At 39.9% G+C, this 1,153,433-nt stretch overlaps 7 protein-coding genes, 1 non-coding gene and 2 pseudogenes across 29 annotated transcripts; 7 read left to right on the top strand and 3 right to left on the bottom strand.

The window, feature by feature from the left end:
• Positions 1–68,445: 68,445 nt before the first annotated feature.
• On the top strand, positions 68,446–96,695 carry GOT1 (glutamic-oxaloacetic transaminase 1). 2 transcript variants are annotated; one of them, XM_055300333.1, is made up of 9 exons: positions 68,446–68,662; positions 80,790–80,971; positions 88,811–88,934; positions 89,409–89,521; positions 89,757–89,861; positions 91,735–91,885; positions 91,974–92,139; positions 92,943–93,028; positions 96,129–96,695. In XM_055300333.1, the coding sequence occupies exons 1-9, from the start codon at positions 68,545–68,547 to the stop codon at positions 96,266–96,268; spliced, it is 1,185 nt and encodes a 394-aa protein (XP_055156308.1). In that variant the 5' UTR covers positions 68,446–68,544; the 3' UTR covers positions 96,269–96,695. The 2 variants fall into 2 exon arrangements, with proteins under 2 accessions (XP_055156308.1, XP_055156307.1); XM_055300332.1 differs by having other exon boundaries at positions 68,449–68,662; positions 92,886–93,028.
• A 3,604-nt stretch (positions 96,696–100,299) lies between these two features.
• Positions 100,300–159,588, bottom strand: CNNM1 (cyclin and CBS domain divalent metal cation transport mediator 1). Of its 4 annotated transcripts, XM_055345885.1 has the most exons (12): positions 157,933–159,588; positions 134,403–134,546; positions 131,282–131,422; positions 128,837–129,006; positions 128,043–128,142; positions 127,611–127,658; positions 124,434–124,496; positions 115,974–116,137; positions 105,524–105,707; positions 105,223–105,372; positions 103,725–103,826; positions 100,300–102,714 (listed from the first exon to the last, which is right to left on the bottom strand). In XM_055345885.1, exons 1-12 carry the CDS (start codon positions 159,494–159,496, stop codon positions 102,635–102,637), a joined length of 2,910 nt encoding a protein of 969 aa, XP_055201860.1. In that variant the 5' UTR covers positions 159,497–159,588; the 3' UTR covers positions 100,300–102,634. The 4 variants fall into 4 exon arrangements, with proteins under 4 accessions (XP_055201860.1, XP_055201862.1, XP_055201861.1 ...); XM_055345887.1 differs by lacking the exon at positions 105,223–105,372; XM_055345886.1 differs by lacking the exon at positions 124,434–124,496.
• A 78,250-nt stretch (positions 159,589–237,838) lies between these two features.
• On the top strand, positions 237,839–870,771 carry HPSE2 (heparanase 2 (inactive)). Of its 3 annotated transcripts, XM_055300068.1 has the most exons (12): positions 237,839–238,128; positions 241,124–241,281; positions 301,691–301,852; positions 625,971–626,144; positions 634,858–635,029; positions 652,259–652,306; positions 720,929–721,022; positions 738,171–738,277; positions 743,729–743,843; positions 843,206–843,351; positions 850,496–850,642; positions 870,606–870,771. In XM_055300068.1, the coding sequence occupies exons 1-12, from the start codon at positions 237,839–237,841 to the stop codon at positions 870,769–870,771; spliced, it is 1,779 nt and encodes a 592-aa protein (XP_055156043.1). The 3 variants fall into 3 exon arrangements, with proteins under 3 accessions (XP_055156043.1, XP_055156044.1, XP_055156045.1); XM_055300069.1 differs by lacking the exon at positions 625,971–626,144; XM_055300070.1 differs by lacking the exons at positions 301,691–301,852; positions 625,971–626,144.
• LOC129493536 (60S ribosomal protein L6-like) lies at positions 356,014–356,863 on the top strand (annotated as a pseudogene).
• LOC129493535 (ATP synthase subunit O, mitochondrial-like) lies at positions 607,540–608,320 on the top strand (annotated as a pseudogene).
• Positions 725,104–725,205, bottom strand: LOC129494016 (U6 spliceosomal RNA). The gene has a single exon (XR_008661275.1). It is a non-coding gene; the product is annotated as a U6 spliceosomal RNA (small nuclear RNA).
• A 13,484-nt stretch (positions 870,772–884,255) lies between the features above and the next one.
• Positions 884,256–908,753, top strand: HPS1 (HPS1 biogenesis of lysosomal organelles complex 3 subunit 1). Of its 7 annotated transcripts, none has more exons than XM_055299998.1 (20): positions 884,256–884,505; positions 885,627–885,738; positions 887,511–887,627; positions 892,113–892,250; positions 892,465–892,607; positions 892,957–893,065; positions 895,407–895,567; positions 896,009–896,111; positions 896,673–896,771; positions 896,879–896,948; positions 899,035–899,090; positions 900,270–900,437; positions 900,533–900,712; positions 901,740–901,801; positions 902,274–902,408; positions 902,500–902,565; positions 903,611–903,755; positions 905,843–905,956; positions 907,529–907,611; positions 908,051–908,753. In XM_055299998.1, the coding sequence occupies exons 3-20, from the start codon at positions 887,511–887,513 to the stop codon at positions 908,211–908,213; spliced, it is 2,112 nt and encodes a 703-aa protein (XP_055155973.1). In that variant the 5' UTR covers positions 884,256–884,505; positions 885,627–885,738; the 3' UTR covers positions 908,214–908,753. The 7 variants fall into 7 exon arrangements, with proteins under 7 accessions (XP_055155973.1, XP_055155972.1, XP_055155970.1 ...); XM_055299997.1 differs by having other exon boundaries at positions 884,256–884,519; XM_055299995.1 differs by lacking the exon at positions 884,256–884,505 and adding an exon at positions 884,582–884,728.
• Positions 908,754–908,869: 116 nt separating this feature from the next.
• On the top strand, positions 908,870–938,245 carry PYROXD2 (pyridine nucleotide-disulphide oxidoreductase domain 2). Of its 7 annotated transcripts, none has more exons than XM_055300000.1 (16): positions 908,870–911,015; positions 915,164–915,183; positions 917,768–917,861; positions 917,946–918,019; positions 923,340–923,495; positions 925,736–925,889; positions 927,675–927,736; positions 927,835–927,932; positions 929,973–930,114; positions 930,546–930,680; positions 931,966–932,038; positions 932,287–932,443; positions 934,593–934,747; positions 935,436–935,542; positions 937,073–937,193; positions 937,960–938,245. In XM_055300000.1, the coding sequence occupies exons 1-16, from the start codon at positions 910,889–910,891 to the stop codon at positions 938,028–938,030; spliced, it is 1,746 nt and encodes a 581-aa protein (XP_055155975.1). In that variant the 5' UTR covers positions 908,870–910,888; the 3' UTR covers positions 938,031–938,245. The 7 variants fall into 7 exon arrangements, with proteins under 7 accessions (XP_055155975.1, XP_055155981.1, XP_055155980.1 ...); XM_055300003.1 differs by having other exon boundaries at positions 910,889–911,015; positions 915,164–916,237; XM_055300001.1 differs by having other exon boundaries at positions 910,894–911,015; positions 912,086–916,237.
• Positions 938,246–1,036,783: 98,538 nt separating this feature from the next.
• On the top strand, positions 1,036,784–1,056,568 carry LOXL4 (lysyl oxidase like 4). Of its 3 annotated transcripts, none has more exons than XM_055299821.1 (15): positions 1,036,784–1,036,896; positions 1,041,330–1,041,644; positions 1,042,179–1,042,357; positions 1,043,210–1,043,415; positions 1,044,706–1,044,744; positions 1,044,872–1,045,091; positions 1,045,934–1,046,117; positions 1,046,284–1,046,438; positions 1,047,169–1,047,336; positions 1,048,299–1,048,461; positions 1,050,724–1,050,967; positions 1,052,051–1,052,166; positions 1,052,855–1,052,991; positions 1,053,315–1,053,426; positions 1,055,510–1,056,568. In XM_055299821.1, the coding sequence occupies exons 2-15, from the start codon at positions 1,041,365–1,041,367 to the stop codon at positions 1,055,578–1,055,580; spliced, it is 2,274 nt and encodes a 757-aa protein (XP_055155796.1). In that variant the 5' UTR covers positions 1,036,784–1,036,896; positions 1,041,330–1,041,364; the 3' UTR covers positions 1,055,581–1,056,568. The 3 variants fall into 3 exon arrangements, with proteins under 3 accessions (XP_055155796.1, XP_055155797.1, XP_055155798.1); XM_055299822.1 differs by lacking the exon at positions 1,036,784–1,036,896 and adding an exon at positions 1,037,082–1,037,205; XM_055299823.1 differs by lacking the exon at positions 1,036,784–1,036,896 and adding an exon at positions 1,037,871–1,037,913.
• A 2,986-nt stretch (positions 1,056,569–1,059,554) lies between these two features.
• On the bottom strand, positions 1,059,555–1,145,422 carry R3HCC1L (R3H domain and coiled-coil containing 1 like). Of its 2 annotated transcripts, none has more exons than XM_055299820.1 (7): positions 1,145,349–1,145,422; positions 1,089,412–1,091,225; positions 1,076,419–1,076,594; positions 1,070,693–1,070,763; positions 1,069,706–1,069,801; positions 1,069,074–1,069,214; positions 1,059,555–1,060,342 (listed from the first exon to the last, which is right to left on the bottom strand). In XM_055299820.1, the coding sequence occupies exons 2-7, from the start codon at positions 1,091,209–1,091,211 to the stop codon at positions 1,060,275–1,060,277; spliced, it is 2,352 nt and encodes a 783-aa protein (XP_055155795.1). In that variant the 5' UTR covers positions 1,091,212–1,091,225; positions 1,145,349–1,145,422; the 3' UTR covers positions 1,059,555–1,060,274. The 2 variants fall into 2 exon arrangements, with proteins under 2 accessions (XP_055155795.1, XP_055155794.1); XM_055299819.1 differs by lacking the exon at positions 1,145,349–1,145,422 and adding an exon at positions 1,145,028–1,145,163.
• Between the last annotated feature and the right edge of the window lie 8,011 nt (positions 1,145,423–1,153,433).

The raw sequence follows: 1,153,433 nt of genomic DNA, 5'->3' as shown, positions 1-1,153,433 counted from the left end.
GGTAAACAGAATGTGTTTCCATCTGAGAACCTTCAATTTGGGTGAAAGCCCATAAGTGACTTAATTATATAGACAAACACTATTGGTAATGCAGGATATTAAAGAATAAAAAAGTAGTCTTTCAAATTTATTCACTTGTTATTTATGGAGTACTCAGTATTTTCCAGGCCCTCTGGAGACAGGTCTCTGTCCCAAGAATTTATAGTGTATAAGGGGAGAAAAGAAATGAACACAAATGGCTATTAAAAAGGGGCAGAAGAGATAACAAGTAGCCTGGAAGGCTAAAGAAGGTGATTTCCTCAGAGAGTTGTGAGGCTTCCTGGAGGCAGAGAGATTTGAGTGGGGAACTATAGAAGGATATGTTTTGATAAGGTGATCGGGTGGTGGGAAGACAGTCTGGATTATCCTGCGAGCATTTTCAGGGTACAAGCTTTCAGGGAACAAGCTTCCACTAGCACAAAGATTCAGAGCATGTGATTCTCGAGAGCTATGGTTTCTGAAACAAGGAAGAGTTTCAATATACAATCGATTACAATGATCCCTAAAATGATAAATATGCAAAGCATTTAAAAATATAAGATGCTTATGTTATACAGCCTCTCAGAAAAGGTATGTTTAAAAAATGTATGCACAATAGGAGCTCAATGAAATGCACAGAAAAATGATGATAGGAAATACATATAAAGGTTAATATCATTTGTTGAATCTAGGTGTTGGGATTATGAATTTTCCCCCTTTTATACAGTTATTTGTATGTGTATGTATGTGTGTGTGTGTGTGTGTGTGTGTACTAAGTACCTAGAAAGGACAGTGTAAAACACGTATGTTGTTTAATAACCACAATAGTATAAACACTTATGAGCTTACCATCTTGTTACAAACAAACAAACAAACAATTATTGGTACTTAAAAATCTCCTATATTCTCTTGCCTAATTGCTTGCCATCCTTTTCCTCTAGATAGTGTTAACTATTTCCTTAGGCTTTTTCAACCTATGTATGTGTCCCTCAACATGATATTACTTAATCTGGAGAAAAAACTGAGTGTCAAACAAATTCGGCTGTGTGAGAAAAAAAAAATGCTGCCACTATTATAAAGTCTCCAAGAGGGAGGGCGAACAGTGTCTGGGTCATAATCCTATAGCTTTCTTAAGAGTTTACCTGAACCACCTGGGAGAACTCAATGGACAAAATCATCAACAAGTCCTGAAGTCCAAGGGCTCTGGAACCAGGGAATCTAAAGGCTGTGTATGGGATGGAGAGAGGATGTCCAGTAGATAAACATGCTCTATATGTTTTGCTTCTAAGAACCTACAGTCTCTCCCTAATGCTCTGGATTATAGAAAACTTCCACGGGGTGAAACGAATGTCTTCAGTTGGCCCTTATAACTAGCATGAAAGGGAGAAGTGGAATTTGATCCACATATGGCCAGTGCACAATCTGGACCATGCTTACCTGGGCACTCTGTCCTCAGATTAAAAAGATGATATAATGGCAGAGAAAATCTGGTAATGACAGTGCTAAGAATGCCTGGTCCTTTTTTTTTTTTAAAGACTTTATTTATTTATTCATGAGAGAGACAGAGAGACAGAGAAAGAGAGAGGCAGAGACATAGGCAGAGGAAGAAGCAGACTCCCTGCAGGGAGCCTAATGTGGGACTCTATCCCAGGACTTCAGGATCATGACCTGAGCCAAAAGCAGACACTCAACCACTGAGCTACCCTAGGTATCCCTGGTCCTTGGATTTTTTTTTAAAGATTTTATTTATTTATTCATGATAGACACAGAGAGGGAGAGAGGCAGAGACACAAGCAGAGGGAGAAGCAGGCTCCATGCAGGGAGCTCGACGTGGGACTCGATCCCGGGTCTCCAGGATCATGCCCTGGGCGGAAGGTGGCACTAAACTGCTGAGCCACCGGGGCTGCCCTGGTCCTTGGATCTTAATGCTCCAGCCTGAGCTGGCTGTCTCCTTCAATGGGAGAAAGCTGTTCTCTTGGGACCTCCATCACTGTCTTAGGAATCCTATTCACCACTCTCCTAGGTTGGTTTAGTGGTTTCCTGTATCCCATGTTCTCTTCATGGTTTGTAGGAGTACTATAGTACTATTTCCAAGAGTTTTTTGAAAGAAGAAGGGTACAGGGAAGGAAGTTAACAAGTTCAGACCTTGAATATCTAAAAATGACTTTTACATTTATATTTGATTGATTGTTCATCTGAATCTAGAATTCTTCTTGGGAGATAAGGTGTTTTTTTTTTTTTTTCCAGAATTTGGAAAACAATCCTTCATTGTCTTCCAGCTTTCTTGTTAGTGTTGAGAAGTTCTATTCCTCCCTAATTACTTGGATTTTCTCTCTGGAACCTTGTAGAAACACTTCTGTTCACCCAATCTTATAAAATTTCACAACAACCACAATAACGTGGCTAATGTGGGTCTATCTTCACCCATCGAGCTAAGCAGTTGGTAGATCCTTCGAGTATATCGATTCATGTCCTTTGGTTTTGGAAATTTTCTTGGATTGTTTTAGTGATTATTATCCTCTCCAGGGTTTCTTTGTTTTTGTTTTTGTTTTGTTTTTTGGTTGTTTGTTTGTTTTTGCTATTTTTTATTATTTCTATATTGGATCTTTCAGACTGATCCTCTATTTAATTTTTCTTTTCATTCGTCTTTTTAATCTCTGACTTTTTCTCAACTTTTAAAGAGATTTTCTTTATGGTATTCTCCAGCTTAATAGCTTGGCTTTTCAGAGTTTTTATGTTTTTTGAATTTTTATGTTTTTAATTCTCAAGAGCTCCTTTTAAGTTTGTCCTCTAAATATTCTTTGTTGAAACACACATTCATTCATGTTTCGTGTTTGCAATCTCTTCTCATTTCTCTGAAATTAATATTGATAACTTTGTTTTGTTGTGTTTCCTTCTGTCTGAATAACTGCTGTTTCTACAAAGTTACATATTTGATGCTTTGGGGTTTTTGTTTGTTTGGTTTATTTACTTATTTATTTTTGTCTTTGCATTATACAACAATGACTTTCCTCAGATGTCTGGTCATACTTGAGTGGTGATGATTAAGAATGGGCACCTAAAATGCTGATTGGAGCTTTTGAGAGCAGGAGTGTAATTTTGGACATTGAGCTTCATTGTATGGTGATTGGGGTGAACTATTTGTTGCAGAGCCCCCATATCAGAATCTTGAGGTAGTTCCTCTTGGTCTTGTCAATTTCTCACAGAAGAATTTTCCAGTCTCCTGCCTGATGCTTCCCATTCTGAGATTTTGAAGATTCTGTGGTATAAATTGAATTGGTTCTCAGCTTCTTCCACTGCTAGCTTGGGATTCAGTTTTCTTGACTCTGTCATCTGTCCCTACTCTCCCAATGGGGAGGTGAAATACTAAAAGACAAACAAACAAAGGTAGTACTATAGTGTGAGGTTAAATTCTGGATCCTCACATCCAATTTTTATTTCAGGAAGGGGTCAGATGTGTATAAGAAGATGCAAAAAAAATCAAATAAAATTGTCTATGTCCTAGATGTTCAGCTAACTCTTTAATCACCTAAGGGTAATGAAGGGAATCTTGGCTTCTCACAACAGCAGAATGTCAAAAATGGAAGTCACTTTGGAACTGATTCAAGCCTGACATGTGACAAGCCAGTCACCTATATTTGCTCCAGAAAGCATTCTCTAAGCTGTGTTTGCCTGACCTAATGAACAGCTAGCTAAGATCCTTGAGCATACATCTCCGGGGGGAAAAGAGGGTTCCCAGAAGTCTGGATCTTGAGGGATTCTGAGGTTATCAGTGCACCAAACAAACTGTACACAAGTTGCCTCATTAGGTTTTGCCCCTTGTGATAAAGTTCTGAACATTTGGGAAGGGCTTGGTCTTGGAGTTGCAGATGACAGCATGATTACAAGAAAAAATGATGGAGGAACACCTCACTTCCCATTGCCTCACAGGGGCTATTAAAAGCTAGAATCCCAATTTTCAAACCCATCATTAAAACCCAAGCTGTGGTTCAGTGAAACGCTGGGATACCTGCACCCCAATGTTTATAGCAGCAATGTCCACAATAGCCAAACTGTGGAAGGAGCCTCGGTGTCCATCAAAAGATGAATGGATAAAGAAGATGTGGTTTATGTATACAATGGAATATTACTCAGCCATTAGAAACGACAAATACCCACCATTTGCTTCAACGTGGATGGAACTGGAGGGTATTATGCTGAGTGAAGTAAGTCAATCGGAGAAGGACAAACAGTGTATGTTCTCATTCATTTGGGGAATATGAATAATAGTGAAAGGGAATATAAGGGAAGGGAGAAGAAATGTGTGGGAAATATCAGAAAGGGAGACAGAACATAAAGACTCCTAACTCTGGGGAACGAACTAGGGGTGGTGGAAGGGGAGGAGGGCAGGGGGTGGGGGTGAATGGGTGACGGGCACTGAGGGGGACACTTGACGGGATGAGCACTGGGTGTTATTCTGTATGTTGGTAAATTGAACACCAATAAAAATTAATTTATTAAAAAAAAAGAAACGACAAATGCCCACCATTTGTTTCGACGTGGATGGAACTGGAGGGTATTGTGCCGAGTGAAATAAGTCAATCAGAGAAGGACAAACATTATATGGTCTCATTCATTTGGGAAATATAAAAAATAGTGAAAGGGAATAAAGGGGAAAGGAGAGAAAATGAGTGGAAAATATCAGTGAGGGAGACAGAACATGAGAGACTCCTAACTCTGGGAAATGAACAAGGGGTGGTGGAAAGGGAGGTGGGGGGGTTGGGATGACTGGGTGAGGGGTACTGAAGGGGGCACTTGATGGGATGAGCACTGGGTGTTATGCTATATGTTGGCAAACTGAACTCCAATAAAAAGAAATTAAAAAAATAAAAATAAATAAAAAAACAGAAAAAAAAACAAGCTGTGCTGTGTAAGTCAGAACAGAGTACTGTTATTCTAAGTAGCCTCAATTTGTAGAGTCATAGTAAAAAATAGGAATCGGAGGCTTTTAAAATTATCTTTGATGTCATTCTGGTTGTTCTTTCTTTTATAATTTCCCTCACCTGGTAATGTGCTGACTTGGTGCCACATCCTCTCTTTTTTTGTTTCATTGCATTTTGTGTTTAACTGTATTTACTAATTTAAGTGGGTATTAAATTCATGTTTTTCAAATTTCAAGATGTAGGAGTCTCTCTCTTATTTATATGTATAAATTTATATACATATATACACACATATACAAAAAACACAGATACACACACATATATAAATAATTATGTGATGTTATACTATCTACCTACATGATTGAATTATAGGGCTTTGCTAAGGCAAAATGTAAACCCAAGTAAGCTCTTTGTCCAGCACCTTTGTCCTTCGAGGGACCCAACAAAACCATTCACACAAAGTTGATACAAACTTAAAAAAAAAAGTATTGTAGAGCATGTAAGTTTTTAATTTTTTTCTTTTTCAAGCTATTACAAAGCTGTATTCATCAAGATAGTATGGTCTTGGCACAAAAACAGACACATAGATCAATGGAACAGAAAGAGAATCCAGAAATGGACCCACAACTAAATGGTCAATTAATCTCTGACAAAGCAAGAAAGAATATCCAGTAGAAAAAAAGACAGTCTCTTCAACAAATGATGTTGGGAAAACTGGACAGCAACATGCAGAAGAATGAAACTGGACCAATTCCTTACACCATACACAAAAATAAATTCAAAATGGATGAAAGACCTAAATGTGAGACAGGAAACCATCAGAATCCTAGAGAAGAACACAGGCAGAAATCTTGTTGACCTCGGCTGTAGCAACTTTTTACTAGACATGTCATTGGAAGCAAGGGAAACAAAAGCAAAAATGAACTATTGGGACTCCATCAAGATAAAAAGCTCCTGCAGTGAAGCAAACAATCACCAAAAGTAAATGACAGCCTACAGAATGGGAGAAGATTCTTGTAAATGACATATCTGATGAAGGCTTACTATCCAAAATCTATAAAGAACTTATCAAACTCAACACCCAAAAAACAAATAACCCAGTTAAGAAATGGGCAGAAAATATGAATAGACATTTTTTCCAAAGAGGACATCCAGATGGCTAACAGACACATGAAAATATTCTCAGCACCTCATCATCAGAGAAATAAAAATCAAAACCATGATGAGATTACCACCTCACTTGTCGGAATGGCTAAAATTAACAACATAAGAAACAACAGGTGTTGGCAAGAATACAGAGAAAGGGGAACCCTTTTACGCTGTTGGTGGGAATGCAAACTGGTGTAGCCACTCTGGAGAACAGTTTGGAGGTTCCTCAAAAAGTTAAAAATAGAACTACCTGACAATCTAGCAATTGCACTACTAGGTATTTACCCAAAGGATACAAAAATACAGATTTGAAGGAGTACATGCACCCCCATGTTTATAGAAGCATTATCAACAGTAGCCAAACTATGGAGAGAGCCCAAATGTCCTCAACTGATGAATGGATAAAGAAGACATGATATATTATTCGTATTACTCAGCCATAAAAAAACCCAAAATCTTGCCATTTGCAATAATGTGGATGGAGCTAGAGTATATTATGCTAAGTGAAATAAGTCAGTCAGAGAAAGACAAATACCATATGATCTCACTCGTATATGGAATTTAAGAAAGAAAACAGATAGACATTTGAGAAGTGGGAAAAGAAAAAAAGGAGAGGGAAACAAGCCATTAGAGAGTCTTAATGATAGAGAACAAACTGAGGGTTGATGGTGGGAGGTGGGTGGGGGATGTGCTAGGTAGGTGATGGGTATTAAAGAGGGCACTTGATGTGATGAGCACTGGGTGTTATATGTAAGTGAGAAATCACTGGATTCTACTCCAGAAACCAATTTGTACTGTATGTTAACTAAAATTTAAATTAGAAAAATTTTTTCTTACAGCAACATTAGCTGTAAGGTAGCTAGGGAAGACATTAATATCTTCATTTCACAGACCAGAAAACCCAGGTTCCATGAAGTAAGAACTTGCTATAGGCTACACACTAATGAGCAGGAATTCTAACTAATCTTCTTACTTCAAAACCAAAAGACCTTCCTCCCAGGAGTTTTGTATCTAAAAAAGGACCACAGGAGGGAGTGATGCTTTATGTACAGCGATGGGTTGGTGGTGTGGGATTCTAGGCTTTGGAAGAAGATATTTTGGAAAGAGCCCCCTTTCCAAAGACTATCTCTGCCTGCTCCATCTGGAGTGGGAGGCAAATGCATGAGGGTCTTTCTTAGGGGAAGAAGCAGTTTGGGGAGATTTTGTGAAGGGAGAACTAAATGAATTTGGAAATTTGCTGGATGCTGGGGAAGAAGAAGAGGAATCAGAGAAGATGGTAAGGCTTGAGCTTGGATGAAAGGAAGAACTTGTGCTTGGAGCTGGTTTTGGAGAAAGGATGACAGTACCCATTGACTCTGACACATTGCATTTGAAAACATCTAGATAAAGGTGTTGAGCGATCGTTTGGAGATTCGGGGTTGCATCTCAGAAAAGGAAACTTTAAGCTGTAGAGTTAGGAGTCACTGAAGTAGAGGAAACAGCAGGTAGAGGCCTTGGCAGGAGATGGATGGAGACAATGGAGAGTGGAGTGGGTCAAGAATGAAGTCATATATAGTACAGAGGAGAAGGAAGGAAAGAGAAAACCAAGAATGAATGAAGAAGACAGAGAAAAAGCATCCGAGAAGAGAATAGGAGGATGGTGTAATGTCATCAAAGTCTGATGGAGTCCCATTAAGGAAGGCAGGGCTTATCAACAGACGAAAGGTCACAAGACAGTCAAGGAGGATGAGAACTGAGAAAGAGCCATTGGATGTGTTGAGAGCTAAGAGTGTGTTATTGAATTGAGTAGTTTAGGAAAAGGAAACAGCAGTTTGAAGGGTTGTGAATGGGATGAAGTATGGATAAAATAAACATATATCGTTCTATCACCTTATGCTCCTTTGAGAGTGTAAGGGGTCACTGACTCCAAACAGGACAAAGTAACGGATCACTCCTTTCTGAATCCCTGCACCTCCAAGTCCTAGCTTCTGTTCTCCTGCAAGTACATATTATATTCAAATCTGCTGTTGTTCATTTTAACCCACCTTCTTCCTAAACAAAAATACTGGCAAGAGGTTATAAAACGAGGCTCCCCTCCACCACCATGTGTCCTACCTACATAGCTAGTGTGCTTCAAAATATTCATATTGCCATAGTTCTGGTAATAATGAGAGAGAGAGAGAGAGAGAGAGAGAGAGAGAGAGAGAGAAGGGGAGAGGAAAGGACAGGGAGAGGGGAGGGAGAGAGGATAAAGAAAAGAGATGAGAGAGGAGAGAGAATGTCTGTATGTTTACATTAGGTATAACATGCATACAGGAAAGGCACAAATCTGAAGTGGGCAGCTTAATGAATTTTTATGCCCTACGTGCCTGGGTAGCCACTATCTGCATGCTAATACAGAACATTTTCAGAACTCTAGAAGATGGCCGGGATGCCCTTGGCTGTGAATGAGGAGAACTGGTCCAAAGCCAGAGGGGAAACCATGGTAAGGAGAAGTCCTGACTTCAATGTTTAACTGCCCTGAAAAGCAGGATAGCATAATGTCGGAAATGTGGACATTGTGCTACTACCTGGTTTGAATCTCAGCTCCATGACTTAGCTCTGTGAGCTTTGGCAACTTACTCAACATTTCTGAGCCCTAATTTTCTCATCTGTAAAATGAGACAATAATGGCACCTATTTGCCAGGATGGTGGTGATAACTGAATGAGGTACTAAGTGTCTGGCACTTGGTAATCACTCAATAAATGTGAGCTCTTTTGAAGCCATTGGTGGGAATTCCAGGTGCACCGCCAGAGCCAATGGAGCAAATATTTGGGGGTGGTGGTGGTCATGTTGACCCTTCAAATCCCCCACTTAGCCATTTCTACCTTGCTTACAAGCAGTAGTTCTTTTCCCTAGATCTCCCCAGCCTCTCCATAAAGTCTCTGTTCTATCCTATCCCTGGGCACTGCACACTCAGCTGAGGGAGTAGAGACGCCAAGCCTAGCTCTGGTGGTGACTTTATCAAGAATTTTCCATCAGACCCGCTGGGTCATCGGAAAGGCTTGCTCCCTGTGTGCCGGCTAGTCAGCTTCCAGAGAATTCATCAGCAGGCTGGAACTGGGGTGTGTGTGACCCTCAGCTGCTCCCAGGGCTTTCCCCTTCCTTCTCCCCACCCTGGTTTCACCTCTGGAATTAGACCAGTTCTCTACAATCGCGGCCAGGGTGACAGCAAAGTGTGATGGATGAACAAGGAGCTGTGGAGTGGCAGGGTGCTTGGTCAGGAACCCAAGGCTGTGTTTATGAGAAGGAAGAGGCTGTTTCCTGGAGCAAGCATAATGCAGCTCTAAAAAAGGCAGGGGAAATACATCATGCGAGGGAGCGTAACCCTGGGAGGGCCGCTGGGAATGCGAGTACCAGAGAAGCCCTGGCAGGTCAAGGTGCCTCTGACAAGGCCTTTTTTATAGGCCATTTGCGTGAGGGTTTGCTGCTGTTCCCTACAGAGCTGACAGCCACTCAAGGTCTCAGTGGGGAGGTTGGAAGCTAATCTTAGCTGTCATTTTCCAGACCTTCTCCACTGGCCCTGCTGATACATTTAAAAAAGAAATAACAAACTCTATTGTTTTTTTTTTAACTCCAAAAATGACAATTTTGACCGTTGGCTCTCACAGCGCTACAAATAGATTAGGAGTATCAGCTCCTTTCCCTCTTTCCAAACCCAGGGCAAAAGAAAGTTTGGCTGGATACCTCTGATGGTCAAGAGTGGTATGAGAATAAGTTTTCTCCTAAGAGTGCTAATATCTCTGTTTATCTCTATGGATTCATATCCCTCTGATTTCCCTGAAGATCCTGCTAGGCTATAAAAGAGACTCAGGATAAAATGAGCACTCTGTATTAATTTCTGTAGCTATGGTAACAAACTACACATTTAGTGGTTTTAAATAACAGAAATTTAGTCTCTTACATTTCTGGAAACCAGAAGTCTGACCTGAGTTTTATGGGGCTAAGACCAAGATTCTGGTAGGACTGGTGCCTTCTGGAAGCTTCCATGGGGGTGGTAATCCAGGCCTCATCTCTTCCAGCTCTGGTGCTTGCAGGCAATCCTTGGCTTGCAGCCCCGTCCTTCATCCTCAAAGCCAGCAGTGTAGCATCTTCTCTCTCTGCATCTGCTTGCCTCTGCTTCTGTGGTCAGATCTCCCTCTGCCTCCTTTCTTTTTTCCCTTCATTTTTTTTTTATTGTGGTAAGATATACATAATATAATTTGCCATCTTAACCATTTTAAGCCATACAGTTCAGTGGTATGAAATACATTTATAATGTTGTGCACCTATCACCACCATCCATCTCTGTATCTCTTTTCATTTCATAAAACTGAAACTCTATACTGATTAAACACTGACTCCTCATTCCCCACTTCTCCCAGCCCCTGGCAACCACCATTCTTTCTCTCTGTATGCATTTGACTACTTTAAGTATCTTATATAAGTGGAATCATACAGTATTTATCTTTCTGTGCCTGGCTCATTTCACTTAGCATAACGTCCTCAAGGTTTATCCATGTTATACTGTGTGTCAAAACTTCCTTCCTTTTGGGGCACCTGGGTGGCTCAGTCAGTTAAGCATTTGCCTTCAGCTCAGGTCATGATCCCAGGGTCCTGGAATCGAGCCCCACATGGGGCTCCTTGCTCAGCAGAGAGTCTAATTCTCCCTCTGCCTCTGCGCCTCCCCCTGCTCATGTTCTCTCTCTCAAATAAATAAACAAAATATTAAAAAAACATACCCAATATTTCCTTCCTTTTAAGGCTGAATGATATTCCATTGTATGTATAGACCACATTTTGTTTATCCATTCGTCTGTTGATGGACACTTGGGTAGCTTCCATGTTTTAGCTATTGTGAATAATGCTGCTATGAATATGGGTATACAGATATCTTTTTGAGACTCTGCTTTCAATTCTTTTGAGTATATACCCAGAAGTGGAACTGCCAGATCATATGGTAATTCTATTTTTATTTGTTTAAGGAAAAATCATGCTGTTTTCCGCAGTAGCTATACCATTTTACATTCTCACCAGAAGTGTACAAGAGATTCAAATTTTCCCACATCCTTTACCAACAGTTGATTCTTTCCATTGTTTCGATAGTAGTCATGCTAATGGGTGTGAGTGTGGTGGTATCTCACTGTAGGAGTTTTGATTTGATTTCCCTAATGATGAATCTTATTGAGCAAGGTGCTTATGGGCCATTCAAGTATCTTCTTTGGAAAAATGTCTATTCGGGTCATTTCTTCATTTTTGATTGGGTTCTTTTTTTAAAAAAAGATTTTATTTATTTATTCATAGAGACAGAGAGAGAGGCAGAGACACAGGCAGAGGGAGAAGCAGGCACCATACAGAGAGCCTGATGTGGGACTCGATCCAGGGTCTCCAGGATCACGCCCTGGGCTGCAGGTGGCACTAAACCGCTGCACCACCGGGGCTGCCCTTGAATTGGGTTCTTATGGGACACTTGTGATTACACTGAGGACCCACCTTTGATAATCCAGAATAATCTCCACATTTCAAGATCCTGCAAAGTCTCTTTTGCCATATAAGGTAACATTCACAGGTTTCAGAGATTAGGACCTGGATATTTTTGATGGCCATAATTCAGCCTATCACAACTTGTAATAGCCATAGGAATTTATTGAGCATTTACTGTATGCTAAGTACTCTGTTAGCTGTCTTAATGGAGGTACCCTTCTAATTCTTCAACTCTATAAAGTAGGCACTGCTCCCAGTTTGCAGATGATAATAGCTAAGGCTCATTGAATTCTTAGTATATGCCAAGCTTTCTTGGCTTTGGCTATACTAACTCTTTGAACTCTCACAGCAACACATGAAGTAGGTACTGCTATTATCTCCATCTTAGAGATGGGGAAACTGAGGGATATATAGGTTAAGTAATTTGCCCAAGATCTTCTAGTAAGAAGCAAAACTGGAATGTGAACCTAAGTAAATAGATGCTAAACCTTCTGCCAATTCACTTTTGTTCTTTATACTTCCTAGCACAGTTTCTTTGACTATCACTGTCTTTATTCCATTGACAAGGTGAAAGTGGTACTGTGATCTGAGAGTCATTTTGGAAGTCAACTGGCCAAATATCAGGTTTTTTTCATTGCTTGAGTATATTCCCTTGCATTCAGTATTGCCCTTATACCTCCTTTGAAACTAAACATTCTTACAGGAGTAACATATTGAGTCATTAAAATCTTTGTGTGACTGGTCTAATGGGTAGTTTTTATAGTAGAAAGAGAAGCATGAACTTAGAATGCAGAAGAGAAAGTTAGGATACCAGGGTTAAAAATCACGGAGTGGATGAAGGAGTGGGGAATAAAATAATCCAGTTTCTGCTCTCAGAGAAAGAGGTCCTGGTGAGGAGGGAAGGAGGGAGAGAGAGAGGCATGACAGGTGAGAACTGGAGTGTTTTAAAGTTCACTTACAAGGCAACTAGGCTTTAAGTGTGGAGATGAGTAAACAGCCAGCACTGGAACAGGTGCTTTCCTGGGAAGCAAGGTGGAGAGAAGAGGTGTTAAAAGGAACTCAGTCGATCATATTGTTCAGCCTAATAAAGCCCCAACCCCAATCTATCACTGCAACTTAGTGCTTCCAAAAAGTGTTCATTCCATTCCTACTATATACAGAGCTTTTCAAAGAGCTGCCATTGAGAGGCTCCTGCCATCATAAGTATAGTCATGAAGTGACACTTGGTTTGCAAACTGACAACCCAGAAGCCTAATTCTGGAAACAATATTTTTGACATCAAAACATTTAAAAAGTGAATTAGAATTTTTTTTAAGTTTGAGCATGACCCTGTCCAGGTCACCACACTTACTTCTTTCATTCTGTGTTGGCATAGTCATAGTCCCCACCCACTTCAGCCTGTATGAATCCAGCCTCTGAAGGCATTTGAGTTTGCAGCCTTTGGGATGAGGCCTTTTGCCATGTGACACAGGCTACCAAACTTTTAGAATGAAGGCTGTGAAGCCAAGGAAAACTATGCTTACAACCATCTTAACTCTGGAAAGTCTCACACTTGACCTTTCAGCCTCATTTGTCCACTAAGTGTACCCCATTAGAAGATCTGTATCTCATGAGTTTTACTACTACAAATTATAGGGTCAGATCTTTCCCCACTTTGTCCTCTACTTTTGGCTCTCCTGGGAGACTGGAGGCCACTTCTCCCTTTGAGTATGTGGGAAGTATTTGTCTCAATGGCTTTTGATGGGTGGGCAAGATTAATCTTTAGTCTACATGTATCTGAATTTTGTGGCAAAGAGGTAGTTTGGGCCAAGACTGGGGTTCAATTGCTATTGGGGGCTGGCAGGAGTTAAGGCACCAACACTGTATCAGATGATTCTGTCCGAAGTGGTAGGATATCAGAGCTAGAAAAGACCTTAGATTTTTCATTCATTCAATAAATATTTATCAAGTGCTAGTATTTTGCTTGTGCTGGGGTCACCACAATAAAAGACAAAGTCCCTGCCTTCACGAAACTTACATCTAATAATAGCTGTTCAGAAATCATGTCTATAGTCTGATGCCTTAATTATACAGATGAGGAAATCAGGATTAGAGTAGACACATGAATTGCCTAAAGTTATGTTGCTCCCCTTTTTTTTATTGTACTGATTTCATTACTTTTACTAAGCCATTTTATCTTTCTCACACTCAGTGCAAAGAAATAGAACAATATAAAGAAAAATATGTCCTCATTATTATTTATAATATAAAGTGGCTGCTTCATTCTCTAGGTCTGGCACATTATATAAGAGGGAGGACTTCATGGTGTAAGTGGACCAAAGTACCATTTTGATTCTGACTCACTGAATAGAAACCTCAAGCATATTTGGTGACTGGACTAAGTCCGTGGGAGCTGTGATGTACCGAGCCATTTCTCTGGTATTCTCAGATCTCACTAAATTAAGAAAAGACTCTATACGAGAAAAGATAACAATCAAACTGTCTATAAATTATACTTACTTAGAGCTCTATCTTAAGCATAAGGTGGGAAAAGGGGACCATTCTTGAGTACATGGATACAAGTATCGTTGTGGTCTAAATATTGCTGTATTGATATTGTGCTTGGTATAATGAAAATAAGTGTACATCAAAACCACTGCCAAATGAAGAAACGTCCACAACTCCCAGCTATGAAACTCACCACCAAAAGTAAAGATTGAATTGAACCACCTGGTGGGTGTTACCATAACAGATGATATTTTTATTTATTTTTTTAAGGTTTTATTTATTCATGAGAGACAGAGAGAGAGAGAGAGAGAGAGAGAGAGAGAGAGAGAGAGAGAGAGAGGCAGAGATATAGGAAGGAGAAGCAGGTTCCATGCAGGGAGCCTGACGCGGATCTCCAATCTGGGTCTCCAGGATCACGCCCTGGGCTGAAGGTGGCGCTAAACCACTGAGCCACCAGGGCTGCCCTACTTTGATTTTTTGAAAGCCCAAGTTTGCTTCCTTGGTCTGTTGCAAGGTCAAAAGTAGATAAGAAACCAAGTCTCAAAGCATGCTCGGGGGCATTATCATCAGCCACTCCAATAGCAGGCACTCCATCTCTATCTGACACAACGACAGATGGAGCCCTTCAACACTTGGTAATTTTTTATACAGGAATCACTTTAGGTCATTCACCATAATGAACTTTCTCCTGCAGGATAAATCTCCACTCCGGGCTTTCTGGGCTGCCATGAAACAGAGCTGTAAACTCAGGGATGGCTTCAAATTCAGTCTTCAGTTATGTGGCTTGTTAGTGACAAAATCAGGACTGAATATAAGGTTTGACACTGATTACCAGGTATTTTCTACTTCACCTCCTTCCTCCTTCTACATCCTTCTAAATGGATTTCATCTGCCTTCATGTTCCAGAAAGCTGCATCTCAAACCATCCTTCTCTTGATTGGTCTTATTGAGGTCCCCTGAGCTTATCAGTTGATTCTCCTATCTTAAAAGACCAGCAATTTGTCCCATATTTATAGAACAGCTTTTCCCTCCTTTATTGCCAGATTATGTTCCTTTTCCCTTTAGGTTACATTCAAAGACTTTACCATCTACAACAATCATTGTGTTTTTATGAGAACCAACAGAAAGGACCTGAGCTGCTGGGATCCGTTCCCAATGAATTCATGGAATAATGGTATTAAAAACAAAACAAAATAAACAAATTTTAACTATCTCATGGAAAAATCAACTTCATTTTTTTGTTTTCCCCATGTTTGTAGAGAACAGAAATTGAATTCTATTGTCTATCACAGTCTAATCCTCCTGTCCCCTGGGATATTTGACAGAATATTTCCCTGGGGTCTTGAATAGGTTTTTCAACCTGATGTGTCTCTGAATATGAATGTTTATGTGCTTATAACTGGTAGCCTTGTCTTTTATATCAACTTGGAATCCCTTCCAGACTCCTAGAAGTGAGAGGTTATATTCATTTTTACAATAGTATGAGTATTTACAATGGTCTCTGTGTTGCATGATAAATACCTGTGAACTATTTGTTTCCTTCTGTTTTTCTAACTTCAAGTTGTAACTGCAGTTTAATTTGATTTAAAAGGATTGTTAAACATGCTTCGTGCCCAAAGCTCCCCCGTGAAACCACAACAGGACTGGTAAAACCATCCCAGAGGGGTCTGTGCAATAATTAGTTCACTAAAGTTACTCAGTCTTCTCTAGCCTTACCTCAGCTGCCTCTGGGTGATGAACATACTCTTTGGGGGAGTGATACAAATAGGGCTTAATCCTAATACCTTATATTTGCTGGGCACTTGATGCATTTCATGGAACTTTCACAAGTACTATCCTCCTAACCAGCCTGGGGGACAGACATCATGACATCATCCTCATTTTATTGCTCAGAGAGAACATGAGATTTGCCTAAGGTCATATGGTGAATGAACAAAGTTGGAACAAGGACCAATAGGTATGGACAATTAACAAGACAAAGACAGAAAAGAAAACCTGTAGAGTCATGATAAAAGCATTCATCAGATAAATGGATGAGGAAAGCAGCTACAATTTATTGAACACCTACTATGTGCCAGGCATTACAAGACATGTTTTATGTATATTACCACATCCAAGGTCATAGAAAATGTGGGGTCATAGATTGTGTGGGGGAATGAAGAGTATGTTTATTATCCCAGGATGAGTGATATGCTCAATGTACTCAAGTACTAAAGGAAATCCATTCACCATCCCTTTTTTATAAAAATATCCCAGAAGGTAGGGGCGACCCAGCCCCAGTCATTCCTCAGCCTCAGCCTCAGCCTCTACTTCCTTCTTAGCCTCCACCCCTTGTTTTTCTTCCTTTTCACTTCAACTTCATTTATTTTCAGTCACAAACTCATTTTCAGTCTTAACTTCATCTTCTCCTCATGGTCAGGGAGAATCAGTCTCAATGAATAGAAGTTGATGAGAAGGAATTTCATGTTTCCTGAGTAACCCCACCTAATCTCCAACTTGCCAGCATGATTTCTGACAAACCACCTTTCTCACGCTAGTCTGTAGGTAACTGTTCTCAAATATTTCTATTGAGTAAGCTTGTGTATTGTTTTCTCCATTAATTTGTAAGCTCCCTCAGGATAGGAATTATGGCTACTCTTTGCTCTCTAGACTAAAAGGATAGCATAGTTATTTTTCCATTGTGGGAAGTTAATAAATGTATGCTCCTGGTGATGATGTGATTGTACTTACATTGGGTACACAGAGTTTCTTCATGGATTGTTTTCATTTGCTTTTTGTATTGGACCCAAAAGTTCATCACTCTTTCTTATTTTCTTTATACGTTATCACTATTACCATTAGATTTTACTAAATGTCTTCATTTATTCATCCAACAAATACTTATTTGCTAGGTAACAGGAATAAAAAAAAAGGCAAGACAATCTCAGACTTCAAGTCCTGAGGCATCAACTAATAAACAATATGGCCAAATTTAGTTTTATAGTTGGCATCTCTGCATTTCTCCAGCATTCAACCAGGCTCCTCTAGCTATTTCCTTTCATGAGGAAAAAGCTTAGGTTAAAGCTTAGGATAAAAGGGGCTCCCCAAAAATAGTAAATAGTAAGATGCCAAAGAAACATTAGGAACAATTGTACCAAATGAGAGAGAGAGAGATCTTTTTATAATTAATTATCTTTAGTCTGTAAGGAGATTTATTTACTACCCTGAGATACCCCATTTACAAATAGTTGCAAGATGCCCATGGTCAGGGAATATGATAGACTGGAATTCTGGGATTCTAGCCAGATTGAATGTTGGTGAAGGACAGTGTAAGATCACGTGCTGATGTAATACTGGAGTAGGTCAGCATATGAGAGAGAAGTACAGGTTTCCCTTTTCTAGAACTTTCTAATTAGGAAGATACATTGTTGTATCTTTTAGAAGATGTCCAACTTGATAAACATTATTCTGTTTCTGAGAGCATAAAAAATTTCCCTACATATAGCATCCATTAATGTAACTGTTTGGTTATATTATCATTGTCACAGTTTTAACTATCCAACATAGTTCACTATGGTGGTTTTGCAGTATAGACCAGAGCAATAAATATTTCAGAATATTGGAATATTGGATATATTCTGGGGGATATGCAGGTAAGAAGTTGGTGAGCATCCTTCACCTTGTTTCTTTCCTCTCTCTTATCTCTTTGTTTTTCTAGATCCTTCATAATCAGAGGCTCCCTTATCTCCGTTAACTTATTTTCCATATGGTTCCTCAATCAAAACCCCTCTCACAGGTTAAGTCAAGTTTCCTTACTTTCATCCCTCCCCCACAGGATACAAATCCCTCCCTCAGTTCCCCTAGGGAGGAATGCCTTTTCTGCTTCCCAATCCTTTCCTTCCTCCAAGGTCCACTTTAGACCAATGTCCTCCATCAAAGTCCTCCCTGACAGCTCCTGCCCAGTTCCCTCTTCCTTCTCTGACCTCCTCATACACAATGGCAAGGGATAATAATAGCCCAGTAGTTGACAAAGTACTGTACTCACTTGTGATTTTCACAAGCCCCTGAGGTTGGTAAGGAGAATTCTCTTGACCCCTTAGAAGAATGAACGATCCCAAGACCATGTTGCAAGTGGCAAAACTGGGATGTCAGCTCAGGTTCTGGAAGTCCAAGTTTTTTTCCACTAAATCTTTTGTCTTTCTCTTACAGTGTTAAGCCTCAACGGTACCTATTCAGAGCTAAGAAAAATTAGGCACTCTATAACTATTTGTAGATTGTTCTATTGATCTTGTCAAATCTTCATCTTTCTTCCTATAGTCCACCTGCCCCTGACCCAAAGTGACTGTTTCCATTTTTCATGAACCACCAGTCTACAAAGAACCAAAGGTGGAAGTTCTCTTCCCACACTTCATCTGTGATGGAAGCTATATCTGGGTAGTGGGGCTGGGGTTTCTTCCTCAGAGATGCCATTTGGGAGGGGCCTGGTGTCTCTGAAGAGCTACAGGTGGGGGGATATCTCTAAAGCATGGCAGAGTAAGGACATGATTTCACTTGTTTGTATGAGATTTTTTTTTTTGAACCTAAGAAAAGAGGTCTTTAAAAAATACTAGCAGAGAAAATCTCTCTCCTTTGGCTGAGTGACATTTCATGCCTGTTCATATCATTATGTCAGTCTTTGAAAAATGAAGAGCTAAAGCAGTCTCTTTCCTCACTAGACAAAAGGAAGAGCTGGGTGTTACCCTGGTGGGAGAGCCAAATGTGTTGAGTGAGGCATTAGGATTGAGGCTGAGTCACTGGCATCAGGAGGGTGGGGGTGGTGGACAGAGCCTTCTCCTGAGCTTTTAAAGCCAGCAATTGTGCTTAGGGGATAGTTACACACACCAATTTGTTGCAGCCAGTGCTAACATTGTCAGCATTTGGGACATGGCTCAGGAAAAACCTTCAGCTGTCTTTAGTTCTTTCAAAATGGACTTTTTCCAGATCATGTGGGCTAGAGTTTTAGTTTTTAATAGCTTAAAAAATAGCAATATAGGGGGTGCCTGGGTGGTGAAGTCACTTGAACATCTGACTCTTGGTTTTAGCTCAGGTAGTGATCGCAGGGTTGTGAGACTGAGCCCTGCTTTGGGCCCTGTGTTCAGCATGGAATCTGCTTGAGATGCTCTCTCCCTCTCCTTCTGCCCCTCCTACTCATGCTCTCTCTCTCTCTCAAACACAAATAAACAAACAAATAAATAAATCTTAAAAAAATAGTACTACAGGACTCACAATTTGTTGCAAAATGGTACTAAGTATTCCTGTGTACCCTTCACCCAGCTTCTGCCAATGGTAATATCTTACTTAACCATAGTTGTTTTTTTTTAAAGATTTTATTTATTTATTCATGAGAGACCCAGAGAGCGAGAGAGGCAGAGACACAGGCAGAGGGAGGAACAGGCTCCATGCAGGGAGCCCGACGTGGGTCTCTATCCCGGGACTCTAGGATTATGCCCTAGGCCGAAGGCAAGCGCTAAACCGCTGAGCCACCCAGGCATCCCAGCCATAGTTGTTTTTGATGTAGCATCTAAGAACAAATGATTTATTATTATTGATTAAATATATATATAATAATATATATATATTTATTATATATTGATTATTTATTATTATTATTGATTGACTGGTAGCTGGGGTTCTTTCAGTTGCTATCAGCTGGCAGCTGAGGCTAGAGCCATGTGAAAATTTCTTATGTGAAGCTGGTAAGGCATCTCTTTCTACACATGGCTACTCCAAGTGAGTGGGTATTTCCAGCTTTTTAGCAATCTCAGGTAATCGGATTTTTATAGGGTATCTGGCTAGCTCCAGAACAACTGTTCCAAGAGGTCTGGGTGGAAGTTGCAAGGCTTCTCAAGATGTGGTCTTGAAAGTCCCAGAACATCACTTCCCAGAATATCATTCTATTCGTCAAGCAAATCACTCAGGCCAGCCAGATTCAAGGAAAGAGGGATTAAATTCCACATTACATGAGAAATACCAAAAATCAACAGCTATCTTTAGTCTTTAACTGCAGAGCAGTTGTGGTCCTCAAGTGGACAAGCATGCTAAGGAAGAACTTATTAGAAGTGTTATTTATGTCACTGGATAAATCCTTATGTCTGAGAGTATTCATCCTGTCATAGTATCTACAGCACCGGTAGGTAGTATACGCTCAACAAATGTTGTCTGATGAAGCAATCGAATCACCTTCTAAACCCATATATAGGAAGTAGAAAAAAATAGAGAAGTGGTGAATTTCTCTGTGGACTTCTGGGTAAACCTTGGAATTGACCTTGTCCTGGTATAGCTTCCATTCTCCAAATAAACTGGAATCCATCAGACATTTTTTGCTATATTTGTGTCTGTTACAAAGTGATCTGCCTGGACTAGTTAAGGCACTTTGCTAGGTCTGTGTGTGATGACTTAGGCTTGGCTCCTGCTCTCAGGAATGTTGATAACAAGTCCTCCCTACCTTTCTGTCGAGGGTCTTATTTTCCAGCCTAGGTGTTAAACACCACTGGAAAAATGGAAAGGCCCTGGTTGGCAAGGGGAAATGTTTAGGGGGTAGAACTGCCACAATTGTTGTGATGGTTCAACAGGTTATGGTGGTTATTTTGTGAAGGAGTTGTTAGCAGGTTGCATCTGGGTGGCAGCCCTTATGTGACCCTTCTGGTTCTCTCTTAGAGAATAAGAATGGGGATTGGCAAATTGGATCTTGACTTTTTCCCTAAAATATTTACCCTCTTCTATACCTGGATGTCAAATTATCAGGAGGACAACTCTTTGAGTATGCATAGTCTGGGTGGAAAGAAATCTTCACCAAGGGGTGGGGAACACTCAGCTAACGGTGGGGAAGTCCTTTAGATAGGAGCACAATGGGCTTTAAACGGAAGCTGGTGAAGGAGGTGAGAGCTAAGAATGAACCCATGGATTGCTTGAATTGAGGAAAAGGCGCAAACTGAGCAGCTCAACTGGTTTGTGTTTTGAACATGCTTCCTGTGATCATCTTCCTCAGATTAAAGATGATTATAGTTCCAGTGAAGGAAATTCAGTGAAAAGGAAATTAGTTGGGAACCTAAAATGGGTGTGTCTGACAACAGCAGAAGACGTGAATGAAAGAGCTCCACCTGGTGGTAGCAGAAAAGAAAAACGGAGGTGTATCTGGGCAGTGGTCTTGGGGTCTTGAAGAAGAGAGGAGGGTTCTTCTCCAGAGACTCTCTCATAAAGGGTGGCAGAATGGTGGATCTTGGGGTTGATACAATGGGCTGGTAGAGAATTGTATATGTCTGATTGAATGACGAATTATTGTTATTAAGTTATTAAGTGCAAGGGGAAGGCTGCCCTCATGATGGGGGTGGAGGGAGAAGCCCTTAGACAAATGCCAAGGGTTGGACTATGAGAAGCCCCTCAGCGTGGTGTTGCCAGTTATCTGAGTGTTCCATGCTCTTTGAGACCTCCATACCTTTGCCCATGCTGCTCTTTCTGCCTGGAGTATCTCCCTTCTTCTTTGGCCTGCATTGATACGAGGTTTTAAGATTCAGTGGATGCTTCAAGCCCTTAGAAGGACCTCTTATGATCATTCATAATTTGGATTAGGGACCCCATTTCTGTGTCCTACATGGTTTGGGGTTGCCATTGGACATGAGCACCATGAAATTGAGATTGTGTCTGTCTTACTTATTGTAACATTCCTGGTGCCTAAGATTTATAAACTCTCAATGAATATCTATTTACTTAATGAAATATCTCTGTTGTAGCAGTTATCATATGTATGGAAAATGTATGTAGGCTTGTCTGACTCTCTTGCCAGAATGTGAGCTTTCTGAGGGCAGGGACCTGGCTTACTCATCTTTGTTTCCCAAGCTCATCAGCACAGAGTATGGGAAATAGATGATGGCTTATCAAAAAAAAATTGGAAGATGACTTATCAATATTTGTTGAATGAATATTAGAGGGGGAGGGGGCAATCTGAGAGTTCACATGAGGCTAGCCTGTGATTCTAAACTCTGGTGCACATAAGATCACCAGAACTTTAAAAATACTGATGCCTACACCCCACACCAGACTAATTAAAGCAGTCTCTTGGAGTGGAGCCCAGGCATTGGTATCTTTTTTTGACAGATTTTATTTCTTTATTTGAGATTGAGATTGCACAAGGAGGGTGAGTGGCAAAGAAGGGGGAAAATAGGCTCCCCTTAGGAACAGGGAGCCCAAGGCGGGACTCAAACCCAGGACCCTGGGATCATGACCTGAGCCAAAGACAGATGCTTAACCAACTGAGCTACCCAGGCACCCATGTATTTTTTTTTAAATCTCCATAGGTGAATTTAATGTTGGAAACTTCTGGGCTAGGCTCTAAAGGAGTGTAGGAATCTAGGGCAATCAAGAGACATTCCAGAACAGAGTCCCTTTCTGCTGGAGAGGGAAGGGCTTCAGTTTCCTTGCAAAACTGTTTAAGTACTAGAGCAGAGGATTCCATATTAATACTCAATGGATTTACTTTGGGAGAAGAACCGAGGTATCCAAGTGTGCTCTGCTTTTAAGAAGTTAGGATGTTTCTAAGAATGATCACTATAATTCCCAGTACCAGCAGAATCAGTACCACCTGGAAGCTTATTAGAACTGCAGAATCTCAAGCCCCAACACTCCAGAACCTACCAAATGAGAATCTGGTAGTTCCCCAGGTGATTCATATATTCATTGAAGTTTCAAAAAACATTGTTCTAAAGTAGTTTTTCTCAACGTGGGTATACTAGCATTATCTGGGATGAGAGGTTGTGGTTCTCAAACATCAGTTTGCATCAGAATTACCTGTCTGGTTTCTGATCACAGACTGTTGGGACAATTCACAGTCCAAAGGAAAACTGGTGAACGCATTAACCACCTCATTCAGTAGGTCTGGGGTGGGGTAGGAGAACTTGCATTTCTTTTTTTTTTAATTTATGATAGTCACAGAGAGAGAGAGAGAGAGAGAGAGAGAGAGAGAGAGAGAGAGAGAGGCAGAGAGGCAGAGACATAGGCAGAGGGAGAAGCAGGCTCCATGCACTGGGAGCCCGATGTGGGATTCGATCCCGGGTCTCCAGGATCGCGCCCTGGGCCAAAGGCAGGCGCCAAACCGCTGCGCCACCCAGGGATCCCAGAACTTGCATTTCTAACAAGTTCCCCACTGATGCTGATGCTGCTGGTTCAGAGACCATACTTTTTGGTAATTCACCAAATAAGACCATTATAACCATTATTGTAAAAATCTCTGCAGATGTATGTTTTCATTTCTTTTAGGTAAATACTTCGGAGTGGAATTGCTACATCATGTGAATTCTATGTGCCATTTTTAAGAATCTGCCAAACTGTTTTCTGTTGTGGTTGGGCCATTTCACATTCCCACCAACAGTGGATGAGAGTTCTAGTTCCTTCACATCTTCACCAACCCTTGGTATGGTCTATATTTTCAAAAGTTTATTTATTTATTTATTTATTTATTTATTTATTTATTTATTTATTCATTCATTCATTCATTCATTCATTCATTCATAAGATACACACAGAGAGAGGCAGAGACAGAGGCAGAGGGAGAAGCAGACTCCCCATGGGGAGCCTGATGTAGGATTCGATCCCAGGACCCCAGGATCATGCCCTAAGCTGAAGGCAGATGCTCAACCACTGAGCCACCCAGGCATCCAGGTCTGTACTTTTTAGCCATTCTAACAGGTACACGGTGCTATTTTGTGATTTTAATTTGTATTTCCTTATTAGACATGAAGTTTGGCATCTTTTCATGAGCTTATTTGCCATCCATATGAACTCTTTGGTGAAGTATTCAAATCTTTTGCCATTTTCTTATTGGGTGGCTTAATTGCTTATTAATGAGGTTTTTTCTTATTAAATTTGAGAGTTCTTTATTCTGGATATAAGTCCTTTATCACATATGTAATTAATAAATATTTCATTTCAATCATCCATAGTTTGCCTTTTCATTTTCTTAGCAGAGTTTTTAAAAGAGCAGTTTTAAATTCTGATGAAATCCTATCTATCTATCTATCTATCTATCTATCTATCTATCTATCTATTTAGAGGGAAGGGGGGAGAGAAGGAGGAAGAGGGAGAGAGAGACAATCTTAATCAGGCTCCACACTCAGCATGGGGCTTGATCTCTTGACCCTCATATCATGACCTGAATCAAAATAAAGAGTCAGACTACTGACTGAGCCTCCCAGGTGACCTATTATCTCTCTCTCTATTATCTATAAAATATTTTATTTATTTATTTGAGAGAGAGAGTGCACAAGTGGGCAGAGAAGCAGAGTGGGAAGGAGAGGAACAGGTAAAGAACCTCAAGGAGACTCTGTGCTGAGTGTCTAGCTGACCCTGAGATTGCAACCTGAGCTGAAACCAAGAGTTGGACACTTAACCAACTGAGCCATCCAGGTGCCTCTATCAATTTATTTTATTTATTTATTTTTTAAAGATTTCATTTATTTATTCATGAGATACACACACAGAGAGGCAGAGTCATAGGCAGAGGGAGAAGCAGACTCCTCACAGGGAGCCCAATGTGGGACTCGATCATGGACCTGGGATCACACCCTGAGCCAAAGGCAGGCGCTCAACTGCTGAGCCACCCAGGTGTCCCTCAATTTATTTTTTAATGGCATGTGCTTTTGGGGTTGTGTCTAAGAACTCTTCACCTAACCCAGGGTCACAAATACTTTCTCCTATGTTTTCTTCTAGAAATGTTATGATTTTAGGTCTTGAGTTTAAATCTATAATTCATTTTAAAAAATATTTTATTTATTTATTTGTGAGAGAAAGAACATGAGCAGGGTGAGGGGCAGAGGCAGCTCCTTGCTGAGCAGGGAGCCATACAGGGTTCGATTCCAGCCTGACCTGAGATGAGCTAAAGGCAGATCCTAAACCAACTAAGCCACTCAGGTGCCCCTATAATTCATTTTTTTAATATATGGATATCTAATTTTTTCATGATCATATGTTGAAAAGACAATCTACTGAATTGCCTTCCACCTTTGTTGAAAATCAGTTATCTAAATGTGTGGTCTTTTCTGGACTCTATTCTGTTTCATTGATCTAATTGTTTTACTCTCGTTGTCTAATTACTGTAGCTTTATATCAAATAATGTTAGTCCTCCTACTTTTGTTCTTTTTAAATTTTTTTTGACAATGGTAGGTCCTTTGTATTGCCACATGAATTTTCTTAAAAAGATTTTATTTTTTTATTCATGAGAGACACAGAGAGAGAGGCAGAGACACAGGTAGAGGGAGAAGCAGGCTCCTCGTAGGGAGCCCGATGTGGGACTTGATCCCAGGACTCGGGATCATGCCCTGAGCTGAAGGCAGATGCTCAACCGCTGAGCCACCCAGAGTCCCTGCCACATGAATTTTAGAAGCAACTTTTCAAATTCAGTTTTCATTTTCTGTCAGTTAAAAATATTTTCTAATATCCATTTTGATTCCTCCTTTGATTCATGAGTTATTTAGAAGTTGTCATTTAATTTCCAAATACTTGGGGATTTTCCAGAGATCTTTTGGGTTTTATTTATATCATAATTCATGTGGTCAGAGAATATACTTTGTATAATTTGAGTTCTTTTAAATTTATTTAGACTGGTTTGTGGCTAAGTGTATGATTTATTTTGGTGAATGCTCTATTTACACATGACAAGAATGTGGATTCTGCTGCTGTTGGATGGAATGTTCTACAAATGTCAATTAGGTCAAGTTGATTGATAATGTTTAACTCTTCTCATCCTGATCTTCTACTTTTGATAGAATTGATAAAATCAATTGTGAGAAAAGGGTACTTAAATATCAAACTGGAATTATGGATTTGTTCATTTCTTCCTACAGTTCTATCAGTTTTTGCTTCATATGTTTTAAAGCTCTGTTATTAGGTATATTGATGTTTAGGATTATTATATTTTGATGACTTGATGCTTTTATCCCTGGTAATGTTCTTTACTCTGAAATCTATCCTATCTTAAATTAACATAACGACCCCAGGTTTCTTTTGCTAAGTGTAGTGTGCTGTAACTTTCCCTATCTTTTTATTTTTAACCTATTTGTGGTTTTAGATTTGAAGTGCACTTCTTTTTTTTTTGAAGTGCACTTCTTATAAAGCATCTAATTGAATCTTGCTTTTTAAAAATGTAATCCAATCCAATCAATACTCTTAATTGAGGTATTTAGACCATGTACATTTTTTTAGACCATGTACATTTAATGTTATTATTTATGTGATTAGGTTTAAGTCTGCCATCTTTCTATGTGTTTTCTACTTATTCCAGCTATTCTTATACCCCTGTCTCTTTTTCCACCTTCTTTGGGATTAAGCAAATTTTTAAATGACTCCATTTTGCCTTTGTTCTCTCATTCCTTATAACTCTGTTTTATTTTAGCATTTGCTTTAGGGTTTATATTATACATCTCTACTATATCACAGTGTACCTTTAAATGATATTATACCACTTGATGAATAGTATAAGATCCTTACAGGAGTATACTTTTATTTCTTACCACCTAACCTTTGTACTATTGTTGCCACACATTTTACTGTTATTTACTGTCATTATTTTTGTTTAGACATTCAGTTAGCTTTCAAAAAACTTAAAAAATAGAGAATTCATGTATTTAACCATGTAGTTACCATTTTCAGCTTTCTTTATTACATTATTTAGATCTGTATTTCCATCTGTTCTCATTTTTCTTTTTTTTCCCTCACTTTTCCTGTCTGAAGGACTTTCTTTAATAATTCACTTGTATTGATCTACTAATGATGAATTCTTTCAGTCTTTATTTTGGAAGAATATTTTCAACAGATATAAAATTCTTGGTTGACAGTATTTTTTAATACTTTAATGATGTTGCCCCATTGTCCCCTCATTTATATTATTTCTAAAAAGAAATCTTCTGTCAGTTTATCTTTTTTTTTAATTTTTATTTATTTATGATAGTCACACACACACACAGAGAGAGAGAGAGAGAGAGAGAGAGAGAGGCAGAGACACAGGCAGAGGGAGAAGCAGGCTCCATGCACCGGGAGACCGACGTGGGATTCGATCCCGGGTCTCCAGGATCGCGCCCTGGGCCAAAGGCAGGCGCTAAACCGCTGCGCCACCCAGGGATCCCCTGTCAGCTTATCTTTGTTCCTCTGCACAGCAGTGTCTTTTTTTTTTTCTCTTTCTCTAGCTTCTTTTAATATATTCTCTTCATCATTGCTTTTGAGCAATTTGTTTATTTTGTGCCTTGGTATAATTTTTCATGTGTCTTGTGCTAAGAGTTCACTGATCTTCTTCAATCTATGGGGTTTCCTAATGTTCAGAAAAATTTGTTGTCATTATTTACTAAACATATTTTCATTCCTCTTCTCCCTCCTTTCCTTAGATAATTCTGATGACATATATTTTAAACTGCTTGAAATTGTGCCAGAGGTCACTGATACTCCATTTTTTAAATTGCCATATTTTTTCTTTTTTAAAAAAAAATTTAAATTTAAATTCAATTTAGGGAGTGTCTGGCTGGCTCAGTCAGTTGAACGTCTCCTTTGGCTTGGGCCATGATCCCAGGGTCCTGGTATTGAGGCCTGCATCAGGCTCCCTGTTCAGTGGAGAGCCTGGTTCTCCCTCTCCCTCTGCCTTTACCACCCCCATCATGCTCTCTCTCTCTCTCTCTCTCTCTCTCTCCCCCTCTTCTGCTCTATCTCAAATAAATAAATACAACTTTTAAAAAATTGGATTTAGGGATCCCTGGGTGGCGCAGCGGTTTGGCGCCTGCCTTTGGCCCAGGGCGCGATCCTGGAGACCCGGGATCGAATCCCACGTCGGGCTCCCGGTGCATGGAGCCTGCTTCTCCCTCTGCCTGTGTCTCTGCCTCTCTCTCTCTCTGTATGACTATTGTAAATAAATAAATAAAATTTAAAAAAAATAAAAAATTGGATTTAGTTAACATACAGTGTATTATTAGTTTCAGGTGCTATATGCAACTGATGAATTTAGTAATTTAGAATTACTAATTTCTAAATTAGTAATTTTAGTAATTAGTTAATCTTAGTAATTTAGTAAATTTTAGTAATTTAGAATTTAGAATTTAGTGATTCATCAGTTGCATGTAACACCCATTGCTCATTACATCAAGTGCCCTCCTTAATGCCCATCACCCAATTACCCCATCTCTCTACCCACCATCCCTCCAGTTTGTTTCCTATAGTTAAGTCATTTATAGTTTGTCTCCCTCTCTGTTTTTATCTATTTTTCCTTCCCTTCCCCTATGTTCATCTGTTTTGTTCCTTAAATTCCACATATGAATGAAATCATATAGTATTTGTCTTTCTCTGACTGAATTATTTCACTTAGCATAATACTCTCTAGTTCCATCCATGTCATTGCAAATGGCAAGATTTCATTATTTTTGATGAATAATATATCTATATCTATATGTATCACATCTTCTTTATTCATTCATCTGTCAGTGACATCTGGGCTCTTTCCATATTTTGGCTCTTGTGGACATTGCTGCTATAAACATTGGGATGCATGTGCCCATTCAAATCATTATGTTTGTATCCTTTGGATAAATGCCTAGTAGTGCAATTGCTGGATGATAAGGTAGTTCTATTTTTAACTCTTTGAGGAATCTCTGTACTGTTTTCCATATTACCATATTTTCTTTCTTTTTTATTTTGGATAGTTCTATTGCTCTATTTTTGTGGTCCCTAATCTTTACCCCATGTCTAACATGCCATTAATCTGATTGAATGTCTTTTTTCATCTCACACATTGCCATTTTCATGTCTAAAATGTGATTTGAATCTTTTACTTTTCTTTTCAAAATGTATGTTCCTCCTACAACTCAACAACAACAAAAAAAACAAACAAACAACCCAATCAAAAAGTGGTCAAAGGACTTACATAAACATTTCTCCAGAGATGATGATATACATCATATCTCCAGATGATGATGATATCTCCAATAAGCATATGAAAATGCCCAACATCACTAATCATTGTGAGTTAAAACCACAATGAGACATCACCTCACATTCATTAGGTTAGTTATTATAAAAAAGCAACAACAGAAAATAGTTGTTGGTAAAGATCTGTTGAAATTGGAACCCTCATGCACTGTTGGTGGGGATGTAAAATGATGTAGCTGCTATGGAAAATAGTGAGGCAGTTCTTTAAAAAATTAAAAATAGAATTAGCATAGGATACAGCAATTGCATTTCTGGGTATATATTTAAAAGAATTGAAAGCAGGATCTCAAAGAGATATTTGCACACTCATGTTCATGGCAGCACTATTCATAATAGCCATGAGGGGGGAAGAAACCCAAATGTCTATCTATGGATGAATGGATAAACAAAATGTAGTATATATGTAAGTGGAATATTATTCAACTTTAAAAAGGAAGGAAATTCTGACACATGCTACAACATGGATGAAACTTTTAGACATTATGCTCAGTAAAATAAATCACAAAAAGACAAATACTGTCTGATTCCACTTTTATGAGGTATCTTGAGTAGCCAGGTTTAAAGAAACATAAAGTAGAATGGTGGCTGCCAGGAACAGGAGGGAGGAAGAAGTGGGGAATTGTTCTTTAATCAGCATAGATTGTTAGTTTTGCAAGACAAAGGGGTTCTGGATATTGATTCTAAAACAATGTGAATGTGTTTAACACTACTGAACTGGATCCTTAGAAATCGTTAACATGGTAAATTTTATGTTATGCATTTTTGCCACAATAAAAAAATCCACAGCAAAACACAAAATAGATTATAGAGCAAAAAGATAATACACGGAGTCTATTAACATAATGTCAAAATATTTTTGGGAAAAGTAAAATATTGTTCATCCCTGTAGTCTATTTTGAAAACACGTTCTTTTTAAGCATATTAGAAATAAAACAAATGGTATTTGTTTCCTTAAAGAAATAGATCTTTCATGTCTTAATTTTTGAAATGTGTGTAACACAGCTCCAGCTGTTTTAATGTCCTTCTCTGCTCAATCTAACATCTGTATCTGTCTTGTATCAGTTCCAATTGGCTGTCTCATCTCCTCACTGTGAATTGTACTTTCTTTTGCTCTTTTGCTCTTTTGCATGGCTAGGAATTTTTTTATTGGGTTCTAGGCATTTGGATTTTATTTTGTTGAGAGCTGAATATTTCTGTATACCTATAAATATTCTGGAGCTTTGTTCTAGGATTTGGTTAAATCATCTGTAATAGTTTAATCCTTTGGGTATTGTTTTTAAGATTTGTTAGTCAGGACTGGAGTAGTGTTTAGGCTAGGACTAATTAGTCCTTACTACTGAGGCAATACCCTTCTGGATACTCTATGCCTCCCACCCTCAACTTTCCATCCCACCCCCCATGAATCTTGAGGTTTTCAAGTACAGTTGATGACGAAAGACACAGTTCCCAGCCCTATGGGAGCACCAGTCAATTACCCCTAATCTTTTTTGGATGGTTCTTCTCTGACCTCAAATAATTTCCTTCATGTATGTGCTGATTGGTCCTCAGCTGAATACCCAAGTGGGAACCCTCTGTAAACCTCCAGAACTTCCTCTCTCCGTGTCGTTCTCTCCTTTCTTATACTCTGTGCTAGCTGCCTTGGTCTCCTCAGGCTCTCAGCTTTGTATTCTCAAGTCACTGAGTTTGCCTGGCTCTGCCTGGGCTCTCCCTCTCTGCACCATGACCTGGAAACTCAAGGCAGTAAGCTGGGGCAATTGTAGTGCTTACTTCCTTTGTTTCACATCTGGCAGGGATCACTATCTTTTGCTTAATACCTGGTACCTTTCAAACTGTATTTCAGATGTTTTGTCAACTTTTTGGGTTCAGATGGGAGAAACCAGTTCTGATTATCTTGGCCAGAATTTGAAGTCCGCATTTAAGGTTTTTTTTTTTTTTTTTTAAGATTTTATTTATTTATTTATTTATTTATTTATTTATTTATTTATTTATTTATGAGAGACACAGAGAGAGGCAGAGGCATAGGCAGAGGGAGAAGCAGGCTTCCCACAGGGAGCCCAATGCGGGACTAGATCCCTGGACTGGGACCATGCCCTGAGCCAAAGGCAGACGTTCAATTGCTGAGCCACCCAGGCATCCTTGCATTTGAGTTTTAAAGCATGCTTCTCTCCTAAAATTTCTTTATATGTTTAAAAGAATTAAAAAGAATTGATTTATGTATTTCTCAACCAAAACTACAGTTTTCTTCACCTGAAAACTATTCCTGACCAAGTGAATTGCCCTTTACTTTTATTGCAACCCCACTGCTCACTCCAAGATGTTAGACTAGAGCTGCCTCTGAATATAAACCAAGCTGCATTAAATCACTGTGTGTGTACTTCACGATGACTGGCAAAACACAACTGTAGTTCTAGGTACAGCCACTTGAACTAGAGCAGCAGCATTAAATCTTTGCCTCACTCAAGTCTGGCCATTCTGTGGTTTGCTTTACAGCTGACACGTCAAAGACATTATGAAGAAGAAGATGAAACTTAAAGGTAAGATTTATAAACACACGCTCCCTGCTCTTAGATTAAGTGTCCCTAAAGACTTCAACCTAAAGTGGATCTCTGTAAGTCAGACTCCTGCACATGCACACGCTGATGTCTTCTATTTGGATACCAGTGGGAATTGCTAAGTAACTATGTAAATCTGACGATAGTGAAGCACAAGCACTTATTTGACAGTGTTGAATGGGGGGAGGTGCAAAATTTGGAGGAGCAAATGAAAACTGCCTGTAGACATAGAGGAATAACAAGGACATTTCAGGCATGTACTGAAGTATGAAAGTGTAAGTGCACTATAGAAGTAAGGCAGATACTCTGGGGCCTGGATTCAAGTCCTAGCTGAGACAATGATAGTTGCATAAACTTGGGAAAGTCACTATCCTTCCTGTGTTAACTCACGCAGTACTGCTTTGCAGGGTTGTTATAAGAATTAAAATTATCTGTGCAAAGGACTTAGAAGAGTGTCTGCACATAATGAGCTCTATATAACATTAGTTGTTGATATCATTATTGTTATTATTATTGTTTTGAGAATTGCATATGCCAGAGCAGGAAGGATTGTGGACTACAGAGCGTTAAGAGGCAAGGTCTCCTTGAGACAGTAGAAGATGAGCTGGGCTTTGAAGCAAAGAAAGAACTTAAAACAATGGAAAATGGGCAATGATTCTGGGTGTAGGAAAGAGAAGGTGCTGAAACCAAAGTCAAAAAAAAGTTTGCGATACGAGGAAGTCAGGTTGGTGTGTACAGTGTTGCTGGCGGTAGAGAGTGGTAAGCCTGGAAGGGAGAAGATCACCAGGTTTGGCAACTGTTTAGATGTGGCAAATGAGGAGGAAGGGGTGTTGTGTTGAACCCAGATAGAAGCTGAACATCCCGTGACCCAGTCTCAGAGCAACAATGAACTGAAGAAATTCTAGCAAACAGATCTATTTTAAAACTAATTAAGAGTTTTGCTTGCCTTTCTCCCAGAAAGTTAAGAGGCATACAATTCATAAGCTTTAGGAACAATTCTGAAGCATTGCTTTCTTCTTCTCAAAAATTCCTACATTTCATTAGCCCTGGAGCGTCTCATTCTCTCACCCCTCACCTTCCATTTCTCCTGACCTGAAACTCTCAGCAGAGTCAGCCCCAGAGCCCCTGTGCTTTGTTCTCCTTTCCTCCTGGCTTGTCTCTGTGTATCCACTCTCCCAATTTTGAATCATGAGGCCTATGGGCCATCCTGAGAAAGGCAGGACCCCCCTTCCAGGGCCAGCTTCGCAAAGCCATCAAAGAATACTCTGGCACATCAGACCACAGGGGCAGAGGAGAAGCCTTAGGGGGCTCTCTCATAGCCTTGTGAGCCCAGAGGGAAGGTAAACCTCTAGAAGAAAATTGAAGTGGGGGCCATCCTGTTTTCTGGTGCCGGAGGTGGAGAGGCCTGACTTTTAGCACAGCCCCCTCCTCAGAGCTTCCAGCAGCACCCTCAGTGCTGTTTATGAACTGGCGTCGACGTCTGGGGCTGTGGTGGTGAGCCTGCCAGAGCTGATGAGGACATAGCATTTGTGGGAATTCTGTGACTCCAGAAGGCAAAAGGTCAGTTTCTTTTCATTGACAGTGTTCTCGCTGCCCGAGGGTTTATCTCCGGGAATCTTGACTGGTTTCCAGGGTCAGGCTTCACCTCCATTGTTATCTGGAAACACAGGAACAGCGCTTTTGTCTGGCCAGACTGGGTTACACATTGGACCCCATTCCACACGGCTCCGTAACCATACCCTCCCCCCCATGAGGACAGTTCTATACTCTTCCAAAACAGCTGCAAGAGGATTTTTAAAAATACTCAAATGTGCTCGTGTTCCTCTCAGGCACATACATTTGTACTCGGTTTATACTGCCCTCTGTATCTCCTTTTGTCTCTAGGCACCACAGAATTACCCACGAATGTGATCCAACATTGGAATCCAACTCTGGAGCTCGAGGACATGCCTGAAATCCCCTGCAAACACTTGTCTCTCACCCCTCCTCACACATAGAAAGGATGTACACATATGACCCCTGAACGCACACATGACTCCACCAGCCCACAGCCACACTAAAAGTGGGTTCGAGTTACATGGATACTTGCTTACACCTCAGCTTGCACACTCCCATGTGGAGGTCTGTGTACACAGGGCCCGTTCATTCCCAGCAAGAGTCAGCATCTATGCTCACGGCCACATCAAAAACACATCTGTGGGTTCCTAGAAAAAAATGGCAAACAGAGAAGGAAAACAGGGCAACTAAGAGAATGACCCTGCTCCTTCCTCTTCTGTCCTGAAGCAGAGCAACCAGGATCTTCTGGGCTAATGTGGTGTGCTGGGCTGCAGTGTAGACTCTTACAACAGGCCCTGATCTGACTCCAAGGCTAAAAGCAGCAATCTCCTTCCCAGCCATGTCTGCTGGGTGCCTCCAGCTGTCCCAGGCAATTCTCCCTAAATGCAAACTATTAGCATTTCCTGTTAAAACATTTCTAATAAATAAATGAATACATCATCTTCCCAACGCAAGGCAGGTCTGAAAGCTAGTAGGAGCTCCTCTGAGCTAAGGACGGACATGGACCACCCAGCACCAGCCCACTGGCTCAGGGCCAATGCTGCTTTTGTTTGAATTCCTGTATGAGTAACTGCTCTAGCTGACGCCAGCCAAACTCAGTGAAATATTATTTTTAATATTAAATAAATAGATGGTGGGATGTGTTGATCTTTTTTTTTTCCCAGTAAATTGCAGCATCACCACATAGAAGCCTGCTCTTGTATCCAGATCTCCTCAGATAGCAGAGGGAAGGTTGACATTGTCTTAGACCTTCCTTATGGAGCACTTTACCCCCAGGAGACAGAAAAGGCCCAGTTGGTGTTGACAGGACCCTATTTGGAGTCAGCTGGGATTTCAAATCGTAGCAAAGCGTGTATAGGATCACCAACTAGTTTCATTCATTTTTCTAACTTACTGTTTCCATCTAATAAACAAAAAGCATATGCTTTTTTATATAAAAATCAGAAAGCACAGATCAACAAGAAGCTGCTGAAATCCCACTATCCATTAAGAGATAATTACTGCTAAATTTTGGTGAATATTCTTTCCAGCTTTTACATATTTATATGTACATATCCCACTCATGAATGCTGATTTTACAAAAATGGGTTCACACTGCATATATATGTGTGTGTATCTATATTTTTTATGTGGAATTAATTTGGGGCATCTATTTTATACTCCCCTACAACTCTACTTGTAAAGGATACATCATGCCCACCATTTGAATATGCCACAGTATGCTCAAGCAGACTCCTGCTGTCAGATGTTAGGCTTACTTCCAAGTTTGTAAGATTACAAACAACACTCCAATAAACAAATCCGTGTAGCTAAATCTTTGCTTACATCCTTAATTATTTTCTTAGGATAGAGTCCCTAAAGTAGCATTTTGAGACTTTGGCTACATATTATCAAATTGCCCTCTGAAATGATTATACCAACTTACAGTGCCACCAGCAGGAAATCAAAACCTTATCTTGCTTGTTACTGCTGCCTATTATCCTTTAAAAACCATTTCTGACAATTGTTAGGCAAAAACCAAAAATGAATCAACCTCAACATTTAACATGAGAGGTGAGCTGTATGGAACTTCTTCACGTCTAGGTGGTGGGTGGTGGTGAGTGACAGCAACATTGGGCAGTGAGGGAGACAGACAGGAAAGGACACCCTGGTTGTGATGGCCTTAAGGCTCTGACGGGTGAGAGGACTCTTTGACATCAGGCAAGGCTGGATGAGCTCAGTTCTCTGAAGCCTCAGGGTGAGTCAAGAAAAGAGGCTTGGGCAGCCGGGTGGCTCAGCAGTTTAGCACCTGCCTTCAGCCCAGGTGTGATCCTGGAGTCCCAGGATCGAGTCCCACATCAGGCTCCCTGCGTGGAGCCTGCTTCTCCCTCTGCCTGTGTCTCTGCCTCTCTCTCTCTCTCTCTCTCTCTCTCTCTCTCTCTCTCTCTCTGTGTGTGTGTGTGTCTCTCATGAATAAATAAAATCTTAAAAAAAAAAGAAAGAAAAGAGGCTCAATACCATGGGAAGATTCCCAAATTGTATTCTCAGTGAAATTCATTTATTTGGAGGAAAAAGAGACCAGGGTCAAGGAAGTTTGGGGAAGAGCGGTATGAACCTGGTTAGACCAGTTTCTTCACAGCAGGATTTCTCCTTCAAAATGCTACTGAGGGATGCTGAAGCTCCAAGGTATAGTGGTATGCAGTGGTTTCTGAGCTTTCTTAAGCACAGATCCAGCCCCACTTCTCATCTTTCTTATTTTCCCCAGTACATCTCATGGATCTAGCTAGCCTTTGGTGGAAAACATTCTTTAGGAGCCACAGTCTGATGCCATAAGTGGAAAAGAGTTTCCACAGAAAGGGCAGAGAATGGGCGATAGGACAGTAAAGAAGGGATGGGGGAAGAGGAAAAGAAGAGGACAAGAGAGCAGGAGAATGGAAGGAAAATTCGAAAAAAGAGACAGAATAGAAACACAAAGGGGAAAGGAAATGAGAACAGAATGCAAAGTGAAAAGGGAAAAATTTAAGAGAACGAGGAAAAGAGAGTGGAGCAGGGAAATACTAATAGAGAGGCCCCTTATTACTGGAACCACCTTACTCCTGCTTTTAGGAGACACCCAGGAGCCTGTAATCTCCTCCATGCTCAAGTCCCCTAAAGGCCACCCCAGCCCCACTTGTGTCACTCTCTATGGCAGATTTTCTCTGACATTGTTACCTGTCTTGTAGGCCCTTGCTCAATGTTTAGTACTTAAAATGTCAGAATTCAGTAGCAAGGGAAACTCAAAATATAGAAATAAATGGTGGGCCCTAAGGAAACCTAGGAAAAATAAAACATAGAATAAGAAAATCCAAAAATACTTAATGACTACATCTTTTATTGATGTCATGTAGCTTCTTGTAGCACAATAGGACATGACCAAAACTAAACAAACATCCTCTACTCAGCCAGGAAGTCTAGTTGCCTAAAGAAATTGACAGCTTTTAAATGCCATCTGGGCCTTTCACCCAAGAGGGCCTGCTTTCAAGGAAACTGAAAGGACCAAAGTGGTAAAATAAATTCCTAAAAGCTTAAATGCAGTGCATGTACACAGTGTTGAACCCTTTAGAATTTCCCAACAAAAAGACATTTAATCATTTGAAAGCTATTTGCTATTAAAAAACAAACAAACAAAAAAAAACTCAAGGGGATCCCTGGGTGGCGCAGCGGTTTGGCACCTGCCTTTGGCCCAGGGCGCGATCCTGGAGACCCGGGATCGAGTCCCACATCGGGCTTCCAGTGCATGGAGCCTGCTTCTCCCTCTGCCTGTGTCTCTGCCTCTCTCTCTCTCTCTCTGTGACTATCATAAATAAATAAAAAATTTTTTAAAAAATTTATTTTTTATTTATTTTTTTTTAATTTTTTTAAAAAAAACTCAAGTAACACCTACTAAGATAGAAGTAGGTATTTTGAAATAAACTCATGGAGTCATCTAAATCTGAAACCCCTAGAATTCTCAGCAATATGGGGTAGAATTTGAAGCAGTTACATTAAGATTGATGTCAGATTTCATTAAGACAGTGATTCCTAACCTCTTAATCACTAAGACCTTTTTTTTTTTTTTTAAGCATTACTCCCTGCAATCACTCATCTTAGGCCTTTGCTGTCTTCATGTCCACAATTACTCATGGGTTCAATGCTGGATTGTCATATTGACCAATGATATTCCCAAAATTTCTGTGATTTTTATAAATTTAAGTCACAGTGACTAGTGTGATACACCTTGGGTCCATGAATTTGGGTACTATTCTATCCAAAAGAAAAGAAACTTGACATTTAGTTAAGCTAGTCAGCCCCCTCAGAGATGAGGAGTTAGCCCTCCATACTATTAAAAAATAAGATGTAAGTCATTTTTACTGATTTTATCAATGCCCCAGGGATCCAAGACCCCCAGGATGAGATGTGAGATTTTTCTGGGAATCTTCCAACTTTAATATTTGCTGTCTATTTAAGAATTGACTCATCTTAAACCTGTAAACCAAGGGTGGCCAGTGACAGCACATGTGCTGCTGTCCTCACTTTCTATACTTGTGACAGGCATCCCTAATCAATCACTACAATGTTTCCCATTGAGTGATTTTTTTGTTTTTTACTTCTTAATACAGTTTTTTAAGCAACCAATGAATCAGAGCTGGTGTTGAAGGTAACAGACCCAATTCAAGGGGCTTAAACAATAAAATGTATTTGTTGGCCCAGATAACTGGAAGGAAATTAGGGTAAACCTCAGGATTAGGTGAGCCAGAGCCTGAGCCATGTCATCAAGGACTTTGATGTACATAGTGTCGCCTTCATACTAAGGCTCCTTATTCTCTCAATGTGGGATGTTTGAGATTTTGTGCTTCCAGGTTCACCTATGTGAGCATGTCTCATTAGCTGGAATTGTGGCACGTACCAATCACTGTGGCTAGTGTGAAGGACTTTACTGATTCACTTAAACCAAAATTCATTCCAAGAGCTAAGGTAGATTCAGCCCTTCCAAATTCCACAGCTGCTTCATAATCTGAGAAGGAAAGAAGAAAAGATGGGAGATGACTATGGGTGCCCACTATCATTTCCTCTTTAAAATTATCCACTTTAGGGAAGCCTGGGTGGCTTAGTGGTTGAGCATCTGCCTTCGGTTCAGGTCATGATCCCAGAATCCTGGGATCAAGTCCTGCATCAGGCTCCCCCCAGACTCCCCTGCTTCTCCCTCTGCTTATGTTTCTGCCTCTCTCTGTATATCTCTCATGAATAAATAAATAAAATCTTTTAAAATTCCCCACAACTATACACTTTAAACTGTTGGCTATGGCTGGTACATGGCAAGTTCTAAATATGATCTATTTAACTGACCATCTACCTGTTAATTACGAGCTAGAATGTACATGCTGGGAAGGGGTAATAATGAGACAGATCCTACAGGAAGCACAAAGGGAAATGTTATGAATATAAGGTCAACACCCCTCTGGACTCTTTTGTTGTGGCGACACACAGGAATTCAAGAAAGGGACAGACGTCTCTGGTTCCCAGAACTGCATTTGGGGTTTCACTGGGTCCATACTTCATCTGCATCCATTCCTTCCTCCAGTTCTGGGAAGAGCCATCTTCATTTTTCTTCCATACTCAAATTGGCATTGTATCTTGCCAGCCTGGTAGGATCTGAGTTTTTAGTTTATTTATATCACTTTACAAATGATTTTTAGAATATATATAAACTATATATATATACTATATAAGTTTATATATATATATAGTTTAAGAGTTGGGAGCCCATTATACTAAGTGAAATAAGCCAGTCACAAAAGTACACATACTGTATGATTCCACCTATGAGGTAGCTGGTATGGTCAAATTCACAGAGTTGGAGAATAGTGAGGTGGGTGCCAGTGGCTGGGGGAGGACATAAGGGGAATTAGTGTTTAATGGAGACAGAGTTTTAGTTTGGCAAGATGAAGAGTTTGGGAGATGGGCAGTGGCAACAGTTACACGACAATGGGAAGGTACTTACCCACAATTGAACTGTATGCTTAAAAATGGTTAAGATGGAAAGTGTTATATGTATTTGACCACAGTTTAATAAAAAAGGAGTCACACATGGGCTTTCCTTTCTTTAACCTTATTTTCACCATCATTCTTTAAAAGCCTTTCTATTTCCATTATCAACATCTTACTTGAATGGCCAGCAAGATGTTTTCCCACCTCAGGCATCTGGACTGTTCTTTTATGGTTAAATTTAGAGTTTCTATTGAGGTACTCTAGATTTTTTTCTAGATTTACAATTTTTTTTTTCCTAAAATGTGCCTTTCCATTTTTCTCCTCTCCAACAACAGAGTTCTTTTGCAACTTTTTTTGTAGCTGTTAATTTTTGCCTAACCACATTTTGCATAGGATTCAGCAAAAGCCAAATTCTACCACTTATTGGGGCTGTAGCCTGAATGTTGCATTTTCCCCTAGTCTCTCGCTCAAGGGTCACTTCCTCTGCTAGGCCCATTATGAACATAATTTCACAGGGTTCTCCAGCTCCCCTGAGAGGTGATACATCAACACCATTATACACAGGGGCACTCAGAGAGCTTAGGTGACCTAATCAAATCTTACAGGTGGTGTCTTTGGCTCCAAAGCTTTGGAACACCTTTCTTTCTTCTTCTTCTTTTCTTTTTTTTTTTTTTAATATTTTACTTATTTATTACAAGAAATACAGAGAGGAAGAGCCTGATGCAGGACTCAGTCCCAGGACCCCAGGATCATGACTTGAGCCAAAGACAGACGCTCAACCACTGAGGTATCCAGGTGCCCCTGGAATGTCTTTTTTTTCTATACTATACTTCCTGCAACCTGTCTTTTCCTTCTACTCCAAGACATTAGATATCTCTATTTCTCACCCTTGGAATACTGTCTTCTGTGGGGGATTGAAAAAGCCTGCTAGTGAGAGCTGGCAGTAGAATCCCCTGCAATAGGAGATGAGCCATCACAGCTTTCTGACTCATAGCCTTGGTCTCCCCTCTCTAGCTGTCCAGTTCCTGGCATCCCCTCTCACCCCAGTTCTCCAGCAGCCACCACCACACCTAACCCAAAAGATACTTCGATCCCCTCCTTGAGCCAGCCTGGGTAGACACACAAATCCCCTTCTTCCTTGTTTTGAGCAGAAACAAGGAGAGCACATTTCCTGTGAATGTAAGATGAAACCAAACCAAATTGCAAGCAGGAAAGACAAAAGCATCAGCATAGATGTACTGACAAAAGGGGGACCTTTCTCATAATGTAACTGAGTCCTTCCAGAGTGGCTGGGGGTGGATCTGACCATAGTTCCATTTCCCATCTGCACTCCCAGATCTCCTCAAGGGGAAGGAAGTCGAATTCCCACTCCTTCATCCCTCCTGGGCCAATCGTGGGTCTGGGGGCCAAACGGACCATTGCTGCTACAGCCAGAACCTTCACATCTGTTTAACATTAAAGTGACATGATACCTGGAACCCACTGCCTTCTTCTAGGGGGGGCGGTGGTGGCAAAGGAAACCAACATATTGAGTGCTGGTGTGAGAGGAGCATGTAGTATGAGGGCATGCCCACAGACAGGGAGTTGTAAGGAAGAGTTAAGAGTGTGTTCAGATTCCCGTGGTGTCCACCACTAGTGGTGAGACCTCAGGTTGGGCAAATCATTCCACCCCTTCATGTCCCATTTTCCTCTCACATTGGGTTTTGGGGAAGATTGAAGAAGTAAATGCACACAGCCCTCAATCACATCCCCAAATGTTCACTATTACCAATGACCCTGTGCACCAGGTGTCAGGGCTCCAGCTATACTGATGAAGCAGTTTAAAACACAGGTCTGCTGTGGTCAAGATCCACATTCTTTCCATTTCCCTATTGCAGTGGCCCTCATATGAGTACCTGTCCTTGTACTGTCTTGTACCATTACCAAGCTGCACATTTGTGGAGGCCATAACAGCCCTAAGTAAACAACTGTTTGAATTGAATGCATGAATGCCCATGTTAGTGAAAGGAGAGGAAATGATCTGAATTTGAGAGACAGAAAAAGCATTTATACCAAAAGCTAATAGATTAATTCATTTAGACAGTCAGTTGGTTAATATTTACTGAGTATTTATAGGATGCCTGGCCCTATTCATATAGGTTGTACCATTTTGGATGCCCGGAGGAAGTGCGGAAGGCAGGGAGGGGGGAATAGGAGGAATGAGGAGGTTGATCTAAAAAAATAAAAGTCTGAATTATAATACTTAATATTACTTTATTGTTTTCAGACGAGTGTAATCCTCAAACTGGGCTAAAAAAGTATTGGTTGAGAAGTAAAAACTAATAATGTGACTTATAATAACCATATTAATAGCTTTTATATGAAAACATTTCTGTCCTCTTCTATTCCCAAATCCTGGTTGCACGAATGCTTTGCAGATAATCTCTCAACTGGTGATTTCAAATTCAAAATTAGCATACAGCCCAGGAGAAGGTTTTTATTGGACTGTTGCTCTGGGCAGAAATGACTTGTAAAGAAGATACCATGCCTTGGACTGGGGAACAAGATTCTCTAGAGCAGGACTTCATGTCTTGAAGGAGCTTTACACATCTTGATTCAGTCATTCATTTAATTTATGAAAAGGACAAGCAACAAGTAGAAGCCGCAAAGGTCAGAGGCATGTGCAGTGTTAAGGATAATACCACCACTCCTGGGAAGGCTTGATGTAGTTAGGATTGTGAATGGATCGGTAGAGGGGGGGAAGAGAGAAGGGGAGCCTGGGCCAAGGATCCCTCAGTGTGGGCATCTGCAAGTTCAGACAAGTAAGAGAACAGACAGGTTAAAGCAGGTTGGATCACAGGTGACACAGTAAGAAAGGGCTCCCGGGAGTGGCTCTCAAGCATGAATCCTCGAAATGAGTGTTGAAATAGGCGTGAGATGAATCCGAGGACCTCACTCCTCTTGCAGTCAATCTTGAGTCACTAAATGGATTCTGGTTGGTGCAGAAAGGGGACTCTCCAAAACAGTCTAGTAAAGTGCCTCCAAGTATATTCGAATCACAGGTTGAATGATCTTGGCGAGTCATTTGATCTTTAGGTTTCCACTTCCTCATCCATAGAGTGGGGATAACAGCAGCACCTGCCTCACTGGGATGTTCTGAGGATTAAATACCGTGATGGCTGTCACATGCTCAGTCTTGTACCCAGCACCTTGGTGCTCAATACTAGGTGGTGATGATCACTATTGGGCTACCACTTCTAGTTTGTGAGCCCCTCAAAGGCAGGGTCTATGGTTTTACCTTAAAGTACTCCATTAAATTACTTAGTTCATCATTGTTATTGTTGTTAATAAAATAACAGCAGTTTGGAAACATGGCTTCTGCCTCTAGGGGTGACTAATACCTGATAACAAGCAACCTCTCTGGAATAAACTCTTCCAGGTTTTTCCACCAGAGAAAAAGAGCTGAGCAACAGCTATACAGCTAAGCTGTCATGTGAGTTGTCACTGCCCCCAGGCTTATCATCACTTTATTCCCTGAGCCCCAGATGCCAATAAAGAAGACAGCATTGATAGAAAGAAGAAAGAAATACAAGAACAAAAATGGAGAATTTTGGAAGGCATTAAAGGTTCTCCAGATCAACCACCCTACAGTCAGCAAGGAGTGGTAACTGATGTCAAGAAGGGAACAGGAGTGGAGCACCTGGGTGGCTCAGCAGTTGAGCATCTGCCTTTGGCTCAGGTCATGATCCCAGGATCCCAGGATCGAGTCCCACATCAAGTTCCCTGTGAGGAGTCTGCTCCTCCCTCTGCCTACGTCTCTACCTCTCTCTGTGTGTCTCTCATGAATGAATAAAATTAAAAAAAAAAAAAAAAGAAGGGAACAGGAGAGAGGTGAAATGAGGGAGGAAGAGAGCCCTCCAGAGAGAGGTGGAGTAAAGGCACTAAGGTGGTTCCACAGAAGCTTTGCCTCTTGGTACCATATCGACAATGGATTGATGTTGTGTTGGGTAGGCTGAGATCCCTGGGGAGTAGACAGGCCATCTCTTCTTCCAATCCTAAGGTTTCTGGCTGAGAATCTCTTGCAAAGACAGTGATCATCTCCTTTGGATATTCTCACCAGTAACCTAGGTTAAATTATAATAGACTTCTTTATTTCTTTTTACTCTAATCACTTTCTCCTGCTTGGATTTCTTAGTACTTGATGCATATTACCATCTTTCTTTGCAATCCTTTTCCTTTTGAAATGTCTCTCTCTCCATCTCTTTTATTTTGAGCACAAACTTAAAAAAAAAAAGTCCCTTCACTTCCTTACTTTCTCTCCCTCTGCCTCTCCAACTCTCTATCTCCTGCCCTTTTGCCCTTCTGTTCTGGTTATTTATTTCCTTTTATGTCTTACTAGCCATTCATCTTGCTCTAATGCCACATAGGAGTTTCCATTCATCTTCAGCCCAGGACAACTCCATCTCTTCATAGAGAGGAAGAGCTATGAAAAATCCAGAGCTCTGGGTTCTGGCCCTTCTCTTACTGTGTGGCTCTGTTATTCCCTTAGTGCTTTCAGTTTTCAGTCTCAGCATTGACAAGAGAGAACACACTAGGATTTTGTTCAGTACTGTGTTCCACGAATCACATTTCAGCTAAGGGTTTAGAAGATGCAGCTTCACTGTTTAAGATGCAAGATGTGCCAGGCCAATGTTATACCACTGATATTATGCTCTTATGGGATGAGGTGTTGTGGTTGAAACTCAGCCTCAGCTACTTTATAGCCCACAGGCATTGGGACACTTTGTAATTCTTGGTCGACTTTACTTTGGAATTATGGGGGCTTCTGCAGAAAGTTCTTCAAAGTCAATGTGGTCCACCCTGTTGCCTAATATCTGCATCCCTGAATCCACGGAAGGGGTCCCTCACTACTTTCCAAGATAGCCTGATTTCCTTTCATGGCCAAGTAAGAAAGCTGAATTTTCAAAGAAAACGTTCTCATGTTTGGTCGTGGTGGTGGTTTGCTTAGTAAACTATCCCTCCATGAGTGACAGTTATTCTTAATTTTCAGTAGCCACAGGTCATTCCCTTTCCATCGAGTTCTTTGCAAGAGAAAGGGCTTTCCAGTGTTATCAGAACACTGGATTATTTGTCTCTGTTATTTGAAATTTACCGATGTAGAGATAAAAATGTATTTGTAGTGGGTGGATTCACCCTCATTAGCCTCATCACTGGGCATAATAATAATAAGAGCAAACACTTCTATAGACTTGCTACATGCCAGGCATTATTCTAAGCATTTTGTATACATTAAATCAAGAAAATATGATTTCTCTAAATAACTTTTCCATTTGCTTTCCTAAAGGGGCCTAGAATATAATGCCACATCAACGAGAGAAGGAATCTACATGCCATCCTGTCTAAGCCCCAACTTTGCAGATAAATACCAGAGAGGGTAGGTGCCTTGCCTTAGGTCACACAGGTACGAGTAGTAGACGAGGATCTCAAATGTCTTAATAACAACAAGCTCACCATTCAGATCCAGGATCAAGTAAGGTATTTTAGGAACCTGAGATGCTTTTGTTGAAAGACTCTGCCTCATTTTGCTCTCCATGTGGCTAGCACTCTGCCATAAGGTGCCAAAATTGCCTTTTTATTTTTCCTGCCTTCTTATCTTTTAAAATAAGCCTTACTTTGAATTCCCTTCCAGCACTTGTATCATCTCGTTTCCCAGTCTACTTAAAAACTTTTCTAAAAAAAAAAAAAACAAAAAACAAAACTTTTCTAATGTAGCCAAGTGAGTTTCTCCCCAAGTGAGAGTGAGATTTCTGGCTTGGGAACAAAACGGTCGTTTCAACCTCACTTCCATTGACTCTTACCAGAACAACTGACAAACAGAGTTCACTTGACCTGTTCAAGATCTGCTGGATCTTTTTCCTTTTGTGGCTTGTGCTGAAGGATACAAGAAGCAGTGGGAGAGTGGGTGTTAGGGAGAGGAGGCCTTTGGGTAGAAAAGGAAATGGATAGTGTCTCAGCTTGCTGCATGTTGAACAGAACACCTCTCAGGCAGGAGAGAAGTAAGAGGATCCCTGGCTGTTTGCTTCCAGGGAAATCCATCTAGATTTTGCTTCTGGGATAGCTGAGGAGCACAATATGGAAACTCCTGCCCAGTTCTGGTTGTGAACATTTCTTCCCAAGAACCTCTGTCTATGTCCAATCCACATTTGGAACCAGGTCTGGCAGCATTAATTGAGAGGAAAGATCTTGTCCTCTCAGAACACAGGAATATTCTATGTCAGCAGCTGCTTTTTTTTTTTTTTCAGTGTGTTTGGTGCATCAGTGTGTGGGCTACATAGAATATTTTAAGATAATATTTGCCTTCAAATAATGACAGCATGGGCATGGGCAGATGACCCAAATTTAACTTATAACTCCTGCTAAGGCTATTCCAAAATTATTTCATTGTACAGAATTATTGTTCAGAATGTTTATTGGGTTTGAGCTTCTTTTGTTTTTAATATAGATATAGTTGTATTTGTTGGGAAAATATACTGAAGAGAGACTGGTTGATCTTTTGTTAGGTTTTGGGCAAAAGTGTGTTTTCCTTAATTATCTGAACTTTTCTTCACTTCCTAACTAGAAATATGGGGTTTGTATTGATATGTGGGTCACATATGCCTGGGGCTGAATCTTCATTGTGCCACTTCCAATTGTGGAAGCTTGTGTATGTGATTTAACTCTCTAGGTTTCCACTTCCTTCCATGCAATAGCACTTCTCTCACAAGCCAATGTGAATTTCAAATAAGATATTTGAAAAGCACATGGAATAGTTTTCATAGTGCTGAGTATATAGACATCCAGGAAATGTTAGTTTCCTTCTATCTATGTGTAGTGTGTGTGTGTGTGTGTGTGAAGAGGAGGAACTAAGTTAATGAATATAAATTGGAGGGCCATTCTAGAAATAAATGATCTGTTAATAATCAAACTAACAAAAGAATAAAACACAAAACAGAAAAGAACAGAGGTGAGAAATGGAAAAACATTTAGAAAAATGCCATCAGCAGGTATTGACTGAGCAGCTGCTATTTATATGTTCAGGTCCTCTACCAGGTGACCAACATGTGGCTCAAGGATACTTATTGTCTTCAAAGAGCATACACTAGTTTGAGGAGACAAGATTTATTCATTTGTAAAATAGATAATGAAAATGCAAAAAATAAAAATAAAAATAAAAGAAAATGCAAAGGAGTTGTTCTTCTTGGGAGTTGAGAGGAGAGAGGAATCTCTGTGTTTATGGTATCTTTGGACGCCAGAGAGTTCAGTGGTGCTGAGGGTGGGAGATGAGGGCAGTTGAGAAAGCCTTGATATGAACAGCCATTTGAGTCTGATGACAAAGGCTTGGGAATGGCTTTACTAGGCGAGACTGTTGAGTGGTTGTTGCTGTTTTGTTTTGTTTTTTTTTTAAATAGAAGTGATGAAAAATGATCTTGATATTCTTTGTAACAACAGAAAATCCCAAAACAAGCCTAAATGGGCCTGAGTAGTCTCTCTCCATTTACGCTAAGGGGGAGGGGGTGGGTGGACAAGCTGAAGCCATCCAGTGCATACTCCTGGTTTCCTTATTCGGCCTCAGAGACACCCATATCCTTTGTTGAGTTACTTATCCGGATCCTCCTTAAGCTCCCTTTCTTTCTTTTCCCAGCAGATCCCCGGAGAGATGCCCTTTCAACCCTGCATCTCTGCTAAATGCCTTTTGGATCCCAGCAGTGGAGCCCATTGGATGGTTGGACTATCTCAGAGACTTACTGAGGCCTATTAGGGTTGGCAAAAAGAATTCTAGCCAAATCTTCCAGGTTAGAAGAGAAATGACAGCTGCCCCCAATGGGATTCCCATGCTGGAGCACAGCAACCATCCTACAAAGGGTTAATACTCCCCCTCCCTCCCCTGCCCCCCAACTTGCTGCCAGAGATCAGCTAATCTGATAATTACAGCAACAAACACAGTTTAGACAAACAAGACCTGACCCTGAGGGTTTGGAATGAAAACATTTACTCTCTCCCTCCCCAGAGAGACAGTGCCTGGAGCATACACATAGAGACACTGGGAAAATACCCGTGTGCTGGAGCAGCAGGGTGAAAACATCTGTGTTCCTGAGCTGCTTGAGGAGATAGCGTTAATGGGGAGGGCGGGTAGGGTGGGGGAGGCAGAGGAGTGGGCAATGGTGCGGTCGAAGGGTGTGCATGCCGGCAGCAGATGGAACATGTACCCATAACTGGAGATGTGAGCCAGGGGTAATTGATTTTACAGCAGAGGCGGAGTATGGGAGGGGTACATAAGAGACTCAGTCTGCAGAATTCCAGGGAAAAACCTGACAGTGGCTAAGTGGGGAGAAACATCCTACAACACAAAGTGGGGCAGTCCTGAGAACTAGAGGGGAAAGGGATTCAAAGTAGCCCGTGATTCTAAGGGAAGTTGACATCAGCCCATCAGGGAGTGAGGGGCTCACCCTCTCACCCCCTCCCAGTTTGGCTTCCAAAGGGAACAACATGCCCCTTCCCCTTCCTGCCTGCCTCAAAACTCATCAAGCTACTTTCCCCCCTTTTACTTCTAAAATGCTGATTCTTAGAAAAAACCTTTCTGGGATGTTTAAGCTGGAGAGTCTGACTTGGCTTGCTTTAATCTGGAGCTCCAGCAGTTACTCCTTTCCCAAATCCACCCTCACCCTCCACCCTTCTGTGCCATGTACCTTCAGTCCTTGGGCCACACATCATTTCTTTCTTGGCTGATGGCCTGTCAGCTGGTGAACAACAGTCCCTGCCCCTTAGAGCTCTTGAAATTATCTCTAGGCCTCCAGATCCTTGGGGGATTGCAGATCACATATATGGATTACATCCAGCTAAAAGGAATAACTGTGATTGATGATAGGATCAAGGTTTAAAATGAATTCCATAAGGTGAAAGATAGCCTAAAATCAATAAGATAGGATATGTCAGGAATGTGAAGCACTGCATTTAGGTCCAATAATCAATTGTGCAAGTATGAGATGGAGAGACCTACAAAACAACAGCTTATGTAAAAAAGAACAATAAAAACCTATATTTTGGTCAGCAAGTGGTTCAATATGAGGTGATGAACCTATCTGCTTAAAAGGTGAATATAATCATTGTAGGTATTTTTTTCTTTTCTTTTTTTAATCATTGTAGGTATTAATAGAAGTATTGTAATCACATTAACATTTTACTGTATTCTTAACAAGGACTGAACAAATCTTTTTGTTTTTAAGTATAACTATTGGCTGATTAAGCACAGTGCAAAACAATCTTGGTTTGTGCTTTATTTATTTTTTTAGAAGATTTTATTTATTTATTCATGAGAGACACAGAGAGAGAGAGAGTGAGAGAGAGGCAGAGACACGGGCAGAGGGAGAAGCAGGCTCCATGCAGGGAACCTGATGTGGGACTCGATCCCCGGTCTCCAGGATCACTCCCTGGGCTGAAGGTGGCGCGAAACCGCTGAGCCACCTGGGCTACCCTTTGTGCTGTAATTTGATTTCAGGTTCATGTCCCCTATTGCAATCTATACAGTCTTCGTTGGTGGTTGTCAATGGCTCCCATACCCTGTTCAGCTACCCTGTTCACTCGCCCCGTGGTTTGAATCTCACACAGACTCACTCAGTTGCCCCTCTGTTGGTCTGTTGGAGAGTCCCTCACTCCTCAAGGAGACACATTTCTTTCCAAATAGGCCAGTCTTCTCAGAGTTCCTCACTACACCCCATGGTCATTTTTGCTCATTCATTCATTTGTTCTTGTTATCCATCAGCCATCCATGATGTGCCAGGCACTGTTGCAGGAAGCGGGGACTCAACAGTGAATAAGGCATGATCCTTGCCATCATCAAGCTAATGTTCTCATGTGGGTCGGCAAATCCTAAACAAAAGAGAAAAAAAGGTCAGATTAAACAAAAAGGATAAACCAAGGACTTGAAAAGCCTTCCACCTTCTGCCTAGACTTCTCTGAATGTCACCTGCTGCCTCCTAGCCCAAGAGAGCTCAAGCACTCTCCCCTTGAAGGCAGAGAACTCTTCCCTGAACTTCTGGTACCCAGAGGTACCCATAATTGACACTCAACTGCTCTCTAATTATTTCCCCAGCTAATTTGGCCTCCCAACAGACTGTAGGAGACATGAGCTCTTTGAAGTTATCGGATATACTTCCACTTTAGATGTATTCAGTCTATCTCTGTCCAGGGTGCGCTTTGAAAGGAAATGAAAAACGCAGTTCAAACATACGGAGGTTTAAGTCGATTCCCAGATAACAAGAGAACTCCTTCTGGTGGCTACAAAATCCTCTAGAACAAGAATGTAAAGTTAGGACAATAGTTTGTTTATTTGCTAAGCCTACCTCCTCCAAAGAGTCCTAGGCCCTGTAAGGAGATCTTTAAAGCAACAAACAAACATAGCTTACATGGAGTTGTAGTCTGATTAGAGGGAGCAGCAGAGGAGAGCATCCAGCAAGCCCAGAAAGCGAGAAAACACAATGACAAACAATGCCAAACTCAGAAAGGTGTTCAGTCCAAAGTTGAGGCCGAACAATATTCTTCTGGGGCCCTCACGCTCTATAGAATAAAAGCAAGGCCCACAAACTGCCAAGAAACAATACAGATGGCCACTAATGGAGGATTGGTTAAAGAACTACTGGAACCTTCATGTGGTGGGTGGGTCTGCGGAGAGAGTCAAGTCTGTACAGCTACATACCTTCACATGAGGAGATGGCCACTACTACTTGTTTTAAGGAGCAGGTCTCAGAACAATGCAGATAATAATGTGATCCCTTTCGTATATTGATATGTGTGTAGAAGAATGCACATAGAGATATATAAAATAAATTAACAATGGTATTTCTGGGAATGTGGTTATAGGCAATGGGGTGGAAGAGACAGGCAGGCAGGAGAATTTAAGAATCTATTTTCTTTCTTTTTTTTTAAAGATTTTATTTATGAGAGAGAGAGAGAGAGAGAGAGAGAGAGAGAAGAGGCAGAGACACAGGCAGAGAGAGAAGCAGGCTCCATGCAGGAAGCCTAACGCAGGACTTGATCCTGGGACTCTAGGATCACACCTGAGCTGAGGGCAGGTGCCCAACCGCTGAACCACCCAGGCACCCCTAAGAATTTATTTTCACTTCATGTCTTCTGAAAGCAATGTCTATTGTATATTCTGCACTTAATTATATGTATATTTTTATTATGAGCATTTATTGCTTTAATAAAGTAATAAACAGTTAATTAACAGCCAGAGTTTTCTTTAATCTGTCTTTTGGAGAAGACACACATGTGGTAGGGAAAGAGATTATTGGTAATGTTTGGTTTGTGCCTTGGAGAATTATGGATGCTTGAGTGGTTCCTGGATTTGTACAGGTGCCACGTGGGAGGGCCTCTGAGGAGAAATCCTAAGCATTTCCCCAGGGGCCATACATGGCTACCCCCTAGGAAACACTCTAAGGTAGAAGAACGCATATCCAAGCCAAAGATATGGTGGGGCACACAAGAGAATAGGAGGCAGCTAGAAGCCACTTCATGAATTTGCTTCCTTAATGCAATTCAAGGATCCAGTGAACCAATTTCTTGACAAGTTTTTTTGGGGGGAGGGGTTTGTATAAATAAGCTACTGGAAAAATATGTATAAATAAGTCTTTTATATCAACTATAATTTTAGGTAGTAAGGAGAAACAATATTTAGGAGATGGAGAGGTCAAGAATGTGGCTTTAGAAAGATAGAGACTGGGGATCCCTGGGTGGCGCAGCGGTTTAGCGCCTGCCTTTGGCCCAGGGCGCGATCCTGGAGACCCGGGATCGAATCCCACATCAGGCTCCCGGTGCATGGAGCCTGCTTCTCCCTCTGCCTATGTCTCTGCCTCTCTCTCTCTCTCACTGTGTGCCTATCATAAATAAATAAAGTAAAAATTTAAAAAAAAGATAGAGACTTTTTAAAAATTTTTTTTAAAGATTTTTATTTATTTACTCATAGAGACAGAGAGAGAGAGAGGCAGAGACACAGGCAGAGGGAGAAGCAGGCTCCACGCAGGGAGCCCGATGTGGGACTGGATCCAGGGTCTCCAGGATCACGTCCCGGGCTGCAGGCGGTGCCAAACCGCTGCCACCGGGGCTGCCCAGATAGAGACATTTTGAATTCTGAGTTTGCCACTTAATTAGCTTTGAGATTTTGGGTAAATTGAGTCACCTCTCATTGTTTTCCTCTTACATCTCCTAAGTCTCTTCTGGGGGCTCCGCCTCCCCTTTCCAGCCCTAGAATGTTGGTGGTCCAAAGGCCACTGTCTTCTCCCTTCCTTGGGTGATATTATCTCCCTGTGAGATGCAAGTCAATGGATGAAGCCAAATCTTTCCCCTCAGCTACATGCTCTCACTGGTACTTTTTCATGGATCCCCATTTCCCACATACTAACATCCTTTAACATGCTTTGTGTGGCACTACAAAATCTGGCTCTAGTTTCTCTCTCCAATCTCACTGTTCACACATTGCTCACATCCCTCCCTGCTCCAATTGTACCAAGCATTTTTACTTCCTTGACTCACTGTATTATGTGCTTTCTTAACACTGGGCTTTTACAAATACTCTCCTCAGTCCTGACTCTCTCCTTCTCTTTTCTTGGCCAATTCATACTTATCCTTTAGATTTTCACTCACAACTCACTTTTTGTGAGAAACTTTGCTTACTCCTCCAGGTCTAGGCTGTGTGTCTTCTCACCCAATCCAGTGATTTCCTAGTACCCTGATGCTTACACTGCACTGAATAACTTGTTTACACATTTGGATTGTTCAACAGATCATGAGTACCACAAAAACAAGAGCCATATTTGCCTTATTTGTCACTGTCTACTTAGAACATAATCCCCGATAGTGGCACTTAATAGCCTTGTGATAGATATCTGTTGACTAAAGCACTATTACGATTAACATGAGCAAGCTGATAAAATGGTTAAGAATTGGCCTCTGGATTTAAATATAGCTCTACTGCTTCACAGCTGTGCCAGTAAATTACTTTGGTTGTGCCTCAGTTTCCTTATCTGTTACTCCATCTAAAATGCTTAGGTGAAATGATAGACTAAATGGAATAATCTTTTTCGTTACAAAGCAAATGCTCAATAAATGTTCGTCATTTTAACATTTCAGTTTTTATTTACTCATTTAAGTAATCTCTACACCTAACATGGGGCTTGAACTAATGACCTTGAGATCAAGAGTTGCAGGTTCTTCTGACTGAGCCAGCTAGGCACCCTGTTATTTTAACATTTAAAAAAATGCTTAGAGCGGTACCTGGCACATAATAAGAACTTAATAACTATTAGCATTATCACTATATTTTTGTAATGATAAAAATAATCTCTAATTAGTTGTACAAGTTTAGATTTTTAAGTATAGATTTTCTTAAAGCCACAACTTGTTGGTACTTAGCAAGTCTGATAGTCTAGTAGCTATTTTCCTCTAGGAAAGTATTTGAACACTTGAGTGGAAAATTATTAGGGACATTAAGAGAGCAAGGAAGGAGAACCAATTGTGTTCAGTGTTAATAATGTTTTAGATTTCCGGGCACATGGGTGACTTAGTTGGTTAGGTGGCCAACTCTTGGGTTGGTTCAGGTCATGTTCTCAGGTTCCTGGGACCAAGCCCTGCATTGGGCTCTGCACTCAACAGGGAGTCTGCTTTGGGATTCTTTCTTCCTCCACCCCAGATCCCCTTTCTCTCTAAAATGAATAAGTATGGGCAGCCCAGCCCAGGTGGCTCAGCGATTTAGCGTCGCCTTCGGCCCAGGGTGTAATCCTGGAGACCCAGGATTGAGTCTCACGTCAGGCTCCCTGCATGGAGCCTGCTTCTCCCTCTGCCTGTGTCTCTGCCTCTCTCTATGTGTTTCTCATGAATAAATAAAATCTTTTTTTTAATAAAATGAATAAATACATCTTGAAAAATGTTTTAAATTTCAATTTTTGTAGTATAGTGGTTATTTTATGATGCTTTTGTTCTAGATGATGGTTCTAGAAACTTTGATGTAAATCTGTATCAACTGGTAGCTTGTTAAACTACCAATCAACCAGCTATATCCCAGGGGTGGTTGGGATGGGGTCTGGGTCCATAGACTTTAACCAAGCTGCTCTGGTAATTCTGATGCATACTGAAGTTTAAGAGCCTGTGATCTAATAAAAATCAATTGGTTAAAATCAACCACTATGATCATGTGGCAGCAAGGGGCCGAACAAGTCTTTGTTGGGAGTTGCTTTCTACTGGGGGCTCTGAATGATGGGGCTCTGGGAGATGCTTCTCTGCTGGGAGTGGCCTCTGGGGACTATGGTTACCTGAAGGAAAATCCTAGAGACAGCTGGCTCCACTTCCAATGGAAACAGCTGCTGAGAAGCTGCTCCAGGCTTTTTGGCCAAGGGGGAGAGGAGCTCCCGCCAAGAGGTGTGCCAGAAGCACCATTAAGAGGTCTGGCTGGGGGGATCCCTGGATGGCTCTGGGGTTTGGTGCCTGCCGTGGGCCCAGGGTGTGGCCCTGGAGTCTCAGGATCGAATCCCACGTTGGGCTCCCTGCATGGAGCCTGCTTCTGTCTCTGCCTCTCTCTCTCTCTCTCTCTCTCTCTCTCTCTCAATCTGTGTGTGTCTCATGAATAATAAAATAATTTTTTTTTTTTTTAAAAAAAGAGCTCTGGCTGGAGGTGGCTGGTGCAGGTAGTAGCAGGTAGCAGCAGTGCTTCTTCAAGGGAGGCTCCAGGATTACCTGCTTCCAGAATTAAATTAGAGAGTTTGTAAAACGCAGATTCCTTAGACCTATTCCAGACCTTTTGTGTTAGGATCTGCATTTTAAATATACTTCACAGATTTTTCTGAAGCATGTTAGAGTCAGCCACTGACAGAAGGTTGGAGAGACTTTGAGATACCAGTGTGTTCACTCTCCGCCGTCTGGAGCAGAGCAGCATTTCATTTCATCATACATCCCTTCCTGGTAATTTGGCAAAGTTGGAGGCCCAGACATTCTGCTGGGAATTCCAGATGGACTTCTTAGATTTCAGATGGTCACCAGCCATCAAAGACCAAGTGGAGGGTATAACCTGGAAAAAACTTTTGTAAATCAAAGCATAACTTCCTTGGAGTCATGAGGTGTTACACACTTTTCTGAGGACTAGAGTGGACATTTGGTTTCCAGGAACTGTCTGGTCATAACAATTGTCTTTCGAGAGAAATCTCAGTTGTGGTGGGTGGGTCTTGTCCGGATCCCTCCTGTAAGTCCCCTACAAGGGCAGCAGGGCTGTCTTGGCACACTTGGCTCAGGTGAGGGAAATGTTTTGCAGGTGACATCTGCTCTCCTTATTTGTCCAACACAGACAGATGAGCAGGGACTTGGTTGCCACAGGGGATGTTACTGTCTTACTTTTCCCATCAAACTCTGTCAGGCTTTGTAACTTGAAGAAATTAAAGGGGGCTTGGGAGAGAGACAGTTTCTAACAAGCTGTCAGCAGGGCCCCACGATGGGCTGGAAGCCTTGTTCTTTGTCAGTCTGCTTCTTGGTTGACTTTATTCCAATGCTATTAGGGTAAAAATCCTTCAGTTTCTTTCAGAGAAAGAGAAGTGGCCTGGGGCTGAGAGAGACAGATTCGTAAGTAATTTCTCTCATTATACACTTCTAGTGCTTACTCACCATTTCAAAGAGAAAGAGCTATCACAGCTGACTTGGAGAATTTTTCCCCAGACAGGATGCACTCCCTTATCCTACAGCTTAATCAGCCTGCTTTCCCCAATTATCTAAAATGGAAGAGACCTGACCCTCAGCAAGGCTGAGCTGTAGGTGGCCTTCTGTCCTTAGTGATTTGTAGGGCTGGACAAGGGGGAATTTACAAAGTGCTAATATAGAGATCCTTCTAGAAGTAGGATCTGCTTGCATGGGTGAGTTATCCAAGGAACCAGAGCAGTTGTTTGAGTCAGTGCCAAGTATAACATTGGATGGGATGGTGTCTAGAGAAGTCAGAACACCATAATTCCAGTAATCCCAGAGTTGAGAAGTGACAGGTTGAATAACAAAAATGCTTGTTACCCCAGCGGTTTTTGTGTTGTGTTGGTATTATAGATTTATTTTGTTTTTGTCAGCCATATTTATTATAAAATTATGCATTCAAGATTATAATATTAGAATAATAATTAGCTTAAATAGTCTATTATCCAAAATTACAGATGGTATGACAGCTCCTGGAATGTATTTTGACTACTTACACAAGTAGTGCATGGATACATTCTTGTGTAAAATATTTAGAAGTTTATACAGTGAAAAGTCCCTTACTCACCCATTCTTCTTTCCAGAGGTAACCACTGTCAACAGTTTGGTCACTATCCTTCAGTGATCTTTCTAAACATTTACATACCAATGTATGTATATATGCACACTTGTCTTTTCAAATGAATGAGATCATTTGTCACATATTGTTAGGTAACTTTTAAAAATTTAATAATATATATCTTGGAGATATTCTCATGGCAGTAGATATGTCTTCCTCATTCACTTTAACATTAGCACAGTATAGCATTATATGGACATGGCCTGCTTATGTGATCATTCACTAACTGGAGGACATTAACATTGGTTCCCATGTTTGCTTTTACACATAATGCTGCAAGGAGCTTCTGCACATACATCTTTGTACACATACTCTTGTAGAATGAATTCCTAGAAATAGAATTGCAGTTGCAATTTCTGTATTTGCTTATTACACCATAGGTCTAACTCTCCTCATTTCTTATTTATTTCCATCAATTATTTTTAACCCTAGCGGTACATTAGATTTACCTGGGGAATTTTTAAAAAGTGCATATGCCCAAGCTGTGCCACAGACCCACTGAATCAGAATAGTTTTTGGGAGTAGGGCTCAGGCTTTGGATTTTCAGAAAAAAAAACCTGAAAATTCTCATGTGCAGCAAGGATTGAAACAATCATTGATCTATACATTAAACAAAATAAAACAGAACTCTAGGGTATTTTAAGATAGTACAACCAATTATTATAGGAACAGAGTCGGTCAAATGGTCAGGAGTAATCTTTGTTTCCTCTGAAAACAGGCTTAGTAAATCAAGTTGTTTAGGTGAAAATAAAGGATGTTAAATTTTTTTAAATATTTTATTTATTTATTCATGAGAGACACAGAGGCAGAGACATAGGCAGAGGGAGAAGCAGGCTCCCCGTGAGGAGCCTGATATGGGACTCATCCCAGGATCCCAGGATCATGACCTGAGCCAAAGGCAGCTGGTAAACCGCTGAGCCACCCAAGTGCCCCAATAATGTTAAATCTGATGTTTAATAGTTACATAGCATTTTTGTTTCTTGAAAATACCTTTTGTTGTTGTTTTGAAATCACAGGGCATCTTTAATTCAAAGCTATGAGCAAGATGGGCTGAGCAGGAATGACCTTGTCCATTTTACATTCCTGGAAGCTGATAGAAGTAAAATGATGCTTCTCAATTTTAATGTGCTTAGAAAAAATCTAGGGACCTTCTTGATATGCAGATTCTGACTAAGTAGGCCTGGGATGGGGCCAGAGATTTTGCATTTCTAACAAGCACTTACATGACGTTGATGCCACTGGTCTGAGGACCACACTCTGATCAATAAACACCTAGTAAAGGGTAATGAGCTACATACAATGGAGAATCCAATCCAATAACAGACATAGGGTGTCATCAAAATGATGAACACTTGGGGCGCCTGGGTGGCTTAGTCAGTAAAGTGCCTTCAGCTCAGGTCATGATCTCAGGGCCCTGGGATAGAGCCCTGGATCAGGCTTCCTGCTCAATAGGTAGTCTGCTTCTCCCTCTCCCTCTCCTACCACTTGTACTCACTCTCTGTCTGTCTCTCAAATAAATAAATACATAAATAAAATATCTAAATGATAAATACTTGGGTTAGGACGCTTGGGTGGCTCAGCGGTTGAGCATCTGCCTTTGGCTCAGGGCATGATCCCCGTGTCCCCGGATGGAGTCCCACATTGGGCACCCTGTGAGGAGCCTGCTTCTCTCTCTGCCTATGTTTCTGCCTCTCTCTGTGTTTCTCATGAATAAATAAATAAAATCTTAAAAAAAAAAAGACAAAGAAAAGAATGAAAGGAGAAGGGAATACAGGGTGGAGAAGGATGGAAGGCAACGAAGCCTGTCTTCTACATCAGCTAAACCAGGATGCCCTCATCCTAGAACCCCATGCTCTAAACAGGGGCACATTCATGAGTCATTTAATAAAAACAATTCAGGGATCCCTGGGTGGCGCAGCGGTTTGGCGCCTGCCTTTGGCCCAGGGCGCGATCCTGGAGACCCGGGATCGAATCCCACGTCAAGCTCCCGGTGCATGGAGCCTGCTTCTCCCTCTGCCTATGTCTCTGCCTCTCTCTCTCTCTTTCTCTCTCTGTGTGTGACTATCATAAATAAATAAATAAATAAAACAATTCAGTCTTTAAGTAAAAAAAAAAAAGTGCATCTTACTAATGGAAATTAGATTTTTTAAAATGATGTTTTGGTGTTTTTATCTTTTGGAACAAAAGAGTTAGAAGCAATAATAAAATAATAAAGGTATTATTATTTTTAAAATATTTTATTTATTCATGAGAGACACAGAGAGGGAGAGGCAGAGACACAGGCAGAGGGAAAAGCAGGCTCCCCGCAGGGAGCCCAAGGTGGGACTCAAACCCAGGACTCCAGGATCATGTCCTGAGCCTAAGGCAGATGCTCAACCACTGAGCCACCCAGAGGTCCCAATAAAAGTATTATTTTTAATGGGCTGTTTTCTCTTTAATATATTGGCTGCCAAAATGGATTCCAGAAATTGAAGATTAATATGTACAAGCTGTAGGATCTAAGAGGTGCGGCTCGGGCAGGAATTAGAAGAGGAATGCTATCCATGCTAGAGGGAACATTCTGAGAGAGAAAGAACTGGCTTCAGTTAGATTCATTCCCCCTCTTATATATTCAGGTGCCTTTTCCATGAAGGTATGTAGCACTAACCATGGCTACAATGTTCATAATTTCATTTATGCGGCATTTTTGTTATCTGTCTTTCCCATCAGATTAGAGTAGCCATGAGGATGAGGACTTTTTTTGTTCACCATGTTAGCCTTAATACCTAGTGCAGTGCCTGGTAGATAGTAAATGGTCAATAAATATTAATTGAATGAATTGAATAAATGAATTAATAAATCACAAAAAAAGAAACAGTGGTATGATGGTATGAGATGAAATTAAATTATGTTAAAACTAAAACAAAGGAACAAAAAGCCCTCAAAGTCTACAAAGCCTAGCTCCAGAAGAAGGATTCCAAATTGGAAAAATTGGAGATCTATAGAGTTAATTATGTGGACGATTAAAACTCACACCACCTGGGGCACCTGGGTGGCTCAGTTGGTTAAGTGTCTGACTCTTGGTTTCAGCTCAGGTCATGATCTCAGGGTTGTGAGATCAAGCCCCATGTCGGGGTCAGTACTCAGCATGGAGTCTGCCTGAGTTTCTCACTCTCTAAAATAAATAAATAAAATCTTAAAAAAAACCCCAAACTTACACTACCTTACCCCTTCCAGCAATTTTAATCTTATTATGTAATTTTCTCTGTAAACTCTTATGCCTCTTCCATTTATATGAAAATTCTATGACATCAGAAAGCAAATATAGTGACTTCATCACAGGAACAAGGATAAACCATGGTCTTTTCAAACACAATTCATGAACTAGTAATACGTTGTAAATGTTATAAAAATATGCTCTACTTCAAAGGGAAGTTGTAGGATTAACTTTCATGTATGATTTAATATAAAATCCAAGCTCTCTAGATTATTTTTTTAAAACAATCTTATTTATTTATTTATTCATGAGAGAGACACACACAGAGAGGCAGAGACACAGGCAGAGGGAGAAGCAGGCTCCATGCAGGGAGCCCAATGCAGGACTCTATCCTGGACACGGGGATCACGCCCTGAGCCGAGAGCAGATGCTCAACCACTGAGCCACCCAGGCATCCCTAAGCTTTCTAGATTCAAAGCACAATATAGTTTCCAAAAACAGTAATGTCTCATTCATTCTCTCATTGGATAAATTTTTACCACATGACTGGCAATGTGGCACAGTGGAGCAGGGATCCTGAAGAAAGACTGGCTATGTTCATGTCCCCACCATTGTCCAGCCATGCTCAGTTACTTTCTGCTTCAATTGCCTCATCTGTTAAATGGGATAAGGTTAGCTACTTCAGCTTATCGTAATTTGAATGAGTTAGTGTTTATAAAGCACTTAGAACAGTATCTGGCATATAGTAAGCACTATAGACATGATTTTAAATAAACAAATTCCTTTTATGTGCCAGGCAGGTATTAAGCACCAACAGGCCTCCAGGAGAGTGGTGAACTAATATCTACTAACCACTTGTTATGTATCAAGCACTAATCTTTAGGTAGTTTTGCTTCAAGGCTTAGGACAACCCTGATAGAAGTATCATTCTCATTCATTCAGCCAATATTTATTGTCTACTAGATGTCAGAAACTGTTTTATTTAGGTCCTGGGATACAGAATCTGGGATTTATATTTAAAAAAAATCACTATTTTGTTAACAAGTGATTTTTAATAGCTCTCTCAATTTCCAGATTAATTCTAAACCATAGCATACCACTTTATTAAAGGTAGTTTCTCCTAACTTCTGAAGTTTTAGTGGCTATTATCTGTAATGCTTTGGAGAACTATTTTTCTTCCTCTTCTACTTAATTATCATTGTTAGAAACTATCTTAATTTTGTATTCTTGCGAAATCTCTTTCAAATGTGTTATTTTTCAATAAAACTTGATTTTTTTCATTATAAAATGACACATTTGTTGGAAAGTATGTCATTCTTTACTATTTTTTATATGAAAGCTATGCTGCAATGCACAGCCATATACTTCTGTCCCTACCGGTCTTGTCAAACTTGTATAAACTTCATTAGGATAGATTCCTAGAGGAGAAATTGCTTGGTAAAATGATATGTCCATTTTAATTTTGACTGATAGTGCCAAAATGCACTCTAAAAAACATTTCCTCATTCAACACTCTCACCTAAAGTGCACGAAAGTGCCTTTTCTTCTGCACTCTCAACACCATTTACCAATATTTTTAATTTTTATCAGTCTGATGGACAAAAATGGATGGATTGGTGTGGTTTAAATTTAATAATGATGATTCTGGCAATGTTTATTCACCATTTGTATTTATTCTTTCTTCACTGAATTTTTTATATCATTAATTCATTTTTTATATCAATACAATGAAGCTCTGAGCTTCATTCACATATAACAGATGTGATATGCATTATAAGCATGCCCCAAATACTTTCCAAGTCATCATATTTCTGTTTATGCTGTCTATAACCATACAAAGTCAATTTTTTTTCTTTATGGCTACTAAGATGGTGTCATGACTGGGATAGTCTCTTCTATTATTTTGCTTGTAGTTTAAAATGTTTAAATCTTAAATCCACCTAGAGTTTGTTTTTGTTTTTACTTGGTGTAAAAGAGAAAAGCAACTTTTTTTTATCTTAAATGAATTCAACATGATAATTGACAGTCACTTTAGATGAAGCTCTATGCTTGAAAAGATGAAGTTTCTAAAACCGTATATTGAGAGTTCAACTATCATGTTGTCCTGAGAGAGTCCCAGAAGCACATCGATCTATTGGCTAAGCAGGATGTTTTTGAAGGACAGTTCCCCTCTATACCCTAGTCCTCTTCATACCAGCTAAATAAAAGTGCTACTGTGATACTATGAACAATTTAAAATAATACTTTATTTTCAGTAGTTAACAAAAGTCAGATACTCTGAAAATCAAATAATTGGCAAGTATTTTAATTTTAATGTAATAGTTTCATTCATATAAATGTTTAATTATATGTCGGATATAAATGACTCGTGAACACATTTTATAGAGGCACTCCCTTTCTGGCATATGTTCCCAAGTTTATTGAAAATGACTAATCTGTGGGTTAGAGAGATGAGGGCAGAACCTCCATGAAGGCAAGAAGGATTTAAAAGAGTGGAAGTCTTTTGATAACCGTGTTCCACACATCCCTAGCCACAGAGGGACTGTCTTATATATTTTCCCAATTAGTAATGAAGCACTTTGGATACCATGGGATGTGGAAGATAGTTATTAAGAATAACTAAGTTGAAATAGAAATAACTAAGATGAAAAAGTTCAAGAGATCTGTGGCTCGACAGTGTGCATATCATTAACACTACTATGTATACACTTTAAAATGTTAAGATTTAACATAAATTTTATGTTATGTGGGTTTTTTTAACATGATTAAATAAAAAGAGTTAATTCTGCATTGTAGTTTTTGTTTTAATCAAGCAACACGTATTGGAGTCCCTATTATGTATCAAATATATTCTCATAGAGATTACAAGGAAGTATAGCTGATGGTTTTAGTTCTCAAGGAACTAACGAGCCATCGAGTTAGAGGACAAAGCTAAGTAGCCATGAAAAGGAACCATCTCTGGTAATATAATGATACCATATGAGGAGAAAAGACAGTTATTTTTAGAAAATGCAGGAATCCCTTTGGGCCACAGTGATAGAAATATTTGTTAGTTACTTAAATGGCTTTCAATGCACTTTAATATATAGTTTCTAAATTGACCCTTTTACTAGATCTAGGAGGCATTATCTCTGTTTAACAGATGAGGAAACAGGCTCAGAGGTTGTAATTTTTCCAAGTTCACACAGAGAGCTGGGAACTAGACACTGTCTTCCAGCTCTTACTCCTGGTAGAATTTATTTAAATTGGCATTGAAGATTTGCTGCCAAAAAGGTTTTGAGGGTTAGAGCAGAACCCAAATGTGCTAGGGATACGATGGTTATGTATTTGCTAAAATTAAAATTATTCTCTCCTGTCATCCTGCCAAGGAGCATCAAGTAGCTTTTAGCACAAAATAACATTATTTTTTTCTTGCTACTTACTGGATAGAGAAACTCAAATCATAGTACAATAAAATGAGGACTAGCATACAAGCCTTCAGTCTCACTGCTATACATACATAGTCCTTTAGCCAATGACAGTCTCATGAAATACTCCTTACCATCATGTCTGACATCATTCTTTAAGGTCATAATACAAGGGGTATAATTGAGATAGGTCTGATCTGATCCAGGTCTGACAGAGAGGAAAGCTAACACAGGAGAATAAAGTCAGTGAATTAGGATTTAAAACTAGTTATCAGGGCTAAGACCATATGAGTTACACACATTTTTAAAACCACATCCTGCTAGTTCAGTAGATTGACTTCTCTCCAGAAAGTGCAGAATTAGGTCTGTTCTTACAGTAACACTATCTGATTGCCCAGGGTCAAGCTACTGTTTATCTTTGCTAGACAGAACCCATATCCTGAGCATATTCTGTGTTTTTCACCATTTACTTCAAGGCAATACAGGCTCTGACGTTCTTTCTACCTAATCACCTAAACAATAAGAAAAAGACTCTAATTTTTTCCCCCCTAAAGCATTAGGTAAGAGTAAACACACAGACACTGCAGTCATGAGTATCTTTTATTTTCCTTCTTATGAGCGCTATTTTGTAAAAGAAGGGCAGTACTGCCCTCTACTGCTGGATGTTGAAATTTAGCAATGCACTTCTATATCCTCACTAGCCGTGTGAAATGGATTAGGACAATGTATTGCGTTGCTTCAGACTATCCCTGTAGGAGCTGTTTAAAAGAAATTTGCTCTTGGCAAACCCATTGAATTTGCTTCCTTCAGTATATCTTCATCTATCTTCATCTTCCATCAAAGCATGGGGCGTTAGGACACGACCCCACAAGATAAGGACATCCCAGCTTGTGGGTGGTGGTGGAGAAAAGCTTAAGACCATGCTTGAGAAGTAAGAGGCTGTATTTGTGATGCGTTTGGGAGAAACGGGGCAAGGAGAGCAACTTTTCTTATGACTTAAGGGCTGCAGCCTTCCCATTCTTCTGTTATTTGTAGTGTTTTCATTTCCTTTTCGCTAAAGCTATTCATTTCGTGTTTTTTTTTTTTTTTTTTTTTTTTTTGACAGGAGACAGCAGTGTCACCTTGAAATGTTGAGAGGAGTGGAATCACTCCCGTGTTTCTAAATAGTCTCTACTCTTCAGTAAGAGATAATATAGAAAGACAAGGAGTTATTATTAACATTGTTATATTTTAATTAAATATTTTTTAAAAGATTTATTTATTTATTTATTCATAGAGACAGAGAGAGAGAGGCAGAGACACAGGCAGAGGGAGAAGCAGGCTCCATGCAGAGAGCCCCAAGTGGGACTCAATCCACCATCTCCAGGATCACGCCTTGGGCTGCAGGCGGCGCTAAACCACTGCGCCACCGGGGCTGCCCTTAATTAAATATTAAATATGTTGTCTTGTTACCTCTAAATTGCTTTGAGATTTTACACATCTCTACAAGGACTTTTTGGAGGACTCTAAACATTTAAGAACTTGTGTTCTCTGCTTTCTTTTCCATCTTTAAAAAATTTCAGAATAGGGACACCTGGTGGCTCCGTGGTTGAGCATCTGCCTTCAGCTCAGGTTGTGATCCCGGGTCCTGGGATCGAGTCCTGTACCAGGCTCCCCTCAAGGAGCCTGCTTCTTCCTCTGCCTATATCTCTGCTTCTCTGTGTGTCTCTCATGAATAAATATATAAAATCTTTAAAAAATTTCAGAGTACATGCCTGTAAGAGGCCAGGGCAGAGAGATTTCAAAGCTAACCTATTACCCTATAGCTACCCAGGGACCAAAGTGTAATCTTAATAATAATAATAATAATAACAAATAGCAATACTTTCTACAACTGTGTTAAAGGTGTGTGTGTGTGTGAACACTAAGCAAAAATCTTTTTGTCCAATTTACACTCAGCCATGTTGAAGTAGCTTACTCCAAGTTTCAAGATTAGTAAGAGGCAAAACTAGAATTTTATTGTAGGTGCAAAGCCTATGTATTGTTTTATTAGGCAGCTCCTCATTCAATGAGTAAATAAATCTAAAGGTCAGGTGCTAGTAAACAACATCTGTGATGATGATGATGAGGATGGTGACTGCGAACATATTGAGTACTTACTAAGCGTCTTGTACAATTCAAAGTGTTTTACATTAAAGCATTTAATCCTGGGGCCACTAGGTGGCTCAGTAGGTTGAGTGTCCTACTCTTGATTTTGTCTCAGGTCGTGATCTCAGGGTTGTGAGATTGGGCTCTGCACTTGGTGGGGAGGCTGCTTCTCTTCTCTCTCCCCACTCTCCTGCTCACATGCTCTGTCTCTCAAGTAAATAAATAAATATTAAAAAAATAAATACATCATTTAATCCTCACAGCAACTCCATAAGGTAAAACTATATTATCCTCACATTACAGATGAGGTAAAGAAACTGAGGCATACAGAGGAAACTAGTTCCAGGGGCCATCCTTTTAATCATAAGCTATATTGTTTCTGAAGTACAAAAACTATAAAGCACAACAATTTCTTTTTTAAGATTTTATTTATTTTTAATTATTATTTTTAATAATAATGTGGGGCTTGAGATCAAGACCTTAAGCTCAAGACCTGAGCTGAGACCAAGAGTCAGATGCTTAACCTACTGAGCCACACAAGGTACCTCTTTAAAGATTCTATTTTTATGTAATCTCTGCATCTAATGTGGGGCTTGAACTCAAAACCCCAAATCAAGAGTCACATGCTCCACTAACTAAGCCAGCCAGGTGCACCAGTACAACAATTTCTTTTTTTTAACTGTTTTTTTTTAAAGATTTTATTTATTTATTCATGAGAGACACACACACACAGAGAGGCAGAGACACAGGCAGAGGGAGAAGCAGGCTCCATGCAGGGAGCCCGACGTGGGACTCGATCCTGGGTCTCCAGAATCACGCCCGGAGCTGAAGGCGGCATCAAACCATTGAGCCACTGGAACTGCCCAGTACAACAATTTCTAATGGTGCCCTGGAACTTAATTATGTTAATCAAGGAGACAAGACAATCAGTAGTTGTCATCCTATTGCTATCTCTGTTATAAGAAGGTCTCAGCAGCTTAAAAAAAAGTTCTGCTCATGTGGGTACCTGGCTCCTGTTTGCTTCAGGCCTCATTGGACATACCCTTCTATGAATTAGTAAACAATAGACCCTCACTTGGTCCAATCCATGCGTGCAGGTGGAGAAAGGAAGGAAAGAAGGGACAGAAGAGAAGTAAACGGAGATGATAGTTCCACTAAGGCATGCCCAGGAAACAAGCCAGTTAATTGGAAGAAAGAGGTTGATAAGCAATTATTTTCCTCAGCAAGAGTAAACTCAATACAGCAAGAGAACAGCACTGCCTTAGGGGCTCTATGCTTATGTTACTGCCCACTATTTAGCCACACAGTGATTCTTGAACAGGTCTCCTCTTGCAGCTTTGGTTTTTAAAGAAATACTTGATTAGCACTCAAGTCAGCTTTTGAATAATATTCTACCCTTAGTGACAACATACACCTAAATGTAACTCTTCTAAAGCACTTTGCACATGACTTTGTACTTGAGGGCAAAGTGTGAAAAACTCCTCCCTCCCCTGACTTGTTCCTAAGTTTAGACCTGCTAAACTTAGGGGTGTCAGAGGGCAAAATTGAGTACAATCAGCAGGTTTGGATTTGCTTAGAGGTCCCTACAGTGTCTGTGGCTGACCTGGCCTGCCTCTTATGCTACGTGGCAGTGCCACTGAGCCCTGAAGGCTTCAGATTCCCAGCAGAGTATATTCTAGAGGCATTCATTCCAGATGAAGCTGTAGCTGTGTAGGTTCCCAGTTTCTCCTTCCCAATTCTTTTGAAGAAAAAAGGAAAGAAAAAAGCCAAAAGGGAGATGGCGAGTAAGATGCTATGACAGTCACAGCAAAGTCATGCAGCAAGGAGAATACTAGTCCTTCTTTCTTTTGACTCTATTGCCCTCTCCCCGCACACTCACTTTACCTGGCTGCCTATTTGTCTGGGCAATGCTAGCCTCTAAAGAGTCTTTTGCTTGTTCTATCCATTCAACAGGGAGTCAGTGTTGCTCAATTCTAAGTCAAAGTGTTAAAATTAGCAATGGCCTGGGAAGCATTTTGTTTATTTCAAGACTGGCATTTTGTGTAGAGGAGTAGCCTACAGGTCTCAAGACAGAAGGAACAAGAACCGAATATTACCAAGGAAAAAGTCTGAGACTTGGATCCCATGTCATATGTAGTTAGTTCCCTTCTCCACTACACCCAGTTAACTGTTTGCCCTTTCTTTCTTTCTTTCTTTCTTTCTTTCTTTCTTTCTTTCTTTCTTTCTTTCTTTCTAAGATTTTATTTATTTATTTATGAAAGACAGAGAGGCAGAGACATAGGCGAGGGAGAAGCAGGATCCCAATGGGGAGCCCCATGCAGGACTCTATCCAGGCCCCCGGGGATCACAACCTGAGCCGAAGGCAGATGCTCAACCACTGAGCCACCCAGGAGTCCCTGTTTGCCCCTTTCTAAAATTTAGAATGGATATTGTGAAGTTATGAAGGAAAACTGCATATGTCACTTTCTTTGCCACTGTCAGCTTGACTTGGTTATGGAGCTGCTTAGATTGTCATTAAATATTTATTTGGACTTAGCTAAGTTGATAATGTTTAGGTAACCATGGGTTGTTTTTCCCCAAGGCAATGACGTAAGAAATGACCATGATATTGTTGGCCAATGCTGCGAAGATCATCCTTTTCAAACTCTGGAAAGGCTGGGCGGTAGAACAACCCTCTCAGCAGTTGCCCTTTGCCTCTGCTTTTGGAATCATGAAAAGTTCATTGTCATTTCACCTTCAGTGTTGAACTTGCAATCTTAGAGGAAAGCGTTGTTAATGAGACACTGTGGGCAATTAGCTATAAAAGCAGAGACAAAACTTCTGGAAAAAAAAAAGCAGGCAATACAAAGATTGGCAGGTATTGCACAAAGTTTCTTTGGCTTGTGTTCATTACTTTGAGTGGAAAATACGTTTTGAGATTTGTCATATTATCCAATGAACAGAGGCTGAGGTACTGTTTTTTCCTGAAACACCAAGAGAATGGATTGGTCCTTCCAGCATTTAATGAATACTTACTTACCAAGTGCAAAAAACTGGGGGATACTTATGTAGGGTAAGGTATCTGGCCAAAAGAAGGTTACCATCTACAAGGGGTGTGCAGATGTGCAGTGACAACAACGGCTAACATTTAGGGACTGCTTACTATACGCGGCTAAACACTTTATATGTATTCACTCATATAATCCCCACAACAGCCCTAAGGAAACACTATTATCTCCACTTTACGGAGCAGGAACAGAGAGGTTAAGTCACTTGCCTAAACCTGCCTAAGCGAGTAAATGACAGAGCCAGAATCTAAACCTAGGTGGTCTGGCTGCAGAGCTAGGTTCTTAATCAGGGCATTTTCTGAGATGCTAATATTGCCCACAAGGTACAGAAGCACAGGACGGATTTTGACCCACTCCGGCCAAAAGCGGGCATTTATTTACTGTGCGTCTTGAAGGTCACCAGGTGGGCAGGAGGGCTGGGGAGGAGGCAGTGTGGGTACCAGCCAGCTGACGACCGCACGATCGGGTGCAGTGCCCGCGAGGGAGCAAAGCTGGAGGGGGACGCGGTGCCCGGGTCCTGGAGGTCCTGGAGGACGCGGCTGCTTCGTAAGGAAAGGGGAGCGAGAATGTCAGTCTAAGGGCGGCAGAAGGGAATTCCAGGCCACTCCCCCGCTTTCAGCGGGATGCCCCCGCCTGGAAGGCAGGCAGGCAGGCGGCAGGCGGGCAGGCAGGCGGGCAGGCGGCAGGCGGCAGGCAGGCGGGCAGGCGGCAGGGAGGCAGGCGGCAGGCAGGCGGCAGGCAGGCAGGCAGGCGGCCCACCCACGCTGCCTCCGGCGGAGCAGCCGGCCGGGCCGGTCCAGGTCTCCCGCCGGGCCCGGGCCGCAGCCCCGCAGCCCCGCAGCCGACCTTCAGGCCGAGGACGCCGGGGCTCTGGCCTCCAGCCCGGGGCAGGACTGCGCCCCCGCTCGCCGGGCCGCTGAAGGTCGAGGGGGCCGGCCCCCGCGCCGCGCCGCGCCGCGCCGCTCGGCTCCGGCCTCGGCCATAGGAGGCCGCTCTGCCACTCAGCCTGGCCCGGGCCGCGCCTCGGCCGGCCGACCCGGCATTGGTTGCATCACACTGGCCTCCGATAAGATCCTCCGCTTGGATTGGCCAGCGGCCCCGCCCCGGCCCCCTGCGTCAGAAGCTCGCGATTGGTGGGCCGCGTTGCCAAGGCCGGACGCAGCGAGGCCATTGGAGGCCGCGGGCCCGCCCCCCGGCGCGGTGAAGGTGAGAGTCTCCTCCAGCGCCGCGGCCGCGGGGACCGAGCGGCTCCAGACGCCGAGGGGGCCGGCTGCCCGAGCGCTCCGGCCATGGCGCCTCCGTCCGTGTTCGCCGAGGTGCCGCAGGCCCAGCCGGTGCTGGTCTTCAAGCTCACTGCCGACTTCCGGGAGGATCCGGACCCGCGCAAGGTCAACCTGGGAGTGGGAGGTAAAGATGCCGCGAGCAGGAGCAGCCGGGGGCGTGGGCGGACCCCACCCGGGCCGCGGGGACGGGAGGCGAGGCCGAGGCCCGGCTTGGCGCCGGCTGGAGAGGGGAGCTCGGGGAGGAGGCGACATTCACGAGCCTTTTTTCTGCTTGCCCATTTTACAGATGGGCACGTGGAGTCTCTGGATAAAAGGAGGCAAGGTGTGGTGTCCAGGGTCCACAGTACAGGGTTAACAGCCAGGACATAAACGCAGTTTTTCCAGTTCCCCATCCCGTGTTCTTTATACTACACCCTTTCGCCTGTTAATAAATGGGGAGGCCAGGAATGCTGGGAGGCTTGGTGTCCAGGTTGCTGGGGAGTGGGTGAAGGAGAACTCTAAGCTCAGGGAGCTCTGGTCTGGGTTAGTAAATATTTGATTGACTACCAGGTATCAATCAGTCCTTTACTAAGCCTTGTGGGGTAAAGACCGAGGCTTGTTTAGTCTCAAGGATTTTAAGATCAAGGTGTAATATAATAGAAATCTAAAATGCTCCTGAGACAGGCTAATACTGCCTGGGAGGATCTGGGAATCATATTCTGGCCCTCACAGCTGTGGCAGGAATGGGTAGAGATGGTTGGTGGGAAAGAGTGGAAAGGAAGTAAAGTTCACTTTTCACACATTCTTGTCTTCAGTTCTTGCTTGTATTTCTTGGACCTTGGACAGCTCAGAACATGGGCCTCAGTTTTCCCTTTTAGACTGGAGTGCCTCCACAAAGGTTCTAACCTTTGGTGAATTTGTTATTTCTGTCACCGTCATGTGAACGTTTGAAGCCCCACAGACAGTCAACCACAAAGACGTTGAAGAAAATGAGTACAATGATGGTCTGTGCTAAGGAACAGATTTAGAGTAAAAGGATTAGAAATTTTGGAAAGAGACAATCGAACTATTTTGTAGTAGAGGGTGGTGAGAGAGATTCAGAATCAGGCATCTAACAGTGGCTGTACATAGGACCTGTTGAAAATAAGTCTTCAGGGGCGCCTGGGTGACTCAATGGGTTGGGTGTCTGCCTTCGGCTCAGGTCATAATTGCGTGGCACTGGGACAGAGCGCCACTTCCACATCTGGCTCCCTGCTCAGTGGGGAACCTGCTTCTCCCTCTCCCTCTGCTCACTCCCCACCCCATGCTCTCTTTTTCTCAAATAAATAAATCTAAAAAAAAAAAAAAAAAAAAAAGAAGAAGCCTTCCCTAGGGAAGGAGTATGGGAGAGGGGTGAGAAAAAAAAAAAGCCATTAAAAAGTATGTTTTGGTGAAACTAGGTAATGGCTAGGTGGGCATCCATTATATTATTCTTGTGACTTTTGTATATATTTGAAATTTTCCATAATAAAGCATTTTTTAAAAAGTAAATACTACAAGTTTCACCCATGGAGAGTAAGTGATGTTTTTAACAGGCACATGAGGTGGGGAAGTATTGAAAGGTTGCCTTGAGTTGAATTGGAATTGGGCACCATTCAACCTCTTAATTTAAATCCAATTTAAATTTAAAATCCAATTTAAAACCTCCAAGTATTTATTTAGGGCCAGATATATATGTGTTGATGTTGACTTAACTACATCTTTTAAAAATGTTCAATTTTTTTGGACTCAATTACCATAAAGTTATCTTACAGGGTTTTTGTGAGAATCAAACACATTTAAAGTACTCAGAATATTATCTGGCAAATAAGTAGGGTTTATGTAAGAGTTGTTTTGGCATTTCTGTTACTATTATTGTTGCTTTTGGCATTTCTTTGGGTAGGTTGCTTAGAAGATGTTGAGTAAAACTTTTCAGCCTAAGAGCTGCAGAATGAAATCATTTCTGACATTGGTTCAGAAATAAACTGTCCGTGCAGAGAAAATGCCAGAAGTGTAGTTTGCAGTTTGGGTGGTCAAACTGCCAGCCCAGGCAGAAGTGTAGTTTGCAGTTTGGGTGGTCACCTCACCTGAGACGGTGCCTTTTCCCAGGAACCTGTTTCCCAGGAACCCAGGAACTTCACCTCCTTCTTATGAACAAATGATTTATGCATTTAATCTTATTTGATGCTTACAACAATTCTGGAGGGTTGTTTTCGACAGAAGGAAGGCTGAAGCCCAGATAGATGAAGCAGATTGTCCCAGATCACATGGCTATTGGTGATGGAACTGTCCTCTATTTTGGGTCCTTCAGGTGGTCCAGAGGCTGCCAGTGCACCCTGGTGGGAAGGACTAGGAGATCTGGGTACAGGCCAGCCCTGCAGCCCAGCAGCCCAGCAGCATGACCTTGGGAGGGCTATTTAACATCCTGGAACTCTGTTAAATGAGGAGCAGGGATGGGATGATGTCTCTCTAAAATTCTACTTGGAGGTTCTCTAGCACATTACATGTAGGATAATGTAATCAACATCAGTTGGCTGAGGATTAAATGAATAATTATGTGTGAAATGTGAGATATAAGTGAAAAGTGTGGTATGAATATTTTTCTTTTTGTGATCTCTTTTGTGGATGGCAGGTGCTCGGATAAGCGTCTGATTAGAGTAGAATAAGAGGTCTCCTTCCAGCTTCTGTATGGCGTAGCTCTAGTCGTACACATCCCCACATTCCTTTGTGAAGGAAATGTAATTAATCATCGACTTTGAGGAAGATACTTTTTTTCTCCCTATGTTAAGATAAAGCCCGGTGGAGATTATCCAGCTCAAGTTCTAGTGATGTTGGACATGTTTAAAATAAGCTGCAACTATTTATAATCTCACTACCTCATTCCTTCTTGTTGTTAGTTTCTCCCAAGATATTCTTGCTGTGACCATTTCCATAATTTCTTATAGTTAAGCAAAGCAGAGCATCACATTTAAGTATGACGTGCTCTGAGCTGACCATTTTAGTGCTTCTCAGAGTTTGAGACAAGTCGCTTCAAGGGGGGGCGGGGGGAGACATGGGGCCAGCCTCAGTACAGCATGAAGCAAGACATTTCTTCATAGACTCCAGTCTGTTCACATAAACTGAGCTTTCTTTTGTTCCAGATAAACTGCTCTTGTTTTAATATTTGTTGCGGTTTTAATGTGGATTTCTAGCATTTTCCCATAAAATTGTTGGATGTATGGGCTGTATCGGGTGTTGCTGAATACTCCCAGCCCCTCTTCCCAGGACTCTAGTTAGAAAAGGGTCTTTTATTTTTTATTTTTTATTTTATTTTTATTTATTTATGATAGTCACAGAGAGAGAGAGAGGCAGAGACACAGGCAGAGGGAGAAGCAGGCTCCATGCACTGGGAGCCCGATGTGGGATTCGATCCCGGGTCTCCAGGATCGCGCCCCGGGTCAAAGGCAGGCGCCAAACCGCTGCGCCACCCAGGGATCCCAGAAAAGGGTCTTAAGAGCATGCCTGGGGCAACCTGGGTGGCTCAGCGGTTTAGCACCGCCTTTGGGCCCACAGCCTGATCCAGGAGACCCAGGATCCAGTGCCACGTCGGGCTCCCTGCATGGGGCCTGCTTCTCCCTCTGCCTTTGTCTCTGCCTCACTCTCTCTCTGTGTCTCTCATGAATAAAAAAATAAAATATTAAAAAAAAAAAGTCATGCCTGTGTGCAGGGGCTCTTGGGTGGCGTGGATGAGGGAAGTGATGTTCTTTATCCTTGCTGCCACTACCTTAATCAAGACTTCATTCCACCTCTGTTCCCCTTTCCAGTTTATGTTTCATCATGTCACTCAGATGATCCTGTTAAAACGTACAGCTGTCCACATCGCCCTCTTGTTTAAATGCTTTCAGTGGTTTCCCCATTGAAACTACATCCTTTATTTTTATTTTTTTTTGAAACTACATCCTTTAAAAAGGATATCCTCCAAGACTCTTTGAGTCACTCCTTGCTATTGCTCCACAGATCCTATGTCTGAGCCATGAAAATGCAGATCCTCAAAAATTTACTTTCTCCAAGCCTCATGGGCCTTGCACAGGTGTTCCCTCAGTCTGGTGAAGGGAAGCAAAAGATACCACCCCAAAATATGCCCTAAGCTTGTTATTTTTAAGAAACTGCAAATACAGAGGCACCTGGATGGCTCAGTCAGTTGAGCATCTGCCTTCGGCTCAGGTCATGGTCCTGGGGTCCTGGGATTGAGTCCCACAGAGGGGTCCCTGCTCAGTGGGGAGGCTGCTTCTCTCTCTCCTGCTCCCTCTGCTTGTGCTTGGCTTTCTCTGTCAGATAAAAAAATAAAATATTTAAAAAAACCCAAACTTCAAATACAGTTGAAGCTCTGAAAACCAAGTTGAGGTTACCGTTTTGTAAGAAATATTTACATTTATAGGGGAAATACCCATTAGTAGGAGTGTCTCTCACATATGACTCTTAAGTCTCTAGGAACTTATCATTGGAGAGGCTGGGCTTAGGTCTGCAGAAGGTCACCTCCCAGAACTGACTCCCCACCCCCAACATCTTTTATCTTTAGCTGAAGGTGACAGTTAAGGTGATGGCTTTGGCCATTTTGGGGAGTTACTCAGTTTTTCTGGGTCTCTCCCATGTATGCAGGCAGTACAGGTTGTTAAATTTTTGTTTTTCTCATTTTAACCTGTCAATTTAATTATTAGACTGGCCAAACAACCTAGAAGGAGAACTCCCTTCTATGCTGGAATGCCCTTTCCTTGACTACCTTTAAAACTCTTACTCATTGTTCATCCTTCATTCTCTGTAAAATCTTCCCTGACTCGTTACAAGAGAATTAAGGGCTCTATATTCTATGTTTCCTCCAGGGCAGACAGTATCTTATTTTATCTTACCCATTTCTGTGTAGCTACTTGTAGCCAGTGTCTGGTTCTTGGTTCAGTAAGTCCTTGTTAAATGAATGAGTGAATAAAAGCATGAATGAGAAACTCCTGAGTCTGACAAACAGGAATAAAAATCCCCTGCCAGAGCAGGAATCATAGTTGTTACTGCTGTTTGACCTCATTTCTCTAATCACCCAACAGCCATCTGCTGTTCTGCTTCATTAGGGCAGTTAAACCAGGCATCAGGAATAACTCTGGAACTGAACCTGGGAGAAACTGGACGGTGAAGGAGGGTGGGGAAGCATAAGTTGGCCAATTTCTCTTTTGTCACAGTATGTACACAATGCTTCCTTGAGTCTAGTCATATTCCAGGATTTTTTTAGAGTAGTACAGAACATACAGTATAGGTAAAGAACAGTGGTACTGTGGCTTTATCTTTCCTATTTTATTTATAATACATGGTTTACCAATGACATCTTATTATAAATATAATACATATGGCATGATTATGTAATATACATAACCTCCAAATACAGATGTAAAGCATAATAGAACTGGCTTTTCTATGAACATCGACATTGTACATCTAAATAGGATCTTTTCTGTGTGGTATAGTCAAAGATGTGTTTGCTCTTGCTGCAAGTACCATTTCTGAAAATCAAATTTACTTTCAAAGGATAAAGATTTAGCACCATTAAGGTTATTCAAAATAATGAGACATCATGTCTAAAAATAATTCCAAAAGAAGAATTCCAAGAATATTATGAACAATGGTAGCATTGTGATCATAGATTTCATTCAGAGATAACTCTTAAAAATGGTTATGTTGCTATCTCTTTAAAAAAAACCAGACCGGGGTCCCCTGGTGGCTCAGTTAATTAAACATTTACCTTTGGCTCAGGTCATGATCCAGGGGTCCTGGGGTCCTGGGATGGAGCCTCACATCGGGCTCCCTGCTCAGTGGTATGTCTGCCTCTCCCTGTCCCACTGCCCATCCTCCTGCTCGTGCACTTTCTTTCTTTTGCTAGCTCAAGTAAATAAGTAAAATCTTAAAAAACAAACAAAAACGGACCAAATCCCACCTGATAAAATAGGCTTTTGACTTGTTTATAGGGAATCTGGTAGGCCAAGGTGTAGCATGTCAGTGTTGTAACAGTATTGTGAGTTATAGCCACCTACTCAGACTATGGTTGGTTAGTGGCTGTGTCAGTCTGGAGCTCTGTCCTCATTCTTATTACTAGTTTGATAATGCTTATCAGATTTGCAGATGACACATTCCTAGAGGGCAGAGTTAGTTGACAGAAGAAAGACCGCAAATCAAAATGATCTTATAAAATTTGATTGGGGGATCCCTGGGTGGTGCAGCGGTTTGGCGCCTGCCTTTGGCCCAGGGCGCGATCCTGGAGACCCGGGATCGAATCCCACATCGGGCTCCCGGTGCATGGAGCCCGCTTTTCCCTCTGCCTATGTCTCTGCCTCTCTCTCTCTCTCTCTCTCTCTCTCTCTCTCTCTGACTATCATAAATAAATAAAAATTAAAAAAAATTTGATTGGTTGTATACTTTTGACTGTAATTTTACACCTAGAAACTTTTTTTTTATAAATTAATTTTTATTGGTGTTCAATTTGCCAACATACAGAATAACACCCAGTGCTCATCCCGTCAAGTGTACCCCTCAGTGCCCGTCACCCATTCACCCCCACCCCCCGCCCTCCTCCCCCTCCACCACCCCTAGTTCATTTCCCAGAGTTAGAAGTCTTTATGTTCTGTCTCCCTTTCTGATATTTCTCACACATTTCTTCTCCCTTCCCTTATATTCCCTTTCACTATTATTCATATTCCCCAAATGAATGAGAACATACACTGTTTGTCCTTCTCCGGTTACTGTGGCCAAGTTCAAAAAGGGTGTTGCCTGAGTTCTCCTCTGGGATTTTGATGGAATCTTGTCTCACATTTAGATCTTTCATCTATTTTGAGTTTATCTTTGTGTATGGTGCAAGAGAGTGGTCCGGTTTCATTCTTCTGCATGTGGATGTCCAATTTTCCCAGCACCATTTATTGAAGAGACTGTCTTTCTTCCAGTGGATCGTCTTTCCTCCTTTATCGTATATTAGTTGAGCATAAAGTTCAGGGTCCACTTCTGGGTTCTCTGTTCTGTTCCATTGATCTATGTGTCTGTTTTTGTGCCAGTACCACACTGTCTTGATGACCACAGCTTTGTAGTACAACCTGAAATCTGGCATTGTGATGCCCCCAGATATGGTTTTCTTTTTTAAAATTCCCCTGGCTGTTCGGGGTCTTTTCTGATTCCACACAAATCTTAAAATAATTTGTTCAAGTCTCTGAAGAAAGTCCATGGTATTTTGATAGGGATTGCATTATACGTGTAAATTGCCCTGGGTAACATTGACATTTTCACAATATTAATTCTGCCAATCCATGAGCATGGAATATTTTTCCATCGCTTTGTGTCTTCCTCAATTTCTTTCAGAAGTGTTCTATAGTTTTTAGGGTATATTTTGAGAACCATTTGAATGGTAAATGGTTCTCCAACCTTTTATGTTCAGGTTGTAGGTGTCCTTCTGTCTAAAATGAGTCTCTTGTAGACAGCAAATAGATGGGTCCTGCTTTTTTATCCAGTCACATATTCTTTCAGTTCCTGCCTGTCTTGGAAGCTCTTTATCTCTCCTTCCATTTTGAATGAGAGCCTTGCTGGATAAAGTATTCTTGGTTGCATGTTCTTCTCATTTAGGACCCTGAATATATCCTGCCAGCCCTTTCTGGCCTGCCAGGTCTCTGTGGAGAGGTCTGCTGTTACCCTAATATTCCTCCCCATGAAAGTCAGGGACTTCTTGTCTCTTGCTGCTTTAAGGATCTTCTCTTTATCTTTGGAATTTGCAAGCTTCACTATTAAATGTCGAGGTGTTGAACGGTTTTTATTGATTTTAGGGGGGGATCTCTCTATTTCCTGGATCTGAATGCCTGTTTCCCTTCCCAGATTGGGAAAGTTTTCAGCTAGGATTTGTTCAAATACATATTCTGGCCCTCTGGCCCTTTCGGCGCCCTCAGGAACCCCAATTAAACGTAGGTTTTTCTTCCTTAGGCTGTCATTTATTTGCCTTAATCTGTCTTCATGGTCCCTTAATTGTTTGTCTCTTTTTTCCTCAGTTTCCCTCTTTGCCATTAACTTGTCTTCTATGTCACTCACTCGTTCTTCCACCTCGTTAACCCTCGTCGTTAGGACTTCTAGTTTGGATTGCATCTCATTCAATTGATTTTTAATTTCTGCCTGATTGGATCTAAATTCTGCAGTCATGAAGTCTCGTGAGTCCTTAATGCTTTTTTCTAGAGCCACCAGTAGCTGTAGAATAGTGCTTCTGAATTGGCTTTCTGACATTGAAGTGTAATCCAGATTTTGTAACTCTGTGGGAGAGAGGGCTGTTTCTGATTCTTTCTTTTGAGGTGAGGTTTTCCTTCTAGTCATTTTGCTCAGTGCAGAGTGGCCAAAAACAAGTTGTATTGGAACACGGGGGAGTATCACTGGTCCGTCCAGCTGGTCTTCTGGGGGAGGGGCCTGCTGTGCTGATTTTCAGGTGTTAGCACTTGGGGGAGCTGCTCTGCCCCTGCCTGCTGCAGGGCTCAGCGGGGGTTGTTTACCCCGTGAGGCCCCAGGAGGAACAGCCGCAGTTGCTATGGCAACTCTGGAAGCCTGGATTCAGCCTCCGCAGGAACTATGGGGCTCGGGGCTCTCGGTTCTCCGTCTGCAGGGCCTGGAGGCTCCGGGGCGGGGCCGCTGATCTGCTCAGCTCGGGGCAGGAGCGTCCTCGCTGTCCGGGCCCTCCCGGCCTCTGCCTGTCCCGGGGAGGCCGGATCCTGGGCTGTGTCCCGGCGCCCTGTGCTCCGGGCCTGCGCTGTTGGATTCGCGCTCCCGCCCTGCAGCTCCCTCCCTGGAGCCGCTCCCGAGCCCCTCCGAGCTGCTCCGGTCCGCGTGCGCGCTGCAGCCCTTAGGGAGCTCGGCGCACTCTCCTGCGCTCGCAGGTGTCTGTTAGTGTCCCCGGGAGCCCGAGGGCATCCCCGCCCTCCTGGGTCCTGCTCCAACTCCCTGCGAGCCCCTTTCCGCCCGCCCGGGAAGGTTGGTGCAGCTCCTGCTCCTCCGGGACGGGGCTCTCCTGTCCTGGGGACACTCGCCCCGGCCTCAGCCCGGCTCCTCGCGGGGCCCCTCCCCCTCGGAGGCCTTTTGTTTCTTTATTTCTTTTTCCCCCGTCTTCCTACCTTGATAGAAGCGCGGACTCTTCTCACTGTAGCATTCCAGCTGGTCTCTCTTTACATCTCAGGCCGAATTCGTAAATTTTCAGGATGATTTGAAGGTTATCTAGGTAATTTGGTGGGGACAGGTGATTTGGGGACCCTGCTCTTCCGCCATCTTGCCCCTCCCTCCTAGAAACTTTTTTCTAAGGGAACACTCATGAATATGTGTAAAGGTATAAGAATATTTATCATAGTGTTTATGTAATCAAATAATTGAAAGCAACACGAATAGTTAATAAGTTATGCCTGGAAAGGAATGTTGTCTAGTCACTAAAATTGTATTGTAAATGGATCATGAGCCTGAGTGGCTCAGTCATGTAGCTTCCAACTCTTGATCTCAGCTCAGCACTTGATCTTAGGGTCATGAGTTCAAATTCTGTGTTGGGCTCCACACTGGGCATGGAGCCTACTTAAATAAACAAACAAGTATGTAAGTAAATAAGAAAAATGCCCATTGCATTCATAATAAGAGAAATGTGAATTAAAACTACCCTGAGGTACCATTTGCATCCTCATACTGACAAAAATTTATTCTGGATGAGGCTGTGGGAAGCAGACACTTGTATGTGGATGGTAGGAATGTTAACTGATAAAATCCCTATGGAGGCCAATTTGGATATATCTGTCAAAACTACAAATACACATACTTCTTAGCCAACTCTTCATTTTCAACCCTGCATCTTCTGGATATAGTTACCTGTAAGATGACATGAATTAGGTTGTTCATTGAAATATTTTTTTGTACTAGCTAAAGACTGGAAACAACTCAAATGTCCATTAACAAGGGACTGGCAAAACAATTACAATTTGTGGTACATTCATCAGTTATGCAGCTGTTAAAAAAAAAAAAAAAGAATGAAAAAGGGCACCCGGGTGGCCCAGTTGGTTAAGCATGCAACTCTTGATTTCAGCTTAGGTCATGATCTCAGGGTTGAGGGCTCCCTGCTCAGGCTATCATCTGCTTGAGATTCTCTCTCCCTCTGCATCTGCCTCTGCCTCTGCTCCTCCCCAACTTGTACTCACGCATGCTCTCTCTCTCAAAATCTTAAAAAAAAAGAAAGTTACTCCATGCACAGATAAAAAAAAAAAAGATCTTTAAATAGAAAAGCAAGGAACAAAACATCGTATAGTATGCTACATGTTACCTTTTATGTAAAAAAGAGGACATAGGGCCTATATTTGCTTGTATGCATACGGAAATTCTGGAAGGTTACAAAAGAAAATAAGAACAGCTGTTATTTATTGGAGGGTGGGATTTGGAAAGAGGTAGTTGGAGGATTAGGATGGGGGCGGACATGTGAATATATCACCTAGTAGAAGAATAATTAATGACAACGAAAAATGCTCATTTTAAAAAAAAGATTTATTTATTTATTTATTCGTGAGAGACACAGAGAAAGGCAGAGACATAGGCAGAGGGAGAAGCAGGCTCCTCCTCGCAGGGAGCCCAATGCGGGACTCGATCCCTGATCCCGGAATCATTCCCTGAGGTAAAGGCAGATGCTCAACCACTGAGCCACCCAGGTGTCCCAAATGCTCATATTTAAGAGGAAAAAAAATGTTGAAAATTTTATATACAATATGATGCATATTTTATAGAAGAACATACTCATGTAAAATAAAGCTTAGAAGGTTGTACACCAAAATGTTGATACTCTATCTCTGAGGCCTGGGATTATAATGTTTATGACATTATAATTTATTAAATAAATAATAATAATAATAATTAAATAATTTATTATTTGTTCATAATGTTTATCATTTGCTTTCTGGGCTTTTAAAATTTTTCTACTGGGGATCCCTGGGTGGCGCAGCGGTTTGGCGCCTGCCTTTGGCCCAGGGCGCGATCCCGGAGACCCGGGATCGAATCCCACATCGGGCTCCCGGTGCATGCAGCCTGCTTCTCCCTCTGCCTGTGTCTCTGCCTCTCTCTCTCTCTGTGACTATCATAAATAAAAAAAAAAAAAATCTCTTTAAAAAAAAAAAATTTTTCTACAGTCAACATTTATTGTTCAGTAAACAATTTCAATCATCCTAAAAAGTGGTTTTTTTTTTTTTTAAGTCAAGGATTAATGTTGGGTTGAAATCAACAAGATAAAACAATCAGAATTACTCTTAAATTTTCAGTTTCAAAATCACTTGCAAAAGTGCGGGCCTGTTGGAGACCTAAACATTTCAGCAGAGTCAGATGACCCCTGTCAGGAATCTGCTCAAATGGTGCAAGCCACAGCAGCTGCACTCTAAAGCTATAATCCTAAGATAATCATATAGTATTAGAGGGAGAAAATATCAGTGATAGGATAACTGGACTAAAAATACTTTAAGCATATAGGTGGCTTAGAAATTTGCTGTAGGCAAGACTAAATATGAAATGGATTACATTTAGATCAATAAAAGTGTGAAATATGAGGTAGGAGGAACAGTCAAGATGGTCAGCAGTGGTAGAGAGGAGACAAAGATGTGTGCAGATATCGGATAGTTGTTGGGTGATTGTGTAACCATTTGCTGGAACTTTCAGCCATGGAGCCTTTGCTCGCCATTTGTCCCATTTCTGTTCTTATAGGAAAGGGGAGGAGGTCATCCTCCTCTCCACATTTTATGTTTGAAGGTCCTTAGCACTGTGAAGTAGCCCCTAGCACTCTTCTGGAAATTCCTTGGGGAGATGCAGAAGGAGGAAAACGAGGGCCCATGGCAAAACAGACCTCAGTGTGCCCCTACTATCAACATAGCAACTGGAAGGGGTTTCTCAGTGTGCAGAGCACTTTGACGTGCACTCTTTTCGCCAGTCAGGCTCCATGATGTCCCAGTTTTACTTCAGTGTTCTGTCTTATAGAGGTCACATACGTCAAAGCTCCAGTATCCATAAGGGTCGGAATGGCATCTGTCCTGCCTGTGCCACACTTAGCTTGGTGCCTGGTTCCAAAGCAGGCAGGCAGTCTTCAAAGGAGCTTTGCTTTCACTTCCCTTGCTCTTCTGTCCGATTGGAGGTGGAATGCGCCCCAGCCCCAGTGCCAACTCTTCCTCCAGTGAAGCCTGTCTCCTCCTCTTACATGACTCTCTGCTGTGTTCCAGCTTATCGCACAGACGATTGCCAGCCCTGGGTTTTGCCAGTTGTGAGGAAGGTGGAGCAGAAGATTGCCAATGACAATAGCCTAAACCACGAGTACCTGCCTATCCTTGGCCTAGTGGAGTTCCGGACCTGTGCTTCCCGCCTTGCCCTTGGGGATGACAGCCCAGCTCTCCAGGAGAAGCGGGTGAGTTTTGGGTAAGGATGCACAGTTGACCCTTGAACAATGTGGTGATTAGGGGTGTTGACCCCATGCTCAGCCGAAAATCCTTGTACCACTTTTGACTCCCGGAAAACTTAACTGCTGGTAATCTACTGGAAGCCTCATGGATAACATAGACAGTCAGTTAACACATACTTTGTATGTTGCGTGTAGTCTATTTGTATTCCTACAATAAAGTAAGAGAAAAGAAAATGTTACTAAGAAAATCATAAGGAAGAGAAAATACATTTACAGTACTATACTGTATTAAAAAAAATTCAGGTATATGTGGACCTGTGCACTTCAAACCTGTGTCATTCAAGGGTTGGCTGTATTTTATTTAGAAACTGCAAAGGTAAAAAAAGATTTAAATCTTAATTTGGTTTAAAGTATTAGGTGTTACGTCTGTTGAACTGTCCACAAATAGGGGTTTTAAGTAGTGTGATCTTAGGATCTGATAGTGTACATGATGTGGCCATACACCAAGCATGGCTTCTTTGATTGTTCTGTTTTATGCAGTAGGTAATCAGGTTGTGGCTGCTGGGTCTGAAGTAGTCAGTGGAAATGCCAAGCCAAGGGAATTTTATGGAATGATCAAGAGATCAGGGTCTGGACCCAGATCTGCTCCTTCTTTGACCAGGGGCAAGTCATTTACCCTGACATCTCATCTACATGTTAGGAAAGGACCAGTTTGTGGTTCATGATCCCACAGGGAACAGTTGCATAGGGGAACATTTAAGGGGCCTCTGAAACTCCTGAAAAAAAAGAAGTTTGGTTTTTCTTTCTTTCTTTCTTTCTTTCTTTCTTTCTTTCTTCTTTCTTTCTTTCTTTCTTCTTCCTTCCTTCCTTCCTTCCTTCCTTCCTTCCTTCCTTCCTTCTTTCTTTCTTCTTTCTTTCTTTCTTTCTTTCTTTCTTTCTTTCTTTCGAGAGAGTGTGCACATAAGCAGGGTAGAGAGGGGCAGAGGGAGAGAGAGAATCCCAGGCAAGCTTCATGCCCAGCACAGAGCCTGACCTGGGGCTTAATCTCACAACGCTGTGATCATGACCTGAGCCAAAATCAAGAGTCGGATGCTTAACTGACTGAGCCACTTAGGCACCCCCATCCCTGAAATTTTATGCTGAATTCTGTGTGTATGTGTATTTCTGGGGAGAAAGTTTATAGCTTTTATTTTTTATTTTATTTTATTTTATTTTTTTATATTTTATTTTATTTTATTTTATTTTATTTTATTATTTTATGATTTTTAAGTAATCTCTACACTCATTGTGGGGCTGAAACTCAGAACCCTGAGGTCAGGAATGGCATCCTCCCCTGACTGAGCCAGCCAGGGGCCCTGCTCTTACAGGATTTTCGGGAGTCTGTGGCCCCAAAAGCTCAGGAGCCACTAGTCTAGGTGCTCTGCGAAGTCCTGCCAGTTCTAGCATTCTTTAATTCTCCTAGCCTTGATCTTAGTTTCTCCCATTTAAGTGCTTCTTAAGTGTATATATTCTATGTAAACGAGAGACATGTGGAAGAACACATCTGGAAGCACATACAGCGAGATGAAGGGCATATGTGGCAGGAATGGTTTTGTAGACCTTTTCAGTGTTGTAAGGATTCAGAGGACAGGGGTGGTGGTAGGGGTAGAATTGGGACATGAGCTGAACCTTGGGGAACGAGGCCAGGACTCTGTTCCCAATTCTGGCTATATATTAGTACCACCTGGGGGTTCTACACACATACAGATGGGTGGACCCCAGTCTAGACCAGTTCAGTCAGAATCTTGGAGGTACCACCCTTACCTGCCCCTTCACTCCCAGTGCTCCCCTCTTCCCCTGTAGGTCCCTTCCCTGCGAGGGCATGATTTTAAAAGCTCAGTTGCCTGGGTGGCTCAGTTGGTTAAGCACCTGCCTTCTGCTCAGGTCATGTTCTTGGGGCCAGGACCGAACCCTGCATCATGGAGAGTCTGCTTCTCCTCCCTCTGCTCTCCCCATTGCTCATGCTCTCACTCTCTCTCTCTCTCGCATATTCTCTTGTCTCTCTCAAATAAATAAATAAAATCTTAAAAAAAAAATAAAAGCTCCCCTGTTGACTCCAAAGTCCTGCCAGCATTGGGAACCACAAAGTACAGTGGAAGGAAAAAGGAGAGGCATTTGTTTGGAGTAGTGGGAATGCAGGGACAGGAGGCAGGTGGGTCTAGGTTGAAGAGACATCTACCTGACTGGAGCTGGGAGCATGTCCAGCCTGATTTTGGCACCCTGACTAGGGGAAACCACCTGACGGCTTGAGCAGGAGAGTTACCCAGTTCAAGTGTTTGAAGAAGATAAAGCTGGCTGCAGGAGCAGGATGGAGATGGGCTTATTAAGCTTTTGCGATAGTCCCGTTAGGTGTTGTTCAATTGAAGCCAGCTGCCCTTGCTGCTCTTTTGGGCTTGTGCTGTAGTGCAAGCCTCATGCGTGGAAGGGACCGCATCTTGGAGCTATCTGGTTTATTCCCCACAGGCTGTTTCCCAGATGCCTCGATAAGCAGGCATTTGGCAGGGAGTGAAATGAGGGGCACATACGCACCATCTTTTATATCAGGAGGCAGGGAGGCTCTGGGTGAAGGTTCTGGAACTTGGGTCAGTGATTAGGCAAGTCATGAACCAGTTTTGCTGGCTGGCATCGGGACACTGAGGAGAGTCCCGATGAGTTTGAGCGTGGAGGACTTTGGCAGCTAGGGTTCTCTTGTGGGATGCCATGGATAGATTAGATGGAATTCTGTTGTTGAGAAAGAAAAACCATTTCTGTGTTGGGGACCTTCTTCCTCTGAAACTGTGCGTGTGCCCGTCCTGGGCAGGTACTTGTCCCTTTTCCTGGTGCTCCCATTTGGATCATTTCATTCTGAAGGCTTGTGGGACCTGACCTTCCCTCCTAGCCTACTTTGTCCTCTGTTGTATTTTTGGTCAGAGAACAGGTTTAGATGGCAGTCTGTAAATATTTGAAGGGTGTTTTTTTTTTTTTTTTTTTTTCTTTCCAGGATGGCAGGGGATGGTTTAGGATGCTCTCTTGGCATCTGTATCTCCCTAGGTCCTGGCTGGTTCTGAGCTCAGAGTCTTTTCTTTTTCCCTGAATGTCCTCACCATCCCCAAGCTGCTTAGTTCAGCCCACCATCCTCTTATTTGGATTCTTGTGATAACCTCCTGTCTCTAGTCTCCTCCCCATTCTATTAGATTCTCATAGTGCAGGGGCACCTGGGTGCTCAGTCAGGTTGTTTGCCTTTGGCTCAGGTCATGATCTCAAGGTCTTGGGATCGAGCCCCCCATTGAGCTCTCTGCTCAGGAAGGAATGGGCTTCTCCCTCTCCCTCTGCTCCTTCCTACTGTTTTTGTTCTCTCCCTCTCTCCTTCTCTTGCTCTCAAGTTAAAAAAAAAAAAAAAAGATTCTGCACAGTGCAGGTAGGATGATCTTCTGTAGAAAAAAAAAAAATTGCTGATAATCATGTCACCTGCTCCCAACCTCACACACAAACACAGTAGCCCCTCCATAATCTACAGGGCAAATCTAGACTTTGAACTGGACATGTGGTATATTTTGTAGCCAGCCTTCATCCTGTTCTAGTGACTCACAGCCCACACTACCATTCCAGGAGCCTCTAAGTCCTGCAGGGCCTGACCAAGGGTCACTTCCATGATGAATCCTTAAGAGCCGAGTTTTCACAGGACTTAGTTCATAGTTTAGGAATAACAATACTACTGTGCTTACTATGTTGTATAATTTTCTAAGTCTGTGTCTCACACTTCCCTCAGGGCAGAGGTGATGGCTTACTTATTTATCTTGTACATAATTAGTACATACTAGGTCCTAGCCTGGCATTTCAGAGATTCTCAGATGTTTGAATTCACTCATTCAGTCAACAGGTGAGTGCTTAACCTCAGTAAGCACTGTTTTGGAGAAGCTAGAGCACAGTGCTGACCAAAAGACCCAAAATCTGCCCTGGCTTACAGATTTGTGTGGAGAAGCCAATTGCAAATGTCATAGATAAGAATATGATAGAGTATGTTAAAATAATATAAATGTTGTTAGAAGAGGTGCATTAAGGGTGCTGAGGGTGGGAGTTGGGGTAGATGTGGTTTTCACAAGAGTGGTCATGATAGAAATAGAAATGACATTTCAACCAAAACTTTTTTTAAAAAAACATTTATTTATTTGAGAGAGAGAGCACAAGGGCAGGGGCAAAGGGAGAAGGGGGGGGAGAGTCTGAAGCAGACTCTGTGCTGAGTGTGGAGCCCAATGTGGGGCTTGATCTCATGACCCTGAGATCATGACCTAAGCCGAACCACGTCAGATGCTTAACCAACTGTGTCACCCAGGCGCCCCTCAGCCAAAACTTGAAGGAGATGAGGCATCAATGAATGAATGGACCAGAAACCAATTAGTAATCTTGTCTTCCCTTAGATTTTTCTTCTCAAGATTTAACATTACCAGGTCCATCAACCATTTTGAGGAGCCCTGTTTTCTATACTTACCAGTGCTGCTTACTGCTTTCTATTTTTAGACCTTAGGATCCAGACCATATGTCCAGGTTTCATCTCCTGCATTGTAATGCAGCTTTGGAAATTCCTGAGCTGCCTTTGGTAGGAGGACTTGTGGGTCATGTGATGCCATCCCAGTTCCTCACTTTGACTCTTGCCTCTGAGAGGCTCAGGGCTTTTGCTGTGGCTCATCCTTTCAACACCATCATCTTCTTCATCTGGTTTGCCCATGTTAGCACCCTGTGCCAGACACTGAACTGGTAGGGGTGCCCAGGTTTATGTGCCATGGCCTTGGCTATAAGCAGCTTCTGATCAACTCTCCTGCTTCTTACCGTGAAGTCATCACATCAGTAAACTCTGATCTCAGACAAGTGTTCTTGAGTCCGGCAGGGATTTCTTCAGGCCATGTGGCTAAATTGAGAATATAGATTCCCAACTGGCATCATTCACTCCATATGTTACTGGATTTTTCTTGTCCTGGACACTCCCAGTTTAGCCACCCAGGGCCAGTTGCCTGGCTCCTTTTGAACTTTACACTTGTTTTCTTCATTCCAAATGCAGGGCTTCCTTGGGCTTTAGAGCAGTTTGCCAAAATTCAATTCACAGAATGACCAAATTGATACATTACTGATTCACCCCAAATTTTTCTCTTTTTTTTAATTGCTGATACAGTTGTGTTTCGCTGAAGCCATCCAGTGTTCAATATATTTTTAGGTAATGATAATTTCTTGAGAATTCGATGTTAAGTGTCATATATCATATATATACATCATGAATGTTAAGGATCAGTTAATGTTACTGAAGTAGGTTTATTTCTTCTAAACATGTTTGCAATCCAATCTAGTCTACTGACCTTCTGACTCCTTTTAGTTAATGAATTTGTGTTTTAAAGTGGGAGAGAAATAAAAGATTATACCTGGGAATGTTTGCACTGATGTCCACATACACCTATACATACCCATGATAATTTAAAACCAGATTCAAGGAGAGTCTTGCTCATTTATATAGAAGCATCAACATTCCAGACTTGCTTAGGTGTTTGAAATGTGAAATAATGGATAAAGTTGACGTTCAACTTCGCTGGTGACAAATCTATGAAAAATAAATGTGCATTTAACATCACCTTGGTAGTGATTTGTATGAGGAATCCAGATAGATGACATGTGAAGGCAAGACCTTGAAAGTAATGAGAGGGGCCTGGTGCTCAGTGGGGGTCACTGTGAAGGACAGAGATGGTCAGCCTACCACGCGCTGACCGTTCTCAGCCAGTCCACTGTCCTGGCTCTCCTACAGTGCATGACTGTGCACAGCTCCTTCCCCTGAATGTCCACTTTGCTTCTGTTTCACATTTCAGACAGTATTCCTTTACAGATGCTCAGACCTCTGAATACAAACAGAACGCTGGGGAGAAATAACAAGTGGTGACAATTGGTATCACTGCCTTGTTCCTGGCTTAAGGAGGATGTCAATGATTCACAGTTCATCATGAAGCTGATTTATTTGTCATGGCTGAATGAATTTTTCCTGTTATTTTCAAGAAGTATCCATTATCTCCTGTTGTACTGAGCATCAAAATCAGGAATAGCTCTGCTTTTAATCTGTTATGAAGATCATTTGGGTTTTCTCTACCTAGCAGCATGACATACTTTATTTTTTTTTAAGTTGGTTCCACGCGTAGTATGGATCCCAGTGTAGGGCTTGAACTCATGACCCTGAGATCAAGGCCTGAACGGAAATCTAGAGTCAGATGCTTAAATGACTGAGCCACCCAGGCGACCCAGCAGTATACACTTTATGATACATTTCTTTACAATCTTGAATTCGTGGGCTGTCACTTGAGCAATGGGGTGTGCTTTTTTTAGTGTGCTGTTGGATTCATGCTGTTCATAAATGTTTGTTTAGAAAGTATCAATATTCATGAATGAGCTCAGTCTCCCTTTTCTCCATTTTTTTCCTCTTTGTTATCTTTTAACATCTGTGTTTTGTTAGTTTTAAAAAAAAATTTAGAAGCTTTTCTTCTTTGTCTAGGAAGGGTTTTTTTTTTTAACCTTTTTTATTGTGGACAAATTTCAAATATTTACAAAAATAGATAATGCAGTGTGATGAACAGATCCATGTGTCTATCACCTAGCTTCAACAATCACCCTCTGCCCTCATGCCAAAGGTGAATTATTTTACAGCAAATCCCAGACATCTAAATATATTTTAAAAATTATTTTAAAATTTTGCAAATAATGCATGAATACATTCGCCTTATTTTAAAAAAAAAATAGCTTCTAGAGTAGGACCACTATTCCCCCATCCTAGGCCTCTCTTGGAGGTTGTCCCTGTTGTCAGATTGGTGTGCCCTTCCTTTTATAAAGAAAAGCCTATCTAAAGATAGACTTTCTCAGATGATCTTTTTCTTTCTTCCTCCTTTAGAGGTACTGAGCAGTGTTTGACATTTCTCTATGGAAAGGGTCATACCAAAGCCTACCTAAGAATTATGAGAGGGCAGACTTGAAGGTGTGTAGGCAGAACAGCGTAACAGGGCAGGTGACTAGATCTCAAGCAAGAAAGCCTCCTGGATTCATTTCCAGCTCTGCTGCCCACAGCTTTTCTGCCACTCGTAGCCTTTAACTTTTCTCAGACCACTTCTCTGAATTGATTTCCTTGTGTGTGAGTTGGGGATCTAGGACTTACTTTATAGAGTTGTGTAAGGATCAAATGTGTATGAAGGTCTTTTGTAAATGGGAAGACCAAGAATCTGTCTTTGCCCACGTGAGGTCATTTTGAGATGCAAGGAAGTTACGGAAAGTAATCCTCACATGTCACCTTTGTTGGAACATATTTCTCCGGGTTAATAAGCCAGCTTTGTAGCGATGGGGTATGGCATTGCAGATTGAGGTCACTGGCAAGTTAGAGACTTTATTTCATAGGCTTCTGCTGGGAGGAATTTTGATCTTGGGATGGGTGCTGAAGGGGCGAGTTTGCCTTCCAGGTGGGCAAAGTCTAATGTGGCCTGGGTATGTCCTCAACCTGTGTTCAGTAGGGAAACTCCCCTCAAGAGTCAGACTCTCAGACTTCCCAGGTGGAAGACCTGGCCTTCGTGCTCAGAGGCTGGTTACTGAGCAAAGTGCTTCACTTCTTATAGGCTCAGTTTCCTCATTCGTAAGCATGGACGAATAATAGTATCTCTGTCATGTGGTTGTGAGCTTTTGATAAGATAATACGTTTAAAGGGCATAGCACAGAGCAGGCACAGAGTAAGTGCTTGTTGTTACCATAGTTTTCCTAATAATCATCTGACTTCACCATTATCGACCAGTGACCCTGCTGCTGCTTCTCTTCCAGGTTGGAGGTGTGCAGTCTTTGGGGGGAACAGGTGCACTTCGAATCGGAGCCGAGTTCTTAGCACGATGGTACAATGGAACAAACAACAAAGACACGCCTGTCTATGTGTCCTCACCAACCTGGGGTGAGTCCTTCAGCTGTGGCAAGAGAAGAAACAGAGGAGCTGCAGGAATTAACCTCACCACTGTCACTGCTAATGCAGAAAATGTAACTCAGCGCTGGATCAACTGATACTTGGGGATGGTTTGAGCAGTGGGTGATGGCAGTACATGAGTAACCTGATGCTCCAGTTCAGATTAGGAATACTTGTTTTTAAGACTCCTGCTGGACTTGGGTTTTAGCGTATGTTGAAACTTCCCCGAGGAGGCATAAAATGTAGATACAGAGAGCCTCACCGGGGTAGAATGTAAGTGTAGCGTGACTGACTGGTTGAACTTGTTCTTGGGCATTGCAATCTTTTTTCTAAGTTTTCACCCCTTGCCTTGATGTTGTCCATTGAATGCTGAGCCTGTGAGGGCCCTGGAGGCTGATGTGTGTCCTTTCCAGTTATGCCTCTGTGTTTGTCAAAGCGTTTAACTTTTTACTCTTCTGCTTACAGAGAATCATAATGGTGTGTTTTCCGCCGCTGGGTTTAAAGACATCCGGTCCTATCGCTATTGGGATGAAGCGAAAAGAGGACTTGATCTCCAGGGTTTCCTGAATGATCTGGAGGTGGGCGATTAGATAAAAAGTAAACAGAGCCCCATGATGTCAGGAGGAGCAGGGGCAGGTCTCTGGATCAGTTGATCAGGGAGAGAGTCTGAAACATTCCTACTCAAACCAAAATAGTGGTTTCTGAGTTAGCATGTAAGGAAGAAACACACTGCCCCTTGCCCAGTGTGTCACTGACTCTGACCCCCCAATATTCCTGCACACGTTGGGGCTGACATCACTTCCTTCTCTTCAGAATGCCCCCGAGTTCTCCATCTTTGTCCTCCATGCTTGTGCACACAACCCAACTGGGACTGACCCAACTCCGGAGCAGTGGAAGCAGATCGCCTCTGTCATGAAGGTAACTGCCCTTTCAGAGTATCTCTTGAAACATTAGCATGTATTACTGTTTTGTGTATTCAAATGCAATACCTGTTTATGGAAGAGTTTGGAAAATGGAGAAAAGCCCAAAGAAGAAGATAAGTATGAGCCAAGAGCTACTGTTAATATTTTGGTAGATAGAGTACTGGGCCTTTCTTTTCTTTTGCTTTATTTTTATTTTTATTTATTTATTTATTTTTGGAGTTACACATGTAAATATATTTCTTTCACAAAGATGGCATCATTTTATCTATACCATTTTATAAGATCCTTTGTCTTTCATTTGAACTTTACACGCCATTGAAAGCTCCGTAGCACAGTTCTCATGCATGGCTATGTCACATTAGCTATTGATTAAATCAGTTGATGGACATTTAGACCTCAGGTTTCTTGTTCTTCTAAACAAATAGGTATAAGACTCCTTTTTATTATTTCTTGGGGATAACTTTCTAGATTGGAATTTCTAGCTCACATTTTATATTCCTCATTAATGTGTTTGAAGAATACTCATTGAGAAACTGTTACGTGCCAGGCACTGGGTGGGGGGTGGGTATAAGAGTAAACACAGTAGAGATGGTCCCTGCCCTCGGAGAGCATATGGCCTGTCTGGGGAGACAGCCAAGTACTGTGGCTGTGCTGATGGGGTTATGTAAAGGCACGTGCCCAGACTTTGGGGGAGAGAGAGAGAGAGAGAGAGAGAGTGTGTGCGTGTGCACGTGCGTGTGGGTGTGCATGCAAGCATGTTGGGAGGGCAGTGATGGCAGAAGAAGCCATGTTGAAACTTGAAGGATGAGGACAGGTGGGGGCTGGCAGGGAAGGAATGTTCCCTACAGAGGAAAGTGTGAGATCAAAGCCCAGGACAGAAGTCATGGCCCATTTAAGGAATTGGAAGTAATTCTCGGTACAGACTAGAGTTCTAACGGGTTGTGAGTGACTTAGAGGTAAATGGGGGCCAGATCCTGTACTGAGGCATTGGACTTTATTTGGAGGCAGTGGGGGGAGCCACTGAAAGACTTTGATGTCATGCCATGTCATGATCACAGGTATGCTGTCTTCAGACTAAATAAACAGGGAGTGGATCAAAGGGAGGCAAGATTAGACAGCCAAGAGAACAGTTAGGACTGTGACATAGCCATGCATGGGAACTGTTGCCACAATCCGAGTGGGAGCTGACGGGAATCTGAATGCAGTCCGTGGCAGGGGCAGACCTGAAAGGACTCTCAAGCTCCCAGGACATGGGGTGATAGGAACTGGGATGTGGTTGGATGTAGTTGGATGTGAGGGAGGAGCTGCCAGGGTAGGAGTAGAGGATGCACCCTGGCCTCTGGCTTGGACAGTCGGGGGCTCAGAAGTGGTGTCTTCTGGGAGGACGAGCCCAGTAGAAGGGGCAAGCTCCATTGTGGGAAGTTCTTTGAGTTGGTCAGAGGGGTGAGAATAGGGACTTGGCAGTCTCCTTTGTCTCGAGTGCTCAGTAGATGAGGCCGAAGGCTGTTGGGGAGCCCTGAGTGGACCAAGCTGATCAAGCTTATCACGAATTCAGAGGAAAGAATCCACCGACCTAGGATGCTACCTCCACGCCTCACAAATAAGTCTGGTTGGCAAAATGACATCGTGACACTCTAGGACAATAAACTTAAAAAAAATAAAGTTTACTGAAATTATTAGATTTGTTGGTTGGCATTTAGTTGAACAGAAAGAAACAGATATAAAGCAGTGGTTGAATGCAAAAAGGGAGAGCTGGGAGAAATGGGTAGTTAGAAATCCTGTGCAGGCACCAGCTGGGGAAGGAAGGCTGGTGTCTGAGGTTGGTGTCAGAAGGATTTCCTGCCCTGACTCGCTTTCCTTCCTTGCAGCGCCGGTTTCTGTTCCCCTTCTTTGACTCAGCCTATCAGGGCTTTGCATCTGGAGACCTAGAGAAGGACGCCTGGGCTGTTCGCTATTTTGTGTCTGAAGGATTTGAGCTCTTCTGTGCTCAGTCCTTCTCCAAGAACTTTGGACTCTACAGTGAGTGCCTTCCCAGGTTCCAGCCCTGCCTCCCCGCCCGCCCCATGCCCCGTCAGCACCCTGACCGGACTCTCATCCCTTCCTTTAGATGAGCGTGTGGGCAATCTGACCGTGGTTGCCAAAGATCCCGATAGCATCCTGCGGGTCCTTTCCCAGATGGAGAAGATTGTTCGAATTACTTGGTCCAACCCCCCTGCTCAGGGAGCGCGGATTGTGGCCTCTACCCTCTCTAACCCTGAGCTCTTTAAGGAATGGTAAGGGGCTCAAAGCCTGATGGGTGAGGTGTGGGGATGTAGAACAGTAGTTGTCCCATTACATTTAACTGCCTGTTCCTTTTATTTTGGCAGAGGCAGGACAAAATGACTTTAAACTGTTTGAGTCTCAGGTACTTCTGTAAAATGAAGCCAGCACCTACTCACATGAGTGTAACACAACACATGTGAGTAACATAGCACTGGGCACAGAGGAGGAAGTGCTCAACGAACGGGCAGTTCTCCCCAACTCACCTACCACCTAGGCTTCCTCCCCTAAAAGTTGGAAAACAGGAAGGAATTCGTGATAGAATACAATATCCAAATGCAAGTCAGTGCGACAGTCTGGGGACTTCATTCTTATTCAATTTGCATATATTTTGCCCTATTTTGAAACAATAATTTTTATTTAGTAGCTAAATCTACAGGCTACTTAATTAGGGCTGATAAAATACATGATCCTGTCTGGGTCAGTACCTAGGTGAATTATGGGTTAAAATCTGAGTGGTGTTACAGCCAGGAGATCCAAGACAAGTATTAAACTCCATCAGAAGCTCACTTACTTCCTTGGGCCTGGTAAGTGCCTCTCCGGTCTGCTCATCCACCCCATCCAGGCATCCACACATACCATGGCAGTGTGTGGTCTCGTTTTCAGCATGTAGATTAAATTCCATTTTTTAAACCTACATGCTTCTGTGAGTCATCTATCTGCCCTATCTGGATTGACATTTATATTGCTGTCCACTTAGGACAGGTAATGTGAAGACAATGGCTGACCGGATTCTGACCATGAGATCTAAACTTAGGGAACGCTTAGAAGCCCTCAAGACTCCTGGAACCTGGAACCACATCACGGAGCAAATTGGAATGTTCAGCTTCACCGGGTTGAACCGTAAGTGTCTCCCAACCACCTTGAATGCTGTTGGACACAGTCCTTCTCTCTGTGTTCTTGGGTTCCTTTAGCTGTCACCTCTTTGGTCAGCCATAACTTTGGGCCAGAACAAGTTAGGTTTTCTTACTGAAAACCTACGGATCTATCACTAGGATATTTTCATTTTAATGGGTCAGGAAATAATAGGATTTATAGCTTGGAGCCTTGCTTTAGGCAAGGTCTCTCATCAATACTCAGGTACCTTTTGGCTTTTCCTTAATCCTAAGTATAATTATTATACCTGATTATTTAGGGACCTAATTTCTTAAGAGGTCTTTCCTAGTCTCCAAGCATTGCCCTCAAAAAAGGAGGTGATGAAATTATCTCTCCATTTCATAAATGGGAACTTAGATTGATAGTTGGAGTTGAGAGCCAATTCAAAGTCTAGTGGGCAGTGTGTGATCTTGGTCAGCTGTCAGTAGGGCATATCAGTGACCCGTTGTCCTTCTGATTGAAGATTCATTTATTTGATAAGTAGTTCCCGAGTACCTACTGGCCAAACCATAGGTCACATGGTGCAGATGTGACCACTTGCCTGTGTTTGGAGCTTGTGTCTGAATGGCTCTGAGGACAGTTTTGTGCCTGACTTGGGTGAGTAAATGGAACACCAGAGGTGCTGGGAAGCATTGTAAACCAGGGTCATTAGGGTACCAGTGTGAAATGAGCTCAGAAAAAGCAGAAGGAAATATAAACAAGATAAGTGGTAGAGACTGTATATGGTAGACCCCTAGAAATACTTTGGGTTAAAATGCGGCTTCCCAAAAAGTGAAGGGATAGGATAGTTCAGTTGGCCATAGGTGTCCTCATGATTCTGAAATAGGGCATTAGTTCACTTAAGTAAAATCATACTTTGCAATTTTTAAAATATTAAGTGTAATAGAAATGATATTTAGTAGTAATATTCTGAAAATTCACAAGATGGGGATTGTCATCCCACAAAATATCCATATTATCCCACTCTCCAGAATAGGAAATTAGTTTTACTATGAATTAAAAAATGGTGAGAACACACCTGTGCTTATAACATGTAAGTTCTATTTTTAGCACCTGGCACTATTTACCCTTTTTAAAAACGTTTTTTTTTTTTTTTCCCCTCCCAACATTATAGGAAAAAATTTTAAAACAGAACAGGTGGAGGAATTGTACAGTGAGGCCCATATACTCACCACCCACCACCTTGGTTCTGCAGTGCTCCCTTTATGACATTTTATCCATCAGAACAGGGATTTGCAGCCTGTTGTCCATGTCATATTCTAGATCTGTGAAGCCCCTGAAATGATATTTGAAAAATTGTGTATGTGTGTATTGGCCTTTTCTAGGGAAAGAATCCATAGGTTTAGCTTCTCAGCCGTGATGCTCCCCTTACAAAGTAGTTAAGTTTCATTTTTATTAAAACAAAAAACAAAAAACAAGGTTGGGGTGCCTGGCTAGCTTAGTGGTGGAGCATGCAACTCTGGATCTCAAGGTTGTGAGTTCAAGCCCCACACTGGGTGTAGAGATTCCTTAATAATAAAATCTTAAAAATAAACAAAAACAGGGTTTGGAGCCCTGGAACCACAGCACCTGCCAGGGAGGCATAGGCTTTACAAACAGTGGTGTGCCTGTGGCTCTGATGGTGTCTCCTTGCAGGACTGTAATTCACACAGTTCCAGCTGGTCAAGGTAACTTCCGAAGGTTGCTTTGTTTTGTTTGGAGGGATCCCTGGTAGCACTGAGTATGGGGTCCAGATTGCATACTTGCATACATAGACTTGGGAGTTACATGCCTGCCTTAAAATCCCAGACCCACCACTGACTAGCTATATGATGTTGGGAAGGTCTTTTAGCTTCCCTCTACACCCTCTGTGCAATGGGAAAGATAAGGTTATTATCAAGATAAACTGAGTTAATATAAAGTACTTAGAACACAGCCTGGCACACAGTGTTTGCTCCTCTAGTTATTATGATTTTATTACCTTCTGAGTTTGGGCTGCTGTAACAAGGTACCATGGGTGAGGTGACTTAAACAACAATCATTTCCTTCTCACGGTTCTGAAGACTGGGCAGTCTGAGATCAGGGTGCCAGCATGGTCACTTCTAGGGCAGGGGCTCTCTTGTAGCTTGCAGTTGGCTGCTTTCTTGCTGTGTCCTCAGATATTGGTTGTAAGAGAAAGAGAGAAGAGGAACCACATGCACACACATACCAGCTCTCTAGTCACTTATAAGGGCACTCTTGCCAACACAGGGGCTCTACTCTCAGGGTGTCCTCCAGACGTCATCACCTGCCAGAGGCCCCAGTTCCTCCTACCATCACGTTAGAGGTTAGGGTTTCAACATAGGAATTTTGGAGGGACACAAACATTTAGTGACAATTCATGATAATTACCCATTCCTGCTAATCAAGGGTGCTAATTATTCAGGCAGAAATCAAATAAAATTTTCTCATGGCTTTGTAATACACCAAAGATCTCTAGAGATGGTGGCATGAGGGAAGTATAGGCAGTCCCTTCCTATTCATGCCAAGCCCAGCTGCATGTGTGTAAGTGAGGGACCTGAGAAGTGCTGGGTCACAGGAACCTTGGCAGTTTTTCAGCCTTTGGTTCAGGCACACAGCATTTACTTTTAGCCCGGGGCCTTCTACAATGAGCGGAGAAGAGGAAGCGTCAGTGGGAGTTTGCTGCTGTGTGCTCAGGGATAAGCAAATACAGGTTAAGGGGGCGAGATAAAGGAAGCACTTCAAACCAGTTTTTCATGTCAGTAGAATGTTCGTAAGTTTGAGGGTTGTTTTAATAGGGTGTCCTGGTGAATGTAACATGCAAGCTTCAGTTGAGAGGTAGTCCCAATTCAAATTCCCTTTAGGAGGAGTCATGTTAAACTTCCTGGGGATTAGAAAGTTAGCTAAGTGGTTTCCAGAATCATTTGAGCATACTTCCCTATATTTTCTAATTGGACAAAATAGCTCCTTTTATTTTGCTTCTCTGTTGGGGGAAAGAAGGAACATGGCAATTGTCATGGAATCTCTGAACCTCCATCGCTGAGAGGATTCCTGCTACTCTCATTATATCGCTTTTGGTTTTCAACAGCCAAGCAGGTTGAATATCTGGTCAACGAAAAGCACATCTATTTGCTGCCAAGCGGTCGGATCAACATGTGTGGCTTGACCACTAAAAATCTAGAGTATGTGGCCACCTCCATCCATGAGGCTGTCACCAAGATCCAGTGAAGAAATACCACCCGAACCAGCACCACCAAAGCGGCCCTCTGTCATGTGTGTTCCCTGCCTGCACAAGCCTCGCTGTGTGTATCACGGAAAGAGACTACGGAGGACTAGAACGCTGCTCTGGCGAGGTGGCCTCTGTTCAAGCTGGCCCCCTACAAGAAGAACATCCCTCGTAAAGAAACGGGCCTGGGATCAGAGCCCCTTAGGAGGCCAGAGCAAATGAAGGTTTTTATTTAAGAATAAAAAGGACTTTGATCATGAGACCTAGATATCTCGCTCCCTCACTAGAAGCCGGAATGCTGCCTCTCTTGCTCATATGCTTTTGTGTATCGCTTGACTCTGCACAAAATCTTGCCTCAAAGATCAAGTTGTCTGAAGAGCCAACTGTGATTGTGAGTGTTGGCTGTGTCATTAAAACTTGTCATCTCTACCCAGACTGTCTCCTGTTCTTTCTACGTGGTTGTGTCCCTAGCCCTATGCTTTAGTTCTCTAGGGCAGCCAAGGTAAGAAATAGATTTACATCTCTCTCTCTCTCTCTCTCTCTCTCTCTCTCTCTCACACACACACACACACACACAAACACACACACATAACTGAAACACAAGTTTAACACAACATTAAACTTGCTGTGAGCAGTGTGTTCTGATATTTTCTATCCTTTTGTGTTCTGTTTCACTAAAGAAATGAAAGTTGATTGAGACCCATGGAATTGATTTTGAGATCCACTAATGGGTTGTAACCCATAGTTTAAAATGGATGCTCTAGGGCAACCTGGGTGACGGTTTAGCGCTGCCTTCAGTCCAGGGCATGATCCTGGAGACCTGGGATCGAGTCCCGCGTCAGGCTCCCTCCATGGAGCCTGCTTCTCCCTCTGCCTGTGTCTCTGCCTCTCTCTCTGTGTCTCTCATGAGTAAATAAAATTTAAAAAAATAAAAAAATAAAATGGATGCTCTAGAGGGATTTGCTAGTTGCTAAAGAAAAAGCTGAACTGTCTTCTTGAAATATGCCTCCCTTCAGAGAACTCACTCACTCAACTCTGTTAGTTTTGTGGGCTTGTCCTTCAGTGGCCAGCTATCTTCTTCAGTACTTGAGAAACTGGACTTCATGGATTCATGGAAGGGTTGGCATCACTTGGAGTGATTCTAGAACATAGCCCCTCCCATTGCAGGCAGAGGACCTCCTGGTCTCTTGAAACAAGGAGAGCCACTTAAATACAGATCACCTTTTCCAGAGAGTCTGACTCTCCAAATGATAGTTTTGCAGTCTTTGAGTCTTACTTAAAACAAGAAGGCTACTACTTGGAGAGTTTTTAAATAATGAAAGATAACTCTTATTATAACAGGATCTGCTCCTTTCTGGGATGCCTTTGAGTGATTCTAAAATCCTGCAGTCCTGGGGGATGTTTGGGTCTTATCAGCCCTACTTTGTCTCCCCCAGTACAATAGTATTTTGTACTGTCCTTGACTCCTGCTTTTCTTTCTTTTTTCTTTCTCTTTTCTTTCTTTCAAGATTTTATTTATTTATTCATGGTAGACAGAGAGAGGTGCAGAGACACAGGCAGAGGGAGGAGCAGGCTCTCTGTGGGGAGCTCAATACAGGACTCAGTTCTAGGACCCCAGGATCACGACCTGAGCCAAAGGAAGATGCTCAACCACTGAGCCATCCAGGCACCCCTGACTCCAGCTTTTCAATGGGGTGGGGTGGGAAATCGATTCTTCCAGTACATTGTGAAGCCTCTCATTCCACTGGAGGAGCACCTTAATTATTATTCTTTTTTAAATATTTTTTTTACTTATTCATGAGAGAGAGAGAGAGGCAGGCTCCATGAAGGGAGCCTGACGTGGGACTCGATCCTGGGTCTCCAGGATCAGGTCTTGGGCTGAAGGCGGCGCTCAACCGCTGAGCCACCTGGGCTGCCCCAGGTGCACCTTAATGTAAAGGTCTTAAAAGACCTTTACGTTACCCAGAATTTGATCTCCACCTGTCCTGCTCCCTGGTCTCCTCCTCCCGTCTTTGAAACCATGGGCATCAAATCCAGTGGCACTCAGGATTGACCTTTCAAATAGTTGGAAGTAGCAGTTTTCCTTATTTTTGCTTTTTCATGAAACTCCTACCCCCATTCTTTATTGTTTCTGCGTAGAGTCCGGTTTCCAGATGTCCTTAGGATCTGCATGGATCGCGGGTAGTCATTCAGAGAACACAGTGTATGATTGGATCTAGCAGGTGTCAACAGATTTGAAAAGATGACCTGACACTCATCTCATGACCTCCCGTCCTATTTTCCTTTTCATCAGTATTTGTTCTTCATGTTGAAAGATGCTGGCTATTAATGAAGACCAGGGTCAGTGATCCTACCTGCAGTCACTCTAATGTCATCTTCTCTAAACACAGCTTTAAGCCAGGAATTCTCAATGAGGGGACAGTACCTCTCAGTGGGTGAAAGAAGCTTAAGATAGTAAAATGATGTGTGGCCCTCCAAAGTGCACGCCTACTCTATAAATTCTCAGTTCTCAGTATTTCATTTTTCTCATTAGGGAAAATTTAATTTTTCTCTTGCGGGAAGAAGACATGATTAAAAACCAAAAAAGGTTAAAAACAGATCTTTAAGCCAGAATGCCCCCACCGAAGTCCTAAAATAATTTTTTCGTGTTTAAAACAAAAAAGCCCTGCGATGCCTGGGTGGCGCAGTGGTTGAACGTCTGCCTTTGGCTCAGGTTGTGATCCTGGGGCACTGGGTTCGAGTGTCACATGAGGCTCCCTGCAGGGAGCCTACTCCCTCTGCCTATGTTTCTGCCTCTCTCTCATGAGTAAATAAAATCTTTAAAAAAAAAAAAAGTCCCAATCACTGGGAATTGGGCCCTCCTCTCCTGACATAGGCTGGCGTTCCCCACACTGTTCTGGTTTCCCCCGTGTGAAGAAAGGGTTTTGTGTTAGGTTTGGTAAAAGCTGGGCTTAGGGAATCCCATAGATTTCTTGACTGTAGCTGGACTTCTTGGGGCCTCAGGCATGTGCACACTATGTGAATTTCAGAGGTAGGACTGTTTTCTACACGTTTTGTCTCAGGAGCAGGGGTGCTGCCATCTGCCACTTCCTGGCTGTGACCTTGAGCAAGCCACTTAATGACGCAGAGCCTGTTTCATAAACTAAAACCTTCATAGGGTGGTTTGGGACAGAAATGAGCAAATGTATACTTAGTACAACACTTGGCACATAAAGCCTTCACCAAAACAGCTGTTCCTGTCATTTATAGTCATTGCTAGGAAGGGTAACAGACTCTGGAGGCTCCTGGGAAGAATCTTTAGTTATCCATAGGCCACTAATGGACCTTGATCTTGGTGCTGGTTTGAGACATTTATAGTAGGTGTCAAATACCAACCTTCCTTCCACAAAGACGTCAAATGCCCAAACACACCTTACCTCCTCCCTCCCTCCGACACCGGTTGGCTTAAAATTGACCAATATATCTGGCCCACTCCCCTATGACTTTTTCCAGCCTTTGGTTGGAAACCACCAGAGTTGTACCACTTTGGTTCCTCTCCAAAGGGTCTGCAGAAGTGAGCCAGTGCGTCCAGCACATCATCTCGGGGGCTGGTCTGGAGCTGTCCCCCCAGACTCTGAACTTGGAAGGTGCCCAGCCCAGTGCCTTGCCCGGGCCTTGCCCAGGGCTCAACGAATGCCAGAACTTCTCATCACCGACGGAGTACTTGTCCTCATTCACATTCTGGCTTCTCATTTTGGTTTTAGTTTTCCTTGCTGGCATCCACTGCTGCAAAACCTTACCCATCTGGTGCCCAGAGGAGAACACTAGTGCTCCCCTGTAACCTGAACTGTGGACTCACACCTGGCATCAAGAGCCTCGCCTCCTCAGGGAGGTGGGCCTCCGCTGAGACAATTCTGCATGTGCTCCACTCAATCTGTGTCTCTAATGTGAAGCCACTTTAGAACTGAGCTATTCAAGGGGCAAGAAAAACATTCCAGGAAAAGCATTTTCATTTTATTTAAAAATTATTTACAATTTATTAATCCTTCATAAATGCTTTATTTCAAAATCTTTGTTTTTAATTTTTTTTTTTAACCTGAAGAAAATCTTAAGAGAACAGAGCAGGGACTAGTGAGGAGAGTGGTGACAGGCTCCTTTGGGATTTGGCAAAGGGATGGATGTAATGCAATAGCAGTAGCCTGAGCCCCGTGGCCTGAGGGTAATGAAAGGAAGACTAGCCAGGCTGGCCCCCTTGGGCCAGTGGCCAGCTGGGCAAGAAGACTGATATGACAGTGCTTGCTTGAAACTTACTGTTGGCTGATTTTGGTCTCAGGTGCCCAGCACGGAGGGCTGACACTTTGCCTCTTCCTATTAGGCAGGATAGGTGTTGTGGGTGAGTGGCAGCTGTGGGGTCACCTAGGGGGTCATGCACCGCTGAGCCTCAGGCAGAGCCAGGCAAGGGGATAACTGATAATCATACACCGCTGGAAAGGGCATCTCCAGCTGGAAAGTCTTTCCTTCCACCTGCTGTGGCCCTCCAGTCAGCAACACCTGCTCTGGTTTGGTGGTGAAGAGAGGACAAAGTTACTGGGGGTATGGCAACAATACCCTGGGGTGTGCCAAGGATTTCTGAAGACTTCCACTTCTTGGCGTGTGCCAACTTTCTCCATTTAATAAACATGAGAGAAGACGGCTTGTCTCTAAAAGTCTGTCTTGAATGGCCCCTTACTTCACTCTGCATTGCAGAACCTTTGGGCTGACAGTTCCACTAGTTTAAATTTGTGGTTTTTAACCCTTTGTGGATCTGAGACCTTTGAGAATCTCATGAAAGCTTTAGCCCTCTGGACAACACTCATTAGAACACACACACTAAGTTCTGACGGTATTAGGGGTTTCACAGACCCTCTGAAGTCCAATAATGGACCTTCTGGGGTGACTGACCCCCAAATTAAGAACCCCTGAGTTAAAGGTTCCTTTGGGTAAGCATTTTCTTTTGAGATGCAAATAACCCAGAGGAATTATCAGTCTTCCCTTCTTCCCTTGTGATTACGGACTGAATGCGCGTGAGGGTGTGAGAGTAATGGTTTTGGGGGAAGGCGAGGTAAGCCTGGATAGTAAATCCCATGGGAAGGTTTGGGAATGGTTTGGAGATTAAGTAGCAGAATGAGATCACTGGATCCCTGATAGAGGGAACTCAAAATATGGGAGATGGAAAGGGAGACAGGTGTCTCAAAGACAACCTTCACTTACTCCCACATTTACCCAAAGGTTGGTTGGTTGTATGGTTAGTGATCTCGATTTTATTCTCCAAGGACGTATGTGGAGTCATTCTGCCATCTGGTGGTCATACTTTGAATTGCATCTGTTACAGCAGTTCCCGGTGAAAAAACATCTAGTTAAATTCTTGGAATCAACTACACCTAGCTGACCTGCTGGAGGAAGAAGGAGTAAGGAATGGGGTGGAGTGGAGGAAAGGGATGAAAAAGAAGAACAGCTCTTCAATGTTCCTGTGTAATGCACACTGAAGTCCCACGAAAGCTTGCATCGTTCTTGGCTGACCTGGGCACTCTTTGGTTTGTCATGGCTATACTTGCTTTAACAGCTTAGAATTTCTCTACCTAAGTTTTTGTTTGTTTGCTTTGATTTCAACTTAAAACCTGAAGTTCCATCTCTAGCTCCCAATTGGGTCTCTGCTCTCTGCTTCTCCTCTTCCAGAGCAGATATACTGATGGATCGAGAATTGCTGATCGGGAGCCAAAAAAGATGTGTCCCTGGGAAAAAACGGTGACTTGGAGGTTCCATCTTGTGGTCTTTCCATTCCAGCCGAGACACACTTCCCTGGCTGCTAGAACCCTTATCTAACAGGAAACCGGTCACCAACAGTTTTCTGTTCTGTAACATCACATGCCAACACAGCTGAGTCCCACTGCTTTCAAGTCCTGGAGGAATTCTCAGTGCATCTCCTGACCTAACCTTCATACCTGCTCCAGCTGCCTATGTGCCTGTCTGCCAGTAGCACCTTCTGAGCTAAGCTAAGCATGAAATATGGCATCAGGGGATCCCAAAGAACAAAAAGGGAGTCAGGGGTCCCAGAGTGGCATTGCCATCTTGGGGTCATTTCTTCTCCAGTCCTAGACTGTACTGTGGAAAAGACCATTCTAGCATGTTCCACTGGAAGCACCTCTATCCATGGTGGCCACAGCAGGGATCTGAGTCAAACTGGAGGCAAAAAGGGAAAATCTGCCAAACTGACAGCTAGGGGTGAAGAGGTGGTAAGGAAAGCAGAATGCTCTGTCACCTGTGGGAGGCCTCGGGAGACGCAGAAGATGGGAGGGTGGGTTCTCCCTCGAAGCTGAATCTCACATACCCAGCAAACACTGTCTGCCCTGTCATGTGATCAGAGGCATTAGATTGGAGTTCTCCTCAGAGGCTCTCTCTCCATCGGATGACCTCTTCCTTTTTCGACCACCTGGAAAACAATTTGTAAGGATCAATCTCTGGCCGGGTGGACATTCCTTGATCCATTTTCTTAGTGGCCCAACTTCTCTTCAAAATAGAAGCAGAAATGCAAACAAAGCCCCTGATAGTTTGGCAGGACTGCATCACATTCTGGCGCAGATATCAGCATATTTACATCTTGAAGGATTAGGATAACACCTTCTACCTGAGATGACATCTCTAAAGACCTAGACCAGTGTCAGTGGAATGGAGATTTCCCCAAATGATTGGGTAAAGCCCATGTAATACCTCAGGATCATGTCTGTCCATCCCCTGAAGGCCCTGGCCCACCTCACTGCCAGACACCTGAGAGAGGACTGATCTCACAGCCTCTGATGATCTGTGAGTCAGGGTTTCAGTGGGTGTAGCTGGGAGGCATGCTCACGGGTCTACACTCTTAGCTTGGAAATGACCTTCCTTCTGCATTAGGGCAGGTGGGGGTAATCACATAATTGTCTTTAAGGATGGAAGGGCAATCTGTTCCCAGCTCTGCTGATTTTAGGAAGGAGTATTTTTTACCTTGTTCTTTTTGCTATCAACTTCCTTCCATGAACGGTATTACTTTCTTTTCTACTAGGCCTCCTGGACACAAATTCTTTTTTTTAAAGGACCAGACAGTAAATCTTACAGGTTTTGCAGGCCATCTGGTCCCTGTTGCAACTGCTCACTGCTGCCATTGTGGCTATAAATCACAATGGGTCTAGGATCCAGTAAGTCTTTCTTTATACAAACAGAAGAGAGAGGTCAGGATTTGGCCATGGCCGTGGTTTGCAGACTCCTGTCCTAGACAACCACCAACCAAACGGGACACATCCCCCCATTATCAAGGGCACAGTACTGGCCTGAGCCCTGTTACGGATTTTCACAGTTGTACCTCATTAGGGTCCCACAAGGAGTCAACGGTTCTCCTTCCAGGAGTAATATCCTAACATGCTTTTTCTAGGTGGTGGGAGGCTTTCATCTGGGTGAAGAGCTACTTACTTAAAGTTCTCAGCAGCTTCTTGCCCACAGTTTCCTCAAAGTCGCTACTGCAGGGGCTGGTCTCTGTGTCGAGGTTGATATTACAACATTCGCTATCTGATGCTGAGAGAAAGGACAGAAGAAAGAACTCAAGAGCTCTTCCCACCCTACAGACCTAGGGGTCTAGAAAGGGTGATTCTGACTGATATTCCTCAGTAGGTGAAAGTTCAAAGCCAGAGCCAAGTTATGGCCACAGTGGCAGCCATAACAGGGATGGGTGCCTAGGGAACTGTGGGCTCTCATTAGTTGGCAAGGGGCATCTTAGTGTCACAAAAAGAACGAAGAGGTCAGGAGTGAGAATCCAACTATCCAAACATTACTTGGCAGGAGAGAGATGAAGAGGTCAAGATGTTCTCTGATCAGTATCTTTGCCAGACAAAAAGCACCTTTGAGGACACTGACATGGGGATGTCTCCTTCCAGTACTTGCTAGATCAATACTAGATCAGACAACTCCCTTCTCTGGGCTTCAGAGTCCTCATGCAAGGTACCCTGTGTTACACAAGGAGGATGGACTAGATGAACTCCAAAGACTATCTTCACCATTCTTATTCCTTTGATACAATTTCTTGCTTCATGCTTTAGCTACCAAACTCAGTGTGTGAGGGAGAAAAAAACACCAGTTCTAAATTCAGGTCCTGGAAAGCTGTCTATGTATGCCTCAGATATTGAGTTAGCCACAAGTTCAAATGTTGTCTTACTGACCACAAAAATTGATAAACACCTATTAGGTCATTGCTCTGGACTTGAGGTGTGTCAGACCATGGACTGGAGCAGGTCTAGGATGTCAGGTGGGGTAACTGCTGCCTTGTGGGGTGCATAAGCACGGCTGAAGGCTCGGAGAAGTATATCTTAGTGAGGAAAGTACAGGAGGATCTCAGGATTGGTGGGACACGGGGAGCTTAGAGCAACACCACTGCCAGGATGGAAGTGTTGAAAGTCTCAGAGGGAGGTGATACGACCTCGGGGCTCAGGACAAGTCCTACAGATCACCTCTAGCCCAAAAGAAGGGAAGAGCCCTGCCAGTAAGAATGATGGCTGACTTCAGTGTTCTAATCTGTAAGGTAGGTCTAATGACAACTACCTCATATTCACAGAGCTGTGATGTGCCCTCTATATGTGCTATCTCATTTATGCCCAAAGCTTCTTTATGACCTAGCCAACGGGATTTGTATCTCTTAACCTATTAAGGAAACAGAATCTTAGATGAATGTAACTTGCTAAAAATTGCATAGCTCCTAAATGAAGGAGCCAGGACCCGAATTCAGGTGGAAACTGGCTCCTAACACCTCCTGACACATTGTCCTCCTGGGAGAGTGGATTGTCGGGCCTGATGAGGGGCTGGTGCTCAGTAAGTGTGAGGAAGTGGTAAATACTACAGGGAGGTTGGGGTCCCTCGTCCTGCTTTCCCTGGGCCATGCCAGTGCCTGATGGTGAGGACCCCGATTTCCCTCCCTGACCTGCTGTGGTGGGAACGGCTGCAGAAGACAGCGAGAGCTGCTGTGTGCTCTGCTCCTCGAGGTCCGTCATTTCCTCCTGGGTGAAGGCCATCTCCTCCATCCTCAGGTACACCACCTCGCTGGGGCTTCTCAGCCCATCTGAGCGGCTGCCTGGGGAGGACGGCAGGTGTGTGACTGATCTGCTCTGGAGAAACCCTGAGACTCTGGCTGGCATAGGATGGCAGCTCTGGGCAGGGGTGAGGGAGGAAGGTGGGGCTGCCTTCACCCCGTGGCAGCCAGCCCACCCACCCAACTGACTTACACGGCAGGCTGTTCCTGTTGCTGAGGAGGGCGATGGCAGGGTCATCCTTGGGGGTCTGGGGTGTACCCCGGGTCGTGGGGGCTTTGGTGGAGTCTCCATCAGCGAAGGCCTCCATGTCAGGGGACTGGGGTGAGCTGTCCATGTGGCAGGCAGTGAGTGCATTCTGGTACTGCTGCCGTGTGATCTAGAAAGAAGAGGCAGAGGCAGGAGGAAGCTCAGGAGGGCTGGGCAGAGCTCTCTCTGGATGCGGTCAGCTTCTCTGAGCTCAGAAGCAGCTCTACTAGGGTGTGCTGGAACCCCCGACCTCTGTGGTCTAGGATCCATGAGCTGGGTGCTTTCCCAAGCTGTACCAGCCTAGCAGGTGAGGGACAACGAGTCCCCATTCTCATTTTTATTGGCTCTGGATTCCTCAGTGCACTTGGAGGAGCCAGACTCGAGAGAGGATGGAGGGTACCTTCAGTTAGCAGGGTAGCTGGCCACAGAGAAGTTCTAAACGCATGCTGCTACTATTGCCAAGGGCCCTCTTCCCAAGGGTGAGTTGGTGGGGACTGTGGGGAGGGAAGTTCTGCTCCTGGTCCTTCTGTCAGGAAGCTGGAGGCTGAGGCCTGAGAACATTGCTGATTTGACTTGGCCCATGGCTGGATGTGGGCTCCTGCTCCTATGTGGGAAAATTCTAGAGCAGAGGTCTCCCAGTCGTCTCCTCAGATCATGGGAGTCTTACTCATGATTTTCCTGATATCTCAAGCCTCACTCACAAGGAAAAATATCTGGAGAGTCAGGCTTAGCAGACCAGATGGGAGCTTCTAGAACTCCAGGTAGGAAAAGTAGGGATCAAGTATCTTTTCTGGAATATAGAAAGGTTTATCTGTCATCCCTGTTCTCTGTCTGCCTGATACCCTTGTTTTCAGTAAAAGTGGGCTGGTTTTTGCACTACCCAGTATAGAAACATGATACAATTAATCATTAAAAGGCATTGGGTGAAAAGTTACAATGGCACACAGTGCTACATCTTTCCCAAGGACCATGGCCCCTACAATGTTTTCCTTCCTTCTTTGTTGCATTTAGTTAGACAAATAGCAAAACTACAAACTGCTCATATTCCTTCTTTCTTTAGGGCAGGTATCACATGTGGGAACAGGAAGGCTGTGTGGCTGGAAAAGAGGGGATGGTTACATGTTTCACGTTGGAACAGAGGCAGCTTGAAGCTGATCTGGTATCTGGCAAGAGCTCTTTTGACAGTGGCCCCTCGTCAACTGAGGATTCCTCAGCGTCTGCTCTCCAGACCCTCCTTTCCTGGATGGCTGGGATGTGCCCCATGCCTGGCCTCCCTGGGAGCTGTCGATGATGGCTGAACCCAAGGCCTGGAGTCAAGCCTAGTCTGCTCAGTACTCACACTGGGTTGACTCACCATCACCTGTGGCTCATCCCACTCTGCATTCCTCACACACCAGTGTTCCTCCTTTCAGTATGGACTGTTGCTCTGGACATTTTTTATTGAGTAGATGAGTTAATTTTTCCTGCTTTATTATCCTCTGATGTTCTTCCTACATTTTCTAGACCATATGGTCCTCCGTTTACTCCAAAATGTTTTACAATTATTTAGTACTCACCCCGAATGTTAGGTCACAATCTTCACCAAAATACCTAACCTCAACAACCATTCAGGCAATGAATGTTTCCTCTTCATAAACAGAAATCTTCTATCTTCCCTCAAGATGGGAACTCATTATTTTGTTGGACATTATCAATCCTTTCTTTTCTGACAGACTTCGGGATATCTTGCATGAGGATCAAGCAAATTCTAAGCACAACTAACCTAATCACAAACACCTGTTAAGAATGCATGTCATTTTGCAATCCTTATGGGACACATGCATGCAGAGATCCCAAGCTTCTTCTTGATAGTTTAAAACCGTGATTCTCAAACTCAGCATCAGAATCACCTGGAGGGCTTGTTAAGACAAGATTTCTATGCCCCACTCTCAAGTTTCTAATTCATTAGATCTGAAGTGGGCCCTGGAAGTTTGCATTTCTAACAAGTTCCCAGGTGATGCTGATGCTGCTGGTTTGGAGACCACACTCTGAGAATCACTGACTTAAGACGTAGTTAAAAATCAAACACAGTTAGGGGCACCCAGGTGGCTCAGTGGTTGAACATCTGCCTTGGGCTCAGGTCATGATCCCGGGGTCCTGGGATTGAGTCCTGCATCAGGCTCCCCGCAGGGAGACTGCTTCTCCTTCTGCTTATGTCTGCCTCTCTCTCTTTTCTGTGTCTCTCATGAATAAATAAATAAAATCTTTAAAAAGAAAAATCAAACACAGTTCTCAGGTTTTTGTTTTTCCCCCCCTTTTTAAATTCAAATGGATAAAGCAGCAAAGCATTAACTGGCATGGATACTTTTCAGGTCAAAATGATATGTTCTGTGCTTTATGGCGTGCAGCAATGGGGGTCTCCACTTAGCATCCGTCTAAAGTCTTCAATAGATTCAATGTTACTGTCGACCTTTGCAGCCCCTTTTTTGGGAAGTGAGAAGTCAGGTTCAGAAATTTCCCCAGGAGATCTCAACTCTAGAGCCCACCCTCAGTCTTAAGTCTTATCTTGAGTCAGTCACACAAAACACCAGGCATGTATTAGAGATCTCACAACCAGCCGTCTGTGATGCAGCCCAAGCTGATGGTTCAGGGACTTGAGTGCTTCAGAGAAAGGATCAAAGTGACATGCTAATTATTCATGCCTCCTGGGATGGTGCTTCTCAACCTTGGCAGCACATTAGAATCACTTGGGAAGCTTTAAAATATCCTGAGACTCAGGCAACACCCTTAAGCAATTATATCCAAATCTCTGAAAGTGGGGCACAGACATCAGGATTATTTGAAGCTCCCTAGGTGATCCAGTGTACACCACGGGTGAGAGGCACAGCTCTGGATTCTTGGAAGTGCCCCTGTAATCAATTAGTATTTTCGCTCCCCCTTGATAATTGCCTTCACTGATGTTCAACTTTCATACTGGACCCCCAGCCTGGGGAGAGGGCTGAAATAAGAAACCTCCATATGAAGAACAGAAACTCTGGCAAAACTACAGATGAAACCAATATTATTATTTTTTTCTGAATGCCTTCCATAGTCCCACAGAAATCTGTTTGATAAATCCTTCAAGAAATTACTGCCAGGAAAAAGCTCCTTTCTCTAGATAAATGATGTACTTCCTCACACCGGATGAGAATACAAATATCCCACTATATTTGCCCTCTTTGCTTTTATGTCCAGAAAGCTCACAGATAAATTTATTATTTACTTACGGTAACAAACTCATGCCTGTTAACGTTTTCACTGCATTTGTTTACAATTTCTTTTTAGTTTCTTATTTAAAATATCATTGGGTTAATTTTGGGAGGGAAATCATATATATTACTGGAAGTGCTATAACTATCCTAAAGAGATAGGACTGATATTAGGATTTCAGATGTTGGTGGAAGCCCTAGTGCTAGTGTCATCTGTAAGAGCTTGCTTTTGCAGGTAGAGGTTAGGAGATGATGATGGAACCTTCCATCCATAGAGCGGATGATGGCTTACAGAGCACTGGGATATGTGTTATCTCCTTTGCTGTTCATAATGACTGTGTAGGGTACATATGAGAGCCCTTGCGATCCTCACCTTACAGATTAGAAAACAAGGTCCTGAAATGTTGAGGGATTATCTAAAGTTTGACAGTAAGCTTTCAGAATCTTAGCCAGTGCACTGTCTCCTAAGGTGTGCCCGGGAAAGTGCTATTCACTCTTTGGAGCCTGGAAGATGGAAGGGAAAGTGAGATGGTGGAACTCCGAGTTCCCAGAGGAGAAACTCCAGAGTCTAATAATGGTACCCCTGCAGCCTGGATATTTTGGTTTAAAGGCCTTTATCTTGCTCTGCAGGGACAACTGATCTTAGCCTGGGCTCTGTACACTGTGAATGGATGTACCTGGTTGCACTGGGCTGTATTTCACAATCCTTTAGGGGAGGTGCCCCAATAACTGCTTTGTATCTTGGGGTCTATAGGCATCTGATGATTGAAAAAGAGCTGGCACATGGCCTGAACTAGTGTTACCATCAAACCCAATTATCTAACATACCCACAGTGTTCCAGAAGGCAAAGGTTTCTTTGGAGTCTTGCAGGTTCTCCTGGCTTAAAGGATGGAGAATTTTCCTAAATGATACTTGATAAGCTCAACAAAGCACTTGACATTACTCTTTTTGGGTTAACTACTTAGTTTAGATTTGGCTTGTAGATTAGTGTCAGTTTTGCCACTTTCAAGCTGGGCAACCTTGGCCAAATCATTAACCTCTCTGAGATAATGAGAGAACATGAATTAACTTGTCATCCAACTGTTAGAAATGACTGTTTAAAACACATTCACACCCCATCTCTCACAAGTTAACTTTATAATGGGCATATACTTCAAAGAAAGGGGTCAAACCTACCATCTCATTATGTCTAAACTGTGGATGGCACATCATGAGGTGGGGCAGGAGAAGAGGTCCCTCTCCCCGGGAGTAAGAGTAGAGGTGCTGCCAAAGAACTAGGTCTTAGGAAAGTAAATCCTTAACTAGGAAAATAAAGCAAAAGTAGGGGAAGGAAGGAGAATCCAAGTGGGGACAATGAGAAAAGGAAGCTGAAGAGAGGAGACATGGTGAGTGAGAGAAGACATGAGGGAGGGGGAAGGAAAGGGGTGTGTGCTGGTTTGTGAAACGGCTTCAGGGGTTCAGGGCTCTGATCACTGGTACATTAACTATGGTCCCCAAACCAGAAGCCTCTTGGGAGTGTTGCAAAGTGCTGTTAATTTATTTTTGGAAAGGTTCTGTCCAGGCGGCATGCACAGTGAACTGTGCCATTCTCGCTTTGTTCTTAAGAAAAAGTGATATCATTCTCCAGTAAGCTGGAATGAAGGATAGAGGAATTCCAAGACTCTTTAAGCATTGTTCTAGAGTAAGACAACGAGTGGGGAATAAAGTATTCTTCCTGATATTCCTTCCTTATGAGGTACTGAGTTCCCTATTATGGAGGCATTCATACAGACACTAGGCAACCACTAGTCAATGGTGTTGGAGGGAAGATTCAGATGGCCACAGCCAGGACCCAACAGAAGTGGGCAAAAGGGGATCCCTGGGTGGCGCAGCGGGTTGGCGCCTGCCTTTGGCCCAGGGCGCGATCCTGGAGACCCGGGATCGAATCCCACGTCGGGCTCCCGGTACATGGAGCCTGCTTCTCCCTCTGCCTATGTCTCTGCCTCTCTCTCTCTCTCTCTCTGTGACTATCATAAATAAAAATTAAAAAAAAATAAGTGGGAAAAAGCATGGCTTTGTGTGTGGGGGGGTGGGGAGTGGTTACCCCATTCAGGGGTGAGGGCAGAGGTTGGGGAAGAACCTATACTGTCGGGTGGATGGTTGTGTAAAAGGAAAGGTACCATCCGCTGGTTGCTCTCTCTCTGTGTTTCACAGTCTTGCTTTCATAATGCTTCTTCTTTTTAAATTTAAAAAAGAAAAACAATCAACTACCGCTATGTCACTGTGTCACCTTCAAAGAAATTGTTGACAATGCACCACTCTAGAAAATGTGTTCAGGAAACAACCTCTCCCCAGCTGCATTTCTAGATTTACATGTTACTTTTTTTCTCTTTCCGTTTTTTTTTTAAGTTTTTATTGTGATTCAAGCATTAATTTTTGTCAGTTTGCTCCCCAAGTTCAACTGTCCAAGAACTTCTTCCTATCTACCACAGTACTGTCCAATAGAAATATAATGAGTCCCATATGTAATTGAAAATTTTCTAGTCACATTAAAAATAAGTAAAAACAAATAGGTGAAACTAATTTTAATAATATGTTTCATCTAACCCAACATATCAAAAAAAATTCACTTCAACATGGAATCAACATAAAATTATTAATGGGGAATTGTACATTCTTTTTTTTATTAAGTCCTTGAAACCCAACATGTGTTTTACATGTATAGTGCATCAATTTGGATCAGCCACATCTGGTGTGCTCGGGGGCCACTGGTGGCTACTGGTTACCATGTGGACGGCAAAGGTCTAGCAGACAAACCTGAAGCTCCCTGCCCAGTTTTGGTAATGTGGCCTTGCATGGCCAGTGGTACTCCTACTGCCTGCACAGAAGCATGGGGCCAGTTCAGCTTCTTCACTTCCACTTGAATGCACTGTGCCTACTTGCCTTCCACATGCCTGTTCATCGATGTCTCTCCTCCTAGTCTTGCCTAATTCTTAAAGGTCTCGTACATTCACCAGCAATATCATCCTTAAAGTAAGTGCCACACAGATTCATCATCAATTAGATACTACCCCGCATAGGTCACTACAGCTTCACCTACATTTCTTCTCCCTAACTAGCTTTTACTCTCCTCATATGGCAGAAGTTATGTTTTACATTTCTTTAGAGTAGACCGTGAGGTCTAGAACCATTATTAATGCTTAATAAATGTTTGCCGACTGCTTCACTGAGGGAATAAAACCACTGCTCCAAAGGCAACATGTTTTTATTCTCTCTTTATTACCATAGATACAACCATTTCTTAGCAATAGCTTGAGCTCAAGCTGTCTTACACGGTGACCAGTTAGGAACTCAAGCATCCTCTAAATTATGAAGAAAATGGAGATCTGTTTATCTTGAACCAGAAGTAAGTGTACTGTTCTGGACATTTTGCTTTAGTGGCCAACACGTCCAGCAGCTAGCCTTTGGCCAGTGTGCTGTCTCCTATCTTATGATGTTCTTCCCTCAAAGCACCACCCTACAATTTAGGGCTTCTGCCACCAGATGGTGATGGGGCATCTTGGTCACGGTTACACAATCCAGACTCTAAGACATCTGCTGAATGGTCTGAGTTTAATAAAGACATTTACAAAATAGATTCTTAAAAAATTCATAAGGATGCTTTGATACCTTCACTCATAATTCACTATGATTAATCACAGCTTTAATATCTCTCCCAGATAATCACTAGACATACCTTTCTATCTAATTTTGTAGCTTATCTTGGAGTCAGATTACTCCTGAACTTAATAAACACTGGAACTTCAGTCTGTTAGGCATGAAAAACCCTTGCAAAAATCTTCCTGCAGCTGGTCACAGGGGCTTGGGCTGTGAGAACACCGCCCTTGCACAGTTTTCTCTTTAGCTCCTCAAAAGCTCTCCCTCTGTTAAAAAGGCAATGGGGGGTGGGTGGGCAGGTGGACCAGAGGAGTAAAAGGGCAGCCCAAACAATGGCCCTCACAAGTCTGTTACATCAGCAGAAAGGGATTTTTTTTTCCAGAAAGGGATTTTTAACTTTTGTCTAAGGCATCATCTTAATGTATATTAAAAAACAAACGGAAGAGAAAACCAGCACCAAAATGAAACACATGCTTGCATTCAAGCAAGAGCGTGAACCCCTAAAGTTTCCTTCTACAGAACTGTTAGAATTGAAGTTTTTAAGAGACAGGGTCACAATTTGAAGGAGTTTCTGAATAATACTTTAATTGGTTTCTAGCCTCCCCTCGACTTCTAACATTTAGTCTTCTCAATGTCAAAATGTCAAGGTGGGTAAAAGGACCATGTTCTGTAACGCTCAGCTGCCCGGGTCACGCAAGGTCCTCTGTCTTGACCAAAGGATGATCCCTGTGGCTGAGCTGACCCCGGGTTTGGGGTTCTTAACTCGCCTTCCATCTCACATCGGGAAAGACACTTCCCTTTTACATTCCTCATTAGCTGTGAATGTCCCTTCATTAGGTTCTGGCATGGATGTCTAGGAGCTCATCTGTGAGTTTTAAGAAGATCCTTATAAACTTCATGCTAGGTGTTCATCTTAACACATTCCTCTTTGAGAAGCTGCCCAGTCCATCCCCCGAAAGTGCTCTCTAATGTATGCACACCTAAAGATGATCCAGAAAACTCTGGACTCACTGTGGTTGCTCATTAAATAGGATGCCACCCCAAAATCTCATTCACTTTCCTCCCCACCAGCAAGCCAAATCCTCATATTGATTTTCTAAATTTATTATATAAATAATGTTAGAGACTGAACGTTTGTGTCCTCCTAAGATTCATATGCCGAAATCCTACTCCTCAATGTACTGATGTGTGGAGGTGGGGCCTTTGGAAGTAGTTGGGCTGTGAGGGTGGAGCCCTCACAGATGGAATTAGTGTCCTGATAAGAAGAGAGCTTGCATCCACCTCTTCCCACCACATGAAAATACAAGAAGATGGTTATTTGCAAACTAGAACGAGGGCTCTCACTGGATCTGCTGGTTCCTGGGACTTAGACTTCCAGCCTCCAGAACTGTTGAGAAATAAGTGTTTGCTGCTTAAGTCGCCCCGACTGCTTAGTTCAGCAGCCTGAACTAAGACAAATAAGAAAATCTGAGAAAGAAACTTAACAAGAATTCCCAGTGCACGTACAGTAGAGTCCAAGTGGCTTCCGTCAGCCCGCATATGGCAGGCAACACTGCTGCTGACCCTCCACTGTCACTTCGCACCAGCCTTTGTCTTTGCACACCGTGTGCCAGCACTCAGGTCTGTGAACCACTAAGCTCTTTCTCACCTTTGCGCTCTCAAATGTTCTCTCCACCTCCTCTTTCAGGTCCCAGCAAAAATGTCCTTTTCTTAGCCTTCTCTGATAACCATTTCTAAAGCAAGCAGCCCCCTTGCCAAGTCTGCCCAATCACTGTCTATCCCACCACCCAGTTTGTTTCCTTGGTAGCCTTTACCACTACCAGAAATTAAGTTCTTTACGATGTGGTTACTTGTTTATCCTCTCTGTCCCCCTCCTAGCATGGAAGCTCTAGAAAGACAGGAGCTTATGGTCTTGTTCATCAGAGTATCTTGTCAATGTCCTGGCAATGCCAAGCACAGTGTAGGCATTCAGTCAATATTTGTCGAACCCTGTGCTCATACTGTGACTTTCGAGTTCTTTTCCCACAATCACAAGACTAGTACTACAAACCCAATAACAGCTGTCAGAGTAGATCTTCTCTGATCCCATTTTTTCCTACCCCCACTTCTGGGGAAGGCCTGCAACAAGAGGGCTTCAGGGCTGGAAGCAGGGAGGGGAATTATGGGCTTCAGTTTTCCTTAGGCTCTACTTGATTGTCACATAGGATTTGTGAAGTGTTTCCAGTCATATATACCCATGACTATTTGAGGGTTCATTCCCAAAGTCACTTCCCCCTGGGGCTCCTTCAACTCGGATTTCCTACAACTCTCCCTAGAGCCCAGGGATTTGAGGGCTTGGGCTCTGGTGACAGAGAGACCCAACTCCGAAGCTTGGCTCTGCCACTCACCAGCCCTGTGACCTTAGATGTAAGCTCCAATGTCTTCAACTCTAAAATGGGGATGGAAGTAGAACCTACCTCACTGGGTGGTGGTAGACTTAGTGGATCATTCAGGCAAAGGAGCTATAAAGCACATGCACAGAGTACCCCACAAACAGTACCTCACCTCACAGTCCAGGCTCAGCCCCTCCCTCTGGTAACTTTCCATCTTTACAGTTTCAGCTCAGAGTGTCTGCAGAGTTCTGGAACACAGAAAGCCAGCCAGCACACACTGCTCTCCAATTATCAGAGCTTGTGTTCTGGACAGAAGGAGATGACCTCCTCCCACCTTTGTGATTAATATAGCTCTCATAATTCAGCCCACAAGTGGGACAAGATTTATCAAGTGAATTCATTGGGTGGTTTGTTGGACTTGGATAAATGGGGGCTCACTCCTGATCTTTGGCCCAAGCATGTAACAGTTTGCAGAATGCTAGCAAACAAAACAAATAAAATAAAACCTATCAAAGCAAGAGAAAGGAGGCCATTCTAGAAGGTTTCTATGCAATCCCTATCCCAATTCCAATGAGGAATATGAAGAAACAGCTCCCCTCCTAACTACAAGGGAATGAGCATTGCTGCTTCTCTCTGCTGCATGTGCGAAGTGACGCTCCCCTGAGCTCCACACAGCCCAGGGACGGCTAAGGGTAGAACTGTTACATAAAGGGTTTTCAGTTAACATGCAAGCCAAATTGCATTTTAGACTTGAAACAGTAAGGTGTAAAAATATACTATCATACTTAAAATCATAGCATGGTTTCTTCTATACACTTGGTTTATTAATCACCTGCAAATTAATCTTGAAAAGACAAGCAACTTGGTGCCAATGGCAGGGGATCCAAAGCAAACAGTTCTGCTGGCAACTTGTCTCAGGCAAACTAATTCCCTATTGCTTTGTGCCTCAGTTTCCTCACACAAGAAACAGGGATCAGGAGATCCTAAAAGAATGACAAATAATGAGCAGGAATCAAGCTAACTGAAAATAGGGCCCTTCTAAAGCCAGGGAACAGTGACCACGCAGCATTATCTTGGAGCACTGGGCATGGGGAGGCACACCCTGTCTTGCTTCCCCAGCTGGCTGGCCGGCGAGGGGATGGCCCTCCTGGGGGAGTTACCTTCACAAACTGCACATCACTGAGGATGTGCACCGAGTAGTCAGGAGTGTAGAGGTTGTTGCTGCTGCTGCACAGCTGGGTGTTGCTTCCCCCAAAGTCATTGCGCTCGCGGTTTGGAGACTCGGAGCGGTTCAGCCCGCTGCAGCGAGAAGGGGACCGGTTTACTGCAGATGGTGGGGGAGAGGCAAGGGAGAAAAGGCAGGGAAAGGTGGATAGGGAGAACAAAAAGGGGAATGGAAAGAGAGATGGGGGAGGGGGAGAGAAAGGTGTCGTTTACTGAGGGCCTGCAGGACTTCTGGGCAGCAGTAGAACCGGGCCCTCACCCTTCCTGTCAGAAGGTGCCCAGCTGCCCAGCTGCTCAGTTGGGGACAGGAACTCAAGGCTCTGCTGTGCTCAGGCTCCTCCTGCTCCCCACAACCTCTCCCAGGGAGGAGCTGGGCAGAGGTGGTCCACAGCCTTTCTCACTTCTGGTCTTTGGGTCAAGTGCAGAAGATGAGGACCATGCTGTGAGTGCGGTTAGCTACTCCAGAGCATGAGATCCTTTACCAGGATATAAACTCCCTTCACAAGCCTTATTTTGGAAAGGTGAAGGCCTTAGGTTTGACAGCACATATATCAGTCCTTGCCATGGTGAGGCATTTTAGTGGGAGTAGCTCAGGTCTGCCCTAAGTTTGGCAGTACCCTGGATAGGCAGTAGCCCACAAACATATGGGTACATATTTGGAATAACCCACATGCCTTCTGTCAAAGGCATACTACATGTTCAAAGTCAGTGGTTTTTTTTTTGTTTTGTTTTGTTTTGTTTTGTTTTGGTTTTCAAGAACCACTTCTAGGGAAAGCTCAATTAAGACCATGTCACTTGGTTTCAAAACAGATATGTGAACTACCTTCCTTGAATCAATACAACAGAGGTTCTTTTTTTTTTTTGTATATATATATATTTTTATTGGAGTTTGACCTGTCAACATATAGTATAACACCCAGTGCTCATCAAGTGTCCCCTTCAGTGCCTGTCACCCAGTCACCCATCCCCCCGCCCACTTCCCCTTCAATTACCCCTTGCTCATTTACAAGAAAGGTTCTTTCTTTTTTTTTTTTTTGTATATTTTTTTTATTGGAGTTCGATTTGCAAGAAAGGCTCTTAAAGTGACTCTAACATCATCTCAACCACAGAATAAACCTGAGGGAGAGACCATCAAGCTCTTTCCACCCCTCTGCTTCCCAACTAATGTCACTCCGCATTTCTTCCCCAAAACGGGAAGGGGGTGTGCTGTCAGCCTCTCATAACACAGACTTAGTTTGGGGGCTTGAATACAGAGTCTGGTTCCTCAGAGATTCTGCTCCTTGTTCTTTAGAGGTAGAACCTCGGGAATTTAGTCTTGTCTCCTGAGATAATGGTGCCATCAATCAAGATAACTGATTAGCATGTATTTGGAGCAAATCCTGGAGGTTGATGGTCTGTTTAGCTGCAAGCTGTTATTGGAAACCAGGCAGTGGAAAGGGTAAAATAACAATAGGCTGAATCATTTTTCTCATTAGAACCATAACAATCGCTGCCTTGATAGGATTATAGAATTTAGGATTCTATTTCCAGTGTGCCCTTCTCAGTAAGTGCCCCCCGCATATGCTCCATTACTTAAGCCAGAAACCTGGCGGGCGCACCCCTAACTCCAGCTGCTCCCCCAGCCCACATCAGACCCTCTCACCTCCACTTCCCACCTAATAAGCCGTTCGTCTCTATCTCTGACCCCACTCAAGTCCCAATTACCTGGACCCCGGTCCTGTCTCCCCTCTGATAATCCTATGATCTGTTCTCACCTCAGCTGCCAGAATCACATTTTTAAAAGCACAAATCAGCTTCCTTTTATTTAGTCTGAATAAAATTGCAACTCCTTGTTTTTGTCCCTGAAAACCCCCCCAAGACTTGACTCCTGCTTTCCTGTCTGGTCTCTTCCTGGGGACTCTCTTCCCCTCCCTTTTTCGCTCTGCTGCCCTCAATCATGCAAGTGTTCCCCAACTAACTCAGAAATAGTATTTCTCTTGCCCACACTTAGCCCCACCCCCACTGCTTGGGTCTCAGTCATTAGGTCTCAGCTGAAATCCACCTCCTCTGAAGACTATGGCTGTCCTAAGATTTCCCTGTGTTCTTCTATCACTGTCCCTTGTTCATTCCTTCCAAGTATTTTTCACAAGTTTTAATTCATTATGTGTTTGAACTTATGTCTATTCAACTCAATGCTAAATTCCATGAGGGCAGAGGCCTTATCTTTCCTGGTCATTGTGGTACACCCAGTACCTAGCATTGTGCCTGGCCTAGAGTAGGTGCTCAGGAAAACTGTATAGAATGATTGGATCAACACCTAAGGGATTCTTAAAGAGTTTTAATTTAAAATCTAAACTTTATGGGGTGCCTGGGTGGCTTAGTCAGTGAAGTATCTGCCTTAAGCTTGGGTCATGGTCTCAGGGTTCTGGAATCGGGCCCCACGTTAGGCTCTCTGCTCAGTGGAAAGTCCGCTTTCCCCTCTCCCTCTGATATCCCCTTCCCCACCACTGCTCATGCTCTCTCTCTCACTCTCAAGTAAATAAAATCTTAAAAAAAAAAAAAAAAGAATCTAAATTTTGTTTAAAAAAAAGATTTCAGAGCTCTCAAAACATCCTGGATAGGAAATCCTTTCCTTTGCAATTTAAAATCATTCTGGGGGGGATCCCTGGGTGGCGCAATGGTTTAGTGCCTGCCTTTGGCCCAGGGCGCGATCCTGGAGACCCGGGATTGAATGTCGGGCTCCCGGTGCATGGAGCCTGCTTCTCCCTCTGCCTGTGTCTCTGCCTCTCTCTCTCTCTCTGTGTGTGTGACTATCATAAATAAATAAAAATTTAAAAAAAATAAAAAAAAATAAAAAAATAAAATCATTCTGGGGAAGTTGACTTCTCCAAGAAGCTAGGGACAGGTAAAAGGACACTTCAGAACTGCAGCTGGAAAGAGTGAGAGAGTGTACAATGAGAATCAAGGGCACCAGGAGGCCTCAGGCTTTGGGCCAGTAACCAGCAGGACACCAGCACTTTAATAAAAGCATGTGAAACGGGATCCTGGGGGTCAGGTCTCCTCGGCCCTACTTATGCCCTGGGTGATAGAGGGCCAGAACCTCTTCCACAGTGACCAGGGGCCAAGGAGGACAGTGATGGCACCGTGGACAAGAGTGAAGCACCCAGGTAATTGTAAATGGCAGTAGTACCGGGTAGGAAAATAAACATTTCATTTCTGGTTCTGGTCCCTTGAAAATAAACTGATGAGTTCTGGTTTGGCTGGATCCTTTGTGGTCTTCTGCAGGTGGTGACTGCTAAGTTAGTCAATGGTGCTTCCTTGGGGTAATTGCTGTGAAAAAGAAGGCAGGTAGTCCTGGAGGAGGGTGACTTCTTTGTTGTGTGAGTGGAGTCTGGAAAATCAGATCGTAACCTGGTGGGTCTTAGCCTCTACTCAGTTTGGAACAAGAGGAGAGAGTGTGAGCAGGGCCTGAGAAATAACCATATCTCCTTGACAACCCTCCACTTTGCCTGGTGGGACACATGCTTCACACACCTGATATGTGCTGTTCCATATCATTATCCCTTATGTCACAATTCTAGGCACATTTCAGGAGAATGGCAGGGAAACAGGCCTATCTTACCTACTAGACCACTTCCATCCATAGAAGGCTCTGCCTGAATCACTTCCACACTCTGTTGAAAATGAGGCCACAAATGCACCCCTGTTCCTCCCAGAGCTCTCATCCTCAGTGGCACTCAGGACAGGCATGCCACTCTGCTGTCACTCACAGGGACCACATGTCAAATGCAAGCGACATCACTGTTGTGCTAGGAGGAGAAGCATGTTTTGTTTCGTTTTGTAAAGTAAGAAGAATCCCAAAGGATTTTCAACACCAAAAGATACAACTGTCTTATTAAGGTCGGGCTTATAAAAGCAATTTTTAAAAGGAAAAAAACCCTCACTTCATGACAAAGAAATCCCAGCTCATCTGAGTGTTGTGTAAGATCAATGTTTTCATGTCCCAGAGCCTGACATTCCTCAATAGGTAGGATGCTGATGACTTGGCATTTTGGTAATTGTGCACATACACTCAGAGGTTTCTGAGCAAGGGAAATGGAAATGCTTTTAATAAAAAAAAAAAGAGAAGAAATCAGTAACAGACGAGTGTCCCAGCAGCATGGCAAACTAGTTCAAGTTGCATAATTCCCCTTGGCATTTCCTAAGAGCAGAGGCCCAGACTGGGGAAGTAAAGTGAAGAGGAAAATCCTAAACTATAGTCAAAGAGGTCTAAGAGGGACAGATCAAACAGTGATCAAACTGACCACAGAATCCCTCAGCAGGAGGTAGGCCAAGCAGCCAACATATCCCTTGCCTACTCTTGCTTACATCACACCCTCAAGCTGGCCCTGGATGTTGGCTGGTGGGGAGCAGGGTTTTCTGCTCCAGACTCCCAAGCTCTGTGGAGAAGCATGATAGACTCCATTCCTGCAGCCTTTGCATGGTCATTCTGCAAGAGATATCTGTCCTATGGCAAGTTGGAGTTACTGAGATTGGGTGGAGAAGACCCTGGGGTAAAATTGGACATGGGATGGAGGAGGAGGTTGAAGAGGATTTTATACTGTAACTGGGGCTGAATGGAATATCCTCTGCCCTGATAGGTGGAGCCCCATGAACCTATACACAGCTCTGGGATACTTGCCTCACTCATGACACCTATGTCTAGAGCAGAACCCATGATATAGAAGAATGCCCCACTTCCCTTTTTAGTCTGGGGATGTAAAGGGAAAGAAGGGGTCAGTGGCTGTCTGTTTCTATCTTTTGGAACATCAGTGAGAGACAAGGAGGAATAGCCCTTTTTGGTCTTGGTCTCTAAGCCATCTGTGTTCTCCAAACTAGATGGGGAGCTTAACTGGATAGGCCTACAAGAGTACAGACTAGGATTATTAAAATTCATCATTCTGGGGTAATATTCAACATCAGACAACCAAATGCCAAAAGTTCTCTGTCAAAGCTACAATGTGAACTCTGCAAATCAGCCCAAGTGAGGAGCCCAGATGAACTCGCTCACATTACATGGAACTTTAATGGTTCCCAAATGTTTACAACACAAAAACCAACCCAAAGGAATATTGCCACTTACCACATTTTACAAAGTAAAAGGATTATTTTTAGAGACTCCCTGTATATTCTGAGAGGAAACGGTCCCCATCGATCTCAAAGCACATTACGGATGTCAACTGAACACTGAAAAAGAATCACTGCTCCTGACCCCTCTCCTGCCTCTGTGCTTTTGTGGATTTGGAAAGGTTATCACGGAGAACTCGGAAATCATCTCCACTGGGAAAAGAAAAAAGGAATGAATCTGGGGAGGAGAAATAACTGCAATGGAGCTGTGTACTCTCAGTGGTTTGATCAGAAGTCTATTTTTTAAACGAAAGCAACTGCAAAGCTGGCTAATTACATCATTCTCTGCTCTGGAATCAATGCACAAAACCACTCGGCTCTCCTTATTTCAAACTAAAGCTTCATATAGAAGGAAACTGCCTATGGATAATGGTGGCAATATTTGGTGCAAGGACCGCTGGCTTCAATCCACTGTTAAGCACCAGAATTCATTAGCAGGACAGCTTTCAAAATGCTAGTAAGTCACAGTCCTCTAGGGGGCACAAAAGGCCCATGTTCAGAGGGATAGCCAGGTCCAAGACAATAGAAGCAGGACCTGAGTCTTAGATCCAATACATCACCCAGTGCTCACCAAGACAAGTGCACTCCTTAATCCCCATCACCTATTTTACCAATCCCCCCTCCCCTCCCCTCTGCTAACCATCAGTTTGAGTCTGTTTCTTGGTTTGTCTTTCCTTTTCTTTTGCTCATTTGTTTTGTTTCTAAAGTGCCACATATCACTATATTGTATACCTGAAACTAATATAACACTGTATGTCAACTCTAGTGGAATTTAAAACAACAAAAAAGAATTTTCCAGTAGATACGATATATACGTATCAATTTATCCCATACATACAAACTTACATGATGTTATATGTCAATTATGTCTCAATAAAGCTGGAAACTTTTTTTTTTTTTTTTGAGGATGGTTGACTCACAGTGTTACACTGGTTTCAGGTATACAGCTTAGTGATTTGACAAGTTTACACATTATGCTGTGTCCACCACAAGTATAGCTCCCATCTGTCCTATTATATCCCTATCACAGTATCACTGACTGTATTCTCTGCTTTTATCACTGACTTATGCTCTGCTTTGTATTCCTGTGACTTATTCATTTTAATTGGAAACTTTTTGTTAAAAATAAAAAAGAATTAAAAAATTAAAAAAATAAATGTGACATTAAAAAGAGAGAGAGAGAGAGAGAGAGATTAGGATTCCAATCCTCATCCTTCTACTTCTCCCTGTGATACTAATGGATGGCTCGATGTTTTCGGAGCATGTTTCCTTTACCTATTGTTTTCAAATGATAATTCTTTGGAGGGTTGTGGGGATCAAATAAAATGACTGGGCTCTTTTTAAACTTAAAGGCTCTATTAATTTCCAGGATTTCTTTTTTCCTCTGTGTAAGGTAGGGGCAAGACATAATATATGCAAATAATTGTATTTGGATCATAAATTAAGTATGGGGCCAGACAAAAGGAGAGCAGATGAAAGAAGGAGGGAGGAAAGAGTCAAAGGAGAAGCAAGGCATTCACACCTTTTCTTTTTTTCTGCTGTGCTCCTCACTGCTCTACTCTGTAGAGGTAAACCAAGGGTCAGAAGAAGCTGGCCTTGCTCTCAGCTTTGTGGTTCACCTATTGGGTTGGACACCCACTCATGGAAAATGGGGGGAAGGTGAAAAGAGCTCTCAGGAGCAGCTGCCACCAATCAGGGTAGGATCAGAAGGGGCAGCACCTCCTGAGGGGGCGTGGAGTGCGTCACACAGCAGGAACAAGTCTCCTTCATCCTGGTATCATAAGGGGTTACTATCAAGTTTTTCATGATAAATATCAATGAACTAAAATTAACCTTCCTTTAATTGGAAAGTTACAAAGAACTGGCTTGTCTGGTTAACTGAGGGTAATTTAAAAGGAAAATATACCCCTTCTTTGATCCTTTTGGTTGAATATCTTTTTAAAAATGTAAACCTTCTCTTTTGGCTGAAGCTTTGTAGCATACTCTTCATTCACCAAGACTCCCTGTGTGTGAAGGATCCTGAAGGTCCATGATGTGGTCATTTCTCATTTTGCCCACAGGCAGGAGTAGACCAGTTAGCTGATAGAAGGCACCAGGTTGGCATCCCACATTGACCATGCTGGTCTGTCGACATCATGAAGGCGTGAGCTCTCACAAAGCGAGAAAAATGTTATTTCTTGGTAGAAAATCATCATTAAATAAGAGAAAACTTTGGTGAAATTTGAGATGATAACTTGTCTTTTACAGATAAACATGGGATCCAGATGGTTTTTGATGGGAAAAATGTGATTTGGGAGAAAGCAGGAGTCAATATAAATACTGCTCAAGTTGCAAACTTGGGGGTTTGAGGTCTCAGGACATAGCCTTTATGAAAGTTGACGGTCTACTGTAGAGATAGCAAAATGTAACTGGATTTTTGATGGCTGAGGTTGTGGTGGGGCCTCAGAGTCCTACACTGGGACAAGGAGACAGATGTGGTGGGTGCAGGAAATTGGACTGTGTTTTCACATTCTGACTTCAAGGCAATTTAACAAATAAATTCCTGGTTCGGTCATTACTTGTTTCATGAGCCTAAGAGAGCAAACTCTAGAGATGAAAACAATACAAACACTTCATTGATTATTTAGATTTATTACATTGTCCTCCATCCTCGAGTTACCATGTAGTTCTATGAAGAGCTGCCTGAACCAGTTAAAAAGAAACCCAGCAACTTTTATTTAATTAACAACAGAAGTTAAACCTAATGGAACGCTGTCTTGAAATTTTTACACATCTTCTTTGTATGAGTAAAGCCAGAGAGAATATGGTCCCCAGGGAGTAACATTATGAAGAAGATGAGGATGGTCAGCTAAAGGTAGAGGCCACATAGAATGAATGGTGGAGAGAAAATAGGTAGCAATAAAGAATAGTAGTCCATTGTTTCTATTTCTCTCCTGCTGCACTCCTCAGCCCTCCATTCTGCAGGGAGACAAATGATGAGGAAGAACCACACCATCCTTCACCCCATCATTTCTCCCTGTACATCCACAGAGACATCCCCAGGAGCTAAATTCCCAAGTGACACCATTGAACCAGCAATACCTGGGCTGTTTGCGCAAATGAGTGTTTTCCATGTGGTGTGCTATATACCTCCATCCTGGAGCACCTGCTGGAGGAGGCTAGTTCTTTCATAGGACAGTGACAGAAACCAAAGGCCTCTTGCAAACCCCGTTGGATCTACAGAGACCCGAGAGACACCCACGCATGTTTACCTGGGGAGCCTGCCAGGGAGTCCCCTCTGCTGAAGGCGAAGGTACGAGACACAGAGACGGGCACTAGAGAAGAGTCAAGGGCCAGGGATTTGTGAGTTGCAAAAGGTAAGATAAACATAAAAGGAGAAAGACAAAGAGCAAAGTGTGTGAGTCAGTCTGTTCTTGAATCTTCACAATGTTACATTTCTCCGCAAAAAGGGAATCTTGCCTCTGAAAACAGGGAAACTGCCTACCCTCTCACAGAATCGCTCTCCAGAAACAGGAACATAAAATAGTCTTTGCTCAAAGTCTTCTGAAAAGATGCACAGTAATCTTAGAGGGCATTAGACCTGCCGATGACAAGAACAGGCAGGCTCCCTGGGAGGTAGGGGGTCGCGTGGACGCGGCATTCTCTCTGAGCCAGCAAAGATGCTGGGAGTCCAGCAAGGCCTCCCCTCGCCACCCACCGGGCTCTCCCAACCTCCACACACATCTGACTGCCTGCGGGATGGCTGGAAGCAGAGTGCGTGCTCCTGCGGTGGCGGGGGGTGGGGGGGGCGCCCTGAGGAAGCTGGACCCTGCTTCAGACTCCTCAGAGCTCCTCGTGGTCAGTGCTCCGGAGGAACGGTGCATTGCTAGATCAAAGGCTGTTTCTGTCTGGGAATCTGTCTTCCTCTCTCTCATCTAATTATCCTGGGAGCCCCTTCCTTGGGGACTAAATGAAGTCGGTCTGCAGGGGACAGCACACTGAAACTGGCGACTTCTGTAGTCTTAGCCGCTGCACCAGGTGATTTTACTGAAATCACCCATACACTCAGGGGATTTGCAGAGCTTTGTTCCTACCTGATAATCATTTGGTCTGACACCAGATGTCAAAGAATATTGGAATGGACTCCTAATGTTGTGAGACATACCGGAATAAGAAACCCCAGTCTCAAGAAGCATCCTAGAGCTTCCTGGGCTGCAAATTAAATGTACACTCCAAACAGGTAGGAGATGGTCTCTCCCTGCCTGCCTAGTCCTGTGCACATCTGTTTTTCCTACCCTGAGCTCAAGCCTGGTTCCTTCAGAGTTCCGGGCTCATCGTAATCTGCTTGGGTTCCCTGGCAACCAGATGCAAGAGAGAGAAGACTGATAACCTCAAATTTGACTCTGAGGCTAGGCTGCAGGGCCAGTGTTCTGGCAAACCTGCCATCCCATTTATCTCCCTCAAAGGCTAATAAAGCTACAGGCTGGCTTCGAGGACAGTGGTAGTTTGCTAGATCAAGACTCTACAAAAATGTACTGCCTTAAGCTCTCCTTTGACTGCAGGCTGACTTTCTCAGCCAGTGAGTTATGCTGGGTGGCTGGACCCTGGGCTGAGGGCACACCTGGCACAAGTGCAGGGTGTGGCAGCCTTGGCAGATATTTCACCCTGTCCTCCACTAAGTGGGGGGGGGGAGCTTATAGGGTACAATGGAAAATGTCTCCATACCCTACTACTGGCTAATTCGACTTCTTTCTCCTTCTGAAGATTTATAGAGATGTTCAAAAGTGAGGGGGCAGGGAAGAGCTTAATGCTCCTTTTTAGTTAACCAGTTTTGAAGGAGAGATCAGTATTGCAAATTTACTCCTGTCTCACTGATAAGATTAAAGGAGAAATGGATAGAAAGAATGAGAGACAGGAAGGAAGCAAGGACAGAAACCAGGTAACGTGTTCCACAACTCTTAAAATAATTTTTTTTTTAAAGAAAAAAGGTCATCCATATCAGGTGGGCTGGGGAACCTCACTTGGCTCCTTGTTCCCACATCTTTTGGGCTTCTGAAAGAGCCAGAACAGGGCCCCATGTCTAGGTAACATTTAGAATCCTAGGAATTACTTCACTTTGAGTAATCCCTAATGTGATGGATGGAAATCTCATTTAGAGAACCAAGATTTCCTTGGTCCTGTAGCCCATCCCTCACCCATTCCACAGTTCTTGTTCTAAGATGGTGATGCTTTCTTCATCAACCTTGTTTGAGATTTGTTGGCTTATGTTAGTGTAATAATGTACCAGGGCTTTTCTTTTCCATTTCTTCAGCTCATGCTGGGCCATGCCTTGGGTGGGACAGGTACTTCAACTTCATTTCAGCCTTCTGCTGGGCTAGGATATGAATTACACTGCAAACTCTTCCAATATTTCCACAGAGAAATTGCATTCCAGAACGTGATGGGTCTCAAATCTGTATTTGAGATTGTGTGAACCAGCCAGGACACTGGAATGCATCTGGGTAGTCATCAACTTGCTTGGTAATTTGGAGCAAGTCAATTCTTTAGTTTCTCTCTGTTAAAATGGTATCTACCTTTCATGTGCCAGGGATCATGATATCACAGCTTTGGGATCCTCTGATAAATCCCAATATAAAGCACTATGTAAAATCCTTTTTATGATGAGAGAAAACACCCCATTTGGCATTAAAATAGCCACCATTGTAAACACTAACAGCTGAAAGCAATGCAAAATTCAGACTCATGAATCAAAAAGAAATCTAGAGAAATCATTCTTTCTGGATCACACTTATATTCCAATAAATGCCATGCCTTCTAAACACAAGTATAATAACTCCACACAGGAAACAGCGAGAAGGTAGAGCACAGAAGGGACAGAACAAACCAGCCATCAGCCCTGTGACAGCCCTCACCATCAGCATGCACAGCCACCTGGCAGCCGCTCTCCACTAGTTAAGATGTGGTGACGAGGAAAGAGAAGCAGGTAAGCACTATATTGCACCAGCCTGGGACTTGTGTCCTAAGACCTTGCAGTCATTCCCTCCTGATACCGTAATGACATGCCAGGGTTTTCAAGTAAAGGCCAGTGAGTGAATTATATCATAGCAGAGAAGGAACGGCTGAACCAGAGCACACCAATCACCTGCCTGCATTCCCCAGCAGGTGACAATTTTAAATGGTGACCCTCCCCTCACAACTTCCCTCCCTGTCATTCATCACCTGCCCATGAGCAGAGAAGCAGGAGAAAACATTCCAAACACAGAAACTAAGCACCTGTGGTCTGTGGGTACCTGGCAGGAGGCAGTGTTCCAGGCAGAGCATTACAAAGAGGCTGCCAACATTTGTGTTAGCCCCAGCCCAGGCTCAAAGTGCTCGGTCCAGGTCCCCAGAGTGGGCTGAGGCAGGACCACGATGGGGGCAGATGAGGGAGGGGTTTGAGAGATACATACGAAAGACAGAGGATCCAGCCAGACTTCCAACCTTCCGCACATCGTTATCTAAGGAAAGAAGGATATGATGCGTTTCAGAGGCAGTTCAGAAAACACACCTTCTTAGGGGAATGCCCTTCATCCACCCCACCTCCTGCACCAACCCTGCAAAAACCAGGCAATCAATGTAAGTGTAAAAAGCAAAATAAACTTGTCTTTTCATATGGAAAAGTACCACCACCCACTCCTGACAGTTGATAATGTTATAGTCTACCATGTACTTCTGTAAACAAACTCTCTGTATATGAAATGACTCTTACACTCATTTTACAGAGGAGGAAACTAAAGTCTAGGAAGTTAAATGGCTTGTACAGAGTCCCTAAGAGGAGTCAGGACTTGAACCCATGTATCCCATTGCTTCCCCAAAAAGCTCTGGCTTGGGAACTGGAGTACCTGAGCAAGCAGTGGTCATGATGGCTGGGACCCCATAGTAGGTGAAGGCTCCATTCTCGAAGCGAAGGCCTTCCTTCCCAACCTCCACTTCCACTTTACCCTGGAGAAAGAAGGAAGTGTATTAAGGGTGTGCATGAATCCTTCCAGTTCTCCTATTGACTACAACCCTAAAGTCTTCTGTCTGGATAACAGGTGGGCTGATGTTCTTATCACAGGGAAATGTGAAGTCTGTCTAGATCCATTTCAAAAATAGCACCTCCAACTTCAGTAGCCCTTTGTAGTAAATTAATTGCTTAGTTCATCAAAGAGCATTCAGTCCTGACTAACCAATTTGCTTCTTGATGGCCCTTCCATAACGAATGTCCCAGCACCAGCTAGTGTCAGGCTCCTTGCATGGGACCTGCTTCTCCTGCCTGTGTCTCTGCTTCTCTGTGTGTGTGTGTCTCTCATGAATAAATAAATAAAATCTTAATGAAAAAAAAACCAGTGGGGCAGTGCACAAGGCTGGGGGCTAGCTAAACCTCTCTACTGGAGAAGTGCCCACCCTACTCCATCATCAACACTGCTGACTGGCCAGACTAACTGCCATCAAGATTCCACCACTCTTGGGACACTAGCCAGTCACAACAGACCCCTATGGTGAGTCATGGACAAATGCCCACCCCAACTGGCCTTGCCACAAGGTAGCAGGCTGAGTCTTAGAACCTGGCACCAAGAGGCACAGCCGTTCCTCTCCAACCAGCCTGGATATGCCCTCATCTTGCCCTCAGAGGGTCCCTAACTTTCCCACTCACCTGCAGAAGCAGCACAAAGTAGTCCACAGGGCGGTTACGCTGGTAGAGGTAGTGTTCTGGGGCTTTCTTGTTCTTCTCATCAAACTTTAGTTCCTGGATCACATTCGGATGTTTCAGGAGCCGGAGCAGGATCTTCTCTGAGAGGTACAGAGATTTAAAGGGCTCCACTTCTAGGGGAGATAGGGAGGCAGGAAGAATCAGCAGCTGGAGGAATCAGGATAGGCACGACCAGGCTATGTGTCTAGAGCCACCTCCATTCATGCTCCTGGGCACCAAGCTGGCAGGGCTCTTGTGATTCTCTTAGGGAGAGAGAGGGGGGGTCTTATACCCAAGTGTGCATCTCAGCTTTTCCCCATGGCCTCTGGGGATGTATGTCCCTATGCTGGCACACTGGAGAAAACAGATCACCGTTTTGGAAATGTCAGTTTTGCTATTCATTTTCTTCTTGATTTTATTTAAAGTTGTGCATAAACTTAAATAAAAAGGCAATTTTGCTAGTTGCAATAATATGGATGAACCTGGAGGACATTATGCTAAATGAAATAAGCCAGTCACATAAGGACAAATATGTCTGATGCCACTTTTTTTTAAAAAAAGATTTTATTTATTTATTCATGAGAGACAGAGAGAGAGAGGCAGAGACACAGGCAGAGGAGAAGCAGGCTCCATGGAGGAAGCACTGATGTGGAACTTGTTCTTGGGACTCCAGGATCATGCCCTGAGCCAAAGGCAGAGGTTCAACCGCTGAGCCACCCAGGCATCCCTCTGACACCATTTATATGATGAATCTAAAATAGTCAAATGTGGGGCACCTGGGTGGCTCAGAGTTGGTGGGCATCCAACTCTTGATTTTGGCTCAGATGGTGAGATCAAGCTCACCTTTGGGCTCTGTGCTGGGCCTGGAGCCTACTTAAGATTCTCTCTCTCTCTCTCTCCCCCTGCTCCTCCCCTCCCCTTATGCATATGCATGCTCTCTCAAAAAAAATTTTTTTTAAAGTAATAAAACAAAATAAAATAGTCAAACTCATAGAAGCAGAAAGTAGCACCCTGGTTGGCCAGGGTGAGTGGGAGGGGTGCATGGGAAAGATACTGGTCACAGGGTGCAAAGTTTCGGTTATGTAGGATGAATAAATAAATCCTAGAGATCTTCTAGCTTAGTGCTTGTAATTAGGAATACTGTATTGTATACTTAAAATTTTGCTGAGAGAGATTTTATGTTAACATAGAAAAAATAATAATAAATAATAAATAAATAAGGTGGGAGGAAACTCTTGGAGGTGATGGATATGTTCATGACACAGACTGCGGTAGTAGTTTCACAGGTGTATACTTAGCTCCAAACTCCTCAAGTTGTATACATTAATAACGTACCGCTTTGTGTATGTCAATCTTACCTCAATAAAGAGGTTTAAGGAGAAAAAGAGTAATGGTAAAAAGAGCACAGATAAGTAAGCCATATGAATAACAAAAGCTTTAATACTATAATCAAATGAAATATGGAGAATTTAATCTGATTTGTTAGTATGACATGTATCTGTTAAATGAAAAGAAATTCCGAGTTAATACAGAGTTAATTACTTAAGGGATACGTTCTCAAAAATGTGAAGCCTTGCTGCATCACATTTTTATATTAACAGATATTATTTTATGTTATGTTATGAACAGATGCAGCTGTTTTGCTGTGACAGGCAGCCAGTAGTTAAAAGAAATCTGTAATTAGGACTAGAAAACATGTTGAAAACTACTTTCATGAAGCTCCAATTTAAAATTTTCTGTTTTTTAGCACCTGGAACAGTACTAGGACTCATAACACACCCAAGAAACCCATGTTGGATTAACTGATAATTGAACTTAGTCATGGGTGTGATTATCCTAAGTCAGCACCTTCATTAGGCCTAGATGAGAAGGATGGAAAGTTCAAAGACAAATACTATCTTCTTTATAAGAAGAAGTTTGTATTTGGAGCCTCATTTGTTTTTCTTCTAAAGATCATAAGTTTCACAATCGACTTCTGTATTTTAAGAACTTGTAGGTCATAAGCCTATGTGGTCCTGGGAAGGTCCTGGGCCTCGGGCCTCGTCGCCCTCCTCAGCAAATCCTCAGGGGCACCTCAGCTCCAACAGGATGGAGCTCGGCCTCAGGCTCCTGCCAGGAAGCAAGGGGAGGAAGGGAAAAGAGCAGCAGTGGTTTCTTTAGCTCCCTTCTTGAGAAGAAGAGAGAAAAGCAGAGTTGAGGTGTACTTCCACCCTAGAAGATCAGGGCTGGGGCTGAAAATGATGATATGTGGCATTCTGCGGCCCAACCTACGGCACTCCCTCCCCTGGAACAGAGGTTCTGTGTCTGCTGTGTATGGGAACTAGGTTGTGAGGTGCTATAGATGTAATTGGTGCACGGGTTTCACCCTCTAGATCCTAAGGAGGGGATGTGGGGGTGGGGCGGTCATACCTGTGGCCATGAAGCGGTGTGTGGCCAGCAGGAGCTGCGGGGAGATCTTCACCCTCATCTCTGAGTCGGAGAGCTTAAACAGGGAGAAGTCGTGCCGCTTCCTCTCCCGGTGCGGGACCCTCTGCTTTTTCCGGTTGTCTGCTGTAGGGGCACAGGGGACAGATGGGGGCCATCTCAGAATCAGTTTTCCCACAGTCACATGGGACAGACAGATCCTTTGGGATCTCGTGAGTGTCTGCAATGTATCAACTGTAGGTGACCTCACAGCTTCTCTTTCCCGGGGAGGAGAAGGGTGCTGATAAGGGACAGACAGCAGGACATGCCTCCAGGTCTCAGTATCACGTACACGGAGGTGGTGTGGACTGGAATAGGGGAAAGGCTGGTCTGGTGCCTCCAAGGCTGGGGTTCCAGTGCCGGCTCCCCTCCTTACCAGCTGTGCAAAGTCTCTAAGCCTCGGTGTGTCTGTTTTCATCTACACAGTGAGGTTCCTAAGCAGCGATAACGCTTCTCCTCATCCTGTACAGTTAGTATGAGACTCTGAGCAGGTTTGGCAGAGCCCAGCAAGTTTCTGCCTCTTGTCCTGTCCCCAGAGCTGGGCTCACCAGGTCTCTCTCTTCCTGCTGATTTAAACTCCGTGCTGAGCAGTACCCGGGGCATGTCACCCAAGGGATGTAGGTGGTCATCTCCTCTTCCCACTCACAATTCTCCTGCTTCAACCCTAGCCTCTCCCCAGGTAGAGAACTGGGAAAAATCAAGGGAAGAAGAAAGGGGAAGGAATGGGAACAGCCCTACAACTTACAAATTTGGGTTCTCAGGCAAAGCCTTAGAGGGACTTTAGATGGCCTGTGATACTGATGGGGAAAATCTGCTTTTTCCAATTAAATTTTTTCTCTCTTCTTTTTTTAAGCTTATCTTCAAGAAATATTTTCTTAGGAGTAGGGGGAATGTTTTCTTTGGTCACATATTTTTTTGCTTTCCCTTAGTTTTGAGTGAAATTTTGAAGTGTTTCGCCTATTTCACAGTGCTAAGGAGAGCAGGGAGAGCGATTTGGGTTTTCTCCAGACTTGGCCTGGAGACAGCCAGGGCTGCAGGAAACTTGTAGTGCAAGCCGAGCAGATGGAGTGGACATTAAATGGAATGAAGCCTAGGGACAAGGAACCAGGGCCCTAGAATCTGGCTCCCCGGTATTCTCCTCCTTTTGGAGCTCACTTCAGCCCCATTTTCTAGAAGTTTGGATTTCCTTCTAGAAGACAGAAAGTGCCCTTCTACTGTGCTGTCCTTTGGGCCTATCTTGGACTCACGGCTGCTGCTTTAACTTTCCTTTTGCTCCGATAACAACAATGGCAAGATGTAGACCTGGCTGTCCCGTGGGTCAGGGTCAAATGAGAAGAAACACAGTATTCCTGGTTCCGTGGCCTTCTCACAGCTCTTAAAGAATCCTGCCAGAAGCTTATTTATAAGGGCAGGGAAATCCTAACCTTCTCTAACTTTAGAAAGAGGATTGCTCAGCAAGAAAGCAGCAAATAGATGTATCAGATCAATTCTTCTACTCTCACTGGTGAGCAATCTTCTGCTTTAATAGGACATGTTTGCTTAAATATCTCCTCTCCCTCTTCCAACAGAATGCCACTTAACATTTCACCTTTGGAGAATCATTCCTCATCTCCCTCTTCATTTCTATTATTTTAATAGTAAGTATTTGGAACATCAAGGTTGTTAAAACAAATGCTGGAGGAAGAGCATACTCATTTAGATTACCATCACTACTATCAGCCACTAACACGTTAGTGTGAATGCCTTCCCTAATAGATCTACTGAGATCTTGGGAATTCTAAATCAAGAGTGGTGGGCAGAGGAGCACCTGGGTGGCTCAGTCGGTTAAGCATCTGCCTTCAGCTCAGGTTGTGATCTCAGGGTCCTGGGACTGAGGCCCACATTAGGTTCCCTGCTGAGCAGGGAGTCTGCTTCTCACTCTCCCTCTGCCCCTTCCCACCACTCATGCTCTCTCTCTCTCTAATAAATAAATAAAATCTTTAAAAAAAAAAAAGAGTGGTGAGTAGAGGTGAAGGGAGAAGGGAATGGGGGAGGTAGAGGTTAACCCCTATTTGAAGAAGTTGGGTCTGGCTAGGGTATCACAGCAAAATCACTCTGACACTGTGACACTCTTACTTGTGTTTTGTCTGGGCCTGACCCATCTTTTGGGTTTGGTCTCTAAGAATAAAGGGAAGGCAGTCTTTATGCACCACTCACTGCCTTACAGCATTAAAGCTCTTTCTACAGGGAGCTGGTTTCAGAATGGCTGCTCCTAGCAAACTAAGGACAGGATTCTGGATGGAATGAGTTATCTGAGGTAGGGAAAAGAGACTGCTGTCTCATGAAGTAAAATTCAGAGGAGGAAACACTTCCTGGCCTAGGGACTCCAGTAGATTTAGATAACACTCTCCTCCCACAGACAAAGCAAGCCTTTGTAATGTTTGCAAGCAGAGCTTTGATAAGGCTCAGTAACCAAAAGCCCTCACCCTCTGCTTGGAGTCCCGATTGTTCCCAAGGAGAGGGCTGTGGGTGGAGGGCAGAGGTTGAAAGGGAGAATGAGACACCAGGCTGCAGGGCTGAAAAGGCATGAGGGAGAAGAGCGGTGTGGAAGAAGGGGTATTTACGGTTTGGGCTTAGGTTGCATGTGGGCAATCTCCTGACAGTCTTGACTGTGCGCTGTTGCAGTTTTGTGGGCCAACTGTGAGTGCAACCCCAGGGAGTGCTAGATGGAGGAAGAGACAAAACCAAAACAATGCAGGGGAGGGACAAAAACGAGGGCAGAGAGGCCACCCGAGGCACACTTAGTTTCCGTTAGTTCCTTTTCCATCCAAAGGCCAGGAGGTCTTTTTAGTGTTGGCTTAGTTCCCGAAGGTTCCCTCCTGATAAACATTTAGCTAGCATTTTCTCAGTGACTCAGGGTGACTCAAGCCAGGGTATCCTACCGTGCCAGCACCTAACATTTGGGGGCTGACAGCAATGCATGGGCTTGTCCCAACACTCTTTCACACAGTATATCAACCTAGGCCAGCCCTGAGAGTCTCACAAGAAATGGGATGACCCTGGAAAAAAGCCAAGGCCATGCACTTACTGTAGAGGTCAGTTTCATCCAGGATCTCCGACTTAATGATCTCCTCTATGATGTCCTCCAGTGTGACAATGCCCATCACCTCATAGAAGGGGTCCCCTTCACCCTCATTGTTCACCCGCTGGACAATGGCCAGGTGAGATTTTCCTAGAGAACAAATGAAGTCAGAGTTAAGCATCTGGAACATTTTTAAAGAAATCTTTCCTTATGAGAAAATTATACAAAGTTGTTCTGTGACCAATTGTGGACTGAACTCATCATAGGACCTCCTTAAAATATGAAGCTTGTGTATAAGCTCTTACAAATGCAAACATTATACTTTTTTGAAAAATATTTTATTTATTTATTTGACAGAGAATAGCATGAGTGGTGGGAAGAGGTGGGTGGGGGGAGAAGCAGACTTCCCACTGAGCAGGAAGCCTGATGCAGCTCCATCCCAGGACCCTGGGATCATGACCTGAGCCAAATCAAATGCTTAATCAACTGAGCCGCCCAGGCACCCCGAAACCTTTTACTTTTATATCTATCTCTTTTCTAGGAAAGTTACCTAGTATACACAAAGCCAGTTACCTTTTTTTCTTTTAAATTTCACATATTAGCAAGTATATCTAAGCTGAAGGAGGATAAATAACCTAATTAAAAGAATGAGAATTTGGAATCAAAAGATTTAGGTTAGAAGTCTTTTTTCCTCCAAACTTCCCCCATAACTACCCCAAATACTCTCTGTGCAACTGCCCCTGGGCACATCATTTAACTTCTACTGAGTCTCTATTTTCTCATTTAGAATTAGGAAATAATACCAGTATGGTGATTTTAAAATATGGCCTCCGGGGGCACCCAGGTGGTTCAGTGGGTTAAGCGTCTGCCTACAGCTCAGGTTATGATCCCAGGGTCCTGGGATCGAGTCCCATATTAGGCTCCCTATTCGGCTGTGAGCCTGCTTCTCCCTCTCCCTCTGCAGCTCCTCCTGCTTGTGCTCTCTCTCTCTCTCTGTGTGTCTCAAATAAATAAATATTTTAAAAATAAAATAAATAAATAAAAAATAAAACATGGACTCAAATTCTTTGATACACCTCCTATTGAAAGATGTGGTCTATATCTCTTTCTCTGGAATCTGGACAGGCCTGTGACTACTTTAAGCCACAGAGGACAGAAAAGTGGGATACTACGAGGATACTTCTGAGGCTAGGTCACAAAAGGCATGTGGCTTCTTCTGGAAAAATGCTCTAAGAAGTTTGAGGCTACCATGGTGGAGAGGGCACATAGAAGTCTAAGTGCTCAGGTGACATATTCAGATGAGCCTTGCCTTCCAGCCATCCCACCACAGTGCCAGGGAGGTTAGTGGAGAAGCTGTATTGGCTGTGGATCTGCAATTTTCATGATCCAGCCCCACTTGCTAGAGTCCTCACCAGCCAATCTGGTCTTCTCTAGCTGCAGGCATAGACACTGTGAAGCAGAGATAAGTAAGTCCTGTTGCACCTCATCCAAATTCCCAACTCATAGAATCTGAGCATCATAAAATGGTGGTGTTTTATGCTCCTAAGTTTTGGAATGGTTTGTTAGCAGTAATGACAGCTAGGATAGCCAATAGCCATATGGTCATTGGGGGCTCAGAGGACCTAGTGGGTAAGAGTGCTTTGTAAACTATAATGTGTCATAGGCAGGCAGTTAATTTTTATTGTCCAACAAGTGAATGATAATAGTTAATGTATAGTGAACTCTCATCATATGTCAGGCACTATTTGGAGCACTTTTTATGTATTAACTCATGTAATCCTTCTAACAACTCCTGAGACAAGTACTAGTCTTATCCCCATTATAGATGAAAGGACTGAGGCACAGATGGGTTAAGTAACATGCCTAAGGTTACATAGCCTGGATGTGGGGCAGCTGGATTGCAAACTCAGGTAACTAGAGTCAGCCCTAAAGTAGAGACCGAGTCTTACCTAACAGTCCTACAATCCTGCTTTACCTTGATTTGTTTTTATCTGCTGATAAATACATTTCCTGGTCCTATTTCTAAAATGCAGATCCGGGTGTTTTTTTTTCCTTGGCAAAGAGACATTTAAGGAGAAAATCTAGGGTTGTGACTTAGATGTTATTCTTGCCCCTTCCCCCCCAATAAATTAATAAAAGGAAGGTCATGCTTTATCAGTATTACCCTTTCTAAGCTTGGCCCTTGCTAAAAATATCAGATAAATGGAGTAGTCAGTTTGCTGGAGGCATAATTAACCATTAAAATTATACATGTGAACTTCTGTATTGGATACCTCAAATCACAAGATCACTACCTATTGGTAATTTTAATTGGAAAGATGGGATTTGTATCACTCAAGAATGGTCTCTGGGGGATCCCTGGGTGGCTCAGTGGTTTAGCACCTGCCTTGGGCCTGGGACGTGATCCTGGAGTCCTGGGATCAAGTCCCACGTCAGGCTCCCTGCATGGAGCCTGCTTCTCCCTCTGCCTGTGTCTCTGTGTCTCTGCCTCTCTCTCTCTCTCCCTGTGTGTGTCTCTAATGAATAAATAAATAAAATCTTAAAAAAAAAAAGAATTGTCTCTGATTTCTTCTCCAACTCTAACCTGTCCTTCAACTAACCCCAAACTGGTCTGATCATCCCACTGCCTTGCTCAAAAACCTTATAAGACTCCCTAGTATGCACAGAATCAAATCCAGATTCGTTGGTTTGGTAGTATCAAGACAGCAAAATGCCCTGCTATATCCCCTACCATTCTATACTCCAGATGCGCCTTGTTACCTTCACTTCCTCAACTTGGTCCATATGTACTTTCTAAGGCTTCGTGCACACTGTCTCCTCCCACTGCATTTGCACTCTTCAAGTTCCAGCGTAGGCGCTAGTTCCTCAAGAAAGTCCTTGAGGAGAGCAACCAGATCTGCTCCATTCTGAATCTGAACCAATCTCTCCTTGCTTGTGTTTTGAAATCCTTGACAACTCCACTAGAGCATCTGTCACAACTTCCTGCTTCTCGTAACTAGCAATGAGTGTGCCCTCTATTGGATCATGTTTCTTTCTCAGGCCATAAGCTCCTCCAGGATATAGACTAAGATAGGATACACTCCATATAACAGGAACCCAAATAAATGCCTGATGAACTGAACTAAATGGAATGAAAATCCATAGTTGACACAATAGATGATATTAAAACCAGACACCAAAACCTTTGTTTTTAAATAAAATATAATGTGTTTAAATTAAAATTTAAACTCTACATCAGTGGTTCTAAAATTATCCTTCTTTGAAACAACTGCTTAAATTAGATTATGTTAATTGTTAGAATGCGCTCAATTTAAAGGCCTTTTCCTCAACACATTGTTCTTAAACTTATGGCACCTGTTCTCACTTTCCTGCTAACATGTGCTAACAGATGACAAAACAAATGACTACTGTAACAGAAAACTTGGAAAAATGATTTCTTAAAATTATTTTCTATAATTGGATAATTTTTGTAATGTGGAGCTCAGAATATATATAAAAGAGCCATTTTCTGCCACTAAGAGATTAGTTCATATAATGGGATTAGTAAATTAACATTTTGGGACACCTGGGTGGCTCAGTGGTTGAGCATCTGCCTTCGGCTCAGGGTGATCCCGGGGTCCTAGGATCGAGTCCTGGATTGGGCTCCTTGTGGGGAGCCTGCTTCTTCCTCTGCCTATGTCTCTGCTTCTCATGAATAAATAAATAAAATCTTTTAAAATAATAAATTGATTAAGATTTTATGATGTTTCATGGAGTGCCATAACTTCCATGTGAAAATCAACCACTGGTATACACTTCATAAGGTCAATTTGAGGACATACTATGTGATCACCAGGGAATAGAGATTTTAAGTCCTAATTTTATAATATTCAAGACAATACACTTATGTAATCTATTAGAAATATTTTGTAATTCACAATCAGCCTCTCTGATCACATCAAATGCCTATAGAGATCTACAGACAAATGAACGAAGTCATTTTCTTGGGTACAGACTGAAATGGGAATCAGAAATCACATAGCCCTGTTCACATAACCTTTGTTCAGAAATCAGCTGTGCTCATGACACACATACCTGAGGTCCATCTTCTCTCAAAAAAGGTTGCCCTTTAAGAGACCTATCTCCCTGTACCCCTCTGCTTCCTAGGCCTCAGAAGGGTTGGGGGTGGCTCCCAGTGAAGCCAACCTTGATACATGGAAAATGTAGTCACTCCTTCCCACCACAGCACTTTGTACAAACCTCTCTTTGGCACTTATAACAACAATATAGCTATCATTATTATTGTTATTATTATTATAGCAGCTACCATTTGCTATAACCACTCCAGGAGCTAGGCATAATTTCACCATGCTGTTGTTCTAAGTGATTTCCCCTATTATGATGATATGTTTTCTGAGGGGCAACAGCTATGTTCCACTTAATCTCCATTTCCCCAGAATCTAAGAATAGCACCTGGCACAGAATAGCTCCATAACTAGTGGGTGACAAATGGATATCTGTATGCAAAAGAACGAAGCTGGATGCCTACCTAACACTGTACACAACAGTTAATTCAAAATGGATCAAATGCCTAAGTGTAAGAGTGAATAAAACTCTTAGAAGAAAATATAGGAGTAAATCTTTGTGACCTTGGAGTAGAAAAATATATTTTTAGATAAGACATCACAAAAACAAGCAACCAAGAAAAAATAGGTCAACTGGACTTGAGAATGCTTTTAGAATGTATTTAACGGACTACCAGCAAATCCTATATCTAATAGGGAGATTATACCCAGAATATATAAAGAAAATTTACAACTCATAAAAACATAACTCAGTTAAAAAGTGGGCAAAGGGGATGCCTGGGTGGCTCAGCAGTTGAGCATCTGCCTTTGGCTCAGGGCGTGATCCTGGGTCTGGGGATAGAGTCCCACAATGGGCTCCCAGCAGGGAGCCTGCTTCTCCCTCTGCCTATGTCTCTGCCTCTCTCTGTGTGTCTCTCATGAATAAATAAACAAAATCTTAAAAAAAAAGTTGGCAAAGGATGGAAAAATACAGTTATCTGAGGAAGATAAACAACTAGCCAATAAGCACATGATAAGTTGCTTAGCATCTTCATCATTTGAGAAAGGCAAATCCCTAATGAGATACCACGTCACACCCACTAGAATGGCTCTAATAAAAATGATGTTGGTATGGATGTGGATAAATTAGAACCCTTAGACATTGTTGGTGGAATTGTAAAATGAGTCACCTGCTTCGGAAAAGTCTGGTGGTTTCTCAAATTATTAAACATAAATTATGATTCAGCAATTCCACTAAATCCATATATGTTTACCCAAGTATGGATATACACCCAAGCAAACTGAAAACACAGGTCCTCACAAAAATGTGTTCCCAAAAGTTCATATTATTCTTGATAGCTAAACAGTAAAAACAATCCAAATGTGTATCAACTGATGAAAGGATGAATAATATGTGGTATACCCAGACAATGGAATATTATCTGGCCATTAAAAGGGAATGGATTACTGGCACATGCTACAGCATGGACAAACTTTCAAAACATTATGCTGAATGAAAGAAGCTAGACCCAAGAGGCCACAGCTTGTATGATTCTAAATCTATGAAATGTCCAGAATAGGCTAACCTATACAGAAAGAAAGTAGTTTAGCGATTGCCAGGAGCTAGGGGAAGAAAGGGATGGGGAAAAACTCTGGGGTTTCTTTTGGAGTGATGAAATGTTCTAGAATTAGGTAGTCATGGTTGCACAATTGATGGTCCACTGAATTGTATACCTTAAAAGGGTGAATTTTATCTCAATAAAGCTGTTATTAAAGCCAATTGGAAAAAAAAAGAATCAGTATTTAAATGAACTGGAAGTCAGTGGGTGAGTAAAAATAGCAACTGTTTCACAAAAAGAGAATAGAATGAAATATAAAAGCAATGCTGGTTTGGACAGAGGTGGCAATGCTGGTAACATGCTAGTTTAGAGTACTTGTCTTTTTGTGCTCTAGGATGTGGCAGAGACAAAAGTGGACACAGGCAAGGCCATTAGGAGAACAGGAATGGAGGAGAGGGCACCATCTTATAAATATCTGTGGCGATGGAGAAGGCAGGCAGGAATGAGAATTTGTCACAGCTGGGAGGAAAGAATCTAAGAACAAAATCTCATTAAGATATGAGGCAAAAGGTAATGCTTTACCTCAAAAACTAGTGAATGCTACTGCTTTATGAGGTATTATGTCCCTAGACCAAACCATTGCGGCACTGAACACCAAAGGATGGGAAATCTGTGAGCTGAGTTGAAAGATACAGACACAGTGGATTTTATGGCAATGCACTTTCTAAAAATCAAGGCTACATTTGTCTCTGTTGTAAGGAGTATATTTTATTCCAGTTTACTGGTATTCTACTTCTGAACTGGTAACTACAGACACTCTGGAATGTTTTACTCTGCCATGTTCCTAGTGTCCAGTTTCTGCAGAAGCTCCAGCTCTGTCCCGAGGGCATGGCTTGCCAACATGTCTTTCCTGGCTTCTAGCAGCTGGGAGCTCCTTAAGCCTCTTAAGTTTGCATCCCTCCAGCATGGGTTACTTTCTCTCAGCCTCTGATGTACAGTCTCTAGCTTCAATGTTGTCCACACCCAGATGAGACACAAAGTAGAGAATATATACCTATCGCCTGAGTCTTGCTTGGACCACAGTGTTAGGATGGATTTGGCTGGAACTCAATCCTCACTGGAGCATAAGGGGTCAGTCACACCTTTCTGAGACTGTCATAGCCCTCCATTAAACATGAGACCCTCCAAGCCCAATGCTTTGGAATGCATTTTACTGGTTCAATAGTTTCTAACACTGGCTGTGTGTTAGAATCATCTGAGAAGCTTTGATGGTCTAAAGATTGGATTCCAGGGGATCCCTGGGTGGCGCAGTGGTTTGGCGCCTGCCTTTGGCCCAGGGCGCGATCCTGGAGACCCGGGATCGAATCCCACGTCGGGCTCCCGGTGCATGGAGCCTGCTTATCCCTCTGCCTGTGTCTCTGCCTCTCTCTCTCTCTCTCTCTCTGTGTGTGTGACTATCATAAAAAAAAAAAAAGATTGGATTCCACACCCAGGGATTCTGATTTCAACAGCTTGCGGTGGGGCCATGGCATCAATAGTTTAAAATATTCCCCAGGTGATGCAAATTCTCAGCCAAGGCTGAGAACTACTCTAGTTATTTATAGTCATGGTTCTCAAAGTGTGCTTCCTCAGCAGCATCAGCATCACTAGAGAATGTAGTTAGAAATGTAAATTCTCAGGACCAACCCCACACTTAGTAAATCAGAATTTCAGGGGTTGTGCCGAGTGACCTGTGATTTTAGTAAGTTCTACAACTAGTTCTGATGCAGTCTAAAGTTTGAGAAACTTTATGGGTAGGCTCTGGCACTCTGGTTATTTATCTGATGACTTACTAATAAGGAAGAAAAACAAGCACTGAGATTTCTAATAAAATCCTGGTCCCTTTGGTGCACCTGGTTTAAGTTGCCAGATGCTAAGTACTTACTAAAAGAGAAGAACCTCCTGGAACAAAGGGTAGTTGTAGTAGCAAACTGATGAGTGCTCTTGTATGATATGGTGGTTATGGCATTTGGTTCACACCGAGCATACAGTGAGCACTGACTATTTAATGCTGAGCTTGAAAAGGAGTTTCTTAGAGTGCCTGGGTGGCTCAGTCGGTTAAGTGTCTGCCTTCAGCTCAGGTCATGATCCCAGGATCCTGGGATGGAGCCCTATGTCTGGGTCCCTGCTCAGCAGGGTACCTGCTTCTCCCTCTACCCCCTTCCCCATGCTCTCCCTCTCTCTCTCGCAAATAAATAAGTAAAATCTTGAAAAAAAATAAAAGAAAAGGGGTTTCTTATAGCTTTTGTACCAATCACCTCTGAGACAAGCTTGAGGTACTTGCACTATCTATTAAATTCTTGGTGTGTCTCAGGTCAATAAAATTTCCCACTATTGAAAGTCAAACTAGTCATTTCTCTTGTCCCTCAAATCCAAAGGGTTGTCCTAGTACTAGTTTCTAGAAGTAGCTTATCTCATCACCCCGGGCATTGACACACCCAAACTACATGTCAAATCTCTTAGAACGGCAACTAGGTTTTCAGGCATTGCTTTTAAAGCAATGGTTCTCAACGGGGCTGATTTGATGCCCCACCCCACCCCACCCCAAGGGGACATTTGGCCATGTCTGGAGACAAATTTGGGTTGTCACACTTGGGGCAGGGAATGCTACTGGAATGTAGTGAGTAGAGGCCAGTGATGCAGCGAAACATCCTCCGATGCCCAGGATAGCCCCATAACAAGGAATGTCAATAGTGCTGAGCTTGGAAACCTTACTTTAAAGAGACAGAATGTCAGTAAGCAGGCAACACCGTGACTATATTTCAGTGTTTGAAGAAGTAGAAATATTCTCCAAGGGTTTTTAATAAATATAGCCTCTAATTGTTTAGGCACATCACAGAGAAGACCTCCTAAGGTCTCTGTTAGCATATGCCTTGAAAAAAAATAGCAAATAATTGATTTGCTTTCTTTCTCTTTCAAAAATAGCTACGGCATTTTGCTAAGGTAACTGATCCCAAGATAAAATTTAGAAGCTAAGGCAAAAGCATAATTGCTTAGAAATAGAGAATTAAGGAAAGCAGAAATCATTTTATGGCTTCTGCCTTACTTATGACCTTCACCTTGTAAAATACATTGATATTTGCTACCTTTTTATTCTCCCTGGTGTCCCTACCGCATCTTTTACTTATTGAGTGGACAGTATTGAGTGCCTCTTCTTCCATACCTTGGTCTCAGTAACACTTCCCCTTGGAGTGTGCACTGAACTCCAAGTGTGTTCCTGGGCACATCATCCGGGCACTTGTTCAAAACGCAGGTTCATAGGTGCCACCTCTGTGCCACATACAGAATCAAGATTTGGGTGGTGAGGTGCACCCCAGACAGCTGTTTCAATGGTATCCCAGGTGGTCCTCATGCACATTGAAGTCTGAGAAGCACTGCTTCTGACACCTGCTACTCAAAGTGTGGCCCTGGGACCAGAAAACTTGGCATTACTGGAAGGCTTGTGAGAGCCATGGCAGCTCAGCCCCATCCCCGCAGTCTGAGTCAGAATCTGCATGGCTTCAGGATTTCCCAGTGGTACGTATGTACATTTGAGTATGTACATTTGAGTATGAGAAGAACTGGTCAAGACCCTGGTATTCTTCCCATGCTTATGACTGATATTTTTCTGTTTCTACTGTGGATTCCTTTATCCTCACCTAAAGATAAATACATGTCACAGGCTCTAGCTCAGTGAGTCTCAACCCTGGCTGCAAATGGGAGTTACCCAGGGAGATTTAAAACCTATGTGCCTCTCATAGAGGTTCCAGTCTAACTGGCCTGGGATGCTGTCCTGGCATTAGGATGTTTAAAACTTCTTCAAGTGACTCTACTGGGCAATTGAATTAAGAGCCTCTGCTCCAGTCCTTGATTCTCTGCCTCTCTCTTCTTGATTACAGATCCCAGAAGAGCCCGTCACTTTAAATATCACCATTGTCTGTCTCCTGAGGACTAAATTTATATCTCAGCATCAGTGTCTACTTTGATCTTACATTCTGTTTTAAACATTTTGCCTGGGCTGTCTCCTTGTCTTGTCAAAATCACTTATCTCAATAGGAACTCATGATCTTTAAAGGGCCACTATCCTTGCTCTTCTTTCTGGCTCCTTCACTATCTAGAACGTAGCACTATCAACCTTCTAGTTACCCAGGGTCATCACTCAGGAGTTGTTTTTTACTTTCTTTTCCTTTGTCCCTATTAGGAAGCAAAATCCCCACATTCTTGCAATTTGCCTTTTCTTTTTTCATTTTATCAACAAGTATTTATTAAATGCCTACTATGTACCAAGCACTAACCTAGGCACTAGAAATTCAGCAATAAACTCAATGGACAAAATCATTTCCCTTCTGTAGCTTACATTCTAATAACTAGGGGCGAGAGATAATAAGCCAGATAAATATGTAAAAGCTACATCACAGCTCTAAGGGGAAAAGGAAAGTGGGGTAGAGCAATGAGGAAGTATGTGTGTGTTACAATTTTAGGTAAGAGAGGGCAGGGATGAACTTCCCAAGAAAGTGGAATTTGAGTAAAGATCTGAAGGCAATGAGGTGGGAAACCCTGCGGATATCTCAGGGACACCCTTGCAGTAGAACAAGAATCAAAAGGTCCTTAGTTGGAAGTATAGCTGATGTGCTTAGAATAGCAAGGCTGCTAGTGGAGTGGCTGCTGATTTGGGGTGAGGACAGTAGTAGGAGCCAAGTTCAGGGAAGTAAGAGATGGTAGGTGAGCCTGTGCTAAAGCCTGGAAGGCCTTTTAAGGACTTGGCTCTTTGAGCAAGATAAAGCCATTGTACAGTTTCGTGTTTGTGTGTGTGTTTATTGTTTTACAAAAGAGTGATATGATCTGACTTATGTTTTAAAAGCCTCTTTCTAGTTGCTGTGTTAAGAATGGACACAAAGTGGGTAGAAGTAGAAGCAGAGAGATCTCATATGAAGCTCTGGCAATCATCCACGTGAGAGATGGGTGGTGGCTTGGCTGGGAGCTAGCAGCGGAGGTGGTGAGATGTAAGCAGATTCTCTAGATATGCTGAAAGCAGAGCATACATGAGGGATTGGGAGTGAGGCAAGAGCAAAAGAAGAGTTTGGATCTGAATAGCAATAACAATGGAACTGCAATTTACAGAGTTTGGGAATATTGTGCGAGGAGTTGCTTTGGCACAGACAGCCTAAGCTCAGATTTGGACAGTTTAAGTTTGGGATGCCTTTCAGACCTCCAAGTGGAATGTCAAGTGGTAGCTGGGAAATATAAGTCTAGAGTTGATAATATCTTTGGGAGAATGAATGAATGAATGAATGAATGAATGAAACAATCATGAGAGTGAGACTAGACAAAGAGATCCATTTCTGAGCCCTGGGGCGTTGCAACCGTTAGAGGTCATAGAAATGCAACATTCATGCAACAAATAAATACTGGAGCATCTGATATGGATAGGCCTTGCTCCAAATGCTGAGGATATATCAATAAAGATGATGTAGGAGGAACCAGTAGAAGAGCCCAAGAAAGAATGTCCAGAAGGTAATGAAGTCTCAGAGGTTTTCTCCATTCTAATTGCAAGTGCACATTCCTGAATTTCCATGTCCTCATCATATCCTAGACAACTGAATTAATATCCTAACCAATCCTCCTTCTGGTTTCTCCAGCTCCAATCCAGTCTATCCACCAAACCAGACTGACTGCCCCAAACAGCATTTATGAGCTTATTCCCCACTTCATTAACATGTACCAGTTACCAAGAAGGATAATTTCTGAAGTCTTCTTGCTGCCATTAAAGGCCACTATGTTTTTTTTTTTTTTTTTGGTATATATCTTGCCTTCTTTCCCACTACTCTATCAAAATGGATTGCATTTATTCCGCAAACAACAACTGGTCTGAGGATATTCAGCTTATAAATAGTAGAGCCAATATTTGAACTTAGGGAACTGAATAGGACCCACCTAGCTGGCGTTTGTGGAAAGCTTCAAGAAAACTAAACGAGACTGGATAGTTGAACTTTAGGCCTCTCAGACTCAGAGTTTCTCTTAGAGGTAGCCCACAGGGCCAGTTTGTCTCTCTCTAGGTTCAGGCTAAACATAACCAGGATCCTCAGCTTAAAAATCACCATGATGACCTAGAGTGATCTGGCTAAGCTTTGACTGATGGTGACATTCGCAGGCCATGAACCAACCCCAGACATGAGGAAAGACACTGAAAGGCAAATAGTCCTGGCCTAAGTTGTCTAGAGATCATACAGTTCTGGGCTAGCCCAGAGGCTATGGCCGAATGAGGCTGGTCCCAGGGAGGAGAGGGTAGGGTTCCCAGGGGTTCTATTTAAATAAGCTAGACTCTGAAGGTGACCTTAAAACCCATCCTTTTGGAGGTTCTCATTGCAGGTAAAGACAGCCGACAGCTACTCCAACATTCTCCTCACTGTTTCTGAACTAAACCAAGTGGACTCCTGAGGGCACAGGTTCACATTCACTCCATTTTCCAGTTTTTGCCCTAGAGGTCATTGCTGTACCTATTGTTCAGAGGGTGCACACATTAACCCCTCATCTTCATCATATCTCTGCCAAATGGGGATTGTTATTACTAATATATGAATGGAGACTCAGAAATAGTCACTTGTCCAAAGTAAACAGCTCTCACTTCTATTCATTATGTCCAGTCACATTTACATGGGTTGGATCAGAGAAAGCACTTATACTAAATGACTAACTAGACACAATTCATGCAATTAGATCAGTGAGGTAGGAGGCAAATGATGCATTGTCTTAAATGTGTTATAGCACAGGTATTATCTTTAGCCTTTGCAGTAAACTTATAATAATATAGTATCATTATTCCCATTGTGGGAAGGAAGATAAGTCTCAGACTGATAAAGTGTCCTGCCCTAGTACACAGCTAGTAAACAAAGAAGCCAGGATCTGAGCCCAGTTGTCTAGGACACTGTGTCTGTAGCTCCATGGCCTGAGGCAGCAAATCATAGATGTAGCTTCGGATTCTGCCTTAGTCACTAACATTGAGCAGGACACTCCTGTCTCCAGATCACAGGTGCTTCATATGCAAAAAAGGGGAAAAAATGCTACTGACTTCATATGCATGGTGAGTGCGAAATGAGTTACTATTTGGGAATGATCTTTGACAATGTAAAGATTAACTGTAAGGGATTATCATCTTTAATTTTATTATTTGTCTTTTCTGGGCCTCAGTTTCCTCCACTATAAAATTAAAAGATGGAACCAGGTGACCTCCAAGTTGCCTTTTCCAGCTCTAAAATTCTCTTTTTTTTTAGAGAGGGGTACTGAGGGGGCGAGAAAGAATCTTCAGCAGGCTCCACACCCAGCACAGGGCCTGACATGGGGGCTCAATCTCACAACCCTGCGATCATGACCTGAGCTAAAATGAAGAATCAGACACTTAACCTACTGAGACACCCAGGCGCCCCTTAAAATTTCCACTCTTATAAGTCTAAACGGTCCTGGGCTACAAAAACAGTTTGGCTTTACAGGATGCTTCTTCTGAATGATATAGGATATACTAGAATTTTAACAGTGCTGACAGCTATAGCTTCTTGTATTTACAAAGGGTGACTCCTAATGTTTGTATCTTAATATTGAAGAATCCCACTGGAATAAGATGAGAAAAAGATGTCTTGACACATGCTAGATTTCTAAAAAAAAAAATCTATATAATCAAATCAAATTACTTTTTATCAAAATCAGGAAGAGAAACACAAAAATGTTACCCTACCTACCAGTCCTGTAGCAACCACCTTGATTTGGAAAAATGAAACAGTCTCTTTCTCTAGTTTATTAAAGAAAGGCTATACTTTGTAGTAATTATCTTGCTCTACTTCATCCAAAATAGAATAATCAATACACTTCTCACAAAAAAATTTCTTGAGCCACTCAAAGGCAATTATAAAAAGCCAACTGTGTCACCCAGAACACCATGGTAACCAGCATCACCAGGGCATGAAAAAATAGTTGTTAGTCACTAGGATCTAAGCCGGTTGGCAGTTTGGCTTGCTAAGCAACACTGCAAAAATAGCAGAGTAACGACCCATTATCTGGAGATCTGACTTTGCACTGTTTTAAATCTGGTCCCAGAAGGAACTATCCCAGGTCCATTACACCAACCTCATGCCCTAGGCTCCTGGTCAAAGCCTAATTAATCATTTATTCAACAAATATTTATTGAAGCTTATTGTATACCAGGCACACAATTTCCAACACGTATATTTACTTGATTCTCAGTTAAATAGAGGCTCTGAAAGAGACACAGAAAGAGTGGTTTTGTGAAGAGCGAGGTGGAGGGAGGGGTTAGCTTGAGGCCAGCTCAGAGAACTAGCAGCTGATAGCCGGAGGGCAGAGAAAAATAAAGAAGTAGACAGCGAATGGCTTTATAACACAGCATAAAATAACTAAATTCTCATGACCACCATCCTGCGTCATCAAGAAAAGATTAAGTTATATTTAGGATCCTTTCCTAAGGAAGGCAGGAATGGGCATGAAACATTTTAGAAATATCACCACCAAAGATGGTTAAAATATACAGTTTTGGCCTTTGGAGAGAACAGAAATTATGTTTAACAAATATCTCATTCTGCCTAGTTCCCGCTTTTGTGGAAGAAAAGCAGCACTGAGATCACCGCCTTTCCAGCATTCAAATGTGGTGTCGGCTTCCTTTCTGCCTTTATTTTTCTAGTTCAATCTCCTGCCTCAGCTGGAATGCCCTTTCCCTTCATAATTGCTTATCAGAATCGCTCTTTTCTTCCTCAGAGAAGTTTTCCCAGATCCTTCCAGGGGATTTCTCCCTCCTGCCTTCCCCACAGATGTCTGGATGCCCTTGCCTGTCGGCTAGGCCAGGCTGCTTGGTATCCTTTCCATCAGAGGCCTTCCTCCTTTCACACTCCTTGGAGGGCAAGCTCTTCCCCATATTTATATCCACATCCACCTCCCGAGCCCTGGTAGTCAGGCCCACAGGGAATGTTCCTGAACTCGGATGCACACACAATCACTACAGAGGGAAGTTTGGCTGGCAGGGGTGGCACTTTTTCTAAAGGATGTTCAATGGCCCAGGAACCCACGTGGCCCCCACACCTGCCCCCTTTCCTCAAAGCCTTTGCAGTCTGCTCCCTTCACCTCAAAAGCTCTTCCTCTGGTAAACTCCTTCTTGCCATCCTTCAGGATTCAGCTCAAATATCACTTAGGGAGGGGGAGGAGTCTATCCTTACCCACAAGACTGGCTCAGGACCCCTATCATAGGGGTCCCTCCACCTTTTCTTCAAATCACTGTTACCACTTGTAATTATTTCTTGGTTAATGTATATATTCCTACTGTATGGCAAGTACCAGGAGGGCAGGAGGCCTGGCACAGAATAATGTCATTAGGAAGGAAGGAAGGGAGGAAGGGAGAGAGGAGAGAAGGAAGGAGAGAAGGAAAGAAAGATGGGGAGAAGGGAGGGAAGAAGAGAAGAAAAGAAGGAAGATAGGGAGAAAGAAAGAGAAGAGAGAAGAATGAATTGAGAAGAATCCCAATTTGGAAAGGAAGACAGCAGAATATAAAGAGAATTGAAGAGTTGTGATGGAAGGTCCAGGGGCCCCCAGATTGGGCTTAGAGATAAACCAGTTTAAGAAAGTATTAGGAACATCCACAAACACCACTCCCCTGAGATACCCAAATGCTTTACAAGGTCCAGAAACACAACCAAATGTATTTTGATTGTTAAAAAATGGAAATGGAATTGAGGTGAGCTACTATAGTCTTCAAATAAGAGAGGACTCACCAAGGATGATAAAAGGAGAAAATGGAATTTAACTGCAGCCTGTGGGATTTAGATTAGATAAAAAGTCTGACATTGAAGGCTGTTTTTGTCTTGGAAAAGATAACTAAATCTAAAAATGAAAGTGTGAATTAGATTCTTTGTCAGGTTTTTCAGTGCCTCTTCCAGCTCAGATTCTATGGTTACATTGTATTTCTTTTGCTAGGCTGAGAAAAAAAATTATTTCAGAACAATATTACAACAATCATAATAAAAATTTCTAAGGAAAGAAATATAAATCGGTAATTTAACGCCTTGTATATTTAATTAGTTCTACTTTTCAATTTTTGTTTTGCCTCCCTGTACATGATGGGCTATGCTTTGTTTACTGTTTGTTCTAATTATTGTTTAGAAGGTAAACATTCGGGATCCCTGGGTGGAGCAGCGGTTTAGCGCCTGCCTTTGGCCCAGGGCGCGATCTTGGAGATCCGGGATCGAATCCCGCGTCGGGCTCCCGGTGCATGGAGCCTGCTTCTCCCTCTGCCTACATCTCTGCCTCTCTCTCTCATTCTGTATGACTATCATAAATAAAAAAAAAGAAGGTAAACATTCTAAATTCTACTGATTATTATTCAGCAATGTTTAACATGTTAGGCTTTTTTTTTAAGATTTTATTTATTTATTTATTCATGAGAGACACAGAAAGAGGCAGAGACACAGGCAGAGGGAAAAGCATGCTCCCTGTAGTGAGTCTGATGTGGGACTTGATCCCAGGACCCTGGGATCATGACCTGAGCCAAATGCAGACACTCAAACCACTGAGTCACCCACGCATCCCTAAACATATTACATCTAATTATGTCAGTGAAATAAAACTTTCAGTGAAAATAATTTTTTATTTTGTTTTATGAAAGACAAAAAAATGTAGTACTAATGTTTTGGCAGCTTTTTATAGAATTAAGCAATGGGATGATTATTCTCTCTGCTAAATATCACACCAGAATTTGGAGTGATAAAGCAAAAACACTGACTTTTCAACCAGATTATTCCTCAGTGAAAATGTTACATTGTGTGTCTAAGCCAGGAGCTTTTACTGGCTAGTTGGATGTCTTTTAAGCAACAGATCACATGCAGTAGAACCAAAGATTGAAGAGGATACCTTTCAGCTCCACAATGTCTGTCTCATTCACCATTGTATTCCCAGGGCCTAGTACAGTGCCTGGTCTAAAGCAGGAGTTCAATATTTACTGAATAAATGAATGAATGAATCAACCTATGAATGAGCAAACACTGAGTATGAAAATTGCAATAATTTTACAACCATGCTAGCCTATAGACAGAATAACCCAACATTATGTGCCTTATGCTATCTTTTGTTTAGGAAGATGGTATTACTAACTAGGCAGAGCTAAGTTGTTTAACTATTAAATACTAGAGCGATGGTACTCAGAGGCCATGTAGGTTCTGACTTCAGAACAAACAAAGCTTTATTCTTTCTCCCTATTGGCATAGGGTTGGTTTTCTCCTAAAGACAATCTAATAAACAGAGTAAACTGCAGAAATTAATTTCAACAAATCTTTAGGGCTCCATTTTATAAATTAGTCTTTTCAAATTATAGGACTCACTCCCAAGGAGACTACAGTGAAAATAATATCATCATATTTAAAAAATCACTCTTGGGATTAGCATTGGATATTTTATTAGTGGAAGAAGGTAAGACCATGGAGTTTTCTCTTTATTTTCCTTTCAGTAATTTGATTAAGGTTGTTACTATGGGTGCTATATTTTTAAAATGACAAAATATTAGAGGAGTTATTATCTCAGGATAGTGGGATGATTACCTTAGGAGATTTTCATGCTTTGTCTACTGTTCTATATTTTTCAGTTTTCTATATGAATATGGAGTATACACACTTACAAACTTCAGTAAAAATTTAATAAAAGACATAAAACCTAACCATAATCACTGTCTTCTCCATGCTCTCATTGCATTTTTATATTTCTATTGTATCACTTTTATTTTAATGACTTATATGCAGGTCTGTCTTATCCATATGCTTATATGCTGAAATATGACTTGTGAATTGCAATGCTATTTATGTGAGGGGGAAAGGTGAGTCCAGCCTTCCTCCTACCTTTCAAAGGGGAACACTATTCTCCTATTAGGCTGTAGGCTCTTTTTTTAAAAATTAATTAATTTATTTTTTATTTTTATTTTTTTAATTTTTATTTATTTATGAGAGTCAGAGAGAGAGAGAGAGAGAGAGAGAGAGAGAGAGAGAGGCAGAGACATAGGCAGAGGGAGAAGCAGGCTCCATGCACCGGGAACCCGATGTGGGATTCAATCCCAGGATCGCGCCCTGGGCCAAAGGCAGGCGCCAAACTGCTGCGCCACCCAGGGATCCCCTAAAATTAATTAATTTATTATTTATGATAGACACACACACACACACAGAGAGAGAGAGAGAGAGAGAGAGAGAGGCAGAGACACAGGAGGAGGGAGAAGCAGGCTCCATGCAGAGAGCCCGATGCAGAACTCAATCCCGGGACTCCAGGATCACACCCTGGGCCGAAGGCCGGCACCAAACCGCTGAGCCACCCAGTGATCCTCCCAGGCTGTAGGCTCTTTGAGGGCAGAGATTGTATGTCATACATCCAACTCTTAGCACAGTGCTTTGAACATGACAAGGGATGGATAATTGTTATAATAAATAGCTATACCTAAAAAAGTGGAGAAACCGTATATATGCAACACTTTTCTTCTAACACTTAAAATTTGCCTCTGTCCTGCATTGTCCAAAATGATTGGCTGGAGATCATTAATGATGCATTTCCTAGAGATCTGTGCAGATTGTGTCTGTTAAAGTTTAACTCCTTCAGTTATTCATTTAGTCATTCAGCAAACATTTACTGAAAACTTAGCATATGGCCTATCCATTGTTAAGACAGAGAAGACAGTCTTTGCTGGTTATGTGGGTGATCAGCACTAATAAGCAAAAACCAGTCATACAACCTGTTAATTCAATAAGAGAGGTATGGAACAATTAAGTTGGCTCCAACTGGGGTTTACAGGAGAAGCTTCCCAGAAGAGGTGGCCTGGGTGCTAAGTATTAGAGGAAGAGGTGGAGTAGGAATGCATATTAATCAGGCAATGATATTCCTGACAAAGAGTGCAGCATGAGGAAAGAGACAAAGCAAGAAAAAAAAAAGAGACAAAGCAAGAAAGAATAAAGGGACAAAGGCAAGCAATAACATGGGTGGCCATGAAATTCAGCGTTGCTGGAGCACACAGCTGTGGTAGAGAGCAGTAAGGGATGAACCAGGAGGGGAGGGCAGGGAGCAGATCAGGAGAGTACAGCTTAGACTTTATCCTGCAGGCAGTGGGGAGTGGAGAAGGGTTTTAAGCAGGGGATGATGTCACCAGAGATTATTTTAGTGGCAATGGAGAGGGCGGATTTGAGAGAGACAAAAATTGGAAGAAGTGACATTTCTTAGGAGCCCTTTGCACAAAAGAGTAATAGGTTTGTGTTTATAATTAAGAATCTTGGCTAACATTTATTTAGCATTTATAATGACAATTACTAAATAAGCAATAGAATACCATACTATCTTATTATTTCACACAACCCTGTGAGTAAATAAATATCATCACTACCCTCATTTTACAGCTCACAAAACAGACAGCTACATAACTGGGCAGTCTGGCACCAAAGCTTATGCTCTTAATCACTACCTCATTTGTTTAATTTTGGTCTCTTGCACTGGAACGAAAGCTCTATGTAGACAGGGACTACTGTATGTTCTCCATGCCTAAACAGCAGATACACAGGAGTTATTTCTTGAATAAACTCAGTGAGTCAATTAAGTGAAAGAAATAGTGGACTATATTATATACAGATGCAAGAACTATTTTAGATGCAATTTTGGCAAATTTTTGGCAGACTTTGGTGATTGTTACAAACTGAATGTCCCTCTCCCCGCCACCCAAATTCATATGTTGAAGCACTAACCCCTCTCCCCAGTGGGGCCTCTGAGGAAATCATTTAAGTTAAATAAGATCATAAGGGTGGGGCCCTAAACCAATAGGATTGGTACCTTTATAAGAGGAAGAGAGACCAGAGCTCACGCTCTCTGTATACATGTACTGATGAAAGGCTGTGTGAAGACATAATGAGAAGCTAGCCATCTACGAGCCAGGAAGAAAGCTCTTGAACTTGGACTTCTGGCCTCCAGAACCATCAGAAAATAAATGCCTATTGTTTAAGCCACCCAGCCTATGGTATTTGGTTATGGCAGCCCAAGCAGACTAAGACAGTGATAAGTAGGATGAGGGTGAGTGGTGAAGGGCAAGTTTCTAGCCTGGGAGACTGGAAGGACAAGGTTGCCACTGACCAGGGTAGAGAATCTGGGAAGAGGAAAGGTTTGTTATGGTCAATGGAACAACACTTGTTACCCAATACTTTGGGTTCACCTCACTCAAACATAAAAAAATATAGTAGAAATTAGCTACTTAAAGCCATTCATTCAATAAATGTTGCTGTGGGGGCTGCTGTGCTGGTCCTAAGAATACAAATTTATTTAGATTCATTTTCTGCCCTTAAGGAATTCACAGTTCAATGGGGGGAGAACTACTGTTTCTTTAGTAAAGCAAGCATCTTAGCTGGAAAGACCTTTTTCTTCTTCCTCATTTCTAAAGACCTGGAGGTCAATATGAAGTATAGAAGTAAAACTTCATATGGACAAGAACTTTGGAGTCATATGACCTGGATTTGAATCTGGGCCTTGGAATAATAGCTTAATGATGGTCCTAGGTAGGCCAAGTAACCTGGGTCTTAGGGTACTCACCTGTAACTGCAGAGTTGTTTTATGGATCAGATAAGAGAAGATAGGTAGAAATGTTTTGTAAAATGCGACATACATGCTAGCAATCACTCAGCTAATTATCAAAACTCCATTTCTAACCTATGAAAACTAAAGGTAAATCAGCCACTGGCAGCAAGTCAGAGGTCAAAGGTGAACTTTGAACCCTGTGGGTGGCAGGAATTCTAGGATGGAGGATTATGTAAAACTGGTGTAGTGGGAAAAAGAGCAGGCTTAGAGGTCCTACAGACCTAGTTCAAATCACAATTCAGTTATCAATTGTGAAGAGCTGAGTAAGTCCTGTAATGGATCCAAGCTTTAGTATCTTCACCTATAAAGTGGGGTTGATAATGCCCACCCAAGAGGGTTGTGCTAAGTATGTAAAGGGCTTGGCAGGGTGCCCATCAGAACTGCCACTCAATTAATGGTGATTGTTGCTCCTATTTATCATTTTCCTCCCCTACCTCCAAAGGTGCTTGTTTAGTTAAGTTACTTGAGATGCAAAGAAGTGAGGGGAACAGAAGGGCTTTTATGATTTACTTTAAGAGTTATTTTTAAAGGTAAAGAAAACTAGTTCAATTTGGCTTTCCTTTCCTAACCTATAGTGCAAACATAATGTTTATAGAAAATGACCACTGTGTTATATGCCATGAAGCCAGAGAACACTCAATTGCCACTTATTCCTTGTATTTATTCTAAGTAAATCTACCAATCACTGTCAATAAGGGTGCTCTGAAGGCAATGCTTCTCAGACATTAATGTACACATGAGTCACCTGGGGGCTTGTTAAAATGTAGATTTTCATTCAGTGGATTTAGAATGAAGTATGAAATTATGCATTTCTCACATGTTCCCAGGTGAGGAGGCCCTTGCTGCTGGTTTCTGGAGTACACTTTGAGGAAGGAGCAAGGCTCTGAAGGGATGTGGCAGGCTCTTCTTTGGCATGGTAATTCCCAGCTTCTCTTTAGCGATCTAATTACAGACTACTGATAGAACGCTGACAAGCCTTTTTCAAACCAGATTTAGAAATTCTGCAGCAGGACTCATTTCAGATCAGTATTGACTTTTTTTTGAGCAGCCTACTATATGAAAGGCACTGTGCAATGTGCTAGGAATTCAAAGGTTAGTGAGACACAATTCCTGCTTCTAAAGACTGTCCTTATTCTCACACTGTACATCTTTGTAGACTGTTAACTTTCTAGGGGCAGTGTTTTGTCTCGTCTATTACCTACTACATAGATGCTCAATAAATAGTGAATGAATGAATGAATGAATGAACGAGTTTATAGGAGTTTCATGAAAAATGCCCTCCAGTAGCATGTGACAATGACACTATCTCAACTGCACTCTGTCTTAACTAGCATATTTAAGGGATAATTAAGTTAGAACCAAGCTGATAGGGAGGCTCCTAATCCAATCTGACTGGTGTGTCTTTATAAGAAGAAATGATTAGAACCACAGAGATTCCAGGAATGAGCTCACACACACTGAAGAAGGACCATGAAAGGACCTAGAGAGAAGGAAGCCATCTGCAAAAGCCAAAAAGAGTCCTTAAAAGAAACCAAACCTGCCAACACCTTGATTTTGGATTTCCTGATTCCAGAATTATGAGGAAATAAATTTCTGTTGTTTAAGCCACTCAGTGTATTTTGTTATGGCAGTCCTTGCAACTTATATACATAGATTTTCACAGTTTTTTATGCCCAGTCCAAGACTCCTTTCTGTAGGAGTCTTACAAAATGTAAGAATAATGCTAAGAGTGGTTGGATGAAAGTAGGGGTAAGGTGGGAACAAGTCATGCAAGGATTTTGGGGAAGATAGATGGAAGAGGGTGAAACAGTAGCCCAGATTGGGCTAAAACAGCTGTAATATACACACATCTCCCTCCCCTTCTCATGATACCAACATAAAGTCTACAAGCTGGGACTGAAAGTAGGTTTTCAACTTTTTTTCTCCCTTTCCAAGCCACACTTTGATACCTAACACAATTTTATTTGTCTAGAAAAATTGTGGCAGGAGGAAGACCCAGATTTCTCTTTGTATGAAAGACTCAAAGAGTACCTGTGATGATCAAGTAGTAAGATTGAGTGTTTGATAAACAAAAAGATGTGTCAAGATATGCCAGATGAGATTCCTGCTAGCCACAGGGAAGCTACATTTGAAGCTTGATTCTAAAGTCAGGGGATTGAATTTTTTGTTTTGTTTTTAATAAACATGCTAACTCATACGTACAGATGAATGCTTCCTTCAAAATGGTCATTCTAGAAGGTTCTACTCTTATTCTAACCATGTCACTATTCTCAACTCATTCCTGGAGTTGTTTTCGGGGTTGTGAGATAGTCCTCTGCACTCAATGGTGACTCTTGAAGGTAGATTTGATCTTCAAAAACCATCAAGTGTCCTTCAAGTAGGAGAACCAGCCAAACTGTGTAACTCCAAGAAGATCAACCCTAAGAATCCAGGCTAATTTTTCTTGAGTGAATTGTACTTAACTCCAAAAGACAGTTTCTAAAGACAAACGCGGAAGAGTAGTAAACATGCAATAGACACGACAGGGGTGGGGTGTAACTGCTCTGAAGGAAACCCCATTCATTTGTATATGCAGATTTTCTAGTGGTTCCCTTTACCAGAATATTTCCTCACATCCAGATATACTGTCCCTCATGGGAATCCAGGTCCCAGAAGTATAAGGACTTCACTGCCTTAGTCAACTTTTAATCCAACCTGGGTACTGATAAAGCTAAATAAGGAGAAAGAACTAGTAAACTGTTTGGGGCTTCTGTGATTCAAAGGACAGAAAGGGGACCTGGAGAGAAGTCCCTGAGACTACTTTCTGCTCCAAGTAAGAAAGACATTATCAGCAGCTGGAGCTGTCCAACAATGAAGTTAGTTTGCCTGGGAGACTGTGAGTTTCCAGGCCCGGGAAAAGTTTAAAAGGAAGACTCCTTGTTAGGGGAGGCTATAGAGGATCCTCCTCTATTGGGTGGGGAGCTGTCCAATAACCTCCAAGGACCTTCCCGAGTCCAACCTGCACAATAATACCTGGCAATTGTTAGATCCTGAAAAAGACTGAAAGGGAATGAATGAGGAACATGGAACATCTTGTGAGCCAAGGCAAAGGTTAGAGGCTGGGGCTTAGCCAGCTGCAAGGAAGGCAGTGAAATGAAAATAGAGCCACCAAGAGGTGGGGCCTTCCTTCAGTTTCTGCGATCACAGAGAGTTGCTTTGCACATCTGAAAGCTCTCATGTTTACGAAAGAATCATACTTTTGGAGTGGGAAGTAGCTGAGAGAGGAGACAGACCACTGCTCACCCTTCTTAAACTCCTCCAGCACCGTGTCCAGCCGGGTGTCATTGAAGACGCAGTGCAGGGGCCGGTTGTAGAAGCGAGTGACCGTGAGCAGCGGCGTGCAATCGTCGGGGTCCACGAAGGCCAAGTCCTTGACAAACAGAATGTCCACTATGTTGTGCCGCTGATCGCCCTCGTACACGGGGATGCGAGTGTAGCCGCTGCGCAGGATCTCGGAGACCGTGGCGAAGTCGAGCACCGCGTCCGAGCGCAGCATGAAGCAGTCCCCGAGGGGGGTCAGCACCTCTTCCACCACCTTGGTGCGCAGCTCCAAGGCGCCCTGGATGATGTTGAGCTCCTCCTTCACCAGGTCGCTGTAGGGGTCCGCGGCCCGTAGCGTCTCCAGCAGCTTCTCGCGCGTGTAGAAGGTGCTGATCTCCTGACGCAGAGCCCAGTCCAGCAGGCGGCCCAGCGGGTAGCACACGGGGAAGGCGGCCGCCATCAGGAGTCGGGTCAGGCACACGCTGTGCGAGGCGATGGCCAGCCCGTGCCGCGAGCACACCGAGTAGGGGCAGATCTCGGCGCCCAGAAACACGGCGCCGGTGCACACGAGCGCCGGCAGCCACGGGAAGTGAACCCCTGCCTCGCTGTAATCTTCTCCGGTGCCCCCGACGCCCGGCGGCAGCGAGGCGTACAGCCAGCCGGCGAGCGCCGCGTTGGCTCCGGCTTGGCCCAGGAGCAGGGTGCAGAGCAGATGGGTCCCCCTGCCGCGCACGGCCTGCACGCGGCGCGCCTGCTCCTGCTCGGCCGCCGAGCCGCTGTTCCGCAGCACCCGCAGCTCCACCGGGTCCAGCGAGAGCAGGCTCAGGCGCAGGCCGCTGAACAGGGCAGACAGGGCGAGCAGCAGGAGCGCCCCGAGCGCCCGCAGCCACGCGGGGGGCAGCAGGCCCCCGCCAGGACCGTACAGCCGCGGGCGGACGCGCAGCAGGAAGCCGCCGGCGGCGCCGTGGTGGTGCCAGGCGCGCCCGTCCCAGGCGCACAGGGAGAAGAGCTTCCCGCCCCCGCCCGCGCCGCCCGGGTCTGCCTCGCCCTTGCGCAGCTCCCGCACCCGCACCTGGACTAAAGCCGAGCCCGCCACGCCTCCGGGACGCAGGGGCCCCAGGACCTCCACGTCCGACGCCCAGTCGCTCTGCTCGCGGCAGCGCTGCGGCCCCGGGGGGCGCGTGGGGACAGCGCTGGGCGCCACGCCGCTGCCTCCCGGGGGCTCCTCGATAAACACGAGCCGCGGAGCCCAGTCGCCGGTGGCGTTCTCTCCCGCCGAAAGGGTGGGCGCGGGCACCGGCGCCGCGGGCGCCGCGGGCCCGGGCTGGAAATAGACGCGCAGGAGGAAGCTGGTGCCTTCCGCCGCGCGCAGGGTGCCCCCTTCCAGGGACACGCGGCCTCCGGCGGTGTCCTCCGGCCGCAGGCCCAGCAGCCAGGCGGCGGCAGCCGGGGGCTGAGGGGACAGAGAGAAGAAGAGCAGGAGCACAGCGCCGTGGCTGCAGCAGTCCCGGAGCCTGACACCCACCGCGGTAGCCGCAGCCGCCATCCTGCACCCGGCGCGGCTGCACGTGATACTGCAGAGAACAGAGCGAGATCTGGAGGGAGGAGGAGCCGGAGCCGGGAACCCGGCCTCGGGCAGGTCACCGCGTGTGCGCCCCCTGCGAGCGTGCGCTGGAGGCGGTGGGGGTTCAGGCCGTGCCCCCGCGCAGAGTCTTCACAGGAGGCCGGAGGTGGCTGCGCATCCCTGCACCATGCAAAACCCCCTTACACACTTCAGGCTATCTGAGGCCTGGCGTTGGAGCTCGGCCTCCCGATCCAGCAGTAGGGGGCCCCTCCGCGAACTCCTACCCGGCAGTAATTCCCTGTCGGCCCCACCGCTTCCCTATTGGCCAGGGATATTTCCCAGCGTTTTGCCTCTCCTCCTGCCTCTTGCCTTCCCCCTTCTGGTCAAAAGATATTCCAGAGACAAGTCTTGAGTCTGTAAAAACTTTGCATTTGGTGTCAACTCGGCTGACCTTTTATGGTTTAAAATTTTTGGAATTGCTTCAGTTCAATTCCTTGTTAGGATCCAAATGTCCATGAATAAGAAACTGTTGAAATAAATTGTGGCACTACTATGCGATGGAATACTATGCAGCAGGGAAAAAGAATGACGTGGATCCATTTGTTTGTGATGTGGAAATATCTCCAAAGTAATGGTTGAAAAATAGGGAGTGGCACCTGGATGGTTGGTTGGTTAAGCCTGAGACTTGAGTTCCACTGAAGTCATGATCTCAGGGTCTTGAGATGGATTCCGTGCTTGGGAGTCTCTCCATCTCCATCAGTCCCCCAACTAGCACTTGCCTGCCCCCCCCCGTTTAAAATAAATAAATATTAAAAAAAAGAAAAACAGTGATATGCAGAACAATATGCGCAATATGCTAGGTCATATTAAAAGTTAAATGTACAGGTGCATATATATAAATATATATATATGTATATATAATATTACATATATTCCTTTTTATGGTTGGGTAGTATTCTATTACTTGGATGTACCACAGTTTGTTTATCTATTTACTAGTTAAAGAACACCTGAGAGGGCAGCCCCGGTGGCACAGCGATTTAGCGCTGCCTGCAGCCAAGGGCGTGATCCTGGAGACTGGGGATCGAGTCCCACATCAGGCTCCCTGCATGGTGCCTGCTTCTCCCTCTGCCTGTGTCTCTGCCTCTCTCTCTAGCTGTGTCTCTATGAATAAATAAATTAAAAAAAAAAAAAGAACACCTGAGAGGTGCCTGGGTGTCTCAGTGGTTGAGTGTCTGCCTTTGATTAAGGGGATGATCCTGGGGTGAGGGGGATCGAGTCCGCATCAGACTTCTCTCTGGGAGCCTGCTTTTCCCTCTGCCTCTCTCTCTGTCACTCATGAATAAATAAATAAATAAATGATTTTTTAAAAAAACCTTATATATAAGAAAAGAACATTTAAGTTATTTCTAGTTTTTGGCAATTATGAAGAAAGCAGCTGTTAATGTTTGGGTGAAGGCTTTTTTGTATTAATTTAATGCTTTTTAATTTTTTTAATTATTTTTTAATAATAAATTTATTTTTTATTGGTGTTCAATTTACCATGGGTGAAGGCTTTTGTGGGAACCTATGTTTTCATTTTTCTTGGGCAAATTACCATAGGTCTATATTTCTTTTTCTTTTTATTTTATTTTATTTTTTATTTTTTTATATTCCTTTTTAAAATATAAAAGTAACAATAATTTGCCATACTACCTCTAGGTACTTTGGCTAATGTAAGAAATCATTGGTGTGTGTGAGATCTTATTTTCCATAGAATTTGTAAGACCCCAATGATGTTGATTGAGAAAGCCTCGCAAAGGTTACAGCTCAGTACAAATGGTTCTAGTTAAAATTACCTTGTTTTCATTACAAAGTCTTATAATCCAGAGTGGAAGTAACCCCTTCCCAGTTTGGGACTGGACAGGCCTTAGTAGACCGCTGGTCACATTCCTACATAGGCTATCTTCCACAGGGAATGTGAAATAGGATGCAGGGATTGTGAAACAAACTTACCATTGCCTTAAAATGCACAAAGCCTGTATTACAAGCTGCCTTTTGCCTGGACAGCTTGAGGGATAGAAGGAAGATGTAATCTCAAGAGGCAACATTGAAGCATGTATGGGAAGTATAAGGGAAAGAGAGGAAAGGGGTCAAGCATGTGATTGTTTCTCTTAAGTATTGACAAAAACTGCTCTCACTGTTTTCCTGACGCTTATATCTATCTCTCTCCTCTCCCAACCTAACTTCCTTAGCTCAGAGCTACATGCTATCCTAAGGGTTCTCTCACCTCTTTTAGGGCACAGGATTTTATTACCATTATAACTCCACTTAACAGCCGTATCAAACTTTAGTGTTACCAAGGAATGTTGTATTTATTACAATAGCCCTGTGTAGTAGATGTAATTCTACCCATTTTGCAGATCAGGTTCAATGACTGGGTAAAACTTCTTTGGACTCTAGAGTGATGCTTCCTCACCTTGCAGTGTTGACTAATATCAAAGTAAAACCCTTCAGAAATACTAGATCAGGAGTTTAAAAACCTAAATTTCTGATTATAAAGTATTACATGCTCATTGAAAATAAAATTTTAAGGCATAAAAGCATTAATGAAAATAAACTATAACCCCACCATCCAAAGTTAAACTGTTAATATTTTGGCACATTTCCTTTTTTACTTTCTATATACAGATAACTGAGAAATACACACACATACACACACACACATGCCTTCATATATTTGTATATTTCATAATTGAATACATATTATACATACAATTCTACTCTGTCTCTTAATATAGTGAGAGAATTTTCCTGAATTAAAAACATTTTTTGTAAACATACTTTTTAATGAATGGTACTATTACTATATCTATATCTATCTGTTATATTGGGAGAGAGAGAAAACTGTAAAAATGAAACTTTTTCCAGTCACGTCAGCTCTATTATTCACAAGTGTTAGGCTTAGGAAAGTCAATCCACTTTTCTGGGCCCATTTCCTTATCTGTGAAATGAAAGACAGTTTCAAAATCCCTAACCTTTTATGAGTCAGTGAGTAAGGGCTAATGTACACTGGATGAAGATAATCTAGAGAGAAAAACTTTTCCTTTACTGAACAGGAGGTTCTGGAAAAGTACTGGGTTTCCAGAGCTCTACTATAACTGAAAGGATACTCAGGGACAGGTTTAGGCAGTGTGATTCTAGTAAGGTAGAGTTGCCAAAAATAGCTCCTGGAATCTGAATGTTGATGAGATCATCATATCTCTTATAAAATAGGCACTTTGTAGTTTATAAGATGAGCAGTTCCTCACTTCCCAGAGAGATGGTGGAAATTATACTTGCTTTTAATCTTAAGACTATGCTATTTCAGAATGTACATGTTAAAAATGCTTTTTATTTCATTACTTGTCATTCATTCAGTTAATTCTTGTCTGTGAACAAAGTGCTAGACTCTGTGTTAGAGCCTATGCATAAACAGATATCATGGTTGCTATCACAGAGCTTAGATTCTATTGAAGATGACAGACATGAACTAGAAATTGCTTACCTCCCTAGTGAATTAATAACTTCTATGAAGATGATGGTCAAAGTGCCACACAAGTATATAATCTGGGAACCTATCTAGAGAGGAAGATTTGGAAAGACTATCCCCCAAAACGGAATTAAATGAAAATGGAAGAATTTACATGTTAGGAAGAACATGAAAAGTCAACTTAAAACTATGATATATATATATATATACTTAAAACTATGATAATGTATTAACAATATTCCTAATAGGAAATCAATTAACATTTACTGAGAGCATACTATGTACCAAGTTTTATTTTTTATTTTATTTTTTAAAGATTCCATTTATTTATTTATGAGAGACACAGAGAGAGAGAGGCAGAGACACAGGCAGAGGGAGAAGCAGGCTCCATGCAGGGAGCCCAATATGGGATTCAATCCCAGGTCCCCAGGATCACGCCCTGGGCTGAAGGTGGCGCTAAACCACTGAGCCACCAGGGCTGCCCACATTCTCTGTTTTAATCTTCACAATAGATAAAAAACTGAGGGTCGCTTTGGGTAATTCTGTAAAAGTCGTGTCATCAATGGTTAGTAGAGCCCAATTGGATACAGAGTCTGAGCCTAGAGTCTACAGTTTAAAAAGTTGGGAGAATAATAATCCCAAGTAACGTTTACATAAAGTTTATATATCAGGCATCAACTAACTCATTTAATTCCCATAAGAACCTTTGGAAGTAGATATTTTTATTATCATTTCCACTTTATATGACAAAGCTAAGCTATGGACAGATAAGTACCTTGGTGGCCAGGATTATACAATCAGTGGCATAAGCCCTGCATTATTTTACTCTACACACACTACACCTGTCACATTTTTGGTTACATTGTTTTATATAGTTACACTTACAATGTTCCTACAATTATAATATTCTGTTTCTTTTCATTCACTGTCATGGCATATTTTCCCTCAATAAAACTATTTATAAGCATGTTTTTCCTTTTTCCTTCCCTCTTCTCATCTTCTGGTGTTATGGTTGTTGTTGTTGTTTATTTATTGGTTTTACCCAGCCCCAGAAGATTGAGTTAATCATCTTTCTCAGTTCATGGGCTTTGAAGAGGCCTCCTTTACCTCATCCTAATTCTCAGTCCCATTCTCTCCCCTTTTAGGTAGCCACTCCAATATTTTGATGTGTCCTTAAATGCATTTGTATCCTTGTACAATATATAGATAGTACTGGATTTTGTGTGTGTGTTTTATTGAGATATGATTAACATATCATAAAATTTGCCCTTTTAAACCAAACAATTTGGTGGCTTTTCATGTATTTAAAAAGTTCTACAGGGATGCCTGGGTGGCGCAGCGGTTTGGCGCCTGCCTTTGGCCCAGGGCGCGATCCTGGAGACCGGGGATCGAGTCCCACGTCGGGGTCCCAGTGCATGGAGCCTGCTTCTCCCTCTGCCTATGTCTCTGCCTCTCTCTCTCTGTGTGACTATCATAAATAAATAAAAAAAAATTAAAAAAATTAAAAAAATAAAAAGTTCTACAACCACCATCACTATCCAAATCCAAAATATTTTCATCTTCTCCAAGAGATCCCATACCCATCAGCAATCACCTCTCCCCTTGCCCCAGGCTCTAGCATCTGCTGATTTACATTTGTCTATGTACGTACTTTTCATTTTCATTAAGTGGGCTATAGAACCTGTTGTGTTTCTTATATTGTCACTTAACACTGTTTGTAAAATAGGTCCATGTTGCTGAATGTGTGCCTGGTTTAATGTTCCTAAATGCTGAGTAGTCTTCCACAGTGGATAGCCACATTATTTTCATCTGTTCCCTTGGGGGTGGACACTTAGATGACAGTCAACTTTCCACACACAAAGCCACATTGAAATCCTTGACCATTCCCTACTGGACTTATGGGGGATTCATCTGGGATATAAGGACTGTGGGACTGTTGGGTCACAGTGTATATATACACTTAATTTCATTCAGTATAGCCAGCTTACCCTCCACCAATAGTGTCTGTAATTTCCTATTCTCCTACATCTTAGCTAAAATTAGTATTATTCACTCTCCAGATTTGATGAAGCTGATGAGTGTGAAGTGCTATCTCATTTTTAAAAAGTGAATGTCCTTGATTCCTAACAACTTTGAGCATCTCTTCATATATATTTGTTAGTCTTCAGTTGTGGAATTATGTGGAATGGGGTTAAAGTTTTGGGTTGGCATTTAAAGTACACCTGCTCTTTTATGGGATATACTTTCAACAGTAGTTTATGTCTGAAAACACTAACCCAAGCTTTACATTGCTTATAGCCCTGGACCCTAGTAAGACAGAAGCACGAGTTGGAGCATCCCAGTAGAGTAGAGGTAAGGCAATCTGGACTTGTTTATGTCTATAATAAACAATTAATTGTGTGGACAGCATTTCTGAGATACAGGAATTTATATAGCTAATAAGAAAACTCTTGCATAAGGTAGGGAGGTTTTAAAAATTTTTTTCTTTCAAAAAAGGTCAAAGTTTTTTGGGGAAACCATTAATCCCCAGCATCTGGGCAGTCAGAAACTCAACTTCCCTTAATCACCAGCTAGTTAGTTTATTTAACACTGAAATCAGGTAATCAAGTATGAGGTACCAGACTAAGTCACAAAGAGATGGAAGCAGATGTAACCTTTAGACAAACAGAAAAAAAATTGAAGATGTTTCTTTACTAAGAAGAAATGGGAAAAATGGAATGTTATTCAGGTGTGATCGACTTGAGCACTGTTTTTTAGGATAATATGTTCTCAGATGGATAGGGGAAAAATAAATGGAATTAGTCTTTATTATAGCAAAACATTACTTTTTTTTCTTTATAGAGCAATGTTTTTCTAATTTTATTATGTATTATAATCATAAAAATCACATGAGAAGTTTGTTTTTGTTTAAACAGATTCTAGAAGAATACATAGAAACTGGTAACAGTGGTTGCCTCTGAAGAGAAACTGGTACCTGGGAAACAGACAGGAGAGAGACTTTTTTCCTTTGATCTTTTAAATTTTGTGCAATTAATATCTATTTTCTATTAAAAATAATTTATGTTTAATTAAAAATGCACATTCTTATTTCCATTTTGATTCTGTGTGTCAAGAATCTGCATTTTACCAAACATCTCATGCGATTCCAATAGAGCTGATCCGTTGGCTCACTTTTGGAGAAAGAGTTATACAAAGGAATGGTTCTTAGTCTTTTTTTAGATTTATGCATGCCTGCGAATTTTTAATGAAAGCTATGGGCCTTTTTCCTAGAAAACTGCACATTTACTCAAGGACACAATAACGTGAATATATTGTGATTACAATTGTAGGGGGTTCATGGGAACCTCAGCAGCTGCATGGCCATGATCTTCATGTTAGGGACCCCAATATAGAGGTTTTGTTCTACATCATGGCAAAAAAAACTGTTTTAAAAAAGAGAGGTTTAGAGACTTGAGAACACTGTTAAGTGTGTGTGCACATGTGTGTATGTCTGTGTGTACATATGTGAGACTGTGTGTGTGTGTATAAGAGCAGAAGTGATTCCTACTTTTGACAAACGGGTTCCTTCTCTGTTTCTAGAAGTAGTTCCTAACTAATAAAGGAACAGAAGATGGATCCCTCAACAATTCCCTTCCAGCTACATCCTGTCCACAAACATGTTAATGAAATTTGCAGATGACCCCAAAAGAGGATATGCTGCAAACACCAGGAAAGCCAAAGAAATTATGTAAATCATTAGCAATATGGCAAAGAGAATGACACTCAACTTGGAAAAATTTCAAGTAGAGGCATCTGGGGAGAAGTAATCGGAAAGAAAATTTTTCATGGGGAGGGCAACACCTGGAAAATAGTAATAACTATAATAGGCCCAAGGGTGATGCTAAATGGCAAATTAGATACATGTCTGTTGTATAATATTGTGAGAAAAATATGACACTGGCCTCTGGTTACAAAGCAGGGAGATAATGGTTCTTTCTGTTTGGCCCTAGTGAGATAGCACCTGGGATGCTGTTTTTAGTTTTGGACACTTCATTAGTGGAGAATTGTTGGTTAACATTTGGGAATTTGGAGGCAAGAAACAGAAACAATTAAAAGCATTTATTTGACACAACACAACCATTCAAAACCAACATCACAGAGGGAAAGAAGAATAATGATACTCTATACTTAGATTGTGTTGCTGGGAAATCAAAGAAATCAAAGGTCTTTTCATTGTAATTTCAGCATGGACCCATTGTTAAAGCAGGGAGGGACTTTTCAGGTGAATTTTGATGATGTCTAAGTTCCTGGGCTATGCTAAAATTCTGTTAGCTGGGCATGTTGCTCTTGGACTATGCATTTCACAGAGTTCTAGAAAGGGTCCTCTTAAAACATAGATCTAATATGATTTCCCTGATTAAAGCCTTCCAGTGGATTCCCATGGCATTTAGAATAAACCTAACCTTGTAACAGGGCCCACATTGTTATGTTGAATCTGGCCTTTGCCTAGATCTTGACTTTTACCACTCTCCTCTGAGCTCACCAATCTTTAGCCATACTGGCCTCCTTGCTGTTTGTCGAGCTCTCCAAGATAGTAACAGGCTCATGGTCTTTGCATTTGCTGTTCATTCCTCCAGCTTCTTGCATTACTGATTCCTTCTCATATTTCCTCCTTTCATAAACACGTCATGTGAAGTCTCCATCCCTAGGTCTCCTGGGTGGCTCTGTCTGTTAAGTGTCTGCCTTCAGATCAGGTTATGATCCCAGAGTCCTGGAATCAAGTTCCAAATGGGGCTCCCTGCTCAGTGGGGAGTCTGTTTCTCTCCCTCTGTTCCCCCCTCCACTTGTTCTCTCTCTCTCTCTCTCATTCAAATAAATAAATAAAATCTTAAAAAAATAATCTCTATCTCCACACCACCATCCGTTTAAAGCACTATCATAATCTGAAATCATTTATTTATTTATTATCTTTTCCTCCTGTTAGGACTACCTAGTAAATACTAAGAAGAGCAATTGCTGGGTCATATGGTTAGAGAATGGTTATCTTTGTAAGAATCACCAAAACTGTCTTCCAAAGTGGCTATACCACTTTGCATTCTCCCCCAGCAGTAGATGAGATTTCCTGTCGCTCCACATCCTCACCAGCATTTGGTGTTGTCAGTGTTCTGGATTTTTTTTGCCATTTTGATAGGTAGGTGGTAGTGCCTCATTGTGGCTTTTTTTTTTTTAAGATTTTATTTATTTATTCATTAGACACACACACACACACACACACAGATTGAGAGAGGCAGAGACATAGGCAGAGGGAGAAGCAGGCTCCATGCAGGGAGCCCCACGGGGACTCAATCCTAGGTCTCCAGGATCAGGTCCTGGGCTGAAGGCAGCGCTAAACCACTGGGCCACCCAGACTGCCCTCATTGTGGCTTTAATTTGCATTTCCCTGAACAGGCATGATGTGGAGCATCTTTTCATATACTTACTTGCCAATTGTATATTTTCTGTGGCGAGGGATCCATTTAAATCTTTGGCACATTTTAAAAATCTGGTTGTTTTCTTACTGTTAACATTTAAGAGTTCCTTGTATATTTTTTCCAGCTTTATTGAGAATAATTGACATAAAACTGTATATATTTAAACTGCACAAGTGATGATTTGATATACATATACATTGTGAAATGATCATCAGGAACACGTTGATTGACATGTCTGTCATCTCACATAGTTAACTCTTTTATTTGTGTGTGTGATGAGAACACTGAATTTACCTTCAGCCAATTTCAAGCATACGCTATTATATTATTAACTATAGTAACCATACTGTACATTAGATATTCAGAAATCATTCATTTTATAATTGAGAGTTTGAGCTACATCTCCCCATTTCTTCTTTTCCCTAGCCCGTGGAAACCACAATTCTATTGTTTCTATGAGATTGACTTTTTAAAAAATTTTTCACATATAAGTGAGATCATACAGTATTTGTCTTTCTCTATATGGTTTATTTTACTTAGCATAATGTACTCCAGGTTCGCCTATGCTGTTGCAAATGGAAGAATTTCCTTTTTTTTTAAAGATGTAATAATAAAGGTGGAAATCCAGTGTGTGTGTGTGTGTGTGTGTGTGTGTGTGTGTGTGTGTGTATTTATCACATTTTCTTTATCCATTCATCTGGATATTTAAGTTGTTTCTATATTTTGGCTATTGTGAATTATGCTGCAATGAGCATGGGGTGCATATATATTTTCAAATTAATATTTTGTTTTCTTCAGATAAATACCTGGAAGTAGGATTGCTGGATATGGTTGTTCTCTCTCTCTCTCTCTTTCTGAAAAACCTCCATAATGTTTTCCAGAATGGCTATACTAATTTATATTTCCAATAACAGTGTGTAAAGGTTCCCCTTTCTCCACATCTTCTCCAAAACTTATCTCTTCTCTTTTTCTTCTGTTAAATTTTTAATTTTATTTTTTCCACTTTATTTATTTATTATTTATTACATATTTTTTTAATTGGAATTCAATTTGCCAACATACAGCATAACACCCGGTGCTCATCCCATCAAGTGCCCCCCTCAGTGCCTGTCACCCAGTCACTCCCACCCCCTGCTCACCTACCTTTCCACCACCCCTTGTTCGTTTCCCAGAGTTAGGAGTCTCTCATGGTCTGTCTCCCTTTCTGGTATTTCCCACTTATTTTTTCTCCTTTCCCCTTTATTCCCTTTCACTATTTTTTATATTCCCAAAGGGATGAGAACATATAATGCTTGTCCTTCTCTGATTGACTTATTTCACTCAGCATAATACCCTCCAGTTCCATCCACGTTGAAGAAAATGGTGAGTATTTGTCGTTTCTACCATCTCTTTTCTTTTTGATAATTGTCATTCTAACAGATATTAGGTGATATCTCATGGTTTTGATTTTCATTTCCCTGATGATTAGTGATGTTGAACACCTTCTCATGTACCTATTGGCTATTTGTACATCTTCTTTGGAAAAATGTCCATTCAGGTTCTTTGCCCATTTTTGAGCTGGATTGTTTTTCTACTACTGAGTTGTATGAATTCCGTATATATTTTGAATATTAACTTGTTTTAATATTAACTTTTTATCAGATGTATAATTTATAAATATTTCCTCTCATGATGTAGGTGGCCTTTTCATTTTATTATTTCCTTTACAGTACAGAAACTTTCAGTTTGATGTAGTCTCACTTATTTATCTTAGCTTTTGTCATCTATGCTTTTTGCATCATATCCAAAAAAATCATTGCCAATACAGTATCAAGAAGCTTTCCCCCTATGTTTTCTTCTAGAAAATTTATGGTTTCAGGTCTTTCTTAACTCTTTAATCCACTTTGAGCTTTTTTTTTCCTTTTTTTTTGTAAGTGTTGCAAGATAGAGAGATCCAGGTTCATTCTTTTGCATGTGGATATCCAGTTTCCTTAGCACCATTTATTGAAGAGACTGTCCTCTCCCCATTGTGCATTATTATTAAAGAATAGTTGACAATATATGTGTAGATTTATTTCTGGGCTTTCCATTCTGTTCCATTTGTGTATGGGCCTATTTTTATGCCAATATGATACTGTTTTAGTCATTGTATTTTTGTAATATTCTTTGAAATCAGGGAGTATGATGCCTTCAGCTTTGTTTTCTTCAAGATAGTTCAGTTATTTGCCATCTCTTGTGGTTCCATATGAATTTTCAGATTGTTTTTTCTATTTCTGTGAAAAATATCATTGAAATTATTTTTCCAGTTTTTTTTTTTTTTTACAATTTTATTAAGATATAATTGACAGGGATGCCAGGATGGCTGAGCAGTTGAGCATCTGCCTTTGGCTCAGGATGTGATACTGGAGTCCGGGGATTGAGTCCTGCATTGGGCTCTGCATGGAACCTACTTTTCCTCTCTCTTCCTATGTCTCTGTCTCTCTCTGTGTGTCTCTCATGAATAAATAAATAGAATCTTTTTTAAAAAAAGATATAATTGAAATAAATCACTGTATAAGTCTAGAGTGTATAGTATAATGGTTTGACTTACATATATTGTGAGATTATTACTGCAATAAGTTTAGTTAACATCCATCATCTCATATAGATTTATTAAAAAGAGAAATTAGAAAAAATAAGAAGGAAAAGAAAATATAATTCTTTTCTTTGTGATGAGCTCTCCTAGGATGTACTGTCAACAACTTTTATATATGTCATATAGCAGTGTTAACTACAATCATCATGCTGTACATTACATCTCTGGTACTTATCTTGTGACTGGAAATCTGTACTGTTTGACCACCTTTCTCCACTTCCTTCACCACTACCCCTCCCCCCTCCCCCCTTCCCCTCCCTCTCCCCTCCCCCCTCCTTTGTATAGCTACCCCTCCTCTCTTTTAGTTTCTGTTTGCATGGCATATATTTTTCTTTCTTTCTTTTTTTTAAGATTTTATTTATTTATTCATGACACACACACACAGACACACACACACACAGATTGGCAGGGACACAGGCAGAGGGAGAAGCAGGCTCCTTGCAGGGAGCCGGATGTGAGACTGGATCCCTGGTCCCCAAGATCACACCTCGGGCTGCAGGCGGCGCTAAACCGCTGCGCCACTGGGGCTGCCCTGGCATATATTTTTCTACTCCTTCACCTTCAGCCTATATTTGTCCTTAAAACTAAAGTGAGTCTTTTGTAGGCAGCATACAGATAGGTCTGTTTGTTTCACCCATTCAGCCTCTTTCTATGTCGTTTGATTGAAGAATTTAATCCCCTTACATTTAGAAAAATTATGGATAGATAAGGACTTATTATTGCCATTTTGTCAGTTTCCTGCTTGTTTTGTAATTTCTTTGTTCCCTTTTTCCTCCCTTACTGTCTTCCTTTGTGTTTGGTATTTTTTTTTTGTAGTAGTAGTAGTGTGCTTTGATTCTTTTCTCTTTATTTTTAGTGTAGCTACTATAGGTTTTGCTTTGTGCTTACTATGAGACTTTCATGATACATCTTATAATGGTCTATATTAAATGAATAACAATTTAAATTAAATTGCATAAAATAAGGGCTACATATTTACTTGCCACACACATATTTTATATTGTGAATGTTGCAGTACAACTTTTCCTATTGGACAGCCACTAAAAGAATATTTAGCTATAGGTATTTTTCTTTTCAACACTTTTGTGTTTTAGTCTTTACACTAGCGTACAAAGCAATTTCCACACCATCATTCCAGTATTATTGTAAATGTGACTATATATTTACCTTTACCATGAATTTTAAACTTTCATATGTTTTCTGATTATTAACTTGTAAATCTTTGTTTCAGTTTAAAGAGCTCCCTTTAGCAGTTCTTAAAAGGAAGGTCCAGTGGTGATGAATTCTTTCAGATTTTGTCTGGGAAGGGATCAATATTTCTAAAACAGAAATTGTTTACACCAATCCCCTGCCTCCAATGGTTCTCTATTGGTTTTAGGATAAAGTAAAAATTCTTTAACATTGCTTATCAAAGTCCTTCGTGGGCAGCCTTCTCTCTGCGTCATCATTCTGCTTCTCCATGGTGCTAAATGACAGAGCTGAAATTTGAACCCAGATAATTGATTTCCAAGTAATAATATTCTTAATTGCTTCCCCGCATTGTCCCAGCAGTGAGCCATAATGAATCTCTTTCATTGTCTCCCAGGAACTATGGTCTTATCTTTAGGTTTTGCTACACGCTCTCGCCTCTGCTTGGAACTTTCTCTGGTCATTGTTTAGGCTTGGAAAACTCCCTTATTTTATCTTTCAGATCTCAGCTTAGAAGTTTCGGTGTCTTACATACAGCTTTACATAATTCCCCAAGTCTGGGTCAGAAGATCTTGCCTTATATTCCTTTAAATTCCTTGTCTTCCCTTGACATATAACTTCTTCCTTATATTATAACGGCAAATTTATTTACTTCCTTGGCAGGAATTTAGATTCTGTGATTTCAAGAACTGTGATTATCTTACGGATAATTACATCTCCAAGGCTTACTGCATAGTAGGCACTGGAAACATATTTGTTGTATAAACGAACAGAAGACCGACAATTCCTTAATAATGTATTCTCCTATTCTGGACATCGTTAGATACTTAATTCTGGGGGTTGGAAAGGTAATACTAGACTTATTTTCCTGTTTGGATCTCTTATGGGGGCGATTCAAAGCACAGCCTCGAAAGAACTGAAAGGCAGCAGAGATGCTCAGGAGAAACAGAGACAAGGCCAGAGCTGCAGTGGGAGGAGGCAGGTATGCTTTACTCTCAGAGCTTTTGCCTCAGTGGCCCTTTCGCGGGCAGAATGGCATTTTGGCTCAGTGGAGCCACACCTCCCCTAGGGGGCGTCTGTGAGCCCAGGGCGGGGGGGGGGCTACCTCTCCAGCCAGGACCCGCCTCACAGCGGGCAATATCGCGATACTTCGTCCACTAAGAGGTTATCGCGATACCGCCTCCCCAGCCCAGAGTGATGGCGTTTGACAGCTTCCCAGGGGTCATCGAAAGTTCAGGAATTTTTTAGGTCTTCGAATGGGCACTGACCTTCCAACGCGTGTTCACCCTCTGGGCTTGTCTTTCCGTGGGGCCCTGAACACCGGACTGGCCTGGACAGAGCCCGTGGGAGAATGGGGGCCGCCTGACTGGAGTTCCTGTGAGGAAAGATTCTCGCGAGGGGAAGAGCCCACCCGCGGCCCTCGGGAACCGTCGTGTGCCCGGGAGGGCCGAGGGCGGCACTTAGGCGGGAAAACCAGGATTGGCAAACGCGAGAAAGCTCTGCTTCCAGAAAAAGAGGGACCCAGGAGGGGATTATTTTTCGCGGCCAGCGATGGAGAAGAGCCCCCGGGTCCGTGGACAGAGGAGGCCGACGGACCTGACATCTGGCCGCCGCCTGAGGGGCCCTGGGTCGAGATCCGAGGGCAGCAGGTGGCAGCCAGGAGACAGGTGAGCACCCCCTGCTTTTGAAGACTCCTAGAGGGACTAATGGGGGGGGGTATCCCGAGAAAATATGGACTCCTGTTAATTGGTGGCTCTGGAACTGAGGAGGAGATGGTGGATAGGACTCCGCTGACCAACCTAGTTACAAAGTGTGGATATAAAATCTCCTTAGAAATAGCGATAGCACTGGAGTGAACACCCGAGTTTATTTGCTTAGCCTGAGTCTAGAGATTTAGGTATGTGTATTTCTTGTATTTCCTCTCCTCATTATTCCCTTCTTACTTCCATTAAGCCAGGGGTTCTTAACTCTAGGATTTTGGTGATTCATAAGCTAGGATGGAAGGAAAATCACTTATTTATTTTGTTAAAGATCTAAATCAAGTTTTGCATTTTCATCAGTTATGAAACTAAACCATGGAAATATTAGCAGTACCTGTGACAATGTCATCAGTAGAAATCATGCAGTAGGGGTGCCTGGGTGGCTCAGTGGTTGAGCATCTGCTTGGTGATCCAGGGGCGGTGGGATTGAGTCCCACATCAGGTTCCCCGCAGGAAGCCTGCTTCTGTCTCTGCCTCTCTCTGTGTCTCTCATGAATAAATAAATAAAATCTTTACCAAAAAACAAAACAAAAAAAAAAAACAACCCCCCCCCAAAAAAAAGAAAAAAGAAAGAAATCATGTAATGGTAACAGTACTTGTACATTTGACCATAGAAATCTCAGATGTTGGGATCCCTGGGTGGCGCAGCGGTTTGGCGCCTGCCTTTGGCCCAGGGCGCGATCCTGGAGACCCGGGATCGAATCCCACGTCGGGCTCCCGGTGCATGGAGCCTGCTTCTCCCTCTGCCTGTGTCTCTGCCTCTCTCTCTCTCTCTCTCTGTAGCTATCATAAATAAATTAAAAAAATTATTTAAAAAAAAAAAAAAAAAAGAAATCTCAGATGTTGACGTTCACATCGTGAGTGTTTAGAAATAGTGGCGCTCACTACTGTGAAATTTTGATTTGCCACTTGATCTTTTATTCAGTGCATTAACATGGATACATTTGATGCTATGTCACTAATTTAAAAAAATTATAACTATAATTCAATATAATCGGTTTCTTTTGCAAATTTCTCATCCATTCCTAATCTTACTATGGTGCACAGAAGGAAAATTGGTGCCAATCTTAAGAAAGTGAATGGCCCAAATCATTGTACCACAAATATTTTTACAATTTAGGTGTTTACCAGTTTTTTTTAATTGTTTACCAGTTTTTTTTCTACAAAACTGAAGCAACACCTACTATAGTTCTTAATTGATAGATAATTAAAAGAAATATTTAATAAGAGATCACTGGGATTTTGTATATAACTCTAGAGGAGATCAAAGAGGTCATATTGCCATAAGAAAATGATTACTATTCCCGTTTACTTATTTATGTAAACAAACTTTCTCAGAGTTTATATTTAAACATAAATTTAAAAAAGGGAAGTGATTTTATACATTGACTAATACTATTACTAAGTGCATAATTTTTTTATACATTGACTTTATACATTGACTAATACTATTACTAAGTGCATAAATATAAAGTAAAAGCCACATTTCATCTCACAAAGATATGTGATGCCAAAATTTTTCCTGTGTTTAATATCTATATAAATTATATTTATACTGTTTGGCTCAACTGGGTACTAATTGTCATGACAGTGTCATTCAAAAGAAATTTTTAAAAAAGATTTTAATTATTTATGAGAGAGAGAGACTGTGTGAGCATGTGAGCAGGGGTGAGGAGCAGAGGGAGATGGAGAAGCAGGGAGCCCAATGTGGGACTTGATACCAGGACCCCGGGATCATGACCTGAGCCAAAAGCAGAAGCTTAACAGACTGAGCCACCCAGGTACTCCTCCAAATAAATTTTTTTAATACTTTGAGTCTTGGCTTCTGGCAAGATGCGGGAAGAGTAGAGGTCCTCAACTCACCTGGCCCCACAAACTTACCTAGATAACTTTCAAAAACATCCTGAACACCTGCAAATTCAACCTGAGATTTAAAGAGAGAACAGCTGGAATGCTACAGAGAGAAAAGTTTTTGCTTCTAACAAGATAGGAAGGCAAAAAAAAAAAAAAAAAAAAAAAAGTAAGTAAGTAAGTAGGGGAGGGGAACTGCGCGTAGCCAGGCTAAAGCAGAGCTGCGAAAGCCTCTGGGGTACAAAAGCCCAGCCCTGAAGAAGTGTGAACTTTAAAAATCCACACCAGAGTTTTCTCTGACGGAAAAGTGCTTAGCAGGGAAATCGGGCAGAATTGCAGGAGGGGCAGTGAAGCCTCAAGATTCCCAGAGTCACTAAAAGAGGAGGGGTGCCTGGGGGAAAGCTCATCATAAACCGAGGTCCAATATCAGTAAAGGGCTGGAGCGCTGCAGCCCTCCAGGGCATTTGGGAGAAGCCAGTTGGTTAGGTGGGCCGGCTCCGGATGCAGGTGGCTGTACCCTGTTCCCTTTGGGAGAGGTGGTCCCCAGGAGCACATGTCTAGTGGCACAGGGTCACTGATCCCAGGGCGCCCAAGCAGACAAAGCCAGTGATCCTGTGTTCCCCCTGGGACAAGTGTAAGCGAGGAGGGCACAGGAAGGTAAGAACTCTCCTACTACTGGGTGCCCTGCAAGCTGTGCAGATCAGTGTACCTGGGCCTGCCCCCAGGAGCATCTAGACCAGTGAGGACTGGGAGACTGTGGTTAGTTACTCACAGGGAGTTCACCTCCAGAGATGGAAATCTGGCTACTGCCATTGTTGTTTTTCCTCTTTTACCTTGTGCCTGGGAGAAGGAACAAAGTTCTCACATGATAAACAGCTCAGGGATCCCTGGGTGGCGCAGCGGTTTGGCGCCTGCCTTTGGCCCAGGGCGCGATCCTGGAACCCCAGGATCGAATCCCACGTCGGGCTCCCGGTGCATGGAGCCTGCTTTTCCCTCTGCCTGTGTCTCTGCCTCTCTCTCTCTCTCTCTCTCTCTCTCTCTGTGACTATCATAAATAAATAAAAATTAAAAAAAAAAAACCCCAGCTCACACAGAGCCCAGCACCTGGCAAGGGGTGGGACATTTCTGCCCAGGCAGAGACACCTGAGAATCAGCACAGCAGACCCTCCCTACCCCCCACAGAAGAACTGCTGGAAGTACAAGGGAAAAGCAAGTTGATTGGCCAAGCAGTGCTGGAAAGCTCCAGGACTGAGGGAAAATAGTATATAGAACTAGAGGGTCCTTTTTTCCCCCCCCATTTCTATTCATTTTTATATCTGGCTAAAAATTTTCAATATTTTTTCTCTTTTCCCACATTAACTACAGTATTTTATCAGCTCTTCATTTTTAGTTTTTTTTTCCTTTTTGACTTTCATATTTCTACAATTACATGTCTTAGATATATTTTTCACTTCTGGATTCCCTTCAACGTATTCAATTTAATTTTGGTAGATATACAGAATATGGGTTTTTGTTTTTTTTTTGTTTTTTTCTGCCTCATTTTGTTTTACAATGGTGGAAGTTAGTACCTTCTAAAACATGACCGGCATTCACCCAGAACCAAGTGGAACACTGTGTTGGTTCATTCTGTAAGATTGTATTATCTCTTCCTTCCCATTCTGGCCTCCTCTTTTATCTTATGTTTTGGTGGTCAGTGTTGGGGCTTTATATAAGCATTGCTGGTTTATATAAATTTGGGATTGAGCATCTTCTAACATACAGAACAAAATGCACTCAGAACCAAAAGAATCACCCTCTAGGACCCCCTCAGGTAGATTACATTCTTTCTCCGCTATTGCTTCCTCACCATCCCCACCCTTTTTTTCTCTTTTCCTCTTTTCTTTACTTTTTTCTTCTTCTTTGTTTTTGGCTTTTTGTTTTTACTACTCTGTTTTAAAATTTGTTTTCACTTTAGTGGTTCTTTTGTTTTATTTTGTTCTGTTCTTCTCTATATTTTATTTTCTGGCCTCTGACCTCTTTGGAATCACCTAGGGTGTATTTTACTCAGGTCATGGTTGATATTTTTGACTCAGCCTACTCATACAGCCACTGTGCACTAGACAAAATGACTAGAAGGAAGAATTCACCACAAAAGAAAGAACCAGAAACAGTGCTCTCTGCCACAAAGTTATAGAATTTGGATTTCAATATGATGTCAGAAATTCAATTCAGAAGCACAATTGTAAAGCTACTGGTGGCTCTGGAAAAAAGCATAAAGGACTCAAGAGACTTTGTTACTGCAGAATTGAGATCTAATCAGGCCAAATTAATAATAGATTAAATGAGATGCAATCAAATTGGATGTTCTAACTGCTAGGGTTAATGAGGTGGAAGAGAGAGTGAGTGACATAGAAGACAAGTTGATGGTAAGGAAGGAAGTTGAGGAAAAAAAGAGAAAAACAAGAGACGATGAAAGGCTTAGGGAAGTAAATGATAGCTTGAGAAGGAAGAATATACATCTAATTGGGATTCCAGAAGAGGCTGTGAGACAGAGATTGAGAGAAAGAGAGAGGACCACAAAGTGTATTTGAACAAATCATAGCTGAGAATTTCCCAAATCTGGGGAAGGAAACAGGCATTCTGATCCAAGAGATAGAAAGGACCCCCCCCCAAAAAATCAATAAAAACCATTAACACCTTGACATTTAATAGTGAAACTTGCAAATTTCAAAGATAAAGATAAAATTCTTAAAGCACTGCAAGACAAGAGATTCTTAACTTACATGGGGAGAAATATCAGATTAACAGCAGACTTCTCCACAGAGACCTGGCAGGCCAGAAAGGGCTACATGATATATACAGGTTACTAAATGAGAAAAACATGCAGCCAAGAATACTTTATCCAGCAAGGCTGTCATTCAGAATAGAAGGAGAGATAAAGAGCTTCCAGGATAGGCAGAAACTGAAAGAATATGTGACCACCAAACCAGCTCTGCAAGAAATATTAAGGGGAACCCTGTAAAAGAAAGAGGGAACCCAAAGAAATAATCCACAAAAACAGGAACTGAATAGGTAATATGATGACACTGATTCTTATCTTTCAATAGTTACTATGAATGTGAATGGGCTAAATGATCCCATCAAAACACGCAGGGTATCGGACTGGATAAAAAAGCAAGACCCAACTATATGCTGTCTATAAGAGACTCATTTTAGACCTGAGGACATCTCCAGCCTGAAAATGAAGGGGTGGAGAACCATTTATCATTCAAGTGGTCCTCAAAAGAAAGCTGGGGTAGCAATCTTCATATCAGATAAATTAGAGTTTATTTTTATTTTTTTTAATTTTTATTTATTTATTTATGATAGTCACACACACAGAGAGAGAGAGAGGCAGAGACACAGGCAGAGGGAGAAGCAGACCCCATGCACCGGGAGCCCGACGTGGGACTCGATCCCGGGTCACCAAGATCGTGCCCTGGGCCAAAGGCAGGCGCCAAACTGCTGTGCCACCCAGGGATCCCTAAATTAGAGTTTATACCAAAGACTGTAGTAAGAGATGAAGAGGGACACTATATCATAATTAAAGGGCCTATCCAACAAGAAGACCTAACAATCATGAATATTTATGCCCATAATGTGGGAGCTGCCAGGTATATCAATCAATTAATAACCAAAGTAAAGAGATACTTAAATACTAATACACTAATAGTAGGAGATTTCAACACAGCACTTTATGCAAATGACAGATGTTCTAAGCATAGCAACACCAAAGAAACAAGGGCTTTAAATGATACACTGGACCAAATAGATTTCACAGATATATACAGAACTTTCCATCCAAACACAACTGAATACACATTCTTCTCAAGTGCACATGAAACTTTCTCCAGAATAGACCACATATTGGGTCACAAATCAGGTCTCAACTCTTACCAAAAGATTGGGATAGTCCCCTACATATTTTCAGACCACAATGCTTTGAAACTAGAACTCAATCACAAGAAGAAATTTGGAAAAAATTCAAACACGTGGATGTTAAAGAGCATCCTACTAAAAGATGAATGGGTCAACCAGGAAATTAGATAAGAATTTAAAAGATTCATGGAAACTAAAGAAAATGAAGATACAACTGTTCAAAAATCTTTGGGATACAGCAAAAGCAGTCCTTTTTTTTTTAATTTATTGGAGTTCAATTTGCCAACATACAGCATAACACCCAGTGCTCATCCCACTAAGTGCCCCCCAGTGCCCATCACCCAGTCACCCCAACCCCCCGCCCACCTCCCCTTCCACTACCCCTTGTTCATTTCCCAGAGTTAGGTGTCTCTCATGTTTTGTCACTCTCACTGGTATTTTCACTCATTTTCTCTTTCCCTTTATTCCCTTTCACTAATTTTCACATTCCCCAAATGAATGAGACCATAGAATGTTTGTCCTTTTCCGATTGACTTATTTCACTCAGCATAATACCTTCCAGGTCCCTCCATGTTGAAGCAAATGGTGGGTATTTGTCGTTTCTAATGGCTGAGTAATATTCTATTGTATACATATACCACATCTTCTTTATCCATTCATCTTTCGATGGGCACTGAGGCTCCTTCCACAGTTTGGCTTTTGTGGACATTGTTGCTATAAACATTGGGGTGCAGGTGTCCCGGCATTTCACTGCATCTGTATCTTTGGGGTAAATCCCCAACAGTGCAATTGCTGGGTCATAGGGCAGATCTATTTTTAACTCTTTGAGGAACCTCCACACAGTTTTCCAGAGTGGCTGTACCAGTTCACATTCCCACCAATAGTGCAAGAGGGTTCGCCTTTCTACACATCCTCTCCAACATTTGTTGTTTCCTGTCTTGTTAATTTCCCCCATTCTCACTGGTGTGAGGTGGTATCTCACTGTGGTTTTGATTTGTATTTCCCTGATGGGCAGTGATGCGGAGCATTTTCTCATGTGCTTGTTGGCCATGTCTATGTCTTCCTCTGCGAAATTTCTGTTCATGTCTTTTGCCCATTTCATGATTGGATTGTTTGTTTCTTCAGCAAAAGCAGTCCTAAGAGGGAAATACATTGCAATACAAGCCTCTCTCAAAAAATTGGAAAAAAAAAATACACAAGCTAACCTCACACCCAAAGGAACTGGAGAAAGAACAGTAAATAAAACCTACACCAAGCAGAAGAAGAGAGATAATAAAGATTTGAGCAGAACTCAATGAAATAGAGACTAGAAGAACTGTAGAAAAGATCAACAAAACCAGGAGTTGGTTCTTTGAAAGAATGAATAAGATAGATAAACCACTAGCCAGCTTTATTAAAAAGAAAAAAACCTCAAATGGAGAGATCACAACCAACACTAAGGAAATACAAACGATTTTAAAAACATATTATGAGCAGCTATATGCCAACAAATTAGGCAATCTAGAAGAAATGGATGCATTTCTGAAAAACCACAAATTACCAAAACTGGAACAGGAAGAAACAGAAAACCTGAACAGGCCAATAACCAGTGAGGAAATTGAAGCAGTCATCAAAACCTTCCAAGACACAAAAGTCCAGGGCCAGGTGGCTTCCCAGAATTCTATCAAATATTTAAAGAAGAAAAAAATACCTATTCTACTAAAGCTGTTTTGAAGGATGAAAAGGGAAGGAATGCTTCCAAACTTTATGAGGCCAGCATTACCTTGATTTCAAAGCCAAAGAGCCCACCAAAAAGGAGAATTATAGACCAATATCCCTGATGAACACAGATGCAAAAATTCTCAACAAGATACTAGTCAATAGGATCCGACGGTACATTAAGAAGATTATTCACCATGACCAAGTGGGATTTATCCCCAGGATGCAAGGGTGGTTTAACACTTGTAAAACAATCAATGTGATAGATCACATCAACAAGAGAAAAAACAAGAACCATATGAACCTTTCAGTAGATGCATAGAAAGCATTTGACAAAATGCAGCATCCATTCCTGTTTAAAGCACTTCAGAGTTTAGGGATAGAGGGAACATTCCTCATTTCTTAAAAGCCATTTATGAAAAGTCCGCAGCAAATATCATTCTCAATGGGGAAAAACTGAGAGCCTTTCCCCTAAGGCCAGGAACACAACAGGGATGTACAATCTCACAAGAAGAAATAAAAGGTGTTCAAATTGGCAAAGAAGTCAAACACTCCATCTTTGCAGATGACATTAGAAAACCCAAAAGACACCACCCCAAGATTGCTAGAACTCATACAGCAATTCAGCAATGTGGCAGGATACAAAATCAATGCCCCAAAACCAGGGGCATTTCTATACACTAACAATGAGACTGAAGAAAGAGAAATTAAGGAGTCAGTCCCATTTACAATTGTACCCAAAAGCATAAGATACCTAGGAATAAACCTAACCAAAGAGGTAAAGGATCTACACCCCAAAACTAAAGAACACTTCTGAAAGAAATTGAGGAAGACACAAAGAGATGGAAAAATATTCCATGCTCATGGATTGGAAGAATAAATATTGTGAAAATGTCTGTGCTACGCAAGGGAATGCAGTCCCTACCAAAATACCATGGACTTTCTTTACAGAGTTGGAACAAATAATCCTAAGATTTGTACAGCATCAGAAAGACCCTGAATAGCCAGAGGAATATTGAAAAAGAAACCAATGCTGAGGGTATCACAATGCTGGATTTCAAGCTGTACTACAAAACTGTGATCATCAGGATAGTGTGGTACACAAAAACAGACACATAGATCAATGGAACAGAACAGAGAACCCAGAAATGGGCCTTCAACTCTATGGTCAAAGTAATATTCGACAAAGCAGGAAAGAATATCCACTGGAGAAAGGACAGTCTATTCAATGAATGGTTTGGGGAAATTGGACAGTTACGTGCAGAAGAAGGCAACTAGACCATTCTCTTACACCATACACTAAGATAAACTCAAAATGATTAAAATAGGGCAGCCCCAGTGGCTCAGTGGTTTGGCGCCGCCTTCAGCCCGGGGCGTGATCCTGGAGTCCCGGGGTCGAGTCCCGCGTTGGGCTCCCTGCATGGAGCCTGCTTCTCCCTCTGCCTGTGTCTCTGCCTCTCTCTCTCTCTGACTCTCATTAATAAATGAATAAAATCTTTTTAAAAATTGTTAAAAAATGATTGAAACATCTAAATGTGAGACAAGAATCCATCAAAATCCTAGAACACAGACAACTTTTTTGAACTTGCCCACTGTAATTTCTTGCAAGATACATCTTTGAAGGCAAAGGAAACAAAAGCAAAAATGAACTATTAGGACTCAATCAGGTTAAAAATCTTCTGCACAGCAAAAGAAACAGTCAACAAAACTAAAAGACAACCTACAGAATGTGAGAAGATATCTGCAAATGACATATCAGATAAAGGGCTAGTATCCAAGATCTATAAAGAACTTATTAAACTCAACACCCAAGAAGTGAAAAATACAATCATGAAATGGGCAGAAGACATGAACAGAAATTTCACCACAGAAGACCTACACATGGCCCACAAGCACATGGGAAAATGCTCCGCATCACTTGCCATCAGGGAAATACAAATCAAACCAAAATGAGATACCACCTCACACCAGTGAGAATAATGAAAATTAACAAGACATGAAACAAATATTGGAGAGGCTGTGGAGAGGGGGAGCCCCCTTGCACTTTTGGTGGGAATGCAAACTGATGCAGCCACTCTGGGAAACAGTGTGGAGGTTCCTCAAAAAGTTAAAAATAGAGCCTGTGACCCAGCATTTGCACTACTGGGTATTTACCTCAAAGATACAGATGTAGTGAAATGCTGGGACACCTGCACCCCAATGTTTATAGCAGCAATGTCCACAATAGCCAAAATATGGAAGGAGCCTCAGTGTCCTTTGACAGATGAATGGATAAAGAAGATGTGGTCTAAATATACAGTGGAATATTACTCAGCCATCAGAAGAGATGAATACCCACCATTTGCTTCAACATGAATGGAACTGGAGGGTATTATGCTGAGTGAAGTAAGTCAATTGGAGAAGGACAATCATCATATGGTTTCACTCATATGGGCAATATAAGAAATAGTGAAAGGGATTATGAGGGAAAGGAGGGGAACCGAGTGAGAAAAATTAGGGAGACAAACCATGAGAGACTCCTAACTCTGGGAAATGAATGAAGGGTTGCGGAAGGGGAAGTGGGGAGGGGGATGAGGTAGCTGGGTGATGGGCACTGAGGAGGGCACTTGATGGGATGGGCACTGGGTGTTACATGTTGGCAAATCGAACTTCAATAAAAACAAATACATAAAAATACTTTGAGTCTTATGGTTGTGATAAGTGACACCTTGATTTTGGAGTTCTGGCCTCCAGAACTGTGGGAGAATTAATTTCTGTTGAAACCATCAAGGCTATGGTAACATGTAACAGCAGCCACAGGAAGATACAGGGTTTATAATGTAATGCAAATATTCAGTTTTGGTAGATAATGCCATATAGTTTTCTAGAGTGAGTGCACTGATTTACACTCCCAGTGGCAATGTATGAGAGTTCTGGTTGCTCTGCATCAAGGGCTGGGGGCCAGATATGAGTCAGTCTAAATATTTTAGTCTTTATAGGCCAAATGGACTTGTGGCAAGTACTTAGCTCTGTCATTGTAGCATGAAAGAACCCATAGATGATACATAAATGGATGAGCATGACTGCTTTCAATAAAGCTTTATTTAGAAAAATAGGTGGTGGGTCCTGGTTTGCTCACCCTTCCTCTATATCCTTGTCAATACTTGGTATTTTCTGTTCTTTTCATTTTAGCCATTCCAGTCAATGTGTAGTAGTATTTCTTTATGGTTTTAAATCACATGTTCTTGGTGACTGATGAAGTCACCTTTTCAGGTGTTTATTTAGATGTACTCTTGTGAAATGCTTTTTTGCTCCTTTTTATTTATTTATTTAAAATTTTTGTTTATTCATGAAAGACACACAGAAAGAGAAAGAGACAGATTCATAGGCAGAGGGAGAAGCAGACTCCCTACAGGGAGCCCGATGAAGGACTTGATCCCAAGACCCTGGAATCACAACCTGGGTCAAAGGCAGATGCTCAGCCACTGAGCCACCCATGTGCCCCTGCTCATTTTTATTTTTATTTATTTATTTTTCCTGCTCATTTTAAAAATAAGGTTGAGATATAACCCATATACTATAAAACTCAGCGGTTTAGCGCCTGCCTTTGGCCCAGGGCGCGATCCTGGAGCCCCAGGATCGAGTCCCACGTCAGGCTCCCTGCATGGAGCCTGCCTCTCCCTCTGCCTGTGTCTCTGCCTCTCTCTCTATGTCTATCATAAATAAATAAAATCTTAAAAAAACTCATTCTTTTTTTAATTTTTTTAAATTTTTATTTATTTATGATAGTCACAGAGAGAGAGAGAGAGAGAGAGAGAGAGAGAGAGAGAGAGAGGCAGAGAGGCAGAGACATAGGCAGAGGGAGAAGCAGGCTCCATGTACCGGGAGCCCGATATGGGATTCGATCCCGGGTCTCCAGGATCGCGCCCTGAGCCAAAGGCAGGCGCCAAACCGCTGCGCCACCCAGGGCAAAAAACTCATTCTTTTAAAGTAATAATTCATTGGTCATTAGTATATTCAGAGTTGTGTAACCATCATCACTACCTAATTTTAGAAAAAGAAAAAAACCAACCTATACCCATTAACATTTACTCTCCATTCCTCCTCCTAGCTCCTGGCAACCACTAATCTATTTTCTGTCTCTATGGATTTCTGAACATTTCATATAAATGGAATCATACAATATGTGATCTTTTGTGTCTGGCTTCTTTCACTTAGCATGATGTTTTCAAAGTTTATCCATGTTGTAACATATATTGTTACTTCATTCCTTTTTATGGCCAGATCACATTCCATTGTATTGGATACGACATATTTTGTTTACCCATTTGCCAGTGGATTGGGAGTTTGGATTGATTCCAATTTGGCTATTATGAATAATGATGCTATAAACATTCACGTACAAGTTTTTGTGTGGGTGTATGTTTTTTAAATTCTCTTGGGTATATACCTAGTAGTAGACTTGCTAGGTCACATGGTAACTTTATGTTTAACATTTTTGGGACTGCCAGTCTGTTTCCAAAGCAGGTGAATCATTTTGCAATCCTACCAGGAACATCTAAGGATTCCAATTTCTTCATATCCTCACTATTGTTTGTTATTGTCTGTCTCTTTTCATTATAGCCACCTCATGGGTGTGAATTGGTGTTTCATTGGGATTTTGATTTATATTTCCTTAATGACTAATGATGTTGAGCATCTTTTCATGGTTTAGTGACCAATTGTATGTATTCTTTGGAGAAATGTATATTTCAATCTCTGGTCACTTTTTAATTGAGTTGTCCATTTTTTAATTTTGTCTGATTTCTTTATAGATTATGGATACAAGTCTCTCTCTTTTTTTTTGGATACAAGTCTCTTATGTGATATATGATTTGCAATATTCTCTCCCATTCTGTGGTTTATCTTTTTTACTTTCTTGATGGTGCCCTTGAAACACAAAGTATTGTATTTTGATGAAAACTGATTTATCTAATTTTTCTTTTGTCACTTGGGCTTTTAGTGTCATATCTAAGAAATCATTTCATAATTCAAATTACAATGATTTCCACTCATGTTTACTCCTGAGTTTTATAGTTTCAAAACTGCTCTTACATTTAGGCATTTGATCCTTTTTGAGATCATTTTTGTGTATAGCATTAGGAAGGGGCTCAACTTCATTCTTTTGCATGTGGATATCCAGTTATACCAACATGTGTTGAAAAGACTTTCCTGCACTGAATGATCCTGATAACACAGTTGAAAATCAGTTGACTATATATAAGAGGTTTATTTTGAACTTTCAGTTTTGTCTTGTTGGTCTGTATGTCTGCTTTATGCCAGTATTGATTACTGTAGCTTTGCATTAAATTTTGATGTCTGGAAGCATCATTCTTCCAACTTTGTTCTTTTTCTAGGTTTTGGCCACTTCAGGTGGTCACCCTTGCTTATCAAGTACTGAAAAAAAGATAGCTGGGATTTTGACATGGATTGTGTTGAATCTATAGATCAATTTTGGAGTATTACCAACTTAATAATAGGAAGTTTTTCACTCCATGAACATTGGAACAGGTGATGTTCTTCCATTTATTTAGGACTACTACAGTTTCCTTCAACAATGTTTTGTAGGTTTCAGTGTACAGGTTTTATACTTCTTTTGTTAAATTTATTACTAGGTATTTTATTCTTGTTAATGCTACTATAGATGGAGTTTTTTCTTAATTACATTTTTAGGAGTTCATTGTAAAAGTGTATAGAAACACAATTTATTTTTGTATATAGGTCTTCTATCCTGCAACATTCTGAACTTGTTTATGAATTCTAATTGTTTTGTCATTGTGAATAGAGATCATTTTACTTCTTTCAATCTGGATGCTTTTAAATTCTTTTTCTTGCTTATATGCTCTGTTTAGGTTATAACCTTCAGGAAAATGTTGAATAGAAGGGATAGGAGAAGATATTTTTGCCTTGTTTCTGATTTTAGGGAGAAAGCTTTTATTTAGACTGTTATCATTAAATATTATGTTAGTGGTGGGTTTTATGTAGATGCCTTTTACCTACATAAGGTAATCCCCTTCTATTCCTAGTTTGTTGAGTGCTTTTAGTATGAAAAGGTGTTAAAATTTGTCTCATGCTTTCTCTGTATTTACTGAGATGGTCATGTGCTTGTTGTCCTTTATTCTGTAAATGTGGTTTATTATACTGACTGATTTTCATATGTTGATAGTCTTTTTATATGTTGCTTTCGTTCATTGTAAAATTGGGTTTTTGTTTTTTATTTGTAGGAGTTTGTTATATCTTCTCTTGGTGTCATTGTACTCTTAATGATGTCTATTCATGAGCAAAAGGTTTTACTCCTAATATAATCCAGTTTACCATTTTTTTCTTTTTCGTTAACATTTTTATGTCTTATTTAAGAAATCTTTGTTAGAGAAAGTTAGTCAGAGAAAGACCTCCAAGATTATGAAGATGTTTTCCTCTGTTCTTTTTCCTGTAAGATTTATTGTTTTACTTTTCACAATTAGGTCTGCAATCCATCTGGAATTGATTTTTAGGTGTTAGAGGTCAAGGTTACTTTTATTTTTATATGGATATCCAATTCACTTATCCTTACAGGATTGTCTTTTTTTTTTTTTTTCATGAATTGAATTAGGTGACCACATATGTTTGGGTGTGTTTCTGGGCTCTATATTTTGTTCTAATAGGGTTGAAAAGAAAAAAAAAACTATGTATGCTGCTCAGTTTTTGATTTCATGGCTACTCTTGAAATGGTTTAGACCATTTATTAAAATTTTAAAATTATTTTTGTTTTTATTGAGAGAGTGTGGATTTGCATGTACTAGGTGGGTGAGGGGCAGAGGGAGAGGGAGAAGGACAATCTTAAGCTCGAGGTGGGACTTGATCTCACCATCCTGAGATCATGACCTGAGCCAAAATTAAGAGTCAGATGCTTGAATGACTGAGCCACTCAGCTGGCCCAATTTATCATAATTTTTAAAGTTAAGGTGGAATTCACATAATATAAAATTAGCCATTTTAAAGTGAGCAGTCCATGGTGCATTTACAATGTGCAGTCACCACCCCATGTTTAGTTCCAAAGCATTTTTCATCATTCCCTGTACCTAGTAAGCAGATACTCTCTATATTCTTTTTCCTCCTGCTCTTTGACAACCACCACTATGTTTTCTGTCCTATGGATTTACTCTATGATTTCAGTCTGGATATTTTATATAAATTCAATTATAGACTGTGTTACTTTTTGTGCCTGGCTTGTTTCACTTAGCATAATGTTTTCTGCTTTTATCCACATTTAGCATGTATTGTTACATTGATTTTTGTTTATCCTTGCACCAATGTCTTAATTCTTAGGGTTTTATACCAGGCCTTGTTATCCCATAGTTCAGTCATTTTCTTTTCTTTTCAATATTGCCTTGGCTGTTCACTCTGGAAAACAGTATGGAGGTTCCTCAAAAAGTTAAAAATATAATTATCCTACAACTGAGCAATTTCACTACTAGGTATTTATCCAAAGGATACAAACATAGTAATTTGGAGGGGGCACACGGACCCCAATATTTATAGCAGCAATGTCCACCTTAGTCAAATTATGGAAAGAGCCCAGATGTGCATTGACAGATGAATGGATAAAGAAATGGTATATGTACACAATGGAATATTACTGAGCCATCAAAAAGAATGAAGTCTTGCCATTTGCAATGGTGTGAATGGAAGGAGAGAATATTATGCTAAATGAAATAAGTTAGAGAAAGACAAATACCATATGGTTTCACTCATATGTGGAATTTAAGAAATAAAACATGAACATAGGGTAAGGGAAGGAAAAATAAAATAAGATAAAAACAGAGAGGGAGGCAAACTATAAGAGACTCTTAACTATAAAGAGCAAACTGAGGGTTGCTGGAGGGGAGGTGGGTGGAGGAATGGGGTAACTGGGTGATGGGCATTAAGGAGGATGTTTCATGTAATGAGCACTGGATGTTGTATGCAACTGATGGATCACTAAATTCTACTCTTGTTAGTAATAATACACTATGTGTTATCTAAATTGAATTCAAATAAAATATTTTTTAAAAAGATTGCTTTGGCTGTTGTTGGTCCTTTGCATTTTCTTATACATTTTAGAATCAGTTTGTCTATTATACATTTAAAAAAAACTGGCTAGGATTTAAATTGGGATTATGAGCCTTTCTAGGGAGAGCACGGCTAGGTTCCCAATAGGTCCAAAAATGACTTACAAGAACTAGAATAGGGATCCCTGGGTGGCGCAGCGATTTAGCGCGCCTGCCTTTGGCCCAGGGCGTGATCCTGGAGACTCAGGATCTAATCCCACGTCGGGCTCCCGGTGCATGGAGCCTGCTTCTCCCTCTGCCTGTGTCTCTGCCTCTCTCTCTCTCCCTCTGTGTGACTATCATAAAAAAAAAAAAATAACTAGAATAGGTGACTGGCTTCGGCTTTTATTGTGACTAGGGATTGGGCCACAGTGAGGATTTTTATATGCTGACCAGGGCTTGTGTATTTTAAATTTCCATCTGTACCAAAGGAAGGAGTTCATATACATTATTATCAGCTTTCTCAGATACAGGGTTTGAAAGCCATCAGTAGTTGAACATCAAAAATGGGAGCCAGACTTTTTATTATAATTCAACTCTGATATTTGACCACTGAGATGTTCCATGTTTAATTTAATTTAATTTCAACTTGTTTAAGTCATGTGGCATTTTTTGAGGCCTGCAGCCTGCAGCTGATAGGGAGTTACAGTTCAATTAAATACTGTGTTCAAGAGGCCAGTATTGTGTATTTTGATAATTGAAATGTGTGTCTGGGTCACTATAAATAATGTTAGGAACACCAAAGGCAATTAGTAGTATCTTAGTGAACTCTTATAGTGTGGCATTAGGATGTGAAGAGGTATGAGTGATTTTTGGTACATATTTTGGGTATCAGTAAGGCATGAGATTCTGAGAGTTCTTTACCTCAAATGGGGCAACTTTGAAGAAGACATCTTTTTTACCATTTGCAATGTCCCAGGAGTCTGTAAAAATGGATAAAAGGGGCAAATTGTGACCAGGGCATTCAGCGCTAAGACTGCCTGAAGTTTGGCTGATTTTGCTGATCTTTGGGTCCTATCCTTTTTATTAGAGATGTGCCATTAAGGATGAAAAGCAGTATTTGTCTATTAAACTCCATCATGTATAATGGTGGTACTGCTATCTATAAAGTATATGAGCTCCCTTTGCTGCTCACTCAGTTGAGCCAAGGGGCTCCCAGGGTAGCTAGGAGATAAATGACCTTCCCTGGTAATGTGGTATTTGTCAAGGGACTGAGAACAGGAGAGACTACCCCTCAAGCAATTGGGGAATGCCAGAGGGCCTGAGGTTTGGTTCTAACTTGTAAGTACTGTTTCCATTTTAGTAAGGGGGCCTCAACGGCCTTGCTGAATTTGTGAGTGCTGCTTCCATGACCCAATGCGTATAGGGAGTAACTGGGTCGGAGTATATGAGAGCCTCTGTTTACAGGAGAGCCCAGTAATGAGCTAATAACTGCCTCTTTAATAATAGCATGTAGTTTGGGGGTGAGGAGAGTATTTCTTGCATTGAAAACCCACAGACAATTTATGACCATCATGGGTGGTCCTGAGTTCTAGGATCCATGAGAGGAGGTTGTTAAAGACTTTTTGTGGTAGGCAGGATAGTGTTCTCAAAGATGTCCATGTCCTAATCTCTAGACTACTTTACATAGCAAAAGGGAGTTTTGCAGATATAATTAAGATAACACCGATTGATATAGAGAGATTATTTTGGGTTATCTGGCAGTATCCAGTCTAATCACAGGAGTCCTTAAAAGTAGAAGACCTTTCCTGGCTATAATCAGAGGGGAGATTTAATTGTAGAAGAATGGTCAAAAAGGTGCAACATTGCTGGCTTTGAAGACAGAGAAAGGTTCCATGAGCTAAGGACTGTAGGTAGCCTCCAGAAGCTGCAAAAGACAAGTAGTGAATGCTTCCAGAGCTTCCAGAAAGGAATTAGCCATACTGGCAGCTTGATTTTAGCCTTGTAAGAACTGTATTGGGTTTCTGACTTACAGAATTATCAGGTAATAAATCTGTGTTATTTTAAGCCGCCAAGTTTGTGGTAATTTGTTGCAGCAGCAGTAAAAACTAATACACCTCTACAGTGAACTAGGCTCTGTTGTGCTGGAATTTGGATAGATTCTAGAGCCTTTTGTTGTATGGAGCTGTAATCAAAGTGAGCCAATTTGTGATCATTAGCATAAGTGGGCTTAAGTAAAATTTGTTGGTGAGAAGTATGTTGCTTCTTGACACCCAAAGGCCTAAAAGATGTTGGACTTGTTTAATGTTGTAGGTGCTGAGAGGATAGACAGCTATGCAGTATCAGGAAGGGAAGCATACTCGTTTGTCCCTTTGTCTTCTATTTTAATTTTCATAAGTCCTCTAGGAGTATCTTGTTATTTTATTTATTTATTTTAAATATTTTATTTATTTGAGAGAAAGAGAGCATAAGCAGGGGGAGCAGCAGAGGGAGAGGGAGAAGCAGACTCCCTGCTGAGCTGGGAGCCCCACACAGGGCTCTATCCCAGGACCCTGAGGTCATGACCTGAGCCAAAGGCAGACGTTGGTGGCCCATTTTTCAGGAGATTCTTAAATCTGTAATCATCATGATTAGGGGCCTATTCCATGGCAATGGAATTTGAATTTAAGGATATTTATTGGGTGTAGCTCAAGTATGAATTAATTCCTTGGCTGTGCCATGGATGTCCTATGAGTCTTCCATAAATCTGAGGATCAGGATCTTTTTTTTTTTGTTTTTTTTGGAAACAGAGACCTACTAACAGCAGAAGCAGAGGTGTTTAAAGTATAAGGTGCAAATGAGCCATATGCTCTTAGGAGAGTGGACCTTAGCATGATGCTACATGGTGATTACCTCTTCTCTGCACAAGTGATGATATTGGCTGTGTATCAGTTTTTTCTCTGAGTGTTCTATAAAATAGTGACCAACATCTGTTTGAGATACACAACCTTTGGTTAAAGGGTAAGAGTTATTTTCCTGAGTCTAGTGTTAATTATGGCTTATGCTGGAATTCAGACACAGAGTTCAGTGTGAGACCCAGTGATAGGTCCTGGTCAAGACACGTGACCCAGGGGTACTTTAAGGAGGGACCGACTCCCATACTCCTGTCTCTAGATGTCAATTATTAAAACTCCCAACTTAGGTCAGTTAAAACTCTTAACAGAAGCTTAGTAGGTATCAGGAAATGTAGTACAAAACAGCACAGCAGAGCTCTAAGTGCAACTTCTCCAGCAGGCAGCAGCTTGAAGTGCACGCTCAATAGTGAGCCACTTAGCAAGCAAGCTAAAGCAAGAGAAGAGCCCCCCATCCCCCACATTGGTCATCTTAATATCTTGCTCACAGCAATAATTTTGTTATGATTGCCCTGCAGGGGGCAATATCAACCCTCTCCACCGGAAATTTCATTCAGATGTTGAGATTGATTTTATGTGCAAGAACCATGAGGACAGAAAAGGATGCATTATTTACATAATGAGGCTTTCTAGGAGACAGCAGGGTAGGCAGGCTCTCAGGCAGGTCCAGGTCTTAAGCTACCAGGCCTGAGATAACAAGGAAGAGACACTGGCTTTAGCTTTTATTATGGAAAGAGGGTAGAGATGAGGTGAGAGTAGTTACACATGGGCCAGGGCTAGTTTGGATTTCCTGCTAGTGCCAATGTAGGACTCTTACTGACTTGCCCATAAATGGGGCAAGAAGGTAAAAGGGAGGGGTAGAGCTTGAGAACTGCCCAAAAAAGAGTTAAATGTTTTATTCCAGTGGATCTTTGGATTAGTTTTAGAAAACCCTCCATCATTATCTCTTCAGATATTGCTTCCTTTTCTCTCTCCTGTTCTTTTGGAACTCTGCATGTTAGTTAGATCTTTTGACTGTCCCCCACATGTCTCTGTGCTGTGTTTGTTCTTTTTCTCTTCACCTTCTCTCTCCTCTGCCACCCACCAGCAGACCGTATTTGTTTGTTTCTGCTCCAGTTCGGATATTTTCTATTGATTTCTCTTTGAGTTCACTTACTATCTTCTGATATGGTAATTTATTTTTATACACATGTAGTGAATTCTTTTTTTTCAAGTATTGAATTCTTAATTTCATATATTTTATTTTCAGTTTTAGAATGTCCATTTGACTATATATATTTTGTTGAAATTTTATATCTTTTCATTTCTTTTGTCCATATTTTACACTATTTTTAAAAACATATCAATTATTTAAAGTCCTTGTCTGCTGAATCCTATACCTGGACCCCCTAGGGTTTTTTTTTTAAAGATGTATTCTTTTATTTGTTTTTTTTTAAGTGTTTTTATTTTTATTTTTTAATTTTTTTTTAACAATAGTCATACAGAGAGAGAGAGAGAGAGAGAGGCAGAGACACAGGCAGAGGGAGAAGCAGGCTCCATGCACCGGGAACCTGACGTGGGATTCGATCCCGGGTCTCCAGGATCGTGCCCTGGGCCAAAGGCAGGCGCCAAACCGCTGCGCCACCCAGGGATCCCGATGTATTCTTTTATTTGAAAGAGAGCAAGCACAAATGAGGGGTAGGGCAGAGAGAGAGAGGGAGATAAGCAGACTCCCTGCTGAGCAGAGAGCCCAACTTGAGGCTCTATTCCAGGACAGTGAGATCATGACTTGAGGTAAAACCAAGAGTCTACTGCTTAACCGACTGAACCACCCAGGCACCTGTGGGTCTGTTTTTATGGGTTATCAGTCAAATGGTTCTGTCTTCATATGCTTAGTAATTTTTGTTTAAATGTTGGATGTTTTATATTAAAAACATACACATACACATCCTACACACACTCCAACAACTTTAGAGGTTTCAGAAGATAATATTATTCACCAGAGAAGTGAGATTCTTTTTTTTTAAAAAAAGATTTTATTTATTTATTCATGAGAGACACACAGAGGCAGACACATAGGCAGAGGGAGAAACAGGCTCCTTGTGGGGAGCCTGATGCAGGACTTGATCCCAGGACCCTGGGATCACGACCTGAGCCAAAGGCAGATAGATGCTCAACCGCTGAGCCACCCCCAGAGAGGTGAGATTCTAAGAAGATAGAATGGGGTCTTATCAACTTAATACACTTACAAATTTAATTAGGTCAAGACTGTTTGCAGTTTTGGTCAGATCTAGTCTACCTTTGTTTTCTTTGTTCCTACCACACGGTCTTTCCTGGATTTTCATTGAGAGTATGGGTGATCTAAGAACTTGCACTCTGCTTTTTGGAAGTTTGGCTGAATTCAGAATCAGCAAATACCTTGAGGAAGAAATGAACCTTGTGTTTGAGGTTTTTCAAATCTTCACTTTTATCACTTCAGCCCAAGTAGGTGTCAGTAATTTTGCTCATTTCTCTGTCCTATAGCAGTATTTCTGTACTTGGGTCAATTCCAGATCTCAGCCACTAGTCTGTGCCCAGAAATGGCAAATGCCCCCAAAACACCATGGACCTTTAGACCGCTTCTGAATGGTTTTTTGCTTTCTGAAATTTTGATCATGATATTCTTTATTGCCTTCTCAGTTCTTTGATACCTTTAAATTTGTGATTTTTGTACTTTATCCAAGTTTTAGTTGTTAAGTGTTAATTTTACCTGCGTCTGACTACTCCATCCTGCATGGAAACATAAATGTTAAAAAGTCCATATTTCTAAAAAGTCTTTTGGAGGGCTATGTGAGTAACCTTTGAAAGGCCTCTAAACTAGAAAGTGATTGAACAGGCAGTGTAATAAGTGTTATGACATGTTTAGGGGAGTAAGGGCTACCTAAGCCCTGGTTAAAGAAATTAGATTTGGGGAGTCAGAAGATACTTTCTGGAAGAAGTATTGTCTAAGATGATAACCTAAAGGTTAAGTAGGAGTTAGTCAGGCATAGTTGAGTATAGATTTCTTTTGGTGGAATTTTTCTTGGAATCTCTTACCTTAGCTAGCAGATTTCATCTGGCCTATATCTCAGACTTACCCGATAATCATGAGCATTTGGAAACTGTATACCATGCTTTCTGGTGTGCTGCAGTTTGCATGTGCTCACATCACACTTCCTATCTGCTGTTCACAGGTGACCCACCTTTCCTAAAATCTTTATTGTCCCCCATAAATTTAGGTGTTAGCTGCTTGGAAACAGAGCATTTTTAAAACAGATTTTATTTATTTATTCATGAAAGACACACACACACACAGAGAGAAAGAGAGGCAGAGACACAGGTAGAGGGAGAAGCAGGCTCCATGCAGGATCACGCCCTGGGCTGAAGGCGGCGCTAAACCGCTGAGCCCCTGATGGAAACAGAGCATTTTAAGTTGGATCTGGATTCAGCTTTGGGTTTTAATTCCACTAGCCTAGGGTAGCATTATTTTAAAGGAACTTTACTTCCCAGTGGAGTAATGAAGTTTTGTGGGACATCAGAGCAAAGGTTTGCTAAGGTTCTTTACCTGACCTATGTTATATCAGAGAGGATGTTGAGAGAGTGAAAAGTGTTTTCACAGTCCTTGAAGTGATGAAGTAGCATGTCGTACTTGGGAAGGTTTGACTGTAAATTGGACTTTTCTGTATCTTCAGACACCTGTGTTTATCTTTCCATTCTTAAAAGTTAACTGAGATGGCCATAATGACCTGTGAGGTCATTAGGAACTTTGGTGCTACAAACCTCCCTTCCATACTCTTTTCTCTTTTCAGTTTTACTCTTTCACCTTGAAGATGAAAGAAAGGAACAACATCAATCTTTATCATTAGCCTGCCAACACTTAGAAAGCATTTTCATGTATATTTTCTTACTTTATACTCATCTAGTGAGGTCAGCCTGGCATTTTACTGGTGCAAAACAGCTCAGAGAAAGTAAGGGACTGCTTTAGGGACAATGATGGGCTTTTCTTTATGTCCTTAGTGGATCCAAATGGTCTGCTGGAGTCCTGAATATATTAGACCCTAATGTGAAAGGGTTTACTCTCATTGTTTCTCTTATCCTGCCATTCTATGGCCCAGTGTTTTTAATGCATCTCTCAGTACTTTAGACCATGGTGTGATCTGCTATTAGTTATTTATGAGTTAGGTCTGCTATCAGTCATTTACAAGTTTGAATAGGCTGGCTCAGCCAGAATTAGTAGAGTTCAGTTCCCAGAACCTACTTGTTGAGAAGACTTTCTATAGATTTAAACTATCTTATATTTATTGGAGTTTCTACACAATTTTAACAATGTGGATAAACTAGGAGTTAACTATCCATCTGCATTTCTGTAGAAAATGTATTTGACTCTAAAACAAACAAATGAATGCAGCTTACTTGTAAACTTTAAAGTGACCATATTTGAGGTTTTTTAGAATATGTATAAATATCTTCATCTTTTATCTAAGTCAGCCTGAATGCAGGGAATGCTAGGGGAGGTCTGGTCCTCTCAATACTATGTTGCTAGGGGTTAGGGTTGAGAAGAAAGAAGCAGGGGTGCTATTGTATACCCAAATACAGCCACGGGTTGGCTACTGTGTGGATCACTTTGTAGCATTTGTATGGTGGAGATTATCTGAATATGGGAGAGATAATCTGCTGGGCCTTGTGACCACTGGGCTAGAGAAGTAAAAACGGGCTCACATAGGGGGAGAGAAGAAAGGAGAGCCCAACTTACCTGGAGGGGAAGAAGGGTGTACGTTGGTCAAGGCTAAGTAATAATACCAAATTGATTTCCAATTTATTTTCACCTGATCAACTTATTTTATCTTCACAGTAATCATAGGACTTATTTATATTTCTATTCTACAGATGAGGCAACTCTGCCTTAAAGCATCTCAGGTCAATTGGATTTTTTAGCCTGTCTTTCAAATCCAAAGCTGTCATCTTTATTTGCTCTATTTTGCTGCTTTAATGGTGGTGTTATTTTTATAAATATGATTTTGAAAACAAAGTGTATCATTGTGTTCTGTTCCCTCAGAGAAGTATGGCTGTACTTTCCAGTTGTACCTTGTTTTAAGTAAAAATTTAAGTAAAATATTATAAAGAATTTGGAAAATATAGAAAAGAAGGGAAAATAATCTTTAATCCAGTCTTTTTTCCTTGCTTTAAATTTTTTTCTTGCCTTTTTTTACATAGTTGAAATAATAACTGTGTCTATGTATAATTGTATCTTGCTTTTTCTTTTCTTTTTTTTTATAAATTAATTTTTATTGGTGTTCAATTTACCAACATACAGAATAACACCCAGTGCTCATCCCGTCAAGTGTACCGCTCAGTGCCCGTCACCCATTCACCCCCACCCCCCACCCTGTATCTTGCTTTTTCATTTAACATTACCACATAAGCATTTTCAAAGTTTTAATAAGTCATTCATAAACCTAATTTTAATGCCTATTTGATAATCTACTGTGCGGATATACCATAATTCCTTTCTGCTTAGGGGCAGTATAGTGTAAGAGTTAAGAACACAGACTATGTTTTATTGAAGTATAGTTGACACACAATGTTACATTAGTTTCAGGTGCACAACATAGTGACTGGACAGCTGTATATTTTATACTATGCTTGTCACAAGTGTAGTTACTATCTGTCACCATTCAGTGCTATTACAGTACCATTGACTATATTCCCTATGCTATATCTTTTATCTCCATGACTATTTATTCCATAACTAGAAGTGTCTATCCCCCCACACTCTTTCACTCAATTTTTCCATCCCCCTTCGCCCCTCCATTCTGGAAACCATCAGTTTGCTCTCTTTATTTATGGGCTTATTTCTGCCTTTTGTTAGTTTATTCGTTTGTTTTGTTTTTTAGATTCCATGTATAAGTGAAATCATATGGTATTTGTCTTTCTCTGACTTATTTTACTTAGCATGATATCATCTGGGTTCATCCATGTTATTGCCAGTGGCCAGATCTCATTCTTTTTTTATGGCTGAGTAATATTCCATTATCTCTCTCTCTCTCTCTATATATATATATATATATATATACACATATATATGTACCTATACATATATATATGTTTTTATCCATTCATCTATTGATGGACACTTAGGTTGCTTCCACATCTTGGATGTATCTTTTTGAATTAATGTTTTCATTTTCTTTGGGTAAATAGCCAGTAATGGAATTACTGGGTCATATGGTGTTTCTGTCTTTACTTTTTTGAGGAATGACCATACTGTTTTCCACAATGGCAGCACCAATTTACATTCCCACTAACAGTACATGAAGGTTCCTTTTTTCCCCCTGCACATCTTCATCAATGCTTATTTCTTGTCTTTTTGATTCTAGCCATTCTAATAGGTATAAGGTGATATCTCATTGTGGTTTTGATTTACATTTTCCTGGTGATTAGTGATGCTGAACATCTTTTCATGTGTCTATTGTTCATCTTTATGTCCTCTTTAGAAAAGTATCTATTCAAGTGCTCTTCCCATTTAAAAATTGAGTTATTATTGTTATTGGTATGGAGTTATATAAGTTCTTTATATATTTTGGATATTAACCCCTTACTGAATATATCATTTGTAAATATCTTCTCTCATTCAGTAGGTTGCCTTTTCATTTTTTTGATGGTTTCCTTTGCTGTGCAAAAGCTTTTTATTTTGATGTCCCAATAATTTAATTTTGTTTTTGTTTCCCTTACCTGAAGACATATATCTAAAAAAATGTTGTGAAGGCAGATGTTGAATAAATTATTACCTGTTTTCTTCTAGGATTTTTATGGTTTCAGGTCTCACGTTTAAGTCTTTCATCAATTTTGAGATTATTTTTGTGTATGGCATAAGAAAGCGGTCCAGTTTCGTTCTTTTGGATGTAGCTTCCCGGTTTTCCCAGCATCATTTATTGAAGAGACTGTCCTTTCCCCATTGTATATTTTTGCCTCTTTGTTATAGATTAATTGACCATATAATTGTGGGTTTATTTCTGGCTTCTCTATTCTGTTCAATTGATCTCTGTGTTTGTTTTTGTGCCAGTACTATAGTGTTTTGACTACTACAGCTTTGTAGTGTGTCTTGAAATCTGGGATTGTGATACTTCCAGCTTTATTGTTCTTTCTCAAAATTGCTTGGGCAGTATTCTTGGTCTTTGGTGGTTTCTTTTCTTTTTTTTTTTTTTAAGATTTTATTCATTTATTCATGAGGGAGACAGAGAGAGAGAGAGTGAGAGAGAGAAAAAGAAAGAGGCAGGGACACAGGCAGAGGGAGAAGCAGGCTCCATGCAAGGAGCCCAATGTGGGACTCAATCCCGGGACTCCAGGATCATGCCCTGCGCCGAAGGCAGGCCCCAAACTGCTGAGCCACCCAGGGATCGCCTCTTTGGCGGTTTCATACAAATTTTAGCATTATTTGTTCTAGTTCTGTGAAAAATGCTATTAGTATTTTGATAGGGATGGCACTGAATCCATAGATTATTTTGGGTAGTATGGACATCTTAATAATATTAATTCTTCCAATCCATGAACATGGAACAAACATCTTTGACTTGTTTATGTCATCTTCAGTTTTTTTTTTTTTTTTGTATGTTGGTGTTTTATAGTTTTCACCTTTTTGGTTAAGTTTATTACTCTTTTTATTTTTTTGAGGAGGTGCAATTGTAAATGGAGTATTGTTTTAATCCTGTTTTCACCACCATTTTGCTGTCCATATGACCTTGGGCAACTTAATTTAGTACATCACTTTCTCCATTTTTAAGTTAAGAATATAGTACCCACCTTTTGAGAGGATTAAATGAGTCAACATGAAAAACTGTTCAAATCCTGCCTAATACAGGGGCACCTGGGTGACTCAGTGGTTGAGTGTCTGCCTTTGGCTTAGGTCGTGATCTTAAAGCCCTGGGATCAAGTCCCACATCAGGTTCCCTGCGGGGAGCCTGCTTCTCCCTCTGCCTATATCTCTGCTTCTCTCTCTGTGTCTCCCATGAATAAAAAAATAAAATCTTTTTAAAAATTGCCTAATATAAAGTAAATGCTGTTAAATAAATACTGTTAATTGTCTACTGATATTTATTTCATTTTTTTAATTTTTTTTTTATTTATTTATGATAGTCACAGAGAGAGAGAGAGAGAGAGGCAGAGACACAGGCTCCATGCACCGGGAGCCCAACGTGGGATTTGATCCTGGGTCTCCAGGGTCGCGCCCTGGGCCAAAGGCAGGCGCCAAACCGCTGCGCCACCCAGGGATCCCTATTTCATTTTCTAATCTGATAAATAATACTATCTCTGTTCATATAGATTTTGTGGGACTTTGATTACTTGCTTAAAGTAGATTTCCAGGTGTAGAGTTGCTGAGTCAAAATACATTTTTTGAAGCTCTTGAAACAGCTCACCAAATTGGTTTCTAAGTGTGGTTGCTAATTTATAATTTACCCTCCCCACTTACAGTGGGGAGTGATTAGAGTTTTATCCTGTGAGTGTTCTAGGTAAGACTGTAATAAATGTATCACAGCCTTTTCTTAACATTATTTTAATTAGAAGATTTATCTTCAGTTAGAAATATACTCCAGGAGAGAACCCTGGGTGGTGCAGCGGTTTGGTGCCTGCCTTTGGCCCAGGGCGCGATCCTGGAGACCCGGGATCAAATCCCATGTCGGGCTCCCGGTGCATGGAGCCTGCTTCTCCTTCTGCCTGTGTCTCTGCCTCTCTCTCTCTCTCTCTCTCTCTCTCTCTATCATAAATAAATAAAAAATTAAAAAAAAGAAATATACTCCAGGAATTGTCATATATGTAAATGAAAACTCTTTCTCTTATAGATGGTCTTAGTAGAAAGCCATGTTTTCTGAGTATAGATATAGAACAGAAAGAGTTGGTGGACATATCAAGTGCTTTATATCACTAGGCTGAGATTTCCTGGTAGATCTGTCTACACAGTGGAGGTTATCATGTCAATGGGAAAATAATGATAATATAATCAAATTGAGCACTTACTAGGTTCCAGTCCTAAAATAAGAAATTTACACCTGTTGTATCACTTAAGGCATACAACAGCATATGAGAAAATATTATTAGCACTGTTTGCACATGGAAAACTGAAGCTCTGAGATACCAAGCAACTTGCCCAAGGTCATCAGAATGGGGGATTCCATAGTCTTTACCACTTCCCCATTTTGATTATTGAAAGAGGTTAGTTAAGGTATATTCATATTGGGTATAATTTCAAAAAGATAATCCATTGATTGGATCGTACTGTTACATTGACCTGAGAGAAATATCCCTAGAAAGGGTTATTCTTGCCCTAAGAAGGTTTGCTAGAAAGGAAAGATAAAGGAGGAAACCTGGAACCACATTTGGAATTTAAAGTGTTAGTTAGCTTTGTCCATCAGTGGTAGACCTGGACAAGTATTTATCCAGTCCTATTGGCATGCATTTTGGATGATAGACTAGGAAAATCATAAGGATAGCCAGGGTTTGGATTGAGTGAGAGAGTAAGACATTTTTACCTTTCTCTGCCCATGTTTTCCTCTCCTTTTTGTCTCCTGTAATTGGCTATAATCTGGGGCCGAAGTTTAAAAAAAAATTATAGTTGCTATATTATTGATTAAAATCTAATGTTCTCTTGATCAGTTTTTCTGTTAGTCTTCTAAGACTATATACTGTTTTCAATTATTTAAAGATTAAAAAAACATTTTCTAGTGTCTGTATTTTATTTTAAAACTGGCAGCTGTAAGAAACAAAAGTTGTTTTTAACTTGAGCATGACCCTTAATTGACTCCTCCCTATCACTCCCCTGCCCCACCCCTGTTTTTATAGGAAGAATAAAATGTTCCTATCCCCTTCCCTAAACTTACTCTGGGACTGGGTACACAGTCTATGCAAAAAAAATTTTTTTAATGCATTTTAAGTCCTGGCTTAACCAGGTTTTCAAATTTTTATATGACAGAGTATTTTAAATTTTATTTCAATGTGCATTATTCATCTTTCAAGACACAGTTCAAGTCCCATTCCTTCAATAAAGCTTTGCCTGGCTGCTCTGCCTAGCCAATGTTCTCACTCCTAACTCAGCATTTGCTATATAATCATGCGCTTCTTTGTGAAATAGCTTACCTTTGCTTTTTTTCCTATTTACTTCCTATAATAACGCTATTTTATATTTGTGTGCTCTTTAGATTTAATGGTGATTCTCAAAAGGGTGTGTGTGTGGAGGGGTGGTAATGACATGTGGAGACAGGTAGCTGCTTATCAGACTTTACAGATAAAGAGGGTCATATGTATCTTGGAAAAGCATGGAACTTCTGGTCACCTGCCCTGGCCAGCATAGTAAAGACTACTGAGTGAGTAAGGATAGAAAGGGAGAGGAGAATGGAGGAGTTCCTCCTTGTTGGAGTAAGGTGGGTACAGACAGGATACAGATCAGAAACTTCAGAGGTGTGTGAAATATTAGGTTTATCAAAAGAAGTTTGAGAAGTATTGCTCTAAAACTGTACACTTCAATAGGATAGCTGTTTGCCACTTGTGGCTTTTGAGCACTTGAAATATGGCTTGATTGAATTGAGATGGACTGTTAAGTATGGAAGAAACATTTTGGACTTTGTATAAAAAGCCATGTCAAGTGTAAAATATCTCATTAATTTTATATTAATTACATGTCAAAGTGATAATATTTTAGATATATTGAGCTAAACAAAGCATTATTAAAATTAGTTTTACCTGTTTCTTTTTACTTTTTTTTTGGTATGACTGCTGGAGAATTTTAAATTACATATGTGATTCATATTTGTGGTCCTCATTATAGTTCTGTTGGGCAATACCACTCTAGGATGCAAATTATGAGTGCAGGGACTGCCTTTTCATCTCTGTAGTACCTAGCATCTAGCACTGCGCCAAGCAACTGGTAAGCACTCCCTGAATGCTTGTTTAATCATGTCTTCCAACTAGATTAAAACCTGACAACCCACCACTGCATTTTAATGTTTTGAGTACTTCCCCATAGACTTAGTAGAGTGTTACACACATAGTAGGGATTTGGAACATGTTTATTAGATGAATGAATAAAATAATGCTTTCTAATGGAAAGTAAACTTCCCAGATGTTTACTTCCTTTGTTATTAGCCAGTTCCCAGCTGATTTTCAAACATTTCCAGTGTGATATGTCTGGCTATTTGCCCCTTTACTTTTCTCTCCTTTCTCTTTTCCCCCCTCCCTGTCTGTCTAAATTCTTTTTCTTGGTATTTTTAAACCAACATGGTATGTGGCTCTGACAGCCTTTTATTTATTCTTTCAAAAGCCATTTAGTTGGTCCCCTCTTGTTTCTAGTTTTTTGCTCATCCTTGCAAATTACAATTAAAGCTCACTAGAGGGGAATGGAGCTTGCCAAAGGCGGGAGAGGAAGATCTAGCTTTCCTCTCTCTCTGCCCAGACACCTGCAGAGGCCTTTCTCAGTGGGGCTCACTACAGTGAAATTTACTTGGCAGATTGGAACCCTTTACAGGCCATTATCTTTTACAACTAAATAACTGAATGAGAGTGAGAACAAGAGAGAAAAAAGAGAGAATGTGAGCCAAATAAGAAAAAGTACACAAAGCCGAAGACATTCTGAAGATCTGGGTGATGGTGCCATTCCTAGTCCTTATTAGGAGTATATTTGGGGGAAATCTCTTCTTGTAGTCTCAGATCTACATTATCAAAAATCAAGGAGATAGGATGATTTCTAGGATCCTTTCTGGCACCAACACTCAGTGATTCTTTAACCATTAACAGGAGAGGGCAGGATGAGAAACAAATGAAGATTAGACCGTTATGTATTCAGGATGGGAACTTGGTTGGTTGACTCACCCTTTGTGACCTTCTATGCTCTGTTATTCTACCATCAACATTCTAACATCAACAACTCTCTTACCCTTTAATCTTACTTGTTATTCTTTCTTTTCCAGTATTCTTTCTGGAAACAGAATATCCATAAGAGGGGGATTCCTCAAGAATTCACTTTAGCTCTAATTACTTTTGATTTTTCACCAGTTGCTTTTCTTTTATCTTTTTTTATTGTGTTAAAATACACATAACATAAAATTTACATCTTAACTATTTTTAAGTGTACAGTTCAGTGGTATTAAATACATTCACACTGTTGTGTAGCCATTACCACTATCGTTCTCCATAACTCTTTTCATCTTGTAAATCTGAAACTGTACCTATTAATAACACCTCATTCGCTTCTCTTCCTGCACCTGGAAACCAGTTATACTTTCTGTCTTGATGATTTTGACTACTCTGAGTAACTCATACAGTAATTTGTCCTTTGGTGACTTGCTTATTTCACTTAACATACTGTGCTAAATCCATTTGAAGGATATTGTAGAATTTCTTCCTTTTTTAAGGCTCAGTAATATTCCACGTTTTGCTTGTCCATTCATCTATCAATGAATAGTTGGATTGCTCGCATATTTTGGCTATTGTGAATGATGCCATGATGAATATAGTTGTACAAATATCTCTTTGAGATCTGACTTTCAATTATTTTGGGTATATACCCAGAAGTGGAATTGTTGGGTCATATGAGAATTCAATTTTTTAATTTTTTGATGAAACTCCATACTGTTTTCCATAGCCAAACCACTTAAAATTCCCCGTCCCATTTAAAATTCCCACCAACAGTACACAAGTGTTCCAGTTTCTCTACAGCTTCACCAACACTTTTCTGTTTTTTGATATTAGCCATTCTAATGGGTATGAGGTGGTAACTATCCCATCATACTTTTGATTTGTATTTCCCTAATGATTAGTGATCCTGAGCATCTTTTCATGTGCTTATTGGCCATTTGTATATCTTCTTTGGAGAAGTGTCTGTTCAAGTATTTTGCCCATTTTTGAATTGGTTTTATTTTTGTTGTTGAGCTTTAGATGTTTTCTATATATTCTGGATATTAATCCCTTATCAGATACAGATGATCCCCAGTTATGATGGTTTAGACTTATGACTTTCAGACTTTATGATGGTGTGAAAATGATACATATTCAGAAAAAACATACTTCAAATTTAAAATTTTGATCTTTTCCCAGGCTAGTGGTATGTGTTATGATACTCTCTCATGAAGCTGAGCATTGACAGTGAACTGGGCTGTCAGTCAGCCATGCAGTCATGAGGGTAAACACTTATAGCCATTCTGTACCCATATAACTATTCTGTTTTTCACCTTCAGTATAGAGTTCAACAAATTACATAAGATAGTCAACAATTAATTATAAAATAGACCTTGTGTTAGATGATTTTTCCCAACTGTAGGCAATGTAAGTGTTATGAGTATGTTTTAAGGAGGGATAGGCCAAGCTATGATGTGAGGCAGGTGAGGTGTATTAAATGCATTTTTGACTTAGGACATTTTAAATTTATGATGGGCTTATTGGGACATAACCCCATTGTAGGTTGAGGAAATCTGTATGTGATTTGCAAATATTTTCTCCCACTCTGTGCGTTGCCATCTTATTCTGTGGATAGTGTCTCTTTTTTCTTTTTTTTTTTAAGTAGCATTTATTTTTTTAATAATAAATTTATGGGATCCCCGGGTGGCGCAGCGGTTTGGTGCCTGCCTTTGGCCCAGGGTGCGATCCTGGAGACCCGGGATCGAATCCCACGTCGGGCTCCCGGCATGGAGCCTGCTTCTCCCTCTGCCTGTGTCTCTGCCTCTCTCTCTCTCTGTGACTATCGTAAATAAATAAAAATTAAAAAAAAATAAATTTATTTTTTATTGGTGTTCAATTTGCCAACATACAGAATAACACCCAGTGCCCATCCCATCAAGTGCCCCCCTCAGTGCCTGTCACCCATTCACCCCCACCCCCCGCCCTCCTCCCCTTCCACCACCCCTAGTTTGTTTCCCAGAGTTAGGAGTCTTCATGTTCTGTCTCCCTTTCTGATATTTCCTACCCATTTCTTCTCCCTTCGGATAGTGTCTCTTGATGTACAAATTTAAAAATTTTCATAAAGTCCAATTTGCCTGTTTTTCTTTGGTTGGCTATGCCTTTGGTATCATATACAAGAAATTACCACCAAACTTGGTGTTGGGAAGCTTTCATCCTATGTCTTCTTCTACGTTTTATTATTTTAGGTCTTTGATACATTTTGAGAGAATTTTTGTATATGGTATTAGGTAAGGGTCCAACTTCATTCTCTTGTTCAGTTTTCCCAGCATTATTCAATGAAAAGACTGTCCTTTCACTATTGAGTGGTCTTGGCACCATTGTCAAAAATCATTTGACCATATATGTGAGGGTTTATTTCTGGGTTCTCTATTCTATCCTGTTGGTTTACATATCTGTCTATGCCAATACTATACTGTATGATTACTATAGTTTTATAGTTGGTTTTGAAATCAGGAAGTGTGAGTCCTCCAGGTTTGTTCTTTTTCAGTATTTTTTGGCTATTTGGAGTCCTTTGAGATTCCATAAACATTTTATTTACTTATTTATTTTCATAAAAATTTTAGAAAAAGATTATCTAGTTTTGCAAAAAAGTCATTGGTATTTTGAGAGGGATTGCATTGAATCTGTTGAACGCTGTGGGTAATATTGACATTTTAACAAGATTAAGTATTCCAATTCATGAACATGGGATGTGTTTCTATTTATTTATGTCTTCTTCTATTTAATTTCTCTTAGCAATGTTTTGTAGTTTTCATTGTACAAATCTTTCACCTCCTTGGTTATGTTAATTCCTAAGTATTTTATTCTTTTTGATGCTATCATAAATGTAATTGCTTTTATAATTTCCTTTTCAAATTGTTCATCTCTTGTATATGGAGATGCAATTAATTTTTGTGTGTTGACTTTGTATCCTTCTAGTTTCCTGGGTTCATTAATTCTAACAGTTTTTTGTGGAGTCTTTAGGACTTTCTACATAGTACTGTATTGAAGAGAAGTTGTGAAGATGGGCTTCCTTAATCTGTTCCTGACCTTACAGGAGAAGCTTTCAGTCTTTCACCATTGAGTATTATGCTTGCTCTGGGTTTTTCATATATGGCTTTTATTATGTGGAGATAGCTTCCTTCTGTCCTTGTTTTGCTGAAGGTTTTTTTTTTTTATCATGAAAAGGTATTGAATTTTGTCATATGCTTTTTTCTGCTTCAATTGGGATAATTTTGTGGGGAACCCCTTCATTTCATTGATCACATTACATGCCAACATTTATTATTTCTTGTGTTTCTGATTCTAGCCATTCTGACAGGTGTGAGGTGGTATATCATTGTAGGTCTGATTTGCTTTCTCCTGATGAGTTAAGTCATGTGTCTGTTGGCCATCTGCAGATCTTACTTGGAGGAATATCTGTCCATGTCTTCTGCCCATTTTTTAATTGGATTATTTGTTTTTTTTTTTTGGTGTTGAGTTGTTTAAATTCTTCATATATTTTGGATATTAACCCTTTATCAGATATATCATTTGCAAATATCTTCTCCCATCCAGTAGGTGGTCTTTAAGTTTTGTTGTTTCCTTTGCTATGTAGAAGCTTTTTATTTTGTTGCAGTCCCAATACTTTATTTTTGCTTTTGTTTTTCCTATCTCAAAAGACATATCTAGAAAAATATGCTGCAGCTGATGTCAGAGAAAAAACTGCCTGTTCTCTCTTCTAGGGTTTTTTTGATTTCACATCTCACATTTAGATATCATTCAGGTCTCACTTTAATCCATTTTGAGTTTATTTTTGTGAATGGTATAGGAAAGTGGTCCAGTTTTATTCTTTTGCATATAGCTGTCCAGTTTTCCCAGGATTGTTTGTTGAAGAGGCCTTTTCCCATTGCATATTCTTGGCTCCTTTGTTGAAGATTAATTGTCTGTTTAAGTGTGTTTTTTTCCTGGGCTCTCTATTCTTTTCTATTGATCTGTGTCTATTTTTGTGCCAGCATTGTTTTTATTATTAGCTTTATAAAGTAAACATTTGTAGCTATAAATTTATCCTTTAGTACTGTCTTTGCTGTATTCCCTAAGTGTTTTCATTTTTTTTTAAAAAAAGGATTTCATTCATCTATTCATGAGACACACAGGAGAGAAAGACAGAGACATAGGCAAAGGGAGAGACAGGTTCCATGCAAGGAGCCTGATGTGGGACTTGATCCCCGAACTCCAGGATCACACCCTGAGCCAAAGGCAGACACTCAACTGCTGATACTCAGCTGGTGGCTACCCAGGCATCCCAGTGTTTTCATTTTCATTCATTTCTAAGTATTTTCTAATTTCTCTAGTGATTTCTTCTTTGTTCTATCTATTGCTTATTTGTGTGTTAATTTTCAACATTTAGTGATTTTTTCAGTTTTCTTTATGTTAATGTTTTCTGATGTCATCTTTATGGTCAGAGAAGAAACTTTGTATGACATTTATGTTTTTAAATCTACTGAAGCATAATTTATGGCCTGAGAGCCTATCTTAGAAAATGTTCCATGTGCACTTAGAAGAATGTATATGCTATTGTTGGGTGGAGTGTTTATATATGTTTGTTGTTGGCTTTGTACAATTTCAGTCCTCTATTTCTTTACTTCTGTCTGATTGTTCTATCCATTATTTGAAAGGGATATTAAAGTCTCCAACTATTACTATGGAACTGTTCATTTCTCCCTTAATTCTACAGTTTTTTTGCTTTGTATATTTTGATCATCTGTCATCAGGTGCATAAGTTTATTATTATATCTTCTTTATTGAACCTTTTATTAATATATAGTGTATTTCTTTGTCTTTTGTAACTTTATTTATTTATTTATTTATTTTTAACTTTTTTTATTTAAAATAAATTTTTATCTTATAGTAGTGGAGTTACTTCTGTTCTCTTTTGGTTACTATTTGCATGGAATATAGTTTTCCATCCTTTTATTCAATGTTTTGTGTCTTTGTATCAAAAATGAGTTTGTAATAGACAGTATATAAGTGGATCATGGTTTTTAATCCATTCTGCTAATCTCTGCCTTTTAGTGGAAAAGTTTTAATCCATTTATATTTGTTTATTTTATTTTTTAAAATATTTTCTTTATTTATTCCTGAGAGACACACACACAGAGAGGCAGAGACATAGGTGGAGGGAGAAGCAGGCTCCATGCAGGGAGCCCGACGTGGGACTCGATCCTGGGACCCCAGGATCACACCCTGGGCTGTGCCAAACCGCGGAGCCATCCAGGTGTCCCTCCATTTATATTTAAAGTAATTACTAATAAGGAGGGGCTACTTCTACCATTTAGCTGTTTGCTGTGTGTCATGTATGCTTTTCATTCCTTAGTTCCTTAGTTCTTCCAAAGGCCTCAAATTGTGGAGAAAGTGAAATCATGATTTTTTTTTGAAATCATAGTTTTAATATTTAAATGTACTTTTTGAATTCTACACATTATATAATTCAGTACCAAGATGAGAGAGCTAAGTTACCAAATATTCAGTAGTCTTCAGGGAAAGTATATCATTCTTGAAAAAGGTAAAGTTTTTTAAGGGTTCATTTTTAAAAAATAATTATAAAGTACTTAATATTTACAAAGTACAATGCTTGGTTCTGTAGAGAAATAAAGTAAAATAATAATAATGGCAGCTATCATTTGTTAAGCCATTTAAAATGTGAGTTTAATCCTTACAACAACCCTATGAAGTTAAGTAGTGTTATTCTCTTGTTTTCTTACTCCATCAACCAGTATTCTTGGCTCTGCTTTCAAAATATATCCCATTTCAGTTCACTTCTTGGCATTTTTACTGCTGCTACTTTAGTCCAGGCCCAGTAATTTATCATGTGTCCTTCTCATCTCTGTTCTTGCATTCTTGTCTCCCTGCAGTCCTCTCTCCACACAATGGCCATCTTGAACTTCTTAAAAGTGTATATAAGATTATGTCATTCTTCTGTTAAAAACTTTCAATGTTAGTTGACCATAAAGTTCAGGGTCCATTTCTGGATTCTCTATTCTGTTCCATTGGTCTATGTGTCTGTTTTTGTGCCAGTACCACACTGTCTTGATGACCACAGCTTTGTAGTACAACCTGAAATCTGGCATTGTGATGCCCCCAGCTATGGTTTTCTTTTTTAAAATTCCCCTGGCTATTCGGGGTCTTTTCTGATTCCACACAAATCTTACAATAATTTGTTCTAAGTCTCTGAAAAAAGTCCATGGTATTTTGATAGGGATTGCATTGAACGTGTAAATTGCCCTGGGTAGCATTGACATTTTCACAATATTAATTCTGCCAATCCATGAGCATGGAATATTTTTCCATCTCTTTGTGTCTTCCTCAATTTCTTTCAGAAGTGTTCTATAGTTTTTAGGGTATAGATCCTTTACCTCTTTGGTTAGGTATATTCCTAGGTATCTTATGCTTTTGGGTGCAATTGTAAATGGGATTGACTCCTTAATTTCTCTTTCTTCAGTCTCATTGTTAGTGTATAGGAATGCCATTGATTTCTGGGCATTGATTTTGTATCCTGCCACGCTCTCTTGCACCATACACAAAGATAAACTCAAAATGGATGAAAGATTTAAATGTGAGACAAGACTCCATCAAAATCCTAGAGGAGAACACAGGCAACACCCTTTTTGAACTTGGCCACAGTAACTTCTTGCAAGATACATCCACGAAAACAAAAGAAACAAAAGCAAAAATGAACTATTGGGACTTCATCAAGATAAGAAGCTTTTGCACAGCAAAGGATACAGTCAACAAAACTCAAAGACAACCTACAGAATGGGAGAAGATATTTGCAAATAACATATCAGATAAAGGGCTAGTTTCCAAAATCTATAAAGAACTTATTAAACTCAACACCAAAGAAACAAACAATCCAATCATGAAATGGGCAAAAGACATGAAGAGAAATCTCACAGAGGAAGACATAGACATGGCCAACATGCACATGAGAAAATGCTCTGCATCACTTGCCATCAGGGAAATACAAATCAAAACCACAATGAGATACCACCTCACACCAGTGAGAATGGGGAAAATTAAGAAGGCAGGAAACAACAAATGTTGGAGAGGATGTGGAGAAAAGGGAACCCTCTTACACTGTTGGTGGGAATGTGAACTGGTGCAGCCACTCTGGAAAACTGTGTGGAGGTTCCTCAAAGAATTAAAAATAGACCTGCCCTACGACCCAGCAATTGCACTGTTAGGGATTTACCCCGAAGATTCAGATGCAATGAAACGCCGGGGCACCTGCACCCCGATGTTTCTAGCAGCCATGTCCACAATAGCCAAACTGTGGAAGGAGCCTCGGTGCCCATCGAAAGATGAATGGATAAAGAAGATGTGGTTTATGTATACAATGGAATATTACTCAGCCATTAGAAACGACAAATACCCACCATTTGCTTCAACGTGGATGGAACTGGAGGGTATTATGCTGAGTGAAGTAAGTCAATCGGAGAAGGACAAACAGTGTATGTTCTCACTCATTTGGGGAATATGAATAATAGTGAAGGGGAATATAAGGGAAGGGAGAAGAAATGTGTGGGAGATATCAGAAAGGGACACAGAACATAAAGACTCCTAACTCTGGGAAACGAACTAGGGGTGGTGGAAGGGGAGGAGGGCGGGGGGTGGGGGTGAATGGGTGACGGGCACGGAGGGGGACACTTGACGGGGTGAGTACTGGGTGTTATTCTGTATGTTGGTAAATTGAACACCAATAAAAATTAATTTATAAAAAAAAAAAAAACTTTCAATGACTGTCTGCTACATGTAGAATCAAATCCAAATTTTTTACCATGATCTACAGGTTCTTACACAATCCCTTTGCTTATCAAGGGGTTAAAAGGGACTTTGAAGAACTTCTGATTTAAAAAGCTGAGGAGACTTGTCCAGGGTCACACAACAATTAATGGCAAAACTGGTTGAGAACCCAATTCTCCTGGACTTGTAGTCATAGGCTCTGTGCATAGTCCCACTCTATCTCTCTTTGATTTGCTAAAAGCAGTCTCTAAAGGATATGCTGCTGAGAGGGCCTCTGGGTCTCCTCTGACATCAATTTAAAAATATGTGCCAGTGTGAATTTTCATATATAGAGTATGGAATTTTTCAAGAAAGTCACGTCTGTTTTATTTACTCAGTGTAGTCCCTGACAGCAATATGCAAATACAGAATTTATTTAGTCTGCTTCTCCTGGTAATTTGCCAGTCTCCAAGGTGGAAGGAAGACATTTTATGTTTCCCATAGGTTTTGTTTGTCATAGCTTGACTTCCCATAATGAAAAGAGTCCTGGATAGCCCCATGTGGAACAAAGCTGGAGGTTATTAAATGCTCCTGTCTTATGTACATTGGGTGTCCATATTTACTTATGAAGCCCCTCCATGCATTGAATTTAGAACTTGCCAAAATCTATCACTTGAAAATTGTTTTTTTTTGGGTGTTTTGATGAACTATAGTATTTGACAAAGGAAAGTAAGTCTTTTAGTTACAATGTAGGAAATTTAAACCTGGGTTTTATTAATAATTTAGGAATCTCTTTTAGCCAAGTTTACCATCCTCAAGGTAAAGAGTAAAAGCCATGATTTTTATTGAAAACTGTCATTCTTTCCCCTCTGTTTTTCCAGTGCCAGCACGTTCTTTATCAGAGTGGATGTTCTTGGTCTAAAAATCCAGCATCATCCTGACTTTCTGTATGTAATTTGCTTGTAGCATTTCTCTGAGATAGCTCATTTACATGCCATCACTTTCTGTGGTGTTGGTAAAGAACAATACCATCTTTTCATAAAAAAGGCATTTCTTCCTTCTCCCTAATTAGTTCTGTCATCTACTAAAAAGAACAACAATTGCTAACTTTATTGTTCTGAAATGAGACTTCTTTCTGATGGTAAATGAAGATCCAGGGAATTTGTATGCGTTCAATGATTAGGAGAGAAATAATGTTTTTTTTTTACAAATATTTTGATAATGTAATCAGTTATATTTGGCATTATGAAGTCTAGAGTGGAAACAGGCATTTTTTAAAAAGGGGAAACATATGCCTACAACATAGTTTCCTTTAAACATTTTACTATTACTCTTGTCCTCCATTGCAGAATACCCACTTGATACTTTCAGAAAAGGAATGATCTGAACCTTTCTTTTACTTAACACTACTGTGTAACAGCTCTCCTCTTTCTCATGAACAGAATCTCAGTTTTATTTTGAAACAGCAAAAGATAATTTCTCAGACTCCTTTTCAGCTAGGAGTGGCCATGAGATATAAGTGGAAATTGTTGGATGGGACTTCCAGGAATGACTCAGCTGGGCTCCTCTTCTCGTCTTCCTTGTTCCTGTCTAGAAATTAGGTTATCACATGAATTCTAGCAGTTGTTCTGTGAACATGATTGAACCTTGGAAATGGAAGCTACATGCCAATGCTAAGGATAGTGGAGTAGAAAAATGGGAGTCTCAGACCCTATGATAATATGGCGCCACCATAATAACCCTGGACTGCCTACCTTCAGGCCTTATGTTAATGAGACAGGTGGAGAGAGAGAACCCATGTCTCAGAAGAACCTGAATTCAGGACCTATTTACAACAGACTTTAAGAACCATTCTACATTTAATATACTAGACCAGTATTGCTGGTCTGCCTGCCAATTTTTGAATAACTGAGTGACTAGGTTTTTAAGTTCCATATAATCCAGTGTCTTATTATTTAAAGTGTAGTGGGTAGACTAGCAGCATTAACATTACCTGGTAGTTTGTAAGAACTGCAACATCTCAGCACTTCATAGACCTATTGAATCAGAATCTGTATTTTAACAAGATCCCTAGGTGATTTGTATGCCTATTAATGTTTGAAAAACACTGGTTACCTTATAATCAGTCACATGAGGTTCTTACCTGAAAATGAATTCTACAAAGTATACTTAAAGTATGCCTTGATTTATGCATCAGATGTATTTATGGGAAATAGTAGGCCAAAGTTTCATAAATTAAATTATATTAAATATACTGGAACAGAGGGGCAATTCATTTTTTAATTCTTTGTGGCTAACATCTACTATGTGCCCAGTTATTGTGTTGAACATTTTTTTGCATTGTTTCTTAAAACAGTCCTATGAATATAGATGTAATCCTCTTTCACTTCCTCCTCCTCATCATCATTGCCATTTACAAGTGAGGAAACTAGAGATCAGAGAGTTTAAGTAACTAGCACTCTCTCAAACATCTAGTTTGTAGCAAAACTGGGATTTGAATTTAAATCTGTCAGATTCCAGAAGCTTCATTCTTAAGCATTTAAAAGTAACTTCATGATGTAATCATTTGTAATCTCTTTTTAAATAAAATGCCTTCTAATATTTTTCCTTATAGACTTTGATATACTGAAGCAAGTTATGTAATAAATATAAGAATATGATAATGCTTAGCTATTTATTAAATAACAGTTGTTATTGGCATTTACAATGTTATTTCTGCCAGACTTTTTATTTGAATTTACACAAAGTAATAATGCTAATGTTAACAGAATAAAATCTGCATTTTGGAAGTTCCTTAATTATCTTTCTTTGACTTTGTAGTTTAAATTTTATTTCTTAAACTACTTTTTTTCTGATTACACAAGTAATATTTGTTTGTTACAGAATGTTTTGCAAGTACAGAAAAGCATAAAGAATAATATACAAATCACTTATAAACCCAAATGTAGCCATGTATACCTTTCAAATTTTTTTCCTCTAACATACATATTACTTTATACATATTCATCATCAAAGTATTATGAGTTTTACTGTCCCTAATTTATTAAGTTTAGAGTTTTATATATCAGTTTTTCATAAAGTGGGGGTGCATATATATTAAGTTGTATTATGTGATAGACATATTGAAGTTTCCATTCTCTTAGGAATTTGAGAATTTATATTTTATTACATTGTGCATATGACATTTATACTATCAAGAGTCAGCTAATTGTCCCAAAAAGTACCAGGATGCACAGATGCTAAAAGTTTCATTATCAAATGCTTTCTTATATGGAGAGCGGCATGGTGGCTTTCAGAGGTAAAAGGGCTTGTAGAGATCTCACTTGATGAAGACCAAACCCCTTTCATTATCCTGTCTTTTCAAAGTTTTATCCAGTGAGACTGAGCTCATTATTTCATAGAGCATCGCATCTATTACATTTTCGTTGAACAGCTGTCCTTGGTAGATGTTTCTTAAACTGAACCAAAATTTTATTTTCTTTCACTATCTACCTGTTGGTTTTACCTCTGCTCTTCATAGCAAAACAGAACAAAGTACTTTGGCCTCTTTTTGATTTTTCTTAAAGGGAGGTACAGGTGTCCCAGAAGAATGAATGAGATGATCTACCTCTTTGACTTATATTTTGTGTATTTATTTATTTATTTACTTACTTATTTAGTGCATTTTTAATGTATATTATTTGGTAAATTGGTAAGTATATACACATATAATTCATAAATTAATAATATAATTTGATTTGTTAAAATATGGTCAGAAAGTTTGGAGACTACTTTTCTGTCATTTCAGTATCTTTTCAGTATCTGAAGCCTCTTATAGCCCATTTCCCAGCTAGGAAGTCTCTTGGGGCCTTTCTTTGACTAACCTTCATGTTAGTCAAAAAAGTAATATTTCTTCAAGATGTTGTGTATAGACTTCTACCACCTGATTTTTCTCCCCAGAAGCTTTCTAACTTATCCTTGTCCCTTCAGATATGGCCTACCTGGGAAGAACTTTTGTGAGGATAGACTCTAATATTAGATTGCACCAGGAGTTATTTATCTTTTTATTGTTAGATAATTATTTATTTTTCTTCTTAGAGGTAGGGTTAGGGTTAGGGTTTAGGATTTATGGCCAGGATTAGGGTTAGAGCCAGGGCGACGATATGTGCCTGGTATCCTGCAGTTTAGAGAAATCTCCAGAGGGTTTGATTTAGGGTTAGGGCTAGGGTTAAGGTTAGTGGGTTAGGGTGTTAGTGGATTTATATTAATGAGAGAAAATGTTACCTGAATGACAGTTTATATATAGTGTTAGACATTAGGTTCTTCCTTTCTTATAATTTTGTGTGCTAATATCTGTACATGAATTCTTGAGTATCATTCTAATTATTTTCTTATGATGACTTCCTAATTGGAAATATTCTGTAAATAAAAAACAGTATTTTTAAGGCATTTGATATATATTGCCAAATTGCTCCATAGAAAGATTATATCATTTTACTGTTCCTCCAGAAATAGATGAAAGTATTCAAATATTATAGCTTTGGCAAAAATTAGTTACATTTCTGGGCATCAATATATTTTTTTTAATAAATTAATTTTTATTGGTGTTCAGTTTACCAACATACAGAATAACACCCAGTGCTCATCCCGTCAAGTGTCCCCCTCAGTTGGGCATCAATATTTTACTTTACTGTTTAGTTAGATGGACAAAATGAAATTGTTTTATTTTAAATTTCTTTGAATGTTAGTGTTCTAATTGTTTTCTGTAATTATACTGAATGTTGTCTCTTCTGTACATTATTTGTTCTTAATGTTACACACTCACTATTTGTTAAATATCCTTTTCCATGTTAATTTTTGGGTCAAATGCAAATAAATGGAAAAATATTTATGCAGGCATCCCACAGAAGTAGATTTTGTCGCTGTAGGAATAAAGAAAAAGAATCCTAATATTTGCAGGTTTGGATTGGTACCCCACGATTTTAAAAGGCAGACCAGCAGATTATATGAAGAGAAATACAGAAAGGTTTTATTGGTGTAAAGTCAGGATTTACTTTCTTCCAGAATCCTAGTAAAATTGTTTTTCTCTTAGTCACAATACATTCTTCTTATTTTTTTATTCAAGTTGCTTTCTAAGCCTTGTGTGCATGCATGTGTGTGAGTATCCATGTATGTGTGTACTTTATAATGCCATAACATAGTAGAAATGGTTGTTTTATGCTATGTCTCTTCCCACTTTTCTGGGGAATATCTTGGTTGAATTGGAGTATAAATTTATTCCCAGCAGCTTTCCAGTATGTTTGCTGTAAATATTTTTCATTTAATTAGATAAAAACCTACCAGATGACAGTCACTATCCATTTTTTCCTTTTTGTCTTATGCTTTCAGAATTGACCTGATAACTTAAAGGTTATGACTTTAATATAGTACTATGACTTAATAATTCTATTCATACAACATAATCTTAAAATAATCAAAGCAAATGGTTGCAGTTGTCATTTTTTTGCTTTACTTTGGAGTTACAAATACTTCCTACTGTTATAATAGAATAATAGTTTTATATTACAGTATTCTTTCTAGTACCCAAGTCATTTGCTGGCATCTGATTTGTTGTACTAGGGTACTTCTGTTGAACTAAATGGTACCCTTGTGCCTTGAAAAGAGTGAAGTTGCCTCTTTGTGTACATGTCACTGTCACTGATTTAATAATCCCTGGAGAGAATAAGGCTCAATATCATTTCTTGTCCGCTGTTATTAATAGCAGTTACACTACTTGCCAGTTATGGGTTTTTCAAGACTCTAAGCACAAATTAAAAAGAAACAGATTTTTAAAAAGTACTCTAGAATACATAAAAGAGTATTATAGATATAATTTGAATGAGGCTATGAATGCTCAGATGAGAGCACAGGAGAAGAGAAGGGGATAATACATTCTTTGAAAATTATACACATTAAAGGGATTAATGTGTAGTGAAAAACCCTGGACTGGAAGCAAAATTCTTTTAAAAATTATTACTAGATAATCATGCTAAGCAAGTACCCAGCTATGACATTTTAACACTTTTCTGTGGGGTTTTATGTGCTAATGAAATAAAGACATATAGTGATACATAGAATAGTTCTTGGGTTGTAAGACAAAGAGGCTTTGGTAGAGAAAATGTATCTAAAGCACAGTAGTGTTGGCCCAGTTTAGGTGTTAGTAAATGAAACTCATATGATTATTGTTATAAGTAGTAATATTGTTGTATATATGTGATAAAATAGTTCAACCTTACTTTTATTCATTTTGCAACAGACATTTATTGGGTATTTACTATAGACAAAGTACCATGTGTGATAATAAGATGAATTAGATACCATTATTTTAGACATATAAACTATTATCAGGAAAGATTACAAGTAAAACCAAATTTTTAGTATCTCAGTTTTGCTGTTTTTTTCATATGTATTTTCATGGTACCATGTACTTTTAATCATCATTAACATTACCAAGATGTCTATCACACACATACACATATACACTCTGCTATAATAATATCTTCCCTTCACTCCCAGTAGGAGGGTTCGTTCTCTTATAGTCCCATGTCCTAGATATTCTGGGTTAAGGAACCCAGTCTCGGCTTGATGGGGGAGAGGTCTTGTTGATGGGGAGAGGGCTGAAGAAGACCCAGGGAGGATGTTAGAGCTGGAGAAAGGCATGATTCAAAGTGAATGGGCTTTACATATCCCCTAGGATGGACTCTTGGAGTTGTCGTGGGGAATGAAGGTCAGGAGCAGGGTGTATTCAGTAAGATGGGTCAAGATTAAATAAAAGAGGAAGGAAGGGAGAGGGCTGTCTCTGGGATCCTTTCTGACCTAGAGCGCCAAAGCAGGTATTACTTTTGTCAGGTGACCATTATATGTTCCAGAAGAGTTCAGTTTATATCTTGGTCATTGTGTACTTATTAGTAATAACTCCTTAGCTCTCAGAAGTGTCCCATGGGTAATAAATTATAGGTCATCTTGCCCTTAGGGTACTATGGTGTAGGTGTCCAGAAATTTCCCCTTGGCTCATATCTACATGACCACCTCTACAGAGAACAGGATACATTGAAGGGAAATAACAAAAAGAGTTCACTGCAAACAGTAAGATAAACTTTAAAAATTTCACCTCAGTTTGTCTTCATCTTGATGGGAAAAATTAGAAGTTGAATGTAAAATTACTGCAGTTCTCCAAGATCCATAATACTGGGTTTTAGAAGAACTAGATTCTAGATCTAACTCAGTTACAGACTTGCTGTATCACTTTTCTCCTTTGGCCCTGCAAGAGCCTAAGTTTCTATGTTTTTAAAAATTGAGGACTGTATTCAATGATTTCCGAAGTCCCTTACAGTTGTGATATTAAATGATTTTTTTAAAAATGAGAAGTGGATTAGAAATGAGTACCCTTGCAGAATTTTGTTCTAATTTAAAAAGTGATATCCATGCAAGGGCTGTTGCTGAAGTATATTTCCCAGCTGAAAGTTATGTGGTTTGACTTTATATTACATAAAGGCTTGCTCCAGTTTGCTCTGTGGATATTGAGAAAAAATTATTTTTCAGACAGCTGTAGTACCATATCTGTTAGAGAATTTCATTACCTGCATTTAGTCTCCTGAGAAGTGATCTCAGACAGAATGAGCTCTGAAAACATGGAGCTGTCCCAGAGATGTTATCTCTTGCTAAAGCAGTTCTGATGCAGGAGCTGAAAGGTCCCTTTTTGTCTCACTGTCCATTGATTGAAGGATTACAGCTTAGGAGATCCAAGCTTAGTTCTTAGCTTCTGTTTTTGTCTCCTTGGACTTCTTGCCTCACACTGTTAACAGGCATTTAGCTATTTTTTATTTATACAAATGGTATCAGAGAAGTTGTGTATAAGATTCCAGATTGGTTAGTGATCTATTTGCCTTTATTTTCTAAATGGGCTTGCTTCAAATGGGATTTCAGAAGTCATGGCCCATGGCATCAGAGATCATGCACCTGTACATATTCTCACTGGCCAGAGTGTCATGGCTTCCTTTTCATCACCACTGCTAATGGCCACTCCCTGTCTCTGGAGCATTCTTTTTTTTTTTTCACAGGGTCCATCAGTTAGTGGATGCTTTGTTTATCTGTCACTCCCCCTGTTCGTCTATCCATCTGTCCATCCATCCATCCATCCATCCATCCATGCACCTGTCTGTCCATTTGCCCATTTTATATGTGCCCTGCTAAGGATCTATATCACATAACTCCAGGAGAGATTTGTGTCCTTTGTTTCTCTTGTATTTGTCCCATGCTTATGGGGGGACTTTATGTCTTGGATCTGATTCTTCTAGATTTTAGTGCCTAGATTAAGAGCCCTATTTTCTTAGGTTCTAGTTTCCTTGTCTATAATTTGTTAAATATTTATCTTTAACTTACTTGATAGTCATCACATTTGGTCCAAAGACAGAGGGAAAGGGAAAATTCTCAGGCCATATATATTTTTTAACTTAAAAAACCCTTTTATTATGGAGGCTTTCCAAAAGACTCCAAAAATAGAATTATGTAATTATCCTCATGTATCTGTCATCTAGATTCAATAATTACAACATTTTGAGAATGTTTTTGAGCTATCTTCCCTTTCTCCCTTTTTTTCATTGAGTATTTTAAAACAAATCCCAATGTGTAATTTCACTTATAAATACTTTAGGGTGCATGATTAACTCTGAGAACATTCTCTTTCTTTCTTTTTAAATATTACCATGACAGCCTCAGTTTTATTCCATCTTTGATGTTCTAGTTTTTGCTTAAAGGGAACTTTGATAATGGGAAGAGCATCAGGAAGGAATGAAGGGGAAGTCGGGATGTGACTATGGGGGTGTGGGAGCCTAGCAGTGAAAGTTAGAGTTGTTAAAGAGAATTTTAATTTCTCTTTTAAAACCAGATGATTCAAACCCTGACTGGTTACCCCTGATATCATCTTATTGCAGTTATTATTTATCTCACTTGTAAGAAGATGCTTTTCTAGGGCTTCCCCACATAGGTTCAGAGCTTGAGGACATTTTCATAAATATTTCAATATATATCTCCAAAAGATAAAGGCATTTGCGAAAACATAACATGACCATATAATTATATCACTTATAGAACCATATCACATAAAGAAATTAAATCCTTAATACCATCATATAACCAAATTTTCAATTCTCATAAATACTCTGAAGTTTTTCATTTTATTTGAATCATGTTGTGATTGGTTGCTATGTTTTTTAAGTCTCTCTTAATTTAAAGTGCTCCTCCTACTCCTTGCAGTTTAAAAAAAAATTTATTGGAGTTCAATTTGCCAACATATAGAATACCCAGTGCTAATCCCCCCAAGTGCCCCCCTTATTGCCCATCACCCGGTCACCCCAACCCCCTGCCCACTTCCCCTTCCACTACCCCTTGCTCATTTCCCAGAGTTAGGTGTCTCTCATGTTTTGTCACCCTCACTGATATTTTCACTCATTTTCTCTCCTTTCCCTTTATTCCCTTTCACTAATTTTTATATTCCCCAAATGAATGACACCATATAACGTTTGTCCTTTTCTGATTGACTTATTTCACTCAGCATAATACCGTCCAGTTCCATTCACGTTGGAACAAATGGTGGGTATTTGTCATTTCTAATGGCTGAGTAATATTCCATTGTATACATATACCACATCTTCTTTATCCATTCATCTTTCGATGGACACTGAGGCTCCTTCCACAGTTTGGCTATTGTGGACATTTCCCTTGCAGGTTTTTTATGGAAGAAAATGGATCATTTATCCTGTAGAGTTTTTCCGGGTTTGGATTTCCCTTCTTGCATTGCCTTAATGTTTAATGTATTCCTTTGCTCTTTGTATTTTCCTGTAAACTGATAGTTAGATTTCTTTTTCTCCCCACCCCCAACCCCACCCATAGACTTCATAGATAATGCTGTGTTCTTCCATCAGGAGGCACATCATATGTGATTTTCTCTCTTTTTGTAGTGTTCTTTTCCCAAAGATATGTGATTTTTCATGGTAGGGAGACCTGTACATTAAGGGTGCTCATTGCTGGTGGGTTGATCATTGTTTCTAGGCTACTTCAGTGGGTGGAACTAGGAAATATGATTTTTGTAAGGATAAAATGCATTTTGAATTCTTAGTAATACTTCCAATTCAAATTCACTACTATAGGATTTTAACTTCATCTTTTTTCATCTTATTTATGTGTTATTCTAATTCTCTTTCTATGCTGAAAATTCTGGGTCTCAAAAATGCTAGATGTGATAGTATAAAATTGAATATTACATTAGAGTGAAATTTGCTTTATATCACATTATACATATAACTATCTAAGAATAATAATGCCAATGCTACTACCAGAAGTTATGACTATTAAGGATGTATAAGTTACTGGGCTTTAAAGTCACTTGAAATAGTTCCTTTGTGTATAATTATTCTCCCACGTGTGTACATTTAGGTTGATTTGTTTTTTATTTTCCATTTTTAAAGGATGCTTTAGAAATTTTTTCTTTTATAGTTAAGTAAAATATCTATATGGTTCCAGGTTAGATCAGTTAAATAAGCAAGTTGTAAAAGTTTAATATCTCTAGTTATTTTAGCCCACTTGTACTTTTTGTCTTTCTATATTTCTAAAATTAGCCAGATAACTTCTTCCCTTCCCCCTTCTTTCTCCCACAGCATCTGACTTGAAGTAATAACTTTAACTCTCAGTTAATCAGCAAGCTTATTCCACTTTTTTCATACTTTCCTATGTTTTGGATAGTTTTACTGGATCTGCATTGTTAGATTGTACAACCTTTGCCTGCTATATTCTCTCCCTTACAGCTATCATTTTGTCTTAGTTCTGTAAGTAAATATATTGTTAATATGGTTCCTTTGTAGATGTCTATCTAGTTGTTTGAATTGTCTGAAATTTATTCTTTAATAGATTTCTCTTGAAGTCCTCAGGAGAACAATATTCCTTGGGTTCTTATGTGTTCCTAACAGTCTTTTTGTGGCTTACTTGAAAGTTAGTTTGGCTTGATATGGAATCTTTGGCTACTATTTTCTGTCCTTGGAGATTTTTAAAAAGATTTATTTATTTATTTATTTATTTATTTATTTATTTATTTATTTAAGAAAAAGAGTACAGTGGGGAGGAGGAGAGGGAGAGGAAGAGAGAGTCTTAAGCAGACTCCAAGCTGAGTGCGGAGCCTGATTCAGGGCTCTATCTCAGGACCCTGGGATCACAACCTGAGCTGAAACTGAGAAACAGATGCTTAACTCACTGCACCCTCCAGGAGCTCTCCTTGAAGATCTTAGATATGCTGTTTTATTGTCTCCCAGCATAAAGAGTTGCTATCAAAAATTGATGATAAAATTGATTTCCTTTCCCTTATAAGTAACTTGGTCTTTTTGCTTATCACCAAAGGATATTATCTTTTTTTTTAGCTTGATTGAGCCAAAATATTTTCTTTTCTTTTATCCAGTGTTTTACTAGAATTTGTCTAGGTATTGGTCATTCTGTGATGTATTGTGTCATTTCAAAATGTAGGTGTTTTTAAAGGAAAGTTTTATTGAATAATAGTTTTTCTATTTATTTTGTTCCATTGCTTTAGTTTTCTTTTTCAGGAACTCCTATTATATATTTGTTAGATCTTCCCCCCCCCATTTCTGTGTCTGTTATTTTCTCTGAAATTCTTTTTTAAAATTTTTATTCATTTTTTTTCTTTTTATCTTATTGTTTACATTTTTTTTTACTTATATAGTTAACAGGCAGTGTTATATTAGTTTCAGGTATACAGTGTAATAATTTAGCAACTCTGTACATTTCTCAGTGATACTCAAGATAAGTGTGCTCTTAATCCCCTTTATCTGTTTCACCTATTCCTCAACCCACTCCCCTCTCTAAGTCATTATCTTTTATGTTTATTTACTCTTTAGTTCTCTTGATATTCATTTATAAAACAATATTTTTCTTTTATTTTTAATTCTTTCCTGAGTTCTAGAATCTCACTTCATGGTTTTTCTAATTATGATTTATGCTTATCTTTTGTATCTTTTACCATTTTCTTTTTTTAAAATTTGAAATCAGTTAATTAACATATAGTGTGTTATTAGTTTCAGAAGTAGAGTTCAGTGATTCATCAGTTGCATATGACACCCAGTACTCATTCCATCAAGTGCCCTCCTTAATGCCCATCACCCAGTTACCCCATCACTCTACCCGCTCTCCTCCAGCAACCTTCAGTTTGTTTCCTATAGTTTACAGTCTCCTATGGTTTGTTTCCCTCTCTGATTTCATCTTATTTTATTTTTCCTTCTGTTTTGTTTTATTTCTGTTTTATTTTTCATGTTTTGTTTCTTAAATTCCACATGACTGAAATCCATATGGTATTTGTCTTTCTCTGCCTTACTTTGCTTAGCACAATACCCTTTAGTTCCATCCACGTCATTGCAAGTGGTAAGATTTCATTTTTTGATGGCTGAGTAATATTCCATTGTGTATTTTTACCACATCTTCTTTATCCATTCATTTGTTGATGGGCATCTGGGCTCTTTCCATATTTTGGCTATTGTGGACATTGCTACATGTGCCTATTCAAATCACTATGTTTGTGTCCTTTGGATAAATACCAAGTAGTATAATTGCTGTGGGATAGTTCTATTTTTAACTTTTTGAGGAACCTCCATACTGTTTTCCAGAATTGCATTCCCACCAACAGTGTAAGAGGATTCTCCTTTCTCTGCATCCTTGCTAACATCTGTTAGTTCCTGAATTGTTCCTGAATTGTTAATTTAGCCATTCTGACTCGTGTGAGGTGGTATCTCATTGTGGTTTACATTTATATTTTCCTGATGCTGAGTGATGTTGAACATTTTTTCATGTGTCTTTTCATGTGTTGGCCATTTGTATGTCTTCTTTGGAGAAGTGCCTTTTCATTTCTTCTACCCATTTCTTGACTGTATTATTTGTTTTTTGGCTGTTGAGTTTGATAAGTTTCTTTATAGATCTTCTTTGGAGAAGTGCCTTTTCATTTCTTCTACCCATTTCTTGACTGTATTATTTGTTTTTTGGCTGTTGAGTTTGATAAGTTCTTTATAGATTTTGGATACTAGCCTTTTATCTGATAAGACATCTGATACAACATTATCTGATAAAACAAATATCTTCTCCCATTCTGTAGGTTGTCTTTTAATTTTGTCAGCTATATCCTTTGCTATGCAAAACCTTTTTATCCTGATGAAGTCAAATAGTTCATTTTGTTTTCATTTTCCCTGCCTTTGAAGACTAGCAAGAAGTTACTGTGGCTGACGTTGAAGAGGTTGCTGTTTGTGCTCTCCTCTAGGATTTTGATGGATTCCTGTTTCACATTTGGGTCTTTCAACCAGATGGTACAGTTTCATTCTTATGCATGTGGCTGGCCAATTTTTCCCAACACCATTTATTGAAGAGATTGTCTTTTTTCTACTGGATATGCTTTCCTGCTTTGTTGAAGATTGGTTATATGATAGACTTGAGGGGTTTTCCATTCTGTTCCATTGATATGTGTGTTTGTTTTTGTGCTGGTACCATACTGTCTTGATGATTACAGCTTTGTAATACAGCTTGAAGTCTGGAATTGTGATGCCAACAGCTTTTGTTTCCTTTTTTCAACATTCCTTTGGTTATTTAGGGTCTTTTCTGGTTCTGTATGAATTTTAGGATTATTTGTTCCAGTTCTGTGAAAAATGTTGATGGTATTTTGATAGCGATTACATTGAATATGTAGATTGCTTTGGGTAGCACAGACATTTTAACAATATTTGTTCTTCCAATCCATGAGCATGGAATGTTTCTTCCATTTATCGTGTCTTTCTCACTTTCTTTCATAAGTTTTCTATAGTTTTTAAAGTACAGATCTTTTACCTCTTTGGTTAGGTTTACTCCTAGGTTTCTTATAGGTTTTGGTATAATTGTAAATGGGATTGATTCCTTGATTTCTCTTTCTTCTGCCCTGTTGGTGTATAGAAATGCAGCTGACTTCTGTGCATTGATTTTTATATCCTGCCACTTTGCTGAATTTCTGTAGGAGTTCTAGCAATTTTGGGGTGGAGTCTTGGGTTTTCAACATAGAGTATCATGTCATATATGAAAAGTAAAAGTTTGACTTCTTCTTTGCTGATTCAGATGCCTTTTATTTCTTTTTGTTGTCTGATTGCTGAGGCTAGGACTTCTAGTACTATGTTGAACAGCAGTGGTGAAAGTAAACATCCCTGTCATTATTCTACCATTTTCTTAATTCTCTTTACTGTGTTTTGAAATAGTGATAGTTTTTATGGGCATGTATTCTCTGGCATGATTTTATTATTTCTAAAGAGATTATTCAGTCTCTGTTCTTTTTTCTTATAATGTTTTTGCATGAGGTTGATTGTGATTCTTTTTTGTTGCTCATTTTTAGGCAAAATTAGTTTTCCTGAACTTTTAGGAAGGAGACATGGATTAGGAGAGCTTTTCTAGTTTCACACCTTTAGGGTTCCCTTGTGTGTGTGTGTAGCATTAAAAAGTATGGCCTATTGCTTTCTGAGATATCTTGGTTTCATTCCCCTTCATCTAATTTTAACTGAGTTTTCTGTTTCTTTACCTCAATAATCTATATACTATACCATGTGGATTCTTTTCCCAAATGTTTTGCCTTATTACAGGGTTTTTTGTGGAAGGGAGTTTTGGCTGGTTGGTTTTGTGAGTTCACAGGGCCTAAAGTGCTTCAGGCCCGTCAGATTTTCCATGGATCCTTGAACCCACCCACAAGTTGGATTATACAAAATCTTCCTGGTTGTCTGCTACTGTTTTCAAATACGCCTGCTACTCTTTCCTGTAAATATGTGTGTGTGAGAGAGATGTATATAGACAGACAGAGAAAGAGAGAAAAATGAACATAAACCAGAAAGTGTACATATGAGGGGGATTTCTAAGGGTTCAGGAGCTATATTCTCTATGCATTAGTCTCTAACCACCATATGCTCAGTAAAAGTACACCTAATCATGAGTATAGAATTAGTTTTTATGCATTAGTATATTTTGTATATCAAATTTAAAACCTACAGAGACAATCAAATGGTCAATATTGCTGAAAAAATAAAATTTGTTTTCTTCAGACTATATCATACAGAAGGGGATGCCATTTAGATTGAGGGGAGAAAGCTGATTAAAAAATTAAAAAGATAAGCTAGATTGATTAAAATGTTTATTGACTCTAAATATATGGGCCTACTTATATGTTATATATACTGGTTCAGAATATCTGAGTGATTAACAGTTTAGCTTCTGGAAGGACAGACCCAGATTTGATTCCCCAAGCTGCCTTACTAGTTATTTCCAGCAAGTTACTTAATCTCTCCAAGCTTCAGTTTTTTTCCTTCTTAAAATAAGTCTATGAGAACCTGTCTACTAGTTGTATTGTAAAGATTAAATGAGGTGATGCATTAAAATGCTTTGCATAGTTCCTAGTATTTAATAATTAGTGCTCAATAAAGTTGCTTATTTAAGTATTATTCTTTGTCTGCGTGAGTGGGTAGATGGATTTCATACTTGAGATGATGAAGGGTTTACAATGACATTGGCTTTATTTTCAGATTGAGTCTCATCTGGTAGAAACAGTTTTTGCTTGTTTGCTTGCCTGCATGGTATTGTGTGCCTGTTCTTTTTCTTTAATAGTATGACTTTGTTTTGATTCCATCATACCTTGTACAGAGTGGATACTAAACAAATATTTCATAACTGTTTTGTCTTCATAGGATAGAATAACATATTACTTGTTTTTAGAGAATCTGGTTAAAAGCTCAGGTGGACCATGCCCAAGGTTTGTTTCATGAAGTTTATACCTTTTTACCACCTGGACTTTCAGATTTCCCAGCAACTGGGGGTTGTTTCCCTAGCTCATGCTGGCTGTTCGGTTTGAGATTGCTGCTTCGTGTATCATTACTCTCACAAAGATGGATAGATAGATAGATACATCTGTGGGCATTAATTTGCATGATTTTTGACTGATCTAGTTCATATTTTACAATTGCTTCCTTACCATCAGTAACAGAAACCCTGCAGTTCCATATTCCTTGTAGTGTTTACCCAAGTCCATTTTTGTCTTATTTGGCTTTGGAACATCATTTTAGTTAATGTCATACTAACATTTTTCCTTCTTCCCTTCTTTCCATGGGCTGCATGTTAAGTGCTATATGTCATATGTCATGCAAAAATTTGTTTTACTAAAATTTTAAAGAACTGAAGATGTTTCAGTACTTAATTGCTAAAACATAGATAAATTTAGTCAAGAGGAACAAAACAGCTAGTTCTGGAGACCTCTTCTGAAATAATGGAGCTTAGGTTCTATTTGCTGTCCCCTGAAGTAATGCTTCTCAGACTTTAAATCAGAATTTTAATCATTTGGGGAATTTGTTAAAATGTAGATTCTAATTTGTTAGGTTGGGATGGAGTCTGAGATTGTGCATTTCTAACCACTCCCACATTATGTTGATGCTACTGGATCTGTGGACCACACTGTGAATAGCAAGACCTTAGAGCAGAAGTATGATCTGACCAGATGTACAATGAAATATTAAAACACATTTTGCCTTCCATTTTCATTTTTTAATGAAAATTAATTGTATGAAATTTCTTAGAGCTGGCAAATTATTTATATTAAATATAAGTATCCAGCATAAATGAGAGGAAGATCTAATGTAATTGAGGATGTGTTGTAAAGCATATTTAAATTTGTATTAGGGGTTTAGTTTAGCCATTAAATATTTTTGTGACATTGCTAGGCATTTTAGTTTTACATGTACCCCCACAAATTATTACAATAACTCTGTCAATTAGATTACTATTATTATTCTTATTTTAGGTATAAAGAAATTGAGATTCAAGGAAGTTGTTTAACTTTATTTAAAAAACTTCCTTAAGGCTTCTTAATAAATAGGAAAACTGAGATGGATTTAGGTCTGACATTGAAGCTCATTTGTTTGGCATTGTAGTAAGCTTCCTTCCTAAATTTGTTTTCCTGGGAAGTAAACTTATATAAATCTTTAAATATGTCTGCGGACTCCTCTAAAGGAGTTTATATGTATATCTAGGAAAATTTAGATAGTTTAGCTTTGTGAATATTTACTATAGTGTTCTGTGAAGCTTACAGTGGTGATGGGAGACATGTGCGTGTGCATGCGTGCACACATGTACATTTCCCTGAAATTAGATGTATTCATGTAAGGGGATATTTACCCATCTCTAAAACCAGTCTCCTGATCTCTAAGATTCCTTGAAGCCCAGATATCCTAGATACATGTGTTAAGTTTTGTTTTTCAAAAAGGATTGTGAGATAGATGGGGAATTTAAAATATTTCTACCAGCAGATGGCACTCCAGCATTTCTACAACTGGCAACCCTTAGCTGTTACCAAAGCAGAAACACAGGAGAAAAACTGGAGACAGGTTAAAAAGAAAAGGGGAAAAAAGCGCCCAACTCATTAGAGTATGATGTATTTGTCATCATTGTGATGGCAAATTACATATGTATCAAGTAACAGACTCCTGTATATGTACAAAGTAATGTTACAACATAATACTTTACAGTGCTTCATAGCAGTTTTCACTAACTCTACTACAGCACTTACCAAATGGATTTTTGTTAACCTGTTCATTTTCCCAGGTAGACAAAAAAGTTTCCAAGGGCAAAGATATTCTTTGGATCCCAAGGGTGGGGGGAAGACACGCTATCTAGCCTGTAGTCAGCCCTCAATATTTCTCCCTTTTGTTCCCCAGAAAATTAAGTATTACCTTGAATACAGGAGAATGTTTAACACTGGTCCATGCAAAGTCTTTTATTTTTTCCCTTTGCATGATTACCTTATGGGCATCAACTCTAATGTGTTTGATGGATGTCCTTTGATATTTTTTATCCTTGTAAAATATATTGGTTCATGTGTGTTTAATTTATACAATGTTTTTATGCTATAATATCCCATGTTTTTTGTTCCTCACATTATCATTCCATGTTCTTGTATTTACTTTCAGTTCATTGCTTCTAACTGTTGCCCTCTTCATTTTACCTGTGCATTTCCCTTGTGATGGACATCTAGGTGCCTCTAATTCCTCTGAATTAAAATCAGTGCTTTACTGTTCATCCTTCTTCAAGTCCTTTTGTGAGTCTTTTGTGAGTTACTTGGATAATTTATGTCCATAGTGGGACTGTTGGATCTTAGGGAATACAAATATATAGTTTCATTAAATATTGCCAGATAGTTTCTCAGAATGGCCCAACTCATTTACACTCCCATCAATGTGCAAGAAAGTGCATTCTCCCTGCAAAATCTCCCCATATCTACAACTAGTGTTATTCAATATTTACATTTTGCCAATCAGATAGTGTAAAGGGGAAACATTTCGATCAGTTGAAACTCTGTTAAAGCTAATAGGATATATGGTATTTATTTGCATAATTTTCCTCCTCTGAGGATGGTCTCTCACTATCTAAACTTTCATTGTCTAAACTTAGGAATAGAATAGATTCTGATAATTTTCTTGATATAGCTCTTAGTTTTTGGACTCTTGCTCCTCATTACCTGAAACCTATAAATAAAAAAGATGGAAATAACATGGTATCCCTTGCCATCTAAATTTGCTTTCTGTAACTAGAAACCCAAATAGAGTTATATAGCAATGGATCTAGGATATGCTGAGGCCCCACTCCAAAATCAGTTCTCAGAATATCTGCAGCTGGGCTGAGGCATATTTTTTTTTAAAGATTTTATTTATTAGAGAGAGAGTGTGCCTGCACACAAGTGGGGAGAGGAGCAGAGACTCAAGCTGACTCCTCACTGAGTGCAGAGCCTAACAGGGACTCCATCCCAGGACCCTGAGAGATCATGACCTGAGCTGAAATCAAGAGTAGGTCACTTAACCGACTGGGCCACCAAGGCACCTTGAGGCATAATTTTTTTTAAAAAGCTCCTAGTTGATTTTAATGTGCAGCCAGGGCTGAGTATCAGTGACCCTCGATTCTCAAATTATTTTTATTTCTTCCTGAAAGGGAAAGACATTTGAAAGTACTTAAACACAGTAGCATGCTGGCTAGGCTTCAGAAAATCAAAAGAGAAATGTAATGTTTAAGTGTCCAGTGGAAATGAAACATACTTTCTAAAAGTCACAGCATATCATTGTCTCTAGGTGACTAAAAGGACTAGAAGAATTGGAAAATATGGTGAGAGTTCAGGTTGGTAATGTTTAACATAATTGGTTTTGAACCAGGGAAGGACTTCGATATGCTTATGTGGCAACAAAACTATTCCAGAGAGTTAGGAATCTAGATGTTAATACCAGCAGAAGTAAAATATTCCATTGTATGCACAAGTAGTCTATCAGCTGATTTTGATTATGAGGAGTGGACTGAACCTGTGATAGGCTTTCTATTGTCAATATTTGTTTAACTCATTACTATGAACTAAACACATTAGGATATTTAAAAAGGTCCAAGTGTGCGGTTTGCCTAGGGAACAAAAGAAAATGCAATCATAGTTGGCACTCATTGGGGGTCAACAAATGCAACTATGTTCCCTGCAAAAGTTTTATTACAGGTTTCATATTTCAATGTAGATACTAAAATAGGAGATATACTGAGATAAATAGATAAGATTTATAAAGGGGTGCCTGGGTGGCTCAGTCAGTTGAGTGTTTGACTCTTGGTTTCGTCTTAGATCATGGTCTCAGGGTCATGGGATTGAGGCCTGCATTGGGCTCCATACACCACATGGGGTCTCCTTGTCCCTCTCCCTTTGCTCTTCCCCTGACTTGTGGTCTCTCCCTCCACTCTCTCTCAAATAAAAAAAAAATAAGTAAAATCTTAAAAATAATTTATATATATTTCATCTTCTTAGAAATTATCTTTAGCATCAATTAAGTACTTAGAATTATCTGACTAGGAAAGCAGTATAATGGAAACTGCTGTATGTATAAATAACTTACAGTGAATGAACTTATAGAATATGTGAAAGGCAATCTGAATTTTTTAACTGGGACATTATATGTAAAAAGTTCTCAGGTATTTTTGGTAACAAAGATAGCAAGAGATTAGTCTGATTATCAGTCAGTAGAACTGGCTTTAGCCTTAGATTCTTTAAGAAACTGCATTTTGAACTTTATTTTTTTAGTGGTGGGGAGGGGCAGAGGGGGAGAGAGATATTGATCATCTTAAGCAAGATCCACACCCAGTATGGAGCCTGACAGTGGGCTTGATCTCACAATCCTGAGCCTAGACCTGAGGTGAAATCAAGAGTCAGACATTTAACCAACTGAGCCACCCAGGTGCTCCAGTATTTCGAACTTTTTGACTTTGTATTTCCTTACCAGAGTTATGAGGATAAAGCTTGTCCTATCTATGCTATAAGCATAAAACAGAATGTATACCTATAAGTTATTAGACTATTTCAAATTCTTAGGTTTCAGGTATATAAATTTCTTCCCACCTTATCTATGCAAATTATAATTGTTTCTACCATGAAATCCAACCAGTGAAAATGATAGTTGAATAATAGCTAAGTGCCAAGAACTAAAGACATTATCTCATTGAGTTCTCACAGCACATGTGGAGGGAAGTATTCTTAAGCCTATTTTGTCGATGGGGAAATTGCAGCTCAGCAAGAATAAATGACTTGTTCAACAAAGGTCACATGAACAGATAGTAAATTCTGAACTGAGTTTAAACAGTTCAAATCTATTGAACTCTAAAGCCCATGCAATTTCCAGTAAAACATGATGCTTTTCAGGACTAATCTGAATGTACAAAAGGCAAAATGGGCTAGGATGGTAAAATGACTCTTAATGAATGTGACTAAGGACATGAATAAATGTAATCCATTTTTCTGTTACTTAGTTTTCTACCTATAGCAGTTTCTCAAATAACTCTCATCCTTACCCCAAACATGCTAAGGGATTTTGAACTGAACTCTAATTAGAGTCAACTGCATTTATTATGGTTATGATCTTCCCCACATAAGTTTACTGCTTGATGGAAACAATGGGAAAAAAAACCCATTCAGCTAGAGTTTTCTTATATAACGAGGTAGAACAATCATAATTATAAATTCCTTTCCTCTTCAACTTTCCATATGGAGAAACTGTTGCCATCCCTTGTTCCCCTAAGCATGACAGAAACACAGTCTTTGTTATTCCCCAGCACTGTCCTTTGCCCACTCTTTTGCCTTCTCCTGTCTTAGTGGAAAACAGAAGGAGCCATGTAAAACTTAATTAACTTTTTCTTCCTTTTTCAGATCCTAGGCACAGGCAGATGAGCCTGCATCTTTTAACTATGTAGTACATACTTGCTTATTACTGCATTTATTGACATTGTATTAGAATTGACCTTTTGTTTCAACTTTATAGTTTAAAGAACTTTATAAAGTTCTTTATATATAACTTAATTCTTGCCCCAGTCATCAGTTAAGGGGATGTATTTGTGGCAAGTGTAGAAGACAAGAAATAAGAGATAACAAGAAACCAGTAGCACAGTTGTATAATATTTTGGAATTCATAAAGCAGTTTATCCATAGATAATCTTATTTGCTTCTCACTCTAGGATATTATATTAGTTTTACAGAGTAGGCAGCTGAGACAACAGTTATAAAATTTACCCAAGATCACAAAGCTAGGATCTGGCAAAATCAGGACTTAAACTCAGGTCTTCCAACTCCTAGTCTAAGGTTTTTTCCACTGTACAATGACAAATTGTTAAGGGGTATGCAGTATTTTAGCCACTTACAGTAGAGTGTGTTGGTTAAGAACACTGACATAGGCTTTAGAGTCAGGTCCTAGGTTTCAATCCTTGCTGCCACTTATTAGCAGTATATAATGAGGAAGTTGCTTAACATCTCTGAGTCACTTTTCTCATATATAAGCTAGGTATATAACTGAATTTATACCTACCTCTCAGAGTTAATTAATAATATAGGTGTAATTCTGAGTATCATCATGGGATCACAAGGTCTCAATAAATAGTAGTCATTGTGGACAAGTACATACACAGTGATGAGACAGCAGGTTGGCTGCTATAGCTTCATGCTTACCAGTTCCAATTATTGTGGCAAGAATTTTTTCTTGCTATTTGACATCTTGGTATAAATCTTCCAGAAGGGGAAAACAAGTATAGAAATGACTGTAGCTCTGAATGTTTAATAGAAAGAGAGCATGTAAAAAGCATGTATATCTTGCAGTAAGATGGCATAGTATCCTAGAGTGAGAAGCAAATAAGATACTGTATACTAAAAAGTAGAATTTGGCCATAAACACAGGATGTAACATTAGCCCCAGTGATTAGCACTGGTACCCATATTGGTCACTGGCATATCTCTATTGGTCTGAGATGAAATGATAAAAAATATTATAGTGATAGTGATTTTTCATGAAATTAAATTTATTTAAACACTTAGTTTTTATTTTTGACATACCATCTCAGCTTTTTTTTGTGCTATTTTTTTTCTTTTGGGAAATAATAGTGATAGTTGATAGATGTTTTTTAAGGTCCTTGCTAGACAAAATAAGTTGACAAATATATGTCAGCTCTTCCCCATTAATGTTTATTTTGAAATCCCATAGTCATAGTCTAGAAAATCATTGAATGAGTTAATCTTCAAGATTTCTTACAGCTGTGAGAACCTAGACTCCTAGATATCAAAGGAATTTATCTATGAGGACCATTCGGTAACATCAGGAAGAGAATTTCTAAGGAGATGCAGCTAGTTCCCAGAAATTCACATTTTATACATAGGCCCCAGTTCCTATCTCTTAGGAAATTACAATTTAAGACAGACAGAGATACAGGTCATTGCTACTCAGCACATAGAAACCAGGATAGAAACTAATCTAATATACAGATTAATAATGAGCTACTTATATAATTTAGGATTAGATAGGAAGTAAGACAAAAACCGTGTTACAGGGAGAGGAGGCTATTTGGAAAGAATAGCCTTGTGAAGATCTTTATCCAAACTAGACCCAAGGAGCAAACAATCGGGTCATCTTGAAGTCAACCAGGGCTATCTGGAACTCCTTAAATGTTACTAAATGGCTTTCTTTGCCTCGGTGTCCTGAGGCTGTATGTGACTATAGAATTTCAATGGCTGGCCTAAAGAAGATGGTTTTCATCAGGAATTAAAAAAAAAAACAAAACAAAACACTGTTTTGTTGGTTTTGATTTTTGTACCACTATACAGGTTCTGAGGAGAATATTAAATACTGATTAAAGTAACTAGGACACCAAACAATTATAGAATAGTTGAGTAAGTAAGCAAAAATCCTGGATAAAATTAAGAACTAGGCAGATTTTCATTATACCCAAGTTCATCCTTAGTCCCAAGAGTAGGTATTTTTGAAAGGTACATTAATTATAGACATCTAGTTGGGTGAGTGACGTATTTCATTTATGTGGTTGTCCTCTGGTCCCAATTAATGTGGCTTCTAAAAGTACATTCAATTGTAAGCCAGTGGGTGTTTAGGCCTTTGGAAAACCTGACTCCTTGTTAAACATATATAATTGATTTTAATTCTGAATACAGCAAATGAACTAACTAATGGCTTCTGAATTTGTAAGATAAGTACTTCCTGAAGGAGGTAACCAGGAAAATGCTAATAGCTGGGAAAACAAATTACTGAACAGAAACCTAAAAAACAGTTCACCATGACAAAAAAAAAAATCTTATTTTTTCCATATTTTTCTTGAAAGCACTATATGATTTTAGTGTGTTAAGCATGCTTTGATTTACCATTAATTTATTTCATAGACATTTATTGAGTGCCTGCTAAGTGACTGGGTCTGGAGATACAAAGATAAATAAGAATCTTTGCTCACCAGGCTATTCCTGTTCAAGGAGGTGCTCAGTGCACATTTTAAAATTATAGTTAATTTCTATGGGAACTTATACCATACCACACACCCACACACACATATTTTAAAGGACTTAGGCGTGTCAGAAACTTTCAGGAACGGAAAGAAGTGGGCAGGCCTTAAGGGCTGAAGCCCACATCTAATACTTCAGCATATAACATTCTGGTTTTTAAAATCATCTTTAAATAATATGCCTTGGATTTTCTTTCTTCTTTGTCCTCATTTTATGCAGTCCTACTTCTAGAAGGTCTTAGTGGCACTTCTCAGTCTAACCTAACTTCCATATTACTTGCTTGGTTTGATAGAAGCTCCTCAGAGAACTTCAGTTGAAGGTCATGCATTCCAGCCCTTTTCAAATTCCTTCATCCTGTCTGGGGGTATAGAGGGGAGACAGGTTGCCATTTCAGTGTTTGTGGGCTCTGAGACTGCCATTGCATATCCACTTTTGGGGAAAACCTTTGCATTTTGCATGTTTGATATCCGGAGGCCCTGGGATGTTCATGCATACCCACAAAACATAAAGTAGTTATCTTCATCTGCCAAATAAAAGGCCCATTTTGTTCCAGAAAGAATCTCAATGTGGGGCCTCAACTTTGCTGAGTACAGGAAACTGGGCCCGAATTCTTTCCCTTGATTAAATTTGGGATCCATGGCTCCGCTGGAGAGGTGGTGTGGGTGGGGCTTGGTGAGCCAGGGCGGGTGGTGCATCACGCGACTCCTGGTGGACGCTGGCTGTGACTCCTGGCTGAGTTTGAAAACCCAACTGTGTTACTCTGTTCCTTTCTGGCACTATAAAGGCGCACTTCCCTCGCAAGAGGGATAACCCCAGGGTCGACCTCAAGGAGGGCCTGGAAGAGCAAGTCGGCTTGCACAGTGGAGTGGCCACGCCGTGGTTCAGATGGGCGCAGCGCCGCGCAGACTATCCAAGCACCGACCAGTTTGCTTTGACTTGTCCTGAGTCAGCATATATTGACATTTTTTCCGTGGTTGCAGGCAGAACAGAGCCACGTGCAACCAACCTGGGCTCTTTTGCCCCTACCAGTGTATAAGCCCTTTGACCGGGTCACTCTGTATTCCTTCTCGCTACCGTTTCCCCTACTGAGGTCAGAGGATGCTCTGTGTGGCTGCTCTACGCATAGCAGAGGTCCATACTTGTGTCCATGAAGTCTCCATCTGCACTCTTATGCTTTGGCAGGAATCACAGTCGCCGCTGAGGACCCCCCTGCAACTTAACCACTCTTACTCCTGCTCCTTCAACTCCCAGGGAAGGGCCCAGAACGGAAGAAATGCCTGATGCTGTCAGGAGAAACCCGCGCACGGCGGGTGCGCACTCTACTCCGGCGCGCCCAGGGCTGGCGCTGGGGCTTTCGTGTCGGGATTGAAGCTAGAACGGCCCTCCCCAGAGCCTCGCTGGGAGGGAAGTAAAAACAAGACGTCCCGCCCCGTACCCAAAACGTTACAACCGTACAGTTTCGGTCCCTCTCTCTGCTTCCTGACCCTAGAGGGTTAAATTAGGAGGGTACAACGCCACCCCTTCCTCCTACTTCCCGCCTCTATCCTCCACCCCCCCCCCACAACCCCCTTACCTTTAAAAAGTTAAAAAATGTCTGCAGTCGAAATCTCTTAAAGGGGCGGTGCTGGTGAACGAGTACTCTTGGCACGAGTCACTGAGAAGGCTGGCTAGGGGCGTGAGTTCGCTCCACCAGCACCAAAACACTGAAAAAAAAAAAGAGAGAGAGAGAGAGAAAGAGAGAGAGAGGGGGGAAAGGGAAAGGAAAAAAAAAGTGGGGGGAGGCAGACAGACACACACTTTAGATAAGGACAATTAGTCACCAGTGAGACCCTGTAGGAAGAGAGGTTTAAATCAGAGGGATTTAATGAGGGTGCTCTGTGCCTTCCCTGAAGCCATGCCCTCCAGCAACTCCCGCCCCCCTGCGTGCCTAGCCCCGGTGGCTCTCTTCTTGGCTCTGTTGTTCCATCTCTCCTTTTCCTCCCAAGTTGGAGACAGGAGACCCTTGCCTGTAGACAGAGCTCCAGGTCTGAAGGAAAAGACCCTGATTCTACTTGATGTGAGCACCAAGAACCCAGTCAGGACAGTCAATGAGAACTTCCTCTCTCTGCAGCTGGATCCGTCCATCATTCATGATGGCTGGCTCGATTTCTTAAGGTAAGGCAGGGGCTTCCATGGATGATTTTTTTTTTTTAAGTAACAACCCCCACCCCTTCCTATCCCCCATTCCAAAGGGGGAAGAAGAAGAAGAAAATCAAGCGGATCTCACAAAGAGAAGAAAAGAGGTTTTCCTCCTCCTGGAATATTTGCTGTGAGGCTTTAACTGGTGATTGAGAAAAGCAATGTTTTCTATTAAGATGCACATGTTTGCAATGCAGAAGGCATTTCAGAAACTTATCAGTTATGACTGAAAAAATGTTGTGCTTACATATATCCACAATTAGCCTCCCTGTCTCCTTCTGAAAAAGAAACAAGAGGTTCAGGGCAGTTACAAAAGCGAAGAAAAAGTCTCGAGCAACAAAGACCCGAGAGGAATGGGTGTGTATGCGTGTGTGTGTGCCTGTGTGTGTGTATGTGAGTGTTTAAGCGGGCTCGCACGAAAGTGGAATTTTCCACGGAAAGATCGATTTGTCAGTTCTCTCCCACTCCAAGACAGAAAATGAATTTAAGCAGAGACTGAGCGATTGGCAGGTTGGATCGGATTTTTGAAGTTTTCTTTTATATCCTCCGCTGTCCTCTCCAGACTGCAGGACTTTGTTAGACGTTTTTTATAGACCGAATGGCCCCCCAGTCCCTCCTCCTTAAATCTCCTGCGGTAACTGCATAGTTTAGTTTTTCTTTAAAGAAAAAAAATTCTCGCTCCAGTCATAGGGTATATAAGGAGAGCCGAAAGGGTACTAGAAATACTCCGGGGATTTTTCCGAGGTCTGAATCCGGCACCAGCGGATCACCAAACCGGCCGGGTGGTTTGTGATCGTGGACTCCTCCACCCCCTTATTCAAGGGCTTGTAATCTAATTGGGCTCACTCTCTTCCTGGGTTGTTGCTGGTTAGCAGTTAGGCAACTACGATCCCTTCCCATCAGGGACAGAGTTGCAGTGTAAAAAAAAAAAATAAATAAATCGTCTGCAATGTCAAATTGAAGTGTTGAGTTATTAAAAAATTCCCTCCAAATTGGATCCTCAGCTGTGGGCTCTCCCGAAGAGCCCCGAGCGCTCTCTCAGTCCCGCTTTTCTGCTCGGAGGCCGCGTCCGCCGCGCGTCTTTCGTGAGTATCTTTCACTCCCGGAGAAATCCATTTTGCTGCTGCCGTGCTCAGCGCCGCGGTCTGCCCGGGCCTCAGCCGGGTCACTGGACGCGGCAGGTAGCGGGAGGCGCCACGTGGAGCGCTCCTTCCACGTGGAGCGAGCATTGCGGGAGCGCGGAGTGGCTGGTGGTGGTGCTGCTACTGCCGCTGCTACTGCCGCTGCGGCCGTTTCAGTTCCTGGCGGTGCCTCCGCTGGGAAGGCGGGAAGAGCTACGCGCGGCCCGGCTTCCTCCTCGGAAGTCCTGTCGTGGAGCAGAGCGCGTCTCTGGGCTTGGCGGTTGGTTGGGGGCGACGGGGGTTTTCCGAAATACACGCCCCACTTGCCTAGCACTACTCCAGCTGCGCGGACTCCTACGGGCTTTTTTCCTTCCTTCTTTTTAAAACCATCTTGTTAAATGCATGGTGCAAAAAAAAAAAAAAAAAAAAAAAAAAGATTCTGGAAGGCAGTTTTTCGGGGAAGAAGCCGTGGCGGGGCGCATTTGCATTGGCTGTGCAGGCTTCCGGATGGACGGTTATTGGAAATGCCTTTTGTGCGGGGCCGTACTGGCGCGGACGGCTCCTCTGCCAGCCACCGGCCCACGCGACGCCCCGACTGCACGCGTCCTAGAACGCAGTCCTGCAGCCCTCGGCTACACGATGTTCGCGGCCGCTGGGCTCCTCCGGGTGGTCACCACTTTTGTCAGCGGCTCTCCGAAACTGCAGCCCCCGGCTTTTTTCTTTCATATCCACCTCCGATATGATCCCGTGTATTTTCTACATTTGGATTTGGATTTTCAGAACCTGAACCAGCAAAGCGTTAAAAATAACTGATAGATCCAGAATTTAACAGTTGCTCGCCTTAGTACTGAGAGTATTTGCACTGCTCCTTCTTTACCCCGCCCTGAAGTAGCTTTTGGCTTTTAAAACTATTTATTTATGGAAATCCTGAACCTAAATAAATGTAAATGCTTTTCTTATGGTGCTCCTCGAACATCCTCCGACAAGCAGGTTCCATGTTTCGGCAAACTTCACTTTTTCCCCAGAGCTTGCTTCCAAAGGGCCCCACGTTAGGAATGAAAAAGAATGGGAATTGAACTCGGAGAGTTGGAGAGGAGTATGTTACCTTTCCTGAAATCAAGGCTGAATTATTTAAGGGACCGAAGAGACACTGCTTTTTACCGTGCAAGGCAGGGAGGGGGAGAGTTCCCAGAAAAGCAAGGATTTATCCCGGGAATCTCTTGTCCAGGGTTTGGGAAGTGGACGCGGTTGTTACAAGATAATGTTAAAGGAAAATCAACTTTAGCATTAAGGGAAAGCAACAACCACCACCACCACAAACTAGACCTCAGGTACCTGGTCTGAGAGAGGAGGCAGGTTTCACCTTATCCACAGAGGCTGCGGTGCCCCTGCGGCGGCGGAGGCTGATCTCGGCTTTCAGCCTCCAGGTTTGGCAGAAGTCGGACCCGGCAGTCCGCGCGCTGCGCGTCTCCGCCAGGAGCGCTTTCCCGGCGGCGGCAGGAGCTGGGCAACTGCGCCTTAGCCGCGCATTCCTAGCAAAAGTGCCCCCCCGCACCCCCCCCCCCCGCGCTGTGTTCACAAACAGACTAACCGTTTGGAAAGAAGTACCTTTGGCGAGCGGCGTCGGGTTGTCTAGGGAGGGGGCCGTGGCCGCCCGGGCGCAGGAGGCGTAGCCCGGGGAGCCGGGCGCACGCGAGATGCCGGGCCCGCGCGGGTGGCGGGTGGGGGGGACGCCGCCTCCAGCCTCCGCCAGGTCGCTCGCGGAGAGAGGGAAGAGGGCCTTGGTCGGTGCCTCGCGCCCCCTCGCCTTCCCCCCGGATCCTTTCCTCTCTCTTTCTCTACCCTTGCAGCTCCAAGCGTCTGGTCACCCTGGCTCGGGGACTTTCGCCCGCCTTTCTGCGCTTCGGGGGCAAAAGGACCGACTTCCTGCAGTTCCAGAACCTGAGGAACCCGGCGAAAAGCCGTGGGGGCCCCGGTCCGGATTACTATCTCAAAAACTATGAGGATGGTGAGAAACTTGCTTCCAGTCTAGCGGGGTGGGGGAAGTTTGAGGATAGGAGCGAGCACTCGCTGTGTGTGTGCGGTGGGGTGGGTGGGGTGGCGGTGGTAGCAGGCTAGGAGGAGAGTCTGGTGGAAGCTCCTCTGTAAAGCTGGTGGCTGCGGGCGAGGGGGTACGGGAGTGTGGGACCCCTGGCGTGGTTACGCAGAGGGGGTCCCCAGCTCGTCCCCCTCCTGGCTGCCGGCCTTTTGCTGCGCGCCTTTGCTCCGAGGCCGAGATCTGGCAGGAGGAACAGTTGGTGGCCAGTGCAATGGGGAGAAGATGCAGTGGGTTTCTTGAGAAATGTCAGACAGGTTCATAGGCTACTAATGGGTCGGGGTCACGTTTCATTCTTAAAATTCTAGAAAAAGGTGCCTGTTTTTCTTATTTCTTGCTTTCCTGAGGTGAGGGTATGGATGATACAGTCTCTTGTGAAATCCCCTTTAAATTTTTCTGAATAATCCCTTTTAGATTGAACCTTTGTTGGTGAAGGTTTGAAAATCCCCACAGGAGGTTCTCCTTCAGGCTGCCTAATCTTAGAGTCGTCTTTTTTTTTTTTTTTAATGGGGTTATAAATGCCAGCCTTTATTCTTGTCAGGATCAAATGAGTTAAGTGTTGGAAGGGGTTTGAAAACTCCTAATCATATGCCAATATGATTAGAGCCCAATATTTTTAGGTTTGAACAGTCTCATTTTTACTAGGAAAAAAATGAAAATGGTATTTAAAATTTTTGTTGAAGGGATGTAGTGTTAATATATATGAATCTTCTTTGTGGGTAGGGAGACATATTTCTTTTAGATAGTCCAGGTGGTAATTGGTGGATCCTCAGCTACCAAGACTGTTTAGATTGTATAAGAGGCTTTGGTGTCCATTCTTGGAGGGTTATCTCTCCCCTGCTGTCCCTTTTCATAAGTGAGCCTCAGTTTTATTTTTAAAGGGCTCAAGGACAGGTTCTTAGAGCTCCATAGAGTTTATTACATCTTGTCTTGTAAATCAGCAAAATGAGGAAATGCTGATGTATATTCTGGAGTTTCACTGAATGGAGATTCTGGAGAGATAGTGGGATCTATTTCAAGGATGACTGGGAAAAAAAATTTTTTTTAAGTGCCAGAATGGAGAAAGAGAGCAAGGCTGAGGCTTCTTGAGTTTAAAGCGTGAATAAGACTTACTCTTACAACATTTGCCAAAGTGTATAGGAGTTTAAAGCTATGTCTTTTCAAAGGTAAATGTCATTGCCATAAAAATGTGGATTGCAATAGATTTTGCTGTCACTCAGCATAAAATGTTGAAAGGTAAAAGATAATCCTGAACAGCAGCTCTGATGGTAATTTGACCCAGGGCCTTATAGCTCCCAGGGTCACTGTCAGCTCTGTGATCAGACATGAGAAGAGAAGGGAGAATATTAATGGTTTTCCTGGTGAAACAGCTCTTCTTGGAATCCATGTGAACTACCACTTCTTTGGCTTGTGAAAAAAACTTGTAAGAGCCCCCAAGAACCACTGGGGGGGGGGAAGGACCATAATAAATTACAGGAATTGGCCTTTTTCTCCCCCAACTTGTACCTAGGATTATATTACCAATTTATTGAGAACATGAGATCTGCTTAAAATGAAGCATACAATTTGTTTCCCTTTGTGAAAGGAGAAAGTGGGCATCATGGGGAAAAAGGAAATTGGCAGAAGGCTGTGCCCTATAAAACTTCATAGAATTAAACAACAAAAAAATCAGAAATGGAAAAGATCTAAGAGGTCATCTTCAATCCTCCCACCACTTCAGGGGCTAGTATAGGATCCTTCCATATGGAATCCTTTTCTTGTTTTGTCCAACCTGGTATTAGATATCTCTAGGAATGTAGTTTTTACCACACTTGTGGGAGAGAGGTCTCTGTCCCATAGGTTTTTGCCAGCATATTTATCCTGAATTTTCCCTTTATAAATATTCTTCAAATATTTACGGTTATTTCCTTTTTGCATTTTTAAAAACATCTGTCTTCAAAATAATTCTGTCTTTGGTGTGTTAGCTTCAAAAAATAGTTTCCTCAAAGCTGTTTTTTTTTTTTAAATCTAGACTACCTGGATTTAGTTTTTTAAAACTTTCTTTAAAGTCTGTACTTCCAGACACTAATCTGTTTTATTACTCCTAGCTGAGCTCCTTTTGATTTATGTCTCCCTGGTAATAAGATGCTCTGAAATATATCAGTATTTGAGGCCTTCAATATACTCAAGGCCTTTTCTGCCCTTTGATCGTCACATATCCTTAAATCAACCCATATTGTCTTTGTTGTTGCATGTTGCACTATAGAATTTAAGGCAAAAATGTTTTTGGTATAGTCTTAGCAATTTTGCAAACATTATACTTTAGTTATCACTTTTCACCCAGTGACAATTATCATCATCATCATGAACATCTTAAACATAATTAGGTCTTCTTAGTAAATGGCCCCATAATAGGCTCTTGGGCATAAGCCCCTTATTAAAAACAAGATGTATTGACTTAAATATAGTACAGAGTAATAAATACATTTTGGGAAATAAGATACACCTTTTGGCACATTATGAAGTTGAATGCTATAGTGAAGGGAATATGGAATTTGGACTTAGAAAGCCTGTGTTGCAGGCCTTGCTCTATCACTTATAATTGTGTGGCCCTGGGCTTGCTTCTATATAGCATATGGATGATGATAATACTTATTGTGCATTGCTTCTGTGAGGCTTTTAAGAAGTAATGTGTGTAAAATATTTTGTCAGTTAGCACTACATAAAGGCTAAGGATCTTACTTATTAAGAGCAATTTCAGAAAATTTCTAAATTTAATATTTTAAAGTGCAATTAAGGAGTGAATAAGATTCAGTGAGACAAATTTATATAGAAGAAAAGAGAATTAGGGAATTGTCTGAGAGGATTAAGGGAATTGTCTTTAAGGAATGGAGATGGACGGATCCCTGGGTGGCGCAGCGGTTTAGCGCCTGCCTTTGGCCCAGGGCGCGATCCTGGAGACCCAGGATCGAATCCCACGTCGGGCTCCCCGTGCATGGAGCCTGCTTCTCCATCTGCCTGTGTCTCTGCCTCTCTCTCTGTCTCTCTGTGACTATTGTAAATAAATGAAAATTAAAAAAAAAAAGAAAAAGGAATGGAGATGGAGAGCATAGGGGGGCTTACTTTTTTTTGTGGTAATGAGAGAAGAGACCAAACTTAAGTTGTGTTACATGCTAACAGTGAAATGAACCAATAGTTCCAGTGTGGGTAAAAAATACACTTTTATGGTTAATTCATTCATATTGCCACTTTGATATGATTTGTTGTTGTTTCCCCCCTGAATTAAGAGTGCAATTAACAAGGCATGTGGCTTATATTTTCCAAATACTTTCTAAGCTTTAGTGCAATTGCATTTTCTCTACTTTCTAAAACCATTGTTTATGTATCACTTTGGGAGAGTCTTTGGTTACTCTTTTAATACAGTAATCTATTCTACTCTATGTTTAGGCAGCTTGAATTTCATACAAACATGGTAACAGTGAAAGAAAAATAGGATTGTTCTTCATACCTTGGAATCTTACCATTTGCCTTACTTTTTGTATACTGCTTATTATGCGTGTCAAAAACAAGGTTGATATTTCTAAAATATTATATTCATTATATCACTCTTTTACCCAGAAATTTTGTTTATTTACAGATTGCGTACAGAAAATGTTCAAGCTCCTCAACTTGACATTCAAAGCCTTTCACATCTCAGTCTTGGCTTACGTTTTATATCCCGTGTTTTCATTTATTTTTTATTACAATCCTACTTGATTTTTGCTCTCCCTAAAGCACCTTCATTATCTCATCCCCATACCTTTGTTCAGCCTCATATCTCTGCTCTGAATGCCTTCTCTTAGCTCTGTTCAAATCTCACCCACTACCCAATTCCTGAAGGCCCATTGTAAATGCCTATGCTCTTTATTTTTTCAGAGCCTTTCCTAAGCATATCATTGCATAGTGATCTCTTCTTTCTCTGGACTGTTGTAGCTTTTACTCTTTATGTTTTTTTTTTTTCGGCTCCATCTGCCTTATTTTGCTCTTTAACTTTTCACATGTGTATGAAAAGTTTTCCTTTCCATTAAATGTTTTACCTTTACAATTACAAAGCAATTTTTTTTGTGGGAAGGGACCATATCTAATTATTGTATATTCTGAAATATCTAGCATTAAATAGAACTTCAGCAAGTATTTTTGAAATATATTGGGTTAAGAATACTATTAAAGCCCTAGGAAAATGGAGGTGACTAATGAAGAATCGAGTGAATTTGTACATGAAGATTCTATTCATTTTTCACCTTCAATACATAGTCTTACAAGTCCATTCTTAATGCTTATTTTTTTTTAAAAGATTTTATTTATTTATTCATGAGAGTCGGAGAGAGAGAGAGAGAGAGGCAGAGACACAGGCAGAGGGAGAAGCAGGCTCCATGCAGGGAGCTCGACGTGGGACTCGATCCTGGTCTGTAGGATCACGCCCTGGGCTGAAGGCAGGCGCTAAACTGCTGGGCCACCGCTTAGTGCTTATTTTAATGACAGTTTGCATTATTTTAACCATGTACTATTATGTAGTCTAAATCGTCTTGATTTTATGCTATGTATTTAAATCAACTTTTTCCCCTGATTTAAAGTCTTGCACTGGACTCAGACTAGTTTTATATTGTATGTTTCTTCTTTGTCTTTACTTTTGCTTTTCCTTGTTAGCCTTACTTAGTTTCTATGTCTGATTTTTGAATTCCCGGTTTAATAGCACTTTTTCACAAACTTCAGAAGTTTTTTTTTAAATCTCCCTTATCTTGAAGATTTTCCCTTCAGAGAGCTTCTCAAATTCTAAATGATGAATGTGAGTGCATTTTTAAAACTCTGAGGTACTCTACAACTGTTGTTCACTTTTCTCCAGGAAGTTTTCCCAGTTTTAGTAGAGGTGAGGTAGGTAATTTTTTTCTATTGCCATGCCATCAATCAAGACATAAGACATAAGAACAGCACAATTGCCAAAAAACTTATTTGCCTTGAACTTACCTACCTTTTGCTATCTCATTTTATTTAAAATAAAGGTTTTATAAAGGTTTCTTGAACTTTGATTATATTTACAAGTATTTATTGGTTACCTACTCTGTTTAGTTTCACACTAGACAAAGAATGGCAGAATATCAAATAAATAAATGATAGTGTCCCAAATTACTGTTATAATAATTGCTGTAGGCAAGATCTACTAATTAGTGTTAAAATAAATAGATGAGGGATGCCTTGGTGGCTCAGTCGGTTGGACACTCTTGGTTTCAGCTCAGGTTGAGATCTCTGGGTCCTGGGATGGAACCCCACATCAGGGTCTGCTTTTGCTGAGGAGTCTGCTTGAGGACTCTCTCCCTCTTGAGGATTCTTTCTCTCTCTCCTTCCCCTTGCTTGCCTTTTCTCTCTCTCTCAAATAAATAAATCTTAAAAAAATAAATAGTTTAATGTACAACTGGGTATTTGCATAGCCTCAAAGCATCTCTCCCAAATATTTATGAATTAATTGTTTTGGTGGTTTTAGTTTATGTCCTTAAATTCTTTGATACTTTTCTCTCTAGGAGGTAGAACTTGACTTTTGTCCCTTTAAGTGTAGGCTGGATTTAATTATTTGTTTCTAAAGAAGAAAATTTGTAAAAGGAAAAATACTAACTTTATAGTGGAGAAACTGACAGACTGTTGTTTCAGCAAAGTGATCAAACATAACATAAGCAGATAAATCATGTGGATAATCATGTATTCCCTGATATGATATGATATGATATGATGAGAAGGTATATCACCTTTTTGATATTCTTTGCAAGAATCCCTAACTCTGTAATTATGAGAAAACACTAGCCATATGGAAAGACATTCTACAGAACAACTGACCTGTACCCTTCAAAAGACACTGTCCCTGCTGTCAGTAAACTAATAGCTTACTTAGTGAGATAACATTTATACTGATAAAATTTAAGAGTAATTCAGAGACAGTATAGAAAGAAGTGCTAAGTGAAACATAGTTTTCCAGGTGTACTATGAAAAGTAAAGGTGATTATGGGTCAGACTTAGGCAGGAGTTAGGTTGGGCCTTGTGAAAGATATGTAGTCTTTAGAGAGGTAGCAACAAGAAGAGAGGACATTTAACTCAAGGGAAAGAGCGTGAAGGCAAAGTCTAAACATGTGTTTGGATAGTAAGGAGACCATCTTGGTTGCATAGAAGGCACATGTTAGGAATTGTCTTAGTTCATTTTGCTAAGCTCTGTTTTTTTTTTAGAGGCCTATTTGCACATTTTGTTGTTAATTCAGAAATGTGATAATTTAAAAAATAGAATAAGTAAAGTACATGTTAGAAATTATTATTTAGGGGATCCCTGGGTGGCGCAGTGGTTTGGCGCCTGCCTTTGGCCAAGGGCGCGATCCTGGAGACCCGGAATCGAATCCCACGTCGGGCTCCCGGTGCATGGAGCCTGCTTCTCCCTCTGCCTATGTCTCTCTCTCTCTCTCTCTTTCTGTGACTATCATAAATAAAAAAAAATAAAAAAATTATTATTTATTTAGAGAGAGGAAGCACAAGCAGGGGGAGGGGCAAAGGGAGAGGAAAAGTGAATCACAAGCAGACTCCTCGTGCTCCATCTCATGACCTTGAGATTAGGATCTGAGCTGAAATCAAGAGTCAGACACTCCACAGTCTCTGCCACCATGCACCTCATTAGAAATGATTCTAAGAAAAGCTCTGAGTGCTCACACTGTGTCTAAATTGAGTTTAAGAAGTTCTAATATATTTTTGTTAGCTCTAGAATATGTAATTGAAGAAGAAAGTATGTGTTTGAGGGAAAAGGTTGGTTGAGTAAATCCAGATTACATTATGAAAATCTTGAATTTTAGGCATAGTAAAATGGCATTGTTCCTATAGGAAACTAGAGGCTATTGTAAATTTTCTTGTTCCATTGGAAAAGGGAAGGATATGTTTTCAACATGGGCAGTGACCTTTGCCTTCTCCCATTCTTTTTTTTTTTTTAAGATTTTATTTATTTATTCATGAGAGACAGAGAAAGGGATAGAGGCAGAGATACAGGCAGAGGGAGAAGCAGGCTCCATGCAGGGAGCCCAGTGCAGGACTCAGTCCTGGGACTCCAGGATCATGCCCTGGGCCAAAGGCAGGTGCTTAACCACGGAGCCACCCAGGCATGCCCCGTTCTTCTTTTCAAAATTACTGCACATGTTCACATACTTTAGCTAAAGTACTTGGTGATGTTTGAGTTATGAAGCATGATTGAAAGACAGATAATTTAAAATTTAATAATTAATTTAGTTCTTACATTATCGGTATATAAAAGAAAGGAAAAGGTTTAAAGATTTTTTAAATTTATTAATGAGAGAGAGAGAGAGAGAGAGAGAGAGAGAGAGCAAGAGCGGCAGAGAGATAAGCAGGCTCCATGCAGGGACCCTGATGTGGGACTTGATCCCAGGTCTCCAGGATCAGGCCCTGGGCTGAAGGCGGTGGTAAACCGCTGAGCCACCTGGGCTGCCCAAAAGGTTTTAGAACTTACTTGGTAAGTTTTATGTTACCCTTCATATAGAATAAAAATAGGCTAGTATTTTATAATACTCATTTACTCATGAATTGACTCGTTGAGCAGATATCTAGTTCCTGTTTGACACTGAGGCAGAGAAGATGAATAAGGCTAACTTATTAATGTCAAATTTCATACTACTGACCTCTTGTCATGTTAGCAGCATCAGTCAAAAGCAGTTTCTGGAGATTTTTAGGCCGAAGAAGAACTTTCAACTTCATCATTTGGCATTTCATGATTTGTCTGCTAGCAACTTTAGAAGGATTTGATTTCATTTAATATTTTATTAAAGGGTGTCAGAAATCACTTGAAGTTTTAAATATGTTTTATTCTGCCATTTAGAAACAGAATGGATGCCTTTTCTGTAATGTTTAAAATTTGGTACCCAAGTCCTGATGTTAGTTGCAGCTCACTGTATCTTGTGAATTTGAATATGCTATCTCAAAGATACAGTCGTTCTGTCATTTAGTCATTGTGTAGAGTGCTGTAGAGTGCTGGAAGTGGTAGAGATCAGGAAACTCTGGGTCTATTATGGGTAGAGGGGGCTTAATTAATTTCAGTGAGTCAGAAGATCCAGTAAATAAATCTTAGATTCACAATCACATCTGTATAATCTATCACCTGGTCAATCCATAGATGTTGTGTATTCCTGTACAACATGATTATGCTGCTGTTGCCAATACCAAATATCTTTACTTTCCTTGCCAAATGAGTTTAAATTCTCTCTCATTTTCTCCCAAGCCCTCCTGGTGGGATGAGTACCTCATAGAAGAAAAGAAATTTCTTTCATGATTCCCTGGGCCTGATCAGGCTGCCAATTACTTGGAGTCAGGAGCATCTTCTGAGACTCCTTCATCAAAATGGATTAGATGTTAAGGGTCTTAACTTTGGTGCTCCTTAATTCCTTACTCAAGTTTTTAGTTATCTTAGTCTGTGTGGCAGTGGATTAGGGACACTGAGAGAGTGTGTGTGTGCGCGCATGCATGTGTGTTTGTGTAAGAGAGAATATATGAGCATGAATTTGGTGTGTTTTATTTCTTGCACTTGTCTGTGGATGGTGATATAGTCAGAATAAATACATATTTCTGGATTAGTGGGTAGTGCTGTATAAGGCATAGATACCTTGTTGAATTCTGATGTCCTTCGGTTTCATGATTTATTGAGTGATATTCAGTTCTGTCAGTTTTCTTCACTTTAGTATAGTGAAAAACAGTGTAATTTTGCTTAATTTAATCAAAATTTGATTATAAACTATATGCCAAGCTTAGTGCTAGATGTTGGGTATGCCAAGAGGAATAAAGCATGAACTGCAGTCTCAAGTGTTCTGGTCTTACACATTTGTAACATTTCATAGTAGTCTCCAAAATTATCTTTCTACTTCAGTCAGATTAATCTTTGCTTAGTCTCTCCACTTTGCTTATATCATTCACCCTGAACATTCATCTTCCTTCTTAAATTCAAAATTTTATTTGTCCTTCAAAGTTGTACCTGTCTCCTCTCCCACTAAACCTTCTGCTAAACCAGTCTGCATTTGTCCCTCCTCATTCTCCGAATTTTTGTGAGATTCTTCTCTGAATACTCCATCTAATTTAGTCCAAGTGCCCCAGAATTTGTTTGATTGACTTAAGTGGACATAATTTTTGTCTTTAGGAATTTACAATTAAAACACACTAGCATTGACATCGATGAAAATCCATATAGAGATAACTATCAACACACTGTGTGGAACAGGTGCCTTAAGTCAAGCAAAATATTTATGTTATTTAGAAACTTTAATGCATGTGTTTTGCTTTTTGTATGGCAGAGAATAAAGAGTAAAAAATATAAGCTGCATAGAGAAAAGATGGTGTGCATATCTGTATCTATATGTTTGTATTGAGGATCTTTGTGTTGTTGGGGATTAAACCAGTACCTTATTTTCACTTGCTCTGGAAAGGCAAAAATGCCAAGAAGGTTGGAAGGTGAGATCGGAAATCTGGGAAAAGGTTAACTGCCCAGATATGGGGTATTATTTCTGAAATAAGAATGGCTGTTTTTCTGTAGCTTAATAATAGTAATAATATAATAATAATATTACTTAACATTATTGAGTGCTTATTATGTGCCAAGTACTATTTTAAACAATTTACATGCACTAGGACGTTTAATTCTTTATCAACCCATGAGAAAAGTACTATTTTCCTCACTTGACAAATGGGGAAACCAACGCACAGAATGGTTAAGTAACTTGCTCAAGACCACGCAGCTAATAAATTGTAGAGCAGAGACTCAATGACGTCAGTTATTAAACCTGCAGACTTAAAAATCTTTTCAGACACATAAGACATGCAAAAAATAATAACAACAAGAACATGATAGGATATATTCAAATGTTATATCATGTAGAACAAGCTGTAAGGACTCTAGGAGTTGAGAGAAGGAGATTGAGAGTTGGAGTAGTCAGGACAGGTGCCTAGGAGGAGGGCTCTTGACCAAGTCTTAAGGGTATATAATAATAATGCTAATAATAACTACTGTTTGCTGACCTCTTACTATGCTTTACATGTTATCTCATTTAATTCTTAAATCAAGCTGATGAGAAACATGAAGAACTCGAGACTCAGAAAAGACATGTGACTTGCTCAAGGTCATAAAGATGGGCAGTTGAAAGAATCAAGATTAGAACCCAGTCCTGTTCTCTCTTTACCATGCTTAGGTAGGAGAGGGATCCTGTCTTTGATTCATTCATTATTTTATTTATTCATCCGTTCACCTATCTGGCCCTCAGAAGCCGTATATTAAACATTGTAGAACATTAAAAATATGTGTGCTCCAGGCCTTCCCACAACGATAATGAAAATCTTGTGAGTTAGGACACAAACTAGGTAAAACCACAAAAGAATAATCACAGAAAGACACATGAAAAATGAAAGATGGTTGTCACATTTTTAGGATGTATTGAAGGAATAGAACAACAACTGATCTAATGGGGAGTAAAACTTACTAGTTTCTCTGGGAAGGAGGTATATTCAGAAGTGGATACATTGAAGAGATTAATAGAAATGGATCAGCAATGTTATTGATATAAGGGAAATGGCAGGATAAAAACCAGAAAATTAAGTATATTTTAAAAAGTTGTTGGAAAGTTATAAACTAATTGTTGGGCAATTTTAGAATTACCTTATTTTTTAAAAAAGATTTTTTTAAATCCATTTGAGAGAGAACAAGTGGGGTGGTGGGCGGTGAGGCAAAGGGAGAAGGAGAAGTAGACTCCCTGCTGAGCAGGTTGCCCAATGGACAAGGGTATGAGGCTTGATCTAGGACCTGGAGATCATGACCTGAGCTGAAGGCAGAGCTTTAACAATCTGAGCCACCCTGGCACCCCAGGATTACCTTATTTTATATTTACAAATGGACCATACTCTGCCTTCAGTTCTAAGCCCAGTGAAACCCTGTGAATGGTAAAGAAAACTGATAGGGATGAGGTTTCAAGAAAATTCTTCCTTTCTAACCTCCCTCCCTGTCTTTCTCTTTGAATTGAGATTTTTAAATTCAAGTGGAGAACACTTTTCTACCCACTTAAAATGAAGAAACCAACAAACAAAGAGGTTTAAATATTCTGCACAAAGTCTCAGGGGTGATTTAAGTAACTCTGTTGTTAAGTGGCAGAGCTGTGATTGGAAGACATTCTCACTCTGAAGTTAGTCATTGTCACTGTCCCTCTTACAGCATAACAGCACCAGGTTCTTCATTCTTCTACCAAGACAGCTTCAAAGGTCTTTCCATTCCACTAGGGGTTTATATTAGCTTGAGTCTGATTTGGAAGTTTGAGAATAGGGCTACGTGAAAAGTATTATTTCCTTTGTGGCTGTTTCCATCTAGTTTTGTCATTTATTTCCTCCTTGTATCACCTCTCTCTGAGACCTGAGTTCCATGTCTCTGTCCTCTCTATCCTGCTGCCTGATTAATCTTTCTGAAGCTCTACTGTCTGCCCAACTAGAAACCTTCAGAGATCTCTTTTGTCTGCTTATTCAAGTTCTCACTCTCCTTCAGCTTTCCAAGGCCCTTGAGGGTTGGCTTGTACTCTCTCTGCCAGCATTTCTAGCCCTTTGATCCCCCACTCCATCATGTGTTGGCCCATTTTCTACCCATTTCTCAATTATTTCTACCTTGCAAAACCCTGCTTACATTTGTCCTCCTTCTCTATGAATTCTTTACTATCTCAGCTCAAAGTGGTTTAATTAATGAATTTACTCATGAAACATTCATCAAGCCTGAATTTCTAAGGCATTTATTATCTAAAAATCACTTCTTTGCTATTTTCATATTCTGTGTTATCTTCTCATGTATCTTTTTGTGTATGTTCATGTAGACTTGGTTCTACCCTTAGATTATAGGTCATTGTAAGAGTAGTGATTGTATCATTTCTGTAGTCTCTATAATATCTAGTAGAGTGCCTTTGGCATAGTAGCTCTTCATCACATACTTGTTGGCTAATAATTTGCCATTTATTTGGTAGCTTAGTACACTAAAGGGAATAAGCTTTCTTTCATTCATCGTTTCTGCTTTTTTTTTGAAAATAGGATATTTCTAGTGAATGCTTAACTTCTTAATTCATATTTTTACTTTTAAAGATTATGCTTTTATTTATTTTATTAATTACCAATATAATACAGGCTCACTAGTATAAATTCAATAATACATATATCAAATCACCCCCAATACCACTTTATAGATATAATCACTCTTAATAGTTTGGCATGTATCTCTTCAGACCTTTTTTTTTAAGATTTTATTTATTTATTCATGAGAAACAGAGGGGGCGGGCAGAGACATAGGCAGAGGGAGAAGAAGACTCCATGCAGGGAGCCCGACATGGGACTAGATCCCAGGTCTCCAGGATCATGCCCTGGGCTGAAGGTGGTGCTAAACTACTGAGCCACCCAAGCTGCCCCAGACCTTTATCTATGTATACAGCTGTATATAAACTTTTAAATATATAATTGGGATCATATTGTACAACTTGCTTATCTAGATAATATTTTAGTCAGTAATTATGGTCAGTTTTTTAGTGAGTAAATGATCCATACGTGGATGAGCTGAAATTTAACTATTCTCTTTAGTTCTTTCATTGGTACTTTTTTTCCAAGAACTTCTGTTTGGTATTTGTCCATAATTTCAAACAAAGCAGTGCTGTAGTGTCATATTTCTTTCTCCACATTGGAACTTGATCTAAATTATTTATTTTCCACTAATGTCTTTTTAAATACCCTTATCCATTTTAATCCTTTTAGCTATAATACATTCTTTGAATAAATGTCAAGAAAACAGTCACAGCAAAACTAATTCTGCGAGTCAAAGTGTGGTTTCATTTAGTGGAATACTGCTTTGTGAGGTTTTGGATACAGATGGAAAGTGACACTCAAAATATTTTGAGCTTTTGTTCAAATATTATATCACTGTGTGATTTAAAAGAAATCCTAGCTGAGAATTTCTTGATTTTCTTTGAATGTCACTCATCTCATTAAAGTTGCTCTGTGAATTTGAATATTAGTTAGCCAAAGAAGTGAGATTTATGAAGACCTGGAATAATGTTTTGCTAGGAACAGGTAGCCATTTTTGAAGACCTCCCTAATCTCTTGTTTACAAGAGAAAAATCATTACATTTTACATCTGTAATTTTCTTTTTAAAGATTATTAAAAAACCTCTGATCCTTAATAAGGACTGTGTATAATAGGTTTATTTAAAATTTTGTCATTTCCATTTTATAAATAAGAAAACAGTCTCAGGGAAGTTGTTCAAAGTTACATAGCTTTTAAGTAGAAGAGCTGGAATTAGAATTCAGCACCTCTACCTTCAAGCCTGATACTCTTAAATAAGGTATCACAGCTAATGATAGTCCCTCACTGCACTACAGTGAGCCACATGGGCACTAGTATTCTTCCATGATTGGGTCACTCTGCAGCAAACTCTCTGGGAGGCCAGAATGGGTCTATGGCTTTTGTGAGAGGGTGTGTTTGCTTGAAGGTGTGCTGGGGTCCAGTTTAGTCCTGGGTTCTTGTGTCTTTTTGAACCGTTCTTCATTGACAACGCGGTGGACAGGCCACAGAATGCTATTATTGGAGATACAGCACCTGAATCCTAGACTCCCTTTAGACCAGATCCAAACCCAGGGTAAGTTTAGAAATAATCCAGAGAATGGGACCAGGGGACTTTGAGAGCACTCTGTGGGATGCCAATATCTCTGAGGAGACTTCCAGCAAAAAATTGAAAAGCCTTTTCAATGTAGACATTCATTAGCTATTACAGTGCACTCAGTGAAAGGGTGGAGGAGTCTGTTTCATTTACCCTGAGGAGGCCCATAGTAAGTAGGCAGAGAAGTTAGAAATAGAACATGAGTTTTTGGTGTTAATAGTTACCAAACCATGCACAATTAAAAAAAAATCTTTGTAATCACTTTTGAAATAAATCTATATGTATCTCTCAGTGCCTTAACAGGTATGCTGTTTTCGTCTGGGTGTTTATTTCCTTGCAATTGTTGAAAAGACAGATTTTGAATTATTTGCCTGGCCATTGTGAATCCCTTTGGAAGAGTAGACTCAGGTTAAATCCAGTGAGATGTAAGATTCAAAAGGAACTCCAGGACAGGCTGAGCCAAGTTAAAATCCACAGGTGAAACTAAACACGTAACCTAAAACCATTACACAAGTAAATGCTATTGTTTCATAGACCATTTGTAGAAGCAAATGAATGGCACCCCAGTCCAAAGGTCAGGATTTTCAACAACTCACAACAGAAAACTTACACTTATTAAATGTCTTCACTAGGGGTTTTTGTGTTAGTAGATGACTGAGGTCTTTTGTTTCTTCTGTTTTCCTCATGGCAATAAAGTTGAAATTTAGCAAGCTTTCAAAATGAAATTTCTCGTAGAAGTTATAACCACAGGTTTTAAGCTTTCATCACCTAAATGTGGAACAGAATGATTGAAAACTTGGGGGGAGGGAGAAAAAGAGTTGAGGACACATGTGGTGTGTATCAGGAATCCGTGTAAATCAGGGAGGTGTGGTAGGGGGATTTCCTGTCTTACAGTACTGCTGAAACAGTGCTCCCCCACCCTCCCGCAATACATTCCAAATGAGGGTGCTGGCCTTTTCCGACACCTTGCAGAGATGGCTTACCCCTTCCCTGACACACTATAGTTTCCTTGAAGCTTCATTCAATCAACAGTTTGCTGCTAGGAAACACTCATCCTGGGGATAATGCATTCTTTGATTGTGTCCTTTCTTTGGAGCCTCTTGAGTTTGGCAGGTACCTTCCCTGTAGGGTGGGGCCAGACATTTGAGCCTGTTCTTTTTTATTCTTTCTCCGGAACAATTCATTTTTCAAATTTCCAGGTATGATGATAATAACTACTGATTATTGAGTACTTACACATTCTAGGTACTGGGCCAAAAGCTTTTCAAAGATGATCAGATTTTTTTCTTTCACACCCCCTGATGCAGATACTCTTAACTGTCCCATTTGAATGAAACCTAGAGATGTTAGTCAGTGGTTCTCAATTCTGGCTGCACAATAGAATTAGCTAGAGGAGCTTTAAAAATATCAGGTCCTAGACTAATTAAATCAATCCCTGGGGAGAGACTAAGGCATTGTGATTTTTAAAAATCTCTTCAGGTACTTCTAAAGTGCACAACATGGTAAGAACCTCTGGGTGAAGTGATTTGCCTAAGGTACCCTTTCTGGTCTGTTGTGGAGTTCAAACCTAGGCAGTCTGACTCTAGAGCCCTGGCATAGCCAGCTCTACTGTAGTGATGCCTAAATTCTAACATGGAACGCAAGTCACCTGGGGATCTAGTAAAAAATGAGATTCTGCATTTCTAAAAGACTCCTAGGTCTTGCCCGTGCTGCTAGTTTGGGGACCATACTTAGAGTAGCAAGGCTTTTCTGCTAGTTATTAATATTACTGCCTATGGTAGCCAGATGCAGAAAATGTTCACTGAAAGGCAGCAGCAGGATGAGGAGCTGGGAAGGCCTTCTCATCCATTTTACTTTAGTGATGATGGCAGAGATCATGGGCTGATTATATGAACTTTTCAGTTTTTTCCCAGGGCTAAATGACCTGTTTGAGAATATTTCCATGTTCTTGAGAGCCCTTCGAACTTCAGGTCTGTGACAAAACTAGTCGTTAAGGCATTTTCACATTTTAGGTAGGAATACTGGGTGTAATTGCTAAGTTGGTCAGCTTTCAAAACTCTTTTTGAAACAGGAGTTTAGATAGATGATAATTTACAAGAAATCCTTGAATTTTCAGTTAAATGTTCATTCAGTAAAGATTTATTAAGTACCTTCTATGTAGTAGTATTGCAATCTCCCAAAGGATACAAAAATGATTGGGATATATATAGTTTTTCCTCTGATAGAACTTAAGACTTAGTAGGAAAAAATAACATATACAATAGATAATGATAATATAAAGATGAATAGACAAATTACAGAGGAAGAAGCAGTAAAGTTTACCTGAAGTACCTGAGAACAACTTCATGGGTATCACCAGACAAATTTACTGTTGTTATTTCTGGTTGTTGTAAATGTTTATAAGAATTTAGATTATTAGACCATGCTGAGATTTCTTAAGTTGTTTCTATATTACAGAATGGCTTTATAATTTTGAGATTAAGGGTCTAGGCAATTATCATCAATAGCATGCATAAAAATAGACAGTAGGGATCCTTGGGTGGCGCAGCGGTTTGGCGCCTGCCTTTGGCCCAGGGCGCGATCCTGGAGACCCAGGATCGAATCCCACATCGGGCTCCCGGTGCATGGAGCCTGCTTCTCCCTCTGCCTATGTCTCTACGCCTCTCTCTCTCTCTCTCTCTCTCTCTCTGTGACTATCATAAATAAATAAAAATTAAAAAAAAATAGACAGTAAGTGTATTTTCCTCTGGACACAGTATCAGTAACATTATCAACCTACACTACATTTATTGAGTTCTACCAAGGTACTATAGGCATTTCTCATTTAATCTTTTTATTTTATTTTATTTTATTTTCGTTTAATCTTTTAAAAAAACACTTTCATTGAGATACAATTTGCATTCAGTATGATTCACATACCATTTATAGGATATACTTCAATGGCTTTTAGTATATTCACAGGGTTGTGCAATCATTACCACAATCAATTTTAGAGCATTTTAATCACTCTAATAGGAAACCTTGCACTGCTTAATTATCTCCCCCGGCCCCCCCCCTCTAATCGAGGCAACCACTAATATATCTTTATTATCTTTGTGTTTGCCTATTCTGGATATTTCATATAAACAGAATTATATAATATGTGGTTCTTTGGGACTTATTTATTTTTATTTATTAAAAATATTTATTTATTTTTAAAGATCTTATTTATTTATTCACAAGAGACACACAGAGAGAGAGAGGCAGAAACACAGTTAGAGGGAGAAGCAGGCTCCATGCAGAGAGCCCAATGTGGGACGATCCTGGGACTCGATCCCGGGACTCCAGGATCACGCCCTGGTTCCAAGGCAGGCGCCAAACCGCTGAGGTTTGGGGATCCCTTATTTATTTATTCATGGGAGACACACAGAGAGAAGCAGAGACATAGAGAGAGAAGCGGGCTCCTCACAGGGAGCCTGATGCTGGACTTGATGTGGCACTCGATCCCCAGAACCGGGATCACACCCTGAGCAGAAGGCAGACGCTCAACTGCTGAGCCACCCAGGCGTCCCAGGGACTGATTTCTTTAGCTTAGCATAATGTTTCTTTTTTTTTTAATAAATTTTTTATTGGTGTTCAATTTACCAACATACAGAATAACACCCAGTGCTCATCCTGTCAAGTGCCCCCCCCCCAGTGTCCGTCACCCATTCACTCCCACCCCCCGCCCTCCTCCTCTTCCACCACCCCTAGTTCATTTCCCAGAGTTAGGAGTCTTTATGTTCTGTCTCCCTTTCTGATATTTGTGGGAAATAGCATAATGTTTCTAAGGCTTATCCTTATTGTAGCTATATTAGTACTTATAGCTTTGTATTGCTGAATAATATCCCACTGTATGGATATATCACATTTTGTTTATTCCTAAAAGAATATTTCTTTTAGTTCATGTGTAAAATGAAGCCTTTTTGATGTAATGCCAACTGTCTTTTTTTGCTTTTGGTATTTCTCACTTTCCCTTTGTTCTTATTGTCGATCTTACTGTTTTAGGCCTTTTACTAAAATGGTAACCTCTTAATTGGTGTCAGTGCCCTAATTTCTTTGAAAGAAAGAGAATAAACAGTTCTTGAGCACCTGCCCTCTGCAAGGTACTTTATATTACATCTCATTTATTCCTCAGAGATTTTCCAAATATTCTCATTTAAAGATGAGGAAAGTGAAGTTAATCTATGTTTTTTTTTTCAACAATACATGGCTATTCCCAATCCTTTTTAGAATCTTATAATATCTAGTTCAATGATGCGTAGTGTATGGTAAAAAATGCTTACTTACTTGTATTGAATTCTTGTTTTAAACACACTCTTACAACATTTAAAAGCCAGAGAGGGACAAATGATCTTCTTACAATAAAATAATGATGCCTAAGGATGACTCACTCCACACTTCATGGTAGTCTGGACCTCTCCCTTGTATCTCTGCCCTTGAATGTATGGTGGTGTTTTAAAAATCACTGTATTAGGGACCCCTGGGTGGCGCAGCGGTTTGGCGCCTGCCTTTGGCCCAGGGCGTGATCCTGGAGACCCAGGATTGAATCCCACGTTGGGCTCCCAGTGCATGGAGCCTGCTTCTCCCTCTGCTTGTGTCTCTGCCTCTCTTTCTCTCTCTCTGTGTGACTACCATAAATAAAAAAAAAAATCACTGTATTATAGTGGGTCTGAATATAGTATGTGCTCAATAATATTTGTTGAAAGAATAATGAATAGGTTAGGTTATGGTGGTCTGGAATCCATTACAATGGAAAACAAGTCTTTAACTCCTGTAACTGGAATGTAGTTGTCTTTCTAGGAGTTGTTTCTGTATCTGCATTTGCAATCAGCATTAACCAAGGGAGCCCTCTAGTCTACAGAGAATGTTTAAGTTTAATATATTTAAATATTCACATGTAGAAAATAGAGGTCTTGAGGAGCTGCAGCTTGCATGTGAAGAAGGAGTCTTACAACTTGAGAGTCTTGCTGTCTTAGAGCTAGTTTGTTTATTCAAAAGGAAAGAAGTATGGGGAAAAACTGAAAACAGACAAAAGCTAAATGGACAATTATTTTTAGTAATTGGATATGACGAGAGAGTAGAATTCCTAGATTCTGTCCCCAGCCTGGCAGCTGATTTCCTCCACTATTTCCAGTCCCTGGCTTGCTCCCCCAGTGATCTCATTTGTTGTACATGTACCACATGCCTGTGGTAAAGGCATGGAAATGAGTGTTGTAAAATCTTGATGACGTTGGTAGGCTGATGAGTTACCACCATGGAGACCAATGTCATGGTCATCTTCTGACAGTTTTGATTTTTTGGAAGTCAAAGGTTTCTGAAAATAACTGTGAGCATAATCTGAGAAGTAAAATTTGGGGGGAATGAAGAAATACAAGGTAGATCTTGTTTTATGCATATATTAATCTTTGATCCCTTTTCTAGTTTTTAGTTATAGGAGTATTTAGAAATGAAGGGATGCTCTTTATCTTTTGTTTGTTTCAAAAACTACTGAATGTTTGGGAATTGATGAACTAAAGATAATAATCATGTGCCATTGGGGCAGTCCCATTTCCAATATACAAAGGCCATTTGGGAACCAGTTGTAAAAGGCTTTCTTTGAGAGGTGAAGTTGGATTGGAGTTTAGGATCAAATTGTGGAAGGCAATCTGATAGTAAACTTGAGAGTTAAGTTAAGGGGTTTGGATTTTATCCTTTAGGAAATAGAGAATCAAGGAATGATTGTAACTAGGAAAATTAGGTGTGATATTTTAGGGAGATTTATCTCATGGTTCCTCACAGGACAGAATATAAACAGTTGTAGATTTCTAACTGCAGAGGGACCAATGAGAGGCTTAGTGAAAATATCCAGGAGTGAGATGAAAACAGATTACATTAATGAAGCAGCAGTGGGAAAGAAAAAAAATAGTTAGGGAGTCATTACAAAGAAAATTGACAGAACATGGTAATTGATTTGATATGCGTAGTATCCTTTGCAATTAATTTGTGTTCCAGTTCAAACATGAAAGGGAGAGGGGTGGGGGTTTCGGTTTTTTTTTTTTTTTTTTTTTTTTTTTTTTTTTAGAGTAACTGGGATCAAAGAGTGCTATAAACTGAGGGATTAATAGCATTGGCATGAGTCAAACTTAATTTTTAAAAATTTAGTGAGTGCAGAGCAGGTTTTTGGCTCTGTGAGTTCAACTGGAAATAATCCCCCTTTCCACTATTTATGTATGTATGTATATCTTCATTTATTCATTCATTCATTTAACCTGATTTCTTTCCCTAAAGGCAAATAAAGCCAAATTGGATGAGGTTAAAAAAAATGGATGAGGATGGGGTTAAAAAAATGTTTCCAAGTATTATTAGTATATGGGCAGAAAACACTTTTGTATTTCAGCCTTTCTCAGACATTTATAAAATATGTGACAGATAGGTATGAATCTAATTAACCTGTAGGGGATATTTTCTTTCCTGTAGCTAATCTGCACTGTTAAATCTACTCTGTTGTGCTACAGTTATATGTTCTTGCTTAATAGAGACTAGATGTGTGAGTGGGTGTCCCAGTTCTCCTATTCCTTCTCCCACTACCTCTTCTCCTCCTCCCTCTCCTTCTTTTTCTATGCCTGTTTATTACTAATGACTTTTATTAAACATTTAATATGAGTCAGATGTTTTATCCACATGATACCTACTATTTTACTTAATTTTCATAACCATTTTATGAGGTGTAAGAAACATTTTTATTATTGCACACATGAGGAAGCTCAGGCTTAGAAATGTTTAACTTGTTCAAGATTGTACAGCTAGTAAGTGACAGAACTAGGACAGGAATTCAGATCACTTTGATCCTAAAGCTCTGTTATATCTAGTAAAATATTTCAAGGTACATCTCCAGCAGATATGTGGGGAGCATCAGTATTCCAGCTAAAAATGAACAGTACAATATTTTTGAAACTCCTAAAGAAAAATGTGATTATATGGGTAGCCCCAGTGGAATAGCGGTTTAGTGCCGCCTTGGGCCCAGGGTGTGATTCTGGAGACCCGGGATCGAGTCCCACATCAGACTCCCTGCATGGAGCCTGCTTCTCCCTCTGCCTGTGTCTCTGCCTCTCTCTCTCTGTGTTTGTCTCTCATGAATAAATAAATAAAATCTTAAAAAAAAAGAAAAAAGAAAAATGTGATTATAGGGGCAAGGAATTATTTATAAAATGTTGGACACTAGTTTTCTAGGTGCCTAAATTACTTTGCTACATATTGAACACATTTTAATAAGTCAGTGATTAATAGTAATGAGTCACTCTTTGCTCAGGTAGGATTTTTAAAAATTGTGGTAAAAAACACATAACATAAAATTTACCATCTTACAACTAATACACGAATTCAGTAAAGTTGCAGGATACAAAATCAACCTACAAAAATCAGTTGCATTTCTATATACTAATAATGAACTATCCAAAAGGAAATCAAGAAAAATATCCCATTTACAAAGCATCAAAGAGAATAAAATACTTAGGAATAAAATTAACTAAAAAGATGAAAGACTGAAAAGTACAAAACATTGATGAAAGAAATTAAGACACAAATAAATGGGAAGACATCCTGTGTTCATGGATTGGAAAACTTAATTTTTTCAGTTTAAGTTTCAAACTTTAAGTTGCCCATACTACCCAAAGTGATCTAAAGATTGAATGTAATCCAATTAGAATGTAATCTCTATCAAATCCCAATGGTACTTTGACATCTCTTTTGTAATAAAATATATTACATTTCTTTTTTAAAAAGATTTTATTTATTCATGAGAGACACAGAGAGAGGCAGAGACATAGAGGGAGAAGTAGGCTCCCCACAGGGAGCCCAATGAGGGACTCAGGACTCAGATCATGCTCTGAGCTAAAGGCAGATGCTCAACCACTGAGTCACCCAGGCATCCCAATATATTAAATTTCTTTTAGGTTGTCTAATTTGTTGGCATATAGATTTTCATTATATTTTCTTACATTTGTTTGTATTTCTGTGGTGTTGGTTGTTATTTTTCCCCTTTCATTTGTGATTTTATTTGAGCTGTTTGTCTTTTTTTTTATGAATCAGCTAGAGCTTATCACTTTTGTTGATCTTTTCAAAGAATCAGCTTCTCATTTCATTGATTTGTTCTATTTTTTCTTTTTTAATTTCCATATCATTTACTTTTGCTCTAATTTTTATTATTTCCTTCTTTTTCCTGGTTTTGGGATTTTTTTTTTCCTAGCTCCTTTACGTGTAAGGTTAGGTTGTTTGAGATTTTTCTTGCTTCTTGAAGTAGTCCTGTGTTGCTATACAATTTCCTTTTAGAACTGTGTTTGCTGCATTCCAAAGTTTTGGTACTGTTGTGTTTTCATTTTTGTTTGTTTCCATGTTCTTTTTGAGTTCTTTGACTTCTTGGTGGACCTACTTATTATTTAGTAGCATGTTACTTACCTCCCTGTATTTGTGGTCTTTCCAGATTTTTTCTTGTGGTTGATTTCTAGTTTCATAGCATTGTGGTCAGAAATGGTACATGATATGACTTCAGAGGAGATAGGTGGGACAATAGGGGAAATAGGTGATGGGATTAAGGAGGGAACTTGTGATTGAGCACTGGATAATGTATGGAATTGTTGAATCACTCACTATATTGCAAACCTGAAACTAATATATACACTGTATTTTAACTATACTGGAAATAAAATAAAACATATATCACAAAGCTACAGTTATTAGAGCAGTATGGTACTGACATCAAGACAGACACATAGAACATTGGAACACATCAGGCTCCCCAGAGGGAGCCTGCTTCTCCCTCTGCCTATGTCTTGTGCCTCTCTCTCTGTATCTCTCATGAATAAATAAAATAAAAATCTTAAAAAAAATTTCTAGACCAGTGGAACAGAATAGAGACCCCAGAAATAAATCCAAGTATATGTAGTAAACTGATCTTCAGCAGGGATGCCAAGGATCCACAATGGGGAAAGGCCAATCTAATCTCTTCAACAAATGGTGTTGGGAAAACCAGATATCCACTGGATATCCATATGGGAAAGGGTAAAATTGGATCCTTATCTTACATCATGCACAAATCGACTCAAAATGGGTTAGAGACTTAAATATAAGACCTTAAACTGTAAAACTCCTAGAAGAAAATATAGGGGGAATGCTTCATGACATTGGTTTTGACAATGATTTCTTGGATAGGACACCAAAAGAAAAAAAAAAAAAGATGAGAGGGATTACATGAAACTACAAGTTTCTGCATAGCAAAGGAAACAACAGAGTAAAGAGACATCTTATAGAATGGAAGGAAATATTTGTAAAGCATATATCTGATAAGGGGTTTTTATCCAAAATGTATAAGGAACTACTTCAACTCAATAGCATAAACAAACAAAAAACCAAAACAAAATAACCTGATTAAAACTGAGCAGAGGGCTTGAATAATTATTTTTCTACAAAAGACATTCAAGTGGTCAGAAGACAAACAGATGGCTAATTGGGTATATGAAAAGATTCTTGACATTACTAATAAAAAGTGAAATGCAAATCAAAACCACAATGAGCTATCACCTCATACCTTTTAGAAAGGCTTTTATCAAATAAACAAAATATAACAAGTGTTAGTATGTAAAAAATTGAAACCCTTGCATACAGTTGGTGAAAATGTAAAATGCTGTAGCTACTGTGAAAACAACATAGAGATTCCTTAAAAAATAAAAAACAAATACCCTATGATCCAGCAGTACCACTTCTCGGTATTTTTTTAAAAGATTTATTTATTTATTCAGAGAGAGAGAGAGAGGCAGAGACACAGGCAGAGGGAGAAGCAGGCTCCATGCAGGAAGCCTGACGTGGGACTCGATCCCAGGTCTCCAGGATCACACCCTGGGCTGCAGGTGGTGCTAAACCGCTGGGCCACTAGGGCTGCCCCACTTCTCGGTATTTATAAAAAAATTAAAGTCAGGTCTCAAAAGATATTTGCATTCCTTTATTCATTGTAGCATCATTCACAGTAGCCAAGATAAAAAAAGAAAAAAATCCTGCTATATGTGATAACATGTATGATCCTTGAGGACATTATGCTAAGTGAAATAAGCCAGTGATAGAATGACAAATACTATATAATTCCACTTATATGAGATATCTGAAATAGTCAAACACATAGAAGCAGAGTAGAATGGTGGTTGTCAGGGACTAAGGGGAAGGGGACTTAGTGAATTACTGTTCAGTGGGTATAAAGTTTGAGTTATGCAAGATGATTAAGTTCTAGATATCTGTTGTACAACATTGTGTAACATCTGCTGTAACAATACTGTATTATACACTCAAAATTTTAAGAGGGTTGATCTCATGTTGTGTTCTTACCACAATAAAAAAAAAGATTTCTACCATAACAATAGTATAAAACCCTAAAGTTTATTATATGAATATAGTAGGGTTTTAAAGTGCTATCTGTGACTATTTTTGGCATCCTAACTTAATTGTAAACTCTGAAAATGGAATCCATGTCTTTTATTTCTTCCATACCTCATGCTTTTAAAATGGTGAAGAACCACACAACGTATAGCTAATATTTGATAAATGGATAGATGTACTAATTATGAGGAAAGTAAGGATTTCAAACTGATGGAAACTGATTTTTTAAAAAAGATTATATATATTTTAAAAGATTTTATTTATTTTAGAGAGAGTATGTGTATATGTGAGTGGGGAGAGGCAAAAGGGGAGGGAGAGGAAGAGGGAAAGAATCCCAAGCAGACTTTGTGCTGAGCATGGAGTCCAGTGTGGGGCCTAATCTCATGATCCTGAGATCATGACCTGAACTGAAACCAAGAGTCAGGTACTTAACCAACTGAGGCACCCAGGCACCCCTATATAATTATCTTTTTAAGTTTTATGTATTTAAGTAATCTCTACGCCCAGTGTGGGGCTTGAACTCACAATCCCAAGATCAAGAGTCTCATGCTGTTTTGACTAAGCCATCCAGGTGCCCTGGAAACTGATTTTTAAAAACATTTGCTCTGTGCCAGACCCTGTGCTAATGTTTATTATAGTCTGTTTTATTTAAATGTTTACAAAACCCTGAGAGAAAGTTACTACTCCCCTTTTAATGATGAGACATCTGAGATTCAAAAACAGTGAATTGTTTGAGATGGTATGGTTAGTAAGATTTGAAACCAGGGCTTTGTTACGGTTTTTTATTGTTTTTTCTTACTCCAGAAACCTCTCTTTAGCTACTAAAAATTATTGTGACCTAGGGAAAATATTACTATGTTAACCACTTTTAAGTATATAGTTCAGTAGTGTTATGCCCAGGTAGTTTTGAGTTTATGAAAAGGATTCGTCCTCTCTATCTACTTCACCTTAGGCAGATTTACATTTTATATTAGTAATTCTATGTTATATTTATCTGGTATGTTATTGTTTACTAAGGAAATGACACATAGATGTCATTTAATTTTCAGATAGCTGTGTCGGAGGCACTCTTACTCTTTTTCAAAAAAGAAAAAATAGACTCAGAAATTAGTTGGGTCAGAGTTAGAACTTGAACTTGGTAGTTTGAACTCCATGTTTGGTACTCTTCCTACTGTGACCCATTAAAGTTAGTAGGGCATTCTCCCGAGTGTTGGAGAAAAGGCAATTTGCTAGTGCTGGTGATTCAGAGATGAATAATATGCTTGCTTTTAAGGAGCTCTTCTGGTACAAAAGACAGATATGCATAAAATGCATATGAAATTGAATGTTAATGTTAACCTGGAGAGATGTACAAATTCCAGTGTTAGTAAGGAAACATGAAAAACACAGTCATCCTTAGCCAGAATATAAATGTTCATCTCTCCTTATATATCTGTGGGACAGTATATCTCTAACTGGAATCCAAAGACGTTTGGAGGTTCATGTGTATTGTCAGTGTCTTCTCAGGTGTCCAGGAATTCTTTACTAGAATTTAAAAATGTTATATCTCATCTTAATAATAATCTTTTTAAAATAATAATAATAATCTAATAGATATGTGGATCTGGCTACATTCTAATTGATCTGGATACACACTTCTGCCATAAGATTTTGCTATCTATTTATTGGTCTTTAATATTGTGTTGGTGTCAAGACATACTACTTTGTCTCAGACTTATGGGGAAATAATAGGGGTTAGCTTAATATATAAGTAACGTGAACAGCTCAAAATCATGGCAGAAAGGGCTCTAGGAACAAAAATTTTGAAATCGTTCCAATTGGGAAAAGTTGTGGGAGAATTGAATGATCCATAGGGCATATGCCAGATTCAAGATGATGATGATGATGACGACGGCAATGACAAAGATGATGATACTGATAATGGTAATAGTTAATATTTTGTTTTTTTATAATAAATTTATTTTTTACTGGTGTTCAATTTGCCAACATAGAGAATAATTATTTTGGAGTGCTTATTATACACTAGGTACTGTGCATTTTACAGGTATTAGCTCATTAACTTATCGTAATTGTGAGCTAATAAGTTACATTTTTATTTCTGTATTTTCTACATGAGGAAACTGAAGCATAACCTGTGCCATAAATCTTAGCTATAATCAGATCATGAATGTTGATTTGGTATTTCAATAAAATGACACCATCCATCATGTTAAATTTAAATTTTAAGGATCTTTCTGGTTTGTTTCTATTTAATTTATAAATTTGTTTTTGACAGTTGCTTAAGAACTATAGAGAAAGACTGATTTTTATGCCATTAAATATTTACATAACATGATGATGAAATAATTTCTTTTAATTTTGGGATGGCCTTGAGTATTTTTTCTTCCCTACTTTGTCTTTAAAAGGAGAGCTATACTTGAAAGATACTGCCAGGGAACATTATAGATATTCTGTTGCTTTCTGTCACAGCAGCATGTCATTCTCTGGGTGTAGAGATTGAAGTAGTGGACTCCCAACTTTTTGGCAGTGTAATTCCATTAGTAAAAGCTTTTGAGTAGTCCCACAAATTTTGTTTGTGAATGTATTTACTTATAAATTATATACTTATATTATTGCATTAATTATTAGTATTGATATTGCATATCCATAAAAATAGAAGTTATAAATTAAAATGATACATAGATGTTGCATTATTTTCTCCTCACATCTCTGGTGTAAACATAACCCATTTCAGAGATAGAAGACAGTAGGTATAGAAGACAGTTACATTCAGAAGACTGGGGTCTATTCCTGGCTCTGTTGCCTTAACCAAGTAATCTGTTATTTCTGGATCTCTCTTCTTAAAAACTGAGCTTTATGGGTTAGTTTTTTTCTGTAAATAAGTCATAATTTTATTCTTTCTTATAATACAGTTAGTTACACCTGTAGGTAATAATTGGTGTACATGCTAATTGTGGAAGTCAGGACATTTGAAATAATTCTTGCCAACATTACCCATATTTTATTTGTGATGAGTTAGCTCCTTAAGTTTTTAGCAAAGGATGTCCCAGTGATCCTGAATGTCTATGAAATATGATTTGTCAAATATGTTTGTGAAACATTAGGTTAAAGCAAAGTGTTTTTTTAAGGAGTTTTTAATATCTAACATGCAGTGTGAATCTCCGGAAGAGGGATAAGATATATATTTCATGAGATCAGTGTACCACAAACATGCTTTGAGAAACTCTGGGTCTGAGTTGTGGGTTTTTTTGTTTTGTTTTGTTTTGTTTTGTTTTGTTTTTTTGTTTTTTTTTGTTTTTGCATCAGTGTGATATAGCAGTGAGGGATGTTGGCTTTTTTTTTTAAGATTTTATTTATTCATGAGAGACATAGGGATTGTGTCTCTCATGAGAGAGAGAGAGAGAGAGGCAGAGACACAGGCAGAGGGAGAAGCAGGCTCCATGCAGGGAGCCCAATGTGGGGCTTGATCCTGGGACTCCAAGGATCACACTGTGGGCTGAAGGCAGGCGCTAAACCACTGAGCCACCCAGGGATCGCCCCAGAACATTGGCTTTTGAGTCAGGCAGACCTACTTTGAACTCTAGCTGTATGATCTTGGACAAGTCATTTGGTCTTGCTAGGTCTTAGTTTTTAAATTTGTCACAGAAATAAAAATGGCTGACATTTATTGAGCACCTCATTTAATCTTCACAGAAATTCTGTGAAATAGATTCTCATTCTCTCTACAAATGTGGCAGCTAAAGGAATGAAGAAGTTACATAACTTCTCCAAGATTATTCAACTTATATGTGGTAAAGTAAAAAAATCTAACTCAGGTAGTTTGACTCTAGAACGTGTACTTTTAATTATTATTCCATACTGCCACATTGGGTATTGTGCAATGAAGTGTGATACATATGTCATGACATGCTAGGTTAAATGACACAATATGTAAAGTATTAACACAATGCCCAAAGCTTAGTACTTAACAAATGATATTTATTCTCTTCATGTAGACGAGTCATTACATGATTGCTCTGTAAAGCTGATCTGTGTCAGGGAAATCTGTACCAAATGAGGTCAGAAAGACTACACAGAGAGGCAGGCGGTGGGGGGGAGATTCATGTATGGTAACAGAAGCATCTGTCTAGACTATTACTCAGAAGATTGAAGAGACTCTACTTCCTATGCTGGCCAGAATATCTCTTGGATTCCCTGTGACTAAGAGAACACCAACTCCCCATCAGGCAGGGTGGTTGATTAATTCAGAGGGAGGCAAGACACTCTAGGATATTTCAGGGGTCTCTTATCTCAAAAAAGGACCCATATGAGTTGTGCTGTTCCCTTCTGAGCTACAGTCAGAGCTCATTCAGGAGATTATGTTCTACATAGGCAAATATAAACAAACAGGCGAACAAAACAATAGAGAAAAACCATGCTTGACATAGAATTTGTACCATGTGGTCAAGTTCTTTCAGGACACGAATATTGGTATTTCCTAACTTAGAGTTAAGCTGCAGTCTTCATGGGGGGTCTGATGTCATTTTGTGTATAGCCCCCACTATCCAATCATCAGACTTTTCAGCAGAGAGCACTTTGTTAAAATTTCCACACAATGACAAAATGACTTAGTGAATTCATGCTTTTTAATGAGGCTGTCTCCTCTCCTCCCAATCATGGGGTCCTTTTCTCCTCAATTGTCTACTCTGACATGTAGAAAAGGAAAGAAAGGTAGGTATCTGCCTTTTGGGGAAATGTGAGCTCTAACATTTAAACTTGCTCTTATGTGTGTTTTGCTTTCTTGGCCTGCTTATATAAATATAAGAAGCCAGAAGCCAGTGAAAATAAAAATCATGAAGCTATCCATGAGACATGGCAGAAGTAGACTTGTTGAATGATAAACAAGCTCAGCTGCAGGAAGATCTCTGCTCTGATACTCATTACTGAAAACCTCCCATTGGATGGACAGTTTGTCCAGATGAGTTAATTAATTGTAAGAGCTCTCTGTCCTCTTAGAAATATACCATTCCAGATTGGCTGCAAACATGTTTACTTTGAACATTCATCAGTAATTCTGGGTCAGCCACCCCACAGCTTGGTTTGCTTTGGTGCCAGCTGCATGTGGCAGAAAAGTTAATTAAATGTCTCTTGTATTACAAGGGGGAAAAGTCATGTGGGAGAACAGGACTCTTGCAGAGAGAATGAAATGTTGAGTTTCCACTTCTCAGGACTGGGAAGCAGAGAGCACAGACTAGTCCATATGAGTCCTTAAGGAATTCAGAGGCCTTTCCCAAAGATAGCTTCTCATCTCTACAAATGAATTTTCCATTTTGATATTCTAGAAATACTTAAATTATTTTACTTGTCCAAAGGCTCTTTTTTTAAAAAATTCCAGATTTATCCTGCCTTTCAAGCCCTATTTGTGTGCTACCTTCCTTCACTCCCAATCTCTCTCTTATTGCAGTGACTTTATTAAGCCTTTCCTTATATGAAGTTCTAAAGCATAAGGGAGGTACTAATCTCGCTCTTTTCCATTATATTGTACTGTTTGCTGGTATTTTAAGTGTACTGTAACTCTCTATTAAATTTAGGTAAGGAATTACCTTGTGAGTAGATAGAACAAATCATCTTTGTAAATGATTTTGTAAAAAAGTTTCCTCTTCTTCCACTTCTTTTCCATAGCCCCTCCCTTTTAATCTGCATTACTTAGGTAAAGTTTGCCAGTTTTTAAGTGTATAATTTGATGATGAGTTTTGACAGATGTATTCATTTAACTATTTCCACAATGTCCTATACATTTCTATATGATGATATAGAGCATTTCTCAAGTTTCTTCTTGCTCCTTTATAGTCAGCCCCCTACTCCTCTAGGAACTGCTGATCTGCTTTTTGTCACTAGAATTTTATACTTAGAATTTTATTTAAATGAAATCATGCAGGAACACCTTGGTTGCTCAATAGTTTGAGCATATGACTCTTGGTTTTGTCTTAGGTCATAATCTCAGGGTTGTGAGATTGAGCCCTGATTGGGCTTATGTGTTGTGTGTGGAGCCTGTTTAGGATTCTCTCTCTCTCTCTCTCTCTCTCTCTCTCTCTCTCTCTCTCTCTCCCTCTTCCCCCACTCCAGTTCCTTGTGTGCTCTGTCTCTCTCTAAAAATTTTTTTTAAAAATAAGTAAATGAAACCATGCAATAGATAGCTCTTAAATTGGGCTTCTTTCAATTAGTGTAACACTTTGGAGATTCGTTGGTGTTATTGCATGAATGGCTAGTTTTTGTTTCTTTGTATTGGTAGGTACTTTCCATTGAACAAATGTACTATAATTTCCGTATCCATTTCCCACCTGATGGAAGATGGGTTCTTTTTAGTTTTTGGCTATTATGAATAAAACTGCTTTGAAAATTCCTGTCTTTGCATGGACGTATGTTTTTATTTCTTTGAGATAAATGCCTGGGAGTGGAATTGCTGGATTGCATGTAAGTGTATGCTGAACCTCCTAAGAAATTGATAGTAATATTTATTGAGTGCTTACTACATGATGGGCAATGTGCTGGGCATTAAAGAAAGTTTTTAATTTTGATGAAGTCCAACTCATCACTTTAAAAAACATTTTGTGCTTTTGTGTTCTAGGGTTTTCAAAATATATTTTAAATGATCAAAATCTTCTTAATAACCATCACTCATTAAGGAGGGCACTTGTGATGAGCACTGGGTATTATATGTAAGTGATGAATCTCTAAATTCTACTCCTGAAACTAATATTATAGTATATATTAACCAATTAGAATTTGAAGAAAAACTTGAAACAAACAAAAAATAAATGATCAGAATCTACTTTTAATTAATATTATACAGTTTCATGCATAGTGTAAGTACCATGCTTCTCCTTTTGATACCTCATGCCATTGATAAAATTTAAACATATGCTATGCACAAAGTTCATTATTCCTGTACTTGCTTGAATCATTCAGCTATCTTAGAGTAAATAAAGAAAAAGATTTTATTTTTATCATCATTTATTCCTTTTCTGACACTGTTCAGTTTTCTTTTTTAAGATTTTATTTATTTATTTATTAATGAGAGACACTCACAGAGAGAGAGAGAGAGAGAGAGAGGCAGAGACACAGGCAGAGGAGAAGCAGGCTCCATGCAGGGAGACCAACATGGGACTTGATCCCAGGTCTTCAGAATCAGGCCCTGGGCGGAAGGTAGCGTTAAACCGCTGAGCCTCCCAGGCCACCCTCACTGTGTTTTTACATGCAAGTTTCTGACCTATAATCCTTATGCCTGAAAACAAGACTTTCTTTTTTTAAAAAAATATTTTACTTATTTATTCATGAGAGACACAGAAAGAGAGGCAGAGACATAGGCAGAGGGAGAAGCAGGCTCTCTGTAGGGAGCATGACATGGGACTTAATCCCAGGACCCAGGATCATGACCTGAGCCAAAGACAGACGCTCAACCACTAAGCCACCCAGTTGCCCCTGAAGACAAGACTTTCTTGAACATTTCTTAAGGAGAATGTATGCCAACAATGAAGTTGTTTGTCTGATAAAGTATTTCTCCTTTGGTTTTGGAAGATACTTTTACATAGTGCAGAATTCTGGGTTGACCTTTTTTTTTTCCTTTGAACACTTTAAACATGTCACTCTGTTTTCTTCCATGCTTCCTGATGAGAAGTTTGCTGTATTTCTTATTCTTGTTCATTTACAGGCAGTGTATCTTTTTTTATCTGATTGCTTTCAGGATTTTATCTTTGGTATTTAGCATTTGGACTTTGATATGCCTGGCTCTGTGTGTGTGTTCGTGTGTGTCTGGTTGTTGTTGGTTTTTATCCTATAATGTATCTGAGTTTATTGGCTCTGGCTATGTTTTGTTGTCTGTCACTAATTTTGGAAAATTCTTAGCCACTATTATTTTAACGCTGTTGTCCTTTTCTTCCCCTTCTAGGATTCCAGTTTTGCATATATCATTTGATATTTCTCCTCTGCTCTTGGGCTCTCTGTTCTCTTTTCTCTTTTTTTTGTTCTTTTTTTTGTTCTCTTTTTCTAATCTTTTTTTACCTTTTTGCTTTTTCTTTAGATAATGTCTATTTGACCACTCCTATTGCTTACTTGTGTTGTCTCTGACAAAATGTTTGCTGTCATTATATATGTGTGTGTGTGTGTATACACATACATATGTGTGTGTGTGTGTGTGTGTGTGTGTGTGTGTGTGTATAATGCCCTACCTACCAAAATGTCTTTTGCTCTGTGTACTATTAGGATTTTTGCGGGGTGCCTGGGTGGCTTAGTTGGTTAAGTGACTGCCTTCAGCTTGGGTCATGATCTTGGGGTCCTGGGATTAAGCCCTGTGTCAGGCTCTTTGCTCAGTGAGGAGTCTGCTTCTCACTTTCCCTCTATTCTCTCTGTCTCTCTCTCACTTTCTCTCTCAAAATAAAATAAAATCTTAAAAAAAGATTTTCTCTTCAATGTGGAGAAAGGGAAACCCTCTTACACTGTTGGTGGGCATGCAAACTGGTGCACCCACTCTGGAAAACAGTATGGAGGTTTCTCAGTAAGTTAAAAATAGAACTTACCCCATGACCCAGCAGTTGCACTACTAGGTATCTATCCAAAGAATACAGAAATACTGATTCAAAGGAGCACATGCACCCCAGTGTTTATAGCAGCACTATCAACAATAGCCAAATAGTGGAAAAAGTCCACATGTCCATCGATGGATGAATGTATAAAAAGGCTGTGGTGTGTATATGGTATATATGAACATATGAACTCATATATATATGAATATTCCTCAGCCTTCAAAAAAGAATGAAATCTTGCCATTTGTAATAATGTGGGTGGAACTAGAGTATATTATGCTAAGTGAAATTAGTCAGAGAAGGACAAATACCATATGATTTCACTCATGTGGAATTTAATAAACAAAACAGATGAACATAGGGAAAGGGAAGGAAAAATAAAATAAAATAAAAACAGAGAGGAAGGCAAACCCTGAGACTCTTAACATAGAGAACAAACTGAGGTTCCTAGAGGTGTGGTGGGTAGGAGATGGTTAAATAGATTATAGGAATTAAGGAGGACACTTGTGATGAGCACTGGGTGTCGTATGTAAGTGATAATTCTCTAAATTCTACTCCTGAAACTAATACTACATTATATGTTAACTAATTTGACTTTAAATAAAATCTTGGATGAGAAAAAAGCAAATGTAAGCAAGGATGCAGGGCAACTGAAATGCTCATACATTGAATATGGGAAGGTAAATTAGAACAATAAATTACAAAAAAGTTTGGTGGTGTCTTACAAAATTGAATATATGCCTATTATATGAACCAAATAATTCCAGTCCTAGGTATTTATCTAAGAGAAATAAAAATACATCTTTACAGAAAGTTTTGTCCAAGAATAGTTGTAGAAGCTTTGTTCAAAAATGGAAATAATTCAAATGCCCACCAGCAGGAGAATATATAAACAGATTGTGGTATATTCAGGACAAAAATTTAGGAAAGTAACTTGGCACGAGAGGGGAACAAGTAGGAAGGGGCCTGAGAAAAATGTTCTAAACTTGATAGGGGTGGGGATTACATGAATGTCTGCCTCTGGGAAAATGAAATGAATGCTTAAGATAAGTACTGGAATGTAATATATACGGATGACTAAAGCTAATATTGCTGTATAATATATAGGAAAGTTGTTAAGAGAGTAGAGCCTAAGAGTTCTCATCATGAAGAAAATTTTTTCTTTTTTTCTTTTTCTTTTTAAAAAATTTTTATTGGTGTTCAATTTGCCAACATATAGAATAACACCCAGTGCTCATCCCATCTAGTGCCCCCCTCAGTGCCCGTCACTCAGTCACCCCCACCCCCCGCCCACCTCCCTTTGTACCACCCCTTGTTCGTTTCCCAGAGTTAGGAGTCTCTCATGTTCTGTCTCCCTTTCTGATATTTCCCACTCATTTTTTCTCCTTTCCCCTTTATTCCCTTTCAGTAATTTTTATATTCCCCAATGAATGAGACCATATAATGTTTGTCCTCTGATTGACTTATTTCACTCAGCATAATACCCTCCAGTTCCATCCACGTCGAAGCAAATGGGGGTTATTTGTTGTCTCTAATGTCTGAGTAATATTCCATTGTATACATATCCCACATCTTCTTTATCCATTCATCTTTCGATGGACACAGAGGCTCCTTCCACAGTTTGGCTATTGTGGACATTGCTGCTATAAACATTGGAATGCAGGTGTTCTGGCGTTTCACTGCATCTGTATCTTTGGCTCCTGTTTATGGGTCATATTGTCATGCTTCTTTGTTTGCCTAGGAATTTATAATTGGAAGTCAGACATTTTCAATTTTACATTTTTGGATGCTGGATATTCTGATATTCCTTTAAATATTTTTTTGTCTTTTTGCATGGTGAACTTAAGTTCTGTGGATCAGTTTGATATTTTTTTCAAGGCTTTCTTTCAAGCTCAAAAACAGTCTTAGTCTGGGGCTAATTTGGCTTCTCTTTTGAAGCAGAACCTTTCTGAGGCAATACCTTTCTACATCCATATGCTTCTTACTTGATGCCTTGTGTGTTGTGAGGCCTTTTTAGTCTGGCTGGCCTAACCATGAACTGGTCCTCTGTGAACTGTGGTAATTGTTCCACTCACTGCTTCTTGGTGGTGGTTCGTCTCCTGGCGTTGGTAGTTTTATCACATATGGTAGGTCATTACCCAACAGTGTCATGGCAACTCCACTGTAGGCCTCTGAGCACTTTATGTAGCTCTTTCCTCTCCTGTAATCTGTTCTGTAAATTCTAGTTGCCTTGGGGTCTCCAAACTCTGAACTGTGTCTCTTCAAATCAGCAAGACTGCTGAGTTCTATTTGGGTTAGATCTCCTTGTACTACAGCTTGAAAGCTCTAAGTAGTAAGATGGTGTGGCATCATAGGGCTAACTTTGTTTTTCCTTCCTCAGGGATCACTGTCTTATACTTTCTGTTTTCCTATGTCTGAAACCATTGTTTTGTATATGTTGGTCTTTTAAGAAGTTATTTAAATAGGAGAGTTAACCCAGTTCCTTTTTTTCCATCATGACTGGGTGCTGAAATTTATGATATGATTTTAAGTTTCCCAGAATTCTGTCCCCAGATATTTTCCTTACTGCCTTTCAAGGTCCTTATAATTTTACCATTAAGTAATCACTAATTTGGGTCTTTTGGTATTTGAATATCCTGTTAAGATGCAAAAGTGCCCCATAGGAAAGGGGCACTCACTGATACTCACTGGTACTTATGGGGCATCTGAAAGCATAGAAATGTTATAGAACTAGAACTCTGGGTATATGGATTTAGTCAGAGATCTACCACAGGCTACATATGATCCCCTAGCTAAGTTGTTTAATTTGTCTGGACTCTGTTTGTCATTTGTAAAATATGAGGGAGATGGAATGAGTGAGTAGTTGGAATAGGTAATTAGTTGGCCTCTGGCTGAGAGCAAAAATAGGCCTATGCCTCACTCCTTAAGGAACTTACGTGTAGTTGGAGAAACACAACTAAATTTTTAATATAATAGATTATTATATGTGATAAGTGCTATGAAAGTCCATATATATTAACCTAATTAATATATTTATTATGTATAATATTTTAAAATTATTAATATTTATATATTAATACATCCTGAAAGAATAAGATAAGGCTTTGTGGCAAAGATGGAATTCAAGGTATTCTTTGAAGGATGTGTATTTTTGGATAAGCCAAAGGGTACAAAAGTTAGAGAAATAAGATGTTCACTTTTGTTAAAATTTTTTTGTTATCTGATGGAAGTTTATTCTTCTGAGATGGGATCAATCAATTTCAGGATATTATTTATGAAATGGAAGTAATTGTTGCTTTTCATATATCACTAGGAGAGATAAAGACTCTCTTTATCTTATTTTATTTTATTTTGTTAACAATATTTTAATAGTGATTATAACTCTTGTGGTTATTCTGAGATGGTTATAATTTGTTCATAGTTAGGAGTTTTACAGATACTTTCTAGTGTTTCTTAAACCACAGATCCAATTTGTTCTCTAAATAAAACTTACTGAATTTCCCCTTTATTATTAAGTCTCTTGACTTTTGTGTTCCCTACCTTGATTTATGGCATCAGTGTCTACCTTGTCTCTTGAGGAAAACTTAGAACTATTTCTGATTCTTTTCTGAGCCTAATCTCCCATACTTACGTGGCTGTTAGGTGTAATTGTCCTTAACTCTGTAAATTTCTTTTCTTGCTACTGCTGTGCTGCCATCCTTTCCTATCCCTCTCCTGAACTGTTATGACAGATTAATAGGTCTCTCTGCTCCCCAGCTCTCTTAATATAAATCTCATACTGCTATAAGAGTTATTTTCTGAATAATCTTCAGTAGTCACTTTTCTGATTCAGACACTCTGGTGTCTCTTCAGAGCCTGGGACATAAAGCTCCAATCATAAAGGCACTCATAAATTTGCTCTCAGCCTGTTCTTTTTAACTTTCTTCCCACCCTTCTGTACTCTAGTCTTAGTATTCTAAGTATGATGTGTGGAAAATGGAATATTTCAGATAGGAAGCAAAATTAGCAAAAACATGAAAATATATAATGTACTTGGATTCACCCTCAGATAGACATACTTATCCTTTAATAAGGACTTGGCTAAGAAGTCAGCCTCCTTTAGTACAGACTCCTGACTTCATCCCCTTCTCTATTTATGCAGATTTTAAGTGCTTACTGCGTTGTTTCAGAGTTATTTCTGTTCTTACTTATTTGTATACTAGGTTGTGAGTTCCACGAGGGGCACTAACATTTATTCATCTTTGCATTTCTAGTGTCCAAGATAGTGTATTGAGCACATTGTGGGAGTTCATGAGTTTGTTTTATCAGCATACTAACACTCTCTCTTTTTTTTAATAATAAATTTATTTTTATTGGTGTTCAATTTACCAACATACAGAATAACACCCAGTGCTCATCCCGTCAAGTGCCCCCCTCAGTGCCTGTCACCCATTCACCCCCACCCCCCACCCTCCTCCCCTTCCACCACCCCTAGTTCGTTTCCCAGAGTTAGGAGTCTTTATGTTCTGTCTCCCTTTCTGATATTTCCCATACATTTCTTCTCCCTTCCCTTATATTCCCTTTCATTATTATTTATATTCCCCAGATGAATGAGAACATATAATGTTTGTCCTTCTCCAATTGACTTACTTCACTCAGCATAATACCTTCCAGTTCCATCCACGTTGAAGCAAATGGTGGGTATTTGTCGTTTCTAATGGCTGAGTAATATTCCATTGTATACATAAACCACAGCTTCTTTATCCATTCATCTTTCGATGGACACCGAGGCTCCTTCCACAGTTTGGCTATTGTGGACATTGCTGCTATAAACATCGGGGTGCAGGTGTTCCAGTGTTTCATTGCATCTGAATCTTTGGGGTAAATCCCCAACAGTGCAATTGCTGGGTCGTAGGGCAGGTCTGTTTTTAACTCTGAGGAACCTCCACACAGTTTTCCAGAGTGGCTGCACCAGTTCACATTCCCACCAACAGTGTAAGAGGGTTCCCTTTTCTCTGCATCCTCTCCAACATTTGTGGTTTCCTGCCTTGTTAATTTTCCCCATTCTCACTGGTGTGAGGTGGTATTTCATTGTGGTTTTGATTTGTATTTCCCTAATGGCAAGTGATGTAGAGCATTTTCTCATGTGCATGTTGGCCATGTCTATGTCTTCCTCTGATATTTCTCTTCATGTCTTTTGCCCATTTCATGATTGGATTGTTTGTTTCTTTGGTGTTGAGTTTAATAAGTTCTTTATAGATCTTGGAAACTAGCCCTTTATCTGATACGTCATTTTCAAATATCTTCTCCCATTCTGTAGGTTGTCTTTTAGTTTTGTTGACTGTATCCTTTGCTGTGCAAAAGCTACTAACACTCTCTCTTGAAAGTCTGGTCCTTTCCAGAACTCTTACTTCTGTAGGTCCCCTGAGGCTACCGCTAGGAGGCTCCAAAGCCATCCACATGGAAATTTGGTTTGCTTCCAAGTTAGGCAAGGAACTGATGATGCCTGACAATTCTTATCAAAAGCTCAGATGTCTAAATCTTTGTTGCAATTTCTTTAGAATTCTGTTTTGTTTTCTGGTTGTCTTTGACATTTATCAACTCTGTGTTACGTATTGCCCTTCAGAGAACTTACAATATACCTAAATGATGATAAGCCAAGGATATAAACATTCTAGGCAGATCCAATCTACCCATATCATGGGAGGAAGTCAACTTTCCAAGAAGCGAAGTTAGTTTTTTAAGGCACAGAATGAAGGTAGTGCTAGTGATCTCTAATCCAATGCCTAAATATTTCTTCTCTTGTTCATTAAAAAGCAGGAATTAACTATAACTGTTGCCTCTTGTCCTTACCTGGTCATTTATTTCGCTTTAAAAGATTTGAATATATCAGATTCCAGCAGAAATTGCCATTTAGGATTGTTGCTTCTCAGTGACCGTATATGCCAGGTCTTTGGCTCTAATTGGCATTTGTGACTGCTGCTTTGTTAGAGTAAATTCTAAACCATTTTGTAGAAGGTTGTCTCTTTAGGGGCTTCTTGAGCTTCTGAGTGGTTTTTATTGTTTGGATGTGAGAAGGAAGAGAGTAGCCCATTGGTGCAGAACTACATTGTTCTCTTCATGTACTTCAGTCTTCTCTTTGACATCTAAATTCTGTCTGTTCTTCATGCCTATAGCACATGTTCTATGAGAGTTTCACCAGAATGTAATATTATTTTATTTTATTTTATTTTTTTAGTGCAGGCTAACTAAATGTTAGAGTTGGAAGAACTTCAGTTCATGTAGTCTGGTCTTCTATCCAATTCCACCAAGTGTGGGTAGAGATGGCAAGTATATACTGAGTAAACCAGCCAAAGTTTTGGTTTTGGCTAAGACCGGTTATGTAGTTGTCTGAGCCCATTCCTCTTCTAAGAACTGGTGGTGCTTTGCTTCAAGTTGTATGTATCACTGCTAATAGCTATTTATGATTATAAAGTCCTTCCATGAGGCAATTTATTTAGTACTTTTGTGAAGAATCTATCAGGCCAGAAACTAATATAACACTATATGTTAATTAACCAGAATTAAATTAAAACTTAATAAAAGGAATCAATCAGGCCAAATAAAATATCTTTGTGGATGGAATCTCAGCAATGGCAGAGGACAGAAAAGAAGTAGATGTGATACATTCTGACACTTTGTATACATTAGTATTAGTTCTACAGGGACTCTCACTTGAAAATAGACTTCAGGTTGATTGGGTGTGAGACCTGGTGTACAGATGAAAAAGCAGGACTGTGGTCAATACTGTGAGGATGGCCTTAGAAATATATTCAGCAGATGAATGATTTATGCTGAGCTGTTCAAAAGTCTGCTTCTGAGTTCAGTGTACAACCCAGTTGTGTTGCATGTTTTCATGAACATACTTGAGATGGAACAATGGTGTCTTCATCTGGGAATGATGCGAAACTAGAGAAATACTGCAGACCACAGAGGAGGGAGCTGGAGCAGAGATTTGAATATTCATGGACATCTGCCAAATATCCATATATATTTGCATACATTTGTAGAAATGGATAAAAATACTTACTGAGGCAGGTTCTGCTGTGGAGTCATTTATTCTGCTGGGTGATACAGTGGGAGGAACAATGATAATCATAGGAGGCCTAGGTTCTAATCTTTGCTCTGTACAAAATGCTGTGCAGTCAAGATGCTAGCCAAATCATTTCATCCCTGATTCCAGTTCCCTTATCTGTGAAATTTGAAGATCTTTTACTCTGTACCATCCCTCTAGCACAGGAGTCAGCAAAGTACAGCTTGCAGGCCAAATCTTGCCACCACGTGTTTCTGGAATTTTTTTGGAACGCAGTCTTGCCCATTTATTTATGTATTGTCTATGGCTGCTTTTGCATAACAACAGCAAAGTTTAGTTGCAATAGGAGGCTGGATGGCCCACAAAACCTAGAATATTTACTGTTTGGCTTTTTATAGAAAATAATCTGGCAACCTCTGCTCTGGAAAACATTTGAAAAAATTAGAGGGTTTTAGTCATTGAGACTAGGGATGCTACTGGTATTTAGTTCGGTGGGGGAGCAAGAATGTCAAATGTACTTCAGGGCAGGACATAATGAAAAACTGTCTTAACCTGAAATTCCAATAACTCCCTCCTAGAAATTCCTTCTTGATTTTTAATTCTAAGAAGAACCATGTTTGAAAGCTGTCTCTACTCTTTTAGGCCACTAAGGCATCAGTTTCCCAAATTAAATGGGTTAGGAAATTTTTTAACCACTCCCCATAACTTGAAAGGAGTATCCACTAAGAATCTGAATCCATTATTATGCTTATTGGTGAAATGTTAGAATCATTCCCCTTAAAATCAGGATGAAGCCAACAATGCCCACAGGTCACCTTTGTACTGGAGGTTCTAGGTGGCAAAATAATGTCAAGAACTATGAGGGTCTGTGTTTTTAGCCTACTTGCAAGGTAAGAAGGTAGACTGCCAGAGTTTCATGATGCTGGCAGAAGATATGAAACCTCCTGTGTCAAACACAAACGAGTTTGTTTTTTGCAGCAATAGCAGTGGACAGAATATCAGCAACTTTTTGCACTGTTTTCCTGAGTCTCAATTCCCAAAAAACAAGAAGAATGCTAGGTGATAGTTGCACATGCAGTGGGTTGTATAACAAGAGGGGAACCCTGAGGTTAAGGAACCTGAATCTTTTATGATGAGAAGTAAACAGACCTTCCCTTTCCTCTGGAAGGAGATACTATATTATATTAGACACTAAGCGTGCCTGCCCTTTGCTCTGGAAGGAGGGTACTACCTTTGTCTTCTAAGACTCTTTAGTATACAAACATCTTTGAAAAGATAATCTGGAACAAAGGCAGCCAGTATCTCTGATTGTAGGATAAGCATAAATCCAAGAAACCAGTGTCTTCCAATACATAAGAAAAGCAAATTAAAAAGTTTTGGAGGGATGCCTGGGTGGCTTATCGGTTGGGTGCCTGCTTTTGGCCCAGGGCATGATCTTGGAGTCTTGGGATCGAGTCCTGCATTGGGCTCCCTGCATGGGGCCTGCTTCTCTCTCTGCCTGTGTCTCTGCCTCTCTCTCTCTCTCTCCCTCTTTGTGTCTGTGTCTCTCATGAATAAATAAATAAAATCTTTTAAAAAAAAAGTTTTGGTAACTTTGTATGGTGACAGACAGTAACTACACTTACTGTGTTGATCATTTTGCAGTATACGCAAATGGTAATTGCTATGTTGTACACCTGAAACTAATATAATGTTGTATGTCAATTATACTTCAACAAAATAGTAAATAAATAAAATATGTAAGAATTAAGGAAGAAACAAATTTATTTTTACTAGCAGATATGATTGTTTACATAGTGAATTCATGAACATTGAGTCACAGATGTTTACAAAATAGAGTGTTTGCCAAGATTGCTAGATTCAAGCTCCGTATAACAAAACAAGCTACATTTTTATAAACTGGGAACAAAAATTTAGAACATATTATAAAATTGATATCATTTATAAAATTAGCAAAATATAGAACCTTTGAATAAATCTAAGAAATGTTGCACTGCATTTTAATAGAGGACATTGTAAAACTTGGAAAAAATAAAGGAAGACCTCATGGAGATGCATAATGTCATGGATAAGAAGACTAAATGTCTTGAAATTGTTTCCAAATTAATTTATAAGTTCAGTGTATTTCAAGTTTTTACAGGCTGTGTGTGTCTGTATGTGTGTGTATCTAATTTACTTAACAGGTTGGTCATCCCCATAGATGCAGATAAAGCATTTGAAAAAATTTAACATCTATTCATGATAAAAGCTCTTGAAGGAACTTCCCTAACCACATAAAAAGAATCTACAAAAATGCTATCGTAACATTATTTTAAATAATGAAAAACTGAATACTAGCTAAGATTGAGAAGGCAGGATTTTCATTTTCATCACTCTTATTCCACATCATTCTTGAAGTCTGAGCCAGTGTAAAAAGGGAAGAAAAAATAAATGAAAGGCATACAGATTAGAAAGGTCGGCATAAAACTGTATATATTTGCTGATAACATGATAATATACATTAGAAAATTCCAAAGACTCTAGGAAAGTTCCTAGTACTAATGATGAGTTTACCAAGGCTGCAGAATACTATGTTAATATACAAAATTAAATTGTATTTCTATATCTACACTTACAATGAACATTGGAATTGGAAATTTACACAAAGTAGCACCAACAGTATAAATTTATGGTAGCACCAAAAATTATAAATATAACAAAATACATGCACAATATTTATGCTGAAAATTACAGAACAATGGTGAAAGAAGTCAAATAAATGGAGATATATATATATATATAATATAAGTTTATGGATTAGAAAATTCAGGGTTGTTAAGACAGCAGTTTCCCTAATATGTGATGTATAGATTCAATGCAGTCAGAATCAGAATCAGGAAACTTTTCTATAGATATATTCATCTATTAAAATATGTGAATATGTCTGTGTATATACAAGCACAAACACACACACAGGAACTAGAATAGGCAAAAAATTCTGAAAAAGAGGAATAAAGTTGGAATACTCACATCACCTGATTTTAATAATTACTGTAATGCTGTAGTAATAAAAAGCATATGGTATTGGTAAAGGAAAAACACATATATCAGTGGAACAGAATAGGGAGCTTAGAAATACATGCACACAAATATGGTAAACTAAGTTTTGACAAAGGTGCAAGGGCAATTCAATGAAGAATGGAAGTCTTTTCAAAAAATGGTGCTGGAATGATTGGAAGATACTATGTGAAAAGTTGAACCTTGATACATACTTCACACTCTACAAAAATTAACTCAAAATTGATCATACATACCTAAACATGAAACTTGTAAAACTTCTAGAAGAAATGATAGGAGAAATCTGTATGACCTTATAATTGGCAAAAACTTTTTAGATGTAATATCAAAAATATGATCCATAAAAAGAAAAAATTGATTAACTTATCAAAGTTGGTATCTTTTGTTTGGCAGGTGGAAGACCCTTTAAAGAGAATAAAAAAGTGAAGCCACAGACTGGGAGCAAAATTTTAAAATTGCAAATCTGATAAAGTATTTGTGTTTAGGACTTAAAAATTTTTTTAAATTAAAAAAAATTAGAAACTGAATTTAAAAATGAGCAAAAGATATGAATAGACACTTTACCAAAGAAGAAATTGGATGGAAAATAAGTATATGAAAATATGTTCAGTATCATTGTCCTTGGGGAATGAAAATTAAAACCACAATGAGATACCAATTCAAATCAATTAGATAACAGACAAAACTGAAGTGCTGTTGAGCATGTGGAACAGCTAGAACTCTCATTCATTGTTGGTGAGAATGCAAATTTGTACAACCACTCTGGCAAAGAGTTTGGCTATCTCTCATTAAGCCAAACATACACTTATCATATGACCCTGCAGTCTTGCTCCTGGAAATTTACCCAAGTCAATTTTTTCTATGAAATTTATGTTCATAGAAAAACCTGAATGTGAATGTTTATAGGAGCCTTATTCATTGCCAAAAACGAAATGACCCAGATTTCCTTCAGTAGGTGAATGGGTAAACAAATGCTGGGGCATTCATCCAATAGAGTAATATTCGGCAGTAAAAAGGAATAAACTATTGATGTACAGCAGGATGAATGAATCCTAAATTCATTTTGCTAAGTGAATGAAGCCATATTCCAAAGTCTACATGTTGTATGATTCCTTGATAGGACATTCTGAAAAAAGATGAAGTTAATAGGGACAGAAACCCCAAACCAAAAAACAACAGATCATTGTTTGCCAGGGTGAGAATGGAATGAGAGATTGATAAGGAAGGGGTAACAAGAGGGGTTTTCTTAGGTGATCAAACTGTTTTGTATGCATATGTGTAGTGGATTCTTAATTCTGTGCAGTTGTCAAAACTCACAGAACCTGTCACGCCATAGAGTGAATTCTATTGTCTTCAAATTAAAAAAAAAAATCAACCAGGATGTTAGGGAAACAATGATGGAATGACATTTACAAATGAATATAACTGTATTACAAGGAATGAGAACCACATTGAAGGCTTAGAGAAGAAAAAGAGATGACCTAGGTAGCTTTATTTTGACTGGGTTCTGTAAGGCTAACGAAAAAAGAACTGAAAAACAAAAAAACACTGTGCTTGATAAATTTGTCATAGGGGTATGGATTAGCAATCCTGAAACTGCATGTTACTACTGTTGAACAAATAAGTAAATATAGTATAAAACAAGCAGATTTCTCACTGTCAGAGAAAGAAATTACAAATAAGAAAATGGGAATGCTAGAATAAACCCTTTGGTGTTGGATTGGAATTGGAGACATTAATATGAACTACTGTGTTTTTTTCCTTTTAATAGGTAGATAGATACAGTAAATATAGTTTTATCTATATACATCAGTTAGTAGATACATATACATTTCCTAGGTCTATCTACTGAGAGGATCTAGACGTAGTGCACCCCAGTAGCAATGAGCGCATGTTGTGTCCAGATCTTGGTTTTTAAATATCATTCTAAAACAAAAGTAACTGGAGCTCCTTGGCAAAGTATATGATTCAAAGACTGGGGCAAGGAAAATACAAGATGTCCCTGGAACATTTGTGGTGTTAGAAAATAAGGAAGTTGTTAAGAAAAAATGATGTGGGTATGTCAAAAGGACACAAAAGCTAACCTGGAAGAGTTCCAAATAGCTAAAGCTGGAACAACTTGTGCAACAAAATAGATAAATATAATGACTTAAAGAATAAAATAAATACTTGTAAGTCCATACTAATATAAACAGCGATTGAATAAATAAGTGGAGAAGGGCCACTTAATTTCTTACAGAATTAATAAAAGTAGAAGGAATGGGGAAAATAGAAAATCACCATTGGAATACTGGAGGAATAATTGCTGTAGGCAAGATCCTCTAATGAATACTAAAATTAGTGGGTAGACATTTACAGGAAAGCACGGTATTGTATAGACTCAAAGTTTCTCCTATAAAATATTTATTAATTACAAAGGCAAAATAGTAACTTAACAGTGAAGAAACCTGTCAGACCACCTTAACAAGGTTATTGGGGTTAATATCATCATTAATAAGACCTAAGAATTAACTCTCTGGTATCCTGGCCCCAAATCCATAATTTATTCCAGCTATGAAAAAACTTCAGCCAACTCAAACTGCAGGACACTTTATTTGAGCCTGATGACTACTCTTGACAAGTGACAAAGTCATGAAAGACAAGGAAAGACAGGAACTGTTACAGTTCGGAGGATATTAGGGAGACTTGGCAACTAATAATGTAGTGTGGGATCTTGAATCAGGTTCTGGAATCCAAAAGGGTACTCATAAACTGGTGAAATATATAGTAAAGTTTGTAGTTATCATATTTGTAGCAGTGTTGCTTTCTTATTGTCCCATGGTTGTAAAAATGTAAAATAATATATTTTTTATCTATGTAATAAAAGCATACATACATACATGTATACAGTTGTGTAAGTGTATTATTTGGAGGATTTAGGTTGGTGGTTATCTTTGTAAAGGTGGAGAGAGGAAGGAGAATGTTATTGCTGACAGGTAAGCAGAGGGCTTCACATATTTCTGAACTATTTTCTTTAAACTGATCTGAAGCAAATATAAAAATGTCATGCAACTATGAGAAAATGCTCTGCATCACTTGCCATCAGGGAAATACAAATCAAAACCACAATGAGATACCACCTCACACCAGTGAGAATGGGGAAAATTAACAAGGCAGGAAACCACAAATGTTGGAGAGGATGCAGAGAAAAGGGAACCCTCTTACACTGTTGGTGGGAATGTGAACTGGTGCAGCCACTCTGGAAAACTGTGTGGAGGTTCCTCAAAGAGTTAAAAACAGACCTGCCCTACGACCCAGCAATTGCACTGTTGGGGATTTACCCCAAAGATTCAGATGCAATGAAATGCCGGGACACCTGCACCCTGATGTTTATAGCAGCAATGTCCACAATAGCCAAACTGTGGAAGGAGCCTCGGTGTCCATCGAAAGATGAATGGATAAAGAAGCTGTGGTTTATGTATACAATGGAATATTACTCAGCCATTAGAAACGACAAATACCCACCATTTGCTTCAACGTGGATGGAACTGGAAGGTATTATGCTGAGTGAAGTAAGTCAATTGGAGAAGGACAAACATTATATGTTCTCATTCATCTGGGGAATATAAATAATAGTGAAAGGGAATATAAGGGAAGGGAGAAGAAATGTATGGGAAATATCAGAAAGGGAGACAGAACATAAAGACTCCTAACTCTGGGAAACGAACTAGGGGTGGTAGAAGGGGAGGAGGGCGGGGGGTGGGGGTGAATGGGTGACGGGCACTGAGGGGGGCACTTGACGGGATGAGCACTGGGTGTTATTCTGTATGTTGGTAAATTGAACACCAATAAAAAATAAATTTATTATTAAAAAAATGTCATGCAAGGATAGAGCTGGGTGAGGATACATGGGTGTGGGTGGGTATTCTGTGTACATTTCTCTGTTCCAAACATTTTATATTTAAAGTAATAATGAAGTTTTTTTTGTTGTTTTTTGTTTTTGTTTTTTTGAGCGGGGAGAGGAGCAGAGGCAGAGAGAGAATTCTATTCTGGGTGCAGAGCCTGACACAGGACTCCATCTCATGACCCTGAGATCCTAACCTGAGCTGAAATCAAGAGTTGGATGCTTAAAACTGACTGAGTCAAAAAACAAAACAAAACAAAGCAAACAAACAAACAAAAAAAAAAAACCAAAAACTGACTGAGTCACCCAGGTGCCCCAAGAAGGACTTTTTTTTATTTTTTTTCCTAAAAGCGATGTTAATGCCTTGGAGATCCATGAGACTGTATTTGTTGATTCCAGTGTACAGTTTTAGTTACCTGATATGAGGTGCATATTATTGATTGGAATTGAAAAGAAGGGGACAACTTCAAGAGACATTTTGAAACCAAAGTGGATTAATTTGGTGACTTGAGGAACAGGGAGAGAGAAAGAAGAATAAAAGATGAGGAGACCAGAGACTAGAAGGTTAGGAAAATATGTGGCTGACTAAATCAGGGAAATTAAAGAGCATAGGCAATGAGTGCTTTGACTTGGGGTTATAGGTTCTCAGCACAGGGACTCTCCTAGTTTCTGTTAACCTCTTTGAAGGGTTTGAAGATTAATCAGTCTTTCTTTTTCTATTGCTGTTTTAGTGGCTGCATTGAAGCCATTAAGGAAGGGAGTGGTTCTAGCTAAATCCTCCGTCATTTGGGTGAGAATAGCCGAAGCATTCTGTCAAGCCTGTACCTTCTGGGTCTGGCAGTACAGTAGCAGCATACAAAATTATATCAAAGTTGTGTTGTCTAATCTCATAATCCTCAGAGAAAACTATATATGGACTGTAACAATGGCATTGCAGCACCAAGATCCTAAGATGGTTCTTGTTTTAATTTTTGAAAAACTCTTATATTGCTGGTCATTTTGATTACTTAAAAAAATTTCAAATGGTCATAAAATACACATAATGAAATTTACCATCTTAACCATTTTTAAGTGTATGATAAATGGTTTTAAGTACATTCACATTATTGTGCAACCATCACTATCATCCATCTTCAGAACTTTTTTCTTCTTGCAAAACTAAAACTTTGTACCCATTAAATAACAACTCCTTTCTCTCTACCTTCTAGCCCTTGGCAACCAACATTTTACTTTCTGTGTCTATAAATTTGACCATCCTAGGTGCATCATACAAATGGAATTATTCAGTATTTCTCTTTTAAAATTTTATCTGTGTATTACTGGCTTCTTTCACTTATCCTTAAGGTTCATTCATGTTGTAGCATGTGTCAGAATTTCCTTCCTTTTTTTTTTTTAAGATTTTGTTATTTATTCATGAGAGACACAGAGAGAGTCAGAGACATAGGCAGAGGGAGAAGCAGTCTACTTGCAGGGAGCCTGATTCGGGGACTTGATCCTAGGATGGCGGGATCAGGACCTGAGCTGAAGGCAGATGCTCAACCACTAAGCCACCCAGGCCCCCCAGAATTTCCTTCCTTTTAAGACTGAACAATATTTCCTTATATGTGTATACCACATTTCATTCATCTATCTGTCAAAGGATTCTTGGACTGCTTTTACCTTTTTGCTATTGTGAATAATGCTGCTACGAACATGGGTGTATTATTTTTGTTACTTTTTAACAGACTTTTAAAGCTATAATTTGCATATGAAAAAGTTCATCCATTATAAGTATATTGTTATTTCTGTGAAATATATAGAGTTGTGCAACCATCATCCTAATCCAGTATTAGAACACTTGCATGCCTGTTTGCAGTCAATTCTTCTCCCATACCAGCCTCTGGAAACCAGTGATAGCTTTCTATCAGATTGATTTGCCTTTTCTAGAAATTTTACTTAAGTAGATTCATACAATACATAGCCTTTTTGTGCCTGTTTTTTTTTTTTTTCACTTTATGTTGTTGAGGTTTTCCAGGTCTAGCATTTATCAGTAGTTTGTTTCTCCTTTATTGCTGAATAGTATTTGTATGTATCTACCACTTTTTGTTTATCAGTTTACCAGTATATGGAATTTGGGTTGTTTCTAGTTCTTACTGTGCACAGTGCCATTGTATTTAAGTACAAGTCTTTGTGTGAAGATACACTTTTATTTGTTTTGGGTAGATTTCTAGGGGTGGATTTGTTGGGTCATACAGTAAGTTTATGTTTATCTTTTTAAGAAACTGCTGAAGTGTTTTACGAAGTGGCTGTATCATTTTACATTCCCACTAGCAGTGTGTGTGGGTTCTTGTTTCTTTACATACTTGTTAACACTACATATTGTCAGTCTTTTGGATTATAGCCCTTCTGGGGTAGCACCTCGTTGTGATTTTAGTTTGTGTTTCCTAATGACTAATGAATGATTTGAGCATATTTTCATGTGCTTATTAGCCAATTGTATATATTCTTTCATGAAATATCTGTTTGGATATTTTGCCCATTTTTTAAATTGGGTTGTTAGTCTTTTTATTAAGTTGTAAACATTTCCTTTATATATTTATCATATATGTGATTTTTAAATATTTTCTTTCAGTCTGCCTCTTAGCTTTTTATTTTCTTAATGATTTTTTAAAAAGCAAAATCTTTTACTTTTGGTAAAGTTCAATTCATTATTTTTTCAATTCATTATTTTTTTTCCACTGTGAATTGTACTGTTGATGTTATAACTAGGGAAATCTTTACCTAACCTAAGGAAACAAAGACATTTTCCTATATATTCTGGGAAATGTATGACTTTAGTTCTTCTCTTTAGGTCTGTGATCCATTTTGAGTTAATTTGTGTGTGTGTGTATTATGTAAGGTGCAAAGGTCTAAGTTCTTTTTGAATTCTATTTTGACCCACCATTTGCTTCGATGTGGATGGAACTGGAGACTATTATGCTGAGTGAAATAAGTCAATCAGAGAAGGACAAACATTATATGGTCTCATTCATTTGGGGAATATAAAAAATAGTGAAAGGGAATAGAGGGGAAGGGAGAGAAAATGAGTGGGAAATGTCAGAGAGGGAGACAGAACATGAGAGACTCCTAACTCTGGGAAACAAACAAGGGGTGGTGGAAAGGGAGGTGGGCGGGGGGTGGGGGTGACTGGGTGACAGGCATTGAGGGGGGCACTTGATGGGATGAGCACTGGGTGTTATGCTATATGTTGGCAAATTGAACTCCGATAAAAAAATAAATTAAAAAAAATTCTATTTTGAAACAATTTTAGACTCCTAAAAACTTGCAAAAATAGTAAAGTTAACGAAACTATAAACCTTCCTTGTATTTTATCAGTTTTTAAATGTATTTATTTCTTCTTATTGGCATAATTTTTTAGAAGAATTTATTTATTTATTTGAGAGAGAGAGAACATGTGGGGGGACAGGGAGGGAGAAGCAGGCCCCACACTGAGCAGGGATTCCCAGGACCCTGGGATCATGACCTGAGCCAAAGGCATATGCTTAACAGACTGAGCCATCCAGACGCCCCAGTGTATGTGTAATTCTGTGAAATTTTACACATATGTGAATTTGTGTAACCAATATAACAGTCAGAATACAGAACTATTATACTACCCAAAATCAACAACCTTATACTACTTGTTTGTAATCTGTTACCTGTCTTTATGATTTTGTGATTTTGAAAATGTTGTATAAATTGAATCATACAGTATATAACCATTTGGGATTACCTTTCCTCCCCTATTTTTGGTAATTTGTGTTTTTTATTTTGCCATTTTCTTAAAAATTCTCAATTTTGTTGATCTTTTCAAAGGAACAATATTTTGTTTCTTTGATTTTCTCTGTTCCTCTGTTTTTTTAATTTCAGAATAGACATCAAGAGAAGTGTCTGTTTTCTTCTTTCTACTTGCTTTGTGTTTAATTTTTTCTTATTTTTCTAGTTTCTAGGTGGAAACTTAGATTATTGATTTGAGGTCTTTCTTTTCTAATATATGTGTGTAATGCTATAGTTTTCTAAGTACAATTTAGGCTCTGTTCCATAAATTTTGATATCACGTGTTCCCATTTTCATTTAGTTCAAAATATTTTCTAATTTCCCTTGTGATTTCTTTGACTTGCATGTTATTTAGAAGTGCGTTGTGTAGTTTCTTAATACTTGGGAATTTTCTAGAGGTCTTTCTGTTATGGATTCCTAGTTTAATTCCAGTGTTGTCAGAGAACAAGCTTTGTATGACTTCAATCCTTTTAAATTTCTGAGACTTATTTTATGGCCTAGCGTAAGGTTATTCTGGTTATGTTTCATGTATGCTTAGAAAATATGTATATTCTGCTTTTATTTGGTATGTCCTATAAATGTCAGTTAAATATATTGACCTTTAAGTGATTTTCTACCTAGTTTCATCAAATACAGAGTAGGAGATTAAAATCTTGAACTATAATTGTTGAATTTCCCTTTCAATTTAGTCAGATTTTGTTTCATGTATTTTAGAACTCACTTGTTATGTGAATATACATTTATGGTTGTTGTATCTTCTTGATATATTGACCCTTTTATCACCATGATTTGTTCCTGTTTGTATCTAGTAATATTTACTATCTTAAAAACAATTTTGCCTTGCACAGCAAAGGAAATCATCAACAAAATGAAAAGACAACCTACTGAATGAAAGAAAATGTTTGCAAATGTATCTGATAGGGTTAATATCCAAAATATAGAAGGAACTCTTACAACTCAATAGTAAACAATCTGATTAAAAAGGGGCAGAAGGTCTAGATATTTTTCCAAGGAAGACATCCAGATGACCAACAGGTACATGAAAAGATGTTCAGCATTACTAATCATCAGGGAAATGCAAACCAAAACCACAATGCAATATCTCATTCTCATGCCTGCTTGAATGTATATTATCAAAAAGATAAGAAATAACAAGTGTTGATGAAGATATGGAGAGAAGGGAACCTTTATACACTGTTGGTGGGAATGTAAATTGGTGTAGCTACTACAGAAAGCAGTATGGAGGTTCCTCAAAATATTAAAAATAGAACTACATATGATCCAGAAATTCTACTTCTGGATATTTATTTGAAGAAAATCAAAATCTTAAAAGAAAAAATATATGTAGCCCCATTTTCATGTAGCATTATTTATAATAGCAAGATATGGAAACAACCTAAGTACCCATCAGTGGATGAATGGATAAAGAAATTGTGAGACACACTGACACACACACACGCACACACACACACACGCACACACAATGGAATAAAAAAGAACAAAATTTTGCCATTTGTGATAACATGCATGTATCTTGAGTCCATCATGCTAAGTGGAGTATATCAGTCAGAGAAAGACAAATACCATATAATCTTATTTATATGTGGAATCTGAAACAAAACAGAACATGCAAATTCATAGAGAACAGATTGGTGGTTACCAGAGTCAGGAGGTGAGGATGAGGTAAAATGGGTGAAGGGGATCAAAATTTATAAGCCTCCAATTATAAAATAAATAATTCATGGAGATGTAATGTATAGCATGTGACTATAGTTAATAATACTGTACTGCATATTTGGAAGTTGCTTAAGGAGCAAATCTTAAAAGTTAACTCATTACAAGAAAAAAATATTACCATGTATGGTAATGGATGTTAACTAGACTTATTGTGGTAATCATTTCACAACATATACAAATATTGAATCAGTATGTTGTATACCTGAAATTAATATAATGTTATATATCAATTATACTTCAAAAGAAGCAGATTACACAAAACTTAAGAAAAAAAGTTAAGTGGGCTGTTTTTCTTAACTCACTCTTTGGGAGTGTTGGCTAGAAGGACTTGCCTATTATGTTGAGTAGTGTGAAAGAAGGGGCAACTGACAGTCAAAATCAGCAATCTTGTGAATATTAGCCATAGATTCTTTGCCTAAAGGGAATGAGAGAGGAACTGAGTTTTCACTCTCTCAATACTGAATGGAGAGCAATTGTTGATAGAAAAAGGAAAATCTTTTTCTTCCCCTCTCCAGAAAAAAAAAAAAAAACTTGATTAAATAACAACATAATGGGTGCAACACCAAACCTGTATAAATTTTTTTGTTATGAATTTAATCACTTCAGCTCTCTTATGGTTATTGTTTGCATGATATATCTTTTTTCATTCTTTTATTTTCAACCTGTATTTGTCTTTAAATCTAAAATATGTCTCTTTAACAGCATGTATTTGGATCTTCTATAAATTCAATCTGACTGTATCTTTTGATTATTTAGTCCATTTACATTTAGTAAATTATTTAGTAATTATTGGTATAGTCAGCCATTTTGGTATTTTCTATATTTCTTATGTTTACTGCCTTTCTGTTAAACCAATTTTGTAGGTTTTCAAAAAGATTTTTTTAGAATACTTATTTAATTGCTTTGTTAGGTGTTACCCTGTATTATTTTCCGTTATTTTCGTAGTGGTTGCTCCAGGAATTACACTGTGTATCTTAGTTTATTACAGTCAAATTCAAGTTAATACTAACCTAATTTTGATAAGTTATAGCAACTTTGCATCAATATACATTATTTTTCTATTCCTTCTACAGTATCAATTTTTTTATATATTACATCTATATATGTTATAACTACAAAATAAATGTCCTCTGTATATAATCTTATGCATTTTAAAGACATTGAAAGTATAAAAATTCTAACACATTTATCTACATATATGTATTTCTAATATATTTTCTTTCTGTGTATTTATCTGATACCCTTTCCTTTCAGGCTGAAAGACGTCCTTTTTTTTTTTTTTTTTTTTTTTTTTTTTTTAAAAAGACGTCCTTTAATATTTCTTGTATTATAGATTTGCTAGAAAATTCAGTGTTGTTTATATGGAAGTGTCTATTTTGCTTCCATTTTCTGAATGATAGTTTTGCTGGATATAGAATTCATGGGTTTAAGGATTTTTTCTTTCAGCACTTTAATATGTTGTACTGCTGCTTTCTGACTTCCATTGTTTCAGATTAGAAGTCAACCATTAATTGTATTGCTGGTTTCCTTTTTGAGATGATTTGTTTTCCTTTCTGCTTTTAAGATTTTCTTTTTATCTTGGGATTTCAAGACTTGTACCATGATGTTCTAGGTATACATCACTTTGTAATTATTTTTTTGTTTGTTGCACTTCTTGGATCTGTGGTTTAATAATTTTCATCAAAGTTAGGAATTTTTTTATTACTTTTTGAAATAATTTTATATCGTCTCTCCTCTCATTTTATTCCATAGTACTCTGAGTATTTGTTCATTTGGCTTTGATCTTTTTCTCTGTGTTTTTCATGTTAGGTCATTTCAATTCATCTGTTCCCATACTGATTCTTTCTCTTGCCCTCTCAGATCTGCTGTTAAGCCCATCTACTGCATTTTTTATTTCAGTTATTTTACTTTTAAACCTTAGACTATCCTTTTATCCCTCTTTTTAAAATAAAAGTTTCTATTTGTTTCATTATTGTATTCATTGAGTCATTATTAGATTTTTCTTAGTTATTTAAACGGGTTTTTAAAATTTTTTAAAAATATATTTACAATTTATTCTTTGAAGTCTTTGTCTGCTGGGCCATGATAGAGTTAGCTCTAATTGAATGCTTTTTTTTTTTTTAGTATAAGTCACACTTTCCTGTTTTTTTTTTTTTTTTTGCATCACTCATAATTTTTTGTTGGAAACTGGGCATTTTAGGTATATAAAAGCCAATCTGTAATTTAAATTTTTTTCTCTTGATAGTTGTTGCTTTGCCTTTTTAAAAATAAATTATTCAGACTTAATCTTTTTATCTTGTGCTGCCACTGATATTTCTTCTGTTTTTAAATTATTATTATTATTATTAATTATTATTATTTTTAGCTTGGCTTCCTAAGGTCCATCTTTCAGTCCTAATAGTTTAGTGATCACCCAAAGATTGTTCAGTAGCTGTGTTTCAAAACACTTTGAATCCCCAATCCCTAAGGCTTTTACTTGCTGTTGATGGATTTCTGTGAGGATTGGTAGAAATGTTCAGTTTTATGGTAATTTTTTTTAAATTTTTTTTATTTTATGATAGTCACAGAGAGAGAGAGAGAGAGAGAGAGGCAGAGGGAGAAGCAGGCTCCTTTCACTGGGAGCCTGATGTGGGATTCGATCCCGGGTCTCTAGGATCGTGCCCTGGGCCAAAGGCAGGCGCCAAACCGCTGTGCCACCCAGGGATCCCTTATGGTAATTTTTAAGTCTGCCTTACCATTTACTTTCCTCCCAGCTTCTTGGCTCTCCCTTGAGTTTGTGTATGGTTTCCCAGTTAGCCAGTTTTGTGTGAAGAATCTTATGCTGAATATCCCCTGCATGTGCATATAGCCTCCCAGTCAGCCAGGGATGTGTGGAAAATTTATGTACTTCATTTTTATGTTTTCCAAAGCTAGGATTTCCCTGTTAAAGCTTTTGGCTGGTCTACTAATCTGCCACTTGCACCAACCGGAACTATAGCCTTAGGCTAATGGAACTGTGGGTTACTAAGTGATTAAAGGATGGAGAAAGATATATCACAGAAAGAAGCAAAAACAAAAATACAAGCATGATTATGCTCACATGTTCAGAAATCATGATTGGCAATAACTTGACATTAGGGTACCACCTTTGGTGGAGAATGCTTTCTCCCTTGTTGCCTCCCTCAGGGTATATGTTGGATCTTTGGCATTCTTGAACTATATCAGAATAAAGACCATGGGGGAGAGATGAGAAGATGACATATGATAGCTTGTTATTTGGAACTACTTTAATCACATAGCAATTAAGAATATCAGCAAGAAGGAGAGAGCTAGTAGGAGGAGGGTAGAAGTTTAGGGATCATTCACCCCATCAACTTTTCAGTTTGGTAAACCAGGAAAGAGCCAAGGCATAAGGATCTTAAGTTTTTAGTCTATGGTTTCATGATTATTTGATAAATTATTTGAAATTCATGCCTAAATCTCCTGGCTTTGAATCTTTATTTTTTTTCTATTATGTTTGACAAAAGTAAAAGTTTTTGTAGAGCCGTAAAATTTTTGAGCTAAAATGAGCTAAAGGTATAATAATATCCTCCAGTAACAACTTTATGATATTAATATAATTATTATCATCCACAAAAACAACCAGAACTTGTTGAAAGTCTAATATGTCCCTATCAAGGGTCCTGGAATTGAGCCTGGAGGTTGGCTCCCTGCTCTCCCCACTGCTCATGCTCTTTCTCACTATCTCAATATCTCTCAAATAAGTAAATAAATAAAATCTTTTTAAAAGTTCTCATTTTGAAAAATTAGGAGAGATTTAGTGATTTGTCTAAGAGATCTCAGAAAGTGATATAGATGTGATCTGAACTTGCATATATTTGAATTCTGCCTTTAATATCTGTCATATTGCCTCATATAGTGTTGGTGAAAGTACCTTAACCCTTTACTTGGCAGGCTTTTAATGACTAAACTGAAATAATTTTATTGTGTCTGTGTCACCTAGTCTTTGCTTAAATATCTCCAGGGATCAGGAACTCACTCCATCTTTAAGTAGTTCCTTATATGACAGCTTTTACATTTCTTTCATATAGAACTAAGTAATATGTCTTTTGGCTACTCCTATAATGTTTGGCTTTCTGTATTTATGCAGAATAAGTCAGTTTTCTTTTCTGTATGAAGCAAGCCATCTTTAATGTTTTCTTTGCCAGGCTCAACACTTTTTTTCAGCTATTTTTAAAAAAATAAAATTATTTACCATCTTGACATTAGATGATTAGTGTCCTGAGAAACTATTACAGGCAGAAAACATATAATACTACGAGTATTATAATAACAAGAATAATAACAGCTACCCTTTGTAGAGTTCTTATTATGTGGTATCTTATTATGTGGTATAGTGCTAAATCTTTTATGACTCTTTACAGTAACAGGATGAAGAAATAGCCTTCAGATGCATTGTTGTCTGTCATTTCTGCAGCTTATAAGGGACCACCAAGCTAGAATTTGAACCAAGGTCTGCTTTAACTCCAACTCTTTACTGTGCTGCCTTTGGCTAGCATGGAATTCAGGGTGGCTATGTTACCTCCTGTATTCTGGATGTTCTGGTTATATTAATTTAGTCTAAGAATTTTGTTAATCTTTTTGGCAGAAGTACTATATTTGGCAGCATTTTACTGACTTACATAAAGCTTGGATTCAACTAAAACCTGTAAAACTTAAAAAGATCTTAAATATTTAAGCTTCTGTTTGGTCTGGCCTTACCCTCTTATGTAATTAATTTTCAATATAATTGCAGGACTTTGTGTTCATGTCTACATCTTGGGGATTTCAGCTTAAGTTTCTAGGTTGTCAAGGTAATTTTGAATTGTGAATCTGTCATCTATAATATTAACTCTCCCTCCAGATATATATGACCATGTACATCCTTAATAAGTACCTTTTTTGTGTGTTTATCTAGTTTTTGATACAATTTCAAACAGGTTATGGTTGAAGAAAGAATTTGTATAGCATATCTATTTTTTTCCTCAAACATTATTGCAGTGTACATTTCTAAAGTCTCAGATAAATGTTTGGCCATGCCCATGGTTTTCTTTTCTTACTATTATTAAAATAATATGGTCACTTTATTTTAAGGTTCTAGTTGGAATGATATTGAAGCTATCAGTTATAATATTTGCTTTCTTTGCCTTCTGAGCAAGACATTTATTATAAAGGAAATAGAGAGTTTGGTAGGCGTTCTACTTTTGTATTAGATTCCTGGTAGAGGTATCTGAATAATTTAAACTCCTTTTAACTCTATATAGTATGTTTTGGTACAAGTTTGGTAATGTTTTCTGAGCAAGTATCATACATTTTTCTTTTCTGGATAGACCATCTATGGTTTTGCTGCTGTAGAGATTTTTCTCTTTAGTTCCTTACTTTTATTATTTACCATACTTTACTATTAAATTCATGAATTTCTATATAGGAGTAACTTTTGGAAAGATCACTGGACTTGACTTTGAAAATTTCTGGATTTAGGGACTGACCATGCACTGTGAACTTGGGGAAGTCACTTAAGCTTTGTGGACCTCAGTTTCCTCAAGTATACAAGAGGGATAGTAATATTATTCTTTATCACTTATGATTGCTACAACAGGTCAGGATTTCAAAAATAAGAAACTGATATCTCACATAACAAGAAATCAAAAGGTGGGCAGTCTAGGTCAAGAATGGTAGCTATGGGAACTCCTTAAAAACATTAGAGACTTATTCTCTCCCGATCTTCCATTTCACCATCCTTAATGTGTAGTCCTTTGTCCTCAGGCTTCTTGACTCAAGACACAAAATGGCTACTTTAACTCTGGGCTTCATGTCTATGTTTTAGACATAAGGAACAGGAAAGACTAATATGCTAAAGGAAAAAGACCCTGGTTTTCTTTTAGAGAGGTTTTGTCACTAAGGTTAAGTCCTCCTAAGGATGTCTGCCTGTAGCTTGTTGAGCAGAACCATATTACATGGTCATCCCCTGCTTCAAGGAAAGCTGGGAAATCATTAATTTTTGTGTTTTAGTCTCTATAATATAGGAAAGAAAAGGAGAAGGGATTGTGTGTAGGGTTTGGGTCAGCTAGTCAACAAAATCTGCCACATTCATAGGATTATTAGAGGGATTTAGTGATACAATGTAATAAGTTTTCCTCTTGCTTTCTATTGATGGTCTTAAAAACTAGAATGTATCTTGAATTAATTTATTCTACTTTTGTATTTAAGCCTCAGAAAATCTATGAGAGTATTTACTTGAATGTTAAATGAGTTCACTTTATTGCCTACAGTCTAGAAATTGGCATAAATATGTTTAGGAATAAATACTGCATTGTTTCCAACCAGCTCCCCTGTTTTCATCCAAGATTAAGTAAGAACCATTCCCACATCTGGCTAATTGTTGTGTCAAATCCACATCCTAACTCTCATTGCCATGGGTTAGTATTTATATCTGGACTTCTCTTTTAGGGCTATGTTGATGGGTTTAAAGATTTATTTGTCTAGAACGATGTCCATATTTCATGCCACATGCCCTATTTTCTCTTTGAGCATTGCTTAAAGAACCAAATATTTCCTGTTGGTACGGTTAACACAGGTATTACTTTTTCCCTTCCAAAGCCATTGGTATCAACAGTGGCAGAGCAGTTTGTTCTTTTTTCTTTTCTGTTCTTTTTCGTTTCTCTTCCTTTCCTTCTTTCCTTCTAGCATTTTCTCCTAAAATCCTTCAATTTGCTACATAAAACTCGAAAGTTTCTGCTGCTATCCAGATTGCTGCTGATAAACATTATTTGTTTCTATGATAATCAGCTGAATTATATTTTAATTTGTAAAAATAAATAATTTAAGGGCATCAAAGCTCTATGATAATTGGGAAATGTTCTAGGTGAATGTTTTTGAGGAAGACTATTTTCTGGACAATACTTCTGCTTTGAGTGAAAATCATATTGAAGTATAAAAAGCAGCCTGTCACTAATGGGAAAATAATTGGGAAAGAGACAAATCTGTAAAGGGACTCTAGCCCTACTTTTGCTTTCTTCACTGACCCACAAAATACTTTTAGATTTAAAGAGTTACTAGTGAGGGATCCCTGGGTGGCGCAGCGGTTTGGCGCCTGCCTTTGGCCCAGGGCACGATCCTGGAGACCCGGGATCGAATCCCACGTCGGGCTCCCGGTGCATGGAGCCTGCTTCTCCCTCTGCCTGTGTCTCTGCCTCTCTCTCTCTCTCTCTCTCTCTCTCTCTCTCTCTCTCTGTGACTATCATAAATAAAATAATAAAAAAAATTAAAAAAATAATTACATCTTAAAAAAAAAAAAAAGAGTTACTAGTGAGTCAGAATGCAGCCAGAGGCACATGAAAGATAGCAGGAGAAATCCTGAGCAGCTGACCCATAGAATGGCAGCCCTAATTTGAGCTGAATGAACTGGCTGGGAGATAAATTTGAAAACAGGTCACATGTTCTGAATATACATGCAGGAGCTATCACCTGGTCCTACAGCATGAGGTAGAGGAAATAATCATAGTCACTAGTATTCAGACAAGGTTGTATGACTTTTTTTCCATGGAGAATGGTAAAAGATGTTAAGAAAAGGCCCCCGGAAGTGCACAAGTCCTGGAAGTAGACTGAGAGGAGAATGGAGGAGTGAGAATCTTAAGCGAGGTCGCAGTGAGGTAATAAAATGGAAATTGCCAAAGAGTTTGGAAATAAGAGGAGCCTGGGTGGCTCAGTTGGTTAAGTGTCTGCCTTCAGCTCAGGTCCTGGGATCAAGCCTCACGTCAGGCTCCCTGCTCAGTGGGGAGTCTGCTTCTCCCTCTGCTCTTCCCCTTGCTTATTCTCTCTCTTTCTTTCTCTCTCTCTCTTTCAAATAAAATCTTTTAAAAAAGTAAAAAAAAAATAAGTAAAAGAATTTGGAAATGACCAGAGAAACTTGCATGATGTATCATGAAGTTGGAGACTCTTCAGGTTTATTACTTCTGGATCTCTTAATTCTGATGAAATCCTAGTAGGTTATAAATTCTGTCATTTTAGGTGAAACAAGATTTTGATGGGTATATGGTTTTCTGTTATATTGTTTTGTTTTGTTTTTGCTGCCTGCCTTTATTTCTTTTTGTAGACATTGTTCGAAGTGATGTTGCCCTGGATAAACAGAAAGGCTGCAAGATTGCTCAGCACCCTGATGTTATGCTGGAGCTCCAACGGGAGAAGGCAGCTCAGATGCATCTTGTTCTCCTAAAGGAGCAATTCTCTAATACTTACAGTAATCTCATATTAACAGGTAAGCCTGTTGGAGTCATCTGAAATCTTAGAGCATTATAGATTGTTGGCCTCTATTAATTAATAACTTGATGCTTGGGAGACATTAAAATGGACTCTAGATGAGCCCACATCTGTCTGTCTCTACCCACTATATTCCTTTTTAAATTGTGATGACTTTTGCCTTCCTATAAAAAATATTTCTTGTAGTTTGCAGTATTTTGGCTTGAGGTTATAGGCAACTCAGCATGTGTGTTCTCCAAAGACAGAACCAATGAAAACCTAATGAAGCCTTATAAAAATATGACTTTTTAGATGTGTGCCAGTAGATTTGAAAGAATTACTAAATTTGGTGTCTAAGAAGCTGCTATTTTCCTCTTTCTGTGTATGCCCTTTCTATGAACCCAGTGAACATAAAGATGAAATGTAAAAGAGATAATGATCCACAGGCTGAGCTGAGAATGTTCTATTCCTGGTGGAGTCTGAAAATATCTGGAGAATTTGATTTCTTTTTAAGAGCAAAGAGGCTATGAGACAGCCATACTCCCTTACATCCTTGGTTCAAGGAGGAAAGTGAATTTGTATGAGAGCTCAAAGGAGAAACAACTTTTTGCAGGGCTGCCTGCAAACTTGGCTGGTAAAGAGCATGTGAGTTGCATGCTTTTGTCAAGCTTTAGAGAAGATTCTTAGAGCAGAGCTAATGTGAGAATCATTGAGGACTTGAGATAATTAAGAAGAGCAGTCTAAATTATATCCATTTTCTTGAGCAAGGCATACCTGCATTATATTGATCTAAATAAAGTTAAATAAATCAGAAGTGTCTGTTTTTCCTTGTTTATGAACATTTAAAAATCAAAAAGATGGAATGTCTGATAGGCCATGAACATCTCACACTTATTTTTGTCAACCCCAAGTTAGGAAAATTTTAACTTTTTTTTACAGGCTTCCTGGCATTTCACCAGGAATTGCTGAATGGCAACCAAATTGTTTTGCTCTTGAGAAAGCACAAGTCTTCTCTAACTTTTCATCTTGTACCTGGTGGAAAACCCAATAGAATGAGATGAAAGTCAGATTTAAATGTGGCTTTGGTGAACAGAGAAGAGAATTATGGATTTCATAAGTATAGGCCTTGTTTTTTGCTCTTTAATAGGTCATTAAGGAGGGAAAACTTAAAAGTGATTTACGATCAATGCTTGGTTAGTGAAACTGTTTAAGTTTAGATGTTTGGGAAGAACATAGATTTTTATCCAGATTTCTTTATTCTGTCTCAGGTGTACATATATTTAGTATTTTTAAATTCAGTTATTAGAAATGAAATATTTTTATTTCATCCTTATTTTAATTTTAGGTCCATATTAAAGGGGTCAAACCCCATGCTCTTTAATGTGGCATAGACAGGGCTTAAGGTAATTCTAACCCTAAACTGTGGATCCAGAGTGTGGCTTGAAGGCATATTATCTTTGAAAACACAAGTGTTCTATTGGGTTCAGTGGAATCTTTTCTAATTCTCAGTAACATAATCCCTTTGGATGTTTATTCGCAGTTCAAACTGTTGGAATCAACATTGTCAACTTTTACCCTGACAACTTGCTTACTTTCCACTAAACAAACTTACCCTAGAGAAGAGCCTCTTTCCTGCTCTCACTTCTCCCAAGCTGCTTCAAAGAGTCCTCAGGCCTTTTCCACATTTTTCACCCAAATGCGTGTACAGAGGTGGTACCTTGCCACAGACAGAGCACTTCGTGTGCACCAGTTTGTTTATATGAAAGTTCAGAAGGTTTTGGTCCAGGTGTTGGGAAGAGATGTACTCACTTCAATTTAGCACCAATGGTAAAGCTATTTTAATGTTCTTTAACTAAGTCTTTGATTTTACACAGTGTGGTTTCCTAATTGTTATGAAGTTTAATCCTTGATTTCTTGTATAAATTTTGAGAACATGGTCTCCAGACAGCTAAACATAATATTTAAACATAACTAAACTAACTTTTGTAAATATTTCCCTTTTCAGTGATGAATGTATATTGGTAAGGAGGGTGAGGTTGAAGGGGCAGAGACCTCTCAAATGAACTGACTTTCTATACCAACATGTTCAGAACACCTACTCCAGGATTTCTGCTTGGTGATGTTCCACTTATTTTGTATAACTCTGGCATAATCTTTGAAATGTCTGCAATGAAAGTATTTATGTGGAACAGTATGAGGAAACTGGGCCTCCACAATCTCAGAAAGAGATAATTTTCTTTACACTTCTGCCCTCCCCTCAACCCTTCTCTTCAATTGTTTACAGAATTTCATGTATATGGTTAGCAGTGTATCATAATTGTTTCCTGGTCAGTTAGTGGTATATTTTTTATTTTAAAATTGGATTACTAAGATGGTAGTATGGGAAAAAACTAATAAAGTCAGCATAGTAGGAAATTAATTAAGTGACTGAAATATCAGATAGCTAAAAGCCTTTTTAAAATGATGGGTGTTGTGCTTGCTTCGGTAGCACATACACTAAAATTGGTGGGTGTTGCCTCCACCTCACCAGCAAGCCCTCATTCTTAGTTATTCCATCCCTTAACTAACGTGACTGTCAGTGTTGAGGTGTGAGGTATGTCTTCACATTCTGCATTCCGGCTCATGATCTCTCTTAAACAAGCCACCCCGCAGATGCAGGCAAATGGTATTCTAGCTTTGAAGATCTTCTGACCATTCAATAAAAGGAAACAACTCTGTAGTCCTTAGTGACAGCCCAGTTACAGAAATTAATAATATTTCTTTAATGTGTATATCTTATTGAAGTATTCCTCCTTATAGTTTTGGAAAAGTAGATTGTATTTTTGCATGGTATTAAACATGTCTTAATATTTTCATGTGAGTGATTTACATAGCAATGGAAATAATATTAGCCTCATCTAATCTAGAGGGTTTTTGAAATAAACTTCAAGGCTTTCAGAAGATGATGGGGTAATACCAGTAGAATATCAGTGATAGAACTATTTTAAATGGTGACGAGTAACATGATGCACTTTTCACACTGACTCACAACACATGGATGTATGCTTGTCCTGTAGCTTCCAGTTTGTCCTGGAGCTTTTAAGAAAGAACAGGGACTGTTCCTCCATTTCTTTGTGTTCTTATGATTCTTAATGTAATAATGTTCTGTATATTTGTTGGAAATATTCTGCTGTGTATATGATGAATGAATTCATTTGGGATAATTTTGACATCTAATTAATAACTTTCATAGGTTCAGATTCAGGTTATTCATTTCTCCTCTCCTTTTGCCATCCCTGTACTTTTTTGAGATGTAAATAGAACTTTTGTGGTAGATACCTATAATCAAATGAAAAAGTCGGCCTTAAGGGGCAATGTATTTTCTAGGGTTCCATTTAGAACATAAACTTCTGGAGGACAAGGAATATCATATTGTACAGCATTCTGCATAGTTATATAGAGCATAGTGAATGATCTTGAAATGAGGTCAAATTAAAATGTATTTGTGCTGTGAAGTCATTGTCAACCCTCTATAACCAGGCAGCCTGAACTGAAGCCATAATAAATAGATGGCTTTACCTAAGATGCTTTCCAGTGAGGACTATTGTTATGTTAATTGCTGCCACTTTTTGTTTTGTACCCCCTCTTTCAGTCTTAGATTCCGAAGTGAATTAGAGTCCCTATAGTCAGCTTTACTGTGTTACTGTGGCAAATGAATTGAGCAAAAGAAGCTCGCACTTCTGTGTTGTGGCCCATTCTTCTAACTTTAGTTGAACCAAGAGCTCAAATCAGTGGAATGAGAACTGTTCTTTCAGTTTCCATAAGTCATAATGCTCAGAGGACAATTTGCAGGTCTTTTTAATGTTACATTCTGTGGTATTGAAGATAAGGTACTTTATTTAACTATTTCCCTGTTAATGTACATTAATTTATATACATGTTGACACATTTATTTCTGTAGAATAGATTTCTCAAAGAGGGATGTGTGGGTCAATTGTATTTTTAAATTTTACAAAATAAGTTTTTTTGTGGTATAATTTATAAGAAAACATCAATTTTGACAAATGTATATGTCATAGAGTCAAATAGCCACCACTACCATCAAGATACGGATTTCCCTCATCCTAGAAGTTTTCTCATCTCCCTTTGCAATCTCCTTCCCTTCCTCCAGTCCTTAGCTGTATCTGAACTGATATTTGTTCCTAAAAGTCAAAGAAATGGAATAATAAAGTGGTTGTGTGTCTGATTTCTTTCACTAAGTATAATTTTTTTGAGATTCATTCACTTGCTGCATATTTCAGCATTTCATTCCTTTTACTTGCTGAGTGATATTTCATGTTGTGAATATGCTGCAATTTATTTATCCATTTCTCTGTTGATGAACATTTGGTTTGTTTCTAGTTTTTGGTGATTATGAATAAAGCCACTATAAACGTTTGCTCTCAGCTCTTTGTGTTGACATATTTTTGCTTTTCTCTTAGGTAGTGTGGTACCTAGGAGTGGGAATGCTTGATTTCATGGTGTCTGTTTGACTTAAAAAAAGCTGTCAGATTGTTTTCCAAAGTGGCTGAAACTATCTTATATCCTATCAGTATGTGAGAGTTCTAGTTCATCCACATTTTTGCCAACAATTAGTATTGTCTGACATTTAAATTTTAGCAACTCTAATAAATATATAGTATATCTCATGCTTTTAATTTGCAATTTACCTTATGACTAATAAGGTATTAGCAGCTCTTATGTGTTTATTTGCCATCTATATATATTCTTTGGTAAAGAAGCTTTTGCCCATTTAAAAAAATAATGAGTTTTGTTTTCTTACTATTGAGTTTTGAGAGAGTTCTGTATATATTTTGTCTATAAGTCCTTTTTTCAGATATGTGATTTGCAAATATTTTTTTTCTGTGACTGTCTTTTTCCTTTTTCCTTTTTTTTTTTTTTGAGAGGAAGAGGGTTGAGCGAGAGGGAAAAAGAGAATTTTTTTTTTTTTTTTAGACATGGGAAAGAAGCAGAGTGAAAGAGAGAGAGAGAGAGAGAGAGAGAGAGAGAGAGAGAGAGAGGATCTTAAGCAGGCTCCACACCCAGTGCAGAACCCAGTGCCAGGCTTGATCTTGAAATCCTGAGATCGTGACCTGAGCCATAATCTAGAGTCTGCTGCTTAGCCAACTGAGCCATCCAGACGCCAGTGTCTTTTTATTTTCTTAACAGTTTCTTTTAGAGAGAAGGGTCTTAATTTTGATGAAGTCCAATTTATGAATTTTTTATGGTTTGCATTTAGAATTGTGATGCACATTGCCAGATAATTTTTAGAAAAGATTATAGCAATTCCTATTCTCACTAGCAGTGTATGAGAGCAATTATTTCCTGACATTCTCATTAGCACTGGATATCAGCATTTTTTTCAAGCTTACTCGGCGTAACAGGTGAGAACTATTATCTTATTGTTGCAATTTTCTGGTGATAGCCAGAGAGAGTATATTTTCACATATTGTTGATTTGCAGTTTGTTCTGTGAGTATTCTTTGTGAATTAGGAATGTTAATCCTTTGTCATATGTATTGCAAATAATTTTCCTGGCTATCATTCATTTTTTTTACTCTGTTTTTAATTTAGAGCTTTAATATCTTACTAAAACTGGAATTTATGTTTATATTAGCTTGATGTAAGTATATCACATTATTTTCCTCCATGCTGTGAGTGCACTGTTTCTAAAATAAAACATTCTTTTGCTGCTAAATTGAAACATCATATATGGTTATATATTATATATTATACTCCCACATATATTATATGTACATCTTTCTGAACTGTATTTTCTGTCATTTTTCTGTTTTTTATTTCTGTGCCAATACTATACTGTTTTGATATCTGTTAAGGTTTATTAACTACTCTCTCACTTTTTCCCACAAGGTTTTCATAGCTATTCTCATATAATCATTTTTTGAAATGAGTTTCTCATTTTTTCCAGTTCAAGAATACTCATCACTAGATGCTGATTGGAATTGTATTCAATTTATATCCTGATTTGGAGGGAATTGATATTTTTCTTAAGAATATGCTACATCTCTTTATTTGTTCAGTTGTTTTATGTCATTTGAAGATATTTCATAAATTTTTTCACGTGACTTTTTTAACTTCTTCTTTAATGTTTTATACCTTTGCTGATATGGAGAGTGAACTTCTTTCTTTTTATAACTTATTTCCAGTGTAAGAAAGAAGCTGTTGATCAAAGACAAAGGTAGATTTTGATCTCTTTTCTAATTTTTTACCAAGTATTTTCCTTTTAGTTTCTAAAAACCTCACAAACAATATTGAAAAATCGTGGTGATAGTTGCTTTTTACATTTCAATGAAATGACTTCATTATTTCATGTGCATAAACATCTAGATATTTATCCAAGACAACTAATAGTTTAAAAAATATGATTTTCAAAATGAGAATAACTTTATTATTTTTCTGATTATAGTGATAAAAATCTTTTTATTAATACCCCATTGAACATTTCTCTATTCATAGACACACATATATAAGTTATAAACATATAGGAAACACACATACTTTATACAAACCAAGTAACATGATACATGCCTGTTATTTTGTAATTTCTGTTAATATTTTGTGAACATCTTTCTATATCAGAGAATATGCGCTCATACTCTTTTTAATAGCTACAATAGAATTGTGTTTTATGGATATATTGTAATTATTTAACTGATCTTTTACTGATAGACATCATGGTTATCTTTAATTTTTCATGATTTTAAACAGTGTTGTGATGAACATCATTACATTTGTATCTTTGTATACTTCCTAGAAGTATGAGTGCTATGTCAAAGGAATGAACATTTAAACTATTTTTAGTAAATGGACTTTAAAAAAATAGTAAATAGACTTTTAGGAAGGTCATGTCAATTTATACTTATACCAACAATATGTAAGAGAAAGCTAATTTATTTTGCTTTTTGCTAATGCTGATTATTTTCCCTTTTTACATGTGTTAGTGTAATAGGTTATAACTGATACATTGTTTATAGTTCATTTGATTACTAATGAGGTAACGATCTTTTTATGTTCTTTGTCATTATTTCTATGAATTGTCCATTTCTTTAGTCCACTTTTTTGGATTATTGGTCAATTTCTTATTGAATTATAAGATCCTTTTTATGTGTAAGTGATAGTAATCTTTTGTCATGTATACTGCAAAATAATGTTTTCTTGGACTTTTAGTAGTCTTTACTTATTTTTTTTCAATTTTAATTTTCTTTATTGTGTTTTCTTTTTAAAAATTTTTTTTATTGGAGTTCAATTTGCCAGCATAAAGCATGACACCCACTGCTCATCCTGCCATGCCCCCCCTCAGTGCCCATTACCCAGTCACCCCAACCCCCTACCCACCTCCCTTTCCATTACCCCTTTTTTGTTTCCCAGAGTTAGGTGTCTCTCATGTTTTGTCACCCTCACTGATATTTCCCACTCATTTTCTCTCCTTTCCCCTTTATTCCCTCACTAATTTTCATATTCCCCAAATGAATGAGACCATATAATGTTTGTCCTTTTCCAATTGACTTATTTCACTCAGCATAATACCTTCCAGTTCCATCCACATCGAAGCAAATGGTGGGTATTTGTCATTTCTAATGACTGAGTAATATTCCATTGTATACATATCCCACATCTTCTTAATCCATTCATCTTTCGATGGACTCTGAGGCTCCTTCCACAGTTTGGCTATTGTGGACATTGCTGCTATAAACATTGGGGTGCAGGTGTTCTGGCGTTTCACTGCATCTGTATCTTTGGGGTAAATCCCCAGCAGTGCAATTGTTCAAAGAGTTAAAAATAGAACTGCCCTACGACCCAGCAATTTTAGTAGTCTTTACATTTTGTTTTTCTTTTCTGTATCTCTCTTCCTCTGTATTCTCCCCTGGCAGGCTAGCAGTTTGGCTGCCATTGCTATTGCTCTTGGTGTACCTAGCTCAGAACCAGGTTTTATAGTGGTGTGTGGTTCTGCTCTGTGGTGATATTTGGGGTCTTATTATATCCAGTCTCTGGGCCACGTGGCTTGCTAAATTCTAGGTATCTTGCAGCCCCTCTCACTTTTCCCTGGCTGCTTCCCATCGACTTTTGTCTCTGGGCAGCAAGTTAGCAGTGTTTATTTTATTTTATTTTATTTTATTTTATTTTATTTTATTTTTTTATTTTGTTTTTCCATTTAGTGAGTCTGGCTCTGGTCTTCCATCTCTCCCAGGGCACTTTTTATCTGCATTATCTCTTAACAGTCAAACTACTGTGACATCACTGTGACAGTTATGGGGTTGGCAGGTTTGGAGCGGAGACTACTTTAGATATGGCAGTCAGGGAGGGTCTCTCTTAGCTGAGACTTTCCAGCTGTGTAATCATTAGTATGTTTCAACCATCAATGTCCCTATCATTAATAGGTTGGTAGTAATATGTGCATTGCTTTTCTTTTTAGAGTTACTTTTGGGAATCATTGTCTCAGAGAGTGTTAAAACTAGAGAATTGGCATTCTGATCTGTGTTTGAATAATAAGATAATGAATGTGAAAACACTTTATAAGTTAATCTGCTTCATGTCTTTATTAGTGAAGGAATCACAGTGGTCCCTTGGTGCAGAAATACACAAGTAGTTGGGCAGTTTTTAATTCTACCTAGTTGTGTTTGCTCAACATGTGAGTTTTGGAATCAGACAGTCTGACTCCAGAACAACCACACCAGCTTTCTTATCTTGGGAAAGTTTTTATCCTCTCTTTAGCTTTGAGTTCTTCAGGCATAAAATGGTGTTTGTATCTTACATATCTAAGAGAATTATTTGAGGGTTAAATGAGACTGTGTGCATAATGCTTTAAGTAGAGTACCTGGTATATAGTAAGTAATTATCCCATATTTGTTAGATTTATTCTTGTGATTAATTTTACTATTCTTTCAAATGCATATATTACTCTTGGTAGCTCAATTTCTTTTTGGGACTGAAATTTGTCTATTTTTAAATATCAGTTAACATAATATGGTAAGATAAAACTAATGAGAAACTATTTTGAGCTCTGCTGTTAACTTGTAACTTCATGATAAATGTCCCTACCACTCTGAACCTTGGATTTTTTCAGTTATGTAGGATGTGTGTAAGCATTAGTAAAATAAAGCACAAAGAGTCACTCAGTCTCCTAGATAAGAAAGGTCTGAAACATATGAGAAGTGTTGTTCATAATTTTTTGGTTAAGCATTTTAAGTTCCTTGAAGGCATGGCACACTAGATGAATATTACTTGGTATTAGACTTTTCCTGATTATCCTAAATGAAGCTCTGATGCTGAGCAGAACAGAAATTAGATGGTATTCTATATATTGGAATGAGTCTAATGCCATTATCAACATAATGAAATGTCTACATAAAAGTCAGTGACCATATACAAGCGCACAGCCATGAGGTTAAATAAATGACTAGAAGTTTCCCTTTTCTCCAGCTGCTTTATGGTTTTAAGTATAAGGATACACTCAGTTGCTGAAAGATCCTCTTATAAACCATCACATGAGTGAAAAAAAAGTTATTTACAAACTCAATTTCTTATGTTAAATATCTTCTATATTTAACAGACATAAATTACATTTCAGTAAATATGATCAGAAAATACAAAACATAAAAAAGAATATAATTATACAAACTGTACATTTTGTTTATTGACAATTAGAATAATCACTAAAGGATGTTTTTAAAAAGTGCTCGTGTTCTGCTTCTCTCAAAATTAGATTTGGGAGCATCAATTGAATTTCTCCCAAGGTGATGGAAGCTTTGTGTGAATCACAGAATGAACTTCCTTATTTCTAGGAGTATTTATGTTAGGAGACATGCAGAAATATGATTATTTCTTGTTTTTCAGCCATTGTCTGTAAAGGTGATGTAGGAAGGAGTCCTTTGAATTCATTTTAACTTTAGTTCTCCTGTTCTCTTACTATGAGAGAGTTTCTCCTATGTTCCTTCAGTAGGCTGATGGCATCACATCAAATATAATTGAATAAAAGTGATTTTTTTGCGGAGTAAATTAAATGCTGACTGTTCTACACAGGTCTACCAGTGGTATCTTTTAGAGAATTTAGGTCAGTGATCTACAAGGACCAGGAAGGTGTGTGGGAAGGTGTATTAGACATTCCAGGAGATGTGCAGATAAAACCCCATCGAGTGGAGGAGTTTTGCTAATTATTAATTACTGTCAGACAATTTTTAGTTTTATACATTTTTATTTATTCTGAGAATGGAGTGAGAATTTTCATAATTGGGAGGAATTGATAATGTATATTATCTGTTAGGTTATTTTCAGTATATTTCAACATACTGCAGTTCACATGTGCCCAGTTCAGTAGATTTAAAGAGATTTTTTTTAATAAAAGAAGTTGGATTAAATATGGTTCTAGTGATGCCAGCACAAAGGAACAAAAAGAAAATTGCAAAGCTGACAGTTCATCTTTTTTAAAAAAAGTTTTTATTTATATTCCACTTAGTTAACATACTATGTAATATTAGTTTCAGATGTACAATTTAGTGATTCAACAGTTACATACAATCTTTGTCAGCCACATGATTTGGTAAAAATAATCTGACAAGAAATCCAAAAAATTTCTGAATTATCAAGAATATTTGAAATTGTAGGTAATCAAGTTTACATATTATTTTGAATAATATGTCTTATTGAAAGTTTAATAATACTCACATATTAATACTATTTTAAAAATAGGAGCAAAAAAGTTTTTGAACCATTATCAAAATAAAACAACTTTAAAATATTGCTTATTTAATTTTTAGCTGGTTAATTAAAAATTTCTATTTTGACCTATGTTTTATAATGTAACTAAAATATAACTACAGTAAGTGCATGTGTAATACATATATATATTACATCTATGGAAATATATATTTTATATATATTAATACTTATATATGGATCATTTGTGATAAAAATGTTTTACTCATATGCAATCAAAAAATTTGGAGATCACCAACCTCTGAAGTTCTTTATTTCTCAAAGCAGTGTAGGAGAGTAGATGTGAATAGAAATTTGGGGGCTAAACAGACCCACGTTTTGATCCTGTGCTGACCATGTACTAGTTGTATGGAGCCTGGACAAACTACTTAATCTCGTTCTCATTTGTGAAATAGGGAAAATAATATCTTACATGGTTTGTGGGTTTAGATTAGCTAATATGAAGTGCTTAATACAAAGCCATACACTCAATGAATGTTAGCTATGTTGTGTTATTATAATTATTATGTTGTTATTATTAATAAAGAGATTGTCCTTTAGGGAATCTTCCATAAATAAGCACATGTCTTGGGTACTATTACAATACAAAATGAAAAAGAGCTAAATAGATTTCAAAAGAAGCAAATCTTTAAGTTTCATGATTGTTGTCAGGACTTAAGTTTTTCATGCACCTGGAGTGTGTGTGTGTGTGTGTGTGTGTGTGTGTGTGTGTGTGTGTGTGAGGGCTGAAGCTTTGGAGGAAATAGAGTGTTTATAGAGATTACAGGGGCATGGGAAAATGAACATGCTTGCCACACTTTTTCCCTAGAGCAGTTTTAGTCTCTGTTAGGCATCTGAACAGGAGAAATGCAACCATCCTACAATTTCTTTAGTTTTTGGCCTATTTCCTTTGAATGTAACAGCTTCAGCTGTTACAGGTTACTCGTTCCTTTCCTTGGTATGAAGAAAATTTACAGATCTGCAGATAAAACTTCACAGATAATCTGGGTGAGTGAAAGTATGGTGGGAGTAGGAAGTGATTAATTGTACTATGCAGCAGGGAAAAATAACATTTTGTGCATCTGGAATAGCCACTTGGTTCTCAGGTGATTCATGTTGTAAAATATATTATTGTTACAGTGATTGATTATTAATATATCAGGGAGACAGTTTTAGAGTTGAGAGACCTGGACTTCAGCTTTGCCATTTGCTTCAATGTACCCTGGGGCAATCCTCAGCTTCCTCGTTTATAAATTTGGAATTATAGTATCTGCCTTTTGTGAATATTCATACAACCTGTATCTGAGCACCTATCATGTGCTAGTACTGTGCTATCCACTGGGAATATGTAGGTAAGACTTGATTTGATCCCTGCTTTCCCTGAAAGTATAGTACGATAAGGAGACAAATATGCAAACAATTGTAGCTCACTGTGATTAGGGCTATATTAGAAAATAGTCTGAGTTGGCCTACCAGAATCGAGGAGGTCTTCATGAAAGAAGTGGAGCTAACAATCTTTGAATTTTTACTCTTACATAAAAATTCTGGTTATCACTTGTTTCAGAAGTTAAGAACTGTTTGGCATATTAAAAGGGAAAAAAGCACAGGAGCAATTTTCTTCAAATTTGTTGGCAGTCTCTGGTGCCTTCAAATAATAAAAATACCTTTATTTTGTACACTAGAATTAGAGATATATGTATGTGCCTGCAGATGTGGTTTGGAATTAGAATTGTTGAGCAACTTGGAGGATCTCAATCTTTCTTTCTCTGGTTCTTTTTCCTCATCTCTGTCTTTTGCTTGTGTGAGGATATACATCAGGGCCTCACCTTCTGTTGTCTTCCTCCACGTTTTAATCTACACTTGCAGCTTGAATTGTCACATAAAGGCACATTCTGGCTTTGTGGGATCTGTAGTTTATAGAATTTTATTTGCTTTCTTTAAGACAAAGGATACAAAATTATGAACTCGAAATTAATTACACACCAGTGTTTATATGGAAAGGCAGAAGAAGATCTAGAATAGTCAGCACAATTCTGAGGAGAAACAAAGTCAGAGAACCCAGCTTTAAGACTTACTGTAAGATAATGTGATAATCAAGATAATGTAGTATTGCCACTGTAAGGTGGCAGTAATCAAGATAATGTGATAATCAAGATAATGTAGTATTCCATCACAAGATAAATAGATCTTGTGATGGAATAGAGAGCTCAGGAGTAGACCCACACAAATACTTGATCTGGTCTTTGACAAGAGGAAAGGTAATTCAGTGGAGAAAGGTTAGTCTTTTTAACATATTCTACTGGAATAACTAGTCATCCATATTTAAAAAAAAAAGAATCTAGAAACAGACCCTCCACCTTTCACAGAGATGAGAATGAATGATAGATCCAAGAGTAAAACATTAAACTGTAAAACTTCTAGAAGATAACATGGAAGAAATTCTCGATGACCTTGAGTTTGGTCAATAGCATGAGTTTTGAAGTAAAAAGTTGAAAAATTGCATTTCCTTAAAATTAAGAACTTGTACTCTTCAAGAGATGCTATAAGAGAATGATCAAGTGGGTCCAGAAACATTCCTAATTTTTAATTTGGGATATTGTAAAATAATATTTTATGTTAAATTTGTCAAAAAATTACCTTATTTCTCTCTACATACATTGTGATTTGTATTTCACAAGTAAATTTGTGATCCTTTACAAACTTGTCAGATATTGCTGTTTTATGAAAGGAAAAGTGATTAATATTGAAAAATTGAATGATGCTTTTATGAATCTTTTGGGTAATTTCAATAGAATGTTTGGGTTTCCTAATCCATTAATAAAAGACAAATGGAATAAAAATATTGTTTTTCTGCTAACATCAAGATTTAAATAAAATGTTATTTTAATGCAGTAAAAACTTTTTTTTTAAAGATTTTATTTATTTATTCATGAGAGACACACACACACAGAGAGAGAGAGAGAGAGAGAGGCAGAGACACAGGCAGAGGGAGAAGCAGGCTCCATGCAGGGAGCCCAACGTGGGACTCAATCCCGGGTCTCCAGGATCGGGCCCTGGGCTGAAGGCAACGCTAAACCGCTGAGCTACCCGGGCTGCCCAGTAAAAACTTTTTCAATGGCCAATTTCCATATTTCCTGAAAACATTTGTGAAAGTGCGACTCTATACATCATCATATGGATGAGTCTTCTTGATAAATCTTACTCTTCCTTGTGCATTGAAGTCATACGTCATTTTAGAAGAGGAAAGGATGCTTATTATCTTGTGTTCCTAAGGCAAGGAGTTATACCTGTCATGCATGGTATACTTGTCAAGTATAGTGAGCTTCTGCACACACTTTGAGGAGCAGTTTCCACATTTGTTCTGTGGCTGCTGCTCCTTTCTCTTTAGAGATAATTTTGAGCTGAAAAGCCAACCAGGAGCTGAAAACTACTCTCCTTTTCAAGTGAACCTACTCTAAAGAAGAGTGTATGCTAACTACAGGAAACTAATACTAAGGAGCATGCCTTTTTCTTCTAAAGTAGCTTCATGATAATATTTTCTTAGGAGAAGAAACCCCCAAATTAACATTCTTGTGTCTTTGAGTCAGATAATTCTATATATGGTGTTTTAGAGATATTTCCTCATGACACTAACTAGCTAGTATATGAATTTTTAGGGAATAAATTGTCCTGTTTTCCTTAAAGATTATTTATGCTCCTGTATCCATCAGATCTCTTTTCTCCCAGGCCTGTATTTCTTGATATGAGTAGATTCACAGAATCTAATTTTCATGGTACCGCACACAACCAGTCTCATATTCAACAGTGATGTTTAGTACTTTTATTTCTTGTTTTTTTTTTTTTCAAGATTTAATTATTTATTTTAGAGAGTGAGAGAGAGCATGAGCAGGAGGGGCAGAGGGAGAGAGAGAGATAATCTTAAGCAGGCTCCAAGCTGAGTGTAGAACGTGATGTGGGGCCCGGTCTCATGACCCTGAGATCATAACGTGAGCCGAAACCAAAAGTCTGTGCCACTCACGCACCTCTACTTTTATTTCTTCCAACTTAATTGTATCTGTATGCGTTCTTTTTCCTTTTTTTTTTCTTTTTTTCTTACTCATGTGCTAGCAATATCTAATCCAGTGTATGGAGAATTTTTCTTCATGTCATTTTCAACCTCTGTTCGAGAGGTTAATGAAAGAGAAGAACAGGGCCCACATTTGTTGTGCAGCCAAAACACATTCTGGAGTGTTTGCGGGTCATTGAATGCTGCCACTTGTTCCATTGTTTTACTTATAAGAAGAGCCAGTAAAGAGCTAGCCCCATATGATACAAGAGCTTCCTGTTTAGCATTATCATTCCATCTTGGAGTCACCCCATTTTTGGCTGGGAAATAATCCAATCCACTCCATGCCAGTTGGGAATAACTTTTGTTTGCCTGGCTGAAAAATCATTTTGTCATTGAGTACTCTAGGCAAGAATTCCAAGAAACTCATAACCAGATAAAAAATTAACCAGATAAAAAAAAATTCCAAATTAAATATACCTTTATAGCTGGGAGTGTTATAGGAACCAAGTCCAAGCCTGCCACATTACATGTAGATAAGCTGAGGCTACATATTCAAGGACACACAGTTGCCTAGATGTGACTAAAATGCCTAGGCTTTGGACTCTTGAGTTCATTGCTCCTACTAGTATCCTGCAAAATGCTGTCTCCTGGAAATGAAGTATCTTCTGTTCAGTTGAAAAAAAATATACAATTAAATAATATGTATACTCCAAAAAGTTTATTGAGGCCCCATTCTGTTTAGTACAGAGGTAGGCACTAACAGTGTGGAGGTGAACACATCAGTGTTTTAGTCCCAGATAAGTCTGCTGCCTGTGGATGTGACTAACAGGCAGATCTACAACAATACAAGGAGAGAATAAGTGCTCCACTCTCAGATGTGGGGACCTGGAGTAACTTCGTCTGGGAAATAGGGAAGTATCTGAGTTTTGAAGGAAGAATATGAATTGGAAAATGAATGAGAAGATACAGTTTTATTTTATTGAAAATGTGATACATCATTTAACACTTTAAGAAGTAAAAGTGTCAATTACAGGAGTATCCAATTTAAGAAACCACTTCATGTTAGGATTAAGGCTGTAGGATAAATCCAAGAGGGATTTAAAAATTCTCTTTAGGTCTTTTAATTTTTGGTGGCTGAATGGTAGTTGCTAATATGGTCTCGCTTTAAGGTAATAATTAGATTTTAGGCATAGACAGTGGAGAAAAACAATATTCCATTGCTATATGCTTATATTTTTAGTAGAATTATGATTGTTATCTATAAATTAGCCATGAAGTAATATATAGAGAGAAATTAGAAGAAACAGATTTCTAAATAGGATAGGTATACTGTGTTACTAAAGTAACTGATTTTTTTTCTCTAAACGGTGTCTCCTCTTTCTCTTCCTTGTGGGTTGCAGCAGATCATTTTCAGTATGCCTTTTTAAAATTTGTGCTGGTTAGTATGAAGTTACGAAATAACTCCTTAGCACTTTCCTGCTAATCTCTGAACACAATAAGCTTTTTAACAGACTCTCAGATCCTCTCAGCACAAGTCTGTTCTCCAACTGCCTAGTTTTGTATCTCTATTTCTTTGTTCTTAGCTGTTTCCTGTCTTGTAGTTCACAATGACAGTGTCTTCTTTTAACTGTTCAGTAGCTTTGAAGCATCTCTCAAAGAAGAAACATGCAATGTCATCTGCTTCAGTTATTTATAATTTCTTCATTTAGAGAGGAATGTTATTTTACAGGAGTTAGATAAAAATTGTTATGTCCTCTTTGAAAAAGCAAAACAGATTTAAGCGCTAAGAAGGTTTCTTTACAATTAGTCCTATCTTGCTTCTTTGTGGAATATTAGTATTTGCAAAAGTCTAGTGGGATGCCTTCTTACAAAGATGAATCCAGGAGATACTTAGTGTTCACTTTGTTCCCCTTCTTCATTCCAAGAAAACCTAGTATGTTCAGTGTGCAAGTCCCTGAGAGATACATGTTGAATGTTCATATACAGTTCCATGAAAATTCCAATGGGTATGTTCTTGGGATTTTGAGTAGTCTTTTATCAAACAACCATTTATTGACAAAAAATCAAATGTATACAAGGCACAATGCTAGAAGCCATGGAGAAAAAGAAGTTGAATATATGTTCTTGATTTCCAGGGTAACTAAAACAAAGTGTTAAATATTGATCTAAGAATAAATGCCAATCACTATAAAAATATTTAAAACTACTCATAATAACAAATGTGAAATTAAAAATATTAGTGTTGGTTGAGGTAGAGGAAGACATCATTCTTATAGGAAAGGAGTCTGTAGGGGCACCTGGGTGGCTTAGTGGTTGAGTGTGTACCTTTGGCTCAGGTCATGGTCCTGGGGTCCTGGGATCGAGTCCTGCATCAGGTTTCCCATAGGGAGCCTGTTTCTCCCTCTGCCTATGTCTCTGCTTCTCTCTGTCTCTCATGTATAGATAAATTAAAAAAAAATTTTTTTAAAGGAAAGGAGTCTATGGAGAGAACACTAACTCATTTTCTGAATTAGCTAAGAAGTGATTAAAGGCTAGAAAACCAATGAGAAAAATTTTTTAAAAATTACATTGTCAGAGTAGAAAGTGATTAATTTATAATGGTATAGTTAGCCTCTCAGAACTAATGGATCTGCTTAAGGGAAAGTTTGAATAGTCTATTTCAAAAGATGCCTAGACTATTATCAGATTAATGTCAGGGAAAAGAACATGAAACATGTTAAAAAAAATTAGCGAAGAGTAGTAATTTCTTAAATGTAGGAGTCAGAAAAGCCAGCAAGACTAGAAAGAAATTCTGACTTTATTAGCTGGACTTTGGAATCACTTCTTTAAGCCTCAGCTATAAAATGGGGATAATCATAGTATTCATTTCATGGGATTGATGTGAGGATTAAGTAATATGTATGTTTAGAGTTTAGCACAGTGTCCAGTTTATTGTAAGTCCTCAAGTAAGTGGCAGCTATTGTAAGTATTATATAATTAAATCTTGGAAAAAATAATAGGGGTTTAAACATATTATTTTTTAATTTTTAAATTTACATCACTTTTCTCTTACATTAAAATTATAATTGTTCTTCTTAAAGCAGTTCATGAGAACTCTAGCACTTAAAAAAATGGTTGGTGATAAAAAAATAAAAAATAAAATAAAACGGTTGGTGAAATATTGATAAAATGTCATTAACTTGTGTGTATGTAACTTGCCCACAAACCCTGTTAATATCTACATCAGTAAAATGGTTATCATAACTGAAGCTGATAATAAGATTTTTATTCTGGCAGAGATTTCAGAATAGATTTTCTAAATGTGATAAATGGAGTGGTTTGCTATTTTAAACTTTTTAAAAACTAATTGTTTCTACAAACATCAATATCAATATAAGAGATGTTTTGCATTCTTTAATGATTCAGGTAATAAAGAGGAATTAAAAATAAAAGAGGCCTGTAAGAAGCATTTATATATATATATATATATATACATATATATATATATATTGTTATGTTATATTATATTAAGGTAATCATAATAAGAGAGATTAAGCCCTGTGAAAGAAAGGATAAAAAAAGCAATAGAATTGAAATCCAGCATATTTGCTAAGCATATAGGCTCTTTAAAAATATGAGGTGTGTATTTTTTAAAATTTAAATGTTGTTAGTTAACGTACAGTGCAATATTGGTTTCTTTAGTAGAATTCAGTGATTCATTACTTAACATTCAACACCCAGTGCCCATCACCAATGCCCTCTTTAATGCCCATCACCCATCTAGCCCATCCCCCACCCAGTTCCCTCCATCAGCCCTGTTTGTTCTTTGTCATTTACAGTCACTTATGGCTTGAGGTGTGTATTTTTCACTTACTTGTATCTTGCATCGGAATTTAATGATGAAGGGATAAGACTGGATAATATTTGAAAATGGAAAAGATGAAAAAGACAGGCTCCATGGGAGGAATAGAGCCACCAACAGTTAAGTTACAGCCATAGAAGCTCCCGACTGCTACTTCAGTGTTTTGGCCGCTTTATGAGAAGACAGTGACTTTTCCTATCTGCCTTTTTTTAAAGGCAGAAGACCTGGCGTTCATTTCTAGTTCCTTTACTTACTTGTGTTTTGATTTAGGACATGCCACTTAATTCCTGTGAGCCCATTTTCTTCTCTGTAAAATGGGGATAATGATTTCTAGCTAGCTAACCCATAGGATTGTTTTCAAGTTAAATAAAATAATGTACATAGAAGTACTTTGCAAATTATAAAACCCTATTTAATTATGAGGGAGTATTGTAATAAAGGGATATCTGTACGTATTAGTTATATTGTGTTTAAGGAAATATTTTATGGAGATTACTATTGCAAAGTACTGTAAAAAGAAATTTGAACCTTGTAGCAAAATAAAAATTTTTGAACTTGTAATTTTTGTAAATGGAGATAATTAGATTGTGAGAAGAGAAGGCTAGTTTACTATAGAACTAATTGGGATGGATCAGTTATTTTCCAGAATTTTTAGAGAAAACTAAAAACATATTAAAGACATGGAACTTCTAATATTATTGAAATAACCAAATACCCCTTACAATGTAAAAGAGGCTGTACTTGTTACCTCTATAGGGATTCAGAGGATGTAAATGTTCTTTAATCAAAAGGATGTTTTTTTCCCCTGTGGGGAAGAAAAACATTTATTCCAATTTTTACAGTTTAGGGAAAACACAATTCCTGGAAGATATTTCAGTGTCCCACAGTATGGATTGTCCCATGTGCAAATGTTTCATCAGTCAATTCAGAGAGATAAACTAAGAAGTGTGTAAGACATAGACTATATAATGATGATTTAATAAAGTAGAAGAGTACCACATATTAAGGACATTCTTAGTTTCAGTTGGCAAAGTTATTTAACAGCCCCAGATCTCATTTTCTCATCTCTAAAATTGGCAACAAATTAAACTCCCTAGAATTGTTGTGAGAACGAAATAAGTAAAGCATGTTGAAAAGTACCTGACATGCATTAAGATTCAGTAAATTTTAGTTACAGAATTATTTTCATTGTTGATAAGATGTACTAGAATGCTGGATAAAAGAACAAAATTTTAAATTATGTACTATTGTATGTTCAGTGGAATGTTATGGAGCTATTAAATTGTCTTTTTTTATGAAAAGGAAAAATATTAATGGCATGATATTGAGAGAAAAACCACCATATTGCAAAACCAACTGCTCGGTGATTTCAATTTTGTTTCAAAAAAGGATATATATATATATATATATATATATATTTATAATTTTATGAAGATCTGAAGAAGATATGTAAAAGATACTGTTTATATCAGAGTGGTATATTATAGATTTTAATTTTCTTCTTAATCTGGTTTTGTATGGACTTTACTCATCTAGTAAAAATAATCTTCGGATTACACCATTAAGGCAAAAACCATACTATGTTGTATACGAAAAAAGTACTTTAAAATGTGATTCAGAAAGACTTAAGACAAAAGCATATGAAAAGTGTATTAGAATGTCCACACAAAAACTAGTATACAAATATTCATAGCAGCATTTGTCATAATAGCCTGAAAGTAGAAAAACCCAAATACTCAAAAATGATGAGTGGATAAACAGATTCATGCTACAACAAGGATCAATCTTGAAAACGTTATGCTAAGCTAGTCACAAATGCCACATTATTGTGTGATTCCATTTATATAATAAGTCCAGAATAGTCAAATCAGTGGAGACAGCAAGTAGATTGGTGGTCTTTTAGGACTAGAGGCTTGGAAGGAAATGGGGAATGGCTGCTGATGAGTACAGAGTTTCTGTTTGAGGTGATGACAATGTTCTATTTTTTATAATAAATTTATTTTTTATTGGTGTTCAACTTGCCAACATACAGAATAACACCCAGTGCTCATCCCGTCAAGTGCCCCCCTCAGTGCCCGTCACCCATTCACCCCCATCCCCCGCCCTCCACCCCTTCCACCACCCCTAGTTCGTTTCCCAGAGTTAGGAGTCTTTATGTTCTGTCTCCCTTTCTGATATTTCCCACAATGGAATGTGGTGATGGTTGCACAGTTGTGTGAATATTCTAAAAACCATTGAATTGTACAGTTTAAATGGTTGAATTGTATGATATCTGAATTAAAACTGTTTAAAAGTATAGTAGGCAAATATCAAAAAGAGTAGGAGTCAAATAGAAATACCAGGAAAAGTGAATGGCTAAAAAGCATTAAGTAAGACAAAGCAGAATTTACCATGCTAATAAATACAAAGTGCAATAACAGCTGTAAATACCTACGTGCCAAATAACCCTAAAAATTTTCCTAAAGCAGAAATTTAAGAGCTAAAATGACAGGAGATTTAAGAGAGAAAAGGAAAATAATTAGAAACACTGGAATTCACTACTTCACCTCTCAGTTCAATAGAAATCAAGTAGACACCAAAAATATGTGTAAATTCAGAAATGTATATAAATATGTATATATGCTTTTACTTTGAAGTAGGGAATATACCATCTTTTTGATTGTTCCATGGAACATTCTCTGAACCTGATTGTAAAAAGTTCGCAAAGAAAATCTTAATATAATCCCTGAAGAATTAGTATATAATGTAACAAAACTAGAAATTAATACAAAAAAACAATAGCAATGAAACCTGGAAATTGAAAAAAAAACCCCACGAAATAAAAAATCAAAAAATCGAAAATATCAGTGAGGATGACAGAACATGAGAGACTCCTAACTCTGGGAAATGAACAAGGGTGGTGGAAAGGGAGGTGGGTGGGGGGTTGGGGTGACTGGGTGACAGGGATTGAGGGGGGCACTTGATGGGATGAGCACTGGGTGATATGATATATATATACATATTTATGATATATATACATATATATACATATATGATATATATATACATATTTATGTTGGCAAATTGAACTAAAAAAAAGATAAAACCCTCATAAGTGTCAAATTCAAAAAAAAAAAAAAAGAAAAGAAAATGCTCCTTCTCAGGCTGCTGGAGAGTATCTGTGCTTCAGGGCAGGCTTCATGGATCTGGTTCATTTGGAGCTGCTCTCCTATTGGCTCCCTAGGGGATCTCTTGGGTTTAAATATCACAGAAACTGGGAAGGAAAGGAGAGGTGAGGGCATTTCTGTAGCTATCCTCGTGAATCTACATTCTGTTCACTTGTTTCCACTTTTGTGAATGTTTCAAATACATATGACATGAAATATTCCATCCTAAAAAAAAAAAACCTCAAAAAATCTCTCTTAAACAATTCCAGAGTCAAACAGAAAATTAAATAATCTTAAAGTAAAATATTTCTAGAAAACAATGGTAATGAAAATACAAGATGTCAATTTATGGCATAAGCTAAAGCAGTGCTCATAGAAAAATTTGGAGCCTTAAATAACTATCTCAGTCAAGAAAGAATGAAAATCAATCTACTAAACACTTAAATAATTCAAAAAAATGAAAAAATATATGCATTGATAATAGCATGCATTTACATAAATTCAAGAGGGAAACAAAAACAAAAGTGATGATCTAGGAATGGTTGCAGGCCGGAGAGTAGGATGGATAAAAGATCGAGAGGGAAACTTTATATGCCTACTTATGATTCATGTTTTGCTTCTTAAACTATGAGAATGTATAATTTATTCAGTTAAAAAAATTTAAGGTTATTAGGTTTTTTTCAGGAAAATATTATGCAGAAACTATAATAATTATGATAGATAGCTAGTTATATAGCTGAGAGAGGAATTTTTGGGAGGTTGAATGGGCTACACTTTTTAAGAAATGCCCATCTTGGAGAATGAAGTGAGCTTGCATGGCCAAATCTATATTATCTAATTTTTTTTAAAGATTTTATTTCTTTATTCATGAGAGACACAGGGAGAGAGAGAGAGAGAGGCCGAGACACAGGCAGAGAGAGAAGCAGGCTCCATGCTGGGAGCCCGACATGGGACTCGATCCTGGGTCTGCAGGATCATGCCCTGGGTTGAAGGTGGCGCTAAACTGCTGAGCTACCTGGACTGCCCTATATTATATAATTTAAATTTCTCAGAAGTCAACAAGTCTAATTGGAATTACAAAAGTACTGAATCTATTTTTTTAGTGCCTTCTATGTCCTAGGTGTGTTATTTCTAATTCTTACAACAACTTAGCAGAAATTGATGGTGATATCCTCAATTTACATCTTCAGAAACTATGCATAGGATAGCTAAAGGACCAGGTTGATTTTGAATGTTTGACTCTAAAAGTCAGTTGGACTCCTTACCTCACATTATGGTGTCTCTAAACCATCACTGATTATGCTTTAAGATATCCTGAAATTGTAGCATTTCAGAACTGTTGATGCTCAGGTTCCTGAGAATTTACTGAATTTTTCGTTGAAAATATAAACTGACATTATTTCTGGGGTCAGTGGAGGTGCTTTGGACTGAACACATTTGACCACAGCTTGCCATCTTTAGAATAATGGGTTAGCTGAATCATGACATTTATTGACATTTATTATATAGTAGGCATTATATACTTACTGGGTTTTCTAATTTTACCATATAGTAAATTCTGTGGGATATTATTAGGTGTTAATTGGAGAGAGGAAAGGTTACATGGTGAAGCTCGTTTGGGACATATTGAGTTAAACCATTTTTTCACTGAAGGACTTATTAGAGCTTTTAATATGCTGATATATATATGAATTTTAATGAAGTGAATATAAAGTGTGGTTTTATTTGACCACTAACCCTTTCTCTCTCCTCTTCCCACTTTTTCTACATGTCTTGAGACTGAGATGATCTGAAGAACATACTTTCATAACACTGTCTGAAAGGGTTTGTTTGGAAACTTCAGGATTCTTAGCATTTGAGCTTATGCATGAAACAAAGATTAAAGCAACTTTTGAGTAGGTTAAAGAACTTTTAAAAGGAAAGCCCAGAGAATTCAAAACCTATAGTGAATTTTGTTTTAAGTTAATTAACAGAGTGACATGTCCTTTATTTAAAGAGAATATGGTAAAGAGACCAGAAAAAAAAAAAATGATACGGCACAACTACAACATCAAGACATTTGGATTCGGGACATAATAATGACATTCATGCCCCCATAAAAGGGTAAATTAAAAGCAGCTGAGAAAGACGAATATGCTGGCTGAGCTATCAAGAAGCATCACAATTAAGGAATGGAGCACAGAATACCAAAAAGAACATGTGTAGGAGACTTTGTGTCCTTCCTTTTTTTTTAATATCAGAGCAACTCTACTTTTTAAGGAATAGCAAATTAGGCCAAAATCACACGAGGCAGTGGCTGTGGCTTTAAAGAATGCATTTATAGATTGATTAAGCTGTGAGTATTCTAGAAATAATTGTGGACTGAGAGTCTCTGGAGTCATTTGTTCAGTTTTTGTTCTGCAGGTGATTCTGGACAAGTAACAAGATTGTTTACCCTTATTTCACAACTGTTTAGGTGAAAGGAAGTAGTGAATGTGATTTTCTGTGCTATGTAGTAGGAGCTTATTAATAAGTTTACTTGTAGCTCTGTGTCTCTTGGAATATATGAAAGAAAGTTAAGATACTCTAGAACTTCTATTTCATTTTCTGATTTTATGGGATACTATTACATGATGCTGCCAAGAACTAATAATTTAAAAAGATATTTTTTATCACCGATAGCAATGTTGTTCTGTAAATAAAATCTCTGAAGTCTTATTACCAGTACAAGGAGAAAATATATGTTTTTTGAATCTCTAGTTAAGGCAAAATCCATTTGTTTGAATTGAAAGATTATCTGTACTCAGTGAGACTGAGGGCTGCATTGGGTTTTGCAGAGTGAGGGACTAAAGCAATAGTTTTCAAATGTAAGTAAGCATAAGGCTCCCCTGAGGAACTTGTTAGAAAAATGCAGACTTACAGGCCACAGCCCCGGAGCTCTTAAGGGGAGGCAGGAAATTCCATTTTTACCAGTAAGCATCTCAGAAGTTTTTGATGCAGATAGATCTTTGATCACATTTTGATAATATTGAGATACAACCTATATAAAACTATCATCATCATGATTAAATAAGGTACAACAATGTACAGGTGAAAGAATGATTTTTAGAAAATTTATTAATATTTTTACATCTTTGATCTCCACATTAAATTTTTTGAAATATTTTTTCTAATCCTAGTCATCTATTTATTGGTTTGTGTATTTCTCATTTAAACATGTATACTGAAATTTTATTTAGCATTTATAGATATTTAAATTCATGTGAGAGGAGAATATTCTGATAATGATTTACTGTTTTGGGGCGGTCTTGTTGCAGTAGAGCTTCCCAAATGCTCCAAGTTATTCCTGAGTGAGTTCTCTCATTCATCCAGAACACACTTCCTTGGGGATTCAGTATATATCAGGCACTGCTTTAATTGCTACAGAAAATTACAATGGCCATTTTAGAAAGGAAGAGAAAAACTAACTAAATAAAACATATACTTTGTTAGATGGTGATAGGTGCTGTGGAGAAAAATAAAAGCAGAAATTATTTGCAAGTTGATTTTGATAACAAACGCCAAAATTCAGTCAAAGTTTGATAATCAGTTCTTGATATAAACTCCTGGTTCTTAGATATCTGAGTTAATTCAAGGCCTATACAATCACACACACACACACACACACGCACACACACAAAAAAAAACCCATTCCTTTGGGATAAAAGTTATGTCTTTCCTTAGTAGCTCTTTGAAACAAATACGGTGTGTATATTTTCAGTTTTTAAATTATGCATTGCACCCATTCTACAAAATGTTTGTTATCACTTAGAGTTTTACACAAATTGTAAAGAATTCAGAGCTTAATTCCAAGTTTCTAAATCTTACTGAACTTGATGGATGGGTTGGTAGAGGGGATCTTGATAACTACTGAATTTGCTATTTGAGAAGAGTTCAGATAATGGACTTCAGATATTGCCTGAAGCTAATGGAAAGCCATTGGATTATATTAATGAGAACATCATTCTTAGATTAGAAGTTTAAAAGGATCATTCTACCACCTGTGTGGAAAATGGATCGTGTTCAAGATAGGGGAACAAGAGACCAGAACAATGAGACTATTATAATTGGGGGGAAAAATGAATAAGGCTAAAGATAGTGGAGCTGAAGAAGGGAGAAACTCATGAGTTATTAAGGAGATAGAATTGAAAGGTCTTGGTGTCTAACTGTATATGTGTGGTTTTGTGTGTCTGTGTGTGGACAAGGTGGGGTGGAGATCAGACAAGGAAGAGTGACAAATATGGGATGAGCCTCAGGCTTCCAGGTGGTTCCAGATTGCCACTTTGCTCATTTGTCTTTATTTGTATGCAAGTTCATAAATGTCCTGAAATTATTAGGCTTACACTTTAATTCAGTGAAAAACAACAAATGAAAAACATCACAATTTAGTGGCTAAAGACAGACAAATTGTTTTGTTTTTGTTTTTTTAGGTGATGTCTATTTTTATTTATTTTTTTTATATTTTTTTATTGGAGTTCGATTTGCCAATACCCAGTGCTCATCCCATCAAGTGCCCCCTCAGTGCCCATCACCCAGTCACCCCATCCCCCTGCCCACCTCCCCTTCCACTACCCCTTGTTCATTTCTCAGTTAGGAGTCTCATGTTTTGTCACCCTCACTGATATTTCCCACTCATTTTCTTTCCCCTATAATCCCTTTCACTATTTTTCATTCCAATACTTTTAACAACTGTTTTAAAAATTACCATTAATTAGAATCTCAGTTTTATTTTCTCTTTAACTAGGAAATGGATCTGGAAATGAAAAACCTGGCTTTGGGCTGGTCATCAGGGCAATAACAGACCACAGAACAAAGAGGACTTAAAATCTAGTTCTCTCCTTAGGTTAGAAGGCCACACAGGATCCAACCTGGCTGCGAAGTTCTTCATTTGTGCACAGCCTTCATGCATCACCTCTGGTATTATGTGCACATTTAAGAGAAAGGAAGCCAAAGTCAAACCAATCTTCACGAAGAGAATTTCAGCAGTCACGTTAGGAGTATGGAGAGGACTATAGTCTGCCCTCAGATGCACACCCAGAATTTCCATTGACGTCAATACTTATTGCTCACACATATCCAAGGGCAGAATCTGGCCCTTAAAAATTAAATTAAATAATTCCCTGTGTTGGACGCCAGAAAGTATCACAGATCTGCTGAGAGGGACAAACTACTAACCACGAAAGGGAAGTTTTTCTTTGGTAATGTCAACACTGATGGATTAAGATGGCCCTGGAACACAAAATAAGGGCCCTGCCCATTACCATTTAAGTTTACAAACATTTGGGCAGCCCGGGTGGCTCAGTATTTAGTGCTGCCTTCAGCCCAGGGCCTGACCCTGGAGACCTGGGATCGAGTCCCACGAGGGGGAGCCTGCTTCTCCCTCTGCATGTGTCTCTGCCTTTCTCTGTGTCTCTTATGAATAAATAAATAAAATCTTAAAAAAAAAGTTTACAAACATTTTTGATCTGCAAATGTGTTTTCAAGTACACATGATTTTTCAAACATCAGGACATGGCTCTTATTTTCATCCTTTCCCTATTGTATGCTTTTAAATGTGATGAAAATAAAATTCTAAACCCTAACATTCCAAAATCACTCTCATTCTATAATTTTAGACTTGGAATAATGCAGTCAAAGCCAAATATTCTCCAAACTAGTCATCCATTCCATCCATAGGTAGATGTGTTTTAATCAATGAAGGTGTCTAGGGTTTGAGAATTCGTGCGAGTCTTTTGGACTCAACAAATGGGAAAATGATTCTCTGCATGATCTTATTTAGAGGTTGGATGGAGTTGAACTCTTGTCAATCCTCGGAAGGAGAGAAATAGTTCTTTTTTTTGCATGGGAGTAAATAGAAAGGAGTCTTCATTTTGTGACTTTGCCACATTTGTTCTTTGAATAAAAGGTGAGATAGGATAATCTGTTTTCTATAAGAAATCCAATTCAAATATATACAGAGATCATCATTTAAACTCTTCAGATGAAAGTACTCTTGGGTATGTGGATTATTTAATGCTGATTAATAATACTTCCTTTGTTCTGAACCTGCAGTTCAATTAAAGAAATATTGGTTGTGTGGTTTCTTTTTTTTTTTTAAAGATTTTATTTATTTATTCATAGAGATGGAGAGAGAGAGAGAGAGAGAGAGAGAGAGAGAGAGAGAGAGAGGCAGAGACACAGGCAGAGGGAAAAGCAGGCTCCATGCAGAGAGCCTGACGTGGGACTCCATCCCAGGTCTCCAGGATCATGCCCTGGGCTACAGGCGGCGCTAAACCGCTGCACCACCGGGGCTGCCCCCGTGGTTTCTTTAGGCTAGTCTTAGGGCTAGCACTCTGGGCTGCCATCTCAGTCCCAGCTATCCAGATACTTAGTATCTGTTGATAGGAACAGCCATACTACACTATGCACAGAAGACAGAGTGTGCAAGTTCTTGAAACAGACATAGGAACAAGATTCTTGGAGAAAGGAAACTGGGAGAGAAAAAGTTCAAATTTACCTGCTGTTTTGGAAAGGCCTCAATTGCTCTGATTGTTTGTGATGTACTTTGTAAATGACCGGTTTCGTCTGGTGACAGAGGTGTGGATGGGAAAATGAAGACAGTATTTCAGATGGAGCAATAAACCTTTAAAAGGAATTAGATGAATGCTTGATACAGATAGAGGAGCAATGAGATGTCTGATATGATTAGAACATAGAATGCCCTGAGTAGTAGTGGAGATAAAGAAGTTGGGACCAACCTTGGCCCTTGAATGCCAAACTGAGAAATTTGGATTTTGCTCTGAAAGCACTTCACATTTTATAGTGTTCTTGTTTAATATCAGTTCATATCAGGATAAAATTCCAGTCATTCTCTTCATAAAAATAGTTTCACAGATATTATCTCTAAGCCTTTTATACTCACATTGTTTTTATTTTTTCACTTTCTTTCAGTGCTTTTAATAAATATCATTCTCTATATTTCTCATCCAGGAAAGTTTTAATATTGCAAAAATGGATTTATGAACCAGTATGATGAATATCCTAGAGGGGATTCAAGGTGGAAAGGGGTAATGTGAAAATCTTTGTGTGAGAAAGAGACAGATGAGGAAAAAAACAGTTTTTAGCTCTTATCTTTTTATTGTAGTTTTCCGTTGCTTAGGGATGAGGTAGGTTGTGAAGCACAGGCATGAAGCTAGCCCTAGCCCAGTCAGCTGGTGTGCTGGGAAGTAATCTTGGACCTCTGTGTTAGCCCTGTTAGCCCTAGCACATTGACTTGGACAAATGACTCCATATCCCTTGGCCTCATGTTCCTTCTTTTGAAAATAAGAGTTGATCTAAATAAACTCCAGGTTCCCTTCCTCTTTCATTTTTTTAAGTCTTTTTTTAAAATTTTTATTTATTTATGATAGTCAGAGAGAGAGAGAGAGAGAGAGAGAGAGAGGCAGAGATACAGGCAGAGGAAGAAGCAGGCTCCATGCACCGGGAGCCCGACGTGGGACTCGATCCTGGGTCTTCAGGATCGCGCCCCGGGCCAAGGCAGGCGCCAAACCGCTGCACCACCCAGGGATCCCCCTCTTTCATTTTAAAAAAAGATTTTATTTATTTATTCATGAGAGACACACAGAGAGAGGGGCAGAGACACAGGTAGAGGGGAAGCAGGCTCCATGCAAGGTAATGTGGGATTCGATCCCCGGACTCCAGGATTACTCCCTGAGCCGAAGGCAGAGGCTTAGCTGCTGAGCCACCCAGGAGTCCCTCCCTTCCTCTTTCATAATTCATTATTGGGCAGTCATGACTGAACCTAGCAAGAGAATCACCTCTTGGAATTTTCTTTGCTGCTGCTGGGCAGTGCTGAGGCACACAAGCATCTACTCTGGATATATTCAGAGATTCTTGCATCTGGCTTGCTCTGCAGGCCAAATGAAGGGTAGTACAGGGGATGAGAATAAGAGCAGTTGGTGGTCAAGGTGTACTTTGAGCTGGTGGTGTGAAGGATATAGACCAGAAGAGGGAGAACTATAAAATAAACAAAGCTGATTTTTCACTACTGAGTTTGTTACTTTTTATGTACCCTCTGTGTGTTGGGCAGCATTGACTAAGGGGCCAGTTGGTTCATTGACTTCTTTTTGCAGGTTCTACTCTGTTAACTTCAGATATAACCACACTATTTTGCTGGCAACTGAAGGCATGCATTTATAAGAGGTGCTATCTTTGGTTTTACCAGGTTTTCCTATTTTTGTTTTTGTTTCTGCATTTTAGAATATTATCCCTGAGGGGATACAATTCAAATCATTGGCCTCCTTCAAATCAATTTCTAACCAGTGGAGCCACCCTGCCCAGCAAAATGGTTCCCAAGGGAGTTTAGTGTTGGCTTGTTTGCAGAAATATCTAACTTTAAAAATAATTCTCTGAGTATAAGGGGAAACACATGCCCTGAGAACATTTGGATCCCTCTGTGAGGACTTTTGACCTACCTGGGAGCTCATGTGCACTAAGTGGTTTCTTAGTGAAAGGGGCCAATATATATTTGCTAGAAAAAAGGCTATTTTACATCTTAATTTCCTCAAGCATTTTCTGTAGGGAGAAAAAGGCCTAAAATTGTCATTGCCCTTAGTTCTCTGGAATTGAAAATATGGACTTCAGTGCCCTTAAATGCACTGGTTACCAAGAAAAGCAAATGTTTCTCTGTGGCATTCAGTTGACATTCTGGGAACATGATTCTGCCTAGCATTTATTTCAGGATGGGGAGGAATGGAGTTTTATGATCCCCTCTGCAAAGGGCACAAGCCAAACAAATCTTGGGCTTTCTGACCTGGCTGTGAACAGCAGACTTTTTCCAATAGTTGTACCTTCTGTTTCAGATTGAAAATGGGGTAACTAGGCCTGAAATGACTCTTGGGAGAAAATCTTGAGCAGTTACTTAAAAAAAAAAAAAAAAAGCTTTTTGCACATTCTCATAGTTTTGTAGGCCTTTAGTTCAGACTTGAAAAAGAACAATGCCTTCTAGCTCACAGATATTTTCAGTCTTTTGCAAAATTCTCAGGTCTTTGCCATTTGTTCTTTTTCCTTCAAGACATTTCTTTTCCATTATTGACACCAAAAGCATATTTTGTTGGAGGGAAAAAGTCCCTCTAACAAACAAACACCTCTTTCCAAGAAAAAATAAATGACAAGATAGTTGAGAAGGGGTGGAGGAGTTTTCACTCCTCTACGGATTGTCCACAGGACACCCAGGAATAGTGTTTTCTGGACTGAGAAAGAAAAGACCTTTACTGCTGGTTAGTGTTCTCTGTGACCTGGGTCTATCTTTGCAGTCTTCTCCCTTTGTTTCTTTTACTGGGAAACTACGTTGTCCATCGTATGAGGCCTTTTTGTAAATTTCTGTTCTAGGTTTGTTGTGCCCAAGATCACAAATCCGAGAAACCACCCAGGAGCCGACACCGATGCAAACACACGAGGGTTTATTTACCAGCTCGAGCCTGGGTCCTTGAGCTTGGGTCCAAGTCCCTGCTCTGCTGTGTCGAGTATACTTGGACCCAAGCTCAAGGACCCAGGCTTGAGCTTGTAAATAACCCCTCGTGTGTTTGCATCGGTGTCGGCTCCTCGGTGGTTTCTCGGATTTGCGATCTTGGGCACAACAGGTTTATTTAAAACCAAGACTTCTGATCCGTTCTTCTTGTCCCCTTTATCCTTCAGGCTTGGGCAGGCAATCTGGGGTATTAAGTCATAATAAAAATAAAGAGGTTAAAAACCCAAAAACCCACTGTAAATTGTGAAATACTATTTGAATGTAAGATCTTTTGAGAAACGAAATGGAGGGTTAACATTTTTTTCTAGACTAAGATGTGATTTACTTTAGGTACTTGGAAATGCCCTATTTTTCGCAGTAGCTTCTGATTCAAAAATTTAGAATAGTGACCTTAAAGCTATCTACTTCACACTTCCCTTTGGACAGAAATCCACTTAAATAATCTTAGAAAGATGAATACTCTGAAAAGAGTATCAGTCTGTAGAGTTGAAGAATTCATATCTCTTTTGGCAGCTTTTGGCAGTGTTTCACATCCCTTGAGATGTGAATTCTAATTTTCAATATAAGAATCTCCTGCTATAATTGAGGCTGTTCTTTTTGTTCCATTACAATGGAAACGAAATAGCCATTCACTATTATTAATGTAATATTCCTTTAAATTCTTGAAGGCTCAGTTTCTCTGGATGAAATGTGTCTGGTTTCTTTAGATTTTCTATATAGTTACTATTTCCGGAAGCTTTATTTTTCCAAGCATCTTTTTAATTTTCTAACTCTTGTTTTAGTTGTAGAACCCCAAAGTAGAGATTTTTTAATTGAAGGCATGCTCAGCGCTGGAAGATGAATCTGTTATTCTCTTCTTTTTATGTGTTTCTATAGATAGTACTCACATATTATTAGGATTTTTTTTCCTACCAAATGACATAATGTAGCTTTTGACATTCAGATATTTTTGTATTTTGCTTGTACTTTGCTTAGGACCTGGGTAAATATGAACTTTGAGGTTCCTTTGAAATAGGGTGGAAGTAATGGCAGGTGTTTATGTTCTGTGTAAATTTATTTTTTCATTCCTTCAACAAATAATGTGTATCTAGTATGAGTCCAGTACTAGAGATTTATTAGTAAACAAATATTACAAAATCTCTACCCTTCTGGAACCAACATTCAAGAATGTTGTCAAGAATTTCTTACCCCACCCACGCCTCCTCCAGCTTTTTCAGTTTATGCATATATGGCTTGAGAATGTAGTTGAGACTGGTTATAAAAGGTGGGTGATAGCAACTTACTTGCTTAGGTGTAACACAGAATATAACACGGAGTAGAAATTCCATGAATTTCTCAGGAAGCAATATCAGCTGACTGTGCAATATTCAGGAGCTTAACCAGAGTGTTCAGCCTTAGCCAAGACATTGAACAGGGTGTGTAGCAACTCTTTAGTTTGCAAAATGACAGGCTGTGTCATTGTCTCTAGCCATCTGAAAGACTGTGGAAGAAGGATTAACTATTGCTTGTAGGGGTCTCATGAAATATGACTGGTATAATTTAAAAAGAGACATCTTTTAGTTCACTGTATGGAAGGGTTCTGCAATAAAGCTGTCCTAAAATGAATCAGTAGCTTTAAAAACTTGTGTCATTATCATCACTACCATGATTTTTCATAGTAGAGTAGTACTCTAGTAGCTACTTATTGAATAATATGTCCAGATAGTATGTTCTAAGACCTTTAACAGCATTACTTTTTTAATCTTCAAACTATCCTGTGAAGTCTCATTATTCCTATTTCACAGATAAAGAACTTGAGACTTAGAGACTTTGTGAGTTCTCTATTTTGGATCTAGGTTACATGACAGATGGTGTTGTAAAGGGATCAAAGCAGTACATGGGAGGAGGTGGCCCATTATTCATTTTTATATTGTGCAATGTGAGTTTTAAATGGAAATATAAGAGCATTTAACTTGGGGACGCCTGAGTGGCTCAGTGGTTGAGCATCTGCCTTTGGCTCAGGGTGTGGTCCTGGAGTCCCGGGATCGAGTCCTACATTGGGCTCCCCTCGAGGAGCCTGCTTCTCCCTCTGCCTATGTCTCTGCCTCTCTCTGTGTATATCTAATGAATAAATAAATAAAATCTTTTTTTAAAAAAGATTGTATACAGGAACTTGTATACAGAATCACAGAAATTACATGGTTTGTATTTTGTAGCTCACACATGCATATGCATTTTGATCTTACCATAACGGTGGAAATGCTGTGAAGTCCATCTCAACAGATTTTACTTCACTCTTTGATAATGCACACATTCTACCAACATTCTGTACTTTTGGCTAACTAATAAATAAGGAAGACTCAAAAGGACAAAGAACTATGGGTTGTTCTGTCTTTCCCTTAACTTTTCATGTCATCTACATTGTAAGTAGTTGGTTAGTACAGGGAAAGAACATGAATAAGAGAATACGATAGGCTTCCCGGTTGTTCTAGTTTATTAGGATACCACAGCCTTTCTCCTGCATTCAAAGCAAGTTCTAGTTTGAATGAAAAGTGTGGCTTCTCCAGGCTTTGAGTGCCTCTGCTTATTCAATTGTAGATGTAAAACACGCTTATCCTGGACCCAGTTTGAGTCTCCCTGAACTTACACATATTGTGGATCTGTCAGAATTCTGTGCTTCTAGAGCATCATGAAGGCTATATGTGTGAAAGTGGCGGCAGGATGGGGTGGGGTGGGGATATGCCTTTTGTACCTGTTGCCTCTACTTATGTGTGTATGCTGCATTGTCCCATGAACTTATACAATATAAGTTCAAAGATACAATCATTAAGAATTTAAGATGGTGACATATAAACTAAGTACAGAGCTCTTATGAGCACAGGAGTTTGAGTATAAGGTAAGTATGTTGTAGAGACTGTAGTGAGCATCACAAAAGCTATATCCTAATGGGACAGCAAGGAACCATGGCAGATATGCATATTATGTGTATCTCCTCTGCTCACACTCATGTTCCATTGGACTTCACTTATAAAATACAAGCTCAAAGATAAAATTATTAAGAATTTTAAGATGGCAGCAACAGAGATTAGACCAAGGCTAATGCCTTTCTGAGTGTGGGACCCTGTGTGATAGTATAGATTGCATGCCTGTGAAGCCAATCTTGGCTTCTGCACTCACATTTCTGATGTCTGGGATAGGAGGACTCAAAAGTTGAACTCAAGTAGGCCTATTGACTAGAGCACCTACATGTGGCCTCTTGATATGAATTGGGTTTCTGCCATTGTGGTATCAAGCTGTGGAGTCCTTAGAGGGACCTTTCAGAGAACAAACATTCTAAAAGAACCATGTAGAAACTGGCCTTTAAAGACCTAATCTTGGATATCACATAGTGTTACATCTGCCATACTCTATTTGTAGAAGCAGTCAGAAGAGTATTCTGACTTAAGGGAAGGGGACATAGAGTCCACTTATTGATGGGAAGAGTGTCAAAGAATTTGAGACCATGTTTTAAAACTGCTTTATTTTATTTTTCATTTAAATTCAATTTAGTTAACATATAGTATATTATTAGTTTCAGGGATAGAACTGATTCATCAGTTGCATATAATACCTCGTACTCATTACATCAAGTGCCCTCCTTATTGCCCATCACCCAATTACCCCATCTCCTCACCCATCTCCCCTCCAGCAAAACAAACTGCTTTAGTGATAAAAGTGCTGAGATGTTTTCATACTCTTTTTTCTCTCCTCTCCTTTCTTATTTATTCCCATCTAGTACTTTCTCTCTCATCTCCCTTTCTCTTTTTCCTTTCCTCCTCCTCTTCCTTCTTTTTTTACTCTCATTGCACTACACTTTTTCTCATTGTTGAATAGGAGAAAAAATTTAGAGAATTGGAGAAATATGAAAGTAGGTGAGAAACGAAGAGCAAGGAAGAGAGAAAGTGGGATTAGCACATCTTTCTTTTTAGCTATGTGAATTTATGGCAATGTTTAAAAATTCCAGATACCTAGATTATCTCCATTCACTCCATCTCAGCCCCATCTTCATTTCAAGAAAGGTCTGTGATTATACACATTCCCATTTCTTTATATTTATTTCTCATCTATTTGCTTTTGAAAGTGAGCACATCTACTAGCCTTGGTCTTATCTTCTCTGTGCTTCATTTCCTTATCAATTCTGCTCATTTCTCGACTCTTCTAGAATTCAAGCAACAGGGCTAAATATTCCATAATCAGCATTAAAATAAAAGAGATAAAAACTTACTCCAAATAAACTGAAGCAAGATGTGGCTGCAAGAGGAATTTTGGCCTATAAATGTGAAGAAAAAAATCTCATTGTATATTCGAAGAGAATGCATTTGGCAAGAGCATAGACTTCAGTGGAAACTGATAGAGCTGGTTTGTATAAAGCATCTTTAATCCATCTGCCACTTGAATGATGGTTTCTGACTCAGTCTCCTTATTTCAAAGGATACCAGTGGAGTATTGCCTTAAATCTCAAACAGCACTCATAAAACAACACTTTGATTTACTAAGTGGAACTAAATCAGAAACACGTAGATTTGGCATCACTCAGATTTACAGAATGATTGAGCAGTGTCAAGATAATGCCAAGTAAAACAATGTGATGAGCTCTAAACATTATTTTCTCATATATATCAGAGTACTTGGTTCCAGGCTCTTCATAGTCAATGTCAAAGATACCCTGACCCTGAAAAAAACCTATGGCTTAACAAAGGAACTGTATCGTGGCATTTGTCCACAAAGCCATTATCTCCCAAATGCCACAGACTTGATTTGTATTGTTTACTAAAAAGGTAAGAAGTGACAAAGGCATTTTATAAGTATTAATTTTTTTTGCCAAGATAGTTCAAGCTAATGTATATTAAAGCAGTATCCTACAAGGAACAGTAGGCTAATGACTTAAAACCCAAATGAAGTTATTTTACACTAAGAAATTATCTTTCTTTCCCTTTTTTAAAAAGATAATTACAATATCATGTCCAGACCATTTTGTATTCCACTTTTCCCATGGATTATAACAGTTTCAAGAACATGGGCTTTGGAGCCAGACAGATCTGGGTTTGAATCTAGATTCTATCATGTACAGTCTCTATGGGCTTGGTCAAGTTGTTTATCCAATTTGGTGTTCAGTTGAAATGAGAATGACAATTGACACTCAAATATAACTTGGGTTCCAAATGACTAGTCTTTGCTTAGTATCTTATTCACAGAAACAGCATTTAGCAGAAAAATGTAACTAAACATAATTAAGATATATAGTCTTTAAAATATAGGAGAAATTTATAAAACAAAAATTTATTTCATTTAATTGACATACAATAAACTTCACATATTGAAGCATAAAATATAATCAATTTCAGCATTTATATACACCCATGAAATCATCACCATGATCAAAATAACGACATCTATACCGCGAAAGTTTCCTCAAACTCCTTTATTCATACCTTTTTTCTGCTCACTCTGGCTTCCCTATCCCTAGGCTACCACTGACCTGTTTTCTGTTATTATGCACTAGATTGCACTTAATTTTTTTATATAAATGGAATCAGACAGTGTGTACTGTTTTTTGTTGACATCTTTCACTTAGCATAATTGTTTTGAGATTCATCCATGTTGTTGCACATATCAATAATTCATTCTTTTTTATTTCTGAATAATTGTTGTATCAATATACCACAATTTGGCTATGCATTTACCTGCTGATGGATGTCTTTTGCTTTTTTTTCTTTCAGTTTTTAACTATCATCAATGTAACCACTATTTATATTCTTTTTTTAAATTTTTATTTATTTATGATAGTCACAGAGAGAGAGAGGCACAGAGACACAGGCAGAGGGAGAAGCAGGCTCCACGCACCGGGAGCCCGACGTGGGATTCGATCCCGGGTCTCCAGGATCGCGCCCTGGGCCAAAGGCAGGCGCCAAACCGCTGCGCCACCCGGGGATCCCCCACTATTTATATTCTTGTGCAAACCTTTGGATATATGCATTTATTTGGCAAGTGAGTTTAACTTTTTAAGAAACTACCAAACCATTTTTTTTATAGTGGTTGTAACCACTTTACTTTCCACTAGTATTGTATGGAGGTTTTCACATCCTTGGTATGATCAGTCTTTGTAATTATAGCCATTCTAATTGAAAGGTAATGATATCGAGGTTCCTGGGTGGCTCAGAGGTTGAGTGTGTGCCTTGGCTCACGTCGTGATTTGAGTGTCTGTCTTTGGCTCAGGTCGTGATTCCAGGGCCTTGGGATCGAGTCCTGCATTAGGCTCTCCTCAGAGGGAGCCTGCTTCTCCCTTTGCCTATGTCTCTGTCTCTCTCATGAATAAATAAATAAAATCTTAAAAAAAAGAGAGACAATGGTATCTTTTTTGTGTGTGTGTATTTTTTTATTGGAGTTCAATTTGCCAACATATAGCATAACAGCCACTGCTCATTCCGTCAAGTGCCCCCCTCAACGCCTGTCACCAGTCACCCCAACCCCCCACCCACCTCCCTTTCCACCATCCCTTGTTCGTTTCCCAGAGTTAGGTGTCTCTCATGTTCTGTCACAGAACTTATTAATTTCCTCTCTAATATTAATTTCCCACTCATTTTCTCTCCTTTCCCTTTTATTCCCTTTCACTGTTTTTTATATTCCCCAAATGAATGTGACCATATAATGTTTGTCCTCCAATTGACTTACTTCACTCAGCATAATACCCTCCAGTTCCATCCGCGTTGAAGCAAATGGTGGGTATCTGTCATTTCTAATGGCTGAGTAATATTCCATTGTATACATAGACCACATCTTCTTTATCCATTCATCTTTCGATGGACACCGAGGCTCCTTCCACAGTTTGGCTATTGTGGACATTGCTGCTATAAACATTGGATGAAAGATCTAAATGTGAGATGAGAATCCATCAAAATCCTAGAGGACAACACAGGCAACACCTTTTTGAACTTGGTCAAAGCAACTTCTTGCAAGATACATCTATGAAGGCAAGGGAAACAAAAGAAAAAATGAATTATTGGGACTTCATCAAGATAAAAAGCTTCTGCACAGCAAAAGAAACAGTCAGCAAAACTAAAAGACAAACTACAGAATGGGAGAAGATATTTGCAAATGACATATCAGATAAAGGGCTAGTATCCATGACCTATAAAGAACTTATGAAACTCAACAGCAAAGAAACAAACAATCCAATCATAAAATGGGCAAAACTTCATGGACAGAACTTTCACAGAGGAAGACATAGACATGGCCAACAAGCACATGAGAAAATGCTCCGCATCACCGGCCATCAGGGAAATACAAATTAAAACCACAATGAGATACCACCTCACACCAGTGAGAATGGTGAAAATTAACAAGGCAGGAAACAACAAATGTTGGAGAGGATGTGGAGAAAGGGGAACCCTCTTGCACTGTTGGTGGGAATGTGAACTGGTACAGCCACTCTGGAAAACTGTGTGGAGGTTCCTCAAAGAGTTAAAAATAGAACTGCCCTACAACCCAGCAATTACACTGGTGGGGATTTACTCCAAAGATACAGATGCAGTGAAATGGCAGGACACCTGCATCCCAATGTTTATAGCAGCAATGTCCACGGTAATGGTATCTAATTGTGGTTTTAATATCCATTTCCCTAATGAAAAATGATGTTAGCATTATGTCCTGTGAATATTTGCCATCAGAATATAATCTTTAGATCAAAAATTTGGATCCAAATTTTCCAAAATTTGCTCATTAAAAAAATTGCATTGTTCATTTGTATTTGAGCTCTGAGAGTTCTTCATATATTCTAGATAAAAGTCCTTTATGAGATATGTGATTTACATATATTTTCTCCTGTTCTGGGGCATGTCTTTTCATTCTCTGAACAGTGTTTTTCAAAGAGTAGAAATCCTAATTTTGATGATCCAACATCGTTTTTCTTTTATGGGTCATACTTTTGGTGTTATTACATTCTTTTTTTTTTAAATTAATTTTTATTGGTGTTCAATTTACCAACATACAGAATAACACCCAGTGCTCATCCCGTCAAGTGTCCCCCTCAGTGCCCGTCACCCATTCACCCCCACCCCCCGCCCTCCTCCCCCTCCACCACCTCTAGTTCATTTCCCAGAGTTAGAAGTCTTTATGTTCTGTCTCCCTTTCTGATATTTCTCACACATTTCTTCTCCCTTCCCTTATATTCCCTTTCACTATTATTCATATTCCCCAAATGAATGAGAACATACACTGTTTGTCCTTCTCCAATTGACTTACTTCACTCAGCATAATACCCTCCAGTTCCATCCACGTTGAAGCAAATGGTGGGTATTTGTCGTTTCTAATGGCTGAGTAATATTCCATTGTATACATAAACCACATCTTTATCCATTCATCCTTCGATGGACACCGAGGCTCCCTCCACAGTTTGGCTATTGTGGACATGGCTGCTAGAAACATCGGGGTACAGGTGTCCCGGCGTTTCATTGCATCTGAATCTTTGGGGTAAATCCCTAACAGTGCAATTGCTGGGTCGTAGGGCAGGTCTATTTTTAATTCTTTGAGGAACCTCCACACAGTTTTCCAGAGTGGCTGCACCAGTTCACATTCCCACCAACAGTGTAAGAGGGTTCCCTTTTCTCCACATCCTCTCCAACATTTGTTGTTTCCTGCCTTCTTAATTTTCCCCATTCTCACTGGTGTGAGGTGGTATCTCATTGTGGTTTTGATCTGTATTTCCCTGATGGCAAGTGATGCAGAGCATTTTCTCATGTGCATGTTGGCCATGTCTATGTCTTCCTCTGTGAGATTTCTCTTCATGTCTTTTGCCCATTTCATGATTGGATTGTTTGTTTCTTTGCTGTTGAGTTTAATAAGTTCTTTATAGATTTTGGAAACTAGCCCTTTATCTGATATGTTATTTGCAAATATCTTCTCCCATTCTGTAGGTTGTCTTTGAGTTTTGTTGACTGTATCCTTTGCTGTGTAAAAGCTTCTTATCTTAATGAAGATAGTTCATTTTTGCTTTTGTTTCTTTTGCTTTCGTGGATGTATCTTGCAAGAAGTTACTGTGGCCAAGTTCAAAAAGGGTGTTGCCTGTGTTCTCCTCTAGGATTTTGATGGAATCTTGTCTCACATTTAAATCTTTCATCCATTTTGAGTTTATCTTTGTGTATGGTGCAAGAGAGTGGTCTGGTTTCATTCTTTTGCATGTGGATGTCCAATTTTCCCAGCACCATTTATTGAAGAGACTGTCTTTCTTCCAGTGGATCATCTTTCCTCCTTTATCGAATATTAGTTGACCATAAAGTTCAGGGTCCACTTCTGGGTTCTCTATTCTGTTCCATTGATCTATGTGTCTGTTTTTGTGCCAGTACCACACTGTCTTGATGACCACAGCTTTGTAGTACAACCTGAAATCTGGCATTGTGATGCCCCCAGATATGGTTTTCTTTTTTAAAATTCCCCTGGCTGCTCGGGGTCTTTTCTGATTCCACACAAATCTTAAAATAATTTGTTCTAAGTCTCTGAGGAAAGTCTATGGTATTTTGATAGGGATTGCATTATACGTGTAAATTGCCCTGGGTAACATTGACATTTTCACAATATTAATTCTGCCAATCCATGAGCATGGAATATTTTTCCAACTCTTTGTGTCTTCCTCAATTTCTTTCAGAAGTGTTCTATAGTTTTTAGGGTATATTTTGAGAACCATTTGAATGGTAAATGGTTCTCCAACCTTTTATTTTCAGGTTGTAGGTGTCCTTCTGTCTAAAATGAGTCTCTTGTAGACAGCAAATAGATGGGTCCTGCTTTTTTATCCAGTCTGAAACCCTGCGCCTTTTGATGGGGTCATTAAGCCCGTTCACGTTCAGAGTTACTATTGACAGATAGGAGTTTAGTGTCATCATGATATCTATTTAGTCCTTGTTTTTGTGGATTGTTCCACTGAACTTCTTCTTAAAGGGGAGTTTTAAGAGTCCCCCTTAAAATTTCTTGCAGAGCTGGTTTGGAGGTCACATATTCTTTCAGTTCCTGCCTGTCTTGGAAGCTCTTTATCTCTCCTTCCATTTTGAATGAGAGCCTTGCTGGATAAAGTATTCTTGGTTGCATGTTCTTCTCATTTAGGACCCTGAATATATCCTGCCAGCCCTTTCTGGCCTGCCACGTCTCTGTGGAGAGGTCTGCTGTTACCCTAATATTCCTCCCCATGAAAGTCAGGGACTTCTTGTCTCTTGCTGCATTAAGGATCTTCTCTTTATCTTTGGAATTTGCAAGCTTTACTATTAGATGTCGAGGTGTTGAACGGTTTTTATTGATTTTAGGGGGGGATCTCTCTATTTCCTGGATCTGAATGCCTGTTTCCCTTCCCAGATTGGGAAAGTTTTCAGCTAGGATTTGTTCAAATACATATTCTGGCCCTCTGGCCCTTTCGGCGCCCTCGGGAACCCCAATTAAACGTAGGTTTTTCTTCCTTAGGCTGTCATTTATTTCCCTTAATCTGTCTTCATGGTCCTTTGTTTTTCTCTTTTTTCCTCAGTTTCCCTCTTTGCCATTAACTTGTCTTCTATGTCACTCACTCGTTCTTCCACCTCGTTAACCCTCGTCGTTAGGACTTCTAGTTTGGATTGCATCTCATTCAATTGATTTTTAATTTCTGCCTGATTGGATCTAAATTCTTCAGTCATGAAGTCTCGTGAGTCCTTAATGCTTTTTTCTAGAGCCACCAGTAGCTGTATAATAGTGCTTCTGAATTGGCTTTCTGACATTGAAGTGTAATCCAGATTTTGTAACTCTGTGGGAGAGAGGACTGTTTCTGATTCTTTCTTTTGAGGTGAGGTTTTCCTTCTAGTCATTTTGCTCAGTGCAGAGTGGCCAAAAACAAGTTGTATTGGAACACGGGGGAGTATCTTCTGAATCTGTAGACTTTAAGTCCCTTGACTTCCCCTGGAACTGGTCCGTCTAGCTGGTCTTCTGGGGGAGGGGCCTGTTGTGCTGATTTTCAGGTGTTAGCACTTGGGGGAGCTGCTCTGTCCCTGCCTGCTGCAAGGCTCAGCGGGGGTTGTTTACCCCGTGAGGCCCCAGGAGGAACAGCCACAGTTGCTATGGCAACTCTGGAAGCCTGGATTCAGCCTCCGCAGGAACTATGGGGCTCTCCGTCCGCAGGGCCTGGAGGCTCCGGGGTGGGCCCGCTGATCTGCTCAGCTCGGGGCAGGAGCGTCCTTGCTGTCCTGGGCCCTCCCGGCCTCGTGTTATTACATTCTTAATGCACAGAATAACTTAAAAAAACATTAAATATCTTTTTAAATAAATATTTTATTTATTTATTCATGAGAGACAAACAGAGAGAAGCAGAAACATAGGCAGAGGGAGAAGTAGGCTCCTTACGGGGAGCCTGGTATGGGACTCGATCCCAGGACCCCAGAATCATGACATGAACTGAAGGCACACACTCAACCAGTGAGCCACCCAGGCGTTCCTGGACATCGTTTTCTAAATTGCTCTGTACAACAGTCCTGAAAAACCTTGCTCTGTACTTTCCTTCAAATCTCAATACATAGACATGTAGACTCTTATTTCTTTACCTTTACCCCAGTTTTATTATGGACCAAATATCCCAATCTGATTTGTTCAAGTGAGCATAGTTTTCTTTTTTCAGTGTATCAAGTAAGATTCAATTATAGTAGTTGCAGTGTCTACACAACCCTCTTTAGAGAACAAAACATGGACAATGTAAACTTTAGATGAGATGATACATGACAGCACTGTGTACTAAGTAAATGCTCTATATGGCTATCATATTAGTGCCATTTCATACTGATTTAGCTTACCACTTTTCATTGTCACTCAGAACTGTGAGGTTGAATATTTGTACTGTATAGATATAATTAGGGTATGCACATAATTAAGTATAGAAGAAGCAAGAAGAGAGGGAAAGAAAAGTTTTTTTTGTTTTGTTTTTGTTTTTTTGCAACATACTCTTAAATATGAGGTGTTTTTTTTTTTTTTAAACTGGAAAATCATTAGGCACATGGGTGGCTCAGTGGTTGAGTATCTGCCTTTGGCTCAGGTCATGATCCTGGGGTCCTGGGATGGAGTCCCACATTGGGCTCTCCACAGGGAGCCTACTTCTCCCTCTGCCTATGACTCTGCTTCTCTCTGTGTCTCTCATGAATAAATAAATAAAAACCAAAACCAACCAACCAACCAAACAAAAAAACCCCAAATCCCAAACCTGGAAAATCACTTGTTTTTCATAGATGTAATAACTTCAAATATGAGATATCACCTAAACCAGTAAGGTTTTCTAGAAACTATAAAGTGATTTAGAACTGAGAAGCCTAGCTCTCATGGCCTCATCCTAATATTGCCCTGCAAGCCAAAATATTTCAGTTATTAGCTTCTTTGGGCAGAAATGGTGTGTATGTGTAGTTCCTTTATAGCTTTTAAAGGTAGCTATTCTCAATTTCTTCATGAGATAGTTTTAAATATTTAAAGGACTTTTGAGATCCAGGTTGGTTCTAGAGCTTTCTTAACATGTACTTGGATAATATTTCCAGCTTCCTAGTTATTCCTTAAGAATCCATCTGGAACCCAAAGATACCAGCATTAACTGAGTTCTGTGATCCTGGGTTTTGTTCAGACCAGATTTAGAAAGCACTCTCAGGGGAACATCGACCTTATATTATGAGTTGGGAAGTATTCCCTTCTCCATCTTCTGGAGGAGTCTATGAAGGATTGGTACTATTTCTTCCTAGATGCTTTAAATGATTTTATCAGTAAAGCCATCTGGATCTGGTGTTTTCTTTGAATAAATATTTAAAAATTTTAATTTAGTGTCTTTACTCATTATAGATTTATCCAAATTTTCTATTTCTTCTTGAATCCATTTTGTTTATTTGCTTCTTTCTAGGAGTTTGTTCATTTCATCTAAGTTGTCTAATTTATTGACATAAAATTGTTCGTAACACTCCCTTAGAATCTTTTAATTTCTACAGATTTTGTGGTTATGTGTCCTTATACATAACTGATTTTGCTAATCCATCTTCTCATTTTTTTTTCATAGTGGATCTTGCTAAAATTTGAATATTTTTTGTTTTTGTTTTTCCTTTTCTGAGAAGCATTTTTTGGTTTTATTTTTTACCTTTTGCCTTTTTAACTTCTACTCAATTGATTTACAGTCTAATATTTATTATTTCCTTTCCTCTCTTTATTTACTGTGGGTTAAATTTACTCTTCATTTTGTACGTCCTTAAGGTGGAAGCTTGGGTTATTGATTTGATATTTTTTTCTAGCAGAGGCATTTAAAGTTGTAAATTCCCCTCTAAATATTGCTTAGCTGAAAATGGATAAATTTATTGCTGGCTATTTTTTATTTCAGAAGTTTTTAATCTTGATTTGGCAGAGACTATCCAGATATTTGTTCTGTTTGGACATTGGGGTTGAATATTTACTGCCCTGCCAAAGCTACAATCTTTAGGAGCATATACACTGTTGCTGGGAATTTTGTTTTGTCCCAAACATTTTTCCTTCAGAGAAAATCTTACAAAACCATTTCCCCAGCTGTCTGCCTGTATCTATTCACTTTATGTTCTGATTTGTGATTTTCTGTGACTTATTTTACTAGTTTGACTATTTTCCATGGCCACTTGAAGCTGAAGAGAGGTAAGGATGCCAGGGATATAGTGTTCCAAATGATGAAAGGAACTAGAAGTTAGAAAGTTTGAATTTTGTTCCCACTTCACTACTCTTCAGAGTCAGACATGTATTTTGGATGAATGAAGTGATGTGATTTTAGAGAGGTGTCAGGAAGGCATTCTTCAGAAACCTTGGTCCAGTTGGTGCTCACTCACTCTTAAGTCTTTGGCTTAGATATTTCTTTTAGAATTCTCTGACCCTTTGCACTTGGTTAGACCTACCGTCTTTAACATTGTGTCTTAACTCAATCATAACCAACCACAGTGTAGTATAACTACTTGTTTGTTTATCTATTCTCCATGTTTTCTGAGGATAGGGTCCCTCAATTTGGTTCGCATTGTATACAGTACCTGAAAATATTGGGTACTTATGTAAAAAATCAATTTCTGAAATTTAACAGTTATAGCTTCATTTCTTTGTATATTTTTTACTGATCAATTTGCTTTTCAGATTCCTTTCTGAAAGCAGGATTTATTGGAAGGGTGCTTGGTATAACTTGGGAGGCAGTACTGAAGAACTGAGTACAGAAGGGGGCAAGGGGTACATTAAGTCTCCATTTGCCTCTGAGCTTAACATGGTTTATTGGAATTCTTGTTTTTTGATGAACTTGTCATATTTTTATGTTACCTTGCATGATGAAATGGAGAGCATATGTGTTTAATTTGCTTATATCTCACAAAATTAAGCTGGCGATCTTGTAAGTGAGAGAAATATGTTCAGATTTAAAATGATTTAATAAACTGAGGAAAGGGGAAGATATAAAAAGAAGGAAATTTCAGTTTGATGTAATTACTTTAGAAGGCAACTAGGTCAGAGATGGAGTAAAGGTTAGTCATATTTTAAATGTTACAGACAAATTGCCTACCAAAAAGGTTTCTATTTCCTCCAACTGTATATATGAGTATCTTATTTCCCAAATCCTTGCCAGCATTCATATTATCAATCTCTTTAATTCTTGCCAAGCTGAAAGCTGGTACCTCCTTGTTTAGTTTGCAGTTTCCTGATCTCTGGTGTGGTTGAGCTTCTTGTATTTTTTCTGTGAATTGTCTCTGTATGCCTTGCCATCTTTTTCCTCGTGTTATTTGTAGAAGTTTTTGAATTATTAGGGATAGTGATATTTTAAATATTTGTTAGAAGTATTTTCTCTCATCTTCTTTATCCATTCATCTTTCGATGGGCACCGAGGCTCCTTCCACAGTTTGGCTATTGTGGACATGGCTGCTAGAAACATCGGGGTGCAGGTGCCCCGGCGTTTCATTGCATCTGAATCTTCGGGGTAAATCCCTAACAGTGCAATTGCTGGGTCGTAGGGCAGGTCTATTTTTAATTCTTTGAGGAACCTCCACACAGTTTTCCAGAGTGGCTGCACCAGTTCACATTCCCACCAACAGTGTAAGAGGGTTCCCTTTTCTCCACATCCTCTCCAACATTTGTTGTTTCCTGCCTTCTTAATTTTCCCCATTCTCACTGGTGTGAGGTGGTATCTCATTGTGGTTTTGATTTGTATTTCCCTGATGGCAAGTGATGCAGAGCATTTTCTCATGTGCATGTTGGCCATGTCTATGTCTTCCTCTGTGAGATTTCTCTTCATGTCTTTTGCCCATTTCATGATTGGATTGTTTGTTTCTTTGGTGTTGAGTTTAATAAGTTCTTTATAGATTTTGGAAACTAGCCCTTTATATGATATGTTATTTGCAAATATCTTCTCCCATTCTGTAGGTTGTCTTTGAGTTTTGTTGACTGTATCCTTTGCTGTGCAAAAGCTTCTTATCTTGATGAACTCTCAATGGAATATTACTCAGCCATTAGAAACAACAAATACCCACCATTTGCTTCAACGTGGATGGAACTGGCGGGTATTATGCTGAGTGAAGTAAGTCAATCGGAGAAGGACAAACAGTGTATGTTCTCACTCATTTGGGGAATATGAATAATAGTGAAGGGGAATATAAGGGAAGGGAGAAGAAATGTGTGGGAGATATCAGAAAGGGACACAGAACATAAAGACTTCTAACTCTGGGAAATGAACTAGGGGTGGTGGAAGGGGAGGAGGGCGGGGGGTGGGGGTGAATGGGTGACAGGCACGGAGGGGGACACTTGACGGGATGAGCACTGGGTGTTATTCTGTATGTTGGTAAATTGAACACCAATAAAAATTAATTTATAAAAAAAAAGAAGTATTTTCTCTCAGTTTAACATTTATCTTTTAACTTTGTTTATAGTGTGTCTTACCAAAAAATTCATTTGTGATATGTCAAATCTTTAAGATTTTCATATATATTCTCATACAATCTTTAAACCAAATCGATAATTGTACAGATGAGCTAATTGAGATTCATAGAGTCTAAATTACTGGCCCAAGAAGGAAGGGATTCACATGGAAGCCTACATTGCTAGAAATAGCACACCAAAATACGAGAAACTAGAATTGACAAAGGAGCCACAGAACAAAGAATGTTTTTTTCCAAACTGACTGCTCCTTATGGCTCAGCCATTGGTCAGTAGTCTTCAAGGAGACTGTGCCTAAAGCAGCAGTTACAGTTTGCAATGGCCTCTAGGTGGTTCTTGTAATATGAGGTGTTTGTAACTCCTTTGGCTTAACTTTGACACCCATTTCCCTTCCCTGCCTTTTCTTGCCAACTTTGTTTTATGACTCTTGGCTTAGGTTTTGGTTATTAATTTTGCTTCCTTCATGACTTCTGGCTCTGACCATTGGCTATGCCTATGGACAGATTATTGGCTACAATCTCAGTGGATCCCCCAGTTCCAGATTTAGGATTTTGGCCCTGTTTGAAGGCCCTGGTGATGATATTGGGATCCTAGGCCTTTATATCTGTGGATAACAGAGAAATGGAGAGCTGAGGAAAATGCAACAACAAAAAATACTTTATTTAGAAATGCCCTCAAAATGCTTAATGAGAAAATTCAGCTACTAGATAAAAAATATCTTTGAGGAAGTGGGTTGGAAGAGTGGTACATTTCATTCTTCTTTCTGACTGGAAAGAACTAGTTATAGGTAGTTTAATTATGCACAAAAGATTTTTGATAGGGATTTTGGTGGCAAATTGAAAGAGGTCTTGGAGAAGTTTCTGCCCGTTCTCCCCTCCCCATTATGATAAGCATATACAATCACTATTTCATACCCAACCATGGGGAAAATCCCAAATTTTTCTTTCATACTTCTCAGGAAATGGAAGTTTCTATAAGTTAAATCTTTTTATTGACAAATACTCCTTTTTTTTAAAAAACATTTTTTTTTATATTTATTTGAGAGGTGAGAGAGAGAGAGAAAGAGCACGAGCAGGGGGAGAGGCAGAGAGAGGGGGAGAAACTGACTTCCCACTGAGCAGGGAGCCCGACACGAGACTGGATCCCAGGACCCCAGGACCCAGAGAGAATGACCTGAGCCAAAGGCAGATGCTTACTTAACCAAGGGCCACCAAGGTGCCCCATACATGCTTTTATTTTAAAGTATTTCTATTTTTTAAGATATTGCTTACATATAATATCTCATTTTATTCTTAAAATGACTCAAATTATGTATGGGAAATGGGAGACACAAAGAGTTTAAATAATTTGCCCATGCCCACACAGCTAGGAAGTGGTAGAGCAGGGTCATCCAGAATCTGTGCTCTTTATTGTTTGTCCTAACCACTATGCTGTGCTGATCTTCATGGGCAGAAGTATGGGAGAGGGTGAATGTTTTCTTTAACAATAGCCAACACTTACTGTTTATTATATTCCAGGACATGTACTGCGTGCTTTATATGTAAAATGTCACTTAATCTTTACCATAGTCCTTTGTGGGAGGCACTATTATTATCTTTATTTTATAGATGTAAAACATGAATTTTAGAGGGATAGAGTAACTTGCTCAAGGCCACACAATTAGTAATGGCAATGCTATAATGGTTAAAAAGAAAAAAAAAAACAAGCAACAATAAAACACAGCTACATTTATTCTCCTAAGCATTGAACTTACAGACCTACAATTATAAGTTCAGATACTGAAAGTCAACTTTCAGAAATTTGTGAGGAAGTAACAGGAATAGACACCTCACTTGAGGACTTGGTGTGGAGGCAGAGTGGTGCAATGGACAGCATACTAGGCCATACTGGACCACTGGAGATAGGGTACTATGATTAAAGCCTTTGACTGGCCACCAACTCATTATGTGATTTTGTATAGATAGTTCACCTCTTTGGGTTGAACACTTATCTATAAAATTAATGCATAGGATTAGATAATCCCAAAATAACCTTCTGATTCAAATGTTCATGGATTATTGCCACAGGTGGTTGATATAGAGATGTTAGACCATCTTGGAGTTTGGTTTTCACTGGCTGTCTTGTCTGACATTATTTTGTCTTTTTTTTTTTTTTTTGGCCTAATTTTCCAATGGATTGACTCCTTTTGCTACTGGCAGGCAGCTTTCCTTCCTGCCCAGTTCCCTTCCATCATCGCCCACCGCCATCATCGCCCCTTCCTCAACATCTGCATTTCTTTCCTGTTGTGCTCTCTGTAACTGTGTTCTGTAAATTACTCCCCAGTCTCCTTCTCTGAGTTCCTGGATTATTTGTCATCTATACCTATCACCAGATGCTTAGAACCTTTTAGTTCTTTCTTGTTGCCCATGTTTGCATTTTCTTTTGTTTCCCACTTTCAGAAATGTCTTTATTGTTTGTTTTAGACACTTCTCTGTGTGTATTTCAATATGGTTTGCATAGCCATTCATTTTATTTTATTATTATTTTTTTCATGATAAGTGTACTCCTTAATCCTCATCACCTACTTCACACGTTACTCCTCCCACCCACCCATCTCCCATCTGGTAATCATCAGTTTGTTCTCTATAGTTAAGAGTCTATTTCTTGGTTTGTCTCTCTCCCCACCCCCTTTGCTCTGTCGTTTTGTTTCTTAAATTACACATAGGAATGAAATTGTATGGTATTTATCTTTGTCTGACTGATTATTTCACTTAGCATAATACTCTAGCTCTGTCCACATCATTGTAAATGGCAAAATTTCATTCTTTCTGATGGCTGAGTAATATCTCATTGTGTGTGTGTGTGTGTGTGTGTGTGTATACACACATATATATGTGTATATAGGTACACACACATATATAGTATATATATATATATATATATATATATATATATAAATCTATTTCTACCTTATTGAAAAACCTCCATACTGTTTTCCACAGTGGCTGCACCAGTTTGCATTCCCCACATGTTTACATTTTTTCCAGAGTTTTAAACACTACTAGCTCAAACTTTTAAATTCACCATTGCCTTTAAACCTGAAAAACATAACTCCAAATATATGCCACAAGGACATTCATCTATGTCCATATTATCATTTTATTATATCTTTTGTGCTTTACTTCTTATATTTTACCAGGTTTGTAATTGTCTTCTTTTTCTCTTGGATCCTTTTTATGCATAGGTTTTTTCAGCGTGGGGATAGGAAGGGGATTTACACTTTATTATTGCCTTTTGGGGCATTTTTCTAATTTTGTTTTTGTTAGGCAGAAAGTATTTTGTCAATATATTTTTTGAGTTGTAATTTTTCTCATACAATTTCTTTAAGCTTTCATTTTTAGAGTAACTGTGTGGGATTCCAAATTGCTGTCCATTTTAATATATATTGAAATATGTGAAGTGTTTGTGGTTCAACATATACTCTTCTTTGTGTTCCCACAACTAGACTCTAAGTTTTTTGAGGCCAGTACCATATCTGTAGCACCAGCTCCTGGCTTATACTTTTGGCTAGGAATGATCCTTTTAGTGAAAAGTCTTCTGAAAAGTACTGTGCCCAAACTTACAAGTTATAAACTGCTCTTCTTGCTTATCTTTTAATATCCAGCTCTTTTTCCCCTTTCAGAGTGACATAGGAGTTTGTTCCCAGCAAATAGTCTGCCAACATAGGATGCTAATTTGTGTGAGTGACCGTTTTAGTGCTTTCATTTAAAAAAAAGAGGAAAGAAAGAGAAAAGAAATGTACTGCTATCTATATTAATCTTTTTTAAAAAATATTTTATTTATTTATTTGTGTGTGTGAGAGAGAGATCATAAGCAGGGGCGAGGGGAAGAGGGAGTGGGAGAAGCAGACTCCCTGCTGAACACGGAGCCCAACATAAGGCTCGATCCTAGGACCTTGAGATAATAACCTGAGCCGAAGGCAAATGCTTAACCTACTGAGCCACTCAGGCACCCCTATATAAATCTTTACTATCACCAAAGTAAAGTACTAGTAGATACTTGAAAATGTTTATGATCATCAAGACACTACCCTATCTTGATTGCAAACAAGACTGAAGAAGATCCACAAAAAAGAATAGGTAAAGTAGAAAATTTTTGTTAAGTTTAAAAGTGGAGAAGGAATTCATTTTAGATACACATTTATTTATACCTTTAGGCATCTGTGATCCTGAGAAGAAAAGTTTACCACAGTTCCTCATGACATGATAGAATGCTTCAATTTTGAACAACTCTACTCTGAGTAAGGAATCATGTGAGACTCTTGCTGAAGCCATTGTGTAGTTCTGGAATTGAACCTTGAGTAATGGTATTTATTGGCATTAAATAGGGATCAGCAACCTGTAGCCCAAGGGCCAAGTCCAGCCTGCTGACTGGTTTTTTTGTATGATTTGAGAACAAAGAATGATTTTTACATTTTTAAGAGGTTTTAAAAAATCAGTAATATTATTTCATGACATGTTAGAAGTATTTGAAATCCAAATTTCATTATCCATAAATTGAACAAAGCCATGCTCATTCATTTACGTACTGTCTATACTTGTTTTTATGCTACAATGGTTGAGTTGAGTACTTGTGACATAACCTGCATGGTCCACAAGTCCTAAAATAGTTGCTAAGTTGCTATCCGGCCCTTTATAGAAAAGGTTTGATTTATACTTCTGGTATAAAACAAGATAGGAGACCCCCCCAAAAAAAAAGTCAATTAAGGGCAGAAATGAGGATAGAAGATAGAGGCAGAATTGCTTTCCTGCTGCTTTTTATTCTTTCCCTTGCCCTCCTGTTCCCCAATAGGCTTTCTCTCTCCTTTTCTTGTATACTACTCCCCACTGCACCCCACCTCCTATTCACAAGCACATATATATTGTGAAAAAAGAAAACCAAAGGCTTTCATTTTATGAGAGTTTGATTTGTGGTTACTCTTAATTTTTAAAATTGTATTTTCCCTTATTGTTTTCAATCTGAAGTTTGGACCATCTGGGAAAGAAAACTGGGGACCTCAGTATGTAGGCTCTCCATTTGGCAACAGCTAAAAGTAGTGCTAAGACCAGTCAAAAGGAGTGAGACTGAAAATGAAGCTTTGTTGGACTGTGTTGGGAAATTTGGACCAGATCCGACAGTTGGAGCACCATTTTTGACCATCATGCTAGGAATCATGTTTTGTTACATTGTACAGAAAACCTTTGGGGTTAAACTCCTACCATTCAGGTTGGTTTTTTTTTTTGTGTGTGTGTGTGAGGGGGGAGTTGGGGGGAGGAACAACAACACAAAACTAGGGGCTCAATTTGGAGGAGAAGCTGAAACTGATTCAAACAAGATTTCATTAACTAATTTAGGGAGCATTTGGAGCTGTTCTGAGCTGTACAATTACTACTTTTCTCATCTCTACTGGCACTCTGAGAATCAGATCACCTGGGGAAAGCAGATTTAAAAAATTCCAGATGGTGTATGCGATACTCCAGCTGTGGAGAATCTCTCCCAGTCAGGCAATCTGCCTTTCTGCCGGAACCCTCTAAAACTGTGCTGCCCATTTGTCATGCTTCTCCAATTGCAGCCTTCTGGATAGCTTCTTTTTGCCTTGTCTGACTCTTCCTTTCCAGTTTTTATCATCCCCCTCCATGAGCTAATGTAGTAACATCTCTTCATTGGCTATAAATCCATAGAAGAACCCGATGTAAAATATGGTTTTGTGAAGGATAATTGGAAAACATCTGTTTTTTTTACCCATAAGATTCAGTGTTCACTTGTCTCATATGACGACGTGACTGCTTGTGCATGTGTGAAAAAGAAAAGAAACAGGAAGAGGGGAGGAAAGGCTAGCATGAGGGTGAGCAAGAAAGAATTCATGCATTTGCTTTTGTAGCCAGCTGGACAAAATAAGTTCATCTCCATGTCATCTTGATTAGAATCCTGGGTTAATGTTGGGAAAGGTCAGTCTCATTGACTTGAATGACCTTGATGAGGCTACCGAAGAAGGGATTGCTTTTGGGTTGGTCCTGACTATTGTTTTGATAAGTTTTGTCTGGAGTTATTCCTAGCTTATGGTGACAAGGCCTGAAAGCTTATGGACAACTTTTGGTCTTTAGAACATTCAGATGGGTTTTCCTTAGAAGTTCAACACTGTGGGGAGGTGAAGGGAAGAAGCAGATAACAGATGACACTTCATGGTTGTTCTATCTTTTCATAGTGGATATGCCTCACCTAATCTGTAGAATACTAAGTGGGCAAACTTTGGAATATTTAATTTTAGCTGTATTAGAATTGGATTCACATAAAGCGTATGGGTCATTGAGTTTTATTTTACTTGATAGTTGGTACATTTTGAAATCTGGATGGAAACTTATATAAATCAGCAGGAATTTAATTTTTTATATTGTCACTTGAACAATTGAGTAAAATTTATATATCTTAAAATGCAAAGATCTGAAGTGTATAATTTGATTGCTTTTGATAAAAGTATGCACCTATGTAACTATCACCTTAAACAGGATTTAGAACATTTCTATCATCCATAAAGTCTGCTGTCCCTTTCTAGTCCATCCACATTTTACAAGGTAACTGGTATTCTGATTTCTGTCACCAGAAGTTCTTGAACTTCTTATATACTGTTTTATGTCTAGATTTTTAAGCTTAGCATAATGTTTTCAATAATTATCTTTGTTTTATTTTTTCTTAAGATTTATTTATTTATTTATTTATTTATTTATTTATTTATTTATTTATTTATAACACATGAGCAGGGAGAGAGGTAGAGGGAGAGAGAATTCCAAGCAGACTCCATGCTGAGTGCAGAACCCAACATGAGGCCCAATAGCATGACCCTGACATCACAACCTGAGCTGAAGGCTGACTTAGCTACCCAGGAATCCCCAAAATACTCATCTTTGTTGTGTGTATCAGTAGTTCATTTGGATTTTTTTTTTGACTCTTTCCCATCTTGCAAAATGGCAGATGAAAGAGCTGAGAATGCAGATGGTAAGGAGAAGAAACTTAAAGCCAAGAAAGCTGATGCTGGAGGCCAGATTAAGAATGGTAATCTCAAGGCTGAAATACCAAAGAAGGGGAAGCCCCACTGAAGCCAAAACTTTGACCTAGTCAGAGGAATTGGCACACATTCCCAATCAGCTATGTATTCCAAAAAGGTAACGTACATGAGGAAGTATTCAGCAGCTAAATCCAGGGTTGAAAAGAGAAAGAAGAAGGTATATATTTATACCCAAACCAGTTGGTCGTGACAGGAATGGTGATATCGAATTGGTTAAACTTCACAAATTGCCTACATATTATCCTACTGAAGATGTGACTTGAAAGCTATTGAGCCACAGCAAAAACCTTTTAGTCGGCATGTGAAAAAACTACGAGCTAGCATCTCTCCTGGTATCATTTTGATCATCCTCACTGGGCACCACAGAGGCAAGAGAGTAGTTTTCCTGAAGCAATTGAGCAGTGGCTTGCTACTTGTGATTGGATCTCTGGCCCTCAGTCAAATTCTTCTGCATAGAACACACCAGAAATTTGTTATTGCCAACTCCATAAAAATTGACATCAGTAGTGCAAAATCCCAAAACATCTCACTGATGCTTACTTCAAGAAGAAGAAGCTGAATAACCCCAGACACAGGAAGGTGAGGTTTTTGACACAGTGAAGGAGAAATAATAGAACAGTGCAAGGCTGATCAGAAAACTGTGGACTCACAAAATCTGCCAAATCAAAGTTGTTTTTCAGCTTCAGAGCTATCTCTGCTTTGTGTTTTCTCTCATAAATGGACTTTATCCTCACAAATTGGTGTTATAAATCTCTTGCAAAGAACTTAATTAGACAACTGATCCATTTCGAAAAATAAATAATAAATAAATAAAAATTTAAAAAATCTGAATTGTTTTCCAATGTATGACGATCTATATTTATGCTTTCTCCTGTTAGTGAACTTCTAACTCTTACTCAGTTTTATAAACTCTGCTCTACAGAGCAGAAAGTTTTAATTATGGTAAGTCCAATTTATCAAAATTTTCTTTTATGTTTAATGTTCTTGGTGTTCTAAGAAATCCTTGTCAACTGTCAAGCCCACAAAAATTTTCTTTCATCTTTTCTTCTAGATATTTTATAATTTTGCTTTTATACTGAAGTCTGTGATCCACTTCACATTAATTAATTGTGTCAAGGGGAGATTAATATTCATTTTTTCCATATTTTTATCCATTTATCCTGGCAGCATTTATTAAAAACACTGTCTTTTCCTCTTAATTAATACAGTTGAGGATTGGATTATTTGGCTAAATTTCTTTTTTTGTAATGTCCTTGTCAGATTTTGGTATCAGGATTAAGCTGGCTTATAAAATAAAGTGGAAACATTCTTTTCTCTTTCATTTTCTGAAATTGTTAATGTAACATGATATTAAGTCTTCTTTAAAGGTTGATAGAACTTTCCAGGGAACTCAGATGAGCATGGAGTTTTATTCATGCAAAATTCTTATTATAGTTTCTTTGATACATATAGGGCTATTCAGATTTTGTGTTTCTTCATAAAATTATGTCTTTTTAAAGTAAGAATTGCCCATTTTATTCAAGTTGTTGAATTTATTGCCATGAAGTTGTTTGTAATATTACATTATTATCCTTTTAATGTCTGTGGGATCTGTAGTGATGCTTCTCTTTTATTCCTGATATTGTTAATTTGTGATTTTCGTGTTCTTTTCTTAATTATTATTGCTAGGTGTTTATTAATTTTATTAATCCTTTAAAAGAAAAAATGTTGGCTTTGTTAATCTTTTCTATTTGCTGATTTCTTTTTTTATTATTATCATTTTTATTTGCTGATTTCTAATCTGATCTTTATTATTCCTTTCTTATGACTTACTTTGGATTTAATTTGCTCTTCTTTCTCTGGCTTCTTTTCTTTTTAAAAGAGTTTTAAAATTTATTTGAAAGAGTGAGAGCATGCACAAGTGGGCAAAGGGGAGAGAGAGAAGGAGAAGGGCTCCCTTCTCATCGGGGCTCCATCCCAGGACCCTGGGATCATGACTTGAGCAGAAGGCAGTGGCTTAACCAACTGAGCCACCCAGATGCTCCCTTTCTCCAGATTCTTAACGTGGAAATTTAGATAATTGATACTAAATCTTGCTATTTTCTCTAATGTGTGAATTTAAAACTAAATTCCTCCTTTAAACATTATTTGGTCTGTGTTCTACAAATTTTGGTAAGTTATTATTTTTTAGTTTGAAGTATTTTCTAATTTCTCCTGTGATTTTTTTTCCTTGACTATGAGCTATTTAGAAAAGATTTAGTTTCCAGATACAAGGAGATTTTCTAGATATCTTATTATTTTTTATTTGTAATTTAATTTAGTTTTTGCATACTTGTGGAAAGTTCAAGATGTTTCTCAAACTCCTCTAGCTTGTCAGGACTTAACTTTCAAACTCCATTTCCCTTCTGGATCTTATTAAAACTTGGCTTCATACTTTATTAGGGTGAATCTAGAGTACGTCTTAAACGAAAGTTTCATTGTTATTCCTATAGTGTGGCCTTCTGCTGTCTCAACCAAATGCCAACAATGTTATTACAGTATTAACAGGATCTCTCCACTCTGAAGGGGCCAAGAACTGTGCTTTTTTTTCCTCCCTCACAGTACTTGTTCTCTAATATCTCTATTTCCCTCTCAACTCTATTTTAACTGCTATCTGGTAAACTTTCATGGTCTCATTCTGAGCCTCATCCTCATCCTCAGTTGGGATTTATACAGGCCTTCCCAATGGGGCCTTCTCTGCACAGCCACTTTTTCTCTGTTACGGTGCATCATAGATTACAGCTACTTCAACCAACCCAAACTGATTTCTGCCTCTTCATACTAATTGGATCCCCTAGAGCAGCTCAGGCTCTAGCTCTCTGCATTACAGTAGGAAAATTATATCTATTTAGAGAACTGGGTGATCATGGGCTCACTTCAAGAGCTTCCTTTCACTCAAGAGTTACAGTCATGTGCTATCTGTTGTTCTCTGCCTGAAAAAGTTGCCTCAGGTTTTTTTTTTTTCAGATTTATAGTTTATTTCAGGAAGGCTGATACAGTAACACTTATTTCAACATAGTTGGAAGTGGAATTCTAAGTCTATCATTTTGCTATTTGCTTTCTATTTGTCCTGCCTTTTTCCCTCTTCCTATTTTTTTCTTCTCTCCTGTTTTCTTTTAGGTTAATCACATTTTTATGTTTTGTTTTAATTATTTTAATGACTTTATAACTATAACTTTTGTATTATTTTTAATTAGTTGTACTAAAGATTGCAGTATTGATCTTTAACTTAAGTTCTACATAGAGTTAATGTAGTACTAATTTCAATAAAACTTGTATAACTAGTTTCAATAAAACTGTGATCCCACTTAGACCCCCCATCCTTTGCGATATTGTTTTATGTATTCTCTCTGTATATTTTAATCCCATCAATACAATATTATATTTTTATTAAATAAGTTGTTTTTTATTGTGTAAAAAACATACAAAATTTACCATCTTAGTTATTTTTAAGTGTATACTTAAGTAGTGTTAAATATATACTGTCAGTTGTTTTTTCAAGAAATGAGTAGAACATGCAAAATATCCACATATTTACCATGCCCAGTCTCCCCACCCCCCCTTTTTTATGATAGTCACACACACAGAGAGAGAGAGAGAGAGAGAGAGAGAGAGAGAGAGAGAGGCAGAGACATAGGCAGAGGGAGAAGCAGGCTCCATGTACTGGGAGCCCGACGTGGGATTCGATCCCTGGTCTCCAGGATCGCGCCCTGGGCCAAAGGCAGGCGCCAAACCGCTGAGCCACCCAGAGATCCCCCACCCCCTTTTTTTTAAAGAGGGAGGGAGTTGGGGAGGGCAGAGGGAGAGAAAGAATCTTAAGTAGAGTCCATGCCTAGTGTAGAACCTGATGTGGGGCTCCATCTTACAACCCTGAGTTCACAACCTGAGTTGAAATCAAGAGTTGGATGCTTAATTGACTGAGCCACCCAGGTGTCCCTTGTGTTCCCTTTATTTCTCCTTGTATGTGTGAGGTTCCATCTCATGTAGTTTCTCTTCAGCCAAGGAACTTTTCAACTTTGTGAGTTTTGGGAGGATGGCTCCAGCCTTTTCTTAAGCCTATATATTGAAATTTTTATTTCAGATATTACAGTTTTCATTTCTAGAGTTTTCATTTGGTTCTTTTGCATAGTTTCTATTTTTCTGCTTAGATGTTCCATCTTCTTATCCATTATGATCATCTTTTCCTTAAGAAGTTGATTATATTTATAATAGCAGCTTTAAAGAACTCCTCTGGAAACAGTATGGAGTTTCCTCAAAAAATTAAAAATAGAATTACCATGTAATCCAGTAACTCTGCTACTGGTTATTTACCCAAAGAAGATAAAAACACTACTTGAAAAGATATATGCACCTGTGTTTATTGCAGCATCATTTATAATAACCAAGATATGTAAGTTACCCAAGTGCCCCTGGATAGATGAATGGATTAAGAAGATGTGGTGTGTGTGTGTATCTTGTATGTATGTGTGTGTATCTATCTATCTATCTATCTATCTATCTATCTATCTATCATCTATCTATCATCTATCTATCTATCTATCTATCTATCTATCTATCTATCTATCATCTATCTATCTATATCTTGCCATTTGCAACAACATGGATAGATCTAGAGGATATAATGCTAAGTGAAGTAAGTCAGAGAAAGACAAATACCATATGATTTCACTCATATGTGGAATTTAAGAAAACCAAACATAGAAAAAGAGTGACAAAAAAATGGATTCTTGGGGCACCTGGGTGGCTCAATCAGTTAAGCATCTGCTTTTGGCTCAGGTCATGATCTCAGGGTCCTGGGACCGAGCCCTGCATTGGGCTCTCTGCTTAGCAAGAGGGAGTATGCTTCTCCCTTTCTTTCTCTCCCTCTCCTCCCACCCCCAGCTCGTGCTTTCTCTCTCTCTCTCAATTAAATAAATAAAATCTTTTTTAAAAATGGACTCTTGGGATGCCGGGTGGCTCAGCAGTTGGGTGCCTGCCTTCGGCCCAGGTCGTGATCCTGGGATCCAGGATGGAGTCCCGCATTGGGCTTCCTGCAAGGAATCTGCTTCTCCCTCTGCCTCTGCTTCTGCCTCTCTCTCTCTCTCTGTGTCTCTTATGAATAAATAAATGAGTCTTTAAAAAAATGGACTCTTAAATATAGAGAACAAATTGTTTGTTGCCAGAGAGGAGATGGGTGGGGGAATGGGTGAAATAGGTGAAGGGGATGGGATTAAAAATACATTTATCCTATGAGCACTGAGTAATGTACAGAATTGTTGAATAATTATATTGTACACCTGAAACTAATATAACATTGTATGTTAATTATACTGGAATTTAAAAATAAATAAAATTTAGAAAGTAGTTATCTGATAATTCCAACATCTGCATTATTTTGGAGTTTCTATTAACTGCTTTTTCTTTTAACTGTGGGTCACATTTTTCTATTTCCGTGTGTAGTAAGTTTTTAATTCTATCTGGACATTATGTTTGATACTGTAGAGAATCTGGACTTTATTCTCTTTCTCTGAAGAGTGCTTTTTTTTGTTAAATTCAAGTAGACAGTTCATTTATTGGTTGGTCATCTTAAACTAATATAGGTTTCATTTTACATTTTGATAGAGCAGATCTGTTTTAGTTTTTCTTTTAGTCTTAGGATGAGACATAGTCTTTACTCCTTGGCATTACTCCTCTCTGCAATTTTACTGGAAATTCCAGATATTTATCAAGCCTCTTTAATTTGGCATAATTCAAACTCAAAACACTCTTTCCCTGCATTGGGCAGCAGCTGAAATCTTTGCTCAGCCTTTTCAACTTTCCAGCTATTGCCTTCCAATGGTCTTTTTAGAGTGTCACAATTCTGTGGTCAGTTTATACTTAGATTTTATACCTAGATTATAATTTTTGTATTAAAATTTATTCAGAGTTCTGGTAGCTCCCTCTTCTGTGTCTTTTCCTTTTTTGGATTTCCTATCTCAATTTCCAGACTCCTTGCCAGCTCTAACCTTGTGCTCTGAGAGTTTCTGCACCATTCTGTACAGACTAGGGAATGCCCTAAATAGATTATTGGGTAAATTATTGTATATGGCTCTTTCATTTTCTATGGACTGAATCAGTGTTGCATGAAAAATAAGAAGAATGTTTAAAAAAAAAAAAAGGGATCCCTGGGTGGCTCAGCGGTTTAGCGCCTGCCTTTGGCCCAGGGCGCGATCCTGGAGTCCCAGGATCGAGTCCCGCGTCGGGCTCCTTGCATGGAGCCTGCTTCTCCCTCCTCCTGTGTCTCTGCCTCTCTCTCTCTCCATGTCTATCATAAATAAATAAATCTTTAAAAAAATAAAAAAAGTTAAAAAAAAAAAGTTGTGACAATAGATGCTTTGTCATGTTGGAAAGCTTAGGTGGCTCTTCTGTGACTGGCCTGAGAGATGATTGGCAAGGATAGAATGACACACTGTATTTCACTAGTAGCCAAATTAGGACCTTTTACTACAGATCACTGAGCAACCTGTATCACTATGTTATTGTTGTTGTTGTTTTTAACAGGTTTCTCATGAAGAATATGTGCATTTATCCTTTCTGTTTGGTTGTAGTAAATGGGGAATGATAATTTTCTGATGAGCAGCCCAGATAAGTGTCTTTGTGAAACCTCATATACCTTGTGAAATAAAATTTATATGTCTTCTTTCTGATTTGTACTATTCATGGGAAAGGGTACTTCTGGTATGTTAAGCCAGTATATTCTATTTTCTTCTTTCTGATTATGGTATTCCTTTACCATCCCACTTCTCCTTTGGAGAACCCTAATGTTATTTATGTGGGGCATGCAATCTTTATAATTGTATTCTTTCCCTATCTTTCTGATCCACAACCCCATCTTTCTCACCTTAGGGGTAGAAATGTGGTGCCAAATTACCACATTAATTAGTTCAAGTATAGGCCAGAATAAAACCAAATAAAATTTTCCTCAGGATATTTCTCTTCAGCTTAGACCCTGAGCTTCTAAGGCAAGAACCATGTTTTTGCTCAACATTGCACCCTCTGTACCAGGCACAGATCTGGAAAAATGTGAATGAATATTGAACAGAATGAGTGGCCCTTGGCAGAATCATGCATTGATTGACTTTGGCTTTCCAAGATTTGATTCTTCTTTTTTAATCTAGCAGCATCTATCTATGAAATATGAGTCAGAAATTGGCAAAGCTGTTCATGAAATGTACCTGACCAACATATTGTTGGGGCATGACTGAAAGAAAGAAAATCCCAAAGAAAGTATTTTTAAGACTAGACCCTCATTTCCCCAGAGCAGTGTAATTTTGATTTTTGAAACAGGTGCATGCACGTTTCCTTCAAGTCCTTGTCCCACTCTACTCCCAGGACCTCAAAGGACTCAGGAAGTACTTTCACAAGAAATAATCTATTTCAAGTATATCAGTTCTCTATATTGAGTTTTAGAGAAGTACCATTAGCATCATTGAAATAACGTTTGTGAATTAGGAGACCTGGAAGGTGTCACAGACTGGTTAGAGGGAGAATGATTTAGGAAGTGGGAACAATGGTACCAGGTTAAGATGTATTTGTTACTTTTACAACCATCTCCATTTTCCTTTTCTTTCTGCTATTTTCAGGTATTCAGTGATCTCAGAGTTACAGCTTTCTTGGTAGGGATTTTGAAGAAATATCATTACTATACTATATAGATAAGAATAGGCTTTTTTGAAAATCTGGAAATTTAATTACCTTACATATCATTGTTTCATTGTGGAATTATTATTAAATTCTAAACATTCAACCTATACATGGATATTTATAAAATGACTGCTTGTAAGTTGGAGTGGTTCATTGTCAATAAATTTAGACTCAACAAATGGTTAAGTGCTTAAAGTAGCCACTGTGTTAGGGGCTTTAGGTGTGTTATCTGGCATAATCATAAAATCCTGTGTGCATGTGTCATCCTTATTTTATGGAAAGGGATTTAAACAACAATTAGAATTAAAAATAAACATTGTGACTTTTGACTTCTGGTCTGGCATATAAGGAGCTTGGACATCTCTACTCCATCATAACAAGAAATAAAAAGCTGAAGAAATGAAAAAACCAACTCTTCTTAGATTCATAAGAGAAACGAGGTTACAGGGCAAGCCCTTATGCTTTATTCCTTATGGATCATCTAATTTGGAATACACTCAAGTTTAACTCAAAGAAATATGAGGTCCAAAAAATGAGTAACAGTGTAAACGTTGCTTGGTCAGAAGACACCTAAAGCAAACCTTTTAACAAATGCCAGAACACTAAATAGCTTAATTAGCTTATTCACAATCAAAATTTCAATGATTCTAGGGATCCCTGGGTGGCGCAGCGGTTTGGCGCCTGCCTTTGGCCCAGGGCGCGATCCTGGAGACCCGGGATCGAATCCCACGTCGGGCTCCCGGTGCATGGAGCCTGCTTCTCCCTCTGCCTATGTCTCTGCCTCTCCCTCTCTCTCTGACTATCATAAAGAAATAAAAATTTAAAAAAAATTAAATTTCTAAAAAAAAAATTTCAATGATTCTAGAAAAATATAACTCAAAATCCATTAATGTTCTTGTCCTTGAGTAAGACTCAGAGCTCTCTCTCTCTCTCTCTCTCTCTCTCTCTCTCTCTCTCTCTCAGAAATGGATTGCCAGCCTCCCAGTAGAATATAAAGCTCTCATCACCTTCTGTTTTCCATCTTACTTTAAATCTTACTTCACAGATTTTGTTAAGGGTCAATTTGACATCCATTTCTTAAATCAGATTTGATAGTGCTCTTTATGAGTCTTCAAAGCACAATCTGGAAGAAAGGCTACTAATTCAAATTTGAAAAATGTACTCCATGAATGATCTCAGAAGTGTTTGGCAACAACTGCATTATTAGACAAAACTGAAATAATCATGAAGCTGAGAAAGAGCTTATTTTATATATGGTTGGGTAGAAAGCTAAATAATTCTACATATTCTAACATTGGTTGGTGTCCTGACCTTTGTAAACATTTAACCTGTAAAGACATTTGAGAAGCCTACGACTTACTCTGTCTCTCTTAAAAAAATGATAGATTTTATATTTGAATTTTTACAAATGGAGTCACAACTACCTGTATCTCCAAAGGAGCAGTTGTCTTACAAGGTACAGAACATGAGAAAATATTTTCTAGAGAGCTCTGGAAACTTTTAAGGTCTTAAAATTTGTGGAGAAAATGAAATTTTATTTGTTTTTAAATGAAGAATCTACATTATGATAGTGGGCTACATCTGTTTGGAAGCAGCCCTTTCCAGTTTTCACTTAGCATGCTGCTGCACGTATTTGCTTAATTCCTCACAGAAATGTGTCGTCAAATAAGAAATTATCAAATTACCATTTAAAAATAAATAAGCAGTTGGCATTTTTAGGAGAATCATTTCCATGAAATTCCAGATCTTATGAACTAATGCTAAGCATTTTCAAACCAGTTGTTTCAAGGATTTGAAGAAAATTGATTACTATTAAATCTTGGCCAGATGACCAGTGATAGATTAAATAGTTTCCAAATTTTTGTTTTGGATCATCAGAGATGAAGTAAAATGGATTATGTTTTGGGAAATGAGAAGTAGAGGTAGGACAAGGAGTTCCCATCCCAAAAAGCTTGGTGTTTTGGAAGGCTCTCCTCAGAAATGGCAAGGAGAATATAGAACCCTACCAACAAGAATGTGGGGCACATAACCTACAAATGCCAATTGTAGGATTCTGCCTCATTCCTGACCATATTAATTCCCAAGTTATATCTGGTCAACTAGCCTTTTGGGAATGAGTGACAATTTTTTTTCCACTTTTTTTTAAAGTTTTATTTATGAGAGACACAGAGAGACAGAGGAGGCAGAGACATAGGCAGAGGGAGAAGCAAGGCTCCTCACAGGGAGCCCAATGTGGGACTCAATCCCCAGACCCTGGGATCACGCCCTGACTTGAAGGCAAATGCTCAACCGCTGAGCCACCCAGGCATCCCTGAGTGACGATATTTAAGGGAAGATCCAAATATTTCAGGAAGTAGAGTTCTCAGCCTCTGATGAACCTTTGATGAGCCTCTCATAGTCTGATGGGGACTGGCCTATGGATTCTTGGAATTATATGGAGATTGAGCTATGCCTTTTACATTCCAATGTATGGAATTAGAGCAGCATGTTGAATTAGAAGTTTTTACTAAGGGATCAATGTACAATAAGTGTTACATACTAAAGCAGAGTAACAGTCCAAAGTGCAGAAGGATATACCTGGAAACTGGCCACATCATCTTAAAGACTCCTCATCTATTAGGAGGGTATTAAATTATGTATTGTTAGATAGTTGAGGAGGATTTTAAAAAAGATTTTTATTTATTTGAGAGAGAAAGACAGCATGAGTCGGGTGAGGGCAGAGGGAGAGAGAATCTTGAGCAGACTCCCTGCTGAGCGCAGAGCCCGACACAGGGCTCAGTCTCATGACCCATGAGATCATGACCTGAGCTGAAATCATGAGTTGGATGCTTAACTGACTGAGCCACTTAGGTACCTCTTGAGGAGGATTTTTAAAGGAAGCTTTATTTGGAGAAAATGGTATTCTGAATCTTTTCCTGCATACCTGTCTCCCAGGAGTAGGGTGAGAGTGCTTCCATCTTCACCTAAGGTTAAGAGAGAGGGCTACCTGAGGCACTTGATATGGATTTCCTATCAGTGGTATGGAAGAATGAAATGAACTCACTTCTTTCAAGGAAATCTAGAGGATGAAAGAGATGGCCACCTTCTTTCATGGTGGGACATGGAGAATTGCTGCTGTTTTGGAATTGGCCTGCACTTCTCAGAGTATTTGGAGGGAAAAATTCATGAATGTATCTAGTGGGTCAGATGTGGTTATACCTACAAGGGCCAGTATGGGAGATGTCTTAGATCCAGGACAATAGAAGTTCATAGACAGGCAAACAGGCCTCAGCAAGGTGGACCCTACTGTTTCCATGGAGCCCAAGGAAGAAATAAATGACTGCCAGAATAGAGTATAGTCATCCAAGTTGAGGGAAATAAATGTGACAGACTGCTAGCATTTGGGTGTGTGTGAGGTGCTTCAAAATATCTGTCATGGCACTCTCACCTTCAGAGAACATGATACCAAATTACAACAGTACCAATTAAATAAGAGTTTTATTGTATTCCTTACCTTTCCTTACCCTTTTATGAACCTTTGAGCAGGAGATAGATATAATTTTGAATGAAATATAAAGGTTTGATAACCTGAGATTAGACACTTTGTGAACTTCGAGACTTATTGAGTCTTAAAGTTACTATAGAACATTTGCTACCTGAGAGTGAGAATTAAAAACCATGAAACTGCTCAAGTTTCTATCCAGGGCCATAGGAAATGCTTCCCCCACGAAATATATTTTAAAGGGATAATGAAGACAAAAGTAACTCTACTACCTGATGATCTCCTATGAGTCTGCTTGTTCAGTGTGTTGGTTTTATAAATGTTTTTTCACAGTTTGCAGATTACGGCACAGGATCAATTTAGAAGAGAATAGCATGATGGTTAAGAACATGAGTCTAGAATCGGACTAGGTCCAAGTGTTGGCTTTTCCATTTTTTAGTTATGTTACTTTGGATAACTTATTTAAATTATTTAGGATCAGATCCAGATTCCTTATTTGTAAAATGAGGATAATAGTGATAACTACCACAAAAGACTGTTAAGATTAGATGAGATAACGCAAGTAGAATGCACAGCTGGGTGCCTAGCTCAAAATGTTAGCTATATAATGGGTTTAGACTTTGAAGAGTTTAAATGGTAGGAACTTCTACTAGATTTGTTTCCTGAGGCAAGGGAAACAAAAGCAAAAATAAACTGTTGTGACTTCATCAAAATAAAAAGCTTTGCACAGTAAAGAAACAAATCAACAAAACTAAAAGGCAACCTACAGAATGGGAGAAGATATTTTCAAATGACATATTAATAAAACTCACCCAAAATCCAAACAATCCAATTAAAAAATAGGCAGAAGACATGAATAGACAGTTCCCCAGAGAAAAAATACAGATGGCTAACAACATCACTCATCATCAGGGAAATTCAAATCAAAACTACAGTGAGACATCACCTCACATCAGTCAGAATGGCTAAAATTAACAACACAGAAAATAGCAGGTGTTGGCAAGCACGTGGGGAAAGGAGAATGCTCTTACACTGTTGGTGGGAATGCAAACTGGTGCAGCTGCTCTGGAAAACAGTATGGAGGTTCCTCAATAATTAAAAATAGAACTACCATAGCATCTAGAAATCACACTACTAGGTATTTACCCAAAGAATACAAAAATACTAACTCAAAGGGATACATGTAACCCAATGTTTATAGCAGCATTATGAACAATAGACAAACTATGGAAAGAGCCCAGATGTCCATCAGCTGATGAATGGACACACACACACACACACACACACACACACACACAGGAATATTACTCAGCCATCAAAAAGAATGAAATCTTGCCATTTGCAATGACGTTGATGGAACTAGGGACTATTATGCTAAGCAAAATAAGTCAGAGAAAGACAGATACCATTTAATTTCACTCATATGTGGAATTTTTAAAAGATTTTTATTTATTTATTCATAGAGACACACACAGAGAGAGAGAGGCAGAGACACAGGCAGAGAGAGAGAGAGGCAGGCTCCATGCAGAGAGCCTGACGTGGGACTCAATCCAGGGTTTCCAGGATCACACCCTGGGCTGCAGGCGGCGCTAAACCACTGCGCCACATGTGGAATTTAAGAAACAAAACAAATGATCATAGGGAGAGAAAAAGAGAGGAAAACCAAGAAATAGTCTCTTAACTACAGAGAACAAACTGATGGTTATCAGAGGGGAGGTGGGGGGGATGGGTGAAATAGGTGATGGGGATTAAGGAGTGCACTTGTTGTGATGAGTACTGGGTGTTGTATGTAAGTGTTGAATCACTAAGTAGTACACCTGAAACTAATATACTATATGTTAACTAACTGGAATTTAAGTAAAACCTTGAAAAAGAAAGAAAAAAAGTAGAATAATTTTTTTTTTGCAGTAAGGAAATTTAGTCATATGGATTTTAAAGTAATAGCCAATTGTGAGCTATATTGGTTTTAATGTTTTTGTTGTCTAAAATACTGTCAAAATATTTTAAAATATAAATTATCAATAATTATTATTTGAGTTTATTAAAAAGTTTACTACTACAAACCATGCTAGAATAAAAATGCATGTATATGCTCATTTACTGAGAATAGATTTATTTCTGTAGTGTAGATTTCTCAAAGTGGGATGTCTAGGTCAAAGTTCTATGTATTTTAAAATTTCATAAAGTCAAATTATTAAGATATAATTTATGTGCAGTAAAAATGATTTTAACAAATGGCTATAGAATACAGTAATGAAACCACCACAACCATCAAGATAGAGATTTCTATCATCCTGAAAAGTTTTCTTATGCATACTCTTTGCAGTCAATCTCCCTCAGTTTTTAGTTGTCTCTCATCCGATATCTGTTCCTAAAGTTTTCCCTTTGCAAAATGTTCTACGAATGGAATTAGCTTCTTTCACTTAGCATAATACTTTTTGAAATTCATCCATCTTGTTGAATGTATTAGCATTTCATTCCTTTTTATTGTTGAGCAGTATTCTGTTACATGAATGTTCTACAATTTGTTTACCCATTCATCTGTTGATGCACATTTGGTTTGTTTCTAGTTTCTTGATGTCATGAGTAAAGTCACTAGAAATATTTGTTGTCAGATCTTTGTATGGACATTTCTGTTGTGTGAATACCTAGGAGGAGTAGAATTGCTTGAACATATAAGTGTATGTTTGACTTTTTAGGAAATTACCAAATTTTTCCAAAGTGACTACCATTTCACATTTTCCAAAGTGACTACCATTTCACATTTTCACTAGCAATGTATAAGAGTTCCAGTTTCTCCATATCATTGCCAACAGTATTGTCAGTCTCTAATTATTGACAATCTAATGGGTGTAAAGTGGGATCTCATTGTGGTAATTTACATTTCCCTAATGACTAATGATGCTGCACATATTTTCATGTGCTTATTAGCCATTTGTATATGGTGAAATGTCTATGCAGATCCTCTACTTGTTCTTTTCATTGCGCTTTTATCTTATTATTGAGTTGTGAGAGTTATATATATATATATATATATATATTCTGGATATAAGCCCTTTATCAGATAAGTGATTTTAAATTTTTAAAAAATTTTTTTTAACTTTTTAAAATTTAATTAAAAATTTTTTAAAGATATCTTTTAAAGAATGTAAGTTTTTTATTTGATGAAACTCTTTTAATCATTTTTTTTATTTTGTGCTGGTATATGGGCTTATCTTTATTTCACCCTTCACATTTATAATGTAGTTTTGCTGGATATGAAATCTTTGGTTGATAGTTTTTCCCTCCAGCATTTTGAATATATCATTCTATGGCCTTCTGTCTTCCACTGTTTCTGATTAGAAGTCAGCTTTTAATGGTATTATTATTCTTCTGTAGGTGATGGATAGCTTTTCCCTTGATATTTTCAAAAATTTCTCTCTGCTTTTGTCTTCCAAAGTTGGATTATGATGTGTCTAAGTTGGGACTTCTTTGAGTTTATCATACTTAAGAGTTCTTGGCCTTTTTTAAAAAAATATTTATATAAATGTGTTTCATCATCCTGGGCTATTTTCAGCTCTTCTTCAAATACTCTTTCTGTCTTATAGGTCTCTGAGGTTTTGCTCACTGTTTTTTCAGTTTTTCCCCTTCTCCTTCATATTGGGTCATTTCTAGTGGCCAGTCTTATAGTTCACTGATTCTTCTGCCATGTTCAATTTGCTGTTGAGCCTACTTAATGAATTTTTCATTCTAGTTACACTTTTCAACTTTAATATTTCCATTTAGCTTTAAAAACTTTCTGTTTCTTTCTTGAGATTTCCTGTTTGTTGAGTCATTATCCTCATATTTCCCTAAAACTTTCTGAATAAACTTCTTAAAAGTTTTTGAACATATTTTTTAAAAAAGATTTTATTTATTTATTCATGAGAAACACACACACACAGAGAGGCAGAGACACAGGCAGAGGGAGAAGCAGGCTCAATGTAGGGAGCCCAATGTGGGATCTTGATCCCTGGTCTCCAGGATCAGGCCCTGGGCTGAAGGTGGCACTAAACCGCTGAGACACCCAGGCTGCCCTGAACATATTTTTAACAATTGCTTTGAGGTCTTTGACTACTAAGTCTAATGTCTAGACTCACCCCGAGTTAGTTTCTTTTATCTCCTTTCTTTTCCCTGAGTGTTTCTTTGCATGCTTTATAATATATTGTTGTTGTTGAAATCTGGGTATTTTTTGGTTTGAAAATGAGATTTTTTTTTAACTGAAGTATAATTAACATACAGTATTAAGTTAGTTTCAGGTATACAACATAGTGATTCAACAGTTCTATATATTACTCAGTGCTCATCCAGATAAGTATACTCTTAATCTCTTTTATTCATTTCACCTATACCATCACCATATCTCCTCTGGCAACCACCAATATGTTCTCTGGATTTAAGAGTCTTTTTGTTTGTTTGTTTTTCTCATTTTCCCCCTTCCTCATTTATTTTTTTTTCTTAAATACCACATGTAAGTGAAATAATATGGTATTTGTCTTTCTCTGACTAGTTTATTTCACATAGTATTATGCCCTCTAGGTCCATCCATGTTGTTGCAAATGCAAGATTTCATTCTTTTTTATGGCTAAGTAATATTCTATTGTGTATATTTATGTATACATTGTGTGTGTATATATATATATATATACACACACAAACAACATCTTTATCCATTTATCTAGTGGTGGGCACTTGTAAATAATGCTACTATAATAAACATAATGCTACATAGGTATTTTTGAATTAGTATTTTTATTTTCTTGGGGTAAATACCCAGTAGTGGAATTACTGGACCATATGGTATTTCTATTTTTAATTTTCTGAGGAGCCTCCATACTGTTTTTAATAGTCGCTGCACCAATTTGTAATTCTACCAGCAGTGCATGAGAGTTTCTTTTCCCCCCACATCCTTGCCAACAGTTGTTGTTTCTTGTGTTTTTGATTTTAACCATTCTGGTAGGCATAAGATGATATCATGATTTTGATTTGCATTTCTCTGATGTTGAACATCTTTTCATATGTCAGTAGGTCATCTGTATGTCTTCTTTGGAAACGTGTCTATTCAGGTCTTTTGCCCATTTTTAATTGGATTGTTTGTTTGTTTGGTTTTGAGTTGTATAAGTTCTTTATGCATTTTAGATATTAACCCCTTATTGGATACATCATTTGCAAATATTTTCTCCCATTTAGTAGGTTCTCCCATTTTGTTTTGTTGATGGCTTCCTTTGCTGTGCAAAGCTTTTTTATTGTGGTGTAGTTCAAATAATTTAATTTTGCTTTTATTTCACTTACCTAAGGAGACATGTCTAGAAAAATGTTGGGAAGGCCAATGTCAAAGAAATTGCTGCCTAGGAGTTTTATGGTTTAAGATATTACATTTAGGTCTTTAATCCATTTGAGTTTGTTTTTGTGTAATGCATAAGGAGGTGGTTTTGTTTCATTCTTTGTATATAAGATGTCCAGTTTTCCCAAACATTTGTTGAAGAGACTGTTTTTTTTTTCCATTGTATATTTTTGCCTTCTTTGTCACAGATCATATAAGTGTGCATTTATTTTTGGGATCTCTGTTTTGTTCATCTATGTATCTGTTTTTGTGCCAGTACCATACTGTTTTGATTACCATAAAAGCTGGGCATTTTAGATTATATATTGTAGCAACTCTGGACCTTATTTTTTTCCTATTAACAGTTTGTGTGTTTTACATTTTGATTTTTTTCATTGTTTGTTTTTAATAACTTGCTTGTACTTACCCAGAAGAATGGTCTTCTCTGTGGTGTTCAGCTTCATTTTTTGTTCTTATTTTTATTTTTAAAATTTTAGTTTCCAAGGGATTGTCTTGTTCCTGTGTATGTGGTCACTAGTTAGATTCAGAAGATACTGTGCCCAAGTTTCCACAAGCTCCTAAAATTTTCACCTTCTGTTGATGAATTTATATGTGGAAGAGTATATTAAAAGTTCAAACAGTTCATAAGCATCCTTTCACTCTCTGCCTGGCTCTTCCTGGTATCCTCTGTATATGCCTTTGCCAGGGATATGTGATGGTTTATGTAGTTCTATGCTTTGTTCATTTCCAGGCTTGCTCTGTTCAGTTTCTGCATAGTCTTTTACTTGCACCTGCTGAAACTACTTTTTTTTGGGGGAGAGTATTTGCTGACGTCTTTACCAACTATTGCTGGAAGCCTTATTTGTCTTCATATTTTAAGATTCTTGATTGATATTACAAATCTCTTTCATTCTTCTGTCAGTCTATAGGCATATATATATCTGCAAGGTATTTCTGATGGTGGATAATTGAATGAATTATTGTTGTAATATATATACATATATAAATATATATGTATATATATACAGTATATAATAAATAATATATTATATATAATATAATATATATACAGTATATAAATGATAACTTGGCTTACAAAAAGTTGTGGTCATGGGATGCCTGGGTGGCTCAGTGGTTGAGCATCTGCCTTTGGCTCAGGGCGTGATCCCGGAGTCTTGGGATCGAGTCCCACATCGGGCTCCCTGCGAGGAACCTGCTTCTCCCTCTGCCTATGTTTCTGCCTTCTCTCTGTGTCTCTCATGAATAAATAAATAAAATCTTAAAAAAAAAGTGGTCACAATTATTTCCCCTTAATTAATTCTGTAATACATGGTTGTTTTGCAATTGATGTAGAAGAGAAATATGACTTTTGTTCCTTCACATATAACTTTTTTCTTGCTTGAATGATTTTTAAGGATTTGTCTTTGTTGTTTCAATTTAAAACTAGAATATATCTAGGTATAAGCATTTAAAAATTAATTTGGTCTAAAATTGAAATAAATTTAATAAAGAAGACATAAAATATAAATTTGAAAACTGATAAAGTTTTACTGAAGTTTGTAAAACTTGATATGAATAAATAGAGAAGCATGCCACGTTCCTGGAGAGAAGAAATAAATGTTACTTCTTACCAAATACTGTGTCATCTTTCATAATATCAGGTGACACATAATCTGTTTGTCACACCATTAGTAATACAATTATAATCTGAATCTAAAAGGGTTTTGTGTAAATGGAATTTGATGAGTTGAGATTTTAAGGTTCATTTATAATAGTAAGTATGTGAAGATACCCAAGAAATTTTGGGAAATGAATATATTATACTGCTAAAATTTTAAAACATTGGGATGGGTGAAAGATCAATGGCACAGAAGAATGAGTCTAGAAAAAAGTAAGTATATATGGAAATTTAATATTTAAAAACAGTTGTGACATTTTAGATCAATGAGGAAAAACAGATTAAAAAATTGTGCTGAATAGTTGAATATGCAGCTTTAAGAAAGTAAATTTAGATTTTTATACTTTATACTACATACAAAAATTAATTCTAGATGGATTAAAAGTTTAAATATAACTCCTTTTCTAACTATAGAAATCTTAAGGAAATGTGGAAGAATATTTTTATAATTTAAATGGTATAAATACACTACTTAAAACTTAATAATAAAAGAAATGAGGGATCCCTGGGTGGCGCAGTAGTTTAGCGCCTGCCCTTTGGCCCAGGGCGCGATCCTGGAGACGTGGGATCGAATTCCACATCAGGCTCCCGGTGCATGGAGCCTGCTTCTCCCTCTGCCTATGTCTCTGCCTCTCTCTCTCTTTCTGTATGACTATCATAAATAAATAAAAATAAAAAAAAGAAATGAGTGGCAGATTTTAGTACATCAGAATGCTCTTCTGTTTTACAAAATACTATATAAAGTTAAAAGATTAACAACAGACTGAAAAAATGGACATGAAATACAGAAGGCAGAATGTTGGTGAAATGTGTGAAAGTGGACATTGCAGGTAGGAAAATGGTTTGGTATAAAAATTAAGAGGCTCATTCCTAACAATCTTAAATCTGGAACATATCTTATGAAAATAATTCCATGAATACGTTAATATGTTTTCCTTATATCATAATTAAAGAAGCAAAATGCTAGAAGTAACTATACATACATTAATAAGGGAATGATCAAATAAATTTGGTATATCTGTTCAGTTGGAATACAGACACCTATTAAACAGAATGTAGTAGCACTGTGTGAGATGGTACAGAAATATGCCTGTAATGTATTTTTAAGTGAAAACATAAATTTGAAGAACATCTGTATAGCATGATCCAATTTTTACAAAAAATATGCATGTGAAGGTATATGTGTGCATATATGCCTGTATATAAACGATAATCTTCCTGTATAATTATACAAAAAACCTGTGGAAAGATATATATTTTACAGTTAACAGCAGTTAGATCTAGTACATGGATTTTAACAGATGGAGGTATACATTTATACTTAAAAATCATTTTTGAAGAATAATTAAGGATACATAAATATACTCAAGATATAATTAAAGCATAACAAGTATACCACTGACTCTCATTATTTTAGTTTGGCTAAGTCAGAAATAAGACTGTTGGATCAAAGAGTCAACTTCTTTCTTTCCCTTTCTTCCTGCTACTCTTAGTATTAACTCTTCTTTTCTACTGTTTAATTCTAAGACTCCCAGAACTCATTTCCACTGAACTTGTTCTTTTTCTCTGTACTACTGTCCCTAGCTTGGACCTTCCAAAACCCATTGCAATGTGATGATCTTGTTGAAGCTATGCTTAGAAAGACCAAACGCAGTATCACAGTGCAGAGTACCTACTGCTTCAGAAGAGAAATATATATATTTGAGGTTCTTAATTGAGTAGATTTTGTATGTACTCTTTCTTGATTATTCCAATAGTACTATGAATGAGGAAAGGCAAGTATTTCCATTTTAACAGAGGCTTGACATGGTTGATGTCTTATTCAAGACAAGCAAGAAAGGTAGTAAAACATAGATCTAGATATTTACTCTATTAGAACAAGAGCATAATCAAATTGAGGTGAAATAACTCCAAAGGGAGTAGTTAGAGCAGTGATGGGAATCAGAAGCCTATGGCTTTGAACAGTTGATTTAGCCACTTTAGACCTCTGCTTCACGCTATTTTAAAAGATTAGTCAGATTGGCAAACTCAACTGCCTTTAAGGATTAGACAGGAATTTGAATGAATGGAGCACAGAGTATAAGATTATAAAGGAGTGGAAACTAATGAACTAGATCTCATAATCTCACTCCAAAGACTTTGAAATTAAAAAAAAATGATGCTGTTAACACCAATTAAAGCAAGTCTGTGTGGGAGATATCAGAAAGGGACACAGAACATGAAGACTTCTAACTCTGGGAAATGAACTAGGGGTGGTGGAAGAGGAGGAGGGCGGGGGGTGGGGGTGAATGGGTGACGGGCACGGAGGGGGACACTTGACGGGATGAGCACTGGGTGTTATTCTGTATGTTGGTAAATTGAACACCAATAAAAATTAATTTATAAAAAAAAAAAGTACACTAGGACATAAGAATAAATGTCTGAAAAAAGTCAAAAAAAAAAAAAAAAAAAGCAAGTCTGTTGTTCATATCCAGTGCATGGGCTTCCAGTTTGTAACTTCTAGATTAGTTGATTTCTTTTCAAGTCTAACATCCTTTTATCCTTTTTGTAACATAGAAAAATAATTGAATGAATGAAGGTGGCAATTGGTAGAAGGTATTGAATTTATAATATGATTTGTTTTTTTTAAAAACTTTTATTGAGATCATTTTAGTGATTAATGGTATACAGATTGTTAAAAAAATAGTATGGAGAGGTCCTGGATATCCTTCATCTAGTTTCCCACATTAGCTACCTAATTTGTATAACCACAGTACAACATCAAAATCAGGAAATCAACATTGGTGTGAAGTATGTATAAAGTTCAGTGTCATTTTATCACATTGGTAGATTTGTGTAACTCACCATAATCAAGTTACATACCTATTTATTTACCACAAAGATCTTCTTGTGTCAGCCCTTTATAGTCACACCCCCAACATGTAAGTACCACAGTTTGGTTAATTATTTATCTCTTACAGCGTATTTTGGTCATTTCCAGTTTGGAGCTATTTGTAACTAACATATGAACAATTGTGTGCAGATTTTTATGTGGATAGTTTTCATTCTGGGTTAAATGCTCACGAGTGTAATCGCTGTGTCGTATGGTGAGGGTATATTTAATTTTTAAAGAAACTGCCAAACAACTTTTCAGAGTGATGGTTCCATTTTACCTTCTTACTTGTGATGTTTCTTTGCATTCTTGCCAGCATATAGGATTGTCACTATTTTCATTTTAGTTGTTCTAATATGTATGTAGTAATATCATCATGGTCCTAATTTCCATTTCTAATAGCAAGTGATGTTGGACATCTTTTCATGTGCTTATTTGCCATCCATATATCTTTTTGCCTTTTGTTCATTTTCAATTTGGATTGCTTGTTTATTTTACTGCTGAATTCCCTTGGAATGTCACCTTATATGGCAAAGGGAAATTTAGGTTTTAGATGGAATTAAGGTTGCTAGTCAGGTAATTAGTCTGAATTACCTGGGTGGACTCAATGTAATTACATGGATCCTTAAAAATGGAAGACCAAAGCAGAACAGTAAGTTGTGGTATGAGAAGGACTCAACCTGTTGTTTGCTTTAAAGGTGGAGGAAGGGAATCATGAGCCAAGGAATGTGAGTAGTCTCCAGAAACTGGAAAAGGCAAGGAAATGATTCTCTTCTAGAATCTTCAGAAAGAATTGCAGCCCTCCCAACACCTTTATCTTATTTTATTTTTTAAAAGATTTTATTTATTTATTCATGTATAATATATGTAATATATATATATATATATATATATATATATAGAGAGAGAGAGAGAGAGAGAGGGCGGGGGGGGGAGAGAGAGAGGGAAAGACACAGGCAGAGGGAGAAGCAGGCTCCATGCAGGGACCCCGACACGGAACTGGATTCCCGGTCTCCAAGATCCCACCCTGGGCCGAAGGTGGCACTAAACCGCTGAGCCAGTGGGGCTGTCCTCAACACCTTAATTTTAGCTCAATGAGACCCAGTGATACCCAATGATATGTAATATAATATATATAAGTAATATATTTGTATTATTTAAGCTACTTAATTTGTGGTAATTTGTTACAGTAGCACTAGAAAAATTAAATTACATAATATGATTATGCTACATCAAAAAGTGTTTATCCACTATAGGACTTCTAAAAACTTTTAAAAGGTAGAGGAATAAATAAATGTTAAAATAGATAAATATAAATTTGAAAGAGACGGGGGTGGGAGTGTGTGTATCCTGAGGTACTTAAATCAAGTCCTTAGGGTTCCATGATATTTACCTTGAATATTATTTATTTTCTTATTCAAGTGTAGTTTACAAACAATATTATGTTAATTTCAAGTGTTCAACATAATGATTCAACATTTATATATATGAAATGATCATGATAAATCTAGCTACCACCTGTCATCACACAAAGTTGTTGCATATTATTAACTATATTCTAGGTGCTGGATATTGTGTCCCCATGTTTTATCTATTTTATAACTGGCAAATTTGTACCTTTTAATCCATTTCAACTAGAAGATTATTAATTATTAATGATTGAATAGTGGTGTATATTCCTGCTTTTGTAAACCCAGTTTCTTATGTGCCAATGTTTTTTTCTCTCTACTTCTTTTCTCAAGCAGTGGGTAAACAGAAAGTAGACCTCATGATCTCAAAAGAGAATAGGTTGAAGACATTTTCTAAACATTGCTCTATGTGCAAATATGTGTCTGTTGAATCTAGATACAACAGCTGTTTCTCACTTTCTTATGATGTGCTCCAAACATTCAGCAGTATCTATAAAAAACACCTTTAAAATGTCTTATTTATGAAGTGGCAAGTGGAGATTAAGATTATTGTGCTTATACTTGAGCCAGATATATGTGGTGTGATTGATGCAGACATTCAAACTAAGGCTAAAAGCCTAGGTTGATTCGTGCATATTCTGTGAATGTTGTGATTGCTCTCATACTTAATAAGGTAGTGGAAATCCTGGGAACAAAAATCACAGACTAATAGCTTGCCATATTTGAACTTCTGGCATTCTCCATAAGCCTAAAAAGTGCTCAGCCTATTCCCTTTTCATTGCTGATATGCCACATTTAACTTAGAGTTGGATCTATTAATTTAACTATAAACTGTTCATCCTTCTATTTGAGAACTTTCACAACCTTCCCTGTTTTGCATCTCCCAGGAGCACTCTATAAAAAAATCAAAGTATTATAAAAATCATTGTCTTCTGATTCCTACAATTAGTTGTATCTTTTCCTTTCTGTGCCTCACTCAGAATTCTCTCCTCTCCTTCCTCCATCCTAGCCTACAGAAGTTTTAGGCATTTTTAAAATCCCAGTTCAAATGTATCTCCTTCCATGAAGTCTCCTCTTATGTCTTGTGAATGTGAAGGAAGGAATTTGTCTGTCAGAGAGAGCTTAATTAACTTTGCTGTGTAGTATGGAAATTTGAGTATTTATAAACTCTTCAAGATAGGGACTTTCTGAATTATTTTTTCATTTCTTTAGGGCCTAGTGTAAAAATTTAGATTCTCAAGAGATACTGCATAAAGTTATATGAAATAACTGTTAGAGTAGAAAAACTAGGACAACTGACACGAGTCCACACACAGAGGAGATTCTTCACACTTAAAAACCAGCTTTTGGTGACATGGTGTTAATGTTCATATGTGTGCCTTTTATTTTGTATTAATATATTTTTATTCCTAACACATTGGTTTCAAGTATTTGATATGGAAATTTCAAAGAAGTAGACTACTTAAGAGTAAATAATATGTTAGTCTCCTTGGGAATGTGACTTTAGAACAAAGAGGGGGAAATTTTGACTATATATTTCTGAGCTCATCTCATAATTGAAGAACACCCAAGAAATTATTATTCTTTCTTAAACCTTGGGAGGCTAAGATGGGTAAGGAATGAAGATTCTTCCAGGGTTTCTTGTTCTATTACAGGCAAATTCCTTCTTGTTAAGCATTCTTATTTCTTCCTCAGCTGCTCACATTGAGCACAAACTAGCTTTCAAGGGAAACCAGATAGATCTTCTGCACATAACTCTCATTTCCTCATTTTCATTTATTCAAGAAGAGAGAATGAAAGGTCAGATTCAACTGTATTAATTAAGAAAATGCTTATTCAACATAGGTGTGTGTCTTTATAGACGTAGAAGGGTGTCTACCTCATAAATCAGTCACTAAGACAAATTCCCTGCCCTCATAGAGCAATCATTGAAGTGGGGCCATTTTCCAGGTCATTAATCCACATTTTCTCATTGAAAGCCCGTGATTTCTTATCTTCCTATTTTTCCAAATCTTTGCTAATCTCAGCTACCATAATGTACTTACCTCTACCTCCCTTTGTGACTTCATCTTATTTTTGCTCTTGGGAATACATGTTATCTGGGAATACATGAGAATACATCTTATTTTTGCTCAGTGGGAATACATGTTATCTGGATGCCAACACTCTAACTTTAATTCACTGTCATTCTTGATCTTCATCTACAAATCACTGTTCTTCATGGTCAGAGCCTAGGGCTTGCTGTCAAAAGAGACTGGAAACCTCTGCTTCTGAGCAAGAAGGAGTAATGGGGACTAGATTTAACTTCCCACCTGAAACATCCCCAATACTGGGCAAAATAAAAGTTTTAAAAAGCGTATCAGGCAACTCAGGACTGTGATCTCTGAGAAAGGGAAACAAATGAGATAAATTCTAGTTATGCCATTTTACTATTTGCAGAAAGTTTTTTTCAAACTTCAGAGGAAGCAGCAGGAAACCAAAGCTAAGTCCACTGGTTTTCCTGAGACGAGATTGAACTGGGAGTCCAGGAAGGCCAAGGTAGTTAGAATTCACATCTTTGCACAGAGACCGCCTCAGAGATATTCAGAGTCACCAGTGAGTTTTCAGCTGACTACTGACCAGCATATGTATGAATTGAAACTGTCAAAGGCCAGAGAATGTCTACCCAAAAAGAAGCAGGAGTAATCTATGGGGTTACTTATGTCTGGTAATAGTTGATATTCTCACCAGCCATAGAGAAAAACTTCATAAATAATGGGCATTGGGTACGTTACTCAGAGGATATTATCTCATTGATGGGGTAAAATCAGTGTTAGGTCAAAGATTGCTCTGGTTCTGCTTAACAAAATTGAAAAGCAGGCATCAAAAGAATCAAAATGGTTCCAAGAGGGAGGAACTCGGGAGTGACTGAATTATTTACGTATATCAACGCTTGTCCCTAAGCTGGGCATGCATGAATCTGATCCTACACACAATATTAAAAACCTTGGGAACTGAATTAAGAGCTAGACCACTGATCCAGTATGATATTGGTCACTGTGGAACACAAATGAAGAATATATTGAAATGGCACCGTAAAGGCTTTGAGAATAGAATTCTCATTGAAATCCTAACCCAAGGGGGCAGCTGAGTGGCTCAGTCCTAAGGTGTCTATCTTTGGCATAGGTCCGGATACTGGTGTCCTGGGATTGAGCCCCAAATTGGACTCCCTGCTCTGCAGGGAGTCTGCTTCTCCTTCTCCCTCTGCCTACCATTCCCCCTGCTTGTGCTCTCACTCTCTCTCCATCAAATAAATAAATAAAATCTGTAAGAAAGAAAGAAAGAAAGAAAGAAAGAAAGAAAGAAAGAAAGAAAGAAAGAAAAGACCCAATGAGGACTGGTTTGAACTTGTAGCCTTGAACTCATTGGTTTGATTGTCTAGTAAAACAAAAATACCAATGTTCTTCACAGGACTGAACAAGACCCAAAGTCTTATATCATACAATTCAAAATGCCCAGGATATATCAAAGGTTACATGGCATTCAAATAACCAGGAAAATTTCAACTTGCATTGGGAAAAATAATAGATGCAGATGACAAGATGACACGGACATTGAAATTACCTAACAAAGACTCTTAGGTAGTAGTATAATAATATTACAAGTAAAGTTGGACACACAACAATTGGAAACAAATGGAAATGTAGATTGTTACGGTAAAGAAATAGAAGCTACAAAGCAGAAGGAAATGGAAATTTTAGAACTGAAAATATAATCAATGAAATAAAAAATGCATTGCAGTGGCTTAATAGCAAGGAGAAGATGACAGATGAATGTGTCAGTGAATGATAGCTCAAGAAATGAAGATAGATCAAGAGAAACTAATCTGAACAAGAGAGACAAAAAATTGAAAAAATAAACAGATCCTCAGGGATCTGAGGATCAATACCAAAATGTCTAACATTTGTTTCGTATGAGTCTCAGAGGGAAAGGAAGAGAAGTACAGTACAGAAAAATATCTAAAGAAATAATGTCTGAAATGTATCAATTTTTTTGAAAGACCTAATCCTGCCAATTCAAGAAGCTTAGAGAATTCTAAATAGTATAAATTCAAGGAACCTACACTGGACACATAATCTGCTGAAAACTAAAAGCAAAGAAAAAAATCTTCAAAACAGAGAAAAATGTATTTTTTATGGGAAGTCTACAATTTAAATAATTACAGGTTTCTTACAGAAATCATGGTGGCCAGAAAGAAGTGGAACAGCATTTTTAAAAAAAGATTTTATTTTTAAGTAGTCTCTATAGTCAAAGTGGGGCTCAAACTCACGACCTTGAGATCAAGAGTCACATGGTCTTTCCACTGAGCCAGCCAGGCATTTTTAAAGTGCTGAAAGAAAAGAACTGCCAACTACAAATTTTGTGTCAAGTGAAAATATCCTTCAGAACTAAGGTGAAATAAAGACGTTCTCAGACGAACTAAAATAATATCTTCTAAAGGAATTTCTAAAATATTTTCTTCAGGCAAAAGGAAATTTGAAAGATCAGAAATGAAGGAAGAGCAATAGAAATGGTAAATTTTATACTATGTGTATTTTACCACAATAAAAAAGTAAAAGGGTAGGAGTAGTTATATTGTGAAAACACTAATAAAAAGAAAGTTGGAGAAGTTACATTAGTATTACACAAAATAGACTTCAGAGAAAATTACCAAGGATAAAGAAAGATACTACATAATGATAAAAGGAGCAATTTATCAAGAAATCATGATAATCCTAGATTTGTATACACCTAACAACAAAGCTTCAAAATACATGGAACAAAAAGTCACTAGATAAATTATTTAGGTAAGTTACATTTAAAATTATTGTACTTATGTAAAATTATACAAAATGTAGAATAATTTATAAGCAACAGAAATCAAAATACTAGTTGCCTGGGTAAAATAAAGTAGGATTACCAAGGGGCACAAGGAAACTTTCAAGAATGATGGATATGCTCATTATCTTGATTGTTGTGATAGTTTCCTATGTATATACATATTTTAAAATTTATCAAATTATGTACTTTAAATATATATTGTTTATTGTATATTCGGCTTTCATAAATCTGTTTAAAAATTTAAAAGGAAAGACTGTAACAGATTTAATATTTCACATTCATCTTAGATTATAGACTCCAAATTTCTCCCTATTCCTACTCTTCTTCCCTACCAAATCTGCTGTTTACCTTTTTTGGATCTCTGGCCTCTTGGCGACTTCTTTGCTTTTGGATAGCCCCTTTCTGGCCACACATGAAGGAAAGTCAAAGTATTGAGGCAAGTTCTCAACTGTCTGACTTTACCATTCCAGCTGGAAATTATAATCTAATCTAAAGGCGGAGTGTGAAAAGGACAAATATTTTAAAAATTTGTTTAAGATCTTGAATCTTAAAATCACAAAGCTAGTAATTTATAAGCTTGGTCTACTGGAAGTTAAACCAACACTGCTGCCTCCCCACCTATAAACAAACATGAAAAGATGCTCAATATCATTAATCATTAGGAAATGCAAATAAAATCACGAAAGAAATGCTACTTCATACTCACTAGGATGGGCATAATAATACTGTTCAAAATGGAAAATAACAAGTTTTGGCAAAGATGTGGAGATACTGGAATCCTTATACAATGTTAGAAAATTGTATACTTATGGTCTGAATGTGATATCTTTGAGATGTGATTTGTGGTTGGTTTTGTTTGATGTCATATGTGTAAGTAAGTGTGTGTAAGTAAGTAAGTAAGTGCTGCCACTAGGACATTGTAAATTTGTGAGTAATGTAAAACAGAGAGTCCAGACAAGTGTTAGGACTCTAGAAGAATCCTAGGAAGGAAATAGTCCTTAGAAGATTACACAATGGACTCTTGTACAACATGGGTTTGAATTATGCGAGCCCACTTATATACATGGATTTTTCTGATAAATACAGTACAGTACTGTAAATGTATTTTCTCTTCCTTATGATTTTAATAGCATTTTCTTTTTTCTGGCTAACTTTAATGTATGTATATACTATAGTGTGTGTATATATATATATACATACTATAGTATATAACAAATAAAATACAAAATATATGTTAATTATTTATATTATTGGTAAGGCTTCTGGGTCAAGAGCAAGTGATTAATTAGTAGTTAAGTTTTGTGGGAACTTAACATATTTTTGACTGTGTAAGGCTAGAAGTATGGTAGGTGCTCTTAATCTCCCAGGTGGTTCACAGGTCAACTGTAATTAATTGGAAGAATGACTTGTATTATTAATAACTAACATTTGTATTAATGTTCTGAATTTTGAAAAAGATTTTATACCGAATGCAGTCTCATTGATTCTTTACTATCTCAGTGATATAAGTGGCATTATCTTTTTTCATGAGGGAGAGGACTACTTACATTTCAGTGCACTTAATGCTAACCTTCTGAATCTTTCGCTTGGTTAGAGATCACACCAACAAGAGATGATCCCTTTCCAACTGTGTCTTCTCCATTCTTCCTTGAAAGATAAGGTTCCTTCTAAGTCTTGCTTCTGGGATTGCAAAGCAATTGGAAAGTGTTAGTTTGAAGACTACTACTATTTCAGGGAGAAAACAATGCTGAAGCAAACACCTTGGGGCTCAGGAAGTTGGCCTTTTAGGATAGCATGTGTAGAGGTAATAGTCCAATGTGTGTCCATTATGATTTGTACTATGTAAGGTATAGTGAGAAAAAGGCTGCTAGGAAATGTGAACTTGCAGATATGGATGATTTGTTAGTGATCTTCACTCTGTGTAAGCCTTGGATATGTTATTCTAAACTGATATTTTCTAATCTATAAAACAGAGAAAATAGCGTCTTTCTCAAAAGATTCTCTTGAGGATAAAAAAATTTATGCATTATGAATCACTTAATATCAGACCTGATGTGGAGCAACGTTGATGCATATTATCTATTAATATTAATAAATCATTATGATGAAGACAAAGATTACATACTCTAGTAGTAGCAAATCTGTTAGAGAACACTTGGAAGTGGGAGGAAGATAGTCACAGAGAACACTTTTAGGTAGACAGAAAAGACTTGGAGAGAGAAAAGACTTACAGACTTACACGGGAAAATTTCCATGAATGGATATTAGGACCACCAGATGTGCAGTCTTATCTGAACTAAAGGATAGGTTTTGGAAGAATAATAGAGGAAAGATCTCTACTTCTAAGTAATCATAAAAGCACTGAAGTATTCTCTGGACTTAGGGTTGAGGGTGGAAGGAAAACAAGGATGGTGTTAGGAGAGTAAGTGACAGCCTATAAGTCTTATCAGTGTACTCATCTTTATCAGGCTGTTTTAGATAGGGAGATTTTGTATTTGCAAATATTTTATTCTAGAACACCAGACATTGTAATTAAATAGAATCAGAATTAATTAAATGGATATATATCAAGCATCTCTTACACTAAAGTAATGTCTAATGTAACCTTGTTAAATTTGATTATGTTCACATAAGACAAAGTCCATATTCTTCAGGAGCTTACTTGAATGAGCAAACGGATATGCAATGCAGATGGCCAGTTTTGGGTACGAGAGAGTAAAAAGGAATTGATAAGGAAAGAATACATTGTCCCAGAGTCATGGTCTAAAAAGGAAAAATACCAGAAATCATTCTTGAGTATTGTTGGTAATAGAAAGCTATTAGGATACAAATGTTAGGGGACCTTATTTTGTTTGCTTATTCACATGCTTTCTCTGCTGGAGACGGTTACACTTTGGGCACTGTATTGGTTTGCCATTGTTATGTAACAGATGACTCCAAAGTTCAGTGGCTTTAAACAGAGCATATTTATTATTATTATTTATAAGTCTGAGGGTTAGCTTCCTGGAGGTTAGCTGATCTAGACTGCAGTTGGCCTAGAACATCTCTGCTCTTTGGTATAGTGACCTAAGCTGAGCATGTTCTTAATGTGATGGTAAAATACAAGAGAGCAGGTGGAAACATGAAAGGCCTCTTAAAGCCTATGTCCAGAAACAGGTCACCGTCATTTCAGCCTCATTCAGTTGGCCACAGAAACTCACATGGCCAACCAAGCCTAGGGCCAAGAGGTATACTTGTCATGGTGGTGAAGGAGAGTGAGTGAAAATTTCTGACTACTTATCTAATCTATTAACCATAGGCTCTGAGAACACTGAAAAAGGTTTGTCAAGAAGCCAAAGAGCTTGGGGTCCATGACATTGATTTCCACCATGTGAATTGGAACTTTGAGCAGGCCTTTCTATTTACATAGCAAATTCAAATTCACAGAAAACTTTCATATATATTTTTTCAGAACTGTTTATTAATATAAGAAGAGATTATCATTCCTAAATTAAAGATCAGAGACATGATATGGCAATCCCAGGTTAACATTCTCTAGGAATGAATAAACAGGAATAGTTTCCATCTGATTTAATACAGAAGAAATTCTGAAACAATGTTAATACTCAAATGGCATTTTGGGCTCTTGAATCATCAAGTATTTCATTGTCTTTAGATCAAGGACAAGGAGATTGGAAGAATGGCTTCTCTTTTTCTAAAGTCTGACTCGACACTAGGAAAGAGGCCATAGTTTTCTTTCTTTGACATCAGATGGATGGAAAACTGATTATTTTGGTTGCTTCTATAATTTTCTGTCATTCCAAAAGCCTAGAAGATTGGAATTGATTACAACTTTGCCTTCAAACATAACTAGATTTGAAAACATTTGACAACTAGTATTTAGCAGTGGTTAGAAGATGCTTCAGTTGACAGAGCTACTAGTTTCACTTATGAATTGGTTTGGGTATATGGCAGTTATTATTAGTTTTCCACCTAACAGCCATTCCTGCTCTTCTTCCTTTCTAAAAAGGCCTCACTTTTGCTCAGGGACAGGCAGCTATAAAGCCTCAGAGGAAGCTGATTCCTCCCAACTTTACTTGTAGGTGGATTTTAATTACTTTAAGTAAATCATGGGAATTCTCAGCTCTTTATCAGTGATTGGCTTGGGAATGACCAATGAAGTAAAAACAGAAGTCTACTGGGGACACTCAGAAAGATTTCTTCACTTTTAAAAGAAGTGCGCTGAGAAAAATGGTTTTCTGCCTTTAGACACAACTGTGAAGAGGCGATGCTGGCAGCTAGTGCAGCCATTTTGCTACCTTTGAAGGGCAGACAAGAGCACAAAAGCCAATACTCTCAGGTCAGCAGAGCAGAAATTGGAAAGGGTTTGCATTATTAAAGAAATCACTGAGCCACTGAATTAATCAACCCTAAAACCACCTTATTTCAAGACTTCTTTTCTTGTGTGAGATATTACATTTGTGTAGTGTTACACTACTTTTTTCCTTTTGTTTGCTGCTGAAAGTGCCCTAATTAATTGAAAGTAGGACCCTGTAGTGAGATGTCCCACATCTTGCCCTGCCTTGACCCTCAAGGAAGCTATAAATATGGTGATCAGGAGCATGGCTTTGAAGTGTGCCAGACCTATGTTTAAATGCTGGCTCTTGCCTTTTATTAGCTGAGTAACGTTGGATAAGTTATTTAACCTCTTTATGCTTCCTTTTTTCCATTCATCTATGAAATGGGAATAATATTATTAGCTATCTTTAGGGTTATAGGATTAAATAAGGTAAATACATTCCTAGCATTAACACAGTATCTATCACAAAGTATGCACTAAATTCTTATTATTTATTTATTAATGTTAGAAAATCCACTGTCTACACCGTTTGTGCATTCAGCAAATGTTGATTAGACACATAGTTTGTAAATTGAGTGTTGGGACAGCTTGCTTTTCTCTTGTGGAGACAGAAATCTAAGCTGTGAGAGGAGTTATATTTATGGGAGAAAGTTTTACAGTTTACAAGAAATTGTAAAGCTCTTAATGGAGGGATCAGATAGCTGAGAGTTCTTTATTCTGTGTCCTTTTTTCCTTCTCTAGGGGAGGAGGAGCTGGACTACCCAATCTGGCTGCCCTGACTTTTGAGATATGCTTCAGAGGGCCCTGACTGCACTCTTCTAGCCAAGTAGCATACTTTCATGCCATAGTCGGTTATTCTTGTTTACCAAGTCATGTCCATGCTGTGTTCCCTAGCCCTTTAAGCTGAACTGAGTCACCATTTTCAGCTAATATTTAAAGATTTTATTTATTTATTCATGAGAGACACACAGAGAGAGGCAGAGACACAGGTAGAGAGAGAAATAGATTCCATGCAGGAATCCCGGTGTGGGACTCGATCCCGTGACTCTGGGATCATGCCTTGAGCAAAGGCAGACACTCAACCACTGAGCCATCCAGGTGCCCCATCAGCCAATATTTAAGATAGAAGTTGGTTGTTATTTTAGAAAATCAACTTAGAAGGTCACCCTTCACCTACCTCTTTTTCTTTGGAGGGGCAGGTTATCCCTAAGATAAAGCCAAGGGGCCACTGCCATCTTCTACTTTTACTAGAGTATTCATGTGTTCTTTACAAAAGCTTAGGACACCTTCATGATGGAGATGTTCCTCAGCCATGCCCCCTAAAGCACAAACAATACACTTACCCTTCCTGCCCTTCCCTCCCAGTATGTCTCAGTAAAAAAACCAGAACATTCTGTAGTTGTGGTAAGAGGTAAAAAGCTTGGAAAATCCTGCTCTAGAGCAGCTGCTGTGAGATTGCCTTGGGTATAGAATGTCAGATCATCATTCAATCATAAAGAAGCACCCTGAAATACATTAGGGTACAGAATGAAAGAGAACTGGACTGGGAACTAGAAACTGCTATTTTATGAAAGACTCACTTCAGGACCTTAGGAAATCACTTTACCTTTCCATGTCTATTTATTCTTTCTCAGTCGATAACTATATATTAACTGAATAATAATTTATTTAATAATCATACATAATTTATGAATTATACATTTTTTGGACAATTGCTTAGTGTTTTACTATATAATTGCTTCCAAGAGATGACTATGTCTCATTCTACTAGATATTGTAACATTAACAAAATTCCTAAATTACAGCAAGTGCTCCAAAAATAATTGTGACTAAAGAAATTAATCTATAATATGAGGGTCCCTAAGGTCCCGTCCTGTCCTATAAATAAAGGGAAAATTCTATTTCCTCATGCTCTCTTTAGTGTAAAACTGAAGAGTGGTTTCTTGAGGAATACAAATGCCATTATATTTCAGTCCTTGAAGCATTAAGATACTGGAGGCCTAGGAAAGAACTTTTGAAGAAAATGTGGCTATTTTAACTTGAGACGAGTGGACTTGGCAAAACTTGAAAGTATGTGCATATATGCACTTAAAGACCAAGGTAGGTTAAAGATAAGATCATTGCTTTGGACTATTTGGTCTCAATCAGGAATAAGAGAAAGTCCAATTCTTCATGTGTTGAAATAAATTTGGGAGCTTCCATAAAAGTGATTTGGAAACTGAAGAATTCTGTAGGAGAAATTGACTCCTACCTATATGTGAGATGCCTCTGATGCAAGGACATCTTGAAGTAATATGCAACTCTTGATGACACCTCTTCAACACTTAGTAAATCTGACCTTTCCTTTCATCTGTCATTATGCTGAATCACATGGACCAGCAAGCAGCTAACACATTGCAACCAAACTTCACAACTGCCAGCTGGGAACATGTGCTCTCTCAATTGATTAGTGATATTACCAGTGTTTAAACCCATTTCCTGTCACCTTGGAGGATGGAGGTTACTTGACAGGAAGTCATTCTGCTGTCATCCAGCAAGGCTGCCAATGTAACTCTTTAAACTTACCAGTGAGTTGAGGCAGCCAGCTATACTCTGGTCTAAAGCTTTTGCACATGTTGAGTAATGCAAGCATTTAGCATGTCATGGAAGTACCTAGTTTTGATACTTATGGAATGTGCATTTCCTTGAGATTTCTAAGTTCTCAAAGGTTTTGGCAAATGCTGACATGGAAACTGTTTTAGTTAAAAATGAGCTTATTTTGTGCTTAAAGGGTCATTTTGCATTAGCTGTGTCTTCAAGTTGATTTTGAAAAATCAGCTCTTTGGGAGTGGGCAAAAAAGAAGTCCCAAGAGGCAACACATTTCCTCTAATAAATTCAAGCAACTTTTTCTTTGTATTGAAGATATTATTTGTCATACATTTTCCTTGTCATACTGAGCATTCCCAGACTATCGTTTAAAACAGATTGGTAATTTGGCCCTTAATTTTGGCACCTGTACATCTTTTAAAGCTCTGGTTTGTGTTTGGAGACTTAACTACTCTGTAAGTTAATACCCTTTTAGGGCCTAAACACCACCATTAACAGCAAATTGGCCTCTCAGGATGCTGGATAGAACCATTTTTTATATTTATTTGTTTAATCTTTATTAGCCAAAGGTTGTCCAACAGCTCTAAGGGAGTGAATTGCCCATGAGGCTTGGAGGCATGTTAAATTTTCCCCTATAACTTCAGGGTTAGGACCACTGTAAGTACTTTGGGCTGCTTGTGGTTGCAGCCTCCATTTCTAGGCGGCCTTGAAAACCCAGCCACGAACTCCTTTCATTCCCTGGCTTGTTTGGCCCCATAAGTCCTAAATCTTCATAGCTGGAGGAGACCACAGACATCATCTGATTAAAACCAATTATTTTGGATCCCTGGGTGGCGCAGCGGTTTGGCGCCTGCTTTTGGCCTAGGGCGCAATCCTGGAGACCCGGGATCAAATCCCACATTGGGCTCTCAGTGCACGGAGCCTGCTTCTCCCTCTGCCTATGTCTCTGCCTCTCTCTCTCTCTCTCTCTCTCTCTGTGACTATCATAAATCAATAAAAATTAAAAAAAATAAAACCAATTATTTCACAGGTAGGGAAACTCAAGTCCAAAGGAGGGAAATGATTACGTAGGTGCCTATTCCACCTACTTTTTCTCCTCACTAGTATTAACGCATCCTCTGCTAGGGAGGAAGACCCCTTAAAATTACAGAAGTTTCATTCCATGTAGTATCTGGGTATGTTTATTTTAGGACAGCACCTAAGCACAGTGCCTGGCATGAAGTTGGTACTTAAGAATGTGTATTGAAAGCATATTTTAAAATGGCTTTAACATAACATTCTATTGAATATTCTATTTTACATTAGGAGTCCAGATTTCCAACCCTAATAGGCTCATCCAAGCATGACTGATGATTATTGAATTGTCAGTATTCTGAAATTGTGCAGCCAGCATTCATCCTCATGAATATTTTGTGTTTGTTTTGAAGTATTTGATTAATTTTTTGCTGATTCTTGGCTAGTAGGGGTTGGGATAATTAAAGAATCCTAGATTCTTAGAGTTGGATAGCTTCTTAGAGGTCATCTATGCCAATCTGCTATCTAAGACTTGTTTGCTTTTCCCTTTGTAATGAACTTGCAAAATTGTTAAACAGGTTTTGCTTAACCTATTTACAGGTTAGGGCAACTCTTCATACTTTGAGGTGGTCCATTGTCTTTGAACAGACTTAGAAAGCTATGCCTTTTTTAAAAAAGTTCTTATCTTTAGCAATATCTTGCATCTCTTTAAATTTATGTCCAGTGGTGGTAGTTCTGATTTCTGGAATCAGAGGAGTTAAATCTGATTCCTTTTCTATATGATTGCAACTCATGAGTTGGCTTTTTCCCAAGTTTGGTGGGTATGTTGAATGGGTGACGGGCACGGAGGGGGACACTTGACGGGATGAGCACTGGGTGTTATTCTGTAAGTTGGTAAATTGAACACCAATAAAAATTAATTTATTAAAAAAAAAAGCTGGTGTGAATAACGCCCAGTGCTCATCCCATCAAGTGTCCCCCTCAGTGCCGTTATTCTGTATGTTGGTAAACTGAACACCAATAAAAATTAATTTATAAAAAAAAACAAAAAACAAAAAACATTATTCCTGCTTCTAAGGGAAGATGAAGATTCCAAAACAGGCAGATTCCATAGTTATTTTTCTTCAAGAATATGTTTTATTTATTTTTTATAATACTTGGTGCTTATAGATTTTCAAAGTAATAGTTAATAAACACATTTACTTTCCTTCCTAGTCTTTTGGTTTTCCAAAATGATGGTTTCTTTATGCTTTTGTTTGTTACTTTCAGTGTTGACAAGTATCATTTGATGTCCTTTTCAAGCTGAGTAAAGAATCTCATTCCCCCCAAAATCTCACTGAGTTTTGGATTATTTCTTAATGGGACAGTAGCCATGGTAATTACCAGAGAGGATTTTCAAGGTATGCCATTAATAATTGATCTTTGGTAATTTTTTCTGTCCAAAATAAGTGAATAAAGAGACAATAATAGAGTGTATCACTCCACTGCTCAAAAAGTTTTAGTTGACCATGACTGTCTTTCACTTATGTCTAAATATTACAGTGCTGTCCACAGGTGAGCAGCATCAATATTACCAAAGAGGTTGTTGGAAATGAATTCCTAGTCCCTACCCAGGTCTATATGATCAGAATCTCTGGTCCCAAAACTCTATTCTAATAACTCTTCAGGGGATTCCTATACACATTGATGTTTGAGATGCAGTGGTATAAACTTCTTATAGACCTACATTCAACATCTACTGAAATTCCCAAACAACCTTTCTTCTTCTTTCCTTTTTATTACTCTTAAGCTTTGTCCAAATCAAATATGAGTTATTCCATCATGGAACCTTAACTTACTTTCTTACTAATTTTTTCTCACACCATGCACTTGACTATGAAATATCCCTACTGCCTTCTTTTTCTCCCTTAAGGCCCAGTTCAAGTGTGGCATTTTGTTACTTTTTTTGAACAATTTTATTTATTTATTCAGTAGAGAGAGAGTGTGTACATGTGTGGAGTGAGGGAGAGAGCAGAGGGGGAGGGAGAGGGACAAGCCAACTTTGCAGCACTGAGTGCAGAGCCCAGTGCAGGGCTCCACGTCACCACCCTGAGATCACAACCAGAGCTGAAACCAAGAAGATGCCTAACTGACTGAGCCTCTCAGGTGCCCCCAAATGTGGCTGTTTCTATGAAAACATCAGGAAGTCCCAAGTATAAGTGGCTTTTCCTATTTTTTTAAACTGTCATAGCAATTTGCATCTCCCTGCACATTGCATCCTTTTCTAAATTAGAGTTATTACTTATCATTTCTCCAGGATTCTATCCACCTCCCTATTCCGAAGGCAGATGCTTAACCCACTGAGCCATCCAGGGGCTCCACTAATTACTATCTTAAATGTCTTTATTTGCTAAAGCAAATGACTGTGAGATAATGAGCAACCCTGTTTTGGTGCCCTCAGTAATTATTTTTTTGTAATGTTACTGGTCCATGGAATCCATACATATGTGAATCACTGGCTTAGATGCTTGCTCTCTAGATCTCCTCCCAGGGTTAACTTTCTATAGTCTATAAATTGTAGTTGGATCGGCTTGAAAACAAAAACCTGATGGAGAATGCAGGTGCTACAGAACTGAAGTTTGGAATTCTACAAGAGACTGACTGCTTTGTCCCTGTGGTCCACTGTATAGTGATGGCAAGGGTGATGGCAAGGATATGTGACTGCCAGTAACCGTACTCTGGGAGGAAGATGAAAGCTGGCCCTGGTGCTCAGAACTCTAAAGATCCTTTAGATGATCTCTAAAAGCATCTGCACTGAAAAACATCATTGGACCAAAATGGAGATTTTCACAATTCCCTCAGTCCTCAAAAAGTTTTTGGTTCACATGTGACAGAGCAATAGAACTTTCAAGTATAAGCTAAGGCAGTGGTGTCAGTAGCAATTCTTCTAAAATGATGCATGTTTTCAGATACAGGACCAAATTCTATTGCAGTAATAAAGGGACCATTTAAGAAAAGCTTATTAAACTGTCCTCAGGACTGCTTCATTCTCTTTCCATTCCAGTCCCCAAGCACCGACTCTTGCTGCTTTAGTGTTCAAACAGACTGACTCAAGAGGCTTTCTGTATCTAATTTTACAGTAGCATATCTCTCGATTATTAACACATTAAGGGCAATATACTTCTAGGGTAGCAATCTGATACTAATTGGCTTTGGGATATTTTATTTAAAAACATTTTCCAAATGGGGCTGTGAATTGTTAAGTTTCTTTATTCAGAACTAAAGAAAACATTAATTCTGCCAGCAAAGTTGGACCAAAAGTTGGTCTAACAGGGCAGAAACATTAGAGTCTTGGAGTTTACCTGTCAATCTTGTATTTTCATGTCCTTTGCCTAGAAACAAGGCTACAAGCTAATTGACTTCTGTTCCTTTCCTCTTGGCCTCTCATTTTTCTGAACATGGAGACTCAAATTAAAACAAAGATAAAATTCCAGGGGAAGCTGGCATTGATCAAGGTTTGGATTAAATTAAATTAAGTGCTTTTTATTGAACTCAGCAGTATTAGTTATTAAAACCAGAAGGCTTTACCCTGGCGAGTGTAAAAAAAGAAAACAATGACTCATACTGCGGCACAGATTTTATTGGGAAATTAAAGCACTCGTTTTCTCTTATTCCATTAAAACTTTTGCAGACAAACACATGTAAACAAGATCAGGAGATGGAAAGCAGTGAGGAGTCAGTCTTTCTGGGCCCTGGTTCTTCATGGACTCTAGCTTTAGTTGCGGGAATTAAGGAAAAAAATCTTATTGGGGAAGAAAACAGGAAGCATAGTAGGATTTTTTTCTTTGGAGGGCATAAGTCAGATGAGTTGCTGAAATGCTCCTTTGTTTCTGTAGTGACTTGGAGTTATGTATGTAGGAAAAGGGGAGAGGGCAGCAGTATAGTGTAACATAAAGAGCCTTAGCCAGGAAATTAGGCCGCCAAATCTCAGCTTTAGTTCTGTCACATACAGGCTGGTCAGCCTTGGGTAAGCCACTTCACCTTTCTGATCCTGTTTTTTCATTTGTAAAATAAAGGGCCAGATTGGGTAGTATCTAAAGGCCCTGTTGTCATTCTGTCATCTATTCCTGTGTTTTGTTTTGTGCCTCATATGAGAGAGCAATGTTCACTATGATCTATAGTGAATGCAGCAATTAACCCAGACTGGTCCAGGACAAATCTGGCCAGCCACCTGGTATTATTATTATTATTATTATTATTATTATTTTAAATTAACTAAAAATTATTCAGATTTCTTTAGTTTTTAAATAGGTCCTTTTTCTGTTCAAGATATCATCTGGGATGCCATATTACATTTAGTCATCATGATTTTTTTAGGTTCATCTTGATTGTGACAGTTTCTCAGAGTTTCCTTTGTTTTTTATAACCTTGAGAGTTTTGAGGAGAGTGAATCAGGTATTTTATAGAATGTCTTACTATTAGGCATTGCCTGATGGTTTTCTCATGATTAGGCTGGTGCTACAGGTTTTGGGAAGGAAAACCACAGAGATAAGGTGCCATTCTCATTGTATCATATCAACAATATGTATTATTAACATGACTAATCACTATTGATGTCAGCTTGATCACCTGGCTGAGGTAGTGTTTGTCAGATTTCTCCACCATAAAGTTACTCTTTTCTCCCCTTTCCATACTGTACTTTGTGGAAGAAAGTCCTTATGCATAGCCCATAGTTAAGGAGTTAGGGATTTATAAGAATGGAATATTCTTCTGCGTGTGAAATTTGCCTGTTCTCTTCAATTTATTTATTTACTCAATCATTTATTAATATCAGTATGGACTTAAGAATGTTTATTTTATTTTTTGGTATAATCCAGTGTTATTTTATCTGCTTAGAGTTGTTGTTGCCAAGCAGTTCCTTTTGCTACCTGTTTTTTAGATAAAGTTTTATTGAGACATAGCCACATTCATTCTTTTACATGTTCCTTATGGCTACTTTTACACTACAAAGACCATATAGCCTACAAAGCCTAAAATATTTACTGACTCTTTACAGAAAAGTATTTGCTGACTCTTGGTTTAGCCCATTCTGCATGTTTTTTAGTAATAAATTATAGCTGTAACTTTATGGAATGTAATTTCCAGGATTTTCAGATTTAACTTTATGTCATTTTCTTCATGATCTAGACCCTAGATCATAATCTAGAACATGATTTTGGTTCTGAAGTATAAATCACCAGTGGTACCATCAACAAGTCTTTGGTAAATACTCATAGGTTTGGGAGATTATGTTTCCTTACCCAGGCACTTCAGAGTTGCAAAGTGTTCTTTTCTGTTAGTAGTTTTTCATTGAGAGGGAAAAATGCAAAGATCCAGTCTATCATGTCTTTATTCCTTTTACTAACTTGGACTAAAATAATTCATATAACTAAGATCTAAGTTGCTTAAATGGCTATGTATTGATAAATTCCTTCTTGATAGCACTCAGTCTTCCCCATGGAAGCATATAGGTGGAGAACTTGATGTGAAATGAAGAATGTTGAGTAGAATTTTGGATAAGGTGATCAAGCTTATTTCATTGGTAAATTTACTCAAATTAGAACTAAAGGTTCCAGTAGTGAAATATGAGTGCATTAGACCACTTCTCTTAAGTGTTCTCTAAGCCATATGCTCTGACCTATAGTGAGAGAAAATAAATCATCAGTCTCCATAGTGGTTTAATATGTCTAAACATCTGGATTTAAACATAAATCTTATTTCAATATGGTTTTCACAGTCCAACATCATCATCTCCCCAAATTAGTAAAGTTGTCAATAGAGGGTGATTAGAGAAATGGGGTGATTTATTTCAAATAATAAGTGTATTAAAGTCCCAATGAAGCAACATTAGTGTTATAAATTCAAATTACAGTTCAACCTTGTAATAACACAGATAGGAGTAGAATGGATAAGGATAATACTCATATGCTTTCTCTGGTGTATCGAGACTGATATCCTACATAACACTATGCACACAGGAGACAGGATTTGACCCATGGTATGGCCTGATTCAGATTATAGCATAGTGGTGCTTTAGCATAGAATTTTACTATAAAAATAAAAATTAAAATAATGGCCTGAGAAAGTTAAAGTTCTCTCCGGTACATTAAGCTTAGCACATAATATAAAGTACTATTTCTTTTTTCTTTCACTACCAATCTTTTCAAATGTTGTCTGTCCCACAGTCTCCACTTTCAACCCACACTCTCATTAATTCTCTGAAGTCTGCCCTTTTCTCTGATTACTTGCCTGAACCAGAACTGTTGAAGATCACCATGACCTTCCAATTGCCAAATCCAATTATCTTTTCCCAGCCATAGTTTCCTTGATTTGCATGCAACATTTGATACTGTTTTGCACCTCTGATTGTGTGTGTGTAAGTCTAGCTCTTAGTCCTTAGCTTTGGTCACTATGGAATTTTCCTTAGTGATTTTGTTTCTTGCTTTGGCTCCACCTCTATGCAGATGATGGTCAAATCTGAATCTGAAGCCTGATCTCTCTCCTGGGTAGACATTTTCCTGTGGTGTATTGAAGTCTCAGATTCAGTGCATTTTAACCTGTCATTTTTCTTTCTTAAATTTGGTTCCTTTCTCTTAAATTTCTACTAGAAATAAGAAATTTCTTATTTTTACTTTATAATTTCTTTCTAATTTCTACTACTACTACTTATACTACCATTCTCAGAGTTGTCTGGGCCTTACCTTAGAGTGACATTTGATACACCTTTTCCCTTGTTTTCCATAGCAGTGAGTTAACAAGTTCTCATAACTTTCTCCTTGCATTGCCTTTTCCCTCCTGCTCTTTCTATAAATATTTACTGGGTATGGTCCACCATGTGTCAGTTGTTTTCATATTTCTCTTCCTTTCCCTTCTATCTTGGGTTACCACTCTATATCTGCACTATTACAATGACTACCTCAGTTTGACTCCTCTGCTTTATTCTTTCTCCACCAATCTATCTTACCCCATCCCAGATGACATTTCTTAAAAGTGACTTCCATAATGTCATTCAAAGAACTATAGTGGCTTCCCACTATAAAGAGAATAAGGCAAAACTCTTAAGATTTGTTGTATAATTTTTCCATGATTTGGCCCAGGCTTGTCTTTGGAGAGTCAGCCTCCTTCTTTTCTGTATAATCCTCTTTTTCAAAGCAAGTGTCCTCTTACCCTAATAAACTCATCTTTTTTGGGGGACTTTTCATGGCAGTCAGAGTCTGCTTACCTAAAATGCCCTCCTCACTCCATTCCTCAGTGAAATCTGAATATCTTTCAAATCCCAGCTCACATTTCATTTCCAATGAGATTACATCAGTACAGAGTGATAGCATGAAAAGGCAGTAATATAGATAGAGAACCAAGGGATCTGAACAGAGGATTTACCTCTCTACTAGTCACCATCTGGGTGACTTTGGACAAATCACTTTATTTGCCCAATCTTCCTTTTCTTATCTATAAAAGTTAGGGTATACTTTTACCTTTACTAGGATATTGAGAGGATTGAAGAAAGAAATATGCCAACTCTCCAGGCATAGTATCTGGCACCTAATCATTGCCCACAAATGTTTGTTGCATCTGAGTCTCCAAAGCCAAATTGTGATAGCATTGTTTGCACAAAGTCATTTTTCCTTCTGTGTATTTACTGCCCACTATAGTGAGTTATCTGAGTTATCTCTTTGAATTCTCTCTCTTCTCTCTCTTTCTCTTTTCTTCCCTTTCTCTCTCTCTCTCTCTCTCTCTCTCTCTCTCTCTCTCTCTCCATCTACCACCTAGTAGAGTACTTTGGGCATAGCATGGGAACAGTGAATATTGATTTACATATTATTTCACCCGATGGTAGAGAATTTAACTGTAACCATCTCTCCCCTTTTCCTCCAAACTCGGGGATCCCCAAACACTACCCCACCTCCTAACCCCCACATATACATACCCATAATACTGAGATCCAAAGAAATAATAGATAAATCTAATCCTAGCCTCAGAATTCTGTCTTTGACCTGTCTTTCCCTTTGGGTAGAGTGGAAGGAGGAAAGAACTTGTCCTATGATAATGATGAATGAGTTTACAAGGTTGGAGTCTCTTTTGTATCCTCTGGTATCCAGGAGGTGTCACTACAGCCTTATATGCATTGTGAAAGGATCTAGAATGTACCTTTTGTATGAGTGGACCTCTTATTGTAGGATGGAGCTCTGGGCACTGGCTTATCTTCAACTGGCCTTTTGAATAGTAAATGCATGATTTTCAAGGGGGAAGCATTGAAATTCAAGGCACAAATCCTTATGTAATCCTGAGAAGCGATGGGAAGTTGCTGGAAGGATGAGTGATTTGGTTCAGTTGTTGTGTATGGAAAAAATGATTTGAAGTCTAGTATCCAGAACAATTTGGAGTTAAATGAAGGAGGATGTGTTTCCAGGGAGCTGAGGCCAAGGTGTGATGATTATTTACAGGTGTGTTCATACCCCTCTTACAACAAGATTTCATAGGCACAATCCTTGCTGAAAGCACATGGAGAGATCTTCATCTCTTTTGCATCTAGAATTCTCCTCCAGGCTCAACAAAAACTGAGCTTTCCATCAGGTAGACCCTTGAAGGCTATCACAGGGAGAAGAAAAACACTCAAAAATTTCTCCTTTAATATGGCAAAACAGAAGTATTCGAAAAGTTCCTAAAAGGGGAGTCTTTGGATGACAATGTGTTTGTACTCTCAAAATCCCCATCACAGCTTTCTCTGTTCTCTCTGCTTGTTATGGAATATATCGAACTAAATGTTGGCTTGACCTTATGACATCAGGATAGAAAGATTTTGTAAGATTTCTACACATGTTGCTCATGTGCAATATTGTACCTGGAAAGGAGACTGCAGGATGGGATGGTTTGGGCATGGATAGTGGGAATGTTTTTTCTGTTGTATTAGAAATAAGCCAGTGCTCCTGATGGAAGGAAAAGGTACTGGTGCCGTGGGACGTGCCCTCTGTGAGATGAGGCTCTGACCACTAATGACACTTGTGCTTTTCATTACGACAGAGGTGTTAACCACATCGTGCTGGCTGTGCTCCAGCCCAAGCCATTGCAGCCTTCTGCTTCTGCAGCCTTCTTCGTCTTCACCTCAGTTGGCTGTAGAATTCTTTGCTTCCTGTCCTAAACTTTTGTGAGGTGTCATGGCTGTTAAACAGCTGCCATGTTGCAGGCCAGATGTCGCTGTACTTTAGTGTGCATGAAATGTTCCTCCTATAAAATATTAGATAGTTTAAAAATCTGTTCTGAAGGTTTGTAAAACGCTTAGGATTCCTTCAGATAAGAGGACTATTTGTATATTCTTAAATTGTAGTGGAAAATGTGCCAAAGTATAAAATACAAAGGATAGAAGTACTGTAGTTTCCTAGTCTTCTGATTGTGAAGATAAGTTGCCAACTCTTTTGAGGGGGAACAAGTGAATATGGTCCAATAAGATTTTCAAAAACCTATAACAGGATTTCTAACCAAAGGCCTTTAAAATATAGTCGTCTCATTGATTTTGGAGTGGGAGGAGTCTGACTGAAGTGGAGACTTTATTTAAGAACAAGGAACAAAAAGAAGGAATCCTTATGTTGTTTTAAAAATTGTTTTATTGAGGTGTAATTTACATAGAATGAAGTACAGATATCTTGCCTGTACAGTTTGACCAGTTTTCACAAATGCATGATAGCCCTATCCCTATCAGCACCCAGTATATTTTCATCACCCCCAGAAAGCTTCCTTATGCATTTCCAGTCTGTGTTATCCTGCTCCACCCTCAAATAACCACAGGCCTGCCTGATTTCTATCACCACAGATTGAATTTGACTATTCTAGGATTTCATACCAATAGAATTATGCAGCATGTACTTTTCTGTGTCTGGCTTCTTTCACTCAGTGCAATGTTTGTGAGATTTACCCATGTTATTTTTTGAATCAGTAATTTGCTCCTTTTTTGTTGCTGAGTACTATTCTATTATGTGAATATACCACAGTTTATTTATTAATTATCCTGTTAATGGACATCTGGATTGTTTCCAGTCTTTGGCTATTATGAATAAAGTTAATATGAACATTCTTGTGCAAGGCTTTTTTAGACATACATTTTTGTTTTTCTCATATAAATATTTAGGAGTGGAATTGCTGAGTTGTAGGATAGATAGATGAATGTTTAATGTTTTAAAAACCGTTACATTGTTTTTCTTTTTTTAAAGATTTTATTTATTTATTAATGAGAGACAGAGAGAGAGAGAGAGAGAGAGAGGCAGATACACAGGCAGAGGGAGATACCCCCTGCATGGAGCCTGACATGGGACTTGATCCTGGGTCTCCAGGATCAGGTCCTGGGCTGAAGGCAGCGCTAAACCTCTGAGCCACCCAGGCTGCCCTACATTGTTTTTCAAAGTGATGCTATTACTTTATACTCCCACCAACAATATATAATGGGTTGTCTTACGTCCTCTCTAACATTAATTCTTTTTCATTTTACCAATTCTAGTGGATATGGAGTGGTATTTCATTTTTTTCAACTTTTTTTTTCAAATAATCTTGGATATACCAAAGCTTTAAAATGTATGTAAGTAGGTTCTTAGTTTTTATTTGGATTTCCTTAGTTTTTCACTACTGTCTTTTTGTTCCAGGAGTCAATCTAGGATACAACATTGCATTAATCTTATGATGGTTTTAATATGTAATTTTGGTGACCAATGATGATAATTTTTTTCATTGGTAATCTGTAGGTTTTATTTTTGTAAAATGGCTGTCAAAGTGTCTTGCTTGGTTTTTTTGAGGGGGGATTATTTGCCTTTTTATCACTGATTTTTAGGAACTCCTTATTTGCTCTAAATATGGGTCCACTGTTAGAGATATGTGTTGTGAATATATTTTTTTCAGTCTGTAGCTTGTCTGTTTTCTTTATCATGTTTGGATGAATAAAAATGAATATCTCCTTAAAGGGAAGTGTAATATTAGAGTTTCAATGGATTAGAAAGAGGACCTAGATTTGATCATTTTAAAATTAATCTGTAAGGAAGAACATACAAAGACTTCTTCAAAGAGGCAGGTTGAACTAAGTTTTCCTGGCATTGAAATATACACCTGAAGGAATATCAGAAATGGGCCTAATAATAATAGCAGTAGTAATTGCTAATACTTGCTGGATACATACTATGTAGCAGACCTTTTGTTTATTACTTTGTAGGCATTATTTTGTTATATTCTCACAACAATTTTATGAGGGTAGGATTATTATCTCTACATTCAACAGCGAGGAACCCAGGGTTTAAAGAAGTTTAATAATTTGTTCAAATTACAACTAGAAAATGATGACTTCAGGGTTTTAATCCAAACAATCTGACTCTAGAGCCTGCAGGTTTAATTTCCGCAACATTCTGACAGAAAGAAAGAAAATCAGTTAACATCAGTGTCTGTGACTATAAACATGGAAATCAGGAACTATGGAATATTGTTGCCTGATGTCATTGCTATGGTAAAAGGTGCATATTGATAACTTTATGGAAAACACTATTTTATCCTTGGGTAAAACAGGTGCCCTTCTACCCAGAGCGCCATGTGTTCAATGAACCATGTTCAAAATCATGGAATCAGAAAGGTCAACTAAAATAATAGAGTGAGAGGAGGAGGTGGTGGTAATCAATATATTCAGGGACAAATATACAGGGTGTATCTTTGGAAAGTGAAGAAATCTTTCCCAGAATCCCCCCAGTAGAATTCCATTTTTAATTCAGTGGCTATTCCCAAACCAATCACTAGTGAAAACAATTGGAATTACTATGATTAATTAATTAATTTATTTTTTAATTTTTTTTTAAATTTATTTATGATAGAGAGAGAGAGAGAGATTGAGAGAGGCAGAGACACAGGCAGAGGGAGAAGCAGGCTCCATGCACCAGGAGCCCGATGTGGGATTCGATCCCGGGTCTCCAGGATCGTGCCCTGGGCCAAAGGCAGGCACCAAATCGCTGCGCCACCTAGGGATCCCTGATTAATTTAATCAAGAGCCACTTACCTAATATTGGGAAGAAATTGGTTTCCCTTAAAGCATAGCTACCTGTTACTGAACAAAACGGAAACCTTTTTATAAAGGAAGAACTGATATATGAAGTTGGGGGGAAACATAATGAAAATGTCAAAGTACCCAGAGTATGAACAAAAGGAGCATGGTTCTTAGTCACTGGATCCCGGAACTGTAGCATTAGAGGACTATCATTAAAACTTCTTCCATCGGTGGAAGCATGAGTATAATAAAAAGAACTCTTTTATATAACTTATGGAACCTATTAACTGAAAAGGTAGTGAAGAGTAAAAATAGAAATATATTCAGAGGAAAGGTTGAAAGCTTTAATGAATGGCAGTTTTATGAGTTATTTAGGGGAGCTAGCCTGTGACAAGGAAGGGACAAGGACAGTCCTAAGCTTTGAAGTTGATGTCCAAGAGAACAACTATGTTCAATTTTAACAAATCTCACTGTAAAACTTTAGGACATTCTATATGTCTGAATGCCTTGTCTTTTCTAGAATACGACATTGCATTTTTATGTTATTGTATATGCAACTTTCTCTGGCTCTCTTCATCCTTAAAGACTCAGCTCAAAAGGCCCATCATTTGTGAAGCCTTACCCAACATTTCTAGGCAGTTAGTCTCTGCTCTGTGTTCCATGTAATTTCTTCTATTTTTCTATTTTAGCACCAATTTCAGTATTTAATGTTATAGCCTAAATTTTCACTGGTGAATGGATGGCACCAATTTCAGTATTTAATGTTATAGCCTAAATTTTCACTGGTGAATGGATGGCAAATCTTGAGTTCAGAGCAATCAAAGAGGGGACAAGAATGTACAATCCTCCTGTGTACACAGAACTAGAAAACTGGATATTGGTTAACTATAGTGATTTCTACTACAACTATTATCCCTGTTGTGAACTAAAACTCAGAGAAGTTAAGTAATTTGTCAAAGGTCAAGCAGCTGTAAAGAAATATAGCCAGGATTTTAACCAGTACGATATGAAGACTCTTTGACTCCTGTATCACATTTTAATTTACTCCACACTTGGCTATCATTGAGAACACCTGTAAGGAAGAGGGATGTTACTCTCCTTTAGCATTTTGGCCCTCCTTTATAGGCATCATTCTATTCTTCCTTGTATGTCCTTTCTTGTATAATAAGTTTCTCAACTGCAGGGCTTTTCTTATTCGTTATTTCCTCCACAGATCTAACACACTGTTTTGCCATGTTAGGTGCGCATTAAAAATTGAATTAATTGAATTGCATCTTATTGTGCTTCAGTGATTCAACACAGAGCTGAGCTGTGGCTTGGAAATTAAACCCTCATTGCCTTAGCTTCTCCTTATATCTCCCCAGTAAATGATTGGCAGCAACATAATCTTATGCCTGTGTTCTGGGATGCATTAACATTTTCTATTTTAAAATGTCTTATTTTGGCCCTTCTAGAGAGTTATTACTAAAGAAGTTGTATTTTAAAAACAGAAATCAGTTACTATGAAAAAACAGCTATTTAAATTATAGAATTGTTCTAAAGAAGATGGAAAGCAAAAGGGGAAAGGGGCTATTCTAGTTCTCTAAAACCCTAGGGAATAATAAAATATTTTACATAGTAAAATATATTGTTGTCATTTTTCACATTTATTTTTAAAAAGTAAACTTGCTCACATATGAATTTATCTTTTATTTAGGTATAGGCTCTAAAATATTGTCTCTGTCTTTAAGGAAGTTAAAATCTGAGGAGTTAAGATAAAGTTAAAAGAAGCAATTGATAAAAGATGCAATTGGTTTATTTACACATGAATGGAAAGGAGTCAGTGCTATAAGTCTTTAGAAGAATAACCATGGAACTGACAAAATGAAAGAGGTGACTGAAACTTAGAATGGTCAAGGGAGTTTTGGAGAGTAAGATGTCTGGGTACAGCCTATTTCAGAACTGCTCCCAAGCAGTTTTATGTGGATAAAGAAAAACCTAACACCTTGCTAATGAGTCTTACCTTAATTTCATGACTTTCAATAAGCCTTGGTCATTTTCAGCAATCTTATTGTTTTTCTTGTCTACTCACTCTCCTATTCTCCTCATTTTCTCATCTCTCCTCAAAACCTACAACACTCACCACCCCCTCAACCCCCAGCCCCTGCCCCCTGCCTATCCTTTACTTTCATTGGCATCCAGTCTCTATCCCAACTTGCACTGGTTGCCCCCTCTCTAACCTTTTTCCTACTCTCCCACTTGTTACCTTCACTGGCCTCTTTGCTCTTCCTTGAAAATATAGAGTATGCTCTGTGTAAAGACTTTTACATTAGCTATTTTTCTGCTTGGAAACCTCTTTTCTCAGATGACTATGGGCTTGTCTCTCACTTCCTTCCAATCTGTTCAAATGTCAGAGAGACTTTTCCTGGCCACCTACATAGAAGAACAATCCCCACTCTGACCTCAACACTCTGTAGCTCCCTTCTCTGTGTCTCTCTACGTTTTATATTTCTTTGTTTATCCCCATAGAGCCTGCCATTTTCCATTTGAATGCAAGGGACTGTGTTTTGCTCTGTGTTGTATTTTTAGAGCCTACATGTTGTAGACACTAAATTTTGAATGAATGAATGAATGAATGAATGAACTAGACATTTGAAAAATGGACACACATTTGACAAATAAAGGCTAGGAAAGTAATTCCATGTTAGGGAAATGGTATGAGGAAAAAAGCAGAGATGGAAGTATGGATGATCAATAGAGGTTGAAGAGGTAGTTGTGGACCAGTATGACTGGGGCATTGGGTTTGAGCTGGGAAATGGTAGGACAAAGTTTAGAAAGTTATGTGGGGGTATATTGTTATAAGTTCTGAAGAACCAACTAAGATGTTTTATTTGTATGTATATATGATGTGAAATGATTGCAGTTTTTAGAAGATTAGAATATCTTTCCTGCCACCAAGACAGAACCCATTAGGTACATCTCATAGAAGCTTATGATCCTTCCAGTGTCCCTCTTGCTAGATTCCCAGAAGCTTGCTTTATTTTGGAATATAGATGAACAGATTTTAATTAAGTTTTGAGCTGAAAGACACATTTGACATGTGTCTAATTACTAGTTTAGTGCCTAAACTACTACCATGAAACACTTATAGTGCTTTCATGGCAAGTACTATTGTTTAGCACATTATCTGGCATCTAGTAGGAGGCAGTAAATATTGGTTGTAGGAGTACTATTTGTTGAGTAGAAAGAAGTCTCAAAGAATTTGAGTGACTTACCTCAAGGTCACCCAACAGAGTGGTTCCCAATTCAAGTTTTTTGGCAACTGTTCTTCATGGTTTCTTTACAACAAGTAATTCTAGTGATTAGCCACATAATCCAAACTCTATACTTAGATTTTTTTCTCCTTAAATTATCAACTATTAAAATATAACAGTATTTGTTGTATTAGAGGTAAATAACTAAGTGAAATATATTTTTGATTAAAATGGAATGAAATAGAACTGTAATTACAAGTTACCTATTCCTAATTGATTTTTTATTAGGATTATAATCTTATCTGGAATGCATAGTGAACTTTTTTACTATGATTTTATCTTGGCTTTTGCTTGATTGGTTAGTTGCAACTCTGACTTTGGAAAGGCACATCTGTTTTTAGGAGTTTAGGAGCTTTCTCCTCCTAATTCTTGATTTTCTTTTATTCCTTCTTTTCAAGAACATTTATTTCCTTTACTTCTAGATATCAGGTGTTCAGTGACTTTACTTTTAGATATCAAGTGTTTAGCCTAAAAATTCCTTTACCCAGGAATTTATTTGTGTGTATGTGTGTGTATAAGTCCTGGGAATCTATTGAGTTCATTGAGAAAACTTTCTCCATAGGGCATCTTCCCAGGTCCCAGATTTTTCATGTTTTTATTGTTGTTTTCTGTTTCTGTTCATGTTGTTTTCTGATTAACTTAAAAATCTTGTAACTTGGCAACTTTAAATTCGTCTCTCCTCATTGCCCCAGATTTCTTTCTCTTTCTTTCTTTCTTTCTTTCTTTCTTTCTTTCTTTCTTTCTTTCTTTCTTTCTTTCTTTCTTCTTTCTTTCCTTTCTCTTTCTTTCTTCTTTCTTTCTTTCTTTTTGGCCCAGATTTCTTATGAGACATTTTTGTGTCATCAGTTCCATCAGTTGAAAGAGAGTTTTAGATGACACTATTCAGATCAATGGGGGATTTTCTTTCTTTCTTATTCTTCTTTTTAAAATATCAAGATGACCTTTTATCTCTTCTATCTCTTATAACAGATGATCTTTTATCTCTGAATTTCTGATGGGGGCTTAACATTTTTCCTCTAAAAATATTTTGAAACATATCGATCAAGAGGAAACAAAACCTAATTTTTGAGGGAAAAAAAAGGGTAGAAAAAAAAAAGGACAGTTTAAATTTGGAAGCAGTGATTTAAGATTAGTACAGGGTTAATGAGGCCAGTAAAGAGGGTATTGTCTAACCTAGGACTCAGGTATTGGTTAAAGAGATATTAGAGAAAATAAGAAAGACTATATGAATGTAGGGAAAGGATTGACTTTTTTTTTAAAGAATGGTAAGGGAGAAATAATAATAGCTGTAGACATAAGGCATTCAGGAGGGCAAACTGGGTTTGGATATATTAGAAGAGAGGGGAGAAGGGTGTAGAAGTACAAATAGTCATCAGGCGGTGACAGTACTGGACAAGAAGTTAGAATAGGTGTCAGTATTGGAAAAGGAGTTTTGAACTTTCAGTAGCCTAGAGTTCTTTTACCCAAACACTGTTTGGATCTCCTTATGGAACCAGAGTGAGAGGGAACAGGAGCACATTTCTTGAACTCATCAGTAAATTGAATACTAAGCTAACCTTTCATAAATATTATTTCAAAGACTCTTGCACTGGGGGCATCTGGGTGGCTCAGCATTGACCATTTCCCTTTGGCTCAGATTAAGATCCCAGGGTCCAAGAATCGAGTCCCACATCAGGCTCCCCACAGGGAGCCTGTTTCTCCCTCTACCTATGTCTCTCTTTGTGTCTCTCATGAATAAATAAATAAAATCTTAAAAAAAAAAGACTCTTGCACTAACGCTGTAAGGGTATAAGCCTCATTTTTCAAATGAGGATATTAAAGGACTTGCTAACATGTGGTAAATAAAGCCAGAGTTAAACTCAGTATTTTGTTTTCCAAGTTTATGTTCTTCCCATTTATATCACACTGATTCAGACATCTAAGAAGAGGAAAACTGGAAAGAAACTTTGGGGATAAGCATTAACAACTACACAAGGAAAGCATTTGGGGGATGAGAGGGCAGATGGAGGGCATGAAAGAGATAAACTGTTGAAGAAAATCAGGAGTAGCTTAGGCAGTGTGAGAATCTGATTATTTGACTAGTAATATTTTATCTAAAATCAGGTTATATAAATGTGGATCTGATTCTATGCGAGACATCTGGTACCTGGTATGCTTGACTGTCAGTATTTCACATACTCAATGCATTGGAATGTTGCCACCTAAAATAAACACACTGTCATCTTTGGCTAATGATTTCACAAAGCATAGCTACTGAAATTACCAGAATTGGGAAAGATTTGGAGTACTCTGTTGGTTAAGCATCTGGCTTCAGCTCAGGTCATGATCCCAGAGCCCCAAGATCAAGGCTCAGGTCTGGCTCCCTGCTTGGCAGGGAATCTGCTTCTCCCTCTGCCTCTCCTCCACTTATGCTCTCTCTCTTTATCTCTCAAATAAATAAAATATTAAAAAAAATAATTGGGAAAGGTTCTAGTTTAATATCTCACCATACTCCAAATTAGCAGTCAAATCAGGCACGGATTGAGTGATAGAGGGAAAACATTTTGATTTGTCAGCCAGAATATATAGTTACTTGACAAAAGTATTGTCTTCACTGTTTATGTATTTATTTATTTATTTATTTATTTATTTATTTATTTATTTATTTTTAAATATTTTATTTATTTATTCATGAGAGGCACAGAGAGAGAGAGAGGCAGAGACACAGGCAGAGGGAGAAGCAGGCTCCAAGCAGGGAGTGGGACTCCATCCCAGGTCTCCAGGATCACGCCCTGGGCTGAAGGCGGTGCTAAACTGCTGAGCCACTGGGGCTGCCCTTCACTGTTTATTTAATACTAAACATTGAGCTGTACAATAATATTAGGTTCAGCCCTATGAATTCCAATATTCCATTCAGTTTAATTAACAACAGGAGTAAAAATAATACTAAGAACAATAATTTATTGACATTACTGTTTGTGATATGCTAAATGCTTACTATTGATGATCTCATTTAATTCTTCAAGCAAACTGTGTGATACCATTCCCTCTTTTTAGAGATGAGGCTAAGAAATGTTGAATTTGGGATGCCTGGGTGGCTAAGGTTGAGTGTCTGCCTTGGCTCAGGGTGTGGTCCCAGAGTTCTGGGATTGAGGCCCCCGACATTGGGCTCACCTTGAGGAGGCTGCTTCTCCCTCTGCCTGTGTCTCTGCCTCTCTCTGTGTGTCTCTTATGAATAAATAAATCAAATATTTAAAAAATGTTGAATTGTCCATTGGCATATAGTTGGAAGGTAGTAGTTATTTGAGTAGAGATCTCTCTGACTGTACATGCCTTGCCGTTCAGTATGGTGGGTTGATTTCTTATGGAGAATCAGCAAAGTGAAGACACTTGTAGTAATAATTATACAGTTACATAACACATTACATTTTAACTAAGCCATGCAAAAATGGATATCTTGTCTCTTTCTTCAAGTTTAGAGTGACTTTTTTCTGCGGTCAGTCCAGTGGGGCTTTCCCTTTTTTCCTTTGCCTTGTAAATTCCTTCTGTAGACATTTCTCCTTTGTTGCCTAAATATTCTGTCAGAAAATAGAATGTTTGAAAGAGTCTATCAATTAAAAAAGATTTCTTTCCTATTTGTTGTTTCTTTTAAAATGAACTACTGTAGCGGTTATATTCTACTAGCTGAAGAGGGTGTACCATCCTCCTGACCCTAGATAATGCACCTACAAATTTCTTTGAATTTCAGCCTCACAATGATGCTGTCTTATATGCTTTTCTTCTTTTTTTTTTTAAATTGCTCATAATATCATGAATCTTTTCCATAGATTTACCACACATTATGGGTGTTATTTTAGCTCTATTTGGAGTGATCCCTGTTTCCTGGAAGTACTCTGTTATTGATTCATTGTCATTGAACTCAAGGCCAACAGCACTAGAACTCATGCCTGAAGGAAGCTCATCTATTACATGTATTTCCTCTGAAAGTCACATCACAGTGTTCCTGCACTTGGGAACACTAGAGAGCCCTTCAGCATTATACTTGGGAGCTATTTTAAATGGTAAAATCACCAAAAAATGCACAAAAATGTGAAAATGTAACATAAAATAGGCTAGGAAAAGCAGACTTGTTTTATGGTTTAAAAGCTGAAACAAGAAGACATTACCTTGTTTGGCTTCAGTTGGGAACTTGTGAGTTGGATATCAATTTTTTGGCCATTTTATGCATATCTTGTGAATGACCAGGAGAGCAGCACCATGAGTATCAACTTTAGGGTTACAAATACAATTTTTAGCAAATGAACAAATTTGCACATACAGAATCAGCAAAAATAAGGATTAGTTGTAATGGATTTATTAAAAAGCACAGTTTTTTTATGCATTGTAATTTTCATAGGTTCCATGGATTTGACATGAGTATTTTGAGGGGGCCATTTTTTAGCCTACCACAGGTAGCAACCACTGTCATGTCCATTTCTTATGAGGGTATGAAGAGTTCCTTACTTCAGGTGTGAGGAATGATTATGTTGCCAACCATAGAGAGATGGCAATATGTACAAAACAGCTCAGCTATGCTTAAGGATTGTCTTTTTGAAATATATTAAGTTCTGAACATCTTTCCAGCCACACATGCTAAGCTGTTATTGAGAAATTTAATTTTCATTTAACCATCCCCCCCACACCCCATCAAGGAAGATAGTGGAATACAGGCTCTATATTTTAAGTTGCTTGGCTACAAATCCCTCACCCCACTCCCATTATTTCTAGTCATGTGGCCTTGGGTAAGTCTTATCTGTAAAATAGGAATTATTATAATACTTACCTCATTGGGTTATTGTAAGGATTAAATGAATTAATACATGTAAATCATTTAGAACAATGCCTAGTGAATAGTATTTAATTAGTTAATGTACATTAACTTTTATTAGCTATTGGTGTACTTACTTTTGTTGAGGATACAGGAGAAATATAAGACATGGTCCCTTTCCTTGAGGAAGTACAGAAATTTGCATTTAGTGAAAATCTAGAAAATATAGAACTAACATAGTTGAGTTCTGGTTCAGGGATGGGAGACCAAAATCAAGAAGTTTGTCTTGCTATGGTAAATCACATGTGAGATAAGAGAGCCTGAACTGGAGCTATAGAACAGCGTAGTAGAAGGGTTGAGTAAGTGAAGAGTTTTAAAGATCAGTGGACCAAGACTTGGAAACTGTATTATACTGCATTATGGGGGAAAAACAATTTTTTCTTATTTTCACTGTTTCTAAAACCAGCATTGGTTAGCCTTTTTCCTCTAAGGTGAATTAATGGTAAGATTCCTTCCAGAGCTTGAGTGTTCTGAATCTGAACTCTTCTGAGTTTTGAAGAAATTCCAGAAGTCCAACAGTTTGTTCAGGTGAACCGAGTGCTAGAAGCCTAACCTAGTTCTAGCCTCTACATTCTCTGAATTATTCTCTGCTGCGTGATCTATCCTATTCTCACTCTTGCTCTTACAGTTCTTGAAACACATGGGCTGGATGGCTCTATATAAGAGAAGACTTACTGAATAAATTACATATGCTTACATTTTTATTTAAATACTTATTCTCCATCTAGTCCTTTCCTCTGAAAGAAATACAGACAAATAACCAGGGAGAAAGAAAAGCAAAAGTCTTGAGAAAAGAAGTGGCTGTCGTTTCTTTTCTTTGAACAGTTAGTGTAATCTCACAGTTGATTTTTACTTTGCAATTATGCAGCTGAGTACAACTGATTCAGCCTAATAAAACAACATTATAATCTCAGCAACTGTTGCAGTTTCTCTATCAAATCTAATAAAATTTCATGAAAAGCAGTCACTCAAACACAAGTCAAAAAGGAATCCACTTATGAAATAAAGTTGAAGATAAAATTAAAACCAAGTTAGAAGAACATTCTTACTTTATTTTCATAATTCAGCATTGATGTAGTTGTTATTCATTCAAAGAAGATAAATCTAACATTTCATCTGCTCTGTTGAATACCACAATAACAGAACTAATAACATTAAGCTTTCCCACTATTAAAGGTTTGATGTTTCTTTCCTCAGCATCAGTTCCCTGCTTTCAAAATGGTGTATCTGTAGTCATCTGCAGTTAGTGGTGGTAGCTGGAGAGAGAGCAAAAGTTAATTAACAAGGCGGTAAGGTTTTTAGTTACTTTATAATGAACATGTTGGGCCTAAAGTTGAATTACCATGCCTAACACGTAACTCTGAATTTTCCATGATCTCTCTATGACCATCAGGTAATTGTTTTCTCTATCAAGTTGCTTCAATCATTTAAAATCCCACATTAAAGATACAGATTTTCCCTGCTGTCTGAAAGTTCCCTTTAAGCCACTTTTCATTTTACAAAAGATCTACACTAATACCTGTTTTTGCAAACCTGAAGAAATCCAAAGAGGATTTTCCCTTTTATAAAATGGTAATCACTTGTCATTTTGACTTACAAAAGGTTTCATGGAACACTGTACTTTCAGCTAGCAGGGGAAACCTGTATTTTATTTGGCATTATAAATTATTCTCTTTGCTCATTCAAGTTCCTCTGTATTTTGACCTTCTCTTTTGTCACTGTGTATGTGTGTGGTGGTGTTGGTAGTGGGGATATGGTGCATGGGGAAGATGAGTAGGTTTTTTTTGTTAAATGAATTATTCCATTTTTGTCCATTTTGCTCATCATATGCAATTTGCAAAATACAGACAAGTTAAAAATATTCCCCAAAAATACTTTTAGAAAATTCCAGTGACAAACATAAGCATATTAACCAAGTGAAAAAGATGCTATATTCTTGCTCTTATAAGCTGTTCACATTTAGTAAAGGAAATTTGGGATTTACTGTTTGTTATAAATCAGATGTGATCATCAAGACCATCTAGTTCAGAAGTACTATTTACATAGCATATGCTGTTTTAAATTTTGTGGGCCTGGATGTTTTACTTTGGAAACAGCATCTTCATTATATGTGAGAAGTTACCACCAGAGACAGGTGTTTGTAGGCAGGAAATTCTTTGAGCAGTCTTAGATAGAGATATGTTGGAGGAATATTCTGAAATTAGTGAATTGGCTTGGCACTTTTATATGGGTAGCAGCTTTTTCTGAAAGATGTTTCTTTGTGGCAAAGTTGTGACTTGCAGTTAATCTAGACAGAAGCTTATTGCTTATTTTTTCCAGGTTATTTTGACATACTGGTAATCGTGTTTATGTAGAAAATGCAAACACTGTCATTTTTGTGTTACTACTTTGTTGAGGGCTTTCTTGGTAAGGGTTACTATGGCCTCTTCTTGATGGAAGTTACAATTAGCCTTAAATGTATAGTTCATTAGTGTAGTTTATTACCATTCCCACTTGATTTATACAAATCATTATAAAATTGTATAGTGGAAGCCACTGCAATCCTTATAAGAAAAAAAAACATTAACAGATTTTGGTTGCTTAGTAAAATCTAGAAAAATATACACACAATTCAACATGATGTTACTATTACATGACTCAGGAATCAATATATACAATTTATCATCTTAAGAAAGAAAGATCATCTCTAGGGGCACTTAGGTGGCTCAGTTGTTTAAGTGTCTGCCTTTGGCTCAGGTTATGCTCTCAGAGTGCCGGGAACAAGCCTATGTGGAGCTCCATGCTCTGCCTCTCTCATGCTCCATGGAGCATGCTCCATGCTCTGCCTCTCTCTCTCCCTCTGCCCCTTCCCCTGCTCATATTCTCTCTCTCTCTCTCTCTCTCTCTCTCAAATAAATAAATAAATAAATAAATAAATAAATAACATCTTTAAAATTTTTTTTAAATATCATCTGTACCTAAAGTGCTTTTGTTGTCTAAGCAAGAAACATACCCACATGGAGTTGTCCCCCAAAATACATAACTTATAAATACATTGAGAGATAACTACATCAAATGAGACTACATTTCTAGGAACTAAAATGCTTTCTGCTTTGTTGATTCCCTAATCATCAAAGTAGGACTTGATATAATAAAAATAGCACTAGGATGATTGTCTTCCTTCTCTTGGCAATCTTACACTTTTGGGATGGGAGTTGATAGGGTGGTTTGAGCTAAGAGAGGAGAGGAAGATGGAAAGACAGTAACAAAGTTGTTCTATTTATTGCATAAATGATGACACAATGTCAAATAAATAGCCTGGTGGAGCAGAGTAAAGATCTCAAAGAACAGTCCATGTATGTTTGTTATTTACATATGATTAGGTGGCACCACAAATCAGTGGACCTCTATGTGAAGGATAGGTCCATAAAGTTAATAGAAGAAAATAGAAGTGAATATATGTGTGATCCAAAGCCTCAATAAATGACTTCTTGATAAAATTTTAAGGCACAACTCATAAGGCAAACACTGATAAATTAAAATTAAGGATTTTTTTGTGCAATGAAGCATCTAGGGCCAAAGTTAAAGACATGACAGAAGAGGAGACTATATAGGCAATGTGTGTAACTAACAGGAGATTAGTATCTTGGGTATATATGAAACTCCTGGAATCAATGACAAAAGAAAAACGGGTAAAGGATAGGAATAGAAACTTTAGTTAGAAAATTTAGTTAGGAGAAAACCCTAAATGCTAGCAAGCATGTGCTCAAAATCATTAATAATTTTGAAGGCACACATTGTAAAAGCAATGGGATATTACCTGGCAAAATTAGAAAGTTTGATAAAGCCAAGTGTTTGCACACTTGAGGGATATGGAAACCCTTATGCACTGCTGGTGGGATTGTACACTAGTGTATCCATTCTGCAGGGCAAATAGAGTATCCTTACTTTCTGACTTTGAAATTCCACTCCTGTTTTTTTACTTCCATCGAAATTCTCATGTGGGCTTATAAAGGGACATGTACAGGGTTTTCATTGAGCTTTACTTGTGAGGGAGTTTGAATAATTTGGGTGTTTATTAATGGGGGAATGCATAGAGAAAATGTGGTGATTACACAAATATTATACAATAATTAAAAACAACCAATTTGTTGTTATGGATCATATGGGTGGATCATAAAAGCATTGTGAAAGAAACAGACAGTAATATATAGTACAATACCAAATGCTCACAAAATAATGCACATTTATAAAAGCTCATGCAAAGGAAAATGTATTATACACATTTAAGTGGTTGTCTGTCTTAAGGATAGGGGGACTTGAATGTGGTATGGGTAAAAAGAGAAATAAAATTAAATGCAATAAGAGTGAGGCTTTGCAAAGATTGATGATGGTGTGTCATGAACTGACCATAATTAATTCTACCCTCTGCACTTGAGATCACAAGCAAAAGAACACAAAACAAGGTTATAACAATAACAGAAATTAATAACAGAAATTAAAAATAAAACTTATCTATAATTCCTCTACAAATTAATATTGTTTGAAAGAATGAATTTTAGGGCACCTGGGTGGCTCAGTGGTTGAGCTTCTGCCTTTGGCTCAGGTCATGATCCTGGTATCCTGGGATCAAATTCTGCATCAGGCTCCCCACAAGGAGGCTGCTTCTCCCTCTACCTATGTCTCTGCCTCTCTTTGTGTCTCTCATGAATAAAGAATTAAACAAAATCTTTTAAAAAATGAATTTTGTTGTTGCTAGTTGGTGTAACTTGTGCCTGACATGTAGTGGTAAGTGCCAAGTTAATTATTATATTAATTAAATGAGTAAAATAAATGGAGGAAAGAATACAACTAATTATTTCTCAGTAACCCTGTGTTCTTTACAGTTGTTATCTCCAAGTTTTAAAATGCTCTGAATCAGGGAAATAAATATAGCCTCCATTTTGGTGGCTCTGCCCATCATATCAAGACTTTTAATAAGAGACATCTATATGAAATACAAATTTGATTACTTCCATGGTCAAATTCTTTAGTGGCTCCACTTAAGGTTTTTTTTTTTTTTTTTTTGGCGGGGGGGGGAAGCGACTTTTTAAAATGTAACATGCATGCGACTTGGCTTATGATTACGTCTTTTGCTTCATCTTTTTCTTCAGGCACCCTGAGCTCCAAGTCATAGGGAACTTCTTTTATTTCACAAATGTGATATATTGTTTGATCCCCCATTTGCCTCTACACATTCTGATTCTGGAATAATGCTCTTTCATTCAAGAAACTTACAAGATGGTTTCAGATACTTGAGACAATCCAAAAAGTCTGGTTTGGGCCAGTTATTTTTGTTAAGTACTGTCCTGGTTCAAGGATGCAAAGATAAGAGAAAAGGATACATCACTTAAATTAATGCGCTTTTTAGTCTCAACTCACTTGATTGAACAGGGTTGCCAAATCATTAATTTTCCACTAATTTAACTTTATCCTTGCCTTCATTGAGCTAGAGGAGTTTCTGTAATTATAAAATGTTGCAGTTGTAAGGGGTCTCTGAAGTTAGACCAGTGCAAATTCTTGGGTCACTGGTTAGGAACTGAAGGCAGTAGGAGGAAATTAACAGCTTAATGCCACAACACATTCTGTCTTTTTAATCAAGGATACTTTCTAGAAACCTCATCATGGTGCTTTTTAGTTAACCTCAAGTAAGGACCCAACAGGCACATTTTCCTAGAAAGATAAAAGCAGAAACATAAAGAAGAGAAGGTTAAGGTACAGACTTGTCCATTTGCCCCCTTGAGGCTTGTGGCATTTTCCCTTTCCTGTAGAATAGGGGAAGTCTGGGCAAAAACAGTTGGCACTGGGCTTCAGATCAGTGTAACTGTTAACTATCTGAAGTAGGAATGAACAGTGGACATTTCCTTTCTAATGCTGAAGAGCAGATGGAAAAAGGAGAGGTTCATATGAAAAGCTTTGGTTTGCTTAGACTTGACTTATGTAAACTTGGCTTTAATACTTAGTTTTCCATCAGCCAAGATAAATTTTTCCTGGTGCATAAACATATATGTTATGCTCAGCCTTGAGTAGTTTGTTGTGTGAGGAGTGAGAAGCCCCGACAGGAGTCTCATTGGGAAGTCATATTACTGCTTCCCCCCCTTTTTTTATAGATAGCTACTTAATTATCTAGTAATGTAAAGTGACTTTGATTTACAAAAACAAGTACTTTCATAAGAATCTCTACATCAGATGGTCCTTGGCTTAAGATGGTTTGACTTAGGATTTTTTCACTTTACCATATTGCAAGAGTGATATGCATTCAATTGAAACTGTACTGTGAGTTTTAAATTTTGATGTCTTCCTGGCTAGTAATATGTGGTATGATATTCTCTCCTGATGTTGGGGAGCGGCAGCAATGAGCTGCAGCTCCTGGTCAGGCATGGAATCACCAAGTGGGATGGGGCAAGGAGGTGGTAAACAACCCATACACTTAACAACCATTCTATATCCATACAAACGTGCTGTTTTTCCCTTTAGTACCATATTCAATAAATTACATTCAATATTATAAAATAGCTTTCATGTTAGATGATTTTGCCCAATTGTAGGCTAATGTAAGTGTTCTGAGCACATTTAAGTTCAGCTAGGCTCAGCTAGGGTATTTGGCAGGTTAGGTGTATTAAATGAATTTTTGACTTTGGATATTTTCAACTTATGATGGGTTTATTAGGATGTAACCCCATTGTAAGTCAAGGAAGATCTGTAGTAACTTTATAGAAGTCAGAGAATATTAATGATAAGAAATCTGAACAATAGCTATGTGGATCCAGACAGTGATGATTACTCAAAAGACAAACTAAGAATATGTTTAGGGTGCTAGCAAAAAATCGTCAACAAGAAAAATAATATCTTTTTAAGAAAGTCATAAAAATGGCCACCATGGAGAAAATCAGAAATTTGTTGGGCTTCCTTACACTTTGTTTTTTCCTTTACAGGTTAATAATTATTTTTATTTTGAATTACATGGTGAGAGATGTGTAGAACCAAGTTTTCAGTCCTATAAAGGTTTTAACCAGTCTATGATCTAAAAAATTCATTATTTAAGCCAGAAGTAAATGAGTCATGTGTGCAATGGACATGTTTCTGGTATTCCCCAAGGCCTGAGCAGTTCAATCTTGAGTGGGTCAGACACTCCCTCTCTTCTTGCTTCTAGCCTCTGGTCAGTTTGGAAAGACACCCACCATAATTGGGTCATTTCTAAACTTTCCCAAGTTAAAATCTTACCAGGCATCTATCCATAACAAGTGTCAGTTTGGGGTCACTAGTGGTTATTCAACTGAATCATCATCCAAATATTTTACTTTATTTGCTTTACTAGTTCATTATTTAAATTATTTTTTCCCCAAAGTTAGCTTAGAGTCGTCTGAGGCTTGACCACATGTGAAGTTTGACATTTTAAAGGTCAGCTGGTTTGAGTTATTTGTATGTAAGTCAACAGATTTGTTTTTTCTTTTAAACAGGGAAATGTCTATTGTTTTTTCCACTTGAAGAACTAAATAAAACATACAAATATCTCATGAGCTTTCCTCAGACTTTCCCAGAAAGTGTCTGTATTTGTGCCCAGACGAAGCAGAGGGAAGTTTCAAATTCAGATGGTTTGGAGACAGTTCACATTGCAATAGCTCAAGTGTTAGATAAAGGAAAACCTGTGAGAGGCAGACTTCCACTGGCTTAAATGGAGAAAAGAAAATGTGACTTCTTTATATCTGTTATAGCACTCTACAGTATCAAATGCTCCACTACATTTGAGACATGGCTGGAGTGAAACTAATATAGTAGGATGTGTTTAGCTGTTTCTGGAATATTCTATCGCTTCTTAGTTAAAACCAGCTCCAGTATTCGTATCATCTTTTGAGCTTAAGCTTTCATGGAAACTGAAGGTAAAAGCTCAGAAGAAAACATTTTGGAGTCTACCACCTTCCTCTAACTGCTCTCTCCTCTAAGGCATCATCCATATGGCAGAGGATGGTCTTCTTAGAATGCAAATCGGATCATACACCCCCTTTCATAAAACCCTAGTTTTTCATAGCTTGAAGGATGCATGATCTTCATGATCTGAACTCCAGTCTGGAAGGAGGTCTACACAGTACTCCAATAGACAGTTATTTCAATTTGTAAAATGTTTATGGATAACAAAACAGTGTCAAGATTAGATTTAATGACTGTTCATAAAATAGGCACTTTCATCTGAAAGTAAAATATACCAATGAGACCAATGGAGGTAGAGAGATGCAGTGGCTAAGTTGGTTGAACGTCCGACTCTTGATCTCACCTCCGGTCTTGATCTCAGGGTGATGATTTCAAGCCCCCCTCCACACAGGGCATGGAGCCTCCTTTAAAAAAAATCTGTCATTTGTGTATCTGCAACATACCCTGCCTCCCTTCTCTTCTAAAGGTTAGTCCTTCTCATTAGCATGAAGATCAAAACATTGCTCGACTTTAAGTGATTAAAATCAAACCTGTATCAGCAAGTTAAAAAAGGTATCAACTGAGCTGATGGGGGACGTGCTAAAAAGGGCCATTGGTTGGTAGACAAGCTAAATCTAAAAAAGCATCACCATTTAACAGCCTCCTTTTTTTGTCACCTTGGCAGCTTTCATATTTCTACCTCCTAAGTCTTTTCATTATGGTATTAACAACTATAATTTAATGTATTACAGGCACCTTTAAACATATGTGGCACTTTGGTAGAATATTCTCAGGGGAAGGAGCTACTTCCTCTTCTCTCTTACCGTATTTCAGTCTGGTTCCTTTCTGCTTCTCTACCTCATCTGTTTTGTTTTGTTTTTTAAGTTACTTTGAGTTGCCAAGCTGTTTCTGGTCCCAAGACCTTCACACTAGCTGTTCTTTCCACCTGGAAGCTCTTCCTCCTTCTATTTGTCTGGCCAATGTTTAGTAACCCGTTAGAACTCAGTAATTCAGTGCTCATCAACAAGGACTTCCTATACAGGGTTGAATGAGAGATACAAAGAGGAAAAGTGCAGAATAGTAGCCCTCAAGGAATGTGTAATACTGTAAAGGTGATATGTTCTGAATACATGAAAAGTTCATGATATAGGACAGCCAGTGAGTTAAGAGAGTTGAGTGCTTAGAGGGGCAATGACTGCTTTTAACTAAGGTTTTATTACAGGCTTTACAGAGTAGGGCAGGTTTTGAAGAGAACTTGAAGGTTGGTAATATTTGTGTAGGTGTAGAGGAGGGGCACAAGAAAGTGGAAGAATTTTCTCATTTGGGAGAAGTAAACATGAGAGCTGTATTGGAGTGGGGAGACTGTTTGGGGAAGGGAAACCTTGAATTTTAGAGACATAGAGACCTTATATTCAGATTCAACTGACTTCAACTTAATGCCTACTATACATCAAGCATCCTAATTTTGCTTTTACTTAATTTATGTTTACTCCAACTACATGAAAACATTATTACTTATCTCTATATTATGGGTCAGGAAACAGATTCGTGGAGGTTAAGTTACTTGCCCAAGATCATGCAATTAACAAGCAGCAGAAACTGGTATTTTAGCCTCTTATCTCCTTACTCAGAGTCCAGTATTCTTTCCACTTACTGTGCCATTTCTAGTCCTAAAATAAGAATCTTTTGTGGAAATAGATTATAGAGGACCTGAATGTGAAATCTGAAGTTTGTTTTTTAGCCAACAGTACCTATTAAAGATAGTTTGATAAAAGGAATTACATGATGAAAATAGTATTTTCAGATTATTCTGGTAGTCATGTACAGGATAGGTAAGAAGTGGGAGAATCTGTTGACAAACTAGGAAGAAAGATATTGAAGTAGTCAAAGCATGATGTGGCCTTATCTGTAAATTGAAAACAATGGAAGCAAGTTATGGTATTAGGAAAAGGATCAAGGAGGAATCAACAGTACTTGGTAATGATTAAATATAATGGGCAGGAAAGGCAAGCGAAGAGTGATTTCAAGGTTTTGAGTCATCTAGGAGAATGGTTTACCTCTATTAAGAATGAAAAGGAAACCAGGGATTGACGTTGATTTTGAGGAAAATGTAAAGAAACTGGGTTATTCATATGGTGCTAGCAGGACATATAATTAGAAATGTTTTGTAGGCATCTTAAGAATATGTGACTGGGAGGCACCTGGGTGGCTCAGTGGTTGAGCGTCTGTCTTTGGGTCAGGTCATGATCCCAGTGTCCTGGGATCACATCCCACATCAGGCTCCCCACAGGGAGCCTGCTTCTCCCTCTGCTTATGTCTCTGCCTCTCTCTCTGTGTGTGTCTCTTGTGAATAAATAAATAACTTTTTTTAAAAAAAGAATATGTGACTGGAACTTGAGAGAGAAGTCAGGGCTTGAGAGGTTTAATTAATAGTTGACTAATAAATGGGGTATCAAATGTCATGTATGCAGATGCAATCTCTAGGAGTAGAGGATTTTGACAGAGATGAGAGCAGAGGCTTGGAAACAGATCCATGGGGGATACTAACATCTAGAGGATAAGGAGGGGGACATGGTACCTGAAAGCTAGACAGCAGAGTGATTAGAGGGTGGGAGAACCAGACTAGAGGTGAAAGAAGGTGCTTTAAGAAATCAAGTGTAATTAGCAATGTGACAGTGTCAGATGCTTGATACTTGGAGTGAATATGGTGTTCACATTATTATTTAAACAATAACTGAGCTATTAGCTGAGAAAAGGCCCAAAAGGAAAATAATGCCAAAGAATAGCAATCCAATTACAATTTCAATAAACTCATTTTTATATAATGTGTAACAGCTATTCCCCCCCCAACAAGGAGCTTAAATCTCTACAGAAAACTTTAAATAGGAATTGATTATATTACACATTCATGGGAATGAAAATAGGAAATAACTGGAAAATAAAACACAAAATTGGGGCAGGGTAGGCAGTTGAGATAAGGGCAAAATAAAAATTCAGGAAGGTGATGGTGATAAGTCACTGGATGGGCACTGGGGTCGGGAAAAACTATTGTTTTTTGTGGATTTATTGAGCTATGCAGGTATTCCTCATTTAGTAATAGACACACTCTTTTTAGGTTGTGTGAACATTCACCTGTCTTTCCCATTGAGTTACATTATAATGTGAAATATTTTATTTCCATCTGGCATTGAGTCTAGATAATGGGGCCTACTGTTCCTAATGAGTGTTCTTTACTAGGTCATTAACTTTATCTTGACCTTTGGTTCCTAGGCTATAAAGGCATTTCTGAAACCGTTTTCCAGCCTACATAGTCTATGGTTCTGTGACTAATCCTTAATTGGAAACTGCCATCATTGCTGTTCTCCACCTAAATAAATATTTTAACATATCTTTTTTTTTTTTTAACTCCTTATGTTTCCTTTTAAGTCACAGAAGGCCTCTACTGGGCAAAAGCTATCAGGGTCATTTATACCCATACTTCTGTATTTCTTGATGTTTCTACATTTCTAGTCATTCATGTGGGTGGTACCTAGAAACCAAGTACAAAACAAGGCAGCCCAAGAATGAATGTGAAGGTGATTAAGATGAAAGGCAGGGACACGATTTAATATACAAATGCATTATCAGTGCTCAAAACAAACCAGCAAAGAAAAGGGACTGGAAGAAAACACTCTATAATGTTAATAGTAGTTACCTGCAGATGTGGAAATTGTGGTTTACTTTTATATATTTTTAAACGTCTTTGCCTATGCCTTTTAGATCATCTAAATTGTCTTAACCTAGCATATTTAACTTTTATAATCATCAAAAAATTATAAAGATGTCTTGTTAGGTTTTTATGCATATCCCAAAGGGCTTTAAAATGTTGGAAGTTTAGTAAGTCTGTCTTGTTGTTTATTGCCTGCTCTTTAATGAAAATTGTGTGCTATAGTGAAATCTTATGCTTTGTCAGTCCTGAGGATCCATAAAGTGACTACCAATATTCTACACCTGGGACTGAGGTGATTAGGTTCCCAATTCAACAAACATTCACAAAGAATGTACTCTGTGTAACACAGAGGGGATCCATAAAAATGGGCAAAATTTCCAGGAGCTAACTCCATTTAGGAAAATGAGAAATATATATATAGCTAACTATAACCCAAAGAAGATGAATTCATGCTGTATCACAGGTACAAACAGAACTGTGGGACTACAGATGAGGGAGGAATTAGTTTTACCTTGGGGTGGTAGAGGGATACATTTTGAAACATCCTGTTTTCCATTCTATAGTAACTAGTATCTCCCAAATTTAATCATTTCAACCCACCTTCATAATTTTCCCCTTATCTACATTCCAGTTTTATAGCTGATTCACCTTTTTAACTTTAATAATTCAAATAAATGAATTAAGAAAGTAAACTTTATCTTACTACTATAAATGGAAAGCTAATTCCCTTGCCATAAAGACAGTAACTAAAAATAAAGATGGTATAAACAAAATAGTGTTATTAAATTCTGTGTAGGTACTGTTGCCTATTCCTTGGCGCTGAGACTGAGTCCTTATAAAAAGAAAGCTTAGCAAGTGTTGGAGACATGCTAATGACATTATAATATGGCTCTGGGACTTGTTTCTTAATAAATCAGAAAATCAGAAAAAGAATTGAACTGGAATGGCTTTCTCACCATGTGATTCAATGCTATATAATGACTTCTCTTACCACTTGTGGTACCAATGGTACCACTTTTTTTTAGAAATACTTAGGTAGATAAGCAGTCCAGACTTTGATATGATGGATATGATCTTAGTAGAAAAGAAGCAGATTTCATGGAAGAATTGGTGTCTGAGACTTTTGGTTGGTAGAAATGAGGCAAGGGCATTCCCATGGAAAAGTACACAGAAGCATACTGGTTTCTATGGTGGTAGTGGAAAGAGAAGGAGGAAAACTGACTTCTATTTTACAGCCCTATTTTTCTGTCTCCAGAACTCATTTAGGATCTAGAAGTTAGGATGAGCTGAACAGCAGTTTTCCTGTGTTTCTAAGGACTTGTTAGTTGTTTCCATCTATGTGAAGGCCTCCACCCACAAGCCTCTGTGAGTCAGCTTTAGAGTATAAATGCCTCTGCAGATGTGAATAATGGGTGCTTTTTTTTGAATGCAGATGGCGTTTATATACTGAAAATGGACTTCCCTATAAGGTTTGCTTGAGTTTATCAGCTTCAGAAATACAACCTTTCAAATATAGATCATTGAACACATTGGTATCATTTCACAAGACATCTTGGGCACCAACAGTGCTCTTTGATGCTTTGAAATCCAAGATAAATGCTGTCAGTCAAGACAGAAAGTGATAATTCTTTATGGTCTAGACCTTTGAAGAGATACGGGTGTTGGACTTGGCAGCACATCAGCAGCCACTGGGACTCCTTTTGCACTGGCTGTTTTTTTCAGAGATAATTTTGACAAAAGACTGGAGAGAATCCCTCTCAGTTCTCTGGGGAATGTGAAATTACTAGATTTATAAGATTTATCTTGTTTGCCTCAGCAGAGCACAACTTTAAGCTTGGTATGAATTGTAATTTGTTGCGGAATACAAAGCAATAATGAGAGGACTCCCTTAGGAAGTGTGAATTCACATCTCATGCTAATGTTCAGAAAGCATGATCAATATCCTAGTCATCCTCCTCCCAGAATAATAGTAATAAATATATTGGCTGTCATATTTTTAGTGCTTTTTCTGTTTGCTATATTCCAGACACTATTTTTTACTTCACACACATTATCTTCAATCTTCACATCAACTCTGTAAAGTAGATATTTATCTCACTTTCCCATGGAGAAAGTGAGGTTCTTATGGAGCTAGCCAAGGTCACAAGGCTAGAAGTGGTGGAAGCCAGTACCTCCTAACTCTGCAAGTCTATGTCTTTACATATTGTTCCTAATTTTTTTAAAGATTTTATTTACTTATTCATGAGACACACACACAGAGAGAGGCAGAGACCCAGGCAGAGGGAAAAGCAGGCTCCATGCAGGGAGCCTGACGGGACTCGATTCCGGGTCTCCAGGATCACGCCGGGGGCTGAAGGCGGCGCTTAACCGCCGAACCACCGAACCACCCAGGCTGCCCAATTTTGTTCCTAAATTTGACATGATACTCCAGGTGAGCTATGATAGGAATATAATGCAGTATAAATATTATAAACTTTTAATACTAATGCTTAATTTTACATTTTCCTCTCTCCTCTTTCTTAATTCCTGTGGCATACGAGCATCACATAAGCATAAGAAGCTGTTAGAGCACAGGGTTTAGAGTTAGACAGATCTGGTTTGAATCCAGCCCCATCACTTATTAGTTCTCAGACTTGGCAAAATATTCAATCCCTCTGTACTCAGTTTCTTTAGCTATAAATAGGTATAATAACAGCACCTGTCTCTTGACATTATTATTTTAAGTAAGATAAGGTAATTTAAGCATTCAGCACATTGCTTAGAATGTAGTAAATGCTCAATAGAGAGCACAAATAATAATCATTGTAATTTTTTATTCATTTAATTGAAGTTAGATTTTTTTCCTATTGCATCAGCCTCTCTTTTGTTCCATAGTTCTTTGTGTGACCTCATTTTCCTTGTATGTTTTTTTTAAAGCTCTATTATGTTTTGACTAATCCTTGACTTTAACTTGTTTTCTACAATGCCCAGCTAGTTTCTACAAATGCATTAAAAATATATCACATACCAATTAATTAGCCTGGTTTAGTTTTTGTATATGTATATAAATGTATATAAGTATGTGTGTATGTATGAGTGTGTGAGTGAGTGACATTTATGGAGATAATTAAAGACTTTTAAGATACTAGCCTTATAGGGCATTATTTTATTAACAACCCTACTGATCTCTTGGGAATCTAGATCCATCTTTAAACAGCTAAACTTTCTGGAAGATCTGTGACTCAGATTGTCAAAGCTTACAGAGAGCAAATGCTAGAAGATGAGACAGCCTCTCCAGCTGCTCCCTTTCTTCTCTCTGCAGATGTGAACACTTCCCACAAACCCCTATATGAAATGTAGGGGAAACAGAAGGGAAACTGTTGAGCTGTTTATTTTATTGCAAACAAAGGTTAAGAGAGTCTTTTCTGAATGTTTTTCTTGGATGCTGAGAAAGAAATCTTGTATTACTTGGCCAGTTGTTTATTTTGAGGGAATTTAAGATTTAACTACCTTGAATTGTATTTCTGTTCAGGACATGCCTGCACAATCTGCTTAAAGCCAAAGCACTCCAATGTAACAATTGAGAAAAGCTGCTAAGGAAGTCAGGGGAAGGAGTGAGACACAAGAATCAGAAACCACTTTATTGATGGAGCATATAGAACAAGAAGACTGCTAAGTAGGCATGTAGTCACCACAAGGGAATTTAGATAAATCCGATGTTTGATGGTCTCCAACTAAGATGACCATATGTATCCTTATCACGATGAGGACAGCCCTTTGAAGAGGACTGAAAATACTTCAATTTAAATTCATCATTGTGACGAGGCTTTTGGGTGGCTCAATGGTTGAGTGTCTGCCTTTGGCTCAGGTTGTGATCCCTGGGTCCTGGTATCGAGTCCCGTGTCAGACTCCCCACAGGGATCCTGCTTCTCCTTCTACCTATGTCTCTGTCTTTCTCTGTGTCTCTCGTGAATAAATACATAAAATATTTAAAAAAGTAAATTCATCACTGTGACCTATCATAAGGTCTAACACGCCAGTCCCCTGATTTCATGCTGTAGCACACTTTCCCTCATTTAATTTTTTCTAGCTTTCTTTTGATTCCAGAGTATGTAGAATTCATTCCCACTTTGGGGATTTTGCTTTTATCCTTTTATCTGATTGAAATGTTCTACATCCACATCTTTTCATGGCTGTGTTCTTCTCGTCATTGAGGCTTCAGGCCATGTTAGCTCCTTAGCAAGAATGCTAAACAAGAATGCTATGTGCTTCCAGTATATTTTCTCTCTTTATCCCCTTATTAGGCTGATTGCCACACAGCCAAACGGCCATATTATGCAGCTTCTCTCTATAGTTGAATATTGTCCTATAACTAGCCAATGAAATGTAAGACAAAGTGTAATGTTGTGCCTTGAAAACAGTACCTAAAAGGAAAAAGATATGTCCTTCTTTCTCTCCCTTTTCATCCTGTTCTGTGGAATGTCAGATGTGGTGACTGGGCTCTAGTAGCTATCTTGGATCATGGGGAGAAAAGGGCTTTTACTAGGGATGGGAGCAGAGATATGGAAAGACTGAGTTTCTGATGAATTTGTGAGTCTCTCAAGAATCCGAGGGTTATCTATTTCTAGGCTTCTTTTAAATGAGAGAAAAATAAATTTTATCTCATTTAAGCCACTGCTATTTTGTATTCCTTTGTATATTCATCCAAACCTATATCAAGCCAATTTAAATGTACCTCCCCTGCCTACACACACTGTGCTTTATCATACCATTATTCTCTGGTTTGTCTTCTTCACTGAACTTTTAACGATTAGAATGTCTTTCTTTCTTTATTATTTGTTTCTTCCATTTAGAATGTAAGGTGGGAGCAGGACCTTATCTTCCTTTTTTTTTTCTTATCTTCCTTTTTCACTATGGTGTCCTCAGATCCAAAATAGTATTTAGTAGGTACTCAGTAAAAAATATTGATATCGTTGAAATTCTTTTTTTAAAATTTTATTTATTTATTCATGAGAGACACAAAGAAAAAAGGCAGAGACATAGGCAGAAGGAGAGGCAGGCTCTCTCCAGGGATCCTGAGCAGGACTCAGTCCCAGGACCCCAGGATCACGACCTGAGCCAAAGGCAGATACTCAACCACTGAGCCACCCAGGTGCCCCGATATTGTTGAAATTCTGTAGGCTAAAATTCCTCCTACTCACATCAGTATTTTTCTCTATGATTCTGCTCTTATAGTTAACCAATCATCTTCTGATCATACTTTCTTTTTTGGGGGTATGATAAAATATTTAAATAGGTCTTTCTAGCCTTAAAGTTTTATATATCATTGATCCTTTGCTCCATTGATATTTAATACTCAATTTAACCTTCATTTCTAATTTTGTTTTGAGGGGAACATCCATTATCATCTCCAAGTACTTAATCAAATTTGAGTTATTTTCAGTTTCACTACAATATAACCTGAAGTATACATACATTACAAAAGTATAAGGTAGAAAATGCTTGGATTTATGTAGTACTCACCTTATACTGTTGCCTCAAAGAGAATGAAAGGTTTTAATTTCATTTATTTCTTACTGATGTGCTAAATGGGACAAGGTTAGTGCTTTGTAGAGCTGTGCTCCCAGGATCCCAATGACTACATGTTGCTAATTGGTGTTCAGCTTGTCATCTCTTTGACTCCATGCAGAAAAACCCATGAGATTTCCCTAAGAGTGATTCAAAGGCAACCACAGTGATATGAGAAAATATTTGGATTACTTTGCAAGGAGTGGAAGGCCAAGGAACATTTATTAACTCTGAAATATTTCTAATGTTTTAAGGCAGGAAAATGAGGAACAATCCAGAACCAAATGCTATTAATGTCTATAGGGAATCTGTGAGAAGAGGTGATAAAATATACAACCTTGTGCTCATAGACATGAGAATGAGACCTCTGGATCCCTAAGAGTCAGGGTGGATTGTGAGGGACAAGAGGTTTCAGGGTTTTGTTGGAGAGAAGATTGAAGAAGGATTATGAGAGGAGGAGGAAAAGTAAAGAGACTGCAAGAGGATATTATGGCAAGTGCAGACTTGGAGAATACAGTTATCCCCAGAAGGACTTCTTTGACTCAGTGTCCTCAGCTTTCACACAGGGCTGGCACTTAGGGATGCTCAGAAAAAGATAAATTGAGTAGAAATATAGCCTGTTACCTCTGTGTGGGCAACATCAATGCTATACCTTATTTCACATTTCAAAATTAAGGAAGCAGTCTCTTTCATTATGTTACTTCATAGAAATAAGTAGGCTTTCTACACACCAAAGTTACCAAAGCCATAGAAAAATATTTATACTGAAATCAATCTGAAGATTTCCTTTCTATTACAGAAAAATAAAAGCATAGGAAATTAAGAATCTTTGGAAATGTCAGAAAGTAATTTCAACCAATTGATGACTTTTAAAACTTGAAGCTTACTATGTTCTACCTAATATTGTTAGTGTTGTCATTTTTTTTCTTAATTTTTTAAATTTATTTATGATAGTCACAGAGAGAGAGAGAGAGGCAGAGACATAGGCAGAGGGAGAAGCAGGCTCCATGCACCGGAAGCCCGACGTGGGATTCGATCCCGGGTCTCCAGGATCGTGCCCTGGGCCAAAGGCAGGCGCTAAACCGCTGCGCCACCCAGGGATCCCTAGTGTTGTCATTTTTGAAGAAATTTGGTATCTTGCTATCATGAGCATTTATTTATTTATTTTTAAAAGACTTTATTTATTTATTTATTTATTTATTTATTTATTTGAGAGAGAGAGAGAGAGAGAGAGAGAGAGAGAGAGAACACAAGCCAGGGGAGCAGCAGAGGAAGTGGCAGAAGGAGACACAAACTTCCCACTGAGCAGGGAGACTGATGGAGGGCTCAATCCCAGGACCCCAAGATCATGAGCTCAGCTGAAGGCAGATGCTTAACTGACTGAACCACCCAGGCACCCTGCCATCATGAGTGTTCAATCAAGAAGAGTTTTAGTGATATATATGGTGCCTTTAGGGCTCCCAGTGAAGATTCTTAAGCCTACCCACTTTCCTGCACATAACCCTCCACAAAAACTTAGTGCTGTTTTCCTCCATCTTCATGAATATTCTTAATAATACTGACTTCTATTTATAGAGTGCTAATTATAGATTATAGTCAGCATTTTGCTAATATTATATATTTAATCCTGGCAAAAGCCATGTGAATAAGTATCAAGCAGATAAGATCTTCTCTATCTCCCCCCAATTTCTCAAGCTTCAAAATAGTCTATCCTTTCCACTCTGTCAATGTGGAGTTACATTCTTCTGGTCATATTCAAGTAGGCCCATAAGTCTTATCATAGACCTGGGTAGATAATATAGAATACCACAGTGCACAGATCTGGGTTTGGGGAGGGGGTAGAAGGGACCAGGATTAGGCAGTGTGAGCACAGTTTGGTGCAATATGATGGCTGAGTTTGCCTAGGTCCCTGATGTGTTGGATAGAAACAGGGTGAGGTAAAATGGCATTAATAAGGCCAAAGGGTGGCAGTCACAGTGACAGAGCTAGATTAAACATATCCATGCAGCCATAAGGGCCAAGTCAGCAAGGTTCTAGTCACATGGAAAGACAGCTACCCAAGGCCCCTACACCAAGGATAGCATCAAATGAATTCGAATTCTGACTGGCATCTTACAAATGAAGCCTTTTATTGAGTGTCTCAGAACTGCCAGCTCAATTGTTACATGCTATCAGCTTTTCTATGTAAGAAGCAACCCCCTGTCCACCAGGCATCTTTTGGCAAGTAGGCAACAGTACCTTTTTGGAGCATCTTTGTTCAACTATGTAGTAATTCCTTTGAGTTATTGGGAGCTGGGGCCGAAGTGGAGAGAAGAGAAAGTATGGGTTGGGTATTATAAGTTCATCTTCTTTCTCAGAACTTAACTGCTACTACTGCTTTGGACAGAATTATGTCTCCCCCAGATTTGTATGTGAAACTCTAACTCCCAGTATAATTGTATTTGGAGATAGGGCTTTTAGGAGGTAATTAAGGTTAAATGAGATAATAAGGATGGGGTCCTAATCCTACAGAATTTGTGACCTTATATGAAAATGAAAAATCAAGAGGCCTCACTCTCCACACACCAGCACTGAGGAAAGGCCACATGAGGATACAGCAAAAAGGAGGCTGTCTGCAAGCCAAAAAGAGACCTCTTACCAGAACCTGACTATACTGGCATCCTGATCTTGGACTTCAGCCTCCAGCACTGTGAGAAAATAAATTTCTATTGTGTAAGGCACCCAGTCTATGGTATTTTGTTATAAGCAATCTGAGTTGATGAATACAACTACTTTATTATCAGAGCCTTTATCCTTAGGTGCAAGTCATTTTCTTTGGCCAGAGCAGCAGTTCTTTCAGTCCTAAAACAAACTGATCACAGTAATTCATAGTTGTGAATAACTAATAAATTTAACCTGAAGGAGGAAGGCTTTACCATTTAAAGTATGGTTTATTACAGCCCATCTCTCTCTTTCCCTGCTCACCTACCCCCAGTCTTGTCCCATTTTGCCAAACTACACACACACACACACACACACACACACACCTCCTTTTAAGCAAGGACTACTTCCTCAGTGGTCCTCTGCTTTCTTGATTACCCTTCTTTTCACCCATATGGTGGGTTGTGGGAATGGGAACAAGAGGTGATCTCCTTGGAAAAATATTCCATGCTCATGGATTGGCAGAGTTAATATTGTGAAAATGTCAATGTTACCCAGGGCAATTTACACGTTTAATGCAATCCCTATCAAAATACCATGGACTTTCTTCAGAGAGTTAGAACAAATTATTTTAAGATTTGTGTGGAATCAGAAAAGACCCCAAATAGCCAGGGGAATTTTAAAAAAGAAAACCATAGCTGGGGGCATCACAATGCCAGATTTCAGGTTGTACTACAAAGCTGTGGTCATCAAGACAGTGTGGTACTGGCACAAAAACAGACACATAGATCAATGGAACAGAATAGAGAATCCAGAAGTGGACCCTGAACTTTATGTTCAACTAATATTCGATAAAGGAGGAAAGACTATCCACTGGAAGAAAGACAGTCTCTTCAATAAATGGTGCTGGGAAAATTGGACATCCACATGCAGAAGAGTGAAAGTAGACCACTCTCTTGCACCATACACAAAGATAAACTCAAAATGGATGAAAGATCTAAATGTGAGACAAGATTCCATCAAAATCCTAGAGGAGAACACAGGCAACACCCTTTTTGAACTCGGGCACAGTAACTTCTTGCAAGATACATCCATGAAGGCAAAAGAAACAAAAGCAAAAATGAACTCTTGGGACTTCATCAAGATAAGAAGCTTTTGCACAGCAAAGAATACAGTCAACAAAACTAAAAGACAACCTACAGAATAAGAGAAGATATTTGCAAATGACGTATCAGATAAAGGGCTAGTTTCCAAGATCTATAAAGAACTTATTAAACTCAACACCAAAGAAACAAACAATCCAATCATGAAATGGGCAAAAGACACGAACAGAAATCTCACAGAGGAAGACATAGACATGGCCAACATGCACATGAGAAAATGCTCTGCATCACTTGCCATCAGGGAAATACAAATCAAAACCACAATGAGATACCACCTCACACCAGTGAGAATGGGGAAAATTAACAAGGCAGGAAACCACAAATGTTGAAGAGGATGCGGAGAAAGGGGAACACTCTTGCACTGTTGGTGGGAATGTGAACTGGTGCAGCCACTCTGGAAAACTGTGTGGAGGTTCCTCAAAGAGTTAAAAATAGACCTGCCCTACAACCCAGCAATTGCACTGCTGGGGATTTACCCCAAAGATGCAGATGCAATGAAACACCGGGACACCTGCACCCCAATGTTTATAGCGGCACTGTCCACAATAGCCAAACTGTGGAAGGAGCCTCGGTGTCCATCGAAAGATGAATGGATAAAGAAGATGTGGTTTATGTATACAATGGAATATTACTCAGCCATTAGAAATGACAAATATCCACCATTTGCTTCAATGTGGATGGAACTGGAGGGTATTATGCTGAGTGAAATAAGTCAATCAGAGAAGGACAAGCATTATATGTTCTCATTCATTTGGGGAATATAAATAATAGTGAAAGGGAATAGAAGGGAAGGGAGAAGAAGTGGGTGGGAAATATCAGAAGGGGAGACAGAACATAAAGACTCCTAACTCTGGGAAGTGAACTGGGGGTGGTGGAAGGGGAGGAGGGCGGGGGTGGGGGTGAGTGGGTGGTGGACACTGAGGTGGGCACTTGACGGGATGAGCACTGGGTGTTGTTCTGTATGTTGGCAAATTGAACACCAATAAAAAATAAATTTATTATTAAAAAAAAGAGGTGATCTCCTAAGTACCTCATTTGTGAAAGGAAGCCCACCTCTGCCAGTAAATTGTTCTTTTTTGTCTGTGATATGTGAGAAACAAAATCTTATAAAATAGAATCCAGAGGAAGTCACTCATCACACCCCTCTATAAGAATAGCAATTCAGGTTAGCAGTCATTTAGTGTAGGACTAAGAATATTTAAGGCTTTGGAATCAGCTACCTGGGCATGAATCTTGGCTCCACAGATTATAGCTATATGAACTTGGGCAAGTCATTTTGCCTCTCCAAGCCTTCATTGCCTCATCTGTAGGATGGGGTTATGATAATGGCTATTTAAAGTGGTACAGAGATTCAGTTGGATAATCTATGTTAAACTTGTAGAAGAGAATCTGGTCAATAAATGTTAGCTTTACTATTTATTTACTAATCATCCCCTATATAGGACACTATACTTGGAAGTAGACAGAGAAATAATGCTCTGTTCTTGCCCTCAGGGAGCTTACGCGTATGTAAAACAGCATGCAGCTTTCCTATGAAATTAACAGACCCTCATAGACACCAAGTCTTTTAAAATATCTTCAAAATTCCTATTGTCTGGTAAAGCTGCTGTCATGTTTTTCTGCACATTCAGTTTATTTGTCTTCTTAAGTCTTTTGAAGTCAGCTACACTAGGTTTTTTTTTTTTGCATCTTTCCTTTTAGCCCTGCGCATAATATGGCCAAATATTATACCTAATGTATTATTTTTTTGTCACTTCCCTGGTGCTTCTCCAAAGTAGACCCCTTTCTTGCATGCAAAGGAAGGAGACTTTCTTGGAAGAACATCTAGTCCAGAGGCTCTATGTATCACATATGCCGACTCTGTCATTTCTTTTCAAAGACAGTATATTTTTTTGGAAAACAAAAACCCAGCTCTGTAAGTATTATCAGAATATTTTAGTGGTACCGACTAGGATACAAATACTTTGCTTCTTTGCTCTGTTACAGCTGGTGCTGCAGTGTTTCTGTAGTCATACTGTTGTCAGGATAGAGTTGTTGCAGAAGTCAGTGCGTGTGTAAACTGTGATGCCAATAGTTAGAACAAATAAAGGGGAAAAAAGTCTTATCACTTCTTAATGGCTAAAAATTGCCATGGTACTTCGTGGTTTTAGCATATTATTAATTCATGATGTATCTTTTGAATTTATCTTCTTGGATGAGTTCTTTGAGATAGAAATGTTGATTTGTTTATTGAATGAGCCCTTGTCAGTATTGCACTGAAGAACAACAAATGGTACTGGTCATTCTACCATCATATGATATCATAACAAAAACACCAGGTTGATTATAATGTTTCTCTGATCTGTGCTTTTAGAATGTAAATTTTAAGGAAGTTGGTACAACCACGGAGATGGTCAGAAATATTAGGAAATATTGATAACATGGAAGGAAAATTATAATTGATTTTGTGAAAAAGGACAGTTAACATTTTATCTTTTCATTTACTTTAATCATTCAACAAATATTTACTGAGTATCTCCTACTGTATTTCAGTGAACGTAAGACTATCTAAGATCCACCATCATTTGAGGTAGGAATAGAATGGCAGGCAGGTTCTGATACGGCTCACCACCTCCTAGTATTCATGCCCTTGGGTAATCATTGAGTGTGGGCAGGATCTAGTGACTTCTAAAGAATAGAATATGGGAAAACATGGTAACCTTCATGGTTAGGTTACAAAAGACCATGACTTTAATCTTGCTAAGACTCTCTCTTTCTAGCACTCTCCTTTGCCTTCTTGTTTGCTTGTTCTGAAGCAAGCTGCTATGTTTGATATCCTCTATGGATAGGCCGATGTGAGCAACCCTGAGGCAGTGAGACCCAGTTAAACTTCTCCTGGATAAAGGCAGCACTAAAATGGAATCAGCTGTTATCAAAGTTTTGTTTCCTAACTTAATATAGAAATACTCATTTTTTTGTGTTTCAACTAGACATAAATTATGTTGCAATATAGACATATTTTTATATATTTAAATATATATTTTTATTAATATTTTTACTGGAATTTTTACAGCATTTTTTTTCCATTTGCTGTACTTCTGCCTCTGTTTCATATTTCCCCTTTTTATGCCTTTTTTTTCCATTTAGCTGCTTTTTTTTCTTTCCTAGGATACAACTTGTTTTTATAGAAAAGATTTGTATTTCAAGATGAAAGCTTACTGACTTGTAATCTTCCTTAATTTTTCTGAAACTTAAGTTTCCTATGTATAAATTGGGGATAATAAAATCTGCTATATTAGACATGACCTTTTTATTTCAACTGACAGAAACCCAACTCAAACTAACTTAGGCAACCGATAAAAGTAGAAATTCATCAATTTAGTTAACTTCAGAAAGGAGTGCAGTTGAGGCTTAGAGATTACTAACACCAGAGACTGCAATATCAAGAGAACTGTCCCTTTCCATCTATAAACTCTATTACTTTCTAGTCAGCTTCATTTTCTTAGACTGGCTGCTTTGACGTGGTTTGAAACCTGTTTACCACTAACTCCTATTTCTTACATCTCTGAGACACTTTTGCCACCAGAAAGGGACTATATTTCTTTCCCAAGCTCCAATTTAATAAATGCAAAAGAAAGACTGATTGTCCCATCTTGGTTTACATTGGTTGTGGGAAAAGGCCTATATTTGGCAACCCTCAAGAAAATTACCTGGTTAGAATGTGTATGAGGAGTATTATTCTTGTTGTTTTTCCTTGAGTGTGAAGGACATAGTCTCATCTGCATATTTGTAAAATAGAGACTGTGGTACCCACCAGTTTGGAGGACTGGGCAAAATGAAATATTACAGTGTAAACTATAAATGCAAAATAAGAGATTATTATTATCTAATTGTCTCTCTTTTGATACTATTAAATTTTCTCCAAAAAAGGTCTGAGATTAAAAAAATCAATATAAGATTAAAGAGGAACTTTGAAGAGGGAAAATAATTACCCACAATTCTATTTACTTCACAATTTTTAAAAAAGATTTTACTTATTTTTTCATGAGAGACACAGAGACACACAGAGAGAGAGAGAGAGAGAGAGAGAGGCAGAGACACAGGCAGAGGGAGAAGCATGCTCCATGCAGGGAGCCCGATGTGGGACTCCATCCTGAGATTCCAGGATCATGCCCTGAGCCAAAGGCAGGTGCTAAACCGCTGAACCACCCAGGTGTCCCAACAAATTTTTATATATTCCCTTCCAGGCCTCTTCCACATCCCCCAAAACATCTAAAGAGTTATGACTGTATATACCTATACTTTCTATCTTGCTTCTAATATTATGTAACAAATATTTTCCATCTTTCTAGGTGACAATCAGAATAATAACATAATGGTTATATACTGTTCCATTATATTGATGTATATGATGTTTATGCTGTACTTCCTATTTATTGATTGGATTTCACAGTTTAATATAAATCATTTTTGGCTGTCATGCATTTTACATGATAGTTTCTTAGTAGTGTGCTGGATTAAAGATCGGTTGTACAAACATAAAATTGTTCACAAATAGGCAATTGCAATACTGTTTGGTAAGTGTTCAATAAATACTTGTTGTATGAATGAATATGTTAAAGAATGAGTTTCATGGAAGAAAGAACACTTTAATATGGAAAGAGCATTTGGCTGAGGATATAAAGAGAGGGAAAGGTGTGCATTTGAAACTGTGAGAGATCTTGTTTTGCGATATAAGATGCCTTTGGTGTCAAGAATCTTAACTTTTTGATCTGCCTAGCTCTATAACCTTGAATAAACCTTTTACTTTCCTGAGCCTCAGTTTCTGGAGGATTCCTAAAGTTTTCAAATAAAAATTCTTTGATGACTAACTGTGTGCAGATCGTCTGACTGGAGAGAGGATATGGATAATACTTTCCTAATACAGATTACAATGCTGAAAAGAGCAAATTATAATAATTGTGAGAACTTAACTATTGATGGCTGCTGGAAACTAGTGTCTGCCAAAGGCAGTAAAGAACTTGTTTGATAGACAGTTTTAGACGGTAAAGAGGATAAAGAAAGAAAGAGGCTAAAGAAGGAGTGTAAAGAAAGAAAGCTGTAAGAGAATCTTTCCATGTCATCTACAAATGTGATAAGTAGGGAAAGCTATTAGAAGATCAAATGTGAGCAAAAGGTCATTTTAAAAGAGAAAAGTAGTGGATTCTGGAAACAATAGAGTGATTTATATGTTCCCATATCTGTGAAAACAATGTAGAGAATTATAAAGCTTGTGCTTTGTAAACATTTAGAAGAAAGAGTGATTAGTAAGAGCCACTAAGAAGAAACCCTGCCAAAATAAATTTACTTCCTTTTTGGGTGGGGTTGGTGCCTTCATGTATGGGAGAATTCCATACACAAAGAGTATATTGATTTCAGCAAATCAATTTACAAAGGCTCCCATGTCATACATCTTGTAGCTAAAATGATGAATTTGCACCTAAGTGAATTTGCAGTTGATTGAACAACGATTGTGGTGTGACAGCAAAACAATCTAAGCAATCTTAGGCTCCATTAATAGATGTGTAGTGTCCATAAAAAGGGAAATAATGGTCTCCCTGGTTATTAAAATTAATAGTGCACAGGAAGGTCCTTGGCTCTCCAAGTGCCCTTTCCTTTCCAAAGTCAGCACTGTGAAGAAGACAGAAGAATAGATGTGTGAGCTTAAAAAGGTCAGGGATGAAGAAATTTGAAGCGAACTAGAGATTTCAGGGATGGATGAAGGAAAAAGGAAACTTTCCACTCAAGCCAAAAGGCAGGTATTGTGATAGGGTCAGACCAGGCAGAATGAGTGTATTATGGGTTTCCTGAGAAATAGTATTATGTCTCATTGAACTTTTAAATCCATTCTTACCCTTAAAGCCTAGTGCATTATGCCTAGAACAGAGGAAATACCCAGTAAACAATTATTGAATAAGTGATAAATGCAAAAGCACGAATGGGTTGCCTTCCAAGTGGAGAAAGTGCCCTGTCAGTACTTCTGTCCCTCAAGACCACTGAAACAGAATAAATTGTACTTCACCCAGGGCAGTGCTACTGCCTTTAGCATTGTGCAAAGAAAATATTCCAGTGATAAAGTTTATAAACATCCTATCCAAACCTTTTTTTCATATACGGAAACTGAATCCCTAGAGAGACCAAGAGGCTTGTTTAGGATTCCATAGTTAATTAGGAACACAATCAATTTAGGAAATACTGATCTCTTGGCTCTTAGTCCAGCAAAGCTTTTTCTTTGCCCCCTGTCTAGTCTCCTGTTCTCTGCTTCAGCAACTTCATGGACAAGTCCCTTAATACATTTTTCACCTGAGCACTTGCTCAATTAAAATTTGTTAAAAAGCTAGTATAATGGAGGAATACATTTATGCATTCCAAAAGTAAAATATAAAAAGATATTCCCCCTCATCTTTTCCCCTTCATAGGTAACCATTTAAAAATGTTTCTTGTATATTAACTTAGAGCAGAGATTAGAAATTTTTTTTATATAAAGGGTCACATAGTAAATATTTTAGGCTTTAGAGGTCATACTCTTAGTTGCAACTATCCAACTCTATTGTAGCATGAAAGTGCTCATAGACAATAGTAAACAAGAGAAGATGGCTTTGTATCAATAAAACTTTCTGGACATTGAAATTTGAACTAAAAAAATTTGTGTCATGAAATATTATTCTTTTAATTTTTTTCTGCCATTCATACTTGGCTTGTGGGTTGTATTAAAGTAGGCTGATTTTGCCCACTGGCAGTAGATTGACAACCTATTCTAGACTTTCTTTATGCAAATACAAGCAAATATTATAGTCTTATTTTTTCTCATTAAGAACATTAAATAATCTGGGTCACTTCAGAGCAAGCCTCCTATCTGTAGTCAGTCAACTTTTGGTTATTGGAAATTCTGCTGGCAACTACTCTATATCTTCAGGAACCATTTAACATCATACTTCTTCATGAAGCTGGGCTTTTCCTCCCTTTTTCCAGAATGAGGAAACTTTTAGTATCTGGGATCAATAGGGCCAAAGGAGATTTGGATATCATTTTGTCCACCTTCTTACTCATTTTTCCATTTTATAGGCAAGGAATCTGGAAGTCTAGGGTTTTAAAAATTTTATTTTAGCAAGGAGAGAGCTAGTACTACAACTCTGGTCAAAGGAAAGCCTTCCTCTGGGAGTAATCTTAGCTGTATTATGCTATATTCTTCCTTTAGTTCAGCTGTATGTACTCTTATGTTTTACTACTCTCTGGTCATATTTTAATTTTGCTTTCTACCTTTAATTCTTTTTTTCTGCCTTTAATTCTTGTTAGACTTTTCTTCATTCCTCCTACTCACCTTCAAACTTCCTTCTACTGACAGAGAACTAATTTTAAAAATCAGAGTTCTTTTATTGTTTCTTTTCTGAGACCACTTATTTTATAGCTTCATAAATTCATTCAACAGGTTACTACTGTCAGGCAAAAAATCCTGTTTTGAGGCTTGCTTTCTAGCAGGGGAAGACAGACAATAAATCATAAACATTATCCCTGAATAAATATGGTATTTTAAAAGATAATGTAACCTAATTCCACTTTCAGGAAAATAGAGTAGATGTACTTTCCTTTATTCTTCTTGCTAAATACAATTAAAACCCTTCATATATCCATATATCCATTTATATATGTGTATATACCAGTAAAGGAACAATCTAGGAAGACATAAAACTTTTAGACAATAACTACTCTACTAAGCCAAACAACACAAAAGAATTGTGTCCCTCCCTACTATGTTAATTAACCAAGGCTGAGTGGGAATTCTATACTTCTACTCTTGTGAAGCTCTATTGCTGTTCCTCTTGCCAAATTGATGCCAGGTAAGTTCAAGTAGGGAACATGGACTTTCATTCCTAGTGACTGGTAATGATGTCACTTTTCCACTGTGATGTCACTGAAACCGGAGAGCTGGAACTCACACACACTCTCCCAGCAGTAACAAAGAGCTCCCTAGGTGTCAGTAGAGGCTAAGTGAGTAACCTGGACTTTTACTTCCACCTGCACCCTTACTTCTACCAGAATGATATCCAAAAAAGCCAGTTAAATAGAAGGTTCAAAGACTCAGAGTCTCTAGCATAACATAAAAATGTCCATGTTTCATTTGAAAATTACTTGTCATAGCAAGAACCACATCTCAATTTGAATGAAAAAAGATAATAAATGCTATCTTAGCCAATTTTTTATAAGGACACTAATACCATTCATGAGGGCTCTGCCTTCATAACATAATTACCTTCTAAAAACCTTAACTCCTAATATCAACACATTGGGGTTTATAACTTAATTGTATGGATTTTGAAGGGAAAGGAACATCCAGTCCATTGCAGATGCCAACACTGAGATAAAGAGGAAATTAGAATTATCTGACAGATTTTAAAGTAACTGTGAGAGAAATGCTTCAATGAGCAATTAGGAATGTAATTGAAAAAATGGAAAATAGAAAATCTCTGCAAAGAAATAGAAAGTATAAGAATAATCAAATGGGAATTTTAGAACTGAAAAATATAATAACCAAAATGAAAGAGCTCATTGGATAGGAAAGGATGGAGAGGACAGAAGAAAGAATCAGTGAGCTGGAAAATAGAACAATAGAAAAATAATAAATCTGAGCAAAAGGAAAAAAATAAACTTAAAAAAGAACAAAGCCCCAGAGACCTGTGGTATTGTAACAAATGAGCCAATAGTTCTGTTATTAAAGTTCTGGAAGGAAAGGAAAAGAGGGCTGATAAAGTACTCAAAGATGTAATGGCTGAAAACTTGGCACAAGATGTAAAACGACAAATTCAAGAGGCTAAGTGAACCCCGCATAGGATGATTGCAGAGAAATCCACACCAAGACACATCATAATTAAAACTTCTGAAAACTAAAAACAAATTTTGAAAGCAACCAGAGAAAAGAGACACCTTACCTATAGGCAAAAGCATTTCAAATGGAAGCAAATTTCTCATCAGAAAACATGTAGACCAGAAGAAAGTGGTACAATATTTTTCAAGTACTGAAAAAAAGAAATGTCAACCCAGAATCCTATTTCCAGTGAAAATACACTTCAGGATTAAGGGAGAAAACGAGACATTCACAGATAAAGGAAAATAAAGAGAATTTGTCACCAGCAGACCTATCCTAAAAGAATGGCTAGAGAAAATTTTCTAAATAGACAGGAAACAACAAAAGAAGAAACTTGGAACATTGGGAAATGAGAATACCATAAACAAAAATACATGTGAATACAATAGGCTTTTCTTCTCTTGAATTTCTAAATGATGTTTGACAGTTGAAACAAAATTTATAACACTGTCTAATGTAGTTCTAATGTACGTAGATGAAATATTTTTAAAAATTATAAATGGGAGATGGTAAAGGGATGTAAAGAGAAGGTAAAGTTTTTATTTTTCACTTGACCTGGTAAAATGATAATACTAGTACTTATGTATATGTAATGTAATACCTAGAGAAGCCACTGAAAGAGCTATACAGAGATACAGTCAAAAACACTAGAAGATGAAATGGAATTCTAAAAATATCTTTAACTCCCAAGAAGGTAATAAGAAAATAGAGAAACAAAACCAGAACAAATGGAAAATAAAAAAATGGAAGACTTAAGCCCTAACATAGCAATAAATATACTTATTAAAAGACAGAGATGGGTAAGTAGATTCAAAATCACGATTTTTATTTACTATCCTCAGAAAACTCATTTCAAATGTAATGATATAAGCAGGTTGAGAGTAAAAGGGTGTGGAAAAGTATACCATGCAATCATTAATCAAAGAAAACCAGGAGTAGCTATAATATCAGATGTTATGTGAGGTGATAAATATGTTCATTAACTGAATGGAGGGATCCTTTCATAATATATACACATATCAAATCACTTTAAATACTTAAAGTTTTGTTTGTCAATTATACCTCAATAAATCTGAAAAATAGCAGATTAAATAGATTTCAAAGAAGCAGAGAGGGATATTACATGGTAATTAAAGGGTCAATATACCATGAAAACAACAATCCTCAGTGTGTATGAACCAGATAATATAGTTGCAAACATTTGAAGCAATAGAACTAAAAAGAGAACTAGATAAATCCACAGTTGGAGACTTCACCTTTCTGTTAACAATTGATACAATGACTATACAGGAAATTAGCAGGATATAGAAGAACTCAAAAGTGCCATTGACAAGAAGATCTAATCAGCATCAATAGAACATTCCACCCAACAACAGTAGAATACACATTCTTTTCAAGATCCCACAGAACATATGCCAAGATTGACCATATCCTGGGCCATAAAATGAACTTAACAAGTGTAAAAGAATTGAAACCTTACAGAGTGTATGTTATCCAACCACAAAAGAAACAAGATAGAAATCAGTGACTGAAGGATAGCAGGGAAATCTCTATACACTTGAAAACTAAATAATAAACCAAACACTAAACAATTCGTGGGCCAAAGAGGAAGTCTCAGGACAAATTTTAAAAATACATTGAACCGAGAAAATGAAAATAAAAATACAACATATCAAAATGTGTGGGACCCAGTTAAAGTAGTACTGAGAGGAAAACCTATAGCAATAAATGCATACGCTAGAAAAGAAGGAAAGTCTTCAATCAATAATCTAAGCTCCCATATTAAGAAGATAGAAGAAAAGCAAAATAAACCAAAAGACAAGACTCCATCAAAATCCTAGAGGAGAACACAGGCAACACCCTTTTTGAACTTGGCCACAGTAACTTCTTGCAAGATACATCCACGAAAACAAAAGAAACAAAAGCAAAAATGAACTATTGGGACTTCATCAAGATAAGAAGCTTTTGCACAGCAAAGGATACAGTCAACAAAACTCAAAGACAACCTACAGAATGGGAGAAGATATTTGCAAATAACATATCAGATAAAGGGCTAGTTTCCAAAATCTATAAAGAACTTATTAAACTCAACACCAAAGAAACAAACAATCCAATCATGAAATGGGCAAAAGACATGAAGAGAAATCTCACAGAGGAAGACATAGACATGGCCAACATGCACATGAGAAAATGCTCTGCATCACTTGCCATCAGGGAAATACAAATCAAAACCACAATGAGATACCACCTCACACCAGTGAGAATGGGGAAAATTAATAAGGCAGGAAACAACAAATGTTGGAGAGGATGTGGAGAAAAGGGAACCCTCTTACACTGTTGGTGGGAATGTGAACTGGTGCAGCCACTCTGGAAAACTGTGTGGAGGTTCCTCAAAGAATTAAAAATAGACCTGCCCTACGACCCAGCAATTGCACTGTTAGGGATTTACCCCGAAGATTCAGATGCAATGAAACGCCGGGGCACCTGCACCCCGATGTTTCTAGCAGCCATGTCCACAATAGCCAAACTGTGGAAGGAGCCTCGGTGTCCATCGAAAGATGAATGGATAAAGAAGATGTGGTTTATGTATACAATGGAATATTACTCAGCCATTAGAAACAACAAATACCCACCATTTGCTTCAACGTGGATGGAACTGGAGGGTATTATGCTGAGTGAAGTAAGTCAATCGGAGAAGGACAAACAGTGTATGTTCTCACTCATTTGGGGAATATGAATAATAGTGAAGGGGAATATAAGGGAAGGGAGAAGAAATGTGTGGGAGATATCAGAAAGGGACACAGAACATAAAGACTCCTAACTCTGGGAAACGAACTAGGGGTGGTGGAAGGGGAGGAGGGCGGGGGGTGGGGGTGAATGGGTGACGGGCACGGAGGGGGACACTTGACGGGATGAGCACTGGGTGTTATTCTGTATGTTGGTAAATTGAACACCAATAAAAATTAATTTATAAAAAAAAAAAGCAGGGAGAAGAAAGTAAATACTAAAGAGCAGATATCAATGAAATCAGAAACGGAAAAACAATAGAAAAAAATCAATGAAAGAAAAAGCTGATTCTTTGAAAAGAGCAGTAAAATTGATAGGCTTGCAAAACAAAAAAAGAGAAACACAAATCACCAATATCGGGAATAAAATAGGCCATTACTAGAGCCTTGCAGACATCAAAAGTATGATAAGGGAATACTACAAACAACTCTATACACATTAATATGACAACTAAACAAAACAGACCATTTCCTCAAAAAGCACAAGATTCCATAACTTACTCAATATGAAATAGGTAATTTGAATAGCTGTGTACTATGATAATTGAATTTGCAATTTAAAACCCCCAAGAAAGAATTTTCCAGGCTCAGATGGTTTCACTCTAGAATTCTATTGAATTAACAACAATTCTTTGCAATTCCTTCAGAAAATAAAAGGGACCATTTCCCAATTTATTTTTTGAAGCTGGTATTGCCCTGATATAGAAACTAGAAAAACAGTACATATAAGAAAACTATAGAACAGCATTCCTTCCTAATGTGGATGCAAAATTCCTTAACAAAATGGCAAAATCACCATTTTCAGCAATATATAAGAAGAATCACCATTTTCAGCAATATATAAGAAGAATTACACACCATGACCATGTGGGGTTCATTCTGGGATGTAAGGCTGTTTCAATATTCAAAGAGAAATCAATGTAAACCACCATATTAACAGACTAAAGAAATATGATATATATCAACTGATAAAGAAAAAGGCTTTGACAAAACTCAACATCCATTCATGATAAAAACCCAGACTAATAGGAATAGAGGGGAATTTCCTGAAACTGAGAAAGCATATGTACATAAAGCCTACGACTAATATTCTGCTTAATGGTGAAAAACTAAATGCTTCCCCCTAAAGATTGAAAAGAAGGCAAGGATGTCTACTCTCACCCCTCTTATTAAAGATGATGCTGAAAGTTCTAGCCACTGCAGTAAAGCAAGAGAAGGAAATAAAAGTTATACAGAACAGAAAGAAAGAACAAAATTGTCCCTGTTTAAATATGATATACTCGCCTATGTAGAAAATTTTAAGGAATTTACCAAAACTAAATACCTGTATTTCATGTCTCACACAATATTAACTCAGAAGGGATTATAGACTTAAAAATAAAGTAAAACTATGAACTTAAAAAAATGGGAGAAAATCTTCAGGATACAGGCTAGGCCAAGCATTCTTATACTTGACACCAAAAGCATCATCCATAAAAAGAAAAAGTAATAAATTGGGATTTGTAGAAATTAAAATTTTGCTCTGTGAAGGCTCTGTTAAGAAAATAAAAAGGCAAGCTATAGACTGAGGAAAATATTTGCAAATCACGTACCTGTCAAAGGACTAGTATCTAGAATATATAAAGAATTATCAAAACTCAACAGTAAAAAACCAAACAGTCCAGTTAGAAAACTAACAAAAGACAATAGATACTTCATTGAAGAAGATATATAGATTGCAATCAAGCACATGAAAATCTGTTCAATACCATTAACTAGCAGGAAGATGCAAATTAAAACCATGAGATGTCATTACAGACCTATCAGATTGGCTAAAATTAAAAATAGTGACAGCACAGGTGGCAATGCTGGTGAGGATGCAAAGAAACATACCTTACTGATGAGTATACAAAATGGCACAGCCACTCTGGAAAACATTCTGGAAGTTTCTCAAAAATAAAAAAACAAACCTGAACATCCCACCACCACTTATTTGACCAGCAGTTGTACTACTGGACATTATCCCAGAATAATGAAAACATATTCACACAAAAACCTGTACATGATGGTTCAGAGTAGCTTATTTTTGTAATAGCCCAAAACTTGAAGCAACCTAAATGTCCTTCAATAGGTTGAACAAACAGTGGTACATCCAAACCATAGAATACTACTCAGCAATGGAAATGAATGGACTATTAATATACACATACTGTATGAATATTCAGGGAATTATTCTGAATGAAAAAAAGCTAATACTCAAAGGTTATATATTTTATTTATGTAACCTTCTTGAAGTTACAAAATCGTAGAAATGGAGAACAGATTAGTGCTTGCCAGGGGTTGAGTTGAGAGTTGGGGGGTTGACAGAGAAGGGAAATGGGTGTGGCTATAAAAGGAATAATAAAGGATCCTTGTGATGATGGAAATGGTCTGTATCTTGACTGTATCAATGGTAATATTCTAGTTGTGATAATGTATTACAGGTTTGAAAGATGTTACTATTGGAGGAAACAGGGTACATGGGATCTCTGTATTATTTCTTACCACTGTGTGCGAATCAACAATTATCTCACTAAAAAGTTTAATGAAATTAATTAGTTAATTAATGCTATGGAAAAGCAAAGTAGAACAGGGTACAGGAAAATGGAAATTCTAGATTTGCCTGGAAGGGGCATGATTTTAGAGTAGTCAGAGTATGCCTAATTGAGGCAGTGAAAGTGACATTTGAACAGGTTAGGGAGTTAACTACATGCCTATCTAGGAGAAAAACGATTCAGCTAGAAGGAGCAGCCACTGTAATCAGTAGCTTTATTGAAGGATTTATAATTAACTGCCTATATGTTGTCTGCTTTTAGGATCTGAGACTCTTGAAGACTAAGCCTATGTCTTATTTGCATCTACGTATTTAGTACTTAGCTTGGCACATAAACATGGAGTAAATTTCTTACTTCTGTTCTTAAACACAACCTTATTTCTTATTATATAGATCAAACTCTTCCAGTTTTCTTCATAGAAATGTATTTATAATATAACAAATAGAATTACCCTTATAACTTTGTTGTTGTGCAGGCCTATTTCATCACAGAAACAAATATTCTTGCACTCAGGCAATCATAGATATATGTACCTAAGAGCAAAGGGGGCAAACCACTTCTGTTCCCTTTATTTTTCCTTTCATTTCACATAATATGATTTTGAAAGGTTCTGAGAAGTATTTTATTTGTACTTTCTCCTTTCCTTCTTTTTTCTTGTCCTCTTTTCATAGTGTGTCAGTTCATGTTGCTGCCATGCTTGCACTCAAGGACTTTAAGCATCTTCTTCCTTTGTTGCCATTTATCCTGTATTTCAGAGTGGAACACCTTTAAAGCAAAGGCAAACACACCTCTTTTACTTAGACTGACGGCGTTTTGTAACCTAACTTTAAAATGTTGGGCTCTGGGCAGCCCCGGTGGCGTAGCGGTTTAGCGCCGCCTGCAACCCAGGGCGTGATCCTGGAGACCCTGGATAGAGTCCCACGTCAGGCTCTCTGCATGGAGCCTGCTTCTCCCTCTGCCTGTGTCTTTGCCTCTCTCTCTCTCTCTCTCTCTCTCTCTCTCTCTCTCTCTCTCTGTGTCTCTATGAATAAATAAATAAAATCTTTAAAAGAAATAAAAAATAAAATGTTAGGCTCTGAGATACCCTACCCTTCACTAAAGAGTGAGGATGGGTTACAAAGTAGACAGAATACAGTATCGTGTCATTCTTGATAATCTTAATAGTTGAGTGCTTTATATTAGTAGGTACTATGTACCAACTGCTGTGATAAGAGCATGAAATATCGCTATTAATCCTCAAGTACTTCTACAAGGAATATACTGTTATTATTCCTACATACACAGATGAGGAAATGGAGATCCAGAGAGACCATGTGGCTTATTCAGAGTAATGGGGCCAGTAAATGGCAGAACTGGGACTTGAATCCTTGTCTGTATAATATAAAAATCTGGATAGGACATTATCTAGATTTGTTTATCAGTTTGGATTCCTACTTGAAACTACAGAACCCACTCTAACTAGTTTAAGCATAAAAAAGAATTTATTGAAGGATATTAGGTAGCCGTGCATGCCAGAGAGGTCCTAGATTTAGCTCTTTCTTTATAGCTGGTCACTTGCATCCAGCACACAAATTTTTCCCCACAAGTTATCACCTACTAATTAATAGTTACCAACCCCTTAAAAGAGGAGCATGAGATGGGTGACAGAACATCATGGAAAATATTCCCTTAATATCGGTTCTCTTGCACAGATGGGAGGAGGTCTATGATTACACTAATTTCAGATAATTTCCTCACAGGACACTGGCTCCAACTGCTGGGGAATGGACTTTGAAAAGTAAAGGTTTCTTGCAAGAAGTTACTGTGGCCAAGTTCAAAAAGGGTGTTGCCTGTGTTCTCCTCTAGGATTTTGATGGAATCTTGTCTCACATTTAGATCTTTCATCCATTTTGAGTTTATCTTTGTGTATGGTGCAAGAGAGTGGTCTAGTTTCATTCTTCTGCATGTGGATGTCCAATTTTCCCAGCACCATTTATTGAAGAGACTGTCTTTCTTCCAGTGGATAGTATTTCCTCCTTTATTGAATATTAGTTGACCATAAAGTTGAGGGTCCACTTCTGGGTTCTCTATTCTGTTCCATTGATCTATGTGTCTGTTTTTGTGCCAGTACCACACTGTCTTGATGACCACAGCTTTGTAGTGCAACCTGAAATCTGGCATTGTGATGCCCCCAGATATGGTTTTCTTTTTTAGAATTCTCCTGGCTATTCGGGGTCTTTTCTGATTCCACACAAATCTTAAAATAATTTGTTCTAACTCTCTGAAGAAAGTCCATGGTATTTTGATAGGGATTGCATTAAACGTGTAAATTGCCCTGGGTAACATTGACATTTTCATAATATTAATTCTGCCAATCCATGAGCATGGAATATTTTTCCATCTCTTTGTGTCTTCCTCAATTTCTTTCAGAAGTGTTCTATAGTTTTTAGGGTATAGATCCTTTTTTTTTTTATAAATTAATTTTTATTGGTGTTCAATTTACCAACATACAGAATAACACCCAGTGCTCATCCCGTCAAGTGTACCCCTCAGTGCCCGTCACCCATTCACCCCCACCCCCCACCCTCCTCCCCCTCCACCACCCCTAGTTCGTTTCCCAGAGTTAGAAGTCTTTATGTTCTGTCTCCCTTTCTGATATTTCTCACACATTTCTTCTCCCTTCCCTTATATTCCCTTTCGCTATTATTCATATTCCCCAAATGAATGAGAACATACACTGTTTGTCCTTCTCCGGTTACTATGGCCAAGTTCAAAAAGGGTGTTGCCTGAGTTCTTCTCTGGGATTTTGATGGAGTCTTGTCTCACATTTAGATCTTTCATCTATTTTGAGTTTATCTTTGTGTATGGTGCAAGAGAGTGGTCCAGTTTCATTCTTCTGCATGTGGATGTCCAATTTTCCCAGCACCATTTATTGAAGAGACTGTCTTTCTTCCAGTGGATCGTCTTTCCTCCTTTATCGTATATTAGTTGAGCATAAAGTTCAGGGTCCACTTCTGGGTTCTCTGTTCTGTTCCATTGATCTATATGTCTGTTTTTGTGCCAGTACCACACTGTCTTGATGAACACAGCTTTGTAGTACAACCTGAAATCTGGCATTGTGATGCCCCCAGATATGGTTTTCTTTTTTTAAAATTCCCCTGGCTGTTTGGGGTCTTTTCTGATTCCACACAATTCTTAAAATAATTTGTTCTAAGTCTCTGAAGAAAGTCCATGGTATTTTGATAGGGATTGCATTATACGTGTAAATTGCCCTGGGTAACGTTGACATTTTCACAATATTAATTCTGCCAATCCATGAGCATGGAATATTTTTCCATCTCTTTGTGTCTTCCTCAATTTCTTTCAGAAGTGTTCTGTAGTTTTTAGGGTATATTTTGAGAACCATTTGAATGGTAAATGGTTCTCCAACCTTTTATTTTCAGGTTGTAGGTGTCCTTCTGTCTAAAATGAGTCTCTTGTAGACAGCAAATAGATGTGTCCTGTTTTTTTATCCAGTCTGAAACTCTGCGCCTTTTGATGGGGTCATTAAGCCCATTCACGTTCAGAGTTACTTGAACTTCTTCTTAAAGGGGAGTTTTAAGAGTCCCCCTTAAAATTTCTTGCAGAGCTGGTTTGGAGGTCACATATTCTTTCAGTTCCTGCCTGTCTTGGAAGCTCTTTATCTCTCCTTCCATTTTGAATGAGAGCCTTGCTGGATAAAGTATTCTTGGTTGCATGTTCTTCTCATTTAGGACCCTGAATATATCCTGCCAGCCCTTTCTGGCCTGCCAGGTCTCTGTGGAGAGGTCTGCTGTTACCCTAATATTCCTCCCCATGAAAGTCAGGGACTTCTTGTCTCTTGTTGCTTTAAGGATCTTCTCTTTATCTTTGGAATTTGCAAGCTTCACTATTAGATGTCGAGGTGTTGAACGGTTTTTATTGATTTTAGGGGGGATCTCTCTATTTCCTGGATCTGAATGCCTGTTTCCCTTCCCAGATTGGGAAAGTTTTCAGCTAGGATTTGTTCAAATACATATTCTGGCCCTCTGTCCCTTTCGGCGCCCTCGGGAACCCCAATTAAACGTAGGTTTTTCTTCCTCAGACTGTCATTTATTTGCCTTAATCTGTCTTCATGGTCCCTTAATTGATTGTCTCTTTTTTCCTCAGTTTCCCTTTTTGCCATCAACTTGTCTTCTATGTCACTCACTCGTTCTTCCACCTCGTTAACCCTCGTCGTTAGGACTTCTAGTTTGGATTGCATCTCATTCAATTGATTTTTAATTTCTGCCTGATTGGATCTAAATTCTGCAGTCATGAAGTCTCGTGAGTCCTTAATGCTTTTTTCTAGAGCCACCAGTAGCTGTATAATAGTGCTTCTGAATTGGCTTTCTGACATTGAAGTGTAATCCAGATTTTGTAACTCTGTGGGAGCGAGGGCTGTTTCTGATTCTTTCTTTTGAGGTGAGGTTTTCCTTCTAGTCATTTTGCTCAGTGCAGAGTGGCCAAAAACAAGTTGTATTGGAACACGGGGGAGTATCACTGGTCCGTCCAGCTGGTCTTCTGGGGGAGGGGCCTGCTGTGCTGATTCTCAGGTGTTAGCACTTGGGGGAGCTGCTCAGCCCCTGCCTGCTGCAGGGCTCAGCGGGGGTTGTTTACCCCGTGGGGCCCCAGGAGGAACAGCAGCAGTTGCTATGGCAACTCTGGAAGCCTGGATTCAGCCTCCGCAGGAACTACGGGGCTCGGGGCTCTCGGTTCTCCGTCCGCAGGGCCTGGAGGCTCCGGGGCGGGGCCGCTGATCTGCTCAGCTCGGGGCAGGAGCGTCCTCGCTGTCCTGGGCCCTCCCGGCCTCTGCCTGTCCCGGGGGAGGCCGGATCCTGGGCTGTGTCCCGGCGCCCTGTGCTCCGGGGCCTGCGCTGGTGGATTCGCGCTCCCGCCCCGCAGCCCCCTCCGCGGAGCCGCCGCCCGAGCCCCTCCGAGCTGTTCCGGTCGGTCCCTCCGTGCGCGCTGCAGCCCTTAGGGAGCTCGGAGCACTCCCCCGGGGCGCAGGTGTCTGTTAGTGTCCCCGGGAGCCCGAGGGCATCCCCGCCCTCCTGGGTCCTGCCCCAGCTCCCTGCGAGCCCCTTTCCGCCCGCCCGGGAAGGTTGGTGCAGCTCCTGCTCCTCCGGGACGGGGCTCTCCTGTCCTGGGGACACTCGCCCCGGCCTCAGCCCGGCTCCTCGCGGGGCCCCTCCCCCTCGGAGGCCTTTTGTTCCTTTATTTCTTTTTCCCCGTCTTCCTACCTTGATAGAAGCGCGGACTCTTCTCACTGTAGCATTCCAGCTGGTCTCTCTTTAGATCTCAGACCGAATTCGTAGATTTTCAGGATGATTTGAAGGTTATCTAGGTATTTTGGTGGGGACAGGTGATTTGGGGACCCTGCTCTTCCGCCATCTTGCCCCTCGGTATAGATCCTTTACCTCTTTGGTTAGGTTTATTCCTAGGTATCTTATGCTTTTGGGTGCAATTGTAAATGGGATTGACTCCTTAATTTCTCTTTCTTCAGTGTCATTGTTAGTGTATAGGAATGCCATTGATTTCTGGGCATTGATTTTTTATCCTGCCACGCTACCAAATTGCTGTATGAGTTCTAGCAATCTTGGGGTGGAGGCTTTTGGGTTTTCTATGTAGAGTATCATGTCATCGGTGAAGAGGGAGAGTTTGACTTCTTCTTTGCCAATTTGAATGCCTTTAATGTCTTTTTGTTGTCTGATTGCTGAGGCTAGGACTTCCAATACTTTGTTGAATAGCAGTGGTGAGAGTGGACATCCCTGTCTTGTTCCTGATCTTAGGGGAAAGGCTCCCAGTGCTTCCCCATTGAGAATGATATTTGCTGTGGGCTTTTCGTAGATAGCTTTTAAAATGCGGAGAAAAGGGAACCCTCTTACACTGTTGGTGGGAATGTGAACTGGTGCAGCCACTCTGGAAAACTGTGTGGAGGTTCCTCAAAGAATTAAAAATAGACCTGCCCTACGACCCAGCAATTGCACTGTTAGGGATTTACCCCAAAGATTCAGATGCAATGAAACGCCGGGACACCTGCACCCCGATGTTTCTAGCAGCCATGTCCACAATAGCCAAACTGTGGAAGGAGCCTCGGTGTCCATCGAAAGATGAATGGATAAAGAAGATGTGGTTTATGTACACAATGGAATATTACTCAGCCATTAGAAACGACAAATACCCACCATTTGCTTCAATGTGGATGGAACTGGAGGGTATTATGCTGAGTGAAGTAAGTCAATCGGAGAAGGACAAACAGTGTATGTTCTCATTCATTTGGGGAATATGAATAATAGTGAAAGGGATTATAAGGGAAGGGAGAAGAAATGTGTGGGAAATATCAGAAAGGGAGACAGAGCATAAAGACTTCTAACTCTGGGAAATGAACTAGGGGTGGTAGAGGGGGAGGAGGGCGGGGAGTGGGGGTGAATGGGTGACGGGCACTGAGGGGGACACTTGACGGGATGAGCACTGGGTGTTATTCTGTATGTTGGTAAACTGAACCCCCCTAAAAATTAATTTATTAAAAAAAATAAAAAATAAAGTGTGGTGTGAAAATGCACAGCCAAAAAAAAAAAAAAAAAAAGAAAAGTAAAGTAAAGGTTTGTGCTGATAAGTGATGTCACAGTTGGGCGAAGGAGTATGTGCTAATGAACCATGCAAAGCCCCAGTCACTAAAATTGGGGTTTTACAGATGTGTTTTTATGGATCCTTATTTACCATGAATGTTTAGATGGTAATTGGAGCACAAATTGTCTGCTAAAATAGTTATTTCAGCTTTCCCTTGGCCATCGTAATCTTCTGGTAATCCCTCTTTTGGCCCTTTCCAGCTGTCTGCCCGCTATTCAGAAGGAGGCCAGCTTCCCCTTTGCTGCTGTGAGTGAAGACTGAGCCTTAATGTGTGGCCACTTACATAGCTTCTCAACTTTCTAGTTAAAAAACAGGCCAGATCACTTTATATGGTCAATGACTTCTTCAATGTGGAGAACAACTCTGTCCACTCCCAGAGCAGATGTTCCAACTAACAACAATGACATAAATAATGGTAATTCCCAGATACTAAGTACTTGGTATGTGCCAGGAACTGTGCTAAATGCTCTATCTGCATTGGTTCATTTACTCCTTACAAGAAGGGCATAAGATATAGGTACTATTATTATAATCAGTTTACAAATGAAGGAACTGAGGATTAAAGAGGAAAAAAAAAACGTACTTAAGATCACCTAGTTTGAGCACCAGAGGAGCCAGGATTTAGACTCCAATGTGTAGTAGTACAAACCCTGTGTACTTAACTATCATGCCAGACTGCCTCCCTTGACTAGAATTCTTGTGTGTTGACTTTGAGGCAATGTCATCCAAATATTCTCCTGACAGCTGGATGTAGCTGCTTGCGGCAAGAAAGGCAAATTCTCCTGAGAAGTGGATGAACATTGTACTCCAGAGAAGACTCTTGTCTGCCTGAATTGCTTGTGCCCCTGGGGCTCAAAGAGGAGACTATGATTATTTAGGTTGAGAATTCACTTGGTTCAAAACAAAATTCTTATGGATAGAGTTTTCACTATTTTTAGTTCAATCCGGTTTTTATGGGAAGTTTAATCTAATTTAATTCAATTATATGAAATGTTAGTAAAAGATGTTCTGGAAGTTAGAATGGAACATATGACCCAAGGGAGGTGGGTATGTCATTAGGAATAAAATGTCTGACTATAAGGGTTGTTAAACACTGAGCCATTGTGTAATTTCTGGAAAATCCTGGGGACCAGCTAGCTACATTTCTCTCCCAGAGGTTGTTGAGGTGTGAGATTCTCTAAGGAGGGCTTCACATTTCCTTATAACTCTTATTCTTAATAACCTTACTTATAGTACTATGTCAGTTCAGGCCCCTGAGAAGCAGACACCAAAAGGGGAATTAGGCATATATGAATTTTATTTGGAGAAACCCCATGAAGAATAAAAAAGAAAGGAGCAGGAGTGGGCAAGAGCCTTGAGATGGAGATGCAGGCCTGACACTTCTGAAGGTTGCAGGAGAGAAGAAAATTGGGCAGGGAGAGCTTAAGACCACAATGCAGTTCTGAGAAAGTCTTGGCCAGGTTGATGGGGAGGCTTTAAGCAAAAATTCCCCTTTAGAGGGCAGCCCAGGTGGCTCAGTGGTTTAGTGCTGCCTTCAGCCCAGGGCATGATCCCGGGGCCCTGGGATTGAGTCCCACATCGGGCTCCCTGAATAGAGCCTGTTTCTCCCTCTGCCTGTGTCTCTGCCTCTCTTTGTGTGTCTCTCATGAATAAATGAAAATAAAAATCTTAAAAAAATTCCCCTTTAGAGAAATCCTGTTTTGGGGGAATGGTCCAACTCTGCTGCACCTTCTGTGCTCAGTCATTGCCTGGGAGCAGCACAGGAAGCAGAAGTTGGGGGTGGGGTGGGTAGCATGGCCTCAGAGCTAAAGCTGCCGCTGCCATGGATCTAAAGGTACAGCCGCTAGGTTGTCAGGTATCTGTGCTTTTAACAGTGTGTTCTCTTGAAGGGAGAGCTGAATGGGGTATCTCCGTGTCTGCCACAGTTACATATTGCCTTGCCAAACTGAAGTACTTGCCTAAAATTTACAGCTAGTGTCAAGCAAACTGAGAAGACTTTCTGTTTCAGTGGAATTTTCTCCTAAAAGTAACCCCTGGCATCAAAGTGCATTGTTTATAAAAATCTCTTTGTCCCCTCCTTCCTAGACACCACAGCCAGCTATCTGACCTTTTATTTTTAGTTTTTTCTGGAATCTCTTAAAGCTTTGCCATTTTTGATATCTAATTTCTAAATGCTTTCAATGTCTATTCTGATGTGAATAGAAAGAACACTCCTGTATATATATTCTTCACTTTCATTTTCCATAAATATTATCTAAAATTATTACTAATTTTTCTCTTGAATATATTTAAATTTGTTCTTTTTCTCTATTCCCTATGTTTATAAGTTCAGTTCCCTCATCCTCATTTCCTTGGATTATTTTAGTAGCTTTCCATATGTTCTCTTTGCCTCTGTCTTGTAGCTGTTCAGGTCACCTCCTATCTAGGTACAAAAACAAATATGACATTTTTAGAAACTTTTAATGGCTTACTAGCATTTAGAGGGGGAAAATAATCCAAGCTCTCTAGCATGGCAAGTGAGGCAGTTCATAACTTATCCTCTGTCCATCTTGCCAGCCCATTATCTCCTTCTGTTCTCCCCCATGTGCTTTCTATTCCAGTGCTATGGAACCAATTATAGTTCTGCACACTGCCTGCCTCCTTTGTCTAGACTGTACTCTTTTGTGTCCACTTGACACACTGCTACTAAAAATCTGATCAGGTATTGCACTCTCTTTGAAGTTTTCCCTGATTTCTGTTCATAATTGATCACTTCATCTTTCATATTTCTATTGAGTTTCTTACCATTCTGTAATTGCAGGCTCCATGTATTGTGTTATAATTATTTTTACCTTTTCTTCAAGGGCCAGGTTGTATCTTATTTTTCTTTACATCCCCTGTACCTAGCACAGTGTTTGGCCTGTGAGAGACACTCCATGAATGTTGGGGAACTGAACCAAAATTGAAGTACATTCTTTGTATTGCCCACAATGTCTTGCACAGTCTCCTTGAACAAATATTTATGTAATGAGATGTAAATGAATACAATGAAAATGCATTTAGGGAACAGGAAATATCAATTTCAATATTCATTAACTGGACTTGATGATGTTTGCATCTTACCGGTTTCATTACTTGAGAGCAGTTGCCTCATATGCCTCACTGTGAGGTCAACACCATTCATACGTGTATCATGGATGTATACGTAACTGTGATGATGCAACAAGCAAAAACTGAGGGCCTGAATTATCTGACAGGTATGGCCCTGGCATGATATCACTTTTATTTCCATATAATCTGTACCTGGACAGATATTGGGTTGTGTCTGCAGAAAAATGTCACTAGGGATGTGTCACTACACTTCATTAAAATTCCCAGTGTGAGCTGTCATCAGAAAGACTAACAAAAAAGGAAGTGAAATCTCCTTGCTAGATGCCTACCAGAGTCTCTCCTTTATGAGTATTGCTAGATAATTATGTTCTTTCCTTTCTTCCTTTCTTTATTCATTCATTCATTCATTTTTCATCTTACAGTGGTAAGCAATTTATTCCAACAGTGGTTACCAATTTATTGGTAAACAATCCATGAGAAAAAAAACTAGTACATGCCAGTTACTGATGCTCATTCAGGCACCAAAATAGGTGACTAATCCTCAAAACAGCTCTATGAGGTAGAAAATATTTTCATTTTAACAATGAAGACTTGCATGCTCAGAGAAGTTAAGTGGTAGAGGTAAGATCTGAACGTAGGAAATAGTGCTTTGTAACAGCCACATTCCAGGATTGATTTCAGACTCATCTGTTTCAATATCACTGCCACGTACTCATTTAAAGATTGCTCATGTAATCTGTTGTGCTGTTTTTTCCACTCAATCCAGCATATGATGATATCAACTTCCAAATTAGATGGTGATGCATAAAGTTCTGAATCATCATCATATTTATTGAACAGCTTCTGTATATAGTTAGATCATTTGCAGTTTAGTCCTTATTTGGCCCACAAGAATTGTTTCTATTAAAAATTCTGGTGATTCTTTTTCAAATTTCTCTGGTTTTCAACCAGCTAATGGTGAATTGGTGGTAGGGAGGGTGTCTACTTTTAAACTGACAGTGATAAAATTGTCTTGGGTGGATTTGTATTTATGTAATACTTATAAATGGCTTCCTCCTTCCCTACTTTCCCCACCAAAAAAAGCAAGAATTGAAAAACCTGGCACAATCTGGAATAGTTGCCAGATCCTGATGTGAGGCTTTTATTTTGCTTTTAATAATGACAGACCACAATATAGCCCAAGGGGAGCTCCAATCAGCTCTATGGCAACCTCATTTCCTCCCAGTAGGAGACAGGGCGAGGAAGGTTTCTGAGGACGGATGCTCTAGAGCTCCTCCCAGGAGTGCTAATGTGGAAAGAGCTGACTAAGGAGAGGACCAGAGCCTTGTGTAGAGGCACAGGCCAGGCCTATGTGTTAAGGCTAATCAGAATAGATGATCTGATTATCTCCCAGAATATAAACACCCCAAAACTTACTGGTCCTATTTATGTTGAAAGAAATCAAGAAACAAACTTCATTATGTTATTTGGAATAAATCTGTGCAAATGGTAAGCAGAACCAGAAACTGTTTGAAGTTTCATGACAAGCCAGGGGCATACATGAATATGATAACTTTTCCTTTTTTGAAAACATTTGATTTTATCAGCTTGTTTACCTATCTGTCACAATAGAGCATAAAACCAAGAAATGCTTGCATAGACTGATATCTGAGAAATGTGTTCCTGGTAGCTGAGAAGTAACAAGAGAGTCATACATCAGTTTTTTGCTCTGTGTTAAATGCAGTAATAAACTAGTTCTTCAAAAATCACCTAACTGGTTGTCAAATAGAGTGTGACAGTGGGGAGATTTATAGCAAGGGGTAGGCATTGTCTGTGTAACAAATTGCTTTCTTGCACCAGTATTTCATGCCCTGTGCAGATAAATCAAAAGCAATTTGTCACATTTTTTAAAATTCCCTCCCATTAAGTTGTTAAACAAAGCAAGTAATTGTGGTACAGAGTTTTCTGTTCTTTAATCCTCAACCAAAGGACACCATGTCAGCCTCTGACAAACGTGGGTGGTTATCGCAGCCAGAGCAGAACTGGTTAAATCTTATTCTGCCTTCCAACAGGGAGCTAAAAGTAATTGCAAAATATTTCGTCCCCCTTGGCTCTGCGTGTAGATTTAAAATTAAATTGGTTCTGGTTAGCAAGCTAGAACAGGGCAACTAAATTGAATTTTCTGAGGAATGTTGTGAATCCTATGTGGAAAAAAAAACCCCACACATACAAAGTTTGTATGTTTCCCGCCATCCTTTCTTTTGTGCTCTGCTCTTTCCTGTCCATTGTAATCTTTCCATACTCTCCTCCCCATTGGTAAGGCCAGCTTCAATCATATCTCATTTGGGGTTTTAAATGCATTTGGACCCCGCATATTTATCTGAAAGTTTCAGTCACTACTTGTCATCCTTTCCAAACACTCTTCTCCCCAAGTGCAAATTGCTCCCTTTCTTTCTCTTCTCACACACTTCATGCAATGAGATTATTGTCAGCATTTTGTCGAGTTTGCACAAAGGAAAAACAAATACAGAAACACCAGAGACTGGCATGTGAAGTCTTAGCTTAGGCTGTTGATTATGTTTTCAAAGCACAATCACAGACTTTTGATTATACTAACTTCCAGAGTAGATGATGACATTCTAAAGAAGAATCTAGAATTATCTTAAAGCTCAGTTTCTCTCTCCCTCTCATTTTTCTTTTTTATCTTAAAATCTATTTTCTTACTGTAAAACTGGTGCTTCCTTGTAGAAAATATGGAAAATTCAGAAAAGTATATAGAAAATGGGAAAATTATGTCAAAGTTTATAAAGGTAAATAGAAATAGATGAAAAAATAATCTTGCCATTAAAGGCAAAAACAGTGAATAATTTAACATACTGTAGTGCCTATTTCTGTATTGTTGAGAGTTTACTGTATATACATTTTTGAATATTGCTTCAACCTTGGAAAATTTTGTTTTTTATTAAATTGATATTTGATGTAGAGGCCTAACCTTAGGGTGAATTCTACCTTATACCTCCTTTCCAATGTTCAGCTAGCAAGATATCTAGAATGTGATAAAACTGACCTCAGCTTGGCAGCAGATGGATGTCCATCTATCTTTTAAGCACTTCTCCCTTCATTCTTTTTTTTTTTTTTTTATGATAGTCACAGAGAGAGAGAGAGAGAGAGGCAGAGACACAGGCAGAGGGAGAAGCAGGCTCCATGCACCGGGAGCCCGACGTGGGATTCGATCCCGGGTCTCCAGGATCGCGCCCTGGGCCAAAGGCAGGCGCTAAACCGCTGCGCCACCCAGGGATCCCTCTCCCTTCATTCTTAAGTGTAAAGGGCAGGTATCTTATTGCTGCCTCATTTCAGATTTCTTCGCTTCTATTATAGAGGGTACATTTTCTTTCGTAGAACCTGAGCAATTTTTCTTATTAAACATTATTCTGTAGTTAAGGAGATACTATGTCAGAAACACATCTGATGCAGCAGGTTACTAAATGGAGCTGCTCTGGATTCAACGTATTTGCTATTTGGCCTTTAGGTACATATTAGAGCAATCTTGATTTTTATTTTATAGTTCCTTACAGAAAAAATAAATGCCTCAACTGATACTAGTGTGTGTGAATTTGAGAAATTCATCGTGGTTTTTGTTTTGCTTCTTTTTTTAAAAAAAGATTTTTTTATTTGAAAGAGAAAGAGAGTGTGTGTGTGCAGTGGGAGAGGCAGGGGGAAAGAAGGAGGCTCCCTGCTGAATGCGGAGCCTGATCCAGGGCTCTGAGATCATGACCTGAGCCAAAATCAAGAGTCACACACTTGACTGACTGAGTCACCCAGGCACTCCCTGTTATTGCCTCTTATATTTGTTGAAGAAATAACACTAGGTCTCACAATGCTTAAATCTTCCATTTTCAGCTACTAAAATTTCATTACCCTCACTGATCTTATGAGAAAGAGAAATAGATTATCTCTTTGGTTTATTCCCCTCAATTATTTGTGGATTGGATGTTCTGCATGTCATTCAGTATGGTACTTACTTGCTTTTAGTAAAGAATTTAAGTTAAATTAAATCTAGTATTTAAACTTCCCTTTCAAGAAATCTGTTAAAATTTTTTGATGATCCATCTCAGGTGACTCCTGGGGGAGCTTTAATTGTATTTTATTTGCTGTGATTCACGTATTTCCAAGCCATGGTAAGCAGTCAGTGGGTCACATCCCTGGACACTGTAAGTGTTGTTTGAGTTTCTCATTTGGGGAACTTTTAGACCAGTTTTTCTCAAGAAATGAAGTGTCTTTAGGGTGATGTTTTCTAATATTTCAGAAGGAAACCAAAAGCCAGGCACATTTCAGACTTTTCTGAGGCCAGTTCTTTTTCCAAGAATTGTTGGTTCCTGTTTCACCTCCACTATGCACAAACTGAAGATGCCAGAAGAGGTTAAAAAGATTTATACACAGTTTACTTCATTGCATGAGGATAGATTTGATTACGAATGATTTTGTCCTGCAGTTCATCTCAACAGTTCGCCCATTAAAGCAGATAAATAGGGCAGCCTGGGTGGCTCAGTGGTTTAGCGCCACCTTCAGGCCAGGGCATGATCCCGGGGCCCTGGGATTGATTCCCACATCTGGCTCCCTGAATGGAGCCTGTTTCTCCCTCTGCCTGTGTCTCTGCCTGTCTCTGCCTGTCTCTCATGAATAAATAAATAAAATCTTAAAAAAATAAAGCATATAAATAATCTAAGATGGTGGTTGGCTTCCAATTTACACAATACTCCTGTTTCAGGGATAGTAACTTTGGTCATTTCAGTTTGGTTGTAGGACTTCTCAAGGTTTCACTATACAGAGATGGGGTTCTTTTAGCATTTTACAGCTGATAATTGTTGCTAATTAGATTGAAACTCTGCCTTGGAGATAAATCTCTTAATACAATTCTCTAATACATTTCTTTTGAATACCTGAAATCTTTGAATAGATAATCTTAACATTAGCCAATGAAGTAGAGGGCAATATGAGAAAGAAAAGATGATTAAACTCATACCAGTGGTGTTGCTAGAGGATTCTGTTGTACTAGACACGTTATCTAGCTGAGGCAGATGTTAGCAATTCAGTGGGTTGGTATTAGACATGTTTATTATAGAGAACAAAATAGTTGCTAAAAACAGAACTTTTCTCTCTCCTTGCATCTTCCTTACTCCATATCCACTTAGTGCTCTAATCCTGTTGGTGGTGATCTGTTTGCATATCCCCAGTATCTGCACTGCACTATCAATGTATTTGTCACTATCATTTATTACCTCATATGTAACCAGATACTACATTAGACACATGTTCATATTTAATTCTCACAATAACAATTCTGAAAAGGTAGGTATTATTATATGTATTTTACAGAAGAGGAAACAGAGGTTTGGGGAGATTATGTAATTTCTCAAGGTTGAACAACTTGTACATGATAAAGCCAGATTTGAAGCCCATATTCATCTTGCTCCAAAACTGCTTCATCCATCTGCTTTCTCTATTTGCAACAGCCTCTTGATTTTCTTGCCTCCACCTCTATCTCATTTCCAGCTCCCCCTAGTCCTTTTTTGCAGTACCTATACATTAGTGTTAAAGTATGGAAACACCAATGTGCCTCCAACTGCCTAAACAATGAAATCTAAGCCTCTTCGCTAAACTTCTCTGAACCTCTGACCCCTGGATCCCTGCTTCATCTCTATTCTTCCACTTACTCCCTGTCTGCCTACCATCCAGTTCCTCATGCTTCAGCTCAAACTATGATTGAGCTGATTCAAACTATTGGCATTATCTGAATGTTCCCTACTCTTTAACATCTCTGTGCTATTTTAGTTGCCTACAATACACTCTGCCTGCCTCTTCTTAGTCTGTGAACTCCTATTCATCTTCCTAGCCCCGGCCCCCATGTTACTTCCTTTGTGAGTCCTCCCAGCTTTTCTTTTCTTTTTTCTTTTGTTTCGTTTTCTTTTCTTTTCTTTTCTTTTTTTTCTTTTCTTTTCTTTTCTTACTTTTCTTTTCTTTTCTCTTTTTAAAGCTTTTATTTCTTTATTCATGAGAAAGAGAGAGAGGCAGAGAAACAGGCAGAGGGAGAAGCAGGCTCCATGCAGGGAGCCCAATGCAGGACTTGATGCCAGGACTCCAGGATCACGTCCTGGGCCGAAGGCAGGCGCTAAACCGCTGAGCCCCACCCAGGGATCCCCACTCTCCCAACTTTTCTAGGCAGATTTTGTCACTATGACTTCTGTACTTCTATTATACATGCAGAGAGCCTTAGTTGTTTATGTACCTGTTTCTCCCCCCTGCCAAGTCTGTGAACTCATTAAGAGCAAAAGCCAAGTCTTATTCTTTGTACTGTCTCCTGTAGTCCTAGCAAAGACTCTGGCAATGGGCACTAATTAACATGCTATTCCTAGAAAACTAGGAACCATATCATGTCTTAGTAAAAAAGACACAATCCAAAGACTAAAGCAACATTTGTTAAAGCCCTCTTTCCCATCCAAACCACTTCTATTATCATAGAATTTGGTTTAGTGGAAAGATCACTGGGTATGATCAGCTGATCTGGGTTCAGGGTCTCTGTTGTGGCACATACTGATTCTTAAATGTGGTGTGCTATGTATAAGCACTTTGCAAGCTCCCAAGCAGTACACTGACACTGAGTGATGAATTGCTCCTTTGGGCCTGTTCTTAGGCCTGCATTGAACATTGTCCCTTCCTGCCTCTAAAGTCTTCTATCTCATGTAGGAAGACACTGATGCTGGATTTTTTAACAGTAGATATTTTGTTATTAAATATAGGATACAAACTAAAAAGTAGCTAAAACATGTATGTACAAGCTAACAAATAGTTATATATGAAACATCATATACCTAGCAGGAAACAGACCATTGCTGGCACTCCCTAAGGTCCCTTCCCATCTCATCTTCCATGTGTTATTTTGTTGATTTTTCACACTTTTAGCACTGGTCTCTTTATCCCTTTTAGTTGAATTTTTTTTTTCTCATGACTAAGAATCCTCCTTGGATCTGATGCTGTACTAAAGCTGATGTACTTGGCAATGGAAAGCTTTGTCTAAAAAAGCAGCCCCATCTCATTGCCCAAGGTCCTGTTTGGTCACTGTGACTACTATTCCCCTCTTAGAACTGTCAGCTTCTTTCCTTGATCACTGGGAAGGTAAGCAGATGGTCTCTACTGCCCTTCCTTGTAGTCACGTTGCAACAATATAGATGTTTGTTCATGTTATTAAAATTCTTCATCAAAATCATCTTAATGGTTGCCTAATATTCTGTCACATGGATATAATTTACTAAATTATTCCTTTATGAATGGCATAAATTTTATAAGTTTTTAAAAATTTTATAAACCTTTCAGTAAATAAACTTTTGTATATAAACTTTTATCTATGTTTCAGTTCATTGACTTAGGCTAAATTCCCTAAAATGGAATTGTTGAGTTGAAAGACATGAATTTCAAAATACAACTTTATTTTTCTGATTATAGAAGTGTTATATCTTCCTTACTGGTATTTTGGAAAATATAGGAAAAAAAGAATATTACAAAACTTAACTTGTATCAGTTACTAATGTAACAAATTAATTCTTAAATGTCAATTGTTTAACTCATTACTAGTTAATTTCTGTCTCAGAGAATAATGGACTAGGCCTCTCCTATACCTCTACTATATGACTCTCTTCAAAGCATTAGGGACTAAGGAAAGTTTTTTGTGGTTCCATTGTTTTGTGGCTTCCAATTTACCTTAATGTCACAGCTGATTGACAGGATAGAAAGGAAAGTCTGTAAGGTCACATACAGATTTAGGGCTGGAATTGACATATTATCCTTCACATTCCATTGCCTGAACTCAGTTAAATGGCTAAATGAGCCACATGACGACAAGGGAATAGGTGTTTAGGAAAGAAAACTTGTCTTTTTATGCCATGAGGAAAATGAAATGGCTTGGAGGACATATAGCTTAGAGGCTATAGGATTATAGCATATCATTCACAATCCTGTCTTCCAGGAGTAACCTGTAGTAGTGTGTGGTATGTCCTCCCCCAAAGTCATATGTTGAAAACCTAATGTCCACTGTGGTAGAATTAGGAGGTAGGGTCTTTGGGAAATGACTGGGTCATGAAGACTTTGCCTCATGAAGGGGATTATTGCTCTTATAAAAGAGACCCCAGGGGAATCTCTTGCCCCTACCACCACATGAGGATACAAAAAGATTTTGGTATTCTGTGATATAGAAGAGGGCATTCACAGAACTTGACCATGCTGACACCCTGATCTTGGACTTCTAACTTCCAGAACTATGAGAAGTAAATTGCTATTGTTTATAAGCCATCCAGTTTATGGTATTTTGTTATAGTAGTCTAAATGGACTAAGATAGTAGGCTTAGATATATTTTCTTTTAATATATTTATATAAATATGCTGAATATTATATAAATAGCAATTATCTTGCATATATATATATATATCTTTTATCTGTTTCCTAACACCTTAGTAGCATTTTAATGTCATTAAATATTGTAGCTTTGAGTATTTTTAAAGCTCTTGATATATAATGATACATTGTTTTTTATAAAATGTGGCACCAGCATCAGTATGAGAGTGACTTGCATGGTTCTTTATTGATTCATATCTTGCTAATCTCTTTGGACCTTTGTGTTCTCATTTATCTACCTTATATGGTTGTTGTGAATGTTTAACAAATTAGTGCATGTGAATATCTTAAAAACAGTGCCTAGCACAGTGTAACTGCTCAGAAGATATTGTCTATTATTATTATTGTAAGAAGAGATTTGAATTCCCCAAGTCAACTATCAATCTTATGCTTTAGCTTTGGTATCTTGGATACGTTTTGCTTTCCTTTGTGCTTGGTATTGAGTTTTCTAAGCACTTTTTTAAAAAAAAATTACTTGTTTGAGAGAGAGAGAGGGAGAGTGTACAAGTGGGGAGAGGAGCAGGGGGGGAGGGAGAGAGAGAGAATCTCAGGCAGATACCCTGCTGAGTGTGGAACCTGATTCGGGGCTCCATCTTACCACCCTGAGATCATGATCTGAGCTGAAACCAAGAGTCAACACTTAACTGACTTAGCCACCCAGGTGCCCCACGTCTTTTAAACACTTTTTAAGTAATTTTTTTTATTCACAAAATAAGGTTATCTCTGTCAAATAAGCTTAACTACAGTGGTGAGATTTTAAATAAACACTAAATTGTTGTTAGGGATACAGGAAAGGAAATTACTGTTTATTGAACATCTTCCATATATTGGACACTATTTTTACTTTCATACTGGATCTCATGTAATTCTCCCAGCAACCCTTTAAAGCAGATATTGTTATCTAGATTGATTAGATAAGGAAAGTGATGTCCTCATAATTAATTCAAGATCACAAATGCTAGTAAGTAGTAGGATCAGAATTTAAACCTAAGTCTGTCTCCTATCAAAGTCTCCCTACTATTCCATGATGCCTTCTATTTATAATGTTATCCCTGTTACACTTGTGGTATGTTAATGTGAAATAGTGTGCAGTTCTGAGGCCAAACAGTGTCAGAGCAATTACAGTGACTATTGTTAAGCACCCAAAAAAGAAATCTGAAGCACATTTGAAAATCCTTTAAGTAAGGTTGAGAGTTTGCTTCTTGACTCTTCCATCATTTTTCTCTTTTACATTTTTCAATTAAGAATCAGAAAGAACTTTTCACTTTGGTTTACAAATATTCAAACAATGTACCAGCACTAAAAACAAGGGAGAACATTGTACCTTCTTATTTGGAGTATATTGGCTACATTGCCCTGATTCATGAGCTGTGAATGTGTATCAAATCACAAATCCAACTCCCCTTCAAAATTGCATATGTTCATTACTTACCTTGCTGGTCATTTAAAACTCAGTCTGGACTGATGGAGAAACTTGGGAAAGTTTGAAAACAATTTATCTCCTTTCCCACATTCATTCCCATCAGTACTGCTCTCACTTTTACTCCTGCCACTCTGACTGAGGTCTCTATAAGCTGACTTGTGCCTGCAATGACAGCCTTCTAATAGGCCTCCTTGCTTCCTTGCTTCTGGTCTTTGTTCTTTCTATTTCATCTCCATTAGTTTGTGGACCAGATCTGGCCTCAGGCCTGTTTAATTATCCTGAGAGCTAAGAATAGTTTTTACATTTTTAAAGGGTTGGGAAAAAGCAGAAGGAGGAGGAGTGAGGGGAGGAGGAAGAGAAGGAGAAGAAAATGTGACAGCTTCTGATGGTCAAAAATATTTACTACTTGGCCTTTTATAGAAAAAAAGTTGCTGACCCCCTTGATCTAGATTATCACTGGTGGATGAATCCAGGGAAAAACCCCTCACAGAGATAACAAGGTATATGACATAATGGAATGAATACTATCTCTTGACTGTGGCATCTTTGGTTCTAATTCCAGACAAATCTTCCTCTATTTGTATCCCTACTTAGAGAGGGAAGTGAAGTGATGTGATCCTTAAATTCTTGTCTTGACATTCTAACATTTGGTTTCTAAAAAACCATGTTTTAATTATATAAGTTATTCATGAACAAAGCACTATAGAATATATGTATACGTGTTTGTGTATCTTAAAAAATGTCTAGGTGAAACTTTCCAAGCCTTTTATACACACACAAATATACATACACATAAATATGTATCTATATAATTTTTTCCAACTCAACAATACACTGTGGATATTGTAACCTATCAGTGCATAAAATATTTCATTTAAAAAAATAGAAATGCAGTTATCTGTTAACCTCCTAGGTATGTGCCATGGCAAAGGGAAAATTTGCATTTGTGCCTTGAAATGAAAAACGTTGCAAAGCACTGATCTGGGCTATTCCCCAGCCTTCATAAAAAGATGGTGTTAAGTTATTCCATATGGATGAAAGTTACTCTTTCATTTTCAAAGACATCTTTCTCAAATGCGCCATGCTTATTTTTTATCTTGATCATGTTATTCTGTCTTGCTTGAATGACCTGCCTGCTGCATTACCTCACATCTATCCTGATTCTATCAGCCCTTCAATGTTCATCTTTATCTCAAGGTGACTTTCTTTCTGGGATCTTTCACATGCCATTGCCTAAGCCTAAGTTACTCTGTTTTCGGAATTCCTACTCTCTTGATCATCTCTATTTTCCAGAAGTATAAGAGTTGCTTTTTAATAGAACTGCATATAAGAACATTATTTCTATCCTCAATTTTTTCATCACTCACTCAGAGCAGCTCCTAGAAGTAAATATTCTTTAGTTTCTCAAAAGATTGTAACATTCTGAAAAATTTTATTCCATTCAACGAAAAGTGTAGAATCCTAGATTTTATTGATGATGGGCCTCAGACAATCATTTGTTTTTCTGAATGCCTTATAGGCAAAAAGGGCATCATTATGTCTGTTTGACACAGATAGCCACAGAAGCACCAAAAGAGTCTATGATTTGTCAAACTCTACATCAAATAGTCATTCTTCCCTCTGGATTAGTGAAAATTAAGCATCTCAGATTCTAACAGAGGACACAATGTATATGTACACAAAGGGGCAGTTATTCAGAGCACAAATTTTAGGATTAGAAAGACCTGGGTTTGAGTCATTACTTCATCCTTCTTAGCTGTGTAACTTTAGACAAGTTATTTTATTTTTTAAGCTTTATTTGTAAAATGGGTGTAATAATAGTAATTCCTCATAGCATTGTTGTGAGAATTAAATACTTAAATATGCTATATGATATACTTGCTGGAGCTCCTAACATAAACTCAAATTATTATAAATGCTATTAAATGAATAAATTATTTCTATTAGCAAGTTGTTCTAATATTCTAGCACTTTTAGTTATTGGCAAAATGTCTTTATGTTTAACCTGTATCCTTTATACTAAAATTTTACTGTCTGTTCTTAACTATTGGTTTTCTCTCACTTGTCCCTAAAATAAATAATTCCATAGGTAGGCCACCAAAATGCCTTGGGTGATATTTGTTACCTTCTTACATACAGGCTGCTGGATAGGAGTCACTGCAGCCTGAACATTTAAATGTTTTCCAGGTTATTTAAATAAAATGTCTCCCTTTTCCTAAGTTTAGCTTTTTTTTTTTTCCTTCTAATCTATCAGTTGCTAGGCTCCAATCAGAAGTACTTGTGGTAACCATGATAGTATATTTCATGTTATGTATGGTTTCTGTTTTTCTCCTGTCTCTTACCATGTCCAGGTTAAGTGTAAACTGGCAACAATGTATTAAATGTTGAAAAATTTTTTGAAAATATATCTTACATTTATAGTCATTAAAATTGAAAAAAAAGGTACAAAAGAGTTGGGACATTGAAATGTTAAATATCAAATAATACTATAATATAATATAATATAATAACTCATATAATAGAGTATTATTTGAGATTATAATTTAAATCATTTGCCTAATATAGATAATATGGAAAGCCAGCTTACTTTTACCATTGTAAAAATTTCTTTATTTTATATAGATTTATTGGTTAACTTGTTCTTTAGCTAAGGGAGGGATAGGAAACATGCAGAGAATCCACAATTTTTTTTTTTTACCAGAAGTCACCATTGTACAGATAAGCAAATATTAAATCAACCAGAAAACACGTTGTTCTTATGTCTGTTGATGTAGCTGCTTGGTCTTCATTTGTGGGAGATTGAACTACAGTAGAACTTTGTATTTAAATTATCATGAAAGGATATTATAAACTTCATTTTCACTTTTTAAAAGAAAATACATGTTGTTAATAATAACACTATCCAAGCTCATGACTCTCACTAAAATTCCTCTTTACTTTCATAGCCCTGCCTTCAACGGTGTGTTTTCTATCATACCTATGTTCTGTTCAAGCTTACTATCCAGTTAGCTTTTGTCTTTTCCAACCATGCTCTAACCCTTCTTCCATGTTATTCTCCATCTCCTCAGTCAGTCTTGAAATCATTATGTTTTAAGCTATTTCCTTTCTTCCAAAAACTATTAAAATTCCATCTGTTACTCTCAGTTATAAGGAAAATATTGTATTTATTATTTTTCCTCAAACCCTAAAGCACATTACTAACTTTATCCTTGTTAGTTTACAAAGAAAGTTAGATAAAAAAACAATTATTTCTAAAATATTGACATGTCACAGTGTACCGTAATATATAGTTTACAGAATACTTTCATATCATATTTACATTTAATTATAATGTAATCCCATGAGGTGGGTGGTATTTTCTTCATTTTACAATTACAAAACTGGTAAACAGGGTAATTAAATGTCTTAAGATCACAAAGCTGTTAAGCCTCTTTCAATTTAACTGAAGGTTTCTGATTCTAAGTTAATGGCAAAGTCTATTCTCCCTGAATACTTCTACATGCTTCAGTTGTGACACATGTTGATTTATATTTTAATTATGTGTTTACATATCTGTCTCCTTTACTAAACTATAGACTTTTTTCGGGCAGGCAACAGGTCTCTTTTGGCTTTTATTTTAGGTGCGTAACAACATGTCTGACATAATAGAACTACTCTGTAATACAATCTACCAATTGAATGAATGAAATCAGGAAAGCCTCAACAGGAATATTGTGGTCCAAGAACAAAGGTGAAATAAAACCACAAAAGAAAATCTGAGGAGTTTCCCAGAAACATATAAGAAAATTTTAAGTACCAGGATGCCTGGGTGGCTCAGCGGTTGAGCGTCTGCCTTCGGCTCAGGGCGTGATCCTGAAATCCGGGATCGAGTCCTGCTTCGGTCTCCCTGCATGGACCCTGCTTCTCCCTCTGCCTGTGTCTCTGCCTCTCTCTTTCTGTGTCTCTCATGGATAAATAAATAAATCTTTTAAAAAAGAGAAAATTAAAAAAAATTAAAAAGAGAAAATTTTAAGTACCTATAAAGCAAAAATCAAGACAGACAATGAGACCACTTCTTAATCATAGTGCTAAAGAGGCACAATGTAGAGAGAGACTAGATAAATTATTTGACTTAATTTTTGATTTTTAAAATAGCTTTATGAGGAACAATTCCCAGACCATATAATTCACTCATATAAACTATACTATTCAATGGCTTCTGGTATATTTACAAAGGTGTGCATCTATCACCACAGTCAATTTTAGAATATTGTCACTGCTCCAAAAAGAAAACCTCCATTCACTAGCCATCATCCCCCAAATCCGCATCTCTTCCAGCCCTAGGGAGCCACGAACCTTTTTTCTGTCTCTACAGATTTACTTATTCTGGACATTTCATATAAATGGAATCATATAATATGTCATCTTTTGCAATTGTTTTTCTTACTTAGCGTAATGTATTCAAGTTTTATCCATATTGTATCATGTATCAAAACTTCATTCCTTATGATGGCTGAATAATATTCTGTCATATGGATTTAGCACATCTGTTTATCCATTCATTGGTTGATGAGCATTTAGGTTGTTTCCACATTTTATTATTATGAATAATGCTATTATGAACATTGTGTTCAAGTTTTTTAAGGCATATGTTTTTATTTCTCTTGGGTATATATCTAGGAGTAGAACTGTCAGACCATGTGGTTACTCTGTGTTTAAACATGAGGAACTACGAGACTGTGTTCCAAAGAGGCTTCACTGTTTTACAGTTCCACCAGCAGTGTGTGAGAGTTTCAGTTTCTTCATGTGCTTGCCAACACGCGTTATTATTATCTTTTATTAGCCTTGTTTTCTGTACAAGGGGCTAAGAAACTATGTGGAAAAGATTAGGAAAGAGAACCTTACCATGTGTGAGGGGTTTATAGGGTATAAATACGTAAGATGAATCAAGACTATAGAGTATTTTTCTCTGGTATTTAAATAATTATTTAACTGCTATTTATTTTCAATTTTTATTAGGAAAATTTCATACATAGAGCCAGCTCGACAGAATTTTACAGTGAACACACATATACTCACCATGTATATTCTGTCATTAACATTTTTGTATACTTGCTTTATTATCTCTCTCTTTCTTTCCTCCTCTCCCTCCCTCTATTCATCTTTTATGGGTGCATTTTAACATAAGTTGTAGAAATCTGTATACCTCGTCCCTAAATGTTTTAGCATTCATATCATTAATGAAAGTTTATTATTTGTGTAGAGGATTGTTTTCATTTCACACAGAATTTACATACAGTAAAATGCACAAATAGCAAGTATATATATTCACTGAGTTTTAACAAATGTATACACATGATTAACCCAGGTTACAGGTTTTAAGTTAGAAAGGACCTTTGGAAGTCATTAGACTATCCCCTTCCAGCTTACAGATAGGAAAACTGATGTCTAGAGAGGGGAAGTAAGTTGTTCAAAATCCAAGGAAGAATAGAACATCAACTTAGCATGCTTTGACTCACATTGTCATCCAGATCTTAGGTATTGAGGTTGCTATGATCCACAGGCAGCCCCTTAACATGACAGTAATCTTAGGCTGCAATGTTATGCTTGCTGTACAAAGGTTTAAATGAGGCAGGATTTTCCATGTGAAGTAATAAAGTTCTTTTTCAGAGCACTTCATGAAACAAAATAAATTAAGACACTGGAAAGTCTAGCCAAGATCACAAGTTAATTTCTCACTTCAATCAAATACACCTTTATTAATATACTTTCTGGTTTGTAAAATCCTATTCAAGTCTTGCTTCCACTAAAATTTATTTCAAATCCCTCTTTTCTAATCCTCTCACTCTATTGTTTGTCCCACATAATTAATAACTCTTCAGTCACCATTTTGTGATTGTGGATTCAGATCCTGAGGCATCTTTAATGCTGAAAGAAATCATTGATAACTGCTTGAGTTGTGATTACATTAACATATTATAGCGTTTTCAGGCAACCTAGATGTGGAGGGCCCCTGAATTAAGGTCTTAGAGATTGAGGTACCTGGTGTTGATTAGCCTGGGTATGAAAGATAAGGAAAGCTGCTAACAAGTGAGGATATACCATACCAGCAGGTATTTTATGAGGTGCATTATCTCCTTAATCCTCATAATCTGCATTGTGCTATTAATATGAATGTTTAACAGCTGAGGAAACTGAGGCCTAGAGAGGTTAAATAACTTGCTCAAGATCACTCATAAATAATATATATGGTAAGATTTAAATTCTAGGCCTGTCGGATCTCAGAGTTCATGTTATAATTCTACCGTACTGTCTCCAAGATAGGTATTTTTGCATATTCAAGGGCTGTCAAGAAAGATCATATTAAGGCTACTGCAGAGGGCAGAATTTGGACCACATATGGTCATTAGAGGGAAGTATATTTAGACTCAGCATGGGAAGTTTTTCTGACAAAGCTGTCAAGAAGTGGACAAGGCAGCCGAATGTAACTCTAAACTTCAGATATGAGAAATATTCAGGCAGAAGTAGGTGACTATTGTAGAAAAGGTATTTGCATACAGTGGACATAAGCTTTATTTGGAGATTTCTCCAATGCTGGAATCACTTAGTGGAAAATTTTTTTCCCACCAGATTAAACTATATGGAGTTAAAATTAACACACAATGAAATGTTCTCATTGTAATTGTACGTTTTTAACAAATTTATACAACCATGTAACAACCACCAAAATGAAGATATAAAACATTTCAATAAGCCTCCAAAGTGCCCCTGTGCTCCTCCCAGTTAATGCCTTCTATATCCCTATCTTCAAGCAAACAGTAATCTAGTTATTTCACCATAGAGTAGACTAATCTTCTTTAGAATTTCGTATAAATAGAATCATACTGTGTAGGTAGCATAGTGTTTCTTAGATTCATTCATGTTGTTGTATGTACCAGTAGTTCATTCCTTTTATTGACAAGTAGTTTTCTATTATATGAATATAGCACAATTTATTTATTCACTTGTTGATGGACATTAGGGTTGTTTCATATTTTTGGCTATTATGAATAAAACTGCTATGGATGTTTATGTGTATATTTTATATGGACTTTTTATTTTTTTATTTTTTTTTTTTAAATCATATTTTTTTTTAATTTTTATTTATTTATGATAGTCACAGAGAGAGAGAGAGAGGCAGAGACACAGGCAGAGGGAGAAGCAGGCTCCATGCACTGGGAGCCCGACGTGGGATTCGATCCGGGGTCTCCAGGATCGCGCCCTGGGCCAAAGGCAGGCGCCAAACCGCTGCGCCACCCAGGGATCCCTGGACTTTTTATTATTTATTTTTTTATTTAGGCATAATTGACACATAACTTTTTTTGGACATATGTTTTTATTTCTCTTCAGTAAACACCTAAGAGTGGAATGCATGGATTGTATGGTAAGCATAAAAAACTGCCAAACTCTCTTCACTATTTTACATTCCCATAAACAATGAATGAGAGTTCCAGTTGTTTTGCATCTTCAGCAGCATTTAGTATTATACATTTTATTTTTTTATTTTTTTATTTTTTAGTATTATAAATTTTAAAATTTTACCATTTTGATTAATATTTAGTAGTATCTCATTTTATATGTTTTTTTATAACAGTTTTGTTGGGGGCAAATTGATGTATAATAACTATACCTATTTAAAATATCCAAGTTGGTAAGTTTTGATATACTTTGGTATGATGGCCTATGAAACCATCACCACAACCCAAATAAAGAACATATGTATCTACTATCCTGAAAAATTTTCTTATGCCTTTTTGCAAATCTTCCTTCTTTCCCTTCTACCCTTTACTCTGTGCCCAGGTAAAGTTGATCTGCTTTTAATTACTATAGATTAGTTTGCATTTTCTAGAATTGCATATAAATGGAATATTATAGTTTGTACTTTTGTTTGGCATCTTTCTCTTAGCATATATTTTGATATGCATTCATATGGTAGTATACCTTTTTTAAAAAAAAAAGATATTTATTTATTTATTTATTATTTATTTATTTATTTATTTATTTATTCATGAGAGACACACGGAGAGAGGCAGAGGGAGAAGCAGGGTCCAGGGAGCCTAATGAGGGACTTGCTCCCCAGACCCCAGGATCATGCCCTGAGCCAAAGCAGATACTCAACCACTGAGCCACCCCGGTGCCCCTGGTAGTATACCTTTTTACTGCTAGTGATATTCCATTGTATGGCTATACCACACCTTGTTTATCCATTCATCTGTTGATGGACATTTGGATTGTTTCCAGTTTTTTACTATTATAAATAAAACTAGTAGGAACATTTTTATATGTTTTTATTTGTTCATAGGCTTTTATTTCTTTTGAATAAATACCCAGAAGTGGAATGGCTGATTTACATGGCTAGTATATGCTTAAGTTTTTAAGAAATTGCTAACATGTTTTCTAAATGATTGTACTATTTTACATTCCCACTAGCTGTATATGAGAGTTCCCTATTCCTTTACATCTTCATCAAAACTTGGTATAAGCAGTCTTTTATTTTTAGCCATTCTAATGGTATGTAGTGGTACTTCATTATGGTTTTATTTTCCTAATGATGAATGATGTTGAACATTTTTTCATGTGCTATTTTCCATCCATATATCTCCTTTGGTGAAGTATTTATTCAAATGTTTTAAAGTGTGAAGTTTAAAGATTGGTTGTTTGTTTTTCTATTACTGAATTTTGAGAATTCTTTATGTATTCTAGATACAAGTCCTATATCAGTTAAATGCTTTGCAAATATTTTTCTCCCTGTATGTCACTTGTAATTTTATTATCTTGATGGTGTTTTTCAACAAGCAAAAGTTTTAAATTTAGATAAAGTCTAATTTATCAATTTTTTAATAGACTGTGCCCTTGGTGTTCTCTCTAGGGCCCATGGGCCAAGTCTGGTCTGTTACCTGCTTCTGGCTTTAAGCTTTTTTGGAGCACAGCTATGACTACTTGTCTATGTATTATCTATAACTGATTTGAGCTACAACAGCAGGTTTAAATAATTGGAACAAAAACCACATGGTCCACAAAGTTGGTTTAACTCAAGATACAGAGTTTTTCTCCCATGCTTTCTTGTACAAATTTTATAGTTTTAGATTTTACATTTAGGTGTATGATCCATGTGGAGCTTGATGTTTTTTTATGGGTAGAGAATATAAATATTAGTCCTCTACTTTGTTTTTTTTCTTTTTTTCTCTTTTTTAGTTTAATTTAATTTTAATTCCTGTATAGTTAACTAACATACAGTGTTATATTAGTTTCAGGTGTATAATATAGTGATTCAAGAATTCCATACACAACCGGAGCATATCATGACAAGAGCACTCCTTAATCCCTGTCACCTATTTCATGCGTTCTCCTCATCCACCTCCCCTCTGGTAACCATCTGTATGTTCTTTTAAAGATTGTTTAAGTATTCTAGGTCCTTTGAGTTTCCTCATTTCTATTTTTTTAAGAAAGAAGACTGTTGATATTTTGATTGGAATTGCATTGAATTTATTCATAAAGTTTTGGAGAATTTGTATTATAACAATATTAAGTCTTCCAACCATAAACATGGTATATTCTCCAGATATTTAGGTCTTTAATAATTCCCAGTAATGTTTTATAGTTTTCAGTGTGCAAATCTTTCACTCGTTTAGAACAATTGTTCCTAATTGAATCAATATTTTGATGCTATTTTTAAAATTTTAATTTCCAATTTTACATTGCTAGTATATAGAAATAATATTTATTATTTTATTATTTTATATTTATCTAATATCCTACAACCTAGTACCTTTTTTGTAGTTTTAGTTAGATTTTCTATGTAAGCAATTATGTCATCTTAGAAAAAAAAAGTTTTGTTCCTTCTTTTCCAATTTGAATGCCTTGTATTTCTTTTCTTGGTTTATTGCACTGACTAGGACCTCTTGTCTAATGTTGAATAATGCTGTGAGAATGAGCAGCCTTTTCTTGTTGTGAATCCTATGAGGAAAGAATTCACACTTTCACCTTTAAGCATGTTATTAGCTGTAGATCACTTATTGATGGTGAATTTTTTCAAACTGAGAATTATCCTCCTGTTCCTATTTTGCTGAGTGTTTATCATAAATGGGTGTTGAATTTTGTCATTTTTTTGCACACATTGAGGTGATTTTATAGTTTTTCTCCTTGGTCTGTTGTTACAGTTAATTACATTGATTGATTTTTTTTTCAAATGTGGAAATAACTGTGTACTCCTGGAATAAACCTCATTGGATCATAATATATTATTGTTTTATATATTGCTGGAATTTTCCTTATGGGAAAGTTTTAAGTTATAAATCATTCTTTAAAAGATATAGAGCTATGCAGATTTTCAATTTCTTCTTGAGTCAGTTTTGTGTTTTTCAAGGAATTTGTGTTTTTCAAGAAATCTTTCATTTAATCTAAATTGTCAAATTTATTGGCATATAATTGTTCATAATATTCCCTTATTACCTTTTTAACATATCTAAGCTCTCCAGTGATGATTCCTTTATTTGCTCCTGATTTTGGTAACATGTGTTTTCCTTCTTTTTCATGATCAGTCTAATTTATTTATTTATTTATTTATTTATTTATTTATTTATTTATTTTTTTTATTTTTGATCAGTCTAATTTAAATTTTATTTATTTACTTTTTCAATGAACCAGATTTTGGTTTATTTAATGTTTTCTATTTTAAAATACTTTTAAAATTTTTATTTATTTCTACTCTTATTTTGACTTCTATCTATATACTTATATAGTTTTTTGGGGTTTTTTTTTTTGTATATTTTTTATTGGAGTTCAATTTGCCAACATATAGCATAACACCCAGTGCTCATTCCGTCAAGTGCCCCCTTAGTGGGCACCCAGTCACCCCATGCCCCCCGCCCACCTCCAGTTCCACCCCTTCCACTATATCTACTTCTAGTTTAATTACTTTTTTCTGTTTATCATCTTAAGATAGAACCTTATATCACTGAAATAGTTCTTTTTTTTTCTTCTTTTTTTAAGATTCTATTTATTTATTCATGAGAGACACACAGAGAGAGAGAGAGAGAGAGAGAGAGAGAGAGAGAGGCAGAGACACAGGCAGAGGAAGAAGCAGGCTCCATGCAGGAAGCCCGACATGGGACTCGATCCTGGGTCTCCAGGATCAGGCCCAGGGCTGAAGGGGGCGCTAAACTGCTAAGCCACCCGGGCTGTCCGAAATATTTCTTCTTTTCCTGATTAATGCATTTAAAGCTATAAATTTCAGTTAAGAACTACATTATATGCATTCCGCAGATTTTGATAGGTTCTGTTTTCCTTTCTATTCAGTAAAATAAAAAAAAGTAATTTCCTTGTCTTCTTTTCCCCATGAATTATTTAGAAATGTGTTGTTTAATTTTTGAGAGTTTCCCAGATATTATGTTATTGTTTATATACAAGTTTAATATAAATTGCTATCAAAATCTCAGCAAGATTTTTGTAGATATAGACAAGATTATTTTCTAAAATTTCCATGGAAAGGCAAAAACAATTGCTGAAACAATTCTGAAAAGAAGAATAAAATGAGGAGAACAATCTATACAACTTCAAGGTTTGTTATATCACTGTTAGTACTCAAAAGTGTATATTATTAACAGAAGGATAGACACATAGATCAATGGGACATGATAGATAACCCAGAAATAGAGTCACATAAATATGCCCAACTGATTTTCCTTTTCCTTTTATTTTGAACAATGTTTAGACTTACAAATAAAGCTGCAAAAATAATACAGAGAATTTTCAATAACTCTCACCAACAACTTACCCTAATGTTAGCATCTTACATAACCATGGTATAATTACCTAAAACAGGAAATGAACATTTGCACAATTTAAATTTCACCAATATTTCCACAGACTTTATGTTTCTGTTCCAGGATCTTATTCGTGATCCAATATTATATGTAATTTTTAATTTATCTTCATGTGCTCTACTATGTAAAATCTGAATCTGACTTTCATGGCCTGAACACTTAAGAAAAAAAAATAAATTTTAGATCAGTTTTAGAATTACAGAAAAATTGCAGGGGCACCTGGGTGGCTCAGTGGTTGAGCATCTGCCCTTGGCTCAGGTTGTGATCACAGGCCCTGGGATCGAGTCTCACATTGGGCTCCCCAGAGGGAGCCTGCTTCATCCCTCTGCCTATGTCTCTGTCTCTGTCTTTCTCTGTGTCTCTCATGAATAAACTCTTAAAAAAAGTAAAATTGCCAAGTATTATTGGCAGCTCCCACCTCCACCTACTTTCCCTTATTATTAGTGTGATCATGATCATCATCACCATTTATATGGATCATTCTAGCCTTCTGTCCTTGTTTATTCCTTGTATTTGTATCGTACATTTTTTACAATTAATGAATCAATACTGATAAATTAACTTTATATCAAGTCCATGCTTTATTCAAATTTCCTTAGTTTCTACCTAATGTCTTATTTTCTGTCCCAGAATCTTATTCAGAAAACTGTATGACATTTGGTTGTCATGTTTGCTTTGGCTCTTGGCTATAAGTTTCTCAGATTTACCTTGTTTTGATGACTTTAAGAATGGTCAGGTGTTTTGTAAAATGCTCCTCATTTGGATCTGTTTGATATTTTTCTCATGATTTGAGTAGGGTTGTGTTTTTGGCAGGAAGACCACAGAGATAAAGTGCCATTTTCATCACATAATGTCAAAGGTATATGTTATCAACATGACTTCTTACTTTTGTTGACCTTGATCACCTGGCTGAGGTAGTGTTTATCTGGTTTCTCCACTGTAGAGTTACTACATCTCACCTCCAGCTCCCTTCTTCCTATAGAAGGAAGTCATTATTCACAATCCACATTTAAGGAATAAGGAGTTATGCTCTACCTCCTAGAGGATGGAATATCTATATAAATTACTTGGAATTCTGAAAGAGAGATCTGTTTCTTTTTCCTGTTTGTTTATTTATTTATTTAGTCAAATCATTTATTTACATCAGTGTAGAATGTTGGATATTTATTTTATACTTTGGGTTATAATCCAGTAGTACTCTATTTCATTGCTGAAACTTTTCAGCTTTAGCCAGTGGGAGCTCTTTCAGTTGGGTTTTGTATCCTTTGACATATCACTGTCAGTGTTTGTGCGTGCGTGCGTGCGTGCGTGTGTGCGTGTGTGTGTAGTACTTCCTTGCATTCTGGCACTATGATATCCCAGGCTCATCTTGTGTATTTTCTGCTCTGGCCTAGAATCAGTCATTTCTCTAAGAAGCTGTCATTCCTTTTATTGGAGAATGGTATTAGAAACCAAGATCTGGGTGCCAGGTGCACTCATTGCTACTGGGATGTGTTGCTCCTAGGACTTCTCAACAATAGAATAAGGAAAAATATATGTGCGTATGCATATATACATATCTATAACTATGTTTATATAATACACTTTTATTTATATTAAGATGAACATAAATAATACTGATGTGTCCTACTCTAATCCATTACCATATGGGTTGTTCCAGCTTTCTCTCCTTGTTTATCTTTATCTGTAAACTTCCATTCTGACAGTGAGAAATCTGCCTCACACCATCCTCCATTCAGTTACTTACTGTTCAATTCTAGTATATATCTATAATGGTATCAGAATTGTTAGCCCATATCCCCATGAGAACAACTTTACCATCTATAGTAGAGTGTGTATGTATAGTTTCTTTTACCTTCAATCTTACAGACTCTACTCATTTTTGAAGTTACATAAACTAGTACCTTTTCTCCTACTCCCTTCAGTGTGATTGTCTCAGACATTTGTAATACAGTTATAGTCTCACATTATGCATTCCATTCCTGGATCTTCTGACCTCCTAAATAATTTTCTAAGATGTGCATAAGATTTTCTAACATTTGTGCTAAGTTCAATGGGTTTTGTTAAATTAATAGACTTGCACCCACCATTAGAGTATCATTCAGAGTAGTTTTGCTACCTTAAAAAAATCACCTGTGTCGCACCTATTCAACCCTTCCTCCCTTTCCCTGAGCAATTAGCAACCACTGATCTTTTTACAATCTAGATAGTTTTGCCTTTTCCAGAATGTCATATATTTGGGATCATATGTACACAGCCTTTTCAGACTGACTACTTTCACTCAGCAATATGCATTTAAGATGCATCCATGTTTTTGTGGCTTGATAACTTATTTCTTTTTATCACTGAATGATATTCCACTGTATGAATATACCGAATTTGTTTATACATTCACTTCTTGAAGGATATCTTGGTTGCTTCCAGTTTTTGGCAATTATGCCAATTAATTAATTAAGCTACTACAAACATTAATATTTTTAGCCTGTTGACCTGGTGGATTACATTGATTTTCTTTTTTTTTAAGTAATTTTTATTTTATTATTTTTAAAGATTTTATTTATTTATTCATAGAGACAGAGAGAGAGAGAGGCAGAGACACAGGCAGAGGGAGGAGCAGGCACCATACAGAGAGCCTGATGTGGGACTCGATCCACAGTCTCCAGGATCACACCCTGGGCTACAGGCGGCGCTAAACCTCTGCGCCCCCAGGGCTGCCCGGATTACGTTGATTTTCAAGTGTTGAACTAGCCCTATTTACTTGGGATAAATCTTACTTTTCTTTTTTTTTTTTTTAATTTTTTTTTTTAATTTATTTATGATAGTCACACAGTGAGAGAGAGAGGCAGAGACACAGGCAGAGGGAGAAGCAGGTTCCATGCACCGGGAGCCTGACGTGGGATTCGATCCCGGGTCTCCAGGATCGCGCCCTGGGCCAAAGGCAAGCGCCAAACCGCTGCGCCACCCAGGGATCCCTAAATCTTACTTTTCATGGTGTACATTTCTTTTTATGCAATGTTGCATCCATTTGTTTATATGTTTTTGAGAAATTTTGCATCTACATTTATGAGAGATACTGGTCTATAGTTTTTCTTTTTGGTAATAAATTTATCTGGTTTTGATATTAAAGTACTGTGGCCACACAGAATGAGGAAGTCTTTTCCACTGTTTTCTGGTAGAGATTGGAGAATTGGTATCATTTCTTTCTAGATGTTTGGTAAATTTAGCAGTGAAACCATGTGAGTCTGATGCTTTCTTTTTTAAAAGGTCATTAATAATTAATTCAGTTTCTTTAACATATATTGCCATTTTCATATTATCTCTTTCTTTGTGTGAATTTTGGCAGTTTGTGTCCTCCAAGTAATTGGTCTATTTCATTTACGTTATCAAATTTGTGAGCATAGAGTTTTGCCTGGTATTATTATTCTATTAACTTTTCTATGTTCATTGGATTACTAGTGATTCCTCTTTTATTTTGCTATTTGTATTTTATATCTTGTCTTTTCTTCTTAGTTAATATGGCTAAAGCTTTGTTAATTTATTGGTCTTTTCAAAAAACTAGCTTTTAGTTTCATTATTTTTCCCTTTTGTTTTCCTAATTTTAATTTCATTGAGTTTTGCTCTGATTTTTATTAATTATTTTCTTATGCTTGCTTTAGGCTTAAAGTGTTCTTCCAATTTCTTTTTTTTTTTTAAAGATTTTATTTATTTATTTGAGAAACAAACAGAGAGAGCATGAGGGGGGGGAGGGGCAGAGGGAGAGGAAGAAGCAGGCTCCCCTCTGTGCAGAGAGCCAAGGCAGGCTCAATCCCAGGGTTCTGGGATCATGACCTGAGCCAAAGGCAGGCTGATGCTTAACTAACCAAGCCATCCAGGTACCCTTCCTCTAATTTCTAAAGGTTGAAGCTTAGGTTATTGATTTTAGGCCTTTTTCTCCTTCCTTCCCCCCCCCCTTTTTTTTTTAAGATTTTATCCATTTGAGAGAGAGAGAGAGAGATAGGCTGGGAGGGAGGCAGAGGGAAGAGCAGAGGAGAGGGACAAGCAGACTCTCAACTTACCGACCCACCCAGATGCCCTTTTTTTCTTTTCTAATACATGCAATTTAATGCTATAAATTTCCATCCAAACAGTGCTTTTCTTCTATCATCATTTTTCCAGGTTTTAGACAACCAACCAAACTTATGATTAGAACTAGTCTCAGCTGCTATTTCATTGAATATAGAGTGATAAATTTACCTATAGTTACAAATTAGCTATTTCTAAAATAGCTAATTTCTTTCTCCCTGATCTAGCACCCTCAGAATATTTTCCCCTATATAATTCTTACAAATGTAAAATTAGCAGTTATTTTTGATGTGCAAGCCTTCTTTTTCTGGATTTTATGTTGCAATTTACCACCTGGAAATATGCTGGGATCTGCCATGGGCGATGAGAGATATTTAGACGGAGCATGAGAAAAATTGTTACCCCTTGCAAGGGAACTACTTTAGAAGATATATATATATATATATATATATATATATATATATATATATACACTAGTCTTTCCAAACATGGAGCTGGAGCTTCTATTAATATAGGGAGAGTGGGGTTTAGGATAGCTGGTTGCTTAGAATTATCTGAATTTTCCTAAACTCTTTAAAAAAAGATTTTATTTATTTATCATGAGAGACATAGAAACATAGGCAGAGGGAGAAGCAGGTTCCCCACAGGGAGACCAATGTGGGACTCAATCCCAGGACCCCAGAATCACGACCTAAGCCAAAGGCAGATGCTCAACCACTGAGCCACCCAGGTGCTTCTTCCTAAACTTTTAAAATCAATGTGTTAAAGTTTATACAGAGATCTGGTGAGGTAAGTTAATTAAAAAGCACACAGATTAGATTCTGCATCCAATTTTCAACTATGTGAACTCTGTGTTTACCAGAGAGTTTCTTACAGTGTGATCCTAGAAACTGGTTAACAAGTATCTCAGGAAATAAATTTAAAACATAGTGCCTGTTTTGATAAGCAGTATTTTTAAAATTATTGTTCAGTTCCCTTTATTTTCTTTTTCATCTTTATTGAAGTATAATTGACAAAATTATAATATTTTTAAAGTGTGCATCATGGTGATTTGATGTAGATTGTGAAAGGATCCCCCCATTTAGTTAATTACCACCAAATCCATCACCTCACATATTTAACTAATTTTCTGTACGTTCTGTATGTTATTATAATTTCTTACTTGACTCAGCTAGTAAAAATGTGTTTTTAATTTCTATATGTGTGGTGCTTTTCTAATTAATTTTTTATTCTTAATATTAGTGTTTTACTGTCAGAGACTTTGCCTGTCTATGGATGGTAAACTCCTAATTCTTTTTTATCTTTAGATGTCTTTATTTTATCTTCATTTTTGAAAACAAAAGGCTTTGTTTTATATATAATTCTGGGTTGATAGTTATTTGTGTTTCCATTACTTTGAGGTATTATTTCACTATCATTAGTTGTTGTTTTGAGAAGTCAGACATCGACCTAATTATTGTTCCTATGTCTTTATTTTCTCACTGGCTGCTTTTAAGATAATCTCTTTGTCTTTGATGTTTTGTAGTTTTACTATGATATGTCTTAGTATAGATTTTTGTTTTGTCTTGTTTATGTTATTTGGTACTGGTTCTATCCCTCAATCTGAAAATTCAAATTTTCATCAATTCTGAAAATTTTCCAACTTTTTATTTTTTTAAAGATTTCGTTTATTTATTCATGAGAGACAGAGAGAAAGAGAGAGAGAGAGAGAGAGAGAGAGAGAGAGAGAGAGAGAGGCAGGGACACAGGAGAGGGAGATGCCGGCTCCATGCAGAGAGCCCCATAAGGGACTCAATCCGGGGTCCCCAGATAACTCCCTGGACTGAAGGCGGCGCTAAACTGCTGAGCCACTGGGGCTGCCCTTTTCTGCTGTGTCCATTATTTCCTATGGAATTGTTTTGTACTCATGTTAGCCTTTTCTACCCTTCTTTTTTATATTTTTTATACCTTTGACGTTCCATGCATATCTCTAGGTAATTTCTTTAGCTTTGTCTTTTATTTCATTATTTTTTTTACTTATTCTTTTGCCTTATTATTCTGTTAACTTTTTTTATTAAGTTTTAAATGGTAACATTTTTAATTTCTAGAAGTTCTGCTTCATTCTTTTTCAAATTTGCCCTACTCTTTCAGTTTTAAAAATATCCTATATTATATCTTTAAAGATAGAAAACATAATTTTGTCATATTCTATACCTGATAATTTTAATGCCTGAATTTTTTTTTTAGTCTGATTCCTTATCTGTTGTTCTTGCTTCTTTTTGCTCATGGTGACTTGTTTTCTATTGTTACATATTATGAGAGATTTTTTAGTCCTGAATTGAAGACTTTTTTTCCTTCAATTCAGGAATGTGGTTTTACCAGGTACCTTTAGGCATCAGCAATCCATGACCATTTTAAAATAAATTGTAAGACTGAGAGGTTTTATTCAGCCATGTCACTAAATGTGAATTTAGGTTACATATTTATGTGGAAGTTAATTTGTGGCATATGTTTTTAGAAAATATTTTTTTTCCTTCTATCTGTATTCTCTTGCCAAGATTAAGAAAAATAGTATTCTCTACTGTCATCTTTTATGAGATTTTTTTGTTTGATGTTTTAAATGTTTTTTTCTAGTTTATCATTTTATTGTGGTAGAGCCCTTGGAGATCTCCGGCTTTATGCAGGGATCTTCTATGACTCCCTGCATTGAGAAACTCTGGACTTTCTCTTTTGTCCTTTTACTCAACAGTATCATAAAACCAGTACTCAAAGTCTCTAGGCATTGGTGGATGTTCCCAGGACTTTGGCTTCTGTGCTTGTTTTTCTCTCTGAATTCTCTAATTTCCCCCCTTTGATTTCTCACCAACTCAGTAAAGCATTTTTCAGATATTTTTTTTATCTTTTATTCAGAACTTAATTTTTTGTGCAGGTCAAGTAATGCTCAGCATATCTAATTTGCTGTCTGACTAGAAATGGAGTTTAGGCATTTTCTTTTATTACTTGGTATCCTAGCTCATGACTTTCTTTTAATTTGACTCCATCAATGCAGATGTTTATATGGAATGCATACTCTTTCATCTTTAGGAGAAAGGGCTGTCTTTACTAGCTTTATGACTATGTACCAGTCACTTACTCTTTTAAACCTCATTCTAAAAATGATGGTGATAATGATATCTACTTTATAGTACTAATTGCAAGAGTTAAATGAGATAATGTACATAAAGCACTAAGACTACTGTATGGCATCTGGTAAGTACCCTTCCTCCCTGTTGCAGGAAAGAAGATGGCTCTACAAAGGTTTAACACCAAAAATAAAACAGAGCTAATGGCTTTTTCAACAATGTACTTCTCACTTCTGTCACAGAAGTTAGTCACAATTCTTGGCTACAGGGATAATTAAAATCATTCAGGGGAAACAAGAGACTTGTCATAAGGCAATTTATTTTAGTTGTCAGAGTTAACTGGTTGATGAATTAGTTTGTGGTTTTCGGAAGTTGGGACTGAAACTCAACTCAGCAGAAAAGACAGTGGCACAGTTGTAAATATCTTATTTCTTCCAAAAGAGACCTATAAAGGATAATAGAAGGTTATTTTGCTCAAGAAAAATCTGATAGTTCATTAATTGGGAGCTCAGGAGAGAAAGGTTCATATTTGTTCATTTCTGGTTGATTTCCTATACCTATTTTCATGCTTTCCACATTATAAGCATTTAATAAATTTTTGCTGAATTACGAAGATGGACTTGTTGGTGGTGTCAGGGTAATATTAAAGAATTTTTACTCCAAGTTTATTCCAAAGCCCATTTAGAATCCTTGGGATTATCATGGGGCCTTGTTTCTTATAACTAGGTCAAAGGTTTTGACCTTTGACAGTTGAAGATTTGGATAATGCAACAGATATAGTGCACCTAATCCTGAGGCCCCTCTTATTTTCTGATAACATTTATTTTACTTTAGTTTTTCTTTTCCTTTCACTTAATTTTGACAAGAGTATTTTTCAAATTTTTGTTTACCTACCTCTTTTTATGTTCCCCATATCTAGTTTTGTGTTTGAAAGATTCATGACCACATGCTAAAAGTATAAAGCCATTAGAAACGACAAATACCCACCATTTGCTTCAACGTGGATGGAACTGGAGGGTATTATGCTGAGTGAAGTAAGTCAATCGGAGAAGGACAAACAGTGTATGTTCTCACTCATTTGGGGAATATGAATAATAGTGAAGGGGAATATAAGGGAAGGGAGAAGAAATGTGTGGGAGATATCAGAAAGGGACACAGAACATAAAGACTTCTAACTCTGGGAAATGAACTAGGGGTGGTGGAAGGGGAGGAGGGCGGGGGGTGGGGGTGAATCGGTGACGGGCACGGAGGGGGACACTTGACGGGATGAGCACTGGGTGTTATTCTGTATGTTGGTAAATTGAACACCAATAAAAATTAATTTATAAAAAAAATAAAAAATAAAAATAAATAAATAAAAAAAAATAAAAGTATAAATAATTCCTTTACACTCTTTTTTTAAGGTTATTTATTTATTTATTTGAGAGAGAGAGTGTGTGTGTGTGAGAGAGAGAGAGAGAGAGCATGAGCAGGGGGAGGGGCAGAGGGAGAAGGAGAAGCAGAGTCCCTGCTGAGCTGGGAGCCCAACAAGGGGCTCATGACTGGAGCTGAAGGTAGATGCTTAACCAACTGAGCCACCCAGGTGCCCCTCCTCCACACTCTTGATTTAAGAATATAACAACTGGGGGCAGTCCAGGTGGTTCAGCAGTTTAGCACTACCTTCGGTCCAGGGTGCGATCCTGGAGTCCCGGGATCGAGTCCCAAATCGGGCTCCCCAGATGGAACCTGCTTCTTCTGCCTGTCTCTCTCTCTCTCTCTCTCTCTCTCTGTCTCTCATGAATAAATAAACAAATAATCTTTTAAAAAAAAGAATATAGCAACTGTTAACTCTGTTACTTACATTTCATAAATCGGTTAGAAATAAATGTTCCACACCTATGGGCTTTCAGCTGCATTGATTCTATATGATTTGAATTATTTAGTTTACTATTTTTTCCATGCTTATGGGATCATTTTGGAATTTTGATGACCCACTATTCAAATGGTTTTTGTTGACTATTGCTGCTAATTTGAATATGGTTCTTTTTTGTTGTTGATATTTACTGAGTTCAACTGATATTTGTAGTAAATAATTTGATGCAATTAACAGAAGAGTTTAAAATTTAATCCTGTCAGTAAAATAGCCATGTCAAAAGCATGTCCTCTGATTACCCTTGCACACATCTTGGAGATGTGTAAGGTTCTAACTGTTAGGATGCCCTGGGCTTAGTGCTCCTTTTACCATCCCAATGAACCAGAAGCGTCATTTATTATAATTCTTGTGCTCGCTTCGGCAGCACATATACTATTATAATTCTTTATCTGGAAGGTTTTTCTTTTGTTTTGTTTTATGTGTTTGTTTTCATTTGCTGAATTAGTTTTTGAAATGCATTTTATAACAATACCACACTAATATTGAACAAAATTTTTAATCAATAATAACCAAACTATGGAAAGAATCCAAATGTCCAATGACTAATGAATGGATAAAGAAGATGTGGCATATATATACACAATGGAATATTAGCCATCAAAAAGAATGAAATCTTGCCATTTGCAACAACATGGATGGAGTTAGAGTGTATTTTGCTAGGTGAAATAAGTTAGAGAAGGACAAATACCATATGATCTCATTCATATCTGGAATTTAAGAAATAAAACAGATGAATGTATGGGAAGGGAAAAAAAGAGAGAGGGAAGCAAACCATAAGAAACTCTTAACTATAGAGAACAAATGGAGGGTTGATGGAAGGAGGTGGGTGGGAAAATTGGCTAAATGGGTGATGGCTATTAAAGAGGACACTTGTTATGATGTTCACTGGGTATTATATGTAAATGAGGAACCACTGAATTCCACTCCTGAAACCAATATTACACTATATGTTAACAAACTGAAATTTAAATCAAAATTAAAATAAAATAAAAATACATAGTTTATTTAAAGAAAATCTTTTTACTCTCTAAAAGAAACTACAGACCGTCATATTATTACCTAAAAAGTCCATTCTCAAATGCAATGGATTGGTAATTTTTACAAGGTTAATATTATCATTTTTTATACATGTTACAACTATGCTGACTCCAGTTTTAATGACATTGGATTTTGGTGAAAGAATAAGAAAATGAAGGCCCCTTAGCAGTATAATTCATGAGCATTTGAAAAACAGTAATAAGTTACATTATTTATCTTCTGAAAGTCAATAATCTAGTTTAAACTATCCTTACATATTTTTAAAGTTTTTAAAAAGAAAAATAAAATGATAACTCAGTTTACCTACATATATCCAGTCATTTCACTTTTTTGTATTCTTTTCTAGCTCCTATATACAAACTTAAATACTTGAAATCATAATATAAAGCCAATTTGAATCATGCTTAATATCATTCTACACATATTTTCTCATGTTATCTACTCTTTATAATAATAATTTCAACAGATTCTTAATTCTGTTTTTTTTACTGCCTTTCAATATTTTTCCCACATTTCAATTGTTGAACATTCATATATTTTTATTTATTTTTTTTTTAATTTTTTTGTTTTATTTATTTATGATAGGCACACAGTGAGAGAGAGAGAGGCAGAGACACAGGCAGAGGGAGAAGCAGGCTCCATACACCGGGAGCCCGACGTGGGATTCGATCCCGGGTCTCCAGGATCGCGCCCTGGGCCAAAGGCAGGCGCTAAACCGCTGCGCCACCCAGGGATCCCACATTCATATATTTTTAAAAGATTTTATTTATTTATTCATGAGAGACACGGGGGGGGAGAGATAGAGATAGAGAGAGAGAGAGAGAGAGAGAGAGAGAGAGAGAGGCAGAGATATAGGCAGAGGGAGAAGCAGGTTCCATGCAGGGACCCTGATGTGGGACTCGATCCTGGGACTCCAGGATCATGCCCTGGGCCAAAGGCAGGCACTAAACTGCTGAGCCACCCAGGGATCCCTGAACATTCATATTTTTTGCAGTCTTTTTCCTACTATTTTCAATGATATCACAAATTATCTCATCAGATGCCTTGTTTCTTCTTTACAATTATTTCTTAAGGATAAATCCCCGGGAATGAGTTTATTGGGTCAAAGCATAACAAAAAATAATAGCTTATATGCCTTTGGTATTTGCTATGTGCTGGGTTGTGAGTGGGGAAGGCCTTTAACCTGAATTTAATCTTCACAATAATTTCTTCGATAGCTACATTAGTATCTTTATTATAGACAAGATAACTGTGGTAAATAGCTTAAGTAAATGGGCATTGAAATCTTGCCACACTGAAAACTAGAGACTGCAATTTGGAACCACTGTGTGAGTCTCACTTTCTGGATGTATTTTACCAGATTGCTTTTCTAAAGGGTTATATTAATTTCTAGTAATTCTCCACCCTGTCTTGTCTATTCTAGCTATTAATGAGAGTACAGAATCTTAGAAGGTTATGCATTCCCCTCTCCCCTTCCATTCAATTTTGTTAATTTAATAAAAGCAAAAATTGCCATATGGTTAGAGTAGAATTTTGGAGCTGGAAGGAACTCCTGGAATATCATCTTACTGATTAATAAATTGAAGTTTAGAGGAGTGAGGTAATTGTCCAAGACCAACCTGGTATCACTTGATTCCCTGGGCTGGTACCTTTTGTAGTGTACTTTGCTGCCATCCAGCTGTTTATGTCTTTCTTCTGTGTTTTCTTTCTTGTTCTTACTTGGTCCTTCCCCCCAGATACCAAATACAAATTTTGCAGAGCCAAAATAAAAGTTTAAAACTAAAATAAATCCAGTCTATAAGATTGAATCAACCTTATCTTGTTATTTTTTATTGAGGAAGGGGCAAGAGAAAATCTAAAATAAAAGTCCATGTTATTTTAGAAGGGAAAGGGATTGATCTGACACTTGGTATCACTGGTGAGATTACTAATTCTGAGAATATGGCTCCAAATTACTAGCTTTTACATATCGTTTAAGCAATTCCAGATTGAAAGAAGTATCAAATTTAACTGGCTTCCCACAATTCCTTGTTTTTGTTGGATAAATGCCTTGTTCACAGTTAACAAGAGATTTATTAAGGCCTATGGACTATAGAGAAATATTTTTTATGTATATAAGTGAATTTTAAGTGTCTTAGTGTTTATGCCAGCCAGTTTGAGGAGGAAGAGAAAAGGAGACGGTAATTGAGCACTTTAATATGTACCAGATTTGTGTTGAACATACCTTTGCTTCCCCAAACCAAGGATATCATCACTCCCATTTTACAGATGAGAAAACTGAAGCTCAGAGAAGTTAGCTGACTTACTCAAGTTCACAACAGATAATTAAGAAGTGAGATAGTATCAATTTGATTCCACTATGGTTTGTTTCTCATTGAAGCTCATTGGTATTCTTCCTTAATTTCTCAGTACCAAAATTGGGATAGTCGGTTAAATGTATCATTTTTAAATAGGTAGATAAAAACTTTATCCTTTTCTGACTTTAGAAAAGGTGATTTCTGAATAATGACTCACTAGGAGTTATTCTGAGACAATTTCCTTAAGCATAAGGATGTAAGTGATCAGACTCCACCAACAGATTTCAATGGAAAATAAAAGCAGGGGCACTTAGGTGGCTTAGTTGGTTAAGCATCTGCCTTCAGCTCAGGTCATGATCCCAAGGTCCTAGGATCAAGCCCCACATTGGGCTTCCTGCTCAGTGGGGAGTCTGCTTCTCCCTTTCCCTCTGCAGTGGGGAATCTGCTTCTCCCTCTCCCTTTACCATTTCCCCCACTTGTAGTCTCTGGCTCTCTGTATCTCTTTGTCAAATAAATAAAATCTTAAAAATAAAAGAGTAGGGATAACAGAGAGAAGACTGTATTTACTGAATTTACTTCAGGGCTGATTACAATATTCTTCTGGGCTTTCTTTAAAACTTATCCTGGTGTGTGTGTGTATGTGTGTGTGTGCACGTGCACACATGTGTGTTTGAAGGCTTGTCTCTATTAATTTTTACATCTGGTCTTTTCATGTGTTCACATTTTCATTTCAAAATTGCTATAATTATATTTTCCTGTATCATGTTGCTTTCACCAAAGTTTACATTTCCTGTTTTCTAAAGGGTACATTTGCACCAAATTTGGCAAAGAATTCGTCTCTCCTTTATGGAGCTTCCCTTACTGTCTTCTTGGTAGGTTCTCCCTTTTATGTCTTCAAGATTGCATCATTTCTGCTCCTTCTCCTTTTGTGCTTTTTCTGTTAGTTTTTGGTCTGCCAAATTGTTTTTGTTCAAAGCTCATGCTCATAAATATATCTTGGATTAATCCTATTTTACTTGTAAACTCCTGCCACACCTTGGATGCTTTCTTTCCTGACCCCTTGGCTTTCATAATGCCTCTTTGTCTGTTCTTCTTACATCTCATTTGCTAGACTTGCTGATCCTGTGTTGTCCACATGGTTCAGATTTTTCAAACTAGAAACATCTGCATGGGGAGGAGATGCTAATAATAAATAATTAAACTTAGCACTTTCCATGTCTTAGACCTCTTTACCATGTTGTTTAGTTATTTCACACAACAACAGAGCTTAGTAGGTAATATCAATTTTTTCCTCACTGAAGAAACAAAGGAGGCTAATGACTTGAAGAAATTGAGGTAAATTGAGTTCCAACCCTAGGATTTATGCAATAATTAGTTAATACTATGATTCCCAGTTTTGACCTGAAAAAATTAACTTACACTGTATGTTTATATACTATTGGACATTAATCAGAGGTGATTATATAGATGTAGATTTTGTGATACAGGAAAACTCAGTCGTTTGATATCTTAATCATTTCAAATTTGTGACTGTTTTGACTGTCAGCACTGAAGCATTTCTTTGTCATATCTGTATAAATTTACAGAGGAACCAAAACCATAAGTCTGTGCTTTGTTTTCTTCAGAAAGCAGAAAATTGAAAAAGATCTGACCATATTGTCTTTATATGGATATGACAAATTGCAAATGAGACCAATAATTTGGAAACGTTTTAAGCAGTTAGTTATACTATTGTATCTTTCAAATTAATAATACATCCTATTACTCCCATGCTTAAAACAACAACAACGACAACCACATTTTTCTGGCTTGTTTCCCATTTTCTGCTGAATTAAGCAAGTACTCCAGGAGCTATAACTGGCTGCCTCTGCATTACATATTAAACTCTTTTTTTTTCTTCCTAATCTCCCTTTCTTATTCACTGAGAAGTTTACTCATCAAGCCATTCCAGATTCTAGCACTAAGCCTAGAACAGGTTAGCAACTCACGTTCTTTACCCCTGTTGAGCAGATGAACCAAAGTATTCTTTCTGGTCTCCTTTGAATCTCCCTAATTCTGTAGGAGCTTCCCTGCAATGCTCTTTTCTTAGTATCAGTGCTCTTTTCTTAGGCTTTGTATTAGAGTCATTAACATGCATCTCTTCTGTGCCCTAGTAGACCTTTAACTCCTTCTGACAAAAATTATGTGTTGCCATAGTGTTAAGGTATTATTCATAATAGATGTTCTGTAAATTTATGTGGGGTTTGGCATATGTGAAAATAATAAATATTTATTAAATATATTCTACTTGATTAGATTGGCATGACTTTTATTTAACCCAAGCAAATGTGGTTTTACCTTATGTGTTTTGTATGTATCTATGTATATGATTCATATATAGCCTTTATATAGAATAGATGAATATTTATATCTCTTCTCCAGTGTTATTTTTGAAAAGCCATGTGGCAGGAGATTAATGAATGAGGAATACAAGAACTCATGGCAAAAATAGTCTTAGGAGGACTAAGAATTCTTTTATAAACATCTTTATAAAATTCTTTATTTAATATACCTTAATATTGATGCCTGCCTCACAGGAAACTTTTCAAATTTTTTTCATCCTAAAGTTTTAACGAGATTCTCATAAACTGGTTATGCTTCTTTTGCAAATAATATGGGTATGAAGGATGTTTATTTTTCTATAGCTAGTCTTTTATCTAAACTTTCAACACCTTTCAGATTGTATGTTCTGTCTCAGGTTTCACCATGATTCCAAAGGTTAAAATCATTTGGATGCTTTGAATGGAAACACAAAAACAAAAATTAAAAAAAAAAACTCTACAGATAGCCTTAATTTAATATACACTGCAGAAATGAGCAGACATTTTCCAGTTCTCCTAGGCCTTAGCTCTGTCTATGCCAAAGTGTTTTTTCAGCCCTTGTTCTTATTTTTTTTCTAACAAATTAAGCATTCAGTTCTAAACACTGAATTTACTTTCTGTAGTTTCCCTTATGCACTTCAAGATAACATAGCAAACATTTCTACTCCCGCTCTGCAAACATTTTTACTTTTTTAAACTTTCCAACACCATCCTTTTTTCACCATCCTTATTTTCCATCGGAGTACCCCCAAATCAGCTATTCATCGTTTACTTTCTTTGAAGTTATGGTTATAGATTTTGGCACCTATTGGAACCTCCTAATCACCTCCGCTAAATTTACATGCTCTAGAGCACCAGCAAATAATGTAGATTTTTAATGAAGATTTCCTGAAGGAGCAGAGGAGACAATTTATATCACTTGTTCCACAGCCAATACATTCAGAATCCCTATTAGATATCATTTTTCTTTAAAATTTCTCCTTAGGCTTGCTACCATCAAAGATCTTTTATTTTCTCTCCATGTATACCTCAGCTTCTTTGGCTCCTTTCTTTGCCAGATTTCCCATATGAATTCTTAGTTCCTTATCACTTTATTATGCAATGTTTTGAGGTCAGTTCTATCTCCTATCTGCAAGTTTATATTTAAGTCCACCACAGGGCTCAAATAACCAAAAAACCCTTAATAGTACGATCAGTGTTGCTTAGGAGGCACGATCTTCTTTTATTACTTGAGCAGTCTTACTCCAAAGTCTAAACATATAAAATATTTATTTAAATTATGTTCTGTGCTTCCCCCCCCCAAAAAAAAGCTGTCTTACTAGATTAGAGAATGAACATCTATGTTGTTTATATGTCTATTTTGTTGTTACATCTGATTCTCTAGTAGGAGTGGCTTAAAATGAACATATTTTGGAATAAATGCATTGAAAAATGAAAGATACACAGAAATATTCTACACCAGAAGTTTGTCCAAAGGACTAGCTCTTGTGGAGGAATTACTGTTGGAAGTATTAAATAAGACAACATGTATTAAGTGCAGTGTCTGGTTATTCTTTTTTTTCTCTCTTAAAGATTTTATTTATTTATTCATGAGAGAGAGAGAGAAAGAGAGAGAGGCAGAGACACAGTCAGAGGGAGAAGCAGGGTCCATGCAGGGTGCCTGATGTGGGACTCGATCCCAGGACTCCAGGATCAGGCCCTGGGCCGAAGGCGGGAAGGCAGCACTAAACCGCTGAGCCACCGGGCTGCCCGTGTCTGGTTATCCTTATTATTATTTCTTATTTTTGTTCATTGTTTTATTGTAAATTTTGTTACATAACAAACTAAAATGATATGCAAATTTTGTTACATAACAAACTAAATGATATCTTTTAAAAACAAACATATTAGAACTCTAATGTCCAAATGAGCTTTAATCCCTTTAAGGCACCTGTTAGAGGTCAGATACACACTGTAACAATGTTGTTATCAAGCTAAACATTTTTGTCCAGGGAAATTAGCTTTCAGGGAATTATTTTAAGGTCTCATCAGAAGAAAAACAATTTGACTGTAATGTAATTAAGATTGTTTTTTCTATTCCAAATGTAATTAGGTAGGTTAGTCACAAACTTTCTACGCTAACTTGGCTCCAGATTGCTTTAGATTTATCACCAGTGAGTGTTTGTTTCCAATAATGTGCCACAGGCTCAGAAGACAGTGCCCAAGGAGAACCAATAGTGGCAAATTTGGGATAAATATGCCATTTCCTCAATACTTGTGTGATCTTAGGCAAATAATTTCCAGGGCCTGTTTCTTTCTTTAGAATATTGAGGGGGGTACTGTCCAACTCTATCATTCAGTTATCACAGTAGAAAATCAAAGCATATAAAAGCAGCAACCTAAGGCAATCTGACATGGAGCTTAAAGACGGAGAAGGGAGAATGAATGTTTATCAGAAGTGGGTTTTTGTTTTAATGCTATCATTTAAATTTTAACTCTCCAATTTGGAAAAAAATAGTTCTTGCAACTGACTTTTTATTAGAAAGAACATGTCTAAAGTGTAGAGCTAAGATACGTATTGTATTATCTAGAAGGCTATCAGAAAGGAATGAGTTGTCTGGTGATAAATAGGCTGTTTGTGAATTTGAATGAAACTGAAGTAGAACCCAGGAATCCAAGTGTTATCTCTTTTTGTTGTATTGCCTTTCAGTGATCAGAATTCAAAGTTGGATGTATAATTTAATTGGCAACCAGAGCAGCTGAGATGCCCTCATTGTCAGAAGGATGTATGGCCCCAAAGATTAAGACCTGGCTTTCAGAATACCAGTTAAGCAGCAGCCAGGGCTAAAGCCACAGTGTTCCAGAGAACCCTCTCAGAACAGCAAACCAGTGGGAAAAACACAGGCTTTAGAATCTGATATGATCTAAATATACATCCTGGCCCTGCTACTTACAGTTCGGTGACCTCAGGAATGTGACCTCACTTCTTTCAATCTCAGCTTCCATATTCGTATAATGGGAATAATTCTACCTACTTTGCAGTGTTCTTGTCATGAGAAAGTGTACACAAAAGATAGATACTCAATTAATGGGATTTTGATTTATACCTGGTATATTCTTTGAGATTCATGGAAATATAATTCTAATCTGTATGCCCCCACTAATGATCAAGGGCAGGTAAGACATAATCCTTTTGGCTACAGGAACTGACAGGAGGTTTTTACTCTCCCCAGAGGAGGCCTATACAGAACCAGATACTTTTTGTCCCTATTTTCTCAGAAGTGTTGGTATTACTAGGTCTTGGTCTTAAAAAAAAAAAATGTATTTTTTTAGCTAAAATAATTTAGATCTTAGGCAGTTGGAATAATTTAATAGTATATAATGTTATTTATAATTTAATAACATTTAATAGCAAATGTTTTAAAGTTATGATAATACTGTTATAGAATTATATTCTTTAGTTTTTTTCCATTTTAGCCATTTTATTATTTTTATTTTATTTTATTTTATTTTTTATTTTTTTTTAAAGATTTTATTTACTTATTCATGAGAGACAGAAAGAGAGGCAGAGACACAGGCAGAGGGAGAAGCAGGCTCCATGCAGGGAGCCCGACATGGGACTCAATCCCGGGTCTCCAGGATCACGCCCTGGGCCGAAGGCAGCGCCAAACCGCTGAGCCACCCGGGCTGCCCTATTATTTTCTTTTTAAATTAAAGTGTAGTTGATATACAATATTATATTAGTTTCTGGTATGCAACATAGTGATTCAACAATTACACACATTACAAAATGCTTACCATATAAGTGTAATTATCATCTGTCACCATACCAAGTTGTTATAATATTATTGACTATATTCCTTATATTGTACTTTTCATCCCTGGGACTGACTTATTCTATAACAGGAAGTTTGTACCTCTTAATTCCCTTCACCTATCAACCCACCTTCTTCCCCTCTGGCATTACCACTTTATTTTCTGTATTTATGAGTTTCTGTTTTCTGTTTGTTTGTTCATTTGTTTTGTTTTTTCGATTCCCCACATAAGTGAAATCATATGGTATTTATCTTTCTCTGTTTGCCTTATTTTTCTTAGCATAATACCCTCTAGGTCCATCCATGTTGTTGCAAATGGCAAGATTTCATTATTTTTTATGACTTAGTAATATTTTATTGTATATGTATGCCACATCCTTTTATCCATTTATATACTGATAGACACTTGGATTGCTTCCATATCTTGGCTTTTATAAATAATGTCTCAGTAAACATAAGGGCACATATATATTTTCAGGTTACTGTTTTCATTTTCTTGGATAAATACCCAGAAGTGGAATTACTAGATCATAGAGTATTTATAGTTTTAATTTTTTCATTTTAATTATTAAAGAGGTGATTGATTTTTAGTTTCAATTTTTATTTAAATTCCAATGAGTTAACATACAGTGCAATATTAGTTTCAGGTATTGAATTCAGTAATTTATCATTTACATACAACACCTAGTGCTCATCACAACCTGTGCCCATCACTCACTTAACCCATCTCTCCACCCACCTCCCCTCTGGTTACCAGGAGTTTGTGCTCTACAAGTAAGAGTCTATTTCTTAATTTCTCTATTTCCCTTTTCCTTTGCTTGTTTGTTTTGTTTCTTAAGTTCTACATATGAGTGAAATCATATGGTATTTCTTTTCTCTGACTTATCTCACTTAACATTACACTCAAGCTCTACCCATGTCATTGCAAATGGCAAGATTTCATTGTTTTTTATAATATTCCATACTATATATATATATATCACATCTTCTTTATCCATTCATCAATCCATGGATATTTGGGCTGCTCCCATATTTTCACTGTTATAAATAACACTATTGTAAATAATGCTTCTATAGAGGTGGTTGCCTTTTAATTGTTGATGGTTTCCTTTGCTGTGCAAAAACTTTTTATTTTGATGTAGTTCCAATAGTTTATTTCTATTTTTGTTTTCCTTATCTTAGGGGACATATCTAGAAAAAAAGTTGCTAAGGCTGATGTCAGAGAAGTGACAGCCTATGCTCTCTTCTAGGATCTTTATGGCTTCAGGTCTCACATTTAGGCCTTTAATTCATTTTGAATTTATTTTGTATGTGGTGTGGTGTAAGATAAGATAGTGGTCCATTTTCTTTCTTTGGCATGTTGTGTTCAATTTTCCTAACAAATTTGTTGAATAGACTGTCTTTTCCTGCTTTGGAAAGAATTGTACATTCTTTCCTGCTTTGTCAAAGATTAATTGACCATAAAATTGTGGGTTCATTTCTGGGTTTTCTGTTCTGTTCCATTGATCTGTGTGTTTCTTTCTTTCTTTCTTTCTTTCTTTCTTTCTTTCTTTCTTTCTTTTTTTTTTTTTTTTTTTTGCCAGTACCATATTGTTTTGATTACTACAGCTTTGTAGTTTAACTTGAAGTCTGGAATTTTGGTTCCTCCAGCTTTTCTTTTCTTTTTCAAGATTGCTCTGGCTATTCAGGGTCTTTTGTGATTCCATACAAATTTTAGGATTGTTTCTTCTAGTCCTGTGAAAAAGACTTATTGGTATTTTGATAAGGATTGCATTAAATGTGTAGATTGCTTTGAATACTACGACTTTTAACAATATTTGTTCTTCCAATCCATGAGCTTGGAATGTCTTTCCATTTCTTTGTTTCATCTTTAATTGCTTTCATCAGTTTTTTTATAGTTTTCAGAGTAAGGTCTTTCATCTCTTTGGTTAGGTTGTATTCCTAGGTATCTTGTTGTTTTTGGTGCAGTTTGAATGGAGTTGACTCCTTAATTTCTCTTTCTGTTGTTTCATTATTGGTGTATGGAAATGCGACACATTTCTGTAGGTTGATTTTGTATCCTGCGACTTTACTGAATTCATTTATCAGTTCTAGCAAGTTTTTTGGTGGGGTTCTTAGAGTCTTCTCTATACAGTATCATGTCATCTGCAAATAGTAAACGTTTCACTTCTTCCTTACCAATTTGGATGCCTTTTATTTCCTTTTGTTCTCTGATTGCTGTGGCTAGAAATTCCAGTATTATGTTGAATAAAAGTGATGAGACTGGAGATTGCTGTCTTGTTACTGACCTTAGGGGAAAGGCTCTGTTTTTTCTTATTTATGATTATGTTAACTGTGAGTTTTAAATATATAGCCTTTATTATATTAAGCTCTGTTCTGCCTAAACCTACTTTGTTGAAGGCTTTTTTAAAAAATCATGAATGATGTTGTATTTTTTGTCAAATGCTTTTTCTGCATCTATTGAAATGATAATATGGTTCTTATCCTTTCTTTTATTGATTGGATATATCACATTGATGGATTTGTGAATATTGAACCACCCCTACATTCCAGGAGTAAATCCCACTTGATCATGGTGAATGATTTTTGTAATGTATTGTTGGATTTGATTTGCTAATATTTTGTTGAGGTTTTTGCATCTGTGTTCACCAGAGATATTGGCCTATAGTTCTCTTTTGCTGTAGTGTCTTTATCTGGTTTTGGTATCAGAGTAATTATGGCCTCATAAAATGAATTTGGAAGCTTTCCTTCCTCTTCTGTTTTTGTGAATAGTTTGAAAAGGATAAGTATTAACTCTTCTTTAAATTTTTGGTAGAGAATTTGCCTATGAAACCATGTGGTTCTGGACTTTTGATTTTTGGGAAGTTTTTTGGTTACTTATTCAATTTCCTTGGTGGTAATTGCTCTGTCCAAATTTTCTATTTCTTCCTGTTTCAGTTTTGGGAGGCTATATATTTCTAGGAATTTATCCATTTCTTCTAGATAGTTCAATTTGTTGTCAGGATTTTTCTTTTTTTTTTAATTTTTTTTTATTTATTTATGATAGTCACAGAGAAAGAGAGAGAGGCAGAGACACAGGCAGAGGGAGAAGCAGGCTCCATGCACCGGGAGCCCGATGTGGGATTCAATCCCGGGTCTCCAGGATCGCGCCCTGAGCCAAAGGCAGGCACCAAACTGCTGCGCCACCCAGGGATCCCTCTTGTCAGGATTTTTCATGATATTCTCTTACAATTGTTTGTATTTCTGTGTTGTTTGTTGTTGTTTCTCCTCTCTCATTTGTGATTTTATTTGCTTGGGTCCTTTCTCTATTTTTCTTGATAAGTCTAGTGAGAAGTGTATCAATTTTATTGATTTTTTTTTTCAAGGAACCAGCCCCTAGTTTCATTGATTTGTTTTATTGTTTTTTTTCCTTCTCATTTATTTCTACTTTAATTTTTATTACTTCCTGCCTTTGCTGGCTTTAGGCTTTGTTTGTTGTTCTTTTTCTAGTTCCTTTAGGTGTAAGTTTAGGTTGCTTATTTGAGATTTTTCTTCCTTCTTGATTTAGGCCTGTATTGCTATAAACTTCTCTCTTACAACTGTTCTTGCTGCATCCTAAAGATTTTGGACTGTTGGGTTTTCATTTTCATTTGTTTCCATGTACTCTTTAATTCTTCTTTTATTTTCTGGTTAACCCATTCATTGTGTAGTAGCATGCTATTTAACCTCCATGTATTTGTGTTTTTTCCAGGTTTTTTCTTCTAATTGACTTCTAGGATTGTGGTCAGAAAAGATGCATGGTATGACTTCAGTCTTCCTGAATTTGTTGAAGCTTCTTTTGTGGCCTAATATGTGATCTATTCTGGAGAATGTTCTGTGTATACTTGAGAAGAATGTGCATACTACTGTTTTAGGATGGAATGTTCTGAATGTATCTGTTAAACCCATCTGGTCCAAAGTGTCATTTAAAGCAACTGTTTCCTTGCTGATGGTCTATTTGTATGATCTATCAACTAATGTAACTGGGGTGTTAAAGTGCTCTTACTATCAATTACTTGCTTTATGTTTGTTATTAACTGTTTTCTGTATGTAGGTGCTCCCATGTTGGATGTGTAAATATTCATAATCATTATATCTTGTTAGATTGTCCCCTTAATGATTATATAGTCTCCTTTTTTGTCTCTTGTTACAGTCTTTGTTTTATAGTCTAGTTTGTCCAATATAAGTACTGCTGGTCTGCCTTTCTTTCGACATCCATTTGCATGATAAATGTTTCTTCATCTCCTCACTTTCAATCTGCAGGTGTCTTTAGCTTTAAATTATTTTTTTTTTTGTAGTCAGCATATATTGGTCTTGTTTTTTTATTCATTTTGACACCCTATTTCTCTTGATTGGAGCATTTATTTTATTTAAATGTCAAGCAATTATTGGTAGATATGTATCCACTGGTATTTTATTACTTGTTTTGTGGTTGTTTCTGGACATTTTCTCAGATCCTTTGTTGTTTCTTTCATGATTTGCTGGTTTTCTTCCATGATGTATTTTGATTTCTTTCCCTTTATTCTTTACATGTTTATTAGTGGTTTTTTTGATTTGTTGTTACCATTATATTTATATAATACATATTCTGCATTAGCAATCTATATTAAGTGGATGGCCAATCAAATTTGAAACCATTCTTTTCTCCCCTCCTCCCCATGTTTTAAGTATATGTTATTATATTTTATATCCTTTTTGTGTGAATTCCTTGACTGTTATTTTACAGAAATATTCATTTTAACTGCTTTTGTGTTTGCTACCTTTTTATCTTTTGGTCTCTACACTCAGAGAGCTCCCTTCAATATTTCTTCTAGGGTTGGTTTAATAGTCCTGAACTTCTTTAATTTTTATCTGGGAAAGTCTATCTCTCCTATTCTGAATGGATAGTCTTGCTGGATAAAGCAGTCTTGGCTGCTTCCCTTTCAGCACTTTGAATATGTCATGCCACTCCTTTCTGGTTTGCAAAGTTTTTGTTGAAAAATATCTTGGTAGCCTTATGGGTTTTCTTTTGTAAGTTATTGACTTCTTTTGTCTTACTGCTATTAGCATTTTTTCTTTATGACTATATTTTACAAATTTATTTACAATGTGTCTTGGTGTGGGCCTGCTTTTGTTTATTTTGATGGAAGTTCTCTGTGCCTCCCTGATATGGATGTCTGTTTCCTACCCCAGATTACAGAAGTTTTCAGCTATTATTTCTTCAAATAAATTTTCTGCCTGATTTTCTCTCTCTTCTTCTGGAACTCCTATAACATGAATGTTATTATGCTTGATGAAGTCACTGAGTTCCCTAAGTCTACTCTTATTTTGCATAATTCTTCTTTCACTCTTTTGTTAAGCTTCATTACTTTCCAGTACTTTGTCTTCTAGGTCATTAATTCATTCCTCTGCTTCTTCCAGTCTGCTGTTGATTGCATCAAGTTTCTTTCTAATCATGTTTATTGCATTCTTCACCTCTGCTTCTTTTTTAACTCTTCTTTCTGTGGTAAGGGTCTCACTAATATCTTCCATGCTATTTTCAAGTCCAATGAGTTTCCTTGGACCAATAATCCTTATGATTATTGTTTTAAATTGTCCATCACACATATTACATATATCTGTTTCACTTAGACCTCTGGTTGTGGTCTTACCTTCTTTCACTTAGAATAAATTCCTCTCTCTTCTCATTTTATCTAATTTTCTACTTGCTTCTCTGTGTTAGAAAAGCCAATTATATCTGCTGTTCCTGAAAGTAATGGCCTTATGAAGAAGAGGTCATGTAGTGCCCAGAGCCCTGCATTTCAGGGAGTGTCTTTGGTGTGTGCAGTATGCATTCTGCTGGTGTGTTCTGGTCGATCTGTCCCTCAGGTCAGACATCTGCAGAGGCTCTCCTTACTTGTTTTGGGCAGTTTTTGGTCCCTGGCCTGATTATAAGGGAGTTTTAACTAGGTAAACCCTGGTCTGCTTGTGTACTGAGACCGATTACTACCTCCACCAGAACTGAGGCCCTGCAAAACTCTGTGGTTGAAAGACATGGTATGAGCAGGGATTTGTGCTTATCTTCTGGGGCAGGAGTCTGCTGTGCTAGGACTGAAGTAGGCATGACTGAAAAAGGCTGTTCTACCAGAGTGCAGGAAATGGGGTTTATTGTAAGCAAGTTTGGTAGTCAGTGTTTGTGCTGTGCTGTTTTCTGCAGGTGGCTCTGTGTTTATGGTGAGGAGTATGGGAGGAAATGGTACCATCCAGCTCCTTTGTTCTTGGAGAGGCCTTTCCCTGAATGCCTTCAGGGGCATGCTCTGAGAAGAGCAAATAATCTCTCCACTGTGTGCTTTAGGGTCTCTTCAGATCATTTTTTCCTCACTGAATGCCCCACAGGCTGTTTTCCTGCCTTGTCTTCAAGAGAGGCATAGTGCCCCGCCAGGCTCTCTCCCAGCCAAGCCTGCTGGTCTTTAAAACTCCAGGCTGTAAGCTCTGCTGGTTGCAAGAACTCATGAAATTCAGCCTGTCTCATTTTCCAAGCCAATATCTATGGATAAATGTTCTTTTTTTAAGATTTTATTTATTTATTTATTCATGAGAGACACACAGAGAGAGGCAGAGACATAGGCAGAGGACCCTGGGATCATGCCCTGAGCTGAAGACAGATGCATACCCACTGAGCCACCCAGGTGTTCCTATGGGTAAATGTTGTTGTGTGTTCCCCTATGCTCATCTCTTTCACCTTTTTCCATGCCCATGACTCCCTCACCTCCTCAGTAGCCAGGATCTGATTCTTCCCCAACCACATTCTCTCCCTTCTCTGATGTGGCCTCTTCTCTCCCTTTAGTTGTGGAGTTTGTTCTGTCAGTATTCAGGTTAATTTCTGGAGTATTTAGGATGATTTGATAGTTACCTAGTTGTATTTGTGGGATGAGGCAAGCCTAGAGTCACCCTACTCTGCTGCTATCTTCCTTTTTGCTGTTATTTCTTCAAATAAAATTTCTTCCCCATTTTCTCTCTCTTCTTGTGGGATCCCTATAATGTGAATGTTATTATGCTCAATTGAGTTGCTGAGTTCCCTAAGTTTATTCTCAGTTTGCAGATTTGTTTTCTCTCTCACCTGCTCAGCTTTCCATTACTTTGTCCTCTATGTCACTGATTTGTTCTGCTTCCTCTAGTTTACTGTTTATTCCAGCCAGTTTGGTTTTAATTTTGTTTACTGTGTTCTCCTCTCTGATTCTTTTTTATTTCTGTTAAGTGTCTCACTGATGTCCTCATCTGTTCTCAAGTTCAATGAATACCTTTTTGAATCATTACTTATATTATATATCAGATATATTACTTATTTCCATTTTGCTTAGGTCTCTTGCTGTGATTTTGTCCTATTCTTTCATTGTGATACCTTCCTCTGTCTCCTCCTTTTGTCTACTCTCTGTGTCTGGGAAGTCAGCTATGTCTCCTGCCCTTGAAAGTAGTGACCTTATGAAGGGAAGTAAGTAGTGCCCTGCAATGTAATATCCTCTGCTTACCAGAGACCGGTACTATGTATTATATGCAGTCTGCTGTTGTGGCGAAGCCACTTTTGCCTTCAGTCTAGTCATCTGTTGTGGTTCTTTTGCCTGTTGTTGGCAGTGTTTGGTCCCTTTGTGGTTAGTGGACCATTCTGGAGCTGCCTTGGGCTTCAGTTGAGTCAGAGCACTGTTGTCCACAAATCCAATGGTACTAAACTGCAGGGTACTTTCTGTGTTGTCCCCTGAGTAGCTTTTGTTGGTAGGCTGAGCCTGCAATCAGACCAGCTGTCTGCCCCCAATCCACTCCAGGGCTGCATTCTGACTGATATATGTGATTATCTTTCCCTCTTCCCAGGACAGGACTCACTTTAGAGAGGTGCTGGCCCTTGTTGGGGCTGCTTACACACTGTCAGTCTTATGGCCCAGGTTTGAATAGGCTGTGGCCAAGAGAGTATTGGAGGGTCAGATCTGCAAGTTGCATGGGGTAAGTGAGGCAGTGGTGTTAGCAAGGTTTGTGTGCCTCAGGTCTCTATGGGAGGGGCCTTGCAGCACCAAGACAGAGGCAGGCCTTTCTGGAAGGAGCCAATCTACAGAAGCCAGTGTGAGGGTAATAGCAGTGGGAGAAGATGAGGGGATGGGAAACAGTGTAAACAAGTTAGGTAGAGAATGTTGGCACTACATTGTTTACTGCAAGTGGCCCTGTGTTTATGCTGGGAGAGGGAGAGAGAAATGTGCCTACTGGCTCCTTTTTTCCTGAAGGAGTCTCCCAGTGACCTCTGTCCCCTCTGGGGTACACTCTGAGGATAGTATATAACTCTCACTTACATATGCCCCAGACATTTTTCAAATTACTTCTTTTATGTTGTATCTCCATGAGTTATTTATTTTGCTGTCTCTTTAAGGGTGAGGACTCCATTTCCTCTCACCCTCCCATCTCTCCCAGGGTCAAGCCTGCAGAGTTTTAAAATTCTAGGCTTTCAGTCCCTGTTGGTTGTAAGAACTCACAAAATTTCACCCCTCCAGTTTTCAAAGCCAAATATTATGGATACTCTTCTTCCCCATCTGGGCTTCCCAGTGTGATAGTTTGTTTTTCTCCCTTCTTTCCACTTGTGGGTCCCTTCCTAACACAGATAGTCCATGTTCTGTTTAGGTCCTCACTGCATCTCTACCCTTTCTATATTTTTCTTATGGCCTCTTCTCTACATTTAGTTGTAGAGCTTGTTCTGCTAGTCTTTGTGTTGTTTTCTGGGGGTATTTAGGATGATTTGATAGTTATCTAGTTGTATCCATGGGACACAGTGACCTTAGGGGTCCTCCTGCTCTGTCATTTTCCCAGCAATCACATACTTAGATTTTAATAGTATTGTTTTGTTTTCTGTTTTTAAATGTGTTTATGGAGTAGTATATTATAATAGTTATATATATAAATTATAATAGTTAGGCAGACAGGCTTTGTAGTTACTTAGCCTGGCCTAAAAATACTACGTCTGCTACCTACTGGGTATGAGATCCTAGATATGCTACTAAACTTCTTTGTGTCTCTTTGCTCTCAAATGTGTATGGATCAAATGATGGTGCTTGCTTCCTGGGGTTCATGTGAAGATCAAAAGAGTTAATATATGTAAAGCACTTAATACCATGCACTATCAAATACTCAATAAATGTTAGCTATTATTTTTATTTTTGGCAAGGATAATAGTTTTCCATTATATTAGGAAATTAATTTTATGTTAAAATAAAAGTTGAAAAGTAAAAAAGTGGTCAGTATAGAGAAAATATTAAGTAAATACTAATGTAATTCATTGAAGGCTATAGCTAAAATCATGATGGTAGATGCCTCAACTTTGGAAGGTAGTATGTTAGGGTATTAGTTATAAGTGAGTTAACCAGTTCTGGTAGAACCACCAAGAGGCAATGACTCCCAAATCATATGTTCTGTGGAACTACTCCAATGTTTGTGACCATTGGACTTAACTATACAGCTATACATTAATATTCATAGCATATGGATTTTCTTGCAAGCAATAGCCAGAGAATATCTTTATTGCAGGCTTTCACAGGAGAACTTTGTCTTAAAATTGTTGCCATAATGTTAGCTGAAATCATTAAGATTTGAAGAAGATGGGCCAAAGAAAATGCTCTCTCTCTCTACCTTTCTATGAATTCCAAGTTCTATATTCAGATTGGATAAAAACAACAGATGAATATTTATCTGAATCTCATTACTTATTATCCTGAATATATGCTTTTATTGAGGTTTTGTTGTTGTTGCTATACTTCTGGAGTTAATTGGACATGGCTTTATTATAGGGAATACTATTGAATATTTTATAAAACCATTCCCCAAAACACCATTTCATTATAAAATATCTATTGCATAATAAGAATATATAGTATAAATTGCCTCTGGAAGATGAATTAGCACCCTTCCTTTTATTATAAAATAAAATTTATTTGGAGACTCATTGTGTTTCCCTTTTACTTTTAAGTAATGGGAAGCTTGGGATTAAAATTAATATTCTTTTGCAGAAACATGGATTAGTCCAAATTTTTAAGGAACTACATGCTTCCTATCACTATGACTTTTATTTAAGAATTTTGTTTTAATAAAATATTTCATAAGTGTTTTATTATAAGCATACTATAATCCTATTTGGAAGTAGAAAGTACTAAGAGGCAGTTTAGGTAACAATAAAAAGTACACATGCTCAAATTGTCTGTTTAGATCCCTGCTCCATTGTGTTCCAGCTGTGTTATTTTGACAGTTCACTTAATCTTCCCGTGCCTCATCTTATCATCAGTTGAGTAGGAATAATAATAGACAACATCTCATAACTTTGCTGAGATGATTAAATCAATTAGTATAGTGCCAGGCAAATCATAACTGAAAACAAATGCTAGATGTTTTTCATAAGCAGGAACTGTGATAAATTAAATAAGTAGTAGTTAATCATTATGAAAAGTAAACTGATGAAGAATTGAAATAGTAAAAAATCAAATGCACAATTTTTTTTTCACTTCCAAAACCAGAGTACCAGTTATTTATAGGATTGTGATTTGCCAAGGCAGATCTACAGTAAGTGAGGGTATTTGGGGGGTAATTTTCATTCAGCTCTTAATTTATTCAATGTTCCACATGTTGTTCTGGGCCCTGGTGATTCAGAAATAGAATCTTAGCCCATTGGAAATTAACATCTAGGTTTAAGAAAGTATCAAGGGAAGAAGGCTAGTTTCAGGGGTGAAATAGAATCTAAACCACAGAGAATGATAATGTGTAGTAATTATAAAGGAAAGTATTTGCATTCTAACCTTTAAAATTGACCTGGAACATCCACTTGTAGCCAAGGTGAAATAATCAGGACCAGAATTTTTCTCTTGACTTAAACAGGTAAAAATTTGAACAAAATATAGATAAGTTTCAGATCTTAGATAACAGGCAGCACAGGACTATAAACACTGAGGAAAAGGAAAGAAATGTCTCCAACTTACAGCCTGAAAGTAGTTTCTAGATCACAGCACATATATAATGCTACAGGAGTGTATAGTAAAGGAATTTATTGGGGGGGGGGAGGATTATAGAAGGTCTTCTTGAAGAAGTGATATTTATTCCAAGACCTCAAAGATTAATTTATTCATTCAACAAATATTTGCTAGACATCTATCACATGCATGCATTTTTCTAGGTGTTAGGGTGGCAAGCTAAAACAAAACAGACAAGGTTCATAGCTTGCTGTCATGGACTTTATTTCCTGGTGGATGAATAAGAGATAAGCAGGTCAGGGTTGTTAAGGGTGATAAAATGTTCCAGACTAAAGAAAGAGAAGGTTCAATGATCCAGAAGTGAGAGGAATCCTAGTATATCTAAGCAATTAAACGTTTAGTTTGATTATAATGGAATTAGAGGGAGTTGACGGGTGTCAAGCTAAAATGATTCTAGAGAATGATGCAGGGATCAGAGAATGCAGAGGATTGTGGGTCATGTTAAGAATGATGCTTTATCCTAATGACAGTGGGAAACCACTGATGTTTTTTAAGCAGAGATTGAATCAATTTTATATTATTAAAAGATCATTCTGCTCTAATTCAGGAATGAATTGGAATGAGCAAGCAGCAGGGAGATCAGTTAGAAGGCTAATGCTGATGCCTCAGTGAATGGTTATGGAGTCTGATTACAGTATGGCAGTGGGAAGCAAAGAAGTAGATGAGTGAGATAGATGTCTCGAGAGATGTCTGGAGAGAGAGTGAAGGATAATTTTCCTGTTTCTGTCTTCAGCAACTGGAAGAATGACTCAGTCCTTTACTGAAGAGACAATTCTGAAGAAGAAATATATTTGGAGGAGGTCAAGATAAGTTCAACTTTGGACATATTGCATTTAAGATGCTTATGGAATATCCATGTGGAGTTGTCAAAATAGTGAATACACTGATCCAGAGCTCAGGTCTAGCAAGATATGAGAGGCTCCCACGGGTAGATAGTAACAGAGGTCATAGATGTTGGTAAAAGTAGCCCTTTCCCCCACAATGTGCCTGAGCATCTTCTGTTTGTTTTTGTTCTTGTCTACTTCTCTGTATGCTTGGTAGTTGTTTTAAGGTACTACACACACATCTGTTTTCTTAGTCTTTGATTTCATCTAGAGTACTTTTACATCTTCCTAGCTTCTGGTATAAACTTTTATACATAATACACGTACCATGAACATTTTAATTAGAGAAATAAGGATGAGTTATTCCTGTTCCAACCAGTGACTGGTTAGAACCCACTTTTCTAACAGGTATATCATTCCACATTTGAGGCAATAGATTTCTTAGGAATTACAGGAATTTTGAAGGACTTTTTCTTCTACCATGATGTGTATCCTGGCAAAATAAATATGCATTCCCTTATTGATTCAGGCAGCCAGGAATGAAGAGCTCTGGGAAATCCCTGAAGTAATAAGCTCTGCTGTGTAAAGACTCATGTGAATCATTTTCAGGCACAAGTTGATTGAGCTTGTCCCCAAGTTGGCAATGGCTTTATGGAGCAAACATCTGTGGCCTGGTGGACCTCAAGAAAATAGACTTAGAGCTGACAGTTCTTGAGTTAATAGTGTATAACAATTGTAGCTCCGTGTATGTGTGTGTGTGTGTGTGTGTGTAAGATGCATTTCTGCAAAATTCTATTATTCTATTCCAACAGTGAACATGAGTTTTACATTATGGTTGTTTGCCTTTCTGTACATGATTTTCCCTTCAGTTTTTCTCTTGCTGAAGCTGCAGTGCTGGTCTACTCTGATGTTTCTTCAGTGCAGCTGGAGGCATGTCTTTTGGCAAGGTTCTGTGTTTATTATAATCTCTGTGATGTGCAAAAGTAAATTTCTTCTTTAACTTTCTCTTTAAATACTTAGAATTATGAATGTGGTTTTAATTAAGGATTTCAAATAGAAACATTTCCTTTTTCTTAGGACAGTTTTAAGTTAGAATATTTTAGAGGTTTGAGAAATACCAGATCCCCAATTCACAAAGTGCAGGAAAAAAAAAAAAAAAACCAATCATCAGTTGCTTTAAGCTGCTGTGGTGTTGCTAAGGTTGTAGGGCATGAATTTGGGTCATAGTCACAATGAAGTAACTCTTTTTTGCCCCTATAAATGTCTACAACCTATTGACAGATTTGGAAAATCTTCCCCTACATAATATGGTGAGTGTTTTTCCTTTATATAAACTCAAGCCTGTTAGGCTTAGGTCTTACTCCAGGTCTGGCTTTTCAGATCAGACACTGACTTTTCTTCTTACAGGCTATGACCTTGACAAGTCAAATTAGCCTTTGTGAACCTCAGAAGCTTCATATGTATAAGTTACATGTTCTGCTCTTACTAGGCACAAAATGAATATTCAAAATTAAATGACTCTATATGCTGTGCTTCCTTTTGATCATTAAATCTATATCTATCTATCTATCTATCTATCTATCTATCTATCTATCATCTATCTATATATCTATAAATGTGCTTGTAATTCTATGGAAATAAGTCTGTGGAGCTAATATAGGACCTGAGTAAAAACTGTTGCCTCTAGGGGTTGGCTAGAGGTAAGAGGAAGACTTATCTTTTCACTATATATCCTTTTGTACCTTTGAATTTTTTTCCATGTTCAAGTATCACTTTTTAAAAACAGCAAAGCAAAATAAGTATGAATACAAGCCCCTACTTTGTGAATTGTGAAGTATTTTCTGTTCTTAGAGTTTGCCTTTTCAGATATTCTTAAGATTGCCTTGCCAGTCCTAAGTGGTCAATCCTATTTACTGTCATTAGAAAGTCTACCATGCCAGGAAAGGATTTGCACCCTACTGTTGTTACTACTTTCATTATTCCATAGTGTTTCTCCTTTATTCAAGGATAGCTCCTATGACCCACTAGTTCCTGCCCAGAAATACAGCTTTGTTTGCTTCTAGATTTGGGCCTCCACCCTTCTCTCCTCGCAGTCTCATGGCCTCAGCACAGGCTGTGAGCAGCTGCTCAGGAAGAACACAGAAAGAATGATGAAGTCATAGAATTGCTAGTGTTTTCAGGAGGTCTATTCTTGTGGGAAGCTGTCAGCTCTGTTTTTATGGGTATGGATTCCACAGCTTCCCTGGGTAGATATGGTCCAGTTGAGTCCTTCTCTCTTATGTTGTCAGTGTAACATTTCTTTCAATGACTTCGATGAAGATAAATTGTATATATGCCATGAAGGTGATAAAATTAGGATCCAAAAATATCAGAATACAGCAGGATAGTCTTAAATATACATATAGCTAAATTATTTATCACTTAATAGGAAGAGATGTTTGAGCATCAGTCAGTATGAAAGAGAAGCAGGATTTTAGGTGAAAGTGATGGGCTACCAAAAATGTTAATGCTTAGGCTGGCTTAAAATAAGAAAACTACCTAGAATGAGAACTATCATAATCTCTTTTATCAGATCAAATGCTTTTTACATCAGCACCTTATTTTTGAGGGATACAGTAACAAATTACATTTATAGCAGAGTAGCAAAAATGGAGAAGAACCTGAATCATTGTGATAATATTTAATTGTAACTAGCATTTGTTTACCAGTTTCTATGTATCCAACATTCTGTTAAGAGCTTCTATTAGTTTTTGCTGCATAACTGTAGTAGATTAAATTGTTTCATAAATATTCATCCCTCTCTCAAATCCATTAGAAGAATAAATCTTCTTCCCCTCCTCTTGACTTTGGACTTGACTTTTCTTTGACCAATGGTCAGCTAATTTATGTGACAGGTAAAAGCCCAGGTTTTTTGCATGTGTTTTCTTAGTTCAGTTTGCCCTGTTACATTCCTGCTTGTAACCATGAAATGAACATGCCTTGTGTAGGTGCTGGAGTAAGGAAGATAGGATTTATTTGGAGCAGATTCATATCCAATCTGCAGCTTTTGGAGCAAATCATAGCCAAGACCAGTATAGATCAGCTGAACTCCAAACTATAAAAAATAAGTTAGAAATAAATGCTTATTGTTATATGCTATTGAGTTTTGATGTGGTTTGTTACAGCATCATTGTGGAAATAGGTGATCAGTATTGTAACAGACAACCTCAAGATCTCAGTAGCTTACACCAAAAAGCTTTCTCCCCATTCCTCAAGTGTCTGTGAATCAGTTGTGGTTCTGCCAGACTTGGCTGAGATAGGTGAGTCTTGGCTTCTGGCTGCAGATTGGGTTCAAGTACGCTATGTGTGTTTTCTTCTTTTCCTTAGACCAGTGATTTCCTGGGAGCATATTCTTCATATGGAAGATGATCACAGCACAAGAAAGCAAGCAAACTATGCAAGCATGTTTTAAGTTCTGATGATATATCACTTCTGCTAACATTACGTTAGCCAAAGCAAATCATTTGGCTAATAAACCCATTATCACTGGGACAGGGAAATATGCTCCACCCAATATACTCTAGTGCTTAACGCATAATTTATTTTAATCTTTATGACAATACTGTGGAATCAATACCATTCCTATTTATCTTTCATAGATGGGGAAGTTGATATACAAAGATGGAATTTAGTATCCAAATATCACACAGTCAGTAGGTTGTGGTTATGGGATTTGAACCTTTGGAGTGTGATACCAAAGAATGTGTTCTTTATCACTATGATTCACCTCCTCCCAAACATGTCATATAAGCAACATCTAAAAAATTAGAGCTGCTTTGCTTGGAGAGGAGAAGCCATGTGTTCACCATCTTCCTAACTCTGAAGGGTTATCATATGGAAAAGAGAGATAAGATACATTTTATGTGTTGTCAAAATGTAGTATCCTTGGTAGGGATAGTGGATAGAGAGATCAAAAGGTTATAAATTTTGGCACAATTAAGTCCTTTTTATCAGTCAAAAGTTCTCAAAGATGGAATGTATCCAAGTGAATATCGAGTAGGCATGGATGTTATACAGAAGATTTCAGTATCATATGGAGAATCAGGTTAGCTTGAGAGATGATTGAAACTTTAGGGATGCTTTCAGCCAAAAAGTTTTATAATCCTATAAAATGTAAATTGTTCTAAAAATAGATACTCATTCTCAGTTAAAAACTTAATAGTGATAATAAAGCAGAGATTTCCGATATTTAAAATGGCTAGACATTTTTTAGAGATAGCTAATGATTAAGAATTTTGTGTCATGTTCTGGGTCAGCTATGCCCCATTCTATAATATTCCAGATGTGGGCAACAGATAATTTAGACATGGGTTATTTATGACTATGAGGTGTAAAGATAATTCATTAAACTCCAATTCATCAAAGTCACTAATTTACCTCCTCCCCCTCTGGAGCTCAGTTTCCTCCTATATTATATAAAATAGGTGGTGTTAGGCTAGATACTCTCTAAAGACTTTCAACTTGTCTCTGATAGTTTGTGAGTCTATATATTAAGTATGAAGAACTCAGGGATTATTATTAGCTTATTTTATTTTTAATTTGTCTATTTAAAAAAAAGTAATTTGGTGCATCCAAAATTTACACTGTTGTTCTTTTTAAAAAATAATAACCCTATTTATACCCAGGCAGCTAGAAGAATATCAAGTGTGCAAAATGAAGTGTGGTTGTCTGTCTTTCTAGGTAATACACAACAATCTATCTTGTCTCCCTTTATCCTCTTTTCTGCTCATTTCTCTTCTCCATTGGATTTTGTGATACATTTTTATTCTAAAATTGATAATTAAAATTTAAAACTCATAATAAAGATAGCATTTAAAGTTTCCACCACTGAATTCAACTTTAAAAGAATATTTTTAACCCTAAAATATGCTAAGATGTGTCTGATAGCAGGTTACAAATTCTCATGGAATTCTTGTCTAGCAGAATGTTGTGTAATGTGGTGAACTATAGTTTGTTGACAAGGTTGCATGCTAATGTCCTCCTGGGTTGGTACCATATGACATTTCCACTATTGCAATCTCTTACATGTGCAGATAACAAAGGCTGTCAGCTGGAAGTCAGAGGATGTCAAAGACAAAAAAAAAAAATCTTGGTGGCAACAGAAACACCACCTTACACTTTATATGTTTCAAGAGAGAGGTCAAGGGACCAGCCAATGTAATGACATTTGAACCTTCAGTTTCTAACTGAATATGTTGGTTAAAGTAGGAATATTAATTTTGTTGGGTAGATGTGCCTTGCTATGGTAAGTGGCATGGTCTATCCCAAAAATGTTCTTGTTACAACAAATTATGAGAGGGATAGCTTCCTGAAGTCCTTATATATTTAAAATCATATAATTATTTATATAAGTCCCCCATAGAAATAAATGTGAAGCCTTGTAACCATTACAGAAAATTTTGGACTTTAATGATGCTTTTTGATCTCCTAATCTTACCTCAAAATATTGGCAGTAACCTAGGATAAACTGCACTTTCTTAAATTAGCAGCATGACATACTGTGGTAGTTCTCAAGCATTTTTCATGGCATTTTATCAGATATAATTTTCTTGATTATAGTGTTAAACACAAGTTCCAGTGTTGAGTAACTGACAGAATAGCATTATTGTAAATAAAAATTATCTTAAATTGCAGAGATGGCCACTGTGAAAATAACTACACAATAATTGCCAAAACCTCTTACCCAAATTTAATGCACATGAGCAGTATAGTTTTTACCTTACTGGTATCAGTGACTGGTTTGTTTATCAGTTTAAATGATACCGCTATGAGGTAAATTTTATAATTCACTTGACCTGTTACCTTTGAAATTTCTTGACTTTTTTCCTCCAAATTTTGCACATAAACTGAGCCTCTATTTCAAATTTTTTTTTCCTTTTTAAGTAGGCTCCATGCTTGGCATGGAGCCCAATGCAGGGCTTGAACTCGTGACCCTAAGATCAAGACCTGAACTGAGAATGAGTCAGATACTTAAGCAACTGAAACATCCCTCTATTTTTATATCAAATTTCCCCCCCAGATTTTAATAATTCAAAATGCAATGACACTATACCTACATGCTGCTCATACATCTGTGTTTCTAGTAGTCAGGCTGGAATTCTTTGCTGGACATTCTTTTTAAGAGATAGAAAAGGACTTGAGGTTTCCCACCCTGTGTTTCACATGATGAGCTTTGGTCTTAGATAGAAGGTGAGCAATTTATACTTGCAGAGAGAATAGCATAGAAATTGTATTCTTATAATAAATGGAATTCAATTGATCATCCAACTCATACAGATGTACATACTAGTTCTTCTTGTTGAAATGGAATGGAATACTTATGAATACCATCTTTCAAATGAAGGTGTGAAGGCAGTGTTGTGGCATCTTTCACCCCTACTATAGAAAGCTAGAAGGAAGGTCACTCCTACTCTAACAACACCAAAAAACCCAGATAATATAAAAAGTCATAAATTTTATTTGAACCTATAGTGAGCTAAGGTTGTAAGGAAGCTATCTAGTTTGAAATCTGAGTAAAGGCAGGTGTCTCCAAGAGAGCACTGGGTTACATGTAGCAAGGCATAGGAGGATGGGGTCATCATTAAATGGATAAGATGAATTCAAGTGAAGTTTTTAACAAATTGTTAAGTACTGAATATGGGCTATCATAAAAGTGTGGACTATGTGGGAGCTTCAGACCCACTTGCCAGCTCTTCTCCATAGGCCTCTACTCGGTGCTCACAAGAAAGACTAGAAGTGTAACAAAAAAGAGACTGCAGGAGGGGATTGGCTGCCACTGCAGGAAAGGTAAAAATTCCCACTTGGACCCTTTTTCCGTAAGTAACAGAAGCCATAAGTCCTGAGAGAAGGGCACCAACAGGCATAGGATAATTGTAGCTGGCAGATGAAAATAGGAAAAATATTTCCATTCCCAGGTGTAGAGAAAGAAACTATGTTAGGCCCAGACCAACTAGGGAAAGGGAGGATCACTGAGAACCCTGTCTCTAAGACCCAGGAACACAGGGCTTGCCTAAGAATGAAGACAACTGAGAATCCTACTCCCAGCCTCCTATCACCAGGGTTGCTGCACTGAGTAAATAGAAATAACAATCTAATGATGGGGTGGAGTGGGGTGGAGTAAGGGAAAGTTGACTTCAGAGATTTAACAGAAACTCTCTCTAAGGTGTAAGAGCACAAGGAAAGCTTAAAGCTATGGATGGAGCAAGAACATTAAGAAAAATTCTCCAGGAGATCAGTACCATCCTAAACACAAGGTAGAGCTGGAATCATTTGAAAGTCACCACCACAGCAAAACCCTGATTCAACTCAGTTCCTTATTAGATTGATTCACACACCTCCACCCCATCCAATAACTTAGTAAAGAAAGGTATGCCCATTTCCAAGCATACATACTGTGTATTTCGTCTCCACAATTCTATACACATTGTTTGGAATTCAGAAAAGTATTATGAGACACACATACAAGGGCCAAATAACTCTCTGTCAAGAAACAAATGAGTTAACAGACCCAGATTCAGAGATTACCCAGATAGTTGAATCATGAGGCAGGGAATTTAAAGTAACTATAATTAGTATGTTTAAGTCTTGATTGGAAATGGTAGGCAGTTTATTAAGCATGTAGGGAATTTTAGCAGGGATAGAAACTAAAGAGTTAAATGGAAATATTAGAAATTTTAAAAAACCATGGTAACAGAGATGAAGAATGCCTTTAATGGATTCCTCACAAAGGAATAAAGGGATTAGTGAACCTGAAGTTATATCATTAGCAATTACTCAAACTGAAACATAAAAGAAAAAATTAAATGGAAATAAAGCAGAGCAAAGGCACATGGATGGCTCAGCTGGTTAAATGTCTGACTCTTGATTTCACTCAGGCCATGATCTCAGGGTCATAGGATCAAGCCCCATGTTGGGCTCCACTCTGAGTGTGGAGCCTCCTTGGGATTCTCTCTCTCTATCTCCTTCTCTTCAAATGCCCCTCCTTCTCCATTATGCACACACACTTTTAAATAAATAAATAAATAAACAAATAAATAAATAAATAAATAAATAAATAAATAAATAAATAAATAAAAAATAGCACAGCAGGAAGATGACAGCATAGCAGAGTAGGAGGACACTAAGCTTACCTCATCCCAGCCACATCAATGTAAATAGCCCAGAAAATGACCTGAGGGATGGCAGAAAAAGCTCTCTAGAGCTAAATGTAGAGAAAAGACCACAACGAAGAAGGTAGAAAGGGTAGAGACAGGGTTGAGAGCTAAATGGACCTGTGGTACTTTTCATAAGAAGAAGACTGCTGTGGCCATGGTGAGAGGAGAGAAATAAATTTTTATACCAGGGAGCCCTCATGGGGTCAATTAATTCCCATAACATTTGGCTTTGAAAACCAGAGAGGCCCTTTCTCAAGTTCTTACAATCAGTGGGACTTAAAGCCTGGAACTTTAAAAACCAGCAGGATTGTGGGAGAGCTGGGAGCCTGAGGGGAAACTGAATCCCCACCCTTACACTGTTGCACAGCAAACAGTCCTATGGAGATACAGCATGGAAAGCAATTTGAAAAATGCTAGAAGTATACAGGAAGGGGATTTGTTTACTAATCTCAAAGCATGTGCTGGAGGGACAAGGATCATTGGGAGACTTCTCCAGGAAATGCTGGTGGTCACTATTTCCCTCTCCCACACCAAAGCCTAAACACACAGACACGTGAGGGAATCAGCATTATGCCAACACTTGATACTGAACTTGCTAATAGCACACTTCACCCACATATTCTCCTGTGGACAATTCCCCCATCCAGCCAGGCATCACCTCCAAGTCTCTTCCTGCAGCAGACCCATGAAAATCTTGCTAATACTACAACATATTTATGCAGATCCACCCCCTTCAAATGAGCAGCAATAAGTTCTCTCCCAATGGCACTGCAAAATCTGCCCCTCTGTTCTCCTACAGTTCAGTGCTGCTGCATCTTTGGTAAACACCTCATCTGACTTGACTTAAGCTCAAGAGAGCCCTAGAGTGACCCACTAACAAGAGAGGGACCAAATCCTGCCCACAAAAGGCAAAGAGCATTGCAGATGACTGAACTGAAGGCAAAAGTGGTTCAGCCATAACAGAGCACATGCAGCACACACAGAAGACTCCACTTGAAGCACCAGGTTCTAGGGGACACTGCACTGCTGAGCATTACATGACCTCTACTTAATAAGGCCAATACTTTCAAGAGCAGGAGATGTAGCTGACTTTCCTGACACATGGATAGAGATGCAGAGAGTTAGACAAAATGAGGAGACAGAGGAATATGTCCCAAATTAAAAAAAAAAAAGACAAAATCACAGTAAGAGAGCTAAATGAAATGGGGATAATAATATGCTGGATAGAGAATTTAAAGTAAATGTTGTAATGATACTCCCTGGACTTTTCTCAAGAGTGGAGGACCTCAGCGAGACCCTTAACAAAGAGATGGAAAACATAAAAAAGAACAAATCAGAGATGAAGAACTCAATAAAAAGATTAAAAATACATTAGGTGGAATAAGTAGTAGACCAGAGGAAACAGAAAATGGATCAGGGACCTGGAGGACAAAGGAAATGGAAAGTAATCAAGGTAAACAGGAGAGAGAAAAATAAAAAATGAAAATAGACTTAGGAAAAAAAAAAGACTTAGGAAAGTGAGCAACACAATCAAGCGTCATAAGATTCACATTATAGGGTTCCCAGAAGGAGGAGAGAGAAGGAAGCAGAAGATTCATTTGAATAAATAATAGCTGAAAACTTCCCAAATCTGGAGAAGGAAACATAAACCCAGGTCCAGGAGACATAGCCCCCAACAATGGCAACCCAAAGAGGTCCACACTAAGACACATGGTCATTAAAATGGCAAAAAGTAGTGATAAAGAGAAGTTTTAAAGCACCAAGAGAAAACAGTTACATACGAGGGAAACCCCATGAGGCTATCAGATGATTTTTCAGCAGAAACTTTCTAGACCAGAGGAGAATGGCATGCATGATACATTCAAAGTGCTGAAAGGAAGAACCTTCCACCAAGAATACTCTATCCAGCAATGCTATCATTCAGAACAGAAGGAAAAATGAAAAGTTTCCCAGACAAACAAAAGTTTAAGGAATTCATGACCACTAAACCAGCCTTTCAAAAAATGTTAAAGGGGAATCTGAGTGGAAAGAAAAGACTATAAGTAGGAGTAGGAAAAGTAGAAAACACAGAAGCAGTAAAAATAAGTATATCTATAAAAATCACCCAACTGACTCATAAAATAAAAGGATGTAAAGTATGACACCATATACCTAAACATGGGTGGAGAGGAGTAAAAAGTGGGTTCAAACTTAAACAACCATTAACTTAATATAGACTGCTATATGCATAATATTTTATATACAAACCTAATGGTAATCACAAATCAAAGTCAGTAATAGATATGTAAAAAATAAACAGAAAGGAATCCAAGTATATCACTAATGAAAGCCAACTTACCATGGGAGAAGAGAGCAAGGGAAGAACGGAACAGAGCAGGACTACAACAACCATAAAATAAGAAACAAAGTAGCAATAAATATATACCTATCAGTAATTACTTTGAATGTAAATGGACTAAATACTCCAATTAAAAGACATAGGATGATGGCAGGGATAAATAAATAAGACCCATCTGTGTGTTGCCTACAAGAGACTCACTTAAGACCCAAAGACACATGCAGATTGAAAGTGAGGGGATGTTGTATGGAAGTATTGAATCACTATATTGTACACCTGAAACTAATATTATACTATATGTTAACTAACTCGAATTTAAATAAAAACAACAAAGAAAAAAAAAAAAGAAAAGAAAGGGATGGAGACACATTTATCATGCAAATAGAAGTGAAAGGCACATGGGTAGCAATACTTATATCAGACAAAACAGACTTTAAAACAATTGTCACAGTACACTATATAATCATTAAGGGAACAATCCAACAGGAAGATAAAACAATTGTAATTATTTATGCACCCAACATGGGAACACCCAATACATAAAACAGTTAATAACAAACACAAAGAAAGTAATCTACAATAATAGTAGAGTACTTTAACACCTCATTACATCAGTGGATAGATCATACAAACAAATTCAACAAGGAAACAGTAGCTTTGAACGATGTATGGCCCAGATGGACTTAACAAATATATTCAGAACATTACATCTAATGTTGTGCAGGATACACATTTTTCTCAGGGGCTTATGGAACATTCTCTAGAATAGGTCACATATTAGGCCACAAAACAAGTCAACAAATTTCAGAAGTGTTCTGTAGTTTTCAGGGTATAGATCCTTTACCTCTTTGGTTAGGTTTATTCCTAGGTATCTGATGCTTTTGGGTGCAATTGTAAATGGGATTGACTCCTTAATTTCTCTTTCTTCAGTTTCATAGCACCTGCTTTCTTTACTAGTTGGTTTTGCTCATTTGCTTTCTTTTTTTAAAATAATAAATTTATTTTTTATTGGTGTTCAATTTGCCAACATACAGAATAACACCCAGTGCTCATCCCGTCAAGTGCCCCCCTCAGTGCCCGCCACCCAGTCACCCCCACCCCCCCGCCCTCCTCCCCTTCCACCACCCCTAGTTCATTTCCCAGAGTTAAGAGTCTTCCATGTTCTGTCTCCCTTTCTGATATTTCCTACCCATTTCTTCTCCCTTCCCCTCTATTCCCTTTCACTATAATTTATATTCCCCAAATGAATGAGACCATATAATGTTTGTCTTTCTCCAGTTGACTTATTTCACTCAGCATAATACCCTCCAGTTTCATCCACGTTGAAGCAAATGGTGGGTATTTGTCATTTCTAATGGCTGAGTAATATTCCATTGTATACACATTTGCTTTCTTAATCTTATTTCCTAGGCACACTGTATATTGGACAAGAAATAAGGTAATGTAGGTGTTATTAGCTGTGAGTTCTTACATTCACAGAGTTTTTCACTTTGCAAAACTTACTTCTCCTACATTGCTTCATTCAAGTTTCTCAGAACTCCTTTGAAATGAATATTACAGACGTTATTTTTCCCAGTAGGTAGATGAGAAAACACAAGTTCATCTGAGTTTATTAGAATTCAGCTAGTTAGTAATAGACCTGTGCCTCAAATTCAGTTTTTCTACTTTCAAATCTAATGTTCTTTATTTTCCAGCTATATTCTATGAAAAGAAATGAGATTCCCTGATTTTTGTTTTACTATACAGTAATGTCCTGTTATTATGTGACCCACTTATAAGAATCTAATAGTGTCATTAGGTCTGACATTTTCTTGGCATCAAATCTCACATATATAAATTAAAAAACACCAGCAAAATTACATAAATCCTACATATCACTTAAGTCATAGTCTCCAAAACTGCATTGGGATAAGTAGCCCTATGAAGTTCTCCACAGAAAGGGGTTATTTGACCAACTAAACTTGAGACTGGCTGTAAATTATATTCTTATTTCAGAAATTTTCAGTGCTTAAAGACTCTGAGAAGCCCTGTAGCAAGAAATTAACATTTTCTTTGTTATGTTTCTTTCAACTCCTTTTGACTAACACTATACCTTTAACATTCTGCAAAACCAGTAACCTGAGGAATACATTTTGGGAACCAGTGAACTAAGGCAAAACATTCTGAGATACAAAGGAATGTATGTAATAACCATGTGGTCCTATATCCACTGATGTGGTACTTGGTTAATGGCCCTCAAAGATATCCACTTCCTAGTCCCCAGAACCTGATTGTTAATTTATATGACAAAAGGGAGTTTGCAGATGTGACTAAAGTATCTTGAGATGGGCAGAGTAACCCAGATTATTCAGGTAGGTCCTAAATTGTAATCACAGGTGTCCTTAAAAAGAGAGAGGCAGAGGGAGATTTAACACAGAAGAGAAAATAGGGTATGTGACCATGGAAGCATGAGGTTGGACTGCAAGGAAGGGGTCATGAACCAAGGAGGGCAGGCAACCTCCAGAAGCTAGAAGAAGCAAGGGAACAGATTTTCCTCAGAGCCTCCAGGAGGAGCCAATTCTGCAAGCATCTTGACTGTGGCCCAGTAAAACTGACCTCCAGAACTATAGAAGAATACATTTGTATTGTTTTAAGCCCCTAAATTTGTGATAATTTGTTTTAGCAAAATTAGGAAACTAATAGGGATGACTTGGAAAAGCAGGATATTAGAGAGTTAGTACTAGTCTTAGCCTAGAGGAGGACAGGCAGGAAAATACTGACCAAGCTTTGGGTCCAGATGTAATGCTTTAAATTGGGTTCTGGATATACCTCACCCCAATTCCACTTATTCCACTTTATATCACCCCTTTATAGATTCTCTCATTAAAATGCCTGCCTTTTAGACTAGTGATCTTTCCCCCACATTGGATGGTAAATGGAAAGCATTTTGCACAATTATCAATATTAACATAAGCAAAATAAATAATTTTATAAGGATACTTATAGATTCATCTGAGACCTTAGTCACCCTATTACAAGGAATCCTTAAATCCAATGGCCATTGAATATTGTCTATGTATTAAATAAAGAATGTTCTCATATAAATGTGAGAATTAAGTTTTGACTATATGCATTCCTATGAACACACTGAATTCTGAGAGGCTTTTTATTATTATACATTTTCTCAAAGAACAGAACTAAAGGCTACTTGGGTTTATATCTTAGCTTGGCCTCTTGCTAGTTGCTTGAGTTTGGCCAAGTTCTTTAACTTTTCCACACTTGAGATAACTCATCAGTAAAATGAATAGATCAATATTACCTCATCGCTTTATTGACAGATTAAATGTGTGTGTGTGTGTGTGTGTGTGTGTGTGTGTGTATACACTTGGTACAAAATATTGATCATGGAGCCTAGTTTATAGCTAGTCCTCAAACATGTCAGCTATTATTAATCACATAATTCTTTTTTTAACTAATTAATTAATTTATTTATGATAGTCACACAGAGAGAGAGAGAGAGAGGCAGAGACATAGGCAGAGGGAGAAGCAGGCTCCATGCACTGGGAGCCGGACATGGGATTCGATCCCGGGTCTCCAGGATCGTGCCCTGGGCCAAAGGCAGGCGCTAAACCGCTGCACCACCCAGGGATCCCCTAATTATTTTTTTAAAAAAGATTTTATTTATTTATTCATGAGAGACACAGAGAGAAGGAGAGGCAGAGACGCAGGCAGAGGGAGAAGCAGGCTCCATGCAGGGAGCCAGACGAGGGACTTGATCCGGGGGCTCCAGGATCAGGCCCTGAGCTGAAAGCCGTGCTAAACCGCTGAACCACCCAGGCTGCCCAATCACATAGTTAATTTTTAATAAACATCCACTGGTACCCATAGCTCTGTTGGTATTCAACTTATAGTACTGGTTTCCTATTATGAAAACTCTTAAGAACCATAGACCTTTGCAGTGACCCAGTGGCTGTTTACCAAGAATTGGTCTGCAGTATCACTTTAGCTGCTTAGAAAGAACAAATTTCTCTTCTATGTAATTATTTTTATAAAACTTTGACCTTTTGCTTTTTAACAAAATATTAATTACAGTGTGGCATAAATAACAAATATAATGAATAGTGTATTCCATATTTATTCCTCCTGTGCTTTTCAAATTAAAATTCCAGTTTGTTAAACATTAGTATATAAAATTCAGTTTATAGAATTCCAATTAAAACATGGTGAAGTCTTCCAGATCCTTTACCCTTCATATATATATATATATATATATATATATATATATATATATATATATATTTAATTTAAATTCAATTTGCCTTCACCCTTCTGAAATATATCCTAGAAATGACTCCTTTTTGGGCCCCTTTTCTAGAAGAGAGGCCAGTTTAAAAAAAATAAGAGTAAGCAAAAACTTTCTTGTTAATGACAATGCATTAAGTAAAATTGAATTTTTTAGGAAAAAAAAATCTCATTCTAAAGGATCAGTGGTCCTCAATATCAATAGATTTATAGAAAAAAATTTATTGGATGCCACACTTTTTGTCAGATTTAAGTCTATTTCCTACTTAAACATTACTAAACTGTTTTGTTTCTCACATTTCCTTTAACTGCTTTCATTAGAAAAACACATAGAAAACAAAGGACTGCTACTTAACAAATGTCTATTAATGTTTTCAAACTAAGCAAGCCTTCCTAAGATAAATACTAAACTACATTACCACTCCTATTAGCAAATGGTTTATCCATTTCTTAAATTACTTATGTATTCTCCTTACCCAGATTCAGTTCTTATTCACATTTTTCTTTTTAAAAACAGATTTACTGAGATATGATTGATATAAAATAAACAGTATATACCTAAAGTATTTGATTTGATGACTTTTGACATATATGTACTATATATTATATATACACACACCCAAAAAATTATCACCACAATCAAGATAGTGAACATACTTAGCACGCCCAAAATTTGTCTTATGTCCCTTCATATCCCATTTGTTTGAATGGGCCATTCATTTTCTACTGCTTGGCCACTGCATTTTTGTCAAAAATCAGTTTTTCATATATGTCTAGGTTTATTTCTTCACTCCATTCTGTTCCATTTATGTTTTGTCTTTATGCCAATGCCACTGTCCTGGTTACAGTCCTTGTTCCTGTAGCTTTAAAATAATCCATGAAATCAAATGGTGTTAGCTCTCCAACTTTGTTCTTCTCTTTCAGAGATGTTTGGCTAATTTAGTTCCTTTGCATTTCCATATGAATTTTAGAATCAGCTTATATCTTTCTGCAAAGATTGTTAGGATTTTGGCTGGGATTCTGTTGAGCATATAAATTGATTTGTGGAATAGTCACAGCTTAACAATATTGAACATCCCGATTCAATAACTATCTCTCTATTTATTAAGGTCTTCCTTAATTTCTCACAGCAATATATTATAGTTCCAGTGCACAGATTGTTTGTATATTTTTGTCAGAGTTATCCTGTTGTGGACTGAATTCATATGTTGAAGCCCTAACCCCAATGTGACTGTACATAGAGGGCATTTAAGGTAATAATTTAGGTTAAATGAGGTCGTAAAAATACAGCTCTAATCCACTGGGAAGAAATAACAGGAATGTGCACGTACAAAGGAAATGCTATGTGAGAACATAGTGAGAAGGTGGCTGTCTGCAAGGCAGGAAAAGAGGTATCACCAGAAACCGACTCTGCTGCTGCCTTTACCTTAGACTTCCAGCTTTCAGAACTATGAGAAAATAAATGTCTGTTGTTTAAGCCACCCAATCTGTGGCATTTTGTTATGGCAACCTGAGCATACCAATACATATCCCTAAATATTTCATATTTTTGGTAATATTTTAAATGTTACTTAAAAAATTTTAATTTCCAGTTGTTCATTGTCAGCATGTTTAGAAATAACATAGTTTTTAAATATTGATTATGTATCCCATAAGTTTGCTAAAGTCACTTTTTCTAGCAGGTTTTTTTTTAATATCCTATTGAATTTTTTACACAGGTATATTATCTGTGAATAAAGATAGTTTTACTTATTCATTTCCAATCTAGATGCCTCTTATTTCTTTTTATTTGCTTAATCAACTGGTTAGAATCTCCAGTACTATGTTACATAGAAGTTATAAAAGCAGATATCCTAGTCTTGTTTCTGTTTATTTTTTAAAAGATTTTATTCATTCATGAGAGAGAGAGAGAGAGAGAGGAACACAGGCAGAGGGAGAAGCAGGCTCCATGCAAGGAGCCCGATGTGGGACTCGATCCCAGGACTCCAAGATCACTCCCTGGGCCAAAGGCAGGCACCAAACCACTGAGCCACCCAGGGGTCCCCTCTTGTTTCGGTTTAAAAGAAAAATATTCATTCCTTCATCATAAGTATATTGCTAGCTAGGTTTCTTATTAATGCTCTTTATCAAGTTGAGAAAGTTTCTATTCCTAGTTTGTTGAGAGTTTTTAACTGGAGTAGATGTCAAATGCTTGTTCTGTGTCTATTGAGATAGTATCATTTTTCTTTTTTAGTTTGTTAATGCAGTAAATTTTATCAATTCATCTTCAAATGTTAAACTAGCTCAGCATTCCTGGGTTAAACTCTCCTGGTTCATGATGTATTATCCATTAATTCAAAATGATTTTGAATCAAATTTATTTTTTTGTTTTTGTTTTTTGTTTTTGTTTTTCTTTTTTTTAATCAAATTTAATTCAAAAACTAATTCGCTAAAAATATGTTTGGGATTTTTGAATCATGTTCATGAGAAATATCATAAGGTCTGTATTTTTCTTATATTGTCTTTGTTTTGATATCAGGATAATTCAGGCAGGCCTCACAGAAAGAGTTGGGAAGTACTCTCTCCTTTTCTATTTTCTTGGATAGTTTGTCACAATTTCTTCCTTAAATGTGGGTAGAATTTGCTAATGAAGCCATCTGGATCTGGAATTTTCTAGGTAGAAAGGGTTTATTTTAGCTACAATTTTAATTTCTTTAACAGATATAAAGCTATTTAGGTACTCTGAACGAGATGCCTTGATCTCTCCAGACTTTTCATTTCCTCAAATTGAAAAGTCTATCAGGTTCCCTCTCACTTTTTCCTCTTTGTGCCCTTGTGTAGGATCTATTATTTGTAGAACTTGTAGTGACATTACCTATTTCTTAATACTAGCAATTAATGTCTTCTCTCTTTTCTTCTAATTTATCTGACTTGAGGTTTATCATTTTTATTGATATTCTCAAAATTAATTACTTCGATTTTTTGTTTTATTAACTCTACTTTGATCTTTATTATTATCTTCTAGTTATTTTTCTTTAATTTTCTCTGATTTCTCTTGTTTCTTAAGGTAGAAGATGAGATCTAATCTAGGCATTTAATGCTATACATTTTCTCCTAAGCACTTCTTTAGTGTCGTTCCATAAGTTCTCATGTTCTGTTTTTATTTTCATTCAGTTGAAAATATTTTGTAATTTTTCTGTCTCTGCATACAGACTTTATTTATGTATGTATTTATGTATTTTTAAAGATTCTATTCATTTATTCATGAGGGACAGAGAGAAAGAGAGAGGCAGAGACACAGGCAGAGGGAGAAGCAGGCTCCATGCAGGGAGCCAAATGTGGGACTTGACCCGGGGACTCCAGGATCACACCCTGGGCGGAAGGTAGGTGCCAAACCATTGAGCCACCCAGGGATCTCCCAGACTTCTTTTTAAAATATTTTATTTATTTATTCATGAGATACAGAGAGAGAGAGAGAGAGAGAGAGAGAGAGGCAGAGACACAGGCAGAGGGAGAAGGAGGCTCCATGCAGAGAGCCTAACATGGGACTCTATCCCCGGTCTCTAGGATCACACCCAGGGGTGAAGGTGGCACTAAACCGCTGAGACATCCGGGCTCCCCAGACTTTATTTTTTAAAGCAATTTAAGGTTCATGGCAAAATTAAGTGGAAAATACAAAGTTCCCATATACTCCCAGCTCCCACACAGGCACAGCTTGCTTCACCATCAAAGTCCCATTTGTTATAATAGATCAATCAAAATTGACACATCATTCTGAAACCAAACTCAGTAGTTTACATTAGAGTTCATTCTTGATGTTGTAGTTCTATGGGTTGTGACAACTATATAGTAACATGGTCCGCTATTATAGTCTATAGAATAACATGGTCTGCTATATGTCCTATAGAATTATTTCACTGCCCTAAAAAATCTGCTGTGCTCCACCCATTCATCCTTCCCTGATCTTTTTATTGTCTCCATATTTCTACCTTTTCCAGAATGTCAATATTTGGAATAATACAGTACATATACTCTTTTTGGTTGGCTTAGTAATATGTATATAAGGTTTGCCTATGCCTTAGTGGTTTCATAGCTCATTTCTTTTTAGCACTGAATAATATTCCATTGTCTAAATGTACCACAGTTTATATATTCACCTATTGAAAGATATCTTGATTGTATCCAAATTTGAGCAATTAGGAAAAAAACTGATATAAGCATCCATGTGCAGGTTTTTGTGTGAAAGTAAGTTTTAAGTTCATTTGGGTAAATACCAAGGAGTGCAATTGCTGGATTGTATGTTATTAAAAATTTTAAATTTTGATTCCAAATGTTTATGATTTTTCTAAGGGTCTTTCTATTATTTATTTATCTATTTATTTATTTATTTTTTATTTAAAATCAGTTAGCCAACTTATACTACATTGTTAGTTTCAGGTACAGTGTTCAATAATTTATCAATTGAATATAACACCCAGTGCTCATCATATCACATGTTTTCCTTAATGCCCATCACCCAATTATCCATTGCAACCCCTCCAGCAACTCTCAGTTTGTTTCCCAGAGTTAAGAGTCTATTGTGGTTTGTCTCCCTCTCTGATTTCTTCCCATTCAGTTTGCCCTCCCTTCCCCTATGATCCCCTGCATGGTTTCTTATATTCCACATATGAGTGAAACCATATGATAATTGTCTTTCCCCAAATGACTTATTTCTTTTTTAATTTAATTTAATTAATTTATTTTTTAAATTATTTTTTTATTGGAGTTCAATTTGCCAACATATAGCATATCACCCAGTGCTCATCCCATCAAGTCCCTCCTTCAGTGCCCATCACCCAGTCACCCCAACCCCCCACCCACCTTCCTTTCCATTACCCCTGTTCATTTCCCAGTTAGTCTCTCATGTTCTGTCATCCTCACTGATATTTTCCACTCATTTTCTCTCCTTTCCGCTTTAATCCCTTTCACTATTTCCCAAATGACTTATTTCACTCAACATAATAACCTCCAGTTCCATCCCCATCAATGTAAATGATAAGTATTCATCCTTTCTGATGGCCGAGTAATATTACATTATATATATACAGAGTTCCCATTATCACATCTTCTTTATGCATTCATCTGTCGATGGACATCTTGGCTTTTCCCAAGATTTGGCTATTATGGACATTGCGGCTATAAACATTGGGGTGCAGGTGCTGCTTTGGATCACTACATTTTTGGAGTAAATACCCAGTAGTGCAATTACTGGGTCATAGGGTAGCTCTATTTTCAACTTTTTGAAGAACCTCCATACTGTTTTCCAGAGTGTCTTCACCAGCTTGCATTCCCACCAACAGTGTAAGAGGGTTTCCCTTTCTCCACATCCTTTCCAACTTCTACCATTTCCTGACTTGTTAATTTTAGCCATTCTGACTGGTGTGAGGTGGTATCTCATTGTACTTTTGATTTGTATTTCCCTGATGCCGACTAATTTGAACATTTTTTCATGTGCCTATTAGCCATCTGGATGTCTTCTTTGGAGAAATGTCTGTTCATGTCTTCTGCTCATTTCTTGACTGAATTATTTTGTTTTTGGGTGTTGAGTTTGATAAGTTCTTTATAGATCTTGGATACTAGCCAAGATATATCATTTGCAAATACCTTCTCCCATTCCTTAGGTTGCTTTTTAGTTTTGTTGACTGTTTCCTTTTCTGTGCAGAAGCTTTTAATCTTGATGAAACCCCAATAGTTCATTTTTGTTTTTGTTTCCCTTGCATTTGGAGACATGTCTAGCAAGAAGTTGCCACAGCCAAGGTGAAAGACATTGCTACCTGCATTCTTCTCTAGGATTTTGATGGATTCCTGTCTCATATTTAGGTCTTTGATCTATTTTGAGTTTAGCTTTGTGAATGGTGTAAGAAAGTGGTCCAGTTTCATTCTTTTACATGTGGCTGTCCAATTTTCCAGCACCATTTATTGAAGAGACTATCCTTTTTCCACTGGATATTCTCTCCTGCTTTGTCAAAGATTCATAGACCATAGAGTGTCTGAGTTCTTTGTTTTGTTCCATTGATATATGTGTCTGTTTTTATACTGGTACCATACTGTCTTGATGATTACAGATTTGTACTATAGCTTGGAGTCTGGTATTGTGATACCACCAACTTTGGTTTTCTTTTTCAACATTCCCCTGGCTCTTCAGGGTCTTTTGTGGTTCCATACAAATCTTAGGATTATTTGCTCCAGCTCTGTGAAAAATGTCAATGGCATTTTGATAGGGATTGCATTGAATGTATAGATTGCTCTGGGTAGCATAGACATTTTAACAACCAAAGTTGTTAAACACTTTTTCATAAATTATTGAGAGAATAGTATTGAAATCTCTGACTAAAATTATGCATTTATACATTTCTTGTCATTCTGTCAGTTTTTACTTCATGCACCTTGAAGCTCTGTTATTAGATGCATAAATATTTAGGATAATTCTTTTTTCTTGACTTATTTACTTCCTTATCACTATAAAATAACTATCCCTGTTAATATTCTTTGCTCTGAAATCTTTGTGTTTGTAAATATAACCACTCTTTTTTGACTACTGTTAGCATGGTGAAATTTTGCCCATTCTCTTGCTTTTAGTATATTTGTTTCTTTATATTTAAAATGCAGTTCTGGTAGACAATATATGGTTTATCCTGCTTTTTTATCCACTCTGATAATCTTTGCTTTTTAATCAAGGTGTTTAGAGAGTTTATATTGATTATTGATATGTTTAGGCTTGAGTCTGCCATTTTATTTGTTTTCTATGTGTCCCGTCTTTGCTTTACCCTTTTTCACTACCTTTTGCATTAATTGATTTTTTATGATTCATTTTGTTGTCCTTATTGGCTTATAAACTGTTATTCTGTTTTGTTATTTTAGTGATTGCTTTTAAGGTTTAAAGTATACATTTTAACTTCTCATAGAATACCTTCAAGTGACATCATACCATTTTATGTGTAGTATTAAGAAGCTTAAGGTGGTATACACCCATTTGTCCTCTCTTAGCCTTTGTATCACTGTTGTCATGCATTTTACTTTTTAAAAAAAGATTATTTATTTATTCATTTATTCATGAGAGACACAGAGAGAGAGAGGCAGAGACACAGGCAGAGGGAGAAGCAGGCTCCATACAGAGAGCCCGATGTGGGACTTGATCCCAGGACTCCAGAATCACCCCTAGGTCAAAGACAGGCTCTAAACTGCTGAGCCACCCAGGCATCCCTGCACTTTACTCTCACATATCATAAACTCCACAATACATTGCTATTATTTTTGTCTTAATAGCAAATTATTGTTTAAATATAGTTAAATCATTAAAAATATTACATATCTATTCCTATGTTCCTCATTTCTAGTACTCTTTATTCTTTTGTATAGATCCAAATTTCCATCTGCTATTATTTTCCTCTACCTTAAGAACATTATTTAACATTTAGTGTATTTTAGGTCTGCTGATAATGAATTATTTGACCTTTTACATATCTGTCTTTATTTCACTATTTTTTGAAAGTTATTTTGGCCAGCTATAAAATTCTATATTGACAGGGTTGTTGGTTTTTGAAAATTATTTTTAAAATACTTTAAAGATGTTGTTCCCATCTTCTCACTTGCATTGCTTCCAATGAGAAATCTGAATTCTTATCTTTGCTTCTCTGAATGGAACATGTATTTTTTTTTTCCTTCTGGCTGCTTTAAACATTTTCTCTTTAAATTTTTTTTTAAGTTTTTATTTAAATTCCGGTTAATTGGGGCACCTGGTTGGCTCAGTTGGTAAAACATGTAACTCTTGATCTTCAGGTTGTGAATTCAGGCCCATGTTGGGTGTAGAGATTACTTAAAAATAAAATGAATTCCAATTAGTTAACATACGGTATTGTATTAGTTTCAGGTGTACAATATAGTGATTGAGTATTTCCATACATCACCTGGTACTCATCACAATTGCACTCCTTAATCTCCATCACCTACTTAACCCATTTCCAACCTACCTCCTCTCCAGTAACCATCAGTTTGTTTCCTATTGTTAAGAGTCTGTTTCTTGGTTTGCGTACCCCCCCACCATCTTTTTTTCTCTTTGCTTTTCTGCTTTGTTTCTTAAATTCCACATATGAGTGAAATCATGCTATTTGTGTTATCATTACTTTTGAGCAATTTGATTATGATGTGCCTTCATTTAGTTTTCTTTGTTTCTTATGCTTAGGGTTCTGCAAGACTCTTGGATCTGTGATTCTGTAGTTTTCATCAGATTTGGAAAGTTTTCATCCATAATTTCCCCAAATAATTTTATACCCTTCTCTATTACTTTTGAGATTTGAATTATCTGTATATTAGGTTTCTTAGAATTGTCCTGCATCTCACTGAGTATCTTTTAATTTTTTTGGATCCTTCTTTTTTCTGTGTTTTACTTTGGGTCATTTTCAGTATTACCCCTTCAAATTCATTAATATTTTTTCCTGAGTTGTCTAATCAATTGTTAATCCCATCCAGTATACTTTTAATCTCACACATTGTAGGTTTTATCTCTAGAACTTGATTTGGTTCTGTTTTGTATCTTCCATATCCCTATTAACTTTCTAAAGTATAGAATACAATTACAGTAATTGTTTTAAGGTTCTTTTTTTATTCTTCCAATTCTAATATACTTGTCAGTTTTGGTTTGGTTTTGCTTAACTGATTATTTTTCTTGTATTGAGTTGTGTTTTCTTGCCTCTTTGCATACCAGATAATCTTTAACTGCATGCCAGAGACTGTGAATCTTATCTTGTCAGGATCTATATGCTTTTACATTCTTATATATTGTTTTGAGCTTTGTTTAGGGATAGAGTTAAATTACATGGAAACCATTTGATGTGCTCATGGCTTTCTTTTTTTATTTGGTAGGAGCAATGTTCAGTCTAGGGGTAATAATCTCCATAATTGAGGCACTTCAGACTCATCTGTGTACTCTATTTAATGTGCTGTGAATAATGAGTCTTTCCAGTCTGGCTGGTGGAAATTAGCACTATTCTCAGTCTTGGTGAGCATCAAGCACTGTTCTCTGTAATTTTTTGTATGGTTCTTTCCATGGCCTCAGGTAGTTTCTTCATACAAATATGCTGAATACTTGAGGAAGACTTTCTCCAGCTATCCAGGGATAGGTCTCCCTGCATCTCTCTACTCTCTGGCACTCTGAACTAGGTCTCTCCAGATTCTCATCTTCATCTCTTCAAATCAAGGAGTCTTCCACTCTGTGTCATAGCATATAAACCCTCTTAAGGCAGAAAGATGAGAAATTATAGTGCCCACCTTATTTGTTTCTTATCTGTCAGAGTTCACTATCCTTTTTGTCTGATATCCAGTGTCTTAAAAGTCATTATTTCATGTATTGAGACTGGTTCTTATACTTCATGTTGGCTGGAAGGAGAAATCTTTCACATTTTCTTTAAACTACAGTTAGTGACTTACTAATTTGGAAATATCTTAGGAATCAGCACACCTTCTGTTTTTTAAATCTTTAGTTTTATTTTCTTTTTGTGGCCACCTGGATTAAATTGATTCTTCCAATTGAGAAGAGAAAGTTCTTGACTACGATTCACATCTTAATTCTTGTCCTAACTAGGGGTACAATTGTTGGGCATCAGTTGAAATTATCTTTTATTAATCTTTTTAACATCAACATTTTATGCCTCTGTTCTCCCATGACAATAGTCATAAATTGTTTTGGTAACAGTTTGTGAAGATAATAGTAGTAAAAAAATTAGTTTGACATAATTAAATATGATTGCTGCCTACTAAAATTACCCAATAGTGGAACCTGCTCTCACATATACTCTCAGTTGTTGAAGAAAGAAATGATCTGAGAACCATAATTTTTTAAATTCCTTGGATTATTAGGAAATGAAAATTATAAAACATTTATAAGTATTGTTAAATAATATGCATTTGATCAGTAGTATTCAAAATTACTCTAAAACCAAGCCAACATGTTGCACGCACTGCGGCAACACGATCAGGGTCCTGAGGATAAGGGGATGAGGAAAATAAAAGAAAAGTAAAGAGATGGGGACAGGAGGGACACAGTGGATGATGTCCAAGAAGTGCCAGTTTTATTCAAGGTTTTACAACATTTTATAGCATGAGCAAAACAAAGCCAAGAAGGTGTTTATTTTTTGCAGGTTTGTGAAACCCTCCAAAGTTCCCTTTTCTCAGAATGCAAGACAGACTCACAGGTGCCAGAAGACCTTGGTAAATAGATAAGCTTGTTGCTCCAGATGTGCATACTTCAAAGGAACATTAGGTATGGTAAACAGACCAGCAAGGACAGCACAGACCCTTATTTTCATTTATGACTAGGTCAGAATAAGTTGTATGTATTGTGTTATGTGGGCGATCACGTACAAGCGAGCCCTAAGAACCATTGCTCAAGCCCTTTCTCAAGCGTCTACCAACTATTCACCCTTTAGGCTCCTGAGCCTTTTGAGTGAATGAGGGACGCAAGTCCGGGCCTGGTTTGGTTCAGTTACTCCAGCTAGTTCGTGGTTGCCCACACCAACATTTTCCGGGCTTAGTCAAATAATGAGTGTCAAAGGAAAAAAACCTGGCCATTTATACAGCAGCTTTTCCTGATGCAGAATGCATGGTTTTGACATTGTTATTCTTTAGGGGCAATTTGTATTTGTGGGTATCCTATTGGCTGGCCTGGGAAATGTACCATATACAGTGTTTTTACACAGTCCTCAAGTAGGTTTAGTGAGTCTGACAAACTGGGTAAATTTATTTAGTCTCTTATAGGTTTACTGTCTTTATAAAAATGATAATAATAATAATATCCATCTTAGTGTACGGATTAAATAAGATAATTCCTTAGTCCATGCATCCTCAATAGTCGCAGTATAGCCCCCAAGAAAAGTTAGTTTTTACCAGAATATGTGTAAAAAAACTTAGATATTACAATGGTTTGTGCTCCTCCGAAGGGCTACAGTGATAAAGCAGGTATAAAGTATATGTGTAGTATTAAAATTTCATGGAGGAGGGAGGGTGATTAAAAAACCCAAATGTCCTAAAGGGCTCCTGGGGGAGATAATAAGAAGAAAAAGTTGAGAATTACTACCTTAGTCTAATGTTTAACCATTATCATTAATTTGGCTTGGTTGATTGATTAGAACCCAGGGTGCATTTTCTGTGTGAGATTAGTCTTATAAATCAGTGGTTCCTAACATGTGGACCTCTGGTTTTTAGGAACCTCAGAATTAGAAGAGGTTTTTTAATCCATTTACATACTAATTATTACCTGTAGGCTAAATAAATTTTATGTTTTGCATAGTGCATATAATTTCTCAATTATGTATGTATTTATTAATTATATATATCAAATATATATTTATTATGGTGATAAGAACTGAAATTCATTTAAAAGTTTTAAGTTCATAGCATCTTTTTTTCATTATGTATTTTCTCAGCTTAATAGATTCTTAAAAATCCAACTACCATTTTCTTTAAAGATTTTATTTATTTATTCATGAGAGAGACACACACACAGAGAGATAGAGGCAGAGACATAGGCAGAGGGAGAAGCAGACTCCTCACATAGAGCCTGATACAGGACTTGATCCCGGACCCCAGGATCACACCCTGAGCCCAAGACAGACACTCAACCACTGAGCCACCCAGGCGTCCCCAACTACCATTATTTGAGAGCTCAGAAGATGTTCTTCTATTAGAAAAAACTCTTATAAGGTTAGTAAGCACATGAAGGAGAGTTAGGTTTTTTAGGCCTGCACGAAAGACCTATTTAACCCATAAGGTAGCTGAGCTGTCTTACCGATTGTAGGCTTGAATACCTCTGACACAGACCCCTTCTAAACTTGAAGCAGAAGGGTATTGAAGAAGAGGATGCTGGCTATAAGTTTCCTCTCCTGGTTATCCTTTAGTGGCAGTGGGCAGGGTGAGTAAGAGGAGACAAGAAGCAGCAACTGTATATATATATATATATATATATATATATATATATATATATATATATATATATGATAATTTACAGGACAAATTTTCCTAAGTTGGGAAATAAATTTAAAAATTATATACATACATATATACACACATACACATACATACATTCATATAAACACAAGCACATCTGTGTGTGTATATATGTGTGTGTGTGTGTGTGTGTGTGTGTGTGTGTGTGTATTTAATCAGGTTTATTCCTGTTTCCTAGCCTTTGGAATTACTGACAAGATCTCCCAGAAATAATGTCAGTGATTTGGGCATTGGAATTTCCTAGATCCTAACTGCCTTGTTATTTCCTCTCCCATAATTTTTTTTCCCAGAGCTTAGGTCTCATTGCCTGTGACTTTTTGTGGGAACCAGTAGTCAACAAAGATTCTGTCTTTTCCTTCTCTTCAACTGCTGTCACATATTTCATTCCTTGGGGGAATCAAGGATTTTCCTTTCCACTTATATATTTTTAAAAGATTTTATTTATTTATTTGAGAGGAGAGAGAGAGCGCGCGCGCAAAGTGAGGAGGTAGGCAACAGGAGGGAGAAGCAGACTCCCCGCTGAGCAGGGAACCCAATGTGGGGCTCAATCCTGGGATTCCAGGATCATGACCTGAGCCAAAGACAGGCATTTAACAGACTGAGCCACCCAGGTGCCCCTCCTTTCCACTTATAACAACATTGTTTCCACCTCTTGTCCCAAGAATCCTAATGAGGCCTTCTTGATAGTTATCTCTTGCTTGCTCTACTCTTTTGGGACTTGGTGCACAATGCAGGTGTTTTGTTTAAAAATTTTCTCTAGGGATTCTGCTCTATTTTGTAAGCAATAATGTATCTTTCCACAATCATTCTTCCACAATCATTCACAATCACAAGGCATAGGCAAGAATAACTGTAGATTCTAAACTGACGATCTGATGATAGCATTAAGTAGCATTAAGTTGAATAATATGAAATTTGTCATCCACATATTAATAGGAGGTTAAACAACACCAAGAGATGGGACAAATATTATTAGCCCCATTGGACAGATCAGAGAAGTTAAATAACAAGTCATAGTTTTAGTAAGTGGAAGTAACAGGACTTCAAAGCAGACTTTCTGAATCCCAAGTAGAGATTTTTTTTTTTTAATTTCCAAGAATTGACATTTGGAATTATGAGACCTTTGGGTCTGACCAATTTGAAAATCATGAGTAAAGCCCCTTAAATTCCTACCTCTCTATTTTTTTCTCTCTGGAGGCCAGCTTGCTGCTTCTTCTCTTGGGCTTCCATGGTTTCAGCCTGATTTCCAGTACCCTTAGAGCTCTGGTTGCAGAGTGCTAAAGATGTCACTTGCTCCACCCTATGTTATAGCTATCTGAACCTTGGATCCAGCCCAGCCAGTACCCCTGTTAAGGAGTCAAATGGAACACTTTCTTGATATGTCTTCTAACTAGTACTTAATCAGGAGTACATAATTAATTTTTTTTTTCAGTTTGAGCATGGGTTTCTACCTTGATATCATATTGGACAATTCATTATCCTTGTCCACACTAGAGAGCCTGTGTTTCAAAGGTTCACTCCTGTATGTGATATTTAAATTATAGGACATCTTGTAGTCATAAGTAAAGAAGCCACACTGTTTACCACTGGTGGCTCTAGCATCAACCTGCAATGTTGAAATATGGCCCTCTAAGTCCTCTTTCCAAAATCCCCCTCTCGATAGTGCCAGGATCATTATCTTTTGGTTATCCAGTGATTCTCTGATATGATCACCCTCATAGGTCTGTCCTCTCCTGATTCCTCCAGATTTTTTCTTGGCCTTATATCCATCAAAATTTATCTTCACATTATGTCAACAGGCAGATATTGAATGCTGATTGCTTCAAGGCCTATTTTGCTCTAGGTATAATTGATCAGCTAGTAAGTAATACAGTACTAATGTATGAAAATTCATGGATGAATTAGCATTTATTTCAGTATGGTCTCCCAAGCCAAATTGTACTCGGTGTCCTAGATGTTCTGTTGTGGTGCTCCAGAGGTCCTTTGGAAATGGAAGAATTCTATATCTTTCTGTTTCTCACCTCTCCAACCCCCACTGCTTCAATCACAAGTTGCAGTTTTGTCTGTTTTGTAATTGGGATCTCCATGAGGATTTAAATAAAATATTGAGTGAATAAAAAAGATTGAAAAAGGTCTTAACCCCAGAGAGATATGAGTGCTGGGACTTCTGTTTTTCTGGCTAGATCTTATATGATGAAAAGAGCTTATTTAAGCTCTCTCACAGCATCCCCTCATGTTGTATTGGCTATATTTAAGGCTTGGTTAAGATGATTATGTGGGTCAGAGAATTTCTTGATTATCACTTTCCTAGAACAGCAAAGGAAACCAAGCTTCCTATCTTTCATAATGAGAATATTTTAATATCTTTACCAGCTGATGAATTTTCTTCAGTAGAATATTTTGTTTAATATCAGAAGCTAGCTGCTCTACTTTAATCCTTTCAATCAAAATGGATTTATAAAGTAACTATTGAGTATGATATAGTGAACTGTAGTTTTATGCCCTCAATGGGCCCAAAATTCACATTTTGTTTGTCTGTGCATGTGGGGGGTGGGGAATGGGGTCGTATAAATTAGAATACAGAGTAAAGAATACTTTCATAGATGGGCAAAGGGCTGATAAAACAATTAATGTAGTTATTTGAACTTCTGAGCATAGGGAACCTGTGAGAAAGGTTTCATGAAGATGCTGGTATTTAAATTAAATCTTAAATATTGGAAGACTTTCAAAAGTTAAAAAGGGGATATAGCTTGTGGTTCGTGGATAATAGCACAATACTCAAGATTGTGCTAGATTGCCAGGGTTTATATCCTGACTCTAACACCTACCAAAATTATTAGTTGGAGCCAATATTTAACTTCTTGTGGTCTCAATTTCCCCACTTGTAAATGGGCATATTCATAGTAACTATTTCATTGAGTTACTGTGAAGTGTAAATAAAGCAGTGCATGTGCAATACTTACCTTGAAAATGCTCGATTTTTAAGTCATAAATGTTAGCTGAATTTTTTTAAGTCTTTTGTTGGGGGAAGGATATTCCAAGTTGTCTGAACAGCATAAGCAAAGTTAGGAAACTATGACTGAAAAGTTTGCTCTGATATTCAATGCTTCCATAGCTGGAATGCCACCAGGCAGGCATGGACTTGGGGAAGCTATTAACACCATAGCACAATCACATTTTAAATAATATCGCTTTTTGCCAGCCAACTTGGGAATGTAATATTCATTTATAATGAGGACCAGCAATTTTTTTCTGTAAAGGGCCAAATGAAGTGTGAGTGTATTGTTTTAGGTTTTGTGAGAGATAGTCTCTGTTGTAACTGCTGCTATAGATGAAAGCAGCCTTAGACAATACATAAACACATGATTGTGGCTATATTCTAATAAAAGTTTTATTTATGGGCACTTAAATTTGAGTTACATGTAATTGTTATGTGTCATGAAATATTAGTCATCTTTTGATTTTTTTTCAACCATTTAAGAGTGTGAAAGCCATTTTTAGCTTGTAGGCCATACATAAGCAGGTTGTGGGCTGTATTTGGCTTGCAGGCCATAGTGCTGATTCCAGATTTGGAATGTTGTTTCCTGGTGAAATGAATTCTGTATTCTTCAACAATTAAGTTTGAAATCAACTTTTGTAGTACAACCTGTTGGTAAGGTAGGTGCTATGTAACTCCTATATTCTTTTGGCAGCCCCCTCTGCTGGTTGATTTTATTCACAAAGAACATAACTAACAAATTTCTTAGGAATGCGTTTTCCTTACAAATAACTTGTAATTCCAGCTCACATATATTAATAACATTGAGTTTGACATCCTTCCACACAATTCCAAAGAGGTTTTTCAACAACTTTCCACGCTGGTATGGACCACTGTTTCTTCTCTAAACTTACTTTTCCCTAATTCCTAATGATGAATAATGAAGATTCTGGCTTTAAGACCATAGAAGTCAACCTATCAAGTATAGAAATAAAATTCCTATGATAAAATTTGGTTTTCTATTATTTGACTGTAGAATATCCCAGATCTTTAAAGTTGCCAGGGAATCAAGACTTAATAATCATGCCTCAGGATTTTGTTGTTGTTGTCTTATAGGCATCTAATTGTCGGTACTTTATTCTAGATTAAGGTCAAGAGTGACAGAATCTACAATTTCTGGGTCAGTTCTTTTCTTGATATATGAAAAACCAAATTCAGTCTCCAGAGGTAGTGATGCTAATGATTCAAGACAGATTCATTCATGTAGCCATTCAACAACCTTTGTTGTACTGTTGGCCAAGCTACTTAAACTTTCTGAGCCTCAGCTTTACTGTAAATAGGAATAATGGCTATTTTGAACGATTATTAAGGATTGAACGAGATGACGTATGCTACCTGATAACTTGATATGTATGATTATTATTTGATAGTTATTATTTTTCTCTAAGACCCATGTTTTTCCTTTATAAAACTATCTAAAAAACTTAGTCTTTACATTTTTTTCTTCTCATAGTGTTTTGTGAAATGAAATTATATTTTCTCCTTGTTTCTTTGACATCTTAAAATCTAGAAAATTTTCTGTACTCTGCAAATGTAAGGTTTTCATTCTGTGTTCCCTGTTTCTGATAATGCTTTAAAATGCTAAATAAAATTGTGTTGGATCAGATCTTGTGGTAACTTCATTATTAATACTTCTTCATTAGGATATAAAGAATGACATCATATACATAAGACATAGGGGGTAGTAAAAAATTAGGGCTTTTAGAATGGGTTCAAAATTAAGCAACCATCAACTTAATATAGACTGCTATATGCATAGGATACTATACATAAACCTTCGGTAACCACAAATCAAAAGCCTGTAATAGATATGCAAAAAAATAAAAAGAAAGGAATCCAGCATATCACTAAAGAAAGCCATCAAACCATAAGGAAATAGAGCAAGAGAAAAAGGGAACAGAGAACAACTACAAAAATAACCATAAAGAAGTGACAAAATGGCAATAAGTACATGTCTATCAATAAATATTTTGAAGGTAAATGAACTAAATACTCCAATCAAAAGACATAGGATGACTGAATGGATAAAAAAACAAGACCTATCAATATGCTGTATACAGGAAACTCACTTCTAGCCTAAGACACATGCAGATAGAAAATAGAGGTATGGAGAAACATTTATCATGCTTGGAAGTAAAAAGAAAACTAGAAACTGGGGAAGCAATACTTAATCAGATAAAATAGACTTTAAAACAAAGACTATAACAATAGACACGGACACTACATAATGATAAAGAGAACAATCCGACAAGAAGACATAACAAGTGTAAATATTTATGCACTCAGCATGGGAACACCAAAATAAATAAAGCAAGTATTAACAGACATAAAGGAAAAAATTGATACTAGTACAATAATAGAAGAGCGCTTTAACACAACTTACATCAATAGATAGATGTTCCAGACAGGAAATCAACAAGGAAAGTGGCTTTGAATGACACATTAGACCAACTGGATCTAACAGGTATATTCAGAACCTTTTATCCTAAAACATCAGAATATACATTCAAGGACATGTGAAATATTCCCCAGAATAGATCACATATTAGGCCACAAAACAAATCTTAACAAACTCGAACAGACTGCAATTATATCATGCATCTTTTCTGATCACGACAGTATGATGCTAGAAGTCAATCACAAGAAAACAACTGGAAAGAACAGAAATACATGGAGCTGAAAAAACATACTACCAAAAAATACATGGGTCCCAACCAAGAAATCAGAGGAATTAAAAAATGCTTGGAAACAAAAATGAAAACACAATGGTTCAAAATTTTTGGGATGCAGCAAAAGCTGTTTTAAGAGGGAAGATTATAACAATACAGGTCTACCTAAAGAAACAAGAAAAATCTCAAATAAATAACATAACTTTACACCTAAAGCACCTAGAAAAAGAAGAATAAACAAAGCCCAAAGCCAGTAGAAAGAAGGAAATTTAGAGCAGAAATCAATGAAATAGACTAAAAAACCCATAGTAGAGACCAATGAAATGAGAAACTGTTTGTCTTTTTTTAAAGATTTTATTTATTTATTCTTGAGACACACACACAGACACACACACACACACACACCTAGAGGCAGAGACACAAGCAGAAGGAGAAGCAGGCTCCCTGCAGGGAGCCCAGTGTGGGACTCAATCCCCGTCTCCAGGATCACTCCCCAGGCTGAAGGCGGCACTAAACTGCTGAGCCACCGGGGCTGCCCAATAAACTGTTTTTTTAAAAGATCAACAAAATTTAGCCAGATTTATAACAAAAGGACTCAAATTTTTAAAAATCAGAAATTAGGATAAATAACACCACAGAAATACAAAGATTTAAAGAGAATATTACAAAAATATTATACATCAACAAATTGGACACCCTAGAAGAAATGGATAAATTCTAGAAACATATAACCTTCCAAAAGTGATTCTGGAAGAAATAAAAAATGTGAACAGACTGATTATGAGCAATGATATTGAATTAGTAATAAAAAACTCCCAATAAGCAAAAGTCCAGGACCAATAATTTCATAGGTGAAGTCTACCAAACATTTAAAGAAGAGTTAATAACTATTATCCTTAAACTATTTCAAAGAATAGAAGAAGAAGAAAAGATTCCATATTCATTATTGGAAGCCAGCCATCAGATAAAGAAACTACAGCAAAAGAGTACTACAGACCAATATCTCTGATAAACATAGTTGCAAAAGTCCTCAACAAAATATTAATAAACCAAATCCAACATACATTTTAAAAAATGATTCACCACAATCAAGTGGATTTATTCCTGGGTTGTAGGGGTGGTTCGGTATTTGCAAATCAATCAATGTGATGCATCACATCAATAAGAGGAGGAATAAAAACCATGCTATCATAATAATAGAGGCAGAAAGAACACTTGACAAAGGACAATATCTATTCATGATAAAAACTCTCAACAAAGTAGGTTTAGAGAGAACATGCCTCAGTATATTAAAGGCCATCTATAAAAAACCCACAGCTAAAATCATTACTCAATGGAAAAAACAAACAAACAAACAAAAAAACTTGAAAGCCTTTCCTCTAAGATCGGGAACAAGACAAGGATGTCCACTCTCGCTACTTTTTTTTTTTTAATAATAAATTTTTTATTGGTGTTCAATTTGCCAACATACAGAATAACACCCAGTGCTCATCCCATCAAGTGCCCCCCTCAGTGCCCGACACCCATTCACCCCCACCCCCCGTCCTCCTCCCCTTCCACCACCCCTAGTTCATTTCGCAGAGTTAGGAGTCTTTATGTTCTGTGTCCCTTTCTGATATTTCCTAGCCATTTCTTCTCCCTTCCCTTCTATTCCCTTTCACTATTATTTATATTCCACAAATAAATGAGAACATATAATGTTTGTCCTTCTCCAATTGACTCATTTCACTCAGCATAATACCCTCCAGTTTCATCCACGTTGAAGCAAATGGTGGGTATTTGTCATTTCTAATGGCTGAGTAATATTCCATTGTATACATAAACCACATCTTCTTTATCCATTCATCTTTCTAAAGATTTATTTATTTATTCATTCAGAGAGAGCGAGAGAGAGGCAGAGACACAGGCAGAGGGAGAAGCAGGCTCCATGCAGGAAGCCCGATGTGGGACTCAATCCTGGGTCTCCAGGATCACACCCCGGGCTGCAGGCGGCGCTAAACCGCTGCGCCACCGGGGCTGCCCTCCATTCATCTTTCGACGGACACCGAAGCTCTCGCTACTTTTATCCAACATAGTGCTGGAAGTCCTAACCATAGTAGTTAGACAAGGAAAAGGAACAAAGTCATCCAAATTGATAAAGAAGAAGTCAAACTTTCACTATTGGCAGATAACATGATACTATGTAGAGAAAACCCTGAAGACTCCACCAAAAAACTACTAGAATACTACTCCTGTATCAACAGGAGTTCAGTAAGGTCTTGGTACACAATTCATGTACAGAAATTCGTTGCATTTCTATACACTCCTCATGAAGTAGCAGCTAGAGAAATTAATTAAACAATCCCATTTACAATTGTACCAAAAAGACTAGAATAGCTGGAAATAAACTTAATCAAGGAGACAAAAGACCTATGCTCTAAAGACTATAAAACACTGATGAAAGAAATTGAAGATGGCACAAATAAATGGATATTCCTTGCTCATGGATTGGAACAACAAATATTGTTAATTGGCCATACTACTCAAAGCAAACTATAGATTTAATGCAATCCCTATTAAAATACCAGCATCGTTTTTCACAAAACTAGAACAAATAATTCTAAAATTTGTGTGGAACTACAAATGACCCCGAATAGCTGAAGCAATCTAGAAAAAGAGCAAAACTGGAGATACCACAATCCCAGATTTCAAGATATAGTACAAAGCTGTAGTAATCAAAACTATGTGGTATGGCACAAAAATAGACACATAGATCAATGGAACAGAAGAGAGTCCAGAAATAAACCCATACTTTTAGAGACAATTAATCTACAATAAAGGAGGCAAGAATATACAATGGGAAAAAGACAGTCTATTCAACAGATGGTGATGGGAAAACTGGATGGCTACATGCAGAAGAATGGAACTGAACCACATTCTTATACCATGCACGAAAATAAACTCAAAATGGATGAAAGACCTAAATGTGAGACCTGAAACCATAATATTCCTAGAAGAAAACATAGACAGTAACCTGACATCAGCTGTAGAAACATTTTTCTAGATAATGTCTTCTGAGGCAAGAGAAGCAAATGCAAATGAAGCTGTTGTTGGGACTACACCAAAATAAAAAGCTTTTACACAGTGAAAAAAAAACAATGAGCAAATAAAAAGACAAAAAGAATGGGAGAAGGTATTTGCAAATGATGGATCCAATAAGGGGTTAATTTCCAAAATACATAAAGCACTTCTATAACTCAACAGCAAAAAATATGCAATAAAAAAAGTTTGCGGATGAGATGAATAGAAATTTTTCCAAAGAAGGCATATCGATGGCCAACAGAAACATAAAAGATACTCAACATCGTCAGGGAAATGCAAATCAAAACAACAATGAGATATCACATACCATCTGTCAGAATGGCTCTAATAAAAACACAAAAAATAACAAGTGTTGGTGAGGATGTGGAGCTAAAGGAATACTTGTACACTAATGGTGGGAATGTAAATTGGTGCAGTGACTGTAGAAAACAGTTTGGAAGTTCCTTCAAAAACTAAAAATAGAATTACCATATGACCCAGTAATCTTACTACTGGGTATTTACCCAAAGGAAACAAAAATACTAATTCAAAAAGATACACGCACCCCTATGTTTATTGCAGCATTATTTACAATAGCTAAGATATGGGAGCAACCCAAGTATCCATCAATAGGTAAACAAAGGAGATGTGGCATATATATATATATATATATATATATTATATGTAATGGAATATTATTCAACTATAAAAACAAAATCTGGCCTTTTGCAACAATATGGATGGATCTAGAGAGTATAATGCTAAGTGAAACAAGTCAGAGAAAGACAAATACCATATGATTTCATTCATATGTGGAATTTAAGAAACAAAACACATAAAGAAAAAAAGACAAAAAACAGACCCTTAAATATAGAGAACAAACTGGTTGTTGCCAGAGGGGAGGTGGGAAAGGGAATGGGCGAAATAGATGAGGGAATTAAGAGTACAGTTATCATGATAAGCAGAGTCATGTATAGAATTCTAGAATCATTATATTATACACCTGAAACTAATATAACACTATATGTTAATTTTACTTGAATTAAAAAATACTTTTTAAATAAAATTTATATATATTTAACCCTCATATTTACTCATATAATTCTGTCTAGTATAAGAACTACAGAATAATATACACAGATATACACACACACCCCTAAATCAAGTTCCAAAGACATGAAAAAATCTAGAGCAATCAACCTTAATGGAGTTCCTCATCTATTTCAACCATTCCCTTGTGGAATGATTTAAAAATTTATGGCATTCAGTGTTCTCAACCAATAAAGAGATACTTGTTGCTCCAAAAAGATAATATTGTTCCTATTGCAGCTAGCATTTGGAGGACTGAATTGCCTTCACATGGTAGTGAGCTATTATATAGCTTATATAGACATATAAATGTCTTTTGTTTCTTCTGTTACATATTTTTCTGGCTACGAAGTGTAGATATTAAGTCCTCTCTACGCTACTAAGTTTCTCGAGGGGACTCTAAGTAAAAGAGGCAATCTTGGGATAAGGAAGAAGGGCTGGCCAACATAATTAGGAGGAGAGAAGGTCTAAGAGTAAGAGGATGAATTAGTTCTAAGTCCCAGAAAGGAGCTGACTGCACATGTTTGGTCTGATATCTCCTGAGAAGTGATATCTCTGGGCAACTCTACTAATTATCACGTTTTGTGATCAAGACTTGAGGGACATCGGCCTGGAGGTAAAAGTCAAATGAGGAGAAGCTTGAGTGTGAAGAAGTGATGGAGGGGAAGGAGACATTATCTGTATTATGGAAAAGCTAGGATACCCACTGGATCACTGAGTCTTGGCCAGACTGCTGCTGATCATAGGCTTCCTTGAGTATGGAGAGTTCTCTTTGGGAATAATACTAAAGTAGGGCCTATTACAATTACAATGTTCCTGATTCAGCTGGAGACAATTGATAGATACATGTGGGGTAAGTATGTGCCTGCTCGCTTAGCTGTGAAAAGCAAGAGGCAGGAGAGTTTTTCTGTGTTGTAATGGTTTAGCCTTAGTCTTAGGCACTGTGTACCTGGGTCTTAGAAGTAGAGCTTTTGGGGGATCCCTGGGTAGCTCAGCGGTTTGGCACCTGCCTTTGGCCCAGGGCACGATCCTGGAGTCCCGGAATCGAGTCCCCCATCAGGCTCTCGGCATGGAGCCTGCTTCTCCCTCCTCCTGTCTCTCTCTCTCTGTCTGTCTATCATAAATAAATCTTAGGAAAAAAAAAGTAGAGCTTTCTTGTAATTGATTCTGCCTCACTCTGGGTGATAGATAATCTTGAATGGTCTGGGTCAAGGACTTTTCCTGACCCACTCACAGTGGTAGTGGGCTTTTCCCTTTTCTGTCTCTCTCCCTCAATTGCAATGTGTTTTTAACTATGCCCTGATAATGATAGGGTGTGTTTCCAATTCCATAGCAGCTTAGAGCTTTTGTACCTTAGAAAAGACAGAAGAAAACAACTAGAACATGGCTTTGTGTCTTTCCCTGAATGACTGTTATTCTCTCCTACCCTCACCCCATCCCTTCCAGGCTTGAAAAACCAAGGACTCTCTGGTCTCCTGCCCTGCCCTCCTCCCTGCCTCCCTGACCAATCATGAGATTCAGAGAGAAGAGGCTGCAAATGGATGAAAAACTCCCTTTGTATCTAGACTCCCAGGGGTTCTATACTCTCATGCTAGTCCACATTCTGCCTTTTTCAATTTGTTGTACTTTCTAGTTGAGTTCTTACCAGCTTATATGATGTCTGGCATCTCCTACTCCCATGCTCTGCCCTAGGTAAACAAGTGCAGGCATCCCATCTCTGCTTGGAAGTACATGTCTTTGCTTAGAATTGGGATTAGTTGCTTGCTCTGAGATTTCTGAACTGTTTCTGATGAGTTCAATAAGTAATTTTGTAGATTACCTGGCTTTTTAAAAAAGATTTTATTTACTTATTCATGAGAGACACAGAGAGAGAGGTAGAGACATAGGCAGAGGGAGAAGCAGACTCCCTCCAGGGAGCCTGATGTGGGACTCGATTCCAGGACCCCAGAATCATAACCTGAGCCAAAGGCAGATGCTCAACCACTGAGCCACCCAGACGCCCCCTGGCTTTTTGTTGTCATAAGGATGGGAGTGAAGCTTTCTGTATTCTAAGAAGACTTCAAAAGTCCAGTAGGTTAACATCAGAACTTTTAAAGATGTTGAATAGATTAATTTCTTTTGTTAGTTTTATTGGCTATTATAAGTGAATATTATAGATAAGGAGCTTGGTGATTTAGAATAATTTCCTATAAAACAAATATAAAAAGCTTGTTTGTCTTGCCTTTCACTAGTAGTGTCCATAGATTCTGGTTTTCATGTTTCTCAGTAAATACTCCCTACATGTTGTATGTCATTCTCTTTTCTCCCTAGTAGACTTTTAGTTCCTTGAGGGCAGCAGTTATATCCTTTTTTTCATTTTTGTCCTTTCGCACTTCCCCCATCATACTGCCTCTGTGTAGCTGTAGCAGTAGGTTAATAAATGTTTGCTAAATTCCAATTAAAGGAATTTACCTTCAATTATAGATCACTAGACTACTGGATCTTTGGAGTCATTTCTTTCCCTGAATGGGAGGTAGAAATGTCATAAATTGGCCTTGATAAGCAAATAAATGTTGACATTAATCCCTAATAATACATTTTAAAAACAAAGAACAAAAAACAGATTTCAATCTTCTCTGTGTAAGTAGTACATTTAGCAATTCATAATTGGATTTCTCCTAAGTGAACCTTGAGACAATTCTCTCTCTGCTTGATTACACAGTAAACCATTTCTCATAAAAGAATCATCAACTCATAAAATAGTCATTATGATATAAAGTGTGCATGAAATGTGCAATATAAGGAAAGCAGTCTAGAGGAAATTAAGAGAAAGAGCAGAGGACATTCAGGGAATCTTTACTTTTAAATGTTCATTCTTGCCTTTATGATCTTTAATTCTCAAGGTAAAGGAAAGGGGGAAACTTTTTCTTGTTATATTGCTTTTCTTAATATACTTTAAAAAATTACTAAGATACACAAGTCATGCTTATTGTCTGGATTCTTCTGATTAGCCTACTTAGAGAAAAGAACAGAGGGAAAATAAAGAAAACAATTCCCTTCCACTTGTCTAGCTCTTTACAGTTTACAAAACAATTGCACATATCTCATATGTGAGGTAGTTAGGACCTTTAGTCTCATTTTACAGATAAAGTAACTGAAGCTCAGAGCAGATATATCAGTGGCTCAAAGTCATGCTGTTAGTAAGAAGTAGAGTTGGACCATCTCTTCTGGCTTAGCATCATAAACTGCCTCTAACTGCTCTAGATTTTGTTTGGATTCTTTTATAAATATACATTCAAGTTCCAAATGTATGGGATAGTTTGTGCTAAGGAAGCTATTACTATGGGAAGGTGAGGTTCATGAGGGAGACAGCAATTTAACTATTTCTTGGCCATTTTACTCTAAACCATGCCATCTCCCTGTGCCAAAACATTTTTCCTAATGATACATGTGGAAAAGAGAAGATATGAAAAGAAAGAAGAGGTAATAAGGAGATGAGACTCCCCTTCAAAAAAAAAAAGAGAGAGAGAGAGAAAAAGATAAAGATAGGTAACCTCTATTTTCTTTATGTCTACTGTCAACACCAAAGGCAGTATCATTGACTGAGAGAACATGGAGTTAGAACACAAATCTCAGGGAGTTTTGTTTGGTGAAGCACCTTGCTTCTCTGAAGAGGAATGGAACAACTTGCTTTGATGCCTTACTTGGCTTTATGACAAACATAAGAAGGAAAGAATCTCTCCTTTGTCTTTGTTTTATTTAGAAGTCCTCCAAAAATACTCAGAACTTTTAGGGGAAGTTATTCTGCTTCTTCTCATTTAGCTATGAGAATAAAATTATTTAGTCTTTCATAAATTGCCTATTGCATAAGAATTTTCCAAAGAAGATTAATGACAAAGACATTTATGCAAATGTCTCTGTGACTCTCATTTGTAATTATTCAGATATGAGATATGTGGCTTTTGCCATTTGTATTTAATTTACATTTTAAACTTCTTTTTTTGATCTCAGCCAGTCAACATAGAGCCCAGCAGAGGGCTTTGAAACTGTAAACAAGTAAATAAATGATCCAATTAATGTTATATACCTATAAAAAACTTCTCAGTTCTTGTTCAAGGAAGTCAGCAGCTCTCTAGTGGCAGGTGGGTAGAAAGTCTCATCTTACTCTTCTCAATTTCTTTGGTTTCTTCCTTTAATTTGTAGGTTACTAGTAAAGATGCAGGGTTATAATATTTGTGAAGTCTTCGTCTGGAGAGGGTTAGTTCTTTCAATGTAAATGAAATGGGGGCTACCATAGCTGGACACCAGTCTTGTTGACATAGAGGATTCACTATAAAGCCTAAATTTTTAGACTTATTTTTTTCCATTTCCTGGTTTACCTCCTAATTGTAGCATCTTTTTTTTTAAAGTTCTCTTAGAAGACAAGGCAAGAGAGAAGCCTTACCAACCAGCTTACCAAACTGGCTTTGACTAGGTCATGTGGTTGTAGAGAAGAGGACTCCAGAAATAATTGGTCTGATCCCATATAGAAACTTTCTTGGAGATGGAAGTGACCACAATTAAAATAAAAGCTAGTTTAGTCTTTGTCTTAATGACCTCCCAAGCTGGCTAAGGAGCCAACATTCTAGCTAGGCTTTAAAGGAGATGAATGTAGGATTAGAGAACTTTTTAAAGAATGACCTTTCAAAATGTGAAGAAGAAATGTGAAACCCTTCAAAATGTGAAGATGCATAGGAAAGAAGGTCTGAGTGGTGACAAGCCAAGGAGAAACTACAGAGAAAGTGTTGTTTCATGTAAGAGATACTTGCTTTTTTCAAAAAGGAGAAAAACAGAAGGATCTAGGAGGATGCTAAAAGAGAGGCATGAATCGGTTATGGGACATATTTTCTTGAGGAACACTTTTTCTGGCTTTGTGCCAACAAAAATACAAAAAACTTTCCACTTTGTAAAAATCTTTGCAGCAGGAGTTTAAGGACAAGTGGAGAGAGAGGGAGTGGGCATTGAGACATTCCAGAGAGAAACAGCAGCAACCACAGCATCACTAAAATTCAAGGCTTCCTCTGTTCAGCAAGGCTCCCTAAGTCTCAGGTAACTCTCTGCCTCTGTCATCACAATCCTTTCAAACTTCACTTACAAAGATTATATAAGGTCCAGATCATATGGATATCTCTCCTGAGGTACATTTTCCCTTCCAAATTTACCTCTACTCATACATGTATGGTTGGCTGTTGAAGTCATGTTATCATTATGTAAAACAATCTCAAAGTACAAACTATACTAGCTTCTGATATTTAGTTTTAGTCACATTGCCAACTCAGTTTGACATGGATTTACAACAAATACTAAATTTTAGAGTCATTTCTAGTCTAGCTTTCTGGTTCATCTGCTGAATTAGTATCTATTTCTTTCAGCTCTCTTGGAAGACAAGATGAGGGCAAAATATACCTGGTTTTATTGAGGAAATTTATTCAACTTTTCTGAGATTTCTTACCTATATAAAATGGCAATGATAATAGCCCAGGCTTATTGGGAGAATTAAAGTCATAATTCTAACTCATTTAGCATGATATCTACATCCCAGTAAGCTTTAGAGTCGACCAATTTGTTTCAGATAATTGCTTCTACAATTGCCAGAACTCTTTTTATTAATTCTTTCCTCATCACTTTTAAGCTGTATTTGTCACTTATATAAGGGCTTGGGGCAACTGTTGAACAAAGTCAAATAGATGTAGAATATGCATTCCACACCATATGAGATGATTTGTGTAGTACATACAGGTCTTTTCTATCAGGAAACTTCTCTATCATCAGCTTGTATGAAACTAGACCTTCTTATAAAAGGGATGTCATTGGTATATTTGAATTTACTTCTTTATATATCGAAGAAAAATATTTTTGAATTCAATTTCTTATTACTTTTTATTACTTATAATTCAACTAATAGTGAATTATTAAATCTTTATATTTATTCATATATTGAGAAAGAAGAATGAGTTGGCCTACTTTTCTAGTTCTCATTTTTTCCCCCTTTAGAAGATCCTATCTATGGTCATACCAAAGTCTTGACTTCAATTTCCAAAGCCTTTGGTAAATCTGTTCCTTAACTTCCGGGTGATGAATCCAGTACTTTCCTACCTTGGAAGACTTTATTCATTCATTCATTCACTTATTATTTTTTAGAACTCATCATCCCAGCTAGATTTCCTGAACCTGGAAATGTATTATCTTTTGGAAGCAGAAGAATGATTGCCAGATATTTCAAATCTTAGCTTACTCTTTTGCTTATTTTATTCTGATTCTGTGTAATAATGGTGCAAAATTTTTACTTTCTTAGTCTTTTGTAGGGTGCAGGGTGCTTTCACATATATCTAGTGTTATCCTTTACACACATGTGTTTATAGGTATGTATGTGTATGTGTGTGTATACACATATGTCAAAGTCTATGCATATTAATTATGTAGCCTGTATAGAACTTAATTATCTGGGAGGGAAAGAGGGTATATCCTTCACTTTCTTTTCAGTCATTTATTCCTTTTCTACCTCTTCTTTATTGACCATATTCTATAATATAGAGAGTTGATATTGGACAATTCACTTGGACTTCATTTTCTTCTTCTCTTTGTAAAAGGGAGATAGTAATTCCTTGCCCTGTCTAAGAAAGTGCTTTGTAAAGTGTTGTGAAATTATACTGTATTATTGTTCTTCTCCCCCACTGGACTGTGAGCCTTGGAATGGCAGAGAGTGAACCTGATTCACTTGTGTAAACCCAAGGTTCTTAGAACATAGTAGGTCCTCAATAATGTCTTGTAAGAGGAAGGTGAGAGCAAAGAGGGGAGGGAAAGGCAATGAAGGGAAGGACAGAAGGGAACACAGAGTTAGGAGGAAGAGGAGAGGGTACAGAAAGAATCTTCAGTGCATCTGGTACTTTCTCATCTTGATAGAGGTTAGCAGGTAAGACTGTGTTGCAGCTAAAGGAGTGTGTTGGAACAAAAGGAATGCTAATGGCCTGACTCCCCTGCCCTTGTCTCAGGACTTGGATACTCTCACCCATTTCCAAGACCTGTGAAATGCATGTTCTATTCCTTGTACACAAGACTAACTCTGACCCATCTGTGTTGGTACAGTGATAAAAATTGCCAGAATATAAGTGGTGAGTAAATAATCCGTTCTGTAGAGTAAGATATGGCTTTTATGAGTTTCACCTTTGATCTGATTCTCTTTTTCTTTAACCTTGCTGCTCTTTCCTTTCCTTTTCCTTTCCTTTCCTTTCCTAGTTTTTAATTCCTTTGCTTACCTCCTGCTCAGTCAGTTTTCATTTTTAGTTTCAAAACTTGGGTTAACTCTTTTACTGTGGACAAGTCTGCTTCATCTTAGTCTTAATCTTTTCAAGACTGTTTTTTCACCCTGATTATTTTATAAACGATATGCACAGAAAAGATCTAGCTAATGCATAAAGGTTTGCTAATATTTTAAAAACTGCTGGTCCTGTTGTTCTCTTACCTCGAGTGAACTATCACATATTTATAGAGAAATCAAGGCCAGTTCCTCATTCCTTCAAATTACACAGCAATCATACAGCCTGGATAACCTAACAAAATAACTAATTAAGGAAATTCTGTTAAGCTAACAAACCACATATTCTCATAATCATCTGGCAAAATGTGGTCACATAGACGTGACATAAACTGGTCTACAGGGTTGATCACATACCATACGTAGAGAGTAATACTTCATAGAGGAAGCATTACCTGGGCAGAGTTGGCACATACCTGATTTGTATGTCACTGCTACCACTTATCACCCGTTACAGCAGACATCAATAAATGATCACAATTCTTTTTTCTAATTGAGGTCACACTTTGCCTAAGAATCTAAGAATGTATTCCCAGTGCTAGGAAATTCGCACATAAAATGAAATCCAGTAATAGTACCTGGAGTAGCAGTTAAAACCACAGGCTTTAGTGTTTAGTCAAATTTTAGTTTAATTTCAGCTCAACTATTTATTAGCTGTGTAAACTTTCTTAGTCTTAATTCCCTTAGCTATAAAATAGGGATAACAATAAATACATCCTCGAGTTGTTGTATTATATGAGATAATATGAGGCACTCAGCGAGTGCCTGACATCTAACAAGTGTTCAATAAATGGTTGTTCTTATTGTGACTAGAAATAAAGGAGCTACCCAATGCATTTTGGGAGGCAGTATGACCCATGTCTGACTGAAAGGCAAGGGGATATAGATTCTACTCTTAATTCCACATCCACATCACTCTGGGAAATCTCTTAATAATCTGGAGTTTGTATTTCTTATTAAATGTTGTTATTGAATCTGAAGGTGGATGATAAATTAAAGAGGCAACTGTGCCAGATTGTTAAGAATATGTTTGGGCTAACTTCAGCCATCAGTATTCTTCCTCTGTATTTTATTACTTGCTTGAAATTTCTCTAGGTTGTTTTGCATCTCTAGATACAAATTCTCTGGCTTGCACATGACATTATGGAATTCATCTATTGCACTAGTCAGTGTGAACCCTGTCATTGAAAACAATGTGTCATTACAGCTGTTTGGCAGCTACCTTAGGGAACTAGAGAACCTCATTTTTAAAAAGCATTTGTTTATTTGTTTTTTTAAAATTTGTTTGTTGGGCACGTGGGTGGCTCAGTGGTTGAAAGTATGCCTTTGGCTCAGGTCATGATCCCAGGGTCCTGGGATTGAGTTCCACATCGGGCTCCCTGCAGGGACCCTGCTTCTCAGTCGGCTTATGCCTGTGCCTCTCTGTGTGTGTGTCTCTCATGAATAAATAAATAAAATCTTAAAAAGAAAATCTGTTTGTTGACTTGAGTTTCAGTAACTTTTGATTTTTTGGGTTTTACTGGAAGTTTTCTCCTTAATGATGAAGATGTTTGAATTGTAGATTGGTTATTCCAGATATGTCTCTAACAGATGCTACCCCATTCCTGGGTTTCCTAGACAACAAGGCAACACAATGTGTGTGAGAGATATATAGCAAGGGGAGTCTCCATGCTCAGCATATTCACATACAGCCTTGTGTTGGATTTTCAGGTTTCTTTTCATCTGAACTTCAAAGCTCGGGTCATGATAAAAAATATGTATATATCAAGTGTAAGAAGTAGCATAACAAAACTAAAAGATCCAGTAGCCTTGGATCCTAGTCCAAGATCTGGTACAAACTAGTTGTTTGACCTTTCTTGTTTAAATCACATAACCACCCTGGGCCCTAATACTTTTGTCTCCTAAATGAAAACATTGGTCCATAGTACTTATTCTTGGTGACTTAGGGGAGCCTCTAGGACACTTAAATGCTTTTTTTAAATAAATGTTTTTGTCATATGAGCAGTCTGAAAAGTTATATTCAATATTGTAATGTTATATTTGAAAAGCAAAAAACATATTCTCATAAATAAAACAACAGAAACTAAAACTCAAAAAGTTCTTCTTGGTTAGTAGGACATGTATGTAAAAAGGTTAAGAAACAGGGATGGCCTGAGTGGCTCAGCAGTTGAGTGTCTGAACTTCGGCTCAAGGTGTGATCCCGGGTCCTGGGATCAAGTCCTGCAGCAGAGACCCCCACAGGGAGCCTGCTTCTCCCTCTGCCTATGTCTCTGCCTCTCTCTCTCTCTGCATCTCTATGAATGAATAAATAAATAATCTTAAAAAATTAAAGATTTATTCATCCATTTATTTTGAGATAGCAAAAGCATGAGAGGAAAGAGGGGCAAAGGGAGAGGAAGGAGAGAAGCAGACTTCCCACTGAGTGTGTAGCCTGACACTGGGCTTGATCCCACAGCACAGAGGTCATGGCCTGACCCAAAATCAAGAATTGGAAGCCCAACCAAACACCAAGCCACCCAGGTACCCTTCAATATTTCTTAATATAACTATCAAAAGAGAACTTAAAATAATTCATATATGAACATGGTCAATAAAGTCATTAGGTTTAATTTTCTTCCTTGTCGAGAAATTATATGTTAGACCTAAACAGAACGTTTTGCTTATCAAAGTATTTTTCAGATAAATATACCTGTAGTGATCTCAGAAGCTAGGTAGGTAAGATATTACATAGCTACTAAAAACTTCAATTTTGATTCATTCTTTTTTTAAATTCTCAAAAGTTAGTATCAGCTTTTTACCCAGCTATTTTTCTTCTTAAGCTTTATATAGACAAAATAAACATTTTCTATCAGTAAGTTTATAATAATATATTTCTCTGCAGAATCAGCTATGACAAAAGCACATCTGATAGTGAATAACTTCTAGCCTAAAGAGAATCTGTAAAGTTATCTTGCTTGAAAGGAAACAGAAATCCCACACCACATGCCAGGCCCAAGGCCCCTTTTTCTGCATCTGTTAAGCGGGAAATACACAGAATGGAAAAGAATTCCTCTTAGTTGTGAAATACAACTACTGGTAATTACAAGCTCTGATTGCTTTACTGAGCAGTCCCAAGACAATCAGTAGGAGCTTGTGCTCTAAAGACTCCAGCTGCCTTCAGCCTGCAAATGACCCAGTTCCCAACCGTATGTCAGTCCATGACACACCTGTGCATTGGTCCTGACCACTGGAGAGTAGACGGGAAGTCCCTCATTCAGCCTGCTCACAGCCACATCAGAGACACATACCAGGTGTGACTGGAATATAATGAGGCTACTCAGAAACAAAACAAGACAACTGGACCAAGACAGGATTTATGCATCCAAGTGAGAATTGTTCCTCAAAGTGGTCACTGTGGAAAACATAAAATGCTGCCATTGCTCATAACAATTTTAGAATGTCTCCTTGAGAGTGGCCTTTACAGATTATGATCTTCTTGAGAAAATTTGTCCACTTCTTTATACTCACATGTTGGTCTTTTAACCCAAAACTTTGTGATTTGCTGAATAAATGTGGTGGTGCTCTGAGGAAAGAGGTTTACAGGAGATAGATAACATCAGAGATGCCATCATTGCCACCACTCACCTATTAGAAACAGTAAAAGGAGATGAGAAACTGACGTTGAAAGTCATCTTAAGGCTGTTCACCCAATCTCCAGCACTGCAGCATTGACTTGAGTGGGCTGAGAGGAGTAAAGTAATGAGCTCTCCTGCCTTGACCTCATGCTCTTAACTTAGTTTGACAGATTGCTTTCTATTTCCTTTTCTCCACATCTTCCTTAGCCCCATCTAGTTACAAGGCCGCTCCCTGGTTCCTAGCCATCCATTACCACCTCTCCCTCCTAGGTGCAACTTTAGGAATTACCTCCATTTCATTTGTGTCACACTTGGCAATGTCTTCTGCCAAGAAGTTAGAATCTTAACGGCATTTAACATTTGCCTTACCTTGCATATAATAGAAATAAATTTTCTTAATTTGATATAATTTGCTGAAGGAGAAATGCCCAGGAAAGAAGTTGGAGTTTTCAATCACAAGTCTAGAATAAGAATCTTGAGGTTCTCAAGTAATGTCACTACTCTAAGTTTCAGATTTCTCACTGTACCATGGGAATAGCAGTATGTACTTTTCAGGATTTGTGGTAAAGATTAAAGTTTAGAAATATATATGTAATGTAAATCTATCTAATGCCTAGTACATAGTATATATTTAATATGTGGTAACTTATTGAAAGTAACTGCTGAGGTGGCTGCATGGTTTGGTTGGTTAAGCATTTGACTATGGATTTTGGCTCAGGTCATCATCTCAGGATTGTGAGATAGAGCCCCATGTCCAGCTCTGTACTCAGTGTGAAGTTGGCTTGAGATTCTCTCTCCCTTCCTCTGCCCTTCCCTGATCACTCTCTCTCTTTTTCTCAAATAAATAAATAAAATCTAAAAAAAAAAAAAAAAAAGAAAGAAAGAAACTAAATGCTGAAGTTCTCAGAGGCTAAGTGACCTTCCCAAGAAGGTCATGGCTAATTGATACCCTGGTACAAACTGAGTTCAAGTATGTTGAATCTGTGATTACTGGTATTCCATGGTGCTTTTTCATTCCATTAATATTCCTCTATCTTTGTCTCTAAAACTTTCTGTGTACAGGTCAAAACTTGATAAAGGTCTAAATTCTTCAATCTCCTGTCTATTTCTAAGGAAATTATTGTTGAATGTACCCTATCATTTAAATAATTATTATAACCACATAAGAAAATGAATAGCTTAATATCATAAACTCAAACATAGCCCCAAACCCCAAAACATAAACAGTTCTAAATGAAGATTCTTGCAATCTAGAGACTGACGACTCCATAACCCTCAGTTGTTTTTCATGGAGGCTTTAATTTTACAGATGCCTTCTGCGGAAGCTCATCTTCCCCCCTCCTTCCCCCCCCCCTTTTTTTGTACTTATGAAACCAGATAATATCAAAGTTGGAAGGCATCTCATAAATCATATGGTCTGCTTCTGGTTTACAGATGAAGAACCTTAGGCCCAGAGAGGTAAAGTGATTTGTTTAAGGTCACATAACTTAGAAATAGAACTAGGTCAATTAATAGTTCTTATTTTTTTTTTTTTTTTTTTTTTTTTTTTTTGTGGGTTTTTTTTTTTTTTTTTTTTTTTTTTTTTTTTTTTTTTTTTTATAAATTAATTTTTATTGGTGTTCAATTTACCAACATACAGAATAACACCCAGTGCTCATCCCGTCAAGTGTACCCCCCAGTGCCCGTCACCCACTCACCCCCACCCCCACCCTCCTCCCCCTCCACCACCCCTAGTTCATTTCCCAGAGTTAGAAGTCTTTATGTTCTGTCTCCCTTTCTGATATTTCTCACACATTTCTCCTCCCTTCCCTTATATTCCCCTTCGCTATTATTCATATTCCCCAAATGAATGAGAACATACACCGTTTGTCCTTCTCCGGTTACTGTGGTCAAGTTCAAAAAGGGTGTTGCCTGAGTTCTCCTCTGGGATTTTGATGGAATCTTGTCTCACATTTAGATCTTTCATCTATTTTGAGTTTATCTTTGTGTATGGTGCAAGAGAGTGGTCCAGTTTCATTCTTCTGCATGTGGATGTCCAATTTTCCCAGCACCATTTATTGAAGAGACTGTCTTTCTTCTAGTGGATCGTCTTTCCTCCTTTATCGCATATTAGTTGAGCATAAAGTTCAGGGTCCACTTCTGGGTTCTCTGTTCTGTTCCATTGATCTATATGTCTGTTTTTGTGCCAGTACCACACTGCCTTGATGAACACAGCTTTGTAGTACAACCTGAAATCTGGCATTGCGATGCCCCCAGATATGGTTTTCTTTTTTTAAAATTCCCCTGGCTGTTTGGGGTCTTTTCTGATTCCACACAAATCTTAAAATAATTTGTTCTAAGTCTCTGAAGAAAGTCCATGGTATTTTGATAGGGATTGCATTATACGTGTAAATTGCCCTGGGTAACATTGACATTTTCACAATATTAATTCTGCCAATCCATGAGCATGGAATATTTTTCCATCTCTTTGTGTCTTCCTCAATTTCTTTCAGAAGTGTTCTGTAGTTTTTAGGGTATATTTTGAGAACCATTTGAATGGTAAATGGTTCTCCAACCTTTTATTTTCAGGTTGTAGGTGTCCTTCTGTCTAAAATGAGTCTCTTGTAGACAGCAAATAGATGGGTCCTGTTTTTTTATCCAGTCTGAAACTCTGCGCCTTTTGATGGGGTCATTAAGCCCATTCACGTTCAGAGTTACTTGAACTTCTTCTTAAAGGGGAGTTTTAAGAGTCCCCCTTAAAATTTCTTGCAGAGCTGGTTTGGAGGTCACATATTCTTTCAGTTCCTGCCTGTCTTGGAAGCTCTTTATCTCTCCTTCCATTTTGAATGAGAGCCTTGCTGGATAAAGTATTCTTGGTTGCATGTTCTTCTCATTTAGGACCCTGAATATATCCTGCCAGCCCTTTCTGGCCTGCCACGTCTCTGTGGAGAGGTCTGCTGTTACCCTAATATTCCTCCCCATGAAAGTCAGGGACTTCTTGTCTCTTGCTGCTTTAAGGATCTTCTCTTTATCTTTGGAATTTGCAAGCTTCACTATTAGATGTCGAGGTGTTGAACGGTTTTTATTGATTTTAGGGGGGGATCTCTCTATTTCCTGGATCTGAATGCCTGTTTCCCTTCCCAGATTGGGAAAGTTTTCAGCTAGGATTTGTTCAAATACATATTCTGGCCCTCTGTCCCTTTCGGCGCCCTCGGGAACCCCAATTAAACGTAGGTTTTTCTGCCTCAGGCTGTCGTTTATTTGCCTTAATCTGTCTTCATGGTCCTTCAATTGTTTATCTCTTTTTTCCTCAGTTTCCCTCTTTGCCATTAACTTGTCTTCTATGTCACTCACTCGTTCTTCCACCTCGTTAACCCTCGTCGTTAGGACTTCTAGTTTGGATTGCATCTCATTCAATTGATTTTTAATTTCTGCGTGATTGGATCTAAATTCTGCAGTCATGAAGTCTCGTGAGTCCTTAATGCTTTTTTCTAGAGCCACCAGTAGCTGTATAATGGTGCTTCTGAATTGGCTTTCTGACATTGAAGTGTAATCCAGATTTTGTAACTCTGTGGGAGAGAGGGCTGTTTCTGATTCTTTCTTTTGAGTTGAGGTTTTCCTTCTAGTCATTTTGCTCAGTGCAGAGTGGCCAGAAACAAGTTGTATTGGAACACGGGGGAGTATCACTGGTCCGTCCAGCTGGTCTTCTGGGGGAGGGGCCTGTTGCGTTGATTTTCAGGTGTTAGCACTTGGGGGAGCTGCTCTGCCCCTGCCTGCTGCAGGGCTCTGCGGGGGTTGTTTACCCCGCCAGGCCCCAGGAGGAACAGCAGCAGTTGCTATGGCAACTCTGGAAGCCTGGATTCAGCCTCCGCAGGAACTAAGGGGCTCGGGGCTCTCGGCTCTCCGTCCGCAGGGCCTGGAGGCTCCGGGGCGGGGCCGCTGATCTGCTCAGCTCGGGGCAGGAGCGTCCTCGCTGTCTCGGGCCCTCCCGGCCTCTGCCTGTCCCGGGGGAGGCCGGATCCTGGGCTGTGTCCCGGCGCCCTGTGCTCCGGGGCCTGCGCTGTTGGATTCGCGCTCCCGCCCTGCAGCTCCCTCCCTGGAGCCGCTCCCGAGCCCCTCCGAGCTGCTCCGGTCGGTCCCTCCGTGCGCGCTGCAGCCCTTAGGGAGCTCGGAGCACTCTCCTGCGCTCGCAGGTGTCTGTTAGTGTCCCCGGGAGCCTGAGGGCATCCCCGCTCTCCTGGGTCCTGCTCCAACTCCCTGCGAGCCCCTTTCCGCCCGCCCGGGAAGGTTGGTGCAGCTCCTGCTCCTCCGGGACGGGGCTCTCCTGTCCTGGGGACACTCGCCCCGGCCTCAGCCCGGCTCCTCGCGGGGCCCCTCCCCCTCGGAGGCCTTTTGTTCCTTTATTTCTTTTTCCCCGTCTTCCTACCTTGATAGAAGCGTGAACTCTTCTCACTGCAGCATTCCAGCTGGTCTCTCTTTACATCTCAGGCCGAATTCGTAAATTTTCAGGATGGTTTGAAGGTTATCTAGGTAATTTGGTGGGGACAGGTGATTTGGGGACCCTGCTCTTCCGCCATCTTGCCCCTCGCCCCCCAATAGTTCTTATTTAAATGAGCCTTACTATTGGTAATTCCTTACAAGCACCAAGGAATTTCTTTCTTCCAATGAAACTACCATCCTAGAAATGAAATAAAATTCATCTTTAGCTAGAATTAGAATTGAGGTAATAATATTTTCTAAAAATAGAGGAAATATATGTATCTAAAATTGAGTCAGATGACTCAGGATTTTATTTACTTTTCTGCAACAGGCAGTAAAGTCATCGTGTGGAGGCTTTAGAACCAAGGTATTTGAATACCCTTTCCCCACCATAGGGAAGGTGTAGTGCATAGATAGAGACGTTTAGAGAGAAAAGAAGTTGGTTATTTTTAGATTTCTTGTAGAATTCTAGTTTTTTACAACAGATGTTATGTTTAGTTTACAGAGTGGGGGCGGGAATAGCTGTTAGCAGGAAGTAGGTTAGGGATTTGAAGAACTTTTCATTTTTTATTAGTCTTTACGTTATGGTTTAATTTACTGAAATTTTATGTAGTTTAAAAACCTCTCCATATTCCAACATAAGTGCCCAAATCCTAAAGCCAAATACATATAACTTTTGAATTAGTTATATCATTGTTTCACTTCAGTTCCATTATAACTAAGAACGTATTGTATTCTGTATCATATTGTTCTTTCTAGTGTCAACCATTTCCTTTATATCTCAATATAAAGTTTTATATTAGAAAGGATATTAATTCTTAATGACTCCAACTTCATGTCATTGACATATCTATAAAACAATGAGTAAATAGTTTGGCAGACTCAACCAGAACCAGCTCATCCAAGTGCATATTGTCCCGTATAAGAGTAAACTTGTGGAGGTAGCAACCATAGCTGTGGTCTCTGGAGTGTGCACTGGGTTGTAGCTCTTAGGTAAGCACATAAAAAGAGAGTATCTTCTGATGACCTACTCTGTCCTGTTTCACTGATGTTTCTATATACTAGTTCCCATTGCTTCAATGTATATGAATAAATATTTCTTGAGTGTCTATTATAAGCCAGGCAAGGAGATTCTGCAGTAAATAAGAAAGACTAACCCCTGCCAAAAATCATGAATTTTCATTCTACTGGGGAAGACAGTGTACTTTTTTTCCATCTCTTTAATAACTCTCAAGTTTGCCTATTACATGAGAATTACTGAAAAAAGAGTCCTTATGAATAATATGCTCAGAAGGAGTAATTGTAGCCCATTGTTTACTCACACATACAATTCTGGGGGCAAGACTGAATGTGATTTCACAGATGCATTGTAGCTACACAGAAGTAAGAATGAATCTTAGCAATACTATTGAGTGAAAAAAGTAAGTTTCAGAAGATTACCTAAGCATGAGTATAAAAAGTCATGATATCTTTTTTATGAAACCAAATATAACTAAAAATAAGAAATATACTTCTTACTAATATGTCTAATCAACCTATATTCTTTAGAAAGCTAAGGGAATCATTAACAAAATCATATCAAAAAACCTTAGAATAGCTACTATCAGAGAGGTGCAGGGAAGAATAGAGAAGGAGCATACACGCAAATGTATGTTATTACCAGTATTACATTTCTAGTGTTGGGTGTCCAGCTCAAAGTGTTAACTAGTTAACTAAACAATAATTAAAGTGTGTGATGAATTAATAATTATGATTAATCCAGTGCTGTGTACTGTAGGTTATAAAAATTTTTCCCCTGAACATGAAAGATCTTTAAGTAAACATGGCTGTCATGACTTCCTTTCATTTTCTTAGTTCTGGGCTAACCATGCTAATTTCTTTAACCATTCTCATGTATGGTCTCAGTAAACATTGAATTATCATCTTCCAAACAATTTTTTCTTCTGCATTTCATGTTTTAGTCGATGACACCATCTTCCTCCAGGCCACTCAGGCTTGAAAATTTGGAGTCATCTGTGAAGGTTACTTTTTCTTTTTTCTTCTCCCAAATTTAGTCAGTTTTCAGGGCCTGTAGGGTCCCCCTCTTCTCTGTTCCCACTGTCATCACCCTAGCCCAACCCCTAATTATCTCTCTCTTCTACAAGATTGAAATAGCTCTCAACTTCTGTCCCTGCTTCTATCCTGTCTCCCCTCCCATCCATTTTCACTATGCTGTTGTATTTATTCTCCCTTCATACTTTCATATTTCATGGCATATCTCTACTCAGAGCTTTTTAACATCTCACGATACAATCCAAGCTCAATACCTTGTCATCTAGACCTTCCATCTGCCCCTGCCTACTTTCAATTATATTTTCTTCCCTTCTCCTTTACCTTTTATATAATTCAGCCCAGCTGAACTATTAATTCACTTTTCCTTATAAATGACTCCCTACTCTATCCTGACAGGAGGTTTTCTTACTTAAAGGATTATTTGTTTACTGGAATGAAAAATTGACATGAAATGAGACAGCTTGACTTTAAGTTCAACAGCTATAGGATCTTGAAAAAAATCACTGAATTTTTCAAGCCCTGATGTCTTTATTTGCAAACAAACAAAATTGAACTGAAGACTGTCCTAAACACTAAATAAGAATGTATATCTAATGGAAAAAAAGTCTCTTCAGCAAAGTGTTAGAAAAACTGGACAGTAAAATACAGAAGAATGAAACTGGCACTGTCCTACACCATACACAAAAATAAATTTAAAAAGGATGAAAGACCTAAATGTGAGACAAGAATCCATCAAAATCTTAAAGAAGAACACAGGCAGAAACCTCTTTGACCTCAGCTATAGCAACTTCTTATTAGACATCACTAGGAAAAAAAAAAGACATCACTAGAGGCAAGGGAAACAAAAGCAAAAATAAACTATTGGGGCTTCAAGATAAAAAGCTTCTGCACAGCGAAGGGAACAATCAACAAAACTAAAAGGCAGCCTATGGAATGGTAGAAGAAATTTATAACAACATATCTGATAAAGGGTTAGTATCCAAAATCTATAAAGAACTTACCAAACTCAACACCCAAAAAACAAATAATTTGGTTAAGAAGTGAACATAAGACATGAATAGACATTTTTCCAAAGAAGACATCCAGATGGCTAATAGACACATGAAAAGATACTCGACATTACTCATCATCAGGGAAATACAAGTCAAAATCACAAGGATATACCACCTCACACCTGTCAGAATGATAAAATTAACAACACAAGAAACAACAGGTGTTGACAAGGATGCAGGGAAAGAAGAACCCTCTTGCACTCTTGGTGGGAATGCAAGCCACTCTGGAGAACAATTTGAAGGTTCCTAAAAGTTAAAAATAGAACTACCCTATGATCCAGCAATTGCACTACTAGGTATTTACCCAAAGGATACAAAAATACAGATTTGAAGGGGTACTTGCACCCTGATGTTTATAGAAGCATTATCAACAAATAACCAAACTATGGAAAGAGCCCAAATGTCCATTGACTGATGAATGGATAAAAAAGATGTGATGTGATATATATATACATATATATGGCTCATATGATATATATAATGGGATATTATTCATCCATCAAAAAGAATGAAATCTTGCCATTTGCAATGATATGTGTGGAGAGAGCTAAAGTGTTTTCTAAGTGAAATAAGTCAGAGAAAGACAAATACCTATGATCTCACTCATATGTGAAATTGAAGAAAGAAAACAGATGATCATATGGGAAGAGGGAAAGAAAAAAAGAGAGAGGGAAACAAGCCATAAATGACTCTTAAGGTTAGAGAACAAACTGAGGGTTGATTGTGGAAGGTGGGTGGGGGATGGGCTAGATGGGTGATGGGTATTAAAGAGGGCATTTGTGATCAGCGCTGAGTGTTGTATGTAAGTGATGAATCACTAAATTCTACTCCAGCAACCAATACTGCACTGTATATTAACTTAAAAATTGGGGATCCCTGGGTGGCGCAGCGGTTTGGCGCCTGCCTTTGGCCCAGGGCGCGATCCTGGAGATCTGGGATTGAATCCCACGTCGGGCTCCTGGTGCATGGAGCCTGCTTCTCCCTCTGCCTCTGTCTCTGCCTCTCTCTCTCTCTGTGACTATCATAAATAAATAAATTTTTTAAAAAAATAAAAATAAATAAAAAAATTTAAAAGATTTAACTTAAAAATTGAATAAAAAGCATATCTTTAAATATATATATATATATATATTTAAATGCTTTGTAAAATATATTTCAGGGTGATCGCTTATTTATGTGTATGTCCTAGCTCTCCTACTTAATTATAAGGATCTGTAGGATTAGGTACCACATCACTTCATCTTTAAATCTGCCTTCTGGAACTTAGGATGCTGTCTTAAACATTGTATATATGTAACATATATTGTATAATTTTGTATATGTAAGTTCTATTATACTCAATGGGTGAATGATGAATTTGAATTTTATTACAAAAGTATCATTTACCTTTTTATTTTTATTTTTTAAAAAGATTTTATTTATTTATTCATGAGAGACAGAGACAGAGGCAGAGACACAGGAAGAGGGAGAAGCAGGCTCCATGCCAGGGGCCCGATATGGGACTTGATCCTGGGACTCCAGGATCACGCCCTGGGCCGAAGGCAGACGTTCAACCACTGAGCCACCCAGGCATCCCAATTTATTATTTTTCTAATCTCAATTTTATCTTTCAATAACAGACTACTGGTGAGGTTTTAGGATTGGTTTGAATCTGGTAAGAGTTTAAAGTTTCAAAACTGATATCAAATGCAGTAGCAGAGCTATGTGAGTTGAGTAACTAGACATCAATAACATGAGAAAATTACCTCTCTTAAGTTCTGCATTCAAAGTTTCAGTCTTAATGTTGCATGGCTCTGATTTTGGCCTTTAATTTATAAAGTTTCTGTATTTTAATTATGTCTAGATGAATGAAGTGAATGTTCTTTATATGGCTCATTACCTACATTAGTAAAGACATACTGTAGTAAAATATGAATCCCATATTTTTCAAGGGCCTATTTCTAGAACTGATCTATCTATTGCAATTTTATATTAACTGTCTAGATGGTTTATGAATTTTAAATATAAAGTAGATCATACATTTCTAAACTCCCCTTGCCAGGTGAAGACTATATATGGGATCCACAGATGTGCCCCTATGTGTGTTGTCAAGAGAGCTCTGCTCATTGGGGTTAGCCGAGGGCTTAGGAAGCCAGTAGGATGTATAAAATAGGGGAATGGGCATCTTCCCATATTCTTTTATAATCATTTGAACACCTAGAACTGTGCTCAGTGCTGTGAAGAGTACAAAATGTACTCTAAAGGAGAGGATAAAAATTTTAAAATATAATTATACCACAAGGTAGACAGAAACAATACAGTGCATTCAGCTCTTCTGTATCAGACTGTATGTACATTACTGTTATATTTTAATGTAGTTACTCTTTACAATGGAAAGGTTATATACACACTCTTGTCTCTACAGATTGGGAAACTGAGGCTCAAAGGAATAAAGTTATTTGTCTATGGTCATTGAACTAGTAAATTATAGAGTTGGAATTTAAATCCAGGTGTGACTTGAAAGTCAATTACAGCAGGATTTGAACCATAGGTGAGATGTACAAACTACTGTGGGAGACTAAAAAGAAAAAATACTTCCAACGTGCAGTTTCAGGGACAATTTCAACTATTTTTTAAGAGGAACTTGTCTGAAATATGCAATATATTTTCCTGATGGCTTTTAAAATATTATGAAATGGTTCAAACATACAGAATAATATAGAGAATAATACTGAGAATAATTAATATCCATGTGCCTACTACCCAGATTTGTCAAATATTAGTATTTTTTTCAAATTTGCTTTAGATATTTTTTAAACAAAACTTTACCTATACTGTAAGCTTTCTTTATACCCCTCCCAGATCTGATTTATTCTCTCTCATGAGGTAATTACTATCCTGATTTTTATATTTGTTCTGAATTTATTATTCCTATGCATAGAAAATAGGAAGTGGTAGTAGTGCCAAGGAAATAGTAGTATTGTCAAGTAGATAACACTGAATATGAATAGCAGCCTTAGGACCTCCCATCATTTTCTGGTACCTGTCCCATTCATTGAAATGAATAGACAGTTGTCATTTCTCTCTGTAGAGTGCAAATCCTGTTGAAGCTCCCAGCTTACTGCCTCTAAACCTCTCCAACACAAAAATTCTTGTCACCACTGAATGACAATAATGCTTACATTTCTTAATGTTTTGAGTCAACCTATGAGTATTAATAATAATGCTATCTTATACTGTGATATTTTGATGTATTTGGAAGACTAAAGTTCTTAGCTGTTCAATCAAATGCTGATATAGGTGCTGCTTTAAGGTACTTTATAGATGTGATTTAAGTTTGTGGTCAGTTGACTTTATTTAAGGGAAATAATCCTAGATAATCTGGGTGGGCTTGATACAATCAGTTGAAAGGTCTTAAAAAGCAAGTTTGGGACTTCTGAGGGAAGAAGTTCTACCTATAGACAATACCTGATGGCCTGTCCTATGTATTTCAGACTTGCTGGCCAGACCACATAATTGAATAAAGCTTGTAATAAGCCTCTTTATCTTCTATTGGTTCTGTTTCTTCTGTTTGAACTCTGACTGATACAAATACTATATTGAAAAAAAATTCTGGTAGAGAGTCTGTTTTCTGCTTCTTTGTCCCTCCTTCCTTTCCTTCCTTCCTTCCTTCCTTCCTTCCTTCCTTCCTTCCTTCCCTCCCTCCATCACCCGCTCTCTTCCTCCTGTTCCTCTTTTTGTAAATATTAGGTATGTTTTTATTATTATCTATTATTCAAAAGTTATCATTTTAAGTTGTTTCTCTATCTCATCCCTCATGTATTTTTATCTTCCAATATTTAACAGTGTATTGCACATAATACACAGTACACATTTGCTGAATTGGCAATCTGTAGTCATCCTTCTCCCTTTCTAATTTGCCAGTTCTAACACATTTTAAGCTCATAAATCAGACAAGCAAGTATTTAAGAGAAGTACATGAAGTAAGAATAGATGCGCTCTAATAAGTATTGGAGGAACAGAATAAATGGCATGGATTTTTATGCATCTGACTCAGGAATTTGTGACTTTTTATCAGAAACCACCTTAAAGTTTGTCAGATCATTATGGAACTGGTTTCCTGAGAATCTACTTTGTGCTAGTTTACTGCAAAGAGGCAGGTGGATTATGAGTGAATGAAGATAGCAAAGAATTCCAGGTTCTGTGCTAGAAATTTGCCTGGAATACTTGAAGGGTCTGAAGGAAGCAGGAGCTTCCTTTATAACTCAGCATTAAATTAAAATGATTTTACTGATTAAATACGTGAAACATTACTTAATTTTCAAAGGTGGTTTTAGATTCCAAAGAAAAGATGTTGAGAACCCATGATGAGAGTTACAAACATAAGAATTTGAGAGGCATATAGCTAGTATCCCACTTTCTTTTAAATATGGCATTCAAGGGTGGTCTTTTTAAGTTGTAACACATCCATCAGTGTAACATAATGGGTAAGCAGACAGATTCTGCACTCATTCTTGTCATGGAAAGTGTTGAGTGGCACAGGAACTTGCCCTATTTTATTGATTCTAAGATGAATTCTTCAGGGCTTGATGAATTATTATAAGGTAGACACCTTTATAAAAACTACCAAGGTCAAGAAGTAAAACCTTTTTAGCCACCTTGAATCCTCAATGTACCCTACCCTAGTTGAGCCTCTCCTTCCCAAATAATTAACTTTAGCAATCATTTCCTTATATTTCTTTATACTTTTATCATTCAAGTCTATATCCCTAAACACTACAGTCTTGCCCATTAAAAAAATTCATGTTTTGAAGTCTCTTTTAATATGTTCTCCCTTTATCCATTTCTGTTTCTTATACTTTGTCTGTGGAAGAATCCAGGGCATGTGACCTGTGGAGTTTCCCACAGTCTGAATTGTGTTGATTGCATACTTATGTTGCAGTTCAACATGTTTCTCTGTCCTCTGTATTTCCTGAAAATTGACAGCTGGATCCAAAGTCTTGATCAGGCTCAGGTTCAATATCTTTGGCAAAACCAACAGTTCTCAAACATTTTAATTTCAGGATTCTTTTATTAAAAATTTTTTAATTTTAATAAAGACCTCTCCAAAGGCTTTTGTTTATGTGAGTCATATTTATCAATATTTTCCATATTCAAAATTAAAACTGAGAAATTTAAAATGTTTATGTAATAATTCATTTAAAAATAACAATAATAAACCCATTACAAGTTAACATAAATAAAGTTTTTTGCATTATAAATAACTGTATTTTACAGAATGAAAAAATGTCTGGTGAGAAGAATGACATTGTTTTACATTTTTTGCAAATCCCTTTAATGTCTGGCTTAATAGAAGACAGCTGGATTATCATATCTGCTTTTGCATGCAATCTGTTGCATTATGTTGTTTTATTTGAAGTGTATGAAGAAAACCTGGCCTCACACAGATATGTAGTTGGAAATGTAAGGACCTCACAAATCCCCTGAAAGGATTTCACGGTTTTTAGGCTACACTTTGAGAACCTCTGAACAAGTCTATTGGTGGTTTTTAGTCTTTTTGTTAAGAAGGGCATGATGAATGGGTTGCCCTTCTTCTTTGTGGTAATAGCAGCTATTAATGCTCAGTGTCCAAATGAATTAAATAATTGGAAGTTGGAAAATGGTGATATTCTATAATTTATTTTTAATTTATTGGCTGTAATGCTTTTATAAAAATTTGTTTCCCACATTTACTGGTACTCAGTGGTAAAGTTAATGTAGGAAAGGTGGGATAAATGATTCTTTTCCCTTATTTACCATTTTTTCATGATAATTAATTGGTTCTCTATCATCCTTCAAAGATAATCAGTTGGCTTTTAAATATCACTACAGATTAATGGACTTAAATATATTTTGTGAGTTCCAATCAATCACAATTTATATCCTTTTTGAAGCTTCTAATGCTCCCTCTTTAACTACTTAGAACCTCTTGAAATTGCCACCTGAGTCCTGATAGTGAAGAAGTTAAGTCCTGTCCTTTTTTCCACAATCAACATCTGTGAAATAAGGGGAGATGTCTTATGGCAACATTGTTTATTTGGCAACATTTTTTTTTTCACTTAGTGATACTAAAATAATCAGTGAGATCTTAAATTTGCAGGAATACTTTCATACAATTAAAAATTTATTTCTTGCTTAAAGAATGTAAAAGTATCACTTTTACTCTCATTTTTCATTGGCTAACTTTAATCATGTGATTGCAACTCAGTTGCGAGGGATGCTGGGAAGTGTAGTCTTAAGCAATGCCTCTGTAATATTCATTTGGTAACTTGCTTAGCATCTGTGTCTTCCTTTCCTTATCTATGAGGATAATAACAAAACCTACTTTATAGGATTATATTAAGCATTAAATAAGTTAGTACATATAAAATATTTCATACAGTACCTGATATATAATAAGTGCTCAATAAATGTTACCTATTAGTAATAATATTATTTCAATAGCAGTGTGTTAAAACAAACACCTAATATGTTCCAGAATTCTGAAGCATGGTTATTCCTTAAAAGGTATTCTTCAGAACATGCTCAGATTCAAGAAGCATAGAAGGTTTTGGCAGAGATATCCATGCTTTAAACCAGTTCCTAATGAAGCCATCTTTTTAAAAATCACCTTGAATTGTCAGGTCAAAGAATAAAGATGTCCAGGAAGAAATAGTTGGTAGTAATGGTTGATTTTTGCTTCTTCCCTAAGGGATCATTTCCATTTTTGTCTCTTGAAGAGCCTCATGGATTATTAAAGGTATTTGGAGAGCTGTCTGCTTCTTGACTATTTGAGTATGCTTTTAAAAGTTTCCAGAAACTGCTATTTGTTGATAAATCAGAATAATAAGAAAGAAGAGTATTAGTGAAACTGTAAAAGTAGGAACAAGATTTTATGCAGTGGTGCCAGCTGTCATCCCACATAGAAACACACATCATAGATTTCAATGCTTTTCAGACGTCTGCTCTTGTAGCCATATAAAACAGTCGTTCTGTCAGCAAAAGTCCTGGCAAAAGAGTTCCATTATTTCAAGAATCACATTCCCAGGCCTGGTGCCTGTATCTACATAGTTATGGATGGAGAAGTCCCATAATATTCTTTTACAAAATTAGCCCATGACCTAGTACTTGTATACAGATTTTCTTACCCCATGGCTGGAATTCAAGCTTCTTGCTTCATTAGCTAAATGTATAGCCCAGGATCAATGTATCTGGGCACCCTCTCTATCTCATAATTTGAAAAGTGTAGCCACTGTCTAAATCCTAACTTGATCATGACCACAAGTTTTCCCTAATCATCTGGTGCAGATTCTTAGCTACCTCACCTAGACTTTAGAATCCTCCAAGCTGAACTCATTCCTCCTGACAATTATCTAAACCCTTAACATTTTGAGATTGAACCCAGATCTTGCAGTTTATTTCAAGCTGTTTGTCAGCTTTCACTTGAACCTAGAAACCATTGTTGTCATTTGAACTCTTTACCATCTGACGATTGAAACCAGACCCCAAGCTGGTCTTCCAAGCATTTTAATGACAAGAGATTGAACCCAGACCTCATTCCTGACATCCAAAACTCTTACCATTTGAGGATTAAATTCATTCCCAAATATTGTCCAAGCTCCATGCCATTTGGGGACCAAAAGTTTAGGTCTTAGAACTTTTATCTAAGTACTTTACAGTTTCTGTATTTAACCCGTGCTGCTCATATGTTATCAAAGCATTATATCAATTGGAGATTGACTGCAAACTACAAGGCGGACAGCCAAGCTCTTTAGCAGTTAGATATTGAACCCAGACTTCACTGAGCATTGTCTTCCAAGTTTTGTGCCAGCTGGATTTCCAGCCCAGTCTGTGGCTGTCTTCCAATCCCCTTATTGGTGGGGGAGAAACAGAGGTCCCCAAACCACTTTAGGCATTCTATCCCGAGGGATCAAACCTATCTCTGGTCATTATCCAACCTCTTTACCAGCTGTGGATTGGACTCAGCTGTTAAAAGCCAAGCGGAAAGATTGGTTGAAAGCCTATTTATCTTTTTCAGTTGCTAAAGATCTTGAATGATGATATTAGTAGCTCTGAGGAACAGTATTTCTCAAAATGTGGTTTCCCACCACCTGCATCAGAATCACCTGAGGCTGCTTATTAAAAAGGCAGATTTCTGGGCTATGTCCAAGTTCTTCTGGCTCAGAATTCTTAGGCCTGTGACCATGGAATCTGCATTTTTAGCAAGCACTCTAGTGATTTCCATGCACACTAAATTTGAGAACCAGTTCCCTTGAGCAAGGTCTCCCTTATCTCTTGATGAACAATCCCAGATCTCCCAGCTGCCATCCAGCTGCTCACCAGCTGGGTTTAAAATGCAGGTTCTTATTAATATATTCTATCAGTACACTACTTTATTAGCTTGGATATATAAGCCAATTTTTTCCTGTTACTCAGTTGTGCTAGTTTATAGGAGGGGACTCATTCCCCTTGTTCCCCTCCTTTAAAGGGAAGGGAGTAAGTTGAGTTGTGGTACAGCACAGCCAACTCTGCCACAGGGATTTTATTTCCCACTCAAAGAGGACCACCAATACAATACTTGCCTTAGGGAAAGCACACCAGCAGCCATGAATGCATGTTCCTTAGAATCATATCATCCTGCAAATACAGGCCAGTATGATTTCTGTGAAGGTAAAACTGGCCTTGTGCAGCTTCTCACCAGCAGACAAACTGGTCAAATTGGCATAGCAGGTGAGATCTTAAACCTCCTCCCCACCTAACTTCTTCCTGATTTCTTGCACTCCTCCACATATAAAAAATCAGAACAGTTAAAAATGTACTGTTTTATAAGGAAATGCAGAGGGGTGGAGAATGAAAAACAAACAATCTAGATGTTAACATCTGGAGCAGACCAAATTAAGACATAAGAGCTCATTACTGCCGCAATTACTTACTAAGTCTGGGAAACTTAAGCTTAAATCTGGATTGAAATTTTTGAAGCATGCCTTAATATAAAAATAACTTGGGAAAAATCTGCATGGACTATTGTGAATCAAATTGAATTTCATGTTCACTATTGAAAATGCATGGCTCTGCTTTCCCATTGATTCTGAGGGGAGAATCATGCTCTCTAGGGTTGAATATGTGTGTTTGCTTTTAACCAAGGGATATTAAGCTAAAGAATATTTTAAAACATCAAGTCTTTTCCCCACATATGATAGCTGTTTATTTTTTTAACTTCTTTGTTAAGTGAAGCAAAAATTCTCATTATGTTAGAAATTTTGTTTATAAGGCTTGCTTGTGTCCACATGAACATTTTTATTGTAAGATCAGCTTCAGAAAGTGTCAAGCATAATTCATGTAAATTCTTCTTACCAGGAAGTGTAACCCCTGAGTCTCAGGATTCTGCCATTGAACCAACTATTTTCAGACTGAAGCCTTTTGTTTCTAAATCATAGATGTCTTTTGCCTACTAAGTGGAGGAAGGCATGATGCTGAATAAAAAGGAGAGAAGGATGGAGGGAATTCCTACCCTTAAGAAGTATATAGACTAGGGACGCCTGGGGGGCTCAGTGGTTGAGCGTCTGTCTGCCTTTGGCTCAGGGCATGATCCTGGATTCCTGGGATTGAGTCCCACATAGGGCTCCTTACATGGAGCCTGCTTCTCCTCCCTCTACCTATGTCTCTGCCTCTCTTTCTGTATCTCTCATGAATAAATAAATAAAATCTTTTAAAAAAAAGAAGTATGCAGACTACTAAAGAAGATAGAGAAATAAACAATTTCAATGCATACTGCTAAGAGCTACAGGAGAAATAAGGTCTTAAAAAGAGTTTTAAGAATAAAAACAGCAACAACTAATGCTGCCCAAAGGGTTTTCTTAAAAACCAAGCCCACTCATGAAGTGGTTTTGATATCTAAGGCAATTTCCATCACTCAATTTAGTCTGCAGATGGCCTGAGTAGTTTAAGGGAATAAAATAATAAATATGAGAATCAGAATATAACTAAATCTTTCTCCCAGCTTATAGAATAATAAAAGATTAGAAATGAGATGGACATCTGAAGTCATCTAAAGATTAGCTCCTTCATTTTAAAGATAAGGTAAATGAAGTTACATTTTGTTAACCTAGTTAGCTCTCTGATGATAAGGGTTATTAGTTCACCCACAAAATCTACAAGTACTACATGAAGGGAAAATGAAGGAATATATTCTGAGTTATTATTTATAAAATTTTATTGCATAAAAACATACATGCAGAAAAGTGCATATGGCATTAGTGAAAAGTAAAATGCATTTTTACAGTGAGCACAACTGTGTAACAGTCATCCAGATTAGGAAGTAGATCATTACTATATATTTTTTTAAATGTTATGTATTTTTTATTTGACAGAGAGAGGGATGTGGGGGAGGGGCAGAAGGAGAGGGAGAGAGAGAATCTCAAGTAGACTCCACACTGAGCACAAAGCTTGACACAGGGCTCAGTCTTAAGACTCTGAGGTCATGACCTGAGCAGAAATCAAGGGTTGGATATTCAAATAACTGAGCCACCCAGGTGCCCCAGATCATTACTAGTTTTGACAGGGTCTTGCCATGGCCACTTTCTCTTACTAAACTTCATCTTCTTTTTGAAGATAACCAATTGTTCTTACTTCAAACTCTATAAATTAGTTCTGCCTTGTTTTGAACTTAATATATATGGAAAGAGATACATTTTTTTATGTTTGGCTTCTTTTACTCAATATTTTTGTGAGATTCATGTTGCATATAGCTATAGTTTATTCATTATTGTTGCTGTATACTATTCTAATATTTGAATATATCAAACTTATTTACTGTCTATTGTTGATGAACATTTGGGTTTTCTCAGTTTGAGGCTATTAATAATAGTACTTCTATACAGTTTTAGATTTTGGTGAACATATATTCACATTTTTATTGGATGCATGCCTAGGAGTGAAGCTGGTAGCAGCTTTATATGCTGTTCAACAGTTTCCTGAAGTGGTTATAAAATTACAAACCCATTAGCTATTCTAGTTTTTCCATGTTCTATCCAACATGGTATCAATAGTCTTTTTCATTTTAACCATTTTGGTGGGCACATAGTGTTATTTAATTGCATTTTCCTCATGACTAATGAAATTAAGCATCTTTTCAAATATTTATTAACCATTGGGTATCCTTTATGAAGTGCCTTTTGATGTCTACTTTTCTATCACCTACCGTTTTCTTATTGAATATGTGTGTGGTCTTTATATGTTCTGAATACAATCTTTCTGTTGATTATAGTATTACAAATATCTTTACCTACTCTGTGTTCTATTCACTGGCTTAGTGATGTATTTATGAAAAGAAGTTCTGGACAGTACTGTAGTTTACTTTATCAATATTTTTCCTTTTTGTTAGTACTTTTATATTCAGGAAATTATTGCCTACCCCATGTAATGAATATATACTTCTGTATTGTTTTGTTTTACTGTTTTAACCTTTACATTTAGACCGTTAATACCTTTTTTTATTTATTTTTTATTTATTTATGATAGTCACACACACACAGAGAGAGAGAGAGAGAGAGAGAGAGAGAGGCAGAGACACAGGCAGAGAGAGAAGCAGGACCCATGCACCGGGAGCCCGACGTGGGACTCAATCCCGAGTCTCCAGGATCGCGCCCCTGGCCAAAGGCAGGCGCCAAACCGCTGCGCCACCCAGGGATCCCCCGATAATACCTATTAAATTACTCTGTATATGAGGTGGTAAGGTGGGGTAGGTTAATTTTTTCTGTTTGCATACCAAGCACCATTTTTTAAAAAAGATCATTCTTTCCCTGCTTGTCCACAGGGTAGCCTTTATCATAAAACAAGTATCTAGATAAATTTAGGTATGCTTCTGGACATCTGTTCTGTCCATGCTTATACCAATATCATATTATCTTAATTATTATAGATTTATCAATCTTGATTTCTATTAGAATAGATTCTCCAACTTTGTTCTTTTTTATAGTTGCCTTGACAATTCTTGACCTTCACATTACCATATGAATTTAGCATTAGCTAATCAACTTCTACGAAAAGCCTACTTATGATTTGATTGGGAAAGCATTCAATCCATAAATCAGTTGAAGAGAATTAAGCTTTCTAGCCAATGAACATGATATATCCATTCATTAATTTATCTTTTATTTTTAGCAGTATTTTATAGTTTTCTCTATAGATGTCTTGGACATCTTTAAATTTATTCAATCAATCTGGTTTCATATGTTTATGCTGTTGGAAATAGTCTCATGCTTTTCTAATTTTATTTTCTCATTATTTGTCGATAGAATGTAGAATATAATTGATTTTTGTATGTTGACATATATCCAGTGACCCTGCTTAATATACTTATTCATTCTAAAATTTTATCTGCAGAATTTTTGAATTTTTATGTATACAATCATATCATTATGAATAACGAAATTTTCATTACTTAAAGGCAGAAGTTTATTAATTATGTATTTAAAAAGTATTCAAAGAAAAAAGAAGAGGAGGGAAAATTTGAGGTGACTATCATCACCAAAGATGTTCAGAAGCATTGCTTCAATATCTGTACTGTTGCATACAGTATTCACTAGCCACATGTGGCTATTGAGTGCTTGAAATGTGGCCAGTACCATATGTCAAAGTGATATTTGGATATATTGGGCTAAAGAAAATGTATAATTAAAATTAATTTCATCTACTTTTTCTTTTTTACTTTTTTTTCTTAAAGATTTTATTTCTTTATCTGAGAGAGAGAGAGAGTTCATGAACAAACAGGGTCAGGGGTAGAAGCAGGGGGAGAAGGAGAGGGAGAAACTCCATCCCAGGACCCTGAGATCATGACCTAAGCTGCAGGCAAATACTTAACTGACTGAGCCACCCAGGTGCCCCTCTTTTTTACTTTTTTAATGGGCCTACCAAAGACTTAAAATTACATGTGTGGGTTGCATGACATTTGTTTTTCTGGACAGTGCTGCTTTAAAGGGCACAGGATACATTAGCATTTGTCAACTACGGTTCATGGAATACCTGCATCAGATTCACCTGAGTGACTTGTTAAAATGGCAGATTCCTGGGGTGTCTGGGTGGCTCAGTCAGTTAAGCATAGATGCCTTTGGCTTAGGTCATGATCTCAGGGTCCTGGGATCAAGCCCTGAATCAGGCTCCTTGCTCAGTGGGGAGTCTGCTTCTCCCTCTGCCACTACCCTTTTCTCCATCCACCCTCTCCCCTGTTTATGCTTTATGTCTCAAGCTAATAAATAAAATCATTTAAAAATTAAAAAATAAAAATATAAAATGGCAGGTTGTATAGTCTTAGCACCAGAATTCCTGAGAGTCAACCTCAGAAATCTGTAATTTTTAAAGATTTTTTTATTTTTTTTTAAGTAATCTGTTCACCCAACATGGGGCTTGAACTTACAACCCTGAGATCAAAGATCACATGGCTCTACTGAATGAGCCAGCCAGAAATCTGTATTTTTAACAGGTATTCACAAGTGATTGCTGTGCATAGTAAAGTTTGAGAATTCCTAGGGAAGTCTTTTATTCCTGTCTTTCCCATTTTCAAATCAATTGGAGTTAGGACACTTCAGGTCAATTTAAGATTCCTCCAAAGACTCCTCTTGATAACTCTTGGTACATTCATAATCCTCTCTGAACAATATTCCTTGTGAATTTAAGATGGAGCAAGAGTTGCCCATTAGAAGATTAATTGTGATTGAAACCTATCTGGTAGTAATGTAGCATTTTCTTTGGCTAGTGCTGGATAGGTATATGAGAAAGAAACACACTAATCAAATGAAAGCTGTAGTGGCTTTACTAAAATGAGATATAGTAGAGTTCAGAATAAGGAATATTGCTATAGGTAAACAAGAACATTATATAATAATAAAAGGTTTGAGTCACCAAAAAGATATAAAAATCCTAAATGTGTATGCAAACCAGATAATATGTGAATATTATATGTGAAAGCAAAACCAGATAAAATTCAAAGGAGAAATAGACAAATTGACATTTCTACTTGTTAACTTCAATACTCCTTTCACAATAATGAACAGGATAAATGTACAGAAAATCATAAAGGTATGGAGGACCTGAAAACATTGTCACTCAGCTTTACTTGATTAACATTTATAGAACTTTCATTCCGATAAAATACACACTCTTTTCAAGTGCACAGAAATATTCACAAAGATAGACCATATTTTGGCCATAAATTCAGGCCAAAATTAATAAAATTAAAAGGGCTAAAATTAAACAAAGTATGTCCTCTAATTATAGAAATGGAATTAAACTAGAAACTAATAACATAAAGATATCTGGAAGATCTCTCAAATATTTTTAATTTCTTCAAATACTTGTATGTTAAACCACACATATCTAAATAACCTACAGGTCAAAGAAGAAGTCACAAAGCAAACTTAATATTTTAAATAGAATAAATATGATAATACACTATATTATATTTGTGGCTGCAGCTACAGCAGTGCTTTGAGGGAAAATTCTGGCATTAAATGATCTAAGCTTCAACATTATGGGACTATAAAAAGAAGAGAATTTTAAAACCAAAGAAAGAAAAATGAAGGAAATAGTGAAGATAAGAACAGATATAGGTGAAATTTCAAACCAAATAACAATAGACAAAATTAATGAAACAAACTAAGTCCTTTGAAATCAATAAAATTGACAGATTTATAGCCAGAATGATCAATAAAAAAAGAGATAAGACACAAATTATATGCCCCAAGTATCAAGAACTTAGATGAAATAGACCAAGTCTTTAAGAGACCTAAGCTACCAATATTCAGTCAATGAGAGATTACTTGAATAGTAATGTATTAAGCAGAGAAATTGAATTTCTAAAAGTCTTTCAATAAGGAAAACTCTGGGACCATATTACTTCTTTGGCAAATTTTGCCAAACATGTAAGGAAGAAATAATACCAATTATATACGAACTCTTTAATAAAACGAAACGGGAGAAAGTACTTCCCAATTCATTTTATGAAACTAGTATTATCCTGATACAAAAATCAGACAAAGCCATTACAAATAAACTACAGACCAATATACCTTGTAAACACAGAGTCAGAATCCTTTACAAAATATAGCAGATTGAAGCTAACAATATGTAAAAAGAATCAAATAGCATTTATCTTGACAATGCAAAACCAGTTCTACATTCAAAAATCAGTGTTCTACAGACTAACTAAGAAAGACCAAGGGAATATTATGAGGAATTTGGTGGAATAGGAGGACCCTGCACTCACATTGTCCCTTGCATACAACTAGTTAATAGCCACACGAGTGTGAATAACCCAGGAAGCCATCCAAAGACTGACACAACAAACTCCACAGCTAAATATAGACAAGAGGACACATTAAAGGGGATAAGAAGGGCTGAGACTTGGTCAGGAGCTAAATGGACCTGTGGGAATGTCTGAGAGAGAGAGAATGCCATGGGCTTGGAGAGGAGAGAGAAACAGATTATCACACCAGGGAGCACACATGGGGAAGACAAATCCCCATAATATTTGGCTTTGAAAAAAAAGAGTGGACTCTTTTGTGAGTTCTTACAACCAACAGTACTTAAAGCCTGGAACTTTAAAAACCAGCAAGATAATGGGAGAGTTGAGAGGCTGAGAGGAAACTGAGTTCCTGCCCTTAAAGAGACAGTACAACAAATAGTCCTATGGATATACAGCATAGAAGCGACAGTTTGAAAAATCCTGGGGGTATTCAGGAGGGGGATGCGTTTACTAATCTCAAAGCATGTGCTAGAGGGACAGAGATGATTGGGAGACTTCTCTGGGAACAAAGGAACCGGTAGGCACCATTTCCCTCCCCCACACATAAACACACAGTTACCTGAGTGAATCAGTGCTATGCCAACACTTGACACCAAACTTGCTAATAGCACATATCACCCATGTATTCTCCTAAGACACTCTCCCTCCAACCAGGCCATAGCTCCAGATCCCTTCCCACGGCAGACCTGTATGCAAACCCTAATACCACAACATATTTCTGCAGCTACACCCCCGTCAACCCAGCAGCAGAAAATCCTATCCTGATGGCACTGCACTCCATGCTCTTCTGTAGCTCAGTGCTGCTGCATCTCTGGCCAACACCTAATCTGACTCAACTTAAACACACGACATCTCCAGACTCATTAACAATACAGGGACCAAATTCTGCCCACAGAGGCAAAGAGAGCCATTGCAGATGACTGAACTAAAGGCAAAAGTGGTTCAGCCATAACAGGGCACATGCAGCACACATAGGAGACAACACTGAAGCATCAGGTTCCAGTAGGAGGGGACATTGCACTGTAGGGAAGTACTGGACCTTGTCTTCGTAAGGCCACTACTTTCAATAGCAAGAGATGTAGCTGACTTTCCTGACACATGGATAGAGATGCAGAGAGTTAGACAAAATGAGGAGACAGAGGAATATGTCCTCCCCAAAAAGGCAAAATCACAGACATAAACAAAACGGAGGTAGTATACCTGATAGAAAACTTAAAGTAAAGGTCTCAATGATACTCCCTGGACTTTTCTCAAGAGTGGAGGACCTCAGCGAGACCCTTAACAAAGAGATGGAAAACATAAAAAAGAACAAATCAGAGATGAAGAACTCAATAAAAAGATTAAAAATACTTTAGGTGGAATAAGTAGTAGACCAGAGGAAACAGAAAATGGATCAGGGACCTGGAGGACAAAGGAAATGGAAAGTAATCAAGGTAAACAGGAGAGAGAAAAATAAAAAATGAAAATAGACTAAGGGAAAAAATAGACTTAAGAAAGTGATAACACAATCAAGTGTAATAAGATTCACATTATAGGGATCCCAGAAGGAGGAGAGGGAAGGAAGCAGAAGATTCATTTGAATAAATAATAGCTGAAAACTTCCCAAATCTGGAGAAGGAAACATAAATCCAGGTCCGGAAGACATAGCCCCCAACAATGGCAACCCAAAGAGGTCCACACTAAGACACATGGTCATTAAAATGGCAAAAAGTAGTGATAAAGAGAAGTTTTAAAGCACCAAGAGAAAACAGTTACATACGAGGGAAACCCCATGAGGCTATCAGATGATTTTTCAGCAGAAACTTTCTAGGCCAGAGGAGAATGGCATGCATGATACATTCAAAGTGCTGAAAGGAAGAACCTTCCACCAAGAATACTCTATCCAGCAATGCTATCATTCAGAACAGAAGGAAAAATGAAAAGTTTCCCAGACAAACAAAAGTTTAAGGAATTCATGACCACTAAACCAGCCTTACAAAAAATGTTAAAGGGGAATCTGAGTGGAAAGAAAAGACTATAAGTAGAAGTAAGAAAAGTAGAAAACACAAAAGCAGTAAAAATAAGTATACCTATAAAAATCACCCAACTGACTTATAAAATAAAAGGATGTAAAGTATGATACCATATACCTAAACATGGGTGAAGAGTAGTAAAGAGTGAGTTCAAACGTAAGCAACCATCAACTTAATACAGACTGCTATATGCATAACATGTTATACACAAACTTAATGGTAACCATAATCAAAAATCAGTTACATACATGCAAAAAATAAACAGAAAGGAATCCAAGTATATCACCAAGGAAAGCCAATTTATCATGTGAGAAGAGAAAAAGGGAAGATAAAATAGAGCAGAATTACAAAAACAACCATAAAATATGTTAGAAAGTAGCAATATGTACATACCTATCAGTAATTATTTTTAATTACTTTGAATGTAAATAGACTAAATGCTCCCATTAAAAGACATAGAATGATGGAATGGATTAAAAAAAAAAAAACAGACCTGTCTATGTGCTGCTTACAAGAAACTCACTTGAACCTAACAATACATGCAGATTGAAAGTGAGGGGATGGAGAAACATTTACCATACAAATGTTAGTGAAAGGAAAGCAATACTTATATCAGGCAAAACAGACTTCAAAACAATGACTGTAACAAGACCCAAAGAAGGACACTATATAATCATTAAGGGAACAATCTAATAAGAAGATATAATAATAGTAAATACTTAGGCACCCAATGTGGGAACACCCAAATACCCAAATAGAACAGTTAATAACAAACATAAAGGAAGTAATTGCTAGTAATACAATAATAGGAGAACACTTTAACACCCCACTTACATCAGTGGTTAGATCATACAAACAGAAAATCAATAGGGAAACTGGCTTTGAATGACACATTGGATCAGATGGATTAAAAATAATCCATCCTAAATGACAGTACATGAAGAACATTTTCCAGAATGGTTCACATATTAGGCCACAAAATAAGTCTTAACAGATTCAAAAAGATCAAAGTCTCACCATGCATCTTTTCTGATCATAATTGTTTGAAACTATAAATTGATCACAAGAAAAAGTCACAAACATATAGAGGTTAAAAAACATGCTATCACACAATGAATGATTAAAGGAAGAAACCAAAGAGGAAATAAAAAAAAAAAATCATGGAGACAAATGAAAATGAAAACAGACCAATCCAAAATCTTTGAGATGCAGCAAAAGATGTTCTTAAGAGGGAAATTTATATCAATTCAGCCTAACTCAAGAAGCAAGAAAAATCTCAAATTGCCATTATACCTAATGGAGCTAGAAAAAGAAAAAAGAAACCCCAAAACCAGTAGAAGGAAGGAAATAATAAGGATCTGATTCTTGGGAAAGATCAACAAAATTGATAAACCTTTAGTTAGAGTCATTGTGAAAGAGAACTCATTTATAAATGAAATCAGAAATGAAAGAAGAGAAATAACAAGCAACAAGAGAGAAATACAAAGGATTATAAGAAAATTTTGTGAAAAATTATGTCACCCATTGGACAACATACAGGAAATGGATAAATTTCTAGAAATATTTAACCTCCCAAAACTTAATCATGAAGGAATAGAAATTTTGAACAGATTGTTTACCAGCCATGAAATTGAATCTATAATTTAAAAAACTACCAATAAACAAAAGTTCAGGACCAGAGGGCTTCACAGGCAAACATTGCCAAAAATTTCAAGAAAATTTAGTATCTATTCTTCTCAAAGCCTTCTAAAAAATGGAAGAGAAAGGACAGCTTCCAAATGCATTCTATGAGGCCAGCATTACTCTGATACCAAAATCAGATAGAGACACTACAACAAAAAATACTACAGGACAATATTTCTTTTTTTTAATAAATTTCTTTTTATTGGTGTTCAATTTACCAACATACAGAATAACACCCAGTGCTCATCCCGTCAAGTGCTCCCCTCAGTGCCCGTCACCCATTCACCCCCACCCCCCGCCCTCCTCCCCTTCCACCACCCCTAGTTCGTTTCCCAGAGTTAGGAGTCTTTATGTTCTGTCTCCCTTTCTGATATTTCCCACACATTTCTTCTCCCTTCCCTTATATTCCCTTTCACTATTATTTATATTCCCCAAATGCAGGACAATATTTCTGATGAACATTGATGCAAAAAAATCCTCAAACAAAATATTAGCAAACCAAATACAATAATACATTAAAAAAACATTCACCACAATCAAGTGGGATTTATTCTTGGGATGTAAAAGTGGCTCAATATTCATAAATCAATCAATGTGGTATATCAGTCAATAAGAGAAAGGCTAAAAATCATATAATCATTTCAATAGATGCAGAAAAAGCATTTGACAAAATACAACATGATAAAAATCCTCATGATAAAAATCCTCAACAGAGTAGGTATAGAGAAAACACACCTCAAAATAATGAAGGCTGCATATTAAAAACCACAGCTAACATTGTACTCAATGGTGAAAACTAAGAGCTTTTCCCCTAACATCAGAACAAGAAAAGGATGTTCACTCTCATCACCTTTATTCAAATAGTGCTGGAAGTCCTAGCCATAGCAATTACACACACACACACACAAAAAAGAAACAAAAGGCATCCAAAAGAAAAAAATGACACAAACTATAGAGAACAAACTATTGATTATGAAAGGGGAGATAAGGTGGATGCTTGGGTAAAACAGGTAAAGGGAATTAAGAGTACACTTACTGGGATCCCTGGGTGGCGCAGCGGTTTGGCGCCTGCCTTTGGCCCAGGGCGCGATCCTGGAGACCCTGGATTGAATCCCACGACAGGCTCCCGGTGCATGGAGCCTGCTTCTCCCTCTGCCTGTGTCTCTGCCTCTCTCTCTCTCTGTGTGTGCCTATCATAAATTAAAAAAAAAATACACTTATCAAGATGATCACTATGTAATGTATAGAATTTTTGAATCACTATATTTTACTGTTGAAACCAATACAATACTGTTGGTTAACTATACTAGAATTAATATTTAAAAAGAAAAGAAGTACTATGTGATTATCTCAAAAGATACAGAAGAATCATTCAACATATCATTAATGATGAAAACTTCCAGCAAACTAGGAATACAAGATAATTTCCTCAATTTGATAAAGAACATGTTCAAAAAACACTAATAATTCGTGGCGGAAGACTAAATGTTTTCCCCTTGCATACAGAACAAAGCTAGGATGTTCATTTTAAACACTTCTATTCAGCAGAGCAATAGGCAAGGAAAATAAATAAAGGCATACAGATTGATAAAGAATAAGTAAAATTTTCTGTATTCACAGAGAACATGATTGTATAGAAAATTCCAAAGAATCCATAAAAATACCACAGGAAGTGATGTGTGTCTTACAAGATTACAGAATACAGGTTAATTTAAAAAACTGTATTTCTATATCCCAATAATGAACAATTGGCAATTGAAAATTTAAAAATAGTATTATTTACAGCAGCACCCCAAACTATGTAACAATTAGGTGTAACTCTAACATATGTGTAGGATTTTCATGCTGAAAACTACAAAACAGATAAAATAGATCAAAGAATCCTGAATAAATTAAGATACTTGCTGTGTTCATGGTTTATAATACTCGTTGTTAAAATGTTAGTCTGCTCTCTAGAGTGATCTGTTGAGTGAATGCAATTATAGTCAAAATCCAGCAGGATTTTTGTGGAAATTAACAAGCTGATTCTAATATCTACTTGCCTATGAAGTTGTTCCGAGGATCAAATGAGACAACTACATTAAAAGAGTTTACTGAAAAACCTAGCATAGAGCGAGCAAAAATTATTAACCCTATAACACAATTTTCATTGTTCCTTTTGGCCAGTGGATATCTTTGAACGTAGACACTTCATGCCCTTCAATAAATACTAAGAATTGTATCCTCTTAGGCACTCATTCTCATTCATTTCTTCATTAATTCTACAAATATTTTTTGAGCTCCTACTCTGTACCCTGCATTGTGTTAAACTAGAGGGAAGATAAACAAATACTGTGACCTCTATCATCATAAAGTTTATATTCCAGTAGCAAAAATAGATACTAAACTGCTTTTTACACAACTCTGTAATTGCAGTCATGAAAAATGTTTTGAGAAATACTAACAAAGTAGCATTTGAAATGAGGTAGAGGATAAGATGAGGGTCTAGACAGAAGGAACTACCTATGGACAGGTTCTGAGGCTAGGAAAGATTAGTGCATCTGGGTATATAAAGAAGAGTTCAAGAGGCTATTGGAGAGGAAGGAAAGAGCTAGATTATGCAGTAGTCTTGATATTATCAAGAATAATGAGAGTCCATTGAAGGGTTTGTATCAAGGATTTGGTAAAAGGAGGATTAATCCTAATCCATGCTTGTTCTCATGTATTGCAACTTTATTTTGAAGACTAATATGTGTAAGTCATTAGGCTGATTCAGAATTGCTGAGAATTCAGCATGAAGAAGCCAGACATAGGTTTATTGTGAAGCTAATGAAGCTTAGATTTCGTGATGCATCACTTACAGAGACCCTTGTGAGTGCTTGTAATGGGACGGGAAAGCCAGGCTGCAATCAAGATGTTTCCATGTGAGGTTATCTAGTGAATTGTCTAAAGAAGTTTCAGAAGAGAGAGATCTTAATCTCTAAAGCTTCAATAATCTGTTGTGATTTCTCTTTTCATTTTAAATAGACACTTATACATAATTTTGTATTTATAATTTATATTTTTAAAGAAAGCTCCCAATGTTGTACTAGTTTCAGGTCCCACAAAACCTGGATCCACACCCCTGGTTGACTTCATCTTGCAGTTTTATGGGGGAGGCAGATTAGTAAACAGTTTTAGTATAATATGGCAAGTGTTATGATAAAGGAAGGCACAGGACCCACGTATAGGTGGGGAAGTAGAGAAAGGCAGAGAAGATAGTACCTGAAGTTTATAAGAATTAGTAGGTACAAAATCAGGGAGAGAAACAGATCCCTTAGAAAAAATAGGGAAGTAGTAGGAGTATTTTTGGTTCAAGCTGAAAGGTAGTAGCTACTGGTTGCCATGGAAACACAAATTTACTTCGATCAGGATTTTGAAGAAAATTATGAATTTGGACCCAACTAAGGGACAAAAAAAATCTTTTATGGTTTTCCTCCATCTGTTCTGCCTATAACAAAAAAAGATCAAAGAATTAAGTAAAACCTTGCCAAGAAGTAACAGAAGGCAGTCCCAGATAAGGTTAGTAGGAAAAGCACTTAATTAAAGTCAATGCCTTGAGAGTGTAGGTCACATAAATGGATTTTACCTTTAGTATGTAGCATGCTTTGAAGTATAGTCATATACCTTTAGTATTTCTTAGTATTCAGTACTCCTAAGAATATGTCTCCAAGTCCCTGTGGCACTAAAGATTTTAGATATTAATATAATATTAATATAATTATTATTTTCTATATTTTTATATTCCTAGATGCTGATAAAAATTCAAACCTTATTGCAATATATAGAGTAAGATGTGATCATCCAATTCTATCTGAACCTAATTACCAGGGTTAGCTGTCAGTATGGTAGGTCTCTGTCCAGGCCTTTATCTGTGGACATGCAAATTTATATACCCAGAAATGCACAGAGAGCTTTAAAAACCTCAAAAAGGAGCCATATCATACTTATTGTTTATTAACTTGCTCTTTTTCACTTAGCATATATCATAGCTCTATTTCTGTGAGTACAGATTGATCAGTGTTGTTTCTATTGTTACCTCATATTCACAACAGATATGTAATTTAATTTTTTTAATTTATGGAAAAAATTTTAAACATGCAAAAAAACCAGAGAGGATTATATAATGAACCCATCATTCAATTTTAACAATTAACAATTTACGGCAATTTTGTTTTATCTATACACTCACCCACTCTACTACCCATTTACATAGAGGCATTAAGATTATGTCTAAGATTTTACTAAACAAATGTGATCATCATAGATATATTTATAAATGTATCTGTGCATGTATGTTATCAAAACTTTGAGCCCCAGAGTACCGGAGTGAGTATCAATTGGGGTATTCTCTGATAGAAGAGTCACCTGGGAAGGTAGATATCTGGATTATACTGGAATGCAAAAAGAAAAACTAAGCAGAAAACTACAATCTGGAAGTTAGCTGTTTTGTATAGCTGGGGGCTGGGAATGGAAACCAGTCATTAGAGATAAATGTTCTCAGTTAAGATAAGCTCTAGCATGCATGTTAAGCTAGTAAACTGGAATTTAGAGACACGTAGCTAGGACACTAATTGGAGATTATCAAGACTGGAACTTTATGGCACCTTTGAAGGGCTCTCTAAATGTAATAATGGGAATACAAGTTTTTATATAGAGACTGTAAAATTAGGGAAATGTGAGCTATATTTGAGAGGGCCCAGATTGCACTCAGACTTTCTTCGGTGTGATTTCTCTGAAGATTATCAGATGTTTGCATTATTCAGACCTAGTTATAAAACAACATGCTTTACCAATAAAGAAAACTTTGTTTTTCTCTGGCTCAGACAAAGGATTTGTGTCTTTTTAAGCTTAAAAAAAAAGTGTTAGATGAAGGGCTGCCTGACTCTCACTTAATTTCTAGAAGTTTAGAGTTCTTGCCTCTTGGTTAAGCATTATATGCTAGAAATTATATTTGATTGACCATATGAGCTGTTGCATTAATTAGATTGTGTAATTGTAATGTCCCCAATTAGTGGAGTGGGAAAAGTGTGGAGCAAATGAAAGAGATATTTTGAAGGAAGAATCACTCTTCTGTGGACTTGAATTTGGTATAGGGGTTAAGGGATTTAAAAAGTTAAGAATGAGGCTCTAGTTTTTTTTTTTTTTTTTGAGGCTCTAGTTTTAGAATGACCAAGAGGGTGATAGCTCCATAAATAGAAACAGAATTTCTGGAAGGGAGAAATATTTTGGGGTTATGATGGCGAGTTCATAAGATTCTTGAGGTCAGAGAACTGTTAACTAAAGATGTTAACTTCATAGCAGCTCATAGGGACATATAGACCAAAACCATACAAATGAATTATCTATTGGAGATAGTAAAGGAACTCAAGACCGAGGAATAGGTATTAAAATATTTCCCCACTTAGTATGCAGAAGGATAAAGTGAAGCTAAGAAGAATCTATGAGAGACCAGAGAGTGTAGTCAGAGTAATGACCCAGAAGAAGAGTCCGCGCTTTCCCATGTCCTCCATAGTAATTCATCCATTAAAAGGAAGTCAAAGGTGTTTTTGATTTGCCTGCCAATACACTAGAATAAGGGGCTGCAATAAATTGAGAAATTCCTCACTTAGTGTACTGGAGCTTGTTTTATTACTGTTATAATTAAATACTATCACTAAGCTATAAAGAACTTTGTTACTTTTCTACAAAGATCATTATCATATTGGAAACTTAATTAGGTTCATAGGTCCCACCTAGATAAGGTACAAAGGAATAATGAAGAAATGTCAAGAAAATACAAATAAAATTGAGAGTCATCACATCAGTGAAATGGAATCCATTGTGTTATCAGCACAGCTCCTTTGGGAACAGTATTACCATATGAATGGGTGGGTGAATGAACTAACAGTTACTTAGTGCCTATTATGTGATACTACAGTGCATTCTTTAAACTCTACAACAACTTTGAGAGAGATGTTATGAAGTTCATGGAAAAGGAACTGAAGATTAGAGCAAAAAAGTCATGTGAATTTGGATGAAAATTGAGGTGTTAGATATCTGATTTAAAAAGTGAGATTCTCATAATCATGGAGGGATAGGTGGGGAGTGGGTGGAGATTTAGCTGATATGAGAATGGAAGACACAACATGTGAATGTACTAAAAGCCACTGATCTGTACTAAATATATGTACTAAACACTGATCTAAATGTGGTTAACATGGTAATTTTATGTCATGTGTATTTTACTACAATAAAGAAGAATGGCAGAATTTTGACTATATTAAAGCTAGATTATAGGTACATAGGGATTCATTATATTCTATTTAATTTGTATACATTTGAAATTTTCCAAAATCAAAAGCTTTTCAAAAATTAAGATTCCTTAAAGGTAAATTTGAATGTATGCAACTTCTTTTCTAAATCATGAGAATTAGGGAAACAAACTACATGTCATACGATAGTCACGACAGCCTACTTATTTGAAAAATAAGTGATATTGTATTAATAGTGATATTTGAATGTCTCCTTTGCCAGCATTTTGGGTTCTAAGCCTGAACTGTTTGCCTTCTTGTAGTACCACTGTTGGGTAACTTTTGGCAAGTCAATTAACTTTAATCACTTAATTTTTCTCATTTAAAAAAAACACTTCACAGTTTTTGAGATCTCCCGTGTATAACTTTGACTTAACAGTACCAGTGTGCCTCTTGGATCTCTCAGAACTCATGTCCTACCTTTCATAGCATTCAACAACCTTAGCCCTATTTTTTCACTCCCACTCTTTGTTTCCTACCTATTTAGAATTTAGGACCATGAAAGCAGGGACTTTGTCTTAGACTGCTATAAACCCGTTGCCTAGAACAATACCTAATACATAGCAGGTGCTCGGTAATATTTGTCAAATGGATGAATATACTTATATGTAAAAAGACTAGAGATGAATAGCAGCAGAAAAAGAAATAGATTGCAGGGAGTGATGTTATGTGTAACTGCAAAATTTGTTCAACATCACTCGCCCAGTTGATTTTATACTAGAAAGTGTCCATTACTCCAAAAGAGTTAACATCTAAGGTGCTTTCTGCTATAGTGGTAGCAGTGATTGTTTGCTTTCTACCTATAGCAAAGGTGTGAAGAGCTAGGACATGATATGAGGATTAGGGAGAATAGTTTCCAATCTTAACTGGTATGACAGGGGAGAATATCTAAAATCCAAACTATCCTGGAGTGTTCATGAAATAGTATATGTCCCTGAGAGAAGGCAAGAATCCAGGCTGGTGGAAATAAGGCATTCCCACATTCTAAGAACAATCCATTGGCCTGAGGGCTCATTCTGATGAAAAATTTCACATTCCAGATCACTTTTTGTCTGTGAAGTGGGCATGTCATTATTGCTTTTCCACATTTTGAGATGTGCTGGAGAAGAGCTACGGCAGGCATTTGTTTAATAAAGGCACTAAGTAACAACATTCCTCATTTCATCTTCTTCTGACCTTTTCAAAGCCCTTCTTCAAAGCTATTCTCTTTGACGCTGTATTTACTCCATATTAAATGTCTCTCTGAGTAAATTCTTTGGGTAAGGGCCAGTCTTCATGGTGTTCTTGCTAATGCAAGACTGTGGAGCTATCTATACATGACAGGTCTCCTTTGTACAATTGGTTGGAGCAATAACCACCACTCTGACCCCTGGGTGGCAGGAACCATGTCCCATTCTTCATTTTTTTTTTTTTCGGAATTTGTAAGGACCTGGGCTTCATTAGACTCTTTTAAATACATAAAAATGCCAACCGCACTTTACAGACATGATGTTTTCAGACACTTGTAAGTTCAAAAATACCCTTTATTCTTTCCAACTCAGTATGAAGGCTATTCTCCCTTGGAGGCCTAGCCACAAAACAAGTTTGAAGTTTTCCTTTTTTTTTTTTTTTTGGCTTATACGGAGTTATTGGTGAATTAGCTATAGAAGCCCCTCTACCCTTTTTTCTGTTTGGGGTGAAGGAGGAGGTAAATGGGAGAAACAAAGCCAAAATTGTCTTCATTTCACTCTTCTTTATGTTTAGAGATCAAACAGATTTTTACGTAAATATAGATATTGATAATGTTTTAACCTTGATGATAAACAAAGAGAAAAAGAAATCGCTAATGATTAGACTTATTGGCTGAAAAGAAAACTGTTTTGGATTGTGTGATGGAACTGTATTTTAGTGGAAATCCCTATACACCCAAAACAACAGGCACAGGAATTTACCTCTTCAATGGTATGGTACATTAATTTATAAGTTCTTTTATGTTCAGCTCAGAGTTATACTTAGTTTGTAGAAAGCAGAGATGATAATAAGATATTTCTTCCCATACTTTTCTGGAGACAGATAAGTTTTAACTGTTATAGATCTGAGATAGCATAGAAACTAATCAAAACAGGGTAATTTCAAAGAACCATTCTCATTTTATGCATGCCAGAAAAAATAAAATTAGATATGTGGAAAACTTGAACTAGAAATCAAATGACAAAAGAATAATTCAGTAAAAGGGATATGGAATTAGGCATCAGAAAACTGGTCCATGGATCTGTTTCTATCTAGCTGTGCAAAGTGAGGCAAATCTTGTCATCTCTGTAGGCCTCTATTCAAATATTCACACTATGAGCAATATAATACGAGAAATAGGAAATTATTTTGAAAAGAATAAGTGCTATAATATTGGGGGACTAATGGAGTAATTTAGTTAAGTCGAAGTATCTCTGCAGCACAGATGCATTTGTGCAGAGATATTGTGATGTGAGGTCAACTGCCATTGAACAGGTATCTTGGTAGAATATTTGAATCTTATGAATAAGGCAAACAAATCCATATTTGAGAAGTTCCTTAAAAAGTTGCCCTGGCTCCCCTCCAATCTTTCACAGCAGATGTGCTAAACACATAGTCTGTCTACTTTCAAAGCACACTGTGAGTCCTCAACACCAGACAATCCGATTTCCATCTTCAAAAGTATTATTTTTCTTGAAGCTCAATCCTTATCTGTTGACCAAATCCAACAGCCTTCTGTTAAAGCTTTATACTGAGTACCTGCGATAGCATTACATTTGCTCTCTCCTCCAGGTCTTAATGCCTGCCCCTGCCCACCCCTGCCAATCAATTCTGATATTTTTATGTCTTTGTATTCTAAAGGGAAAACAATGACAAGCTGTGGGAAAATGATAGACCATGAAACATAAACTATATGTAAAGTTGTGAAACATAAGATATTCTCTTTGTTCTAGGACAATAAAAAATTTGCAGAATGTTTATTGATAGAAACTCTGAAAAAGTGGAACTATGAGTGCCACCTTGTGGCAAGGCATGCCCTGCCACATCTAATTTGATATACCTCATGGTCTGAGGTCCCCCCAACCCCAAATCTTTTAGCTGTGTTCTGCTTTTCAGTGTCATTTGACATTGGATTCCATTATTTTTTGAGACTTTATTATCCCTAGTTTCTAAATAACTGAAGTAATTCTCAGTCTTTATCTTCTTTTATCTACCTTCCCCACTTTTCAAGGTTCTCTATTCTATCATCATCTTATTATTTTAAAAAATCACCTCCTTCCTTAGATCTCATTACTATTACTTCATTTTGGTTCTTGGATCATTCTGTGACTTCCTCTTATCTCTTTATAACAATTCTACTTAACTTCTTTTCTGACAACTGTGGCTTTACTCTAAGATTCAATCCTTAGAAGAGTTGCCAGATAAAATACAGGACACCCAGCTAAATTTGAATTTCATATAAACAGCGAATAATTTTTTAGTATAAGTATATCCCAAATACTACATGGGACAGGTGTGTATTAATGAAATAACATTATTTGTGTTCATATTTATTAAATCTGGCAACCCTAACCATTAGCCTTTTCTTTTCATTTGTGGTAGATATGTAGATATATTGCTCAGAGTTTACTTCAGAGAAGTGCTTAGCACCTAGCTTTGGAGAGTGAGGTCAGCTGTTGTCTCATTTAGGATTCTCCTCATTCAAGGTCAGTCCTTCTCAGGGCACACACATTAGTGACTGAATGAGTGGGGGGTATTAGGCTCAACCATTCTGGACTGATGCAGGACAACACTGACAGGCAATATTTGCTTCAGAGCTCCCCATCAGGTTGGCTGAGGCATATTCAGCTTGCACTGCAGTTTAACTTTTTCTCTGTCCAATGCACTTACTTCCCTTTCTTTGAAAGGTATTGATCCTTAATAAACCCTCAGACTTTGTCTCAGCTTTTGCTCTTGAAAAACCCAACCTGCAACACTCATCTCTGAGTAAACTCATTTCTATGACTTCAACTATGACCCCTCCAACTATGCTGATGTGTCCCAAGTATGTGTCTATGGATGGGTCTCTCATACTTGAATTCACAGATATATCTTAGTACCTCTCTATTCAAAAGTCTCACTGTTTTTCAGACACAACTAAACTTATCTTTCTATTCATTCACCCAACAAATATCTTTTGAGTGCCTACCATGTTCCAAGCACTGTATCACTGGGCTTATAACAGTGAAGCAAACATACATAAACAGACCCAGCCCCCATGGAAGGCATTCTGGGAGAAATAATAAGTAAGATAAATACATAAAATGCATTATAAATTATAGAGTGATAAGTGCTAAAAGAGGAAAAAAGTAGGGATGGTAAGTGTGTATGTGTGTGTTTGGGTTTTTGTGTGGAGAGAGGGTCAGAGAAAATTTTAGATAGGGTGGCCAGGGAAGATATATATTCAAAATAAGCAATGCTCTACGACCCAGCAATTGCACTGCTGGAAATTTACCCCAAAGATACAGATGCAATGAAACGCCGGGACACCTGCATCCCGATGTTTATATCAGCAATGTCCACAGCAGCCAAACTGTGGAAGGAGCCTTGGTGTCCATCGAAAGATGAATGGATTAAGAAGATGTGGGATATGTATACAATGGAATATTACTCAGCCATTAGAAATGACAAATACCCCCCATTTGCTTCGATGTGAATGGAACTGGAGGGTGTTATGCTGAGTGAAATAAGTCAATCAGAGAAGGACAAACATTATATGGTCTCATTCATTGGGGAATATAAAAATTAGTGAAAGGGAATAAAGGGGAAAGGAGAAAAATGAGTGGATGAGTGGGAAATATCAGAGAGGGAGACAGAACATGAGAGACTCCTAACTCTGGGAAACGAACAAGGGGTGGTGGAAAGGGAGGTGGGCGGGGGGGGGGAGGTGGTGACTGGGTGACGGGCACTGAGGGGGGCACTTGATGGACTGAGTGCTGGGTGTTATGCTATATGTTGGCAAATTGAACTCCAATAAAATAAAATAAAATTAATTAATTAAATTTAAAAAATAGGCAATGCTGTGCTGTAGTAATAAATCTAAATACCAGTGGTTTTAGCCCAACAAAAGTTTACTTTTTGCTCAGGGGAAGTCTGATATAGGTGATTCATTACTCCATTCAGCAATTCAGGATTTCAGGCTTCCTCCATAACTTGATGCTACCACATTGCCATATAGTTTCTTTTTTTTTTCAAGATTTTATTTATTTATTAATGAGAGAGAGAGAGGCATAAACATAGGCAGAGGGAGAAGCAGGCTCCCTGCGGGGAGCCCACTGCAGGACTTGACTCCAGGACTTCAGGATCATGCCCTGAGCCAAAGGCAGATGCTCAACTTCTGAGCCACCCAGGCATCCCTGCAATATAGTTTCTAAGGGTAGAGACAAATAGAGGTAGACCAGTAGCCAATAGGTATTTGACCTGTAAGTAACACATATCTCCTGATCATGTTCTCACTTGCAAAACTAAGTCATGTCTTCCCACCCTTAACTACAATACAAGGGAAGCTAAGAAATACCTTCCTATCTGCCCAGAAAAAGGAAATAGTGTGGTTATCATGCCATTTTTTTGTTTTCCCTTACAGAAGGCTTCACTGAAAAAGTAACATTTGAATAGACCTGAAAGAATTTTCCCAGAATTTTTTCTCTATTTTAAGATTTGTCAAATGTATTTTTAGATTTCACAAATCTCACAACTCCTTTTCTGTTGAAAACATTCATTTAACTTATGTTTTTCTTTCATCTTCTCTATCTAAACAATCAAAACCTAACTCTTGTCAATGTATTATAATAATCTCCTGTTTTCTATTTCTAACCCTAACCCTAACCCACTTTCCAGTCCTCAGTCCATCTTTCATGTCACAGCTAGGGTGAAAGTTCTAAAGCAAAAAATCCTGTTGATGTATGCTTTACTTAAAAAAATATTTTTTTATTTATATAAGAAACCCAATTGTAACCATGTTTCTGTGATTTTCCCACCAATTACTGTTATTTACACAACTCAAAAGTTATAACAAGGAGCAAGACTGAAAAAAAGCATAAATATTTCAGTACAAATGAAATGTCTTCCTAATAAAAATTTAGCTATTTATTAATCATTTCCAGCAGTTATTGATAAACACAACTTTTTCTAAGAATTAGAGATTTTCGATGCTTTGTGCTTGACTATGGTTTCATTTCCCATATTAGCTCTTTGCACACTTTCTTCAGCTGTTAAATTATCTGCTTCTTATTTATTTATTTATTTATTTATTTATTTATTTATTTATTTATTATTTTTAAAAGATTTTATTTATTTATTCATGAGACACACACACACACACACACAGAGAGAGGCAGAGACACAGGCAGAGGGAGAAGCAGGCTCCATGCAGGGAGCCTGACACGGGACCAACCCCGGGGCTCCAGGATCATGCCCTGGGCTGAAGGCGGCGCTAAACCGCTGAGCCACCCAGGCTGCCCTCTGCTTCTAATTTATGAGAAAGAATTATCACCTGTTTTCTGAGTACTTTGTAAACAGTTCTCAGAACCTCTTTTCTAAATTGGCCTTCCTGCATATACTGTTTCTCCCTCTTTCCCTCCCCTCTCTTCCTTACTTTTGTTCTTATAAAGGAAACAATTTTAATTTTATGTAATTAAAAAAAATCTGCTCAGAGAGTTTCAGCTTAAAGTAAGGTAAAACATGTATTATGGGAGATCCTCCATGCTTGCAACCAACGTTTGGCTGTTTAGTAAGTCTCTCCCAAATCAAGCAACTCTCTACCCTTTGATGTCAGCTTCTTGATAAAAACTTTGTAAGTTAACTGCAATGGTTTGGACTTCAAAATTAATGTTTTTCTAGTATTATTACTAGAAGTAGTACTAGTAGGATTACTAACTGACTGAAGTCTTCCCCTCAATAAAATAATGGAACTGCATAAAATAGTACCATTCCCTAATTTGTGTTCCCACTTTCCATGTTGAGTGAGTTGAATAATATGGGAGCACTTCTTCCTTCAGCTTTATTACAAGTGATTCCACCTCTCTCAAATATCAATTTCAATGTGCGGAAGTAGCTCTGTCTTTTGGAAGAGAGAGAGAGGGAGAGATTGAATAATTTCAAGGTATTTCTGTGTCAGTGACTTCAGACACTGATCTTTCTCAGAGCTTTCAATAATTTATCTCTGCATCTATCAGATGACGAAAATGAGACACTAAGAAATGAATTTTTCTCCTTCATGGGCTATATTCATATCAGTGCATTTACTCACTGCCCCCTGAATCCATTTTCTGCCCAGTAACCAAAATTGAGCTAAATCTCATCCTGCAGCTTAAAACTAATCTCTCACTTAACATCTGTTTCACCATATTATTTAGATTTTCATATGTAATTTGATATAAATCTCAAAGATGACATATTTTGGATTTCTGCTATATCATCAGTGACTATGATATAACAAGTGACTTATCATCATTAAACTTAACTGTGACTTGGAACTTTATCTTTTTTTGACTTTCACAACTTCTTTGAGATGATTTCTCTTAAGAGGAAAACCTCTTCTATACCAGAGTGTATTACACAAATTCTCTTGTGCTTTCTCTATGCCACTTCTTAGATTCATGGACAGTGAGGCAGAGAGCAGATGGACATTGGATATAATCTGATCAACCACTGCCTTTTATAAATGAACTATGATAGGGACTTGCCATAGTAGTCATCCTGGAAGCAGAATCCTGACAACCCGACTTCTTATATGCATATATTTGGTCTTGGGTGTTTTTGTATATAATATGTTTATGTTAGGCACACCTGTGGCATTAAGGGCTACATCATATTTCTCTTGATTTAGACCACTCAGCAGGAAAGGCTGGTGAAATGAGAAGACCTATGCCTCAAAGAAATACAAGTAGTTAAGTAATACCCCCCGAAGGAGTAAAAAGTGGATATGACAAGGGAAGAGAAAAGATAGGGAGACAGGGATTCCCTCATAAGGCACCTTCAGGTTGTTATCCCAACTGCAACAAGGATTTTACTGGGGCTTGACATTGAGTTTAAAAAATTGTTTTATTTTGTTGTGAGGCTGAATAAAACTATGACATAGAGAATAAACAAAAAACTAATGATGTTATTAGAAGACAAAGCTTCAACTATCTTGTTTGTAAAAGGTTTACATGTTTACTCTGCAAACTTCCTGTGTCATGTAATAATGCACTTTATTGGTCTGACAGCTATAAAAATTCTGGGACATAATTCAGTTAGATTTTCTCTTATTTATTTACCATTTTTCTGATTGCTAAAATGAAACTAAGTATCTCATTTAGTTGTTATGAGGATTCAATGAAAATTTGCTTGTAATTGTTTTCATATTCTTTTGTATGAAAGAAAATGGCAGGTAGGGCAGCCATGGTGGCTCAGCGGTTTGGCGCCACCTTCAGCCCAGGGCCTGATCCTGGAGACCTGGGATTGAGTCCCATGTTGGGCTCCCTGCATGGAGCCTGCTTCTCCCTCTGCCTGTGTCTCTGCATCTCTCTCTCTCTCTCTCTCTCTCTCTTTCTGTGTGTGTGTGTCTCTCATGAATAAATAAATAAAATCTTTAAAAAAAAAGAAAGAAAGAAAATGGCAGGCTTAAATCAAATTTATCTGTTGAACTACCTAGTCACTTCCATTTATCGCTTTTAAGTCTTGCATTAACTTGTGATATGGTACTTGGGAATTAAGCCTGCCAGAGGTGTTGGGGATGAAAGTACATGGCTTTGGTAGGTCAACCTTAATGACCTACCTACCATTTTTTTAAATCTCTAAGAAATTCAAGTTGATTTTGCAAGATGGAAGATGTCTACTGGAAGAACATTTAGCAATGGTGATTGGCTCCTCTCTTTCTCCTTTTTCCTACAACTTTTATTTTGAAAAATTTAAAACCATAGGGAAAATTGAAAGATTAGATCCATCAGTTGTTTACATTTTGCCACATTTGATTTCTATCACTTAGCCATCTACCTATGTAATTTTTTGCTGAATTGTTTGAGAGTAAATTGCAGACATCATGATATTTCATCTCTAAATACCTTAGCATGCATCTCCTAGGATTAAGAATTTTCTGGGACGCCTGGGTGGCTCAGCAGTTGGGTGCCTGCCTTTGGCTCAGGTCATGATCCCGGGATCCAGGATCGAGTCCTGCATCAGGCTCCCTGCAAGGAACCTGCTTCTCCCTCTGCCTATGTCTCTGCCTCCCTCAGTCTGTATCTCTCATGAATAAATAAATAAATCTTTAAAAATAAAAAAAGAACTTTCTCCTGTATAAACACAATACCATTCCAACACCTATGAAACTCAACATTTATTGATTCAATATTATATAATACATAGTTCATATCGTAGTTTTCCCTAATTATCCTAATAATGTCCACGGTAGCTATTCCCACTCCCTCCCCATCAATTTTGGATGCAAAGAAGAATCATGTTTATATTTAGTTTTCTTTAGTCTTTCTTTATCTAGAACAATCCCTTCAGTTATATTTTTGGGTTTTTTTGTGACATTGGTATTTTTGAAGAGTCTAAACCAGTTGTCTTATAGAATGCACCTAAATCTGGATTTGTCTGATTGTTTCCTTATGGTTAGATTCTGTTTAAATATGTTTGGCAAGACTGCTACATAGATGATGTGTAGATCTCCTTTTTAGAAAGCTCTCTGTGTTATAGTATGGAGACAAGATTGAAGGGTGCTAAATGGGAAGGCTGTGTTCTCAGTTTTTTGGGTGAATGATATGGTGGCGTGAATTAGGATAGAAGTGGTGGGGACTTTGGAAGGAAAAATCTAGGAAAGGTTTAGAAGATAGACTTGATGACCAGCTTTGGTTGGTCCCAAAGGGAAGAGGGAAGAACCTGGAATAAATCCCACAATTTCTGATAAATGATTATATAATTTATCAATTCAGAGAATATAAAAAATATTTATTGGGGTGGAAAAATAAATGAGTTTATTTTTTCACAGGTGCCATTTGAAATGCATGTGGATTATTCATAGAGATGATTGATAAGCCCGGTATGGATGGTGTTCAGGTGACAAACCTTGGACTAGAGATTTAAATTTGGGAATAAAATACTAACATGTATAGGTAGGTATAAAGCCATAGAGATGGATCAGATTGCCTAGAGAGAGTATTAAGTGAAGAGGGATGAGGTGATGAAGCATTCTTAGTTAAGATTTGACCAGAGCTCATAGTCCAGTGCTCTTTCCTTAGTTCTTGCTTAGTCTCTCCGTGCTTTAATTTCTGAGGTTGTTTCACTCATTTGATTGTTAGTCATCAACTAAACTCAGAGTTGTTGGGACTCATCACAGACTTCATTTACCCCAACTAGACTAGAGAATCACTGGCACTGACCCCACACTCATAGTGATCCATATTTCATCTAAGTACCCTTAAGTCAGTGTGGGCTTTATCCCAGAAAGGAGCCACATCCTATTTAAGATAGAACTACCAAACATTCCCCACTATTACTTAGTTCAATCTTCGAATGTGCAGAGGCACATTATGCAAATAAACCAAGCACAATAAAGATGATCATGCATCAGCTGTGTATGTGCACATGTGTGTTTCTGCAATCTGGATTGCAATTCTGTGATGGAATGGTTCCAGACCTAGCAGAAGAAAAAAGAAAGGAAACCTGAAGAATGTTCTCTCAGCTCCATTTAATGCCTTGACTTTATCAAACTTGTGTGCTGTGTTTCTGCCTGTAGCTCTCAGCATATGGAGAAAAGAGCCAGGATCCAATCATTCTTTCCCACTCCACCAAGAAATCTTTTATACTTCCTCCACAGGTAAGATTCTAGGTCACCAACAACACTAGGGAGTGTTTTATTGAGACTTGTGGCATTATATCATCAAAACCTTCTCATTCCCAACACTCTTAGAATCATGTCTAAGGAAGATCTACAAAGTGGAAATTCTTACTTAATGACCTCTAAAGAGGAGCCGAAGGAGATTGAGGTGATATAAAAGAAAAAGGGAAATCTGCTTGTGAGGGAAGGGAATGCTGAGCCTGGTGGGGAAGGCCGACTGTTCAGCTGCCAATACCTGTTACTTAAGAACTGACATTTTCCAGATCTCACTTCAGGGAAGGCAACATCTGATCTCACTTAAAACTGCAGCATCTGCCCTGCTGCTTTCCCCCTGACCAGGCCCACACCTCACCAGCCAGAGTAATGATGACTAAAAGAAAGAAGGATGCAATTAACTGGTGAGTGGAGTTTGGAATGAGTGGGAACCTCTTGAGAGTTTTGATCTGATTGTGCAGCTGACTTAGGAGGTTTCTCCCACACACTAACACACATTAATAATATAGTCAAGTGCCAAGAAGCAAGAGAGAGACCTGATGCCATCATTTAAGCATAATACTGCATTTTGTTTGGGTGGTTGTTGGTGATGTTGGCTTAGTAACTGTGGCTCTCTAGCTTCTGCTTTCTTGCATCACTTAGCATTGAGGAACCAGATAGAAATATGTGGAGTAGATAGGAATTCTTCTCTTAAATATTACATTAGCCTCTCCAAGGAGAACTGTGAAAGTTGATCAGGGCACTAACATTTAATTATATTATTTTCTATTCTGGTTTTTAATATCTTCTCTATCTTCATTATTTTTGTGTGTACACAAATACATATAGTGATGGCAGAGGAGACATTAAGGACCAGAATAGGTACGTATATGGATGGCTGGGTGGATATACAAATGCAAAAAAAATTCATATATATATGTACATATGTATATCATCAAAAGATGATTAAAATTTCCTGTTAGTTTTAATTTGAAAGATCTCCATTAAGGCTGAAATAAGACAGAAAGCTCAGAACAATAGCCAAGGCAGAAAGCTTTAAAAGCACATAAATATTTATTTAGCAATTTTTTTAAACAAAAGGATTATATTTATTGTTTTGCGATCTATTTTTCACTTAGTAATATTAATATTTTCCTATGTCAAAAATGTTTCTCTGTAGTGCATTTATTGAATCCATCCTATGGATTTATATTCCATTTCCCCTATTCTTAGAAATTTAGCCAGTCTTTTACTCTCTCTTTCCCTACCATTAAACAAAGCTGTGATGAACATTCTTTTTTTTTATTGTAATGAACATTCTTATGTACTTGGAATTCAGTTCTGTAAATTCCACAGAGAAAATATTTAGAAGTGGAGTTTTTTAATCAAAGGGTATATGCATTTTTAAAGCTTTTGATACATATTGCCAAAATATCTTTTTCCAGAGGAGGTGTTAAGTTTTATGAGGATTATTTGATCTGAAATTTCCATAAACAAATTGGAATTTAGAGCAAGGGATTACAAATTACAAGGGAGGTTGTTACTGTATATCCTAAAAGTGTCAGGACCAGAGTAATTAGTATAATTGTCTGTGAATATCGTGCCAGAGTAAGTCTTTTCTACTCCTATGGACTGGTTCAGAGAAAGAGAGCTAATCTAAGAAGTGGGTCTCTTATTCTTTATTAATGGAGTTCTGGTGGATGCATCGGTAGTTCTGGTATCTAAATGAACCCACAGGTTCTGAGTTGCAGAATACTAAAAGCCTAGACTCTCATTTTTTAAAAAATCCAAGAAAATATAAGGAAATAATATTATGCTAGAAAAATAGTTATAGTTAAGCTGTAGAGGAATAGATTTTTGCTGTGTCTATTGATTTATTATAATACTTCTTACATGCAGAATAGCCTTGACTCTGGGTGAAGGTTCATATACCTTTATCTAGGATCTCAGGAACAGGTCACCAAAAGTAAGCTTTTAAATAGGGAGCAGCAAAGTAGAAGCTAATGGCCTTTACAAGAAGGGGAAATAGATTTTCCTTAGTCATAATTCTTTGCTGTTCTCATTAGCTTACTGAGGCCTAATGGAAGGACTGTCCTTGCAGTTTTCATTTTCCCTAGAAATCTCTGGTATCTAATAAATTTCTACTCAGTATTCCAACCTCCCAGCAGTAATTCTCATACTCAATACTTTTTGTTAATGATGTTTTTGCCTCTAGAATTTATACATGGAAGACTACCTTCTGTAGCCATGTCCAAGGAATAGAACCTTTTTCCTTATTTTCCATACTCATTCTTGGAGTAAATCAAATCAATCAATCAGTAATAGGGGCCCTATTGACACTTTGAGTCTCCAGGTATCACTGTCCACTCAGCCCCTATACTAAATATTCCTCAAAATGTCTGAGTTCTTTCTTTTTTTTCAGTGTAAATTATCTGACTAAGTGGCTATAGTACTTTTATGGGGGAAGGAGAATCATTATACGATGCTACAGTATTCCCCCTAAATATCTGGCCATGACTTTAGTCAGTGGGTTCTGGACCTAAAAATTGACTCAGGATCAAGAACTAGTAAGAGATTAGGACCTTTTTATTACGGCAAACATCCTCAACTGCCTGCCCATCCATTTCTGTGGTTGTAGATATTAAATAACACTCTTGTTGGCTGCCCATCTTTTTGCCTCTAGGGATGTCATGCTTTACTAACTACCTTCACAATTCCCTGCTGGTTTGGCCCTCTTGGCTGCCCCTCTCACCTTGCTGGCCATTATCATAATTGTAACCTTTTGGCTTCTTATAGTTAAATACCACCACCTGGGCTCTATTTCTTTGGCCCCCATCATCCCATCCTTATGGTTATTGACAAGCCCAAACCTGACCTGTGGCTAAGAGCCACCACTGAACCTTATTAGTGATGCTGTGGCCCTCTCACAAGCACATTTCTTATGATCTTTGTGGAATGGTGTCATTTGGTTTCTCCCATGGGGCCTACTCATCTGGTGGGTCTTCTGGCCTTATTAGTATATCCATTCTACCATGTCCACTTCTCTCAGTCTCTTGTTCCTCTCTCTACCATCCCAGGGCAACTCAGGCATTTCTGCACTAAATGTCATCTTAGCAGTGAGTTTGCCCCATCCCCTGGGATCCTTGTCAGATGTTAAATCCCATGTCCTAAGAAAACATCCCCAAGTCAATGAATCCTTGATTATCCAATCTTGTCCTGGCCCTCTTGATTCAACATCTTCAGGAGTATATCCCTGGCTTCTGTTGATACATACTAGCTAATTCTCCCAGACACTTACTTGACTGTATAGTCTCTTCCTTTCCTTAACTGGTAATGCTGGGCTTTAGTTCTAGTAATGAGCCTGGCAGCTAGAAGAGGATATGGGGCAGCTTCTGAGGAGGAAAATTGCTGTCTTGCAGGGAGAGGCTTCCGCAGTGTCTTGCAACACAGGATGAGTGCAACCTCTTACTTGGGAAGAGTGGGCCACCTTGTAAGCTCTAGGGCATCTTCAGCTCCAACATCTGGGACATCAATCCAGATGTCCCTAACCCATACTTCAAGGTACTGGGTTTTTCCATACAGAGCCCTGATATTATGATAACAGACATGTCTTGATTAAGCATTCAAATGTCTCTGAAGCTGTGTAACTCTTAGATCTTCAGTTTTCTACTTAGCTGTCTGCTCTTCTACCACAGAATATAAGGGTGCCTCTATAAACAACCAGTGAAGTCCTCTGGCTCTCACACTTAGCCATTAGTTATTTGTTAATGGCTCTCAATTTCTCATTATTTTTCTTCAGAGCCTGAATGCAATATAGCAGTAATCTGCAACTCTGCTGTCCTTGTAGATATCTTCCCCTAACCCATTTCTTTTGCAGCTGCATCTCTATATACCTGACTCTTGTGTCATGTTACTACCAGTGAAATCTTTAGCACCCATGTTCCACACTCAAGATGGTATTTTTTCCCACAAGATGGTGAGTAAGCCAGTCCCAAATTCCTATCTTACTTAGACCATTCTCATTATTATTTGCAGTAGTTTATGTCAAGAAGCAGACACAAAGATAGGATTAGTCTATGCCAGAGATTAGGGGCAGGGGAACTGTCAAAGGGGAAGAAAGCCTTCAGACCAGTTGAACATCTGTGGAGAAAAAAAGGAAAAATAGAGTAGAAGGAATCTTAGACTACAGCACAGTTCCAGAAAAGGTTCTGTCAGCGTGATGGGAAGTCCTCAAGCCAAATTTGTAGAAGTCTTGCAACTTGCTGGAATGGGCATGCCTTAGTAACTTTGCCCACCATTTTTAGTCACTGACTGGCAAAAACAGCTCGAGGGAGATAGAAGTTCATGATGAACACAGTTCTGGATGCAGAGGGGCAGCAGCTAGAGCAGATCATCAGTTACACTCCCTGTAGCAGGATTTCTGAGTGGTATATCTCATGGCACACACATGCACACTCAGTCATTGCTTAAGATCAGCAAATCTTCATGTTCAGTACTAGTAGATGAAAGTGTGAGGGGCTGTATCAAAAGAAAGGGGACCTTGGCATCTCCAATTCAAATTTGAAATACACAAACACACACATACAGATAGTACACATAGGAGTCAGACCCTACCATGCTATTAGTATTACAATTTTTTATTTATAGTGGATTTGTACAAACTTTCTTGGGCCAGTCTAAAAAATGACCCCCATTTGTGGTTTTGTTTCTATGTGAAAATACGTGCCAAATTTCCCACAGCCAACTGCTAAATGAGTCTTTGGAACACAATAAACTATAAACTGAGAATATCCTATAGAGAGGCCACTTGGGCTTCTTCTGGGCACTTGAGATAGAAACAACCAAGTGTGCACTGTCACTATTTTAGTGGCTTTGGCAAAGGGACTTGTCTGTTCATGCTGTTTCTGGACAAAGACTCTTCAAGCTTAGCAACAACATTCCATCTTCACATCCAAAAGAAAAATAATACAATCTAAAAGTGTGGCTTTTGTATGTGACCAACATGACTAGTGCATGTGTTTTTGCCTCTTTATTCTATTCCATGTTGATAATCTGCTGGTTGTATCCAAGTCACTATATCACAGCCTATAAATTCCTTGAAAGCAAGGACCATGTCTCATCATTGATTACATTCAATACCCAAATGACTAAATCAGTGCCAACAAGTACTTGGTGACCTTTTTCCTTAACCCTCTCCTTCCTTCCCTGGACCAGCTCTTTATAGTTCCCCATTAGAATCATAGTCTTTGGAGAGATGCCCCATATCTTTGTATAATTATTTCTCTTCTTTGAATTATTTAGCATCCCCACCTCTCCCTCATGGGAGAGCTGGGTCTGCCCTAGAGCCAAAATGGTTTTAAGTCAAGTAAGAAGTGTACTTCTTACTGCCATATAGTAAGATTTATCACTGGCTTAATGGGACCTTTGCCAAAAAAACTGGCTAATGTGTCATCATGACATCTTAAGAAATTTTTTCCTAAGAAAATATTTTTCATGACTAAAGAAGCCAATTTTCATAATGTTGCTAACCCACATATCACAACTGCTACCTCTATCCCACCAGACAACAAATCATAGTTAGAGGCTTCAAGACACATATACAGAAGTAAGATTTTTTTAATTTTTTTATTTTTTATTTTTTTTAGTAACTAACATGTTCTAGAAGAGTTTGGACTATGGATGTTAACTATGAGCCCTTGAGAATTCTTCCCAGCCTTTCAGTGATCTACTACATTTCTTCAATTCAAATATGCTTTATACTATTCAAGAAAATTGATATCCATTTTCTTGCTTGACATTTAAAATAACCTTGCAAAACAGGTATTATTATTGACACCTGAAAAATAAGGAATCTGAAGTACCATAGAGTTAAATGATATATCTAAGGAGTAAATTTGTGACCAGTGATTAGAACACAGAGACCAGGGTGGATTATAATCTTTAGGAAATAAAATACAACAATCAATCAATATGTACTTACTATACTCTGTGTGTTGGGCACTGCAGCTAGACTCAAGAACACAAAGACAAGTAAGATAGAGGCATCAAAATGTTTAGAATCTGTGAAGTGGTCCTCAAACTTTTCCAGTTTCATAAAAGACCATTTTCATTAAAGCAAATAAAAATCTTTTAATTGTAGTTTTTAATCAACAAGGTTAGAAATCAAATACTGCAGAATTGGTTATGATTAAAAGCAATAGTCTCCTTCTCCTATCTTAGCCCCTCTCCAGAAGTTACCTTTTTCATTAAAATAACCATGTTAAAACTTTTTTATTTTTAGCATTTTTAAAAAGATTTTAGTTATTTATTCATGAGAGACACACACAGAGAGGCAGAGACATAGGCAGAGGGAGAAGCAGGCTCCCTGCAGGGATCCCGATGTGGGACTCGATCCCAAAACCCTGGGATCATGACCTGAGCCAAAGGGAGACACTCAGCCACTAAGCCACCCAAGTGCCCATTTTTAGTAATTTTATTAGGAAAAAAAACCAAACTAAATAAAAGATGTATAGAGAATAATGAAATAAATACCATCTACTCACCAATAATTAACTTTATTAAGGCTAAGAAGTCTTTACATATAGATATATTTACTTCAGATCTTTTTTTTAAGACAACATCTCAGATATAGTTAAAACCACCTGAGTGTTCCTTTCCAACCCCACTGCCCTCCATCTCAACACATAGGTAACCATCAAGCAGTGGATTTTTTACTTACATTTGTCCTCACTTTTATTTTACTTATACTATATACATAATACACACAGATGTATATATACAATATGCTGTATATATACATACAATGTACTTCTATAATGGATATATGATATTATTTGTATATTTTGACAACATATATCATTCTGCAACTATTTTTATTCTGCTTAGTTTTTGAGATCTCTTCTAATACATATAGCTCTAGTTCACTATCTTTAAATTACTTATCAGTTCTCATTGATGGACATTTAAGTTGCTTCTTATTATTACTGCAAACAACATAGCATTCAGTCTTTCACCAATAAGTATGACATTTGCAGGGGATTTTATTAAGCCACTCATGTTGAGGTAGGAATGACAAAAAGCTGTAGATACTTAGTTGTATACAACTAGATGTATTTAGAGATTAGATACCCATGAAACCATCATCACTATCAATGCCATGATCTCATTTATTAATTATCTCAAAAAGTTTTCTCCACCGCCTTGTTTTCTTTGGGGGGAGGGGTTGTTTATTTGTCTTTCAGTGGTAAGAGCACTTAACCTAAGATCCCCCCTCTTAGCAAAATTTTAAGGATATAGTGTTGATAATATGTGGCTCTATGTCATACAGTAGATCTCCAGAATTTATTTATTTTGCATAACTGAAACTTTGTACTCTTTGACCAACACTTCCCTACTTATCTCCCCTTAAAGCCTCTGGCAACCATCATTATACCTCCCTGTTTCTGTTCAACTATTTTAGATTGCAAATGAAATAATGTAGTATTTGTCTTTCTGTTCCTGGTCTATTTCATTTAGCATAATGTCCTCCAGATTCATCTATTCTAGCAACCTAAATATCCATCAATGGTTAATGGGCTAAAGAAAATGTATATGGACCTACAGCTACCCAGGGAAGATGGCCACTCCAGTAGTTTCTGGGCTCTCCCAGTAGGTGTGTTTCCTTAGTACATCTGTGGTCAGGGTGTTTGCCAAGCACATGAGACCACTTCTTCAGGTATATGGTATTGAAAGTTGCTATGCCACAGCTCTTTCTGCTGCATCTAAGCAGAATAAACTGGAATAAGTAGAAAAGGAATTGCTGAGAGTAGCACAAATATTGAAGGAACCCAAAATGGCTGCTTCCATTATGAATCCCTGTGTAAGCAAACAGTGAAAGTGAAAAGACTAAATGACATGACAGCAAAATAGAGGTTCTCTCCCCTCATGTCCAGCCTGATCAGTTTTCTTGCTGAAAATTGTTGCTTGAACAATATCCCTGGAGTCATTTCTGCCTTTCAACCATGATAATCATGCACCATGGAGAAGTCCCTTGCACAGTTACCACTGTATCATCTTTATTTTTTTTTAAGATTTTATTTATTTATTCATGAGAGACACACATAGAGAGGCAGAGACATAGGCAGAGGGAGAAGCAGGCTCCCTGCAGGAAGCCTGATACAGGACTTGATCCCAGGACCCCGGGATCATGACCTGAGCCAAAGGGAGACACTCAACCACTCAGCCACCCAGGTGCCCCCTCTATCTCCTTTAGATGAAGCTACTCTTTCTGAAATAAAAACAGTCCTGAAGAGCTGTCAAGCATAGTGGCAATGATTGTCCATATTGGAGAAAAATAAACTGATATTATGAAAAAACAGATTCAGAAGCTGATCAGGGCTTTGTGGGAGATTTTCTGAAAGTGCTGATTTTCTGTCAGTGAAAATTCCTAAACTTGGAGCAATGATAAAATGCTTCCTGAATGATAAAAAAAAGAAAATGTGTTGTATACATACAGTGGAATATTATTCAGCCTTACAATGGCAGAATTTTCTTCTTTTTAAAGGCTGAATAATATTCCATTATATTTATATACCACATATACTTTGTCCATTTAGCTGTTGATGGATTTTTAGGTTTGTTTACAGATCTAGGCTATTATACAAAATGCTGCAATAAAGGTGGGAGTACAAATATCTCTTTAAGACAAAGATTTCAATTCCTTTGGCTATATATTCAAAAGTGAGATTCTTAAATCAAATGATAATTCTATTTTTAATTTTAAAGGAAACTCCATATTGTTTTCTGTTGTGGGTACACCGATTTACATTCCCACCAACAGTCACAAGGGTTCCCTTTTCTCCACATCCTCACCAACATTTCTCCTTTGTTTTTTGAATAATAGTTTTCCTAACAGGTGTGAGGTGATAGCTCATTGTGGTTTTGATTTGCATTTCCCTGATGACTAGTGATGTTGCACACCTTTTCATATTCCGGTTGGCCATTTGTTTGTTTTCTTTGGAGAAATGTGTATTCAGGTCGTCCTTTGCCCATTTTTAAATTGACTTACTTGTGGGTTTTTTTTCCTATTGAGTTGTAAGACTGCCGTATATATTTTGGATATTAACTTCTTATAAGATATATGATCTGAAAATATTTTTTCCATTGCAGGTTGTCTTTTCATTTTGTTAATTGTTTCCTTTGCTATGTGGAAGCTTTTTAGTTTGAGATAATCTCATTTGTCTAATTTTGCTTTTGACATTTCCAGGAAATCATTGCCCAGTCCAATATCTAGAAACATTTTTCCTATGCTTTTTTCTAAGAGTTTTATGGTTTCAGGTTTTTCATTTAAGTATTTAATTCATTTTTATTTGAGTTTTGTATAAAGTGTGAGATAAAGGTACAGTTTCATTCTTTTGTATATGGATATCCAATTTTCCCAACACAATTTGTTGCATAGATGATCTTTTCCCCATTGTATATTCTTGGCACCTTTTTTTTAAAAAAAATATTTTATTTATTTAGAGAGAGAGCATAAGTGGACAGAGGGAGAGGGCTCTGTCCCAGGACCCTGAGATCATGACCTTAGCAGAAGGCAGACATAACTGACTGAGTCACCAAGCACCACTCTTGGCACCCTAGTTGAAGATCAGTTGATTGTATGTTTATGGCCCTGTTTCTGGGTTGTCTATTCTGTTCTACTGGTCTGTCTGCTTTTATACCAGTACATAGTGTTTTACTATAGCTTTGTAATGTGTTTTGAAATCAGAAAGTGTGATACTGGTATCCCTGGGTGGTGCAGCAGTTTAGCGCCTGCCTTTGGCCCAGGGCGCAATCCTGGAGACCCGGGATCGAATCCCACGTCAGGCTTCCGGTGCATGGAGCCTGCTTCTCCCTCTGCCTGTGTCTCTGCCTCTCTCTCTCTCTCTCTCTCTCTCTCTCTCTGTGACTATCATAAAAAAAAATTAAAAAAAAAAAGAAAGTGTGATACTTCTAGCTTTATTCTTTCCCAAAACTGCTTTGATCATTTGAAGTCTTTTGGGCTTTCAAATGTACTTTAGGATTGTTTTTATATTTCTGTAAAAAAATTCCACTGGAATTTGGATAGAGATTGCATTGAATCTACAGATCATTTGGGGGAGTATGAACATTTTAACAATATTAATTCTTCTGGCCCAAGAACACAGAATGTCCTATTTATTTGTATCTTTTAACATTTATATCATCCTTGTTTTGCGGCTTTCAGTGCACAAGTCTTTTACCTGGTTAAATTTATTCCTAAGTATCTTATTGTTTTTGATGCTAATGTAAATGGAATTGTTTTCTTAATTTCTGTTTTGAGTAAGTTGTAAATGTACAGATATATAATTGAGTTTTGTGTGTTGATTTTGCATTCTGAGACTTTACTAAATTTTTTATTAGTTGTAACTTTTTGTGTGTGGAGAATTTAGGATTTCTACATTTCAGATCATGCCATCTGCAAACACAGACAATTTTACTTTCTAATTTAGATGCTTTTTTTCTTGACTAATTACTCTGACTAGGAAAAAGCCTATAGTTAATATCATATTCCACAGTGAAAAGTTGAATAGTAAAAAGCTTCAACCCCTTCCAAGAGTTGGAAATTTTTTGTAGATACCCTTTATCAAGTAAAGGAAGGTTCTTCTTTTCATAGTTTTCTAAGAGTTTTTATCATAATGGAGGTTGAATTCATTAAAAGCTTTATCTGTACCTATTGAAATGAATGTAATTTTTCTTCTTTAGTTTGTTGATTTGGTGAATTACATTGATTGAATTTTGAATGTTGAATCAGGTTTCCATTACTGGGATAAACTTTACTTGATCATGTTATTCTTTTATATATTTATATTTCAGGATTAAATTTGTTAATATTTTCTTGGGCAGTTTAAGGATATTTCTTAAGGGACATTAGCATGTTTTTTTTTTAATTTCTTGTAATGGCTGTTTCATTTTGGCATCAGGGAAATGCTCGTCTACTAAAATGAGTTGAGAACTGTTCTCTTCTATTTTCCCGTAGATATAGTGTTGAGATGGTATTATTTTTTCCTTAGTGTTCACTGATACAGAATTGGCTTCACTGGTGAGAATTTTTTGGGCCTGTTTTATTTTTTGGAAAGTCTTGAACTATGAATTCAATTTCTTTAGATGTATGCCTATTCCTATAATCTACTTTATCTGATAGAATTTTGGTAATTTCTGTCTTTCAAAGCATAGTTCTACTTTATGTAAATTCTTAAATTTATGGACACAAAGTTGTTCATAATATTTTATTCTCCTTTTAATGTTTATATGGTTTATATTAATTCCTCTCTTTTACTCTTAATATTGGTAATTTGTGTCTTTCCCCATAGTTTCTTGGTCTGTTTGTGAGTTTTGTCAATTTTATTGATTTTTTTTCAAAGAACTAACTTTTGGTTTGATTTTATTCAATTTTACTCATTTTTATTCTTTTTTAAAAATAATCTGGGTACTTTATTCTAGGTGTTTATTCTGAATCTTTTTAATTTTTATAAATTTATTTTTTATTGGTGTTCAATTTGTCAACATATAGAATAACACCCAGTGCTCATCCCATCAAGTGCCCCCCTCAGATGGAACTGGAGGGTATTATGCTGAGTGAAATAAGTCAATCGGAGAAGGACAAACATTTTATGGTCTCATTCATTTGGGGAATATAAAAAATAGTGAAAGGGAATAAAGGGGAAAGGAGAAAAATGAGTGGGAAATATCAGAAAGGGAGACAGAACATGAGAGACTCCTAACTCTGGGGAACGAACTAGGGGTGATGGAAGGGGAGGTGGGTGGGGGTTGGGGGTGACTGGGTGATGGGCACTGAGGGGGGCACTTGATAGGATGAGTACTGGGTATTATTCTATATGTTATTCTTTATTATTTTTCTCTTACTCTTAGCTTTGGGTTTTGATTTTCTTTTTGTAGCTTAGAATAATGATATAAAATCTTTTATGTGAAAGAATTAAAACTAACAATTTCTCTCTAAGCAGTATTTTGTTTGTATCCCACAAATTTTGATATATTCTATTTTCATTTTTACTCTGCTCAATATATTTATTAATTTCTCCTTGACTTCTTGTTTTACCGAAAAATTATTTACTGTGAGGTATAATTTCCAAATATTTAGAGGCATTTTCCAGATATTTCTATAATTAATTTTCAGGTTTTATTCCCCCATATATTCATGCAATTCTGTGAGACTAGGGTCACCTGAGAGGCAAAGTGATGAGAGAGAAGAAGGTGAAAGACGTACCAAGGAATCCCTCATTATTTGGGCAGTGGGAGCCCATTTAAAAAAAATCTTTGCCCAGAAATATTCATCTTTTCTCAGAGCTGTAGGTGCCTGTGTCATCAATGTTACAGCCATAAAATTCCCAACTGGCCAGACCTACTGGTAGGGATGAGAGAGAAAAGAGAAAGAAGGAAAAGGCTGAAAGAAGGTATTTTTCTACACACTGTCTAGCATGCAGGAGCCTCTTTTCCTGGTTTCATGGCTAGCGGTAATATTTTGTTTTCAACACCTATAGCACAGTTCTGCCATTTGGGCCTTCCCTCAGCCAAAGGTAGTAGTTAAAGAAAGAAAATAAGATTGTGAAACTTGCCCTCATTACAGACCATTGCCCATATTTTGAGTTCAGTTTACAGTCTGCTTGCTAATGTTTACTTTTCAGAGTACTTAGGTGGTTGTCTTCTTCTGTCCAGAGATTTTAGTTATTATCAGTGTGAGTGATATGCTGTAATTGGCTTATTCCATCTTGGTTGACACTGATGGAGTCTTAGAAGTCCTGTTTTCATTTTTGGAGGATATTTTCTTTTGGGTAAATGATTCTATGCTGAAAGTTTGCACTCTGAGAAGTTTCATTTTCCATTAACTTGCAGAGTTTCTATTGAAAAGTGAGCCGTCAGTTTTATTGTTGATATGGTAAAACTAATATGCCTTTCCTTCACTGTGATTGCTTTTAAGATATTCTCTTGGCTTTGAGTTTTCACAATGTGGCCATGATTTTTCTAGATTTCCTTTGTATTTTTCCTACTCAGAGTTTACTGAGCTTCTTAAATCTCTGAATTGATTTATTATTTATATTTTGGAAAATTATTGGCTATTGTTTCTTTAAATATTATTTACCCCATTCTCTTTCTCCACTCATCTAGGACTCAATTACACATATGTTAGAACTTTCATTCATCATCCTACTCCAGAATTGGCAAATGTCAGCATAGAATAAAATGGGTAGCAATCATTAGCTAACATCAGGAGGGATCTCCTCCTATGAGGTGCTTTGCTTTTTACCCTTCAATATTAATTTTAAGATCACTTTGTCAAATTCCATGATAATCTCTGATGGAGCTTTTATTGGATTTACATTATACTCATATGTTAATATAGGGAGAATTGGCATTTTAAGAAATATCAACACTTCTTATCCCCAAATAAGGCATAATTTTCTATTACTCAAACCTTTTCATAACAATAAGGTTTTGTAATTTTCTCCATAAGGGTAATATACATTTTTCTTGGGCATATGCCTTGTTATTTTACAGATCTCTCTATATATATTATAATATATCCATAATATGTTATCATGAATGGTATTTTTTATGTTTTGTATTTTTCTAATTGGTTATTGCTGATGTGTAAGATTTTCCATCTCAATTTTAGTGGCATAATGCTTTTTATATGTATTATTATCATGTAAAAATACTTTAACACTATTTCCTTTTTCTTTGCTAAAATTATTGTTATATGCCTTTTCTTCATTTTTTCCTTCTCTTCCTTCTCTCTCATCAAACTTGCTAGAGATTTTACCTTTTTTACTATTTTACTAGTTTTTCAAAGAATTACCTTATGGTATTGTGGAATTTTCTACTATTTTTTAATCTTCCAATATCTTCCAATATTTAATCTCTCTGTGATCAAATAATATGCTCATACATCCTTTTATATATTTAGTTATGCTATCGAAAGTATCCAAATATTGAAAAGCAATAAAGACTATCTACGGAATTATTGCATAAAAGTCTTTTATTGCTGGGACAAGTTCTATACTAGATTGACATTTTCTACTTTGATATTCTAATGTCACAACTCCTGAGCCACTCAAAGAACTTCCCTATAATCAAGGTCAAACAATCTTTCTTTCCTTTGTACTCCTTTAACTCCTTTAAGATCATATCACATTTTAGATTATTTCATATTTGGACATAAGTTTCTTATTCAGCTTTTTTGTTCCCAGTTTTTAAATTGCCCCTTTTCCCTTACAAAATGTGTCTTTGTCACATCTACACATTTTTTCTATTCCTCTCATCCAATGTAAACTCATCCCCTTCTGTGTAAGTCTCAATCTTGGGCTTTTCATTATTACACTCTGAATTTATCTACTGCCTCTGAATCTCATGGCTTCTTTTCTTGTTTGACTGAATTGCACCCTTAAGTAATTCCTCTAAGGAAGTGTGTGGAGGTTACATTTTCTGAGTCCTTGTGTGAGGAGTCCTTTTTAATATGAAGACATCTAATGAACTGTCCACATAAGACCAGTTACACTTTTGCTATTCACTGATTAAGAAAATTAATGAGAATGGGAAGTTTATGTGAATCCAGTAATGCTTTTTAAAATAATTTTAATGCAACCCCTATCAAAATACCATGGACTTTCTTCAGAGAGTTGGAACAAATTATTTTAAGATTTGTGTGGAATCAGAAAAGACCCCAAATAGCCAGGGGAATTTTAAAAAAGAAAACCATAGCTGGGGGCATCACAATGCCAGATTTCAGGTTGTACTACAAAGCTGTGGTCATCAAGACAGTGTGGTACTGGCACAAAAACAGACACATAGATCAATGGAACAGAATAGAGAATCCAGAAGTGGACCCTCAACTTTATGGTGAACTAATATTCGACAAAGGAGGAAAGACTATCCACTGGAAAAAAAGACAGTCTCTTCAATAAATGTTGCTGGGAAAATTGGACATCCACATGCAGAAGAATGAAACTAGACCACTCTCTTGCACCATACACAAAGATAAACTCAAAATGGATGAAAGATCTAAAAATGTGAGACAAGATTCCATCAAAATCCTAGAGGAGAACACAGGCAACACCCTTTTTGAACTCGACCACAGTAACTTCTTGCAAGATACGTCCACGAAGGCAAAAGAAACAAAAGCAAAAATGAACTATTGGGACTTTGCATCAAGATAAGAAGCTTTTGCACAGCAAAGGATACAGTCAACAAAACTAAAAGACAACCTACAGAACGGGAGAAGATATTTGCAAATGACGTATCACATAAAGGGCTAGTTTCCAAGATCTATAAAGAACTTATTAAACTCAACAGCAAAGAAACAATCCAATCATGAAATGGGCAAAAGACATGAACAGAAGTCTCACAGAGGCAGACATAGACATGGCCAACAAGCAAATGAGAAAATGCTCTGCATCACTTGCCATCAGGGAAAGACAAATCAAAACCACAATGAGATACCACCTCACACCAGTGAGAACGGGGAACATTAACAAGGCAGGAAACCACAAATGTTGGAGAGGATGTGGAGAAAAGGGAACCCTCTTGCACTGTTGGTGGGAATGTGAACTGGTGCAGCCACTCTGGAAAGCTGTGTGGAGGTTCCTCAAAGAGTTAAAAATAGATCTGCTCTATGACCCAGCAATTGCACTGCTGGGGATTTACCCCAAAGATACAACAGATGCAATGAAATGCCAGGACACCTGCATCCCGGTGTTTATAGCAGCAATGTCCACAATAGCCAAACTGTGGAAGGAGCCTCGGTGTCCATCGAAAGGTGAATGGATAAAGAAGATGTGGGATATGTATACAATGGGATATTACTCAGCCATTAGAAACGACAAATACCCACCATTTGCTTCAACGTGGTTGGAACTGGAGGGTATTATGCTGAGTGAAATAAGTCAATAGGAGGACAAACATTATATGGCCTCATTCATTTGGGGAATATAAAATATAGTGAAAGGGAATAAAGGGGAAAGGAGAAAAAATGAGTGGGAAATATCAGAAAGGGAGACAGAACATGAGAGACTCCTAACTCTGGGAAACGAACTAGGGGTGATGGAAGGGGAGGTGGGCGGGGGTTGGGGGTGACTGGATGGCAGGCACTGAGGTGGGCACTTGACGGGATGAGCACTGGGTGTTATTCTGTATGTTGACAAATTTAACACCAATAAAAAAATAAATTTATTAAAAAATAAATAAAATAAAATAATTTTTGTGTTAATCCTAGAAGTATCTATAGCTATTCAAGAAATATCATTACATAAGTGTTTGACATATGTTATTTATTCAGCCTAGAGGTAGAATAATGTCTGGAATTCTGCAGTAAGTTGTCCATATCCCTCAGGTTGGGAACCCAGTATAAGCTAAGAATGCTTTTTATATTTTTAAATAGCTATTTAGAAAAAAAGATGAATATGTGACAGAGATGATATGTGGCCCACAAAACATAAAATATTTACTATGTGGTCCTCCACAGAAAAAGTGATGTGATTCTTTGCTAAACTTTCATAATATATAAGAATAATCTACATGTTCTTTGTTTCACTACAACAAAATACTAGGTTGTATTGTTTGCTGTAGTGAGTGGGAAATCTTTTCATTTCAGAACTCATGTGAATCAGAATCATAGAATACTGGGGATTATATACAAAAGAACATAGTTTATTTAGAATATTTAAGCAATAGCACTGAAGACTTAATTATTTTTTTCACAAAAGCAAACCCTTAAATTATATGATAAATATTATAGATTAAATATTTTCATTTTTTATTCCTTTATTTTAATATAGAGATATATAGAAAAGAAACTGAGAAAAGGACCATAATTTCTTGCCTATAATCCTTTTTTTGGTAGAAATTCAGACTTGTTCTGTCTCCCTTTCTGATATTTCCCACTCATTTTTTTTCCTCTGGGAAACAAACAAGGGGTGGTGGAAAGGGAGGTGGGCAGGGGGTGGGAGTGACGGTGACGGGTACTGAGGGGGGCACTTAATGGGATGAGCACTGGGTGTCATGCTATATGTTGGCAAATTGAACTCCAATAAATAATAAATAATAAATAAATAAATAAATAAATAAATAAATAAATTCAGACTTGTTGAAACTATAAAATAAAACTGTCACTTGCTTTTCTTACCTTCACTTCCTGTCCTCCCAAATTATGAGGTTTTTTAAATATTTTATTTATTTATTTATGAGAACAGAGAGAGAGAGAGAGAGAGGCAGAAACACAGGCAGAGGGAGATGCAGGCTTGATGGGATGCAGGCTCCCTCCCCATGCAGCCCAACCTGGGACTCAATTCTGGGTCTCCAGGATCATGCCCTGGGCTGAAGGTGGCGCTAAACCACTGAGCCACCTGGGCTGCCCCAAATTATGAGTTTTAACAGTTTTATTTCCTTGCAAAAAAATGGTTCTTTATATACCCATTTTGTATATACATATATGATTGTATATAGCTCTGTGTATATGTGTACATGAATATATCACTTAGAAGAGATCATATTATACCATTCTGGTCATTGCTTTTTTCTTTTTCATTTTTTAAAAATGATAATAAATCTTGATTTTTTTCATATAAATCTATACAGATCTCCTTTTGTTTTTTTTCATGTTTTATATTAAATTATTTTTTAGTCTTATAAAAGCATTCATCAAATTTTGTGAAATCACAATTCATGTGTAGTTCATACAGATCTCCTACATTCTTTATCCAACTTCCCCTAATATTAACATTTGATATAACTAGTACAATTATAGAAATAAGGAAATTTAACATTGATATAATACTGTTAACTAACCTATAGGCCTTTTTCAGATTTGGCCAATTTTCCCACCATTGTCCTTTTTCTGTTCTAGAATTCTGTCTAGGACACTACATTGCGTTTAGTTGTCATTTCTCTTTCAATCTGTGATCATTCTTTAGTCTTTTGTTTTCTTTCACCTTTGAAGAGTCCAGGCCATATATTTTGTAGAATGTCCCTTAAATTGGTTTTGTCTGATGTTTCCTAATGATTGAATTCAGCTTTTACATTTCTTAAGATCTAACTACTGCTAAAGTGATGTTCTACCTGTGTCAGGGCTTCATATCAGGGTTCCTTTTGTCAATATATCTACTAAGGTTAATTTTTTTAAAGATTTAATTTATTTATTCCTGAGAGACACAGAGAGAAACCTAGACATAGACAGAGGGAGAAGCAGGCTCTTAAAAGGGAGCAAAATGTGGGACTCCATCCCTGGACCGGGATCACACCCTGAGCCAAAGGCAGACATTGACCACTGAGCTACCCAGGCATCCCTACTAAGGTTAATTTTGATCACAAGGTTAATTAAGATAGTGTCTGTCAGGTTACCCTGTATAGAGTTACTATTTCTATCTTTTTATCTTGAGGGAGATACCTTGAGACAATCCAAATCTTTTTTTTGTCATCGTACTCTAACATACTAATTTTAGCATCCATTAGTGGTCCTTGACTAGCAATTACTATGAGGCTTTGCCTAATGGCAGTCTTCTATGTCCATTCTTTTAATTTATTAATTGGTATTCTGTGAAGAAGAGCTGTTCTTCCTCTCTCTTTTATTTGTTTAGTCATTATTTATACAAGATGACTCTGGGGTCTTTATTTTTATTCTGAGGGTTATAATCAAATGTCATCATTATTCATTTTGTTGTTCAAATTCTTTTAGCTTTAGCCATCGGGGAGCTTATTCAGGTTAGCTCCTATGTCCTTGTGACATTCCTTCACTTTTTTTTATCACTCTCTTAATTTCTGGTACCACAAAATATTCTAAACTTATATCTTCTCTTACCTAGCTCTGGCATTAACCATTTGTTTAAGGATCCCTGTTTCCTTTTATGAGAGACTGGTATTTAGAAACAAAGATCTGGGTCCTAAGAGTGCTCATTGATTCTGTAATGTCATTGCTTTCAGGTTTGCTCAGTGGAGAGGATATTATAAACATAGATATAGATATAAATAGATCTAGATATCTCACCTGTATATACATCTCTATTTCTGTTTCTATCCATATGTACATATATTAAAAACCATAAATTATATTGATAGCACCAATTCCAATCTAACTCCACATGGTTTATTCATGCCTTCTTTTCCTTTTATGGAATCTCTTTCTGTAACATAGATTCTTTATAATTTATTCAACAGTCCCCATTACATAGGCATTTGGATTATTTTCAGCTACTGGCTATTAAAAAGAGAGGTGCAGTGATAATCTTTGTATATCTTGGGGAAATTATGAAAGTATATGTATATATAGGAAAAATGTCTAGTGGTGGACTTGCTTGATCTAAGGGAATGCACACTTAAATTTTGTTAGGTATTTCCAACTATCTTCTAGAAATTTTATTTTCATATTCTAAAATCATTTACTTAAGGGCACATTTCTTAAAAACAATCCTAGCCTCTTTAATAATGTCAATGTCTCTTTTATACTTTCCCTGTCATGATTTATATGGACTTCTGATAGGATCCAGAAGACCCATTATACTCACTGGCATTTAGTTTTCCCTTTAAATCTAGTTAAATTGATTAATACAATAATTAGTCTCTGTCCTACAGTCTTGGAGAGTGTTGTAATTTTTATTCACAGACATTTCCCAAATCTCATTCTCCTTCAATAGCTTCAAATTATAGACTTTTTAAGCTGATTTCTTTATAACCTTGTTAAGATTTCATTGCCCTGACAAAACTGGAGATATTTCTCTTCGTATTAAAATTAGCTCTTAGCTTAAAAGGATATCTTCACTCTTTGTGAAATGGCTGTGTTTTCCTCCCAGGCAATTTTCAAACTGTTCTCTCTTAATAGCTACAATTAAAATGCTCCCCTTTTTATTGGTTGTACTCACTAATTCAAATGGTTCCCCATTAACTGATGGTTTCTCTCTGAATTACAAGAGACAGAATTGGTAGAGTTCACCTCACTTTGCTTTCACTCTCACATTTCTTTCTGGCTTCTGTTAGAAATTTCTCTGTTCTTCCAGCCTCTAGTGGATAGTCTCCTATACCTCCCCGATATTATTCACTCCAAATTGAACACTTAAAGCAATGAGTATATTATGTGAGTGCATTTAAAAGCGTGGAGTAATAGATGTAATCTAGAGTGAATTTCCTACAGTGAATAATGATTACTGAGATTGGGTGTTTATGGTACAGCCAGATTATAAGTGGCATTGAATGGGTCTAAATAACACCCGCATGAGTTAGATATTTATTAAGACTTATTGTGTATCAGACACTGAAAAGGATGCTAAAAAGGCAGACATGGTACCTTCTTTTTGGTAAATGGTCCAGTATAACTTTAGAGAGTGGGGGCAAAGTTGAACAATAACGACATAGCTGGCTTTTGCTGTAATGGAAGCTACTAACTTTTCCTCTCTTATCTTCTCCGAATCTTCCACACTTCCTTCTTCATTGCCGAGATTATCTGCCTGTTACTCAAGCCAAATACTTTGGAGTTTTCCTTGACCTCTTTTTTTCTGCATACTCCACATCTAATCCTCCAGCAAATATTATCAACTCTACCTTTAAAATATCCCAGGAATTCAGCCATTTCAACCATTCTGCTGCTACCACTCTAGTCCAAGCCACTGTTATCCCTTGCCTGAATTATTACCATAAACTCCTAACTACTTTCTGTGCTTTCACTTTTTCCCTCTCCTCCCCCTCTAGTCTCTTTTTAGTTCAATAGCCAGACTGATACTTTTAAAATGTGAATTGGGTCATATTCAAAACCATTCGGAGTTTTCCTGTCATTGAGGGTAAAAAGCAAAGTCCTTACAGTGGTCTTTAAGGCCCTACACAGTCTGGCCTTTCTACTGCTCTGACCTCATCTCCTGCTGTTTTCCCTTCCATTCGTTCTGGAGTAGCCACACTGGCTTCTTTGCTGTTCTTCACATTCATCAGTCTCATGCCTGTCTTGAGCCTTTGCCTTTAAGTCTACTTGATTTACTCTCTTACTTTGCTTAAATGTTACCTTATCAGTGAGGCTTTTTAAAAATAGCATACCTCTTCCATTGGTTCTACAATCCCCTACCCTGGTTTACCTCTGCTACTGAACCCCAGGACAACCACTCTAAGTGTAAACTCCATGGGGCTAGGGCCTGTTTTCTGTTTGATTCATCACTATAATTTTCAAGTATATATTACCTTGCCTACAGTTGGTGCTCGGGCAATATTTATCAAATGAATGAATTCTATTAGCAATTTTAGCTACCAGTTCCTTAGATTAATAAAAGTCCTACTTTTTTTGTCTGTTGTTTATTATTATTTGTCTACTTTGTTTTTATTTACTTTGTTTTAAAAGTGCCAGATCTTGAGGAAACTACAGAAAATAACCATCATTCATATATTAATGTGAATTCATTGATTTTATGTGTTTATAGTATAAGTTTAGATTAGTCTTATTGAAGAAATGGCTTTTTGACAAAACGAGGTGTTGGATCTTGGTTTTTCTTAAACCTATCTTTGGTGCTTCTCTAGTAACTTTTTTGTTTATTTTCTTCCTGTTACTGCCACAGAACTTCAACAAATAAGTTGAATGTACCAGAGTCTATTCCTTGCTCTTTACCACTCATTCTTTAAGTCTATACCCTAATCTAAATTTAGTTTCTAACCTCACTGTTTGATTATTTGTAATCACATTTTTTTCTGTCCATTTGCTTCTCAATTTCTCACTAACATGTACTGTCATTGACTAGCACGTCCTTGAAACTATCTTCTTAGGATTCCTTAAGATAACATTTTTGTGTTCTCCTTCTCTGCCCTTTTTCCTGATCTTCATAAATAGATATTTCTTAAGGTTTCATCCTCAATCATTGTTTTCTTCAGAAGCCTCAAGAACTTTTGCAGCATCAACTACCAGTACTATATAGATGACTCCCAAGCTTATTCTCTTTTTCATCTCAAGCCCCAGATCCTCATCTTCATCTTCCAGTCAGATAAGTTTGCTTAGAATTCTGTTCATGTAAGATGCCAGGGAACTTGTCTAGGAGACATAGAGGCACTGGCACCCTCTGGTGGAGAGAGTAGAAAGTCATATTTAAGTATCTGCTTGCTTGGATGGAACCTGACAGCAGATATTCCAAGGAAGATTACATTCGTTGAGCATCTACTAAATGCTCTATATTCAAATATATGTAATATTCTAATAAACTATAGAGTACATATGTGAGCTAGCAATAATAATTATTAGACAGATCTTTCTTTGGGTCCTTTAATTTTTTAATAGATCACTTATATGCAACAAAAAAGATTTGGGTTTTAAGAATACTTCAGCATGATTTTAAGGCAGGAAATTATTCTCAGATAGATGCGATGAAGGATAGAATGAGATAAATAATAATCATTAAGGAACTTAGCATGTTAACTGGAAAAACAAGCCATTCATTCTGGAAAAGTGCCTAAATCAAGAGGTAAATCCCAAGATAAGATAATCCCATAGATGTCACAGAGCACTCAGATGCTAACAAATGATATAAAACCTGTGTTTAGAGAAAGTTGTGATCACTGTAGAGAGATTAATATGCTCAGGAATGGCTTCATAAAGAGGAAGGACTTAAATTTATCCTTAAGGAGGTATTTCTCAAACTTCTATAGCACTCTAGTTCTCAATTTTTCCCATGTTAACAAACCATCTATATTTTTATTTCTCCATACTTTTTATATATTGACATATTTTGGGGGGTAAATCCCTTTGCCTTGTCTTAAATCATCAAAGCAATGAAATCATAGGTTTGATGTGCTTTTATGTTTGACATATATTTGTTTTTCTAATATACATGAAAACTACACAGGAAATATTCATTATTATAAAGATAATTAATTCTAGAAAAAGGTCACTTAAAGGAAATCAGTCTAACTAAAAAGCGTTAGTCATTCATATTCAATTTTGATGCAAAAGTTTGATTTATAAATGACACCTAACTTAAGAAAATAAGTGTAATAGATTATAAGTTGTTATTGCAACTATGAACAATTTCAATAAACAAAACATTATTTAATTGAACATTGAGAATTTTTCTGAGAAAATAATTTAACTTTTGTGGCAGGAGCATAAATATTAAAAGACTTCAAAATAGACTCTCTCTTATCTTTTAATATTCAAATTATTTTTTCTTTTCTTTTTTTCTTTTTTTTTTTAAGATTTTATCTATTTATTCATAAAGAGAGGTGGAGACACAGGCAGAAGGAGAAGCAGGCTCCTCAAAGGAGCCTGATGTGGGACCAGTCCCAGGACTCTGGGATCATGACCTGAGCCAAAGGCAGATGCCTAATCACTGAGCTACCTACGTGCCCCTCAAATTGTTTTTGGGCAACCTATTGTGTTATCTTGTGAGTTTTCTCTCATTCAGTTAACTGATTTAATTCTTCTAGATCTTTATTTATTAGTGGATTTGCGTGTGGTTTGAGCAGCTATCAGATATTGTTTTCATTGATTTCATGAAATCCTGCTGTTTTGCTCAGACTTGCAACTTGGCTTTCCAATAGATTTGATTAGTGAGGATTTTGCCAAGTAGAAAGAATGCTTAAGTCAGTTCTCAGTTCAACAGTGAATATTTTGGTGTTCAGATGACTTGATTTCCTATGCATTCTTTAACTCTAGGAGAACTTTTTCAAATTTTTTATACCAGAGGAACACTTAAAATAATTCTCAAGTTTCAGGGAACCTCTGGATAAAAATATCTAAATCTCATGGTATGTCAGTGAGATCATTTAATTATAGATATTATAATCCAATAATATTTGCCAATGTTCACTTAAATAAACAATTATAGTTTCTTGAGAATCTGTGCAACCAACTTCTTAGCCTATTCTTTTGTAGGTTCCCTCTTCTCCACAAAGGATACCAACTCCAATGAAGGTTAGTGGTATAGATAGAAGATACTTTAGTTTTTCCTTTTTAAAATTTCCTACTTGATTTCTTTATATCTTACCCAAGTAGGGGTAAAAGTCTTACCACAAATTTCTATCATACTATTGAGTATGCAGGGCTATTATGATATGTGATATATGGTAGGTACAAGGATAGGTTTTTTTCTCCCTATTTAAAACTAAAAATGACTTTTTAGACAACCTTACTTAGAAAGAAAAAGAAAAAGAAAGTAGTTTACTTTCTTTCTTGAAATTAATCTTTCTTTCCTTTACATGAATTTGAAAACTTACAGGCAAATATAATATGTTTTTGTTAAATAACTGGTTTAAGCCAAAATGGGATGTAATTGTTCTAAAGGTAAACTTGTTAGACTTACTTAAATAAAGTTTATGAATTTAATTAATGTTGTTCTCAATATGAACATAAATGAACAATGTTGAATAGTAAAGTTAATAAAACTGCATGTCAAAGCAATATAAATAAAATTATAGCCTAAGACACAATTTTATATAAGACTTTGAAAGAAGGCATTTTTCTTAATGAGTGGCATGATCAGGCTTGAAAAAGATAATTGTAAAATTAATATATACATGTATTGGTTTCATGATCACTTTAATAGGCTTATGAATGAGTTTTAATTTTAATTAGTATTTTGGAGCTAAAAATAAATAAGTTTATTCCTTTTTGTTTGTTTATTTCTTTAATGTGAAACCTATGCCTTTTGTTGTTGCATAGTTACTAGACTCTGGGTTGAGTGTGAGATAAGTTCCTAAGGATTTTATTTTCAACTGAAATTAGACAATTTCTGTTCTTTTCCTTCATGCTTCTTAAAAAAATATTTTCTCATATATATAAGAAGACAAAAATGGCAGCCTCCCTATACTCCACTTCAAAAACTGATAATGGACTCAACCAAATGATTGTGGTTCTGCTTTACAAGACTAAAAGAACAATTGCTAATGGGACATGTTGGTCACTCTGCATCATCTTTTGTAGAACCCCCTAGTGTTCTACAGAACTCCATTTGAGAAACCCTGTTCTACACACTTGGATAATGAATACTAGGCTGATGTGAACCTCTGTACATAATTATTAACCTAAATTTTTTTTCAGTCTATCACTTAGGTCATATCATGCATATTTTGTAAAACACTGCCTAAAAGGACAAGATCTGGATATGTTTAAAAGAGGGAGAAGGGCATGCCAAATGAGGAGAATAATTACTAATGGAGCAGGAGATTCTGTAATAAATAGAACTGGGTGACAACAACAAAGAACTCATAGATGACAATAGAAAGGCTTGAAATTGGGGGGAAATTATGTTTGAATTGTAGAGTCCTTGAACTAAAGAAGAAAACAGTCTTAAAAATCCACTAAATTTTGAGAAATGAATGAAACTGATGAAAGAGGTTAGAAAGAAGATGAGTCTGGACAGGCAAGCACAGATATTGTTGTGATAATACATGCAAGTAGTAATGAGAGCCAGAACCAGAATAGTGACAATAGATATGAAGGAATGGGATGGGTATGAGACACATGATGAGTAGAATTGATGGTATCAGGGATCAAAATGACAATAAATGTATTTACATTAATGGTGTTTCCATTCTCAGAAATATTAGAAATGTAGAATCAGGTGAATTTTTTTTTTGAAGTGCTGCTAGGGTGAGCTATTTTCCTATGCCTACCAGCCAATCATTTGTCTCAGCCTCGCCTCCCAACACTATTCCTATCATTTCATAAAGCAATACAGACCCAGCAGTGTCAGATCCTCAGACTTTTCAAGAGAAGCTAGAAACTAGCTACTTTGTAATACCTTCCCATTTTTAAATTAGCAATTACATTTTTTTGTTGTCGTTAACAAATAAAACATACTATGGACTAGACTTGGTTGCTAATTTGCAACCTGTGTCTAGAATTCTATGTGCTGCTGTCTAAAATCACTTCAAAATGCACACTGAACCAAGAGGTAATATAATCCTTTTGAAGCCTCTCTGCATAATTCCTAGCAGGAATTAATTAGCAGGAAGCTTGTAGAAAGGCTTTTTGTAGTGGCTAATACTTTCCTTTTGTTGAAATGTTGATTTTAAAGTTACAAGCCTTTTTCTGCTTCTTCCCAGCCAGGTCTCTAGACAAACTTTATAACTTTGCTGACTGTTCTGGACTCCACCTGATATTTGCTCTAAATGCACTGCGTCGGAATCCCAACAACTCCTGGAACAGTTCTAGTGCCCTGAGTCTGTTGAAGTACAGTGCCAGCAAAAAGTACAACATTTCTTGGGAACTGGGTAATGGTAAGAAAGGATGTTATTTCCTCTGAATTGACAATAATAAAAATAAATTGGCCTGGGATATAGCCTCAGTCAGACCATCTGTAGTGTACTGGCCCAGAAAACACTTGGGAAGTTTGGCCACTGAATTGACCTTCTAAATAAGAAAAGACCACATGGTGAAGTACAGTGGATTTAGTGAATCTACACCTGCTTCTTGGAACTGTGGATATAATTTGCTGTGTTGTTTCACTTCATATTAAGGATGACATAAGAATCATTTAAAAGAATACTATTGGCCAAAGGATCTGAATAGACATTTCTCCAAAGAAAAATTCTAAGAGGCCAAAAAAAAACACATAAAAAGATGCTCAACATCATTAGCCACCAGGGAAAAGCAAATCAAAACCACAATAAGATAGTACTTCACATCCACTAGGATACCCATAATAAAAAAAGGATAATCACAACTATTGGCAGAGATGTGGAGAAACTGGCACCCTCATACACTGCTGGTGGGAATGTAATATGCTGCAGCCACTTTGGAAGACAGTCTTTGAGTTCCTCAAAAAGTTAAGCATAGAGTTGCTATATGACCTAATAATTCCACTCCCAGGTATATATTTAAGAGAAATGAAATATATGTCCACAGAAAAAGTTATATACAATATTCTCAGTAGCATTATCCATAATAGCCAAAAAGTGGAAACAACCCAAATGTCCATCAACTGATAAATGGATAGGGATGCCTGGGTGGCTGAGGGGTTGAGCATCTGCCTTCAGCTTGGGGAGTGGTCCTGGAGTCCCAGATCAAGTCCCACCTCAGGCTCCCCATGGGAGCTTGTTTCTCCCTCTGCCTATGTCTCTGCCTCTCCCTCTGTGTCTCTCATGAATAAGTAAATAAAATCTTTTTTTAAAAAACCTAATGAATGGATAAATAAAATGTGGTATAGCCACATGTTGGAATATTATTTGGCCATAAAAATGAAATGAAGCACTGACACATACTACAACATGGATGAACCTTGAGAAGATTATGTTAAATGAAAAAACCCAGTCACCTATGTCCAAAATAGGTAAATCTCAAGAGACAGTAGATTAATGATGGCCTAGGGCTAGGAGTGGCAGAGATGAGAGGGAACTGCTAAAGGGCCTGAAATTTCTTTTGAGGGTGATAAAAATGTTCTAGAATTTGTTGTGCTGATGATTGCACAACTGTGTAAATATATTTAAAACCATTGGATTAGACATTAATTTGGTGTATTGTATAGATATGAACATCTGGATTATTTCTTTTTTGGGCTTTGATAAATAAAGCTGCTATAAAGATTCACATATAAGTCTTTGTGTGGATATGTGTTTTTATTTCTCCTAGGAAGATACTTGGGAAGGGAGTAGATTTGCTAATTCATATAGTAAGTTTATGTTTATTTTTTGACAACTGCAAAACTATTTTCCTAAGTAGCTGTACCATTTTACATTTTCACTAGCAATGTATAGGGGTTCTAGTTTTTCTACATCTTTGGAAACACTTGTTAATGGCTGTCTGATTATAACCATTCTAGTGAGTTTGAAGGAATATCTTAATATGGCTTTAATTAGTACTTCCATAATGACAAATTATGTCGAGGGTCTTTTCACGTGCTTATCAGCCATTCTTACATCTTATTTGGTTAAATGTCTACTCAAATCTTCTGCCCTTTTAATTGAATTACTTTATTATCAAGTTGTAAACGTTTTAAATATACTCTGGATATCAGTTCTTTTTCAAATATATGATTTGCATATATTTTCCCCAATCTATAACTTTTCTTTGTACTTTCTTTATGGCATTTTTTGAAGTCCAGAAGTTTTGAAAATTGATAAAGTTCAATTTATCAGCTTTTCAGTTTATGGATCATACTTTTTGGTATCATTTCTTTGCCTAACCGCAAACTATGCAATTTTTTTCTATATTTTCTATATTTTTCTAAAAGTTTTATAGTTTTTGCTCTTACATTTGGTATAAGATCCATTACAAGTTAATTTTTGTGTATGCTATGAAGCTAGAGTCTAAATTCATCTTTTTGCATATGGATATCAAGTTTTTGCAGCCCTACTTAAAAGATTATCCTTTCCTATTAGATCCTCTTAACACTTTTGTAAAAAAAAATGATAATGGATTTATTTCTGGACTACTAATTCTGTTCCACTGATCAGTATATCTGTCCTTGTACTAGGATTCCATTGTCTTGATTACAATAGCTTTGTAATAAGTTTTGAATTTAGGAGGTATGAATCCTTCAACTTTTTTCTTTTTTAAAATTGTTTTTGCTATCAGAGGTGTTTGCATTTCCACACAAATTTAAAGGTCACTTTTTAAATTTCCTCAACAAAACCTGATGGAATTTTAATAGAGATAGCACTAAATCTATAGATCATTTTGGGGAGAATTGCCAGCTTAATATTGAGTCTTCTTGTCTGCAAACATACAATATCTCCCCATTTATTCAATTTTTAATTTCAGCGATGTTTTGTAGTTTAGTGTACAAATTTTGCACTTATTTTGTCAAATTGAATCTTGAGTATTTTTTTCTTTCTCATGCAACTGTGAATGGAATTATTTTCTTAATTTTATTTACGACTTGTACATTGCTGGTATTTAGAAATATGAATGATTTTATATGTTGATCTTTTATCCTCCAACCTTGCTGAACATTTTTAGATCTTGTGTTTTCCTCCTGCACATGTGTGTGAGTTGTTTAGGATTTTCTATATACAGGATATGTTGTCTGAGAATAAAGAGAGTTTAATTGCTTTCTATCCAATTTGGATGCTTTTTATTCCTTTCCTTGCCTGACTACACTGGCTAGAACCTCTAATACAAGTGCTGAAGATAAGTGGCGAGAGTACACATTCCTGCTTGGTCACTGTCTTAGGAGGAAAACATTAAATATTTCACCATTAAGTATGATGTTTTACCATTAAGCATTCAGTATTTCATCATCAAATATGTAGGTTTTTCTAAGATACTATTTATCAAATTGAGGAATTTCCCTTCTATTCATAGTTGTTGAGAATATTTATCAGGAGTGAATGTTGGATTTTGTCAAATGCCTCTTTTTGCACTTATTGAGATGATAATGTGTTTTTGGTCATCATTTAATATGACATTTTACATTAGTTAGGTTTTTGATATTAAATCAGTTTTGCATTCCTGGTATATATCCCACTTAGCTGTTGTAATGCTTCTAAAACATTGCTGGATTCAGTTTGTAACTATTTTGTTGGGGATTTTTAAATCTATATTTATGAGGAATATTCATCTGTAATTTTCTTTTCTTGTGATATCTTTGTCTGACCTTGGAATCAGGGGAATATTACCCTCATAAAATGAGTTGAGAAGTGTTTCCTCTTCCTCCATTTTCTGGAAGAGTTTATGAAGGATTGGTATTATTTCTTCCTCACATATTTGGTAGAATTCACCAGTTAATCCATCTAGATCTGTGCTTTCTTTGTGGAAATATTTTTAATGACCAATTCAATGTCTTTTGTTGTTATGGGCCAATACAAATTTTCTATTTCTTTTTTAGTTGGTTTTAGTAATTTATATTTTTCTTGAAAATCTTTCATTTTATCTAAGTTGTCTAAATTAATGGCATAAAGTTGTTCATAGTCCCTTATCCTTTTAAGTTACTGTGAGGTCTTAGTTACTTCCTCTTACTTACTTCCATGTCTTAGTGGTGTTCCTTCTTTCATTTCTAATTTTGGTAACCTGTGACTTTTCTCTCTTGTGTTTTGGTCAGTCTAGCTAATGGTACGTCAGGGTTTTGTTTTTTTGTTTTTTTTTTTTGTTTTTTTTTTTTTTTTAGATTTTATTTATTTATTTGAGAGAGAGTGTGGGCACGCACATGTGAAACAGAGAGCAGGAGAGAGAGAGAGAGAATGAGTGAGGGAGAGAGAGGGAGAAGCAGATTCCAGGCTAAGCAGGAAGCCTGACTTGGGCCTGTATCCAGGACCCTGGGATTGTGACCTGAGCTGAAAGCAGATGGTAACTGACTGAGCCACCCAGGGGCCCCCTGGTATGTCAGTTTTGTTGATCTTTTCAAAGAAGCAACTTTTGCTTTTAAGATTTTCTCTATTTTTTTTAATGTCATTGATTTCCACTCAAATTTTTATTATTTCATTCCTTCTTGCTTTGGGTTTTATCTTCTTTATCTGCTTTCTTAAGATAGAAACTTAGATAATTAATTTGAAATCTTTCTTTCCTAATATAGGAGTCTTTTTTCCTCCTAAACAACAAAAATATATTTTCTCATTGTTCTGGAAGCCTAAAGCCTAGGATCTAGGAATTAGCAGATCTGGTTTTCTTCTGAGGCTTCTCTTTTTGGTTTGCAGATGGCCAACTTCTCACTATTTTCTCACATGACCTTCTCTCTGCGCATCCCTAGTGTCTCTACATTTTTTAACACATTTTTGGGGAGAGTTTTAGGTTTATAGCAAAATTGAAAGAAAGTATATATTTCTCATATATTCCCTTGTTTTCCCTAGAGTATCAAATGGTTGGAATTATACAGTATGTAGCCTTTCACATTGGCTTCTTTCACTTAATGTTATGCACTTAAAGTTCTTCCATGTCTTTTCATGGCTTGTTACCTCATTTTTTTTTAGTGCTGAATAATATTCCATCGTGTAGATGTACCAGAGTTCAAAAATCCATTCACCCACAGAAGGACATCTTCATTCTTTCAAGTCAACAATCATTAATATAGCTGCTATAAATTCATGTGTAAACAAAAGTGAAGACATAAAATTTCAACTCCTTTGAGTAAATAAGAGGGAGTATGATTGCTGCATTATATAGTAAAAGGATATGTTTTATTTTATAAGAAACCACCAAACTCTTCCAAAGTGACCATATCATTTTTCATTCCTATTGCTCTACATTCTACTTAGTTTTTGGTGCTGTCAGTGATAACAAATTTTGGCTGTTCTAATAGGCATGTAGTGGTATTTAGTTGTTTTAATTTACATTTCCCTGATGACGTATGTGGAACATCTTTTCTAAATTTTTTCATCTTTTCATATTTTTATTTGTTACCTGTATATCTCCTTTGGTGAGGTGTCTTTTGAAGTCTTTGTCCCATTTTTAAATCAGGTTGTTTCTTTATTACTAAATTTTAAGATTTCTTTGTATACTTTTTTCTTTGTATATTTTGGATAACAGTCCTTTATCAGATGGGTCTTTTACAAGTATTTTCTCCCAGTTTGTGGCTTGTCTTCTCATTCTTATACTGTTGTCTTTTGCAGAGCAAATGTTTCTAATTTTAATGAAGTCCAGCTCATCAATTATGGCTTTCACGGATTGTGCCTTTGGTGTCATCCCATATGCTTTTGTATATTATATTTTCATTTTCATTTCATTAAAAATATTTTCTAATTCCCCTTGTAATTTCTTTTATGGCTCATGGATTACTTGTTTAACTTCCAAATATTTATAGATTTCTCAAATTTCTTTCTATGGTTGAATTCTAGTTTAAATCTGTTGTGATCAGGGCACATACAGTCATTATATGATTTAATCCTCTTAAATAGATGAGACTTGTTTTATGACTTATCATATGGTCTATCCTGAAGGATGTTCTATATGCACAAAAAAAATAATGGGTAATCTGTTGCTGAATGGAGTGCTCTATAGATATCAATCAGGTCAAGTTGGCTGATAGTGTTATTCACGTTTTTTATGTCAGTGCTAATTTTCTGTCTAGTTGTTCTATTTATTATTGAAATTTTGGTATTGAAGTCTCCTATTATTGTTGGATTTTCTATTTTTCTCTTCAGTTTTGTTTCATGTATTTTGCTGTTCTACTGTTGTTTATATATGTTTAAAATTGTTATATCTTCCCAACAAATTGACCCTTTTATCATTATAAAGTGCCCCACATTATCTCTAGTAACATTGTTGTCTTAAGTCTATTTTGTCTGATATTAGTGTAGTCATTCCAGGTCTCTTATGGTTACTCTTTGCATGGTATATCTTTCTTCATCCTTTTACTTTCAACCTATTTGTGTCTTTTACTTTGAAGTATGTCTCTTTAGTTGGATCTTAGTTTTTTATTCAACCTGACAATTCCTCCTTTTAATTGGAATGTTCAATCCATTTACATTTAATGTGATTGTTGATATGGTTGAATTGACATCTGCCATCTTGCTGTTTCTCATTTATTTCATTTTTTTTGTTCCTCTGTTTCTCCTGTACTACCTTTTTATGCAGAAGAGGTAATATCTAAGATATTACTTTAATTTCTTTTTTATTTTGTTTTACTTATTTTCATAGTAGTTTCTTATTGCAATACATCTGAACTCTTTACAATCTATTTTAGAGTAATACTAACTTAATTCCAGTTAGCTATAGAAACTTTGCTCTAGTAGAACTCCATTTCCCCCTCCTTTGTGCCATTATTATTCCAAATATTACATTTTCATATGTCATAAGCCCAACAACACAGGCTGATAATTTTTGTTTTATGTAAGTTAGTTAAGCTAGTTAAGAAAAGAGTAATGGATATTTTCAAGTGTCTTTTATATTTACCTATGTAATTGCCATTACTGGTGTTCTCTATTTTTTTGTGTGGTTTTGAGTCACCATCTGGTGTCATTTCCTTTCAACCTAAAAGACTTCCTTTCTCATTTCTTATAAGGTAGATTTTCTCACAACAAATCCTTTCCTTTGTTTTTCTGGTTAAGGTCTAAATTTTGCTTTCAGTTTTGAAGGATAGTTTGCTACATATAGAATTCATGGCTAACATTTTTTTCATTCAGCATTTTGAATATGTCAGGCTACTGTCTTCTGGCCTCCATTATTTCTGGTAAAAATTCAGCTGATAATTTCCTTGTGTTCCTCTGTATATGTGAAAAGTCATTTCAGTTCCAAGATTTCCATTTGATCATTTTTATAATTTCTATCTCTTCATTTATATTTGATTGGCCAAAAATGTCATACTTTCCTTTAATTTTTTATTGTTCCTGGTAGTTCTTTGAACATATTTATAGTAGTAGTTTTGAATTCCTTGCACATGAAGTCTAACATTTGGGTACCTTAGGAAACAGTTTCTATTGACTGTTTTTTTGTTGTTGTTTATAGGTCACACTATCCTATTTCTTTGCATGCTGTGATTTTTGTTGTTGTTGAAAACTATACATTTTAAATACTATGTTGGAACAACTCTGGATTCTGAATCCTCTATCCTAGAGGTTGTTTTTGTTGTTTCTTTTTTCTTTGTTTAGTGACTTACATGGAATAATTCTGTAGAGTCTATTCCCTTGAATTGTGTAGCTGCTGATATAGCTTATGTTTTTCTGTTTTTTAATAATTTCTTAAGGCCAGCTTCCTAGAGGTTGTCCCTGAGTCAGCATAGCTTAATGGTAAGACAATGATTCATTAGAGGTTGTGCTTACCTTGTACCAGTAAGGCTTCCATCCTTTGCCAGTGTGTAAGTTGGAGGACACATTCCAAATTTAAACAGTTTATAATTCTCACTGGCTTTTCCTTTCTGGCATGCCTTCTCATGTCTCCTTTATAAATGTGCTAGGTTTCACATTTATCTGTGAGTACATGGATTCTTAGTGCCCTCTCCAGTCTCTCTTGAGTATGCACAGCCTTCTAGACTATAAGGGGTATGTGTGAGCTTATCAAGGCCCACTGTGACTGTCTTATTCCCCCAAATCTCCCTGATAAATTCCTGGCAAGTCTGCTGGTCAATTTCTTGACCCTACCAGTATCAAAACCTCAAGGTAGCCACAGTACTTGCCTTACCTGGGGCATTTGCTTAATTCCAAATTCAAGTTAACTCTCTCCAGCAGTGTATTTGCTGGTTTTTAGGACTTTCCTTCCCCTTTAACAACTACTAAGTTAATGGAAACTAAAGGAGGATGTGGTGTTCTAAATTTTTTCACCCAGCTACTTTGTTATTGAACATTAAGATTTTTCTTTGGCTACAATGGCCATCTTTATAAAGCCTTCCTTTCTTATTATTTGTATCAGTTTCCTAATTAGCCTGTTCATAACAAATTACCACAAACTCTGTGGTGTAAAACAACAAATGTATTCTCTCACGGTTCAGGGAACCAGAAATCCAAAGTCAGCGTTGACAATGTTGATTCCTTCTGGGGGCTCTGAGGGAGAATCTATTCCATGCCTGTTTCTCAGCTTTCTGTAGCTGCCAGCAACCCTTGACATACATAGCAGCATCCCTCCAATCTGCCTCTGTTGACACATGGCCCTCTTCTCAGTGTATCTGTGTACCTGAATCAACCTCTCCGTTTGTTCTTTTATAAAGACACCAGTCACTGGATTTAGGGCACACCCTAATCCCATATGGCCTCATCTTAATTACATCTTCAAAGACCCTATTTCCAAATAAAGTCACATTCTGAACTTACAGGTAGACATGAACTTTGGGGGACACTATTCAACCCAGTAGACCATTCATTATAAAGTATCACCCAAAATCAGCATGGCCTCTCTGTTGTGGATTATGTGAATTTATGTGAAGATTAGTTTGAAAATAGTAGAATGGTAAAATGGCACTTGACTTTTTGTTATGATGTTCCTCAAGCTCTAAACTAGCTTACACTCTCTTTTTGGTTATTTTATTCACATTGTTGAGGAAAAAAGGCAGAGAGATCTGTGGACAGGAAAGGGTTGGCAGAGCCTTACCCTTCTCAACTCTGACTTGCATGTCTGCTTTTAATCTAGAGCCAAATAACTATCGAATCATGCATGGCCGGGCAGTAAATGGCAGCCAGTTGGGAAAGGATTACATCCAGCTGAAGAGCCTGTTGCAACCCATCCGGATTTACTCCAGAGCCAGCTTGTATGGCCCTAATATTGGGCGGCCCAGGAAAAACGTCATCGCCCTCTTAGATGGGTAGGTCATATTTTTTAGCAGTTCTTATAACACTATTCATAATGTAGTGAATTAATGTATTTATATTTTTGCTGGTTATTTCTGGTCTTAGGAAAGATGGAAAGACTTTTTCCATAGTGACTTCTCCAACTCTAAATCAGTGATTCTCCATCAAACAGCAGAAGAGCTTTGCATCTCTCCAAGCCTTCCATAGTCAGCAGAAGGTGGTGGGATTGGGGATGGATATTACAATCTCCTGGGCAGGTTGGAAGAGATAACATTGTTTTAAAATCACATTTAATATTGCAGCATTTCATATCATTTTATATTTTTAAACAGCCAAAATATTTTTAGTCTATTCTTGTGACCACTTATAGAAAATAATGCTTGACAATCCAGTATAGCTGGATTAAAAAGTGGAGAAACACCACTGCTACTTGTAGATTAAAGCATTGCTTAACTGACAGATTCATTAGCCGGTATTCTAGAGAATTGCTACCATGTGATTAACTTGACTGAATCTAATAATCATTAAGCATTGGTTGTGGATGAGGCACTATGTTAATGCTCCCTGCCCCGTCATGTTGGTGGGGCAGGCACAGATTGAATCCATGCAGCTTAGATTCAGTTATATAGGGTCAGAGGGAATGTCTGAGGCAATGGTATGAGAAAGGCTAAAGCTATGTGTTGAGTCCAAGACCCAAAATGGAGATATGATTAGAGCAGGAAGGGTGAGAACTATAAAGTTGGGAGAGTCAGGAGTTCCTCTAGAGCTCAGAGTATGCACCAAGACACACCTATAATGGTGCGATCTTGTCATACTCTGGAATAGGTATGGTTATTCCTGAAAATTGAAAGGTAAGATATTTTCCAGTGAAGTGCACATTCCAAATGAGGTTAGATAAATGTTATACAAGTACAAACAGATTATCTGAGGAAAGAAACCTTTGGCCAACCTCCAAGATGACCCTTGTAGCTTGATGTCTCTTATAATTCTCTCCTTCCTTTTGTGATGGCTTAGTTTTGATCTAAGGTAATGAACATAGCAGACGTCACTGAAGGTTTGGGAAGGCACAGGGACTTACACTGTAATAGCATTAACAACCTGAAATTTAAGTTTAGGCATTTTCTTTTTTTACAAAGAATCCCTAAGCCCTTAGTTCAGTTCCTATTCTTTCCCTACCCTTTTCTTTTTTCCTCTTCTCTCTCAGGAGCAGCTTCCCCATTTTTTTACACAGCAATTTCATGACCTTGGCCCCTACCCACAAATATAGTCCTTGGTCTCTTTTTTCATACTTTCACTGAACTTTAAAATTACTATGTGTGTGTGATGGAGATGAAGAGGTTGCTTTCATTTTATGTGTTACAATTCAGGGATAAGAACCACAGATTTAGGACTTTATTCATAGTTCATAATACATAATAAAGTAAGGCCAGTAAATATCATTTTAATCCATGTAGTTATTCTTTTGGATTGTCCTTTTTCTTTAATGATTTGATCAGTGTATTTTCATGGAACTGACAATGACCTTACAAGGTCAATCATTCATTCATCCTGCAAATATTTCTTGAGTAACTGCTATGTCCTGGTATTACATTAGGCACTAGGAATGTAATAATAAACAAATCAGATACTTTCCCTGCCCTCATATAGGATACAATATGGCGGAGACATAGAAATTAATTAAATGATCATAAAACTAAGACAATACCAAGGAAAGGTACATGGTGTTTGAATGACTGTAAGGGATGGGATTTGATTGAGTTAGGAGGTCATGGAATATGGATGGCCCACTTCCCCATATATCCAAAAACTAATAGGACTCAAGAGACTAGAGAAAATCACGTAGGGAAAGGAAAGGTACTGATAAGCACTTTTAAAATGTTTATATGCCAAGAAAAAAATGGAGATTTATCTTTCTCAATGTGTATGTACTAAATATACAGTGAATTATAACTTGAAACACGTAAATATTCCCAGCAACTCAACCAACAATAACAAAAATGTCAGCACTCTAAACTACCAGCTCTGTAGTCTTTTCTAGTACTTCTGGTTATACAGATATAATTTCACATAGTTATGATCATCCTATATGCATCATTTTGAGTACTGATTTTTTACTCATTGCTTTATATTGCTGTTTTCTTATTTCTACATAGTTCTCATATTTTTCATTCTTAATAGCAATAAAATATCCCACTGCATTAATGTACCAAAGTCTGCTTAAACATTCCCTCACTGTTGGGCATTTGGGCTGTTTCCAGTTTTTGTCTGTAATATATAGCATAGCTATAAACATCTTTATACAAATAGGTTTTTTATTTCTTTTGAATTATATCCTTGGGCTATATTCCAAAAAGTTGTGTTTCTGGGTCAAAGTACATGATAATTTTTATGGCTTTTATATTTGTTGCCAAATTTCTTTTCAGAACGACTTCACCAGGTTGTAGGGCAGCAATGTATTAGTATATCTTTTCCCCGCCAAGACCCCACAGCAGTGATTATAGTCATTTTTATTAATTTACTCTATTTTAATTAATGCAAGCCTGTGCCTCATGGCTGTTTAAATTCGAATTCTGTTAACTATGAAAGGAACTGAACATTTTCCAAAACCTTATGTTACCTCCTTTCCCCCATCCCAGGTTTGGTTAATGACACTATAACCATATGGCCTGAGGTGCAGACCAGGAGGCCATTTTACATTCATTCCTCTCCTTTGTCCACATAGTCCATTAGATAGTTATTAAATTCTGTTTTTTCTGACTTCTTAGTAACTCATATTCTATCTTCTTTTCATTTTTATTTTAAACCTTATCCTTCTTCCTCCTTAGTGGTTTCTCTATAGCTGTCTCAGATTCTATATATATCCATAGATTTTCCAAGTAGATTTTTAAAAAATAAAACATGTGGTCAAATCACTCTTGCTTGAAATCCAACACTTTCACCCTGGCCTGTAGGGTCCAGTGCCTGCCTCACTTTGCAGCTAGTAATCAGCTATGCCTCTGTGCACAACCTGCCCTTCTCTAAATCAATGTATATGTATGTTTTGGAAGATGCTATACACTTTTTACTTTTGCCCCTTTTCAGTTTGTGTCATTTTCTTTGGAATACCACCCTCTCCTCTCATTTTTACTCTTTCTAACAGGTCTTTTCTGACACGCTCAGGCAGGATTTTTCACTTCCTCAGGACCTAGTCTACCTTTTCTACATCTAGCCTCAGAACAGTGGATAGCTGGTGAATGACTACTGTCTTAATCAGCAGATGGCTCTAAATTAATCTGATCTGAAATCACTATGTGATACAAATGTGATTGTGAAGCACTGTAAATCATTGTATAGTGATTTAAATAAATTATGGTGATTTATATAAATCATAATCATTAGCTTTAGTTTTAGAGAACCAGTTTTAAGTTTTTTTACTTAGGTAGTTTCAGGACTAAACAGAATTATCTTCCTAGTTAGGATATAACTCCACTAGGACAGAAATAGACCCTTCACATTTGTTTCTTTAGGGCTAGCATAGGGAGGTATTTAATAAAATACTCGTTTTATTATTTTCATTTCCTCACTTGTGAATTGGCCATTTTTAGTCAGTGATTTTTTTAAATTTTATTTATCTATTTATTTATTTTGTCTAAAAGGGTAAGAATTGTTCTTTAGGGTTATATCAGTTTCCTGCTTTTCTTTTGTAAACCTGTATGCACCATCTATATAATGACAATTTTTTCTTAATCTGTTGCTTTTCTTATTACTTTGAAACGTTTTTTATTGTTTCAGAAGTTCATTTTTATTGTAATTGTTGTTATCTGCTTTTTTATTGATAGTCTTTTCTTCCCTCACACATTTAGGATAAAGTTACTATTTTATTTCCATCCAGGCTTCCTAATGTTTTAATTTTCAGTGTTAGGCTCTCTTAACTTATTTGGAGTTTGTTGCTGTATCTGCTATCAAGTAAGAATCTAATCTATTTTTGCTGATGTGGCAGTGTCAAGAAAAGCATGTATTCACTGAAAGCGTGTTTGTTGGGGCTTTTTTTTTTTTTGAAATCTTTACATCATAGTGAGATGACTACTAAATTTCCTCTCAATAAATATTTATTGAACACTACTTTGTATTTGAGTAGAGAGAACAAAGTTCTAGGTAGAGGTTCTAAGTCATGTTTGTCAATGTCCTAATCAGAAGTAAAGGTAAGGCATTTGAGGAATAGAAAGATGGGCAGAGTATAGTGAGCAAAAGGATTGTGGTAGAAGGTAAGAACACACAGATTAGTCAGGACAGGATCATAACTGGACTATGCATACCATGGTAAAGAAATTGTGTACTTTATTCCATGAACAATGGAAAACGATTACAGAGTTTTTGTAAGAGTAGTGATATTCACTAGAGTCTATTCTATTCTTTATGCCAAATAGAGGCACAAAAGTAAGGGATCAAAAGAAGTCAGAAAGAATACCACTTTATTACAAGATGGTAGATTGAGTTAAGGTAATGGCAGAAGAGATAGAGATAAATTAGGATAGATATGATTTATTGATAGATATCTTGGCAAAGTGGGGGTGAGAGAATTAACGAAGGATGACTTCCTCCTTTTGGACAGTTAACAGCTCTCTTTCAAGGGCCATCACATGCAGAATGCGAGCTTTTCCAAACGAAGTTACACCAAGACATTCATTCATATTCAGGGAATACTAACCCTGGAGCAACAAAAGAAGGCTTTAAAAAATATTGAGTGAGCTTCAAGTTCAGAATAGTGATCTGAGCACAAGCTCCATTTCCTCCTGGAACCACTATTCCAACTCCTATTAAAAATTGATTTAAAAAATCCATAATAACACACAAAAGAGGGATCATAAGCAGATGAGTGATTTTTTGACAGATTTCTATAAGACAGTAAACAGATGGAAGCCTGCTGACAGATTAAGCAGAGTGAGGAAGTGGCAACCCAGAGAACATAGGCTCTGAGAAAAAATAGCCAGTCCACCTAACAGATAGCCTCAGAGTCAGGAGGGGTTAGGATAAGAAAGGGGTACCAAGCCAAGGGGTTTACATAAAAGTTTGTCTGCCATGGAACTACACTTATAGCTCAGGTCCTCTCTCCATCATTTTAAGTTCTCTACACTGACCAGATAGAGCAAGGACAGCTCAAGGTATTATCTCTGAGTAAATCCCAAACCAAGGTTTTTAGGAGCCTTCACTAAATAAATTGAAGGAATTGCTTAGGGATGAGCTAGTATTGCTAAAATGGAGTTGTTCCTGCATAGTAAAACACTGAGATAAAGCACTGCCATATACTCTAGCCCAGAGGCTGTCTATGCCCTCCGTAGTACTTTACTCCTTCTCTAAAGTGAGGTGTATTGGTGAACAAGCTCTGCCGACAAAATAGAGATTCCAGTGAAAGGAAAGCCATATCTAAAAAGCCTAAATATTCAACAGCTAATAAAAATCTGTACCTGCTACCTAGAAGAATCTACTTAGTCCCCAGTTTTTAAAGATGAATAAATAGCCAAAGATCAAAAGACACAAGAAGGAAATCAGTAGCATGAAGGAGAAAACCCAATATAAATAAATTTAAAAAGTGACCTAGGAAGAATTATAATTTAAGAGTAGAATTAAAAAAATAAAAATATGTAATTAGTATCCTTATAAAGATATAGGAAGATACTGTACTTGCAGAATAAAAACACATTTCTATGGAAAAAAAAGGTACAAACAGAACAAACAGATATTTTTTTAAACTAAACTTATAATTGCTGAAATTAAGTCCAGGAAAGGTTAGACAGTAATTACTTAGGTACAACACTAAAAACATAAGTGATAAAAGAAAACACTGATTAATTTGACCTCATCAAAATTAAGAAGTTGTATGTGTCAAATGACACTATCAAGAATGTGATGACACAGAATGGGAGAAAATATTTGCAAGTCATGTAACTGATAAGTGACTTGTATCCAAGATGTTTATAAAGAACTCTTAGAAATTAACAATAAAGAGACACATAGCCTATTTTATAAATTAGCCAAAGGAACTTGAATAGACATTTCTCCAGTGAAGATATGCAAATGACCAGTAAGCACAAGAATGGAAGCTTAGTATCATTAATTAGGGAAATGCAAATCAAAATCACAATGAGATACTACTTCATACCCACTGGGATGGTCAAAATAAAAAAGACAGAAATAAATATTGGAGAAAAGAAAAAGAATACACATTGGAGAAGATGTGGAAAAAATTGGAACCTTCTTAGACTGTTGGTGGGAATGTAATATGATACAACTGCTTCCGAAAACAATCTGGCAATTACTCAAAAGGTAAACAGAGTTACCATTATTACTCAGCAATTCCATTCCTAGGCATATACCCCAGAGAAATTAAAATGTATGTCCATAAAAGCATGTGTATAAATATTCACAGTGGCATTATTCTTAACAGCCATAAAGTAGAAACAACCCAAATATCCATAACTGATAAATAAAAAGTGGTATATCCATACATTGTGATATTATCTGACAATAAAAAGAAATGAGATACCTATACAGGTTACAACATGGATGAACCTTGAAAACATTATGCTGAGAGAAGCCAATTACAAAAGGCTCCACATTGTATCATTTCCTTTATATGAAATGAACAGAATAGGCAATCTATAGAAACAAAAAGTAGAGTAGTGGTTGGTTAGGGCTGGTGGAGATTGTGGGGAAATGGAGAGTGACTGCTCATAGGCACAGGGTTTCTTTTTGAAATTAAATATTCTAGAATTAGATTGTATTGGTGCTTGCCCACTTCTGTAAATAACTATTGAGTTGTACAATTAAAGTGTACATTTAAATAAATTTATATTGAATCATATCTCCAAAAAGTTCTTAAAAGAAAGAGTCCAATAAAATAATTGAAAGAGAAAATCTCCCATATACAGAACTTTAGATGCAGATAGAAAATTTGAGATAAAATATTACTGATATAGAGGATCATTTCAGGATACACAACAGCTGTTAGAAGATCCAGATCTAGGGGATCCCTGGGTGGCTCAGTGGTTTGGCACCTGCTTTTGGCCCAGGGCTTGATCATGGAGTCCCAGGGATCAAGTCCTGCGTCGGGCTCCCTGCGTGGAGCCTGTTTCTCCCTCTGCCTGTGTCTCTGCCTCTCCCTCTCTCTGTGTCTCTCATGCATAAATAAATAAAATCTTTAAAAAATATATATGGAAGATCCAGATCTAGAAACAAGGAAGAAAATTATGGTTACAGAAAAGAAAGAAAACCTTATCAACTTTTACAATCTAAAAAGTAAAGAGACAAATGACAGAAAATAGATGGTAGAAATGGAGAAAAGAAATAAGCTGTATAAGGGCTGATATCCTCGTGTGTGTGTGTGTGTGTGTGTGTGTGTGTGTGTGTGTGTGTTGAGTCAGAAAATATTGTCTACACTATTGAAATAATCGATAGGAAGGGGAGAAATGGAGTCTCCGTAAACCAAGAACAATGAGTTAACTCTTGGTTAGAAAGACTTATGGTAGCATTTCCTTAAACGTGGTCTGGAGAATATCATTTTTGCAGGATATTAACATTATGTTGGGGGAGGGGGATTAAAACATTCCATGGTCCAGTAATTTGGAGAAATACCGGGATACACAAATGTTCTGAGACACTTCCTGGCACCTTTAATATAACAGTTTACATTCTGAATCTCCAAGAAGGGGATTTAGCATGCAGAATTTCTTAAGTTTATTTGACCAGAATCTTACTTTCAGAGACCATCTTGAAAGACTAGTGTTCTACAAATATGTCTGGACAATTTGAAATGTGAACCCTGCTTTGGGGGAGGGGTGGCAGTGAAGCAGATAATAACAAAATAATTACCACTTGGAGAATTCAGAATCTAGACCAGGTTAATAGTCTTATCAGTGCACTTGCTTCTATTTTTCCCCCCTTTGATCTATTTACCAATCAGTTGTCAGAAAATCTTCTGCAAACATAATTCACATGACATGTCTCTTGCTAAAGACTCTTAATTACTTTTCATTGCTCTTAGAATAAAAGTCAATCTCCTTACCACATTACAAGGCTCTACCATGAATAATCTGACTGCTGCCTAGCTCTTCATTCTTATATTCTTCAGCTTTTCCCTTTTTTTCATTTCACTTACACCTCACTGGATTGGTATGTGCTAAGCTTCTCTTTACTTGGGGGCCTTCACATATGTTCTTCCTTCTAGAATATTCTCTCTGCTTGCCACATAGGTAGTTTTTCCTCATCTATCAGAAACCTTCCTTGAGTAACTGAGCTAAATAATTCTCTATCAACACACTCTGTTGGTTCTCTTTGTGGCATTCATCACAGTTTAAAACTACATATTTATTGTATGTTTATTTGTTGGTTAAAGATTACAAACTCCATGAGGGTGGGAAGTTTATCTGTTGTATTTACCAACATGTATGCAGTGCTGGCAAAAGGCCTAATGCATAGCAGGTGCTCAAATGTGTTGAATGAGTGAAAAATGGAAGTTATCCTAACATTCTACAGAGCTGTTAGTAGAATATTCCAACCTGAACTTGTGTTGGAACAGAAAGCTAGACAGGGCCTTTAGCTCCCATGGCAGCCCAAAGAGCTGTGTAAAACATTCTATTTGGGGCAACAAAGGTAAAAGCAGAAGGGAATTAGGCAGAAAATAATGGCCTCCACCATTACAGCAGACCACATGATGTATGTTACATGCTCAGTGGTCTACAAACCAGAAACAGAAAATTTTTTCTTTTTATATCCAGAATTTCTCTTTAGTTGTGTTTAATTCTCCTACTAAGCCTAATGCTGATTTATAGACTCTACTTGTACTTGAAGCATAGATAGTAATGAAGGCTATATGGGTGGATAAGGATGGAAACTTTTCTATGTTCCTATTACTGGGCTCCCATTATGACTTTTATGGGCTCTATGTATTTTTTACTTTATGGGTTCCTTCCTCCATAAAGACATTATAACAACAACCTGTTTTCAACTGTAGTGAGTAGGATTGGGGGAAAATAGTAGGATAGTGAAGAGCATGCACTTTGCAACTAGATGAGACCCAGGTTAGTGACTCACTTGGTCATCTTAAGAAGTTATTTAATGTCTGTAAAACCTCAGGCTTTTTATCTGTAAAATGGGACTAATTACCTGTTTCTTAGACTTACTGTAGAATTAAATGAAATAATGAATTTAAAGTGCTCAGCACAGTTCCTGGCACAGTTGACACCTAAATGAATATCAGCCACAATTGTTAAGAAGAATAACTATATTTCGAAGATGAAAAGGCAAATTTTCTCCTTTTTTTTGCACATAACTTTATGCAGCTTTCCAAGTAGTTTAGAGGATCCAGTGGATATAGAAACTAGAAAGATTAACTATAACATGGATATAAGGGTGATCACAACTCTACCTCCAGTGTAGAAACCACCACATTCTCATTTGGAGTAGGAAGATGCACAGCTGGGGACAATTTGTTGTGCAGAGTAATTATTACAATGTTATTCCTAGTAATTGTTCTGTTTTATTTCAACTGTGAAAGAGTTATATAACTTGACCAAACTACAGGAGGAGAGAACAATTTATTCCTCTTAATTCATAAGAAGAGAGTTACCATCTCTGCCTCTAGAGAAGCAAGGCCCCCAGCAGCTGTTCAGTGCTCATTAACAAGGAAGCATTGGCTACTGCAAGGGTCTGCTCCCTAGCTAAGCATTGTGATAGTGACTACTACTTCTTAACTTGCTTTATTTTCTTTTATTTTTTTCTGGAAAGGACTTCTTTCCTGATTAGAGGAACAACCTAATTCTTCCCCAAACCTAAGGTCATCAATTATTGTCATTATGATGAAATGGTTTTCTCTTCCTTCAATATCAGAGAAGTCAGATGGGGGTTAGAAAGAACATTGGAAAAGGAAGCTGGAGTCCCGGGACATAGACTTAGATTTGACACAGATGGTCTTAGGAAATATTCTTCCTCACTTTCTTTTTTTCCATTTATTTTCTCATTTTTTTCTTCTACTATCACTTAGAATCCTACCCTCTCTTCTAAGAATGGCCTACCCGAATAGGCACTGCTAAGATATGGCCTACTTGAACAGGCACTGCTAAGATCAGAATCTGTCAAAGGTGTGGCCCATGGTCCTCCTGCATTAGAAGAGCCTGGAGAGTTCTTAAAAATGCAGCATGATTCTTAGGCTCCAGCCCAGACCTACCAAACCAGAATGTGGGGGATGGGACCTCGATATTGGATTTTGAACAGCAACTCCAAGGCATTCTTTGCACACCAAAGCATGAGAACCACTGCCCTGTAATGTAAGCAGAGTGGATTTTGTTATCTTTGTTTTACAGATCAAGGAATGGAGGTGCACAGATGTTAAATTTTTATCAAACTCATATTTATTGAGTGCCAACAGTATGCCAGACAGTCCCCTTGTTCCCTCATGTGTGTTATTTTGTTAATCTTCACAAGGCCTTTGAGAAATAGGTGCTGTTCCCTCCATTTGAAATGGTTTAGAGAGATTAAACAATGTAGCCAAGGGCACATGACTAATAAGCTGTGGAACCAAGTCTTAAATCAATTATCTTTCTGACTCCTGGGCTATGGTCTTACTACTATTTTCTTGAATCTTCATTTTTTTAACAAAGTCACATGGTCTAGCATACCAGGAAAAATATAATCCTTTTCTACTTTAGTTCCACAATGTTCACTCTCCTAAACTCAGCTTAATACGAAGGCTTGAGCTTTTGGAAAGTTTAGCTTTACATGTGAAATTTGTCATGACATCTTGATGCATTTTTTTCTCCTTTCCATCAGGCTCCACAGCCAGGAGAAATCATATCAGATCAGTTATAGCCTTCTTTGTTTGAATCCAAATCTTTATGACTTCCTTAGCAGCATTTTAGACTGTCAAGACATGTCTATAATAATATTCCCCTAACAAGTGCCTTCCAGCTCTAGCCATAGACTTCCAGGTCTGTTTCAACATCTTTTCTCATCATCCCCCACCCCTTTGCCATTTGTCTTCAATTTAATCAAGCAAACTTATTTTGTCCTTTATGTATTATTACCTCACATCTGCCTCCATTTTGTTCCAAACATGGTCCTATAGGCTCCTTCCTTTTAACTCCCCACTAGCAGCAAATAGCTTCCATTGCAGGTAATAGTGCCTGGTACCCTGTCTTTAGAAGGATTCACAGGTCAATTATGAGATTAATGAGACAATATTGAGATCTATTACCAATATCTACTATGGGCTCAGAAAAAGAAGACTGCACTACACACATCACAAATTTGCTATCTCTGCATGGCTAAAACAAGTCTTTAGACTCAAAATGAATTTCAGCTCTGCAACTTATTACCTGGGTGATCTTGAACACAGTTTCTTCATCTATAAAATAAAACCTTACAGGGTTGTACATTATGTAAATCACTTACCAAATGCCTGTCAATCTGTAAATGGTAGCTAACTTATTTTTTCCTTTCTTCACTCAAGATTTCCCTTAAATTAAACCTCATGGATGTAACTTTTATTGGCAAGAAAGATTGGTTGAAGAGTCTCATCCATTTCAAGTTCCAGTACATTAAAATCTCTATCAGTCTGTCAAATTGAGGGAATAGTAAACTAGAAGGGAAACCCAAACAGAGAGCTGCACTAGCTTTTAAAGTTGATGAATATATAGCCATGCTGTTTATCAGCTTACTGCCAATGTAATATTAAATATAGATAGGAGTGGGGAGAATAAAGCAAGGGAGGGAGCGAGAGGGAAAGGAAAGGAGAGAGGAAAGAGAAAGAAAGAGAGAGAGATGTATCAATATATCATTTGTTCTATGCAACATCTAATATATAGAGTTCAATATATAACTAGCCATGGAAACATAAGTGGCTTTGGACCAAATGGAAGATGCCTGGTTTGCTGTAACTTAAGATGAGTAATTTCCTCGAGGGTTTTTCCTAGGCTTTGTGTAGAATGGCTGTCACATCTTATCCGTGCTAGTTACACAACCAAAGTTCCCTTTGTGGAGAAGGGGAAAAAAAAAAAAGATCAGACTACCTCTCTCTTATTTAAGTTTATACTCATTTAAACATCCAGTTCCCTGTGAAGGATTTATCCTCCTTCCTGGGAGCAAAATTCAGAATCCAGTTTTCAGGGTTGCATTATGTGGTCCAGAAGTAGAAATCAAACCCCAAAGACCATGAATAAAGATGTGCCTTATTATATGAGAGAGCTGTGATATGCCCTGGGAGAGAAGGCTCTACAATATTTCAGATACGTCATATGTGCAGGTGGATAACAAAGGAAAGAAATTCTCCCAGATTTGGGATCTCTTGGGGGAGGAAAAGGAACTCTCACAGTGAAAGGGGATATTTTGTTCTTTTCCTTAGCAGCAGATTGGCTCCAATGGGAAAGATCCCCCCAATACTGAAAGGTCTGCCTGGCACTGGCCAATTTCTTTTGATACAATCCCTGCCCTTTTCTGTCTTATCCTTCTTTGCATGACTAGATGTCAGCATGAGGGCATACAACTTCTGTTCTCTGGGATAATACTCTAGGATTTCTGTCTTCATAATTCAGGTATGGAGACATCCCACCTTAGAAAACCAGGATCTTGCCCTTTTGTTATTCATATCCTGGGTCATCTTTTACTTGTGCATTCATAGACCTAAATCTAGGGATTAGAATGGAAGTGGATGGCTGAAAATCCTTGGATAATACCAGATACTAAATGGAATTTCATTTTCCCAGTGGTATTTCACTCCTGACAGCACTAGTCTGTGTGCATGTTATTCCACCTCTAATATTACTGTTGTGGAGCATTCTGCAGCTGTGTTGAAGTTATTCATTTATGTGGTTTGGGCCAGTTTCTGAGAAACAGGCAGAGCTAGAGAGCAGAAGAATCCATCAGTGTTAGATTTGAACAAAGAAAATTATGATCTTTATGGACTTGCTGTCTTCCAGAGTGCCAATATAGATATAAAAATAAAGGATAGAAATGGTAAAGATACAGGGTAGTTATAGAGAGCCCTAATTTTCAGGAAAGGAGCATGGAAGTGGGGAGAATTCCCCAAACTCATTGACTATAATAATGTCTATCCTTGGAGTTTTGTCTCATCAGTTTCCTTTATGCGTTATTTCTGTAGGATTTTTTTTCTTTTTCTAGTTTTAAAAAATATATATCAAAAATTTCTGAGAACAGAATATTTATCTCATTTGAGATGGGTTTTTTACACTTCTCAAAAAACAAGAGTATGTTTGGTCATCTTGGTAGTATTTGGAAATGCATATTTTGTTTGACATTATTTATATATTAGATTTTTTCCTCCTCAGAATAAGTGTAGAAATGCTTCCATATGTTTGAAGTTGGTTTCATCATTTTGCTAAGAAGAAAAAAGGAAGAATGTAGTTTATAGCAATTTTCATGTGAATACATATTTAATAATGGTGTTTCCTCAAAGTTAGCTAAAACAGCTTTTCTACTGCTTCAATATGGTACTAAAGTTAAGAAGATAATAATATTCGTTCCAAATTTTCAATTGTAACTGAGATATTCTTTAAATACAATGAAACTAAATTATATTACTATTTTGATTTCTTATACAAAATACAATCTTAGGTGAGGATATGACTTTAATTTTTTCCCCAAATAGCCACAAATCACATAGCATCATTAAAGAAATGATTCATTTTTTCATATATGAAATTCTTCTCCATATAATAAATTCTGACATATAACTTTTTAAAAATCTTCGTTGTTCCATAGATACCCTTACTAATTCCTAATCTTTTTGCCAGTTCCTAAGATCTCCTTTCTAATTCCTAGAAATGTTTTAATAATTGTGGGTTTATGGTATATTTTAATATATGGTAGTTCTAAATAAATGTCCCTTCATTTTCCAATTTTAAAGAATATTTTTGCCTTCTAGATGAATATTAGAATGATTTTGTAAAGTTTCAAAAATATCTGCTGGGATTTTTTTAAATTAGAATTTCATTAAACCCATAATTAGTTTAGGAAGAATAACTGAATTTCCTATGCAGAATCATGGTAGGTCTTTTCCTTTATTCAGTTTTAAAATATTTCTTTGTAAACTATAATATCCTATATAAGAATCTAGTATATTTTGGGCAGCCCAGGTGGCTCAGTGGTTTAGTGCCGCCTTTAGTCCAGGGTGTGATCCTGGGGACCCGGGGTCGAGTCCCACGTCGGGCTCCCTGCATGGAGCCTGCTTCTCCCTCTGCCTGTGTCTCTGCCTCTCTCTCTCTCCCTCTGTGTCTCTCATTAATAAATAAATAAAATCTTTAAAAAAGAATCTAGTATGTCTTATATTTGATTATAGATTTTATAAATTTTCTTTGGGGATGTGGGGTAGGATGTGAGGGGAGAAAATATTAGCCTTACTTTAAATGTTCCTAATTTTCGTTTTCCTATTCTTTTTATAATGCTACTTTAATAATGGAAAATTACTTAAGAACTTAATTATCAACCTATAGCAGAACAGACTATCTAATGCATATAAGGATCTCCATGAAGAACCAGTTTTCAACTTTTAAGACACCAAATTAGAAATGTTCTTAATTGCCTATCCAGAGCCTTTTAGCCAAGCAGAGCATTAGTGATTTTTTTCCTCCTTATTTTTTGTGAATGCATAGCTGTTATCATCAGTGACTATTTAACTTAAAGTTCTTTGAGGCATATTCAAGAGGATTGGAATACATTCACCAACATCAGCATCAAAAGTCTGTTCCAGGGTTGCCCATCTTGGGCAATGGCATTACTACAGTTAAAAGTTTGGGGTCCTCTCTTTTGCCCCCTGCCCAACTCAGATTCACTCACCAAGTCCCCATGAGTGCTCTACCAGTGTTACTAAATGGGTCTTTTTTCATTCTCATATTTCCAAGCCTCTCATCAATTTTATAGTCATCTCCTGCCAGTTTGTCCACACCAGTACCATTCACCTTTACCACAGTTAGAGTGATCTTCCTGACACTCAGATCTGATCCCCCTCATTTGTTTAAACATGGGATAAATCCAACAAATATACATGAAAAGAGCCAGCTGTATTTTGCAATATTATGTTGGGTGCTAGACTTGTACCTAGTTGTTAAGGGGTAAAGGCCAGACTTAGCATCACAGCCTAGCAGCTACTGACCTGATGTCTCCTGACATCCATTCAAGATAAACTCCTGAGAACACACTCACCTTGACTCTACCTTGCATTGCCTGCTCTTCATGAAAAAATCCTATCCTTCTTTCACTGCTAGATTCAGTGCCATGTGTGACGTGAAGCTTTTCTCAATGCTTTTCTCTCTTCTAACACTACAGAGGGTAGAGCTAACTGCTCCCTTGACTGCTGCCCCACAGCAGTTAGTTTGTACCAGTAGTACAGCACATAGAAACTCTGATAGCTGATTGTCTCCAGATATGTCTTCTTGGCTTTATGGTGGTTGTCTTATAGCAGAGGCCCTGATTTATTGTTTTGCTTGGTCATGCCCTGCTTCCCCAGGAGTGCTACTAGGAGGGGTGGCATGACTCCATAAAAATGGGCTGTTTGGGATGTCTGGAGCCACTTCTTCTCTAGCCATTAGGAAGGTTAATAATCTGTATAATGGAATCAACAATATCCACCTTACCAAACAAACCAGTTTTGAGAATTATAAGAAATAACATTGTAAATGGCTATAAATGGTACTAAGTAAGTCCTCAATATGTGTTATATTCCCTCCAATCTCCATTTACATTTTGGCCTTGCCCATCAAACCTTGATCACCCCTATGTTCCATTTCCATATTCTTGTTCCTGGACTCCTGAATGGTATAGGAGAAAAAGAGGCAAGACATAGACAAGAGCCAAGCTGTCTCCTCCTGCTATGTCCTTCTCCTGTCTTCCACATTTCTTCTTCTTCTTCCTTGTCCTCCTCCCCTTCTCTTCGTCCTCTCCCATTGTCTTTCCCCTACCCCACCCCCATTTCCCTCCTCTCCTTCTTGTTCATCTTCTTTTATAAACTTCACTGATGCTAAGCAGCAATCCTGGCATCCTCTCTCTTACTTCCAATCTTGCAAAAATTAAGTACTCTTCCACATCATGGCAAAGCAGATCCTCTGTTTGGGCAGCACATGGCAACCCCTTTGCCATGTGTCTGCCTGCAAGATTATTCTAGGAGAGGGTGTGTTAAGACCTAATTGACAAAATAGTATCTCCCTTCCTAATGGAAGAGTTCTTTGGTTATGAAGTACTGATGGAAGATTGTTTCTGTCTGAAGAAAAGTTCCCGTCCATGGTTTCAAGGTTGAAAGGAATGTCTTAAATAACTGAGATATTCCTTTTGATTTCCTGTTTCTGGGTGATAACTCTCAAATATTAGTCATGATAGCCTCAGAACATGTGGATAGGGAGAAAGGAGGCAAGTAAGTGGTTGAATTATTCAAAGACTTGCAATTTATGATCTCTTGCAGCATATATGGGGCCTTGGATGCTTCCTCCCAGCTCTTTGGTTCTTGTAGGACCTCTAGGAGTACAGGAAGCTGGGGAATTAGTAACAAGGCTTTGCTGTGTGCTTTGAAAGGAAACAGGTCTGGTTTCTCTTTTGAGCTGAGCAAATGTCAGACAACACTCGGCTCTCTACTTAACTGCTTCAGAAATAGATTTCTCTATGCTATAAGTAAGTGATGAATTTTAAATTCTTCTGAAACAAATATCACACTCTATTTTAACTAACTAGAATTTAAATAAAAACTTGAAACATTAAAAAAAAAAGATTTCTCTGTGTGGTACTCAGGTTTCTACATTCAGGTATGGCAGCCCATCACTGGGGCACATTTGAAAGTGCTTTATACCTATATAATGAAATTGGGTTTTCTCATGCTCTCTTCAGAAAGAGAGGCCTGAGGTTATTCAAAGGGATCTATTGAGTTGCCATCCTTGGGAAATGTTATAGTTTGTTTCCTAGCAGATTTCAGAGTCCTTAGAGGATAGAAAATGAGAGAAAAAGTTTTATGCATGGGGAAAGTGATGTGGGAAACTTCAGGCATGGGCTTGGGAAGACAGACACAGATAACATGCTGTATTGGGGTCTTGATTTCCAGATGGTAAGGTTGTGTGAAGAACTGAAAGTATCCTTACCTTCACATTCTGTATAGTTTACCTTCCAGTAGCTCTGGATAGGCCATAATTATGGCTATGGAATCTTAGCCCAAGGATTGGCCTAATCTATGCCTCAGCTTATTTTACTTGTTTTTTTTTTTCTGTTCTATACAGATTCATGAAGGTAGCAGGAAGCACAGTGGACGCAGTTACCTGGCAACAGTAGGTATTCACCATTTTTGCTTTTATTATAGCTACTATGAAATGAAAGAGAATTGTTCCAAACTTTATAGCTGACATCTAAGAGAAAAAGCTAAAACTAACTCCAAAGCTGTTCTTGTGATGCATAATAACTCATATAATTTTGTTTTGTTGTTTAAAAAAAAACAGAAAACAATGAAAACTCAGCTATTATGTATACTTTTAAATTATTCTGTCATCAGTGAACAGGTAACGGGAATGTGAGCATTCCACCACTTACTCATAAGCTTTTCCTTGGGAATAAATTTCTCTACGAGAGGAAATAACTTTAATTACTCAATATATCATGTGAAAATAACAGCACTTCATTATAGTAATGGGAGTGGTCTTAATTAGTGCCAAGATTATAACTAATATGAAGCAATTTAAAAAAATGGAATATGAAGAGAATGAAGCATCCTCAAGAGAAGATAAACCCCGGTGTTCTTGGAAGAAGCTTATAGTGGCAAAGACCTGTTACCCTGAGAGTAGCTTAATTTGTAAAGGTAATGATCTGATACATAAATAAATTTTCTTAAAGTTTCCTTATGGTATTGGTGCTGGAATATCAGCATCTTACAATGTCTTACCAATTTTATACCAAAATCTTGCCCTTCCTTTTTGTAAGAAATCTATCCCATAGAATCTTCCAAGTCATCTTTCATCTAATGTGGTCCACACAGCTCAGTTATGTGCTCTTATTATGGGCCCCCATAGTTATCAACTATGACCACCTCTCTAAACTACTCTAACCCTGTCTGCCTATCTCGCTTACTTCTCTTTTCTAGCCTCCATTTTAAGTGGGTCATAGTATCTCTTGGGATTCATGACAGTTGTGAAAGAAGCAAGAGCAGTAGATGAAACCTTTATTAACTATCCCAAAAGGATTTTTAATTCTTGGCAATCAAAAACTTCAATCATAATGGAAAATATTTTATTATGCATTTATACTTAGTTTCTCTAAACATCAAGTTATAATGTTTCCAGAAATTCTTATCCTCCTTCAGTTTGTTTTGTGAGTCATGGATGGAGTAGGTCTAGGGATCTTATCATTCCCATGCTTACAACCCCTTGGTGCCTTCCCTTTGCTCTTAGACAAAAGGCCAAACTTTCTACTCTGGCCTATAAGGAAGGTACTTTGTGTTTGGCCTCTGCTACTTTATGATCACTTCTAGTGCCACCCTGACCTTACTCATTGTGTCCCATACTAGTGGTCTTTCACTTTTCAGAAAGTTCACATGCATGTCTGCCTCATGATCTCATTTTTTGTGTGGCTAATTCCTTCTCCTCTCTAAAGATTCAATTTACATGTTATCTCCTTTGAGAGACCTTCCCTAATGATCCTATCTAAAACACCCTCCCTTTAATTCTTTCTTAGCTCTGTTCTTTCCATGGTACTTCACGTAGCTTAAAATTACTTTACATAAATCATATTTTTTTTCTCCTAACTTGTCTTTGTAATTTGTGTTTTTCTATTCCACCACAATAGCACTTAGTTCAACAAGTGTTTATTTAGGCAATTGTTTACCGAGCCTTTACTATGGGGGAAAATAACAATGATGATAATAACATGGCAAGAACTGTTCCAAACCCTCTATGCATTACCATATCTGATTCTTACAACAACCAAAATGAGTTTAAGACTAGTTTCATCTCTTGCATAGCTTAAAGGAAGTTGTAGAGAATCTAAACGTTACACAGAAAGTGGTAGATTTTGGACTTAAAGTTGAGCCTATCACACTCCAAAGGCTATTCTCTTGTTACTACTTTGATAATAAGACACTGATTTTTTGCTGAAAATATTACATTCTACTAGAGCAAATCACATCCTCTTCAGTGTCTTTCATCAAAGGCTGTCTGGATAATGTAACATAAAGGCTGAAGCTTGAAGAATATAAAGTGTTTGTAAGGAGAAATAAAGAAATCAGTGTATGAAAATTATTGGGTAAGAATGTAAGGCTTGCTCAGTTATAATGACTCACAGGGAGGGATCAGAAAAAGGTTTTCTTCCATATTCAAACACTCTCCAAAGCACAAACGGAATAAAGTGAGCCCAGTCTTTTTTTTATAATGGAGAAATTCGATTTTTATAAATAAAATTTTTATTAGCTATTTTTAAAACATTGGCCACTTCTCAAGATAAATGTCATGTGTTTGCAAATACTCTAAAAATACCCCCCAAATCAGGCAAAGAGTTGTGTTTCTTTTGGCTCCAGGATCAGCACTCATTTGGGGACAAACAGTAGCACCTGGAATCTACCATTTGTTCCTTCCAGCTACATTTTTCAATCAAGACTTGGAATAGTCATGGAACAATTCCAGGAAATCCTGGCCAGGAGGATTCAGGCCAAATACCATGTTTCTCTAACCCTGAGAAATGCTGAGGTGAATTTCTTAATAATGTAAAGAAATCAAGAGTCATAGTCATAGTTAGAAAAAAAGAACACAGAATTTGTCAGTATATATCTATATATAGGTAGCCAAAAGAATCAATTCAGTGCTGGAATATTGAAATTGGAGCTTGGACAACAAGAACTCTGAGTCTGAAGTAATATATAGTTAGACTATTTTGATTTGAAAGTTCATACTCTTCTATTTTAAGGACCAAGATACATGACTTAATGATTGCTCCTGCCCAATTCATGCAGAAAACCCAGCAAGAGTTAGTGAGATGAGGTCCCAATTATAAAAGTAAGTAGTGCAGTAGTTTGTATCAGTTATCAATGATAAATCTGGATGAAAAAATATTACACACACACACACACACACACACACGAGAATGACCAAAAGGCAGCAAAAGCTAGAGAAAGTTATTCAATCCTTGAAAGAAGTGAATGATGCTAGTGAGATCTGTGGTTACTTAAGAATCTATCCAGTATGATAAGGCTAGAACTCAAACAAAATACATGGCTGTATATTAGTCTGAGGTCTCAGGATTCAGAAGGTAGAACTCTCAGAAAGAAGGAACTATGGGCAAAACACCAAATATGCAGATAAACTTCCTTCAAATTCTTGCCTCATCCCTGCAATGTGTATATTCAAGGGAGACCCCAAGGAGTCTGGTAGAAAATAACAGCTGGAAATCTGAAAAAGTTGAACAGCAATTTCAGCTGCTGTCTGTCACATGAGGGACAGAGATTGGAAAGTGAATTTCACAAATTTAGAGGGACTTCATAAACACCTTGTGCTTTCCATTGAAAACTGAGAGTTATGCCACAGGAATAAAGTCTTGTCCTGGGACTAAGGATTTGCCCTAAATCTAATGTATAACCGAAACAGATTCACCATAACAAAGTATAAACTGAAGCTCCACAAGAACGAGATGATCAGTCATTCATCCAACTTCCTGCTATATCCAAAACCTACATTCTTCTGTTTCTATAAAATATCATCCATTTACTTTGCAGTTTACAATTAAAAATTATTAGATATGTAGATAAACAGGAAAAGGTGACCATGAACAAAAGAATGAGCAATAAATAGAAGCCCTGAAATGACCTAGGTAATATAATTAGCTGACAAGAATTTTAAACAAGCTATTGTAAATATAATCAAATAATTAGGGGAAAATGTTTGTATTGAGTGGATACATAGGGAAAGATCAGCAGGGAAATGAAAACAACGTATATGTATATAAAAGAACTGAATGAAATTTTTAAAGAAAAAAGAAACAAAAAACTCACTGGTGCACTTAATAAGAAATTGGAAACTACAGAAAAAAAGGGTTAGTGAACTTTCATATAGATCATTAGAAATTATACAATTAAAGAACAGAGCAAAAATATTGGGAAGAAAATGTTCAAAGCTTCAGCAACCTTGACAATATCAAGATGTCTAATATGTGTGTAATTAGAGACCAGAAGGCAAGAAAGAGATAATAAAGCAGAAAATTTTTTTGAAGAAAGCAAGAGCTCCTCTCAAACTTGGTGAACCACATTAACTTATAGAACCAAGAACCTAAGAAAATACTAAAAAGGATAGGGGCTCCTGGGTGGCACAGTCAATTAAGCGTCTGACTCTTGGTTTCAGTTCAGGTCATGATCTCAGGGTCCTGAGCTTGAGCCCAGTGTTCTGAGATTAAGCCCTCATGCTCAGCACAGAATCTACTTGAGATTTTCTCTCTCTCCCTCTGGCCCTCCTGCTCATGCGTGCTTCTCTTTCTCTCTAAAAATCAATCAATCTGAGAAAAAGAAAGAAAGAAAAAGAAAGAAAGAAAGAAAGAAAGAAAGAAAGAAAGAAAGAAAGAAAGAAAAGAAAGAAGAAAGAAAACCCTAAGAAGAATAAATACAAGAATAAATACCTTGGCATGGCATAGTCAAACTCCTGAGAACAAAGGGTAAGGAAAAAATCTTCAAAATATTCATATAAAAATCATCCTTTATATACAGACAACAAAGACACAAATTATGGCTAATTTGACATCAGAATCAATGGAGAATAGAAGACAATGGAACAACATCTTTAAAGTGCTAAAGGAAAAAAAAAAAGTCAAGCCCGGATTCTATATCTAGCAAAAATATTCTTTAAGAATGAAAGTGAAATAAAGTTGTTTTTGATAAATGAAAGCCAATAGACTTGTGCTATAAGAAATTCTAAAACAAGTTCTTCATATAGAAAAATAGTAGTAACATCTGAAGGGAAACCTAGATTTCAAAAAATAATGAAACACATTAGAAATGGTAAATTTGTAGATAAACATAAAAGACTATTCTTCCTCTTTACTTCCTAAAAAACCAACTGTCTAATGCAAAAACACAACACTGTATCATGGGGTTTATAACATAGGTAGATGTAAAACCATATGGGAATCATACCACAAAGGAGAAGGAAAGGAGGAGGACCAAATGGAATTACACTGTTGTGAGGTTCTTTTACATGAAGTAATATAGTATTCATTCTAAGAAGAGTGCAATAAAAGTAAAGGTTCAAATTTTATTCCTAAAATTAAGGTTTCACTTGGAACTAAGGTTGCTGATCTAAAGTAAATCCAAGTTGTCCTGAATTATCCAGATGAATCCAATGTAATCATAACACAGAAGAGGGAGGAAGATTTAACTACAGAAGAGAAGGTTATGGTAATGTGACATGAGAAGGACTTTACCCATCATTGCTGGATTTGAAAATGGAAGAAGGGGTCCATGAAACAAGGAATGTGGGTAGCCTTTAGAAGCTGGAAAAGCCAAGGAAATAATGGATTCTTCCCTAGCACTCCTGAAATGAATACAGCCCTCCCAATACTTGATTTTAACCCAGTGAGATCTATGATAATGTCTAAACTACAGAACTTAAGTTTGGATTGTTTTAAGCCACTATTTGTTAATTTGTTTAGAGCAGCAGTAGAAAACTAATGCAGTACCTAAAAACAGAGATCCAAATACACAAAAGAAAAACTAACAGAACCACATGGGTAAAAAATAGACAAATCCACTGTCATAGATGGATATTTAAAAACACCTCTCTCAATAATTAATAGGAAGATTAGATTAAAGGAAGGGTATATGGAGGCACTGGGTGGCTCAGTCAGCTAAGCATCTGCGTTTGGCTCAGGTCATGGTCCCAGGGTCCTGGGATTGAGCCCTGCATCAGGCTTCCTGCTCAGCAAGGAAGTCTGCCTCTCCCTCTCCATCTGCCTCTCTCCCTGCTCATGGTCTCTCTTGCTCACTGTCTAAAAAAGTAAATAAATAAAAATTTAAAAATAAAGGAAGTATATAGAAGATTTGAGTAATACTATGAATCAGTTTGACCTAATAGACATTTGTAGACTACAACTAAACACACATTCCTTTCAAATTCACATGGAACATTCACCAAGATAACCATGTGATCAGCTATAAAACAATTTACAATAAATTTGAAAGCATTGAAATCACACAGAATGTTTTTTGATGACAAAGAAATCAAGTTAGATATTAGTAACAAAAATATCTATCAAACACATAAGTATTTGGACATTAAATTATACATTTTAAAATAACCTATGGATCAAATAAAATATCCTGAAAGAAAGAATTATTTTGAAATATATATGAAGATATTTTATCAGGATTTCTGGGATTCAGCAAGAACAGAACTTAGAGGGAAATTTACATCTAGTATGTGTAATTAGAAAAGGAGAAACACTTACATAAACAGACAAATAGGAGAGAAAATTTACAAAGCCAAAAGTGTTTCTTTGAGTAGATCAGCAAACTTGAAAACTAGAGAGAGAGAGGAAATAAATTATCAGTATCAGGAAAGAAAAGGATTCTTACTGTAGATCCCACAGACATTAAAAGTATAATAAGGGTGGGGAGCGGGGCAAGATGGCGGAAGAGTAGGGTCCTCAACTCACCTGTCCCCACCAACTTACCCAGATAACTTTCATATGAACTTTTTTTTTTAATTTTTATTTATTTATGATAGTCACAGAGAGAGAGAGAGAGAGGCAGAGACACAGGCAGAGGGAGAATCAGGCTCCATGCACCGGGAGCCCGACGTGGGATTCGATCCCGGGTCTCCAGGATCGCGCCCTGGGCCAAAGGCAGGCGCCAAACCGCTGCGCCACCCAGGGATCCCCCCAGATAACTTTCAAATCAACCTGAACACCTACGAATTCGACCTGGGATTTAAAGAGAGAACAGCTGGAATGCTACAGAAGAAGGGTTTTCGCAAGGTAGGAGGCAGAAAAAAATAAAATAAGAAAGAACCAAGTAGGGGAGGGGCCCTGCAAGGAACCGGGCTAACGGGGCGAGAGCCTCCAGGACAGGAAAGCCCAGCCCTGGAGAAGCGGGAATTTTATTTTTTAAAATATATATTTATTTGTTATTTATGATAGACATAGAGAGAGAGAGAGGCAGAGACACATGAGGAGGGAGAAGCAGGCTCCATGCCAGGATCCTGACGCAGGACTCGATCCCGTGACTCCAGGATCGTGCCCTGGGCTAAAGGCAGGCGCTAAACCACTGCGCCACCCAGGGATCCCGGAAGCAGAACTTTAAAACTCCGCACTGGATTCTTCCCAGACAGAAAAGTGCTCAGCAGGGAAACCCGACAGAATTGCAGGAGGGGCAGTGGGGCCTCCAGGGTCCTGGGGTCACTAACAGGAGGGGCGCCCGGGGAGAGCATTCCACACACCCGGGCCCATCTCGGTAAAGGGCTGGAGCGCCCGGCGGGGCCTCGGGGAGAAGCCGGGGGGGCAGGCGGGGGCTCCCAGGGAGGGGGCTGTGTCCTGCTGCCTTCGGGAGCCGCTGCCGGGGAGCGCGATTCCAACAGCACAGGCCCAGGAACCCAGGGCTCGGGGGACACTGCCCAGGACCCTGCACTCCCCCGGGACAAGGCGGAGGCGGGGAGGGCCCAGGACAACGAGGCTCTTGCCCCGGGCGCCCCCCGAGCTGCGCAGGCCCCTGAGGACTGGGAGCTGTGGGAGTTACTGCGGGAGCTGACTCCAGGGCTAGAGGGCTGGCCACCGCCAGTGGTGGTGTTCCTCCTTGTTGCACCTTGTGCCTGGGAGAGGCGGGGCTGCCAGGGAACAGAGGCCTCCCGGGGTCAACAGCTCCCACAGAGCCTGGCACCCGGCAGGGGGTGGGGCAGCTCCCCCAGGTGCACACACCTGAGAGTCAGCACAGCGGGGCCCCTCCCCTAGAGGACCAGCTGCAAGGACAGAGTAAGAGCAAGCTGTTGACCAAGCAGCACTGGAAAGCTCCAGGGAAGTCAAGGGATTTATGGTACATAGAACTGCTCCCCTCCTTTTCCAGTACAACTCGTTTTTTCAGCAGTCTAAAATTTTCCAATATATTTTCTCTTTTCCCACCTTAACTACAATATTTTACCACATCTTCATTTTTAAGTTTCTTCCTTTTTGACTTTCATATTTCTACAATTACGTGTCTTAGATATATTTTCCACTTCCAGATTCCCTTCAATATACTCAATTCAATTTTGGGGGATATACAAGATATGTTTTTTTGTTTTGTTTTGTTTTGTGCTTTTTGTTTTCTCTGCCTCATTTTGTTCTACAATGGCAAAAGCTAATACCTTCTAAAACATGACCAGCATACACCCAGAACCAAGTGGTATACCATGCTGGTTCATTCTGTGAGATTATATTCTCTCTTCAATCCCATTCTGCCCCCCCTCTTTTATCTCATTTATGTTTTGGTGGTCGATGTTGGGGCTTTCTTTCTCTCTCTCTCTCTCTTTTTAAAAGATTTTATTTATTTATTCATTCATTCAGTCAGTCATTTATGAGAGACACAGAGAGAGGGAGAGGCAGAGACACAGGCAGAGGGAGAAGCAGGCTCTATGCAGGGAGCCCGATGTGGGACTTGATCTTAGGTCTCCAGGATCACACCTTGGGCTGAAGGCGGCACTAAACTGCTGAGCCACCCAGGCATCCCTATGTTGAGGCTTTTTGCTGGTTGTGTTGCTCGTTTATATAAATTTGGAACCGAGCATCTTCTAACATACAGAACTTAATACACTCAGAACCAAGAGGATCACCCTCTAGGACCCCTCAGGTAGACTACATTCTCCCTCCACTACAACTTCTTCACCACCACCATCTCTCAGATCCCCCCCTTTTTTTATTTCTTCTCTTTTTTTTTTTTTTTTTGCTTTTTTTATCTTTATTTTTGCTTTTCTCTCTTCTTTTTTTTCTTTTTTTTTCCTTCTTTGGGATTTTTGGCTTTTTAAAAATGTCTTAAAATTTTTTTATTGTAACCATTTAAAAAGGTATGATTCAGTAGCATTAAGTACATTTACAGTGGTGTGCAGTGGTCACATATAATTCCAGACATCAAATTGAAACCCCACACTCATTAAGCAGTTCATTTTCCCTTTCTCCCTGTCCTCGCAACCATCACTCTGAATTAATTCTGTCTCTGTAAATTTGTTTATTCTTATCCACCTTGCCAAAAGGTGGAAGTAACTCAAATGTCCATCAATGGATGAATACATGAATGATACATGATGTACCCATACAATAGGATAGTATTCATAAAAAGAATGAAGCTCTGTATTTGCTACAGAATGGATGGACTTTGAAAGCATTACTCTCAAGTGGAAACAGCCGGACACAAAAGAGCACACAGTGTATGGTGCCACAGGATTTTTTAAAACCCCAGATGACCATGATGTGGAGCAAAGCTTGGAAACACTGCCTTAATTGAGTTTCAGTCATTCCAGGTGTAGGTTGATATGGTTCATAATCACAGTGGACAATCACATCCCAGACCCGAAATGGACTTATTTCACAGGCAGATGTGGATGAGGTGCTCAGTCCCCATGTTGCTCAGTCTTTTGGACTGCTTTGCAGAAAAGTGAGGTGAGATACTTCAATGAATGTGCACATACTTCTTGGAGATCATTTTCCTGTAAGTTCACAGGAAAGTGGCAACATTCTACCTCTATACTACAGCCGGAGAATGGCCATGTATCCAAAGACTGTTCACCCTTGGGCACATGTATCAATCCATCTTTGTAGCAGTAGAGCCCTTTCCTTATTTGGGGTCTTTATTGTTTTTTCCCCCTTGTGTCTTTTATTTTTTTTTTTTTTTTAAATATATTTTGTAATTTTTATTTATTTATGATAGTCACACAGAGAGAGAGAGAGAGAGGCAGAGACACAGGCAGAGGGAGAAGCAGGCTCCATGCACCGGGAGCCCGACGTGGGACTCGATCCCGGGTCTCCAGGATCGCGCCCTGGGCCAAAGGCAGGCGCCAAACCGCTGCGCCACCCAGGGATCCCGTGTCTTTTATTTTTATTTTAAATTTTATTTATTTTTTAAAAATTTTATTTATTTATTTATTTATTTATTTATTTATTTATTTATTTAGAGTATGAGGAGGGGAGCGGGGGCAGAGCAGGAGGGAGAGAGCATCTCAAGCAGACTCCCTACTGAGCACAGAGACCTTCTGGGGGCTCAATCTCAAGACCCCAAGATCATGACCTGAGCCAAAACCAAGAGTTGGATGCTTAGCCATTGGAGCCATTGTTTTGTTTTGTTTTTTTTTTTTTTAATTGGAGTTCAATTTGCCAATATATAGCATATCACCTTTTACTTTTTACTACTTTGTTTTAAAATTTGTTTTTCGCTTTAGTGGTCCTTTTATTTTGTTCTGATCTTTGTTTCCGTTTTCTGGTCTCTGACCTCATCAGAATCATCTGGGGTGAAATTACCTTGGTGGTGGTTGATACTCTTGACTCAGCCCACTCATATGGCTATTCTGCACTGAGCAAAATTACTAGAAGGAGGAATTCACTACAAAAGAAAGAATCAGAAACAGTACTCTCTTCCACAGACTTACAGAATATGGATTACAATTTGATGTCAGAAAGCCAATTCAGAAACACAATTATAAAGCTACTGGTGGCTCTGGAAAAAAGCATAAAAGATTCAAGAAACTTCATGACTGCAGAATTTAGATCTAATCAGGCCAAAATTAAAAGTCAATTAAATGAGATGCAATCCAAACTGGAGATCCTGATGATGAGGGTTAATAAGGTGGAAGAAAGAGTGAGCGACATAGAAGACAAGTTGATGGCAAGGAAGGAAGCTGAGGAAAAAAGAAAAACAATTAAAATACCATGAGAAAACGTTAAGGGAAATATATGATAGCCTCAGAAGGAAGTATCTACATGTAATTGAAGTTCCAGAAAGCACCAAAATGGACAGAAGACCAGAAAGCATATTTGAACAAATCATAGCTGAGAACCTCCCTAATTTGGGAGATCCAGGAGATAGAGAGGTTCCCCCCCCCAAAATCAATAAAAAATGTCCAACACCTAAACATTTAATAGTGAAACTTGCAAATTCCACAGATAAAGAGAAAATCAAAGCAGCAAGAGACAAGAGATCCCTAACTTATATGGAGAGAAATATTAGATTAACAGCAGACCTCTCCACAGAGACCTGGCAGGCCAGAAATGGCTGGCAGTATATATTCAGGATACTAAATGAGAAGAACATGTAGCCAAGAATACTATATCCAGCAAGGCTCTCATTAAGAATGGAAGCAGAGATAAAGAGCTTCCAAGATAGGCAGAAACTGAAAGAATATGTGACCACCAAACCAGCTCTGCCAGAAATATTAAGGGGGACTGTGTAAAAGAAAGAGAAAGCACAAAGAAATAATCCACAAAAACAGGGACTGAATAGGTATTACAATGACACTAAATTCATATCTTCCAATAGTTACTCTGAATGTGAATGGGCTAAATGATCCCACCAAAATATGCAGGGCCTCAGACTGGATAAAAAAGCAAGACCCACCTATTTGCTGTCTACAAGAGACTCATTTTAGACCTAAGGACAATTCCAACCTGAGAATGAAAGGTTGGAGAACAATTTACCATTCAAATGGTCCTCAAAAGAAAGCTGGGGTAGCAATCCTCATATCAGATAAATTAAAGTTTATCCCAAAGTCTGTAGTAAGAGATGAAGAGGGACACTATATCATACTTAAAGGATATATCCAACAAGAGGACCTAACAATCATGAATATTTATGCCCCTAATGTGGGAGTTGCCAAGTATATCAATCAATTTATAACCAAAGTAAAGACATACTTAGATAATAATACACTAATAGTAGGAGACTTCAACATGGCACTTTATGCAAATAACAGATATTCTAAGCACAACATCACCAAAGAAACAAGGGCTTTAGCTTATACACTGGACCAGGTGGATTTTACAGATATATACAGAACTTTCCATCCAAACGCAACTGAATATACATTCTTCTCAAGTGCACGTGGAACTTTCTCCAGAATAGACCACATATTGGGTCACAAATCAGGTCTCAACTGATACCAAAAGATTGTAATTGTCCCCTGCATATTTTCAGACCACAATGCTTCACAAGAAGAAATTTGGAAGAAACTGAAACCCATGGAGGTTAAAGAGCATCCTACTAAAAGATGAATGGGTCAACCAGGAAATTAGAGAAGAATTAAAAAGATTCATGGAAACTAATAAAAATGAAGATACAACTGTTGAAAATCTTTGGGATACAGCAAAAGCGTCCTGAGAGGGAAGTACATCACAATACAAGCCTCCCTCAAATAATTGGGAAAAACTCAAATACTTAAGCTAACTTCACACCTACAGGAACTGGAGAAAAAACAGCAAATAAAACCTCACCAAACAGAAGAAGATAGATAAAGATTCAAGCAGAACTCAGTGAAATAGAGACTAGAAGAACTGTAGAACAGATCAACAAAACCAGGAGTTGATTCTTTGAAAGAATGAATTAGATAAACTATTAGCCAGCCTTATTAAAAAGAAAAAAACTCAAACTGTAAAATCATGAATGAAAGAGGAGAGATCAATACCAATACCAAGGAAATACAAATGATTTTAAAAACGTATTATGAGCAGCTATACACCAATAAATTAGGCAATTTAGAAGAAATGGGTGCATTTCTGGAAAACCACAAATTACCAAAACTGGAACAGGAAGAAATAGAAAACCTGAACAGGCCAAAAACCAGAGAAGAAATTGAAGCAGTCATCAAAAACCTCCCAAGACACAAAAGTCCAGGGCCAGATGGCTTCTCAGGGGAATTCTACCAAACGTTTAAAGAAGAAATAATACCTATTCTACTAAAGTTGTTCCGAAGGATAGAAAGGGATGGCGTACTTCCAAACTCATTTTATGAGGCCAGCATCACCTTAATTCCAAAACCAGACAAAGACCCCACCAAAAAGGAGAATTATAGACCAATATCCCTGATGAACACAGATGCAAAAATTCTCAATGAGATCCTAGCCAATAGGATCCAACAGTACATTAGGAAGATTATTCACCATGACCAAGTGGGATTTATCCCCAGGATGCAAGGCTGGTTCAATACTCATTAAAAAAAAAAAATCAACGTGGGCAGCCCGCGTGGCTCAGCCGTTTAGCGCCGCCTTTGGCCCAGGTTCTGATCCTAGAGACCCAGGATCGAGTCCCATGTTGGGCTCCCTGAATGGAGCCTGCTTCTCCCTCTGCCTGTGTCTCTGCCTCTCTCTCTCTCTCTCTCTCTCTCTCTCTCTCCCCGCTGTCTCTCATGAATAAATAAAACCTTCTTTAAAAAATCAACGTGATAGATCACATCAACAAGAGAAAAAACAAGAACCATATGATCCTCTCAATAGATGCAGAGAAAGCATTTGACAAAATACAGCATCCATTCCTGATCAAACCCTTCAGAGTGTAGGGATAGATGGAACATTCCTCAGCATCTTAAAAGCCATCTACAAAAAGCCCGCAGCAAATATCATTCTCAATGGGGAAAAACTGGGAGCCTTTCCCCTAAGATCAGGAACAAGACAGGGATGTCTACTCTCACCACTGCTATTCAACATAGTATAGAAGTCCTAGCCTCAGCAATCTGGCAACAAGAAGAAATAGAAGGCATTCAAATTGACAAAGAAGAAGACAAACTCTCCCTCTTCACAGATGACATGATACTGTACATAGAAAACCCAAAAGACTCCACCCCAAGATTGCCAGAACTCATACAGCCATTTGGCAGTGTGGCAGGATACCAAATCAATGCCCAGAAGTCAGTGGCATTTCTAGACACTAACAATGAGACTGAAGAAAGAGAAATTAAGGAGTCAATCCCATTTACAATTGCATACAAAAGCACAAGATACCTAGGAATAAACCTAACCAAAGAGGTAAAGGATATATACCCAAAAAAACTATAGAACACTTCTGAAAGAAATTGAGGAAGATACAAAGAGATGGAAAAATATTCCATTCTCATGGATTGGAAGAATATATACTGTGAAAATGTCAATGCTACCCAGGGCAATTTACATGTTCAATGCAATTCCTATCAAAATACCATGGACTTTCTCCAGAGAGTTGGAACAAATCATCTTAAGATTTGTGTGGAATCAGAAAAGACCCTGAATAGCCAGGGGAATATTGAAAAGGAAAACCAGAGCAGGGGCCATCACAATGCCGGATATCAAGTTGTACTACAAAGCTATGATCATCAAGACAGTGTGGTACTGGCACAAAAACAGACAAAGATCAATGGAACAGAATAGAGAACCCAGAAATGGGCCCTCAACTCTATGGTCAACTAATATTCAACAAAGCAGGAAAGACTATCCACTGGAAAAAGGACAGTCTCTTCAATAAATGGTGCTGGGAAAATTGGACAGCCACATGCTGAAGAATGAAACTAGACCATTCTCTTACACCATACACAAAGATAAACTCAAAATGGATGAAAGATCTAAATGTGAGACAAGATTCCATCAAAACCCTAGAGGACAACACAGGCAACACCCTTTTTGAACTTGTTCACGGCAACTTCTTGCAAGATACATCTATGAAGGCAAGGGAAACAAAAGCAAAAATTAACTATTGGGACTTAATAAAGATAAAAAGCTTCTGCACAGCAAAAGATACAGTCAACAAAACTAAAAGACAACCTACAGAATGAGAGAAGATATTTGCAAATGACGTATCAGATAAAGGGCTAGTATCCAAGATCTATAAAGAACTTATGAAACTCAACCGCAAAGAAACAAACAATCCAATCATGAAATGAGCAAAAGACATGAACAGAAATTTCACCAAAGAAGACCTACACATGGTCAACAAGCACATGAGAAAATGCTCTGCATCACTTGCCATCAGGGAAATACACCTCAAAACCACAATGAGATACCACCTCACACCAATGAGAATGGTGAAAATTAACAAAACAGGAAACAACAAATGTTGGAGAGGATGAGAAAAGGGAACCCTCTTGCACTGTTGGTGGGAATGTGAACTGGTGCAGCCACTCTGGAAAACTCTGTGGAGGTTCCTCAAAGAGTTGAAAACAGATCTGCCCTACGATCTGCCCTACGACCCAGTAATTGCACTACTGGGGGTTTACCCCAAAGATACAGATGCAGTGAAACACCAGGATACCTGCAGCCCAAGGTTTATAGCAGTAGTGTCTACAATAGCCAAACTGTGGAAGGAGCCTTGGTGTCCATTGAAAGATAAATGGATAAAGAAGATGTGGTCTATATATATGCGATGGAATATTACTCAGCATTTAGAAATGACAAATACCCACCATTTGCTTCGACATGGATGGAACTGGAGGGTATTATGCTGAGTGAAATAAGTCAATCGGAGAAGGACAATCCATTGTATGGTTTCACTCATATGGGGAAGATACAAAATAGTGAAAGGGATCATAGGGGAAAGGAGAGAAAATGAGTGGGAAAAATCAGAGAGGGTGACAAAACATGAGAGAATTCTAACTCTGGGAAATGAACAAGGGGCAGTGGAAGGGGAGGTGGGCGGGGGGAATGGGGTGACAAGGTGATGGGCACTGAGTGGGAAACTTGACAGGATGAACACTAGGTGTTATACTATATATTGGCAAATCGAACTTCAATAAAAAATATACACAAAAAAGAAATATAAGGGAATATTATGAATAAATGTATGCCAATTAATTTGACAATTGAAATAGACATGTTTCTTAAAAAATATAATTTACCAAAATTGACACAGATTAAAAATTCTTAATATCCCTATATATAATGGTTCATTTTGGAGAATCTGGCAATTTCTTATATAACTAAATGTATACCTTTCCTATGACAAAGCAATTCCATTGCTAGGTGTATACCCAAAAGAAATGAAGACAAATGCCACACAAAAACTTTTCTGAGAATGCTCATAGCAGGCAAGGACTAGAAGCAGTGCAGGTGTCCGTTGACAGGAGAATACATGAAGCAAACTATTGTATATTCATACAAAGGAATGCTATCAGCAAGATAAAAGAACAAACTTATGATACACTCCGCAACATGGATATTGTATTAGAATCATTATGGTAAGTGGAAAAAGGCTTATGTAAAAAATTGCACGTATTGCAATTATATGAAGTTTTAAAAGTTATAACATTGCCTTTGCAGTTGTAGAGGGCAGGAATATGGATTGAGAGGGGAAGGCACATGAAAGAACTTCTGGGGTTATTGTAATATTCTACATCTTGATAGGGGTTTGGGGTTACAAAGGACTATGCATTTGTTAAAATTCATCAAATGATACACTTAAGATTTGTGCATATTATTATATATGTAAAATTTACTTAAGAAAAATAAGTAAACAGATGAAGAAAAACCGTAAATGTTGAGATGTTGAACTCTAGCTAGCAATATTCCTAATAAAGTGTTTAGGATGGAGTGTAAAGTCTGCAACTTACTTTGAAAGGCTTCAAAATATAAAATGGATCAATGGGTGGATACAGTGATAGATTTGTAAGTGTGAGATAGAGCGAGTATATTAAAATGTTAATTGCAGAACCTAGGTAGTAGCTTTACTGTTCTCATTACGTAGTTTTTTCTACTAGTTTCTGTTTAAACTTTTTTATAGTAACATATTTGAAAAAACTCTAAATTGTTACACCTAAATAATGTTATCTATTATATAATATAATTTATTGCTATGAAAATATTTATGAAAAGTATAATAAATGAGGGAAATGCTTTTGTGAATAAAGTAAAATATAAAAAATATATAAATTGTACTTCAATAGTATAAAAATGCACATAAGAGGCACTAATAGGTCAAAAGTGTTAATATTTAGATATAGGGAATAATGGGACTCTTTCATTCTCATTTTTACTAAGTAAAATTTTTGCCTTTTCTGTAATAAGCATGTATTGTATTTTTGTTAATAATATAAACCATCAGTACCCAGCTCTACCCTTCTCACCCCTTTATCCACCTCTCCAGAACCAATCATCACGATTTGAGACACTTCTTCTGTTTCCATATTTCTAAACAAATTTGATGCTGCCATTTCTTTATTTTTTCCACAATTCAAATGTTATCTATTAATTTCCTACTATGGAAAAAGAGGATTTAGCTCTAATACCTCCCTAACTCTTCACATACTAAAACATATTTACCTTTCCCCATCCCCCAATATTTTATATCTAAGCATTTGTTAGATCAGAATTCAGTATTCACATTTTTATTACTGTGTAAATACAACTCAGAGAGAGAATGTGTTGTGCTATGGTTATATTTTCTTTCTCTCTCTCACAACTTGTTTTTCCTGAGTTAAATACTATCTCTTTTTCATTTGCCTATATTGTTTCTATTAATCTAGCTCTAATTCATCCCTAAACTCTGTATCAGAGGGGTAAATCTCCCCTCTCTCTGCAAACACCCCAGGTAGTCATCAGTTTCATCTTGTCCTTGTCTGCTCTCCTGAAGCCATCCCTTCTCTGGTCCCATCTGGACTGGTTGATCTCCGTGCTTCCTGCACAGCTGTTGTCCTGGGATCTTCCTTCACCATCATCTTAAGGATTCTTTTGACTCTCTTATTTATTGGATCCATGCCTTTTTTTGAGGTTTACTCCCTCATTTTGGTGGAACATTCTTTTTCTAGGAACTTCCTGAGACAAGATTAATGAGAGGTAAACATGTTGAGACGTTGTATTAGAGTTTGATTTATATTTTGGATGCATACAGATTTCGCTCAGATTTTGATGCTTTGGTTCCATTTTATTCTAGCTTTCCTGTAACTATTGAGCAGTCCAATGCCTTTTTAATCTCAAGTCATTTTATTTGCCCTGTTTTTTCTCTCTTGGTACATTTAAGATCTTTCCTTTGTCCCCAGGGATCCTTTATGTGACTCTCTATTCTGCTCACTAGGTATACAATAGATTCTCTCAATCTGAAAGTCATACCCTTCGGTTTGGGAAATTTTCTTGGATTTTTTTTCCTTGATAATTTCCTTCTTTTTATTTATTTATTTATTTTTTTTTTTGTGCTTTCTCTTTCTGGAACTTCTGCTAGTTAGATATAAGGATTCTTCAAATAGTACTCTAATTGTTATATATTTTCTCTCCCTTACTTTTTCTTCTGTTTCTGATAAATCTCCTTAATCATCTAAATATTCTATTGAAATAGGGATGCCTAGGTGGCGCAGCGGTTTAGTGCCTGCCTTTGGCCCAGGGCACGATCCTGGAGACCTGGGATTGAATCCCACGTCGGGCTCCCGGTGCATGGAGCCTGCTTCTCCCTCTGCCTCTCTCTCTCTCTGTGACTATCATAAAAAAAATTAAATATTCTATTGAAATTTTCATTTCTATTATCATATTTCTGATTTCCAAAAGTTCTTTTTGTTCCTCAAATTTTCCTTTTAATGATGTCTTATAGCTCCTTTACTTGTTTTTGGTTGTAATAACTTCTGTTTTCTCTGGGGATATCAACTTTAGTTGTTTGTTTCTTTTGTTCCTTTTCCTCTTTTTTCTTGTCTCCTTCTCTTTCTTCTTCCCTCCTTTCCTTCTTTCCTTTCTTCCTTGCTCCAATAATCTTTTTATATTTTTTGCATTAAATTTTTTTGCTCTTTGATCTTCCCCACTTCTGCCATTTTAAAAAATTTTGGTTTCTGTCTTTCACATTAAAAATTTTCCTCAAATGTCAGATGATCCTTAGAATTCTACTCCTATTAAGAGATGCATGAAAAGCTGATCAGATGTTTTTTGTTTGTGGATATTTCTTTTTTACTAATGGGGGTCTCTGTTGAGTGATCTGCCTGGGTTATTGCATTAGGGGACTCCTTGCTGTCCATATCTGTTGGTCTTTTCTCTTATGTAATTTAGTTTTCCCTTGAGAAGATTTCTCTCTTCTCTCATCTTAGATGTATAAATCAGCAGGTATTCTCACATTTAAGGAAAGGGACTAGATATTTTATTTTTTACTATGTAGCCTTTCACTTAATCCTCTTGTTTGCAATGTGGTTGGCCCCACCTCAACTGTGCTTAGTGACATTGACTCTGGCTCAACTTTGAGTGTTCCACTTTATCGGAAATGCAGCAGTTTCTTAAATGTGTAAGGCAGTGATCATTCTAACTTTTCGTTTCAGGACTCTTTCATCTTGAAAAATATTGAGTGCCCCAGTATTTTTTTAATTTTTTTATTTATTTATGATAGTCACAGAGAGAGAGAGAGAGAGAGGCAGAGACATAGGCAGAGGGAGAAGCAGGCTCCATGCAGGGAACCCGACGTGGGATTCGATCCCGGGTCTCCAGTATCGCGCCCTGGGCCAAAGGCAGGCGCTAAACCGCTGCGCCACCCAGGGATCCCTGCCCCAGTAATTTTTATGCAGATCATATTTATAAGTATTATAATTAAAACATAATTTTTAAAACATACTTATTTTAAAATAGTAAAAAATGTAAACCTGTTACATTTTACCATAAATAATGTATTTTATAAAAATAACTATATTTTCTCAAAAACAAATTAATGAGAAGAGTGACATTATTTTATATTCATGCATATCTCTTTAATACTTAGCTTAATTGAAGATAGGACTCATATCTTCGTACATGTTCTATGGCAGTATGTTGTTTTGGTTTAAGAATTTGAAGAAAACTTGCAGTCCAAGAGATATGTATCTAGAAAAGGTAGCAGTATTTAAATAGCCTTTTTCAGATTATCATGGCTATTTTTTTCAGATACTATACCAAGTTCAATAAGTGATAGGTTTCTAAAGGTTAGTTGAAGTGTGAAATACAAGCCATATCAGTGACGTGGCTTCATACGCTCTGATGCATAAAAATCTATTGCTCTTATGTTTTGAATATATCTTTTACCCATGCATGATTGTGTAACATCATACATCAGTAATTTGGAAAATACTGTTTTATTGAGTTATGAGTTATACAGATCTCATGTGAATGTTAACACTTTTTATGAAACATCAATAAAAGCACATTTATTAATATCACCACTGACCTAATCAGAAAAACCTTTGGGAAGCTGACAAGCTAATAGTAATTATGAGCTTTCTAAAATTCTAATGTTCACCTAACAGTTCAAAATGTATAATCAGCAACAAGTTCTGATTGTTTTCCTTGAAGTGAAAGGCTTACTTTGTTCATTTTTGGAAAAAAAAAAGGTCTTCCAAATACCCAACACTGAATAACTATAATTTGTCCATCATTTTAAGTAAAAATATTGTTATATGAAAAAAAATGACCAATTCAGTTTGCAGCTCATACATGTGCTTGTCTTTGGGATAGACATCATATTTTACTGTGGAGATGAAGTCTTTTATGTATATTTCTCATTTAGTCATAGAATATTTTTAAAAATGTGTACTCAGGGGTTAAATTTAATAAAATTAATAATTTTATTATTTTATCAAGGAAATTTTTAAGTGAAACTGGCATTTTTGTTTTATTGCAAGTATGTGACAGTAATCACCAACATTTTGATGCTCCTGACTTGATTTGTGTGAACTTGCCAGTAGGTTTAGCACTGTTGCTTTTGTACCATCAGTCCAAATGTCCCTATTGTTTTTCCAATACAAATGAGATAACACTTTATCTCATCTATTTGTATTTAGTGCTAATACAACCAGTATATTTTAGCGTCATTCACATAAAAGAAGATCTTACCAATGATTAGTTGGTGTTGACATTAGATGGATACAAGAAAAAAAGCTTCATCTGTAGACCTATCCATATTAATATTCTGAGATATTAACTTTGTCTCCATGTTTGCACCTAAATCTTTAACAAGTTGCTGTATTGTTGAGAAGTGGCACTGAGGTGATTTCTTTTGTCAACTTACTGACTTTTCATTTGGCAGGCATTTAGTAATATCGATTGTACAGGTTCTATCAGTCCCTCAGCTATTTTGTGTACCTTTCTAGCCAGTGAAATATGATAACCTGCTCTTTAAGATGCTTTCCAAATTTAAAATTTAGAAAAGTCTTCAAAATAATTTTAAGATATTATTGCAAAACAAGACAACAAAATGTTTTTATTTCCATATTGGCAAAAGTAAGATATCAGAATTTCTAAATAACTTACTGAATGATTATGGTGTTACACAGGTTATAGCAGGTATGATGGGGAATAGATTGTAAAAACACAGTAGAAGTATTGAGAACAAACTGAGTTAACTTTTGAAAACATACATACTTATACCCCAAAACTATACTTTAGAAAAGTCTAGAAAACAAGAAAATAAGAGTTATATGTTTCATTGTCAAAGAAGTGACATTGTCATGTCATATGGACCGTGGAAAACTCCCCTATACACTTGTGAGATAATGAGAGTGAAAATGGCAAGTAATTGTTTTAGTGTAATTGTGAAAATAGTTTTGATTTCATGGACCCCTGAAAGAGTCTTGGGGCTCCCTAGAAGTCCCTAGACCACATTCCAATAACCATTGTTATAGCAAAGGGAAGGGATCCGAGGATCTAGTTATTTCCCAGTTGTCCTGTTTCAGTGCATCCTCCTATTCTCAATGGCACCTGCTGCTTCCAGCTTCTGAGACTGATGTGGAATCCAGTGTCCTCTGGTCAGCTGCTTTTACCACTCTTCCTTCAGTTTGCTTATAATATCTTTTTGATGTTTTCCTGTCCTATTCTCTGGTACCATGTAGGTGAACACCTCTTCTTTTTTTTTTTTTTTTTTTTTTTTTGGTCCCATTTCTGTTGTTCTAGGAGACAGCTAAGTAAATACCTGTTTTTAAACCTCCATATTTAACCCAAAATTCTGCCCTCTGCTTTTTTGTTTATCTCACATTTTTTTAAGGGAAGCTTTATTAGCAGTAATGAAGAGTGTGCTGAACCACAAAGGAAAAACATTACTAAATAATGTCACATACCATTGTTCACACTGTGTCGAGGTTTTTTATGTATTTTATCTTGTTTCATTCTCACAATTATCTTGGGAAAAAAGATAATATTCTCACTTTACAAGTAAGTAATCTCTCAGATTATCTTAATAAGATAAAATTTGAAAATTAATTTCTAAAAAGATATGAAATCCTTTTTTAATATTTGTCGAGTTAGGCAAGTCCCAGTGTTCTCGATGTCTGAACCCTGCCAGAGACCAACAGGATAAAATTCTATGGCTGTGTTGCCCAATCATCAGTACTTTTAAGAAGTTCATTAGTTGATTCTGACATTTAGTGAGAATTGAGAACTACTACCCTGGAGCTTTCTGATTGAGCATCAGTAGGCCCTGAGCACTTAAACTGCAGTGAGTACACTCTGTTTGTAGTTTCTAGATCAGCAGCAGTAGCAATACTTGAGAACTTGTTAGACATGCAGATTCCCAAGCCCCATCCCAGAACCACTGAGCCAGGACCAAGCTATCTGTGCCTTGACACACCCTCCAGGCAATGCTGGTCACACTCTAGAGCTGGAGATCGCTGCCATAGAAGATGACTGCCTGGATCTGATTTCTAAGGATACATTTATCACTTGAGGTTTTGGCATAAAGCTTTCTCCAGTAGCTTCTTTTCTAATATGTGGATAGGAGAAAAGGTGTAAGAAAAATCATCCTGGGAATTGGCCTTCAGAAAATTCCTGCCCCTATAGTTAGAATCAGAACTTCAAGTCATCTAATTTTCAGTAAGTTTTTCTTGTATACAGAAGTCAGCACTTTGGTGCTAACTAAGACCTCTTTGGTCTTAGTCTACACTTATATACATTACTCCTCTCTTCTGCTGTTGCAGAAAAACAAATGTGATGCGTCTCCTACAGTTGTAGGCTTAAAGAGATCAATTTTAATAGATCAATTCTATAATTTAGATTTTCAACTACATGTTAAAGCATAAAAATGAACATTTTAAAAAGGAAGTCATTGCAAGTGCAACTATGGATTTTCCTACAACGTATGTGTGAGGAAAATGACTGAGAATAGCAGCTATTGGAAGTTCACAGACATTTCCAGGAGTAATGGGACATTAGAATGACTTGTTAAGCAATGATTCTGCTTAAAAGGAAAAGCTGAGGAAATTAATCAAATCAATACCCAATTTTAGAGAAAACAGTGCTGTTGAAATGTGGACCCTATTTAGAAAAAAAAATAGAAGCAAGATTTAACAATGTAAGTGAATTATAAGAGTGTAAAAACTTGTTTAAGAGACTATTTTGGAAGCCAAGAACCTATGGAGCTGTGCATTTTGGTTTGTTAGAAAGAACAAGGGCTTTGAAGTCAAACAGGCCTGAACAGAATCCCTCTGACCCTTACTAGACTTGTGGCCTTGAGGAAGAAGTAAATCCTGCAGAAGGATCCTTTAGTTTTCCTATCTATTAAGTACAGTTAAAGCCCATTGCACAGGACTATCTAGAAGGCTAAGTAGGGTGAGACATGAAAAGCTCTTTGCACAGCACACACCACATGTTAAGCCCTCACAAAATGTGAGTTCCCTTGTTCTTTTCCCTTCTGTCTTTCTGCGATCCCCCCTATCTCTCTGTGTTTATGAAACTGTGTCACTATTGAATATACAGATGCTTAGCACATATTCTGTTACTGAACATTTTTATAGCATTCTGCAGATGCTTCAAGATTTTTGCTTATGGTCTTTTCAGCCAAAAGAGGAAATTGGGCGGTACTGGGGGGTAACCCTGTTGTGTTTTATTGATTAATCCATTCAAAAGATATTTATTAAACACCTGCTAGGTTTAGGCACTGTGCTAAATGTCATGAAGACTAGGGAGAAAAAAAGACAAGATCCTGCCCTCTGGGGAGCTTAATAGGGTTCTAGTTAACAAGGAATTTGTCCTTCTAGTGATCACTTTTGGAAACCATGCTTATTCTCCTTCCAGAAGAGGAGGTAGAAAGGGAGAGGTGCTCCTGGTGGAGGAAGTAAGGATGACAATAGATCCTTGTGGGCTCCAGAGATAGTGTGCTAAACAAATATCTGCTGCAGAGGACTTAAAAAGGAAAAGATAAGGAGGGAAGGGAGCCATAAATGACATAGGGAGCTGGGCTACAAAAAAAAAAAAATTAGAGAAAAAGGAAGAGAGAGAAAGAGAACTTTCTAGAAGTGAATTGAAGAATCAAAGAGCTCTTTGTGTTTAAAAACACTGTATACACACACCTGTGTGTGTGTATGTGAGTGTGTTTATTTAATTTTTTAAATTATTTATTTATTCATGAGAGACAGAGAGAGAGGCAGAGACACAGGCAGAGGGAGAAGCAGGCTAATCACAGGGAACCCGATTTGGGACTCGATCCTCAGACTAAGGATCACACACTGAGCCAAAGGCAGAAGCTCAACCACTGAGCCACCCAAGCATCCCTATTTATTTAATTTTAATTGATCATTTTCTGGGGTTAAGCTTTGTGCTTTATAGAAGTAACCCAGAGCATGAATTTTGCTGTCTGGTAGACTGAATTCATATCCTTAGCACCTACTGTCTGTGTGAACTTAGGCAAGTTGGTGAGTACTCCACTGAACCTCAATGCCTTCTTTTATAAATTAGGCATAATACCTATGACCCATGTAGTAGGCTCCCTATCATCAGCTGAAAGGGTGCTTGTAGCTTTTCTCTCAGTCTAATTCTGGAAGGCTGTGTAGTCTCCATTCATGGCTGCTTTTACCCCAGTCACTCCCAGGGAAGCTGTCTCAAGTGGCTTACTTTTGCTTTGTGCAATATATTCCTTTCTCATCAGAGTATACACATATACACAAAACTTGATCTGGCATTATCTCCAGGTTCCCACGATATCTCCTTTGCCTAAGGAGGAAGAGTTTGAGAAACACTGGTCCAGAGCCTTGGGTATAGCTAATAACATCTGCCATTCATTAAAGCTGCCCCAGCACATTTTATGCATTACATCGAAGGCATCCGCTATATGTATGGGTATTAAATGGGCTGCTTTTAGAGACTTACTAGGCTTGAAATTCCAAGATCATCCCTTCTATCTTTGTGCCAGGTCCTAACCGTCCTTGTCTCAATCACCCTAGAGCCTACCCTAGGAAAGTGCTCGTTGGTAACTTCATGGGAAATGGAAGGATATGAATGCCAGCTTATTAGACTTAGAAATTCCTGACCCTTACTGTCTTTACTCCTCTGTTAAACAAGTTTTAGACTAGCCTGGAGTCAGATTCTCTGGTTTTAAATTTGGGCTCTAACACTTATTTCTTATGTGACTGTACTGAGTCTTAAATAGGTTTAAAGGAATAAAAGAAGTGCTGGAGGGAGGAGGGCAGACCACAGTATTAAATAGGGTGATCTTTGAAAAGGGCATTAGAGCAAAGATGTGAAAGAAGTGAGGGATTCAGCTAAGCAGATATCCTGAGGAAGTGTGTTCCAGGTAGAGGGAACAGCTAGACCAATGTCTCCAAGATGGGAGTGGGTCTGAGGTTTCATATAATTCCCCACCAATATATGATTGCTATGAGGAAAATGTGATACTGCATGTAAAGCATTTAGCATAATACTTACAATCATGAATGTTTAATAAGTTTTTCATCATGGCTATTAGTTATTATTATTATAGAAGTCACATTTCTAAATGTACAATACATTATAGAATCTTTCAAAATGTTTCATCCACATAGCATATGAGTAATATGGTGCCTTTCTGAAATTGCTATTTCCCTCCATCCATATTCTTGACTTTTATATATATATACTTTGAGATGAGAAAATATATACATTGTCTCTGAAGAAGTTCCTTTCTTGGCAAGAGGCATGAAAGAGCTTTAAAGTGTGTTATATTAAACATGTTTTGAAGCTAAATGGGTCATTCCCACGACTTCCAGTGTCTCCTCATTGACTCAGTGTCTAATGTCAAAAAGACTACTATGACCCAAAGTGCAGCCACCTTCTGGGGGGGACTTTCCAGGATTCCCAGCCTGCCCAACCATTTTTGCTTTCTATGTGTCTTTTCAATTTAGAAGAAAAGAATGAAAGATTTTGTGTTATTAGAATTCTGTTCTGCCTGTCTCAAACTGGAAATCCTCAGAGAAACTGAAGCTCTGGATACATAGTGTTTTATATGATATATTGTGTGGGGGTGAGGATGATGAAAATGAAAGGGAAGAGCACTAACTGAAAGCCTTCCATCTGCCAAATATTGTTTTAGCTGCTTTATATAAAATTCAATCCCTGAAAGACCTGACTACCTTGCTACTCAAAGTGTGGTCCAGATCAGCAGCGTTAGCATCTTCTGGGAGTTATTAGACATACAGTTTCTTGGGCCTCAACACAGGCCAGTTACTGAATGGGAATCTGCATCCTAATGAAGACCCAGATATTTCATATGCACATTAAAGTCTGGAAAGTATTACCCTGACAAGACAGAGTAGGTAATTTGTCTAAGTACACACAGCTAATAAGTGATGATCCAGGATCTAACTGAGGTCTCTGTTCACAGAAAAAAGTTCTTACTAACTAGTTCCCTCACTAGTTCTTTTAATAGGTATATTTCTTAATCTATTTTATAGAGAAAAATATAAGTCAGCTTCCCCTTGAATGTACTTTGAAAGCATTTGCCCAGACAGGATGAGTATAAACACCTGATTCAAAGAAGTGGGCCTAGAAGGTGAGAATGGAGTTTGTGTGTGGCTGTGGATGGATGAGTCACATGGTCCCTTGTTCTTCTGAGGTAACTGGCCTTTCTATTGAATTAGGGAACCCAAGTGTAATTGTTGGCAGGATTCACCCCAAATCCTACACTGATGAACAGAAAAATGGGGAAAGGCAGACCATGGCCTGAGGAGATGAACAATCTGGCGTACAAGTCAGAGAATGTCTTTTTTTATGAGCAAAGAGGTATTTTTATGGTTTGCCTGAGTGAATAGTCTCTGATGTTGGGAAAACAGACTGGGAACAGCTGGACCACACTTTGGATCAGTTGCCACAACAACTTGATACATTTGTCTCTGGTGTCATTTGATCCCTTTGAGAGCTGTATTACCTCAGTGTGGATGTTTGACTTTCAGGCTTACTTTGTGCAGTAAGCACGTCTGTTTGATTGTATTCCTCAGATTACATGGAGTGTTGATTATATTCCTTTGGGAGTTTGGATTCTAGAATTACAGAACATGGTAACCTCACAGGTGACTGGATCCCAGAATCTTATAGAACCATCATTATATTTACCATCATCAGATCTCTGATTTCCAGGGGGCAAATTCTACCTGAATAGCACCTGGGAAAATCGTGGAGATATATTCTATGTCATCCCTAATTTTCAATTTCTGGTAATATATTTTACGTTCTCATCTCAGATGATCTTTGTGAGCAACACTCTTAAAACAATGTCAGTACAAAAGTTATTGTTATTATCATTATTTAGTATTTACCTTTTTCTTGGAAAAATTAAACAAGGGATACTCGTCATTTTAAGGTTTGCAAAGTAGAATTGAATGCACTTACGTGATTCCAAGAGCAGCTTAAACCTTTTCTCTTAAGAGGTTTAGAAATTACTGGTCTCTTGATGACACATTGAGAGTGAGCCCAGCTACTGTCACACTGGAAAAGGCTGTGTTCTGCATGAATCATTTACCCTGACAGACATTTGTTCTCCCTAAGAAAAGTGGCTGCTTTCTCCTCTCTTTGATAAGAAATAGTCAGGCACGTCTGTCTCAGCTCCCAATTAATAGCAACTGAAACTGGAGGTCATGATAAGCTTATATTACCACAATTGTGTCCACCATCCTCACCATCACCACCACCTCTGAAAGCCACAGTTAGGCTCTTTACTAAAAACAAAATCTCCCCAGAGAATTCAAGAAAGCAAAGAACATCAACAAAGAAATTTATGTCCTTAGAAGCTATGGAGGATGGTTTTGAGCATGTGCAGGATGTAATTTCATTATTGTCTAGAGTTACATGACTGTTTCTGGGATCAGGGAGTTTCTTAAACAGAATCTATTGTTAGATGGCAGCATAACTGTGGTTTTCTGCTGGTATTTTGGTGCGGAGGTGGAGGGCTGTTTCCTGTCATTTTCCTTTTTTTCCCCCGCCTCTATTCCCACTTTGTTTCATGTAAATAAAAGGAAACAAAGAGTAGTAAAAGCACCACCACCAACAAATGCTTCTGTAAAAGTTCCAAACTTGGCCAAAGAAGTCAAGGAATTCACATTTTCCATAATTCTTAAAAATTCATTTACATTGTAAATAGTATACTTGTTTCAATGCTTGTTCAACTTTTACATAAGATGCTTTAATGTGAATCACATGAAAAATGTGGCCAAACATTATGAGCACTTTAACATTTGCATTTCCTGTTCTGTGTTGGTAATTTTGTAAACTTGGGGTTAGCCTAACAGGGTAAGAGGGGAGTGAAGAGGAAGTTGGCCAGCCAGGCTTGGAAAATGCCCTTCTGGATATCTGGTATGCCCTGAATGAAGAGATGGTAATTTCCCGGGGTGGGGAGCGGGGAAGGGGGGCATTTTTATTTCATGAAGAGCTGAACTTTGCCATAAGGAGAGCATAAAGCCTCTACTCCAGACAGGGCAAAATCAGTAGCATCACCAGCAGCGGCAACCTTTCTTTACGTAAGAAAACTAACTTAGAGACTGGGCAGTTGATGGACTGGTGGAACTTGAAATCCCAGGAAGGACCTCCAGATCTTAAGAGATTTCCTAGATCCTTATCCACTTAATCACAGGCATCAAATCTCTAGTACTATTTTTTGGGGTTTAAAATTCCTTTTAAAGTACTCAATCCTTTACAATTTGATGAAAACTATTGATTTTCTTTGAAAAATGTATGTGTATATGCAGAAACACACACAAAGTTTTACATAAGATTTCAAGGTTTTTTATAGATCCCTTGAAAACCATTCATGGGCCTCATAGGGAATCCAAAGACCCTATGTTAAGAACTAGGTTTGGGCATTACTTCCTCCACACTACTGCCTCTCCTGTCCCCAAGTCCTCATTTAAAATGCTTCTGAAGTAGAACATGTAAAGGCCCAATAATCATAATGTAAATTAACTTATTCTTTTTTGGGGGGGGGGCATTTTTCAGGTCTTAGTTTATTTTTTTTCTTTTTTTTTTATTGGAGTTCAATTTGCCAACCTATAGCATAACACCCAGTGCTCATCCCATCAAGTGCCTCCCTCAGTGCCTGTCACCCAGTCATCAAAAACCTCCTATGACACAAAAGTCCAGGGCCAGATGGCTTCCCAGGGGAATTCTATCAAACATTTAAAGAAGAAACCATACCTATTCTACTAAAGCTGTTCGGAAAGATAGAAAGAGATGGAATACTTCCAAACTCATTCTATGAGGCCAGTATCATCTTAATTCCAAAACCAAAGACCCCACCAAAAAGGAGAATTATAGACCAATATCCCTGATGAATATGGATGCAAAAATTCTCAACAAGATACTAGCCAATAGGATCCAACAATACATTAAGAAGATTATTCATCATGACCAAGTGGGATTTATCCCCGGAATGCAAGGCTGGTTCAACACTCATAAAGTAATCAGTATGATTGATCATATCAGCAAGAGAAAAAACAAGAACCATATGATCCTCTCAATAGATGCAGAGAAAGCATTTGACAAAATACAGCATCCATTCCTGATCAAAACTCTTCAGAGTGTAGGGATAGAGGGAACATTCCTCAGCATCTTAAAAGCCATCTACAAAAAGCCCACAGCAAATATCATTCTCAATGGGGAAACACTGGGAGCCTTTCCCCTAAGATCAGGAATAAGACAGGGATGTCCACTCTCACCACAGCTATTCAACATAGTATAGAAGTCCTAGCCTTAGCAATCAGGCAACAAAAAGAAATAAAAGGCATTCAAATTGGCAAAGAAGAAGTCAAACTCTCCCTCTTCAGAGATGACATGATAGAAAACTCAAAAGACTCCACCCCAAGTTTGCTAGAACTCATACAGCAATTTGGCAGTGTGGCAGGCTACAAAATCAATGCCCAGAAGTCAGTGGCATTTCTATAAATTAACTTATTCTTGTGTAACGAGACAGAAAGGGGGTGTGGGTACCAGAAAAGAGCAGTCTTTCTTAGTCACCCCTCCATCATTTCACATAATGTTTTGTATGTGATTAGTGATCATTAAATCAGTATAGAGAGAAATGGAGATGATACACAAAAAAGACGCACATCACTGCCTGATGACATTTTATTTTATCTTATTTTATTTTTCCTGGACTGATATTTGCCAGGGTCTGGGTGTGAGAGAAAAAAAGGCAGTGAAATGCTTGTAGAAGATCATGATCCATACAGTTTTATGAATTTCTCCCTCATAGATTCAAGGGATATTTCTGGCCAGCACATTCTTCTTCTAACACTTCTGGGAACATCTGTAAGGACAAAGCATTTTTACTACAATCATACTAATAATTTTAATTGACAGAAAATAATGCACAACCCATTTATCAGACATGTAGTGGACAGATTGTGAAAAGCTGCTGATTAATGTGGCACAGCCTCATTTTGCAGAGTGTATTCAATTAATAATTGGTTTCTGCTCAGTTGCTTCTATGTTCAACTTCAGCTTTCCAAGAGCTGCACTGTGAGTTAGCAGATAGAGAGGAAAAAGCTCTTGACTCTAGCCTGGCCTTCCTCTCCTCTCCCATCAGTTGTCTCTACATCCATTTAGTCAGATTCTAACTACTTACTGCCTCCAGGAACCATCAAGTCACAGGGTAGCTGCTTCCTTATGCTCTCTGCCCAGTGCACACACATTATTGAAGCTACAATTCCATTGTCTCCAGGAGGAAGGGAATTAATACATTTTTTGGTAATTGTTATTTTACTTCACTTCTCTACTTCTCAACTTCTTTGGGGACTCTTAGAGCTTCTCAATTCACGGAGTCTTCCCAATGGCCTACCCACTTTTATTACATTGCTGAATCACTGTCTTTTAAATTTATGTATTCTTTTGTTCTATGGAAGAAATAGCATCCTACTTGAAATCCAAAGATCTGAGGTTTCTATGATTCACAAGTTGTAGAGCCTTAGGCAAATATATTTAATTTTCTTGAGGCTTCATTTCTTCATCTATAAAATGAGGGTAACATCGTCTACCTCGTAGAATAATTGTCAGAGAAAAGAGAGTAACATGTTAAAGTATTATGTGGAGCCATATGAAATTGTCAAGGTTCACTGTTCTTGACCCACAAGAAAGACAATTTTAGGTGCGGTTCAACCTAATACCAAACACATTGTAAATTAAAGACATTTGATAAATGTTGAATGTGAATCTGTCTTAACTAGGGGGAAAGTGGCACAATGATAACACAGGGCTGTTTTTCAGAGACCTTCCCTGATCACACCATAAAACACATGCTTTATTCCTGAAGCACACCCCTAACAAAGTACTATGGGGAGACAGTCCAGGTCTGTTCTATATCACAACTCACCCCTGAGGATAAAATACAAAATTTCAAGGCCACAGTGTTAGGTACCAAGATGGTTTTCAGACTCTGGAAAAGAATAACCTTAAATATAATACTTAAAATTTTTTCAACAATCTGGCCAAAAATTGTTATGTAATTAATATAAATTGTGTTATAGCATATGTATTAAGTATTGTTCCTGAACTATGTTTTTGGTCAAAACAGTATTATTCTATTTTGTAGATGATGAAAAAGAGGTTGTAAAACATTAAATCATTTAATCAATTTATCTTTACTATAATCAACTTATTTATATTATTGTTATATATAATTATATTTTTATCTCTGTTATCTTTATTATAATTATAATTTCTCTTTATATCTTTATTATAATACATCTCTATTATTTACTATAATTTGTATTTATTATTAGTTATAATAATTAATTCATATATTTAGTTAATAGCAGAGCCTTTATGAGAACCTAGATTTCTAAAATTTCATGTCATCCTGCATTTCTTTACTCAGTTGGACACATACTTATTGAGTCCCTGCTAGTTGACAGCTCTGTGCCCTTTCTGTTTAGTCCAATGGTACAGTTTCCTGGTTTATACTGTGAATCCTGCTTTCCATCTGCACCTGGGTTTACCCTGGACTGGTCTGTCTCTCTGAAGTTGTTTTTAACCTGTGAAATTAAGTGCTTAAACAGAGTCAACTCTGGACTCCATTTTGGTTCTAGATACAATTCTGAGTAGAAACAAGGCAGTCATTGTCAAATGTCATTATAATAATGATGCAGCTTTTTCATATTCCCCCCAAAGGGCTGAAATAAGCATCTGTAGGTGGATTGGAAACAAGATTGGCCCACTGTCTAGTCAATTTTGTCGTGACACAAAGAGGCACTTAATAATCAGGTATTACATTTACACTGGATCAAAGTAAATAAAGGAGATGAAGCAGAAGAAGAGAAAGGAACAGAAGAACAAGAACAGGAAAAATATAGGAAAACGGAAACCATAGGGAAATAACAATGTCCAAATGTGCTTGTTGTCTGTATCATTTGTCTCTAAAAGATTTAAACTCTTGAAACTATGATGTATTTTTTAAAAGGACTTTTCTTTTTGTTAGCATTCACGAGGAGGACAGTGAAAGGGAGATGAAAAGTGGGAATGCTAAAAATAAATTTACCCTTAAAATGTGACCAGTTTTCTTTCCCAAGGCTAAGCCTGCCTTTAGATGTTGGATTTGGGGAGAAATGGCAACTCCCTCACATTAGCTAGAAATACACCCACCTTGGGTGGTCCAGAATGAAAGTTTTACATGCCCTAGAATAGTTTTTAAAAAATTCAATCAGTGGCTTTCTGTCTTCAAGTGGTAACTTAATTAACTAACGTGAAAAATCAAGGAGTCAGGAAATGATTACATTTCATGCAGGTCTCAAAAGCGGTTAGTTCCAACTCTTCTAATGTCAGTTGGCCATCAACCAGCATCTCTCCAAAGCCAGCTGGCACTGTGACTGGTGCCTGTATGCCATGTATCTCAAGACCCTAGAAACTTCATAGTCGATTGATACATTTCTTGAATACTCATTGCCAAGGACCCCATGGTTGTGCTTTTAGAGCTTTAGGTGTAAACTTTACCACCTGAATGGTAAACCATTCACCAGCATGGTTTATTCCTTGCAGAGCTGGCTTCATGGCTTTGTGACTTATGCGTCACACAGGGCTCTGTGCTCAGAGAGCCTTGCTTTTCATTTAATCCTCTGTATCACTGATGAAATACTTAATGATTTTTAAACAAAGTGCATTTTCATTTTGCACTAGACTCCACAAATCATGTAGACACTTCTAATTCCTTATAACACTTTTAAGCCCCCTTTCATTGGTTCTGTTTTAAAATTTTCATTAAAATGCTTGACTTTGTTGGAAAGATCATCAAATATCTATCCAACTTGGTGCAGGAAGGGGCAGGAAGGAATAAGAAGTAAAAAGCATAATTCAGTGTGAGCCTGTTCAGCTTCAAAAATTTCAAATGCTAAAATTCTCTTTTCTGACTATTACTTCAGGTTTAGTCAGAAAACCTTTCCTGGGATCCCTGGGTGGCGCAGTAGTTTAGCGCCTGCCTTTGGCCCAGGGCGTGATCCTGGAGACCCGGGATCAAATCCCACGTCAGGCTCCCGGTGCATGGAGCCTGCTTCTCCCTCTGCCTCCCTCTCTCTCTCTCTCTCTCTCTCTCTCTCTCTCTCTCTGTGACTATCATAAATAAATAAAAATTTAAAAAAAGAAAAAAGAAAACCTTTCCTAAATTTTGTTTTGTTTTGGAGAGAGAAAGAGAGAGAAGGCATCTGTGGGTGAGAGCAGAGGGAGAGAATCTTAAGCAGGCTGTATGCCCAGCTGGCACCCAGCATGGAGCTCGATGTCACAACCCTGAGATCATGACCTGAGCAGAAATTAAGAGTCAGATGCCTAACTGACTGAGACACCCAGGTGCCCCCTAAGTTGTTTTAACTTACAGAATCAGCCTTTTGCCTTCTTCCTGGTGGAATTAATAGCTATGTTGTCACATACTTTATTATGTGCCTTGTACTTCATGTTTATCTCATTTAATCCTCATAACCACATGGAAGGTTAGTACTGTTATCCGCTTTTTACTAATGAGGGAGGCAAAGCTCAGGACTTAAAATTAGATCTAATTGTTTGTTTGTTTGCATCCCCAGCACCCCCTGTTACTTGAACATCCTTTTTTATGTAAGACCAATATTTAGTTCCATTTGAGTCCTCTCTGAATGTCTCTCAACCCTGACCTCTTTCACTTTCTTGGTCTTGTCTCCTACCTTCTTTTATTCTTGTTAATTTTCATTCCTCAGTTCTTACTCCTTCTAGACCTGGACCATCCTTTCTCACTTGTTCTCTAGTTTTTATTGAAAATTCTGTTTTATTGTAAAGAATTCCTCTGAATCCTTAATTTTTTTTCACAAATAATCCCTCTGCCTTCTTGCCTTTTGCAATGTTATGACTTTGATATCATCCCATAAAGAATTATGTAAACCAGTTATCACTGCAAGAAAGGAATAACTATTTTGTGTACATCACAGAGAATAGTATTCTCCAAAGTGAATCAGTTACAGCAGTTTTGGTATCAGAATCATTGCATATTGATTGATCGCTCAACCAACAAAGCAGATTAGGTCATGTAGATTTAATGGCTTTTCTGCATTAAATTTATAAATATTAAAAAAATTATAAATATTTATTGAGTACCCCTGCATACTAATATTTTTGAAGAAAATGTAGTTGTTATAGCATTCAATTATTTAAATTATATTCAAGAAAGTTCCTGTTGATTACAATTAAGAACATTGTATACCTGGCCTATTAAGGTTAATCTAGACTGTCAATAATCTACTAACTAGGTGGTCTCTCTACCTCTTTTCTATCTCACTTCCCGGACTTCTCATCTCCGTTACCAGCTATTTTTCTAAAACACAGTCCGATCATATTGTTCTTCTGTTTAAAAACAGTGATTCACTCAGCAGCTATTTATTGAACCCCTACTATGGGCCAGACATGTGACAGACACTAGGAATACAATGGAGAGCAAGATAGGTAGAAGGCCTTGCTGTTATGGTGATTACATTCTAAAGATAACCTCCCAGATTCTCCTTGGTAATGTGAACACTTTAGAAACATGCAGAATTTATCATAATTTGGATGCCACTTACCTCTCCAGATTTACTCTTCTCCATTTTGCTACCTTTCTCATCCTGGGCATGCCATGCTCCAGTTGGGGCAATGGTTCTTTTTCCACAGAATGCACTTTCATGTAGTGCTATTTCTTCTCCCTGGGATGCCTTTCTTTCCCTTCTCTTACAAAATTTCACCTCTCCTTTAAAGTTGAGTTCCCAGGGCACCTGGGTGGCCAGTAGTTTAAGCATCTGTGTTCGGCTCAGATCATTGATCCCAGGGTCCTGGGACGGAGCCCTGCATGGGGAGAGGGGGGCCGTGGTTCCTGCTCATTGGGGAGTCTGCTCCTCCCTCTCCCTCTGCCGTTGACTGCCCCTGCTTATACTCTTTCTCTCTCTCTCATAAATAAATAAAATCTTAAAAACTAATAAAATAGAGTTCCCATGTCAAACTTTCAACTTCTTTACTAAGCCTTTCTTAACTAATCCACCTACCTCGACATAGTAACTATTGATTTGGAACTTCCTTCCTGGTTCCCTTCCCTTCCTTGCTCTTTGAAACTGGAGCTTGTTTTTAAGCACTAACTTTAAAGATTCACAGGAAAATAAAAGAAGTAGTGGACAGCACTATATTTATTATCTGAGGATTGTTTATTCTCAATCAGTTGATAAACACTGGATGATACATAAGGGTATTAGACAAGGTTCCAGCTTCCAAGAAATATACAATGTAGTAGAGAAGATACAATTCTTTACATGATATTATAGTGAGCAATACAAGAAAGTAAATAATAGAGTGCTAATTTTGAGGCACAGACTAAACTAAATGTATAGATCTTACAACTGAAGTTACTTCATGAGACCCTTTGACTTCGTCTGCTAACTCCAAGCAAGAAATTAATGACCCCTTCATAAGTGGGGTAGGCAAGACCCAAAGGGAATTATGTGGGCTGTTCAAAGTCACAGAACCAAATAGTAACAAGAGAGACCAGAAGCCTGGATTTTTCCCTCCTTGTACGGAACACTTTGTCCTACACTACCATCACCAAATCTTCTTAGTTGTCCATTCAAAATATATCTAGATTCCAAACACTTCTATTTCCACTACTACCATCAAATTTCAAAAGAATTTTTATTATTTCTCCAGACTATAGCAAGATCTCCTTGTTCTGGCTATGGCCTATTTTCAATAAGCAGGAATAGAGGGATCCTCTCATTTCTTTGTACAAAATCTTTCAGTCTCTTCATCTGACTTAGACTAAGAACTCAAACCCTTAAGTTGGCCAATAAGGCCAAAGTTAACCAGCTCCTTGAATTCATCTCCTTCTACTAGCATCCTACCTTCTGCCTGGCCCTACTCCCATTTGCTTACTGTTCATTGAACATGAACATCAAGCTCTCAACTTTGGTAGCTGCATTGCTTTTCCCTTTGCCGAGAATGCTCTTCCTTCAGAAATTTGCATGGCTCTCATTTCTTTCAGGGCTCTGCTTCAATGTCACCTAAGTAAAGTGACCTTCCTGGCACCTTTTGTAAGAGAGTAATTTCCCCTTAGCCCAATACTCCTTGTAACCTCTTTATTCTGCTTTAATTTTTTTCTTCATAACATTTATTCCCAATATGGCACACTTATTATTTTTATTTTTTATCTGCCCCTTCTACAATGTAAGTTCCATGAGAGCACAGGCATTATTCACCTGACTCACTGCTGTTTCCCCAGCACCTAAAATGGTCCCTGGTAAATGAATGATGCTCAATAATAAGTTAAATGAGAGAACTAAAAGATTATTGGTGAAGACTAGTAGCCTGGTCAAGCTGGTTTCCATTATGCCCAGAACATGACTTGTGTTTTCTTGAGTCTTCAAATGTTTAACTTTCAGAACTTTGCCATTGAGTTTGCTCATCCTTTGTGGCCTATATTAATTCTGACTTTCTTTATAATGACCTCTTTCTATCTCTAATCCTGTAGTTAACATGGAGTAATTTATTTCATAATTCATCATATCTTATCTTAGTCTCTTCAATTTTTTCTTTAGAGTTCTTTGAATCTTTTAAAATTTATTTTACAAGTTTGTATTATCTTCCTAGACAGATTACTGTTTAAAGCAAGTAAACAATTATTGAACTATACTGCTCAAGCATGTGATAGATGTTGAACATACAAAACCTTGAAACTGATTCCACAGCTGTAAAATAAGAGGAAACTGGACGAGATTCCCTTTTCTCAAAGTGTATTCTAAGAAACATTAATTCTATAGCATGTTAACAGTTGGTCCCTGAATCAATCAGCATTCTTCAGAGAAACAGAACCAATAAGATATGTGTATATTCAGAAAGATATTGATTATAAGGAATTGCTTCATGTAATTTTGGAGACGGTCAAATTTATAGTGTGGTGCAGTAGGTTCAAGACCCAGGGGAGCTGATGATGCAGATGAAGTCCAAAGGCATCCACTGGACTGCCTCTTGTTTTCTCTTTCTTGGGAAAGCCAGTCGTTTTTTTTTTTTTTTTTTTAGGTCTTCAACTGATTGGATAAGGCCCACCCACATTATGGAAGATAAGCTGCTAACTCAAAATTCACCGATTTAAATGTTAGTCTCATCCAAAAATACTCAAGTTAATACATAAAATTAACCATCAGTTTCTGGAAAGACTACCCCATTATTAAATAAATTTATGAAACCCTGGATTAATTAATTTGTGTTCAATGTGGTCTTCTCAGAATCTAGTTTGTATTATCAGTTTCCAGGGTATGTACCCTTTGGGACTAGTGTTTCATGGACATGCTTTGGGAAAGTGCGAGACCAAATGGTCATTAAGATCCTTTCCATTTTAAAAGGTCAGAATACTAATTGATTGTTCAAGGCCATCATGGCTGCATAGTATTAGAGCTTAGATCAAAACTCAGTTCTCATAGACCTAGACATCCATTACACAAGGCTATACATTGCAGCTTTGTCATAACAAAAGATTTGAAACAACTTGATGGTTTTTAAAGAAGGAATCAGTTAAATGAAAATCATGGTATATCCATGGTATAATACTATATAGCTTAAAAAAGAAAGAGGAAGTTCTTTGTACTATAATATGATACAGTTCCCAAAATGTATTATTTAGGTGAGAAAAAGAAAGTCAACAACAATCTACAATACTACCTTATGTATAAAAATGTATGTGGAGAGGGGAGGTAAATATATGCTTTGTTTAACATTATTGATAACATTTTTTTGCCTCCCGCAGAGGGAATAGGGTCACTAGGACATAGAGGTAGGAGGGAGACTTTTCATTATATACCCTTTGTTCCTTTGGATTTCTGAACCCCATGAATCTAGTGCCTACTTAAAAACAAAAATTGAATAAATAAAAAGTAATTTCAGGTGATTATAACAAAGCACGGATGTGGAAACCAACTGGACTATATGTTTTCTTCCTGGACCAGAATCCCTTGAGACATCATTAGTTGAAGTTTTATCATGCTACCTCTGGTGACTCTCCTTATGCATCCTTTGAAAAATATAATTATTCCCCCCCCCCATTCTTCCACCTTTCCCCTTTCACACAGGCTTATGATTTCCAGGGGAGCACCAATGCTGGTTATTCTGCATGTCTCAGGCCTGATACAACCTGGGAGGAAGGCTGTATCAGGGCAAGGAGAACCCAATGGCTAGCAACCAGAATTCAAAGTGGGCATCCCAGGGTGATCCCTGGTCTCTAGTGCCAATTTAGTGTACTCTTTCTTTGCGTTCAGCTTTCTTCTCTGGAAAGTTGGGACAATAGGGCCTGACTTAATTATATCAGGAAAGTTTTGAGGCTCAAATTAGATTATAGATGAAAATGTACTTGGCAAACACAATGGGTCCTGTATATATGGAAGAGAGAGATTTTTTTGTGGAGAGTAAACTGCTCCAGGTACATCTACTAACATGACAATAAAGCAGCATTGTTCCAGGTGGCTGCACCACCATCCCTCATAAAGGAAACAGGAAGTGGCTATGTATTTTTCAAGGTCTGGAAATAAGGCATATTTGGAGAAGCTGAAGCAAGTCCAGAGACACAGCCAATGCCAGGAACTACCTCCTCTGTTCAAATGAGCTCACTTGCCACCCCATTGCCAAAGTCTTTCCTGTGGCCAAGAGAGGTTATGGTGTGACAAGGGTGTCTTTTAAAAGCTCCTTTTTAATAGGGGTGGAATAATTTTAGAAGTAGAGCACAGAATTATTTTCAGAGGGATTGGAAAGAGGCCCAGTAGTGACTTGTATGACCTTGGACCAATAATTTACCCTCTCTAGGTCTCAGTTTCCAAGTCTGTAAATGAGAAGATCCTTAGGACCATGTAGCCTTTCCCAACTCTAAAGTGAGAAAATTACCCAACACAACTGGAAAAAGGAAAACAGAAACCCTAGGTATTTGTGCAATTCTGCACTCAGACTGTCATCAAATTTAGAAAATAAATTTGCAGTAAGAAGATTGTGCTGAGAACCTCTGCAGGATCAGCTCTCTCTTGTTCGTGAACACATGACCATTCTTTTCTCATGTGTACTTCAACTTGATCTGCCTCACCAGCAGTACTTCCTCTCTTCATTGAGACAAAAAAAAAAAAAAAAGTAACCAGCCTAGTGGCCAAGAATAAAATTAGTAGCAGGCAGAACAGCTTAAGTTTAATGATGCTGCAATCAAATTTTTTTTTAAGATTTTATTTATTTATTCATGAGAGACACAGGCAGAGGGAGAAACAGGCTCCATGCAGGGAACCTGACCCCAGGTCTCCAGGATCACACCCTGGGCTGAAGGCAGCACTAAACCACTGAGCCACCCCGGCTGCCCTACAATTGAATTCTAATTGAACTCATGACTTTCCTTTTTTTTTTTTTTTTTTTTTTTTTTTGAACTCATGACTTTCCTGTTCTTAGCCCATAGGGCCTTGCAAGCACTAATTGAAGTTGGCTACACCTAGCTCCCAGGGAGGAAGATGTTGACACTGGGCATCTATTGTCAGTCTTCCTTTCCACCTTTAGAAAAGAACCCATTTCCCTGCAAAATTTCTATTTCACTTTGGCCTAGGTTTTGTTTGCTTGTTTTCTTTATCTTTAAAATTTTTGTGAAGAAATTTGTTTAGAGGATACTCTTCACTGATTCTTTTTCTGAGGTGAGAGGGTGGTTGGTTACATTTAATGAACTATCCATAGGGTCTTCCTCCTGTCTTGTTTTGTAAGTGATCAGAAATGGCAGAAAAAATAATTATATGAAAACAGTGTATCCACACATAATATTAGTATGTTTTGAAGTTTTATTTATGATATTTTTATATAAGACAAAACATCACAGACCTGAAGTTGAAGTCTACCTGTTATACTAATTAGTCTCATTAATTCCAAGAGAACAACTTACTTAACTTTATATCGCATGCTGCCGGTTTATATTTCTATTTTTACTAAAGCCAGGAGAATCTATAAACTATCTATTGTATTACTTTGTATGCACTAAATGTTCACATAAATTACATAGTTGAAAATTATATAAAATTACGTAATAATAAGAGTACCCGGGGGGTGCATTTAGTTAAGCATCTGACTCTTGGTTTTGGCTCAGGTTGTGATCTCAGGGTCATGAGATCCAGCCCCATGTTGGACTCTGCACTCAGCGCGGAGTCTGCTTAAGACTCTCTCTTCCTGGGCAGCCCTGGTGACTTAGCATTTTAGCGCCACCTTTAGCCCAGGGTGTGATCCTGGAAACCCAGGATCGAGTCCCATGTCGGGCTCCCTGCATGGAGGGTGCTTCTCCCTCTGCCTGTGTCTCTGCCTCTCTCTCTTTCTCTCTCTCTGTCTCTCTCTCTTTCTCTCTCTGTCTCTCATGAATAAATAAAATCTTTAAAAGAAAAAGACTCTCTCTTCCTCCCCATACCCTTCCCCCCTGCAATCTCTCTCTCTCAAATAAAGTATTTTTTTAATTACATAAAGTGCAAAAGACTGCTTATTCTGCAAATTGCTTTCTTTGCTCAACATGTTAAGATCTATGTATACTGTTACATATACATTTATTTTATTTATTTTCTCTGCTGCATAGTATAAAGAAAAACATTTCCTATTATAAGATAATAATTGTTTTTTTCTTAGATATTTTAAGCTTTTTAATACTTAGGTCTAATTCTGTCTCAAATATATTTTTATTTATGAATATGAATTAGAAATCTGATTTCATAAATTTCTTCATATAGTTCCTGTACATTTAGATAGGTTTATTCCTAAGGATCTTACAGTTTTGCTACTATTGTGAATGTCATTTTTAATATATTTTCTAATTAGTTATGTTTAGTATTTCAGAACACAGTAGATTTCTTATGTTCATCTTTTAAGTAGCTACCACGATAAATTTTCCCACTAGGTCCCCAAATTTTCCTATGATTGCTTTTTGATTTTCTGTTGCAAATAACGATATATTTATGTTTTTCTTTCCAATAGTTATGTGCCTCCCTTTTTAATTTTGATTTTTTGAACTGGTTAGGACATTCTGTATTGAATATAAATGGTCAGGGTGATAGAGGATATCCTTGTCTGTTCTTGACTTGAATGAGAATGACTTACTTTTCACTATAAAGTATGTTTTCTCTGGATATTAGTAGTTGGCCTTTATCAGGTTAAGGAGATCTTATCTTCCTAGTTCATTAAAGAGTGGTTTTATTTTAATTTTTTAGGTAATGAAAGTGTCATATTTTATCCAACTTTTTTTTTCTGTATCTATCAAGATGATCCTGTGGGTTTTATCCTTTAATATGTTAAGATAGTATATTATATGGACAGTTTTTGATATTTAACTATTCTTCTATTTATGGGATAAACCCTATTTAGACTGGAGTATTTTTTACTACATTGCTGTATTCTGTTTGCTAATATTTTATTTTAAAATTTTTGTTTCTGTATTCATAACTAGATTCTACAATTTTGTTTTCTTGTACTATTTTTTACTGCCTTTAGAATCAGAGTTCTACTATTATAAAATGGTTTGAGTAGTTTTCCTTCTTTGTCTATTCTTTGTAGCAATGTATTTAATATAGGGATTATTTGTTCTCTCAATATTTTGTTAACTTGTTTGTTGAGAGATTCTAATCTGGCCATGATGGTGTAGTTTGTATTGGACCAACCCTCCTACTGAAAACAACTCTAAAAGGTTTAAGCACTGAAGTATAACCCATAGCAGGAGACTTAAGTGGCTAGCATCCTTAAAAGAAAGGAAATTCATGAAGTAAACCCCATATCACCATCATCCTTAGATTTTTCCCTAAGGATGTTTTCCAGATTACAGCCTAGGAAAATAGAATTTAAGCAGAAATGTTATTCTTATTGGGCTGAGGGTTCAGAATCAGAATTTGAGGACATCAGAGTGGCTATATATTAAAGGGAAAAATTCCAGAGAAAAGCAAAACACAGATAAGGAACCCAATAATAAAAATATAAATTCCCATAAGTCATGGCCACCTCTTCAGCCACCTCTTCACCTCTAGACCCGCCTAGAAACCAAGCAAAAACCAACAGCTGAGAGGCGAAAGTGCTGCATAAAGATTTCAACAACCAAAGGTGATAAAAAGACAGATTGGAGCGCAAATCTTCCCAATGTGTAGGGGCTTTAAAAAAGCCTCCTGATTTTTAGTTGTGACTCTACAAGGCTTATGCCCTAGGAGTAATGATTATGGCTTAGAAGTAAAGACAGTATCATAGGAGTAAGGGCAAATGTGAAAGACCAAACCTACTAAAGCCTTAAATAGAGTCAAGGTAATCTTCTGGTATTCTATATTTATATTCTTTCCAGGAGAAAACATAACTGTCTTTGAAGAATGGCAAATTATCTATACCCTTTAAAGTTTTTCATTCACAACCTCCAAGATCCACTTGAAAATAATGAAGCATGCTAAAAAAAATAGAACTAAATGGCATGTGCACACTCAGATGAGCCTGGCACTGAAGTTATCAGACAAGGAACTTTAAATAACTCTGATCAGTATGTTAGGAAAATGTAAATATAAGATAAACAAGAGAGAATTTTAACAGAGAATTGAAATCCATTTTACAGAAGTGCCTAGCTGGCTCAGTTGGTTAAGTGTTGATTTTGGCTCAGGTCATGATCTCAGGGTCATGAGGTTAAGCTCCACACTGGGTGTGGAGCCTGCTTAAGATTCTCTCTCTCCCTCTCCTCCTCCCACCCCTCTCTTAGAAAAAGAAAGAAGAAAAAAGAAATCCTTTTTCACAAAAATCAAATGGACAGTCTAGAAGTGCAAAAACATCTGAAACTAAGAACCCTTTGGATATGTTTAACAGCAGATAAGTTATAGCAAAACAAAAGAAAACAAAAAACAGAATTAATTAACTGTCACCAGGTTAATAGGAAATATCCAAAATGAAACATGGGGAATTTTTAAAAATGGTGAAAAATGAATACAAGGAACCTGTGGGATACAGTCAACTTTTATTATACCTAGAATTGGAGTATCAGAAAAAGAGGAGGGAATGTATGACAATGACCAAGGAAATTCCACAAATTCAAGAAGCTCACATCCTCAAAAAGTTAAACATAAAATTACATATGACTCAGCAGTTACGCTCCTAATTATATACTCCAACAAACTGAAAACAGATATTATCAAAATTGTATTTATATAATTTTTAAAAATTTTGTTTCAACTAATTAACATATAATGCATTACTAGTTTCAGAGGTAAAAGTCAGTGATTCATCAGTTTTATAAAACACCCAATACTCATTACGTCACCTGTCCTCCCTTATGTCCATCACCCACTCTATCTCCCCATCCCCCTCTCCTCCAGCAACCCTCAGTTTGTTTCCTATGATTAAGAGTTTCTTATGGGGGGATCCCTTGGTGGCTCAGCGGTTTAGCGCCTGCCTTTGGCCCAGGGCGCGATCCTGGAGTCCCGGGATCGAGTCCCACGTTGGGCTCCTGGCATGGAGCCTGCTTCTCCCTCTGCCTGTGTCTCTGCCTCTCTCTCTCTCTTTCTGTGTGTCTATCATAAATAAATAAATAAATAAATAAATAAATAAATAAATAAATAAATAAATAAATCTTTAAAAAAAAGAGTTTCTTATGGTTTGTCTCCCTGATTTCATCTTGTTTTATTTTTTCATTTTTTCCTATCTTCCATCTATAATCCTCTAGTTTGTTTCCTAAATTCCACGTATGAGTAAGATCATGTGATAATTGTCTTTCTCTGACTGACTTATTTTACTTAGCCTAATACCCTCTAGTTCCCTCCACGTCATTACAAATGGCAAGATTTCAATTTTTTTTGATAGCTGAGTAGTATTCCATTGTGTGTGTGTGTGTGTGTGTATCTTCTTTATCCATTTATCTGTCAATGGACATCTGGGCTCTTTCCATAGTTTGGCTATTGTGAACATTGCTGCTAGAAACATTGGGGTACAGGTGCCCCTTTGGATCACTACATTTGTATCTTTGGGGTAAATTGCTGGGTTGTGGGGTAGCTCTATTTTCAGCTTTTTGAGGAGCCTCCATACTGTTTTCCAGAGTGGCTACACCAGCTTGTATTCCTACCAACAATGTGGGAGAGATCCCCTTTCTCTGCATCTTCACGAACATCTGTCCTTTCCTCACTTGTTAATTTTAGCCATTCTGACTGGTGTGAGGTGGTCTCATTGTGGTTTGGATTTGTATTTCCCTGATGCTGAGTGATGTTGAGCATTTTTTCATGTGTCTGTTGGCCATTTGTATGTCCTCTTTGGAGAAATGTCTGTTCATGTTTCTGCCCTTTTCTTGACTGGATTATTTGTTCTCTGAGTGTTGAGTTTAATAAGTTCTTTATAGATTTTGGATAATAGCCTTTTATCTGATGGACATTTGCAAATATGTTCTCCCACTCTGTTGGCTGTCTTTTGGTTTTATTGACTGTTTCCTTTGCTATGCAAAGCTTTTTATCTTGATAAGAAGATAGTCCTAATAGTTCATTTTTGCCTTTGTTTCCTTTTCCTTTGGAGACGTGTCTAGCAAAAAGTTGCTGCAGCCAAGGTCACAGAAGTTGTTCCCTGTGTTCTTCTCTAGGATTTTGATGGATTTCTGTTTCACATTTAGGTCTTTCATCTATTGTAGTCTATTGTTGTGTATGGTGTAAGGAAATGGTCCAGTTTCATTCTTCTGCATGTGACTGTCCAATTTTCCTAACACCATTTGTTGAAGAGATTGTCTTTTTCCCATTAGATATTCTTTCCTGCTTTGTCAAAGGTTAGTGGACCATAGAGTTGAGGGTTCGTTTATGGGTTCTCTATTCTTTTTCATTAGTCTATGTGTCTGTTCTTGTGCCAGTACCGTACTGTCCTGATTATTACAGCTTTGTAATAGAGCTTGAAGTCTGGAATTGTGAAAAAGTTGATGGTATTTTGATAAGGATTGCATTGAATGTATAGATTGCTACAGGTAGCATAGACTTTTTTTTTTTTAGCATAGACATTTTAACAATATTTGTTCTTCTAATCCATGAGCATGGAACATTTCCCCCTTTCATTGTGTCTTCCTCAATTTCTTCCATGAGTGTTCAATACTTTTCTGAGTACAGATCTTTTACCTCTTTGGTTATGTTTATTCCTAGGTATCTTATGGTTTATGGTACAATCATAAATGGGATCGACTCTTTAATTTCTCTTTCTTCTAATTGTTAGTATATAGAAATGCAACTGATTTCTGCTGAAATTCAACTCTGCTGAATTCCTGTATGAGTTCTAGCAATTAGGGGGTAAAGTTTTTCTGGTTTTCCACATAGAGTATTCTGTCATCTATGAAGAGTGAGAGTTTGACTTCCTCTTTGCTGATTCAGATGCCTCTGATTTCTTTTTGTTGTCTGATTGCTGAAGCTGGAACATTTATTTTTTTTAAGATTTTATTTATTTATTTATGAGAGACACAGAGAGACAGAGACATAGGCCGAGGGAGAAGCAGGCTCCGTATGGGGAGCCCCATGCGGGACTCAATCCCAGGACCTGGGATCACATTCACCCGAAGGCAGATGCTCAACCACAGCCACCCAAGCATCCCAAGGAGTTTTAGTACTATGTTGAACAGCAGTGGTGAAAGTGGATATCCCTGCTATGTTCTTAACCTTAGGGAAAAAAAACTGAGAGGTTTTTTTCTCCATTGAGAAGGATATTCACTGTGAGCTTTTCATAGACAGCTTTTATGATATTGAGATATGTTCCCTCTATCACTACACTGTGAAGATGTAAAGAGGTATTCTTAAAAACAAATACTTGTATGAAAGTGTTCAGAGCAACACTATTGACATTAGCCATAAGGTGGAAGCAGCCCAAATGTGTATGAATGGATGAATTATGTAAATAAAAAATGGTATATCTGTATGATGGAATAAGTACTGATACATGACACAACATGGATTAACTTTGAAAACATTATGCTAAGTAAAAGAAGCCAGTCGCAATGGACCATATATTATATGGTTCCATTTATATGGAATGCCAGAATAGGTAAATCCTAGGGACAGAAAGATTAGTGGGTTTTGGGAGAGAGGGAAATGGGGAATAACTATTGAATGCATATGAAGTTTCTTTTTGGGGTGAAAATGTTCTGGAACTAGATAGCGATGATGGTTGCACAACATTGTGAATGTACTAAATGCCACTGAATTGTAAACTTTAAAATGACTGATTTTATGTTATGCAGTTTTGCCTCAGTTGAAAAACATTTAGAGAAAAAGCTCATTAAATTACAATAAGGACTCATTCGTACAAAGAAAATCATGCCTCAATAAATAACAGTCATACTGGTAGAAAACAAAGTTGAAAAAAATGTCATTTCATTATCTTCTAATTTCCATAGTTTGCATTGATAAGTCAAATGTAAGTAATATGGCCACTCTTTTGAAGTTAAAGTCTTTTTTTGTTTATTTGCCTGCTTTTAATATTTTTACTTGATCCATATTTCACACCATGAAGAAAAATGTTCATTCAAGAGAGATCATAGGCCTAAATGTGTAAGGCAAAATAATAAAGCTTCAGAAGAAAATAGCATACATTCATGATTTGAAATAGGCAAAGATGTAAATAGGGCATAGAAGTCACTAACCCTGAAAAAAGATTGATTAATTGGACTTCATGTCAATCAACAATGTTCACTAAATCAAAAAGAGAGAGAGAGAAAGAGAGATGCCATACAAGAGTAGAAAGGCAAGTCACAAACTGAGAGAAGATATTGGCTATATATATATTATATATATGTATATACAATACATATATATTTATTGGCTATATATATATACACATATATATACTATATATATAGTATATATATATAGCCAATATCTATCTATCTATCATCTATCTATCTATCATTACATATATATGTATATATGTAATATATAATACATATATATACATACATAATTTAATACATACATATATTATGGTGAAAGAGAGTGGTCTAGTTTCACTCTTCTGCATGTGGATGTCCAATTTTCCCAGCAACATTTATTGAAGAGACTGTCTTTCTTCCAGTGGATAGTCTTTCCTCCTTTATCGAATATTAGTTGAACATAAAGTTCAGGGTCCACTTCTGGGTTCTCTATTCTGTTCCATTGATCTATGTGTCTGTTTTTGTGCCAGTACCACACTGGCTTGATGACCACAGCTTTGTAATACAACCTGAAATCTGGCATTGTGATGCCCCCAGCTATGGTTTTCTTTTTAAAAATTCCCCTGGCTATTCGGGGTCTTTTCTGATTCCACACAAATCTTAAAACAATTTGTTCTAACTCTCTGAAGAAAGTCCATGGTATTTTGATAGGGATTGCATTAAACGTGTAAATTGCCCTGGGTAACATTGACATTTTCACAATATTAATTCTGCCAATCCATGAGCATGGAATATTTTTCCATCTCTTTGTGTCTTCCTCAATTTCTTTCAGAAGTGTTCTGTAGTTTTTAGGGTATAGATCCTTTACCTCTTTGGTTAGGTTTATTCCTAGGTATCTTATGCTTTTGGGTGCAATTGTAAATGGGATTGACTCCTTAATATCTCTTTCTTCAGTCTCATTGTTAGTGTATAGAAATGCCACTGATTTCTGGGCATTGATTTTGTATCCTGCCACACTGCCAAATTGCTGTACGAGTTCTAGCAATCTTGGGGTGGAGGCTTTTGGGTTTTCTATGTAGAGTATCATGTCATCGGCGAAGAGGGAGAGTTTGACTTCTTCTTTGCCAATTTGAATGCCTTTAATGTCTTTTTGTTGTCTGATTGCTGAGGCTAGGACTTCCAGTACTATGTTGAATAGCAGTGGTGAGAGTGGACATCCCTGTCTGGTTCCTGATCTTAGGGGAAAAGTTCCCAGTGCTTCCCCATTGAGAATGATATTTGCTGTGGGCTTTTCGTAGATGGCTTTTAAGAATGTGTGTGTGTGTGCGTGTGTATATATATATATATATATATATATATATATATATATAACAAAATAACAAAAAGGTTTGCATGCAGAATATATAAAATATTCCTGCTAGTCAGTAAGATAAAAGAGGGAATTTGATCTTTAAAAAAGGCAAAAGACATGAACAAGTGCTTCACAAAGTTTCCTATTTCAGGTATGGAGCAGCCCTCTAAGATTTCTGGTACAAAATGTAGCCCCCAGTTCCCACCCTTCAGGTCAATCCCTGATCCAGGTTCTTTTGATTCAATTAAATTACCATTATGATTTTGAACCTTATTTATTGCTACTATTTGGGGATTTCCCTTTATTTCAAGTTTAGCTAATATTCTTTGTTTTATTTGTGCAGTATTTTTACATGTTTAAGATTGGAACAGGGATTCCTAGCATCCACTTAGTCATGGGCATTTACTTAGAAGTCCAAGTGACATTGTTATGAAGTCAGTTTTGATTATAGTGAGTGATATCGTCCTGACTTGTTTCTGGATTCAAGACTTTATATTAATATAAAGTATAGTGGACACAGTAGATTAGAAGAGTTCACAGAGAAGAAAGCTGTTTAGAGTAGGCAGAGTAAAAGAGAAATCTGGAGCTTTATACAGCTTTAGGAAACCAATGTTGGAAGACCAGATGTATTTTTAGCACTTTATTTTCTGCTTGACCTTACTTTGAGCACTTGCTGTTTGTCACTAGGGACCAGGTCAATTTTTGTTTGTTTTATTTATTTTTTTTAAGATTTATTTATTTATTTTTGGGGGAGGGGGACAGCAAGAACATGTGAGTGGGGGAAGAGGCAGAGGAAAGGGAGAGAGAATTCTCAAGCAGATTCCCCGCTGAGCACAGAGTCCCATAGGGGGACTCCACCTCAGGACCCCAAGATCATGAAATGAACCAAAATCAAGAATCAGCTGCTTAACTGAGAACCCAGGCATCCCTATTTGTTTTATATAAACAAAGTATCTAATAATTTATAGTGATCCAATGATTTGTAAAGTTTGTAACATCATATTACCTGGGATGATGATTAAATTATATATACAAGGGCTTTACCCAGGGCCACAGAATCTATATTTAACATAACTTTCTATAATGGTGATTTATATACTTAAGTGTGAAAATCATTACAGATAAGTATCAGATATATGTATGTTAGCCCTACCAATAGTGATTGTAAATCAACTGTGGGAAATCTGGCAGATATGCTTAGTCCATGGGGATAACTGGTAGTTTTCTAGTGTCAGAGAATTTTAATTGTTTAGAGGGGCAAGGACTAGCAACCTATTGCCTGCAGGCCAAATCCTTCCCATCAAGGATTATTGTATGGCCAGCAAGCCTTACAAAATGCTATTTGCATTTATAAATGGTTGAAAAAATATCAAAACAAGAATAATATTTTGTGATATGTGGACAGTTTATGAAATTCAAATTTTAGTGTCCATAAGTTCTGTTGGAACATAGTTATACTTATCAATTCATGAATTGTCTGTAGTTGCTTTTGCATTACAAAAGTAGAGCTCAGAAGTTGCAACAAGACCATATTGCCTCCAAAACCCAAATAACTAATTACCTGTCTCTTTACAGAAAAAAATTTGCAGGTTCCTTGGCAAGACTATATGCCTTCACATACTATGCAGGACTGTCAATCTCCTCATAATCCTAAATCTGCCTCCACTTCTCTACCAACCTCCAACCCTCTAACACCACCCACACCCCCTACCCTGACACATACATTCCACACACACCCTGACTGAATGTCCTATAGTGAAGCTCTGGACTGCCTTCTTTATTATGAAAGAAGATAGCAAAACTGCCCTGTTCACATTCAGAAAGATCCTTTAAATTTACCTGTGAAGTATTCTGTGATCTTTGGGGAAAAAAATATCTGGAAATATCTTATTATATTGATTCAATCTTTGCCAACTCTTGGGGCCACTTATGACATCCAGGTCTAGCCCCAGGAAAACACAAAAATGTCTAAAAATTCTTAGAAAGGGAAATCCATTTACAACAAATTAAAGGTTAATGGATTCATAATTCAACCTCAAACTATATTATATCAAATAAAACAGTTGACCTGACAAAGAGTCTTTAAACTTGATAAGAGAATAGGACTTCCTGAAGCTTTACCAAATATTTGATAAAAGATGGACTTTGTATAAAAGAAAGAAAGCATGAAATAGGACAAAGGCTTTTTGTTTTGCTTCGCTTTGTGTAAATAGAGGGCTAAATATTTAGTTTGTGAATTACTGAGTGGCTTTTATTTAGTCACAGCTTCTTTCAACACTACTTCTGGTCGCTTTTCTGTCCAAAAGTGAAATGATAAAAAATAAATAAATGAGGAAATAATAATAAAAAGAAAATAGAGTGAGAAGGGTAATAAATCAGTGGGAAAGATTAGCACTCTAAAATGTATATCAGCTGGTTTTATTCTCCTGTTAGTGATGGACTACAGATTTGATTTTATGCTTCCAAGTAGATAGCCAAAGCAAAGTAGAAAACAAAATCTAGTGGCTACAAGTCAAAAATTAAACTAATTTTTCATGAGAAACATCATTTTCCTATTACTAAGCTTTGAGATAAATTTTGGAAGGTCCTCATAATAAGTCTACCATGTGAAGACATGGATGCTGTTTTATACATACATACAGTATAGACACTTTTTGCGTATCCTATTCTTTCAAAGGCATGGATGCAAAACCCACATTAAGGAAAGGCATAGTATAGGGACTGAGGCAGTGCAAAACAACAATAATTTCTCAACCTCAGACATAAACGAGGGTGTGGAAAATCAAATTCAAATAGAAAACTCACATGAGACCTTTGGCCACGTCATTTTGTTTTGGTTTACTCATATACTGGTTATATCCCTGTGTACATCTGTTGGACAACTTCATAAGCAAATGCAATTTCATTAATATTAATGGAAATAGTAGTCTCATATGTGTTATGAGAGGGAACACCAGTGTTATTCCACTCTTTGCCAAAGAGAAGACCTTGATCCTTGAATCTGGAAAGGGCCTTAGAAATCATTTTGGTAAAAAATGACAAATATGTAGCATATGTGGCTTTATTCCTTACTGTCATTACCACAACAAACATTACTAATTGATCACAATACACTGATTGACAATACAAAGTAGAGAGAAGGCTATTTCTCAACACCATCCTTCATGCTAATACTGCTGAAAGGTCAGCATTGGCCTATAAAATAAGAATGTGTTTAGTGGACTTCTGATTTTAGCCCCAGCATGTAAAGAGCTTGGAAGTTTTTACTTTCATCCATTCAGCAAGGAAAAGCTGAGCAATTTGAAAGTGAATGACTTTCTTGGGCCCATCAGAGAATTAAGATTGTAAGACAAACCATACCACCCTGAAATCTGAAAAACCAGGTGAATCCAGGGAGTCACCAAAATTTACTTAGCTGGAACAGAATATACTAAAGCCATAAACCTGTAGGAACATTTTAGTGATAATTTCAATGAATTGCTAGAGACTTAGTATGGACTAGCTGAGAGTGAAGGCTACAGTCTCAGTGCCCCCACCCCTTCCACCATCCCCACCCCACCCCCTCACACACACACATACTTTTGTGGAATCCAAAATTTATAGTAGTTCTGGTAGAGAAAGGGAAAAAGTAATCATTGTCGAATATGACCAGAGCATTCTCTGTGTAACAAAAGCCAAATCTCCAAGGGGAAAGACATAACCAGAGCCTTCTCCCATCTGGGGGAGGGATTCCTTTCATTCTAACCTCCTTTAGACTTTCTGTCTCACCTGAAGGTGAAAAAGCTATACCACTGGGAAAAAATCATGAAGTTTATAGTCCAGAGATATGGATCCACTAAAATATTGATATTTACTCATAAAGTTAGGGAATACTTCCTTTCCTCTGTATCCAGCTGCCTCACCAATAGGGTTCCAGTATGATAACAGTGAATTATAGTTGAAAGAGCTGTAAGACACAAACTCTCTCTAAGGAAGAATTAGGGAAGACTGAAGTCAAGAGAGGATGCATAAACAAGGACATTAGAGGAATTTGAAGCCTCTGGCACCACAGCTATAGCATACATGAGACATAGTCCAACTTCTAACACAAATCCTCACACTAAGGAACTATTTATCTCAGTTCCTATTACCCATTTCAGCATGGTGACTTTTAACAAAAAACTACAAAGTATACCAAAGGACACGAAAAAAAAAAACATAATCTGAGCAAACAAAGCAAGCATCAGAATTAGACTCGGATATGAGTTGGAGTATTATACAGGAATTTTAAAATAACTATGAATAACATATTAAGGGCTTTAATGGAAAAAAGTATACAACATGAAAAATAGATGGGTAATGAAAGCAGAAAGATGTAAACTCTACAAAAGAATCAAAAGGAAATACTGGAAATCAAAAACTCTGTAAGAGAAATCAATGCCTTTGATATGCTCATCAGTAGACTGGACATGTCTGAAGAATGAGTGGGTATAAAGATAGGTCAACAGAAATTTCCCTAACTAAAAGAAGAATGGAAGAAAAACCAAAACAGAACAGAATATCTAAGAACTGTGGGACAATTTCAAAGGGTATAATATACACATACTTGTGATACCTAAAGAAGAAGAAAGATATAACAGAATAGTAGAATAATGAAATAATAATGGCTTGAGATAATTCAAATATTGAAATAATAATTCAAATATTGAAGTAATAATGGCTGAAACTTGGCAAAATTAATGACAGACACAAAACCACAGATCCAAGAACCTTAGAGAATATCAAATATGATAAATACCAAGAAAGCTACACCTAGGAATATCATATTCAAACTGCAAAGATGATACTTAGAGAACCTGCAAAGGTTCTTTGTAGAGAATATCAAATATGATAAATACCAAGAAAGCTACACCTAGGAATATCATATTCAAACTGCAAAGATGATACTTAGAGAACCTGCAAAGGTTCTTTGTATCAAAAATGATACTAAGAGAACCTTAGAGAAACTGCAAATATGATAAATACCAAGAAAGCTACACCTAGGAATATCATATTCAAACTGCCAAAGAAAAAGAGAAAACCTTGAAAGAAGCCAGGAGAAACCCACACTTTACCTATGGAGGACAAAGATATGAAGTACAGTGATATGAAGCAATATGAACAAAGACATGAAGTCTCAGTTGGAAACCATGCAAGCATGAAAGAATTGAGTGAAATAATTAAAGTTGAAAGAAAAAAACCCTCAGCAACATGGAGTTCTATATCCAGCAAAATTATCCTTGAAATGCAAAGAGGAGGGACATCTGGGTGGCTCAGCGGTTGAGCATCTGCCTTTGGTTCAGAGTCCTAGGATCAAGTCCCTCATCAGGCTTCCTGCATGGAGTCTGCTTCTCTCTCCACCTGTCTCTGCCTCTCTCTCTTTCTCTGTCTCTCACGAATAAATATATAAAATCTTTTAAAAAAATAAATGTGAAGGGGAAATAAAGGCTTTCTCAGACAAACAAAAACAAAGGAAATTCATCACCAGCAGATTTGCCCTACAAGAAGGATTGAAAGTAGTATTTGAGGGAGAATAAACATAACATAGGTCAGGAATTCAAATCTACATAAAGGAAAGTGTCAAGGAAGGAATAAATTAAGATAAATAAAATATTTTATTTTTCTTTATTTTTGATTGATCTAAAAGATATCTGTTTAAAATAATAATAGCAACAATGTATTAGGTAATTATAGCATGTGGATAAATGAAATGAATGACAGCAGTATCATATGAGAGAGGAAAGAAAAATTGAGGATAATGTTATAAGGTACTTACGCTACATGTAAAGTGACATATTTTTATTTGAAGGTACATTTAGATTAGTTTAAAATATATGTTGAAAACTCTACAGCAACTAATTAAAATTTTTTAAAAATAAGTTCATTGTATCCTAGGAGAGGAGATAAAGTGTAGTGATATATATTATTAAATTAAAACCAGAAAAAGAAGGAACCAAAAAAACAAAAACAAAAACCAAAGAACAAACTCAAGGAATTAGAATACACTTACATAGTAAATATTAATCCAGATTAGAGCAATGATCACTTTAAGTGTTAAATAAAAGACAACAATTAAAAGATAGATGTCTGGAAGGGTGTTTGTGGGGTTAGTTGTTGAGTGGTGAGGCTTGGTGGGCTGTGCAGAGATAAAGTAAAACACAGAGGCCAGGAGGGTGATTTGAGTTTTGGGGATACCAAAACATCCCTGAAAGGGAAATGCCCTCTTTCCCCCTATCTTTCTGTTCTTCTCTTCTTTATATATTTCCTTCTACTCTAATTGCCCAAAGCATGTAACCAGAATATATTAAATGACATTTTACCATTCTGTTCTTAATTTAGAAGTCAAACTATCATTGTTTCTCTCAAGGAAAAAAGTAACAGAATGTATTTGCTTCTTATTTCTGTCTTGATTAACTTTTGATTGATTAACTCTTTAAAATAGAAAAAAACTCTTTTAAAGGGGACTGTTCTAAAGGAGGAAAAATGAGTGGGAAATATCAGAAAGGGAGACAGAACATGAAAGACTCCTAACTCTGGGAAACGAACTAGGGGTGGTGGAAGGGGAGGTGGGCGGGGGGTAGGGGTGACTGGGTGACGGGCACTGGGGTGGGCACGACGGGATGAGCACTGGGTGTTGTCCTATAAGTTGGCATATTGAACACCAATAAAAAAAATGTTTTTAAAAAAGGGGGGACTGTTCTACCTAAAAATCTTTGTAGTCAGCTTGCTTTTTCTTCCTATTCAAACAAAAGCTTTAATCACAGAGAAGACAATATGTTAATGCTTTCCCTGATCCCCAGCCCCTTTTTTTGGTTTAATAACCAAAGTGACTTTGTAGGAGATTTGAGAGAAAAAGGACAGTTAGGGATAGTATCCAAATTTTCTGAAACTTTTTGAAAGGAAGGGCGGTAAGGAATCATTTCTTTGTAGAAAGGTGTATGACATTTTACCTTGAAATTATGACATTAAAACTCCTATTTAATAAATAAATCTAATCAAATCATCCATCAGTTACAAATCATATGATTATGTATTCTGAGTAGTAGCCCAATGATTTTAATTTTATTTCATGGTACTGATGTGATTTATCATATTTACTCAGCTAGAAAACAAATATATGTTGTGATTAAACATTGGTACGGATCTGACTTCAAACTGGCCTCTGCCATTTACTAGCAAGGTATTCAACTTTTCGGAGACTCAGTTTATCCATATGTAAAACATGAATACTGATAGATTCTACCTAGAATCTAGAACATAGCTAGCATATAGTATAAGCTCCATAAGTGTTTATTGAACAAATAATCTCATAATATTGTGTGAGTTATTATAATTGTGTGTGATGCAGGACACATACTCAGCATAATTGTTAGTTTTATACTGTCATCAGCATTCTTATCATTAATTTCCCAATTTGATTGGGGAACATTCAGCTAAAATGAAAGAGGATGTTTTATTGTTTCTAGGAGAGTAATGTCTAAGTATTTCTCCTAAACAATCAGAACTAACTATCTTCTGGTTATAACCTTTAATGTAGTTAGAGATCCTTGAAATTGAAAATTTGATATAAAGCTGTCTCATTTATTATAAAAAACTCATATCAGCCAATTATATGTACCCAACTTGTCTTTCATATATAGAGGCAGCAGAATGAAGTTTTCAAGCATACAGAAACTTAGGGAAAATTTAGTTATGCACAAGTTTTTGTTGAAAAATCTGCTTGAAGGTGAAGCAGGCAAACAAAAATGGAATCATGATGGAGAAATAGTGGTAAATGGGATTGGTTGTAAATATATAAAATAAATTTAATTATTTTTATATTTAAGGATTAAGATTAAAAATTAAAATTAAAATTTCTGGATTAAGAGTTAAAAATAAATATGGAAATTTTAGTTCCCAAAAGATGGAGTATATATGTTTTTGTCTGTTCCTCTATTTAGGTAGAACTAAAAGCTCTAGCTATTATTTATAAAACAAGTATGAAAAATATCTGAAAGGTGAAGCGAAGAAGGTAGACTGAGAATCAAGGAACAACACAGTGGTAATCCAAGAAGGTAGACTGAGAATCAAGGAACAACACAGTGGTAATCCCAGACTTGGTTCTAGAGAATCTGGGAACCCAGATACAAACAAAAAATGCTCTAACAAAGGCCAGCTCTCCCTATCCAAAAGGCCGGGAATGGAACAGCCTAGCAAAAAAGAAAAATCTTAGACAATAATTGCTGTATTCTAGTCAAACACCACAGAAAAACTGGTACAATCCCCACTCCAAAACCTGCCAGTAAAGGCCAAACAGGGAGTGGAGACTTTTACCCTGACCAGACTATGATAAAGCAAATCAATGCCCCCACTGGGGTGCCATCAGTGAAGGCCTAATGAGGAGTCCTGAGACTTTCACTTATGCTAGTTTATAATGAAGACCCTCTCTACCATCCCCACTCAGTGGAAACAAAATGGGGATCCTGGATTCCTACATCCAGTTGTCAGGAATGACACATACCTTCTCTCTGGGATGCTGTCAGAAGATACCTACTGGAAAGCCAAAACTTTCACCACCACCTAGCAGTAGTGATACTATTCTCCCACTTATGTCAGTGGAAGCCATGTGAGGAGCAGTAATGAGGCACTCCTACCCCTTGAAGTTAAGGTAGTATATCAGTGGATACCTAATGGGGAGTTGGAACCCTTGTACCCAGTTACTAGTAATGTATTCCCCTATTCCCTGAGTATCAATGGAGGTCAAGTGGGGAACCTGGACCCCCCCCCCATATGTGGCAGTAATGAGGCAGTGTTCCTCTTACCCTTCCAGAGTGGTTTCTAAGGAAGCCAATCAAACAGAAGACTTAATTAAGATCCAAAGTCTTATGGCACAATACCCCAAATGTCTAGATATCATATAAAAAATCTCTTGTCTACCAAACACCAGAAAAATGTCAACTTCAATGAAAAAAGATAAGCAATAGATGCCAGCATTGAGATAACAGAGATGTTCAGATTATATGAGGATTTTAAATCAGCCATCAAAAAAATATTTCAATGAGCAATTTCAAAAACTCTTGAAACAAACGAAGAAATAAATTCCGCAAAGAAGTAGGAAGTCCTAAGAATGAAATAAAAGATATGAAGACTAGCCAAGTGGAAATGAAAATATGAAAAATGAAATAAAAGCTCAGTGGATGTGTTTGACAACAGAAAGAGGGAGAGATATTTTTAAAAATCAGTGAACTTGAAGATAGAATAATAGAAATTACCCAATCTGAACAATACAGAGAACATAGACTGGAAAAAATAAAATGAAATAATGAACAGAGTCTTAGGGATCTGCAGGATAAAACAAAAGACCTAACACTTATGTAAAGAATTGTCTACCCAGCATTCTATATCCAGAAGAAAGGTCCTTCAGGATTAAGAGGGAAATCAAGACATTTTTAGATGAAGAAAAAATAAGAAACTTTGTTGACAGAAGACCTACCTAAAAGAATGGCTAAAGTAAGTTTTCTAAAAAGAAAAGAACTAATAAAATATGGAAACGTGGAACATCAAGTAGGGAGAAAGAAAAACAGAAAGGTAAAAGATGAACACATGCAATAGACTTTACTTCTCCTCTTGAGTTTCCTAAGTTATGTTTGATGGTTGAAGCAAAAGTTGTAACACTGGCTGCTGTGGTTGTCAATGTTATAGAGACAGAGTAATATCCTTCTCTTTTTAAATTTTTCATAAAACATTTTAAAGGAGTAGAATCCGATATTCATAATTACTTATTTTACTTTAACTTCTTTCTCTTCTAATACATTCATATACCATTAAATTTTGCCTATTTTGTTAACAAAACAGAATATATAACATGATAACATTGCTCTAAAATTATTGATATCAGTATTTTTATTATACATATATACACACATACATATGTACATATATACAGACCTGTCTGCAATGATTTTCTCTGAATGTTGATTTATTAAAATGGCATATTGGGATTTGGTATGATTATGAAATTTCTTTGTGCTTTTTATTACCATGTTTAAGTTTTAAAATGAGTATGCATTTTATTACAGAATTATTATGTTTAAGAATTATGAATCAAAATAATACAGCAATTGAAAATAAACTATTTAAAGGAAAATTACAATTTTATTTTTAAATATTACTGACACTCAAATTGCACAATAATTCAAATACTAAAATTTAAAATATCCTACCAGAAATGCTTTCCTTGGGTCCTCAATTCACATTCTATGCACACAAAAACTGATTTTATGTTAACCACAGACTTGAAATCTAATAGATTTCTCTCTCCCTCTCAACCTCTTTGTCCCTCTTAACACATATACACACATGCATGTGTGTACAAAGACATATATTCATGGTAAATAGTCTCTTTAAAGGCTTTATATGGCGAAAGCCTTTCCAGCCTTTCTTTTTAAATAAAGAAGTGGCAACTGTCATGAAAAGAATTATATTGATACAAGATTTTTATATAGGTATAGTCTAAACAGTGAATATACTTCAAGGAGGTATAGCTCTCTGACACTGAATTTGCTGAGAATAAAAGTTAGGTACAGGAATTAAGATATATAAGATGATGGCAGATGTAGCTAGAGAAGCAGCTTGGTGTGTGTGTCTGCATTTATGAACACTGGGTGTCCGGAAATAAGCAACCTCATGCAAAGTAGAGTTGAACCTCTGGTTTGCCTGTGTATGTGATGTATGTAAGTGAGGACGTGTGATTTCATTCACAGTAAGTGAGGACATGTGATTTCATTCACAGTAAGAATGCTTAAATAATCTAACTCAAACTAGCTGTCCCTCAAAATGAAAACTCAGATTTTCCCCAGAAACCTAAGGGAAAATGCTGACTATAGAGTTAAAAGGCTGCCACCTACTGATTTATGACAATTGACTCCCCTTCCAAAGAGCTAGATTCCATGTCCTCCTTGGTTATAAATAATTGCCCTGATAACTATTTTCATCCTGGGCTCAATTTGCCTAGATACAGAAAAATATGAATGATCTCTTTCCCTCATCTACTGTACTCACATGGCATTAGAATTCAGCCCCTTGTTGACAATCATCCAGTCAATTCAAACTAAAATTAACTAGAGTTCTCCAGGTTATTCTTTTTGTTTTCATACCAGGGACCATTTACTTTCAAGGGACACCTCTTTATTATGAACAGCTCTTCAAGATTTACTGGTGTAATGGAGTTTTGTTGTAACAAATACATCTGCACTAATAAATATAACTCTAATTGCTTTAATAAACAAAACCCCAAATCTCAATTGTCTTAAACAATAGAAGTTTGTTTCTCACTAATGTCATGTCCAATGCTGATATACCTGATAGATGGCCTTATATGTGATCATTTCAGGACCCAGGCTTTTACCATCTTGTGACTTCTCCTTGGAGACTTTCCATTCATTTGGCAACGGGGAAAGAGACTATGTGAAAGATATGGCTTAGTAATTTCTGCCCCAAAGTGATACACATCTCCATCAACTTCAGCCCTGAAATGAAGTATTACATCTGCCCACATTGCTTTGGGCCAATTAGTCTTTTAGGCCCCTCTCCTGTGACAATGGCAGAGTAATAAGAGGTTTTGGCTAGGTAGCTGCTTTTTGACAAATAGCTCCCACTATATAGCTTGTGCTATAGAAGGAGAGCACAAAATTTTGGTGGTCAGTAAACTATCTCCACCCTACCCAGGGGCGCAAGCCCAGGTGAATGTAAGTCTCAACTCATGTCCCCCCATTCTCTCAAAGATCACAGCCTGAGTTGGTTGCTAACTACTTCAAACAGTTGTTTTATATATTTTGTCTTGGATTTTGAGTTGTCTATGACAAAAGGGTAATTCTTATACCAGCTATTCCATGGTGGCAGGAAGTAGAACTTGGTTTTAACCCAGCATTTCTTAAACCTATTTGACCATGGAGCCACTTTTCTTCGTATAACAGTTACTAAATGACTTTGAAAAACATTTTTGCAGAGTAAAGCTATACGACCTCCATTTCTTTACTTATAGCCCCAGATTTTTGCTTTTGTTATTGTTTTGGTTTTGTTGCAATGTTTTGTTTTCTAGAAAAATTTGAGTTTATCTCAGTATTGTTTACCTGGTCAAGATGGCTGAAGGAGGCAAGACTAAAGATGGCTGGAAAGCAATTGTACTGGATTACAGGGCAGATGAAGTAAACACAGTATTCTATAGCTCCAACACTGGCAGACCAGAGAGGGAAGAGTGTTTGGTAATTATCACTTAGTACATAGAAGATCTTTTGGGATGCCTGGATGGCTCAGTGGTTGGGTGCTGCCCTTGGCTCAGGGCATGATCCTGGGATCCGGGATCCAGTCTCTCCCACATCAGGCTCCCTGTGAGGAACCTGCTTCTCCCTCTGCCTGTGTCTTTGCCCCTCTCTCTCAGTCTGTGTCTCTCATGAATAAATAAATCTTAAAAAAAAAAAAAAAAGATCTCTGGCTTTCTAGCTACTCTCTTTCTGTGAGCCACAGTTTGTAACCTGTAAAACAGGGAGTATTCTTGAGGATTAAATGAGACACCGTATGTAAAATATCTAGCAAATAAGGAACTTAATACATATAAGGCTCCTTCTTCCTCTTTCTTTTTTTTCCTTTAAATATTTTATTTATTTATTCATGAGAGACACAGAGAGAGAGGCAGAGACATAGGCAGAGGGAAAAGCAGGCTTGCTGTGGGGAGCCTGATGTGGGACTCCACCCAGGACCCCAGGATCACAACCTGAACCAAAGGCAGATGCTAACCCACTGAGCCACCCAGGTGCCCCCTCTTTCTTCTTTTTATGTTCTAGTTAGTAATATACTAACTTAATTATAGTTAAATTGGTTGTACTATTCTGCTACAATGACAATTATGTGAAAAGAGGCCAGGGAAAAGATGAGATAACTGTATAGACAGCTCCCAATATACAAACATTGAGTTTAAAAAGCACTGCAGGGGATCCCTGGGTGGCGCAGCGGTTTGGCGCCTGCCTTTGGCCCAGGGCGCGATCCTGGAGACCCGGGATCGAATCCCATATCGGGCTCCCAGTGCATGGAGCCTGCTTCTCCCTCTGCCTGTGTCTCTGCCTCTCTCTCTCTGTGACTATCATAAAATAAAAATAAAAAAAAATAAATAAAATCTTTAAAAAAAAAAAAAAAGCACTGCACATTGAAGGTTAGGTTCTGATAACTTAGACCGTGCCATTCTTACTATCAATCCCCACAGTTAATTGGCCATGAAGCTAATGACTGAAGCTTTGAGCCCCTCACGTGTCTTGGCTCCTAGGAGTGCTGGGAGATGGTGAGAGTTGTGGGATGTTCTAGGTGGAAAGGGGTAGGGCAGGTTGCTATCAGGAAGCATTACTATGTAAACATTTCTGGCAAATTGCTGAAAGAGCTCCCAGGAAAAAAAAGTGTTTGGTTCTCAAAGTTTCTGGGTGTTTGTTTCAATTTCTTTTATCACTCTAAATGAGTATTTGCTTTTGTACCTAATTCTCTACTTTTGATTTCTTTTTCTTGAAGATGGTCCCACAAATTGTTTGAGAACTCAAACACATGGATCTGCTCCTGCCCACACTTTTGGTTCCATCACCAGCTACTATTCCGAAAAGTCCCAGAGGTGCTCTCCTCAGAGCCCACTCTGAAGGATGGAGCTGCAGATGGCTTTCCTACACCTCTCCTCTACCTGGCTTTCCTTAGAGCTCACCTCAACACTGCTAAGGTCAAGGCTCAGCTGTTTGAGCCTCTGCCAAAACATTGTATCTCCGCATATACTGGGTTTATGAGGGAGAATGACCTGGGCTCAAGGCTTAGGACCCAAAGTGTGTGAGGAATTAGGAGAGAGAAAAGGTCACATAAATGGGGCCCTTAGGACAGCAGTTGCACCTCAGGGCCCATCTTTTGGCTTATTGTGGGTTAGCTTATTCAGGCACACATGCTTTTATTAAATATATTTTTTGAGTATTCATTATGTGTCTGTGGGATCGCCTACAACCTTGACCTTTACTTGTACCATTTTTCAATGATAACATTTTCCCAGAGTACAAAACTTTATAATTCCTGAAGACTTCAGTCAGTTGGGTGACTCCTGTATGGATTTATAGGAACTTGTTTAAGAAAGCTAAAGCACATCTATATTCTGTAGAATCTTTAATTGGTAACAGTGTTCATTTCATCCAGGCTTTACCTGCCCAACATTGTTCAGAACAGGAGATAAGAAGATTGACCCATTACAAAGAAGATCAAGGATAAGGTAGCCTCAGAAAGAAAACCTTTAAGGCAAGTGTGAAGTACAATGTGCTCAGCAGGAGCCCAGTGTGAGAGCCTTTGGAGGAGGGGCAAATACAAGGTATAAAGCTTTAGAGAGACTCAAGTTGGCCTCTCCAGAGTTTAGCTTCAAGGTGTCAGAATAGGTTTTATAGGTCAACAGAGTTGTTATAATGATTATCCAAGTTTCTCCCCCTTCAGTTGGGAAGGCCCCAGTTTTATGGAATTACCTGCCCAGTCAGCAGGCTGGGTGTTAGAATTCTGAGCAGACTGCCCCTCCTCCCTGAAAGCAGCAGGCAGCAAAATAGGTCCGGAAATTCCTGTGCATTGGGAAGCCAGCACTAATGCAATTACCTGAAATAAAAGAAGGGGTCAGATAATAAGGGGCAAAGGTTTTTCCTTTTAACGTAGAGCCAGGTAAACAAAACCAGCTGTCCCTGGAGCCAACAAATTCTCCTCATTAAATGTTTTAAGAAGCTAATGGGCATAAGTAGCTACTTGTAGTACAATCCTGAAGACTGAATCTAGGGGCCTGGAGAAGGCAGAGTAGGAGGATCAGGGTTAAAACCTGGCGGACAGAGACTGAAAGGAGAGGAGAGCTGCCTCTGGCAGATGATCCTAAATGGACAAAATGGAATTAAAATAAGAGTAAGATGTTTTGACCTGGAGTCTTTAATGTCTCTTGTCAATATCCTTGTGGGATGGGCTTGAGAGTTAGCTAGTACAGTTTTAAGCTTATACATTAGTAAAATAGGATCTTGAATGAGTTTTTTTAAAATAACAATTATGGGAAATTTTATGTGCATTTACTATGAAAAATCTCTGAGAGGATATACAGCAAAATGTTAACAGTAGGTTTCTCTGAGTGTTGAGCTTATTGGTGATTTTTCATTTTCATATTTAAATTTTGCTTATGTACATTTTCTAATTTGTCTATAATGAACATTTATTTCTTTTATAATAAATAAATAAAGGGAAAAATTTTAAATAAGATGAAAAGTCTTAAACCAGAAATAAACATTAAGGAGGGCAAGAAAGTTTGTGAAGGAATTGGTAAGAGGTTTTAGTAACTTTGTATAGTCTGCTATGTTTGCCACCTCCCCAGATGTGTGCTTGATATGACCTGCCAATCTAGAGGCCAGCAGAGGAAGGAATAATGGTTGTTGGTAGTAAGCCAAACAGGCTATTTGTCCACACACAAAGGTTTCGACCTCATTGCATTTGTAATAGTTCCCAGAAATGTTATTTCTACACAGCCTCTCTTGGCTTCAGCTGTACGTTAAACACACAGCCACTTGTGGTTTGATCCTAAGAGATGCTGAAAATTCAAGAGAGCTTGGAGGAGGATTATGATTTATATAAAAGCGTCAGTCTTAGTGTTTGGAGAACCAACTATTCTGCCAAGGTTTATGTGAAATATGCCGAAGCACCACTAATTGATGGATTTGCCTTCTCTCTCTTCTTACTTTTTTTCTTTCTCAATCCTTACTTTCTTTTCTCATTTATTTGGTCTTCTGACACTTTTGTAGCCATTACTAAATTAACTAACTCTTTGGAAAGATTGCTTAATGTCTGAAAATCATCTTTATCCTCCCAATGAGAAAGACGAAAGAGCGTTGCCCCCAGGTCACTGGACAGTTAACTGGAATATAGTACTGTTTCCTTTTACCCAACCTTGGTTAGAAATCACCATCTTTATCATTTTTAATGATATATTCTTTCCAAATGGTTATGGTAGACCATTCCACCTCCATGTCCAAATCTGTACAATATAGCAGGCCACAGGCAGTCACTACCAGAGGAACTTTTCAAATAACTACTGATTATCAACACTGAATGTTTTTCTTCAATGTGTCACATTTATGAAGGGTAAATGTAGCAAGCTAATTATCCAAGGGTACCAAAGAAAAAGGCTTAGGTATTATCAGACTTACATATGGTTAAATTGGCCCCTCTCTTAAAAGTGATACTAAATTCTGAGGTGCCAAAGTTCATATTTCCATAGTACAATATATATGTGGATTTAAGGTTGCAGATTAAAGTTGCTGAAACCTCTCAGTATGATATGGGGATTCCTTTGACATCCAAATATGAATTTGACTCAGATTGAGGTTATTAAAATGAGTGGGGAAAGAAAGGATTCTTAGCTGGGTCATATGTAGAGGTAATGCCCATGCCCATATTTGGCAAGCATTTTAGAAGGTTTCTGACATCTCTGTTAAGCTCTCCTATCTTCTTGGAGAAGTCATCTATAACTGTAGATTCATCTATTACTTATAAGCAGATAACCCAGCTATTTTCCTATCTCAACTTTTATCTGTACTTCCTTCTCATTTCTCCAACTGTTATATATTTCCTCCTTGATGTTCTCTGTGTCCTTGATATCTCAAATAGAATTGTTCATCTCCTTTGACAAATTAAAGACTAGTCTAACTAACCCACATGCTCATCCACTGAGCCACCCAAGTGTCCCCCTCTTTCTACATCTTCTGGGCATCAGTATTTTCCAAGATATTCTCTCTCACAAGCTCTTGGTCATCACAGATTCCCTTCCTCTTTCTCTTACAGAATATAGAAGCCTTATTTTATTAGTTCTTCCTTCACAGGCTTTCACTTTTACTTCATGACCCTGATCCCTTCCTGCATGCACTATTGAGATAAGATAACCTTGTCACACTGGTTTCCTGCCCAGAGCTCTCCTCTGCTCCATTCTAATTCATAATCCACAGAAATAGCCTGAGACCAACTGAGAATGATTGAATACAACTTGTTAGGTAAAAAGTGGGGCCAAAAATAGGCTCTAAAAAGCTTAAGCCAAAGTTTTTATTGGAATTCCTCTCCCATATGTCACATGAAAGAGGAATTGGATGATTTCTTGGTCCAAGAAAACAGCCATTGAGTGGACAGTAAGAGGGAGCAAATTTTAGACTCATTAGAAGAGCCTTCCATGGATTCAAGCTGTAGTACAGTGGAACAGTACAAGTAGTATATGAGAATGGGTTCTTTGTCCTAGATAATCACTTCTCAGTCATGTTGTAACAAGCTTACATGCTTTAGACTACGTGGCCCTTCAGGTGTTTTCAAATTCCAAATTTTTGCAACAGAAACACAGCTCTTTCCATCTGTCCATCTGCCTCCCACCTACTGGGAATCCAGAGTCTATTCTTGCTGTCCCATACTTCCCTCATTCCAAATCTTACAGTGAATGAATGAACATGCTCTCCTTCAGGATGTTCCCCTGCTGACATCATCCCATGGCTTTTTCAGTCTAGGTTGTTGCTACTTTGGGCCTTTTATATAACCTGAAGGGTAAATTTGCTTATTGGATATCTTTTATCTATCTCCAGCATTTTTCCTAATTTGACTAGTACAGTGTACCCTGAATACTGTGGGTTTGAGGTTCTTTTTTAACCAGCTTCAAAGCTGGGGAAACCTAATATCTTATAAGTGGTAGGTGACACAGCTGAAACTGAACCAGGGTTTTCTAACTCCAAGTTCTGAGTTCTGGGGAAAAGAGACAAAAGGAAGGAATGGAGGAATAAAAGGCCCCTCAACTAAGGAGAGTTCAGGATAGGAAGGGTGTTCACAAGGAACCCTACATATTGAAAAAGTACATCTGGCATTTTTATCTCAGTAAATATTAAAGTATACATGTTGCCAGCAAAACTTATAAATTCTGATGTTTAAAGTAGCTATTGGGAGCAAACAAAGAGAAAAGAGGTAACTATAATATATTTGATTAAAACATAAAAGAACACTAATTATAGTGCATTTGTATTATGTGCCTAGTAATCATGTAATATAGTAACAAGTATTTATGTCCTTCGGTGTGTATTAGATTAGCATTGCATGAATTATTAATTTTATCATTATTATGTTTTGGTATACCTAGCTTCTATATAGCAAGCTATCTAATCACATTTTTTAAAAAATCAGAAATGCTAATAGTGAAGTACTAATAGGATGAGTTTGGAGTGGTAAGTAAAAGGCACAGACATGCCCAGCACCGTGTGTTGCCATAATAAATGTTTATTGGATCTGAGTCTAGCATCTGTACCAGGAATTAAATGAAAAGTCATGTCATTATTTTGTTTTATTCCCTAATATAAGTAATCACCAAAACTTTCAAAATCACATACCCTTTGATATAGTAATTCCACTTTTAGGATTCTAGACTCATGCATAATTTAATCAACCATCCCCTATTGTCTATGATTCCATATTTGTGAACTGAAAATGAAATTAGAAGAGAACTGAGAGTTGTTGAATGCCCAACACTTTAGATTTACTTGCTTAATCATCAGTTAATCCTGGGAAGTAGATGTTACCTCTTTTAAGAATAAGAAAACTGTGGTTCCTGGGTGGTTCAGTTAGTTGAGCTTCCAACTCTTGATTTCAGCCCAAAGCCATAGTCTCAGGGTTGTGAGATCAAGCCCTGCATCACACTCCACACTTAGTGCAGAGTCTGCTGGAGATTCTGTCTCTCCCTCTCCCTTTGCTCCTCCCCCCACCCATCTCTTTGTCTCTGCTTTCTCTCTCTTTCTCAAAAAAATAAATGAATCTTTAAAAAAAGAATAAGACAAGGGGCTCCTGGGTAGCTCAGTCAATAAAGTGGCTGACTTGATTTCAGCTCAGGTCATGATCTCAGGGTTGTGAGATCAAGTCCAATGTCAATCTCCTCACTCAGTGTGAAGTCTGCTTGAGATTCTCTCCCTCTCCCTCTAATGCTCTCTCTCTCTCTCTTAAATAAATAAATAAATAAATAAATAAATAAATAAATAAATAAATAAAATCTTTAAAAAAAAATTAGCCATTCTACTACATCACATATTGGTATGGGGATTTGGCATTAAAAAGAATTTTCACAGAATTCTTTTTTAAAAAAGATTTTATTTATTTATTCATGAGAGACACACAGAGAGAGAGTCAGAGACATAGGCAGAGGGAGAAGAAGGTTCCATGCAGGGAGCCCGAGCCCAATGTGGGACTTGATCCCAGAATTCCTGGATCATGCCCTGAGCCGAAGGCAGATGCTCAACCACTGAGCCACCCAGCCACATAGTTCTATAATATGTACTGATAGGTTGGTGTCTTATTAAAAATGAAATAGTCTATCATTAGCCATCAGCTGAGGAGACTTGAGTGGGTTGGTAAAGGCACCCAGGAGTCATAGGCATTTATTTTAATTCAACTGATTTAATCAGAAAGTTTGTAAAGATGGGGGAGGATTTGAGATGATAAAGGTCACCTAAACCTGGAAAGAGTCTCAGCTTAGTCTTAGAGTAAGGATTCACAAAGAGGGGTCTCACAAAGCCAGATGGACCTGTTTGGTCAAATGTTCACAACATTGTATCAGCACAACTTGATGTTACACTTAAGCAACCTAATAAAACCCACACCACTACAGCCAGTAAATGCTGAACTTGTTATTATTTTTAGGAGAGAGAGAGCTTCTAGACTTAATCTGTCTAATTTTTTGTTTGTTCATTTATTCATCCATTCATTTATTCTGGAGGTGGTAGGAGAAGATTGTAAGTATTCTGGAGGTGGTAGGAGAAGATTGACTGTAAGGTGAACTGGAGATGAAAACTTTGAGACCGACTCACTACACTAACTCAGATTTTTGTGGTTATGATTTGTTTTCTCATTGAAAGGTGTGGAAACCTATAAAAATACTTGAATATTCTTTCTAAATCTCTCTAATACCTTCATTACTTTAAGGTTGGGATAGGGGTGGTATGGGATGGGTGTTAAATAACTCTTCCTAAGGGAAAAAAACTAAGCTTTTCCCCATTACTTACTTTGTATTACAGATTCCTGTCACCTCCTATAGAGCAAGCAATGCAGTTTCATGTGACAATGGTTGAAAAAAATCACAATATAGGCCATAAATGGAGGTAGAAATGAAGAAGATACAAAAGCATATTACTTGTTTGAAAAGCACCCAGGATCAAAACTTTTTAAGATGTAAAAGCCCAGGTGAACTCTGAGCTGTTTCTTCAGGCAACAGAGACCTCTGGCTAGCAAAGTATATTGGTAGTCTCCTCAAGATTTTACCTGATTCTTATTTTATTTTTATTCCAGTTGCTACATTGATGGCCGAGTGGTCAAGGTGATGGACTTCCTGAAAACTCGCCTGTTAGACACACTCTCTGACCAGATTAGGAAAATTCAGAAAGTGAGTAAAAGTCCCCTGGGATGAAGGAATGAGTTTGGGGATAAGGCAAGGAAAAGGTCTCTGGTCCCAGCTGGATGTCAGCCCTTTGGGAACCAGGGTAGAAAAAGAGTATAGTCCAAAGCTCCCTTTCACAGCTGATGGTTGTTGCTTATTGTTTTTCAAATTGAGAACCATTTGAATGGGCTATGTCCAGGTTTAAAAGCTTCTATATTTTAATAACAACTACTTTGTCCTAGTTTGCTTCTGAATTGTGAGTTTCTTAAGGGAAGGGTAGGTTTACTTTGGTTTTTTTTTTTTTTTTTTTTTTTTTTGCAAGGGTTTATTTGGAGCTAGTTTAAGGAAGGAATGATTATATTTATTCAGTGAAATTCTGGTCTGGGGCATCAGCCATGTTTAAACTATTCTAAAAAGTGTTAAATAGCTACACCATATTTATACTATTCCTAGGTGTCTTAGAATCTGTCAACTAACATCTTACTTTTGTAGAAATGTGGGAGAAACTATATTATATTAAGCAGTTGCATGTAGGTCCCATTAGCAAAACACCTTTGGTCAACAATTCTCAAACTTGAGTGCAATCAAAATCATCAGATGTCGCTCATAAAGTCTGCAAAATCACTCTGATGTTCTGATTTAGTATGTCTAGAGTGGATCCCAGACAGCTCTATTTTTAGAAGTCATGTGTCAAGTGATTCTACTGAATGCAAATCACATTTTGAAATACAATGGATTACTTAATTTTGAATTGTGATGATCTTCTGTCTGTAATTTCCACCTGCCTCTACAAAATGATATCCCATCTTTTGTTGCTTAGTCAGGACAGTTTTCTAGGAAAGGGGGACCTTTTGAACACTCACCTATGTCTTGAGCAATTTAAACAAGTCTTTGCAGAAAAATTGCAAAGGGGAGATCCCCATTAATATGGAATTAATGAATAAATGAATGGACAAGTGAATAAATGGATCATGTATAAAATGAGCTGTGAAAGAAAATCATATTTGGAGTAATCATAAAAAAGCACTCTTGATTGGTAAAGTGGTACCTTTTTGTATTCAAACCAATGTCCTGCTCAGATTACAAAAGCTTTTTGAGTCCCCATGTTCTCAAAGAGTATTAGCAGCTGGGAAGCCTTAGGACTTCTGGACTCCTGCATCCCAGTTTGATCCCTCTGGGGATCAGGTGCATTGGTCAGCATCCTTATCTGTCACTGCCTCCTACCAGGCAAAGTCTAGGAGAACTAAATAATTTGAAATATCTCTGCCAGTCTCTGTTTGACATTCATTTAGTTTTTAATATTTAAATATTTCATATATACTGAGCACTTAGCAAGTACCAGGCAAAGTGCCAGGTGCTGGGGATACAAAATAGAATAAGGCATGGTCTCTGCCCTCAAGCAACTCACAGTTTTAAAGTTTAACAGTTGCTTTAAGCAGGCTGAAAAACATTACTTACGGTAGTTGAATATCAACCTATTGAACAATGTAAAGCACTTTATGCTAATCTGATATTTAGGTATCATTTTCTAGAAGGAGGGAGGAAATTTCTTTCATTCATCATTCATTTGTTTTTCCAACCAACAGATATTTACTGAGTATATACTAGGTTCCAGGCACTATGCTAAATGCTTGTATTACAAGAGTGTAGAAGATAGACAAGTCCCTGTATTTTTGACTTTTCTGATTTCAAATTGAATGACTTGATCAAGGGCTGCCATTGGAAATAAAATGATTTAGTGGTATCATGGCACTGAGAGTAAAAGTTCTAGCTGTGCTCATTACTTATTTAAGTAAAACATATAATTCTAGGTCAGAACTAGACAGAGGTGTTGGGAGTCAGGTTCTTCCCTTTCTCTGCACTACCCACCTCCCTCCACCACTGAATACTTCTTAACCACCACAGAATATTCAAAGACTGAAATAAGTGGCTAAGCTCATCTTCTAATTTGTCCAGGCAGAGCCAAAGAACCTTAAAGAAAATGGCTCAAACCCCATGCACAACTGAGGTTCAGATTCAGACCTTTTAACATGTCTACTGGACTTGGAATGGAGGGCCAAGTGCAATTGCAGGGAGGAATAGTGAGTCTTTTTCTTTTAAGATTTTATTTATTTATTCATGAAAGACACACAGAGAGAGGCAGAGACATAGGCAGAGGGAGAAGCAGGCTCCCTGCCTGGAGCCTGATGTGGGACTCAGTCCCTGAATCCCAGGATCACACCTTGAGCCAAAGGCTCAACCGCTGAGCCACCCAGGCATCCTAGGAACAGTGAGTCTTTAAGAGAAATGACCTTTATGAAGAAGTACCTGGCAGGGGATAGTTAGAATTAGCAGTAGGATCTGATCTTACCTTTGGCTGTTGCAGATAGAACATGCCAGAGGTCTCCTCAGGCCTAGGTTTCTGTTCTGGTTACGACTTCCTATACAACAAATTACCCCAAAACTTAGTGACATTAAACAACTATTTACCACGCCCTTAGATTGTATGTGTCAGGAATCCCCACTGGGAGCTATGGGGACGGCTCATCTTTGCTCCATGATGTCTGAAGCTTCATGGCTGGGAAGACTTAAAGGCTGGGATGACTCAAAGACTGGTGACTGGAATCACAAGACTTGTTCATTCACAGGTCTGGTAGTTGATGTCAGCTGTCAGCTTGCACCGTTATTGGGCTGATAACTGGAATACCAACACATGAACTTTCTAAGTAGCCTGGGTTTCCTTCCAAGGTTCAAAAGTCAGATGCCCAAGGACAAGAGTCAGGTGGAAGCTGTACCACCTTTTCTAACCTACCCTCAAAAGTCCAGGGACACCTGGGTGGCTCAATGGTTGAGCATTTGTTTTTGGCTCAGGTTGTGATACTGGGGTCCTGAGATTGAGTCCCACATCAAGCTCCCCTCAGTGAATCTGCTTCTTCCTCTGCCTATGTCTCTGCCTCTCTCTGTGTGTCTCTCATGAATAAATAAATAAAAACCTTAAAAAAAAAAAAGTCAGAGGGCTTCACTTCACCCACAGTCTAGTCCTTGAGATAGTCATCAAGACCAATTGAGAGTCAAGGAGAGAAGAAATAAACTCCTTTTGATTAGCAAGATTCTGGAAGAGCATTTAGGACCAGAATGATTTTTACAGTCATCTTTGAAAATACTGTCTGCCACAGTTTCATCCTCCCTATATCATTTAGTAGCCCTTCCATCATTTTCCTGTCTAGTTTTCTTTTTTTCAACTCTCCTTTACAAAGCTCTTGCCAGATATTGCCTTAAATGGGTATCTGCTGGAGTTGTTGCTGGATTATAGATTCCCTGGGATTTGATTTATGGGTAGGCTTTCCATTGGCTGCACAGCCTGAACACCCAGTTGCTAAGGCCTCCAGGATGAGAATCTCTCTTACCACAGCCAGGATGCGCTAGGCACCAGTCTGCTCTGGGGAGATGGGGACTGGGAAATAAGAGAAAGTTCACCATGTTTTGCCAGTTAAAAAATTACTTTGACTATTTCTGAGGTCCTCTGTGGGTGAGAAGATGGTCCGGGGAATTAGAGTCCAAGGTATATACTGGGATAGACTGGCCAAACTTCTTTTCTACAAGCTTCCAAACCAGTTTAGAGATGGACCAAATAAGATTTTAATATGTATATATGTAGAAACCTCATCCAAAAGCTAAAAGTAGAATCTTTGTTTCTACTCTATTTTGAAAAGCTCACAGAAATTATGATGATCCCCCTTAGACCTACAGTGAGAAAACGTACAGATTTCCTACCAAAATCAATTCATGAAGGAGTGGTTAGATAAATCAGTGTTAAGACTGTTTTTGATTAAGAGATAGAATACAGGATTTGAAGTCTGATGGCTTGGGTTGGAGCTCAGGCTTAGCTGTGTAACCTTCAGTTATTCACTTAACCTCTCTAACTTTGTTTCTTTATCTGTAAAATGAGGGTGCTAAGAATACTATCATCTTTCTCTTTTACAGAGATTAGAAAAGTCACATGAGCCCCTGTCTTCTTAATTGCTATTGAATGCTAGTACTTATTGCTATTATTATTGTTTTTTCAATTATTATAGTTTATTTCTTTTCTTTTTATTTTTATTCCAGTATAAATATGGAACACTTTACAAATTTGCATGTCATCCTTTTGCAGGAGCCATGCTTCTTTGTTTCATTCCAATTTTAGTGTATGTGCTGCTGAAGCAAGCACTGTTATAGTTATTTTTAATAATAATTTATATGACTGGAAAAGCTTCCTGCTACCTTTATCCTCAACTTGTTCTTTGCTTTTTTCCTCTTTCCTCTTTCTTTGAACCCTGGGGAATATGGTAGGTGATATTTTTGGCATCTGAAAGGCAGTGACTCAATTGCTAAAAACAGCTGCGGTTTTCGAATTTGGACTGCCACGTAAAGAAGAATTCTGAGATTTCTGAGCAGTGGGCAAATTTTTGTTATATGAAAATCTACATTATGTGTTTGAAAGCCAGAAAGAGACAATGTTTAAACAAGCCACCCCTTTGGATGATCTACACATTCTCTCCCTTCCGTTAGAATAAGGATAATCATCTGTACTTTGGGAGATGAGTCAGGGGAAAGAGTTGAGAGTCTAACAATGTAAGCAAGAGTCAGATGGGAAAGTGAGAGATGTTTAGGATGCAGTGCAGATGGTATAGTGTGGATACCTGGGATGACTCCAAAACAATGACATAAGAACCAAGAGGAACCCCTTTGGCTTAAGTCACTTGGACTCTATGATTTGTGTCTTCATCTCCTAGAGGAATCAGAGGAGGAAATAACACTTTTTGATATTATTTTCAGCTATTCAATAAGCATAGGAAGGAGTTGGTGAAATCCTAGTCATAAGGAAAGTAGTTCCAAAAGTACTATCCATACGATTGCATTTTGAATACTAAATAAACTGAACAATTGGCTTCCCCAATATTTGAAAAATTTCTTCCTTCTCTCTTCCTTTCTTTCCTTCACTTATCAACTGTTTATAACATTCTTAGTATTTTCCAGACCCCTGAGGATAAAATGGTGAGCAAGACTTGCATGATGGTGGTCCTCATAGATCCTGTGGTCTAGTGGAAAAACAGTTAATGAAGCAAGCCATGATAAGAGTGATGACTTTTATAATAGGGATGTATAGGGAGATCTATGAAGGCTCACATCCACTCCATGTGAGCCCATGATGGAAATATCTACCTTCATGTATAAAAGAAGGGAAAACAGGGAGATCCTTCCAGAGGAAGTGACATTTAGGTCAATACCGAAAGGACAGACACCTTCTAATTTATTCAGTTTCGAGGATGAGAACAGAGGACTAGCAGTGTTAAATATATATGGTGGAGAGAATGGTTTATATGATTCATATTAGGACCATGATTGTTCTTTTGTTAATATCATCATTGCTTACGATTTTTTAAAAAATATTTTATTACTTTGAGAGAGAGAAAGCACAAGCAAGAGAAATCACAGGCAGGGAGGGGGCAGAGGGAGAAGCAGACTGCCCGGGCTCGATCCCAGGACCCTGAGACCATGACTGAGCCAAAGGCAGATGCTTAACTTACTGAGCCACCCAGGCACCCCTATTGCTTACGATTGATTACAATATTTAATAAAGATGAACTCTTTTGAGGCCTCTTTTTCCAGTATATGTTGGTTACAGGATCAAGGAAGTAGGTAAGGCAGAAGAATTTTTAATCCTTTTGAAGTAATTAGTAGGTCAAAAAAGACCTATTTGGTCTCAACCAACCTTCTGGTTTGAGCCTCTTAGGACATTAAAGGGGAAGGGGATAAAAAATAGCAGCTATTCTTGAGGATCATAGAATACCTAGCAGCCCAACTAAGGAAAAATGGGGACAATGATAACATTAATCTTCTCTGAATGAAGAAAACTGGAAAATGAGAATGACATTACTAGGGTAAGAACAGTAGCATTACCACAAAAATCAGTGTTTGGTTCTTCTATTCATTGAGCAATGTTAAAGGCTCATTTCTGTGTGCTAGTACCTATTTACCATAATGCCTATCATTTGGCAGGGTCTTAATAAATGTTAGTGGGAGGAGAACAGACAGGAAAGGGAAGGTAAATGAGCAGAGTAAAATAGTGGAAGTGTAAGAGAAGTAGTGTCTTTGTCTCATTCACATTTGGATCTGCTATCTCAGCTGTTCGCATGCAGAAGAACCTAATCTGCTGCTAACTGTGTAGCATAGTGCTGAATAGTTGGAAATTGATTTTGTGCCTACATGTAGGCAGAGTAGGAGAGTGTCTTCTGGGTATGTGTTTAGGGGTGAATGAAGAAGAGTTTCTTTGTGGTTCAAAATAACATTTCAGTCTGTTTGCTAATGCTAGATATTTCATTTGAAAAAAAAATAACCTCTCATTCTATATTAGGAGGAGGATGCAAAATATAAAAAACCTCAGAAGAGTTAAATCACACTGGTTCAAAGTCACACTAAGGTGTTAATATCAAACAAAAATCCTTTCCCAAGAGCAGCTTTTGATGGAGAGGAGGAGAAACAGGGGACAAGGATGTACTCAGAAGAGGCAGAGTACCAAACACAAACAGTGCCACAGGAACACCTGTGATGACATCTCTGAGTATTCTAAGTTTTATGGAGATAGAAGCTCTTACAATGGCGACCTCTTTAATAAAAACAAAATAAATTTGCACGTTTTAGAAACTTATCTGACCACATGAACACAGTACTAGGGCCTTTCCCAGGACACCAGCAAAGGCTTGTGAGAGTGGGAAGCTGAAAGTTTGAGCTTCATGAGCTTCCCAGTAAATGAGCTTCTGTGACACCACTTGGCTGTGTATCTGCAAATGGGACAGTATGACCCAAGGGATCTTCAGCTCTTTTCTTTCATATAGAAGACACTAATAATAAATAGGGGAATCTAGCTAGAAAGGTACATTTACCACAAAAGAGCTTCAAAGTTTTAGTTGTTGGGATCTTAGGAACAGTATCTCCTTGATTGTTAAACACAAATAATTTTTAAATGTACCATAAATTTAATAGCAGCTTAGTGGGGGAGATAGGAGATAGGGTAAAGAGCTGACAAGTTTCTTTTGATATGGACCTTGAAAAACATTCTGATTTCAAAACGATTAAAATGTGGAAAATGCATCATTAACTTACAGAAATATAGTAACCATATTATCTTTTAGGTTACAAATGCCATTTATTGAGTGCATCAGATTTTGCTAACCCATTGAAGAAACCAGTTATTTGCTCAAGGCCACCAGTAGGTAAAATCAGAATTCCAGGCCAGACCCACTGAACTCCAGAGCCCGCACTCTCACCCCATACACTCTTCTGCATCTGCCATACTTATTAGCCATTTGTTTTATAGCCCATATAATATCTATGTTCCTAATCACTGAAAATCAGGAAGACTTTTAAAGAATACAAATGTCCATGGTGAAAGAACATCAATTTGACCCCATGATCAGTTCATATCATCTGGGGTGGGTGTCCTAGATGAATTAAATGAAAGCCGTATACCCCAATGTTGGGTAATGTCTAATATTAGCACAGTATTAGACACTGGAAGAGGACAGGGCTTTTCAGGGTGTGATTTGCATCCATTCACTGGGCTACATTCTTCTATCTCATGTGCACAGGCTTTTGGTCAATGCACAGTGAAGTCTAGTTATGTGCAAGACAATGACAATATGAGGATATGTGCTGCCTATGGATACTTAGAGAAATGGCCCTGGGAATAAATTGTGGTTTGGGGCAAAAGCTCCTTCGGGAGGAAGAGGCAACTTGCATGACCTTCCAATTTTCCACATGGAAGTGGGAGGATTATAGGGTTTGTCCTGAGTGAGAGGAAATTATTTCTGAGGCTGATAAAGCCTATAACTTGTCAGTGGGGAGACTGTCCAGTTAAGCCTGGGGATTGGTTCTTCATGGAAAAGAACTGGGAAGGAAGAGTCATTCTTTTGCGTCCAGTCTCTCCCTCTACTAGCACTTATCCTTGAACATAGCCTTTGCTTTGAGATTCTGTGAAATCTACTTCATCTTCTTGCATATGCTAACACTTTCCTTGCCTCCCCTATGACTTTATCTTTTTAGTGTATGCTCTTATTTTAATTTTATGTTTGTTGCAATTACATACAGCTGCTTTTCTGTGGTTGGAGATAACAAGAATAGAATGCAATTTTAAATCCTAAAAATGTCACAGAAACAGAAACCACAAATTAAAAATTGATCTGATACCAAAAGAAAATGGGTAAATATGGCATTCCGGAATAGGGAGATGATAAAAAGAAATTATACAGGAAAAAAAAAACTAATGAAACTGACAGGAAGTACATCAGACAGAAGAAATAAATCAGGAAGAATGTGATGAGATATTAGAATGGCTGAGCTCAGAATAGCCCAGTTTGTCTAACCTGAGAAGGACATACTAAATACGGAGGCAGGTTAGTCACCCAGAAGCTTCTAGGTCTCTTCAAATGAGAAAATTCGATTAGAAAGTAGATTGAACCCTGAACTGGAATTCTAACAATTTGGTATTTGCTCTTATGGTTTTGAGGTTATTAGGTATCTTTACTGAAACTTGGCCTTTTCATCAGTAAAATATCATCCCCCTCATTTATTAACAAATAAGTTATTTCATTATTGTATTATTTGACAAGTATTTAATAAGCAAAGTAACTGTCAAGTGACATGTCAGATTCTTAGATATTTCTACAAGGCAGGTAAAAAGAGAAAAAAAATGTGACCTTCTCAAGCTATTTATAGTATAGCATGGAAGACAGATAGGCAAGCAGAAAATTACAATTTAGTTTAATAAGGTCAAGGTCAGAGATAAGTTTGAAGAACTTTGGAACCCAGAGGAGAGATGAATTAATTTTCTAAAGATTTGAGGAAAGTTTCACAGGGGAGGTAACATTTTAAATAAGCCAGAAAAAAAAATGAGACAATGTGGATGAGGCATGGGTAGGAGAGGAGGCAATCAGTTAAAACCTAAAGGAAGGTCTATAGTTGGAAAATAGTAAGTCCACTCTGTGTGGTGAACCATAGGTCTTGTGGGGAGGGAGGAAGAAGAGGCCGCTCAGGGTCCTTGTGAAAGATCTAAGATACCAAGTTAAATGAAGGCAGCTGGCATGTATTCTGAGGGCTGGTGGTTCTCATCGTCATTCCACCACATCTAACATACTTCCATGAACAAATCAGTAAAACAGACTAGGGATTGTGTGTATTTACTGGCTCCTTAGCCTTTTTTCCCAATTAGAGAAACATTTCATAATTTTGGTGAATTAAAAGAATGTTATTGTAACAACTTAGGATCCATTTTTTTTCTTTTTTAAGTAAATCATTCCTTAGATCACTGCTTTCAATGTGATCATAGCACATATCCCAGTTAACAGCACAGACCTCTGTGAGCATGTGATTGAGTGCCTCTGCCAGTAATGGGGAGCCAGTGAAGGTTCTGAAGCTGAGGAGGGACCTGGCAAGTTAACAAATGGCAGCATGGAGGATGAACTTGTGGATGAAGAGATTAGAGGTGGGAGACCAAGGGAGGAATGATAAGATCTAGGACTCAGTGAGGTAGGAGGTAGCAAAATGGAATAACCCCTTCCTCTTCTAATATAGTAGATAGGCTAGAGTCAAAAATACATAAGAAGGATGGACAGAAACACAGAACATTACTGAACTCTGACCTGGACCTCTAGTAAATACAATAAGAAACAAAGAGGCAGGGGCACCCTGGAGAAGAGCCCTATGCATAGGCGAGGTTTAAGAAGCTTCCTGAAGCTATTTGCCTTTCTCTAACTGGAGATCAGGGGACCAGTTCTGGTTACTCAGAAAGCTACTGCTCTTCCCGAAGTCATGAGGAAGGTTGATTTCCAAGTAGATGAGATGCTGGAATTAATGGACTCCAGGTTCTTTTGGAAGTTGGGCCTCCTGCCAGGGCTGATTAGCCCAGCTGGCCTGTCCACTATTCCTGTTTTATTGCTTCCTTTCTCATTAAGGAAGGTGTTGGGTTTGGATAACCATAAACAACATGTCTGCTGCTACAGGGCTACCATCTCTTGCACAGCCAGTGGCTGAAACCAGGCTCTCAGGAGTCTTCGAAAGACTTAGGTCACAGTTTTGGAGAAACAGGAAAAGGAAGCCCAGATTTGAAAATGTGCCACATAAATGGTTATTTTCTTTTTTGTTTTCTTTTTCTATGCCAAAAAAATCTCACAGTGGCAAGGAAAATAAAACTTTAAAAAATAAAGTAAAATCAGAGCTGTTTTTCCTCATTCTCTCTTCTGTCTCACCCCTGCTCTCTCAACACAGCCACATGGAACAATCCTGATGTCCTCAACCCCCAAGATGGGAGGAAAGGGAGTTGGAGGCTTCCATTTACATCAGCCTGCCCCCAGCAGGGCCAAGTAGTCTGAGCAGCCACTGGCCACTTGTTGAGCTGTTCTGTGGGTTCCTCACTACTTCCCTTGTCCACCTGAGCCCAAGGGCTGAAATCTTGTGGAACAACAGAACCCTTGAAAGGGAGCCAGTTGGGGATCCCTGGGTGGTGCAGCGGTTTAGCGCCTGCCTTTGGCCCAGGGCTCGATCCTGGAGACCCGGATAGAGTCCCACATTGGGCTCCTGGTGCATGGAGCTTGCTTTTCCCTCTGCCTGTGTCTCTGCCTCTCTTTCTGTGTGTGTGTGTGACTATCATAAATAAATAAAAATTAAAAAAAAAAAAAGAAAGAAAGGGAGCCAGTCACCTAGCCCTTCTATATCCTCACCCTAGTAATCTCAGTGCTTAGATTTCTTCCCTCTCCCCAGGCAACATGTTCTTTAAAAGGACCTTCACTGGCACATCATTTCTCACCAGGAACTGTACCCTTGTTCTTTCCAGTCCCGCAATTTTCTCTCTTCCAGCACAGGGAGAATCATATTTACTCAGAAAACCACAGTGTTGAACTATAGCCCTCAGTTTCTTAGAGTTTCACTTTCTAAGGGAATTTTGCAGCTGGTTCCATCTGCTTTTCCTGATTTTTTTTCTCTCCTCTTCTGCCCATGCTGATTTCTTCCCCAGTCCCTACCAGCCCCAGCCTCAGGACATCCCCAACATGTCACCATGATGGTCTTTTCTGCTCATGGTAGACACACAACTCATCAAACCTCTCACCATGTCCCAAACAGTAAATGCTCAGAAACTCCTTGTTGATTTGTACCAACTACTGCCAGAGCCTTTAGTATTAATACTTTCTAGGAAACTCTCCCTTGCAGAACATCTCATAAAGCTGGTTTTGGTTGTACATAAAAGTCCTATCTCACCATATTTTTTGTTCACCTGGCTTGTCTAGAAAAGGACGGGAATTACTCCTGTGCTGAGGATTGATAAATGAGCTACTCTAAATGCTAATTATGTTAATGTGAATTATCCATGTGTGTTTTAAATTTTAAGCAGACCTTTCCCTGCTAGTTAATATACATCTGGGCTATTATCTACCTCCACAAACATGTCCGAAAGAAAAGCAACCAACTCTAATGTTAGATTGATGCAAATCCAACTCAATGTGCTTTAGACAAGTAGCATGGTCTAGGTTAACATTTGGCTGATTTTAGGAACTTACCAATAAGCCAGATACCCTTCCCAGGGCTTTACAAATATTTGATCATTTAAATATAAAATGTTCTGAGATGGATATTATTACTATTCTGATTTTACAACGGAGGAAAGTAAAGCACAGAGAGGTCACACAATGAGTAAACAATAGAACCAGGATTCAAACACAGGCAATCTGTGTGCAAAGCCCATTCCCCTAACCACTACTTCACGCTGCCTCACCAATAATAGCATCTTGTAAATCATGTACTTACAAATCCCCCTGTGAGACAGAAGAGAATTCAGATGAACTTCTATTTATATGGTGTCTATGTCCCTGCAAAGTCTTATGCATACAGTATTCTATGAATCCAAACATTTTCTGGATTCAAGTCCTCATTTAAAAGAGCTAGACTTTCAACTCCTTTTGGAATATAACCATCTTATACAAATTGATGCCACCTTCTGATTAAATACTTATGACAAATGTCCTCACAGGATAGGTGGTAGGAACATGATTGTCTCCTTATCTTCAATATCAGAACTTTATAATAAGCTCAATACATCATAAAATCCTCTGGTCTCCAAATCTCATTAGATGGTGATTTGCCTTTACCACTTCTGGGATTGTTGGATTCTGTATATAAATTACCTGGCAAGCAAGGCATAATTCCCTTTCCTTCTCTGAAATTTCCATCTTTCAAAAGTCAAGAGAGAGGAGACCCCAGGCCTCATATCCTGAGCTTTAGCAAATTGACATGTATTGGTCTTACCTAGATCTTTAGTGCCATTGTAAGTTTTCATGGCATGCTTTTATTTTTCCTGATCTACAAAGTTGTTTTTGTATTCAAGGTACTGCTTCCAGTTCTTAGCCCAGTTCAGTTGCCCTGTCTTAGGTCATATAACTTCTTTGAAGAGTGGCAGTTTCCTGTGAGCTTGTACATGGTCAGGTTTGGAATCATATTGACTTCTTTGTGCAATTAGAGCACCACAGCCCCCAATTAAACACTCACTCTGTGCTGGGCACTCTGCTAGGAAGTACATACAAATGATACAAATGATATAGGATCCCTGCCTTCACAGGGAGGGACTTTTAGTAAATACAATAATAAATAAGAGCTAATAGTTCAGAGTTTCTGAAAGTAGTCCATAGATTCCTGGACTCCTTTGTTGGGTCATAAATGATAGTTCAGAATCCTACCACCAAACTATAACTATGAATTATCAGTCTATTTAGCATTAGTTCATTTGAATTCATGCATCACCTTAGGTGGACCCACATAAATGTTCATCTGCTATGTCTATGCCACTTTCTGTAGCTCTCAGGATCTTCCTGTGATTGGCCTAATTTATCATTTGACTAGTAGTCAGGATCCTTGACACAACTTTGCCAAGTATTATTCCAGCTCATGGATGAGGAAATTGAAGCTCGCAGTGATCACAGAAATAACAGAACTTCAACATGTCTGTCACTTCAGTTTTATTTTTTATGTATATATGATCTCATAATATGAAATCTTGTCATAAATCACTTCATATTACTTTCTTGTATAAATACCTCCAATAGCTTTCCATCACTCTCAGCATAAGAAACATCCATCCTTTCTTCTCTGACCTTTTTTTTCCTATTTTGTTTTTTTTTTTCCTATTTTGTTTTATTTTATTTTCATAATGATAAGTGTGCTCTTTAATCCCATCCCCTATTTTCCGTATGCCCCCACCCACCTCCCCTCTGGTAACCATCAGTTTTTTTCTCTATAGTCAAGAGTCTGTTTCCTGGCTTGCCTCTCTCTCTCTTTCTCTTTTTCCTTTGCTCGTTTGTTTTGTTTCTTAAATGCCACATATTCCACATTCCCTTACTATACTCCAGATGGTCTTCTCTTGGTTCTACAAACCTGTCTGTATATCTTGTCCTTTTTCTGTGCTCCCTCTTCACTCAAGTCTAGGCTCAGATACCACCTTTCGGAGGGGTTACCTGAGCATAGCTAAAGTATCTACCACCACCCCTCCTGCCAAGTCACTTTCTATCAGATTATTCTGTTTCATTTTCTTCCTAGCTCTTATTATTTCTAAATTTCTTTTCTTTGTTCACTTTTTATTGTTAATATTTTTCCCCTTAACTAAAATATAAGCCAAAGAGACCAGAGCCGTGTTCTGTTTAACTCGCTGCTGTATTTCTACCCCTAGAATCCATTTGGCATATAGCAGGTATGTAAGTATTGGTTGAGTGAATGAATAAATGCATTTGATAATACCTTAATGTTTTGTGATGGAAACCCTTAGCCCCTTGCTAGACTCATTTTTAGATATTCTCCTTAGGTAATTTCATCTACTCCAACGGCTTTTTCTATCCCTCTCACTATTTACCTCTAGCTTGACTCTTTTTTCTATCTCTCATAATTGTTGTTTATGTAATTTTAACTTCCATAATCAGAGATACTCTTGACTGTTGAGAAATAGGAGCCAAGGAGGTTGGTATTAATATCACAAAATGCTAATACATTTTAACATTTTATATTTTAGAAGGAGCTTAGTTTTCATCTATTCTCAATTCATGGCTTTGCATGTAGATGAAGAAAGTTCAAGATAATAACAAGCCCAAAATGTCACAGCCAGTGTGTGCCAGAATCCAGAACTTCCAGGGTACATTACTGTTTCCACTGTAGTTATCCGCCTATTAGATGCTACCTCTCCTTTTGCTAGTGACACCACATACATGCACACATAGAGTTTTATTTTTGGAGATAAAATTCACATACCCTGAAATTGTGCATACCCTTTAAAAGTGTGGAATCCTATAGTTTTTAAGGCATTTACAGAATTGTGAAACTATCTATTTAATTTTAGACATGTTGATCACCCTTAAGAGAAACCTCATATCTATTTGCAGTCATTCTCCCCTCCCCCAGCTCCCCTACATTCCCCCTCCCCTTCTCCAGCTCTTGGAAACCACTAATCTACTTTCTGTCTCTGCAGACTTGCCTGCTCTGGACATTTCACGTAACAGAATCATACAACATGTGGCCTTTTGTGTCTGGCTTCTTTCACTTAGCTTAATGACTTCAAGGTTCATCATGCTGTAATTTTACCTTTTTGTTTTGCTTAAGCCCTTTTCTCTAACTGCCTTATTTTAATATCTGTCTTTGAGCAAAAATTAAACTCTGAATATCCTGGAAGCCAAAGGCAAAAAAGAAAAACAAAAATATGTTACTCTACTCCAGTTAACCATAAAGGAAGCCCACAGTTTATCATGAGCACAGAGTTTTTGTAGCACTACATTTTGAAGGGAGCCATCAGTGCAGTCCAGTTTCCCATACAGCTCTGTCTTTTGATCATTTAAGGTGTTTTTCTCATTTTCTTAGTCATCCTATCCTTCCAAAGGGAAGTGGGCACCATAAACCCTATGGAGAAGGGAGAGAGAACTACCTTGTGGTGTCCTCAGTGACTCTTCATTTTCTGAGTACAAAGGGGGCATTCTTATTTAATTTTTAATAACATTGTAATTTGACCTCCACTTTTAATTCTCAGGATCTTTCTTCCATTCTTGATCACAATCCTTTCTTCCAACTCAAATTTGTGAAATATTTTTACAACTTACTTCTGAAAGAGTCAAGCACTTTGCCAACCCTGATTCTAAAACAGGTCTCAAATAATGCAAATACTCTCGTAGATGGGGGAGGAGTACAAGTAGTTATACTTAGGGAAGGATGAAAAGAGGAATATGATTGTTTGCTGATGCCTGCCTCTGGATTTGGTAAATGGCAAGTTCTAGCATTTATGCTACATCTCACATTATTTTTTTCTTTTTGGGGATCTGAGATGCAGAGAATTAAATTAAAATCATGCTTCTCAAAGACAGCAAACTATCATCAGTTCATGCAGAGCCCTGCTTTTGTTTGAATTTTCACCTTGATCTCTAATCTCTGCTGACATCTACCTCTCTTTAATACATGCCTCTTTCTGAGTTTGATACATGCCTCTTTCTGAGTTTGATACATGTCCTTAAGAGACATGTGTCTTTATAAACTAGTTAGTGTGTATTAGATGTGAATGAGTAATTACATAAATAATATTGTGACATAAATCTCATTCTGTTGCTATTTTTTTAACTCCCCACTAAATCTTTAAAGCTAATTCATGTTGCTGGATTTACATTGACTCTCTTGCTCTAACTGCTGCATGTTTTATGGTATGTATCCAACGCTTTTTACTTTTCCATTCCTTTAGCAACAGAAACCTGTCTCAAACAAGAACATAGTGAACATCCTCATACTTGACTCCTTAGAAGCCATAGGATTCAAATACACTATTGTCTTTATACAGCTCTTCTTTTGCATGACTGGCATACTCTCAGCCCTACCTCCTGTACTGACTATTGCTGCAGGGCCCAGAGGTGGGCAGGTGCACAGGCTGTCACCAGCTTGGTGCCCATGTGATGCGGTACAACCTCACTTCTTATTTCTTGCTCTGGGACTTCACCAAGGCAGAGATACAGAACTTGGGAAACCTGCTCAACACTCATGCCTACAGAATTAAGTGGGGCAATGGGGAGGGGCAGGGGTTCAGCCCCATGACCATTCTTGACCTTTTGAAGGGTAGGAGCCAAGGGATAAATATGCTTCTTCTTGAATTCCCTTGGGAGAAGTTATGAGACGTAGTTCATAAGACTCTTACCAAATTTCCTGTGAGGTTGGGTACAAGTTTCCAATAGTGGTTGCCAACTTGAAAACACATCCAGGAAAAGATTTTGCCTTTTCCCTGATTTAGACCTCTAATTCCTCATTCCCACTCCCTGTTATTACTTCCCAAATGAACTACCTGTAGATAAGCCTTTGTCTCAGGCTCTGCTTCCAGGGGCTATCCAGAGTACAACATTATCCCTAAGTATTGACACACTGCTGTCTAGGAGATCTGGGCCCTAGTCTGGATAGTCTGCCCATCTCCAACTTGAAGACCAGAGACTGGGCCATTTCAAAACTAACAAGAAGCTTTTCCTCTGCTTGGAAAGCTCCTGAGGTAGGATCTTTCACCTGTGGATCAGTGATTTTTTTAAGTACTTACTGCAGTTATTTTTAAAATGTGGTTGTAATATACATACATGCCCTGGTGATTATACTATATTTCTCCCAAATATTGACCTCTGCCCTCATGATTTATGACTTCTGATGCATGGGCAGTAGACTCATCCTAGGATGTGCCATAACAGAGTATTAAGAAAATTTCCTTCTCGATACTTGTTAATATGGAAACATCATATGATTTATACTTTCCAGTGAAGGGTATTGCAGTCAGCTTAGGTCCTAGAAAATGCACTTGTTCTCATTGTCATATTTTCACTTGGGTTTACTTAGGGAAAAAGGGTTATTTTTTGAATAGATATACATCAATGTTAATGCCTGTGTGCGTGTGTGTGTGCGTGCATGTGCGCGCACACTCGTATGCACACATGCCAGCTCACTGTGTGGGGTGAATCATCATGAAGACACACAGACTGTGACTACCCACCTGGGAGCAGGGTATCAGCAGAACTCCCTCAAGAAATATGTCTTCCTTCTCTTTGGGAACAACTTTTAACAATTTCTTATCCCCTTCTGATTTTGTTGTGTGAACAGGTGGTTAATACATACACCCCAGGAAAGAAGATTTGGCTTGAAGGTGTGGTGACCACCTCAGCTGGAGGCACAAACAATCTATCAGATTCCTATGCTGCAGGATTCTTGTGAGTAACATGTGCAGTTTCACTCCCAGGGACTTTGTAGAAAAAAGGATAGTGAAGTGGTACTGCTCATTATTCTGCCTCCTGGAGGGGGGAGGTTCATTTCCCATTAAAAGTTCCTTATCTGTTCCTTTGTGAATGGCTGTAACCCATTCAACCAACAGTGATGAGTGACTTCTCTAGACACTAAAATGACACAACAGACATCAGAGCAAAGATAGTAGTAATAAGAGTAGTAGTAGTGACCATGACAGTCATAAGACTTTTATTTAATATCTATAGTTCATAGTGCAGACAACATATAATTTCTCATCCAGTTTTCACCATAGTTCTAGGAGATAGGTAAGAGTAAGATTGGAGGAACAGAGACAGGAGATAAGAAAAGGTGTAGGAGATTACTGCCATAATAATAACAATTTTAACTGTATGTGCCACATGCTTCTGAAGTACTCTCTCTATACCTAATAATTCAACAACCAGTGATACGGATACTATTATTTTACAACCACCCAATGAGATGGGTATGAGAGCTTGGACTCAAGCCCAGGCAGTCTGCTTCATGGTCTAGCCTCTTTATCACTACCTTAGACCATCTTTCTTTCTGCTTCACATGGTCTGTTCAAGAAAAGAAGTGATAGGGGATCCCTGGGTGGCGCAGTGGTTTAGCGCCCGTCTTTGGCCCAGGGCACGATCCTGGAGACCCGGATAGAGTCCCACATTGGGCTCCCGGTGCATGGAGCCTGCTTCTCCCTCTGCCTGTGTCTCTGCCTCTCTCTCTCTCTCTCTGTGACTGTCATAATAAAAAAAAAAAAAAGAAAGAAAGAAAAAAGAAAAGAAGTGATAGACAGGCAAAGAGATCAGGAATTTCTCTGACTGGGAGAATCAGGAAGGGCTTCATGGAGGAAGTAACATTTGAGGGGAACATAGAAAAATTAATTTCTATAGGTAGAAAATGGTGGTGATGGTGGAGGAGAGCCTGAGAGGCAGAAGGAACATTATGGGCAGAAGCACAGGGAGGGGAAATGAGTCATGTGATAAAAGCCTCAAGAGCTGCAGGGATGTAGTGAGGGCTGCAATGAGGTGGGGGGCAGGGTGCTTCTCCACCAGTCATGAGGCCTTGTTCTACACTCAGTGGCAAGCCACTGAAGACTTTGGTGGAAGAGAGAAACACCCTCTGACTTGTGTTTACACGCTGGCTTTGGGAATAGTATGCACAAGAATGTGGAGAGGCAGGAGATAGGACAATGGATTTGAAGGCTTCTGCAGTTATCTGGACAATGACTTATCCCAGAAGCATAAAGGACTCCACTTGGCCAGCCAGCATTACGTGCCAGGGACAAACCTCTCAGGACCATAGACTAACCAAGTGACCTGGTCCTGTGCCACTCTGGTCCTGTGGCCCTGACTTTTGCCTAGGGAAGATCCTCCTAAGAACTGAGCTCTGCCCTCAGCTTTGTGTTTCCTTACTAACAGCTGTTTGTAATTATACACATGAAGTTTCCTTCCATTAAGGCAGCTTCTTGAATACATTTGTAGAGGACAAATCAGGGCAGTCAAGCAGATTGTTTCTGCAGATGGAATCCTGGAACATGCAGATGAAGATAATGAGTCAAAAGAATATCTGATGATACGTTGGGTCTTCCATGCCCGTGTTCTCAGCACCTAGCCTTGAGTGAAACAGAGCAGTTGTTCCATGAGCATGGTTCAAGTGGATGAAATGGGATGAATCAGCATTTGATACAGTGGTTCTGAGAGTCTCCTTTCAAAAATACAGTCCTCACCAGGTTTCACTGTGAGCTGTGGAGCAAGGGCGAAAAGCTAGTGGCAGAGGCCTCTCAGGACCAGCAGAGGAATAGCTGTTGCTCAGCTGTCAGAGACAGACTCTGCTGCTGAGACAATGAGCAGCACCATTGTTCTGAGTGTTTTCATGAGCATTCCTCCCTTCAGAGAATGATGTGAACTGAGAAACACTACAGCCCTTCAGAGAGGGAGCTGGAAAGAAACCTGCCTTTTCACGAGCAGTAGCCAAATATCCATGGATCAGTGACTTTGTAAACCTAGATTAACCTAGCTGTTCAGGGTTGGGTTGTAGACTAGGTATCTGATGTGTGGTGGACACAGATCAGATGAGAACTAGTTCACTGGGCTCCTGGTCTTCTCTCTTACCTCTTTATCACCCATTTGCTCTCCCCTCTGCTGGCAGCACCCAGCAAAGTGTCCTTTGAGTCTAGTTCTCCAGGGAGCATAAATTGCTTTCTAGGGGGGAGAAATAAAGCACTCTAAGAAGCTCCAGAAGATTAGTATGACTTCTTGGAAAGAAGGCATCTTCAGGCTTTTTTTCAATACATGGTATAATGATGAGCCTACTAGGACACTTGCACATTCATGCAAGAATCAGAATTTTCTGATTCCAGGCAGGGCTTTGAGACTCTCTGATGCACTACAGATATACCCTTGGCATACTGCTGTGTCTCCAGTATCAGTAGTGTCTGCCACCCCGCCAATAGTCATTTTTGTGGAATGGAAACTACTGGCTGCAGTAGCATCCTTGGTGGGATGTATCAGTGGTCTTGCGACTTTTCACTGCTTATGCATGAAAGGGAGACTTGAAACATCATTTATTTCCCCCCTCTCAGAGAGCTTATTATTTACAAGAGGAAGAGGAAGACAACTTCCTCTAACTGTTCCACTCTGAAAAGCATGGGGAAGCAGGGATCTGGTCATAGTCATTTTGAATGCTCTAGACCCCAGATGTGCATGTAGGATGTGGGTTTAGAAAGGAGGGTACATATTTTTCCCTCTCACATTAGAGTTCCTTCAAAAACTCCCTATAGTAGTAGGAAAAACCCCTCCAGATTTACGAGTTAACATATTATTTGTTGAGTATATATTCTTTTTGGATCACTGTTATAAGGTCTACAGAGATCATAAGTAGGAATTTGATACCATTCCTATAAATGAGTACAGGTATTTACATACACAGTGCTTTACAAATGACTCACATGTCATTTGTATATCTATCCTCAATACTGAGAAGCATTTTTATATCTCCTCAATACTGAGAACAAGGCCTGGCATTTACAGCTGATTAATTAGTGTTGTTGAATGAGTGATGAATGAATGGCAAATGGGATATTTTAAATACCAAAATACAGTCCTGTATGGATATTCAGCTGCTGCTGCTGGATGTGATTACGTATTTACTCATCATTTTGTTTCTTCATTCAGCAAGTGTAGGTATAGAAGGGTGAATAAGACATACTTGTTTTTATAGATAAATACTTGCTAGATATAGATCCTAGTTTTTAAAAGATTTTATTTATTTATTCATGAGAGACACACAGAGAGAGGCAGAGACATAGGCAGAGGGAGAAGCAGCTCCCCGTGGGGAGCCTGATGTAGGACTTGATCTCAGGACTCCAGGATTCTGTGCCAAAGGCAGATGCTAAACCACTGAGCCACCCAGGCACCCCATATAGACCCTATTGAATTAGTGCTACATTGCTGGAGAGACCATTGATTTAGTGCATCAACTCAGAATTCATGTTATAGTTCTACCCCAGGATATTTTATACTGTGTCTCCGTGGTTAAAGGAAAAACTAAATCAGCTATCCTGATTTCACGGGGTTGGTAAATTAATAAAAATAATAAAGGCAAGTAGCTTAGCCATGTGGTATTCCAAAAGTAATTTTAGTTCCTAGGTTGCAATGTTGCAGTCTGAACAACAACAACAACAAAAGTTCTGTTATATAATTGTCAGATTTTCTTTTTTATTTAAAACTTTTGTTTTTACATTTTGCTTTGTTTTGTTTCTATAATCTAATTGTCAGTAAATATTTTTTAGTTTTAATATAATTGTTGATGTGAAAAAGATTGTTAATAATACTCATTTATAATATAGAAATTAGCAATGCTCTTTATTCCAGTAAAGAAAAAGTTTAATTCTACAAATCACTGGTTTGGAGTTCCATATGGTTTCAAATTCGGAAAATCATGGCTATGCATAATTTGTTCTTAGGATGCTGAATAGTGATTCTCAAAGTTCCTTGAATCTAATTTTATCCAGATCAATCTAACATAGAGTCTGAAGCACCTACAGTGTGCTGGGAACTGATACAGATGTTTGGGTACAAAACTAAAACATTGTGTCTGTTCTCAGTGAGCTCCTAACCAACTGGGGACAGCAGAGAAGTAAGGAAGTAATTATCGTGGGCTGGCAGAGGGTGTAAATGAGTTCTGTGAAGGTACAGAGGAGGAAGGTACTACTGTTGGCTGGGCTAGCAGGATTTAGAAGATGACACTTGACTTGAAGATGAATAGATGGCAAGAAATTTGCCAGATGAGGTGGGTTAGAGGAAGGGGGAGGGAATTCTAAGCAGAAGTTAAAAAAACGTATGAATACTTAGGTGAATATGCAAAAGCATGGTGAGTTTGGGTAGCCTCGAGTAGTTATATGTGGCTTAGAGCTAGGAAATGGAGTTTAGGGTGAGAGAAGGGAAAAGAAGTACAGATGAGGACTCACATGTACACTCAGGAAAGATTGTGAATGCCTTATCTTTTATACTATTTAAGACTGAAGCTCTCAGTCACATTTATTATATATTATGTATTATTACAATTAGAAATTTCCCAAAGTTTCAGAAGTAGGAATACAAAGAGAAAATTAAATGAATGGGTGAATGAGTGAATGAATTGAATGCATAAATAATAAAGGCAGAGTTAGCAGTGGGTATTGGAAGAACCAAGAAGGAAGTACTTTGGAAGGATTGCACACCCTGGAAAGTGGGTATTTGGCATAGTGGAGTATGTGATAATGTGTGAGCAATGCAGGTCCTCCATTATGATGTGTAGCATAGTTGAAGTTCTGCATTGTTAATTACAGTGCCAAGGAAATTATTATTGCATTGACTGCTGACAGTGATATATGAGGGATGTAAATGGCTGGACCTTTCTTGCATAGGTCATAGGAATATGTGAGTTAGAGTCACATGAAAGGTACATATACATTGACAGGGTGCAAGCAGGGAAGTTTGAATGATGGAGACGTAGTGTGTATTCTCCTGTGATTGTGTGTCCTATAGCCAGGGGGCAAGGGAGATGATAATTGGGCTTATAAGCGGCTAGGATATTCATTTTATTTGTTGGTATTACGGGGTAAGATAATTCATTTGCAACAAAATATTTTATCATTTTATTTCCCGGGACCTCTGTTTCTTTTCCTATAAAATGAAGAGGTTGGACTTGATAATCCCTAAAATGTCTTCCAACTGTGTACTCAATGCTTAAAATAATCTTCTCCTTTAAAGTACTATGTAAATTTCATGGTGGGGGTTGGTGTACGTGTGTGTATGTGTGTGTGTGTGTGTGTGTGTGTTAGCCAATCTCTATAGAGCTTGTTATATTGCCATTTTTAAGATGTATTGATAAGGCATTTTTTTCCTGCTTTTTTTTAGATGGTTGAACACTTTAGGAATGCTCGCTAACCAGGGCATTGATGTTGTGATACGACATTCATTTTTTGACCATGGATACAATCACCTTGTGGACCAGAATTTCAACCCATTACCTGTAAGTGTATGATAAAGATTCCCAACTCCTCTTCTATGTCATTCAGTTATTTTGACCACATCTTGTTCCATACTGGGAGAATTCTCCCTCCCCCCGTAACGAGGTAATTTCATAAATTGGACAGAAGCATTCATGTTTTTGTTCTCTTGACCCATTTTACAGACTTTGGCTTCACTACACACACACACACACACACACACACACACACACATATCTATATATACATACGTATGCATGCATATACATTTATACAGTTAATATATTTATATACATTTATATATTTATTTACTACAAATTATTTTAACAAACCTTGTGCAGTTGAGATTCCACATTTATTTGTGGCCTTTTTGAACTCTGCTTGAGAGTGAATTTTTCCAGATTGTTTTTAATGCTAATAGGACACATTAGTTAAAGTCAGATGCAACATGTTGAAAGCAGATAAGCAGATGGGACCGTGTTGGCCAAGATCAGATACAGTAGGAACCCATCTCTTAGGGAGTGGCTGAAGTGCACTTGCAGTTAGGTGTTGATCCCTATATGACAATGAGGGGATTCACCCTCATATAGTTGGTGAACTTCTCTAGGAGAGAGAAGGGAAAGGAAAGCTAAAGAAGATTGGCAAGAGCAGAGATCTTGATTTGTCAGGGGACTGTATTGACCAATCAGAGAAATCCCACTTAGTCCAGAGAAGCTGCACTCATCAGAAATACTACATGGGTCATCCTTTTCATAGACATCATGGTCATGGAGAAAGGTCAGGCTCCTCTCATTAGCTCAGAGACTGTCAGAGCTGGGATTCTCCTTTGAGGAGATGAAGTTGCACCTCCTATAACAGAAGAAGATATAGAACCAGCTCTAGAACCCTTCCCTCTGCCCTAGTCCAGTACTATTCCTACAAAATTACACCTTCTCTTGGGTCCACAGTAAGCAAACTCAGCTGGAACCAGTGAGTGTTCCTGCCATTTGCTTCCCTCTGCCTGTTCCTGCCCTGCATTCCCCTTATTTTCACCCTTACCCTCAGCCAGGAAGCTTCTAAGCCCAGAACAGAGAACAGCTTGGCACCCAGTGGTACCATTTCCATGTTTTGAAAGAACCCCTGTAGGTTAGAGGACTAAGTAGTTATTGTATCACTGATTATACATGACTCCAATTAAGTCACAAATACTAGAACTGACTGGAATAGTTGTTTCTATTCACAGGGCCAGGCTACCTTTCTCAAAGTCTGGTAGGGGGAGGAGAGTGACTAATGTACACTGGAGAGGGAACTTTCAAGTTGGAACCAAATGGTTTTTTGTTTGTTTGTCTGAGCTCATAAACCTGTAGAAATAAAACAAAATAATAATTAGAAAAGTTTCTATGAAGTGTCAGCATTAAACAAACACAATGTCACACAAAAATAAATTCTTACTGACCATCAGGCACTGGGAGACCAGTAATAAATAAATGAATAAACAAATAGTAGAGTACTATAACAAGGAATCAGTGAGGGCTTCTTTGGAGGGAGTGTATAGGAAGGCTTCTCTGAGAAGGTGACTTTTAAGCCAATCGCCCAATGACGAGAAGGAGCCAGCCATGCAGACTTTGCAGAGGAACTTTCAAGCAGAGGAAGGGGCTAGCACAAAGGCGCCAAAGTAGGGATGGGCTTGGCATGTTTGAGGAAACACAAGGACACCAGAGTGATGGAGGCCTGGCAGAGAAGGGGAGACTGGTTGGACATGAGGCCACCAAGGGGTCAGATCCCATAGGGCTTTGAAAGCTAACAGGAGTTTGACTTTATTATACATAGTATGAAAAGCCAGCAGAAGGTTTTAGGCAGGAGAATAATACGATCTAGCTTATATTTTTAAAAGATTCACCCTGGTATAACTAATGCATCAACTGTTACTTATTATTTTAAAATGTGGGTAATACTTAATAATTCACAGATCACTTTCATATATGGTACCTCACTAATGCTATATCCACTCTGACCTTCCTTTTCTCTGTCCTTCCTTCTCACCTCACTCAAATCTCATTTACTCCTCTTGATCATGTACTACATGTTGGTCACCATTCCTGGCAGTGGGCCTCTTTGATGAACCAGAAAGACAAGGTCCCTGAACTCTTGGAGCTTATAAGTTAATAAAGCATAGTGATAAATAGAACATAAATAAACATATAAACAAAATAATTGCACTTTGTCATAACTGCTCTGAAGAGAGGCTGGTGAGAGATGTAGGACTATTTATACTTACCTTGCTGAAGAACAAGGGTTCTGTGAAGATATTAAGTCCAAGGTCCCACAAATACTGGGACAAAGTTTTACAGTTCTAAATCTGATTTTCTTTTCTCTTTCTGTGGTACTCTTTGGTGTCCGTCCCATGGTCTGAAGCCAAAATTTGTGTCATTTGGGTCTGGACATGGAAATGGGCATTTTATGGAACTGGAGAAAAGAAAACTCTAGGCTAGAAAAAGATATTCTTCGGGTGACTAGACAGGCTGAATTTCCAGAGGTGGACAAACCTGGGTTTCATATCAACTCTGTGTGCCTTTGCTGGCCACATATAGGTTAAAGATGCACGTGTTCATGGCTTTGTTCTCCTCAAATGAGAGTGGCACAAGAGTCCTCGGTGGATAGGTGGTGCTGCAGAGCTCCCACAAGACCATGGGAAGCTAAAACACCTCCCACTGATTCAGCACAAAGGCTCAAATGAGCTGGGCAGCTGTATTTCTGGAAACAACAAACTCTAATAACAAGGAAACCGAATGTAAAAACACTTAAGGTGGCAGCCTTTCTTTTTATTTTCTTTGCGCTAATAAATTCTGCACCTTATAAGTAAAGAACTCGACAGACTGAAAGTATGTGTCCTAAATCTCCCCTGGAAAGAATTTACTAGGCTAGACCAGGGCATCAGTCAGGAAGACCTTGCCAGCAGGCCCTTGGAATGGGCAGTGGAGGCGAATCTGGGAGTTGTACTGGGTGCCACTTCAGAGGGTTGTACAGTCGATGACCAGACATTGCCGATGAAAACTTGTGGACTTTACATTGTGATTAAACCTTCAAGAGAGTTTGTTAAGAGCTTTGGGGATTGGTGAGGTGTGTTTTGTCTCCCAGAAAAATCAGTAATTTCTATTTCAGTTTCTTCCAACGCAGCTCAGTGTATTTAAGGAAAGGATCTTATTAGCAAACATGGTTTTGTTTTTGTTTTTGTTACTGCTCTTAGATAAACTTAGAAAAAATGAGGATCTTGGCCTAATGGCTCCTCACTCCATATCCCATATGACCCCTCCACCTGCCAAGTTGACTTTGATCCCAACTTGTGGGATTCTAGCAGCTTTGGCAAAGTCATTCCAATAGCAGTCTAGGTAAGAGAGAAGAGGAGAGTGGCCCTTTAAAAAAGAAAACTTGTCTTCAGAAAAGATCATTTCCAACTACATCTCATGTTCTTTATGGTTGTTCTTCTAGAAAAATGCCAACACTCCTACTGTTGGAGATTTTCCCTCCTGGGAAGAGGAGAACATTTAGTTCAGCAGTGCTTCATCATCAACTCCCACCCCTTTCCCCTGACCCTCCTGCCATTGGGAAAGAGGGAACGTGTGAGTCTCCACAGCCAGTGAGCCAGTCAGGGACTCCCTTGGGAATAAGTGATGTTTGTGCAGAAGAGATCTGCACATTTGGTGGACATAGTCCAGACCCCACCAGCCGTGGGCATTTCTCCTAAGAGAGGGTTTTGGAATTTAGCTTGCTGCTTTTTTTAAGAGCTTGATTTACAGAGCTTCCAGGGAAAGGAATGGTGAATTACTAGTCAACATCTTTTTAACTCCCACGCCAGCCAAGCAAATATAATTCAATTCAAAAAACATTGACACTTCAAATGTGTCTGCCTCTGTGCTAGGTATTCTGGGGACACACAGATAAATAAGATATGGTTCCCTCATCTGCAGAGCTAACAGTCTGGCATGTGTTTGTGTTTGGTGGATTACAGTTTAGTCCTCTATTTAGAATAAAGCAGAAATCTAGTTCACACTGGACTGCATTTTCTATAGTGGGTATAGTGGTGGCGATATTTATATTTGCTGTCACCTTTAATGCTGTCACTGCTGAATAATAATATACATTCGGTTCAGCCTGATGCACATTTATTGAGCACTTACTGTGTACATGGTTCTAGAATTTAGTCAGTGGACTGGTAGGATTGAACCTATGGCTGTGGTTCCCACAGCAACATGCTCTCAGCCATGCCCTCACTGTTCAGATGCCATTTGCCTACTGGAAGGAAACTCTGAATCTTAATGGTGCCTGCCTAAGTCTGCTGGTTACAGGGATGAGATCCTAAATGCTCCATCCTTGTTTCCCTTAGAAATGTTAAACAGTCCCCCTATGCACTGCACAGGTATGATGCAGATATAGGATCAGCTTAAATCTGTCCCTTTCCTGAGAAAGAGCATCTAGTTACAGATCCATGTGCCATTGATTGTAGGTTAATGCACAATTTCTTCTTGTGAGAATAACGCCACTTAAGTAGGAGGCCTATGAGGAGTAGAGGAGCCTGGGACTATGATGAGATTCAGGGCTACTATTCCTGACTCTGCCATTAATTAGATATGTATCTTGCATACCAGTTTTCCCATCACTTAAATTGCAATCAAAATGACTTCTCTATCTGCTTCCAAAAGATCTTGTTGTAATCCTTGAGAAAATTAGGTAGGGCAATAGGATTCCAATTTCATATATATTCATACACACAAATTACTGGAATCTCTTCATACATCTAAATGTTAAAAGTGGTTTTCTTTGGGTAGTGGGATTACAGACAGTTGTAATTTTCTTCATTGTGGATTTTTTTTTTTTTGGTATGTAAAATTGCTGTAGTCAGCATTATTGCTTTTTTAATCTGAAAAAAAAGGCTATTTTTAAAAGAAAAAATAAAGTATTTTGAAAGACTCAAGTGCTTTAAATAGTTAAGCAAATATTTTCCCACACCATTTCATTTATCATTCATGACTCATTCATTCAGAAATACTTATTACATTTACGCTGTATGCTAGATACTGTGCTGGGCACCAGGGAGACCATCCCTGCCCTGAAGGAGCTTATAGGGTGGAAGGGAGACAGGGACTGTGGCAGAAGTGCTTTAGCAGGACAGAAGAGAAACAGAAATCAGCCAGGTGGAGCGAAGGTGTAAGACATCAAGGAGGGCTTTCTGGAGAAGACAATGCTTGAACTGGATCTTAAGGGAGAAGGACAAGTTAGCCATAGTTTGGTGTCTAGGGAGGATCTTTCAAACAGAGGCAGTAGCAGATGCAAAGGGACAGGGACAGTAATTTTCTAGAGTCATGTGGATGGATTATGAAAACTTTCTTAGGAAAGCTTTTCCCATTGCTGTCCAGGGGCCACACAGGGTGTGTGAAAATTCAAGAATTTCAAAGATACCCATCTGGAGGTAGTGGGGCGGGGGAGGTACAAAACCCCGCCAAACCAGCCTGTGACCTGTTTCTTGGTGTAGCTTCCTTTCTTTTTCTTTTCATTCCCGTGGGAGCCATCCAGAAGATGAAAGAAGCAGAGTGTACCTGTTTAGGGGTAGCTGTGATGTGAAACCCAATCCTCTCATTAGAGGCCCTAACAAAGACTTCTCCATGAGCAGCCTTTCTTTGTGGGGCCCTGTGGCTGCTGAGGGAAGAACATCCCCTGCTGCACGATCAATCACTGGGACCCAGGCCGGTTCATGTCAGTGGCCGCTGCTCCTGGGCTGCGTGCCCAGTGGGCATGACTTGCCTCATTCCTCCTCTCTGCCTCTAAACCCTGGTCTCCCAGCTCGGAGCTCATGCCTCACCATCAGACCAGGCAGGCAGCTCTTTTGCCTCTGATGCTTTGAATAGAAGCTCCTCTGATTTTTAACTACCAGTCTTCATCCTTTGCTTATTTATCAATCTGAGTGGTGCGCATGGGGCATCAGCACTTATAATAGCTCACCCTGACGGAGGCCATCTAGAGGAGAAGGAGCTCTGTGTCTGAGGTCTGAAGATGCAGCATTCCAGTGTTGCTGTTGCTGGACTCTTCATTTCCTGGTTTGGAAAAGGGGCCTGACTATGCCGGGGTTGGGGTGGGGAATATTTGAGGGACCACTTAAAATTATTGGCTTTGGAGTCAGACCAACCTGTGTTTCAAATCCAGCTCTACCGCTTACTGGCTTACTAAGCCTCCATAAACATCAATTTCCCCTCATAAAATGGAGGCAACAATAATGTCTAGCTCACAATGTTGTTGGAAAGAATTGAATAAGCCAATACCTATGTACCTTTTACCACATAGTAAATATTCAATAAATAGTAGCTGCTGTTATTATTTATAATGTCACTTTGTAAGTATAAAATTCTCTAAGTCTCAGAAATAATTATCATTAATAATGTGAACTATGGTGAGAAAATAAACATTTGAATACCTGTACAGATAATCTAGAAATCAATTCCAGTAATAATAACTAAAATATGAAGAGTAGATATTTTTTGCAAAAATTAAATTACTAGAAAACTAGAAAAACAAAAAAAGCTGTGATTCTTGCCCTTGAAAGGAATTGACTGCAAATGGTTAAAGACAAACTAAAAATTACAATTTACTTTCCTCCCTAGAAGATGTTGCCAACTTTTCCCAGTGAAGGCAATTAAGGTAGTAACCATACTGCAATACCAGCTCTAACACCTTTTTGGTATTTATTGTTTTTTATATAAATTTGTATTTATTTATGATAGTCACACACAGAGAGAGAGAGAGAGAGAGGCAGAGACACAGGCAGAGGGAGAAGCAGGCTCCATGCACCGGGAGCCCGACGTGGGATTCGATCCCGGGTCTCCAGGATCACGCCCTGGGCCAAAGGCAGGCGCCAAACCGCTGCGCCACCCAGGGATCCCCCTTTTTGGTATTTATAAATGGCCCAATAAGCCCTGGAAACCATGATATGTCACATCGAAGTGCTAATGACAGTACATTATGTGAATCACTGAGAAGCAACAATTGAAAATTTCTCTCTGCCATCAACCATTTATATTGTTCCCAGATTGCAGTACTGAGGGATTGCAGCTATGGCGAGGCGTGCCGGCAGCAACCTAAATAAATTAAGGAGAAGAAAAAGTTAAAGCCCCACAGAATTTGAGCTCAGGAGCAGGGTGCCATCCTCGAAGCAACCTTCACATGATGGAAGAGCAAGGCAAGCTCTGGAAATGAGAAAAGTTGCACCTCACCTAACCTCATCAGTTCACCTAAAACACTAGAAAGAACGCATCTAAAAATAATCTGACAAGGAAGAGAGGAAGGGAGGAGGGAGGAAGAGGAAAGAGAAGAGAGATAAGATGGAATGCTCTTTGGTGGGTTGGAAAGATCTTTTGCAAGTGCCACAATATGACAAACTTAAAGTTATTTCGTTTGCATTTTATTGCAAACTCTATGGCACAATGTGGTCTGCTTATGACATTTAGGAAGCAACAAGTAGAACTCTGATAGAAGTGACCTGAGAGCCAAAGATAATCTATTCTTTCAAACTCAATTATGTTTGTGTTGTTTGTGTAAATAAAAGCAGAAGTCTTTTAAAATAGAAATAGAACACATACACATAAATTTTGTTTTTAATTCTTACTTAAATACACTATACTATTTATAAATTTTAAAAATCTATCCATCATTAGGTACTTCAATTTCAACTAATGTCAATCTGTTTATTTCATCTCTGATTTGTTTTTTTTTTTTTTTTAATTTTTTTAATTTTTATTTATTTATGATAGTCACAGAGAGAGAAAGAGAGAGGGGCAGAGACACAGGCAGAGGGAGAAGCAGGCTCCATGCACCGGGAGCCCGATGTGGGATTTGATCCCGGGTCTCCAGGATCGCGCCCTGGGCCAAAGGCAGGCGCCAAACAGCTGCGCCACCCAGGGATCCCAGATTTGTTTTTTTTTAAGATTATTTATTTATTTGAGAAAGCATACATGCCAAACAAGTAGGGGGAGGGGCAGAGGGAGAGGATCTGAGGCAGACTCAGAGCTGAGTGCAGAGCCCAATGCAGGGCTCTATCCCACGACCCACGATCACGACCTGAGCCAAAACCAAGAGTTGGATGCTCAACCGACTGAGACACCCAGGTGCCCCCCGATTTGGTTTTAGGCATTGAAAGGATTGAATAAAAGACATCATTTTGACTCACTCTAAACTTGAGCAGACTGTCTTCTACTCCAGAACTCACTGCTCTCATCTTGATGTCAAAATCCTTATAGCCTTTCTTCATTCGAACAGTGATTCTCGGGGAACCCAGATGGCTCAACTGGTTAAAAGCCTTTAGCTCATGATCCAGAGTCCCAAGTGGAGCCCTGAGTCAGGCTCCCTGCTCAGCAGGGAGTCTGCTTCTCCTTCTGCCCCTCCCCCAGCTTGTGCTATCTCCTACTCTCTCTCTCACTCTCATATAAACAAATAAAGCCTTTAAAAAATAATAAAAAGGGGGATCCCTGGGTGGCTCAGCGGTTTAGCACCTGCCTTCGGCCCAGAGCATGATCCTGGGGTCCTGGGATGGAGTCCCGCATCAGGCTCCCTACATGGAGCCTGCTTGTGTCTCTGCCTCTTTCTCTGTCTCTCATAAATAAATAAAATCTTTAATAATAATAATAATAATAATAATAATAATAATAATAATAATAATAAGTGATTCTCAAGCTTATGCACATTACAATCACCTAGGGGGCTTTTAAAAAATACTTCTGTGTTCCTACCACCTCTGAGGATTCTGATTCAGCTGGTCTGTAGAGGATACCAGGTGCTGGTATTTTTTAAAGCTCCCCAGGTAATTCTAATGTGCAGCCAGATTTGAGCACCACTGGGTTAGAGGTTTCCATTTACCCTGATCAAATCAGAAATTACCTTTCCCATTTTCTCTATTCGTTTGTACTCAACCTTTGTTCACCTTCCAAATATTAACAAAATTTTAAGTCTATCATTAATTCATTGGGCAAATATTTATTGACTATTGTTTTCCAGACATTTGTTCTAGATTGTTGAGGAAATAGAGGTGAAGGAAAAAGATAAACCCCTCTCCCACTGGAGGTTCCAGTCTAGTAGTGGAGACTAAAAATAAGTAAACTAACAAATAATTAATTACAAAATTCAGAATGGTGTGTAGGAAGCAAGCAGCCTACTAAATTGAAGAATAATGAATAGAAGATAATGCTTTAGAAAGTTTGGTCAGGTCAGTCGTCAAGGAAGAGGCAGCAGCCGTTGGAAGAGCTGGTAGGAGAATGCATCATTCTCTAGGAGGAAGTAGCATCTGCAAAGCTGCTGGGGGGAGAGGCTCAACTGCACATCAGAGGTCATGCAGTTCCTCTAAGACCACCCTGAGGCCTGGCCCACCCACAGCCTGACACAGCCAGCCAGTGAACTGCCTGGTTCAGTTTGTCTCAGGCTCTCCCTTGTACCTGCCTGATTCCTACTCTACACCAAGCAAACTGATTTTCTCCCTGTCTCCTGCTGAGAATGATTGTGCTATATCCCATTGCCTGCCCCTATGTCTGGAATCCTCAACTGAGCCTAATGCCCATTGTGTCCCCCTGCCACTGGCCTGGCCATCTCCACGTACACATTCAGTCACCTCTCTAGGCTTTGAAACAAGAATGGCAGCGTAATGACACTTGTGGAAGCTGGCAGTGAACATTTGGGAATTTGTCATACTATTCTATTTTTGTGTATGTTTAAAAATTTTAGTGACAATTTTTTAATGTCCTCATGCTAGGATGTTGTGACATACACTAAAACAAAGCACCATTTTAGTTGTTCTGGGACATAAAGAATAAAGTTGGGTTCTTTCTCTCCATGTTTACAATCTGTTTGGAGTGAGAAAACCTAGAGCTTTGGAGAGAAAGCTAATAGATGATGTATGTGAAAGTCTGTCTTGTTCACTCAGTATCTCCAGAGCCAGACCTCTGAGTAGGAGACATTACTACTGGCTGGAGGGAAGTGGCTAGAAGGGAGAATTGGGGAAGGCCTGTGCAACATGTCCTGAGTGGACATTTGTGATATTAATTACCCAAAGAATACATGCTCCTAAGAAAGCTCCTTGCCCTGTGGTACTGAGACCATAGGAAGGAAGGAGTGCCTTAGGAGTTCTAGATCCAATATCAGGCTCTGCCACCAACTCATTCACCCCGGGGCACTGAGTACTCTGGTTCCCATGTGGATGTGGAAAGAGACCATCTGAGGCCCCCTTCAGCTCTGACGATTTCTGATTCATCTTTAAGACTTCCATACCAGTATCTTCAGACAGACTTCCCAGCTGAATTTATATTAATAAAACCTTTAAAGTAAAATTGAAAGGGCACCTTGTGGCTCAGTTAAGTGCTTGACTCGGTTTCAGCTCAGATCACAATCTTGGGGTCCTTGGATTGAGCCCAGCATCAGGCTCTGCACTCAGCATAGTCTGCTTAAGACTCTTTCCTTCTGCCCCTCCCTCCCTTTGTCTCTCTTTTTCTCTTTCTCTGTCTCAAATAAATAAATCCTTTAAAAATTAAATTAAATATCACTATTTCACTTTTTTAAAAGATTTATTTATTTATTTATTTATTTATTTATTTATTTATTTATTTATTTATTTATGATAGACAGAGAGAGAGAGAGAAAGGCAGACACAGGAGGAAGGAGAAGCAGTCTCCGTGCCAGGAGCCTGTCGTAGGACTGGATCCCGGGACTCCAGGATCGCGCCCTGGGCCAAAGGCAGGCGCCAAACCACTGAGCCACCCAGGGATTGCCACTATTTCACTTTTAAATCATTCAAGGAGGAATCCCTATTTTCTTAAGGCTCTTGTAGCCCTGTTACAGCAGCTAACACTTTCTTTTGTTATTAGAGTTGTTTGGGTACACCTAACTTCCTCTCTTTGACTATAAGTGCCTTGAAAACAGAAGCCACCTCTCCTATCTTTATTTCCCCCCTAATGCCCGCTCACAGGCAATCCATACTGAGCTCTAAAGATGCTCAGTGACTGGGGTTCTAGGGGTTTACAGTGCACTGCTTGGTAATGGAAATATGGAAGGCAAGCTTTTTACTGCCAGGTGTTGTGTACATGCTGGGAAGTAGTAGAACATGGTGCTTAAGAGACTGGGCTCTGGAGTCAGATAGACCTGGATGTGAATTTCAACTCTACTGTCTACCATGATGCATCATGTTTGGCAGATTCCTCATCTTCCATCATCTTTATGATGGGGATGCTAATAATCTGTGCCTCATGGGCTTACAATAGTTCCTGACACTTAGTAAGTACATAATAATGTGACCATTATTATTTGTTCTAAATACATGAAAATTATTCCTTGGAATTGGATGAAATTCTAATATCTTGGGAAGATAACATGTGGGAAATAGCCATCCCACAAAGTAGGTGCTACTTACAAATTGTAAGTAACAGGAAATATTTTAATTATAATAATGTTAGTTGGCACATATAGATTGTTTTAGAATCTTCAAAATCCTTTAAATATCATTTCATACTCCATAAACCTATCTAATAATAGTTTTCTTCTTTGGCTTCTTTGACTTTGTTCTTTATGTCCTGCTTTAAGTTTCCATAGCTTATTTCCATCCATTAAATCATCTGGCCTTTCCAACTTCCTGATAAGGCAGGTAGGATAGATATGCACAACCTGTTTGGCAGAGAAAAAACTGAGGCCACAAGACGCCCAGCAACTTATTCAAGGGAACACAGCAAGGTAGAGCAATGGTTATGAGTTCTGTGATTCTTCATTGCTACTTAGTTTTCTCTCCTGTCATTCTCCCACAGCTTTGTCAAGTCAAGAATTCAGGTTAGCTGTCTCTGCTAGCAGCCAAAGCAGATAGGAATGGCCATGAGGAATCAGAAAAGGTGGTTTCAAGGTAAAATAAAATGATCCGGAGATAAAACCTGGGATTTAACAGTGGCTGATTCTTATAGATTTACATTTTTACTGAATAATGAATATAAAAAAGAAAGGAACAAATTTTCAATTTCATGCAGCAGTAAGTTAGTTTCACTGCCTCTATTGAATGGATTAAAAGCAGTATAGAAGGTCTACCTCTCTTAAGGTAGTTATCATTTTGCCTATATATACACACACACACACACACACACACACACACACACACGTATACATCTACCTCCATTTTAAAACCTTTCAAACCTTAGGACCATCAACAGTGCAGGAGCTGGACCATCCTCTAATGTTCAGCCATCTGATACAGATAGCAGATGCAGATCCAGAAGTCAAGCACATTGTTGAGAGAGCCATACCCGGGCATTTGCATTCTTGAAGAAAGTTCCAGGATGATTCTAAAGGACAAAAGATCAGTAATATTCCTTCATTAATCTTACCTCCTGGAAGTACTGCAAACATGTATTAGAAGCTTTGCCATGAATAAAGACTGATCTGGACCCTTGCCCTTGAGGCCAAAATAGAATAGGAAAGAAGCTGTTGGCAGCGTCCAACACAGCATACCAAGTGCCATCCGTCTGTGCAGCAGATTCAGTTGTGGTTACGGTGTCTGCAATAGCTGGGGCTGTAGGAATAACAACTGAATTCAGTTGGTAGTAATCTACCATAAGTCTCTAGTTCCCATTCCTCTGGACATACAGGGCTGTAGTATTGAGATATTACATCTCTTACTAACCGCTCTGCCTTTTAGACCTTAATCAAGGTTGTGATTTCCCTATCTCCTCATGAGACCACTCAAGATAGAATTGGTTGGGGAGTGATTTACATGGTCTATTACATGTGAATATTCCCACTACATGTCCCACTACTTCTCTACATGTGACTCTCCTCAATCAGGACAATCCCCTCTGGACATTATGAGCATTCACAGCACAAGCATATAAAACATCAATGCCAATATACATTCAGTAGGGAATGTATGTTGGAAGTCACAACAACAGGACATTGAATTGGTCCCACAGGCCTCACCCACAAGGTCACTTTAGATTTATTTTCCCTACTGGGAACCTTGCCCAAACCTTATTAGTTGAATTCAAGAGCCCTCCTCCCCAGCGAAATTGATAGGATAGTGACTTGGGAACTTGTATCTAACAGAGCCATGTGAGTTTGAGTTCCTTCCTCCCCAGTGTTTCTCACATACTTGAATGTATGCATATGGGTTTTGGTCCCCATGGAGATTGGGAGGCCTCAGTTCCACCTCTAGGCATTTTTCTTCTTAAAACAGCTAAAGCTAGGATGGGAGGAAGTGCAGGATTGGGGCACTAAGGAAGAGAGCATCTCCCCACAGTAAGAAAGCTTTGTACTTACAATAATTTAAGGTTTTTAAAAATAATAGCTTTATTGAGATAAATCACCTACCGTAAAATACTCTTTAAAAGTGTACAGTTTTGGACACCTGGGTGGTGCAGTGGTTTAGTGCCTGCCTTTGGCCCAGGGCATGATCCTGGAATCCCAGGGATCAAGTCCCACATTGCCTGCATGGAGCCTGCTTCTCCCTCTGCCTGTGTCTCTGCATCTCTCTCTCTCTCTCTCTTTCTCTCTCTCTCTCTCTCTCTGTCTCTTATGAATAAATAAAATCTTTAAAAAAAAATAAAAAAAAAGTGTAAAGTTCAACTGTTTTCAGTATATTCATGGAGCTGGGCAACCATCACCACAATCTGTTTTCAAATGCCACCAGAAAAGGAAACCCATACCTATTAGTAGCTATTCCCCATTTTCCTCCCCTCTGCCACCAACCCCTGGCAACCACTAACCCATGTTCTATTTTGTTATATTTGCCTATTCTAGATATTTCATGTAAATGGAATCACCCAATATATGGCCTTTTGTGACTGACTTCTTTCACTTGGCCAGTTGTCATGTTGTCACGGGCCATCCTTGATTGTAGTGTGTGTTACTACTTCATTCCCTTCCATTACTGAATAGTATTGCACTGTGTGAATGCACCACATTGTATTTCTCTATCAGTTGATAGACCAATGATGTTTAGCATCTTTTCATGTGCCTATTGCCATTTATGAATCTTCTTAAAGAAATGTCTACTCAAATTCCTTGCCATTTTTAAGGGAGGGTGCTGTTTGTCTGTTGCCACTTTGACCCACTTGGTCACCTATGTGAGTAGCTATAAATTACTCTTTATCAGAAGTTAGATAAACCTTGTTGTATAGCATACTCATCATACATGTAGCAGTTGATTATCAAGGCTGGTGGCCAACTGCCTCTCCCTGTAATCTACTCCTTGGCTTTACATGTTCTTGGCTGAACTCAACTTTATACTTGAGTGTGCCACTCTGTCAGCCACTGTGATTAATCTGACTGACAGAGGCTGGAGTGAAATTTGTTCCATTTGTCTCACACAGTATGATGACTAATATTATATATCAAGCTGGCTAGGCCATGGTATCTAAATATTTAGTCAAACATTATTCTAGATATTTCAATAAAAGTACTTTTTAGGTGCGATAACATTTATATCAATAGACTTTGAATGAAACAGATTATCTTCCATAATGTGGGTGGGCCTTGTGCAATCAGTTGAAGGTTTTGATAGAAACAAAACTGACCTTTTCTGAACAAGAAATAATTCTGCCAGCAGACTGCCTTCAAACTCTAATCGCAGCATAACTCTTCCCTGTGTCTTCAGCCTGCTGGCCTACCCTACAGATTTTGGACTTACAAGATTCCACAGTCATGTGAGCCAATTACTTAAAATCAAGCTCCTAGATAGATAGATAGATAGATAGATAGATAGATAGATAGACAGATAAACACACATGCATATTCTATTGGTTATTGGTTCTTTTTTCTCTAGAAAATCCTAATATATATAGCCTTTAATTAAAATTACCATCAGCAGGACCTTTATAAAATAATGATCATATTGTATTGTAACTTACCTGTTCACCTTTCTTTCTTCTCTCCTATAAAGGAGAGAAACATTTGACTTGAAAGAGACTGTGAAATGTTGGGTGCACAAACTTTATTTTAGTCATTTCCATTTTCCTCAAATGTAGTATAAACTCAATAAAGGTTTGTTGGATGAAACAGGGACTGCGTGTGTTTGAGTGCATGATTAGAGTTCTATCAACCATAGTTGCCTTCCCCAACATATTGATCTAGCAAAAAAGCGCAGCCATCTTTCAAGGTCCATCTCCAAGATCAACTCTTTTCCAAGATTTTCTTTGATTCTTCTAAGTGAGTGTTTTCTCTTCTGCTCTTAAACCTCATTAACATTTTATCTATATCCATTTATTAGGCATGCTATTAACTACAAATGCTTAGTCTTTTGCAAACTTGTCATATTTTCCTTCCTAAAATATAAGTTCCTTAAGAGTAGGAACTTGGTACACTGATCCTTCTGCCTCTTCTAGCAACCAATACACCATCAGTACTTAATAGACACTCAAAAAATTTCTGCTGAATTGGATTGTCTCAAATCAGGGTAGGGAATCACTGGTGCCAACGTGCTAATTACCCACAGCTGGTCTTAAAGGTGTTTCTGATTATTACTTAGCAGTTCAGCTCCGCTTTAGGAAACATGGCCTTTTTGCTAATGATCACTTTAACTACCACACATCTCAGTAATGGCTGGTTGCCTTTAAAATGAGCCAATAACTAGAAGTTTATAGAGAGCATATATGTGAAAGACCTGTGAATACAATCCACAAAAGGTTCAGAGTCCCAGTAGCATGGGTGTTGAATTGTTCTAGAAATCTTGGTTAATTTTCCTCATTATCATTTTCATATTTGAGCTACCATGAAGTGGGAGCCTGCTCTATGCCCCAAAATAGATCATTTCATACCTTGTTTTTTAATCCTTAAAACAAATGGAGACACTATCTTTCATCTATTCTTCAAGAAAGAGGGGTGCAGAGAGTTTTGGTAATTTATTGAGAGATCACTCACAGCCCATCTAATTTTGATATTTTGCTCATCTCTAAGCCATTTGGAATCTCTCTCAGCAATGTGTTTCAAAGTCAAGCTATTCACTGTTGTTAGTCTCTGTCATCATTTGGCACCTCTTTAGCTCTTATCTGGATCATCACAGTGGCCTCCTCATGTTTCTCCTGCCTGTAGTTTCTCCCACTTCCAATATGTCTTCCACAGTGTCAGTCAAAGTCAATGTCATCCCCTTCTTCAAAATCCATGTTGAATCCTTATTGCCTACATACTGCCCTAAATTACTAAGCATGGCATTCAAGGCTTCCCATAATTTGGACTTTCCCTACTTTTCTCATCCTGTTTCTAACCAGTTACTCCCAGATGGCATGTCTTTTACTGGAATCACTTGCCCATTTTCATCAACACCTCCTCTAAAGTCCCCAGTAGGAGTCTCTTACTCTTATTCTCTCGTAGTGTTTTGATTGTGTGTTACACTTGACCCTCACTATACAATGCTATCCATCATAATTATAAATATACAAGTCAGTCTCTTCTTTTAGACAATAAACAAATTGAAGGCAGGGAATATTATGACTTATTGTGCCTAGCATATAATAGGAAAGATTATTAAATTGGCCAAATTACATTGAAATGGGCTTGAATTTGGGGTGAATAAGCAATTAGAAGCTATGCCCAATTACAGCTGAGGCACAATTACAGCTGCTGCCTAAAAAGATACTGATTATAAATTCTTTAATCATTCTCTGTAGTGTAAGACATCAACCATTCAGGCAGCTGTGTATCAACTACAGTATGAACAGAATGGAATCTCAGGTATATTCAGGGCTTTTCCAGTGCTGAGAAGCACCTGGTTGTGGTGGTTCCATACCAACTTGAATAAGACCTGAGAGGGGATTTGAAGGGTGAAAGAGAGGTAGCTTGCCAAATGAAATGTCTTAGAAACACCAATTTAATGACTTACATATAAATTAATCATAAACATGTGGATTAAATTTCCCCAGAAAAGGCATGTTTTGGCTCTCTGTGGACCACAAATGATTGAAAAATGATTGGAGATATTTCCTGAGCCCAAAGACGAAGAAGGAACAGGTCTATACTTCTTTAAATGCAAATATTAGTGCAATAGATAAATTGCCAAGGGGGTCTGGGGAAGTTAGAAATATGGACAGGAAATAAGAAAATGAGATTCAGCTTGAAAGTATGCTTCCAGGTACACCTGGGGCAAAATAATCAGAAACAGAGAGATTTTGTTTGAGTGAGAACCCAATAAAGTTATGAAGACTATATAAGACATTCAGAGTGATTTCTAGTTGGCATGGCTCATGTGATATAAAGCAGGTCATTCTTATTCCTGAGGATGCAATAGTCCTGGACTATGGGATATGAGATGGTATTCATTACCCATAGAGTGTAAACAAAGCCTTTGCTTTGGGTTATATCAAGATTTACTGGTATAAAAAAAGATTTGGCTAAAATTAAGCTGACTTTTGCAGACAGCTCAAGGAAATAAGTGACCAAAGTTAAGACTGTGGTCTTTGAACAAAGTCCAGAGGCAAAGTGGAGTCTGAGATCTGAAGCAAAAGAAATTGAAGCTCAAGTTCCTTCCCTAGGAAGAGACACAGTCTTTGTTTGAAGGCATAAATGCATTATAGGCCTTCCACAGAGGCCTTCCTAGAAGTGTTTTATTCTCCCTTGCCATTTGAAAACACCTCTTAAAGAGATTAGACATTTAAATAGACCAAACTAAAGTAGTCATTATAGGCAAGTTCTGACCTTGGCCATTGGGCCACGTGGTGTTTTACAAGTACATTGAAGTAAATACCAAATGCTCTTTTGCCAAGGAAATGCAAAGAAGTTAATCCTTGAGTCTAGAAAATGAGTTGAAGAAAGTAATCTATTGTTTTCTAGGAGGCAGAATATTTTACAGAAGTCTCACATTTCACTAAGAAATGTGAGAAAAATAATAACAATGATGATAGTGGTATTTTGCATTTGTACAATGTTTTGCTATTTACCTGGTGCTCCTTATAAATTGTCCTATAATCTTCTCAATAACTGCCAGGTAATATTATTGTCTCATGTTTACAGATGAAGAAACAGAAGCACAGAAATGGCAAATAATTTACTAGCCAGTGGCAGTGTCAGGGACTGAAGTCTGGTTCTTGTGACCTCTAATTCAGTATTCTTCTTGTATCTAAATAATTTAGTAGCTTATTAGTGTGACTTTATAGCTTGAGAGTCTGTCTACATATTTCAAATTCTTTGTTGATGATTAGATGATCTAAGCACTTTATTAACTCATTTAATGCTCACAACAATACTATAAAGTAACTTTATTATTATTCTTATTTTGAAGATAGAAACAGTTACAGAGGGATTAAGTGACTTGCCCACTGGTTATTAAGTGGAGGAGCTGGAATTCAAATCCAGGCATTCTGACTCCAGGACTCATTCTCTAACCTACTGCACTGAACTGATTTTAGAAATGTTTTTATCATAAACGCCATATTCCATGGTTAGGAAAAAGCTATATCAGGATGAAGTTGGTATCTAATTCTGGAAGTATCTACTCCTGGCATACAGATTTCAATGAATTGCGAAGAGAATTCCAAAAGTGAAAAAGATGGAGAGTGTTATTTAAGTAGTGTAGTATTTAAATGATATGACCCCTGGAAGTATAACCAGAGTCCTATTAGCTGCATGGTTGCTTCTTTCTTCTAAATGGGAAATAAAGAGAATAGAAAGTCATTTGATATTGGAACTTTATCTCCTATTTTTTTTCCTCTTGCTTTATAGAAAAGTAGTGACCAGGGGACTTGGACTGGTCCTCCTAATTCAGCTCATTTCTTTGTTTAAAATCTACCAGCCTAATGGAGACAATGCAGGGAAAATGGTGAGCATCCGGATAGTTGAGTTGTAGTTGCCAGAGGCCTTTTCCTGACCAGCCCAACTAAATTCTTCAGTCATTCCATAGGGGTTTGAGTCAAAGATGAGGATTCAAGGGGCATGAAAAGAACCATCCCAATCAAAACTGAGGGTAAGAGAGAAGTCATGTGACGTAGTGATGTGCACCAGGGTGGAATAAGTGTTGTGTGAAGGGACCATAGACAACTTGTGAATGCTTCTACAGAGAGCAGTCTGGGACAGTGGAGGGACTGTGAATCTGATGATATAAGCAGGGGGGAGTGTTCTGGGAAAAGTAGAAGGAAGAGCAGACTTGCAGGTGATGTGAGGTTGTCTTCTGACATCTGAAAGGCTGTCATGTTCAAGAGAGTTTAGATTCTTCTATAAAGCACAGATTTCTTTTTTTTTTTTTTAATATTTTATTTACTTGTTCATGAGAGACACAGAGGGAGATGCAGGCTCCCTGTAGGGAGCCTGATGTGGGACTCCATCCCGGAACTCTAGGATCATGACCTGAGCTTTGTAAAGGCAGACGGTCAACTGTTGAGCCACTCAGGTGCCCCTAAAGCATAGATTTCTTGTAAGACACAGAGCTGCACCCCTGGCTGGAAACCAAAAGGAAAGGGATTTTAATTCCTGCTAAAAGTGAGCTAGGATTTGAAGCCCAAACCTGACCCCAGATCACTTTGTCTTAACCCCTATGCTATTTTAATAGGAGGGCTTGAATGTATATTCTACAACTCAGATGGTTTAAAAAAAACGAAACTTTATTTCACTAACTAATCACTCCTGACCCCTAACCGTGCTTGGGGTAACAGAACAAAAAAAGAAATCAACTTGCCAGTTAAAGGCTTCTCTTCCTGGTAATTTCAGACTTGTCAGAGTTTTGATGTTTTTCTCCTTCTTTTCTTTCTCCTAGTTGCTATCTGGGTACAAAGGAATGCTGACATTATATGCTGGTACTGAGGGGGGGCTGCATGGGTCCTGTACTGTCATTGGATTACTTGGTGACTTTCACTCAATCATCCCCTCATAATTACTTGACATACTACCTACTATTTACTGAGGCATGGTGGCTGCTGCCAGGTCTTCTTGGCTTCGTGTTGGCAGCGACTGTTGAGCACTGGCATTACCATTGCACTATGCTTAGCTTCCCATATTCTGGGACATACTATCACCAAGATTATTCCAGAACACCAGTCCCCTCAGCAGTTCTCTGTGGCCTCACAGAGTCCATGGTAACTCATGGATCTCCTATAGCCAGGTGGAGGCCATGGCAGGTAGAAAGCATTGACTCGGGGCCCTTCCTTTGCAGAATCACACCAGGCCACGATTTCCATGCCACTCTTGCTGCCGTAGGTATTGATATGTGAGGCTTCCCCCAACCCTGGAGTTCCATGTGGAAATGGAACACATGTATGCTCTTCTTTCAGTCTCCCCTTCTTCCTGGCATGAGAACTGGAGGGATGAACTGGGTCTCTTTTCTGTGATCTTGGCAAATTCCTAACCCTGGTCTTATTCCCTCAGAACCTCCCCTGTCATGTCCTCAATCTTCTCTATAGTAAGGCCTCCAGTAAAAACTTATGTTCACATTTCTGCACAATGCTAGTTAAGAAAAGCTTTAAAGGTCACCTGGGTGGCTCAGTTGGTTAAGCGTCTGCCTTCAGCTCAGGCCATGATCCCAGGGTCCTAGGATCAATCCCCACATAGAGCTCCTTGCTCAGTGGGGATCTGCTTCTCCCTGTCCCCTTCTTTCTTTCTCTCTCTCTCTCTCTCTCTCTCTCTCTCTCTCGTGCATGCACTTGCTCAAATAAATAAGATTTTTAAAAAATCAAAACTAGGTTCTTCTGCTTCCAGGAAGATGGTATAGAAATGCTTTTTTAAAAAAATAAATAAATAAAAGCTTTAAGAATTTGGAAGAGGGGAGTGGGCTACTTAACAAAATTTGTTTTCCAAGACTTTGCCTCACTAAAGATTTTTAGGCTAATTTGAAACTCAAAACTGAACACTGACCCTCTGGTCTAGGTGGCTTCTAACTTTCTAAAGAAGCTTGAATGTCCTGGATTCAATACAAAAGGAGCTGAAGGGCAACAGGATTTACAGAGAATGAAAGCTAAAATTGGTTACAGAGAATAAAAACTAAATTGATTATTTCATGTATTCTGTTTCAGTGAAATATTTCATAATAAAAAATTTTAAATACATTGGTTTAAGATTTTAAGATATCATTTTCATTATACTTTACTGCCTTCTGTAGTAAAGAAAACCAACCAGGGCATGTTAGCATTAGCCTGTATTCAAAAATGCCAGGCAAGAAAAGGTTCTGAAGAAGTGTTCTAACTTGGGGAAGCAGGGCAGAAGTTTTTAATAGGGCTTTTAGCAGAAGGGGTTAGCTGAAGTTCAGCTGGTTTCGGGAATAGTTGGATCAAGACAGTTCTCAGAAGAGGGAGGAATTGTACGTGTGAGTTAGCAGCCGTTGTTTGGGCAATTTGATTTTTTTAAGAGTAGAGAAGAACAGCTGTGGGAGACAAGGACATGCTAGGGCCATAGTGGAAAATTCTCTGGCTTTGAATGTCTCTTAATTTCCAAAGTGGAAAAATAAACCAGTTACTCTGTTCAGTATGTGAAAGGCTGTTTTCTGAGCAACTGTTCTAATGATGTGGCCATAACCCACCTTGAGTATTCTTGTGTCTTGATAACTGAATTTGCAAATTTTTTCTGAAATAATGAGATGGTTCAAAAGGCTTTGAACATAGCGGGATTTTAATCAATATCTGCTTGGCTGGCTTGAGAAGAGGCTCTGTCTTAGAACTCACCAAACAACAAGTGAGACAGATTTGAAACAAATTAAATTATCCTATCAAAATGATAGTATGTTCAGAGTGTTCTGAAATTTCAGGAAGAAAGTGGCATTTCTACAAGATGGAATGACATTTGATTTATACTTTGAAGGAAGATAATGATGATAAAAATAATAATATTCATATAAGCTATGGTTCACTTAGCCCTATCATGTGCTCTCTATAGACAGTATTTCAATTTTTCAAAATCTCCCACCCTTCATCCCTCAGGCTACTAAAACAAAAATACCATAGACTGACTAGCCTTTAAACAACATACATTAATTTCTGAAACTTCTAGAGACTAAAAAGCCCACTTTAAGGTATCAGCTTTGGTGAGGCCTGCTTGCTGGTTCATAGATGGCTGCCTTTTCTCTGTGTCCTGTAGAGGAAGGGGTGAGGGGTCTCGAGATTTCTTTCATAAGGGCACTGATCCCATTCATAAGGGCTCCACCCTCATGACCAAATCACCTCCCAGAGGCCCACATCCAAATACTATCACCTTTGGGGATTAGGATTCAACATATGAATTTTGAGAATGGACAGAAACATTCAGTCAGTCTATAGCACCCACTGAGATAGATCTTATTTACCTAAGGAGTAGAAAGTGAAGTTTACAGAGATTAAGTGACTTGTCCAAAGCCAAATTTGCAAATAGCAGAGCTCCGATTTGAGCCAAGCCTAATCCGGCTCCAAAGCCTACTACTGTTCTCCTATACCAGTGTATCCCAAAGTATGGGGCAGGCACCAGTGATAAGAAGGGAGAGGAATCTGGGTGCCTTGTGAAAAAGATTAGGAAAATCATGACATAACATTATATAACACTGAATCCCACAGGGGGAATTATTCTCATGTCATTGTTCTGTTAATGTCTAAGAGAACGTTTCAGTTTGATGGAATATGTCCACACCCCTTCTTAATCTTTCCGATCTCCCATTTTACAAAGAGCCTTGGGATCATTGCATTTGGCAGCTTTCTAGCTAGAATTTAATAAACTTTTCATAGTACTTATTTTTATGGTTACTTTCCAACTAGAAAATGATGCTTTTTAAAAATTTACATAATTTGAGATGAAGTTTCCAATTTATAGTTAAAGTTAAAATGTATGTAGTATTTTTTAAATATTGGAAACATACTGGTGGAGACAGATGATGAATATGTGACAGTGGCCTGCATGAGTGGTGTTGGGACTCAGACACCATACCTTACTGACCATGTTTTCACTAGATAAATGTGACCATGAGAAATAGCTGCTGGTGGTGAAGGGAAGAAAGCACTCCAAAGAGAGAAAATGACTCCTAAAATGAGGAGCATATAAAAATATGATGCATTTGGGGGTGCCTGGTTGGCTCAGTTGGTTAAGGGTCTGCCTTTGGCTCAGGTCATGATTCCAGGGTCCTAGATTGAGTTCCACATGGGGCTCCCTGCTGAGTTTCTGCCTCTGCCCTTCCTCCTCACTAATTCTCTCTCTCTCTCTCTCTCTCTCAAATAAATAAAATAACATTTAAAAATATATATGATGCCTTTGGAAACAGTGACCAGTTAGGGAGCTAAAGTGTGCATGATGGATGGAGCTGGCAATGTTGTTATTATATACAAATCCTTTACCTCACTATTCCATAATGGAGATGTGACTGATAGTAAATATCATTCATGTCTTTTTTGTTATCTATTGTGAGCTCCCTCTTTTTTTTAAATTTTTATTTATTTATGATAGTCACAGAGAGAGAGAGAGGCAGAGACACAGGCAGAGGGAGAATCAGGCTCCATGCACCGGGAGCCCGACGTTGGATTCGATCCTGGGTCTCCAGGATCGCGCCCTGGGCCAAAGGCAGGTGCCAAACCTCTGCGCCACCCAGGGATCCCCCCTCTTTTTTTTTTTTACAAGAAGCTGCCATAACCTTGATTAAAAATTAGAAAAGCTTTATTCTTTGTAAGTAGGTAAGAAATGAGGATGAAGGGAATCAGAATATACCACCCCAAAATATGCCACTTTTGCAGGGCTGAAAGAAGTCTGCCTCCCCATTGGCCTAAAAGCAGAACATAAATTTCCTTTTGTGAAGGTTTTCCTCCCTCCCCTCTTCTATACCAAGGGGAAGAAAAACTATGATTATCACCGGAGACAGAAAGTCAGCAACCAAGATGGGTTGGCACAAACTTTACTAAAATAACCCTTATCTTCTGTTCGGTATACTAGTTTCCCCTATGTATTTAGTTCCCCACAGTTTACCACTCCTAGAAGCCCAGTATCCTTTTCCTTAGTATTGCCACTTCTCCACAAATCTATCACTCTTTGTTAAAATGGTAAATAACCTCTGAATCACCCCGCTTCTTTGGGTCTTTTCTTCTTTTCTATGAATACCTCTATGTGTGTGAAAATTAAAATATCAACATCAAATAAAATTTGTATGCCTTTTCAACTGGCAATCTGTCTCTTGTCAGTCTAATTCAGAGGCTGCAGATACAGAACCTAAGAGGGTAGAGGAAAAGTTTTTTTCTTCCCCTACAAAGGTCTTTTAAACAAATGAGCCTCATCACAAGTTTCTCAGAAGGGAAGTGGAAGAATGTTGTTTTGAGTTTGAAAAATATGCCCCCGTATTGAGATGTGCCTGTCTCATTTGAGAAATGTATTTTAAGGAGTACCTGGGTGGCTCAGTTGGTTAAACATCTGCCTTTAACTCAGGTCATGAACCCAGGATCCTGGAATCCAGTCCCTGGTCAGGCTTCCTGCTCAGTCGGAAGTCTGCTTCTCCTTCTCCTTCTGCCCCCCCACCCCCAACCCTGCTCATGCTCTCTCTCAAATAAATAAAATCTTAAAAAAAAAAAAAAAGAAATATATTTTTGGGAAATTTTCTGCTTTTTCCAGTCCTTTAACTCTGGTTATTTCAAGTCAAATAATAGTAAGAAAAATAGGTAAGTACTTATATATGAAATAAGTTATACTCATTACCAACTACATAAATTAAATGATTTCAGTGAGGGACAAAAAAAAAAAAAGTGTGGTGACAGTTAAACCTTCTTATGCAGAAAGCAAAGCCTAAGAGACTGTTCTGCTCCCTGGAGCACACCACCCTCTTTTGCTTTGTTTCCTCCTCTCATCTATGATTTGTACAGAAAAGAAGGAGGATCTTTGAAACAGGGGAGGCAGGAAAGAGAATTGAGGCCCTCTTATGATCTAAGACAAACACCGTGGGTAAGGTAAATAGTGGAATCTAACAAAACCATAAATAACAATGCTACTTCATGCTATTGTCACTGAGCGGCCTTCCAGGGTAAGGGGCGGGGGGAAAGGAGAAGTAAAGCTGAAGGCAGATATATGTCCTTTGCCCAGGGTGAGGGCAGCTTCTGCCCTCCTCATTTAATTATTAACAAATTGTCACTTACCAAAAATATACCTATAATATAAAACATTCTACATCAAATAAACATCAGGCAATCATTCTCAAAGAAACTACTTTAGAACAACTTTTAAAACAAAGAAGCACTTGTGGTATAATTTGGCACCTTTCTTGCTGATGATAACTTTCCATGAAGCAACCCAAGATTCAGGGCAAACCATGTGACTTAAGGCATTCTAGTCATGGCTTTGTCACACTACCATCATCTGGTAGCAATAGAACAAACTGCAGGAGTTTTCTTAAGTGACTAAATCATTAGAAACTTCTAAAAGAATTTGTATTCTTATAGAATATTTAAATTTTATTTTCTGTCTTTGCCTTTCTCATTTTGCAATCACAGTATTGTGTGACTTTTTTCCTTCACTCTCCTTTGTAACACAGGAACCTTTTACTACTCATCCCTATGCAGCTTTGGCCTTTTAGACAGGAAGGCAAGACACCTGTCTATATAAGTACTTAGGGCTGCTAGCTTCCTTTCACAAATATCCACTGTTGGATGCTAACTTTCCAGAATATCGCCAAAGCAACCTGTTGGTTGATAAGACAAAAATGTTTGGTTTTGCTGGTTAAAAAAAAACAAAACAAAACAAGAACAAAACAAACAAAAAACACTGCTACATATAGTGTGTGAGCTTGGTTAGAATTGAGTAGGAATCATGATAAAATACGTTAGTATTGCTGAACAGCCAGGTGAGGATTTTAAGGTGAGGAGTTCAAAGGAGTCTTGGGGTTATTATAAAGTGTTCTTTGCTGTGAAGGATTGATGGGTCTTTCAGGAAGTCCCTGGAATGCACAATTAAATTATTTCCATATCTATCACTCCTGGGCAAGAATTTCCTGAAGTAGTAAACTTATATTGACGAAGACAGGATAGGAAAGTCAAGTTATTGTGGACAGTGAACTGTGTAGGTACAAATAGTTTGGGTCCTTACTACCCAACCACCAAACTCCTTATGTCTGCCCTCACATGGCTGAAGAATCATTCCCATAAAGGCTTTCTGGTCCTTCAGGGTAGCACAATGAAAATTGCCCAGGTTTTGAAGTTATTAGATTTTGTATAGCCTGGTACTCAGTAAGTGCTCATTCTCTCCAATTCCTTTTCCTCTCTCTGCTTTCTAAGCCTTCTGTTAAAATGTGGAGAAATTGGAACCCTCATACATTGCTGGTGGGAATGTAATATGGTGCAGCCACTTTAGAAAGCAGTTTTGGAAAATGTTAAACATAGAGTTACCATATGCCCCAGCATTTCCACTCCTAGATATACACCCAAGAGAATTGAAAACATATGTCCACACAAAAGCTTGTGTACATGGACGTTCATAGCAGTATTACTCACAATAGCTAAAAAGGGGAAACAACTCAAATGTCTATCAACTGATGAATGAATAAATGAAGTGTGATATGTCCATGTGATGGAATATTGTTTGGCCACAAAAGGAACAAAGTATTGTACATGCTACAACATGGATAACACTTGAAAACATGAAGCTAAGTGAAAGGAGCCAGTCACAAAAGACCACATATCATATGATTGCACTTATATGAAACGTCCAGAATAAATAAATATACAGAGACAGAAAGATAAGTGAATGCCTAGAGCTGACTGGTGGGAGGGAGGGGATAAGTGAGGGGAATGAGGAGTAACTACTAATTGGGGTTCCTTTTGGGGTTTTGAAAATGTTCTAAAATTGTGGTGATGGTAGCACAGCTGTGTGAACATACTAAAAACCATTGGAAGCTACACTTTAAAAGGGTGAGTTGTGTGCTATGTAAACTAGATCTCAATGAAACTGTTTTTTTTTTAAAGGTTCCCATAAAATTTAAATACTCCCTTTGCTAAGAGTCATACTATAAAAGAATATAGTGCTGATAAAAGAACTAATGGCTGAGAGCAAAATTGTAGAAAAGGCATTTTGGGTTGGTGAAGAACGAGATGGGGAGCAGGAAAGAACTTGGCTGGAAAAAGGAAGCACCCGTGGAGCTGATGAACCGGCAACTCTGACCTTGCCTGGTTCAGACCCTGCCTGGGCTTGCCCTCACAGCGGCCAAGTCACGCAGGCGCATGCTCAGTGCATTTGGCACCCAGAAGGAGATCATTTTTTAACATTCCCATTTCTCAACGTGGCAGTTTTTTGCAGTGATAATCAGTAATAGCATTATTTTCTTGACTTCTTTTTTAGTATTAAAGCAGTTGACAATTTAAGAGTGCATACATTTCTATTTTAAAGATGTTTCTATTTAAATAGAGTGTTCAAATTCAGTAACAGATTTTAGTATGAGCTAAACTTTGCATTTGTCAAACAAGAATAATATACCTCATAACTGGCATTCTGTGTTCACATTTAACTTAAACACAAAATCTCTAAGTGGTCACATAAAGTGACAGAATTGAAATAACTCTAGTTCTGTTTTATCATCTTAAGGTCACAGAGTAATCTCTGTTTACTTAGAGCCTGTGGTTTAAATGTAGGTATATTCACTAACCCTGGGGTGGAAGATGTGATGGGAACTCACACAGTTCAGAAGAGCTTGAATCGTCACAAAATTATTCTGGAAAGGAACATGTGTAATCAACACTGTAGAGGACCCACTGAATAACTGGGAGTTCTCAGAATTAACTTCTATGTAGAATATAGTTTTTACTAACGGATACATTGTGAAAATGTGCTAATTTAAAGCTTACATATATATTATTAAAACTTAGCAGTAACCACTGTCGTTGTTTGGAGGTTAGATCAACAAAAGACTTTTTCAGGGAGGAGTATTTTATCACTGCAATGTTTAGAATTGTTGGCACATGGTGATAATAAAAAGCAGACTGACTTTTAGTCGGTTTTATTATTGTTTTTAAAAACTCTACACATAACGCAACCTCTTGATGCCTGTGTCCAAGAAGGCCCCCACCCTACACGTGGAACACTGCTGAGGTTAAGTCACAAATTCTGTGTAGATTTAACTGCATCCATGGTAAATGATTATACCATTTATTATTATCTAACAACTATAGTTACTGTGAATAAAATAGGTTAATTTAAGAGTAAAAAAATCTATCATTTAGATCTAAATTTGCTGTAAGCCTGTTATATAATCCTAGCACTAGAATTAAAAGGTTAATATTTATTATACCTCTGAGCTCATGAAGGCTCGAAAGCCCACACTAATTTATAATAAGTTAAAACGGATTTCTCAAGGTAAAAATTGGTTTTGTTTGTTGCAAGAGAAAGACTAACTTTTACAAACTACTTACAGCCAGATGGTGAGTTCCTGGGGCATCCAACACACATATTGTTTTTAAATGTTGAAAATCTTTTAAAATAAAAAATAGGGCACGACAGATGAATAGTAATAACAAGCAAATAATTATAACAGTACTCTATGAAAGCATTTGAAACCACAACTCGTTAATGGTGTATTGTCTGAGTTCACCTCTGTTTTAACAGAAAGGTGGCATGAAATATAAGATAAATATATACAAGGAAAATAAGACCAATTGACACTATAATCTGAATCATTAGGAATTCTAGAGACTTCTTATATAATTTCCTCATATGTTAGAGATCTAACATTTATTTGAAAAACAAATACCCCATCAAACTATGCACTCATTCTCTTTCCTTCCTGCCTGCCTGCTTTTCTGACCTCTTTACCCCCTTTATTCTCATTCTTCATTAATTTTCTCTTATATTCCAGGCACGATGGTAAGTAGTGGGTTACAAATATGGATAAATTACCATTTTTGCCCTCAAAGATCTCTTAGTCTGGTGGCAAAGACAGACACATGAGCAGCTTAGTATAACTCATGTGACTAGTGCCATACTATAAGAATGCACAGATAGATGTATGAACACCAGGGAGCAGGCAACTAGCTCTGTATGGGCAGGGAGAAACTCTACAGAGGTGACATCAAACTGAGTTTGAAGAGCTTCAGGATTTCTCCAGGCAGTGATTCACATAGGCAATGTGGGAATCAGGGTGGAGCAGAGGGAAGACATTCTACAGTGAGAGCCCAAGACTTGATTTACTTTTTTCTCCTTATGTTCCTCAGTTTTATATTGAGGTAAATTAAAACTTATTCATTCTCAATATTTTATTGAGCATTTCATATGTACTACATGCAACTAATGAGAAGTTCCAGAATCACTGACTGCTTACAAATCATGAATTGCTTTTTAGAACTGGTTGTCAAGTTCACTTAAGTAGAATCTGCACATATTTAAAATCTAACCCTAAAACCTTTTCTTTCTGCTTAGCTCTACTCAATAGTTAAGTTTTGGACAAGCAGTGCTTTATAACTTTTCCTCACCTCCATCTTTCAAGTTTGAGAGGTCCTGTTAATTCTAATAGTCCATAACGTGGTTTACAAAACCTGCTTACCCTGGTTGATTCCCTTGAGGGGCAAGGTCAGGGAAGCCAATAGCCCACTGGGGCATGTCTTCTCCTCAGAAAGCTGTCTCAGTGAGGGGCATGCTCAGTCTCATTGGAAGAAGCACCATCCAAGGGCTACCTTCCCCAGGCCCTGAAATTCCCAACCATAAACAAAATTAGTTGAGAAAAGAAGAGCTGCTCTCAAAAACAGAGCTGCTCCTACATGGTCTTAGAGCAATAAAAATTCACTCAACCCAATACCTGGAAGTATTCTTGCACCTTGTTTTCCAGACTACCAGAGCAATGTCTCCCATCCCACATGTTCTTATGTTGTGACTTTGACATTCCCGCTTTAGAGAGAGGGCTCTATGTTCCTTCTCTTTGAATTTGGGCATGCCATTGTGACAGCCTCTGCAAATAGAATTCAGGAGGGGATGCTATGTGATTTCTAAGACTAGTTATTAAAATAGAGGCACTCTGGATGCTTACTCTTACATCCTAGCCTCCATGCTGTGAGGAAACCCAAACTAGTCTACACAGAGAGGCCACATATAAGCGTTCTAATCAATAGCCCATCTGAGGTCCCAACCAGGAGCCAACATCAGTCACCAAATATGTGAGTAAAAATGCCTCCAGATGATTCTAGTCCCCAACCTTTGAGTCCCTGTAATTATTTTATTAACATTTTATTTTTCTAGATTGATCTGATACTTTTAACCTATAAATCCCTATGACCTACTATGCTACAATAGCCTAGCATATGGATCTACCATGACAAATGTTTTACTTCTAGGCTTGTATTGAGTTAATTTAAGTAGGATACACTATAATAGGAAATGTCACCTAAACTCTTTTCTTCATGGCTTCCTATTCATATCTAATGAAAAAATAAGTTGGTCAAGCTCTTCCGCCTCCCCGCTAAAACTATAACACTTTCATCATGGCTGGGAGTCTGAGAGCTGTAAATGGAATCCAATGTGAATGATTTAAGGTAACCCTGCCTGTCAGACCATCAGACAGGATTTGACTTGGACATTCTTCTCTTCCTCTCGCTTCCCAATTCTACTCAGCAGGACATCACCTCATTGTCCACCTGGCTTCAACATAACCACACAGTATTCCTATCTTTCTGTTTATCCTGTTGGTCAGCCTAGGAGAATGGGCCCAATACATAGAAGTTTCAGGAGCTTTGGAAAGAAAGAATTGGCATTTCTATAGTTCTGGCAATAATAACAACCTACCTCAGATTTGTCTACCTTTTACAGTTTCAAGTGCTTTATACTGCTGATGACAATGCAGAGAAACTTAATCTGTCACATTTTGCTGTGAAATAGTATAGCTACTCTGGAAAAACATTTGGTCATTTCTTAAAAACTAAATTCACACTTATCATATAACTCAGCAATTGTATCCCTAGGCATTTATTCCAGAGAAATGAAAACTTGTGTTCACATAAAAACATATACACTACTGTTCATAGCATCTTTATTAATAATAGTTAACAGTCTGTTAATAACCAAAATGTCTCTTAATAGATGAATGGTTAAACTGTGGTATATCTGTACCATGGAATACTACTTAGGAATAAAAAGTCAACTGTGGACATGTAAGAACTTAATTGGATTTCAAAGGAAGTATGCTAGGTGAAAAAAGCCAATATCAAAAGGTTAAATAATGTATTATTCATTGGTATAGCATTCTTGAAATAACAAAAACATAGAGGTGGAGAACAAATTTCTTGCCAGGGATTAGAGAATGGGGGAGAGAGAGGGGTGAGAATGATATAAATGGGTAGCATAATGGAGACCTCTGTGGTGGAACAGCTTTATGTTTTGACTGTTCTGGTGGTACACAGATGTACACATGGGATAAAATGACATATAGCTACAAACATACTATACCTATGTCAGATTCCTTATTTTGATATTATACTGTAATTACCTTAAGATGTAATCATTAGGGGAAACTGGGTAAGGGTACAAGAGACCTCTATACTATCTTGGAAACTTCCTAAGAATCTCTAATAATTTCAGAATTAAAAATTTTTAAATACATTTTTTCCTCACTCTCAAAAATCCTTTCAGACATGTAAGCATTTGATATTTGTCCCCATTTTTTAAAACTAAGTTTCAAAAGGGTTTTGACTAGCCTAATGGCACACAGCTAAAATGATTTTGAAACTGGTTCTTCTGACTTCAAGTCCAGTTCTCTTTCATTTAGTGATAGCAGAACCACCTCAGGTCTGGGGGTCAGAAACTTAATACATCTGTTTTAGTTTCACTAATGTTTCATTGGGTTAGTTTCACGTGGTTTATTCAATTGATTTTTTTAACCACTTGGACTTAATAGTGTATCATTTCATGGCATAATATTCATAGCTCTATAAAATTAATTCTTTATTTATATGAGTGGAAATGTTATAGGACCAAAATAGCATAAAGTATGTATTTGAGTACTAAGGTTGAACTCAAGTTCTTTTAAAAAATCTGTATAGTAAATATATTTGGGACTTTAGGGATTTAAAAATTTCAAGCCTCAAAATATTTTGGGGTTTTCTTCTGAAAAATCGCAGGTCAAAATAATCTCATTTTGTAGTCTCAGGATTTGTAAAACTGAAAAAAGAATACAAAAATTTTTAATCCAAAATGTATTTAGCTCCTTTTGCCTTTTTCCAATTTCTTTTTTTTTTTTTTAAGATTTTACTTATTTATTCATGAGAGACACACAGAGAGAGGCAGAGACACAGGCAGGGGGAGAAGCAGCCTCCTCACAGGGAGCCCAATGTGGGACCCGATCCTGGACCCCAAAGGCTCAACTGCTGAGCCACCCAGGTGTGCCCAATTTCTTTTTTTAAAGCAGAGCCAGATATTAAAGATACTTGAGAAAAATCTGTGACTAGAATCTTTATACAGTTTTATGATATTTTCCTCTGTTTTTGTCCACCCCTAATTGGCAGCAATTTTCTTTTTGGTAGGTCTCTCATGTACCAAGTCTTTCCAAAATATTCAACTTAGTTTTCGTGAAAGTAACAAGTCTCTTCATATTTTATTGGTTTACATCATAAATTATATATATATGAAAAACAATCATCATTGGCATTACAAAATTTGAGGGAAAAAAACACAACTCTTCTTGATAGGTATTCATCTCAGCTGATGGAAGTAGGAATGTGGGCAAACCTGTGAGTGGCCTATTAGTCATGAGCATGCTGTGAGTTATTATGCTTCTCAGAGGGACAGGAAAGTATGCATTAATCCAATAAGCTAACTAATGGAAGTCAACTAAGAGGGCCTCTAGTGTATTACATTCGAAAATTAGAACAGCAGGCTATCTTATACACTAAAAAGGGGAATAATTAAAAAATAAAGACCTCTTAGAAATTAAAAATATGGTTTTCAAAATAATAATAATAACAGTAATAATAGAAAATGAAGTAGAGAAGAGTCCCCATGTATGGAGCAAAAAGAAAAAGAGACAGAAAAAAATGAGATAAGATGTATGAAGTGGAGAGGACTAGAATGCCTCAATTTCACTATTAGGGTTCTAATAAGAGAGAACAAAGCAAATGGAAGAGAGGAAGTGGTCAAGGAAATAACATAAGAAAATATCCTAGAAGTGAATATGTCCCAGAACAGAAGGGAAGTAAAAGTCTTGACATTTTAAAGGCCTAGAAAATTCTGAGCAAAATGAAAGAAAAATGATCTACATATATACACATCACTTAAAATGTTCTTAAAACCAAGAATAAGGAGAAAATACTAAAAGCTTCCAGAGGGAAAAGGGAATAAAGCATAGACAGCATTACATTTCTCATCAACAACATGGGAGGCCAAAATTCAATAGAACAGTTCTTTTAAAGTTCTAAGAAAAGATAGTTTTTAACTCAGAAATCTGTACTTCATCTAACTTTGAATCAAATGTGAGGTCAAAATAGAGAAATTTTCAGACATGAAAGTCCACAAAGCACCAGCTGGGTAACAAATCTACAGAGCCGAAGATCAAGATTGAGGCAGGAAGATGGAGGACTCCCAGAGGAGGGTTTCTGGGGAGAAAATGGCAATTTGATGAAGCAGGCAGTATGTTGGAGATTTTAGGAAAAAACTGAAACATGATAAAGCAATAGAGTTCAAGAATAACAGAAAGGCCTTTCAGACATTCTGAGATGGAAGGAGAGGAGAGAATTAAACCAGAAAGTAGCAATTCAAATATAAGCAAACTAAAAGCTGATATGACGTTCAGTTTTTAATATTCACAATACACCATTAGACAAATAATGAGAAATAACCGTGATTATAGAATAGTTCATAAATATTATCAAAGCCTTGGAAAATTATACAAGTAAAGATAGCACTGATAGAAGTTGGATGGTGGAAGGTGAGAGGAGAGATGGAGGGAAAACAGGAAAATAATGACCTTATTTTACAAAATGGACCAATAATCTGTTGTTATGGTAGAAAAACAGAAAAATAACCTATTGATATGGAAAAGCTGAGTATATTGCCTACCACAGTAATGGAGACCACTACTGTAGCAAATGTTATTCTATTTTTTTGTTCTAAGAATCTTTGAAAATATACAGTGAAGTATTAATGGTCTGGCAATAGGATTCATTCCCATTTCAGATTTCACTTGCATATTAAATCTGCTATTTCTGGTTAAAAGCCATTCACAAAAGGTGAGAGGAGCCAAGAGTCACCTCTGCTTCAGGATCTGCCCTGAATGCTGTCTATAAGTGTTAAAGAGCTTATCCTTGAAGTCTCAGATGCACTTACCCTTTCTTTTCTTACAAGACCAAACTGGAGCTTCCGGTGTAATTCTAGGGCTTTTAAGACAGCCTCAGGGTCTTCCCATTCTGCTTTCTCCATCTGAGTTTCTGCATAGAAGATTCCCATTAACATATGAACAAATGGGTATAGACTACTCTGGGAGCCCTGAATCATACCCAACTAAAACTATTCTAAATTTCTCTGCAAATTTCAATCTATCTTTTGGAAAGTCTTTTTTTCCATGACTTCTCTCAGCTCAGATCAAGACCAGGAATCAGCACAGGGTATTATACTATATGTTGGCAAATTGAATTTAAATAAAATATATTTTTTAAAAAAGGAAAGAAAACAAAACTATAATTCAAAAAGAAAAAGAAAGACCAGGAATCAAAAGCCAGAGGATTTCCCTGTTCTGAAAGGGGTTTAACTTTAAGGGGTAATTGAGCTTTAGGGTGTCTGCCCATCCAGGAGAGAAGGCAAGAGGGTGAAGGAGAGAAGCAGAGGGACATGAAAGAGCATGGGATGAAGAAAGAGGAAGAGTAAGATGAGGGCCATTTGTTTCAAGTTGTGAGTTGTGGGGGTATCTAAAAAGAAAGTTTTAAATGTTTCACATGTTTCCTTTTCCTTGGCCAAAGAATCTCTTCAGGAAATGATTTTGGAATTTAAATTTCTTTTGTATGATTCTTCGTGCCAGTCAAAAACTGGAGACCATTTGATATTTACAAGCTTTTCATTCTAAGGTATTTCTCAATTGAGCATTTTTATTCTATGTGAAAAACTCCATAATTCTAAATTATCCCTTGTGAAATGATGTTACTTAGAAAGTAAGTTCATGAATTTGGACTTTGCATGAGTACTTAATAAGAAGGAGTATGGCCTGGAAATTTGAATCAGATTTAGATTTAGACTGGGTCACACCCACAAGAGGCTGTGGAACTGGTTAAAAGTGTCACTATGCACCTCTTGACTTGGGTCCCATCCAAATGGCTAGCCATCTCTGTTAGAAAATTTGATGGATTTCCAGCTTCCATAGGACAGAAGGTTTGGAGAGAAGATCTCTCCCAGAATCACAGTCTCACGTACAAAACAGCAAGAGTAATCAAAGTCCTCAGAAGGGCAAAGACAAAGTTGGGGTACTAATGAGGCTTTTTTTTTTTTTGAGATGTAGTTTAGAGTAAGTCTTACAGTGTGTGGGCTTGATTAGGATTGGTTAAGTATCATGACAATATAGTTTAGGATTGGTAGACACAGCAAAGGAAGTGTTTTGAGGTGAGGGTTTCTCTTTTTTATCTTTAAAGATTTTATTTATTAATCTGAGAGACACAGAGAGAGAGGCAGAGACAAAGGCAGAGGGAGAAGCAGGCTCCGTGCAGGGAGCCCGATATGCAGAAGGTGGACAGTAGAGAAAGCAAGAATATAATTTAGTTCTGTTGGAAGAAGAAAAGAAGGAAAAAGTGGGGGCTAAGTCCCCATTTTTCATCCAAAAAATCAGGGATTTTTCTAAAACTAATAATTAAGAAATAGTATATTTGTTGGGAGAGGTGACACTCTTCATTATAAGCCTTTGTTGTTCTTTTTTTTTTTTTTTTTGGTAATTTTTTAAAAAGAAGAAGGAAAGGCTGATTAGCAACTGAAAGTTCCAGAGGAAGGCCAGAGAGAACAAGGGCTGTGTGAGAGAAGGGGTCATTCTCTCTTCTCCAAGTTTCCTCAGAGCAGGGTGGGGAGGAAGGTGGGGGGCGGAGGGGGGGGGCTGGGGAGTAAAGGGAACGCCTGGGAAGTTTAGGCAGCAAAGAAACAAAGAAATAGGATGGTCCTGAGGCAGGCACTCCATGAGAGGGAGCAGCCTGACAGAGACAGATGCAGAGGTGTCTGGGACCCTGCTGAGAGCCCTCTTTTCTCTCCCCTGCACTCCCTCTTTCTCTGCTTCTCCTTTTCCTCTCTCACTGGCTGTAACATGGGTCTGGAGTAGTTTTTATTACAATTTTTGGTGTATTTATTGACTATAGTTTTATGTTTCCTGTTCATAATTGAAAAAGCAGATGAGCTAAACATTTCATGTTCCTCACAAAATAAAAAATATTAAACCAAATTGAGTTGCTTTTTATATCTCAGTTGTCTTCAGTTGACTTGTTCTGTGGGTGAGTGGTCTTCAAAGACTCGTGCCTTCCCCCTCACCCCAGCCTACACTATTCCCTTTGGTAAATGTAATCCACCTTCTCAAATGCCAGAATTTTTATTGTTTCCCTGGTGATTTGTGCTCTTCTACAACACCTTTGATTATTTTAACCTACTCTTATCTCTGATCAAAAGTTCATCACTTTGTAGCTTAATATATATAATATCCAAATTATTTCTGAACTCATTTTTGACCTTTACATATATTTCTTCCAATAAAAAGTAAAGCAGAGCTTTCACTCCACTTGGAAACTTAGGAGTCAATTTCGATTTTAAACAGTGACAATAAACTCCTGAGGTTATAAGTGTCATCGTGTCAACTAAAGGTTCACACAGGATGAACAAAATTCTAGCAGAAAATTATTTACTAAAATAACCTCTTGTCTTTATCAGATGAATTTACTTCAAATATACAATTAAAAATGACAAGAAAGGATTAAGAAGCCTGTCTTCAATTTGGAAGCTATGAGGAATTAAAGATTTCAGTTGTTGTAGGAAGCCTGAGACAAGAAAGTCAAGAATTGGCATCTTGACAATAATATCAGACTAAACTCCATAAACATGAGGTATCATTCTAGTCTCTTACTAGCTGTTAGATTTTAAGCAAATTAGTTAATCTCTCTGAGTTATTTCTTTATCTGTAAAATGGGGATAATGGTAACATCTGCATCATAATGCTGTTGTGAGGATTAATAGAAATAATATGAAATGCTTAGCACAGTGCTTGACACATAATGAGCACTTAATAAAATATTAACTATTTTATCATCTATGTTTCTACGATGCTTGCCACTACAAATTCACCACTGGACTTCAGGCAAGTGACGTTACATATTTGGGCATCTGTTAGAATAGATGAGTTCCATCTTAACTCTGTTTTTGTGACCTTCCAGCTCTGCTCTCTTCTACCTGAGATCTACCATGGAGCTCCACAGCTATGTGGAGACCTGGCTTCTATCCCTAGATAGGTAGATGGCACACATCCCTTCTAAGGTGATTATTATATGTGCAAATTCAGTCATGCTTAGGTCTTAAGCAACAACACAGTCTGTTGAAAACAAACCTAAGTTCTTCTCATAATCCTTAATTAGCTGCTTAAAAACTTAAGACCCTATCTGATGCCTTTTCCTTTTCAAGGATCCTCAAGGGATCGTCCCCTATAATGACTGGCTGCAGATTTAGTTTGCCCAGCTTCTCTTCCCTATTATCTCAGAAAATAGTAAAAAGAAAAAAAAAAGGAAAGAAAGAAATAAAGAAAAACACAAGAAAGTTCCCTTTTCTCTTGTTTTAAGAGCTACACCACTATTCTCTGTGTGGACACTAATCTCTGTGGAGGCTCCTGAAGTTAGGGTAGTTCCCAAGTTTCTAGAAATTGAATCTTGCTCTTTGTGTAGCCATCCTGGATAATGCAGTTCCTGGTTCCCTTCTCTATCCTGGATCCTGGCAGTCTTTCTTCTTGCTCAGTTCCAGTCTCCCACTTCCCTTGAAATCAGTAGTAAACAGCACAATTTGGGGTGATCCTGTGGTTGAAGTAGACCTTGTTTGTGACTCCAGGACACAGAGGGCCTCATTCCTCCCTGGGCTTTGCTCTGCACCTAAATTTTATCCAAGGAGTTGTCTGCACACTGGGTCAATTGGAGAGGTCTGTGATATCTGAATGGTCCCAAGTTCTTTGGGAGCTCTCAGGGCACTGGGACTCCCTGTCCACTTTCCCTCTGGGGACTTTTCAAGGAAGCCTGCTTCTCTCTCTCTCTCTCTCTCATTTCTGATGTTCTTTTTTTCTGTCTTCGGTCTCTTCCATTTCCGGTTTCCGAGAATTCTGTGGAATGACCCAATTGAGTGAAGGCCATCAGTGCCAGTGGTGAAAGAATTCATCTGAGGCAGAACAAAGGAGATAGAAGTTTACTGAATATGACACAAGGGAGCAGCAGTCAGGACAGTGAAGGAGAGACTGCTTGCCAGGAGGCAGTGATGAGGGGCTGTAGCTAAGGGGGAGAGAGGAGGTATGAGAATGTATGCAATTTCCTTTTCGGTACCTGTGTCTGATTGTAAGTAGCCCATTGGTCAGCTAGGGCTTAAGGATTTTCTGAGGTGGGTCACCTAATGGGCCTTTGTTCAGCCCAGTGGTGACTGTGACCCTTTTATCTCACTTGGGTTGCCAGTGCTCAAGCCTGTGGCCTAAAAGCAGGCCTCTACAGATTCTACTGATATATCCTCTAGCTCAGAGATTTTTTTTTGCTCCTCAGCTGTGTCCAGTCTACTCATAAGGCCATCAGAGGTGTTCTATTTTTCTGCTACAGTTTTTATCTCCAGCATTTGTTTCTTAGGATTTCCATTGCTCTGCTGTCTGTCTGCTCTTGCACACTATTTTATCCATTATAGCTCTTTGTATATTAATACTAGTTGTTTTAAATTTCCAGCCTGATAATTCCAATATCCCTGCCATGTATGGTTCTGATGCTTGCTCTGTCTCTTCAAATTGTGCTTATTTTACTTTAGGTATGTCTTATAATTTTTTCTTGCTAGCTGGACATGATATGCTGGGTAAAAAAGAACTGCTATAAATAGGACTTTAGTAAGGTGGTGCTGAGGTGTGGGGGAGGGGAAACATTCTGTAGTCCTATGATTAGGTCTCCCTGAACCTGTGTCACTGAACTAGGAATCTCACAAATATTTCTCTCTTTTTTTTTTTTTAAACCCCCTTAAGTGAGACAGGATAGCTAGAGTGGGCTGGAGTTGGGTAATTTCCTTCCCCATATCACTTAGATTCTGAGAAAATCCCAGCAGGTTAGGCTCTGGTTAACTAGTTGTGAAGAACAGTGCTCTGTTGGATTTTAAAGTAGTTCCTTCTCTGTGTCCTCTGCCAATGGCCCAAGGAAATTTTTCTCTGATATTTACTGTGGGAACCTGATCAAGCTCCAGGAGGCAACTCTCACAGAATTGTGGGGCCCCTCTATGACTGGGTCCCCCTAGAGTTTTTAAATCTTAGGGGCAAATACAGTTCAGTTCTCCCTGGGGGGGGGGGCACTTGTTCCCACAACAGTTTCTGCTCCCAAGTCTTTGTTCCCCTTAGCAATAGTGACCCATACTCACCTGTCTTCCGTCTTGAGGGCAGTGGTGTTCACTGCACCCTCCCCTCCCTTACAGATCCAAGAAGAGTTGTTGATTTTGTAATCTGTTTAGCTTTTTACTTATTATTAGGACAGAGTGTCTACTTCCAAGCTCCTTACATGTGAAACCAGAAATCTGAAATCTAATGTTCTCTTTTTTAATCAATTTTTAATTTTAAAGTAATACATGAATAAATTGTCCTTGAAAAAAATTAATATATTGCAAATAAGGAGAATTTTCTTTGTATTCCATCCTCAGTCTTATTCTTCTTCCCCCTCCCTCAGTTCTGTACTTTTATCATTTTAGTGTGCATTTTTTAATATTTTGTATTTGTATGCATAGATTGGAGACCTTTATCAACATATGTAGACTTAGCTCATTATTTTTAAAGTGCTACAGTGATCCACAGTATGGCTATACCCTGCTATTTTTAGCAACTTCCCCTTTGACAAACATTAAGGATACCTCTGTCTTCAGGAAATATAATAGTGCTAAGTGAAAGAAGCCAGTCACAGAGGACCACATATTGTATGATTCCATTTATATGAAATGTCTCCACTAAGCAATTCTGTAGAGACAGAAAGTAAATTAGCACTCTCCTGGGCTGGGGACAGGGGTGGGGGGAGAGCAGTGTTGAGGAGTGATGGCTGAGGGGCACAAGGTTTCTTTTTTAAAAATATTCTAAAATTGTGGTGATGGGTGCAGTGCACAACACCGTGAATATACTAAAAGCCATTGAATTTTATACATGAATCAATGAATTATATGGTACATGAACTATATCTCAAGCTGTATAAAAGAGAAAGAAATATAGTAGTGATCCCATTAGGTATGCTTCATCAGGACTAATTAAATTAGATGCAGTCTCCAGGGACTACCTAATTGTGCTGGTGATTTTTAACCTCAGCCCCTCATCTACACAGGTGGCATACTCTGTGACAAGCTTATTCTCTTCGGCAATTAAAGTTTTTTTTAGGTTTGATCCATGACATTAAACTTAAGTAAATGGTCCAAGGTCATGCAGATCTGCTGCCCCAAAGTCAGTGTCCTTCCTACTGTATCACACTATCTCCTATGTATTTTAGCCTTGGGGACTCTCAAGGACTCAAGGGCTCTTTGAGGTCAGAGGCCTTACTCACTTAATCTCTGTCTTATATGCCACCCCACTCAGGGTGCTTAGCAAAAGTTGGTTCCTAGTGCATGTTGGTAGAAATGCATTCTTAGGACGCTCTACTCTATCTGTGCAGATCTTGCCTGAGTGTGGCCATGTACCACCTAAGGCACCTGAGTTCCTGCAGGGAGTTCACACAGGAGACCATGTGGAGCCTCTGACTGACTCCCAAGAAGGGGATTTTCTTTTTAAAGAGGATGTTAGGAAGAGTCTACAGGGAAATGTTAGGAAATTAAAATCTGTGGAATCAGCATGAAGGCTGCTTACAGATTACATTAGTCATGGAAGGTGAATTCATTCTCAAGAAAACAGAAAAGGGGAGAAATGGAGAGCATGCAGTTGGCAGGATACAAATGACAGGTACAAAGTACCTTCAGAAGGAGGAAGCCCAACGTAAGTCATTCCTAAGGCATATAAACATGTGCAGATCAGATGAAGAAGGAGAGAAAATTAGCGTCATGGCCAAAGCAGAAAGAGACACATTGAGATGTGGTTATATGCTTATAGAAACAAATAAAACTGACCTCTGGAACACATAGATGCTACCTCTGGACAACAAATAAGTCAACTATAGCATCTTGCCTCAATAGAAGAGAGATTCTATATTTGGAAATCAATTTGTTTTGGAATTAGAAGTAAAGCCAGATAAGAACAGAAAAGGAATAAAGAAATTCTCTTCTACTTGGAGTCCAGAGTAGACAGACCAAAATCCTAGTGACATGGACAGTTATGAAAATAAGCCTGGCCTAACTGCCAATCCCTGAAATGAATCAGGTGGACCTAAAGATCCTCCATTGCCCAGCAATTATTTTATGGGAGATTTTATGGAGTCATCTTTGAATGTCCTCAATTCTTTTTTTTTTTTTAAGGTTTTATTTATTTATTTGAGAGAGAGACAGAGAGAGAAAGAGGGAGAGAGTGCTGAGTGGGGAGTGGCAGAGGGAGAAGGAATCTTAAGCAAACTCAACCCTGAGCATGGAGCATGGAGCTGGATGCAGGGTTCAATGGGGGGATAGAGCAGGGCTGGATCTCAGGATCCTGAGATTACGACTTGCGCTGAAACCAAGAGTCAGAGGGTTAACCAACTGTACCACTCAGGCACCCCTGAATGTCCACGATTCTGCACACAGTTTCTTCATCTCATGAAATAAGTCAGCAGCCCATGAATATTGTCACTTCAAAATTGGAGTCCAGTCTCTGGAGTAAATCTTGAATTCAGTCCTAGGTCTGCTATGGACATGTTAGGGGACACTAGGGGACACTAGTCAGTTACTACGTTTTTCTCTTCCTACATTTCTCTCTTTGTAACAGAGATAATGTAGTTTTCTTAGTTACCTCAGGATAAATGCTTTTAAAAATGTGAAATTATTTTACTCCTTTGAAATCTATTCAACAATCATTCATTAAATATTGGTCTCCTTTGTGCAAGGTACAGGGCTTGAGTCTATGCAACATGATCCCCATGCTTACTTAATCCAGAGGATTATTGTACCAGGCAGCAAATGAACCAAGTACTGACATGCATTAGGTCTTTTCTACTTTCTTTTCTAGAAATATCTCTCCTGGAATCTGACTCTGGAATTTCCTGACTTTTCCAAGTTTAGATAATAAATCTTCCATTGCACTAGTATAACTTAATGCCTTTATTTGCCTGAATTATATTTTAAAAAGAAATTTATACAGTCTCACTGCCCTCAGCAAGCCACAACATATTCAAGCATATTTCATTAGATTTATACTCTTGAGATTTTACACTGTACAGTACTAAGAACTTTAAACATACAATAATTAATACTATACAGTTGAAAACAAAACCTGGGAAGGAATATTTTTTAAATTGGACAGGATTTATTTCAAGCCTCATACTTAGAGTCAGAAGATGGAAGGTGCCATTTGAAAGAAGGGGCTCCAGTTGACCTATCCTAGTTAGTGGCCCATCCTGGATCCCCAGCCCCATCTGTGGCCATAAGGTCACATTGTACAAAGGGCTGCTTCTGTGGTAACCATCTGATGGCTCTGCATTACGTGAAAAGGCTGAGCAGACAAAATAATTAATCCAACCACCCAGGTCACCACTGACTGCTGGTTTTCCCATTCTAATGGCCAAGTTCAGAAAAAAAAAAGAAAAGAAAAGAAAGAAAAGAAAAGAAAAGCTCCCAAAGTGCCTAACACAAAGACAATTGAGAGTTAAATAATTAATTAACAGTAATTAATTAACTGTGTATTATTAAAAACAAAACAGTGGTGCCTGGGTGGCTCAGTTGGTTAAGCATCTGACTCTTGATTTTAGCTCAGGCCATGATCTTAGATTCATGAGATCAAGCCCCACGTAGGGGTCTGCACATAGTGCAGTATCTGCTTGTCCCTCTCCCTCTGCTGCTCCCTTTCTCCTCCTACCCCACTGCTCTCACTCCCAAATTAAATAAATAAATAAATAAATAAATAAATAAATAAATAAATAAATAATTAAATAATTAAATAAAATCTTTCTTAAAAAAAGAAGAAAATTCACTTTAGCAGATATTCACCTGAGTACCTGCTGGGTACAGTGTATCAAACTATGTGGTGAGGCCATAAAAGCAACAGAAGCCATGCCATGTAGATATTACCAGGACAAAATCCTGGACCATAAACTGAACAAGGAAAGATCAGGTAAGTGTGGCAAGGCTACTTAGAAAAAGAATTCCTTCAAGGATAATGAATGTTCAGATCTGGCTCTGGGATGTGGTGAGGGACAAGGAAAAAGATTCAAGAGAGAATTCCATCTGCCAGGAAGAACCCTTGCAAAGACAGCAAGTGGGCATGTTGAGAAGGGGCAGGAGATGCCAGTGAGATTCAAAAGAGGTAGTCCAGAGAAGGCCTCTTAGCACTTAGGTGGACTCAATAAGCAACTAGGATCATGTTGGGTCCTTAATTAGGAAGGTAAAGTAAACAGAAATGTATCAGGAAGTTTCTTTTGTAGCAGCTCTTTGGGAGTCAGTGGAGTAGGAGGATCCAGGAGGCAGAAGACCAGATCCAACCCTAGTCTGAGTCAGAGACTGGGAAGCTATCCTGGAAAAGATGAATGAGAAAGACTCCTAGGTAGATGAGTACCCCTGTGTGGTCCTCTTATTATCCTCCTTTACCTCTTCATTTCTCCACCTGAAGCCTTCCTATGAACAACAGATAGGTGTAAAAAAGCACAGGTTTGATAAGTGATTAGATAGAGGACTCTTGCTGGTGGAGACCCGGAAAGCCTTTATGGGATAAATCTGGAAAGATTAATTGGATTTTGATGGGCACAATGGTACTTGAGGAGAGAGAGAAAGACAGAGTGAGAAGGAATGTAGATCTGCAGGAGTAGAGGTAGTGTTTCATCTTGGTTCACAATACTATGTGATATGTTATGGCTCATTATAGTTTAATTAAATTTATACTTTGTAATTTAAATGTGTAATTTAAAACTATAATTAAATTATAATTTATATTTCAATTAAAACTATGGAAGGACAGAGAAATGGAAAACTAGATAATCTCATTTTATTTGTAACAACTTTATTGAGATATAACTCACATACCATAAAATTCACCCTCTCTTAAAAAAATATTTTATTTATTTATTCATGAGAGACACACACACAGAGGCAGAGACACAGGCAGAGGGAGAAGCAGGCTCCATGCAGGAAGCCCGATGCGGAACTCGATTCTGGGACTCAAGGATCACACCCTGAGCCAAAGGCAGACACTCAACCGCTGAGGCACCCAGGTGTCCCTTCACCCGTTTAAAGTATACAATTCAGTGGTTTCTAATGTATTCAGAGTTGTGCAAACATCATCACTGTCTAATTTTAGAAGATTTTCATCACCCCAGAAAGAAACCGCATCCATACCCATTGGCAATAGTCTAACCTATTTTTAATCTAAAACTCACAAACGCAATGAGAGTAGAGACTGGCTGTCAGGAACTCTCTTGTCTTTCCTAGCTGGGGAGGAGCTTTCAATAATTCTCATTAATCTTCGAGTCCCGTGTCCCTGCTGCTCTACAGAAAAACTTCCTGATGTGGCTAGGCTGTAAGGATGAGAGGAAAGGACCTGGAGACCAGAATGAAAGGATGTGTATGAGAACCTCAAGGGATGGAAAGGGAGCAGTTGGGCCTCAGGGAAGGAGAAGCCAACCAGAGTGAGTACAGCAGATAAGGCAGCACTTCTCCCAGGAGCCCCAGGAACGTGAAAACCTCACAGGACAATCATGTAACAGCTCTATCCCCATTCACCTCTGGGGCTTCACTGAGCAGGAAATAATTTCCCTTTTTCCACCCATCCTCCCTGGAGCAGTGGAGCCTTCTCATTTCCCCCTTTCTGCCATGTGGCTAGGAACTTTCTTTGTGTTGACTCACAGAGATAATTTAATCCCCACACCAGTCCTAATGAGGTAGATATGATTATCCCTGTTCATTTGGAGATCAACAAGTGTAGCTCATAGAGTTAAAGTACCTTGCTCAGGATCATTTGCCTGGTAACTGGTAGAATCAATTTCAAACCCAGGACTCCAACCAGAATTCATTTAGCTTCTAGATCTTTACTGTCACTGCCTCAAAGGGTTCCACATCCTTCTGAATCCCTCCTGACTCCCCAGGACAAAGAACCAAGGTATAAGAAAGTCTACTCTTCAAGTCTGATAAAAGCACTGTGGTGACTAAGGTTATAAAAATTTTTGAAGCCTTCACTAATGTTTTTGAAAGTGATGTGGTCTTCCCAGCAGTGTCTTTTCTGTGTTAGCCCTTTGCACATCTGGCATGCTAGATCCCAGATGTGTGATTTTCATCCCATGCGGTGGGGGCCACAGTACTGGGGATCCTGCCGGTTCAGCTGTTCTCAAGAAGGCCTGTTTCTTTGACAGGGCCTGCAGGAGGTGGCTAGTGGTGGTTTTGTAGCCCCTGATTTATTACTGTCTCCAGCCAGAGACAAGTGCTATGCAATCGGTACACACACACACATGCACACACACGGACACACCCCATCCATTTGGAGAGGAACACGAAGAAGGAAACATTCACAAGGCATCACCACTGATTTCTCTTTTCTCCCAGATCAACTGGTCTGACTTCTCCCTGTTGCCTCCTTTGCCTGTGGTCTGTCAGCTGGAGGTGATGACAAGGAATATTTCAGACTCTTTCCCCATCTGCTCCAAACACCAGGAAGCTGCAGGCCTGCTTCCCTCCAGGCCAGCTTAGAAATCCTGGTGTCAGGATAGAACAGGCTTCCAAAAGCCAACCACAGAACATTTAATACCTGTGCAAACCCCACGTAGAATTCATATGCCATAGGGTCATGGCTTTATGAGTGTTTCCATGACATGGTATTATTACACCCCAGATCTCTCACCTCATATGTCACTCAAGCATTCTCTGTCAGGAAACCAAGGATAAACATCCAAAAAGAAGATTAATATTAGACTAAAAGAGTAAAGTTCACCTAAACCATATGGTTCAGCTCAGAAGGGATGTGTGTCAGCCCTTTTCTCTATCCCTTCACCCCTGCCTTCCACCTCATCTTGCCTCACACTCCAAACAGGAATCCCTTTACAGCAAGTCTGCGTGGGCTACCTGTGTCAGAGTCAGGAAAGTTTTTTAAAAGGCAGATTCCTGGAAATCATCATTTTTGGGACATGACCTGAGAATCTACATTTCACAAGCTCCCCAAGAGATGTTTGTAAATGGCAGGTCCCCAGGTAACCTCCCCAAGAAGCAAACCACCTACCCCTGTTTGAGTACATTTTGTCATGCAGAACTCACTACTTCCTTGGGCAGCTGAGTCTAGTGTAAGATGATTGTAATGAGAGGAAAGATCTCTTTTCTTGTGCTGAATTTGATCTTCTAGAATTCTCATCCACTTTTCTTTCCATTTTTCCTCTTCCCCTTGGAGCCACAGGGACTGCAATCACCCTTCCACAGAAGAGCCTCTAGCTCAGACCTCCCTTTTTTCCATCTCAAAAAGCAGAAAACTGAGTCCACCCACTGGCGTGGCACAGCCAGTCGGAGCAGGGCATTGAATAACAGAGTTTTCACCTGCCATGGTCTTGCAGAAGGCCTGGAGCTGAGTTAAAGGTTAAAGGCCCAGCCCCTGGATTCTTATCAGGGGTGGATCCTGACTATATACCCATGGGCAAGATGCTCCTTCTCTCTGTGACCCAGTTCCTCATCTGCAAAACAATGATAGCAATGTAAGTTTTTGTGAAGATTAAATAAAATAATACACTAAAGCACTCATGAGAGTGCTCGTTACATATTAAGTGCTCTGTAAGTATCATCATCATCTCTGAGTGGGAAAAAGGCAAGGAAACAAATTCTTCAAGTTTTGCCTGCTTTGACTTCCGCTTCTTTTTTTCTGGTCCACACATTGACAAAAAAGTAAAAGTTTAAGGATATAAGGTTGTTACACAGACCATGAGAGCCAGTTGTTCTTCTCTGTTGACTACTAAGTAAAATAATGCGGGTGGCACTCAAAACAGCACTCCCAACTAATTGCCATTCATGGGGTGACTATACATCCCAGCACTTTGCCCAGCATTGCCTCACTTTGTTTCTGTGGTCATTATTCATACTCTTAAAGATATCTGTTTAGATGACAAACTGTTAAGTTGCTCCAGACATTAGATATTCGGAAGACTTTCAATATGGGTTGGAAGCATTAAGACAGGTTACTAAAAGAGTTTGTGAAATCTCTTCCTCAGAAATATTTAAAACATGCCCATCTGGCTGGGATGATTTAGAACAACTGCAAATAAGTACGCATTTATAAACCCCTAAAATGCTTTGTTTGGTTTGGTTTAACTAAACTGCCTTTCCCTGCCTCCAGGAGGCATGTAGGTAGTAAAATTAATGGAAACAACATTCTTAACCATTCAATTCGCCCAACAAAAATTGACTTGTGCTGTGGGCTCGTGGATGTGGGTGAGCAACCATTATGAGCTTAGAGTCAGTAACATCCTGCCTCAGATTATAGGAAAGAGATACCACAGGCTAGCAAGCTAACAAATGCTTGGATAGCTTAGAGTTTGAAAGCAGAATGTAGTCTTTTACTTGAGTAAGAATATCGTAAGAATGGTTAACAATGTGCCAGGTATTGTATAGATATTAACACATTTTATCCTCAAAAACCCCTATGAACTTACTGCTGTTATTATACATAATTACAGATAAGAAAACTGAGTCACAGAGTTAAGGAACTTGCTCAAGTGAATGGCAGATCACAGTTTGTCCCTGGTGGTTTGCATCCAGAGCGTGCTCTCCACCACCCTGCCGCATGCTCTCTAGAAGAGAGAACACTTTAGTGTAAATGAGGTGGGGACAGGAGCTCCAGCTAGTCTGATCTGAGCTGGCTACTGCTGAGAGCAGACTGCTGAAGGAAAACACTGGTCCTCACTGAGGGATGAATGAAGAAAAATAGTATTTCTAGAACTTTACATGTAATCCTCACAACATCCATGGAAGATGGGTATCACCGTTTTCATTTCACAGTTCAGGAAAGTGAGGGCCTAGAGAGGTGGAGGAGTGTCCCCAGGACCCATCGTAAGTCAGGAGCAGAAGCAGGATTCTGACTCAGGAATCCTACCTGACTGGGAACCCCTGCTCTTTGTATCTCTGGGAAATGCCTGCCATCACCACTAAGCCAAATACATGGGCTACAAACTTGGATAGAGATAACGACCCCGGGTTTGTGTGTGTGTGTGTGTGTGTGTGTGTGTGTGTGTGTACACAGAAAAAGGAGAAAAAGAAAGTATAGCAGAAATCAGAAATGTCAACAGTGGGTAGCTCTGGATAGTGGAATAATAGGTAATATGTTTCTTCTGTATGTATTGATTTTCTAAGTTTTGCTTAATGAACATGTATCTCTTTTAACAGTTTTATTGAGATATAATTTAGATTCCAAATACTTTGCCCAATTAAAGCATTCAATCCAGTGGCTTTTAGTACCTTCACAAAATTGTGCAACCATCACTGCAGTCACATTTAGAACATTTTCATCACCCAAAAATGATACCCACAATCAGCATCACTCCCTGTTTGCCACCAGCCCCTCCAGCCCTAAGGAACCTGGGCTCCCTGTCACAATAGAATTACTTATTCTGGACATTTCATATAAATCAAATCATGTAACATATGGTCTTCTGTTAATTGTTTCTTTCATTTAGCATAATGTTTTCAAGGCTCATCCAGGTTGTCACATGTATTAGTACTTTATTTCTTTTTATTGCCAAATAATATTCTATTACATGAATATACCACATTGTATTTATCCACTCATCAGTTGATGAGCATTTGAGTTGTATCCATTTTTTAGCTATTATGAATAATCATGCACCAGTTTTTGTGCACATATGTTTTCATTTCTCTTAGGTACTTAACATTAGAATTGCTGAGTCATGTAGTAACTCTATGCAACCTTTTGAGGAACACATGTATCTTTTTAAAAGTAATTTGTTTTAAAGCCTGGACCCCAGGAACCACTTATATGATAGTTGGAGCAGAAAAAAACTATCTTAAAATTAGATGTTCCATGTCAAGCCTCTTATAAAATCAAATAATCCAAACAACAAAAAGAAAAATAGAATAAAAAATAAGAAACATAATCCTCAACAGATATTAATATGCATATTGAGTCATTTGTCTATTCATACTACAAATATTTTTTAAGTATCTATTATATATAAGAAAGGACCAGTGGATTTGAAGTCAAAAGATCTAAACACTGCCTTTTCAGGCACTCTCTCTCTCTCAAAGGGTGAATGTGAGGTTCCAATAGGATCAAGTGTTTTACACTGTAAATGTCTGTTCACTGTGAAGGAGTTGCAGTAAAAGGGATCTCAGAGAGGCAAAGTCCTCCTGAGGTATACTGAGAAAATGTGCTCAGTGGAGAAGAAAAGGCCTGAGAGGCAGAGAGGGAAGTTGTGCCTGTATGGGTACAGGACCAAGCTTTGGTCTCAGGCTGCTCAAGGTTTATCAGGAGACCCCAAAGGGAGGACAGGGCCCAGGACCATCTGTGGGGTGCATCTCAGGGCAAAGACAAGTCCTGTGTGGCTTTGCTCCTTTGTCTAGCTACTCTTTATACTGATCAGATTTGGTTGGTTGGGAGAAGAAGGCAGCACATGCAATCACACTTGAAGGAGACTTCAGGCTCACCAGCAAAGGAACAGGGAGAAAGAAGTAGGTTGTGATGTCACTCCCAGTACCTAGACTGCTGTGGTAGTTGGGCAAGGAGATTTTCAAAAAGATTTGAGAATATGATTGACAGTAATGGTAAGTAGAGTGTAAGGGGGCGAGGAAGGCCAAGGGATTTAGAATTGGTGAGGTGAACGTGAATAAAATGGGATTGTTTCCAGCTCTGCACTCCATTTTTCAAAACCTTTCAATAGTCTGTACTACCTATAAAGTGAGGCCTTTAGTGAGGCATCCAAGACCCTCCATGGTCTGACCCCAACTTAATTCTCCATCCTTACTTCCCACTGTTTCCCTTCAGTATATTCAGCCACACTGAAGTATTTACTTTTTTCACAAATGAAACCAGAATCCAGCCTTTGTCTGGAATTACCTCCTCTACTCTCTGAGTATCCAAAGTACTGCTCATTCTTCAAAGCCCAGCTTCCAAACTATGTCTTCCACAAGGATTACCCAGAACCCCCACACCCTCCTTCCCAGACAGAATTAGTCCCAGGGGTGCCTAGGTGGCTCAGTTGGTTAAACATCCAACTCTTTTTTTTTTTTTAATTTATTTATTTATGATAGTCACAGAGAGAGAGAGAGAGAGGCGGAGACACAGGCAGAGAGAGAAGCAGGCTCCATGCACCGGGAGCCCGACGTGGGATTCGATCCCGGGTCTCCAGGATCGCGCCCCGGGCCAAAGGCAGGCGCCAAACCGCTGCGCCACCCAGGGATCCCTAAACATCCAACTCTTGAACTCAGTTCAGGTGTTGATCTCAGGATTGTGAGTTCAAGCCCCACATTGGACTCCATATTGGGTGTGGAGCCTACTTAACAAAAAATTAGTCTCAAACTTCACAGGATACATATAATGTTTTATCCATATAATGACTCTCACAGGTTGTCTTTACTTCTCATTAGAGAGTAGGTCTCTCAAATTCACCTGCCCCTGATATAAAGTCTGACATATAATAGATATTCAATAAATATTTGTTGAATCAGTGAGTGTAGGAATTAATGGAATAAAGGTATAGATAAGGGAAGAGAAAGGGAGATTTGGGGAATGTGAAGATAGATATATTCAGGTAAGTGCCAGGGCACCCAGGAGAGAAGTCTTCATGGAGAGATGACTGGAGGTGTGCTGAGTAAGGTACAATCAGATGTGAGTGGAGATTGATGGTGGGGTGCTAGAGCAGACAGAGAGGAAGGGAATATACAGGGCAAAGAGTAAATTCTACCCTAGGAACTCAGACTTGAGCTAGAACCAATAGACAGAATGGGTTTTATTCCTGGGAATGAACTCAGAGGCCTACGAAGGCTAGACATAGGGCACCAATGTGTCTTGTCTGACAGTATAGCTGTGGCTCAACTCCAGTGAGCCTCTTGGAGGGAAGGCACCATGGACAGGTCTTGAAATGTTTTTAGGAGAAGCCAGAAGTATGTGTTTTTTGATGAGATTTCCCCTTTGTGAAATATTACAAACTAAGTTGGGCTTTAAAAACTTTATTGAATATGCAGAAATGAACTCATGTCCTAAGTGAATTTTCAATGAATTTTCACAAACTGAGCATGGTCGTGTAACCAGTACTGATCAACTATCAGAACATCACCAGCAATTCAGAAGCACACCTTCCCCACCCATATGCTCCCTTCCAGTCCTTACTGTCTCAGTAGTAATCACTCTTGGCTGCTTAGATCATAGAATAATTTTGCCACTTTTATATTCTATATAAATGCAATCATGTAGTACTTAGTTTTTGGATGTCTGGGTTTTTTCACTCAACATTGTTTGTGAGAAGCATCCATATTGCTGGATATAGTCATGGGATTGTGCATTTCATTGCTGTATAGTATCCCACTGTGTGAATATACACAACTTATATGTTCATTCTACTGCTAGAGGACATTTTAACTATAACACATAGTGCTGCTAGGGACATCTAGTAGGTGTCTTGGTGAATATATAAATATATGTGCCCATTTTTACTGAGGATACCTAGGAATAAAGTAGCAGAATCCTAAAATATGTATATGTTCAGGTTTGGTAGATGCTGCCAAAATGTTTGTACAGATTTGCATTCCTATTAGCGGTATATGAAAGTTCTGGTTTCTCTACAACATTGTCTACACTGATTTTTTTTTTCATTTCAGCCATTCTTGCGCATGTGTACTTGTACTGCATTGTTGTTTTGATTCATATTGCTCTGATGAATAATGAAACTGAGCACCTATCCCTTTGTTCATTGGCCATTTGGGTAGCTTCTTTTATGAGGTGACTGACTATTCAAGTTATTTGCTCATTTTTCCATTGAGTTGTCCATCCTTTCCTTTATATATTCTGGATATGATGCTTTTGACAGATACATGTACTATGAATACCTTCTGCTACTCAGTCACCTGCCTTTTCGCTCTGTTGGTGGCACCTTTTGATAAACACAAGGTCTTAACTTAATTGTTCAATTTAATCATCATTCTTTGTGTTTTAAAAAATATTTGCATACTCCACTGTCATAAAGGTGTACTCTTATGTTTTCTCTAGAAGTTTTATTCTTTTATCTTTCATATTTAGCTCTGCAATCCATCTGGAATTGCTTTATTATATGGTATAAGGTATGGTCAATAAACATCTTTCCATATGGATATCCAATTGTCTCAAAACCATTTACTGAAAAAGATCATCCTTTTCCCAATGTTCTGCAATGTTGCCTTTGTCATAAAACAGATTATCATAGATGTGAGGGTATGTTTCTGGATTCTGTATTACATTTAATTTGTTAGTTTGTCTATTTTTGCACCAAAACCTCAATGTCTTAATTATTCTAGCTTTATAATAAATCACCAGATCTGGTGATATTAGTCTCTTCCAGCTTTGTTTTCTTCTTCAAAATTATATTAGATATTTTTGGCCTTTAGCATTTCCACATAAATTTTAGAACCAGCTTGTTAATTTCTGCAAAAGAACCCCCCTGAAATTTTGATAGAGATTGCATTAAATCTACACTTTAATTTAGAGAAAATTAACATCTTTATAACAGTGAGTATTCTGATCCATGAATATGCTAAATCTCTTCATCTATTTAGATTTCTCATTTCCTCTCAATAATGTTGTGGTTTTCAGGGTAGAGGTTAGGTCTTACCCACTTTTTATTAGATATATTTGATATTTGTTGAAGTTATATCTTTTTTAAAATTTTATTTTCTATGTAGTTGTTGCTAATACATAGCAATGAAATTGATTTTGTGTGTTGACCTTATTATAACCAGTGATCTTGCTAAATTCACTTATTTCTAATAGTTTGTAGATGCATGTGGATTTTCTACATACACAATAATATGGTCAGCAAATAATTACAATTTTATTTCTCCTATTCTGATTATTACTCATCTTTGATTAGGGCTATCTATTTGCTGAGGAAATATGTTTATAGAGGTGACCTACTATTTCTGTTGGGATTTATTGTTCATACCTCCTTCTACCATGATCTTATTCCTTTTGCTCTGGAACTATATATACTCCTTCTTCTGTTCTCTGAATTCCAAGGGTCAGTGTAGCTCACAGTAAATTTCTTTAGACTGTTACTACTGATGAGCTCACCTTTCCTTTTATCACCACTGCACTGTTTTTGCTAGAAGTGTATGTGATAAACAATAAAAGTGAGAAGTCAACATGGTTTCTTCTTCAATTTGGTCTTTTCTGTGGTATGGAGCTAAGTCTCTGCTAGGAACACTCTCCATTTCTCTGGTGGCCCACCTATGCCTAGATTTCTTAGTGCCAACAAGAGTATGCTTTTAAGACTGTCTTTATTCTACCTAAAACAAACAGGGCTAGCATTTGGTAAGGATGCTAATTATGGTGTATGGTGCTAATTATGGTATACTGTGGTGGTTTCCGTGATAATGGTCCTTCTTCTTACTGCTATTTCATTACTTTTGTTTTTGTCAGTGGGTTTTGAAGGAGATAAAGTTAAAATGCCTTTATTCCATCATCTGCAGCCAGATGTTCCCTTTCACATTCCCCTCCCCTTCACATTTTAAAAAACTAAAATGTATAGTTCTTTATTATAAACATTATACATGGTCATTGTAGAAAGTATAGAAAATAAATGGAAATACACAGAAGAATCATTAAGAATAGAATAGTATGGACTTATTTGCTTGAGGCAAGAGCAGCAGAGACTTTGGTGTAACTGCAAGACAAGAGGTGTTAATGGACAAAAGAATCCCTTAGAGAGCCAGACTGTGCCAAAATATACAGCCCTCAAAGGGGAATTTAGTTAGACAAATCCACAGGACAAGCCGAGTGTGCAAACATAAACAGCCCTCAGAGGGGAGATCTGGTCAGGCAAACCCAGACAAGGCCCTGCAGGAAAGCAGAGGCTACAGAAAAAGCAGAATGTGCAAACAGCACCTCTCAGAGGGGAGGCATAAAGAGGGTGGAATCCCAGGCATTAGAGGTGCTGGTAGGCTTATTAAGTTACATTTCATTCCCTAGGGCCAATGCTGAATCATTTCCAGCTAAAGATTAATTGAATGCATTTTCCTAAATGACTCAGAGGGGGCATGGCATCCCCAGAGAAGAGAGAGCTATTATTGTTGGAAAGGATCTCAGGTACAGTCTAGGCCAATACCTCCCAAAGCATGGTCCATGGGCCACAACTGGCATAAGAAGTTATTTAAATGGTACAGAGACTTTCTTTTTACTTGAATAGTCATATTTATTTTAATTTGTGTTTGAAAAAAAATTATAAACAACAAAATGAAACCACAGTTTCATAGATATCCTTATTTAGGATGAGGCTATTAAATTTGATGGTAATGTTAGACCTGGGCTAATTTAAAGAAAACTATTAAGCAAATATAGTACAGGATTAGGCAAGTATCACAAAATCAAGGTTTGGGAATTCTGTTCTAGGGCAGTCCTCTTAACTTAACTATGGATAATGGTGAAGTCTCAACTGGCTGGAGGCCTAGATAGAGGAAGCAGCGTGTAGGATGTTCTGAGAGGTACGACTTTAAGGACAGATGAGTCTGAATCTTGGCAAGCATTGGAAGCACTGCCAAGAAATTTTAATTTTAATCTCTAGATGATGACAAAAGGTAAATGGGTCTGAGGAGTCCCATATTTCCATAGTAACCATGACATGCCTATATTTAAAACTAAGAGTACTAAATTTCCTGAATCCTTAGTGAGTTCTGAGAAGGAAAGAGTACTAATGAACCACATCATGATGCCAGATTGTACTATAAAAAGAAACAGGGACTAGAGGACCAGCAAGACAGAGACACAGTTGGTTGTCCACCTGCAATGAAGGAATCTCAAAGAGGATGAAAAGCAACTTCTCAACCAGCATAGGAAGACCCATAGAGAGAAAAGAATGAGAATCAAGTTCCTCTTTCCTATTGTGACATTGGAGAGGCTTCAGCAACCCCACAGTCTTGGAAAAGAATGAAGGCTGATGACTTCATGTCATCTGAGGATCCAGAGATGAGAGGCAAAAACAGAGCTTCAGCAATGGGATGCCAAGGCTAGAAGTGGTGGAGAGAAGGGTGGTAGAAAGATAATCCAGGGCAGACCAGAAAATTCACCTGGCCATTGCCAGGTGTGAAGTATGCTGCGGGCATACTTGTATGCTTGGGTAGGAGGTGAGCCCTTTACTTCAATAAAGATGTATGTCTAAGCATGTAGTTGGTCCCTGAAGATCCTGGGAAACTGAAAACACAGAGAAGGGCCACCCAAAGCCTCACATGTCATCAGGGAAATGAATAAAGCTTCGTTAACATTAACATTAATATGTGTGAACATTGTTCTCTCTTCTCACAGAGAACTTTGTAGTAAGATTTCTGGTACTATCTTTTCAATATTCTCTCTCAGAATGCCTGGAGTATGTTTTCTTGAAATAGTTCCTATAATCAACTGTTTTGAATCAGATGTGATGATAACAATCTGAAAACAAGTATGTGTTTAAGCATGTCAAATTAACTGTGGATTAGGAACAATGATGAGGCTAGTTGCAAAATATCAGAAATTCTAAAAATAATTGATATCTTCCTTTGGAATTCAGTTTAATTCAAGCAATTTTTATTGATGTCCTTCTGCAGGCAGAACCATTTACTATATCCTTAGAGAAACAAAAGGGAGAATCAGGGCCTTTCTTGACCCCTGGGTCAAGAAAGTCTAGTAGTTGATAGTCTAGTAGTTGCAGTCTAGTAGTTGATAGACATCTCTTTATAGGCAGACTGAAATCCATGTTATAAGGAAAACTCATCTGAGGTGTCTCGGTGGTTCAAAGAAGTGGTTCACACTTGTCATGTCTCATTAAATCTAAGATACTGTCAGTTGAATGACACTCTATTATATTATGCATCACTAAGGAAAAAAGAACTCTGAGAGTAAACTATGATATGTCATTGATTATAAGAGGCATCCTTTTCCCAGAGATGTTAAAAAAGTGAAAAAAGCCATCTTAAAATTAATGAAATATGGTAACTGAAGAATTTTGACAGGTGGAAATAAGAGGAAAAGCCCACCACACAGGGGTCCTTCTGCTTTTTATATACTACATACTTCCTTTAATCATTCACATGACTTCAATCACTGCCTCTACAGTAACTCATAAATCTTCAGCTCCTGCCAGAATTTCTCCCCTTAAATGCAGACCTTTATGTCTAACTTTATTTCACTCATTTATTTTACACTTATGTAGTACCCATCATGTGCCAGCCAGTATTCTGTTTTGTATTGTCATAAAAACTCTATGAATAAGTATTATTATTATTCCCATTGTACATAGAGATTAAGTGACTTGCCCAAATCACAGAGCTCATAAGTGACAGAACTAGAAAAGATGGGCATAAGAGAAATTGCAAATCACAGGACTTGAATCTATAGTACTTGTCAACTGAGTGGGGATAGAGGCTAAGAGAGAAGGTTTTAAAAGGAAATGACAGGAAGAATCACTGTCTTAACTCAGGCTGCTATAACAAAATATCACAGACTAAATACCACTGGCTTAAACAACGGATTTATTTCTCACAGTTCTGGAGGCTGAGAAGTCCAAGTGCCAGTAGCTTCAGTTCTTGGTTGAGAGCCCTCTTCCTGGCTTGTAAATGGCCACCTTCTCACTGTGTTTTCACATGGTGGAGATAGAATGAGCTCTGATATCTCTTCTTCTACTTATAAGGACACTTATCCTATCATGGGGCCCCACCCTCATGACCCCATCTAAACCCAACACCCTCCCAAGAGTCCCACCTCTAGATACTATCACAGTAGGGTTTAGAGCTCAACATATGAATTTGAGGGAGACACAAACATTCAGTCCGTATCAATCACCAATAAGGGTAAGGAAATCAAATAAGAAAATTTCCTTTGGAAGGAAAATATTTAAAGTTGGGCAAGTTGTGTTTTTAAGTGCTGCAAGAAATGTAGGCATAAATATCCTCTACTCAGTTGGAAACACTAGTGTGCAAATCTGGGCAGATATCAGGATAGGGATATTGATTAGGTAGTGAGGTGCAGAGCTCAACTGTGGGAGTGGATGATATTCTGAGGAAGAGATCTGGTACAAACAAGCTAAGGACAACTGGAGAAAAATCCATGTCTAAGAGAGAAGAAAAGGCTCAGTCTGACGTAGGAAGAGTCCAAACTATGGAGGGTCACAGAAGGCGAAGAAGAGAGTTTCAAAAAGGAAAAAGTTGTTGGTCAATGTTAAACTACTACAGTTAAATGCAGAGGTGAAGAATGACTTATGTAAGGTAAGGAGAAGCTCACTGGAGATGGGAAAAAGCACTAGCATCTGACTGATCGGATAGAAACTAGTGGGTAGGTGACTTTAAAAGAAGGCAGGAGTTGCAAATATTGTTTTCAAGAAGTTTTATCTATGCTGTGAGGAGAGCTATAGTCCTGTAGCAGGAATGAGGAAATAGGTTTTTAAAATGGAATTTTGAAGTAGTGAGGGAGTGGATTCAATGCAAAGTCAAGATGTAAGAGGCAGATAATTAGAGAGTCGACTTTTGAAGGAGGCCAAAGAAAGGGGGGTCTTAACAAGTAGGGCACTTCATTCTCTGCATTGATGGGATAATAATAATAATAATAACAACATAACAATATCATTATTTTGGACTTTTGCAAGGTATCAGGAACTATTCTAAGTAGTTTATAAGTAATTTTTCTTATCAAAAATTCTGTAAGATAAAGCTCTTGTTCTTCTCATTTTATAAGATTTTTAAAAAGTGAGGCTCAGAGCTTTAAACAACCCATTTGAGGTCTCAATGCCAGTAAGTGGTATAAGCAAGATTTAATCCCAAGAATTAAATTATTGATTCCAGAATCCCCACTCTAAACCAGCATACTGTAAAATAATAAAGATATTGAGAGTGCTAAAATGGAACTTTAGAATTAGATGGCTTAAAACTTTGTAGTAAAATAGAACTTGAGGTTTTCTGCTGTAAGTGGGCAAAAAAAAGGGAAGGTTGGGGGTCTCTATGGGAACAGGGATGATTTGAGAATCTACTGTAAGAAATTCAATGGATTTGAATTGATAAGAATGAATTAATGAGAATTAATAAGGATGAATCAAAAGATCCATATCCTTCTTACCTGCCACAGTGAGAGAATTATGAATATTATGGTAAGATTACTGTGCTTTTTTTTCTTGACCTTTCCAAGATGTATCCAGATGATGAAGTACTTGATTGTAGAATTAAAGGTGGAGGGATGGACCTAATGTCTCAGCTTCTCAGTGTGCTGAATGGGATTCCTACAGTGGTATGCATATGGCACCATTCGAAGGAGCTCTTATTAAAAAATTATAAGCATACATCTGTGAATCTCTGAAATTATATAGGAAGATATTGGGTAAGGGAATTTGTCCACTCATTGTCAAGATTATGATTTTTTGTTGACATTCATTCACTAAGTCAGAGAATCATGATTACAATCTAAGTTTTATAAGAGCTATTAGATCTGAATAATATATACTTTTTCTCTGTGACTTTAATGCTGGTCTTCTTATGAAATCTATAACTTTCATTATATTATAGTTATTTGTGGGCATTTTTTTTGTCCCCCTGTAAGACCATCAACTTTGGAAGGCAAGGACTTTGTACTGTCCATATCTATTTTTCCAGTGCCTGAATTCTCCTCAATGCATAATATGTCTTTACATTGAATTATTGTAGGGGAGAAAGACCTCTTGCCTAACTTTTTGGGAATTGTGTCTAGTTCAGTAATCCTGAATTAATTTTTTTTTGTAATTCTGAATTTAAATTAATTCCTGGACATGGACAAGTCATTTTCAATATCCTTACTTTAGTTTTTATTTAAGTGATTTGCAAAGACAATGGCAGTGTCTCAATAAATATAATGCTTCTGTGTGGTTTGAAATTTGACATATGCAGCACTTTTAAGGGTAATAGAGTTCAACTCTGAAAAATTAAATTTTAATAATTAAACCCTGATGTAGCACTATAAAGTTACCCTAATGTTCAAGTCCTTTTAATTATAATTGAAAAGTAAAAAACTAATTTTTCCAACTACAATGACTCTAAAAACATTTATTCCATACCAAATCATTACATGAAAACCCTTTTTAAAAAATTTTATGAATGTGATTAATGAAAACTGTTCTGTTGAGTCATCCAAATCCTAAATAAGAATTATTTCTAAGAGAATAGCTATTCTTCTCCTTCACATTGTTCTTGCTTCTCCTTTATAATTTGATACACTTTATATCACAGTCCTCTAGTCTATACAACCTTAAATTTAATTATCCTGATATTTCCTTTTTACATCTAAAATCCAATTATATCATAGTGTATGCATTTGAAATGGCTGTGCATTTCAAACTTGCTGTTTCCTAACTGGATTATAAGTCTTAATGTGCTATGGTTTAGTTGCTTTTGTTTACTTAATTTTCTTGCTGTTTAACTTACCCTCTATCTTGCAAACTGTATTTTCAGAGAGAAAACATTATCTATTTAAGTTATTTATGTGCTTTTGAAGGAGTTTATGTTTTATATCTTTGGTTTATTGCTCTAAGACCCCTTGGACTCTTTTTTATTCATATAGTCTATTTTTTAAATGCTTCTTTTGCTATCTTCATATGCTCTTGATTTCCTCAAAAATGTGTTTAAAACACACTTGTAAATGATTTTAGAGAATGGTCAAGCCAACCATAATTGCATTTGGCTCACTACACCTTCATGATCCAGTAATGGTCAAGGTCGCAAGTCCTTTACCATATGGGCCTGTTTATGTCACACTGCTTTACAGATCACAGACCTTGCTCATGACCTTATTCAAAATTCACACAAATGTATATTTTTAGGCACAAGAGAAACTAGGAAAAAAACATGTATGCATAAATCTACATCCAACCCCACTACTAAAAAAATGGTTTAATTTATGTGCCCTAACATTGATGGCTTCTTCAATGAACACGTGTTTTCATTACTCAACAAAAATTGACTTCTTCCTATGTTCCATGTACTCTTTTAGTTACTGGAGGCAGCAAACGAAAGAGACTATTCTAGCCCTCATGAAATTTTCATTATTATAGACTCCCACGCTAAGCATACATAATAAACATAATAACTAAGTAAGATACATAATACATTGCATAGAGATAATGCCAAAGATTTTCCGAAAAGCAAATAAAATAGGAAATATCAGAGAGAAAGGTAAAAATTTTAAATAGAGTGGCATCTCTGCAAAAATCTGTTGGGCACCTGCTGTGTTCCACGTATATGGTAAAAAGGCAGACACCATTCTTGCCTTCAGGGAGCTCACACTCCTATAGGTAAGACAGATATTGAACAAGCAAATACCAGGCTGATGAGTGATCCATAAAAGGGAAAGTAGAGTACAACCAGGTATTATAAGGGGTGCCAATCTGAGGGCAAGGGAGAACCTCCTTGAAGAAGTGGCATTTAAATGAGACCTATTGGATAAAGAGTTAGCCAGGTGACAATGAGGAAACCCAAAGTTACAGATTCGGGGAGGGGCCCTTAGACATCACTCTTCCCAAATTTATCATTTCGTATTTAGAAAAACTAAGCCCCCAAAAGATAAAATTACTTACCCAAATTACACAATGAGTTAGGGATAGAGTTAGGACCATAATCCAGAACCACCGGAATGAAAGCTTCACAGGAAAGGGGTATTCATCTGTTTTCTTCACTACTGCATTCTTAGTGCCTAGAGCAGTAAACATGTGTTGAATCAAAGAATAAATAAGTTGCATGATTGGCTTGTCAGTGGTTTTTCCCCCCACTCCATAATAAAGCTCATACATAATACTGTATGAAGCCAAAAGGGCTGTGTGTGATGTGAAGTAAAAGAGACACATTCCCTGTCCTCCAATAGCTTGTCATATTAGACCAGCAGGTCTCAAACTTTGTGGTCTCAGGTTCTCTTTAAACTCTTAGAAAAAAATTTTTTGAAGATTTTATTTCCTTATTCATGAGAGACACAGAGAGAGAGAGAGAGAGGCAAGGACATAGGCAGAGGGAGAAGCAGGCTCCATGCAGGGAGCCCGACATGGGACTCGATCCTGGACCCAGGATCACACCCTGAGCCAAAGGCAGATGCTCAACTATTGAGCCACCCAGGCATCCCTATATTCTTAGAAATTATTGAAGAACAAAAGTATGTGTGAGATATATATATCAATATTTACCTTAAAGAAATTAAAGCTAAACAAATTAAATATTTATGTATTCATTCAAAAATAACAACAAATCTCATTATATGTTAACACAAATAAGTTTCATACGTGTTAGGAAAATAGTAATATTATCCAAAACAAAAAAGTAGTTAGTGAGAAGAATAGCATTGATTTTTATATTTTTGCGAATTTCTTTGTCTGGTTTCACAGAAGACAGCAAAATTTTCATCTACTTCTTGCATTTGATTGTTGCAATATGTTGTTTTGATTAAACTTATATGAAAAAAATCTGTACATATACAGACATGCAGTTGGGGAAAAGAGAAGGGTATTTAATAGCATTTTCAGATTATTCAGATATTGCTTTTGATACTACACCAAAACTCAGTAGTAGTGATTTTTCAAAGGTTAATTGCAATGTGGAATCCAAAACTCTACCAGTGAACTTTTCATATTGTGTTGCATGAAAATCTAGGATCTGCATTATAATCTTTTACTCATCATGATTTTGTAACATCATTCACTGGCCATCTGGAAAATACTGTTTCACTGAGCTATGTGAATCTCCCAAAGTTATAGAATTTCATTATACAATATTTAAAAATAACCTTACTGATATCACTAGCTATCTCATGAGAAAAGTCATTTATTATTGGGAAGCTGTCAGGCTCACAGGGGTATATCCAAGTTTTCCAAAATTCTAATTTTTCACTTGAAAGTTTAAATTTTTATTATTGGCAACAAATACTGTCAGTTTCCTTGAAGTGGCAGACTCACTTCGTTTTGGAGAAAATGTCTGTGGCAGTATCCAAGTCCAAATAAACATGGTTTGTTACTCACTCAAGCAACAGTTATGTTCTAAGGAAAAAAGCAGTTAGTTTAGCTCATAACTCAAACACATAAGTGCTTCTCTTGAGATAATCATTGTACTTCAGTATGCACAAGAAGTGTGCTTTATGCATGCTTCTCATTTTGTCACATGGAATATTAAAAAGATATGTATTCAAGGGTCAAGAGTTAATAAATACTTTCTTTTTTACTCCTTCATCAAGAATATCTTAAAGGGAACTTAGTTGTGGCTGTTGTTAACTGCAAGTTTGTGGTAGTGCCAGGAAACTGAAGGAGACAGATGAGTGGGAGACTGAAGAGGAAAGAGAAGGATGTGGAGACAAAGAGTGAAGATGCAAGGTGTGGGGGCAGAGAACAAAGAAAAGAGATACAGATGTGACAAGAAAGAGGTGGCTGGAAAAGTTGCTGAAGTGGAATGGCACCTACACTCTTTTAATAATATGAGTAAAATATTTTTGGAAGAAAGAAAGAAAAAAAAGAAAGAGGAGTGAAAAAAGGATCATACAAACAGCTTTCTTAACATGCCTTTTAAGGAAGGGTAGGCATCATGCCTTCACTTACCAGACTGTTAAGTATTATGGAGTTGATTTGTTGGTGAAATGGTTTGACAAGAGAGGACCAGAAATAGATTTCAATCTCTCTACCACTTTCTTGAACCTAATATTAAGCAATCACCTTTTTTTTTTCTTCATGTAATGAGTCAGTAATGCTGGAGAATGGTATCCTGGCTCTCTACTTGGTACCGCTACCACAGACTCAGTCTATGTCACTGGCCAACTGTGGACAATTTAGACAAGATATTTCAAAGTACAATATTTGGCAATACATAAGAAATCATCTGCTGTGGCCCCACCAGTGTCTTCACTATCCCCATAAATAGGCATGCTCACTCCATTCACTTACATTCCTCAAGAGCCTGCTCGAGTTTTTCACTTCTTCCATTAAGCTAAACCAACCAGTTCTCTAGAGATAAATATATGCTGTTTATTAGGAAACACTAATGCAAGATCAGAAGCCATCTTAATTAAGGTCAATTGTTCTCAATCTTGGCTACACATTTAAGATCACCTGGGGAGCTTTTAAAAATTCCAATTCCCAGACAACATTCTAGACCAATTAAATCAGAGTTTTGGAGGGTAGGACCCATTTATCAGTATATTTTAAAGCTCCCCAGATGATTCCAGTGTTCAGCCAAAGTTCAGAACCATTGACCTGAGCCTTCCTAATGAGATATACTGGGGGACATTACAGAGGCCCAGAGAATTAATAATCTGCCTGTTTGCTCTCAGCTGCCCCAAGAAATTAATGTAAAACAGTAATAAATACATTTCAAAACCTACTGGTAATATTAGGTAAACCAGGTTTCAGAAAAGTTCACAACTGTCAGGACCCATAGAAAGATGAAGAAAGCCCAGTGGAGGAGAAAGTTGATAGATGCTTGAGTTTGAGACAGCATTCTTCCTGGCCTCCCACCTACCCTTCCTGCTAGACTTCATTTCTCTTTGCAAGCTTTTCTTCCTCTACCCATCCCCTAAATATCAATATTCTCTAGGGTTCTTTCATAGTCTTACTTCTTTTCTTATTCTAAATATATTCTAAATATGTAAGTTCATCCACTTGCACAGCTCCAATTACCTTCTATTCATCAGTCATTCAAAAATGCACATGTGTAGCCAATTCCTCCATCCTGACTTTGAGCTTGCTACTAGATATATCTCATTGGATGCTTCACAGGCATGTCTAAATGTAAACTGGACACCTCAGTTCCCCTACCCTCGTACTCCTGTGCCATAAATGTGGAAGTCCTTTTATGCCATATTTAAATGAATGGCACTACCATCCACCCAAGCTAGAAACCTTAACTTATCCCTTCACCTCATTGCCTAAATCTCCTTAGCCTGTCTTGGCTCTTCTGTGCTTCTCTTCAGTGTATTTTCTATATTGCAGCCAAAGTGATTTTCTAAAACAGAATGCCTACTAATACCTGCTATAAAACAAACAAAAAACACCTTTAACCCATTGCCTCTGGAATAAATTCAAATGTATTAAAATGATGCACAGAGTCCCACATGATTTGGTCTCTATACCCACATCTCCAACCCTGTCTCCCGCCAAATTGAATTTCTTTTAGTTCCTTAAATGTGGTTTGTTTCTTTTTCATCTCTGAGTAAACTCTGTTGTGTTCTTTGCTGCAATCCCAGTGCCTGCCACAGTACCTAGTACAGAGTAAGCACCCAAGGAGCAGTTGGATTGTGTGTGTGTGTGTGTGTGTGTGCGCGCGCACACACACACACACATCCACATGAGAGACCAAATATGTTTTCAGGCACTTAAAGCCTTAGAGCTTCTCCTTTCCTATAATGGGCTAATTCACCAGCACTAATCTATTGATTCAGAATAATTCTTATCTTACGTTACCTGACTCTGTTTTTCTTGACCCTGACTTAGCAAACCTGACTCTGGCCTCTTATGCCATTGACCTTACTTCTTAATGCTTTTCCGCTAACCCTGACTTGCTCCTTTCTTCCTTCTCTCTGATAACCAATTCTGTCTCCACGTAATTCTGACTAGTTTAGTAGGAAGGACAGCAATATTTGCTGTTCACATCAGAAACACTGTCTTTCCAGCATTACCTCAATGGCCTCTACAAGACCTTCTTCAGCAGTTTTCTTTGGGTTCTCTACTCACCCAAAATATAGCTAAAGAAATAGTCATGTCTGAAACGGTTTTTTCTTTTTTTAACATTTTATTTATTTATTTGAGAGAGAAAGAGAGAAAGTGAGCAAGAGAGAACACAAGCAGGGGAGGGGCAGAGAGAGAGAGAGAGAAGCAGACTCCCCTCTATGCAGGGAGCCTGACATGGGGCTCAATCCCAGGACCCTATGATCATGATCTCAGCTGAAGGCAGATGCTTAATTGACTGCACCACCCATGTGCCCCTGAAATGACTTTTCTAATGATAAACTGAGACTATCCATTCAGCTTTTCTGTGGCTTTGATTCTCATTGAGCCTTTGGTTTTGTAACAAATGGAACTTTTCTGTTGCCCATTTTAACTCAGGAGTCAAAGCTAAGGTCAATGGGTATAAAGTGCCCTACATCACAAAGAGAAGCTAGAGTTAGACCATCCATGCAAGATCTCCTACAGGGTGGTCCCAGACCAGATGGTATCTATTGCCCACTTCCTGTCTACATGTAAGAGAGGCTAGAAGGTTAATGAGAGAGAAGATTATGTCTGTATCTAAAGAGAGATTTATCAGCCTAGAAATAGGAGAACAGGAAAGGTTCTTTCTCTCTACCCCAAGCCTCAGCATTAGAAGTGTTCTAGAAGAGTATAAGGAGAGTTCTTAGGAGGACTTGATGTGTGTTCCCTGTAGCTTGGCAGACACAGAGTCCAGAGCCTGGTCCTCACCTGGAAAGGTCTAATGAAAAGGCTGGCTGGAGCTGTCCTTAACAATTCAATGAAGTGAGAGAGCTGGCCTAGAGTAGATACCACAGAAAATAACCAAGCTTCAGTTGTCTTAAAAGAATCTCATCCCAGCAGAAAGAGGCTGTGAGAGATAAATCATCAGGGTAGAAGCTCAGAGGAGTTCTAAGTAGTCAACTGTAAAGCCTCTTGTCTGCATAAGGTAATAGTATTACATGGAGGGTCCTAGCAGGAAAGTATTAGAAGAAGCCAGAAAAATGTCCCACAAGAGAAGGGTCCATGATTTGGGCATCTCCCTTAGAGGGTACACCAAAGCCACATTGCAGTACCATCAGTCAATAAGGCATTTTTGCCCCTGTCTTTCCTTTTTCTTCCCATCTAGTCCTTTAGGAATTGGTAAAGAATAGGATTAAATTAAAAAAAAAAAAAACCAGCAAACAAACAAAAGTATGTATCACCTCCATCTCCTGCAGTTTTCTGATTTATTCCAAGCCGAAACTGGTCAAGAAATGAATCAAACTGGATTAAAAAAAAACTAAAGTTTTTGATACAAGATTGGGCTGGACTTTTTAATACCCAAAAATGAAATTATTGATTAATATTCAAAATCTAAGAAATAAGCTTTGAGATGACATTCAGAAATAGAAAATTGAGTTTGAATGGCATAATTTTAAAAAGTAGCATAAAGTTGTTTTCTGTGGGTACCCCCACCAAATTGAGCCCTTTCAATAAACCACTACACTTGTACTCCTAACATCTAATGAGGTGGTAGAGAGCAGGGAAAATGAAGTGCCCTACATACGAAGTAAGCTTAGGGGGTAACACACTAACTTTTTCTCAAGCACATCAGAACTAATTTATCCAAATAAAAGGACTTCTCTTCAAAAAGAGTCACTTCAGAAAGCTCTACAGTTCTTTTTACTGATATTGCCTTTGCTGAAGATATCTGTGAAACATCTCTTTAGGAATTGCATCCTGCATTTATGGCACATTCTTTAGTGTCTTATCTATGGTTAATCTTTATCCTGTAGTGGTGGGTTGCATTTTTTGAAGTAGCTAAATGTTATTTGGAGCCAGGAAGACTGAACAGAGTGGATAATTTAACTGAGAAATTTCACTTGGGGTGAAAAAATATCCCAGATTGTGACTATGGAGTGGATTTCTTCCATGACTTTTACTGGCTTAAAAGGCAATTCCAATTTAAATATCCAAATGGTTATGAGTCATGGCAGTGTTATTTGAAGCACCAAGTGACTGAGTTGGTGTCCAGCTTTAAGAATCAAATTGTCCTCAATTTCTCAGTAGGACAAAACAGGTGGTACTTGTCAGGTCTTCAGAGCAGATGCCACTCATGCCCCTCAGTATCACGGTTTTGGCCAGTTCTTCCAATTGTGATGTCCTGGCATTTAAAGGCTCATATCTAACTCGTATTTCTGTTATTTTTTAAACTATGAATTTCTTCTTGTCCTGAAAAGCTAAGTCATCCCCCAGCCTCCTTTTCTTCAGACAAAACAACAACCACAGTTGTTGGACACCAACAGAGTCTAGTTAATTGCTCTCTGAGGACCAAGTGAAACTGTTTCACATCATTAGAAAAAAATGAAAATGGTCATTTTGAAATTCAGGATGACTATTAATGACCAACAAAATCAGTATGTTCTCCATCTGCATTTAAAGTCCCCACAAAAGAGTTCTATTGGCTTTCATTGTTCTGTCCAATTTTGAAATTTCCAGAGCCTACCAAAGTCTGCCGGACAGCTTCCTAACTCCCTCCATTCCTTGGAGTGAGCAGTATTCACTGAGCTATCCCAGGCCTTCATACTTTGCTTCAGGAAAGTGCCTTTCCAATTCCTCTGCTGACCCCATTGCTAGAATGTCTAAGGATTTCTCCCCATCTTGAATACCAATCAGAACCATCTCTGAAAAACATCAGACCCTAATTTCATCAAAGAGTTAACTGGTGTTTGGAACCATACAGGTCTCTTCACTATAAAAAACATATGTTTAAAATTGACATTTGGACCAATTTTTGCATCCATTAGATCCCAGATTTAGAAGAATTGCATGTGATTAACATTACGAAACATAAACACTGTTCCAGTGACTCGAAAGAAAGCCAGGAAATTTTGTATTAAGGCATTATTATATCTTTAGAATGCCCAATTGTGAATCCTCTAAATACCTCCCCAAACCTACCTTCTTTTATAAAATTCTACTTTAGTTTGTTTAAGCCTCTAATTACTGTGATACTAAGAAGTACTAGACATCACAGCTGCTTCATTTGCAGTCTAGCCCATTGGTTGCAATCTTTATTGCCCACACTGCCCTTGAATACATCCAGCTTTGTTACAGTCTCAGCCAAACACCCACAGGAAAAGGGTACCGGTTGAGATCTACAGACTCACAGAATATTGAAATTAGAAGGGACTTAAGAGATCCTCCTAATTCCTAAACAGAATCTTGAGGTCCCAAAGAAGGGGCATACGTGGTCCCAGGTCCTCAGAGAGTATGATGGTACCAAGAGAGTATCTGCAGAGATGGAAACAAATGCAGATCCCTGGAAGAGAAAGAGCTAGATCAGCACACATCCCTGAGAATCAATAATGCCAGCAACAATAATGGTCAAAAGAGACAAAGAAAAGCTTTTTCAGGGTCTGTAGTTTGTTCTCTAAATCCTAAAGAGTGAGAAGGCTATTGTTCCACACTCTGAAAGGTAAGATGAGTCTAGAATCAGCTGACTAGACTTGAGAAGAATCTTTTCAGATCATTTTCTCCTGATCCTTTATTCTATAAAGAAGAAATCTATTACTATAAATCTATTACTTCAACTTCCAATCTGATTTTCTTTCCATTATGCTACAAGACCTAATATTACTGAGTGCTTGTTAAGTGTCAGGCACTATACTAACAATGCTTTACCAAATTCTATTACTCGATTGTCTCAACAGCCTCTTGAGGTACATACTTTTATCGCTTCCATTTTTTCATGTAAGTAAGGAGAAGCAAAGAGTGGTTAAAGTACATGCTTAGGATCACAAAGCAGAGGCAGCATCCAGACTCATGTGACCTAAGAGTCCATGAATGTAACCATTACTCATGCTTTAGAAGAAGTGGTTCAAGATTTCCATGTTGGTCATTTGCATTATTAACTGTCCCCTAGGATCTGATGTGCCTTCTCTATTCTTTATGACTTTGTACCTCATAAACAATTTCAAGGAAGTATAGAAGATGTACTAGAGACTCCCAACACACAGGAAAGAAGAGAATTTTCTTCCAGCAAGCTCTCAAATATCTGAAGAACTGCTCAGCCATAGGATTTAATTAGGGGTCTTCCGTGTTGAAGGAGCAAATACTGCACATGGTCCTTATGAAACCCAGACAGAGTTCTGAATTAAAGCTATGAAAAAAGTGGAAATATGTGGGCATTTTGGGCCTATTCACCTAAAAATACATTTGCTTAGCTTAAATGTCAATAGAAAAAAAAAACAGCTAGTAGTTATTGGGAGCTTACAGGTATTATTTCATTTCATTCCCACAACATCCCTATGAGTGTAGATATGATTCCCATTTATGGGTGAGGAAAACTAAGGCACAGAGAGATAAAGTAACTTACTAAGGGTTACATAATTAGGAGTTAGATGTGGAACAGAAGTTCAAAGTCAGTAGAAGGCTTCCTATGTTGCATTTTCAATTAGGTATCTGGGAAAAACACCCAATGTTCTTGATGGCACTAAGTAAAAGCTTAGAAATACACTGCTTCCCCATCTCCTCCTCCCCTACTCCAATAGCACAGAAGGGCACTCTATTGTGGAGAGATTCTAGTACTCATTCTGCTCCCTGCTCTTCTCTTTCTCCTCCTATGGCCAGCTGGAATGACACCCCCTCTTCAGAGTCTAATTTCTTCAGTCAAAAGTAATGATCCTTTTTTTCCGGGCTCTCTGTACTTCCAGAATTTGCATTTTAGCACTAAATGCTTTTGATCTCCTGTGGTAACCACTAAGGTGTCTGTCTCCTCCAGTGGGGTCTAAACTGTTCGAGGGTGGGGACCAAGTTTTCTACATTTGTTGCCTCTGAAGTCCACAGTACTGTGCCTGGCACAGAGCATACATTCTCTGGGTTGGAGCAGAGTTAACATTGGGGCAGAAAGGAAAGAAGAAAATATGTTTTGGGTAGAGGGAGAATGACATGATAGAGAGAAGGAATGAGTGGCTAATATATCAGGTCCTTCTCCCCAGGATCCAGGTCCATTGCCCTTCCTGTGACAATGGACTCCCTGAACAGTCTATTGGCTCGCTCCCCACTTGGCTGCAGAAGGCCCCTTCCCCGGGAGGATGGGAGGCAACACAATGCTGGTGGGGAGGGGGGGTGAGAACACAGGATGCATCTTCTCCCATACCCAACATTCCAGAGTCCTGCTAATGGTTATGTATGGAATGCCATGTACACACTGCAGGGTGAGAGGCTGCAACCCTAGAGTCAGACAGAATAGAGACATTCCAAAGGGCTGTGTGCTGCCCATCCAGAGCAGAAATTACCGGAAGTTGTTCAAACAGCAAAGTCAAGGCTCTGGACTGTGACCAATAAAAGGGATGGCTGCTCTCCCGAATGACCACATGGCACTTGCCTAAGGATCCCCGCGCATGAGAAAAGGAGAGTAGGCTTACTCCATTAAAGTGGTGATTCTCAAAGTCCAGTCCCCAGACAACGTGCATCATCTGGGAATTTGTTAGAAATGCAAATGCTCAGGCCCACCCTGGTCTTACTGAATCAGAATCTCTGGGGATGGGGCACAGGAATCTAAGTTTTAACAAGCCCTTGAGGTGATTCTTTTTGCACTCCAAGATTTGAGAACTACCAAAATATTTAAAAGGCCTCCAAGTGAGGGATGGAACCCTCTTTTCCCTCACTTGAGGGAACTGAAGTAAGTCTGGCTGGACTTAGTATCTTTGAGTAGGAGAGACCATCTACCCCACCCTATCCCATCTGCACATATACACCCCCTCCATTATGTCTGTCCATAAATACAAATGAGGCAACCAGAAGGAAACCAAAAGAAGCCAGCGGGCACCAATGTGGTCTGCAGGTTCTTTTTTTTTTTTTTTTTTTTTTTAATGATAGTCACAGAGAGAGAGAGAGGCAGAGACACAGGTAGAGAGAGAAGCAGGCTCCATGCACCGGGAGCCTGATGTGGGATTTGATCCCGGGTCTCCAGGATCGCGCCCTGGGCCAAAGGCAGGCACCAAACCGCTGTGCCACTCAGGGATCCTGGTCTGCAGGTTCTTTACATCAGACAAAGCCCTGGCAATTGGTGAGTCAAGGAGGTCTGTGCCAGTAGCACCAGGGATGATTCTAATCTTCTAAGTACTTCCTAACTAAAGGAAACTCTGTCTTATTACTGTTAGCAGAGGAGTAATGAGAGTGTTACCTGTTTCGTGGTTTTTAAATTATAAGATATTATAAAGAGGTAAAATTTACTCTGGAAGATTAATCTTCCTAGCTGGCCAGATTGAACTTTTTAAAGCACAAAGTCTTTTAAGACCCTCCAGTTCCCATCCAGTAAATGCAGACTACTCGCTCTCCATACAAGATCCTTCCTGGTCTGGTTACAAATCTACTTTTTTAATTGTCGCATTCAACACAGCTTTTCGTAGCCACCTCAAGTTAATCTTTTGGGAAAAGGCACAGCAGGTCTCCATTAATTAATGAAAATGGTTACTTACATATGTGTCCTTTACCCCCTAGCTTCTAATAAACAGGGCCTAGTATCTCTTGGAACAGAAATGCAATATATGGCTACGTTTTGTTAATTAATATATGTTTGTATTTTAATTTTAAGAAGATTTTAAATTATAAAAGTAATCAATAATTATGTTAAGAAATTCAAGCTGTACATGGGGACAGAAAGGATTCCCTCTAATCAGAAGTACCAGCTATCACAGTTTCTTGTAGGTTCAGGAACTTTCCATGCATATGCTATAATATATTTAGGTGTGGGCTTAAGACTTTTTAAATACCATGCTCTATAGTTTGCTTTTTTTTTTTTATCTAATATATCTTGGACAGTTTTTTATCCCTGTGACAATAATTCTACCTTTTAGTATTCTAAGGATATGCCATCATTTATATAACCCTTCACTTATTAGTAGACATTAAAGTTGTTTTTTATTTTTTGGTATTATAACAATGCTATACCTAACATTCTTGTATTCATTTGTTCATTTACTCAAATATTCATCAGTATTTATCGATCTCTTTCTATGTATGACATATTGTGTGAAGGGTTAGGTATACATATCTGAATAATATTCCCTGCCTTGCAGAGTTTACAATCTAGTACCCAAAATATATAGAATAAATGAGGAAGTAAATAGGCAATCACAAATTGTGATAAATGCTATGAGGGAAATGAAGTGTGCTAATGTAAAGTTAACTGGGAACACTTACCTGGAGGACTTTTTGAGAAGTTGGTATTTAAAATGGAACCCAAAGGTGATAAAGCATTCCAGGCATATGGAAAAGCATTTGGAAAGCCCTAGATAGAAATGAACTTAGTGCTTTTAAGGAATTGAAAAGAGGCTGTGGCTAAAAGGTGATAGATAAGAGAGAGCAGCATGAAATAACATTGCAGAGGTAGAGACCAGTTGTAAAATACGTTGTAAGCTGTGGTAAGAAGTTTGGGTCTGAAATGTTACAGGAAGCCGCTGGAGAATTTTATTCATTTAATGTGATTCGATACAGATATGGATATAAAGACAGTTAGATGATAGATAGATAGATAGATAGATAGATAGATAGATAGATAGACTGATAGATGATAGATAGATACCAATGCAGGTATAGAGATACATATATAGAAAACCACTCACATACTCTGGAGAACAGATTGTAATAGTTAGGTTTAGGCCAGGAAGGAAGCTTTTTCATTAGTACAGGCAAGATGATGATGGGTAGTTTGGGCCAGGCTAGTGGCTATCAAGATAGACAGATTCAACATATCTTTAAACAGTAGAATTGACATACATAACAGGGATGGATGTGGGAATCAAAGAATAGAGGCTTGGACAACTACTGAGTGGTGCAACCATTCTCTGTGTGAGGAAGACTAGGGGAATAATAAATTTGTGGGGAAGGATGGGTCCTTTGAACATGTTAATTTTGAGACGCTTGGGAGACATCCAAGTAGAGTATCAAGTATGCAGATTAATCATATGTGGTCTATGTATACAATGGAATATTACTCAGCCATTAGAAACGACAAATACCCACCATTTGCTTCGACATGGATGGAACTGGAGGGTATTATGCTGAGTGAAATAAGTCAATTGGAAAAGGACAAACATATGGTCTCATTCATTTGGGGAATATAAAAATTAGTGAAAGGGAATAAAGGGGAAAGGAGAGAAAATGAGTGAAACTACCAGTGAGGGTGACAAAACATGAGAGACACCTAACTCTGGGAAACAAACAAGGGGTAGTGCAAAAGGAGGTGGGCAGGGGGTTGGGGTGACTGGGTGATGGGCACCGAGGGGGGCACTTGGTGGGATGAGCACTGGGTGTTATGCTATATGTTGGCAAATTGAACTCCAATAAAAAATATTAAAAAATAATAATAAGTCTGGAGTTCAATGATATTTGTACTGGAGATACAAATTTGCCAGCATATTTTAAGCCAGGCAAAAGTATGAGGATTGACAGTGCAAAAAAAGAAGGTGGATTTGAGGTGGTAGACAGATCCTTCTTTGGGAGAGACAGCACTTCCAACTTGTATAGGAAGAGAGTAGGATATAGCAGCAACTGTGCATGGACTAGGTAACAGAAGAAAAGGAGCTCCCAGATCACAGTTCCTTGTATTGTTTGAAACATAGGGCAAGATGATTGAGTGGAAGGCATATGAGCAAAGAAAAGGGTTTAAGCAGAAAAGAAATGTACAAAATAGTCACTTCAGAGAGTAGAAAGGCCAGTTTGATGAAGAAACTAAAAAATTGTCATAAGATTACCAGTAGCACTGAAAGCGCATGTGAGATGTGGGAACATATTCAAAATGAAACCTGTCTGCCTGAGTGTGTGGTTTTCTACAGCTACATTCAGCTTCTTGGTTACAAAAACGGAGAAGATGGGTGCTTAAGGATGTCTTTGTGTAGTGTAGTAAGTCTGCATAAAGATATCTAGAAATAAAATTACTAAGTAAAAGGGTATGTGCATTTAAATGTTGATAGGTATCACTACCAATCTATATATTTGCAGATTTACCTGGAAAAAAAATTTAAGAACCACTCTTCATCCTTGTTAGTCTATTTCAACACAACAACAAAAAAGCACTAAATGGATAATAGTACTGTTGTGACTAATAATTTAGATATTTCAAAACAGGAAAGTAGAGTGCAATTTAAGGAGAAAAATTTAAAAATTACTTGCATAATTCATCTTATATGTATGAGGCTATTACTACATGTGTGTTGGTTAAGTGTGTGTGTGTGTGTGTGCATGTGTTTGAAAATGGAAGGTGACCCACCTTATCCTGAATGGACCCAGAGACATTACACTTGAGCCCAAAGGGTACCAAAGCAGTTGTTACCACTGATTTTCCGTGTCTTCCCACTATGCAAGTCTCTGTCAGGAAAACAAAGTGGTTTGGCTGGGTATAGTTGGGATTTGCTATGACTGGGGTAAAACTGTCAGATTTATATGGCTTTTTCTTCTAAAAATATATGGCCTTCCTCTTTCATTCACAATAACTGTGAAGCTCATTTAGGGCTGTTGTATCCCCATCACTTGGCTCCCGAATCCTAAAGAATGCATAGCACATGGCTCAAAGGGACTGCACTTCCAGTTGACACATCAGATAGGAAATTCCCAGTGATTTGGTCCCAAAATGCCTTTCTGGGTGTCCACATTTACATAGTTCTCTCCTTTCACCTGCCAGTCAAAGGTTATTATAACTAATTGGGTATCTGTCCTGCACTGGCCTTCATGGGTCGATCAGCACACACTTAGTTCCACTGGTGGAATCACCATGTGATCTGAGGAATGAGTGTTGATCAGTGTACTGGCCATCCTCTTGCTTTCTTGACTTTTTTTTTAAATTCCAGCAGCTCTGCCTTAGGAAATGTCCTCTAAACCTCGCATCATATGCTTTTTTGGGTAAAATGACATGACTCAGAGAATGCGTCTAGAATTATATCTCCTAAAGCTCAGCTTTCAAAACTTAAGTATGTTGAATGAAAGCCAGTCAAATAAACTAAAAGCTGGCCGGGGGAAGACAAACACAGGAGAGTGATGAGTGACTCTGGGCTGCACAGAGGGATGCCTGCTAGGAGTCTGTCGAGAGGAGGAGTCGCTTCTTTGTCCTTGTCTCTCACCATCATTCCTCATCTAGGAAGGCAGATGTTAAGGCTACCTTAATGAAAATGCAGATGATGCTAAATTTAGAGGCATTCTCCAAGGCATAGAAATGTAGGTGAAAAGTCCACAAAAGAAAAAGTGTTCTTGCCGAAGCTGCCACTGCTGTGATTGAGGGTTCAAAGATCACCTGGCCATGTGCTATAACACCTGCCCCATCCCTGAAGGGCCTCTGCTAAGCGACTTGGGAGCTTGAAGATATGTTTTATTTTATTGTCCAGGTACATTCATCAGCTCTGGAGCCGCAGATTACTTCCCCAGAAATGACTACAGGATTAAGAGGTCCAGTTTAAAATATGCTGATTACTACAGTGGCCTTGTGACAGGAGATGGGTTTAGTTATTCACACATTCTTACAGAGTGCCAGCTCTGTACTAACACTGTGCTAGGTTCTGGCAATATAGCTATGATGGAAATAGACATGGCTCCTTGTTCTCAAGAAGCTCAGAGTCTATCTTGGGCAGAGAAAAATAAGAAATAAGTAACCAGAAAATAAGATAATTACTACAGATTGTGACAATAACAATAAAGGTTTGGAGAAATCTGGTGAAGGTTTGGTGAAGAGGCTACTTTATTATTTTTAAGATTTTTAAATTTATTTTAAGAGAGAGAGACAGAGAGGGAGCATGAGTAGGGTGGGGGAAGCAGAGGGAGACAGACAAACAAATTCTGTACTGAGCACAGAGACCGATGAGGGGCTTAATCCCACGACCCTGAGATCATGACCTGAGCTGAAATCAAGAGTCAGATGCTTAACCAACTGAGCAACCCAGATGCCTGAAGAGGCTTTTTTTTTAAAGGATTTTTTATTTATTCATTTGATTCAGAGAAAGACAGAGAGAGAATGAGCATGAGGGAGGGATGGGAGGGGGGAAGCAGACTCCCTGCTGAGCCTGGACCCCAATGTGGGGCTCAATCCTATGACCCCAAGATCATGACCTGAGCCGAAGGCAGATGCATGGAAGTGGCTATTTGAGATGAAGTGACACAGATAGGCCCCTGAGCAGGAAGTTGAGCAGGGAGCTGAAGGATGAGAATGAGGTGGCCTCAAGAAGAGCTGGGGGAGCACTCTTGTGCTGGGGCCTTCAGAAGGGAGCAGGTCCAGAGGATTCATAGGGTGGAGAAGAAAGCTGAATGAAGTAGGGAGGTAGAAGAGGTATATAAAGAAGCTAGAGAGCTAGGCTGGAGCCAGATCATGCAGAGCATAAGGACCACCATGAGGAGCTCAGGTTCTAGTCCAAGAGCAATGAGCAGCCACTGAAGGGAACTGCTCTGATCTGACATAAGTCTTGGGAGAATGACTTGAACTGCTCTGTGGAGAACAGATAGCAGAGAGTCCAGAGTTGGGGCAGAGAGCCTAGGGAGACACTGTCGTGGACCCAGTGAGAAACTGTGAAGGCTCGCACAAGGGCATTGGCAGTGGCAATGAAGAGGGCAGAAGGGGACTGATGAGAGAATATAGTAGGAGGTAGAAATGATAGGCCATGTGGATGGATTGGATGGGAAGGAGTAAAGATAAGAGAGGAACATTTTTTTTTTTTTTGCCTTCCACTCCTTTTATGCAAACCCCAGGATAGCACTATCCTAAATCATCACATCAACATTGTACAAACCCCAGAATGGGTTGGAGCTCTCCTGAAAACATGTTTCCACCCCTCCCCCAGCAAGAGCAGACTGGCTGAACATCTTTGCAAGGTACTTGAGTTAATATTAGCACGGTTGGACACTGGGCCCTCTTCCTGAGTGCTAGGCCCCAGAAATTTTTTTTATTTTTTTATTTTTTTATTTTTTATTTATTTATTTATTTATTTATTTATTTATTTATTCATTCATTCATTCATTCATTCATGAGAGACACAGAGGGAGAGGGAGAGAGGCAGAGACACAGGCAGAGGGAGAAGCAGGCTCCATGCAGGGAGCCGAATATGGGACCCCATCCCGGGACTCCAGGATCATGACCTGAGCCAAAGGCAGACACTAAACCACTGAGCCACCCAGGGATCCCCGGCCTCAGAAATTTATACCACTTTCATTTCCCCCAACCCCAGTAAGCCCCCATCCTAATCTAGACATGACCACACAAAGGTAGTCCTTCGCCATCATTCACTTTTATGGTTAAGACTCTCCAGGCCTCTACCCTGCATTTGTTCCTATTTAGAATTCCCAGCCTGCCCTTCTTCTCATTAGTGTCATCTATAAACTTAATGATGACCATGTTCTGTATTTTAGCCCCCAGGTCCTTTAGAAACTATGTTCTCTGTATTTATTTTTGAAGTCATAAGCAGATGGCCATGCTGTATGAACACAGGCACTGAAATTTGAATCAAGGAAATATGATTTTGGAATGAGACTGGCCCCATGACTAGTGCTAGACTTTATACTATAGAGTTTAATTTAATATTGTAGTTAGTGTTGTAATCAAAATAAAATTTACAGCAGAGCTGATCTGGTATATCTAATAATGTGATTGTTATTATGCTGAGAGAAATGACATTTGTATAAATGACTTAATACACATTACTATTTCACAGCCCCACCAAAGCCGTAGTTTTCGTGTAAGAATTGTCAATAATTTTCCTTGTCACCCATGTGAATACAAACTCACAGTGAAAGACAAATATTCTATCTAGATCTTACTTCTAATCATTGTACTCACAGGGCTAAGATTTCCCTTCCTACACTCAGTCCTCTCCCATAGCTTGCCCTACAGGTCCTGAAGCAGCACACATTCTTGTTCCCACATCTAACCATACTAGAAGGCTAGATAGCAGAAACTCTAGCTGCTGAGGCTATGGTTGGAGGTTATGATGGCAATCATCATATCCCTGTTCTGTGAGGTGATCAAGGGCTGTGTGATGTTGGAAATTACATTGTAGGCAGTGCATTCTTAGACAACTTTGCATGTGATTTTGCCTCACACTCATGGAAGCATCCAACCCACAGAAGAGTTAGATCAAAAATTTTAAGTTGAAACATTATTCATGATCGGTATTGAAAGATGCCAAACACCACTTCCCTTGTGCTGCCAAATTCAGAAATCCTTTTATGGAGGTAAAATATTGAAGAACCTTCCTACCAGTCTCGTCCTTCCATGTTTACATGCTCCTCACCCCAACCCACCTGGTCCAGAGTCCACAGCGGGAGATGCAGGGCACTACAGCAGCTCACACGCCCACTTTACTTTCTCTAAATCATGTGGGTCTCACCCATCAAACTCAGTTTTCACCAAGGCAAAATTCTTGTAGCCCCCTCTGTTCTTTTTCTATGGCTATTCCTTTTATAGCCAGCAATCAGTTTGAATCTCCCCTTAGACCTGTCTTCCCAGCAGTATCTCTCCAGTTTTTGGACTCCCACCCTGTTTTCTGGTAGATGCTGGTGAAATATACAGGAAGGGGATATTACAGTGCTGCAGAGTTGTTAGGAAAAGTGAGGATGGATCCTGCCACCTTACATAATCTGCGGGACCCCACGCAAAAAGAAAATGTGGAACCTCAGTTTTCGAAAAGTGCCATTAAACATATACCAAACTGCAAAGCTTTTTTCCTTTCTGCCAGTCTCTCTTCTGACTTACAGTATTTTTTTATTTGGTATTAAAGTTTTTCTAAGTAAAGAACAATTAAAAATTTAAATAATTAACATGACTTTAGCCATTCATCTTTCTATTGTGAATGCTAGACATAAGTGCTAATAGAAGAGCCTTTAAATTCCATGCAAATTACCAAAATTATACAATTTGTATTTCATAGCTTGTACATGTATATGTATTTTGTTCATTTAGAACAATGAAAACATTGCATAAAACACACACTCACCTTGCACTCACTTTGTCTCGTTGAACTCTCATGCATCATGAATCCACTGGAATTCTGTGCTCATTGGTCATTATCAACGTTATGTGTCACTTGGGTAGCAAAGAACTACAGACACGCATATTGTGCATATCTCCTCTGCTCATGCTCATGTACATGTGGGTTGGATGCTTCCATGAGTGTGAGGCAAAATCACATGCAGAGTTGTCTAAGAATGTACTGCCTACAATGTAATTTCCAACATCACACAGCCCTAATCACCCCACAGAATAGGTATATGCCAAAGGAAATCCCTTATTATGTTAAGAAAGGCCCCAAACCTATTGGGTTCTGGGCTCAGTTTCTGTCAGTAACACCTGAAATTTGTACTTATATCTTTGACTATGGGGGTAGAGAAGATAGGAGGGAGTTCTGCCAATTTTTTCATTTATAGTTGACACGGAAACTTCATTGAGGTAGAAGAGAGAGACCAGAGAGTGAAACTCTATGACAGTCTTTATTTCCTAATTGTAAGGGAAACTTTTAAGTGCATTTTCACCATCCCACTTACATTTTTAAAACAACTGCGGTCATTTAAAACTAAGGAATGGGGGATCCCTGGGTGGCGCAGTGGTTTGGCGCCTGCCTTTGGCTCAGGGCACGATCCTGGAGACCCGCGATCGAATCCCATATCGGGCTCCCGGTGCATGGAGCCTGCTTCTCCCTCTGCCTGTGTCTCTGCCTCTCTCTCTCTCTCTCTCTCTCTCTCTCTCTCTCTCTCTCTGTGACTATCATAAATAAATAAATTAAAAAAAATTAAAAAAAAAAAACTAAGGAATGGTAATCAGAGCAAAATAGAATAAAATTTTCCATCAAGCTTAATTTGTGTGGAGAATTTGTGCAATTCAAGACTTAAGTCAGCAGGCTTTTGCAAATGTCAGAATTATCAAATTATGTAATGAGATTTATAATAATGTCTTCATTCAGGGTTCAAGAAGCTGTTTTCCAGCTGACAATTTTCTGGCGTTGGACTTCCCTTTGAACTGTGAAAATCTTGCACATTTCAGAGAGTCCATATTCTATTTTCTTAGTGGGTTTCTGTGCCAGGGTTGCTATTCTTTCCAGCTTCTCCATCAACTAATATTTCTTTATGCAAAGTCTGTAAAACTCCATAAATGAAGCTTTTCGGGCTTATAATGATTGATTTCCAATATGTAGGAGTTATGTATGAAAACATCAAAGGTAGTTACTGAGTTGGTAGTGTGGCTTCCCGTTTGTACTTATTAAGAATAGTGATATATAACTGGCAAAGTACCTGCTCCAAAGTGTTCCTGTCACTAACCCACAATTGTTCCCTGAACAGTAAGGATGAGGTAATGGCTAAAGATAGAAACCTCTGGTGGTTCTGTGCTATGCCCAGCCAAGAGAACTGCTTCTTGCCCCTGGTCATAGGGGAGCATCCATATAGGAAACATTGAGCCAGAATGCTGTATGGGTGACCACTTTGGTCAATTTTGTTTCTAGTGTATTTTCTGTTGAGAATGATATAGTTTGGCAACATGGGTTTGCCAGTTAATTATCAGTCCTCACCTTTAACTTGATAACAGCAAAATGGTCACCGAAATGAGAAGTATACTCAAGGCACAGAATAGAGACAGATCTCCTACCTTTTCTCTCTAATGCTTCTGTCTCCCCTTCTCTAGATTCCTGATGGAGATGGGCTTTATTCCACAAGTCCTATTTTCTCACATCCTGGAATTGCCCCACACACTTCATACACTGCCTTTCATAAATAGCAAAGTACCTACTAGCTTCCATTATAGGATATGGAGTACAACAAAGATTCTCTGTCCCTCCCCAGCTTGACTCTTTATCTTATTTCATATTTCTACACATACGCCCTGGCTTTAGGGTATAGTAAATGCACTTTGGTGATTACAAAGTTAACTATTCTTTTAAAATCACATAAACCCAGATATCAATGGAGATATCTTAAAAGCCAACAAATATATAGTTTCTTCTTAAAGGATAGATCTTACCCTGATCTGTGAAGCTCACTTCTTTGGCTCCACTCAAATTATGGGCCTTTTAGAGCAGGGTCTGGAGTCTAGACAACCTTAGTGGACCCTATAAAAGCACAGATAGCATATTCTACACTTAAAAAAGTCAAGCGTGAGGTCATTTGGGACTATTTCCTGAAAATCAGTTCTTAAATTTCCTTGTAGATGGCCTGAGGGTCTAAAACCTGTGGCTAGCCTAGCAATTTAACTTCGCCCAGGAACAAGGGGAGAGATGAAGAGACTAACCTAGTTATCTGAGGCAGTGTTTCTTTTCTCAGGAAAGATCCTGAATTTAGAAGTGCCTCAAGCATAGAAAACCCTTCTCCAGTGTTCAGAAAAACTGAAGGGGGGAGCTAGCCCCTTCTCCTTATGCCAGTTGAGTTCTGGGTGTATTTGTCCTGCAGACCATGGATTGATAGAACCACTTTGGTCATGCTTTCCCACCAGTTACACATTGTAGCCATTTCAGGTTCAGCCATGCGTGCCAGATTGAATTAAATGCTTTTTAAAAAGCCTCCAAAGCAGGAAAACATCTTTCTCTGATTGTTTTTTTTTTTTTTTTGGTTTTTTTTTCATATTTGTTAATGAGTGTCTGCACAATAAAGATGTGGTCTGTAGCTTGTTTTCCAAGGAGAAATCCAATTTGGCTCTCATTGGATGTTGCTGCTACTCAGATATAGTTTAATTCTGTAATTGAAGCAGCTGTGGAATAGCTTGTGGACAAGGCAGTGTTCCTCCACAGGCTTTCCTGGAGCTGTCTGGTTGGAGACCACCTTTACTTTTGTGTTCCAAATCCCCTGAGCTTGTCAGAGTGGCTGTCAAAAGAATGTCTCCCCTGGGGCTGGTTGACCCTGCCATTGGCCTGTGAAAGCTGTGGTCAGATCTGTGGCTGACTTCACAGACTTGATTCTTCTCCTTGTAGTCAGAAAGGTGCTAGAGCATGCCACCCAGCACAAAGGAGCTAACCAACTTTTCTCCAAATGCTCTTCCAGAAATCTCTCCACTGGCTCAGCATCTGTAGCCTGCCTAAAAGGCAGTGTATTCTTCTGAAGTCTTTTCAATAAGCACCTCAATGTACTTAACTTTCCTGACTTGTACAAAATATTGGGCACAGAAAAACATTGGTGGTAAAAGAGCACAAGTTGGGGAGAGAGACTCTGTTCAAGGCTTGACTCCTTCTGCCTACCAACATCCACAGACAAGGCTATTTAGAGAGAGTAGGACCTCTGAGTTAAATGAAAAAGTTTACTTAGGGACCAGGTAAACCATGAGCTCTTCAAGGTGTGACATTGCCTTATTATTTGTTTGTCCAATGCATCACAGGAACTCAGTGAATATTGCCCGATGATAATGATAGCAAAACAAAAGGCTCTTCTACTACCTGTCCATTCATTTTTAGTGAAGGTAGGACCTTGTCTCCGGCCTGACTCTCTAAGCCTTTAGTGCACACAGCTACCTGACCCCCAGCTTTTACAGAAGAGTACCACTATGCACTTTTAACCTTTGTCTTTTTTTCCCACTTTTTCTATCTTATTCCTGCATTTTCTCCCATATATATCTTATCCTCTACTTCTTCTCTTGTGATTGGTTAGTTATTTGACTTCTGTCTTATCTACCTTGGGCCTTGTTTTCCCCATCATTCATCCTTTCTAGAGTACATTCAATACAATAAATATAAGCACAGGTATTCACAGAAGACAATTATTCATAGTACAATCAGCTAATATTGTTCAGTGTCTACCACTCACCAGGCACTGGGCTGATCCCTTTACATACATTAGCCTTATTAGCCTCACAACATCCTTATGAAGTGGGTACTTGCCCAAGGTTGTGGTCTTACCTAGAAAGTAGTGAAGTTGAACTAGAACCCAAGTCTGACTTCAGTTGCTGCCATGTACATTATGGCTTACAAAATGACATTGAAGAGGCCTCCTGAGTGAAACACAACTTCTGTAGCAGCAGCCTTCTTACCCTGTGAGGACATCTTTCCTGATAAAGCCCTACTCACTTAAGCCCCGTCTTCACTTACTGTCTCCCGAGCTGTTTCCAAGCAGTCCAGGTCAAAACTCTCAATCACATTCAAGAACCTTCCCTGATTATCCCAGCATGACTTTGCCACCTGCCTGTACTATGCTTTGAGAAAAGCTGAAGGAATATTCGAGGGCACTAAACTCTGTGATGGAATCTTTCTCTTATTCCTATTTCCTGGGTAGTAATCCAAGACCAAGGGAAGAAAACATTTATGAGCAGAAACTGGTTCAGCCTGCTGAGACTGGGCCTAGCACTGTCCAAGGCCTCATCTCATCCTGAATTTTCACCATGATCAAGCAAGCAATTGATCACCATGATCAATTTTCTCATGGTTGAGAAAATTACAGCTCAGAACAGTTGAGTGAGTTAACAGTGAACACAGATAAATGAGTTTTAACTGGAATTCCAGTCCAGGGTGCCTGACTCCAAAACCCAGGCTTTTCTGCCCCTGCTAGGAACAAACACAAGTGTCCAGAAATCCAGAGTAGTCTAGGAATTCAGCTCTGTTGTCCAGGCAAAGATTGGAGCACAAGCTTTCCATGCTTGGAAACATCATTTGACTGGGGTGAATGGAAAGAATGTTCTTACATGATCACTAACAAGCTATTAGACATTCTTACATACCACCATCATATATAAAACATAAGGTTAATGGGATGCTACATACTTCCACATCACATACATAAACAAGAAACATGAGTGTGTCCACAATACATTTATGAGATAGCCTGTGAAATGTAGGGATGCACCAATGTTTTCCACTTGCCACAGTCTAGGTCAGTGGTTTGTCAAACAAGGGAAGGTGACTTGAATGCTGAGGGGAGACTCGGCAGTGTCTGGAGGCATTTTTGTTTGTCACAACTGGAGGAAGGGAATGCTACTGGCATCTAGTAGTTGCAGGCTTGGGATGCTGCTAAATAACCTACACAATGCATGGCAGTCTGTCCCAGTAGAATTATCAGGCCCAAGCTACCACTAGTGCTAAGGCTGGAAGACCCTGCTCTCAAGTTTATGGTCTGAGTTTCTCTCAGGTCCTTAGGATCCTACAGAAGGGATTATTCCTAGTATATTCCACTGCATCTTGGATAAAAAGTAACTCCTGGAACCAAGAATCTGTCTGAGAAGACTCACTGTTTTTTTTTTTTTCCTTTACTCTCACATTCTGCCACACTCACACTTCTAACCCCAGATGTGGAGGTTTTTTTCCCAAAACAATCAATTATCCGAACCAGCTGAGTGTCCTGTGATTCAGTTTAGTTCTGAAACTATCTACCTGGAGTAGCATCAGGTCCCACCAGAGCTGTCTCACAGTACTGCCCCCACTTCAGACACCAATCACAAATCCCAGGCTGTCCCTTGTACTTCTGACCAACAAAGCCAGGGTTCCCATGACTCCCTCCTCAGGTCTGATAATTTACTAGAATGACTCACAGAACTCAGGGAAACGCATAATTAGTCTTACTGGTTATTATGTAATAAAGAATATGATAAAGGATACTGATGAACAGCCAGATGAAGCGAGAAATAGAGCACGGTTCAGAAGAGTCCTGAACATAGGAACTGTGTCCCTGTGGAGTTGGAGTATACCACCCTCCTGGCACGTGGATGTGTTTACCAACCCAGAAGCTCTCCGAACCCTGTGTTTTGGGGATCTTTATGGAGGCTACATCACATAGGTATGATCAAATATTAATTCAGTTTCTAGCCCCTCGCCCCTCTCTAGAGAATGGGGGAGGGGATACTGAGAGTTTTAAGCTTCTAATCATGCCTTGTCTTTCTAATGATCAGCCCCAACCCAGGACCCCAACAAAAGCAATCTCATTAGAACAAAAGATGCTCCTATCATCTAGGAAATTACAAGGGATTTAGGAGCTCTGTGTCAGGAAATGGAGTCAAAAACCAAATATTAGCAGGAACTGAGGGTAGAGACAAATATATGTGTGTGTATTTTTTTTCATAGAATGTCTGAAAGAACCCAGTGAATTTAGGAGATTAAACAATCCTACTGAAAATCAGGAGAGTTATTATCACTTACTTTTCTGTTTGCTGGATCCCAACTTAAAATTCAGATTTTGGCAGTCTGCTCGTTTCTGCTTCAGTGCAGCACTCAATTGATTATCGCATTTGTCCCAGGTTAGTTCTTCGTATTCCTGGAATATTTCTCAGTGTGAAGGTCTGGAAAATGACATTCACATCTGGGTTCAAGCTTTGTTCAGGTCTTCTAGTGCAGCAGAAGCAGTACAGGGCATTTTGGTGGCCAGTTTAGTGAGAAGCGTGCTTTCTTCTTGCCTTGTCCTGTACCTAGTTTAGACAGTGAAGTATGGCTGCTATTTAGCTAATTCTCACAGAAGCATTCATAGGAGGAGAAAAGATGGGACAGATTTTTATCTCTATGCAGAAGTGGCTCTGAATTTTAGGGATCTTCACAGTGAATTCACTAATCAGTGAAGATAAGATGTTGTTTCCCCCTTTAGCTGTATACTGACATCTTACTCATTTGATCAGGCTGGCACTTTATTTTTTTTCAAGATTTTATATGTTTATTTGTGAAAAAAAGAGAGAATAAGCAGAGGGGAAAGGCAGAGGAAGAGGGAGAAGTAGGCTCCCCACTGATCAGGGAGCTTGACATGGGGCTCCTTCCCAGGGTCCCAGGATCATGACTTGAGCCAAAGGCAGATGCTTAAATGATGGAGCCACCCAGGTGCTCCCAAGCTGGCATTTTAAATTCTAGTAACACTCTTTAATTATAGATTCAGAGAACTGCAATAATTAGATTTATTGACATAATTTTAGTATATTCATTCATTAATTCAACAAATATTTATTAAGCACTTACTTACTATATACCTAAAACATGGTGCTAGATGCTGGAGGTACAACTCCAGCACTTAGGTACATTGCTTTATATCTCTAAGCTCCAGATCCTTACCTATAAAAAGAAAAATAATAGTGTTATTTTGACAAATTCAGTGAGATAATACATGTGAAACACTTATTAAGCACCCAAGGGATGTTCATTGACTTTTTTATGAAAAACATGGACCCTGATCTCCCTGAAAGGTCTAGTAGACAAACACATACAAGTCAGTAGGCAATTACCACACATTGTGAAAACTGCTATAAAGGGAAACTACAGGATTTGCCAGATCATATACAAGAGAAAACCTAACCTAGACTCAGGGTTTCAGAGGGTATTCCAAGAGGAAATTTCATTTAGATGGAAATCCAAAAAATATGAAACAGTTAGCCAGACAGGACATGGGAGGAAGGAGTACTCCAGACAGTGAACAGTGTTTCTAAAGGCCCAGAGATGACAGAGAATGGGCCTTTTGAGGACCTGGATGAAGAAAGATAGTACTACTCAGAGATAGGTATTGTTTCCATTTTGGTGTATATACTTAAAGTTTAACTCCAGAGAAATGTTTAATTCTCCTCAAAAATAGGATGACCCTACTTTAGAGCCTGTTCCTTTTTTTTTTTTTTCAAGTTTATATTTAAATTTCAGCTAGTGAACATACAGTGTAATATTAGTTTCAGGTGTAGAATTTAGTGATTCAATACTAACATACATCCAGACAGCCAAGAGACATGTGGAAAGATGCTCAACATCACTCATCATTAGGGAAATGCAAATCAAAACTACAATGAGATATCCCCTCATACCAGTCAAAATAGCTAAAATCAACAACACAGGAAGCAATGGGTGTTGATGAGGATATGGAGAAAGGAGAACCTTCTTATGCTGTTGGTGGGAATGCAAACTGATGCAGCCACTCTGGAAAACAGTATGGAGGTTCCTCAGAAAGTTAAAAATAAAACTACGTGGGCAGTCCGGGTGGCTCAAAGGTTTAACGCAGCCTTCAGCTCAGGGCCTGATCCTGGAGACCCCAAATCGAGTCCCACGTCAGGCTCCCTGCATGGAGCCTGCTTCTCCCTCTACCTGTGTCTCTGCCTCTCTCTCTCTCTCTCTCTGTCTGTCATGAATAAATAAATAAAATATTTTTTTTAAAAAAGGAGCACTTGCACCCCAATGTTTATAGCAGCAATGTCCACCATAGCCAAACTGTGGAAAGAGCCCAGATGTCCATCAACAGATGAATGGATAAAGAAGATGTGATACACACACACACACACACACACACACACACACAGAGGAATATTACTCAGCCATCAAAAAGAATGAAATCTTGCCATTTGCAATGACGTGGATGGAACTAGGGTGTATTTTAAGTGTAAGAAGTCAGTCAGCGAAAGACAAATACCATGTGATTTCACTCATATGTGGAATTTAAGAAACAAATGAACATGGCAGGGGAGAAGAAAACCAAGAAACAGACTCTTTACTGTAGAGAACAAACTGATGGTTACCAAAGGGAAGGTGTTTGGGAGGATGGATAAAATAGGTGAAAGGAATTAAGGAGTACACTTGTCATGATGAGCACAGCACTAGGTGTTGTATGAAGTGTTGAGCCTGATTTTTTTCTCTACATCATAATGAACATGTTTTGACATCATTATTATTCTAAAATATAATTTTTAGGGACTGTAAAATATCCATAGTTTGATCTACTATAATGTGTTTATCCAGTAATTTATTTATTGAACTTGTAATTGTTTTCAGATTTTTTTTTCCCCGTTAAAAATAATGCTGTGATGACCATTGAACCAATTAAGATTCTTTGGCCATAGCAAAAAGAGGGAAGGAAGAAATCTAGGGATCTTAAGCAGAGAAGAAATGGGGTAGTTGAAAAGCTGAAGCACACAGCCTAGAAAGGATAGAATCCAGGGAAACATGGGACCCAGGTGGCAGCACCAGTGACAGTCTGCTCAAAGTGCCACTCTATAGAATAAATCTATTCCAGCCACTCTTAATGTGCTTGGCTATACCAGTTGGTTTCCAGATTTCCTTGGAGAGAAAGTCCAGCTGGGCTAATAAGATCACTTAGTTTCCTCAGTGGAGATCAGGGAACCTTGATAAACAGTATACAATCATGGCTGAATCACTTCCTAGTAGATCCACACACTGTTATCAGGAGAAGGAATTTAGGGCACAAAACCAACAATACCTACTGCAGCCATCTTGCAGACAAATCTTTGCACATATTATGATTATTTCTTTGAGATAAATTATGAGAGGCGGAATTGTTGGGTCAAAGGGTATGCAGCAATTTGAGGTTGAGATGCATATTTCCAAGTCATTCTCAAGAAAGATTATTTCTGACAATTCCTTTTTTCTTTTCATTCTGATAAAGTATATAGAACATAAAATTTGCTAATTTAACCATTTTTAAGTGTACAATTCAGTGGCATTAAGTATATTCTCAATATTGTGCAGCCATCTCTGCTATTTCCAAAATTTTTCATCACTCTGAATAGAAAGCTATACCCATTAAGCAATAACTATAACGTCCTATTCTCACCTACCCCCAATATGCCTTCTGGTAACCTCTATTCTACTTTCTGTGTCTCTGAATTTACTTACTCTAGATGTTAATATAAGTGGAATCATACAATATTTGTCCTTTATGTCTGGCTTGTTTCACTTAGCATGTTTTCAAAGTTCAGCCATGTTGTAGCATGTGTCAGAACTTCATTCCTTTTGATGACTGAATAAGATACCACTGTGTGGATAGACCACATTAAATTCATCTAGTTATGGACACTTGGGTTCCTTTCACCTTTTGTATGTTGTGAACAATGCTATAATGAACATTCATGTACAAGTGTCTGTTTGCCTCCCTGATTTCAGTTCTTTGGGGTATATTCCTAGAAGTGAAATTGCTGTGTTGGGGGTAATTCTATGTTTAATTTTTTGAGGAACTGCCAAACTGTTTTCCACAGTGGCTGTGCCATTTGGCAATTTATTCTTGATATTAAACACTAAGAAGTGTTTCAATGACATGCTAGACTTTCATGATCTGACTATCAAAGTTGTTGAAATAAGGATAGAATAATGCATATTTGCCAAAAATAACTCTCACTGAAAGTGTATAATTTGGCTTCATTTTAAAGCAAACTTCTCAGTTCTGCCCCTGGCATTTTGAAGCCAGACAACATCACTTGCCTTGTCTCAGATCAGATTCAAGATGGGCCCTTATAACCCTTTGTGCAAGCTTGTGATTGCTTCCACGTTCCTGGAATCTTGATTTCATACCCCAGTACCTCTCGTGCCCCTTGAGTGATGACTCTCTGGGCTGCCTTTATAGGCTGAAAGCTTCCTAGGTCTTGAGTCTGCTCAATTCTCTGGTTTGGGCATCATCCCCATTGTACTGAGCTAGATGTTCCTCACTACTGCCACGGACTGCATCACAGAGCCCCACTGAGCCAGTGCTTCCCCCCACCCTTACTTAAGTCTGGGATTGATGAAGCTGAGTACAGAAAAACTCTGTAATTTGTTTCAAAGTAGATTACCCAAAGTCCAGCTGTAGATAAGACTGAGGAAGAGGAGCAAGGGGCAGGAGGCCAAAACAAGGGGTAAATGGGTATCTCTAGGCCCCTTTAGTATCCTCTCTTTATGTTCCAGGTACTGTGGTAGGCTCAGGCACACAGCTGTGAGAAAACGCAGCACCACCATCATGGAAGTCATAGTATAGAAGAGAAGAGATATATGAACCATAAAATCCTACCCATAAATGTGTAAATACAAACTGAATCAGGTATCCTAAGAGAAACCATTTCTATAGTTCTATGAGAACATATAACACAGAAATGTGACTTAGCCCAGGCAGGGAATGCGGGTGGTCCAGGAAGACTTTCCTAGGAAAGTGACCCTAAAGCTAATATCTGAATTAAAAGTTAACAAAGCATATACGTATGCACTAGTGATCGTGCATACTGGGGAGGGATGTGTGGGATGAGATGGGGAGGTAATTAGAGAAACTGGAAGGACTTGTCCAAGGTGGGCGGAAGAAAAAAATCAATGTCCTCGAGCATAAAAGGCCAGGTAGAGAAAGACAGGATGGTAAGAGGCCAATTCATGTTTGAAAACCACCAGTTTAGCCACTGGTCTCTAGACTGTGAGCATCAGGAAGCCATTTGATAGTTGTGAGTAAGGTGGTAAAAAAAAAAAAAATTGATTGGAGGGATTTCATCCCCTCCAGGGAGAGTAGCAGGGAAAACTGTAGCTTTTAGTATTTCCAAAGATGCCTTAGTCACATGGAAATTTTCTGGATCTGAATCTTCCCTGCAGCTCCCTCTCTGTGGAGGAAGTTGAAGCAGCAGGGTTCTTTCCCTTACGCGTGAGCTCTGGCACACTGCCATGTCCAGCACCAAAACCCACAGTGATGTTCCACTTCATTTCTTCTTGGCTCTCTAAGGTCAGATACTAGATGAAGGTGGCTATTGGTGTAGTATTTATGCCCACTAAAACGTAACTAGGTTTTTTGTGACTTTGCAAGTCAGACAAGAAACTCCGTGAAGGAAAAATATTTGTCATTTTGCTGTCCACTTCAGTGCATCTATATTATTCACAAGAAGAAAATATTGAGATTAAACAAGTTTAGGCAGCTGCATCAAGGCCTGCCAGTGCTCAGGAAAATCATAACCTTTGAATCTTGCAAAGTTATCATTTCACTCCCATTCATCCCTGGAAGCTACCCCTCTATCAGCTTCAGGAAGAGAATCTTCATTTGATCATTTATTCAATCAAACATTTATTGAGTGCCAATATCTATGTTCACAGGCATTGGGGATGCAAAGGTAAGCTCTGACCTCAAGGAGGCCTCTTCCAACAATCCCTAATCTTCCAAAACATGCACACATGTATACACACACACCCAAGCACACACACATACCCCAACCCCCTCCACACACATACCAGTTATGTTTATGTTTTCAGGGAAAATTGTGATTTTCCTGTGATACAACTATGTAAATACTGGAATATAACTATTTTCATGAGGCTAAAGAAGTCTTTCAAGGAATAAAGAGAAGAATAAGCAGCATGTATTAAATATTTTATTTACCAAGCACAATGACAAATGTTTCCAGATATATTATCTCATTAAACCCCTATAAGGAGACTGGGGTTTAGAGATAATAAATCACTGTCCAGGATTTAAATGTGTATCTTTCAACTCTAAGCACATTATTTCTCCTCTTTTGTTTCTCTGTGAAGCTTTCCCTGAATCTCCTGGTCGTAAGTAATTGCTTCCTCTCTAAATTCCCAAAGTACTACAAGTGGTTTTTGCTCATGTGGAGTTTACTTTGGTCAGCCTCGTTTTACAGAGAATTATTTACATGTATCTTGACCACTAAGTTCCTAGAGGACAGAAGATGTCTTGTTCATTTTTGTGTCACCCAGACTCAATGGAAAAGTTTGTGTGCCACTAATATATGTTCAGAAAATGCTTGTAGAAGTCAAGAATGTATTCACAGCTCTCACTTAGTTGGTAAGCACATAGGGCCATAGCTCAGCACCCCTACCTCTAGTGTATCATCAAGGGCATCATGGTCATGCATTGTAGCTAACCCAGTCTAAAGCCCAAGCCCTGATCACATCTCCATAACCAGCTGACCTTTTCCACCTTCTCAGTCTAGTAGTGCATACCTCTAAACTATTGTCTACTCTTAGGAAGCCAGATTCCAGGTTGAGGTCTATGATACGAAGTCCTGGCTATAAAATAGGGAATTCTGGGGCTCAGAACATGGTCTAGAAAGAGGCATAGGCCCTTGGCTCTGTGGACTTCTTACCCCATGGAGAGGGGTGCTGCCAAAGGAAGACCAGAGCTTGGCTCTCTAAAGCAAGGGTCCCCTTGCCCAGCTAGATCTATATCAATGGATATAGTAAATGTGAGAAGTAGTGGATGAAGTAAGTAAATAAAGACAAAACATTTCAAAAATATGCATTGAATTTAGTATGCACTAAAAATAAAAAGAAGCTTCAGAACTAAATTTCAGGGACACATTAGGAAATATTCATCCATTGCAATTTCACTATCACTCTGATTTCTCTTAGGTATGTTCTGTGCTTGTCTCTGTCAAAACCTGATCACACTAAGCTTTTGTGGGCTAGGATTGTGTTAGGAGGAGGTACGTAGAGGATTGAAGGGATATACTGTACTTGTCTTGCTGTAGTCATCCCATCCTCTAGAATTAAGGATTGGAGCACTTAAAAAGCTCCAAATCCAGGTTTCATGCTCATTCTTTGTATCTAATCAATCACCATGTCCAATCAATTTTATCTCCTAAGTATTTCTCAAAATCTCCTTCTAATTTAACTTCCTCACCTTAATCAAATGATCATTTTTCTTCTAAACTAATCTCCTAAATGGTTTTCTCCAGTCTGTTTTCTTCCCAGCTGTGAAAGTCAACTTGCTAAATGTAAATTGAATAATATCTGTTTTTCTATTAAAATTTTACAGTGGCTTCCCATTTATTTTAAGACAAATTCTAGAATCCTGAGGTCTACAAGAACTGGCCCTGCCATCCTCATTTTGTATGTACTGCTGAGTTCCAAGCTCAGTTGGTCTGCTTTCAGATTCTCAAACATTCCAAACAAACTCTTCCCCTTCTCAGAGACTTTTCCTAAGCTCTTTCTCTTGACTAAAACACTTTCTATCCTCTCCCCTCTTTTCTTCAAATCTTAAATGAAGTCTTTTACTCCATGAGAGATTTCTTTCCTCACCACAAGGAAGTGACCCTAGATTGGGTCACAAGTTCTATTATATTGCAGACTCACAGAGTCCTCCATTACCATTATACAATTAAAATTAATTAATTACTTAACGCTTTCTTCTTGCTAAATATAAGCTTCATGATAGCAAGAACTGTGTGTGTCTTATCACCACTATATACTTAATACCTAGCATGGAACCATAAACATAAGATTCCATAATTCCACATTCCATAATTTAGTTCTAGCACCTCCTGCAAGGCAGGTGCTCTACTAGGCGTGAGCTATAGCAATGGGTAACTAGTCTTAGACCTCAAGGAACATACAGTTCAGTGATTAATCCAGTAAATTCTGCAAAATTCTGTCAGTTTCTTTCTCTTTTCCCATTTATTTTGGTTCAACTTACTCCATATACTGCATTGTCTAGCTTTCAGACAGCAATTGACTTTTTGATAAATAGTAAAGGAAAAGAAAAGATTTAAAACCTCTGTCTTTTTAGTGTCATCTGTTATTAGTTTTCCCTCTCCAGCTAATAAATGAACACTATTTTTCTTCCACCTTTCCTCTGTCTGATACACTTAAAGAATGTCTGTTTGTTTCTCCCTCTGTCCCTTGAAAATTGCAGTGCATTCTTTGCTTTAGATTTTTTTATTGACAAAAAAGCCATTATATTAGCCCTCCTTCTTGATGACTCTTACTGTCTGAAAACTTCTATTTATACTCCATCTTTCTTTCATATAATGTCTTGTTGTTTTCTTTTTAAAGATTTTAGTTATTTATTTATTCATGAGAGACACAGAGAGAGAGGCAGAGACATAAGCAGAGGGAGAAGCAGGCTCCACTTGGAGAGCCTGATGCAGGACTCGATCTCAGGATCCCAGGATCATGACCTGGGCCAAAGGCAGAAGCTCAACCACAGAGCCACCCAGGTGCCCCTTGTTGTTGTTATAAGATATATATGAGCATTCTTCATTTTTCCTATCTACTCTATACATAGAGGTCATTTCTTCTACTTTTTCATGTCATTTCCTTAACAGATATTCAGGAATCATTTCATTTGCTTAGTTTTACTTGTGATTATATAAATGGCACATATCTATAGTCAAATAAAAGAAAGAAAGAGGAGAAACAGAGGAGACTATCAAAATGAGGCCCATAGAAAATATAATTTGATTCTGTTGAGAGCTGGTGTACATGAGGGAGAGATAAGGACAGAAAAACAAGGATGGTGGAATTTTAAAAAAGAGGTAGGATAAATAGGGAACTGAGAAGAACAAAGGTAAGAGAGGAGTCTGAAAATTGTACATGGAACTAAGTAAAGGTGAAATTTTCACATTCAACTTGACTTTTAACCTACCATCAACTCCCACCAACCCAAATCCTCTATTCCCCTGAAGGAAGAGATGATGAACTAGCAGCATATTACCATAAACTCATCTCTCTTTGGGCAAAACAATTAAGGGATACCAGCTTATGGGTGGATTGACAATGTCATATTCAGAAGGGAAGCTCTGGTTAACAAATGCATACACAATTTTCTTTTATTATCTTTTTAATATCTTATTTGACATGTTCAAAAGATTATCTATGCCTACATGTTACTTTTAAAGCAGAACAAAAACAGCACCATGACTCCACCACCCAACCCCAAAACTAAGCTACTACCATCAACCTCTACATTCTCCCATTATGCAATTCCCGATTCCTCCCACCCCACCCCACCCCATTATCCTAAATTTCATGTTTATCAACCTATTGCTTATATACCTATATACACAATGTTACCACAAATATATGCTCACTTAAACAATATATGTATGAGCCAAATGTAAGTATTTTTTTAAAAAGCAAATATTTGCCTACAGCATCTGAGAAACACACAGATATTGCCTAGATCATATACTTTACCTGAGCACACTATCCTTGAATTCCAGGAGGTTGGGTGGGGTGGGGTGGGAGGTGGGGAAATAAAGGCTTTTCTCCATCTATGTGTGCTTTTAGAAATGAAAGTGGAAGTAAAGAGATCATTGCAAATAGATTGCGTAGAATACCAAAAGGATAAGCAGAGAAAAAAGGGGAAAAGGAATAGAGAAACACTTTGAAAGTGCTTTCTCTAGAAATGGAAAATCAGTGAATCTGCCAATATAGAGCAAATTTGAGCCTTAACACCAGATTCTCCTTATTGCCATGCTTACTACTAAATGGTTAACAGAAAACTCCTAAAAATAAAATGTTTCCTGATTTCAGTCTCTGAACAGAAAATATTTCCATGTTTTCTTCTCCTTTCAAGATTAGTTTTCATTGTGAAACATCTAGGATACTTTCTGAATAGAAAAAAAATTAGATGATTGTGAACTTTGAAAGAAAGAAAAGAAACAAACAAACAAAAAGAAACAAAGAAAGAGAAAAGATTCCTTGACTGGAAGGAATTTACTTTTCACTGCCTTTTGTATTTATGGATGAGAAGACTCAATAATATAAGAATGTAAACTCTTCTCATTTGAGCTGTAAATTCACTGAAATTCCAAAGTCCCAGAAGATTTTGTTTAGATACTTAATAATCTAATTCTGAAATGTCTGTAGCTGAGCAAAGGTCCAAGATTAGCAAAATCATTCCTGAAGAATAAGATAGGAGGGTTTGCTCTACCAGATTTCAAGACTTATGTAAAACAATGGTAATTAAAACAGTGTGGCAGTAATGCAGGACAACACAATGGGACAGAATAGAGAACCCTGAAACAAACCTATGAATATATGAAAGTTTGATATATAACACAGAGGACATTACAGATCACTAAAGAAAAAGAGACTATTTAATAAACAATGCTGGTATAACTGACTATCCACATAGAAAATATGAAGTTAGGCACCTACCTCACACACCATACCAGCAGATCAATTCTAGATTGATTAAAGATGTAATGATTAGAGGGGGAAAACCTTCAAAAGTTATAAAAGAAAATATAAAATATCTATGAACTGGACATGAGGAAGGACTTCTTAACACACAAAAAGAACTAGACATTTTGTGCCCACTAGATTGGCAAAAATTCAGTCAGAAAAGAACAGATGTTGGCAAGGATGTGGATCAAAGGGAACTTATACAGACAATGCTGGAGGAAGTACAAGTTGGAATAATTGAAATCACTTTGGAAAACAGTTTGGCATTATCCTGTAAAGTTGAATATTTGTATATTTTTGTATGACATAGCAATTCCACCCTTAGATAGGTGCTCTTGAACAGTGCTTCTCTAACTTTAATGAGCATCAGAATCACCTAGAAAGCCACACAATTTTGGGGCCCCACCCCTGGAGATTCTAATTCCTAGGTCTGTGAGTGTGTATTTCTGAGAAGCACGCAAGTGTTGAGGCTGCTGCTGCTGCTGCTGGCTTCCCATCACAGTGGAGCAATGCTTCTCCAGATTTCCTCACTTGTGTCTTGAGAAACAGGAATAAGAATATTCAGAGCCACATCATTCAGTAACAGCAAAAACCTGGGCAAAACCCCAATATCCGTCAGCAGGAGAATGGAGAAACAAACTGTAGTATGTTCACACAATAATGTATCATATAACATTGTGAATGAATGAACAAAAGTACAGGCAGTAACCTGGATGAATCTTAGAAGCATAATGTTAAGTGAAAAAAAGTGAGTCGCAGAAAATTACATTCAGCATGAGACCACCTCTATAAAACTAAAAAATTAAATAATATATTGCTTAGGAGCAAATGTGTGGATAAAACAAAATATGAAGCAAGTGAATGAAAAACACAAAAATGGGAAAGGGAAGAGTCACATATGGGACACCTGAGTGGCTCAGCAGTTGAGCGTCTGCCTTTGGCTCAGGGCATGATCCTGGATTCCAGGGATTGAGTCCCGCATCAGGTTCCTTGCATGGAGCCTGCTTCTCTCTCTGCCTGTGTCTCTGCCTCTCTTTCTGTGTCTCTCATGAATAAATAAATAAAAATCTTAAAAAAAAAAAAAAGGAGCCACATAACTAAATGCCACCACAGAACTGTTAAAGTGGCTTTTCAGGTGGGTGGCAGGTTCTTATATGCTTCAGAACTCTCATATAAATTATAGGTACACAAAAATTTGTTATAAATATTTGTCATATATATGTATATATATATGGAAAACATATACATAGTACACATAAATGGAAAACGATTTTTAAATGAGTGCCAGACAATCAGGTAAGCTAAATGAGACAATGTTATAGGGAAAGTAAAATTGTAATAACAATTAAAATACTCATTGGACTTAGTAAGTGACAGAAATGATCCTGAAGGAAATGTAAAGGACAAATTTGAGCTATCCTCTTGCAGAGGGAAAACAAAAAGATTGAAAAGTGATGAGAAAGGAGATGATAGATGTGCAGGATTGAGGGTGGAGGGTTCACAATCAGACTCCTGAAACAAAGAGTGAAGCAAAGAGAAAGAAAAAGAAGTCAAAGCTACATTTAAGGAAACTTTTCATTGGTTAAAAAAAAAAAAAAAAGACCTTAGTCTTTCTGATCAAAAGTATTCCTCAAATATCAGCAAATTGATCCAGAAACCCACATTGACATGTTTCCAATAAAAGTTCAAATACCAAGGATAAAGCATGCCTTCATAAGCATTCTGGCAGAACACAAAAGATAGAAAATAAACAGGCTAACCAAACATAGACTAAAATTCAGACTGGCCTCAAGTTTCTCTGAACAACAAACGCTACAAAAAAATTATTTCAAAGTTGGTTTGTAGAAATAAATTGATATGACTAATTAAAGAAAGTTTGATCAAAGAAAAATCAAAAATGAACTTGAATCTCTAGATATTAAAATGTAAACTACAATAATGAAGTGATATAAAACTGTATAATACAGTGTGTTATATTACATATTATAATGTTTATATGTAATATAACATACAATTAATGTATATTATAATTATAATATATATATTTATATATTTTTACATGTGTATATAAAACTTGGTGATTAAGATGGATTTAAAAATGCATTATCAACTGTATGATGCTACAACTAATTCTTGTAGAATAATTTAGAAAATAATAGTACCATATCACAAAATAATTTTCAGTGAATTAAGAGGTTATACTGTTAACTGATGAACAAGAAGAAATATCTGTGAAGATTGATCTGATCCTTGTGTGAGGAAAGACTTTCTAAGAATAAAAGAGGTGAAAGAAATCAAAAGGAAAAAATAGATATTTCCCTATAATTTTTTTTAATTCTCCATGTCAAAAAATCATAAACAGTGATAACAAGTGAACTACACACTTGGATGGAATATTTGTTCAATATACATTCCAAAGATTCTTAACAATAATATGAAAAGATGTATTACAAATCAATAAGAAAAGGATAGTGTCCCATTGGAAACAGGTGTGACTTTGATAATCATTTAACAAAGTTTACTTCAGATCAAAATACAGAAAATGTAGTCAAATAAGAGCAAATGAAACAATGAGATTTTTTTCATTTATATGATTGATGATGATATTTGGCATTTTAAGTATTAGGAGACCAAATTTAATGGCCATTTTGAAAATACTTAATTAAGATTAATTAAGGTAGACAGTTGGGCAAGTCTTAGAGCTCACTATTCAGGGCAGATTTAGAGCTGTTCTGGTGGCAAAGGGGCTTGGAGACTGTTCTGATTTATGCAATTCAACAGATACTTTTAAGCAGCTAATGTTATAGATAAACACACAAGGAGAAAAAAAATCATTAAAAGATTTCTGCCTAGAAAGATGAAGGCTGAGAAGACATGCATGATGTCTTTTAGACTTTGAGAAGCATGCCCACATTGAGTAGCATGATTATGGAATTCCAGAACTGGGGGGAGGGAAAAAGCCCCCAAACAAATTAGGATGCCCTTTATTACATGGAGAGTTATAACCACTAAAGTCATTACCCCATGATTGGATATAACAGCAAATACAAAATAAATACAAAATACAAAATATGTCTTGTATCAAGTATAAAAGCAAAATATGGTAATAGCAAATACTATAGAAATTAAGGTACCAGTGAATAGACTTTTGTAAGGTCAGATACACGTATGGGTCACAAATTGAATATTTATTCATCAGTTACAAATGGATGCCAGAATGGTTGAAAGTATCATATTCCTTTAGTTTAGAATTATTCATTTTATTTTAGAACTATTGAGGATGACCAAGAATTAGCACCAGGGTTTGCAAACATTCTTCTGTTTGTGTTTCTGAGTCTGGAATTCAGAAGTCTGGTCTCTTGCCTGGAGTACCTTCCTCTCCCTCCCACCACACAATTAGTCTTTAATGATAATATTTGAAGGGTGACGTGTGGATTCTTATATTGATGGCAATCCTAAAGATTGGAAATCTTCTATCCTACAGTTAAACGCAAGTGATAAACCAGTATGAAAGTAAAGTTAAAGAAAGTGAAAAATTTAATGCCCTGACAGGTTATTATTTCATATGTGAAAAACTTTGATTCATTTGTTTTGTATGCTGGTCTGACTCCACCCCACTTAAATTTCCCCATTTGGTCAGTTGAAAAGGTCACTTTAGATAGTGCCCATTTCATTATCAACCCAAGGTGAGCACTTCATCGTGTTGACATGCTTAACTGAATTAGGGTCTCTAGTCACGATTCACTGTACCCCTGGTAAGAAGTAGTTTCTGGCCTGTGTGTTGGTATATTTACCTTTGACACTAAATGTGCATCTTTCTCTGACTCTCTACCTCTCTATTCTCCTCAGGACTACTGGCTCTCTCTCCTTTACAAGCGCCTGATTGGCCCCAAAGTCTTGGCTGTGCATGTGGCCGGGCTCCAACGGAAGCCACGGCCAGGCCGAGTGATCCGGGACAAACTAAGGATTTATGCTCACTGCACAAACCATCACAAGTAAGTCTTCAGAGAGATGTTACAGAAGGCTACTCCCAAAGGGCTTCAGGCTTCAAATCCCCTCTTAGAATTCCATACCATTTGGGACCCCTGTAGGACTTACTGTAAACTGCTTCTGGAATTATTTTACTTGCTCTTTACAGGTTTTAACGGATCTCTGATAAATAGCTTTTTCTCCAAGTAAAACCATTTTCTCACTCTCAGAAGATTGATGCACAACAAGTTCAGAAAAACACATGCAATTTTTTCATTTACTTCATCCAACAAATTTTTATTGAGCATTTTCTCTGTGCCAGGTGATGTAATGTGCATGAGGCTTTTGTATGTACCTACGCCTAAACCAAGTCTAGAGATATAAAATTTGTTCTTATGATCCACTAGCAGAGCTTGAGGAAATAAGTCTACATTTCTAAGGTGTATGCTGAAGAGCTCTACCACCAGAAACCTAGCCCTAGATCTGTTGTGTCCCAAGCTGGAAAGCCCAAAGGCAGTCACGCCAGCTTTAGAATCATTTTCAGAATTTCAGAAATCTTTCCAGCTATTTTAAATGTTAAGAGGTTAAATAAAATCTGGGCTTCCTTTTTTACAGGGCTGGACTTAGAACAATCAGTGTGGTAATGTGTGGCTATTCTTCTCTTTTTGATCTGAAGCACTGGTTGTCATTGAAGTCTGTAAACAAACAGGAAAAGTAATTATCATTAAATTGATAAAGTTTAGCAGATGCCATTTTAAAACATGAGAATCATAAGGTAAAAACTGTAAACAGCCTAAAGCGAATCCCATCTGACCAAATATGGCTTTGTTACATCACTTCCTGTTTAAGGAGCAGTGTAGGCAGCTCTGGAAAAGAACTCTTTCTCTTAATGCAGGTGGGGGAGGGGGAGGAGGAGGAGGAAGCTAATGCCTCCAGCCAGACCTTCATTCCTGTGGGCCTATCAGGGGCAGATCGTGGTCAGTGGATAGCACAAAGAGCTCCAGTGGTCAGGTTACAACAGAGGCTCTTTCCCCTTCCTTGATGAGAGAGGAGCCAAGTCAATTAATTTATCATGATAAGATTTTTCAAAGAATCACTCTGAACATAGTGGGGCCAGGGGCCAGTTGTCTTGTCTGTAGATACAAGTGCCTATTGTGGATGAGAGGAGGCTGGTTTGGGCAGAGGCCAGAGGTTTTCAACGTCCCTTTTGCTCAACAGGAAGCTCAATCCAATACCTGACAGAGAGTGACTGCTTTATGGCTTTGCCTGGAGTTATCTGATCCCCACACAAGGATACATTGTACTCCTTGTCTCCACCCTAGCCCTGAGGTAACCACTCAAAAGGAGGACCCCCAGCTTCAAGAGAGAAATATTACCCTTAGCACCTTTTGTCTCTGTTGGGAAGCACTTCAGTTGTGCCCTCTTATACTATCAGTCTGAGGAACCAGGGGGAAAATGTCAGTAGCCATGGGCTTTGCTGACCTTTGGTGTCCTCACAGAGGGCTCCTCACATAGTCTCATCTCAGTGCTCATCCTGACATTCTTTGACATTCTTGTGGAGAGTTGTCACTAATAGTCTGAATATACCATGAACTCAGGGCCAGTGTCTCGTTCATTTTTGTATTCTTGGTGTCTAATATAGTGACTGGCATGAAGAAGATCTCAGCAAATGTTTAATGAAGGAAGGAATGAGTGAATGAATGCAGAAATAGGACATCAAGACATCATGGAGGATTTACAGTTCTGGCTCTCTTCCCCTTTGATGTCAGCACATCATCCAGAAAGAGGTGGTGTGGTAGAGTGGCTACAAATTCTACCATTCACTAACATCATCTGGATCTAATATTCTCTCTACATCACCAGTACCCCTCTACTTTCCATGGGAATTCACTTCAGAACCTCTCTGGAGAAATGGTGCCACTGTGCTTGTCTGTACCATCCGTCTTCCCCATTACAAGAGAGAGACAAGACTAGACTGATGCACATATGACCTTCATGATAATAATAGGGGTGAAGGTCTTGTTCCTATTAGAAAAGTAGGCCCACAATGAATGCATGGAACTGGCTGGGGTTGCAGATCTCCTACATGTCTATTGGTGTCAAGTGCCCCAGATTGGTAGGCACAAAGATAGGACAAGTGTCTCTGCTCCTTCTCCCTGGAAAGCCATGTGTCTTGTCTGTGTCTGCTCATCCCCCACATCCGTCATGAGGAAGCACTACTGATTCACTTAGTTGATTTATGGTCAACAAGCTCAAGGTCACAGAAATGTCCCAGAGTGGACATCTTGGCTTCACACTATTCACTCTTGACCAATACTCTGAAAATATATATCCTGGATCAAAACAGGGATTGGGTGAGAAAGTATAAACTTACCAGTAGAACAACCCAAAGAGATTATCTATTGAAACAACTCCTGAACTTCAGTGTATATTGAGCACTTGCTGTATGCCAAGCATCTTGCCAGATATCTACACTTATATTATCATATTGAATTCCAAAAGTTTTATGGTATCACTCCCGTATGCAAATAATAACAACATTAATAATGCAAAGAATTGTACACTTGGGAAGAAACCTTAGAGATCTTTTGGCCCAATATCCTATACAACAGAAATTCCTTTTACAACCTCCTTGACAGTTATGCAACCTCTATTTGAATATCTTACTGAAAAAAAAATGAATATCTTACTGCCTTTCATGGCAGCCTCTTACATTATGGTTTGTTTCTGACCTAGGAGAGTGTTGTGTTTTACAATCGATTTAGGATTTAAAGTGTGATATGTATACCAACACCAGCAGGTGTTCCACTGCCTTCTGTTCTAGAGTCAACAAATTACGAGCCCAGTGGCATGGCAGTTCTCACCTTAGATCTTCTTGTTCAGAGAACAAATAAGTTTTGACTGGGAAACCTTGTTTTATAAATCATTCTGCTGAAACAATGTATGTTTCTGGGGAGGAGCTGAGGTCTTAAGCCAAGTTCAGAACCAATTGGAACCTGGTGGATACTGAAGCAAAATTGAGCCGAGTCTTTTGGGGTTCAAGTTTGTTTATTATTGGCAAAACATGACTTCCTGTTTTTTAGAAGAAATTTTTTTAAAGGCTCATAAAAAAAGGTTCCTGAGGCTTCTTGGACATCAAATGGCTCTTACAAAACAATATTTTGATGAGTTAAGTGTAAATGAATCAGAAACATGTGGATTAAATTTCCCTTAAAATACACAGGGGCTTTGAAATTAGGGGAAAAAATGTTTGGCAAAACATGGCCTGACTTTTACCGAACCCAAAAACTTTGAGTTAGATTTGGAGACAATGGACCAACCCAGTTCTCAAACACACGGACTTTCACTGGAAATGACCATGGATTCCAAAGCACCGTCTTGTCTTCCCTTTTCTCATCTCCCAGCTTCACTGGAGACATTCCTAGAACAGTGACTATTTTTTATCTGGAAGTCAAGATGCAGCTCTCCATATGATGTCCCCCACCTCTTAAATCCAGGATACTCCACTTTGAGCCTCCCTTCCCTGACTCACTTCCTCCTACCCCCATGGCATCACAGAGATGTCAGGCAGCAAAAGAACAGCCAGAAAGATGAACTCCAGATGCATGGATTCTCTGCTGGGGAAAAAGTCTGACTGTGAGTGAGACATGGAGTAAGATAGATGTTCTACCAGACAGAAAGAGACATTCGCTAAGAGAACCAAAAGCCACCTGGACTTGACCTCAGAAGACGATGGATTGCCTGTGAGCCATTCTTTCAGTCAGATCCCTAACTTCTTAGGGAACAACATTCTTCCAAGATTATTTTTCTGTGGGCAGAGAATATATATTCTTCAGGAATCTGGATTCTCGACACAGTACTTTCAGGTTGGTGCTGCACTCCCTCGCCAAGAATGTGTCTTCGCAGCCACAGGACCTCTGCTTAATATCCTTGCCCATCAGCCAAGCAGAAAAAGGGATGGGTGAGGCAGGCTTCAATGCCAGTTCCTACCTGAAGAGGCTCCATGAATTCTGTGAGAGCCTCTGCACAAGGGTCTCTGAGCTGGCTTGCTGTATGGTTTGTCTCCCCCAGGGGAACTATGTAAACAAAAATCAGGCCATTGCCAAGCAGCTTGAAAAGACAGCTTTCCCTGTAGCAATGCTGTGCTGTCAGGTCTCCCTCCCACCCACCACTTCCCTACATCCCACCCTTCTCCTCTACAGTCTCCCAGGGCTCGTTCTGCCCCAGCTTTGCAGAGGAGAAACTCGTAAATGCAAGTGTGCAGCTCTCCCTCCTCCACTGCTGGACTTGAGAAGGTTGTCTGATGGTAGTTAGCACAAGAGTTTACCACAGTCTGGCAAAATGGGTACCCGCGCATGCCTACTTTTGCTCATACTGAAGCCCAGAGTACCTGTAGTTAATGTTTCCCTCAATTTCCTCAGCTAAACTAAGCTTAAAGCCCATTAATAGAATATAGTTAGTGTTCTTTTAATGATGGTAAGTGATTACACAGTCTAGCATCCTTCTTCTGAGCTCTGGTGATGTAAGTCTGTTCAGTAAATGGGCATTCTCTTCTGACCTAACTCAGTTGGCTTCAAAAACGACTTCACATGCTTTAGAAGACTAAGAAGGACCAGAGGAGGAGGAACCAGAGAGAAAAGTCATTTAATAATTTATCAGAATATCAATGCAGGCATTCAGAAAGCCTTGAATACAATGAAGTACCCTTCTACAGATGCAAGAAAAATCTTCTGACACAGTCAGTGGAATGAATACACATTAAGAATTCTTCTAATCTTAATGGATTGCTCTAGGCAAGTGGTTCCCAAACCCACCTCATCTGCCAAATATCCTAGAAAGATTTAGACACACACACATACCTACACATACACACACAACAGCTCCCTAGTTCCCATCACAAATGGATGGAATCAAAATCTCCAGGATGAGCCCTGGTAACTGTTTTATTAAAAAACAAAAACAACCCAAGTTATCAAGTTGACCTGCCCTCAGTCACTCAACTCTTAATTAGCACCTTTAGAAGCAGAGGTGAGTGACCCAGAGGCTAAGGGATGCTGTTTCTGCAAGGAATGATATTTTCCTCTGGGCAAAGTTGACTTAGAGTTTCTCTGAACTCCTTTGAAGGCAGGACTGGGTCATTTCTTCTGTTTCCTCTCATTAACCCATCCAGATGGGGCCCTAGGGGACCCCTTAGAAACAAAGCCTTTTTTCCTACAAGAAAGAAGGAAATCATTATAGTTCTGTTGATACATGCTGAAAGGCTCTTGCATGTAGGCATATAGTTCTCCCAGGCTTCTGAACATCCTGTGCTGGTTTAAAAGGATTCCAAAATGTGAATAGGTTTATAATCTTGGTGTAGATAAAACAGCAAAAGCAGAAATGAAAAAGATCGATAAATTTGACTACCTAAAATTTTTTAACTTTTATACATCAGAATACAATATAAACAAACTGAATTGGTCAAAGAAATCCCAGGGGAAATTTTGCAACATACATGCAAAGGATAACTATTTTTAATAAATTGTTTGTTTGTTTATTAAAGATTTTATTTATTTATTCACAAGAGACGCAGAGAGAGAGAGAGAGGCAGAGACACAGGCAGAGGGAGAAGCAGGCTCCATGCAGGGTGAAGTGGTACTCGATCCCGAGACCCCAGGATCATTCCCTGGGTGGAAGGCAGTACTAAACCGCTGAGCCACCCGGACTGCCCAAATAGTTTTTTAAAATCAATAAAAAAATAGACAAAGGACATGAATAGTCAGTTTATAAAAGAAGAGATGAAATGGCAAACAGGCAAATGAAAACAATGCTGCACCTCAACATACATTTTTTAAAAATACGTATTAGTACAACATCAAAATCCCACTATCACCTCTTAGGTTAAGAAAGATATTTTAAAAGGTTAATATCCATTGATCTTAAGGGTATGAGGAAATGAGTGCTCTTATAGATAGCTGAACAGAGCAAATTGGTACAAGCTTTCTAGAGAGTTGACATCAGTGTTAGCAATATGTGTGTTATCAGTCAGAATAGGTGAGGTTATGCTACGATAATAAAGGACCAACAAATCTCCATGGCTTTCAATAAGAAAGTGTATTTCTCATTCATACTACTTGTCTGTCATGGCTCAGCTGTAGCTCTGCTCCACATCATCTTTGTTCCAGGATGCAAGTCAATAAAATAGCCTCTGTCAAGAACATTGTTGGTCTTCTGGCACAGGGAAAAGAGACATGGCAAAACATAGGCAGCCTCTTAAAACTTCCATGCAAAGATTTTAACATGTCCACCCATGTTTCATTGGCCAAAGGCAATCATATGATTCTTAGGGCTCAACACATCAGGACAGAAAATCTTCCCACAGGGAGGAGCATCACTGGGAATGAACCAGAAGATTTGGTTAGGAATCATGCGATGTGCATTCCCCTTGACCTAATGTGTCCAACTTCCAGGACTTTATTAGAAATGATGATATGCAAAAAGTTTATATAATGGCATATGCAATTTGTGATGGCAAAAATTTGAAAAGATGTAAGTCTCCAAAGGTAGAGGATTAACTAAATAAATTATACTACATTTCTATAATGAGGAATTTAGCATTCTTCTGTAAGTAGAAGAAAATACAATAACTTAATAACATAGAAATATGTCTGAGATGGTCACGAACTGAAAAAACAATGTGGTCCCAATTAGATGAAAACTGAGAAATATATATGTATGTGTCAAACTACTCAGTAAATATTTGAATTAATATTGAATTAATAAACAAAAAATACTGGAAGGATATTTACCAAAATTGTATCATATCGCAAGATACTTGGACTATGGGAGTATTTTCTTTTTCTTTTTCTTTTTTGTATTTCTCTGTATTTTTCCTTTTTATTCTCTGCAGTCTGCATGTTTTTTTCACACTCAGAAAAAGATATTTTGTTTCCTAAAATCATTGTAATACATTTAAACAAAAACAAAGAGAGTGTGGTGGGAAGTTGGTATCTTCTTTGCAAGAAACCACAATAACAAGGCCTTCCTGTCTTTGAAGGTCAAGAGTGACCAAGAACCATAAAATAAGTGCCCTTTCCTGGGGCAGTCCTGTTTGGTGCACTCTATAAATTATTTAGCAGCATCTAACTGACCACTCTATTTCCATTTTCCCCTTCTCTCTCTCCATCTCAGCCACAACTATGTTCGAGGGTCCATTACGCTTTTTATCATCAACCTGCACCGATCAAGAAAGAAAATCAAACTGGCTGGAACTCTCAGGGATAAGCTTGTGCACCAGTATCTGCTGCAGCCCTATGGACAGGAGGGCCTGAAGTCCAAGTAAGTGCAGAGCTAGAAATGGCTTAAGAGGAAGTGCAGCAGGAGCTGGATGGGGGAGTTGGGGCGGGGGGGTAGGGAGCTAGAGCTGCCTCTTTCCTGCTGCTAATTCACTTGGGGGCTCAGTGGGATGGAGTCCATGGACTGCTGACTCCCTTTGGGACTCTGGTCAAGCCCTTCCTGGTCTTTAGGCTCAACTGTAAAGTCAAGTGGTAGATAAGGTATTTCTCAACAAGGGCATTTTTGGTATCTGGACAAGACAATTCATTATGAAGGATGATCTCATTTCAAGCTACTTATTTGCACCCTGGGTCCCTGCCCACTAAATGCCAATAGCACCCCCTAGTCATGTGACAACCAAAAACCCTGGTAGTTGAGAACCATGCCCCTTTCATCTGTAATATTCTGTGATGCTGTATCTCCCTGTTAGTCAGCATCTACAAACCTCACAGGACTAAAAGGGAGGAGCACTGAGCAAAGGGTCAAAAGTTCAGAGGTCAAGCGTCTGTTCTGCCCCCAAGTTTTATAACTTTGGACACATCACCTCTTGGATTTCAGTTTCCTTATCTGAACATTTATTGAAAGAGACATTATATTCTGGGGGCTCTGCAATTCCCTCAAACTCTATGAATATATGCTTCTGTAATGCTCCATATTTCCCTCAGTCTCTCCCAGAGACTTTTGACAACACTGACATCTACCAAGAGAAAGCAGTTCTAGGCCACAGTGAGAAGAGCTTGGTCAAAGGCAAGGTCACCTCAGCTCCCCGAGTAAGGCCTCCCAGGAAGTGTATGGGATGCTGTACAAACTGGGAGCATTCCTAGTCCATTTTTAATGTTTACCAAGTTTAACAAAGCTGTAAACTTGGAGCAGGTGGCTTGCACTCCCACAGCTGCCCACAACTATTTGTGCTATAATTGTTCACTGTTTCACTGCAACCTTGGTGGCTTGCATTTGGCTTCCAACTGTATGTGCAATGGGAACAAAACACAATCTGGGAAGTCACTTACTGAGTTGCTTTAGCCCACCCGAGATCTGTGTTTTCAGTCTTGGTTCACATACTGGCTCTTTTCTCTGGCTATGTGTACATTGCATCTACTTGTCTTTCCTCTCAATCCTATCTGTATTGGGAGACTTTCTTGAGTATTTCATCCCCTCTCTTTCTTTTCCCCAGTAATTCACGACTAGAGTGCTGAATTTTCAGCCTTCATTCTAGGAAAGAGAACCAGTTCTGGTCCCAGCTTCACTAAATAATCACTTGACCTGGGCAGATCCTTGAATCCTGATCCCTTGGCTTCAGTGTTCTCATCTGCAAAATTCAAGAGTTGCTGTATATTTGGTAAGGTCCCTCTGGCTCTAAAATCCTCATCCTGGGTCTGATTTTCTGAGGATCATGGGTATGTTCCAGTTTCCCACTGCCATTCATTAATGACCTGAAAAGGCATTTCTGGCACAATCTGATGTCAGCAGTGATTGTGATAGTTCAAGATCCTCTGGAGCCAGAGAGATTAGGAACTGAGCCTGCCCAACATTGGGAAGACCACATGTACCATGTGGAAGGAATGAGCCGAATACCTTAATTCCAACAAGCCACTTGCTGGCTCTGTGTCCTTGAGCAAGTTCTATAATCTCTACAAAACAGTCTCCATTTCTTCATCTCATAGGAGAGGAGTAAAGAAGGTAATCTATGTAAAGTTCCTGACATATAGTCAGTGTGCAGTACATGTCCATTGCCTTCCTTTTCCACAGCTCATGACTCCAGCTGGCTGGAGAAGAAGAGGGAAACAATTGCTCTCTTTCTAACACCTCTTAGATGTTCTTCCAAAGCAGAATCTTCTCCAACTTTTTAAGATAATGTGTTGCTAAGACATTTGGTAAGATTATAATAAGAGGGCAGCCCGGATGGCTTGGCAGTTTAGCGCCACCTTTAGCCCAGGGCCTGATCCTGGAGACCCGGGATCGAGTCCCACATCAGGCTCCCTGCATGGAGCCTGCTTTTACCTCTGCCTCTCTCTCTCTCTCTCTCTCTCTCGAATAAATAAATAAATAAAATATTTTTAAAAAAGATTATAATAAGAATGGGATAAATGCAAAACCAAAAACAAGAGGAGATGTAGTCAGAGGGTGACATCATTTTATGAGCTTTTCCCCCCACAACCAAGGCATACAGACCTCCAGGCCTGTTTACTCCACTCTATGTCCTGCCTCCAGGATTATTACCCTAACATTTGAACCTGGCCACACCTCAGTCCCTCTTGCCTGTACCTGTCCTTTAGAGTGACTAAAGCAACTCCCGCTGGCTACTGATATGCTCTATGTCCCAATTATGCTGTCTTGTACCTCACCTTGTCCCCATCTCAGTGAGAAGCTGTGTTACGGCTTTGTTGAAAATGTGGGAGACAGACAGGGAAAATGAGAATTTCATTCCAGAGGGGTCCTGAAGAGGGATTTGGTAATGGCCACCGAGATCAAATAACAATGTCATGCAATTAAAAGAAGGGGGAGCTGGAATCACAAGCCCTGTGAATCCAGTTGCTGCCATTTACTCCTGTGGGCAAACCTCAGCTCCCTTACCTGTCAGATGGGGTTATCGTGAGAATCAAACTAGAGCATGTGGGTGAAATACAGCTTTTTACAAATGAAAATTTCATACACCCAAGTATATGCCTATGTATATAAGTAGAAATATAGACAGGCACATATGAGTTTACATATATCATATTAAAGAGAATTTTGGATTGGAAGTCAAGAGAACTGGATTCCAGCCCTAATCCTACCATTACTTCACTGCGGAGCTTTGGGCTCTTCATTTAATTATCTAAGCCTGTTTCTGTCCTGTAAACTACTGCTAATTTGACACCTCTCCTACTAGACCTCAGTGGTCTGTGCCACCTTGGACTGTTAGCTGCTGGCAGGGCCTGTCATGTATATGTTCAGTGCCCCCCAGTGCTCTTCTCAGTAACTATTAATGAGTGCAAGAGCCCTCAGTGGTTCTGAGATGGGGGTCTCACAGGAAGGGTGTGGTTTTGGTGAAGCAGACTCTGCAGGAAAGGATGAAAGGAAATGCAAGGAAGTGATTTCAGCCTTTAGTGTCTCCTTCTCTGTTTTATAAGCCTCTGGGGCCAGATTCTGTGTTCTGTGTCTGCTAATTCCTTGCTGCATCCTGGAGCCATATTAGCTCAGAAGAGGATGGAAAGCACTGGGAGCAGAGGAACCTGTAATTGCTCTTGTCTGGAGGAACCAGAAAGAGGATATAGAGCAAGTCAGTGTGCCATTCAAGCCACCAGTTAGACCAATTTGGCCTGGCGGTTCAGGAGTAAAGAGATGCCAGTAAACCTTTATGACTAGTTTAGAACATGGAGTAACTGATTCTCTTGGAGGTGCCAGCAGGACTGGGTATATTTGAAATCTCTGCAAAGGTATCTCCACGAGATCTCAGGGCTCAAGAATGTCAGGTATTGCACATGAAGCACCCTTAGGGCCACTAATCAGGCACAGTCTAGGGATCCAAGTCCACAGGTGAAGGTTCCTGTTTCTCATGTCAGTGAGTGAACCAATCTTAAGACCTACCACTCAAAAAATAAATAAATAAATAAATAAATAAATAAATAAATAAATAAATACCTACCACTCAAGTCTCAACTCTTTATGCAAGAAATAGTTCTCATTCTTGCAATCAGACCAAAGGTGGGTGACCAATACCCTATAGGATAGGAGAAGGGAAGCTCAGAAAACTGCAGTATGTACACAAAAGGAGGGGGTTCTGTGTCTGGAATACATATTATGTAAGGCTGTCTGAAGGAAATAGGGAGATTTCATTCAGACAAGAAAAATAAGTCATGAGGACTTTCTTCAGATACTTCAGGAACTGAGAAGTGAAAGAAAACAGGTTTAGCCTAGAATCCTCCAAAGTGACAGCAAACCAGGGAGCATAATCTAAAAGAGAAAGATTTCACCACAAAAAAAAGAGTTCATTTTCCTTCAAAGGCTTGCCTGGTCTGACTGAGGACAGGGTTTGTTGGGAGGTAGCCTGTTGCACAGAGTGAGCAGCCATGGCCAGCCCAGAGGGGCTCCAATATTCCAACTCAGTGGGAGGGTAAGCTCAAAAGAGTTCTGCCTCCCATTGAATTCTAAAATGTGATTCTTCTTTTCCATTCTCATTCTCCCACTCCCACTTCACTTTTGGAGCCTGTTGTCTCCACGGTCACCAGCCAAGTAGCTTCTTCAGGCCACTAAAAGGCCACACAGAGAGGCTGTGCTGTAAGAGGAAGTGACAGTAACATTAAGCTAGTTTTTCTCCAGAAAATCTCCAGCTGCAAGTCCATCCTCTGTCCTGTTTCCTACGTTCTCATCTTTCTGGGAGGAAGACTGATCATTTACACCCAAGACAATAATAGTTCCCATTCTGGATAAGTCAAAAAGAACCTTTGGAACATCTCTGTCATCCATGAAGGAAGGAATCTGCCCAATGCCTGATGTGATCACGAATCAGTGAACATTGTCCTCTAGGGAATCAGTTCTCCCCAAGACATAAATATCTCCAGTGTCTTTTGACAAACAGGGAAAGCAGCATGAAGTGAGGCCAAAGAAGTCAACTTACATCAAAATACAGGACTCCGATTTTTAGGGAAAAGTCAAACCAAGAGCAGGGGTTTGGTCACATCCCAGTGTCCTGCCCTATGGGTCTCATTCAATTTCATTTGAAAGGAAAACTATCCAAAAAATAGAAAAGAAGGAAAGAATTTTCACCACATTGACGTTCTATTCTGACACCAGAACCTGAGGGAATCAGATGCTAAGAATCCTGGGGCAGAATGACATTTTGAAGTGATCTGCTCTATTCTCCCTACCCTTACTCATTTGCAGCAAAGCCATCTGGACTAGAAGATGCTCAAGGTTTAAGACCTCTGGGGAAGGAGTGCCCACAACTTCAATCCTGTCCGAACACTTAATTTTATAAGAACACTGTGGCCCAGTGTGGTTAGGACTTTATAGATAATAAAGAGCTTAAATAGCCATTATCTCATTTGACCCTCTAAATAGCACCATGAAGAAAGTAGAACAATCCCGGCCTCCCTCACACTTTAGAGTTGGGGAAACTGAATCTCAGAGAAGTAAATGAGTTATTCAAGTTACCCAACTATTAAGTGATAGAGCTAGAAAGTATCTAGCACCCAATTTTCCTGGCCCCAAATCCAATGCACTTTTCTCAACACTGTGCTACCCCAACTGACATTCATACAGTATAGATCACTGAACCCTATCACCATAGTGTCTGCTTTCATTTCATCATAGGCTTTTCACAGAATGAATGTGAAGAGCATCAGATTACTCAGCAATGTTCTCTCCTCTAGGCTAACTCACCCTTGTTTCATTAACTTTTCTTCACAAGTCCTAATTTCAGATCCTTCTTTAAGGTTATTCTCTGAGCTGCTTCAAAGCTTCTTTTTCCCAGTCATATAGAATTTTAATAAAAGCTTTTGTTTTCTCAGCAAAAGTGGGGACTTCCTTTCTGTTTCCTCTATGCTTTTCTCAAACAAAAGGATTATTACATTCCAGCAGTGACTATAAGCTGGTTTAATTTGAAGCCTCTAAAAATGAATTTTGACATAGTATATTCTAACCCCATACACATAGGCACTACCAGCTAGTTCCCCTTCCCCTACTGGAGCACAAGCCCAGAGGCACATCTCTGAGGGAAAGATGCTGGCACATGAGCCTTCTCATGTCTTCATCCATCCATCACCTTTTATTGAGATCCTACTTTGTGCCAGACATGACTTGTTTCCCTTCAGCACTCTAATGTGCAGTGGCAACTAATGTAGCCAAAGTTTTAAATGAATAGTAGTCCCATAACTATAAAGAGCTCAGGAATCCCAAATACACAAGTTAGGGGAAAACATCTGAACCTGAAGTTCAGTGTGAATACTTCATCTCAGAATGTCTCCTGATCCTCCAAATGCCAGCCCCACATCATCAATGGCCTTCAAAAGCTATCCAATGTGGGATATTAGGGGGGAGGGGGGAGGGAATTCTGAAGTCCTTATCCTCAAGTTGTTCATCTCTGTTATTAGAAACAAACAACTAACAGGAAGCAGCTTGTGGGTGGTGCATGAGAGAGGTGTGGAATATTTCTGCTTCAGGGCTAATCAGTTCCATACTAAATATTTGCATTTCATATCTGTATTAAGCCTCTCCTTCAGCTGCCATGATTAGCTGAAACTTGAGGCTTCCATTAACCCAGAACCTTATTGACTATTCTGTGAAGAAATGAACATATTTTTTTCTTTTCTGCATACTGCTTATTTTTTTCATCTCTCCGGGATATGACTTTTGCTTTGATTTCACCCTCATTAAATCCTATATCAAATAAAAACACTGGCATCTAACTGCATGCCTTTAGAAGGGTGTCATTTGATGTTAGCCAAACAGAATAGTACTGAAAATACTCAAGTTAACTCCCAGGTGCTAAGACTTTAAAACTATCTTCGTGTCCCTGTTGGAACAGACCACATTATGATACTTCATCTCCAGATTCAGAGCTTGGTGAGTATGAGGCTGAACTGGCCACCACCTGACCTACCACAGTCTCTCTCTAAAGATGACTAGAAGCACCACGTTTATTTTTGAACATGGACAAATCTGGGAAAAGAAGCTTGGGGAAAAGTCTTAACCCTAAGAATTCTATACCAAGACTTCTCACTTACACACCTACAAACAAAAACTGAAAACCTGCTTTCTAGAACCAAAGGGCCATTATTCCACTTACCTCAGCAGACTCAAGACAAGTAAGTGTGTAAGTTCTCCCCTGCTGATATTAGTTGGTACCTGGAGTTTTTTAACTCTGACCAGACATACTCCCTGCAGGTTTCCATTTTCTCTACTTGTCTGGGATCATTTAAATTAGTTTCTTCTTAAAATAAATCACTTTATGAAAGTTCTGAAGTTATTAAAAGGTGACTTTATAGAGGAAAAATTTGGGAGTACTCTTAGGGATCGAGAAGTTTCCTCTGTAACATCCCCGACAGAAAGCCGGCAGCTTCTGTTTGCTGAGACTACTCATGTCATGAGTCAGCCCACTCTGGGACTCGACAGCTCTGATTGTAGGAAAGATCCTCCTTGGATGTGGCCAAAGTGTGTTTTCTTCCATCTATTCCCTTGCTTTTAAAATTAAGCAGAGTAAATCTATGCCTTCTTCATAATAATTTTTCAGTGTCTCCCCGTTAGAGTTGTAGTCTCCAAACTAAACAGTCAGTTCCTTCAACCATTCCTCAAATGGCCTGGTTTCCAGATTTCTCACTATTCCATTCATGTTGGACTCCATTGAACTATATAGAACCTTATCGCCTATGATTAACTGTTCAATTTTCTTACCTCAGACAGGCTTAGTTATGGCGGCCTGAGAAGTAGGAAGTGTGAACATTTTGTTATTCCAACTACCTCACCAGCACAGAACAGGAATATTTTTAAATCTTTGCCAACTTCATAATGAAAAATAATACTTTCATCTTAATTTGTATTTTTTGAGTATTAGGGAGGTTGAAAATTTTTCATTTAATTAGCAATATTAGTATTGCTTTTAGGCATTTTCTATCTCTTCTGCTTATTTTTCAGTTGAGTTGTTATATTTTATTAATGATTTCTAAGTTTTTCTAACATGAGGCAATTTCAAAAAAAAAAAATGAGGCAATTTCCCCTTTGCTACCTATCAGATGTGTTAAAATATTTTCCCCAGTATTTTTTTTGCTGTTGTTACAACTATTTCATTTTTAGTGTATTATCTTGGCATACAGAAGTATTTCCTTTTTATATAGTTAGATCTATATATCTTTTGCTTTGTGGTTCCTTCCATTCCACTTATATGTCTATGTATTTATATTCCTGATATCAGATAAATACGTATCTTTGTTTTATTCTAGTTTCTTTTTTGTTTCATTTTTTATATTTATTTCTTTAATGCCTCCGGAATTTATTTTGATATTCTGTAGGAGGTAAGGACCATCAGTAGTGCTATTGGAGCTGAAGTGTGTGCAGAAGCTGTTCACCCACACAGGGCATCCGGTGCTGGTTTTTAAAAGTCAGAAAAAAAAGGGGCGCCTGGGTGGGCTCAGTTGGTTAAGCATTTGCCTTCAGCTCAGATCATGATCTCGGGGTCCTGGGATGGAGCCCTGCGCTGGGCTCCCTGCTCAGCCAGGAGTCTGCTTCTCCCTCTCTCTGCAGCTCCCCCTGCTCATGCTCGCTCTCGCTCTCTCTGTCAAATAAATAAAATCTTTTTTAAAAAAGTAAAAAAAATTAAAAAAAAAGGAATCCTTTTCTTAAAAGTAGGCATTAGAATAGAGACCTCTTTTACCTGGAGGAAGAAGCGCTGCTGGACAGATGCAACCACATTATCTACAGCCCCTTTAAAAGGGCACTGAGTGCCCCTCAGGAGGAAAGATAAGCCACTGATGCTGAAGCGCTGAGTGGACAAGAAAGGTTCATGGGACAGGGGAGATTTGCAAGCTGGCCTCAAGGGAACAGGAAGGTAGTACTTAATCTAACCAGCAACATTGAAGCTAGTGTTCCAGTTCAGAAAGTCTGAAGTGGACACTGTGAAAGTAGAAATGTAAATATATAGGAGTATGTATATTTGTAAAAATACTTACACACAAAGCTTTGAGTTGTCTGTAGAAAAACTAAAGAGAAGTAAGGACATAGAGAAATGAGCCTTACAAATCTTCAGTTAATGTAAGCCTACTACTTACTACTCATTGAAACCTAGAGAATTTGGATTCTTTTAACCCTTGTGCTCATTTCAGGGTGTTCTGTGGTTCAAAGAGACATAGTAGCCATAACCAACATATACTCTGCGTTATCGGAGTCATTACATACATATCTGGAAACCGCAGTGAAAATACTGGATGATATATTTAATCCCCTTCGGTTCCTCTTGCCTGGAAAGAGCTTGACCCACCTTCTGTCTATAGGGAACTCTCTGTGCCACAGCTCAGAACCTCAGAGAAACCTAAATGCCGTTGAGAACTTGCCCTTCAAAAAGAAGCAGAAGTTTTCTCCTGAATGTTAAAGAAATGCAGAGTTTGTTATCTGTGCAAATGCTTCATCTGATTAGGTTCTTAATTCATCCTGGGAAGTGCTACACACTCGCCTCCCTGGTAGTAAGGAGCATGTTCATCTCACTAGTGGACACACTGGAGGGAGAAATTAAATGAAAAAGTTCTCTTGAAAAAGCAAAAATGCTTGCTTCAGACAATTCAAAAAAACTTGCCTTTGAGAAGCTCACATCTGGGGTGCCTGGGTGGATCAGTCAGTTAAGCATCTGCCTTCAACTGAGGTCATGATCCTAGATCAAGCCCTGTGTTGGACTCCTCGCTGAGCGGGGAGCCTGCTTCTCCCTCTCCTCCCTGCCTGTGCTCTCTCGCGCGATCTCTATCACTGTCTCTCTCTCAAATAAAATCTTAAAAAAAAAGAAAAGTTCACATCTTACTTTTAGGTTAAAAATAATGTAGCCTCTTGACATGGTACTCCAAAACAGTAAGAAAAGCTCTTTTTATTGGAAATAAATGAAGAATGTCATGGTTAGAAAGCTGTTTGAGTCCCTTCCACCCCCAGCTGCAAACATATTCCCACTCTCTCTTCTACCTCTGGTGCTCAACTGTGGCTGTGCTCTGAATCCCCTGGGAGCTTTAAAAAAAAAAAAAAACCCATGCCCAAGCCACACCCCAGACCAATTAAACCAAAATCTCTGGGCTGGGACCCAGGCAACAGTATTTTTAAAGGTCCCCGGGTGATTCAAATATGTGGTCAAGGTTGCGAACCCTTGTCGCTCCAGAAAACGCTGGAGCAACATCCCGGCTGATTTCCATCTTTGATTTCACCCAGATTCTAGTCTTCATTTAGGCACGAAGCCATTTTGCCAAAGGTGTGAACATGCCATGAGCCCCTGGGAGTTCTCTATGACTAAGTGGAAGGATGTGTACGGCTCCCCATAGGTTTTATTGTTTGTTTTGTTTGAACTCCCATATTAGTAATGTACAGATCGCTGTGCAGATTAGAGGATTATAAAATGCTTTTATATTTTACAGTAACTTGACATCTTAAACCAAGATGTTTAGGAATTCAGGGTTTTCACTTTGCACTTGTGGTTGTTTTCTGAGAGTTTTTCATTTGTTCTCAGCTCCAGAATACATTTTCTTGCAGCTCACTCCCAGCAGCTGGAATCTCTCTGCACAGCTGTCCATCAAGGCTAGGGCCTCCCCTCCCCACCTTCACTCACCTGGGGATTCTCACTGCAGGCAGAGACTTCTATTCTGTTCCAGATAACCCAGATGAAACACTGGTGAATGAGCACTTTAGGCTAACACTCACATGTTTCTGAGCAGTTGACTCCAAACTGAGGGGCAAGGAAGCAGACTATGTAGGCAGTTCTGCTAGACTGAGAAGAAATGGCCCTTGTCTTCTCCTTTCTCCGCATCCTCCAGAGGCTGTGGTTTGGGTGACAGACAAACGTAAGCCACAGGGAACTGAAAAATCTTAATCCAACTCATCCCTACGGCAGGGCCTGGGTGGGCCCTGAATCAGTAGATCTTTGGCTGCCAAGCACCAGGAAGCCCGAGATGACATGTGGCTTATTCCAGATGAGGGGCCTAGAGCACCAAACTGGGGGACCAGCTGCCCAACACCAATAATCACTTGGCAGACTACTTCTTCTCTGCTCACCTTTGCAGGAATGATTCTGAATCACCACACACTATGCATTTTGACATCTGTGGGCTCTGGAACAGAGCCTGTGCCACCTGGGATGTCTTACTTTTTGCTTTTGAGGGTGCACCTGATACTATAGGGAGCATTTTATCAAAATCCCATAAAACCGAGATATTTATCCCTTTAACATATTTGAATAGGTATTCATGACTTTAGAATGATGGAACTAATTTTGGGTGTGGCTTATAGACTTTATCTCATACTTTTACATATGGAAAACCCATCTGTGCACATGTGCACACACATACACCTGCCCTCTTACCTGACTCTCTTCATCTCACCTGCAGACTGCCCATAAAGGAGACACTTCTCATCCCCACACTTACCTCTTCCAGCTCCACACAATTAGAGCTGGGGGAACCTGGTCTCTCGCCACAGAGGATATTTTAAGACAAGAAGACAAGACAGACCACAAGAGGGTAAATATAGGAAGGAAGGAAGAGATGAATTCTAACTTGGCAACCTAGGAAGTCCTCAGGGCTGAGGGCCACTGAGCAGGAGCTGGAAGGATGAGTGATATACCTAGGAAATGCTGGACAGAAGGAGATTCCAGGCAGTGGGATGAGCTTACTAATGTTCAGAAGTACAAAAGTTCAAGGCTCATTTTGTTTGAAGGGAGTGGGTGATGGCAAGTCATTTTACATGATTGGAATATAAGATGCTTTGTATGGGTGAGAGGAAAGGCCACAGAAATATACTAGAGCCAGAACACAGAAGACCTCAAAATCCAGGCTGAGAAATGTGATTTTCCTTGTCTCTCTCCCTGTGTAATGTGTTAATTATAGTGTGTCTGACCACACATTTGCATGTTTCTGAGTTTCTGTCTTCATGGGTAAGGGCTCCGTCTGCTACAATTGAATTTGTACAACACAGAGAACAGTAGAGAGATGAGTAATGCCCCTTATATACTCATGAATGCCGGAGATCATGGCACCGATTCTTTATAATGGGAAGGGAACAGAGTTAACCACATGTTAAAGCCTCTCCATGGTTTTTATAGCTGGTTCTTATTGTGTCCTGTGGTTTGAGTGTGATAGGCCTATGACATGGAGCTTTGAGATGGTCGCAGAATCAAATTTTCTTTCCAAACTGCCCCCAGATGATTTCCCCATCTGTTGGGAATTAACAATATCAGTATAAACCCAGGTTCCTTAGCTGGGCTCTCATCTTGTCTGCCAAATGTGCTAAGTTGCTCTAAGCCATTAGAAGCACATGGTAAAATCCCAGTATGGCGTGGACCATTATTACACAGCCTGGGATAGAACACAGATCAAGTCATGACCCCCAAACAGGAAAAGCCTAGATCTCTGACAACTTGCCTATAAAATCCCCCAGCTCTGTCCGCATAAAGGAGTCCTAGTGTTGGCTCAGCGATACAGAAGCTAGATCAAAACTCCTCATTGTTCCAACACACCCCTCAAAGAATAGGATGAAGGGCAAATGATCTTATCAGCCTCAAAGGGTCACACACAATGTGGGGCTACTTGAGGGGTGAGGGGAACAGGAGATCCATTTGATCTCTCTGGTACAGTCTCCTCTCCTTAGCAATAGGGGAAGGGGTTAGTGTCCAATCGGGAGAACTCCTAGAGAGGCTGACTTAGTGGAACGCAACAAACATTAAGTAGAATTACTCTCCTAAGCAAGAAGGCACTGAACCACATGCTACTGAAAATGAGGAAATGAAAACAGTCGGGTGTAGCCGGCGAAACGACCCCAGCACACAGGTAAAGTAAAGCCGGCGGGACGGGTGCTAGAGGGAGCTGCAGATACCGGGCCTCTCCGCCGCCCCAGATGAGGCCTTGGAGGAGGCCGCGGCCAGTGGGGCCTGGAGGGAGAGGGGGCTTCCTGACAGTCTCTACCAGGTTCCAGGCGAGGCAAAGAGAGGGGGGAAGCTTCAGGGCGCACTCGGACGCCATCCTCCCCATGGCCCCTGAGGCAGGAGCACCCCCGAGAGGGGAGTGAGCATCCTGCAGCCCCTGCTCCAGCTGGGCTAGTGAGGCCGGCGACACTAGCTGCGGCCCCTCCGCGGCCCTCCGCGGCCCTCCTCGGCCGGCCGGGTGGCGATCGCTCGCGGCCCTTTCAAAGGAACTTCCCCTCTACGCTACCCCAGATGCACGGCCTCGCCGGGAGCACGGGGACGAGCAAGGCCCCTCTGTCCTCGAGCCCCCCAGGCTCCAACCTGGCCCTGGCCCTGGCCCTGGCCCTGGCCCGGAGAAGGGCAGGGCAGCCGCGCAGCCCAGCGTCCTGACTCAGCGAGGGGGCCGCGAGGGGCCGCGAGGGGGCCGCCGGCCCCGGGGAGCCTGTAAAGCGCACACAGGTGCGCGGCCGGCGCGGAGGCCCGGGGCTCCGGGGCGCACCTGCGCCCCCTCCCTGCACGCCGGCCGAACCGCTTCCTGAGTACTGGCCACCTTCAGGTGGGCCCCCCGCCAAGGGGACCGCGACGCGCTCTCGGCTGGGATCCGACCGACCCTGCGGTGCGCTCCTCGGGGGGGGCCGAGCGCGGGCGGTGGCGGCGGGCGGGGCGCGCGGGCTTCCCGGGAGCCGCGGCCGAGGCGGTGCTGCGGCGCCCTTGTGTGGAACAAGGGTGCCCTCTAGTGGCGCAGGGGGCGGCCCTCTGGCCGGAGAGGCCGCCTGGGAGCACAGGGAGCCAGGGCCGCTCCCCAGCACACACGCGGGCGCGGATCCCTGTGCATTATCCTCCCTCTCCTCTGCCTCCCTTCTTCTTTCCCCTCCAACGGTATAACGATCCAGGAACAAAGACCAGACAGACTGGTGACATGTCCAGGCCGACATATTTCATGCTGGAAGTCTACACTAAAACTCAGGTCTCTGGCCTTCCAGTCCAGGGTCTTTTCCTTCTAGGTTCATCTCCCTGCATATATATATATATATATATATATATATACATATACACACATATAATCAGTCCTTCTTTTCTTGATCACCTGCTATGTGAATTGGTATAGGGAGACTGCAGGAATGGACAAGACACACACATGGTCTTCCTGCCTGGGGGAGAGACTGACAAGCTGTCAGCAATGCCAGTGCCCTGTGAAGATGCCTCTAAAGGGCTGGAGACGTAGGTAAAAGGCTTTGGACAGTGTTCTAAGATCAGCAGGGAGCTACTGAACATTAGGTGGGCGAATATCGTGATCAGATTTCTAGTTGTGCAGGGTCACTCTGAGTTTGGCAAATGCCTCAAGCTAGTTGTTAGGCTTTGGACAACCCACCTAAAAAATGTTCAAGACAGAAGGAATCTTAGGTTTCATCTAGTCTATCTTATACAGAGAGAGACCCAAGCTCAGAGAAGGCAAATCACTTCCTCGAAATAGCTGAGTCCCTTCACCTAAGTCCCTTCACCTCCCACTCAGGGTCCCAAATATGCCGCCAGCCTGAAGCAGACACAGCTCCCACGGCTGCTCCCTATAATACAAAGACTTCCCTAGCCTCTGCCCCCACAAAAGTTCACCCGGGGCCAGACCAGAGTCAAGCAAATTATCTTCAAGACTGACAAAAAAGGCATGCTCACTAGACCTGCTACCCTGAGACCTCAGGGTAGTTGAGAGCTTGCTTCAGTATCCATGGCTAGCAAGAAGCAGGGTAAGACATGAAACCCAGAGACTGTAGACAGGTGTTGGGGGAAGGAGGGTGACCTTGGCAAGGGGCTCCCACAGAGACCTGGGGAGCAGAAGGCTTGACTCACACTGACACATTGAATTCCATTTCAAATAGCATGCAAAATAAAGAAAACAAGTTTAGGAATTGAAAAGTAACTCAGACTTTGTAAAAACAGATGGTGATAAAATGCAGTTGTCCTAATATTTGGATAATTTAAATGCCCTCAGCAGCTAGGGAATTAAGAGAAATAGTTCAACATAAGCTGGATCATTTAGCATTTGGTTTGAAAAGTCATGGGCAGTAAAGAGGTCCCAAAACATGATGGAAACATGATAAGGAATGGTTTTGAAATAAAGAAACATGATCGGGGTGAGTGCCATCTGGAATTGGAGAACACCGTGAAATAGTAGAAAGAGAGGTCGGAAGGATTGAATTCGAGACCTAGCTTAGCACCTATTAGCTATGTGACCTTGCCGAGACCACTTAACCTCTCTGACTTCATCTCAATAGTAAAGTTACAATAATAATAATAATAATAATAATAATAATTGCCCCATGTACCTCATAGGGCTCTTTAGCAATCACAAGGGAGGCCAGATAGGACCATGATAAAGGACAGCATTGCAGATCTCACCCCTAACACTTATTGGCTTTGTGACTTAGGTGAGGCCCCTCAAAACTCTGAGGGGTCTCACCATAATATAGGGATGTTAACCCCTGTTTCAGCTGGTTGTTGGAAGAACTAAATGCAATAGTCAAATTAAATCATAGCTAAATGACTTTGTCTACAAAATAGTGTGTACTACTCGATTTTTATCATCAGTGTGACTGTTTTCAAACCTACAAATTGTTTATAAAAATGAAATATTATTGTAATATTTAGCATGCTATGACTTCACTGGGTAACAGGATAAATATTAAAAGAAAAATATAAGCAGAAAAAATTGGATGGAGGTGGTAAAGCATGTGGTCCATCTTTATAAGGGAGGGACTTCATAGATAAGGATGTATGGGGACTCAGGAGCTCACCAAATTAACTCATTTTAACTTAGTTAAGAGATGGTCATATGGATCTTTTTTAAGGATGAAAAATACTGTCCATGATCAATGGCCTTGTGTCAGGTTGGGATAAGGTATCTGGTGAGTGACTGAGAATCAGCGATAATTCAGGTCTTATCTAACATCTCCAGAGCCACTGAGAGCAAGAGTAATCGGTAGGTTAATGAAATCTGTAAAGACAGCGAACCTCCAGGGAGCCAATCTCAAGCCGGAGAAACTCCTCCCTCCTCCCCACAGAAGATAAAAAGTAATGCAGAAGAGCACCAAAGTTCGTTCACTCCAAAAATACTTCATCCCTACTCTATACTGAGCACCTTGTTAGGCACCAAGGATTTATTTAGGTTTGAAAGACATGATCCCCTTCCTCACCAAGCTCACAGCCCAGTGAGGGGGAGTGTAAGTCACTACAATTCAGTAGATAGTTATAGAGAAGTTTAGGGTACAGGAGTGTCCAGAGTTGGGGCTTCCAGCCCAGCCCAGAGATTAGAGAAGGTTTCCCAGAGGGACAACACCTGAGCAGGTTCTTCAAGGACCCAATGTAGCTAGTCTGACAGGGGAGGAGGGTGGTTGTATTCTAGGAGGAAGGAGCACCACAGAAGTGGAACCACAGGTTGTTCAATTTGGTCCTTCAGGGTAAGGGAGTCAGCCCTGCAAAAGAACTAGGGTTCCTTTTTAACGTCGGCTAATGTCATGGCCTTGCCACATTACAGTGATTGTCCTTTTAAAATCTCTTGCTTGAGGGGCACCGCAGGGGCTTAGTCAGTTAAGCGTCTGACTCTTGGTTTAAGCTCAGGTCATGGTCTCGGGGTCCTGAGGTCGAGAGCCCTGCCCTGCAGCAGACTCCATGCTCAGCAGGGAGTCTGCTTGTCCCTCCACTCCTCTTTCTCTACCACCCTCCCTCTGTCTCTAAAATAAATAAATAAAACCTTAAATCTCTTGCTTGAGAAAAGCGCATGATGCCCCCCCCAAAAAAAATTCCATTAGGAATCTTATAACAGTTTTCAATGAACTTGTGTCTTACTAATCCCAACAGTGTCTGCTGGTACTTACACTTGAAAAATATTTATTATACTTTTGAAGGAACTTGTGTACTTTATTCCCAACAGTACCTACTGACATTGTCATTTGAAAAATATTTATGTGCAAGACTTAGCTAGCTTTTCATTGTGAAACACTCTTTGTTCATGCATAATTGTTCATGTTCATGACCTTACAAGGACTGCCAACTCAGCTCATGCCCCACTCCCCACCCCCAGAAGTTGGTGAGCCAGTTAGCATTGGAGTAAAGGGTACTGGCAGGATCTGAGACTGGAGAGCTAGCCAGAGCTAGGCTTCATTGTCCCTGTGAAAGTAGAAGGCATAGGGAGATGCTGAAGGGTTTAAAGGAGTGACAGCAATTGATGCTCTGCTGGCAATGTGGCAAGCAGCAGGAGAAAGGCAAGGCAGGGGACAAAGAGATGAGTTACATGGCAAGCTCTGAACTAAAGAATGTAAAGAAAGGAGCAGATATGAAAAATATTAAAAGGTAGAATTGACTGGACTCAGTGACCCTGATGTAAGAATTGGGGGGCAAAGTCCCAGATGACCAGCTTTCTGGCTTAGGTAATTGGGTAGATGGTGGTACCAATACAAAAAAGGCAGAGAAAAGGACAGGGTTTGAGAAGAAAATTTTGACTTTGGACATAGCGACTTTGTAGTTCCCATGGGATAGCCAAGTGGAGATATATTAGAAGAAGGACCTAGGCTAGGTTTGGGAAGTATTGACATGGATAATAAAGTCCTGGGTGTGGGTAATAGCACTCAGCCATGGTATAGAGTGTGGGAGAAGAGGTCCAAGGACAAAGCACCAAGAACCCCACCATCTAAGAGGCAGGTAGAAGTGAACAATTCCCCTCAGGAGGCAACCACATGCAGAAATGAAGGAGAAGGAGAGTAGCAGCAAGAAAGAGACAGAGGTACCATGGAGCCAAGGGAAGAGAGGATTTTAAGAAGAAGCCATGAAATTTGTCAGTCCCAAGAGCAGTCAAGTACAAGGACCAATAAGTTTACTAGTAGCTATGGTGAAAAGAATTAATAACAAAACACCATCTCCTACTTATGGGGCTCATTATGCTGTCAGAGCACCTCATACTTTGTATTTCATGTGTCTGGCCCTACAGCCTATAGCAACTGTCCAGAGGAAAAAGTCCCTAGAATGGAGGTGACTGTCTAGCAAGTTAGTGACTGGGCTCCTGGAACTGGAGATCAGTCCAGAATCTCAACCATGCTCCCTGGTTCCACCCACACTTGGGTTAGTGTTTTACATAACCAACAAGGAAATCAGAATGGGCCCTGTTCCAGAATAATGATATAGACATTCAAAGGCTTGCTTATCACACTTTCTTTTGCACTTCCCAGAATCCAGAGATATCAATGCTGTGGGATCATGTGACTCCTAAAAGGCATTACCTAATTCCTTACAGGAAGGGCTTGCACCCAGTTCCATATGTAAGAGGGATCATTGAAGGTCTTCAAGTAGAGCAGTGATATCAACTGAGGAGTCATTGGAAAGATTTATTAATTTTATTGAACTTGTATTTGACGGTACATATTGTCTGGTTGTTGGATATTTACACCACCTGAAACAAAATAATGACAGTACACTGTGAAGACCTGTTCTGGATTTTTTTTGCAACTGGACCACTTCTCCTCACCATACCTCCCACTCCAATGAGTAGTCTATCTTCACCAGAGAGAGTCACTCAAATTTGGAGCAAAAGCTCCTTGCAGATTTGATGAGGTCAATACGTCATCAGATCTCAGTTCTCCTCCTTCTGTGCTTTTTCAGGGGCAGGTCTGGCTCTCCCTACAGGAGTCCCCTGCTCACTCTTTCATCCCTGAATCATACCAATAAGAAGAGGGCATCTGCCCTTCTGGTCTGTCAGATCTGGACCAGGCCCAGACTTTTCCATGCGGGACCAGGCTTGGACCTGCCTCCTTGCCTTGCTCTCTGTTGGGAGCAATTCACAACATACTTATCTCTGGGAATTCACTGCTCTGCTGGGCATAGGTCTGAGTATCTCTCTCTAAACCTATCATTCATAGCACAGAAGTATTATGGAAAAAAAAGACCTCTGGGGGATCCCTGGGTGGCTCAGCGGTTTGGCACCTGCCTTTGGCCCAGGACGTGATCCTGGAGTCCGGGGATCGAGTCCCACGTCGGTCTCCTGGCATGGAGCCTGCTTCTCCATCCTCCTGGGTCTCTGCCTCTCTCTCTCTCTCTCTCTCTGTCTATCATAAATAAATAAATATTAAAAAAAAGACCTCTGTATCAGTGTCTAACATTACATTCTCTACATCTCTCTATGGTCCATATAGTATCACTGCACTGTTATCACATTGGAGGTTGGGCAAGGCCCCAAAACAGTCACCACTATGCAATGTTGATTTTCTGAGGGTGACTCATAGCCTTAGTTCCAGCTGGTGGCCTGGCTCTGGCCTTTTCTTCTGACCCAGAAAACTGAGCTTCAATCTTGGTACATGACTGCACAAGTCATTCTGGGTCAGGAACAGCTGAGAAGTTCTCTAGATTCTGTACCACTGGCCAAGGATGAGTGATGAGCTACTTCCTTTCCTCCTAAGTGTACTCTGTATGTGGCCCTCTTCTCATGATTGAAGATGGCTGGTACACAGGAAGAATAAAAGCAGGCAGGATGGGTGAATTGGAATTTTAAAATGCCTGCTTTATCGCCTACTCCATTGTGTTGCTAAAACAGAAACATCCATTAAATATTAGATATGAGGGGCACCTGGGTGGCTTAGTCAGTTGAGTGTCCAACCTTTGATCGTGATCTCAAGGTCATGAGATCGAGCCCCACTTAAGATTCTATCTGTCCCTCTCCCTCTGCCCTCTGTCCCTGCTCGCATTCTCTCTCTCTCTAAAATAAATAGTTATGAAAACTCATTCTCAGAAAAAGGAGAGTCATTAAATGTCTGTCTCCTCCTTCAGAACAAGCCTAGACAAGTAACATGATGTTAATTCTCTCATCTCTCAACTAAATTAAAGAGATCAGTTAACTAGGAGACTTCTGAAATCATCTTAAGCCTATGCAACATTCCACTGGAAAAAAATTCTATGTAAAGTCAAATTGAACTGCTATTATGATTTTTAAAAAATAGGTGTGATACACTTTTTAGCTTCTGCATCACAGACTTTTTGCTTGTCTAAATGACGTGTCTCTGCAACTAGACAACCTGTGTTCAAATCCTGGCTCCCAGACCAACAAGCTGGATGACCTTGGACAAGCCACTTAGCCACCCTGGGTAAAATGGGATAATGGCATTTCTTTCTCGGAGCATTGCTGGAGTATTTTTAATACATTTTAAAAAGTAAAACACCGAGGTGAGAGCCTTAGCATACCAAGTGTCAGTACAGGATAGCCCGGGCAGTTTCAGACTGACTGATACTGGGTGGCAGGCAATCAGGGGCTGCCCAGGCTCTGCTGTGATGATGCAATAACAAGCTCCCTGCTGTTTTTCTTCACTGTAGGTCAGTGCAGCTGAATGGCCAGCCCCTAGTGATGGTGGATGATGGGACCCTCCCAGAACTGAAGCCCCGCCCCCTGCGGCCCGGCCGGACTTTGGTCATCCCTCCAGTCACCATGGGCTTTTATGTGGTCAAGAATGTCAACGCTTTGGCCTGCCGCTACCGATAAGCCACCCTCATACCCACAAGTTACCAGCTGGTTTGCTGGACCACTTTCCACTCTCCCACCCTGATAGTATCCTGATTTTTCAGACATCTTCTTAGCAACAAATCAATCTCTGCTGCCCCATCCTGCTGGAATCAGCAGACTTGCTCTGCAAAGAGACTAATGCCATAGCATGAGCTTAGCCTAGGTAGGCCACATCCACCCCAAAGGAACATGTAGACATCACCCATCACTGTACCTATGTAAGGATGAAGGTACATGCATAGAGCTGTATGTATTCATGTATACACCATGTAAATGATCTGATGGCACATGCCAAGGACAGATGAAACAGCTCTCCATGATCCGGGTCACACAGCTATACGACTGTGGACCATAGTGTGTGACTGCTGCCCTCAGCACAAAATGGGGAAGGAAACCACCAGGTGGGCCCTCAGGAGCCCAATCCTCCTCTGATTCCTCTCCTTGTCTGTTCCCTGCTGTTGCCCTGGGTTTCCCATCACCTCTCTTCCTACAGGGGAACAGGCAGGTGGGTCAGCGCCGGCCTGCTGGGTGAGCTGTTTCTGTCATTTCCTGGTTGATGCATGATTGTGTGCATCTGGGCTTCTGACAGTGGCATCCATCACTGACTATTCCTCTGGGAAGCGGGTGCTTCAAAAGTAAAATTGCAATCATACTCCAGATTTTGTAAGGGGGTTCTATTCCTCTGTGCATCCAGATTCCCCTGGGGTTGGAATGGGAGTCAGGTAACAATATTCATGGAGTGGAGAACAATGTATTAGGCACCACAGAAAGCAATCATCATCCGTCATGTGGCTGAGAGGAAGAGAGCTTCAGCACAAAGAGAAAGCACACTGAACCAGCAAATGCACATGCACACATGCACACACGAACGTGCACACACACCCCAACTGAACAAGCAAATAATTAGACCTGTATCAAATCTGAAGGAATTTTAAGGGCATGTAGATCAAGCTCTTAATAGTTTGTCTGACCAAAACCATAAAAAAAAAAAGGTGTAAATCGAAAGTCATCACTGTAAGATACAAGGGAATCTAACTTTCCTGCCTCTTCCCAAGGAGTGGTGAGACTGCCAGTGGTATTTCCTAGGCAGAAAGCTAATCCAGTCCTGAAAGATGACCAGGTCCCTGCTCTCCCAGACCAGCCCCCAGGCAACTGAACAAAGCTTTCAAAGCTTTCAGTTCACCACCTGGGGAAGAGGGAATCTGGAAACTGAGGTCTGCTGGGGAACTGTGGAGTGGTGAGTGGGATCCCCCTCCCCCGAACTGGGCAGGGGACATGGACTGATGTAAAGTTTATGATAAACCTTCCATATGATTTAAGAGGTAAGATGCAAATAAGCTGCCACTGAAACGACTCTTTCCTATGGGTTTGATTTTCTTTCTCAGGGTAAATGGCATGAATGACAGGGGCTAAGGACAGGGCCAGGTCTGAGGTGACACAAGGGAGGAAATCCGGGAGACTCAGCATGGAGAACGGAGATGGGGGGTGATTGGGGGGAGGGAAGCCAACAGGCCACTCTTTGCGTGAGGAAGAGTGGACTTGGGTTTTGTCAAGTGTGTCAGCAGGTCCAGGAGGATGAGCACACCGGAGGTGGGGGACCAAATACTGGGCTGGACCTGGTCAGTGGGCATGCTCAGCCCAGAAGAGGATGGAGAGAGGGGAGCAGACCCTGGCACTGTCAGGTGCAAGGTTATCCTAGGGGGCCTCCTCCTCAGGAAGCAGGCAGCTCCTGCTGCAGCCTCAGCTCTGGTTGGGGGGCGAGGGAAGAGAAGCGCCAAGGCTGGGATAGAACAGCCCAGCCCAAATGAGGACAGCCCAAGTAAGGAAGACAGAGGAAAGGAGAGACCAAGAAGTTGTCTCCCCAAACTTTAAAAAATTTGTGCAGATACCAAAATCTCCTCTATATATGGGCACAGCTATAGGCCTCCAATGATAACATAAATGAGCAGCGGTCCCAGTGGGTCTGGGCCTGGCCAGTTTGCTTTACATATATAGTAGCCCCATGAAGGAGTCCCTGGTTTTATCCCCACCCTCCCATGATGTGTGGAGAGAGGTCGTAGCTGGCCCAGGGCCACCCAGGGCAGTGGGTTGCTGAGTGGAGAGTAATCCAGTGCCTGTTCATTTAACCACCAAGCGCAGTGGTTGCCCACCTCACAGCCTCACTCCCTCACCTCCAATTCAATGCAGTCAAACCTCCAGAGCTCCGTGCAAAGCACACTTTGTGTAAATAAGTGTTGATTCTTCACTAAGCTTCTAAGCCTGCAGAAGATAGGCAGTTTCTGCTTCTTTTTTCTTTCTCTGTGTATTAAATGCTCCCAAGAGGTTTAAATTTTGCTTTTTGGGTTTTTTGTTTGTTTGTTTGTTTTTGTTTTGTTTTTGTTTTTGTTTTTTTTTTTTTAGTTAATAAAAAGGGAAGAGGGAATCATTGAAATTTATCTTTGGGGTCCTGAAATTCTAATTTTGTGACTGTCTCGTGGAAGTATTTGCATTATTCAAAGGATACTGATAACATCATATAACATCATATTCTTTAGGGATTTCCCTATAGAGCATCTGTCCTGGCTTTTGCATTTGGGATGGGGGATAATTACTAAATCAGTAGGGCTCACTTCCTATAAGGGATTCCCCTATAACACTCCCCCAAAAGACAGCCTGTGGCAAAACTCAGCATCACAATGCATACCAGGGGAGCAGTTTGCAAGGCTGGGCCCTGGGACAAAAGAGTTCATCCACTAGCTTCCCAGATCAGATTTTTTCCTCCTAAGATAAGACATGGCTGAGATCATCCAAGACTTTAGAGCCACTTTACTTGAAACTGAAGAATGGGCTTGCAGAGATGCTTATTTGAAAGCATAATAAGAAAAAAAAAAAGAAAGAAAGAAAGCATAATAAGGTATAATGAGAAGTCTTTGCCTTTTGTTGAGATGATTGTCTGTTCTCCCTGCCTCTAGGAATGATTTTCTTTCTCTTTTCTTATCACAAAGGTTCAGAACAAATTCTCATTGTTGTCTGAAGAAAAAGTCTCAATTCTTCTAGTTCCCTGAAAAAGTTGCAACTGTGGGATATTAGCTTATCTCTGGATGGAGAAAAGCTTGAAAATTCCAGAACAGGTTTACAATGAGGCTAAGGCCTGGGACCCCCCAGAACAATTCCCAATGGCCCAGTGGCCCTCATAGCCCCAGCCCCTCCCCAGCAGTTGGGCCCAAGCCCTGCATCCTCCAAATGGTAGAAGCTTTTGGTGGATTTCACCTGAAAGTCCTCCTGCTGGCCTGGAGCATCAAAAGCTTCTGAGGCTTTGGGGGTGGAGGAGGGTCAGGGGGATGGAGGGGCTTTGCAGGGAAGGGATCCAGCCTGACTGTGAACCTGGCTTGAACTGCTGAGCTGCTGGAGGGGTTCTGGCCATGCCCCACATCTGCAGGTGTGGTCCACAAGTACATTCCAGGCCCATGTTTGGGAGGGATGCAGCTGCTGGATTCACCTTGGAAATCCACTGAGAGAGGCTTTATTTCTGAAAACAAAAGCACAGTATTTAAACTCTGCAGAAGCAAAGATGAAGCAGGTAGATATCACTGGCAATAAAAAAACACTAGGACAGAGAAAGACTTTAAAAATTTGAAGCATCAGGGGATCCCTGGGTGACTCAGCGGTTTAGTGCCTGCCTTTGGCCCAGGATGTGGTCCTGGAGTCCTGGGATCGAGTTCCACATCAGGCTCCCTGCATGGAGCCTGCTTCTCCCTCTGCCTGTGTCTCTGCCTCTCTCTGTGTGTCTCTCATGAATAAATGAATAAAATCTTTAAAAAAATTTTTTAAAGCATTAATAGAATATCTAAAAATAATAGAGATGTGTCTTGGAGAAGGCAAGGGAAGAAGGGGCATAAAACATTTATGCACAAGGGTTCCTCCACTACCCTTCTCTCTCCAACCTCAGTACTCCTGCCCCAGCCTGGACACTGCCCACTGCTTTCCCACTAACTTCTCTCCAGTTTCATTGCCTTCCTTCTGCCTCGGGCTCCCAACCTGGAGGCCAGGGAAATCTGTACTGACCAGGAATTAAGTCTTATTGTAGAATTGTTTGCAATCTTTTCTTAGGATATACCAGAATTGCAAATAAGGTAGTAAGGGGCACTCAAAGATAAACAGTTTTTATAAGACAACTAGAGCTTTAGAATCATTGCTCTAGAATCATATGGACACAAAAACTTCTATAACTGCCTTTTTATGCCCAGTCCTGGGTGGCGACTGTTTGGGGAAGTCCAGAGAAGTGATTTGTCCAAGACAATCCAGATAAGCAGAGCGGCAGAACCAGGAGTCAAACCCAGATCTGTTGGATTCCAAAGCCTGCTCTCATTGAACCATGCTCTCTCTCATTGGACTGGTGGTGGCCAACTTTTTCTCACCTCCAAATTGTCCACAGCTAGCTTTCTTAACAGCCTGTGCATGTCTACAGAAACCCCTACTAGTGCTTTCACCCAGGACAGCTGTCAAGTGGGGGGAAGCCTGTGAGCAGGCCTAATGAGTAGTGAGTAGGGCTGTAACCTACCAACCTTGGCTGTAACATTTGGAATCCACCTTCCCCTCAGGCCCACCAGTGGTCCTCCCGGTCACTCCTCCCCTGTGTTTTTCTGTAGAATAATTTAAAGGACCACTCCTACCATCACCACCCACCACAGGTGATGATTCCTGATATTTCTAAGTCCTGGAGAGCCAGGCAGCACCCACACATGCATTGTCCCTGAAAGCACTGCTCCTCCTGTCCCCATCACTAAGAGGTTTGGAAGTTTCTCTTTGTCTTCCAGACTAAATAATAAACCCATTAACTACTGCCAGAGGGGTTGTATTTGTATAGACCACTCTAAAATAAGAAAGCTAAAACACAAGAAACCAACTGCTTTGGCACCCACTTCCTACTAAATAGAAGAGCAGCTCCCCCAGGAGCCCTGGAGCATTTGGAAGGAGCTGACCAATTTCCAAATGACTGGCTCATGAGTAAACCCCCCTGTCCTATGCACCCAGCTGAGAAAAGGTGCCCTTCCTTACAGCCCACAGCATGAACTTTACTCTTCTAATTATTATTCATGAAAATATTCTAGGATTCTTTTTCAAGTTGTAAATGTTATATAATAAATTATATTTTTGGAAGAAGCAAAAAAGAAACCTAAGTTTTATTCATCTGGAAGTTGGCAAAATGAGTAAAGGAACACCTCCCAGGGAAAGTTTCTTCTCTGCAGGGGATTTTACCAGGTGTTAATATTTGCTTCCAAAAACAGATTATATTAAGGTTTATACGAGCTTGGTGATTGCAGAGAGTCTGGGTCCATGAGGTAGTTTATATTTTGAGGTGACATTCTGTAAGTAATAAAACGTGAATGCTCTAACTTTCTGTTCTCAGGGTGTTCTGTGGGGAGAAGGGGGAGGCGGGGCACAGTTGTCCACACTACATTTCCACCCAACGAACTAACACACGGTGGGATCATTGGTTTCGTGATGTGCTGCCGTCTCCCTGTTTCCTCTTCTCCACAGGCTTTGCTTCCAGTATTAGGGCTCTAAGTGCAAATGAAATGTTACTGTTCAAGTTAGGTGACATGCACTATGTCAAAGTAACTGTTAACTGCAATAACAGATAAACCCCAGAATCTCAATGACCTAACATAATCGACATTTATTTCTTGCTAATAGATCATGCAAAGTTCAACTGGTGGCAGTGGGGTAAGTAGTGGTTCCATTCCCCACAGCCCTTCAGGGACCCAGATGGAAGGCAGTCTGCCATCTCAGCACTTGGCCTCCAAAGTTGCTATGGGCATCCACCTGTAGTTGGCAGACGAGCAGAGAGAGTGTGCAGAACCACCTATGCTAGCTTAGGGGCCTAACCTGGAATTCACATAAATTCCTTCCACTCAATTCCATTGACCATCAGTCACATAGTCCCATCTAGATGTGAAGGTTTCAGAAATGAAGTCCCTGGCTGGACAGTCACTTCTCAACAATTGTATTTCATTGCTATAAACGGAATGTCTTTGATTCCCCCCCCCCAAAACTCATATTGAAACCTTATCCCGTGATGGTCTCCCAATGAGATAGTATTTGGATGTGGGGCCTTTGGGAGTGATTAGATCATGAGGGTGGAGTTTTCATGAATGGGATTATAAAAGAGACTGCAGAGGGCTCCTTTGCTCCTTCGACCATGTGAGAACACATCCGAAAGGTTCTTATGAACCAGAAAGGGCCTCTCATCAGATACTGAAGCTGCTGGAACCTTGATCTTGGACCTCTCTGCCTCCAGAACTGTGAGGAATAAACCTCTGTTGTTTATAAGCCATCCTGTCTATGGTATTTTTATTATAGAAGCCTGAACAGACTAGGACATTCATGAAAAAGGAGCACAAAACTTTGATGGACAGCTAGGAGATGATAAAATGTATCAATGATATTGGGTCTCTCTGGTTAATTTGCCATCAAGCGAGTGTTACAAGTGAGTGGTGATATCTAAATTCAGAGGATTCTTTTACATATTTCATATTGACCTAGAGGAGCTTTCTTCTCCCTCTTTCCCTTCCCTTAAGTCATGCCACTCCTAGTACTTGGCCTAATTTTAACAGAAAACAATCTTTGTGTTGTCTCACTGCTATCCAGTTAGGATGCATCTGGTATGGATGCTGTGCCCTCTACCAGACATGTCAGAAATATAATTTAAAACCTCCAAATAAAATAATAAAAAGTAAAACCTCAAATAGCAAAGCAGAATCAAAGAGGCCATAGCTACAGACCAAGTGGGAATCCACCCCTGGAGATGACACAGTATTCACTGGTTGAATCCACCTGAGGAGAGCGGGAATCTATATCTTCAGGCAAGTTAAGGAGGCTATTCTGGTCTCCGGTCCTGACTGCCGGCTACTGTGTGATGTTAAACAAGTCACAGGCCTCTGGAGCTTAGAGCCCTCATCTGTAAAATGAGGACCTCAGATTAAGTGAACTCTAGGGTCAGCCAAAACTCCCTACTGCCCGAGTTCATAAATATATGCATACACACACACACACATATACACACATACATATTGTATATACATACATATATATGTATAAATATATACATATATATTTAGATATACCTTTCTGAGAGGTCTCAAAGTTAGCCTTACATTTTTTGTCGCTGCTTCTTTTTTTTTTTAAATTTTTTTTATTTAGTTATGATAGTCACAGAGAGAGAGAGAGGCAGAGACACAGGCAGAGGGAGAAGTAGGCTCCATGCACCGGGAGCCTGACGTGGGATTCGATCCCGGGTCTCCAGGATCGCGCCCTGGGCCAAAGGCAGGCGCCAAACCGCTGCGCCACCCAGGGATCCCTGTCGCTGCTTCTATATAAATACAATGTGCCTTCAGGATCCATGCACGTGAAATTTAACAGACCACACCATTTGACGATTTTTGTTTCTAAAGGTAAGGTCATGATTTTTCTTTGAGTTAATTACTTGACTCCTCCCATCCAAATTTCTTCCAAGCAGCGACTTAGTGCAAATTTAATGTAAATGAAGCACGCCCCAAGGTATACTCGCCTTGTTATTAGGTATTTAAAAGAAAAAAACAGTTGACCTCACTTTTGAGAAATTAAATTGCACTATAAGACATGAACAAGGGATGCCACAGCAACATTTGAAATGTAACACAGTAGATTTTTTTCATGTGTACACCTAATGTCCTGGAATTCAACTATTTGGGGGCGGGGGTGAGCAGTGGAGGAGTGAGGAAGTGGGAGGGGCAATGAAAGATGCAGGGTGGACAGCAAAAAGAATGAATAATTAAAATAATGCTAAGGGAGATGCAGGGAAGAACAAAGAGCAACATAAATGGTAAATATATGGGGAAATCTAAATAAATATAAGAATAATAATGGTATTTCATAGAATTGAAAATGCGTTACAATAGCATACATTTTAAAAGCAGACAGGCAAGTATTCTAACATCCTTTCATTTTCAAGGAAGAGGTAAAAGTACCAATTTATATTAAACTTTGATAAGTCAAGGATGCATGTTTTACTCCCTAGGGTAACCACTAAAAGAATATTAAAAGAAGGCATTATTTCTAAGTGAATAGAGGCAGGGAGAAGAGTGGAATCAAAATAAGAAATAATTGATCTAAAAGAAAGCAAGAAAAGAAATAACAAAGAACAGGTGGGACAAATAGAAAGTGAATAGGAAGATGATAGATTTGAACACAAATTTGTAATGTTATTAAATGTAAGTAGAATGCTCCAATTAAAAGACAAAGATTGTCGGAGACGATAAAAAGAAACAAAGCCCAACTAAATGCCATTTAAAAAGAAACATCTAAAATATAAGAAGGTAAAAGGATTAAAAAAAGATATGCCATGCAACAAGAGGTTATGTTGATATAAGACAATAAATACTTTTGTAAAACAAAAAGCACTGTTAATAATGGAGAGGGATATTTCATAAAGAATTTTTAACCATAAAAATTCTAAATTGAAAAAAAAATTCTAAATTTGCATGCACTTAAATAACAAACCTTATCTGTAAGAAAAGCCTCACAGAAATATAAGGGGAAAAGACATTCACATGTATAATAGGAAATTCTTTCTTTTTTTTTTTTTTTTTAGATTTTATTTATTCATGAGAGACACACAGAGAGAGAGGCAGAGACACAGGCAGTGGGAGAAGCAGGCTCCATGCAGGGAGCCCAACATGGGACTTGATCCGGGGTCTCCAGGATCACACCCCAGGCTGATGGCGGCGCTAAACCACTAAGCCACCGGGTCTGCCCTGTAATAGGAAATTCTAAACACATTTTCAAAAAATGAGAGAAAAGGCAGACAAACTCAGAAAGGATAGAAAATTCAGACAATTAACAAATTTCATCTAAATGAAATTTGATGCATAAATTTTAAAATGAAATTAACTCATATATACAGGGATACCTGGGTGGCTCAGGGGTTGAGCATCTGCCTTTGGTTCAGGGTGTGACCTGGAGTCCCAGGATAGTCCCGCATCGGGCTCCTTGTGTGGAGCCTGCTTCTCCCTCTGCCTATGTTTCTGCCTCTCTCTGTGTCTCTCATGAATAAATGAATAAATAATTTTTTAAAAATTAAAAAAAATCATATATATATACATATCTATGTGTGTGCACATATATGAAGCAAAAACTGACCCACAGTCAGTAAAAATGTTTTTTTTGTTTGTTTGTTTTAGTAAAAATGTTAATGCCAAGCTATACTAAAGCCTGAGGCAAATAGGTAAATCAGAAATACTGATCATATTTATATTCAAAATTTTGATATTTTGTTCATCATGGATTTTTTGCATTAGTTTTGACTTTTGAAAACATTAATTAGAATAGTATTATATTGATTACCAAATTTTTTGACATCCCTTTAAAATCTTCAGAGTATCTCATTCTCCCCACCCCCATCCTGGTCCTGAAGCCAATACAGAGGTAAAATGGAATCCTAGAAGGACTCAATAAATGTTTTTAAAGGCATAAAAAGAGGAAAAAAGAAACAAAAGGTGGGACAAATGCAAAACAAATAGCAAGATAATGACTGATAGGCTTTAAACCACAGTACTAATCCCATTAATGTGAGTTGTTCTTTACACACAATCTGACAAATCTGTCTGGCAGAGATGGTCAATCTGGAAAAAAATCAGACCCGAGTATAATGTGCCTACAAAAAAAACTGTGTTTTACATATGAAGACACAAGTAGGTTAAGAGTAAAGGATGGAAGATTACATATGCAGGGGAGGTAAAATGTCTCCTCTACCCTCTCAGGGTTTCTGGCTGAGGCTGACACAAAACAGAGTCCCAGGAGAGAAGCACAGAGATTTTATTTAGTAATTTTTAACACCTGTGTGGGAGCCCCACAAGAACGAAGATCCGAAGAACTAGCAAGGCCTAAGTAGATACTAGACTGAAGAAAGAGTGGCAATTGTGGAAAAGTAACTAGAGTATATGAAGAGACTACAGAAAGATAAGAGTTATTTTAACCTAGTCTATTTGTACAGATTTCTCTCTGCCTAGATTGCCCTTCTCTGGTGCAAAGAAATTTCCTTTCCTCCCGGAAAGAGGAGGGCATCTTTCCCATAGAAGTTTCATCTCCTGCTTACTGAAAGAAAAGGGAAGTCAGTGTGCCCTTCTTGCACCTGCTATGTTTCGAATGCCTTTAGCTCACAATAATCAACACGCCAAAGTAGCATATTTTGGGGTTACATGTCTTGAACGCTTCCATATGCCATATTAACTAATCAAAATAAAGCTGTCGTGGTGACACTATTCTCAAAGTAGATTTAGTGCAATGAATAGTGTTAAGGATGAAAAGGTAATTTTATAATGGTATGGGGGCTCATTCATTAAGAGAACATAATAATCATACTGTTAATGTATCAAATAACAGAGCTTCAAAATATATGAAGCAAAACCTGACAGAATCATGAAGAGAAATAGACAAATCCACAATTGTAGTTAGAGAATTCAATATCACTATCTCAATATTTGATAGAAAAGGTACACAGAAAATCATTAAGGAGAGAGAAGACTTAAGTGTCAGTATCAACCAGCTTGGCCTAATTGACATTTGTAGATCACTCAACCCAACAAAAGAATGATATATATTATTCTCAAGTACACCTGAAACATTTACCAAGATTTACCATATCCTAAGCCATCAATACACTTAAGAGGACTCAAGTCTCACAAAGCATATTCTCTGGCCAAATGGAATTGAAATAGAAAACAATTACAGAAAGACACCTGGAAAATAGTTGGAAATAACTATTCAAATAGTTGGAAATTAATACCACACTTCTAAATAATCCACGAGCCAAAAATAATCAAAGGAAAAATTAGAAAGCATTTTGAACTCATTGAAAATGAAAATACGACATATCAAAAGCTGTAGGTGCTGATAAAACAGTACCTCGGGGAAAATTTATAGGAGCAAACTCCCTTGTTGGAAAAAAAGACGAAAGGTCTCAAATAAAATGGGTCAGTTTCTATCCTAAGAAACTAAAAAATAATAATAAAAAAAATGAACAAATTAAATCCAAAGTAAACAGAGGAAAGTAAATAGTAAATAGTGCAAAAATTGATGAAATAAACAGAAAAACCAATGAAAATTGTTGAAACCAAAAGCTGTTTGAAAAAAATCAATAAAATCCTTAGTGTGATCTGAATCCTTCTAAATTTATTGAACAGCATAGAGAATCCAGAAATAGAGCCACATATTTATATTCAACTTATTTGAGACAAATGTGTCAATGTAATTCAATGAAGAAAGGATATTTTTTTCAACAAATGGCGTTAGAAAAATTGGGTATCTATATGCAGAAAAATGAACCTGAATATTTCTCTCATGCTTTCTACAAAAAATCAACTTGAAATGGATCATAGACTTAAGTGCAAAACAAACTATGAAACTTCTGGAAGAAAACAGGAGGAAATCTTTGTGACCCTGGTTTAAGCAAAGATGTTTTAGGCAGTGGCTCAAAAAGCACAAAAATTTCTGTTCCTCAAAAGTCACTGTAAAAGAAAATGAAAAGACAAAGCCACAGGCAGGCAAAAGAAGGAAAGCAAGCAAGCAAGCAAGCATATCTGGTAAATAATTCATTCTAAATATATAAAGGAATCATATAAGTTATAAGAAAAAATTCTAATTTTAAAATGGGCAAATGATTTGAACATTTAACACATGGCATATAAACACATGAAAAGAAGTTCAACGTCATTAGTCATTAGGAAAATGGAAATTCAGACCCCAGTGGGATACTACAACATACCTACTAGAATGGCTAAAATTACAGAAGGACAATGTCAAATGCTAAGGAGGCTACAGAGCAGCAAACTCTTTCAGAGCTGCCAGGGTGGGTGTAAAATGGTGCATTCACTTTACTCTACAGCCTGTACCATACAGTTACTTATTATACAGCCCCACCATCCTACTCCTAAGTATTTACCCAAGTAAAATAGAAACTTATGTTGACACAAAAGCTTGGATAGAATTACAAATGGGTATAGTGGATTAAATCAAAATTGAAAACTTTTGTGCCACAAATGATACCATTTAGAAAGCAAAAAACCAAACCACATAAAGGGGGGAAAACTGTAAATCATAGATCTACTAGGGGACTTGTATCCAGGATATATAAAGAACTCCTACAATTTGATAATAAAAAGACAAGTAATTTTTAAATGGGCAAAGGAATTGAACGTACATTTCTTGAAAGAAGATTCACAAATGGCCAAAAAGCACATGAAAGATGCTGAACACCGTTAGTCATTAGGAAAATGCAAATCAAAATCAGGAGATACCACTTTACACCCACCAGGATGGCTAAATAAAAACAGACAATAACAAGTGTTGGCACAGATGTGGAGAATTGGGACCCTCCCACATTGCTGGTGAGAAATGGAAACTTCTAGCAGTGGCAGGGAAGAATGGCAGCATATCCACTTGACGGAATTAATTCAAGCCCTGAAATCCGCGCTTATGAAGAGTCTTAGAGAGGAGAGAAACAAGGGGAGCGGAAACGGGGTGAAGAGCGCACCGCCACCGGATCCCAAGAGACTCGCCTGCAGCGGGTGCGAGCCACGGATGGGGGGCTGCACGGTGGGGGCGCTAAGGCGCGCGAGGAGCCGGGAGCAGCGGCGGGGCGCGGCGGAGCCCGCTGGGTCTGCCCGCAGTGCAGGCACTAGCTCCTGGCCGCGGCCTTTCGGGGCGGGCACTGCTGGGCCTGGCCGCGGCCCACGACTCCTCCCCCGCCGGGCTGCGCCCAGCGCCCCCAGGGAGCCCCGAGGTCCGGGGGGGGGGGTCGGGAGGGGATTTGCTCCCTTCCAGGGGTCTTCATCAGCAACCCTCACTTCAGCCGCTCCGTGTACACAATTTATATCGAAAACACGGGTTCTAAGCCAAGCCCCTAGGGTGCCCCTGGCCTCCCAGAGGCTTGGGGAGCTTTCATCAGGAAGCTCCAGCGTCGCGCGGGCGGTCTTCTCCCCGGGGCGCGGGGAACCGCGGCGGAGGGCAGCCCTCGCCCGGAAAGCCGGAGGGTGCGAAGGGGCGGGCGGGAGCCCGGAGGCCTGGGCTCTGATCCCAACTCGGGCCCTCTGCGAATGATTTCTTCTTTCTGGGCCTTGCTCCCCGCGCTGTGCAAGCGGGGTTAAGGCGGACAGGTCCCCGGGGCCTAGGCGGGGAACCGCGGGCGCGCGCGGCAGGTGCCCTGACCGGGGCGGGCAGCGGCCCCCGACGCCGCGGGCCTCCGCGCGCTGCTGGACGGCAGGGGGACTGCGGGCCCGGAAGCGGAGGAACCCCGAATCGCGCGGCCGCCGGGGTTCAAGGGGGTGGCGGCGCGGGCCGGGCTCGAACCCGCGGAACCGCCCCCCGCTCCCAGCCCCTCCCCCGGCGGGGCGGGGCCGCGGGCGGTCACGTGACCACACCCGGAAGCGCGCCCGCGGGCCCGCTCGGCCTGGCGTGAGCCGTACGCGGTCCCCGCCCTCCGTCCGCGCGCCGCCCCCCGCGGCCCCTCCGTGGGCGGCGGGCTCCTGGGCGCCCCCTGGAACCCCGCGGCCTCCCGGAAGCGGGCGCCGGCCCCGCCGGGGCTGCACGTCCGCCCGCCCGCCGGGCCGGGGGCCCGCCGCTTCTCCTCTGGACCCTGAGTCTCCTCGGCCGCGGAGTGTGGCGGGCGCCCCCCGCCGGGCCCTCCGCCCGGTCGCCGTGAGCTTCGTGGGGTGCGGGGCGCCCCGCGGGCGGGGCCGGGGCGAGGCGGGGCGGGGCGGGGCGGGGGCCTGGCCGGGCGGAGCGGCCTGACTCGGCGGCTGCGGGCGGGCGCGCTGCGGAGGCGCTGACGTGGGGCTGGGCCCTCCCTGCGGGCCCGGCGCCGCCTGCTTAGAGCGGGACGGAGAGGAGAGCGGGGAAGGCGCGAGGTGACGCGGGCGAGGTGCGCTTGGCAGCGGCCTTTGGGAATCAAACAGTGGAGCCTAGTGTCCGCGGAAAAGCATTTCCCTTCTTCTGGGAATGTGTCATCAGGGCTGGTCACGCGGGCGATGCCACAGGTCTCATGCTGCAAAAGATGCAGAGCCCCCAACTACCCTTTCTTGCCTCTTACTTGCTTACTACGTTTGGTTTCCTAATGAGGTTACAGCTTCATGTTGTTCCGGCCTTTGATCCTCAAAATGTAAATGATTCTGCAGCCGGCGTGGTTCACCCTGTTATTTGACAAAGGGCAGCTGGGAAGTAAGGACGGAAAATAAGCCCACTTCTACGTAAGAAAGCAGAGTTTGCTCCCCGCCTGGCTATTGTTCCACCGTAGCCCTGGGAGGTAGGGCAGAGGTTGGAGACTCAGAGGTCTAAGTGCCGAGGCCAAGCTAGAGGCCAAGCTAGATCCGGGTCTCCCGCGCCTTCTGTTTGGGGTATTTCATGGTCCCAGGATTTCACCTCCTCCTCCCAGGAGGGCTTCCCTATGGGGCTGGGATGTGCTGCGCCGTTTCCAGTCTCTCCTAGCAAGATCCTTAGGGCTGCTTAGGGCAAGGTTGCTGACCACATCATGGTTCTCAGTGACCCACGGTAAAATGAGTGCCCGGAAGGAAACAGGAGGTGGAAATTAATGTTTGTGGGCCCCTGCTGTGTCCAAAGGACTGTGCTGGCCTGGTGTGTGTTGCGTGTTGTGGGAAGGCAGGGTGGTGGGATACAGGGCACCAGGCAGGCGCCTCCTGGCTGTGGGGTGTGTGTTCCAGAGACACGTTTTGAGCACTGAGTCCTTCACCAGCTTGTCCTCCCAGAGATGATCAGCAGTCAGATGAGAGGCTCAGCTTGCCCTCATGACCTCTCTGTTTTAGGCATTTGCAGGACCCTGGATGCTGTGCCGCTCTCCATGAGCTGGTCATCGAATCTGTCTACTGCAGCCCTTTCTGAAACTGGCTGTCTGGAGGCTCTGCTGTTCATCTCAAGGTAGATGATCCTGCCTGGCCTGGGGGCAGAACCCAGGCATGCGCCACCCACTCCGGGGCTGGTCTGGGGGAATGAGTGGTACACGGGCAGGGCAAGAGGCAGGCAGTGGACTGAGCCTTCCCTGGCTCTGCAGAGCCCTGTCCTCCCCAACCCCTGCCGCAGCTCTGCCTCCTGATGTCACCTTGCCTATTTTCTCCTTCCCTGCATCCAGGCCCTCACCAAGACCTAGGACTCTAAGCTACATCTCTTAAATCGGCCCCTTCCTCTCCTGGCCTCCGCCAAGAAGTGGGCCCTAATTACCTCCCACCAGGATCCTTAACCTCACCCACCTGTGCCCAGCGTCTCACTCCTCACACCCTTCCCAGCCTCCAGGGGGTGCTGCTGCTGACCACAGCCTCCATTCTGTAGCCCTCCATTGCCCAGCACACACACTCCTTCCCCATCAGGCTGGCCCCTGTAGGCCCCCTTTTTTCCTCCCCCGCTTTGTCACACTCACCTGGGTGTCCCAGAGCCACCTCTTCCTGGTCCACCTGCCCTCAGCCAGCAACCTTGACTTCACACTCCGTTGTTCTCCCAGTCTCTGCCTTGTGTTTAGCAATTCCATGGGAATAGGCTGCATTCTTTTCCATGGTGAAGGAACCACCCTGAGACCAGGTGCTCTGAACTAATTAGACTTGATAAACCCACTGGAGATTTGGGAGGAATTCACTAAGTGCCACTAAGCTGGCTGGACCTATCAGGGATCCTGAAGAGGATAACTGAGACTGAGACCTCAAGATACAATGATCCTGTTGAAACTGGACATCCACTCGGGGCAGAGCAGAGTTTTCTGGTCATCGTCATGTCTCAGCACACGTACAACGTGATCTCATCTGTGTGGCACACTGAGGGACAGAAGATGTGAAGCCCCTGCCTGGGTTTTTCTCAGCTGCAAGTAGCTGGCCTGAGAACCCTGGCCTCCCCTGGCTTGGGCGGGCTGCCCCAGGAGTTGAGAGGATCAATGTCTTGCTGCACACCAGGAGTGAAAGGCACAGTGTGGGAAGCTCTGGATTAAGAGTCTCCCCATTGATGAATAATGAAACACACTTTGTATAATCAGGCATTAAAACATGTAGCACAGAAGGTGTGGGTGGTGGGGAAAGTGGTTTGGGAGGGCCACGATCCTGGCAGCCTCTGTTTCCACCCAGAGCAGAAGGAGCTTGGGAATGAAGTTCCGTCACACTGAACCCACCACTGGGGGGGGGGGGGGGTGTTGGAACTTGTCTCCTGGAGCTGTCTTTTCCTCAAGGAGGAACACATTTCTGAAGTGCCCAGAGGGAGGTGCCTTGGCCTCCCTCCATTCTAGACCAGGTGCTGACCGCCCTGAGCCATGCACGATACTCGCTGCCTCTCCTGTGCAGTTGATTCCATGTCCAGATCAGGAGCGGGGTCCTTCTGTCTATTTGGTGCAGGTAGGCCCATGAAGAGCCTGACACTCTGGTGAGAAGTGCTGGAAGACGCGGAAGCAAGAGCCCCAGCCTTAGACCCGGGTTTAGATCCCAGTGGCTCTGCTACTCCAAGCTGTGCTAAGTCTTGCACCAGGAAGTGGGAGTAACTCAAGATCAAGATTCCTGCCTCCTCAGGGGCCTGGGAGGGTATGACAGAATAACAGCAGGAAGGCCCCTGTCGTGGTGCCTGGTGCCCAGTGAGGGCTCAGTAGGTGATTGCAGGGCAGGCTGAGCTTATGGATGAAGGGACTGGGAGGTGACCTTAGCCTTGCTTCTTCCTGCCAGATGAAGTGCGTCTTGGTGGCCACAGAAGGTGCAGAGGTCCTCTTCTATTGGACAGATGAGGAGTTTGAGGCGAGTCTGCGGCTGAAGTTTGGGCAGTTGGAGAATGAGGACGAAGAGGTGAGTGCAGGGTAGGGAGGGAAGAGCACAGAACTAGCAGGAAGTGGGAGAATCTGCCTGCCCACCCTGAGGAACTGAGACGGTGGTGCCTGTGGCCCAGAGTCCTGCACACCCAGCTGCTCGTCCTCTGAGGTTGGCCCCTTGATGCTCTCAACTTAGTGACCTCACCCCTACTCCACCAGGGCTCATCAGGCTAAATGAGAGCAGTAGGAGGAGGTAGAATTTTAATCACACAACAGGGACATTTGGTGTCCTTAACTTTCTTTACCTGAAAAGTTTAGCATAAGCTTAACACATCAGTTTTTTAAACGGCTATGTTAAGGTATAACTGACATACTGTACACTGAACATTCTCAAAGGGTACAATTTGACACACACACCTGTGATTCTGTCACAGTCAATAAAATAAACATATTTTTGTCCCAGAACCTGTGACCCCTCCCTCACCTCCCCCAAGCTGAGCAGCTACCAATCTGCTTTCTATCATAACAGAGGAGTTTGTATTTCTTAGGCTTTTATGTAAACGAAATCACACATTATATACACAAGGTTTGGGTTTGATTTTGGTCTGGCTTCTTTCTCGCAGCATAATTTTGAGATTTATCCACGTTATAGCACGTATCAGTAGTTATTCCTTCTCGTTGCTGAGGGAGGCAGTCTGTCGTGTAGGCACACCACTGTGTGTCCATGTACCTGTTGGTGGAACTGTGTTCAGCGTTTGACTCTTCCGAATAAAGCAAGTGTGAACATTCACTCTCAGGTCTTTATGTGGACATCGCCTTTCACTTTTCTTGAATAAATACCTAGGGTAGAATGGCTAGATCGTGTAGGTATATGTTAAACTTTGTGAGAAACGGCCAGATTTTGCCAGAGGGGTTGTATCATATGATAGCCCGCGACTCGTGTATGAGAATTCCACTTCTTCCGTTCCCTCCCTAACACTTGGGCTGTGGTCTTTTTAATTTTAGCCGTTCTAACCGGTGTCTCTTGGAATCTCATTGCCTTAATTTTCATGTCCTATTGGCTGATGATTTTGACATCATTTCACGAGCTTATTTGCCCTCTATCTTTTTTAATTGCAGTCAGTTCAAATTTCACCCATCTTTTTAGTGGGTAGGTTACTTCTTATTGTTCTTACTGAGTTTTGAGAGTGTTACATATGTAGTTTGGAGCAAGTCCTTTATTAGGTAAGTGTTTTGCGAATATTTTCTTCCAGTCTGTGTTTTATCTTCACATCCATTAGCCTGTATTTTGTGAAAAGCAGAAGTTTTTCATTTTAACTCCTGTGAATCCATGTTTTGCTTTTAGGGAATCACACTTTTGGTGTCATATCTGAGAAATCTTTGCCCAACACAAGATCACAGAGTTTTCCCTGTATTGTCTTCTGGAAGTTTTATCTTTGTAGCTTTTATATTAGATCTAATGATCCATTTTGAATTTTTATATATGATGTAAAGTATGGATTAAAATTTATGTTTTGTATGAGGATGTCCAGGGTAGCTTTGAAATATTTCAGCTCAGAGATAGTTGTAATTTTCACTTATAATTTCTATTCTATATTTTTAAGGAGTATTGTATTTTGGAAATTTTTTCCAGATGAATTTTGGATTAAAAATTTTTGCAGGGAAAGCAGCAGAGAGGGTTCTCACATTTCCGCAGCAGCACAGACTGGTGGCCTGCCAGTCCCCTTCTCGCTCTGCTGGGCTTAATCACCAGCTGAGCCAGTTCCGCTTCAGCAGGTTAATCCACCTCAACATCACCAATATTCTTGTCACAGACTTTGGGAATAAAGATATCAGAGATCATGACATTTTAGTGGTTTTATTTAAGCTAAAAAACAAGTCTGTCTCTTAGGTTCTTTTATTTTTAGCAGTCAATACATACATTTTTTAAACATTATTATAGAGAGAGAAAGTATGAGTTGGCAGAGGGAGACAGAAAGAATCTCAGACTCCCCTACTGAGTGTTGAGCTAGATGCGGGGCTCGATCCCAGGACCCTGAGATCACAACCTGAGCCAAAATCAAGAGTCTGATGCTTAACCAACTGAGCCACCCAGGCACCCTGATACTTACAGTTTTTTAAAGAATTTTTAAATATTTTCATTCTTAAACTATTTTAATCAAGTCAATTGAAGAAGGAAACTATCAGCAGACCTCTGTATCTCCAGAACCTGCCATAATATTGACATAAAGTCACTTAATATATAGGTGAATGAATGAATAAAACAAAAGCAAGTTATGTGATAGTGTTTATCTTCCTCATTATTAAAAATCTTGTAAAGGAAAAAATTCCTGATTTTTCAGTTCCTAAATGACTAATGTAAAGAAAAAAATGCCTTCAAAATTTTATTTTTTATGTACCTAACGTTTCTTTTTTTCCTGATTCTATAAATAACATGAATTAATTGTAGGAAATTTGGAAATACAGAGAAATCGTTTTTAAATGACCCATAATTCTAGTACCAGAGCCATTAGCTCTTCTACATATTTCCTTTGGGTCTTTATCTTTTATGCGTAGTTGGGATCATACCACATTTACAGTTTTATTTCCTGTTTTTCCCATTTGCCATTATATCAAAAGCAGTATTCCTTTTTGTTAAATATTCTCAAAAACATAAATCTTAATGGAAGCATTATATTCCAGTGTACAAATAAATGTATCATTTATCTGACCATGTTTCCCATACTAGACGTGTATATTGCTTCTAGTTTGCTAAAACTATTGCTGTAGGGAACATTTATGCTTGAATTTGATCCCACATCCCATTATTTCCTTAGGATAATTTCCTATAAATAGAAACATTGATTCAAAAGCCATTCAGAGATAATGTACCACTTTATAATTCCAAGTAATAGTTATTCCTTTACACTCCATCTACGCCAAATATTTTCATCTTCCCTAGCCTTTTAAAAAAATTCTTGCTACACCTGCAGAAAAAGCAACTACTTTAAAAATGGAGTTGCTGTACACAATCTAGATTTTTTTAAGTGACTTTCTGTTAACCAAATTCATTCATGACAGCTCAAGAAAATTGTGGTGCATGAATAATTCAACAAATGTTTGCCTATGTGGAGGGATATTCATTCAACGCATGTTAATTGAGAACATACTGTGTACCAGCCTTCCGGGGGTGAATCAGTGAAATAGCAACACAAGCCTGCTCTCACAGAACTTAGGGCTGGGAAGGGATGATAGACGGTGACCCGGGTGCCCATAAACACAGGAGAGAGGCCAGCAGAGCTGAGACCCAGGTGGGGGACAGGAACCACTGCTAAAGCTTGCCAAGCAGACCCCGGAGCAGCAGGACCCAGCTCGGTTGCCAGTCAGTTGCTGAGCACTGAGAAGGTTGGAAGGAAATTCGCACTACTGTGCTGCTGCTGATGGAGTTTCTGTGGTAAATGCTGCCATTGCCCCAGCAGGCTGCCTGTTTTTCTTTTCAAGGCAGGGTCTTCCTCCTCTCCTTCCAGATTTCACAAGCTCGGGATTTGGCTTTCTCTGTATTTCAGTCAAGACTCCCAAGGTGACATGGGGAAGGTCAGCTATCCCCTGTCTTCCCCTTGCAGTGAGGCAGGTTTGAGTGGTGACCATTCTGCTGGCTTTATGCCAGTTGTATTCCCAGATTTTTCAACAGATTTGTCCAGTTTCTCTTGGTTTTGTTTGTTGTGTTCCTTATTTTGGGGGGCAGAGAGAACAGTTGGAAGAAGAGCTTGTACAAGGGAAGGTTGGCTTGTTAGGGAGATCAGGACAATCCAGAACATAGCAAGGAGGGGTGGTCCCTCATACTCTCTCTGCCAGAAGGAATAACTAACAGCGTAGCATTGACTTTCTTAATGTTTTTTTTTTCAATACGTTGTTTTTTTTATGCATTTTTAAATACAGACTATTCACAACTTTTTTTTTTTTAACATAGTATCAGAGGAATTTCCCATGTCATCAAAACACTCCAATATTTTAGATGGCTATATATCCTTCCATCATTTAGGTGAGCACTGGTGCTGGGCATTTCTGTTTTTTACAGCTGCTTGCTGCTGTAAATTATACTGTAGTGAACATCATTGTGTGTGGGTCTTTGCCCTATCCCTGCTCATTTTTTTTAGGATATGTTCCCCCAAAGTAGACTTAACTCCCAACAAAAAGCATGGACTTTGGGACACATAGAGAACTTCCTTAGAGTTCGTCTATTCTCCATTAAATGCCCCCCAGACATTCCAGTGTGGAGAGGTGACCTCAGTCCTTACTGTTTCTTTCTAGATTCAGAGATGGAAGAGCACGGGAATCTGGCTGAGCCTTCCCAGCCTTTTCTAACTGCCACCCATGGTGTAGGGGGCAGTGTCCTCTTGCCCTCTTCTCTGTCAGGACTGTGGTGCCTTCCAGGCATGTCTAAAACTGTGAAGACCCTCGCTGGGGAGGCCTGGGTCCTGTTCATTCCTCTGTCGCTGGGGTCTGGCACTCTGAGCAGCGTTCTTTCCTTCCCATCCTGCAGCTTCCTGCCCTGGAGGACCAGCTCAGCACCCTCCTGGCTCCAGTCATCATCTCCTCCATGACTATGCTGGAGAAGCTCTCAGATACGTACACCTGCTTCTCCACAGAAAACGGCAGCTCTCTGTACGTTCTTCACCTGGTGAGTGTGTAGCCCAAGCCCATGTCCCTCTTCCCTATGCTCCATGGGCTGTCCACACACCTCTCCCTTACCTCAAATTTTAGACTCCTTTAGAAGGCAAAAGCCACGCCTTCCCTGAACCCCTGGGGCTCTAAGCCTCCCCTCGCCATTCCCGAGGATCAGGACTGGTGCAGGGTCCCTGGGGCTAGCTGACACCCGCCCCCTCTGCTTACAGTTTGGAGAATGCCTGTTCATTGCCATCAATGGAGACCGCAGTGAGGGTGAGGGGGACCTGCGGCAGAAGCTGTGCGTGCTCAAGTACCTGTTTGAGGTCCACTTTGGGCTGGTCACCGTGGATGGCCAGCTCATCCGGAAGGAGTAAGTCCTCCTGTGGTCCCCTCTGAGTCCTATGCTAAGCACCTTCTCGAGGCCGTGCTATGTGTGCCTGGCCTCTGTGAAGCTGTTCACCTACTCCCTGTCCCTGGGTCTTTCTATCTGGCTTCATATTGTAGGTCTGGGGGGGCAGGGGCAGCCGGAGAAGTGAAATGGTCTGTTCAAGCATCCCACTCCACGTCCATCGTACAGCCTGGCCCTTCTGTGCTTGGCGGCCTCTGCCGCTCCTTTGCCCACGTCACAGGAGCTCGTCCAGCCCCAAAGAGAGCTATGCTCCTGTGGTTCAAGGTGGGGACAAGCAGCTTTCTCAGGGTCTTCTTTACTCTGCCCCCAGGCTGCGTCCCCCAGACCTGGAGCAGCGTGCCCAAGTATGGGAGCATTTCCAGAGCCTGCTGTGGACCTATGGCCGCCTGCGGGAGCAGGAGCAGTGCTTCGCTGTGGAGGTGACTGCAGGGTGTGGGAGTGCTCAGGCCCCAGGAGAGTCAGGTCGGAGGGCTCAGGAACTTTTGGGCCATGTTTTGACTCGCACATCCCTATTGTGAGTGCCTTGTCATAGGCAGACCACCAAACTGTTGCATTTCAAAGGTTGCCCTTTGTGGCCACCTGGTGGGTTAGATGCTCTGCTGTGTTCCCTATGATAAAACAGTGAGATCTAGGTAAAATAGGCTTTTTAGTGCAAATTTGGGCTCACAGTAAATTACAGAAATCCTGAAGATAACCCTCAATTCTGACCTCCCCGCCCCAAAATTATATTGAGCTGAAACTAGTGTGGAAAAGTAGTGAAAACTAAGCAACACTGAAGGCAAGATTGCCTGAGTGCAGATGGTGATAACACACCATTACAACATCTGGTTGTAACCAGAACACTAACTTTGGTCCTCAGCTGTGGGGGGAGCTGAGCCTGAGACTCCCTGCATCAAGCCCAGACCTACCACTCCCTGGCTCCCTGTGTAGACAAACACAGATTTTCTCCAGATTGGTGGTTCTCACCCTTACTGTACATCCGAATCATCTAGTCTTGTTAGGTAAAGGTTGCCAGGCCTCACTTTTCTCATAGTGGGGTTGTATGAGGATCTTTTTTAAAAGATTTTATTTGTTTATTTGAGAGAGAGAGAGCACAAGCCAGGGGAAAAGGGAGAAGCAGCCTCCCCACTGAAGAGGGAACCTGATGCGGGGCTCAAATCCCAGGACCCTGGGATCATGACCTGAGCTGAAGGCAGTAGCCCAACTGACTGAGCCACGCAGACACCCTAAAATTTGCATTTCTGACAACTTTGCTGGTGAAGCTGGTATGCTGGTCCAGGAACTGCACTTTGAAAGCTACTGCTTTAGAGGACAGGTCCAGAGCAAATAAATATGAGCTCACAATTAACAGATGCACAAGGACATGAGCCACCACAAGTGAGAGGAAAATCAGTCAGCAATAGATTTAGATCCCAGGGAGCTTGATACACTGGAATTATTAGGTACAGAATATAAAATAACTTTGAAATATTTAAACATGTAAAAACTAGAGGAGAACTCATGTAGATATTTTAGAAATAAAAACATAATTGTTAAAAACCTCAAGGGATGGGTTATATAGTAGATGAGACATAACTAGAAAGAGAATAAGTGAACTGGAAAATAGATCTGAAGGATTCATTTTCACGCCCCACTCACTCCTCTGATAAATGTATAGTACCTACTGTATGCTAAGAGGTGTGCCAGGCCCTGGGAACAGAGATGAATAAAGACACAATCCATGCCCTTGAGAGGAAATCAGCCATACAAATACACCTGAAAATACAATAAAGCATCCTGGGCGCTGCCACTTTGGGTTTCCCATCCACATCTACAGTGGCACAAAGATGGCATGGTCAGCTCTTTCTGAGACATCTGGAAAAGCTTCTTGTAAGAGATGGACTAATGCAGTTAGAATAAAATCCAGAACCTACCAGGCCCTGTATAATAAGCTGCTGCTACAGGACTCACCCCACCCTCATCTCATGTCCCTCAGCCCTTGCTCATTGTGTACTGGCCACCCAGGACTTCTTTGCATTTCAGGAGTACTTGACATTAATTCTGTCCAGTTCAGATATTTAGCTACATTTGGCTATTGAACATTTGAAATATAGTTTGTCCAAATTGAGTTACATCGTCCATGTAGAATATATACTGGATTTTGATGACTTAGTACAGAAAAGGAGTGTCAAACATTCCATTGATAATGCTTTTATAATATATGCTGAGGTGATAAGATTTTAGATATATTGGGTAAATAAATTATTAAAATTAACTTCACCTATTTCTTTTTACTTTTTAAATGTAGTTACTAGCAAATTTTAAGTTATGCATAGGGCTTGCCTTATATATCAGTTGGAAAGCACTGCTCCAAACTCTCTTCCCACCTCAGGGCCTTTGCATATGCTCTTTTCTCAGCCTGCAGCATTCTCCCCCTCCACTCTCTCTGACAGGATTTCTTGTTCTTTAGATATCAGTTTAGAGGTCACTTCCCCAAGGACATTTTCCTTGGACACCCTACCCAAGCAGGCACTGTTCTGTACCAGGTGTTTCCTACACAGCACTTATTAGAGTTGGCAGATTTTTGGATATTGTCTGTCTCACCCAGTAAAGTCTAGTGACCAGATCATAAGCCCCAGGAAGGCTGCCCCAAGTCACCCTGTTCCCGAGTGTCTGGCAAATAGCATCCATTCAGCATGAACCAAGCGAATATACCCAGCACCCAGGACCTGGCACTGGGGAGGGTGGCAGGTGACCTGGCTTCCTTTCCCTGCCCGCCAGGCTGTGGAGCGGCTGATTCACCCACAGCTCTGTGAGCTGTGCATAGAAACCCTGGAGCGGCACGTCATCCAGGCTGTCAACTCCAGCCCTGAGAGGGCCGGCGAGGAGGCCCTGCACGCCTTCCTGCTCGTGCACTCCAAGCTGCTGGCCTTCTACTCCAGGTGAGCTCTGGTCCTGGCAGGCGGGGTGGCCCAGACTCCTACCCCTTATTCCCTCTGCCTGGAAAGCACCACCTCCCCAGCCAAGAAGACCTTCGGGACCCATCTCTTCCCTGCAACTTACTTAACTCTTCAGTTCTTGACACTCTCTGCTCATTCTCTTCTCTGAATTAGGTCTTCCTGGAACGCTGCCTCCAAATCTGAATCTTAGAATTTCCCCACTGGTCCCCAGTGCTTTCACATTGGTCCAGATTTTTTTTTTCTTTCACACACCAAGTTTTATTTTAAAAATTAATGAACTAGTTAATTTTATTTGTACCTTGCCTTTCTCCAAGAAGGATGAAGCTAGCCGACACGTTCATAAATTCCGAGAGCAGGGGCGATGCTCCAGATTCCCTCAGCCTGCCTACCCTGGGTGCTGACAGCTGTACATTCTCTCTGCAGCCACAATGCCAGCCCCCTGCGCCCAGCCGACCTCCTCGCCCTCATTCTCCTGGTCCAGGATCTCTACCCCAGTGAGAGCACAGTGGACGATGATGACCCTCAGGTCTGGGGCCGGCTCCATGGGCAGCTCTGAAACCCAGTCTGGCAGGTTGCTGGGGAGGCTGTATTTCTGCATCACAGTTCTGGGCATGTGGTTGGCCTAGACTTCCTGTTGTTTTCAGATATAACAGATTCTAGAATGCATGAGATTTAATCAGTGAAAAGTACAGATTTTCAGAGTACTTACCTCTCTAAGCCTTGATTCCCTTATTTGTGCAATGGGATAAAGGTTGTTTGGAGGAGTAAAGGGCACAGTTTAACTAGGGCCCAACCAATGCCTGGGGTGCTTGTAGGTGCTAGCCACCACCATCGCCAACATTGGCCCCATTATTGATGGTGGTTTGGTTGCCAGTGTGTTGGAATTTGGGGAATTTTGGTGGTTCTTGAGAAAGACTAGGCCACCTGGAATGGAAACATCTGTGGAAAGTCAGGATGCCCACCCAGGGCTGCATGGTGGCAGTGGGAGGCACAGGGGTTGGGTTATAGGGCTCCTCCGTGGGGAGAAGGGATGGAAGGGAGGAGCCATTCAGAGGAGCTCTAACTGGGTCTCCCTTGCCCATGGCAGCCTTCTCCACGGAAGCCCCGGTCCAGCCAGAGCATCCCTGTGCAGCAGACCTGGAGCCCTGGTTCCACAGCCCAGCCCAGGAGGAGTTCGGCAACAACTGTGTGTGCTCTGTGCCCACCATGTGGAGGGGAGAGGAGCCCAAGGTTGAGCCCATTAGGAGAGGCTCTCCCGGCCCTCAGCTCAAGGTGCCCTCTTCTCCCTCCCAGGAGACTGACAGCTTCTCCCTCCCTGAGGAGTACTTCACACCAGCTCCTTCTCCTGGGGAGCAGAGTTCAGGTGAGGCCTGGGCAGGAACAGGAGGAGGCCCAGGCACAGACACCCAGATTCCTAGAGCACAGGATGCCGCCTGCAGGTCCCCTTCTGCCCACCCTGCCAGCTCCAGTGTGAATGAAAGTGCAGCCACTCAAATGAGACCTAAAGCTGTGTGACAAGCTGATTTCATTTAAAAATTCATTTCCCCTAGGTGTATTCTCTGTTTTTTTGGGGGGTAATCAATAAGAAACTAAAATTAATAATAGTTTGTTTTCAAGTATATAATGACTTTCAAGTATAATTGAATACAGATATTCAATTTATATACCTGTTTTTCCAGATTATGTGGGTGAGTGAACAATAAAAAGAGATACAAAATATTCAAAATGTTGCTAACAAAACAATAGATAACATTGCCGAGAAAAAAGCCAAAATCTGTCCTGTTGTAGCCTCTCTGAAGTTCTTGGGAAGAAGGAATGATTGTATCGTTTGTGTGACCTAATAGAAGAAGGCCAGGGTTTCGGAAGACATTTCTCAGGGACTGAGTTTTGTTTTTAGTTTAGGTTTTTTTTTTTTAAGATTTTTAAAATTTGTTTATTCATGAGAGACAGAAAGAGGGGAAGAGACACAGGCAGATAGAGAAGCAGGTTCCCTGCGGGGAGCCCGATGCAGGACTCAATCCCAGGACCCCAGGACCACAACCTGAGCCAAAGGCAAATGCTCAACCACTACGCCACCCAGGCACCCTCTGGGGACTAAGTTTTGAAATGAATTTGCTCTGTGGTGTCCTTAAACCACTGGTTCTCAACCCTGGCTGCACATTAGAATCACCCAGGCCACTTCAGCCAAACCGGTTAAGCTATAGTCTGAGGGCTGGGACCCAGATGTGAATACTTCTAGAGACTTGCCCCGTGTGGCTTGTGAGCCTCAGAGTAGGAACCAGCACTGCACAGATGTAGGTTAGATAGTGGTTCTCAGCCCTGCCAGCCCTCCCCCATGTTCTCACCTAGGGATCTTTAAAAACCACTGAAGCTGGGCTTGCCTGTGCCAGAGATTCAAACTTAATTGGTCTGGGACATGGCCTAGCATCCAGATTTTTAAAAGCTCTCATGTGCAGCCACAGTTGAAAACCAGCAGGTTAGATGTTCTTAACTTTAAGTCTTTGGATGGGCTACCAGGAACCTGGAACCAGGGACCTCTGAGATTGTGCACCAACTCCTGTGGGCTTGCACATCTCTCCAGGGCTGGGTTCTGTAGCTACCCTCGAGTCTGTAAGCTCTCCAGGAGCCCAGAACACATCAAAAAACACCACTCTGGGGTGATCACCAAGGCTCCCTTTTCTTCTTACTACTCCCTTCCCTCATTCATCACAGTCCTCCTCCTGGCCTCTTTCTCCATGGTTAGTTTTTATGCCTCAGAGCTGTAAATAATGCCATTTCACAGTGCCTGGAACTCACCGCTTACAAAAGGCTTGAAGTTGTACTCATTCATTTGTAAATCAGGTGTTCAAAACGTAGAAACAGGCTTCCCAAGAGAAATGATTATAAATAGTAGTTATTTGCAATGAAATATAAGAGAGAAGAGTATTATTACAAACGTAATATTTCAAATACGTAGTGGGTTCAGTAAGCTTTTGTGAGCTCTACTGGGAAAAGAGATGTGCTCAATTCTGGGCATAGTAGGTGCTCAGTAAAAGTTTGCTGATTGAACAAGTGTGCTGCCTCCTGGGGAAGAGGCCCTGTGGTAGACAGGGAGAAACCTGAAAGAGTGAGAGGGTGGAATCAAGGAGAGGGCTCAGGGGGCCAAGGAGGGGCTGAGGAGAACATGCCTCACCTCCCCCCTGCCATCCTCAGGAGCCTGCACCCAACAGCGGGCCCTGGGGGGTGCAACTCTTCCCCAGGCCGCTTTAACTATGAGACTGTACAGTGCACCCTGCACTGCTGGCCTGGGGTCAGATGAGATGAGCAGGGCAGTACTGCTCCAGCCCCCACTTGGTGCCCTTGTACCTGCCAGGCCCTCTGCTCCTCCCCCCCCCCCCATTTCTGACATGCCATTGGGCTGTTATTCATGTTTTCATTATCTATGTTACCTTATTTCTTGTGTCCTGTAGGTAGCACCGTCTGGCTGGATGAAGGCACCCCCCCAACTGATGCTCCTCAGGTCCAGGTGAGTTTCTCCCAGGAAAGGGAGGGCCCCCTGAGCACAGGGGGCTCTGAGGTGTCTCCTCCCCAGGACTCCGCACGAGGCTGGCCCTCCTCTGTCACCTCAGGGCTGGTCAGCATGGGGACAGAGCTCATGCCAGGGGCCAGGGCCAGGCAGGTGGTGGACGAAGGGTGGCCTCATCTCCTGAGAGATCTCACCCTCCTCACTATTGTTGGGACTAAACATCCACTTTGATTTTTAATGATTTTTTCAAATGAGGAAATAAACATGTTTGCTGTAGAAAAACTGGGAAGTATAAAAGTGTGGAAAAGGAATAAAAATAATGCTCAGTCCTTCCCTCAGATGCACTATTAAGATCTTTGGGTGTTTCTTTCTGGTCTTCCCTCTGATTTTATATACATATAGGTACATACACGTGTGTGTGTGTGTGTGTGTGTGTGTGTGTGTGTGTGTGTACTGACACATATGGTGTATATATTTTTCCTCTTTTACCAAATTTGAATCCTCATGTACTTCATTACATTTCCTTAAGCATTTTTCCATTTATTCCGCACTGACTTTAAGAGTCCATCACATGCCTCTATTACTGATTTGGCAAATCTGCATAGCAACTAGTACGTTGTTGCCAGCTTTTGGCTGTTACAACTAAGACTGTGACACCTCCCCGATGGACAAGGTCTTGGGGCATCTCTGGTGATTGAATTCTCTACTTTTTCCCACTAAAGTCTTTCTTATTTAGTAAGGCTGGAGTCTTGCTCATTTAGTCCTTCTACGCCTCAGTTTTCCCCCATGGGACCTGCTGTCCAGATGCTGTGAGGTTGTGTAGCATGACCCTGTTATTGGAATGCTTTGGTCTCAGTGAAGGCCTGGGAGGGAGCTGCCCCCAGCCCTGACTTTTTCTGCCCCTTTATCCTCTTTTCTACCACCTTCCCCAGTTCTGTTCTCCGTGGGCCCTGCTTGCCATCCAGTCCTGACTCCAGGTGGAAGGGCTCAAGAGATGAGACGAACAGCAGGGCCATCACAACAGCGCAGGGATTTAAGAACTGGATTTTCTTGGAGCTAAAGTGTCTACCCCCTTGGTTCACAGGGAGACCATGAATGGGCAACCGTGGGTGGGCACATGGGCAGAGGCCCAGCAGCCTCCCCCACCCCAGCCCTCCCAGTGGCATCTCTTCTCCACAGATCACTGAAGACAGCCTCCAGACACTGGTCCCTCATACCCTAGTTGCTTCCCGCCCCAGAAGGATTTTCCTGGATGCCAACGTGAAAGAGAACCACTGCCCCATGGTGCCCCACACTGTGTACTGCCTGCCCCTGTGGCCAGGCATCAACATGGTGCTCCTGACCAAGGTGGGAGCAACCCCCATCAACCTCAGCCATGCCCCAGCCCTGACACCTTTCCACAAGGTACCCCTGTTCTTCCTGCCCTGTATTTCTTCCCCTAGGGCCCCAGCACCCCCCTGGCCCTTGTTCTATACCAGCTGCTGGAGGGGTTTTCTCTCCTGGAGAAGAAGCTGAAGGAGGGGCAGGAGGCCGGGAACACCCTGCGCTCCCACCTCTTCATGGGGGACCTGCGTCAGAGGATGGACAAGTTTGTCAAGAATCGTGGGGGGCAAGAGATTCAGGTAAGATCTGATTTCCGAATATGCCGGCCTCCAGGAGAGGAGGCAGGGCTGGGGGAGGGGGGTCTGTTCTGTCCATGCTGGGTGAGGGGCCGAAGCTCTGGTTCCTGCTGCTGCCCCACCATAGGCCTGTGACCCTCATCATGAAATGATAACAGAAACTCAGTATTTTCAGAGCATTTTGGTGTGAGTTTGGCAGGATATGAATTCTAATTCCTGTATTTTATGTGAGGAAACCAGGGCTCAGATTACTCAGGGCCAGCGGCTGGGGCCTGGCACCCCTCACAGTCTGGCAGCTCACACACAAGTGCAGGACACAGCCAACACCCCACCTCAGGGGCCCAGAGTCCAGGTCAGAGATGAGGCCTGGTGAGACATAAACAGTAGAAACACATAGTCTCTGTGGGGGGCCTAGAAGGAGTTTGGGAGGGGTAGATCACCCAGGGGAAGCAGCTGGTCGTGCTTGGGTCTGTCTGAGAACCCAAGATTCACTGTGGCTGCCATACATGTGCATCTGAAAATGAGGAGAAAGATTGGAGGAGACTGAGCAAGTGAGAGAAGCTCAGACTCAGACCTAGATGCTGCTCTGAGGTGTGCTCCCAGCGTCTCATGGTGCGCCAGGCCACCACAGTCAACACTGGGGGTAGAATGCAAGGTCCCCCTTTAAGGACCTTGCCAGGGCCCCACCTTAGCACCCCAGTGCCTACCCCATGGCCGCACCTCTTTGGGATGTCCCTCTGACAGCATTAGTCCAGCAAGGCAGTGAGCCCAGTGCTTGCTACATGGAAACTGCTCTTGAAAGGGATGCCTGCTGAGTGAAGAGAATGGTGGGTATGGTGAGATGCAAGGAACTGGGGTGGGGGGTACCCCAGAAAGCTACCAGAAAGCCAGCTTTCGACTGTGTGTTGAGCCTAAATATTGAAGCAGTCGGGGGGTGTGGGTCCCTCTTAGAGCCCAGTGTCACAAGGGGCTCCCCTGGACGTCACTGTGGGGCCATCGTCAGGAAGCCACCCTGTCCCTCATCCTACAGAGCACCTGGCTGGAGTTCAAGAGCAAGGCTTTCTCCAGAAGCGAACCTGGATCGTCCTGGGAGTGAGTGGTCAGCTCTGAGGATGGGGAGAGTCATCTGGACAGGGGCAGTTTCCTCCAGGCCAAGAGGGAGAGGAGGATGCTCAGGAAGGAGGGGCTTCCCAGAGAGAGGAGTCCATCCGGGCCGCAGATGCTGGAGGGAGACTGGGAGGTAGAGGGGCTGCAGGTGGAGCAGAGGCCAAGTTCCCACCCAGCTTCAGCCCTGAAGGGTACACCTCCCCTCATTTCTGCATAAACCATGGGATGGGGTGAGATTCCAGGAGCTTCGACCACATTGGAGGAAACCAGGGGGAGAACGGGCTCCTTCCTGTCCCTCTGAGGACAAGGGTGTGCTTCAGCAGCTGCGTCTGTCACTGGTCTGGAACAGGGGCGCCCATGGGATGAGTGCGGCCCCGAGTGTGTGTCCTCCGCTCGCATGCGGATGGCCCACCCTCCGGGCCCTTCCTGCGGTCATGCTACCCTCTCCGGGCACCAGGCTGCTCCAGGCTTGTGCGAAGGTGAAGCGGCAGCTTTGTGCCATCTACCGGCTCAGCTTCCTGACCACAGCTCCCGGCCGTGGGGGCCCGCACCTGCCCCAGCAGCTGCAGCACCAGGTCCAGGCCACCATGCAGTAAGTGTGGGTGGGGCCCTGGGGAGCCAGAGTGGCCGGGCAGGGGTGGGGGGACACCGCACCAGAACCCGCCTCCCCGCTTCCTCGGCAGAGAAAAGCTGATGGACTGGAGGGAATTCTTGTTGGTGAAGAGTAGGAGGAACGTCACCATGGTGTCATATCCTCACGCCGAGCCCCTCACATCCCCTCACCTGCCTCCTCGGTAGGACTGCGGGCTTCTGGGAAAAAGCGGGTGTACTCCACTGCCTCAGCTCCTTTACTCCAAAGGAGAATAGGAAATATCGTCATGGGTGGCTTGTCTGTAGGAAGGCTCCAAGATGGAAATTTCACAAATTCCTGCTGTCCCATGGTTACGTCATAAAAGCTTTGGCAATTGTTGATGTTGACGTCCAGCCAGCAAAGTGGTAACAGGTGTTCTAGGACGGACAGGGGTCCTGGGGTCAGGTAGGTAGGCAGGCCATGCCCTCCTTAGAAGTTACAGTACACAGTGGAACACGAAGGCTCTGAGAAGGCCTGCACCAAATATGCTTATCCCTGTTTAAAAAACCTTGTCCAAGACCTATTTGGCCCTTTTATTATGGAATACTAGATTTATCAAATACTGATTTCTCCTAGAACTTTACATAAAGCAGCTTTTCCTATAGTAAGACCTCAGAATGCATATGAAAGGGATGACAGAGGCCCTCTTCAGCCACCAGCCACCACCCTGCCATGTTTGTTGGCTCTTCCCTGTCTAGTAGGAACTGTCCAGCTTCACAAGGTGAAGTGTGGAGACATGAATAAAACCACACCGAGGGGTGTGGGTTAGGCAGTCAGCCAGGCTCATGCATTAGCTAGGTAGCTCTGCTCTACGCCAGCCTCACCGTGTATGTGATTTCAACTCCTCCCTCATGAAAATGATAAAGTATGAGCATACACTATTCCTGTTGGGTCGAGAATCCCCGGGTTAGATGGGCTAGTGTCAAGGGATCCGCTGTATGTGCATCGTAACATTTCACAGGGTTGGAGGGTTCAAAGGTGAAACGCTCCCGGAAGACAGGGATCCTTGGCGGGGGCTGACATGGCAGCTGTGGGGAGAAGGGGGTATATGGCAGGCCTGGCCTCTGGACTCCGCTGCTGAGCCATGCCGGAAGCCTAGATGGAGGCTGGAGTAGCACCCTCCCTGGTCCCTGGCTTTTTGAGCACCTTAACTCAACCTTCACCTACCTAGAAGACTTCCCAGGCTTGGTGCATTTTATCTATGTGGACCGTACGACTGGCCAGATGGTGGCCCCTTCCCTCAGCAGCAGTAAGAGGATTTCATCAGAGTTGGGCAGGGGCCCTCTGGCTGCCTTCGTCAGAACCAAGGTAACCATCACCTGGCCCGGGTACCATTCACCCCCCCTCCCCTGTCAGATGAGACCTGCCAGCCTGACCCTTGTCCCGGAAGGGCTGATGCCTCCCAGCCTTGGGACCTCTGTGAAGCCTGGAGCACACCTGCCTTAACCCTTACTGTACTCTTCTGTCAGCGTCTGCACCCAGCTGGTCCACAGGCTCCTAAGGATAGCAGCTGGTCCTCCTCTCTCTAGGGTCCTGGCACCCAGGGCCACACGGAGCCTTCCTGGGTATATTCTAATGTACCTGAATGAGCTCGTCTGGGCAGTAAAGTCAGACAGAGGGGGAAATAGCCAGGACCTAACTTTGTGCCTGGCATAAAGAAGTCTCAGGAAGTATTTGTTGAATTAAACTCAAATGGAAAGAAGAGACCCCAGGTCAATCGGTTTGAATATAGGATTTAACACCAGGTGGTTTGTACTAAAGAATCATTCTCTGAGGGTTCTTGTATTTTCTTTAATGGACTCAAGGCAAACTAGTATGTGCATGTTTATATATTAGTATGTGTCGTAGGTGGTATAGCATAGACTTAGATTTGTCTCGATAAAGTATACACTAATGGTTAAAATCAAGAGAGTGACAGAAGGCAGTCCAGCCCTGTCTTTTCCTGGCCATGTGGCCTGGGGCTGTACTTAGTCTGAGTGGCCATGTGCTTATCTGTAAAGGAGGCTAGTGATACCATTGATGTCCTCGAGTGGCAATGATTACAGACACCTCAGATGCCATTTGTTAAATACTTAGCATGATATGTGGCACAAAGATAGACGGAATTCATGGAGCATTCCCTGGTATCAGCCTCTCCAGCCATCTTTCTGGAGGTTGTTGGGGTTCTCTGACGGCATTTCTTTGCATTTTTCTGTGTAGTTTGTTGCCGTTGGTCATTATCACAGATCATTCCGTAGATGCAGTTGTGTTTACCCACTTTTTCACTCTCTATCTGATGCATTTCCTCATGTCATTAATTCTTTATAAACAGGATTCTTAACAAGTCCACAATAGTCCATCATGTGGATGTAACATAATTTCCTTAGCCATTTCCCCAATGTTGAACAGTTAGATTGTTTCCAGGCTCTCGGGGTCATAAATAATTCTGCAGGACACACCTTTGTGCATCCATCTTTGTCCTCATCTCTGATTATTTTCTCAATATGGATTCCCAGAAATGGAATTACTAAGTCAAATGGGAGGAATGTTTTTAAGGTTATTGATACATGTTGTCAAATTGCTTTCTTGAAAATACAGCAAATCCATGTATTTGTTTGCAGATGTAATTAGACATTATGCTGTAGTCAGGCTTGCCGTGAATCATGCATGCCTTCCCCTGAGCTTTTCCAGCCCCAGGAAATGGAGGAGTCAGGCTGTCTCTGCCTGTCCTCCCTCGGGCAGGTCACAGGCAGCATCAGAAAGTCCTTGGATTAGGCCAGAGACTGTCACCCAGGGGATATAAGGCGCATTGTCCCTTGGTTACTGTGTTTGTGTCGGACCTCTTGGTGAGCCCTAGTTGGGACTTTACCCCTGGAGCAGAGGACAGGCCTGGCTCAGGGTACTCTGTGTGTCCAAACACTTGACAGCACCTCCCTGGCATAGAACCTGTGGGAGACACCTGGCCCTGGAGGGGACTGGGTGAGTGGGTGGCCCTGGACAGTAGGAGGGGTTTCCAGGTGACCACACACTTACCTCCCCTTGTGTTAACTAATGGTGTCCTTGGCTATTTTCTGGGCTGAATGATAAGTTTACTAATTTATGGCTTCTGTGCATAGTAAAAGTCACTTGAGGTGTTTCTACGTATATTTTATTGTCATGGTAATGGTGGAGGGTAGTCCGCCCACCCATCCAATAATGATTTCTTTTTGAGCTCCCACTCTGATCCAGGCCATGCCCTGGCACTAAGAAAACGAGTGAGCAGAAGCAGCCCCTGGCCTTCCGGGAGCTCCTCCTCTGGGCGCTGTTCTTCCAGAGGCGAGAGCCTGAGCCCGGGGCCTGCTGTGGGGAGAGGGCCGACCCTGCAGGCCCTGTTGAGGCCCAGGAAGGCCACGAGCACTCTCTCTCCCCGCCCCCAGGTCTGGTCTCTGATCCGGCTGGCACGCAGATACCTGCAGAAGGGCTACACCACACTGCTGTTCCGGGAGGGGGACTTCTGCTTCTCCTACTTCCTGTGGTTCGAGAACGAGATGGTGGGTATGGCCAGGTCCTGGAGCAGGACAGTACCGAAGTGCTTTCCTGTCTGCTCGCTCCGAGGTCCCTCCCTTCTGCGCTGTGTTCAGTCTTCTGTCTCTTCACCTCTTCTCATCCCTGGCGGAGCTGACAGGGAAGCGTGGCCATTGGGCCCCAACATCAGAGGTCCCACTGTCGTGTCTGCTTTGTGACTCTTCCAGCAGCTCTCTGAAAACTCGTGCTGTCATCCAAGGCAGTGCCCAGGTCACCCACGAGCAAATGGACACAGGCCCCATGAGAAAGGCCGCTCGTGTGTGCTTCAGTGTCATCAGCCGGACTTAGGGAGCATGGCACGCTGTCATTCCCATTGTAGAGGCAGATAAACTGATGTTCAAAGCAGTTAGGCAGCCTGCCAACGTGAAGATGACAGTAGGGCCTCCTGGCCCGGTTCTTGTCTCTAGACCTCATACTACAGTGTAAGCATAGGTCATGGGAGCTCACTGGCTGTTTCTCTCTCTCCCTCTCTTCCTTTTCCTGTTTCTCTGTTTTCTCCTCACTTGTCACTAAGTCAGTGTTCCGGCTCTCTGCGTTGCTTCTGCCCCTCAAGTTCCAGCCGGCGCCCACCAGGCCCTGCCCTCTCCTGCTCCTGGCAGCAACCCGCCTTCACTCTGCCCTGAGGGCGATAGCCAGCATCTTCCAGAGTGCAGGTGCTTACGGGCTCTCTCCCAGCCTCCCAGCCTGTGCCGTGGTTGGGGCGGGTATCACTGGCCCCATTGTATAGATAGAAACACTGATGCCTTGACATCAGATGCCTTGGCCATGGCCACTGGGGTCATAAATGATGAGGCCAGACCCCAGGCTCAGGTCTCCTGGCTCGCAGGCTCCCGTCTGCACTCCGTGCCCAGGATGTGTGTACAACCTTTACCTGAGCTTCTAGGTGGTGGCAGGGCCTTGTGTGCGTGACTGGCCCTGATGGAGTGACAGACCAATGGAGGGCTGTGGGGGCAGAGCCAGCTGTGGAGGCTGGCACCTGTGCTGTCTTGGGCAGCTACTCAGCACACTGAGTGCACCTCCTTGCCTGCAGGACGGGCCCCAGAGTGCCCATGTGAGTGTGGAGAGGAACCCACATGACTGAGCCCGAAACAGTCAGGGGACCACCCTGCAAATCTTAATTCCATTCTCCTCCTTTTTTGTAACCTGGGTATTTCAGTGGCTTTCAAAGCAAAGACTTGGGCCTTTTGACAGTGCCTAGCCCTTGGAGACCCTGCATGAAACCTCCCAGGGTCACCCTCCCAGCAGCCCTCCCGAGCTTGTACTTGTCACTGGTCTAGGTCCGTGCACTGATAGATGTGAGCTACCACATGTGTACCAGGCAGGATACGCAGAACTTTATATGCATCACCTCCAGTGTTCACTGGGAGCTTACTGTTATTCCCACTTCAGAGATGAGAGAACGAAGTTAAAAGAGCTTCAAGCAGCGAGCATGCACCAGGCAGGGCTGAGCCAGGCTTGAACTTGGTGTCGGACTCCTGCTCGTAATCTTTCCACCATACCATCACTTCCCCATTTAAGACCTTCTTCCTCTTCCTCAGGGGTACAAACTCCAGATAATAGAGGTGCCTGTCCTCTCAGATGACTCGGCCTCCATCGGTGTGCTGGGAGGAGACTACTACAGGTGACCCTGATGCACAAGGCTGCTGGGAACAGTGGGTGCCCAGCTAAGTGCCTGTCCCCCATAGGGGAGCAGCTCCTCCTTTGGGAATGCCTCCCAAGAAGCCCTCAGTGGAAGCTCCTTCCTGCCCAGCCCAGTGTTCAGTGAGAGAGGGGTGCGTGGGGAACACACCTGGGTTTCTGCCCATCTCTGGTTGCCTCACTCTTGGCAGCACCTGTCAGTATGTGTGGTGGGGCCCTCAGGCTTCCCTGCTGGCTCTGTGGCATCCCTCAGCCTGGACGCTGCCAGACCCCATGTGGAGTGGGAGCCCCGAGGGGTGGACCATTCAGCCCAGGGCTGAGCCTCGTGCAGTTAGGTCCACAAGGGGTGGGAGGGCTTTGCTGGCCAGGTGCTGGGCTGCTCTGACTGCGTTCCTGAATCCTGCCCCCGCCTCTTTTTCCAGGAAGCTCCTTCGCTACTATAGCAAGGGCCACCCCGCTGAGGCTGTCAAGTGCCACGAGCTGCTGGCCCTCCACCTGTCTGTCATCCCCACGGATGTGCTAGTGCAGCAGGCCAGTGAGCTGGCCCGGCGCCTGTGGGAGACCTCCCGTATCCCCTTGCTCTAGGCCAGGGCGCAGTGCCCTGGTGCAGTCTGTACCCATGCATAGCAGCCACCTAGGAATAGGACAACCCTCCCCCCAGGTCTCTTAAAGAAATCACCTAGACTGGTCTCCCTTTCAGGTACCAAACCCCCAAATCCTTCTCTTTGGGGAAGGAGGGAGGCCAAGGTGGAGTTCCCTGGGTCTCCATAAAACAGTGGTGGCTGTGAGGTTAGAACGGATTCACCTGCCTTCAGAGCTGCCTCTCCATTTATCACCGGGAGACAGGAAGTCCCCAGTGCCTGCAGGTGCCTGAAGATACCTCCTTTATGCTTCTCATAGAGTGGAGAAAGAGCGCCCTCAGGAACACATTCCTCTCCCCAAATGAAAGGTGCTGCCTTGGCTGGGTGGGAATTCCATCTATGCCACTTCCTCTCTGCAGTCTGGGCAGGTTTCCTACACTCCAAACCTGTTTGCCCACGTTTAGAGGGATGCACCCACCTCTTAGGGTGGTTGTGAGGACTGCCCGACACACAGCAAGTGCTAAATAAATGCTGGTTGTGGTTATTGTTGTTCAAGCCAAACGTGCCTGGGCTCCAGGGCCCTTTGTGGTGCCTGGAAGTCCTGGCCTCTTCAGACCCTGCTCTGTCTTGACTCCTGCCCCAGCTCTACCTCAGAGATTCCTGTCACTTAGTCGTAGGGATCCAAGGCATGGATTTGTTTTTTTGGGTTTTTTTAGTTTCTTTGTTTTGTTTTTAATTTTATTTTTTAAATTTTTTATATGTATATTTTTATTGGATTTCGATTTGCCAACATATAATATAAAACCCAGTGCTCATCCCGTCAAGTGCCCACCTCAGTGCCTGTCACCCAGTCACCCCATCTTCCCTGCCCTCCTCCCCTTCCACTACCCCTTGTTTCCCAGAGTTAGGCATCTCTCATGTTTTGTCACCCTCTCTAATTTTTCCCACTCGTTTTCTCTCCTTTCTGCTTATAATCCCTTTCTTAAATTCCATGTATAAGTGAACCCATGAGTTTTTAAAAACTTCTCAGCTGGTTCCCATGTGCCCTGGGTTGAAAACCACTGCCCAAGGGGTACAGCCCCTCTCCTGTAACCTAGAAGCTCCCACCCCAGGACAAGAGAGCACCAAGCCTACCCGAGAGAAGTGCCGTGGCAGAAGGAGGCACCCAAGCAGTGTTTCTGACTTGCTGAGAGCAGCCAGGCCTTTGTGTCTTCAGGCTTGAGCCAAAATTCACTCAAAGACTCTTCTGTTAAGGAAACAGCTGGTGGGGGGCAAAGAAGAGGCAAAGGTACTGAAAGAGCTAGAACCACACCCCACGCTAACATCCTCAGGTGGCAGTGAGGAACAGTGTCACCTGGGGTGACTGGGACTTCACAAATGGAAATTTATAACATCAATTGTGAAAAACACAGAAGAGCAGAAAGGGGGAAAAGTAAGGTCTAGAAGCCCACTGCTGCTTTGGGTACCCACTCCTGTCACCTAATATTTTTCCTTAATTTGTAGCAGCAGCATGATGTGACATGTCTAGTTGAGCCAATCCCCTGAATTTTTCAATATTGTAGCACGGGTGAACATCCTGCCTCAGATTCCAGCGTAGATTCACACAGCGTGAACCTGGCGTGGGGAGGGGTGTCTCAGTCGTGAGTAGAAAGATCAGAAGGCCCTGCTCAGATGCGCCTTCTCTGCATACTCTCCCTATGTTAAGATGCATTTCTAACAGCAGGTTTCTAGAACATGGACAGATGTCACAGCAGTACAGAAACTCAACTCGTGGGTGCTTTTTTCCCTACAACAGAAGGAATGGCCTGCAAGCTAATGGGCAGAGAACAAAAGAGCTCCTAATTCATCGCAGGCCAAAGGATAGCAAGAAAGTGTGTGAGCTCAAGATATTCGCAGATGTGATCTTTACTCCTCAAGGATTCTGGGGAAGTGGGAAAGGTGCCAAGAGACAGATGAGGGATGTCCAAGCCTTCAAAAGAAAAAGGCAAACCCCAAGCCCTTGCAGGCTCCCTGCAGTGGCCTGCTGAGTGCAAGGTGCTTCAGTGTCTGAGAGAGCACTCGCTCACCAGGGGCCGCGGCGACACGTGTGGCCATCCCTGTAGTTTTGCTGAGGCCCTGGTCAGTCATGGCAACACTAGGGGTGTCGGTTGAGCCGCTCACTGTCCTGCAGGCAGAGGGATGGGGAGCTAGAGCAGCTTCTGGAGGTGTCTCCTCGGGAATCACCCCCAGCACAGCTTGGACACTAAGCTCCTTAGTGAGAAGCAGGACAGTGCCTGGGAGGGAACCCCACCGACACACCCCCTGGCTGCATGACCTCCCCCAACCCTTCTCCTAGCCTCAGTGCCCCTCTTCCATGAAATGAAATGTGAGTTCTGGGGCCTCCATGAGAGGTGGGGACTGTGGACAGCCCAGCTCCCAGCACGTGGAAGCCCTGGAGTTGCCAGCATAGTGGCTGCTCTCTGGCCTGGAGGTGACAGCACCTCTGGTGAGCAGGCGACTCCCGAGACTCTGCCCTAGGTGGACTCTGGGAGCTGCATGTCCTCGGCTTAGGGCCCAAAGCCAAGTTGGCAGCTGGACTGCAGCTCCTCCTCTCTTCCGGTTTGCTCCCTGCCCCTCCCCCTGCCTGGGCAGCACAAAAAGCTGATTGTAAGCAAATTCCTGGCCTAGGACTGGGCAGAAATGGCTGCGAGTGGCCTAGGTCTCGGCAGGGCCTTGGCTGCCTCTCCTTGCCCCCCTTGGAGACGAGCTCACTGGGAAGCCAGGGGACGCCTAAAGCCTCAGTACGATGCCGTGGTGATAGGAGCAGGTAAAGGAGCTGTGCCAGAGCTGAGGGGGAGGGCAGCCCTGCTCAGAGCCTGGGGGGCTGGGGGTGGTATTTGTGGGGCTGGCTCTGCCATCACCTTGCTGTGTGGTCTGGGGCAGATTCTTGCCTCCCCTAGGCTTGGGTCTTCCGTTCTAGAATGACCAGGGAGGAATAGGTGAGCTCAGGAGTTTCCGTGTATCCCCTGCAGAATTAGCTGGTTGCCACCACATTCTTGGAAAGCGTACGGTAGGGGTGGAAAGACCCATGAGATCCAGCCACCCCAAGTGCTCTGAGTTCTGGTCACCACAACTGAGACCCGCCCCCCAGAGGAAACTGGAAGGTTCCTTAAAGGGGAGTTAGGAAAAAATAGAACCGAGTCACTGGGATCCTACTGCATTCCTGTGGAGGGTGACAGCCCCCGTTGTCCCGCATATCTGGGGCACGCAGGGACCTGCTGCACTTTGCTGACCCTCAGGCGGCACAGCGTCCGATTCCACCACGTGACTGTGGGAGGCCGCAGGCCCTAGGTGGGGTTTTCTGCTTGGAGCCTTCCATTCACACTTGCAAAGGGGCCCGAATTTCAACTTCTGGCATTCTCTCTCACTGCGCTCAGACAATGGCAGGATTGAAAGAAGATGCTCATCACGGTTTTAAAGCTGCGTTCTTTTCTGCCCTTTTCATTTTTGTGTGCTCTAAGAGCAGTTGTGGCCAGTAAATGTTCCACAGTCACCCCTCCAGGGAAAAATGTGTGCAAACACATATACATAGGCTTATGCTAAATACTGAAACAAAAGAAGCGTAGCACACAATTTTACAAATAAGACACATAGTCTTATTTGGCTAAATTCCGGGTAGCCAGTTGGCTCTCCCCAGATTTCTGTGATTTTTTGCTGAACTTGGCAGCAAACCTGTGGTTACTGTTGACCAATAAGGCTAGCTCTGACGGGAACATTGTTTGCTCTTTGCACGGATTTTAAAGTGTAGAACTGAGGTGAGGTAACAGAGTCATGTCTGAACTTCGCTCCTTCAGTGATGGGAGAAACTGTGCTCAGATTGTGTTTCTCCCATCCTAGGAGAATATTCTCTCCGGGTTTTGTGCAGTTTGCCGCAAAACAGCTGCAGACAGCGTACTGTCAGGTTTCATCTGCATCGTTAGCATTTTATCCATCGCTTTCTTATATCGAACCGTCAACAAATACCATCAAGCCCTGAGGTGTACTATTCGCTGCCTTCTGTGGTGCCCTTCGTGTGAGCTGTGCCCTTTGTCAAGTTGCCAGCGTGGGGTGGCTGCACGTGCACTAGGGAGAGAGGCACAGGCCCTGACGGGTGCTCGGAGGTAAAGAACCGCAAGAGCATAAGTCATTGTAAATTGTGGAAAAACGATGAGGAAGTGACAAGTTTTGAGTATTTATTACCTTTGTTTTTAATGCAATTTATTTATTTCACTGTAAGTTTATAGACTCTAAATTTATTAATGGCTGCGTTAGACGACTGTCACAAACCTCCTGGCCGGGGTGGAGGGATGCCATCTCCGCACCCCGCTGATTGGGCTCAGGAAATGGAAGCTCCCCACCACTGCCCCTGTTTTTCTCCCCTTGGTGACAATGCATCCCTGCTGTTTCCTGGAAGGGAGGATTGACTCCAGGTCACCAGGGGCCTGGGTGACTTGCCCACACGTGTCTGAGTCTCAGGTGTTTTTCCTTGATGTAGTTTAATTGCTAAGCATTAAGGGAAGCCCATTTAGGGCATTTGGGGGCCAAGTAAGGAACAGTGGCATTTTCTGAGAGCCACCTTGAAGATGACCCTGATTAGTCACTTGACCATGCCTAAGAATGACCCAAGAAGCTTGTTAAAATGAAGTTCCTGGGCCCTAGCCCAGGAATTAGGATTCAGGGAAAGTCAGCACATCCAACCAGAATTTGGAGTGGGTCTGATGCAGGTGGCTGCAGGCCCCACTTGAGAACCCAGGTTTGGAGCAGCTTCTCTTGGGATCCCCACATGCCTGGCTGTAAGGATCTCTGGAGTGAGGCTGGAGATGATCAGAGCCTGCAGCTTAAGACCCCCACAGGGGAAAAGGAGAGATCTCCAGAAGCCCCAAGAGGGCTCTGGCAGGAGTGGGGATGGAGTGGTGGAGGGATGAGGGGCGTGGGTTGTTGGAATATCGACCTTTGTCATTTGAGATCTATGTGTGCATCTGTGGGCTCAGGTGTGATGGTTGAACTGGACCCAGTTGCCAGGAAGGCTTTATTAGTTTTTCAAGATTTATGATCAGCACTATTTAAGAAACAAATAGTTACCATTTATCGTGGGTCTGCTGAGAGTCAGGTGCTTTACATATATTATTGGTTATTCTTGCTCCATCACTGCAAGAAGCATGAAGTTCGAGGCTGGCCAGAATGACTCTCTGAGGGCCACATCCTGTAAATAGCAGGAGCCAGGTTGAGCCCGGGACAGTTGGCCTTTAATTTAATGTATATATTTGAGACCAGGCCTTTCCAAACTGCGGGCTGCAACCCACTGATGAATCCCATCCAGCAAAGCTTTTAAACCTTAATTAAGAAACTTTTCAAAAGTATATAAAAATAGTAGATCAACCAGTCTTTTTAAATGAAATATAATCAAATATATCATCATATGCTTATCGCATGGTGAGTTAATATGAGTTCATGAAACTTTCATTTCTGTGAAATACATTTATGTGGGATGTGTGCCAGGTCATAGTGTAAAACACACTTCTTCCTGTGGCTCATGGTCAAAGAGGGTTGAAGAACTCTATTTCAGAGATTCTTTTAATGGAAGAGATGTTGGCTCAGTGACCTCTAAAATTCTGGGTGTCTCTATGTGGAAAATACAAAACAAAGTCAGCTCAGCCGTGAAGAAATCCGTCATGTGGGTCATTGCTGCCTCCTATTTATGGGTGTTTGTCAAATTAATGGCTGAACATTTTATTTGAGTGAACACTGGGTTCAGGTTGGTGCTCAGAGAACATAGTCTTCTGCTGACATCTTTGAAGACTCAGAGTGACCTTCTGTCACCAAGGAGAAACACGTGCCAAGTGTTCCAGACAAGACCTGTCCCCACTACCTGAAAACAACAAACAAGCCTGTCCTCTTCCCAACAAGGGATTCTCCACAAGCAGCTGCATTGTATCCTGAGAGTGAGGCCAGAGGAGACACTCCCAGCCCACTGGCCATGCTTGACCACCTGCATCCGAATCACCTGGGGGCTTGGGAGAAATCCATCCCAGGTCCCTGCCTGCCCGCTGCTGAGCAGACTCCAGGGAGGGGTTATGAATCATTGTTCATACGAGTTCTCAGGTGATCCTGAAGCTTCTCAAAGCAGGAGAGGCGCTTACTAGCAGTAGACCTGGTATGGAACAGGGAATCCCAAGCTGAATTTAGGGCACCTAACCCAGGGGCAAAAATCCTGAGATTTTTGACAAGAAACTTAATATGGAAGATAGATAAATTCACCCAATCAGCTGGCACTCCGTTAGCACACGTTGAAGCTGTATGTGTTTAATTACTTCATTTTGAATTGTTCCTATTTTATTTGGAGAACATTGGTGATTGACAAAGACAAAACCATGTGACTAAAGCCTTCTGGGTGCTAACGTGCACCACATTTGGAGAGAACAAGCCGTGTTTGTCAGCAGCTGTCCACATGCCCAGCATGCACCTGGATGGTGATTTCATGCCAGACAAGGAGGTCCAGCACCAGCCTTCCAGCCATGCTTCCCTTCTGTTACCACCAAGTAAACTGTGATGCTCCCTCCACCAGCCACTTGCTCGTCCCCAAGCTATGGAAGCCCAGCAATGCTTCATGGGATGGATAGCTTTGTCTGATGATTGTGGATTTCTCCTCACCCCTCACTCCAGATGGAGCCACAGGCCAGGGCAGGGTGACAGGACTTTTTTCAAGCTGGAGCAGGAACAGGGTTTTCTGAATCCCTAGAGACCAGGTGTTTTATGGCATCAAGCTAGATGCTGTTGCAACATCCAGGTACAGGTGGGGAGTCCCATGCCCAACTTTCTGATTCCTCCCCAGGATCTTCAGGGGGCATGGGGACAGGGATGGGTGACATATTCCCCAAGGAGTGTGTCTGCTCCTTGACCACTGGTGCTTTCCTCCTCTGCCTTGTCTCATTGCAGGACACAACGGGCTGGTGGCTGTGAGTACCTTCCCCTCTGTCCCGCTTCACTGGCCCCTGGACACGCGGTGTTGGCCAGAATGGGAGGAAGTGGGCAGGGTGCAGCCCCAAGAGAGACGGGGAGGCGGCTCGTCTCCTCTCCCTGGCGCTGACCAGTGGCTATCAAATGGGGATCAGCAGTAGTCAAGGAGGAAAGCAGGAGCTCCCTTTCCTCTCCTTTTCTTACTGTATGTGCATTTCCCCGTGACTTTGGGAGAGTCAGGGGGCTTTCAGAAGCAAGATGATCAAGAGGTGGGAAAGTATGTAACTGGCATGGCCGGGGACATGTGTTAGAGCCTGGGAATCTGGGGCTGGTTGGGGCCTCCATGCCCCCAGCTAGGTCCAGACCATGTGCCAACCTGAAGCACCCAGCAGCTACACAGCCCCAGGTGTACCCCAGAGACGACCACGAAGCCAGTCTAACAGAGGAGGGAGGGCCCTGCCTCCAACACCACGGGCTCCTACGTCCAAAGCTGAGCCAGGCAGGGTTATCCTAAGGCTGTGCTTCTCAAACTCTGGTCCCAGTACCCCTACGAGGCCATAGTATATGCTAGACAGTGTTCACAAAACAAACATGGAACATTTCCCTGAGGCAGTGGCGGCTCTAGAATATCAATAACAGGAGGAGTCGGCAAGGTCGGGGAAGGCAGGCTCTGAGACGTGTGTTAAATCTTGCTTCTCTCCCTGACATGATAGTTTTACTTGAACATTTTATGGGGAGCATCATGTAACTCAACTGATCAGTAATTTAAAACATTGATTTTATGTTAATATAAACATGGTTCGTCCCCCAGCTCTGCCACTTTCTATGTGTGAGTCACTTTAGGCTCCTGAGCCAGGGTGAGATGAGAACAAAACACTCCCTCTCACAGAGCTGCTGTGAGGCGAACAGACGATGTGCTCCAAGGAGCTGCCACCCAAAGCCTCACAGATGGGGACTCTTATTACTGGAGGTCCCCATCCCAAAGGAGGCTGGTGTCAGTGCCCTTCAGCCACAGACCCGGGCCCCCCAGGGGAACAGCCTGAAGTCCAGGAGGTAGGAGGCAGACAATGACTGGCAGTGGACTGGGCGGGGGTTGGGGGGCAGGGAGGGTGAACAGTGCACACCTTGGAGGACCTCAAGGATGCTCAGGAAGCGAAGTTAGGAAAAACCTGCTCTAGGATGTGAGCTCTGGTTGGATGATTTGGGGGACAGTCTAGGGAAGCAGAGGTTTGCTCTAGGTTGGATACCATCAGAAAGCAGGAAACACCCCTGTAACTGGGCATCTCGATAAATCTTATTTGGGAGGGGTCCCAGTAGGAGGAGGGTTAACTGGTGAGGAAGTAGCAGCCACTTAACTCTGGCTGAGCCAGGAGGCAGGGAGTATTTTGTGGGTGACTCAGAGCCCTTGTTTTTGTTTGTACTCAGACAAAATTATGAAGTGGCCTTGGTCTGTCCTGTTTTACCATGGTCTCAGACTATCCTCGTCTGAGGCAGTCATTCCGTGAGGCCGTTTGTGTTGATGGGAAAACAACACGGTGTTCCTCAGAGGGCCAGGCCACTTCCCAGTGCCAGGGCTGCTGTTTTTTCCCTCTCTCTGGGTTGGGTCAGGAGCATCGATCATCAGGCCCAGACCACCTGGGTTCCATTCCCAACACCTGTACTCATGAGCTCGATGAGCCTGAGGCAAGCTGTTAACCTCCCTGGGCCTCTGTTTCCTCATCTGTGAGACAGGGAGAAAGAACCACAGCACCCACCTCGAGGGTTGTGAGATGCATTAAACAGGGTGATTCACTCACAGTGTCTGCCAAGTGAGCTTGTAAAAGGATCATGGCTTCTGAGCAACGCCATCTCTGTTGTTACCCTGGTGGGGGTGGTAGTGGGGTGACCAGCAAGGCAGGTCTGTAGACCCAGGGCCAGTTCGATTCAACACATATTTCTTGACTTCCCATGAAGTGCTAGGGGGAAAATTTTTTAAAAAACCCTGCAGTATCTGTCACCCCCCAAAGGAAGCTGTCATCATAGCTTCATCTATGAAGCACGTCCTGTGTTCTGGGGACAGCAAGTCCCATTCAGGGGGCAGCTGAGTGAATCCTCCCAGCAGCCCCGAGAAGCCGCCTAACCGGTGTTGCCATCATCAGCCCGGTGTTGGTAGACAAGGGGATGGAGGCCAGACGGTTCAGGTACTGAGGCTGCCTGCCAGAAAGCGGAAGAGCAGCACAACCTGGGCCAGCTGGCTCAGCACTCACAGGCCAAGCTCACGTGCTGCCCCGTGGTGCTTGAGGAGGCATGAGGCTCACCCCCACCTGGAAGAGATGGGCACCCCAGGCAGGGCTGGGCGGGGTGCAGTATGACTTCATACAGCCACCCAGGCCACACAGGAAGGAAGGTCAGCTTCTGCTGGGACGTGGAGGGGCAGGAGCAGTCTAGGAAAGTGGGAATTTACAGAGGAGGCAAGGGGAATGGCCTTCCCAGAGGCAGGAACAGCTTGAGCCAAGGGGCAGCATGCTAACCCCGTAGCAAGGACCCTGAGCTGGCAGATCGGTCCCAGGGATGAAAGGAGGGCCCCGTGTGCCCAACCCCCAGGCCGCGTACCTGCAGAGATTGGGGGTGAACACAGCAGTCTTCGAGAGACGTCCTGTGACAGGGGGTGCAGCTGTCACAGAGGAGATCATCCCAGGTGAGCCCTGACAGGTGGTGTGAGGGTGGCAGAGGGCGACTGCTGGTGACCGCTGGTGACTGTCTTCATCGGATTCTGTTTCAGGGTTTAAGTTCTCCCGAGCATCCTACCTCCTCAGCCTGCTGAGGCCACAGATTTACACCGACCTGGAACTGAAGGTAGAGTGCCCGTGGTCCAGGGGGGGCGGCGGGGGCAGTCCCAGCTTCCTGACCTGGGGGGAAGACTCCCTATTTTGCACCCACGTGGTTTCTGCACCTGGAGACTCTCTTCCATCCAAGGGTTTGTCTCTCCCACATCCTCTCCTCCGTGCATTCCCACAGATGGGTTTTATGTAGTCTACCCAGGGTCTTTAAAATGGGAAATTGGACATCTTTTGAAGAACAAGCCTTGTCAACGCGAGGCTCACATTCCCGCATGCAACACCAGCTGGTGCCTTGCCGGGGACTGGGGTTCCAGTTCTGCCTGGCCCCATCACTTTCTGGCCTCTTGTCTGGCCCTCGCTGGGCACCTGCCTAACCCTTGGGCCTCTGACAAAAGCCTGATTTCTGCCTTCATCAAATCTTAGGTCCTAATACCTTAGGTGGCAGCCTGGGCAGAAAGTTGGACCCCAGGGACTTTCACCTCCTCTGACCCCTGGGCTGCTTTGCGGGGGTCCCGTGGTCCAACTCTGCCCATCCTTTCAGATTCCTGTCACCCCCACTGCCTCTTCTATAAGCTTGGTGACCACATTCCCAGAGCCCACCTAGCTTCTCCCTGCTTGGTGCCTCTGCCACCTCCACTCAGAAAAAAGGGTCCTATGTGTCATCTGTATAAGAAGCTATGAGCACTTTTTTTGCATTTTATTTTTTTATTTTTAATTTCATTTTATTTATATTCAATTAATTAACATATAGAGTGTTATTAGTTTCAGAGGCAGAGGTCAGAGATTCCTCAGTCTTCTATAACTCCCAGTGCTCATTACATCACCTGCCCTCCTTAATGCCCATCACCCAGTTACTCCCTCCCTTCCTCCCCTCCAGTGACCCTCAGTTTGTTTCCTATGATTAAGTCTCTTATGGTTTGTCTCTCTGATTTCATCTTGTTTTATTTTTCCCTCCCTTCCTCTATGATCCTCTGTTTTGTTTCTTAAATTCCACATATGAGTGAGATCATAGAATTGTCGTTCTCTGATTAATTTATTTTGCTTGAAGCTGTGAGCATTTTAGCATTAACTTTGCTCTAAATTGAAAGTTTAAAATTAATAAGACGTTCAACCACTGTTGCCTACTGAGAGACAGAGAGAGAGAGAGACAGAGACAGAGAGAGAGACTGAACGAGCCACCAGCCAGGCGGGGACTGATAAAGTCTAGCCAAAGTCTGGGAAAGCATCTCTGGCCTTCAGTCCATACCAAACTATCGCTGAAGGCAACTTGCAGACGTGCCAGTGACACATAGTGGCAGACGTGGCTGGGCGTGAGGGCTGTGGGTAGACCTTCCTTTTGAAAAATCTGACGAAAACTCAGGATCACAGAATAGAAATTTTCATGTAAATATTATCTTTATTTTTTTAAAAAGTTTTCTTATTTGAAAATGGTTTGTTATTGGATTCCTTTAACTAGAACCTCCCCCCTGCCCCCACGGAATTGAGTATATGACTTGGCCTTTGACCCTGGGCTGCATTAATAGGAGCATGGTGCTCAAATGGAGGGAGGAAACAGTCCTTCTTCATGCTACACAGAACTAACCATCCCACATGGCATATGGAGCGCCTTATTTAACAAGACACTGATGAGCCGGTTGGCATCTATAGGAGGGCAGCTGAACTCTTTCTTGGAATGTTCTATTTCCAAACAACAGTAAAGAACAGTTCTTTTACCAGTGTCACCACTTGGACTACAAGCTCTAAAGCTCTATCCATTGGTCTTCACCTGTGAGACTAGTTAATGTTCCCGTTTTGTGACGACAGAACCACGGTTCTTGGAGGTTACGTTCACACACTATGAAATGACAGCTTGAACCAGGTCCACTGCCTTCTGCTCCTTGTCCTGGAGTTACCGTGTGCTGCCACGGGCATTGTGACCACGGTCCTGCTCAGCCTTACACATTCTGGCGCATTGTAGTTTGCCCTGGATGAGGTCACACACAGAAGCTGTCCACGCAGCCCACCTGGGCAGAGGACAGGGCTGAGCTGACAGGCTCTGGGACCCAACAGGCTCATCTTGAATCCCTGCTTGATGGTCTTATCAGCTGCCTCGCGGTGCCTCATCTGCAAGATGGGGATGGGAGTAGTACCCACCTCATAAGGCTGTTGTTGTGATTAATATGTTTGCTAACCATCAGTGCAGCGTCTGGGCATGGTCAGTCCCCTGTAGTTGTCAGCTAGCATTATTACTTCCGTGTGGCAGTTGAGAAACTGAGGCTCCAGAGAGACAGAGCAGCTCCCTAGGCACCCAGGGCTGCCCCCTCAGACCTAGCCACTACGGGCCTGTCCCCAGTTAGCTGGGGAATGGTACCGCTACCCACATGGGGCCTCCATAGGTCTGTCTTCTGGGCCTCCATTTCCAGCTGCCAACAAAAGCATCATATGAGATCAACCCCTGGTTCTGTCTGCTAGATAACAGGTTTGCTTAGCAGTGGCCCCAGCACACTGAGTGCTGGAATCCAGGCTGGGCTGGCAGAGTTCCGCGCTGGTGGGATCTCTCCTCCTCCATCAGTCAGCAGCCACCTTGTCCAGCTCTCCCTGGGCCAGCCTTGACCTCACACAGGTGGCAACCCTTTGTCCTCCCTCCCCACTCTCACTAATAATCTTCTGGGTCCCAACCAGATCATTATGTTCCTGCTTTGCTTCCAGAAACCTAAGGCAAGGCTCTCAAACTCTCAGGTCTATCAGAACAGCCTGGGAAATGAATGGGACCCTAAGGGACCTTGAACCAAAGGCTGATTCTACAGGCCTGCAGTGGGGCCTGGGCACCACACCTTTCACATCTCCCTTATCCCCGGTCCCTCATATGCACCTTGTCCCCTCCTATCAGTTTCCACCCAGAGTGGCTGTGCATGCTGAGAACTCTCATGTGGGAATCAGAGGAAGAGTTTTATTTTTATAAGAGGAGAACTGCGTGAGCTTAACAAATCTAATGGTGATTTAACATCCCTCTTCTTATTCTGACACCACATGATTAAAACCATCAAGAATGACAAAGGTTCCATTTATAAGAAAGTCCTGGAATCATACAAAAAATTATTCATATTCAATTAGTTATACTTGGGTCCCTTATTCGGGTGGAGTATTGATTCATTCATTCAGTAATTGCTTCTGAGTCCCTGCCCTGTGTCCCACACTGGGAGAAGCCTGTGGGGATACCATGGTGAGGGACGGAGGCCAGGCTTCTGCTTTTAGTAAGAGGACTTCGGATAGAGGAATGTGTTACCTGAAGAAAGAAAGACAAGGCAATATGATAGGGACCAGAGATCTAGCCTAGACTGACCAACGAGGACAACTTTCCTGAGGAGGTGACATTTGAGCTGACATGCAAGTGCTAAGAAGTTACCAGCCTTGTGGTCACCTTAGCAGAGTGTTTCCATCAGAGGGAAGTAGAGATGGACAGGTCCAAGGTGGAAGAAAGTAGGTAAGGGATGGGCAGAGGGACAGTAGAGGTGTGGGAGAGGGACTAGGGCCAGCCAAGACAGGACCTTGTAGGCTGCAAAGGAAAGACTTCATTTTATCCTGAGTGCCAGGGGCAGAGGAAGTAGAGGGATGGAGTTTGTGACTTCACAAAAGGTCAGTCCACCTGTTGGGTGGTGTGGAATGTGGTAGAAGCAGCTGTGGTCTCAAGGAGACCAGTGAGGCGGCAGCTGCAGTGGTTCACAAGATGGCGACTTGGGCTGAGGGGCAGTGATGATAGAGAGGAGCGCACACAACTTCTGGAGACTGGTCAGTGAGACTGGTGACGGATGGGATGAGAGGAAAGAAAAAGGAGGAACCAGGGATACTTCTTGGGTGAGTAAGAGTTTACTAACCTGAGAGAAACCAACGCTTGGATCAAAGACATTTCCACATCTTAGTGTAAGAAAGGATCCGGGAGGTCTCCCAGCCCAAACCCCTACCAATGTTTGGATTCACCTCCATGGCATTCTCCACCCATAGTGATCCCGCCATCTGGAATATCTCTGACTTGGGGAAATTTCGGTTGTAATTGTTGGAGAGGGCTCTTTTTGTTTCCTTGTGTTTTCTAGAACTTCTACTCACAGATCTTGTTTGTCTCTGGACATGTACCTGGTTGGCAACATGGCATTCATTTATTCAATCAACAGAAAGCATACTAACTGCAGTACATCTAGGTGCTGGAGATAAAGCACTGAGCAAAGGGACTGTGCCCCTGAGCTCACAGAACGGACATTCTACCTGAGAGACAGGAAGACTAAGCATGCAGTTAACCAGGTGGCAGTGAGTGCTTCAGAGACAAAGAAAGCAGGCCGAGGGGGTAGGAAGTGCTGGGTGGTGAGGGAGGCCTTGCTGCTCAGGTGATATGTGAGCAGAGCAGTCACAGAGGGCAGGGAGCTGGCCATGTGTCTGGGAAAGAAGTCTCTAGATGCCAGATTCATCAGGTTAAACACATTAAATCTACACAGCTTTTGGTATGTCGATCATACCTCAATAGAGAGGTTTCAGAAAAAAAGATGTCTCTAGTGGGAACAGTAAGTCTTATTTGTGAGGATAACCCAGGCCCCTTTTTTGTTTTATCTGTACTTCTGTTACAGAAGTAGATGTACTCTTGGAAAGTTCTGTTTGCCAGTCAAATATTTGTAAATCGAATCATATTTTAAATACATCGAGGGAACTTCCATTTAAAGTGACCCTGGAGTAAATGAGTCTGCAAAGTAAATAAAATTTTTTGATGTGAATAATTTATCTACCTTATAAGTATGGATTTTCACATAACCATTACTTTATTGTGTCTTTCTACATTTTAATTATTTATTTCTGAAGTGGGAGCAGTTATAGACTAGTGCTGAGAGCCAGAGCTTTGGAGTCACAGGGATGTGGTTTCGAAACCTAGATCCACCTCCCAAGGTGACCTTGGACAAATTATTTCCCTGCTCTGAGACTCTGTTGTTGTATTTGTACAATGAAGATAGTATACTTAGAGTTGCTGTAAGGTGATCATTATAAATCCCAGTACAGTCCTTGGCACAGGGTAGCATGGTATGGTATGGTGTAATGTGATGTAGTGTAGTGTGGCATGGCATGGTGTAACGTGGCATAGTGTGGTGTGGTATGGCATGGCATAGCATGGTGTGGTGTGGTGTGGTATGATATAGCCTGCCAAAGGATGCCTAGGCAAGAATGCTTTTTATACACTTACATTAAAAAATAAGAAGCAGCACCACTGCCTTGGGGAACTGCATGCAGGTACCTAAATGGCTACAAACACAATCAGAGAAAGGTCAAGGGCAGAGGACACAGACCCCTTAAAATTCTATGCTATGTGTGTTCTGTAGAAACACGGGCTGAGGCTTCATCTTCGAAACCCCTACTCCTTCACCCCAATGCTGGAAGAGAGCATGGGGAGCAAGGTGCCCAGGTCCCTTCTTCTGGGCACAGACATGGCGGAAAACCAGAAGCAGATTGCCCAGTTTTCACGGAAGGATGCCCAGGTAGGAAAAGGGACTGGCAACGGATCTCTTCCTCCCTCATCAGCTTGTAGGTGGCTCTTGAAAGGAATTGGGCCTGGTTGGAGTTCCCAGAACATGTTGTCCAAAGACCATGAGAGCTTGGACAGGCTGTCCCATCTGCCCTAGGAGAGCTCCAGTCTGTGCTAGCCATGATCTTAGGTACTTTGAAGAGAAGGGGATGGAGAACAGTGATTAAAACCTGTGGCGGACACTGGGCGCATCTGGGTGGCCCACTGTGTTAAGTGGCTGCATTCAGCTCAAGTCATGATCTCAGGGTCCTGGGAATGAGCCCCCAATCAGGCTCCCTGCTCAGCAGGGAGTCTGCTTCTCCCTCTGCCTCTCCCCCTCCACTCATGCTCTCTCTCTCTCTCTCTCTCTCTCTCTCTCAAATAAATAAATAAAATCTTTTTAAAAAGATGGGTAGACAGTGGAGCCCCTCAAGCCTGTGTGTTCAGTATGAGGTCACTGTTCAGGCAGTCTCCACCAGCTGTATTTCAAAAGGGAATCCACTGGTGCGTACTTATACTGTATGTGTTTTCCATCTCTCCTGCTTTTGGAAAGAATTCCAGGTGGTTATCAATATTAAAACCCATGAAAGCCATAAAGAAGGATGAAGGGAGGATCAGAGACAATTAAGGATAGAATGAACTGGATCAGTTATTTAGGACAGGAGAGTTGTAATAAATATTCATTTGATTTGGCATCAATCCCCTGGCAGCTCAAGGCAAGAAATTGTCCATGATGGCATGCAGGTCTGATAGAAGGAAGTACATATGTCTGATGGAGAAGGCACATTTTTTCCTTGGGATTGAAGTATAAGGAATTTGTTGGGTGACCTTGTGTACATGGACCATTGAGGAGTGTTACGGGCCTGGTGTGACCGATTTTGCAAATACAGATTCTTTGCATGGACATACTTTTGTACCAGGCCTAGGTACAAGCTGAAGGCACAGCATGAACCCATATCTCAGTGAGGACATTTTCTTAAGAAGACCTAGGTTAATACAATCAATGTGTGTTGCTTTTTGTAACCTAGTGTTGGGTAAAGCCAAGAGAGCCTCGGACACACAGTGTGTCTCTTCAATCAGTGGCTTCTAAACCTGGCTGCTGACCAGAACCACCTGGGGAGCTTGCTTTTTTAAAGTGCTTCTTTTCTGTGCAGCTGGTGGGGGACTAGAGCCTTTACCCTCCCCTCCAAACCCTGACCATCTCAGATGCACCAGAGAGGATTCAGGACCAGGCCACATCCCCGGGCCTAGAGGAGAGTAGCTGTGACCTTGCATGCTAGTGACCACAGGAGGAGAAGGCAGGGGCCACATCCTGTTGTGGAAAATAAGGAAACCCATTTCTGGCTTTGTCTTCTCACATTGTCACATTGAAGGCCTACTGTATGTAGAGAAGGCTGCTTGAGGTCGTTTTTATCAAGACTTCTCAAACATACTTCAATGCAGAACTTTTCTTTATGTAATCTTATTAAAATTCCACAGATATATTCATGAGTATAAATGAACCAAAAATTGAAAGCTGGGGGCTGAGGATTGAGGTAGGGCCCCCGGTGGCACAGGCATCCATCTCTGCTCCTGTCACCCACCCAGTGAAGAAAAGGTGGGTGTCTTAACCACGCTGTTGAAATGGATTCTGGAAAAAAAAAAAAAAAAGGAGAGAGAGAGAGGAAAAAAAAAAAGAAATGGATTCTGTTACTTGCACTTGTGGGGCAAAGGGATGTGGGCTTCTGTTTCTGCTTATGTCAAGAGGACAGAGATTTGCAGACCAGGAAAGAACAGTCATCATGCTGGAATACAGGAGAAGAGATGTTACTTTTACCAATAATATATGGAAAGACGACACAGAGAGAAGAAACTTTAAAGTGGTTTTATGGTTTATCACAGAGACCACACCCTAGGATACTTGCCAGTTTTCTGTGGCTGACAACTGGTCTTGGCCAGCATAAGCCCGTGTCCCTGCCACCATCCTGGTGGCTCATCTGCTCAGGATGTCTCTAACCACCCCTAGTGCTGACAACAGCTCACAGACCTGGATCTGGGAGTAATTTACCACAGCCAAGCTGGGCCCAGGCTGGGTGTGAGGCCTGAGAAGCCACAAAGGCTCCAGTAGGAGCAGCAGGCCACGTGAGGGCAGCCTGGAGGACAGAGCGTGGGGGTGATATGCTTGTCACAGGGATTCTAAGCAACAGGGCCTTGACTCAGAGCTCTCTGTTCCAGGCCTTTCCCAAATATGAGGCATTCATGAATCGGTTGGCTTTAGCCATAGACCCACTGCTGGATGCAGCCCCCGTGGACATGGAGGCCTTCCAGAGGGGTTCCCTGTGGCAAAGGCTCCAGTCGCTCACCACACTCAAACCCCTGCTGCAGGCAGGTGAGTCCCAAGTGCAGGCATCAGGGCATGATGAGTGACCTTCAAGGAGCTGAGCCCATTTTCTGGATGATAGAACATGAGCTTGAACCTTCATAAGCCTGCCAGCTGCCGTCCACAAATAGGGATTGCCCGGAGCACTCTAGTGAGTGGGTATTAGCCTGGCTACCCTAAAAGTAGAACCTGAGATGAAGGCTTGTGTGCAGGAGTTCATCTTGAAGGGTGGCCCCAAGGAAAGGAGTAGTGAAACTGGAAAGAGGGAGAGTCAGTCCCAGGGTGTGCTACTGTGCTGGCCACCACTGCAGGTGACAGGTGCTGGTCCTGGGAGGGCCACCTGAGTAGTCCTATGAAGTGCACGTGAGGACCACTCCCAAGAGAAAAGGAGGAAATGTTTATACATCAGGTTCTGTCCCCTGCTGGTCAGAAATTGCCCCATGGGGCTTAACTCCTACCTGGGGCATTAACTTCTGGGCTGTGCACCCATGGGTGTCAAGTGGGTTCCCATGGTGTCCTGTCATGGTGCCAGGCATGCCTCAGAGAAGAAATGAAGAGGTTCATCTCACAGATCTGAGGTGAGATGCTGTCGGGTTTTATCATGCAAAGCTGATTGAAGCCTGCTTGGTGAAGTCTTGTCACCATAGTCATGGCTAGAACAAGAAAGAGTGGCCAAGAGAGTGAAGCATCCTTCCAGGAAGGATGCTAGATTTGGTCTCAGCAAGAACAAACTCTATGGTGAATTAGTGACATTTGCCACAGGTATGGGAAAGGACATTTCACCAAGAATGCTACTTTTTTCTACCATTCCTCCAGGTTATGAAAACCAGGTTAGCTTCTGTATTCTGGAAAAGTGCTGATGAGTTGGTACTCATTCAAAACTGCTGCATAACAGACAACTACAAAACCCAAGTAGCGTGTAAAAATAAACATCTATTTCTCACGTGTCTGCACAGTTCAGTCTGGTCTGGCCTCACATGTGTGTTTACGGCTGGGGCACATCAATCAGACTAGCTTTGTTCCAGGTGCTTCCCATCCTCCTCCTGGAAGCAGCAGGCTGCTCTAGGCATGGCCTTCTTCTGTCAATGGCAGAAGCATAGAGGGCAAGCACCGATGTGCAGGCCGGCTTCAAGCGACTATTTGCATCCCATCTGTAAAGATTCCATTGGCCAAAGCAAATCATGTGGGCAAGCCCTGAATTAAGGAACAGGGCAGGTCAACCCAGCTACAGTGGGAGACACTGCAGAGTTGCATGGAAAAAGTGTGTGGATATGGGGAGGGGTGAAGGATCAGAGCCAGCAGAATCTACCACAAATGCCAAAAGTAGACATTGCCTCTGAGATGACCAGTCCAAGAAGCTTATGCAAAAAATTTATTAAGCAAGTGCTATATGCTAGACACTAAGCCAGGCACTGGGACTCCCATAGCTAGAGATCACTATCCATGTCCTCAGGGATGTCCTTACTGCCCAGTAATTTTCTGAGATAGTGTGAATCAGCATCAGGGGAGTGGACTGGCCAACCAGGCCACCTCCTGGGGTATGGGCCTTCTAGAGTTCAGAGTAAGGGAATAAGGTACAAGTTAACCTTTTTCCAAAAATTATTCCACAATCAAAATGTATTCAGTGTCTATGAGCTTGCAAATGCTGTAATATGCCATTTAATCCTTACAGGAGCTCTTGGGGATATGAAATATCACTCCCATTTTACAGATAAAGAAATAGAAACAGTTATCGAGGATTGGAATGACTCCGTCTTGCCTGACCCATTTTGTTTTATGGGTCTTCTCTTTTAGGTCGCATACTGGGAGCCCAGCTGCCCCAGTATTACCAGGTCCTCACAGCTCCAATTATAAAGGTGAGGGGCTCCCCAGCCTCAGTCTGGACCCCACAAGTGAGGGGGCCTCTCCCCGCCAAAGCGTCTATGCCTTGCTCGTTGCTGTTTCGCTGTCCCAGGTGCTGGATCAGTGGTTTGAGTCTGAGCCTCTAAAAGCCACTCTGGCCACGGATGCTGTGATTGGAGCCATGACAAGTCCCCACACTCCGGGGAGTGGGTGAGTGCAGGGGTGCGGTGCATTGGGAGTGGAGTGAATCCCCCAATGAGAGTGCTGACGGCTGTTGCTCACCAAGCTCTCCCAGTGAGCCAGGCACGAAGCCAAGCACCCATCGGACCCTCAAAGCAGCATCTGAGAGCCACGGTTCAGAGAAGGGGCAGGTCTTGCCCAAAGTCACACAGCTAGTGGTGGCAGAGCTGATTTCCAGCTGACCCTCCAAAATCTTCCTTCTCAGTCACTACTCCCTACTGCTTCAGGGAGAAAAGCCTCTCTCCCACTGTGATATCTCAACATGAACAGCTTTCTGCTCTCTTTCTCCTACTCGTCTTCCTCCTTTTTCTCTCTCTCTCTCTACCTCTTATCTTTCTCTCCTCTTTCTATCTCTTCTCCTCCCACAAAATTCCATTGCCCCCTCCATCTGCCACAGATCCTTTCTCTGGGCTCTAGGACATGCACGCACAAACACCTTCATAAGGGACACCGCCTTTCCCCTTGTGAGGGGGTGTGTTGACAGCCCAATCCAAGAAGGGGCAGCCAGACACAGTGAAGTCTGTTCCTGTGGTATGACTACCAAACCCCTTGTAGGAGCAGGAATGGAAGGGGTGCGTGTGTGTATGTGGGTGTGGGGATAGAGGACGATGCCAAGTGTTGGTCCATTTCCAGTGCATCAGAAGATGCAGTTAGAAGCTGTCAACATGGCTTTTCTCTCAAAGGATGAGAACCACCCTTGGAAGTGGTTTTTCAGCACACATTAAGCCAGTTCCAAATTCCCAAGGGCCATGGAAAAGGGGCGAGGGAAGCGTTGGCAGTGGTTGCCATATCTTGGCCAACTCTATGATCCACCAGCCAATTTGGATCTTCCACTGGGGCCTCCTGTCCTTTTTTCTGTGGCTCTCCGAGAGGCATAGCTACTGCCCGGTTTGTGAAGTGGCCCTTTAAGTAATTTGTTTCACCATTAATTCCTCCAGTGAATATTGATGGAACCCTTACCTGTGCCAGATCCAGGGCTAGATTGTGAGAATGGCGCTGAGATACTCACAGGAGAGGTAGACACAGAGCAAATGACAATAGTGGAGTTCTGTGAGGGTTAGGAAGGGAGTAGAGCAGGAAAGTAATGCTGTCCAGGATCAGAGGAGACCTCCATGAGGAAGAGATGTTTAATCTGAGATTCTCAGGACAAGAAGAATTAGCTAAATAGACACAAGGTAGGAAGGGGCTTCCAGGCTGTCGGAACAGCATGTGCAAACGCTGGGGGCTAAACATGGATCATGTGGAGGTTTACTTTGGCAGGAATGTGGGCTGTGAGGGGGAGCATGGTGAGGGATGAGGCTAGAGCCCTGGGGCCATTTCCAAAGACTAGCTATGACCCTGAGAGCAATGCTGAGCTGGCAAAGGCATCAAAGAAGAGAATTGACAGGACTTGGCTGGGTTTTGCGATTGGGCTCCAGGTCTTCAGGGAAGAAAGAGTGGGAGGAGGTGGTCCAACTAGAGGACGCCACTGCAGAAGTTTAAGGAAGGGAGGAGAGTCCTGAACCAGGGAAGAGGCCTCAGGGAGCCAGAATTGAAAAGTTCTTTGGGAGACAGGGTTGATGCATGGAGGAGGCACTGCTGCGAGTCGAGACTGGGCCTCAGCTTTCTATGGGAAACAGAAGCTGCCATCAGTAGGATGGGGAGAACAAAGGGAAAACAGATTGGGGAATGGGGAAAGAAATGGGTTTAAGCTGCCTGCCAAAAACACACTCAAATGGGGGATATCTGGGGTAGCTGGCACTCAGGAGAGAGTTAGAACTGCGGGTTTGGGCCTCGCCACCTCAGTTGGTGTTTAAGCTCTGCTTGCAGACATGTTTGCATGGGGAGAGAATGTAGGGCATGGGGTAAAAAGCCCTCAGAGGGGCCTAGAGCCCATTTAAAGGCTGACGGGAAAGGCAGTATGGGGGCAGGAAAGGCTAAAGGTACCAGAAAGAAAGGACTGTTTGTGCTTAGAACTCTAGGGACGTTAAATCCCACCTCCAACCAGTGATCCCAGTGATCTGTTCTCAGGTATGTGCTGCTACATCACGTGATGGGGGGTCTGGAGGGGATGCAGGGGGCCTGGGGCTATGTCCAGGGTGGCATGGGTGCTCTCTCTGATGCCATCACAAGCTCAGCCACCGCACATGGAGCAAGCATCTTCACTGAAAAGGTGAGTGACCTCCCCCCACACACACCCCTTACCCTGACTATTTGCAAGGATCTCAGTGTAGAACAAAATGTCAAATTCGAAAGTTTCCTCATTTTACTGATGCAGAAAATGAGGCTTTGGAATCAAGGGGCTAAGTTTATGGAGCCTGTTAATGGCTGAGCATCTGTCGACCAGGTCCCAGTTCTTCTGACCACCCCCCCTTTGAGCACTCTGGCCCCTAGCCCCCATTAGAGCTAGCCTCTGCATGGGAACAGGTAGACTGAGGCTTTGCCACATTGTCACAGAGCCCAGCAGGTGGATTCAGGCTGGGGAAGCTGTGAGCCCCAGGAGCAGCCCAGACAGTAGAAATCCCCCAAGATCCAACCTGTATTTTCCATCGTGGGTGGGTGGGTGGAGGGGAGTTCCCAGGGCCTCACTCCAGTGAGCTCTAGGCAGTGGCTAAAGTGCTGGTGAGCAGTGAAGCACGCGTCCAAGGAGTTGTGCTGCAAGATGGCTCGGAGGTGAGGAGCAAAGTGGTGCTGTCCAACGCATCCCCACAGGTCACCTTCCTGAAGCTGACACCACAGGTGAGGCCTGGGGGCTAGAGGCAAGATGTCTGCCAAGACGGCAGGGGACAATGGGGAGGAGTGTTGGTCAGGGGCCCCAGGACTACATGGGGATGGGAGGTGCAAGTGCCAGGTCTCTGCACTGGGGGAGGCCAGTCCTCTCCCTTTTCTAACAGGCAGGTAGCAGACAGGGAAGAAGCCTCACTGGTGGGGAGAAAGGTCCAAGGGAATGAGGTGACCTAGGCCATGCAGCTGGCAATTAGCAGAGCCAGAGCTAGAACCCAGGTCTGACTTTTAATCCAGAGTTATCCTACTACCCTGATCTCCTGCTCAAACCAACTCTAATTCTACCATCTGTGTCAATTATCTATGGCCATATCGATGCCATATGAAACAACCACACAGCATCTGGGCATTTAATAAGAAATACTGGCTTAGCACACAGAACTGGAGAATTCAGTGGAACTTGGCTGAGTTCAGCTGACCTGGGCTTGCTCGTGCACCTTCCATCAGCTGTGGGTCAACTAGTGGGCCCTGCTCTTCGTGGCTGGCCTCGCTCATGTGCCCAGGTTGGCTGGCCATGGCTAGACCAAGACAGTTTCTGCTGGAATGAACAGGCTGACTAGCTCTGCTCTGTGTGTCTTTCATCCTGAGGTATGATAAGTCCAGGCATGTTTTCAGGGTCTGGCAAGGGCAAAAGTGAGCAAACTCACTTAGGCAGGTGGTTTTCGGGATTCTTTTTGCATCCTACTTGCTAACGTTCCCCTGTCCCAAGCGCAGAGCCACTGTGAGAGGATGTTACAAAGGTGTGTGCATACAGGGAGGGATGAGGATTAGGGGCAATTTTTACAACCATTCATACCTTCCGTGTCACCAAAAGATACAATATGAGTATGGAGCTCCCAAACATTCTTCGAACTGTTCTGGGGGACAAGGCACCATTTTTTCTTAGTGATTCCACTAAGAAAATTCAACAAACATCAGTTCAAAAGCATCTTGTCAAGACAATTCTGAGATAATCAAGATCTCCAAGAGTTTACAGAGCAGAGGAGAAAAGGGGCCGTCAGCCCACTGGCCATAGCCAAAGTAAGAGTTGGTCTGGGCCATTTACATTTGCTCTGGCAGAGTTCAAAGGAAAAAAATGGTTAGTGATGAGCTGGAGGGGATCCAGGAGGGCTTCACAGAGGGGGTGCTTTGGCTGAGCTCTGAAGAGTGGAAAGGATTCTGGCAGTAGGGATTGAAGGACCATCCTGAACAAAAGAAGAAGGTAGGCGCCTTCAGGCCTTTTCATGGAAACTTCTTCCAGGAATGGCTTCCTAAGGAGTTCGTGGAGAGAATCTCCCGGCTAGACACCAAGTCACCTGTTACCAAGATCAATGGTAAGAGTCACACACATTGCAGAGCTATCTCTTTTGAGATTATCTGAGTGAGAAATCTCCCAATTTGGGAAAAACTCCCTTACATCATCATCTCTCTCTATTCCCACATCTCCACCCTGGCACCCACCCACCCCCACCATACTTTTTCTTTCTAATCCACCACTTGAGTGAGCAGGGTGATAGGTAGAGAAGGAGGATCCTGGAGGCTGAGGGCCTTTGGGCCCTCACCCTCCTCTTTGCTCCCTCAGTGGCTGTCGACAGGCTGCCTGACTTCCTGGCGGCCCCCAATGCTCCAGGGGGCCAGCCACTGCCCCATCACCAGTGCTCCATCCACCTGAACTGTGAAGACACACTCCTCCTCCACCAGGCTTTTGAAGATGCCATGGATGGCCTGCCTTCCCACAGGTGGGTGGGACCTAGGGTTTGCATCCCCCCCCCCCCCCGAGACACTCTTACATACTTGGGCTTGAGGGGAAGGGGTAACTGTCTAGACACAGGAAAGATGGCCTCTTCCTCCTGGTGTTAAGCCTTCAGTGTCTTAGATTTGCCTAAATCCACACTTAAGTTCTGAGGATAGGAAGTACATCTCAGATGATAAATCTGTGCGTCAGGGCAGGTAAGGAGTAAAGAATAGGGCACAGTGCAGCCAAGTGTCACAGATTAGCAGAGGGGTCAAAGTATTACAGAGAGAACATCCCTGGCATTTGGGAGGAATTGAAGGAAATGCTTTCTGGAAGAAAAAGGGTTTCTCTGATTCAGCAGCCCATCAGAGGGCACACACTCCTCCTATGCCCCTGCTCTATATTCTGTCTCTGATAAGCCGCCTTTGTGCAAAGCTTCTAAAAACATCTCCTACCTCCCATCCCAGCTGTATCTCCTTCTGGGAACAGGCAGGGGTGTTTCAGGAGCAAGTATCTCTCCATGCTGTCAATTGTCCACCAAAGCTTGTTGAAAATCTGTTCTGTGTGGGCCTCTTTATTGAGTATGGGTTAGGGGATTTGGGGGTCAGGCAGGGGCATGAAACAGACACAAAGCTTACCACAGGGCAGGCACACAGACATTTATAGCGCGAGGTGAAGAGGATATGTGCCTGGGAGAAGGGAAGAAGGCAATGTCCATTCTTTATTCATAAATATTTTGGAGCCCCTACTCTGTGGGGCTTAGTCCCTCAGGCTTAGTCCAGGGACCTGGGCACAGAGCAGCAAGCAAAGTCACATGTCCTGCCCTCCGTTCATGGTAGACCTTCTATGGTAGAAGGCAAGACAATGAACAAACATGCACTGATAGTATGGAGAAAGATAGATCAGAGGTGATGGTTCACTAGTCTTTATAAGAAGGTCAGGAAAGAAAAGCATCTCTGACAGCAAGGTGTTTGAGCTGAGACCGAAGGGAAGTGAGAATAGAGGCCTTATAAATTTCTGAGGAAGAACATCCAAGCAGAAGAGAAGTCAGGTGCAAAGGCCCTAGGGTACGAGTGAGCTGCTGTGTTGCAGGCACAGGGATATAGCCAGAGAGGCTGGAGAAAGAACCTGGGAGGGGGGAGTTGTGGCGGGGGGTCCACAGAGCTGCAGCTGGGCCCTGTCAGCCACTCCTGGCTTTTACTCCTAGAAAGTTTGTGCTAAACCTAACTTAGATTTTGGAAAGACCACTCTGGCCACTGTTTGGGGAAAAAAAAAAAGGCACTTGTTGCAATTGGTTACTATTGTAGAATCCAAGGATCAGAAGATGGTGGCCTGGACCAGGGTGGGGATGGTGGAAGTGACGAGAAGTGGCCAGATACCGGGTATTTTAAGATGAAGCTGGCAGCATTTGCTATTGGACAGGAAGTGGGGTGTGAGCAAAAGAGGTGCCACTGGAAGATGGTGTTTGTCTTTATAAAAAAGGGGAACCTGGTGTGTGGGGGGGTGGAGGAGCAGGCTTTAGGCATTCGGGTTTGGACAAGTTGCTTTAGAGATGCCTACAGGACATCCAAGTTCAGAGGGCACATTGCAAGTGAGGGATGCAGGGAGAAAGGGCATTTCATGTGGCCTTGAAGGTGCTCATATTTAGAGATTAGAGGGAAAATGTGCTCCAAGTGGACAGAGCATTGTAAGCAGGGGGAGGGTAGGAAACAGATTGGGGTTCTGTAGGGTAGCTGCAGCCTCAGCAGCTCTGTGTTGCCCAGGCTGCTCCGGGAAAGGTAGGCAGATAGGGGCAGCCTGGGTTGACATTTGGCCACCTGAGCTCCTGCTGCCCTGGGCCTGGCCCCTTCCCTCGTGTGTGCTGTCTGCTGGGCCCTAGACCTGTCAGAGTACAGGCTGTGGTGGGGGTTATGGGGACAGGCATGCATTTAGAGGGAGGCTAAGTGGGACCTGAGACCCTGAGGCAATGGCAACAAAGGGTGTGTCGAGGGGCTGGGAGCTCCTTTGGGGTAGTACCGTCCACCAGGCGAGCAACTGCCACAGCCTCCCAGACACCCCATCATTTCACCTTAGGCCTTCCTTCATTTTGCCCCTGTCACTTCCGAGAGGCTCCCATCCCCTTGACACCCAACCCTCTCTCCTCCCCCGTGCAGGCCTATGATTGAGCTCTGCATCCCTTCCTCGCTGGACCCCACCCTGGCTCCCCCCGGCTGCCATGTGGTCTCCCTCTTCACTCAGTACACCCCCTACTCGCTGGCCAGAGGCAAGGTGTGGGATGAGCAGGAGAGAAACGCTTATGCAGACAAAGGTAAAGAGGGCAGACTGTCCTGTCTCCACAGTGACAGCTGGCCACGCTCCCCCCCATGGGCCCCTCCCTCCTGAGTGCCCTATTCAGGATTAAGGCTGGTTGAGTCCTGTGCCAGAGGGAGAGAAGTACCCCCACGGAACCTAGGTCAGCACAGCGAATGCCTGCTGGGGCCAGGCACTGGGCTAAGAAAGCCTAAAAGGCACAGTTCCTGTCCTTAAGCTGCTCACAGTCCAGTCGGGATTTGGGGGATCTTACGATACAGCATACTACGTGAACCAAAGGAGGAAGCCATTTGCCTTTGCAAAGGAAGGGACATTTGAGCTGGGTTTTAAAGGATGAAGAGGAGTTGGCCAGGCAGCAGTGGGCATTCCAAGCAAAGAAACAACTTGAGCAAAACAACGAGGTGCAGAAAACTCTGCATATTCATGGAAGACAAGTAACTCTGTATTTAGGGTTGGGGTGAGCAGGTGGGAAAGTGGGGTGGACCCATAGGCCTTTGTAATGGATTATTTACTTGCCCATAGACTGTTTTTATGTATTGCTTATTGAGATATGATTTACATTTGGTAAAATAAATAGATTTTAAGTGTGTAGTTTAATGAATTTTTGTCAGTTTGCCAAGTTGTACAATCAGAGCACCTCCTCATCTTCCTCACGGCATCTTGTTTCTCCACTGTTTGGAGCACAGTGTTCGACTGCATCGAGGCCTACGCCCCTGGCTTCAAGGGCTCCGTGGTGGGCAGGGACATCCTCACACCACCTGATTTAGAGAGAATCTTTGGGCTTCCCGGAGGTGTGAGTATAAGACCAGGGGTCCCTCATCACATCCTTCTCCCTGTGACCCCAACCCCTTGGAATGCCCCCCTGGCATTCTCTTGCCCTTTCACACTCAGCCTGTACCAAGAAGGGAGCATGGTGCAGAGACAACGGTAGAGAGGGGACAGAAAAGTGGTCTGACCTAGGGAGTGCGGAGGAATGAGATCAGATAGGAGAGCTGGTGCCTGCTGAGCGGGTCACCAGGGCTGTGGCACCCCTGTCTGGACATGCATTGCCACCTCTCCCAGCTGGCTTTCTTCAGAGGGAGCTCCCCTCTTAAGGCAGCATGTCCTTGGACTTGCCTCTCTGATTTATCAAAACCTCACTGAGACTGGAGGCAGAGGGACCAGTTAGGAGGCCAGGCTCATACACCTGGCATCAGCTTCATGTGGCTCTTGGTGGCTTCAGTGGGATGAGGCCAAACTGCATATGCAAAATGCCCCCCAGACGGCAGAGGCTTAGGATGAAAAAAAAATGTAACCACATCTCATTAATAATTTCTATATTGATTGCATGTTAAAATGATAGTATTTCAGATCTATTAGGTTAAATAAAATATTATTTTATACATTATTGACATTCATTTCACCAGTTTCTTTTTAAATTTTAATGTAGCTCCTAGAAAGTAAAAATTGCATATGTGGCTCATGTGATGTTTTTATTGGACAGCGCTAGCCCCAAAATAGAGGGCAAGAGCCCAGGAAGTGGGGAGGGAACGGAGTGGGGGATATGGGAAGGTGGGGCAGGCAAAACTGAGAGGTCTCGTACAAGGTGCAAGCAGAGGTCAGGGCAGAGGTGAAGGGAAGAGTCCCTCCAGCTCAGGTGGGAAACTGCACACTGAGGTGGGGAAGGCGGGAGAGAGCAGACTTGGCAGGGAAGGGTGAGCTCAGCTTGGGACACCCTGAGAGGGTTAGCTGGAAGGATGTCCCTGTGGTGACGTCCAGGAGGTGTTGGTCTCCTTGTCCAGACCTACATCATAAGTCTGACCTTCCCCCTGGCCCTTGTCCCCCACTTCCTGGCTGCTCAGACCCAGGCCAGGGGAGCAGAACCCACCTCGAGTCCCTTGCACCTTGCCTCCTGCCATCTCCTGTGACTCTGCTAGGGCATGGACCCTCCGTCCCAATCCCCACCTCGGGGCTCAGGCTCCAGTGGGTGTCTTGGCCAAGGAAATGTGAGCTGGCTGCCAAGATAAGTCAAATCCTCCATTTTTCAACCACAGTGAAGAGGATTTATAGTCCTCGGCAAAACCCTCAAAATCTCCCTTTTCCTCACACTCTGAAGGTTTTCCTCACCTTCCCTTTTTCCTGAAAACTGCCTCTGGAAAATTATCTTCCCCACCCAAGGACATGTACCTGTTCTCTCTCTTCCCCTCCCTTTTCTGCTTCCTAAGAGTCCAAGAAAACATGCTGGAAGAAGAACCTTCCTGGGAGAGGGGGAGGGGAAGGAATGCACAGAGGCGGTAAGACCCTGGCACTCCTATGTTAACCACTGCGGCCCTGCCTCCCGCAGAACATCTTCCACTGTGCCATGACCCTGGACCAGCTCTACTTCGCCCGCCCCACGCCCCTGCACTCCGGCTACCGCTGTCCTCTCCGGGGCTTGTACCTCTGCGGAAGCGGCACCCACCCGGGTGAGTGCCCAGGGCCCCTTCCCAGGTGCAGCTGTGGGGAGGGCTGGGCCCAGCAGTGAGGGAGGTGGGGAGAGTGGGAGGGGAGCAGGGAACTCCCAGGAGAACGGGCCATCCCCCACATTCTGGCTTCTGAGCATGCGGGAAAGGAGCAGAGCAGCGGGGTCCTCTGCCAGCTGGCCGCCCCCTCCACCCTGGGGGAGCTCACACCTCCCCCTCGCCAGGTCTGAGAATAGGTCCCAGAGGCGGCTCTCCAAATGCCAACTCTGGGCTCAGAGGGACCCACGTCCCTGAATCCCCGCTCCAGATTTTAGACCAGTAAGAGTTGGTGATGTTACATTTCTCAATTTAAAAATTCTTCCTGGCATCTATTCCAAGCCTAACTGACCTCGCCAAGGCTGCCGTTCCCTGTGGACACGTCCCAGAGAGGTCTGTACTTCCACAGCTTCTCCCTCAAACCCTGAGTCTGGTGCTTTAGTTTCACAGTTGAGTTTTGCCATCTAGCACCTTGACTTCCAGACTGAGGGGAGCACTTGCTTGGACTATGCCCTGGGCCCCCTGCCCAGAGCTCTGAGGGAAGAAGCCTGGGGGCGAGCTCGGAAACTGTCTCAATGGTCATCCCAGGGGCTTCTGATGCCCATGGTCCAAGCACCACCCTGCAGGCACCCATGCTCTGCTTCGTTGCTGACTTCTCCATCATCCCTGGCCCTGTCTGCTCCCTGGGGAGGGTTGTGAGCACAGCTTAGATTCATGGGCAGTTCCCTTCCAGGAGGAGGCGTAATGGGAGCCCCTGGACGCAATGCAGCTCATGTTGTCTTCAGAGACCTCAAGAGCATGTGACCCTGAGCCAACTCTGACCCAAGAATAAGAATCCGTCCTGGAGATTTTAAGTCCCCTTTGGGTCAGCTTCCCAGGATATGGCTGGAGGCAGACAAGCCCTCGTGCTCAAGCCACTGTTTTAGAAGAACCATACAGGTTACATCTGATACTTGTTAACCTTGCACCCATGACTTGGATGAATTGGTTTTGTTTTATTAAAAACAGTGTTTTGTATAGATAGTCTGTGTTTTTTTCTATATATTTTCTATGCATTAATAGATTTTGCTTTTTTTTCTATGTATTAGTGCATATGACTATGTAATAATAGGTGAGATAAGCTTGTCTAGGATACTCAGCCTTCTCACCTTGGCTCCAAACAGTCCATTTGACCAGAGCAGTCTTTAATGCGAGCACCCCTACTCATTGGTGGGCCCCACTACCAACTAGACTGGGGACTGTTCTGGGGAGGCCTAATCTACTGCGGTCACATTCCTGGCAAATTGTAAGAAAAGACCCAATTCCCCAGTGAGCCAAAAGCCATCCATTAGGGCCAGGGGTCTGAATGAAGTCTGGCATCTTGGCATCTCAAGCCATCAAAACCACCAGTCAGGCAATAATAGTCAAGGGTAAGGGCAAAGTGGATGCAGCTGGAGGGCCACCTGGGAGCTCACATTCCTGATTCGAGAGCATTCAACCTCCTACCTTCCACAAGCTACACCTGTCACATCACTGAAACCTTTAGGTGTAAACCTGTGTTATTTTAAAGTGAGCTGGGCCATCACTCTTGATCAGAAAGATTCATATAGATACCCCATATGTAATGCAGCTCTCCTAGCCTGCTTCCCCAAATCCAGCAGCCAAGGCTGTGGTCCAGAGGGCCTCATCAGCAGGGGAGGCAGAGGGTTCTGGGGCATCTCTTCTCTCCCCTACCTTGGAAAATTTATACAGATTAAGATAGAGCCGTCTCATTACTCAATCTTGCTTAACTCCAGTGTTTCATTTGTAAAGGAGTTGTTTAAAGATCAAATAAAACAATAGGTCATGCTTTGGTCCAGCATCTGGCACACCATAAACATTCAGTACATGGTGGTGGTCTGGCTGCTAATACCATTTTTGTGCTCTGCAGAAGGCAATCTCTCCAATATTCTTTTTTTAACTCGGCACCCAGAACTGACACCAGCCTGCTGGAAGCAGCATGACTGGGACAGAACAGAGTGATCCTTGAGTCTGCTAAGCTTTTTCCATTAGAATGGCTGCCAGACTAAGGTTCCTGGTCAGCACTGGCACAAGTGACCTTCTGAGCTTGTTGCAAATTTGGTTCTGGTCTGGATTCTGAGATTTACTGCTTCTTTCCAGGGCCCAAAGAGGGAAAACATTTGGAAGACAGGGAAAAAGGAAGGGAGGGAGGAAGAGGAGTGTGGAGTTGATGGCAAGTGCTGGTTGAAATCTCTAGTAAGACACAGTCTTCATTCTCTGCAAAGTCAGTTGCCTTGTTTACATCTCCCCTGGTCTCAGCACCCCCCCATTCCTAACACTGGCGTAACAAGAGCAGAACTGAATCACAAATAGGAACCCACCAGATCCCTGGAGCCCTGGGGCACATCACATCTGATCTGGAGTTTCAAAATGTCAATGACTGGTGGTGGTGGTGGTGGTGGTGGGTGGGGATTGGTGAATAAATGTCACAAAAGCTTGTAGGAATGTAGGGAGAAATTTAAATATAATAAGACAGAACATAAAATAGAAACATAATCTTGCCTGCAGAGAAAATCACCATTACCATTTACACAATTTCCAAATAGTCTTTTAGATAATTTGGATCATATTCTATATTCTGTCTGTGGGTTTTACATCTCTATTTCAATTCATGTCATGAGCATCTTGCTGTCATTGAAATTCATTGAAAACATTATTTTAAATAGCTGCCTAATATTCTCTTGTAAGGATATACCATAATTTATTATGGAACATTGAGTTCAGCTTTGACCTTGATTGCTAATTAGCACCAGCCAAAGGCCAGGAAGCTACCCATTTACTGCGTCTACTTCCACGTGAATGACTTGCCATGATGCCTGCCAGGGTGCAGCTGCCGTCCAGGCAAACATTCCCTCGCGGAGGAACTCAGAGGACAAGTGGAAGGAGTGAAAGAGCACTCTTAGCACAGAGAGGAAAAGTTTCCCACTGTTTGGTGACTTCCTGTCTCTGCCTCATGTCTGTGGATGATAACACTTGGCCCAGGCCAAGATACGCGATCGATGGATCAGGCTGGGCACTACGGGGTGCCCAGGCCCTCCGGCTGAGTAAGGGGGACTGAGCTTCCCTAAGTGCTGACTGCACATTGGCCGTGGATCGGGCAATGGCTCCCTTGTTGCCTTCAGAATGTAAAACTCTTACAAGGATAAATAAGTCAGTGCCATATTGTTACCTGATTTACAGTTGCCCATTTCCCCAGAACAGCAGGGAGCACTTCCTCTGAGGCACAATTGTGTAAAAACCCAAAGTGCACGTGAACCTCACCTGGTTAAGTCATTAGGAAACGTGGCCGGCCCCTCCTGCTCTGATGGCCCCTGGGTGGTGTCCAGAGTCCGGGTGACAAGTGAGGTTTATAGCCCTAAGAGGAATTGAGGCATCCTCATTGGAGGAAATGACAGATGTGGCTGGCCGAACCACCTGCGGGCCTTGGGAAGGTGCATTTTTCTGACACGTTCTGTTTGCAAAGTATTTGACAATGCTGAGTTTTCTGCGAGACACTGCTATCACCTCCATAACAAAAGCAGAGAGGAGACTTGCCCAAGTACAGGGCAGCATTCTGTAGGGAAATGAGAAAAACGTGAAAAAAAAAAAAGGAATACGAAATGGAAGTGTGGAGAAACTCAGACAGCAAATCTGAACAAATATTTTACCTCACCAGGAATCAATGAAATGCAGTTGAAACTAAATTATCACATTTCACCTATAAAACTGAGAAAAAATTATTGTAATAGAAAATTGCCAAAGTGGGCAGAGAAGATGTTCTCGTATGTTGTTGGCAGTGGCATAAATTTGTATTTGGTAAAACACAAAAACTAACGTCCAAAAGTCAACCCATTTGGTGGGCTGCTCAACATCTTGTCACTTAGCCTAAGGAAGATATCAGGGATGTCTGCAAGAATTTAGGTAGAAGTGTATACATGCTGTGTGACTTGCAATGGCAAAATATTGAAAACAGCTTAAATGTCCCCAAATAGAGAATGAGTTAAAAGAATCATAATAATCACATGTGAAAAATAATAATAATAATTGCATGTGATGGGTATACCTAATATGTATGTATACGTATTAGAGCTATCTGTATGATGTAGTGACATGTATATCACACAGAGACACAGAGAGACTGGCAGAGAGAGATGAAGAAGAACAGAACCAGAGAGACAAGTGAGAAAGAGCCAAATACACCCAAATGTCAGCAATAGCCTGAAGTCTATCTCCCCACTCGGTGGCAGTTTGGAAAATGTTCCTTACTACCTTTATACAGTCTATCTTAGCTTAAGAACAAGCCCAAAGTAAATGGATGGGGCTTTGAAACTTTGTTTAAAATGTTGATCCAGGCCTGGTCTAAATGGTGTGAATTACTTGTGCATTGATGCATGTTTATTGATCATAAACCTAAGGATTTCAGACATGGTCTGGGTCTTAGTTTCTCTTAGTGGGAGGGTGAGAATTTTCCTCACTTAAAGTTCCCTTAACATCATCAAGGGAAAGGGCAGCATATTGCAAATGTTTCAACAGCCTAATAGAAACCCTGTGTTCTTGTAAGAAGACTAAGAGGTGAACCCAAACCTGGACTGTCTTTGGTTTTATCTGAAATTACATCAGTTCTGCTAGGCAGGATGTCGGATCAGCAGCTATGTCGCTCGTTAGATATGTTCTTAACTAATAAGAGAAACGGAAGATGAATTAAATGATACTGAGCCAATATTTGCTTAGTAGCTTGGTATGCAGAAATCTTCCAAAACAATGGGTCTCTTAAGAAAAAGTAATAAAGCGTTGTCAATAGTGAAAAAGCACTGGAGCCAGACCTACACATTCTCCACTGTGCCGGTTGGCCTTTCCTCATGTTTGATCTTCCAGGACCTCTGCAGGAAGTGTAGGTCTGGCTCAAACACTGCCATGCATAAGGGGCTGAAGATGCCTTCCTCACACAGGGGATGTGAGAATTCTATATATAAACCTAGCTCACCAAAATATGTATCCCCTACAACCCACCAATCCAGTCCTAGGCATATATCCAGCAGAAGTGCTTATGTGTGTTCACTAAAGACACATCCTAAGCCACTCATAGCAGCACTATTTGTAACACCTCCAAACTAGAAACTAGCCACATGCCCATCAACAGTAGAATGGATAAGTAAATTGTAGTATATCCACACAATGGAATCCTATTAAGTGATGAGAACTGAACAACCTAGAACTACGTATGCCACAATACCATGTTAAGAAAACCAGACACAAAATAATACAGCTGTTGGAGTCTACTTATAAAATTTTCAAAAGCAAGTAAAAAGTAACCTTTGCTGTTAGAGATCCACCTTCAAGGGTGTTAGGGACTGGAAGCAAGACTGAGGGGGTCTCTGGGATGCTGGTAATATTCTGCTGTTTGATTTATGTAATGGTTACATGCCTGGTTACATGCCTGTGTTCACTCTCCAAAAAATTCATGGAGCTCTGCATTTAGGATGTTGCAGTGTTCTGTATGTATGTTATACTTGAAGAGAAAGTTAAAGAGAAAACTAGCTTGGTGCCTGGCACAAAATGGTATTACTTATTAGCATCATTACCATAAAGCTCTTACTTAATGGCAAAGACCTAACTCTGAGTCTATACTAAGATGGGAAATGAAGAGGAGGGTAAAAAGGAAAAAAAAAAGAAGAGGGGAAAGGACAGGAAGGGTGTGCTGAACAGACCCTCAAGGTGCCCCCACCTATGATCCCTGCTTCCTGCTGTTCGTGGACTGGTGTGATCCCTCCCTTTGAGTGTGGGTAGAACCTGTGACTTGTTTCTAACCAATAGAATATGACAAAGGTGATGAGATATATGTGACTGTGTCACAAAAGTGCCATCCGGCAGGAAGCTATCTCTCCCTGGCAGGCTGTGAGGAAGAAGGGGCCACATTGGGAATCCCAACATGGCAAGTCCCTGAGGTGGTCTCTAGGTGCTAAGAGCAACCTCCAGCCAACAGCCAGCAAAAAAGCCTGAAGTCCTCAGTCCTACAGTCTGAAGCAACTGAATGCTGCCAACAGTCATGTGAGCAGGGAAATGAGTCCTTCCCCAGTTGAGTCTCCAGATGACAGTGCAGCCCTGGCCAACACCTGGATTGCAGCCCCGTGAGACCATAAGCAGAGGATCTAGCTAAACCTGCCTGGAGTCCTGACCTATAAAAACTGTGAGTTAATACATGAGGGTTGTTTTAAGTTTTCAGTAATTTGTTACACAGCAACAGATAATTCAAGAGAGGCCAAACAGCCAGATCTGGGTACAAAATGTATCTGATAAAATAAATTTAATTTGTGGCCCTAGATTTCAAAAATTTTCCATTTAAAATCACCCTGTGATATGGAAGTCTCTCAGTGAGGCAAAGCTGGTGTTGGCCATTACTGAAGTCAACAATCAGAACAATCAGACACACCTGGGTTTGGATTCTGACTACTGACATTTGACCTTGGGTATACGTTTCTATACTCTTCTGAGTCTCAGTTTCTTCTGACTAATGGGGAGCATGATATTTTGCATGGCAAGAGGCACACAACAAAGACTGGTTTTCTTTCTTCCTTATAAAATGACATGTTGCCATACTCAAAAGCAAAGTGTTTAGACAGAATGAGAGATACTCTGGAACATTCTGTGCCCAGCTGAAGCAAAGGAATAAAATTAAAGCTACTGTATGAAGAACTGGAGCAAGATTTCCTTTGGTTTCTGGTTTAGAGCTCCCTCAGAAAGAAGGCCCCCAAGTTAAGAGCTTCCATTTTGAGTTAGCAGCACACACACACACACACACACACACACACACACACAAACATACTAAACTACACCAACTCACACACACAGATCAATATGTCAGGGCAAGAGAGAAAGAAGCAGTCAGGGCAGTTTGCCAAAGACAGAATCGTTGTGTGGGCTGTTGAGCTGTATTTCTGGTCCAATAAATCAATCTGCCTTGAAAGAGTTCCTCTGACTCCATGACTGTAATTGGAGCTCCCTTCCTCAGGGGCTGTTTGTTACGTTCAAGGTCAGGTGACAAGTACAGGTTTTCAGAGTCAGGCACAGTCAATCTTCACCTGCCTCTGGGAAGAGCTCTACAATATCTGGAGTATTAGCTAAAAGCTAGTCCATCCGCAAGCTGTTGAAAACTTGGTAGGAATAGAATTGAGTTAACCTCTGATTTCTTTCCTTGTTAGATTTCTAAACTCACTTCAACATTCACTCTAGGATGCCTCCCCTAACCAATGTCTCCATTAATTTGGAATTTGTTGTGTCTTACTGTAACAGAAGTATCTGGACACCAGCCCCCCAAAAAGCCAGAAAATATTAACCACTGCTGTTTATTGGGTCCCAATTCTATGTCAGGTACTAGACCAACCATGTATTTCACCTGCATTACTTCACTTAAAGCCACAACACTAGTTGTGTGTGTGTTCATAATTGAGGAAAATGAGCCAGTGACGTTAAATAGCTTACCTAAGGTCACAAAGCTGGGAGTTAATACAGTCAAGATTTGAACTGAGGTCTTTCTCACATCAAAGGCCATGCACTAAGCAAGAACAAGTAGACAACTGGATCCAACAAGTAGACAACTGGTTATATCATAATCAAGGCGCACTAATCGTTTACTGATTTATGTGTAGGGCTGTACACGAACGTGAAGCCATGATCCCTAGTCTCAAAGCATCTAAACTCTAGCAGGGGGAGACAAAAAACATGCATATAAAGGGTCACTAACATCTTAGGGCCATGTGACCATACAGAGCACACCAGTGACATGTGATAGGGAGACAGCTGCCAGGGAATAGGTAGGGTCAGAGAGTATTTCCTCCAGCAGACAGACTTGAGCCAGAGTGATTTTGCCCTAGACTTCATTGAGAAGAAAAGACTTTTTGAGTAAAAAGGATGAAGACGGCATCCTGCTTCCTCCAGGCATAGGGGTGTGGCAAAGGCATAGGGGTGAGAATGGGAAGATAGAGAGGGCTGGATTTCTACTGGAGAAACCATATAAACAAACTCAGGAACACACAGTTGGCTGGGAAGAGGATTTGTAAAAAACAGTGATGGGAAATAGGTGGGACAAAAGGCTCAAGGGGAACATCATGTCCGGCTGAAGGTGGGCTTTGTTCTACAAGCAACATGGAGTTTGAGAAGATACTACACCAGAAGATTTTACACAAGTTAAGGATGGCCAGTCCCTTAACTTGTCTAAGTGGCCACATTCACGGTGTTGGCAGAGACCATCCGAGGCAAGCTTTTGGGCTGCCCTCATCCCCTCTCTTGGCTCTCTCCCAAAGCACTCAAATGAGCTCTTCAGAGGTAAAGTGAGCTAGGAATGGGATGTTGTCTCCAGGAACCAGTTTTTCAGACCATCACACCCAGCTGTGTGCCCTGGCCAGGAGCTGAGTGTGGGGGTGTCAGTAGGAAGCCTATGGGGCTTCTTCTGGTCTCCATAGAAAGCCCTGTCACCAGCAGCCTCAATGCCAAAGGCTCCTTGGTCACCCCTGCTACAAGACAGACTCCGGCTGTGGGGCCTGAATTTGGGGAGATCCAGTTGGCAGCCTCCACTTTTTCATTAGAGATGTTTGTAAAACCTTGTAAATGTAACAACCCCTAGAGCCTTTCATTCCAAGAGTAGTCTGGACAACTGTGCCGTGAACACCTGCTCTAGGACTGTGTAGCTGACCTATATTTCATCAAGGATCAGAACAGGATCCAGGGGCTGGGTTTCCCCCTGGAGAAGGCGGAAATCTGCTCACTGTATAAACTGGAGCCCATATTTGGAATTGGGAAGAAGGTTAATAATAGTAAACAAACTTCCTTGAAGGGATGGCCTAAAGGGAAACTGGTTATTAAGAGGGAAAAAAAACCCAACACCACTGCTCTTACAGTAACTCTCCTCAGTCTATAATGAGAAAACCTCTCTTCTGTATAAACGACCTCCTAATGTGAGTCACCCCAAGACCCAGCTCCCAACCCTTAGTCCAGGAGGCAGGGGCATAATGGAGCAGTCAGGTGTAAATTATAGGATCCCGCCAGGACAGGAAGCAGGGTGAGTTATAATAGTAGAGTAAATTAACTTCACATAAGTGGGATTAGCAGTTAAATAAATAGCAGCCCCACCACTAACCCCGTCTGGAATGCTGAGTGTCTGTCCCCTGCCAGGGGACAGAAAAACCTTATGGCTGAGCAGGAATTCGGTCACAACACGGTCACCTACCCGCTTTTAAGGACAACTCCTCTAGAAAAGTAAGGCAGAAAAATGTTTGTGTTAGAAAAGACATTCCAAGTTAAAAAAAAAAAAAAAAGATGAGATGTGAACTGCCTTCTGTTGATGGTTCGGCTCCAGTTCATGGTGGCTGCGATGCTACCATGAGTCAACAGAGCCCCAGATGCAAGCTGAGCGGTGGGGGAGGGGTCACCCAGGATTGGGGGCAATGAGTTCTACAGATGGACCCCTCAGGAGTTTCCATTCCAGGCTGAGAACGTGTTGGTTTTCTTTTTAAATTGTCAACCTCTTGATTCCTTGTTTGGTCTTTTTAAGGCTTCTGCCTTTTCACAATTTGACAGAGACCTCTGTTCAGGTGAGTGGAGTACTTGGGTTTGGGGGACCTCAGAGGCTATGGGATGTGGTGGGGAGACCAGGGTTTGAGCTAAGCCAGGAAAGGGCAGGCTGGACTGGAATTTCAGCGTTGGCTCCAAAGTAGGGTCAGTATGCAGTTGTTGTGAGGGTCTAAATTATACTAAGTCAAAATCCCAATATTAGGATTATACTAATCCTAGTTGTGACACGCTGAAGATGAACGTGTTAATAAATGGCAGCTCTCTTTCCCCCTCTTTGACCTCCCCATGAAACAGTGGAGCCAAATAAGAGGATCCATACTAGACACCAAAGAAGATTATATCAATGCCAAAATCTTAAGGTGGGGAGAATTAACTACCCTTCAGGTAATTCTCAGTAAGGACCTCCAGAGGTGCTTCCTGAAGCTGTGATTCTTTCTCTCCATTTGTTTAGAACATTAAGCCAAGTCGAATGGACTTGTAGACTTGGCAACAGCGGGGAGGGCATTACCATCAGCCCTTTACGGAACCATTTGTATGGGGCCAAAGGCCACCATCACCCTACCTATTCTATATCTCCTCTGAGTTTGGTACATTAAGGGGCTGAGGTATAGGGGAAGAAGATGAGAATGCAGAGGAACCAGATGAATTTGTGGTACTGAACCTGTTGAATATTCAATATTTGTGACTCACTTCCTGTGTATCTTAAAGAGAAGAACCTGACATTATCCACTTGATTTTAAATGAATGCCCTCTGGTCTCAGAAATAACCCTACTAATTTTATTCTGCTAACCTTGAGTGTAAGATGAAAGTTATTAGAATAGCACAAATCCAGAAAAACAGGGAAGCAAGCCACCAATTAAGGTTCCATAAATAATAGGGTAACCAATCAGGCCAGCTTGCCCAGATTTTCTTGGTTTTAGCATTGAAAGTTCTGCATGCCAGCTAAACTCTCTGTTCTGGGCAAATTGGCATGACTGGTCACTCTACCATACAAGTAAACTATACGGGATTAAGTCCATCTCTCCCTTAGCAATAGGGATCTATGAGCCATTGCTTACTGAGCTGCAATTCATTTCTATATAATGTCCAGATAGTGGACAATTACATAGGCCAAAAATACCCACTCAGGACAAACAAAAACCTGTCATGGCCTAAAATGGATAATGAGGGCACAACCCAATAGTAATTTATAAATAAAGAGTCTGAATAACAACAACTGAAAACCACAACATAACAACTGCTAAAACACCAAGTAAAAAGAATCCTTCCAAAAATCGGAGAAATTCTGTGCATGTAAAGTAGAGGAGGAAAAACAAATTGAGTCCTCAGTAAACTGTGTGAACACTAATTTTAGTTTATGGATACCAAATTTTTGTGGGTTACTGGCAAATAGCCTTTAATTGCATGTGAGGAGGAAAGGCCATGAAACGTGTCCAGGAGTCATCTGGAGAAACCACAGAAGAGACTTGCATTTTGGGGTCAGTTCATCATCATCACAATGACATTTAATTCCTACCAAGATAGCACAGGCAACACCATGAAAGTTGCTGCTTTAGCTCACTTCATAAATGAGAAAAACAAGGCCCTGACAAGTTAAATGACTTACCACAAAGATCTTCTTCGTGCTATAGAGCTGTGTCAGGAAGGCAGATTTTTAGATACTGAATCTGTCCTGTTTGGTTGTCCCTCTAGATGTATCTGAAATAGTGAAAGGATGAATTCAGTTGGCTTCCACGAAGATATGCTTGAAGTTCTAACCCCACTATCAGCGACTGCGACCTCCCTGGGATAGAGGGTCTTTGCAGACACATCAAGCTAAGAGGACGTCATTAGGTTGGGCCCTAATCCAATACGACAGCCCTCCTTCCTTTCCTAGAAGAGGAAAATTCACACACATGCATGTACACACATAAGCACACAGGCACACAAACGTGCAAGCACACATGCATGCACCTAAGTGGGCACACACACGCACACGCACACACACACACACACACACACACACACGTGACTGTGCTCTAAGAAGATACAGATGCAAGAGGGAGGTGGAGCTCTGAGTCCAACAGCCACAAGCCAAGAAATGCCTGGGGCTACTAGAGTCAGGAAAAAATCCTGGAAGGATCCTCCCCTAGAGGCTTCTGAGTGCACCTGACCCTACTGACACTTTGATTTCAGACTTTGAGCCTCTAGGCCACAAGAGAATAAATTTCTGTTGTTTTCAGCCACCTAGTTTGTAGTACTTTGTGACAGCCGCCTGGGAAACTAACACAGGACCCCAAAGTAGCTCCCAGCCTCCAGGGCCTGGGTATCTTCCCTCTGACACCTCTCCTAGCAGCTGGTTGGGATCAAAAGATGAGGCAGTTCTTCATCAGCCTCTTTTTTTTGAATTTCCTATCTGCTCTAGCAGCATTAGTGAGCTTTGGGGCCTTCTCCCGCTGGGTGGGCACACATCTCAATCAGAGAGAGTGGCATGATGTCAGGGCCTGTGTCTGGGTACCAGGAGGGTGGGGGAACCCTGGTGGGCACCCCTCCCCTTCTCCGTGAGGGTGCTGCTCTTGGCCACATGCTTCCAGCGTGACCACTTGACATTTTCCTGTCCACACACCATTTGGCAAGGGCAAGAGATTCGATGAGCCGTCCTGCCCTTCGCTGTTTGTTCTAGGACAAAAGCAAAGAGCTCATCAGATTGCCGAGGGACAGCTGCCACTTCAGAAACTGAATTTGCACACTATCTTGCTTTTATGTCTAACGTCTTCTTCACAATGCAACATATAGAGTCGGTTGGGTTACAAACTACTCTGCCTGTAAAATTCTACACAGAGTTAACCCATAAACTTCCCCAGGGATAGGAAGGCACCATCCCATGGAAAGTTGATAGCTAGAAATATTCACCAGATGCAGAGTTTGATCCTAATTTTATAAAATAAAGGCACTTACATGTCTATTTGTATATCAGAATATCTGGGAAGAAAGCACCAAAATGTTATTTATCCAAGGTAGAAGTATGAATGTTTTTATTTTATTTAACTTTTATTTCTAATACTTTTTTTAAAGATTTTCTTTTCTTTTTTTTTTTTAAAGATTTTCTTTCTCATGACAGAGAGAGAGAGGCAGAGACACAGGCAGAGGGAGAAGCAGGCTCCATGTAGGGAGCCCGACACGGGACCCGATCCTGGGTCCCCAGGATCAGGCCCTGGGCTGAAGGCGACACTAGACCGCTGGGCCACCCTTAACTTTTATTTCTTTTCTAATATTGCTACATTAAACAAGCAGGAATGATGTAATAAAGCTAACCAAATAAAAATTCTCCCCTGATTACAGTTCTTGACCACAAATACCGTTACAATTCTGATGCTTGATAGTTGAAAACACCAAGAGCTGTAATAACATAAAAATACGTAATACAGAACATTAACCCTTTCTTACCCTAGCAAGGAATAAAGAGAGCTTTTTCCAGTGAAGCACTTTTTTTTCCTAGTTGGGATCGTTCTGTGTTTATAAAACTGTGGTTTCACTTAAAGTCATAACAAGCACTTTCCCATGCTGTTCTAAATCCTCCCATTCACAATAGTCATAATATCCAATAGGTGCCGAACAGTCACATCGGGTATATAAACTTTCATGTACCTGCATTTTTAATGAACTTCCATCCAGTTTGATTTGCCCTCACGGAATGGCAACTTTCCCTTCTGCTAAAGCTGTGAGAGAATTTGCAAAAATCAATTTAGAGCCAAGATGCTTTTAAGTGTTGTCTGGCCCATAACGTTGGCTGCACCTGGTCCAAGGGAAGAGAAGGTTGGTGGACTCCCGCCCCCCTGCTCCTGCCAATGCTCACAAGATGATCAGCTGAGTTGCACCTCTTTGGCCAACATTTGAATTTAGGCTTCTTTTGCCCCATGCCAGCCAAGCGCTCATGCTACTGTTTTTCACTTTGCTACTGGCCTTGTGGGACTGAAAGTGATTTTGAATATCAATTGAAATTGAGTAAATGAACACAATTTTTGCTCCCAGGTCTCCATTTTCCTAAGATACCAATGATATTTTCAGCTTGAATCCTGCCCTCCCTTCACTCATGTGACATCCCTGTCTTTCTGCAAGGAGGCAAATATGCGGCATATGTCACATCATTCCTCATTCATTTCCTGTGGCCAAATCACCAAATGGTCACTACATTCTTTCTGCAATGCCTGGCCAAAGCACTGATTGGCATGGTGCTGGAGACCGAAAACTATGTCATGCCAGGACCTGATCATGTTTAGTGCCTCTTCTAGTGCTGGTATTCTGTGAATCCTACCCATATCTCTCTGCGTTTACCTTTTTTAATTATTTTTTTTATTTATTTATGATAATCAGAGAGAGAGAAAGAGAGGCAGAGACACAGGCAGAGGGAGAAGCAGGCTTCATGCACTGGGAGCCCGATGTGGGATTTGATCCCGGGTCTCCAGGATCGCGCCCTGGGCCAAAGGCAGGCACCAAACCGCTGCGCCACCCAGGGATCCCTGCTTTTACCTTTTTAATTTAAAATCTGAACTGTGTAATACCATAAACAGAACATAAAGTCTGCAATCACACAGATCTTGACCTGAGGAATCATGGTAGAAGGAAGAGAGTCTCCCAGGACCCACCAGTGTGGGGCAGGAACAACCTAGAAGCTTGAATAAGAGGATCAGAGGCACAGAGATGATAAATCCAAACCAGGTGAAAAATGGAAACACTTCCTTAACCACCCTGGGCTGAGGATTTTCACCAATCCTTGGTGAGGAGTGATCGGAAATTAGTAGCAGAAGCCCGCTGTGTATCTGTAGTTCACAGCATATAATTAATTATACTTAAGTTTACTTTACAGTAAACTGTCTATAATTCTCATTCCATACTGTAGGTTCAGACAGCCTCAAACAATTCTTTTGTTGTCTTTAGAAATTCTACACTAAAAATCTTACTGGATACCTTTATAATTATAAATCTGTACTGGAGGGTCCCCCCTGAGTGACTGGCAAACAAGTTTGCAGTTACCAAAGAAAGGAGACCAGGCTAACAGAATCTTTTCCAGAATGTTGCTTTAATAAAGCTGAGTTCTAGGGGGTGGGGGTGGGGGGTACTACACGGGCCAGCAGCCCTGGGGGCCCTGTGCTCGTGGGCCATCATTCACCTCTCCAGCATGTGCTGAGCACTTGGGGCCGAGCACACACTGTGCTGGGTGCCGGCAGCGCAGCACAAAATCAGTCCGTGACCTCAGAATGCCTCCAGGAAATAAATAAGCAATACACAGATGAGTGGGAATAGCGTTTTAAGAAGAGAAGGTCCGGAATAACCACTAAGGGACAAGGATGAGGAAGACAGTGAGAAATTAGCAAAGGGCTGCTGTAAGACTAGGCCCATATTGGGCAGGCCCATGCTCCCTGGAATCTGTAGGTAACACTTAGAATAAAGAGAAGAGAGGGATTTCTGTTTCAAGCTCCGGGGGTGTAAACAGCGTAAACAGTGAGGTTCCGGAGGATTTGGATGGTTGTGAACATCAAGATGTCAGGTGGCGCACGCCCTGGAGTGCACGCAGATGGCTTCAAGTGGGCATGTGAGCGAGGAGAGGAATTCGTGTCCTCCGGGGGCAGGGGAGGTGGGGCTATTAGCAGCTGCAGCGGCGACTGAAATGCCCGTCTTGGAGCGCAGCTGCAGGAAGGACAGCCAACAAGACACAGGCAGGCGACAGAAGAGGGAGCGTTTCATCGGGTCCCATCCTTGTGCGATGCCAACCCGAGAAGGCAAAGACGGGAAGTTTGGAGGGACCCCACCTTTGTTGGTGCTCAGCCTCAGGAGCCTGATTACCAGGAAGAGGTTAGCATTTGGGTTCTCAGGAAAGGAGACGGAGCTTAAACCAGAGCTGTAAAAATGCTGGTGGAAGTTACCACCCCACCTGGAGGCCGTCTGGCCTTGGGGTGTGTGTCAGAATGTGGCGGAGAGCCTCAGCTCTTGGCAATGCTTGAAGTTGGGAGCAACTTGAAAGGCCACATGACTGCATCCTCCAGACTCTCATCTGCCTCCCTCAAGCCTCCACTCCCGTACTGTGGTGTGTAGCTGCTGTTCTGGGCATCAGCCACTTACCCCAAGCAGCCTGGCCTCACTTGATAATAATGAAAATTATTACAATGCCTCCTCATAGCTGTATATAGCACACAGTTTACAAACTTCTGTCAATTTTTGGTTCATTTGATGGAACAACAGTGGAGACAGAGTACACTTTATTTTACCCCCATTTTAGAGCAGAACAAACTGAGGCACAGAGAATAGGTGGACCTTTTCTCAGCATCTCATAGCTGGCGAAGGGCACTAAGAGTCCCAGCTCAAGTTGCTTGACTGTAAAGACCACTCTAGTATGTGGTCTACACAGCCAGTTATAAGCTATTGATTGGTCGTCAACCTTACAATTGAATCTTGTAAGTTTTTTTGCAGAGGAGATATGCTCCTTCCCAGTAGCCAGATTTGGAGGATGTGAGAGCCCAGCCCATCTCTGTTAGAGAGCAGGAGATTGTGGCCATCCCAATAGCATGAGTAAGACTCAAACTGCAGGGCCCTAACCCAGCCCTAACTCAGTTTGGGGTGGCCAGAATCTTAGTTCCCAATACCTAGAATGTTCTAGTACAGTAGTCATCTGCTGTTTGGGCACTCTGCATCCATTTCTTCTTCATTTGCTAATAGCATCTTGAGTTAGATGTCTCTTCCCCAAGTGTGCCATCTCTGGGCTTGTCTCCCTGGCTTACACACGAGGTCCCAGGACAACCAATCAGGCTCTTTCCTGGGACTTTGACAATTGCAGAGTGAAAGAGAAGCAAGGAAAGCAAATCTATTCCAGGGGCAGGACCCCAAGGAGGCTCAGACACTAGATCACTCTGGTTCTTGTCCTTTCGGAACCGTGGCTCTCCTACATCCCACTGGATTCTGAGCCATCTCTTGGCCCTCCAATAAAAACCTTTCCCACCAAAAGTAGCTAGAACCAGTCTCTGTGGCTTGCACCCAGAGAAGGGTTGATAATCGCCATCTCCCTTCCACTCCCGATGCCCCCATTCTCTCCTATCTCCTTTGTGGGGGAAGCAGAATTGTATAAAAGAAAGAGCCCTAGAATCAAAGTCATGAATTGAGTTTGAATCTAGTCCCTGCCAAGACTTTGACTTACCAGCCAGTTAACAGTGAGTTACAGGTGCACAGGACAGTTTCAGTGGTGCTTTTGTCAATAGATCATGAGACATCAGGTTCATTAAAAATAGCTTCTAAGATAAGTAAGAATAAGGAAGGAATTCATAAAAGCTGAGGGTAAAGCTGTTTATCCTGGGGGAAGAAGATCCGTCTTCTTCCCTAGAGCAGGACCCACAATCCTGCCTTGATCTCTAAGGGGAGCTTTGTCCCAGATACTTTGTAAGAAAAAGAGGGCAGGCCCAGAAATATTCTCTATGGAGAAGAGTAAACATGCTGGCCCCTGGACACCAAGTAAGGCAACCACCCTTTTTCACGCGGGGACAAAGAGGACACTGAGTATGAGAACACGGTGAGGGTGGGTGTAGGGAACGTCGGGCTGACTCTGAGTCAGGTGCTGTGTTTGGGGCCGGATATCCTTTTCCTGTTGTGCATTTGTCTCCCACCTCACGCCGTGTGTGGAAAGAGGGGTCGCCAGGGCTGTGTGTGGGTCTCTGTGTGTGACCCAGGGGGACCTATTGGTCCTGGGCAGTAATTAGCCTTCAGAAAGGCAGCAGGCAGCTGAAAGGTCAGGGCCCGACTCAGGTGGAGACAGAGCCCCAGGCTGCATTGGACTTGGCTCTGCCAGCACCATCGTGCTCTATGCTCTTCCCTGCCTTCTTCCATCTGAGCTCCTTTCCACTGAACTTGTAAGAGGTATTTTAAAAATATTTTCTTTTTTTGGCCTTAGATGATAATGAACTATTGACTCAGCCCCAGGCAGCTTCCAACAGCCTTCAGAGCCAGAGCCTCTCAGGCCGGAAGGGCAGAAGTTCCAGTGGCATGGCCCCACCAACTTGTCTTTTGTCCCCTGATCTGTTACTGGTCAGATGCATGTGCTCAAGTGAGCGCTATAGCCTGGGCCACATCACTAGGTTTTCTGAGATGTTCTAGCAGGTGAGAACTATCTGAATGTGGCCACACATCTGAATTGAGGCCCATCTCAAATCATGTCTTTACCCCCCAGCACTTTCAAAATTATTAAAACTCTGTGTGTGAAAATGTGGCATTCTGGGTGAACAGTGAACCCTCAGAAGGCAAAGCCTGACATTGAACAGGGCAAGAAAGAAGAGCTATTCTTCAGATGCCCCCATTGCTGAGGCCCTCAGCCCCACGAACACATTGCTTCCCTTCTCCCTCCTTTGTCTCCTCATCTCCAGTCATGAGGGAAGGAGGACCATGGGCACCAGTGGATGTCATTGCTAAGTGACTAGTGTCTGCCCAGAGACAGATGCTAGTCACTGAGGTAAGGAGCTAGTCCTCTTAGGTAAGGAGCAGGATTTACCTGGCTGCTCCACTGAGGTGTTTGATTCAGGTAGACTTGTGTTGTGTCCTGCGTGTTCTCACTGAAAGTGTATGTTTCTCTCAGAGGGGCAGCTTCCAGCCAGCTGCCCGCCTCCCCAAGTTTGGTTCGGTGCTCCATCATTTGCTAACTATGTGGGCAAGTGACTTAGGGTTTCTGAGTGATACTTCCTTGTCCCTAAATCAGGCTGCTAGGGCTTCAGAGAGCTATGATGGTTAAATAAAATCAAGAGAAAAGCATCTGGCACAGTCTGTGGCATACAGGAGATGCCTAATAAATGTTAGTTCCCTTCCTGTGTTTAGTGGATGGTAGTAACAACTATAGTTTGCTCCCTGACTCCACTCCCTCTCACTCTCATTCTGGATGTGGCCATGCAACTCTCCTTGGCCAATAAGATGTTAGTAAATGTGACATAGAGATTTGAAAAGTGCCTGCATAGTGGGCCTTGCCCCCTTGTTGCTCCCAGAACCCTGCCATTCTGTGACCAAGCCTGTGCTAGCCCCATGGAGGAGGAGAGACCACCGGCTAGGGACAGAGGTGGCCCAATCACCAGCTGCCAGCTTCAGCTGGCACAAACGAAAGTCTTTAGAGCATTTACTTCAAATTACCATTGATCCCTCAAATGCACAGTGTTTTAGGGCCAGTCTCTTATTGGTCCCACAGCTTTATCTCATGTTAGAATTTGTTGAAACAACAAGATGATTGACTTCATATTTGAATTTTTATCCAGCTGTCTTGCATCAGATTTGCTTCTCAGATGCCTAAAAATCATGGCAAAAATTAAAGTTTTGAGAAAAAAACTTCCTGGAAATTAAGCAAAATTCACTTTCTAAACAACTAAATGGACCACGGAGAGGAAAGTGCCCCGATGTCCAGTTTACCAGGCAAACTCAGAAGGGGCCCAACCCCAAAAAATCAGGCTGGGCCAAGAGAGGCAGCTGCCCAGGGCAGACAGGACAGCCCTAGCCAGAGGCGGGTTCAGGGCATGCGTCCCAGTCACGGTGGCCATGCCAGTGCTGATGGGGCAAGGCAGGCCAAGAGCAGGCAAGTGGGCCATAAAGTCAGTCTGAGAAAATTGGGAATACTTGGGAAATAAAGGGCCAAGTAGATCATAGTAAATGGCTTTTAGGATAAAACTATGGATACTGTGAATGAATTAGAGTCTCTTCCAATTGCATGGGCCTGGAGCGGTTGACCTTGGGCTTTCAAATCAACCTCAAGGCTTGGCTGAACATAATCTCAGCAGATCAGTCAACGAGTGGGTACTAATGAAGCACCAACTATATACCCATGGTTAGGCTAGGCTCTCAAAGGAATATAAGAGCAGGCTAAGGCCCCTGCTTCATGCCAACCGGATCCAGGAAAGTATGTTCAGAGCAATAAGTGCAGAAATGAGTGGGAGTTGAATTGTTTTGTACAGATCTTTGGAAGAGAAGGCTTGAGTTAGACTATGAGGAATGGCTATAATTTAACAACAAACAAACTTTTTGGCTTTGGATCCAGACAGAACAGTGTGAAAGAATGCCATGATTGATTAGTGATGTCTGCATGAGCATATGTCTATTTACCACCTCTGGCCTAGATGATATTTAAAATCTCTTTGATTATCTTTGATAGCCATGACTAATGGACTAAACCGATTTGTTTTAAGATATAGCCATGGCACCCAGGATCCCTGTTAGTTAAGGTAGTCATGGGAGGATGAAGACAGATATTATATTTTCCTTGTCTGGATTTCTCACCCAGAAACCTGAGAAGTTGGTTAGTCTGGTCTAGAATCATCCCTGCTGCAAACATGCTGGTCATTAAAACAAACAAACAAACAAACAGGTAGAAACCTCGGAAAACAATGAATGGAAAGAAAAGTAAGGGAATGATTAACATAAAATTCAGAATTACTATTAAGAGGAGAGAGGGGGGCTACACTGGGCAAGCAAGAGTAATATTCTTGGTAATATTTTATTTTTAAAGCTGGCTGGTAAGTACTTGGGTGAATGGTAAGTGAATATTTGTTATATATTCACAGAATTGTGCAACCATCACCACAATCAATTTTAAGACATTTCATCACCTCATAACCCCATAACCATGAGTAGTCCCTCCCCATTTCTCCCGGAACCCCTCAGCTTTAGATAACCAGTTATCTACTTTCTGCCATGTGCGTTTGCCTGTTCTGGACTTTTCATATAAATGCTATCATGCAGTATGTGTTCTTTTGTGGTTGGCTTCTTTCACTTGGTGTAACATTTTCAAAGATCATCCTGTGGTAGCATAACAGGACTTGGTTCCTTTTGATTGCTGAATAACATTCCATTGTATAGATATACCACATCTTATTTATCTATTTATCAATCCATAGACATTTGGGTTGTTTCCACTTTTGGGCTGTAATGAAAAATGCTGGGTATTAGAAAAAGGAGATTTTTATACCTATTTATTGATTAAAAAAAAAAAAACCTAAGGAGAGGTTAAGTGCCATGTCGAAGGTCACCTAGCCAGGAAGGGGTAGTCAAGTTCTAAAACCTTGGTTCATCAGACTTTAGAGTCTTTCCTTTCCCCTCCCCAACCACTGTCCAAAAAATACCTGGGTGGGCACATCAGGGCTGGGCCCCTCCTACTTCTCTGCTCTCTCCATGCACAACATGGTCATTCTTTTTTTTTTTTTTTTTTTTAAGATTTTATTTATTTGACAGAAAGAGAGAGAGAGAGAGAGAGCACACGTAGGCAAAGCAGCAGGCAGAGGGAGAGGGAGAAGCAGGTTCCCCACTGAGCAGGGAGCCTGATGAGCGGCTTGATCCCAGAACCCCAGGATTATGACCTGAGCCAGAGGCAGATGCTTAAACAACCAAGCCACCCAGGCATCCCCAACCTGGTTATCCTTAAAATCACCCTCCTTAAAACACTCAGAAATGGACACTGAGGAGCCATAAGCATCAGTTTGCAGTAGCTTGAGCTGCAGGATTTGGGGAATGGGTGCCAGGGTGGGTGCCAGGCCTTGTGGGGTCTGCTCTGTTAAGCTGCCATTCTTGTTGCAAAAGCAGAACTCTAAGGTGTGGTGCCAAAATTCAAAATATTATCGAAGTACATTTTTATTTGCATTTTCTAATTTATTCTGAATAGCTGAACTCCTTAATAGTTATCCAAAGTGTGTTCCCCTTTAAAAGCACACTTTAAAATGTTTCACAGCATCCAATATGATTTTATTACATCTTGGAATCAAAATGTTTTCTAAAATTAATGTCTGGTTTTATGACTCAAGACTATCAGAAAATAAGCCTAGTTACATTCAAAAATTACATTACTGGAATCTGTTATGTGTTTCCATTCCAAAAGGAGGTGTGACATGCTTCTCTCCCTCCTCCCTCCCTCCCTTCTCTCTCCCTCCTTCCCTCCCTTCCCCTCTCCTCCTTCTCCCTTGCTCTCCTGCATTTCAAAGAGAGTCAGAGATTAACTTGTGGGCCTCCAGACAACAGAATATTTTTGGCCCCCATAGAAATTTAAAACCACTTTCAAACATTAAGTTCCTTGTACCTTTTTGGAAAGATGAGATATTGCAATCTGGGGCTTTTTCACTGTTTAAGCATTTGCCATTAAAAACCAGCTGCTGTTTTTCTCCTTTAAAGCACACACACCAAACCACACAGGCAGGGGGTTCCCTTTTGCTCCAGTCACTTCCATCCCACCTCCTAAACCCTGGGGATTTTATGTTTCTGGGGAGGGGCAACACACTGGAAATCTAATTCACCTCACAAACTTCAGGCAGACACAGAGAAAGCAAACATAGCCATAAAAGTGGCTCATTTATTTTGCTGTATTTAGTTGCTTCGTGGCCTTCAGGTGGCTCTCAAGTCCCTCCAGGTCACAAAAACAAGCCAGCAGCTCCAGCAGGCTGCCTAAATGCAAACACAAAGGCCTGCTTGTTTGTAGATGATCTGCGAGGCTGGAAATGGCATCGGCTGGTTTAGGAGGCTCCTAACTGGCCTCCCTGCCTCCAGTCCCCCTATCTCTGCCCAGGCTGCACTCCACAGGAGACCTCTCTGAAATGCCTAGCACTTCTCTTCCCAGCTTAAAATCTCACAGATGGCAGGAAAGGAGACAAACAGGCATCCCGAAACTCCTGAAGTAGTTTTGGAAAAGAAAAAAAACAAAAAACCACGGAAAGAATCGAACCTACATCTGATACCATCTCTAGCTCTAATTCCCAATTTACAGGAAGCACACAGATAGAGGTACATGTTTATGTTTCATGACACCGTAGGCTCGCAGCCCACAAAATGCAGATTATGGTAGACTCTACAGGACACATGACCACGTTTCTTCCACAAAAGTTTGCAAGGGGTGGGGGGGGGGGGAGAGAGATGAAAGGGGAGCCTATGAATTCAAGGACTTTAACAAGCAATCTACAAATTTTATATTAATTAAGTAAACTGGTAAATAAAAGGAAGGGGGTGGGGAGAAATGTGAACACCTGACTGGATACTTGATGATATGAAGGAAATATTGTTAGACATTTTCGATGACTTAAGGGTATTGTGGTTATGGCTTATTTTCTTTAAGAGTCTCTACCGTTTAGAGACACATACTAAATGTTTACAATTGAAACCATGTGATGTCTGAGATTCATGTCGAATTAATTCAGGAAGGTGGGCAGAGGTGGAGGTACAGCCACCAGCTGGGCATTGTTGAAGGTGGGACAGAGTCCCTTACATTGTTCCCTCTACTATGGGAATGTTTGGAAAACTTCTATAATTAATAATATTTTCAAATGGAAGCAATGTTCTGATGGGTCCCCAGGGTCTGTATCAGCAATGATGGATCTCATTGAGACTCAAGATGAAATATCTAGTCTCCACTGGAAAAAATGCATGCACACTCAGATACTTCCATACAATCTGGGAGATCACAGACCCCTGTGATGCCCCTTTCACTTCTGACCCTCGGGTTCAAGTATATTTGCCAATGCCCTTTGTGATCTGGCCTCAGCCACCTCTCCAGCCTCTACTCTACCACCTGCTACAGGCTTTGCCCATACTCGCTCCTCTTGACCTCTACTCCTGAGGTCCCCTCTGTCTGAAGACCCTTTCCTAAGAAGGCCCCTATCAAATCTCCCCTCCTCTGGAGCTGTCCCTGATCAGCAGCACACTCCCTGCCCTGGCCCCTCCCCCCTCCAGCAGGCTGCTTGCTCACCAGTCAAGTGTCCCGCCCTGTACTGGAAGCCTGGGCTTACAGGTTTGTTCCTGTCATGCCAGGAGCTTCCCCAAGGCCATTTCACCATTTTCTTTTCTATGCTGAGCCCAGAGCTTTGCAAAGCCAATAAATGTTGGTTAAAATGAATTCAGTGGAAAATTTAAAGCCCCAGGGTCAGGGGAGAACTAATGGGATCTCACAGCTCCAATACTATATGTCAGAGCAGGGGAAATAAAATGCTGAGCTCATTGCTAGCAGGTCTTGGTCACATTTGTTAGGTGAGGAGTCTTGCCCCAAGGTGGTAGGGGCGAACGGGGACTTGGCCCAGTCTGGTGGCCGGCACCGCCTCAGCCCACAGGGACTCTGCCCTTGATCTCAGCTAAAAGGTGAAGCTGCCAAGAGAGCTCACATGAGTCCCACATCTAGCACTTCACTCTTTCCCCGAACAGGCTGGGGAGAATGTGTCTGCAGGGTGAGGAGGGAGTCCTCTTGGACAGGGGTTCATTCACCCTGCTGCTACTGAAACTGTGTGCCGGCCTGCAAGCCTGCTGCCTGCACACCCACCACCGCATGCCACCTGCCACCCTCCATCTCTCACACCTTCTCTGCTCCTGGGCTGCAGGTATATTCCAGAGTGAGGCTTCATTCACCCTCCGTGTACATTAGTGCAATCTCTCAGCTGAGGGAGGTCGGGGACTTTGCGCGTTGGACACATAGCTGAGACTCAAGGCTTCTGGAACTGCGAAAGCGGGATACTACAGAGGAACGAGTTCAGAAGGGGGCAGGCAACCAGAAGACGTGGGCAAATACTGAGTCTAGGGCAGACAGAGTGGCCAAAGCCAGGAAAGCCAGTGGACCTTGTAGGAGAGAATGTGGGGCTCAGTCAGGAGCAGACAGGGCCAACGACAAAGTCAGAAGGCCAACCCCAGGGGCTAAGCCCACACTGGCCCTCCACGGCATCAGCCTGGCGCTTGATATTTCTTTTAAGAGGTTTAGCCTTTCCCATTTTCTAAAAGAAACCCCTGGGCTTGGAAAGATGGGAGAGGGCCAAGGGAGAATAGCCCTTGACTTTTCTGAGCCTGCATCGGTCTAAATACCGGTGTCAGGTGCAGTCTGAGCCGCTGCAAACTAAGACTCTATTTGACCTTCCAGGCACCTTGGCTTCCCTTCCTCCTCTGGGAAGGGAGGGCTGTCTTGAGGGTGGTACTGAGGTATAACCCTGGGCACCCGTTGTCTCCGGTGACCTTCCCTGTCATCCTCTGAGGCAGGTACTGTCATTCCCCTCTGAGAGTTGGAGAGACATGGCAAGGTGATCAAGTCCCTTTCCAAGGAAACTCCTAGAGCAGGGAGTGGTGCTGGGATCAGAAACTGAGTCTGACATGCTTAGAAGCCCTGGGCCTCTAGGAGAGGGAGGAGGAGGAGGAGGAGGAGGAGGAGGAGGAGGAGGAGGCTCCCCTGTTCCCTGCAGATCGTGCCTGTGCCTGAGTCCCGTCCGTTAGCCATGGCTGCCCCAATGGCAGCCCTGGTACAGGCGTGCAGGGGCGTGCAGGGACGTGCAGGTGTGACACAGTATGGAGTGAGAAGTGACTTCCCCGCTGTGCGGGGAGCAGGAGAGGGTGCTGGCCCCAGGGGATGAGTGTGGGCCAGGCCAGCCTTGGCTCTCTCTCCAGCTCCCCTCCCTCTGGATGCTGAGGCAGCAGCTGCCAGGAGAAAGTTCCAGAGATGGTCCTTCCTCTCCGGGGCTCCTGTGTCCCTGGGCAAGGTTTCTGATTCTAAAATCCCCTACTTCCCCTCCTGTCGGTAGCATCTTATGGGGGACCCCCAAGCTGTGTTCCAGCCTCAGGCCCGCCCACATTCTCTGACAGATCTGGAAATTGCTCTTACCACCCTCTCATTATCTCATTAGCGACGGCGGGGCTGGGACTTGCCCCGGGTGGGCCTTCAAAGCTCCCGCCCGAGATGAAGGAAGGCGCCCGCGGGGAGAGCACAGGCCTTTCCCCCGCCCCGCTTGTCTGCTGAACCTTAATTCTCGCTATTTGTTCTTTCGTTTCTGCTTTAATCGTAGATGTGCATACTTCCCATTTTTCCCACTTTGCTCTTTGAAGCTGTTTGTGGGCACTTCCTGAGTCTCCCGGAGCTGCTCTGTCCAGAGCGCATCCTGGGTGCGGTTCAGTTCTTCCCTTTGCTGCGATCTTAACTCCTCGACCGACCGCAGTCCCAGGCCCCCGGAGCTCTGCTGCTTCCTCCTCCCGGGGAACACGCCCGACGGCGAGCTTGGCTCCTTCATTCGTAGCAGCAACATGAACTGGCCTGGGAGGCGGCAGGGTTATCCCAGCCCATTCCCGCCCCAGTTGACCCTCCCAGCCACCCCAGGCCTATTTCACAGCTGGGGAAACAGGCTCAGAGACTCTCCCGGGCTGCTGTGCCACGTGAGCCATCGGGGTGCCTGAATTTTTTTAAATTTATTTTTTATTGGTGTTCCTTTTGCCAACATATAGCATAACACCCAGTGCTCATCCCATCAAGTGCCCCCCTCGGTGCCCGTCACCCAGTCACCCCCAGCCCCGCCCACCTCCCTTTCCACCACCCCTTGTTCATTTCCCAGAGTTAGGAGTCTCTCATTTTGACCGAGTTTGCTCCTTTCCCCTCATTAGCTGCGATCAGCAGCAGCCGGAGTGTGAGATACGATCTTATTCTGGGAGGACCTAGCTGTGGACGTGTGCGGATTTCTCAAACTGAATTCCAAAAACATCGTTCCGTGCCCACCCCAAGCACCGTGTGGGTGTTTCTGCGGGTGCTCAGCAACCATCCCGGGGGAGAATTGCGACTCCTGCAAAGGCTGGGTGGTATCCGCCCTTCTTTGTCCAAGTTTCTAGGCTCCAGGCCTCTTCTGCTTTGTGGGAGACAAGGAGAGCAAAAAAATGGGGGTGAGAGCCCCTCCGTAGGCTTGCCCCCCTCCTGCGGGCCTCGTCTGGCAGCTCTCCCACATCCCCACCCCGTCTCCAAATCTGGAGCTGTCTTCTCTGCAGAATGCATCAACCCCTGCATTTTATAAGTTGTCCAGAGTTTATCTGTTCCTTTCTGAACATTTTAAAACACTTTATACCAGGTGTGACTTGTACACGAACGTCCTCAATAACCTCGCCCCTGCCTGTCTACCCCGTCTCCCCTACTGGGCTCGTACAGTCCTCCTGATTGCCTTCAATTTCTGGACTTTAGCCCCAGCTCTTAACACCTTATCAACTTTAAATTCAGTGGGGACCTATCAGTGTTTTAATCAACGTTTTAAATTCTTCATAATTGATGCTTTCCTTCTTCATTGGAACAGGCGCGGGACGTTTTCTCATCCTTGCTGTAACAGAATCCCCTGGTCTGAGCTACCGTGTCCTTCAGAGACAGGACTTTCATCTGGGCTTGTACTCACAGCTTGGCCTGTGCCCATGATCCAAAGCCTGTGGCCACCACCACCAACACCTGCCTTAGTTTACTCGAGCTGCTAGAACAAATTACCACAGAGTGGGTGGCTTAAGCAACAAACATTAATCCCTCACCATTCTGGAGGCTGGGAAGTCCAAGATCAAGATTCAGTGGCCAGTGAGGACCCGCTTCCTGGTGCATAAAAGGCCATCTTTTCACTGTAACATCACATGATGGACGGGGAGAGGGAGATCTCCGGGAGTCTCTTTTATAAGGGCACTGATTCCGTTCATGGAGGCTCCTCATGACCTAACCACCTCCCAAAGGCTCCAGGTCCAAATACCATTACATTGGGGATTAGGTTTCAACATATGCACTTGGGGGCGACCAGAACATTCAATGCTCAGCAATACCTACTATCTACACATGCTGCCCTCTGAGGCCCTCTGTGCTACCCTCTGTGGGACTGGGGAGAGTCCTGTTTACATGGTGAGATCGTACTTCCAGCATGGGATTCTCCCTGTGTAGCCTTTCCTCTGGTCTGGGAGCCTCCCTGAGAAATCATAACACATGGAGTGTGTGTCTTGTGGGCATGGGGCAGGGGTGGGGGAGCTGCCTGTAGGAGTGTTGCTGTTACCCTGCAGGATGAAGGCAAAACTCTGAGAGACAGCCTTGTGCCCTAAACCAAGGGTCATGGTGCTCACCAGCAAAAAAGAAAGACCAGGGTCAGCAAACAGAGCTCTGGAATCATAGAGCAGGGTAGTTCAGGAAATTAAATCTCAGAATCTGATTCTCACTGGGAAAAAAAAAAAAAAAAGAAGAAAAAAGGAAACTTTGTGAGGTGATGGATGTGTTAATTAACTTGACGGGGAGATCCTTTCATAATGCATATGCATACCAAATCATCACATTGTACACTTCAATTATCTTACAATTGTATTTGTCAATTATACCTCAGGAGACCTGGGAAAAAATAAAACAAACAAATAAATAATAAAACCCTATTCGTAGCTATTCCCACCCTACCTCTTTTTTACCTTTCTGGTTTGGTATTTTTTTATCTTGAAATAATTCAGATTCCCAAGGAAGTTGCAAAATAGTACAAAAATATAGAAAACTTCATTTTTCAGATCTTCATTTCAAAAGATAGCACAGACCCTTACCCAGTTTCCCCAAATTCTTCCGTAATTATAGCCCAATCTCAGAACCAGAAAACTGACACTGGGGCAACGTATGTCTATGGTTATGAAAAATACAGCTTCCCTTTTTATAGGGTCCTACCAATGTTTTAGGTGCTATGCTTAGTAGGATCACCTTTACTTCCTATAATACCCTACATACCCAGCGAGAGTTTATAATTGCATCTTGAATTATTAATTATAATAATTAAGTCTGAAGCCCAACATGAATATGTATCTGACTGAGTCTCTCACAGGTAGTGACAGAGAGAAAGAACTCAAGCCGGGGTCTTCAGGTCTCTGTGGCGTAGCTAACTGTGTTGTGCTGCCCCAGGGCATGGGTCAGGAGCCCCCCCCCCCTTTAGCCTGTATCTGTTGAGGATAAGGCTGGGCTTTACATTTGGAACACAGAGACTGAGGAGAACATCATCCCAGCATCTGCCTTGTCTGATTTCATCACCAGAACTTGATACTCTTCAGGTTAGAGTTAGCAAACATTTAGTGTGGACAGTTTGTGGCAGAAAATAGAAAAACAACATAATTTAAGGAGAAGCCGACCCTAAATGAGAGAATGGATTTGTAAGAACACAAAATTGAGCAAGAAGAATGTTTTCTCCCCTTAGCGAGGAAGGACAAGCCTAAGCAGAGGTGTGAGGCAGAGGCTTGTACAGAAGAAGGGTGAGCCATGCGGCATTGGGGCTGGAAGGATATTGCCAAAGATCTCTGGGGGGGCGATGGAAGAGCCGAAGCACCTGGAACATGTGCTCAGGCAAGGGGCTATGGATACAGGTTGTCTTGCAAATCTCAATATTTTCCTCACCACCACAGCAGTGATGTTGTTCAGAGCAGGCTCCGGGCTATTTGCCTCAATTCCCACTTCCTTCATACTCCATTCTGTAAAAGATCTTTCCACTTGCAGCATCATTTGCTATAGAGATATCAAAACTGGGATCCCTGGGTGGCGCAGCGGTTTGGCGCCTGCCTTTGGCCCAGGGCGCGATCCTGGAGGGATCCCTGGGTGGCGCAGCGGTTTGGCGCCTGCCTTTGGCCCAGGGCGCGATCCTGGAGACCCCGGATCGAATCCCACGTTGGGCTCCCGGTGTATGGAGCCTGCTTCTCCCCCTTGCCTGTGTCTCTGCCTCTCTCTCTCACTGTGTGCCTATCATAAATAAATAAAAAAAAACAAAAAATTAAAAAAAAAAAAGAGATATCAAAACTGGATGCTGTGCTTCCCTCCTACTGCTTCTAACCATACAAAACCAAGAGAACACCACGGACTGTGAGCTGTGCCGGAAGCAAGACCCTCCCAACCCATGAAAAGTGATTTGTTTTAACTCATCATGCACAGACTAATGGATTCATGTATATTGGCTAGTGTGGACTCGTAGAGTCATCACACATGGACTCCGGGATTCACATCACATGTAGACTCATGGATTTACTCCACCGTCCCCAAGCTGTCCGCTTCAATCTTTCCTTAGCACATCTACGATGAAACTCCCTTTTCTAGAACATAAACTTCCCAGGCCATTTGCCATCCCGGAGCCCCTCGGGGATGCCTCCTCGTGTGTGAGTTCCTCCGTGGAGCAAGCACTGAGGTGGTCACTGTGTGGTCTCTGTTTCTCCTGCAACATTTTTTCCCTCTCACTCAGGCAGTCGCTTCGAACTACAAAGGGGGATGATGATGACGTGTGTTACAGAGAAATCTCCAATATGTTTTGCTTCTTTCTTCTTCCAGCATAATTTCTTCACCTCTGAAAGAAACGAGTTGCAACATAACACGCCTGATCGTGACAGCGTAGTTGAGAACGAATCAGCCCCCATCATTTTTCCTGCAAGATGCGTTCTGCTTTGTCAAGTCTAACGCGAGGATGTCTGAGCCTCTAGCAAGCGGACTCTGGTGAGTCTCTGTGTAGTCACTCAGTGCGGCTGTTGGCAGAAAGTCACTCATTTTGAAATACCTTAAGGCTGTTTCCACTTGGCAAGCGTGATCACTGCTGCTCAGTAAGGTGGTGCTTTTGGAAGTGGCTTGATGGGGCCATTCACGCAGCCATTACTTACACGTAGCCTCTTTCCCTCCCCCCTTCTTTTTTTTTTTTTTTTGTGGCTGCAACGTTTTATAGTTACATGTTAATCACATTTTCTACTTCCTTCTCCACCAAGTTCAGACCAGGCAGTGATATGTTTAAGAGCCTCCTCTCAGCACGAAGCAAGGATGCCTGAATTCTTAGTTGACAGCAGCTTGCGGACTTGGAAGCTTTCCTTCTGTCATCCTGTAGAATGTGGGCTTGTTTGAGGTCAGGATACGGGAAGTATCTGTGTTGGCCAGACCCGCTGGGGCCCCGGGGAGCCATACTTCAACAGCAAGAAAAATGTATAGTTCTTGCTTAGTTGCGAGTCCAGATGTGCACGCTGAAGAGACGGCACGCTGAGAAGTGTTCAAGGTGAACACTCAGGGCAGCTGCTCTTCAGAAGCAAGGCCTGTAATTTGGCACCAAGTACCCTCTCCTGCCGTTTGTCTGGAATTGACATTGCCGGTCAGGGTGCTTTGAGAAAGGCTATAAATCTCTTCTTGCCTCTGATTGGATCTAGCAAGCTGCCAACCCTCATGGGACAAGCGGGTAGGTTGGCTCTTCAGTGGGCTAACCCCAGCTGTCCTTCAGCCACGGGGATGGGGGGCAGCCTCAGGGATTGAATTATGGCCCCAGGGCCATGATCATTACTTGGAAATTCTGCACATGGAATTGTTACCTACGTCCGCAGGTCCCAGGAGGGCAGAACTTAACTGTTCTGGCAGATTGGCTGATTCACTTAGCTGTGACCCAGAAATTCTATGGAGAAGAACGTGCGAAGGAGTTCTTAGATGGGAATATCAGAGACCTAGGAGAGGCTGATGTTGATAGAGGATGAACACTCCTCCACCGATCCAAGAGGCAATTGATAAACCAGTGGGAACCTCAAGTTCAATGACCAGAGGAGGCAGCCTTGCTGGGGGCAGGTGGTTTATATTATGGCTGTGGTTTTTTTGCTTCCACGTGATACACCAAGAGATATTCTTAAGAGTGTCTTCTTTCAAATCTAACATCTTCTAAAGTAAAGTTTCACTGTGTCTCAGATACCCTGCATCAGACTCCTCAATCCTCATAGTACTCCTCTGCTACAGGTGTTGGGATCTACCTTTCACCAATGACTACAGTAAGGCTCAGAGAGAATAAAAAAATGTGCCCAAGGCCCCTCAGTTAGGAAGTAGCAGGACAGAGGTTCATGTCATCCCTCCTTCTTGAAGTTACTTAACCTCTGAAAAGATGTATTAATTCACTTGGTCTGCTATCACAAAACATCATAGACTGAATGGCTTCAACAACAGAAATTTGTTTCCTCGTAGTTCTGGAAAGTGGGGAATGAAATATCAAGGTACTAGCCCATTCAGTTTCTGGTGGAGGCTCTCTTCCTAGCTTGCAGATCACTACCTTCCTGCTGTGCCCTCATACCACAGAGACAGAGACAGAGAGAACAGGACGGGGGAGAAGGGAAGAGAGAAAGCGAGAGAGAGAGAGAGAGTTCGCACACTCCAGAGTGTCTCTTCTTATAAGGACACTGTAATCCTACTGGATCAGAGCCCCACTCCATGACTTCATTTAACCTCAGCCACATCCTTAGAGGTCCCATCTCCAAATACAGCCAACTGGGAGTTAGGGCTTTGCATTATGAATAGGGTGGGGGGGGCACAATTCACAACAGACAGCTACCAGTTCCAACTTGGCATGAGTAGGTTGAAGGCATGCCCAAAAAGGCCCTGTATCCAGCTCAGCATGAAGCAAATGGTTATCTTGCTTACACCTGTTCTCCTTAAAGGAGAGCTGCACCTGGGTGGGTCTGATGAGAGGGGTGCAAAGAACTGGGGCTACTGGGGTTGAGGGCTCGACCCAGGCCACGTGTCCCAGTGATATGCATACGTCTGGCTGGAGAAAGGGCTATGAACCACAGGTTACTCTTCAGAAGGGTGTGGGTGGTGTCTGAGGTTTTCCAAGAGGGACCTGGGATTTTGGATAGAAGGATTCTCAAACAAGCAAAATAGCAGAGGTCCCCTCTTCCCCCCTTCTTTCCCTTTTCTCTATTATTTTTATCATTTATTGATTTTGGTCTTTGCCTCAAGAGCCCTATAGGCAGAAATAAATGGGACCAGGGAGGCCATCTTCTATCTCATCTAGTATCATGGTAACTCATTCACCTACAACACTAATGCCACAAATTCATTCAACCTCTTCTTGAATATGTCCCACCTCCTAAACCAGCCTTTTTTCAAATATCTTTAACTGACACTACCTGCACATCCTGGTTCTACCTTCTGGAGCAACACAAATGGAGTCAGCCCTTTAGAAGACATTTAAAACAAATCTTTTCTCTCTGCTTGAAATTTATGGTTCCCTTACCTGTTCTTCATGCCCAGTGTTTCTGCCCATATCTCCATCTCTGAGATGAACTGGCCAGTTCCTAAAACATATTTTATTTCTACATCAAGCAGCAAGTTCTAGAATTCATAAATCAGTATGCATTCACCAGAATTAAGCTTATTTTAACTACTTCCTCCATCACTTCCTTCTGAGCCAGGAAGCTGCCATTCATACACTCAAAAACTACTTAATGAGCATTATCTATGTGCCAAGACCACCCAAGGCATCAGATGACAGCTGAGTAAGACAGTCAGAATCCCCACTCTCCTAGAGCTTTGAGCAAAATGGAGGAGACAGGCAAACAAATAAGAATGTCAGGTAGGAAATGCCATAAAATAATATTTTATCTTACAATCAAACTATAGTTTGCAAATCTAGTGAGCACTCATTTTGAACAAGGCGCTTGGCTAATTATGGAACAAATAATCTTGTGTGCCAGTACAGGGTTTGTTTTGTTGTATAGGTTTCATAGAGCTTTATGCTTTTTGATCCTCGGAAGAATCTGGTAAAGTAAACACGATGGGCATTATTTTAAGATTTTATTTATTTATTTGAGAGAGAGAGACAGCGTGAGTCGGGGGAATGTGCAGAGGGAGAGGGACAAGCAGACTTCCCGCTGAGCAGGGGGCCCCAGACAGGACTCTAGGACTTGGGGCTCACATGGGGCTCTCAAGGTGGGGCTTGATGTGGAGCTCAATCCCAGGACCCCAAGATCATGACCTGAGCCAAAGGCAAATGCTTAACCGACTTAGCCACCCAGATGCCCCCAGGATGGACATTATTTTGATCATGAAGCCCATTTTGCAAATGAGAAAACTGAGACTTATTTTTGCAGCAACACAGCCAGTGAGGGTTTCCCAAGCCAGCTCTAATTCAGGCATGAGCAGTATTGCATGCCAGTTTTTGTCAAATGTATGCATTCATATGTTTATTGGATGCCTTTGATATATCTTGTATCTCCCCATCATCATCAGCCTTCATAGGGAGGATCTTGATGTGGGGAACCAGGGAAGAGGCTTGCTGGGAGGAAGGGACATCATCACAGACCAGGGAGGCAGCTGTCTGAGTCAGGAAGCGCAGGGTGAGACATCTGGGGAGGTCAACCGGCCACTCATTCCACAGCCAGGACTCAGGGGCAGCCCAGGAGCCCCGAGCGGGTCACTCTGCACAGCTGCAGGGAGGCAACTGAGCTGTGAGGGCTGCGGGGATGGACGAGCAGAATGAAACGTCTCCTAACAATTGAGGAGGCGGCTGCGTTTGGCAGTCTGCTAAATGAGGTGACAAAAAATGCTTCTGGCTCCCTTGCTGAGTCTCCGCCTTAGCGAGGATGCTCAGCTCAGCTTTCCCTCCTCCTTCCACCCACTAAGAGGGGACAACTCAGAACACAACGCACCCATCTTTCTCCAGATTTCTCATTGCTAGTCTTTCAATCTAAAAAAAAAAAAAACAAAACAAACAAAAACAAAACCCACAAAACCTGCATAGGACATGTTTTGTTCACCCTCTGATTGGTTCTTTAACCATTCTGCTGTGTAACCTCTCTGAGGTCCACCTGCATATGGACCCATATCAATCCCTCATGCTTGCAAGGTGTCGTTGGGTCAGCTGGACCAGGGCCCAAACAGGGAATCTGGTGGGCACTGGGCACTGAGATGGTGCAGGGCTCTGTCAAAGACATCAGATAGGGTGACTCAACTGTTGAGTGTCTGCCTTTGGTTCAGGTCATGATCCGGGGGTCCTGGGATCGAGTCCCACATTGGGCTCCCCACAGGGAACCTGCTTCTCCCTCTGCCTATGTCTCTGCCTCCCTCTGTGTCTCTCATGAAAAAATAAATAAAATCTTAAAAAAGAAAAGACATCAGATAGAACAGGGGTGGCAGGAAGTGGGCTCTGCTCAAGAAACGAGACAGGATGGAAGGAAACCCTAACTTGGGAAAGAGGGAGTGTAATGATGCTGAACACAGGAGACCAGAGGCTTTTCATCTTTTTCCACCTGTCTTGGCAGTGGGATCCTGACTCCACAGAGGGTCATCATTTCCGAAACAGCCTGCCCATCACCACAGAGAATCAAAGGTAATTCATACTTTTCGGAAGACAACAGGGCCTGGGCGCCGCTGAGTGAGCAACTCTGCCCCACTGAACAATTAGAACTCAGTTTCTACGGTGAGCAGAATGAGTTGTCCTTAGAATGACATGTGTATTGAAAGTAAAATGTAAACTATGAGAGTAAAGAACAAAATAAAAATTTAAACCAGAAGAGCTGGATTCAGGCAACCTGTGATTGGTTCGATGGTATTTGATTTGTTCTACAGTTAGGCACGTGTGACTGAATCTGAGTGCATTTTTTCTAGTCTGGAACGTGACAGGAATGGGTCAAATAAACCCCAAGATCCCCCCAAACTCAGACACACAGGATTCCCCTGACAAAACTATAAGACGAATGAGAAGGCAGAGGCATACTAGTAAAGAATTTTTCAAAGACACTCGAGGTTTTCAAATCTTGCTGATTCTCCTGCTCTCAGCATCACATTCCCAGCTTAAGTGTTTCACTTAGATGAGCACCCTCATAAAATCCTCATGGGGACCACATGCCACCTCGTTTGACTGGCGAGGGTACGACTCCATGGGTGGAATTAGGTGAGTTGTCGGTGGTGACGTGCAGCTTGGGACCAGCACAGAAACTGGGCCGTCTGACCCAGACGTTCTCCTGGTTCCTTGTCTGGTCTTGAACCTGCCACAACATCTGGCTCTGTTCTCCACTCCTTCATCTGTTCCTCATCTCTTGAACTCCTACCTTGATCCCAGCCTGTGGCTCATATTCATTCCCTGCCCCTGCGACTGGACTTATGCTCCTCTTACCACTGCTGGGCTCCCTTCCCCACCACAAACCATCTTCAGCCTTGGGTTGCATTTGTTTTTATTAATCCGGGCAACACTCAGCTCAGACCTCGACTTACTCTGGTGTAAGACGGCGTGACCGGCATCTGCGAGAAAGGAGTTCAAAGATACCGCACAAAAGAATCAGGCACATAAACCAAGAGGGTCTTTTTGCCACATCTCTGAACAGGAAAATCAATTCCACAAATATTTATTGAGCACTTACTCTGCGTGAGGCATGGTCTGTATATTAAAAAGAAAAATGGTATGGCCTTGAGGTGGTGGAAAAAATAAAAACATGGTTCAACCAATTTGTAAATGTCGGAGAGACTACAGGGAACAAGGTAGGCTCCATAAAGCGCATGTCCAATCAGACTAATATCTCTATTTATTCCAAAATAAGAATAATGACATCTCAAAGGATATGTCATCCCTCTGGACAGCAGTATGACTTCTATTCCAGAAACCAAACAATGAGCTACATCAAGAAGCAGCGCTGTGCCTGAGGGAATGAGCCAGGCAATGAGGAGGCCACCCAGGGGGGCAGCTGCAGGCAGGCACACGCACAAGCGCAGTCCCCAGGGAGGTGGCTGCCAGGGGTGAAGACAACGCTGAGCTGGGAAAACTCGTGCTGTTTGCTTCTCCTTTGGTCCCATTTCCAGGAGATTTTTCCTCTTTTTATTTAACAGATGTGTCTCTATGTGCATCCTATGTGTTTCTTTTCTTTTTTTTTTTTTTTTTCCAGAAGGACCATTGTCCAGAACTTCTTGCCATGTGGAACTCACTCAAAGCTTCTAGGGATGTACATAACCGATTGAGGTTGGAGATAGAAATGAAAGAAAGCCGACTGAGGCAAAGCCCCTAGGAGACTCCCCCGCCTCAGCGGTCAGGCTCCAGAAAATGTGCCTTCTGGGGCATCACATGAAGTCACAGAACTGCAGAGACCTGTGACACTGAAGTCCCTGACACCACTTCCAGAGAGGGCACCCAGCCTCAGCTCAAAAATCAGCACTGGTCACCATTACCTGTGCTGGCTGACCAGCAGGTGGTGGGGATGCTGTGCTGATTAGCACGCTTTATCTCAAAGTTCATTTCCAAAATGACTTCCAATCCATGATTATGGCTTCTGCCTCTTGGGGCCATAATGAACAAGCATAATTTCTCAAATTTTCAATGTCTGGGAATCTAATGCAAGATTAAGAGCTTCTAGCGTAGGGACCAAATTAATCATTTGAGATCCTTTTGCAATTATGAAAGAAATACAGCTCCCTGTATAAAATTCAAACCATATAGTCAAGACATTCAGGGCTCCCTTCACCTCTTCCCCTACGATACCGGGCATGAATAATTTGGCAGGTACATCCAGACCTTTTATTATGCATTTCCATTCATCAGGGGTATGATTTCCACTTTTAAAAAACTTTGTTTTTAAAAAAATAAAATAAAATAAAAATAAAAATAAAAAAACTCTGTTTAGCTGCAGGGAGGAAGGAGCCAGGAGCAAAAACAGGAAGTCCACTAAATCGAGGTGAAAAAATACTGGCCGCCTGGGCAAACATGGTGCAGGGAGGTAAAGTCAAGTGGGCAGATGCAATGTATTTTGGGTAGGTAGAACCAGTAAATAATTGTTCAGTGACTCACTGAACCAATGCTTGAGGTGATCTTCCTTTTCCGGTGCTCCACTTTTGTCTACCTTCTCCCTGGCAACAGTCAGAAAACCAAAGAGCTTTAAAAATACATCCAAGCTTCCCTCACCTGCCATCTAAACACCGTCCCTGGATAGCAAAGAAAACGATAGCATAGGGAGCTGCGTCTGCTAGCTGCAGAGGAAACTTTTCCTTTCAAATCTCTATTTCTAAACACTGAGCACTTACTACAAAGTGACCCTCCAACGTGCACGTATATTTAGCTCCTGACGATTTCCAACCCAAGGCCGGATATTTGGGAAAATAACCAACTCATGCCACCTTTTGAATTGCCCCAGATTTATTCCTGGGGTGTAAGCCTATTTGCAGATTTCTTTTCTCTTCCCACTTGTTTTTAAGCTGCTGAGTCGTCCCTATACATAGTCAGGGAAGAGGCTGGCTTTGCCCCGAAAATAGCTACTTAGAGAAACAGAGCAATTTGGAATAAGCAAAAATAGCTCTTTGCGGTAAACTGGAGTGTCTCATTTTTGATATTGATTTCAGTGCCCTCTTGAGTGTGGTTTTCTAGAATCGCAGGTGGAGGCAGGTCTTGACACCACCCTTGTTTATTTCCTGGAGCACACAACACACGGTGGCCCTCTGGTCACTCCTGTTTAGAATGTGGAAGTAAGAGAGCAGACTTATTTTCATGTGTGGTCACAAAACCTGTAGGTGCCACATTCATGATGGTACACAGATGTCTTACAATGTATTTCAGACACCATAGAACATCCCATGTTTTTCTACAAAATGAGATTCCTTCCACTAGGTGCTGCCTGAATTCCTTTTCCTTCACTTTAGTGCTCACTGCCTGAGTGACTTTTGGAAATTAGTGGCATTACTTCAGATCAGTGGTTTTCAACCTGCCACACCTCAGACCTCTGAACCATTGCAAATGGGGTCTGGGCACATGTCATATGAACAGGCATGGTTTGAGCCCTTTCAGTCCTACTGCTTTGGAACCATCCGTATGTGCCTGCTACTAGGACACAGGGAACATCTGAGTAATCAAAATGCAAAGTGGTAGAAATTCTAGGCCACTGCAAGTCTATGCCGGGTAAACCCAGCCAAGACTTTAAAGAAGCATTCCACGGGCCTGTGTCTCTCCCTAGAAAATACTTTGCCCACTATGTGCGAGAGAAAAGAACATCCCCCCAAAACAAATCAATAACAGATAGGATATCTCAAAATAATTATGCTGAATAAAAGAAGCCAGACAAGAAAATAGACGCATAGGGAAGGATTCCACTTATAACAATTCTAGAAAATGCAACTAATCTATAGTGATAGAAAGCAGATCTTCATTTGCTGGGGGACAAGGAGAGAGGAGGATAGGGATTATAAAAAGGTATAAGGAAACTTTTTGGGGCAATGGACAGGTTCATTATCTTGATTGTGGTGATGATTTCATGAGCAGATACATATGTCAGAGTTCATCAGATTGCACCCTCGAAGTATGTACAGTTTATTGTACATTGGTTATACTTCAAAAAAAGGTGGGGAAAATAAGACAACTCCAAAAGAACTGGATAGGCAGTGCTGTTCATTACTCTTGAGCCATAGGAAGAACATCAGACTACAGCTCATCTTCAGCACCATGCATAGCCCATGCCAACCTTGATGTGCATTATCTCACTTAATCCTCATAACAGCCTTGGGAGGAAAGGCACGTGTAGACATAATGAGGAGTTTGCTCAAATTCCTCCAGTGTGTAAGTGGTAGAGCTGGAATTGTACCCATGTCAAATGGCTTCACAGTCTAATCTCTTATGTCCAAAGAAATATTTAGTCCTGGCTTTGTCACTAAACAGCCAAGTGACTGAGTTGGGAGGGTCCCCAAGCAAACATCCTTTTGAGGGCCTGAACACCCCTCAAGCAACATCTCTTTATAATAAGACTTTCCCCTTTTTGGGAGGGGGGTGGTTTTCACCAAATTGTTTCTAAAATTGGTCAAAGCCTGTAAGTCTCAAATAAAAAGCTGACTGATGTCATTCAGCTATAATGTGGCAATTTGAAAGTAGGAGTCACTATATTTGAAACATAAAAGTGCATTTAACTTTCCACTCCATACTTTTAATGAGGCGTGGGTTTTTTAAGATTATTTATTTATTTACTTATTTGAGAGAGAGAGAGGGAGAGAAAGTGACAGAGCATGAGCAAGGAGAGGGGCAGAGGCAGATTCCCCCACTGAGCAGGGAGCCTGACTCAATCCCAGGACCCTGGGATATGACCTGAGCTGAGGGCAGACATTTAACCAACTAAGCACGCAGGCACCCCAGCCACTCCATACTTTGAAAGAATGAGTGGGTCAATGGGATCCCTTGTTGAGAGTCCCTCATGGCCACCTCTTTGGGCAGCCAAGGCAACAGGCTATCCACATGAACATGCTGTTGATGCAAACTTCCGAGCCACCCAGATAGAAAGGCTGCTCCTTTTCCTACTAGAGGAGAAAGAACCAGAATCTTAGAGTTCTTAGCTCTTCTTCATATCCCAGTGCTCCATCCTGCCTGGAGGAGGGGTAAGGAGCTTTTCTTTCTCTCTTGCTGGGTCTTGGGCTTGTTTTACCCACATCTCATAAGCCTGCAAATGTTCAAGTCTCAGTTTTCCCAGGTTGGTAGGAAAAGAACCTGCTGCTAACTTCCCCGTAAAACCAAAAAAGTATCCCTTCATCAGACTAATGCCATGACCTTGAGAAAGTCGTTTCAGTCTTCCTCACCCCAGTTCCTTCAGGTACAATAAAAATAACAAGTCATTAGTTAAATGACATTGAGCAAGCCATCTAACCTCTCTGGGCCTCATTTCTCTCATCTGTGAAATGGGACTAAAAATAGTCATTTTATGTCATATGGTCCGTCATATGATTTATGTAAGCATTAAATGAAATAATATGAGTAAAGTATAATTGTTAGCTGCGGCCGATCACTCCTGTGCCACTTACAAAGAGCTTTAGGCATTCATTTTGTACCCGTGTTACAGAGGAGGGGCCTGATGTCCAAGAAAGTTAAGTAACTTGCTTAGTTAGTGAAGGCAAGCTAGAACTTGAGCCAGGATTGACTTCATGATGGAAAAGGCCCTTCCCACTCTAGCTGTACGTGGTTTTTCTCCGTTTTGACCAACAATGTCAATTCCCTTGCAGTTGCAATTCCCCTCCTACAAGGTCTCCCAAATCCTGCTTACAACTCTTGAATTGTCACAGAGATGACGAGAGCGGGCAGAGGAATCCCCACTAGAGGACACTGCCCTCTGTTGGCAAGGACACGGAGGTGGGAATGGCAGGAGTGACCCCCACTGGAGTCCACTGTCCCATGCTGGCAAGTCCTCTAAACCTCAGTAGCTGCCCTAATTAGCAGCTCATTTCTCATCTGGCATCCACTGCCCCCTGCAAAACAGATTAATTTTCCACTTCCAAAAGTATCTTTTGCTCGTGAGTCTGTAAACTTTTGTTTGATTTGAACTCTGAAGCTATTTGGAACTGGATGTAAAGCATCCCCTGTAATCTTGAATCAATGGCAATCCTGAAGGACACTCAGACTTGATTTAGAAGCATCTTTGTGAACCAGACTAAAAATCTAGGATAGCAATGCCAAAACTATAACTTCTGAATCTTCTTTATTTACTGCTGCAAAATCCCAAACCTTATCTGTCAATTCAGTGGTCTAGTTAAGAGGAACATTTCTCAGGGACAAAATGTTGAAATGTGTTTGCCTTCATAATTGAAGGAAACAAAAAACGGCTAGCGTTTGCTCGTTATCAGTGCCTTAATACTCGGAGTTCTGGCTTCTTGGTGCGAGAAACAGAAAGCCACTTGGGCTAATTCAAGTAAAACAGTTATGGAAGGAGCGAGGGGCATTTAGAGGTCACAGACTTATCTACTCATATCCATATTCTTTTTTTTAAAGAGTATATTTTTAAAGCTGCATAAGCTTTGGGCCCCACTCAAGCTGGACTATTCCTGTGTTCCATGCTTCCATTGTCTGCAGAATGGCCTTCTCTGCTGGCCTGTCCATCTGTGTGCCCTGTCTGAAGTGCTATCTGAGGACAGACTCTGTCCCATTCAGCACAGGACTTCAGTACTTTGCCTGGAGTCACTGCTACCTTCAGCTCAGATCCTGGATAGAAGGGATCTCACCAATTGTTGGCCATCCAATGCCTTGCCTATCTCCCATCCAATCACTTGAAAGAATGTAGGGGAAGGGACTCCATTGGTTTAAAAATGCAACTGTCTTTTTAGCATAGCCTTTGAGGGAGATTCTCAATAAAGGTAGCCCCAGAATGGGAAGCAACCTACAGGGTAAGACCCTGAAGAAAATGACCAAGTCCTCAAATTCCTCTTCTTCCTCTTCCTTCTCTTTCTTTCCCTTGGAGGTGGCAGTTACGGCCAGGGGCTGAGAGGCAGCCCGGCAAAGGAGGTGGTGCAAGCCCATGGCCCAGGAAGCTGCTATGGGCGGAGATGGTGGAGGCAAGGCTGGAAATTCAGAGGCTGCCGGCCTTGTTGGGAGATGAAGACATAAGGGGGAGTGAGTAGAGAAGTAAATATATTGAGGCTGATTGGAACTAAGTTGCTCATTGCTGGAGAAGGCATTTTCAAATAGGGAACAGAGAAAGGGAGAATCCTGAAGTGATGGGCTATAGTTGGAAGTTTTGGTGTAAACCTGTTGTCAGACAGAGAGAGAGAGAGACAGAGACAGGGACAGAGAGATGACAGACAGAGTTAGGTAGCAGGCAAGTCAATCAGAAGAGGTAGCTCTTCTTTACCTTAAGATATCAATAAACAAATGTAGAAGGAATAATAGCAATCAATTATTGCTGTTTGGCAACCATCGTAGAGGTTTTTGATAAAGGCATGAACTAATATTGAGACAGGTGGAGGTCGGCTAAGGAATAAGATATCTGCATAGTCTTAGAATATCTCCCCAACTATATTTTGTAGTTGGAAAATACTTGTCAATCACAGAGGGGAAAGCAATAAGTCGGCAGTAGAGAAGTCTGGCAGACAGCACCTTGACCAGATGGATGAGTATGGATCCATCACAACGGTGTGAAGAGTTGACCATGAGACCCCTGACGAAATGCATCCCAGCCTCATTTCTGTTCTTTCCCAATTTAAAGGTATGGCCTGAGCTTAGCACGAGGAAACACTGGAAAACCCCAATGAGAGATCTTTACTCCATAAATGGTCAAGATCAAGAAAGAGAGGAAAAAACTGAAGAACTGTCCCACACTGAAAACAAATCAATGTGATAACCAGGAGCAGCATGTGGTCTTGGATTGGTCTTGAACCAGACGAGAGAAGGAAACATTGTGGGAAGAGCTGGCAAATTCTGGATGAGATCTATGAATGGGATGGCCCATCACAGCAGTATTTCCTGATTCTCAGGATTTGTGACTGCCACAGAGGAGGGTGTCCTTGATTTAGGGAAGTACATGCTAAAGTATTTAGAAGTATGAGGGATCATGTCTGCATCTTGTCCTCAAATAGCTCAGGAAAAGAATAATGATAATGGGTAGATCCATGGAGACAAGAGACGGTAGTGGAGCAAATGCATTATCACTTTAACACATGGGGAATCTGGGTTGATATAAGATATAAGATATAAGAAAGGAAGCAGATGTATCCAGGTATATAATGTATATAAAGTAGGTACCTAAAGGAAGTTCTTGGCATTCTTCTTGCAATGTTTCTGTAAGTCCAAAAGTACTTCAAATTATAAAAATTTGTTTAAAAATCAACCAATTTTTAAAATATCTATCCATGCCCCCAGTCTCTTGATAAAAAGCAAGAAGTGTTTCTTCACTGTGCTGAGCAGAGCCTCTTAAACATTCTAGCCATTATCTACTTCAGTGAAGCTAGTACATCCCCCTCTTCTGCTGACCGCTGCAAAAACAAAACAAACAAAATCAGAACAAAGCAACAACTAAAAAAAAAAAAAGGTAAAATAAAATACATTTTTAAAAATCTCAAGAGAATAAACAAGAAACTGGTCCTGCTTTGGTAAGATGGTATGAAGTAAACCCTTTGTTTCTCAAAAGCAAACAATCGATTCACACCAGAAATAGAAAGCATTTAAATTTTAAAAGTAAGTGCCTCTGGCAACAGTTGAAGTTGATCAATGCCGAGGCAAAATCGTTGTCCATAATATTTTCACTTACTCCAGTCCTGTTACAAATATTGACACTGAAGAAGGTAGCCTGGCAAAGCCTAAGGAGCCCATGCTTGGGAGTCAGATGTGGCTGGTCGAATTCAGACTCCTCCACTTTCCAGTTGTGTGTCTTCAGGCAAGTTACTCAACCCTTCTGTGCTTTGGTCCCTTGGCCTGTAGGGTGTGGACAAGAACAGCTACTTCCTACACTTGTGGTGAGGCTTGAGGAGATATCATAGGTCAAGAGTCCTGCATTTAGGACCCTCAATAAACACCTGTCTCCTTACTTTCTGTGAAACTTGGAAAAACTTCAAGGGCCACCTTGATCCCTAGGCCATACTTTGAGAACCATCTCAACTGACACCAAGGCACTTTGCCAGCTTCATTTGCATTTCTCCAAGCCCAGGAGTCCTGTAGGCTGTGATTTCTTGTCTTCACCTGAATGACATTTTTGCTGTCTTTATTTCAACCAGACATCCCTTCATCTCGCAGCACAAAGTCCAGACCACACTTCTGACATGCTCAAATTTATACTTTTCCCTTGAAGACATTTCCCTTCACTTCTCATGGCTTATAAGCTAGGGAGACCAAGAGGAAAAATGTTCATCTGTCGCAGCCTGTCTGCAAAGAAGAGCAACACGGTAAGAAATTGGACTGAGATGAATTTTCGGAGGGCTGAGCTTAATAGCAAAAAGCCAAGTAAATCTCAAGGAGTGTACACACAAGACCCAGGGGCAGCGCTTTGGGGTCCTTGTCTCTTAGAGGCTGGTTTATCTGGAGAAGAATGTTTCATCTTTTAAAAGCCAGTCCGATGTCAGGGCCAGCAATTGTTCTTGGTCTGTCCTCCCATCATTTGTCACGCGGTAGGGAGATGGCCGAGAAGCTGCTCTGTCAGGACAGGCCTCATGATCCTCTCGTAGCCAATCCTTCACCATCACATCAGCTGGGATGGGAGAGGGAGGAGAGAAGGATGGACCCTCGGGGGTTTCACGCTCTCACAAGAGTTGCTTCAAACCTGGGGGGACAGAGAGGAAAGGACAGTACAGACAAATGGCCTGAAGATGCTCTGATTCTATTCAGAACCAACTTACTCTCCTGAAGTCAGGGAGCTTGTTCCAAATGTGCTCCCTAAAGAGCATCCTGACACTCGGGAGATTCCTCTCGTTCGCCTCCAGAATACAGAACTATAAAATAATACTGCTTTTTAAAAGTACTTCTTCCTCCTTTTTTTTTTTTCATTACCAAAGACATACATAGTATTCTAGTAAATACAGATAAGCCCAAAACAGGGATAGAGGAAAGAAAGCAAAATAGCCTATAATCCTACCGATAAATACATTTTTCCTTTTTCCAAAACTAGAATGGTCCCATGCCTGATCTTTTGCAACCTCCATTCTTCATTGAACAGACAACTGCAAAGCATCATTCCTTGTCAATAAGAATCCTTCTGAGTCATTCTTTGTGATAGTTGTACTATGTTCCTTAGGAATGCAATGTGTTTATTAACTACATCTCTAATGGTGAATATTTAGGTTGTTTCCACACTTTACGACATAGATAATGCTGTAGGGAATACTTTTATGGCATTATCAGTCTTCACATGCAGCCGTGATTATTTCCTTAGAATAAGTTCCCACAGGCAAAATGAGTGTAGCGAGAATATGCACATTTTTAAAACTTTTGCGATAGGACGCCAGTTTCCTGCCCGAGAAGTTGTCCAGTGAAATAACACGTTCTTACTTGCAGTAGGTCGAAGCTTCCAGTATCTTCCATCATCTTCTTTCCCTGTTGTGAAATTAATGCATGTGACTTATTTATACAACTCGGAAAAGTGAGGTCAGGTTTAGTAACTGGTAAGCGAAGCAGAAACAGGAATGAAGAGCATGGCGTAGTCCTAAAAGTGTAGACACCCACTTGCTTGGAAAAGCACCTGTTCAAACAAACATGGGCTGTTGACGGCGATTCCCCTCCACCACGCAGACCTCCAGAATGAGGATTCAGAAAAGCAAGATTTCTTTCTCTTTCTTTTCTATTTCCAGAAGTTACACGGGCTAAGTCCAGAAGATTTGGGAAGTGAAGCAAATTATGAACAAAATAATCCTCCAAATCTCTACTACCCAATAGTTAGTACCATGAACATTCCAGCAGATTTTCCTTCCTTCCTTCCCTTCATTCATCTTTGCATGTACGTTTTGTTCATGTAAATGAAAGAACACTGGTTTCATTCCATGTTGTGGTCTGTTATATTTTGTCCTTTACCAAGGACTTGCTTCACTTTCCTCCACTCAGGACATTACCTTGTGCTTTCAGGGGGAAAGGGCAAGACACTGTCAGTGGGGTAGTACTTTCTCAGCCTGGCTACCAGGGGGAAAGCCACACATCTCCCCCAAGACTTTGACCTCTGGCTTTAACCCTAGTCTTCTAAAAATGCCTACCTAAGCCTGCCTCTACAACAACAGTTGACAAGCCATTAGCTGGGGCTGCATGAAGTCTAGAAGGGTTCATCCCTAAGACCTCAGCTTTTATCCAGGGTTCATGTAATGAACGACCATTTGAAGAATGTTTCTGCATTTCCTGCAGAGGTCTTTGAAGAGAGCATGTATTATGTGCCTCTGTGTCCTTATATTGAGATCCTCGTGATAAATTTGTGCTCACATTGAGTGCCAGGGAAAAGTTTTCCTCTCCTGACAAATGGCTCTACTTCCTTTCATCCAATAACTCATCATTCATATCTCCCCTTTTGCTTTAGCTCAATTTAATGCACAATCACAATAACTATCTTCTGCTAGGTTTCTGCTTTAATCATTTCCTCCCTTCATCCATGTGACTCTGGATATTTCATCCCTAATCTCACTGTCCTGGGCCTATATTTTTAATTGTCAGTCATTTCAAATTTGTTTGAAAGTTGGTAGGAATACCAGTCATAAAGAAATAAACAACAATCTTGACCCATGGGTCGTCTCTTGAAGGTCATATCTGCCTTAGTAATTAATAATCCCTTTCATTAACTCCAAGTTCTTTCCTGGCATTTCCAGGCAACTGCACTCAGAGCTATTATAAGATGCAGTTGGGTACATTAGGCCTGAATGAGAAGAATTGGATTTTTTAGGAATAAATTCTAATATATTAGTGTCGCTTAGTCATTTTCCCACAGAACTGAAGTCCTGATAAGCCTCTCTGATCAAATATACTTCTTACTGTTGTGACAGTAGGTTTATTTCCCTGTAAGGATGGTAGCCAAGCCACTTTTGTGCTAGGCCATTTGGTGACTGATAAAACAAAATGCAGAAGGGCTTCTTGGCAGTGCCCTGGGACCCATGGAAGGGAACACTACTGTTTCTGCCCGACCTTGTACTGTCACTTAACATCTCCTTTCCCCTGATGCTGCACCATGGACTTTCTCTGGTGTGTGTATTTCTCACTTTGGTGTATGTCACCTTGGTGATCTCTTTATCACCTAAACCTGCTTCCCCCTTTTAGGGTCAACTCTTTATGTGGTAGATTAAATTAGAGACCACAATTCTTCACCTCTTCCCTGCAAATACACCCTTACTCTGGCCTCAACATGGGCAAGTGCATTTCCCCATTCCTTGACTTCACGCTTGTCCCTGTGGCTTGCTTTAGCCAATAGAATAGGGGCAGAAGTGCCAGTGTGCCAGTTGAACCAAGGTCTTAAGAGACCTGTCAGGCTTCCACTTGTTCCTTGTGCTTTTGCCATGACCACTAGAAGAGCTTTGAGAAAACTTCTGTTTCTTCAGCCTGGGGTCCATACAAAGCAGAGCTTCCCCAGGTAACTTGTAAATCTGGGAGCAAGTGAAGCACTTGTTGTATAAGCCACTGAGATGCTATCATAGTTTGTTACACAGCAAAAGTTGATCAACGCACTCTGTGACGGATCCTTCTGGGAAGATCTGGTTCCTTTTTTGCCATTAATCCTTTGGCCTTGATTCTGCAGACCATTCAGTTGATCCCCAGGTCCCCTGGAAATTCGATGTCACTCCTGTGTGCAGTCCCAACCTGCCCCAAGCATCCCAGCTGAGGTCAGAGTCCTGAATCTCCTGCTTGTCCCATGGTTAGAATCTCTAATTAGGAAGCTATAGAATGTATGCATCTCTGTCCCTGGAATTTGGGTCCTTGACACTGCAAATAGTTAAGTGCTCCCGAGTGCGTGCCAACAATAGGTTGGGCCCTGCCGTAAGCGCCTTCATGTGCTAAAGTTCAGACACTCCTCAGATTTACGTGGCAGGTGTCATTATCACATTTGCTGTGCATGGGAGTAGACAGATGTCCTCAAAGGAAAGTAAGTTGCCCAAATGCCTGGCCATGGGGAAGGGGAACTCAAGCCCACCCATGTGCTATTCCAGAGTCACCCTCTTAGCTGCCTAAATTGTGTGAATTGCTGCATTCACGCAATGAATTGCCTGGGTGAAGGGCCATGTCCTGGGATGGGGAGCTGGCATCTCACCATTGCTCCCTCCCCACACTCCAACCCGTCTGCCCTGCAAGAGGCCTTCTAGATGGAAATTATGACAGGAGCCTGTGTAGATCCTGCATAGGACCTCTTTGCTGTGTCCTGCCCACCAAGGCCGTTGGGGAGTGGGAGGTGCTGCTGGTGAACCCAGGGGCAAGGGAATGATGGATCATTGGGAAGGTTTTCCAGAACTTCAGGGAGGAGCTCCATGTGGCTTGTGCAAAGGATCACACTTGCTTTTCCAAGTCCATGCCAAAGCCTCTGCTACTGCCCCACACTAAAGAACTATAGCAAGGCAGAGCTGGATAGGGCCCTGGAGAACTTTGGTTACAGAGGGGGAAACTGAGGCCCATTTATTTATACTGCAGGATCCCAAGCAGCATCAGCAAGAATTACATTGCCAGAGCAGCATGGAGGTCCTCTTAGTAAGGCTTTTTTTTTTTATATTTTTATTTATTTATTCATGAGAGAGACACACACAGAGGTAGAGACCAGGCAGAGGGAGAAGCAGGCTCCCTTTGGGGAGCCGGATGAGGGACTTGATCCCAGGAGCCTTGGATCATGACCTGAGCCAAAGGCATATGTTCAACCACCAAGCTACCCAGGTGTCCCTTAGTAAGGCTTATTATAAGCCTTTGTCTTTAATTCAGTTTGAGATTGCATCCCTTAATCCTAATTCTGCATCTGGCACATTACTGTTAGTGCGCTAATTCATTCAGCTGAGACTTGAATGTGCCAGACTATCACACACCAGACACCCTCTGGGCCCTTCACGATAGAAGCTACACATTCTCCTCTAGACACTCATCCAGATCTTTTGTTTAGGTGTGTAGATTTATATTGTGTGTAGATTTATATCATGAAAACCTGTCCCTTCCCCACTCCACAGGCCCCAGGGACAGTTGAAATTGCTCCCCCCAGAAGTCTCTTGGGATGGGAATATGTTTCCGAGCAGACACGTGCCAATGTCATCCTGGAGAGAAGGGGCTCCTCCCCTTCCGCTTATTTTCCACGCCCTCACGACCCTGCTTCCCATCTCACAGTGAGGTGTCTCATCCAAGAGACGAAGTTTACTTCCTAGGAGACTAAGCCCTTGGAGTGGAGACCAAAGGTGGGCTTTATTTGTGGTTAAGAAAGCTTCATCTATCGTTTATCGATTCCCGTGTAACTCCATTCACGTCTTTACCCCCACACCTGACCACAGTGATCTTATGTACCCCCGATTCCTCTCAGAGAGAGTCCTGAGATCCACTCAGAAAGGTCCCCAGAGGCCACCACCCAGCTGTCTCTCAGCTGAGAATGCATGTCCCCACTGTCCTTCGACAGGTCTGCGGGAGGTGACAGCCTCGCGGTCCTCTGGCTTTCGGAGCCGGCCGGTGCCTCCCTCACCCCACCCCTGACAGGTGTAAATTGGCTCACAAATCCTGCAATTCGTTTAGCCCATGCTCTGCTGAGTTTCCCAGGCGATTTTCTGGTTTATTGCCCGTTGCCTGGTTGCTAAGATTCCTTGTAAATTGCATTGCCCTCTGCTCTGCTCTGCCGTTTGTCCAGGCTCAACATGGAAGCTGCTGTCCTGGCATTTGCCACGTGCTGCCTGTGAATCGCTCTAAAGGCAAAGCTCTGCTGCAGGCAGGCCGCCACCTGAATGGCAAGGAGGCTGCACGGTGAGACAAAACCCCAAGGGCACAGAGCTAATTTATGCCACCAAGCAGAACTCATCCTTCTTGCCTGTCTCATTCCGGAGGAGGAATCAATATCTAGAGGTGGTGGGATCGCTCAGCGCTCTTGAAATGTTTCTTGATGCCATCACACTCTTGGGACTGCAGATGACTGACAGACAGACAGATGGCCCTCCATCAGCACTACAGAGACAGACAGACAAGATGGGACTCAGAGGAGGCTGACAGTGCAGGCTCTGGTCAGATGATCTAGGTTCAAATGCAAGCCCTGTCACTCCCTGGCTGTGTGACCTTGAATTCGTTGCTTCAGCTCTCTGTGCTTTAATTGCTCTTCGGTAAGATAGAAGCAACAGGAGCACTTACTGCATTGGATTGCTGTGAGGTTTAAATGAGATAATGTTTATAAACTCAAACTCCCTGGCATATAGTAAGTGCTCAGTGAATGCTAACTGTTATCGCTAGTATCATCAACAACATCATTGTCCCAAAACAGCATGCCAGAAGCCGGGGAACCACGCACCCTTCGCATCCCTTCACCCAACTGAAGGCAGCACTGTTATCCTGACCACTCCTCTGGCTCAACGTGTCTGGTTAGTTCCCTCCCTTGTCTGCCTTCCTCTTCAGCTCCCTCCTCTTGACTCTGTGGCTTCACATTTTCTTGTACCCTTTAATTGGGAGAGACAAGCCACTTGTCCTAACGAAAAGAGGGGCCTAGGCTCTTGCTCCCACTTCTGCAGAGCAGAATTGTAAATTACCCATCACATTTCTGTAGATGCCCTATAGTTCCATAAATTACAGGAAATGTTTTTATAGCATGTACATATGAACCTTTACATAGATAAACTATTTATACAGGTCCCTCTAAGAAGGCTAATGTACATTCTCCTGGCACAGACCAGTTCTCAAATGTTCTCAGCAGCCACCAGACACCAACGGGCTGATGGAAGCCTTCTTCACGTTAACCTTCCTTGTAGCTGCCTTTACACAGAAAGTTACAGAACGCTGGGGGCTTAGCAGCCACTTTGGAGGAGCTGTCTCAGGAACTCAGAGCTGAAAGGAACCTCAGGAGTTACTGAACCCAAACTCTTGCCATGCCCGCAAGTCCCGTTTCCAGAAAAGAATGCCGCAGAGAGAGAGAGCTTGTTCGTTGCTGGGTGGCTCAAGATGTCAGACAGTCACTTCTTAAGTTGAACTAAAATCTATCCTTTTACAATTCCTTGACCTGAATCCTCTTGGACAACACTGAAAAAAAAAAAACTGGACCTTTTAAATACAACAGGCTTTTCAAACGTTTGATTCCACCCTCCCATCTTTCCTTTGTCCTCTCTTCGCCAGGCTAAAAAGCCTAAATTCCCTCAAGTATTCCAGGCCCAGTTTCTCCATCTCAGCCACTTCCCCTGACCACGCCCTGGGGCCGACACACCAGCTGTCATATACTCCTCACAATGTACAGCCTGGCCTGGAACGCCTCCACCTAGATGTGGCCTGACCAGCCCCGTGGCTCTCACGCCCCTTCACCCTGATACCACAAGGAATTCAGATTTGTTCTGTAATCTGAAATTTGAAGTGACTTTTCAGTTGTAGCTTTGACAGTTGAAACCTCTTCAGGTCTTGCTCACCAGGACTGATACTCAGCCGTGGCTCCCCTAACCTGCATTTGCAAAATCGATTCTTTAACCTAAAAGTGTAACTGCACACACTTATTCCTTGCAGCCTTTGGCTCCGCATCACCCTTTCCTCAACTAAGCAGGGCCACATGCATCTAGGGGGTGGCCTCAATCACTCTGACAGAGAAGCAGGCATCTTTACAGTGACCCTACATCATTGATTTCTCCTTCCCCAGCCTCCACCACAGTGCTGCGCATGCAGTAGGTGCTCAGTAACAGCTATTTCTGCATCTCACCTGCCGCGTTACGCCCAAGTCGCAAGCTCAAATGTGTGATATATATGAAAGCCCTTTGTATAGTGCCAGGTGCTTTAAACATATCACCTATTGCGAATGTTGCCAGGGCGACCAAATGCCTAAGGAAGGCAGGAGCCATAGGCTGTTTTTTCTCCCCCTATGGTGGCCAGAATGACGCTGTTCACACAGAAGGTGTTCCATGAAGGTTGTCAGTTGAATTTAACCGCAGTGGCTTGCCCAGCATCTTAGACACAGACTTAGAAGAAGAAAGTCCCAACATGGGGTTGAAGGTTCTGTGGCCAGGCCATGACAGGAGATGAGCTCATAAGACTAAACAGGGAAGTAAATAGAGAAGTGGGGACAATTCTGAATGCGAAGGGGTTCATTTCCCCAGTGTCTGCGCCTGATCAGCTATCACTGCACAGCCAACCAGTCCGTGGCTAAATGGCTTCAACACATCAAGCATTTATTATTGCTCATGAGGCTGTGGGTCAGCAGGCTTGGCTGGCCCCGACTGGCTCCATCTTGCATCTGCGATCAACTGGTGGATCAGTTGGTGTCCCCTCACATGAATGTCTGGCAATTGGCCACCTGCAGCCTGGGGTGATGGGGTGACCAGGTCATGAGTCTCTCATCACGCATCAAGCTAGCTCCTGCTTATTCACTTGGCCACTCAACAGGGTTCTAAAGAAAAAGCAGAAGTGCACAAGATGTCTTGAGACCTTGGCGTAGACCTGGTCACTGTCACTTCCACTGTATTCCACTGGCCAAAAGCAAGTCACAAGGCCACCCCAAGTTTAAGGGGTGAAGGTGGCGGAACCTTCACCTCTTCATGTGAGGAGTTCAGAAGTTACATTGCAAAAGGTCATTGAGAGAGGCATGAAGAATTGGGGACATTTTAATAATCAATTTACCCCTTCCTTGCTTCCTTGCTTCCCACCTTCAATCCATTCTTGCATCCATCCATCCATCCATCCATCCATCCTTCCACCCATCCTTCTATCCATTCACACTGCTTGTATATTGACTATAGGACAGGACCATGCTCAGTGTTGGAGGCATGGCTGGAGAATGTGCATGTTGGTGACATAAGCCCTAGACTTTAAAAGAGGGTTCCAGTGTGAAGAAAACCACCATTGAGGCAAATTCAAAGGAGGGCTGCCCGTAGCCAGAGTTGCTTCCATGGGCATGAGTAGTCTCTATCTTGCTGTGACCACAGGAAAATGATCCCTGTGCAGATGCTTTATTCACAGCCACTTGCTCTTGTGACCAGGCCAAACCCTGATGCCCACCCAGCATTGCTTGCTGCCGCTGCTGCCAACATGCTGAACAATTTATGAATTCAGTCAGTTGCTGTGCACCTTGCCACAGCGCATGTCAATCTAGCCCTGGCAAGGACATAAACAACCTGATGGGCCTCTTGAGGACTCAAGGAGCCTGGCAGTGAAGTCGGCTGTAGAGCTCTCACAGGGTGACTTGGGACAAGGCAAGGACCGCCGGGCTGGGCGCAGCCTGGGATAGAAAGTGCTCTTGGCAGGGCACTGTTATAGCTCAGTTTTATGAGCTCTTAAATCTCAACATTTACTAAAATGAGGGAGCCCGGCAGGAAGATTAAGCACTGTTGGGCCCTTTAAATCATCAGCACCAGCCATCCTGGGGGCTAGATTTGTTTTAGCCCCTGGCATGATCTCTGTGTCAAAGACCCAGGGAAATGAGCAGTAGCTGAGTGCTCGGGTTCCTTGCCAAGTCCTGCCACATACTAGCTTGAGCTAGTATGACCTTGAGCAGGTGACAGAACATTTCTGTACCTCAGTTTCCTCTTCCGTAGGTGGGGCTGTAAGCACTTGAAAGAGAATGCCTAGGAAGTTCAAGGGTGCTATTATAGGCTACAGTGACTCTGGGGGCTCTTGGGAGCTTCCAGCCCCAGGAAGAACCCCTCTCCACCCACCTCACTCCACCATGACCTGGAAGGCAAAAGGCCCAGGACTCACGTTCCTGAAGAAGCCCTCAACTCTTAATCAGCCAGAGCCAGAAAGAGATGCTCTGACCCAGCCTGAGATGGCTCAGACCCTGGAATACTCTGTAATACTCGGAATTGCACTGGGGCCCAGGATAGAGATGAGCCATGCTACTTCATGCTGCAAACTTGCTGAATGACTCTGGACAAGTCACCTAACCTCGCTGAGCCTCGTAATGCTCCCAGGGACTTTGAAATAGTACATCAAGATGAAAGTCCTTTAGAAATTGTAAATCTCTGCATAATTCACTCATCTGTTCAACAAACATTCACTGAACACCACGAACCAAGCACTCTGCCAAGTCCTGGAGATGGAAAGAAGAGCAAGCCTCCATCCTTGCCAGATGCTCATGGCTGTGTGGACAAATAGGCAGTTAGCAAGCTCCTGTCATCAGGACAGGGTCTGGGGGAGCCCAGGGGAGAGTAGCAGGTGTGCCCCAGTGTCTGGGAGGCTTTGCAGAGGAGGCAAGAACAGTTAAAGCATGACAATCCAAGGGCTTAGCCAGGTCAAAGAGGCTGAGAGAGAGCAGGAGAGGAAGGTCAAGGAGGATGAGATGACCATGTGGCCATGTGGCCGTGAAGGGCAACTGCAAGCTGACTGGCTGGGGCCTGGGGCCTGTACCAACAGTAGGAGGTCAGGATGGAGAAGAGGAGAAGATGAGCTCATGGAGGACCTTGTAGGCCATGCTGAGGGAGCTGGATCTAGCCTGAGGTCACAGGGTGTCAATTAGCAGTAGCAGCATGGGCTCTTGGAGGAGCTAACCTGTGCTCATGTGTGTCCTGAGCCAGCATGTCCCGAGTACTTAGTACGAGCAGAGCCCCGTGCTGCATACCGATCTTCTCCCAAGAAGTCACTCTAAAGGTAGAGTGCATTTTCCAAGTGAGGCAACTGCTCTCCTCACCTGAGGCCACCCAGCAAATCAGAAGCAGAGTGGGCTCCAGACCCGTGCAGCAATGCCTTACCACCTCTCTGGGACCTCGGTGAAGTGCAGCCTCCCCCACTTTCCCCAGGACCCTCAGAAAGGGGATCTCCTCAGGCCCCCCAGCATGGACTGGTTCATCTACCCCTGCTGCGTTTCTCACTCCTGCTTGCCCATCTCCGGTGCTGAGAACAGGCATCACTCGATCTGAATTGAATCTTCCCCCAGGACCTAGCAGGGAACCTGCCAGTAAACTCTGTCCCCAGAGAGGGCATTTTGAAATCCTCTTCATTAGACTCCTAATGTGGGAAATTAAAACTATGAGCTTGAAGCTTTTCAGGGCAGCAAATAATATTTACGGTAATACCGTTTTAGAAGATCAAATATTTATAACAGGGTAGACTCCATCACATTGCCCATTGTCTGAGCCTCTGGAGCTGCTGCAAGTGCATTATAGATGGATCCAGGCATTAAAACACTTTCAAAACCATTTGGGCTCCTGAGATCCCCCTTTCCAGGGAGCAGGCTCCCGCTCTGTGTGAGAAAAGCTACCCAGGGCTCCATGAGTCAGGGTTCCAGGGGCTGCAACAATGCCCCGCCCCTCCCATCCCCTCTCTCTTGGGCCAGGGAAGTGCCCTTCCTTTGTTCAGGTGCTGGGGTTCCCATCAGGATCTTTCCCATCATCCATTCTTATAGCTGTAATTACCACCTTTCTTTCTGGATTCCCACCTGAGAATTCATTTCTTAAAGGGCAGACAGTGTCTGCCTTCTGCATGCCTTTTCCTTTGGGCCCAGCACAGAGCCTGACACATGGTAAAGGCTGAATAAATGATGACCATGCCTCCAAAATCATAATTTTCTTCAAGAGCCTACCGTGGATCCATCAGAGAGGGATTTTGCTAAATCTTTTTTTTTTTTTTATCTAGCTATCTTTTCTGCATATCTTTCTTGTAAGAAACTCCATTTTACAAGGAAGTATTTTTTTTTTGTCTGATTTAAAGTCATTTCTTCCAGGTCTAGAGTATATTCCTCGTTTACTTGCTCCCTCTTAACTATTTTCTTCCTTCTCTACCTTGTCTCATATTATTCTCAGAAGAATTTTATTGTTATTTGTATGGTCGAATTATTCTTTTTATTTCTCTGTCTTCTTCTCCCAAACCATCACCCCCTTGATCTTCTGGAAACTTCTCTGAACTGCTTCTGATTTGGGAGTATCCAGTAGCCAAGAAGCATCCCATCTCCACTGTGGCGAGCTCATTGCTGAGTTCAGAGGTAGGCAATGTTTTCCAGCAAGAGGCCAATCAGCTTCCTGGTCCTTGCAAAACTCCCTATAAATTCCTGCAGAGACTCCACAGGGACACTAGGTCCTTTTTCCAGGTTTTATTGGATAGCTCAGTAGGATGCAATTTAAGCCAGGGAGATGGTGGCCCTGATCCCAGGATAGGCTCTTCCTCCAGAGGGTGTTTCCCAAGGCAACTGATTGAGAAGTGCCAGGTATGGACTCTGGAGCCTAGGGCCAACATCTGTGATGCGGCTTTGACACAGACAGCATCCTTTTGCATGGACAGGTGTAGACAGATGAATCAAAGTGTGGCCAGGAAATAATGAGGTTATGTTTGGCTAATGAAATGAAGCTGATTTTCTGGTTTCACTCGAAGGCCAAAAAGGTCTTCAAGAGTGTTTTCTATCAATTCTATTAGACATGGAGTCTAATGAGATACTGCTTGAAAATTTTAAATGCCTTACATTTATCAGTTTGCCTGCCACCTCCCCAAATACTGATGAATTAGCGACAGATGGCTTCTTTCAAACATCCTCCTTACTTACGTGTTCAATGATTTTACCCTTTATTATAGATCAGTGGTTCTCAAACTTGTCCATGTGGCTGAGCACCTGGAAGTTAAGGGCTTTTTGCGGAACACCATGAAATACTGATATATTTAATCCCATTATGTGAGCCAGGAACAATTTTACTAGCAGAAAATATGACTATATTAATGTGTGCAATATAATATCGTGACCACAAACACACGTGTCCTAAAAGAAAAAAAAATAAGCTGCCAAGCTGAGATTGGCTGTATGCGCAGTTTCTCTTTGGTGTGTTTATTGCTTGTTCTTTCATGCTGTTTTCTTCTGAGGCGGCCCAGTGGTCAAGGAGCAATAGGTACCAAAGCCTTAAGAAAGAACTCGAGGTGGGGGTGAGCAGACTGAGCAGGTGCGAGCAGGAATCCAGTCCGTGAGGGTCAGAAAGCCTCTTCCAGCTGCCTAGACAAGGGGCTCCGTTGTCCACAACGCCCCAGGGACTAGGGCAGCCCCCCCCCCTCGTGACACTATCCCCAGACCCTTCAGCTGCTAAGACCCGCAGCCAACGCCCTCCGAGGCTGATCTCTGTTCTCTCATGTTCTCACACCACCTTACGTCACCTGGGCCAGTCTATCCCTTGTGACCATGACAAACTAGGTGGGTAAAACCAGAAGATGGAGAAGCAGGAAGTCACCATCTGGCAATCCATGTCACCCAGGAGAGGCCCCACCCAGATAACCCAGGATGATGTCACCTGTGGCCAGAGCGCATGCCGCCCCAGGAAGAGGTTAAGAGGCTCTTGATTTGTGTTCCCTTCCTTCCGGCAACAGCCCCACCCTGTGCTCTTTATGAGAACCACAGTCTTCATGCATTCCAGTCTTCCACCAGGGTTTTCACCACCTAGTTCTGTACCCCTCATATCAGTTTCCTAGGGCTGCCAGAACAGATGGCCACAAACTTGGGCTCTGAAAATGACAGAAATTTATTTTTGCGTAGTTCTGGAGGCCAGAAGTCCAAAATCAGTATCACTGGGTCAAAATCAAGCGTGGCTGCACTCCTTCCATAGGCTATAGGAAAGATTCCTTGCTTCTGGTGGCTCCAAGTGTTCTTTGGCTTGTGGTTGCTTGACTCCAACCTCTGCCTCTGCTTTCATATGGTCGTACTGTTTTCTGTCTCTTATAAGGGTCCACCCAGATAATCCGGGGTGATCTCACCTCAAGATCCTTAATGTGATCACAACTACAAAGAATCTTTTTCCAAATAATGTCACATTCATAAATTCTGGGGATTAAGACATGGACATATCTTGGCGGGGGTGGTTGGAGGGACACTGCTCAACCCACTACACCCAAGATAGGATCACTCTAGTGAAAAATCTTAACAGCAGGGATGATGCTAGCCCAGCTATATATCCCTCCTCTGCGGGTTCCCTTTGCCCTTCCCCATCCCACTCTTGCCCACAGTCTTGGCTTAGGTTATTGTAGGATCTAGATCATGTCTGAATGCTTTAGCAGCCACCCCAGGGAATGAACAGTCCCACCAACAGGTGGACCTAAGAATTGCACTCAGCTTCACTCCCATCTCATCCTGACCAGTACACCTAACCTTCTAGAAGGAAGTAGATTTTCCAATAGACTGGCTTACTCCAAAATGATAAATTCTTTTTTATTTGATCTTTTTAGAGCTCGCTCCCAGAGATGGTTTTTTGGGTACAACGCTGACAATAGTAAAGAAAACAATTGAAGTAGTTTATTTTCTACAATTAGGACCAGAAAGTAAGATTATCACAACCTGATTAAAGCTGAAAATTTCTGGGGCCACTGGAAAGTCTCATCCCCTCTGCCTCTGGGGAAATATTATCCTTAAGACTGTGAATATAATGAAGCAGGTGATACTTGAGAACAGAGTTCCACCTCTGGCTGATTCTTCCAGGTGCAGGAAAATGGAAAGATGAAGCCCCTGCCAAGTTTAGACAGACCCCCACCTCCAGAGGAATTCCACGAGGCCAGTGAGGGTCCCCAACTTCACCCCACTAATCCCTTTCTGCTTTGTTGCCTCCAAAATGCTTATCATCTGCCAGAGGATAATCCCTTCATGTGCTGCTTGTCATCAGGCTGTTAAACTTCTTGCTCTTATATATTCATTTTGGCCATTTGGATTTTCCATCTCATTGTCTCTTATCTGCAGTGCAGAATGGTAAAGAAGCCTCAGCGGCTTTTTCCAATCCCAACATAGTTCTTTCTCCTTTCAGAAAGTGCCACAGAATGGGAGCAAGGTGGTGAAGGCTCCTGGCCTGGACCCCTCACACCCTGCGGGATCAAGGCGGAGGGAGTGCTGGTACACAGACCCAGCTGTAGCTCCAAGCACAGAACATGACCTCAGTACGTTGCACAGAGAGCAGTGAGCAGGATCTTCTGACACCACTCCTGGGCGTACCTCAGCATCATTTCCTGGCCAAGTCGTTAGAAAACTATTTTTTTTTTTAATGTCTTGTGTCTCACCAGACTGCGAACTCCCAAGGACAGAGATAATAATAGCACTAATAGCCACCATTTATTCAGCTCTTACTATGCACCTTGCACTGTTCTAAGCATTTAATATACATGACCTCAGCTAATCCTCATTAGAGCCCAGCGAGTTGGCCGCTGCTGCGGGCTTCATTTTAAAGATGAAGATGCTGATACGCAGGGAGGTGACATGGCCCAGGGACAGAGTTGGAGTTTGGATCTGGTCCGACCAACTCCAGAGTTTCTGTCTTACCTCCAGCACGAACCATAGTGCCTATCACACAGTTGACATGTAATAAAATGCAGTGAAAGGAGCAAATGGAAAACCAGATGCCTTCTCTCTGCCTCCCTGCTTTGCACGTGCTCAGCAGCCTCCACCCCATCAGCTCTTCCCAGCTTGGAGACCACAACCTGGCCCTTCCAACCAGGGCTCCCACCCAAGGACCTCGGCCTGGTGACCTCTGTGTTGCTGCAATGTGATTCCAAGGGGAAGTGCTGCTCATGGTTCAGCACCATGAAAATCCGGAAGACGAGATAAAACCAAAATTGTCTGCTGAGACCTTTGTGGGTGTGGCTCTCACAGGTGTAAGACAAGTGATTTGGTTCACCTCATCCTCACATTTCCCCTTTCATGGCTCCCTCTGTATGCCACCTGTTCCTGTCTAGGCTGCTGAGGAAAGAAGCATAAAGTAGAGGCCTGGCCTCAGGGATGCCCACTGAGAAGGACATAGTGTGCCTGGATCTTTCCAGGAATCGGAGTCTCAGAAAGCAGAGGGCTCCTAAGGGCGACCAAGCTGTAGGGGGACAAGATGGCCTTTGGAGCAGACAGACCTGGTGCTCCTGCCCAGTAGGGTGGCCTCAGAGAAGTCTCAGCCCTCAAAGACCACATTTCTTCATCTGTAAACACAGGATGGTAAGACTTGTAATTATGGGGATTAATAAAATACTAGTATGTAAAGGGCCTAGCCAGGTCTCTCCTAGTCTTTCCCCTCTGGCCCTGCAGTGGGTCTGAAACACAGCATTACACAGAAGGGTGGTTAAACGCACAGGCTCTAGAGCCAGATGTCCTGGCTTGGAGTCTCAGCTCTGAAGCTTCTTGATGCCACTTCACGATTTGCCTGTATGTCTCAGTTTCTCCAGCCATAAAAGAGGTGTTCACTTGCCCTCCTTCACAGTTGTGAGGATGAAATGAAGCAAAGGGACAGACAAATGTCCCTGTGACTAGTAATATCATGCCAGCAGCAGGGGCAGCATTTTTATGATGACTCCCACCTCATCGCCAGATACAGGGAAGCATCGCCTCCTACAAGTACTAGCGTGAGAAGGCCTCAGTCCCTACTCCTCACGCTGCAGTCCTGACATCAAAGACTCCAGGAAAGAATCTGAAACCCTTAGAACCCTGTGCCCTATCTCAGAATATTCAAAGACCCCCCCACACACACACACACACCCCCACACACACACCCTCCAGAGAAGAACACTTCTGCCCCAGCAAAGATTCAGGAACTCAGGTCTGGAGCTCTGTAGAGAGAGACCAAGGTGGAAACCCCAGTTCCACTACATGTAACCATTCCCTAGGTACTTAGCCTCTCTGGGTCTCAGTTTCCTCATCTGTAAAGTGTGTGTGGGGGGAAATCATAGTATCCAATCTCTTAGGGTAGAGGCTTAAATGAGATATTGCAGGTAATTCATTTAAAACAGACTCTGGCAAATTGTGAGCACTCAGTAGAGTTTGGCTATAGCCCTTTCTATTTGTACCATGTTTTACACAGTTTATGAAGTGTTCTCACATGTAGCCTCTCCTTTTGAGGATCCAATCATAATGGTAGACCCTAGGAGGCCTTCAAATTTCATTAAGTGCTAGACATTCCAAAGTAAGGATTATCCCTGTTTGACAGAACTCAAGGCTCAGAAAGAACATGTGACAGGCCCAAGGCAGGGCCAAGCCTTATGACACTGGAGAGCATGCTCTTAATCACCGTGCCAGGCTATTTCCCAACCGAGGAAAAAAATGTCACCACACCCATGGAGATATTCAATTTTGTTACAGCCCTGGGGATCCAAGTCACTTCTTTGCCCTGGCTCTGCTGGGTAAACAGCTTTGCTACATGTCACCTCTGAGAAGAGGCCACTGTTATAAGGCTGAGGCTTGGATGTTGACATGCTGGAAACAGTTGCCCACCCATTTTCATCTTGCAAATAAATGCCTGACATCTGGCCAGGGGCAGGATGACCTTAGTATAGATTAAAGCAGGGCCCTGTTGACAACCCCCCTCAAGCTGGAAGCAAATGGCCACTCCTCTGTTGTTTTCCAGTATCTCCTCCCTATTAAAATGCAGGCTGCGTCAATCCCCTGTTGGAAATTATGCTTTTGCATATGTTATGAAGGCTGTGACCATACTCATGTTCCCCAAACACTCATTTGCTGACCCAAGGGATCCCTTTAGCTAAAAGTCTCAAAGGCCTGAATAATCCCTCCATTTCAAAAGACACCCCTATAAGAAAGCAGTCAAATCTCAACCCAAGTATCAGCAGATACATCTTCAATGGAAGAGAGCAAAGAGTGTGAAAGGCCAGTCGTCCCAAACAGAGATCCTTCTATTTTATTCTAAACAAAGAGAATGTGTTCATTACCCCCCTAGCCCCACTGTGGAGCTGCCGCCAGACCACTGTGTCTCAACATATGCCCCATGGGATATTCCATGGATTAAATAATCCACCAGGGACAAGAAGACATTGGAAGGCGGGGAGGGTGCCATTGTCAAATAAGTTTGAGAAACTCTGGACTAAGGAAAGTTAAATGAGTGTCTTTCCTCCTCAAGCCTTTGAAAATGCTATTGGAGATGAGCTACAAGAGAAGGACCCAGAACACAGTGCTTTCCAAACATGTTGGACAACCATCACCACGTGGCACGTGGCACAGAGCCACGCTATGAGGCCATTCCAGAAATGCCCTATCCCCATCCTGAGAACTCTGTAAAGGCAAAGCCCACCTTCTTCGTCGTGGCTTCCCTAAGGCACCTGGCACAACACCTGTCTTGCAGTAGACAGCAATAAAAGTGTGTTGACTTTAATTGAATTCTAAAGCCCCTTTAATTCTAAAGCTGTTTGTCAGCAGCTTTGCAAGGTCTTTGTCCTTGGAATTCTAGCAACAGATTTTAATGCTCCCAAGTGTTCCTGAACACTTGGAGCAGTTTCTACTTTAGCCTCAGTTAAATGTAGCTTAAATTCCTGCCCAGGATGCTAGTGGCTTCTGTGAACTCTTCTCTGGGATACCTAGCTCTTACCCTCAAATACAAGAGAAAAGCAATCGGCCACAAGAGTTCACAAGCCAGCGCCTCCCTTCCCTACTGGGTGGCTTTGAGCAGGGCCTTTTCTCATTGGAAACCTGAATGTGGTTCCTGCCTAGGCTCACCTTGGGGATTTAACCAGAGAATGGAAGTGACAGAGCTGGCACACAGCAGGCCCTTTTTCAACATTAGCACCTTCCTTTGTCACACTTTCAAAAATCTAAGTTACAGAGACAGGTGTATCTGCAGACAGGTGCAGCCTAAGAGCTTGGGCAAGACCCTCGCAGAGGGAAATGCAAACCTTTAACTGACAATTAGTATGAATGCCAAGAAAGGGCTCACAAACGGTGAAGCTGTACATCCCCCAGAGCCCCAGAAGCGAGTTCCGGGCTGAGCTAGCCCAGCTTCAGAGGTCCTTTGCTGGAGGGAAGGCATTTACACTTAGTCAAAACCACAGAATGCCTGGTAGTTGGTCTGAGGTTTTAGCAAATAATTCATAAGCTGCATCACCAAATTCGGCTTCCCTCTCAGAGCACTTAAGCTGAGGCTGAGCAGTCAGCTGCTTGGGGCCAGCAAAGAGGGACAGACACATCTGCCCTAGGGTCCCCACTCGGCCACTTAGTAGTTGTATGATTTGGGATATGCTAGTGTCTTCAAGCCTCATTTTCCTTGCCTATAAAATGGGAATCACGATGCCTACCTCCTCAGAGTGTTATTATAAAAATCAAATGAGCTAGAGCAAAGTGAAAAGAATTTGTAAACTGTAGAGCATCCTGCCATTCAAAGAGAAGCTGTTTTGATGCTATTTCTTGGGAAAAGCCCTGACATGCCCAAGGCATCCAGTGTGTCACATGGGCTGCCCAGTGTAAGGAGGCTCTTCTCTCTGGATCCTGCAATAAACGCAGTGCCACCCTTCGGGGACAGCAAGCCTGTGACCTCCTCCCTGGAGATTTTGCTGACTTTCAGCCCAGCACTCCTACAACCTGGCTATGTTCCCTTCTTTCTTTAAATAAAAGTGACCTTTACTGAGCACATACTACGAGCTGACTGTGGCACCGAGTGCTATACATCATCGAGTCCTCACATAGCCCAGTGGTTTGTGAAAGAGTATCTTCATTTCACAATTAGGGAGATGAAGACTTGGAGGCCACACTGGGGAGAGGGAAAGAGGCAAATAAAGAGAAATGATATGTTTTCGAGGGAGGTGTCAGTTACTACCTGGTCAATGAATGGAAATGATGAATCATCAGCCACTAAATACTGTTAGAAGCATTAGGTAGCAACAAAAGAAAATGATTGTATAATGATGAAAAAACCAAGAGCAAAATGCCAGGTGCACCATGGCTACAGCTGAGGGGTTACACTCCTAGGTGTGAGTGGTGGGCTTTTAGGTTGATTTCAACATGAATTAATTGCATCTTGTAAGTGGAGGAGAGAGGGCACAAGTGTCCATGCTAGGGGAGCACAAGGAAGGTAAGATTTCCCAGGTGAGACTGGAGGTGCTGGTGGCAGGAACCAGCATTTATAGGTAAAGGGACTGACAGAGCAGGGATCTGGAGGTGGCCAGGTCCAGAGATTTAATGAAGCCCAGAGCACCAGGGGGGAGACTGAGAGGATTGACACAGAGAAACCAGAGCATAGAAGTGCTTCCCCATCACTGGGTGTTTTCTTTGGTTTCCAGGTAGCAGAGAGCTGTGTTTCTGCACAGGGTGTGCCACTGTCTCTGTTCCCTGGTATAAAGACGGTCCACGAATTGCCCCGAAGGGGATGGTGGTGTTCCCTTGAAGAAGAAACTCCTACGCTCCCTCTCTGAGGGTGGATTTGAGCCCTCTGTGTCTCCCTAGGAGCCAGGACCCAGGAGATCCTTGCCGGGGTCACTGGAAAGCCCCGCAGAGCCTGCCCAAGCCCTGACTTTTCTAGGCTGGACTCCTAGGCCCCAGAGGCCCCAGGGCGTCTTGTAGCAGACGCTGGTTCAGGGGCGGCCATAAGAGGGCAGGAGAGCGCTGGTAATGGGCCCTGCAGCCTCTGCAGTGCGAGCTGGCCCTACAGGCAGGAGGAGGCCCTAGGGGCCCTGCAGGCTGGCTGGCGGGAGTTCTGAGTCTGTGTGATGGGGTGGCATGCGGTGGGTATGGGAAAGAGAGATTGAGGGAGGGAGCAAGGTTAACACTGCCCCTTGGGGCAAATGCCATGATGAACACTGGATTATATCAGACAGACCTGGGTTGGATTCCCAGATGATCCACTTCCTGGCTGTGTGAGATTGGATGAGTTAACTGACCTCTCTGAGCCTCATTTCCTCTTGGGCAAACTAGGAGATGTTAATAGCAAAGTTATTGAGGTGTTCACACAAAAGAACGTGGGGGGACAGGCCTGCATTGATCCTAAGGCACTGGTCTTACACAGGTGCATAGATGGAGGTTTGAATGTGGTCAGGGATGCGGGCTCCTCTCACTTTTACTGAAAAAAAGCCACTGGGGTACTCCCCTATACAGCCTCCCTAAAGCTCTCTCTGCTGCTGAACCACATTCCTCAACCTCTTCCCTCAGCCCCACCCCTATCACTTTCCCAAGCAGCACCAGGAAACTTGCTCACCCAACCCCGGACTGCTAGGACCTGTTGGGATGTGCCTTCAGGTGTGAGGGTTGGGGTCCCCACCTGTGACCTAAGAACCCTGCATGGGCCACTTCCTCAGGGTAGACTGAGTCCAGAGTCTATGGGACACAGTCTCAGAGCACAGACTCCAGAGAAAGGCTTGTCCAGGGAGCTGCCTGGGGCAATCAGGGTCTAGTCCATCCCTCTTCTCCCCCTACACTTCCCCACTTTTGCTCCCCAAACTATAGGGTTAAGGAGAAGAATGCTAGATCCCCTTCACTGACGACCCTGAGGGATGCACAGAGTGGCAGTGGGGGACGCTGGTGAAGACCACACCCCTATCACTCTCCTTTGGGTTCCAACAGGGGGCCTCTCAGTTCACCTTAATACATACTTGTGGACCACAGGTCATCAGATTATGTTATTATTACCTGGTGACAACTGGGGACCACAAGCTCTCCTGCCCTCACCCCAGACCATGCAAACAGAAGCAGCTCGCCCCAGGTCACCTCCTCAATAGGGGAGGTCACAAGACCCCTTTGAGAATCAGATAAAAGTAACAGACCCTTTACCTGAAACTAATGTAACATGTTGGCTATACTCAAAAAAAAAAAAAAAAAAAAAAAGGACCCTTCCCCCCCCCCCCCCCGCCAGAAAAAAAAGCCACCTTCATATTCTTTTCTGCATACATTTTTAGAGAATTTATGGGTTCCCCAGCCAAGGGCCACTCCTGGGCCCTCCTGGGCAAGATTACCCTGTACCAGCTCCTAGGAGAGCTGCTCACCCTGAGAATCAGGAGATCAGGACTGGAATGGACTCCAAGAACTAGAACAGACTCTGCAACCTGAAGCAAATCACTTTGCTTCTATGGGCCTCAGTTTCTCTATCTGTAAAATCAGGGCGGTGATAACAGCACTGCATAGCTTATCAAGTTGTTTAAGGACCAGATGTGCTGGTGCGCAGATCAGAAGCACAGTGGCTTTTTCTTTTGAGGGCAGCCTCCCTTCCAGGCCCTGAGAGGGGTGTATAACCTCTACTCTTGCAGAGCTAATGTTAGAGGTCCCAGCATCGCATCTAGAACATAAAAGAAAGGACTGTATCCTCAGCCCCAATTCTCTCATCCCTCAAGCTCTCTGTCTCCAGGAAGACCATGGGCCACCCAGGCTAGAAGCTGGGGCCTCTCCCTTTCCCCAGGCCCCTGTGGTCAGTCCATCACCCCTTAGACATCACTCAGTTCTGTCCTCTCTTGCTCACTTTCTCATCTGGGTGACACCAATGGCACCCTGTCCACGGTCTCACCCTTCCCATCCCTTCCCAAAAGAGTATCACAGGATCTTCCTAAAACACCAGTAAGATCGTGTCACTCCCCTGTCTAATGTCCATGGCTCACCATGGCCTCCAAGATAAAAGCCAGGCAGCTCAACATGACCCAAGAGGTCTAGCCCACACCTCTGCCTGTCTCTCATACTCCCCAGTGACTTGAGGCTCCTGGATGTGTGCTGCTCTTCCTAGAATGCTCATCCCCAGCCCTTCCTTCTCTTCCCCATCCCCTCCCTGCCCTTCTCTGGCTCCCATGTGCCCATCACCTCTCCACCCAAACCTCACATGCTCTGCGAGCCCTTCCTGTCCTCTCTCACCAGGGCCAGGTGAGGAGCCCCTGCCCGGTGCCTCTCCACCCCATCCATCCCCCTGTCAAAGCACCAACCACTCTGGGCTTTAGTCACTCACTGCTTGAGTCAGCCACAAGCTCCACAAGGACAGGGGCCAAGCCTGAATCCCGGCAGCCCCAACCCTCAGCATTACCTGGCCTGTGGTAGACAGCTGCTCTAGAAAAGTGTATTGACTGGATATGTGGATGGTTTATATGGGAACAGAAGCCACGGCCTTTGAGGCCTACACTCACCCTGGAATGCTCAAAGATAGCAGCGTTCTTCTCTGTCCCTTCTCTGCTCACCTCTCTGTGGCCATCCCTTTTCTTGTAGAAAACCTTTATCCTAGCACTGAGCATCAAAGAACCATGGAACCCAATTAACTGACCAAATAAAAATAAGTAGAGTGAACATTTGGATGCCCCAGGCGCTCTGCTAAGCTCTTTACATGGGGACACTTGATTTAACTCTCAATGATAGGCCTATGAGGCTACTGTCCCATTTCACAGACTAGGAAGCCAAGGCATGGAGAAGTTCAGGGGTTTTCCCAGGCCCTCCCAGCTGGCTTCCACATCCAGGCTGTCTGATCCGAGAGCCCACAACTCACTCTCCCCACCACTCACTGGTAGGTCGTACCCAACTACCCCCAGCTCACGCAGCGGACTTGTAGGGATCTAGGACTGCAGCTCAGACCTCCACTCTGGGCCCCGGGGCCTCATCCTTGCTACCCTGCCTCGTCTGGGGAGCCCCACGCCCAGAGGTTGCCACTCTTTACCTCTCCCCTAACACCCTGCTGCCTGCACACCCTGAGGTGCTTCCTGACAGCTGAGCTCCCTCTGAAGCCTGCCAGACCCCACAGGCGGGCATGTGAGCACCCCCCACACACCCCCTGCTGCCACCAGCTCCTGCCCCCGAGCCTGCAGCAGCGGTGAGCAAGGACGGCTCACCATGGCATGAACCCAGTTCCTCAGCGGCTCAACTGGGACTGTTCCACAACCACCAGGATCCCATCCCAAACCTCTCCACCCAGCCACCCCATTCTGAGCTGCACCCCACCCCCTCTCTTGGTGTGTGCCCTCTCCTCGAGCTAAGAAGGCTTCGGAGTCCCCAGCATAGAGGTTTCCCAACAAAGCCCCAGGGGGCAGAAGGGGAGGAGGTGCCTGGGTGGGTGCCTCCAGGGTGGGAGGCAGAGAGGGGCTCTGGGCCGCGTCTCCACCTCTACCAGAGAGGCCCAGCTGTCAGTCTGTTTCATGTAACAGGACCCTATGTATGCTTTTGTCTGAACAAAGGGTTCTTTCTGAGAAAGCCTTCTAGTGTCTAGAGTGGGATCAAACCCTCAGCAGGTTCTGCGCTCCTCCAAGTCTTGGCCTTAACATCCGTGCCCAGCCAGACAGATTCCATCCCCTCTCCTGTTGTCACCTTGCAGATATTTATAGCATCACCATGGCCACCAGAGAGCATAATGGGCTTTTTAGGCTAAACCAATTAAACTCTCCGCCCGTAAGTCATGTCTTCAGGATGGCTTCTGCTGCCCTTCTCTGAACTTGTACTATCTTCATTATCTCGGCTCTTTGTGGCGGGGGTGGGGGGGTGGGGGGGGCAGGGCACAGCCCGGCGTTCACACACTGGGGGTTTACTGCATCTTTCTGTCCAACAGCACTTCTTGATCCTTGTGTGAACTTGCTGCGGACCTGGGCAACGCTGTCTGCCCCTTGTAAACTAGGAAGCAGAATATACTCAAGGAGGGAACAATGGTCTTTTCCTCCTTTTTCCCTTTGCTCCCTCCGATCTACAAATATCAAGCACCTACGTGGTGGGGAATACACCTGGCTGGCACCTCGAGACTGCAACACACAGTGATTGAGTTCCAGGATGGGCTGCCCAGCCCTACAGTTTGGTGGAAGCCGGTGTAGGTGTTTCCCAAGGGTTGACTGTAAGCCCAAGGACTCATGAAGATAGAACAAGAGATCTAAGAGTTTAAACACAATGATACAATGTTCCCATTTCTTGTCTAAGTCAAAAACAAAATATTTACCTTTCTAACTGGGATGGTGTGAGTGCTCCGAAGGCATGCCATGAGAGCACACCCACCAGTCGGCTGAGATCGGGAAAGCTTGCCTGTGAGTCAGCCCCCAGCCCATTGGCCCATCACATAACCGACCACCGAGAACCACCCTCGTAGTTTTTACCAACAGGCAGTATTAAATTCTTTTTATGTTTAGTCATACTCAGTTTAATTTACACCCAGTATGGACCATTGGTTTAAGACAAGAAACTTAAGGAACACTGAGATGGAAATATGATATCAAGTTAATGAACATAAAAAACACAGTAATTCTCAAAATTTTCCCGGATACTCCATAAACCATTGCAAAAAAAGGGCAAACACACAGTGGCAATTATAGCCAATTTGGCTTTTTTATTTATTAAGAATAAAGATGATCCGCTCTTGTAGTGTGTTTTTGAAAAGTGCTTATAAAAAGCAGTTTCAAGCTTTCTCTTTAGTCTCGATATACAATGGAAGAAAACCCTTTATGTCTAAAAAAACAAGTTGATCTTTCAAAACACAAAAATTTCAGTAACTCCAAATAAAAGGTCCTAAAAAAAGCTGCTTTTGATGCTGTAACTTATAATTGCAACTTGCATTTTAAAATATATTTGGTCTCCAAATGAAACATCAAATTACAATTTTGTCAACAAATCACCTTTTTGCATAATTAACTTAAAGCAAATTAAACATTATTTATCACTTATTCAATGGGAAAGGTGCCCAAATTCATCTTTAAACATTATGGATATAATTAAAGAGTGATTAAAATAAACTTTATAATCTTTAATAATACCCTGATCTAAATTATATTATTACACTTAAAATTTACTCTCTTACATACCACAGAAAAATTACATAAGTGATTTTAAAAAATTCATTAGTGTGGCTCTCTAAATTTTTCCAGTCTTTTTCTTTCTGGGTCCCATGACAGATTTGTATTTGTGGGGCCCCTGTAGTTAAAGTTGCTGGCCAATGAGTTAGGAAGTGGGAGTGTCTAGATCTTCCAAAGTTCCTTTTCTCTCTGGCACAGGGACTGGAGACATTTGAGGTGGTGCCTGTTCCAATCAGTTGCCCTGGATCCATCCAGCCTTGTCTGATGCCAGCAAATACCTCTTTATTCCTGGTTATATGAGTCAATAAATTCGTCATGGGTTAAGCTAGTTTGTGCTGAGTTCTGTTGTTTGCAACCAAAAGCATCTTGATGAGTTCAGACACGCACACATATAGGATGTGCACAACCGTAGCACCATCTAGGCGGAATGTAATAAGCACCACAGGAGACATACCAAAGGTGAGCAAAAATACAGGGGAGTGCATAGTCCACTCTGACTGGCTAAAGTGGGTGGCGATCAGGAAGGGCTTCCTGATGGAGGTGGCACTTCAAAGCAAAGCCCTGAAGAAGGGTAACCTGTCAATGGATGGTGTTGTATTTATTTATTTTACCTTTTTAAGTACTGAGAACCTGCATCCTCTCCCCCACCTTACCCTTTCAGACCTGGACAATAAATCTAGCAGGTGATGTGAATTTTCCCTACTTTCCTCTGACTAAAGTTTAAATTAGTGTTAAAGAAAACATTTAGAAAGTTTCCAGACAGATTTTTCTTAAGCCCTGTAGTGTCCTCACATCTCCCACTACCCCAAATTCTAATCATCTGTTGACAAAGTGACAGGTACAGGGGACATATCTCTGAACTTTATGGAGCTGACAGCTTCCCTGGGAGGGGGTGGGGGGTGAGAGATCATGAATATCGATGAGAGCCACCAGGGAAAGCAACAAGGAGCAAGATGGAAGATAACCAGGGGGTAGAAGGTGAGGCATCCATATCGCATAGGATGTCCAAAGCCTTTCTAAGGCTTCAGAAGAGAAGCTTTATTTTCCTTCAGAAGAGAGGGAGGCAGTCATAAATGAGAGGAAGTTCATCGGGGCAAAGGGATCAGGGTGTTCAGAGGCTCAGAGGTGGAGGAGCAGAATGTTAGGGGAACTGAAGGAAAAGCAATGTGGATACAGCACAGTAAGGACAGGAGGCTGGAGGGGATGGAGCCTGAGAGATAGCCAAGGACCCAAGCATGCTGTCTCGGCAGCCATGGAAGGAGCTGGGGTTTATCTTACAGGTGTAGAAAAATCCCTATAAAGTTTCAAGCTGGGGAATGACAAGATCTCTCCCATCTCCCTCACTTTAAGCCCAGATCCTACCTTTTACCCCACCAACCCCACTGGAGGGATTTAAGGACCTCACTCACCTGACTGCTTCCTCCAGCTTCCTCCTGGAGACCTAGTGTCTCTGTCCTGGTGGCTGGCCCTGTTGTCCTGTTGCTTAAGCTCCAGACTTGATTACTTGCCCTGCAGCTCATGTCCTCTGAGATTGGGGCCTCTCTGTTCTCATTACTTCTCCTGGGCTAGAGTATTTCAAAGTATCATAGCAGGGCATCTGAATCAGAATCACCCAAGGAGCTCCAACTCCCAAGGGAGGCTGAGTGGGCAGGCCTGGTTGGTGGAAGCTTCTGAAGGCTCAGAAGAACTTCCTCGTATGAAGTGGGACTTCTTTCTCTGGGCATCCCTCACCAGGACTGACCCTCTCCCTCCTGATTCACCTGCTTTGCCTTCCTGCTGGCACCAAATGTAGACCACTTGCCAAGGGTTTCCAGACTCTGAGTAGCCAAGGCCCATCTGCTAGACCCATACCCCCAGTAATTCTGGCAAGACATCCTCCCGAGTGCCAGACATCTGTCTGAATACTTGTCTATCACTGTGTCCTCCTCCCCAGAGCCTGGCTGACCCTGGCTGGTCAACTTCTCGTCCCTTGCAGCTTGGGATCCACAAGCCTTCTAGGCAGATCTACTTCCCACACTGCCCCATGACTAAACATGTGGGCTTTATGGTTGGACAGGCCTGAGTCTGAATCCTGGCATTGCTATGGACCAGCTGGGTGGCTTTAGGCAAGTTACTCTCTTCAAGTTTCAGTCTCCTGTTTGGGAAATGAAGCTAATAGTGACTATCTTATCCCTTTGCCAAGAAGATTAAATGAAATAATACATTTAGCAGTTCACAGTATATAGCCAGCACTCAAAAAATGTTAGCTACTATTGCTATTATTACCATGATTACTATTATTATTCCTGGCCAGGTATGATTAGCTTGCCAACCAAGCTCCCATTCTTTTAAGTGATGATAGAAGCTTCCTCCTGACATGAACATCTTCTCCCTGCTGTCCCTTCCTGAATGAGGACACTGGTCCAGGTGCTGTCAAATGGTATTTGACATAAGAAATGGCAAGAAATGATTCCCTCCGGGAACCAGCTATCCTCTCCCACAAGGTAGACCACATGGCCTGTGCTGATTTAGGGAGATGAAGAGAGTTTGAGCCCCTGGCCCCTCCTCTCATTTCTGCTGCCCTGGCTAAAATCTATTTTTGTCAGCTTTGTACTCCCCTGAGCTGAGATATTTGGCTTCAGGGAACAGCTTCTCCAGGGGGGAGAAAAATCCCATAACCTCTAAGCCTCTCTCTAAAATCAATTGCAAGAGTGGTTCTGCTGCTCTGGCACCTTTGTGTGCTCCAGCTGGGAGACCAGCTGTCGAGATGCTGGGGCCGAGGAGCTGGGCTGAGACATGCACAACCCCCCCACCTCCGGATGGGGAGAGGAACACATTTTCTCCCAATCCAACTGTCTGGGGGTGGCCTGAGAGCTCCAGGGACAGGGCCAATGTGGACACAAACCCACATGTGAGCCATCCTCCTACCTGGTACCTACAGGCCACGTCAGGAAGTGAGCTGCTCAGAACTGCCCCTATTAGAGTCAGCCAGGCCACAGAAATCCTTTCTTGCTGCCTCTCCAGTGAACAGCTGGGGAGCTAAGGCCAGAGAGGAAGGCAGTCTCTGAGCCCTGAATAAGGCACAGCCACAGCTCCTGGCCTCATAGTGACCTCCCTGGGGGACTCACTGCCTGGGCTGCTCAGCCAGGTCATCTGTTGCCTAGAGTAACAGCCACATCTGGCTGCACCAGCGCCCCTCTCCAGCTGTCTGGTTGGTTCCTGGTCCCACTCTGTTTACTGCCAGCATTGCCTTCCTGTTTGTTTTCTTACGGGAAGAGCCAGAGGGGCCAGGCAGGGCCACAGCGATTGAATAGCCCTTCTGAAGAGCGGACTGTTATTCCAACAGCTCTGGAATGTCTAGAAGGATGAAATGGAACTGCTGTTTGCAGGAATGGGGAGTGATCTGGACCTGGCTTTAGCCCTGTGTATATTATGAGGTCAGAATTCTTAAACAGTACCACATCCCAGATTTCAAAGCATGTGTGCATCATTTTCATGCTTGCTTCTCCCCATGCTCCTGAGAGGTTAAGGCTGAAGGATTTCACAGCTACCACAGCCCATAGATGATCAGCTAAGGATCAACCAGTCAACTGAGCAGCCTGGTCACTAGTTCTCACTCTTCCATCTTGAATCAAAGTTTTGGAAACTGCTTTAGTTCCATGTTCCTGGGCCAGATACAACTGAAAGAATGAGATTTACTGTATGTATGATGCATAAAGTACCTCAACATTTATGGGGCTTCCAAATAGAGGGTCACATCAGTCTACACACATCTTTGTACAAAGCAGACAAAGGTTCCCGTTGCATAACTCATTTTGCTTCCAATGTTAAAAAAATTGTTGTGATATCTTGGTTATGCTAGCACAAGATACCTGATTGCTGGGAAACTATGGTAATTCGTTTACAAAAATCTGCAATGTGCACAACATGAAGGGAACTGCTAGAGTGGTGCAATGCATCACCTGTACAGCAGTACGTGGTGGCCTGGGGCGATGGCACAGCACCACCTCCTATCTCAGACCCTTCCCAAATGGCCCTGTCCATGCCTTTGATTCTCCTTTTCCATTCTCTGAATAGCTGGCTCAGCCAAGGATGGAGAGCTTGTGGTGACCCACAAACTCGGGGAGCAGATTGAAGGGGCCCTTTGCTAGGCCCTAAGTGCCTCCTTCACCTTCCCCAGGACAAGGAAATGGAGAGCAGCCCCAGGGTAGAGATAGGAGCTCAGACTGACATCTGCTTGGAACAGGAATAGTAGGGCAGGAGGCCGGGAGCTGCTCCTAGCAGTGTAGGTGGGCAGTGTTGAAGGAGTGGTAGGGTGTAGAGTGCCAGCCAGTGTGGAGGAATGTAGGGAGAGCAATAAATGGGGCACAAAGCCAAATGTGTCCAGAGAGCATTGAGACTCTACTCCCAGGGTCTTTCTCTAAGCAAGGAAAGGGATATCCTAACTAACTTCTCTAGATGGAGAACATGACAGTGGAGAATAGACTCCTGGATATAATTCCCCTCCACAGGCTGAAGACAGAACTATCAAACTGCTGGATACTCCTCACCAGAATCTCTCCACATAAGAGAAAAAAGAGAGGAGACCCTGGGGGTTTAAAATTTATTTCCACCTTCCTTTAGGAACCAGAAAGCTTTGCTCCCCCTTCTCCTCACTCACCCCACCATCCCTCCCTCCATCCATCTGGGCCTTCACCCTTGTCACTGTCTCTGGGCTCATTATCTGCCCACTGATATTCAGAATGATTTCATTAACGTCATCGCAAATGCAGTCATGAAGAACTTATTAAGGAAGTTTGAACTGGCCAGGGCTTCCCACAAAGGGCCAACTTAAATACCAAGCAAAATACCCATTTCCAGTGTCCAAGAAAACCCCAAATGCACAGGGTCAAAGAAATATTGTTGCTCCTGGTTGATGCGGAGCGTGCTGCCAGAGAAGCTGCAAGAAAATTATTAATATCTATTTTTGGGAAACAGATTAAAAATAAACAGCCATAGTTGAGGGCAGACATGTGACGATGGAGCAAATGTGAAAAGCAAGTGCAAGGATGTTCAGTCACAAATTTTGAGCCTGAATGATCAAGCTTTATTTGTTCTCTGTATGGCTCATAATTTTAACCTTTTATTATGCAAAACAACCAGTTTGGTTTTACATTGCCAAAGTAAGCTTGGATGATTAACAGTTCACATTTGTCAATCATTTCATCTATGAAAAGGTGGGCTAGCCTGAAAGATTTTTTTTTATTTTCAACATTTTGGACGTGGAGAGATGGGCACCCAAAGTCAGCATTCTCTCCCAAAAGTTGATGCAGAGAAAAACTTATGATGGGGAAGGAAGATATGGAGGATGACCTAAGATAACAGGGAAGAAACCTTCCCTGAATGTCACTGCACAGCCTTCAGCTTCCAGAGGTGCAGGGTGGGGGCTGAGCTGCCAAGCAGAAGGGTTTCGTCCATCTTGCTCCTTGGGAGCTCTCCAGGGTCCTGGACGGCCTCTGCCTGAAAGTGTCCGACCTACTGGACCCTCAGGCCATCAGCTGGGCTGTAGCCTCTGCCTTCCTGGCTTTTATACTCCAGATACCAGGTACACCTATCATGAACAGCCTGCTAGTATCTGCATCCTCTGCAGTCTTACACAACGTGTGAAAGCAGCATGGTGTCATTGAAAAGAAGTTAGATTTTCGAATGAGACATGGGTTTGAATCTCTGTTCTACCACTCATTATGTGAGTTGAGAAAGCTATCTCTTCTCCTTGAGCTTCAACTCTCTTTCTGTAAAATTAGATAACAGCATTTACTTTTTAGGGCTATACAATTTTTTAAAGTTGGTGAATATAAAATACTTATCTGTGTCTGACGTAAAGCAGGTCTCAATAACAAATGCATGACATTATTATGCTTGTTAGCTTCAATGCTGTCCCTGGGCTGCTTTAGCAACCTGGACTGGTGACCTCATTCCCTGTTCATGAGTTAGGGCTCAGTGTTTGCAAGCAACAGAAAATGGTCATGGACTTATGTAAAAAAAGGGGGGGGAGGGAGGGTTACATTACAAGGACATGGTGGTATCTAATGGAAGCCAAGAGTCTGAGTGTACCACACCTTCATAGGGTGGTAAACTGAGAGTGGTGAGGTCACCAGGACCCTTCGCTATCTCCCATCTCTGTTCCTCTCTGGTATCTCCTTCTTCCATCTGTGGGCAATTGTCTCTGTTCTTGGCAGAAAATGCCTCCAGTGTTCATGAGTATTCAGTTTATAGGTCTAAATAGATACTGGCTCCACTTTCTCAGTTCTTATTCTTGTTTACTGGAAGAGAAAATAAGATTGGGTCTGTTTGGAATGACCCCTGATTAAAACAAGCCAGGATTGGGGCAGGTCACCCAACAGGAACATGGCTACTGGCCCTTGCCAGGAGAGACAGGGTAGACACACATCCACTATGGTCACCTGGGTTTCCAGTGCAAACCACCTTCAGGTACTGGTTGATGTATAAAAGCTGCTAAATTTTTAGATAGATGATAGATAGATAGATAGATAGATAGATAGATAGATAGATAGATAGGGTTTTGGAAGTGATAGAGGCAAAGGTGTGTCAGTCACATATTTTCAAAATGTGTTTTTCTTGTCATCAGACTCACAGGGAAAAAAAGCTAATGGTCTTGTCAGAGTGAGACTTACCAACACTATTCAATAACTTTCACTGTGTGGGGCCATGGTAGGAAACATTGAAGACATCGATCGGCTTTGCCCAGAAGCCCCAGAGGCCTGCCATCCTATGTGCCTGGCAGCGCAGGAGGTTAGAGTGACCAGGGCCCAGTGGTTTCCCAGCCTGTGTGTTAGAGATAATGTGACCCTGAAGAAGATACTCTTGACCAAGAAGGACTGCCATATATAGAGCAGAACCTAGAATCTGTCTCCATATAGCCTGTTCTAGAATATATGTCCAGTCTCAAAGGGCTTAACTGTATGACCTCATTCTCCATGCTCTTCGGACCCTGCTCTGCATTCTTTTCCCTACCAACATGTCCTAACAGCCTCACCACAGCCTCTGTTACCTGTCTAGGCAGTGCTTCTCAATTTAGCCAACCATCAGAATCACGTAGAGACTTTAAAATATGAAGTTCCTTAGACCACCCACCCTGCCCCCGACAAATACACTCTGCTCTCAGGGACTGTTCTGAAAGCTGGGGGTGGGGAGATGCGGAGGAACTTATTTTTAAACAGCTTCCCTGGGTGATTTGGATTTACATCAGCCTTGAGAGCTCTGAACCAGGGTAAATAGTCTCTTAGCAAAATGTAAGTTAAGGCTCTATTATGCTAAGCCTGGGGGTAAAGGCTTTAGATATGATTTCTATGAACTGCCTCTGCTTCACTCCTCAAAGAGAAAAGAATGGCTTTCTTGCCTGCTGCACTGGCAAGCTTGCCAGAGGGCAATGCCTTGGGGATTGCCAGGTTGAACAACAGAAGGATTGCTTCTGTACCATAAAGGGTGATGCTCCATCCTCCCAAGAGCCCTCAGAAGAATGTTACCCAAAAGCCTGCAATCAGAGAAGAACAGTGTTTTAGTACAAGACAGCTACACTAATGCCCATGGGACAGTGGTGCAGGGACTAGCCTGTGATTACAGGGCCATACTCCACATTGAGCCACTGTTTACATAATCCAACAGTCAGGACTAATTGCTAAGGGCCAGCTGGTAATGGGAAAGTGAGAGCCGACAGCCTGGCTAAGAGGGGCAGAGAAGCTTTGGAGCTGGGTGGGAGAGGGCAGCTGGACCAGAAGCAGAGAATACGGAGAGCTTGACAGGACAGGGAAGCTCGGAGGAAACGGAGGGCTAAATCAGAGGGAGCAGAGAACTAGACAGAAAACACTAACTTCTCAGGAAGTCTAGGAGAGAAGGATACTGGGCAGAAACAAGCTGACCCCAGCTGGCCTACAGAAGCCTGTAGACTTGAGTGATTTCAGGGGAAATTTCAGGAGAGCTCAGAGCTCTCCAGAAATAGAGAATTTGGCCTTAGCTGCAAACTTGCCTCTAACAAGCTGTGCAACCTTGGACAAGCTGCCAAGCCTCTCTGGGTCTCGGTTTCTCCATTAATAAAATGACAGACCGGGGGTCTGCCCAGAGCAGTGGGTCTCTAGATTCTGTTTCAGCTCTGAGACTGGGTGATGTTGCTCAGATCTCCCACATTGACGGGACCACCCCTAACAACTGACTAGGAGGAGGGAAGATGGTGGCAGCCTGGGAGGGAGCCATGGAGGTGGGGAGCCCCAAGGGGCGTCATGGCCATCTGGAGAGCAGAGGGGACTAAAGCATAAGGAGACCTGAGGCCAGGCCAGCACTCCCATTGTGGGCTTCTCCACACAAGCCCCACCCCGAAGATCTCAAGGAACCCCACAGAGAGGGATCACTACTTCTAGTGGCAGAAGGGAAACCCTAACTCTGCACATGATCAGGTTACACAGGCCAACCGAGGCATCGGGCTTTTTGCTCTGGGCTAGAATGGCCCCATGGCAGTGTGGTGACTGGTGACACTGGCAGCCACCCATGCCTTTGATGGATGAAGAGCAGGTGTTGAATTACAACTTCCTCGTGCAGTCGGCTTGGTAGCTGTGGGGTCTGTGTCCATGTGTGGTGGGGAAACAGGAACCACAACAGTTATTTTATCAGGGACAATTTAATCTAGAGAATTGCTTAAAGCCATACTGGATGGGAAAGAGAGTGAATAACTAACAAACGCAGCCTCCCTCCCCCAGGCAGGAGCACAGGAAGAGCGGGGGGCACCAGAATGTGCGCGCTTGGAAGCGGGGCTGCAGTGGGAGGAGCGGGCAGCCGGGCATCTGCTGCCCAGCTGATGTATCTGAGCAGGCGCAGGGAGGCTGATTCTAGAAGCATGCCAGAAAGGCTAGAAACTGGAACCAACTTCTGCTGCCGGGATGCAGGACCTTTGTTAGGGCGAGACTGACAGGAACAAGAAACAAATTGGGAAGGAGCAAGCGCCAGTTCCTTCCTCCTCTTGCCTTCTTGTCTCTTTCCAGCCTCCCCAGCCAGGGCACCACAGAGTTGAATGTACAAGAATGGGGTTGGGCCAGGTGACCCTATGGGGCCATCTGTTTGGCAGCCTTGAGGCCACGGCAGTGGGGGAGAATTCAGGGGGCCCGGAGGGGGCAGTGTGAAAACTCAGCTAAAGCTTGCTGTGGTGTGATGCCACAGCCTGTGTGCCACAGCCCCCCAGGCTTTACCACTTGGCCCAACCTCCTGCCACCAGCACCGCAGCCTCCTCCTCCCACCTCCCGAGTGTGAGCAGTGGTGGGATCGGCATCCCTGTTGCCTTGCTCCCAGGTATGCTGATGCTGAGGTGCCTGTCTACACCATTTCCAGCAGAGCTGGTCCCCCCTCCTGTCTTCCAGCCTCCCTTGCCCATCCTCACAGCAGTGTTGCCTGGGATCCTCTCCTGAGCCTTATCACCCTCATCTGAGGGATTGAGGCCCCCCAGAAATGGCGAAAAGGAGACGAGCCTCATGTTCAGACAGGAGCTGGTCCCACTAGAGGACCCGGCCAAGGACGATGTGTGGGCACTGGCCTCACCCTCTGCAGGCGGCCCCAGAGGCCCCCACGGGAGGCGCCCACAGCCAGGCTGCGCTTTGGAGTCTGGCCTGACGCTCAGGCTTGAGGTTTCTCTGAGCGGGGCTGCGGCTGTGCTCTGGTTGGTATGTTTTCCCCGAGACTCCGTCACACCCATATCTACATGACACCCGGCCCTTTGAGCTCCTAGCATACTTCTGAAAAGGGAAAAATCTAGGTCAGACAGTCACCATCCAAGCAAGGTTTCAAAGGACTTTCCATTCCCCAAGCCCTTCCCTTTGAACCTGGCCAAAACTTTCCTCCTAGGCTGATATTTCTTCCTCGGAATGATAGCCCAAAGGTGAAAAATGCAGGGCAGCATTCACCGCAAGTGGGTGGAGTTGTTTTTTCGTCTGATGAGTAAGCGAGGAAAAGTACTGGCGGCCCAGGCTGGCAGCCCAGTCCTGCCTGGGACCGCTCGGCTCTGTGCCAAGGCCTCGCCAGTCGCTCATGCCATGAGCTGCCACTCGGAGAACTTCCCTCGTGGAACCACAAACTGGTTAAAGTCACCACCCTGGTCTTTCCTCCTCATGCCTCCTGATGTGGCCCTCCACAGAGCTCAGGTTCAGTGATGTGTCCTGGCCGCACGGGGCTGGAGGCCAGTGCCAACACTTGTGTCACCACCCTGGGTCTCTTCCCTGTACCTTCAGGTCATCCAGGTCCACATGCCTTGGGGCCCTGGCTCAGTTGGCCAATTCAGGCTAATTCCTTTCTGGGGACTTGCCCCAGTAGCAGATAGAGTGACCACACATTGTTCTCTCTGGGTGTATGATGGGGGGGATGGGAGTGAAGGGGGGGTTTCTTCCTCTGGGACCTTAGGAAGTGGAGCACAACTCAAAGGAATAACCGCATGGACGTCACACCTCTGCCCCCGCAGCCATCAGCTGCTCCTCAGCATCCAGAGGAAACAGGGCTTTGGAGCCTCTTGGTCAGTCCCAAAGGAGACCAGAGAAAGCCCTGGAGCCTGCTGTCCCCACCAGCCCAACTCCATGGAGGAAGGAGGCAGATAGTTGGCGGTGTGGACACTTCTTCAAGAGCTGAGGGCAGCGCTGCTGTAGACAGACCCACTGCCCATCTGGATTCTGAAGCAGGGCTGTCCTACCAGTTTGGAGAGTTAAAGGGAAGATCCGCAGAACGGGCCCCAGAACCACCCTCCTCCACGTGAAGTCCCTCTTCCTGGTACTGTCAGAGTTTGATGTGTTCCAACAGAGGAAGATCCTTTGCTTTCTAGTTTTTCTTTCATTCTCGGTGTACAGTAACAAATGTATAGATTCACATACCCGTCACGGCAGTCAGGATACGGGACAGTTCCATCGCCCCCAGGACTCGTAGACATACCCTCCTTTCACCATAAAACTCGGCAACTGCTGACCTCCTGCCAATGAACAGAAATAAAAACAAAGTCCGGGAATGAATTATATGGCAAGTCAGAGTGATTGTGAGCTTCCCCCCAAAGCACCAGGTGTGTGTAAGGTTGAGAACACTTCAAGCTGAGGCTTCAGGTAGACCTGGGAACATGAACACCTGCGGGGAGAGATTGGGCTTTGTCACAGGAGAAGTGGGTCTTAGCATGGACTGAGCTGTGTGCCTGTTGGCAGGTTGCTTGGCTTTCCTGAACCGTGGTTTACTGGGACTGATGCTTCCAGGTTGGATAAGGGTGTTTCGATTGTGGTGAGTATACAAAGAAGGTCTAACTAAAGGCTTAGGTCCCAAGTGCAGCCTACCTGCAAGCCATCCTGGAGGAAAGAACCCCTCTTGAGATATTGAGGAAAACTTACTTTGTAGCCATGTGCAATCCGTGTTTCCCAGCTGACAAGTCTCTGGTGGTGTGAGAACAATTCCTGGACATAAGAGCCAAGGAACAGATCTGATCCAGAGGAGAGAGCTCCACTCTGGCAAAAGTGGTGAATAAATTTGAACTTTCTCTCTGGACCACCATGATGCCTCAGCTCTTCCTCACCTCTAGGTTTGGACTCTTGGAATCTAAGCCTCTACTCCCCCACTCAGCAGCAGAGAGGTCCCCAGAGCAGATGATCAGAAGATCATCGTCCCCTGAGCCACTTTCTGGCTGGCTGGCCATGGACAAACCCCTCAACTTTACCAGCTTCACTTTCATCATCTGTAAATGGGGGTGACAACAGCCTCAATCATGGGGCTGCCCTAAGCATCAAATGAGCCAATACCTGTAAAGCCCTTATCATGGGCCTGGCACACACCAAGTTTTCAGGAAAGGTCATTTTGTTTGTTGCTCTGTTGTTCTTTATAGTTTTTTAAATTCAGGGAAGGATGCTGGACCTCAGTTCCCAAAACTTTCTCCCAGTTCTGGTGTTGGTTAAAAAAAAAGTAGGTCCTACTTGAGCATTCTGGAAATCTAAAGTTAGGCAAAACTGATTTCCTGGAAAAAAGGTCTACCCTGGAAAAAGGGCCAGTGCTGGCCTCATTTTTTCCACTGGACCCGAAATGATGTTAGCATCAGTTTTGTTGATTGTAGACCAGAAATTCTCAAGCTCCTCATCACAGGTGGAAGGAGTCAAGTCAAGGGCTTCTGGAGCTGTACAGAGAGCCAGAGAAGCCTGGGTCCTCATCCTGCCTGCAGATCTGTCACTCATACCCTCTCAGGCCCACAGTCAATCTCCAAATTCATGTTTTAAGTCATGGAGGTTTTTTCCTGGTCTTGGCCACATGCAGCGAGGGGACGCTCGACCCCCTCCAACTCGTAAATGTACAAGCAGACTCCATTTTGCCTCAACAGGTACCTGAAAACTGCATAATAAAATGGATTGTTGTAAAGCAGCCCACATTTTCCCAGAGGCCCGGGGTTGTAATTGGTGGTTACTGGTCTGATCAGCGGTGACTTAACAGCAAATTTATACCAACAACAACGTCATAAAAGCAAATACTGTATGTCTCTGTAAGCGCTTACAATACTCCAGCTCTGCTCCAAGTCCTATAAAATGGGCATAAATATACTGAACACTTTATTACATGAAGGGAACCAATGGCCTATATGCAATATATGTGCAGCTATAAAAAACACAACCATGTCATAAATTTGAACTAAAACCAATATTCCAAACTTAATGGACATCAATTAAATATTTAATTAATGCCCATTTTCCCCACTCACTTTGAATTCCAAATGAATTTGGGAAGGATGATTTGGGGAGTTTAGGTCTCTTTTAAAAACCACCCAGGGAAATCTGCATGGTTACTTTTGTCTCTTAATATATGAAGGTCCTAGAGGAGATAGCAGCAGCAAACTTCACGAGTGAGTGAGTGAGTGAGTGAGAGGCAGTTGTTAAGAATGGTGTTAATCCCACAGAAGAGCCAAAGGGCTACCCCCACCACATGCCCCCGGCCTCCCCCACTTCTGAAGGAGAAGCTGATCCACCTAGTCACCCTGTGGGGCCCGTGGCCCAGTCACCTGGCCACCGAGCTAAGGGAGGAAAGTGGTTTTATGGAGTTGCCACAGGAGTGCTGCAAGGGACCACTGGTGTCAAATGGTGTCAGAATGGTGTCAAATGCAGAAGTCTAGGCCTCACCCTGAAGGCCCACTACACCATGTCTGGGATAGGGCCTAGGAACCTGCATCTCAACCCTCCCCTTGACAACTCCGGTGCACACCAGTGTTTGAGAATCCCTCCCACAGGGGTCACTCTCATCTCACTCCACTCCTGGCCAACCAGACCCCCACTGCCGCCCCCTCGACAGCAAACCTGGGTGTGAGGGCCCTCCTCATGGCCATTCCGTGACTACTCTGCCTTCCCTGCAGGCCACTGCTGTCATTCATTGGGGGTGCATCTTTCTCGACCTTTTTAAAAACGCATTTGCATGCCCACCTACCATTTGAAGTTCTTCTCATTTACACAAATGGCATCATGCTACCGTATTGATATAGAACTTGCTTTTTTCACTTTTCAAAATGCCAGGCAACCACTTCATGTCAGTGCCTACAGAGCTGCCTCATTGTTTCTTTCTCTCTCTCTCTCCCTCTCTCTCTCTTTCTCTCTCGCCTCGCATAACAAGGCTCTGCCACGGGCTATATCGTTACTCTCCTGCTGAGGAACGTGTAAGTGGCCCCCCCTCCCTCGTTCTGGTCACTAGCCAGGTTTCTTTGCACAAGCCTTGGGTTCATTCTTACTCTTTGTATTGATGGGCACTTGCAGGCCTAGGAAAGGAAGGAAGCCAAGGCTCTGAGGATCGCTCCCAGCAAGGAGCGCAGCACTTCAATGAAAATCTTCCAATGACAACCAGGACCTTACTTAGCTCATACATTAGCTTTTCTCACTAACTTGCCTACGCCTTAATGGAGGGTCCTTATCACTTGAGACCAGGAATAACCCCCAGGTGTGCTCCCATTTGTGCTACCACATTGCTCTTCCTAGCTCACCATTTGATGGTGCCATTCCCCTACTAAGCCTGTGGGATGGGCTGCAGCATCTGGTCCTCACCTTTCCAGCATTATCCCCTTATGGGGCCCTTCCACTGACCTGCTCCAACCCACCCGGAGTCTCCTGTCTCTCAGTCCCATGCGGGAGGTTGTTGGGGGATGCCTTCCCACCCAGTGTGCATCCCCCTGGATAACCTACCTGCTCCTCACACCCTACACGCGCGGCTCCCTCTTCCAGAAGACCCCCTCACGTTACTCCCTCCAGCCTTCGCTCTCCCCCTAAACCTCGCACATGTCCCCTCCTGTTGGGTTCCTGGCTCTAAGTAGTGCTACAGCCAGCAGCCTGCACGCCTCCTCTGCCCAGCTGGATCGCCAGCTCCTCAGGCCCGTGGTTGCCCCTGCGCTGTGGACATTAGAGGCCCTAATCCAAGGCTCCTCGGCCAGCGAGCGTGGACTACAAGGATGCAGGTGCCTACCCCCTTCTTGCCTTCACGTGCTCCCTGCGTGATGTAGAGCTTGCTGCGTTTTCTCCACAAGTCAACATGACACTCTTAGCTGACTGCTAGAACTAGCTGTGCAGAGGCCTCGGAATGTCTGAAACAGGACATAAAACCTGTCCTGGTCCCAGCGTCTGTGTTCTCTGATTCAGCCTCTCTCAGCTGTGGGTTCTGCGGGCTCTCAGCCTGCTGGGTCAGCCTCCCCCAGGTACTGAGCTAGCCCAGAACACATTCATCAATGAATGAGGAGGCCCTCACTCCCTGAGGGCAGTATTCCCATCTTGGGGTACCCAGGCTTTTGCTCAGATGGAATGGCGGCCGCACCAGAATTTCTGATTCAGAAGGTCTGGGGTGGAGCCTGATAACTGGTACTTCTAGTAAGTTCCCAGATGATGTTGAAGCTGCTGCTCTGGGGAACACACTTTTAGAACCACTGCCTTAAACAGCGTTGGAACCAGTTCCTGCTGCCCTGATTTTGGGAGAGATGAGTCTGAGGGGAATCCCAGTTTACTTTATGTCCATCACCAAACTTCTTCTCTTTTTGCAGCTGTTTATGTACAGCTGACAGGGAAGGTTCCTGTCAGGGCTGGTGGCCGGCAGCCTGGCTAAGGGTAGGAGGGCAGCTTTGCAGGATTGTGACAGGAGGTGCTGCAATTGACCACCAGCAGCAGAATCACCTTAGCTTGAATCTCCCTCCTCTTCCCTGGCACAGGCTATCTATCCCCTTTATTTCTGTGCTTTGTGTCCTTGGGAGGGTCACAGGCCACTTTGCAAATCTGATGAAAGCAATGGGTGCCTGCCCCTAGAAAAGCATATATACAGACAATTTTACATTTGGGGGAGACATGATAGATGCTTCCCAGAGCCCACCATGGATCTCAGGTCAAGGACTCTGCTCTAACTCAGTGATTCCTAACTTTAATAAGATGTCACCTGGGAACTTAAAAAATATAGATGCCCAGAAACACCATAGCCACCACCACCACCACCACCACCACCACCACCACCACCACCGAGATTCTGATGCAATCTGTCTGGAGTAGGATGGAGGCTCAAGTGTTTTTTCAGGTGTGGCCAAGTTGAAAACACTGCAATTTGCCTCCTTGCCTTCAACCAGCCCTTCCTCCTCTTTCCATTCTGCCTATACCCTTCTTAAGGCCCTTCTGCTTAGTGAGGCCCTGGGGCCAGTCCTGAGCCCCTGTTGTTTGCTATGATGATTATGGGTTGGATGGGATGGCTTGGTGTCTGCGCAGGGTCACCTCTCTTCAATTATCATCCTTACAAGGGTTCATGGTCAATCTCTAGGCTGTAACCGTATCTTCTCTGAGAGGGCATCTGGAGCAGTCAACCCCATCCTTCCCACCTGGGAACAGCCGTATGCCCCATTAACCGGGCAGCTCCTTCCCACTTAGATTCAAATCAGCACTAGAAGGAGCTGCTATTCTATCCTGTCTTCAGAAACAATTAAGATGAAAAAGTATCTCAAGCAACCACATGGAAAGGTCAGCTCAGCGCAGGGTGTTCACGTGCCTATGAGAATCACAGTGGCAGGGGTAGCATCCCAGGAGGGTACTTTAAGACTTCCAAGATTCAGGACTCCATAATCAATACTTGGAGACAGCATAGGCGATTGTAAATTGATTAACTGAAGCGCTTAAATAGAACAATCACAGTCTAATTATTGCTCATCACTGACTCGAGGTATACTCTGAAGTTATTAAAAAAAAATCTGTGGTTTCTCTCTCCTCCTTCTGAGGAACCGAGCAGGAAGAAGTAGAGATTGGGGGTGGGGAATCAGGGGGAGAAGAGGAACAGTGAGCCAGCTTTTGTCCCTTGCCTAGGCAGCTGGGGTTTCTGTCTGCCCAGAATCCTTTCCCCTTTGTGGTACCAGCACTTCAACATTCCTTTTGAGGAATTAATCCTCCCATTCCGGGATGCCTTGGTTCCACTTCCAAACTTCCTACTTCTCACCCCCACCTCCTCATCTCTTAGCATCATCTGCCCCAGTCAGGCCTTCACTGGTTGAATTTCAACTTGATGGGATATGACCTGAGGCCACTTTACTGGCAGAAACTTGAATCCCCTGTCCTTTAGTTCTAGCTCCTAACCAGGTCCCCTGCACTGTTAGCCTGCTATCAGCCTGGATTATTCAGCTTTTCCTGTATCCTTGCAATAAATTCTCTTTTTCTGTTTTTTTGTTTTTGTTTTTGTTTAAATTAGCCAAAGTTGGTATCCATTGTTTCTGGGTAACACACACTAACTAACTTATCCAAGTCACCCCAAAGGGTCCTACTAGGAGAGATCTGAAGTGTGATGGATAAAAAGCCATATCCTGTGTCTTCTATGAGGGCAGGGTCGGGGCACGCAAGCCACTCCAGGGCTATCCTGAGTGTAGGCACCGTGCAGGTCAGGGCCAAATTGAACGGGTACAAATACCGTAGGTATGGCCAAGTTCAGGCATATCAGGGGGGAGGGCCATGAAGCCAACAAACTGTGGAATGGTTGCTTTCCAGCAATCAGAGGTGACAACAGCAATGGGACAGCTGCTCCATCTTTGCAGAGCTTGGTCCTCTCACAGCAAAAATTTCCATCTGTGCTAGTGTTATGGTTTCCTGCAGTTGCCTCAACAAATTACTATAAAACATGGCTTAAAACAACAGAAATGTATTACCTCAAAATCTGGAGACCAGAGGTCTGATATCAAGGTGTTGGTAGGGCCATGCTCCCTCTGAAGGCTTCAGGGGAGAGTCCTTTCTCAATTTTTCCAGTTTCTGTTAGTTTCAGGAGTTTCCTAACTTCTAGCAATATAACTCCAGTCTCCAATTTCATTTTTAGGTGGTCTTTTTTTCCTGTGTTCATGTGTCTCAACTCTCCCTCTCCTTTCCTTTATAAAGACTTTAGTCATTGGATTTGGGAGCCACCCTAAATCTAAGATGATCTCATTTCTATGTCCTAAATTGCATTTGCAAAGACCCTTCTTCCAGACAAGGTCACCTTCATAGATCCTGGGAGTTAGAACTTGGACATATTGCATTTGGGGCCACTATTCAACGTACCACAGCTGGTATCTAAGAATGGCATCCAGCCTTGCCTACCCCTACCCTCCATCAGAAAGCAGTCTGAATCCCATGGGAGAGTCAACACTGGGGGAAGTCTGGTTGATGAAGAGGCCAGCAAAGTTAGAATCAGTCAGGAGCAACCTAGACATAATGGTTAGGAGTATGCCATAGGTCAGAATATACCGTAGGCCAAAGATTATAGGATTAGCTGTCAATACGCCTAGATTCCATATTCACAGCATGGTAATAAAGCAGATGCTTCTTATGCACCATGCCACATCCCCACAAGGTGGTTAATGCCCCAAAGGTAACCTCCACAATTGAGGACACAATTGGAGAAAGAGTAAGAGTTGATAAATAAATGCCCTAAATGTAAGAAGACTCCAGAAAAAGTAGAGAGAAGAAGGCAAGCCAGCTAGGGACTTTGGAAACCAAGGAATGACATGACATTGAGTTTCTTGAGTTTTCTTTTTGCCTCATATATCCCAGACTTGTTACTGAAGAAGCCAACAGCTTGGCAGCACCAACAGACACAGACCACAAAAGCCCCAGCAAAAGCCAACTCTCTCAGCCAAAGGATCAGGAAGCCTATCTAGACAGAAAACTTTTAGACAATGACTGCTCTACTTCAGGAAATACCATAGAAAAAACCTCACTGTGGCACCATTCCCCCACAACCTGAGAAACACACACATGCACCCACATCAGCAAAAGCCAAGTAAAGAGTCCAGATTTCCACCCTTACCAGGCTGTAACAAATACCTAATCCCCACCCAGACACAGGGTGGTATAATAATAGAAGGTTGAGCAGGGAGCTGAGACTTGCATCTCTACTGAGTGGAGACATGTTAAGAATTCTTCAGGGGAAAAAAAAAAGAAAGAAAATATAAAGAAAAGCCAAAAAAATTTAGAACAGAAAAATACAATAATATTTTCAGCCATTACTTCTTCAAGTATTTTTTCAATCCTGCCTTAATTTTCCTCTGCTTCTAGGACTCCAATGACATGAATGATGAATATTAGATCTTTCATTATTGTCCTGCAGTTCCCTGAGGCTTCATTAACTCTTCTTCTTCTTTCTTTAATTCAATTTTTCTTTATGTTGTTCAGATTAGGTCATTTCTATTTTTCTATCTTGAATCCACTGATTCTTTCCTCTGTCGTCTCCATTTTGTTCTTGAGTTCACTCACTGAGATTTTAAATTGAAGAAGCAATGGCTGAAAATGTTCCAGATTTAGCAGAATGAATAAATCTATAAATTCAAGAAGATGAACAAACTCCAAACAGGATAAACTCAAACAAATTCATACTGAGATACATCAAACTCCAAACAGGATAAATCCAAACAAATTCATACTGAGATACATTTGCCTGAAAACCAAAGGCAGAAAAATCTTGAAAGCAGAGAAAGAAAAATGTCCTTACCTATAGAGAAAAAACAGTTTGAATGACAACAGATTCATCATCAGAAACTAAGGAAGCCCAAAATAAATGACACATTTTCAAAAAAGAAAAGAAATGAAAGAAAAGAACTGTCAAGACAGAATTTTATATCCAGCAAGAAAAATTCTTCATGAATGAAAGGGTAATCAAGCCCTTCCCAAATGAAAAAAAACTAAGAATTTGTTGTTAGGAAGTCTATCCTAAAAGAATGGCCAGCAATTCTCTAAAAAACAGAGAGAAATGATCAAAAGAAAGCATTTTGAAATATCAGGAGGGAAGAAAGAAAAACAGAAAAATAAAAGATGGCTAAATACCTATTTTCTTCTGTTATTGAGTTTTCTAAGCTATGTTTGACAGTTGAAGCAAAATCTATTAACACTGACTTGTATGGTTATAAATTTATGTAAAGGGAATATTTAAGTCACGTATATTATAATTGGGAGAGGATAAAAAGACAAAGGGAGATAAGGTTGCTACTGGGAAAATGGCAATAACAGTAGACTTAAAAATTATATGTTTAATGTAATACCTAAAGCAATCACTAAAAAATGGTACACAAAGAGATATTCCCTAAAACATCATATAGATTAGGGGTGCCTGGTTGACTCAGTTGGTTAAGCCATCTGCCTTCTGCTCAGGTCATGATCTTGGGATGCTGGCATCAAGCCCCGAGTCTGGCCTCTTCTCCGTCTCCCTCTGCCTCTACTCTCAGATTGAGCTCTCTTGCTGTCTCTCAAATGAATAAATAAAATCTTTTTTAAAACCACTATAGATTAATCAAAATGGAATTCTTAAGAAAATGTTGTAGTAGCCCACAGCAAGGCAGGGAAAAGAAAGGGAGAAACAAACAAATGAAAAAAATTCCAGACCAAACAGAAAAGAAAAAACAAAATGACAGACTTAAGTACTTAATTGCATTAAATGGGAATGGTCTAAATACACCAATTAAAAGGTAGAGATTGATAGAGTGGATTTAAAAACATGACCCAACCACATTCTGTCTACAAGAAACTCATTTCAAATATAATGACATAGGCAGTTGGAAGGAAAGGATAGGGAAAAAAAAGATATCACTCAAGAATTAACCAAAAGAAGGCAGGGGACACCTGGGTGATTCAGTCATCTGCCTTTGGCTTGGGTCATGATCCCAGGGTCCTGGGATAGAGTCCCACATCGGGATCCCTGCTTAGTGGGAAGTCTGCTGCTCCTTCTGTCTCTGCCTCTCTCTCTATCTCTCATGAATAAATTAATAAAACCTAAAAAAAAAAGAAGAAGGCAGGAGTGGTGGCTATATTAATATCAGATAAAGTATAGCATTGAACAAAGATAATGACCAGAAAAAAAAAAGATAATGACCAGAAACAGAGATAGGGGTTATATAGTAATAAAAGGACCAATCCACCCAAAAAAGGAATCCTTAAATAAGCATGTACAAACAACAGATCTGTAGATATGTGAAACAAAAACCGAAAGAAAAAAATCTATTATTTTTATTATCTACAATTATAGTTGTTGACTTCGACATTCCTCTTTTGACAACTGATGGAACAATCAGAAAATCAGTAGGATATAAAATTCAACACCACCATCAGTCAACAGAATCTCACTGACATTTATAAAATACTGTACCCAATAACAACAAGATATACATTCTTTTCAAGTGTCCCTGGAACATATACCAAGATAGATCATATCCTGGGCCACAAAACAAACCTCAACAAATTTTTAAAAATTTAAATCATACAGAGTGTGTTATCTGACCATAATAGAATCAAATAGAAATCAGTAATAGAAATAAAACTGGAAAATCACCAAATACTTGGAAAACTAAACAACACACTTCTAACTAACTCATAGGTCACAGAAGTCTCAAGGGAAACAAACAAAAAAAAATACACTGACCTAAGTGAAAATGAAAATATAACATATCAAAACTTGTGAGACAGAATTAAAGCAGTGCCAAGAGGAAAACTTATAGCATTAATGCTTATATTAGAAAAGAGTAAAGCCTCAAATCAAAAATCTAATTTCCTACCTCAAGAAACTAGGAAAAGAATAAGATAAACACAAATCAGAAGAAGGAAATAATATGGATAAGAGCAGAAACTGAAAACAGAAAAACAATGGAGAAAATTGATGAAACAAAAAGTTGGTTCTTTCAAAAGACTAATAAAATTGATAATCTTCTAGCAAGAAAATGACAAGTAAAAAGAGATTTTTTATTACAAATTACCGATATCAGGAATAATCAGGGAATATAACACCTATAGACATACATCCTGTCAGATATCAAAAGAATAATAAGAGAATACTGTGAACAACTCTACACAAATAACTTTGACAACATAGGTGAATTGGACCTCCAGGTAACATCTTATTTAATGATGAAAGGTTGAATGCTTTTCCCTTAATATTGGAAACAATCCAAGACAAAAATATCCAATATTGGGGGTACCATAAAATGCAATAGGACAAGAAAAAGAAACAAAAGCATCCAGACTGTAAAGGGTGAAATAAAACTGTCCCTATTCACAGATGACTTACTTTTCTATGAAGAAAATCCCAAGGAGTATATAAACTACTAGAAGTGAGTTTAGCAACTTCTCAGGACACAAAGTCAATGAGTAAAAAATTATTGTATTTTTATTTACCAGTGATGATCAATTGAAAATTTAAAATGTTTAAGTGCCATTATAATATTAGCAAAATGTGAAATACTTAGGCATAAATCCAACATATGTGTCATATTTGAGATCTTTAGGTCAAAAATTACAAATCATCTATTAAAGAAATCAATGAGAAATGGAAAACCATATTGTGTTTGTGTATTAGAAGGCACAATTATCTTAAAATATCACTTCTCAAACAGATGTAGAAATTTAGTGCAATTCCAATCAAAATTCTGGTGGGCTCTTTGGTAGACAAGCTGATTCTAAAATGTACGTAGAAAGACGAAGTAACTAGAATAAAACAAAACAATTTTGAAAAAGAACAAAGTTGGAGGACTCATACTATTAAGACTTAATATAAAGCTATAACAACATAGGTGAAAAGGTAGGCTGTAGGCCAGTGAAACAGACCAGACTTCAGGTGACACAGCACGGAACCATGGGGAGGGGGTGACATTTGTAACCATGGGGTGGGGGAAGGCATTCTCCTCACTTTGGAGGGAAGGTGGCACTGTCCTATGCCATGAGAGGTGGCCTCTTTAGAAGCATCAAGAGCTAGCCCCTCTGGCTTGGATCTCAGCTTTTTTCTCAGTGAGCACTAACCAAGAGTACTTGAAAATTTTTCAAGAAGCTTCTCAGGTAATGAACATCAATGGTGGGGGAGGGGAGGGTGCAAAGCTGGGAAAGAAGATTAAGGAAGACACTACAATTTAACCCTAGTTTATAGCCTCAATTATGAGTCCATGTTGACCATCTGCTGAAAACTCCTAGATGTGAACTGGGTGAGAATTTGGTTGAAGGCAGGGGCAGAGGGTGCTGGAAGTGCTCCCTAAATAATAGAGACAAGAACCTAGAAAATGTGACCTTTCCCATTAGTATGACTCCAGTAACACAAAGAGCCTGGGAAACTTGGATTATATTTACTTTTCTAGATTTCTTTAAGTGGCTACATAAATAGTAGATGCTCAATAAACATCTGTGGAATGAACAAGTAAATGAATGATCTTATTTACACAGATTCCACGGGTTGATGTAAGTCATGTAATTCGTATAATGATATAAATATAATCCATGACTTAGGTGACTTACACTGAGAGTAGGAACTGGGTCTTTATCTCTTTGTGTCTCCACCAATTGTAGCAAAGTGTTCTCTGTACAAATATGATGGATCCCTGCCCAATATCTAGGACAAGATATCACCTTGACTTGAATGAGATGAATTCACCCTTTAGCTCTGGTTTACAAATCCCTGCCAAAGGCACAAGGCACTGCACCAAGTTCCTGTCACACCACCTCACCATAGTGACAGTAATTCAGAGCTCTGGTGGGCAGAAGCTTATCCTCATTAATTACTAATGAGGAGAGGAAATTATTTCCCCTAAGAAGTTAAGTTTCTGCTGTTATCTTGGTGGAATTCCTTTCTCCTACTTTGTTTACTAGCTCTCAATGCTAAAAGGAGACATCGTTTATCTACATTTTTTTCTGGATAGTTCAGTCACACTTTAGAGGTCAGGCTGTCCTAAGAAAAGTGGTTTTCAGTTAATGGCTAGGAAATGAAGCTTTTCTTGTCCTTTCTGGGCAGTTTCCTTTGTGAACAAATTAACAACCTTGTATCTATTTAACTCTTCTTGGGCTGCTGGTATGTCCAGAATGGTCCAGGATGAAAAATTATCCTGCAACTCAAGATGTACTGTGAATTATGAAAGCCAGGACAAGCTCCAGGAAGAAGAGGGCCTCTGGAACCAGCTCTGGGCCCCTTCTGCCCACCCAGAGCTGGTGGGCATCAATGACACCTGTTGGCCAACTGGTCTCCCGGAAGATCTCAGACTTCAGGCTGATGTTCACAGTGGCATAGATTTTGTGGCATTGAATAGATGGTGAAATTCCTGTCACGCAGGAAGATCCTGTCAGAATCTCGATGTTGACCTGACTTCCACTCCTGGCCCAGTAGTGAGGAATCCCTCCACCACCACCCTGATAATGCTCCTTAAGGATGCAGAGGTCCTTGTAGAACTCTACATAGGACAGAAGATATGGCATGAAGGGATTGCAAATCCATTTGAGAATAACTGGGATGTAGAAGACTGTGATCCCCCAAAACTTGGTCCATCATATGTGGAGGAGCCTCCTTATAACACAAGAGGACCCCAAGAGGGCTGAGCCCACCAGGCATGTCTGGGACTCTAAGGAAAAAGGCATCCATAAAAAGGCTCTAAGGAAAAAGGCATCCATAAAAAGGCTCTAAGGAAAAAGGCATCCATAAAAAGGCTCTAGACTCTGTCAGTGCAAACATTTTCCAAGAGTATTATCTAGAGAATGGGTTCTCAAATGTTAGCAGGCATAAGAATTATCTGGAGAATGTGTTAAAATACAGGTGCTAGGGCCCATCCCCAGAGTTTCTGGAGGTAAGGCCTGATAACTGGCATTTCCAATGGGTTCCCAGAGGATGCCGATGCTGCTGGTCTGGGACCACAATCCAAGAACTGCTGGGCTGAAGTGTGAGATTGCCAGGCCAGCCTCCTGTTCTGTCTGCTGTCATCTGAATCAGCCCATCAATCAGCCTTGCCTTCTGGTGGGGCTTGTCTTTCTTCCCTGCACCCCCGACCCTCACTCCTGGTGTGGCTTTTAGTGCCAATGGCTCCTCACCTCACCTTCAGGATTCTGGCCTTGGTCTTGACTCAGCCCCTGCTTCATCCAGGGACTTACCCTGACCTCTGTCCCTGCGGGTTTCCACCCCCACCCTCCGGGGACAGGCCAGGTCCTGGGAGTGCTCCACCCAGGCAGTTCCTTGCTGCCCCCTCCTGGTTCCTGGAAGTGGAGCATTGGTTACAGGAAAATTAACCCTTTGGAGCCTGTCAGTCCTAGCTTTCGAGAAAACTAATTCCTCACAAGGAACCTTGACAATATTTGCAAGGTTCTAGATCAACAAACTCAGATGCACGAGAATACAGAACTGGCTTTAGGTCACATGTCCTTAATTGACAGCTCTGTTCCCGAACTCGTATTTCCCACTGACTGCCATAATTAAGCCCAGAGGTCATTCAAAAACGTTGACCCTGTTGATCAGAGGCAAGGAGTGGCCCCTAACCCTTAGGCCTGCAGTTTGGCTCTGCCCCCAAATTGGCTAACGATATTCCTGAAGAGGCTAAGAGAAGACGAGACCCTGGGCTAGGGGAGGTGTTGCATGGGCTTCAAGGTTCCCAAGATAGCCCACTGAGGCCTACTGCCCTCAGCCAGCACAAGAAACTGGGAAAAGCAATGCAGTTACTTTATTCGTTGTTTTTAAAAATCCAGGAAAGCAGCGTGGAATAAGAAATGTTTTTTAATTTAACTTGTCTGGTGTTGCCTGGGGACAAAGGGGTTCAATTATAGGTGGGTGAGAAGGGCAGCACAGACTTCTGGGAGCTTCCAAAGGGGCCTGGGAGGCTTCTGGGCTGTGGCACTGAGTCTTCATCCTGTCTCATTTCCTCCAGAACTTATGACTTTAATTTACCTGAATGTGTGTCCCAGCATTACCAGTGTTAGTTACTGGGACAGGGAGAGTAGGGGTTTGCAGGTGGCACTGAGGGGGAAGAGAGGATGGAAGATATTCTCAGGAGACTAGAGGAGGCCTGGGTAGGGGGAGTTTGGGCAGGGGCCTGTGACTGAGAGTGGGAGGCAGGGAGAGAAAGGAAGGGAGTGAGCCGGGCGGGAGGCCCTGGAGGGCGGGGAGGGGGGGAACTGATGATGGGGAGAATGCTGGTTGATGACCATCCTCAGGCGAGGACTTCAATATGACAAGCAGGGTAATGAGGTGCGAGCTTGTGTCTGGGGGAGCAGGGGCTGGAACAGGCTGAGGGCAGAGGCGCATGTTAAGCTATTGGTATCCAATCAAACTGAACGCTCAAACGTCTGTGGGAGCTCAGGGCCTTTGAGCTGGGGATCCCAGGGGCAGAGGTGGACATGGGGGAGTTTAAGTCAGGTTCTCTGGCTTTCAGCAGCTTATGGGTTACTAAAATCCTCCCTATCTACCTCCAGAACACACCTTCCCAGCACCCCCACCCCCCACCAAAGGTATAAATCTGTGAAGAGTTAAATACTGGCTCAAGACAGCACTAGCAAAGATAAAAAAATTCCTAAAAGCTTCAGTGTCCCCCACCTGCCAAAGTGAGGTGAGGCCCTACCTGGCTCTGGGGCTGCCTGGCCCACAGCGCCTCTAAACACCACTCCAGTGACTCGGCTCCCCACCTCTCCGCCACCTGTAAGCCACATTCCCATCTCCATGTGGTGCCTCCTGCCCACCCCCACCCATACACCTGGGTGGCCATCTTCAGACCTGGGCATTGCTCCCTGCTCTGGCCATCCACGCATCAGAGGGCATCCCTGGGGCCCTTGGCCAACTGCACCCTCCCCCACAGGGCACAGAGTTCACAGGGCCAAGGGGATGTGCCCACTGGAGCCCCATCCCACCTCCAAAAGAAGCTCAAGGAGTGCCTTGCCCAAGAAGCCAAGCCTGCTTCCAGCCCTTCCTCCCGAATGCAGACTGCACCTCCAGACTGTGCACCCAGGCCCAGGGCGGCCAAAGGGCAGCTGCTGGGGGGATCTGGACAGAGCCTCCTGTGCACGTGTTCCTGTCACAGCAGAAGGTCCCTCGCTGTGTGGAATGGAGCAGAAGGTGGGAGAGGAAGGGGATGGGTCACATTGGGCTCAGGGTCAGAGGTAGATACCTCCCATAATAACATGTTTCATACAGAACTCTAAGGAGTAGAAAGTTCTGGATTCAAATCTGGTCTTCTAGGTCTTTCCAAAGGTGTTACTTGTCAAGGCAGGAAGATAGACCATGTTTTATTTAACAATGACTTAGGTTTGATTTTTTTTTAAATTTATTTATGATAGTCACAGAGAGAGAGAGAGAGAGAGAGAGAGAGAGAGAGAGGCAGAGACACAGGCAGAGGGAGAAGCAGGCTCCATGCACCGGGAGCCCGATGTGGGATTCGATCCTGGGTCTCCAGGATCGCGCCCTGGGCCAAAGGCAGGCGCCAAACCACTGCGCCACCCAGGGATCCCTTAGGTTTGATTTTTAACTCTTAGATGTATGACATGAGGCCCTCTGACGCATGCCAGGCCCTGCCAAGGTTGAGGTGAGCCTGTCCAACTCCAAACGCTTTGAGGGCAATTTTTCTGAAGCTTTCAGAAGAATAGGGGGGAAGTTGACATCGCATATTGCAAAACAAAACTTCCTAAAATTTCTCTTTAACAGCTCTGTCTTCCCCAAAAATGTCCTCTCCTTACTGTAGCCAGCTCATTTCTCTCTCTCCCCAGGAACCATCTCCCAAGCCAGCCTCTCCCTGGCGGTCCATTCCTGCTAGATCCACCTCCTCACCTCCCCACCCCAAGACTTCTCAAAATCCCCTCTGCTCCCACCCTTCCCATTGGAACAAAAGCCTTGTACGCTGGTTAAACAGCTCTCAGCAAAGGAAAAGCCTGTCCTGCGTGGGACCAGTCAGTTCCCCTCCCTAAGTCCTGCCACCTGTCATCCCAGTCAACTGTCCCATCACCGCCACATCTGTGAGTCAGCTCCCATCAGGCTGGTGCATAACCGAGGGCAGCGATCGATCATGTCTGCTTTAGCTCTGTGACTCCTCTGGGACCTGATACTTTGAGAGCATTCATGTAAGCTTTCATAGGCAAATTAGTAGAGGAGCTGGGATCAGACTGAGGCCTCAAGGACAGATAGAATAGAAGAAATGAAGTCAGAAGTGGAAAGAAGGACAGGGAACAGGAGGAACAGCAGTGGATTCTCCATATCCTACAGGCAACAGTGAGCCACTGAGGATTCTAGAGCTAAGGCATGACAAGTCAATCTGCTCACTGAAGTCAGCAACAGGCAGGATGTAGGAAGAGAGGAGAGCAGTTTGGCCCTTGGATGTCAAAGGGCAGGCGTACAAAGGCAGGACAAGAAGATGCAGGGGGCTGTACCTACCCTGGGCTAGGCCAAAGGACTTGCCTGGCCACACAGTTCAGACAGTCAGAACAAGAAGTCAGATCCCCCAATTCCTAATGAGTTGATCCTCCCTAATGAGTCTCAAAAGAGGTGGGTCTGGACTGAGCCCTGAAGGCCATCGAAGAGGAACGCTTGCCCAGCAGCCCTGGAACCGTGTACTCTAGCCAGGTCCCTGTCCTACTCCCTACCAACATCCCGGGACACAGCTTTTTGCAGGAGAGCTTGGCCTTTCCATTTGGAAGGAAAGCACAGGCCCTGGTTTAGGTGGGTTTCCCCATGGGAAAGAGACTCGTCTTAGCTACTTTTCAACCACTCGGCTCCTCACCATGGGAGGGGCGGGCAAGATGGTAATACATATGCCCTGGTCCTGGGGGACTGGAGGAAAGAGATGGGACAACTCGACACCTGCCCAGCACTCCAGGGCTTCCAAAGCACTATACAAGACCACCCCACTTTCCCATCTCTCTACTTAGTGAATTTGCAGAGTAGTGGGAGAGACAGACCCACAATCAGCCAACAGATGAGGCATTGTCATCATTATAACAGCTAGCAGGTCAAGCCATCCTTGAAGGCACTTCTTTCTTGAAGCCTTCAATCTTCAGACTCTACCTGCACCCCCAACCTCCCCGACCCTGCTCTGTAACGGGGAGCGCAGAGCACAGAGCAAACTATGCTTCAGTTCACCACTTGCTACTCTCTGCAGATAATGGCTGTGTGGTTCTGACCAAATCACTTAACCTCTCTGTGCCCCAGTTTCATCATCTGTAAAGGAGAGTGATGACAGTGTTGTCCATGGGGATTTTAAGAGGATTACATGAGATGATACAGAGAGCAACTGCTCCACACCTGCTGGCTGTTATGATGATGATGATGAGAATGAATGCCTTGTGTGTTGGCTGATTGTGAGTCTGTCTCCCCCACCACCCTGCAGGCTCCTTGAGGACAGGGATCACATCTGGCTTGTTTGTGTCCCCCCTTGTGTGAAGCCCAGCCCTATGTCTTACTAGTGGTGGGATTTTCTCCGCTGCTCCGCTGAGTGGCCATCTCCTCACCCTTAAATTTGATTGCTGTGGGGGTCAAATGGGACAGTTCAGTTCATCTCAATAAGCTCTGACTTGATGGAGACGGCCTGCTACCTCCTTCGTGCCTGTGCTCACAGCCACAGCCAGAGCCAAAGACCTCTCGATATGTACAGGTCAGTGTCCTCCTCAACTCTAGGGGTCCCTAGAACTTCTATTTACTCTAAACACAGATGCTATCACAGGGCTTGGTGTATGGCAAGTGCTCAGTATATGCCAGCAGATTGAATAAATGGGCCTGCTTCGTGTGGGTCCTTGAGCTAGCATCACTTCTGAGAAAGAGCCTTACAGTGACCCCCCACCTCTGCCCCCGGGAGATTCCTCCTTCCACTGCTCCCTGGCCTCAGCCTCTGCCCAGAGTCTTGTAGGTCAATGGACTTCCGGGCAACACATCCATTCATTCCCTGGGCTCTAGCCCGGCCAGCCGCTAGCCTCCAGGGTATTTTTAGTTCTGGGTGGGTGATTGGCAGCAGGTGGAGCCCAGGTTTTCCGGGCCCTCCGTGTTGTTCCTGGCTCAGCATAAGAAGTGGCTGGGAATGGGGAGGGGGCTGAGGCATACCTGGCACCCTAGCCCACAGCTGCCTCATTGTCCCCAGGGGTGGGGCCAGGCTGCTGCCGCTGCCACTGACCCAAGGCTGGGAGCATTCTTTCCTGTTGATTCATGCAGGGAATGCTTTGGGCCCTGATGGGGCGGGGCGGGGGCACTGGGGGGACATCTGGGACATGAGCGGCCAGGGGTGGACAGTAGTCCTCCCACAGCCGGGTCAGTGTGACCTGGCTATCACCCAAGGGTCAGAAAGGTCCACCTTGCCATCCTAGCTAGCCCTTATCACCTTCTGCCTTGTGCCTTGTGCTAGTGTTTGCTTACACATCTGCCTCGGCCACCAGACTGGGAAACCCCCCTCCCGCCCCCAGAGCGTCTAGCACTCCAGCACCCTGTCTAGCAAGGAGAAAATCAATAAAGATTTGCTGAATGAATGAGCCTTTGGAAGGACATTCAGGCAAGGCTGGGGAAAGAGGAGGAACCAGGCTGTACTGATCTGGACCTAGGGAGGAAGCTGGAAGGCTAGAACTCTATCCATTTTACAGATGGGGACACCGAGGCCCTAGGAAGAACCAGGACTATGGGGAAGAATTTGGTAGAATGGGGCTGGGATTCGGGTGCCTAGGAGTTCAGCTGTGCTGATGGCCTCCCCTCTTTCAAGATTTTCTACTTTTGTTTTATTACACAGTCCCCCACCCCCACCCCACCCTCTACGCATACCCTCCCCCCATGGGCCTGTCAAGGGCCAGGACTGCCTCATTCAACTCCGTAAGGAGTTGTAGAGAAGGATTTAAGTTCATCCATTTACGGTTTATTACTGGGGAGGGGCGGGGAGGAGAGCAAGTCGCGTCTCTTGGGGCTCAATGTTCCCAACTGTGCAATGGGCAGACCAGAGATCTCGCGCCCACCAAGTGCTCAACACATTTCCAGGGACCAGGGCAATGGCGAGGGCCGCCTGTTACCGCAAACAGCGCACCTGCACCCCCATCCCGACCTCGACCGGTTTGAAGCGAGCCCCCCACGGCCCTCTGGCCGCCCCCGCCCCCAAGGGAGCCTGATGGCCCCGTGACAGTGAGGCGCTCCCGCTCCGGGGCGGGGGGGTGGATACCGTGCGCTGCGCACTGACACCTCCCGGGACTCACTGAATGGGAGGACCCCGGGGGCGAGGGTGGGCCTGGGCCCCGGCTTCGGCTTCGCGGAGACCGACGCTGCGCGTGGGACGGGGACCCCCGAGGCCGCGGGCACCGCAGGCAGACGCAGCCCGCAGGCGCCCCGCCGCCGGCCCCCCGCGGGACCCCGATCCTGCCCCAGCCCCCCCCGCCCAGCGCGCCCGGTTCCCCTGGCAAACGGCTGCCCCCCGCGGCCCCAGGGCCCACGCGCGGGGGGCGGGCGGCGGGGACGGGCACCGGCCGGCGGGGGGCGCAGGGCCGAGGGGGCCGAGCGCGGCCGGGCGCCCGCCTCGACCGGGTCCGCCCGGGGGCGGGGCCTGCGGGGCCTCCTCCGCGGGCGGCGGGGTGGGGGGCGCCCGCGGGCCGCCGCGGGATAAAAGGGCCCCAGGGCGCCCCGGGAGGCCCGCCCGCGCTGCTCGCCCAGGCGCCCGGCCCTGCGCCACCGCCGCCGCCGCCGCCCGTCCGAGCTCCCGCTGGTGAGCCCCCGCCGGCCGGCCCGCGTCTCCTCTCGCTGTCCTGTCTGCCTCGCTGCTGTCTCTCCCCAAGGGCCCTGAAGGCGGGGGGCTGGGGCGCTGGGGTCCCCGGACAGCTGGCCTCGCCTCCGGCCTCCGGGTCGCTCACCAACCTGCTTCCAGTGGAAGTGACCAAATTAGGGAGCTCGGCCCAAGGCCCGCCCGGGGTGGCCGGCCCCGGCCTGGGGTGCCTGCGTGTCTTGTTTGTGAACACGCTGCGTGTGACCTTTTCTCTGCCCTCCCACCCAGGCAGGAGGCAAGGGAAAGGGCAAGGTGGGTTCAGATGTCACTCTTGGGACTTGAGGGGCCAAGAGGCAGGGTGGAGCCAGGCTCTCCAACTAAAAAAACCGGAGCTGATTATGCTGGGGGGTGGGGGGGGTGGCAGAGGACCAGGGGTGGGCAGAGGGCTTCGACCTGGACAGGTCCTGTGCCCGGCCAGGTAGGGCTCAGAGCCACTTGCTGGCACCATTTCAGGTCACCATAATTAGTGGTTCCAGGGAGGGACCCCATCACCCAAAGAGCTAGAAAGAAGGGGCTGATGCCGGGGCTGGTGCCCACGAGGGCAGTACCCCCCACCCCCATGCTCTCTCCTGAATACCCCCCGGGCATTTCCAGCCCTCCCAAGGGGGGGCCGGCAGGTCAGGTCAGGTGCCAGAGTCCCCTGGTAGCACCTGAACAGGTGACTCTCTGCATCAAGCTGGCAGGGTCCTGGATCTGTCACTTGGTTGCACTCAGTGCTGGCACCAGCCCCAGTGCCCTCACACCATGGCTGGGTCATCCATCAGCCAGCAACAGGGTGGAATTTCATTCATCCCCCTGCCTCTCCCTTCCTCCTTCCCCTCCTCCTCCAGCGTTCATCTGTCCCATGGCTCAGAGCCTGGCTTCTAGAGCAGGGCTACCTGGCTTTGAATCCTGGCTGGGCCGGTTATTTAGCTCCTCTGGGCCTCAGCTTCTCACCTATAAAGTGGAGATAAGTGCTCTGTAAGTAGTTTTAAATGTATTATAATAAGTATTATTATTAAAAACCCCTCCCCCCACCTTCCTTCCCATACCCTGTCCCCTTCTCCTTCACTTGGAAAGAGAACTGCCACTTTTGAGGCTGCTTCCTTCTCTAAGGAAGGCTTCTCAGGCAGTGGGCTTGCCCATGCTGGGCACTGGTGGAACAGTTCCGGGGAGACGCTGTGGAGGCTGGATGTGGAGACAGCGAGCAAACACCAAGTGCTACGGAGGTGGGACCCCCGGAGGACTTGGTGGCGGGGTAGATCTAAGCTCGGTGTTGGAAGACCTGTAGGAATTTACCAACCTGGGACAGAGGGAAAGGGTACTCCAGGTAGAAGGAGGAGTGAGAGCAGAGGCTTGGGATGTGGAAGGAGAGAATGGACAGATACATTTGGGGAATGGTGGGAAGGCAAGTGTGGGGTGAGCAGAAGCTACAGAGGGCCCTTTAGTGGCAGGCAGGCTGGGAAGAGGGGCCCTCCCCACATCGACTCTCCACTTCTGCTGCCGCCCATCCACTCCCTGGGCAGCTCTCACAGCCAGGAGCTGTCCTCAGCCAGGTCCCAGGGTCCTGCAGCGGAAGCCCACCCCAGCCTCCAGGCAGGCCCAGGACTATGCACAGCCTCTAATGAGAGCTCTGTGGTCCTATGGGACATCAGCCACGGGCCATACGGCAGACCTGCCCAGGCCACCCTACAGCCCATCACAGCATGTCATAGATAGCTGGACCCCTAGGGCCACCCCCTCATTTTATAGGTGTTGCACCTGAGTCTCAGAGAGAGGAAAGCCCCTGATTCAAGTCACATAACAATTTGGTGGCAGAGCGAAGAGCATCCTGACTGACAGGGGCAAGGGCGGGGGCACAGGGTCATCTCTCAGGGCTGACTCAATGTGACCACTGGGTCCTAACAGCTGGAGGGCCCTGAACCCAGTCCTTCCTATCCTCTCTTGTCATCTGGGGAAGGTCCCTACCATTAGTGACTTCGATTTGGCTCAGTCCCCAGCTGTCCAGCTCATCCTTCAGGGGGCACAGAGGAGGGAATGGCACATCCGGACAGCAGAGAACACACTGCTCACAGTGACAGCCAGGCAGGAGCCCCCACAGGCTCCAGAGCGGAGAGTCACATAAAGAAAACAGTGTTTAAGTCTGGAAAGGAAGTGCAGGAGGGATCACGATGGGAAAAGACTTAGCGGTGAGGATGGGGAGAGGCAGCACTCGGCCCCAGGGAGGAGAAGGAGGAGAACCTGGCTCAAAGGGAAAAGCGGCAAATCTGGAGGATGTCACAAAGAAGGGTGCTGGGGACTTGTGGCTGAGTTCGGATGTAGCCTCCGTTCCTTCTTTATCCAAGAGTGGCTGTTCCAGCTGCTGTTAGTAGTGGTTCACTGTCAGTGGAGAGCTGCTCTTCTCGAGCTCAGCACGTGTCCGTTCATCTAAGCTCCACAAGAATCCTATGGGGTGGGTGCTATTTATTATCCCCATTTCACAGAGGCTCAACAGTGGCGCTGAGCTATGAAATCACCTGCCCAAGGCTACCCAGAAACTCATTGTTGGAAGTGGGATGTGGACCAGGCAGTCTGACTCCCAGTCTGTACCCTTAAGCATGTGCAGTGCCACCTTGCAGCCATGCAAACTTGAGTATTTACAGGGCACCCCTGTACCTGTCTGGCACTATTCGACACACGACACAGAGCCGCTGTCCCCATGGAGCACCCGTCCTGAGCCCATCTAGTGTACTTCTGGGAGCACACTCCACCCAGCCCTGGGCTCACCAAAGCGGGAGGATTGGTGGCTGGAGGGAATGGGGCTGTGTGCAGGAAGGAGTAAGGACTGACTCCCAGCCAAGTACCAGTCCGTGGGAAAGGGCATAGCAGGAGGCCCTGGGAGACCCTCCCTCTGGAGACTAACCAGCTATGCAATCCCCCAGGGCCAGCTGTGGCCATGGAAGAGGGTGTCTCCCCAGAATGAGCTCTCTTAAGACTCAAGCATGGAGCAGGAAGTCAGGGACCCAACTTTCTCCACCATGTTCCAGGCGGGCCTCGACTCCTGGTGCAGGGCCTGGTGCCAGAGGAGCTTCAGCATTGGTGGCTGCAGACACTCTGAGAGCCCTCTCCCTCACTGGCCATGACACTCTCCCCCGTCCTGTTCCTAGAGCCAAGGCTGCAAATGTACGAGGGGGAAAAGACCAACGCTTAACCTCATCCCCTCTGAGGACCCAAGGTGCATGTGATCACAGCCTCCTGGAGACAGGAGCCCTCTGTCTGATGTATGGTCACTGCCTAAAGCCCCCGATGACCCCTCACCTCCTATAGGATAAAGAGTAAACCCTGTGCATGGTGCACAAGGCCCTTGATTGGCCCCTGCCCGTGCCTCCACTACTACAGTCTAGGGGAAAGAGAAGATATTTGCTGCTCTTGCACAGACTCACCTCTTTCCCCCTCTCCTCCTTTACCCATCCCATTCTGTCTACCTGGAATCCCTCTTTGCCCACCCAAGAGAACTCTTACTCACCCAGCGAGGCCTAGGTTAAGTGTCCCTCCTCTAAAATCCCTCCTTTCTTCCCCTTCTCTGAGCTTCATGAGAGCAGGGAGTAGCATTTGATGTATTCACTTCTGTGTCTTGGCACCTGGCCTAATAATTGGCCTGAAGCATGTATTCCAAAAATGTTGGATCAATGAATCACACACCTAGATGGAGCCAGAGCCTGAGGATATCATAGACTATCTGAGCTGGATCCAGAATTTTTGGTTCAGTTTCCTCACTTTAGAAATAAGGAATTAGGACCTGGAGAGTTGAAGAGACTTGCCTGAGCCACATAGCAAATGAATGGTAGAGGCCTAGACCCCCCTCAAATGGCTTTATCCACTCCAGCATTCCATGTGCCTTCTATGGTGAGGGTGGCCAGGGTGCTGGGGACATTGCAAAAAAGGCGAAAGCGATGTCCCTGGGATAGCTGTTCTGGACCTGAGGGCACTAGGGGGGCTCTCCTGTGACTCAGAGAGTAGGCCACCCCCTTTCCCCCTTTTGATATAGGACTATATCAGGATTAGCTATTTATTGAGTGCTAACTGTGCAGTAGGCTGATGCTAAGCACTTTATATACCATGTTTTATTTAACACTAATACCACTGAGATGAGGATTATTATCCCCATTTTACAGATGAGGAAGTTGAGACTCAGTAAGGTCAAACCTAAACTTCCTCAAGGTCACACGGACAATGAAGGGTAGGTTTAAACCAACTGACTAATCCCAGAGGCCAGACTCATTCGATGCCACCACGCACACCTACACCTGTGCATGCACACACTTGGAGGGACCCTGCCATCTTTTGTCTCTGCCAGCAGAAGAGGCTGAGGTCAGGGGGTGAGGTGGTGATCATTGTCATGTTTCCTCATTCCCCAGGTGCTTCGGCCCCAACTGCGCTGGAAGTCCCCAGGATGCGGTCCCTACCAGCAGCCCTCTCCCAGCTCCTGCTGCTCCTGCTGCTGCTCCAGGCCACTCCTTGCAGGCTTCAGGCACTGAGCACCATGAAGCTGAGGCTGGTGGGCCCAGAGAGCAGGCCAGAGGAGGGCCGCCTGGAGGTGTTGTACCAGGGCCAGTGGGGGACTGTGTGTGATGATGACTTCGCACTCCAGGAGGCCATGGTGGCCTGCCGCCAACTGGGCTTTGAAACAGCCTTGACCTGGGCACACAGTGCCAAGTATGGCCAAGGGGAGGGTGAGTGCCTGGTGCCACCCAGTGGGATGACAAGGAGATGATCATGGGTTTCTCTCAGAGGCTGGGCTCACTGAAGCTTCCACAGACTCCCGCCCATCCTTTCATACCCAGCTCAAATGACCTTTATGAGGCATTTCCTGAGTGCCCCAGCTACAAGTGACCCCCTGCCCTGACCCTCTCATTCTTGCTTGCAGCAAGGCCACCACCATCACCTCCACCACCCCACTCTGCTCTTACAGAGTGACGGGCACAGAATAGGTGCTCAGCAAATGTTGTTGAGTGAATGATGGATGTACAGGTAGATCTAGTATCTGGCATTTTCCAAAAACAGATGCTACAGGACCTTCTGCCAAGAGGAGGTGGTAGGTAGGGTTATAGATACCAAAATCCAGGGAGAAACAGCTTCTCTCCCTCACCCCTCCTTTCTACTCGGGCTCTGGAAAAAGACAGTTGATAACTGTGGAGTCTTATAGAGGAGGCACAGCCCATGATTTGCCTCTCTTTCCCTCAGCATCACCCTTCCTCTGCCCACAGGGCCCATCTGGCTGGACAACGTGCGCTGTGTGGGCACGGAGAGCTCTCTGGACCAATGCATGTCCAATGGCTGGGGTGTCAGTGACTGCAGCCACTCAGAAGACATCGGGGTGGTGTGCCACCCCCAGCGCCAGCGTGGCTATCTTTCTGAGAGGGTTTCCAATGCCCTTGGGCCCCAGGTAAGGAGGCTGTTCAGGCCTTGGCCTGAGCCAAGGGTTGAGTCATGGACCAAGAGGCTCCTGGGTGATGAACCTGAAGAAGACAGAAAAGAAAGGGCACAGAGTAGGCTAAGAAACATCCCCCAGGGCCCTGCCTCCTGTCAGTGGCCTGGAGCAGGTGCATGGACAGAGGCCCCACTTGTAGCAGGGGATCACTTCCCATAAGGGAGGCAGTGTGGGGTGAGGGGCTGCCTCACCCACAAGGCCCGGCCACAATTGCTGCCTCTTCCCAGCACAAACAACCTCGAGCTAAAAACAGCCCAAGCCAAACAACAGGAGCAGGCAGGGCCGGTTCTGGCTCTCACTCTCCACTGCTAGACAGCCCCAGCCCGAGGACAGCTAGCCCTGGCCCACGAATGCAGCAGACCAGGGTGGGGTGGTCTTCATTGTCCAAGTCGCTGCAGAGCTAGGGTCCCATGGGCCAAGGATCCTGCTGGTCATCTCAAACAGTTGGTCTGTGCCCAGCCTCAGCTTTCCCCAGGGTGGCATAAAGAAGGTCCCTCTGTGCCCAGTGGAAGGCTCTCAAACTCCAAAGGGCCTGAGCCTGATCCCAGGGAGGGCACAGATCTGCCTGCTTCTCTCTGTGGTTGAGGAGAGGAACACAGACACACCAGGGCTCTGCCTCCTGCTTGCTGTGTGGCTTTGGTAAATGCCCTCGTCTCTGGGCCTCTGCTTCCTGCCCATCCAGTGAGGGCCTGCAGGGGGGCAGGGGTAATCTAAGTTTCCTGAGCCCCAGCTCTCCCATGTGAAGGCGTGCAGCAGGCCTAGTGGGTGCAGGAATCTTGGGGGTCACGGTGACCATGCACCCTGCAGGGCCGGCGGCTGGAGGAGGTGCGGCTCAAGCCCATACTCGCCAGCGCCAAGCGGCACAGCCTGGTGACGGAGGGAGCAGTGGAGGTGAAGTATGAGGGCCACTGGCGGCAGGTGTGTGACCAGGACTGGACCAGAAACAACAGCAAGGTGGTGTGTGGGATGCTGGGCTTCCCCAGTGAGGCACCTGTCAACAGCCTATACTACAGGTAGAGGGGATGCTTGGGTGGAGGGCATTGGCGGGGGTGGGGGGTTGTGGGGCAGTGGCCAAGTGTGTGCCTGCATGCGTGAGCATACATGTGTGTTCCTGTGTGTTGGAGAAATACATGTGTGAGGGTGCATGCGTGTGACGGAGGGGTCCTTCCAGAGTTGAGGCAGGGTGGTGAGATGGGCAGGGGTGTCTGTGGCAGGACTTTTGGTGGGTTTGGGACTGGGGGGGAAACAGACCCAAGGGACTGCCTGAGTTGTGGGTCTCTCAGAATAATGAGGAGGAGAATGAGGACGAACTCGGAGACCCTGTGAAATACCTAGAAACAGGTACTTGCTAGTCACGTGAAAAGAGCTGAGAACAACTGAACACAAACCGTGTCCCTGATTAAAAAAAGCTGGACTTGACTGCAGATGCCTCTGGTGGTGCCCCCCAGGGACAGAGGACCTGAGTTCTGGTCTCAGCTCTGCCAATAATGTGCTGTGGGCGGCTAGTGGGGCCCCCGGGCCTCCATCAGCCAGTGCTCAGGGAATTTCCTCCACTCTGATCCAAGCCAGGCTTCGACTGCCTTGCGTGTGAGCAAGGCGTGGGGTGGGGCAGCACTTGGGAGAGACATAAAAATACTCCATCAAAAATGTGACAACTGTCACAAGATTGCATCAGCCTCTAAACAGTACAAGCTCTGTGCCAGTGAAAACTGTGTGTGTTTCTCATCAAGGGAGAAGGGCCCCATGCTACGTGTGAGTGGTCTCCCCTTGCCCACCCCAGTCAGTTTAGTGGCTCTGATGTGGAGGGGCCTGTTCCTGAAGACCAGCCACGTGGCTCCATCCCTGGGGATGACTGGGACGTGGGCCCCTGACTCCCCACTGCCTGGTAATTGCACCTGTGGGCCTGGCTGACTCGCCCACTGCCCCTGAGGAGGGCAGACCTGATTATAGCCTCTGGGTGGGCAGCCCCCAGCAGCAAGGCCTTCAGCTCTCACCTGTGCCCAGAGGACTTTCCCCTGGGTCCCTTTTCTCAGGGCACTCCCTAAAGGCTCCCCTTCATTTGCATGGGGAGAGGGTGAGCTGGGGTAGACAGTCCGGCACAGAAGAGCCCCCAGTTCTCCCTGTGAGATGGAGACCATGGGTGTCTGCAAGGAGACCACCCTGCCAGGGCTGCTGTGAGGCTCGGCATGAGAATGATGTGACTGAGTTTACAGCCGGACTGCAAACTCAGGGACAGCTATGAGGAGTCGGGGGACAGGGAGGATTCAGCACCCACTCTATCCCCACCGTTTTCTCCCACCTAGGAAGGTCTGGAATTTGAAGATGAAGGACCCCAAGTCTAGGTGAGGAGCAGCATCCAGAGAGGAGGGTGCAGAGGGGGGCGGCACAAAGGGGAGGGCATGTCCCTTGCCTCCCTGACCACCGAGGTCCCTCAACCCCTCCCCACCTTTAGTGTCCCTTGTCTTCCAGGCTGAAGAGCCTGACACAGAAGAATTCCTTCTGGATCCACCGAGTCAACTGCCTTGGCACAGAGCCCCACCTGGCCAACTGCCAGGTGCAGGTGGCACCAGCACGGGGCAAGCAGCGGCCGGCCTGCCCAGGCGGCATGCACGCCGTGGCCAGCTGTGTGCCTGGGCCCCGCTTCCGCCCCGGGAAGGCAAAGCCGGGGCGCAAGGAGTCCCGGGCAGAGGTGGGTCCGGCCAGTGTCAGCGGGAGCAGGTGGGAGGGACTGGCAGGGAGGGGCGCTCCAGGACGGGCAAGAGGTGGGGGACGAATCACCCCCATCGAGGAGGCATTGGTGTAGACTGGGAGGAGGAGAACAAAGCATAGCGTGGTAGAAACTTGGAATTTATTTAAAAGGAACCGTTTATAACCCGACCATAAATGGAAAGCTGACATCACCGGCCACGAATAGAAGGGAGCCGTAAAAACAGTAATTACATCGTAGCTAACACCCGGTTGAGGCCGAAGGAACTGAACCTGAGACTGGCGCTTTGTTATAAAAAGCATCAAGCTAGTGCAGGCGAGCTGCTTCGGACACGGCAGCCCCACGGCGGGGTAGCGCCCCCCGGGAACTAGGAAGGGCTGGACAAGAAGTAACGCGGAAGTCACTTCCCCACTGCGAGTCAGCCCGATTCACACCGGGCGCTGCTCCGCTCTAAAATCGTCTCCCGGATCCCTTGGGGAAGCACTGATCTAGTTCAGCCCCAGAGCGCCAGGAAGAAGCCAGGGCTGGAGGAGAGGAAGGGACCCCCCTAGGGACCAGGGCAAGGGTGGTGAAGCCCAAGAACCCCAGCTCCTCGGGCTCCCTTGTTACCACTCTGGCTGGTGTGGTGGTTCTTTGTCATGAAGAAAGGACACTTGAGAAAACCGGCCTAGTGGAGTATTCGAGGTGTTAGCTATGAGCCGCGAGAGGTGCGACCGGCACTGGCTGGCCCAGCCAGAGGGGGCCCGGCCCACGCTCCCCCAGCGGCTGGGCCGTGCCTGCTGCCTCCTCCTCAGCCCACCCTGAAGCCAGTTTTCTCCCGGCAGGAGCTGAAGGTACGCCTCCGTTCTGGGGCCCAGGTGGGTGAGGGCCGGGTGGAGGTGCTCATGAACCGCCAGTGGGGTACAGTCTGTGATCATGGATGGAACCTCATCTCCGCCACCATCGTGTGTCGTCAGCTGGGTTTTGGCTCTGCTCGGGAGGCCCTCTTTGGGGCCCAGCTGGGCCAAGGTAAGTGAAGAGGCCCAGGGGGGTGGGGGTGGGGACCCGGATGTGCCACTCTCCATCCCTAGGTGGCCCTGATGCCAAGGCCCAGGAGGTAACATCACTCCTGCCTGTGGAGGTGTGAGGTTACAGAGGTGGAGTGTTACAGGGCACCTCTCCCTCTCTCTGCTAGGCCTGGGGCCCATCCACCTGAGTGAGGTGCGCTGCAGGGGATATGAGCGGACCCTCAGCGACTGCCCCTCCCTGGAAGGGTCCCAGAATGGTTGTCAACATGAGAATGATGCTGCCGTAAGGTGCAATGTCCCTAACATGGGCTTCCAGAATCAGGTGAGCTCAGATTCGGGCATGGCCTCAGGCTGGGGGGGGGGGGAAGCCCTCAGAGAGCACCAGGACCCCACATCAAGCCAGTGGAGAAGAGGTTCTCAGAGCCAGTCTGGAATGTCCTCTCTTCTAGGCCTCCCCTGGCCTGACCCACATCTCCTCACAGCCGGGTTCTGGTGATGGGGACTCTTGGGTGGATGCACTCTCCCACTATACCCTCTCTGGACCCTGTGGGGCTGAGAGACAAGGTGGCTAGGACCACAGGGCCATCAGTGCTGGGGAGTGTCCGTGGCAAGGCTGCATGGGATGGTAGGAGTTCACATGTCATGCATAATGTGGACAGTGGGCAAGTCACCCATGTCTCCGAGCTTGGTTCTCTCTTCCTTCAACTGGGGTGAATTGTCTCATAGGGTTATTTTGAATGCGACCATAGATATGAAAGCCCTTTGCAATTGGCAAGTTATCGATAATGGTAGAATTTCAGGCTAGAGGAGTACAAGTACCGGAGCAGGAGACCCGGGTGCAGGCACCCCAAGTAGGATTTCTCTAGTGGGCAGGGACAGCAGAGACTAGCTAGCAAAATGTCGTCGAGTAACAGAGGAAGGCCAGTCCCGGGACGGGGAGAGTTGTGCCCAGGGCTGCACAGCGCGCTGACCTGGGCACGTCTCCCGGCCAGCGGTCCTGAGCCCTCCCCTCGGGGGCCACCGTGCTCCTCACACACCTCTGACCACTGCAGGTGCGCTTGGCCGGTGGGCGTAGCCCTGAGGAAGGTGTGGTGGAAGTGCAGGTGGAGGTGAATGGAGTCCGACGCTGGGGGGCCGTTTGTAGTGACCACTGGGGGCTCACCGAAGCCAGGGTGGCCTGCCGACAGCTCGGCCTGGGCTTTGCCAACCATGCAATCAAGGTGAGTCCTGCCTTGCTTCCAGATTTTTTGTGCCAAAAGTACCAACCCTTCATTCGTTCATCCGTTTGTTCATTTGCTTAGTGATGAGTTATTGAGTGAAACTGTGAGCCGACGTAATGCTGGAAGCTGGGGACAGGGTGGTGAACGAGACATAGCTCCTGCCTCATGGAACAGTGATGTGAGGAAGGAAGTCGCTAATAAAACATTCGCACGACAGGCACATGCTTTTTTCTGTAGGAAGGATAACTAGAAAGAAGCTCACCAGGTGAGGTGGGGTGGGGAGAAGCAGCCCATGCAGAGGCCCTGTGGTCCACGGAAGCTTGACTCTGTTGGGTAAATCAACAGAGGTGGGCAACCCGTTCAAAGCCTGCAATGCAGATTTTTCCAAAATTTCTTTAGTGCGGGTTGGCTCGCTATTGGGGTAGAGATGAACGTGAGTATGGGAAACATAATATCGCAGGAGCCCAGCTGAGAAAGGATGCTGGCGTGGCCCAGACTAGTGGCTGTCCAGGGGGAATGAGGATCAATTCAAGGAGGATCCAGGAACAAGAATCATGAGGCCATGGTGTGACTGGAATGGCAAAACATCCTCTGCTGGACCCGCATTGGCCAGCAGGGCAATGCCAGCCCCACTTCACTTAGAAAACTGGGCCCAATCTTGAGCACAGCCGACCACCCAGGGCTCTACTAAACACAGCTGGAAAGACAGGGCAGGCCACCCGAGGCTGCAGCAAGAGTGCAGGACCTCCTCTTCAGCAGCTGAGGGTGGGGGCAAGGCCAGGGGGGGAAGAAACATCTGATTTTGGAGGGATGCAAAGTAGCAGGGACTCTCCTGTCGCTGAGATTTTCAAGTGAGGCTGGACATAGCCTGGTGGGGGTGGCCGGATGGGGTTCAAACATCAGAAGAGATGACTCCAAAGCATCCCTCAGCCTTGACTGGGTGCTGCTGGTTGTTTTCTCAGGACACCTGGTACTGGCAGGGGACGCCGGGGGCCGGAGAAGTGGTGATGAGTGGTGTGCGCTGCTCAGGCACAGAGCTAGCCCTGCAGCAGTGTCAGAGGCACGGGCCGGTGCACTGCTCCCATGGCGCGGGGCGCTTCTCAGCTGGAGTTTCCTGCACAGACAGTGAGTAACACCCCCGGCGCAGGTGGGACAGACCGGCCTGGGCCCCCCCAGTTTGGCAAGCCCATACATCCCATTTTCAGGGAGGGCCTGAGAGCTGGTCCCAGCTCCAAGCCTGGAAGGGTGGGGCATGGAAGGGAGGCTGGACTCGGAGCAATGGCTCTGCCATTTACCGGCTGTGGGTGGCCAAGTCACCCTTCACCTGGGGATCCAACCCTGTCCTGCCCATCTCATAGAGTTATTGCAGGGACTAAAGAGGAGAATATGAGAAAACTCGAGGATACACCAAAGTGTTTTTAATTTTCATGTCATGACAGGTAGTTGGAAAAAAAAAACCAGTATTGGAAAACAAGAAAACGTGTTAGATTTATTAGTAAGGGCAGTCCTTTCTTCTGGAAATTATGTACCTGTGCACGAGGCTGCAGCATAAAATGTATTTCTTTGTGATGTCAGTAGTAAGGAGTTTGAAAGCAATTGTACATGTATGTAACCATGAGGAGCATGAGGGGCCCAAGGTTCTGCCCTGTGTCCTCTTCCTGAGTGGTGGGATTTGCCCAGCAAGCTATAGGACAGGATTGTTTTGAGGCATCGGTCTGCTCTACACACCCAGATTCTTGGGGCAGCAGCATCTGTTTGACATCTGCCAACCAGGTCTACGCCAAGATAACTATATCCAGTCCAAAGGCTGCAGGCTGGCACCAAACCAAGTGGCCGCTTGACCTTCTTCCCAGCCAAGCTTCCATGCCAAGACATCCTTAATCTTTGTCAGCGAGCTTTAGGGCTGCCTGTCTGTCATTATGAGAACCTTAAAAGAACATTAGGTCCTCGCAGGCTGATGTGGCACCACAGTGGGCCTTCCCAGCACCAAGGCTCACAGCGTGTTGGGGGCCTGTTCCCCAGTTTCTCCCCCTCCTGAGAACCTTGTACTCCTGTCCTGTCCTACTGCCTGGAGTGGCAGCTCTCCCCCTAATGCTTTTGACATTTTGCAATGGCAGAGCACAGACAGGTGACCTGCCACCTGAGTGACCATCCCTATTTCTCTTCTGTGATTTTTCTCATTCCTTTTTTTCCTTTACCCTCTCTCCTTCTCGGTCTCTCTGGAAAATCTTCTTTCCCTCAGAAACTCTAGGGTTTGCCAGTGGGTATAGCCTAGGAATAACCACAGGGATCTCAAGAGCAATTGGTGATGGTCCAGGCATTCCAGGCCCCACTGCCACCCTCGATGCCCACCCACTGAAATAAACCAGTAGTCCCATCTCACCATCCTTAGCACATAGGCTCTTACTCAGGTGATGCCGCTACCAAAAATCTAAACTGTAACCCTGCTTTTGCAAGAGCAGGCCTTGAGAATGGGCAACTTTTCTCTCTGGATGTCACATGATAACAGCTGAAGATCTCCACATCTCTGTACTGGCATGTGGCCGGGGAGACCTGTGGCTTCCGAGATGGGTGAGAGGCCCTGTGACAGGAAGGGAACAGGAGATCTACTGAGCGGCATTTCCAGCATGGGGCTTCTATGCACAGGAAAGCACCGGAAATGTCCTCAGAGGAGAGCTCACAGGACAGCCTCATGCTTACCCAGCATAGCAGTCGGGTTAGAACAGGAACCCTGGGGGAGGCCCAGGCTGAGAACTGCGGCAGAATGGACCAGAATGGTGGAGCTCAGGAGCAGGCTCAGAGATGATCTCTTCTGACTCTCCGGGCCAGTCCTCTCCCCTCCACTCCCTACCTTAAAGGAACTGAGCCCCAGGGAGTGTGATGAGCTGAGGAAACTGAGCGGGCTTAGGAGGGCTGCATGAGCCAGGGTACACACAGGCACGTGTAAGCTGAGGAGCATTTTACAAATGAAATACTAGCTTACATCAACCACAGGCTCGCCATACAGTGACCTGAGCGCGATACGGGTATTGGCATTACTGGCATTATTACGATCCCCAGCTTAGTGATGAGAAGGTGAAGCAAGTCACAGAGCTAGTTAAAGGTGTGGCCAGAAACTAAGCAAGACTTGAACCCAGGCAGCCTGACTCCAAAGCCGTCATGCTTAACAGGGACACTTGTCGCTGCTCCCCAGGTTAGGGCGATAGCTCGTTCCTATCTAGAGGTTCTAGTGGTGACTAGAACTCAACACTCCTGACTCCTACACCACCCTCCTCTTCTGGGTAGAGCCCTGCTCTTCTGGCAGGTCCCCCAGAAGAGCTCGGTTTGTGGGCAAGCCTGCCCCCCTTGCCCGAGAGCAAACGGGCCCTGTGTCTTCTGTGGCCCCAGGCGCCCCAGACCTGGTGATGAATGCCCAGCTGGTGCAGGAGACGGCCTACCTGGAGGACCGCCCACTCAGCCAGCTGTACTGTGCCCATGAAGAGAACTGCCTCTCCCAGTCTGCTGACCACATGGACTGGCCCTATGGGCACCGGCGCCTCTTGCGCTTCTCCTCTCAGATCTACAATCTGGGCCGGGCCGACTTTCGTCCCAAGACAGGTCGCCACAGCTGGATTTGGCACCAGTGCCACAGGTTAGTGCCTGCTCATGCCCTGGCTCTACGAGGACAAAAAGCAGAGTCCCGGAATCAAATCAAAATCTGGTCCTTCCCTGACCCTGGGCGCTTTCCTGGGAGGGGTGCACACTCTGAGTGAGAACCTTCCTTCCTACATGCCTTACTGGCTTTGCCTCTGGGAGCCAGGAAGGGAATCCCAGGAGCACTGATTTGCCCTGTCACTCCCTTGCCTGTTCCGGGTGCACGAAGCAGTCATTGCGGGCAGAGCTGGTCTGTTAGAATGATACTGGACAATTACTTTCTCTATGTTGGACCTTAGGCCTTGTCTTTAAAAGCCACATAAAGTGGGGACTCCTAGAAACCTGGAAACCCAGAATAGACATTCCACCCAGGATGCTGGCTTTGCAAAAAAAGCTTGCTGGTTCCTGCCGCAGCAGAGCAAGGCCCCCAAAGAAAAGCATGAACGCTGGTACCAAAAGGAAACTGGGCATTCTTTCCTATCAGGAGTCTCCAGCCCAGACAGGAGAGACAACGCCTGTGACAAAGACAGAATGGGAAAATGGTGGTTTTTTTCCTTCAGGACACAGCATGGGTGGGGAAGACTGAGTGGAAGGGGCAGTGACTTTGAGACTTGGCCTCACTGAGATAATGAGCACCTTCCCCTGGAGCAGGAACAGGGTTGTCATTAGACCTGGATGGGAGACAATGGTAGCAATTTGATCGCAGGCTCACAGGCTGCAGAGTAAGCACCCCTCCTCAGCAGCTCAGCCCTGAGGCTGGTTCCCAGAGGTGTCCCTTCCTTCTGCCTCCAATCAGACCTGGCGGCCAGGCACCCACCCCCTGCAGACTGCCAGGGCAGTGCTTTTCCCTCCTCACCTGGGTTATTGCCCTAGGTGGTGGGGGCAGCTGCACCTTGCCGCCCGGTGGGGCTGCCAGGAAAGTAGACTGGGTCACATGAATCCTGGGTTGGAGAGAGAGAAGGCACTGCCCTGCCTGGGTAATGATGGGGCCTAGCGTGACGGCCTCCATCTGCCCTGCCGACACCTCCAGAGTGGACCCTCTGCTGTTGCTGCCAGGCTGACAGCTCTTCCCCTCCTGCAGGCACTACCACAGCATCGAGGTCTTCACCCACTATGACCTACTCACTCTCAATGGCTCCAAGGTGGCAGAGGGGCACAAGGCCAGCTTCTGCCTGGAGGACACAAACTGCCCCGCAGGTATATGGTTACGGGCCAGCAAAGCCTCCTCAGCCCCTGCAGGGTGAGCTTCCCTTCTGCCCTCAGGTAGAACCGCCTCAGGCACCTGCAAATTCTGTCTTGTCAAGTCCATGCTTGAGGCAATTCAGAAAGGTGTTTATTACATTCTGACATCTTAGGTGGAGGGCCTCCCTGCCTCTGCCTACCTTAGCACACTTCGTACCACTTCTAAATGCTTCGTACTTTCTATTTGGGATAATAGCTGCAGGCCTATTTCATTTTGGCTAAGTTCTCTGAGGGCGCAGATCGTCTGATTCCTACTAGCATACTCACAGTTCCTAGTCCTTAAGAATGGCATGGCAAACGCTCGCTCCTCAAAGGGTTGGAAAGATGGACAAATTATTAGCATGTAGGACTGGAACCTTCCACCCATACTTCCTAGGCCAGTAGAAGCCAATAGAAATTGCCACTGGAGCGTTCAAGAAGTCGTCTCTGACACAGTTGGGGTTTGCTACAGTGCTGGATTCATGGTTAGTAGGAATTCCAGCTGATTCTCAGGCAAGCTATCTATAAAGGACCCGCAGGTCCCTCACCTGATTGCACTCAAGGGTATGACCCATGTAAAGATTCAGTGTGAAGGGCTTCATGAAGTGCTTGGTCCTGAGCATCCATTCACTCCTTTGGTAACCATCAGTGCTCTTCCTTACAGGACTGCAGAAGCGCTATGCATGTGCCAACTTTGGGGAACAAGGAGTGACTGTTGGCTGCTGGGATACCTATCGGCATGACATTGATTGCCAGTGGGTGGATATCACAGATGTGGGCCCTGGGAATTATATTTTCCAGGTAAGGGGGCTTGGGGATCCCCCACAGGAACTCCATTTCCTGCAGATATTCCAAGTCTCCCTGAGGTCAAATGAAGTTTCACAAATAAGGTCTCCAACAGATGTGGCACTTGAACACTGAATGAAGACCCAGAGGATCTAGGTCTGACTCTTGATTCAATGGACAGTGTTAATTAATGCCTACCCTCTGGGTGATTAAAAGGTTTAACGAAGCGAAGAATATAAACACTCTTTGTGAGACTACATGAAACGTAGAGGATGATTTCCATTATCAATGGAAAAGCCACACCACCTGCTTTCACTTGTCCCCTTGTCTCACTCCAGGTGGTTGTGAACCCCAAATATGAGGTGGCGGAGTCCGATTTCTCTAACAACATGATGCGGTGCCGCTGCAAGTATGACGGGCACCGGGTCTGGCTGCACAACTGCCACACAGGTAACTGCAAGCCCTTGTGCGGCCAGCTCTGTATGGGCTTGGCAAGCCAGAAAACGCTACATTCACCCCCAAGTATGGCTGGAATGTGGACGTGGAAGGCCAGGGATAGGACAGAGATGCATTCCCTCTGTACATCTTCATAGGCAAATTTCTAACCCAACTGGTCACACGAGCAGTCTCACCCAGTAACCACTTACTTCTACATCTCTTTGTCCTTAAGGCTGTTTGGATTGTAAACTCAGTCTCTCATCTATCCTAGTCTTTTCTAGTCACTTCAAGCCAAGTTCAGATTTCTCTTTCCCAGTCCTGTTGTTTGCCCCCCACCCTTTCATATGGTCTTTCTAGTCATGCCAGTCCAAAGTTGACTGCCTACAGGCAAAAGTAGAAGTCTGCCAGCTGTGTGTTGCTATCTCCAGCTGTGATGTCTGTGTACAAGGTGGCAGCAGCAGAGAACAGGGCTCAGGACATTTACAGGATTGGTTGTATTGGAACATGGCAGAAGCAATGATTCAGTGGGGGGCAGAGTATGGAGGTGGTTGCTCTATTTGTCTGTAAAGAAAGGTAGCAAATCCCTCTATCTTCAAGTTATGGAATGCTTGTACTTGCTATGGGGTGTGTGCCTTCACACCCACACTTTGCACATATGGGGTAGAGTGCAGCAGGACTGGTTTATTCAGTGAACAAACATTTAAAACCTACTTTTGTGCTGAATACTGTACCAGGCACTAGGAAAATAAATAGGAGTAAAGTGCGGAACTCAAATTGGATAAGCAAACATGCAAATGGATAACCCCAATACTACTGAGTACTCCAGACCAATATGAACTAATGCTGAGCAAGCATAGAAAGCAACAACCTAGGGATAGCAAGGTTTCCCAGAGGAAACATTTGAGCGGGGTTTCAAAGGAGAGGCAGAAGTCAGGAAAGAAAGGAAGGAGAAAGAGCATAGGATTTGGCCTCAGGCTTCACTGGGTTCCAAATCCAAGTCCACCACTTTCTAGCTAAAAGAATGAGGAAAATCTCAACCTCAAAGAAGTCTTTTTTAAAATGGGGGGCTATATACTTCAAACTCAGTAAAGTGTTTTGCAGGGAGGGTTATGATGGTTCTTGATAAAGGAATGACTGACTATCCTGTGGGCTTTCTGGGAACCACTGACCAATTTCAGTCAAGAGGGGGCACAAAGATCAGATTGATGTTTTCAAAAGGTAACTCTAGCAATTGGTGAAAGACAACAAAAAGGAATTAGTCCAAGGATTTGAAATTGTTTGAGTATATTTTGCTGCCATTAAATGAGACAGAAACATCAGGGATATCAGGAATTGGAACCTAACGCTGCACAATAGAGAGAGCCGCCATAATGCCAGTGGCAGGCTGCAAGGGATCCAGGGCAGTAAGAGAGGAAAGAAAAACAGTGCACCTCAGACCACTGCAGGGGCCCTTGTAGAAAACAGAGGGTGTACCAGGTGAGAATAGTTAATCAAAGGACTATTTATAGAGGTGTGAATAGGACTAAGGAAATGAGGGGTTGTTGAGGCATCTGGGGATAAGCAGGAGTGGGAAACTGTAAATGCCTTTCGGCATGAAGGGGCACAGGGTGTCCTGGAAGCAAGTAGAAGCTCTACTTTGGAGAGAGAACCTGCCCGGAGCAAGGCATAGGAGAGACTACCACCACAGGACCAGGGGAGAAATACCCCAACCTCTCCCTCCTTCCATTGCTTCCCACTGACCTAAATCAATCAGAAACCAGAGGATGAGGAAGTCAGGGTGAGGCCGTTTCTAGGGATCAGTTCTCTAGGGCACAGAAAAAATAAAGAAGGGTAGAGAATGAAATCGGATGGGGTGGGGGGCAAAGAATAACCAGCAGGACCCTTTCCACTCAATGCCTCTTCTTCCTGATGTCCTTGAAACTACAACTACATATTAGGGTCACTTCTACAGAATGGATTGGTATTCGTGCCCATGATAGACCTAATATGAAGGGTGAGTGGTGCAGAATGTATGTGTGTGTGTGCGTGCAGCTGTCAGGGAGGGGATGAGAGCATGGCAGGGTTGGCTACTTATCCATTCTCCTTTGGTCCACAGGGGATTCCTACCGAGCTAATGAAGAGCTCTCCCTGGAGCAGGAGCAGCGTCTCAGGAACAATCTCATCTGAAGCCACGACTGCAAACTTCCAGCTGCTGCCCACACACCAGATACCTCAGCTTATTGGAGCCATGCCCTTCAGAGAGCCCTAACTCAGAGGGAGAGGGGCCAGTGCTAAGGGGCAACAAGAACTGCTCAGGAAGCCTACTGATGGCAAGATCACCAAACCAAAATGGTACTGCTCCCTCAGGACTCTGGGCCTATCTTTTAAGGGCCTTTGGTCTGTGGTCTATGGTCTGTGGCCTCCAGGCTTTGTTCAGCTGAGTTCCTCTTCCACAAGGAGACCCAATCCTTCCTGGATTTTGCCCTGACGTTCCTGGTTCAGGAATGATCAGTTCCTAAGAGATGGGACTGTTGCCTAGCCCCCCATTTAAATGGTGCTTTGCAAATGTCTTGGAGGAGTAGAGGACAAAAGAACAAAAATATACAGGAGGTGGGATTAACTCTGCTAGAAGCTCAAAGTCACAACTGGCAGAGATATTGATGAATCCAGTCCTTCATTTGGTCTGTGTTCATTTAGAACTCACTCATTCTAGGAGTCTGCTCTAGTGCCTTTACCTTTATCCTACTGCACATATGGATGTTTCTAATATCCTGGAAGTGTAGGCCTCAGGCATCCCCTTTTCTCCCAATGGGCCACCACCACCAGTTACTGGGTGCTTGAGAAGAGGCAGGATTTGCAGAGGTGGCCAGATAGGGCTTTCCTACAGAGCAGCAAGAGAAGGCCAAGCAGAGACTACTACAGTAGTATGGACCCCAGCCCCTGCCAGGGCTTCTTCCAAGGGAAAAAATATATGCCATTCACCTGGCAGGCAATCGAGTCTCCCTCAAGATTACTGTGCATCTCAGGACTGGCCTAAATTTCAAGTCTCAACCAAGTTTCTGGAGTGAACTTTGCATGGACTAAATTAGACACATATAAGAGATGATTCTTAAAGGTCTGACACCCTAATGCCAATAAAGGTTGCTCACTATGGACAGCTACAAAGGCAAGACTGGCTGTGATTCTTTGTTCCCAGCACACAAAGTCTAACCTTTTCCACTCCTCCTGAGCTGGTGACTAGGATATGTGCAGTACATATACTACTCACAACAGTCCCACTACATTTTCTCTTGATATTATAATGCCTATGGTCTGCTTTCCCCATTTCCTCCCCAGGCTCAGGGCTGAAACACGGGTTGGAAAGGTTAAGGGATGAAAGGGAGGCAGCAAGAAGGAAAAGTCTAAGGAATGTAAACTTTTATAACTGGGGCTGCAAAACCAAAATGAATGGTAGCAGATGGGGCAGATTTACAGTAGCACTCACTGCCCTCTCCACATCATGAGAGCCACCCCCTCCTCAGGGAGTACAAAGGGACACGATCTTGAGCTACCCTCCATGAAGACAAAGAAGTGCTTTCTTCCTTCTTCCCTTCTGCCTTCTCTCTTCTCTGCTCCTTCATCTCCTTCATTAGGCAAAGGACAGCATTCGATCTTGGCATGGCCATTTAGGTAAACAAGGGAAGGACTAATTTCCTGTTGGTGCCGGCAAACATCGCCTGAACAGTGACAACATTATCCTAGCACATGCAGCTAATGGTCTGTGAAAGAACGTGCAGCCCGCGGGGAAGTGTGTGGCAACGGGTGACTACATTCAGGCAGGGAGGTCACCCACTGCTTCTTCTTGGATCCCAGTTCCCAGGGGGCCAGAAAAAGCTGGCCAGGCAGCCGGCCTCCGGCTCTGGTCTCAGGCTTGCTGCCCACATCACACATTTGATAGGTGCGGCTGGTTCCAACTCTTGGAAAAAGCTGTACAAGGGCTGTGCTGTTACACCATGGAGTTGAAAGGGAAGGACATGGGAAGATTGGTAGCTGGCATGACTTGTGACTGTATGAGGAATGTTAACAGAACACCAACCACCAAATTCCAGACAGAACCAAAAATGTCAGATCTTCACTTCAGCATTCTTTAGCCTCACAGAAGCTGAAGTGCTGGGAACCTCAGCTTACTAATTAGAAGCCTAATTTATTTCTATTCCACCAAGACCTTCACTCTATAGGGAGCATATTAGAGCTCAAGGGAAATGTACCTTTCTACTACAAATTCCAGTTGCCGCTGGGATTTAGTCATGTTAACATATACGAACCAACAAAAACACCTAGCAGAGTGCATTCACAGTCTTCTGGAATATCTAATAAAGGAGCTAGTGGCAGCTCCAGGATGTTCTCCAGTTAGCTCAGCTTGTGAAGATATGGTTTAGATGTGGCCAAGGACTGGGTTCCTACGAGGACAAGCTCAATGTTATCCATGGTGGGCCATGGCAGGTCCTCTTAACCTCCACCTAGTATACATGATTTCTAACAACTGGAAAAGTAGAACTAAAAAGCACATTTTCTACTAATGGTGGAAGCAGCAAGACTCCACAGCTTTCAATATTAGCTAAATATAAATCCCTTTTCTGGGTCCAATTGTAAGAATAAATCTGAAAGTTAGAAGTAGTTGACCATTAGCTGAAAAAAAGCATATGCTATTAGCCACCTAATACATACTGCACTAGAGTAAGAATAGTACCTTATTGAAGTTAAGAGTAATACAAGAAAACTGGGTAATAAACGTGGCTCTATTAACAATGCCCTGGGGGCAGCCCAGGTGGCTCAAAGGTTTAGGGCTGCCTTCAGCCCAGGGCCTGATCCTGGAGACCCGGGATTGAGTCCCACGTCAGGTCCCTGTATGCGAGCCTGCTTCTCCCTCTGCCTGTGTCTCTGCCCCTCTCTCTCTCTCTCTCTGTGTGTCTCTCATGAATAAATAAAATCTTTAAAAAACAAAACAAAAAAAACAATGCCCTGAAAAGCCACAATGGTATCAGAAAGGGGAAGCATCTCAAGGATAAGTGATAGGAAGAGTTATCTTTTTTATTGCCCAAGGTCACTCCTAGCCTTGAAAAATCAAAACAGAGCAAAGGTATCCCTCTGAAATAGACCATTCAGTTTGAAGCCTGGCTACAACTCCCTACCTCTCCTTTCCATTGCAGCCATATTATTCAAACAGATCTGCCTATCTTAGAGTTCTGCTCTGTGAAGAGCACAAGTCCTGCAGCTACAAGCCAAAGTGATATGCACTGGTCTGGGTAGTACTAAGAGGGTCAAGAGAAGGATTTATTTAATCCTCCAAACTTGAAAAGGAAGGACTAGATAGGAACAAGGTGCAGTTCCAGAATTGACCAAGAATGAGAAAAACAATGCTGAGGAACTACAAGAAAGCTCCAAGATCAGAAGAGCAGTAGGGACAGTTGGATCGCACCAAGACCCAAGGCCAGTGTCATCTGAGGAACATTGGAACAGAGTCCCCACTTCACCGTGTTCTAGGCAGTGCTAATATTCCATCTCTGTCATGGGCACTAAATCATACAAATATGAGGCTATTGCCCTCAGTGAAAGCACAATGGGACACTATTATTTTGCTACCGCAGCCTCTTAAGGTCTAGCACTACCATTTCTACAGTGTAAAACTTTTTTCCAAAGACAATGAGAATGCAAGTATGAGATGGTTGGATGGCTCAGAGTTGCCAGTGTCCTTTAGGAAATTTCTCACTGCCCAGAGATGTTTGTTTTATTCTGGCAACTCTTCACTGTAATGGATGGTTTGGTGTTGCTTGCCAAGCGCCTCTGGCATGGGCTAGGAAGACGATACCAAGAACATGCTGAGTGCCGGATGCCTTCTGCAGAATGTCAGGTTTGACAGATATGGGAGAAGGCAAGAAACTGGGGTTGGGGTATACAGGCAAGGCAAGAAGGGGAGGGAGCTACACATACCAATCCCAAGGGATACATTTTTGTCGGATATTCTGGGGCAGAGAAATGACTAGCACTCTACCCAGTGGGGCTCAATAAAGCCAACAAACCCACTGAGCCCACACATAGCACTACAGGGAAGAAGACATGAGGAGAGCTGTTCTCCAATTTTTTTTGTGGGAATGACAAAACTGATAAATAGCAGAGTGGTACGTGCCATAAAATGAGCTTTAATGTCTCCCTCTCACATGACAGTACTGTTTCAACTGGAACCAGCTCCCAAGGCTGGCTTTCCATGAGGAATGAGGCTGGCAGGCCCCTGGCTGCTGTGCAGCTGGAGCAACCCCAGGCTCTCGGCTCAGTAAAAACTCTGGAGTCCAAACACCTACATCTGCTACAGCTCTCCAGCCCTGGAGTTCAGGATGTGACAGTGTAGATTCTGTGAGGACCAAGTACTTCAGACACTGTTGCATCTCTCTGCACTAACTGCTTCCTCCATCCCCCCCTCAGTTTTGTGAGGCCGGAAGGAACACCCCAACTTTGCGGGGCTTAAATCTCCCAACATCGCAGGTTTGAATCCTCTGTTTTCTAACTTCTTCAGACATCTTAGACGTGTGAGCCATGCTAACAATGGGACTTGCCACACTCAGAGGACTCCTGGAAGTCATATCCAAGCTGTCACAAGTCAGCTTCCTAGCTGATGGCTCCCTTCTATGCCCAACACAGTAAGGCAGTTCCAAAGAACTGCAGTTAGAAGAGAAGATAGACAGGAGTCCACCTTTCTATACCCAGTCGGTGCTCATCTTGATGGTTTTCTCTCTTTCTTTAACATGCACTTCTGCATGTACACAGAACTCTAGAAGGATCCTCCAACTGAAGACTATGGAAATATTTTCTGAATTCATAGAACTATCCCTTTTGTTGAGTGATATTCAAACCGCCGACTGATCTCTGCCTTCCCAGATATCTTCGCGTTGCTTGGCTTCCAGTCGTTTTCTCTCTGTAAGTAAGGACAGTATTAAAGGTGGTGGTGAATTGAACTCCAATTAAAAAATATACAAAAAAAAAGTGGTAGTACACTTAATGTAACCAGTGACTTTCCTTTAATCCAAATTATAAGCAAACTTCAATCATGAGACAGGAGGATTTCCTGGTCTTCTCCTTCCTGATTCCAAGAGTCAATATCTTTAACTTGCCAAGCACTTTGTAAGTGGAAACGATGTTACTAGTACTTTATAATAAAGTGAAAGATCTGGGGCTAACAGAAATAAAAAATATAAAGTGGAGCACCTGGTTCAGTGGGCCAAGTGTCCGACTCCTGATCTCAGCTCAGGTCTTGAGATCTCAGTGTTGTGAGTTCTAGCCCAACATTGGGCTCCACACTTGAGTATGAAGCTTACTTAAAAAGAAAGAGAAGTATATGGAGTAAGTCAGAATCTAGGAGGACCTAGAATCTAGTCTTGCTGATAATGTATTTAATTCTATTTTTCAACTGTGTTAGTGGTTTAATATAATTTGCCTTTTATTCCCACTTCACTGATCTTTCAAAATACTTCAATAAGAATGGAGAATATGTTTCAATATTCTTCTGCCTTCTTGCTCAAATGGAAATGGTAGCCACTGGGCTTTAGTCATATCTCCCTAGTACAGTCTCAGAGAAAAAATATTTCAGAGGCAAATCAAATTTCAGTATTTTCAGAGCACTTTCAGAAGCCACAAATCTGGAAAATAGAATTCCAACATGGGAAAACGACCACCTATAATGAAGGGAAACAAAGAACTATTTCTGAAAACAAAACAAAATAAAAAGCACAAATCTGGGCAATCCATCTTGAATTTTTAAGAGAAGCTTGGTTTCCATTTAATACTTTCACCAAGACTTGAGATAATAGAGACCATACATGATCATGGGTGCCAAAATATTAGCCCTAATTTTATGGCTAGTCATTTTACCTTTTCACCATAAAACATACATGATAAGCTTAAGTGCTTCCTCTCAAGGACTATTATTATTATTTCAGATGATGTCTGTAAAAGATTTTGTAAGTCATGAAACCAGGGAAATCAAGGTGGGTTTAGAGTTAACACTTGCTATGTTGATATATCTTTCCAAATCAGCAGAATCCCTTACAAAATTCCTTTACTAAATATTTGACTGACTTAAAGGCAAAGAACTTGGGTCAGGAAGTTGACTGGCACTTGGAAATGTGAGAAAGAGAAATTCACTGCTATTTGGGCACCACCTTGTGGCATTATCTGAATATAGCAGCAAAGTTATAACTGGCCAAAAAAAGGGGAGTGGGGGTCAGCAAATTCCAAACTGAAGGCTAATTAATTCAGTGTCTTGTGACCTGGCTTTAAGGCAGGCTTGAATTGGGATTGGGATTCCTTAGGTAAACTGCACTAAGGAAAACTGGCTTGTCTAAAACATTCCAGGGTTTCTTAGGAAGGCACTGCAGTTCTCATTCTTTCAAACTGGGTAAAGTTAGAAGAGGATCTATCTATAGGCAAAAACAACATTGGATGAAAGCAATCAAAAACTGGTTCTGGATTCCTAGAAAAAGTGAGGAAATCAGGAAAGTGAATTACTAGAACTCAAATTTTTCAATATGCTCAGAAATTTAAATCAGAAAGGCTATCTGGGAAGTTCTAAGAAAAAAGATCCAGGTGCAGTAAAAAAAAAAAACAAAAAACATATATATATGTTCATTGCCCATAATCCTCAAGTCCAAAATCAAAGCAGTTCAGAAAACAAAGCTTTGGTTTTGTTTTGTTTTCTTTCTTTCTTTCTTTCTTTTTTTTTTTTTTTAAGTTTAGGGCCCAAATTCATTCAGTGGTAAATATAACCTGAAAAGATGAGAGGCTGCTTATAGTCTTATATATGCCATTTTATGGCATAGTCATACCGTTTGTGGCAGAAATATTAAAATTAGTGTGATTCTGGTGTTATGAAATATATATTAAGATAACCATATTATTTTTCTAAAATGGAAAAAGTTTAGAATACTGAGCATTTCCTACTCTAAAACTTCTTAATAAATCTCTAGTGCAATATATATGTAAATATGAGAGGCAACTCTGGTGGTAAGCCATTTGAGAAACCAGTGAAGGCCAGGGCACAAACTGAGCACAAGGAAATAGTGGCAATGTGAGGCACACATTTAGAAATTCAGAACATGAGTAGAGAAGGACTTTTTAAAGAGACTGAAATGGAAGCATGGAGAAGCCAAGTGACTCGCCTAAGGTTACATAACCAGCAACAAACTAAGGCTGGAACACAGGTCCTTAATTTTTAAAACAGCATACTTTCCACTGTACTGACATCTGAAAATGTCTACAAAGAAAAATGAAAAAAAAACATAGAAAGATAAGAAAACATGTCATCCCTTTATTAAAAGGGAAAGGAATGTGGATAATAGCTGATAGACTGCATGAAAAGAGCTCCTTATTAACTTTACCTCCAACAATTAAAAAAAGTAAACTAAGTAAAGAGAAAGCCCAACAGCAGCCATAAGGGTAAGGAGCTAAAGGAAGAAGAGAAGAATTCATATGAAAGGATTAACCTACAGTGCACATGAGCTGGCCCTGCAGACTTTCATTTCCCAGGAAGAGAAATCAACTGGCAGAAATGACTCTATTGAATGAGGTGACTGAATTACCACTTTTCACTTAGGGAATGGAAGGGGCTGACGATGAAAACAAAGGGCCAATTTGGTGTCATTTCAAAAGAAAATAAAGAAAAGGGATGTAAATCAAAACTTTCAAAATCTACTTCTACACCTAAGAAAATAACGGAGAAAAATCATCACAAAATTCCTGGGCAGCTGCCTACAGAGTAATAATCAACATGAAGACTGGAAGTACAAATCTGGTCAAACTGATCTAATTGTCTTCTTTTATGGATTGACAGACCTGGTAAATTAAAGAGATATAATAAAAGTAACCTCTTAATTTTAGCAAGGTTTTAGGTTTTAGGCTTATAATCATTAATATACTGAGAAATATATAGTCTGGATCACACAAGTATTAAGGTGGCATTTAACTGGAAAGTGGAATGTTCATCAATGTATTAAGTGTCAACGCAAAGAACTGTGTGCTACTTATTTAGCAATAGCCAGTAAACTGGTCAGTTAATTTAAGGGTTAACATTTTCTTCTCTGATGTAGGTCAGGGATATAAGTTTACCAAATAGAAGATGAAGGCAAAAATATAGATAAATATTGCATCTCGGAAAAAAAGATCACATTAAGATAAAAAGAGAAACATGGTTAGAAATAAGGGGAAATTTCACATTAGGGAAAAAAGACACCAAGAAAATGCCACACCAACCTAGATTATGAATCAGCAATGCAGAAGAGTCCTTAAAGGCAGAATAATGGGATGCCTAAAGAATTTCAAAAGGTAGCAGTTGTGATTAAATTTTTTTATTACAGTTGACTAAGTATTCTATAGGGATGATTTCATTTTTAAGCTCTTAGTGATTTAATTAAGCAAACTAGGGGATCAAATCATTACTTACCTACTTTGCCTTTCAGGCCTGTGACCCAAAAGATGCCTTTTAGAACCAGCCAATTAATCATCTACCCCCAAGAGTAAAATGGAAATAAGTTATAAAATAAAATTTTGGCAGGCTCTGAAAAATGAGAGAGCATCTTATTCTGAGAAATAATGATTATCTTCTACTTGTAATTTTAGGTGGGAATCAAGTGTTTTAATAAGTAAAACATGGGGAAATATTACACATACTCCTGAATCTGATCTTTAAAATGTAGTTTCATTGTTATGTGTGAATCATTGCTTTAAAACATGATTCAGTCAAATACAAAGGATCAAGGATGATCTATGCTTTGATTTCCCACTCTTAGTGCAGCTCTGATCTATTATGCACTCTGCTGGACTAATCACTTCCCCTGTGTTCTAAGACTTAGAAACTAAAGTTCTTATCCTCCAAATATACACGATAAAACAAGGTTTTAAGATTTGCTTAAAACGATTTGGGTACTTTTTTTTCTCGATTCTTCTCAATACTTTCTGAATCTTGTTTAAAATAAATAAATAAACTAATTAATTTTAAGTAGGTGGAGCCCAACACTGGTCTTGAACTCACAACCCTAAGGTCAAGACCTGAGTTGAGATGGTGTTAGATCCTTAACCAACTAAACCACCCAGGTACCCCCGAATCTCCTTTTTAATTAAGGACAAAGACACAGACTTCTCATTTTAAAACGGTAAGAAGACCAAAGCAGGGTGAGGGAACTTAGCAGGAAGTATTTAAACCTCAAAATCCCAAATCCCAAATTCATTAATTAAAAGGTTTTCATATGCAGTGTCCAACTCTGGGTCTTATAAAGAAAAACATAGAGGACTTAAGAGTTCAGAGTATAATCTGAACGAAATCAAATAAAGAGTTATGAAGAAAAAGTAACCACTGTCAGTCATATATATATTCTTCAGTCAATGAACATACACACTGAGTATCTTTTTATGAACCAGACACTATGCCAGAGAGCAGAACCCCTCAAGGGGGGGCAACTAGCTATTTTACAGCACTATTTATGGATGGCACATAGATTTCAATTTCCAAGCTAATTCTGATTAATTGGCAGTGATCAAGTCAAAACTCACAAAAAAGTGTCGTAACTGATTAGCATTGTTTGTCATAGAAAACAGATGGGAAGCAGAAGTACATAATACATATTTGTCTTTACTGTCTCATATTATAATGAGCACTAATTTTCTAAGAGCCACATAAATAATAGTATGCTTAATTTGCAAAGCACCTTTCTAAATAAATGTTTTTACACATTAACTTAGGTTGTGCTAAAAAAATTCTCCAGGGTACATCAGGCATTAGTTTTGCTTTGTTAGAAACTAGAGCAGAAAGGTATAAGAGACGTGCCCATAGCAACATAGCTAAAGTTAATGACAAAAACTCTATTACGGATCAGATTTCTTTATTCCTAAATAATTGGCCCCTGATCTCTAAAGATTAGAACAGGATGGTGTCCACATGTTCCCTATTTCTAGAAAGGAAAAAAAGAGGAAACTAGCCTAAACTACTATACAAATTTAAGTTAGACCTAGGGAAGAATTTTTTTGACAGCAAAAGCTGCTAACCATTGGAAGATATAACTAAAAAAAAGCCTGCTATCTTTCACTTTCGGAAGACCTTAAAAAAGATTTTTCCCCCTGGAAAAATTGTTAATTACTCCAAAAGTCCCTTAAAAGGGATTACAGTATTGTAAAAAGAGCATGGGTTTTAATTAGAGAGGCCTTGGTTCAAATGCCTCCTCTCAATTTACCAATTAGGTAATTTTAGGCCAGTTACTTAACTTTCCAGCGCCAGCTCTAAACTGGAGATAATATCTTCCATCACAGAATCATCACAACATATTACATTGCCTGGAGTTGCCTTCCCATCCTTTTAATCACAAAAACTCGTTATGCTTTTAATCTTAAAATCTTCAGAACTAAAAACAAATAATCCCATTAAAAATGGGCAAAATATTTGAACAGATATTTCTCCAAAGAAGACATAACAGATGGCCAAAGACACATAAAAAGATGCTCAACATCATTCATCCTCAGGGAAATGCATATAAAAATCACAATAAGATATCACCTCACACATTGCCAGAATGGCTAAAATCAAAAACATAAGAAACAAGTGTTGGCAAGGATGTGGAGAAATAGGAACTCTTGTGCACTGGTGGAGGGAATGCACACTGGTACAGTCACTGTGGAAGACAGTATGGAGGTTCCTCAAAATATCAAAAATAGCTACCACAGGATCCAGTAATTGCACAACTGGGTACTTTATCCAAAGACTAAAATACACTAATTTGAAAGGATACATGCGCCCCTATGTTTATTGCAGCATTATTTACAAGAGCCAAATTATGGAAGCAGCTTAAGAGTTCATCAATAGATGAATGGATAGAGAAGAGGTGGTATATAAATACAATGGAGTATTAAGCCAAAAGAATAAAACCTTGCCATCTGCAACACCATGGATGGAGCTAGAGAGTGTAATGCTAAGCAAAAGAATACCATATGATTTTTCACTCATATGTGGGATTTAAGAAACAAAACAAAGGAACAAAGGAAAAAAAAGAGACAAACCAAAAACAGACTCTTAACTACACAGAACTGATGGTTACCAGAGGGGCAGTGGGTGGGGGGATGGGTGAAATAGATGACGGGAATTAAGAGTATACTTATCTTGATGAGGGCTGAGTAATGTATAGAATTGTTGAATCACTATATTGTACACCCAAAACTAATTTAACACTGTACATTAACTATACTGGAATTAAAAAAATTCTTCAGAACTGAAGTGAGAAGAAAAACAACTGCTTAAAATCATATTTTCTTCTTTACTCAAGGCAGATACCCTCACTTGATTATAAGTCTTAAGCAGAAAAACAAAGTTTTCCATCTCTCTAATTTTCTCATATAAGAGCACAATGCTTTACACAGGGCAAGTGCCTAGCTGAAATGCTAAATGTTGTTGATAGAGCATTAAAGGAGACCTAAAATAAAAAGGGTACGGCTAAAAAATATGCATTGAAATCTGTGCTAGACTCACCATATAATATTACCACTATTAGTAAAAACAGCAGCAGCTAACATTTATCATATACTTATTACAGGCCCATAGAAACAGGAGAGCACACATTCCGATGGGTTCCAAAGATGACTAAGCATCTTTTGTGGATTATCTCACTTTATTTCCACTTTATGGATGAGGAAACAGAGGCCTCCAGAGAATACATAATCCATCCAACGTCACATAGCCAGTAAATGGTAGAACTTAGAGGTAGATCTAGCCAGCATGATTGTACAATCTATTATGTTATCCACTATGCTGTACTGATCCCTCCCCTTCCAGTGGAAGAAGATCTGGAACAAAAATATCTATTCTGTTTAATACCTAAATGGTACGTTTAATTTCCATAGGAAAAAAAAATCTTTTTTTTTTTTTTTTTTTTTTAAGAAAAAAATATTTAAGTGAGAAGTCTTGGGCTCCATGCAGGAAGCTACAAGAATATCTATCTGCCTAATGCATAAAGAAGTCAAAAAGAGATATATCAGGAATTTTCCACATGCGTTTTCTCAGAGATGAAGAATGGGAGAGCTCTGAAGCATTATAAAGAATCTTCTATAACCTGTACAGCCTCAGCACCAATGGATAAGAGGAACTTATCACAGTGAGTCTCCATTCACAAATAAAGGCCTTCTTTAGAAAAGTAATAGGGTACTCACTGAGCCAACAGTCTCATTTTTAATTGCATCATTGAAATGTCCTCTGTATAAGTGGGCATTTAAAACAAATACTTCAAATGAAGCTGCATGCTAATGTGCTTACAGAAAAATAGAGAGCAATACTTAAGATGGTATCTTTGCAAAACTATTGCTGCAGTACATGTAGAGTTCCAGTTAATATTACATGCATACGGTAGGGAAGCATGAAACACTGCAAAGAGTACTATCTCTCCCTCTAGTTATCTTCTGAAAGATCACACAGAAAGCACTTTCCTCAGAGATAATTAAAAGAGGGTTAAGGATATTATACATTCTCCCTTACTCTAGTTCTATTATTAACATGTATAAAAACAAAAACAAAAAAAACCCGAAAACAGAAAAATTCTCCCTTGTTTCTATATAGTCTGTAAAAGGCCTGAGTGAACATGCATTGGAAAAAATCAAAACTGCCTCATTAAAATCATTAAGGTTTCAAAAATTAGTTGGGTTCAACTCTAAAACTCTAGCACCTGCCATGACACACTCTGTCACTGGTTATCTGGCCAGTGCAGCTGAGAGTCCGCAAGCTGCCTGCTATCACCAAAGCAGAGTGGACAGGAAGTATTAATGGCCTTGTTAGAACCGGCAATAAACAAGGAGTCTGAAACTTCAATTCGTTTTAATGGAAAAATGAAGTTACTTTTTGGTAAGTGGAATTTTCAGAATAAATTGCCTTCACAGGTTCCACAGATCGTGGGCTAAGGCAATGAGACTGTCTAAAGCCTGGAGGTTGATAAAAAGTACTTAAGTGTAAGGCCAGAGTCCCAGGCCTTTACATGTAAGTCAACAGCCTAGAAAAAGGGAAGAGAGATTTTAACCTCTATTCCAAACTACAGGGAAAGAAAAACCCTGCTGTGGATCAGTGGAAATACTTTCTAAGGACATGGAGGTACCGCAAAATAATAAGATAGGTTAATCTAGATGTACTAATGGAGCCACTCAAGACTGTCTTTAAAGAAAAAAATACCTCCTACAGTTACTATCATCCATGTCAGTAGATGGCTTTTCCTTAATTTGTTTTTTACTTTTAATCTAAACCATTAGATAATATCACAGCAATTGTGGCCCTGTAAAACCACAGCAAATGTTTTCTGCTTGGGAGACTACTATGTCTTCACAGGAAAATTTTGCTCAGACTTTGGAGCAGGAACTACAGAAAAAGCCACGGCTGATAAGCTGAGAAGACCGAACCTATCTCCTGGCAAACAACAGTTAAGAGCATGGATTAGGATGCCGTGGTATGTGGAACGGAAGGACAAATCCTACAATGTCTTCCCCCTAAATATAAGGCATGAAAACAATTTCAACACACTTGGAAGGCTCCTAGGAAATGGAAAACAAAATGGAATGGGCTTCATTTTTTTTTTTTTTTTTTTTTTTTTGTGAGCTCTAGAGAATGAGAGAGGAATGCCATCACTTTAACTCACCTCGGGCTTCCTGCAGTTTCTTGAGCTCTGCTTGTCTTTCTGTTTTATTCTGCTTACTTCGAACCCCAAGGGCACTGATGACTAACCTTCTGGCAAGGGCTGCTGAAGTCTCAGGACGCTCCTTTGCTGGCTGGAGGAACTCTGAATGGGAGAAAGGGAGGGAGCAAGAGGAAGTAAGGAAGAGAAAGCACTCTAGCACCAAATGATTTAACTCTGTAATTAACATATAAAATAGACTAACAAGGGCTGCCTCAGCAGTAATTAATACAGGCCAACAGATGATGATCAGAGAAAACTAACATGGCAAAGCACAAACAACCCTGGCTTCCTCATCTGTATTAACACAATTTCTACAGTAACACTTTCAAACAGTTCAACACTGAGGTAAGGTGGAATCAAATGTCATCAGAAAACCGCAGCCACATTGCTTGGCTGTAACTCCCACCCTCTCTCCAAGTGGCTGCTCAGATGCCATATTTCCAACATAGCCTTTGTCTTTTCTTTAAAAACACACTTCCTTTAACACTAAAAATAAAAGTGATATGTCTTTAGAATGCTAGATGAGGTACAAGTGCTGGAAAAACAGTAACACAACCATCAACAAGAAAAAGCCCCTGAGATTATAGGCTCACCGGCATAAGCTCTAGCTTTGGCCTTGGCTGCTCTTGTGGCCTGTGACAAGGGCCGGATTTTCACCATGGTATGTTTACTACCCAGAGCATCACGAGCTGCAAAGAGGAATAAATATAAGGAAGTAGAAGTATGAAGAAGAGTGATACAAAAGAAAATTTAAGGCTAACCCTCAAAGTATTTCCTAGATGTCTAGATGTTACAGTTTTATTTTTCATGGCAAGTTAAAGAGGTGGTCAGCTCTAGAAAATCCATAAACAACCTGGCAAGTGATTATTTTAGATCAGGGATCAGCAAACTATGATTTTGTGACCAAATCCAGCCAACCACCTGTTTTTGTAACATTTTATTGAAATAGAGCCATTTCTATTCATTTGAATACTGTTTAAGGATGCTTTCTTATTACAACAGCAGAATTGAGTAGTGACAGAGATCTTATACCCTAAAATATTTACTATCTGATCCTTTACAGTTGCAGACCTCTATTCCAGGTGGTTCAGACAGAAACTAACATCTCTAATTTCTTTGAATGCCTCTGTATCACATCGATCATGAGGCTAATAAGTAAAAAAGGCCCAACATATATTCAGAAAGTAGGTATTATAATCTCTCACTAGAAAGGTTCAAGGGCTACTTCAAATTCATTTGCCTAGGTGGGGAAAAAAAAGTCACAATCTTAATTTTTAAGATTTAGTAACACTGGCTTCTTAAATTTCTACCTATAATCTATGTATGATCATAACTGACAGTTATACAGCATGTAACACTGGAAGGAGCTGGCTCTCTCTCCAAATTACTACTGGATTAAGGTGAAAAGGGAGAGGGAGAGCACATGGGTACAAAGTACTATGCCTCAAAAACCTGTATGTGCCATTTATCTACACCGGTTGAATAAAATGCCAACGGGCTAGAACACAAAGGAAGTAAGAACAAGTAGCAGGAGAAAATAGACAATAAGGGAAGAACACTGCAATCCACTGGGTGAATACCTGTAATTGGACTGGAGAATACTCCTAGGGCATGTGTGTCATCCACCCATTTTATATCAAATCCTTTCTTTCTGTAACAAAACAACACAATTTTATTTCTTAAAATAAAATTTACTTTTATAAAACATCTTTCAAATAGAGTCTCATAAAGCATTTCATGATGAGATAAACACTCAACGAGCGCACAGGTGGAATGGGGATAATGACACAAAAAACAGCTTGGAGGACAGAAGAAGCCACTGAATTTTAAAAGCAATTATACCATCATAAAGAACTACCTGGGACTATTTTACATTCCCAGCCATTTTACAGACACCAACTAATTAATCCTCACATGTCCCTTGGGGAGGTAATGTATTTATCATGCTATTTACAAGAGATGTTCTTATGGGCACAGAACAAGAAGAGGTGAAAAGAGGAAGCAGAGGAGAGGTAGAAGAATAGTGCAAGAGGAGGTAGGCAGGGAAGGTCACCTGGATTTAATGCAAATGAAAGCTCATCGACAGACGGAGAGGGAGAGGGAGATATGTCATTCAGAGCAAGAAACTGGGATGCCTGGGTGGCTCAGTGTTGAGCATCTGCCTTCAGCTCAGGACGTGATCCCGGAATCCTGTGATCACGTCCCACACTGGGCTCCCCTCAAGGAGCCTGCTACTCCCTCTGCCTGTGTCTCTGCCTCTCTCTCTGTGTCTCTCATGAATAAATAAAATCTTAAAAAAAAAAAAAAAAACAGAGCAAGAAACAAACCCTCAAACCAAAACAAAAAAATCAAGGAATTGAGAAAAACTGACCTGTTCTTTCTAGTTGGAGAAAGTAAGAAAGGGAAAACAGGAAAGAACTGCAGCAAAGTTAGAAAAATTCAGGATAAAAGATAATCAAGATTAGAGAAACATCAGACAAAATTAGAAAAGAATGACTGTTAAAAATACGTTTATTGTGGAACAGAGCTACATTGCAGTGAGCACAATGACTATCAAAATGATGATATTTTTTCAGCTAGGAACTTAAAAACTATTCATAGATTCAACATAGCTCTTCTGTAGAAAGGGCATGGGGTTGAGGGTCAGATACTATAGGAGTCAGCATTCTGCCACCTTGAGATCTTGGGCAGATTTAACTTCTCTTGAAGCTAGGTCTGTTCATCTATAGAAATGGGCATAGCACTTTCCAAACAGAGTTATTATGAAAATGGAAATGAGATCCTCTGTGACAAGGCAAAGAGCACAGTGTTGAGCACTTATGGGCATTTAATAAATGAATGGTGCTCATTATTTTTTACAACTAATAGCAATATTCATCAGAAATACTATTAATATTGATAAAGGTAGTGACTAAAATATAAAGTTGACTCAGGTATTTGACCCTCGGACATTATTATAGACTTTTGCACTGTGACCTTGACTTTATTTTTCTAAAGCACTATAAAGAAAGAAAAAGAGACAACAGCTAAAATATCTTCCTTCAGTCAAGAAAAAAATTCCTTTGAGGAAAAAAGGAATGAAGAAGGCTTTGAAGGTTAGTTAAAGAATTTCCTGAATGTAAGAGTAAGTCTGACCACGGCATAAAATGACCACAGGGGTTGGAGACTGAAAAAGTTCAATAGCAGAAGAGCCTATATAATAAGAGTCTACAAAAAAAGTTAGAAAAAGACCTTAGATGAGATCTGGAGCGCCTTTTAGACTTTGGAATTTCATAATCCTTTAAAATGCTTCTCCTTTTTTAGGAATGTTTTTGGGTTTGATAGAAAAATGGTCTATTAAAGGTAAAATTAGGAAGAAACAAAGCAAAGGGAAATTAATAATTCATAAGAATTAATTAGCCTTTAGGAAATTCTAGACATCAACAAAGCTAATCTTTGATTTTAAAAATCATCATTACTAATAACAATCTAAAATAGTTCTACTTTGAAATTAAAGCTCACTGCTTTTTCAAATCTATTAGGCACTTTATATGGAACAGGTGCTGATACAAGGTCTTAACATGTTAATGAATTCGGCTAACTGACCAACCCTATACAATTAGCATAAGGTCTATGGAAAGATTAGCCATCCTCCAGGATCCAGTCACCCCCTTACTTTTTTTAGTTATAGAACTGATACCCTCCCCTCATCCAAATTTAAGTGAGGTGCGTGGCTGCTAGCTAGTTTTGCCTGTTCTAGAACTTTATAGAAAAACGGGGTGCTTGTTTTTGTACATAAAATTTCACTGAATACAGCTATGCTCATTTGTTTACATACTGTCTGTGGCTGCTTTTGTGCAATGATGGCAGAAGTGCCTAAAATATTTCTTATCTGGCCCTTTAAGGAAAAGTAGGGGGTTAAACCCTAACAGAATTTTACAAATTCAAGATCTACATGAGTTGAATTTTAAATTAAAATTTGTAATATCAGATAACAGACCTACTTTTTTTTAATATCAGGGTTAGAGTGTTAAAGTATAATCCTTCTTGCTATTGACTTCTTCCAGATCCTGAAGATCTCTTTCTTAGTAATTTTCTTTCTTCCTTCCTTCCTTCCTTCCTTCCTTCCTTCCTTCCTTCCTTCCTTCCTTCCTTCCTTCTTTCTTTCTTTCTTTCTTTCTTCTTTCTTTCTTTCTTTCTTTCTTTCTTTCTTTCTTTCTTTCTTTCTTTCTTTCTTTCTTTCTTTCTTTCTTTCTTTCTTTCTTTCTTTCTTTCTTTCTTTCGTTTCTTGATTCCTGAAGCTTATTTTCTTCTTATAAGTTAAAGATACAGAGGTATACTTCTGATTCTCTTAGCTTGTCCTATACATGTATGAACTATGTACATAAGAAGAATTAGTGCAATTGTTTTCAAACCCACTTATGTCAGTTTTGATTTATATGTTCATTACATAATTTAGTAAAATTAAAACAATGAAATATGAGTGTGAAAAAGAAAGATGTTGTGTCTACAAAATCAACTGAATGCTTTGCAAGAATAGAGAGAATGGTGAAGTCACTAAAAAATCCAAAAATGAGGGGGTGCCTGGTGGCTCAGTTGGTTGAGTATCTGCCTTTGGCTCACTCAGGTCATGATCCCAGGGTCTTGGGATCAAGCCCCACGTTGGGCTCCCAGCTTGGCGGAGAGCCTGCTTCTCCCTCTCCTGCTACTCCCCTTGCTTGTATGCTCATGCACTCTCTGTTGAATAAATAAATTTTTAAAATCTTAAGAAAAAAATCCAAAAATGATTATCAATTATGTTTTACCAAAATAGCTCTAAAAGAGAAAACGTTTTAACCTATCAGGAGTAAGCACTCAGATGACTCTAAAGGTTTATTAAAGTTCTCACTCCACTTTAGTTGATGTATTATGAGGATAATCTAAAAGAACTCTTCTATCAATAGGCCAGTAATTTATTTATTTTTTTTTTTAAAAGGACTTTATGTATCTTTTTATTTTATTTTTTTTATTTATGATAGTCATACAGAGAGAGAGAGAGAGAGGCAGAGACACAGGCAGAGGGAGAAGCAGGCTCCATGCACCGGGAGCCCGACGTGGGATTCGATCCCGGGTCTCCAGGATCGCGCCCTGGGCCAAAGGCAGGCGCCAAACCGCTGCGCCACCCAGGGATCCCGAGGCCAGTAATTTAAAAGAAAAAAAAAAAAAAGGCCTCGGCACCACATCAAAGACTGCCAAGTGACTAGACATTTATATGTGTTGTTAAACTAGTTGAGACACACAACGATCATTTTTTACCATTCTCCACTTGACTATTTCTATCTCAGTGGTCAGAATAACCTCAAATCAATAATTTAATTTACAGTGCTGCTGAACTTTTAGGGCCCTTGGTGCTTGGCAGAAGAAAACATGTAACCTCTCCGGAGAAATCTTCTACTGTAGACTTCAATTCCCATAAATAAAATTCCAAGGAAACTAGTTGGCTCACAGTAAAAAAAATAAATAAATAAGTAAACCTCTAAAAAAAGCAAGGTACCAAGAGTGAGAATTTGCAGAAACAGAACTAAAAGATTTCAGGTAAAGGGATTACCAGACAGACCACAGAATGTCTACGTTTAATACTTAAGAAATTGTTTGAATCTTGAAAATATTTTAGAAAAAAAACAAGAAACTATAAAATGCCCATATAGATTTTAAAGAGAGAGAACTTAGAAAAATGAAAAACATAGATGAAATTTAAACATTCAACAGACAGATTTACAGCAAATTAAACACAGCTGAAGAAAAAATTAGTGAACTGGAAATTAAAGCTCTTTACCTCTAACTATTCAGAATGTAAAAGAGACAAACATGGAAAACAAAAAAAGAGATGTAAAAAGAGGATTAAATGAGAAGGTCTAATATATATTTTCTTGGCATCTTAGAGAAGGTAAAAGAGAAAGACTGGCAAAAAGGCACTACCTAAAGAGATAATGTAAAAATCAATGAAAAATAAAAACTCACTGATTTAAGAAGCTCAAGTAATCTTGAGAAGAATAAATTTTTAAAGAAGCAAAGACACATCATACTAAAATACACAAAACAAGAAAAAAGAGAAACCTAAGAGCAACCAAAGAGAAAAGACAGATTACATTCAAAAGCAACAGTTGTGAACTTACAGCTGCTTACACTCCATAAAGCCAGTAAACTAAATCTGCACATTTCTTAATTTTTTTTTATTTATTTATGATAGTCACAGAGAGAGAGAGAGAGAGAGAGAGAGAGAGAGAGAGAGAGAGGCAGAGACATAGGCAGAGGGAGAAGCAGGCTCCATGCACTGGGAGCCTGACGTGGGATTCGATCCTGGGACTCCAGGATCGCGCCCTGGGCCAAAGGCAGGCGCCAAACCGCTGCGCCATCCAGGGATCCCCAAATCTGCACATTTCTGAGAGAAAAATAACTGCCTACCTAGAATTCAATACCTCACAAACATCTTTGAAAAATGAGGCTGAAATAACACCATTAAAGAAACAACAACAAAAAACCAAATGGGTTTGTTAATAGCAGATTGTTACTAAACTAAATGGTAAAAGAATATATTCCATGCAGGAAGAAAAAGATTTCAGATGGAAGATATGAGATGCAAGAGGTATAAATGAAAAACACAGGAAGTAGATAAATTAGAATGCTATGTAAAATACTAACAGAAAATGGAGTATAAAAAGAAAAAAAAATTAAAAAGAAAATAGTCACAAGAGCATATTAGTTGGGGGTGGTGGAAAGGGAGGGAATTGGATTGGGAAATGGAGTTCAAAGCCCTTATAGTATTTGGAAAGAGTATAAAAATATTAACTTTAGCCATTGATAAGTTAAGCATGCAGTTTGTAATTTCTAAAGTAACCATCAAAGAATAGAAACACAGTATCATTTCCAAATAAAATATAATGAGAAAAAAATACCTCATCAATCCAAAAGAAGGCAAGAAAGAAGAGAAAAAGACGAAACAAGTAAACACAAAAAAAGATGGCAGGCATACATCTAAATATATCAATAATTATAACAACTATAAACAGACTAAATGCACCATGAAGACATCCAGAAGTCATCACTGAAGATATTCTTCTTAAATGCCTAAAATGAGGTCTAAAAAGACTATTTGGCATTTTTAAAGAACTTTAGAAGACAGGCTTGATACAGGAGATTTCCAACGGATTTGGAGAAGACAATAAACAAAACTGATGCTAAAGTAAACAACAGGGAATATGCAAACAAGAGATGATTTTTCAGAAGACATTTTAAGAAAACTTCATCCCACCTTCCCAAGTATGCCCAACCAATTGCAAATACTTACTGATAACTGCAGAAAACCCGCAGGAGGTCTTCAGTACGAAATTCTTGGGGGAAGTCATAAATTTCAATGACATGTGGAAATTCACAATCACTGAGGTCAATATCAGGAACTTCATGGTTGTAATAATCAAATCTAGGTTCCTGGATACTTTCTCTATTCTTCATATTCCCTGATAACTAGGGAAGAAGCAGCAAGTAAGTGACTGTTATATCAAGCCAGAGAATTCTAAAATATCCTACCATGTGTAAATAATTCTTGTCTCCATATTCCAATTCCTTAACCTTTAGCGCTGTCTCTGTATTAATGCTTTTTGTGAATACAATAATGACCTGGGGTCTATCATTCAGTTTATATTAACATGTGGAATACAGGGGGTACCTGGGTAGCTCAGCTCAGATCATAAGCCCATGGTTCTGGAATAGAGACCCACGTCAGGCTCCCTGCTCAACGGGGAATCTGCTTCTCCCTCTCCCTCTGTACCCTCCTCCCCCACTCATGCTCGCTCACTCTCTCTCTCTCTCAAATAAATCTTTTTTTAAAATGTAGAATACTTAAAAAGGTGTTGAAATTCCAACAAAGATAGGCAATGCATGAAACTTAACTTGCATCTATCAACTAGAATGTGAGAAAATGTAGAATGATTAATGTGGTGAGTTACAAATGGTACATCTTAGAAAATGAATTTCAGAAAATAGCTGGAGATGAATTAATAACATTTGTTTTATTTGAGCTTATTGATCAGGCTCATCTCAGTTTCTTTTCTGGAAGTAAACAAAAACAACACAAATTTTAAAAATGAAAACACTGTTAGCTTACTTTCTGGTGCATGTAGTTTACAAAGGAATTTGTTAAGACAAATATAAGTGATAAAAGCAATTATATTTAAGGTCTCTAGCATGACAGCTACCTATAGGAATTCTCACATAGCAGATTAGTAAAAAAAAAAAAAAAACTAACAGTAATGAAAAATACTTAAAATTCTACTGTCCTATGAAAAAACTGAAGGCTATTAACTATTTCACATTTCTGGAAGCAGAAAGGAAGGGGGAAAATGATAAGGTAGGTAGCAAAGCCAAAACAGTCATTTTGTCTGTCATTCACCTGTTAAAAAACCTAGCTCCTACTATTGACCACCCAAAGCCCTCAGACCTGAGAATGTCTTCTCCCTGTTAAATCAAAAGTCCAACTAGGTCTCTTCCAGATTTTCCCTCATTTATATTCTGCCTCACTGCCCATCAAATGAGGAAATGAGAACTTACAATGCCAAGGATACATCTCCTTTTCTTGCAGAAGTAAAAAATGGATTCGAGAATTTTATTTGGGAGGAAGAAGAAAGGGAAGATGATAATAGGTAAAGTCAACAAAAATGTTCCTTTATTGTTGTACCTCTAGTTCCTTTTCTCCATTAACCTTTAGTTTACATCTAAAAAATATAAGAATAAATATAGCACCTATACCCACAGATAGGTGTGTGGATTAAATGATTTTTAAGTGCTCAGCACACTAAGTATAATACTTATATATTACCTAAGTATTCAATGAATTCAACCCACTTAATTAAATTTTAACTGAGTGCCGAATCTATTACAGGCCAAGTGCCATGTTATTTCCACTCTGCTTAGGATGTAGAAAGCAGGAAGAGAATATTCTTTCCATCATAATAATGAAAAAAGATTAGGTGATCCATAAAATCATTAACTCTTCTCAAATTTACCACATGGCTGAGTATGCAAGACAACAAAAAAACCCCTGAAATCCCAAGAGTGACAAGTCCCTCCAAAGAGAGAACACAGAAACTGTTTTGCCACTGGCAGATTATGATCAAAAAAGCGGGCACTACAAAAGTGGGCAAGGAGGAATCAGCTAAACTTAAATTCTTAAAAGCCTAAAGAGGGCTGGTCTATCAGTTTAAAATAACCCAGAGCCCCAGAGACAAGGAAGGTATGCAGTCATTTCTAAGTCTATCCATATGCCAGTGCCACACTGTCTTGATTACTGTAGTTTTATAACAGCTTTTGAAATCAGAAAGTTTGAGTCTTCCTACTTTTCCCTGCTTTTTCAAAATCATCTTGGCTATTATGGTCCCTTGGATTTCCATATAAATTTAAGGATCAGCTTGTCAATTTCTGCCCAAAAAGGGGGAGGGGAGCTGGAATTTGTTATGTTTGTAAATCAATTTGAGAAGTATCTCAACATTTTAAGATTTTATTTATTTATTCGACAGAGAGAGAGTGCAGGTGCGCAAGCACAAGCAGGGGCAGCAGCAGAGGGACAGGGAAAAGCAGGCTCCTCAAATGAGCAGGGAGCCCAACTTAGGGCTCGATCCCACAGCTGAAGGCAGACACCTAACTGACTGAGCCACCTGGGTGCCCCAAGAAGTATCTCAACAATATTAAGAAAAGATGAACATGGGATATCTTTTTATTTATTTAGGTCTTAATTTCTTCCAACAATGTTTTGTAGTTTCTGAAGTACAAGTTTCATACTTCTTTTGTGAAATTACTAAATAGTTTTTAAATGCAATTATAAATGGAACTGTTTTCCTAATTTCATTTTTGGATTTCTGGCTTTGCCTCTTTGAGTTACTCTGCAAAAACCAAAACAAATCACATGTCTGTGCATTTATAAATTGGGGCTAAATACTGCATTGTGAGAGGTAAACAATGCAAGACTACAATACCTTGGAATTATAAATCCTAAGAACTGATTATAAAGAGGAAGGAAAAGAGGCACAATGGTCTGGCAGGAACATTTGATTATGGTCCTTTGTTCGAATCCAGTCAGTAAAATTGAACTTATATATGTCTATCTCATTTCTAAGGAAACTATTCAGTGTTTTGGCTTCTGGGACTGGTTAAATACAAAGTGTTAATAATATAAAAACACACAATTCTTATTCTACATTTCAAAATAATGGATATAAAGCCTGCAAATTACATACTACTGACCAGTTTTTCCTATCACACATCACTGTTATCAGGGATTCCTAACTTTTCCAAGGAGGAGGAAGAACTTCATTTTATTTTCCCATGGTACTGATATTGGTGAGATCAGTTTACATTTCTACTGGTAACACATTTTTTGTGCAGGTAGAGTGATAGGTAGGACGCCATACTGTTAATGGCACTTTCCCTACTGAGAATCTCAGCCAAACATGACAGGGAGCCTTGACAGAGTAAAGAGAGAGTTTGTGACAGTGAAGAGAGAAATGCCCGAGGACAATATGGAATGAAGTGAGGATGAGAGCAAGACTGTGAAGGGAAGTGAGGGGGTGGGGCCGATGTCACAGAGGGATTAGACAAGGCAATACACACAGCTTTAAGGAGAGGTGCTAAAATTATGCACCAATTATGTAGATATACCTGCAGCACACCTGTACTGTCCAACACCGTAGCTGTCAGCCACATGTGGCTACTGAGTACTTGAAAACTGTGACTAATCTAAATTGAGATGTGTTTTATGTAGAAAATACACATCAGATTTCAAAAACTTCATAGAAAAAAATCTCATTAATTTCTTATATTGATTACATGTTGAAATGATATTCTGGATATATTATTAATTTCACCTGTTTCTTTTTACTTTTCTTAATGTAGTTGCTAGAAAAATCTTAATTATATACATGGTTCCTATTTGTAGTTTGCATCATAATTCTATTACAGGTCACTGAAACATTTACTCTAAGAGTCACACGTACTGAAGTAGTACCTGCTATACTGTCCATGTGAAACCTTCATATTTTAAGACCTACATACGGATTTTTCTTTTTTGATAACTAAGAAGTGTTTGATAGATCAATAAAGGGAAGAGTTCTGAATTTGATTCATTCTGATATCTCTATTAAAACAAGGGTAAGTTTGCAAATAACTCAGCAAATAATTTTAAGAATCATAAACTTTTTAGAATCTTTTTTTTTAATTTTTATTTATTTATGATAGGCACACACTGAGAGAGAGAGAGGCAGAGACACAGGCAGAGGGAGAAACAGGCTCCATGCACCGGGAGCCTGACGTGGGATTCGATCCGGGTCTCCAGGATCGCGCCCTGGGCCAAAGGCAAGCGCTAAACTGCTGCGCCACCCAGGGATCCCCACTTTTTAGAATCTTTTAACAGTGGTCTGTCGTGTTTATTTAAAAAGCATAAGGGAAATCTGAGTATTCCTTCATATGTATAACTAGCTTCCACAAAAACCATTCAACTAAATTAAAATTCTCTTCCCCAAAGCGAGGGTTTTAAGAATCTCACAGCCTGGTAGTCTGGTCTTGAAAACAAGTCTGTAAAATAGTACCTGACCTTGCTATGACTTAATTGCCTTGATCCCTATTTGTAGTGGAAAAAAAGAGTGGGCAGAGTAGGTCAATTAGGCATGGATCACTGAGCTTTTTATTTTTTTTAGATCCTTGGTTCTTTGAGATACAGAAAGAAACATAAAAAGTTATGAAGTTACCAGCTATTTACTCTCTACAGACAAAAAACAAAAATATGCTACATTATTTTGGAATAAAGTCATATTTATATCTCTGTCAGATGAGCATGTCAGATGGCTGTTATTATTATCCTGATTATAAAGATGGAGGATTGCATCACTGAGAGACTAAAGGATAGCCTTAAGATTACAAATCAAATTACTGACAGAGTTTGAATCATAACTCAGGTCTCCTGACTGCTAGTCTAATATTCCTTCCATAACATGATGAAAAGGTCTTTCAGTGAACACAATCAGAAACAGTGCTGTATTAATGTTCAGGACATTCGTATTCTCTCTGATTAAGGATTTATGGATATAAGGAAGAAGGAAGGGAAGGAGAAGAGGAAGGAGGGAAAGAGGGTCTATGGCAAAACTAAAAAGATAATACAAGGTTGCTGATTTCTTTCTAGCCGTATATTCTAGATAACATACAAAGCATAAATTAGACTTCACTGTTGTGACCATGTCACTCAAAGATCTTCAGTGGTTATACTTAAAGCTCTCATAATTTGGCCCTGCTTCTCAAAGATATCCATGTACTAATTCCCTTAATCTGTGATTACAGTACACGACAAAGGAGAACTGAGGTAGGAGATAGAATTAAGGTTGCTAATTGGCTGACTTTAAATTAGGAAGATTATCCTAGATTTTCTGGGTGGACCCAGTTATAATCCTAAGGGTCCTTAAAAACAGAAGAACTCAGAGGAGAAGAGACAGTGAGTCAGACTGATGATATTGGAAAGACTCAACTGATCACTGCTGGCTTTGAAAATGGAAATGGACATTCCATGAAATGGAAGGGCCATGAGCCAAAGAACGTAGGCAGCCTCTAGAAGCTGAAAAAGGCAAGAGAATAGGTTCTTCCCAAGAGCCTATAGAAAGGAATACAGCCCTGCCAACACTTTAATTAATTAGCCCAGTGAGACCCATTTTAGACTTCTGACCTCCAGAACTGTAAGATAATACATTTGTGTTGCTTTAAGACACTAGTTTGTGGTAATTTACTACATCAGCAATAGTATACTAATATACCTTTCTAGCTTTATCTCATGTTATCCCTCAAAATATGCTACACTCCAACCAAAGAATAATACTCACTATGTCTAAACATATCTTATTTCCTCCTGCTTATTGCTTTGGTCTTATCATTTTGCAAGTGCTAACATCGGTTTGCACATCTCAAAATATCATACCACCTCTTCCATGATTCCTTCTCTATATACCCCAAATCATATATAATTTGACTCTTCCTCTACCCTTTTACAGCATTTACCTCATCTGCACTACTTTTGAAATACTCATTACACAACACCTTATATTACAGCTGGGCCTGTCTCTTCCTTCAATGTCATTCTGATCACCTAGCCACCCACCCAACAAACATTTAATGTATGTTCAGCATAGATTTTACAAAAGGAACTTGAATTTCAATATGTAATAGAGTTGTATTAAACTTAGTTATGTCTGTAACAAATTTAAACACAGAGGCATCAAGTCACAGGGACAAGAACAACAAAGACTCAACCACAAGCTGGTGATGTAACATGTTAACATTATAGAAATAACCCACCCAATCAATTCTCAATTAACACAAGTTAGGTTACTCAATTTCTTTGTTTCTATTTTTCTCTTCCACTTACATCTTGTGGCTACTAAATAACTGATTAATTCACTTTCTGTTGAAGAAAAGCAATTTAAAGTGTCATTATTTACTATAAACCTTGATAAATTAGAAGATTTGGTTGGAGAACAGGCTAAAGCTATAAACAACAAAATAATAATAAGGTTTTTGGACTATCTGGATATAATTCTAAGGTGTGCTAGTATCACAGAAAGTTGAGAGCAACAGCCAAGAATTTTTCATGTTGGTCTACAGTACTGTGAATAAACCAAAAGCTTGTATTAAAATGTTTTACCCATTTAACTTCTCATAATTGGTAGATAGGGAAATAGCAGTGTTTATTTATTTTTAAAGATTTTATTTATTATTCATGAGACAGAGAGAGAGAGGCAGACACAGGCAGAGGGAGAAGCACGCTCCCTGCAGGGAGCCCGATGCAGGACTCAATCCCAGGATCACGCCCTCAGCCAAAGGCAGACACTCAACTGCTGAGCCACCCAGGCATCCCAACACTATTTATTTTTAAAAAAGAAAAAATTATTTCAAGTTTTTTCAAATTTCTCATTACCCAAGTTCAAAAACATCCAAAAGGAGTTCCCTAAAAAGCTATCAGTAAAGTATTACAGCATAAATATTTATATGCTATATAGCAAAAATGATAGCTTCTAGCCCTCTTTTACACTATTTTGGGCCTAAGTCCTTTTCAACAGAAGGATAAATTTAGACTTTTAAACTCTAACATTTTATATAGTAGGTATAAGAGTAGATAATGTCTCCAATGGAATTCCCTACCCACAAATAAAATTATCAACTATATCTAGGCTACACCCCCACTGACCTTACCAGGAAACCAAAGCCGGAAAGGATAACTTTGGCTTCATAAAATTTGTAACAAGAATGAGTGAAATGCCCCTTAAAGTGTCATCTACAGATTTCTCTAGCATAGATATAAGCAATATCTCAATACTTCTGCTTATCATCAGTGAAAGATGGTTTAAGGGATTTATAAAGGGAAGAAAGTGAGGGAGTGAACAGAAAGCAGAAAAGGAAAAGGGCAAAAGGAAGAAAAAAGCTGTAACAATGAGACATGTTTGGTGCCCCAACAATTGGTTCAGATGATCATTTACTGGCCCCAGTGCCAGGGTATAAATTTGACAACTCTAGGTCTCTCTATTGTATGGTAATATATGACACATGAATATGTGTCATGACCAAGTAAACATCCTGAACCAACATGGACCCGGTTCCTAATCAAACAGTACAAAGGTTAACATGGCAGACTGATGTTGGCATTCTTGACAAGATGCTAAAAGATCCACCGAAGAGATTTAATTTATAGTCAAGAAAGGACTGTGAAGGCAGGGAAACATTTGTATTTCCTCCTCTTCCCAGCGTGACTGGAAAGACTAGTTGGAGAGATGCCAATGATGCAGTAGAAAGATCTAAAACCAGAGTACCCAAAAATAGATTGCTAGAGGTTCAAATCCTCCCAAACTATAACTTAGGTACTGCTATGATAATCATTGAGAATGGCTGTCCAAAAGAAACATCGCAAAACAGATAAACTTAGCATTTACTGCCATTCTACTTCTTGATTTCTCTAGTCCCTGATTATGCTCTGTTTAGCTATCTAAGATCCTAAATCCTATCCAAGCCAATTCTCCCAACTAAAATTTGTTTCCTTGTTTATTACTTTAGAGAGTATTAGCCCTTGCCTATCTGTCCCCATCAGGTAATACATCTGTACTTCTGACCTTCAAACTGCAGACTCAGACCCACGGCTTTAAGAAATGAGGCAGTCTTGTTCCAGACAGGCAATACAATAGCACGACTCATCATCTGAAGGATCAGAAACATTGTTTTCATGCATTAAGCCTAGTATTTAGTATGCCTGGGCATCCTCTTGGCTTTTCCTTGGCAATCTCAGTTTTTGGTCAATTCACACAAAATATCTTCTGTACAAGGTTGCTGACTAGCACTTAAATTCCCTTTGTCCCAAATCTAGGCATTATTGCAAATTTATATTCCAAATTCATAACACAAAACAGTCTGAATTTAAAGATATTGTGACTGTTGGCTACCCACTTCAGCAGTCAGGCCTATAGTTGGGCCCCTCTTTTCCTCCTTTACACTCCCTCCCAGAGCCCGGCCACTGAGTGTCCAATGTGCCCTACATGCAATTTCTGATACAAATGATTACGTTAATTCAAATCAGTGTAGATGAGTTTAATTCTCCTAAAGGTATGTTTCTATCTTTAACTAAACTTTTTAACACAAATGAATTTTTAATTTAAGAGTATAGCTCTTAAGTTCATTTTTCTCCTGAGGTAGAGTGCACACTCGGGTTTTCTTTGCCAATTCCACCATTTCGCCTCCCTGCTATTGTCACTAAACAGGGAATGAATTAAATGGAATAAACATTATGAGTCATATCACTACTCCTACTCCATCTGCCCCAACTATACCCCACATACCACATCTCATGGTGCTCACTAAAGCAAAAGCACTGCCAGGGACAGAGTAGGGCACACCAAGAATTTCTGAAGCTTGAGATAAGAATACCTCCTTGTACCAACAGAGACGTAGAGCTGTTTACTTCTCTTTAGTTATAAAAAAGCATCAGAAATTAAAATGCTATTGGTGTGAACAGTATCTCTTTAATGTCCCCTCTTTATGTGTGAACCAGAAATCTAGTCATCATCCACTAGCAGACTGAACAACAGAGTACATAATTCAATTAGATTCTTCACTGGATGTCCCAAGTAATTGCATTCAAATATATGGCATCTGGAATCCTCACTTAGGCAGTCAATAACATATTAATTCAGAAATTTTAATAAAAATATTAAATATAAATCTGTTAAAATGAGTTGCAACTAACAATAAAAGATGCTGTGAAAATAAAAATCAAAATAGTAATAAAACAGTGAGGGAGTATATGGAAACCCAGAAGTTTTCACTCAACTTTTTTTTTGTAAACCTAAAACTGCTCAAAAAAAGAAAAGCTATCAACTTTAAAAAACAGAAAAAGCAAACAGAAATTGGGAACAGAGAACAATCTCTGAGGTGGGGCTTCAAATCTTGTTTAATCTTAAGGCCTCAGCAACAAGCAACAGTGTCAACCAGTTTAGCCGTCAGGGATCTCATCCTTGGTTGAAGCCACTGTCTAGATCACCCAACAGGCAATCAAATTTAGGACATCTCTTAGACAGTGGTTTTATATTAATTTTCCTTCAGATTGTTATGTGACTATCTAATCACATGGTTACATTCTGCCGCTCCAAATAAAATATAAGGAACTTTAGATGAAGCTGAGAAAAAAGCTGGCATGTAACACAGTGCCTTTAAAATGGTAGTGTTAGGGCAGCCTGGGTGGCTCAGCGGCTTAGCGCCTGCCTTCAGCCCGGGGCATAATCCTGGAGACCCGGAATCGAGTCCCACATCGGACTCCCTGCATGGAGCCTGCTTCTCCCTCTACCTGTGTCTCTGCCTCTCTGCCTCTCTGTCTCTCATGAGTAAATAAATAAAATCTTTTAAAAATAAATAAATAAAAATAAATAATAAAATGGTAGTGTTAATAATCATATGTATCCAGGTATTTACAATTTACAGTTTATCAAAACTCTAAGTACACACCTTTCCATTTAAATGCAAAACGACGAGGTATCAACTTTAACGAAGTCCCTAGAAGATGGCTTATGGACTTTCCTCCCTTCATAGTACTTCATATAATTTGCTTTTAGTGGTTGGATTATGAATTTTTCCTTTCACTTTTGGGTTTCCTACTTAAAAACAGAGAGCATTTTTACAGAAGTCTATAGGACATTGAGTCAGTACACATAAAGGGAGACAGTTGGGGATGGGTGGCATTTCTTTATTCTTCTCTTTTCCATGGTTATAAACATTGCTAGTAGTCTTCTGTAACAAAACCAGACTCCTACCTAAATCAAGGCCAGAAATGACCAGTGTCAAATTAAAGCAGAAGTGGCCAGTAAGGGACCAGATGCCACAGTCTATCAAAACAAAGTTATGTTGCTCTATCTTACTAGCTCTACTACCAATCAAAATAGATTTGCAGATCACTACAGGAGGCAGCAGGGACTATGGAAGTTTTATTTAGATAACAATAATTCCTGCATTCTTGTACCAAAATCTCAGAGGGTTAGAAGTCATGCCTACATCTTTTTCTTTATCAGTTACCAACTTAAATGTCTGGGCATCCCAAACGATGGCTTTAGAAGATTAAGTGTGATCTTTAGAGATTCATCAAGAACTGCAGTTCCAGGAGATCAGTAATGTCCTATCTAGGCTCTATATCCACTCAGATAGTTGTAGAAGTTCAAATGTTGCAGGAAAATTCCTTCACATGCCAATGGCCGTCACACCCTGCTCTATAGCATACCTCCCTGCCTATTAGAAGTATTAGACATACCTTAATGTGTAGCCATTGTCAACAAAGAAACAGGCCCACTAGGAAAAAAGCCAAAAATCATTGGCTGGCAAGTTTTCAAAGATAGGCAGACATTCTGGTTTAGCCTTTAATAAAGTATGTTTGGAACAATATAAATAATAAATTAAGAATAATAGTCACCAGGGGGCTATTAATGTTACTGGATTTGTGACATCTTTTAATAACATTATTATTATATCTCCTAAAACGCAAAGCACAGGAGATCATAGTTTGGAGCTGATCTGCTACCTGCATTTCTCAATCCATTTCCTTCCTTCTTGCTCTTATCACTCATTATCCCTAAACTACAGATCCCACTCCCTGACAAGCACCAACCCAGTACGTGATATCCAAACACAACACCCAGGCACTGGCTGTCTTCAGCTTAAAAGATTACATACTTAATTTCCTAGCCATTCCCAGCTTTAGGTCACACAAGTGTCCTCTTTGGTTACATTACTATGCTCCTCAAAACACTGAGTGGTTGCCTACATTCTTCTGCACCTATTCTACAGCGTTAAGACCTAAAAAACAGGGTGCACACTTGAACCCTCTTCCCCTATTATAGGAGCTGTATCCCTAAGCTACCACCATACAGAATCCAAGTTCTAGCAATAATGAAGTATTATTGAAAGCCCGTGGAGTCCACCCTAAAAAAGCACGAGACTCCAACTCTGCCCTATCATCTACATCCATTCAATAAATATTTACTGAGTCTCACCATGTATAAAAGGCTCTGTGTGCCATGCCTTTCTTTTGTAGGAAGCTCTTTCTTTTCTCCTATGCATATCTGTGCTCCCTACCCCTCAGCTAATCTCTTTGCCAACTCATATAAACACTGAAACTTTCTTCCAATGATTGGATCCTTAATAACTTCTTTATATTCACCTAACTTACCACATTCCTAGTATTTAATCTAATTTGGGTCTAAAACCTCTGCTGAACAGTGTTTTTCTTTATGATTGGACAGCCATCTCTAGTTACCACATTCACATATTATCTTTTGAGCAATGGTTCTCACTTTATGTGCATCAGAGTCACCTGCAAAACACCTAAATATACAGACTGTTGAGCCAAAAAGTTTGCATTTCTAACAAGTTCCCAGGTGATGCTCATGCTGCTGGTCTAGGGACCATACTTTGGGAAGCACTATCTTTGAGAATCTGATGAAAGCTATAAAAAACTGCACACACATATAAAATTTTATGTGCAATTTCAAAGGGTTCATGCATGCCCATTCCTAGATGCCTCCTGTTCTATATTTCTGTCTAAGGAATGTTTAGGACACAGTGTTTCCTGGCTTGACCATAAAAAGTGCTGTGGTACAAGTGAGCATGCAAACATCTAAGCAAGACAAGGAATAGCTTGGTACTGAAAAGTCAGTCTGTCCAATTGGCTGCCCCCTCTTCAATCTCACATGTCTCTTCACATACATGGGATCATTTTTCTGTACTTCTGGTTCAGTTCTCAGAAACAAAAGTATTAGTCCTTTTATATTTAATAGGCTCTCTGGAATCACTTAAACAAAACTATTTTATAGGTAAAGATGTGGTCGGGTAGAAAGAACATAAACATTGGAATGAGGGAACTAGACTGAAAACCTGATTCTGCCTTTCTTAAAGATATGACTGCTAAGCTTCAATTTCCTCATTTAAAAAATTGGAGACTTCAAAGGGAAATTATTTTTTCCCCTTCCAGACAAAAGTTATGTGAACCCACTATAAGAAATGAAGAGGGAAGTGGTTCTATTTAAAACCAAAGATTCTTATTTATGGTAAGGATTTAAATACTACAAAGTGAACACCTAAATTAAGAAAATGAAAGATTAAATAATTTCTAAAATGTGTTTAAACCCAACATTTTGTATTTATGAACTCTAACTAACCAGCATGTCATTATTCACTATTTTCTATATGTACTCAACAACCATTGGTGATATAACTCAACATAAACTAAACTACATAAACAATCACACCTTCCCTTATTTTACCCTTCCCTTCTGTATTTCCTTCCATCTAGTGTCCAGCAACATTCCAAAATCTCCAGAAAAGACAAAATATATATGAATACTAAGTTATTATCCCCTCAGGCCTGTGTAAAATACATCCTGTCAATGCAGAAAATCCCTCTGCATGGAGAAGTTCCCTCTGTATTTCTTCAATAGATAGCCAGAATCCATTAAATTCATATTTAATCTATTCAATAAGATCTTTCAGGCTTTGGCTAAAATAGATACAGCTCAATTTGGTATGTTTTACTTTTTAAAGATCTGCCAGGCATTCTTTTCTCAATCTACAATACTGTTTTCTTTTTCATCGCAGGAACCCTTATACTGGATGTAATATGTGTGAATGTATGAGTGTGCACAAATGTCTGTTAAAATTACCCCCAAAATACCAGGCTCTACCAATCTATACATTATGTTAAGCATCAAGCAACTTCTACCAAACAGACCTCTTGTAGAAGACGTGGATCCAAGCAGTCCCCATCATCATTAAACAAAGACTCCCAGCTCTCCTCAGTAGCAGCACTTCCCTCCATGTGAGACATTTCCGTTGCTTTTGGTTCCATGGATGTTTCCATAGATACAGATTCTATATCAGGAAAGGATACACCAAATTCTACATTTTCTGAGTCATCTTCCTCTTTTGTTTTGAACTCTTCAGCAGTTTTTAGTTCATGCAATGCCTCTGTTATATCACCACTACAATCTAGATCATTGCCGAAGGCACTGTCTGAAAGTACTTCTGTCCCATTTAACATACTGAGTTCAGAGTCCAAAAAAGTGTTACAATTACTACCAGCAATCTTCTTTATAGGTAAGGAAGAAGCACAATCTGACAAGCTCTCTATCAACTTTCCTGTTGACTCTGTGAAACTAGATGAAATACTCTCAGCATAAATATCTGAGCAAGCAGTCAGGTTGCTGAAATTTCCTGTGTCATTCCCACTTCTAGCTACAGGAAGAGGGGCTATATCTGCACTCATTTCTACATATTTTGAGAAACTATCTGTGTTGCTACAGGCCTCATCAGCTGTTCTAACTGCAACTACACAAGGGCTGCCCATAGTTATATGATCAGACGGGACATCTGTAATGTCCATCTTACATGCCTTATTGGTAATGTCACCTACACTCTTCAACCCATTATCTGTATCTGTTTCATGAACAAGGAGAGCTGTATCAGAAGGTTCATACTTTATACATAAGTCATCTACAGTGCTGTCATTCTCCTCACACTCTTTAATCACTGTTGGATCAAAAATGCCATTTACATTCTCTAATTTGCTGCCCATAGTCATTTTATAAGAGAGGTGATCCACAATCTCAGGAATGGAATCTACACCTCTCTGACTCAAGACGAAATCTGTACTGTTGGCTACATCACTAACATTCTCAGCTTCAAAGTCTATGGAAGTTTGGTCAGTGATACCATCTGGGCTTCCAGGAACAGAAATAGCAGTGATGCCTCCACTGCTGAGAGTCAACATTCCACACGATGTTTGCATGCTTTGTTGTACAATTCCAGAATCAGAACTGAGTTTTACAGGTACAATCACACTCTCAGGTTTCAACACAGAACTAAAAACTCCAGGAAACTGGGATAGTATCTCCACAACCTTGGCATCAGTTTCAATTCTGCTTTCTAAACGTCTGCCTTCAAATGTTTTGCCACTTAATTCCTGTCTACTGACATCACATAATTCCACATTTTGGAACGGTTTGTTTAGAACTTGGGCCTCACTTATTTCTGAACAAGACTGAGACAGAAGCAACTTCCCAGGTCCCGCCACATCTGTGGTTTCAACTTCCAAACACTCCACCTCTTTTGGTTTAAAATGTCTTTGTAAAGATATACTAGGTATCATCCCAGGATCTGGGATGCTTTGCTGATGTCCCTGGGATAATGTTTCTTTAGATTCTATACTTTCCCTCTTAACACAAATCCTATCTTTCTTTCTTTCTTGAAGGCACGTGTCTTTTCTGAATTTTGTTGAAATTTTCTTTCCTTCTCTACAGTTGTGCTCCTTTTTATTAGGATTAATGCTTAGTCTTTGAATCTCAGATTTGTCTCTAAAAATCTCCTTTTGAAAGAAACCATCTTCTTTTTTCACCACGGAGTTAGATGAACCACAGCTTTTTTCCTCATCACCTGACTTGAGCAACACTACATTCCTTCGAGCTTTAGGTACATAAAGTGCCATGTCAGGCCTTCTGGCTCGAACTCTGCATCTCTCTGTTGCTTGCTGCATGGTATCACCTCAATCTGCAAGAGAGAATAATTCAATTACCAAAAACTAATTACAATGTATTGAATTAAGAGATTTTTAAAGACTTGGTAGAGGGCCTACTAATCCATCCTACAGAAACCCTCATGTTAAAAGAAAATAAAACCTGCCATAAAATAATTAAAGCAATCAGGTAAGGAACTAAGGAAAGTAAATTCCAAAGTAACTCATGAGCTCATGAATTTTATCCATATATCCTCTTTCTTCATATTCCCAAAACTCTTTATCTCTATGTCCCAAGTCCTCTCTACCTTTTTAACAAGCAGCCTTATCTTCACTGAATTAAAAGTATTAGAAAAGTGAGTGCCAGCTTTTAAGTACTCATAAAATACTACTATCTCCTTATTACTGGAGCTCAGAATTTACAATGAAAAGTATATTCAAGGAGGATCCCTAAAAACACGTTTGTTCAACATAAGTATACACATAAATAAGGTTTTAAAAAATAACTTGAATGTGGGCTAGAAAATGAGACAACTAATCTAGGGCTGCCTTCTATTAGATGTTTACTATTTAATCAAGTGAACTACTATAAATTTTCTTCCAGCAGCAATAAAAAACAGCAATAAAGCAGAATGAAGAAGAGTGGAGACCAAGAAATGTGGTGAGACAACTCACATTAGTAATTTCTTGATACCCTCCACCATGGTTGGTCACAGGAAATTAACAAAGGGAAAAAAATTTAACAAATGTTTAAATAAACCTTTGCTATCAGAAAAATACAAGAAAATGTGCTAGACAACTTGAGTTCTTTTAATGTTCAAAATCATACTATGAAGTATTAGGGTAACCACAGCAAAGAGAATAAGGAAGTGCAATACATAGCAAAGAAACACCCTTTCACACACTCAGAAGTACTCATTGTTAAGATTTCACTACATACATTTCAAAGGAAATAGAGAGAAACTACTTCCAGATCCCTAAATTCTCACCTGATCCAGAATACCTTCTCAGTAAAGAACCTGGGCTCTCATGGCACTGTGGGCTGTTTTCTTTTCAGTCCAGGTATATACCATGGCCCTGATCATCAAGTGTTCCTAGGAATTCTCAGTCCCTTTCTCTTTTAATGTTTTTATTATTATCTAACCCACAAATTATTATGATGGATTTTCTAATTGTGGGTGAATATGACTTTAACATTTAGATGTGCCAGGATTTTTCAAAAATGCCTACTTTTCAAAGACAGAAGTACTAAAGTATATTTCACTGGAGGGGATCCACAGACATCATGTATCTTGATCTCAGGAAAGCATCTGACAATATACATCATGATGAATTTCTGAATATAAGATGGAAAATGTGAGCTATTTAACAGAACTAGTAGCACCCACAGAAAAAATATAATAAGTAATAGTGAATTTAGGATTATTTTAAAGTGATCTGTGTCCCTATAGCCCTTTGAAATTCAACATTTTAAACAATTTGAATAGAAACAATAACTACTCAGTGCTTATCAAATCTGCTAGTGACAAAATCAGTACGATTAAGAAATTCCAAAAATGATAAAATTATGATTTAATGTCATTTCTACAATCTGGAATGCTATGCTAAAAATGTAAATACAAACATCTACTTTAAGAAAAAAAAGTTAAACAACCCAACATTTGACTTGTGTATAATTTGCACAAAAAAAATTTAAAGGCTTTTACTTCATCTACAAAGTCAATAAACCCCAAAGGGTAGAGATGTGGATGTTTAAAAAGGCAACAAACACAGTTTCAGATTACAGAGCTCAGAAAATACACACAAAATAGAGTTGAAAGAACTAAATAAAGGTGTATTTCTTGCCCAAAGAGCTCTAAATGGAAAACATCCAAACTACCTTTATACCTGAAGGGTTGGTTGCTCTACAGAAGAGATAAATGTTCTCTTCTATGTTTCTCCAGAGGTCAGTACCAGAACCAATTGGTAGAAATGAAAGGAAAACATGGTTGAGTTTTCCCAGTCTATAGAACTCTAAGAGCTCTCCAACACTATTATCAGGTAATGAGCTCTGTCTCTACGTCTAGATGACTGACTGATACACTAAAGAAAGAATTTCTATCTGTAGATTGGTCTGGATTTATTTTAAGCACTCTTTGAGCTTGCAATTCTATGATTCTATTTCTCTTCCACAAGAAACATATATCAAAGGCTTCAAATTTAAAATTATTTGTGTCACAGCTTAAGACTCTTAACACTCAACCTTTCTTTTTTCTTAGTTAATGCTTATATATATATATATATATGTCATGATATGATTTCCTAAAGCTGAAAAACAGTCTAACGAATTTATATTATCCACTTCTTACCAAAACACTGAACTCAATTATGCCATGATCAGAATGTGCTGGTAAATGTTTAGCAACCGGTTTTCCACATGTAATTCAGAGTGCTGGTTGATATTTTTGCTTATGTCCATGATGTCAGCAATATGAGTAACATCTTTGCTGAAGTGGATAATCATTTTTGAATTGCAAAATGTATTCTCAAATTTTTGAGCTATGTACAATGTAATAGCTAAAGACATGACACTTTTAAGTTTGCATTATTAGCATTTTCTCCATCACCTTACATCTAGACAAGCAATAAACAATAAATCAAGCCCTGATTTATGGCATTTGCCTAACTGTATGACATAAATATTCCCACCATAGCTAATTTCAAGCTATCACTGTACCATCACTGAAATCAGAGCTGGGAAAAGACACAGTAGTATTCCATGACACAGTATTTCAACGTAAAGGTCCAATATTCATAAATAACTTCAAGAACATAAATTATAGTAAAATATAGTGAAATAATTAGGAAGTGATGAAGTTTAAGTATTACCTTTTTATAAATACTATTTAATAATAAGCTGTGTAATTTTTAATGATGGCTATGTTTAACAATCAGTTTGCATAATTTCTAAAATTTTAATAATCAGCTCTCAGGCCACCAGGAGATGCTCCATTACACCACTGGCTAGAACAATTCTTTTATAGTAACTCACAGACATACGAAAAAAGAAAAGCATCCCCATCTTGTGGACTTTCAAGATCATGCCAATTCAGTTTAAAGCCTTGTTGTATTTTTGTGAACTTCTTTTGCAACTGTAGGCACAGAAGGCCTTTAACAAGGGGAGAAGGGATGCCTTTCATACACAATTTTTTAAATGTACCTTAGATTAAAATTTTCCTATCCATATATTTACTAATAGTACTTGATGTTTTCTTTCTCTCTTTTAACATAGTTTTAACTTTTTAAAAACATTCCACATGCTTTTATTGGTCCAGTTTGCTTTTTAATTGGAAGGGAGAATCAGTTATTTGGGGTATATTTTGCAGCCAACTTATCCTAGAATGGCCATGAATATGAAATTCTGTTCAAAATTATATTTTATAAAGGAGATGAAAATTGATTCCTTTATGAATTAATTGCTAACATACACCTTTAAAATACTTTAGGTCAAATCATCTTTTTCTATACAACACTTCTGAACACAAGGATCATATCTGGGAATCTGTCCAATTGCTTCTACAGTTTCAAATATTCCTTGAGAGAAAATAATCAGTAACTTCCTCTGCGTACCTCTCTGCCCCATCTTCATGAGTAAGTGAACTAGCACAAAACAAATCAAGCTTTTACATCTTTATAACAGAATTTTAACATCATTTGTCTATGTTTGGTATATAAAACATATGGATCTCTCTTCAATCAACAATAGAGAATACTGACACTAAGGCATTCATTGGATAATTCAACCATGAACTGATTTGATCTAGTGCTTACCAATGGCTCACTTGAAACATCTGATATTTGAGAGAAACTGCCTAACAGGCATGTTAACTATCCATTCTTCAAGAATAAATTAAGCACTATCACTTTGTTAGCTCATTAGAATGCATCATAACAGCATATATCTTGCCTTTTTACTTAAAATGAAATAATTTTAAATACACAGGTAAGTTACAAAAGTAAAAATACTACAAAGAGTACCAGTACATCTTTTACCCATTTTTATCTACTAGTAATGCTTTTAGTTGCAAGGGAAAAAATGCACAGTAATTATTCAGTACAGAAATTGGACAATACCTTGATAAAAGCAATCCATAGGGTAACACTGCAAGAGCCTGTTCCTCATCAAAATATCCCCCTAGATTTAGCATCCACTAATGATTCTAATCTGATTTGATCTTTATTATGATGGTTGAAAAATGGTTTTCCAACTCCAAAAGTCCCTTCACATTTGCCAGTCAATCTAATATTTTTTTTCTGAAAGCAGAAGTAAACCATCAAAGTAAGCTACGATTTCCTAGGTTAAAATTCAATGTTAAAATCTCACTTTTCAGTTATTAGATACAGGAAATGCCCATCTGAAAAACATTTTTTAACTTTTGCACACCAAAGTTGAAAGGAACTATCATCTTACCCCATCTCGCATGTCTGAAAAAGAAGGGGAAAAAAAAGCATGTCTCTCAAAGTTACATAATCCCTTTATTAGGTAGAGCAAATGTGTCCCTTTCTGCTCTTTTCCAGTAAACACAGATTTAAGTTGGGTGTATAAATACAATGATTAATCCATCCCAGATGTCTGGTAATATTTATTTCTCTGTCCCTTTTTAAAATCATGTCAAATTCCTTTGGGAAGGACACAAGGCAAAATTCATGTATGTTAATAAACAGAAAAAGGATCTTCCCTGTATCATTTTCATATCATTAATTTCTTCTCCACCTTTAATTTTTCTTCCTTCAATTTTCTTTAGGATAACACTCTATTCCTATTTAACTTCTGAGTTAGTGACTTAATTAGCTATATTATAACTTCTGTATTACAAAATTTTCAAACATATATAAAAAAAGAAAACATTTATAACTCTCAAATGCCCATCACTCAGCTTCAAATCATGGACAGTGTTTCCTCATTTTATCTGTGCACATTCTCAAATATCACTTCATTTTATCCTTAAGTACCCTCAGTATCTATCTTTAAAAGATTCAGATTTTTTTTAACAAAACCATAATACCAATACACACCTTAAAAAAAAAAAAGGAAATAATTCCTTCTATCATCACATATCCAGTGCCAAAATTTTGCCAACTGTCTCCTTTTATGTGAACACTTGGTTTGTTAAAATCAGGATCCAAAAAGATCTACATGCTGGTCTTTTAATTTATAGGTACCTGTCAAACTTTTTGTTTTCCTGTCTTGCCATTCATTTGTTAAAGAAACTGGGTTATTTGTCCTATAGAGTTTCCCACATTCTGAACTTTGCTGATTGCATTCTTGTAGTATTGTTCAATAAATTCTTATATAGTCTCTGTACGTCCTAAAAAGTAGTGGTTGTTCTAAAGTCTTGATAGGATTTGGGTTTAATTTTTTTATTGCAAGAATATGTCTTAAATGGTGCTTTGAACTCCCTACTGTGTCACATCGGAAAGCTAAAATGTCTGATTGTCTCCTTTTTGTAATGTTAATATTCATTGATCAGTGGGTTGTACCATTCACCATAAAGCTTAGAATGAGTTTGCCACCCAATGGTTTTAGCAGCCTCTGATTAATACTGCCAAGACATACTATTTCATCAGGGTTTGCAAAACGATGACATTCTAATTGTTGTTCTTTTTGCATTTATTAGCTGAAATTATTTTAAAATGAACTTTCTCTCACCAACTATTTTGTGACTCAGAGATACAGTTTATATGCCTAAGACAGTATACTTGATTATTTATTTACCAGTTTCTGAATAAACTGGTTCATGGCATCTTCCAAAGGTGACCAACATTTTGTTGATTTTAACTTTGTGTTTCAATCCACTGCACTAATTATTCCTCTTGAAGCTCAACCTATCTTTGGCCAGTGGCTGTCCTGTCTGAGGGTCCTTCTGACAGAACCCCAAGTTGTCCCTGACAGTTTCTTCTTTTCCTTTTTTCATGACAAGATGTCCTACTATGCCCTACCCAGTGCTGCAATCAGCCACATTTTTCAAGAAGTTCTGGTTCACTTTAATGAAAACAGTATTTTAAAAACCACAATCTGGGCACTAACATGAGTATACTGCTATTGCATTGGTCATTGTGTCTAAGCCCTTTTAGATCTCACAAGGTTCTGATTCTTGGAAAGCATGATAATGAAAATACCTATTTCCATGTTTTTTCATCGCATAAGTTATTCAGAAGTATCTAAAGCCTATATATTTTTTTAAGATTTTACTTATTTATTCATGAAAGACACAGAGAGAAAGAGAGACAGGCAGAGGGAGAGGCAGGCTCCATGCAGGGAGCCTGACATGGGACTCGATCCCGGGTCTCCAGGATCACACCCTGGGCCAAAGGCAGCACTAAACCACTGAGCCACCCAAACTGCCCTATATATTATTTTTAAATTGATTTCCAACTTAATTACCTGAGGTCAAAATGAGATCAATTCTTCAAAATTTGTTGATTTGGTTTTATGGTCTAATAAATGGTCAATTTTGGTAAATGTCTCATCTGTGCCTAAAAGTAATGTATACCAATCAAATTTTGGGTGCTGTACCTGTGTGTAATCATTAATCAAGCTTATTGAAGTATTATTCAAATGATATCCTTACCTGTTATCTGTTTAGTTAATCATGGGTGGTGCACGTGTGTTCATTAAATCATGTTTATTAAAGCACTGTTCAAATCACAGCCTTACTTATTATCTGTTAGCTTAATTAATCATGAAGATGTATATGTAAAATACCTATGTATGTGGATTTATTGATTTATCTGACTTTGTATATCAATATTATATTTTTATGTAATTTTTGATGTTAACAGATAAAATTTAGAATTGTTCTATTTTCCTTGTAAACTGTTACTTTTACCATTATGCAGCAATCCCTTCTATTGTTGTACTGGAGGAGTACAAAGTCTTTTTTGTCTAAAAGTAATATAACTATGGTAACTTTCACTGGTATCATTAGGTATCTTGTCCTTTTCCTTTCAACCTGTGTTATAGGTCTCTTGCAAAAAGTATACAACTAAAGAGTATTCTTTACCCAGTCTGTCAGTGCCAGTCTTTTGTCAAATTTAGTCCATTTACATTTATTGCAATTATGGATGCATTTGGAAGTATTTTCTACCTTTTTATTTTGTGCTTCCTTTCCATTTATCCTACTTTTTGTAATTTTATTTTCCTGTTTTCTTTCAGGCTGATCAAGTTTTTTTCTTCTATTGCTCAAAAAACTCTATGCTCTTATTTCTAGTCTGTTAGTTTTAACTTAAGTGCTTATCTAAATATCTAAAGCTAACTTATTTTATCTGTCTCCTAAACAACTGTATAATACTTTTATTTCACAATGCTTTCCATATGTACTCTTAGGTTTTGTCTGAAAATATCTTTACACTGCTCTCATCCTTTAAAGGATTTTGACTTTCATTGTTACTGTTAAGCAATCTGTTGTCAATCTATCATTGCTTTGTAGGTAATCTCTCTTTCTCAAGATATTCTCTTAGGTATTTGGTGTTCAAGTGTCTACTATGTGTTTAAGTGTGTGTTTATTATTTTTCTACTAGAACAACACTATGCTTCTTGATTGAATATTTTAGCTTTGAGGCTTTTACCAATTCTATTCATTCAACACAATACCTTCAGATCCACCTTTCCTATCACTAGTTTTCTCTCCAGGTTTGCCTATTCTGCATTTTATCCTATCCAGTCATTTTTAAATTTTAGTGACTAAGGTTTTGTCACAGAAGTTCTATTACCTTCCACCCTCCCCCTGATTTCCCTGGTCTTATGTTTTCTTTAATAGCTGTGTTGATGTTGTTCTGATGTTTATTTTCTTCTTTTATCTTTAATCACTTTTAACATTTCCATTTTACTTTTTAATGTTTATTATAATCCAATCTTTTTTTTTCAGAAGTGTGTGTGTGCATACATGAATGAGCAGTCAACATAAGCTGTTTCCTGGGTTAGAATCCCAGTCTCACACTTGATTAGCCCTTACCTTAGACAAATTATTTAAGTTTATTGGGGCAAAATGTACCACTCTAAGCCTTAGCTTACTCAAAACATAAAATGAGGATAATAACAGGCTTATTTCATAGGCACACTGAACAAATTAAATAAAATATGTATATAAATTTGCCAGTCATGGTAAAGTCTCACTAAAAGTTAGCTATTACTTAAATAAGTAGTTGAGTTTCTTAATTACAAGTTTGCAGAGAGAATCAAAAGCCCTTTTGATACAATATTCAAAATGTGCCTTGATCACTTATAAAATCCATTTCTACCTAACACAAATATCTACTGTAACTATGTATCCTGGTTTTGCCTATCATTCTCTTACTAACAGTCTAATATTGTAAACATCTAATAATTCAAAGTAAACATAATATAACTCAGTTGCAAAGTAAAAATACAAATCTTGAAAAGAATGTAGGATTTCCTGAAGTCTATGAAGATAATGTTGAAGGAAGTGTTCATCTCACAGCAAACCCCTTGGGGAATGAAAATCTGACTGAATCAAACCAGTAACAACTGAAGGAGGGAAAAATGTAACAAGGATGATGACAGAATAGGAAACAAGAAAGAAAATGTCAAGGGATTAAGAAAAATCCCTTGAGAAACTGCTAAAGCTCTCAATAGTTTTCCTAAGACTAATGCACTAGGTCTAGTCTGTATGATAAATACTAAGAAAATCAAAGTGAAGGATGCTATCAGACTATCACACACTTTTTGTGGAAAAATCATACCTAGAAAATATATTTTTTTTGTTATGGAGAATTAGCACAGCCATAATTAAAACCTAAATTTTATTAAATATGTGGTAAAATAAATGTTTTTATTGCAGAAAACAAATTTTTTTTCATTACTAAGAAACACTTTAAGAGGTATTTTCAAAGTAGCAATTTTCTTAAGAATTTCTCAGGGCACCTGGGTGGCTCAGTGGTTGAGCATCTGCCCTCAGCTCAGGTCATGATCCCAGACTCCTGGGATCAAGTCCTGCATCAGGCTCCCTATAGGGAGCCTGCTTCTCCCTCTGCCTATGTCTCTGCCTCTCTCTGGGTCTCTCATGAATAAATAAATAAAATCTTAAAAAAAAAATTTCTCATAAATGTATTTTCTAAGGGAAGAAAGACTATCATCTAAACTGTTAACAGGGTACCTGGGTGGCTCAGTTGTTGAGTGTCTGCCTTTGGCACAAGTCGCGATCCTGGAGTCCTGGGATCGAGTCCCTCATTAGGCTCCCCACAGGAAGCCTGCTTCTCCCTCTGCCTATGTCTCTGTCTCTCTGTGGCTCTCATGAATAAATAAATAAAATCTTTAAAAGTTAAAAAAAATAAACTGTTAACAGTGGCTATACCTTGGAGTAGAAAATGAGAGATGAAAAAGAATTAAGGATTAATTATCTTTTTATACACATACCTCAGTAGTGTTTGAATTTGTTACAATAAATGTAGTATTTTTTGTAATTAAAAACAAGATTCCTAAAATTTAAAGATATGCTATTGTTTTTGTATGAGGCCATTACCATGAATTGCTGTAGGAGAAAGCAAAGGCAATGAAAACTGATAAACAGATCTTTATTAGACAAAAGGACTCCAAATAGGAAAATGATGATTGGAGAAAAGAGTGACCTCTTTAATATACTTGATAGTATAATAAAACAAGTAGCATATAAATTACCTGATGTTGAAAAGATACCCTCAAATGTTGCAGAATGCTGAGAACCTTTCCTTTAGGTCTAAGAATGGTCTAGAACAACACTGTCCAATATATAACCATTAGCCACATGTTGCTATTGAGCATTTGAAAAGTGGCCAGCCTAAACTGAGATGTGCTATGCACGTAAAAACACCCCCTGGATTTCAAACGCCCAGTACACCAAAAAAATAAAATAAGAATAAAAGGAAAATGTCTCATTAACATTTTTAAATTTATATATGTTGAAGGGATACTATTTTGAAAATATGGGTTAAATAAAACACATTAAAATTAATTGTTTATGTTTTTTTAAACGTGACTACTAGAGAATTTTAAATTACATATGTGGCCCATGTTTGGGTCTGTGTTATATATCTAACATGATAGCACTGGGCTAATATCTTGCCATATCTAATACCACAAGAACAATCAGTCTGCTTGTCCTCTTGTGTATTACCTGTTTCAGAATTTCCACTTTTAACAACAAGGCAATATACCAAACCAAGAAATCAACTAAAACATAAATGTGTAGGTAAGCTTATCTCTGCATAGACAAAACACTTTAAATGTTCCATAAGTTCACAAGAATCAAAACAATAAAGCATCAAAAGAAGTCTACTTATATTTCACAAATTAGAAAATAAGACTGATTAAACAACATAACTATGTGGTAAAAGTTATCCTCAACTCAAATTTATGAGCATTTTTTTTTCAGATATATTTAAAACTGTGAAGGGCCCTAGATTTAGAATCATTTCTTTGCATATAATAAAGCTTCCTTTGTGTTATTATTCTATTAAGAACATTCTTATTCTCACTGGTCTACTTACAAACTGGCAAAACTAAGAGATGCCAGAATCTTTCAGTTCAGCATCATATATGTCCATTTGGAAGGAATAAAAATATCTTGAAAGTAAATTTAGGGCAGCCCAGGTGGCTCAGCGGTTTAGCACTGCCTTCAGCCCAGGGCATGATCCTGGAGTCCCAAGACTGAGTCCCACGTCAGACTCCCTGCATGGAGCCTGCTTCTCCCTCTGCCTGTGTCTCTGCACACCCCCCCCCACTCTTTCTCTCTCTCTCTCATGAATAAAATCTCAAAAAAAACCCTAAATTTAATGATGTTTTTAATTAAATGTAATATACAAAATATGTTAAGTGACACAAGTAAACTAACAGATTTCTGAGAACATAATTATATACTTTTAAATTCTAGCCATCCCCTCAGAAAGATTCTCTGCTCTTCCCTCCCCAATTTCATAGTTAGGGGAATGGAATCACTGTCAACCCAGCTGTTCACACCAGCAACCTGGAAGTCATTATCCCTGACATTTCAATCAATTACCAAGCCCTGTTCATTCTACTTCTACACTGCTTCCAGTAATTTTCTAAAATACAAATTAGATTTGGCCATTTCCTTGTTCAAAATTCTTCAGTGGTCCTTATCACATAAAAGCTTTAAAGTATCTTGCATAGTGTATTTGGCTCTATGTGATCTAACACTGCCACCCCTAAAATTATCTATCTACCTAGTTTCATTTCCAGCCACTCCTAATTTCAGACTTCATATTCCATCAATTCCAACTCCTGGTACTACTCGAAACATGACCAGCTGCCTTCTCACACCTCTTTGGTTAAAGACTTACTACCTTTTCTGTTGGATGCTTGCCTAATGATCTCCTACCTGTCCTTCAACTCTCACTTTAAAGATTACCTCGTCTGTAACTTCGTCACTGACTCTTCCTCATCTTTTCTTGTACTACCGGTAAGTTCCCACTATATACCTTTACATATACCTTCACTAAAGCAATTATCATATTGCTTTACAGTTATGTGTTTGCATGTCTGGTTCTCTTCTGAACAGTAAGTTCCTTCAGAGTAGGGTTAGTTCTTTTTATCTACAATGCCACAGCACTACATTTGACACTAAATAAATACCTGTCTGATCATGACAAGTGAGACTTCTCAACAGATGATACTTCCCTAACCTCCAGCTGTGATTCAGGTCCCATACATTTATTCATTCCACAAACATTTACCAAACACCTATTATGTGCCAAGTCCCGTCTTAGGCACTAGGAACACAAAACAAAACAAGTCTCTGGCCTCATGCAGCTACACTATAATAGTAGAGACAAAAAATAAACACTGAAACATATAAAATCTGATAGTGATAAATGCGATGGAGTAAAATAACACAGGGACAAAGATATAGAGTGATAAGACATATGGCTATTTTAGAAGGGAAAACATAGAGCAAAGCAGGGAAGACCACTCTGAGGAGTTGATACCTGAGCTGATACTTGAACTGAGCCAGAGAGTCACACAAATTATCCAGGGAAAAGAGAATTCTAGGAAAAAAGAACAAGTGCAAAAGCTCTGAGGCAAGACAACAGAGTAAAAAGGGGCACTAGAAGATAACTAACGGCCAGAACAAGTAGGGGCCCACAGGCTAAGGCAAGAGCTTTGAAATTTATTTTGAATGTGTTGAAAAATCACTAGAAGGTCTCAGTAAGACAATGACATGATCTGACTCACCTTTGCTAAAGATCATTCTGGCAGAGATGTAAGGAACTGACTACAAAGAGTAAGAGTAGAAGGAGGAAAATCTGTAAAAAAAAAAAAAAAAAAAAAAAGTCTAAAAACTAATAGGCATGCAAGCATGTCTCCTTCAACAGAGGAGGTCACAAGAAGTAGCCAGAGTAATGAAATATACTGAAGGGTAAGCTAACAAAAACTTGGTGGAATGACTGTATGGGACGTGAAAAGAAAAGAGGAGTCATTTTGAGAGTTTGGTCTGATCAACCTGGGTGAAGACAGTTACATTTACTAAGTACAGAAGACTAGGGGAAGGAAATAGGAAAAGAGAAATCAAGAGTTGTGATCTGTACATTTTAAATCTGAATGCTTTTTGGACACCCTATACAGTTGCTAAGCAAGCAATTGGAAATGTAAGTCTAAAGCTCAAGGGAGGTGCAAGAATTGGAAGATAAAATTTTGGGAGTCATCACCATAAGGATCCAAGTCAAGAAACAAGATTAGGCTACTACTAGGGAGTGACACAGAAAGAAGGCCAGGGGAACTGAACCACAGGGAAAATTACAACCTTTAGATGTCAGGAAGAGAAGATGTGGGCCAGTAAAGAATGAAGAAGAAAACAGGAGGAACAGAAGCATGTAGTATCCCAGAAGTCAAGTGAAGAAAACATTTTTTTAAAAAACATTTTTAAAAGGCAAGAGTAGTCACTTGTATTAAATGCAGAAAGGTCAAGTAGGAAGAACTGAGAATCTTCTGGATTTGGCAGGATGGAGGTTATTGGTGATACTGGAATGGTTTCAGTTGAGCTGAAGAGATAAATACCTCACTGGAACAAATTAACAAGTACAAGGTATTAAGAACAATCCAACAAAAAGTTAGCAACTATAAGATTCGAAAATCTGTCAATACTTGCTCTGTTATATCTTTATTAGAAACGTAAGGGTAGTGTTAGGTAGGATATAATGTTCGGAAGTGCTCAATTATTCACCTCAGGAGTTAAAGTACCTTGAGCCTCATATTCATATATAAATCAGGCTCATATATTCAACATCTTTCTTAAAACTTATTTGTACCTTAGCAAAGTTCAGGATTCATTAAAGCCTGTACAAAATCAGTTTTTCAGTCACTTGAATTCAGTCACAAATGCTTTAAGTTCTGATTTTTCAGCAATGGGCATATATAACTTTGGAGTACTGGGTGATGAACTTGGGAATGTAGCAGTTACTATTCATTTACAAACTTTTACAGAATATTCAGTGTGTTCTGATCATAATAGATTACAAAGTTCTTCTATTTGGTTACTATGGTCTACTACCTGAGGAATGACATCTCCAAGTTAGAAAGAGAGAGGTCAAACAGGTTACCTTTTAAAAGATAAAAGATGACTCAAAGGTCTGTAACAGAAAATCATTTTAAGAAAAAATTTAGTAAGGTATAAAACTAGCTAAAAAGGTTAAGTTTTAGGGGTATTTTTCTTAATGCAAAAGCATCATACAACAAACCTAAAACTTAAAAAGCTGCATTCTCTCCTTATAAAAATAATCACCACAAATATATTACTACATATTCTTCTACTTTTTGTATTTTTTTAAAAAGCTTTGTAAGACTTATCTGCTATGAGCATAGATTCCTGTTAGACTTCCTAAGCTAGTTTTTTTCAAAATGTTTCCTGCACTCCTGTTAAACACATTTCACATGACACAGTATGAAATCATACACACAGATGAGACTGAAAAAAAAATTCCATAAAATACCCTTACTATTTGCACTGGTCTTGTTTTTTAATCTTGTTTTTTAATTATTTTAGTTTAATTAAAAAATTTTAGATTTGTATAATTTAAAATCAATTTATTCACTAAGTTGTTTTACTTGATTGACTTTAAAAAATACTAAACAGCATATTCATATCAGAGATTTTCACAGCAGGCACAGAAAACATTATTTCAAATGATTTACAATTTTTGTTGTATCGCAAGACAAAAGGGAAAGTAAAACATAAGTAAGACATCTTAAGATTTAAAAAAATAAAAGACATCTGAGGATTACACCACCTTACCAGGAGTCTTTGGCAAAATAATAAAATTTGGAATAAACCTATACCTAATCTTTCCACACTTGTAAGGTTCTATACTCCCACAGCTCAGCATATTTCTGCAAATAAAAAAACCAAAAATGTCCTTCCTCTGCAAAAGAGCTTCACTTTAAAATACACTTGACCTAAACACAACACAGAGGCACTTGTGTGTGATATAATAACATAAAAAATTATACTTGGACAGCAGAGAAATGGCTTCACATTTAAAAACTATAAAATCTGCTAATGAACCACGACTGATTCTGCTGTAGTTTTCTTAATGCATCCTTCCGTAAATGCACTTGCACTAGTTAATACAATGACATATTTTATACTTGAAAACACAAAATAATTCCTACATCCACTTGAAGGTTTATTCTTAACTTCTATTCAAACCAGGTTCCCAAAATATAGCTTATATTTCAAATAAACAGAATAAAGACTTATAAGATTACTATCTACAGTTGAGGAGATGATTCCTAAGGCTTTCTTTTAACACCTGGACTGAAAAAATAAGTTTTAGACACTCATTTTGAGGACCTTACATAATCCTTACTCAAAGGTATGGAAGAAAACAGATTCATTAATGGGAAGCATTATCCAAACTGCTAAAATGGTCATGTACAAAGTAACACATCAGGGCCTTACTCATTGTGAAAGGCTGCTCTCAGCCCACATACAACACAACTATATTATGACCTCCAGATTACTATTTTTTAGTAGAGTACTATTTTTATTGTTTCTGCTCCTCCATTACCTGTCATATCTTGCCACTCTAAGCATTTTCATTTCTCTCAGAGTGCTATAAATTCCATTGTTCAAAGTATCTATAAAATAAGAATAATAGGCTTCTAAGTAAGGATCAGAAATGCCTTTTACTTGAGCAGAGTGTATGAACTTTAATATATGAACTTTATGATGCCTATCTTGAACCCTTATCAGTTATTATTTGCTTATTTGATGATATTCAAATAGTATCATCCTCATTCAAGTCTCCCAAAACCCTACAAAGCGGTATTATTACCAGTCCAATTTACAGATGAGAAAACTAAGCCATGGGGATGTTAACACACTAAAGGCCAAAGAACTAGAATGTGGCTGATTCTAATCCAGATTATCTGACTCCAGTGTGTGTGCTCCTACTCTCCTTTTGGCAATATGCTTTGATGCTTTATGACAATACAAATATCCCAGTGTGTTCAGAACCTTCAGCTTTAATATCTGACAATCCTTTGGGGGGAAAAATAGTTAGGAAAACCATATCAATTAGCTGATGTCTAGGAGATCAGAAGATCTAACTACTTCCTTTTGCTTCTTCAAAAGCTGTTCCAAAAATAATTGAGCCATGGAGCCATGAAGTAAAGAAAAGCCAGAGGAAGACCAGTGGGTCAAGCAAGCTGATCAGCAAGTGTTCAGAGATCTAGTGTTGCCTAAGATTACACCATGCCTGTTCTATAGTGAATCCAAATCCAAGATTCTCCGTTACTATTTGAAGATCTACTTGCCAAGAATGATGTTCCTTTTGAGATGCAGCCCTAAATGATCTCTTTGAATGCCTGCTGCATGTTGTAGATTTCAATAAATATTTCCTGAGTAAATGTGGGGGAGGTATTTTCTTCTCCTTGCTGCCATACCAAACTACTAGCTCACCCAACTCTCAATTATACTCTGAGCTCCTTGAAAGCAAGAAATGCCTTATCACAATCTTATATTCTCAGTGCCTAGCACCATTCCTGGCAATGGACGGTGTTCAATAAATGTTTGGTAAATAAATGAGCATAAAAGCAAATGTTCCTAACACAAAGCAATATGAATCCAGATGTTTCTCCTTAATTTAAGACTCTGAATAGGTGAAAGTATTCTCAATGAAATTTAAGAATTCTTTATCATTGTGCTATTATCGTTGTCCCTATTATCCCACAAGTAGACCTTTCTTAATGTACCATATGTGACACATAGTACATATCTATTTACAGAAAGAGACTTAATGTGCAAACTAATGGTGAGAGAAAAATTAAACTGAACCCAGGTTAAATCCCTGTCCTCCATACCTGGTTCATTCCTGAATACCACAATGTACTACCACCATCAAAGAAATGATACTCTATTTTTAAAGTATTACCCACTTTTGGTCAGTACTGAAAAGTGCTGAGACTATGAATGTTTCCAAGATTATTAAAAAAAAAAACCTTATAGTCTGTTGGATTTAAAGAACTGTACATGGCAACATAATTTAAATCTGAACTGCACTAAAGTTGATGAATAAAGCACTACACTAAATGCTCATATATATTATCTCATTTAACCATCAAAAACAAGTCTTCGAGATATTTACAACTATTACCATTTTAAAGACAAGGTCACTAAGAATCAATGTCATACATCTAGCTAGTAAGCAGTGAGAATAGAATTGAAACCCAACTTTGACTCATATTCAAGCTTATAACTGCTCAGAACTCTGCACTCCACAGTATATCCTCAACAAACAACTCTTGAATTTTCTGAATCACACTAACTTTAACATTGTGTTAACATACCATATTTAAACTTTATCATTCTGAGAAGTAAAATAAAGGAAAATTGTTTACCTTCATGAGCTCTACACATACTTTTACACCTTAACCACTGAAATCTTGAATCATATAGAAGCGGCTATCACTAACTTTCCCTTCTCTGAAAATTAAAACTTTGCTCCTCCAATCCTAGGAAAACACTGTTGTCATCCACCACTGTGTTCTGTATAACACTTGCCACAGCTACTGGTGGCGGTGGTCACTACCTTGGTGACACTGTGGAGTCTTAGAAGACTTGTTCTCCCCAATGCTTGTTCTAAAGGTTTTTACATCTACCACATGAAATGTTGACTAAAAACATCTGGGAAAAACAAGGAAATTAAGTGATTAAATATAGTAAGTTTCTCTCTGCATGGAACAGCTCTTTCAGAAGATCGATTGTATGCTATTTTTGTTCCAAAATAACAAGGAAGCCAGTTTGCAGATTTTATTTGTTTATATGCCAACAGGCTAAACATCAACACTGAAGGAATCAAACACTCTTCTGTATTTCTCAGGACTCAAAAACAATCAGGGAAAAGAACCAACTTTATTCAGTATGGCTTACCTATTACTTAGATTTTCTTTCCTTGTCTCCTTTTCTAATTTACTTCTACTCAAAACCTCAATGAATTTTGAAACATGGGCCATGAATGGTGGTATAATTAAAGTGAACCAAATATCTTTCCTTTCTACTCTCTTAGGGAAAAAAGGAAATTTGGAGGCTCTGCAGACACATTCTCAAATAGGCAGGACTTCTGGACACTGTTGAGGATGTAGAAAGCTGGAGAATATCATTTCCACCCTTAACACATACAAAATAAAAGGTAGAAAATGTGCATAATCACAGATTTTCTTGAACTCACAAAGAAGGTCATAGGAAAAGCAACTAACACAAAATCTAAGGAAAGAAGCTAGGGTCTTCAAAGACCTTCACTGGATATACTTCAAAAATCTTTTCTCTCCATACTCAATCACAAGTACCACTCATCTTTATACCTAAGTACCTCTTCAATCTGTATAATTTTCTCCATCTTTAAAGATACCCCAAGTTAAACTCACAAAAATGCCCAGAACATTATAAAAACCCATCTATATGGTCTCTCTGTGTTGCTTACTTTCTATTCATTCTTTACCTTGCATCAAGAATGATCCTTTTAAAACAATTAGCTACTTAGGTATCCCCTCCCTAAAATCTTACAACAACTTCCCATCATCCTTATGATAAAATCAACTTTTTAAACATGGCTTACAAGACTCTTTATAACCTGGTTCCAACCAATTTCTCTTAGCTTTTGTCACTTCTGTCTTCATATGCCACACAGCCACATCAAACTTCTTTCAGATTCTTGAACTCTCCATGTTACTGGTTTTCTCATCTTAGTTTCTACACAACCTCTTCCCTCTATCTAGTCTTACTCCCCCTGCAGCCTCCTAACCAACTTAACCTAATTTCTACTTAAGCTTTAGAGGTCTCTATCATTATTCTTTTTTGGAGAGCCTTACCTAATGATTTTAGATTAGGCGAGGTATCATTGCCATATACCTCTCCTGTTATAGCTCTTATATTTGATTACAATTACTTCTTTAATTCTCTGGTCTTCACCACTGTACTATACGTTCATTAGAGAAGGAATTATGTTTTCCTGCCCATCACTGCATCCCCCCACACTTAACACAGTGCCTGACATATTACATAGAATCAAAACAATTTTTTTTGTAGAATAAATGAAAGAACAAACAAAAATAACAATTTGGGAATAGAAATTGAGAATGACAAATTTAAATGGTATTCCAACCAACAAAAATCCCATATCTAAATCATATCCTCAAGTAAGTAGAACTTCTGGACACTGTTTATGGTGTAGAAAGATGGAGAATGTCATTTCCACCCTTAACACAAACCAAATAAAAGGTGGAAAATGTGCACAATCACAAATTTTCTTGAATTCATCAGAGAAGCAAAGTCAGAAGACAAGCAACTAACCCAAAATCTAAGGAAAGAAGACATAGTCCTCAAAGGAGAGAAGGGACATGAACACTTCCTTACCTGTAGTGAATACTAGACACCATAAAAGCCAGTATGAAGAACTCAGTTAAAATGTTTTAAAAGTTGCTTAAGGCCAAATTGGACTATCAGCAGAAGACAGAACCAAACGCAAACACAGAAACAAAGGGAATTCTCACCCACTCACAGAATCTTTTCCACAGACCTCACTGGAGGCTCAAAAGACTAAGAACTAGGCAAGAGACAGTGAAATCAAAGTCTAGCCTTGTGGTATAAACTTGGAAGAAAGAAATAGCATCCCATGTGGGCAAAGTAGCAAGCCCACCTGGATCCTTCTCGCCTACCTCCCCTACAGGAAAGAAAAGGGGGGGAAAAAAGCTTTAAGTGGCTGGGGAAAGGCAGCAAATCCTGTTACCCTCAGCAGCAAGTGAAGGCCCACTGCAGCTAGGCAAAGTAAAAAAAAAAAAAAAAAAAAAGAAGAAGAAAGAAGAAGAAGGAAGAAGGAAGAGGAAGGAAGAAGAAGGAAGAAAGAAGAAGGAAGAAGGAAGAAAGAAGAAAGAAGAAGAAGAAGAAGAAGGAAGAAACACCTCTACCCCTAAAGAAGGGGCAAGATTGCTGAAAAAGCCCGATCAGGGGAAAGCATCTACCTTAAAACCAGCAAAAAATGCCATGCCCCACTCCTCTTCCCCCAACAGCCTAGTAAGACACAACAGCAATTTACTGCTTGGGGAAGAACAAAGAACAGAGACCTCTCTCAATGCAACTTCAAAGGGAAGACCAAAAGCTGAGGGGAGAGCAGACTAGAAGAGAAACTCTTTAGCAAACCAAACCGCACCCTAAACACAAGCTAACATAAGAAAGAGCTGAAGACCATGGTAAATGGGAAGTAACCTAACAATAAAACCCAAATTCAGCTCAAAATCCTGACCAGAATGTTCTGGCTCAAACCCCTCTCCCCTCAACATACACACAAACATCACAGCAGAAGATAAAGCACGTTCATCTCCAGGTATAAATAGTATTTACTACTCTAACACAATGTGCAGATTTTAACCAAAAAACATAAAAAAAGAACAAAATCACAAAAATCAAAAATGAAACAAACATAACCTGGATTGTTAAGAGACAACCAACAGAGCCAGACTCAGATATGACCCTGATGTTCAAACTAATGTAAATGGAATTTAAAATAGTTATGATGTTAGGGGCACCAGGGTGGCTCAGTAGTTGAGCATCTGCCTTTGGCTCAGGTCATGATTCTGGGGTCCTGGGGTGAGTCCCACATCAGACTCCCTGCAGGGAGCCTGCTTCTCCCTCTGCCTATGTCTCTGCCTCTGTCTCTCATAAATAAATAAAACCTTTAAAAAATAATAAAAACTATGATGTTAAAAGTTTTTTTTTTAATTTTTATTTATTTATGATAGTCACAGAGAGAAAGAGAGAGAGGGGGGGGCAGAGACACAGGCAGAAGGAGAAGCAGGCTCCATGCACCGGGAGCCCGATGTGGGATTCAATCCCAGGTCTCCAGGATCGCGCCCTGGGCCAAAGGCAGGCGCCAAACCGCAGCGCCACCCAGGGATCCAGATGTTAAAAGTTCTAATGGCAAATGTGGACAACATGTACAGCAGACGGGCAATTTAAGCAGAGAGGCAGAAACTAGAAGAACCAAATGGAAATGCTAGAAATAAAAACACTAAGTAACAGAGATAAAACCTTCAATGACCTTATCAATTGAGTCAACACACCCATGGAAAGAATTGGTAAAGATGGGTCAACAGAAATTACTAAAACTGAAACAAACAAGAAAAGAGAATTGAAAAAAAAAAAAAAAAAAAAAAAAACAGAAGACAGTATCCAAGTACTATAGAAAAATAGCAAATAACCTAACATATGTGTACTTGAAATCCCAGGAAATAAAAGAGAGAATATGTGACATAGCAATGCATAAAAAGATAAATCCAAGAATTTTCTACAATAAAGTATGTCTAACCACGTATCCAAAAAGCTCAGCATTATCAAACAAACAACTTGAGAATCTATACTGAAATCAACACCTTGACAAATCATATTCAAAATGCAGGAAGAAAGAATAAAAGATAAAGCTATAATGAAAAAGGCCAATTATATACAGAGGAACAGCATAAGAACTTTTAGGAATTATAAAGCCAGATATCATTAAAGTGCTGACAGAAAAAACTGTGAACCCAGAATTCTATACCCAGCAAGGATATCTTTCAAAACTGAAGAAGAAACAAAAACTTTCTCAGCCGAACAAAATATAATTCGCCATAGCAAAAGACCAAAGAAGATAAAATATATAACCATCTCAACAGATGCACAAGAAGTATGATAAAATTCAACATTCATCCATAACAAAAAATTTTCAGCAAGCTTGGGAACAAAAGGGAACTTCTTCACTTTGATAAAGGTTATCTACAAAAAAAAAAACAAAAAAACAAAAATGAAACAGTTACAAAAACATACAGCTTACATCACACTTGATGGTGAAAAATCAATTGCTTTCCTCCTAAAATCAAAAACAAGGTAAGGATGATCACTCTCACCACTTCCATTCAATAGTGAAATGAAGGTTCTAGCCAATGCAATTAAAAAAAAAAAAGATATCCAAATTGTAAAGAAAGAAATTGTCTTTGCTGAATTACTTTCTGTTGGGGCCAGGCGGGAAGAGAAACTCCTCAAGATGGCGGATACCCCAAATGGCTGAGGTTCCTGTCACCACCTCCACCTGGGACGCCAATGGACCAATGACCTGCTGACAGCTTGATGCAGACCCTTAGACCTCTCCTTTGGACTTACCCAACCGGACCCAATGCCCTTCAAACCCCAGAGGAGGAAGTCACCTTTGACTGACCGAATTCCAATCCTTCCTTTGCATAGTGAGGGTCACTCTGACTGGTTGGATTGCAAACCTTCCTTTGCATATGAGCCGACCAATAGGAAACCGTTCTGCCTTACAACGTTATGTAAACCCCCTGCCACCTTGTCTTGGCGCGACTTCCCCGACTCACTCTTCCCCTCCGTGAGTCGTGGAACCTCGCCCGAGGGTGCCTGCAATAAAATCTGTTCTTGGACCCTCGCTTGCCTTGGCGGTCTCATTCCCATTTAGTTACCAAAAAAACCTAACACTTTCTACATATAAAATCCCAGACTTTACAACAAAGTTAGCAGAACTAATAAGTGAATTTAGCAAGGTAGCTAAATACAAGTAGTGTTCTATATGCTATCAATGAACAAATAAAAAAAGAAAATGTAATGAGTACCACTTACAACATCACTCAAAAACATGAAATAACTTATGTATAAATCTAAAAAAATATATGTAGAATCTATGCTGAAAACTGTAAGACACTGAATAAAAGAAATCAAAGAATATCTAAATAAAGTTCACGAATCGGAAGACTCAATATAAAGATGTGAATTCTACCCAAATTGTCTTCATATTTTAATCAGAATCCCAGAAGGATTTTATAGAAACAAGCTCATTCTGAAACAAATAGAGAGAGGCAAAGAAACTAGAAAAACCAAAACAACTCTGATAAAGAACAACAAAGTGAAGACAACTTACTCTACCTTATACTACCTTATCTGTTTACTATAAAGTATAGTAATCAAATCAGTGTGGCATTGGAGAAAAGATAAATATATAGATCAACAGAATGGGGGGGGGGGGGAGTCCAGAAACAGACCCACACATATATGATCAACTGATTTTCAGCAAAGGAACAACAAAAATTCAATGGTAAAAGGAAAATCTTTCCAATAAATGGTGCTGAAACAATTAAAAATTTGTAATGATAACAAAAAGATAAATTCTATTCATACCTCACACCATATACAAAAACTAACTCAAAATGAATCACAGCCTTAAATATAAACCCTAAAACTATTAACGCTACCAGAAGAAAATATAGGCAGAAATCTTTTTGACTTTGGGTTAACCAAAAATTTATTAGGTACAATACCAAAAGCATGATCCATAAAATAAGAAAAAAATGTTTAAATCAATAAACTGGACTTCAGCAAAATTAAGAACTGTTTTTCAAAGACACATTTAAGAGAATGAAAAGACAAATCACAAAACAGAGGAAAATATTTCCAAAATGCATATCTAATAACAAATCTAGAATACATAATGGCCTCTCAAAACTCAATATCCAAAAACAAACAGCAATTTGAACAATACTTCACCAAAAAAGATATAAAGATGGCAAATATGCACACCACAAAATGCTCAATATCATTTACCACTAGGGAAATACAATTCCACTTATGAGACATTCTACAAAAAGCAAAAATTGAGGGGCAGAAAATATATCAGTAGTTATATGTAATTATAACTCAAGCTCAGGTGAGGGGCTGATTACAAAGGGGCAGAGAGGAATTTTCTGCATTGACAGAACTGTTCTGTATGTGAGTTGTGTGAGATTTATAGGACTGCATGCTTTTACCAAAATTCACACAATATACTCTAAGAAAAGCAAATTTTACTGCATGTAAATTATACATTAATTTTTTAATGAAAAAAAATCACATTCCCTAGAAATTCCTATCAAAATATAGGTGACAGCACTGATTCCTTAATTTCTGACTCTTGGCTTTGAGAAACCAGTGAGTAATTAGCACAACCTTAATGAAGTTACATTAGTTAAGACCAAAGATCAATTTGTTTCTTATAACTTATAACTTATAACTAAGGTTATAGTCTTTCCTAATTTAATTCTGTAGTCATTACTTAAAAGTTCCACTGACTTACTCAACTTAGATGTGTAAAGATTGTAAAACTTTATTATCTATTCTACATATAACCAAACCACACAATCTTTGCATTGTACTCAGGGGCATATATTGATCTATATTTTTAATCTGTTTTTTGTAATATTTTTATATTTTATTTATATTTTTAATCTGTTTAATAGTTTTGTTCAGAACAACCTTAGAAAAGAAGACAGTGAGAGTATTCTAAGATACTCTAGTAATTCCAAATAACATCAGGCACATCAATATATAATACTTTAACACACACCTTTTTTTCATAATCGCTTGCTCAAAACCTTGGTGACTCACCAGAGTCTATAAGATATAAATTAAATCTTACCCAATATTCAAGGTTCTCAATAATTTGGTGTCACTCTAGTATTTCAATCATATTTCTATCACTCTCAGACACAAATCCTCCATTCTGCATTGGATGGCCTCATGATCTTTTCACTCCAACTTTTAAAATGCTCTCCTTGAATTGTCTCAGTTTAAATGCTCTTCCTAGTCACTATTCCTTCAAAAACCTTATCTCAAATCCAGCTTTTCCCTTTTAACTGTTTGAAGACACACTGATTTCACGCTTCTGTGAATTCATGTGCATTCATATCTACAGTATTTGTTTCATTATATACTAACATATTTTTAAGTGTCTCACTTATGAATGTCACCTCATATTCTGTAATATAGTTTCTTAAGAGCAAAAACTATTTCCCACATGTTTCTTGTATCTTCAGGAACATAACAAGTACTCAGTAGATGTCCCAAGAAAAAAATTAATGTGAAAGTTAATATTAAAATAATTTTAGGGGTGCCTGGATGGCTCAGTCAAGTGTCTTGGATCTCAGCTCAGGTCTTGATCTCAGGGTCAGTTCAAGCCCTGCTGCAGTAGCCACACAGCATGGAGCCTACTTTAAAAAAAAAAAAGTAATTGTGTAAATCACTTTAAATTTTAAATTAATTTAAAATACTTAACTTCCTAGAAAAGCTTATTTTAAAGCTTGAGAGACTGAAGCCAAGGGCACTAGACTTTGCTTACCGAGGTATGTGCTGCATCACATTCATCTTCATAGTTCCAGGGTTGAATAGAGTGCTTGACATGTAGAAAATACTTAATAGTCAAATATTTTACTAAATTTCATTTCTAAAGCCAAAGTAAGAAGTGAAAGCCTGGAGTTCTATCCCAATTCTCCCAAGATTATATTAGTGCCTTGAAATGTTCTCTAATTTCTCATATGTGTTCATAGATTCTCCCTGAATAGACATAAAAAAAAATCACAAAAACAAAAACTATACTTTCTCCTCTATTTCAAGCTCACAGAGCAACTACCATAGTACTGAATACATGCAGAGTAGGTAGGCAATACTTCCACCAGATTTCTTAAAAGCAACATAAAGACAGCTCATATATACTTTTCTGCCCCATGTAAAAACATACTAGTTACTCTTCCTACTAAGATTTATTTTTCATCATCTTTGGCAAAAATTCTAGAATGTTATCTGCCAGGTCCACTGCCCCAATAAATATGCATCCACCAGCAATTATGGAGATAGATAGCTTATGGGGAGGGGGCACTCTTTGGTCAGGTCCCAATGCTGGCCTGTGGTTAGGGGGAAGGGAAAGTGGGGGGAGGGGTGTGGCCCCATGATTAATCACTGCCCACTCTGCTTAGGGGTATTTATCACAGCCCGCTGTCAGGTAAATCACTGGAAAAACACCTCTTCAGTAATTAATGTGAAGTGACGGATGGACAGCCCCTGGGCCCATTAATCAGGAACATCAGCAGCCTACTGAGATTATGAATGTCAGGATGCATAAACTGCCGGTGGATCAATAGGCCCAGGAATTCATCCAAGGCTCTCATTTCCGAGGCATCTCCGGTACATTAGGCTCCCCTGACCCCTCCCCCAATCTGAAATGAAAAGCAAGGCTTCAGAACAAAGAGCAGGAGCTGAGGTCTGAAGTGACCACTTCAAGAAAGCAGTCAAGGAAGCTGGCCATGGTAGGAAACATACCAGAATAGGCAACATGAGCACAGAACTATACTCACAGTCCCTCCCTTAGCAATGATTTGACTTAACAATTTTACAACTTGGGGATCCCTGGGTGGCTCAGTGGTTTATCGCCTGCCTTTGGCTCAGGGCGTGATCCCAGGATCCTGGGACTGAGTCCCACGTCGGGCTCCCAGCATGAAGCCTGCTTCTCCCTCCTCCTGTGTCTCTGCCTCTCTCTCTCTCTCTCTCTCTCATGAATAAATAAATAAATCTTTAAAAAATTAAAAAAAAAACAATTTTACAACTTTACAACAGTGTGAATTGCATATATATTAAGTTAAAACCATACTTTGAATTTTGACCTTTTCCTGGGCTAGCAATATGCGGTACAATACTTTCTAGTGATGCTGAGCAGTGAACCACACCTCCCAATCAGCCACACCATCACAAGGATAGACAACCAATACACTTAGAACCACCCTACACCCAAACAACCACGCTGTTTTTCCCTTTCAGCACAGTACTCAATATATTACATGAGATATTCAACGCTTTATTATAAAATAGGCTTTGTGTTAGATGATTTTGCACAACTACAGGCTAATGTAAATGAGAACATTTAGGTTAGGCCACACTAAGCTATGATGTTAAGTTAGGTATATTAAACGTATTTTCAACTTACAATGGGTTTCTCAGGACATAACCCCATTGTAAGTCAAGGAAGATGTGTAACTGACCAAGAGGTCCTTAGAGGGCTCAGCACCTGGAAAAGCAGGGAAGCAGGAAGATGACAGTTAACATTTAATCACTCAGAGCCTGATTATCTGTTTTAGGAGTAATCTAGCTTCTTGCTTCTAGTCTTTTACACATTTCTCTATCCATATTTTCTTTCCTTCATATCGACACCACTAATATTAAGTAGAGAAAAATAAGAGAAAGAAAATTCAGTTTCTGCTACCTAACAACCTAGGTACAATTTTCAATTTAATAGGAAAAATAATTCGTATAAAATAACTAAATTATTTTCAAATTTAATTTAGCCTTATCCCTCAATACTACAACAAACTGGGAATTGCCAAAAGTACCCAGCGTTTTCAATTGAGAAAAAGTGGTTATCCTGATTCATTAGCACTTACAAAGCATTCCACCAATATAGGATGCAAATTCAAGGGTATACTGTGGTGAGATTCCAGCAAAATGAAATCAGGTCTTAATACTATTTCTTCTCCAAGTCAAACAAAAAACTTTCCATCAAAAGGATCTGTTCAACTTGTAAAACAGTATGGAGCTGAAAGAACATTACTATTTGCTGGTCACCCCAAGTTTATCAAATTTTATATGGGAAGTATAGCTGTGCTCTGGTCTCATACAGAACACATTCTAGGCTTGCACTGACGGGAAAGAGACTGCACTTGCTGCCACATCCCGCCAAACCCCAGTGCTGTGCTTTGTGGTCAGACTCAGGCCAGGGCTACAATTGTTGGTCAGAAAGTGTCTCAGAGTTACGGCTGCCTGTTCCGCTAAATCTCATTTCATCCTACTGATGGATGGATGGACAGATGGCTGCTTGGTGAAAGCAGCATTATCAGGCAGCTTCTATGGAGCCTCTGAATGATGGATAGCCCTCTTTCTACTTTCTCCAAACCACCATCGATCCAAGCCATATTTCAGCGGTCAGAAGCCCAGTAATATTAAGACACACAATCAGGTTAAGTTACTTGTAGTGTAAACCTCTAGAATAGAAATTCTAACACCTCTGCTTTGCTGTCATGAACTAGGCTGAAAATGTTACAGTTTCATTCTTTCTAGCTGCTATCCCAATGAATTCCAACAGCTCAAAGACCAAAGGGAACAGCTGGGCTCCATTCCTAGGAGCACTCAGAAAGCTACCTTGCTTGCCAAATTTTTTACTAGCCAGTTCTGTGAAACGAACTCTGCAGTATTAGTGCACAGATCTGTGACTATGTGTATCCAGTGGAGTGTGAAGCCATCAGAGCCATACAAATCATGTAGTTTGTCAGTGATATAATCACTAGCCTCAAATGTGTGGAGCCTTGGATTTACTAAGCAGACCCTGCCTACCAACACCAAGGATGGTGCTTAATTAAAGCCAGGACAGGTTAAAATTTTGTCTTTTGCTCATAATCCTAAATTCTATCCAGTCTGCCTGGCTGGCTTCTACTCTCTTATGTACGTATCAAATTCTAAGTACTAATCCTTGCCTGTGTTCACAAGCACACTTCTGCAACCATTTGCTCTGTCACCTTCTAGACACTCAGCTTGTCTATTTGGACTCCGTGCCCTCTTTGTTCCTTCCACATTATCCAGTGCTCTCAGACAGCAACTCAGACTCATATAACTAGACTCTGGATCAAAGTTATTTCCAAACCGCTGCGCCACCCAGGGATCCCTGTCCACAATAGCCAAACTGTGGAAGGAGCCTCGGTGTCCATCGAAAGATGAATGGATAAAGAAGATGTGGTTTATGTATACAATAGAATATTACTCAGCAATTAGAAACGACAAATACCCACCATTTGCTTCAACGTGGATGGAACTGGAGGGTATTATGCTGAGTGAAGTAAGTCAATCGGAGAAGGACAAACAGTGTATGTTCTCATTCATTTGGGGAATATGAATAATAGTGAAAGGGAATATAAGGGAAGGGAGAAGAAATGTGTGGGAAATATCAGAAAGGGAGACAGAACATAAAGACTTCTAACTCTGGGAAATGAACTAGGGGTGGTGGAGGGGGAGGAGGGCGGGGGGTGGGGGTGAATGGGTGACGGGCACTGAGGGGGACACTTGACGGGATGAGCACTGGGTGTTATTCTGTATGTTGGTAAATTGAACACCAATAAAAATTAATTTATTAAAAAAAAAAACAAAGCAACAATTAAAATTAGGTGGGAAATACTGCTCTGATATTTTCTCTTATGAGATTAATGTCTAAGATGCAACCTTGTCTCATGCTCAAAAATTCATTCTTAGTTTTATTTCAATCTCTGTAATTAAGAAAATATGTCATTGTTTCTAATCCTTGCTATGAATCTTAAAAGGCCCTTGGGCCAAAAGCAATAAATATTTTGTTTAATTCCCTATCTCTAAAAAAAAAAAAAAAAAAAGTTATTTCCACTTATGTAGCTGGAAGAAACAGATTCTGACTCCAGCTTTTTGATATAGATTCCCTTTGTGATACAGATGTCCTCTTTTCAAAGCTCACTCATCCCCAAATGACTTCCCCTATGAATGTTTCATTATCGGCTATACCCCACATCAGCTTAACCTACCTACCTATTAATGGCCCCTCTTGATTGATTTGTTGCACCCTGAGCCTATGGTCCAGAGAATTTGTAGGGTTAGAAAAATCTCAGTGGAGTGTTCTTCTTCTTGCTCTTGTGTAGTTTAATACTTTAATGTTTATGCCTTAACAACATCTATAGTTCTGTTCCTTGTCCAAAAAAAAAAAAAAGAAATTATGTACTATTTTTACAAGATACTACTTAATTATAAGGTTGTATCAAGACTATCACTGCCCTTCACATAAACATTAAAGAATTTTTACAGAATCTTAGAATTACATTACTGAAAGGGACTGCATAGGTCAGAATTCAACACCTTAATTTTCCAAATAAGGAAACTGGGGATCTGAGCTTGTGATGTCCATGGTTAAATAGATATTAAGTGACAAAGAAAGGCTAGAACCTAGGTTTTAATTATAAGTGCTGTGCTCGTTCTATTGTTTTCTCAGACATTTCATTTTCATCCTTCGGATTTCAAAGACAGTGGAGATAATTAGGGTTGAGTGTCATTTGTGTATGTGCCTGTGTATTTGGGGGGAAGAAGGTGACCACAAATAATTGAATTTGGTCACCCACACTATTGTGTCTCCCATCAAAGTTGCCCACTGGTCATCTGAGAGCCATTCATTATCTTGGAGAACAAAATTAAATGAATCCCTGCCAACTAGAAACCTCTACTCTTCTCCCTTATTATTTGTCACACTCCTATCTAGAAAGTTGAACATAGGAAAAGCAGAAATATATTTAATTCAAGTAGAATCAGAAAAGCAAGAAACTCCATAATTTATTTAAACTAAATGGATATAAGAGCAATGTGACCTCCTCATTTCCAAAGACACTGTCTTCTTGTCAAAACACTGCACATGCTGACTGACTGGACTTTTACCCTCTTGTGGCAAAAATGTGTCACTGCTGCATTTCCAGAAAGGCCAAGCTACCTCCATATGTATCTTAAAAGCTTCTAGCTGAAAAAGATCTTTAAAAACCAAATGGTATTACCTCATTTTAAAGATGAGGAAAGTAGTTGAGGAATTTATCTAAGACTTACAGCTATGTGAGTAGGAACTGAGATCAGAACTGAGGTCTCGTACCAACTGAAACTAGTAGGTTTGTCCTCCTCCTAGTTGCCTTACCCAGGTCTTCATCCAGCAAGTACCCTGGATATAGCAGTCAAACAAAGTCTAATCAGGAAGTTAATTGTGCTGTAAAAATAATCGCATGATGCAGACCATAACCAAATATAGTATCCACACTAATGCTCATCTCCATTAGTATAAATCATTAGGAAGGTTTTCCATCCCATTTCCACAAAATAGTGCCTCGTACACTGGACAAGAACTCTACTATGACTATTCTTAACACCAGACAAAACATTTCTCTAAGAATTTTTTAAAAAGCACTCCTTCAGAAAAAAAAAAAAACAGCTTGTGTTATGTGAGCAATAAGAAATGACAATACTTTGAACTTTTATTTCTGTAAACTCCCTAAGTTCACAAAAAGGCTGTTTTATTTGCATTAACCAAATACACTATAAAAATAATTTTTAATATTCATTTGCAAGGCTATCTTAAGTCAATGTAACAATCCTTTCATGAAAAAAGTCTTTTATAGAGTTTCTATTTGGTTAAGATCTATTAAGCCATGTCTAAGAGAATAATGATATACTTTTCAAAATCTGTGGCTGTGAACCATATCTAATTATGTTTTCTGTTTCATTAAGGTTCTGGCCCTACAAGCAAGATGGAAGAAGTGATAGAGTAAGTACCAAGAGTAGTAGCAAAGGAAGAAAAAGAGGAAAAAATAACCAGCTACCATTTAATGAGTATTTACCACATGACAGGAACTATGCTAAATGTTTTATTTATATACATAAACACATGTATAAAAAAGATCTCATTTGATTCCAACTATAATACTATAAGGTGGCTATTATTATCCCAATTTTACAGATGAGAAATCTGAAGCTGAAGTAACTCAAGATGACACAGTTTTGAGTGCCAGTCAGGATTTCAAAGTCCCTACATTTACCTGCTACAATATACTTCTTGATATTCAGCAGGATGGTCTCTCACAATAATGTATTAATTTCATAAATATTCACAATTTGCTTAGAATCTGTATGAAAACAAAAGCAACCAGAGTTCAAAGACTGCTGCAGTAAAACAAGAAAACCAGCGAAGGTAAGAATGAAAGAACTTTAATGCTTTCACGGCATGTCTATTTCCAATAACCTTCCAGCCTTAAAAGTGCTGACAATAATAATTCACTATTGCCTCTGAAACTTCCTCATTCACCTTGCCTCACCCTCAAAGCCATATGGTGAAGAACTTCACCAGGTGTCAGAAGAGGAACTCCCTCTCTTCTATTCCCCATAAGAATAATCTCTATACTTCTTCCTACCAATTCCCCAACCATTTGAAAATATATCCTTCTCTACATACTTCCCTTTCTCCAGAGGCACATGTGAACAGCAACCAGTGAAACTGGTAACACAATTCTTAGACTGGAAAAAGCTTCAAAGCAGAATGTAGAGTGCACTTTCAAATCTGAGTCTAGGGATCCCTGGGTGGCGCAGCAGTTTGGCGCCTGCCTTTGGCCCAGGGTACGATCCTGGAGACCCCGGATCGAATCCCACGTCGGGCTCCTGGTGCATGGAGCCTGCTTCTCCCTCTGCCTGTGTCTCTGCCTCTTTCTCTCTCTCTGTGACTATCATAAAAAATAAATAAAAATTAAAAAAAAAAATTTAAAAAAAAAAACAAATCTGAGTCTAAAAACAGAAGAAACTTGTATATCAAATACCTACTGAAGATGTTCTTTTCAGATGTTATCTTAAACAGGATATAACAGTTACAGTATTTTGGTATTAAGTCTCTTTTGGAGATTTATAGCCTTTGCCACTCTGCATGCAGTTGCACAAGAATATAGTTTGCATAACTGGAAGAAGTACTTCATGAAAAATCTTGACTATCAAGAAAATGAAACTGTATACAGGATACATGATTCCAGTAGGATCGTAGGGACACCAAAATATATAAACAAACTATGGCATGAAAAGGTTTTTCTCACAACTAAACACAATTCATGTCCTCAAGTTATTTTACACTCCAGTGACTAGAGTCGCCATGCATCGGCACCAACTGATTTCACGCTTTATAGGCTGGGAAACGGTCTGAAGCTTAGTCTCTTTCACACTCCACTGACATGGTAGCCCCATAGTTCACAATTTAACTGTTCAAAGTTTAATGTTAGTACACCTATTACTGACCACCTCAAAAGGCAATCAGACCAAAACTTTAATATAACTGAACAAAAGCAATATAACATGTAGGAGAAAGGTGGAGAGAAAACTCTGCTTCTTACTCTGCATATATACCTGGTGATGGGAAAAGAGAAAAAAAAAACTTCCTCCTAACACTTCTTTTCCTACCAGACATTGGAGGTTGATCTGTATTTCTGGACTTATTAGAAATTAGTTCCTCTCCTGGGTCTATCCCGGGTTCCAGTCACTGATACCTAGAGTTGACAAGAGAGTTAAAACAGACAAGACTTTAGGGCTGCACCTCAAATGTGACATGCATTAAAACTTGATCTTTCTTTCCTTTAGGAATCACAGACTAATGCTAATAAACCACACAATAAACTCTGAAAGTAGAAGCTACTATGCTTAACCTGTGCTGTTGTATACATTACCTCATTTGATGCCAATTACAAACTAAGAGTAGCTAGGATTATCCCAATTTTACAGATAAGAAATCTGAAATTTAAGTTACTTAAAATCACACAGCTTCCAAGCATTGGCTAGGATTCCAAAGTCCCTGCACTTAACTACTATAGTAGACTAGAATATATGCCTTCTAAAAATTGGGGTAGGAGCACCTGGGTGGCTAAGTCAGTTAAACATCTGGTTTTGGCTCAGGTCATGATCCTGGGGTCCTGGGACTGAGCCCCATGTTCGGGCTCCCCACTCATTGGGGCATCTGCTTGTCTCCCTTTCCCTCCACCCCTCCCCCTGTTCATGGGTACTTTCTCTAAAGTAAATAAATCCCCTCCAAAAGATGGGTAAAACAACAGATAGCAGAGAAGAGCTTTAAAAACAAAACAAAAAGTGCAGTAGCAGTAAGAGAAGAATTGCAAAGGGGATGGAATCCCTATGTTAGAAATAGTTATAACTCTGTCTCTCCTCCCTCCTTGTAGCTATACTAGCAAGTATGAAGGCCAAATGTAGCTGATAAGAATCTGAGAAACCAAAAGAAGCAAGTTTCACTTCAAGGCAGACATAGAAAAAATTAGAAAATTAACAAATAAGAGCTTCTCCTAAATGCAGACTGAAGGCTTTTTTTTTTTTAGATTTTATTTATTTATTTATGAGAGACAGACAGAGAGAGAGACAGAAACAGAGAGAGACAGAGACACAGGCAGAGGGAGAAGCAGGCTCCATGCAGGGAGCCTGACATGGACTTGATCCCAGGTCTCCAGGATCACGCCCTGGGCTGAAGGCGGTGCTAAACCACTGAGCCACCCGGGCTGCCCTAGACTGAAGGTTTATTAATTAAAGATTCAAGAATAACAAATACTGTAATTACCTTAGAATATATCTTCAGAGCAATGCTCTTTTAAAAATCAGGAAGCCTGTATAGAGCCCTACAGAAGGCATTCCAAGTACAGTGTACTGAACAAACATGAATCAGGTACTTAAAGTGCATTCTAATATCTATTATTTTTATGATACAAAAAGAAAGATAAATGTTAAAGACTTGAAAAGCTAACAATAGGTAACAGCATCTTCTCAGAGCCAAATATTTATTAAGTGCAGATAAGGTACTGAGATCTATGCTGGGACGGTGAAGATTATAAAGTAAGACTACAATAATATAACATGATTTGAACCACATGAATAATGTAACCTCCCCTTTAAGTTATTCCCACCTAAAGGGGAAGGTTAAAAAAATTTTTTTTTCAAAAAAATATGAAGGTAATACATCACAGGCAAAGAGAAAAGCAGTAAATGATAAAAACCCAGAAAGAGAAATATCACTAAGGGCCTGGAATGGCTGACGATGTCATAAAGTAGGCAGAATTGGAGCCAGGCCTGTATAAGCTGGTACAGAGAAGAGAATCAGGGGGAGACATTCCAAGGAAAAGGAATACCCTCAACAATATGAAGAGGCAGTAAGTCAAACAATGCTATTTTGGAGACAGTTACAGAAACTAGTCTAGCTAGAGGCAAAGGCTGAACCATACTGAACCATAATCTGCCTCATATTAAATTCTATTTCCACAATCCAGAAATACTCAGAAACCCATGCCTTGATGTCCGATGAAGACTGCTCTAGCTGGCCAAATGTTACTGAAACAACACCAGTTGGTGGTAAGTGTATATAAAATCTAGTATGTAAATAAATAATAGGACATACATTTGTCTGAGATAAAGGCCCAGTCATTCTGGATCTAGATATGGTAACTGGCCTTACTACCATTATAATAATTCCTGGAAAAGATAAGTCCCATCCCTACCACCCTGACTTTTATAAGTCTCGTTTCCTGGCATGAAGGAGTATTTCTAGTGTCTTCAAAAATTTAAATCTATCCAATCCATACTTTCATCAACAGACCATCTAGCCTTATAGTTTTGATGACAGAACGAAACAATAACACTCTGAAAGGAAAAGTGAAACGCACAATTTTCTATTTGACCAACCTCCCCACACACACTCTGGCTATTCATTTCAGAGTCATTTTAGCTGAGCTAACAATAGCTCCATTCAAGCTACTTAGAAAACCCAAGTTACTCCGCTCTTTTCTCATTTGTTCCCCTCCCCATCTTCTCTGTAACTTACACACGACCACTTCACTCTGCTGGCCAACAATTCACAGGCCATCACAGATTGTCAGCACTGCGTTCAGGGACTTGAGAAGTACTCTTGTGGGACAACGCAGTGTGTTAGTACAGCATTTTCTCGGACACAGTGTCACTCTTTATAGCCAGCTGCAAATTAGTTTCTTCTTAAAAAAAAATAATACTCCTAATAAGACAGGTACAAGGAGATTTTAAATAACCAAGATTAAAACTCACTTTGGTGGGTGTTATTCTGTATGTTGGTAAATTGAACACCAATAAAAATTAATTTATTAAAAAAAAAAAAAACCTCACTTTGGTATGCTCTAAGATCAGAGCCATTTCAGACTCATGCACAATGAAATCCCATGCCTCTACTCACACAAGCCATACACACAACTCTAGAAAAATCAGAAGTCAGCTTTCTGATGCTAACATAAGCAAAGAAACTACCAAAAAAGATATGAAAGGAGAATATTATTTCCCTTTCTGTAGCTGTGGCTCCTCATCCTTAGATTCTATTTGAGAATACTTAAGCTCAGCTCTCAACATCAATATTTACTTTTCATTATATGCTGCTGTGTAAAACCATTTAATAGAAAATTCTGCAAATCACCAGTATCATTTCATTATAGTTTCCAATTTTTTGCCAAATGCTTTAGCAGCACCTAAGTAAAATTATCTTCCAACATTTGCTATGACTAACTCTCTTGTTACCACTAAAGCCTTCACCCTACATATCAGTTTCCCAGTTAACACTGGTAACACATAAGAATCAGAAGCTGAAATAGAAGGGATCCCTGAGTGGTTCAGAGCTTTAGCGCCTGCCTTTCGCCCAGGGTGTGATCCCGTCCCGGGATCGAGTCCCACATTGGGCTCCCTACATGGAGACTGCTTCTCCCTCTGCCTGTGTCTCTGCCTCTGTGTGTGTGTGTGTGTGTGTGTGTGTCTTTCATGAATAAATAAATAAATAAAATCTTTAAAAAAAAAGCGGAAATAGATTGAGAAGATCATTTAAGAGGACATGGGTAAGAAGAACCTCTTACAAAACAGTGGTCATATCAACTTACTGGTCATCCAGGAAAAAATACCAATATAATATATATATATATATATATATATGACAAAAAAAAAAAACACCTACAGCGTAATATTAAACAAAATCAGGGACACCTGGGTGGCTGAGCAGTTGAGTGTCTGCCTTCGGCTCAGGTCATGATCCCGCAGTCCCAGGATCAAGTCCCACATCAGGCTCCCTGCATGGAGCTTGATTCTCCCTCTGCCTCTGTCTCTGTCTCTCTTGAATAAATTTTTTTAAAAAATCTTTTAAAAAATAAACAAAATCAGTTTCACTAAATATCTCATTATTTTTCATTTCTAATTTGATAGTATTATTCATTCTGCTTCATTATGCTTTACTGAAGATAAAATTGACCATCTATTCTTCCTGAATCAACTCTTCAAAGCTCCACAATAACACAGCTTCTTTACTGCTCCCTGTATAAATGAGAGGGGGAAGCTCTAAAGCTTTACTGGAAGGATGTCAATTCTCAGTTCTTACAGGTAGGAAGAGACTGAAAAGAGCAAAGCTAGTATTCCAGCTCTGAGAACTAACGCTAATATTTAACCAGCCTTTGTTCCCTTTACAACAAACACCAAAATTAAGAACAACAGTAAACAGAAGAAAATCTTTGAGACCTTAAGTCCTTCAGGAAATTGCCACTCGCAAACTTGTGTCACATGAGAGTTACAAATAAAATGACACTAAAGAAACAAAATATAAGCAAACAAATATTTAGAATAAATAAATACTTCTCTAATATATGCATGAAGTCGTCAACTGACTTACCAAATAATGACATTTAATTTTTGAATAATAAAACTCTAGAACAAGCAGATAGATTTTGTCTAAAAGGCAAGCAGTACAAAGATTTCCTTCTGAGAAACAGCAACCTGGAAAATAATAATAAAAGTTATTTTTACAAAAATATATAATTATCACTTCTTTGACACCAATCTATGCAGTTAACTTTCATTATCTCATTTCATGAATACTAAGAGCTTACCTACCACAGAATGTACAATGAAGATAAACACAAATGACAAAAATACTTCTTAGAAGCTCATCAACCAAACAGAATAAAAAAATGTCATCTTTTCTCATTCTCAGTCCTGTGAAAACTACTCTGAGAGGGCAAAAATACCTATCATATGCCATTTAAAAAAGAGAGGGCAGGTACTGGGGTGGCTCAGTCAGTTAAGCACCTGCCATCGGCTCAGGGCATAATCCCAGGGTACTGGGATTGAGCCCCTTTTGAGGGGGGGGGAGCTCCCTACCCAGCAGGAAGTCTGCTTCTTCCTCTCCCTTCACCCCTCTCCCAACTTGTGTGCTACTCAAATAAATAAATAAAATCTTTTAAAAAGAGAGAGATAAAACAAAATAATACAAATGATGAAAAACAAAAAGACGATCAACTTCTAGTCATTACTATAGTCCTAACTTACAGGATGGCACATGGTGGATGCTCAGCAAGAATATACTGAATGGATGGTTGGATGGATAAAAAGTAAACCAGCAAAGAAAAAATAAATCACATCAGTTAGCAGAGAAATGCAAATAAATGTACCTTTTTTTTGCCCATCAAACTGACAAAGATTTTTTAAAAAGCACTAAGGTCTTGCTTTGGTAAACGCAGACTTAATAGTTCACACATTGTTGGTGGATATATACATTTTATTAATGTATAAAAGCATTTTTTAAAGATTTTATTTATTTATTCATGAGAGACACAGAAAGAGAGAGAGGCAGAGACATAGGCAGAGGGAGAAGCAGGCTCCATACAGGGAGCCTGATGCAGAACTCGATCCCAGGACTCCAGGATCACACCCTGGGCCAAAGGCAGGCGCTAAACCACTGAGCCACCCAGAAATTCCCCCTGTATAAAAGCATTTTAACAAATTTCAGATAATAAACTTCTACCAGAACACTTATTCCAGAATTATTTATAATAGTGAAAAATTATAAATAGCTTTAATGTCCACCTATCTGGGCAAGGTTAAATAAGCTATGGTACATCTAAACTATAGAAAAATAGTCATTAGAAAAATATGTAGCTCTAAAAATAATGATATAAAGACCTACATATTTTTCTTAAAAATGGAACATTTAACAAGTGTACAAAACCAATACAAAAATTTTGAAACAGGGGATCCCTGGGTGGCTCAGCAGTTTAGCGCCTGCCTTTGGCCCAGGGTGCGATCCTGGAGTCCCAGGATCGAGTCCCACGTCAGGCTCCCAGCATGGAACCTGCTTCTCCCTCCTCCTGTGTCTCTGCCTTTCTCTCTCTCTATGTCTGTCATGAATAAATAAATAAATCTTTAAAAAAAAAATGATTAAAAAAAAATTTTTTGAAACACTCCTGACACAAAAGTAGATTTGAACAAATGGACTCAACACAACTCAACATCATAAAGATGTCAGTTCTCCCTCAAGTTATTTATGAATTTAACATAATCCTAATAAAATTCTCATTTGAGCAAACTTTCTTATGCAGATAGCCATATACTAAAGTTCAACAGGAAAATAAATACATTAGAATAGCCAAAGAAACATTAAAAATATTAAAATCTATCCTTGATACACTATTTAGCCTCTATAATTAAAACAGAATGATAATGGAATAGAAATAGATCACTGCAAAAGAGTAGAAAGTCCAGAAATAAACTCATTGGAAACTTAATGTATTCTAAAGGTGACATCTCAAAACTCTGGAACAAAATTGTACTTTTTAAAGAAAAAATATGCCAGGATAACTAATCAGCACTTGGAAAAAGATTAAACCTGTATAATATTCATTTTAAAAAAATCTAAATGGAACAGGGATCCAAATGAAACAACTAAAATGATACAAATACTAGAAGAAAACATGTAAATTCTTCTCTATCTGGAGGAAAGGAAAAGATATTCCAATTATAACCCAAAAGTCAGATGCAACAAAAAACTAAAAATTTCAACTAGATAAAAGCTAAACACACAGACATATACACATACACACACACGTCAAAAGACAACTGACAAACTAGGGGAAAATATCTGTAGTATATATAACTTATGAATAGTTAATATCCCTAAAAATAAAGAATTCTTAAAAACTGAGGAAGAAAAAGACCTAATAAAGAAATCAATAAAAAGATACAAGACAATTCACATAAAAAAGATATTTCAATGACCTTTATACATATTAAAAGATGTTCAGTCTCTAACAAAAGAAAGAAACATTAAAACTATGTGGAGATACTTTTTACCTATAAGGTGAGCAAAAACCAAGAAGTATTAACAACACACTCTGATAATAAAGTTGTGGGGAAATGAACACTCTCATACACTGCTGGTGAGAATTCAGCCCCCACAGAAGGGGATTTAGCAATATATATGAAAATTACACATGCTTCTAAACTTTTGACCCAATCATCCCATTTTAGGAATTTACCCAAACATATACTTCCAACATACAAAAATACCTATGACCAGGTTAGTCCTTGCAGCACAGTTTGTAAATGCAAGTATTGAAACAGCATAAAAGAATGGTTAACATCCTCACAAAAGAGTAGTACTATGCAAATGTCAGAGGAAGGTAAAGACAGAGAGGGAGGGTCAGTCTATAAATTGATATGAAGGATTCCAAAATATGTTCTGTTAAACGAGAAAACCAAAGTACAAAAGAATTATCTATAATATGTACCTTCTGTGTAAAAAAGAAGAAATAAGAAAATATACATGTATCTCACCATTCCTGGGGAAAAAACACAGTAAGGATAATTCACAGAATGATGAAACTAGTTATCTACAGAGGGTGGGTGGAAACAGGTGGAAAGGAAAAAGGAAAGGGTGACACTGCACTATGTATTTTTTGTACAATTCTGACTTTTGGAACCATGTTACTGTTTCACATACTCTAATAAGGAAGATCAGAATGGGGAGAAAAACTTAGAATAAAAATATAACTGAACTGTATTTCAAATGACTAACATAACCATGTGAGGGAGAGAAGAATGCTAGAGAGAGAAAACTAATCCAAGTAACTATTAAATATGGTTTTTAGATCAGCACTGTCCAACGGAAACATAATGGGAGCCAACATATGTAATTTAGTATTTTCCAGTAGCCACTTTAAAACAGGTGGAATTAATTTTATTAATATATTTTATCTAAAGTATCTAAAATATTTCAACATATAATCAACATAAAGATATTACTAAAACACTGATGAGATACATTCCTTATTTCATACTAAGTTTTCAAAATCCAGTGTATATTTTACACTTATAACACAATTCATGTGTAGTAGCTACCCTATTGGACAATGGAGATTAAGACTATATACTCAGAGGCTAAAGGAAACGTATCAACAAATATTGAACTCTACTTAGTAGATGCCTTTTAAATAGTGGTATGAGTAAGCGACTCTTGAACTATTTTCTGATATTCTAGGATTGAGTCAATAAGTAAAAATATGAATACTAAGGCTAGATTCCTCACTTTTGGAAGAGGGAGTTATAAATACAGAATAAAGGAAGGACAGAATAAACCCAGTACCAGCTGGAATCAGAGTTATCAGTATAAAACTCACTGCTTTCAGTAGATAAATCAAGATGTATTGAATGTGTGTGTCTACAGATATATACCACATACATCTATTTATTTCCTAAATGCCTACCAAGAGAGCCTAGATCAATGTTACCCAGTAGTAACAAGAGCATCTAGAGTCCAGATCATGGCTTTCAAAACTGTTCTCTACTAAAAGGAACCAGAGCTTCTTGAAGAAATAACTCATTCCAGAGATCAGGCTGGGAAGGTGCCAGATGAGCCTAGAATATTTTGTTGGGCTAAAAAGGCAGTACTCAAAGAATGAGAAGGGCAAGCCAAAAGGAGATAGGAAATCAGCTTGAAGGGGCTCCTGTTGGCCAAATCAGGGACAGCATCAAAACAAATAATTGTGAAATAAATATTATTATAAATAAGTGTAGAAGAAATGGCAGAATTAGAAATTCACCATTTAGGAACCATCATGAAAATGAATTCAGGTAGAAATCGCTGACTGATAATTAAATTGGTGAGTAAAAGTTCAAAAAGTAACAGGACATCTATAAAGTCTCCAACTGTTTTTTCAAAGATACTTCAGAATTACAAACAAAATGAGCATCTGGATGGCTCAGTCAGTTGACCCCTGACTTCAGCTTAGGTCATGATCAAGTCCCCCCACACCCTCATTCCAGCCCTGGCCCTCAGCCTCTGCCCTGGGCCTGAAGCCTGCTTGAGATTCTCCCTCTGCTCCTCACTCCCATCCCTATTCCCATATATGTGAGCATTCTCTCTAGGAAAAAAAAAAAAGTAAATGTACTTAGCCCTACTGAACTATACACTTAAAAATAGCTAAACTGGTAAATTTTATGTTACATATATCTTACCACCAAAAAAATTACAGAAGGAAAAATCCTAACTACACTGGAAAACCTGGCAGGTACTACGTTTCAAAAAACAAAAAAAGTTTTTTTTTTTTTTTGAAGGTGTAAAACAAGGAAACAAGGACGGATTTTTAATGAAGTGATCCAAGATCACATTACCAGTAATTCAACATCCTATGCTTCCTGCACATGATACAGAAGTGTAACATTACTATTGTGGTACTACTGCCAAAAAATGGGTAACCTAAATCTAATCATGAGAAAACATCAGATAAATCCAAATTAGAGGCATTCTACAAAATAACTGGTCTGCACTCTTCAAAAATGCCAAAGATATGAAAAGAACAGATTGAGGAAATGCTCCAGATTAAAGGAAACTAAAGAGATAGGGCCATTAGAATGCACTCCATGATCCAGAATTTTCTTTTGATATAAAAGTGCATCATTGGGACAAAGGTTGAAATATGAACAAGTCTGTAGATTAGATAATAACATTAAATAGATGTTAATTTCCTGATTTTAACAACTGTACTGTGGTTACATAAAAGAATATCCTTATTTTTAGAAAATGTACTCTGAAATATTTAGATAAACAAGGAAATAGGTCTGTACCTTACTCTGAAATAGTTCAAGAAATATATAGAGAGAGCATATATACATATATACATATATATATATAGAGAGAGAGAAGAGGAAGAAGAAGAAGAAGGAGGAGGAGGAGGAGGGAGGAGGAGGAGGAAAAGGAAGAGGAGGAAGAGAGGAAGAGGAGGAGAAGGAGAAGGAGGAAGGAGCAGGAGAAAGAGGAGAAAGGAAGGAAGAGAGAGGGAGAGAAAAGGGAAATATACAAAAGTGTTAACGTTTGAGGCATCTGGGGAAATTTTTGTAGATTCTTGTAACTTTTCTGTAGTCTGAAACCTCAAAGTAAATTAAACAGAAAAAAAAAATGTTAGCACAGTACCTGACACATAATTTGTAATCAAATAAATGGCAGCTGTTAGAAGTTGCTAATATTATCTCTAGATTCTACACACACAAAAAAAAATCCTCTTAAGAGATATATACATTTATGGTGGGGAAAAAAATAGGAGAGAAAAGCAAAATAATAGATGTTTCATTTAAACATACTTGCACAAACAACACAGGTAAATGCACAGAAAAAAAAAAACTAGAATATATACACTCAGCAGTTAACAGTGGTTAGCACTGAATTGAGGATTCTTATTTTGAGTGATTCTTATTTTCTTTCTCATACTTATCAGTATTTGCTAGTTTTCTTATAATGAAGATGAATCATTTTTTATGTTTCCCAAAAATTATTTGTAAACATTAAAAGGACAACCCATAATCAAGTAAGGCACAACATTCTTACTTTTCAGTGACAGTGCCCTCTCTGCAGACTCATATTTTGTTATTGTTTTTGAGTACCATATCGTGTTATTTGCCTTTCATATATTATTAAAATTATAATGGTCATGGAGTATCATTTCACATAAAAATATTGCAGTTAGTCTCATCAAATCATTTTGGCCCCATGGGTTAAGAGAGTGGAATGGACATAAGCTACTTTACAGAATCCTACTAACAAAGAAGTTTGTGGGGTTTTTTGTTTTGTTTTTTTGAGACACAAATCAACAAGGATGGAAAGAGGAGAAAAAAGGAACACAACTTTGGAAGTTGGAACATATACAGATATTACAGCAGGTCCTGGAGAGCTAAACCCCAAGCCAGCAGTAGAGAAAGCGGAGACTGGATCCAATTTACAGCCAGAAATCCACACAAGGGTCAGAAACTGCCACTACTACCTCTGGAATTGGAAGTGAAATGGAGAGAGGGCACTGAGTGAAAGCTATTTAAGAAGCAGTTAGATCCTTAGATCCCCTTCTCCCCTCTGAAAGAAGAAATGAGGTTATCTCTATAGAATGTAAAAAGGATGATCTCTGGTTCACAGGATGACTAAAAGTGCAGAGGTCTTTAAAACAGGGTGATTAAGTGACCCTGTTAAAAGCTAAGATCTATTGTTCCCCACCTCCATCCCCACACACCAGCTCCCAAAAAATGCAAATTGCTGTAGATTACAAGGACCTCGGAGTAACTACAAATATTCAGCACTACATAAAAAAGAGACTTGGACCCACACCAAGACACATCACTGTTAAATTTTGGAATACTAGGAATGACTCAAGAGCTGAGCATTTGGCTTGGGCTTGGGGCATGATCCCATTATCTGGGATCAAGTCCCAGGGCATTGGACTCCTTGCAGGAAGCCTGCTTCTCCCCCTGCCTATGTCTCTGCCTCTCTCTGTGTGTCTCTCATGAATAAATAAATAAAATCTTTTTTAATTAATTAAATTTCAGAATACTGGAACAAAGGAGAAACTCAACAAGTTTCCAATGAGTAGGTCCAAATAAGAGGATTTACATTTGTTGAGGCCTTCTCAACAGCACTAAAGGACAAGAAGAAAAAACTATGCCTTCAAAATTCCAAAGAAAAACATTTCCAATCCAGAATTTTACACTCATCCAAACTATATTTATCAAATGTGAATACAGGAGGAAAAAAGACACTCTGACATGGAAAGGCTCAAAAAATGACCTCCCATGTATATTTTCTTAGAAAATTACCAGATAACTGAAAATTTAAAGTTCTAACAAATTTAGGAAAAAACAGATTGTTTGTAGCCATGGTAAATTGCCAGAAGAACCAGTTTTAAATCCATTCAATTGATAAGGCCAACTTAATCCAGCAGGCACTCTTTTACAAGTCAAACAATAAGGGACAGATTCACTCCAATAAACACATTCCGAAGTGCCAACCAATAAACAATGTCACCCAAGTAGCCATGCTTCTACAGATGTTAACCCACTTCCACCTCTTAAAATCTTCCAATCCCTGAACTCTACACTTCCCAAACCACTATGTTTAACAATCTGCTTTATTCAAGAAGATTGGGCTGATGAGTGACAGTCTCATCATCCTTTGACACCAAATGAAGAAATAAACCAAAACAAAGAAAGGCACAGAATATGGAAAACAGGAACTCCAACAAGAGAGAAGTGAAGGAATATCGGTGAATGGACATTTCTGAATTCCAGGATGCAAACTGCACCAAAAGTAAAAGGCACCTGATCCAGACTGAAGCTATAGGAGTCAGGCATGTTGAAGGCTGTCATCCCCATGCTCTCTGCCACAGTAACATGTTTTTAATCCAACACAACTATTAGAGGATGTGCTCTACCTAAGCAAGAGGGTAAATGATGAAAAAAGATGATAAAAATCAAACTGAAAAGGAGAAAAAAGTATAAAGATAACAAGGGGAAATCTTCCCAGGAAAAGGGCTGTGAAGTAGGCTCAGATAGGGAGGACAATGAAGGTCTCCAGAAGAGAAGTTGCCAAAAAAAATTTTTTTAAAAGGAAAGAAAATTGGAACTGACAGATTACTGTGACTGATTTGTGGAAAACTGCCCTGAAAGGCTACTATTTCAGACACTATCAGCAAATAAAATTTGTACAGCCATAATAATGTAAATACAACATTAACTATCTCATTTAATTGAATATTATAACAACTAAATTGGGAAGCTAAAGGAGAAATAGTAATGGTAATGGCAGTTTAAGAACAGTACATATTTCTCTCCCATAATAGAAACTCAATATATAATGAAAAAAGTGGCTGAAAGTCATTCCCTTCAGGAAGGAAACAAAGAGTACATAGGGATTCACTATATCTTGTTATAAATCCTTTTTTTTTTCTGTTTGACTTTTAAAACTTGTCTATTTTAAATGATATGTCTGTTGATAAAATATAAAAAACAGCAACTGATGAATTTATCTTAAATGTACTGTTCATTCAAAAATATATAAGTAAGACGTTTTCAATTGAAAGGAATTAAAAAAATCTTTGGGGAAAAAAGTTCTTCCTCTTTTTGGGAAGACCTTCATATTTCCAATGCTAAAAGAACACAAATATACAAAATCTAGAGGCTTTAAAAATAAAACAATTTTAAGGCAAATAATTAACAACTTGAGTAGACAGAATTCAGTAATTGTTATACTAGAAAGATCATAGGTCTGATCTTACTTACAAATTCATTACTGATCAGGAGAATGCAAATAACACATTTAATTAAATTTGCCCATTTATCTATTTTGGAAAGTACAATTAACAGCAGTGAGAGAGAGCAGTAATATAAAAGGACAGAGATGGATTAAAACATTGCCCAAAACAACCAAACTGGAGAGTGGATGGAAAGCGAAGTAAAATTATAGGCTTAAAACTACAGAAGTATTAGAGGCTTATTTACCATCATTTTACTGCACACTGCTGCCATATGAAGTAATTTAGGCCGATGCCAATGTTAAAAGAGGAAGTCTATAAAAATCCACACACATTATGTTTATTTGTATACACACAAGCATACATGTACATACACACAATTTTTTCCTTATAAGGGATTGATAATCCTTATTAAACAAGAATTCATGAAGGATTACATCCTAAAAACGAAATATTGTTGAACCAATCTGACAAGAGTGGTTTTATACTCACAGTTTTCCAATGTGTAGAAACTCTGTTAAGGATTACCAATAATGACAAAGTGTCCCAAAGACAATTAACTCTGTTATCTACCCTATATTCTTCATCTAGCTACACTTGGATTACCCTCATTGTTCCTGTACTTTATGCCCAGGCTCTGACCACTCAAGATAAGCTACGTTTCCCAACCTCCCCAGCAGAAAGGTATGGCTAAGTGACTAATTTTCACCAATGGAATATAAGCAAAAATGGTACATGTAATCAGAAAATATCCTCAAAGGGAAGGAGATGTGTTCTCTTCTTCCTCCCTTCTGACGATTGGAATGTAAATGAAACAGCTGGAGCTCCAGTAACTGTCTAGACCATAAAGTGACTTTGGAAAAGAACAGAATCCATGCACAGAAGAGAAGCAACATGACACCCTAACAAATCAATCAGACCAGTCCTGGACTACTTTTGGAATATCTGACATTAAGAGAAATACAATTCTATGATGTTTAAGTCTCTGTTATCTCCATCTGCTCCTTTGCCAGCCCCTTTTCTGCCTCCCAACCCCTTTCTATGAGTATTTCCCAATATTCCGCCCTTGGTCTTTTCTACTCTTCTCCCACTGGGTTCTAGGACAACATTCTAAAAAACAAACAACAACCCACCCCACATCTCTATGTCAGATCTTTTGTGTTTTAGTTTTATCTCCAGCTGCCTATCATTTCACTTCTATGAGATATAACTAAACAGGAACATAAGCGATTTTTAAAACAAACAAAACAGAGAGGCACCTGGGTGGCTCAGTAGGTTAAGCATCTGCTCTCTGTTTGGGTCAAGATCCCAGAATTCCAGGATTGAGCCCCACATCAGACTCCCTGCTCAGCAAGAAGTCTGCTTCCCCCTCTCCCCTCTGTTCCTCTTCCAACTTGTGTGCTGTCAAATAAATAAAATCTTAAAAAAAAAAAAAACAGAAATACAATAGTGACAATAGCAAAATAGATGGCTAATATTTACTGAGCTCTTAATATTTGTGAGGCACTGTTGTAAGCACAAGAGCTAATCTCAACAACAATCCTATGAGGTAGGGAGTATTATCACCATACCCATTTTAAAAAGTGAGGAAACTGAGACACAAATAACTTGCTCAAGACACTTAACTAATGTACCAAAGAGATCATTCAAACCTAGGCTTTCTAGAACCTACCCTTTTAACCAGGGTGCACTAGCACTTTAAGGATGCTATCACAGCTTCAGACTTTTTAAGTTGTCCTCAGCAACCACGCTACAGTCATTTATACATCCACCATAATAATAAATTTTATGCCTCTGCAGATTCATTTTTAGAAACTGTCAAATATCACTTAGAAGTAAGTAAATAATATGAGTGATCAAGCTAGAAAATACTCCCTTGAAGACAAAGGATACGATTATCAAGTAATGAGACTGGTTTTCTTGTATGACTCAACTGGTCCTGAAAGCAGTTTCAAATGACAAATTCCAAACAATATATCTGCTAAAATAAATGCACGACCTCAAAAACAAATTATTTTAAAGGGGAGACCATTCATTTTTAAGTTCTTTAGTTTTAAAGCACCAGATTTTTTTAACTATCACTCAAATTATCTAATACCTAAAACCTGTAATAGCATTTGCACTCATTATCTTTCTCCCTAGGCCTATTTGAGGTCCTTTCCCAATGTCACTATCAATGACACCATAATATACTCACTAGATCAGGCTCAAAACTTTGAGTTATCCTGATTCTTCCAGCTCTTCCAATCCCATGTTTACTGTTCTTCCTCCACAAGAGCTATCATGTTTTGTTTATACATTACCCTACCAGTGTCCTATTGCAATACTCTCCAGCCACTCTTAACTAGAGGTTATCCCATAAAGCTGCCAGGACAACCTTTCTCACTGTTTTCATCTTCATCATATGACTTTCAACAGAAGTACCATCACCCACAGGACCAAATTTATATTCCTCAGCCTAATCTTCAAAGCCTTCCATTAATTCTTCCTAATTATCACACATATATAAACCTAACAAATCTCATCTCATTACTACTCATCATCAATAAAAATCAGACCTTTCATTTGTGCAATACTGTTAACATTCCCTTTTTGTCTCAGCTCACATATCGTACTCATTTTTGCTTCTAACCTCCCATCCTTCCTTTCTGTGTGGAACTCCCTTCTGTCCTCTCCATTCAATTTGTTATTCCAGCACTTCCTTCAAGATCCTCCTCTTCCTTGAAGCCTAAATAACCTCACAGATACTGATGTATTCAGTATTACTCAACACAGGGATCATCCAGTAGCAGAACAATAAGAATCTCAAAGACTGACCAGACCAGGTCTTCTGTGTATGAGTGATTGTTCCGTCAAATACCTTAGAAAGTTTGCATGACAGCTACCATAATGAAAGCCCAGAGATAAACTATAACTTGCCCAGTTTTTCAGTTTGGCAATGGTAAAGCTAGAATGTGAACCCGTCTCCTAAATTTCCCATTCAAAATGAATACAAATTTGAAGGTCACTGCCCAGAATATAATTCATGTTAATTCTAGAAGTTGTGCTAGACACTATTCATAAACATGTTACTTTTTTAAAATTAGGATACAAAAGTTCTATACAATAGCAAGAGATTCCAATTTAAGGGTATCTGCATTACATTAATACACATACACAGAAAAGAGAAAGGAAGGAAATAATCCAAAATATTAACAGTTACTTCCAGATGGTGAAAATACAGATATATCTTTCAAATCCTCTGTAATGAGCACATACTGAATTTATAATAGTAACAAGAAATGTTTACAAAATTAAAACTGTATGACATTATAAAGTCAAAGATAAATTCCTTGACTGAACTCAAGGGTCAGAAGCAAAGAAAAGTTTCAGACTACTCAAGGAAACAAACAAGACAGTACAACAGAAACTATGGCAAGAAGGGAAAGAAAAGCAATGTCACATTAATGGCATTGATGGCATAAACCAAAAGCTGCATGGCTCCTGGGGCTTGTCAACTCCAATATTTAATAAATCATTGGTTCTCACACTAGAGGAGTCAAGAGGCCAAAAAGGCCACTGGAAATTCTGAATGTATTGAAAGATGGTCACACTGAGTTTGAAATTGTTATTTAGAATGGCTGCAGAAAATTACCAATCACATAAACAAATCAAGGCTATTTCTTTTCTTCTGGGTCTTTTCCTAAAAATGAAAATGTGAAATGAAAGCACAAAAGTTCTGAAAAAACTCACAGAATTAAAAAGTTTAGAACCACAATATAGGCTAATAAATTCATCTTTTCCTGGCACTAGGTTTTTAATTCCAGTACAAAATCCCTTATCCAAAATTCTTAGGGCCAGAGAGGCTTCAGAAATCCCAAATTCATGGATGAGTTTGTGTTCCTCTCTTAAAGACTCTGCCCTTCAGTCAGTTACTCCCCGCCCCCCCCCCCCGCACCTACCCAGTACCTCATTTCCAAAACATTGTTACTTTTTGCCTCTGATCTTTGTAAACAAGCAGGATTGCTATTATTATCCCTATTTTACAGATAAGAAAACACAAACTGAACTACTGGTATAAATTTGAGAGCATGGGATCCATGCGTGGCTCAGAGGTTCGGCACCTGCCTTCAGCTCAGGGCGTGATCCTGAAGTCCCAGGATGGAGTCCTACATCAGGCTCCCTGCATGAGGCCTGCTTCTCCCTCTGCCTGTGTCTGCCTCTCTCTCTGTGTCTCTCATGAATAAAAAAATAAAATCTTTAAAAAATAAATAAACAAACAAATAAATTTGAGAGCACACAAATAATCTCCAAGTGCTTCTTTTCTTTCTTAAAAACTCTTCTGGTATTCCATAGTAAAGAACTTGAAACAGTCCAACTACAAGTCAATATTAGAACTATGCATATATTCTTTTCTAAGAAGCAAATCTCCTACTAACAAGTGCCACATACCTTTTGCCCCTATTTTGCCTCTGGGCCAAGTTAAATGGTCAGGAGCTGTCACAAATCTGTATCGTCGTATTCATCTGTTAACCTGTATAATCTAGGACCCTCACAATACTAAAGACCAGAACCTGCTGTCTCCAACAGTGCTTCCCTGCTTCTCTATTTTTATCCCTAGTCTGACATCCCACATTTGACATAAAAAGGAAAAAAAAAAAAAAAGACACAAGAGGGACAACAAATATTAATAAAACTGAAGAGTGAATTTGAAGAATGGAAAGCTATATAGAATACTAGCGTAAGACAGGTGAAAAATACACACCACGACTGGGAGCAACTGGTCTATGTTTTGCTTCAAATTCAGGCTTAGAGCTTGCTGAGCAACACCCTATAACTTCTCTTCTATCTAAAGCTCTGACAACTGGGATTTCTCTGTAATTCAATAAACTCTTACGAATACACCAGCATCATCCATCCTGCTGAGCTCATTAATGGGGACCTCTAAATGTTTTCTCCACTAGCTAAGAGCACATTTTCGGGTGGGTGACATAGTAAAAGGAAGGTTCTCTTTCAAGATATGAATAGCCTAGTTTCATTTCTTCTCACTTCTATAAGTGGGAAGTCTACAACAAATACTGCCAACAACTAAAAGAAATGTCTAAATTATAAATCAGGTTAGTGGCTGTCAAAGATCATCCTTTAGGTCCCCAGTTTTATACAAAGTGTGAGAACTAGTCTTATATTTATACAGGTTTATAATTAAAAATCTATACTTTTACTTGGTAGTAACTCATTTAATTCTGTCTAATGAGTGTATGAGTGCCAAATCAACAATATATCAGTTTTATCATTCATTCTGGTGAGCTATTTTTTGAGTAGTTAGCTTATGGAGCTAATGAGGACAGGGTCATAGATTCAAACATGTGGGCCAATTAGCTTTGCTGTGTTTCAGGATTCTATGGTCACAGTCAACAACCTTAACCTTGGCTAACAAAACAAAACAAAGCAAACATACATACATACATATACACACACACACACACAAACACTAATCATGTAAAGCATTAGGGAAATGAATGCAGATGTATTACCAAAGCAGTGATTATCAGAAAAACATAATAAAAAAATTTTAAGTAATAATAATATGATCTACCTTTTGCTAAGGCTGGTTAGTACACCACACAAATAATCTCTAATCTTTTCAGTCATATGGGGTTGATATTACTATCCCTGTTTGACAGATAGGAAAATGAATTCAGAATGAAAATATGAATCGAAGTCATAAATTACTATTATGCCTGGATTCAAACCTTGATCTAACTCCAAGCTTAGATTATTTCCACGATACCCTATATATATAGTCTCTCGAGAGCATGCCTTAGGGACATATGACAATCAACAAAATGTTTTTATTCAGAACTATTCAGCACAGTCATTACTAACTGAGCATATCCACTACATACACTTAGATGCTACAGCTGAGAACGAGCCTACCTTCCAAAACTTCTCTAGGTAAAAAAAAAAAAAAAAAAAAAAAATCATGAACCAAAATTTTAAAACAAAAGAAAAAATCACACAACAGAGTACACTAATTTTTTTTTTTTATGATAGTCACAGAGAGAGAGAGAGAGAGAGAGAGAGAGAGAGAGGCAGAGACATAGGCAGAGAGAGAAGCAGGCTCCATGCACTGGAAGCCCGACGTGGGATTCGATCCCGGGTCTCCAGGATGGCGTCCTGGGCCAACGGCAGGCGCCAAACTGCTGCACCACGGAGGGATCCCGAGTACACTAAATTTTAATGGAAGCAACTACTGCCATAGTTTTGTATAAAAGTTTATAGTGAAAAAATAGTTACCTGGCTGATTCATAACTAAACACAAGAATGAGGGGTGCCTGTGTGGCAGAGTTGGTTAAGCATTCAACTCTTGGTTTCAGCTCAGGTGATGATTTCAGGTAGTGAGATTGAGCCCTGCGTCAGACTCCGCGCTGAGCATGGTGGAGCCTGCTTAAAATTCCATCTCTCTCAAATAAATAAACAAATCTTTAAAAAAAAGTAAGGATGTAATTTATAAGGCAGAGCCAGAGGATACCACATTCAAAAAGACAGTAAAAGAAACATTTCCTAAATATCTGAGTCTGCAGAAATCTTGTAGTCAACACTCATTTGCAGGAACTAAAAAAAAAAAAAAAGAATTTCAATTCTTAACCCTAAGATTTTGCTTTGACCAACAAATCAGTTTTCTCTATTAGACTTTTCTTTTGGTTTCTCTAAACTCTCACTCCTTGCAAATGCACATATACCAACATCACTAAAAGTTTTCACCTTCAAAAACGAGGTCACCAAACCTTCTGGAACCTACCCACTAAACTAACTTTTGGAGTCAAATAGTCTGACTTAAAAAAAAAAAAAAAAGGCAGGGGTGAGGGGAAGGACAAAAAATGCTCTACAAAACTCTCTTCTAGTCAATAGTCACTAAATCATAAACACAGATAACTTCTACTACAAGCTACAATGTGCAGACAGAAAACCACATTCTTACTGCAGGTTACAAATGAAGCACCAGTCCAAAGCACATCCCAACAACAATCTTTTCACAACAGCATTTGGAAGCCTCTAAAAATAAAAAATAGCGTAATATAATTTTTATATAAAGTGCAATTGCTAAAAAAAAAAAAAAAAAAAAAAAAACCTGCAATCTGAGAACGTCTATTTACAGTATTTTTGAGCTAAGAATAGCTACCTCATTTTACAGGAAAAAAAAAGAATCTCGAGAAATACATTACCTAAATTATCATTTTTGATCATCACCGTAGTCAACAATTACAACAAAATAATGAGCACTTAGTACCAGCACTACTAAGCTCCTTATATTCACATCTCATTTAATCCTAATAGATACCTTGGCAGGTAAATGTTATTATATCTATTTTAGAGACTAGTAAACAGGCTTAGAGAGGTCAACTAATTGGCCAAAAGTTAATGCAGAAGTCACAAAGTAAGACAAAAAGCCAACTGCTTAGTCTCAGATCTTAACTGCCAGAAGACTGGAATATGGGCTATTTATATTCTGAATTCTAACTATGAAGAAAGAGAGTTAGGTGAAGATAACCCCAACGTTTCAGCTAGTATGCACACGAGGTTAGAGGGATTGTGTCAGAACTAGAGCCCGATTTAGCACCAGTTAGTATCTGAAAGGGGGGTGGGGGGTGGGGACACGACCTGTTGGAGACGGCCATTAATTTAACACAACTAAGAAACTGTTAAGTGCTGAGATACTTGCACTTCTGTAATGAAGGAAGGTTAGAACAGAGCAAAAAGGGTAGACACGTGGGTGTGTTGCAGGGAGGGAAGTTTCCAAATTCAGGGGGCAGGGTTTAAAATCCAGATGCAGTTGAAAATGGACTCCACAGGGGCTAGGGCCTTAATGTCACCTCTTCAACAGGTACATGGCTTAAGAATGTGTGTATGGCCTCCTCCTATTTACTAACTCATTTGATTTTCACAGAGCATGGTCATCTTTATAATCGAGTTCACAAAGGCGTGAATGTGGTTTTAAAATCACAACTGGCAGAGACTGAAGACAGGAGGAGGGTGAGGTTGTGTCCGATACGAGCTTTCTCACACGTACCACTTCTGTTGAAGCCCCCAACGCTGAAAGGCACGCAGGCCGAAGCCTATCATCCCCATGTTCCAGACACACAAACCGAGGCTGCGGTAAACGGGCTACAAAAGATCACAAGTCCAGCAAGTGACAACCCTAAGACTCCCAGAACATTAGGGCCCAAATCCTATAGCCTCTTCCCTTTCCCAAGTCTGAGAGGCGGCTTTATTAATAAAAGAAAAAACTTAATAATCGGCCCTGGGGTTTTCCGAGGGCCGCCCAAGAAAGCCAGGAAGTACTCCTCCCGCAGAGACAGCTCACTCCCAGCCCCCAGCCCCCAGCCCCCAGCCCCCAGCCCCCAGCCCGGGGCTCCCGGCCGGCCGAGCGGACCCACTCGGAAGGCTCGGCTCGCAGCCGCGAAGTCGCCAGCAGCCCCGGGGTCTTCTCGGGGTGGCCTCGGTGGCCCACAGCCCCGGAACCCCGGGGCGGGGGAGGGGGGGGCGCCACGGACCCGCTCAGTACCTGTTGAAACCCGGGGAAGAACTGTCCTCTCCGCAGAGAGTATTTGGGAAGAGGGCCCAAGGCGGGCACGCAGCCCCTGGCACAACTGGGCCTCGGGGGATCCCCGCAACCCCGGGCCCGCAGGGGTCGAAGGGCCGCAGCTGCCAGGAACCTCCGCCCCAGGCGCAGACCCGCCCCCAGCGTCACGTGAGAGAAGAGAAATACCGGTGACAAAAGGGGAAAGGAAGTATTGTCCAAAGTGTGCGGGGAGGAGCGGGAGCCGCCAGCCGCGGCTCGGGGTGTGGAGGGAGGGAGGGACTGGGACGAGGGGCCGCTCGTTACCGGGGGCGCCGTGGCTCTCCGCTTCCGCCGCCGCCTCGAAGCTCTCGCTCTTCCGCCCGCGCCGCTGGGGCGCGCGCCAGGCCTCGACTCCGCCCCGCCCCGCCCCGCCCCCGCGCCGCGGGGCCTTCTGGGGGTTGTAGTCCGTCCGCGGCCCGCGCGGCGCGGGCTGCTCCGGGTCACGTGGGGGAAGGGCTGGCACCAACCGCGAGGGTGGGAAGGCGTTTGCGCTTCTGGCTGCCCACCCTACCCCCTTCCTCTCATTCGCAAACTGAGCTCGGACCCGCTCACATCTCGCTCAGTCACACCATCCCTCCTTTTCCTTTGACTGCCAAGTTTTTTTTGAGAAAGGCGATCTAATTCGCCTCCAGTGCCTCCTGTGTGCTCTGCGCGGCGGGTTCTGCCCCCCTCAGGAAATGCCCTTGTTGCCAATCATTATTATCCTCGTTGCCAAACTCACGGCAGGAATTTCCAGGTCTTCTAACTTCACCTTTAGCCACCATTTGAGGCTGCTGGACATTCTCGATCGCTTCCTGTCTGTGTTGCTACCCGGATTTTCCTTCCTCTCAGGCCATCCTCCTCAGTGTCTCCTTCAAGGATTCTTTTTCTAACCAATCTCTTAAATATGAGTGTTTTCCGGAGTTCTTGGCAATGGAGTGAAGGTTGGGGGCAGGGGAGGGCTGAGCTCCACATTTGAAATCCCAGCTTCATAGAGGGCCCCTCCTCATCCGTGTCCCACAGGCAGCTCAGATGTAGCAGTTGGAAAAGTAAACGACTCTCTGCCCCCATTCACTAATAATCACTCCAACCTCCCACCTAGATTCCTCCTTCTCTCGCTTCCTCTTCCACCCATGCCCAAATGGTCACCGTATCTTAGAGTATCTCCCAAGCACCTCTGGAATCTGTTCCCTCTTCACACCAACTGCCGGTGATTTAACTCAGACCTGCATCATCTCTCTCACTGGCCTCCTTATTGATCTCAGCACCTCAGCACCTCTGTGTAGTCCTCCCTACTGCCATCTGGCCCATTTGTGTAAATGGTAAATTTAATTATGTCATACTCTTGGTGATATCCTTTCAAGGATTCACTTGATTGGATTTGGGAAGAGGTATGGAGGTGGATCCCTTAGGTAGCTTTTACAAAACAAGAATGCCAACCCCACTACTCTCCCCACTGTCCCCATCCCATATTGTGGTTAGGAGGTTCAGAGAAGGGAGACTTATGTAGTATCTCTTATTTTAGGTTAGGTGGGCATAGGCAAATTTTAAAGGTTCCCAGGTGATTGACTCATCTAATAAAGATGTTTTTTATTGCCTACTGTACAGTAGGTACTGTGCTGGGTGCTAAGAAAATACTAATGAACAAGATAGTCTTTGTCCTTGCGGAGCTTACATTCTCTTGAAAGAGATATTAATCAAATGATTGCATACCAAAAAACAAAACCAACAATGATAACAACAACACCGATTACCAGCTGTGATAACAATTAGGCAAGAAAAGCAATCAGTCTCTTTTCCTTCCCCTCTGCTGCCTGCTCCAGCCCAGGATGGGAATCAGCATATGCTCCTCCCTCTATCAAACAAAACCTATCAGGAGTTAATCTCCTCCCACTCCCTCACACAGATATCCAGATTCACCAAACTACTGGATTGCATTTGCTCTCTCACCTTTGCAAAAGCTGTCCCTCTGTTTGGAAAACCCTTCTCCTTCTCCCTTTACTAACTTCTACCCTGTCTGACTCTCCTCTGTTGGACTAAAAGCAAACCCAAGAGAACACCAGCCACATGGAAGGATTTTCCGAAGATTGGGCTGAGTCAGCTGATAACTCCCAGGCAAGCAGAGGGGAGACAGGATGGTTGAAAGTGGGCTACAGGGAGCAGGGCTACATTAGCCAGTGTAATATTGGCCTATCAGGGCCTGAGTCAACATACCCATCCTTCAAAACACAGATGAAGCGTCACCTCCTCCAAGAAGCTTTTGCTGAGCTCCCCCAAGATGAACTACTATCTCTTTCCTGGGTTTTCATTGCACCCAATGCCAACCTCTCTTCCAGTGAAATGCTAGACCCAGATCACACCAGGTCTGAAGAACCAACTGTTAAGTACTAAGGAATTTTGCAATTCAGTTTCTAAACCATTGGTAGCTTGAAATCAACTGTGATGGGAGTATTTACACAACCTTGGAAATAAATGACAAATCATGGCCTTTGGGGTGTTTGTTGGAGAGTCAGTGTGCCAGCAAGTTACTGCCTTTATCATCTCATGCATCTCTACATTGTATTGTGGTGATTACTCCCCTATTAGATGAATTCCTTGTAACAACTTCATTTAGCAAATATTTATTGTTATTTATTACCGTGCGGCAGAGACTAGCAAGATGCTGAAGGATATACAGTAGAGAACAAAATAAGCATGGTCCCTACCGTGAAGGAGCTTGGAATCTAGCAGGTAAGACAGAAAATAAACAAAAACCTTTATACTTACAGATTGAGCTGGGCTGCTTTGTGACAGGGCATCCTGGCAATAAATGGTAGTGAACAGGAAATACTATACTACTTTAACAAGGTGGGCTAGGAAAGTTTCTCTGAGGTGATCATTCCACCGAGCATCAAGGATGAGAAAGAGATGGTCAAGGGAAAAAGTGTCCCAGCTGAAGGAATCCAGTTATACAAAAGACAGCTAGGCTGTTTGAAGGACAGAATCATCAGTTTTGCTGGGATGGTGTGATGATTAATTGTGTCAACTTGACTGGGCCACAGAGTGCCTAGATTAAACATTATTTCTGGGTGTGTCTTCAAGGGAAGTTTCTGGCAGAGATTAGCACTTGAATTGGTGGACTCAGTAAAGTAGATTATTCCCCCCTCCAATGTGGTCAGGCATCATCACATCTGCTAAACCTTTGAATAAAACAAAAATCAAAGGAAGAGAGGATTCATTCCCTTCTTGCCTATCTATTGAGCTGAGATATTGGTCTGTTGGTCTTCTACTTCTCTTGGACTGGGATTCACACTATTGGTTCCCCTAATTTTCAGGCCTTTGGACTCAGACGCCACTGACTTTCCTGGGTCTCCAGCTTGCAGAAGGCAGATTGTGAGGCTTCTCAGTCTCTACAATCACGGGAACCAAGTCCTCACGATATAAAAAATGTATAAATCTCTTATATATACATACACATAAATAGGATAGATAGATGATAGATAGATAGATAGATAGATAGATAGATAGATAGATGATAGATATCCTATTGACTCCTATTTCTCAAGAAAACCTTGACTAATTCAGACAGATGTGGGTTGAGTGATCCAGATGACAAGAAGAGGTGTGCATAGAACCAGGTGTGCATGGGCTTGAGGCCACAGTAAGGACCCTGGATTAAATTATAGCCACCAAAAAGGTTTAAACAAGGGAATGATGTTATCTGATTTACATTTTGATATTATTCACTCTTGGTTTTGTTTGTTGGACCACAGTAGAAGTGGGAGCCCATTTGTTGCTATAGTCTAGGTAAGAAATAATGAAACAAAGTGCTGGCAGTGAAACAAAGTAGGTGGACTTGATAGGTATTTTGCAGATTGAGTCAACAGGACTTGCTGATAGATTGCATGTAGGGGACAATGGGCTGGTGAAGGAAAGAGAGGACCCAGGGACAGAGGTTGTCATACTCATCTCCATATCCTCAACCCCCTAGAATAGGGCCTGGCATATAGTAGGTAACTGTGTTAAACAATTTCATCCATTCTACGTGCTAAGCCCTATGCCCTATCAATGTCACATTGCTTCATATAGGGCCTCCAATAGCCTATATAGTACCTTTGTGCAAATGAGGGGAAAAAAAAAAGTGCTCCTTCCTCCAGGTGGACACAGCCCATCACCAGGGTGCACAGATTGATGAACGGAGCATAGACTACATTTCAGCTTCTAATTACTCCTTCGGTGTGCTGTGTACCATCTGCACAACCACATACAGCATCCCTGGCTTAACATCCCTGGGAGATGGTTTTGTGGTATTAAGCCCAGTATTCTCGGGGAGAATTTGGGGTCAAGAGAAAGGAAACTGCCTGCCTGGGGTTACCAGAGCTGCTGCTGTGACTGAGATTCAAACCTTTGCCCTCTGAATCCCTGTTGGCTCTTTAGCCTTGGAGCCACATTGTCTCTTCCAAATCACTCAACCCATCAATAAAAAGCTAACTTCAAAATGGTGACTTTGCTTCCTTGAGTTTCTCATCTGTCTCAGTTACTATTGTTAGAGTATTTCACATTTACATAGCATCCAATATGTGCTCGGTGCCTTACAAAATACAATAAACGAACATGAAACCAAAGGACCTTGATTTTTTTTTTTTTATAAACAGAATAAATAAGGAATGGCTGGTTTAAAGGGCCCTCAGCTCTTGGATTAAAATGAGCTGTCATGTATTGGTTTAAGGTGATGCTGTATAACAATACAGAAGAAAAAATAGGCCCTGTGCAAGCTGCTTTTCCATTGCACCCCCTGACCAGAAGAGGGAGGGGGCTAGCTCAGCTGGCTTCAGGAATGTAACTAGGGAGGAGGTCAAGGACCTAAGGAAGGAAAAGAAACACACAGAGGACAAAGGATTCTCTCTAGTAAATAACAGCACTTAACATTTAACAGTGCTTAATGTGTGTCAGGAGCTGTGCAAAGCTCAGCCGTCTCATCTGAGAGAATCCTCACGCCACCATCCAAGGTACCATCTATTACTACCGTTAGGCAGGAAGACAGGCATGAGCCACAGGAGGGTGGACCTCAGACATCCTGACAGAGACCCCCAGCCGAGGACCACCTCAGGACCACCCCATTCCACCCATCTCACAGTCAGTTTGGGGTCCGGCATCCCCGCAGGGGAAGAGTTAAGTTTGTTGTGCTTGTTACATGTGCAGAAAGCCTCCACCTTGCTCCTTCTTGACCTATGTCTCTAGAATAGAAATATGTTGTGGTTTCCTACTGCGCTAGCAGGTATTTTGAATACATCTTGGGAAAGGACACACTAGTTGGCCAATTATTATACCATTGGTCAGATGTTGCGACCCTAGGATCCACCCAAAAGAAAATACTAATGTAAGCCCACACCCTTGAGTTTCTGGGTCCTTCGTCTTTCCTGATTGGCCCAATCCTCTCTTAAAGTGTTCTTCCATAGAATTTTGCTCTGCTTTGCTTTCATTTTGCTGTCCTGTGATTCTTTACTGTGGCAGCGAAAAGAACTGAGGCTTCTTTCCTTTCCCATCTCACCCCGGGTAACAGCACCGTCATCTTACACGGGAGGATGCTGAGGCCCAAAGCTGTGAAGCTAATATGTGACAAACCTGAGGTTGTAACAAAGGCAATCTGGCTCTGGAGTCTGAGCTCTCAACCACTAAACTACAGTGCCTCTCAGACAGATGTTCCTAATGCCAAGTCCTTTGCTTTAGTAGCATGACCCTTTGTGGTCCTTGGATAACTAGTAGGATATCTGGTTCTCAGACTCAGGGATTGCACATGGCCTGTCTGCTCAGCGATTAGGGCATGGACATCACCACCCTCACTTTCAAATCCAGAGTTTGAACAAGGCATATTTAAAAAAAAAAGAAAGAAAGAAAGAGAGAGAGAGAAGACAAAAAAAAAAAAAACACAACCCTCTGCTGAGGGACATTTTACATTCTCCCTGGAGTTTCACTATCCTCCTAGTATAATACCTTAATTACCCATATGGCATGGAACATGGAGGAGAAAATGTTCTCAGGAGGGAAGGACTAAAGAAGCCTACCCCTTGGAAGTGTGGGCCCTGATTGCTAACCCCTAACTTGAGGATTCTCTCCTTTTGTGACTTTCAGCTGATAATCCCAGAAGGATCCAAATTTTATTGGGCTTTTAGGTACTTAGATCCTTCCCTCATGACTAGCATTAATAAATGCTGCTACTATCTAGAAATGTATGAGTATTAGGCATCAACTAAAGCAAAGATAAGACTTTTTAGGACAATAGGAGGGCAGGGTATCCACAGTCAGCCCCCATCTAATTCATGAGGAAAAGCAGAACTGAGAAGAACTCTGATGCACAGTGGGAACACCAGGCCCCCAAAGCCTAAGTTAGGAGCCCAGAAAACTCTCCTTCAACTGTTATTAACGCCACCTTACAAAAGACATGGCAGAAATTACTGTTTTGTTGCCTCTGTGCTGTGAGGTCACAGCATCTGATCATCCAGCTGTGAGCTATGCCAGCACTCTCACCAGACACACACACCACATCCTTACAATTCGCTTTCCAGCACAAGGGCTATTCTATCTGCCCCTTGAACTCAAGGTTTCTATGGCTAAACAATCCAATGCCACAGTGCCCACTTGGAGGGAATGGCTTGGTGATGATATGCTCATCCTGATCTGAGATTGACTACTCAGAGCTATAACTGAGGACTAGTCTAGTAAATTCTGCCACCTTGAACTTCTACCATTATACAAGATAGAACCTTAGATGATTCACCAAGCCCCAATTTCCCCATCTGTAAAACGAAGACCCACCAAAGCCACCTACCTCATTGGTTAATCATGAGGATTAAAGCATAAAATGGATGGGAATGGTATGGGCTAACCAAGGAGAGAGAGCATGCATACTACACAAGGTTGTGCTCATAAGGAACAGAGATGAACAGGGGGAAAAAATTATTTTTAATTTAAATTTTTAAATTTCAAAGCTGTTTTTTCCCTTAAGAGAGTGATAGAGGCACAGTGCGCCTTCTTCAGTTCCCCTTCTAGACCCAAACTGTTTTCCATTGCTCCATATCACTTGTCCACAGCATCCAGCACAGTGCCTTACCTATAGTAAAAACTTGGTTAAACAAATCATCTTTTCCACTCAAGAGCAGGACATCAAGATTTTAGCTTCACATGTCACAAAGAGTTACATTCTCAGGGATATCCTAGAATTCATGAGCCAGTCCTTCATCCCGAGCAACAGGGACCAAATCTGTCCCACTTAACTCAAGAAACCCAACTCCAGGCAGAAGGAATTCCTTGTTCCTCTCCAAACATCCATGTTATTCACATGTCCTTTCCTTTGCACATGTTGTGCTCTCTGCCTAAACTGCCCATTCCCTCCTTCCTCCACCTTCATTAGGACCCAACTCACATCACCTCCACAAAACTTCTCTGGACCAAGTCATTTCTGCATCGTCCTCCCAGTGAGCTCTCATCATCCGTGGTCATAATGCTCCCCACCAAATCACAATTATTTAAGTGTGTCTCTGCCCCACCAGAATGAGTGCCATAATTAAACACAATGCATGGCACATAGGTCCCACACTCATTTATTGGATGAACTGGTTTTTCTGCCTTTTTAGGCTGGGAGAGGAAAACTAAGGGTAAAACCAGAGGAAATCAAGTAACCAACAACTTTAGTTTACACTCTCATTCCTCGAGAACAGTGTAGCTGACAGCCTCCCACCCTCAATCCCTTTACCTCCAGAAATAATCTTGCAAAGCATATGATGAATTGCCTGGGAGTAAGCAGAACTTTTCAAAGAGTAATTCTGCTTAACCAGGTCCCTCTCACCCACCCTCGGGCTGGTTCATCAGGACTCTGAAGCAGAATAGCCTGGTTTTAAATCCTAGCTCTAGCAATTACTAGCTGTGCAACTTTAAGCAAGTTACTTAATCCTTCTTTGCCTCAGCTTTTTGATGCATACAATGATAATAATAGTAGTGATATCACAGAAGGTGGGTGGGGATTGTGGGTACTAAATGATATGTACCCAGCTTTTGGCACTTAATAAGGGCTCCATAAACAGTAGCTGATTTATAAGCAATCCACTCTTAAAGATGACAAATCCATTCTATTTAAACCTTCAGAAGGCTGGATTTGTTCCAAGACATTCTGGGCAGGGTGGGGGTGTCGGGACCACTCTGGAGATTTGTCTGGAGGCTGAGACAACTGGTGTCATCGACCCTTGGTTCTAATCTGGATCCATCACTCACCAGTCGTGGCCCTAACCTGAGTAGCTGATCTTCCCAAAGCCTCATGTCCTCAGTAGGGCTAGCAGTACTGAGCTGTCTCACAAGGGGGTGCTGAAAAGATCAATTCGTGTTAGCAAAGTGCTT

The sequence above is a fragment of the Nyctereutes procyonoides genome, unplaced genomic scaffold (assembly GCF_905146905.1).
Source record: "Nyctereutes procyonoides isolate TBG_1078 unplaced genomic scaffold, NYPRO_anot_genome, whole genome shotgun sequence".
Classification (NCBI taxonomy): Eukaryota; Metazoa; Chordata; class Mammalia; order Carnivora; family Canidae; genus Nyctereutes; species Nyctereutes procyonoides.
Note: the sequence above shows the minus strand (reverse complement) of the source record. Positions and strands in the feature narration are given on the sequence as shown.

Coding starts and splice junctions, on each gene's coding strand:
- GOT1 (XM_055300332.1), top strand. CDS start 68,545: ATGGCGCCTCCGTCCGTGTTCGCCGAGGTGCCGCAGGCCCAGCCGGTG. Junction 80,972..88,810: donor CAGCTCTCCAGGAGAAGCGG/GTGAGTTTTGGG, acceptor CTTCTCTTCCAG/GTTGGAGGTGTGCAGTCTTT. Junction 91,886..91,973: donor CAAGAACTTTGGACTCTACA/GTGAGTGCCTTC, acceptor CCCTTCCTTTAG/ATGAGCGTGTGGGCAATCTG.
- CNNM1 (XM_055345885.1), bottom strand. CDS start 159,496: ATGGCGGCTGCGGCTACCGCGGTGGGTGTCAGGCTCCGGGACTGCTGC. Junction 134,547..157,932: donor GCTGGAGGAGTTTAAGAAGG/GTGAGCAGTGGT, acceptor TTTGTTCTCTAG/GAAAATCTCACCTGGCCATT. Junction 124,497..127,610: donor GGCTGGATCCTCTGTCTTTC/GTATGTATCTCT, acceptor ACTCTTCTCTAG/TGCCCGTCTCTGTGTCTCGT.
- HPSE2 (XM_055300068.1), top strand. CDS start 237,839: ATGAGGGTGCTCTGTGCCTTCCCTGAAGCCATGCCCTCCAGCAACTCC. Junction 652,307..720,928: donor GACGCAGTTACCTGGCAACA/GTAGGTATTCAC, acceptor TTTTTATTCCAG/TTGCTACATTGATGGCCGAG. Junction 721,023..738,170: donor AGATTAGGAAAATTCAGAAA/GTGAGTAAAAGT, acceptor TTGTGTGAACAG/GTGGTTAATACATACACCCC.
- HPS1 (XM_055299998.1), top strand. CDS start 887,511: ATGAAGTGCGTCTTGGTGGCCACAGAAGGTGCAGAGGTCCTCTTCTAT. Junction 900,438..900,532: donor ACATGGTGCTCCTGACCAAG/GTGGGAGCAACC, acceptor TTCTTCCCCTAG/GGCCCCAGCACCCCCCTGGC. Junction 903,756..905,842: donor CTGCCTTCGTCAGAACCAAG/GTAACCATCACC, acceptor CCCCGCCCCCAG/GTCTGGTCTCTGATCCGGCT.
- PYROXD2 (XM_055300000.1), top strand. CDS start 910,889: ATGGCTGCGAGTGGCCTAGGTCTCGGCAGGGCCTTGGCTGCCTCTCCT. Junction 918,020..923,339: donor ACACCGACCTGGAACTGAAG/GTAGAGTGCCCG, acceptor TGTGTTCTGTAG/AAACACGGGCTGAGGCTTCA. Junction 932,039..932,286: donor ACCTGTTACCAAGATCAATG/GTAAGAGTCACA, acceptor TTGCTCCCTCAG/TGGCTGTCGACAGGCTGCCT.
- LOXL4 (XM_055299821.1), top strand. CDS start 1,041,365: ATGCGGTCCCTACCAGCAGCCCTCTCCCAGCTCCTGCTGCTCCTGCTG. Junction 1,041,645..1,042,178: donor CAAGTATGGCCAAGGGGAGG/GTGAGTGCCTGG, acceptor CTCTGCCCACAG/GGCCCATCTGGCTGGACAAC. Junction 1,042,358..1,043,209: donor CCAATGCCCTTGGGCCCCAG/GTAAGGAGGCTG, acceptor TGCACCCTGCAG/GGCCGGCGGCTGGAGGAGGT.
- R3HCC1L (XM_055299820.1), bottom strand. CDS start 1,091,211: ATGCAGCAAGCAACAGAGAGATGCAGAGTTCGAGCCAGAAGGCCTGAC. Junction 1,070,764..1,076,418: donor CGGGTTTTCTGCAGTTATCA/GTAAGTATTTGC, acceptor GTTTTGTTACAG/AAAGAAAGGATTTGATATAA. Junction 1,069,802..1,070,692: donor ATTCTCCAGTCCAATTACAG/GTATTCACCCAG, acceptor TCCTCTTTGCAG/CTCGTGATGCTCTGGGTAGT.